The sequence below is a fragment of the Pseudonaja textilis genome, chromosome 2 (genome assembly GCF_049901715.1).
Source record: "Pseudonaja textilis isolate UNSWEBS1 chromosome 2, rPseTex1.2, whole genome shotgun sequence".
NCBI lineage: Eukaryota > Metazoa > Chordata > Lepidosauria > Squamata > Elapidae > Pseudonaja > Pseudonaja textilis.
Genome location: NC_141991.1, coordinates 228,833,033 through 229,938,556, shown reverse-complemented (window position 1 = coordinate 229,938,556; position 1,105,524 = coordinate 228,833,033). Strand labels below are relative to the sequence as shown.

The window sequence follows — 1,105,524 nt, the reverse complement described above, 5'->3', positions numbered from 1 at the left end:
TCCAACCTTGGCCACTTTAAGACCCCCTCATTTTCTATTATGCAACCCTTTCTATGGGTTGCTTCATACTTGGATGTCTGAGCCCCAAAGTTTCAGTTAATATGTACAATTATGCAAACACAAATACATGCTATGTTCTTGTGCTATATTCTTAGAATGTATGTGTTCCATATTAGCATTCTTGGAATACCCTCACCTGATTGGCCCAAACAGACTACCCTGTGATTGGCGGAGAGAACAGCAGTGATTGGCCCATAATGAATCAACCGCGATTGGCCGCGCCGATCGCGGGAGATTCAAAGAGCCAACATTGGCTGCGAGCCGCCGGCAAATCCCTATATGAAGGGACTGCCATGGCTCGCAGGTCCAGCACAGATCTGTATACTAAAGTAAAGAGCTGAACAGTCACCCTGGTCTTGTGTCTCCTTTCCCGCAATCGAACACTGGCGACGAGGGTGGGATCCGGAGACAAGAGACCAGTTGAGCACGTGGCACCCAGAGCTGAATGACCGTCACGATGGTCGGCATCAACGTGCCACCCACACCCTACGACCAAGCAGCCGAGGACTGGGAATCATACATCAATCGATTCCTCATGTTCCTCGAGAGCAATAATCTGAAGGACGCCAATGGCCAGAGAAAAAGAGCTGTATTCTTGACACACTGCGGGCCGGCGGTGTTCAAGTTGGCCAAGGCGCTGGCAAGACCCTGAGACGTGAAGTAGATGGACTGGGCAGACCTCAATCAGCTACACTATGCACCAGCCGTCCCCAACCTCATCCGATGGCATGAGTTTTACCGATGAGACCAGAAGGAAGGGGAGAGCATCGGGGACTTCATGGAGGCCCTGAGGAGCATCGGGGGTGCATGCGGTTTCTCTGACATGGACGAAGCTCTGCGGGACCGTGTGGTTCTCGGATTAAGGGACCCCACGCTCCAGAGCAGACTGATGGCTCGATCAGACATCACCATCACTGAGGCCATCACCGAAGCCACCGCAGCCGAGGCCGCCAAGAAATCAGCAGCCAAGATGCGTCAGATGAATGCAATGGACCGACAAGAAGCCACCGGAGCCGACCCGTCTTCGGGGAAAAGACCGGAAGCAAGTTCCAAGGCCACGACAACACACCACGAGGACATCGAGTCCTCCCCTGAGACTGATGACGAGGAGGCTGAAATCCACAGATTGCAGTCCGAAAGAGACCGGCAGGAGCGGAGAAGTCGTAAGTTGGGGTATCAGTGCACAGGATGTGGAGGAAACCATCCCTGTTCGGAGTGCCGGTTCCTAGATGCTATCTGCTGTCACTGCAAGAAGCGGGGACACATCGCCAAGGTCTGCTGCAACAAACAGATCTACAGCCCCCGGCGACGCGACAACACTCCCCCCAGAAGCCAGGACAAGCCCACAGAAATCCACTGGAGCCGCGATGGGCGAAGCAAGCGGCTCAGCAAAGACAGGCGCAGAGAGGAGACACACAAAACAGTCACCATCGGCCACTCCAACACCTCGGACGCCTGAAAGGTACACGTGCTGGTCAGCATCAAGGGCTGGCAGTGTGACATGGAGGTAGACTCTGGGTCCTACCTCTCAATGGTGTCGTGGGACACAATTAAGCGTTTAGTGCCCAGCATCTGCCGGCAAGAGCTGGAGAACCAGAAACTAACGCTTGAGGACTACCAGGGGAACCGGATCCCTGTGGTAGGGGTTGGACACTTCCACATCACATTCAAGGGGCAGGAAAAAATATTGCCCCTAACCATTGTGGACAAAGACCGCCCGAGCCTGCTGGGGTTGGAATGGTTTGCGCCGCTGGGGATCGAGGTGACCGGCATCCACCGCATCGAGGAGGCAGACTGGGAGGAAGAGCTCATGAGGGACTTCCAGGAGGTCTTCGACGGATGCTTAGGCAAGTACCAGGGGTCCCCAATATCATTTAATTTGAACCCTAATATTGCCCCAATCCACCTAAAACCGAGGTGAGTCCCATTCGCCCTCAAGCCTAAAATTGATGAGCAATTGGACAAGCTCATCACGCAAGGGGTCCCGGAGCCAATCGATCATGCCAGGTGGGAAACCCCAATAGTCACCCCCATCAAGCCGGATGGGTCCATGAGAATCTGTGGTGACTACAAGGCTACCCTCAACCACGTACTGCAGCAGAGTGCATACCCCGTCCTGGTGGTACAGCACCTCCTACACTCGCTGGGGGAAGGAAAAGTCTTCGCAAAGCTCAACCTGGAGCAAGCATACCAGCAGCTGCCAGTCGACACCGAGACTGCAGAGGCGCAAACCATCGTGACCCACCGGGGAGCATTTCGCTGCAAGAGATTCCAATTTGGAGTCAGCGTGGCACCAGGGGTGTTCCAGAGCCTAATGGAATGACTATTGCAAGGAATTAAGGGGGTGGTGCCATATTTCGATGATGTCTTGGTGTCAGCAAAAAACAAAAGACAATTGGGAAGCCACCTAAGGGAAGTCCTGCAAAAATTCAAAGACACAGGGCTAAAAGTTTAAAAAGAGAAGTGCCAATTATGCACTGAAAAGGTGGAGTTCCTGGGGTACCTGGTCAACAAAAACGGAATCCACCCAACAGAGAAAAAAATTAAGGCCATCAAGGAAGCCCCCAGACCACAAAATAAAGCGGAGTTGCAGGCTTTCCTAGGACTGATTAACTTTTACAATGTTTTTCTGCCACAGAAGGCAACAATGGCGGAAACGCTTCATAGACTACTGGACAAGAGAGCTACCTGGTCCTGGGGAAAGTGGGAAGAAACCGCATTCCAAAAAATAAAATACTTCCTCACATCGGAATCAGTCCTCATCCAGTATAGTGAAACCGTACCACTGATGGTGACCTGCGACGCTTCACCATTCGGTGCCGGAGCCATCCTGAGCCACACTCTGCCGGACGAGAGGGAAGCACCAATTGCATATTTCTCCAAGACACTGTCCAAGGCAGAGCGGAATTATAGCCAGCTCGACAAGGAGGCGCTGGCAGCGATCACCGGCGTGAAGCGGTTCCACGAGTACCTATACGGTAGGAACTTTTTACTTATCACCGACCACAAACCACTCCTGGGGATCCTTGCAGGGAACAAGGCCACCCCTAACATCTTGTCACCATGGATGACGAGGTGGTCCGAGTTCCTTGCCACCTACAATTATCAATTAATACACTGCCCCGGAAAAAACATCTCGCACGCAGACGCACTAAGCCGCAACCCCTTGCCAGACCTGGAAGATGATCCGGCACCCACCACCTCTACTCTGCAAATAGAGACATTGCCCAACCCACCAATGACCACGTCAGACATTGCCAGAGAGACTATCAAAGACAGGAAACTGGCGTGAGTCTTGAGCTGGGTAGAAAAAGGGTGGCCGGAAACAGAGGGCGGCGACAAATTTAAACTGTTCTGGAACTGGCAGACTGAACTTTTTACACAAAAGGGATGTATATTATGGGGGGACAGAGGGGTAGTTCCGGAAACATTGCAATCAAGGGTATTGGGCATGCTGCACGAGGGTCACCAAGGCATCATAAAGATGAAACCCTTAGCCAAGAGCTACGTCTGGTGGCCGGGGATGGACAAAACCATAGAAACATGGGTGGCAACATGCAACAAATGCCAAAGATCCAGGACACCACCCCCCCGCCACACCAGCCCTAGAGTGGGAAACACCCAGGGGACCCTGGTCAAGGGTCCACATAGATTTTGCGGGACCCACCAAAGGGCACACATTTCTAATAACGGTTGATGCTTACTCAAACTGGTTAGAGGTGAGCATCATGCAATCCACCACTACAGAAGTGGTCATAAAAAAACTAACCAAACTGTTTGCCACCCATGGACTACCAGATGTGCTGGTATCTGACAACGGCCCGCAGTTCACGGCATTGGCATTCGAACAATTCCTCGCCAAATGGGGCATACGGCACGCATTAATAGCGCCCGCTCATCCGGCGGCGAATGGGCGGGCGGAACGAATGGTCAGGTATACAAAAGATGCACTAGAAAAGATTGACACCAGAAATGTACATGACAAAATTAATAAACTACTGACAATACAGCACATAACACCCAGCTCAAAAACCAACAAAAGCCCAGCAGAACTTCTAATGGGCAGAAAACTACGATCACACCTAGACAGGTTGCACCCAACATATAATTCAGAAAAACCACTAGATACATCTAGAAGGTACCGCACATTTAGACCAGGAGACACGGTCTACACAAAACACTTTTCGGGGGACCCACTCTGGGTGCCAGCCCAAATAACCCAGGTGACAGGCCCCCGATCATACCGGCTAACCACAGATGACGGAAGGAGCTGGAAACGGCACATCGACCAACTAAGGTCGAGAACAACCACCGACAACACAAGCAACATACAAACACCACAAATAGACCTTAATAAAAAAATCGGGGGGGACCCCAAACACTAATCAAGAAGGAGGAGAAAATCCTCCCAGAACGCAACCAACCGAACAACCACAACCCACACCCATAAACGGAAAAAGAAACCAGCTATACTGGCAGACGATTGTGAAAGAAGGGAACCAGCTGAGGACAACCAACAAGAAGCCTTGCCTGGAAGGTGCAGCCAAGCCAGTTCAACCAACCCAGAAAACCCGAGCGGGAACAGCAGAGCCGACAACTCGACCGACCCAGGTAGACCGGGTGGGAGTTGCAGCGAGAGGCCCGACTCACCCTTCTAGGCGGTTCCATCGAGAAGGACGGGAGCAACAAGGATCCCATCCGAACCCGCCAAAGACCACGCCACAACTGATCTGCGCAGGTCAAGTAGACAGGTTAAAAGTCCCGCCTACCTACGGGACTACATTATGTAGGTTGGACCAAACGAAGAGGGGAGGGGTGTTCCATATTAGCATTCTTGGAATACCCTCACCTGATTGGCCCAAACGGACTACCCTGTGATTGGCGGAGAGAACAGCAGTGATTGGCCTGTAATGAATCAACCGTGATTGGCCGCGCCGATCGCGGGAGATTCAAAGAGCTGTCATTGGCTATATGAAGGGACTGCTGTGGCTCGCAGGTCCAGTACAGATCTGTATACTAAAATAAAGAGCTGAACAGTCACCCTGGTCTCGTGTCTCCTTTCCCGCGATCGAACAGTATGCTCCTCCTTCTTTAGATAATTACAGACAGAAGACACAGAAGACAATGTCAGGAACATCTTCTTCAGCCAGGTTCCCCTGGAACAGAAGAATGAATCATATCTAAAATTTAGCAATATCATGATAAAATCCCAAACTATGCAAAATCAAAAAGACATTCTGAAAGGATAGCAAAAAAACAAACCCCACCCAGTGTACAATGGCAAAATAATCATCTTATCAGAGTCATCTTGAAACAGCAGATGTCAGCAAAGGGGCTAGAAGGAGGATGTTGTCTAAGGATGTTAGATGCATGACAGCTGGCCAGTGGTCTGCCTATCTACTACATTCCACCAGGCTGAATCATGGCTCAAGTGCAGCAAAGGAGAAGTAAAACCGTTGCAAGCAGTCAAAGTTGGGACATGAATATGCATAAATGAAATAGGATGGGGAAAAACTAATACACAAATAAGACAAAAATCAGGGAAGTGAAACCTAGGCATCTAAAGCTGAATTACAGGGCCTGAATCCAAGATTAACAGACCTCTTGGAGAGAGATTAACAGACCTCCAAATATGCAACTTCTGAAGATACAAGAGTCCCATAAACAGCTTCAAGTAATAATAGAAGTGGCTACCAGTACAAAGGAGTTCAGCTAAACTTAATAGTGCATATATGCATGTAGGGGTGATTTCTAAAATGCATGAGAACATTCCTTTTTTTTCTTTTATTACAGTGTTTGACTTCTTGCAGATTCCTACACATTTCTATAAGAGATTCTAATTGTCTTTATTTCTGATACCTGTACTAAATTTTTTGTACAATAGCATACGAGAAATTGTCCATGATTTGAATGCTGATAAGGTGCATTTCAACAGGAGGGAAACAGCAAAATGTTTCCTCAAATTAATATTTTCCTGGATTTAGGGAGATGACCAGGAAACCTCAAAGTCAATGTTAATGTGACACACACACACACATTTGGTTTTACCCATTTGTTGTGCACCATCCCAAATCACACAAATTCCTCAGCCATCCAACCCCAATCCTCTTGCATTATAATGTATAATATTTAAAGATTGTAATGTATTTGATATGTTCCCTGCCTTGAGTTGTTTATAAAAAGTAACAATTATGGGATATAAATAAAATAAAATATTATGTGTACTGCCTACTTAGCTACCTGAAACCTGGAAGTTTGATTATGTGGAGAATGAAGGAGGACTTGGATTTTTTAATGGACTTGGTGTATTTACTTTGCTGTCCTACAGCTAATTCCCCCTGTGAAAACACTGCAATTGGCCATGGCATCTCATGAATTGCTCAACATCCATTATTTGTTGTGAGCAACCATTGCAAAAGAAAAGTTGAGTGAGGTGACACATCAAGGATTACAAACTTGAATAGGTTTCAGAGTAAATGCTTGGCAGTTATCAGCAGCATCAATACAAATCAGTAGAATTTTTCTGACTTGCAATAGTAACCAGCTTATTTAGAGACTACCTGAGACAGTGACTGTTTGCAAAATCCACAGAGCAACGAAGAAATAATCATTGAATCACTTTATCACTGAAGCTCAAATTAAAAACTTTCACAAAAAGGTTTATATTTCTTAATAATATTTTTACAGTACCATCTTAGAGTAGATTACTATACCCTACCATGTGCTTTATTGCGACAGAGCATGTACTCCAAAAATGCAATTTGACACAAAGCCAAATGAGTGCTATAAGTTTACTCTCTGTTTATATCTGGGGTCTGAGCGGTGTAATGGACTGTGAGGATAATATTGGGAGACAGAAGGAAGAACCTTAGCCAAGGCAGCCATCTGATAAGAGACATCTGAACCCAGAGGAGGGATGAAGTAGACAAAATATTTTAGAAGGGAGCCTTGCTAATTCTCTGAAAAATAAAGGTTTTGGTAGGGAGTGCATTCAGACTTGCAAGGTTCTATTACTATAACTTAACATCCATGGCTTTGAAGAGCTGACAGGAAAGGTTGACAGAGGGGCAAGAGCATTATGTTTTTACACCTCTAGCTTTTTGTGGGTAGAACATGAGTAAAAGCAACAACAGAGGTTACAGCTACAGCAGACTTTAATGCATTCCAGACCTTTGTGCAATTAGAATTTTGTAAGTTGCGACTGCACTCTCAAATAAATTATCAGATTAATTTTAGAGAGGAAGGCAATGACAAACTTAGCCAGCTTCATAAAGATATAAATAAATAAGAGAAATAGGGTGTGTGTGTGTGTGTGTGTGTGTGTGTGTGTGTGTGTAAAAGTACTCGTGAAAAAATTACAGTTTTGGAAGCTGGGTATCTCTACTTTGAGAAAGGAGCAGAGAGAGAAATAAATAGCATCAAATTATGAATTTTGAAAGATCCATGGATTACAAGATGATCCAATCAACCCTGGAAAACATAATGACTGGTTTAAACTCTGATGTGCTAGACTAGCAGATGATGGCATAGAAACCCCATTTTCACATCTACTGCAACTAACCTTGGTAGAATTGAGGGGAGTAGAAAGAAAGATTAATTGATAAAGGATTGATAGGATCAAGTTGGTCAGTGGAAAGGCTACAATTTATCCTAACAGGATCTATGGATTATCATTTGAGATAAATTGAAATGTCAAGGTTTTGTCCATTCGGGGCTGGAGCAGCATGATGTCTCCTAATTAAAACAAACCAAAATGCCCATACTCTTCTTCTTCTATTTGAGAAACAAAGACAAATATTGATTGTTCTTTTATCATGTCTATTTGCATCATTATTCTAAATGATAGCGAAGGTTTTGCAAATAAAGTAATTCGCATTTGCTCTGAGGTTTACTTCACTTGGGCAGGATTTGAAAAAATGAATGGCACCATGTTTTGCAAGGTTAAATGATTGCCTTTGGTATAACAACTGCAACCTGTAAGATTGATCTATACTCCACCTAGCTCATAGAGATAACTGAGAGGGGTATATATTGTGCCTAATTTGGAAAATGATCAATGCTTTATTAAAAGAGAAATTCTATCGAGGGGCCTTGAAGGACAAAGTGATGTGACTTCTTCTGAAGAAACCACTTCTCAAACAAATCGTTCAAGACCAACATTAGCTGATCTCCAATTTCTCCTTCCAAGGAAAGGACATAAATAAGATTCTTTTCTTTCTCTCTGTCTCAGTCTGTCTCCTTCTGTCTCTCCCTGTCTCTGTTTTTGTCTCTCCTATCTATCACCTACCTATCGCAGGTGGTATTCAGCAGGTTCTGACCAGTTCTGGAGAACCGGTAGTGGACATTTTGAGTAGTTCGGAGAACCGGCAAATACCACTTCTAACTGGCCCCGCCCCATCTATTCTCTGCCTCCCGAGTCCCAGGCTGATCAGCTGGGTCTTCTTTTGTTGCCCTGCATAGGAGAATGGAGCTGGAAAGCAGGTTAGTAGGGTGGGGAGGGAATGGGATTTTGCAGTATCCTTCCCCTGCCATGCCCACCAAGCCACGCCCACAAACCGGTAGTAAAAAAAAATGAATCCCACAACTATCTGCCCATTGAGTGACACTGGATAGTTTATAGCTAAAAGCTTAAAAGTATATAAAAACAACACTTCAGTAAAACGAGAGTCACATAAAAACAAGAATAAAATAAGTTAAAAATTAAAATATGGGGAGAGCAAACCAGCCACAGGGTTGGATAACACTCCATAAGCCCCATGCAAGTTGGCAAAGCCAGGTCTTCACATCTTCTGAAAGGCCAGGAGGGTAGGAAAGATAGTAGGTAACCTGCTACAAAGTTGAAATGGATTTCCTAAATTCTTGCAGTCCAGATTTAGAACTGAGTAAAGACAGAAATTGCATTGGTCATTCTGGATGACATTCTTTGGAATCTGGTGCATGCCTCTTGGTCTTTTTGGACTTCTAAGTGATCTTCAGTGTCATCAGTCAAAGTACCTTCAGGGATTGTCCACAAGTCCTGTCCTGTGCCAACAATTTTGAGTGCAGGAGGCCAGAAAAAGATAATACTTTTCTATGGTAGCTATAAATCTCATCATAATCCTGGAATGTGAGAGCTAAGGAAAAACAGACTAGCTTATTTTAAAAGCCAAAGTTCCATGAAGTTCATTCCAAGATCCAGAGATAATGTATCATTCCAAAAATCAATCATGGAATCAGAAGAGGAGTGGATTCAGGTCCAAGGTTGAAAGTTGTTTTTAACGGACTCTTGACTCCATTTATAGCTCTAACTTTTCTGACTATGCATCTTTATTTTGCATTTTTAAATCTATTCATTTAATTTTCCTTTTTCTTTTTTAAGTGAAGGCTTAGAATATTTTCTTGCTCGAACTTCAGGTCAATTAAGCTAGCCTGCTGTAACAGTTGGCTCCAGCCCTGCAAACACATCCTACAACAGGACCTTTTTGATGTTCATCTGGAGGTAATCTTCTGAGCTGTCAATCCCTGCTTCTCCAATTCAGAGAATTTCTCAATTTATCAGACAAGTCCATAACAGTTGGGGCTGGGAGGGACTGATCTACAGGGGTTGCTCTTCCTTCCTGAGTATTTTCAATTGATGTGCACAGGAAAGAACAACTAGATGTTGTTCAACTATTACAACTACTAGAAGAGTGCAGTGGTACAAAGAATAATGGGCATATGCCAGAATGCCCAAGGGATACCACGGCTCCACATGCTGCATTCACTGATGGTTGGTTTTGGGTGCAGTTAAAAGTACTTATTATCTTTGAAGCTCTTCATAGCATAGGATCTAGTTATCTTAACAACTGCTTCTCTAATAGTTTTTGCCTGTAAGACTGACCATTATAGGTGTGCTCCAGTTCTATTCCATCAAACAATGTCATCTCTCCAGACCTAGAAAGCACATCTTCTTTGTTGTAATGGCTGTTCTCTGGAACAGCATCCCCTCCACAGGGTACCCATCCTAATGATGATCAAAAGACCTTGAAAGCTTAGCTGATTCCCCAACATGCGGATATAGTGGCATCGAGCTGCTATAGAATTTTATCTGTTTCACTATCTTTTTTCTTCTGCCTTCACATGATCTTTATTCCTTTTGGTTTTACTGTCTTCTTGCTTTTAATGTTGTGCAGCCTCTAAATCGAATAAATGAATGAACGATATAAAATCACATATCTTTTACAGATGCATTCTGGCAGAGATGACAACAATGGTTGTCTGTGTTATCTAAATATGCACAAAAGGCATACAAGGTGGGAAAAATCTCCTGATTAACATAGACATTTTCTTTCTCTTATTTTATGTGCGGGTATGCGTATGTGTGGAATTTTTTATCTTGGTTTCCTGTATGGCAATCAAAGCTGCATAAAAAAAAACAAGCTTTGTTAGATGAATTGCTTCGCTGTCAAACAAACCTCTTCTGGATTTTAATCTATTTGTAATACTTGAGGATTTTTTTTTAGCTTTATGTTGGCATTCTCTACATGGTGTATCTGAAGTGTAGGCAGAATGGGATGAAATATTTATGTTGCAGCTATGCATTCTAAAAATGAATCAAAGTAACAACAACAATAAGAAAATCATTTTCTGAAATGTAGACAGCATACTTGCTGCTTATTTTCTTCTTTTGCAAGGATTTTTTTTACATAGTTTGTTTTGCACTTGTAATTCAAGGAAATTGTTTTGTATTCCACTAATAGTAAGAATTCATTGCTAAAGAAATCCAGGCTGTTTCCATATGGTTGCTACTTTTGTCTCCCAATAACAGCTTTTGCGCAACTGAAAGGCTCTTTGAATGCATTCACAATTTTTCCCCCTTGAGCAAACTAGCATTCTCACTAGCTGGCCAATTTGGGAGTGATGGAATGGGCATGACCTTTCCTTCCTTGCTTTTTTCCCTTTTCACCTGAACAAAGAAATAAAAAATAATAAAAAAGGAAACATTACTATAATTCCTAATTCAAAGAGAGCCAGGGATTACGCCACCAAGCTAGAAATAGAGACTGTTGAGTTCTAGTTCTGCCTTAGATATGGAAACCGGCTGGGTGACCTTGGGCTAGTCATTCCCTCTCTCAGCCCAATTCACCTTACAGGGTTTTTGTTGTGAGGAAAATAGGAGGAGGAAGGAGTATTGTGTTCATTACCGGGAGTTATTTATAAAGATAATAAACCTGGGATATAAAACAAACAAACAAACAAAATGGCCATTATGGAGAGGCAACATCATTGGGGGAATGGCACCTCAGGAGACAAGATAAGTGTTCCCACCAACACAGATGTCTGCAGGAAGGGTTAAAAAAAAAATCAATAGGGCAGCCACAACTGTGTGGCTGAAACCTTGTCCCTGTCTTACATGGATTGGAAATTCAATGTATGTATAAAGAAACAGAGAAAGGATATGTGTGGTGATATGACTGCCATATCATCTTTTATGACATCTTCCCTGTGGACCCTACCTTATGAAGGCAGAATGACTCCTTCATGAAGTCAATTTGTTCTAGCTGAATTTCCTATGAAGCAGTTGTGCAGCTCATTAACTTCCAAGATTAATTGACTCCACCTGTAAAAACTGCCCCAAGCTATATAGCATTATGGGGACATGAAAAGGCTGTACCAATTTGGGACTGTATTCTTTGCACTTGGAAGGACTCTTGGTTACATGATGATATCAGTGGAGGCAAACAAAGGAGGTTTCTTGGGGCAGCAATGTTCTTGATAAATATTACCTTCATTTTAAGTACAAACAGAAATCATGCACAATTAACAATTTGAAGGATGGGTAAATACTGTAGAACCTTCTGTCCCTGTCCTCAATGTTCAATCACCATTGTCACATCTCACCATTCAATGATATAGTAGAATAAGACATCTGCCAAGAAGATACTACTGTATGTGTGCCTGCCTCATCTGTTATATGGAAATTCATCTGTGGAGAACAAGTGTACCAGATGTTGGCTAAGCTTCATTTGTCCCCAGCACTGCCATTTTGTAGGCCATTTTTAAATATTAGGGTTAAGCAGTGTGATGTCTGCAGATACTTCTCATTATCTACACATTCCTGCCTATGCTTGTCATTAATTTTTTTCATATCCTTTAATTTATTTTCAAATTAGAAATGAGTATTGTGCAAAGAGGGCCGCAGCACCAACCTGGCTTATCATCCTGATTTCTGAGAATGCTTCTCGATCCCATATTAGCCAATAGTATTAAAAAATAAACATGCTCCATGACTACAGCCCACTGCCTTTGTTTAAAAGGGTGCCCCCTTCTCCAGAAAAAAAATACAATAGGTGGGGTAGCAAGTACCCTGGGAAGCTAGAGTGTTGGGATGACTCAACCTCTCTTTTTTTTTTTTACTTGTGTTGCATATGCAATGCACTTTAAAAAAAAGAAAAGAGGCAGGACTTCTACTGTTGGTTGTGATTATTGTTTTTTTTAAACAAAGTTTTATTTGGGTTTTCACACACAAAATACAAGTAAAACATCTTTTTTGAAAATAGCATGGTCCCAGGTTGAACTTCTTTATACAGACACAAAACTCAATTTCATGCTCCTTTTTGTATTCTATTCCATATCTTATACTATTTTACATTTTCTATATAGTTTTTTCCTTCTTTTAATTTTCTCAATTTTATTTTGATTATCTCATCTCAATTCAAATCATTATATTTATACTTTTGTCTGTTCTGTTTCAATTTCATATTATCTTTTCTCATTAAACAAATTTTCTCCTGTAGTTACTAATTGGAGTATGACACCTTTATATCTTTTAATTACATCCATTCAACTCTTATTTAAGCTTCAATATATACCTTAAGTTTATGACCTTCAATATAATACATAATACATAACTTCCAATCGAATTCTGCTTGGCACATTCTTATAATACACACTATATTTTTTTAAAAAAAGAGAAAGATTGTAAATATATGTAATTATAAACCCTCATTCCACTCCAGTTCAGTTCTATCATTAATAATAATTAAAACCATAACATCTTTAACACTTATTTTCAATTAAATATCATACTTCCTTAAAAACACATATAATCTCCATAATTAATTTTTTCCCTTATTTCTCTTCACATATGTTTTATAAATCATTAAATATACCTTTTGTTACATTTATTTATTGACAAGCATTCCACTGAATTACAATAGCTATTTTATCAGACATTTTAATCATAGTTTCATATTTTCTAAAATTATTTCTGCTTCTAATATAACCATACTATCTTATGTACCTTTGCAGAATCCCTTTTTCCATTAAGTTTTCACCCATTATCTCTAAATAGACCCTGTTTCTCTATATTTTGCTTCTGTCCTTTATAACTTCTTTTCCTTTCTTTCTTCCCTCTCATCTTCTCCCTCCCCTTTTTACCCCCTTGTCTCTCTAGTTCTAATTCTTTCTTCTGCATTTCCCTCTTCTGTTGCTTTCTGATTTTATATTTATTTTTCACTCTATTTTTGTGGGGAGTTGTTTTTCCCAATCTTAATCTTTCCATTCTCTTTCTCCCCTTTCCTTCCCCCCACATCTAAGATTACTTGTTCATTAAAGATGGCTTCTTCTTTGTCGCAATCTTCTTGTTCTGCAGGCATTTCTTGTTGTTTCTCATAATTCCAAATCTCCATTTCTAAAAACTGAAATACGAAGTCAAAAGAACCTCTCCCTTCTTGTGCATCTTCTTTGTACTTTTTAAGTTCCATTTTCAGTTCTTCTAAAAGTGGAGCCATTTTAAAAAATTTTAAACAACCACCCGATTGATTTTAGTCATTCAAAACAATAACCAAGAATCCAGAAATCATCAATTAATCCAGATAGTCCCATTATATCTTCTTATTTCTTTTTCGACTTTCTCTTCCTGGGGTTTTTGTTGCGATATTTCAGTTAGAATCTATCTTTTGGAAGTCTTGTTGAGATTTTGCTGTAAGTTCTTTTTTAATTCCAGGCAGTCTCCTCCCTTCCAGATCCTGCCCTTTTATTCTTCCTCTCTCCTTTCCTGTTTTCAAAAGCTTTTAATTATCCAGAAATCTTCATTATCCCTTTGACTTTTTATTGTCAGCATTAAATGCCTATTGATGTCAAAGTGGATTTTTTTTTCCAATTTCTTGCTTAAGTCTCTTAGCTGTCAGTATAGGAAAAGGAGAAAACCAAATCTTTCCCCTTTTCTCTCTCCTTCGCAGCTTAAAAATCTTCTTAGGGAACAATGTTATTGTTTTTTAACAGTTTCAATTCCAGGGTACCTTATTTGTTAATTTTGCTGTTTGACCCGGTCAACCAAAACTTTCTCTTCTTATCTTCCTCCTGCACATTCTTTTCTGGTCGAGTTCTTCTTTGTGGTGGCCATTTCTGACCACCGCTGCAACCGCCTTCGGGAAAGGGAGTAATGGCCAGCTGGGGAAGAGAGATACGGCTCTCCTCAACCCTGCTGGCAGTCTACCCCCTCTTCACCACCTCTATGGTGTGGCTTAGCCCCAAAACCAGCCAGCTTGGGGTGCTCCAGTGGCGAGCACGGATCGAAGCCTTGCAAAGACGAGGTTTCGGTCTGTCGTTGAAGAAGCTCAAACTGGAAGTCCGGTTGTGATTATTGTTTTGAACATGTTCATACCTCCTCTCCCAAACTGATGTCTGTGATGGAAAGTACTTCTTCAACATGTTCTGTAACTGGACTGACACACACTATGGCAGCCATTTTGTGATAAGGCCCATAACATTGATTCAAAATTCTAAATGTGCCCATTGGTACAAAACTATTCCTCTCTTCAGGTAATATGACATAGTCAGTATTATCAGGAAAATTAAACTGCTATCAAACAATAGCTGTGAGCAAAGAGATATTAAAACAGGATTCCTTTTTCATACAGGAGACATTTATCTTAGATTATTTCATTAATCTTCAGAGAGCAGCATAATGTTCAAAGTACACCTCTTGAGTTCTCCGAAGTAGAAAATAAAAAGAGGGCTTTAGACAGTGCAAGAAGTGATTGTTCAGCAGCTAGTCAGTTACAATTTTCTCTGGTTCTAAAGTAGCCATCAGAGAGCTAGTTTGGTGTGGTTAATGCATTGGAACAGAATAAGAATGATGAATTCAACCCCCACTTTAGGTATGAAAATGTCTAAGTGATTTTGGGCAGTAACTTTCTCTTAGCCCTAGGAAGAAAACAAAGGCAAAACACAGGGACTAGTCCTGGCAGTTGCCAGGAGTCAAGACTGACTTGAATGCAAAAAAGAGAAGTAGCTATCTAATTGCAAAATCCTGTCAAGATCAGCTGCTCTCTCTCTGCTGCTATTTCTGCTGTAGTCTTTCTCCACATTTCTCTATTTCACATTATGTAAACTTTGAAGATGCTGAAATGGGTGTAACAAAAAGGCCAGGTGAAGCACAGGTTTGTGAAATCAGACTCATCTCTTTCAAGTTGACATACACACCCCGCCCCATTGCTTAACATTCTTTCAAGAAGTCAGGCTGAAAAGGACTACTGTAGCTGCAAAACTGCAGTGCCAATCCATTAGCACATAAACAAATCAGGACATCACAAATTTGGAAGTGAGACCAATGAGTGAGGCAAGGGTAGAGATTGGCAATGCTGCCCCTGTTTTGTGCTGACTCAAGAAGGGTGGTGGCTACTTTGGTGGCTACCAGTAGTAGCAAAAGAGCTGTAGCTGAATGATGACACTGCTTCTTTATACTTCCTCTAGATTTGTTAGTGGCCTGCACCATTATCAGTATCAATAATGATGATGGATATGGGAGTGGAGGTTAAACGTCTTGGAATGCAAAATGCTGCCCACCCTTCCTTTACAGCTATATTCAGGTAGAAATCTTTCTGCTTTCCCAATAGATTAATTTCTGGTTTATATTTTCTGCTTTTCTGGGCAAAATAAAAGACTTAGATAGGGCCAGTAAATATGAAGGATTTCTATGGCAATTTTCTTTTTTTAAAAAAATGGGAGTAATAGATTTAACACTTATTCTTATATACTGCTTTATAGCCCTCTCTAAGCATTTTACAGAGTCAGCATATTGCCCCCAACAATCTGGGTCCTCATTTTACCCACTTCAAAAGGATGGAAGGCTGAGTCAACCTTGAACCTGGTGAGATTCGATCTGCCAAACTACAAGCAGCAGAAGTAGCTTACAACATTGCACTCTAACCACTGCGCCACCGAGGCTCTTGATTTCCTATAGTTCTGAAAGGAAATATTTCAAACCCGACAAAAATTCTCTGTGGTCCCTTCAAGACTAAGAATATCTTCTGATAGCCACCAAGTTTTGAAGTTGCCAAGTTTGGAGACCTCTGCACAGACAAACTCTGAAGGTTTTCTAGAGCAGAGCTGGAGGACACGTAGAGAGGTGATGAGAATAAGATAGAGTTAACAAACGTCTGGCAAAAGGAGGTCATATCCTCCTTCTTTTCCTCATGTCCTCAAACTGGCAGGCATAGCCTTAAAATAATACCTTGTCTGGCTTTTCCACTACTTATTATTATTATTATTTTGGACTGTTTTTACAAAAGTAGCCATTTACATTTTTGTGTAATGTGATCTTGTAAATTGTCTGCTTCGTTCTTTTCCACACCTGTCAACAGACTAGATTTATGTTGTTTATTTCCTGATTCCACCAATCGGCTTCAACCCAGCTCGTTCTAATCTAGCGTCACTGTAGTCTGTAGATCACATGGCTCATCATATATTTCTATGGTAAAATTGGAAAAGTGCATTGTTGTTAGTTTTGTATTAGCGTTGGCATATGTTCTTGAACATAAAGATCTGTTGGGAAAATATTGCAATTGAAAAATCAGTTTTTCTGATGCTGGAAATTATATGTAATTTCTCGTACATGTTGACCCAAGTACATAGTTTTACTGTTTTTTGCTGTCATGCCAAAATGGATGCCAAGAAAGTTAAAACAGTATCTCCTCCTTTTCTCTCCTTTATCTGTTCAAATTTCTGGTAACTCTAGGATAAAAGGACACCAGGAAGCCTCATAAAGGAGTGGAACTCCTACTCACATAGTCTCAATTCTAGATCTAACAATTTTAGTATGCAATAATATTAAGAGCTTAGGGAAGATAGAAGGATAAAGAGTAAACAACGAAGAGATGTGTGGAAATTTGAAGAGTACCAAGGGTATTACTCTATGGCATTAATGTTCCAGCATTTTTGTCAACCAGATCTCGTTCAATTTGAAGAAGGAACACTAATTTTAAAAAAATTCAAAAGGAAAACAAATTTCAGAGGCATTCTTATGGGTGGAATGCTGTCCTACTGAACTTAGTTATGTGTGTATGAATGTCCCTTTTTTCATTGGGTAATAGGCTCTCCAGCTGTCTGCAACCTCCTAGAATTTCTGTCGACATTAACTCTGTTGTCACACAAGCATTTTGTATTCAAAGACAGACCTACTACTGTATGACATTGGTTGATGGTTCGACTTTTTTTTGGTGATGGTGGTGGTGGTGAGAGTTGCACTATTTTCAAAAGGAGCGAAAAAGCTATAGTATTCTCCTGGAGTATTATATTCATATTATTTTTAAAAACTGAACATGACTTTAGTAATATTTCTGAAGAGTCCGAACCTTATGTTCAAAAGAAGATCAAACAATAATTGACAAGTGCAGTAGGTGTTAAGTTTCATAAGTTTCAATATGGCAGAGAGAGATGAAGTGGGGGAGAGGGGAGGAAAAAGAGAAAGGGGAAGAGGAGGAGAGGGAGAGAGGAGGGGTAGGGAGGGAGGGAGAGAGAGAGAATGTGTGTGTCAATTACCTTTCTCCCACTCCTACACTCTTCCTCATTGTTGGTCAGCTGTCATTCAGGTGGTTTGAGGTCACTGGATGCTGGAGGTAATCCTGGAGGATACTGTCTAGGGCAGTGTTGGTGAACCTTTTTGGCACCAGAAACTGGAAGACCAGGTGGCCAGTGAGCATGTGCACACCAAAAATAGGAAGAGCAGCCGCCCGGCACACACTTGCATGCCAGGCGGCTGCTCTTCCAGTTTCTGGTTCTCCCGCATTCATGAAGATCAGCTGGCTGGCATGCAGGTACCTGGAAGAACAATATGTGTCCAGAGAGATAGCTCTGCCACTTCTGGCACGCTTGGCATAGGTTCACCCAGTAGTGGTATTCAGCCGGTTCACAACGGATCAGGTGAACCGGTAGCAAGAATTTGACGTGGGTTATCGAAACGGTAGTAAGTTCTGGCTGGCCACACACCCCCACCCGGTCGCTCTCCCGCCTGATGCTCACTCACCCTGCCTGCTTGCCTGACATTTGCCTAAGGTATTTCTTTCTTTTTTTCCTCTCCCAATAATCAGCTGTAGGTAAGATCAGCTGTGCCGGGATTCCTCTTGCTGAGGCCCAGGAAGGCAAAAAATGGAGGGAGGAGCTCAGCCCCCTCCATTTTTTGCCTTCCAGAGCCTCAGAGGGGAGCAAAAATGCTCCCCCCCCCGGAGGCTTCTCTGAGGCTAGGAAGGTCCCAAAACAGAGCTTGGAAGAGTGCTGCATGCCCCTTCCATGCTCTGTTCCTTTTCTTCCTGAGCCCCAGAGGAGCCTTAGGGGAGCAAAAATGCCCCCCCCCCAAAGCTCCTCTGTGTCTAAGAAGCTCCCAAAAATAGTGGGGGGCTGCAAAAAAGCCATGCCCACCAAGCCGTGCCCACGGAACTGGTAGTAAAAGTTTTTGAATACCACCACTGGGTTCACCATCACAGGTCTTGGGATTTGAATGAACAGGGAATGCCCCCACCAGCTAAAGGTAGCCAGTCTCTTTGGGAGAAGCTGGATCCATCTCATTCCCTAGCAGTCTCTTGATTGTGCCACTAAGAGAATAGTTAATGAAGCATGTCAGATTATACAAACAATAAAGCTGCCTTGGCTTGTTGGCTGCTTAAGGGGAAACATACAACTTCAAAACTGGAACAGCTAAGACTTAAGGCTGCCTCAGGTATGGGCTGGCAAGAAGATGAAGACAACATGATGAGAATGTAGCAGAAAAAAGAAGTAGCTGGATTAGATGCAAGTGCAGAAAGGCTCACAGTTGCTGCATTTCATATTTCCATTTGGTTTCATTATTTGATGGTTGGGTCCATAGAACATTGAAATAATATTGAATATTGACATAATATTGAAATAATGACACAAAGTATGTGGGTGGAAATAATAATTTTCCTGGTTGCTGGATGGGAAAATAGGATGCTTTTCTTAGTTTTCAAAACTGTTAAGCATATTTTAAGGTATATATTACATTTTTGTAAGTTTCCTAGTTCAAAATGTCAGGGACCTATATGTTTGTCAAATTCATGAATATTAGTTGTGGAGGAGAGGATGTCCAAAGGCTGCAAGCAAACCAGGGACTTGGGAGGCCATATTAAACATCCTGGGACCTCAGTTTACCTCCCTGTAATAAATCCATTGAACTTTTAGATGCAGAAGCCTTAAGAGTTCCCTAGCTTATTCTTTCTTCACCATCCCGGTTTCAACTCACAGTTTTGTTTTTAAAGATTTTACAATCTTAATCATTATATTCAATTGAGAATAGCTAAATTTGGTTATAATTTATTCCACACTGGAGAAAAATGAAGGTTGCCTTCTTAATGCCTTCGTCTCTTTCTTTTTAATAAAATAAAATAAAATTGTGTTATGGATTTCCTGGCTATTAGCCTTATGCAAAGCAACTATCACATTAAAAGAAAGAAGGTGGGGTGAGGGAGGAAAACAGAGAAAGAGAGCAGTAAAACTTCTTCAGTCAGCAAGTAGTCACTGAAATCTCCAGGGGTAGAAGCTAATTGGCTATCTTGCACATTAAATGTGTACTATTCTTCTGCTGAACCTATTGAAGTGTATTATGCCAGTAGCTACTAACTGCTGATCTTGCCACTAAAATTAGTTTGTTGTTATCCTGTTGTCATGGAGTGAGAGCTGTTGTGTATGTAATTTGAACAAAGCTATAATACTGAATGAAGAAGAAAATGTTAATGATCTTTCTTCCAACAAGGAGTCCTTTTTCTTTTTAATTGCTAAATTGTAAGTTACCTTACATTACTTTCAATATCTCAAAAATATACAAAATATAATTTGGATGCTGGAGGAGCATATTAGTTTGGATAACAGCACTCCTTTTAGTCTTCCAGTGAATTTAATTGATCAAAAAGAAACTAATGACTCTGGCCGATATGCCTTAAAACAGGGTAAGAGTTTTGTCCTATTTTAAAAGATTGTAGGGAGAAGAGGGTATGATGTCTTTAAGGTTTGTAAGAAAAGTTGCAATGGATTCAAAATAATATAATAATTGGCTAGGTTCCAAAACTATTATACTTGTCCCTCATGAATAAATAGTGAACAACTTAGCCATCAATAAATAATATTTCTATGGTCAACTTTAAAACCTAGGACAGAATTAAAAAGAGATAAATATAAAACTCTGCATCTAAGTATGAAACATAAGAGGCTGGTGGGGGAGATGTGGTGGGCGAGACCTGATTTAGCATCAGCATATGTGAAATAATCCAGGTGTCCTTTAGGGATCACAAGTCATACATCAGCCAGGAGTATGATGCAGCTCCTAAAAAGGCAAATGCTATATTTGCTACATTAATGGAAGCATAATGTCTAAGTCACAGGAAATAATTGTTCCTATCTGATTTGGATAAAAGCCACCTGGAATATTGTGTCCTGTTCAGGGCAACACAGTTCCAAAGGGATAGTAACAAGAGGAATATTCAGAAAAGGCTACCAGAATAGTGAGTAATCTGGAAATCAAACCTGTAAGAAATGGTAAAATGAACTAGGTGTACCTTTAGGCAAGAAAAGCCAAATGCACAGGTACAGTAAAGGGGGTACTTCTTTCAATAGTAATAACTGTGTGAGAGACAATCACTTAAATACCCTGTTTTCCCAAAAATACAACCTACCCTGAAAGTAAGTCCTAGCTTGATTTTTACACGTGCCCCAATATAAGCCTTACTTCCAAAATAAGCCCTAATTAAGATCCTGCCCACTCCATAGTAGACAGGTAAAAATTAAGCTAGGATGGGGATGTGGGGTAGAGCTGCCCTACTACTTACCTTTGGACAGTTGTAGCTAGGCCTCGCATACTCTGACACCTGCCTTGCCGGCATATTTCTTTTGCAGTTGGCAAGGCTGGCAAGGCTTTCCTGAAGGCCTCTGTAGTTGATAACAAAGGTCTGGATCGATCTGGATCTCTGTTATCCACTGCAGAGGCCTTCAGGAAAGCCTTCCTGGCTGCAGAAAAAGAGGTTCTTGAAGGCCTCTGACAGTGAAAAGGAGGCCGGGGCGACATGCACAAGTGAGGTTAGTCAGTGGATGACATCCCCCCAAAATAAGATTTGGTGCCTTTTTTGATGGCAAAAAAAATATAAGACAGGGTCTTGTTTTTGGGAAAACGCAGTATGAGCCACAGTGTGCAACACTGTCAAAAAAGTCACCATGATGTAAAAAGATGTTGAGACTCTAGAAAGAGTGCAAGAAAAGCAACAAGGATGATTAGGGAACTTGAGGGTAAAACATATAAAGAACAGTTGCTGGAATTGCGTATGTCTAGTTTAATGAATCAGGGAAGCGGTGGCTCAGTGGCTAAGACACTGAACTTATTGATCAGAAAGGTCAGCAGTTCGGTGGTTTGAATCCCTAGCACCGTGTAATGGAATGAGCTCCCATTACTTGTCGCAGCTTCTGCCAACCTAGCAGTTCAAAAGCATCTAAAATGCAAATAGAAAAATAGGGACCACTTTGGTGGGAAGGTAACAGCATTCCTTGCACTTTTGGCATTTAGTCATGCTGGCCACATGACCATGGGGGCATTTGGGGACAGTGCTGGCTCTTTGGCTTTGTAATGGAGATACAAAGAGATAGAGCCAGAAATGACTAGCATGTATGTGCAAGGGGAACCTTTACCTTTACATAGTTTAATGAAAAGAAGGAGTAGGGTGACATGATAGCAGTGTTCCAATATCTCAGGGGCTGCCACAAAGAAGAAGGAGTCAAGCTATTCTCCAAGGCACCTGAGGGCGGGACAAGAAGCAATGGATGGAAACTAATCAAAGAGAGAAGCAACCTAGAAATAAGAAGAAATCTCCTGACAGAACAATTAACCAGTGAAACAACTTGCTTCCAGAAGTTGTGAATTTTCCAACACGGGAGTTTTTAAGAGGAGATTAGACAACCATTTGTCTGAAATGGTATAGGGTTTCCTGACTGAACAGGGCATTGGGCTAGAAGATCTTCCAACTCTGTTATTCTAGTCTATCCACAGAAATGATTATTGAAGGGGAATATTATAGGAGTCTTTCAAATTCAAATGAAGGTTGCCAGACACAAGAGGAAATTGAGTGTTTCTACATTACCCTAGAAGCCAAGACTAAAGCCAGAAGGTTAAAATTACAAGAATGTAGATTGAGATTAGACATCAGGAAGTAATGAACTGATGAATTCCCTTTTGTTGAAGATTTTCATACAGAAGCTAGATGATCATCTCTTAGAGATACTCTAATAGTCTTGCACTGAGCAGGTGTTGGTACTGGTTGACCTTTATGGTCACTTCCAATGGTTCAGTTATTATATGATCCTGCATAAATAACTTCTGGAATTTCCAAAGAACTTTCTTTATGTTTAACTGTTAACTGTGCCAAGCATATAGCATTAAAGACAGATGTTAAATGTTTTAATGGCTGTCTATATTGAAGCTACTACAGATGACCCCATCCTACAGTTTTCAAAAGATTATTCATTAATCTTTGAGAGGAGGCCAAATAAGTTTCTGAGCCAAAAAACAGTAGGAGTAACTAACACCATTATAGTTTCCTGTTCCATTCCTATTTGTTAAGTATTTATATGCTTCTTATTTATTGCATATTACACTTATTTATTTTTTGTATTTTGTTTCTCACATGCCTTGCAGTATATGTACAGTTCCAAGAATTCTTTGGGATTTGCCGATCTACATTATTTGGTGGTCTAATTAATAATAATGATGATAATAAAAGCACTCCTAAATTCTGCCTTGCATCATATAAGGCCCTACCAAGGAACTTCTCATCATAGATTGTACCAGTCACCCACTTTATCCAAATATAGTTAAAACTGAAAAAACAGGAAAGAGCAGAGTGATCAGGGACATGAGTGTAGAATCACAGAAGCGCAGGAGCTATTGGCTTAGACATTGACACAGAAAATATGGTCTCCTGTGACATCTATGTACTCCAAGTTGACTACATTGAGCCACTTAAGCCACAATAAATCGGAAAACACCACCTGAGTTGTCGAACATCTAAAGTTAACCGAGGCTGTTTCAGACTCTGATTGGCCTCAGGTTATAGGTGAGAATGTCCAGACAGATGACCAGATAAGGAGAGTCTGGTCATATGGTCTATAGTAAGAATGCTGTTTGGATTTGTCTTTAGAAAATTATGTGGAAAAATAGGTTGCTTTAGTTATGGCCTTAAAAGCCAACAGTTAAATAGGGAGTCCTCACAGAGATTGTGCAAACAACAGTTATAGTTAAGGAAAATAAGTCATGATCTATGTTGTGAAGGTCATCTAGGAATTAATAAGCCTAAGTATCTCCAGATATGTATTTTTACTGTAGAACTGCTTACCTCCAGAGAAAGTGCCCTCCCAAATAACTTTTTGGAATACAGTTAGGAAAAGTTTTTAATGGAATAGAGATATTAAGGAAGTTACTTTCAAACAATTGATTTGGGGCTGTGAGAAAATTGTTATAATTTGTATACTCAGCTTTTTGTAAACCACTGGAAGTCCTTGTGGGAACTAGTGGTATAGAAATTTTGTAAATAAATATAATTAATAAAGAAGCATAGATTCCTATGCCCATTTTTATACGTGTAGCAGAGTATAAAAATTCAAACATATCGTATAAAAAGTTTTAACATACCTTAAAAACCACTGCCTGTTATAGTAATGGTAAAACTTTCAGCTTTTAGTTTTACAAAAGCAAATGAAAAAAAATAAGAGAAACTAATGGATCACATTAAAAGATACAAAGCAGTAGCTGTAACAACCACCAAAGCTTCAATAATTGCTGAAACCTTTTTTCCAGTTACAATATTTCCCTACGAAATCATTTCAGACAAAGGGACTAATTATATATGTGGAAACATTGTGAGACAGAATATCAAAATAATAAACAACTAGTTTTACAAAGAGCTTCAGTGACATTACTGAAAATTACATTCACAAATGTACCATTAGTTTTGTGTTAGGAAAAATTCCTGTAAACTGGCTGAAGAATTGTCATACTTCATCTTTGCTTATCAGTTGAATTTGCTCTTTTTGGATTTATACCTGGAAGCAACTTAAGAGAACGTTTGGATCCATTAAAATAAAACTGGAAGAATAAGTATAGTATATAAGTATTGTCGTATTTTGTAATAATACTTCTAAAATGTGAGTTCTCTGCACACAAACTGCTTTATTTTTCTTAACTCCTCCCTTCTGGTTCCTTCATACTGCGTCACCTCAAAATATGTCCCTCACTACTTTCTATTTAACATTGGTTCCTCTTCACAGTTAAACATCAACAGGTTCCATTTACCCAACACCGCATCTCCCTTTTCTAGAGAACAAAGAGTAGACTATCTTTGACTCACCAGACCTTAGAGGATTATTCTGCCTCTTTTGTTGAAGATCTGTTCCTATCTAAATCCTGTAGGGAAGAAAATGTTATCATATAACTATTTACTAATCCAATACACCTAACTGTGTTTGAACTATTCTGCATCTCAGATTTCTTACTGAACTACACATCAACATTAACTCTTTTTCACTATCTCAGTTCACAGATTCAGTCTCTCTGGTTTAACTATAGCTCTCCCAGACCTTGTCCTTGAGGTAGCTGTCACACTCGGAAAGTTTTTAAGTATTTTCCCAGGTGATGTAGAAACTTGTTCACTGTTTGTCTCTGGCAACTCCTGCTGCTCCACTGCTCCTCCTTCACTTGCATGTGTGTGTAAGGGTATCAAGTGCTGACGATTGCATCTCACCACACCTTTAGGTACATCCACCAGATATGACCTTGGACTCGTGTGATTCTGCAGGACAGTCCCAGATTCCTTTGTATCAGTGACCCATACATGCTCTCCTGGTACCAAATCACTAAGAGGTTTTACACGATGTCTCCTGTTGTAGTATTCAGTATTCAATTTCCTTTTCTTTCTCTCTCTTTACAAGCAAAATCGTCAACATCTGGCAATGCTGGGTCTAGCTGAGAGGGAAGAGTCGGCACAGTGGTACGAAGATGTCACCCCATAAGCAGCTGAGCTGGACTGAACCCACTCTCGAGAGGGGTAGCTCTGTAGGCAAGCAGGGCCAGATAAGGGTCGCTGGCCTTTTTCAAGAGACTTTTCACTGTCTGAACTGCATGTTCAGCTTCTCCGTTACTTTGTGGGAAATTTGGACTGCTGGTAACATGTTTGAACCCATATGTGGATGCAAAATGAGAGAAATCTTGGCCAGAAAACTGTGGTCCATTGTCTGACATCAACTCCTCTAGAATCCCATGCCGGGTAAAGATTGAGTTCAGTTTGACAATGATATCAGTTGACTTAGTGTTCGATAACAGTGCAATCTCAACATATCTGGAGAACTAGTCTATCACAACTAAGTATGTTTTCCTTCCAAGTACGAACATGTCAGTCCCTAACTTTTGCCATGGTCTTTCAGGGCACTCAGATGTCATGAGTGGCTCTTTAGGATTCTGACGCTCTTGTAATACATGTCCTGCATTTGAGCACCATTTCACTGACCTGCTGACTGAGTCCTGGCCACCACACAGACTGACGACCATGTTCTTTGCATTTCACTACCCCTTGGTGTCCTTCATGTAGCCTCTCCAACACCTCATTCCTCAGAGTGGTTGGAATCACAAGCCTAGTGTCTTTCAGTAGTAATCCATCTTGTACAGTGAGTGTAGCTCGTTCTGGCCAGTATCCTCTCAGTGCAGGTTCCTGTTTTGCATGCACTGGCCATCCATCTGCACACAATTTCATGACTCAACAGCAAATACTATCAGCTTGCAACTGCTCTTTTATGATTTCCATATATGTGTGGCTAACAGGCAAGGTGTCTACTACATAGTCCACATATATGTTAATGCTTTCCATCAGCTCCAGTTCTGCTTTGGACATGTGAGATTCCATAGGCAAATGTGACAATGTGTCTGCTGTCCAAAGTGACTTTCCGGGCACATGCACAATGTAGTAAGAGTAACGCATGAACCTCATCCTGAATCGCTGAATTCTCAAGGGTAGAAGATTTAATGCTTGGTCTCCAAACATACTGACAAGTGGTTTGTGGTCAGTCTCCAGGCAGAAATGATTTCCTAGGAGGAAATCCCAAAATCTTTCACATACCCAGGTTAGAGCCAGGCTTTCTTTTTGCACCTGTGCATAGCGTTGTTCAGTTGGAGTGTGAACGCGACGCGTAAGCCACAGGCTTCCATTTATCTCTCCACTCTTGAAGAAGAATGGCGCCCAAGCCATATGACGATGCATCCACTGATACTTTCGTCACTTTGTTTGGATCATACATGAACAGCACCGGAGGGAAAGACAAAGCATCTTTCAATGTCTTAAATGCCCTGACCTGTTCCACATCCCACTTCTGACATCATGTCATATTTTGTAATAATACTCCTAATACGTGAGTTCTCTGCACACAAACTGCTTTATTTTTCTTAACTCCTCCCTTCCAGTTCCTTCATACTGTGTCACCTCAAAATATGTCCCTCACTACTCTCTGTCTAACATTGGTTCCTCTTCACAGTTAAACATCAATAGGTTCCATTTAACCTACCCCACAAGAATAGTGTATTTTGTATTGCAAGTGAAAAAAAGAGTTTCGAAAGATGATAAAATAAGCAAAGTGAAAGTTTTTGCTAATTGATTGCTGCCTCAATGAAACGGTTAATCTTTATTGGAACTTTTACTGGTTTTCTTGTAGTTCATGATTTTCTTAGTAATGGTCTCCGACTTGGTTCTTCAAAATTCTCAGCCCTCTCTACTTGGACTAGCAAAACAAAACTGCTGTGCTCACATATACTTGCTCAAAAAACTAAATCATTATACCACTTTTAAAAGACTAAGACAATGAAAGCTTAAACTAAGGTATTGTATAACACTAATCACTAGATGTTTTCAGATTCTTTGTCTGTTATATCAAATATTGTTGGAGATGTCAGTGAACAACTTCAACCAGATTAATCGTCAAGCACTTTGCATATCTTTTGGAAAACAACTCTTATTATCACAACAATCATGGCCTTGGTGGCTCAGTGGTTAGAATAGAATATTGCATGCAAACTCTACCCACAGCCTGGAGTTCAATCCTGACAGGGCTCAAGGTTGACTCAGCCTTCTACCTGTCTATGAAATTCTCAGTCATCCAGGTCATGATTATCCCAAAGGTGCTTTTTTTAAAAAAAGCAACTGGACTTTCTTTGTTTTCCAAATCCTTCCATTCCCATCATTCAGTCAGAACTGAAGAAGCTTCTTGGATGAGAAGGGAAACATCTTCCAGGAAAAACAAAGAAAGTCCAGTTGCCTTCTGAAAAAGTACCTTTCGTTTTTCCAAAGGTGATAAAATGAGGACTCGGATTGTTGGAAGCAATATACTGACATTGTAAACCACCCAGAGAGTGTTGTAAAGCACTATGGGGGTGGCATATAAGTCTAAGTGCTATTCAGTGGTGGGATTCAATTTTTTTTACTACTGGTTCTGTGGGTGTGGCTTGGTGGGCGTGGCAGGGGAAGGATACTGTAAAATTTCCAGTCAGAGGTGGTATTTGCCAATTCTCCAAACTGCTCAAAATTTCTACTACTGGTTCTTCAGAATTGGTCAGAACCTGCTGAATATCACTCCTGGTGCTATTGCTTTGTTGGCTCTAATCTTCAAAAAGGCATAGAGAATAAAATGGATGAATGGATGATTCAGATCAAAGAGAGAAGAGGCCAACAGCATGGGATAATTTTAGTGCTGGCTATGTTCATTTACTGCAAATAGGAAAGGCCATGTTCAGCTCAGAAGTCATGCTAATGGTTGAGGAAAAGGCCTTGGGATAGTTATTGTTGAACAAGGAAAAAAAACCCTAACTCTAACCCATGAAAATAGCAGTACATGTCCCATAATCCATCTGGAATGTATTTCAGGCAGGCCAATTTCTAACGAAGAATAATGAACACAATATATCTCAAATATCTAATATGTGGCACTTTCTGCATATAATATTCTTTCCACTGTAGCCTTACAGTGAAAATAAACAGCTACCCTAGGGTAGGCTGAAGGAAAATGGGGAAGGAAGAGAGATCAACTTAAAACTCAGCATATTAACAGAAAGCTTGAAAAAAATGGATGCATTTTCAGGCAAAGAGAAGAATGGACCGATTCATTTGAATCCAGACAGGCAGTGAGTATCAAAGTGCTCTTAATAAAAATGAATGAATGTATATAAATCAATGGATATACTTTTTTAAAAAAATGAAGAGATAGAAATGTGAAACAGTTATGGGAGCAGGCAAAGTTTGGTTAAATATGTCCCTGGCTCTGTTTTATGTATAACAAGTGTTAGTGCTTAAATGGGTTTAAATCCCAGAAGGCTTACTTACATCCACATGAGCCCATCTGCACTCTAGGAAGAAGGGCCATTTTACACATGACTAAAAAAATGAAGGGCAAAAGTGACAGCATTTTGCATTCGATTTGCATACCTAATGAATGTGTGGAGATGCATAATTAGAAGAAACTACTAATAATTTAAGTAGAACTGCAGTACACAGTAATAAGGAAGAGTTTGACCAGGTGGGCCGTGCACTGCTCCTTCTGTCATCAAGGTATAACTTGATGATGGATAACTTTAATATTAGCTTATTTTCCCTACTTTGGCTTCAAAGCAGACTTGAAAATGTCTTCAAACAGAGGAAATCCATGTCATGTTAAATATCCTGTATTCAGACTACCTTCAAGGGTTTATCTGAAATGAGATGATAATAACTGGGAGAACAGGTTTTGGGGTTGGGGCATCCCACTTGTGAAATATACATAATCATTTTTAAATTTCCTTGGATCTAAACCTTCTTTTAATTTTGTTAAATTGTGGTGGTATGTTTTTAATTGTCACTTTTATTTTGGTTTTATTTATACTATGCAGACAAAATAAAGCATGAGGTAGCATAAGAAGTCTTCATTCAGGAGTGCAGGATGCCCAGGATCAGTAAAAGGGTCAAATTGTTTTGTATTTATTTTGGTTTTTTTATTATTATTTAGCTTCTACCTGCAACCAGTGGTATTACATATTATGGATCAGGATGTAGGACAGATTAAAAGAAACTCTGAAATCTCAAATAAACTGTTGCACTCAATGTTCTCTTTCTTGAAACCTGGTGTTCCTCTGTTTTTCTTTTCTTTGGCTAGCAATTCAACATTGCTGATGGTCAAGGATTGGAAGGCATGTAAGTTCAACTAGAGTTGAAGTACAGAACCACAGAATTAGAGGGGGTGGAAATTACTTCTGTCCTAAACTCAGTGTTATAATCTGGCATTTTTGGATCAACCTCATCCTGTTGTGCCTCCCCTAAAGAAGGTGATTCATGCAGTATCTAATGACACGATGGTGGCAGAAAATAATAACCAATTAGGTATTTGTTTATCTAAGCAGTGTTTTTCCTGTAAAATGTAAAATATGAGGTTAAGAGCTATTTTAATTATTATGCAGGAGAATGTTATGTAATATTAGTTAGTGATAAACCACTGTGCAGGTAACTGGCCAATGTCCCATTTGAACTGAAGCATGAAACGCTGCTATTTGGCAATTACCAATGCAAAGATTATTCACTACTCAGAGAGGTCAAGACATCACAAATAAATCAATATGTCAGGAAATACTGCTCTGAATATAATCAGCGTGTCATTTTTCATTTCTCTGGCCTTAGAAAAATCATTTCCTTGGTTGCCCAGCTCCATTCCCATAGGCTGTTGCTTGAGGTACCGAACTCTGTGGGGAGAATGCAATCTTTCAAGCAGGCATTCTATCTTAGGTGAATCTTGTCTCCAAGCAGTCATCGGTATAATGATGCCCCCAGGTATAGATATTGAGAAATGGCAATATAGTTGGAAATCAATTGGCTAATTCATTAAAAAGGACTCAATTTTTTGAATAAATTATTCATTGCAGACCATTCTTAGCTTCCATCAGCACTTTCGCAGTGTTATCTTCTACCTAAGCTGTGAGGGGTGAATATGAACACTGGGCTTCAGAATCGTAAGGTATTTTCTAATTAGCTAGACACACATGGACAAGCTGGAGTTTACTTTTGCATCATACTCGGCATGATTGGGCTAATATGATGAAGATGATGATAAATAGACATGATCGTGGGAGTCACCTGACCTGGTTTGTTCTGAACCACAGATATCAAATGATTCAATGCTACTTCAAGGGAAATGACAACCCACCCAATTGTGCTTGTACAATATCCCAGCCATCTATATGGGGGCTGGCAGACAAGTTGGTTTAGGATTTTATTGTTCAGCTGACCAGAAAAAGAGTGAAATTGCCACCAGATGTATGTGAGGTTGGAATCATGGTACAAAGCTTGCTCAGTTATATTCCAACAGTTGATTTTCTGTTGTCATGAGCTATTGAAGATTTTGCAGTGATGAATTGATAAATGTGAATGATACTATGGGCATAAGCACACTGAACTGACTAAGTCCTAGCGTAATTAGTAAGTTGTACTTTCAGAAAATATGTTAAAAATCCAGAGAAGAACACAGGTTTCAGACAAGCTTATTCCAACTTCTTGCTATTCAATGCCACAACCTGGGAAACTTGTGAATACTTGGGAATCTTGGAAGCTGAAGTTCAATAGATCTAGAGACCCATTAGCTTGAGGGAGAAGGCTGCTATAGGATTCACTTTATATCTGAACAGCCAGTTATGCTGGAAAATACTGGCAGAAGACATTTCATCTTGCCCTATTGCACTAGTTTTGATACTTGTCCGTAATTTTAAACTTTTGTAGAGAAGATGAGATACAAGTGTAACAAGCAAATAATATTTTTGCCCCATTGCCCCCGCTGAGATAAACTAAAACTAATTTTGAGAAATTTAATATTGTATATAGAATATAAGTAAAAATGGACATCTATTTATCATATTTTACAGATTCAAATTTGGGACTAATTCAATAGTTATTATTTTACTGAATATTTATGCATTATGTATTTATTGAACATTTATGCATTGTCCCAAATGCATCCAAACCTGGATGACTGAAAATCTCCATAGACATCTATGCATTGTGTTGAGAAGAAATTGGTAGGCTAACTGGACCTGTGCAGCTCAAAATATATCACTGGATCATGAAATATAGGCATGCGGCATTATGATTAGAAAAAAAATAACTTTTTAACTACTTGTTTATTTATTATTTATTAAATTTGTAGGCTGCCTAATTTCATCATGACTCTGAGCAACATACAAATAGTAAAAAACAAAACAAAACAATACAACACAGAATATAAAATCAAACATCTGGAGAAAAATAACACAATCTATAGAAGGTCCCTCATACAAAGGGTTTACCACCCAAGGCCTATGGACAGAGCCAGATTGTAAGGCTTCTTCCAATAAGATCATGGTGGGATTCTATGAAGATATTACTCCAGAGAGCAGATGTTATGACAAAGAAGTCCTCCAGCTTCATTTCACTCAGTCTAACCCAGGGGTGTCAAATTCGATTTCATTGAGGGCCACATCAGGGCTGTGTTTGACCTTGGAGAGAGGTGTGGCAAGGGTGGGTGTGTCCAGCTTGATGTCACTTGTGTCGTGGCACCTGTGGTGGCCCAAGTGCTTTGCCAGCAAAAACAGGCTCCTGATTTTCATTTCCAGCTGAGGTGGCCTCCTGCAACTTTCTACCAGCAAAAATGGAGCTTTGGCCTTGGGTGGCAAAACCCTTTGTATCATGGCAGCATCCAATAGTGACATCATTGTGCAAATGACATGACTATATAACTCACTCAAACAGCATCACAATGTACATGTTGTCATTGTAGATAACTGGCCAAAAATAGATTAATGACTAGGTAATTCAGCTTTCCTCCATTAATTGCTCTTCCTGCATTACATAACTAGCAGCTTATATGCTGGGTGGAGGTAAAGGTGTTGCAGTTGAACTTGTCTGAAAGATGCCATCTGGAAAAAGTTGTCATCATTCATAGATGAGAGTCAAAACTATGAGCAGATGAGGTTATATTTTCATTGACCTATCTAGGACCCAGCAATGCTTCTTTTTGAATAGTTTTTGCCTGCTGCTTAACAATATTTACCAAGGGAGCACAACATTACAGCCAATTTATATAGGATGTGATTAATGCACAGAACCTCCCCGCTAATATGTTATAATGATTTCACTTAGTGTTAGGCTTCATCCAGACAAACATTGTTTTGCATCTACATGAAAAATGGATTGCCAGTAGGATGGTGGGCATTCCCAATACAGAATGTAGGAGTAATTCTGTCTAATGCTATCCCTTGTCAGAGCATGCCTTTTTAAAATTATTTTGTTCTTCCATAGCTTTCTTTAATATATTTTTTAAAAAGTACAACGTCTTGTAAAGGCAATGTTGGCAAACTGGGCATTGTTTTCTACTCCCCTTGGCAGCAGAATAGTTAAAGCAGGGATGGGGAACTATGACTTATGGACTTCATGCTGGCCCCGGAGTCAGCATGAAGTTATAAAGGGGCCATAGTTCCCCATCCCTGAGTTAAAGGGTGCTAAATAGGCTGAGTGTCATACACTGATTTTTCCTCCAAAATGAAAAACACATGGTAAATCAGGAGAAACAACTGGGAATCAACCTTAATCTTCAGTGTGTTTGCCCCTCTACCTCTCTGTTTATCTCTGCAACTGGACAGGTATTCTCAACTCACAAATGATAACTTAGCACCTGTTGTCCCAAAGGTGCTTTTTCAAGACGCAACTGAATTTTCTTGTTTTTTCTTTTGAACATGTTTCACTTCTTATCCAGAAGCAATGAGAAGAAGCTTCTTCAGCTCTGACAGGAGAGTGGGGAATGGAAGAGCTGAAGAAGCTTCTTGGATGAGGTCAAATGTCTTCAAAAGAAAAAAAAACAAGGACGTCTAGTTGCCTCCTGAAAAAGCACCTTTGGAACAACCATGACTTGGATGTCTGAGTATCTCTACAGATTTAGCACCTGTTCAAACTGATGATGGACTTCCCCAGGTTAGGAGTTCCCTGGGGTCACATGGTCACATTTGGGGTACTCAGCAACTGGCCTGAATTTACGGTGTTTTGCAGCATCCTGTGGTCACGTGATTGTATAAAAAGGGCCATTGCAGATAATAGATTTACTTAATGACGATGGTATTTGCTTAACGGCTGCTGCAAAACAGATTGTAAAATGAGGTGTCAGACTGTGACCCATTTATGACCAGCGTGACTTTATTTCTTTGCTGATCTCACCCAAGGTGACTCTGAGTGGCATACATAAAACCAACAATTAAAACCATTTAACAACACAAATAAAAACAATCAAGGAGGGAAGGTGCATCAGAATATTGCACATGATGCAACTAGCATGTGGGATTTCCAGCCCCACTGGGGGGAAAAAAACACCACAATTTGAAACTTTTTAGAAGATCATCTTGAGGGGGTGATGTTCCAGAAAAGTGGTCACCAACCAGTCGGCCAGGGACCACTGGTGGTGCATGAGAAAATTTTGGTGGTCTGCAGAAAAATTCCCCCCCAAAGCAATTAATCCAGGCTTCATGGGAACACAAGGCTGTGCCGCCCACATGGACTGCTCACCTGCTGGTGCCCACCCTTTGGCCGAGTGCAAACCTTATGTTGAATAGAGCCATGTATGCTGGAACTGGAAGGTAAGACCAATGGTGGGGGAATGAAATCCAGGGGTGCCTTGCTGAGGTTGGTGGGAAAGTTGGTCCCATATTCCAGAGCTGCAGTAGTCACAAGACTGGCCCTTTGGTCATCCCAGAAGTGCACCAGCCTGCCATGTACTAGAGGAGCAGCTGCTCCGGGATGACCAAAGGGTCAGTCTTGTGACTACTGCAGCTCTGGAATATGGGACCAACTTTCCCACCAATGTCACTCAAAATTCATTTTAGTGGTCTGTGGGGTTTAAAATTATGAGTTTGGTGGTCCCTGAGGTCCCAAAAGTTGGCAACTCCTGTTTCAGAGGGCAGGTGCCACAGCAGAAAACACTCCTCATAGAGTTGACACATTTATAATACCAGGATATAGAAGAACAAAGAGAATTTGATGAAAACAAGTAAGAGTTTAATTGATGGATTAAAACTATCTATAACATCATGTCCTGATCCTCCAACCCGATGGCTGTTATAAACAAGGATGATAAAAGGTGTAGTCTTCCATATTCAGAAACTGCCAAGTGAAGGAAAGCCAATCTGGACTTCTTTTTAAAAGTTTCCTTTCATTTTCAGCTCTACACACATTAAAAGGCTATCATTTGTTCCCCTTTATAAATTGTTAGGTGGGGAGGAACAATTCAATATTATAAATTGTTAAAACTCAATTAAAATTTAAATGATATAAACAGAGCTGCATACAGTAATCAAGGTGAATGCTGTGGTCAATTTCCTGATCTAGCTATTTCTGCCTGATTTGTTGTAATTGCTTTATAAAATTTTTATTTTGCTAACCACCTTGAGAATATCAATATGATGGGGAAAGAGAAATAATATAAATAAATATATCAATGTCCAAGATGCTGCTATCTTTTCTGCCCTGAATATATGAAACTATAGCACACTGATGGGATGGTAGGAGTCAACAACCAATCCTTAAATTATAGTCCTCTGTTGGGACTGGACTGTTGTTGCTTATTCTAGGGGGATTCTGCAAGCTCCTTCAGAGGCTAAGTTTTTTTTTTACTCCAAGGACATTTAGTCAGCTGAGCCTTAAGGATAAGCCTCTGTCCACCAAAACCTATAAAGTTCTTGCTCCAGGATTTATTGATCAATAGCCTTAATAAGACCACACCTAGAATACTGCATCCAGTTTTGGTTACTGCACTATAAAAAAAGATACTGAGACTCTAGAAAAAGTGCAGAAAACAGCAACTCAGTTGATTAAGGGATGGAGACTAAAACATATTAAGAACAGTTACAGGAACTGGGCATGGCTAGTCTAGTGAAGAGAAGAACCAGGGGAGACATGATAGCAGTGTTCCAATATCTGAGGGGCTACCACAGAGAGGAAAGGATAAAGCTACTTTCCAAGGCACCTGAAGGCCAGACAAGGAATAATGGATGGAAACTGATCAAGGAGAGGTTCAACCTAGAAATAAGGAGAAATTTTCTGACAGTGAGAGCAATCAACCAATGGAACAGCTTGCCTTCAGAAGTTGTGGGAGCTTCATCACTGGAGGCTTTCAAGAAGAGACTGGACTGCCATTTGTCAGAAATGGTGTAAGGAGATTGGACTAGATGACCTACAAGGTCCCTCCCAACTCTGTTAATCTGTTAATCTGATCAGTTTGACTAACTGATGCAAGAGCATTGCTAAAAGCTCATTCCTCAATACACATTCACTTTTCAAAAGACTAGATACTTCAAAAGGCTCCAGAATAGATCACCACCAATTTTGCCCACCGGCTTTGGTATACTTAGGTAGCCAAAACTTTGGTAGCTGTTTCCTGACCTCAGCTGAAGATGCTCAGTACTGGAAACTCCTTTACTGTCTAGTAAATCAAGATCATGGGACTATCTACATTCTACATACTCGTTGGGAATTCTGTGTATTGCATTGGCATTGGGTTTGGGAAATTTAGATCAAATAAAAACAAATTAGTGGGGTTGTTGGGCATAAATGGACTTCTGAAAACAACAAAGATGATTAGGGGACTGGAGGTTAAAACATATGAAGAATGGTTGCAGAAATTGGGTGTGTATATTCTAATGAAAAGAAGGACTAGGGGTGACATGATAGCAGTGTTCCATTATGTGAGGGACTGCCACAAAGAAGAGAGGGGGGCAGCCTATTCTCCAAAGTTCCTGAAGGCAGGACAAAAAGCAATGGATGGAAACTAAGGAAGGACAGAACCAACCTAGAACTAAGGAGAAATTTCCTGATGGAATAATTAACCAGTGGAATGGCTTGCATTCAGAATTTGTGGGTGCTCCAATAGAGGAGATATTTCAGATAGTCATTTGTCTGAAATGGTATAAGTTCTCCTGCTTGAGCAGGACGTTGGGCTAGAAGAATTCCAAGTTCCCTTCCAACTCTTATTCTAGCACTTTTACTAATTGTTGCAATAATATGGTTACCCCATACCTCATTTTCCTCAAACGTGACCTCTTAAAACTTTGCTTGGCCAGTCCTTCTGCAAAATTAAAAATGTCTGGGGGTCAGCAGGCAGACAGCACCATACTTCTCAACAATCCCGATCTGACCACCTACTTTCTTGGTGCCAGCTGATGAACTGTGATAATATCAGAGCATCAGGAGAATTGGGTATAATGCCTTATAAAGGAAAATACTTCCCAATTGTCTAAACACATGACTTCCCCCCTCCTTGGTTGCTTCAGTAAAAGTCTCGTCCCATAAGCTCTTCAGCCAAATCCAGTAGACCTACAGCAAAGTAGTGAGAACTAATTTGAACTGGAGCAGCAACTGGACTGAAAATGAGAACTGAAGAGAACCAACATCAAACCAACTGGAAGAGCAAGGAACTTCAGTAGCTGTCCTGCATGTCAGATGGGATCTTGAAGGCCATATATCATGAAACTACTCAATGGAGCCTTGATTAACCACTGAACAACTGTTTATTTCAAGACAAACTGCTGAAATGGCTTGCAGCCATCCAGCACCTCCAACAGGCTCCATTTCACCCCAGCATTTTTGAGCAGGTAAACATATTTCCATAAGATTGAGGAGTATACACCCATTATTGTTAGATTTCTAATTAATGGTTACAAAGTTATTTGAGATATAAAGGTGATACCAGAGGCAGATGGTTGGTGCTTTGCAATGCAGAATGTTGGCTTCTCATTTAATTGATTTTAATGAACATTAAAAAATGAAACTAAAGTAAGGTGGAGCAAGAAGCCTGTTAAGAAATACAGAACATCCCCCTAGATACATACCGTAGGTACTCATGAGTATTATATTACTCAGTTGGACATTGCACAGTTTCTGTACCTCTTAATCCTGCAAACTACAGCAGCTTTTCTAGTTACTGAAATATTTCAGGCTGCACTCTGGCCTATTTGGGAGCGAATTTGGGAGCGAATATTTGCAGTGTCATCTCTAGGCATTTGTGCCTAGGGCTTCTTACTGTTCCATCTTCCTGCATTCTTTGACTTTCTATCCTCAAGTGCTACTATTCATAATTCCAACCCCAGGAGATGCAAATTGGACAATACATGAGAAAGGTCCCCTGCACCCACCCTAGAGTGGTTGCTATCGCATGTGTTAACTTGTTTCTTCCCATGGATTTCATTCAAGGATCCTAATGGCATTGCTTCACACTTAATATTATGTCACTTTAAGAAATAGTACCTGTCTGCCTTTAGGATGGGGTGGGTGGAAAATTTTAATAATATCCTATCAGCATTTCTCTCACTACCCTTGTCTCCTCTCTTTTAACTCAATCAACTTTAATTCACTTTCAACTCTTTACCTGCCTTTAGCAACTTCACCTATTCCCCCCTGGTTCTTTCTTTATAATTGCAACTTTCTCCCAGAACACTTTACTTGATTTCACTTCCCTCTTATCTTTCCAGTCATGCTGCTTAACCTTTACTTTGTCATAAAGCCCCTTTGTTTTTTCCTCTCCCAGACTATAATTTTTGCAGTGGGATTTGTTCAAAGGATTTTTAAAATCCATTTCCATCTCCTTCTCTGGGCTGAACCTTACTCAGGTCAGTCAGATCTGGCCTGCATTCTGTGTCTCTTCATTGAAAACTATTGGTTATCCAGATTTTTTAATTCCGGATCTGTTTGTTGTGATTCTTTCAAAGGAACCTATTGGGGTCCTTGCTTTGGGAACTATTTTAGGTTTCTCTGACTTTTAGTTTAATTTAGCGTGAATAATGTGTACTCTCACATTGGAAAAGAAAAACGGGAAGAAAAATGGGTTTGTCCTCCTAGAATTTATGTGATAAGCAGGTATCTAGATCTCCAATCTTTCTAGATTGAATATGCATCTTTTGTGGTATATGCCAGTTTGACCATCATTTGTATAATGGATAATAACTGTTAGATGTGAAAGAATCTAGATTTATGGCTCATACTTAGGGAAAAGCATTGTTTGATCACTTTAAAACTAGGTGAGCCTGTATGCATGACAGCTGGTGAAGAAGACCAAACTCTCATCAGCGAGTGAAGGAGCGCACCAGTTTCCTACAGAGCATATTTTGCAAAAACTCCAGCAGAGAAATGTTCAGAAATAATCAGAAAGAAATGAAATAGGATTAAAAAACATACATTTAAATCTTTAAGAATACTTCAGTAAAGGAGAGTCCAAAGTGAAGATCCTTGGGAAGCCATGGCATGATATTAGTTGAAATGTATTTGAACATAAGTAGGACAGGCAGGGGTGGGATTCAAAATTTTTAACAACCGGTTCTGTGGGCATGGCTTGGTGGTCATGTTATTGGCTGGGTGTGGCCAACTCAATATCACTCACATCGAGGCATGCATCTCCTCTCCTGGCCTCTCATGACTGGGGATGCTGCAACAGTTGTAAGTGTGAAAAATGGCCATAAGTCACTGTTTTCAATGCCATTGTAACTTTGAATGGTCACTCTACATAAGCAAAGTACCAGCAAAGGAGGGGAAAAAAACTCCAGAGATGTTTCTGAGATAGGAAGTATAGTCCTACTGAGAATGTAATAAGGGGTAACGGCGAGGAAGTTCCTGTAAGCAACACCAGAATGTTTCCTTCCTACCTTCCTTACAGGATTAGGCCAGTAATTTCTTCTAACAACTGGTTCTCCAAACTGCTTAGAATGTTAACAATAAGTTCTAGCGAATAGGTGCGAACTGGTAGAATCCCATCCCTGAGGCAGGTTGGTAGTTGGTAGGTCAGACCAACAGCCAATGATATATATTAGCTGTTTTATAGCTGCTTAAAAATGAAAGAAGCACTTACAGATCAGGCCCATCTGGGCAGGACCATTTTTCTTCCTGATTTGTGAGAGGTTTAAAAATTTCTTTACCTTATCAGGACTCCTTGGCTTCTGTTTTTATACTTCCTGTCTCAAAATGATGGAAAACCATACAGTTTTCTGCAGATGTGTTTAGAGGTGGCTCTGGAGGCTGCAGAAAAGAAGTTGATGAGCGGCAGGCAACGCTGAAATTTCAAGTAGCCCTCTCCTGTTATGTCTAACCAGCTATTCCTGGTCTTTTCAAACATACTACAAGATTTACTAAGTTCTGGACTCTAAGCAGAAAAATCTAAAACATCTTTCTACATTTCCTAGAACTCAGTTGAAGAGAGCAATTCTTGGAAGAAGGGCCTAGAATTCCCCAGCTGGAGGGACATCTCAGGCTGCTGGGGGGACATCTCAGACATCTCAGGCACATTTGAAATGTCGGGAACAGAAGATGGTCTTGCAAAATAACTGCTGAAAAGAGGCATGTCAGTTCACACAACATTGACCAAGAGCATATAAACAACCAGTCACAAAGCATGGATTTATGAGACTGCTCCCTAACTTATCTAGTCTCCTTAGTTCTCTAGGATGCTGCCTATAACCCTTGCTTACCCCTGTCCTTCTTCTAGGCAGGTGGGCATATCTCCATACATAGCACTGGGCTGCAACCAAACAACTGGAAACACATTTAGGATCTAGACCCATTATTGTGAAGAGGAGGAGGAAGGAGGAGGAGGAGGAGGAGGAGGAGGAGGAGGAGGAGGAGGAGGAGGAGGAGGAGGAGGAGGAGGAGGAGGAGGAGGAGGAGGAGGAAGGAAAAAGGAAAAAGAAGATGATGATTCTGGAGGTGTTTTTCTTTATAGCATTTAAGTCAGCTAAACTATTTTGGGGGGTGGGGTGGAGGTTGGTTTGTATCCTTTCCAATACAGAAGCCAAGGTAAAAAGCAGAATCTGTGCTGGGTTATCACAGAGAATAATGGACAGAAAAAAATAAATCCGTACATTCTGAAAACATGGAACTACAAAGCTGAAATTTGTTTAAATTTAAGCAGCCCTTGGCCAAATGAGTTCCATGCATTTTTGTAGACTGAAGTTCTGCTGATCTAAACTAGACTTTGGCAATCTTGTGACTTTGGATGAAGCTATTGAGGTTTTCTGTATTTAACTTCCGTCAAAATATTTCTTTTAGAATTTCAAAATGCCTGTCACTTCCATTGTGCTTCTGCGGAAAAGATCCTTGGAAGGCTGACACAGGGTATGCAGGCCTACACACACACACACACACACACACACACACACACACACACACACACGCGCGCACACACACATGCACACACACACACACACATAAACTAACAAATCTTGCAACAGCTTCTTGGCAAATCCTCAAGTCATCGTTTTCCCCCTTTTTTGTAGCATCCAAATGTTACATAAAAAGTCACTAGAGAATTATAGCCTAAATAACACATCTACCTTCCTTTTCCAGATGCAGCTGCCCAGAATCTGTCTTTTCCTGCGTGACTGCACTAATCATTTATTGTGAGCTACTGTACTGCAAGGCATCTATTTAGCATAGCCCATCCTGTGCCATCTTCACAAAGGCCAACACTAGAATATAAGTTGGCAAGGACAACCATAGAAAAATGGGATCAGTTCAAAACCAGGAGAGATTTCTCTGCTTTAGCTTGCTGTATTGTTGTTTGGATATGGATCTTATAACATGGGAAATCCCATTCAAGGAGATGTGCTCTTGTACTAAGCTAATTGGCACACAGAAAGTGTTAAATTATTGACGTGTCTAGCCCAGTAGAGTCTACATGGGTATTAGCCAAGGTGACAAGTGATGTCTTCGTGTTGTGATACCATCATGCAAATGATACAAATTACATAGTTTGTGACATTTATATAGTAACATCCCAATACACCTGTCATCGCTGTGGCTTTTGGATGCCTAGGATTGTTAATCTAACTCACAGCTGACAGTAACAATCTAGGGCATTGGGATTCCTCTCATCACCTGCCACCTGACCTTTTTAAACTAGAAATTCCTGGAACTTGTGGCTTATCTTCATCAACAGTAGCAATAGCATTTGTATGTTACCTACTCAAGTGACTCTAAGTAGATGATGCATCACTGAGATATGAACAATGGTCAACCTTTAATTGACAAGCATTACCAGTCTACTCAAAACATGACCTGATGTTTTATTTGGTTTTCTAGGTAGGAGAGTGTGGTAGAACTACCAACTGAAGGGGAGGAGGCACCACTAGGGAGAGTAAAAAGATAATCCAGCATGGAGTTCATTTGGGGAAGAAACGATCAAATCATTAGGTCAATATTTGCCATTTCCCAAGGAAAGGCAGGCAGTCTGATGAGATTCTTGTAACTAGGTGGTCAACAATAAAGAAAGCTACTTTGTTCCATTCACCCAGTAGTTCTGGTTGCTTGCACCTAAAAATGAGAAGGAAATCATCTGAAAATAGATTTCTTTAAATTGATGCCTTTCATATTTGTCAGAAGTTTTCGTCATCTACAACACTGTTTTGCAATCTCAGCCACTTTAAGAATTGTGGACTTCTACTCCCAGAATTCTGTATTATTATTTTTTTTTGAGAAGGGACGTTGTTTGCTGCTGAAATTTTATAATGATTGTTTATGGACCACACAATAATTAGTTAATTCATTACCAAGGCATTTTGCTTATTCCAGTCTAGTATTACAAAGACATGGTTCATCCCTTCTATTTTCTTTGTTAGAAATGTGATTTATACCCTGCCCATTGTTCAACTTAAGCATTGCCTATTTCTTTTCTCTAGTTTTTCTCAATCATATATCAGCTCTTTTGGTTAGTGAAAAGTGCCCAATAATGTAATCTCTCCTGAACATATATCTTTGAAGATGCCAAAAACAAAATGACACCATGCAAATGAAGGTCTCCAAAGACAGAGCATGTGCTATTAACTATCCATTTGATCAGTTATGGAGAATGAGAGAGACACACACTCAGAGACTGGCACTATTTATTATTAATAATGTGTCATTGTAGTTGAGGAAAAGAGATGCCCTCGGACATCTCCAAAGCAGTTCATGATTTATTGGAAGCACTGAGAGAAATATAAAGTCAAATAGCAACATACCCCAAGGAAGGTTTACTCTTTGTTCTGCAAACAGTTGGATTAAGATAAAATACACACAGAGGCAAATGTTGGACCTGAATTTTCCTTTTGAAAAATGGCACTGTTTGATGTTAGATGTCAAGAGAGTAGATCTATGCCCAAGTACAGAAAGTTTGCCTCCATTTCTGGATTATAAATACCAATGTTCCTAGACCCTTAAAGCACCAAACTAAAGGAGCAGCACAACAATTTTAAATGTGAGAATCTGAAGGCAGGGATGATATTCCTTCTCTGAATTACAACAGCCATTCAGAAATACATATTTTTCGAGGGAACATTTGTATAGTCCCACAACTAGGACCCCGTTTTTTCTATCTAGTTCCATTGAAATTATTGCATTTAGTTTAGAGCTGATCTATGGCAGATCTTTTGATCCTACATTAATTAAAAATGATTTCACAGCTTTATTACAAGGAATCCTGGAATAGGATAGGCTGAAGCTGAATTCCTTCACCAGGATTACCATAGGGATATAATTTTCATCTTTCCATTACCATGGACAGTTGGAAAATGGGAAAAAGCAGTTTACCAAAATGTCAGATGCTTTTATCTGCCCACAATCAAAAGTGTGAACTTCTCCTAGAATAATTTCAAAAGAGGGTTTTTTTAAAAAATTAAACAATTTCATTTTTTCTTAAATTTTTATTTTGTTTATGAGGAAAAGAGTCATTATGGTAATGAAATAGTTTGTGAACCTTATTCCAAACATGGCTTCTATTTTTTTCAGATATTTTAATCTACTCCACTTTATGTAGCAGAAACTGGCTCAATATCACCTAATGCACTTCTTATTAAACTGGTATTTTACCCCGAACCTCTCTCTTTTAATCTAGAAAGAACTACTTTTATACCAAAGATAGCATCTACAATCATTGACATTTACAGGTAAGGCTAGGAAACATTCCAGAGTCACTGACATCTAATATATGAATCAAGGGGGTACTGGAATAACATTGCTCTGATGTTGTTCCCAACATATTTAATTAATTATTAAACAACTCCTTTATCTTTACTCCAGATGCATAGAACAGTGTTTGTCAACCTTGGCAACTTTAAGATATTTCCCATGTTGGCTGGAGAATTCTGGGAGCTGGTCCACATATCTCTCCAAGGTTGAGAAAATTAATATAAAATAATAGTTGAGGCCTTAGATTTGCACAAAAATCTCCAAGGATCAAACCTGTCCTTGCCCATAAAAGCTTCCCGAATGACTTTTTCAATTATATCTGAGTCCAACTATCCAACTTATCTTGAGGACACAGATAGACATCCAGGTGCTTCAACAACCCTCTAAAAGGATGCAAATGACCAACTGTCTGCAAGGAATATAAATCCTTCCATTCCCCGCTACCCTGTCAGAACTGAAGAAGCTTCTTGAATGAGAAGCCAAATGTCTTCAAAGAAAAAAACAAGGAAGTTCAGTTGCCTCCTAAAAAAACACTTTGGGATCAACCATGACCTAGATGACTGAGAATCTCCACAGATTTTTAGCTATACCCTTTGAATGTGTGGGAGTAGGAATGGATTTCCAGAGGAAAAATTGCAGACTACAGGAAGCAGGAACACTACTCAGGTGACCCTGAGGACACAGATAAACCTCCAAGTGCTTCAATGACCCTCTAAAAGGATGCAAATGACCAGCTGTCTGTAAGGAATATAAATCCTTCCATTCCCCACCATCCAGTCAGAGCTGAAGAAGCTTTTTGGATGAGAAGTGAAACATCTTCAAAAAAACGAAACAAAAAACAAAACACAAGGAAGTCCAGTTGCCTCCTGAAAGAGCACCTTTGGGACATCCAATTTATCACTGTGGATATAAAATTAGAGAAAATACTTGTCTAAGTGCTTTTAGATTTCTCAAGGAAAAGTAAAATATGCAATAAGTGAGAAATATTGCACTATGCTGGCTAATGGTGATGACCAAACAAATATACACTTACATGGAAAGATGCTTCATTGACATCTGTGGGGGCTTACCTCTATGCAAACGTGCACCAGATTATATTATTTGTTCTTGAGTGGATGCAATAATCCTTTTAGAAGACATCCAAACCCAGGATAGTCTTGACCTGAAAGAGTTAATCAGATCCTTTTACCTTCAGAGCAGACTCTTATCTGAGCCTTTCAGAGGGTAGGTTACAGTGTATGTTTTCTTCCAATTATGTGTACATCATGGCTGCTCTTTCTGAAACAGAACTGAATTAAAAATGTTCCCAGTGCCCTGCCTGAAATAGGATATATACATGGAGCTGTAAAATAAGGATTGAAAGCTTTCTCTTGATCCTGGTTGAAATAAACATTTACAGCATTTCTGACCTTTTCCCATGGATCAAATATAGCTCTTCATTATGTCTGGTATGATTTGAAATTTCAAGCAATACTCCCTTTAGGCTGTGTACATTTAATTCCTGGACGGGAAAGTTTCAAACTCAATTTGAAATTTTCCACTAACTTCCAAACATAATACCTGCAGGCAATCATGACAGGATTAGCTCTGCTACTTTTTCCACTCCATGCTTTATGCTTTGTTTCATTCAAAAAGTGTTGTTTTTCCTATCACATCATCAAAAATGGATTTCCACAAACCCGCATAAAATTAGAGCATGATAAATCCCATTGACTCAAATCAATAAACTTTACCCTGTTTTAGCTTCTGGCCATGGCAGTTACTCTTATCTTTCTAAGGAAGCCAACATTGTAATGCTTCCTGGATTCGTTTTGTGAAGGATTTTTTTTTGTCACATTTCTGAAAGACCACAATTTTATTGTGGTATAGTAGTTATGGCTGTAAGTTGTACATCAGTAGCAGTGTCATAGTAGTTAGGCAATAGCTATGAAGGCCTGGCTAGTTTGTGCCTTGGACAGTATTTTGAGACAGCAGACTGTTGGCAATATTATTGTCCAGTGGAAAAACAGGATAGTTACACAAAGCACTTTACCACTAAATACATGCAGAAACATCCCACATGAGCCATGAGATATTCAGCCAATTTTCGTTTTCATTTTTCCTATCTGTCATAAAAAAAATTGAAGGAAGCAGTAGACACAAAGCATGTTTATTTTAGGCTGATTTGTACAAGTTGTGTATAATTTAAGATATTTTGCCTGACTCCAATTATACTATTACATCAACTCATATGCCTACTGACAACGGTAAAAAAAAATCTCCAGACAGATGATGATGCAGGCAAGGTAAAATATAAAGGTGCTGATTATTCCTCTACATCAGTGTTTTTAAAACTTGGCCACTGGAAGATGGATTTCATCTCCCAGAAGTCCTTTCAGAGTTCTGTGAGTTGAAGTCTGCACATCTCAAAGTTGCCAAATTTGAAAAATGCTGCTCTGTATGCTTAAGGTATTGATTGCATAGTTGGCCAGAACATTAGACTGGATCTGGCATTTTTATCTACCTATCAATTCTTCCCAAGATCCTGGGATAGGCAGATGTTGTTGTTTGATGGCCTTAAAGGTATTGTCCCAAGAGGTAGGCTGTTCCAAGTAAGCCTGCCTTTTGCATGATTTGGTGGTGATTCCGTCAATGCTTGGTGATGTTTAAGTATTGCTCCAGACATTTTGATATTGCATCCAAGGCACCTATTACATCTGGTACTGCCTTTGCTTTCTTTTGCCACAATTGTGATGATACAGGGCATGGCATGAAAGCAACACAGCCGGAGAACAGGTCTAACTCCCCTTTATTGCTCCAATTTTGCCCACAAACATCCTCACGTTTACTACAAGTCCTGGAGCAAAGCTCTCACATGCAGCTTCAGCAGCCTCTAGCTGCAAGTAGTCCAGTAAGCCAGGTTAGCCAAACAGTAACCAGAGCAAGTTTCAGTGAAGCAGGCAAACTGGGCAAGCCCCATAGATATTTTACCAATCTTCAGTTTCATCTCCTTGCAATATGGTGTTAAACTGCTTGGCTATGAGTAGGTCTAGACCAGAAAGATGCTTCAACCCAAAACTATGTCATTCATCTTCATCTAGTATTGACCATTTCTTGATCTTCCTTGCCTTTTCTTCATTATTTCTGCTATTACAAGTTCTTTAATTTCAACTTCTCTTTTTATTTTTATTCATCTCCTTTATTCAAACTGTATTTTTGTTATATTTCTTTGGAGTTTTCCATACCTGTATGCTCAGAGCTACACTATTTCTTCTTTGTTGGATAGTTCATTGTAGTTTTTTAAAATTGATGGACTGATAGAAACATTTCTAATTTGACTGAAATTGGAGATTCTGCCTATGTGTGCATTTCAAGCTTCATATCTGCTGATCTTCTTGGTTTGTGGCTATTATTTGTTGCTTTATTGTTTCCAGTGCTTTCTTGTTCTTCCTTGTTTCTAGGTAATATTTCCTGATTAGGCATTATTTGGTCATCTTGTTCTTCAGTTTCTTTTCTTTCATCTATTCTAGTTTGCTTGCATTTGATCTTAGCATGCTAGCCTTATTTTCCAATCTGAACTTCTCTTTTGGTGATGCACTATTTGATTTTTCCTTGTTTGTTGATTTTGCATCTGAGATCTTTAGTTATAATTGTAGCTGTACTGTACATCAATTGATTTGTTTCTGGTGCTGAGCTGGTATTTATATTTTATATTACAGTATTAACATCTTTTAATACTTGTACTAGCTGGGTTTTATTTTTGTTGTAATTCAATAAATAAATCCAGAAAAAGAACCACCAAGATGATGAAAGGACTGGAAACCAAGTCCTACAAGGAAAGTTAACATTTCCTTGTACCAGGAATGTTCAGATAGCAGAAGGAGACAGGATTATTGTCTTGAAATACTTAAAGAGGTATTACATTGTAAATGGTTCTGTCGTATTCTACCTTTCAGAGAGAAAAATGAGAATGAATGGGAAGAAACCTAAAGATGTAGATCTAGATTACATATTCTTAAAGCTGTCAATCAATGGAATAGGTCACTGCATAGAGGGTTCTCTTTCCCATCACTGGAGATTTTCAGAAGCTAGGTAGTCATCTATTGGGAATGATGTAGAGAATCCTGCAGTGATAAATCAAGACTTGATGACGTCTTAAGTTTCTTCCAACTTTATGATTCTGTGAGTTTATAAAGTTCTGAAAATGGGCCATACTCAGCAAGTATTGCATATTCCTGTGTCATGTGAATCTTCTTTGTGAGATGGATTTAGATTTCCTGGTTAAAAAAATAACAGATCAAATTTGTTTTTTGTTTTTTTTTGCTATTCCTTAATAAAAGGTTAAATCAACCTAAACAAGCAAGTCAGAAGAGAGAAAGTTTTCACCTTTTGCCATAGCTAAAATAAACAAATACACATAAAGACAGTTCCCAAGCACTGGCAAATAATTGTTATATACAAATAAAGGCTTGTGCTACCTGACCTGGGCTGCAAAACACGAATTGTCACTAGATGATCTCAAAAGGAAAATATCTTGACTCTTTGCTGCCATCTAGTGGTTATCTGGAGTTTAACTTTCCAAATATGATAGCACTGCTAAGGATGTACAGGCAGAAATCATACTGAATTTAATATTACTCTGAAGCTTGTGGGTATAAAATTTGCAGCATAAAATAATTATAAAATCCTTTTCTTCTATTCAACACACCATAAGGCATGCTAAAATCTTACAACTAGGCTTCTTTTATTTTTGTTAAGCATAAGTATAAACTTGCTAGCTTTCTTTTCATACTAGATGCACTGGAATCTTGGCTGAATAAAGTGCCAGCGTACATCACGTACTTGCAATTACTGCTAGGATGTACACCAACAAGAAATGTGAAATGGTGCTTATTTCTTTTTCAAACCATCTGTTATTAAACACTTTTAGCCTAATCACATTTAAAGAACATTTCTAGAAGTTCATCCGTTTACCCAGCGACCTTTTAAAAAGGAAAATAAGTTGGAGGGGAGAACAAATGGGTGAGCAGAGAAATTCATTCCTCCTGTTTAACAAATAGTAGAGACTTGGTTAAACTAGCCATTATGCACAGAAGCATGCAAAAGGCTGTATTCATGCTGCATGCTAACTCTATTATTAACTACACTTAAAGAATTAATAAAACTGATTACATTTGCACAGCACACTGGCTGCATTCATACAATATATATAACCCTGGTTACTGATTTAACTCATTCTCTGGGTACACATAACGTATAAAACTCTAGGTTTACCAAAACAGCCGGGACACAAACTAGCTAGCCATATTTTTATCTACTTTATTATTCAAGCCTACATTATAAAATCAATGGATTGAGGTTTTAAGGTATATTAAGCAATATTTTTTAGGATTTTAAAAGTGGGCTTGATCTTTTGGTCATGTGGTGTTTGTTGGATTCCTCAATGGGTATTTGAAAAAGGTTGGGTATCATCCTTGCCAGGAGGAAAAGGTAAAAAAGTATAAAAGAATATTAATCATTTGCTGTGTTTAGGTCCACTAGTAGTTCCGTTTTGATCAGGAACTACAGTGGTGAACCAGGTAATAGAAGGAATTGAAGACTTGAAGATGGTAAGGCGTTGTTAAATTATTTTCCCCAAATTTGGAACTCCTTCATTTATGAGGATGTTCAGATAAATTGTGCTTTGAGTCACTGTTACAAAAAATGTGATTATGTATTTTTGGAAGAACAAGTGCATATTGACTTCTGGATTAAGCCAAAGTCCCAACCAGAACTGGCTCTCTATCATTGGCAACATGAAGAACGGAAAACATGATTTTTTTTCTTTAGTGATTTGTATAAGCATGACATTAGCATTTTTATTATTGTAGACAATAGAGAATGTTATTGTATTATTGTATTTTTATTTCAGGTAGCTCTTACCTGTTGCACCAAAAAAGATGTGCCTCTTAGTATTTAAATATTCTCAAATATTGGAGAATCAGTGCAGCATTGTAGTTACTAATTGGTAGGACTGACCCCCCCGAAGAACCATGAAGCTCATTAGCAATAGCATTTTGACTTATATACTGCTTCACAGTCTTTACAGGCCTCTCCAAGCGGTTTGCAGAGTCAGTATATTGCCCACAACAATCAGGGGCCTCATTTTACTGACCTCAGAAGGAGGGAAGGCTGAGTCAACCTTGAGCCTGCTGAGATTCAAACTGCCAAATTGCAGGCAGATGGCAGTTAGCAAAAGTAGCCTGCAGTACTACATTCTAACCACTGTGCCACCATGGCTCTTAGAGATTAGATGTCTTTGGCCCAGTCACATTTTTTTCTATTCAATCTACCTTAAAACACAGTCACAGTAGGAATCAGATGCAGGAAATAACTACGTGAGCTATTTGAAGATCCAGAAAAAGTTGGGATATTAATATAATATGATAGAACAAGGAGAAAGAGAAGTTATCAAGCACTACTTGGATCAAATACCTATTGACATATCCCAAGTGTTTTTGAACATAGAACTGCTTGTACTTATGTAAAAAGCAGTTTCAATGTTTTTATTCCTGCTCTTAACTAAGAGTTATTTGCTATCAAAAGATTCATTTCCTAGACATGTAATCCAAAGCTTTAAATGAATCTAGGAAAGTAAATCACCACTGCCACCACTGAATGAGGAAATACAAAATCTACTAGAATCATATAATAAACACCCAATTAAATGAGAGACTGCACTTCAAAATTGTTCCTTTTTTGGATGCCATACAGAGCATTTTCCTACCAAGTTGACTTCTTCCCCAACTATTTATTTAAGATTTAGCTATGTTGGGGTGGACAAACTCTTCAAAGTAGGTTCAGAGATTAATTTGGAAACAGGGCAAGATAAGTGGATGATGATGATAATAATAATATAAAGAGGGTTTCATAACCAATAGACTGTTTTTAAATGCAAACAATATTTCACAGAAATAGGCAGAAACATCCACATATAACACAGTGAAATAGAAATATCCTGAAAATATAAAAGGTATTTTAAAATAATACAAAAATAAAAAATGACTTAAATACATAATGTGGAAATTAATAAACTGCATCCCACTGGTATAATATAGTAGATTTAAAAATGCAAATTTGTAGCCAACATTTACTTCTTCAGTTCAAGCAACAGGCTTAATATCCCTTTAATGGTTTACCCTGTCGGAACTCTGGACCATTTCGCTCAGCACTGCTTACAGTTGTCTTCTTGGAATTTGAGTTGCCAGATGAAGTTGAACATGCTACTCTTTGAATGCAAAGTAAGTGCGCTACATCTTCTAATCTATTAGAATTCATCAAGTAGTAGAGACATCACACTGTGAGTTCTCCCTCATTACCAATCCATGTCAACAGCATTCATAAAACACACAAAGAACCATTCTGGATAAAATGAAATGTCCAGCTTGTCCAGTGACTAATCCAACCCAGCCCCTTAACAGAACATCTATGGCAAAATCTTGTTTCCTCTAGATCTTAGATGTCAATGTCACCTGTCATTTTGATGCCTTCTTGAATAATTACTTGAATTAATTTAGATTCAGGAAGACATTTGATGCATACCTAAATCTTCACACTAGCGTACAAATTCTGTAACAGTCATACGACTTTTTCTTAACCTGATAGTATCTTGACCCTACTAGTTGGAAAGATAGGTACTGAAGTCCAAGATAGCATCAGACACAGATTAGGAACTCTGGAAAAGGCAATGATGAATTGATTGGTAGTAAACTACATATCTGGAAAAGCTACTACTCAACTTTATGGAAACAAGACTAATTTGCTGTTATTTTGCTAATTGTGCCCCTGAGATTATATAGTGTGTTCAGAAAGGTCTTCCCCAACATCTTTTATAACTTTGAAAGGAAGTTGTAGATATTGCTACATGTTGTCTCGAGTCTAAGTACTTGCACTGACGCCTCTGTCTAGGAACATTAAATGAAAACGATTTTGGCATGATTAAGTAGATAAGCATAAATCTATTCAACTGAGGTTCTCAGCAAGCAAATTGTTGGTTCTGTGGATGAGTCTAAATAAGAAAAACAAACTGATTTTCTCTCTTTAACTTCTCAGATAAGACATTCCAGTGTTGAAAGCTCTTTGGTCCTAGGAGAGTCATTTTTCAACACTTTTCTCCATTTAATCCAATCTCCCTGCTTTCTATCCCTGCATCAGTACAGAGTCAGGCTTCAAAGACTGCAAGTAGATGCTGAAGTATTGTAGAGGCTGGGTGCAAAAGAGCCTTTTGTGAATTGCACTTTCCCCTGGAGACCTAAGATCATTGCCTCCATGAAGCTTGTAGTCTTAAAGCAAATAACCCAAGGAGACTAATGGAAACCACACTTCCCTTTTGACAGCACACGGCACGAGATTATTAAATTGGGCCTTGGCACTTTGCTCCCTGACACTTATTAATTTCAGTGCACATTGCTCCTGATTTGGCTTGTCTGTGTCTTGAGCCTTTTGTTCTATAATGGAAAATAGGCTTCTAAAAGAAGAAATTTTCAAACTAGCAAAGAAACTTTAAGAACTGAGCTTCCAAAAATGGTGTAGGGTCTCCCCCTTCGGTGGGGGATTGGACTAGATGACCTACAAGGTCCCTTCCAACTCTGATTATCTGTATCTGTAAAATGTGTATGTATCAAGTACCGTATCTACCAAAGTAGGGGTTGATTAACAGGGTTAGAAGATGTTGCAAACATACCAACTCCCAGGCTTCCCATAGCTGAGTCATACAAACAGGGCGAGTAGAATATGTGTACCAAGTGTATACATGGTTGACCGGTGTGTAGATCAGTATATTAATCGAGGCAGTGTGATCACAGTAGGTTTAGTATGTTGTGCAAAGCTAAGAAATTGAATTTATTTGGCAAAAGAAGGATTAAGAAGTTTTGCTAATACAGCTAGTCTTCCTACTTGCTCTTAACTTTGCTCTACAGTTTCTCTTAGGCATTGAGAATAGAATAGAATAGAATAGAATAGAATAGAATAGAATAGAATAGAATAGAATAGAATAGAAACTATGAAGGATGTGCATTTAATCGTAAAGTATTCTGTGAAATTAAAACATTAAAAGAATGAGGAAGGTATTGTAACAAGGTAGATCACGTCAATGTTATGGGGTAAAAGAAAAAATAAAAGAAAAATGTAACCAATGCTCAATACCTGCTGCAAAATGTATATATGTATATATATTTGTTTATATGTTTGTTTGTTTCTTTTTAAATGTTTTAAATATATGAAACTTAAACTTTGTTTTGAAAAAAGAGAGAATAGAATAGAATAGAATAAAATCAGTGGTGGGATTACAATTTTTCTACTACTAGTTCTGTGGGCGTGGTTTGGTGAGTGTGGCAAGGGAAGGATACTGTAAAATCTCCAGTCAGAGGTGGTTTTTGCCCTTACTCAAAATTTCCGCTACCGGTTCTCCAGAACTGGTCAGAACCTGCTGAATACCCCCTCTAAATAGAATAGAATAACAGAGTTGATAGTCTAGCGTTAGCTTTTGGACTGAACTTAGATTCTGCTTTTGGAACTACTGTAGTTGTCTGTCATTTATTTACTCGTTTGTACTTTGCACCCCAGTGTTAAATTATCTGCTAATGCTGCTGAGATGTTTTAGCTGCATTTGTACAATATATTCAGCTAAAAAGCTGAATTATTGGAACATGCATTAGGGATATCTGACAGGGCTGCAAAAATCTGGACAGCCATCAGATGGAATTAAAAGAGTATCTTCACAAAAGACTGTTTATCCATAAATATGTCAGGTATTAGTTAATGTTTATTTGTAATTAGAATAAGAAAGAGTTGGGACCATTTTATATTGATCACTATAAAGCTGTTTTTACATAAGGTTATTCTTGGTGCATTTGAAGTGACCTTTGATTTCAGTTGCTCATAAATTCCTTTCTGGAGAGAACTTAGTGAAGGTAAAGAAACTTGAGAAACATGGAGAATGTGATGGTGGGAATGATAATGACAACTATGACACGAGCTCTTCCTAATAACAGAAAATTACAATCTGGGAAAAATGCAGGATCTCTATAACATTAAGTACTGTCTACAGCAGAGCTGTCAAACTCCCGGCTCATAGGCCGGATGCATCACACGCTGGCCACGCCCATGCATGGTTTAGTGAAGGGGTGGAAAGTTCTTATATATCATGTAATGCTGCTGTGATGATGTGAGTTTGACACCCCTGGTCTACAGTGAGATGCAAGAGCATATTTATTATACCGAGTCAAATAGTTGTGAAAGGCCCTTCTTGGTTACCTGTAGAAATCATGTGGAGGATGGGGTGATTTTGCAACTGAGACCTTTTGATCACCTGAGCAGACTTTAGCACATATAAAGCTGGGGCAATGAGGGAAATAATGTGAAACCTTGAATTTAATGGTTTTATCTAATGCCAAGTAATTCCCTCTAAACAGTTTTCTTGACTCTTCTAGAGGAGGTACTCAATTATCAGATCTAATTCAATGAGGAATGAGAGATCATCAGTTGATATATGCTGTTGATCCTTTTTTAAAAATATTAAAATATATACTGGAGCAATGTAACCCACCCATCTTCCCTCCCTTCCTCTGATCATGAACCAATGAGGTGACCATGAAATGTGATCACTATTGCCATTAAAAATGGAGGAAAGTGCATCCTCACACTGCTCTTTTAAAGGGGGAAAATGTCAGTCACCAACAAAGAAGTTGATTTGTCTCCCCTGAGGAGATTTGACCCTCTCATCTACATTTATGTCACTGACTGCACCCCAACCTCCCTTTCATGAAAAGATGAAAATGAAGTGGCATAGGCCCAGACTTCTCTCCTCACATTATGTTATTCTTCAATAAAATATTCTTTACAAACAGAACATTCTTATTACAATAGTATTAACTATTTTTACTATATTTAAATTCATAATACTGATAAGCATTTATTATATAAAGACAATATTTACACTATGTATGATGTTTAATATTTGTTCTAATCTTACAATAAATTGATAAAACAAGCATCAATAATTCTGCACATGCTCCACAAGCTGTTCCTTTTATTAACTGAGGGAGATGGTGGGGAGGAAGAAGAGGAAGAAGAGGAGGAGAAGGATGGGGACGACGAGAAGGAGAAGGAGGAGAAGGAGAAGGTATGCATATGCTATGGCATCTCTATATCAGACAGGACAATAGGTCTATTTGCTACTGCCCTGACCATCTGCCATTCTTATTGACATGGGATCCTGAGTATTTGTCCTAAATTCCAAATCTTTGATGCTCTATTGAGTACATAGTGAAAGTGAATGGAGGCAAATTCCTCTTGTGTGTGTGTGTGTGTGTGTACACAAACACATACACACACACATATATTTATACACACACACACACACACATATATACATATAAATACACACATACATACATTGTAGGAAAAGTGAATAGCATTGGCAAAGACTGTTCATTTACATTGGTTAATTTTATTACATTAAACTATAGATATAGAAACAGGGTAATCATTAGCAGAAGTTTGACAATTGATTTGAACATAATGTATTTGCTGACATGTGTCCTTTTAATATTTCAGAAGTATTATCTGATACATTGAGCAACTCTTCTATCATACATTTTCATATTGCAGGAATTTTTGCCATCCTCTTTATCTTGATTGCTGTTTTCTGTTAATTGTTCACTGAAGATTTGGCAGCCAAGCTTCACATGCCAAACCTGTTTTACCATTCCACTGCCCTCTGGCGTCAGTAATGCATTCTCAGTTACTGTGCGCCATGATGAAATGGTACAAGTTGTGGCAGAGCTATCTGCATAATGGTAAGAACCAGTTTCTATTCTACTGCTCTTATCCAAAGTCATATTTTTATATTATATCTTGGCTGGTCTTTGACAGTGGATATTTTGTAATCAAGCTGTTTCTTTGCTCTCTGTTTAAGAATGCATAAACCTTTCCCATCTGGCAACCTGCAAGTCTCTTGAAACTGCAGTCTCTTGAAAAAGTTGGGTGGAAATACTACGAGCTGCAGTTTCATCTGAAGGATGCCAGGAAGACTGATATTGTAATTGTATGTGGAAATGAGTATGGAAGACAGTGCAAAGAGATTCTGCCTGAGAATGGCCAGGTGAAATTATGTTAATGTAGCTTTACAATAAAGTAGAATTAGCTCATCTGGTCATATTTCCTGTCTGGTTTATCTGGGAAAGCTAGCATCAGTCTTACAAGTCTCAAAGTACAATTTTCTTGCCATTTCCTTTACAGCCCAATAACTTAGGGAGAATCCCTCCTGAGTCTCTTGCTCTTCCCACTATACAGCTGCGGACTATGTCCCCTCTTATCTGATCGTTCCCTAGGCAGTATATTTTCACCCATCTCCCAAGGTCATTCTCTATTACAAGTGTTCCGAACAGTATCTAATTACTGCACTTTCTTCTTTTTTGCTGATTGTAAAATCTGTGTACTTTTCAATCATTGCCAGAGGTTGCATTCTTTTCTTTGGCTTTAAATATTTCAATAATCATACTTGGTATCTAAAAACTAGGCAGAGCTGCATTCAGTACTCTAACTTCAGTGACAAATATGTTATATCTACAAATGTCCTCATGATTACTACAAATGTCCTCATGAATAATTTGTGTGCTATTGTAATTTTACGGTCAAGGTACATCTAGTGTGAATGGAATAATTGCTGGTTTGTTCATTTATAACAGAGGTGTCAAACTTGTGGCCCATGGGCCGGATGCATCACTCTTTGGCCAAGCCCACCCCCAGGTTAATGAAGGGGGAAAAAGTCATGATATGTCACATGACGACGTGATGATGTGAGTTTGACACCCCAGTTTATAACATGATATTTAGAGTCCAGCCATTTTCCAGAGGCTCCCATGGAGGATTACAATCACAAGGTGAAATCATAAAAAAGAGGGTGAAATTATAAAGTCAAATAAAAAATAAATTGGCTATAAACATACCATTTCAAACACTAAATGATAAGCAAGTGATGGTAAAAGATGGATGAACATGCTCAAGCTTTGGAATTCTATATCCTGCATGGTACAGAAAAGAAGATAGTTTCTGGCATCCTCTTTCAACATGGCTCGCCAGGTCATTGGGTGCCAGAAAGGAGACTCCTTGCAGTTCTTTAACACCTTATAGGTTTCAAAAGTTCCAGCAGCAAATTTGTGTATATTTTGTTTTTATTTGTGTGCAAAATATTCAACCACCTTCTGGTTCTACCACCAAGCAGTGAAACTATCCAGAGCCAGCCCTGCAGATGTGTCTTCAGGCCTTCATGGAGAGAAAAATTTCAGGGGAGCCCTAAAACATCCAGGCCAAGTCTTTGAATTGATATGACTACTAAAGGTCTCAGACAACAGATCCAAAGGAGCACAGTAGTTTGAAAAAAGAAGCAACCCCCACCCCACTTTACTCCATAGTTTGGGGCTAGTCATCCTTTCTACAAGGGTCAGAAAGTGTCAGAATCTATGTACATTGACTTGTAATTGCATCCCAACACTGAAGTCATTTAGACAACCTAAAAACCTTTTGAAAACCCAATGGCAATGTAGTAATTTCTACATTGCCGTGAATTCTATGAGGAATCCTTGGTGCTCTCTGAGCTTGGTTTTTTTTTTTCTTCCAGTTGTTTCATTACCAAAACTAGATGTTACCTCATTTCAACTCTAAGGTACAAATATTCTCCTTTATTGATTCCATGGATTCTAACTTAAAAAATGAACTCCATGCGATTACCCTTCTCACGTATACTTGCCAAACATTGTCTGGAAGAATTTGCTTAGCTTTTGAGCATCATGGAATAGATTAGAAAGAGAAGAAAGAAAGAGAGAAAGAAAGAAAGAAAGAAAGAAAGAAAGAAAGAAAGAAAGCTTATGCAGATTACAGAACCCAAGCCCAAACCCAGTTTTGAAGAATTTCTTAAACTTTTACTTCTGTTAACTTAGCATAGGATCCTCCTGGCATAATAATTAATTTAAACAATACTTCAGCATTAATGCCAGCAAAATATGTATGTTGTTTATACATGCCCCAGGGAAAGTATGCCATCAAAGCAAATCTAAAATTGAGCAATGCCTTTGATTAAAACTGGCTTTAGTGTTACAGCAGAATTTCAGATGAAAAACCAATGGGTATCACAGAACAGGGATATCTGACTTAGGGCAAGTTGCATGAATTGCTTCTGAGGATTACCACATCATCATCATATGATGCATTAAATGTCTTGATGCATCACAAGAAAATATAGTCTTGGCATTTCCAAGTCCTGGCAGGGTCAGGATCAAAGCTGATCTATATTTACACAGGGCGTCCCCTTTGGACTTACATAAATCTGTGAAATGAGAATAGCAGATTTGGGAGATTATGACTGTAGAAGTGGGACAACTCCCACTGCAGGCCTAAGAAAGAAATACAAGGATCAATCAAGATTAAGAAATGAAAGAAAAAAGTTTAAGAGGGCAGCACAATTGTGTGATTGAAACTCCGTTTGTTTTTATGGTGACAAAAAAACTTTGATTGACCCATTGCAGCTGCCATACTGACTTTTTTGACCATACCCTGCAGACAATCCTGATTCAGACATATAGACTGGAGGAATGCTATTTAATAAAGAGTCCTATATTTTTGAACCACCCACAAGCCTTTTGAAAAGCAATCTTCGCAAGCTATATCATTAAAATGTGTAGAATGTTAGGAATATAAGTTGCCTAACAGGTATTTGGTTTGGAAATATATAAACCAGGATAAACATTTTAATACTGTATCTTTAAGAAAATGCAAAAGTGTAGTTGAGTGTGGTTTCTCAAACGACCATAAGATGGAGCCAGAAACCTGAATTGTTTAGTCTTAGTCTTAGTCTCAGAAGAAGTCTCAGTCTCTGTTTCCTTCTGTTGGAGAGAGTTGCCGTTTTCTCCTAAATGACTGTTACTGATCGTTGATGTAAGTCTGTTACTGAACTGTTTTTGATACTGGACTTTGATATTGGAATTATCCCTGAAATGAACACTGACTGATTTACATGTGACTTGGACTGCTTGTTTGGACTTTGCTTAAACATTTATTGAAAGTAAAAACCTACATTAACTGTACAGTGTATCTGTGTGCTGTGTATGTATTATTCAAACACTTCTCTCACTACGTCTCCCTGTATGCGCTCATTCTCCTAATGGGGAATTACCTTAACAGATGTTGACAAATTCTTGCCTCCCAAAATTGCACAGAAGCACAGTAGAGGGATATGCATTTGTTCATCTGAAATATTACTATACAGGCATTTTTCATACATGTTGTTAAATATTTTATAAATCAAGATCATCATAGTAAACAAACCTTGATAGTAGAGGTGCCCAATTCTTCTATGTTTCAGGCTTTTCAGTGGGATTATGGGGGGAACTCTTTGCTCCAAAAAGTGGACAGGAGTAAAACAGTTGAATTTGATTTTAATATTAAACTTAATTAAAAAAATATAAAACAGTTGATCACCTCCTAGACTGGGGAAATAGTCTCCCAAAGCTTTGATTGGTTGCACAAGATGGATTGAAAAGGACATCAAGTTCCATCTAGAAATAACCAGTGTCATGTAGTTGCCTAGGACAGGAATCACATTCAATCTTTTTGATCTGTTAGTCATAGAGAGTTCTTCCAATCAAACCAAACAGCAACGTAATATAGGATCTATGCAGAAGCCCCACAGAAGCCTCCAAAAAGCTCACAAGCAGGGCCTGAAGACAATTGCTCGAACCAGTTAGGTCACCCTGGCAATTTATCCTTGATAATTTTGTCTAAAATCTTTGTGAATCATCTAAACCAGACAGTATAATTGGTTCAAAAAGAACCACGTGTCAGGGTTCCTCCATTGTTAGAGAAATGGACTTTGGCTGAAACCAGAGTTGATAACATTTGCACAGGATTGCTATCAGTTTTAAAACTATGGATTTGTTAAACAAAAATAAATATTGCCATTATGTCTTCCCACAAATGACTACTCCACACAAAGTGTGACACCGCCTAAATCAATTGGATTGTTACCATCTATGGTAGAAGTCTAAAGGCAGCATATCTTTAAAAAAGTTTGGACTGAGTTTTATCACACTCGTCAGACTGCTTATTCAACATTGATGCTAGATGTCCCCATCATCCAGTCAGAGCTGAAGAAGCTTCTTGGATGAGAAGTGAAACGTCTTCAAAGAAAAAACAAGGAAGTCCAGTTGCCTCCTGAAAAACACCTTTGGGAACATGGATTCTAGATAGATGTTGACTGAAGACAGAACAAAATGAACCCTTATTACTAGAGGCGTCTGTAGAATCAAGGGTTTTTATCAAAATGATTAAAGCAATGTGACTCCACCCTTTCTTACGTTACATCACAATGCATGTAACAGAAGGACAGAAGTTGGACTGCAACACACGATATCACTTTTGTTATCCAGCCCTCATGCTTCCTTCAACCCTCCCTATAGATGCCTCTGCTTATTTTTTTGCATTCATTGCATCTATTTTAGTATATTGATGAATCCGCTAATGGCCACTAGATGGCCAGAATAATCCCAAGAACATCTGTGACCTGAGTGAATCTTTCTCTCCCAAGCAACCACATAACCCCCTGAGACCCTTGTGTATGTATTGAGCAGACGCTTTAGCCAGCTCATCTCTTAAGACTTTTTACTGTATGAGGGGAGAAGTTCTTTACAGAAGCTCTCAACCCAGTATATAAAAAAAGTGACTAGGTGTTACTTGACCCTTTGAACTGGAAATAGTGGGGCCTGAATTCAGGGGGCTTCTGCACCCAAACATTTCCCTCACTGCAGAGCTTTTTGTGGCTGTGTCATTTTGCAAAGGAAGCAACACCACAGTGATGATAAAACACTAAGCTGCATTATTGTTAAATAATAACCAGGACATCTGCATCAGAAAATCTCCTGGTTTTAATAACAATAATAAAAAGATGCATTATTTACTCTAACATTGCTAATTCTTCAGTAATGTACAAACTCCTACTTTGTATCTGTAAACAATCCAAGCAGTGTTTTGGGATTACTGAATAGTTTCTATGAAAGGCATTAAAAATAATCGCATCTTGGCACATTAATAGAATTTAATGGTTGGGCAGGAAAATAGTAGAAAAAATGATGTTAAAAATGCAGCAGATGGATTTCATATTTTACTGATTGTGTGTGGAGTTGCCATTGCCAAAATAGCTCTAAAGTCCTATAATGCACAAAAGACTTTCCACAGCCAGTGTCCAATGTGACATTGGCTATTTTTTTTGTAATTGCATAATAAATTTCCTCTCTGTCAAAAAAAATATTCTGGTTTATTCAGACACATTTGCTGTAACTTTTCTCAGCATGAGGGAGATTCCTTTCTAGATACAAATTGGTAACACGATTATAAACTGCTGGGATTCATGTGGTCTTTTCATATGTATGAAGCTTAAATAGTTTTTTCATCCTAAGAAGTTATTCCATATCATTTTTTTCAATTGTCAGTTCTCATGCAATTTTAAAACCTGCTTCAAGTAAATTGTAAAACCTGTTTTGCAAATGTTCTCTTCCAATTTCTTCTTTTACCTGAGAATACTCAGACTTTCACATGAGAAAACAGAATTAAAGGCAATTTGAAACCTTGAATAAGAAAACTATGACCCTGAGGGAGCACTAATTGTCTTTATTTCATTTCATTTATTAATTGTTTTCTTTGGGAAACACTAATTGTCTTCATTTAGTTTCATTTATTTACTTTTCTTCAAGGAGTTCAAAGTGGTGTATGTGGTCTTCACCAGGGATGGGATTCAATTTTTTTAACAACCGGTTCTGTGGGCGTGGCTTAGTTGGTGGGTGTGGCTTGGTGGTCATGTGACTGGGTGGACATGGCTTGGTGGTCATGTTATTGGCTGGGCGTGGCCAACTCAATATCACTCACATTGAGGCACACATCTCCTCGCCTGGCCTCTCATGACTGTGGGGATGCTGCAACAGTTGTAAGTGTGAAAAAGTGTCATAAGTCACTGTTTTCAGTGCCATTGTAACTTTAAATGGTCACTTCACACAAGCAAAGTACCAGCAAAGGAGGAGAAAAAAACTCCAAAGAACTTCCTGAGACAGGAAGTCTAGTCCTGCCAAGAACGTAATAAGGGTTAACAGAGAGGCAGTTTCTGTAAGCAACACCAGAATGTTTCCTTCCTGCCTTCCTTACAGGATTAAGCCAGTAATTTCTTCTAACAACTGGTTCTCCAAACTGCTTAGAATGTTAACAACTGGTTCTAGTGAATAGGTGCGAACTGGTAGAATCCCACCCCTGGTCTTCACCCCTGTTTCAGCCTTACAACAAACCTGTGAGGTAGCATAATGCTGTGATCTGGCCCTGTCAGCATCACTACTGAATAGAGGGTACAAATCAAATCTGATACTAGTCTGATACTCTAATAGACCGTGCTTGAAAGAAAAGCATAGACCCTCAGGGTTTTGATTACTACAGGCCTATTTGTATCCTACTAGAGCTAAACTCTCACTCTCTGAGGAGATGTGTGTACACACAAATAGTGTGTGTGTGCACATGATTGGATGGCAAAAAAAGTGATAGGATCAATCTAGTCACAAGTTCCATTGGGATCTACTACTTCTTCAGAAAAGAAGTAAACAAGCGGAAGATCAACAGATAGTGAAGAGACTGTTACATCTTATTCCTGCTATTTACAGTCTGTGCCTTTTTCTTCTATCTTAAAAATAGCATTTGTGAACAATTGGTGCTTTTCAATTTGCATGAGTGCTTTTCTGTAGGTTTGAAAATATTGAGATTGCAGTTACGATGCAACCTATATTGAGAATAGTATCTTTTACCTTCTATAGAAGATGAATTGTGTGTAAGAGAGGAAAGTTTGTGTGCTAACTAGATACATATTCTACTTGTATTGTATACTTCTGTTATTTGGACTTTGATTACATTGCAAAATTATAAAATATCTCCTCCTCCTCCTCTTCCTCCTCCTCCTCCTTTCATAGTTATAATCAGAAGTGGTCGCTCAAATGCATTGAGGTTCAGTTTATTTGTTATTTTGTTCCAGGCAAGCTGATCAATATATTCTTCAAAACACTGAAGAGTTGTTGAACCAAGTTCTTCTAATGATTCTCAAAACATTTCACAATAGATTCAATTCAAATTGATCAGATAAACTGTCATATTTTAGCTTTGTTTTGCAATCTCAGGAAAACAATACAATCCTAACTGTGTTGTTCTATTGGATGGAACAGTAGGATTCAAGAATCTGGACTCACTGCTGCACATTTGGAACAATGCGTGAAAGTGTTTACATAGGTGGGGAAAAGCACAGAGGCAATTACTCCAGGTCCCACATATGGAAGGCAGCCCATTAAAAATATGCTTTGGTATTTTAAATTGATCTCAAGAATCAACAGTTTTCATTTGAGTCAATTAAAATATAATCCTAAGAATTATTTCAGGATTTCTTCATCCACTCCTGTTTAGTGAGCCATTAACCTTAAGATACAAATAGAAATAAAAACAAACATGAAGAAATCAATAAAGTTGACAATAGCTACTCCCTGCGAAGGGACTTAAATTAATATTCCACTCCCAGCCCGCGGTATATACACAACCATCTGCATACAAATCTTTTCTGACAATAAATTTAACCCAGTCAAATCTGGTTAATGGTGATCCAAAAACACTAACCCGGACCAAATTCTTCCTTTTAAAAAACAAAATACCTACCTACTATCTTTAGAAAGTATCTAGTATCCTATGAACCCTTGTATTGGGATCATAGTGGCAAGTCTTCGTTGTATCCCTTGCCCTTCCTTATTAGCCGATAGTCTCTGTCTCTGTTATTTAGGGAAGTCAGTGGAATCTACTAGTGAAAATATTTTGTGTGTACGCAGAACAATTCTATGTCCAAGGTCAGAATTATAGGAAAATATTTTAGCAAAATCTGTTATTGCTGAATAAAATCAATGCTGGTTCCTCTCCCCCTTTCCACTCTGAAGTCATGTGAGCTGTAAAGTGTTGATTTGATGCTTTGGGGCCATTTTATGTTTAGAAACAACTCCTGGCATATGGGGAAGAGTGACAAATCCCAGCTGAGTATTTCAACCAGATGGGGACATGCAAGTGGAACAGCTCCTCAAAACTATGACATTTACAAACACGATACATTTGGGAGTTGGATACTCTTCCCCCCCCCTCCCCAGCTTCTGAGCATTGTTAACAGATTAGTACCATATATTTTATGCTTGTGCCTACAAGCACAAGTGCTGGAATTTTTTAATCATATTTTACAGATCAAAACCATTCTTGACAAGCTCTTTCAATGAGTTTGATAATGCAATGGTTCAGTTTCTACTGTATATGTAAGTCTTTAGAAGATCTTGTGCAAAACAAAGGACACCCCTAGAAGTTTGTCATCTCTCAGGATTGTGAAGTGACACAAGTGTGTCAATGTAATTCAGATAATGCATTAATACAGTGTATGTTTGTACAATGTCCTACACTTACCAAGTTTTGGGAGAAGGTAGTAGATTATATAAATATGACTGCAACAAAAACTAAATAATATTTCAGAGCATAATATTTTTTTAACTATACCTAGCCACATGGAATTTGAAAACATAGGCAACATAAAGAAATTTTCCATGCCTTTACAGATAGCCTTTGACGTACAACAGTTTATTTAGTGACTGTTCAAAGTTACAACATCTTTGAAAAAAGTGACTTATGACCATTTTTCACACTTACAAACATTGCAGCATCTCCGTGATCAAAATTCAGATGCTTGGCAACTGATCTATATTTATGATGGTTGCAGTTTCCAGGGGTTATGTCATCACTTTTTGTGACCTTCTGACAAGCAAAGTCAATGGGGAAACCAGTTTTACAACCATGTTACAAATTTACCAACTGCAGTGGTTCACTTAATAGCTGAGGCAAGAAAAATTGTACAATGGAGCAAAACTCACTTAAAAAATGTTTCACTTAGCAACATAAATTTTGGGCTCAATTGTGGTCGTAAATTGAGGACTACCTGTACTATAGCTAAAACTGATATTGCAGCATTGGAAAGAGAAATGTGTGGCTTCATTTATTCAATTGATTGAAGACTTGGTTTCAGTATCTATTTATCAGTGGGTTACATAGAGATGGAGACTTTGTATATTTAGACAAGTATAATGAAATATGGATTCATTTATAGAGATAGCAGTAGATTAAAAACATTAAAAATATACAGGTGAAACTCAAAAAAAATTAGAATATCGTGCAAAAGTTCATTTATTTCAGTAATGCAACTTAAAAGGTGAAACTAATATATGAGATAGACTCATTACATGCAAAGCAAGATTGTTCAAGTCGTGATGTGTCATAATTAAGATGATTATGGCTTACAGCTCATGAAAACCCCAAATCCACAATCTCAGAAAATTAGAATATTGTGAAAAAGTTCAATATTCTAGGCTCAAAGTGTCCCACTCTAATCAGCAAATTAAGCCATAACACCTGCAAAGGGTTCTTGGGCCTTTAAATGGTCCCTCAGTCTGGTTCAGTAGGAATCACAATCATGGGAAAGACTGCTGACCTGACAGTTATGCAGAAAACCATCATTGACACCCTCTATAAGGAGGGAAAGCCTCAAAAGGTAATTGCAAAAGAAGTTGTATGTTCCCAAAGTGCTGTATCAAAAAGCACATTAATAGAAAGATATGTGGAGGGAAAAAGTGTGGAAGAAAAAGGTGCACAAGCAACAGGGATGACCACAGCCTGGAGAGGATTGTCAGGAAAAGGCCATTCAAAAGTGTTGGGGACTTTCACAAGGAGTGGACTGAGGCTGGGATCAGTGCATCAAGAGCCACCACAGGCAGACAGATCCTGGACATGGGCTTCAAATGTTGTATTCCTCTTGTCAAGTCACTCCTGACCAACAAACATCAGAAGCATCTTACCTGGGCTAAAGAAAAACAGACCTGGTCTGTTGCTCAGTGGTCCAAAGTCCTCTTTTCTGATGAGAGCAACTTTTGCATCTCATTTGGAAACCAAGGACCCAGAGTCTGGAGGAAGAATGGAGGGGCACACACTGCAAGATGCTTGAAGTCCAGTGTGAAGTTTCCACAGTCTGTGTTGATTTGGGGAGCCATGTCATCTGCTGGTGTTGGTCCACTATGCTTTATTAAGTCCAGGGTCAACGCAGCTGTCTACCAGGAGATTTTGGAGCACTTCATGCTTCCTTCCACAGACGAGCTTTATGGGAATGCTGACTTCATTTTCCAGCAGGACTTGGAACCTGCCCACACTGCCAAAAGCACCAAAACCTGGTCCAATGACCATGGGATTACTGTGCTTGATTGGCCAGCAAACTTGCCTGACCTGAACCCCATAGAGAATCTATGGGGCATTGCCAAGAGAAAGATGAGAGACATGAGACTGAACAATGCAGAAGAGCTGAAGGCTGCTATTGAAGCATCCTGGTCTTCCATAACACCCCAGCAGTGCCACAGGCTGATAGCTTCCATGCCACGCCGCATTGAGGCAGTAATTGCTACAAAAGGGGCCCAAACCAAGTACTGAGTACATATGCATGCTTATACTTTTCAGAGGTCCAATATTGTTTGATGTACAATCCTTGTTTTATTGATTGCATGTAATATTCTAATTTTCTGAGATTGTGAATTTGGGGTTTTCATGACCATAATCATCACAATTATGACAAATCACGGCTTGAACTATCTTGCTTTGCATGTAATGAGTCTATCTCACATATTAGTGTCACCTTTTAAGTTGCATTACTGAAATAAATGAACTTTTGCACGATATTCTAATTTTTTTTGAGTTTCACCTGTATACATACTTGAATAATATTTGCATTATACAAGTAAAAACAGAATTATAACTTCTTACTGTTACAATGACATATCATACTATATTTTTCCTTTGTTGTATTTCTTTCACTTTTTTGTTAAAGCACTTTTTATATCCTCTTTTTCTTTTTTCTTCTTTTGACAATGTATGCATCTCCATCACTGTTATCTTTGTGGTTTTTTTCTTCTTTTTCTATCTTTTTGTTATTAAAGCAATAAAAAGTAAATTAAAAATGTAGAGTGGCAGAATTGTACAACAGAAAATGTGTTGGGTAAGGTCAGAGAGATGGTGATATAAAAAGCAACAATGGACCCACTGTCCCACAAAATGCCCAACATATTTAGTGGAAAGATAATGGAAAGGGATATTTCAATTTTCTGTGATCACAAAGTGACGGTATAACATGTGAATGACATCAATTTTCATGTCAGTTATACAATGGTTTGAAAGGCTTGCCTCTTGAACCACCAACAATCTTATTTGGAAAAATAATTTAGGGATACATATTAGATTATATGCTTAATTTCCCATTTTTCCTATTTTTAAATAAATGTTAATAGTACAATTACTGTTTACTAATTGACATGAGATGAGATGAATATTTGTGTAAATATTTAATATAATAAATATTTAATATACCAGACATGTAATTTATGGTGGGTTTTTTCTTTTCCTTTTACCTTTCTCTTCTTATTAAAAATACATCTCAGATCGTTCCGCTGCTATGCAAAAGAAGAAATCAGGACATGTAGGATTTTGATCACAAGTAATCTTTGCTGCAATTCCATCTTCTGACAATAGTTTAAACATAGGAATCTGAGTCCCTTTGCACTTAGTAATCCACATAAAAATCACTCTTGATAATAATGTGTGATCAGTCACATCCCAGATATGAAGGAGGTCTCACCAACACTATGTGATGCTAATACAGAAAATCAATTATTGTGGGGATTTTTTGTTTAGATGAAACATTTAAACACCTTGGCTTCTGAGGAAGGAATAATTGCAACTTTTTAGGCCCAATGCGAATTCAAGGACAAGGCTTAGTAAGTGAACTGGAGCTGGACAACACGGTGCTTATAGGCATCTCTTCTATGCTTTTCAAGTTGTCTGATAAATCTTGAGTTTCATATTACTTGCTTGCTTGTTTGTTTGAACAGCCAATTTCTTTAGTTTATAGCAAGCTGCCTCATTAATTTCCTGATTGACTTTGGGGCCATGCAGACTCACAAGAAACATTCATAGGAAGTAGAGTTAGCAGTTGGCTGGAAGGTAATAAAAAACTGCCATTTTTACTGGGGTCTATGATATGGAATAGTGGAAAATTTTATTCTTTGTATCAGGTAACCAAATGTCTTGTACATTCCCACTGCTTCAGGTTATGGCATACTGATGTGCAAGAAAAACCATGGAAGCTTAAAACTGCAATTTAATCCATATTTTCTTGGAAGAAACTTGTATTGAGAACAGTATACCAAATGAATGTATTAATGAATAAATGGCTCATTGCAGTCAAGGACCAGCATAAATGTAGATCATTTTTCTGAGCAATCATGTACAATTGTCCCAAAGGTGCTTTTCTAAGAAGCAACTGGACATTTTGTTTTTTCTTTGAAGACGTTTTCCTTCTCTTTCTAGGAGCTTCTTAGATGAGAAGTGAAATGTTTTCAAAGAAAAACCAGAAAGTCCAGTTGCCTCTTGAAAAAGCACATTTGGGACAACCATGACCTAGATAATTGAGAATCTCTATAGACCTGTAAAAGATTAACTTATTAGGATTCTAAAAGAAATTATTTTTTCTTAGACTTCTAAGTATTGTGGCTTTTCACTACATGTGTAATTCTAAAACAGGGATATAGGTCCCACTCTTATTGTTGAAATGAATGTTTGCCAATACACAAAGAATGTCTTCAATGGTCTGCCTATACAAATAGAATGGCTGTCAGTACAAAGGCTGTCATTTCTAGTATTAGGAATAACACTTCAGGATCTCACTAGAATCTCCTTTCTCATCCTGCAATTCTAATAAATAGTCTCAGTTCATCTTTGTGTCAGTTTTTAGTTGTTGTGAAAATGGCACTTTTTGCTATCTTCCTACAATCATCTACAAACGTATCTGAATATTTCAGATGCCATTCTCTTCCAAATGTGAAGTTGAAACTACAGAGAGCAACCAACAAGGAAAGACAAATGGAATAAAAACCCAACGAGAACATTTCTTCTGAAATGACCTTAAAATGCTCTCCTTGTGTTGCTCCCAGATTTTATGGAAGGCCATGTCCCCATTTAAGATCTAATGTGTTTGGAGAGCAATAAAAAGTTCTTTGTTATTGGGGAGAATCCCTTTTATATGCAGCGAATTGGATCAATTTGACCCTGATTGTCTCTCTTCTCTTTTCGTCTGACTATTTCAAACGCCAGGCTCTTGGCATTAACTTAAGAAGCTGATTGAACCATGGGCCTGACACTTGTCAGTAGTGGATAATGCTGGTTTCAATCTGTCATGTTCGCACATAAATGAGCAGTGACAGAGATAGACTGTTGAATAGAAAAAGCAGTTTTACTGTGGCTAACCTTTCCATGTATAAATGCAGCCAGTAACAAGGCCTGAAAATAGCTTGTATAGCTGAGAAAGAACATTCTGAAACATATAACAGAATGATGTATTATCTCTTTGGCTATCAGAAATTGCCCCGTTAACAATGGACACCTTCCTGAGTATAAAGTTAAAATGGACCTTCATTAGAAAAAATGACACAGACAGATTCACTTCAGTATGAATTGTCAATTCAATATTTAGTAGGTAGCCAATGTCACTCTGCTACCTGGGAGGAGAACATTGCCCTATCTGGAAATTAAATAGCCTAGTTCTTTGACAAATTAGCTTTTTAAAAGAGAGAATAATATCAACTGCTTATTCCATTTTAATCAACAGCAGAATACAAATTATACCTTTTAAACATTTTACCAAATCTCATCAGATATTTGAAGAAATATCCCTCTGCCTTCCAGTCAATCCAGCTAAAAGTTCAGTTGGAATACTGAGCCATAAAAATAGAAGCGAAGAATGGAAAGTTGTTATGATTTCTGGACACTTTTATGATATGCTGAAATCACATTATGTACAATAGATTCATTAAAATGAGATGTTTCTTTAAAAGCAAATTTAAGTCTGCCACGGTTTCAGAGCAATTTGCATAAATGTGTGCCAGTGCGTGTGTGTGTATGTGTGTATCTATTGTGTATACACACACACACACATCCCCTAAATTTCTAATTAAATACTAATTAGTACTATCACCAGAATTGTCTCTCAGCCCTAGCTCCTCATGGCTTTGTCATTTTGATTAATACATAGTCATTTATTAACTTATTTAACTAGCTGAGGTGCTTCATGACAAACCACATTAAATTATTCTCATAATAGTCTTGTTACTAGGGAGAAAAAAGGAGAAGAATTTTAAACTTAATAAAAATTACCTTCAATAATCTTACAGCTTTTCCACAGCACCCTTAGAAGATGGAAATTGGCTCCTTGTTTGATTTATAATGTATAGGGTTGTATAAAGCATCCATTAATAAAATTTATGTGTTCATTTAAGCAGGAGCTTTACAATGGTACTGTAGCCCTGAGTGCTTATTATTTAACTTTTGCTATAGTTATGAAAATAATTAATGTTCGGACTAGACAGGGACTAAAATACCCACTAGAAATAGATAATTAGAGGCATAAATAATGTGTAGACCTAGCATGTTGGTTTAAAAAATATATATTAATTGTCTTTGCTTCACAGTTAAACTTTATCAAGGAAGAATAGTTTATATAGGCTGTTAGCTTTAAGAGAAATAATGTTCCAGCTAATTTGAAGGTGGGGGATAGTTCAGTATGAAATAATGGGAGGTTTGTGAGTCTAAAGAGCACAAGAATTAAGGCTAAATGTTGTTTGTGATAAATATCGACAAGTCCATCCCATACAAGCAATGGCAGGGGAGTTATAAAGACAAAGCTACGTATAAAATCCCCCCCCCGCCCGTTGGTTTTATAAATAAGTCCATGGTGTAAAGCAGAACAACAAGTGTAATGCTCTTTAGTATATTCCTTTTTAATATTTGTCCTCAGGAAAATCGCCAATGTCGATGTGATAAAATCAAGATAAATGGCAATGTAATTCCACAGTCTTGGATATCAGTACTCAGTGATACCCACTATAAATTATGATTCTTAAATTCCTAAAATGTTCAGCCAAGAACTAAAGAGCATTGACAAAAGAAAAATACTTAACTATGAGTCTGTCACAGTGCCAGGAATGGTCTTTACCAGGGTAAGCTCTGAACTGCTGGACTTCATGGTAGATGCAGGTGATTCTAGAAAATAATATATCAGGGTTCATTTATGCCTCAGCAATAGAAGACATTACACATATTTTATTTGTCATTTATAAGCTTTGGTGAAGATCCAGTATCTAGATCCATTATTAATTAGAACCGTTCCCTAACAGGTCTTCATCTTAGATTGTCTTATTTCCTTCAGGAGGCAAATGTAAATGTTGTCGAGTTTGTAGTTATGCCTGCCCAAAAAAGAGACCATTGTCCAGGATAGATCATTTACAAAGGATGTGAACTTATTTAAACGTAAATGTTTACTTGTACCTATTCTGTCTTACTATTGTTGATGTGGCATCATATTTTTTTATTTTGAGATGGTCTTTTGACCAATCAATAAAAATCTACTACTTCTACCAGAAAATGAACATATTGGTTTGCTATTGTATCAAGGTCATGACTGGATACAATTGGAGATAACGAATATGCAAGATTTCACTTTGTTTTTATTACAAAAGACCCACTGCCTGTGCAAAGGGCATAACCAGATAGCATCACTGGAGTTGTGATCCAATAGAGTGTGCAATGGAATGATTTCTTGAAACAATCAGAAAATTATGCCAATATAAAATGTGCTACCTGATTGCTAAGCCTTCAGGCATAGTAATAAGCGTGTATCAAGTCCTGATATTACTATTTTAAAGTAGACCAAGTTTGCAAATGTCCATGCTAATATTTCCTTTCCCCCCAGCCATCATTCACCAACAGGAAACAACTACGAATAACTTTCTGTAATGTGGTATAGGCAGAGTTGGGTCAGTGTAGGTGGGTGCTTGGAATAACATGTTTATGCCTTACTAATAAACAGGTAACAAGCATGGAGACTATCTGTGCCTCTGTATCTTCCAAAAAGCACTAAGCCTGTTACCATACAGAAAAACAATTGTATTTGAGCTTTTTTCTAATAGAACAGAATTCTTTATTGGCCAAGTGTGATTGGACACACAAGGAATTTGTCTTGGTGCAAATGCTCTCAGTATACAAAAGAGAAAAGATACATTCATCAAGAATCAAGAATCATAAGATACAACACTTAATGATAGTCATAGGGTACAATAAGCAATCAAATCATACTAGGAAACAGTCAATAAAATTGTTAGGATACGAGCAACAAAGTTAGTCATACAGTCACAAGTGGGAGGAGATGTGTGAAAGGAAGGATGGGAGGATTAATAGTAATAATAATGCAGACTTAGTAAATAGTTGGACGGTGTTGAGGGAACTATTTATTTGGCAGAGTGATGGCTTTCGGGAAAAACTGTTCTTGTGTCTAGTTGTTCTGGAGTGCAGTGCTCTATAGCGTCGTTTTAAGGGAAGGAGTTGAAACAGTTTGTGTCTGGGGTGTGAGGGATCTGTAAATATTTTCACAGCCCTCTTTTTGACTCGTGCAGTATACAGGTCCTCAATGGAAAGCAGGTTGGTAGTAATTGTTTTTTCTGCAGTTCTAATTACTCTCTGTGTCTGTCTTGTTGGGTTGCAGAACCAAACCAGATAGTTATAGAGGTGCAGATGACAGAACTAAATAATTCCTCTGTAGAACTGTATCAGCAGCTCCTTGGGCAATTTGAGCTTTCTGAGTTGGCACAAGAAAAAACATTCTTTGTTGTGCTTTTTTGATAACATTTTTGAAGGTCTCTACTGTTGATACTGTGTTGTCTAGTATTGTAAGAGGTGGTGGTATGGGAGGGTTTCTCCTAAAGTCTACCACCATTTCTATGATTTTGAGCATGTTCAGTTCCAGCTTGTTCCGGTCACATTACAAAGAGAAGTGGAGAAAGCACACTGTCCATCAATCCTAATAAGAAAAATTCTAGTTTCATCTGAATACTAATTTTAAGAGGGGAACAAGGATGAAGCAGGACAGAAGGATTATTCTCTAGTGTAATGTTGTTGACAGTAAGTCTGGTTCTGCCTTTGTTTGCTGCAGTACTAGAAGTATTCTATGGATGGCTATGGAGCCAGAATAGAGCAGACAAAACTAGGTGCCTAATAGAAACAAGAAAATGTTCAGCTGTGCAAAATTCTTTGTTGGCAGAAGTGGTGGAAAACCTGTGATGTGCCAGGGTCAGCCATTCATTGAGGGCGGCACTCTTTCCTTGTTTAAATGAACATTTTGTGTAGCATAAAACTAGTGGGTTTTTTTTTCAAATGTATATTAGTCATGGTTTGAATTCTCAGATCAATGAGAATTCATGGTTATGAACATTGCCTAATGTTATGTTTTCTTGGAAGAAAATTGAGCTCTATGGCATAAAATACTTGCGTGTGTGTTCATGTGTGTCTGTGTCTGTGTCTCTGTGTGTCTATCTATGTATACACCATTTGAGAATAAATTAAGACTGAAAATATGAATATCTCAGGCTGCTTTCTTAACTTCTGCAGAAATTTTGTTAGGTAGGCCTGGGATTCCTGTGAAAAGCAAGTCAGCAACTATAGGTTTTTGCAGTGAAGCTAGAAAAGATACTGATAGAACTACCAGTATCTTTTCTAGCTTCACTGCAAAAACCTATAGTTTCATTCCATCTGTTTTCCAGTTTTCCAGTCACTTGAACAGGCTCAACTTCTCCCTTGTATGTTAGATGGAATAATGGAATAAAGGTGAAATCTTGCTTTCTTCTTTATAGATATTTCTTCTTTATATCTTATTTTCCATTTAGACACACTACCGGAATGTTATGGGCTACCATTAATCCTGTCTCTAGTCTTCAGTGAACTTGCTTCAATGGCAAGCCATACTGAGTATTTTCTTAGAACTGAGAAACTACCTTGTTGAAAGGGATTTCCAAGGGATCATCCTCAAGACTCATTATGGAACACAGGAGATGCAGCCCAAATGATCCATCTCAAAAAAAACATTCATCACCATCATCATGGCAAATTAAAGTTAGAATCCTTGGTAGCCTTATTGTCCTTAAGTCTTATTGAAATCAATGTCAAATGTTCTTCATTTCATGGGACGTTAGTGCAAATTTGTTCAGAAACTGACTTATTGTCAAAATACACTCTAAGATTCTTTTGCATTGGTGAATAGTGTTCACTTATTCTTTTTGCTTGCTTGCAACAATCTTATACAAGTCTACACCATATCAGATTTCAAGATGGAGATAATGCAGGAGTGGGTTGCTATGGGTTCGCCCAGGTTTGGGTGGACCCGTTGCTAATGTTACGGCTGGTTTGGTGAATCACCAAATCCCCTCCCTGGTTGGTCCCTCCCCTCCCTCTCACTCCACCCTTCCCAGGAATCTCCATGTGAATCTCCATTTTGAATGCAAGGTAAGTGCAGGGCCTACGCGGAGTCTTGGGGAGGGGTAAAAAATGGGACTCCCGGAAGTTCCAGAAGGCCAGAAGCAGGCCCATTTCTGACCTCTGGAGAGCCTCTGGAGCCTGAGGAGGCAGTTTTTTCCCACCCAGAGGCTCAAGGAAAGCCTGGGGAGCCTGGGGAAGGTAAAAACAGCCCCTCTGCCATGGTGAAGGAGGCTGATTAGGCCACACCCACTATGCCATGCCCACCGAGCAACTAGGCAGAGACCGTGTTGCTGAAATTTTTGAAACCCACCCCTGAGATAATTTCTTTTCGTAGTTGAGCACATTATAATTCATAAACCACGATGGAGAAAGGGCCAGGTAGCACCAACCTCTTCTATATCAATATTCTATATGAAGCACAGCAACACTTAAGAAGATCTGAACAAGATTTTTTCAAGTATTGAGCTTTTTTATGTTCTTTTGCCTTGGGATTTCGCTTTAATACCAAATAGATTTTCAAGGGTCTTAGGTTGAGGAGCATGTGGTAACTGGCTATGACTAAGAGAAAGAGAGCGAGTCAGCTGAAACAAAGCTGTCTATGAAGCTCTTTAAAAAAAAAGTCATCAGAATTCTCTGCATTAAATGCTGCTTAATGGAGGAAATTCATAATTTGTATCAATTAGAATTCATTTTCTAGTCATCAGAACTTCTGTGTCCAAACCAACCATATGACAGTACTTTCACTTTTTATCTTTAAACATTTTATCTCTAAAGTGTAAGAAGGAGGATTACATCAACTGAAGTAGAATATATTTAAGCTGATCCTTTCTGCATTAAGAGGTACCCCATTTATTCTCTGTACTCACATATTCTAGATGGAATACCATTCCTTTAATACCAGGCACATCTGGCAACCATACAGAAAGATGAGAAATTTGGTTAAGTATCACATGACCAATAACACTAGCACATCCAGGCTGGATAGCCATATGTTCTCCATTCAGAATTCCTTTCATCTTCCTGTTACAAAAGTCATCAGCTCAGGCACAGTAGGTGAAAGGCTGCCTGTGATACTGAACCTTCAATGCAAGCTTTCACATTTGGTTTCTCTCACTTTTGTTAACTGGTGCAGTTTTGCATCTGCCTTTGCAGCAAGCAAGCCATTGTCTGCAAAATGGAGATTAATGTTATTGACTTATTGTATGGGGGTGTTGTAAGAATTAATGAGATTTGTGTGTTGACAGAATTGGAATAATAGGCTGAAGAAAGATCTCATGTAAAAAATCTAGTTCTCATGGTTTTCAATGTGTTGTTAGAGGTTTTTTTTTAATGTTAATATCTATTATAAGATATTAGTGAATAACATATTGCCTCTGCTTTTCTTTATCTTATCTTATTTGCCTACCTGCTATCAGTAGCACCCTTTCCTTCTTTACTCTGCAACAGCAGCCCCCAACCTTTTGGGTACCTGGGACTGATTTGGTGGAGAAAGAAAGGGGCATGATTTTGTGTGCTACCTGCATCCTATGGATGGGGTTTCGCTTGTTTGCATGGACTGGTTGCTGGCATGCAATCAGGACAGGTCTTTGGAACAAATATCTGAAATGCTACTCAAGGAATAATTAGGAAAACCTCTAATTTCAACCAGTCTGGTACAATGTGAAAGTAAAGGGATTTATGAAAATCTAAAGATATTATCCAGCGTTGGGACTGTCAAGTGTTGGGAATACCATATAAACGAGGGATCCTTGGTGCTCTCTGAGTTTTCTTGTTTGCTTGCAGACGTTTCATTATTCTAACTAGGTAACATCATCAGTTCTCTGATAATGATACTGTAAAATAGCACTGATGATGTTACTTAGTTAGGGTAATGAAACATTTGCAAGCAAGTTCAGAGAGCACCAAGGACCCCCTCATTTCAACCCTGAGCTACAAATATTCTTTTTTATTGGTACCATATAAATATATAAAATAATATATAAAATAAGACAACATTATCTATAGTATCTGAAATTATCCCAGTCTCAGTTAAGTTTGGACTCCATTTATCACCGCTCCTACTTGATTATTCAATCTATGGAGTACAGAAGAAAAAGGGAATCATGACAAGAGAATAAGATAGGGAGGCAGAAGAATAGTATTTCAATTGCTGATTGGCTCAGGTGCTAAAGATGCGCATGAATACAAAATAGGAAGAGATGTTTTATGTTTTATATGTTTATTTATTTTGTATTTGTATATATAGATCTTGTCTATAACGTTATGATGTACTGTACATAGTGTTTTTCTTTTTTAATCGCTAATAAAGTTTTTCTACAAAAACAAAAAAACAAAATAGGAAGAGATTGTGCATAACAGTTGTAAAAGTGTCCTTTTGTCTAAAATGTATCTATCTTTTTGCACCAAAAATAATTTTCATGAGAATCTGTAGAATGCCATGCAGTAGGAATAGAATTCTTTATTGGCCAATTGTGATTGGACACACAAGGAATTTGTCTTAGTGCAAATACTCTCAGTATACATAAAAGAAAAGATACAGTCATCAAGAGTCGAGAATCATAAGGTACAACACTTAATGATAATCATAGGGTACAATAAGCAATCAAATCATATTAGGAAACAGTCAATATAGATCGTAAGGATACAAGTGACAAAATTACAGTCATACAGTCACAAGTGGGAAGGGATGGGTGATAAGGAGTGATGAGAAGATTAACAGTAATAGTAGTGCAGACTTTGTAATAGTTGAACAGTATTGAGGGAATTATTTGTTTAGCAGAGTGATGGCTTTCAGGAAAAAACTGTTCTTGTGTCTAGTTGTTCTGTTCTATAGCATCATTTTGAGGGTAGGAGTTGAAACAGTTTATATCTGGGGTGTGAGGGGTCTGTAAATATTTTCACAGCCCTCTTTTTGACTCGTGCAGTATACAGGTCCTCAATTGAAGGTAGGTGGGTAGTAATTGTTTTTTCTGCAGTCCTAATTATCCTCTGAAGTCTGTGTCTATCCTGTTGGGTTGCAGAACCAAACCAGATAGTTATAGAGGTGCAGATGATAGATTCAAGGAATGAATATATATATATATATATATATATTCATATATATATGCTTGAATTTACCTCATTAGGAAACAACATATAGACATGTGAATAATAAAACACAGCTACAGTAGGAATTTTACACTAAGCTACTGAATGGATCATCCAAAAATCAAGCAACTCTCCTCCCCCAAGCTTTCAAAATCTGCTTGCACTCCTAATATCTGCCAACCTCTCCTGACAGAGAGGAGGCAACAACTCTGCAAAACCATGCAACTTTGTGTTAATTGTGTCCTTCTGATGTACTGACCTGAAATTTCCAGGATTCTCAGCCATTATGACTGCTATCAAGAATCACTCTTGTTTCAGAATACAGTATATATCATTGCTCTGAAGTTGAAACTAAATAACTTTAAGAAGCCTACCCAGAGTTGGCATTTGCTCTCTTGGCTGGCGAGAGCTCTTTGCATTCTCTGTTTACAGGAGACACCTGCCTAATCTAATCACTCTAGGGAGGAAACCAAAGCACAGTAACATTTGCCCTCTAGCATTTCTGCCTCCCGCCACCGTTAACAGTTTCTCCAGCTATGCTTAGCCATCCTGAAATGGGCTGAGATCCCACTTGTTAATCCCACATCAAATGTCAACTTGCTGGAGAATTTGACTCCTGAACTCTCTTAAGGTTGTGAGTCAGACATTGTCTCAATTTATGCAGCGGGCCATGACTGGCAGGAAGACTGGAGAAATTATCATCAGAGAAAGTTTCCACCATTCACTGGGCTAAAGGACTGTGTTAATAATTTAGCAGTTGCTTCATTCTACACCCTTAAAGTTTTATCTGAGGGGCAGTTCAGAGGTGGTATTCAGCAGGTTCTGACCAGTTCTGGAGAACCGATAGTGGACATTTTGAGTAGTTCAGAGAACTGGCAAATACCACCTCTGACTGGCCCCACCTCCATCTATTCTCTGCCTCCTGAGTCCCAGCTGATTGGCTGGGTCTTCTTTTGTTGTCCTGCACAGGAGAATGGAACTGGAAAGCAGGTTAATGGGGTGGGGAGGGAATGGGATTTTGCAGTAACCTTTCCCTGCCATACCCACCAAGCCACGCCCACAGAAGCGGTAGTAAAAAAATTTTTGAATCCCACCACTGGGCAGTTCTCTTTGGCATCAAATGATTCCTATAAAGAAAACATGTTTCTTCTGTTCAGTTATGTTTTTTTCCCCAATGGACTTTAAAGGATGACTTTTACTTTTAACTTATTAGTTGGAAAATATGTGTCACTTTAATTAATTAAACTTACCCACCCTCATTCTTATCTACAGGAAATGCACCTGTGCTATTTTATATTACATACACTTTTTATATCTTGTGAGTCACTAGATACATAACAAATATAATAAGCAAATAAAGTCAAAATTCTGATCCAACCAATTTTAAACAGTATTCAAATCCCATAGGAGTAGGGGAGATGTGTTGCATAATCCTAAATAAGTAACTTCCACTTTGTCTTATGGCTTGCAGCTATGGGACTATGCAATCGACAGCAATTTTTAACGTTTTTTCTCTCCCTCTCAGGATGCACAAGGGATCTAAATTAGGCAATTGGTTCCAATAGCATCAAGATATAAGCAGCAATCTTGCGATCTCTAGAATCCTAGACTCAAGCCTAGAGCTACTAAGGACCTCCGATTCAGTAACCCATTAAGAAAAAATATCACTCTTGTCCTGGCCCCTCTTCCTTCTCCCTGAAATTAAGATTCCAGGTACAGTTGCAGATTGTCTTTATAGTGCACAGAAACATATTTGGAAGAAGGAGAAAGTCGGTGCCATTTCTTGCAAGGGAAAAGAGGGGAGAAAACATAGACAATATGTACAAGACCTGAGGAGAATAAGTAAGAGAAAGATAGCTAAGACAGGAAATCTGGAACGAAGCAGTCTGTCCTAAAATGAGTTTCTGCAGCTGACAGGACATCTTGCCTTCAAACCAGACAGCATTACTGATTAAAAGTGCATACACAAGGTAGTCAGGACTTAGCTATGTTTAAAAAAGAAACATTCTACCATTTGATTGGTTCTTCAAAAACAAAACAAAAAAGCAAGCAAGTAAAGGAATTACATTCAGTTCTCCCTTCCTCTTTTCTAAAGAGTTTTGTCAGCTTGGATTGAGAAGGGTGACTATACCCGAGGAACTTGGTTGAAATGGGCCTAATATACTCTATAAGCCTCCCACCTTCCTTGTAACAACTTTGATACCACAAATAAAATATAGTTTTTCAAAAAATAAAAGAGCAGTCTGATCATCCTAAAAGCCATAAAATAGCTGTGATAGTCCCATCAAAGCAAGGATGGGACACACCATCATACACCTTAAATAGGCTGAATGTCAAAACTGGTCTTTTCGCGCTGTAACAAACTTCTGCAGTATTCTTTCATAAAGCTCTTGACATTTACCACTATCCAGAGATTGTGGTTATGTTTGTGTGTATGTATATTTGTTTGTTTGTGTATTAGACCATGTTGCAGGAACATTTTCTTAGTTAATATTATTACATATTGCATAAGCCTGAACTAATGGATATCTCCCTCTCTCCTTTCTAATGCTACCTTGCTTCCATTAAAATTGATTTTAGAAGTTTGGGAGTTAATTATAAACAAGCATTGGATATATAATAGATCAAGGATATCAAGGTAGACCAGCAATTTGCTGACTCTGATTTTTTGAATTTGAGCACCCTCGGTTCCTTCCTATTGGCCATGCTAACTGGGCATGATGGAAGCTTAAACTGTTCAGAATCCTGTGGATTAGAGAAGTGGAAAATCTACTGCATTACAGAAGATTCTTCAATTTAATTCTAAGTACTATTCAAGTGGAGACAATGTATGAGCGGATTTGCAATATTAGTTTTTTACTTTACTGGAGCCTAAAATGTCTAAGTTTTTTAAAAAAATATATTAGGTCATTTCCTTTACCATTCAGAATGTTGGATGTAATTCAGGAAGTCCTTTCCTCTGATAGAGTTTTCCACAGCCACTTCACCCACCCAGGAAACAAAATAAAAAAAGGTAGTTCATTGCTCCACTGTTATTCACTAGTTAAATCAGCTCCAGGGGCTGCTTTACTTGGCACTTGTCGGGAGACAACACCCAAACCTGTAGGACAAGATCAGAGAGTTCTCAGTGTTTGTCAGCCTAGACTTGAATGGAAACAGGAGCAAATGAGAGGTCAAAAGAACTGGGTAAGCAATATGTTGCAGGCCCGGGAACTAGTATGTTAATAGGCAGCTAGGAAGACTGTTGTAAACTGCCTTAGATGAGCTTTTGTTAGGGGAATGTGCTAAAGCAGAGGAGTCAAACTGAAGGCCCTCGGGCCAGATCTGGCCCATGGGGCTTCCCTGGAAACAGCAAAGACTTGCCCACGGTGCTTCTGCCAGAGAAAACAGGCTCCCAATCTCCATTTTCAGCTGGGACAGCTTCCTGCAACCATCTAACAGCAAAATCGGAGCTCGGGAGGGCCCTCTTGAGCTCCATTTTCACTGGCAGAGGATTGCAGAAGGTTGTCCCAGCCAAAAACAGAGATTGAGAGCCTGTTTTCATTGGCAGAGCATTCAGGCCACCACAGGCGCCCCTGACATGAGTGATGTCAACATGGCCATGCCCACCCTGGCCACGTCCACACAGCCCATGCCCACCTGCCCCCCCCAAGGTCAAACACAACCCTGATGCACCCTCAGTGAAATTGAGTTTGACACCCCTGTGCTAAAGGCTTCTGGAATGGCTAAAATCAGTAGGTAACTTGATGTCCTCCAGATGTTTTCGACTACCCTAGCCATAGCCATGTCTACTGACTATACTTTCTGGTACCTAAAGAACTTGCCATTCAAATATATTGGGGAACTGTTCAGTTAATCAATTTTAGATTAAACTGGCATGTCAAAGGAGCTATTTCAAAGATAAGTGGAACAAAGTCCATTTTGCAAGGACAGCTTGGAGATGTGAAGGAGTTAAAGAGTGCTTTAAACATGTGCCGGGGATCAAAATATACCTATTTTGCTTGTACAAAATCTCCTCCTCCCACCATGCAAAAATAGCTCAAATGGTTGTTTTTACCAAATTTAGGAGGCTGGAGGAAAGCACAAAATGAATGTTGCCAGATTGCCATTTTGAAAGATCTAAAGATTTACCAAGGAGGAGTGCACTTACTGGCATGGTGCATTAGTTCATTTCCTTCACAATGCTGTAAATCAGGTCTGAAGCATCTGGAGAGCTCTCTTGTACCCCCAAATCCTGCTCTGATGGCACCGGGTTATAAATGTCTGGGGTGAAGTAATCATCACCTGGAATATTTTTCTTCTTCTCTACTTCTGCTATGGATGACACAAGCGAAGTGGTTTTATAAGAAAAACAGAATGCAAACTGCAGATGTAACAAAAGTACAAGGACACATTTAGGACCATACTTCTTGCTTATCATCTCTTTTGATCCCTGTTGCAGAAAGCCCATGCACAAAGAAACTTGTAAAAATGTGAACTGATTCCTTAATTCAATTACAACTTCTTTGGCAATAGCTTTGTATTTATTTATTCACTTTATTTATTAAGCACCCCAGCTGTGCAACTCTGGATGCATAAAGAACATCAGAAACAATCCGTACCTTAGAAAATAAAGGATGAAAACAGAGGTGGAATTCATCAAGTTCTGACCAGTTCTGGAGAACCGGTAGTGGAAATTTTGAGTAGTTCACAGAATAGGCAAATACCACCTCTGACTGGAGATTTTACAGTATCCTTCCCCTGCAATGTCCACCAAGCTATACCCACAGAACTGGTAGTAAAAAAAAATTGAATCCCACCACTGGATGAAAACAGACACAGTAATGCACAAACGTACAGAAGGATTCCCAGATCCCATTAAATGGGGTGGGACACCTGATAAAATAGAGAGGTTTTAAATAATTTTCTGGAATATGGGAAAAGAAATTACTGTGTGGAAATCTAGATGTACATTCCATAATATGGGGATTTCCACAGAGAAAGCTGCTGTCTTATCTAAATCATATAAACCTAGTCAAGAGGTCACTCAGCCGGCCCTTTTGAACTAGTATTACTGTAGTTGTGAACTAGAGCCAGTAGCATTGCATCCCATCGGTACATAATAGCCTTGCCTCAGGGAAGTTTGCTGATATAAAGATCAGTAGGACATGTGCTTCAGTGTCAACTATAAAGAAGTGAAATCGAAAGATACATAAAATGGCAGGTCCCTCAATGAAAGGGCAATGTTACATCTTGCTTCTGATTCTCCCTCCTTCCCAGTCTTTCTCTCTGTTTAAATTTTCTATGGCCCAATGAAGAATTAATGCTAGCATGTCTGCCAGATAAGCTGCTGTGGTATAACATTCTGCAGATGCTTTTGAGGCAAGCCAGAATGTCTGCCCATTGATAAAGGATGACATTCATCGGCATCCATGTTGGTAAATGAGCAGCCATCTGGGCCACAGTGCTTATCTGAGGCATTTTTCCATGAAACAGACCAATGGTAAAAAGATTTAGAGAATGAGAGAGAGGAAAAAATGGCAATAGATTCTATTTTCCATTTTTTAAAAAAGCTGGTGTGAAATTCTCCATGCCTATTGTCTGTCCTGTACAGAAAACAGTTTGCATAATGTTATTATTCTTTTTTTAAAAAAAAATCCCATCATGATGCTATCAAAGCTATGGGTCACGTGAAAGAATTACACCAGGGGTATCGTTCAACTATTATGAATTCTTGTGCAATTATATGTGTTGTGATTCCGGCACCAGCTACAGGTTTTTTGAATGAAAGTTCCAGCGAGGAGGACTTGTATGAATCAGCAAGTATTAGTGATTGCAATGATGAGGAGGAGGCGAATGTTACAAGGGAGGTCACATTTGATTTGCAGGACCGGCCTGAACCTTCAACCTCTTCGGCTTCTCAATCAGGTTATCAGCCGGGAACGGCTGATAATGAGGAACTTATGGAGTCTTCAGGTGAAAGTAATAATTTAGATAATCGCTGGGTGGATGTCAGAAGCAGGCGTCTCCTTACGAGAAGAAACCAACGGGAGCACAGGAGGAGGGCAGATCAGTAATTAGACTAATTAGTTGCTGCTCTATAAAAGGAAGAGGGATGACTCTGCACGCTGTCGGGAACAAATTGTTTGCAAGGAGAACTGAAGACTTTGGTTTGGAGGATTTAAATCTGAAATATCTTGTTGGGATTTGGATTTATTGGAACTATTATTTTGGATTATTTTGTGAAGGCTAACCACAGCTGTAATCAGTAAAGATTCCTGGTTGCTGCTTTTATTTGTGAGGACTGCTGCTTTCAGCCTTATCTGTTTATTTTTGAAGGTGGGACATAACATATATGCATGTAATTAAGTACTATATTTACAAGTAGTCCTCAATTTACATTACATACGTTCATTTAGTTTGAAATTACAATGGCACTGAAAAGGGTGACTAAAGTCTGTTTTTCACACTTACGACCATTGCGGCCTCGTGTGATCAAAATTCAGATGTTTGGCAACTGACTCATTTTTATGGCGATTGCAATGTCTCGGGGTCATGGGATGCCCTTTTGCGACCTTCTATGAGCAAATTCAATGGGGAAGTCAGATTCACTTAACAATTACATCACTACCTTAACAACTGCAGTGATTCGCTTCACAACTGTGGCAAGAAAGGTTGTAAAATGGGCTGAAACTCATTTAACCACTGTCTTGCTTAGCAACAGAAATTTTGGGCTCAGTCGTGGTCATAAGTCGAGGATTACCTGTACCACCATCACTAATATACTTGGGAATTTTTGCTGATTTCATTAACCAGGCAACTACTATAATCAGGTGTAGATCAATTTTTTCAACAATTTTATTCACAGTAAACCATCCTTACTGGTTCTTTGTTTAGGCTTTCTCCTGTTTCCAGCATGGCCAAGAAGATGCTGAACCTGATAAAGAAACAATTAACCAGGAAAGGAAGGAAACTGTTCAGTTGATCCAGAAAAGGATCTCCTTCAATGATGACTAGATACCAGTGGAGAAGCTTTATAATTAGCCTTGCAAACAACTATCTAGAAAAACTGCAGAGCCCTGTTCCTGAAGAATATTGATCTCAGATGGATCTTCAGAAAGAGAAGCCTGGTTTTGCCAGAGTGATATTAACAGATAACAGATAATCAGAGTTGGAAGGGACCTTATAGGTCATCTAGTCCAATCCCCTGCCCAAGAGGGAGACCCTACACCATTTCTGACAAATGGCGGTCCAATCTCTTCTTGAAAGTCTCAAGTGATGGCGCTTTCACAACTTCCGAGGGCAAACTGTTCCATTGGTTGATTGTTCTCACTGTCAGAAAGTTTCTCTTTATTTCCAGGTTATTGTGTCTTATGGTCTCAACTTCTATTTGGACCGGTCACTTTGCTCTGTCCTGGTTCCCTGAGTAAAGCCATCAAGTCTTTCCTTTGGTTTCTGACATTTTCTTTAGCTCTCAAGCAGCTGTCTGTAAGAAAAGGAGCAGGATTCTTCTTATAAGAGTTCTGAGCAGATCACTTACAGAGGCCAGCTTCTGAAATGAGGCTGAAAGTTATGTGCAATTGAGGTTGACATGGCCTAGGGCTGCATTTATTTACCCCTGACCTAGACAGCAATCTGAGCAATCACAAATATCACTTAGATACAGTGTTCCCCAATATGGCAAGAAGATAAATTGCATTTCTATTTATAGTCGTGATTTCTGAGTTTACACCAATACATGAGCATAATTTTGCATAAGAGATGTCCTCATTTTCTTCTTGTACACTTTGCGAGGTTTGCAGAAGATTTTGTTTACACAACATAGCTCATCCAATATCCCACTGTTCTGAAGTTAAATACATTGGTGTGGACAGGGACCATCATTGCCAGAGACTCACTTGCTATGAAGAAGGTGGCAAGACGGTTTTTGCCAAAAACAAAAAACCTGTTTTGTACACCTACACAAATTACAAATCAAGGTGGTGTCATTCACTATCCCATCCTCTTTTTTTTTCCCATGGGAAGAAGTGAAAATTAAAATGAGCAGCAAGAGGAAATTTCTAGAGCAGCCCTACATTGTAGATCTACTCTAGGCTCTGTACTACTCACAGGAAAAGAAGAGTAATTCCCCTTTAACATTCTTGTCCCTATTCCAGCAATGCTGCTGACTTAGATTAGGCTAGTTTAATCCCAAACAACCCCCAAGATGATTTGCATTAAACTACACCCCTCAGGCCTTGGAACTGACTGATGCCTGGTGTTTGCACAATGCGCTAGCTCCATCTATGATACAGTTACGCATATTATGAGAACACTGCCAGAGAGCAAATAGGAGGGAGTAATCTGTCTAAAGGAGGATGTTGCAATAATTTTGAAAGGGAATATTAATTTAAGCAAAAGCCCAAAAGATGAAACTATTTCCATGTTAAAAGCAAGATTGCTCATCTTACCTCTTCCTCTCCCATCCTCTCTCTTCTTACACACTGACAGTTCCCTATGGTTAAGGTAGAATTTACTACTTTAAAAGGACTCTGACTCACAGAGGCCAGGTGACAGTTGCTCTTTTCTGTGTTTAGAACTATAATTCTTCTCAATTATCAAAGACATAAATTACTATTATTTCCTTAGCCAAATCGAACATCTCCCTTAACCATGTGAAGGAAAAATTGCTGGTTGTCTAGTGAATTTTTCTCTTGGAAAAAAAACCCTGCTTATTCTTAATATACAAGTTCAATGAAAGTTCAAAAGTTTATCGGTACAAAACCTGCATTCTGTAATTTTCCTGCTAGTGTCCCTATCCATTATTGAAATATTTTGAATTGAATAGACTTTCTGAGGCGAGGGGACTTGATCCTCTTTATAAAAGTAATAGCACAGCACATTTTTAGAGTGTGCTTATTGATCAGAATCTGACCACAGATGGTATTAGCAGAAAGGAAGCTGGCAGTGGTACAAGATGTGCCAATCATGGGAGTGGATTTTGACTGTTGCAGGAAAATATTCTTTCAGGCTAGCCCAATTCTTCAAGGATCCATTGCTTGAAGAATTCTGATCACTCAGTATTATTTGGGTGGGTGGGAAGGTGCTATGGCATAAAGTTAAATACAATAAAAAAACACAGTGGAATTCAGTCTGCTTGTTATCCAATGTGGCTGTATTGCAAGAGAATCAGTACAGTAATTCTATAGTGGAAAGTACTTTACAAGTAAGATTAACTGATATAATAGAGGGTGGCCATGATTTAATTGTTTAATTGCAATGAGTTCTAAATTGCTACCTTGGAAGATTGAGCTGAGCCTATTTGTTTACAAGTCCATAATTCTGATACTTGAGTTTCTAACCATCCTTAGCACTTGGAAATGTATCCCTACACCTACTGAAAAGTAGGATAGTAATTTTAGTAACAGAGTCATGGACATATTGAGTCTGTTTATTTCAGGACCAGGCTATTTGAAGAACCATCTTCTCTTTTATGAACCTACTTTTCTACTGAGTTCCTTTTTGAAAACTATCTACTGAGGCTAGAAGAGGACCTTTAGCAACACTTGGTTGTTAGAATTCACTCCTGAGAGGAATGATCTGTAATGGGTAATCTTGTGGCCGCTCATGTCAACTGTTACCCAGTTGCTATTCTAACACTTTATTTTACTTTTTAAATTTCTGCTGCTGTGTTTCTCTCCTGCAACTTCATTGCTTCACTGTGCCAGGTGCTGGATAGTTGCCATTCTGAACACTTACTAATCTATAGAATGATGGACAGAAAACATGTTCATTAAAAAAAAGTTTCACTACTGAGAAGTAGATTAGCCTTTGAGTTAAGTTGTGTGCAGAAATACATGAAGTTTTCATTGTAGTCACATATGTGCTAGGATAGGGGTCCCCAAACTTGGCAACTATAAGACTTGTGGACTTCAACTCCCAGAATTCTCCAGCCAGCATAGTCCACAAGTCTTTTTTTTTTTGTAAATTTTATTTGAGTTTTCACAAAGAGAAAAAAACAAAAACAAATAAAACATCTTTTTTGAAAGTAGCGTAATCCCGGGTTACATTTCTTTGTACAGACACAAATTCAGGTTCATGCTCATTTTTATATTCTATTCCATATCTTATTACTATTTTACATTTTCTGCATAGCTTCTCCCCTCTTTTAATTTTCTCAATTTTATTTTAATTATCTCATCTCAATTCAGATCATTGTATTTATATTTTTTGTCTGTCCTGTTTCAATTATCTATTATCTTTTTTCATTAAACAAAATTTCTCCTGTAGTTACTGATTGGAGTATGATGCCTTTATATCTTTTTCTTAAAGTTGTAATGTTCAATATAATACATAACTTCCATTTGGATTCTGCTTGGTACATTCTTAAAATACACACTGTATTCTTAAAAAAAGAAAAAAAATATACATGTATATAATTAAAACAACATTCCATTCCAATTCAATTCTATCATTAATATTAATATTAATTAAAGTCTTAACATCTTTAACATCACTTTTCAATTAAATATCATACTTCTATGGGAACAATTGTAAGCTTTCCATAGTTAATTCCCCCCCCTCTTCACTTATATTTTATAAAACATTAACTAATTATTCACTTATTTTATTCACAAACATTTCACTAAATTACACTGTTTTATCCCTCATTTTAATCATACGTTGTTTCCAATTTTCTAAAGTTATTTCTATTACTAATATAACAAAACAATCTTATGTAGCTTTACAGAATCCCTTTTTCAGTTAGATTTTCACCCATTATCTCTAAATAGGTCCTGTTTCTCTATATCTTGCTCCGGTCCTTTGTAACTTCTTTTCCTTTCCTTCTTCCCTCTCTTCTTCTCTCTCCCCTTTTTACTCCCTTGTCTCTCTACCTCTATTTCTCTCTTCTGTATTCTCCTTTTCTGTTGCTTTCCAGTATTATACTTATTTTTCTAATTATTTTTCTTTTCTTTGGTTGTTTTTTTAAGTCTTAAATTCTCCATTCTCTTTCCCTCCTTTCCTTTTTCTTCCCCACATAAAATTGCTTGTCCATTAAAGATGGCTTCTTCTTTGTCCCAGTCTTCTTGTTTTGCAGTCATTTCTTGTTGTTTCTCGTAATTCCAAATCTCCATTTCTAAGAATTGAAAAACGAAGCCAAAAGAACCCTTCCCTTCTTGTGTATCTTCTTTGTACTTTTTAGCTTCCATTTTCAATTCATCCAGAAGTGGTGCCATTGTATAAATTTTTAAACAACCACCTGATTGATTTTAGTCATTCAAATATAATAACCAAAAATCCAAAGATCACCAAATAATCCAAATACTTGCAAGCTGTTTCTTTTTTGCTCTTTTTTTTCACTTTTTCTTCCTGGGGTTACTATTTAGTTGCAAAGTTTCAGTTAAAATGTATCTTTAAGAAGTCTTGTTGAAGTTTTACTGTAGATTCTTTTTAATTCCAGGCAGTCTCCTCCCTCTTCCAGATCCTGCCCTTATTCTTTTTCTCTCCCTTCCTGCTTATGAAAAAGAAAAATTTTAATGTCCAGAAATCTTTATTATCCCTTTGGCATTTTGTTTTATTTTCATCTTAATTGCCTATTGATGTCAAAGTGGATTTTTCTGATTTCTTATTTAAATCTCTTAGTTGTCAGTATAGGGAAGGAGAGAGAAGAAGAAAAAAGCCAAACCTTTCCCTTTTCACTTTCCTTCACTGCTTCTGACTCTTCTTTGGGAGCGATGTTATTTTTTTGTAAGTTTAAATCCCAGGGTACCTTAGTTGTTGCTTTTACAATTTAAACCAGTCAGCCAAAACTTTCACTTCTTATTTTCCTCCTGCACATTCTTTTCCGGTGGAGTTCTCCTTTGTGGTGGCCATTTCTGACCATCGCTGCAACTGCCTTCAGGAAAGGTAGTAATGGCTAGCTGAGGAGGAGAGATGCGGCTCTCCTCAACCCTGCTGGCAGTCTCCCCCATCCTCACCACCTCTACAGGTGGCTTAGCCTCAAAACCAGCTGGCTCGGGGCGCTCCAGCAGCGAGCCCAGACAGAAACCGTGCACGATCGCGGATTTCTGTCTGTCGCCGAAGCCCTTCAAACCGGAAGTCTCCCAAAGTCCACAAGTCTTAAAGTTGCCAAGTAGACCTCTATGCTAGGATCTCCAAGCACATCTTGGATGCATTAATGAAGACACTTCTCTAAAGAAGCAAATATTGTCATATGGATCTTGCAAGTGGAGAACTGGATGTGTTGAGAGGGGAAACATCTGTAATTTGGGGTTGGGGGGGCAAATGGAAATGAATTTGATTAATTTTGTTATTGTTAGTAAGGCCAAAGCTCAGTCCTCAATGTAAGCTTGATATCTTCTGCCAGACCTTACCCAGAGGAACAATTTACTGTAATTATTAACACAGAATAAAGATCTCACTGTTAAATCATTTTAACAATGAAGACCTTGCACAGTTGATTCAATGCCTTACATAGACATTGGTACTAATAAAGAAGTGGTGTAGTAGGAATAAGGTTTCCTGAACTGTGCATTATATTTTAAAGCATTTCTCAATCTCAGCAACTTTAAGACGCGTGGCTTCATGTCCTAGAATTAACTAGCCAGCTTGCTGGCAACCATTTTGGAGTCTTCTTTTATAAAGGATTACTTCTGAAGTTCTTCCCAGTCTGAAGGTGGGAACATGTTACAATTTGGTATGGTGTAAAGGTAATCTATTGAATTACATTGAGGAGGTCCAGACTGAAGTTCTTTCTCAATCATGAAAATTTATTAGATAGTAAATATCCATAATTTCCCATAATATACAGACTTCTAAGCTCTATCGTCCCACAAAAATAATACAAGAAGAAACTTAAAAGTACAGTAAAATATGACATGCCTAATATGTAAATGAGAATCAGTTTGATGTAGTGGTTACGGCACCAGGCTAGAAAATGGGAAACCACGAGTTCCACTCTTGCCTCAAAGACAAAACAAGGTAGGTGACCTTGGGGCACTCTCTCTCCCTCTCTCTCTGGGAACAGAGGTGGTATTCAGCAGGTTCTGACCAGTTCTGGAGAACCAGTAGTGGAATTTTTGAGTAGTTCAGAGAATGAGCAAATACCACCTCTGACTGGAGATTTTACAGTATCCTTTCCCTGCCACACCCACCAAGGCATGCCCACAGCACCGGTAGTAAAAAAAAATGGAATCCCACCACTGTCTGGGAAGGAGGCAATGGCAAACTATTTCTAAAATGTTGCAAAAAAAAAAAAAACCCAATCAAAACAAAACAAAACCCTACAGGGACTTGTATAAGCAGTCTAAAGGCAGCAATGACTTGAAGGCACCAACAATTTTTTAAAAATATCTAAATATCCAATATGTAATGAGTATTGCCTTCAATTTCTATTCACTGAAATGTTTTGTTTTGTTTTCTTTGTTTGCTCATCACCTCATATATTCTAGACAGTATCAATAAATAATAAATAAATGTGATAATTCTGTATCACAGATTACATGTTCCATTCCTGCCCAGAGTTAGTCACTAAGGTTAGGCATACCACATTTAGGCATACCACAGCTTTCCAGAATGCTTGGATCCTTCCCAAACATTCTCAAGGGCTTTGCGTGCATATTTTCCTGAAGTGTTTATGACTGCGTGTTTCTCCTAAATGCTTGCTTAAGCATTCTAAGATTAATTTGGTTTTAGACAGTCCTCCCATAATATTAAGAAAAGTTTCCATCCACAACTTTATTCTAGAGCAAATCTCAGTTGACCAGCTTCTTTTCTTCTTAACAATTTTAAATCTATATGAAAAATGAAGAGAGACTGTCTTAGCTAAAGCCATCCATGCACCAATTACACTTCTCTATTTTCCCATTGTTTTGCTTAGACCAGATGAACACAGCAACACAGCCAATATACAGCTACATATTGGATATGTGAATGGACACTGTGTTCTAGCATGCTCTAACTATAACCCCAACCCATATTATATAGCTAAGTTATTTGTGAGTTGCTTCTGAAATTTATAGACTTCCAATGTTGTTAATATTAATGTCATATCCAAAGTAAATTTAATCATGACCATCAGATGGGAGGGGAAAATCATACAGAAATGTGCTATAAACTATCAATTATATTGTTTTCCATGTTGTATGAAACCAATTAATTTTTCTAGTGTAGTTTATTAATGTTTGTCAGTTGCTTCTCACCACAAAATGAGTGAGAAGCATTTTTTAAAAAATAAACTATAGTATACCATTATATGCGAACCCATCATATATCAGAGCATGCATATTCTTGCATGGAAAAGGAAGAAGATTTTATATTATAAGGTTTACAAAATGTTAGTATTATCAAGCATCAATTAAACAGAAAATACATCTTTGATTTAAGAAATAATAATAAACCCAAACATAGGCATTCACAGCAAATTAAACACTTCATTTATTGATGTAGTTTGCTATATTGGCCCTCTGAATATGCTATTAGACTTGATAATTTGCTTATAATTGGATAGTTACATTTTATTAAATGTAGGCTCTTTCATGTATAAATATACAGAATCAGCTTATGATACAAATCTTTAGAACTTGCTTGAATACATAAATTCAACAGATACATATATTATTGTTATTGCATTAAGATACACCTTCAAGAAATAGATTTCTGTGGGAAACATATGGTAAATTTATTTCTGTTTTCCACTTGTGACTGATCTGTTTTCCCAAACAGTCACACTATTACTCCTAAGCTGTGCAGTTGTCCATTGCATCAATTCTTCCTTTGCGTTGTGTGAGAAGGAAGATGGAGATGAACTGGTCCTTGCTTGTCTGTTTGCCCAGTTTGTTATCTAGCATCTCATTCTGGGAGAATAGCTTTGAAAACTCTATTTTTTCCCCCATTCACCTCTGATTTGCAGATTTCTCCAGAGCACTCTTGCCATTCCTAGTTATCTATCTCCTCCAGGCCACAATTCAAAACACACTGATAATGACTCCTTGAATGGTGATGAAACGTTTGCAACCAAATTGCCAAGCTCGGAGCTCAAACCAACAGCCTAACTGTCAACCCAAGCTACTAATATTCAAATACATTTCAACCGCTAGAGGAGTTTCAGTTTGTGCACCTGTTCTACATTTTCCTCAAGAGATCAAGAGATTGCTGTTATGGTCACTCATTCCTTGGTCAACTCATAGTGGAAATGGACTATTGCAATGTATTCTATAAGGGGCTGCCTATGATCCCTAAAGCAGCAGTTGGGGTAGCAATGGGTAACTCTTATTATATCTGTGTTACATCCCTGCTACCTGATCTTCAGTGGCTGTCATAGGGCTTTCAGGAGCAGTTCAAGGTGCTGGTCATTATCTATTAAACTTTATGACACAGGACCTAGCTATTTGAGGGCCTGCTTGCCTCCTAAAGTGATTGATTAAATGATATAATTTAGCAGCATCCAGAAAATGGGCTTTCTCTGCCACAGCACTTGCCATTTGGAGGTGTGTACAGTCCCCACTTTGTCTGCCTTTAAGCAATATTTTAAAATGTGATTTTTTCCTCAGGACTTGGGTATTTGGTGGGCTTTTGAAATTTGGGGTAATGTGAAAGAATATTATGTTGTTCTCTCAGATGAATGTTGCCTTTTTTATAATGTATTGTTTTCTTTTAATTTTATGAAACTGTCTAGAGTTGATTCTGGAAGTGAATAACCTAGACATTTTCTAGCCAACGTTCAGGATTTCTGGGCAGTCAGGCAAAGTTTGGGGGACAAAAGGTAGAAAGGCAGGCTACTACAGTAGAAGATGTTCTAGTGCTCCAGAGTTCTCAGGCAGGGGTATAAATATAAAAACTCCCATTGATCACCCCAAATCTAGTACAGATCAAAGCAACTTGTTAAAAATAAATTAGAAGCAATAACCTCCTTTATTGCTGTTTAGAAGATTACTGGTTTCAATACTTCTATGAGGCTATCCAGTCTTTCACTTCATTATTTCTTTGTCTTGGGGTCTCTGTGATGTTAGCAATGATATTCTTATAGATCAAGGGGCCAATCCAGGGTCACATTATGGAGCTTGATTGTATCATGAGTCCAGTGCTAGAGTCTTCTTCCAAAGAATCCAACCCAATACCTACAAAACCCTCTTTTTATTTCAAGCATTTTTACCACACATGATCCCTTCCTTTCCTCCCCACTTGACTAGTAGAAAAAAAGAAATTAGCAATTTTTATGTTTGTGTGGGATGCCTCAATGGCATAGATAATTCAAAATCTAAAAAAAATCAGAGGTGAAACAAAATACAAGCCCACTGCTAATTTAGATTGATCAATGGTTTGACTTATGTTGCCAGATGGCTCCCATTCACATACATATTATCAATCCTTTAAGGTAAGTCATGTCAAAAAAGCCACCATGGCAATTTCAAGAATGCTATGGAAGCCAAAATCTACTCCAAGTTGCTCTCTGTCCTATTGTATATTAAACAAAATCAAGGCAGGATTTTTTGGAGTGCGTTTCTCATGTTTGTTTCAAATTCTGGACTATGTAATTTTTTTTCTCCAGGTTCCTCTGTTAACAATTCTTTTATACCTTCCCCAAGACTATCTTCAAATATCATTACACATATGTACAGTATAAACACAAATAAAGGAATAAAGATATCATTTCTGGAGATATAATTCCCACATTCATAACCTGACATTCAAACATTTCTAACAATCATTTCTAAAGTGGAAAATGAGTCAAATGGTGTAGTGGTTAGGGCATCAGGCTAAAAACCCAGAAACACAGAGCACAATTGTTCTGTATTTAGCACAAAGCCAGATGGGTGACCTTTGACCAGTCATTCACTCTCAGCCCTAGGAAGAAAACCTTGCCAAGATGACTTCTCCAACCAGTGGTCACGAGTCAACATTGATTCATAAGCACAAAAAAGTGGGGAAGAGAATTAGCTCAATCATTCAAGCTTCTAAGTCTTTCATTTTCTTGCTCATTTAGGATTATTAGGAGCCACAATGGCGCAGTGGTTAGAATGCAGTACTGCAGGCTACTTCTGCTGATTGGCAGCTGCCTGTAATTTGACAGATTGAATCTCACCAGGGTCAAGGTTGACTCAGCCTTCCATACTTCCAAGGTAGGTAATTGTTGGGGACAATATGACTCTGTAAACCACTTAGTATTCTGACCTAGGCTTCCTTAGAAAGCATAGAAAAGAATCTTAATCCTGGCAAAACCTCTTTTTTTCTCACAACTGTGAATTATGTTCATTCACAAGACTTCATAATCAGTCTTTCAGGGGAATGTTGATAAACACCCACCTTATCACACTTGGAATGTGGCCAGATAACTAATTGCCAGACACAGGGCAAAGCCAAACTTGACATAGAGTCAAACAGGGCTTTTCAAAGCTTGTGTTCTGAACAACTAAATGCTTTCTGAAAAAGCTCATGTCCTGTTCGCTCCTCTTTTATGGCCTATGGGAGGGGCCAATCATCTCTGAGGTGAGGCCTTACTCCTGTGTTGACCCTGCTTTCTCAGTTGTTCTTGTCTTCTGCTAGCTCTGTGCATGCGCGGGCTGGGAACCAGTTCCATAAGCTCCTCCACCTCACTTCTGTCAGAGTCTGAAGGCAGCTGCTGACTGCCAGCCTGCCCCGGCTCCATCTCTGCCTCTGATACAGTGCCCTCCTCTGGATCTTCCTCACCTCCAGGCCCGGCCCATGTTCCTCCCCAACCTCATCACTACTGTCCAATCCTGCTGACCACAACACTTAGAGAGGGCTGTAAAGCACTGTAAAGTGGTATGTAAGTCTAAGTCCTGTTGCTATTGTTATTATTCTCTTATCTCTTCCTCTTCATCCTCCTTCCCACAAGATCCATTCTTTCACCTTGCTCTCACTTTTACATATATAGAGCGTATCTGCCTTGTGCAGCTTATGGACTTACCTCCAAATTGAACCTGGAACCTGTTTGTGTAAAGATGTTCAGCCACTGAGCAAAGGCCCCATCTCTCACTCTTGGAGCACTGACTCATTCCTTTTCCCCTCAACTTCTTGGCATATCATATTTTATGGACTAATCCTCACATTAAACTGTTGATCTACTTTTTCCTGTTTCATTCATGAGCAGCAAAAGCCAACACAGTACGTTTAGCCATGAGTATGAAGGATGAGACAGTTCCATGTAAAAGTGCTAGACTAGATACTTGCCAAAGAAATGCAATGCCAGGACTTATTTTTCCCCTTGGTAAATCACCCAGACTAGTGATAGGTTGAGGAGCCTATATATTTCATAAATAAATAAAATATGCTTGAAATTATTCATTCAACCTGATTTAAAAGCATTCATGCTAAGTTGGAAGGAGGCTTAGATAGAAACATTGGAGCTTATCCTAGGAAATCCTCGTACATTCCTTTTTTTTTATTGAAAACACTACTTCAGGATTTGAGGGCAATAGCTAGGTAGAAGTTTTTCTCTTTCTCTCTACTTTGAACTGTTTTCTGCATTCTGCTCAAACAGTCATGACTTAGATAAATAGATCTTGAAATGGATGCACGTGGGAAGAATTTTATATTACTTGCTTGGGTTTAGCAGATAGAATTTTGCACTGCAGCAGCAGATTATTGCTGATTCTTTCAAAGAGGATATGGCAGAACTTACAATAGACTGCACATATTTAGAGAAGAGCAGAATTGAATTTATTGGAGATGGAAATTGAAAAATGAAAATGTGTTGTGTATTCACTAAAACAGGCCTGCACCTCAATATTGCATTTGCCCAACAAGAAACAACTCTGAATTTAAGATAATTCAACCCCTCATCTGACATAAAAAAAAAAAAGATTGCACTGGAAAAAAATTCAGTATAGATAAGAATCCTCTGCAATGCCCAGCTTTCTCCTAACTTGCTTGTATAGTATTTCTAAATTCCCTTCCTCCCTGCCCCCAGAGTAAATACTTCAATACTTCATAAACATGTATTTATGTGCATATGTTTATTATTATTATTATTATTATTATTATTATTATTATTATTATTATTGTTGTTGTTGTTGTTGTTGTTGTTGTTGTTGTTATATCTGTGGTGAGATTCAGAGCCTTTGGGGCTGGTTGGTAGCTCAACAGCTTGAGTCCTAACCAAGGACCTAGGAACTGTTCAGGTAGCATTGGAGGATATAAGCTGTTCCAAGTAGGATGGTTTTTTGTAGAATCAGGCTATTCAAGTCTGATAATTTCAGGATTTTGAAATAGCAAGGCAGCCCTTTAGGTATTGCTCCAAGGGCTCCAATTACAATTGGGATAATGCATAATTTCTTTTTCCAAAGTCTCTCAACTTCAATTTGTAAGTCCCGATACTTTGTGATTTTTTTCTTGCTGCGTGTCTACAATTCGTGCATCACCGGGTATTGCAATGTCAATGAACCAAACCCTTTTCTTCTCAACTATTGTTATGTCAGGCATGTTGTGGACCAAATGCCTGTCCGTCTGAATTCTGAAGTCCCACAAGATCTTGACTTTTTCATTTTCTAGAACCTTCTTAACTTGATATTCCCAGTAGTTGTTACTATACTCAAATCCAAACTTTTGGCATAGTTTCCAGTAAATGATTTTAGCAACTTAGTTATGGCGTTCTAAGTAGTCAGTTTGTGAAATTTTGCTGCATCCACTGATTAAATGGTCTATTATTATTATTATCATCATCATCATTAACATTATCCATCCATCCATCCATCCCTCCAAAATCAATCTATGTCAAGAAGGTTTTCCTAAAAGTTATGGATTGTATTCTGTTCCAGGGTTGGTTGATAGATGAGTGTTTTTCAGCTGTGATTAATTGTATTGATAATTATTTCAGTTTTTTTCCATTATGTTTTGTTTTAGATTGCCATCATGAGCACTTTGTGGGTAGAAAGGTAGAACATAAATAAACTAATAATTAAAAATTAATATTCATTTAACATTTTAACTATCATAGTGTTCTTCCTTGACAGAATAGTGGAATATAAAAGTTGTCAATAAATGCCTAGCAGTCAGTTTGAAATGTGACAAGTTTATTGGTGTTCAGATGGCAAAGAATTTATGTCTCTGCATTGGGAAGAGTGAGGCTGGTGACATATAGGTAGCAGCCATAAGTTAGGAATATTATATTTGAACTTTCTACAAAGACCACAATCTGGAGAAGTTGGTAACCATGTACCTCTACCAATATCCCCTAACTTATATCATACTGCTTTATACGAAGTATATATACAAAATTAATACAATATTGATTTTGTAAGAATGCGTAGTGAATATACATTATTATGTATTATAATATAATATACATACTACTTGTCATCTATATTGAGCGGCTATTTATAAGCTATGTTTCCAGGTAAAACCTGTCTTCTACATATGTTAAAACTGCCTGCCTGTAAACATCTCAACTTCTCATTACATGGAAAATTGACCAGTGATGGGATTCAATTTTTTTTACTACCGGTTCTGTGGGAATGGCTTGGTGGATGTGCCTTGGTGGATGTGGCAGAGGAAGGGTACTGTAAAATCTCCATTCCCTCCCCACTCCTGGGGGAAGGTTACTGCAAAATCCCATTCCCTCCCCACCCCACTAACCTTTTTTCCAGCTCTGTTCTCCTGTGCAGGGCAACAAAAGAAGACCCAGCTGATCAACTGGGACTTGGGAGGCAGAGAATAGATGGGAGCAGGGCCAATCAGAGGTGGTATTTGCCAGTTCTCCAAATTATTCAAATTTCTGCTACTGGTTCTCCAGAACTGGTCAGAACCTGCTGAATATCACCTCTGAAAGTAACCTTGAAAACCCTCTTAAACTTTAGTAGTGATTAGGCTGTTGGTTTTTGCTTGGAGCTCAAACGAACAGCCCAATTATCAACCCAAGCTACTAATATTCAAACACATGTAGCAGCAATTACTAGATCTGCATAAATTCCCATAGCCACTAGAGGGAAAAAAAGACATATCCAAATCCGTGTTCCATCTAGTGGTCATTCAGAAATTTATAATCCATCTCTGATAGCCCTTACCTTGATAATCAAAAGTGCAAGCTCACACAGCTTTTGAATTGACAATGAAGATACTGAAGTGGTGGACAGCTTCTGTCTTTTACGATCTACCATCAACTGTAAAGGTGCTGTCAGTAAAGAAATATGTTGCACGCTAAAAGTCTATGGAGATTCTCAGTCATCCAGGTCATGTTTGTTCCAAAGGTGCTTTTTTCAGGAGGCAACTGGACTTTCTTGTTTTTTGTTTGGAGATGTTTTGCTTTTCATCCAAAAAGGTTCTTCAGCTCTGACTGGATGATGGGGAATAGAAGGATTTATATTCCTTGCAGACAGCTGAACTGGAAAAAAACCTCCTGGCAAAGAGCATCTTTGGGACAACAATGATGTGGATGACTGAGAAACTCCATAATCTTTTAGCCATGCACTTTGGGATGAAGACCCTTTGAATGGTGCGGGAGTATGAATGAATTTTCCGGAAAAAAATTGCAGATTACAAGAACCATTCACACTTCAGTTTGAGATGCAGGCAACACAGATGCATCCCCAACAGTCTGCCCCCTGTCTTCAACAGGAAAGGGACACAGGGCACAAAACATCCTGCAGCCAAGAAGGCTCCATGCCTATTTTCACTACTCAGGTGACCCTGAGGACACGGATAAACCTGCAAGTGGCCTCAAGGACCGTCTAAAAGGATGCAAATAACCAGCTGTCTGCAAGGAATATAAATCCTTCCATTTCTCACCATCCAATCAGAGCTGAAGAAGCTTCTTGGATGAGAAGAGAAACGTCTTCAAAAGAAAAAAACAAGGAAGTCCAGTTGCCTTCTGAAAAAAAGCATCTTTGGAACATGTTGCAGACTAGCACTTGGTAAGGCAGCCACAAAGGCCTTTGAAAATACATTCAAATGCTATGATGTGTTCAAAATCACACAAGCCATGGCGTTTTCTGTGACACTATATGGAAGCAAAATAGGGCTTTGGAGTTAGGAAGAGTGTTGATGCTGTTGAACTTTGGGGTTGAGAAGATTCCTGAGAATACCATGGACTGACAAGAAAACAAACAAGCGAATTATCAAACAAATCAGAGTTCTCACTCGTGCCACAAATGACCAGACTCAAATTGTCCTACTTTGGACACATTATGCAAAGACATTGCTCTTTAGAGAAGGTGCTAATGCAGGAAAAGGCGGAAGGAAACAGAAGAAGAGGCAGACCAGAAGCAAAGTGGATGGAATCAGTTACAGGGCAATGAGCGTATCATTGGAAGACCTCAAAGACCAGGTGAGGGAAGGATCATGTGATTCCCTAGGAATGGACAATGATTTGATAACACATAATTAATCAGTCTGCTAGCCCGAACTTCCAGGAGGACCTAGATCTCAGAACAAGATTTCGCATCAGAAAAAAGCCAAGCCATCCATTCTATTAGGGAATCCAGGGACCAAAAAATAAGATCAACATTCTTCTCTTCATTCTTATTTCTTTGATTGCTCCAGTGTCCACACACTTCAAAGAACACGTGAGATCAATTTCAACCAAACATGTAAACAACCAAATTAACAGATAACAGATAATCAGAGTTGGAAGGGACCTTGTAGGTTATCTAGTCCAAGCCCCTGCCCAAGCGGGAGACCCTACATCATTTCTGGCAAATGGTGGCAAATTATGAAATCCCAGTGGTTTTTAACTGAGCAATATGATCCTCTTCCCCCCAAAAGGGAAAAGAGAGTCTTTTCCAAAACTTTGAACTTCAATTTTTGGGGAAAAGGGCATTTTGGTCAGATAAACAATATTAAACCAAATTCTAGGGCAACTACTTATTTAGTCCTAATTTACTTATCTGTTTCCCTGCCTGGCCATTTTGATAAGAGTGGAGCACCCTAACTGAATGATCCAGAATCAGTTCCATGCCTTTTTCCTTTTTCTGCTAGCCTCTTGGACCATCCTAATCCCGGACCTTTCCAGAAACAATTTTTAGAAATGTATTCTTTTTAGCTAACTCAGGTGAAGACCTTCACTTCATTATAAAATCAGAGAAAATCCTGCCTGGACAGAAGTTAAAAAGCAGCATGGCAAAAATAAAATTTCTACTCTACCTCAGAAAAGCCCTTGACTGGTATAATTGGAAAGGTTTCAAAAACATGTATTTTCTAAATTAGCAAACTGCTGTCCTGAACTGATATAAAAAGGCCCTTGATTCAGAAGCACAACTGCCAACTAAAATTTGCAATCTGACGATCTCAACTTTTAAGCAACTGAATGGTTGAATCCCCCCTCCCCTTAACTACTTCTTTTTAATTGTTTGTCACATTTTAAGTTTCCTGATTTTGGGATAAGCAGAGTGCTGTATTACTTTAAAATTGCATGACATTCAGGAGGCCTTTTAGGTATTCCGAAATCTCAAACTATTCTGACTTTGGCCTGTTCTTGGAACCTATGGTCTTTTTAGATTAAAGCCCCAAGTATCAACCAGGATAAAGAGCAGTTTCTTCTAAATTGGATGCTTTTCATTCTATTATATGTGAAAGGAATATGATGCTGCAGGCATTTAATCAGAAAATGGGAATTTTTCCTTCTTATCTCTGGAAAGGACCCCCACACGCAATGGATATAAAAAATGGGCCTTAAATATAAAGAGACTCTCATTAATTGATTTAGGCTTTATGTACCCTGTTGTTTAATTTTAAACTTGATAAAACATAGTGGCAATTATTTTCGGTATATATGGGTGTCTAAATAAAAGGTTTGAAATTTTTAACATTATTTGAAATGAAAAATATGCAGTTGGTTTATGTTCCTCATACTGCTTTAAGATGGATGGATGGATGAATGGATGGATGGATGATAGATGGATGGATGGATAGATAGATAGATAGATAGATAGATAGATAGATAGATAGATAGATGGAAAGAAAGAAAGAAAGAAAGAAAGAAAGAAAGAAAGAAAGAAAGAAAGAAAGAAAGAAAGAAAGTTGTACACACATACGAACACTGCATTCCCAAAGTTTTAAAACGTTGTGTTTAGGCTTTCAGTCACAGATTCATTTTGGATGCAGGCAAGTGTTTTGAAGGGCACTTTGTAATGGCTTTATCCAGATTCAGATTATTTGTAATCCAGAGGGAAAGCACACATTCTCAGCAAGGCAAGGAGAAAACATATCTGAGCACAAATCAAAAGAATGATTATGGTATGCGTGCTGTGTACCCATTACTGAATCCCCAAGGCTCTCTCTGTTTCTTAAGGCACTTTTTCTTCTGCTGCCTCTGGCTGGAACGGGGTGTAAACTCAGCAATGAATAAGAATGGTTAAAATGGAGAACATAAAAAGATGTGACATTCCTGAAGGAACCCATGTTTCAAACTTAGATTCAAGTGAAAGCTACTAAAGGAACACCTCCCAGTGGTCTCTAACAGACTTTTTATCAGTTTGTCAGTGGTGTGTAAATCCCATTGCCATGAATGTTTCTTTGATCCTTCTTCATTCCCAGATTACTTTCCATTCAAGATGACTCTTGTTCAAAACCTTTCATTTTCTGTCTCTTGCACTTCCTGTCAAACTGCTGTACACAACAACATGTTTAACCTAGTTACAGAATTAATACATTGTCTGGGTTTGGACTATACATTGAACCACCAAATAACCAGAGGGGTAGTTTGTACTATACACAAAGTCAACCCCCCCTACACACACCATACATCTTAACATTTAACAGAACATATTCAACACATTCTGTGAACACAACTGCAAGGTCTTTGCCTGATTTGTCTTAAGTAATCACAACCTCTATGTCTATTGGAAAATAGTTGAATACAAAACTTTTCTTCACTTCAGCTAGAAATAGATAGGCATCTGTCCTTCCTTCCTTCCTTCCTTCCTTCCTTCCTTCCTTCCTTCCTTCCTTCCTTCCTTCCTTCCTTCCTCCCTCCCTCCCTCCCTCCCTCCCTCCTTCCTACTGAACTAAATATGATTTTAAAAGTGATTCACTAATTGCATATATATTGCACTCTTATTTTCATCTCTTGGAAGTTTGGCAGGACTTTGTGATAGAAGATCTTTATTACCTGTTCACATATTACCTGGTACAGGAGAAGAAAAGTAAGGACATCAATGAGTGAAACATCTGTCAAAACTTTTTGGTTTGGATCACAGCAAAACCATAATATGTTCAACTTTCTCTATAATGATGATTAGTAGCTTCAGATTACAATTTTTGGCATCTTCAGTAATTTGACCTAGGACTACCAGTATCCAGTTCTGCATACTGGGGCTGAACTATAGTATATATCCCTGATGGCGAACCTACGACATGCATGCTGGAAGTGGCAACAGAGCCATTTCTCTGGGCATGCCAGCCCTCGCTTGTTGCTCTTCTGGGTTCTGGTGAGTGGATGCATGCTGGCCAGCTGGTCTTCTCATGTGTGTGGGAGTGCCAGAAACCAGAAGAGCAGTTCCCCGACACATATGTACATGCTGGCCAGCTGGTCTTCATGTGCACACATGGGTTAGAAACTGGAAGACCAGGTGGCCAGTGCGCCAGCGAGCTTCCGGTTTCCAGCATTCCCACGTGGCACTCCGGAGAGCTCCTCTTCCAGTTTTCGGCGCATGCGCTCATCGTGCGCACACTCCCATTTTGCCACTTGGTGCTGAAAAGGTTCACCACCACTGGGTATATATATATATGTGTGTGTGTGTGTGTGTGTGTGTGTGTGTGTATCTTTGCTTATTCGGGTTTTCTCCTGTGTAAAATTGGAAGTATCTAGGCAACGTTTCAATGAAGTCTCATTCATCATCTTCAGGCTTGTGTCTTCGGCATTCTGCTTCTCAGAGTAAGCACAAAGCCAAAGACACAAGCCTGAAGATGATGAATGAGACTTCATCGAAACGTCGCCTAGATACTTCCAATTTTACGCGGGAGAAAACCTGAATAACCAAAGATCCACATACAAATACCCACAAAAACCTCAGAAAACGTGTGTGTGTGTGTATGTATGTGTGTGTGTGTGTGTGTGTGTGTGTGTGTGTGTGTGTGTGTGTATCTTTGGTTATTCGGGTTTTCTCACATGTAAGATTGGAAGTATCTAGGCAACATTTTGATGAAGTCTCATTCATCATCTTCAGGCTTGTGTCTTCGGCTCTGTGCTTCCCAGAGTGATGTGAGCTTGCAGCTGCTTCTTCCTTTTAACTGCTAGTGGGGGTGTGACTTGATTGGGTGGGGGCTTGGCTGTGTTCTGATTGGGTGGGGGTGTGTTCTCATTGGTTGGGGGTTTGGCTGTATTCTGATTGGTTGGGGGGTTGGCCGTGTTCTGATTGGCTGGAGGCATGTTCTGTTCAGGTGGGGACTTGGTTGTGCTCAGGTTAGTCTTAGTTGCTGGGGGATTTGAGCTGGTGAGCTGTGATCCTGCTGTTTGGCTTCGAGTTCGTGGTCGTGCTGCATCTTCATGGTGGGTGTAAGTTTGCTTCATGTATGGCTCGGAGGGGTTTGAAGTGGGTAGTGATGCAGCTGCAGTGCGGCTTCTGGTCCGTGGTCGTGTCTCATCTTCTGTATGGGTGTGAGTCTGCTTTCTACATGGAAGTGTGGTGGTGGCATCTTGTGTGGCCCTCATGGGTGTGGGTCTGGTGTCCTTCTTCATGTTAGGTACTCGTCTGTTCATGAGGGCAGGTTTCCAAATGGCTGGTAGGCGGGAGGTGTCATCTCATTTATTCATGCTGTTTGGGCGTTTTTCTATCTCTATGGCTTCTCTGATTATTCTGCTGTTGAAGTGTTCAGTTTTGGCAATAGTTCTGGTATTTTTAAAGTCAATCTCATGTCCTGTGGCTTTGAGGTGTTGGACCAGGAAAGAGGTCGGTTCTTCTTTTTTGATTGAGTTCTTATGTTCTTCAATGTGTGCACTTATTCTTCTGTTAGTTTGTCCAATGTATGTGTTGGGGCAGGCAGTGCAAGGGATTTCGTATATTCCTTGGTTTTCTAATTCGACCTTGTCTTTGGGGTTTCTTAGGATGGTGGATATTTTTCTGTTTGTGCAGAATGCTGTTTTAATGTTGTGTTTTTGGAGGATCTTGCTGATTTTGTCTGTAGTGCCTTTTATATATGGGAGGAGGGCTTTGCCGTTCTCTTGTTCTTTGTCTTGGATTTTGGTTGGGTTTTCTTTTTGGATTAGGTGGGTAATCGTCTTTCTTTGGAATCCATTGGCTGTTAGTACGTTGGTGAGAGTGTGTAGTTTGGTTTTTAGGTGTTGTTCGTCAGCTAACCATTTTGTTCTGGAGATGAGTGTCTCGGCTACGGAATTGATCTGTGCTGGGTGGTGGTGTGAGAGTGCATGTAGATAGTGGTTTGTATGTGTTTTCTTCTGGTAGATGGTGTGTCCTAGGGAGCCATTGGATTTTTTGTATACCAAGACATCTAGGAAGGGAAGTTGAAAAGGAAGAAGCAGCTGCAAGCTCACATCACTCTGAGAAACACAGAGCTGAAGACACAAGCCTAAAGATGATGAATGAGATTTGATCGAAACGTTGCCTAGATACTTCCAATCTTACGTGGGAGGAAACCCGAATAACCAAAGATCCACATACAAATACCCGCAAGAATCTCAGAATATATATATATATATATATATATATATATATATATATATATATATATATATATGGATCTTTGGTTGTTTGGGTTTTCCCACGTAAGATCAAGATATCTAGGCAACGCTTCGATGAAGTCTCATTCATCATCACTCTGAGAAGCAAGAGCCGAAGACAGAAGCCTGAAGATGATGAATGAGACTTCATCGAAATGTTGCCTAGATACTTGAATCTTACGCGAGAAAACTCAAACAACCAAAGATCCACATACAAATACCATGAGAACCTCAGAATATATATATATATATATATATATATATATATATTTGTTTTCTGAGGTTCTCATGGTATTTATATGTGGATCTTTGGTTGTTCAGTTTTCCTCCGCGTAAGTTCAAGTATCTAGACCACGAACTAGAAGCCAAACAGCAAGATCACAACTCCCACCAGTTGTTGGGTTGATCCCCAGCAACTAAGACTAACCGGAGCACAGCCAAGCCCCCACCTGAACAGAACACGCCTGCAACCAATCAGAACACGGCTAACCCCCAACCAATCAGAACACAACCAAACCCCTACCAATGAGAACACACCCCCACCCAATCAGAACACAGCCAAGCCCCCACCCAATCAAGTCCCACCCCCACTGGCAGTTAAAAGGAGGAAGCAGCTGCAATCTCACATTACTCTGAAAAGCACAGAGCCGGAGACAGAAGCCTGAAGATGATGAATGAGACTTCATCGAAACGTTGCCTAGATACTTGAATCTTACGCGGGAGAAACCCGAACAACCAAAGATCCATATATATATATATATATATATATATATATATATATATATATATATATATATATATATATATATATATATAGTGTGTGTGTGTGTGTATCTAGATTCTTTTGTACTTTTCTCAATGGCACTTTTATATTTCAAGTTTTCTATGCCATATTTAGATCAACTGCTCTTTTGATGTTAAAGAAACAACTAAAAAGGAAATAACCGTATGACCTTCCACAGAAAAGCCTTTTGAGGGTTCTAAGTCTAAAATGATCTATTTTATCAGCCGAGCTCATCAGCTTTTTAATAACAACCTAGTGTAAACATTTGGCATCAGCTGCTTTCAAGTTTCCCTTTGTTTAGACACAAATGTTTCAGTTCTGTGCCTTGTGTACACTGCCTGTTAAAAAGATAAATGATACAAGGGACATTTAATATTATCAGTTGTGGTAGAAGTTATACCAGTTTTTATCTGATTTTCTTTTATTAGGAATGGTAAAGTACTCTGTCATAAAATTTATTTCTAGTACAGATTTCTAAGTACATTTTTTCTAAATTTAAAATCTGTTAAAAGATCGTTCACTTTGTCTAAAATTTCTACAGATCCAAAAATAGGAAGAATATATCATGGCAGTTGCATTTATGAGTCTGCTTCCACTTTCCTTGACTAATCTATAAATATGAATTTTCTTTTGGTTTATATTTAGAAAAAAATTCTATGGGTCTCGTGCTAATTTTTCACAGAGCTGCTAGTTATGATTACCTCTAAAACCTTTCCCTGCCAATAGCTACTCACATAAGTTGGGCCTAACAGCTGCTTTCCATAATATTTTATTTGAAAGATATCAGAATGGCTCCCAAGAGTGACTTCTCTATCCACTAAGATGTGCAAATGTCATGCAGGAATTTAATTATTAACTTGGCTATATCACCTGCCCCGTCCCAAAGGTTTGGTCTGGGTATCCATTAGAAGAAGCATGTATTTTTTAAGGAGGCCAATAATAAACTATGGACATCATGATCTCTTGTTTGAATCCGATGAATGAACAAAGGGCAGGAAAATACTTTATTTTGCATCCAAGGTTATACAGATAGTGAGCAACATTTTAAATCAAAAGCATAGGATTACATAGAATTAAATTACAGAATAACAGAGTTGGAAGGGACTTCGAAGGTCTCCTAATCCAACTCTCTGCTCAAGTAGGAGACCCTATACATTTTTCCTGCTTGAGCAGAAGAGCTTAGACAGCCTGTCAACATTTTGATTCACAGAATTTTATTTTATTTTTTATTTATTTTGATTTGTCAATTGCTTACAAGATAATAGGTATAAGTATATACATAGTTATGAATACATGAAATGGGTACATATAAGAAAAATAAAAAGAAACAATAGGACAGGGAGGTTGGTGCGCTTATGTATGCCCCCTACAGACCTCTTAGGAAGGGGGTGAGGTTAATAGTAGACAGTCTAAGGCTGAAGTTTTTGGGGTTTGGGGAAGAAACCACAAAGTCAGGTAGAGTATTCCAGACATTGACCACTCTGTTGCTGAAGTTGTATTGATGAAGCTTGGAGATTTTTTTCAATATATAAAGATACAGAGATAGAGTAGTTTCTGTAACTGTGTGTGTGTGAGAGAGAGAGAGATATAAAGATACAGAGACAGAGTAATTTCTGTAAGTGTGTGTGTGTGTGTGTGTGTGCGTGTGTGTGTGTGTGTGTGTGTAAGAGAGAGAGAGAGAGAGAGTATCAAGATGACATCCACAACCATATGACCAAATCCTTGCCCTCTTTTACCTGCCTATCACACACTTTTAAAAAGGACTAGGCAAACCATAACCCTTTGAATCATTGTTTCAAAGGTATTTCTTTACCTGATTCCTCAACGCCCTCAAAAACTGCAGAACTTCTAATGTACTTGGAAAGTTCTTTAAAATTCAGAGAGATATTCAGAGAGGCATCTGGCTTGAAATTAGCCCATATCGAACTGTATAGCACAGTTCACACAGCACATACAGGTCAATGTATAATACAGCCAAACATCATGATCAGTTTTACAGTGTTTTGTATTATGTCATGAATTGCTTTATGAGAACTTTTGTGTCAATTACACAAGACTCATGGATCCTGGATTTTGGATGCATTCTGTAAGTTAGCCCATTTGAAATACTTTGGTTCAACAATTCTTGCCCTGTGATGCACCATTTCGCCTTATTAAAGATTAGAGACACGAGAGGTTTAGCAATGTATAGAAGATATGGCTTAGAAAATGTGGTTGCCATCACTATCTTGAATTGTTGACTCCATGCTTCTAAATGTCACTGAACAGATTCTCTTAAATTACTCATAACAAATAATTGCATTGCCTCTACTTGTTTGGGTTTGTGCTGTGAACCAATTAAGGAAAACTAGCATAGTTTGCTGAATGTCTGGTACATGTTGGAGAATCTGTTTATTTCCTTCTTCTCCGGTTCTTCCAAATTGAGGACTTAGCGATGAATAGATCTGGGCATTTCAGTCTTCCCTCTTGCATACCTCCTTATTCTGAGATCTTGCAGATACCACAACATGTATCGTACTGAAAGCAACTCGGCCAATATCAGCACTGAGAAATGCCATTCCATGTTCAGCCTTTTCTGCTGTTGCCCCATTCTGGGGAATATTTTGCTGCTTGAGGTGATATCTTGCCCCTACCCTTTCGGCTTTCCAGAAGAGTGTTAAAACTTGTCTCTGCCAATTGGTTTGGAGTCCTGACAGGACATTGTATGTTGGAAGTGACTAGTGGATTAATAAGGAAGATGCCACCATTGTAATGTTCTTTCTGGTGTTTTCTTATTTATATATCTAATATTGTTAGTATTTTAATATTTTTATGTTTATGATTTTAATTATAAGCCACCCAGAGTCATTTTGCAGAATGAGACATTCAGCTTATAAATAAAATGAAATAAATACATAAAGGCACAGGTTTTTTTTTTACCCTGATTTTCTTAATTTCGCTTATTGATCCTGAACAAACCAACATTTGGTTGATTCAATACTTCTCTGTCGTCTTCTAGCTTAAGTTTTCACTTTTGAACCTGGATTATTTCTGTTTTGTGTTATTCCATTTTTATGTTACAGGTTTATTCTCATCTGTGTAACTGTAGAACAATTAATGTGATATGTTTGGATGAAATGCTGTTGAAAGCCTTTGTTTGCCCCTCCTATGAATGGCTTTTTGAGACAAGTGAAGTGGAGCTTTGAGGTGATGTTAAATATATGTGAATGTGGAAAACAGTGCATTTGATTGTAGATGACTGCTGAGGAATGTCTACAGGGACTGTCCATTGTTAGTGCAGCAAAAGCAAGACACTCATCTAATAATGTTCTGCATAAGTGAAAAGGTACATAATTTAAAGCAACACAGAGCTTGGCTTAATATATTCAGTCTTTCCCCATGATATTTTATTGTTTATAGAAGGCAGATCAAAACACAGACTCATCTCCTGATTTGTTTCCTCTCCTTTAAGGATAGACAACATCCAGAAGGTCCTAATTTGGAGGTAAAGTTTACTGATTTGGATTCATGCACTACGCTAAACTGTAATGGAGTAGATTTGATTGTAACTTAAGCGTGCAATATAAACTGAGGTCTTATCATTTGTTAATTCTGATTTATGGCTTAGGATGATGGGCAAACCCAGGCAATTTTGGTTTATTCATTATGATGTACAGATCTTGCAACTGTAGAAAGTCAGTACCACCCTCCTAGAAGAATGAAGTTGAGGGATATTAAAAGAAAAAGGCAGAATATTATATTTCCCTAAAGGAGGAATGGAGAAACATGCTCTTGGAGAGAAAGCAGCCCACATCTTCCTTAATAGCCCACAACAGATGTCAGCACTTAAGAGATAAAGAGCTTATTGAAAACTAGATAATTCTATTCATAAGCAAATACCCTCACCCCAGAGCCAAACCAGGACAAAGTCATTAAGCCACAATAGGCCTTCATTGCATCAACAGTCCAAACTTCAATCAAACTTAGCTCAGACAAACATCTAGGATTTGTACTTTGCCTACAGAGCCAACTATGACCCCTACATGGTCTCATGGGAGTCTGACAACAGCCAATAGAATACAGGTCCTTGCACAGGAACAGGAAGTTCAAGTGCAAAGCCCAAGAAAAGGTATTACAATCTCCTCACTCTCAACTCCATGTAGTCAGCTGCCCAGAACCCATGTGGTTCTGATTCATCATTAAACCTTCTTTCCAAGCACCCTCCCAGTTTCCAGTGTCTTTTTCCCAGCTTGGAACTGAACCAGATGGATATTTCTTCCCACAGAACAATAGATTATTTTAGATTACACTGATGAATTTATAATCTAATCTTGCCTTTTTGTGTGGTGCTCAAAGCAGTATAAATGGTTACCCTCCTATTTTCACTGTTGTAATAAGTGTGTGACATAGCTCAGTAGAAGAGTGATACACGCATTATCATGACTTGAACTTTCTTTGAGACTTTTTACTCAAAATATAGGCTATAAGGCTATGTTTATGCAACACATTGAACCACAAATGAGATCACCATATTTTAGCCTACCAGGAAGGAAGGAAGGGAGGGAGGCAGGGAGGGAAGGAAGGGGGGGGATTTTATGGTATGTACCAGTAATGCTCATGAACCATACAAAATTCCTTCTTTTACATTGTTGCTTTAATGGATACAAAATAATCTTTGTATAAATTAGCCTTAGGTTTCAAAACACAGTATACCACCAAATCCACTGCTTTGACATTCACAGAAAAAAATGGGGTACCGAAAAGTCTTTTTTTTACCAAATTAAATACCTCTGGAAAACCAGAGATAAAAATGGCTGAACACAAGATGAATTGTTCTCAACTATTGTTTTTATTTTTGTATTAGTTTGTAGTACGGTAAGATGATTAAAATCATAGAACACATTCAAATAGCTGCATGAAAGTGTTTGAGCCAGTAGAAATGATCAGTGTTTGAGCCAGTGTGCCAGTGTCAATTGCTGAAGTCTATTCTGTCTTGAAAAATTATGATAAGGAGTTCCTTGGAGCAGTAGGAAAGTCCTTCCCACCACACTGTACAACCACTGCCTGTTGTAGCTGTCAACTGCTTTTGTGAACTATTTTTAAACAATGAATTCAGTGATAGGTTTAGGCATAGACTGGACAGCACTGTAGGACAAGTTTGGAGAGATGGCTCTGTCTCTACCAAGTCTCTGATGCCCCAGACCACCTCCAGGGGCTTGGGCAACTGGCAGATAAAGGCTTTTCTCGTCCCATAGATGGCAAAAGAGGTAGGAAGAAATGGCTACTTCCACATCAGGCTTCCCATTAGAGGAGAGAAGGGGGCATGGATTGGATGGAAGAAGAAAGAGTAGGGGTAATTCTTTATTTATGAGGAATACAATCCTGTGAAGATAACTTTGTGGTCAAAGACCTAACTCAGGGGTGTCAAACTCATGGCCTGTAGGACAGATGCGTCACGCGCTGGCCACATCTACCACTGGTTTAGCGAAGGGGAAAAAAAGTCACGATACATCATGGAATGACAACTTGATGCTGTGAGTGTGACACCCCTGACCTAAAAGCTCTTTCTTCCAGATTCTCCAATGAACAGAGACCTGATAGGTCTCTAACAAAAGCATGAATTAGCATTTCATCTTTACAATAATATTAAGAGCTGACCCATATAGTGGTGAGGTGGATTGTATCCTGAAGCAGAAAAAAGAGACTAATCCTCCTTCTGCTGGTTTCAACTTCACCATTAATCACCTGCTATTTGAGCTGATCCATCTCTCTAAGTCAAAAAGTTAGTCTGGTTTTGAAGTGTAGAGAGCCCAGTTTGAAAGAACTGGAATCTCCCATTGCCCAAAGTAGAATGAACCTGGAAAACAGTGAGTGAATATGTCACACCATATATTTAGCAAATACAGTGGTGACCCAAACCATGACATCAGCCACAATGCCAGTGAAGTAAAGATAATGGTAAAGATCTCCCTTGTCCAGTTGTGTCTGACTTTAGGGAGAAATGCTTATCTTTGTTTCTTAGCTGAGGGAGCCTGTGTTGTTCAAAGACACTTCCATAATCATATGGCTAGCATGACTATATGCTGAGGCACATGGGATACTGTTACCTTCCCACCAGGGGTGGGATTCTACCAGTTCGCACATTCTAAGCAGTTCGGAGAACCGGTTGTTAGAAGAAATTACTGGCTTAATCCTGTAAGGAAGGCAGGAAGGAAACATTCTGGTGTTGCTTACAGAAACTGCCTCTCCGTTAACCCTTCTTACATTCTTGGCAGGACTAGACTTCCTGTCTCAGGAATATTTCTGGAGTTTTTTTCCACTCCTTTGCTGGTACTTTGCTTGTGTGGAGTGACCATTTAAAGTTACAATGGCACTGAAAAAAGTGACTTATGACATTTTTCACACTTAAAACTGTTGCAGTATCCCCACAGTCATGAGAGGCCAGGCGAAGAGATGCCTGCCTCGATGTGAGTGTTATTGAGTTGGCCACGCCCAGCCAATAACATAACCACCAAGCCATGTCCACCCAGTCACATGACCACCAAGCCACGCCTACCATCTAAGCCACGCCCACAGAACCAGTTGTTAAAAAAATTGACCTGTAAAGAAGCCCAGAAATACTGGCAAAAAATTAGAAAATGGCTGGAGGAGATAACCAAAGATCAAATTGAATATAAACCAGAGTTCTTCCTACTAGGGATTTCTGATAAACATTTTCCTAAAAAGACGAAATATATAATAATTCATATTCTAACTGCGGCCAGATTAGCATTTGCTCAGTGCTGGAAATCATCCCGTTTACCTACAGATCAATTGGTCATTCAGAAAATATGTGACTGCGCAGAAATGGACAATTTAACCATAGCTCTTAAAAATAAAGAGTCTTCAGCATTTGATAATAATTGGAATGCATGGTATAATTGGTTATATCAGAGATAAACTGTTCAATGAGCATAAATAAGCATAAATATCCATAAATAGCGATAAGATGTGTATATTTAAAGTAAGAGAAGAATTGGAGAATTGGATCTTGTAGACTGTCAAAAAGAATATTTGTCTGGTTTTAACGTATTTTCTTTTTTCTTCCGTTTTTTTTTTTTTTTTTCTCGTTTATACTCCTTTTTCTCCTTTTTCGGTCGCAAGACCGAAAGCGTTTTTCTTTTTTTCTTCCTCTCTTTCTCTTCTTTCTTTCTTCTTTTTCTCTCTGTTTCTTATGTAATGTTGTTATGTTATTTTTTAATTGTAAATTCAATAAAATTTATATGCAAAAAAAAAAAAATTGAATCCCACCCCTGCTTTCCACCTATTTATTTACTTGCATTTGCTTTCAAAATGTTGGGTGGGCAGGAGCTTGGGCAAATAACAGGAGCTTACCCAGTCGGACGATGCTCTCATCTCAAACCGGAACTTTTTTTAAACACTGAGCCATTACGCCAATGAAATATGCTAGATCATCTCTATAGTAGGAAAAAAAAGTGTTGGGAAGGCAGGAAAACATATTCAAGTCTAGAATAGTTTTAAGTGTAGTCTATAGCAGGGGACAAGATGAAGGCCAAGGTCATGAATATTGTGATATGTCCATTCCAATGGATAGAGGCTATGCCCAGGGAGTTAAGCAATTTTGTGCAGTACAAGCCTGTTTCTTTTGGAACATATTGCCAAAAAAGATGCAGCTCTGAATGCCAATTGTTGAAGTTGGGCATGAAAAGATGTTTTATATAGGACATGTGTCTTGCTTGTGAGCTTCCAACTGTCGAAGAAAATTCCGGATTAGATCGATCATCAAAATTTTAGTTTCATCCATGTTTGAACAGCTGAACTTTCTTGAACCAAAAAAAAAGCAAATAATAAAACTGAAACAATAGTTTGGTGACCAAAATTAAATAAATACTTTATGGAGTACAGTGCAAGGAGAATAGAATTGTTTTAAATAACAAACTGGTGTTTTTGTTTTTTCTGTAGCCAACACCATTCTGGCTAAAAAAGTCATCAGTAACATATTGCCCACAGGCATCAGGAAGTTTCCTCCCTCTGCTGAACAATATTATATTTTGGTTCACCTTTGAGCAACTAGTCCCTGAAATTCCATATTTTCAAAAATATTCTCAGTTTATTGGAGCTATTTATGTGTTTAAATAAATTGAGCCGGTCTGCAAATGACCATCTATGTCTTATGTGTAAATCTAGCTACCGCTTTGAGATCTGGTGATGTCCCAAACCACTGTTCACCAATTCCAATTTTTTATTACAAATTAGAAATAAGCTCCATGGTCTTGCTGTTATGCATTAAAAAATACATAATTTCTTTCTGCAGCACCGCATTAGCCCCCACCCCCCATTTTTATAAGCTTACAGAACATTCCCTTGATGATTTCAACAACACGTCCTAGTTTTAACAAACTATAAAACATTATATGAACATAAATACAGTATGTGTGACTCACATTGATTGTCTTTTATTTGCAAAAACTGTAATTAATGGAGAATTGCAATGGAAAATATATTCACTGAAGGAAATGTAACGGAGGAGAAACCATACTGGCAATATTGCAGGATAAGAATGGGCTGGCGTTTTATTTGTATACTATTCTGAGACAGAAATAATGAGACCACATAAACTACCTTGGCCAAGAAAGGATAATTGGTAAGACCAAGGCATCCTCTTACTATAAAACCAATGTGTAACTTTGGTTCAATTACCATTTCTGACCTGTCAATCTAGAAACTTACAGATGTGTTAGAAATATAACTCCCAAAATCACTAATCAACATAACCAACAAATGCTGGTTCATAATTCTGGGAATCATAGCCTCAGTCCATCAGAAGGACACCAGACTGAGAATGCCTGCTATAACCAGAGTTATTATTATTTCTTTGCTCCTGTAATTGTTATGCAGAAATTAAATACAAGAAAGGAAATGTGCTTAATATAAATGCTATACATCAATGAAAAGCAATAAAGTCTATACTTTCCCCTAGGTCCGTGAAATATGATTATTTTTCCTAACTAAGATAGCAAGAAACTATTTGATCCACATTTGGGATCATTTCTTTAATTCTCCTGTCCTTGAAATCAATTTTATGTATTCTTCAGATTGCCTCGACTGATTTCAGATTTCTTTCGGTCTTAGGAACAGCTGTGTTGAACTTACATAAACCTTCATTCCTTTTGGTAGATAGAACATTTTATGTAAGGGATTTTTTATATAAAGAAATGAAAGCTGAAAAACATACAGAAAATATACCACTCAACTTAGACAACAAGTAACGTTTAAATTCTTGAGCTTACATTCAAATCATTCACGCACGCACACACACACACACACACACACAAGCATTAGCCTCATCTTATTTAGTCACAATCTGCAAATGTCTGAATGAGTAGCTTTAGATAAATACCATTTAACCTCAAAAACATTCAAGGAGTGTTTGCATAAAATATAAGGCACCCCCCTTCGAAAAAGGCAGAGATTTTTTAAATCTCTGGATCAGTAAATATAAGCATGTTTCACATTCCTATGTTTTTCTCTATAATTATATATTATTTATCAATGATCTAAAAAGAAATATAGAATTTGCTTTTATCGTAACATGCAGTGGTAATTTCTAAATACAATTTGCTTCTGAATCAATTGGTAGCAGTCCCAACAAGCAGGTTCTGGAATATGAACTTTCAAGAGCATTTATGACTGGATGATCTAGCCAGTTGTATGGTCTTTTGTTCAAAGCCTTAACTAAACAAGAGACTTAAGGATTAGATTTCAAACTCAAATTGAATCAATTTTATAATTTGGGTTCATGTATTTTCCCTTATACATGGGAAGATAGAGAAAATTAGAAAAAAAAACTGCTTCTTTTTTTACTCTAATCAAATCTCCATCACCCATAGATAAATGGAAAAGGGTTGTATTATAATTAATAAACATTGATTGATGCAAAAGAGAAGCAAAACTTCTGATATCCTAGACCAGAGATGCGTGTGATGTCATCATGCAAATACCACAACTTACATTTTTATATAAGAGATCAGGATGCAGGTATGCACTGGGAGTATGGGAATAATGGGACTCTTGGTGCAACATTGGTGACGTGATTTACTGAAAACACTAATGTTTTTCCTCCCAGACATGCAAGAAAAAACAGACAAGCCTATGAATTCAAGAATCATAAAGGCTCATTCATATTCTTAATCATAGTTAAGTTTAGCCATAGTTAAGGTTTGCAAAGATATCATAGCAGGGTCAAAGGCAATCAATCTCAGTGACTTTTTTGTGCTCACTTCAGCCCGGCATCCCATCGCAACCGACCTATCATGGGCATTCATTCTCAGCTGGCCCTACACCAGAACTCCATCCCTGTTACTGGTCCCCCATCCTTCCCTCCCTGTCATGTCATCATAGCCAATTCTCCCAGAAGAAATTACTCCTGACCAATTTAGAGCAGCTTTTTAAGGCCTATCTTGTAGCAACAAAGATGGAGAACTGGCAGTACTTCTTTGCCCTTATTGTATCAGCAGATTGCCACCCTGCAGTCCTGATTCAGGTGACTTGGGCCTTCCCAGGTACCCTAACCTGTATAGGGTGGGCCTGTGGGTTAGGGTTAAAAGCCCATGGAAGCTTTTATAGGGACATGCATGCTCAGGATCTTTCCTCATGATATTTTGAACCGAATGGACAAACATTTGGACAAAATAATGGAACTTTGGTTTTGTGCATGACAATTGCACCAAGTGGAAAGAAAGACGGAAAGGTTCAGTACTCCCCACAATTGAGGAATAGTTGGTGAAAAGGATGGAACTGGATGAGATGGCCAAATTGACTTCTTTAATCAGAGTGGGGGAGGGAAAGCAGAACCATAAAAGCAGAACAATCTTTGACTTCCTATAATTCAAAGACCGAAGACCAGATTCCATCTTTGAAAAGTTTCCTTTGCTTTTCTGAAAGAAATTTCAAAACCACTTCTTCCCTCATCAAACATTACAGAGAGAGAAAAAAATCTGCATAAAATTTCTCCCATGAGTGCAAGAGGAAGGAAAAAGGGCCTTTTTCCTTTTCTTTCTTTTTCATTCTTCCATCCCAGAAGACCACAAATAACTATTATAAGAGATAGAAACATGGAGAAAAGTGTTGCATAATTACAGCAGCAACATATTAAGGGAAGAAAGGAAGAGAAGCAGGGTGACTGGAGCAGACACCATGGCCTCAGTTATTATTGTTCAGGGGGAGTGGAGGAGGTTAAAGGCAATTGGTCCAAGGTGAACTGATGGAAGGGGTTGCATTCTCTCCCTTCTTCCTCAAATGCAAAATAACCAGATAAAATACGAAAAACATATACTAAGTTCCTACATACTTCTATAATGCAAATAGGTATTGTTTGAAATGGCTGTTACAAGAAAGGGAAAAAAGTATATCTTACTGCAGAATTAGAGCACGACACATACAACATTGAAAGAACTGTATATTTGTTTGTTTGTTTGTTTGATTGATTGATTATTTGCCACCAATCTTGCGATTGAGGTGATTTTGAATGCCTACATACACGCAAGGACTAGGGGATTTTTTTTAAAAAAATTTTTGAAATAAATGGAGTTTAATTGGAAAAATTTAAACCTCAACAGCTGAGAGACAAGGTAAATTTATTTAAACTGCTATCAGTTCCAGTTAAGACAAACATGGTTGTGTCTGGTCAAAAGTGTGAATCCCTTATAATGTGCTGTTTGAACTTTTAGGAGCATTTAGCTGAACACCTGAATGAGATTTTATTGTTTCATATTAACTAGTATGAAAGGAAAGATCTTAAAAACATAAGAATTATGGCCTTAATTTATATTGTTTGTGGCTGAGGAAATTGGTTTAGTGCACTAATAATGTCACAAAGCTGAAGTACTTTTCATCTATCTCCTTGTGTGCTACTGAACATTTCATCCAATCTATGGTGCTCCTAATGCCAATGGCAAGTGTTTAGATTGTCCAGATAATAGTGCAACTATATAGAAAGCAATGTGTCTCTAAGGGCATATGCACAGTGCAAAAATAATTTAAAATAGAATATATGTGATAGAACTATACTGGAGGATGGCTGCTTCATTCCAAATTATTTCAGAAAATAGAAAAATTTAGATGTTTACTACCCTGTTTCTCCAACAATATGGCCTCCCCCAATAGGAAGTCCCAGCATGTTTTATAGGCATGAAATGAAATTAAGCCCCTCACCCCAAATTAAGGCCTATATTAAAACATGTGAAATGGGGGGAATGGTGGGGGGGGGGCTTGCCGTTAGGAAGTACTTTTGTTGCACACCTGGATATGGTGCTGCCTGCGTTGACCCCGATATGAAGTGCCCCACCAATGTTGAGGTCAACATCCAAGCTGTCGCCACCTGCCCACCCAAAGATGCAAGGGGGGAGAATTAAGTCATCCCCCAAAAGACGGCCTAGCCATTTTTTCGGGGCTCAAAAAAAAAAAAAAAAAAGACCCGGCCTTATTATATGAGAAACACGATAGATGCTTCCTCATTCTTACCATATTCTATTTTATGTTGTTAACAATTCATTCATTGGTTTAATAGAGTTATATGATGATCCCTCTTATTAGCTTTACCTGTGGTTAGCTCATAGCAATACTGATAACAACATTAAAAAATGATTAAAACAAACATATAAACCCCCCCCCCCCGATCTCCCAGCATCCTAAAATAATATTCCTCACATTAAAAAAAACCTCTAGATTAACACATTAACAGAATTGGAAGGGACCTTGTAGGTCATCTAGTTCAACCCCCCACTCAAGCAGGAGACCCTACGCCATTTCTGACAGATGGCAGTCCATTCTCTTCTTCAAAGTCACCAATGATGAAATCCCACAATCATTGGACTCCATCCTTACCCTCTCACAAGGTTTGTGGGACAAATTAGCCCCATGTACAATACTTTGCACTAATCCAACCAGGAAGCAATCACCATATAACTGAACGTGAACAAGGCCTGTTAATAAAGGAATTGGTACAATTGGTACATGAAATGGATCCGGGCAAAGGCCTGTCTCCTCTAGGAAGATCCCTAAATCATGCACCAGCTTTTTCCAGGGAAATGCTACGCCAATGAAAGTGAAAGATCCTCCGCAGATTCATTGGTCCTCATCCAGACCCTCAGAGCCTCCAGGCACTAGGTTAGCCAGGCATGGAGAGGTACATCAATGCACTGATGATTCTACACCTCATGTTGCTGAATAAGTCACCCAGCATTTCATGTAGATATTAAAGAAGAGTGGTAAGAGATCCAAACCCGGAGGCACCCCAGACCGAAGAGCCTAAGCTGAATAACAACTGGAACTAACCACAGAGGATGGAGGAGAAGCATTGTAGAATAGGGTCTCTGATTCCCAACCCTTGAAATCAGTCCAAAAGGATATCATGGTTGATAATATGAAAAGCTGCCAAGAGATCCAAGAGGACAAGATAGTTGCACCACCCTCATCCCAAACAAGGTCTCTACAAGTACAACCAGTTCCATCTCAGTATTGTAAACTGACCTAAAGCCAGGCTGAAAAAAGGTCCAGGTAATCATATTCATCTCTCTTGAAAATTAATTTCTACATCAGGGGTTCCAAACTCAATTTCACTGAGGGCCACATCAGGATTGTGTTTGACTTTTGGGGGGGCAGTGTGTGTCCAGGGTGTGTGTGGCCAGCTTGACCTCACTCATATCAGGGGTGCCTGTGGTGGCCCGAGTGCTCTGCAAGCAAAAACGGGGTCCCAAACTCTATTTTCAGCTGCGATAGCCTTCTGCAACCCTCTGCCAGTGAAAATGGAGCTTGGTTTTTGCTGGCAGAGGGTTGCAGGTAGACATCCCAGCTGAAAACAGAGACCGGGAGCCCATTTTTGCTGGAAGAGGCACCATGGGCTGGTCCTTGTCCAGGGGTGGGATCCAACAGAGTTAACTACCGGTTTGGTGATTTACGACAGGGGTCCCCAACCACCGGGCCGTGGACCGGTACCGGTCCGTGGATCATTTGGTACCAGGCCGCAAAGAAAATAAAAATAAAATAAAAATGGCGGCTTTCTTCCCCTTTGGTGAATGCTGCTGGGATCAGGGATCAAGGGCACAAATGAAAGAAGGGGAGGGAGGAAGCAACCAAAGCCTGTCCTGCTCTCCAGGCTCAGCGGCTTCGTTTCCTCCGCCTCGTTCCTCTCTCAGTCGCTCTCTCGCTCCTCCACCAGCCCAGGAAGAAACTGCTTCAAAGAAGCCGGCAGGGTGGCTTTTCCTGTCGGCACAGCTCCTCTGAAGCACCCATTCACCCCCACCCCGCCGCCTGTGGTTCAATCCAGTGCTCCATTCTGCCTGCCTGCCTGCCTGCCTTCATTTCTGGTTGTTTCGGAGCAGCTTCGGCTGAGTAAAAGAGGCGAATAGTTATTATTCTCAGCCAAAGCTGCTCCGAAACAACCAGAAACGAAGGCAGGCAGGCAGAACGGAGCACTGGATTGGACCGCAGGAGGCGGGGTGGGGGTGAACGGGCGCTTTGGAGGAGCTGCGCCGACAGGAAAAGCCACCCTGCTGGCTTCTTTGAAGCAGTTTCTTCCTGGGCTGGTGGAGGAGCGAGAGAGCAACTGAGAGAGGAACGAGGCAGACACCTGAGGGATGAGGCTGAGGGAGAGAGGGAGACACCTGAGGGATGAGGCTGAGGGAGGCAGGGCTGAGAGGCGGGGCTTCTCAGCCATCCTGCAGGGACTTGTCCTGAGCCTCCCTGAACTTGGTGGTTTGCTGGCAGACGTTTTATTACCCGACTAGGTAACAACATCAGATATTATCTAGTCAGGTAATGAAACTTCTGCAAGCAAACCACCAAACTTGGACTCCTCCCCTCCCCCTCCTTGAAAAAGTGTCTCTCCCTTCTCCCCCCGTCCTTGAAAAAGTGTTTCTGGGTGAAACTGGTCCCTGGTACAAAAAAGGTTGGGGACCACTGATTTACGAGTTTCAGTGATTTACAATGTGCTTTCCTGCATGCTGTGCCCATGCCTGTAAATCATCATCAGCACGCTGCATGAAGAGAAGCAGCCTTTGAAAAAGCACTTTTTTCCTGCTTTTTAAACTGCAGCTGTACCTCGCATGGCAGCTGAAGTTGAAAAAGCATGAAATAAAGGTCAGGTAAGAGTCTGGGTGGGCGGGAGGCAAAAACATCAGCAGACATAGAACCAGTTCAATGTCTGCTGCTCTTTAGAGCTACCAGTTCTACAGAGGTGGACAGAACCAGTAGAAACCCACCCCTGTCCTCCTCTGTTTCCAGAGTGGCCCCATGGGCCAGATCTAAGCACCCTGTGGGCTGGATCCGACCTGCGGACCTTGCGTTTGACATCCCTGGTCTACATTCTTTTTTCACAAAGTTGGAGATTAGAAATAGAAATAGAATTCTTTATTGGTCAAGTGTGGTTGGACACACAAGGAATTTGTCTTGGTGCAAATGCTCTCAGTATACATAAAAGAAAAGATACATTAGTCAATAGTCAAGAATCATAAGCTACATTTAATAATAGTCATATGGTACAATAAGCTATCAAATCATACTAGGAAACAGTCAATATAGATCGTAAGGATACAAGCGATAAAGTTACAGTCATACAGTCACAAGTGGGAGGGGATGGGTGACAAGGAGTGATGAGAAGATTAATAGTAATAGTTGTGCAGACTTTGTAAACAGTTGGACAGTTTTGAGGGAATTATTTGTTTAGCAGAGTGATGGCTTTTGGGGAAATACTGTTCTTGTGTCTAGTTGTTCTGTGTGCAGTGCTCTATAGCGTTGTTTTGAGGGCAGGAATTGAAACAGTTCATGTCTGGGATGTGAAGGGTCTGTAAATATTTTCACAGCCCTCTTTTTGACTCGTGCAGTATACAGGTCCTCAACGGAAGGCACATTTGTAGTTATTGTTTTTTCTGGAGTCCTAATTATCCTCTGAAGTCAGTCCTGTTGTGTTGCAGAATCAAACCAGACAGTTATAGAGGTGCAGATGATAGACTCAATAATTCCTCTGTAGAACTGGATCAGCAGCTCCTTGGGCAGTTTGAGCTTTCTGAGTTGGCACAGAAAAAACATTCTTTGTTGTGCTTTTTTGATGACAATTTTGAGATTGGGAGAAATATACGATAACAGGAAGTTTCTCTACCTCATGTTCATAATAATTATACGTTCTCTTTCTAATTGGGCATTTGGATGGTGAGATCTCTAGTTCTTGGAAAGTAGTTAAAAACGTTCGGCCAAGTTCAGACAATGGGGGTTATAAACTGCCTTCACCCAAAGCTACACTTTGTCTTAATAAACACAAGTCAGTAATACTTTCCATTTGGTACCTAAAGCCTTGGTTTCTTTATCAGAATCTTCTACTACAACATGTGCTGGACTAAAATTCTCAATATCCCACTGGCTGGAGATAATGGAAGTTGAGCCTCATATATTGGGAAGGTATAGGGATTGGCAAAAGCTGATTTATTGAAATGACTTTCGTTCTCATATCATTTGTTTATTGATTTTATTTTTTGCCTATGCTTTGCTATCTGCTCAAGCAGCTTCTCTTTGGTAAGATTAAACAATATCCATCTGAAATGACATTATATTCAACAATGTAACTTTCAGCTGTTTAAAAGGTCTATTTTAAAACCTGATCAAGGCACATTCTTTATGTGTATGTTTGGGTCTGAGAGATAAGACCAATAATTCATATTAATGCTTCCGTGTCTTCTAGCACCTACTTTAAATCTATAACGTACATGTAGCATTATTTAACTTTTATGAAGTCAGTTTGCATGTCTATGAGAGAGGGGGAAGACAATGCATTTTACATAATAATTTTCCACTGATTTGACATGATATTTTATAAACAGACACATAAACTCCAAATGACTGGAAATTATATTACATACACACGTACATTTGTGTGTGTGTGTGTGTGTGTGTGTGTGATTTTAATTGAAAAGTGCATACAGATTAAAAAATAAACATTATAGATAAATAGATAAAAGAAGATAAAAGAAAAAATACCAAAACTAATACTGTTAGGCAGAAGAAAACAATTAGAAAACTGCTTCCAATCTCCTCAGCAGCTAGAAACAAACTTGTTACCCTTTTTCCCTCTTTAAGTTTATATTACACCATGGAAAATACTTCTTAAGATGTGAGAGGTTGATCTTCATGTTTATTACAAACTTGAGTTTTGTAGAAATGCTTTTTGAAAATGGATGGTCCAGTTTGGCTCTAGATGTCTGTACAGCACAATACTATACATCTGTCACTGATCTAGTACAACTGTTCAACATGTTGAGAGAAAGTTAAAAGAGAACCTAGGCATGCAAACCAATCTAACCCCAACAGTTTGACCCTTGACATTCTCATATTAAAATGGAGTCTCCAACTGAGTTTTTATTCTCACCAAAGGAGACACATGTGGAAGATGCTTCTGACCCTTCCCTGTCAGCACGCGACTGTTGGCCATCTGGTTAAGCGAAGTGGATACCTCTCTAGAGCATATGGCTGCATTTCCAATTGGGTGAAGCAGGGCTGTGTGTTAGTCCCAGTCCTATTCAAACTGTGCTTCACTTACATGCTGACACATGGTGTTCAGGGTCTGAAAGAGGATGTGTACACCAGGTACTGATTTGATCTTCATTGCTTGAATGCATGGACAAAGTGCCTCTGTCCAGTCATTCAAGAAACCCTGCTATGACTGTACACTCCTGGTACACAAAAATAAAAACTGTTGATGGTAAATGTTAGATCTGGGAGGATGGTTCAGAAACGGGGGCAAGACTCAGATAACAACAACAGCTCTTTATTAGTGACTTCAGATCTGAGCAAACTATCCCGGCCGCAGCAGCCCCTTATATAGGGCTGGCTGTGGCTAGGCAGCCAATGAAAGCGATTTGAATTTGCCGCTCTTGGCAGGGCCAATCGTGGCAGCCCATTTACTAGCCAATCACATCAGTCTGCGGTGACCAATCACAATCTGCTATTCGCGGGCCAATCAGAGTTGCAGGCTTTCAAGCCTGCTAGTCCGGAACACCCCTCCCCTCTCGGTTCCGTTTAAGGGGTGGAGTTATATAATCTCGCAGGTAGGCAGGTCTTCACACCTGTCTACCAGACTTACGCAATTCGATTTGTCCATGTTCAAATTCGGGTTCAGATGGACTGTTTTCTGGATCTAGCAGGAACGGTGAACCGGTGCCATGGTTGGGGCTCTCCTCTGATGCCCCCGGGGTGATTGAGTCCTTAGCTTCGTTGCTACTGCTATGGCTCCCCGGGCTCGCTGAACCTGCTTGGCTGCTTCTTCTTGGTGAAGGGTTCGTCTGCCCAGGTTCAACTACAGCTGGTGAGTATTGCAAGCTATGGTGTGGTGATCTCAGTATTAGTTCAGAATAAACAGGTGTTGGTTCTATTTCCGGGCTCACGGCTTCCCCTCCCCCCCTGGTGTCAAGGCTGGGGTCAGGGATGGAAGTTGTGGTCAGTCTGGAGCATAGCTGGTCAATATGGCGTTTCCACGCTCTGCCATCAGTGGTGAGTAGATGGTAGGAGCGGGGACCCGTAACTTGAGTTACTTGAGCAGGAATCCAGAGGGGATCCCCAGAAATTTTTTTTGCTGGAACCCAGGGGCTTTTCCGGGATGTAGGCAGGGTGCAAGCGGTCTAGAGGCGATCTGAGTTTCCTGGCCATCAGGAGTTCAGCTGGGCTCTTGTTAGTCGTGCTGTTAGGTGTGATGTGTTGAAGAAGCATCATTCTAGTGACTTTATCGTGGATATTACCTTGTTCCATTTTCTGTAGAGTTTTCTTTGTGAACTGAACCATTCGTTCAGCCCTACCATTCACTGCTGAATGGGCTGGCGATGTGAGTGCGTGTCGGATGCCCCGTTCAGCTAGGTATTGTTCAAAGGCTAAGGCAGTAAATTGGGGCCCATTGTCAGAAACCAGGATATCAGGTAGGCCGTGTGTGGCAAAGAGTCTGTTCAATTTCTTGATGACTGCCTCAGTAGTAGTTGTTTTCATTTTATTGACCTCAAGCCAGTTAGAATATGCATCTACAGTTATTAGGAAAGTGTGGCCTCTAGTAGGTCCCGGAAAGTCAATATGAATGCATGACCAGGGACCCCTGGGTGTTTCCCATTCTGCTGGTGGAGCTTTTGGTGGGGCTGAGTGGTTTTCCTGGCATCTGTTACAAGAGGCGACCCAGGTTTCAATTTGTTTGTCCATACCTGGCCATCAGGCGTAACTTCTTGCCAGTGCTTTCATACGCACAATGCCCGGGTGTCCATCGTGTAGCATTTGGAGGACTTTTTTTTGTAGTTTAGTTGATATGACGACTTGGTCTCCCCATAAAACACACCCTCTTTGTAAGAAAAGTTCTGTCTGTCTGTTTTTGAATGGTTTAAAGGTTTCCTTGGGCTCGTATTCTGGCCATCCCCTCTCCACCCAGCCAAGAACTCGTGCCAAACATGAGTCTCTTTTGGTTTCAAAGGCGATGTCCTGGGCCGTTAGTGGAGGTGAGGGAATTATCTTGATTTGTAGTATTGGGAGCGTGGGAGCTGGGTCTTCCTGCGGCTCGGGTAGTGGTGAGCGGCTCAAGGCATCAGCGTGAGGAATAGATTTTCCCGGGCGATATTTTAGTTGATAGTCATAGGCAGCCAGGAACTCCAACCATCAGGTCATTCTGGGGGAGAGAATGTGTGGGGTAGGTTTGTCGCCCGCCAGAATGCCAAGTAATGGCTTATGATCCGTGATAATGGAAAATGGTCTCCCATATACATATTCATGAAAACTTTTAATCGCAGAGACAATGGCAAGGGCTTCCTTATCTAGGTGGCTATAGTTTCTTTCTGTTTTTGACAGAGTCCTTGAAAAAAATGCAATTGGTGCCTCTGAGCCGTTTGGTAGGACGTGGCTCAGGATGGCCCCCACCCCGAATGGTGAGGCATCACAAGTAACAGTCAAAGGGAGTGTCTCGTTATATTTAATTAACACTGCATCAGTGGTAAGGAGGTCTTTTACTTGCTGGAAGGCATGTTCCTCCCGATGTCCCCAAATCCAGGAGGCCCTTTTATCGAGTAGTCTATGAAGGGGCTCAGCAACAGTCGCCTTCTGGGGTAGGAAAATGTTATAAAAGTTAATAAGTCCCAGGAAGGCTTGGAGGTCAGTTTTGTTTTTAGGTCTTGGGGCATTTTAGATAGCTGCCAATTTCTTTTCTGTAGGGTGGATTCCTTGTTTGTCAAGAAGGTAGCCAAGAAACTCCACCCTTTCTGTGCATAGCTGGCACTTTTCCTTCTTAACCTTGAGGCCAGCATCTTTGAACCTTTGTAGGACTGTTCTGAGGCATTTCTCTAATTGACTTTTTGTTGGGGCTGCTATTAGTACGTCATCAAAATAGGGCACGACCCCTTTTATGCCTTGTAATAGTCTCTCCATCAGGCTTTGAAAGATGCCTGGGACTACGCTTACTCCATACTGGAGCCTGTTGCATTTGAATGCACCACGATGTGTGACTATAGTTTGGGCTTCTGCAGTTTCGGAATCAACTGGCAGCTGTTGATATGCTTGGGCCAGATCTAATTTTGTGAATATTCTGCCACCCCCAAGTGAATGCAGGAGATGCTGAACGACTGGTACCGGATAGGCGTTCTGCTGCAGTGCGTGATTGAGGGTGGCCTTGTAGTCACCACAGATTCTCAAGGACCCGTCAGGCTTTATGGGGGTGACAATTGGTGTCTCCCATCAGGCGTGGTCAATGGGCTCTAACACGCCTTGTGCAATTAATTTGTCCAGTTGCTCATCAATTTTGGGTTTGAGAGCAAAGGGAACTCGGCATGGCTTTAGGCGAATGGGCGCAATGTCGGGGCGAAGATTAAATGAAATAGGGGACCCCTTGTACTTGCCTAAGTTTTCACTGAACACTTCTCGGAAATCGTGGACGAGGGCTGCCTCCCAGTCATCGTCTTCAGTATGATGGATGCCAGCCATTCCGATTCCTAATGGCACGAACCACTGAAGGCCCAATAGACTTGGCCGGTCTCTGTCTACAATGGTGAGTGGTAGAATTGCATTATGTCCTTTGAAAGAGACCTGGAAATGGCGGGTACCTGCGACTGGAATCCGGTTGCCTTGATAATCTTTCAATCTTTCAGTATGAGTCTCTGACTGCTGAGGTCTTGGCGTCGGATGTTGGGAATCAGTTGCTTGAGCGTTTTCCAGGATACCATGGATAGTGAGGACCCAGAGTCTACTTCCATGATGCAAGGTTTATTTTCGATGATGACCTTTACACGGATTTTTTTAGCATCTAGCGATGAAGCATGGCCGATGGTGATGGTTTGGTGAGCCTCTTCTCTTCTGGGTGTACCATTAAACCTTCGGGGTCTGCTATACTGGTTCCACTGGTTGTTAGGGCGGTCCCTCTGTGTGGTGGGGTTGCCATCATTCCTTTTCAGGGTGCTCCCTCTCCGTCTGGGGCTGGAATTTCTTTTGTTTCTGCATACATTTGCAATATGCCCTCGTTTTTCGCAAAAACGACACATGGCGTCTAAGAATCTGCATTCAGATCGAGGATGGTTTCCCCCGCATCCAGCGCATTGTTAGTTGGTTTTACAACCCCGCTGGTCTCGTTGCTCATATTCTGACCAGAGTCTGTGGACTTCTTCCTCCTCGCTGTCTGAGGATGACTCGACATCTTCATGATGGGTGGTCGATGAGTACTTGTCTGAAGGTTTCCCAGCATCATTGGTGGATTGGCGGTTGGTTCCGCTGGTTCGGCGCATTCGTGCTGCTGATTTACGAGTGGCTTCAGCTGCGGTGGCGTCTGCTATGGAATCTGCAAGTGAGATGTCTCCCTTGGCCATGATCTTGCTCTGGACAGTTGGATCTCTAAGGCCAAGGACGATACGGTCTCTCATGGCTTCTTCAAGATTGGTGAAGCCACAGAAACCACCCAGGTTCCTCAGGTCTGCCACGAAATCCCCAACACTCTCACCTTCACGCTGGTCCCTCTGATAGAACTCATGTCTGAGAATGAGTGTTGGTACTGCTGGGGTGTAATGGTTGCGCAGCATGGGAGCAAGGGTGTCCCAATCCATAGTTTTAACTTCAGCTGGTTTCGCTAAGGCTTTAGCCATCTTAAAAATGGCTGGTCCACAATGGGTTAGAAAAATGGCTCGTTTCTTGCTGGGCGTGGCATCTTTGAGGTTGTTGGACTCTAGGAACATTTGAAATCTGTCCATATATGAGTCCCAGTCCTCGCTAGCTGGATCGAATGGGGCGGGTGGTATAGCGCTGCTGGCCATGTTGCCGTTGTTGCGCTCTGTCAGCCACGTGCTCCTTCAGCTAGCTCAGTTCTAGTAGACTTTGTTGCCTCCGCATCCCATCCTCGTCGCCAGTGTTAGATCTGGGAGGATGGTTCAGAAACGGAGGCAAGACTCAGATAACAACAAAAGCTCTTTATTAGTGACTTCAGATCTGAGCAAACTATCCCAGCTGCAGCAGCCCCTTATATAGGGCTGGCTGTGGCTAGGCAGCCAATGAAAGCGATTTGAGTTTGGCACTCTTGGCAGAGCCAATCGCAGCAGCCCGTTTACTAGCCAATCGCATCAGTCTGCGATGACCAATCACGATCTGCTATTCGCGGGCCAATCAGAGTTGCAGGCTTTTGAGCCTGCTAGTCCGGAATAGTAAACAAATTCTCACATGCTGCTATGCTCTTCAATCTGACTGTTTTCCAGCCTGATTTTCCATTTTGGTGGTACACTGCTTGTTTGGCCTTTTTTCTTGCTTGTAATTGTTGTTAAGTTAGAATTAGACAGAAATAAACTTCACACAGTATTGCAAGACAGAATTAGAAGTCCTCAAGGCCACAACTGCCAGCCTTTAAAAGTTTAAGAGTTTCCAAGCAGTACACATGCTACAGAATAAAATAACAGAGTTGGAAGAGACCTTAGAGGCAGGGGTGGGATTCTACCAGTTCACACCTATTCGCTAGAACTGGTTGTTAATATTCTAAGCAGTTTGGAGAACTGGTTGTTAGGAGAAATTACTGGCTTAATCCTGTAAGGAAGGCAGGAAGGAAACATTCTGGTGTTGCTTATAGAAACTGCCTCTCCGTTAACCCTTCTTACATTCTTGGCAGGACTAGACTTCCTGTCTCTGGAACTTCTCTGGAGTTTTTTCCCCCTCCTTTGCTGGTACTTTGCTTGTGTGGAGTGACCATTCAAAGTTACAATGGCACGGAAAAAAGTGACTTATGACCATTTTTCCCACTTACGACTGTTGCAGTATCCCCAAAGTCATCAGAGGCCAGGCGAGGAGATGCGTGCCTTGATGTGAGTGATATTGAGTTGGCCACGCCCAGCCAATAACATGACCACCAAGCCATGTCCACCCAGTCACATGACCACCAAGCCACACCCACCACCTAAGCCATGCCCACAGAACCAGTTGTTAAAAATTTGAATCCCACCCCTGCTTAGAGGTCTTCTAGTCTAACCCCCTTCTCAAGCAGGAAACCCTATAACTCTATACATTTTAGACAAATGATTGTCTGATCTCTTTTTAAAAACGTCTAGTGTTGGAGCACGCACAACTTCTGAAGGCAAGTCATTGCATTGATTAATTTTTCATTAAATATTTTTAAATTAATTGAAATATTATCAACATTACATGTGCTTCATAACACAACTAATTAGAATGAGATGCCTGCACATTTCCATTCTGGTTGCAATCTTTTGAAATAGAAGTGATAAAGGTTCAGAAAGATTTTGATTAATAACCTCCCACACACATATACAGATGCTTTCACATGTAAGGCCCATTGTCCCGTGAAAAGGAAAAGTTCCTGAGAGGAAATGACTACTAATTCTACTTTCGTCCATGACAAGGTCTACAGAATATGGATGATAAAGAAGAATGATTTAGATAAGGTCCACACACCTTGGGCCTAACTCCTGAAAAGTAATTTGGTTTCTGCAAAAAGTCCATACTCAAGGCCCGGGGGCCGGATTTGGCCTGCGGGGTGCTTAGATCTGGCCCACGGGAACAGCAAAGGACCAGCCTGCCATGCCTCTGCCAAAGAAAATGGAGCTTGGGAGGGCCGCCCTGAGCTCCATTTTCTCTGGCAGAGAATTGCAGAAAGCCATTGTAGCCAAAAATGGAGCTCAGGAGCCCATTTTCACTGGCAGAGGCCTCAGGCCACCACAGGCGCCCCCCCGAGTGTCACTGAGCTAGTTATGTCCACCCTGGCCACACCCACCCTGCCCCCACAAGATCAAACATAACCCTGATGCGGCCCTCAATAATATCAAGTTTAACACCGCTGGTCCATATTGACTGGCATGTTTGAGCAGCCTCTCCTAAATGAGTGCAGACATGAGTTTGCAAGTGATATCAGACATGTCATGACATCATCACACACATATTGCACATTATGTGTACCTTCCTGATGCAAGTAACAGAAATTATATAACTTAAATTATTTGGTTTACATCATGGCATATATGATATTTCCAAGGCTTCTATCGGATGCTTACATTCCTCCTTTACTCTATGCCTTGCATTTTCATTGGTTTCTTCCTTTCCACGTTGTCAACAGCTTTTAGGTGATATACATTACTGTATTTTTAAGAAATGGACTGCAATCACTTCTTGTACTTGAAGCTTTTGGCCTGCAATGTAGACCTGAAATGAATCAACCTCATCATCATATTAATGAAATAGTTTATTTGCCTGCCGTTGATTTGTTTATCTATCTGCAGTTCTTGAATCAAGGTTGTTTCAGGAATAAAAGTAATGATGTCAGAAATGGAGGTATCTGGAAGTTGGATCATCAGAGAGAGGAAACTAGTTTGGTTGAAACATACTCCTGGAACAGATGAGACAAGTATTGCATCCTAGTCATTTAATCTTCCCAATGAGAATTGTGAAATAAAACATTTGAAACACCCTTCAGAACTAGTGTTACATTTGTTGGGATTCTAGAAGAAAATTGACAGCAGGTGGGAGCAGAAGTATTTCCTGACAACACATAAGCAACCTTAAGATAGGAAGATCATTTTCGTGTTGCCTACTATAGGTTTAGATTTAGAAATCTACAACTGTATGAAGAATTTATATGTATAAAATCTGACTAGGGAAGCTCTGGCAAAACCTTATTATCATTCACACTGTAAGCCAGTATTTGAAAAGCACCCAGTCCCACAGCTGGATAAACTAGATATTATAGATAAGTTTGCAACCAGATTAAGAGAGCCAGAGATTGTGAATTTGGAGCACAATATATCTGATGGATAGCAGACTGAAGGAAAATCTTCTGACCTTCCCAAGGTCACATTCAAACAGGCCATGAAGATCTGCAAAGCCAAAGTCATATCTGAGTTCTGTTGCAAGCCATGTCAGGAGATCTGTGAATCTTCTAATTGAGGTCACACAGATTGGTAGGATGTACTTCTACCAACTCTTTTATGGCCTTTGGAACAGCATTTCTCATGAAGTCTGTAAAGCTCACATTCTTTCATTCTTTATAAAATTTTGAAAGGCCTGAGAGCAAAACTGAGTTTTGATTCTGCTTTCTTGATATGCCTGGATGGTTTTGTAATGATCTTTATTATTTCCCTGATATGTGGCTTTGTAATTATATAAGTCTGAGAACATAGATGAATCAGTCAGGCTCAAGATGCACATTCATGAAATGAAATTGTATGTAGGTGTTGTGGGCAAAGGCACCAAGCTAGAGTAAGCCCAAAGTATAGTTTATATAGTATTTAGGATCTATAAATTCTCAAATCATTTTGCCAAAATCTGAAGATCCTCCCAGTCCAAACTGGGAATGTTGCATGGACCAAAGATTAAGCATTTATGGGCATTGTATGTAAATGAAAGCACATGCTGTCCATAGTGCAGGACAGTGAGCAATAATATGAAGATTTCAGAACGGGTGATTAATTTGTGTCCCTCAACCTGGACCAAACCAGAGAATCTTGCTAAATAATTGATTCAAGATGCTGTAAGGCATGTCTTCAGCAGATGATATGCGTATTGAAAAAGTAATCTGATATTAGATGTTGCATTAAAATCCCTTCTTTATTTATTCATAATCAATGACAATGAGCCATTGTTACTTGAGCAGCATGCTTACATTACCCAAATATAGCTCAAAGCTGCAGAAATCAAAGAAAGTTAATTCAGCTCCCCAGAACTGTTGGGTACAGTTAGATTTAACTGATTTCAGAGAAACATTACATGATCCACATAGATCTTGAACTACATCTTGCAAAGGAAAATTGTCTGTGTCAGGGACAAGCTTAAAAAAGTTCTGGAACACAATGAAATAATAAATCCCAAATCATGGGTCAACAATGTATTGATACCAGAGAAGAATAGGATGTTCAGAGTGTTACAGGCTCAATATAGCATTATCTCTAATAGCAGATGATAACCACGAATGAAAACAAATCATCACCATTATAGATGAGAAAGATGGGCTTTTAACTCCCCATGGAGGCTGTATTGTTTCAATGCATTATTTTGGGGCATCAAATTAACCTATTAAGTATTCCAACAAAACAACCGTCAATGTTCTGAAGATGCTGAAGGAACATACATCATACTTATTGACATAATTTCTGCTGCTACAAAGCAGAAGCATAATGACATCTAGGGAAGATAATGGAGAGTGTCAGGTGACATTTGTTTTAGCAACAAAATACAGTTTATGGTCAGTGAAGTAAGCTACATGGAAAATGTAATCAGCAAAGATGGTATGAAGTTAATTAAATAGCAAGTAGAGGCCATAGCCAAGATGAAAAACACATTTTAATGGTAGTGGATTATTTTTAAAAAAATATCCTAAAATACTGTGCTTGAAAAACAAGGTATATTCTCTATAGTCATCATTCAATTAAAAGTTGAATCTGCATGTTATGGTATGCACAAAGAGTTGTGACTAATCATGCATCCTTTTCAAACTGGAAAGTGAACCCTTGTGCCACAAAATGGAGACTCAGCTGAATGAACAGGCTAAGATGTTGATCTAAAGTACAGAAAACATGCATTGCATTCACCACTTTTGGATAAGAGTCTGACACCACTTTTGGATAAGAGTCTGACAAAATTGTTGCCTGCTACAAGCAGCCATTAATATTTAGTCTTGTCTGAAGTACATTAACAATTGCAGTCACTCCAAAATGACCAGTGCCACCATTATAAAAAAAATGTAAAAATAATCAAAGGGAGATTAAAAAAAAGACTGCTGTTTTTCTGAAAGGGGAGAGAATTGTGGGAAAGTGATGTTTCTGAAACAGGGATGGCATCCAGTAAGTAGAGAACAAGAATTTGAAAAGAGTGAAAAGAGTTTGGACAGTGGTGGGATGTGTATCTGAGAACCCATAATGAGCAGTGCTTGACTCTCAGGAAAGGCAAGATAAAATTAGCTCACCTTTCATCTCTTCATTACAATCCAAGGTAAAAAACTCTTATATTAGAACACTGGTACTGAGCTATTTATCTATTTGATTTATTTATATGGCCTTTCATGGTGCAGAAATGGTTAACAACACCTCCAAAGCAATAGGAAAAACAAATACATAACATTATAATGGTTGCCAATAATCAATCGAGGAAAACATTCAGCAAAACAACAACTCATAATTCATATAACCAGACCCCCCTCACCCAACAATGCTCTGGAGCACCTCTCAGTCTTTAATACTTTGCAAAAGGCTGGAGCCAATCTAATCTCAGGGGTGATGGTAAACTCTTCCAGAGAGCAGGTGCAGGACCCACTTCCAAGGTCCCATTAGATTATATTCTTTAACTGAGAACAGGACAAACAACTGGGGAGTGGCAGTCCTGCAGATAGCTCAGCCCATTGCCATGAAGGCCTTCGTAAGTGATGACTGGCATCTTGTATTCCACCCAGAAAAACACTTGGAACCAGTGCAGCTGTGGAGCAGAAGTATAACATGGGCATATAGATGTGCCAATGACTGCCTATAATGCTATATTGATTGCAGTTTCTGGATGGTCTTCAAAAATAGCCCATTGTAGAACTCATTAGAATAACTCATTAGGCATGGAGACTAAAGCATGCATAACTGTGAGCATAGCCTCCTGGTACAGGAAGGAGTGCAACTGGTGCACAAAATGAAGTTGCCTTCCTGCTATGGCTGCCACTTGATCTTTGAAAAGAGCCGTGAAGACCACCATATTGTGCACTGCTTTTTAGAGGATAATCCAATTCTATCCAGAACCAAAGATAGACATATTCTGGATTCAGAACCTCCCAAAGCCAAAGCCATCTACTCTTAGCAAGATTTGATTGAAGTTTGACCCCCACAGACTCCTAATATTGGACACAGTACATTCATGCCATCAATTTATTGGCCAATTGCGGAGATGTAAAGATGTAAATCCATGCCAGATGCCTCATGTAAATATTATATAGGAACGAGGAGAGTTTCAAGCCCTAATAGACCCTTCCTGTCATAACTGGACTTCAAACTGAAAAAGCAGGCGGTGTTGTATTCTACTGCATCTTTAAGAAATGGATTGCGGTTCCCTTCCTCTGGCCTTTAGTTTCAGAATTATGCAGATTTGATTGCTGCTTTGTTAATTATATTCTTGGTTTTTGATTCGAGATTCTGTAAACTGACATCCTAACAGAAGCTCAGAGTAGGTTGTTTCAGAGAAAGTGGGATAGCTTTTATTCCTATGGTGGCATTCAGTCTGCTTCAGTGAGAGTTGAAAGCATGGTGCAGGTGTGTTCACAAGGCTTATTCCCAGTGTCTACCGGCACTGCATGCTTAGTGCTAAAGTCAGCACTAAATCTGTAATTGTATAAGACAGATGTGCCTACCCATTTCCCACAATGAGAAATCCTGCCTCATCAAGAGGACCAAGTTTGTCTTCACTCCGTTGCCCTGACTAATGTTTTAATTCTTATGTGGAGGCTCTCTCTCCTCTCCTCATGGTTTATCAACAGTTATTCTCCCTCCCCATCTTCATTCATACATCTTCAGGCATTTCCCTGGTATCTGAGAAAGAATACTGTGAGCTTTGTTTGGGTCAAAAATCATTAATGAATGGTCAAAGAACCGCACCTAATATTTGAGCTACTAGGAAGAGAAGAGGAAGAGAAGATAGAAAAGAAGGATGGGGTTTCAGAACAGTATTCCTAAGATTTTACTGCCTGAAAGGTATAAAGAGAAAAGAGATAAAGCCCATTGGAGCTCAGGCAGGGAAAACGAAGACATTCACCAAAAGCTACATTAAAATAATGTTAAAATGGTTTTCTGTGGTTGATATAACGAGGCTTTTTTTTTTACTCAGTAAACACATAAAAAGGATTCTTGGAGTTGTTGGAAAGGCCCATATCTGGCTGATGAACATTTTCTTTTTTCTTTTAAATATATTTTTATTAAGTTTCCATTATTATAGCTCAAAACATCATGACTTCAACAGTATTTTTGACATCTATACAAGTTCTTATCGTATATGACACATTATATTTACATTTATCTAACATTAATTAATAACTTTATCCATAATTATTCTTATATATTTGACATTTTTATCGTTCGTTTTCTTGAGGTCTCTTACAGGTTAATTTCCTATCTTATTTCTTATTTCTGTTTGTTATCCAATCATACAATTTGTTCCAAATTAAAAAATATTCTGAGTCTTCTTTCTCTTTCAATTTCAATGTAAGCATATTCATTTCAGCACTTTCCGTTATTTTTTGTTGTATCAATTCTTCACTAGGAATATTAGAAGTTTTCTATGCTTGTGCATAGGCTATTCTGGCGGCTGTTAAGATATGTAACATTAATATTTTACTTTTTTGGAATTCGATCCTTGATAATTCCTAAGAGAAAAGTTTCTGGTCTGAGTTCAATTTGATAACCAGTGATCTCCTGTAGCCAATTTTTAATTTGGATTCAGAATGTCCTTTTCTTAAGGCATAGCTACCATATATAGTAAAATGTACTGGCTGATGAACATTATCACCTGCAAACAAAGCAGAGAAAATCACCCATGAAGTGGGCAGTCATTGTGTCATCCTCAAGCTATTTGTGTACATGTAGCCCCCCCACTTATGACCCAATTGAGCACAAAATTTCAGGTGTTAAATAATTTTGCCCCACTTCTTGCCACAGTTGTTAAGTGACTCATTGCAGTTGTTAAGTTAGCAACATGGTTGTTAAGTGAATCAAACTTCCCCATTGACTTTGATTGTCAGAAAGTTGCAAAAGGAGATCACATAACCCTGGGACACTGCAACTATCATAAATATGAACCAGTTGGCAAGTGTCTGAATTTTGATCATATGGCCATGGGGATCTGCAACGGTTATTAGCAGGGGTGGGTTTCTACTGGTTCACCTCTGTAGAACTGGTAACTCTGAAGAGCAGCAGACATAGAACCAGTTCTATGTCTGCTGATGTTTTTGCCCACCCACCCACCTGGGCTCTTACCTGACCTTTATTTCCTGCTTTTTCAACTTCAGCAGCCGTGCAAGGCACAGCTACAGTTAAAAAAGCAGGAAAAAAGTGCTTTTTCAAAGGCTGCTTCTCTGCACGCAGCATGCTGATGATGATTTACAGGCGCGTGAGCGCAGCGTGCAGGAAAGCACATTGTAAATCACCGAACCTCCTAAATCATCAAACCAGTAGTTAACCCTATTGGATCCCACCCCTGGTTATTAGTGTGAAAAATGGTCATCAGTCACTTTTTTTAGTGCTGTTGTAATTTTGAACAGTCACTAAATAAACTATTATAAGTCGAGGACTCTCTGTATTCAGACAAAATTGTCAAAAAATGAAAAAAAAGAAAAAAAATGGTCAAAATTGGGAGCTTCCTATCAAATTCTGTACCTGTCAACAGTGGTGTCCCCCAAGGCAGTGTTCTAGGGCCAATTGTCTTCATACTCTACCTAAATGACCTCTGTGATCATACCATGCCAAGAAAAAAAACCCAATGCCAAACCACAACCTAAAGAGAAAGTAATCTCCACCAATAAACAACAAGACTCCTGCACATGCCTTAAATGCTATAAAACTCTAAAGGATAATGAAAATTCCATCAAATGTTCTCTATGTAACAAATACGCTCATCATGACTGTTTGGGATTACCCAAGCAAATGATTCAATACCTAGAATCATCCAATGAGTTTCCATATCTCTGCAAATCATGCAGTCCCAAACTGGATCTGTTTGGAAGAGCTGATACTATAGAAACACAAATAACATCCCTTGACACCATAGTAGCATCTCTGGACACTTTAAAAGAAAGATTATCCAACCTTGAAAAAAAAGACACAACACAAAAACCTGAACATCCAACAGCTACAAACCACATCTCTGCCCAACAACCACAACCCAATCCACAACCCAATCCACAAAAAAACATAAATCAGACAAATAATGATATCCCAATCCTCATCAGAGAAACTGTTGTGCACGAACGGAAACGTCCAAATGCCATCTTATTTGGTCTAGAGGACATCAATGACAATGATGACATCACAACTATCCAAAACATCATCAGTGATTATCAAGCACCAACCATCTCCCCTGATGAAATATTTGACATTTCCTAGCCGAACCACAGAAAACTACAATGATTTAATACATATCGATTTTATAGAAGACAATGTTGAAAAAGCACTGCGCCATCTAAAATGATCTCTATCTATTGGACTGGACGGAATATGTGCCTACTTCTTAAAAAAAGCTATCCACTGCCATAGCAGAACCTCTAAGCATAATCTTTGAAAAATCTTTCAGGACCAGCTCCTTGCCTAACCTATGGTCACAAGCCACAGTCATCCCCATCTTCAAAAAGGGAGACCCCAGCCTAGTTGAAAATTACAGGCCAATCTCCTAATGCTGCGTCACCTGTAAAGTCATGGAATCAATTATTAACCGATCCATTATCCTCCACTTAGAGCCAAACAACCTACTCTCTAATAAACAATTTGGTTTCAGAAAAAAACTATCCTGTAATCTGCAACTCTCACACTGCAAAAACATATGGACTACACAACTCGATCAGGACAAAACAATAGATGCAAGCTACATAGACTTCTGTAAAGCCTTTGATTCAGTGGTACACAACAAACTACTCCTAAAACTAAAATCTTATAGTATCTCTGGACAACTGCATAACTGGATAGAAGCATTCCTGTCAAACAGACAACAAATGGTCAAAATTGGGAGTGTCCTATCAAATTCTGTACCTGTCAACAGTGCTGTCCCCCAAGGCAGTGTTCTAGGACCAACTCTCTTCATACTTTACATAAATGACCTCTGTGATCATATTAAGAGCAACTGCATTCTCTTCACTGATGATGTAAAGCTGTTCAATACCACAGACAATACTGCTACCTTTCAAAAAGATCTTGACTATATATCAGAAGGGACAAACAAATGGCAACTTCAAATCTCAACAAACAAATGCTCTGTCTTACATATTGGCAAAAAACCCCAGAAAATAAAATACAAGCTGAATAGTCAAGACCTTGTTGATGATCCAAGCTCTGTAAAGGACTTTGGAATACTCATCTCTAATGATGTAAGTGCTAGAGCCCACCGTAACTACATAGCCAAAAAGGCATTAAGAGTTGTTAACCTAATCCTACGTAGCTTTTTCTCTGGTAATATTACACTACTAACTAGAGCATACAAAACATTTGCTAGACCAATACTCGAATACAGCTCATCAGTCTGGAACCCACATTACATATCTGATATTAATACAATTGAGAAAGTCCAGAAATATTTCACAAGAAGAGTTCTCCACTCCTCTACTCATTGCAGAATACCTTATGCCACCAGATTTGAAATTCTAGACCTAGAAAATCTAGAACTACGCCACCTTCGGCCTGATCTAAGTATATTTTATAAAATTACATATTGCAATGACTTACCTGTCAATGAATACTTCAGCTTCAATCATAACAACACAATAGATACTAACTCAAGGTTAACCACACCAAACTTGATTGCAGGAAATACGACTTCAGCAACAGAGTGGTCAATGTCTGGAATATTCTACCTGACTCTGTAGTTTCTTCCACAAACCCCCAAAACTTTAACCTTAGACTGTCTACTATTGACCTCACCCCTTTCCTAAGAGGTGTGCATAAGCGCACCAACGTGCCTACCATCCCTGTCCTATTGTTTCTTTTATTTTTCTTATATGTATCCATGTATTCACAACTATGTTTATACTTATACCTATTATCTTGTAAGCAATTGACAAATCAAATCAAATCAAATCAATCAATCAATAAAGATTTACTCTTCCTTCTATTTTATACATACATACATACATACATACATACATACATACATACATTCTTCTCCTTTTCTCTGTGATGGTTTTCTGTGGAAAATTTATGAATATTGTTCATTTTTAAGCTGATGGTTTCCCACTCCCTTTGGATAAACAGTCATTCAGTCTCCCAGAAAGCAAACATGAGGCATTTGTTAGAAGTGGTTGCTGGGGTGTTGGCTCTGTTCATCTGTAAGCATTAAAATATTGTTTGCTGTGGTGGACCTTAGCCATATTGAGTTGGGTAACCTTGGAGGCCTGAAAGACACTTCCTCTTTTCAATTCAGCTTGCTTTGCACTTTCTGTGTCAGTTTATTCCTGCAATGCATGGTGCCCTCCCACCTCCCTTCGCCAAAGAAGTGAATTAATAACTAGAAAATGAGACCAAACAAGAAGAAGGGAAGAAAGCGAGAAAGAGAAAAAAAATCATCTTAGAAGGGGCGTCCATTTTTTAATGTCACTGTAAGCAAGCAGCACTGGAGAGGAAAGGTTCCTTTCAATCTTTATGTTTACTGCTGTCTGTGCATTGACTTGTTTCCTGACACATGAGCCATGACTTGAAAGGAATTCAGGCTCCAGCAAATTTTGCATTGCGCTTCAATGTGGCCTCTGGGATTGAATAAGGGCAAATCTATTATGCTGTTGCCATGGAGACCCTGGCACAATTGCTGATAAAGACTGTCTGATGTTTGGTAGGCCCCCTTAGCATGGCAAGTACCATTTAAAGGGTGTGTGTATGGGGGGGGAGAGATTCACTGGCTGAAGATGTGGGCATATGTCAGGAAGGAAGGGGACTTGATTTGGCAGAGGATGAAGGAATGTCAGACCTCCTTACTCTGCATTGCAAATAACCTCCTCCCTCCACAAAACAGAAGCAGCGTCCAAATGTGCATATCCAGTGGGTGGGGGCAGCAGAATAGACAAGGTCTTCTTTTGGAGTCTCAGAAAATTAGTTGTTTCATATACATGGAGCAGAATTGAGCTAAGCTCCTAGAGGTGTCAATGCTGTCTTCAGAATCATTTGGTGAGAATGGCCTATCTTCCTTCAAAAAGCTGCTTTAGAGATCAATAGTAAGCCAATATGTCTGGAGTGTTCAGTGAGATGGGCTCTTACCCAGATGAATTTTAATCAGTAAAATGATTTTATAACAAAGAGACAAAGGAGTGGCCACCTTCCTTCCATTCCCATTCTCTCCCCTCCTTGGGAATCAACCTCTTTTATGCAATATTGATTTTATTTATTCTGACAGTGAATTTCCTCTTGCAAATTTTAATATTTAATTTTGGAAACTTTGTTTGAGCCTCTTTCTCAGTAATTTATTTCTCCAAACATTCTACATTTTGACACATTTCTGTCTCACCTGTGAGCTTCGCCATGTTTTAATAACTGCACTAAGTTTGGTAAAGTCAAAAATCTGGCACGGCCAACTAATATTGTATTATAGTTCATAGACTGTTCTGGGATGGTGTGTATGCTCAGTCTAAAAGTTAATAACTATTACTACCTCCTACTGCTGTTGCTGCTACTACTACTACTACCACTACTATTGTGGATTGCACAATTTCCAAATTTCTTCCCCTACCTCACTGCTCTACTGTATTTTGCAGACCTGAGACTGCTATACTTCCACGTGGTTAATTTGTCAGTTTATAAATGACATTATGTTAACACTGAATGCTTCAAAACACAAATATATGCACAGAGGACTTGAATATTGAAGTGTCTTAGTACTACAGGGAAATAATTTTGTTGTCAAGCTGTGGCAGATATAGAAGTGCTAAGGGATACATGACCATTTCATCAGGACTGTGCCCATGATGGCCTATGCACATCCGGGTATAGGCAGGGGGGTGGGTGGGGGTGGGGAATAATCTTTTATCACTATTGTGTACCGTGCAGGTCCAGATGGGGGATAAAACATGCATGAGTTGCCCGCAGCTCTGAAAATAATTATACTCATTTGCCAGAAATGTAGAAAGTGCATCCAAGCAAGTTACCACCCATCATACTGACACTCCGTTTGCATACTGATGAAGTTTAAAGCCTGAGACAATGGTTTGATATCAGGAGCAGATGGGGGCTGGGCATATCACCAGAGCTATAGGATTAATAGTGCCATCATTTTTTTATTATGCAGCTACTTACTCCTGCTGCATATCAAAAGGCTTCCACTCACCTAGCTGTTTAAGCTCCTTTCTCCCCTTTTGAAGAACATCCATGAAGATGTTTATAGCTACTTTACATTTTAAAACAAACCAACCAACAAACAAAACAAAATGCCTTGTGCATTTATTGGATGCAATGAAGTCTGCACATATAATCAGAGAGGAATGTTGGGTGCATCAGCACACAAAGCTCACATTCACATTCTTGCCTCTGTCACCTCCCTTCCTGTCGCCCCAGTAGCTGCCTTTCCTATTCTCTTTAGAAAACTGCATTGGAATATGAGAAGATAATATGCGTGTGTTAAGCTCCAGTGCCATTGCAGGGTAATTGATGAATGGGTTTTTAAAGTGTAGAATGAGAATGAATACAAGTAGGACCCAAGAGAATAATTCTTTATATTGCAATCAGCACTGCTTATGTGTCGCTGGTTTAATATTAGAAGTCAGCAATAAAGAATTTAGGCTTGGATATTTAATCCTTACTAATGCAATTTTTTTTAAAAAAGCAATCTTTAGAGTGGTTTTTCTCTAACTAGATATATTGTTTTAAAGAGCTTCTTATTTAAAGCTATGGCTTGGTTTTAAAGGGTCATAATTTAAAATAAACAATCTACAGCTGGGACCTAATAGATCTTTTTTAAATATTTAATTCTGATTGTGTGTGTGCATGTATGAATGCAATATAAAAGCACACGTACAGTATATTGTATATAAATGTCCTCCTATTTATGAAGCCATACATTGACAATTCCTGCAGTTCAGTGCATAGTTATGCTACCCTATCTTATTGGTATGTGACCAGATGTTTAACTCACTTTTTCTTCTTTAAATACTTCCTATACTTGTGAATAAAGCCCATCTCTGATTATGCTTTTGTGCCTAGGCCTTTTATTCCCTTCTTAATTAAACAATGTATTAAAATGTTAACAAAATTAAAAACTGGCATGTAATTATTTTATTCACTGACTTATAGAGAGTATATTGCAAAGTACTAAACATTTACTCTAATATAATATGCAGTACAATAATCATAAAACCATTAAAGGCATTACATAGGAGGAAGAATAAATTAGATGTATATTACCTAGATTTATCTATGAGGGATTCTGTTCCCTTTCTTGCTTTTTTAACACAGAATTCTGACTACTACTGCAAAACATGCCTATTAAAAAGGTAATGTCTAGCTATGCATATAGCACAGACCTATGCTGCTTTTCTGACATTTGGATTGTCAGTTAGGCATACATATGTATATTTCCATGTTTGCATGTATACATGTATAAATTGAACAACTGAATGTAAACAGCAATAAAATAATAGCATTAATTTCTTATTGAGTTTTTATTTGCATTAATTAAACATTTCTATAATTCAAAGTCTTACTCTGACTAATGTTCCCTTTCCCATTTTGTGAAATATACTTTAGTTAGTAGACTAGGTTGAATAATGCTTGAATCCACTGTATTTTATCTTAGCATTGATGCTAATTTATAGAAAAGGAAATCAACATCTTGAGAGACCTCTACTCATTTAGCTGGAAAAACACCACCACCACATTGACTTGGATTTATTTCCAAAAAGATATCCATAGGATGTAACTGTGAAGTATTACCCCTAAGAAAATGCTCTAAAAAGGCTTTTACTTTCATTTAGAAAAAAATTGACTAATGAGAGATATAGGAAATGTTTGTAAAACTTCTCTACTAATGCTAATACTTGGGGTCATGTAATGGGATCAGCTAGACATTTAGAGTAGAAAAACTAAAATACTTCTTTACAAAATGCATAATGAATACCTACAATTGACCATTAAAAGACACGGTAGTTCAGCATATATGGATGATAATCATAGACACACAGTCTCTCTTTCTCTCTCTCTCTCCCTCTCCCCTCCCCCTCCCCCTCTCCCTCCCCCTTCCCTTCCTCCCTCTCTCTCCCTCCCCCCTCCCTCCATCACCCTCCCCAAGTATATGTACTATATACATATAAAATGTGTGTCTGCTGTCCAGTGTCATCCTGAATCATCTCGTAGGGGAAATGGGCAATATAAAAAATGAATAAATAATTATAACAAATCCAGCATCAGTCAATTGCAAAAGGCAGCTTTGCTTAGAAGAGTTTACATCCTGAGATAGCACATATACCACCATCAGATGCTTTTTCAGGAGCCAACTGGACTTATTTGTTTTTTCTTTGCTTCTCATTCAAGAAGCTTCTTCAGCTCTGATAGGATAGTAGGAATGGAAGGATTTATACTCCTTGCAGACAGCTGGTCATTTGTATCTTTTTAGAGGGTCATTGAAACACTTGGAGGTTTATCTGTGTCCTCAGGGTAACCTAAGTAGACCCTGAGTCATGATCTGGATGACTGAGAATCTCTACAGACATCAAAAATCAACATCTGCCTATCCCAGGTCCTTGAAAAGGACTCAATAGGCAGACAAAAAATGCCAATTCCTTTAAACAACAGAAATTTAACAGAATAACAGAGTAGGAAGGGACCTTAGAGGTCTTCTAGTCCAACTCCCTGCTCAAGCAATAAACTCTATACTATTTCAGACAGGTGGCTGTCCAATCTCTTTGGTGCTATTGATCTTTGATATGTTTCATGCTCCTATTTTGGTTTCTAAAACCTCATCCCAGAAAATAAAAGGCTTCCTTGCCTTTTACTTTTCATTCCATCCAGGGGTGGGATTCAAAATTTTTAGCAACCGGTTCTGTGTGCGTGGCTTAGGTGGTGGGCATGGCTTGGGGGTCATGTGACTGGGTGGACATGGCTTGGTGGTCATGTTATTGGCTGGGCATGGCCAACTCAATATCACTCACATGGAGGCACGCATCTCCTCGCCTGGCCTCTCATGACTGTGGGGATGCTGCAACAGTCGTTAAGTGTGAAAAATAGTCATAAGTCACTTTTTTCAGTGCCATTGTAACTTTGAATGGTCACGCCACACAAGCAAAGTACCAGCAAAGGAGGGGGAAAAAAACTGCAGAGAGGTTCCTGAGACAGGAAGTCTAGTCCTGCCAAGAATGTAAGAAGGGTTAAGGGAGAGGCAGTTTCTGTAAGCAACACCAGAATGTTTCCTTCCTGCCTTCCTTATAGGATTAGGCCAGTAATTTCTTCTAACAACCGGTTCTCCAAACTGCTTAGAATGTTAACAACCAGTTCTAGTGAATAGGTGCGAACTGATAGAATCCCACCCCTGATTCCATCCATGCAACCCTTAGAGTTTATGTCTCACTAGACCAGGGGTGGGCAATTAATTTTCCCAAAGGACTGTTTCGAAAACCTAACCAATAGGGTTATGAAGGTGCATAGCTAGACATGCATGCCCATAAGTAAATTGGAAAAAAAAATCAGAATTCTCCTTCAAAATAAAAACGATGCAAGGATATTGTGTGCATGGCATAGGAGGACCAGTCTACCACATCCCCAGCAGCCCAAAGAGAGACCAGTCTACCCGCCTTTCAAAGTACGAGAGAGGCTAACCTGCCAGGCTTGCCAAGGCAATTCACTTTCCCTCATTGGTATTTCTGGCAGTAAAGCTCTATTTGATTATCAATTGACCTCATGCAGGCCCAGACAGGGAGAACCAAAGGGTGGGATGTAGCCTGGGGATCATAAAATGCCCACGTCTGCTCTGGACATCACTTGCAATTTAAGTGTGCATTTCAAAATCTGCTTGGGGTTTCAATAGGGAATATTAATTCTTTTTTCTTTTCTTTTTGTAAATTACATATCTGGAAATATAATTTAAGGAAACGACTTCATCAACAAGATAAAATGTGAAATGATCCTTTCTAATATGAAAATACCAATTGCGCTAAAATGTCATTAAAATACGCCATCAAAAAGCAGTAAAAACATGCATCTGAATATTCTGAGAAAACATGGTTATTTGTGTCTGTATGGGCTTATGATGAGGAATTCAAGTAGGCAAGTGCTTTATTCCTTGATGATTTGTGCATGTTTGTTGCTGTAGTGGGTTTGAACTTTGAAAGCTTGTTATGTCATGTACAGAATAATACCACGATTTCTAATATATGTCTCCAGGGCTGGGCAAGCATCATGCAAGCATGACCTTTACAAATACATGTCATTGAGATTCTGGCAAAGGGGAAAACAAGAACTCTTGCTTCATCGAGTGCAAACCAATCAAACTGGAACAGAAGCGCACCAAATAAATGAATTTATTTTTAAAATTGACACTGCAAGGCATTCAGAAGGTTAGCATGGGCTGGCCATGCTGTAGATCCCTTCAGCCAAAGACTGTCAGTTGACAGGGATTAAAAGATAGGCCTTCTCTGGTATAGCTCCTTCCCTGTGGAACGTATTCTCCCTCTGTAATTTAGAATGGTCCCAACCCTGCTAGCTTTTCGAAGTTGGTGCTCTGAATATGTTAAGGTTCCCATTTCTTGACTTTCCTATTAATTGGTTTAGCTGTCTCAGCTGCTCTACATATGTCGGGCTCAAGGAATCAAGAACGCCATGTGGAGTTACTTCTGGTAGTTTTTTTTTTTTTTTAGTGTTGCTTACCTACAGATAAAATCTTGACAGACAAAAGCAACCATCCATATAACTATTAGATATACTCTTGGAATTGCCTACCAAACATTCCAAATTATTTTCCCTTTGCCCTCTGAGAAGGAGCCTCTTCCTCCAGTAAGTCTGACTACATTTCTCCACATCAGCGCTCTCTCTAAACAATCCTTTCCTCCTCCATCTCCTTGTCTTCATCAGAGTCCTCATGGGTACTGGGAGATGTGGGTAGAGATGATGGCTCAGATACATCACCATCCTCCATGTCTGAGGATCTCTTCCTCCTGCAAAACATAGACACAATTAGCAAAATGCTTGATTTTATGCAATATGTACCCAAAGTTTGAATTAGCTATGCTTAACACGACCAGCTAGCCTGATCATGTGCAAATGCATCTCCTGGTGTCAGGAAGGACAATGGGCAGGAGCAGAAGCTTGAAAGTGAAAGTCCCGGCAGTTTGTAAGCAAGCTACCTAGCAGTATATCTTACAAGAGTCCTTGAACCCTTGTAGTACCACTCTGTATGCCCATAAGCATATAACAGGGGACAAAAAAAGAAAAGTAAGCTGAATTAAAACTCTTGGGAGAAGCTATTCCTTCCTCCTTGTGCCTTAACTCTTACAGATGTCACTTGTGGTTAGCTGTGATTCAAGCTGATTGGCTTCCCCCATCTTGTGTGCATTGACCTACTTGGCAGAACAGAGGACTAAAACCAGAGGAATAGTTTTTTCCTACATTAACAAGATTACATTACATGTCTTAGAATTTAAATAATGAGTGAGCTTTTCCAAATATATTGCAGTGACAGATGCTTTCTCACCTCATATTGAAAACTGCAGAAAGAGCATCATAGATATATTGCAATATGGCTCATTGTGTCACATTGTGTAGATTTTATGAACACTGCATTCAGAATATATACAGAAAGCTTGTATTCAGATAAAATAGAACAATTCATTTCTAATACCTGAACATGTTAGGTGGAGCAGTGTTTTCTTTAGAAAACATATTTAGAAAGATGAATTTTATATGTAGCTAATTATAGAAATCTAGTTCTTCTCTCCATCTTTAAAGCAATATTATTCATGAAGTTTTATTTCAAGCTGCTGATCAATCAAAATAACTGGGGCTTTATTTTACACCACTACAAACAGCATTATATATATGTTCAATATATGTATCTCATCTATAGGCATAAAACTTTACTATGATCTATAGGGGCTGTAGCATTCTAATTAATTTCAGGCAGTGGATGATGAAATACTCTTTAAAATGTGCTGATTGCTGTATTTTGCACAAGATACAAAAAGCTCATAAATGTCTGAAGTCTAGACAGAAAGTTCACTAGATTTTCAATAACGCCTGACAAGTGGAGAGCAAAATGCGTGAGAGAAAACACCAATAAACTGTTGATATAATAATGCTTTGTGATGGAATTGTACTGTGCATAGTTTTGGTCACAGCACAATAAAAGGATATTTTAAAGCTAAAAAGGTACAGAAAGGGCAAAAAAAGCCATTAAGGGCTGTGTAAATCTCCAATTAGGAAAGATTCCAACAAGTGTGGCTTTTTAATTTTGAAAGGAAGCAAGGATAAGAGAGCATAATTCCATTTTTAACATCACTTCCCATGAAATATTTCACATCCTTACCAGCTTTATTTATTCTTTTTAAAGGAATCAAGATATGGTTCCTAAGATAAATAATGAAGAAAGTTCATCAGGGGAAATTTTTTCCATCTCTTCCTAATCCCTATGACCTATCACAATCCCTCAAAAGCCTTAGTACAGAGTTTGCTGTTATACATTTCAGTGTTATTGAACTGGTGAATGTAATTCCTTAAACAGAACAATATTGTAGTAACTTTCCCAGAAGTTGGAGCATCCAATTGAGAAACCCAGTTAGCTGAATCAGATTCAATTTAAGTAGAAGGTATTTCAAGAAAAGAAGATAATTTTCTGAGGAGAAAGAAAAGCTGAGATGTTCATCTTAAACTATAGTAATCCATTTTTCAAACAAAATAAACTATTTACTATAGAAGGGTAAACAGCTGGGCTGATGTTAACAATCGAGATACAACTTGAGTAGCCATAAACATTTGATAGATACATGTAAGGTCCAGTCTAGTTAAAGAGATCAGCAATTGTGTCTGATGGAAAAGTAAGAAGCTGGTAAAATTAGGATAACACAGTACAGAAAATGCATATGCAGAAAATGACCTGTTAAATTATAATATCATATACAGATTTCAAACTTGTGAGATCCACTTTATTTATTATTATTTTTTACTGGAATTGTAATTTAGAAGACACTGAATTATAGGATTCTTCCCCCAATAATAAATGTTGATACCGATATTGAATACAACTCCCTCACAAAGGATTATCTTAGATTTTCTTTACTTAAATGTATAATTTACAGTGTGGAAGAATGTTATTCATTTACATTCTGCATGAATGTAAGAATACAAGCTGAAAAGGACATTAAATGTTATGCTAGCTTTTTCTTTATTTTAGTTAGGAATAAAGCCATCAGTTCAACAGATAGAAAATATATAATCAAGTATACAGATACATACAGGAACTAAGGTTCTGTTTCCTTAATATTTAATATTAATATTTTCTTTTGGGACTGCTGGAATGTTACAATAAATGAGACAAAGCACACAGAGGAAGCTACTTTAGCAACTAGCAAGTCATTCTAACTGGCCATAACAGGGAATGACAGGAAGGAAATTGGCACGATATTCAAAAACAGTTGTATAGCAGAGAGAAATAGAGAGAAAATTAATAGTAGTAATAGTAATAATAATAATGGAATAAGAAAACACATACAAAAGGGCTTTTGTGAATTATTTCTTTAATGTCTCTAAAATATAATCCATGCTTGTATGTCTTTTACAATCAAACACCTTGGATAAATTATGTGGATGAAAAAATCTCTTTAAATAAACTTTATATAATGGGACTTTATATAATGGGACGATAGATTTCCAAGGAGAATTCCACTCATTTGATGCATTTAAATTTACAGAGTCATGTGATCTGTCTCTCATAGTATGTAATAATGCACTAGAATCTTCTCACATTGGAATTTCTATCTCTCAATAATTATAATATGCTGGAAGAAGGCTACAGAGGTGAAGAGGTCTACTTCAGTATCAACTTAGAGAAAATGAACAAGATATTTTAGCTGCCTTCCACATGGACAATCTCAGCTGCTTCCTGACTGTTCTCTTAAAAGTATTTGAAAAATAAAAAAGAAGCATTTGTGATCACAGATGAATCAAGCATTTTGAGGCACAATTCAGAATGTTCCTATGATGGTTTCTCCAGATGTCAGCTCGAACAATGAAGGGTGGGGGAGGAGTATGGGGAAGTCACTGAGGGCCTTGAGTCAGGAGCAAGATGCCAGACATATTTGAGGGATTGCTGGAGGAGTGACCAGACAAATGCCCAGTTGAAAAAGAAAAAGGAGAGGTGCAGCTATAGCCAGAGAGTTCAGAGGCCCCCACAGAAAGCGCAGGGTAGAAAAGGTGCACAGCTACAGCTGGCCAGTGAAGATGAGGAGGAATGGCCTCCTGCCCCTGATGTGCAGGGTGAAATGGAGACAGGATGTACAGGGCAGAATGGAAACAGACTCAATGGAGATCAGCGAGGTCACTCATGAGAAGGCAGCCAACCTCTCCTAATGAACTACGCTGGTGAGCACCTATTCAGTTGGACAAGTGGAACAAGCTTATTGGAAACAATCACCCATTCTCCTGCTGTGTACATGCTTCACCTTCATGACTCTGGTTTCCTCAACTCTGGATTGTGCAGCACTTAATTGTGTGTTTGGACCTTGAATTTGTTTGTGGATTTTAAACTCCTACCTTGGACTGGACTTGAACTGTGGACTTTATGGACTTTTGCCTTTGCTTTTGGATTCAGTAACCTTGTGTCCTGACTGAGCAGTGTTGGACTCAATGGGAATTTACATTGGGTGCGAATGGGGACCTGGGAATTAACATTAAGGACTTGGACTATCAATAAAGTCCTTAAAACCCCGTGTGCATGCTGTGCATGTGGAATGAAACAGGACCATTCTTTTCATTCTTGTCAGAATTAAATTCCATGAGATTCAAGTGGTTATGTGAAGATTAGAATGCTAAAATCAAAAAGGAATTCCAAATTTCAAATCCTGACTTTTGCTGGTCAAAACCCTTAGAATCAGTGTGGCACTGAGGTTAAGATGTGAGACTAAGATTTAGGAGAGCCAGCTTTAAATCCTTATTCAGCTGAGTAGCTTATCTCATCACTTTATCATTATATTTTGGCGTAATGTACACAAAAGTATAGTAGGAGAGGATGGCAACCTAGAGAAGTTCTGTTTAGAGGTCACACACCTAGGTGTAGCATGTGCTGTCTCTTAAGAAGTACACTCAGTCCCCAGCATTCCAAAAATAAGTCCATTCAGTTTGTGTGTTTCTCATACACAACTGATTGCTTGGGGACACCTGTCTTGGGATTTTGATTGGAATGTTACTATATGTTGCTTATTTTGTACACCATTCAGAATCCTTTGAGATTGGGACACATTGCAAATATTGTCAAGAAATAAAGAAATAGAATTGATTTGAATATAAAAGATGGTAGAACTACCATTACCGTTATATTATTCTGAGCTCTTTGGAAGGACCATGATTCTCAACAGGCAAAAGACCCTATCTGAAAATGTTTTAATTTCCTAGTATTAATGTCTAGTGTTTGGTGCTCTCCAACTAAACATGCTTGAGTAGGAAGTTTCCTACTAAATCTATAGTTCTTTTCTAAGGTAGGAGCAGTAAGTCTATGTTGTTTTTATAATAGTGAATGGTCCTTCAGCTATTTCTAAATTTTGTAGAAAGTGTAATAGGCAGTAATCACTCAGACAAGGCTTTTAGCCTCTTTCTCCTTTCTAAAAGCCAAGTGCATGCTCTTGGATCATCCCTGAGGCTCTTTCTTTTTAACCAGCTCCAAATACTCATCCTTCTATCTCTTCTGTTGGTTACGTTCCAACTACAAGCTGTTTCTGATGGCACAAATCTTAGCAAATAAAGGTAGGTTCATTAGATGGTAACCATTAAAGATCATCAGTGCTAATTTAAGCAAGCATCTCAAAGTCATTGGTGCCCATTCAAAAATACCTTTAGATACCAATGTATAGAAATGAAAAGAGATTATTTTCATATGATTTTCTGGAAACTAGTCATTTGTCATTAGTCCACATGGCTGCCATTTTATCCCCACTGTTATTTCATATGCTCATATTCATATCAGCAAAGATTCCTGGTAGATAATAAAAAAAGAAAGTAAGTAAATTCCAGCACAGTAACTGCTACAATAATACTTAATGATGCTGACTTTGTTCATAAAATGGGAGCCAAAACTAAGAAAGATTCTTAAAGGTCTTGCCTCCTCAAAAAAAAGCTTCTCCATAGGAGTTAGCCATATAACATTTTGTAAGTTAAAACCAACACTTTTAATTGCATTCAAAATCCTGGTGGTAGCTAGTGCGATACTTATTTATTTATTTTAGAATTTTATCTTGCTTTTATTTTTGGTAAGCTCTAAATATCAGACATGCTTAATGCCCCTACCCCTATTTTCCCCACAACCACCACCTTGTGATGTAAGTTGGGATGAGGGAGCAAAATCACCTAACTAGCTTCCATACCTAAACAAGGACTAGAACTTACCATCTCCTGATTTCTGGCCCAGCATCTTAGCTACCATACCAAACAGGCTCTGAGGTGTTACATGACTGTGCTGGTTCTTTGAAACTAATAAGCAGGCCACTGCATACTGAACCAATTGTAATTTCTAGGTCAGTGATGGTTAAACTTTTTGGCACCGAGTGCTGAAACTGGAGTTCGCATGTGCGTGCGTGCTGCAGCACCAGAACACAGAAGAGAGCAACTGGCCAGTGTGCATGTGCATGGTGGCCATGGCACTTCTGGGTTCTGTCGCATGCATGTGCGCCAGACAGTTGGTTTTCACATGAAGACCAGCTGTCCGGCACACATGTGCATGACAGAACCCGGAAGAGCAGCTGGCGATGGCAGGTGTGCCACAGGTTTGCCATCACGGTTCTAGGTGATCCTCAATTCATATCACATACTTTCTCCAAGTCAACAGATGTACAGTGAACTTTTTTTCTCACATTCATATCTTACTCATTGACACAGACACTCCATAAGCAAACAAACTCCATCTTTTACCATTTATCCAATGTCATTATATATGCCTGCAGCCTTATATTTTTCATGATTTTTCATACTATTTATTATTTTATTGTCACATCTGAGACATTCATTTTTATTTTTTATTTTAGAATTTTTAATCCTGCCTTCATTATTTTTATAAATAACTCAAGGCAGGGAACATACCTAATAGTCTTTCCTCCTCCTATTTTCTGCACAACAACAAATCTGTGAGAAGAGTTGGGCTGAGGGTGAATGACTGACCCAAAGTCACCCAACCAACTTTTATGCCTAAGGCAGGTCTAGTACTCAGAAGTCTCTAAAGTCTCCTGCTTTCTAGCTGGGTGTGCTAACCAGTAGGCCAGACTGGTTCTTATCCCAGTCATTCCAATACAAAATGGACTCCAAAAGAAGGTTTATAGTATTCCTTTACTTCATTTCCATGCCAAACCATTTTATCACTTTTATTTTTAACTCCATTCACTCTTCTGGAGGCTCCTTGTTGAGTTCAGTTCCACCCCCATTTCCAAAGTAATGAAATGAAAAGTATTTTCTTTCACTCTTTTGATCTTAACTTTCCTTCCTGCCTTTTGATTCCATTCTTTGAACTGTCATCTTTTTTCGATACAATATGCAAAGTTACAATAGTAACTTTTCCTCATTCTCATTTCTACAACAATAATTCTCTTACGTGCCTTTTTTATCACCCATAGCCTGTTTCACTGCATTATTCCACCAGCCTTCCATTTTTAGAAATCCTATCAGCATAGCTCCATTTACTTCTATGGAAGCCGGAAACATAATTCCTTCAACTTGGTTGCAATCAGCTTCTGCTTTCTCCTCTTTATGAGTGCCTCATTCTTTTGATAGTTTAATATATTTTTCATATATTGTAGGGCTAACATTCTACATTCTACTTCTACTTATAAAACCTTCACTTTCTTCCTCTTCTTGCATATCTATTTTCCAATATTCTATTCCCTTTAGGAGTGGAACAGGCAATACTCTATTACCCCCCAAAAAAATGTTTGTTCCATACTCAGATTCAATTGCTTGTTAATTCCTTCGCCATGTACTTGTATGTGCTGACTTATATTGAAGTCATTTAAAACACATGCTCAGAATTGATAGACCTTTTTATAGGTCACTAGTCTCATTCATTATTTGTTCTCTGAATTACCCAATCTCCTTACTTGCTCATATTTCTTGCACCCATCCATTAATGTCACTTAGCAGAGTAACTTTTTCCTCTGAACTATATTTTGTGCAAGCTGCCTATAGTCCTGCTAATTTCAACATTCTGCCCAGTTTCCCCCAACTTGTTTTTGGTTCTTCTTTTATCACAATTCATTGGAATCCATTCCTATGAATTCCAAGTTTATTGTATTCCCATAGATGATAACAATACCTTTTAATATTTTCATTCATAATTAAATCAACACCTTCACTGCGTTGCATATATTGCTTGATCAGTATATGCACTCTACAGGATCAGACTGCCTTAAATAAGATGTAGTATTTATTTTTCTCAAGAAAAAAGTTCTATTTTTGGAAATGGTGGAAGAAAAGAGAAGAGGATGACCAGCAGCAAGGTAGCTTGACTCAATTACAGTGACAATGGGTGCACTGTTGGATGAGCGGAAAAGCCAGGTTAGATACAGAACATCATTATTGACCATTTTTTTATGTGAGGATGGCACATAATCCTTTCCAAAAAGAGGCATTTTCCCAGATTTGTATAAAAACTTGCGATGATGACTGCATTACAATACAAAACACTGTTGCCCTAATTTAACTCTTTCACACTGTCAGATAAGGTTTGTATGCCTACTGTGTAAGACACTGATTACAAAGACATTTTGGAGTCACAAAGACTCTTTCAGTTTTCTTTCCATCTGTCTTCAAATCACAACTATATTTTCTAGTAGACATCAACAAGAATTCCCAGGGGGTTAAAAAAGTTTCAGGAAAAAAACTACAAGAAAATGCCATGGAAAGTAAATCATTATTCTTTTGCTCAAATCCTTCACCAGTTACATCTTTTGACTACAAGAGAGTTTGAATTAATGATGACATGTGGCAATACGTACTGCTTTCATTTCTATAGAATGAGACTGAACAATCTGATACAGCAGCAGGCATTTTCATTATTGACACATTCATTGGATAGAACAGTTCCTCATTTATTCATAATTCCAGAGTTATAATAAAGATGATTATTCAGCTTCTAGTCTTTGCGTGTTTCTACTAAGGAAGGATCCCAGCGAGACAAGCATCCAATAAAAGTTCGTAGAAGGCAAAGTGAAAAACTCAGTACATGAATGCTGCCAACTATTCCACTTAGCATGCCCCCTTCAGTGCATTCTTTGGATAGATAGTTACTTTTAATTCATCAGCCGTCTCATGATCTGTTGCTTTGAGGACCTCCTCAGAGTGAGGCTTATTAGAGACTAGTTGGGACAGTTCCAGAGAGATTTGTATCTTAAGCACTATGAAATGAGCTAGTTTGGAAGGTTAATGGATAAGATCTTGCTCTCAATTTGTGCCTTTTCTTAGTCTACCACCCAAATGGATATTTCATTTTGCCTAATTGTAGGACCAACCGTGGCTCCACTTTTATATCTGGCATGACCTTAATTGGAGAGAGAGAGAGAGTGTGTGTGTGTGCAATTGGCCATTTTGGCTTAGATTGCCAAAGAGACCAAACTTTCACAGATCACATCTGCCCATGAAATGTACTATTTGGACTCCTTATATACATTGGAGGAAAACTTGACCTGTTTTAAAATACATACTTAATAGTCTTTTGAAAAACATCCTGATCTGACTTTAAAAGAGAGGGGGGAAGGGAAATGGCTCTCTAGTTGATTTTAACTAAGAAAGTAGACTATGTTGGTAGTACTCTCATCAATAAGTAGATTATAGGTTTTCCGTAGCTTCTGATAATAAGTTCCTTGTGCTATTATTCCTTACTACTATTATTACTTTGGGGGGAGAACACAATTTTTTCTATCCTAATGCCATTTTCAATACTCCATGGACTGGATGCTGCTGGTCTCACTGCCAGGATAGATATTCCCCTTGAATATGGATTGATTTTGGATATATGGGAATTGGTGTGAAATTGACAGATACTGAGTTCTATTTTCCCATTTTAGTCCAAGTTGATACTTTACAGGACTAGCAGATAAGTATGGAAGGAAGCTACAGAAATTGTCTGTTGTTCTTCATAAACCCTCCTATTTCTGAATACAGGTGTCACAGTCTTCTAGAAGACCACTAAATCTCTGTCCCAAAATTCTCAACTAATAGGTTAAAGGAATACAATAAGGCTTTGTGTGAAAATTGGAGGGAAACAACCCTCATTGTTGACATATAACATGGACAATTTGAAATGTGACTAAATCTCCATCCTAGGCACCTACCCATAATTTGCCCAAGCCCACCAAACCACAGGTGGAGTGGTGTATGTATGTATGTGTGTTTCTCTCTTTAATAACAACAACAATAGCACTTAGGCTTATATAGCACTTCACAGTATTTACAGCCCTCTCTAAGCAGTTTACAGAGTAAGTCTATTGCCCCCAACAAACTGGCTCCTCATTTTACCGACCTTATAAGGATGGAAGGCACACACACACACACACACACACACACACACACACACACACACACACACCTTTTTTCACCAAGGCAGGAGGCTCAATCTCCATTTTATATTTTGCTATCCTGTGGCTCTTATGGAAATAAAACATGATGATATCAGAAGAAGGAAAGGCACATGAGAAATATAAGTTTCATGCTTCACAGTGCCATCCAAAGGAGCTCCTTAAAAGACCATTAAGTCCAAAATCAGCCCCATGGATGCCCATGTTTCTTCAGGCCCATGACCTTTGAACAGCATGCTGGAAATCACTCTTCCCCTAACTGTCAACTCAATTTGATTCCATTTAAGTTGAATTAAAGTTAAATCAGTGTAATAGAATGAATGCCTTGCATATTTACTTATATTCTCTTTTTTCCTGTCTCTTTGTAAGTAGAGTTTGGAGACATGTTTTGGAGGAGGTATGAGATCCCCGGGCTTTAGCTTATGGTCCTCTGCTTCTAAACCACCTAGTTGTGCTACTGTTTAGCAGCTGCCAAAAAAGAGCTATCTGCAAGTCACTTAGGCAGTACTTCTGACCACTGAAAGCTTGAATCCATTTAGTTCAGTTCAAGTGTTTATCAGGGTGTTTGGATTGGATCCTTGTCTTCTCTCTTAGCTCCATTCCTTCCTTCACGAGTTCCTTGCTGTGTTTAGAGGATGACAGCAGAGATTTGCAACAGTTTATGCAGCAAAATAAATATTTATTAGTCAAGACAAATAAAGGGGTGTATCATACATTTCACAGCTGGACGACAGCAACCCCACACTTGCTGATTTTAACAACCCTCAGTAAGGACACAGTTCTGTCCCTATTTATCTCAGTGGGAGCAAAGCCGTTGTTCCAATGGTAACAAAATTCCTCCTCTAAGTTTACATCTGTTAGTGAAGTCTACCAATGTGCAAGGCACGCATCATACTACTCCCTTTTTAGGTAAGCAATGTTATGCAATGTATTGGAAAGGAGTAGTAAACTTTAAACAAAAGAAATTAAATACATGAAATAAAAAAGGAATAAAAGAAATCTAACTTATATTTATACTATACCTGACCTGGAAGAATCCCATTTTTTTAATCCAAAAGAAGCATAGCCAGGCTCCCTTTGAAGGCTCTTATGCAAAGGGATTGGAAAAGTCAGAGTGAAGTGTTGAAGATGGCTGAATCTGCCAGATTAGACATCTGTCAAAACTTGCCTTCTCCCCAAGCCCGTTCCACATGAAGGACCCCCAAATCCTTTTTCAACAGCTGTTGACAGTTGAAACTAAGTTGGACAAGCCACCAATTCCTTCCCTTAACTTGCTTTATCCAGAGTTCACGAGGACAGTCATGTCCTGTCATGTCTATGGCAGGATAGGGATCACTGATGGAAGAGAGAGATTTATACTGGTATAGTTTTCTGCCAGCTCAAGGACTAGTGGATAGCCCCTTAACTTGACTATGGGGAAAGACTCCAGCATTCATTTCCATAAAACGTGCTATTAAGGGGGCACTTGGAGAATTGAATTTGCTCAGTATGAAATTATGCTTTTGTAGCTTTACATTTCACCTCCCTCCTATGCTGAGTGAGCAAGTGCTTATTCTTGGTTACGGTTATGCCAGGAGTGAGGGAGAGAGGGAGGGAGGGGGGCAGACTGCTAAAAGGGCCCCTCTATTTAATGCTCTGTCCCTCCCTTGCCATCATTCGGGAAGAATTGCTGCTTTGTTGATTCTTCTTTGTTCACATTTATCAACAACAACATTTCCTTGGCTGTCATCCGACAGCTCTGTATGTCTTGAGAACAAAGGCAGGCAGATTGTTGTTTCTGGATAGGGATTTTGTACTTCTTGCTGTTACCCAAAACAATGGATTGCTGCCAAGCTCTTTAGGCTCTTCCCAGGGATTATATAACATTGTTTTAGTGATTTTTCACGACCTAACTGCTTCCATTGTATATTCCACTGACTTAAACATCAATTAGGCAAGATTTCAAAAGACTCCCATTTCTCTTGGTCACTAAGTAGAATTGCCATTTACCTGGGTTTCAATGAGCCAGATTCAGTTTTGGTTTGTTTTGAGTTGAAAATCATATCTCACCAATGATTTTCACTATCCCACAGAACAGATATTATCCTGTCATCATTGCTGTGGACTGTTCTTATTGTCAAGTCCTAGATCCCAGTTAGAATGGTTGCCTTTTATTTCAGTCAGGAGACTGTCCTTGAAGACCACCCATAAACTTCAGCTGGCCCAGAATGGAGCAGTGCAAGTTTTTATCATTCTCTGTATTGCCCTGTTGCACCTTTTCTCCATTAGTTATAGTCACTACCAGTATGTTTCCAAGTACAGCTCAGGGTGATGGTTGCTACCTAACTAAGCCTTACCTGGTTCAGGCAGCTTAGAGAATTCATTTCCATTAACTGAGGATCTTAGCAGTGGTTAGAACACAATGCTGCAGGCTACTTCTGCTGACTGCTGCAGGTTGCCTGCAATTTAGCAGTTCGAATCTGACCAGGCTCAAGGTTGCCTCAGCCTTTCATCCTTTTGAGGTTGGTAAAACGAAGACCCAGATTGTTGGAGGCAATATGCTGACTCTGTAAACTGCTTAGAGAGAGCTATAAAGCACTGTGAAATGGTATATAAGTCTAAGTGCTATTGCTGCTAGTGATATCCCTTCCTCTTCCAGCTTATCCAAATAACTAGGTAGTGCCCATCTACAAAGAGGTACAATGTGAGGGGATCCAATAGCAAGTGTTCTATTCAATAGCAGCCACCCTCTTAGGAAACAGCTTCCCCATAAACCAGGGCTCTTCAAACTTGACAGCTTTAAGACTTGTGGACTTCAATTCCCAGAATTCCTCCTCCAGTCATGTTAGCTCAGGAATTCTGGGTGTTGAAGTCCACAAGTTTTAAACCTGCCAAGTTTGAAGACCCTTCCCCTAAACCTTGCCCCTACTCTCATGGATTTCCAGAAGCTGGTGGAAACATTGCTGTCATGAGGGTATTTGGGGAATTAATGTATCAAGACACCACTTCTTAATTTTCTAATTTTTAGCCTTGTATTTTAAATATGATTTCCTTTTCAATTTTCCCATTAAACAAAATTTAATTTGTGTAAGCTGCTTAAAGTCCAGCTAATTTCAGGCAATTAGGTATTTTTTACAAGTAAACTAAATAATTAAACCTATTAAGGGTATATTGTAAATACTTGAATGTTTTCACTGTCCTATTTGGATGCTGCATCCCTAGGCAATCCCTAATGTTTTAGAAAAATTATCATATTTTAACATGGGAATAGATAGTTACAGCCTTTTCAGTCTCCGATCTATAGTTTTTTCTTGCCCCCTCCATGTTCTTATTTTTCTATCCCACTATAATTGGGGGGAAGCATTCATAAGTACTAACTAAACTAATTCTAGGTGAAAAGGTTTGGCCGAAAAAAGAAGTCTAGATTGCTTTTTTTTTAAGTACAAATACAGTGGTTGAGCAGAATTCCAGAGGTTTTTAGATTACAGTAGAAGGTCATCTCCTACCATGTGTCTAACATATGGACCTCTGATATGGCAGCATCTTCTCTCCTCTGACTTTAATGTATAAACTTAAGATGTCTAACCATTGGCTCTAAGTGCTCTAAAGTGTATGTATGCATTGTGGGACTAACATACTCTTCTCATAAATCCCACAGAAGCAAATTTCCAACCTGAAAGTCATCTTTAGTTAAGGGTGCACTCTGTCCTTTGTGGCTTTGGCAATGACCCCTAAGAATTCAGTAGCATCTTGAATAACATAAACTGAAATATTTACTTAAAATGCTATAAAGAGCTTTAGAAGAGACCTGTGGCTGAAATAATCTGAAATTCTATGGCTCTGGAATCTATATGTTCACATATCCGTAGCTTCCTGGAAGATTAATGAATGGTCTTAAGTTTCTTCAACATCTTCCATTTGGACTGCACACAGTAACTGTTGACTTTCTCCTTCCTCATTCTACTTCTGTTACTCTTCAAGGACCTTCCACTGATTATAATCAGTGTTCCTAATAAACCTTTGTCCTTGTTACAGTCACTTAACCACAATAATTATCTCTTTGTTCAGCAAAATGCAACTTAAGCACTTAAACAAGATTTAGATTTCAAGCAGATCTTCTTGAAACCAACCAACCAGCCAGCTCAGGGTCAACAAGAAGTCAAGCCAGTTTGTTCAATATTGCATTTCCCACTGAGTGATGCACAGTTTCTTGTTCAAGTTAGCCTCAGGATCAAGGGATACAATTCAAAGAAACAGCCATACAGCTTCTCTGTGATGCATAGTGACTCCTCAGGATCATATTTCCAGAAGAGCTTCTTCCTGTCTTTTCATCAATTTCAGACCTGCCTTGTGGCATTTTGCCTCCTGTCAGCTAGCAAAGCCTGAGCTGATCATGCAGCGTCCTCTATAAGTCTTGCTCATGGGATATCCTCTTTCTGTCCTGTTACTTTCTGCTATTTGGTTAAAAAAGTGAACTGTTTTCTATATAGCCATTTTCTTTCTTTTTTTTTTAATTCTATTGGTTTATAAAAACAAACATAAACAAACAAAACATAAAAACATCAAGCTATCTTCCATAGGTGTACATACAGTGTGCCGGTTGGTTTACAAATTGTTTTGTGCTTCCATTTCGTAGTCTTCAATTACAATTACATTACATATAATCTCATATTGTCAATCAAAAATTAAATACCTTAGTATCATTATTAATCAATCATTTGACTATACTTTTATTCATTCATGTTTTACAAGAGAACCATAATTTACTTAGTTTATTTTATAACAGTTCATATTATCATCCCAAATCTATCCTAAAATCATTTTGTAGATATAATAAGAAAGAAATATATTTATTATTTTCTAAAAGTCTACATATTTCATTACTGTACTTTATTGTCTAACCATTGATATAAAAGATCCCAAATTTTATAAAATTGTTTATCCTCTTGTTCTCTAATTTCAAATGTCAATCTACTCATTTCAGCACATTCCAATATTTTCTTAATGGTTTCTCCTGTGATGGTATTTTCTCATTTTTCCAGTTTTTAGCAAATACAATCCTAGCCGCTGTTAATACATTTACAGTCAGGTATTTCAAGTCTTTACTATATGTTTCAGGTAAAATTTCCAATAAAAATATCTCTGGTTTCAAGTCTATATGGTTTTTCGTCATTTTTTCCAACCACATGTGGATTTTAGTCCAGTATTTTTTAGCATCCGCACAAATCCACCACATATGGTAATATGAGCCAGGTGTCTGATGACATTTCCAACATTTTTCGGATTTATTTTTGAACATTCTTGCTATTCTTGTCGGAGGAAAATGCCACCTGTAAAACATCTTATACAAATTTTCTTTATATGCTGTTGACATTGTCATTTTATAATTTTGAGACCACAATTTTTGCCATTTCTCTAAATCAATCCCATATCCAAAATTCTTCCCCCAAGCAATCATTGTTTCTTTAACTTGTTCTTCTTCTAGTTTAATTTCTAATAGATATCCATACAATTTTTAATCACCTTTTCATCAGTACATGTCAAAATCTTATCTGTCAGTGAGTTTATCATAGAAACCATCTGTTTTAGAATCTTTATCATACCTTGAATGTATTTGCGCATATGAAAACCAATTAATCTTTATACCTTGTTCCTCTAGTTTTTGCATAGATTTAAGTTCACCCTTTTCATTCAGTATTTCACCATATCTAACTGTTTGTTCCTTTTTGTATATTATAGGATACAAAAATGCTTCAATAGTCGATAACCAGACTGAAATTTTCAAATAACATTGTCTTTTAATCTTCTCCCACAGAGACTCCCGTATATAATGTCTTCTAAAATACCCCTGTGTTTTAGTTCCTTTGTACCATAAAAAAGCATTCCACCCCAACAACAGATCATGTCCTTCTAATGTCAACAATCTAGCATTTCTTAGTGTTATCCATTCCTTAACCCACTTCAGATTTGTAGCTTGGTAGTACAATTCCCAATTAGGCAAACCAAATCCTCCTCTTATTCTAGCATCTTGCAAAAGTTTTAACTTTATTCTCGCTTTCTTACCTTGCCATATATATTTCAACATAATTTTATTTAAATCTTCAAAGTAGTCTTTTCCAAGCCTAATTGGAATTGTTTGAAACAAATATAAAATTCTGGGTAATATATTCATCTTGATTGTTGAAATTCTCCCTATTAGTGACAGTTGTAAGTTTTCCCATTTTGCCAAATCTAGCGCTATCTGCTGTTTAAGTTTAATATAATTATTCTCTTTTAATATACTACATCTTGCTATCAAATATATCCTCAAGTACTTGATCTTATTCGTGACTTGAATTTTCAATAGGTCTGCCAGTTCTTCCTTTTGTCTTAATAGCATATTCTTTGTCAAAATCTTTGTCTTATCTTTATTTATTTTCAAACCAGCCACCTTTCCATATGTCTCTATCTTTTCTATCAATTTTAATGCTGTTTCTTAAGGGTCTTCTAAAATGAAAACCAGATCATCCACAAATGCTTGCAGCTTAAATTCTTCCTTTTTGATTTTCATTCCTTTTATATTCTTTTCATCTCTAATATTTCTGTTTAACACTTCCAAAGTTAACACAAACAACAAAGGTGATAGTGGGCACCCTTATCTTGTTCCTTTTCTTATATTAATAGAGTCTGTCAGTTCTCCCTCTATCATTACCTTTGCTGTTTGCTTGCAGTATATAGCTTCTATTGCTTGAATAAATTTTCTAGCAAAACCCATCTGTTCCAACAGTAATAACATGAATCGCCAATTCACATTATCAAATGCCTTCTGTGCATCTAGAAATATCAGAGCCATTTGTTTTTCAGGATGTGCCTCATAGTATTCCAAAGTATCCAAGATTACTCTCATATTGTCTTTAATTTGTCTCTTTGGCAGAAATCCATTTTGATGAGGATGGATAAAATTATTTAAATATTTTTTAAGTCTTTCTGCCAATATTGAAGCAAAGATTTTATAATCTGCATTTAGTAGAGAAATGGGTCTTTAGTTCTTAATTTGTAATGGGTCGGCCTCCTCTTTTGGAATAGGTGTAATATAGGCTTCTGACCATGATTTAGGTATCTTCTTCTTTAACATAACTTCATTCATAAGTTCTAGCAATGGAAGATTCAACGATTCTTGTAATGTTTTATAAAATTCTGCCGGAAGTCCATCTGGACCTGGTGCCTTTCCATTATTTTGCTTCTTGAGTGCTTCAGTTAACTCCATCATTGTTATATTGCTTTCTAACATTTTTTCAGTCTCTTTAGGTATCTGAGGTAAATTAGCATTCTGTAAGTACTGCTTAACTCTTTCCTCATCAATATTCTCTTGCATATATAATTTCCCATAGAAGTCTCAAATGATTTCCTTCTTCTCTTTGCTACCATGGCAAACTTGGCCTTGGTCATCTATTAATTGCAATATTTTCCTTGATTCTTTCTCCTTTCTCAATTTGTATGCTAACCATCTACCTGGTTTGTTTGCGTCTTCAAAGTTTAGCACCTCTAATTTTCTGTGCTAATTCTTCTTTTTCTTTTTGACCCATTTTGTGTTTAATTATATCCATTTTTAGCTTGATGTCCTTTTTCTGTGGCATTTTCTGTAGCTCTTTTTCAAGTCTTTTATGCTCATCCTCTAGGGCCTTAGAGGCTAGTCTTTTCGTGGTATTCCTTTTCCTTGTATAGTCTATTATCAAGCCTCTAACATATGCCTTCATTGTATCCCATACATTCTGAATTGATGAATCTTCTTTTTTGTTTTCTCTAAAGAAAAAAGCCAATTCTTTCTCCATCCACTGTATGAAGTCTTTTTCCTTTAAAATAGTATTATTTAACGTCCATCTAGGTCTTCTTTTTTTGTCCTTTCCATTTAATTGTCATTGGATTGTGATCTGCCCAAGTACTTGTTTCAATATTTATTTCTTGAATGTTGGATATTAATTCTGTTGACATCCATATCATATCTATTCTGGACCATGATAAGTGTCTGTTTGAATAGAAGGTGTATTGTTTAGTTTTAGCATTTCTTTCTCTCCATGTATCTTTTAAGTTTATTTCATCTACCATTTTAAAAAAGATTTAGGGAGAGTCTTTCTGTTTTGCTTTATTGTTTTCTGTGCTGTATAGTCCAATTTATTGTCTACAATTCCATTAACATCTCCTATCATAACTATATTAGCATAGTCCAGTTCAATTATTTTCATATGTAATTTTTTGTAGAATTCTTCTTGTTTGTCATTCAGAGCATAAATTGCAATCAGGAGTGTTTTCATATTATTGTCCATTATTTCCACCATTAGTATTCTTCCATCATCATCGGTATAGATCAATTTTGCTGGGGTGGTCTCTTTAATATATAAAACCACTCCACTTTTCTTACATTGGGTCAAGGAAGTAAATATTTTCCCTAATTTTGGCTGTACGAACAATTGTTCATATTGCTTTTTAATACGTACTTCTTGTAGACAGATTATATCAAATTTTAATTTCTCCAATTTATGAAAGGTTTTCCTTCTTTTAACGGCTGAGTTAAGTCCATTTATATTAATAGTAATCATTTTTTTCTCTTCCATGGTTATATATTATAGTTAGGTTTAGCAGCTATCGTAGATCTTAATTCATGTTGTTCTTTGGCTTCCACCTTTCCACCTACTGCGCCTTCTTCTTTTTCAGTCGCCATTTGTCAGTCCTCTTGGAATTCAATTAATGAGATCTCTTTTTCTGCCTCTTCCTCTTTCCTTCCAAAAAATTCTGTATAAAATAATTCCGCTTTCTCAATTGAGTCAATTCTGTGTCTCTGTCCTTGCCATGTGAACATTAAACCTTCTGGAATCATCCATCTATAATTCACCTATTTTTTAAGTAGCATTTTTGTCAGGAATCGGTATTCTCTTCTCATCTTTCTCACTCTTCTGGGTATTTGTTTCAAGACCACAATCTCCTTGTCTTTGTATTTCAATGTTTTCTCTTTTGCCACTTGCAATATTTGCATTTTAATGGCTAATGTGAACTTCTCTTGGTAAGCGATTTCTCATCTCATATCTTGTGAAAACTTGATAAACCTCATCTATTCCATCCATCATCTTCTCTTGAGTTAATTCCAAAGCTTCAGCCAATATTTCTATCATTATCTCAGCTAGATTTTGTCCTTTTTCTTCCTCTACATTTTGGAATCTAAGATAGAATTCTGATCTATCCATCTCCCATCTCAAAATACCACTTTTATCTTGTTCAACCACCGTTAATCTATTATCAATATCTCCAATCTTCTTGTCTCTTTGTTTATCTTCTTCTTCAATTTTTTGGAATCTCTCATCATACTTCAACATCATTTGTTGGATGTTCTCCACTTTTGATCTTGCTTGAATATTTTGAATTCCTTGCATAATCATCTGCAGAGTCACTTGCTCTTTTTCTTGCTTTAACATTGTCTGTATTGAACGTTGTCCTCCAGATGGTGGAGAGGAAGAAGTAGAAGTTGAAGAACCAGGATCTGTAAATTTCCTACTCATTTTAAGCAATTCAAAATCTTCAGGTTCTTCTAAACCTTAATCCATTTGTGAAGTAACCAATTATAGTTCAAAATAAAAATAGTAGAAAAAAGAAGCCCAATAATAATAATAAGAAAAAAAGGGGGGGGAAGGGGGGACAAAATTTCTTCAGGTTCTTGTATACCTTAATCCAATCAATAGTTAGATACAGAAAAAGAGCTTAAAAAAAGAAAAAGAAAAAAAGAAAAAGGAAAAATTCTTCAGGTTCTTCAACACCCTAATCCAATTGAAAGGTCTCAAATAGAAAAAAGTGCATAAGAATAAACCAGAAAGGTAGATGAAAAAACAAAAATACCAGGAAAGGAAAAAAAAGGCTTTTAAGTTTTTCCCTTTAAAATAAAAAGCAAACGTAGAAATTGGACTTCCGCCCCCAAGAAAAGAAAGAAAAACAAAGACAAGCTCCAACAAAGGCAAAAACCCAAATAGTTATTACCAAAAAAAAAAAAAAAGATAAAAAAAAATACAATAAAGCTGGTGAGGAGGGAAAGCACAACTTAGGAAAAGTAAAAAGGGCACACTGCACTTTGTTTAATTATCCAAGGCTCTTATTATAACTCTCTTCTCCAAAAGCTTATCACCTTTCCCACCCCCACTACATTTCAACACCAGACTCCAGCTGTTGATAGAAACCCAGAAGAACACCTGCAATAATACTCTCCCATGCTCTTCCCTCTATCTTATCAAATAGCAATATCCTTGAAAAAGAGTCTCAGTTCTTTCTTTCTCAGCTTTGTCTGGTCACAGGGAAATAGAATATTTTCAAGCCTCTAGATGGCAGTGTTACAAAGTTTCTTTGCTCTCACTTTCCCCCCTCCTTTTCTGGGCAGAATATAATAAGAATTAATAAAAAAAGAAAAAGATATTTTTTAAAAATGAAATAACTAAAGGGAGCCTCTAGCCTAAAATATTACAAAATCAAAAAGGAGAAGAAAAACTAGATATAAATGGAAAAACCAGTCCAGTTTCAATATACAAGATCATATATAGAAAATCCAGCAATGAGAAAAAAAAATTACTTTGACATTCCTGTTTAAAATCACCGCTTAATCACTTCTGTCAAAACTTTTACAGATTCTTTCTTTTCCTTAGGGTGTCCTTTCAGATCTTAGAATAAAGAAAAAGTTCTCACCAAACTGGCACACTCTCTCTTTCTGCTCTCTTCTGTTTCGGAGCTGTCCCAACTTCAGCAGCTTTAATGGCTGCCTCTTCGCCACTGGCAAGAAGAGCTTCTCCTGGATCTACCAGGGACTTTGCGGTATCCCTGGGATCAACAAGATGCGCCCTTCACTCTCACCACCTCTTCGGGACGGTTTAGATCCGATAGGACCGTCCAGGAGCAAAGATATCAGCAGCGATCTCAGACCTTCAAGATCGCATGCCGTATCATCACGACGCCACTCTGCCCTCCTATACAGCCATTTTCTGTTATTTCTGCCAAAGGAGAGAAGGAGATATACAGTTTACAGTTTTTTCTAATCATCAAAATCACAAACCATAAAGATATTTTCTTCCATTTTATGTAAATAGTCTACAAAGGGTTTCCAACCAACCTTAAACACCCTATTTTTTTCTCTAATTAAACAAATTAATTTAGCTAACTCTGCAAGTTCCATCATCTTCATAACCATTCCTCCATTTGTGGGCAAATATTAGAGCATATTCCTGCTCTTCTCATTGCAGGAAAAAAAAATCTCAGCTTCAATAGTTGATTCATCCAGACAGAATCAGCAACAGGAAAAAAGACTGAGAACTGTTGCCCATGGTCAAAGCAGACTGTATTGTTTAAGATAGAAACTGAGGTCAATTTATGTCATTACATTTGCTCCTCTCTACCTTTGTTCTATGGTTTTCTCCCATTTATTTTCTCCAACATCTATGAAAAGACACTTCCACACTTCCAGCCGTTTCCAAACTCTTGATATACATTTTTTTTTGCATTTCCTGCAACTCTCCACACTGTTGCCATATTCAGACTTCTCTGCATTTCTCACAAATCGAGCAGTGACTGATGCAGCTGGTGTCCTAGCCCATTTCTTATCATTGCTTTGTTGTCACTTAATTTAAAAAGGCACCATACTGCTTTCACTTTAGCAGAGGAGAAGGGCTCAGAAACAAAGACAGAGCAAGAATTCTTGCCAATGAAAACTGCACAACTATCTGCTCGGCTTTTCCTCCTGAACTTCAGTTGAGCTGGAAATTAATCAGCTCAGTTGCAGAAGAGCTGCTACAGAGTTCCAGCATCGCAAGATACTCCACAAATATAGTGTTGATCCTGTATTGTTACGAATTCTGCCTATGAAAAGATCCTAAATTGACACCATAAATTCCACAGGGCAGCAATCTCAAGTTGTTGCATAGTGTACTCTGGGAAAAAAAAGGTGTACTGTAGGGTACTATAAAAACATTAAAATAACAAGAGGGAAGTGAAGATTATTATAATTTGAATTCACGATAGTTTATGTTTCAGATATCAACATGCTAAATTGCCTTAATTGAAGAGACTTTTTTTTCCTGCTTGTGATAGTGCGATTGTACTAATTGTGACTGAGTTACAGTGCAAATGATCTCTCAGGAGAGTCCATCTATGAATTAGTCCCGTGATAGTGAACCTATGGCATGCGTGCCACAGGTGGCACACAAAGCCATTTGTGCGGGCATCCGAGCCCCAGTCAAACTTACTTGCTCTGCGCATGCGCACACCTCCCAGCTGATTTTCAGCCTGTTTGAGGCCATTTTCGCCCTCCTGGAGGCTCAAGGGAAGCCTCTGTAGCCTCGGGAGGCTGAAAAACGGGCCCGTTTCAGCACTTTTGGTAAATACGGAACACTTCTGGTGTTCACCAAGTCTAATCTAATCTCAAGATCAGCCTGAGTTGGCTAAATGCTGCAAATTCTTATGATATCAGGGTCCTAAAGTTGGACATGACTGGACAGGGAAACCTTTACCTTTTATTTTCTCATCCAAGAAGCTTCATCAGTTTTAATAGTTCTTCAGTTTGAAGAAGCTTCTTGGATGAGAAGTGAAATGTTTTCCAAGGAAAAAAACCAAGAAAACCCAGTTGCCCAGTTGTATATAGAATGGTAAAATATATATTCTACATTTTTCTGTTGTATTTCATTTTTCTAAAAAATGCACTTATGCCTTTTGTCTTCAGTAATGTATTTTTATCTTTATATTGTATTCTTTTTTTCCCCACTATTTTAAAAACAATAAATACAAATATATCTCAATCATATGTCAACTGGTATTCTGTGAACTGAATTTCCAAATTTCCTGAAAGATACTAAGTCAGGAATAGCTGGATTCTTGGTTTACAAACTTCTTTTCAGATCTTGAAACTTTTTCAAAATCTTGGAAGTTCTGATCAATTGTTTATGTTCAAGTGAATTCCTTCTTTCCTTCCTTCCTTCCTTCCTTCCTTCCTTCCTTCCTTCCTTCCTTCCTTCCTTCCTTCCTTCCTTCCTTCCTTCCATCTCCACAACACAAAACACATTGATGATGTCTCCTTGAATGGTGATGAAATGTTTGCAACCAAATTGCCAAGCTCAGAGGTCAAACCAACAGCCTTTCTTCCTTCTTTCCTCCCATCTTCTCCCATCCTGTCCACTTCCCTTCCCTTCCCACAGAACCTCATCAAGTTATTGAAAACCTCTAGGGTTCCATGAAACAAGGTTTGAAAAATTCTGAAATAGACAATGGATGCATAATTGTTTTGTGTGTGTGTGGGGGGGGGGGAATGAACAGGGTTACAGGTTACATCAAAGTGGGTGCATTGATTTTAAAATGTTCTCTAGGATCAAGAGGAGAGCAAGAAGTTCTAGCAGTTCCTCACTGTCCATAGATTGCTTTTTGTTAGCACTGTTTGTTCCAGCCATATCTGGTTTTGTTAGCTATGAGCTGATTGGTTTATCTGCATATGTACCACCTGCATACATATCACCTCCTGATCATCTAAGGATCTTTCTAAGGCATGCCACTATGAAACTATGGAATTCATAGCCTTAGCCTTAGAAACATTTCTTTGGATCTTGATCTGGGTTCCTTCTTTAAACTGGGTTTTTGGCCTGGACCTGACTATGTCCTTCAACTAACAGCCTGTTTCCTTCTTATTGAGGGCTGCCCTGCCCACTTGTGACAACAGTCCTGGGCAGGCATACAGAAATGATGGCAGAACCTGTCACTTCTATTTTCCCCCTTGATTTGTTTTGGAATTAAATGGTTTTCATATTATTTATGGACTTTGCAAATGTTCCTAACCAAGCTAAATAAAATTCTCACTCATGGCACAGGTCAATTTCTAGCTGGTTCAGATTTTCCTAGTGTGGAGAGGACAGTTTTACTAACCTGCTAGTAGCAGTTAAAGCTGAAAAAGATCATCCAAAGAGAAGAATATCTGAATTCAGCACCACAAACCTGGTTAAATGCAAATACTAACCCAGATTTTCAGAAGTTCAGAACTCAAGCCCCACTTTGGAAAGCTTTTGCTTCCTCCTGTGTTCAGATTTTTATTATCTAAAATTCTTTTCAGCCCATTGAGAGGGAGATTTGAGTATTTTTTATGACTTTATTTAAAAAACGAATAGAATAAATGTTAATGCATCTTTAGTTTAGAGGGTCTGTAACTCCCAACAGTCTTCCTGAAATTTCATTTTACAGCCTAAATTAGCTGATGCAACAGGGAGCAGGAGATATATATACACAAGACACAGCTTATATTTTAAAAGGAAATTGCTCCTTTTGTCTATAGCTTTAGACAGAAGAAAGTCTATTTTTTCTTTGAATTAGATGAGTCCCTTACTTCCAATATTATTAATTGCATAAACTACTGCTTACAGTTTAGAGCAGCAGTCTATTTTTCCTTGTTCTTTTTGAATTAACTCTTTCATTTGTACATCCTATGGTAACTTCATTAATTTACAACAAAAGGAAAACAATAATGATAGCAGTTGCTTTGGTGGGGAAGATAAATGTATGGAGTACACAGTGTAAAAAAATCATGCCAAGTTCCATCACAGCCTAAGAGACTTCCCAAAGCTTCAGCTGCATGTAATGGAGGTACTGTAAAAGGGTTAATATTGTCCTCTAATCTATTGTTATAAGCCTAATTATTTTTGCATGTCTTCATTTCATTAATGACTTGCTGCTTTTTGCTTGCATCTCCTTCCTGATTGCTTCTGCTAAAACCTCCTGGTGGGAAGGGGCAGATTAATTTTGTTGTGCCGTAATGAAACTGTATGCTACATTAGATTTTACCATTTGGCATGCGCTGCCAATATCGCCGTTATTGAATTATTTCTTTGTGAGCCCCAAACTCGCACAGGCCTTTGACATTCCTCTCTTGATGTTGTGATGACACAGCTGGCAGACCAGCTAAGTTTAAATGCTTGTCGGGAACTTTTACAGGGCTGTATAGTAATGTAATACATTACTGACTTCTCAGACAGGAACTTCAAGCCAACAGAGTTTGCAAGAGTATTTATACACAAGAAGAAAGCCAGGAAGGACTTGCTATTGCACTAGCAAAATATTTTGTGCAAAAATAGTTGCAGATATAGCCATATCACGTGCTATTTAGAAAACAGGACACAAATGGGTGAAAGGTGTCCAGAATATTGATGTCAATTATTGTGGTATTCTTCACATACGTTCTTCAGCCTTTGCTTTCAGATTTGTTAAGCATGGCTATAACTGATGCGTCCCTATCCTATGAAGTAGGTTGGCTGCTAAGCATACAAAATAGAGTGGAAATGAGATTGGATATTAGAGAAATGATTGCTTATATTGCCAAGCTGGAGTTTCCTACAATGAAAAAGACAGTGAAATTCTTCATAATTCCAAAGGTAAATGACTGTTTTGGAGGACACTTACCGTCCACCTCAATATGTCCAGAGTAATCTAGTCTTACATATTTTCTAAAGACCAGGTGTCTTTATTCTAAATTCCTAAGATCTATAAGATTCTGACTCCCAGTTTATCCCTAATATTTAATACTAAAAGGTATAATGCCTTTAATCACAGAACTTCCATATATTTTATTTTTCTAAACCCATCCAACCCAGCCTAGTAGTTACTGTAGGCACTTGCCCAGTCTTCTAAGAACATGCTGTATATTAATTTTGTCCCCTAATTCTGCTTTAACTTTGCAATCACCCAGAATTATTTCTCATCACCCAACCTCTTCAAAGGAAGAGAACAATTCAGAAGGAGGCAACAACTTTCAAATGCTTTGCCTAGCTCTATTGGTTGGAGTTCCATACACTAATGTCCCAGATAAAGCCTCCAGTTTTCTGGGACTCTGGAAACAGGTTGATCCTACTTTATTTCAGTGTGCTTCTTGGCTCAGGTGGCTTACTGTGACTTATGTTCTTGGTCTTCATTTGGCTGAACCCTTGCTTTTTTGCAATTTTTTTGGTTTGTTTTTGATACTGCTCTGATTTGCCAATTCAATATAATATTTTTTTCTTTTCATTTATGCTATATGCCATTCTAAGTACTCAGACATATCACCATTCCTAAAAATTATTTACTGCTCAGTTTCAAATACAGCATTGTTAAAAAAAATTTTTTTTAAAAAAATAAACTGGTGGGAAAATTGAATCCTATTTTTTTCACTCTAGAACAGAAGCGTGGATCAAAGGAGTATAGGAATAATATTTAGATTAGTAGCTTTGATTAATCATGCAACTAAAATCAGATTGCATAATATTTGGCCCTCGGGCTACATGTAATTACTTGTGGCATATACAATCTCTTTGGAATTATAGATTAGGTTGTGGGTTTTTTTTGTTTTTTGTTTTGTTTTAAATGTGGCTTACACAAAAATACTCCATATCATTTTAATATTTTTGGTCATTTCATTTTTAAATGATGATTTTTGCTTCTAAAGGACATATAGATTTGCTTGTGTGCGATCCAGACATGGATGCATCTGAAACATTGTGAAATTGCGAGTTGATTCCAAGCTGAAATTATTATGTTTGGTCTTGGGAAAAGACATGGACTGAGGACTTTTCAAGTAACCGAAGAGATGCGGAAAAAAGTTGAAAATTGTTCTTTATTATTCTAAAATTCAGAATGTAGAATAAGGGTTTAAATTACATGAAGGCAGATTCTGGTTTGATAGTAAGAATAGTTCAGTAATCCAGAGTCTCCTTCTATGGATAGTACAAACAGGGGCAACATTTAGATTTGTGTATAGAGAAAGAGGTTGGACGCAATGGCTTCAACAAGTATTTCTACTTCTGGCATTCTATTTTATGAGCAATCACATGATCTAAATAAAAAGTATACGAATAAAGTCCATAGGACTTTATTTGGCATAGGGTGCTATTTGGCAATGAAAATGATGCTTCCTGCGGCTTCTTTCAAGTGTCATGGCTTAGGGCTGATAGTTGCATGTAATCCTTGGGGCTTTAGATATATGGGCATGATGAGTGCATGTTCTGGGAATTTGTGTTTGAGGTTTGTATGTCTATTTAATTATTGGTCAAAATTGAGTTTTAATGATTCTGACCATTTTACTTTAATCACTTCTTACATGATTCCACCTGTTGGGAGGAAGTGCTCCCCCCACCGTGCCTCTCAAATATGTGTACTACTTTCAGACCATTCAGAAATGATAGGTAGTCCTCAATTTACAACCACTCATTTAGCAACAGTTCAAAGTTACAGCAGCATTGGAAAAAGTGACTTATAACTGGTCCTCATGCCTAGTCATGTGATTTGTATCACCATTTGCAATCCTTCCAGTCAGCTTCCAACAAGCCATGGGGGAAACCTGATTCACTTAACAACTTTGCAATTCACTTAAAAACTGCAATGATTCACTTAACATCCATGGCAAAAAGGTTAAAAAAATTGGGCATGGCTTGTTTAACAACCACCTTGTTTAATAAAGGAAATTCTATTCCCAATTACGGTCATAAGTTGAGCATTATCTGTATAGTCCTGGAGGGACTGGTTGACTGATTCTATCACTTTTATTCACTATATCAGAGTTCCCCAACCTTTCTGGGTTGACAACCCGGAGCAGTGGGAGGCTGAAAAGAGGGGATGATTTTGTGGGAAGGGGCAAGTGGACCACAAGTGCCCACAACAAGACTTACATGAGTAGGGCCGTGAATGCCTGTAATGAGGTTCAAATGAGTGGGGGCGTGAGCACCTGCCATGAGGCTTGCACAAGTGGGGCTATGAGCACCCATGATGAAGCTCATGCAAGTGGGACCACAAGCCCCAATACGTCACTCATGTGAGTAGGGATATGTGCATGCACATAGGCGCATGCACCCGCCAGCCACTCACATGGCCCAGCAGTGATTAGCCCATGGCCCATAGCACACAGGTTGGGGACCCCTGCTCTATACACAATGAACATATAAGAAACAAATACATGAAGTGGTGCAGAGAGCAACCTCTGGTCTTAAAATCTTGGCCTTGCCAAAAGTGAACTAGGAAGAGGCGGAACTGATTCATCTGTTTTATACTTGCCAATTCTTATCCAAGTAATGCATTTAAATCCTGTTATTGCATGTGTAGCACAGTGCAAAGCATAAGATAAATGTTAAGTTTGAGCAATGAGAGGCTGAACCAGAGCATGAGTGCAACAGAACTTTATTTACAAATAAAGGGCTGACCGTGCTTGCCAAGCCTGGAACTGGCTCGCAGCAATCAGCAGCCAGTTGGACCCCGCAGCCTGCTTTTATAGCTGGCTGCTGGGGAGAACCGACCAATGGGAATGGGGGAATAACGCCCACACAAAGTGAGTGGACCTGAGTGAGAACTCCTTGAGTCCTCAGGACATAACACCCCTTCCCCCAGATGCGAACACGCATAGTCCTTGAGGTAGATGGGGGTTTGTGTTGGCGCCCAGAGCGGCGCAACTCGGGAACATTGTCTGACTGTTCGGTATCAGTCTGTGACGGTTGAGCTGGCATAGTGTCGCCAACACTCTCTCTGGACTGGCATCCTCGAAACCACCGGGTTGGTTTCTGGAGTCAAACTCTCGTGGGTTGGATCCGGTTGGTCAACTCTCTGGGCGCTGTTGTCCGAGTTTGGGCTGACCGGAACGACGCTGGCGCAGACTGGTCACTGGGTGCGGTGTGGCTGGGTGGCGGATGGGACGGTTCCCCTTCGACTGGAGACTCTGGATTCTTGTTTGCGAGGTTGCTGAGGCGCCTTCTGAGTTGGTCTATGTGTCTCCTCCAGACGCGACCATCCTCCAGCCTGACTCTATATGATCTCGGCCCGGTGACGGCGATGACCTCGCCCGGAATCCACAGTGGGTCCCCAGCGAAATTCCTTGCGAATATCGGCTCCTGTAACATAAAATGTCTAACCCCCGAAGTGGAAGCGAGGGAGAGTCAGGGCAGTATTGTGGGTGCAGTCTATCTAATACAGTCCTCAGGCGCCGCCCATCAGAAGTTCCGCTGGGGACTTATTGGTGACTGCACAGGGGTTGAGTGCTGGCTCATCAGGAACCGTGAGAGTTTGTGGTGCCAGTTATCTCTGCCAAACCTAGCGAGGGCCTCTTTGGTGGTCCTGACGGCCCTTTCAGCCAACCCATTACTCGCAGGGTGAAATGGGGCTGTGAAAATGTGGCGAATGCCTAGGTTGGCTGCAAAACGGCTGAATTCTACTGATGCGAACTGTGGGCCATTATCGGAGACCAAGGAGTCGGGTAGTCCATGGGTAACGCTAACAGGCGCGTTAACACGTTGGTGATTGCTAGTGTGGTGGTCGTGGATAGCTGCGCCACGCTATCCACTTGGAATAAGCGTCCACGACCACTAGAACATCTTTCCATGCACGGGACCGGCCAGATCGATATGGATTCTAGACCAAGGCGCTGGCGCTCCCATCTGGTAGGGGTGGCGATGGGGGAGCAGGACGGATTCCTGGCAAATGCTGCAGGAACTTACCCAATTGACAATGTCCTCGTCTAGACCCGGCCACCACACGTAGCTGCGTGCCAACGCCTTCATTCTCACAATGCCGGGTGTCCTCGTGCAACGCTTCCAGGACTCGGAGTGCGCAGCGAGGTCGGGATGACCACTCGAGTGCCCCACAGTAGACAACCCTGCAAACTGGACAGCTCCTGCATGCAGTCTTAAAGGGTGCGAATTTGTTATCAACATTGCCTCCGCCACCCCCTCCTCACCCAGTCGAGCACCTGGGCGGCGTTTGGTCTGCCTTGGTTTTGGCGGCGATGTCAAGGGCGGTGATGGGCAGGTCCAACTGGGTGATTTCAAAAATGGCATTGACAGGAGCTGGGTCTTCAGCCGGAGCGGGTAAGGGGCAGCGACTGAGCGCGTCAGCGTGGGATAGAGTTTTGCCGGCGGTGGATAAGTTTGTATGAGTAGGCCGCTAGGAAAAGTGTCCACCTTGTCATCCGAGGGAGAGGACTTGAGGTGTCTGTTTGTCGCCGGCCAGTAGGCCCAGGAGGGGCTTATGGTCGGTGACCAGTTCAAGAAGTGGCCAAAAGGAATTCGTGAAACTTTTTCACGGCTGCAACAGCTGCTAGGGCTTCCTTGTCTATTTGGCTGTAATTTCGCTCCATGGCCGAGAGCGTCCTGGAGAAAAAGGCGATGGGGCCTCGGCGCCATTGGGGAGTCTGTGACTAAGGACCGCCCCAATTCCAAAAGGGGATGCGTCTGCTGCCAGTACTAAAGGAAGGTTGGGGTGAATTGGATGAGCACTGCCTCTGGCGTAAGTAGTGATTTGACGGCGTTAAACGCCTGGTCTTCTTTGTGCCCCCAGTGCCACGGTGACTTTTTGTCTAGTAATCTGTGTAGGGTTCGGCTACTGAGGCTTTATGGGGCAAAAGGATGCATAAAAGTTTAGGAGTCCCAAGAAAGCTTGTAGCTCCGTTTTGGAGGTCGGTGTGGAGCTTCGTGGATCGCCCTGACCTTGGACTCCAGGGGTGAATGCCAGAGGCGTCAATTTTATAACCCAGAAAGTCCACCTGTCTAGTGGCAATGGCGCATTTTTCTTTTTTTTAACTTGAGGCCATGCTGTCTGAACCTCTCTAACACTGCTCGCACTCTCTGGAAGAGTTGGGGTCTGTCCCTGGCCGAGACCAAGATGTCGTCAAGTAGGGTACTACACCAGGGAGGCCCTGTAAAATCCGCTCCATGAGGGATTGAAAAATACCCGGGCAACACTTACGCCAAATTGGAGACGCTTGCATCGGAAGGCACCCCTGTGAGTGACGATGGTCTGAAGTTCCGCTGTTTGGTTATCAACAGGGAACTGTTGATATGCTTGAGACATGTCCAATTTAGCAAAAATACTGCCCGGTTCGAATGTGTGCAATAAGTGCTGAATGACGGGCACGGGTAGGCGCTAACTTGTAAATATTTATTGATTGTTGTCTTGTAGTCCGAGCAAATTCTCAGGCTACCATCTTTTTGAGGGGTGTGACAATGGGCGTCTCCCACTTGGCGAAATCTGTTGGCTCAATGACCCCTTGTTTTAGTAGTTTATCCAATTCAGCGTCTAGTTTTGGTCGAATAGCAAATGGAACTCTACGTGATTTTAATCTGATTGGGACTGCCTGGGGTCAACGGTGAACGAGATGGGGTTCCATTATAACACCCCAGCTCCTCGCTGAACACATCTGCGTAGTCAGCGAATAAGGAGTCAGTGTCTGAGGTTGAGACAGCATGGACTCCTGTTAACCCTAGGCCGAGGTGGGAACCAATCGAGCCCCAATAAGGTGGGTAGATTGCCGTTAACTACCACTAGAGGTAGGTGGCCTTTAAAAGCTCTAAAACTGACAAAGAACTTGCCTCTGCCGATCATGGGAATGGCCTTCCCCTGGTAGTCCTTCAGACCGAACTGGCATCTCTGAAGCCGGGTAGTAGATAGGCTGGGGTGGAGTCTCTTGAGGGTGTTCCACGAGATTATTGAGAGCGCTGACCCTGTGTCAACCTCCATGTGGCACGGTTTACCTTCTAGGAAACGGAGAGAGAAATTTTACTAACAGAGTGGCAAGTACGCCTGGCAAGGCGGTGCGTGCGACAGTTTAATACTTGCCTCTGTGGTCCCGAGTGCGAGGACGGGGTCTTTGTGCAGCGCTTTGGGGGCTTGGCAGACTCTCGCAATGTGCCCCCTCTTATGGCAGTTGTTGCAAACGGCTCCTTTAAACTTGCAGGTGGCCCTTTGATGTGATCCCCCACAGGCTAGGCACAGGGTGATGTGCTTGGGTGGACCGGTGTATTCTTGTTTGGCCCCTACCTGCGACCGTCTGTCATTGGTGAGGCGATGGACATCGTTCTCATCGTTGTGACCTTCCTCCGCTTCCACCTCTTCGGAATGGACTGGGAACGCTGCTAGCTTGGCGCTTGGGCCCTGAATTTCGGTGGCTGAGTTCGTTGCTAGCTCGGCTGCTAGGGCCTCCTCTACCGCTTGCGCGAGGTTGAGGTCTTTTTAGCTAGCAGTCGCCTCTGTAGGTTGAGATCCTTGACCCCACAAACCAATTGATCGAGGAGCATGTCCTCCAGGTATGTTCCAAACCCGCAGTGCAGGGCTGCTGTTCTGAGGGCGGCCATATATTGGTTGATGGTCTCCTTACTTGATTGCTTCCTCATTCGGAACGTGAACCTCCTGGCGATTTGTGAAGGCCTGGGAGCGTAGTGGTTTGTGAGGATCTCAAGCAACTCGGACCACGGAACGTTTTTTAATTCTCTCGGCGCCACGAGTGCTGCAGCGGTATCAGAAGCGGTGGCTCCGCAGTAGATTAGAAATAGGATTTTTTCCGATGCTCTCCCGCATCCGACAGGCCGACCGCATCGATGTAATGATTGAAACGGTTCTTATACGATTCCCACTTCTCTTCGTCTGGTTTAAACGCCGGGAATACTGGATTGGAACTCATGGTGCTGGAACGGCTGGGCTACCTGCGGAAAAATCTCTCTGGGACTACGAACGCCGTGAGTTACTAGTGATATCAGCTCTGGAGAGGTTTTGCTACCCTCTCTTTCTCTCTCTCTGGTTACCACGTTGGCTGCTAGCCGTTGGAGGTGTCTTGATTCGCGCCAGAAAAGTGGGTGTTAGTGACTCTCTACAGCGCTGTGCTGTGATTCCTACTGGCTCGAAATTCAAATGACACCCGTTTGAATTTCGCGCCAAATGCAGAGCGGCTGCGGCTCGCAGCGCTTCACTTTCCCCGTAGCGAGGCTAACAAGCGGCTACAGACGCTTCTAACTATTTGACTCAGACCGCTTTCTCTGGCTGCGGATCTGCGTTTGCTCTTTTTGATCGCTCGCTTCGCTAGCTGACCGCTCTCTCTGGCTGCGGATCAGCGTTTCCCTTGTCGCCAGCCGATCGCTCTCTCTGGGCTGTAGATCGGTGGCTAGTGACTCAGCGGTTGCAAGGTGCTTCTGGTAGCCATCCCATCCTCGTCGCCAGTGTTAAGTTTGAGCAATGAGAGGCTGAACCAGAGCATGAGTGCAACAGAACTTTATTTACAAATAAAGGGCTGACCGTGCTTGCCAAGCCTGGAACTGGCTCGCAGCAATCAGCAGCCAGTTGGACCCCGCAGCCTGCTTTTATAGCTGGCTGCTGGGGAGAACCGACCAATGGGAATGGGGGAATAACGCCCACACAAAGTGAGTGGACCTGAGTGAGAACTCCTTGAGTCCTCAGGACATAACAATAAACTTTTAAAATTGATAACTGAGACACAGTTGGCAAAAAAACAGCCTAATTGGGGATATTTTTCTCTTCGATGTGTACTGGCAGAGCCTTGCAGATGTCATCCATCACTTCTGAACATGAGTATGAAAGACAGCCTTTTTAATCTCTCTCTGTAATCAGCTCCCAGGAGTCCAAGTCTTGAGATCTGTAAAAGGGACCAGTATTATTCGCACTGAAGTAATGGAGCAACATAGGAGTCAGTGTGCAAAAATGCTGTTGGTCCAGAAACCTTCTGCTCTTTCTCTACAGCTCTTATAGCACCAAAGAGGTTAATAAGAGTGAGAAACTCCATCAAAACCTGATACGATCATAAAAGACAGAATCTGTGATTCTGTCTATGAATCTATTGCAGACAGAATCTATGATGAATGCATAAAGCTTGTCAGTTAAAATTAGGACCAGCTAATCCAATACATTTTTCTTCTGCAATTTTGATTAGAGAGAGAGAGACAAAAATAGGGCATTCTTTGTATAGCAGCTGCAGGAAAGCAGTTTTGCTGCTGCTTCTGCTGCATATTAAACCGAACATGCACTGATATAGTTTTGTTTTCTCAAGTGTCCTTGGGAAATGCAAACAAACCACAGCCGTTCAAACATTTTCCTTAGCTGGCAAACCTTCTCGTGAAGAAAATTTTTCTTCTTGGCCAGCAGGCAATATTAATCACGACTTGACTTGAGAAGAATTAGTGCACAGAACCTGCGTTATAGGAAAATTAAAAGGTGCCATTGTTCAGTCTGATTTATCTGAAAACCATAAATACGAGAAAATGTAGTGTCCCAGATGCAATGCTAGTCTGACCCTTCTGCTTTGTATGCTGAGATGTTGTGAATTTAGCATATAGAATAGACAGTATAACTGCAGCCTTGTTCCTGGCACTGGGAGTGGAAGCTGTTTCCCTCCTTTCTACGCAGTGCAGAATTATTGTGGTTCTCAGATTTGACCTTTGTGGGGTGACTCATTAGATCATCTTCCTTGCCTGCATGTAAATGATTTGCATATTATCAGATTGTTTCTATTATCTTTCTTCTTTTGCTAAAACTGAAGTGGCTCCTAGGTTGAATTTTTGGTACAAATCTCTGATTGCCTTTACTGCTGGAAAAAAAATCATCTACTCATTATAGAAATGATCTTCTTTGAGTAATATGCTGATTGTAGTCCTTTTTTTTTATTATTAAAAATGCTTCCAAGATCTCTCCTTTTGTCCCTGTCCCTAATGCTAACACTTTTCTCCACAATCTGTTTTTATCTATAAGTTACTAGCTGCTGCTGCTCCTTTTTTTCCAGTTCTTAGCAATGCTCATCTCAATATCATGAATATGTCACTCTTGTTCTTATATCCCAGCACTGTATATTAATGCCAATATTTACATTTATCTGAACATCTGAAAGCCCTCTTCCCCAACTAGGTACACATTGTGGAAGCATTTAATTCCCAGTATACATAAAACTGGTTCATAAGGGTGAGAGGTTTCCTCTACTTGGTCTACGCAAAAGCAAATTATCTCCAAAGGTTTCCAGAATGACTGATTGGCATGCAACCTGGGAAGAAGTGTGTGAAAATTCAAATTGCATTAGTCAGAACCCCCCTCGGGTATGGCCATGCCCCTTGAAAAACAAAGGAGAGAAAATGCAGTACTTGCATACAAATCTATGACTGAGTCTTGCACACCAGCTAAACAAGCCATCACATCAACTGGATTATTGTCATCTTTCCTAGCTATTGTTTAAAGACATTCTGAAAGGAAGGGAAAAGGTGTTCAACCATATCAGTGAAGGTTCCGTTAGTTTCCAATATGAATAGCCAAAGTAATTCTGACTTTTTTTTTTTTTACTGTGTATTAGTATAAAGACTGAAGACAATCTAAGTGATTGTTAAAAAAAAAAAAAGTATTTGCAGTTTTCCCATCATTATAAAGTTGCAGGAAAGTAATTTTTAGTTGCAATTATCTCTAGAGCCGCCTTCATTGACCATCCAGCCCTACATATCTATTGAAAATAAGAAGCAAAAGCAAAAATACAAACAATAAAACAAGCCCTTAGTTAATTAAGGCTACAATCTTATGGTCCTGGTGAGAGCATAAAATGCCCAACGTTGCTCTTCTAGAGATCAGAGAAAGAGTAATTAAGCTTAGAAGAGAGGAATCCTGGTCTGGAAACCATCCTCTGATGGAAGCTACTGAAAGGGAGCTTCCTCACTTGCCCCTAATCCTGGCCCAAAGATACCCCAAGGTCTTTTCCTACCAGGACTTCATGAGGCTTCCGGTATCTCATCTTTAGCTATTCCACTTTTTAAAAAGCATTTCGTTTTACCACAACAGACTTTTTTTTTTCCATAGTAACCTGGCTGTAATAGAATGTAGTCTGGATTGCCAAGAGGGAGGGGATGCATTCCAGAGAAATTCCAGAGACAGCTCAGTTCAAATCATTTGTCTGAGAGAAAGAGGGTGAAGACATCCCCTTCTTATTAGTTCCCAGACTATCTGCTTCATGTAGGAAGTAGTCTGCTTCAGTTTGGCGAGATTCTGTCTATGAATGCAGAGCAAGAATGCCTCTGTGAGAGAGATGGGCAGTTTTAAAATTTAATAAATAAAATAAATAAAAACAATAAAGAATTCTGCTTCGAAGAATCCCTGCATGTCTTTAATTTTCTGAATCCTGCCATTAGATCATTATCAGTCACTGATAGATTAAGCAATTAGACCTGTCTAGATTGTTTCTTTAGGTTGTGTCCTTCCTTCTTGAAGATGGGGACTCCCCTCCTCTCCCTTCTGGCTTAAGTTGTAGGGGAACCAAATAACTTGCTTCTGTGAAGATACCTGCCTGTATACTGATACTTTCTATAATGATTACTCTGTCTTCCCTGGGATCCTTAGAAACATGGGTTTAATACTAAGGATAGATTTGTTGGTTAATCAGGAATTTAGTGGGGAAAGTGGCAGTGCTCTGTAAAGACTTGAGTGCTTCATTAAATAGTATTTGCAGCTATCAAATGGTGAAAATAATAGATGTTCCTCATATGTCTAAATTATATTTGTTCAGAACTATTAGATCATTGCAAAAATAGTTTAGGGGTAGAACTTGTGTTAGAGGGAAAGTCAACCGACACTTTCTGAAACAAAAATGGGTGAAATTATTTCTTGAGCTACTATTTTATTATATACCTTTGTGTCTTTTTATACCCATACCTGCTAAAATGGTTTCCAGAATTTATGAATTGATAAAAAATATTGACATCCAATTAGAAACAAGCCATCACATCAACATCACATCAATTGTTTTTAATTGTTTTCTGATCTTTCTTTCTACTTTTCTTTCTTTGTTTCTTTTTTCTCTTTCATATTTATGTACATGTTGTTTGTCTGTTTTAATTGTAAAATTAATAAAGTTTATTTAAAAAAAATTGACATCCATTCTGTCCTCTGTGGGTTCTAGATAGTTACATATTACCAATCGCACTTTTTAACTTGCTTAATAAAAGTTAGCATAATCAAAGGAAAGTCCTGTATAGTCCTGTGATGGTGAACCTATGGCACGCATGCCAAATGTGGCACGCAGAGCCACTTCTGCTCACACAAGAGAGGTTTCCTGGAAGAGCCCCACTGCTGATTGTCGGGTATTTGGCGTGCATGTGTGGGGGGCGTGTGCGGGAGATGTTCACGCATGCACAGAGATGTGCGGCGCATGCAGGGGGATCTCACACACATGTGCAGAGACGCGCAGCACTTGCTTGGGGGTCACGTGCATATGTGTAGGGGGCACGGGGGGGCCATGCACATTGCCTTCTGGGTGCCGGCATGCAAGCGTGCATGCAATTTTTGGCCCAGGAGCCCCAAAAGGTTAGCCACCACTGGGATAGTCCAATGTACCTGGATAGCACAAGACTCAAGAAAGTTATTACAAAACATTGGCAGGTCTAGCAATCAGGCATCCTTATACCTCTAAGCAAAGGATGGTATATTTTGAATCCATGTTGTTAATTACATTTAATTACAACAATACTGGGCAGTGAGGAACAATTGCAAGGATAGAATCTGGGAGTATCTACTACGTATATCAGGAAGTGGAATAGATTTCAGAATATTTGCCAATACAGCATTAATATTGTTTTATTTGTTGTCCATTGTTGTTATCTTCCAAATGAAACTGTACTGATTATTTTAGTGAAAGTGCAGTAATCTCAATTAATGAACAAGGAAATTTGCCCACTACACCAGATTCTAAAATTCTCTTTTAAAATAATTTACTGCAGAACTTTCTCTCAGAAAGTCTATGGACTCTATATCATGAACAGGAATAAATTTCAGAATATTTCAGTCATCCAGTCATGGTTGTTCAGTTACATTAACAGACAGCAATCACTGGAAGATCATAAAGTACAGGACACTGAATTTTTTAAGATCCTGAAAAAGTTGAAAGAAGATGCAATAATTCAAAGTATTGGAAGTACAAAAGGCATACTGCATCTTCAGGTGGTTAGTGGGCAATCAATTATTCAGGTTTAGTTTCCAATACAGATTCTTATCTAGCTATGTGGTATTGTGTGAGAAAGAGATCTGAGCCATTTTTGAGAGCAGCAGATAAGTTGAACTGGATGAAGATGGTGCGGGGGGCTAATATGTATTGCCAAATTCTGGTCAGAAGGTAGGAGAAAGGGAACTACCTTAGTTGTAGGAGAAGATATGAATCCATCACATCCTGAAGAACCATCCATTCTAGACCATGAGAATAGACCATGTTGTCTATTTTTGGCCTTGCCAGTTGAAAAAGCATTCTAAGTATCCTGGAGTAGTCTTGGATTTGATAACTTGAAGCACAGTCTCATAGTCACTCTCAAAACCATTTTTCACCCCTTGAGTCTTGTCTACAAATAGCACAAGTCCTTTTGTGAAATATATGGTCTCTAATTGGAAAACACTTCAAACCCTTTCCAAAGCACTAAAAATCCTTGACTTGCCTGTGTGCCACAAATTCTTGCCCACTTTGCATCATTGTTTGCCAGCTATAGCTTTTAGCCTCCTCCAAACTATTAGGTGTAACTCTTGCTCATCAAAAGGGTATCTATCCCTGGGATTATAAATAGGCATTTGATGGTATTATTATACGTCAAACTTCTCCAGCTTGGTTCTCTGCAGATATATTGGAGATACACATTTACCTGTTTCTAGAACTTATAGTCCCAACATCTCCGGAGGATAGTAGCCAAGAGGATGTTGCCCTATATTTTGCTTGATTGAAGGATATAGTATTAACAGCTGAAGTTGCTGGTGGTCATAGTTACATCTCCCTGGTGACAAGCAGGAACTTCTTAAAGACTTCTTTTGCTAAAATATGAAGTGCATTTGTCGAAACCATTAAATAATGCTATTGGCAGCAAATAATATTTTCTCACTTTGGTACTATGGGTTATTGGCAACAATGTATGAATTAATGAACTCGCTCTAAACCAGAAAAATGGGTATAACCTTCCACAAGCCCTCCGGATCTCTGAGGGATGAAATTTGCTTCTTCTATCTATTCTTTTTTTGTCTTTTTGGAATTCATTAGTATGACAACAGGATTTCAGTGATTTCACCAATTATTTTGCTTTCCCAAGCTTCAGTAAGGAGGCTTCAATACAAGCACAGAAAAATGCACACTTGTGTGTATGTGTATGTGTGTGTGTGTATATATATATATATATATATATGTGTGTGTGTGTGTGTGTGTGTGTGTGTATGCACACATATCCACACAGAGAAAAACATTCTAGCTCATATGCAGTGCACTGACAAATTCAGGGAATGACGTTGCATTTAAAGGTTATTTCATAACTGTTAAATTCCTAACACAGTAGTGAATTTCAACCAGTCACCAGGAAAAAGCTTTTCTGATTTAACTGGTTTGCATCAATGAAGACAGTGGATATGTAGATTACATTGGCATGTTATTTTATGTAAATAAATCCACTACAAATATTTGCAGTGAGTGAAGTTTATTGCAAAGATGTAACAATGCTCGCTACCAATTCCATCTGTTAACACTACATCCTTCAATCAGATTTTATTGTAGTTGAGTCATTAATGGTATAAATATAAATTAGCAAAACAAATAGGAAGAAAATATTTGACCCAGTTGAATATCCAGACTCTCTCCATTTCATTTCAGAATGAAAACTAATTGGACCATCTCCAAGACACTACAGATTTTACAAAAAATGAACAAAGCGGCAGAGAACCAAGCCTGAAGGTGCTACTCTTCCCATTTATGCATAATAGAGCTCCTGATACCATGAATGTGGGAAGTTTAGATTTGTCTGAAAGGAATTCTAAGGGTGATTTCTAGCCAGTTCTGCATGCAGTATGTTATGATTCCTGCCTACTTCACTGGAGCTAGTTCTTCTAGAAATTTCACTAAAGCACCTAAAAGCCTAATTGTGCCTAGTGTCTTTTACCTGAATAGTAGAATACAATATCTTAGTTTCCTGGGTTATAGCTATCTATAAAATTCTAGGCAATCTCTGAACTTGGTGGTTTGCTTGCAGATATTTCATTACCTAACTAGGTAGCACCATCAGGGCTAATGAATTTGCTCCTTGTTTATATACACAAGTCATCTCTGTCCTAACAGTCTAAATCAGTGATGAAGGATTTATGGTTTCTGAGATGCTTCTGAATCACAGCTTCCAGCATCCCCCACCCCTAACTGCAATGGGGAGGCTACTGGGAATTACGGTTTAGCAAACATCTGGAGAATCTACTCTGTTTTAAAAAATGAAGACAAAAAGCTACAGAAACAAATAACCATGCCGTCTTGTTTATTTTAATAATTTTATTTTAATTTTCAGCGATGCAGAAATTCTTAGATGCATCCAAGATATAGGTTTGTAGGAATCATATTTACAACCCCATGAATTCTAAAGTTGTGTGCGATTTTTAAGTCTATTTTTCTATTCATTACCGTTGTTATTATTGCAGCCATCTGCAATAACCACAGTGCTAGCGAAGAGCTGACTGCAGCCAGCACCATTTTAGATTCCAATTATGTGGCAGTGGAGGAATAGTGATTACTTGGCTGAAAATGTGTTACAATCCCATCTGGAATGAGTGGAGGAGGAGATATAACAGCCTCTTCTGTTGATGCACTTGGGCCTAACCTGCCATTTTGCTTTGGGGAAATGAGTGAAGCAGGGTTTCTGTGGTTTTGATTTCTGACCCTCCATCATAATTCTGGAGATCAGAAAGTGAGATTTAAGATTTAAACAGAATCCTTAATCAGCCCTTTTTTTCATACCTTTCTCCTGATCTCTTATTGTTTTGTGGCTATTTGCTTTTTATATAGTTCTTTCTAGAAGAGTCCAAAACAGTTCACAGAAAAAGGAACCAAAAAAAAAAAATCTTTAAATTTTTTTTAAATAAAACAACTGACAGTAAAACAATCTGGAAGACACAGTGATACATATTAAAAATAGTATAGTTGAACAATGTTAAAAAAATTTTGACTTGCTGTTCCTTAGGATCTCCAGCAATTTTAATTTGTCCACTAAAACTAAACATAACCTGATTTGGCATTCAGAATATTTGAAGTCAACATATCTGAAATGCAGCCAATTGTAATAGCACTTAGACTTGTATGCAACTTCATAGTGCTTTACAGCACTCTCTAAGTGGTCTATAAAGTCAGCATATTGCCCTCAATAATCTGGGTCCTCATTTTGAGTCAACCTTGAACTGTCAGGATTGAACTCCTGGCAGTGAGCAGAGTCAGCCTGCAACTAACCGCATTCTAACCACTGCATCACCACAGGTCTTATAAATTAGAAGGACAAACTGGAATGCCCCAAATAAAAGTTAAGAGTGAGAGTAATCAGAAATCAGTCTGTACTCGTTCATATTCATTACTCATGTCATTAGTTTCGTAAGGAAAGGTAAGCCAAGTGGGCTTCATTTAGTTCAGTGTTTTATTTTTTGCCTAAATAATGCACATTCTCAGGGAATGAGTGCAGGTTATGGCTAGTCTGTCCTCCAAGCATTGATTGTATGAGATTCTGTTGCTGGAAAATGATGATTGACTCCTGGCCCTAACACATTGCCAAGCAGTCACCCAGCTTGAGGTGGCTTCATTGCATAGACAACCGTGTTGTGCACCAGCCATAGTTTCTCCCCCATTTACAGGGTTTAGAAAATAAATTAACTTGAGTGCAGTGAATGTGTTGGCACTCATTAAAAATAATAATATAACAAACTCTACATACTGTCTGACTATGAAAAATTACAAAGCAAGCTGATTTCTGTATAAAAAAGTGTTTTATACTTTACAGGGTGTAATGTGAAGCAGCTGTGTAGCCAATTAAATAGCATTCACTGAAGTCAGCAATTAGAGCGTATGCATGAGAATTGGATTGAAAATGCACATTAGGCAAAACACTGGGAGAAGAGAAGGAATACATTGATTTACCAAGGGCTCCTGTCAAATGGATTGCATTAAAACCTGTTCAGCCTTCACCTGTCATTGACCCAGCACACTTAAAATATACATGCCTTGCTATCAACAATTCTGCAGAAAAGCAGGATTCTGCAGTAGCTTCATTTGGTAAAAGAAAACAGCAATCAAGCCTTGTAGCAATTCTGCCATTTTTCCTAATTGAATCTCTGCTGTAACATGATAGATTCGTTAAACTTATTATTACCTTTATAGTTGAACTTAATCCTGGGAGTCCAAGACAGTTCACATGGGATTTTTCTTCATTTTATCCTCAAAGCAGGTTAAGTTTGGCTGACAAAAACAGTAACGCATCCAAAGAGCTCCATAGTAAATTGGGTATTTGAACAAGCCTCTTTGATCAGTGACTCCAAACCAGGAATGTCTAACCGTGGCAACTGTACGATTTGTTTACTTCAACTCCCAGAATTCTCCAGCTAGCCATGCTGGCTGGGAATTCTGGGAGTCGAAGTCTACAAGTTGTAAAGTTGCCAAGATTGGATATCCTTGCTCTAAACAGTACTTAACAATATTGAATAATTTATTCACATTTAATTTCTATAAATAGGGAGGACAGACCTGTTTGGATTATCCTTCTATCTTGATTCCTGATTATGGAGAAAGGAAGCATTTCCCTAAAAATTATTTGTTGGAATATTCAGTTGTATTAATAACTGAAAGTTAATTGCACAAGAAAACTTTTTGCTACCATTGTCTCCCTATCTCGGCTGCTCCTTTGGTACCACTTTATTTGCCCTGTTACTAATTCATTCTTTCTAGTTTGGGAACCAACTGTAGTTTGCCAGGAATGATATTCTAGTACTAGTTGGCCAATCCTATTGTGGCTTTCAGTTGGTGCAGAGAAGTCTAAAGAACAAAGGTTTTGATCACATGCCATGGCCACCATCTTGATCTTTTTGACCTTTATTGCTGATACTCACTGCTATAAGTCACAAGGTTGGGACAGTTCTCATTTCTGATTGTATACATTACAAAAGATAATAACTTTAAATCGTAGAGTGAAATACTACAGGCTACTTCTGCTGACTGTTGGCTGCCTGCAATGTGGCAATTCAAATCCCACCAGACTCAAAGTTGACTTATCCTTCCATCCTTCCAAGGTGGGTAAAATGAGGACCCAAATTGTTGGGGGCAATAGGCTGATTCTGTAAACTGCTTAGAGAGGGCTGTAAAGCATTGTAAAGCAGTATATAAGTTTTAGTGCTATTGCTACTGCTATTACTGTATTAAAATAATGTTTTTTGGGTCAGGTCTTACCTCCCATGACTGAGAATGGTGATCATGGACCTAATACAGCCCACTAGGCTGGCCCATGGAGTCTTAATCAAGAGACCCTCCTGAAAAACCCTGTACATAATGTCAGCTCTTCAAGGTAAAGCAGATCAGAAAATCAATGCCATGTATTTTAATACTTTGTAAAACTATAGAAATGGATTCTTGCAAGTCTGAATGCACTTTCCCCTCTCCCTCTCAATGACACTCAATCTAACTCAGCCCACATAATCCCAGTCAGAGCAAACATATAGGTTTCATCCATCTTATAAGGTCTCATCCCCAAGAGAATGTCCAGGTCTTCTAGTATTTGAAATGCTAGCACATTTGAGGCCAACACTGTGTTATGATGTTCCAAAAGGGAGGCAATATGGCAGAAAAGGCCTGTTTCCTGGGTTCCAAAAATTTGTACTGTTTAATATATGGGTCTAGAGTATCCCCACCTTCTTGGATCTACTGGGGTTGGCCAAAAAAACCTGAAGAAAAATGCTCATGCGTAACCAAGCCCTATATCATGAAGCATTCTATAGGTGGTAACTAGCCCCTTTAATTGAACCTAGAAACCTACTGGGAGCCAATGCAACTTACAGATTAGAGATGTAGCATGGACATACAGAAGTGCATCTTTAACCGCATGCATCACCATATTCTGGACCAACTGCAGCTTCTGAGTGGTCAACTATGTAGCTGTAATTCATGTGGGCGGTGACCAAAGCACTTCACTAGGCATATCCACAAGCATTGTATCTGCTCTTCTGGCTGAAAAACCAAACTCAACGAGTAGTCCTTAATGAGTCTACATCTACATGGAGGGAAGTAATCAGTGAAGTACCACAAGGTTCCATCTTAGGACCAGTACTCTTCAATATCTTCATAAATGACTTAGATGAGGGAATAGAAGGGGAACTTACCAGGGTTGGAATGCAAATATTTTTACTACTGGTTCTGTGGGCATGGCTAGGTGGGAGTGACTAGGTGGGAGTGGCCATGTGACTGGGTGGGCGTGGCTTTTTGTTTGTTTGTTTTCAGCACCCCCCGCGCTCCATTGTTGTTGTTGTTTTTTGCCTCCTGGGCATCAGGGAAGCCTTCTGGGAGGCCATTTTTGCTCCCAGGAGGCTTCCCTGAGGCCCAAGAGGCAAAAAAACAGAGCACAAGGGGGCCGCACAGCACACATTCCACGCTCCATTTTTTTTTGCCTCCTGGGCCTCAGGGAAGCCTCCTAGACAAAGCAGTAAGACAGCAAGTGGGATCCCGGCACAGCTGATCATCAGAAGAGCTGATCGTCAGGAGGAAAAAGGAAAAGAATTACCAGTTCAGCTGAACTGGTAGATATTTTTTTATTACCAGTTCACCTGAACCAGGCTAAACAGGTAGAACACCACCACTGGAACTTACCAATTTTGCAGATGATACTTAGCTGGCAGGAATAGCTAACACCCTAAAAGATAGGCTCAAGATCCAGATGGATCTCAACAGACTTGAACACTGGGCCCTATCTAACAAAATGAAATTCAGTGTAGAGAAAAGTAAAGTCTTACAGTTAGACATGAAAAACCAAAAGTACACGTATAGACTGGGTGAAAAATGTGCAGAGAAAAGCAACCAGTATGATTAGGTGACTGGAGACTAAAGCATATGATGAACGGTTGCAGGAACTTGGCATGGCTAGTCCAGTGAAGAAATGAATCAGGGGAGACATGATAGGAGTATTTCAATATTTGAGGGACTGGCACAGAAAGCAAGGGGTCAAGGTATTTTCCAAGGCACCTGAAGGCCAGACAAGGCATAATGGATCAAGGAGAGATTCAACCTAGAAATAAAGAGAAATTTTCTTACAGTGAGAACAATCAACCAATGGAACAGCTTGCCTTCCGAGGTTGTGGGAGCTCCATCACTGGAGGCTTTCAAGAAGAGACAGGACAACCATCTGTCAGAAATGGTGTAGGGCCTGCTTGGGAGGGGGGTGGGGGGTGCTGTTGGACTAGATGTCCTACAAGGTTCCTTCCAACTCTGTTAATCTGTAAATCTGCTCAGCTGAGTTTGATGAGGAACTGAATTCAGCCCCAACTGTGATAATTTTTCTCTTCTTTATTTTGCAGTTATAGCACTTTTGAAGTTTGACAATGTCACTTCAGTTGGCAGAGTATTTACAGTAATGGGTGAAAATAACAAAGAAGTAATGGGGTAGTGAGTAAGAAGGAAGGATTAAAAAATTAGCTTCTGGGCCATAACTTTGGCCAAACACGTGTTTTATACATAAGAGATCTCAATTTCAAACCTTGATGCCTTCTGTTATTTCAGACAGTCTGAAGAGCTTTTGTTAATCTACATAAATAGTATAGTGCTAGTGGGACCAACTCTAATAAACCATATAATGAAATTGCCTATGTCTCTACTGTGTTATACCATATAGTGATTTTGCTCTTTATTTATTATTTATTTGGTTAATCAGATTTATTTATTGTTCCAGTCAAGCTTAATGCTGAGCAACTGAAAGATCTGCCCAAACTGTAGTACAATTAAAACAAAAAAAGTAACAGATAATCATATCCAAATTAAATAACAGTTTGTAGAGATACAATTCACAATGACAGCAATTTGAGACATTTTGAAGATCAGCGTGCTTTTTTTTTTTTACTTGACTCCCCTACTTCCACGACAACTTTGGGGTTGTATTGCATAATTAGGTTACTCTTTGCACAAAAACCCCCCACAACTGCTTCATAAAATGTTCATATTCCCATGAATGAATATGCCAAATACACCTAAGACTATGAAATATATACTGCAAAAAGCCAGACAACCAACAGAAAATGAAAGTTTTGGTTTCCTCAGTAGGGTGGGTAAGATATCTAAATAATTAAGATGGACATGTCACACGTGATTGCATGGGTAATAAAAAAAATCTTGTTTTTCGAACCACCTCAGTAAACCTGGCTGTCCCTTTGGTGTTGTGTAGTGGAGGTTCAGATTTTTGCAACTCACATTTGATAGCGCTAAGAAAAGTATTGGCCTTTAAGCCGCTACAACGTTTGTGCAGTTAAATCCAGTTTAGTAATGAGTCCTGCAGAGTTTTAATAAAACTTTCTCTCAGAAGGATGTGCCTGCTAGATAGTTAGCCTCATCAAATGACATGGGACTCACTGGAATAATGTTAAATTTATATTTTCCTCATTTTTTCCCCTCACTGAAGCCATTTCAGAACCAGTTCTGTACTTGACAACAGTCTTTGCTGGATTTATAATGAAATGATAATAATAAAATGGTGCAAGAAAATCAGCCTAATCAGTGGTTATTAAAATCATTTTCACATTCATTAAATGATAAATGATTTTTTTAACAAAAGGATTGTTTAGAGAAGGAACAGATGAAAGGAAAATAAACATGTTTTTACAGCTTTGGTATAAATTGAAAAATAGTCCTGTTTCAAAGGAAATAATTCAGGAAAGATAGGAAGTGCCATTTTGAGGACAATATTTAATACTACATGAATGAGGAAAAGTAATCTTTTTTTAAAAAAATCATTTTGAAATAGCTTTCTTATTACCCTATCTATTCATACATTTAACTTTTCAGAAAGGAGACCACTAATATGTTAATATTTTATTTTATTTACTTATTTTATTTATTTATTTATTTTGTCAAGCATGCATTTGATAAAATATATAAGTATAAACATGATTATTAATATATGAAATAGATACAAATAAAAGGGAACATTAAGATAGGGACGGTAGGCACATTGGGGCGCAAACTCAGAAACCTCAAACTGCCCAAGGAGCTGCTGATCCAGTTCTACAGAGGAATGATTGAGTCTATCACCTGCACCTCTATAACTGTCTGGTTTGGTTCTGCAACCCAACAGGACAGACACAGACTTCAGAGAGTAATTAGGACTGCAGAAAAAACAATTACTACCACCCTGCCTTCAGTCGAGGACCTGTATACTGAACAAGTCAAAAAGAGGGAGAGAACAAGTCAAAAAATATTTACAGACCCCTCACACCCCAGACATAAACTGTTTCAACTCCTACCCTCAGAACGACGCTATAGAGCACTGCACACCAGAACAACTAGACACAAGGACAGGTTTTTCCCAAACGCCATCACTCTGCTAAACAAATAATTCCCTCAACACTGTTCAACTATTTACAAAATCTGCATTACTATTACTATTAATCTTCTCATCACTTTGATTGCTTATTGTACCCTATGACTATTATTAAGTGTTGTACCTAATGATTCTTGACTCTTGACGAATGTATCTTTTCTTTTATGTACACTGAGAGTATTTGCACCAAGACAAATTCCTTGTGTGTCCAATCACGCTTGGCCAATAACGAATTCTATTCTATTCTATTATGCACGCCCCTTACAGACCTCTTAGGAATGGGGTGAGGTTAACAGTAGGCAGTCTGAGATTAAAGTGTTTGGGGTTAGTGGAAGAAACCACAGGTAGAGTATTCCAGGCATTGACCACTCTGTTGCTGAAGTCGTATTTCCTGCAATCGAGTTTTAATCATATTAAACAATGGCCTGCAGTTCCCCAATTAGCACCATGGAAGTAGACATTTTAATTAAAGAGAAAGCAAATTGAGTGCAAGCTGAAACTCCGCCCCCCCTTTTGAGTCAGTTTTTGTCAACTCCTGGTAACTGCATGGACTAGCTTCTGGAGTTTTCTTGGAAAGGTGTTTCAGAAGTGGATTGCCATTGCTTGCTTCCTGTGCCTAAAGAGAGAGTGACTGGTCCAAGCTCATCTGGCTGACTTCAGGCCTAAGGTGGGACTAAAACTCACCGTCTTCCAATTTCTACCATGGTGCCTTAAACCAGGGGTCTCCAACCTTGGCAACTTTAAGCCTGGCAGACTGCAACAAAACTGGCTGGGGAATTCGGGCGTTTAAGTCCACCAGGCTTAAAGTTGCCAATGTTGGAGACCTCTGCCTTAAACACTACATCAAACTGGCTCCCTTGAAGGCAAAGGAGAAATTTTTTAGACCCAGGAATGGATACAAATAGATGAAATTCCACACTGCAAAAGAACTCAAATATACATTCAGCCCTGGAATAGTTAAAGACTATGGGCCAGTTCTCATTTTGTGCTAAGTATTATTTTGATTTGTTCAATAAACTATGGTTAAACGTATATGGTAATATGTGAGCCCATTCTCTGCTTATAGAAATCTTTTCAATTAATGTAAATCAGAACTAAATGGCATCACTAAAAATAAAAATGGTTCTTCACTTATACTGTAATAAACTCATTTACGAAGGAGCAAGCTGCAGCTAGCTCAGTGAAAATTACTTCTGGTTTAGCAGGCTTCAGATTGTGCTAAAGAAAGGAATGCTACTGACAAAGGGGAAAAAGCTTCATAAAATGTATTTATTTGCATTAAAACTGCAAACCACTTTAATTAAAATCGATTTTAGCAACTCATCATTAATCAGTTGGCATTTCACCTTTAACATACATAATGAATTTTCACGCCTGATTTTCAGCAAATGTAGAAACAAAAACAAAAATCTCTGCTTTTGTTTAAAAAAGATTTTCATTTCATTTTGTTAGGTTTTATTATTGCATTGAACTAGCAGCAAGATAATTCTTAAGATAGCAATATAAAATTCACTGTGTTATTCATTTAGAAGCCTTGAATTGTTTTTATTATTTTTAAAAAACATACACAGAATAGATAAGCAGTGGGGGGTTTTCCCCCAGTGCTGCTGGATTGTCAGGTAGAATAAGAAAAAAAAAAACCTCTTCAAAACCAAACTTCTCCAGCTTTCTGCCCTCCAATTATACCGAAAGTGCAATTTCCAGGGTTTCCAGCAAGACTGGGAATTTTGGAAGTGCCAGTCTTACTATATCTTGTTGGCACCAGATTGGAAAAAGGTATTCTGCTGTTACAAATTCCATTTTGTGCACACACAAAAAGTTGTGTGTGTGTGTATGAGAGAGAGAGAGAGAGAGAGAGAGATGTGGAACTTTCATACCATCTGAATACAATAGAACTATGATAGACCCTGTTACTAGGTGCATTATGTTGGATTGGAACTCTGTTGATTGTATGAACAAATATCAGCCATCTGATCTCTGATGATAATCCTTAGTTCTTTTAAGGCAGTGGCATTAAACTCAAGGCCTGTGGGTGAGATCTGGCCCACGGGGGTGCTTAGATATGGCCCATGGGGCCATCCTGGAAACAGCGAAGGACCGGCCTGCGATGCCTCTGCCAGCAAAAATGGAGCTCGGGAGGGTTGGGCTGCAATGGCCTCCTGCAACCCTCTGCCAGCAAAAACAGAGCTCGGGAGGGCCGCATACAGCCCTCGCGAGCTCCGTTTTTTCCAGCAGAGCACTTGGGCCAGCACAGGCGCCTCTGACATGACTGAAGTTGAGCTGGCCGTGTCCACCCTGGCCAACCCCCTCCTTTTTTAAGGGTATTCCATTGATTTTTGTGAGTCTTTCTCCCTTATCAGAAGTTTGTTTGTCTGTCTGTCTGTTTGCTTGTTTGTTTATTTATTTATTTAATTTATATACTATTTGCCCATGGCTTACACAATGTAAAACCATATTTAAAACAAAAAATAAAAAACAATAAAAACTAACAAAAATAATCGAATAAATTAAATAAAAAATAAAAAATCATCCCCTAACTTCCACCCCAACGATAACAGAATGCAGCTAGTCAGAATGATCCCAAAATGAGGAAAGTTATTGTGATGTAATCTCTGTCCTTTTGTACCTGTGTCACGATGTGGCAAAGAACTGCATAAGAGATGTTTGCATCATGACATGACATTTTGTCTTTGTCCTCTTTGCTGGATACCTATAGCCTTATCGACTGCCATGCACTTCTATTTCTCTCACTCTTAACAAATGTGATATTTCCCTATTCTCTTATCACATGACATTTCCACAGTATGTACAATGATCTAAATTAAATTCTATAGGTTTTGTTTTCTTAGTAGTAATAGCACTTAGACTTATATACTGCTTCACAGTGCTTTACAGCCCTCTCTAAGCGGTTTACAGAGTCAGCATATTGCCCCCAACAATCTGGGTCCTCATTTTACGAACCTCGGAAGGCTGAGTCAACTTTGAGCCGGTCAGGATCGAACTTCTGGCTGTGGGCAGAGTTAGCCTCAATACTGCATTCTAACCACTGCACCACCACAACTCTTAATCATATAAGTAGAGTCATCGAACATGTACTTCTACATGGAATGTCAGATATCAGACCCTCATAAGTAGATTCACCCATGATTCTAATCTTGGCCAAAAACTTCCGTTTTCTTTTTGTGCGTGTGCAAGTGTTTATTGAAGTGCAGGGTTTTCAGTGGAAAATCCCAAAACATTTTCTGTCTTTTGACATACTGCAAATGAACTCAATACCTATAGCCTTATCGACTGCCACCTACTTCTATTTCTCTCAGTTTTAACAAATGTAACATTTCCCTATTCTCTTATCACATGACATTTCCACACATGGAATTTCCTCTTCTCCTGATAGTCAGTAGTAGATTACGCACAAAATGGAAGTTCTCTTACAAATTAGGGACTTGTTAGATCCCAATTTGGTTCTATTGCTGGGATGAAGGTATCAGGGACGACCAGAGAGATTTTGCTGTTTGAAACTAAAAACAAAATCTCCAATTCCATACCTAGAAACTAACAGGATCAGTCAGAAGTAGCTAGGTATAAAAACAACATAATTTCTGTAATTCTAGCCCATTGCCTTATCCCGTCCAGCAGACTACTTGGCAATGGAAACATTCTAAATACAGAAAGCTAAAACAGTTGTCAGATATCAGTTTCATGGAATTTACAATTGTTCAGTGTATTTCCAAGAGTCACCATCTTCATAAATTATTTGCCAGATCAGTAGAGTCAGATCTGATTAAACCATGCTTGGTTTGTCAGTACTGCTTGAGTATTTCACAGATCAAAGTGAAAACTAGTTTAATAGCACACATGAGCAAATGAATAAAAATGGAAGTTTCTAACTCTTTTTGATTAACTAGGCCTGACGGTAGCTTCATAAACATGATTGTATTTTATGATTTTTAATGAGGTGCTCAGCAGGTTCTCACTTGTGCTGGGGGGAGGGGTGTCCTAACATTTAATCCGTGTCTTTCCAGCAGTTACATTCTAAGATGTTTGGAGGAGGAAAGAATATTATAGAAAAGTTATGAATATCTTTTTAGAATAAAGCTCTGAATTCAGAAGAAGGACCATTGTTTTTAAACGTTGTTTTGATACAACATTTGGAGTAATGGCTGTGGACTCCAGATACCATCTCAATTTAATATTATTTATGTACTACATTTTGGAAGTAACTAACCCATGAGGGTTTATGTATATCTAATACTGTTAAAACATTTAACAATTAACTGATCACAACAATCCAGTAGTTAGAAATAGTTATATTCCAAACTTTAAGAGTTCAGATATTTTCTATGTACCAAGGAATATGCTGGGTTTCACTAGGACATACACCTCCAAACCCTGTCATCCACCAATTTAACTTTAAATGATTATAAATCTCAGTGTAGTATTAACAGATTATATGATTTTATTGGAGGTATTAGAAAATATTTTCTAATATGTGTTCCTTAAAATATTCTATATGATTCCAATTTGAACTGTGAAAAATATAATCTTGAAAACAATTTATTGTCTAATATCAATAACAGTATTCATATACCATCTTACTTTCAATCCGTGATACACTTTAGTATGTTTTAGTAATGCAATGTTGAGCTGTTTTGGAAAGACCCGTATTTTATCTGATGTCTGTAGGAAAATGCAAGATTAGAGACTGCCCCAACAATAAATTTGCTAGAAAGTGCATCTGCAATGTGATTTGAAAATGACACAGTAATCTTAGCTGAAGTGAGTTAAAACCCACAACATTTGTAATGATCAAAATATTTTTTTTTTCAGTTGAGGAACAGAAGACATGACTAGGTCTTTGTTTTAAGGCTACTGGGGCATTGCCTTTAATGGACTACATCTGCAGCTGTCCTGTGAATAGTGTACCAAGGCCACAGAAATAGCTAAGGTATAATGGGCAGTAGAGAAGGGTAATTGCCCACAGAACTCTTTTTGCAGAGAATCCATAGTAGACAATGCTCATATGCAGTCCTCCCATTCCTAGGGTCCATTACATAAGGACAGGGCAAATAGTAAATTGGATTTCATTTCTATTTAATTTAAATAGCATTAATTCAATCATTTCCCCTTGTCCTTATTCAATTATTTTCTCCTGTCCAATCATATTATCTAGAACTAAGGAGAAATTTCCTAACAGCTAGAACAAGTAACCAGTGGAACAACCTGCCTCCTTTTGTGGGTGCTCCAATACTGGAAGTTTTAAAGAAGAGATTGGAGAACCATTTATCTGAAATTGCATAGGGTTTCCTGCCTAAGCAGGAGGTTGGACTAGACCAGGGGTTGCCAACCTTTTGGACCTCAGGGACCACCAAACTCATAATTGTAGATCCCAGGGACCACTCACCGGTTCTGTGGGTGTGGCCTAATTTGTGGGTGTGGCTTGGTGGTCATGTGACTGGCTGGGCATGGCTTGTATGTAAATATTGTAAATATTTATATAAATATTGAATTTTTTTATTTAAAAAAAGGAACTTTTACCCAAAATCAGGCAAAACAGGAAGGCAGGTTGAGTTGCTCACAGAATCACAGATTCATTCAGAGATCTACCTATCTGCCATTGGCCAGCTCAGTCTGTCACATAAAATTTGCTTGCAAGCAAACTCATAAAATTTGCTAGCAAGTAAACTCACGAAATTAACTCACAACACACCATGAATGTAAATATTGAATTTTTTATAAAAAAGATCAACTTTTACTCAAAATCAGGCAAAGTAGGCAGATTGAGTTGCTCACAGAATCATTCAGTGATTTATCTATCTGCCATCGACTAGCTCAGTCTCTCAAATTTGCTTACTGTGAGTCTGCACTGAATTTGTTTGCAAGCAAATCTTCAGTCCTAAGGGAGGTTCGGCTGTGCTGAGCTGAAGATCTAAATAAAGACTAACTAGAAAGCAAGAAATCCAGCCATTTCCTGCTTCCTAGCTAATCTAAATCTCCCAGCACAGCAGAACAGATGATGATCAGAAGAAGGAAAAGTAGTAATTTAGCAGGCAAGTTTACCAGGTAAAGAGTGAGTGGGCAGGGAGGGTTCCCGCGGGCCATGTGAGCGGCGCAGCCTTGTGTTTCTGAGCAACCTGGATTAATTGCTTTGTGGGGGTGCTCTGGGGGTGAAATTTTCTGCGGCCCACCAAAATTTTTTCACAGCCCACCAGTTGGTGACCGCTGGACTGGAAGACCTCCAAAGTCCTCAGGCTAGGGAATTTGTATACATCGCCAGCAGATTTTAGGAAAAAGAAAGGGATAGCAGTATATGTGAAAGCCGATATGAAAGCAGAGTCAATTTGGATAGACCCCAATGGAAGAATTCTGGTGTTACAAATTTGGATTAAATCAATTCCAATTCTACTAGTGGTAATTTATGCCCCTAATGATAACCAAAAGGAATTTTTTAAACAATTACATGGGAAATTAGTGGAATTAGATAAAAGGAATATTTGCATCTTGGGGGATTTCAATGCTATTGTAGACCACCAGAAAGATCACAGTAGTGGGGGGAGAAGAAGACCTCCAAAGTCCCTGTTGTTGTTATGATGATGATGTAAGGTTAACAATTAAAACTATTTAGCTATTCTTGGAGAGACTCTGCTGTCCTTAGAGCAGGGGTGTCAAATGTGCATCATCACATTGTTGTCACGTGACAAATCACAAATTTTTCCCCCTTCACTAAAATGGGGGTGGCCAGCATGTGATGCATCTAGTCTGCAGGCCATGAGTTTGACACCCCTGGCTTAGAGCTTGCTGAGCCTACATATAGTTCTGGAATTCGGTCTATACATCTCAATGGATATAGCTAAAGTACATTGTTTTACTTTATAGATTCTTTCTAAAAGTGCTTTTTCAAGAGGCAACTGGACTTTCTCGTTTTTTCTTTGGAGACATTTTGTTTCTTATCCAAAAAGGTTCTTCAAACCTGAAGAAACTTCTTGGATGAGAAGTGAAAAGTCTTCAAAGAAAAAAGAAGAAAGTCCAGTTGCCTCTTGAAAAAGCACCTTTGGGACAACCATGACTTGGATGACTGAGAAACTCCATAGACGTATATTCTTGAGGGGTCCTTGGTGTTTTCTGAGCTTGCTTGTTTTCTTGCAGATGTTTCATTACCTAACTAGATAACATAATCGATGCTAGTAAGGAGTTGTGTTTGCTGTCAGTTTATATTCTGGTGTCTTCCTGGTCTGGGTGGGTGGGTACGGTCTTGTGCTTTGGTTGGGCTGTTTAGTGAAGGCTCTTTAGCACTTTCTTGATTGGGGTATTGCTTACTTGATTGTTGGTCTGAAGTTAACCTTGGAGTTAATATATGCTGGTCTGAGTGCTGATTACTGGGGGAAAGGTGCTGAAGTTTTTTTCTCTTTTGGGCTTGTTGATTATCTCTTTTGCATAGAGTATAGATGTTGTTAATGTCTATGTGTCTATTGATGGCTGATTTGTCAGAGTGCTAGGTTCTAGAAATTCTCTGGCTTTTTGGACATACATTCTTTCTAGTTGTCTTCAAATTTTATAGAAAATAGTTATATTCTAGATGAGATCTCAACCATGGCAAAATAGTATCTGATTTAGAGCCATCAAGTCAATGTCAACTTTTAGCTGTCACAGATTCTTACCATGATGTCTACAAGTTGGCCTTTTACCTTCCTCAGTGATGCATTCATGGCATCTGAATATCCTTTCCAAGAAGTGCTAGTCTGTAGCATATTTCTTGACTTCTGGATCCTTTACTGATGATGGTGTATCCTAAAAGAGATATCACTTAAGGTCAACCAAGCAATAGGTGAAATGATTCAGAAATAAATCTGGCAATGGTGATTGAGAGAAATGAAGATAATATTTAAGACTGACAGGTATTATAAATAAATTGAACTTTCAAATACTTCAAAAACATCATCATAGTTTCTAGTATGACTAATTACTCAAAACTGTAGCATAATGATCACTACAAATATTTTGGACTGCTAGATATTGGTTAATTTTATCATTTTGGCCAGAGGTTTTGCGGTCACCTTTTTGACTTATTTACATTTTTGCTGACTTGAAAATTATATAACCATATTCACAATGATGACTATGAGAGAAGCGAGGGCAATAATAGCATAACACACAAGAAGGATATTGATTAAGGCACTCCTATTAAATATGTGAAGATAATGTTTTATATATTATATTCCCATTACTACATTTTCAAATGGTGTATATCGTGTGAATTCCTCATTATTTTTGTTTCTCCCAAATTAAACTTCCACTTAGTTTCATTAGTGGGGTATTCCAAAATAATTTTAAAGGTGATCTGGTGCTTTTTCAGAGGCAAAGTGATGGCAGGGTTAAAATAAGGAGTGTGGGAAGCTACTGTATGAAGGAAGATACCTACAGAAGATCTCTGGGGTTGTTTGAAACAGTGAGGTTGTTATATAAGTCAAAAGAGAGGCATTTCAGCAGTCAGAATATGAGAGAACTTTAGAATCCCTCAATGAAGGTTATAGGAATAATAGATCTAATTCCATCACTAATGACAACCCAACTGATGGCAGCTTTGACTGAATAAAGATATCCGGAGACAGTTCTCATGGAAACCAGGTGAAGCAAATAGCTAATGGATGATTTTGGAGAATACTGACTGGTAGTGACAGGTAGATGCTAATTAGCAATCAACATATAATTGAGAGAAACAGTGTTTTTATCACATGGCTCACATCAAGATGCGAGAAGGAGTATCAACTGGTTAGGCAATCACTTTTTTGTCACTAGAAATAAAATAAAATAGGAAACACACAAATGCATTAACTTCATAAAGTCTAGTAAACATTAAAGTAATGCTGGATGTGATTCGGAGAACTGACAAGCTGGAAAAAGCTTGCTATGTGGAGAATCAATTTTCCAAAGTATAAAGAAAAAGACAAAATAATGGGAAAATGGAAGAGGATTATTTCAACAAAAACAAGAATGAGCCAAGGCTAATGTGAAGTTGTTATGTACTTCATCGGTTTGAATAGAAGTATATCCAGCAAGAATTCCTTGAAGCCCTATATCAGAGCTGTCAAACTTGCAGCCCATGGGCCGGATGCGTCATGAGCTGGCCAGACCCACACCTGGTTTAGCAAAGGGGAAAAAAATCGCAATACATTACATGACGCTGGTGTGATGACACAAGTTTGACAGCCCTGCCCTCTATGTACCCAGGTGCTCTTTTTGAGCCCCAGTGAATACATTGGTTACCATATAGTACTAAGACATATATACTCCAGTATTTCAATATAAATTATTGCATAAAAATGTATGGCAAAAGACATCAGAATTTAGGAAGATTTGCTTTTATATCTTAACAATTGAGACAGAGTTGGGTTTGCTACTGCATAATTGTTGTACTTTTGTACCTTTAAGATCAGACTGACATAAAGTACAGCTGATATTTTATATGACCTTTAAAGCCCTTAATGGCATAGACCCAGGCTACCTGATGAACTGCCATGTCCAACATTCCCCATTTGGCCTGGGTCCAAATAGGGGAGATCAATGCTGGAAAGGGCTGCTAGATTGATGACAGACTCAACCTCCCCACTTGTTCTCTGATCACTCTCTATGCATCTTTCTGTTTTGAGGTAATCATATGTATTGTTCATAAAAGTAGGCATTAGTAAGAAAGCAAGGACGGACAAGTCTAGACTTATTCTTTTTCTTACAATTATCCAAAACATTCAATAAAGTCCTTAATAATAAGCAGTCTCTTGAAAAATATTTATTTGTACATAAAGAGACCCTACGGAAGATTTGTGCTCTCCATTAAGACAATAGATTCAACAGTATAATCCATGCTGAAATCCATTGATAGGCAACTGCCATAATAGTCTCATGTGAAATTCTGGCCACCTTGTTCTTTTGAATTTTTGCCAGTTCTTGAATTTAATCTTTAACCTTTTGTTATACTATATATAGTCCATTATTTGTTTATGGCAGTTTTTTAAGTACCTTATTCTCAATAGGTACTGGAATCATTTGAAACAGAAAACAGAATAGTTTTGGTGAAACACCTAGGTTGACTGTTCCCAATCAAGAAAGAAAGACAGTGCTTGTTTAAAACTGTACCCAATCAAATTGACTCAAATTCTAAAGAATCAAAGAAACACTGGAATCTGGACAAGCAATTTTTATATTTTCCTATAAGGGTTGAGAAGATGTTTTATTTTGAAAAAAATATATAAAAGTGAAATGTGAACTTTATAAATGTATGAGTGTTTTCTATTGTCTCTATCCTATATTCTATTTTGTTGCTTGTTTCTAAATCATTCTATCATTCCCTATTTCTATAACAATCATATTGTTTTATATTATTATTCTATTACTATTACAATATTTTTTTATAGAACAACTTTTCCATTAGTATTATAATAATTCCCCTTTACTATTACTATACTACATTCTGTAGTGTTACTATTATAAAGCAATGATTTCTTCTTAGAAATTCTGTTCTGCTTTCCATCTTAATTCTTGTCTTTTTTTTTTTAATGCTGTTTTTCTTTTTATGGCCAGCATGATGAAGATTTGCATTTTTCCAAGTGGGCTTTGCTTTGTTATATCTTTATACTTCTTTTTTCTCTGGACTATCCATTCCCTTTGAAGGAAAAAAAAAATGCCTTCTTTTATTCATCTCCTTTTCTCTGTTTGTAAGTAGTGGTGTTAGGTCCAGACCCCAAAATGACACCATTGAGTTCAATTCTTTATTGGTTTCTACCTAACAGAATCTCAGACTAAAGCTATATGTTTTTAACTTAATAGAATATAACTGAGAGATTCCACGGTGTGGCTACCCAGAACTTCTTCCTCCCTTCCCTGTCCAGTTCAAGGTGGGGAAGTCTGTTATTTTGGGCTTCTTTCCCTGGGAAGCTGCGGTGCTCTTGTTGAGACTCCTCCTTCTCCTTCTTCAGATTGTGAGAAAAAGGCAACTAAGCTTTAAAGTTAGTATAGGTCTCTGCTTAACTGAAGGCCTTAAATTAAGTATATATAATAACGCCGGCTGAGCTGATTTTGCAAGCATGGTGAAATATTTGCAATCTGCTGAGCTGATTTTGCAGGCACAACAATATTTTTGCTATCTGCTACTTCTGCAAAAAGCATATATTTGCTGGACAATCAAAAATAGGAGCTATTTTGGATCACAAATGTCTGGGACATTGAGAAAAAGGGGAACTGAAAGTGGCAGGTGGCAAGCGAGTTGGCATGCACCTACAAGTGGGTGTTAATTGACGGTCAGTATGAGTGGACGAGGGGGTACATCCAGTAGAATTACATACTACTGAGTAGGCTTCAGAAAAAGGGTATAAAAGAAGGAGGCAAATCTCTCATTGGGCCAACAATGGTAGCTATTCCTCGCTAGACTTAGCTACTATCTCTGGACCTCATTGCAATGGGTTGTTAGTAAGTACTATCTTACTGAAATGTTGTTATGTTATGATGATTTTTCATGTTCCAAATTGCTCATGAAATAAACCTCTGATCTCAAACTAAGATTTATTGCTTGTGGTTTGTCTGTGTGTTTCTTTTATTGGATTATTTTTAGAACAAGATGTACATTTATTTTTATTTAATTAATTTGTATCCCATCTTTATTATTTTATAAATAACTCAGGGCAGTACTTAGTACTCATTTCTATTTTTCCCACAAAAACAACCTTGTGTGGTGGGTTGGGCTGAGAGACATTAACCAGCCTAAAGTCACCCACCCGGCTTTCATACCTAATGTGGTACCAGAACTCATGGTCTCCTGGTTTCTAGGCTGATGTCTTAGCCACTAGACCAAACTGGCTCATTCTATGCACATCTCGTCCTGTCTCTTCCCATGCCTGTTTAAAGATGCAAATTTATAGGCAGCTCTGTCAGTCAAATGTTGGGAAAGGCAGAAGGCAGCAGAGGTGCCTGCAATTTTTCTAAGTAGCCTTTTCTTCCATTATGTCATTATGTTTCCTAGTCAATAAATAATTAATGTTGAATAAATCAAAATCATTTCTAAATATTTAACATTTTAAGCAAAAATGTTAAAGTTGGGGCAATACTAAAATTGATTTCATCTTCTGTCAAGCTATGTATCATTTTTTGAGTTTTCTCTGATAAAGTGACATAGCAGTGATACATGTTCCATCACTGCTATTAAAAAGAATTTAGGTTGAACTATTGTTACAGTGGTAAAATACCATCAGCAAATATTTTTCAATTTGTGTCCTTGCACAGCTAGTTTAACTCATAGGATTTTGTTTCTTAGCATGTTTGGATTGTCAAGTGTTCTAGTAAATACTATTTTATAGTAAAAGTAGACTTTCTTCTCTTCAATATAGTCCATTGCTGCAAATTAAAACCATTCACCACATTTCAATCCATTGTTAAATTATGCTTCAGAAATTCTTCAAAAGGTGATCCCACCACAATAGTACCACACATGACAACTGGGAACAGGTTCTTTTCTGTAAGAACACTCTAGTTATGCAATTTCCTCCCAATAGGGATTTACCAAACGCTGCTCCACTGTTTCAAGTACCCAATTAAACTCTATAAAGCCCTTCCCTCACCTGTCAAATACAGCATCCTAGGTTCTTGGAAAGAGCTCAGTGTAGATGGAGGCCAACACCAGCAACTTTATTTGATACAGCTTACATCCTATGATGATACTTTTAGCACCACTAAACAACAATATCTGTCTATCCCAGATCTTTGGGAAGGACTTGATAGATAAATCCAAGTCCAATCTATGCATCTGGCTAACTTACAAACAACAACAACAACATATTAAATTTAAATACTATCTTTCTATATAAAGCAGTAACACAGACCAAATTTTTATTAATCCATACAGTCTTACACTTACTATACAGTAGACACTCTATCAAATAAAAAGAGAGATGTATTAAGCCAATGCTTGTTTCTCTGATAATATGACTTGTCCCTATGCTAATGTTGAACACTTCAGTGTCACCCTACTGACTTCCCAAAACAAGATGAGTTGGTCATTTCTGACATTCATCTGTTTTCCACACTATTCTTTTTCTGCTACTTTATCCTGTCTGCTTGCCTAGGTTTCAAAGAGGGAGATATGTGCTAATACATATTATACAATGCTAGAATCATCTCACATTCAGAGCAGAGACAGCTTATTACCCAAATTTTAACTCTATTGTAATCATGGTTTGAGAAATACAATTTAATAAATAACCCTTGAAAGATCTGTGTTCATAGTAATTATGAGTACATTGTCTACAACAAATATTATAATTTGCAAATGATCTATTACACTGGGCATGCAAAACTGCAAAATGAAAAAAAGGAGTAAAGTGAAAATAATTAGTCTTGAATTATTTAATATTTTGATTTGGAAGCAGTGACAAGCAACTGAAGCCTGCAAATGTGCTGCAAAAGGTTTCCTCTAAAAATGGTGCCAATATCACATTGTGTAGAAATTGCTTTAACCTCACTTGAATCTCTGAGTAATGATTAGCAGAGACAAATGAAGGACATCAGCCTCCAGGTGCAACCTTGCTATACATCAGATTCACCCTCAAATTGCTAATTAGAAGCCAAACCACAGTGTGCAAACCTCCTCCTAAGCAAAGCTATTGAATGAATAAAATGTGCTCTAGAGCTATTCTTGACAGATTGCATGCATAGCACTGTGTATTATTGTGAAAGATTGTGCATTTCTGTCAACCCGCTGCATATTACAGGTGTAATTCATATGCATATGGGGAAGCAAATTTGCATAGTTGCATCCTTATGCTAAACGATTTGTCTTTGAACATGAAGTGCTCATCAAATGCTTTTTTTAAAAAAAATATGTTGCAATAGGTAGGCATATATGAGCATTCCTTACAGACATGAGGCCAACATCTGGATCAAGCATTTCTACATGGAAGCCTTGGATAGAGGTAAGAAATAGTTCTTTCGATTTACTGATGTTGATATCACTCTATCTACACTTTAATTTTTGGAAAGAGCAAAAAATAGATTTGGGATAACAAATATGAAACTAGAGTTTCTCTTCTTTCTAAATGAAACAGTAAATAGTTCCCCTGAAAACTTCCCAATAAATGTTTTCTCTCTAGCTTCCCATCACTCTGAGGAGCAGAGTAAACAAAAAACAGAGAACATACATGTTCCAGTATCACACCACGCACACAGAAATACTTACCAATGGTGTTTTCACTTATGTATGGCACTAAATTTGCCAGATGACACCCAGAAAAATCTTAATAACTATTTGAACTAATAGATTAGTACTGTTGTGGTTCACCAGCAGCCTGTGCAGATGGCAGCAGAATCAGACAGTGGAGAAGAACAGGGACCAGTATGGAAGTTTGGAGAGGACTTGGACAAGGGTCCTGCATCTGATGCAGAGATAGGGCCAGGACCATCTGGGAGTGGGGTGCTTCATCTGGAGCCTCCTGAGTCTGGCAGCAGCAAGGCAGAGGAACTAGGGGAGCCTGTTCCCAGTGCGTGTGTGTGTGCAGAGCTGCTAGAAGGCAAGATGAGAGGCAAAGGTGATGAAAACTTTGCAGGAAGCAAAGTCATTAGTTTTGTTCAGAGATGGTATTCAGCAGGTTCTGAGCAGTTCTGGAAAACCGGTAGTGGAAATTTTGAGTAGTTTGGAGAACTGGCAAATACCACCTCTGACTGGAGATTTTACAGGATCTTTCCCCTGCCATGCCCACCAAGCCACACCTACAGAACTGGTAGTAAAAAAATTTGAATCCCACCACTGGTTCTGTTCGGATTAATCCTTGAAGCTCTGTGTGGACTTTGTACTTTGGTTGTTTTTTATATTTCATTTGGCACCCTAGCTGTTGGCAGCAATTCAAAGGACAAAAAGGTGGGTGCTTATCTCGAAGGGATTGTTTGGAATTCATTACTGGCTGGGAATGAAAATAATTCCCAGTGTTGAAATAAAACAAGAGTTGTTTTAACTAAGTGTGTGCTTAATTACGGTCTCGGGAAGCCTTGGTCAGAACAAGTACCAGGTAAAATGTTTCTGTTTCACACTCATCCAAATTCAAGAAATTATTGATACAGGACAGTGGTTCAATTGTCAACAAAATACACCAGAAAATTGCCTGAGCAGAATATAATCCACTCTTGCAGTATTGAAAATAATGATTAGAAACTCACTTCTTTGTCTAAAAGAAAGGGCAAATCACTAACAACACTCTGAGTTCAGAGCAGAGTTTGAGGAATGGCCATCCTGTGGCTCTTTCCGAGAAAGGAATTCCCAAGGAGTATAGTAGGATTTATGGATGAACAAGCAGAGAAGCACATTGGACCCAAATGATCCTAACCCCATAAGCCTAAATAAATCCCTTTGGGAGGAAAAATGTGTGAACCATGCATGGGCAAGGAACCTGAATAGTGTTACTTCAAGCATTTATAAATGCTCTTAAATACAAGAAAAACCAATAAAGGGGTGAATCAGTATTTTTAAACTGCATCAAAAGCAGTGAAGTTCGAACTATAATTTCCTTTTTTTTAAAAAAATCAAAGAGTGCTGATTTCCCATTTATTTTCCCTGCCAGAGGTCAGTTGATCAGATGGCGGGTGCTTTATAACAAAGCCAAAAATGCTGAGTTAGGGACAGTGGCTACATAATTTTGTAACAACAGAAATAAAATGAAGCCACAGGGGCAAACAACAACAACTTCAGAAAAGAATATTGTCTTGAGTGGTTTAGCAGTACAGAAATATTTTATACTTAGGCTACATGTTGGCTCTCTTCCCAGACTTGCTACCTATTTAAGACACTACTAACACTTACATCTTGGATGGCATTTTCATTTCAATGCCCTTTACCAACACTGATTAATTCACACTATAACCTTTGTGAGACAGGTTAACAATTACCTCCATTCTTAGGGGAGAAAGAATGCTTCCATTGCAATCTTGGATGTAACTATTCAGAAGAGCCTGTACTTGTAGTCTTCCCTTTGAATCATCTGCAGTTCTCGAGAGTTTATGGACAGTCCATTTCTCCAATTGTTGGAGTCTTTGCTGCATTTACTTTTTGACTTAATGGGTCTCAGCTTTTCTAGAACTTTCAAGAGAAAAAAAAAAGACTGATTAGGCATTGTATCTCCTTCTGCTGAGACTATTTTGCATCTGACCTGACAAGTGCACCAACATTATTTCCCTTTTGCATAAAGTTTAGGGAATTTTTGTTTTTTTCCAGGACCTGAGGAAGCTTAGGACATTGCGATTTTGTCTCCTTGTTCTCATGCTTGTAAAGTTTGCATAAAAGACATAGTTATCTTCGCTTTCTTTTGAGAAAATGGAGAGTAAAATTGTGGAACTCATGAAATGTGCTTATAACCAAATAATACATACATCAGGGATAGTGCTTGAAGAGACCTTGGAGGTTATCCAGTCAAAAGTCCAGGAAGATGCATAGAAGAACTTTAGAACATCTCTGACTGTTAGGTATCTAACCTCTGCTTAAGTGGAAAATTAACGCCTCTGGAAAACTCCCATTACCATATTCTGAGGTAGACCACTCCATTTTTTTTAACTACTCTTTATCCCAATCTCAAGCTTAATTTTTGTTTTCTTTTAAATGAATCCTTATTTGGGGTTTTAATAGTACAGCACAGCAGCTATCTCAATAAGTAGTGTTATAATATATACAGATATATTTATTTATTATTTAATTAATTAATTTATATTGCTGCCTATTCACCCATGGCGACTCAAGACAAAAAGAATCAAATAAATTAATAAAGTACAATAGAACCAAATCTGGAAGAAATAAAAAAAAATCACCCCCCAACTCCCACCCACCCCCGCCCCGAAGGCAACAGATCACACTAGCCACTTGATGAGCTCCATCCCACTCTAGGTTCCCCGGGCCTGCTGGCAGAACCAGGTCTTCAGTGCTTTCTGAAAGAATGCTAGAGTGGGGAACATTCTAATCTCTGGGGGAATGATATTCCAGAGAGAGGGAGCCACCATGGAGAAGGCCCTTCTTCTGGGTCCCACCGGGTGTATCTCCGTCAGGGATAGGACCCGCAACATTCTCTGCCTCCCCGCTCTAGTGGGTTGGGTAGATGTGACCGGCATCTACATGTACTAAACACATATAACATATATATCACATATATGTTGATATCCTGATTTACAGTACCATATTCTGGCTCTTGAAAAACTGATCAGCACACAGAAGAAAGAACTAAACAATGTATAAACAACTATGGGTGTTCAGAAGACAGCCTTTGTATAGATAAACTAGTAAGCAGACTGTTGAACACACAGGTATACATATGAAGAGTCCCCATGCCTGCAGGAATTTCAATCTCACTGGGCTCTAAATGGTATAAGGAGCGTATGCATCTTAATATCATTATCATATTGTCTTGATTGTTTGAATCAAAGAACAAAGGAAAATCAAGAATGAAGGAAAAAATATACATAAATACTAACTGTAATTTTCGCTGCTGAGAATACATTTACAGTTACAATAGTATAGCAAAAATGGAGCTGTTTGGAACAGGAATAGCAGATGTGATACTTTCACTGGTGAAAAATACCTTCTGTTTCCAAGAAAAATAGTGAGGAAAGGATGAACCACTGTAAAATTTACGTATATGTTACTATCCAAGCATATCTAAAATTGGAGGTGTTGCTCTAGGGATCATTCCTTTTTAACACGAAACTCCCCCTTCAATATTCAGTAGGAACTTGTGATGTGGCTGAACAATATTTAAATGAATATTTAAATTAACAAAAAACAACAAGAGTAAAACAATAGTGTGGGATAACAACAGTACAAACCAATTTCCCTACTGTTTGACAAGAAATTATTTTAAAAATAGCAAATGTGATTGACCAAGACTAAGACTTTTTCAATTAATATATTTAAAAGGCACAAGCTTTGGTGAGCTGAAGTCTTTTTAAAAAAATCTGTTAATTGGAAAAGGTGCTACCAGTCTCCTCACTGTTTGCTACTATAGACTAACATGGCTCTATTCCTAAAGGACCTGGGAGAAAGTATTCCCTCTCCATTGCAAATCTTGCTGATGTGTCAGTTCTTCTAATAGAAACAGACATGTTTTAATTGGCTCTTTCAAATTCTGATTTCAAAAAAATCCAGAAATGTCTATTATTTTTGCTTTGGAATAAATTAAATATTGGATGACATTGTTTTGAGCACTGACAAACCCTTTCCTATGATTAGAATATAGGCCTATTTGTCACACAGGAATGTTAACTCCACTTAACAGTTTATTTTTTACATTCCTATGCTGCTTTTCCTTAAGGTTTAAGTGGTATGCATGGAATGTCTCATCATTTTATCCTCACAACCACCCTGCATATAGATATAGATCAGGGGTATCAAACTCACATCATCATGGCAGCGTCATGTGATGTATCGGGACTTTTTTCCCCCTTCGCTAAACTGGGCATGGGCGTGGCCAGCATGTAACACATCCGGCCCGCAGGCCAGGAAATTGACAGCCCTGATATAGATAGAATATACTTGGCCAAATTCATCCAGTGAATTCCATGATTGAGATGGGATTTGAAGTCCAATATCTTAACCAAATGTTTCCCAACCTTGGCCACATTAAGATGTGCCAGCCTCAGTTCCCAGAATTCCTCAGTAAGCATGCTGACTGCGGAATTTTGGGAGTTGAAGTTCACATATCTTAAAGTAGCCAAGCTTGAGAAACACTGCCTTAACTACTACAGTTCTGTAGTAGTTAAGTTCTGTTCCTGCAACTGCGCTATGAATCTAATGGAAAACAGAAGCCTGGATTTCTTCATTGCTTCCTTGGTGCATGGCCTATATGACTTCGATATCACAGATGTCTCCACATAACAAGAACGATTAAGAATAAAATTCTATGTACATAAACCCATTTTGAAATCAGTATCCTAACTTTATTAGTGTGGGTTCTTATAAAGATTTGCAAGGGAAAAGGGAAGCATTTCCATGGTATAAACTCACAGTTATGGAGAAGCAAGAACAGGTATTGTGATATTAGTGTAAACTCTTTGTATAGTTGTGTGCAATGTCATGATGCAAATACAAATTGGTAAAGCTTGTGCCATGATATCACAATGTACATTTTGTCATTTTGGCATCATTGTCATTTAGAAACACAAAGCTACGTCAAAAGGTAGTTTTAAATGACCTGTGTTTATGTGTAAGAATTTGTGTGTGTGTGAGAGAGAGAGACAGACAGACAGACAGACAGACAGAAAAGCTTATGTGTAAGTTGCTTTTCTTCACTAGCTTCTATGATTAACTATCCTATTTCATTTTAATCTACTTTCAGTAGCGAACATTACAAAAGAAATAAAATCTTGCTCCATTGTAATAACATTGCAGTTTTTCTCTTCTTTTAATTTCTGAATAGATCCTACAGAGTTGCAATATTGCTTGCCACAGTTTTGCTTAGGTCTCTTATTTCTGCAGCTCCTCTTATTACCATGTGGCAGGGCACCCCATAGGCACAATAAATAAATAATACAACACCAGGAGCAGTTACAACTCAGAAAATACATTATTAAAAAATTAAGAAATAAATATCTCCCTCTCTTTCCTCAAATAGAGATTGATTTTATAATGTGAAATGCTGAGGAGCACTGCCAGGAGGTATATAAGGGCTTGGGGAGATAGAGAATACATGGCAAATTGGCATTTTTTCCTCCCCAGACGAGAGAAAAAAGAAAGGAAGGGGGGAAAAAAACCTCCCTGAGTGAGTATGTGCATTTGTCAAATGGAAACAGAATCGGATTGTTTACTGTCCCAATATAATGTTCTGAATGCATAAAGAGCTTGAAGGGTAGATGAACATTATGTATTGACCACATTCATAATGATTGCATATAGTCCAGGATCACAGTCCTGTTCAGGGGGGAAATTTGTATAAAATCATTAATTTTCTGGGCTTTAATAGCATCCTGAACTATGCTCATTTATGATTCTGAAGGGCAGACTAGATAATGTGTAAAATGCATGTTAGATTAACGGACATCCTTGTTTTGAGGACAGTGTATGTTAGAGACAAAGAAGAACCAATCTCAATCAGGTCTATGGTCCATGGACTGAAAAAAGACTGTAAACTTCTCTCTTTGTTTATACAAATTCATTGCAACCTCTGTATGCATACAATGTACAGTGGTTTAAAAATCTCCTCTACCAGTGCTGGGATTAATGGCAGGGGGGAGGGGGAGTTTCAAAATTCCCTGTGAAAATGACAGACGGGATACTTTTAGACAACAGGTTTGGAAAAAGATTTAGGGTGCTTTCCTTGCCCAATCTGGATTAGGCTGTTATTTTCATATAATTAAAAAAGCAAGAATACATCAACAATAAAATAAAATGTAAAAGTATAATTACAACATAAAAACAAATTAATTTTAAAAATACATCAATGAAGAAGAAATATCTGCCAGCTTAAACCCTATTTCAGCAGTAAATCCATTTAATGCTAAAAAGCATGATGAAATGCCAATGTTTTTGCTTGCTGCTTAAGAACAACTACGATGAAGTCGGTTGGGCTCTCTTGGGAACATTAAAATGGGTTTGCTTCTTTACCAGAGGAAATAAGTCTTACTTTCAGGTGAATAGGAACAAGAAAATTATGTTAGGATGATTATTGCTGGACACGCTACCATTATTTATTATTTGCCAGCAAAATTGTGTTTTAAGTTCTGCCTTGGCTTCCATAAAACTCTCTAGGGCTTCATTTGGGTCATATATTCCACCCACTATATTTCATAATCTATAATTTTGTATTACTCAGCACAGTTTTAAAAATCCACATGGAATGGGGCTAAGACTGTCGAAGATGAGGAATGGCTTTTGTTCTAGGCTCTGCTGGTCCTTCATGGTATTGTGAGTCAAATCTCAGGTTAACCTAAGTTACACCTCTGTCTTATTTCCAGTTTACATTCTGTACCATATCTAGATTTCTTGCATTCCAACCTTGTGAAACTCATACAAGAAATGTCTTTACTTTAAGTCTGCTCTTTTGTAGCAGATGCTTTTAAGTCTGTGGCTGTCCTTGAGCTTTTTGTCTTCAATTCCTAGCCATTCTATTTGTTTGGGAGACATACTGGGCAATATTGTTGCAGACTCTAAATTAGCCAATTATTGTCTAGCTTGGTGGACAAGACTGTATGGTTTTCAGTGTTGAAATCAGATTCAAGCACTACATAGATAGTTCAGTCAGCATCTTTACTTGCAATAGGGAGGGAGACCGTTTTCTGCTTTGCCTCAGGGACAACATGTCCTCTGAGGGAAATAGGTGGCTTGGAAATAGAAAAACAAACAAACAAACAACATTTTAGATCAGGTGTGAAGATCTTGCATTTTATTTTACAGAATGATATTGTCAAGTTCTTACAAGCCTCCACTACAGCCTGTATTCCGTGCTAAAATCTATTTTTACATGCTGCTTTGAAACTACTAAGTGCTAATTCTTGACTCCAAGAGAGTGCTGTGGCTCTAAGGACTCTCTCAGTGAAGATCTATCAGCAGATGAAGTGAGCCCACTCCAATGTTCCCATGGCATCACCAATGGGCAGGACTATATTCTACTACATCCTACTATATTCCAGTTTCTTTCTGCTTCAGTTCCTTGATTTTGGTCGATCAAAGTTCCTTGATTGTTTCAACCTTTTAGCAAGCTAATTCTGGTAGAATTAGGATTAGATGGAATAAAAATTGATTTAAGAGGAGAATTTCAATTAGCAGAATCAACTTGCACCTTTTTAAAGCTTATTCTAGCCAGAACACTACCTAATTCAGATTGCATCTTGACAATCTTTGGCGAATGAAAGCCTGTATTGTCCAAATACAGATGAGAATTGTTGCAGTATAGTTATATAGTTCAATTTTTATTTTAGCAATGAAGCTCAAAAATATTCCAAGAATTTAATAGGAAGGGAATCTTGTAAACTCCTTGAGCTCCCTGTAATAAATAAAGATGATATGTTCTTCAAATGTTAAAAGGTTACTTTCAAGAATTAAAGTTTGAATTGTTTCTTAATTGGTATGTTAATCAGTTAACATTTTAGCTAAACAGTTGGGAAGAATTTTAATCAATAGTGTGCATTTTAAATGTGGGTTAAGTATTCTGAGCATTTTAGTTTATTTTCTAAGTCTCCATTGGACTTCTAATAGAAAATGCATGCTGGAAGATAAAATGTTGGTTTTTAGAAACAATTTAGTTATGTTAGAATATAATTAATCAATACTAGGCATAATGTGCTACTTTATTATGAATTATTGTGCATTGGAATTTACATTGTAGATAAATCTTTGTTTGCTAGAAATATGCGTTTTTCTACCTTCTAATTGTTTCAGAATATTCTTATATTCAAAACAAACAATCCAACATCAATTTGGATCCTAATTTGGCAATTTTCCTCAGGCTGATTAAAAAGCTGTTAACTCAACTGAAAGTATGAATCTAAGTCTCACTTCAACAATCTGAATCTTACAAAACATTGTAATTTTATGCTATTCATAAAAAGCACTTTCAGCAATAATGGCATCTTATTAGGAGATGAAATTTCTAAACTGTAAGAGAGAAAACTGTAGAGAGTAATCTAGATGTGTTTAAATGTTTATATTTTAAAATAGAAGTACTGATAATTTTTTTTAAATTTCTTGGTTAAAAAAATAATCCCTTTAGGAGGGTTGAAACTATGAGCCTACAGCAACTTATACCGACTGTCATTTTATTTTATTTTTTATTTTGTTTTGTTTTTGATAATAACACTTTTATTTGGGTTTATCTACACAACTTTCCATGGTTTCATAAATTATTGCAATGAAAAATTACATTTGAAAATAAATTTATTCAAAAATAAACTTCAAATCCAAACCACAAATATGTTTATTAGGTATGTTCCCAAAAACTATAAATGAAAGGTATCATAATTCATTTAGCTATGGTAATATCAGCAAGAATCCATCTGATACAACACTGGAAAAGAGAAATCTTGCTGTCAATATAGAATTAGCAGACAAAAATTTAGGAATTCATGGCAATGAATGTGTGTGTGTGTGTGTGTGTGTGTGTGTGTGTGTGGTAGGTATTCAACTTTGTTCGGGTATTTTCCCATGTTGTTATAGTTGTGCTTTTAAAGTTGTAGCGATGTTTCAGCAGAATCTCATCTGCCATCATCAGGCTTCTGTATAGTGTTCATCTGTGAATGCCATACATGTAAGTACCCGCGAAAACCTAAGAAAACACACACACACACACACACACACACACACACACACACACCGACTTCAATGGCACCAAACTCTAGCTACTATAGAAAACCCCAGCTACAGAATTGTCAGAGAAGCCATAGAAATTGATAAAAGACCTAATAGTATGAATAGAAGACATGACTCCACCAGACTATCAATCATCTGGAAGCCTGCACTCACAAACAAAAAAATCTCTATACCACAATCCAGGCAAGCACCTAGAGACAAACAGACCCCCCAATACTTCCAGCCCAAACATGCCCCAGCCAGCTACCCAAATAAAACCTAGCTTCCTAATAAATAATTATAATAAATAATTATCACAAGAAACCAAGTTGCACTAAAAAAGCCCAATGCACAAAACACAATGTTGCCAACTAATCAAGAACACAGCAACTCGAAGACCAATAAACACAGACCTAGACTCCCAGACAATCAGGATGAAGAAAAATCCATTCAAATAAAGCAGAAAGCCAGCACCAAATTCAAATAAAAAAACAGCTGCCAAGCCTGACACGCACAATTAAAAAGACCCCAATACACAAGCCTGAGAATGACAGATGAGATTCTGCCAAAACATCACTATAATAAAAGCACAAATATTAAGACGTGGGAAAATACTTGAAGAAACCTAAATACCATATATGTGTGTGTATACAAACACCATGTGTGTGTTTGTATATTCACTGTAGCAATAGCACTTAGCCCTACTGTATATACTGCTGAACAGAAGTATGGAAGACTGAGTCAACTTTGAGCCTGGTGAAATTTGAACTGCCAAATTGCAGGCAGCCGGCAGGCAGTAGAAATAGCCTGCAATACTGCACGCTAACCACTGCACCACCATGGCCCCCATTCAAGGCAGGAGTCCTTATACTATGCTGGACAAATGATTGTACAATCTTTTCTTGAAAACCTTCAGCAATGGAGCACCCAAAACTCCTGGAAGCAACCTATTCCACTGATTAATCATTCTCACTGTCAGGGAAATCCTCATTATTTCAAGGAGAGATCTTTCTCTGTTTCTTGTCTTGTCCTCAAGTGCTAGGGAGAAATTGACACCCGCTTCCCTGTGGCAACCCTCCACGTATTGGAAGATTGCATCGATGTCTCCCCTAAACCTTTTCTTCATTAAGCTAAACATACTTAGTTGCCTTAGTCGATCATACAATTTAGCCTCCAGACCCCATATCATCTTTATTGTTCTTCCATGCACTCTTTTTAGGGCCTCGGGAATTTTATTTTGAGTCATGGTTACCAGAACTGTATGGGGTATTCCAAGCTTCCAATTGTTTCTATATTATGAGGCAATTAGATATGTATTATTCCTTTAAATGTTTTGGTTTCATCCTATGAGTTGTTATTTGATGGCCTCAATGCAGTGGTGGGATTCAAAAAAATTTACTACCAGTTCTGTGGCAATGGCTTAGTGGGCATGGCAGGGGAAGGATACTGTAAAATCTCCAGGCAGAGGTGGTATTTTCCAGTTTTCCGAACTACTCAAAATTTCCACTACTGGTTCTCCCGAACTGGTCAGAACCTGCTGAATACCACCTCTGCCTCACCAGTGCTGTATAAAGTAGTACTATCATTTCTCATGGTGTTGATCCTATTCCTCTGTTGTAGCTTAGGACTGAATTGGCTTTTTTGGCAGCTGCAACACACTGCTGATTCATATTTAAGCAGTGATCCAACAGGGCATCTTGATCCCTCTCACAAGCATTACTGTTGAGCCAGGTATTGTACTGTCTATCCTGTGCACTTGATTTTTTTTTCTAAGTGCAGGACCTTACTTTTCTCACTATCGAACTGCATCTTGTTGGATAGGGTCCAATGCTTAAGTCTGTCAAAACCCTTCTGATTCCTGAGCCTATCTTCCAAAGTGTTGTGTCATCCACATCCTTCAATCCTTTTTCCAACAGTGGCCAAATGCAATTGTGTGCTCTTTTCTGTGATACAAAATATTGTGTGGCAATATGTGTACAATTCTGTTTATCCCTTAGTCTGTATCTGTGAATCCTTGTATATGTGCATGCTGAAAAGCCAGAACAAAGAAGCATCTTCTAGTTGCAGGTCACCTGCCCAAAAAGGTACAAACACTTAGAATGCATCATTCAGAACATTCTGAGTTAATGCCTCACTGCATGGTAGCTGGGGAATTCGGGGAGTTGAAGTCCACATATCTGAATCGTTGCCAAGACTGAGTAACACTGTCCCACTGCCTGACCCACAGAGATTCATTGGAGACACTATATGAAGAGAGCCATTGAGTTTACAGTAAGCTAGCAAAAAATCAGAAGAAACCTGATCGGAAAGACATCAGCTTTCATGAGCTGTAGCTCATTTCATTAGATTGAAAGGTTTGTTCTAGGATTGAATCTGTCCCTGCATGGAGGCTATCATTGAATCAATATCACTGTTGATGTTGAACTGTCTATTGTACATCTCTGGTGCTCTGAATTAATATCATCTCTCCTTTGCTCAGCTGTTCTGTGGAACAGAGCTGTAAATTGCTCAGCTGGTCAATAGAACACATTTCTCCTATTAGTCAATAAATCCTTAAAAACTTCCAAAAAGGTTCAGTTGTTCAATTATGACCACTGGAAGGAAAACTAGGTATAATTTTGTTTGATAATTGTTTCTATATTATAAGGTAATTAGATATGTATTATAATTTAAATATTTTGGTGTCATCATATGTTTTGTTATTTGATGTTTTATTCAGAACACTGGTCTGTAACCATAAATAATATTGGTTCAGAATGATCACATTGTAAAAATAAAAAGTATTGAATTCTACAATAGCCCTTATTTGTTACTTCACATGCGATCTCATTCAGAAGAATCTTACTTTGACTCAGATCCCTGAAATCTACTCGATTATCTCAATTTAATTGAGAATTGTCTGAATCCAAAGGTGCTCCTGAGGTTGAAAAAAATAAATAAATAAAAACACCTTTTAAAAATTTAATTATAATTTTTATCTAGTTTTTCTCTAGAGGGCAGACCAAGGGAACTCAAACAACAAAACATAAAACTGGAAAGTATAAAACACAATAACAGAACTAGTAATTAAAATAAGACAGAAGCAATAAAACAACAAATCTCAAATTGCCTTAATTAAAAATGCCCACTATAATCATATTAAAATGCCCGTAACAGGCAACAAAGGCTAAATACACCTCTGCCCAGAAGCTGTTCCATAATTCGGGCACCAAAATCAAAACTGCCCTCTCTTTTATTCCCATTCTAATTGCTTGGCAGTACTAATTATTTTCACATAGAATTCCCAGCTATCAGTCTGGGGATGCTTTCTAAAAGAGTGGAAGCACCAGTCGAATGTAGGCAATATCTGCGACTCTGCACCCGACAACATGGAGAAAGACAGAAAAAGGACAACATCTGAAAGTCAGATAAAGCTGTACCTGATCTCTGGCCTCTTCTGACATGTCTAATCAAAGTGAAAAGCAAAGTCTCTTCAAAGTCTACATCACAAAATGAACCACTGCATTCCATTCCCAGATGCAAAATACTGTTCCCACAATCTGTGCCAGATACTAATAGGTTCGTTCACAAGTCCTCCCTGTTCCATTTCTGAATTACTCTCTGACATCAGACATAATATCTCCAGGATCATTTCTGTTTCAGCATGTATTTCAGTATGCATTTTGGAACAGATTGTTTCACGTGTGCCTTTTCTTGTAAGCCTGTACCTCTAGATGGATTAACAGACGTTGTTCTCAAAATGAACACTGTATAAAAAATTGAGGAGGAATGCAGATTTAGGGTAGAGCCAGGCTCATGGAAAGTGGGATGAAAACAAAAAACAAAACTAAAATCCCAATAAAGAATTTCTTTATAACAACAAACATACATTTTAAACAATTAAGAGTCTCTCAATTAACCGTATGTAAATCAATACCTAAATTCATTATGCTTGCCTTTTGTCTCAGGACTGGTCACTGTAACAAATTCCCGATTCTGTAGATGCCCTAGTGCAGTGATGGCTAACCTTTTTCAGTTCCCGTGCTGATCATTGTGCACACACGCTTGCGCGCACTCACATGCCAGCGCCCAGAAGGCAATGTGTGCTGGCCCCCCATGCCCCTGTACATGTGTGTGTAACCCCTTCTCCACCCCTGCACATGCACGCCAGATACCCAACAATCAGCTGTCGGTGGCGGCCCATGCATGTGCAATGGGGCTCTTCTGGGCGACATCTCGCGTGCTGGGGGAAATGGCTCTGTGTGCCACTTCCAGCACGCATGGCATAGGTTCGCCAACATGGCCCTAGTGCATGTTTTGTTCCCTTCTTTTCTCCAAATGCAAGAGATGAAGAAGCCTCCATTTAATACAAGAAACAAAGCTGGACCAAATCATCCCAGCGTACAGGTAGTCCTCGACTTACAATAGTTCATTTAGTGATGGTTTGAAGTTACAATGGGACTGAAAAAAGTGACTTATGGCTGTTTTTCATACTTATGACCATTGCAGGATCCCTCATGGTCACATAATCAAAATTCAGATGTTTGGCAACTGACTCATATTTATGATGGTTGCAGTATCCCAAGATCATGTGATTCCCTTTTGTGATCTTCTGACAAGCAAACTCAATGGGGAAGCCAAATTCACTTAACAACAGTGTTACTGTGATGGCCCGGGTGTGGCACAAAAGCAACAAGGTCACAAAAGTAAGCAAAGTCCCTTTAATACCTCCAACTTGGCCCCCAATGTCCAGTTATCATCGGCTGGAGATAAAACTCTCCCAAGAAATTTTTTAAAGGGAAGAAATTCAGTCCAAACCCAAAGTACATATTAATTATAAATAAAAACCAACACAAACCACGCTGCAGCAATTAACGAGACAAGGCAGGATAAGGAATTGCAGACTTCAAAAGATAATGAAACACATACATTTGGGAGGATGCCAGAACCCAGAAAAGACTTGACAAACAAAGATAATTCACACTTTGCTTCCAGCAAGGTGCTGTGTGCAAATGCCCTTTTAAAATCCTATTTTCCCAGCTGCAGTTAATGAAGGGAATCAGGGCCCTTTTCTCCCCTATAACCCACATAATTCATATTGCTCCCTTCTCCATTCTTCCCTGCATGCCCTAGGATGAAGAGGGGGTGGCCCTGGGTCTTCCTCTGAATGCCCAGCCAGACCGTGCCCTTCCCCAGTTTCTTCCACAGTCACTGGAGCCACACTACCACTCCCTGTCAGCTGCTCAACCTCCCCCTTGGAAACAGATTCCAACAACTGTAGTGATTCACTTAACAAATGTGGCATAAAAGGAGGAAAATTCATTTAACAACTGTCTCACTTACCCATGAGGTCTATCTTTAATGAGGCAGCTGTCCATTACAGTGGAAGTATGACTCTTCTATCACTAGCTGCAACCATCAGCCTCTCTCCTTTGGAATAGTGCAGGCAAAGCACTCTGTATTGACATATATAGACAAAATTGCAAGAAGGGAAGCAAAGAGAAAAGTGTTTCTAATGGGTTTTACCACAAGACCATTGAGAAAATGGTCAATCAGTAGAATTTTCATGAAGATCCAGATTGTTTTGGGGGGGGGGGGCAACATGCTGACTCTGTAAACCGCTTAGAGAGGGAGGTAAAACTCTATGATGGGGCATATAAGTCTAAATGCTATTGCTATTGCTATTTTTTGTTCTGTCTCGAAAAACACATTAGCTATGTGTGTCATTGAGCAAAACACTTTTTATTATTGCTCTAGTTCTCAATAAAAATGTTTTCCAGAAAAAAGACCTAATCACTTAAATGACTATGACTTTTCCAGTACAGTGGTACCTTGGTACTCAACTGCTTGGAAACTCATGAAATTTGGTACTCAACACATTTTGACATGAAAATGTTGTCCCGGTACTCATTATTTGTTTGGTACTCAATGCAGAAAGCTAGAACTTGTCAGTTTTGGCTGCCTTATGACTCATTTCAGTACTTTCTATGAGGAAAACTTGTTTGATACTCATCACACCTCCCAGAACCAATTAATGTTGAGTATCATGGTACCACTGTAATTCTTTTTGTAGAATTTTGTGTATAACTGGTCAGCTTCCAATAAAGCTTAGACAACTTAGTGCAATTGATATGGCTATTGCCAAATGAAGCTATGACTCATTCTGTCTTTGGAGAATATTTGAGGACACGTAGTGTGCACAGCCCCAGAAACAGTGCCATAGAAGATTTGCCTATTTAAAATGGCTGTGAGGGTGAACACTGTTTTAAGACATCCATTTAATAGAAGTTGAATGCCAGAATGATCTCTACTCATCTAAATCTCTACTACCTAAATGGGAAATTTTTGGGGGCTCAGAGCATCCCCATAGCTAAATATGATGTTAGAGATAATTCTGTTTTGCAGCATGCCTTCTTCTTTTTAAATAAACATAAACATGCCATGATTTTATTGAACTTTTGAAAAAAAAAGTAGGATAGGGAGTCAGATAAGCCCAAAATGTTACAGTATAGAATCTTGACATCTGTAAGCACTATTTGGCCTACATGGGTTAACTTACTCATTATGATAAAAAGTTTTAAGATTAGATTTCTTGTGTTTGTGTTACAAAAAGAATTGAGGGTTCCTTAAGTCAGATTATTTAATTATATTATGTTATGTTTATTATGGTTAAATTATTATTAATTATGATTAATTACATTATGCTCTTAAGATGTTGTAAGCTGCTCAGGGTCACTAGACAATGAGGTGGACTATATAATACTATATAACAACAACAAAAACAACAGTAATAGTAATAATAGGCATTGACAAATTTGCCATCAGTGAATTGCAGAAGGCAGCATTACTTGGAACAGTTTCCATCCTACGATGATATCTGTAACACTGTCAAACATCCAGATTTCCCTATCCCAGGTCCTTGTTAAGGACTCAATAGGTAGACAAAAATGCCAAACCCAGGCTGACTATGAGATGAAATAATAATAATAATAATAACAACAACAACAACAACAAGCACCTGACACATAACACCTTTCTTATTAACAATTGTCAATTGTCAACTGTAAGAAGCTATTTCAGCCAGGGTCTATGACAATTCACCACGGCCAACTCACTATGGCTAATTCACCTCAGCCAACTTGCCACAGCCAACTCGCCACAAGACAACTTGCTGTAGAACAAGAATAACACTAATATCAAAGCAATGGTGATTCCTCTGCTGAAGAATGAAATATGAATAGCAAAAATTAAAATAATTTGTATTAATTTTAAATAATTAAATAGAATTGCTAAATTGCCCTGCAGCGAGTTGTCCCGTGGTAAGTTGGCCATGGCAAGTTGTCCCATGGCGAGTCAGCCATGATGAGTTGCCTCATTCCCTTCAGACAAGCCTTATCAGAACATTCTAATATTTTTCTGCATAATTGGTTTGCATTATTTTGTGAATAATTTTTCCCATTTCAGCACAGCAGCCTCCTGTAGGAGAGAAACATTTTCATTTTTGCACTCTAATGTCTAACTCAAAGCCCTTTCAGTCATGAATTGAGTAAGCATTGAGTTTAATATACAGTCATGTGTACTTAGCATGTAAACAATAAGACTAAATATTAGAACTACTTGAATTAATCCAGCTTCAGCAATATGAGCTTATAGTTCTAGGTACAAAGAGAAATTCCTGGTTTCACAATTGTCATTTTACTTTCATGGCTTGCAAAGGACATTTAAATGCAAGAGGAATGATAACTTTATCACCAGGAAGTTTCCTGTCATGACTGATGCATATGCGTCTCTGTGTGTGTCCTGAAAATGACCAGACAAATAATGCTAGTAAAGAGGAACCTTCACTGGAGAAGGTATCAAAACAGATGTAGATGTGCCATCTTGACTTTTTTTTTATGAGCCCTCCTGCAGATGTCAGCAAATGTATTTTATTTCTTTTTTGTATGACGTGGGAGTAAAGAGTTTCTCTTGTTTCAGGTTAAAGCACCAGTTGACTAAAATTCTAATATCTAAAACTACAGTAACAAAAATCTCTAGTTTGGCAGTATAGAAGTGAGAACAGACTCTCTTCCATTCATCTGATTCCTATCTCCTCTTCTTCTCTTTGCACTACCTCTCTCTTTGGATTCTTTTTCATTCTCTATCTATGTCTCCATCTTTACCTTTCCTTGTTTTAGTAAAACCGCTGTGGGAAAAAGGGGAAAAAAGCAAGTCTGTGTGCATTTATGTGAAATACAATATTCTAGGAGGAAGATACACCACAGAACAAGAAGAATCTTCAGAAACCCTGCTGTACCAACTTAAGACTACAAATTTCACTTAGAGAAATGTTGACCTAAGGCAGGGGTCTTCAAACTTGACAGTTTTAAGACTTGTGGTCTTCAGCTCCCAGAATTCCTCCTCCAGTCATGTTAGCTCAGGAATTCTGGGAGTTGAAGTCCGCAAGTCTTAAACTTGCCAAGTTTGAAGTCCCTTGACCTAAGGCATATATTAGTTTGTATGGAGCAGACAATGCATCAAGATATATCCAATGTTTCAGTCTGTTAAAGTTTGAGTTCTGTCTATGAAAAGAACAACTAAATAAGAAGAGGCTTCTAAACATAATGTAATGTGAATTTGAGTCTCTGGATCTTCAGCCTCTTTTATTCCAGAGAAAAATCTAAAGCCACTGGAATTTAAAACAGTAGCTATTAGTTTTGTTCCAGACACTGCACAAAGAGCAGGAGAACAAGAACTAATTATTCTCTAATGTAAATACCAACTAAATAAAGTATCCAAAGGCTATTTGGTCAGCAGATAAATTAAATTTAAAGGCTAAAGAAGTACATCAGTAGAAATTTCAAAAACATGTAGCAGGTCAAATCCTGTTCAACTTCCCTCCCCCTCCTCCTAACTAAGATAGTTATTTACTAAACCAGTCTTGCCTTCCAAAATCAGGTAACTTTGGACAGTAATATAAATGAATACAATTATTCATAACACTTTGAATCAAAGTAACTGCTGATGCCACAACATCCTCATTGGATTCCCTTCCATAGCTCAATTAATAATTGGACATCAGCCTTCAAGATTCCTTTCCTTCACATCTTTCAGCTGCCATAGTAACTGGGTGGTGGTGGTGGTGGTGGTGGTTTGAAATCTTTGGGCTTTGTGGGTGTGAAAAATGTGCTGGAGGTTTAGAGAATGAACTTGGGGGGAAGACTTTATTGCTTATGCTTACTTGCTTGCTTACTGCGCAGTCACAACTCTATCAAAATAGGCCAAGGTCAATGGGCAGATGTCTGCCTCACCACCTGAAGATGCCCCACATGGTATTATACACAACTTCCATTGGATGGACAGTTTGAACTATTGTGGGTGGGAATGTTGCCATCACTTTGTATATGTGTTTTTCATGCGTAAATTCGTCTGATTCAGAATTCTTTTGAGGCTACCACTTGATTTTCAGTAAAAGACATCTTTTCTCTATATAAAGGAGTCTAAGCATTTCTTTCTTGGATTTTGAATGGAGCACCTGACAACTGGTTTGCAAGTTGTATTATATCACATACCCTTTTCTTTGGTTTTTAAAATGATCTTGAGCTTCTTTTTCCCATAGAAAACAGCTATGGTGCAGAGCTAAAACAACTGAGTTCTGGGACAATTATCTCCCCTTGTAGACCAAGGTGTTTGAGAAGGGATATTTTTCCAAAATAAATTGGGCCATTTGTGTCATCAACTGTTCCAGGTAGTAACTTCAGATTTCAGAAGTTAATGGCAAGTAGATATAGTAACTTGACTGTGCTTTTTTTTTTAAAGGGGCATCCTTCCCACAGATTTATTAGCTTCTACATTGCATTGATACCCTGCCACAATTATAACAGAAACTCTTGGTAGTGAGTTCATCTATATATTTACTATTGAAGTTCAAATGAAATAGTATTTTATTTTCCTGAGGTCAATGTAAATTGCCTTGTGGCCATCTGATAATTATGTTCTTATAGTGTTTTTATGTCAATCTGTTTGCAAGGGTTTTGTTTTACTGAAGATTCATGACTTATTTTAGATTTCTATAGCATAAGCTACCTTTTACTTGTTCTGAACCCATTTTTGATTCCAACCAACAGTAACTTACGACAACCTGTAAATGGAAACTTCTATGAAATACTTACATTCATTCTTTCATGAAGCTGAAATTCCCCTGACTAAACTAACCTACACAAGCAATACATTTAACTAAAATGAAAAGGAATACTAGACACAGCTGGAGAGAAAGAAACACAAAAGTTGGAATTTGATGTAGACTTATGATTGGTAATTGATCTTCAATATCTCTTTCTCTCTGTTTCTCTTTCCTTCCCACTCTCCGTAATTTCTCTAAAACTTCTGAAAAGCCAACCATAATAGAATAAGGCATGCAAGCAATGGAAAAATTGAAGACAGGGAATATAGAACTGCTCTCATTCAAGCTGTATCCTCTAGGGATTGTTGGGAGCTTTTAAAACATTACTGTAGTGGTCTGATCATCGAAATTGTCTAAAAAATAGGAAGATAAAAATATGTCATGCTGAACTCAGACTAAATGTTGTAAGCTAAGTTGGGAGCCACTGCGGTCACTTTGGAGATGGCCAGGAGAGGATTCAAAAAGAGGGCTTTATAATAAATATTTCATCCCTCTCTCCCTTCTCATTTTCCACAAATAACCAATGTGCACCATCTTTCCTCAGAGATCCAGGCCTACAACTTGGCAAGTCATTGAATGGGAATGCAACTTCCTGGTCTGAGACCATTTTTGAGTTCCTGTAGCAAAATCTTAGCTGAGGAATATGGAATAAAACTGCAGTGACTGAGACCAATTACTTTTTCAAATTTTAAAAAACGTATCCCCTTTAAATAATTTTTAGAAAGAATTTTTTTCCCCAGTAAAAACATGCTCAAACTGCACCGACAAAAGAAGGATCAGGTTATTTCTGGAACCAAGGAACTGATTGAAATCAAGGAGCTAACTGAAGAGGTCACAGGCCAATCAAGTGATTTCCAGAGCTGGGAAACCCATGTCAAAGAGGAATGGACATCCTAGTAAAGTCATAGAAATCATTATTAGGCTGGTATCACGAGAAGCAGAAATGTATATTGGTAGGCAGGAAAAGTTCTTTGGCAAACCTGGGAAAAGTAATGTGGGAAATTGCAAATTCTATGCTCCAAAGAATTTGCAATGCAAGCAGTGATAGAATTCTGGTCTCTTTGCTTCCTACCTCCAGTAAATAGTTAAATGCCAAAAGTTTAATTAAACTGTAGCATTTCCCCCCCTTTTAATTTTAACTACTTAATTAATTTGTATAAAGTCAGCACTGTTAGGTCTGGAGCTGGGCCTGCCATTTATTATTTACGTAATTCAGTAGGGAGCCCACCAGATTGTGGAGAAGAAGGCTTACAATTATATCTGGTTAAATTGTTATAAATCTGTTTGTGTAAAGGGCCAAACAAGGGTGTAACATCAAAGGTCTGAAACACTATCAGGTTATACCTGTTCATATCACACCTTGCATCTGTCCCTTGGGTTTTATATTTGTAGGATACATAGATATTTATGTGGTTAATAAGGTTAACCTTTTAAAACTCTCTCTCTGTGTGTGTGTGTGTGTGTGTGATGTATGATATGTGTACAAATTACTCCAGGCAAGGTACATTCTCTGGATTTCTCTTGGGATGAGACAAGGAATATTCCACAAAGCAATTTGATGCAGCAATTAAAAACAAGGGAATGAATTACACTAACAACTGTCAAGAAGAGAAAATTAATTCCCTTCTAACTGCACTGCTACCATACTTAGAGTACCCTGGGTGATTATGAGTTGATTGCAACTGGAGTATTGCCAAACAAATATAGGGGCTGAAGGTGTTATTTTCAGCCAGTTTTAGGAAGATGAAATAAGTTTTGCACATGCTTTAAACCTACTAAGATCTCACATGCATTTTAATTTTTTTTCTTATGGTTTCCCAAGATGGCTTATCTGCATTCCAGTACTTACTATGTGATTCTATATTTTTCATGCATTTCTTTATGTTACTTACTCTACGTTTCTTTTTACTAGTTATTTTGAAATTCCCGTGGATCACAGTGGACGTTTCTATGTACAACTTGCCCAGTAGATTATTTATACATTTTCACTTCAAATTGGAGTGAGCATTTTATCCTCCATCATAGTACTTTGTTTGCTGATGTAAGATAGCCTTCCTCAATTTGGCACACTTCAGATATGTTGATACTGCAATTCCGAGAATGTGTAGTCAGCATAAATTTTAAAAAATGAGTAATTCCACCTAGAAACCATTCCCTTATCTTAAAATTCTATTTGAAAACAAACTTATGAAAGGCAGAAAAATTCTCTTATATTTCTCCCTGTTGTTTTTTTATTTACTTTGAAGTTGTTTCTAAATTCTTTCAAAGGAAAAGAGAATTTTGCAGAAACTCAGATGAAATATGCTGTTCCTGTCTTTGTTAAGTTACAAATGATGAAGAACTACTTGAGAGCCACTTCTCTTTCACTTTTGCTTTAATCTCCCCTGGCATTGAATAGCCTCACTGGCTTCCCACACTTCCACTGATTCCCAAGGAAAATATATTAAGGGAATTCCACCCATTGCGCATTTTCAGCAGTGTTGGTACTACCATTGTTAGGGCAATAGTCTGCCTTTAAGAAATTCTTTTCCTTAGAGAAATACAAAGAAATCATCCACCAATTATATTTGCTACAGAAGGGTTCTGGAAGGGCATGTCACCATTCAGCTTTATTGGATGAATATGGATCTAGCACAGTCTTCATCAACCTGAGGGTCTTCAGATATCTACATTTCAGTTTCCAAAATCCTTGGCCAATATGATCATTGTCGAGCTGAAAGGCACATAATTGGGGGTGGATCATAGTGTTATAAAAGATAGAGAATCTTCTTCAGTCAGCCTGGTTTACATCATGATAAATATTCTACAGTATTTCCTCTAACATACCCCAAATATCCAAATCTTTTTTCTTATCTGAACAACTCTAAATATTGTAGTTTTCCACCAAGGTTGCTCCATTATACTCAGATGCCAAATATTGAAATTAGTTACATAACATGCTTATCAAATTATCCAACTTCTCGGTGCATAACACATGGAACCATTAACTTATGAGACAGTCCAGTATTCATAGAATGTGCTAAATCACACTGGCCTAAATAAGCATGTTGCTGATAATTATAGGAGTTCAAAAATTTACTCTCAGTTTATATTATTTCTTCTTTTGTACAGACTACATTCGCTGTCTCTGTTTCAGCAATTAATTCATTTTGCACCATTTTCTGTCCTCATTACATTTTTATTATAAGGAATTAATATATTTTACCATTTATTATTCTGGTGAAATCAGGAGAGAAACTGTGAGAGTGAATATATTTTGTTCCACTTGTCCTCATTATAATTTTAAGGTATTCTCAAGAATGGATTAACTCAATGCCACTTTCCCCTTTTTATCATAAAAATGAAAGCTAAAATAGTTATGAAACTCCGCCAGGCATTTGTATGAAACTATTCTCAGCTCAAGATGAAACTGCATCAAAAAAGGGATGAGGAGGGGATGAATATTTAAAATGTTATATGTGGTTGTATAAATTTATATTAAAAGATTGGATGCCTTTGCGATGCCTAAAGAAGGAAGACAATGAAACACATGACCCAACATTCAGGACTATCTCAGGATCATAATTTGGCACTTGGGTTCAGCACACAATTATGATTTTCATTAAATATTTATTCCCCAACAGATTATAAACAATTCCTTGTTAATAAATGGCTGGATATATTGACATTAATATAATACAGCAGCATTCCATTTTACCCAAAATATTTTAGGATCTCAAGTGCTAGATGTCAAACATCCAGAAAGTATCCATGATATCAATCACTCCAAGATGTTAGAAATTCAGCTGCCACTAGATTCATTTGCAGAAGAAATGTAGTTCATAGTTAGTATTAGCAATGGAGTTACATTCAATGAACAGTTTGAATGCCTTCAAGTAATTGCAAAAGAAGCAGAGGCATCCAAATAACATTACATGTGTAAGACCACAAAGTAAGCTACACTTTTTAAAGTTTAATAGATAGCCAAAATATAACAGAATTAGCAAAGTTTTTGAAGGGAGATTTAATGGAAAGTAGATGCTTTGCATGCCAAGGATCTGCAATTCAATTGTTGTCAGCTCTCAATGTCATAGATCTGAAACTGAGGAGAGTACCTGCCACTTGGTATCAGCAATACTAAACTTAATACTGAATGATCTGATTCAATAAGTCAACTGCTTCAGGTTTCTTAAAGAAACAGCTTCCTGTGATAATTCTGGTGTTTCCTACTTACACTTTTCCAATGAAGGAGAATATTTCTCAATTGTTGATACAAAAAAATACCCCACAACTTTTTGTTTGTATTTTCTGCATAATATGTGGATACACAATAAAAATAGCCAGGAAATCTATTAACATTTGAAAAAAGGAAAAATAAGAAATCGAGCTGCTAAAACCATACAATAAAATGTAAATATAGCATTAAAATTAGAAAGCAAACTATACAATATTAAAAGCATGTTGATATGTTGCAGAATTTAACACTTGTCAAAATGAAAATAAATAGCACAGCATTCTCAAGAAGATAATGCATTGTTGGAATGTTGCTTCCAAATGCAACTGTTTATGACACTGATTATCCAAATTTTCTTACTGGTTGGATGATATACCATACAATTAATTATTGCATAGGGGTTTGTATGCAGTGGTGGGATTCAAAAAAAATTACTACATTGTATTTTCGAATATTATCTATACTCTGAAAAAATGGACAGCTTAAATGTATTGGAAGCAAGTGTACAATGCCAAATTGTGTAGTTCTTTGAAACATGATCCTAATTATTCGTAATTACTTTGTCAGTCAGTCACAATTAGCACGTTCAAACTGCATGTATGTAAATATAAGCATTTGAGTCTAGACTCAGTTTTTAAATCAGAGGGGCTTTAATGAAATCAATTGTTTCTGACTTCAGCAAGGTTCAGATAATTTATTCTAGATCCAGCCCAGTATTTTATTCAACCTGCTAGGAAAAAACATGCATTTCATTGGACACCAAAGGCAACTTTTCTTAACTTTATCCTCAGTCTAAAGTAATTTTGCTTAGCATAAAAGCATCAAACTTTACTAACAGGAATAGAATGAGTTGTGTCTCTTGGAGAAGATCCATAACTCAGTAGCTGAATATTGTTACTGCAAACAGTTATGTTCAAATTTGTTACTGAATTCTAGTGTCCCATTTCTAAATTTGGGCAGTAAATGAACATTACATTACAAATTGTTCTTCAATAGCTGGATTTTTTTTTTCTTCTCTTGCTGCAAAGGACACTTTGGTTTTTCTCTCTCATTCTTGTAGCCTTTTAAATTTTATGCTGGCTCTTTATTTTTTCTAAACAGTATTGTTTCTGTTTTGTGGCAGATGGTTCTATCCTTACTGTTACTTTTTATTTTACATCTCTCTCCATAATTCTAAAGTAAGGAGCTGGTGAGCATATTTATAACAATCAGAAATAAAAGTCCAGTTTACCAGAATGCTGCCACATTGGAAGGAAATGATTTAAGATTTAGATGGCACAGCTATTTGTTCTACAGCAAAGTTAAGGCAAATACAGATCTTAAAAATCATTTTAATATATGGACCATACTGAGAATTTGGAATAGATATAAAGCTAACTTGTCTTCTAAAATCCCTTTATGGTTGTCACCCCAAGAAGCCTTTTTTTAGAAGGGAAATGATAGCTAAATAAAAATGGTTAACATGCTGACTTACTGTATTTTTCCCAAGGAGAATTTAATGTAAATACAAGAGAAAACTTGGAGTTGGAAGGTTTTACATGCCATTGTTTCCTTATGCTCAGCTTATCAAAAGATTTAAGTTGGATAAAACGAATTATGAATTTGAAAAGGGTAACAATGAATTTGATGTAGAGCTCTGTAGAAATGATGATCATATTATTGCTAAGATGCATGCACTTTTATTGAAAACAGAAACAGGATGTTAAAGATTGCAGGATAAAACAGGGAAATTGGATATAATATATAGCTGGACAGAGTCTGTGGGAGAATATGTGGAAGAATAACGGAACATCTATCTATCTATCTATCTATCTATCTATCTATCTATCTATCTACCCATCTATCTATCTATTATCTATTCTTGATTGCATTAACCTATACAACCAAAATCAAGCCTTCAGTTTCTTTTTTTAATGTTCCAGTTGTAGGACACTGCCAGATTTTATCTTTATCTACTTTCCCCTTGGCCTTTTGTAGAAATTGACCATGTAAGGCTTTTCCCTGCCAGCATTCTGTTCATGTTTTCATTACTTTATTTTAATATTCATGTTTTGTTTCCTATACATTCAATAAGTTCCCATTTTAACTGAAATCAATACTTGTTCTTGGCTGTCATTTACACAATCAGCCAACAATGCTTATCTTTCTCAACAGTTTGTTTGATTTGAAATATACTTGTACCTTCATTTCTTCAGGGCAAGTAAATCTATCAATAACACTATGGGGATATAATACATAGTGAATAATCATCAGTTTTCTGATAGCTCCTGATGGTTTGGCAATTTGGCATTTCAATTCCATTACCATTTGTGATTTTACTCCAATTTATTGCTATTGTAGCACATTTCTCTAAGCCAAATGCAACTGCAATATCTGAGCTGAAAATTCTTACAGTGTTTGTCGATTACTCATCCTACTTCCACAGCCTTCCTAAATGCCTATGTTATTCTGACTTTTTCTTAAAAATGAGGATATTCTCATATAGAAATATTAGAGAATAAAAGAGAAATTGGATATTATAATACAGAGATGAAAACTAAAGTGAAAATATAAATAATACAAAACAATAAAATAAGAGATGAAAAACGATCTGGGTACTGATTTATTACTGGAAATTCAAAAGAGGATTGTTAGAATCATAAAGAAGTGCCCAAAATGAGAGAAAGAAAATTTGGAAGGAGATCAAATCCTACATCACCTTAATGAAGCAAAGAATAAAAACGTTACGAGCAAAATAAAGGAATATAAAGTTGACATGTTTGATTAAAGAAGAAATATTTTTATGAAATCTGTGAGCCCTTTCTTTCTAACCCTAGAGAGAAATATTAATAATTTGTGGATTTGTGGCTGAATAAGGGTTGAGATGTGGGAAGAAGTGATTTATGTAACATAATTTCAAAGGGGGTATTTTTCTACCCGTTTAATATTATGTTAAATGAATCACTTCTTCTTGCCTGTATTTGTTGAAGAGAAGATTGGAAGTCACTTCTTTAAATATTTTCTTTCTTCTCTTTTCTTTGACTTTAGTTTGTGTTATGTTTACTATTATTAAAATTCTTAACAAAAAGTATCTCTGTTTTTTTTTTAAAAAAAATAAGGATTTCCCACATATTTTTAGGGATATCTAGGAAACATGGAAAGCCAAGGTAGCTGTAAGCCATTCTACAGACTGGTATTTACAGGCATTTCTTCTCCGCCTTTTAAATAAAATCAGCAAAAGAACTTTCTTTCCATCCAAGAGAAGTAAAAGCAATTTATTTTAAATAGAATTAAAGGTTGTTGCATTATTGCATCCTGAACCCTCCAGAGGTCATTAACAAAAACAACCAAATGGCCTCTCACTACTATAACCTGGTCTGAACTCAGACTGAAAAGGGGCCCAAATAATGTATTTCATCCATGGCTTTCTATAATTGTCTGCCAACCTCACTCTCAAGCTAGAAAGAGAAAGATGGACAAAGTGATCCAACAAGGATGGCCAATTCAAGGATGGCCTCTTGAGAAGGGGGCCCATCACTCCTTCAAGACTGGTGGAAACATACCCTTCCACAATAAGGCATTAATCACTGCTTGGACCCAGCTTGTAGAAAATTGAAAAGAACAATAAAAAACCCTCACTGAACAACCCAATTCCTAATACAGTTGCCCTCTCCACCATCAGGACAAATGCTTTTTGCTCAATGCTGGTTGTAGTTTGAATAGATGTGGCAAAGAGAATTGTAATCCATGCATCTGAAGTGTGAGGCTGTCTCTCTGGGGAATTATTTCTTCCCATCTTGATGCTTTGTCACCACTTATCATCTCTTTCCACCACTTGCATGCAGTCATGGGACAGTCAGCGTGCCATAACTAAATCAACAAAATATTCCCTCCCTCAGCGATGTGCCTTGCCCTGTGAAGTTAAGGAAATGACGGTGTCTTCTTAGGAGGCCGATTTCACTCCCCTTAAAAGACTCCATTGCCCTGGAAGAATGGCTGGGTGATGTCTCCTCCACTTGAATTTTGTTACAGGCTCTGTAATTAGCAACTAATAGAATTCCTCCCTCTTCCCTGTAGGCCAGCAGCAGGTGTTCCTATTTTCAGATATATATGAAATATCTGCCAAATCATTTGGCAGATTTCAGGGAGAAATGTGCCAAATTATCTGTCATAGCAAAAACTGCCTTTTTAAAGGAAAGATAAATGGCCTTAGCGCTCTGCTTTTACTGAACAACAGTGCCCCCCAGTGGCATCTCATCCTGCTCGTAAATCTTTGGATGCTCTCAATTCCTTGAGGGGATCAGGTCATGCAACGAACAGACACCTTCATTTGAAATGGCACATTCATATTATCTGGCTGGAGAAAACAGTGTTAAGGATAGCTTCCATGGAAACTGATGATATGCTGGTGTTTTGTCATTTTGAAGGATGAGAAAAATTCAGTTCAGTTTATTTATAAACAGTCTTTACCTTGTTACTTCTCATCAGGCTTTCTTCTTGGAAAAGTGGTCGGCTTCAAATACACTTGTTTTATGCTCTCTATGTCTGATTAAATGCATGTCTGTTTATTGAACCCAAGAACTACTAGCTGAGATAGTTGAATTCAAACTAGAGTTAGAGGGTTCAGCGTTTAAACCAATGGGATTTTCTATGTTGATAAGCAAAATGAAAAACATGAGACTGACCCAAAGGAGCTTTTTCAGGGGCCAACTAGACTTTCTTGTTTTGTCTTTGAAGACATTTTGCCTCTCATCCAAGAAGCTTCTTCAGCTCTGACAGGATAGTGGGGAATGGAAGGATTTATATTCCTTGCAGACAGCTGGTCGTTTGCATCCTTTTAGAGGGTCGTTGATGCACTTGGAGGTTTATCTGTGTCCTCAGGGTCACCTGAGTAGTGCTCCATTCCCCACTATCTTGTCAGAGCTGAAGAAGCTTCTTGGATGAGAAATAAAATGTCTTCAAACAAAAAACCAGAAAGTCTAGTTGCCTACTGAAAAAGCTCCTTGGGGAGCCATGACCTGGATGACTGGGAATCTCTACAAACATGAGACTGAAATTTAGCATCCTTATTTGCCCTGATAGGTGATCATGAGATCTAACCTTTGCATGGAATATCTTAACCTAAAAGCAACTATTACAAGCATAGGCTTGTAATAGTCACATCAATGGGGCTGTTGCTTGTGGTACCCAAATTCTAAAAGTTGTGTCTTCCAGCTTAGGAACCCTTGGAACAATAATAAATATCTAAGAAGCTTGTCTACATTTTAGGAAGCAAGAGAATGTCCAAGTTTTGTTGATTTATTTGCATCTCTTTATCACATTACAGTTCCACTAAAGCTGCCCTCAATTTGAAACAGGAATGGCACAAACATTTCTGGCAAACTTTTTGTTCTGCTGTGTTCCCATGACAATGTGTTCTTCTTGTTCCCAGCCTGTACGTGAGATAAGGGCCTGAGTTATTCTTAACATTATTAGCGTTAGAATAGTATTTGCTTCCTTATTCGAAGACAATCAAGGGTAGCCTCAAAGGATATAATATGGTAGACTTTGCCATCATAGCCTTTGAGGGAGTTCAGGTGCATACAGCACATTGAAAGATAGGCAATAAAAGCAGGATAAGGATTGCCAGTAAAGAAAATGTCAAGCCGGTATTTGCCTTCTGCTGATTCAAAGACTTCTGTTCAATAGCTCCATCTATACTTTCTGCTGTATCCAGCAAATAGATGGTGTTCGTCACCTTGGAAGGCAATCAGGTGACTATCTGTGTCCAGGAACAGAAGCAATAAAGGCAATATATGGGGATCTGCAGTGGGGACGATAATTTTATGCAGGTCATAGTTTTCTATAACTCAAGGGTGAGCAGTGCTATAACTTGATAATGGGTAATGATCCTGAGAATGATGGCATTCCAGGAGATATCAGTGGGCCTTGTAATTACAAGGACTAATTTTGCATGGTTTATGCTCTTCTTGCACCTAGGAAGGTTTTAAAGTAAGAATGAGTAACTTGGCTGATACTTAATATGGGTGAGGGATGGCTAAGCAGATAGAGGGATGCCTATTTCTGAGCTTATGCTAGCAAGAATCTGCAGATGGTCCAATATTCCCTTAAGAACTGAGAATGGCAGTTCCTAGGAAGAGTCCTGATCAGATTCTATTTGCTCCCCTGGGTCAATGACAACTTTGGGACAATAGACAAGAGTAGGCTTTATGTGTATAGAATTCAGAGACAACTCTCCGTAAAATTGTAAAACTATAGGAATCCTGGTCTCAGCAAAATTGCATTTCTGAATGAAATTAGCTTTCTTTGTTTAGCAAGAAAGAGACAGGATTGGGACAGAATGTAATTAATATGGGTTGATAGATGAAATTCTTTTTACTGTTTGAGATGTCATTCTTAGATTTTCCTGGTTTGACTCCCCTTTTATCACCATCTCACGTTTTCTCATTGGAGAGTTTTAATTAACTTGCAAAGTATTCTTTCAGTATGAATAAATGATTATGTTATTTATAACTGCTGTATTTGCAAAATCTAGTTGGAATTCTGTTAATTCCAAAATGTTAATGATCTGGTTCTCTGTTGAAGGCAGAAAGACGTGAGCTTGCATTCTCTTATTATGTCCCAGATCTTACTTTCAGTCCCGTATAAACTAAATTACAAAAGTAATAAGAGAATTCAGTGTTTTCATCCCCCTTATCTTTAGTGAGAAAAAAGATACATAGGAAGTATTGCTTCATGAAGAATTCTCCAATTTTGCAGTGCCGCTACCCCATCAAATAATAAAAGCGCCCCCTCCAAAGAATAAAACAAATGATTTCATTTGGATTAGATTTAGGAAGAAGTAAATATACTTCTTTAGATCATTGCTTTTAAATCTTCACATTACAATGGTTCTCAAAGTTTGCAGTGCCATATGTGGGTATTGGGATTAATCAAGGACAGAGCTTTGAACAAATTTTGACCATCTTCCCATTTGGCCTGTGCAAGCTGGTCAAATGACCCAGTGACCTTCTGGGATCTGAATCTATCATTTAAGAACCTTTAGAGGAAGGAAGGGCAAAAGGATGACAGGAGAGAAGGAAAAGCACACTTCAGTGAATCTGGGCACACTTCAAATCTTTCAGAAAACAGTACAGTGAAGTACTGTCCATAACTGATGGATTGCTTCCTCTGTCTCAGCTTACGTTTATGTTTTCTAAGGTTTCTAGGAAAAGCAAATCATGTCTTCTCAAAGAACGTTAATAAAATAAGAAATCGGGTGGAAATACTTTCTTCTTTGTTGCTTTCCTTTCAAGCAAACAATATACAGTATTTCAAATGAAGATGGAAGGCAGAACAGTTGATATAGTCTGAGGAACAACCTTTCAAGTCTCTTATATGAGTTCCTTGAATTAGCAAAGGTGTAGTGAAGATTGGGTTTCCTATACCTTGGGTGGAATGGAGATTAGAGATAGAAATGGGTATTGGTGTACTTAAGATGGTTCCTTCAGTGTCCACCTGCCTCCTTGCTGAATAGACATTTATTCTGTCCTTTAGATATCCTTTATAGGCCAAAAGGTATATTGAAAAAAAAAATCCAACCCAGGGCTTTCTATGGAAAAGTGTCCATCTGCAAAAACAGGAAAACAGGCTAGGATGGTAAGTAGCAGGGATGGGATCTGACAGGGTTAACTATCAGTTCGGTGATTTATGAAGTTTGGTGATTTACAATGTGCTTCCCTGCATGCTGTGCGCCTGCACCTATAAATTGTCATCAGCACGCTGCATGCAGAAAAGCAGCCTTTCAAAAAGCCCTTTTTTCCTGCTTTTTTAACTGCAGCTGTGCCTTGTTAGGCAACTGAAGTTGAAAAAGCAGGAAATAAAGGTCAGGCAAGAACCTGGGCAGGCGGGTTGGCAAAAACATCAGCAGACATAGAACCGGTTCTATGTCTGCTGCTCTTCAGAGCTACTGGTTCTACAGAGGTGGACAGAACCAATAGAAACCCAGCATGCTGGAGAGCTAGAGGACATATCTGAAAACCACTTCATCAGTTCATTATTAATTAATAGACATTGGGGACTGACCATACCATAGCAGCATTTTGGGTGAATGCCAGCAGTGTTCTCTAAACATTCCAAATATGTTCCTTGACTCAAAAAAATAATAATCTGCAAATAGAAGTAGAAGAACTGTGGCAAAGAAAGCAAAGATAGTACCAGTAGTAATAAGTGTGGATGAAATCCCAAAATACCTGGAGCACCACTCGAACACCATCAATTGGCAAAATCACTATCAGTCAATTGCAAAAGGCACCTTTACTTGAAATAGCTTACATCTTACAACTATACCTTTGACACCAATAACCTACAACGTATGTCTATCCCAGGCCATTAGGAAGGAAGCAATAGATGGGAAAAATACCACATCCATTCTCAACATATGACTGACTATGTGACTAGCCATAATAATACTAAAGATTTCAGGACATAAGTATTAGAACATGTGAACTTTTATTGTAGGTAGATCAGAAATAAATTAGACACAAAAATTAATCTTCTACTTTGGGATATTATCTGTACACTTGAGCAGTGACATTTCAGTTTAGCTTTTAGCATGAAGCTATTTCTTTAGATAGAAGGCAATCATTAGAAGTAGCAAAGTAATTTAAGACCACAGCTTTTCCTTCACTGTGATGAACCAAAAGTAAGGGGTGGGGGTGGGGGAGAATTAGACATGGGAGGTGAAATTGCAGAATCAATAAAACCTAACTAGATGAAATATTGAAATGGGCTTCTATTCTGTTCTGTTCCATTCTATTCTGTTCTTTTTCATTGTGGATTTCAAAACAGTGGGAAATTGATGTCTGCAAAAGTGCACAATAAAAAGATGCATTTTCAGAAAATAATTAAATGCATGAATTTATGAAAACCTGGCATATTGCTGAGGGGGAGATTATTCTGCAAATAGATGTCATCACAACCAAGGCCTATTCCAATTGGTGCCTAAAAGCAATCAGATAAACAACACGGACAGTAGCCGTTCCCCTGATAATCATATGCTAGTGCAACTTGAGAACATCTTAAAAGTATCATCACCCCAAATTTAAGCTGTTAAATACCAATACTTTGATCTCAGTTCAGTTTAAGCATACATGCAAGAGGTGAACAATAAGACAATCTAATCAACATTGTTACTGCTACATTTTAAAATTCATTTTAGTTTCTAAAATTGTACCAAGCTACATCAAGATTATCAACCATGTCCAAGATTATGAGGCAAAAAACAAATTAAGGACATATCCTATTCAACACCTTGGGCTTCGTGAAATCTGAAGGTGCCCACTTAGTATGACCTCAAAATGAAGTCACCCAAGAAAGTTATACTGGGGATTCTCAACACAATTTCCAAAACCATTTCTACCAGTTCCATAAGAGAAGCTGTTGGTTATGTTGACTGGGAATTTGGAGACTTATAGTTCCTATATATCTGAAAAATAGCAGTTTGGGAAAAGCTGATATGTACCATTCATTCTTAATTGCATATTTTCACTAGAGCTGCAGCAAGTGCCTTAAACATTTTGTGGTTCACAATTCAAAAACTTAGGACTAATCATATAATTTCCAAATTCAAGTGGGTCCAGTTAATCCACAACGACAGTACAGTTTGGTGTAGTAGTTAAAGCATCACCTAGAAACTGAGAGACTATAAGTCCTAGTCATTCCTTAGGTACAAAGCCAGCTAGATAACCTTGAGTCAGTCAAATTCTCTCAGCCCTAGGAAGGAGGGACTGGCAAACAACTTCTGAAAAATCTTGCAAAGATAACAAAGATAAGAAAGAACTGGCTTGAAGGCTGAATGAATGGATGCATGAATGGATGCATGGGTGAATAACAATGAATACCCCACTCTGGAATTTTTAAAAAGGCCCCAGTTATTTTTGATTCTCAAAGCAGAAAAATATATGATGATTCTTAAATAAGCCAATGGGTCTCTTTAAGCTAGTATAATATTTGTGTGGTGCACTGTTAATCCATTTTTCCTTCAAGAAGCACCAGCTGACATTTTAGGGTTCAGCACTGGTTCAACTTTGAAAACATTTTCAAAAATTTCTATGAAATTTTTAGGCTATCATTTTTAGATAGGTGTATTTTTCATCTAATTAATACAATATAACATATAGTTTTCTGCTAAAACCAAAGATGCACTTCAAGCGAACGGATTTTGCAATGTTAAAAAGCACATAATAAAATAATATAAAGTAACAATTTATACAATATGAAAAGTTTATGAACTTCAGCAAATAGCTGAGGTAAAACAACAGTCTTGGGATTTTAAAAGATCATGTAATATTATTGGGGCAGTTGTGCTCAGGAATAATTGTTTCAATCATATTCAGCTAGTGTAAGGCTTTTGAAATTAAATAATTTATAATGTATATATTAAGTTAAATAATCTAGACCATCAACCCAATGCACTCTATTTGGAGGAAAGCATATATTAACCTCACGGGAATAACTGATTCTCTTACTTAACTATCTAGAGCTGCTCTAAATGCATTTAATGTACATTATTGCTGTCATAAATTGAAAAAGGAGATAAAAATTCTAACATTACTGCTGACCATGACGGACTTGGGATAGGACTCTTTTGAACTGTAGGATATGCAATACTTAATTTCTTTAAAAAGAAAGTTCCAGATTGTAGAGCCCAAAGTGGAAAGCATTTTCCTAAATCTAAATATACAGGGGGAATGGGCAGTATTAGAACATTAAAGTCCAACAAGATATGGTTAACATGCAGAGTTAAAACCAGGAAGTCATTCATAAAATAAAATCATATTGTAATAATAAAACAAAAAATGTGAGTGAATTTACAGTAAATAAATATGTAAGGAATGTAAAATAAAGCATATGACCCAAACTAACATATGACCATCAAATAAATAAATACACCTACTGCTTGTACATGTGCATATTCATGCTTATGTGTCTATGCGTAAGTACACACACATACACAGATACACACATAATATATATGAAATTTTAAAATGCCTAGTGAGGTAATAGATGGATTGGTTGACAAAGTAGTTAAAAAGTACCAAAGAAGAATAACATACTATACAACAGAATAATGGGAACCAGTACAATAGAACATAATGTTCTGTTGACCCTCTCTATAAATGCAAGGAAAAAGTCAATATCCATACAAGGCATCGTTAGAAAAAAGAGTTGAAAATAAAGTTGTCAATATTGTAATGTAAGAACTTCTTCAAGTTGTCCATGAGTCCTCTTGACTACATGTACTTATCCAAGTAGGTTTGGGGGCAATGATATGGAAGTGGATTGCCACTGCCTTTTTCTGGGATTTTTTTTTAAAAATTCAGTCTAATAATGTAATCAATTTATATTAATCTATGGTACAAATAGGGCTGAGACAGTAGTTCTCTGGAGACATTTCGTATCTACTTTTGTTGGAATCTGTTAACATCATTCTGCTTCCAGTTTGAGCTTCTTCAGCAACAGACCGAAACCTCGTCTCTGCGAGGCTTCGATCCGTGCTCGCCGCTGGAGCACCCCGAACCGGCTGGTTTCGGGGCTAAGCCACCCTGTAGAGGTGGTGAAGAGTGGGGAGACTGCCAGCAGGGTTGAGGAGAGCCACATCTCTCCTCCCCAGCTGGCCATTACTCCCTTTCCTGAAGGCGGTTGCAGCACTGGTCAGAAATGGCCACCACAAAGAAGAACTCGACGGAAAAGAATGTGCAGGAGAAAGATAAGAAGAGAAAGTTTTGGTTGACCAGGTCAAACAGCAAAAGCAACAAATAAGGTACCCTGGAATTGAAACTGTTAAAAAACAATAACATTGTTCCCTAAGAAGATTTTTAAGCTGCGAAGGAGAGAGAAAAGGGAAAAGATTTGGTTTTCTCCTTTTCCTATACTGACAGCTAAGAGACTTAAGCAAGAAATTGGAAAAAAATCCACTTTGACATCAATAGACATTTAATGCTGAAAATAAAAAGTGTGTTCATCTGTGAGTCAGACTTTCACAGCCGTTTCAGATTATATATATATATATATATATATATATATATATATATATATATATATATATATATATATTGTTTTCTGAGGTTCTCGCGGGTATTTGTATGTGGATCTTTGGTTGTTCGGGTTTTCTCCCGCGTAAGATTCGAAGTATCTAGGCAACGTTTCGATGAAGTCTCATTCATCATCTTCAGGCTTCTGTCTTCGGCTCTTGCTTCTCAGAGTGATGTGAGATTGCAGCTGCTTCTTCCTTTTAACTGCTAGTGGGGTGGGACTTGATTGGGTGGGGGCTTGGCTGTGTTCTGATTGGGTGGGGTGTGTTCTCATTGGTAGGGGTTTGGCTGTGTTCTGATTGGTTGGGGGTTGGCCGTGTTCTGATTGGTTGGAGGCGTGTTCTGTTCAGGTGGGGGCTTGGTTGTGCTCAGGTTAGTCTTAGTTGCTGGGGGATTTGAGTTGGTGAGCTGTGAGAGGCAGCAAGGGCTGGAAAAGGAGAGAGCTGTGCATGGCTCCATCTCCCTTTCCTTTCCTGCCTGCACATGGGCGGGGGGAAGGAAAGAGAGAGAACCGGGAGCAATTCAAGGCTAGAGAATTAATGGAAAAGAGCTGATAGCGGGTGCTGGGGGAGGGGACTTCTGTTGCCACTGCCACCGGGTGTAGGATCTGGTTGGCGCATGCATCTCAGGGGCCTGACACCGGGGTCCCTCGGAGACCGGGAGGTGCAAGAACTGCGCAGATTAATTGTTTTGGGGGGCCATTTCTTCTGTGGCCCACCAAAACTTTTCCACAGTCCACCAGTGGGCCCCGGCCCACCAGTTGGCGACCACTGTATTAGAACAGTATTTCTCAACTTCAGTCCCTTTAAGATGGGTCATCTTCGGTTCCCAGAATGGCTGGCTGGGGAATTGTGGGAGTTGTAGCCCACCCACCTTAAAGGGACCAAGATAAACACCACATTAGAAAAGCCTTCTGTTCTACAACCTACTCAGAGATCTGTAGCCTTTCTGAAGGCAAAACAGTCTCTTTAAATTTTGTTCAATATTAACGAAATTGATCCAGTGCATTTAATACTATGTACTTAATACTATTCTCCTTTCTATCACATTCAAAGCTTTCTTGGCAATATTTCTAAGGTATTGTATGTTTCATGCAGCCTGCCTCAGATTATGCATGTGCGTAGGAAGTATTAAAAAAAAAGTAATTCACCTAGAGTATCTAGTATATAGATAAGCTATTAAAATTCTTTTCTGCTTTTTATAAGGCTATTTTCATGTCTATGAAAGTGCTTCTGGTATCATATGGATCAAGAATGTCCAACCTTGCCAACGTTAAGATCTGTGGACTTCAACTACCAGAATTCCCCAGCCAGTAATGTTGAAGTCCACAAGTCTTAAAGTTGCTAGGTTAGAAACCTCTGGTATAGATGAAGAAATAGCTTTGTTTTAGTAAACGGTATAATTATGTCAGTGTGTGTGTGTGTGTGTGTGTGTGTGTGTGTGTGTATACTATGAATTCAATTTGACCATGCTACATATACCAAAATTATACAGAAACTATTCTACTTATGAAAATGTAGTGATTATTCCACAGTAATTATGTTTATGTTTCAAAATAACATATGCTTTTCAAAACAGTAAACAAGGCTTTAAGAAGTCATTGGTAGCATATCCAAGACTTTAATGTAATTAAGATTGCTTATATTATATAGGATATTACTTTTCACTTAGAAAATGCTTCTGTTTAACAACTTTGTTCAACATGCCTCTATCTCTCTTTGTTCCCCTTCACCAGGCTAAATTACATGCTGGTACAATTATTCTAATTCCATGAGCTTTAGAGTGTGCGTGTGCATGTGCACGTGCGTGTGTGTGTGAGCACGTGTGTGTAATTTTTTTATGCATTATAACTTTTCAACAAAAGACTTGTGCAGAAGAAAGCAAGCTAATTCTTGCCATTCCATTTGACCCCCTGGCATTTCTTGAACTAAAGAGCATTTTACATGCAATTTCAGGGTCACACATAATATGCTGCGTGGAGTTGCATCATCTGCATAATAACACTGTGGAGATTCAAGCACAAAATATGCAAGAACTTTTTTTCTGTCTGAATTAAATTAAATAAGCAGTGTGGGCCCTTTCTGTCGTTTATAAGCAAGATTTAATCCTTTCTAGAGCTGCCCCAAATGGTTCTTTGACATTCAGAAAAGCATTTTATACCTGTAAGCAAGGCCTTAGTCAAAATGTCTCTTAAGAGCAATGGTGGCATGGTGATTAGAAGGCAGTATAGCAGACTAATTCTGTTGACTGCCAGGAATTTGATTCTGGCCAGCTCAAGGTTGACTCAGCCTTCCATCCTTCTGAGGTCAGTAAAATGAGGACCCAGATTGTTGGGGGCTATATGCTGACTCTGTAAACAGCTTAGAGAGGGCTATAAAGCACTGTGAAGCAGTGTATAAGTCTAAGTACTATTGCTATTTACTCTTCGTGTCTTTTCTATTTTACTCGTTTTGAGTGCAAATATCCACCAATTAATTAACAGATGCTTTCATATTTTTACAAAAAAAAATTCTGGATGGTTTTTTCTCCTGCCCAGAAAGGGGCTCCAATCAGTTGAACTCTCATAGTCACTTTTTCAGCATTTCTGGCTTGGATGAGGATGGCGGAGGAATCTTCAATATTATCCTTGATTGTCTAAAGAGCTAAAAATACAAAAAAACTTTGTTATAAGTTTAAATTAAACCTTAACTTTGGCTAATATCACCTGTTAAAGCTGATCTAAAATTTCTGAGATGTTTTCCCAATAGTCTTTCTTCCCTTACCAATTTTCTCTGAACATCCCAACCAGAGGTGGTTTTCAGCAGGTTCTGACTAGTTCTGGAGAACCTGTAGCAAAAATTTTGAGTAGTTCGGAGAACTAGCAAATACCAGTTCTGACTGGCCCCACCCCCATCTATTCTCTGCCTCCCAAGTCCCAGCTGATCGGCTGGGTCTTTTTTTGTTGCCCTGCATAGGAGAACGGAGCTGGAAAGCAGGTTAGTGGGGTGGGGAGGGAATGGGATTTTGCAGTATCCTTCCCCTGCCATGCCCACCAAGCCATGTCACCAAGCCACACCACGCCCACCAAGTCATGCCCACAGAACCAGTAGTATTTTTCTGGAATCCCACCACTGATCCCAATGCATTCTTCAGCAAAGTGTGCGCATGTAAAGATTCCATTTCCCTTTCTTTCCAGAAAATTACAAAATAATGAGAACTAAATACATTGTGAAGATTGCAAACAGTAACTCATCTGACAACACAGATAATAACAGAAACAAATAAAAATAATCAAACAACTTGGTTTGGATAGAAACTCCCACTTCTTTCCATTCCCTTGATGACTGAGAATTTTTCCATCTCCTGGAAAATAATGTTCTTTGATTAAAAAGTGGAATAATCTTGAGTGAATTATTTGTGAAATCTGGTAGCACTGGTAAGATCTTTCTCATATTTCTCAGTCTTGGATTTATGTTTTCACAAACCCTGATCAGTTTTCTTCTCATTGATTAAAATGTGATCCCGTTATAGTTTTACTTAAGCTTTGTAAATTATTAGATTGTCAAATGTCAATTTGAGTTTAGGAAAAGTATTGTTATCTATGATAAATAATGTAACTTTTATTGGAATGCTGCTGAGAAGTTGCAGCTACATAAAAAAGGGGGGGAATCTAGAATAATACATCTAAACAAAAAAAATCAAAATAGGATTAGCATCTTCTGTACACATTTAAAAACAACAGTAAAAAAGACTAACTGTTGGAGATATATTTTCCTTATTCTGCTATATGATGACGCTAGTCTTCAAATTGATTTTTCTGACAAATCATAATTGTTAAGTCCTATAGCTCAAGTAATTTATTTCTTATTATCTATGTATTGCTTTTATTATTCTCTTTTGCCCTGTAAAATGCTCACACTATTGTACAGAGTTCTCTCCTGTCATCCTAATAATCTTATACAGTAAACAAAACGGAGGATTGTGACACGGCTAAGATAAGCCTGTGTAGGACATAAAATAAGAACTAATTCAGATCAGACTAAGCCATTGCTTAAATATGAAGCAATATTTTCACTATTGGAAAAAGATGGCTGCAAGTCCATTGGCTAAACTCTATCAGTGTTGATGGGAGTGGTGTTGGTGGGAGTGGTGTTGGTGGGAGTGGTGTTGGTGGCTGTTTAATAAGCAGACCAATCAAAGAACTATCAAAATCACTCCCACCAAGACTGAATGGGCAAGCCATTAGATTGTAAAGTGAGAGCAAACCCTACACACCCCACTAGCACTGATGATGGTATCTAATTTTGGTAATGAAGCATCTGCAAGAAAACAACCAAGCTCAGAGAGCACTGAGGATAAATTGGGAGCTAGAATCTTCCAGGGCAGGGATTCTGCTTTGCTTAACTGCTACCTAGTACCAACCCCCCCACAAAAAAAGGCAAATCAGTGTGTCTTTTCAGAAAAAGTAGTCCCAGATTTAAAAATGTAGTGCATTTAAGTGGTTTGGATCCTCATGTTGACAGAAGGCAATCAGCTACTTTCAATGGGTTTATCCTACTTTGCAGTATTCTTATCTAGATGTCACATGTAGGGGTGTCAAACTGGCAGCTGGCAGGCCAGATGAGTCACATTCAGGCCACGCCCACCCCAGCTCCACAAAGGGGAAAAACGTTGTGAAACGTCACATGACGGCAATGTGACACAGCAAGTTTGACACCAGAGGTGGTATTCAGCAGGTTTGGACCAGTTCTGGAGAACCGGTAGTGGAACTTTTGAGTAGTTCAGAGAACCTGCAAATACAGTATCCTTCTCCTGCCACGCCCACTAAGCCACGTCCACTGAACCGGTAGTAAAAAAAATTGAATCCCACCAACGTTTGACACCCATGATGCAGAGTGTTGGGATCCTTTCTGTTTGAACCAGAAAACCTCATGATCACAATTCCTTCTGCAGCAAGAATAAAGTTGACAAACTTGCCAAATAGGTTAAACTTCTGAAGGCAGCCAGAAGATCCAGTGCAGTGATCTCAGATTGACATGTACTTTGTGGGAGGAAGAGCCATATTGGATGGTTCAGAGGTAGTTAACTATTGTTGATTTTGAGGGTCTCTGGACTTGGCTCTTTTCTTGTAGATATTTCATTACCATCCTAAGTAGCCTCATCAGTGTGAAGGAAAGTGGGGTTTGCCTGCTATTAAGATTTCCCTCTAGCCTTGGTATGTCTATAGCTGCCTTATTGATGGTTTCTTGATTAGGGTATTATTTCTTTTCTGGTTGCTTATCAGATGCTGTTTTGTGCTTATCTGGGTGTTGATTGCTGGAGAAAAAACCTTTTTCCATGCACTTTTGACTGTATCTTTTAAATGGTAGTTAAATAACTTTTACCTCTATAGATTAATGCCTGCATGATCTGAATGCCACGCTTCCATGGATTTCCTACAATTTTTCAATTTGGCTTGATCTACAATGTTAGCAGTTTCATTCACTGTAAAGAGCTGGCAAATCCCTCTGCTTCCAAGTTGCTATAGTGGCCATACAAAGAGTGTGGTTTCTGGGCAGTAGCATTAAAATCACTAGCTTGAGACGCCTATGTTTAATAACCACCTGATCAGGATAGTAATTTTTATTCATAATTTGAACATTGGGAGAAAGGTTTTTTTTTCCCCTTCTCCTGCAACTGATTGGAATGGCTTATCTTACTTAGTATCAATTGATATTATTATACTATATTAGCACACAATAAGGTCATATTAATTTTTTATACATCGCTAAAAGCAGGACCCTTTTGAACTAATATCTCAATAAGACCATTTTCCCAGCTGCAGGTCAGGTCAGTGGTAATCTGAAATGTGTTAATATAATACAAGTCCAGTTAGTACTTCAGTGTTACAGCATTTCTACTGCTGGCTCATAGAAAATGTAATAGGTTTCCTGCACTTTTCAAGATGCACTTTTGACCTTGGTCTCTGAAGGGAATTCATAGAGGCCAGTCATCCATGGACAGAAAGAAATTAGTATTTCTGCTCTGGGATGAACTGTTTTAGCTGGTATATATCTAGGGATTGTATGGGAGATGCAATATATTCTGAAAGCTAATGTAGTAATGGAAGATAGATTTGCATGGCATCCTTTGAAGGACTTGGGAAGGAAAGAATAATTGCAGTTTGCTGCCCGAAAGAGATGAAGCATGGAGAGATGTATGATACATTTTTCATCAGATAGCTATTCAGAGCAGCAGCTCTTGAACTTAATAAGAATATCTGCTATTCCAATTATATTTTTTGCTATGGTTGTCAGTGGTGGTAAAGTATTTCTCACGGATATGCTAGGTGGAAGAGATCACCTTCTTAGCCATGTTAGCAACATGGTTCACAGAATTATTAGTGAGACAAATCTTACTTCAACATTTGCACATTCCAACTGTTTATTCATATAGTGCCAAAATGAGTGGGATGGAGAGAACTTTCTTTCCTCAATTTGGTCAATTTCAAATGCAATTTTAACAATACATCCTCTCAAAGAAATTAAATAAAATCTATTATTTTCTCTTCAATCTGTGGTGTTAATTCCCAGAGTCCAAAAAGTTGCTTCGTTGAATAAATTTGGGCCATCTTCAAATGTTATACCAAGATGGAGAATGCAACAGTCTGAAAAATCCCTATCTTCCCTTGATGTCACTCAAATGTCATCGGCATCCAAGTAGTCATTAATTAATTCAACATTCTGGCTCATGTGGAAATCAGCATCATTTCATTGCTCTGGATAGGTTTTCATGTCTTCCACCCATTGTTTCTTATAAAGAGTTAATAGACCAGGTATGCAGGCTTATCTGAGAGATATGGAGAGGCAGGCTTCTGTGGCCCAGATTATTATATGACCATGTGAACTTATGAAATCCAAAGTGCTAACCAGGCAGCTTCATTCAACTTTGATATCATTACAGTTACATGGAACTAAACGATCAAGAATTTTCTAGCATAGGCAAAATTGGTGAAAGCCAAAAGATAGGAGGTAGGCACTTAACTATTATGGAAGAGGAGGGGGAAATGAGGAGAAATGTCTTAGTTTACTGTAAAAATTTAAATTAATTTCAAACTCTTTGATCTAAACTGGTATGAATGCAAATATTTTAGCAGATTGTGTGAATAACAAGACAATATAATTAAAATAGTTTGAGTATTTTAATGTAATTCATTTTTCAGAGTTATGAAGTCTGCTTTAGTAAAGTTGTTTTGAGGTGCATGTGAGCAAGCAAAGGAAAACTTGTATTGTTTTTGTAGCTTTACTATTTCAATGATTTCACTATTTAACCCATCAACAGGTTGATTATATAGAGAGTACATTCAAAGATATTAGGATGTTGAGAAACTCTCTTCACATACCTGTTATTGAACGCTGACAATTCAGCATCCTGGCTTGAAAGAACCACAGGATTTTCTCCAAATTCTTAAAAGCTAAAAAGGAAAAAGGTACTGTTTCATAAAAGTATGAACAACTGGAAAAGAGGCCTGGTGGCTCAGTGGCTTAAAGACACTGGAGACGGTTTGTTCTCTGGCAGTTCAAGTCCTAGCACAGTATGACCGTGTAAGTTCCCATCACTTGCCTTGGCTTCTACCAACCTAGCAATTCAAAAGCATGCAACATGCAAGTAGATAAATAGGTATTACTTCAGGGTGAAAAATAATGGTGCTTCACGCAGAAGTACAAACCTAACTGATGCCAGATCTGCCAAATGTGACACACAAACGCAAGGCAACATTGGTGGAGGGGGAAAGCCCTGGATGAAGCTGCAGAACACCATAAGCTATTCTGAGTGTAGAACTAGTTCGTCCCCTGTGATGGACTTCTGGATAGCATGTGAGTATGAACCAAATGGACAAGCAATCTTAGGCAACCAAACACCTACGCTACATTAACATTGCAGTCTCCTAGCTAATGTACCTAGCTAATGATTTAGCATATCTTCATATGCTAAATCAATCAAATCAATCAACAACTGGAAAGGCACACTTACCTGATCCCTAAAGATGACACTTTGCATTCTACATCAGCTGCAGCTTCTGAATGCTCTTCAAAGGCAGCCCCATGTAAAGCACATTGCAGTAGTTCAAAGGGCTGCCATTCCAAGAAAGGTCACAGTTGATGCATTAGGTGGAATTAAGCAAAAGCCATTATAGTTACCCACAATCCTTGAGTAGGAGCTGTGAGTGTAAGAGGACCCTCAAATTGCACACCATTTACTTTAATAGAAGTACCACCCTATATCCAAAATTAATGATGAAATCTCAATGGAAATGGCTGGCTTTCAAGCACACACCTGCTCCCTCTTGCTGGGAATAGCAACCTAGTATTCACCAGACCCAGACATCTTCCAAGCACCTGAACTAAACAGCATCACTTACTCTGTCAGAGGTACTGATGAAGCTTGATCCTGTGCCACTAAATGACCTTGCCCAACAACTTTATGTAGATGTTCAGTAAAGGTGAGGAGAATGTGAACTCTGAGATGCTCCTGATTTTACAGGTCTAGTGTGTCTATCCTATTGTTACTATTGATTGGAGTCATCATTCTAGGAAGGATCAGAATCACCATTGCAATAATCCCTACTCCAAACTGGTGAAGACAATTCAGACGGGTACTATCATAAGCAGTATCAAAATATACTTAGGTCAAGCAGAATTAGGAGGGTTATATCCTGATTTCACCAGAGATCATCACTAACTATAATCAACGTCATCTCCATATTGAACTTAGACCTGAACTAAGACTGAAATGGGTTCAGACAATCCATTTCCTCTAGGGTCCTCTGCAGTTGTAGGGCAATCTTCAAAAAAAATTCCCCCAAAAGGAGATTGGAGACAAGCCAAAATATGTTGAATGATGGCAACTTGAGAAGACTCATGCCAGCAATTCTTTAACTACCCTTCTCTCATGGATGTATTTATCACCACTCTGACCCAGGTCTTCATCATCTCCCTGGAGGATTTCTCCAACCAGGAACACAAGGTCCAGGGCAGGTGGTTGAGTTTATACTGCAGAGACCATGTCTACTTTAAATGCGCTAGGGCAAACACCTGGTCTATTTTTAAATACTTTTTATTAAGGGGTTTTACAATACCAAAAAATCATAAAACTGGAATAAAAGAAGAAGAAAATAATAGAAAGAAAAATAATATAAAGTAAAAAAAGGCCACCTCCTCCATCATCATCATTATCATCATCCTTCTTCTGTAATATAAGTGATAGCAGACAATATATAAAGCATGAGAAAATTGGGGTGAAAACCATAGGAAGAGATAAAATTGCTTGTGGCTCCAAATCACTGGAAGGAAGAGAGGTTGTGTTTTTGTCTGTTGAAAAATGAAATGCAGATCAAGTTACATGTGTTCACCAAGTAGATTGTCCTCTATCTGAACATCTGTCAAAGTACAATACACTATTTGAAGGTGTCCTCTGTCTGAAGGGCTCTGTACTACAGTATGGTTTAAAAGAATTATAACAAGGGACAACAATGCATCAGCAGTAGACTGAAGCAGAACTTAAGTCCAATGTTCCCTAAAGTAGACGTACAAATGATATGCAAATCTATGTCATCATCTTTTGTCTCCTGTTCAGTTATGCATTTCCAGTTTCTTGGAAATGCCCAAGAGGTTCTGGTAAGTGAACAGTGAGATTCCAAAGAAGCTGGAAAAATTGAGGAGGATTAGAACTCCAGGGAATAGCTAGTGAAAAGTGAAGCTGGAGTATTTATTTCTTTTATTTTAAAATGTAATATACATTTTTTTCCTCCCTGGAGAAAGCCCAGGTAGCTAAAGGAATGTACATTAACACCTACACACACACATACACATACACAGGGGTGGGGAAGAAAGAGCGCTAAACACACAATACATGTAAAGTTAGAGGGGAAAACAGCAAACAGCAATAAGCTATTATTAGCATTGCAGAAATTAAAAATAATAAGTAAAATAATCCTGACCATATATTCAGCCATTCATGTAGCCCAAAGGCAAAGCAACCTGTGTTTTCTTTTTTTCCTTTTCTTTTTAAAATGGCTGTCATCTAAGTATCTGCAAGTGTGGAATTGTACAGTTTCTTTAAGCAAGATTGCACTGACATAACAGGCAGCTAAACCCTGGTCCTAACAGGCATTGCCCACTCCCTTGAAGTGTTTGGAACAAGAGGCTTTCTGCTGAATGATTAAGAATAAGATAGGAGGAAAATAAACAGACAAATAAACAAATCAGGAATAGGATAATAAACAAGAAATGGCTAAGATCAAGTTAAACCTCTAGCTTTTTTACAGGGTGCAATAATTATATGTTTGCCACAAGCACTCTGCACAAGAAATATCATCTAAGCAGAATTTCAGATTTCAGAAATTCTCAGTCTCTCTCTCCTTAGAAATTTATTATTATAAATCCAGATTGGTCTGGATGCTGCTGCGAATTACCCTGTTGCAGGTTCCTCACCAATATACTCAGCTATCACCCCACCTGGGCATATCCAAGGGTAAGAAGTCTTCTCCCATTTTTATACTGTAGAGCAATATTTTTCAACCTTGCAACGTTAAGATATGTGGACTTCAACTCCCAGAATTGCCTAGCCAGTTCATACTAGCTGGGGAATTCTGAGAGTTGAAGTCCAGATGTCTCAAAGTTGCTGAGTTTGGGGAAATACTGGTCTGTGCCAAAGAGCTGGCAGGTGCTGAAAAATTGGTGCTATTACCAATTCCCTGCTATCAGTATGAAGTGTGTTTCTAAATGTATGCTTGTCAGATGAATTCATTATATTTTAGATAAATGCACAAGAATACAAAGATTGATTGATTTGACTTATGTCCGTTTTCCTGCTCTGGCATGCACAGAAGGGAGCTAAGAAAATTTAAAAGTATCAAGTGTGAAATAGTTCTGGCTGTTGCTGACATCACACACAGAGGAGTAAGAAAAATCCTTAGCACAGCTTGGGTGTTGTCTGTTCTCCTTCTCTGTTTTACCACTTCTCATATCCAAATTATATCTATCTCCTAAGAAGATCACAGTAAGAAGCCTATTATGATTTCTGAATATTTTAAAAATTATCTTCCCAAACCAATGTCCCTGTTGAGAATGAATCATCTCTCATAATATAGTGAGCAATTAAAAAAAAACTTTATAAAGCCCCATACTAAATGTACTTTATCCGGAAAGAATGCAAATGCTTCAAGTTTGTAGTGTTCTTCCTTGGCCAGCTCCCAGCAAGTAGCTATTTAGCTTTAATTGTTCTTAACAGTGTAGGTGACCTCTGCAGAGCAAGGATTATTCGTTAATCTGTAAAAGATATACTGGACAGTTATTTGGCTTGTGGTTTTTTAGCCACTTGGGAAAGTTTAGAAGAATGGAAGGAATCTCTGAGAACATTAGCCATCCATCAGTGATAAGTAAGATAAATAAACAAAGATAAGGTAAAAGAAGCAGATTTACCAGACACAGGTTTGTTTTGGGAAAGATTTAGGTGCTGTTGAATACAAATTTGCAGTTATAAACACAGAAACAAGCTTTGCTAATCAAAATGCAGTAGCCAGGTAATGAAAAAAGTAGGGTAACAAACCTGTGTTCTCCAGATTTTCCTGAATGACAAACAGGGGTGGGATTCAGGGGTGTTACTACCGGTTCGGTGACTACGTTTTGTTGCGCGCATGTGTAAAAAAAAAAAAGTTGTGCTGCCCGGACTGCTGAAAAGCGCTGCGTGCAGGTGCACAGTATTTGAAAAGCCTCTTTTTTCCTGCTTTTTCAACCTCAGCTGTGCCGTGCAAAACAGCTGAGGTTGAAAAAGCAGGAAATAAAGGTCAGGTAAGAGCCTGGGTAGGTGGGTGGGCCAAACAGCAGCAAACACAGAACCAGTTTGGTGCCTGCTGTTCTTCAGAGCTACCGGTTCTATAGAGCTGGGCAGAACTGGTAGCATCCCACCTCTGATGACAAACATTTCTTAGCACTGGCTATGCTGGTGGTACCATCGGGTGCTCAGGTTCATGAGAACTTGGAGGATCAAAGTTTCCCCAGGCTTACAAGTGAAGAAAGAAGCTGCTTTATTTGGCTTGTCGATCTATTCCTTTTCATCTGTTTTGATTAGTAAGGCCTGACAATTCTCACTCTCTCTACAGAATAACCTAACACATCAGAGGTGGTATTCAGCTGGTTCTGACCAGTTCTGGAGAACTGGTAGTGGAAATTTTGAGTAGTTCAGAGAACTGGTAAATACCACCTCTGACTGTCCGTGCCTCCATCTATTCTCTGCCTCCCGAGTCCCAACTGATTGGCTGGGTCTTCTTTTGTTGCCCTGCACAGGAGAATGGGGCTGGAAAGCAGGTGAGTGGGCTGGGGAGGGAACGGGGATTTGCAGTAATCTTCTCCCAGAAGTGGGGAAGAAATGGAGATTTTGCAGTATTTTTCCCCTGCCACACCCACCAAGCCACACCAGCCAAGCCACACTCACAGAACCAGTAGTAAGAAAGTTTTGAATCCTAAACGCATCAGCTTTCAGTGTGCAAGACATGTGGATCTGTTGCTGAACTACGATCGCATGATGCAAGCTGCCACCTTTCTTACTTGATGGAGCCAAATCCACAGACAATAAGAATCATGATAGATTCAAATCAGAATTCTCTGTTGAGATGAAGATAAGATGTGTTTTCACACAATAGAACCACAGACTAGTGCTCTGTATTTAACTATAAAACGGATGTGTCAGAGCCACACCTCACAAAAACACCTCACAAAAACAAGAACATTACCATGCCTGGTAACCGTGAGATTACCTCTTCCCCAAACATTGTGCTAAATGTACTGTTTAATGGCCATTAAGGAAATTAAGGAAATTTTAACATAGCTTTTTTATATTTAAAAATTGTGATACTGTGCTAAAAAAAGTTAAGTAGCTGCTGCCATAGTAGTCAGCTGTTTGATGCATGTGATCCTACAATGTTATAACATGACAAATCGAGACTAGATTTGTTTGCAGAAGTTTCTGCTCCTCCGGTGAGCCTGAAACTTCAAGGCCATCAACGGAGAAATTCATTTTGAAGGGAACTGTTTTTATTAGCCGTTATCAAAGATGAACTGGCTGCTTTCAATTTGGGAGTCACAAAGAAACCGGGATCTTAAGGTTGTCTATATGGAAATGTTTCATGTGTAAGAAGAATGTATTGTGGGGATGTACATACCGCTGATGAGCTACATAAGTAGTTTTGCACAATTATGTAAATCAGCTTTTTAAAGTATTTTTAGTACTTGAAATAACTGGAACATTTGACATGCTTTAGAGAAAGCCAGTGAAGCCGGAGGAGAGAATGCTAAAACTGTGCCTATTAGAAAGCCTGAGGAATGCAGCAAATGTACAAGACGTACTGTATTTACTAGACAAATTTAATAGACACCCACAAACAATTAAATGGTTGCATCAGCACAAATTATCAGATTATTTTTTTAAAAAATAATACATTGATACTCTGTCAGATCTAATGCAATAAGAAAGCTCTACTCTTGGGTAGAGAGAGAGAGAGACACACACACACACAGTGGATAGAGAGAGGATATTGAGCACCACGAAATGACAGGAAGTTCTTAGGCATTCGTGAGCTTTTGTTATCAGGGATGGAGAGAAGTGCTTGTACAATTTTATGGCTTCTGCACTAAAATATTTATCTAGTTTGTTACTAGATGCCAGTGGTCTCAAATTCCGAGTACCACATGCGTGTTTGTTCATTGGTTCCAAGATTGCAAACACTGACGCTTTTTCATTGTATTGATCTAAGAGTCTCCAATGCAGACTTGTACAATATGCTACATAGAGCCCATTTGTATTTTTTATATATTCAATAAATTCACCACTGCCAAACATTGCCACCTCCAGGAAAGATGTGCTGCCTCCACCACCCCAAAATTGTTGAGCACCCCAAGCATTGATTGTCAGTTCCATCATTGCTGCTGCAATTGATCACTCCACTAATTATTTTTTTGTCCCTGCAATTATTTTTAAATTATCAGTATGGCCCTTTCCCCTTTATGAGTTGTGCAAGACTGCTCTTATGGCTCAGAATTGGTAAAAATGGAATGTTGTCATAGTACATGACAAAATATACATTGATTAAGTAGAAGTCCCTAATCCTCCTTTAAGTTCATCACATATCCTGTATTTGAAACCCAGATTTGACCTAGCTAGGGTTATTCCCTCATTCCATTTTTAGACCAATGCTAATTTTTTAAAAAAACAGGAAATTTGTTTACACTGTAAAATTTATTAAATGTACTAAAGCATGCACATTTTCTGTGTGGATATAGCAACAAATATGAGATTAGGGAAGTTGGATTGCTATACCAACTATGATGTGGGATATTTTTCTATATCATTTTGATTTTTCACTACCCTACTTTTTATCAATTTTAAGCCATTTTGGTTGGAAAATGTGTATTTTTATTTCAAGGGATTGTCTTACTTTTTGACCTGGGGGTGAAAATAAAACCCATTCTCAAATAGAGGGTGTTTTTTTTTTTTCCCATGTATATTCATCAAATAATTGGTATCTGTTTTTTCCTGAAAACTATCTAATTCTTTGGGGATGCTATCAATGGAAAGCTGAAGGGGCCAAGAAGAAACCATACTTTGAGGAAGAAAAGTGTCCTCTCTGAATCCAGCTGCATCAGGACTACATTTTCCAGGGTACCAAATGGGGTGGAAGAACCATCGGAAACAAATGGGATTTGCTCAGACTTTTGTTCCCTTTGCTGAGTACCTCCTTTGTGCTGTGACACATTGATTTAGTCCCTGACACTGAAGGAGCAGGAACAACAACAGAAACGAGAATCAAATGTATTTGCTGCTTAAAAATATGAAAGAAGGCCAAATATCTTCCTTGTGAGGGGGGCAGTGGGGGAAAAACAGTTCTATATATGTATTGTATGTGTGCTTGAGAGTGTCTGTGGGAGGGGACCAAATGTAACTTCTGCTCCTATTTTTTGCATGACAAAATGTAAGAACCAATTTGCAAAAACTGGACTAAACTGGCTACATAACATTTTTAGAATAACCATGGCTGTCCACACATATGTGTTACACATGCAGCAGGTTTGCTGGCGCTCCCAAATGAAGTGCAGTCTGCTCATGCATGTCAGCTTTCCAAAAGATATCACTGCTTTGCTTGCGCTATGCTACTTCATGAAACATTTCTTTCCACATGCTTTGAACAGCCTTTCTGCTAATTCTGTAAGCTGCTGAGCAAGATAGCACATCAGTGAGTGCCAGCACTGTTAGTGGTGAGAAAAGATGAGAGTATCAGTTGACTAACATTTGGAGCACTGCTTGCTGTCCATCCTTATTTCAGGCAATTTCATTTCCTATTGCAAATACAGATGAGCAAGAGAAGTCATCTCACATCTCCATCACAATCCTGATAAAAGTCAACCATTCACCAGACCTGTGATATGTTGTTTGTTTTTCAGGTAATGTCTATTTAGATCTCATGCTTGGGAAATGCTTGGGAAATGTTTAAGCTGATAGCATTTTAGGTGGGGCATAAATGACAGTAGGAGCTCCAATATTATAATGTCCTTAGGTGAAAGTTCTACCTGAAACCATCTAGTTTCAGAGAATGTGAATTAGGTTAGCAGGAGTGGTATTATTGCTCTTTTTTAAAAAAAATAACCCAAGGAGAAGCTTTTGATTATATACTGTAGTACTATAGCCTATTTCTGTGAGGTACAAAGAAACGGAGACCAAGAGGCACTGTTTCTTGGTTACTATTTTAGTCTCACAGAACTGTCTTCTCTTGGAATTAAGTTTTGCTCCATCCCTTGTGACCATCACCATCATCATCTAGGAAACTAACTCATGGAAGTATCCAGTGCTAGAAAAATAGCTCAGTCTTAAAGTGTTCCAATGTATAAAATAAATCAGTTGGTCAAAATTCAATCAGGGCATCATTCTAATATTTTTTGTTTTATATTTCATAGATATGTTCATATCTATCCATCCACCTGTCCCTCCATCCACCCACCCATCTCTATGCAAAGAAAGTGATATAGATTTCCGTCCCATAACTCAGATGAGCACTTCATCCTCCTGGTGCCAATCAAATAATGTCAGTCTTTTGCTAGGAACTTTTGGACTTTGAACTTTCAAATACCAATCTGTCACTCTGACTATACAACTTCTGTGCATACATGCACAAATGTTAAGTGGTTAAGTTTATAAATAAGTAGAGTATAATTTTCAGCCAATTGCATCTGACCAGGCTAAATCTACTGTGGCAGGGGCATCTGTGGGTGCAGGGCTAAAGAAAAACTCAAGCTAGCAGCCGCATCCATGCTATTGAAAGCCTGAGTAAGGTGGCAGATATAAAAATAGGAAAAGGCTTCAGTTCCATGCTCATGGCTGCCATTTTGTCTTCTTTTACTTGCCCGTGGATGTCCTTGACCTTAATCCATCTCTGGCATCAGTGTCCAAGATTTCAAGCACATTCAAGTCTTGGGGTTGAGTTTCATAGGGGAAAATATATGCACAGAAAGCTCTTTTCTGCAAGATAATCCTAATGTCTTTTCCTCACCATATTATGCTTATGAATATTTTCCACCATATTAATTTTTCAGTGTAACAATGAACAATTAATTTATAAATTAATGTTAAGAAGTAAGAACACTTTAAAGCTATATATAAGACTCGTTGTATTTAGTAACTACTGTATAATATTTCTCTGACATCTCTTATTCCCCACAAGGATTAGTTTTAAAAGCCATAGCATAACCACTGAAAACAGTCAGCCTTACACTGGCATATCCTCTAACCTTTGAAGAGATCAGCCTGACCTTAAAAGATGGAAATTATGTCTGACTGCCATTAAACAGACTTCTACAGAAAGGATTGTCTGATAAGGGCAAATTGCAAAGAAATATTTGGTTCTGCAAGCACAAAAGCAATGTTAAAACATGGAGGGAAGCATTACAAAATCAAATAATGTAATTCCACGGTATTGTAAGAAGACAAGGATAGGAAGGAGAGATAGAATGTTCCAGTATTGCTACTTGTAATCAATCAATATTCATCCAGAGGAGGGGGAAGGGGTAGGATTAAGGAAATTCATGTTTAGAGAACATTACTTCACCTTTGTGGCAAGCATGAGAAAGGTAGGAGACAACATTCACTAGAATTCTGGGAGGAACTATCTTATTCTCAGATTTCAGATGTTTGTAATCAAAATTACTGATAAATAATTGATTGATAAATAATTTCCAACTTTTAATACATGCTGGTTATCAATGTAATGGTACTCTAAATTAAACAACCAACTTATCAGCACAACTGAGAAGTATGTTATGGTATTGGAGAATAATTTCTAAGGAAACCTGGATAAAATATTACCTGATGCCACATACTCTATACAAGTGTTATTGAACAAGTGAGAGGTTTGGAAAAGATGAAATTATGGACCAATCATGTATCATATCTTTTGGGAATGCCCCGATATAGCAATAGTACTTAGACTTATATACCACTTCACAGTACTTTATAGCCTTCTCTAAGTGGTTTACAGCAGTGGCCCCCAACCTTTTTTGTGCCACGGCCCGGTACCAGCATCACAAAATGATCCGCGGCCCGGTACCAGCATCAGCACGCATGACAAGGCAAGGCGAGCCGAGCGACTGGCCATCCAGCCATCCCCCGCTTCTCCCCGCCACCTTCAACTCCTCCTTTGTACCTTTTTTGTGCTTTCTTAATCTCCTCTGCCATCAGGACAGCTCTTCGTTTGAAGCCGCTGCCCTCCTTTGATGAAACTAAGGCGCGAGGATTCCTTCAGGACCCAAATGCAGCTTTCCAACTGGAAAAGCTCACCTGGAAGCACTTTCTCGTTGAAACAAGATGGTGGCGCCCAGCAAATCGGCGGCCCAGTAGAAAATGATCCACGGACCGGTACCGGTCTGGGGCACGGTGGTTGGGGACCCCTGGTTTACAGAGTCAGCTTATTGCCCCCAACAAGCTGGATCCTCATTTTACTGACTTCAGAAGGATGGAAAGCTGAGTCAAGCTTGAGCTGGTCAGAATCAAACTCTTGGAAATCAACAAAAGTAGTCTGCAACACTGCCTTCTAACCACTGTACCACCATGGCTCTCCATTTAGATTAAAATGGAAACATTATCATAGATTTAATTTATACTACTGGAATCATGTCTGTAGCCCTCAAATTTTTATTTCTGATGAAAGAAACTATTGTACTTTTATCTGCTGATCTAGATGCCTTAGAACATCTTTTGATGGTCTTTTTCAATTTGCTTAATTCTGTGGCATCATGTAAAATGCCCACAAGTGCACTCACAGTTACAAAAGTATCCATTTCTTTGCAACCGTCATGTTGCTCATGGTTCCCAGTATAAAAATATGTCAGAGAACTCTATTATTTAATTTATTTGTCTATCACATTTCCACACTACACCTCTCACCTAAGTGACTCTTTTTTTCATGGGAATTATGCTTTTCATGGGATTTCATTAAATTATGGGACAGCTGGGAAGATGCAAACTGCTGAAGAGAAGATGGTATGGTGAAAGAAAAGACATTCAAATATAAAGGTATTGCCATTTCATTAATAATATAAGAGTACCATAACTTAGCCATGAGTGCTTCATTGAAATATTATTCTCCTTTATAATATAACAAACAAAAATCAAAATTAATGCAGAATAAATTAAGCTTGCCACTGGAAATAACAAGTAATCAACAACTGTCAATGCTTTTTTTGTTAAACATCCAGAGCATTGTTTGAGAATTATGCATTTGAAAGGATGGCAAGAGCTATAAATGGAGGGAACAAAATCTCCCTTTTGGGAAATTATTGGTTAGTGTTGCAAACTAGATGTGATGCAATTCAAGCAATTACTAGCCATACATATAGCTTTTTAAAAGTAAGCTGTAGTCAATGAGGGGGAGAAAAAAAATCTGTGGATTGGAGAAGTGTATGCCAAACATTGTTTTTATTAGAAAATTTTTATTCATCTATAACTTGCCTTTACATTCCAAGGAGTGTTGAAGATGGTCAATAAAAATGTAAAAAATGAAATTGCTAAGAGTCAAGATTGAAATCAACATTAAAATAATTAAAGGTAAAGATTTCCCCTGTCCAGTCATGTCTGACTCCAGGGGGCAATGCTCATCTCCGTTTTTTAGCTGAGGCAGCCAGCATTGTCTGAAGATTCTTCTGTAATCATGTGGCCGATATGACTATACACATGAAATGCTGTTATTCTCCCACCAAAATGGTACCTATTTATCCACTTGCATTTGCATGCTATCAAACTGCTAAATTGGCAGGAGCTGAGTCAAGGACTGGAGTTCACTCCATCACATAGTACTTGGACCTCAAACTGCTTATCTTCTGGTTGACAAGCCCAACATCTTAATTATTAGGCCATTGTAATGTGCCATCAAGTCAGTGCTAACTCTTAGGGGCCATAAGAACAGACCTTTTCCAGGATTGTCTGCCTCCAACAAAGTCTTAAAGTCTCCCAGGGATATATTCACTGCAGCTCTAATCAAGTCCATCCACTTTGCTACTGGTCATTCTTTCCTTTCAGCTTTCCCTTCCCAAAAGCCAAGTCTTTGCACTATTTGTCTAAAATATGATAATTTGTGCCTGGTCATTTGTGCCTCAAATGAGAATTCTCAGCTGATATGTTCTGTGATTCATTTGTTTCTTTTCTTGGCTATTTCTAACACCAAAGTTTAAACCCATTAGTACCTTTCCTATCCATCCTCAAGGTCTAACTTTTACTCTCATAGAGAGTTACAGAGAAACCCAAGGTATAAAAGTTATACGTTTAAACTTACAACAACATTATAAATAACTTTGTGGTGGTGAAGTTGATTCCTGATATGCAGAAGGCAAGTACAGTAACCTGTTCTGACTTAGATACAAATTGGGGTTAAAAACAGAGTTAGGGAATGAAACTTGTTCTTAACCCAGGAATTGCTTGTATATATTTGACTCATTCTGTTTTATTGTTGGCTCCTAATGAATTGCCAATTTGTAGATTTTTAAAAAGAACAGTCTATTTTGTTTGAATTATAATATTTTGTCCTCCAAGGATTTGACAACAACTCTATGATGTAGGCTAGACTGAGTCATCTATTTTGCTTTCGGAAATCCAATACAAATCCAAATCCAATACAGAAATCCATAAATAGAGAATTGCATTTCTGTTTAATCCTTATATTTGCATTCTGTTTGTAAATATGATGATTAAATAGAAACAGGCTATTCTTTATGTTGGCATTTTATTGTAAGCTCATATTCGCTCTGTAGTAGCCCTTTACAGTTGTGGTTTGAAAATAAATTCAGCAGATTCCCTGAACAGCAAAAGGAAGCAAAACAAATGTTACAGAATTACTGACAATATCAGTAATGCTTGTGCAAGGATTGGCTTCATAAAAGACAAAAGTAGTATTAAAACACTGTTCAGAAGAGGAGATATTTTGAAACAGGCTCCTAATCCTTTCTTATCAATAGCAGTTAGTCTTATATGCCGCTTCATTGTGCTTTACAGCACTTTCTATGTGGTTTACAGATCCAGCATACTGTCCCCAACAATCTGCATCCTCATCTACCAACCTTGGAAGGATGGAAGGCTGAGTCAACCTTGAGCCAACCTTGAACTCCTGGCTGTGGGCAGAGTCAGCCTGCAATACTGCATTCTAACCACCTTGGCTCCTGTCTAACAATTTAGCGTGCTAAATTGTCTTGTTCACTTTCTTTTTTTCAAAACTTAGACCCGATATATCTTGCACATTTTTTGAATTATTGTTCTTCAAGGACAATTCTTCTTCTGAAACAAGATTCTTATACTGTTCTATTATGTCCAAATAGATGCAATCAAAGCCATTATCCTGACATTTTTTACCTTAAAGTCCAGTCACCATGGTTTCCTATCCTACTTCCAGGAACAGCTCTATTATAACTGAATAATATGTCAATGTTTTGCTTCAGATTATTGTTTTTTATAAAGTCATAAAAAGTCTCCCCTATTTTGGCTACTTGTGGTGTCTTTCCATTAGCTGTTGCATTCAAACAACGATGTTAGTTATCCCATTACTGCAATGATTATTCAGTATTTCAAGGTACACTCCAAAGAATTACTCTAGGCCAAGAAACAGTTTTTACTAGCCTGAAGGGAGAAAACACACATTTTTGTTCAATTAATTTTTACTTTGACATTCCACCCAGAATCGGAGGGTAAGAGAGACACTTCTTCTCTTCCCAATTATTTACTTAATAAATAGATTTCCTATCCTTTAATATACCTATATCCAGTTTATTTACAAAAGTGAGAGAAACCCGTTACTCCTAGGTATACCATTCAATATATAGCCCAAATGGTTGCTAAGAGTACCTTGCACTACAAGAAGGACAAATCAGCCAATCTAACATACATAAAGGCTGACTTCTCTTTTGAGAGGATGAACATATGGTGGACTAGGAAAAAAATGATTATGCTTGTCAAGATTGAGGGAGATAGAAAAAGAATACAACAATGCATAAAAGGGATGGATGGAATTCAAGAGATTAACAAGGGAGAGCTACTGTACAAATTGTTACAGGAGACAAAATGTTTGTACATGGTCACCTTGAATCAAACTGGACTCGATGGCCCCTAATTAACTAATCTTATTTTACCCCCAAGGTTCAAGGCCATGTATAGGTAGTCCTGTACATATAATGACTATAATGGTGGCTGCCAATTCTAAACCTAGGTTGTGACAGCAAACACAAAATTTTACCTCTTTTTTGTGATGGTCATTAAGCAAACTCCACGGTTGTAAAGTCAACCCTTTGTTTGCTATGGAACATTTTTGCTGAAAAAATGTAAATTGCGGTCATGTGACTGCAGGGCACATAAATGCAGATCAATTGAACTCAAAATGTGGTCACATGACCACATGGAGAGGGCAGCCACTGAAACTCCGGAACCAGGTCATAAGTGTTTTGGGGGGAGGTTTTGTTGTAATTTGGAATGGACTATTTCTACAATGCTCTCTCAGTCTCCACAACTCTTTGAATAGTTGCCCCCCCCCCAAAAAAAAACAGTTGGCCAAAATGGAGGGAAATCAATTCAAAAGTGTTTTTTATGGGGGAACGAAAATCCTTCTTAACTACTAGAGGTCGCTATTAAAACAGTGTATTATATCTTGTCCATTTTACAGGAGCAGTGAGTAAAAATCTATTTCTTTTTCCCCACAGGAGTATAAATCTACTTAAAGCCAATGAAGTTACCAAGAAGTAAGCAAGATATAGTACTATGAAAGGTTTAAAGTGACAACTTAAAGAACCGGTAGTTAGACAGTAGGTCTGGTGCTAATTCTCAAACTGTCAACACTGTTTAAAACTTTTATTTTAAAACGAAAGATTATTTTTTTCCCCATGTGAACCATTAAATTTCATAATCAAGAGAAAGCTGCCATGGCGGCTACACATCCATCGGTGGTGACTGAGTACCTGCTGCTTCTCACCAGTGGGAATAATTAGAGTGAAATGAAACTGCAAACATCAATAACAAGGGAGGAAGAGAGAAATGTGAGGAATTTCAGTTAGACATCCTGAGATTTGTTCTAGCTTCTTATGTGAAATATAGATTTTAATGCTCTGAAGATTTTAAACCACAGTCCCCATTCTGAAGTTCTAAAGTACAAAGGCTTTCAATCACAAGAAAGCAAATAAAATCTAGAATATGCAATGGCTTTATTACATGTTCTATTCTTTGGCAAGAATTATGGACAGAGGAAGGGCAACCCCAGAGAATTACGAAGACTAGATCCTTCATATCTCTCTCTCTCTGTCTCTGTCTCTGTCTCTGTCTCTGTCTCTCTCTCTCTCTCCACCTTCCTCTGCCTTGTTGTGTTTTGCTTTGTTGCTGAGCTAGCTTGTACCCAGCTGAGGTCAATGAGTTTGGGACTCCAGGACAAAAAGGGTTATGCTTTTGTAGAATAGAAGAATGAGACAGTATTTTCCTGCAACAGAATCTGGAAAACTGATAGCATGATCCCCTCCAATTTGAAACACTGAAGCGCCGTTGAAAGAAAGGATTGTTAGATTCATTCTCTGTGCTCATGTACTGTAGGAAATTCAAATTAAAGCATCTCTTAGACAGCCTTCTCCAGCCTCTGTCTGAACATAGCTAGGGAAGGAAGCCCACCATTTCTCTAGGTAATTGGAGTCGTATTGAATTGTTTGCGTTATTAGCAAGATATCCCTTGTGGTCAATTGGAATCTGCCACCCAGTAATTTAAAACCATTATTACCATCTTATACTTTGTGATAATACAGAACGAGTAAATGACTTTTTTATAGCACTCCTTCAATAGTTTAACAGTGCTATCCTATCCAGTGTTTTATTCTTATAGAATTTTTGGTGTTCTCTAAGCTTCGTTGTTTGTTTGCAGATGTTTCCATACATCACTAGATAACATCACATTACCTTATTGCGTAATGAAATATTTGCAAATAAATAACCAAACTCAAAGAGCACCAAGGACTCCACAGGTCAACCCTGATCTACACATCATCTCTTTTATTAGTTCTGCTCTCATGCTAAACTTATCCACTTCTCCCAGTCTTTTCTCTTAGGGCTTCCTTTCCAATCCCCTAATATCCTTGTTGTCTTTTTTTTATTAATAAAAAGCATATTCAGCATTTTTTCACTGTTTATCATTTTTATATAAAAAATAAACTCAGAAATCAAACTTGACTTTTACTGAGTACATGAGCCCAATCATGCAGGGATTATTTTTGAAATATAGTATTTAATGTATTTCAGACTTCCCTATGTACTGTACCCTATAAGTCAGGTGCTCCTAATGATCCTCCATTCAAATATAACTAAATCAGAGCTTCTGAGGTCCAACAAAATTCACCATCTGGTACTAGGGTAGTGAATTGGGAGATCTTTGAATTAAGAGCAGTGGTTATAACTAGGCAATTCAGGCTAATTCTGCTGACTGCCAATAGTTTGATTCTGGCCAGTTCAAGGTTGACTTAGCCTTCCATCTTTTCGAGGTCTATAAAATAAGGACTCACATTGTTGTGGGCAATATGCTGACTCTGTAAACCACTTAGAGAAGGCTGTAAAGCACTGTGAAACTATATGTAAGTCTAAGTGTTATTGCTGTTTTGCTTATTCTAAAATAAAAGAGAACAAATACACAGAGCAGCTTCTTAATATATATCTTCGTATTTACTGTACATTCAGAGGAATTTTGGAGACTATCCTAACCATTGAGATAAATGGGAATTTAATAAATGAGGGTGCTTAAGTTCAAGATGGGATCAGCAACTTTAAAGGGATTAATAGTGAATTCTTGATTGCTATTTCTCTTCTTTGAAATAACATTTCTCCTGAAAAATTGAGTTGCTCCAATATTATGGAAATTTAAGAAAGCAATCAATATCTGCTTATTTTAACAGATCTCGGGGGCGGGGGGAATTGAGAGACAATCTTTCTTTGTATATGAATTTGTTGAATATTCCTGAACCTGAAACTTGTGGGTGGTATGTCTATTATTTATCTGGTTTTATTTCTTAGTTGTTTGAATCTTGTTTATGCATGGTTGACTTGTAAACCTCCCAGAACTAGTTAAGAACCGGAGGACTTCTGGGAAGAAATGGTAATCTAAAGATACAGTAGCTCCATGAAAATTGGTGCCGACAACCGTGGTGGATTGAAGAGGCTGTGAGTAGACCAGGTTCTTATAATTCCTCTCCAGACAAGGAGGGGACTTCAAATCATCTACAAGTACTCCAGGCAGTTGTTCCTTATAAGGAGATTGCAAGATGGCGATCTCTGGCAGCTTTAGAGCCATTTGGAAGACAAGGGAATAGCCATTTTGCTCAAACTGTAGTCAACATCTTTGAAAAGACAATGGACTTCCATATTTCCTTTTCTAATTGCTTTTGGAAACTGTTAAATTGCTTTTCAGCTATGAGGAAGCAACATGTTTTACCACACCAGGTGAGTTTCCTTCAGTCCTTAATGAAAGAAGTTTTAACTGCAAATTTAAGGACTTAAAATATTTTTGAATAAATAGCAAAAGGATGATAAAAACTTTGATTTTAGAAAATTATTAGCGAACTAAAGGTCCAGGTAAATTTGAAATAAGATTTTGGAATTAATTATAAGAATTCTTCCTGTGGGAAAATGCTTTTGTTTTGAATTTAAAAAAAAAAGTAGGCCAAGGCCTGACTCCATTATCAAGATAGATTCCTGGTGAATTGGAGACAGGCTTCATTATTCAGCTGGCTATTTTTATTCCCTCTTTGTCTAGGGTTTATATCTCTGTTTTATAATATGTATTATTACTGTGATTTATATATATATATATATTTGTAGCTGTGATTTTTTAAATATGTGGTTTTATTTGTTGGGTCACTCAGAATCAGCTTGGGTGAGATGGGCAGCTATATAAATGTTATAAATAAATAAATAAGAAATTACTGTATCAGTTGGCATTATTAAATTCTCTATAGACCTATATTATTTTCCTGAAGATACACTGTATGTAATCAGAGGTGGCTTTAAACACAGGAGGATAAACCAGAGGAGGAGAGGGGGTGCAGGCAAGGGATGCATCACTTTTCTTTCATTCTTATAGACCAGGGATAGGGAAACTTGGCTCTTTTATCACTTATGGACTTCAATTCCCAGAATTCCTGAATGAACCATAAAAGGTTCCCCATCCCTGGCCTACTGGTTTTTCAGCTGTGGGGGAAATCAATTTTTGACTTGAATGGGACATATGTCCTACATTTGTATATTAAACAGTCCCATTCAAGTCAAAATTGATTTCCCCCACAACTGAAAAACCAATAGGCTAGGGATGGGGAACCTTTTATGGCTCACTCAGGAATTTTGGGAGTTGAAGTCCATAAGTGATAAAAGAGCCAAGTTTCCCTACCCATTATAGACCAACCATTCTTCTCCCAGTTAAAAAAAAAAATCTACTTGTGGGGTCCGCAGACTCCAACGCTGCTTCTCTGTACTTCGTTCTCACCACCACCCCAATCTGCTTCACTGCCCTGGCAGCCTCCCCCTTTTTAACAAGCCTCTCACAGGGTGGTGGGGAGGGGAGATCCTCATGGTCGTGTTAATGTGTAGGTGAAGGGGCCCATATTAGTCTTGTTCCAGCACTTAATAATCCTCTCAGTGGCTCTGGAAGTGATTATAAAATGCTATCATATTGAACTAAACTCCAAGGTCTGGATAATTTAAATTCTTGCTGGAAGAGCAGCACTGACCTCCAAAATCAAGAACTGTGCATCTTTGCAATCCTTCAAAGGAGAATGAAATAATGAGAGTGTAAATGCAAAAGTGACACAATTGTCCAAGTCATATAATTTTTGCAGAATAATAACAATGCTGGTATAGTTATAAAAGAGGAGGAAGAAAACAGAAGATTTAAAGAAGGGACAAAGAAAACATTGAGAAAAATAGTCTAAGTAGATAACTCGGTTGATCTGTCTAGATATTTGAGGGAAAGTCTTCTTCAGTATCATCTTTCATTCACCTCCAGCACTGCTGCTTGTTGAGGTACGCATAAGCATATCTGAGATCTCATGGTGACTTAGGAACAGGGATATCTTCAGGTATGGTCGTGGAGATCGTCTTGACTTTTTAACCACCATGCCCTGCAGACATTCTGGTTTCTGGGCTGTCCTCCCCTCTATACTGCAGTGGGGAACCAATGTTTGTGTCACCTTTTACAAAGTCTCTAAAACAAGATCTATCTGTGAAAAGCAAATATGATTCTAGAACACTACTTCAGTAGTTAGTATAGAAAACATTTAATAAGCATACTAATAATGTAACTAATAAATAATAGATAGAAATTAAAGTGGTCTTTCATGTTTTACAAAACTCTCCCAGAGTATGTTCTGTCACCACTGGGGTGCCTTTGAATAATGTCATCTTGGTGTATCACCTAATTAAAACACTGTTCTAAAGCTAGTGCCTTTTTTTCTCTGCAGTCATTCATAAAAATGTTACTTCAAATGGGACCAAACACTGCCCTTAAATATTCTTCTCTCTGTCTGTCTGTCTGTCTGTCTATCTACTTTTATCTTGGCTTCTTGAAAACAGGTACATTTTACCTTTTTTGTCATACAATTTTCAGATTAATGAAGAAAATTATGAAGATTTTCTGCTTCTACAGAAAAGTACTTGGTATATAAAAAGTAAATTATTACAGGATTGCAAATAAGGACTGCCTCCCCCGCAAGCAATGGCTTCTTTTCAGTACTAATTTAAACTTTCAAGCATTTGCTTTCTGATATTCAAAATTGGAATGGACCAAAACATTTTATTTCTTAGGATTTTAATAATCATTTTCCCCTTATAAAAGGAGTTACAGTGCCATCACCTGGACACATAGGAAATTACCTGTCTTCAGATTCAAAGCTGAAGAGATAGGTATAGAGTCAGAGCTAGGCAAGGGCCAAACCCAGCAGCACCTTGCAAATTAAGAAAAGATGAAGGAAGACAATCATGTGAAAGAAAGAGGGGTGACTCAGACATTTTAGTCCAGTTAATAGTACTATATATAAAATAAATTGCTTTGTGGCTGATTCTTTCTACAAATAATATTTGCATTTTCTACCTTTGTCTCTGTCTGTCTGATGTTGTTTGATTACTTGGACTCTTAGACCTGATACAGATTATACTTGCTTCTTCTGCAGTCTCTATGGACTTCTGAAAAAGTAAGCTCACATGCATCTTTTGCATTGCCAAAAGTTTTGCATTTGTTTTGTGTTAACTTTGATGAAAAAAATTATGGCTGCAAGAAATATGAGGGCTTTTTATTATCAAAAACTGGTTCTGTATGTAATTGGCATCATAGAACATCTTCCAGAAAAATGTTACATATTTATTTTAAAAAATGAATGAAATCTTGAAACAAGTGAATAAACACATCTAAATGTTTGCAAACTTCACCACAGAAAAGATGTGAAGACCCCTCTTACTTAAGAGAGGCTGTTTGTTCCAAAGCATAATCCTTTTTCTAACATCTTAAGATTGGGTTTTGTTTTGTTTCTTCTTTCTCTTATTTTGTACGTTCACGCCTCTTCTCAATTTTCTTTTCTTTTCTTTTTTGCCACTGGTACTAGAAGGAGAAAGAAATGTGTATACTTGTGTGCTTTTGGTGAAAGAGTAGTTAGGCACCTTGAGGTCAGAAAAAAGAGCAAGCATTTTATGAATAGTAATTTACTGTTGTTGGATAAAATAAAAACATTTTGAAAGCTTACCAGAATGACCACCTGCTGAATAGAACAGAATAGCTTTATTGGCCAAGTGTGATTGAATACACAAGAAATTTGTCTCTGGTTCCAGAAGCTCTCAGTGTACATACAAACAACAAAGTAATATAATCATAATACTGTTACCAATAAGAGAAGGTGTGAGAAAAAGATGAGAAGGATAATAGTAATACAGCCATACTACATGGGTAAATATTGATTGACATAAGGCAGTATTGTGATGGTATTCTTTTGAATTTATTTCTTACATCTTCTTCACCAGAACTGGATTGTTTTTGACTTTTTATGTCTTGCATCCTTCACTAAATTCATGTCTAAACTAATCTGGGTTTATATGAAAGGACTGTGCTGCTAGTTCAGAACGCAGAATCTGTCATTATCTATCTATCTATCTATCTATCTATCTATCTATCTATCTATCTATCTATCTATCTATCTATCTATCTATCATATCTCCCTCATGGGTGACTTTGTTACTGGAAATTGGCCATGGTTACCCTTTGGATTATTTTTTATTTGATTGTGTCTGGGGAAAGGATTACAATTTTTTCAATTCCATTAAAAAAATCAGCACCTGCACAATCTTTGCAGGTATAGGCACATTGAGAGATCTGAATATCTTTCCTGAGGTCTTCATTGCTACTCTACCAAATTCTAGAGTGTTGGTTCTTTACTGTTGATAGTTGATCTTTAAAGGCAGAAGCTATCCACTACTGCAATATCTTTTAATTCTAAAGCTGGTTTCTGTACTTGCTGTCATTAGTTTGGTCTTTTTAAATTTAATCTCATTTTATACTTTTCTCCATAACTTTAATTACTTGAGCTTGCATATCCAGCTAGCAGAGAAGTATCATCAGCACACTGCAGGCTACTGATGTTTCTTTCTCCAGTTTATGTTCATCTTCTTTTAATCTAGTTTTCCTAGATTTATATACAGTTTTTAGATTTGTGGGAGGTTCTTTTTACTCTGTCAATCAAGCTAACCCTAGACTCAGTGAACCCTGGTAAGTACCTGGCAAGTAAGGTTTTTTTTTCTTGTTTACTAACATAAAGACAAGTTATGCACAAAGTGTATTACACAGAACCACAAATGAGCAACAAATTACAGACAAATTACAAACAATAGATGTGTGTAGAAAGTAAGGAAGGTGACCTTGATAGAAATATGTACAAGGACTGAAACATTTTTTAAGTTCAGAACATCAAAATAATGTTCAGAAGTTACTCCGCCACATTCCTAATTCTCTGAATTTTAAGAAAGAAAATGTACAGCACAATTAGACTGTAAGTTTCTGTTGTTATAGCTAACCTCATAAAAGTTGTTTTAGCCTTCTTTGATTGATTTGTCTGGTCTACATAATGGGGGTAACAGTTTGTATCTCTAGCTAACCTAATGTCCTATATTTTTATATTATATATGATATAATCATATGCTGTAGTCTTAATCTATTGTATTACTTATCCCTCTATTATGCCACTCTACACTATGCTACTAATATCATATTCCTGCTCTGCTTCCTTTCTACCTTCGGTTCCCCTGCCTCTTTCTCCTGGCGTCTGCTTTATCATGTTATTGGTCCTGCCTTGTTGAATTTTATTAAACTCACTATCATTCCAATAGAGACCAGTAGATGGCACTCCCCAGTCTTTTTTTTTTTTAGAATCCTCAACCACCTTCTTGGTTCCTCACAAAGGAAGGGCTCTGAATCTTCCCACTTACTTCCTTTTGTTTTTGGAAGAGATTTACCTTTGAGGGGAAAGGATGGTGGGAGAAACAAAGAAACAACACAACACACACTTCCCCTTGCTTCCTGCAGAAAGTCCCCAGGAGTTGTCACTTAGCAGAGATTTCATTTTGTGCAAATTCCTCTGGGTTCTCATTCTGATTAGTCACGATATTTTCCTCCGGAGAACTCAACTTTAGTTTTGGTAGGTTCTGTTCAATTTTTGAATTCTTAGTTCAAAACACTAATACACACACATCATCCTTCTCCAACTTGCCCCGCAGCCAGTCTGTGAAAAAGCTGGGGAAAGACTTAAAGGAAACTGAGTGAAGTAGCATGTGAGTTTGCCAATGCTCAGATGCCTTTTTGCAAGGAAGGAAGGAAAGGGAGGGAGGGAGGGAGGAAGGAAGGAAGGAAGGAAGGAAGGAAGGAAGAAAGAAAGAAAGAAAGAAAGAAAGAAAGAAAGAAAGAAAGAAAGAAATACAGCCCTGTCTTGCTTATTTGCCAATCTGCAGCCAGTCTATTTTGTCATGTTTGGTCCAGGCTGTGACTTCCTGATCTGTCTACTGGTTTCGCATGACTACAATGAGTTGTTCTGGGATCCTCATTTTTCTAAGTATATTCCATAGTTCAACTTTATCAAAGGCCTTTCCATGGTTAAATTCTTTGGCCTTCTTAATTATCCATTGACGATGATAAAAGTTTGTTGTTACTCAGCCATTTCTAAAACCAATTTCTATATCTACGGTAGTATTTTTCTTTCCATGCAAGGCAGAGGTGGTATTCAGCAGCTTCTGACTAGTTCTGGAGAACCGGTAGCGGAAATTTTGAGTAGTTCGGAGAACTGGTAAATACCACCCCTGACTGGCTCCAACCCCATCTATTCTCTGCCTCCTGAGTCCCAGCTGATTGGCTGGGTCTTCTTTTTGTTGCCCTGCACAGGAGAATGGAGCTGGAAAGCAGGTGAGTGGGGTGGGGAGGGAATGGGGATTTTGCAGTATCCTTCCCCTGCCAGGCCCACCAAGCCACGCCATGCCCATCAAGCCATTCCCACAGAACCGGTAGTAAAAAAAATTGAATCCTACCACTGATGCAAGGTTCTAGTTTGGTGTGTGATAGTTCTAAGCATGATTTCCCTAGCAGGTGAAAGGAAGGTTATTGTTTCCACATTCTGATGAGTCTTTTTTCCTCATTTTAGTACAGACTGAGCTCTTCATTCTGATGGCCACTATGTCCTTTTGCTTCCACTTTACCATTGAGTATAGCAGGGCTGTCAAACTAGTGGCCCATGGGCTGGATGTGTCATGCACTAGCCATGCCTATGCCCGGTTTAGCGAAAGGGAAAAAAGTTGCAATATGTCACATGACGACATGAGTTTGACACTCTTGGACTAGAGCATACAGTGGGATTAACATTACATTGAAATGCTCAGCTTGGGATCATAGAATATAGAGTACCTTTATTGTCATTGCATTCCACGAATACAATGAAATTTGAAGGCTACTCCAGCACAGTGCCCCAAACACCACATCACAATCACACTACAGAGTATTTAATATTATTATTATTATTATTATTATTATTATTATTATTATTATTATTATTAATAATAATAATAATAATAATAATAATACCTAGTCTAAAACCTATCTAAAACATTTAGTAAGTTAAATAGTTTTAAAATGCCACTATATACATAGGACTAAATCACAAATGCACTGTTTGATCCAAGACAATTATTGCCTTGGAAAAGAAACTGTTTCTCAGTCTATTAGTCCTCATTTTAAGACACCTATAACGTCTCCCTATTGGTAACAGTTCGAAATATGAATGACCAGGATGAGAACAGTCTGTGGAGATTTTTTGTGCTCTAGAGAGGAGTCTGGTCTTCACAATCTCTTCCAAAGATAGAATAGAATAGAATATCCAATCAAACTGATATTCTATCATTTCTGGGTTATAGTTAACAATGATTTTGACATAATTAAGGACAGCTACCCCCTTTTTGGCATTATTTTCTTGTTCTAAGATCTGATGCTTCTTTGATGTTAGGTGATCCACACTAATCCGTGATTCCCATATTTTCTCAATGTTTAATATATATTTTTTGTTCACACAGCATCACATTTGTCTTGATGCTGATACTACATGTGTATCATGGTGGAGTTTGCAGCAAATTTCCTTCTGATTCTGGGTACATTAGCAGCTGGACATCCTTTTGGCTTTAATCCAGCCATCTAATAAGCACCAGTGCTGCTAAGATTTGCACTTAGCTCTTTTCCAGTAACTCATTCTGACCCGAAGGAGGCTCATCCTTCCAATAACATGTTCTAAATGTCCATCTAGCTTTCTTTGAAGAATAAGGGAGTGAAGCAGTGGGTCATATTTAGTCTAATCCCTTTTCTCCATCCTGTCATGGGTGACTTTTCTGGAACTGTACATTCTGAGAATGATAGCTTATAATATACAATTCCTTTATCACCTCAAAGTAATGAGCTGTGGTGGCACAGTGGTTAGAATGCAATATTGCAGGCTAATTCTGCTGACTGTCAACTGCCAGCAGTTCGATCCTCACTGGCTCAAGGTTGGCTCACTTTCCATCTTTCCGAGGTCGATAAAATATGGACCCAGATTATTGGGGGTAATATATTGATTCAGTAAACCGCTTAAAGAGGACTGGAAAGCACTGCGAAGTGGTATATAAGTCTAAGTGCTATTGCTAATGGTTTACATTGTACAATATCAGAAGGATAAATCCATACAGTGTGCAACAGTGGATTGTTTAAGTATTTTTGTAAGTATTTAAGTGAATTCTTCCTTATTTTTTTAGGAGATGCATGGAATAAGTCTTTTTTTGAGCAATATGGTAAACATTTTTTGAGTTCTCATGCTTATTCTTTTCCAAGCTCCTCCTGTTTTTTTCAAAAAGAATCATGCTGTATATGGTTTTTACATGATTACAAACTTCTCGATTTTTAATAATTAATCAGTATTACCTGGTTGTTGTTGCTGGCTGCTGGTGGTATTACCTTGTTTTCCTGAAAATATGACCTAACCTGAAAGTAAGTCCTAGCTTGATTTTTATACGTGCGCCCAATAATAACCTTACCTCCAAAATAATCCCTAAGTAAGATCCCACTCACTCCAGAGTGCACAGGTAAAAATTAAGCTAAGGTGGGAATAGGGGTGGTGGTGGAGCTGCCGTACTACTTACCTCTGGACAGTTGTAGTCAGGCCTCACACACCCCGACACCTGCATTGCTGGCCCATTTCTTCTGCAGCCGGCAAGGCTGGCAAGGCTTTCCTGAAGGCTCTGTAGCTGGTAACAAAGCTCCAGATCGATCCGGAACTCTGTTATCTGCTGCCGAGGCCTTCAGGAAAGCCTTTCCGGAAGCAGAAGAAGTTCCCGAAGGCCTCTGACAGCGAAAAGGAGGCCAGGGGTGACACGTGCAAGTGAGATTAGTCAGTGGATGACATCCCCCCAAAATAAGACCTGGTGCCCTTTTTTGGTGTAAAAACATATAAGACAGGGTCTTATCTTCGGGGAAACATGGTATTTACTACATTAATGCAGATACCACCTAATGAAGATTTGGGGTAGTTTATGATAATAAAAGTACAATAAAATGCCAAGCATAAAACCATCAGGTAATATCATCCTTTTATGAAATATACACTAAAAACACTTCTCTCCAACCCACCCTTCCTGTAAACTCATACATCAAAATAAAAATACAGAACAGCAGCCCAACATTATTATTAAAATTCAAAACTCCATGCAATAACATTGCTTTAATAGCTTTGTGGAGGTTGGTAGCCTGATGTGCAAGAAAACAGAGAAAAGAGTATTCAGTAAAACATATTCAATAAGAGACAATAAACAACATTTCAGTCAAGCAAATTAATTTCCCCTTGAATTGCATATTAACTATCATTATTAAGAAATATAGGAAGTCCAAGTGATAGTGGAGTTAATACAACTACAAATAGCTACTACAGGGTTGTGTTTGAAGCAAAAGTTAGATTAACGATGATACTGGGAAAAGGGAATGAAGATTCCCCATACTGCCATCTAATGTAACAACTGATATGTACATATATTAAATCAAAAATTAAGGCTAACATCATATATAAACGCCTTTTGCAACAAAGTCCAGTTTCTATTTGTTCAATTGTTCCATTCTTATTTTAAAAAACCACTGACGACTACAGTGGAAAAATGAAAGCAATGCCAGCAACTGGTATTAGCAACTAAATAGTGGTAACAATAGCAATAAAGCTGGAGATGTTATTAAAAGGTTATTTAATAACTATTGACAAAGGGTGTTTTTCTGGAAACAGAGAAACCCATATAATTTTATCTATTTGTCATTGCTAGATAAGATTTCACAGACAATATACATATACTCACAAAGTTTGTAGCCAACTCTTTAAACAGAAGTCCATAGGATTGACTTATAAATCAATTTAAAACAAGAAAATTTCTGCCCACTCCAACTTGTAATACTTACAAAAAAAGCAAAAATTACTGACAAGAACCAAGCTAGTTATTTATGCTAAGAGATACAATGCTATGTTGCTGAATTGGTCAAAATGTGGCCTGATGTGTAAACACAAATTGCTCTCTTGCTATTCAACTAATAACAGAAAAAAACAATTGCTGAGTTATTACCAAAAATGACATGTGCATAACCCAATCGACTTATGATTTGAATGGTTGCATTTTTGCTGAGAGAAAGAGAATATTGCAGCAACGAATGGGCAGGAAAAATTGCTTTACCCTCTTCTTTGAAAAAAAAAAGATAGTAAAATAAAATTATTACAGCTTTAGACCAAACATGTGTAGTGGTTAAAATGCTTGATTAGGAGCAAGGAGACCTAGATTTTAGTCTTTGCATAGAAGCAAAGTGACTTAGTGACTTTCAGCCAGTTACTCTTTCAGCCCTTAGGTCATAAAGTCAAAAAACATATTCTACCAACCTGCATAGTACCAATGTAGCAAGCTATAGTCCTCAACTTTCAGTGAAGTGGTCTTCATATGAGTTGATTCATTCATGCTAAATAATAATAATAGTACTATATGCTACTAAAACTCTTGTGTCTGTGACTTCTAATAGGCCGAAACAGGTGCATTACAGGGAAACAATTTTTGAAACAAGATACCTCAGATGGGCTAACTTACAGGGAGTCATGGATTTATCTGGAATTGAAATTTAGAGAATTTCATAAAACATTTTGTGACTAAAAATTCTCATAAATCATTGTATGATTTAATACAAAATGTGATGAAACATTTCCTATGGTCAACTCCTGCTGGTTTAACTATACTGTAAAGTTCAACATCTCTCTTTTCACACCTCTTGATAGGTGAGGACCTTTAATGGCATTCCCTGTCCCCTCAGAGCAGAGAAATAGCATCTTCATGAAATAGGCAGTTTCAAAAATATCTAGGCCCTAGACATTCAAGCAGTAAAAAGTGTGACTTGAAATTAAGAATCAAAGGATAAAAAGCAATAAATCAAACAGCTTCGCATTCCCAACATGAAAGGGGAAAAGCCACTATTCATAATAGGATTGTCCAAAGTGCTACCAGCAAATGATAGCTATTTATACAATTTCCACAAACTTACTAATGGTGATCTTTGAATCGTGTAAAAAACACTGTCCATAGGGAAATACTGTTCAATCTTTTTAATTTTAAAAAAAAGAACCACAATGTAGCTCTTAGAAGCTGGGAAGTCATAGCCCAAGAGCATTTATTTAACAACTGCTGGTTTGAAGTCTTCGATCAATCTTGCACAAACTAGTGCTTCCCAGATATTCATGCTGCTGCAAATCACTGGGGGTTTATACATCATCATATCTGTGTGGCAAAGGCTTAAGGACTTTATTATAAATATTTAAAAGTATTTCAATATTACTAGAGAACTTTCATATGAAAAATTGTGAACTTCCCTCTTGGAAATGTTTTAATATTATTTATTCCGCAATTCTATCCACAGCTTCTAATTTTCATCCTTCATTCCTTCTGTTATTTGCAATATTATAGTTATATTGGCTAAAATATAAATATAATACTTTAGGGAATAGACTTATCTGTTATTGTTACTCTGACCCAATGAAGTATTAATAAAATAATTTATAAAGTTACACAAAAACTGCTTCAAGAAATCTTCTATCTTAAATCTGAAATTCTCTCCACACATACTAAGGACTAGTACAAACAAAATGAGATTTATTTCCAAATAAAGGGGCTCAGGATGAAGCTGCAATTAGATGTAGTTTTTCATGAGGAAGTCAAAAAGGGCAGATTATTTATCCAACCCAGTATTACCTATTCTGATAATAATGAACCTCCAGATGGCACAGATTAAACTTAGAAGTTTCTGCATTCCATACAAACTTCCTCAAAATATTGTTGTTTTACGTTATTTTTTATGTAGGCAAAAGAATGAAATAGGTGGTTATGTTACTTCATATGATTGTACTCAGGGATGGGATTCTACCGGTTCTAAAGAACCAGTTCTTATGATTCTGGACAGTTCAGAGAAACGGCAAATCGTGCCCCTGGCTGGCCCCTCCCCTCTCTGCCCACCCCTCCCTGCCCAGTAAGTCCTAATCGAGCATGCGTGACATTGTGTGCATGCCCGACATCGCTGACTGCGTTCTCCCCTGCCAGTCACTCCCTAAGGTATTTTTCCCTCTCCCTACGATCAGCTGTTCTGATGACTAGCTATGCCGGGATCCCCCTCGCTGTCTTACTGCTTTGCCCAGCAGGCTTCCCTAAGGCCCAGGAGGCAAAAGGGGGCACGTGGGAGGGGGAGCTGTGTCCCCCCCATGCTGTTTTTTGCTGTCCTGGGACCCAGGGAAGCTTCCTGGGAGCAAAAATGCCCCTGAAAAGGCTTCTCTGAGGCCCAAGAGGCCCAGAAAGGGAGTGCAGGGAGATACTGCATGCCCCCTCCCCCTGCGCTTCATTTTTTGCCTTCTTGGGCCCCAAGGAAGTCTTCTGGGACCAAAAACACCCCTCCAGGAGGCTTCCCTGAAGCCCAGGAGGCAAAAAACAAAACAAAAGAGGGGGGGGCTGCAAAAAATAAGTCACACCCACCCGGTCACATGGCCATGCCCAGTAGCCACACCCACAATCCCATCCCTGACTGTACTGAAGAAAGTTGCATGTCACACTCAAATGCAGATTCACATATATCGGCACAGCCAATTACAGAAGGCATGAAAAACCTGCAGTCCTCCTCCTATCAGTAGATGGCTATGGCTTGAACTAATGAGAAATGAAATTACGCAACAACTAGAAAGCCCAATTTAGAAGAAGCTATTTCAAAGGAAGGCAGGTTATAGTATAGTAACAAAAATAGTGACGTTGACGGACACCTCTTTCTCTAGCTTTAAATGATTTGACATCTCAGAGTATAGCCAGAGGGTGACAACACTCCCAAAGTTGTCTAGATGAGAGATCTAAAGGAAACTTTCTACAAAAGAAAAATACTGCATACAATTATACTTACTCCTAAATAAAGAAATAAACATAAACTGTAATATCACCTTGTCCAAGCACGAATCAGGCCCTGTGATGCCACTCACACACTTTTGGTGGACTGCTGGCATGTAAGCTTCTGCATTTTAATGCTCTTAATTCACACTGAAAATCTGAGTCACCAATGTACTTCTAAATTCCCGAAAGGGCAACAGTGAAATATATTGGAGTTGAACTGTGAACTTCCTTATTATGTTTCAAAGAGCTTTTCAAATTGCTTAAGTCAGTATAATGGATCCTCTATTAATAAATAAGTAAGACATTATTTTCGACTATATTATACCTCTGGTTATCAGAACACTCATATGGAGAATAGAATCCACAAAATTTCAAAACAATCACAATATTCCTTGTGCCGAGTTATTTTGAAGAGAAATCTCTATTACATAGCTGCCAACTTGTAGTTTGATATTTTTCTAGAGCTTCCAATTCAACTATAATTGACACACGCAATTATTTGTAGTATCTTAATGCAACATATTCACGTTTGCCAAAGATAAACCTTTCCAAGGGCTTGTCAGTTGCCATAAAAAATAATTGTAGTCACAATCATACCCAAGTCTACAGCTACAGACCAATTTTTGGGATGTTTCCTGGCTAGGATAACAGTCTGTATGTGCTGCCTAGGAAAGTTTGATTATGATAAAACTCACAAAGAACAATTGAGGAAACACATAAAAATATGGAAGCTATGTTAAAGTAACTGTAACTTGTAGTTTTTTTACTAAAAATGTGTACGTATGATGGTGTTAGATTCAAAGTGTTCAAATATCAGTAATCAGAAAGAGATTATGCTGTGACTGTTAAAAAGCATAGCATGCCATCTTAAAGGATATCCTAGCCAGCTATTCTGTGACATTCATTCATATATAGCGAATGACACTAAGCAGAATTGAAATTGAAATACAAATGCAATACAAATACAAAAACAATAGCCCATAAGTAAATGATATAGAACAATAAAATCTCATCAACAATAGTGTTTGTCCAACCTCCTACATTTGGAAAGAGCCAATCCAGTCCAATCGAATCCAATAAAAATTTTAGTGTGAAAACTTGCCAAGAAAACTGCAGGGGTGTCCAAGCAAATGCCTGTAATAAAAAACCTGACTTGAAGGTATCCACATGCACACACACAAAACTCGTGTCAGGCATAGAATCTTTATTTCTTTGGCATTGGAAGCTTAAGCACACATAGTTTCTGATAAATCTGCTATTCCTGTTTTTACCATGAAAGCCAGCTGGTGGCCTTGGGCCAGTCCCTCTCAGCTCAGCTCACCCCACAGAGTTGCTGTGGTGGTGACAATGGGAGGAGGAATGTGTGTTATATATGTTCATTTCCTTGAGTTGTAAAAATAAGGGGTGTGTGTATTAAAAACAAATAAAAGTATATCATTGTCAATTTTCAAAGTGAGATGAAAGCATTATTTTACAATTAGTTTACATTAGTTTACAATTTTCATCTCACTGAAGGCAAAACCATACAAAATTAATCTATGAATACTAACTACCTTGCATACAGCTGCTACCTTGTACTTAACAATCCTTGACCTATTGGATCATTGTTTCAGAAATATTTCTTTCCTAAACAGAAACAAAATGACCAAGAGCAAAAAAAACAACAACCCAGTGACAGTGGGAATGACTTCCAGTTTCTTGGTGGCTTTACTGCCCTCTGGCAGCCAATAGTGAGACCAGTCTAACTGGCTTCAGGAAAGTTAGGGCAGGACTGGTCTACTGATACTCTGGACAGTGGCTTGACAGCATGGCAGTACTAAAACAACCACAAATTAGAGACCATAATAAATAAGATGTATTAAACAAAAGCTGAGAGCAGTAGCATACAATACTGTGTTAAGAGTCTAAGAAAGATTCAATATTTTTCATTTTTAGAGGGAAAGAGTGAGTTTAACTAAAGACGGGAAGCAGAGGATTTTAAGACATGATTTACTTTAATGGAAATATATGGAGTATTCAGCTTCTGACAAGAAAAGCAGAAAAATAAAAATATAACATTAAAACTGCTTGCCACAGCAAAGATAAGAAATTTTAAAATGTAGCAGCCACACATACAAATGCTAAAATGGAGGCACAAGATGTAGCTTAGGTTGAGAATAAAGGCTGCTTTTTACATGGAAAAGGCAAGAATAATTTTTGGCTAATGAAAGAAACAGAAAAAGAATGATGTTCTGAATGGTGCTAGGTCACTTTTGCTGGCTAATATAGTGGAAAATGGGGGCTGTGGGGGAGAGACAGGGGTGTCAAACTCGATTTCACTAAGGGCCAGATCAGCATTGTGGTTGTCCATGCAGGGTCAGGGGGAGGGGCATGGCTGGGGTGGTTGCGGCCGCTTGGGTGTGAACAGCTTGATGTCGCTTGTGTGGGGGGTGCCTGTGGGGACAGAGGTGGGAGGGAATCCAGGAGTCTCTGGCAGGTGGAGAGGTGGGCGGGAGGCTCATCCTATGGGATGAAGCGAAGTGAGGGTGGGGGTGGAGTAGCTACTGCTGCCGGAAACTATTGGCCACCACACACTTGTATCAAAAATCTTTTCAGAAAAGATTGTAGGAAATTTTAAAAAATCATGTATGAAAAGTAAAAGAAAAATGTATTTTTCCACCTGCGGAACAATAATAAACATTTAGTCATACATCTATCTATGTAGATGTAGCTGTTATTTTATTTGCACTACTTTGTAGGCTTGTCCTTATTATTTCTATTCATCCATGCTGTTATTAATGAAACTTATATACCCAGTTGGGAGTGGCTTTCATATGGTGAAAGAAATGTTTAAAGGCACCAACAGCAGCGAGAAGAATGCAAAGGAACTCAGCATGGCTGTGATGAGCTCGATAATAACTCAGGCTGTTATTGAAAAGTTCTTTACCATAAGATTTTGTTATTGTCATATGTATAAGCTACATAAATGTTACAGAGTCTTAAGTATACAAACGGGTTGGCAGATATACATTATGATATTTTACATAATTAACAGTTCTTCTAGTTTAATAAGTTTAAATTAGGTAGGAACAGGCACCAAGTTATTTGTTTTACTGTGAAAACAGCAATAGCACTTAGACTTACGTACTACTTGACAGCATACAGTGCTTTACAGCAATAGTTTCTGAATAGGGGAAACTGAAACAGAATGATGAGAATTTTATCTTTGTATATGTGAAAGAAAATATCAACAGGGTTGAGGACTAGTACTATACAAGATTTTATCCCTTCATCCCTAAAATAAAAACTGTATTTAGGACCTTGAAAACATACATACAGATATGTACTGTATATTTTAATAAGGCCTTCTTGATGCCTCTGAAGTGTTTGCAGTAGATATTTCTTTCTTTGTGCCCTAGGAAAGAAACAACTGCCTAAGATTAAATTCTCAACTTTCCTAGTGGGAGGTGAGCATCTTCATCACTAGGCTATTATGCCCACCCCTCGCTCTTAAATTAAACATTGTTAATACCTGCTTATATTTTTTCCTTTAAAAAAAAAACTCCAGTTAATCTGAATACAGCACTCTAAAAGCAAACTGGATAAGATACAGGTGAAACTCGAAAAATTAGAATATGTGCAAAAGTTCATTTATTTCAGTAATGCAACTTAAAAGGTGAACCTAATATATGAGATAGACTCATTATATGCAAAGCAAGATAGTTCAAGCCATGATGTGTCATAATTGAGATGATTATGGTTTACAGCTCATGAAAACCCCAAATCCACAATCTCAGAAAATTAGAATATTGTGAAAAGGTTCCATATTCTAGGCTCAAAGTGTCCCACTCTAATCAGCTAATTAAGCCATAACACCTGCAAAGGGTTCCTGAGCCTTTAAATGGTCTCTCAGTCTGGTTCAGTAGGAATCACAATCATGGGAAAGACTGCTGACCTGACAGTTGTACAGAAAACCATCATTGGCATAAGGAAGGAAAGCCTCAAAAGGTAATTGCAAAAAAAGTTAGATGTTCCCAAAGTGCTGTATCAAAGCACATTAATAGAAAGTTGTGTGGAAGGAAAAAGTGTGGAAGAAAAAGGTGCACAAGCAGCAGGGATGACCGCAGCCTAGAGAGGATTGTCAGGAAAAGGCCATTCAAAAGTGTTGGGGACTTTCACAAGGAGTGGACTGAGGCTGTAGTCAGTGCATCAAGAGCCACCAAACACAGACGGATCCTGGACATGGGCTTCAAATGTCGTATTCCTCTTGTCAAGCCATTCCTGAACAACAAACGTCAGAAGCGTCTTACCTGGGCTAAAGAAAAAAAGAACTGGTCTGTTGCTCAGTGGTCCAAAGTCCTCGTTTCTGATGAGAGCAACTTTTGCATCTCATTTGGAAACCAAGGACCCAGAGTCTGGAGGAAGAATGGAGAGGTGTTAGGGATACACCCTAGCAGAATCTGCACGGCAGTCAGGCAGGCAGGCAAAATATGTGAGATAAACATTTTTGTAGCTTACACTCAGTAAAACAGATACACAGTGCTAGTTAAATAGTTTATTCCAGTAAGAGTTATAGCATAGTCAAACAGTCCATATATCATTCACTAGTTCAGTCCGTCCAGGGATTATTCAGTTGCAAATTCCAGTGTCGAAAAAGAGAGGTCAGTAAACTTACAAATATCAGTCCAGTAATATATCTCCTCGCAGTAGAGATATGAAGAAGTCAAAACTCCTCTCTTCCTTCAGCAACTCAGCAGTAGGGAAACACGCAGTTAACAAACCATCAATTCATCAAACCATCAATCATCAGGAATCATCAGGTTCTCTTGCTCCCTTATGGTGGTTCACAACCGCACCCAAAATTACATGCTTTGCAGTTTAAAGTGACACACACTTAAACTTACAATCATAGTTTATATATATTATTTTACCCAAACTACGTTAGGTAACCTATGTTATTCCTAACAAGAGGCACACGCTTGAAGTCCAGTATGAAGTTTCCACAGTCTGCGTTGATTTGGGGAGCCATGTGGTGTTGGTCCAATGTGCTTCATTAAGTCCAGGGGCAATGCAGCTGTCTACCAGGAGATTTTGGAGCACTTCATGCTTCCTTCTGCAGATGAGCTTTATGGGGATGCTGACTTCATTTTCCAGCAGGACTTGGCACCTGCCCACATTGCCAAAAGCACCAAAACCTGGTTCAATGACCGTGGGATTACTGTGCTTGATTGGCCAGCAAACTTTCCTGACCTGAATCCCATAGAGAATCTATGGGGCATTGCCAAGAGAAAGATGAGAGACATGACACCGAACAATGCAGAAGAGCTGAAGGCTGCAATTGAAGCATCCTGGTTTTCCATAACACCTCAGCAGAGGCACAGGCTGATTGCTTCCATGCCCCATTGAGGCAGTAATTGCTGCAAAAGGGGCCCAAACCAAGTACTGAGTATATATGAATGCTTATACTTTTCAGAGGTGCAATATTGTTCTATGTACAATCCTTGTTTTATTGATTGCATGTAATATTCTAATTTTCTGAGATTGTGGATTTGGGGTTTTCATGAGCTACAAGCCATCATCATCACAATTATGACAAATCACAGCTTGAACTATCTTGCCTTGCATGTAATAAGTCTATCTCATATATTAGTTTCACCTTTTAAGTTGCATTACTGAAATAAATGAACTTTTGCATGATATTCTAATTTTTCACGTTTCACCTGTACAGGACATGTAGGCAAAGTACATCATTATAGAACAATATCCTTTAAATAGTTGGTTCGAACTGAAATTGCTCTAATAGTCTTCTCTGACTTAAATTAACCATACATGTATAATTTCCCCTTTGAAGAAGATATACAAGCACAATAAGAACTTCCCTGATCCATCCTTTTCAAGAATTTGTTAAGCGTAGAATAGAATAGCTTTATTATCACTTTGAATGTAGACTAATTGGCACACATTAAAATGAAATTTCATTGCATACAGCTCTCAAAGGATCGCCACCTCCAATATACACTACATAGCCATGACAAAATACATACAAAATTATATATATATACCCACATATATGACACATAGAAATATTACTCTTATGGTCAGAGTACTCATCCTTAAAAAAAAGTGGGGCAGTGACATCTAAAAAGAAGCCTTTGAATTTACATCTCCTCCCCCCCACTACCAACACATTTATTAAACAAAATTATTGCAGGATGTTAACTGGATTCCCCACCACCCCATGAACCAACATTTCTGTCATGCCTTTGGTGGAGACTGACTCTGAGGGAGAGGAGGAACAGCTGACAAGGTGTGGAAGTGTGGCTCTGGAGGTTGTGGAGGAGGCTGGGGAAGGGCAGAGGCCAGCTGAGAAGTCAGAGGAAGACCCAGGCCCATCCATCCTAGGGCACGCAAGGAGGAGATGATAAGGGAGAGACATGGTCTACTGGGGAGGAGAGGGCCTTGATCCTCTTCATGGGTTGCAGCTGTGACAACTGAATAAAAGGATGGACTTGCATATGGGTGACAGCTGGAAACAAAGGTGGAAATATCTCTAGTTTATTGTTCCTGAGTTTGGCGTCCTTCCCAGTGTGTGTTATCTGTGGACGTCCTCCAGCCCTTATCTTGCCTGGTTTGTGTTGCTTTTTTCCTTCTTCTTGTAACTGTGTGGGAGTGTTTTGTCTTCAATCAAGAATATTCAGAACTTGGAAGCAAAGTGAAGGAATAAAAGGGGCTTCACTTGTTTTCTGTGACTGTGTTTGTTTTGTATCCCACCCTGGGTCATCATAATTTCTTTGAAAATGCCCATTTTGATGTGTGCTTCTAAAGAAAAACCCATGTAGATGGCAGTACCTAAATAACCTTTATTAAACTTGGAAAGTTAAACAGGGTTGGATCTGGTTAATATTTGGATGAAAGACTATTAGGAAATACCATAGCTAGTATAATGTTTATGACAATGGTAAGCCACTTCCATATCTTTACTAAAAAAATATGAGAACATGATTATGAAATTGAGAGATTTTTTTCCTTCATAAGATTGGGAATAAACTATGTTTATATAGTACTAGCAGAGTGTTTTGCTTTTATATATATATAATTATTTTATACAACATATATTATAGTATTTGAATAAATCTTATGTGGAGTCCATTTCCTTTAACTATTTTGCGACACCACCCAATTATTTTTAATTTGTTTAGTGTGCCAACCAAAATTACGGTCCCATTTTCTTGATAGATTGCAATGTTTCATTATTTCTGTTTAAACTGGCCATAAGAGAAGCCCAACTGCTAACAGTCTTTCCCCTTTCAGAATTGAAACATCCTTAAATAAGAGATGAAATTACAAATCAACATTGTTGAGACAATACAAAGCCTGACTCCCTAATTATATTAGCACAATGGTTGGATGGTGTAGTAAAGCTGCTACATATCCCATTGATTAAAGAGTGCCATCCAGTGTGAACCAGGAAGTATGCCTTCTCTGCTGTAGTACTTAGCACACTATTCCACCTGATTTTAATCATAATTCTGCTGGCCTTTCAGTAAGCTCTTAAGACTTGGCTGTCCTCAAGCATGAGGGTCAGAAGGTCATTGAGCCTGTGAGGTGCTGTTCACTTACTGTTGACAGTTTATCATTAGTTGCCATTGTTCGCTTCTGTTTTTTAAAATTGTTATTTGTTCTTATATTGATGTTGTTAGCCAGAGTTGCTGAGATAAGAGGGGGGCATATAAATAGAATAAAATAAATGAATCACCAATGAAGAAATTAGTATTAATTGGGCGTTCAGTCTTGCAACACATTTTGAATTTCAGCCCTTGAACTTAAACCTTTTTATATTTACTTGCTTTTTCCCTATTCCATTTTATACAGTTTTGCCTGATTCTGAAGAACTCAAAAATATGCTTAATTATAGTATATATAACTAAATTGCTTCTCTTTGGTTGATACAATCCAGGTATGCATTTTCAATTGTGATACATATTTTAACAGATTAAAATAATTCTTCAATGTTTTTCCAAAACCTAAACAGCATATTAAGGGACAGGGAGGTTTAATCAATCTACCCATTTCCTTTCTGAGAAAGAGCCAAATTCCATTAGGAATTTATCCTAATGTTGCCATTTTCATTTGTGGCAGCCTTATGGGAAGCCGAAGTGATGGAGTGAATACACACATTCTTGGATGTTGTGATGATAATTCCAGCATAGATTTATTTTATTTTTTAAAAAAATCCACTTTAACCAAAAGGAAAAAACCTACATGCTTTTCCATACAAAGCCTAGGACTAACTCAATACAGAACTGTATTCTACTGATGTCTGGAGGTGATAAAAATGACTTCAGAAAATGTGAGGGATCAGACATCTCAAACACACAGTTTAAAAGTTGTAATAGCAGCTATAAAAGGGGCTTTAGACAAGGTTTAGTCCAGAACTAGTCTCAAAATAAATTACCTCACGTAATTGCTAGGAAGATAACAGGCTTATGCTATTAAGGAGGACAGGTGGGGTGAGGGTGCAGCATTTTAAATATAGTAAATGGACTCAACTTGTTACGACCCTTTGGAGGAATGACAAGCATGACAATGCCTTAATGAAAAGGCTTATTTTTCATTCAGGGCATCAAAATCCCACATGAGGTAACAACGGACAGAACGAGAACTGAACCCGCCTTCCGTTCGGGCCCGTCCGGCTCCCCGCACTCTCGCCGCCTCCCTTGCAAAACGGGGAGCGCAGTAACCTCTACTCCGTATCCCAGGAATCCACTCCAAGGACCAAGGCCCCAAATGCACCTGGTCGGATAGATTTTTCTCGTAAACCCCACCACGCTGCCGACGAGGAAGCGAAGCCGGGGGCTGGAGTTCAGGAGGCGGAGAGTAGAGCCCGTCCCCCTCCTTCCGCTCAGCGCGGCGGCGCCCTAGCCAGCACAAGAAAGCACCGCCGAAGAAACCGGCGGGCGTGCGGGCGGCGACGGCGGCGGCCTCCGCGGCGCCCCACGCCAAACTCCGAAAGCCCGCCGCCCGCCTCTGCTCCTCCCACTCCTTAAACCGATCCTGCCGTGACGCCTCCATTGTGTGCGCAGCGGCAGCGGCTCCCGGCGACTGTTGTATCCGGCCGGCGCCTTTTTTTTTCTCTCCTCCTCCTTCCTTCCCCCTCCCCTTTTCCCGTAGAAACTGCTGGGGCCGCCGCCGCCTCTTTCCCGCCGCCCCTCCCGCTTCTCCTTTTCCTTCAGCCGGGCGCCCCCCGCCTCGCCGCCTCATCTTCGGTGTCTCCCCCTCCCTTTCACTCGATGACGCGATGGCAACGGCCAACTTCGGCAAGATCCAGATAGGGATCTACGTGGAGATCAAGCGCAGCGATGGTGAGCCGGGGAAGGGGGAGGGGAGGCAGAGGACAGCAAACCGATGAATGGGTGGAAGCGATGCCAGGGGAGCTTGAGTGGAGGGGCCCGCCCTCCTCAACCGGGGCGGCCGGGGCCGAAGATGGGCGCGGGCCCGGAGAAGGAGCGGCGTCGGCGTCGGGGCCTGTGGCGTCGGCCCGCGGTCGTTAAGGAGATTTTTATGTCGCCTCTTGCGGTGAGGCACCCGGGGTGGCAGACCTGCGCTGTCGCCGCTGGAGACGGCAGAGAAAGAGGGAGGTTGCTGCAGTGCCATGGGGAAGGGAGGGCGCGGAGCCGCGGGGAGGGTTTGGGGGTGCGGAGTTGTAGGGGAAGCCGCTTCAGGGATGGGGAGGCTCAGGAAGGGCGTGGCCGGGGAGGCCGGCCGGTTGGAAAGGCTGCGCGCGGAAACTTGGGGTAGCAACAGGAGTATTTTCGGCGGGTGATGGGGAAGCATGTGCAGGAGACCCAAGGAGAATGCAGGCAAGTCTCACGTGCGGCTTCTCTGAGGTGTAAACCCGTATTCTGAAGCCCGAATGCGTGCAGCTTTCCTTCTGTTAACAAGAAAAAAAAAGCAAATGGAGTGACTGACATCCCACTATTCAGAACAATGTCATATAGTGTGCAGTATTTAATTTAAATAAACGGGATTGCTAATCTCTCGTTGTAATAGCCTCATATTTCCACACTACTCCGCCGGGAGGGGGAAGTTCCTGGGTTGCTCCCGGTTTTTCCCTTTTTCTCTTTCCCCATTTCTGCCCTGTGTCTCGTGGCAACAGTGTGTGAAAAGCTTTCTAACGATGCGGATGAAGTTTGTAGGCGTGGGAAGCTTTGGTGAGATTACACTTGCATGGTGTGGATAACAGCGTGCGGAGGGTTGCGTGCAAAATGAATCTCTTGCTCAGCCATGATGAGTGAGATGTCATTGGATGCTCCTGGTTATTTTTGATGACGCTGGGATGAGGTCAGTTTTAAATTCGTTCTGGAACGGTACCTATGGGACACAGCTTAATATTTGCCAAACGCAGGACATGTCTAGAAATTCATCACATGTCTAGAAATCGGAGGTTTTCATGATTGTACCCAAAGGACTAAGAAATAAATATTGTTAATTCTGCTTTCTGTTTCAGCATTTCATTTGTGCTCCATACACTTTTGATTCTGCAGTTCTAATTGCAGGTACTCATATTAAGAGTTTGTCAGAGGAACCTATACTGATCTTAAAATTCTTGGTTTTGGTATATTTTCAGAGTGGTTCAAGGAATTTGCTCATTCTTTATTACACCTGATAAAAATGAGTATATGTCTCTAACAAAATGTTTCTGTCTGGGATCATTGTAATTTTTAAAAATATTCTTGTATTCTACTAATTATAAGAAATATAATTGCTTACCACCATCAATGAAAAGTTATGAAATGAATGGAAATCCTGGAGTATCTTTGGTTGGGTAGGTTCCTGGCTGGTTTAACATCTATACTACCAAATAGTTTCAAATAAATTGTTTTATTTTTGTAAGGAATCCTAGATTTAGATGTTTCTTGTTTTCTGGAAGTTAATTGACAGTCATCTGCTACCTATCTTTTGAATTTTTTTTAAAGTAGTTGACTTGTTGCCTACTGTTTGGAAAAAAGTGTAAATGCTACCTCACAAATATAACTTTTGGTAGATTTTAATCCTTCTAATTCTGTAGTGAAGCAGGAATTGGAACAAATAATATTGAACTTTAAGCAGGGAAGTTGAAAAAGCATTCTGAAAGAATGTAGAAGCAAACCACTGCCTTCCTATTGCAAAGAAAACATAGATGAACCCACCATCAGCCAAGTTCAGTACGGATGCATTGCTAATATAACTAAGACTCACAGGTTTAAATCACTTTAGAGCAGGGGTGTCAACCTGCTGGTTTGTGGGCCAGATGCGTCACGTGCAGGTCATGCCCACCCCAGCTTCACAAAGGTAAACATCATGATATGTCCTGTGACATCAACGTGATGCAACAAGTTTGACACCTGTGACTTAAGAATTAAGAAATAGTAGAATATATATGTGCTGGTGAGATTCAGAACTTTGTAATAAGAGGCAGCACATACTCATGTTATTTTTAAAAAAATTCACTAACATAATGACAGGTTACAGGTAGTCCTTACTTGCTGTTTATTTATTCATTGATTATTTGAAAGTAATATATAATGGCATTGAAAAACAAGTCTTATGACTAGTGTTTGAAGTTGTGGCTGTCGTATCCCCATGGTCACGTGATTGTGATTTGGCCCGTTCACATTTATGACAGTCATAGTGTCCCATGGCTACACAATTTCTATTGTGATATTCTAAGCAAAATCAACGGGAAGCTTAAAGGAAGTTGCTCATCACAGTTGTATTATCTCATTTAGCAACTTACGATGATTTGCTTAACGACTGCACCTAGAACTGACCCTTTTGAGTTGGCCTCACATGGCGTCAGTCTTAACTACCATACATTTAGCACCTGAGTTGCCAATTTGTCTTGTGGTTCGTAAGTGAGGACTACCTATATAAATGTTGATTACAGATTGGTAAAGAATTGAATGATCATTTTTATTATTTAAGCCTGTTTACTTATTGTATTGTGTTAAGATACTTCCGGATATACATTGGCTAAAGTTTGTAATGCAGCAAAGTTACCATTTATATAAGAAATTGATGTTTGAACTATTTCCATAGACTGTCTGTCTACTATAATACAAGAGTGTTATTGGTCTTTCTCCTGAAGTGTAATCAACTTCCCTGTCTGCTTAAGTATTCCACGTACATCATTGCTTACATTTAGAATTCAGGTAATTTAAGGTTATTTATGGCAAAGAACTGATAGGCAGATAAAAGATTAAATACTAATTTCTCCTCCTAATTTTCTGACTTTGATCTTTTTCTTGAAGTAGTTTTTCCTGTTTAAAAGGGAATTATTGTAACAGCTCTCATCTACAACATGAGGAGGATAGGGGAGAATGCCACTATCCTAAAATACCTAAAGCTTTTTGCATAGAATATCTGACTGGGTGGGCTTTTGGCCTAATCTTTTTCCATTTTTTAAATATTCTAGTTAGTGGGACCACATACAGTGCTACTGTTATTCTACTGAATACTGTATCATTACTCCTCTTAGTGAAGAGCCAATGCAGATATATGAGCTCAGGACCAAAATTATAACTTTACTTCCCACTGACATTTGGGTTTAAGCTCTGTTAATTTTAGTAGAAGTTGTAGATGTACATAGATTCAAAATTACGTTGAAATTAATCCTATTAAAACTATTAAAATTGTATGCATTTCTCTATAAAATTATAAGAAATAGGGCTGCTAAGATCATTCTGAGGTTTGCTTTGTAGCAACAATTGCACTAAATTTTAGCAAAGCCATGTGTTTGCTGATTCATTGCAGTACCAAACCCAATTGAACTGCTTTCTGTGCATGTACATTTCAATTGGGAAGGCCCTCAAAGCAGTCAGGTTATGTATGACCAGTTACACTTCATTTACACAGCCTTAACTGAGCTGGAGAAACATTTATAGTCTCAAAATATTAGTTTCCAAATATATTCATATATTTTTCACCCAAGTTTTGAATGAAAAAATGGAAGAACCATTCTAAAGAATAATGGTATTTAATTACCCATTTTAGTAAGAAGTAAAAATTAGATTAAAAAAGATGTGAACCAAATAAGAATTCTCACCTCTTTTTAATGGATAGAAACCTCTTTAAGCATTATATTTCTACTGGTAAATAAAACTACCTTCTTTGCGTGTTTTTTTTCCAGAGTGCAGGTTTCTCAGTTTTTCATCTAGTTCCATTCAGAAAGATTAATTTTTTGATATTTAGTAAATTATTTAGTCCATGATTGTATCTCTGAGGTGAGATGTAATGTACAGGTAATTCTTGACATACAGCAGTTCATTTAGTGACCATTCAATGTTTCAACGGCACTGAAATTAAGTGACTTATGACTATTTTTCACACTTACGACTTTTGCAGCACCCCCATGGTTACATGATCAAAATTCAAATGTTTGGCAACTGACTCCTATTTATGATGGCTGCATTGTCCAGGGGTCTTGTGATCACCATTTGCGAACTGTGTTGCTAACTTATCAACTGCAGTGATTCACTTTTACAACTGTGGCAAGAAAGGTCATAAAAATGGAGCAAAATTCACTTAATAAATGTTTTACTTAGCAACAGAAGTTTTGGGCTTTTTATATAAAGCTTACTGTCAGAATCAGTGGTCCTGTAACATCAATTGATTGCCCTGCCTTCTGGAATGAGAGATAATAGGTCTGTTTTTCTTTGTGGCACGATTTGGGGTATTTGAAAATGGATTCTTTTTGTGGCTAGCTACACCAACATCCTTATATGATATTTGTCATAGGTCTTATTTCCAGCTTCCTTATTCAACATCATCCTTGCTCTTCTCAAATAGTGTTCTGAATCCTTAAAACATAGTGTCCATAATTGGATAGACCGTCCTAGAATCCTAATACCCAGAATTTATGAGTGTTTCTAGTTCTCTTACCAGTATTAGTATGATGGTTCCCAGTTCTTCCAACTCCCATTCATATATCATTTGCCCTAGGAAAACACACTGCCTTTTAATAGTTGCTTCCATTTGTTGGATTGTTCAGTTACAGTTATAGGAAAATCAAACATAATCAAACCTGATTTTCCTGTCTAGGTGCCTCTACTGAATAATTGCTAAAATAACAGCCTATGGAATGATGTACCCAAATGTAGGTGTAGGTATAATTGATGGCCAGTCAAGTTTTCATCCATTAAAATGAAAATTGATTAGAAAATGCTGTAAACTAGAACATATTACTGGAATAAAAAGTTGAAGTCAGAGAAGCAAGGCGCACATTAATATTACTCAAATTGCTGGCAGATTTTCATCATACTTTTATTTCCTCAAAATTTAGGTTGCTCTCCACAGGTTCCTCTTTGCCATACTCTGGTGATTCCTGTACTCCATTGCTAGCTATGGATATTCATTTGGGATTGGATTAACTCTGTCTTTGGATCTTCAGGTATAGTTCAAAATAGCTCCTCTTATCTGACAGTGACATTTTGTAGAACAGAAGCAATTTGTTGTATCATTTTCTTCTATGATTCCAGATCCCTAGTATTCTCTGTTCCTTTATTCTCACAGAGCATGTATTAAGGTTTTCGGCATAGGAAGTAAAAAGTTCAGAAATAATAAGCCCTCTCAGTAAAATCAGTATAACATTGCAAAGCCTGGCTGCAATATAGGGTATTATTTCAGGTTTGTGACATTCCAACTATTTTTGCAAATTATCATGCCCTAGAATCATTTCAATATTTAGCTTAGAAACAGTGGTAAGCATTCTGTTTAAACATTAATGCCTGTAGATAAGTTTGATCTTTAAGCATCTTTTCATAGGCACTATTGCAACAGCTTCAACATTCATTTTTGAAAATGTTCATTGGGGAATATTTTATTTATTATTACTACAAAAGTCTTATGTTTGCCAAAAAGAAAAAATACCTTATTTCTTCATAAAGATGTGACTAGAATAACAGGAAGTCCAGGCTTGGAATTAAATGTCGAATTGACCGTGTTATAAGAGATATTCCTTAGATAAAAGCGTCTGAATGTGTGAAAGTATCATTAGAAACCCCATTATTGGAAGAAAACTGAAAGTGTCTCTAAGATTCATATTTTTCTCAGAAATGGTTTAGTGACTAGCATACTTACTTAATCAAAGCCATATATACAGCTTTCTGTGACCTGTAAATAGTTGTTCATATGCAATCACACTATTGGTAGAATGTTATAAGATCTTTCCCAATTCACATAGTATAAGTCATTTAGCAGAATGCTTTGCCAGAATCAGCCAAGTCACTCTCCATAAATAGCTATCCAGCCTTCATCTGAAAATTTCCAATGAAAGTGAGTCAGTCAAGCTTTCTGATTATTTGACAGCTACTGCCATTAAGAAATTCTTCCTAGTATTTAGCCTGAATTCTTTCTTTTAATTTCAATTTCTTAGTTCTAGTCCTGCACTCACTTTCAATAGAGAGCTGATTCTTCACCCTGTTCTTTGGGACAGCCTTTTAGATATTTGTAGACAGCTACTGCTCTTCTCTTTGGCAAGTTAGGTATGTCTAGCCATCCAACGCCTCTCTTACAAACATTTCCAGCTTTTCCATGTCCATTTATATATTTAAAATTTTGCATAAACTCCCTATTTAAAAGAAACCTAAAAGTAATTTAAAATATTCAGTCAAAATACTTTTTAATATGTACTACTTTAGTCAATACTTTTTAATAAGTCTTTATTTTATTCAATTCTTCAAGCATAAAACATACTAGCTGAAGAATTCTGGGAGTTGAAGTCTTACATCTTAAATTTGCTAAGGTTTAGACACATAGGTCTAACCTGTACAAAGTATAGTGACATTTATTATTTCCTTTGATCTGGATGCAGTGATTTCCTTAATGTGCACCATGCTTAGATTGGCAACCTGTTGGTGGTCCACTAATACATCACAGTTTTATTTTATACATTGTCAACAAGCCATGACTTCCAAATTTAACTCTGCAAATGTAATAAGCAACTTTCCATCCTCTAGGTCAGGGGTGTCTAACTCAGAGGCCGGATGCGTCACATGCTGGCCATGCCTCTGCCCAGTTTAGTGAAGGGGAAAAAAGTCCCGATATGTCACGTGACACCACTGTGATGACGTGAGTTTGACACCCCCACTCTAGATCATTTTTAAGGATGTGGAATAGTACTGGCAGTGATGGGTGACCTACTTGATATTTTCTCTCAAGAATTGATGTAGCTCATTTATGAGAAAAAGTATGGATGCCATCGTTTAAGTAGTTGTACATTTACTGAAATACAATACCGCTGTTTATAGTTTAAATACATTTTTTTTAAATAGTGAAAAGTTTTGCTGAAGTTTTGAGCTGTCAAACTTGTGGTTACTTTTCCCCCAGACTTGAGGGTTAGAGACGTCTGTTCAGTGTTTCCATAATTATTCTGTCTGGCCTGAAAATTGGTTCTTGCCTTGCCAACTTCAGTCTTTATAGGGATTATAAAGAAATCCATGGACTAGATTGTGAAGATGAAAAAAAATGATTCTATAATGAAGGTAGTGGCAAGCCACTTCCGTATTGCTGCCAAGAAAAACTAAATGGGCCTATCCATGTTGTCATCAAGAATCAAGGTAGAGTTGATGGAGTTTTTCCCTTTTATCACATAGACTTGTTTACCAGAGATAGTCTCAATGAAAAGTTACTTTCTAGTTTGATAATTTCTTTAAAATTCTTCTGTCTACCAAAGAGCAACACAAAAGTATGATTATCAACATTTATATTATAATATATCTCTGATTTAAAAGAAGTTTGTCTTGGCATCCATAGGGTGCGTACAAATGACAGATCTACACTGATGATGTGGTGCTGCTTGTCTGGTTTTGCTGCAATTATCTTGATGTTTATGAGATTAATTTCCATATAGAAATATTAATTTCTGCATTTGTAATAAATTTCATTGAATTGCTCTGTATAAACAATAAATACTCAAAGTGATGGAATCTCAGTTCCTTATACTGAGGGCCAGAAATATTGGTGTTCCTCTCCCATGTAATGTCTCCATTTTTTAAACTGATAACGTTAAAAAGCATTGTCAATATTGGGAGAGGAAATTCTCAGTGTATGATATAGGGCTGTTGTCATAAACTTTATGGAAATTATTATTTTTTATTTAGTGTCTTTTCTGAATAGTTATTTTCTTAATATGTATATAGTAAAAAAATGTAATAAAAGGTATTCTATTACAGCAGAGTTCCCCAAACTTTTTGGCTTTGCGCTCCCCTGCTGTTTGCAGAAGGGGGGATGTATACACACTCTTCCGCAGCCCAGTTCCATATGGCTCAATGCCTGGAGATGGGCTGTGGCCCAGGAGTTGAGGACCCATGTATTACAGAGGTCAGAGAGGATACTTAGCTTTCCTGACAACAGAACATACCATTTAATTCTTTTTGGGAAAACGTCAGTTAATCTACTTTAGGGTTTTATTGATATTTGTCTTTTTTTTTATACATATGTTTCTTTGAATCTCAAAGTAGATCACTTCAGCCAGTTTTAATATAGTCTTCTTGCTTATGTAGTTATGTTATTGGCAGGAGATAACTTAAATCTCTGTCTAGACTTTATCTAGCAACTGAATTAAGATCATTCACCAAGGAGAAAAATATATTTTGTCTTCAACAGTTAGTTTGAATGAGTTTGTTAACAGAGAAACAAAGAAATGGATTCAAACCGAAGAAATGAGCCTGGCGTCCTTATACTTCTCCAGATGAATCTGTAAACATGTACAAAGGAGAAAAAATTCTCAAAAGAAAAACAGCTGTTTATCTGATAAATGAGAAAGCAGAGTTTGCTTTGGCTTTGTTTATTGTGCCATTTAGGAAAAGATTACGTATTATTGATTAGAATCTGAAATAAAAGAAAATACAAACACTAGAGCCGTGATGGCGAACCTATCATACGCGTGCCACAGGTGGCACGCAGAGTCATTTGTGTGAGCACGTGAGCCCCAGCCAAACTTACTTGCACTGCGCATGTGCATGCCTCTCACCTGATTTTCGACCTACTTGAGGCCGTTTTTGGCCTCCCAGTGGGAAGTGAGAGTTCGAGGGAAGTGTCTGCAGCCCCAGGAGGCCGAAAAACAGGCCTTCCAGAAGTACCAGAAGTGCCTGTTTTCAGCCTCTGGAGTGCCTCTGGAGCCTGGGGAAGGCTGTTTTTGCCCTCCCGGGGGCTTGAGGTAGGCCTCTACAGCCTTTGGAGACCAAAAAATAGTATACCAGAAGTGATGTAACAGGCCCATTTTTCGGCCTCCAAAGGCAGCAGAGGCTTTCCTCGAGCCCCCGGGAGGGCAAAAAAAGCCTCAAACGAGCCGAAAATCAACTGGAAGTTGTGAACATGTGCAGTGCAGGTAAGGGGGCGGGGGGGTGTTGCATGCGCAGGGGGGTGAGGCACATTGCATTGTGGGTGCCAGTATGCACACTATTGCATGTGCAAGCGCTTTTGGCACACCATAACAAAAAGGTTTGCCATCACTGCACTAAAGGGTCTTTTTTTTTTTTTTGGCGGAATCATGGTTCTTAATAGTGGGTTTTTTTGGGGGGGGGGGGTAAGTGTAAATCCTATAGAGCAGGGTGTCAAACTCAGGGCCTGCGGCTGGATGTGTCACATGCTGGCCATTCCCACAGTTTAACGAAGGGGGAAAAAGTCAAGATAACTCATGTGATGACAACGTGATGCTGCGAGTTTGACACCCTTGCTATAGAGGTAAATATTGAATGCTTCTTGTTTGCCATTCCATGGGGTAAAATAATTTAATTATATTCATGTTCATGAAAAAAAATGTCTGCAGTTGGAAAAATCATTGGAGAACCAATTTTACTGTCTGGCCAAATGTTCCAAATATTATATATGTATGTAAATACACAATTTTACTTTTTGAGTACTTTTTAAATAAAAATACTTTTATTTTTAAATATTACTTTCTTTTATATACCGTGTTTTCCCCAAAATAAGACTGGGTGTTATTTTCTTTTGAGCCCCCCCCCCCCAATGGCTAGGGCTTCTTTTTGGGGGTATCTTAATTCCCCCATGTACTGGTAGGCAGGGGGCGAGTGACCCCTTGCACCAGCTTCCCGGAGGGCTCCAGCAGACCATTCTACCGCCCACAGCTTCTTCATGGCCACTTTTGCAGCTGTTGGGTCTCCTCTTTGCTTGCAGTGCAGACAGCACAAGGTGAGGAGAAGAGGCCGAAGGGGGAGAAAGGGGGGAGAAACTTGCCCCACATGCCCTTACCTAATGGTCGCACCTGCCATCCATGCAGAACAGCCTCGCAGTGGCCGCTTCAGCAACCCTAGCCACTGCACCCCTTCTGTTAATGGCGGCCACAAAAAGAGCGGTAGCCCCAGTGATTTGCCCCATACACCTGTTACTTATTGGTGTGATGGTTACAGCAGACCATCCCACCGTCCACGAAGCTGGTAGTCTGTGCTGAGCTTGAGAAAAGGATGGCAAGCAGAAAAATCCCCCTCCCCATTTTCTTGCCGTTCGCCAAAAAGGCTCTATTCTGAGCCTTCAGCGTTGCTACTTTGAAAGCTCAGAATGGAGCCTTTTTGGCAAGTGGCAAGAAAACGGTGAGGGTGATTTTTCTGTCTGTCATCCTTTCTTCAAGCTCAGCACAGATGGATATCCCAAATAGGCTCCTTCCTGAGCCTTCAGCGTTGCAATCCTGGGATGTGTGTCCTTTTCTCAAGTGACATTTGATCACTTGAAAGGAACAGGCTTCACGCAGAGAGAAGGAACAAGAGGCAGCTCTTGGCCCTTGCTGGCTCAGCTGATCCACGGGCCTGATTAAGAGGCTGAGCAGCCATGAGGTGACCTGGGAAGGGAAGGGCTGCCTCCTATGCTGGCCATGCTCACCCCTTTCATGAGGGCTTATTTTGGGGTAGGGCATATCAGCCCCCCCCCCCAATCAAGCTACGGCTTATTTTCAGGGTAGAGCATATTTTTAGGGAAACACGGTACTTTTAATAGATTTGTAAATATTATTAATTACTGATGGCAAGGAATCCCTGCCTTTCAAGAAGCAGGCAAGCAAGTTTTTGTTAATTGAATGGTGATGGAAATTGTTGTTTTCCCATATATTTTTTTCCAAGCGTTAGTATTAGGATCAGGGATGGGTTTCTACCGGTTCTGTCCACCTCTGTAGAACCGGTAGCTCTGAAGAGCAGCAGACATAGAACCGGTTCTGTGTCTGCTGATGTTTTTGCTCACCCGCCCACCTCTTACCTGATTTTTATTTCCTGATTTTTCAACTTCAGCTGCCGAACGAGGCACAGCTGCAGTTAAAAAAAAAAAACAAGAAAAGAGGGCTGTTTCAAAGGCTGCTTCTCTGCATGCAGCGTGCTAATGATGATTTACAGGCACGTGGCTCACAGCGGGCGGGGAAGCTTGTAAACCCCGAACTGGTAGTTAACCCTGTCGTATCCCACCCCTGATTAGGATGGTTTGAAAATAATTCAGAAGTGTTTCTGAATGTGTGTGTACGTAGCATCTCTTTCAGACAGCTGCAATTTTAAAGCATCCATGTGACTCAGAAAAAGGATTTCTCTGCTTTAATGAGTTGACTAACTAAATCTGCCATGTCTGAAAATAAAATTTTGGATGCTTTAAAGAGGCGTGCTCATTTTTCCATTAATTTTGAAGTATCTTTTTTGAATTTTTTGAAGAATGTTGAACCTTATTCTCTCTTATATTTAGTGCAATATATGAAGAATAGTGTATAAGCTTTATTGGCTGATTTGCAAAGATGTTCTTATAGATTGTAACCATAAAAGATAATGTAAGGACAAGGAAATTGTATACTTAGCCAGTGTTTAGTTTGTGATTTCAAAAATGCCAGTTCCTGAAGATGGTTGCAATTTGTGTTAATCATGAAAAACCTCAAACTGTGATTCCTTGACAATTAAACAGTATTATTATCTTTTCCTTTATATTATTGACAGAGTTGCCCTTGATGTTCACGTTGTTATGAAAGCTAATTATTTAATATCATGGATTAGCCATTAACAAATGCCAGCAAGCCATATGTAATCTCAAGGAATAACTAAAACAATGTGAACCAAAACCATGACCCCAAACGCACAAAGTTGATGACCCATTACCACCAACCAAATACATCTTTGTTACATACCTCACCCATTTTTTATAAAAAGTCTAAATCTGTAACTCATTTTATTCATTAACAGAAATCCAATAAAAGTTATAAAAATACATAAGTATACAGCCGCCTTTTCTATTTAAAATGAAATCCAAATACCTCTCTTTAATAATGAAAATCAAATCCTAATTAAGAATTAAACATTACAGAAATTCAAAACCCTTAAGCATTACCAAAGATCTTATTTATGTATCAGGAGTAATAATATATATTGTGTACCAACCCATTACACTCGTTTAAAAATTTCAAAAAGAAAAGTATCTAATCTAAATGTCTATTAAACAACACTAGAGATTGCAATCTACTATTTAACCATAATCCAAGAAACCAATTTTGCTTTTGCTTTTCTCTTTCCTCTCAGGAATCTTTAAACATAAAGTATATATTGAACTTCTCATATTCTGATTTAAAATAAGTAATCCACGTTGCTCTTTAGTTATTTGTGCATGTATCTCTTGTTGATTTTTAAATAGTATAGCAGCTCCATTTGTAAATCCAATAATTTCCTTCTTTTAGGTTATAATTTTGGAATCCTCCATAATAACCTTTTCATTTTGATTCAAAGAAACTTGATTCTCTTCAGTAGTTTGGGTTGCAGTATAGGGTTAAGTAGATCACACAATTCTTGAGTCTAGAAGGCTGGTAAATTTTCTTAACATAGCCATCATCCAATGATTAAACTTCAAAGCCTTCTTATCAGTAGCTTATAAACAAAATTCTTTCCTGAAGAAGAGGACAGTTCTAGTTAATTTCCATGTCTTTAAATAATTTTCATCCAAATTCTTAATGTTTTAAGAACTTACCAGAAACAATATAGTCATCCTTTTGCTGTATACACATATTTTTCTTTCTTTTTAAGTGGATTAAAGAGGGACTCAATCAGCAAATACATAACTCACAGTTTTGAAGACTTTTAAATCTTGAAGTCATAAGAAAATTAAAATCCAAGGTAATTATAAAGAATGTTGATTTTAAAATAGCTACATTAATGGCTCAGTATGACAAAACACACAACTCCCAACTGATCACAAGTGGCTACAAAAATATCCAAGTTATCACAAGCATCTGCAAAAATATGAGATTTTGCTGTTGAGCTCACAAAAAGTCCCGATTGACCGGAGTACACAAGAGTCTCTTTAAGATCTCTATAATTTAGAGAAAGTTATTGATAGTCTGGATTCTACAGCTGCCTTTTGACTGCTATGTCTCCCACAAAACATGGCATGTCGGATCATCCGGTCACTGGAAGTGGTCTTAGTAGAGCTCATTGGTGAACACCAACTAGCAGTCAGAAGACATGATGAAAACTCTTTACTCTCACACACCCATGAATAGAGTTAACCATTATTTCAATAAGGAAACGATGAGCATCCTAGACCAATCATCTATCTATAGACACATAGAGATAAATACATTTATACACTATTCAATGAGGACTACAAAAAGCTAAGAAGGGAACAGAAAGTCCAGAACATAGGGTTTCTAGCAGCCTACAGCCAGAAAAGCACACAAAGTATTCAAACAGAAAACTACCCTAGTCAAGGAACCACAAGGAGAAAACTATCATTGGCAGGGCAAGCAACTGTATATAAAACCCCCACACTAACACTGAAGATTACCTAATCAGGTGATGAAATGTCTGTGTGCAAACAGCCAAGCTCAGAAAGCACCAAGGATTCAAAACAGAAAATATTTTCAGAGAAAATATTTGGAAGGGGGAGGACTTATAAGAATGGTTTTTATGTTGCATAAGGAGACTTCAGTTTCTATTATCAGTTTAGGGAGAAAAAGTCTCCCAATAAGAGCATAATGGCAAATAGAGGTCAGCTTGATTTCTTCAGTTGGCTGAAAAAGCAATTGGTACATGAATCTTTTCCAACCTATCGTTTGTCAGAGAAAATAGCCTGGGTATTAAGAGCCATTGTATTGCAATATGTTGTACAATATGTTTTTAAGAATCTTTTGATCATATTTTAAAACGTAATATACTTTCCTTCCAGGTCGAATACATGAAGCTATGGTAACATCTCTAAATGAGGATAATGAAAGTGTTACTGTAGAATGGATTGAAAATGGTGATACTAAAGGAAAAGAGGTATTGTCTCTTTAACCATCTAAATGTTATGAAAAGTGAAATTCTTCAAACCAGATACAATATCAATTTGTAGAAATAGTTGTAGAAATAGTTGTATAATATGAATTGCATTCAATGAAAACTGTAACAATATGGTTCAAAGGTATTGTATGCTTTTAAAAAATCAGTCTAATGGAAGAAATAATTAAAATTTCATCACCAGCTGAATTTGCAAGAAATAGCTTGACCCAATACCCAATATTGACCCCAAATAGCTAGACCTGCATTTCTGTTGTTAAGCAACTTGGCTTTACTTGCCAGAAAGTCGCAAAAGGTCTGGAACATTGCAACAGTCATAAATATGAGTCAGTTGCTAAGTGCCTGAATTTTGATCATGTGACCATGGAGATGTTGCAATGGTCATAAATTTTGAAAACGGCCATAAGTCACTCTTTTCAATGCCATTGTAACTTCAAACAGTCACTAAATGAACTTAAGTTGAGGACTACTTACCACTTATTAGCACCCTTCCTTGAGACATATATCTTTTTGATTATCTGAAATGTACTTTCCTTTATTCAAAGAAAAGAACCTGAAACACAGTTGGGAAGAAATATAGTCACCTGTATTATCAAGAAAAATAGTCATTTGTTTGAGGAGAAAGGCAGTATATCAACTAAATAAAAAGGAAATAGATCAGTTAGACTTATATCAAGCAGTGATATATCTCTGATGAGACTCTGCTGATCAATAATGTGGCAAAAGACAGCTGTAATTCCTAAAATTTCAGAATTTCGCTCAGAATTGAACAAAAGAAGCATTTTCTTTCTATGTTAGTAGAGAATGTCAGTAATTCATTTTGCCCTAATTTATTAGGTTCTGCTCTTTTTAGAAAAAAGGAAGACCTTTAATTTTGGTGGCAATATTATATAAGGACTGTTTGTTGAAAAAAGGGAAGTAAATGCTTCTCTGTATTTATTTTAAACTATTTTTTCTTTTAAAAGATTGACTTGGAGAGTATATTTTCGCTTAACCCAGACCTAGCTCCTGAAGAAGATGATCCTAGCCCAGAGACTCCTCCACCTCCCACACCCTCGGCAAAAGTAAACAAAATTGTGAAGGTTGGTAATGTATATAATATTTATTTAGTTGAAGTCACTGTACTTCATTGTGTCTCTTAGTTTATAATTATCTTTATTTTAGAACTGAAAATTTAACAGTGTTCTGGTTTTTAAAAAACGTTAAAGACAATGAAATAAGATTTCTTTAACTTTATTTTATCAAAATTTTCTTTTAGATTATAACATAATGTGAATTTCAGTCATTACAGCCAGCTGTTTCCCTGATTTCAATATTATCCCCCCCAAAATAATTTCCTCTATAGATTCTTTAAGATTTTTTGTAACTTCTTCATTCATCTTTACAGACCTATTTTCCCTTCTTACTCATTTAATATTTTTGTAATATTTCTGGGATAATTCCCTTTTTTCTGTCAGTTGCTGTAACAATCTTCTCCTTCCCATGTGTTGTAACTTTTCTAGTAGTTGCCATTCTCTTATTTATAATCCAAAATTAAAAGTAAGTCAATTACAAAAATGAAGGCAAACCTCACTCTCTTTTTCTCTTTAGACTTCTCTTTGTTCTTAAAACTTTAGTCCAATCTGTCTTTCTGTAGTTTTAATAACACAGACCATCTCATGATACACCTTTCTCCTTGTTTTATAAATTCCACCAATTGTCTTTTCCCTTTGGTGTTAAAAAAATCAGTACTAACAGGAAGATCTGGCCTGTTTATTTAATTCATTCCATATAGTACTAAAGCACTTTCAAAATATTACTCCTTCAGATTTATACTGTCCTGTTTATTTATATCTTTCTTTGTCAAAAATCTGATTAAGCTCTTTGCTGTTGTTTTAATGTCTTTTAAAAGTATTTCCTCTTTGTTTTACTTTCTGTAATTCAGAAGGAAAGCTGGCTCTCTGAGAGACTGCTTTCTTTGTCCAGCTGTTTTCAGAGACCTCTTTTCTACTGTAAATTGATTGAAACCAAAAGTGTTTAAGAAAATGAGGCTTTGGTAGAACTTAATGTCCTTTAAAATGCTACACATTGTGTGTGCAAGCGTAATGTGTGTATAAATGTGCTGTTTTCCCCTTGTCCCCCCAGACATTCTACCCATGAGAAGACTGTTAGACTTCCATCCCGCAATCTCACAAGAAATTGCAAATTGGGATGTAAATAGATCAGTCTCCCAGTCAAAAAATCTTTCACTTTTGCTCTGCTGTCTTTGTTACTTCAGAGACATCTAGTCCACCATAGAACCTTATCTGGAAGCTGGACAGTTATGTTTTATAACGAATTATTAAGTGGAAGCGTGTGATCGAGCAGCCAGGGATATTTTATGTCAAGAGTTCTTCATCTATACTGAAACCATTCCAGTCTTACAGAAGATAGTAACAATGCTCTATGTAAAAAGTTGAACAATGGGAAGTAACTTTGTTATGGATTATAGCAGGGGTGTCAAACTCATGTTGTCATGGTGGTGTCACGTGACATATCGGGACTTTTTCCGCTTCGCTAAACCAGGCATGGAAGTAATCATCGTGTGACATATCTGGCCCATGGGTTGGAAGTTTGACAGCCCTGGATTATAGTGTCAAAGTGTTCATAGCAAATTGTAAGGCTAAACTAAATATTTTTAAATAAAAATAACCTTATCAGCTAATGAATTCATTGGTATGGACAGCAGACTTTTCATCTTCTCTTTGGTAAGGAAGAGGGAGAGAGAGATTTGCCTGGCCAAGTGCAGGACAAGGATTAAACTTTCCTATTTTTTATTTATTTTATTGAATTTTATTTGCCACCTATTTGTAATGAAACAACTCTGAGCAGCTTGCAGCATTAAAACATTAAAAGCCTAACAAATAAATATCTCTAAAACAATAATCCAATAATATTGAAATCCTTTGTTACTGCAATTTATAGTTCTAAAATGATTGATAAATATTCATTAATATCTTCTCCTATTTGCATTTTGAGCTTTCATATTAAATCCGTATGGGCCTCTTGTATTGTGCCAGTATATTCCAAATACAGCTGCATCATACGTACGTGAACCCAAGATAATTTGCAAGTTACATATTTTGTCTTTTAATTTTTAATAACTTTTATATGGAATTTCACTCCTACTACAGTCTTCATTATTATTTTGATAATTTGGTTGTCATCCCCAATTTTTTATAAGATACATATATTTGGTGGGGGTAGTAGTTAATTTAGTTTTCACATTTCTGAACTGCCCATCTCCCTCAAAAGAGATTATAGTTAGTTAGAAAATACTTACTTCACTTTTTTGTTTACTATATTGACATTCAGTCTCTGCAGTTTTTTACACATTTGTCAGAAGGATAGAGCTGCTTTTGTAGATGGTTATGAGAATAATTTAGGGACTTCCCAAATGTATAAGTTTGGTTGATTTGCTGTTCTTTTTACCTGCTGAAGGGCTTCAAATCTCCCAACAAGTTTGTTTAGACGTGGATAACAAATTATAGAATGTCTGTCCTTTCTCTAGAATCGAAGGACTGTGGCTCCTTCTAAAATTGAAACTCCTGCTAGAGATAACAGAGGTAAGTTAGTTTGCATATTTTTAAAATTTAATTCCAAGTCCAGCTATAAAGAAAAGAAAATCTGTCTTTCTCTTCTGTAAAACTTTGCATGGCAATTTTATTTTCCATTTTAATGCAATGTAATATACTCCAAGTAATACAGATCCTAATATAATTATAGTTAGTTAGCTGGTATTTGATATCTTTCTGGAAAGTTACCGAGGTCATGGAGTGGTAGGCACTGTATTGGAGTGATGATCTGGTTCCAGTTGGTGGAAAGGGGAGAAGTTGAGCTGAGACCTCTGGCTTATGGTATTTCACAGCTTGATGCTTTCCCAACTTCTACTTTATATGCACACAAGGATGTTGGGGACTGATATATTGATATGGCATCAGTTATAAATATGCTGATGTAATCCAATTGTATATTTCCACCCCTAGTCAAACAGATAATGCAGTATTGTCCTGATAGCTAGACGTTTATAGGATCTGGGTGCACAAAATAAATCTAGACATGGTCCCAAATAGAGTGGTTTTGGGGTAGGGTTCCTATGCAATTTAGGAAACCATCTGACTCCAGAGGGATTCCCTCTAAGTTCTGGACATTTTCTAAAGTAGGAGGCACTACTTAGTCACTCATGTTTAAACATGATTGGTCACTTCTTGTTTGGACTGCTGCAATGTATATTACCTGAGGCAGCATTTGAAGACTACTTTGAAACTATAGGTAGTCCTCAACTTAGAACCATTTATTTAAAAACTGTTCAAAGTTACGATAGCCTTAGAAAAGGTGCTTTATGACTTGTAAAGCCCTTTTAGTGGTCGTAAAACATCATGGCCGCTCCTGCAATCATGTGAATGTGATTTGGGAGCTTGACAACCTGTTTGCACTTGCATCTGGTTGCCACGTACTCTACGATCATGTGATTGCCACTTCTAAGTTTCTCTTCAGGTTTCCCCAGAAAATCAATGGAGAAGCCAACAGGGAAGATTGCAAGCTATTGTCACTTGCTGAGAGGGCCCCCTCTCATTTTGTGGGAGAAGGAACTGCCAGTTAAGGGGAACTGAACTCTTCTGGCATGGTGCAGAAACATAGCTCAAATCCTGAAAATCTGAACTGCCTCCTGTAGTCACATGATGCCTTGCTTATCAACACTGCCCAACTAATGAGATTCCTGATTCAATTGTGGGCCTAAGTTGAGCACTACCTGTACAGCTAGTTTACAATGTAGTAATTGGAGTAGCTGTGTGTTTGTTATGATTTCCCCACACAACTTCTCTATTTCAACAGCCCTAGATTCTAGATGTAATTTGAGGGTCTAGATATCATCTTTAAAACCTGGCTTGAGGACTGCCACCTTTTAATTATTTCTGTCTGTCAGATAAGATAAGATGAAAGAGACTTTCGGTTGATCCACCACCACCCAGCCTCCCCAGTTTTACTGGGCTGCAAAACATTATTAAACTTGGCTTTTCTAGCAAGCCTTGGGAACAATTGGTCCCTCTTAGGATATTCTCTTTGAATTTGTTCATTTCTCCAGTATAGAATTGTGAGTTGTTTGTTACTTGCTGATTTTTATGCTTTTGTATTTTAAAAAAATCCTTATTTTGTAGAATAGGATAAGTAAGCTGGCAAAATCATTTATAATTGGAGTAGAATATAAGTCCAGCAATGAATATTTATTTATTTTTAGAAATCTCTTGGAGAGTTTCAGAAGCACAAGTGTTTTGAGTAAGGGATGATCTGCAGGTCTGGAATGAAAACTTTCATGTAGTACATTTCTGCTCATGACTCATTTCTCCCCCATCTCTACCAGAGGATTAATACTCCTCTGCTTCATTGTTTGGCTGATCACCTCTCATTGCTGGTATGAATATTTTTATTGGAATAAGGTGTGGGAGTCCCATAATCTGTAATGCATGAGCTAATATTTAGACAATGGGGCCTAACTAGTTCTTATGGAACATATGAGTAACCACCTACCATTAAATACTACCTATAACTTTTTAAAGTTATAATTGTATAACTTGTTTTGGTTGATTGTATTGTCACAAGGAAGATCCACCAGAGTAAGTCTACTGGCCCTGATAGTTATGTGTACTTGTATGGTTCTGCCAGAGTGACACATGAATTTTATTTCTTACATAAAGATTGACAATCACTTGTGAAAGATTAATTCAACTACTGATTCGTTACGTAACTTATTCTTATGTTTTGATTTATCTCCAAGAAGTATGCTGATTTTTCCCAACTATAATTTGCTTCATTAAACAGTATCAGATTTAATAAACAGTATAATTATCATTAACAAGTCACTGAATTGTGAAATAATTACACTTATTTCTTTTCCATTTTGCCTCATTTTCCTAGTAAATCTTTTTAATAAACACTTTATTTTGATCTTTTCAGTGATTGGTTCTGCACGTGCACGACCTACTCAACTTCCTGAACAGTCATCATCTACACAACAGAATGGTAGTGTTTCAGATATATCTCCAGTTCAAGCTGCAAAAAAGGAATTTGGACCCCCTTGTATGTAAACCATGTATCAAGGATTTATTTTAGGCATTACATGTAGACTCTCTTGGATGATTACATGATGCTTAAATAGAGATTTAACTATAGCATTATTATATCTTGTTATAATACAACATTGTGATTATTTTTCAATAGAATAGATTAAGAATTCTGTTCTAACTAACAAGCTGAGTTTAAAATCGGCCAGATCTTACATTAGGACAAACCAAGACAGTAACGTGCATTAGTGGCTGTTTCTGTGTTGTCACTTCTTTTTTTCCATATCCTGCTGGCCTAGGTAAGACAGGTAGACACTCTACCTTCAAGCTGAACTAGCCATTTAGGTGAGACCTCTAAGTCAAGTAGTCTTAACAGAAGAGAATTCACATAGTCTTCCTGGAAAGCGGGGGACTCTGCTCTCCTTGTTAAGGAGTTATGCTATCCTCTCTTATTCTCCAGGGCCAGCAATAATGATTATGACATAAACAGTATTAAATAAGTATTGAAAACATTTCCCTAGAAAGTCCCCTGTCCCTTAGCTAGGCCAACAGATTTTCAAATAAAAAAAATTGCTGTATTTGTTAACTATTATGTAACACGCCCACGATAAGATAATTGCTTAACATTACAAAATAAGGGAAGGAGGAGGGTGGGACTATGAAAAAAAACAAAACACTGGTTGAAGGGTTATTTTCAGCCCGGATTTGTTAAGAAAAAAAAAAATCTCTCTGGCCTATATTAAAATTCTGTCTCTGGGAGAGCAGCCAGCAGAATTTGTTAGTTTGCAGGTGGTGTACAAACTATGGTGCAGTTGAGTAGCAACTAGATAATATTAATAGGCTGGCTATTTGAACAATACATTGTCAAGCTCTCTGGCAATTTTTTCATTCCACCTCCCACAGGTCAAAATGGTTATTCAGAAGATGGTTATATATTATGAATTTTTAAACCCATTTATATTGAATTAAACTAACATGGACAGTTCTCAATCTTACTAATTTAAAAACTGTGAAAACTTGAAATACATGGTATGACAAAAACTGTCTTTCTTCTTTAAGCACGTAGAAAATCAAATTGTGTGAAAGAAGTTGAAAAATTGCAAGAAAAGCGAGAAAAGCGAAGATTACAGCAACAGGAAATTAGAGAGAAACGAGCACAGGTTTTTATTTTTTTTATTCATAGTGCTACTGTGTACTATTCATATTTTTCTAACCATTTAAAACAATGCATTGAATTGAATCCTCTTCAGAATCTTTTTTTTTTCCTGTTCCAAGCAGCTTCCATATCCTTTTTTTCACATCATTTTCCATTCCCCTTATTTGGAGGTTAATCTTTTTTTACAATGCATCCTAATGCAAAAGTTGTACTTTAACTTCTTATAGTAATTTATTTTCATAGCAATTTCTAACTTTTTTCCTCCTTCTATGACCATATTTTATTATGGAATTTGAGTTTTGACTACCATAAAACACTCTGTCCCACATTCACTCTTATAAGCTTATTACTTTCTCAGTCTTTTTCAGTAATTATGATAGTAGTCATGCCATTCTTAAATTACTTAATGGTCCTCTTTTATGTTATTCCCACCCTTCTCTTATCTCCCTTAGCAGAATAATGTGGATCTTATTCATTCAGAATATTAGACATTTTTCCTCAGATTTTCCCATTGATTATAACCTTCTGCAGTGATTATTAATTAGAGTATAACATGCAACTATCACCAATCTAAGGATTCCTAGTTTAATATGCGTCCCTACCATCCTAGATTATACCAATTTATACTGATAGGTACCAGCCCTTAATTTTTCCATAAACATCAGGCACAAGCAATCGGAACCACTCATAAACAATCTCAAGCAGAAATTTTATTATTAGTCAGCCATGATAGCAATAGCACTTAGATTTATATACTGCTTTACAGTTCTTTACAGCCCTCTCTAAGTGGTTTACAGAGTCAGCATATTGCCCCCAACAATTTGGATTCTCATTTTACCCACCTTGGAAGGATGGAAGGCTGAATCAGTGAGATTTGAACTGCCAATTGCAGGCAGGCAGCAGAAGTAGCCTGCAGTACAGCATTCTAACCACTGTGCCACTGAGGCTCATTGATATGATCTGAGAATCTCACCAGACTGAAGACATTCCTTTGAGATTGGTGAGATAAGGCTTCAGGGATTGTGCATGAGATCAGGCTTGCAACTTCTTGCAGTGCAAGGACTCTAAGCCATGCCCCCTCTTAACACCTTCCTCCAGTGTACTGTAGCTGGAGGTTCCACCACAATAATTAAATCTATGCTTTCCAGCATGTTGTTGATCATGACTTTCTTACAAAGCTTTTTATTAAGATAAAGAAAAAATAGGAAAGGTTATTAGGCATAGTCCAACCCAAGCCACATGCACTATTTTCCCTGACAATAATGACAACACTGTTGATCAGTCTAACACAAAAAATGCTAATAATCCCGCAAGATCAGCTTTAGCTTGCTCATGTCATTTGGCACAAGCCAGGATCTAAATATATTCCGATAAAGAAGTTATTTGCAGACCAAATATTTGTTATTGTTGCCCATATCCCCTCATGCAGTGAAGTGATTGATCTCTCAGTTGAATTCAAAACTTCCTTGGCTGGTTTTTGAAAAGTCTCTATGGTATAAACTCAGAGTTTTAATGTTGATGACTTTATTTTAATACTTTAAGTTTTAATTGTCGCTGTATCGTTTTATTAACTGCTTAGAGCGATGCTTCCCAAACATTTTGCTTCATTACCCAAACCACTTATCAGAAATTCGTTTTTACCCAATGTAGGTAAAACACTTTAAGTCAATTTAAATATCCCTGGTATGTTTGGGTAATATGTTTATGTGTTATTACCCAAAGAAAAACCACTTATACCCAATTTTAGATAATTTACTCCAGTTTAGGAAGCACTGATTTAGATGCTTTAGAAGTTTACAGTGTAGTAAATGTATATATAAAATAAATAACAACATTTCAGATGCTTATTTGATCTGAAGATCCATAATCATTTCTTTATTTCACTACTTTCAAAATGTGCAATCCAAATGACTAAGTGTGAGTGGTGAAATGCTACATAACCATCAGATTCATGAAGTCAAAGCTTTTTGGTCACTGGCACTATTTTATGGAAAACAGCATTTCTCACTCCCTCAATATTAAGTCAACATCTAATTTGGCATTATTGGTATTTAATAAAGCCATTGTAATTTGTCTTTGTTCAGAAAATTTTGGGGGTCTGAATTGAGAGTAATAGTTTCTTTCCCCCGCAAACAATGATAGTTAGATTTTTTGGGGGTATGATTGTTCCTCATTGTGAGATGAAATGTATGATATGAGATGTGTATTGTTATGGTCCTACATTCAAACCAATTTACTGCGTTGGAATGTATGATGTTTAGAATAGGTTTGTGACAAATTATCAAGTCACTTTGGTGGGATGGGAACATCATCATCATCCTAGCCATTGTCTGTAGGATGAAGGCCTGTTCTGAATGTTTCCAATCAATACCTCTTGAACAGGGGTGTCAAATGCACATCACGTGACATATCGTGACTTCCCCCCCCTTTCACTAAACTGGGCAAGTGCGTAGCAAGTACGTGATGCATCTGGCCCGCGGGTCATGAGTTTGACACCCCTGGTCTTGAGCTTTCCTTTGCCAGTTGGGCCCACAATACTTGCTGATGTCGATCCACCTTGTTTTAGATCTCTTTTTTGTGGAGATGCTTTTCACCAAGTGGAATCCATTCTATAATTGCCTTAGTCCACCTGCCATCAGTTGTTCTTGCTATGTGACCAGCTCATTTCTATTTCAATTCTTTTACTCTTTTGATGGCATCGTATATTTTGTTTGTTCTCTAATCCATGTGCAGGTCTTTCTGTCTTGTCTTGTGAAGCTGAGCATGTATCTTTCCATGGCTCTTTGCGCCATTCAAAGCTTTTGTATCGATTGTGAGATTAGTGTTCATGTTGCTCTGGCGTATGCTAGAAGAGGTAGCACACATGAAGTGGGATAGTTGTTGTAAAAATGTAATGACAATGAATACATAAAAATAAAGCCTGAGCAACACATTTTATTACAAAAAGGAAAAACACATTTTCCTTCTTATTCTCTTTCCAGAGTAATAATAGGCAACCATGTGCATGACATCCACTTGCATCATTACCTCACCTATTGACAAAAACGTTGATTGCAGCAGGCACTAAAAGTTTGTTCATTTTGCATTACACATTTCTTAAACATATATTTGAATTGTGAATTGGGTCTGATTTATCATACATGAATTTTAGAAGAAAAATGGTTATTTGCAAGCGTATTATCTCCATTCAGGATTCTCTTGTAATATTTATGATAATTATATGTTACACTGCCATGAGCAATATGCTTTTAGTAATGATTTTTTTTCCTCTTAGGATGTAGATGCCACAAATCCAAATTATGAAATCATGTGTATGATCAGAGATTTCAGAGGAAGTTTGGATTATAGACCACTTACAGCTGCAGATCCTGTAAGTTTTGTTAATATGTAATCATTAAAAGAAGTTTTGCAAACATTTTGAATGATAACATGGTCATCAGGGAATAAGTTGTAAAATTGGAGTAGTTGTATTTAAACAAACATTCACTTTTAGTGATTTCTTTCTTAGCAAATCTATTTGAGAACTGAATCTTAAATAATAATTTTTCACATTTCATTTCAAAGAGACCATCCATGTTAAATTTTTTTACTATTTGACAGTTTTCTTAAACTGATTTATTTGAGAAAAAATTGCAGTAATGTTTTGCCCTTAACTCTGAAATTAACCTTACGCTTAGGTTATTAGAAGGTTTCGCATTCATTCAATTCATATCTAAATTTAGTAGGGACCAGTTCAGATATTACTTTAGTTTTTGTGTCTAATTGGTTTTACCTGCTATGAGGGGGGGAATTGGCAAATTTCAGCCATGGGTACCTGTGCTTAGAAAAGAGCTTAAATGTACATTTGATGTTAGAACAATGAAATAGAGATTATAAAATGATGTCTCTTTTAAGAAATGTTTTTGTATTAAAGATAAAAGTAACTTACCACATCTTGATTTTGGAGCTATAGTTTTTACAGCAATATGAATAATAAAATATGCCACCATTGTTGATGAGGTATTCAAATTGGCAAAAAGAATTAGCCTAAACCACCTGGTTTATCTTAAAATCCTATAGGAACCTGTAATTAATTGAAACATTTCACTGTGGAATGTTGAATTACAAGTGTTCATAACAATGACTTTTAGATCATCAGTATTTTTAAAAATAGACAGTTATATAATCTTATATACAATTGCTTGAATATCTTTCTCTTTGAGTTTAATTTCAGGTACAATTCTGACTTACTCATTTCATTTTCATTTTGTTTCTTTTTTTGTAAAAAAAAAAAAAGATTGATGAGCACAGGATATGTGTATGTGTTCGAAAACGACCACTCAATAAAAAAGGTATGGCTCATTTTAACATACGGAATTTAAGTGGGATCATAAATAATTTTCAAATGGGTATAGTCTTGAATCCATATACATAGCTGAACTGGATTTTAGAATGTGTAAATATGTTTTAAATTGTTACATATTAAGTTTCTTCTTTCAACCCAGCCCTTTTGAGTTATAAATAGTTAAAATTAGTTTAGAGATGGGGTAATCAAAATTTTATAGAATCAGAATATAATAACTATAGCCATAGAAATGCATTTGCTCAATTTTTTTAAGTTAATGAAAATATACATTTGAAATCTGAGACTGGTAATGGAACTTTTTTTTTACTTTGCCCACCATACTAGAATGAGGAAGGACATATATCTTAGATCTGACATAAGTGATGGAATAGTTCAAGCTGTAATTTGAAGAAAAGCTGAATCCAAAATTATGGTATTAGAAATTGGAAGTTATTTTGGAATTGCTTATATTGTGAAATGAAAAAATTGTCTTAAAGAGGGGAGAAGAAATTTGAAGCTGGGAGGAAAATACATTCGTTAATAGACTTGTAAGAGTTTTTATTAACTCTTGTTAATAAAATTGTAATCAAAATAGATGACAAACTGAAATGATATTTACTGTACCTAAAACTTGAATTTAAGCTACTAATAGCAGAGAATACTTTTTATCAGTTTTGGAATGTGTATGTATGAACAAGTTAACAGGCTGTGCTTTTGAAGGTATTTGAATTGGGTTAGCAAACTTTTATTGGGTAAATATAGAAATGATTATTCTGTAATAAGTTGTATTGAGTTCAGTGGCTATTTTCCCAAGAAAATATACTTTGGACTTTTGGTCTGTCCATTGGGCAGCAGCAATATAGGAAGATGCTAGAGGTAAATGATCAACACAGTGACAATAGCAAGAGCCATCATTTCATACTGTGTGGGAGAAAGCATTGGTAAACCACACTTATATTTTACCCAGTAAAAGATACGTTGCTGTTGAGCACTCCAGCTGAGCTCCCAAGCCAAGGCCTAGGCAGGAATCTCACTAGGACATGATGCTTACCATAGTTTGTGGCCCTTAGCCTGCTTGATAGCTCTCTTGCCTGCCTGCTAATTATTGTCAATCTCCAAAGGTCGCCTCCTGCTTCCCTGTCTGCTTGCTATTTTTTAAATCTCTTTTTATTCTACACGCCCCCACACACTCTGTCTTTTGTAAGCTTAAGGGCCTGGATGGAGTGAGGCTGCCTCTGGAAGTTGGCACATCCTTGAAAATGGTGTAGTTCATTTAGCCAGGCAGCTGGAACACCAGCGCAGATGCTTGTAAGTAAACTTGTAAGTGAATGACTGAATTAATGTATGAGCCCATCTCTCAAGTTTTTGGAGTTGTAACTTTTACAGCTCTTCGGGCAAAAGCATGAGTTGTGCTGACCCTTAGAGAAGTAGGTTGGGAACTGTTTTCACCTGGCTGCAGCTGCTTTTTCCCAATAGCAGACAATAATCCCAGCTTCACTTCCTCAAACTATCAACAAATAAAGAGTAAAGGAACTAGTAGTTAAGAAATATACTTGGAGGGCAATGTAGCATCGAATTTTTTGAAAAGATACCTATATGCCATAACTTGACTGTACCAACAAGGTCAGAATTGTTCAAGTAATGGTTTTCCCTGTGACACTAGACACAAGTGAAAGTTAGACATTGACGAAATAGTATACAAAAAGCATTGATATTTTTGAATATTTACACTGGAGAAGTCTATCCATACCATGGATAGTCATGGAAACACAAATAGATCATTGAACAAATTAACACTCAAGACATAAATGATCAGAATCCAATTATCACATTTTGATAAGTTATGCATAGACCAAGCTCTCTTGAGAAGTCCATAATTTTGGGAAATGAGGAAGAAAAAAAAGGAGGAGGTCAGCCAGGAGCAAGGTGGATGGGCATGATTACAGCAATGATGGCTACACAGTTGGAAGACTAGAAAAGCCATTTTGGGGACAGATCATCCAGGAGAAGATATATCTATGTGGCTTTTAAGAGTCAACACTGACTTGATGACACACTTTTTCTTGTGTTTATGTTCATGAAGTCAATGGGATATGAATATCTACTTAAGTCTTTGCTTTCTTGAGATTGCATCAGTTTCCCACTCATTCATTCTCTATATTTGCATGTGATATATATCAGGGGTTGCCAACCTTTTGGACCTCAGGGATCACCAAACTCATAATTTTAAATCCCGGGGACCACTAACTGGTTCTGTGGATGTGGCCTAATTTGTGGGTGTGGCTTGGTGGTCATATGACTGGCCGGGCATGGCTTGTATATAAATATTAAAAATATATAAACATTGAATTTTTTATTTTAAAAATGAGCAACTTTTACCCAAAATCAGGCAAAGCAGGCAGGAAGATTGAGTTGCTCACAGAATCACAGATTCACTTAGAGATCTGTGTTTCTGCCATCAGCTATCTGAGTCTGCACTGCTTCAGTCCTAAGAAAGGTTCTGAAAGATTAGCTAGAGAGAAAGAAATCCAATGATTTCCTGTTTTGTATCTAATCTAAATCTCCCAGCACAGCAGAACAGTTGATGGTCGGAAAAAGGAAAAATAGCAACTTAGCAGGCAAGTTTGCCAGGTAAGGAGTGAGTGGATGGGGAGGATTCCCGCAGGCCATGTGGGAGGCGCAGCCTTGTGTTCCTGCACAGCCTGGATTAATTGCTTTGGGGGATGCTCTGGGGGTGAGATTTCTCTGCAGCCTACCAAAATTTTCTCAAGGACCACCGGTTGGCAATCTCTGATATATATGATGGATTGTGATTGTCTCTAAAAAAAACACTGTGTGTATCAGCAAATGGTGGAACAATTTTTCAAATGCGGCATTTTTTTTTACTATGATTTTAATTGGTAGTCATTAGTTCAACTAATTTTATCTCAGTTTTTGTCCTGCCCCTGCCTATTTTTGGAGTATGGCCCTGTAAAGGGATAGACTGCCTGAGCAGGTGATAAGCACCTGTGCTGCTTCTTTCCCCTCCTTCCTTTTTTGGCGCTCCCCCATCATCAGCACTAGCTCCCAGTGGGGTTCTGGGTTCAATTTAAGGTGTTTATTCTTACCTATAAAACTCTACATGATACAGGCCCAGGTTATCTGCAGGATCATCCGTCTCTAATCGTCACCAGATTTTTCTTGAGTGGATAGTAGCTATTTAAAAATGTGAAATAAAATGATAGTGTTAATTGGGTGGCTATATGAATTGCTTAATAAATGGTTCTTTTAGCAAGTATTAAAATATGCTTTAAATTTTTGGCATGTGACATTTAATGAATTTATTCTAAATATTAAGTGAATGCTGCTCTAGATAAATTTATTAAAAACTATTAGGAAAGGCTGTAGATTTTATAATAATTGTATAAAGCAAGACTTTTCTTAAGAGTCATACCTTTAGCTATTTCCTTTGGTGATATTCCTTTGTCCTTAATTTGCAATTATGGACCAGTAGAATTAGTTTTATTCTTTAGTAACAGTGATTAAAAAACTGAGCACATATACATCATTTGAAGCTAAACTTCAGTTTCTTCAATTTCATATAATATCAAAAAAGCATAGCTGGAATATTTATTATAAAATAATGCATTTGTATGAAAGAACCTTCAGTGTGTTTAGTTTTATGCCTAGAGGAATATCTTCCCACAGAAAAAGGAAATACATATGTATTTGTGATGGCACAAAGCTTCTTTTGTTTGTGTATCCTTTGGCACGCTTGGCTTTTTCCATTTTTTTTTTTGCTGAGATAGACATTTCACACAATTAGTATTAAGAATTGTATAGCACTAGATTTTGATAAAATCATGAGGGATAGTTTTCATTTTCTGAAATACGTTACTGATTCATACATTGTTAAATGGATTAAATTGAACTATGAGTGTTTTAAAGATTACACAGCTCAAAAGAGGGATAAAGGCCAGTTTGAGTTACAGGCATTGAGTTACAAACTGGGGGTGGGTGGGTGGGAGGACTGAATTCTAGCACACAGAGCTAGCTGGGTGCTGTTGGGCAGTCATTCTCTTTCAGCCCCAGGAAGAAGGCAGTGGCAAGCCAGTTATGGAATCTTACTAAGGAAACTGCAGAGCATTCCGGGTAGTCACCTGAAATTAACAAAGACTTGAAGACACACACACATGTGCATGCCAAACACAGGCATATTAAAATATACATGAATTTGAGGGTGAAGGTTCCGTCTCTGAGCTTCAGGGTTGGTTCCAAACATTTGTTACCAGGCTAGATAACATCTTCAGCAGAGTTTAGGGGGTGTCAGTGTTCTTCTGTTTACAAGGGCTTCGTGTGGTCAGTAGGTATTGTGATAGTGAGGTCACTTCAGGTGAGTTCCATCAGGTCACATCAGGTGAATTCCATCAAAACTCTTGTGATGAGTCTTGTGATGGATCAGGTGCGGGTATGTCAAGTGAGGGTCTTGTGTGGCTCAGGTATGAGTCACCAGTGAGAGCCTTGTGATGGGGAGGTTACATCAGGTGAGGGTCACTTGGAAGTATTGTGCTGGTTGTGGGGGGGTTGCATTGGTTGGTTGAGGGTTGTTGCTGTCTCTGGTTGGCTATATGGTTGATTTGGATTCTTAGGGATTCATAGGCTTGTTGTAAGTCAATATGTCTTTTGTGATATTTGCTGCTATTGCAAAACATGAATTTTACCAATGAAAAATAATAAATATAATTTACCAGAATGTAGTTTAGAAATCAATAAGAATAGGGACCAAAGCATTTGATAACGAATTCCACCATACCATTAGTGTGTAGCCCAAAGGAGGCTTGGGAAGAAGGGCATTGGTGGGTACATACATAAGTGATAAACTACAGGTACCCAGGAAGGTAGGGAGTTCATTCCAAGGAGGGAGCAAGGCAAAAAACAACAAGAGTCCAGAGCTGGATTCTGGGAAGTGGAAGAGATTTAGGATAGCTACTCCCTAGAATCTCCCAGGCTATATTTATTTATTTATTTGTCAATTGCTTACAAGATCATAAGTATAAGTAAAAACATAGTTATGAATACATGGATACATATAAGAAAAATAAAAAATATATAAAAGAAACAATAGGACAGGGACGGTAGGCAGGTTGGTGCGCTTATGCACACCCCTTACAGACCTCTTAGGAAAGGGGTGAGGTCAATAGTAGACAGTCTAAGGTTAAAGTTTTTGGGGTTTGGGGAAGAAACCACAGAGTCAGGTAGAGTATTCCAGACATTGACCACTCTGTTGCTGAAGTCGTATTTCCTGCAATCAAGTTTGGTGTGATAAACCTTGAGTTTGTATCTATTGTGTGCTCTTGTATTGTTATGGTCGAAGCTGAAGTATTCATTGACTGGTAGGACATTGCAATGTATGATTTTATACACTATACTTAGATCGGACCGAAGGCAGCGTAATTCAAGGTTTGCTAGGTCTAGAATTTCAAGTCTGGTGGCATAAAGTATTCTACAATGACTAGAGGAGTGGAGAACTCTTCTTGTGAAATATTTCTGGACTTTCTCAACTGTCACATACGTAATGTGGGTTCCAGACTGATGAGCTGTATTCGAGTATTGGTCTAGCAAATGTTTTTTATATATATATCCAGGATAGTACAAATTTAGTCAGGGAAGGTTCAGTCTATATGGTGTGAGCAGATAATAAACTGGACCATATTGCATCAATCTTGGGCTAGGCCTGACAGCCTGTGAGCAAAAGGAGGAAGGGGCAGTATGTGTGAGCAAAGAAAGACTGGAGGGGTTGGGGAGACTTACCCAATCAACTCAAAAGCTTCCATGCCAGCTTCCCCATTGACTTTGCTTGTGAGAAGCCAGCAAGGAAAGTTGCAAATGGGTGACCACGTGATCGCAGGAGGCTGCAATGTCTCATAAGTAGAAGCTGTTTGCCAGATTTTTGAATTTTGTTCACATGACCGTGGAGGTGCTGCAGTGGTCATAACCTCGAGGACTGGTTGTAAGCCCCTTTGTTCAGTGCCATCATAACTTCAAATGGCTGCTGAACAAATGGTTGTACCTTAAGGTTTACCTGTATGAAACTCATTCTCAGTGGTTTGTGCTTAGTGCTATTCATTTTTAAACTTAATTCAGGTACTGATTTGATTTTGTTTCAATCATAGACCACTAGAGAAAGCTTTTTCTCTAAAGGATCAGATCCGCTTCATCTCTGCAGGTACAGCCATGAGCCTGCTATCATGAAGGCTGCTAGCACTATCCAGGAAAGTCTGCTCCTTGCCAGAGGATCATCCCTGACAATCTGCTGCTTTCCTGGACATTTACAGATTTGATCTTGGGGCCATAGTTTGCTGACCTCTGGATTAGAATGTAGAAATATTCCGCAAAAAATAAAGCGTTGATACCTAGGAAATGACTACTTTAGATTTGGAAAGAAGCCAGGCATATTTTAAGTTCAATTTTGTAAATTCCTTACAAAATGTTTTCATTCAAACCTTGTGGTTTTTAATTATTTATATTTGTAAACTGTGTTCATTAAATGTAATAAATTATAATTTGTAGATGTCTTTGCATAAAAATGAAAGCAAGGCAAAAGGGCAGCATAGTATAAATTGTACAAACTGTTTATACTTTAGTTTAATAGAAATTAAATAGTTTAATTTCTAAGGTAATTCTTATTTGGAATGAGGACTAGCAAACATACATAATTTTTATTAAAAATTCACACAACGAACTTTGTATAAAAGATATTGTAGTCTATTTACATATAGGCTATAGTATCTTTTCACATGTCAAATTATTTAATCACAGATTGATTCAGTTAATTTCACTATCTGTCATATGAATGCTTCAATTATTAAACTCGGGTAGTCTGAAAATTAATTTAGTGTTTCATTTCTTCTCTAGAAACTGTAATGAAAGACCTTGATGTCATAACAATTCCAAGCAAAGATGTTGTAATGGTACATGAACCTAAGCAAAAAGTAGATTTAACAAGGTACTTAGAAAACCAAACATTCCGATTTGATTATGCCTTTGATGACAGCGCCCCTAATGAAATGGTCTACAGGTATGTACTGTTTGCGTGCAATGTAACACCTGATGCTTTCATTTTCTGCAAGTTCATGTAACTCTCCAATTTGGATATCTGATTCAATGTATTCTCATTGACATTGATACATCTTTTCAATATTATCTATTAAGCTATCACAAACTAACAGTGCATTTGTTTGAGAGTCTGCAGGAAAGTATGCTATATGATAAGCTGGCAAAAACTCCAGGCACATCACAATAACTTCTTTTTTAAAATTTTCACAATGAATGTTTTATTTTATGTAAGCTTCCTTGAATTCTGGGTCAGCAACTGGTAAAAAGAAAGCTAAAAATGTAAACAAATTTCAGTGGCATTGATTCCAAAGTAGCAAGGAAAATTTTAACTAGACATAACAGTGGTACCTCAATACTCGACTGCTTTGAAAGTTGTTGAATTTTGACATGAAAATTTTGTCCCAGTCCTCATGGTTTGTTTGGTACTCGAAGTGCAAGCTAAAACTTTATCAGCTGCCTCATGACTCACTGAAAAAATGTGAATTTATTCAGTTACCAAACAATTTCACACTTTCAATGACTTCTGAAAAGACAAGCAGTTCTCATTGGATACGTTTTTAATGAAGATGACAAAGAGTGTGTCAGAGCCTGTGGTGCAAGTTGAAAAAGGCAGAAAAGAGAAAGAACACCTGAAGTGCAAGTGCCTGATGTTCTATTAGAGGCGGATTTCTCCTTCCAAAAAACATTCCATGTAACCTCTTCTCAGCACTCTCCTCCCACGAGCCCTGTAATGGCTTCCCTAGACATCAGCTTGAAGAGGAAGAGCCGACTCCAGGGATTTCAGAGGAGGGTGAGGGGGAGCACCAGGAAGATGCCAAGTTTTCTGTTCTCTCCCAGCGAGGAGTGAATGGGTCACAGGAAGAGAAGAGGCCAGGAACTTTGGAGAGATCATAAGGGGAATGACCACAGGAGTGACTGGCTGGAGAGGAGAGGGAAGAGATGCAGCTCCGCAGGAGGGCTTAGAAACCCAGTCAGAAGTTCAGGATGGAGAAGGACCACAGCTGCAGTTGGTCATCAGGGATGAGGAGGAACTGCCTCCTCCACTGATCCTAGGATGCATAGGGTTGAATGAGGGGAGGAATAACAGAGGACAGTGAGGTTACTTGCGAGGTGGCAGCCTCATCCCTCCTAATGAGTTACACCGGGGCAGGCATATTTAAGCCCAACATATGGAGCAACATGACATTGAAAACAACTGCCTATTTTCTCTGCTGGACATGTGCTCCAACTCCATGACTCCAGTTTTCATGACTTCAGATCTGTGCTTCATGTGACTGGGTGTTTGGACTTTAAACCTGCTTCTCAGATTTTGGACTTGTACCTTGCCTTGGATTTATCACATGTGGATTTTGCCTCGATTTCGGACTGTGTATGTATGGACTTGCGGACGTGCGCCTTTTCCTACAGACTTTATAACCCTGCGCCAGGTTGAGCTGGCTTGAATTTAGGAACGTTGCAGTGGGTGCAAGTGGAATTTGTCTTAATAAAGTCTTTAAAACTCCCATGGGTTTGCGCGTGTGGACCGGAACAGAACAATCCCATTAAGACATGGACTCTTCTCAGTACAGGGAAAGTGAAACTTTTATTTTATTCAATTGAAGTACAGTATTTATTAATGTTTAGGTTTATTTTTCATGCAGAATAATGATATATAACCCTAACTTTTTACTTATTACCTTAAAAATGTGCATTGTCTTTTTTTGGGGAATGCGTTAAATTTATTTACATTGTTCCTATGGGAAAAATTGGTTTGATACTCATCGGTTTTGGTACTTGTCGTACCTCCCTGAATCAATTAATAATGAGTATCGGGTACCATTAAACGAAAAGTATGGAATTAAAACTTCCATAGAAAAATTCCCTTCCTTAAAATAGAAACTCAGAAGTATTTAATTTTTACTATCCCATTTCCATTGATTTAACTATTTTTGTTTATATATGTGATATGTGTTGTCTTGGGACACTTATTTTTATCTGTGTTGAATACAAGCTTATCATTTAGTTCAGTTTGCTACCTTAAATCATTTACGTCACTTTTCTGCCGTGAATATCAAACCCTCTTATACATAATAAATTCTTTTTTTTTAAAGCTAATTTAAAAAACATGTATAAATGGTAGAATATGAGCTTGGATTCAGTGTTTCTTCAGTTTTTCAAAAATAATTTCTTTCTTTTAATGGCTGAGTTCAGCCCATTTATATTAATTGTAATCAGTTTTTTCTCTTCCATGGTTACATTTTGTAGTTAGGTTTAGCAGCTCTGGTAGATCTTGGTTCACGTTGTACTTTGGCTTCCACCTTTCCACCTACTGCACCTTCTTCTTTTTCAATCGCCATTTGGCAGTCCTCTTGGAATTCAATTAGTGAGATTTCTTTTTCTGCCTCTTTTAATATGTAGTCCTCAAATAGAGGACTTTTGGCTAAGATCAAGTGTAGTATCTGTTCTTATCAGTTTAATATCTGATATGTCCTCTATTTGAAAAATAATTTCTGATTATAGTAATTCCACTGATTCTCTTAAACTCAGCTGTTGAAATCTTGGATAAGAATGGAACGAGAATTCTAAGTGTGGACTGATGTATTGTTGAATGGAACTTCACTACTTGTGAGTTAAATACTAAGTATAGTTGAATGTTATTTTCTTTTTTGCTGAAGGTTTACTGCAAGACCATTAGTGGAAACCATATTTGAAAGAGGAATGGCTACATGTTTTGCCTATGGACAAACAGGCAGTGGAAAAACCCATGTAGGTTTTCCTGTTAATTTCAATATTCTTTGGGTGATTCTTATAGCATCTGGTAGTAGGTTCCCTAGCTGTGAATAATGCCTTCTGTAGAGGGTGATCAGATGCTTAGAGTTCTAATGTATTTTCAGGGAGTTCCATTCATAATATAATTCCTCTTTAGGATTGTTGACCTGAATCCTGAAATGGAGAGTCTCCCTTCTCCTGCTTTTGAGCTTTAAATTTCCTTGTTTTCCTTGGGGCCTCAGTGAAGAATTGTGTTGGGGTTGGGGTTGAGTTTTAGTGATGAGAGCAGGAATTGCCTTCAAAGGCAACTTCAGGTTAGGGAGGTTTTGCCCTAAGATCATACCAGTGTGGTAGAGATCCTTGCAGACAGAGAGATCTACTCAGACATTTAAGCATTCAGAGATGGGTTTCTATTAAACTAAAAACATCCACAGTTACCTTAAGTTTTATTTCATTGGGTGGTAGTTACCTTATTGGCACTATAAAGGGAATGTTAGCATCTTATTTTACATGGATCTGCTTAGTGAAAATGATAGTATAGTCATGCTTCTTTATAAATAAGGCTGTGAACTTGCATAATTGCCCCTCTAATATTGCTCATTTTATTTTTTCCTCAGACTATGGGTGGTGACTTTTCAGGAAAGAACCAAGACTGTTCAAAAGGAATTTATGCACTTGCTGGTAAGAAATTTTAATATACTGTGATTATAATAAATCTGTGATTATAGTTGAAATTGCTGCAAATGTGCCATCAAAGTTGAAAACAAACGCTAGTTGTGTAATGTGGATTACTTTGGGATGGACCTTGAAAAATGTAAGCAAATGAACACTTGGAAAAAGTCTGTAGAGATTCTTAATCATCCAGGTCATGGCTTTCCCAAAGGTGCTTTTGAGAAAAAGGAAGTTTTTGTGATTTCTCCCCCCAAAATAAAAGTTTCCTTTTTCCTTCAAAGTTACCGAATCGTCAGTTCAATGTCTCAGCCATTCCACAGCCACAGCAATCTCTAAGGTGGTGTCTGAGAGACTGCTGAGACCTTTTATTGAGAGAGAGGGGTTGATATCCCAAAGCAGTGTACATAGTACTTACTCCTCCATTTTCTGCCACCGTGACACTATGGATTAATCCCTCAGTAAACTTTCATTATTCAGAGTAAGTACAACCCTGTATTTCCTCAACATGTTGCCCGTTGCTACATTTCTTTTTCTGATAATTATTTGAATAACATTTTGGGAAGAAAAAAGGTGATTACAAGCAATGGTAGAGATATATTCAGTTGAGCTTAGCATACCTTCTGAGAAAACAAAACTGCTGCTTCAAACCTAAGTCATGGTTTGTGGAGCCAGAATTTTCTGGTTTTGCACAATATGTAAAATCAAAGCTGTGGTTTCCAAACCAGAATAGTTGATTCACAAAACATTACTAAGCCAAATGCCAACAAACCACATTATGCCCTAAAATGAGGTGTTAATGAAATCTGTATAAAAGTATGTACACCTCCTAAACTGTTTTACATTTAAAGGAGCCTTTTAACTTAAAAATGGAAAATAAAAGTCTGTCTTCATTCAGGTAGGCCTAGAGAGATGCTTTAGTAACCTCTATAGTTGCAAAGTCACACTTTCTTATACTCCAGTTATAGTAATAATTACTATAAACACTCAATTACATAGATTCTGATTCAATGGATATCAGATGTTGCAGATTTCACCCAATAACGGACCTTTCTTGGTGAATCAATCCAGGCTATATACATGCATCTTAGGTCATATTTTACATTCATTACATACAGTATTCACTACAGCTATGTCTTTGTAGACAGCAAGAGAGAGAAAAGGTTTTTCTGTCCTCTCCAATTCTGAAAATTGCTTTTGGATAGAGTTAGAGGTCTTTCATGAGTTAAAGAGGTGGGAACATATTTTTTGGCAAATTTTTGTTAGCTTATAATCCTTAGGGTAAAACACGTTGTTGTTACTTGTTTTACATTGTAATTTGAAACTTTATTCCAAAATAAATGCTAATTACTAAATTCTTAATTTGGTTTTAGAATTCATGCACAGACAAATAAATGGGGGAGGGGGCAAATGGATGTATAAATATGTACAGAACCCATGCTTATTTTATGCTGTATGTTATCCTTTTCATTTATTCTTCTGGAAGGAAAATAAACCAATTTGTAGTTCATCTGATTTCCTAGCTTATGATATGTGAATCAAGAAAATTAAACTGTAGTTGATAGTTCAGAAATTCAGGATTTGTATTTGGACTTTTTAAAACAACTAAATTATTCCTGGTTTAAATTATAATTTCAGATACACATACAAAGCAAGTTGGGAATTGGGTCGGATGTCATTGATGTTACAGGCCTTCTTCAAGCAATTCTGAAGGAAGAGGGATGGGAGTTGGATTAGCGCACGCCTATTATTTATGTTCCATTCTGTTTATGCCTTTAGCCTCAAAATACAGTTCCATACTACATGTGAACTCTGTATTTGTAGATAAAGCATAATGAACACAGAAAGCATTTTATAAATTCCAGCATTTTTTTTAGCTGATCACTCAGTATAGATAATAAATATGTCCATATGTGAACTATTGTGTATTTCTGAAGTTTTTCCATTTCCCATTTCCTGTAATTGTAATCTATTTGCAGCTAGAGATGTCTTTTTAATGTTGAAGAAGCCAAACTATAAAAAACTGGAACTTCAAGTATATGCAACATTTTTCGAGATTTATAGTGGAAAGGTACGTGATATATTCCTAAAATATATAACTTCTGAATCTTTATCTTCTGTGTTTATGCTTCTTCTCTGTTTTATATAAACAACTGTTACAACCAAACTAAATTAATACTCCAGAAATTTCCTAGTTAACACACATATCTCTTCTCCCTTCCTCCTGCTCCCCACATAAGGTTTTCGACTTACTGAACAGGAAGACCAAATTAAGAGTTTTAGAAGATGGTAAACAGCAAGTCCAGGTGGTGGGATTACAGGAGCGAGAGGTTAAATGTGTTGAAGATGTTCTAAAACTTATTGAGATAGGCAACAGTTGCAGGTATTCTTTTTTTTTACCCCTCTTTCACATTATAAAGTTATCGTAGATAAGATTTAAAAAATTAAATAGTTTTTTAAAAATGTATTTTCTTTGAATACAACCTAAATGAAGTTTCAAAATTGCGTATATTATAGAGAAAAGTTTTTGTTCCATACAATTTATAAATAGATTTTTCCTCTTTTTATAAGAAGCAGTTTTAATATATTCAAATTTCTGTTTTCAAATGCATTAAAAATTATTTTTAAACATTGTCCCATTTTATGTTCACATGTAAATATAGTTAAAATATTTTTATGGGATTTAGAGATATTGTAGAATTTGTGGTATAAATGGAAAACGTGCTAATAATGTGTCTCAATCAAAATTATAAGTGAAGAGGACAGCATAATTGTAATATATACCTTTCAAATGTTTCTTACTTCGATTATTGTTAGAATATGCCTTAATCTTTAATAGAAAGTATAATCTTATCAGTGTAGAACATGCTAATCTTGTTAATAATATTCAGTGACATTTCATTCTGTCTTTCCCACCCCCATCTCTATGTTAAAGAACATCAGGCCAAACATCAGCAAATGCACACTCCTCTCGAAGTCATGCAGTGTTTCAGATCATCCTCCGGAGGAAAGGGAAGCTACATGGTAAATTTTCCCTAATTGACTTGGCTGGAAATGAAAGAGGAGCTGATACTTCCAGTGCAGATAGGCAAACCCGACTAGAAGGTGCTGAAATTAACAAGAGCCTTTTAGCACTCAAGGTAAAAGAAATACTTGTCACTGAAGCTAAACTTGTTGGCTTTCTACATTATATCAAATGTAAAACTTTTCAAAAAGATTTGTTTACTACATTAATGGTTTAGTATAGATGATGGTCATTCCATTTTAAATGCTTACATATAATAGCCAGTATATATTGTACATATCAACATAAGTATAAATAAGTACTGTGAATTAATTATATTTAAATCACTTCAAGTTGTACCTTCATTGCTAAGAATAGATATAAAGTTGATCCTGGACCATCTTATACAAGTTTGATTAATTATGAAACTAATTTGGTTCCTTAGTTTATAAAAAACATTGGAAAAATAGAACTTATCCATTGTTTGAAAAAAGGCTGAAAGCAAGAAAATGATGGACTATTAACCACTTGAGCTTTTATAGCAGTTGCTGGAATTAATTATTATTTTTTCTCTATAGAGAATATGTCAGTATGATTTAAAATAGTATCACTGTAACTGGAATTATTCACAAAGATTTTAATATGTATCTGTATATTTTAATGAATTCCAGTTTTAGATTGAGTTTTGGTCATATGGGCCTGTTGTGACTGTTACGTGCGAGGTTCACAAGTATAGTATTAGAAGTTTTGAATAATATAATGGGTGATAAAATGTACACAAATAAAGTGAGGGATTCTTCTGCATTAAATAATTAGCTACGTTAATTTGTTTCCAGTGGAGAGAAACAGATTTTAAGAAGGCAGGTAGAAAAGGCAGGCTATATTAATAAATATATTTAATATACTGAAATAACTGCTGAAACTTGTATATAAAGTGATTTAGATCAGGGGTTGTCAACCTTTTGGACCTCAGGGATCACCAAACTCATAATTTTAAATCCCAGGGACCACTGACCGGTTCTGTGGGTGTGGCCTAATTTGTGGGTGTGGCTTGGTGGTCATGTGACTGGCTGGGCATGGGTTGTATGTAAATATTATAAATATTTATATAAAAATTGATTTTTTTATAAAAAAAAGAGCAACTTTTACCCCAAATCAGGCAAAACAGGCAGGCAGATTGAGTTGCTCACAGAATCATTCAGTGATCTGTATCTGCCATCGGCTACCTGAGTCACAAAAAATTTGCTTGCCGTGAGTCTGCACTGAATAATAGAACCTTCAGTCTTATCAAGTCTGGACCATGATAAATGTCTATTTGAATAGAAAGTATATTGCTTAAGTTTAACATTAAAGCAAGATAAAGAAAAAGAACAAGAAAGAGCATCTTTTCAGATGATTATGCAAGGAATTCAAGATCTTAAGGTAAAAATAGATACCATTGAACAAAGAACAGGGAGGACGGAGGAAAAAGTGGAAAGTATTCAACAGATGATGACAAAATATGAGGAGAGACTTCAAAAAGTCGAAGAAGGGGGCAAACGAAGAGAGGAGAAGATTGGAAATATTGATAATAGACTAACAGTGATTGAACAAGAAAAAAGTGGGATGTTGAAGTGGGAGTTGGATAGATCAGAATTCTATCTTAGATTTCAAAATATAGAAGAAGAAAAAGGACAAGATTTGGCTGCGATAATGGTAGGAATCTTGGCGGATGCGTTGGAGATAACAGAAGAGAAGATGATGGATGGAATAGATGAGATATATCGAGTTTTTACAAGATATGCGATGAGAAATAATCTGCCCAGAGAAGTCCATATTAGATTTACTAAAAAATCCATGAAGACACAAATTTTACAAGTGGCAAGAGAGAAGATATTGAAATACAAAGGTAAAGAAATCTTGGTTTTAAAACAAATACCTAGAAGAGTGAGAGAGATGAGAAGAGAATATCGATTCCTGACCAAAATGTTATTGAAAAAGGAGGTGACTTATAGATGGCTGATCCCAGAAGGATTGATGTTTACGTGGCAGGAACAGAGGCATAGAATTGATTCAATCGAGAAAGCAGAACTGTTCTACGCAGAAGTCTTTGGAGAGAGAGAAGGAGAGGCAGAAAAGGAGGTCCCATTAACTGAATCCCAAGAGGAACAAGTGGAGATTGGAAAAGAAGAAGGTGCAGTAGGCGGACAAGTGGATATTAAAGATCAGCGTGAATCAAGACCCACGAGAGTGGTTAAATCTAAATATAAAATATAATCATGGAAGAGAAAAAACTGATTACAATGAATATAAATGGACTGAATTCAGCTGCTAAGAGAAGGAAGATTTTCCATAAATTAAAGAAACTAAAGTTTGATATAATTTGTCTACAAGAAGTACATATTAAAAAGCAACATGAACAATTGTTATTACAACCAAAATTAGGGAAATTGTTTACCTCTTTGACTCAATGTAAGAAAAGAGGGGTGGTCTTATATATTAAAGAGGTTATTCCAGCTAAAATGATTTATACAGATGATGATGGGAGAATATTAATGGTGGAAATAATGGACAATAATAGAAAGATACTTTTGATTGCAATTTATGCCTCGAATGACAAACAGGAAGAATTCTATAAAAAATTACATACCAAGATGGCTGGACTGGACTATGCTAATATAATTATGATGGGAGACTTTAATGGAATTGTGGATAATAAACTTGACTATATTGCAACAGCAGCAAAGTATAATAGAAAAACTCTTCCTAAATCCTTTTTTAAAATGACAGAGGAATTAACTCTAAAAGACATATGGAGAGAAAGAACCTTCAGTCTTAAGGGAAGTTTGGTTCTGCTTAAAAGAGCCGAAGATCTAAAGTTGGCGACCACTGATCTAGATAACATGTTTAAACAATGTCATAAAAATCACTTTCTCAAGTGTCACACGAGAATATTTTTATATCTTTGCTAGCTCATTCATATAGTATATAGATTCTTGATTAAGCTTTTAGCAACAGTAGTTTGAGATAGTGATATTAGCTATTAGCAACAGTAAAATGTTTGCATACATTGAATATCCTTAAATTTAACTATTGTTTTAGGTACTTTTAGTATATTGTAAAATATTTTTTGTTATTTCCTGATAAAAGCCAGCTATTTAAAATAAATATTGTAATTGATTAGATTCAAGCCCATGTTTCCTATTGTCATTGAAGTTGGCTCAGGTTTGGTTGTCAGATTTAATTTGTATTTTATTTTTGAGGTTGTATATGAGGTTGTTGGCATTCTTGCAAAGTTAGAAAGGCTTGGTGGATAGGATAAGATATCTCTGTGTTGGTTGGATGGATGGATGGATGAGAAGAAGAAAAAGAAAGAAAGAAAAAGAAAGAAAGAAAGAAAGAAAGAAAGAAAGAAAGAAAGAAAGAAAGAAAGAAAAAGTGATACAGATTTCCTTTTAATTTCATTTGGTAAACATTTTATATAGCAAGAAATTAATCTTGAAGAAGTGTCAGCTTTCTTTAAAAAGATATTCTGTTTGCAGAACTGTTAATAGTGCAACAGCAAATGATATGTTAAGTCTTCTTCAATTTCTGATTCAGATGATTTTAGTACTGCAGGGTGGAGTGCCCTATTGGTCACAAGGTGCAGCGGCAATTATAAGTATATGCCCATGTCTCCATGTTAGACCAGAATCGAATGGAATTTCAGTCTTAACATTTGAATGTGAATTGTACACAATCTCAATTCTATCTTTAATGTACAGTATAATATTTTCTTAATTGAAAATGTACTGTAATATTTTAAGAAGAACATTAAGGGGAACACAGCTTGTCATTCATTATTTGTTTTCAAATTTGCAATTGTTTTAAAATAAATTTTGCATTGGTTCTGAGGAAAAAGCATAAACATCTTTATCTTACAGGAGTGCATCAGAGCCTTAGGCCGAAATAAACCTCATACTCCATTTAGAGCAAGTAAACTTACTCAGGTCTTAAGAGATTCATTCATTGGAGAAAACTCTCGCACCTGTATGGTAAGTTAGGCATGTTGCAGAGTGTTTTCATTGCATGAAAGATAACTCTTGGGGATTGTATACAAATAAGTTATATATACCTGCTGGAACTCAGTAAGTTCCTGAATGGGAAGGATTTCTGCTCCTTAAACTAAAACATTGTTATTGTATGATTTATGCAGATGTTACTAGAATGCCTTTTTCCTGGCAATTTTTCTGCTATCCTATACCAGTGGTATATTAATTTATTTTAAAAAATCACTTGTTGCAAGATAATACAAATTTTTCACTTACGTTTTTAGAAAATGTAACTTTCAATCCTTTTAACCACATCTCCCATTGCTTCTTCTGTATAACAAAATTCTTAGCCTGTTTTATCATGCATTGTTTAACTTTTTCTTCTGTTTCAAATTTCAGTAAAGCTTACATTATACATTTTAGCCATCACATGTTCCTCAAAACCAAATATTCTTTAAAAAAAAAATTAATTCCAATCAATTGAAGTGTATACATTTGTTAACTTTCAAGAAAATAATTCTGGCATTTTCCCCCCTCTCAGATTGCTACTATTTCTCCAGGAATGGCATCTTGTGAAAACACTCTAAATACATTAAGATATGCAAATAGGTAAGAGGAGTATTTGTTTAAAATAATTACATAAAACCTTAATTTTGGCACTTTGCTAGCAGTATTGTTACACATATATAAATCTATGTAGTTAGAAAATTCAAATTTAACATGGAAATTAAAATAAAAGTACAGATAAATTATGAAAAAAGTTCGTTTTCATTTAACGTTTTCAAAAGAGAAGTTTAAGATTCAATCACTTTGTGTACCTTACTAAGGTGCTCAGTGTATGCTGGACTATTGACCTTTAAATTGAGGTTTCACTGTCAATGTTTAGGTTGTTTAGATGGCAACTGCTCAGGGCTCACAAACTAAGCAGGGAGTATCTAGTTGGAAGAGAACTGCCAAGGAATATCAGTCCTATGGACAGGTTAGGAAGGTTCAGGAAGAAGGTGATACAAAAGCTATTGCCAAGAAAGCTACATGGACATATGTGTGAGGTCACCAGGACTGAAGTCTGACTGAAAAGAGACTTGACTTAATGTTTAATATATAAATTTTAGTTTTCAATGAACTATGTTCCAAGCATGTGTCATTAGATAACACTGGTGGACATCTATGAATTGCATTGAATTCATTCTTTGTAATGTGTCATTATGCCCATGTTACCTAAACCAGCAATAGAGACAATGAAACCTACTTTGTTTTGGTTGATGAAGTTATACAAATGAATTTATATTCAGAGGTGTACTTATAGGCCATTACTGGGGAGGTATGATCTTTATTAGGTTCCAGACATTAACCTTTAAAATGTTCAAGTCTCCACCCATTGACTTCAATTTCCTATTAAATTTTTCTCTCTCCAAGAGGTTTACCAGAGGGTTAAGTTTAAATAGATTGTGAAGAGTTTTTTGTGCAATTGCAAACATGATTTTCATTGCTTTTACAAGAACACTTTCTTTTAATTTCTCTGCTGTATCTTGCTGCTGTAGAGTAAAGGAATTTGGAATTAGTCCTTCGGACATTCCCTTCTCACAGGGTAGTGGCAGTCGCTCTGATCTCTCTCCTTCCTATGAGTATGACGACTTTTCTCCTTCAATCACCAGGTCTACTTCATTCTTTACATGGAATGTTAATTTTAGTGGTTTATTTTTCTATTCTGATGTGTAATTTTGCAGACATACTTATACTTATTTTTTCCCTGAATCCTTTTTCTTTGGTTTTCATTCAGTTTGACAGATGGTAAAACTGCATGGCCTGCAAATCATCTTCCAAATTAGCATTTACCTGTTCCAAACATTTCATACCAAAGTTTTTTGTTTACCTCAATGTGTAAGAAGTGGTGATGTCACCTTTTTGTACTAGTAGTTCCTCATCTGAGTAATAGATGTACAATACTGATTCATTTTACATGTGGATATTTTGTGTGCATAGGTGGTGTGGGAGAGAGGTGCGAAACAACTGTATAATTCAAAGTTGTGCTTGACTGCAATTTTTTAATTTTGTAATTAATATATTGTGATTGACTCCTACTATTATAGACATACAAGCTCATGAAGTTGACATCACCACCATTTATATAAATTGCTGTGATTCATGAAATGATTTTCTCCCTGCTTAAATTCAGATTATATTAATTTTAAAATGAACATCTATCTTAAAAATGTAGAGTCAAGGAACTAACAGTTGATCCCAGTGCTGCTGGTGACGTCCGTCCTATCATGCATCATGCTCCAAATCAGATTGATGACTTGGATGCACAGTGGGGTGTTGGGAGCTCACCTCAGAGAGATGATCTTAAACTACTTTGTGAACAAAATGTGAGTAACTCAGATATCACAGTTCTGGAAATGCAAATTTTAGTTTAGTTTTGATCAAGTTATCTAAACATTAAATTATATTATTTTGTATACATTCTTCCTAATCAAGCTTAGATATTTTGAGTCCATGTGGCCAGCACAAGTTTTTTTTATATTCTCATTTGAGTTTTTTTACATACATGTAAAATACATCCAAAGTTTGTCCAGTTGTTAGGATTCAGCCTTCAGACACCTTTGCCTGGATGACTTGAGAGTCTTCATTGACACTCAAAGTCCTAAGTGTCTTTGATTAGACTATTTGGGGTAAAAAAAACCAACAACCCTATGTTGTTAAATTTGATTTTGTTCATCAGTGTATATAAAACAAACATTTGAGTTGGTAAACAAAAGAACACAGGAGCAGCATTCTAGAATCTGCTATTTTGATTATTTTTGTTCACCCATTCACTCTAACATGGAAGTATTGATGGAGCCAGCATAAAAAAATAATCTATTCTTCAGGTAGGAATGTATGAGCAAATGAACCTGGAAGGAAATCTCCCTTGAGTTTTGAGTCCTGTTTTTTAGAGAAGAGCATTGGTGCCAGATTCATGATGTAAAGTTAGTGAAAGAAGAAAACGGTACAAGATAATGATCAGCTGGATCCTGCAGAATTCCAGTGATAGGAAAGAAGGAACTTCCTCTCACCATATTTTATAGCTTACTAAGCAGGGAGTGGGCGAGAATCTCCAACACCAACACAATCTCCTCTCACACGACAATTTCATTGCTTAATGAAGCAATTGTTGTTTCTCATTGTTTCTTTAGAATATTCTTTTTCACAATTCTTTTTTTTTTTTTACAATTAAAGTATTTCAAAAAATTGGACTGGATTTCTTGTTGTGGAATGCAGAGACCCAGAAAAAATGGAAAGAAATCTGAACATTATCAGAGTGGACTTTTTCCTCCAAAAATTGAAAACAAATGGTTATAAAGTATTACTCTTTTTTAAAAATGATAATTGAGTTGTGAAATAAACTGATCTCCACGTGGAAATCATTGATCAATTTAAGAACTAAGCCAACAAGGGAAAAAATGGAAAAAATTTGCTTCGGTCAAACAAATCTTCCTTTTCACGAGCCCATGAAACTGATCAAATGATCAAATAAGATATTGAGAGAAAAGCTGATAGAGGTAGAAGTTTTAAATTCAGGAAATGAAGTTGATTGAACAGTTTTTCATATTGCAAAATGTATGTTCTTAGTCTTCCTTTATATTTCTTTCAGAAAACATCTGCTTTTTGATACAATAAAGAATATTTAGACATATTGGTTTTAGTTCAAAGGTGATTATTTACTGTTTCCAATTTCTATGTGCTCTAAACAGACTAAAATGAAGGCAAATTCCTTAAGAGTCAACTACTCATAGCTCTTGTTTAAAACAGTGTTTTAAAAATCTTTCAAGCAATACTTTTACAAATATTAACTAAAACATCACTTTTTAATGATATAGATCAATTATACCTTTATAAACCAGTCAAGCTGTACATAAGGTATTTAATTACATTGAGACTTACATCTCAAATCTTGCCTCAGAAAAATCCATTTAAGTTTGCAGTATTTGATTGACACTGGATATATTAAAGGAAGTGCAAAATTACTGCGGTTACTCCTTGATGTTTATTCTATATGTTGGTTATCTGTACCACCAAGCAATAGTTGACAAATTATTACATGATCGGTTTATCATTATATAACTTCAGGTTGATAAAAGGGTAAGTGTATTTCAAAATATACTCAGCCATTTCTTCAAAATGTTGTTTCCTTTGCTTTCCATTTTGAAACTCATTACAGTGGCGTTTATTTCTTAAAGGAGGAAGAAGTTTCACCACAGTTATTCACTTTTCATGAAGCAGTGTCACAGATGGTGGAAATGGAAGAGCAAGTAGTAGAAGACCACAGAGCTGTCTTCCAGGTAAAAGTTATATGGGAGATTGCACAATATAAAATAAGAATCTCATGCACTAACTTTGTGCAAAGATGAGAAGTGTGATAGTGGAACTGAATTGCCTTATGGTTGGTGTAGTAGAGTGCATGCCCCTGCCAATTTGGTGAGAAGGAAGTGGTTGGAATGGGATGTATGTCAGGTTTGGGATACTGTCTGAGTGCTTAATACAGTAGCACCTCAAAAATCCAGTGGGATTGCTTTCTAAATAAACAATTTCACCATCCTAGAATGTCAGTTATTGTTGAAGTGATGGAACTTTTAGAAATAACTAATGAAAGAGCATATGGATGTAAAATTCATTGGCATGGTTGTCTCCTCAACAATGTTAAAATGTATTTTGAAGTCTCACCTGAAATATTTGAAAACTAGATCTGAACTATAAACATTTTTTCTTTTTACATTTGTATGCAGTTTCCAACTGGTTTTTATCATAGTTGTTTGCAAAGCAAGAATTGTTTGATTTGCCAGTTCTTGTTTAAATAACTGTGAAACGTATTGCATATTTTTAAATGGGCAAACTATTTTCAGTATTTGGTAATTGCAAAGAAAGTTGGCAGTAGGATTATTTCTTTATCCAAGTTAGACTTAGATACTTGATTTGGCTTTTTCAAACAGTTATAAAGTTTTTGTGACGTAAGGGGAAGCTTGGCATTATAAAGGATTATAGATTTAAAAATTACTATATAGATTTTTTTTGGTTTTAATTTGAGATATATGAACCAAATAAAGTACATGTAGTCCTCAACTTGTAGCAGTTTGTTTAGTGATTAAAGTTATAACAGCACTGAAAAATGTGACTTAATGACAGTTTTTCTCACTTATGACTATTACAGTATCCCCATGTCACTTGATCAAAATTCAGGTGCTTGGCAACTGACTCATATTTATGACCTCTGCAATGTACTGAGATTATGTGATCACCTTTGCGACCTGACAAGCAAAATCAATGGGGAGACCAGATTCACTTAACAACCATATCACTAACTTAACTGTAGTGATTCACTTAACAACTATGGCAAGAAATGATGAAAAATGGGGCAAAACTCACTTAACAAATGTCCACTTAGCTACAAAAATGTCCGTCTCTATTATGGTCATAAATTGAAGATTATTTTAGATGGAATTACATCATTTTTCTTTATTACTTTTTATGAGCTTAATATCACAAAGCTAAGATTATTTTTGGCCATTTCTTCTGTTGTTTAAGAATATGTTTTTAAAAAGAATACTGGAACCTTAAAAATCATTTTTGAGATGATTAGTTTGATATCATTTAAATTGATTTAAAATTCTCTGAGAATTTTAATTATCTTCTTCAAAACAAATCTGGTAATTTAAGAGAGATGATAATCCATTTCAGTTTATAACTGATAATTCTTTTCCTTGATCCAATTATTGTGTTTCTCTCTTTTCTTTGATGCTTTTAGGAATCAATTAGATGGTTAGAAGATGAAAAAGCACTCCTGGAAATGACAGAAGAAGTAGACTATGATGTAGATTCATATGCTACACAACTTGAAGCAATTCTAGAACAAAAAATTTACATTTTGACGGAACTTCGAGGTAGAGGCTTTTATCTTTTTTGGAATGCTTTTTGTGTATATGAGAATATTACTAGATTAACAGCTACATTGTTGTTAATTACATTGTTTTAGAATTTAGGTAGTAATTGTGAAAAGACTCCTTCCTTTTTCTCAGCAGAACAAAAATTAGGAAAATTTTATTAGGATCAATAGATCAATAAACATACATGTAAATGGAATTCTAGATAGTACACAAGGTTTTTTCAGTTGAAATCATAGTAGCATAATATCTCATTTTGGTTATTGAAGATTAGAGGATAACATACAAACACATACCATGTTAGTGGTACATAGTACCAATTTTTATCTGTCTCTATATGCCAAATTTATTATTACAATTTCAGTGAACGCATATTTGTTCCTGTTTCACTTTTTTTTTCAAACAATACAACTATTGAAAGTAATGCAAACTTTCTCATGAAATTCTTCAAGGAAAACATAAAATGCCTGTCAAGCTACAGACACTTGAATGTTATTATTCTGAAAAGTCTTCTGCAAATTTCTGAACTTGGCAGGTATACAGTAAGAAATAGGCCACTTAGAGGTAAAGCCAACATTGTGAGCTTAGAAATAATCAGAATGTTACATGATCTTGTAGCAGAGTGGCTGACTTTGAAAGATGGAAGGTTGGCAGTCTCACATCACCTCTCTCAGAAGTCTTTTTGGGGAGGGGGGGCTGCCCCCACCTTCAGTCCCACTCATCTTCAAGAGGCACTTCACCTAGCATCCTCAACCCTAGTTTGTGAAACGCCCCTCGCAATCTTTCTGACAATTAAAAGATTAAGCCTATTTTCTATAATGTAATTTCCTGACTGTGTTGCTTAGAAATATGTGGTTAAAGGTTTCAGCCCTTCCTCCCTAGGTCAATCTCTACTAGAAATAAGCAAAAGCAAACTTTATTTAAAAATAAAGGGAAAAAAGTTGTCTGAAATAAGGCAAACTACAAAAGGACACTGGTCTGTGAGAAACAGGCCTGCCCCACTTCAAAGCATAAATAAGTTATGCTTTATAATGCAAGATTCTGCTGAAATGGCATAACCTCATGCATACATTTGTCTTAATTTGTTCAGAAAAAAAAAGACTTTTGTGCAGGGCAGCAATACAAAGATTAACATTGCCAAACATTCCTTGTTAAATGTTTTTACCTACTTTTCTGTGGATAGCAGTTTTCCTGATTTCTGAACTTTAAGCTTCCTGGTATAGTAGGTTAATTCTGAGGTTGCTGGAGAGATTCAAAGAACTCCAGTACTCCTCTCAGCTTCTCTGTTCAGCTTCTCCCTTTTATTCCTCCAGTTCCATCTTTGAAGCTTCCCTTTTACTTTAAAACAGATTCAAACTTTCTGTATCAAAAAGGGAGAAGTTGGGATATCTTTCTGTAATTTGTAGCCTGCCACATGTATAGACAACATAGGAGGGTAGTAATCCTAACACATCTTAACAGTTGTGGAAAACTGATCCACTATCATTTACAGCAAGCCTTAGGTTCCTACAATTCTCATTCATCTTGTGTTTCATGTAGAAGACTTTGCTTTCATTTATATTACTTCCAACTATACCATATGAAGAAGGTATGTTTAGGTACCCTTTTGGAGTTGCAGGTAAGCTATGGTTTGATTTATTTAGAACAGGAGCAGAAGCTTTCAGTTTTCTCTTTGTGGCCATCCTGGTGGAGGAATAGAGAGGAGGTGAGTCTAGGGGTCCCAGCAGCCTTCAGGTTCTCCTTTAAGCTAGTTTAAAGATTATATCCAAATGAAGTTGTTGCCTCATGAATTGGGCATAGGAAACCCATTGAAATTATTTTATAGAACTTTCCCTTTTTTGTTACTTTTTAGATAAAGTGAAGTCCTTTCGCACAGCACTACAAGAAGAAGAACAGGCTAGTAAACAAATCAATCCGAAGAGACCACGTGCCCTTTGAGGCAAACTTCTGCTGCTAAAAGATGCCTGAATCTTCATTGCTATACCACGCAGCTGGTTGGAAATGAAGTAGTAAGAAGTCTCATCTACTTGAAAGATCTAAAACTTTTGAAGTGTCTGTAGAAATGTTCCATTTCTTCCTCCCCCAGCCAACATTTCAGTTGTGTGGAACGCTCCTTAATGTCTGGAAAATGCATCTAGACCAGATAGCACAGCCAGGCAGGTTTGGGAGCTGGGAAGCACTTTTGTTTCAAATGTTTTAACGTACTCAAAATTGTGAATCTTTTTATGTTTTGGAAATCTTTGCCAATTTTTTTTTTAAATAATGAAGTACAATGGTGGACTTGTAAAAACTTCACAGAATTTTGTTTCATTTAGTCAAATTGTTGCAAAGAACAGCTGTGCAGTTTTGTATTTGTATGCATGCCCACCTCATCAGTGATTGTATATACCTCTTCCTCTAAACAGCTGTGCTTACCTCTACGTGTTTTGTGCCTTGATCAAGGCAACCTGATCTTAAATGTCCTCTCTAAAGCACAGCCTTAATAAATGCCACTCTTTATTTGTCAATGTAAATTACTTTTACTATTTGTACATTTTAATGTGTGTTGTTTTGTTTTTCTTTTTGTGACTAGTTCTTCATTTCATAGTTATGTGCCATATCATTGATCTGGAATTAAAAACTGTCAGTGTGGATTGACAGTGAGCCATTTCATTTTTTTTCTCTGTATAAATCGGGAATCATGGTTTCTTTCAATGCCATAAAGAGTGAATCTAACATCTTCTTTGTAAAGAACAAAGCTATAAATTAGTGAATATGTAATAAAATGGTTCTGGATTATGAAGGAGAGTTATATCTAGAGTAGTGAAGATTTACAATATGTGTCCTAGAGGGTTGTCCAAGTAAAAATGCAACCTGATCTCTACATAAGAATAGAAGAGGTATCCAAAAATAGGATATCAAAATAACCCTTTCTCTTCCTATTAAAATTGGCTTTTTGATGCATGACAGTTTACATGTGCATTAATTGTAGTTTGCAAGTAGTTAGTACTGTTGCTTTAAAAGAAAGTAGCTAATATGTATCTTCCAGTTGTACAGTGCCATCACTTGAAAAGTGGAGTGAATTAGTATCTTTTGAGGATTGGCACAATATATACTCCACATGCTGAAAAATATTCCATGAAGCCTAAAGCCTTCATAAATGGCACTGTGTGTCCAGCACTTTTAAGGTGGTGGCACTAATTTTTTCCAAATTGCTGTCTAAAAGAATTACCTTTTTATGTCTTTTCTTTAAAGTCAGATTTGTTCAGGACTCTCTAGGAGTTAGCTCTGTTCCCAAGATATATATTCCAGGCACTCACTTCAGCAACAAACATTACTTGAAACTGTTTCATGTTTTGTTTCTGGAACATAATCCATCTGTGCTGTGACTGAGGGAAATACAGGGAAAGCAATGACAAGAGAGTGTAAATAAGCCAATGTTTTCAGTATTTAAGATAATTCCCATAAGAAGGTAGGCTGTGGAAATCCCTTGCCATTATCTTGATGACAAAGCACCTGTAAACATGAAACTGAAATAGCAATGTAGATTTTACACAATTGTGTTTAATAAATTTAATTATGAAATATAAATTAGAAATGAGAATTTTGCTTCTATAAAAGAACTATAAGTCTCAGACTGAGAATTGGTACACCTTTTTTCTAATAAGAATTGGCCGTTTGCTGAGTGAAGTATTATGTTTTCTTGACAGCTATTGACGTTGGTGGAAATATATTTATAGACCAGTTAACAACCCATGTTCTATTTTTGACATAGAATTTATTCTATGGTAGAGAATAAGGAATATTTGAACTAATTTTGGCTGAAGTATACATCAAGCAGGAAGGTAAAACTGATATACTTAAAAATGTGTGGTTGTTTGCTAGATCCTTCCTAAGCTTTTGATTTTGTCATCTGTGTGAAAATGCAAAGTCTTCTGTATGATATCCTTTCTGGAGGGCACATCATAAGGACTATGAGAAGACTTTTTAATCATACGTAAGGACATTGAGTTTTCTTCTGTAAGCTAAGTAATGTCTATTTGATTCACCAGAAAAGAAAATGACATTCTTATCCCAAGGTTAGATGAGGGGGGAAATCTCAATTGCTATAGCTTATGCAAATTTAAGTTGATCTCTGTTTTAAAGGCAATTTGCAGAAAAATCTGGTCTTTCAGGGAAAAATAGTATCACAATAAGAGAGAAGGGTATCCTTGTGGAAGCTATTTCAGAATACCTTTCTAGAAGTTACACTTACAAAAAAAAGCAGTTCAGGTTGTAGACATGGAAACTAGCAAAATAAGGCTGTAGTATTGTCCTGTTAGCTGCATGGTTAATTATTTCAAGACAAATTCCACCCCTCCCTCAAATATTAATGGTAGGCATACAGCATATTGCATGCAGATGATGCTGAGATCTGTTACTACTGCTGACAACAGTGAAAGCACTTTGATCTTTTTCTTCTGCAAGGAACACCAGTTACACTTAAACTATACATAATAAAGGCCAGAATAATTAACAGAATTACTAATAGGTATAAGTTTGAACAGGTGGCTAAATTTTTTTACGATGGATCCAGTCACCTGAGAATTGGAAAGCCTACCTTTTACATGTAGCTTAAATACAGTAGTTCAAGGAAGCATTTCAGGTTTTTAAAAATCCTTTTCCATATGAAGGAAGCATGTTATGTTCTAGCTTGGATGGGACTGACTGTGTATGAGGAAACTTCCAAGAATTGAGTTGTGAGTCCAATGCATTCCATTTATTGGTGGGCCTAATAAGGTTGAAATTGGACTGTGGATGACTGCATTCAATGTTTCACTAAAAGTGAATTCATCACTCCAAGGTCTGAACCAATTAGCAGATTCTTTCTATGCTCCTTGGAAACTAAAGGTAGAGCAGAAACTGCAGCAGTGTATATTTCCTCTCAGTTGCTGAAAAAATGGGATATGACTAAGCTGGAAAAACATCAAATCAGTCTTACACATAATAAGCATGCAAGAAGGTAAGTATATTGTTTGCTAGCATGGTTACACAATCCCCACTTGGCTCAACATGGTAAATTTACCTCAAAAGTACCATAGTATCAACCTTTGTGTGTGTTAATACTCTCTTTCAATAATTCTTTGAGAGAGATAAAAGTATAATGTTCCTTGGAAGCTTCTGCCCATAAGAAGCTGATGAATTTGGAAGCCCAGGCCTTTATTCTGCTTCCTTCATAAAGGAACCAACTCAAAAGAATATAAGAAAATAAAATGGTTCAAATTGCAGCAACCTGCTTGTTGCTTGGCACTTCTTGCTGCAATCCTGTGTAACTCTTTGAAAGGCCTATGTTGGTTACCAATAGTTTCCAGATTAAATTTACAGTGCTGGCTTTTATGGCTAAAATTATATGGTTTGTCAACAAGGTAGAATCATAGGCTGGAAAAGATCTTAAAGAAATCTAGTTCAACCTCCTGCCCAAACTATATATTTATTTACATTTATGAATTGCTCAGACGTGTGTTTTTTTTTAAACTGAATGTTAGGTAAAAGTTGTTTGCATAATTAATACAGAATGGAAAAAAGGAAACGTTAACTTTCTTTTCCAAATGACTGAATGTAGACTAACAAACTGAGCTTAGCATAATCAATATCTAGATGTGTTGTCAATTATCCTGATTATATTGCTGCATTGTGATTAGTGATGTCATCTGTTTAATAATTTAAGTTATAAAAAGTTTAGCTACATAGTATCTTAATAATGGGGTAAGAGTGTTGCATGTAGTTTAAGAATTAGAGACTTTGCTCTTTTAAGAGAAGTCTAATTTTATAAACCGAGCAGAACAAGGTATAGATTACTATTTGCTGCGCTCATTTGTAGAATTTTGATGTAGTAGTTAAGGCCTCAGATTAGAAACCACCAGGTGACCGTGAGTCCTAGTCCTGCCTCAATGACCTTGAGCTTGTCAGTGCTCTCAGCCTAGGAAGGAGGCAATACCAAACCCACTTCCAATAACTTTGCCGAGAATAATCCATAGACTAGTCCGGGGAATTGCCAGGAATAAACAGATAGGAAGACACACATGAATATATGCATGTGCGCACACACATACACACACAAATATTCAACCATGACATGAAATAGAGAGTATGGAGAAAATTATTATTGTACAATATTAAAGACTACATTGCAGTCTTGTAAATAAAGGTATGACTAGAAGTAATCCCTTTGATAGAAAATAATTATTGCAATACACAATGTAAAGAACATTTGGCCATTAAAAAAGACAGAGAATGTCAACTCTGAGAGTAGACAAAATCCTAACTTCCGTATCAGTTACGCATTTTTAAAAAATGAATAACAATATCAATACTTTGCTTGGAATATTAAGCACACTGGGAGAGGCTAGATGCTCTGGGATGCATTTCCAGATGCTTTTAATAATATTTATAAACGGATACGTTCTTCACCAAATAAAATCAAAAGAAGCAGAAACTGGATAACAACCAGTTGATGGTTGGTTGACATTCATTGTGAATATATTCTACTATAACATTTATTTATATAAATTAGTTCAATCTTCACAGCAGCTTTCCTGTAATCCCTTCAGGAAAAGTGAATCCCTTTTGCGTTGAAGCCATGAAGAACACTGAAAAATGAAAATATTCTAGTGTTAGTAAGCTTTAGATGGCATAATGGATGTTACTTCCAAATGGACACCATTTTTAATCTTCCACGCAGGAAGAACAATGTTTTTTTGTACATGTGGGAGATGACCAGGCAGAGTCCAATGGAAGGGTTGAGTGTGTCATCAGTCTAGAGATTGTTAGCATGCAATAAAAAATGATATTCATTTGAACCGCCTTGACTACTGATTTCCTGCACTTGACATTACACTTCATCTTGAAGCTAATTTTATTATATTGACTAGTTTCTTCCACTCAGATAATCTTCACAACTTTGCTTTTACCATGGCACATTCTTTTCCTACAGTTTTGTTCAGGGCAAAATCATTCGATAGAACCATTAGTGCCACTATATAAAGTGCAATATTAAGTAACAGCTGTTATTCCAGTAAATTCTCTATTTAAACTATGAAATAGAGTTATCTTGAAGTAAATTTGTTTTACCTTATAAAATCATCAATATCCATTACTCGGGCACGTTTTTCTGAATAGCCGGTATCTTTTAGGATTTCATGTGTAAGTTCAGCAATATTGAAATTTTCAGGAATTTGCTGTTGGCAAAATAGAAAAATATGTGACATGGTTCAAGACAAAGATGCTTTATAAAAGATTGTAAATAGATCAGAAAGATTTACCAAATTATTTTGTGAACAGTGAATTCTGTAATTCTGTTCGAGCAACTGTTTCACAGCATTTGAACTGCAATAATGAAAAAAGGAAAATCAGTTATAGAATTTTTTTTTTTTTGAAAAGTTTGAATTGTAAATTGTTCCTTTGCAAATGTCTTTCAGCTGATTATTTCTTTAACATTAGTTTGCACCAACATCTCTTAAGAGTTCTTACAAACTGACCTTACAAACTGACCTTCTTATACCATGTCCAAATAAAGCTTCATACTTTGTTTTTTGATACTTCACACTAACTGCTCACATTATTCTATGCAAGTGAGGTGTCTAAATCTTATAGACTATTGAATTTAACATATCTGCATCCCATCAATGGGAATACACATTCAATGAAATGATACACACTGTTGTGGTTTACTGGCAGCAGGTGTGGGCAGTTGAGGTCTCTGAGAGCGAGGACTCGGGTGAGGGGCCTGCGTGTGATGCAGGGAGGTGCTGCCTTTGGAGTTTGTGGAGTCTGGCAGCAGTGATGCAGAGGACCCTGAGGAGCCTGTGCCCAGTGTGTGCAGGGCTGCTCGAAGGAAAGAGCAGTTGGAGCAGCACAGGTGATTCAGAAGTAAGGCTGCAAGATGATGGCCTCTCCCTTAAGGGATAAAAGCCAGCCCTCAGAGATGGGATTCTTTGCAGGAAGCAAAGAAGTTCTTGCACTTCAAGTCCTTGAAGTTCGGCCTATCCTGGTTTGTTTTCGGAGACTTTTGCCTTTGAATATTTCCTTGCACTTAATTTTGTGTTCTTGCACAACCTTGACAGGGCTTGCTCTTATCTGGGACAATTAGTTTTAATAGCGCTTTGCTGTGAATGAACAGAATTTATAGAGATGCATTAAAAAGGTTCTGCTTTTATGTTTTGTGTTTGTTTGATTTGAACGAGGCTTGGGTCAGAACACACACTTAGAATGCTTTGAGTAACAAAAAGAAAAAGGCCTTCTGAGTCTCTTTCTCAAGAATGTCCAGACAAAACTGGGTATAAATCAAATCAACCACATTCTTCTATTCTCTGCTCTTGGTTAACAGCCAACACAAAATCTAAGAAATATACACTTTTGTCTAGTATTCATATAGAAATACACACTTTTAAGATTTCTGTGGTCCAAAAAACAATATTTCATCAACTTCTATCTTTTAGCAACAAAAATTACAAGCAAAACACTGAAGGGGGAATCAACAATCTCAGGAAAGTTCCAATGACAAAGCTGCAAGCAATTCAACATTTAAAAAATGTAACTTACTTGAAAATGGCAGCAAGTGTCTTGTTTTTTCTGACAAACACTATCCTCAGGAGACCATCCCACTCCTAAACATTAGAGATTAAACAGAAAGTTTTTTGTGTCACACATGAAGGCTGCTTTCTGTTGGTCACTATTAAGGTAACCTCTAACATCTTTCATCATCTTCCCTCTTTTTTTCATTTGTACTTTAATCTTAGCTCAGAATGTGTTCTATGATTGGTATTCATGGAAAGCGTGATAAGGATAATTGGATAAATTAAACAGTTTAAACTTTCCTTAAGATATAAATCATTTTGATTAAGAGCAGGTTTATTTTACTCATATCGTTGACTATATTCTTTCCTCATATTCTTCACCAATAGGTAATATTTTGATTTCCTGAAGCTATCTCCTCCAAATGAAGCTATGAATGCTTCCACATCCTATATACTTAGTTATCATTTAATGCTGTTAGTGAATAACAAAATATGAAGCATTAGAAAAACTTCACACAAAATATGGCACTCAAGCATAGTTGTCCAAATCTCCAAAGATAATGTACATATAAGGGATCCTAAGCTGTTTTCATGGATTTCAGATCATACTGATAAATCTCACCTGAAAGTTAATTGGAGGCGGAGGGTTCTTTGGTTCTATCCTTACAACACTGGATTCAACTTTGGGTGGTGGTTTAAAATTATTTTTTCCTACCTGTTAAACATAATAAAGTCAAGTGTGAAAGAAAGAATAACTTTATCTTTCTATTTTTAATTCATTTTGTTGTAATTTCTTTGAGTGTTGTGAACTACCAAGTCATTTAATAATAAAACAAATAAAAACCTATCTTCAATCTATTACAACTTCACAATTTTATACCCCTCCTGTCTATTATCTAAAATTTCAAAAACTCAGGATAAAATTACTTATTGTTTTGCTTACTTTCATTAGATGATCAACACGAGCTAACAGCTGAGTATTAACAGATAGCCTACAATATAGGTGAGAGCCTGGTTTTGCAACTAGGCGAAGAGCAAATTCTCTTTGAAACATGAGTACTGCACACCTGGAAAATAAACATTGGATGCAAGTTTAATATCACTCTGAATTAGCCCTATCCTGGAAAAGATTAAGAACTTGATATTTGTTCGGCTATGTTGATACAAATATACTACTGTCTGATAGGTTTTGAACCAGCTTAATGTTTTGAACTCCATGAATATCCAGTAGATACTCTAGGCTAGGTTAAATCATGCATCACTACTGGGTAGCTTAGTAAATGAAATTGAAAATATTGTGAGGACTTAGATGTTAAATGCAGTACGAGTATTATTATTGTAGGAAGATTTCAAATAGTTTAAATCACACAATGCTCCTGAAATAAAAAGTTGTTCTTAAAAGGTAAGAGAGGATTGATGTTTATAAATCATAGATTGATAAACAACATAGTTTGCTTCAACCCCTTCCAGATGAATATTTCTTTAAACTTATCTGACAATATTTATAGGCATTTCAGAGTTTGTGTAGGGACCCTCTAACAACGGTTTTAGAGAGATAGCCAGTTTGGTGTGGTGGTGTGAGTCAAGCAAAATATTTCCACTGAAAAGTAGATATATAGCAGCAGTCAGATAATCAGAGTTGGAAGGGACCTTGTATGTCATCTAGTCCAACCCCCCGCCCAGGCAGGAGACCCTACACCATTTCCAACAAATGGCAGTCTAATCTCTTCTTGAAAGTCTCAAGTGATGGTGTCCCACAACTTCCAAGGGCAAGCTGTTCCACTGGTTGATTGTTCTGTCAGAAAGTTTTTCCTTATTTTCAGGTTAAATCTCTCCCTGTTCAGTTTCCATCCATTATTCCTTGTCTGGCCTACAGATGCTTTAGAAAATAGATTGACCCCTTTCTCTCTGTGACAGCCCCTCAAATATTGGAAGACCGCTATCGTGTCTCCCCTCGTCCTTCTCTTCACTAGACTAGCCCAATTCCTGTAACTGTTTTTCATATGTTTTAGTCTCCAGTCCCCTAATCATCCTGGTTGCTCTTCTCTGTACTTTTTCTAGAGTCTCAACATCTTGGTCCCCAAACTTTTGGACGCCAAGGACCAGTTCCATGGAGAGAGGTTTTCCTGCGGACCGGACTGTGGCTTTGTGTGTTTCCTGCATCCCACAGATGGGACTTTGCTTGTTTCCATACCCCAGGGGTGTCCCCCCCCCAATATATAGAACTTGATTTCTTACAAAATTTAGTTTGTCACAGTGCTAAGTCTTTTCTAGATAAATGTGCTAATTTTAATCTGTAGGTTTAATCATAGTAATATTTGGATAATTGGATATTATTTCTAAAAGCACCTAAACTATATTAAATACTGAATATTTTTCTACATACCTAAAGAAAGGCCGATGCAGCAATAGCTTAAAAACAAAAGGAGAAGAAATCTGGGGGTGGAGAGATTAAAAAAAAAAATTGATTACTACAAGAGTAATACAAAAAGACAATGTCTTATTTTTCAAGTCTTGTTTTATACTTACTTGGTATGGCAAATTAGCCACACAAGCATCAAAAAAAGGAAGGTCACTTTTCAATACATCTCCAATTTTTATTTCAAGTTTGTTAGCCAAATGTCTGAAATGAAAATAACACTGTATCATTAATATATTTCCAAGAGAGGTTCTAGTTTAAAAAACACCGTGACTTTGCTATCACACAGAGCACTTACGTTCCCTGGACTCTTTTCTGAAGTTCACCAGCAAGCTTTACATCAAGTTCACAAGCAATTACCTGAAAGAGAATCATATATAAAATGTTGTTGTGGACATATCGTATATAACAAATCCCAAAATTACTTTATGTTGTTATAGAATTTTAAACAAATTTCTGATTTAGCTGTAAATATTAAGGTTCTTTCTTTAAACTTTGTAGTTGGATACCGATTTTCCTCATACATTAGCTATCCCAAGGGTGCTTTTTTTTCCAAAAAGCAACTAGACTTTCCTGTTTTTTTTCTTTGAAAATGTTTCATTTCTCATCCAAGAAGCTTCTTCCATTCTAACTGACTGGTGGCAAATAAGTTTATATTCTTTGCAGTCATTAGTCATTAGCGCTCTTACAGTTATCCTTAACCCTCTGAGAGTCACTGAGGCATTTAGGGCTTATCTGTATCCTCAGAATCACCTGAACCAAGGTGTAAATGAGTGTGGAACCTTCTTGGAACTGTTGCATTGTAAACAGGAGATAGGAAGTGTTGTATCCCTCCCCCCTCTGTTGAAGGAGGGTTGAATGGGGAGGGATACAATATAGGCTGTTGTTAGGCTTTGATTCTTTCCTTTTAGTTCTTCTTTTACATGATCAATCAATTTTTGTTTGATTATCTTTTCCTATTTTGTGCTATCTCCTTGTGATCAAACAGGGAAAGAAAAGCATTTCTTTATTTTTAGATTTACCTTTTTCACCTTTTCTAACATTTTCACTGTCATGTTGCCAGTTCCAGGACCCACTTCTAAAACAACATCTGTAGGGTATAAGGAAGCCTAAAGAATGAATAAAATATTATTACCTAGGCTTGTTAGCAATGCATATAGACAAATTTAATTGATATACAACATAATGTACAGGGGAAAGGGAATGGTCTTGTGGGACAGGAGGAGAGCCACACCAAAGCAATGGTCGGATAAAGAAGTTATGTCCAGAGCAAGAATGTAGCATGAATAAACATCTCAGATAGGATCCTCCCTAGTTCTTCTGAAGGGAAAGGAGAGGAATGCATTCAGACTTGCAAGATTCTGTTATTGTAGTTTCAGAAAATAATACTGATTTACATGACACTGGTTTCCTAGTGTGGCCTACTTGGAAAGGCCGAGATACATCGAGAAATTACTTACTAAAGCAGAATTCTATCAAGTCAAAAAGGTCCCTCTATTAAATGTGTACAAAGTATTTAACTTAATTTTTCTCTGATGTATCATCTGAGTACCAGATACAACCATTCTGATACTTTTTATATTTCTTTAAAAGGTACAAGGAAATTTGTATTGTGTACAGGTATAGTTGAACTTTTTTTTTCAAAATTTCATATTTTATTTCTTAAGTATTTTATAAAATTCTGTTTAGTGAGAAACAGATCTTTTGATTTCAATGAGACTTTCTAACTAAATAGGTATACATTAGTAGCTTCAAATACCACTAGTTTAATAATAATGTGTGAGAATAACTGATTTTCTTACACTGGATGATTGTGATTATCACTTACCTTTTCTATAATGGTGTTAACAATCAGGGGATTTTTCAAAATATGCTGACCAAGTCCAGTATTGAACCTAATGCCAACTAATAAAAATAAATTTTAAGATGCATACTGATAATGAGTCATTTTGTATCAAACTCTCCTTAGTTTTGTATCAAACTTGCCAATAGTTTTTTTTATACAAGTCTTAAATCATGGGATTATTTCTAATAATTTACTCAATTCAGAATTTGGCACCCTTGTCAGAGAAAGTAGCATCAGAACAACAAGATATGATTGAAGTTCCCAAGCTTTATCTTTAAATCTAGTTTTTAAAAATATTTTCTCACTCTTCCTTATAAATTTCTTCCAGCTCAGAAATATGCTTCCACATTGCACTGCTTGTGGATTGCACATTAGAAATCTTTCTACAAATTTTAAATCATGCTCAGATTAAGTGACTGTCTTGTTGTAATAGCCAATCTCTTTTCAAATTCTCTGGAATATTAGCTTTTAATATATATTAATATTGAGTTGAATGTGTTATTCCTTCCACCTGCTTTCTGAACTACTTACTGACTGTTTGCTATCCCTAAAAGAACACCTCCATATTTAGTGGTCTGCAATGCTCTTTCTTCAAAAGCTTTTCTATTCCTTCTCTAAATGTAGCTTACCTGGTTCTGGTCAAATTTGTTCAATTTTTGTTTCCTCACTTGAAGCACAAGATTCTGTTTTGCATATTTTTAGATTATGATTTTGGGGGGGCGATGAGGTCAGAGGAAATTTCCTGATTAAATTCCCCATGAAAAAAATCACTGTTCTTCTATAACCAAGGCTTTTATTATGGATAACCACTCCAGAGCCAGCTAAACTTTTCAGCTGCTGAATCATGGGTTCTGCTTTGCAGACCTGACCAATTTGGGGAAGTTCTACCAGACATTCCCCGCCCCCACCGCCCTTGATCTTTAAACTAATATCCGAAGAGGAAACTAGCTGAAAAGAGGCTCGATATGGAGTCATCACCATTACGAGGACTCCACAGTTCAGCCCTGAGCCATATGTGTGTGTGTGTCTGTGTGTGTACATACATACATACATACTCATTGCAGAATACCTTATGCCACCAGACTTGAAATTCTAGACCTAGCAAACCCTGAATTACTCCATCTTTGGTCCGATCTAAGTATAGTATATAAAATCATACATTGCAAAGTCCTACCTGTCAATGAATACTTCAGGTTGAACCATAACAATACAAGAGCACACAATAGATACAAACTCAAGGTTAATCACACCAAATTTGATTGCAGGAAATATGACTTGAGCAACAGAGTGGTCAATGTCTGGAATACTCTACCTGACTCTGTGGTTTCTTCCCCAAACACTTTAATCTTAGACTGTCTACTATTGACTTTCCTAAGAGGTTTGTAGGGGGCGTGCATAAGCGCACCAACGTGCCTACCGTCCCTGTCCTATTGTTTCTTTTCGTTTTTCTTATATGTACCCATTTCATGGATTCATAACTATGTTTATACTTATACCTGTTATCTTATAATCGCTTGACAAATAAATAAAACATACATACATACACACACACACACACACACATACATATATTCTCTTTCTATTAGAATCTGGATACTTCTGGGGGAAGATTCGAAATCACTTCTATAGCGAAGCCAAAGTACTCGGTACCCTCCAAATTACTATCACCATAGCGCCCCCTCCCCCGCCTGTGTAGTAAATGATACAAAGCTGCAGTCCGTTGCAGCCTGACCTCCCTCGCCCGAGAACTTCCTCTCACCAGGGCCTTTCCCTTTCCTTTCTCCACGGGGCGGTCGGGACCGCGGCTTCGTCTTCACCTTCGGCATGGCTCTGCCGGGCCTCCAGCATGCGAAGCTCGGAAGAGGAAGGCGAAGTGGGTGGAGGGGAGGGAGGGCGGGTTGGTCATCGCACGCGCGGGGGCTGCCGGGACGAGTAGTTCCGCCGTTCCTTCGGAAGCGAAAGCGGCGAAAGCGCGGGAGGACCCAATTTTCCGCAAAGCACCTGGCCTCAAGGTACGAATCAGAGTAGTGAGTTTCGGGAAGTGTTTTAAGTACTCTGCGAAGGGGAATTGAGAAACGCCGTTGGTGTTGGTCCTTATAAAACTAAGGGTCATTCTTGGCAAAGAAGAATCGGGAGGGAAGGAGATTGACAGCCACACACACACACAAAAAGGTGAAAGCTGCGTTCTTCTCCCACATTTCCAACAAAACGAAACAAAAGTTCCCGCCCACTTTTCCTTTTCAATGCGCTTTTAGCCTGTTTTTAAATTGGGGGACCTTTTTTTCTCCTCTCCTCAGGCGCCGGGATCGTCCCGAAAAAGAGAAGCGGGAGGGCCCCCACGGACGAGAAGCGGGAAGGGAAAGAGGGCCATTGGGAGAAGAGGAGCGCCGAGCGATGACGTGCGTAGCGCGCCGGACTGCCGCGGCACGGTGGTGCGTGAGCCGAGGTTGGTGGCGCGAGCTTCGGAACGAACCAGCGGGAGGCGCCTGCGCCAGACTGAGGACCCCCGTGAAGGAACCGCGGCTTCACCGGTAAATGAGGGAGGGGAGAGAGGACGAGGGCACGCCTGGCTGTCTCCGCCCCGTCCCTTCTTCCCGTCCGGTCAGGATGCGAGCCAGCGAAGGCCCCGCACTCTGAGGCGGCGGGCGGCCTGTCGGGACTGAAATGAGCCGAGGGAGTCGCTAGTTGTGAACGGGCTCGAGTCCTGAAATGTGGATGGGCTTGTGCGCTCCTGAGGGAGAACCAGCGGCCGTGTGTAGACTGTCTTTTCTCACTAGGTCTAGGAGATGCTTTGCCTAATCGATGCTCTTTTCTTTCTCATGTCCCGAAGCCTTGGCTAACAAACATGTAACGGTCCTACGACTGGACGTCTCGTCAAAGTCTAGCGCTCACGAAGGTCGCTTCTCCTAGAATAACGAAGAAAAGTTGTCCCTGGTAGAAATCTTTCTCGGTCACCGATACCCGCAGGAATAGTTTCCTCCGAGGTTGCACCTGATTTATTGAAAGAGGGAATTCTTGGAACCTTGAGTTATAATGGAAAAGGCAGTTGCAATAGGTCAAGTAACTTTATTTAAATCACTCATGAACCTCAGTCATCTTCTCTTTTAAGTTTAGGCGACTCAAACCAACAAGCAGGCTTCTATGTTTAGGAACGATATAAAAATATAATCTTATTAAGAGAAAAAATGATTAAGCAGAATGATTATGCATAGTCTGGAGAAAGTTAAAGGTTGGTGTTTAGGGATTCTGCTGTTTTAGTACAGAGCACATATTTTAGTACAGTGTATTTTCAACCTTTCACTTATTTTTAAAAGTGTCTGGATCGACCAACAGTAAACAACAACCCTCAAGAAAGTACTTTTATAGCCATATAGGTGTTCTGTTCTTATATTTTTTTATGAGTTAGTCTAATAAGATAGGGCAGCACACTAAAATTGCAATCCTATGTATGATTACAGAGGTGAAACTCTCCTGATCTTTGTGCTTCTGAACAAGCTTGAGCTGAAAATTGAGCGTATTTAAAAATATTCCAGGACTCCCACTACTTTGTATCTGTTTGCTAGAAAAATAACATAATATCTTTTGCTTCAATAAACAAAAATGAGATGGATAAGGTAGTTTCTAAAGCATTGGGAGAAAGGAGGATCCCTTGGGTCATTCTTGACAGTGCCAAGTGATAAATTTCATAAGGAATCTAACTCTAGATGTGTCAGTTGCTGCTGCAACTTTTCTTCTTCTCCTACCAACTTTCCTTGATTGATCCATTATAGATAGAAATTCATCACAAGGTAAATTTTAACTGCTATACTTGGCTCCTGAGGTAGCATGTATAAAAGCCCAGGATGGAAACAACCACTAAACGAACAGCACATGGAAAGGAATGAGATCAATGGGAAACAGAGGGCTGGTTTAGCAGATCTTTGTGGCATTGGAGCAGCTGCATATCACTTTTTCCATGTGAGTTAAGAAGTGCCACCAGGAGGAAATGTAAATGGACTTGCTTAGCATCCATTTAGACTGCTGCTATGTATCAGTGGGATGATTATTACCTATTGAGAGATACTGCTTTAAAGTGTGATGATTGCGGATCTATACTTGTGCACTTGGGTATACAGTACTTAAGAATATATGAAACTGTTAATTTGCATCCTCACAGATTCCTCTTATCCATGCGCTCTTTTTCTGCCCTCTTCTGATGTTTCTGTATTCAGCTGCTGTTGATTTCCTGGAAAGTTTTATTTCTAGAAGGCTCAGTAAATCTTTTCAGTACAAAGACCAAATATGAACTGATCTAGTTTTTCTTCTCACAAAACTACCTTGTTATGTTGGCACTTCTAATATGAAGCTGGCTTCCAGCCATCTAATAAACTGAACACAAGGACATTTAACACAGACAAAATAAAGTTCTTTGCCTAACATGTAATGTAAGCTATGGAATTCATTGCTAAAACTGTGATGATGGCCACTAACTTGGATGGTTTTAAAAGAGGATTGTATGAATGCATGGAGGGGAGTTCTGTCAGTGTTACCTTCAGCCTAGGGCATCAGGCTCCAGATATCAGCTGCAGAGCAATAATGGTGAAGGAAGGGTATGTCTCTGTCTCCAGCTTTCAGGTACTTCATAGACATTTGGTTGACCTTTAAGAAAGACAAGATGTTGAACTAAAGTGGTTCTTGACTTGGACTCCTACTCTTTTAATATTCTTACGAGTTGTTTCTGAGTTTAGTGTTATTTTAGGAACAAAGAACGCAGTCTGAAAATTAGCAAAATCAAGATAAAGTCAATGTGGTGTCATCTTTATTATTATCCAGTTTTTTTTCTTGCACGTGCTATTTCAATTTATTATAAAAATCAATCTTCTAGTTGCAGTGTAAGCATGCATAAAAGATTGCATACATTTTCAAAAAAATTAACTAAACGTGCCTTTTATTAAATCAGATCTTTATAGGACGGTTTTATTTACTTCCTGTTTTAGTTGGAATTATATTGAAGGATTTTTTTAAAAATTGATTACTGCAAGTTGCTCTTGGACAATTATGCTGATGAATAATTGGGCTTCTGTTATTTCTATATATTTTCAAATATTAGCTGGTTATTTTATATCATTTGTCACATTTGTCTAAGAGCTTGTTAGCATGAGGACTAATATTGAACAAAACAAATCAGTACTATATTTTTGTTGGACCTTGAGCATAACTTAAAATTGTATTTATTTAATGGGTGACCATTATGATTACAGTTATACATGTTTATATTTTCAGTACTTGAAGTCACTGATAGCTAGTGTGTGAGTACCATATGAGAGAGTATTGGAAGAATGGATAAAGTTTTTTTTTAATCTGGGGTCAGGTCATATGCGAATTCTTTATTGTGATCTGTATTTTTTATGAGGTTTGTTGCTAATAATTGTTGTAGATAAAAAATTAAATATTTGTAAATTTGAATGTCCCTAATTCTCATTTAGTAAATACTTAAATCAGTACAAAAGAAGCAATAGGACCTCTTAGGAAAGCTAACAATGCATTTTTAAAAATGTTTTGAATAGATTTTCATGGATCTCCATAGTGCCAGTAACATTGTTCTTCAAGTCTTGACCCAAGCTACTAGTCAAGATACTTCTGTATTAAAACCAGCAGAGGAACAACTAAAACAGTGGGAGACACAACCAGGTTTCTATTCAGTTTTGTTGGTAAGTTAAAACAATGCAATTATATTAGTTCAAGTATCTCTTAATAATCATCTTTTTTATTTACCCTTTCTCTATTTTCCTATAAGGAATAAATACTTTGTATCTATCATAGCAATTCCTAAATATACCTGTATTACATAGCAGATGTGATGCTATTATGAGCACATTGGTAATTAAGTTTCTAATAATTTAATTTTTTTTAATGTGTTCATTGTTTGAACTTTACTGCCAAATATATATGATTGTGTTGTCTGTTTTGATGAACTTTGATGAATGCTGCCCCAGTTTAAAAAAAACTTCTATAAAATGAACAAACAAACTGTTGTGGATTATTTATTCAATTTATATATTATATATAATAATCATCTCCTTTAAATGAAAGGATTTAGGATATCCTTAGATTCTGATTCCTGTTTGACACAAAGAACACAAGAGGAAAAACTATTAGGAAATGCATGCCTTTTGATGGTTGAAAGTTAATTATGTGAAGAAAATACACACAATAAATACTGTAATAAATTCAGTATAGAGTACATCCCAGTAACTGCAGTTGGTCACATTTTAATTATATTGATAAACTATGCATATGAATTATAATTAAGCTAAATATGTAGCTAGATGGAGTATTTCTTTTCTTTCAAACAAAAAGTGCTTTTTTTCTTTGAGTGTCACCTGCTACAGTGTGTGAATATAATACAAGAAACTGGCCAATTATCATTATCCACTTTGAAATAAGAATACAGAACAACCTCTATAGCACTCAGACACTGTTCATGATTAAATTAGTATTCTGAAATATTCTGAATTAATATGACATTGAATTAAATCCACAGATCATACAACTAAATATGTGAATTAGGAAATTATGTGGAAATTATATGGAAAATATTCGTTGAATATATAATCTATCTGCAACTATTTAAAGCAGCAATATCTTTTCCTGAAATTAAGCCTTCCTCCAGTAATTGCCAAATAGTCTTGGGAAAAGAGAGATGCTCTAAGATTTACAGACAGATGTTTATGACTTCATATGTCAACATTTTCTTGGGAATCAAAATCAGAACATTTTAATTTTAAGCCTATGCTATATATCTTAGGCCAACAACTATAGCATTTTCAAAACTCTATTCTCTATGTACATCATGCACTACCACAAAATTTGGGAATATAGATACTTGCAACTTTGTACAATACCTAAGACACACTATATATACTGTATTACCGTTATACTAAATTCTGTTTGTTTGTTACAGAACATATTCACTAACCACAGTTTGGATATAAATGTGAGATGGTTGGCTGTTCTATACTTCAAAAATGGAATTGACCGCTATTGGAGACGAATGGCAGTGCAGTAAGGAATACTTTCTAATCTTCTCTGTCATCCCTGCAGTTATACTTTCAAAAATTATTTCCTGATTTGAAGCAAGCAGTCCATTATCCAGCTAACCATAATTTCAGAAACCAAATCTCTTCCGTCAACATAATTTACTGTATACTGTATACTGTATACATTACAGTACATACTGTATACTCAGTCGTTCATGAATTAAGGAAAATATGTGTGTCCTAGGATAATGTGGCAGGATCCAATCTGAGTTGGTCACCAAGACCAGAGGTTTGTTCTTCCAAACTTTCAGACTCATGCTGGAGCTTCTCATCAAGGAACTTCTCAATCTCTAAGATGTGAGGACAGCTGAGTGTACACATCCTGTAGATTGAAAAATTCCCTAAGGATAGGCTTTAGCATGAGCCTGAAAGATTGGATGAACAAACCTCTTATCCTGGTGACCAATTCAGAATGGATCCTGCAATCAGTAGTTCACTTGCAGTCTTCTTTTTTTCAGTGAAAGAAAAGATCAAAAAACCCATTGAGCTCCAAGCTCTGAGCTTCTTTCTTAGATCTTCAAGGTTATTATAATATGATAGTAGTTATTTTCAGTATCATCTGTCTCCACATGTATAAACAGAAAAGGATAAATGTTTGGGTTATTTTGCCACACTCCAGGTCCCTGCATCTAGCAAACAACAGACTAGATAACTGATGATTATAAATATATTTCAGCTCCTCATGGCAGAAAGTTACAAATTAATTCACTCCTTTTTTTGTATTTTTGCCCAGTTCATCCTCTTTATGTCAGATATATATTGCCTGTTCTTCTCATCTGCTTTCTCTTTTTTTTCTTTCCCTGAAAGCTTAAAGCTCTCGTTTGCTACTCTTAAATCCTTTTATATACAAATTAAATTAAAAATAACAATATAGTGAAAAATTATAAGCCTCTTTTCTAAGATAATTTCTGTGAATATTAACTGTTTTTCTTTTTAATTTAGTTTATTTTGATTCTGAATAGTAAGATTTTAATTTATTTCAAGTTTTAATGAACTTCACAGACTGTCAAAATTTTCAAATCATTTAGTAATAAGGAAAATAATCAAATAAGACTGTCATTGAATATAATTTCTATTATTCTATAGATGTCAGTGTTGCAGCACATGAATTTTACAAAAGAACAATCATTTTTAATATTCACTTCATTTATGTTTAAAGCATATTAGAAAACATTGTCCCTGCTTATATTTGTAATATCAATTCATCTTTTTTACTATTTTCATTTTGTTACACATTTTGTCAGTTGAACAAATGTTCTCATTGAATAAAAAGTGACAAGTCTGACAATTTTTCACAAATATAGCAGTTGTGTGAAATCCTGTCAAATATACGCTACAAGGGAAATTTGTTTTTAACAATAACATATACTAAGAGATACCTGTTATCTTGTTTTCAAATGATCTAAAACTGTTAATAAAACATAGAGACAAGTATTGCACTAAGAAGGAGCAAATAGAATCTGGATCTGTGTTTTTAGTAATCGAACTTTTAATCAGATTCCCTGTACCAAAAGTAGTGTTAAAATTTAAGGTTTTCAACCACTTATTTTTTGCTCTTATTTGGAACCTAATGAACAAAGGTTGATTAAATCAAGATATTTCTCTTTTAAATTTATAAGTTCTAATATCTTAATATTCTCCTATATATTATATAAAGAAATTATTGTAAGGCCTAGTTCAGCACCATGACAATTTTGAACAATCACTGAATGAGGATTGTAACTTGAGGATTACCTCTTTAGATCAAAATGCATTACTGTAAAATATTCTACAGTATTGCATTATTCTTGCTGATCATAGAAACCTCTCTAAAGTTTTCATGGTCATTTCTAATATAGGCTTTAATTTTTCAATAAACAGTGCTCTGTCAGAAGAAGAGAAATCTACTCTGCGTGCCGGACTTATTGCTAATTTCAATGAGCCAGTAAATCAGGTTAGTGAATATAAGAAAATTGGATCTGTTGATGCTTTTTTGAGACTGTATTTTTGTGAAAAATTTTTTTAAAATTAAATGGGTTCTATCTTAACATGTTTCTAAGAGTAGATTTAAAAGTTCATTAGCATAATCATCAGACATTTTACTCCATCTGATTTGTGACATTATTTGAAAACTATTATAAGTGTTATAAACTGTTCCAATTGAAGCAGGGTGTTGTACAATTTCCATCTTTATAAATCAGATTAAAAATAATTAATACTGTATTTGGGACAATTATATTCTTGTTGGATACATGATGTTGAAATGCATTCTGGACAGAGTGGGCGAACTGAGACTTCCTGATGACTCAGTAGGAGAAGAAGACAATTAACAAAACTGAGGTTTTTTTCCATGTTGTGTATAATCAGTATATGGGTATAAGAAAGGTACTGTAGTTGAAGTTCTAGATTCAGTACAGGCTTGGAGTCTCTTTATAAGAATATAATGTAGTGGCACTAGGTCAGCTCAGAGAAAGTCTTGCCATGTTGTTATTAGAGCCAGTGTTCCTGAACTAAAGTCAAGTCACCATATACATTTCTTTTATAAGTTTTATGTATTATTTCTAGTAATCTTTTGGGCTGTGGAAAGGAGCAAAGTAATAACAGTAGTTGTGTATTCACTTTTGAAACAAAAGTGTGACATTCGTAAAATGAGCATTTGCCTTCATTTGTGACCATAAATCCTTTATTATAAAGGACAGTTGATTATTTCAAATTTCTTTAATTAATCATTTCCTTGGTTTTGCTCTTGAATTTTCCTTTGTAAAGAATGAACCATTTGTAATCATTATGAATCATACGGATTCATATCTTTTTTAGGTTTTTCCTTTATGTTTTTTTCCAAAAAGATCATAGTAGATAAGGGTTTACTGAGCCCTAATCAGAATTACTTGGCCATTTTGGAATTAACTGTTCTGAGAAGATGCTATCAAGCATGCAATAAATTTTGGGTATAACCATTTCAATTACAAGATAACTGCCTAGAGCTCAAAACAGGGTTGATTTTTTTTTACATCAAACCCACTATCTTGTGACACCTTAAAAATTATTGATAGTACTAAAAATCCGTAGAATGAAAGTATAATGTGTGTTTATAGTATATTGAATTTTTTAAAATACTCATTGTAGGGCTTTATTTGGAAAAAGCTGGACAAGGAAATTGCTTTATGTTTAATCATTTAATTGGCCCATTTAGCCCAGTAATAATATCTGCATTGACTGGAAGGAATTTTTCAAGGATTAAGTGCAAAAAAGTTCTAATTCTATTTGAAAAACCTGAAAATTAATCTTGAAACTTTCTAATTCTGAGATTTGTCACTCCTGTGCCACCAACTATAACTGTCCTATAATTATTTGGAGACAAAAAATCTCCCCCCCCCTCTCTCTCTCTCTCTCACACACACACACACACAGACACACACGCACACACACACACACACAGGGGAGAGAGAGAGAGATTTCTCATTAAAATATTGCAGTAACATTTTCTTTCATCAAAGTTAATTTTATCAAATTAATAGTACTTCATAAAAAATAGCATTGGATTTCTGTGCCAAATACACTTTCCACAGAAGTGTACATTATCCTTCTCTGTCTTTTACTACATATACAGTATATTTTGTAGTTGTGTCTTATTTTCTCTTATTTTTGTTATGTAGATAGTTAATTTCACCATCAAAGTAAAAATTAGAAAATATTTTAACCACACAATGTGCATTTTATATGTATCCACCCACCCCTGGGACAATTAATCTACAGTCAAAATCTGCATATAAGAGAATAGATGACATGGAAAAGTCCCTAAGGCTTATGTACAAAAATATTTTAGAAAAATATAATAATTCCAAATGCAGTTGCAGCTATGCTCAATAGTCATGGAAAATTAATTCGCTACTTTGAGGAGAAACCATTGAGAAAGAAAATACAATAATATTTTGTATAGACTGGTTTGGAAAAATGGGTGAGATGGTTCCATACCACACTATTTTCTTTCTGAGTCTATTTGTGTTAACTGTTTTGTTTAGATCTGCAATGTATGACACAGTGTTGCTGAATTTTCAATAGATGTGATTCTGTTTTGATTATAGCTTAGTATGCCTTGTAGCTTAATGTTGAGTATTTTGTTTGACTATCTTTGCAGATTGCCACACAAATTTCTGTACTGATTGCAAAAGTTGCTAGGCTGGATTGTCCTAGACAGTGGCCAGAACTTATTCCTGCTCTTGTAGAATCTGTTAAAATTCAAGATGACCTTCGCCAACACAGAGCTTTACTTACCTTTTATCATGTTACAAAGACTTTAGCATCTAAACGTCTTGCTGCAGATAGAAAACTTTTCTATGATGTAAGTATGAAACTTTGCTTTATTGGATATATTGTTTCATTGCTAAAGATGAATATAATTCAAGAGTTGAATAATTTTGAGTTCAAAATGCCTCTCTCTAGAATAAGATGATTTGGTTCCTTGGGGTTAGTTTTTACATTGAACTGGTTCTGTTTCTAATCCCATTAAGCCATTTTAATCTGGAAATGTTTTTGGTGAGGTCAGAACAACTTTGCTTCAAAATTGAAGAGTGTAATTTCAAGCTAAAAATAATTCATATTCAAAACATTTTACACATTTTTGCTTATTATATTCAAGACAGATGAAAAACCTAGTGCTGAAATCTTTAAATTTAAAATATTTTTAAAATCTTTATTATAACTGATGAGGCACACTGACAAAATCTGTCATTCTGAAGATGACTTCATTTTTATTTTAATTAATTAGATTTATGTGATGCCTATCTCATCTAAAGGTAGCATTTAGAGATCACCATGATATGTTCCAGAGATATCAGTAACCCCAAACTGTAGAGAATCCCAGTAAATGACGGTTGTTTAAGTATCTTCCTTTTTTAGAGGAATGGCAAATTTAGTTTCTTAGTTCAGGTATTTTATATTAACTGGCAAATCAATTTTCTGATTTGTTTTAACTTGGCAAACATTTTTGAATGCTGAGAGAATAGGAAAAGATGCTATGAGATGGCACAGAGATTCAGATCAGATGTGAGAAGTGCAATATGAAAAAAAATCAATCCCATGCATACAGGCTTTGTGTAAGAGCTCATGTTGCTGTTTTGATGCTTGATTGTATCCAATTTAACTTTACTCATTAATAAAATTGCAGTCCTGATTGCATTTGTTTAAAAAATGGACAGCTTACTAAATAAGATTTGCTCTGGGTAAATATGCTTGAGTATCCCAACAAACGGATCAATTAAATTTTCGAAGTTTGTAACAGCTGGATTATAGTTAGCTACTGAAACCTATTGTATTTATATTTATTTTAACTATGAAATTTTTTTAATTATATTTTTGCAGTTAGCTTCTGGAATTTATAGTTTTACCTGTTCCTTGTGGAATCATCATACAGATACATTCCTTCAACAGATTTGTCTTAGAGATGAAACAACTATGAGTAATTCATTAGAAAGAACTCTCTTATCATTGAAAGGTAATTGACAAAATATTATATTTAAAATATAGTATCATTGTGAAATACAATGTCAGATTTTCATCTTTAGCATATGACATGCTATCTTGGAGGAGGAGATTAGTTTAAAGAATTAATCAATCTCTCGGGTTAAAAAAATGTAAAATATCTTCCATTTTTCTTAACTTATCTTTTGATCATCAAAGATAATTCCAAATAGGAGCCCTGGTAGTGCAGTGGTTAGAATGCAGTATTTTAGGCTAACTGTCCACAGTCTGGAGTTGGATCCTGACAGGGCTCGAGGTGGAAGTATATTGCAAAGGTCAGAGATTGGAGAAGATAGGTAGCTGAGGCAGTCCCTTGGACTGGGAGAGAATGGCTTGAATTGGTGGGTAGTCACTTAATGACCCGTGATTCTCAGTTAACTGTGGCAGTGGAGAGTGCTGTGATTGTGATCATTAAGCAATGCAGTCACATGTTCTCTTGCTTTGCAACCACATCGCTTTACAATGGAAATTCTGGTCCGTTTATAAGTTGAGGGCTATCTGTAGAAATGTAAATGATAATAATAGCAACAATTTTTTTCCGGGTGTTTTGAATAGCCTCTTGAGTTGTCAGACAAGGATACATTTGTGAAATAATTCTGTACTTGTAATAACATTAAAACTTTCTGAATTATTAAGATTAATACATTTTACTTTTTTTACTAGTTCTTTGCATATAAACTACAATGCTAAAATTGTCCTGACAAATGTCAAAAGCTTTAAAGATATTTGATTTTGAAAAATTAAAATTGTGAGAGAGTGTTGTTTATTTACATGATGATCATATTTAGACATTAAAGTTATCCTTCTAAAAACTTTCCTAATGTGAATAAACAGTATGCTTTGCTAAATTTCTCCTCTCAGAGGGAAACCTGAAGTAGGTGTTTGAGTGAGAATACTACCTTGTTTCCTTTCCTTGTTTACAATAAGACATAATTATAAAGAATGCTTTATTACAAGCCAGTAATTGGGATTTGATTATTAGAATTGTTTTATTATTATAGAAATATTGTGTATTATTGAATTTTAGATCAAAAGGCTAATGCATTTTATATTTGTAAGTATATCAAAGAAAATTAGAAGCTATCCTTTTCTTATTTTTTCCTTTTTCCTTATTTTTTGGACCTTTCCCTTCCTAGTTTTTTCCTTTTAAATTATTTTTTGTTGTTGCTTTTTATATATTAATTCTTGTAGAAAATCAATAAGTATATTAAAAATAAAACAAGGCCAATGAATAACTTTTGTGATGTATGAAATAAGACTCTTAACTTTTCAGTGCTTCGCAAGTTGACAGTTCATGGGTTTGTGGAGCCTCATAAAAACATAGAGGTTATGGTAAGTAAGTGTTTATTTTTTGTAAATAAAGTAGCTATTCAAAAAAGGTAAAATACTGTATATTCTTAGATGTCTAAAGATGAGTTTGAGCATAATGATAACACCAAACTCACATTATTAAAGAGCTTCTGCTTGTATTTTCTTGCTGCACGAGTGGTTAAATCTGAAAGGATTTTTCCCACCCGTGGTTTGTATAACAATATTCAAATTCTATCTTGTTAGAAGAAAAACAAGAGATCTTCTTCAGGCATAAACTTTTTGGGGCCTTTGACCTTTAAAGAGCGTGCTGGAATTGTGCTCCACAAGTACACAGGGAAAGGAAATACATTCTTTGTGTAGTTAATAATTTTCTCCTCTTGTCACATTAAAAATATTAGTTTTATAATAATTTCATGAAGGGCTTTTAAAAAATCTCAGGGTGGTAGTAGCATCCTTTCCAATTAACACATTTGTTAAAGAGACTAACTCTTAAGCCATAATCGTTTCATCCAATGTATTGCATATAGAATCAGAGTCACTGATTAAATGAATTGCATCTCATAAAAGCTTATGCTTTTATTAAGAAGATATGTTAGTTGGAAATTTTTTTTAGCGGACTCTTAATTTGTTAATACCATAGATTAACATGACTCTCCTTCTACATTGTCTAGGAAGGGCTTCTGCACTTCCCTCATAGATTTGGATTGTTCTTTGTTTATTCCTACAGACTTACTAGTTTGTTTGATTAGCTATAAACAATTTTGCCTTATTAGTATGTTTAAATTGGAACCAGTAGCATTCAAGATATTTGGAAGTGTTATGTTGGAGAAAATGATGAGAATATCTAACTGATAAATTTAAGAATTATTTATATTTGCTTTGTTCAAGTAACCCTGTTCTTGTTCCCTTACTTGTTGCTTTGGATGCTTTAGTGCAACAAATACAATTATTTTTAAAAGCAAATGTAACATAATTTGCATCTTTGGTTTTTATTTCCTCAAGGGATTTCTTCATGCAGTATTTGTACGATTAAAACAATTTTTGGAATGTAGTAAGTATTTTAAGACTTTGGGATACCGTTCTGTGCATGTATATTAGGGACCAAGTCCTATTGATTTCAAAGATTTGAGTTTTTAGTAATTTTTTTAAGAATGTGTTTAAACTTGTTATCTAAACTGTCTCTTAATGAAATACTTTATTATATTGGATTGTTTAGTTAAAGATAAATGCATATATGTTCTGGTTGTACTTATAGTTATATTGCCTTCCATTAATATCTGAGGAATGGAAGCTCTAAATCTTGAATTTAATTGAAAATTCACTCCTGGAAAGTTCATTTAAATTTGATTAAGCTGATTTTGATTAGTTGATTTCATTTATGTATTTATCACATTTCTATATTGTCCATCTTACTTCATGATTCTGGTAAGTTTATAATAAAAACAAAAAGTAATATAAAAGCATTAATTAGAGCATAGTTAAGAACAAAGTTAAAAATAGTTAAAGACAGAGAGAGCTGCCTCATGTCACCGACCACCCCCATGGTTTTGCATATCACTCTTCAACCCCCATTCCAATTGGCAATGCCAAGTCTTAACATGCTTTTGCAAGGCTGGAAGGAGGGGTCCTGCCTCACCTCTGAGGATATGGTGTTCTAGTCCATGGGGCCAACGGCAGAGAAGGCTTTCTTCCTGGATCCCTCCAGTCAAAATTTTTCAGCTGACAGGATTCCCCAAATATACCCATTCTGATTGACCAGATAGGCAAAGAGAATATGATTGGGGTGAAACAGTTCCACATATAACCTGGTCCCATGCCATGAAGGACTTTAAAGCTGATAAGCAGCACTTCAAATTGATTATCCTATCAGAGGTCATCCAAGTGCTATTTCTGTCCCATATATGAGCCTGAAACCTGACTGGAAGAGGTCCTGAAACGTGATTACAAGAGGTCTAGGTAATCCATCTCATCCAGGGTCTCTGGAGCCCTAAGTAGATCATTCTACTGCTTCTTTGTTCCTAAATTATGCATTTTGCTGTATTAGATAAATATATGTGAATTTTTTGGCAATAGCTTTTAAGAACTATTGAGTCATTTGAATTAAAGCCATAGGTCTGTCTAAGCATGACTGATATTTTTGTACTTATAATATACATTAATTTTATTTATCAGGTAAAAACATAGAAACAGATAATGCCTGTAGGGATCGGCTAGAAAAGACTATAATCCTTTTCACTAAAGTGGTAAGTTTCTATAGCCACCAATCTTTAAAATTTAAACTAAATAAATTCTTAAGATTTTAAGCAGTTTTTAATGCAACAATTATTCTATTATATTAATAATCAGTATTAGTAGAAAATGCTGTCTTACAAAATGTGGTTTGCATAAATAACTAACATAAAGGATCAGCGAAAAAAAATAATTGGAGAGTTATTAGAATTAGAGACTAAAATAAATTCATTATAAATGAAGTTTGTGAATTTCCTTGCGAATTCCCCAGATTCTGTATTTACCCCAAGGCTAATACTAGAAATACCTTACTAAAGTCTGTAGTTCTTGCTTCTTTATCTCGCTAGTTGTGTGAGTGCTGATATTTGCCTAGAGACCACAAAGGAAGGCTGAGTGCAAAAGTACTGATAGACTTAAATCTACATTATAGATTTAAAAAATTCTGGTCCAAGCCCTCAATATGGGCTTCTCCAGAATCCTTCAGAATTACTTTTTTTTTTTTAAATCATCCAAACCACTTAAGGAAGATAAACTACAGATTCAGCAATCCACACAATACCTGATTAGAAAAGTTGTATGTGCCACCCAACAAAGAATACTGAGGCTACTACTTTGTTTTCTTCATAGTTTGGAAAAAGAGTACATCAAAAACCATCCTTGATCTAAAATGGGTGAATCTTTGTATAAGCTGCAGGATGTTTCAAATGAAAATTGGAAATTGGAATTATTATGCTTTATAATTTTGTTAAATGTGAATAATCTATTAAACCTTAAATGCCAAATATGCCTGGTGTATTGTTTTTCTGAAAGTTACCCATATTACTTTGAATTATTATTATTATTATTATTATTATTATTATTATTATTATTATTATATTGATCTTTGGAGTGGTATTCTCATGTACACATATATATTTTCAACTTTTAGCTTTTAGACTTCTTGGACCAACATCCATTTTCATTCACGTCTCTAATTCAGAGATCATTGGAATTTTCAGTAAGCTATGTTTTCACAGAGGCTGGTGAAGGAGTTGTTTTTGAGCGTTTCATTGTCCAGTGCATGAATCTGATTAAGATGATTGTCAAAAATTATGCTTATAAGCCATCCAAAAATATAGAAGGTAATTTTTTTTAGTTCAGTGGAATTCATAATTGCTTAGTCCTTTCTAATATATTAGTAAAACACATATTTTCTTCTTGTGAACTATTTTACTGCAGATAGCAGCCCTGAAACTCTTGAAGCTCATAAAATAAAGGCATCATTCTTTATATATCCAACATTAATGGAGATATGCAGGCGGCTAGTTACTCAGTACTTCTTGTTAACTGAGGAAGAACTAACAATGTGGGAAGAGGACCCTGAAGGCTTTAGTAAGAAGTCTTTCAGTTTAATTCTACTTCAGTAAATAGTGTTCTGGTTTTCTAAGTAGTAAATGCTGTGTATTGCTTGCTATATAATTATGATTTCTGTTAAATGTTTTGCATATAAAAAGCTATTGTTTCATATGTGTATTCAAGAAATTGACACTAAAGGATAAATATTGGATGAAAGTTTTTAAAAAGATTTTTTTTTTTCATATATAGTTGTTGAAGAAACAGGAGGTGATTCTTGGAAATACAGTATTCGGGTAAGTATATGGCATATAATTTAAATTAAAACCTTTTTTAAATATGAAAATTAACCAGTGAAAACTTTCTAACTGCATGCTAAAGATAAAACCAGGAGAGTGGAGTTTTGAGTATAACAATCAAACACTTAGCAATTTTTGAAGTTACAGTGGACCTCCTTAGAGCTATCTATGACCTGTTTTTGAAGTTCTAAGGCCCCTCCCCCGTGGTCAGGTAGTCACATTTTGGGTATTTGGTAACAATTTATGACTAATTGCAGCACCCTATGTTGAGGTAATTCCCCGTTAGGAGAATGAGTGCATACAGGGAGACGTATAGAGAATAATGTTTGAATAACACACACACAGCATACAGATACACCGTACAGTAAATATAGGGTTTTACTTTCAATAAAAGTTTAAGCAAGGTTCAAAATAGGCAGTCCAGAGTCATTCACAGGTTAAATCAGTCAGTTTTCAATCCAGGGATAATCCAAATATCAAAGTCCAGTGTCAAAAACAGTTCAGTATCAGACTTACATCAAATCCAGTAATATCAGTCAATTAGAAGAAATGGAGGAACAGCAATACTTTCCAACAGAAGGAAACAGAGACTGAGACACACTCTCTTCTGAGATTAAGACTAAACAACCCAGGTTTCTGGCTCCATCTTATGGCCGTTTGAAAAACCACACCCAATTGCAGTTTTTGCAATCTCTTAAAGATGTAGTACTAAAATGTCTATCCTGGGTTATATATTTCTAACCCAAGTACCTGTTAGGTGACTTATATTCCTAACACCCTACGACCAAATGGTTGCATTTTTTTGCCAGTTTCCAATGTTTTTGGTTTCCAGCAAAAAAAATGCCCATTGGGTATAATAGATTCAATTAATCACTGCAGAATTCACTTAAAAATGGTAAAATTGGGTGCGGTCACATGATTACCCACTTAATGACCCCCACTGCTGACTACCATGATTGCAGGCTCAATTATATTTATAAGTTGAAGATTACCTGTAAAGACTGTACAATGTCAAGTGGAGTGGGTGGGTTATTTGTTTACTTTTTATATAGTGTGGCACTTCTTCATGGATGTTGACAGCAGTTGGAAGATTTTTCGATTTGAATAAACTGTTGCTTATAAATTACTGTTGGAGTAAATTGCTTCACACTAAGCAGCAATAACATACAGTTATCCAAAGCACTAATTTAACTGGAAATGTGAAATAGTGATAGCCTAAGCTATATTTAAACACATTTTCCTATATGTCAGAACTCAGTTGTAAAAGTAGAATTTGGTATAATGGACAGTAAAGTGATGCTTCTGAAATGGCAAACATCGTAATAAGAAAATAACAAATGAAGGTGACAAAGAAATGGGGAAAACACTGCAGGGATAAAAAGCAATACAGGGATAAAACAGTGTTGCAGTATATGCTTAAGGCAAGTGATAATGTTATTGGACAGATTCACTAATTATAATATCTGTAAGCTATAGAACTAATCTAACCACTTTGTGCATCTGCTTTTATTTCCTAGTTAGGTTTCTTAGTACTTCAAGCTAATTTGCTCCATTGTTATTTGCTTTCTATAATAAATCATTTTAATTCATTTTCAGCCATGTACAGAAGTACTTTTCATTGATATATTTCATGAATATAATCAAACGCTTACTCCAGTTCTTCTAGAAATGGTTCACTCCCTACAAGGTATTTTTTAAATGTTTAATAGTGTATACTACTAGATTATATAATTTTCATTAAGTAATATAAATATTTTGCCAGGTAATGTTGGGCTCTAATTAATACTACTGAAACTTTAGGAACTAATATATCTCTAGGACAGGGGTAAGGAAACTTGGCTCTTTTATCCCTTATGGACTTCAACTCCCAGAATTCCTGAGTGAGCCATAAAAGGTTCCCCATCCCTGGCCTACTAGCTTTTCAGTTGTGGGGGAAATCAATTTTTGACTTGAATGGGACTGTTTAATATACAAATGTAGGACATTCAAGTCAAAAATTGATTTCCCCCACAACTGAAAAACCAGTAGGCCAGGGATATGGCTCACTCAGGAATTCTGGGAGTTGAAGTCCATAAGTGATAAAAGAGCCAAGTTTCCCTACGCCTGCTCTAGGATATTTATTGGCAAATTAAATGAACTTTTAACATGGAATTCATTAGGCATAATTAAATTTTATGAATAAGATTATAGTTGAGATGGAAAGTTCGTTTTGTTTTTGTTGAATAAATTATTGAAGCTCATTCATTCCCAGTTGTCCTTCCTAGCGTTGGTTGAAAGACCTCTTAAAGTCTGAGTATATAGTATGTTGGGACTTTTATTATAGTTGAAATAACAGAAGTTGGCCTGAAAATTAGATTCAATAATAAACTCAGGTCAGCAACTGTTCACCAGTGTTCCCTGTTAAAAGCTGTAGTATTGTTGCTTTGTGTATCCTGTTTTTTTTTTTACAAAAGCAGAGATTTTATATTAAATGGAAACAATTCAAACTTTATATGTACAAATAGTCCTCACTTAATAATGGTAATTGTGTCAGGTAACTGTTGCTAAGCAACACGGTTGTAAAGCACAATGTCATGTGAACATGTTGACTTACAAAGGCATTTCCAGTTGCCACAGTTAAGCAAATCCCACATGGTTTTTAGGCATGGCATCATGCAATCACTATTTGTGCCCTGCTGGCAGGATTTGACTTTGCTTATTAGAAGCTGGCAGTGAAGGTTGCGAATGATGATCATGTAACTGGGACACTGTAACCGTTGTAATTGTGAGCCAGTTTCCAAGCCAGTAATTGTGAGCCAGTTTCTGGATTGTGATTACATGACCATGGGGATGCTGTAACAGCTGCAACTATAAGGGTTGGTTGTAAGTCTTCACGTCCAGCACCATTCTAATTTCGAACTGTCACTGTACAAGTGACCGCTAAATGAGGACGTCTTGAACTTTGTAATGAAGGTTACTTAGCTTGCTTTCTTTCACTTTGGGAAGAAAGTACTATATATTTTGAGCTTTTGAAGTCAGGATTTGGATGATAAGAGGAAAGCAGGATATGTAGTTAGCAATTAGTGATATTTTTGTGCATATTCCTAATTCAGTGTGTGTTTCTTGTTTCCTTAATCATGCCCTCATCACAGGGTTTGACCCCCGAATGAAAAAGGTATCATAAGTGGGATATTTTTAGAGGAGGTGATAATGAGATAGTCTTCTGAATAGAGGTATACTAACATCCCTATAAGGTGCAGTAGTTCTACTATAGCTATCATGCATTAAAACCTAATGAGCTATAAGAGGGCCAAGGTACAAGGCTCTGAATGCAAGTTATTAGATCCTATGCAGAAACAGAACTAACAATTATGCTAAAGAATGATCGCAATGTTAGAGATATGCACCCTTCAAATATACATCTCCAAATATAGATGTGAACAAGTAAAGTAGGGTCTGAATGATTTGAAGAGTAACCATACTCTTCAAGATTATACACAGAAAGCAAAGAAGGAAGTATACACAGATTATACACAGAAAGCAAAGAAGGAATTTACCCCACCAAATCTAATGTGTACATGATTCCCCCATACCACTCACTAAAATAATTGGAATAAAATAAAAATATTGTTTTGATCACCTGAATTGTTGCCAATTAATAACCCCACAAAAAAGAACTAGTTATTCACCAGCTCTAGCTTTTCAGTGGTGATCTAGAAATATATAAAAACTTTACTCTTAACTGTCCAGATGTTATTTATAGGCTCCAATTTTTATAAGTGGCTGAGGAAAGTGATGAGAACCACAACAATGTCGTCTTAAGTTCTACGACAGGGGTGTCAAACTTGCGGGCTGGATGTGTCATGTGCTGCGCCCACCCGATTTAGCAAAAGAGGAAAAAAGCCCTGATATGTCACGTGACGACACCATGATGACATGATTTTGACACACCTGGACATTTTGCAATTGCCTTATATGAGTTGTCTTCATACAGTATAAAACAATTGCATTATAATGCTGATAAGTGGTTACCATACATAAATATCTACATTCCCCTTTTCAAGTGAATGCTTTTCCCTCATTATGGTTTCTTCCAATTTAGAAAGGATTATAACTGTCAAACAAATGCATATTTATTTTTATTCTGCCCTTATTATTTTTTATAAATAACTCAGTTTTTCTCTACTTTCATATGAAAACAATTGCTTTCTTCATATGTCAATGAAAAAAAAGAATTTCTAACTCTTGTTTCTCTGTTACATATATTACTACAGGCCCCACCAACATGGATGATACTCATGCTCTTCTGATTAAAGATGCTGGTAAATTCAGGATTTTTTTTTAATCTTACATTGACATGTGGGATGTTGCTTGTTTTCTAATATCCTTTAATAAATGACAGTATAACATTGTCAGAAGTTTTGAAAACAATTATCAGAATAAACAAGACAGGTAATTAACATAGTTTTAAAAATTAGGTTCTATACAGGAATAAAAAAATGTATTTTGAACTTGATAAGGAACATTTCCAATTCTTCTTGGAATATAGAAAGTGTTCTTCAGATGCTTCCAGCAAAACATTTTTGAACTTTCGGAATGTTCTGTCATAGGAAACAAAATCATTTCATTTATTTAAGCCCTAGCATCAGAAAAATAGATTATTTGATGCCAAAGCCAGCCTACCATACAATCTACAAAAAAATTGGCCAGGAGGATATTTTTTTAAGAAATACCCATATCAGATCAAAGAACAAATTAAATGGAAATCTCTGTAGCATAGTTGCATGTCTGACATGGACATGCTCAGTTTTGCATTTAAACAGCTTTTGTAATAAATGCTGTATATAAAGGACAAATGGACTTACATTGAAGTCAGAGGAATTATGATTAGCATGTATTAAACAGTGCAGTAGCATTTTTAGATTGAAAGACAGATATAGATGCGCATGTAAAGAAAGAAATTTTAAGTTTCTTAGAAAGAGCTAGATTATCATTTTTATCCTTAGACATCCATGAAAGATAATGGTAGATCTACTTACACTGGAGCTTTTTTTGTACATAGAGCTGGATTATAATAAATGCAATAGTTTATGGTAAGCTCTTAGTTGTTAACTTGTTTAATTGAAATGTTAGAAGATTGCTTATATTATTCCATGGGAATCCCAAAGGCATCCCATAATCTGTTACTTTGTGTGCAAAATAATTGTTCAGGTAAATTTCGATGTGGCCCAGCAGTGTTCCTTTTATGTTACAGCCCCAAATCTCCATTTTAATAATCTTACATAAATTAATATGTTTGGTAAATTGCATTCCTTGTTGAACCAGTACATTTAAAATTACATAGCATTTTTTTTTAAATGCCCACATTTAATTTCTCTTTGTTCAGTGTACAATGCAGTTGGATTAGCAGCATATGAACTGTTTGATAGTGTGGATTTTGATCAGTGGTTTAAAACCCAGCTACTAGCTGAATTGCAAGTTACTCATAACAGGTAGGTGCCTTTTTTAATTGGTTGTTCATGCATATTCAGTGTGAATAATGCAGTTTTGAGAAAGTTGTTTTCTCTGCATTCAATCAATTAAAAATATTGTATGTACTATAGATTATTGGCTAATACAAGATTATGCATGTGTTGAATTTTATCAATCTCTCTGTTACTTTCTTCCCTTGTTCTAAACTTGGGATCTGATATAATTGCTGGCATTGCACTTGTAAACCCGCTGTTACTTCTTTCCATACTCCTTCCACAATAGCTATACAAAGCTTTGATAAAATTAGAAAATAAGGAATTGCTACAATGGCAGCTGCATACACATAAGCTGCATTTTGGATCTTAACACTCTCTGGATTGTAGTGATACAAGACACTACATAGTGTAGTTTGTATAGTTTGTACTCTGCATTATAATGTAGATTGCCTTAACATATAGTGGGAACACTTAGGAAGAATAATTGATCTTGGTGGTGGTGGGGAGAGCAAATGGTAGGTGATTAGTGAGAAATCCCAGGACTGCAACCTAGACAGAGAACATTAAAAAAATCATAAAAAGATAATAGCAAATCACTTCAGTATTTTTTTTACTAGAAGTTGAAGAAAGACATTTTTCTTTAATATACATTCTGGAAACAAATGTTATTGGAGACGGTCGTATCATTTTTTTTTTTTTGAATTTAAAAAACTGTCAGAAAAGCAATGACATTCTTCACAAAAGTTCCTACTGAGAATTATAATTTACCAACATCTGAAAAATTTTCTCAGCTTATTAATTAGAAATATTACGAATTGTGGTTCGTGTAGATTCCAAATGCACTAGTGATATAGAGATTATAAAATACATATCCCTAAAATAGCTAACTTTACTGAGCAGTGGAATGGCCTAGAAGCCTCCCACTTGGAAAGTTGAGAGTTCAGTCCTAGGTAGCAGACAGATGTTTCTCAATCAGGGCACAAAGAGAAAATATCTCACTGTGAACTCCATGTAGGTTTCAGGAAGGGCATCTGGCCAGTAAATACTCAGCTTCATTCAGTTGTCCTGAAAACTTTATTCCTTGAATGTCCGTATTCAGTGTAAAATATTTTATTGTAATCTATTTTTTTAGAAATTATTGTCAACTGATTTTTATTTATTTTTATAGAAAATTAAATATTTGCAATCATCTTAACACCATATTGTTTAAAAAAACCCTGCAAGTGTTCAGACATTGTAGGAAGAATAAAATTACTGAAAATGTTTTGAAATTAATGTTTTTGATAACCAATTTTAGTAACCGTGACTACAAAAAATAATTTTTGTATTTATAGGTATAAAGCAATACGGCGGCGAGTGATCTGGCTAATTGGTCAATGGATTTCTGTGAAATTCAAGCCTGATTTGAGACCTATGTTGTATGAAGCAATCTGTAATTTGCTTCAAGACAAGGATTTAGTGGTATGTCTAGATATTTTTTACAAATAGCTTTTCTTTATCAAACACTTAGCCTTTCATGTACAGTTTATTGATATTAGTTTCTTGTCACATTCTTTTGTTAGGGATGTATTTATGGATTTTGAAATGTTCTTTATATAACTCAGAAAATCTGAAGTAGTTTTTCTCCCCAGTATCAGATCTAACTGAAGGTGTATTCATTTACTGTTTAGAACAACCTTTCTGTGCTAAGCCAATTAAAATAGATAATCTACTTTAGTATCAATCCAAATGAGTAGTTTGAACTCAGAGTAATCATACACTATTTACATTTTGTTGTTCATTTAAATAAACATAAATGTGAATTTTGCATGTGGAAAAAGTAAGCATACCTCTCATCACTTTCTCAACATACCTAAAATTAGAATCAGGTGCACCAAATCAGGTTCAAATGATTAGAACATCATTGCAGAAGTAGCTGGAAGGCACCTGTCTTATTTAAACCTCAGATTTGAGTTTGATTTGTTCTTTGTTTTTTAACTGTGTGCATCATGATGCCTGGATTGAAAGAGTTCTCTGAGACATTCAGAAAGTTAGTTGTAGAGTCTGGAAAAGGATTTTAAAAAATTGCCAAACAATTGGACATCAATCTTGAAAGATCGTCTAAAAGTGGAAAGAATTTCAAACAACTTTCCCAAGCTGGGCTGTCCCAGCAGGCTTCTAGAAATTCCCTTGTGTTTTGGATTTGGCTTGATCTAGGATGGTCAGTTTTCCAATTGAAACCATAGTTAAATCTGTCTATGTGTTGTGAAGTTAGAGTTTTCATCTTGTCTTCTGACTTGTAGTTGATGTTCATGGATGCATTCTGCCAATCTTCTACCTATTTGTCCTACCTAGTGGTTGTTGTAGTCATTTCATTGCATTTTGTAGATGACTCCTGGTTTTTTTCTTCTGGGACTGCTGGTCTTTTTGTTTACTCAGGATGCTTTAAAAAGCTTTAGTTGGCTTTTTGATAAAATTGTGTGGATATTTACTTTGTTGAAATATGTCGTATAGGTGCTCTGTTTCCTTTTTCTGTTGTTCAGGGTTGCTGCAGTGAGTTTGTGTTTGTCTAAACAAAGTTCTTGCACAGCTCCTCTTGTGGAAGGTAAGGTTGTTGTTTTGGTATTGGAGCACTTGATTGGTGTGGTTGATTTTCCATACCCTTCTGTTTCTAGTTTGCCATTGTGGTCTCTGCTGATCAGGATGTCCAAGATGGGTAGTGAGTTGTTGATTTCTTGGATTCCTTTGAAAATGTTGTTGATGGTTCTGTGGGTGTTTTCTAATTAACACTTTTTTATTAAGGTGAAGGTGTCATCTACATACCTATTTGGGTTGTATTTGTGGAAGTGCTATGTCTTCTAGACTTTACATAACAATCTCTGCTATAAGTCCTGAAAGTGGTGACCCTTTAATTTGACAATGAATTTAATTTAAATAGAAGTTTATGAGATCCATAATCCTGAGTGTTTCAATCTTTGTGTATCTGGAGCAATGTAGTCATAGATTCTTTGGCTAATTCCATATTTATGGACTGAATACAGTGATATCAAATGAGACCATGATTTTGTCTTCATTTATAGTCTGATCTGATTGTTTGAAGGCACTTTTGTGAAGAGTTGATGAAGTATTTGCTTCATCTTGTGAGGTGCCCAAGTTTTTTGTTAATTTCTTTTGCGATGTTAGAGTTAAAGATTCTTGATAATGACATAATTTGAAAGGAGTATGTCCGGCTTGTGCATTTTGGGGCATTCATAGAAGTGTGAGGTCCACTGCTGCTTCTCCGCCACTGTTCTTCTTTGGCAGTTTGGCCTTTCTTAGTGAGTCACCGAGAGTTCTCTTGATCCAATTGTCTAGTTTTTGTATTGCGTTAGTGTTCACTAGAATAGATACTCGTATATCAACTTTTTCTTCATATACTGTTTTAATAAAGATAAAATATTGATACATATTTTTTCACATGACTACATATAATCGTCATTTAATGACTACTTCATTTAGTGACTGTTCACAGTTGCAACAGTGATTTAAAAAGTAGTTTTGCAACCAATCCTCGCATATATGACCTTTGCAACTCTGTAAAGCAAAGGAAAGCTATAGTAAGATGTAAACACAACTGCGATTTCATTTAATGACTAACCCACTTAACAGCCAGAGTGCCAGTACTAATTGTGGTTGCTAGACAAGTACTGCTTGCATCATCAACTGCTGCAGCTGCTACACTATTAAAATCAAATGCTCTGTCTTTTGCTTCCATCTGTATATGGACATCTGTGTTTTTGTTTCAGTTGTTGTTTTAAACAATCTTTAAGGTGACTCTGTCTATCCCATATTATGATAGTTTAAACAGAATGTCATTGACTAAAGCAAAACTGTTTCTCTAGGGAAGAGTTCGTGCAAAGTACTCCTAACTATATCATTTGTAATTCATTCATAAGCTTTCTAAAGTTTAGCTGGTTCCCTTTCTTGGAGTGCTCCTCTCTTGCCTAAATTAAGATGCAGCTTCTTTGGCCTGAATACATCTCATGTTAACTACATTTCTCTTTGATTGTCAAAAACTTGACGTTCAATTCAGTGTGCTGCAAAATACAGCAAACCTACAGAAAACCTTAAGGAGGTCATCTTTGTATGTCTGCTTTGCATGATACCAAGGAAGTCTTTGATCCATAAAAATTGCTATAGGTAATGGAGATTGTAGTTATTGATTCATCTAATCAGTATTCAATAGGGTTTGTGTGTGAGCATCCTATCTTTACCTAAAAATCTTTTCTCTTTATTAGGAAGTTAAATAAATGTAAAATTCAGATTCATTGATAATTCTGACTGGCAGGGAGTTCAAGTTAGCAGGAAGAAAAGCCTTGCAGAAAGCTAACATTTTTAATAAAAAAGATAAGACATAGAGTCAGGCATATCAGTCTGGAGAAAACAAATATTCCATATAGTAGTTTCTAGTCCAGACTTCTTGCACAATATTATTATTTTTTCTATCTTCTCAGTGAAAATATTGTCAATAACAAAGAAAGAAAATAAAGTTTTTACGTACTTCCCCATTGTTTTCAACCTCAAAAGTTATTTCCAAATTTGAATGTTATTAATTTATATTGTATCATTTCAAATCCTTGCAAGTATGGCAAATATATTAGCCCATGAGAGTTTTTCCAAACTCTTTTACTTTTTATAAAATATTTAATGGAAACTGTTCTGCAGATCTTTTAAATATACAATTTTTAAAGGTAATCTTTAGATCTTTAAATCTGCTGTTCTCATTTTTATAATGAATCTGCCTCTTTTCTGTTTACTAAAAAAAGGGGAATATAATAAGCTACCAAGGAGAAGAAGCAGAACTACTTATTAGTGAAATAGATTAAGATTCTGACAAACAACAACAAATAAGAATGATCATCTGTTTGGGCACAACACATCTTGTTCTTCAGATAAATGTAGTTCTAGTCCCAATGATTTAATCACTTTAGAGTTCTGGATGAGATAATTTGACACTGTATTCAGTGCTCTTTTGGATGATGATTTTTATCCTTACCCTGCTTGGTTCCTAATTGCAGAATTAGAAATAAAAAAAGTAACTTCTCACTTGAAAAGTGGCAAAACTTCAGGTAAAGATGATTTTGTCAAAATTATTGAAAATAAATCCTCATTGTCAGACTTCTGTGTTAGATATTACTGTTAATAAGATTCTATCCTTCCTCAGAGAGTGGCCTAATTCTGTCACTTTTCCCCATGCATAAGAAAGGTGATAGCAAAATCATACCAACTATTGCTTGGTTATTTTCCTTTTTTTTACTTTATTTATTAAGAAAATTGAAGTGGTGGCCTAACTCATGGTAACTCCAAGTTGCTTAGAGGGAAAGAGTTACCATGGAAAAGGCCATTCTTCTTGGTTCATCCAGATGGAACTCCTTAAGAGAGGGGACCTGTAACATACCTGCCTCCCAATCTGGTGGGTCAGATAGATGTAAGGGTTTAAAGATGACAATTATTGTCATTAATTGCCAATTTTTCTACTGTACACATTTAAATTGAATATATTCAGATAATAACTTGACTTCTGAACAAGCAGAATTTAGATCAGAATAATCAAGTGTATCAATGAACAGTTTTGCACCATTTAGCTGAAAAATACTTTCCCTTTCAAAGACCACCTTTATGTGACATTTATTGAACAATCTTGAGCTCAATTCCTCATGAGAAATTATGGAGGAAATTAGTTGTCTTCTTTCAGCAAGGAAATTAATCGCCTTCTTACATTAATGGACCATAGTGCAAATTAATCAACTTCGGTCCTATCAAACAGGGCTATATTTTTTCCCTTCAACTTCTACTTAAAGGATATTATTACAGAGCTTTCTGAATAAAAGTATCACCCTTCAACATTTGCCCACCATCCTATTTCAAATCTCCTATATTTTATCTATAGCCCAAACAGGTCTGCATAGGTGACTAGTTTTTTTATTGCCCCACTGTTCTAGAGAAATTCTTAGTTCCCTAACTTCCCTCAATTACTCAACAATTAAGTTACTCAGTTACGCACTATTGCTGCAGAATGCCCTGCAGCAATAAAATTGTATAAAGCCTTCATGTTATTTGGTGCACAACTCTGTGTTTATAAAGATAACCCTGCTTTAGAAGTTGTTTAATCTAAATTTCTGAAAGTCATATTTCCTTTCTGTCTCTGATTCACCTTGTGGAAACAAACTTACACAAAAGATTTGAGATTTAGAGCCTAAAGTGAAATTGCCAAAATCATCCACCCCAATTATGGCATAGCTGTATGTTCTGCGAATGATTCCTGTATATACAGTATATATTTATAAGATTCTGCCTATTTCACATAGGAGATGTTGTCATGAATTGTCACAGTACCTCTTATTGAAATTACACTATAGGTAAATATGAAGGTCTGATCAGTTACCGAAATTGTCAGTAAACTGTGTACTGTTAAGGCTTTCCATCATAACATCCATTTCACCTGGCACTCATAATCCCAATTGTCAGAAATGGTAATTTCTCTATGATCAAGAAACTACAGTTTTGCTTCTGCAAGACCCAACTTGGGTACCCACAACTACATAAAGGTTGCCAAGTTTCTAGGAATAGCTGTGGCTTTCAAAAACTCATTGATATTTCTTCTCATTTTTAAATGTTTCCTGTTTTGTTTTTCTGCATTTTTAAATGTATATTTGTGTATTATTGGTTGTGACTATAAATAAATGATTTGTATTTATAATCTGTTGTTTAGCACTGACTTAAGAAGTAGAAGAATTGGAATTGTGCTGTCCAGACAGTTTAGAGTTAATGGGAATTAGATAGTTAGGTAGCAATTGTGAGCTGTTCCCTTAAGGGAATGCACCATGGTAAATGTAGTTAAGGTACCTGGGTAATGTAGTCCATGTCACGTGACCACATCTGTAATCCTGATTGGTCACTAAGTTGACCCTCGATGGGTTGGGGGAGTTTTCCTCACTCTTGGCTGAATTCATGGTAACTGTTCTACTGATGGGAGAAAAAGGATAGGAGATAAACCATCCTTTTACCTACAAGATAGATATACAAAGGATTGGTCATTAAAGAAGAACTTCGTCACAAATGTGAGTTATGAGGATACCTGATGAACCAATAAATGTACTTTGTTACGGATGTCTTGTTGAGTTTATCTCCATTTGTACAGCTTACAAATCCACCACTGTACAGAATACAGAACAGGAATCTAAATGTTTTATTTTAAAACTTTTATAAACACTCTGGACAAGACATGTTCTAATTCAATTATTTTCACTCAGGTCCGTATTGAGACAGCAACAACATTGAAGCTTGATATCCTTTTCCTTGTATAAATTATTATGATATAACAGAATGCTGAAAATGATTGGATTGGGCTTTGAGTTTTGTTTTTGTTTTAAGTCATGAGATACAGGTTTTGTTTTTTCTTAATTCAACTTTACCAGTGGATGATTTTGAATTTAGGACTGATCAGTTCTTACCAGTAAGTATTTTATCTAACTACAAGTAAATATGTCGGTTGAAAGGTGGAATATTTTAATTATAAAAATTGATATAGTAATATGTAATGTACATCTTTGAAAAGCAAGGAAGATAATATAATTTGGAAAACAATCTTTCCTGATGGTATAGTTAAAATATAAGAGTTCTTTATAAAAAATAAGTTAAAAATGAGTATTAACATTTTACAAGCGATAATCTCTTCCAGGTTGTTCAGTGAATAATCCAATTATTCTGCAAAGCATCTTCTTATTCTGTAACAAAGCGCAGATTAATTTGTAGCAAAGTGCACTAACTCATTGTTATGTAATCTTAGAAAAAAATGTCATTGGGAATATTTAAAAGTCTCTGTTGTCGTCAATGTAATGTTTCTTATATTTATATCTTGCTGATTATAGAAGAAACATACTTTTAGTTATCTATTTCTGATAGATTTTGTACATTGAATGAGCTGTTATCATTTCAGGCATCTTAAAACTGAATATGAAGTAATATTATTCATAGAAAAGACATGAGGGATAGAAAATAAAAAAAGAGAAGGAGAAAAACTAATTTTGAAATAGGAAGTGACTGCATGAATCTTAATAATGCTAGATTTGAGGCAAAGATAGACCAGATATTTCAGATGTTAGATTAACTCTTATTAAATATTTTGGATCAGTAACTGAAATAATTATTTATTAACTTCCAATCTTTTTCTTATAGTACTTGGAATCTATGTTTACATTGCTCTTTAAACTTCTTCAAGAAGTTAGAGAATGTGATACAAAGATGCATGTCCTCCATATTCTCTCTTGTGTAATTGAAAGAGTCCATATGCAGGTAAATTTCATTTTTCTCTTTCTTTTAAATTCATATGAAACTTAAAAAAAGAAATCAGAGAACATTTCGTTGAAGCACATATTATTTTAGTTTGTTGAATTTTTTAAATAAAGCATTCTCCAGCTTTCAAAGTTATGTAACTATGTGTTAGAAGTTTTTCATAGTTATGAATTTGGTTCTCTTTCCTAAATAAGTAAACTTATTAAACTTAAAATAAGTAAATAAGTATTTGAGTACATTAACTAAACTCATGTGATAGAGTTCCATAGACAGAATTTTCATAGCTCCCTTAAGTTCTTATGAAAAACAGAATATCTGGAATATCTGCAAAACTGCATAATGTCATTTAGACATTATAGTCTAAATCTTCAGGTATTTTACCCAGTTTCATGGTCAGAACCATTTCCAAGAACAAACAGTCTGATCTGCCTACCTCAAATTAGAAGGATACAATTCTGACTTGCATGGCTGTGCAGATAACTGAGGATAAGAAACCTTTAGTCTAAGGATCAAATACATGCTTTATAACATCATATGCTTCCTGTGGATTTATTTGGTGCTTTTTCCTCCTTTCCTGTTCCTTAAAAAGCTGTTGAAGACGAATTAGATTGATAGTTAGGTTAAATGTTTTCTGTAAGAACACCCTCTATCCTGCTGTGGTTTTCTGAAGGAAGTACCACTAATTGCCTTGGCTGAAATATTCCTTGATAGATATCCATGCCTGTTATCCATCCTAAAACAGTACTTAGTTCTCAGTTTGAAAGTTCAAGAAAATCCAGCACTGATTTTTTTACACATTATTTATGAATAATACTTATAACATAATTTAGAACTTGCAATAAAATATAAGCTTTTTTCCTAGAGCTTCTCTTATAATTGTTGTAATGATGGTGCTAATTCTTAAACAATGCTGTATTTATGTTTTGTTATCGCTTGATTTTGCATATTTTTTTAAAGTATGAAATTGTTTATTTTCTTGAACATATTCATGGAATTAAGACTTACATATGTTAATTCAGTAAGTTAGCTCATTTCTTAATTTTTACATCTAAATTGAGATTCATTTTACTTTTAAATATAATATTACATTGCTTTTGGTTACAGATAAGACCTTACGTAGCATGCTTGGTTCAGTATTTGCCTCTACTTTGGAAACAAAGTGAAGAACACAATATGCTGAGATGTGCTATTTTGACTACCCTAATTCATCTTATTCAGGTAAATTGTTCTCTTTTTTTCCTCATGTATTTTTAACTTACATAATATTGATATCCCACTAAAATTTAATATCATACTAAATATTTCAGTGTATCTCAACCTCTAAGGTTAGCCTAAAAGGGAATGTTATAGTGTTGTTCAGATCCTTTTTTCTTTCTCTTTGCCTTTTTTTGCTTGTGAAATTTTCTTGTGCTATGCATACTTACAGCAATAAAACAAATAAGGCTTGAATAACCACCAGATTTGAATGTGCACATTTTATTACATTATAATAGTACAGGCAACATTTCTGTGGCCAAGGAACAAAAGTAATGTGGGATAGGGTCAGAAGGTCATAAAATAGGTAAGGTTTCATTCATATATGGGAGTGATTGGTGTTTAATGGTTTTTAATTGTGATAACCCTTATCCTGGGGACTGCACTATAGTTTATATGAGTTTCTCACACCAAAATGCTAGGAAAATTGCTTTGAATTTTAGCATTCATGATAGAAGGCTATAAAAGCCAGAGAAAAGAATCTCAGGGATCACATGCAGATTGTGCACCCTTGTTCAAGAGGAAAACTCAGGAATTCCTCAAGACTATACAGATTGTTTTAAAAGGAAACAAAAAAACACACAATAGGTTTAGAATCTTTATTGGCCAAATCATGGCTGAACCCTTTGTTTTGAAAAAAAGAAAAGAAAAGAAATGGTGGAAAGATTCCCTTTCATTTCTCTTGAAATGTTGTCTGTAATTAAGAGAAGGTAATTTGTTTTAACTTCACCTCTTACATCCTTGCTAGTCTTACTTCCCTCTACACATTTTGGAGGGTTCTGCAGAACTATTTTACTTTTTTTCTTATTCTAAACTATTTTTTTCTTTTAATTTCACTTCACATTTGCATTGTATCACCTTGTGTTTCAACTCTTCTGAATCTCAACAAAAGGTTCATCCTGCAAAATGAGAGCAGGTTTGAATTCTTTCATGAATCCTCCATTGTTTAGCTTTCTACATTTATCTCAATGCATATTTCATATAATGTTGATAGAGGAGGCTGCCTTGTTTCTTCTGAAATAGAAGAGTTGATCTCTATTATGGAAAAATGTAGATTATGCATAGAATGAAACCTGACCTACATAGTAATTCAAGTTCTTGACTAGTAGAAGATATATTCTGCTATCTAAAGTTAAAAGGTACTGATGCTGCATCTAATATCCCTTAATAATAATAATTAATTCATTTGATAAAATAATTTAATTGGATGCATTTTAATGGAACTGATATTCTATTAGAAACAGCCGATTAACAATGTTTTCCCAAAACTTGATATTTATTATTTCATTATTTATCATTATTTATTTGGCATAAGTGGATACTTAGTTCTTCTTTCAAAGCATCTATGTATCCAAACTGTGAACATTATTGTCCTCCTAAGAGTGTCCCTTTTCTTTAAAATGAAGGTATATTCTGATTCTGGTTTTGTAATGCTGCTTCTCTTGTACTGAGTCATCCTCTTCTATAAAGTTTCTTGCTTGGTTTCTCCAATGTAGAGCTCTGAACACTCCTCACTGCAATGAACTGCATGCACTACATTGCTCTTCTTATCTTTTGATGTCCAATCTTTATCTTTATAAATAAATACCTTAAAACAGATATTTGGGAAACACCACATACCTATGTTCTTCAAACTCACTAACACAGGGGTCTCCAAACCCCGGGCCACAGCCCACTACCAGACACCAAAACATAAGAAGAACAATGTAGTTTAAGAAGTCAATCACTTCACATTGTTGCAAATGAAACAGGAACAATTACATGCATAATCTGACCATAGGGATTTGTTGTTTCTTTTGATTATTATTTTCTGCAGGGTTTAGGAGCAGAAAGCAAGAATCTTTACACTTTTCTGCTCCCAATTATTCAGTTAAGTACTGATGTTAGCCAGCCTCCTCATGTATATCTCCTAGAAGATGGATTAGAATTATGGTAAGTCTCTCTTCCTTTTCAAAACATTTAAAGAATGTAATACATTACACAAAAGAAAAAGAAGAAAATGAAAAAAGATGTAGTAGATTCAACACAAAATATCAGTAAATAAAAAGAATTTACAATTGCCATAAAATTTAAAACTCGCTATTTTATTTTTTCATCAATTAAATAATGAATTGAATATATAAAGCTAAATTCATCATCTCATTTTGGGAAATGATTATAACTTACTGTAAAATTCTAAACATAGATATTTATATTGATACCATCACTGCTACTATAAACAAAATTTGAAGTCTGTTTTTTTCTATTAGGAATCTTTCCAAAACAAGTAAATAAAAATATCATAATCTATTAAGATATATGCTAAGTGTTATAATAGAATAGTGATACTTAATGGCCTATATCAGAATTTTGGGGTATACGCAGCAATGGCAAATTAACAGCATATACCCAGAATAAGTATTTGACTAAATCTAGCAAAAATGCTTCCCCTAAATGTCACATAACAAGGAGAACTTGGATACCTAGAGCAGCAGTCGCCAACTTTTCTGGTTCTGTGGACCAACAGAAGTGGTGGGGAGGGGATGGTTCTGTGCAGGCGATGGGCAAGTGCAGAAAGCCATATTTGCACAAATGGAGTTTAGCACACTTGCCTGCCACTTGTGTGGCCCAGGGGTCCCCAACCCCCAGGGACCCCTGAGCTAGATTATAGTTTTAAGGGGAAAATATTTGAAGTAAAGTTAGTAACCAGTAGTAGCCTTAAAGTTTATAAATAATTTGATGCAGTCACCAGTTAGGATCACTGGGAGGGAATCAAGAACTTAATACTGTTTTTACTAATTTTAATATATTTAAAACAATTTACTGTTTTTCACATAAGAACATGTACAGGTCTATCTTCCTTTTGTGTTATTACCAGGGAAAAAAATCAGATTATTTTATATTAAGATTTGGCTGGTATGCCGTTCATTGTTCCAGTACAACCTGTTTGCCAGTAAAAAGTCTGCCTAGCTCTTTCCTTCCTGGCTTTTTCATGAAAAGAAATAAACAGGAAGTTCAGCAACTGAGGACAAGAGCAAAACCAAGTGAGAGGGATATGGCCGTAAGGGAAGCACAGCAGGAAATCAAAGGAGACAGAAACGATGTATCATTGCTCAGTGAGCAGCCCAGCTATAGCATAAAGAAATGGATAAAGAAAAATCCAGGGTGATGGATTAATTTAGAAACCACAGCTTAGACTACATTTGAGTAGCCTTTGGGCAGAAAAGAGCTTGTAGCTAACCTGTCATGGTTTTAAGTACAAAAGGAACTCTCTGTTATGTACAGTCAGATTAATAAAAGAAGGCACAAGGAGGCAGCAGAAACTCTGTGGGATGGGAATTTTGTAAATTGATATAAGGTAAAAGGTCTCATAGTTTTCTTAAAATGTATATGATAACAATGAAGAGAAGAAACTAATATTAGAAAGAGAGGCAGAAACTATAAAAATATCTTTACCTTCTATAGTTTCTTCATCTCATTCTAATATTAATTTCTCTCTATATTGCTACTATCTATATATCTTGTTTTACAACTGGTCCCAGAATTTGTATAACTAAGCAATGCAGTCTTAAAACATTATCACATTTCTTACAACAGCAATTTCTGCAGTCCTGCAAAGCAATATGTTTCCAAATTACTAAAAAGTATCTGTCACTGCTTTTTATCTATTCACATCCTTACTGCATAAGTAAGGATGTATATAAACTTAAACACTGTTCAAAATACTGTGACAAGAAAACTCTTCATTTTTAATAATATACAGTTTTGCTCATAAGTTTACATACCCTGGCAGAATTTATGATTTCTTGGCCATTTTTCAGAGAATATGAATGATAACACAAAACCTTTTTTTTCACTCATGGTTAGCGGTTGGCTGAAGCCATTTATTATCAATCAACTATGTTTACTGTTTTTAATCATAATGACAACAGTAACTACCCAAACGACCCTGATCAAAAGTTTAAATACCCCGGTGATTTTGGCCTGATAACATGCACACAGGTTGGCACAAAGGGGTTTGAAATGCTATTAAATGTAACCATCCTCACCTGTGATCTGTTTGCTTGTAATTAGTGTGTGTGTATAAAAGGTTAATGAGTTCCTGGACTCCTGACAGACCCTTGCATCTTTCATCCAGTGCTGCACTGATGTTTCTGGCTTCTGAGTTATGGAGAATTGTCAAAGGACCTGAAGGAAAAGGTAGTTGAACTGTATAAAACAGGAAAGGGATATAAAAAGATATCCAAGGAATTGAGAATGCCAATCAGCAGTTGTCAAACACTAATCAAAAAGTGGAAAATGAGGCATTCTGTTGTAAACAACCACAGTCAGGTAGACCAACTAAAATTTCAGCCACAACTGCCAGGAAAATTGTTCGGGATGCAAAGAAAAACCCACAAGTAACTTCAGGTGAAATACAGGACTCTCTGAAAACATGTAGTGTGTCTGTTTCAAGATGCAGAATAAGGAGACACTGGAAGAAAGATGAGCTGCATGGTCAAGTTGCCAGAAGAAAGCCATTACTACGCAAATGCCACAAAGTATTCCGCTCACAATACGCCAAACAGCACAGAGAAGCCTCAAACCTTCTGGGACAGTCATTTGGAATGATGAGACCAAAACTGGGCTTTTTGGCCACATCCATAAATGCTACATTTGGAGAGCTATCAAAGTACATCATTCCTACTGTGAAACACAGAGGTGGATTGCTGATGTTTTGGGGATGTGTGAGCTACAAAGGCACAGGAAATTTGGTCAGAACTGATGACAAGATGAATGCAGTATGTTATCAAAAGATATTGGAGGAAAATTTGCATTCATCAGCCTGGAAACTGCACATGGGACATACTTGGACATTCCAACATGACAATAATCCTCAACAAAAGGCCAAGTCGACCTGTCAATGGCTACAGCAGAACAAAGTGAAGGTTCTGGAGTGGCCATCTCAGTCTCTGAGCCACTCTGGGGAGATCTCAAATGTGCAGTTCATGAAAGACAGCCTAAGAATTTACAGGAACTAGAGGCTTTTTGCCAGGAAGAATGAGCAGCTTTACCATCTGAGAAGATAAAGAGCCTCATCCACACATACACAAAAGACTTCAAGCTGTCATTGATGTTAAAGGGGGCAATACACCATATTAAGAACTGAGATGTGTAAACTTTTGATCAGGGTTATTGATGTAGTTTCTGTTGTCATTATGATTTAAAAAGAGTAAACACAGTTGATTGATAATAAATGGCTTCAGCCAACCACTGACCATGAGTGAAAGAAAGGTTTTTGTGTTATTGTTCATATTCTCTGAAAAATGGCCAAGAAATCATAAATTCTGCCAGGGTATGTAAATTTATGAGTACAACTGTACTTTAGTTTCTAGGAAACATTCTATTATTTAATGTTATTTTGTTTGTCTCTCTAGGTTAGTAACATTAGAGAATAGTCCTTGCCTAACTCCAGAGTTGTTACGAATATTCCAGAACATGTCAGCTCTTCTTGGTAAGCTATCAGTATTTGAATTTAATCTATTCTGATTTTAAAATGGTATAATATTTTTTTCTGTACAAAATAGTATTTTTAATTTTTTTCATCTAAATGAAAAAGACTGATATAATGGCTAAAGACTGAAATAAGATATTGCAATATCTGAGAGGTAAATCAATCCTAAAACATTTAAAGAATTCTGTTTAACATGTATCTTGCATGTTCCATTGCCTCTATTATTGCAAGGTTCTAATTGTACAATAAATACTCTATTAACTACAATACATAGATAGCATCAAGGGGAAAGATAACGGGTATATTTATAGTTTTTGTATGTACATTTACCAGGTGGATAAGTTATCTTAAAAGTGATAACTTTTTATAAGCATTATTGAGCTGTGATCTCTTCATATCATAAAAATATTAAATAAAAATATTTTGGAGATTTTTTTCAGAATGTATATCTTTGACCTTTTTAAGAAGTGTTTTTTATTTAGTAAGCAATTTATCTTCTAAATGTTTGAATTATACATGCATACATAAAGGTTCCACTGTTGTTCTAATGGCACTGTAATAGCCTTTCCAATAATCACTAATTAGTAATTAAAACTACTGTTTTCTGAGTAATAGCATAAATTGTGCATGCGTAGATGATTTTAGAATAATTTATAAGAATATAATGGTCATACAGGCAATCCTTGACTTAAAATAGTTCATTTAGTGACTGTTCAAAGTTACACTGAATTGAAAAGCACTGAAAAAAGTGACATGACCATATTTCACACTTATAGCCATTGAAGTAATCTCATGGTCACATGATCAAAATTCAGATGTTTGACAACTGAACCATATTTATGTTGGTTGTAGTCTCCCAGGTCATGCAATCAACTTTTTTGACCTTCTGACAAGTAAAGACAATTGAGGAGCCAGATTCACTTAATAACCATGTTATTTTAATAATTGCAGTGATTCACTTAACTGTGACAAGAAAGGTTGTAAAAGTGGGGCAAAACTCATACAACAAGTGTCTCATTTAGCAACAGAAATTTTGAGCTCAATTGTGGTTGTAAGTTAAGGACTACCTATATTACAGAATATTACCTAAATTGTGTTTACTTAAGTAGTATTAAACTGCAGTAAAAATGCTAAAATCATCTGATGCTCATTTTCTAGAATTAAGTTCAGAAAACCTCCGAACTTGCTTTAAGATCATCAATGCTTATCTTTTTTTATCTTCATCTGAATTTCTTCAGGTATGTATCAAATCAAATTTAGTATTATGTATTTCGTGAAGCTTGACTTTTTTTGAGTTAATTTTTTGTACTTACTATGAATAATTAGTTCATGGAGTATTGTAATAATTAATTAGCTCTACTTTTTTATTGTGTGCTTTATGGGAACAAGATGAAAAATAACACTGGCCAATATTTTATTGTAAAAATACGATAGAGAATAGATGTCACTTTATCCCTTATGATAGCCAACTCCTATCTTCCCCAAATTCTACCCTTTGGTGGTTAATTACAGCAACAACTTTTTTTTTAACAGCTGTACTTTGCATGACTAAATGGCTTATTTAGCAGGTCTTTAGCCAGTCCTATATGTTGTAGACCAAATTAAATGTAATCAAAATTGTTTTATTGCATCTGCTATCCTTAACAGTTCTGTATTCAAAATACAAGTAGTCCTCGACTTATGACTGGTTTCTTAGCAACTATTAAAATTATGACAGACCTCCCCATAGCTACTTACAAGGACTTAAAAAAACTATCTTTAGATGCATTTTGAATACAGATTTGAGATACATATGTGATTTTTAAAACAAAGTCAGTAGAAAAGGGGAACATGTACAGTTTTATGAATTATATAGTTAAATTTCTGGGCACTAATTATCACAGTCAATATTCTTTTTTGTATTATTACTATAGTTAACTTGAAAATGGAATTTTTATTATTAAGGTCACTGTGCCTTCAGTTGCAGCATCCTTAGTATTTGGATGTGTTTCTTCCTTTTATTATATAGTACACTGTGTCTAAGAGTCAGATAAATGTTTTGGCATCATTGGCTTTTCAAAGTATAGCAGTTCATAATGACTACTAGTTTTATGGTTGAACAACTTCCAGGTTCCTAAACTAGCTTCATTTAGCCAGATTACAAGTAAAATACACTGCTCAAAAAAATAAAGGGAACACAAAAATAAGACATCCTAGATCTGAATGAATGAAATATTCTTATTAAATACTTTGTTCATTACATAGTTAAATGTGCTGACAACAAAATCACACAAAAATTTTCAATGGAAATCAAATTTAGCAACTCGTGGAGGTCTGGATTTGGAGTTACACTCAAAATTAAAACAAGTCAAAATGAGGCTCAGTAGTGTGTGTGGCCTCCACATTCTTGTATGACCTCCCTACAATGCCTGGGCATGCTCTTGATAAGGTGGCGGATGTTCTCCTGAGGGATCTCCTCCCACACCTGGACTAAAGCATCCCCCAACTTCTGGACAGTCTGTGGTGCAACGTGGCATTGGTGGATGGAGTGAGACATGATGTCTCAGATGTGCTCAATTGGATTCAGGTCTGGGGAACAGGCGGGCCAGTCCATAGCATCAATGCCTTCGTCTTGCAGGAACTGCTGACGCACTCCAGCCACATGAGGTCGAGCATTGTCTTGCATTAGGAGGAACCTGGGGCCAACCGCACCAGCATATGGTCTCACAAGGGGTCTGAGGATCTCATCTCGGTACCTAATGGCAGTCAGGCTACCTCTGGCAAGCACATGGAGGGCTGTCTGGCCCCCTAAAGAAATGCCACCCCACACCATTACTGACCCAGTGCCAAACCAGTCATGCTGGAGGATGTTGCAGTCAGCAGAACATTCTCCACGGCGTCTCCAGACCCTGTCACGTCTGTCACATGTGCTCAGTGTGAACCTGCTTTCATCTGTGAAGAGCACAGGGCGCCAGTGGTGAATTTGCCAATCTTGGTGTTCTCTGGCAAATGCCAAACTTCCTGCACGGTGTTGGGCTGTAAGCACAACCCCCACCTGTGGACATCGGGCCCTCATACCACCCTCATGGAGTCTGTTTCTGACCATTTGAGTAGCCACATGCACATTTGTGGCCCGCTGGAGATCATTTTGCAGGGCTCTGGCAGTGCTCCTCCTGTCCCTCCTTGCACAAAGATGGAGGTACTGGTTCTGATGCTGGGTTGTTGCCCTCCTAAAGCCTCCTCCACATCTCCTGATGTACTGGCCTGTCTCCGGTAGCGCCTCCATGCTCTGGACACTACGCTGACAGACACAACAAACCTTCTTGCCACAGCCCTCATTGATGTGCCATCCTGGATGAGCTGCACTACCTGAGCCACTTGTGTGGGTTGTAGACTCTGTCTCATGCTACCACTAGAGTGAAAGCACCACCAGCATTCAAAAGTGACCAAACCATCAGCCAGAAAGCATAGGATTTGAGAAGTGGTCTATGGTCACCACCTTCAGAACCACTCCTTTATTGGGGATGTCTTGCTACCTGCCTCTGCTTTCCACCTCTTGTCTATTCCATTTGCACAACAGCATGTGACATTGATTGTCAATCAGTGTTGCTACCTAAGTGAACAGTTTGATTTCACAGAAGTGTGATTGACTTGGAGTTACATTGTGTTGCTTAAGTGTTCCCTTTATTTTTTTGAGCAGTGTATAAGGCTTTTAACCTACTTCATTTTTATATGCAAATTACTGTAAGTGATAATGACAGTCACATGTACTCACCTTCCTCCAATGCAAAAGCTGAATTAAAGTCATTTAATAATTATAATAGAACTTCTTACTGTTGCTTCTATATGCCTCATTGCCTGTCCTGTTAGCTTTATTAGAATAGATAAGACAAATTAGAATTCAGTTGACTACGAATTTTATGCCCTCATTCTTCCCTGGGCCTTTTGTCTTTTTGGAAAAGTTGTTTCTGGAAATCATTGTGTTCTAGCAATAACCAGTTGGCACAGAAGGATGCAACTGAAGAGATAATGAATTGTCCTTCAGTCAGTTCATATGCAACAATGCATAAGCCTAATTTTATTGTATCCACCTGTTATAAGCAAAGAAATGTTGGAGGAAGAGCAGTTTAAAAATAATTGTTTTAAATCTAATGAAAGTAAACAGTATAAGATTGTGTTGGATATTAAAGCTAGAAGACAAAACAGCTTCAGCTACTATAAAATGACATTAAAATTATAATCATTGAGTTAATAAATGCACATCTTTGACAATTAGTATGTCATGATACAATAATTTTCTAAGCAAATTGGCAAAAGAATTATACATTAATTTTTATTCTAGATCTATTCATCAGATCTCTGCAGATCATTTTGTGAGATCTTAAAAGATGTAACTACTGAAGGACAAGTTCAAGTTCTGAAGGTAAATAATTGACCTAATTTATTGTTGGGATGCTCTAATGTGTAGAATTTTTTAAGTTAAATGCAGTTATAAACTTGTTATTGCTTGCATTTCATAATCTGTTATTAAACAAACATTGCAGATTTTGTAAAATGGTACATGTGTTGATGCTCCTTGCTCAATTAACTCTACTTCTTAGTCAAATTATTATTACTAAATTATTTTTGTTTGTTCATTTATTTATATCCTGCCTGAGTTATTTTCATAAATAACTCAAGGTGGCAAACATACATAATCTTTGTCCTATTTTCCACCCAACAACAAATCTGTGAAATTGGTTGGGCTGAAAATGACTGACCCAAAATCATCCACCTGGCTTTCATGCCTAAAGCAGAACTAGAACTCACAGTCTCCTAAGTGTTGTTGGACTGTGAAACTGAAAATAAATGAACATTTCTAATGAATATTACACTTTCTTCACTTCCCATCAAATTTATTAAATAAATATGTAAATAAAGTATTTAAAAGGCACTTAAAAGATACCATTTGTATCTTGTCCTTCAAATAATATACGATAGTTTGAAATGGTTTGCGTACTGAAACAATTTAGTTTCAAAATCAAGGTAGTAGGAAAAGATTTATTGTGAAGTGGAACTTTTGAAGAAAATTCCAGAGAAACAAATGTGCAATTGAGGAATAGAAAGAGCTTAAGACACAAAAGTTGAAGGCAAAGAGATGAAGAGAGTATATAAAAGCAAAACTTGTAGACAAGCCTGTTTTTCAGGACGTTAGCATTTTGAATAAGAAAACAAAAATCTAGAAGATTTTTAGATTAACTATCATTTAAAAACCTCTGTCTTCATAAAATACATAAGGGCATTGATGACATTTTAGAAACAAATATAGCTGCATGCTGTTCACTATTGCTGAAGCTGTTCTGTTTTTGTTGTTACCAAGTTGTAATTTTTTTCAACTTTTTCAGGAAAATAAAAATAATACAGAACATACTATTATTGTTTGGCATATACAATATAGTTTTGTTTAGATTCTTAAGATTCTAACTAAAGTTTTATCCTGAATTATAGAGTTACATATAAGTGGAATGTTGGATTATTCATGGGAATATCAGCAAGCAGGTTTCAGGAATTTGTGTCAAACATCTTTTTTAATCTTTCTTTATTAAAAAGGAGATCTTTTCTCCTTTAGATTTTTTTTGGTTCTAACATAATAGCATTCAGCTTGGTCAATGGGAACAGGAGACAAAGCTCAACATAGGTTGAAAAAATATCAATATGTGCAAATGAACAAAAGCATAATTCAGAACATTAGAGAATACCAAATTTGTAGGCTAGACAAGGAAATGAAAAGAATGATCAAGGAAAATAATGGCAAATTACTCCAGTAGTGTTGCCAAGAATACAGCATGGTTATGTTTTTCTAGTCACCAGAAGTCAAACTTAACTCAAGTGTATCAGTATTGTTTTATGCCATGTATATTTATAGTGTACTAAGCATTTTCTTCTCTGTTGATTGAAACAAGAGACTATTTGAATAATTAATTTGATTAATATCTTTTAGGTTGTAGAAAATGTTTTCAAAGTGAATCCAGTGCTAGGCCCTGAAATGTTTCAACCTCTTTTGCCATCTGTGGTTCGTGGAATTATACAGGGGGAGGTAAGGGCCTCTTAGCCATAATGTGTTTCTTAGTTAAAAATTAAAAAATGAGGAGCTACTGAAAATTTTCAAATACTTCTTGTATAAATTTATATTCAGTGTTAATTACTGCTAACTTCATTTTTTTCTTTTCTATTTCTATGACAAAGTCAGTTTCAGTATTTATGGTGGTTTATAGATTGTCTCTATATACTGGTATTATAACAATACTTTTTTATTACTTTTAAAATCAGAGTTAAATTTATAGTGCAAATTTATAGAACTAGTGTATTGCCATTTCTAGATCTTTTAAAAAGTTTTCTCACTTCAAATAGCTGGTGTTTGATAATGGGAAGTGTTACAATAACAATATTTAACACTTTTTCATCCACTTGTATCATTTCACAATACTGTTCCATAAAATTTTTGCTCTGAAGAGTGTTGCCATTGAGAATAACAACAATGAGCTACTTGTTTCTAATTAATAGCACTTTTTAAAGCAAATCCCTCCAACTCACAGATAACTATAATATATAAAAAACCTTGTTTTTAGAGAATTGTAAAATCTTTGGCTCCTTTGCTCACTTATTGAACTCATTGGTATTTATTTTGAGCAGTCATTCATAGAATTGTCATTGTAAATCCTTGGAAAGGATGGGAGCCAGAGAAATAATAAAATTCATTTCTTCTTGATATTCTCATAAGTACTTATTTGAGGTTTTCTCATATGGTTGTACCTTACTAATGCCCATGTATAGTAAATATACAGTGCTGCAAAATTGATAATGCAGTAGGACATGTGGAATGCCCTTATTTAATCAGTCCAGCATGCTTTTATCATGTTCATACTTTCTCACTGACAGGAAAGCTCAAATGAACTGTTTATATTTCAGAGATACCCAGTTGAGATGTCAACTTACCTGGGAGTCATTGGTAGAGTCTTGTTGCAAAATAAAAGTTTTTTCTCATTGCTCCTAAACCAGATGGCTTGTGAGTTTAACCAAGAAGTAAGTGATTTATATTTTATGCCTTTTGTGTATGAAAGATGTAAAATGACCAACTTTTAAATTACTCCTGTCAGAGCAATTTTTTTCTTGGCACTGGAAGTCTTTTTTCTTCTTCAGTATAATGCATTTGAGCTAATATTTACCTTGTTAATTGAAGTTAGAGCAGTTTTGAGCAGATCAATTTATTATCTTCACTGATCCATTTTCTTCTTCTTTTGGTCACTTTTTAAATGTTTGTTGCCTTAGTCATAAATATGATACATTACCTTCTCTTTTTTTTTCCTTTGCACTTTTTATTCTTTTTAAAGTTTAATTTATATTATAATAATTTTTAAATATTTTTATGTATGTTTGTATGTGTGTGTATACCTTTTTAGAGGATTTTTTTACTTTGACATTATTCAGTGGCTTTTCATTTAATCTAATAAAAAAGCAAGGTATATAGATCTTGGATAGCATGACTTAGCTCATTATTTGTTTAGGACCAGAGGAAGTTAGTGACGAATTAAATCAGAACATTTAAAAAAAATTACAATCACGGTAGTTGGAGTTCTACCTGTCCCCTGATTCCCTCCATCCCATTCTGGCTTTGCTGATTTCTTAATGAACAACTTCAGTGTCTCATTTCAAAAATCTTTCATTAATTTTTCATTATTAGTTCATGATAATTTTTACAGATCTTCTAGTAAATCATTTTAGCAACTGTATTATGTCATTTATAATCAATTTTTGTGATCTTGCATGAACTGATCTACTGTTTCTTCTACTTCTTTGCACCAATCTGAACTTTGAATCATTTGATGATTTTTTCAATCATCAAATCATTTTGATTGCATTAGTTCAAATAACTTGCTCCTTGGTAGCCAAAATCGATCCAATGTTTTTAATGTTGTAAGCTATTTTTAATGTTGTAAACCATTTTATCTGTATTCATTTTACCCTCAGTCTTTGGTAGAAATTGACAGTGTAATGTTTTTCTTGCCAGCATTCTTTTTGTGTTGTTATTACATTATTTTTGATATTTACTTCGTTTTTCCTTTACATAGTAAGTTCCAACTTCTAATTGCATCAGTGCTTGTTCTTGACTGTCTTTTGCAAAATCATCCAACACACTTTTCTTTAAAAAATCAATCTCTGTTTACCCAAGACTAATTCTATCTTTTGCTGGTTCATTATTTTTTTCTACTGTATAAACAGTGAAATGATTTTACTGACACCAGTTGTTTCCAAATATTTAATGATCCAACTATGTGGTAGTTGGTATACTCAATCAAGATTATATGTACTGGTAGATTGATGTTTGCAATTTGTCAGAACTGTTTTGTCACTTAGATATTGATATTTTGTACCTCTGCTTTTCCTTTTATTTCCTTTTCTACTGGAAGGATGGTTTTTTTCTTATAAATACACTGTGTACACAATTATTAGGCAAGCTGTTTATTATTGAACAACTACAGTGTTCTCGGTCAATCCAAAATGTTAATAAATCTCAAACCTGAATATTTAAAAAAGTAAAAATGAGGTTATGGATTTCTTAGATGAATATGTGTGCACAATAATTGGGCAACTATTAGTGTGTAGAATTATTATGCAACTAAATGAAAAATGAAAATTTTTCATCTCGTTTATTTTCATCTGTTAAAGTGAGAATAATAAACAATTCAAAATTTACAAATAAACATTTCTGACAGTTCAAAAAAAAGTCAGTGACCAATAAGGCCAATATAGCCTTCTTTTCAATAACAGTCATAAGCCTTCCATTCATGGAGTCTGACAGTTTCTTGATCTGTTGACGATCAATTTTCTTGTGCAGCAGCAACCACAGCCTCCCAGACATTGTTCAGAGAGGTATACTGTTTTCTTTCACCGTAAATTTCCCATTTAAGAAGGGCCTACAAGTTCTCAATAGGGTTTAGGTCAGGTGAGGAAGGGAGGCATGTCATCATTCTTTCACGTTTAAGGCTTTTACTGGCTAGCTACACAGTGGATTACTTCGATGCATGCAATGCATTGTCCTTCATAAAAAATCATGGTTTTCTTGAAAGATGCAGACTTTTTCCTGTACCACTGTTTGAAGAAAGTGTCTTCTAAAAACCGATAGTAGGTTTGAGAATTGATTTTGAGTCCATTTTCAACCTGAAAAGGTTCAATTAGCTCATCTTTAATAATACCAGCCTATACCAGTACCCCTCCTCCACCTTGCTGGCGTCTGAGTCGAAGTGGAGCTCTGTGCCTGTTACTGATTCAGCCATGGGCCAATCCCTCTGGGCTGTCAAGAGTCACTCTCATCTCGTCAGTCCAAAATCTTTGAAAAATCTTCAGATATGTCTTGGCCCAGTCTTGCCATTTCAACTTATGTGTCTTGTTCAATGGTGGTCGGGTTTCAGCATTCCTTATTTTGGCCATGTCTCTGAGCACTGAATACCTTGTACTTCTGGGCACTCCAGGTAAGTTGCAGTTGTGGAATATGACAGTACTGGAGGATAATGGATTCCTTGTAGCTTCACATTTGATTCTTCTCAAATCTTCGGCAGCTAATGTGTGTCTTTTTTTCTCAACGTGTTTCTTGCAACCCTGTTGACTATTTGCAACAAAACTTTTGATGGTTCTGTGATCATGCCCCAATATCTTAGCAATTTCAAGAGTGCTACATCCCTCTGAAAGACTTTTTACAATTTTTGATTTTTCAGAGTCAGTTAAATTTCTTTTCTAGACAATTTTTCCTGAGGAAAAGAAGCTGCCTAATAATTATGCACACCTTGATATAGGGTGTTGATCTCCTTAGGCTACACCCTCCCTCATTACACAAACACACATCACCTGATATGCTTATGCCAACTAAGCATTCAAGTTTATATAGCTTGGAGGTGGAGAATATTCATAAAAAATTATAATATGGTCAAAATAGTCACTTTCCTAATAACTGTGCAAGCAAACTGAATTGCTTCCTTTTTGTTTGGTTTCCATTTTTAGAGTTTCTTTGGCGTTTATGCTTTGGTAGAATCATCTCTAGTCTGATTGATTTTGCTTTAATTGATGATTCATGCCTCATAGCATTCAGTTTCCATAGCTATTGCTGTTATTTGTTTCTTTATGATTTTCAAAGCATCTTCAATTTTTGAATCTTTTTTAATTGAGTTTTTCTTGATCCTTGATCTGATCTTCCATCTGATCTTCTTTGGGATTAAATACAATTTTGCTTTCAGTTTTCTAAATTCAATATCCAGTTCTTCTGTAACTGCACTTCTGTACTGTAGGCAAACTGATCGGTCAGTTCAATATATCCTTGCAAGCATCCTATTTATAGGTGGCAAGTATTTCTTGGACATACTTTTGATGGTGGCAGTCTTTGTCTTTCTACTGGTAATTCTTCATATGCTATAATTTTATCTTTTAATTCTCATCAGGAGGGTCAATTCATAGCTTTTTTTTCTATGCTGACTTGTGCTAGTTCTATTATTATTACTTCTGCTGTGTTATCATTTCTGTAGTTCATATTAGCTGTTTCCTTTATATTTGCTATTATCTGCGTTTCTTTTATAATTTTACTATGTTTTGGGACCTTCCTTTTGCTACTGATATTGGTATCTGTATTCCTTCTTTTATATGTTCGTAAATAATTACTTTTGTTTATTGTGCCTCAAATTTTCATTCAGTTATACATGAACATCTATCTTTTAAATATCCACCTTTTCAAAAAAAAATCACATTTTTCCAAATTCATATTTCCCAGTGGGCTTAAATTAATTGAATATATTAAAAAAAGTATCTCAAAACAGTCATTTTCTGTGAAATGTTTAGTCATTAAATAATAACAAATTAGTTAATTTATTTAATGTTTCTATCCAAGGAAATTCACTTTATTCTGCAAGAATAATTTAGAAGATAAATCCTGTTTAGCAATTATGATTAAAGAAATAGCATCAGATATCAGGCTTTGCTTTTAAGAGATTTTAAAAATGATTTTAGAAGGGATTATGGTAATATGTAGCTTCAAAAATATATACTTCATTAAATATATGTTAACACATTAATTTTTATTTTAAATTTAGATATCTTATGTAGTTTATTTTCATATATGCCATACATAGTCCCCAGCCATATGCATGTTTTATTTATAGTATTCAAAATTATTGTTTTGTATTTTGGAATACAAATTAGTTGATTATTCTGTTGGCAGAATAACAAAAACTTTAGAATATAAAATTATATTTGTTCATTTTATTTCAAATAGCTAGGCTGTTTATCTTGCTTTTGAATGAGATTTTTACTTTATTTTTCTCTAGCCAGACCATCTCCTTGGTCACATAATTGAAATGTGGATTGATCGCATGGATAATATAACACAGCCAGAGAGAAGAAAGCTTTCAGCTTTGGCTCTGCTTTCACTACTGCCATCAGACAATAGGTAAGCAGCACTTTAGATTTATTGGCTACAGTGAGCAGTCAGCCTTGTTAAAGTGCAACTTTCATTTTTGAATTTTCTTTGATTCAAATCCTCATAAATTTGTTCTCCTATAAGCTTAAATATACATCCTTTTAGGTTCCTATATAAAGTTATTTGCACAGTGCTTTGGATTCTGACTCCTGACTGATAGTGATATGTTTTATCTTTTTTTTGGGGGGGGGGGGCACAGGAATAAACAGTTAAACAAATTAATTCAAAACAAACTGAAAACTACTGAAACTCCACTGAGATTATGGATGCTTCTGTTGAGCTTAAGAAAAATAACTTCTTAACATTTTGATTATTGTAGTACAAGTAATCTTTGAGTTATGAATGTAATGGAGCCTGCCCATTACATTCATAACTCGAGGATTGTAGGAGTACATCATGTTACTTGAATGTGATCACTCCCTGTTTTCGCCCATGGCATTTTCTAATCGAATGTGTGGGTCATTAAATGCAAAAGGTAACTCAGGGTGGAGAAGGTCATGGGGGGGTCTTGTGATGGAATAGGCCAGCCAAGGCCTCCTCGACCACTGAGATATCTCAGGCTTCCCCCCCCTCCCATCCTGCTGTGCTGAACTCACCTTGCAAAGATCTGTCTCCTCTCTGCTGCTGTTTTTTTGTTTTGTTTTGTTTTGTCTTTGAGGGAGAGGTGAGCAGGATGATTTCATTCCCAGCATCCAGTTGGCTTGCAAATGCTTTTCATGCTAAGAGTATAATGTTTGGGGGGCGGGGAGTGATCTTGTGTGACTTCAGGCAGCCATTCTCTGCAAAAGCGGATGACTGGCTGAAGTCATACGATATCACGGCCCACCAGAACATTTCACTCCCAGTGTGAAAAACATTTGCAAACTAATTGGACTCTGGAAGCAATACAGTTTTGCTCCCAGTGTCTGATTGGTTTGCAAATGCTTTTCACACTGAGAGTGAAATGTTCTGGGGGCAAGGAATCTTGCATGACTTCAGGTACCCATTCTTTGCAAAAGCAAAACAGCTCCCTGAAGTCGCGCGAAATCATGGCCCCCAAAACATTTCACTCTCAGTTTGAAAAGCATTTGTAAGCTGAACAGACGCTGGGAGCAAAATCGCCCTGCTTTCCCCTCCCTCAAAGGCAAAGAAACCGCAGCAGAGAGGAAGTGAGTTCAGCACATTCTGGTGGAAATAAAGGAAATATACACTGCTCAAAAAAATAAAAGAACACTTAAACAACATAATGTCAATCACACTTCTGTGAAATCAAACTCTTCACTTAGGTAGCAACACTGATTGACAATCAATGTCACATGCTGTTGTTGTGATTGGAAGGATCGGTCCTGTTGGGAGTTTTGAATCTGATGACTGTTAGATCGTGGATTGATGTCAGAACCAGGAAACGTTAACCTGAAGGGCAAGCCAGTTAATTAGCACGTTGCCTTAATGGGTATAAAAGGACACAGCTGAGCTGGTGCCTTTCGCCAGAAACAAAATGACTATTTTGAATGAGGACGTTACTGCAAAGAGCTCTCTGTTTGTTTGAATTTCGAAGGGGAGTCCTAACAGTTTCTGCCAGCTGTTATCTTGTTATTTCCTTCAGTTTGATTTGATTGTGAAACGGCTGCTTTCTGTTTGTTCGTTTGAATTTCCAAGAGGAGACATAACATTATTGTTTCTGGCCTAAACAAACCATCTTTCAAGCAAGATGGATTTAAATCAACTGCAGCGTTTGGTAGAGCAGCAACAACAACAAATTAATCAGCTACTGCAAAGCAATGTGACGCTTCAGAATCAGGTAACACAATTGCTGAATTATGTTTCCAGCTTACCAAGCCCTGCTGCTGTTCCCCTGCCCCTCCTGAGAGGAAAAGCCCAGTATCCATGCCGGAGAAATTTTCAGGACAAATGGACATGTTTCCGGCATTTCTGGGGCAGTGTCAATTATTTATGTCCTTGAGGCCTGAAAACTTTCCAAATGATCGGGCCAAGACAGGATTTATTCTTAGCCTTTTATCTGGGCAGGCTGCTAATTGGGCTACTCCCTTGTTAGTTCAAGATAGCCCGTTGTTGAATGATTTCCAGGGTTTTCTTCAACAAATGAGAGTGATGTTTGAGAACCCAATTAAGATACAAACTGTGGACAGACGGTTATGGGACATAAATCAGGGGAAACGTTCCCTGCAGGAATACGTTGCAGAATTTCGTCTGCTGTGTTTGGACTCTAACTGGAACAAACTGGCTCATATGGCTGCATTCCAGGAAGGCTTGTCTGATGCCATCAAAGATGAGCTGGTCCATGCAGAGAGGGCTTTAACTTTGGATGCATTGATAGTTCAGTGCTTACGAATTGAAGCTCGTTTACAGCAACGTGGACGCAAACGGCTCGGTATGGAACCATCTTCGTTTTCTCATGCACAACCCACGCCACCGAGAGTTTTCCATGTTGAGGAGCCGATGGAGTTAGGCGCACTCCGCCCTCGCTTAATGGTGCGAGAACGTTCGAGAAGGTTCCAGGAAGGCTTGTGCCTTTATTGCGGGGTCTGGGACATTTTGTTAATTCCTGCAAACGGAGAGGGACCCGCAGACCCGTACCTGAAACCACTCTTGGCTCGTCAGGAAAACAGGGTAGACCTGACCTCAAGGAAACCCTAGGTCGGACACATTTCACATCCCCACCTCAAATTGCTGAAGTAAATCCTGGCCCTCCTCGGCATTTACTTTTGGACACTCAATTTTCTACAGTCACAGAAGGAGGGAATTCCCGCTGTTGCGTTGGTGGACTCAGGGGCTACAACCAGCTTTATGGACCGAGCTTTGCTACGCACTATGGGATCCCATTGGTTGCTGTACATCCACCCATTAAGGTGGAAACCGTGGATGGGCATGAGCTCAAGTCTGGGCCCATTCGTTTCGCCACCCAGCCAGTGCGTATGATCATTGGGGATCATGAGGAGGCGATAAGTTTTTATATCACCTCGAACCTTCATCTCCCTTTGGTGCTCGGAATGTCCTGGTTGCGTTTGCACAATCCGTTGGTGGCTTGGTCGCAGAACGGTATTTCTTTCCAAGTCTCCAATGTGTAGACCACCTGAGACAATTGGAGCAGTGACGCCTCCATTGGCTGTGGGAGACAGAGTGGGGTTGTCAATGAAACATCATCAAGTTAATCATCAGACTCGGGGGAAGGGCCCTGCGGTGGGGGATAGTGTTGTGATTGGAAGGATCGGTCCTGTTGGGAGTTTTGAATCTGATGACTGTTAGATCGTGGATTGACGTCAGAACCAGGAAACGTTAACCTGAAGGGCAAGCCAGTTAATTAGCACGTTGCCTTAATGGGTATAAAAGGACACAGCTGAGCTGGTGCCTTTCACCAGAAACAAAATGACTATTTTGAATGAGGATGTTACTGCAAAGAGCTCTCTGTTTGTTTGAATTTCGAAGGGGAGTCCTAACAGTTTCTGCCAGCTGTTATCTTGTTATTTCCTTCAGTTTGATTTGATTGTGAAACGGCTGCTTTCTGTTTGTTCGTTTGAATTTCCAAGAGGAGACATAACATGCTGTTGTGCAAATGGAATAGTCAACAGGTGGAAAGCAGAGGCAGGTAGCAAGACATCCCCAATAAAGGAGTGGTTCTGAAGGTGGAGACCACAGACCACTTCTCAATTCCTATGCTTTCTGGCTGATGGTTTGGTCACTTTTGAATGCTGGTGGTGCTTTCACTCTAGTGGTAGCATGAGACGGAGTCTACAACCCACACAAGTGGCTCAGATAGTGCAGCTCATCCAGGATGGCACATCAATGCGAGCTGTGGCAAGAAGGTTTGCTGTTTCTGTCAGCATAGTGTCCAGAGCATGGAGGCGCTACCAGGAGACAGTCCAGTACATCAGGAGACATGGAGGAGGCCATAGGAGGGCAACAACCCAGCATCAGGACCGCTACCTCCGCCTTTGTGCAAGGAGGGACAAGAGGAGCACTGCCAGAGCCCTGCAGAATGACCTCCAGCAGGCCACAAATGTGCATGCGGTTGCTCAAACGGTCAGAAACAGACTCCATGAGGGTGGTATGAGGGCCCGACATCCACAGGTGGGGGTTGTGCTTACAGCCCAAACTGTGCAGGACGTTTGGCACTTGCCAGAGAACACCAAGATTGGCAAATTCGCCACTGGTGCCCTGTGCTCTTCACAGATAAAAGCAGGTTAACACAGGGCCTAGAGACGCCATGGAGAATGATCTGCTACCTGCAACATCCTCCAGCATGACTGGTTTGGCAGTGGGTCAGTAATGGTGTGGGATGGCATTTCTTTAGCGGGCCGCATAGCCCTCCATGTGCTTGCCAGAGGTAGCCTGACTGCCATTAGGTACTGAGATGAGATCCCTTGTGAGACCATATGCTGGTGCGGTTGGCCCTGGGTTCCTCCGAATGCACAACAATGCTAGACCTCATGTGGCTGGAGTGCGTCAGCAGTTCCTGCAAGACGAAGGCATTGATGCTATGGACTGGCCCGCCTGTTCCCCAGACCTGAATCCAATTGAGCACATCTGGGACATCATGTCTCGCTCCATCCACCAATGCCACGTTGTACCACAGACTGTCCAGGAATTGGGGGATGCTTTAGTCCAGGTGTGGGAGGAGATCCCTCAGGAGACCATCCGCCACCTTGTCAGGAACATGCCCAGGCGTTGTAGGGAGGTCATACAAGCATGTGGAGGCCACAGACACTACTGAGCCTCATTTTGACTTGTTTTAAGGACATTGCATCAAAGTTGGATCAGCCTGTAGTGTTTTTCTTTTCACTTTAATTTTGAATGTAACTCCAAATCCAGACCTCCATGAGTTGCTAAATTTGATTTCCATTGATAATTTTTGTGTGATTTTGTTGTCAGCACGTTCAACTATGTAATGAACAAAGTATTTAATAAGAATATTTCATTCATTCAGATCTAGGATGTCTTATTTTTGTGTTCCCTTTATTTTTTTGAGCAGTGTATTTTTGCTCAAGATATTTTCCCATCCTTCCAGATCAGAATGTTGGAGGGTTTAAACAGCTACTGAGGAAGAGGCAAACCCAGTAAAAAAAGATTATTCTAAATAAAAAATAAATAAAATAGATTTAATTTTTTTTCTGAGAAGGCCTTCAGAACAAACCTTAGACTCAACTAGAGAAGACAGCTGCATTCCAGGGGTGGCAGGCAGAATAGTGGCATATGGGAAGCTATTTAAGGATTCTCTTCATAATCCTCAGACTCTATAGATTGAATAGTAGTTATAAGATTTGGTCAACTAAACCCACAGTTTAATTTACTGGATCTATATAAGCAATGGCAAACTGGTAATCAAAAAAAAGGGTAATAAAAGTCTAATTTTATTTTATTTTTTAATTTAGAAAACGTTTGTGCTTCAAACTTAATAACAGCTCTGGGTGACTTAGTAAGATACAGTAAAAATAATTAAAGCTTCATTAAAAAAACAAGAAACATTTAAAAGAGTTAGTATTATGTGTTAAATAGTATCTCATTTCCCTGAGCTTAATGCGTGCTTCTCTGTCTATTGTTGCTGCACTTTCTCCAAGGTTGTCATCATGACTCCCTATAGTGAGATAACTAATATCCTGGAAGAGGGAAAGAACATTCAAAACTATCTTGGTACGATGCAGAACTGCACTTAAAGTAACAAAATAAAATTTAATTGAGACGCTTACATAGGAAACAAAAATGAAATGTATGGGTATAGAAGGTGGGGGTAGGGATATCTGGTTGGTAATGACAGTTGAGGAAAAAAATCTCAGAATAGCAGTTGATTGCAAACTGAATATGAGCCATCAGCGTAATATGACTGCCAGAAAGGCAAATGAAGTTTTGGATTGCATCAACATAATAATTTACAAATCACAGGAAGTACTCTATTTTGGTCACGCCCCATTTCAATTCTATATCCAGTTTTGGAGGCCACGCTACAAGAAGAATTGAGAAAAATTGGAACAACCTCAGAGATTGTTCAAGGATAAATCCGCAACGAGAATGATCAGCAGATTAGAAAATTATCAGTGAAAAGAGAATGAATGATCTAGTTATATTTAGCCTTTTTAAAAAAGTCTGCTGAGAGGAATTACAATAGCACTTTTCAAATATCAGCAAAGATTTCAAGAGAATAAAGTAAAGGTATGATCTCTCTTATTCCAGAATTGATGGAATAATTAATTTAACCATAGAAGGTAAAGTCTGACTAAATGCTAGGAAAAAAAGCTTCCTAATTTTAAGAGTGTTTCACAATCCCCATGATGAGATGCATTTAAATGAAGTCTAGACAGCTGTCTCTATGCTTTAATTTGGATTGCTCTTCTGGTTAGATTTGATCTGGGATTTAATGCCTAATTGGTCGTTTTTCTCTATTGTCTAAGTACATCCCCAACCAGAACATAGTTCCTGAATCTTAAAATCCTTTTCCTGGAATGAGTAATATTGTCTGTATTTAGTTTTAGATCGTTCTTCCACATCTAGTACCGTTTCCAATTATTTACTGCTTGGACCATTCAGAAATCCTGAATTTACCCAACTCCAAATTACAGGAAAGGATTCTGCTCAATATATTGTTAACATGTTCCTAATCTGTGAATGAACCTTCATATAGATACAAAATAATATAGAGAAAAGCCTTGCTAGACTCCTTAGGGAAAATCATAGGAGGTTTAATAGATGTGTCTCAATACCTTTAATAATGGTAGAAAAGTGGAGTGGAAAGATTTTAGTGGCACCTATTAATCAAATCTTCTGATTAAAAAAACATGGTAAATGATATTAAACATGGTAAATAGTTTAATACCATTAAGATACCATGGTCAACTATACCCATACATCCAAGAATATCAGGAAGATTTTATTTCCCTTGTCTTTCTCCGGGTTATAAGCATCTGTCAGAACAGCCACAGCCATTTTTTGTTCTATATCCAGATGGAAAAGCATCAAAAGCACTTGGAAAGGCCACCATTATGTTCAGTTTCAATGAAAATGAATTATTGGCATCGGGCATTTGTTAAAATTGTCCAACCAAAGGTGATTTCTTAAGCAAGGGCCTTGCAAGCATCTCCTTTCAGAAGATGGGACTCTTTATATGTGAAATAATACTTCGAGTGACAATTGACTGGAACAGGCCAATTAGAAGACCTTTTCTTCTTATTGTAGCACAATACTTCCTCTTCAAAAAGAACTTTGAGAAATCAGATGTCTTATCTATTCAGCAACATTTGTTAGGGCTACTTCATATTCAAAAACAGCACCAATCTGAGATCAGTATCACTAATATTGTGGAGCTCTAAGCAATTAATTCTGAAGTTATTTGGTTCTGTTGCTCCAGAAGAAACACATTGGAGGCTTTGATAGTTTTCCTTTATACTTATGTTGGTATCCTTTTCTTGAAAAATTCTGCCTCCTTCTGAAGCAATGTAATTATTTTTTGGATGCCTTGGGGAGTGCTTTGCTGTGCCCCCATAAAGTGGACACATTTATTTTTATTTCATTCTCCCTTGCTGTGAAAAAACAAATGTAGCCAGTGAAGTATAAGGAAAAGTGGAAAGCCTCTGGTTTATAATGCTGTCATATTGGCTAAATAGAAGGTGTGGTGCCTGGTTCAAGGGAAGAAAAAACCAAAAACGCAAGCATCAGAAAAAAAATCTTTTGGCAGTGAAGCAAAGCCAAGGGCATTAGATACATGGCCACAGATTAGCAATTGGTTCTTTTACAACTACCACTTTTACTACCTATGACCATTTCTTCTATGTACATTCTGGCATTCTGCATGGACCTAACATTTGTTTTAATAGTAGTTTGATTTGGGAGGGGGGTTCTAACTTTGAACACAATGAATACTGCTTGAATACTGCTTATAAGCAATTGCTTTCACTATTTATAAACACCTTACATATTTAATTGCTCTTATATTATAGATTTGCTTCAACATATTCAGTAGTTGGAGAAGAAAAATATTTCAAGTTTAGTTTTAAAACAAGTTAGTGATTTTTTTTCCATCAGCATTTCAGAACTGCAGATAAAATGACTTCCTGTCTCTCAGTTTCCTGTATCCATGGTAACTTGATTTCAGCCAGTCACTGTAGAGGAGCCAATGGGAAGAGTAGTATTTCCTGTAGGAACAGTTGCAGAACTGGTAGGCAAAGTGAGAAATTTCAACAGAAGGAAAACATTTAACTGACAAAATGAGCTTCATATTCTTGGTGAGAATTTTAATATATTTTAAACTTAGAATGGTAGAAAAGTTGTTACTATAACTATATGCAGTTATGAAGGAGGAATCATTAAAAGTTGAAAAATATAATTCATAAAAATATAACTTACCTAACAATTTTGTATCAGAACTTTTATATTCTGTTTAAATAATGCAAGCATTTAATTTTATCATTAGCAATCTTCAAATATGGTAAATGTAAATTTAATTTTAACTATAAATGATGGAATAAAACATAATAAAGGTAGTCCTTGACTTACAACAGTTTGTTTAGTGACTGTTCAAATTAAAATGACACTGAAAAAAATGACTGCAGTGTCCCAGGGTCATTTTGTGACCTTCCGACAAGCAAAGTCAATGGGGAAGCTGGATTCTATTAACTAGGTTACTAACTGAATAACTGCAGTGATTCACATAACAAATGTGGCAAGAAAGGTCATATAATGGGGCAAAATTCATTTAACAAATGGCCCACTTGAGAACAAACATTTGGGGCTCAATTATAGTCGTAAATTGAGGACTACCTATAAAGCACTTCTAAATAATTGTACAAGTAATACTGATTAAAAATAATGAGCTATGAGAATTTTGAATAAGCATTTTTTAAAACTTTTTTCCTGATAGCTCAGTCAAATGTGACTTGGAGAGTCAAAGCCTGGAATATGTATCAACTTCATCACTTTGAGTCACTTCGGCATATTTTTAATTGTCTTCTGCTGCTGATGATCCAAAAGGATATATTTTGTTGTCCATCAGTTTGCCAGCAGTGCATACGCAGACAAGTTGACTGTCGTAATTCAAGTCTTTCTTTTATTCCAAACAATTTTTCACAGAATACTTTATTTCTGTACTTAAGTGGCAACAATATATCCCGCATAAATCCTAATGCACTGATAAGCCTCCAGCAGCTTGTTGTGCTACACTTGGACAATTCTGGCATTGTATATGTATATCCAAATATATTTGCTGAATTGAAAAAATTATGGTATCTACAGCTGAATAATAATCATATAAAATATTTATATCCTGGAACATTTGAAGGACTTTCAAATCTTCATTCTTTATATCTTCAGAATAATGAAATTGACTTTGTTTCTGAAGGATTATTTGGTAACCTCACTTCTGTTCATTATCTAATGCTGCAAAACAATCACCTCAGGATCCTTGGTAGCCGCATTTTCTTCGGCATGGTTAATCTTCGAATTCTGAACCTAGCAAACAATAAGATTTCACAAATATCAGACAGAGCATTCCAGCACCTTGATAATCTTACAGGCTTGCACCTTGAAGGAAATAATTTAACATGTGTGCCATCCACAGCGTTTCTAGTACTGAGGAAACTTCAAAAACTTTCATTGTCACAAAACCCTGTTGGGTCAATTCTTCCTTTTGCATTTAAAGGACTTAGCAAGCTTGAATATTTATTTTTAAAAAGTGCAAAAATAAACACTGTTAACGCAAATGGATTTTCAGGGCTAGTCAGTCTTAAAAAGCTAGTTTTGAGCGATAATAATTTAGTAAATATCAATTCCCATACTTTCTCATTGTTGGGTCATTTACAGTTTTTGTATCTTGACAGAAACAAAATAATTGATATTTCAGGTAATACTTTTGAAGCCATAGGATTGTCTTTGAAAATACTTGATCTGTCTTTCAATAATCTTACATTTTTACAGCCTATAGTGCTCAAGCCTTTGGTTTCTTTAACTCACTTACAGGCAAATTACAATCCTTGGAATTGTAGCTGCAAATTACACAGATTGATGAATTGGCTAGCTGCTGCTTCTTTCTCTGTGAAACTCCTTTGTCAAAGTCCTTCCAGTCTGCATGGAAGATATATAAATTATGCTAGCTTGCATTTGTTCAAAAATTGTTTCAATAGTACAAACCTTGACATTTTCAAGAACAGTAAATCTGCAGGAATCCAGCAGAGCTTTACTACTTCATTAATGGCACAGAATATGTATCTCACAAGGAATACAGTTAAAGAACAGTTGAACTTTAATGCAAATGCAGTTACATCACTGGTAAAAGCATCTTACACATCTGCTTATCAAAATCTCAATGAAGAAAATTCTAGTAGGAAGTCAAAACAAGAACAAATAGCAACGCAGACGATACCTGCTAATTTGACCATGAAAGAAAATAAAGTACTATTTCCGGAAGCTGTTTCTGTATCATTTAAAACATCACTAATTTGTTCACAGCAGGTAGAGAAACTAAAGCAGGCTTTTGACATTTTATTAAGCTTTTTCATTTTGGCCTGTGTTATGGTCTTCTTTTTGTTCTACAAAATCATTAAATTGAAACAGAAGCACAATGTGCAAAAGAACTCTGACAATGCAATAGAATACTATGGCTTTTATCAGGCTGGTAGTTACAATGTTACTGTACCTCAGAACCCACTGGGGAGTTCTGAATTGGATCCTGTTGATCTTTCTAAATCAACGGCCCTTGAAAACCAAGCACAGGTTATCTTATTTGAACATTCAGCACTGTAATACATCCATCACACTTTTTCTTTTCATGTGTATAGAAGGCAACACCAGATGACTTTTGTAAATACAAGTTTAACTGATGTTAGGCTGTTTACAAGTTTAACTGATGTTAGGTATACAGCTAATATTTTTTCAACCTTTACATTTTGTTCTAATTTTAATATCTGTATTTTACTGATTGTAACTATATTTTATCTATAATTACTAAATTTTAATTGATCTGTCTAACAATTACAAATCATTAATGTAATTTTATGTTTAATATTCTGCATAAATTTGATGTTAGATGTTATATTAAAAAGAACAGGTTTTTTAAACTTCATTACTATTGATAACTTCCTAGAAATAATTTCTGATTATTTCATGTTACCAGCTATTTTGGACACAATCATAAATTTATGCAATGTTTATTAAGATTGCATTTATTATGAAATTATTGTGTAAAAATTACATTATCTGGAATAATTAAAAAGAGTATTTACAAGAAAATTAATTGATTCTGGTTTCAATCTTCATTTCCCTCTGATAAAAGTTACAATGGAAGCATTATGCATATTGGAGGTTTTTGTTTGGTTTTTTAAATAGCCCATAGCACTTCTGCTAGAGGAGGCAGCAGCAGATTTTATCAACTTCCTCCCATATAATTTTTGTTGCTCTTTGAAAAATTTGGTGGAGGCCAAATTGTATAGGGTATGTGGGCTCATTGGTGCTCTCTGAGCTTGGTTGTTTTCTTGCAGACATTTTATTACTCTGCTAAGTAACAACTTCAATGATAAAAGGGAGGTTTGCTATTTGTTTGCATACAAGTGACTTGTCCTATCCGTGTGGTGTAGGAATGTACAATAGTGCATGGTATCAGAACTGTAGAAAGCAGGACGAATAAGAGAAAAGAGATTTAGTTTGAATTTCAGTTTCTTTCAAAGTATATGCTTCTTCAACTCAAAGAAGGAAAAATTCTAAATGCGGTACATGGGGTAATTATCATGTTTCAGGAACTCTACTAACATCTTTTTTCTAAAAAGCAATGTGTATACATCTACTAATGATGCAAAGCGAGCACCGTCTTTATATACTAGAGTGCCTTATCACCCTATATAGTTCTAGTTATGAATTTTTAGAAAATAAAAATGATTCATGTTGCATTTCATTGATTTAAAAGTGTTCTCCTATTATTCCAAGAACAAATTAGAAAGGGGTAAAGAACATCCAGGAGTCATAGAGAGATGTTGAATAACTTCCTAATTCTGGTAAATGTCTGTTGCTGCATTACACTGATTTGAATTTTAATATTCCTGAGTATTCTCAAGTTCTTCTGTCAAAATGGAATATATATATTTGAGGTTTGGTAAGTCCTTAGCTTTATGGATTACATAGGAAAGAGTTGAGCAGGAACCCATCTCACTGGTTAAACAAAAAACATGTTGTTAAACATATGTATGCCAATGTGACTGGATTGTCAAGATAGATTGTACTATATTTGTGTAACAAAGAAATAATTGCAGCCTAACTTTTTTATAGTTAAGATTGTAGACTATTTAGATAGCATGTGCGCCCTGTCTCTGAATTGCAAATGTCTTCCATGTAGAAACTATATAATACTGGTTGTTACACAATATTCTGATACCAGGATATTCTTAGTTTTGGGATAAACGTGAGTGATCAGCTAAGTATTAAATAAAAGAAAACTGAAAAAATATCATAAAAGTAATGCTAAACTTATTTTCTATTTAACTAAACAATTTAAAACTAAACAATTTCCATGTCTTTTCTAGTATTGTCCAAGATAAATTTTGTGGTATCATAAATATTTCAGTTGAAGGGTTGCATGATGTTATGACTGAAGATATAGAAACAAGATCATTCAAAGAGTAAGTAGAACATTACTTTGCATGTGCTTACTGCAGTGAAGCTACCAGATAAATAATTCATTGTCACTAGAGGGAGTAGGTGCATTTTGATATTCTTATATGGAAATATTATAAATGTGATTATATACTAACTATTCTTAGATTGGATCATAAAGATAGATAATATTTTAAATGCATTTTCAAGATTTTCATTTCAAGTTTTTATTATTGTTCACTTTGCACAATACTCTTTATGCATACTTCTGTAAAAGTCTTTAGCGTTGAACAACATATATTTATACAATTCCTTAAAAAATCCTTCTTAGGATGATTGAAAGTCTAATATATTTGCATTTTTTTAGTTGCATGTTGATGTCTAGTTTTGAAGAACCAAAAGTGATAGAAGAAGAAGAGCCACCCACAGAACAGGACAAAAGAAAAAAGATGGTATAGTCAAATTCTCAATTATATTAATTAATCTTCAGCAATTTGTAAATTAACTTTTTCTTCTCCCAGTTGTATAATTATTCTCAGAGGAACCGATGATAAAACATTGAACACACACACACACACCCAGACATTGGCTGTTTGAGATGGGAAAGATAATAAATGAGACAAAATAATAATTGCACATTAAGAATCAATAAGAAAAATAATTATTCAGAGAAAAATAAACTGGTTCAAAATTCAAAATCAAGTCAGTTTAAATTTCTGACTTGCCATTGCCTTGAGATCTGAGAGAAGTGACTGACCCAAGTCATCTTGTGGCTAAAATGATATTAGAACTCAGAGTCTTCTGGTTTCTCTTAATCGCTACACTAAATTGACTTTTACACCTGTAGTTGTGTTGTGATAAAAGAGCTAAAAGAAAATAAAAATAGAAAAATTCTATCCATCCCCAACCAGAAGCATATCTAAATAGACTAATAATATGCTGTTTCTGGTTCATCTCATTTTGACAGTTCAAATGAGAAACAAGGTCATGCTATCGTTTCATCTGGGAATGCTGGCTACTTAGTACTTTTTTATAAGAAATATAAAGAAATGTGCAAAATATTTCAAGTTTGAAGCTTTCCAAACAGTCCCCTTTTATTGTGACCACAGAATGGCTGATTTTCAATAGCAAAACACATTAGGAGGTCAAAATGGAACAGTTTGGGGTCAGAATATTTTAGTCTTAAAATATTTTGTACATGCCTATAAATTAATGCCTGAACAGTCCAAATTCCTGAGACTTAAAATTAGTATAAGCTGTTCAGCCATAAAGTCTTACTTTAGCAGAAAAGTGTATATGGAGGAATAATCATCAGTTGGAATCCATTGAATATAAGGCTAAGCAATCTGGTGATTTCCAGACGTTTTGGACTATTTTTACCATGTCCCAGACTTACAAGTCTTAGTCAGTGTCAAGGTGTTTGAGAAATGCCATCGGAATCATCTGTGGAACACAATTTTATATTAGTACCAAAAAGTACTAAGAAGCCCTGTTGTTTTCTACTTCTCTCTCCATGACAAAAAATCTTCATGTGAAGCCCATAAAGAAGGTTTTTCTCCCTAATTATTCAAAATGCTACTTAAAGCATTCTTCATAGGACCTTATAAAAATCTGTGATAATGCAATACTTGCCTCGGCTTACGCTCTAAAAATCATTAGACAGTAAAAGCAAGATAAAAGCAAGCTCAGCACAGATATTGAAAATTCGATAATAACCAGCTTGGTTGGAAGCAGTTCAACAGATTAATGAAGAGGTGGTTGCTGGGTGCCAGTTGAGACAGGGCCAAGATAGTTCTTGCAGAGACAGTTGTATTACTTTCTTCTCAGCTTATAAATTGCATAAGTCAGGTATCCAGTGTACTTCTTTCTTAGCATCATTAAAAATGAGTGATTTTAGCTAAATCAGATCTTTAATTTGGGACATTTTATATCTACCAGTATTTTTTTTTTAATTGATATTATTAGCTTCTAATAAAATATTAGATATTCTATAAAAAGTGATGGCTATCTAGAAATATTTTAGAGAAGCTGATAATTACAAAATAGCTGACAGTGAATAAATTAATCTGATGGAAAAAGTGGCTTCTTATTGTTGCCTAAGGAGATTTGATGCTATTAATAATTTGACAGTTAAAACTGTACATAATGTGTTATCCCTTTATATGTCTTTGTTCAAATAACAATACTATAGCAGGCATACAGCACTGAATTGTTAAAGTAATTTGCAGGGAGAAAAGTGGAGAAATTAGCAAGCTGTACAGTAATTCTTCAATGCTCTTCAAGAATTATATTATCACAGAGTTGACTCTTACACCGTACTAGTATAAATGGAAAACATTAACAATATTCATTGAGCAAGATGAATATAATTCATTTTTTTTATCCATAAAGGTTCATGGAAGAAAAGTTCAAAGACTGCTTAATTTCATATTTCAATATGCCAATACTAATTTGAAAATATGAGAGTATAAACCAATATATCTGAAGGCACTGATTTAAGTGGAAATATAGAGTGAGGTAAAAAGCCAGAAATTGAAAACATTCTTTGACTAGTAAAGTTCTAACATATGAAATTAAAAGCAACTGTACTTTTCTCCTAAGGGTTTTTCTTGTTATAGTACAATTTTACATTATATAGTTTCATTTAAATATATATTATTATTCTCATTGGCAATATAGTGATGTCACTTATGTATTACTCAGTGCTCTTTTAGTCTAAGATAAATATAGAACACTGTTCGCCTCATTAATACATTTTGGTTGTCAATTCTGCTGCAAATCTTGAGACTAGACACTAGATTTAAGTAATTATGAATCACTGTTAATGTCCAAACTGGTATATATGAAGTTTTTGACCTGAACTCTAACTTAAAGGCTGTTTATTTGTTTTGTAGCCTTCAAGACAGTGTTAATTCTTAATGACTACTTGAACAAGTCCTGCAACTTCCTTGTAAAATTTCAGACGTGGTTTGCCATTGTCTCCTTCCTAGGCCTAAAGGGATGATTGACCCAAGCTCATGCAGCTGGTTTTGTGCCTAAGGCCGGATTAGAAATTGTGGCCTCCTGCTTTCTAGCCTGATTCCTAGCAGTCTTACCAAAAGGATCAGGAAAGAAACATGACCAAATGAACTAATTATACCTTATTGTAAGGCCACATTAACATCTTGCATGTGTGAAAGTCCCTCTTTCTCTTTTACAACCTGAGGAATTAGAAAGGATCTCTTCTAAGCCTCTTTCTGCTATTTAACTGTGCACTATGTTGGCTCTTACTCAAACATTCTCTACTCAGCCTGTCTCCCAAATCATTCCCATATATTATTACAGTGCCTTAACCACTTGAGACTGCAAATTATTTTTCTTCTTCTATTGGAATTATGTTATGCTGCTATGCCAATACTAAATTTAAGAAATGGAAATGGAGGAGGGATGTCTTTTCAAAGAAGACTTTTCTTTCATTATTTTAAGCTCAGGAATTGGATATATATACAGGTAGTCCTTGACTTACGACCAGTTACTTAGCAGTTGTTCAAAGTTACAATGGAGTTCCCTGTAGGTACTTATGACCAGATTCCGAAGTTGCAATGACTGGGCCCTCCTGGCTGCATATTAGGAGTTTAGCAACTGGTCCACATTCATGTTACGTGACCACATTTTATAACATTTTGCCAAAAACCAACATTTACTTCCAGTTCTGAACAAAACTGCCCCATGGTGAGCATCTAACAGTCACATGTTCACTTAATGACTGCCAAAAAAAAAAAGTTGTAAAATCAGATTAGTCATCTGACTAATTTGTTTTATGACCATCACAACTTAACAACTGTAATGGACAGGCTAAGGTGAGGGCTATGTGTACTTAACCACTTTATAGAGATTCTTTGTGTAGGTGTAAATTGCTGCCTTTAATTTTTTTTGTATCATCCTGAGCTGTATATAATTTTATTTTATTTTTTGTAAAATATATACTTTTTGTTAAAGATGCAACTTTAAAACTCAACAATAGGACTTACAATATTATTGTCAGGGACTCTGTCTATTTCTAATTTTTAATTTCAATTCTTTGTTCATACTGCAAATTTCACCATAAATTTCTCAGAAAAAAAATTGCAGTAGAATATGGAGGTGAGGCATTTCCTGGTTTTGTTTTTTGCTTTTGGTTAAAGACTACTTTCTCATAATTGTGGAGCAATTTTTTATGTTTTTGCTCATTTCTCATAGAAAATTGGATACATAGCTGACGTCTTGATGTTATTAGCAAATAAGTTGCCTACTTATATGTTGTCAAAAAAGAGTAATTACAGAGAGTGGGGCACTGTTTTGACAAATATTTATGAAGATCCAAATTTAGAAATATAGTAAGTTAAATTGTCATTCATCATATCACTATAGAGAAGGTTGATAAGCTGCATACAAAATTTTTCAGTTTGCTATCTAGATGTACTTGTTCATGGGCTAAATAAAAATGTCATTTTCCTCCCTTACATTTTTGTTGTGTTTTTAAATCAGATTAAGAATGGCTAACTCTTTGAGGACTGCTGCCTCAAAGGGCACAAGATTTCTGTAATTTATTGTTTTAATAGCATTACTAAGAAGGAGTTTTCTGTAAAATATATAGTATCATAAAGCTTACAGATAAGGTTATAAATATTTATCTTTTGTATGTGAGTAAAACATCTCAAATCTGTTAACATCTGCCTTGAATAACTAAAGAAAAAAACACAGATATAAAGTTACAGTACATAATTATGTTATACAATAGGCACTGAAGGTAAGTGTATTCATTTCAATTGATGAAGTAGCAGAAATTTTCTTTTCAAGGATTCAACTGGTTAGACTATGTTTTCAGTGTAAGCAGGAAACAAAAGCCCTTTTCACTGCCATTAAGATTATAAAACTGATTATTAAAGGTTTGCCTGTTTTGTTAAATTATATATTTTTCTTATCTTTATCCTGCAGCTTGCACTAAAGGATCCAGTACACTCTGTGTCACTGCAGCAATTTGTATATGAGAAACTAAAAGCACAGCAGGAATTGCTGGGAGAACAAAGCTTTCAAGCTCTTATGGAAACTGTAGATACAGAAATAGTTGCTCAACTACAAGACTTCTTACAAGGATTCTGAACAAATGGAGGCAAAAATCTCTGTCTTCAACCTATAGGCAAACTGAGCAGCTTTCCATCTCATTACAAAATCAGATTAAATACAGAGTTTCTGTTGGAAATTAAGAGATGGCTCAGCTTTTTTAAACTGAAATCCAATTGAGATAATATATACTATTTCTGATAGTTTTACTGTCTACATGCTACATAGTACATGCTATAACCTATAATTGAAAAACGGATTCTCTAAAAATAGGTTTTTAACTATTAGTGGAATGATGAAAACTTTGAACTCAGAATCATGAATTCTTCTCAATAATAATATCTACACATATTTTTCTGTAAGGATATTAGCTTGCTTAGGTTGCCTTATTCTATTGCTAACTATTAAAACTGCAATAAAATGTTAAATGTTAAATTACATTTTGCAGTAGGAAAGAATGTCAAACATACATATGCTTCACCAAGCAATTCAGCTGTATAAATAGTGGAAAGTATAACTGTGATTTCCTCTATGGGGAGTTGAATACTAGTCTTTTGCACGAAAAGAAGAAATGAAGTAATTCTGCTGTTTTAAAATTATTTTGTTGAACCATTTAAAAGAAATTAATTTGGATTTGTTTTGTTTTAGATCCAAGAATTGTTTTGATCAATGCATTTTCCTTTGATAACCAATTGAGCTCTGAGCTCTTTGCAGGATGAATTTACAATATGATTTGAATAGAATTTTTATTGTATAAAGATGTTCTCTTCAAAGGGTTAAGAATAGTCAACCCTGTACTATTTTTATGTCTTATTGAATTATAGTAGGATAATGCTAAGGCAAAAATATTAAAATTTTCAGAAGAGAACATAAAAATTGCAGGTCAAGGAGGCGGGTTGAAAAAGATTTTTGAGTTGAAATATTGTAAAACAATAAAATAAAAATGAATAAAATATGTAACTTTTCTCTCCATCTGTTTCCTGCCCCATTTCACATTTTTCTCTCATGTCTCCTATTTTAAGGAGAGTGACTTCTTTACATTTTTAGGCAACTCTTCTTATGCCTGTCTAAATGTTGTTGTAGGGACTTTTTAAGAGTACATATGACACAATATTAATAAGATTGTATAATATAATAATCATATGACAGTTATAAGTAATTGAAGATTACTTATTGAAGAAGATCGTAAGCAGTAGGTTATTAAATATACAAGAAAACAAATTCTAGCATTTGCAAATTATAAAACTAAACATTTCAATTAAATTTTCCAGAAAAAAAATCTTCTGATTCATTCTGTGTTCTTCTCTAAATTCTTAAAGAGCATATCAGTAATTGAGAATCAGTGCTTCATTTAATACACTTGTTGCAGAATAAAGAATGCATATTTAAATAGTAAACTTGTCATACACTATTCTGTGTTACAAATCCCATCCCTTTGGCTATGTCTGAAGTGTGAAAATATTGCAGTGTGAAATAACTTCAAGATTGAGACCATAATGATGTTATGTATTCAAAAATCGATAAAATCCAAAATATTGGTAATATTTGGCACCAGACCTCAATATTATTGCTTCAGATGATACCAGTAATCTTTGTATCTAGTACAGACCTAAATATTACTCAATACATGGACTGGATTTTTTTTTAAAAAAAAGGATGTCAGAGTTCTGAGTTTATCGTGGCATTATCATTCTTTCTTCTAAAGCACATCAACATGGCTTATTTTCTCAATGTTGATTGGATTGCTCTTTTGTGTTAACTGAATGGTTTCCCTTTTTTACATTCAGATACTGCATATATTGCTAATGTTCAAAGCAGTGCTATCCAGTCTCATCCCAGCTTTGATGCTGCGCTGATAATTGACTGGATTGTATTATCTAATACACAAGCAGGGAGCTATAGATAATGTTTCTAAGTTTCTGATATGTAGTCACCTCCCCTTATTGTTATCTTGAAGTGAGCCCATTTTTAAGTGGTGGTCAATGTAGTTCCACAGCCAATCTCCTTTCTCTTTTAACTAGGGATGTTCACTGCATGATTTTCAGAAGCTGAGGAACATATTTCAATCATGCACATTAAAAATGCAAATACACTTTGAACCAAAAAAAGCTAAAATAATTCTACTTTACAGAAATACAATTCTGATTTGTGACTACATAAATGGCCACTTCAGATAACTGATTGTAACCCTTTCCAAATGTTAAGGGGAGAAAAGACAGCCAATTTGATGATGATATATCAGTGTTATCTGAAATATCTGTACTGAATAAGGAAGTTATTTAGCATAATCACAGCTTCTAATAAAATAAAAAAGCTTTTGAAACAGAATTTGCCATTAATTCACTGTATGCCTTGGGGTTTTAATACTGTAATATACATCTGAAAGCTAGCGGAAAACACAGATGAGAAGAAAGCCTGCAGTCTGCTAAAAGAACTGTTTGAAGATTGCTGCAGATGTACCTGAACATCTCTGATCCTGAAAATTGTGTCAGTGAGAAACTACTATTGAATGTAGGATAGAAACTGGTGCATACGTTGATCTAGAGACTCTTCAAAATTTTGGATACATTTGAAATTTTGTGGATATAACGTAGGTGCTCTTACAAGATGAGTAGAAAGGAAAGAAAGTGGCTGCTATTGGCCTGAAAAGCTAACGGGTGAAGTAATTTACTGAAACTCTTATTCCACGCCATATCTACTGTGTGGTTAATGTTCTTCATTAAATTAGAGAAATTCATATGGTTAGATGATAAATACCACAGATTGAAAACACAGAACTGTGTGTGTTCAAATCAACTCTTGACCAAATAAGTCTTGCTAAATTCACTAGGTGGATTGAGAACAGTACTTTTAGGTACTATCTTTTCTAATAAACATTATTTTTGCTAAACTCCAGGCACTCATCCTGCAATTAATGCATTCAGTATTTGTGTGTATATGAATGTATTTTGTGTTGGCATTTTATTGCTTCCTAGCCATCTTGAATGCTCTAATTGAGTAGAAAGAGAATAATGAACCTGGTCACCACAAATATGCTTTTTAAGTGAATAATAATAAAGTAAATATATTAAAATGACAAAATGAGAATAAAAATATCAAAGTCTGAACGGGCAAAACTTTATGAGAGGAGAAAAGAAAAAATCTATTTTACATTTATTCCTTTTTGTTTTTTACACGCACTCCTAAAAAGTTTGATTTACTCTTTATGTTCCTACTGATATACACAGCTTTGAATTCCATATGAGCAGAAAGATGCTATCTACAAGCCAGTCACTTATTTCAACAATCACTGATTCTTACAATATAGAGTGAAATGAGGCTGTTCTGTTTCAGACTTGACCCATAGCATGATCTAGGAAGAAGTGAAAAGTGGGGCGGGGGAGTATGCGTGGGTATCAATAGCAGCAGTGAGGGCTGTAGGGAAACATGGAAGCAAAGTATTGCAGAAAGCAAAATGGACTGCTTATATATGCCTTGCTAGAACCGTTCCATTACTGTTGAGACCGTTATAATGCTGTTTTCTTCTTAAGAAGCTATCCCCAGACTCAACAGTTTGGAATTACTGTCTCTTGTTGAAAAAGTGGTATGTATCAGATACAGAGCACTTTCTAGGAAGTGATTTATCTGAACCAATTTTAGTCTAAATTCAGACCCAATCTAAAACAGAAATGATATATATCATTCCAGTAGATGGTGTCTCTCAGATCATGGTATCCTCATGGAGTAAATGAAGGGCTTGGGGGTCAGGGCACCATGTTTTCAGAAATTTCAGTTTTAATCTTTCCTAAATATTTTTGAAATTTAGTGTGCAATTCTAGCCTGGTTGTTTAAAATAATACAATATTATGTAGCTGGAAGACACTTCACACATTTAAATCCAACCTCCTGCAGTGATATAAAACAAATAATTCCATAGAGGTGACTGTCTAGCCTCCACTAGAATATAAAGAATAAGAACCTATAACTTACTTGGATAATTAATTGCATTGTCAAACACTTCTGTTAGAAAACATTCTAGCATTCGGGAAATTTGTCTTCCTATAATTTAAAGCCATTAGAGCACATAAGAGAAGAAGCTTATGTGACATCCTTTCAAATATTTTGAGAGTGCTCTCATATCCTTTGCCAATCTCTTCTTCTCAGTAGAAAACATTGCCAACACCTTCAATTTCTCATCACAGGACTTATTTCCTTCTTAAAGTGTAGAGCCTAGAACTGGAACAATATGGAAGCAGGAACAGCATGAAAACTGGGATGGACCACTAGAGAATAATGTGGAAAGCCCCTTTCAATGCTATTTTTGTATGTTTTTACCTAGGAGGATTGTTTTTTTCTGTACAAGTTCTGAGACCTTTTCTGTATCAGTCACTGTAATTCCTATAGTAAAGGATAAAGGAAAATTTCACTCCGAAAGATTCAGACATGAAAGAATTAATCAGACTTAAACCTATCAAACTAGATAATGGGCAGAGGCTGAAAAGCCAATCAGCCAATGCCTTTGTCTCTTTGCCTTCAATCATAGGGAAATGGCAGAGAGGCTCCAATTGGGTACAATCCACAGACTCCACCACCAACCTGCAAAAGGATTGGAGAATCCAAAGAAAATAGCCATAAGAATATGTAGGATGCTAATTACACTATAGATTTATAACTAGTGATCTGTTTTGTTCTACCTATAATCTTGGCCAGAAGAGTAGCCTTTGGAAAAAAAAATCAGGATTCATTTTCTTCGTTATTTTCAATTCCCATTTATTCCTGTAATCTTAATCCCCTGCTCAAGACTGCTAGAGCAGCCAACTCAATATGTGACTTTGTGGAAGCCCACACCCCATTATGCCTGTCTTAATTACTATTATGATTGCTGACTGTTTCTAAAAGACATTATTTTTTGCTATTCTCTGGCAGCAAGACTTCCCCAAAATGTCAGGATGAAAAAAGATTGTAGGTTGAAAGAAGGTGCTGGTGTGATTCTAAGCAAATTATTGTTATATAGTTTCTCAAGCATCTTATTTATTACTGCTTTTAAATATGTGTGTGTGTGTGTGTGTGTGTGTGTGTGTGTGTGTGTGTGTGTAAGGTATTCAGCTTTGTTTGGGTATTTTCCCACGTCATTATAGTTGTGCTTTTAAAGTTGTAGCAACGTTTCAGTAGAATCTCATCTGCCATCATCAGGCTTCTGTATTGTGTTCATCTGTGAGTCAGACTTTCACAGCCGTTTCAGTTTTAAATTTGGTGCTAGCCTACTGCTATGCCAAAATGTTTTTTTCTTCATCCTGATTGGTTGGGAGTCTTGGTCTGTGTTTATTGGTCTTGGAATTTTCTGTGTTCTGCTTGATTGGTGTTTCTAATATCTTCTGTCTGTTTTGTGGCTTTTTTTGTCTTGATTGGCTGGCAACATTGTGTTCCTGTATTGGAGGCTTTTAGTGCAGCTTGGCTCTGAGTAAATGGACGGCTATCATTTATTAGAAGCTAGGTTTCATTTCATATTGTATATGCTAACTTATCTTTTCAAGACAAATATTTATTGGATATTCATTACATACAATTGATATTTAAAAAGGTGAAGGTTTCTTTGTCCTGTTGTATCCAACTCTAGGGCCCAGTGCTCATCTCTGTTTCTTGGCCGGGGAAGTCAGTGTGCCTGAAGACATTTTCTATGGTCAAGTGGCCAGCGTGGCTATACACCAAAGGCTCACAGAACCCTGTTACATTCCCACTGAAGTGATACCTACTTGCATTTACATGCTTTCAAATTGCTAGATGTAGAGTTGTAATTGCAGGAATGTTCCAATCTCGGATGGCAAACCTCAGATAAAGAATGCTTCCAAGCAAATACAACTCAGGCAAACAAAGTCAGTAATCTATGGATAAAGGAGGATTAGAGAGGGGAAGTAAACATATGTTAGACTTTAACTAGAGATAATTAATTGTATGGATTACTGTACTAAACAGTAACGAAAGTTAAGCAGTAACCAAAGTTAACCAATGATGGAGGATAACTAAATGTATATAAATGCAAGACTATACTCCAATAAAGATCATCATCATAATTCAGTTGTTCATGATCAAACAACTTGACTGCCTCATCATTACAACAGCTAGATGGGCAGGAGCTGGGACAATGAATGGAAGATCACCCCATTGTGTAGCGTTCGGGTCTCAAATCCAGGCTGTCAGTTTTTCAGCTAACAACCTCCTCATCTACAACTGCTAAACCATTAAATTCATTACAATATATTGAACTAAAGATGATTCAAATGGATTATTATTGCTTTTAAAATAGTTGATATAAAGTGCCAATCTTTTAAATGCAGCTTAGCTGTTGTACAGTACAATATAAAGGAGTCACGAAATGTCCTCCAGATATTTTGGATTAGAATTTCATCTCCCACTTTCAGCATGTACAGTTTGGTTGGGTAGTTGGAATTGGAGTCAATGCATCTCAATGCTGTTATTGTGAAGAATTTGAAAACTGGTGAAAAATAAGAAGTGCTTTAGGTCAAACAATTGTGTACAAAATTGCTCCTTATATAGATCAAGCTTCATTTATAGAAAAAAATATTTTGGCAAAAAATGTATATAAGAATATTTCAACATATTTTCATGCAAGGATGTGTACAAGGATGTGTGCAAGGATGAATTAATAAGAATTAAGCAAAATGGTACAGGTATAGATTGCTGGAAATAGGCCAATGGTATCAATGTAAGGTTTTCCTTGTTAAGTCAAGGAAGATAAATCAATAGAGAACCAAATTTCAGGTTTTAATAAAATGAGATTCAGACCTATAACTGGATCATATGCTACATGAAAAATTATTCATAGATTGGAACAAGTGTCTGCCAGAACATGTTGAAGGAAGAAATGAGAGATTGATTTTAGTTCGTTTCTGAAACTGTAAAATAACTCTCATCTGCTTCTATCCTGTGATACAGGATCCATTTAATCTGGAATCTGGTGGCAGCTTTTTCAACTAATGACTTTTATGAAAAGGCATATGTTTCTGTGAGTTGCACCAAGATTCATGAAAGAGTGTGCTTTTTAATAACATGTGTTACTTGAAAAAGATCCTACCAGAGTCCTAATTTTTGCCATTGAAGATTCATACAGTTCTCCTTCTACAAATTCACAATTTGGTGGAAAGCAGAATAGATGTCTACTAAACAGTGTTCATAATCACAAGGCAAGAAATAAGTTCAGCTTTTGATTAGGTATTATCTACCAAAGTTTATCGGGATAGAATTATGTAGTGGTTGTTTCAGGATAATGAGGCACATTTCTGTTTCCACTCAATTAACTTTCTTTTAATTATGTAGCAATAGTTCCATAATATGCTGTGTTGATATTATTATCAGATAATTTATAGGGGAAAAACTGCTCAATGTCCATTTGCTGGATTTTATTAGAAAATTGGAAGTGGTTGTGTTAGAGAATTAAGATGAGGATGAACCAGATTGAGATTTTGATTTAATGATGAAGTTAATTAGAGATAAAGCTGATCTACTTGCTGGATAATGATTTGAATGTAACTTTAAACACATTTCCATAAACTAAAATAATCTGAAGGTAAAACATGTATGAAGACATTTGCTTTTTTCTTTCTTTCAACCATCTGAATATACATGAATGAACTTAAAACTTTTTTCAGAGAGATATGTGAAATACATAACAGAATAACAGAGTTGGAGGGCCTTGGGGGTGTTCTACTCTAATCCCTGGTCAAGCAGGAAATCCTGTACTATTTTAGAAAAGTGATTGTTCAACCTCTTCTCAAAAACTTCCAGGGTTGGGGCCCCCAACAACTTCTGGAGGCAACTTGTTCCACTGATTAATTGTTCTAACTGTCAGGACATTTTTCCTTAGTTTTAGGTTGCTTCACTTCTTGATTAGTTTCCATCCATTGCTTCTTGTCTTGTCCTTGTCAGTGCTTTGGATAATAGATTGTCCCCCTCTTCTTTGTGGCAGCCTCTTAGATATTGAAACACAGCTATCATATCATTCCTTCTTTTCATTAAACTAAACATACCCAATTTCCGCAATTGTTCTTTGTATGTTTTAGCCTCCATTCTCCTAATTATCTTTGTTGCCCTTCTTTGCGCTCTTTCATATCATGGCAACCAAAACTGCATGCAATATTCCAAGTATGATCTCACCAAAGCATTATAACGTGGTATTAACACTTCACATGATCTTGATCCTATCCTTCTGTTAATGCAGCCTAGGGAATGCATTGGTTTTTTTCTTTTTTCTTTTGGCATTTGCAGCACACTACTGGTTTGTATTTAAGTAATTGTCAACTGGGATGCCAAGATCCCTCTGACAGTTACTACATAAACAGTCTTTAAACAGTCTTAGAGAAGGATCGTCTCCAATTATACAATCTTCGGGGGGAGGATACAAAATTGAAGTTGATTCTGTTGTGATAATTTTAAGAGAAAAAAATATTAATTGATTAAGGGATAAGCTGAAATGCCTAATTTAAAAACATTTGCTGTAGACAATCCAGTTTAAGATTTCAACCATCTTTTCTGTCCTTTGTTCCTCAGGCAATGTCTTGGAGTGCCTTATGACAACATCATTTATAATACTATACTTTTTATGAGAGTCAGTTTAGTGCAGTGGTTAAAGCATCAGGCTAAGAAACTGGGACACCATGACTTCTAGTTCCGCTTTAGGCACAAAGCCAGCTGGGTGACCTTTTGGGCCAATCACTCTCTCTTAGTCCTGGGAAGGAGGCAAAGAAAAAACATTGAAATCTTACTGAGAAAACTACAGGGATTTTCAAGGCATCTCCCAGAAGTCATCACTGAGTTGAAGGCACAAGTATACAAATATGAACTTGCTGTTTAACCTAATAAATCTAATTAGCTTAAGAAATTAATGCCATATAAAGAGAAACAGAATTAATATAACCCAATGCCACTTTGAATGCAGAACTTTCATTCTAAAATAGTTCACACATTTTTCATTATGTCTGGGCAAGAGGCAATAAATAAAAGCCCAAGAAGCAATACAAATCTATGCTTAAAATGCTAGAATATTTTTTAATACTTGGCGAAGCACTGCAAGTTTAATAATCATCAGTCTTCAATAGTTTCGTTGTAAGACCATAGGTTTATCACTCTCAGTTCCACTCCTGAGATTTCTATATTGTCAGTGCAGAATTCTGAGAGGTTATAAAAGGTTCCCTGTGATTTTCCATCTCTGGACAAAGTTAATCGAGTAATTAATTTGAGTATGTTCCTCAACTTCTATTGCTGAAATTGAAATGATGAAACAGCTGCCATCTGTAGTCCAGAAAGTAAGACTGCCAACATTAGTTTTGATAATTAAGCAATTCCTCTTTTGTTGGTGTCACAGGGCAACTGTGTACTTAAATAAACTGCATTCATCATCTTGGTAGGATTAGTGGTTTTTGCTTTCCTGTCATGACCTTTAAGAGAAGAGCAGTTTAGGCCTACTGATACCCTGTCTAATGAATATACTGTATGAAGATGACACTAAATAACTGTTCATCCAGAACCATTGATCTATGTACATACAATATATATAGCTGACAATTTACACAGAATGGTCAGACCAATAGAAAAGAAGTAAGCAAGTCAGTCTTCAAGCATGGGATTCATGGATATCTTCCTTGATGCCTCACTATTTCAATTTTTTTTAATTAAAAAGTAATTAGGAAAATTTAGAATTAGTAATTAGAAAAGTACCAATCATCTCCTCTAAACACAAAACTGTTTCTAGGTTTGTAGCTAATTATTTGTTATTAATTTATCACATTTGTACAGCTGCCCATATCACTTAGTGTGATGAAATACAGTCTGGATTCCCAAAAGGAAGAGGCTGCATCCCAGAGGGCAAAGAAGGCAGCAAAGCTTGAAAAATGTGGTCACCAGGAAGATGATTAAAACAGATCCTAGCTTCTCCCAGATTGTATCTATAGTTATGCAAATAATTGCTTTAGTCTGGCAAGATTCTGTCTATAAGTGAGGATCTATGGCAGTGTGTTTCCTTTCCTTTCCCATCTCTTTTTAAATTGTTGCCAAATTGAAATTTGCATCACAACAGTAAAAGAAAATCATTATATAATCCATGGGGAATAATTATATTCATTTATTTTAAATTCAAACTAGATTAAATCAAATTTAGCTTTTACCATTGACCTTTAATTTTTGGAGTGTGACTTCATGCATACAACTTGAAAATCAAATGTGGACTTCAACATGAAACTTTCAGTCTAATGTAGCACACCCCACATTAAGGCAAGATGTAAACTAGGAGTGTCAAACTCACATCATCATGGTGGCATCATGTGATGTATCGGGACCTTTTCCCCCTTCGCTAAACAGGCATGGCCAGTGCATGATGCATCCATCCCAAGGGCCGGGAGCTTGACAGCCCTGATATAAACCTTTCTGAATCATTTGGCCAACCATAGTGGAACTCTGTATTAAATCTGGCAGTTTTTGAAATTCTCACTCATGTTGCTTATTGTCATTATAGAACTGCATGTGGCTCATCTTTGTTGATTCACTTGTTTTATATTGTAAATTGCCATGAAAAACCTGTTTTCCTTGATTAATGACACTGCCGAGTTCTTACAAGGGCCATCTATCTGATTAGATGATCCATGAAATATTACACTTTAGTGGAAATCCAATTATGAACATTTGGAGATACTTGATACCTGAAGAACAACATTTTCTTTTAGGGATCGGTTCAGATATTGTATTGATTTGAAGAGCCCTTTTCATGTTCTACCACATTGGAAGTGCAGTTGGCAGGATAAAAAAAAGCCTTTCCAATTTATAGCAATGTGTTTTCAAGAGACAAGTAAGAAAGAACAGCCTAACAACCTTGCTATCTATGTGTTAAGTTTTTGCTCTCTTTAATGTCCTTGAGTTAAGTTTACACATTGGCTGACTATGCAACCAACCACAATTATATTCCACCAATAGTAATAAGTGCCTTGGGTGCAATTCCAAAACATCTTAATTTTTTTAATGCTTGCAATAAAACAAATGCTTGCAATGCAAACAAATTCTGTTTATTCTGACTTTTGTAAATTATCTTGAAATAGCCTTTATTTTGGTGTCATGATTTCATAAAAATCTCTTCTTTGGTGAGATATGAGTTTGATTGACACAATAAATATGAAATTGTATTGCAGCTGCCGCATACCAAAGGAAATTTTGGTGATTGAAACAGGTCAACATTTGCTATTACAATAGGTCTCATACGCTTGAATATTCTAGTAACTTCCACTATTTCTGATACCTAACCATCACCTGCATTTTAGAGAAAGCTGAACTCATGTGGAAATAGCCACTTGTTATTAGTGGCTATTAAAAAAATCACATCTATCTTTTTTAAATTATCAAGAGTTTTGTTCAGTTTGTATTTTGTTTTGTGAAATATTTTCTGGATTACAACTGATTTCCAAGAGAAGTAAGGTAGCTCCTTCTCTGTTGTTCAGTTATAGATAGGCAGTATTGTTTTATTCAGACAGATTTTTTCAGCTTTAAGTTGAATTTTTTTTAGTGAAATGGTTTTAACTGGTGAATGTAGTTCTTTTTGTTTTAATTATTTGTCAATTAATGTTTTTATGTTTTAATCATTTTATAAATGGGGTTATTATTGAAAGATTGGCTAGGAATTTAATAACAAAATGATTTAAAATAGGAAGTAAGACCATTATTGAGTTATTTTATCACTGATTTTGCTCCTGAAATGAAAACTATTTCTCCACCCCCTCACTCAGTTGTACCACAGTGACATAAACAGTGGCAATTCAAATTTTGGAAGTAGTAGTAGTTGGCTTGCTAAATTTAGGAAAGCAGAAGAGGAGAAGGGAAGATCTAATGCAGGGGTGTCAAATGTCAGGATTCACGTCATCCGAGCAACGTCATGTGATGTATCAGGGAAAAAACCCTTTGCTAAACCGGGTGGGAGTATGGCCAGCACGTGATGCATCCAGCCCGCAGGCCGAGAATTTGATAGCTCTGGTCTAATGATAACTTTCTTATTGTGTTATGATGATATCAGAATGTTATCAGAAATGATACAGTCTCTAAGTCTTATTCATGTATGCATATATTTTTTTCATTTTTTAATTTGATTTCCACAGTTTTCATCTCAATAAACAATTCTGGATAGTGTACATCATAAAAATAATTACAAAATAAATATATGGTGGCCAAATAAAATTTGTGCCATGAATGTTAATATAGCCATGAAATGGAACCCATAACATACTTGGGACAATTCTAAATAAAATATCACACTTTCTTTCAGTCCTCACAGTTTTACATCAATTCAGGGAAATAGGCGATCTGAACAGAAACCCGAGTATTCAGTGAAATAGGAATTGATAGCCCATAGAGCAGAAAACATGCACTGATTCTAAGATATCTTAAGAGTAGGATTTAAAATATTGCTTTCCTTTATTGAAGTACTCCTTTTAAAGACAGATAAATTGCAACATTGTGCCTGTTCTAATCTACTGATTTCCATGAATTGCTGTCCCAAAGATTTTTTTTTGTTCAGCAAAGTTCTTTTTCTTAATCATGTCTTCTGCAGAGCACCACACAACAGTGTAATGAATGAATACTGGTCAGTATCTCTATTTGTGGAGTACTTGATGCTCTCTGAGTTTGGTTGTTTGCTTGCAAATATTTCATTACCTGATAAGGTAACATCATCAATGCCTAGTCGAATAATGAAACTTCTGTAAGCAAACAACCAAACTTAGGGAGCATCAAGGGCTCCATAGTTCAACCATGACCCATGTGTCTTCTATTGGAATATCCCTGCTTGTCCAGTTCATGCCAAATTCCTCCATTTTCATTCTAGATAAAACAGGTTTGTGTTTCAAGTGCTGAAGAATGGTGGATTGTTGTCACTGCAGATAGATGTGCCATCTGTCCTGGGAGTTAGGTTGAAATGTGTGCCATTCTACAATCTAAGCTACTGCATTGCTGCTAGTGTTGTCCAACATCAAAGATCACTTGTAGCCAAGCTCCTGTGGTGACCCTGCTCAGAAAGACAAGAGACAAATCTACAAAGATCCAAGTGTGAGTGATCATAAGTCAGCTATCAATGAGGAAAGGCTTGAGTTGAATCCAAGAAAAAAGGTTAACATGGCACAGCTGGTCAATCTGACCTGAATGATCATACAGTATGTGTATCTTTTGGATGAATGTAGGGGACATAAGATGCAGCCTTGAAAAGGGTGACCATAGGAAGGCTTTTCATTTGGTCCTCAAGACCTGAGGTTAAAAAATTCCTACTGAAAATGGAAATTCTCTACAAGACAGCACAGAAATAATAGATTTGATTGATGTTCAATTAAATTCCAAAGGCTTTCATCTTTGTCTAGTATTTCAGCATGTTACAAATCTTTTTTGCCAATTCATATATCATGCTGAGAAAACTCTTCTTAGTCACTTTTACTCATGTTATTCTCTTAAGCACCATTTCAATCTTCTCTATTAGAACTCAACATTATGTTCTGTACCAAAACTGCCAACAGATAATGGACATGCTTCTGGTTGTGTTTGAAAGATTCAGTAATTTGCTACCATACTAAACTACTTTATGTTTCAAGATTTAAGATATATGGCTGCTTAGTAGACAGTCCAAACAATATGATAAAATAAAAAAGACAGTATATTCATTGACAGGCATTAATTAAAATACATATCAGAACACATTATTTAATAGGGCTGCATTTGCCTTCAAATGAAGTACTTTGGAGTATGCAAGAATGCTTATACATCTTTCTCAATTTTTAAGGAAGGTACCTATTTTGCAAAGCTTATCAGCTGCTTTGAAAGCTATCTGTGCACATGTAGGAGTTGTCATAAATAAAAGACAGCAGAAATAGTTGCACCAGCCTAGAAAAAGATGTGGTTCCTTTAATTTTCTTTTCAAGGATTTCCCCAGCCCTAATATTTTGTTCATTCTTTATTCATTTTTAATGGAAGGCTACCTGGTTTTATGCTGTTTATAACTTTGCTGTTTTAAGATCAAATGACATAATATTATCAGAAAGCTAGATCTGATAATGCCCATAATAAAGAATATCCGTTATAAACATTGGTGGGATTCAAACAATTTTGTACTACTGGTTCTGTGGGTGTGGCATGGTGGGTGTGGTGTGGCTTGGTGGGTGTGGCTTGGTGAGCATGGCAGAAGGATACTGTAAAATCTCCATTCCTACCCCACTCCAAGGAAAGGATACTATAAAATCTCCATTTCCTCCCCACCCCACTAACCTACTTTCTAGCTCCATTCTCCTGTGCAGGGCAACAAAAGAAGACCCAGCCAATCAGCTGGGACTCAGGAGGCAGAGAATAGATGGGGGCATGGCCAGTCAGAGGTGGTATTTGCCGGTTCTCCGAACTACTCAAAATTTCCGCTACCGGTTCTCCAGAACTGGTCAGAACCTGTTGAATACCACCTCTGATTATAAAGCTAGAATGGAACTATAGACTTACCCGAACTGTTATATTAATTAAATACAAATTGCACAACTTCTTGCTTTCCCCTTTCGGGGAAACTGTGAAAATTGAACACAAGACTTCCATGACGTGAAATTAAAGTTGTTTGGTCAATCCATCAGTTTTTGCATTATTGAACTTTTTATTTTTATAAAAAGAAAGAGGGATTTATCCTATGGTGTTATTTAGCAATGGATGCTATGCCACCAACTGGAGAGAATAATAGATCGATCTACTTCTAGATATCTCTCAAAACTACCCAAAAAGGTTAGGAGATGTTTTGGAACAGGTGTTAGGAGCATGAGTTGGGGATGATGAATGAAAACATTTGTGAAATTGTGATCAACCTTTTGCAAGCCCTAAAATAAGACCACTAACTTCTATGAGAACTCCTCAGGATGTGGTCCAAAATGGTAAAATCTGACATTCAGCGCATTCTCTTGCAAAACTTTGTAACGACTTTGAATCTGAATCTTCCAAGATTTAGGAAGATGGGGTCCTTGGCCTGGAAAATGTTTTGTCTCTACATTATGAATAATCAATGAAATATTCCATTTTTAAAACATAATCAATCTTAGATAATATTTGTGGAAGTCTCCAATTATTTAATTGCTATCTTAGAATGATAACCTTACAAAATCATGAATTTAGAAGAAGTTATTGGGAGAAGCAAATCCAACCTCCAGTTTAGTGCAGGAATCCAATTAAACACAACTTCAACAGCTGGCTTTCCAGCTGCCTATTGAATACAATTAGTGAAGAAAGGCCCATTCACTACTTTTTGCAAGTGAGTCCACAATCAGACTGTAAGGAAGCTGGATGTATTATTTAATATTTTAATATTTAAAATGTGACTTCCCATACAGATCCATTATTTTGAGAACAGGCCTTTTATAGTTTAGGCCAGGTTTTTTTAATAATGGCAACTTTAAGATGTGTGGACTTCAACTCCCAGAATTCCCAGCCAGTGTGGCTAGCTGGGGATTGTGAGAGTTGAAGTCCACATATTTTAAAGCTGCCAAGCAGAGGTGGTATTCAGCAGGTTCTGACCAGTTCTGGAGAACCAGTAGCAGAAATTTTGAGACCTCTGAGTGGCCCCGCCCCAATCTATTCTCTGCCTCCCAAGTCCCAGCTGATCAGCTGGGTCTTTTGTTGCCCTGCACAGGAGAATGGAGCTGGAAAGCAGGTTAGTGGGGTGGGGAGAGAATGGAGATTTTGCAATATCCTTCCCCTGGAGTGGGGTGGGAATGGGGATTTTGCAGTATCCTTCCCCTGCAATGCCCACCAAGCCATGCCCACCAAGCAATGCCATGCCCACCAAGCCACGTCTACAGAACTGGTAGTAAAGAAAATTGAATCCCACTACTGCTGCCAAGTTTGGGGAACACTGATTTAAAGTTTAGAGCAGCAGTCCCAAACCTCTGGTCCCTGGAATTTAACCAGTCTGTGGCCAGTTGGGAACCAGGCCATTCAAATGGTGGGTATGCGTGCAAAACCATCCCCCTCCCCAATCTTGCCACCACCGCATTGCCAGTTGGGATCGCTGTTTTAGACTGTAAGTCTTGACTGTTTAGAGTTTAAATCTTTTAGAGTTTAGACTTTAAAGTGTAAGTGTACAAAACAGTTTTTTATTACCTCTTTCTTTGGCAATATCTCACATTGGATGCCAATAAAACTAGTGATGAGAAAGCTAATAAATGTTGCGCCTTTCTAGCGAAATTAACTATCTCAAAATGGAAGGAAGGGAGAAAGAAAAGATGATAAAGAAAGCATTATTCCCTGAGAACAATCTGTCCAGGAAACTATTTATTGAACATAAGGCTTTTTTGCTCTTGCCTAATAAAGATCCCTGGTATCTTAAAAAAATATCACTCACAGATTATTAAGTTCTATGATCTTTATCCTTAATATAATTCTCTTTAACTTGGTTCATGGTTTTTGATCTTAATGTAGGCTATGCTTCTACTGGTACTAGCCAGGCTAATGATGAGCTTAATAGTGGAAAGTAAGATCAATTAGGACTTTAAATATATGAATATATGCAGTAATATTACCAGAACATTTTCAAATTCTAATTATATGTATCGAGGGTGAGAGTATGGATTTTTCTCTGTGGTGCTACTATTTCTTTTAAAATGTGCCAGTTTTGTGCTGTCCTCGCATGTACTTATGTAGAATTTTCAACACAATCCTTTATGTCTATTTAACAGTATATCTTGCTGAATTCAATGGGGCTCATTTGCAAATAAATAATAGATTGCAACATTATTAGTGAGATGACATGCATAGGATTACATGTATCTATGATTCAAAATTACTTCTATTATCAATGGATCTTTTTACGCTGATTTCAGTGGTGTCTAAGTGCAACTAATTCATCAGAATTCAAAGCAGTTAGTCATGAGCTGTACAGAATATGGATATATAGCATGCACGTAGTACACAAGTATATAGATAATCTTTATTTATGAATCCAAAAGTTTGAATGATGGATGAGTACTATAGTGTAGCTCCTCTGGGAATAATTAAAGGGGAAAAAATAACTTTTGTGTCTCATTGATCAATAAAGATATTTTATATCTCCAGAAATCGATCAAAGTTGAATGTAAATTCTGAGCATTGATCTTGATTTGAGAAATTCTTAAGTGAAGTTGTGGGATTACATTATTTAAGCCTAAACCTTTAATTTTCTCTCAGAAGATTTCTCTCCGTTTCTCTCTCCAAGCATGGAATTTTAAATTATTTCAGGTAGTCTATTTAATCATCTTTTAAAAAACATTTATGCCTTAATGAGAAATTTTTTTGTGAGGTGAATAAGCAACCTTTAGTTGATATTTCTGTTCTACAAATATTTCCATCCTCTATAATAATTATGCTTGCAAATATATGCACTTTTCTTTTGAAGATCCAGCTGTATTGTCTTGTTTTCACATATTGCATGAAGAATGATAAATGAATAGTTTCAGGAGACTTGATCCTAATTTAAGTACACAAGTAGACATTTGCCATCATATCTTTCAATTCTTTATACTGACAATTCTGCCAGATGGACATTGAATGGGATGAAAAAGGCTCCTGTAAAAATTGACTTGCTATTTGGTAATAAGTACCTAAATAATCATTAGTCTTCCAAGTATTCTGGAGGGTGTTGCTCTCTTCTGAAGGTGTTGATTTATTGCTTGTATTCTCTTGGACATGTGGGTGTTCCATCAACAATTTGTGCCATTAATAAGGAATCTTTTCACCAATTCAATTGGAATTTCAGTTATTACTCAACATACAGCAGATCAGAATGCCCTGGAAATGTAACTCATCACTTGGTCACCATAGGGATGGACTTCTGTATTGCACATTTTATAGACAGCTGCCTTGGGACATGACTTGAAAGCTACAAGTGGTCCAGAATATGACAGCCAAGGGATGGACTACTGTATTGCACATTTTATAGACAGTTGCCTTGGGACATGACTTGAAAGCTACAAGTGATCCAGAATATGACAGCCAGGCTGCTAATGAGGTATCAGTTCCCCTGGAAAATCCTACCTTTACTAACATCACTATACTGGTTATACAGATCTTCAGGAGCCCATTGAGAGTTTTGGTTGTTACCTATAAAGCTCTTTATGGTTTTACATTGGGGTTATTGTCTGATCCCACAATTTGAAAGATCTTAAAATCCTTCCCACTTCTTGGAAAGTATATAGTGGATGGTTAACAAGACTTCTCTGGAACAGTCCAATTTTTGGAGCATGCTTCTACAGGAGCTATGCTTGTTTCCTTCTCTTTCATAAATTTCACAATGTGGTTAAAACTGTATATTTATACTGTTTCTTTGACGCAATTAGATTGCAAGCATTCATCTTATGTGAGTATATAAGTTGATATTTTTTCTTATTGTATTATTATGGTTGAGTTTATTCTTGCTTTAGTCACTGTCTAGAATCTTAGCTGATTGGAATAATTTATATATGTTGCAAATGAATACATGAATGCTGAAAGCAGGGAGAACAGAGAACTTAAATTTGTTTTCTGATAAATGGAAGTTTTGTGATTGCTTCCACAATATAACCTTAACTTTTGGAACGTATGCAACAGCACATCTTGGTATGCTGAATAACCAAATTCCGAGGATTGTTTTTGATTTCTGTGGATTTGTGATAAAAAAGTTTTTAGCTCACCTCTCATTCATTTTCAGCAGTGCCCTGCTTTATACATGCATGCTTTGGGCTGATTCCCTACAAATAGTGGAGAAATCTATCCTTTTCAGCTTTGTTCAGTTTTTTTTTTCCAGCCTTAAGTTTATTTTGTCCAAATTCACATTAGTTTGCTAATAAAAAGAAAACCACATGGAAATATGTATGGACATGTTCTCACATAATTATTCTAGAATAGGCAATCTGGTATGCATGTTTACTTAGTATACTTTCTCAACCATTTTTCTTAATATTTCTAAGTTTGTTGGATTATTTTTTTTAGATCAATACATTTCTCTATGTGCAATATTCCCTTACTGTAAGCACTTTTAGGAGCCTATGTGGAGAACTACTTCAAAATTCAGAAAAATTGCTATATTTATTTGCAGTAATGATAATCATGGCATTGATATCTAGTGACTCTGGATAATTCATAAAATAAAATCTGTCTCTCTCTCTCTCTCTCTCTCTCTCTCACACACACACACACACACACACACACACAAAATAATATAACAATAAAGTAGCAACATAAATATGAAAAACTAGGCCCATTACCCCAGAAGGGCCTTCAACCTTTTAAGCAAAAATCTGGGCAGAATCAGAGTTTTTAGGTCTTCCAACAGGCTAATATGATTTGGGATATATAGGTTTTGCAGTAAAATGAATTCAACTTCTTCCCAATTCCTGATCAGAGTTTCATTGTTCAGTTGTTTTCTCTCATCTGTATGACAGGACAGTTATGGGACAGATTATACTATCTCCTATATTTAATTGCCTTCTGTATCTTGCTATCACTTCTGTCTTTTCTTCTTCTTTCCTCAGAAAATCCATTAAAAGACAGGAGGAGATGAGTCTTTTGACTGATAGTGTTGACATCCATCCAGCTGGAAGCATCTTCAATTTTATGATGAGCTACAAAACATTATTTTTTAAAAGTCTCATCCAATACATATTTGTGATATGCTTGCAGAGGTTTATAAAAAGGTTCCAGACTTACAAGATGGTGATGTCCTGTGCAGTTACATTCTTGAATCAGCTTATGGTAAGAGCAGAATTATAACAGAACAGTTAAAATTTTCTTTCTGCCATGCACAGGCATAGATGGGAGGCTATTTGTTCCTTTGCTAGCCCTCCTTTCCCAAGAATGAACCCTCCAGATGCACACATTTCAATGCTTAGAATTCTCAACCAGCATGGCCAATATGAAAATTTGGGGATTTGACATCAGCATGTTTGAAAGGCATCCAAGTTACATAAGTTTAGATTCAGATAGAGTTGATGAAGGGTCCAATTGTGTATAGAGGGAACTTGAACATATATGCATGTACAGTCATGTGAAAAAGAAAGTGTACTCTCTTTGAGTTCTATGGTTTTACATATTCGGACATAGTAAAAATCCTCTGGTCCTTAGCAGTTCTTAAAATTAGTCAAATACAACTTCAAGTGAACAACAACACATGACATGTTACACAGTGTAAGTATGGGGAGGTATTATGTTATTTGGTATATGTCTTATCCTGAAAGTAAGCTGTAAACTGAATATTTCAAGTAATGGGGAATAGAACATTTTTCAGTTGTACACTCTAATGTAGAGAAAAATACATTAAATTACTTTGCATTTTCCAAAAATGCTATTGTACTATTTTCCTTCTTTTGTGGATTACAATGGCTACAATTTATACTAAATCATTTGTAACTCAGGATTTATTTATTTAATAAAAACTCCATTACACAATGCAACTAAAATGTATCATCCTGGCTAGGCTGCAACTGCTTTCTACAGATCCTTAAATTGGGGCCTTTGCAATCAAAATTTTTAAAAAATCTAGAGTCATAAATGCATGACACAAAGATTACAGAAATGTCTGAGTGGAATTAGGATTAGTAATCTCTGGTTCTCTTTGGCAACTTTAGTTCCATCAATATTTTGTGGCCATGAGTTTTGCAAGCTAATTATACACGATTATGCAAGCCTGTTTGTCTGCTGTAAATCCTCTGCCCTCAAAATAAGTTGTTCTTTTTCTCCACTGAAAATCACTCTCTCATTAATGTTGTTTTTGAGCTGCTTCGTGCAAGTTAAATCAGTGACATCACAATACTTATCTGTTATCACAATACTTATCTCTTCTGAAAGTTTATGCTGACCAATTGGCCCCCATATGATGATTGTATTTTATGATTATGATCATGATTTATCACTTGTTGCTTGTATGTATGCTGAAAGTTTATGCACTGGAGACAAATTCTTATGTGTCCAGTCACACTTGGCCAATAAAGAATTCTATTCTATTCAGTTCTAGTGTTATTATCTGAGTCTCAGGCATGAGTACAAAGAACATCAGGATCAGGATACACATCTATATGTAATATATATTTGCCACAGAAGCATACATTTTTCTCACCCAGACTGAGGGTCTAAGTGACAAATTTTATATAGCTTCAGAATTTTTTTTTGCTTCAGAATGGCAAGAATTCCTATTTCTTAATAAGGGATATACTTTATCTCTAGTAGTCAGCATTAATACTATTGCTTTGGCTCTCTGGAGAGTATGCATCCAGCCAAACATTTAATCGAAGAAACGGATCCCTAATGGATTACCATTTGTGAGTCAAGCAATAAATGTTCAGATTCCAATGGTGCAAAGCAGTGAAATGAAGACATAGTTTGCAGCAGTAACAAGTATCCTGTGTGGGGTAGGAGTTCCCATGTGCCAAGTTTTTCTTTTATTCTACCGCTCTTCCAGAAAATTTCTGGAATGACGACATTACAGGTGACACATTAAAAAAGGCTGGGGCTTTGATCAGCCGGTTACTCCATTATCTCTATTCCCTCATGCACACACTTCTACAAAATGGTACTCTTTTGAAGAACAGAGCAATGCATGCCATCCACAATCTGTCCTATGTCATCTAAGTTATCTGGGTCTCCTCAGGCATAGATGGTGACATTGAAGCAAGATTTAATAGCCAGTCCAATCTGCTTTCACACATAGAATGAAGGGGAGAAAAGACTGTAAACCGGGGATGTCAAACTCGGTTTCATTGAGGGCTCCATCAGGGTTATGTTTGACCTGGGGGAGCAGGGGGCATGGCCAGGTGTGTGGCCAGCTCGACATCACTCATGTTGGGGTGCTTGTGGCGGCCCGAATTATCTGCCAACAAAAACGGGCTCCAGAGCTCCATTTTCGGGTGCAATAGCCTCCTGCAACCCTCTGCCAGAGAAAACAGAGCTCTGGAGGGCTGGGGACGGTCCTTCTGAGCTCCGTTTTCACTGGCAGAGGCAACAAGGGCTGGTCCATCACTGTTTCCAGAGAAGCCCCATAGGCCAGATCTAAGGATGCAGCCCACAGGCCTTGAGTTTGACACCCCTTCCGTAAGCTTTGCAGGCTTGCATTGGGCCACATCAGTCAGGAAAGAGTGAAGCTCCAGCAGACCCTTGTACTCTGATGTAAATCATACCTTCTCTGCTGTTGCGTTTCAGGTGTTGTTGCATGAAGTTAAATTACTAACTTCAGCCAAATATCTAGATGCCTCCTGAAGCTCCTACACATCTCTTAAAAACAGAAAAATGTGTAATTGAACATTTGATTAGATCATCAGTAGAAGAGACAGGCACAGGAATGGAAGCACAAAATCTGCTCTCTTTTTGAAACTCAGAAGCCATTGAATGAGGCTTAGACTGCTGCATTATCAGGAAATGAAATGGAGCTCACTTAGCCAGTTGTAATCCATTAATAATATCTTTGGCTGTTTCCAGAATGCTAAGTGGCAGATCCTTTTTTTTAACCAATTTCACTTTATAGTGATTCAGCAGCAAAGTGGGCCAAATATCATGCTATTCTGTAAAAACTAAAATAGAATCCAATCCAATCTGTATTTCTCATTCAAGTCCAACCAATTGCTACAACAGAAATGGGCATGTGCTAAACAGCAGAACTCAGATTTTTCTCCCCCCATTCAAAGACCACTTTTATTGGGACAATCTTCTGTAGACCATGTGAAGATGGAGTAAGTATTGAAGAATGTGCAAAAATGGTAGGGGACAGGGAGACAAATGTCAAAAGTGGAAAGGACAAAGGGTGACTGTGGCAGGGAGGACAAAAAGTCAAGACGATGGTTATGACTACATGATCAAAGCTCTATATTTGACATGCCCTGGACCCCCTTGGGAGGTAATCGGTTCTCCCCCTACATTCTTTCATCTCTTTCTTTCACTCTTTTTCCTCAGTTCCAAGGATTAATTTGAAGGAGGATTATTTTTACCAAAAAATGTCATCATCAAACACCAAACGCTATAAATATATTTAAATGGATTTTAAGAGATAAACATTTGGAGAATCATAAATATATTGCAAATGAAATCAAGACAGAGCTGAGAAGAGAAGAGGGGAAATGGGTATATCCACTTTATCAACTTTGTCCACACCTGAAGACAGGACAAGAAGCAATGGATGGAAACTAATCAAAGAGAAGACCAACCTAGAACTAAGGATAAACTTCCTAACAAAACAATTAATCATTGGAACGGCTTGTGTCCAGAAGATGTGGATGCTCCATCACTAGAGAATAATGATGGAGAAATGAAGAATAGATTAGACAGCCATTTGTCTGAAATAGTATAGGGCAGGGGTCCCAACCCCCAGGTTGCAGCCTGTTAGTTACTGGTCCACAGCCTGTTAGGAACCAGCCTGTACAAGCAGTGGGTGAACAAGCGAAGCTTTGTCTGTGCATATGTGGGATCTAGTTTGCACATGAAACCAACCCACCCTAGTCCATGGAAGACAATTTTTCTTCCCAAACTGGTCCCTGGCACCAGAAAGGTTGGAGGGGTATAGGGTCTTCTGCTTCAGCAGGGAGTTGGTATAGGGTCTTCTGCTTCAGCAGGGAGTTGAACTAGAACATATATTTAAGGTCCTTTACAACTCTGTTATTCTGACTTTAAGATGTGTGTACTTCAATTCCCAGAATTTCCCAGCCAGCCACTCCGCATTCTATAAACATTAGTATATAGATAAGCCTGCCTCACATTTAAGTTAGTCACAAACTAGATTAATTCTAAGTTCTGTTTTAACAATGATTTGATTAAAACAACGCTAAACTATATTGTTTACAAAACCACATATTAAACCAAACCAATCAGAACGGTGTGTGAACCCACATAGTGCTTACGGGCACTCCATCTCTGCTGCCCCTGCTATGTATTTATTCAGATATATTCTTTAAAAAATAAAATAGTGGTTGGCTGCAGATTACAGTAGCATTTTATTTCTTTCTGGTGAATGGTTTATGTCATGGACCATGTATCACGGGAGTGAGTTTTTTATGAGAATGCTCAGAATGTATTTTCAAATTTCAAAATGTGTTCATTGGCCTCCAAGGATTGCTTTTTGCTCTGCTTAGCCTGATAGTCATTTCAGAAAGTATCTAAGACAATTTTCAGTCAACCTTGCCACCCAACACACACTCAAAGAAACAAAAATACACAAACAGATTTTAGTTTCCTTTTGAAATTGAACAGGGATTTCACATCATCATCATCATCAGTAATGGTTCCCCACAGCTATTCACGCTTTGTTTTTCCTTTTTTTATTATCTATATTGAGTGCTAGAGAATTCTTTGCTTAGGATTTTTCAGGTGACCGAAGAAGTTGTAGACAAGAATTCATTTTGAACTCACACTCAGGCATTGATCTTCAACTTAAAGTGAAGAAAAGAAATATAAGCTAAATGAATTTAATTGTGTACCAGTAGGTGTCATTGTATAGTAATAATATTTTCATCATTTTAATAAACTCTTCTTACTTTAACTTCAAACTCCCCCTAGCCCTTTTAGGATAATAACTAACACCTTGAAAAAGTAATGCAAATCATACATAGCCTTGGAAATGCTCCTTTTCAATATCATCTAGGAAATGCATATTCTAAGCCAAAGTAAGGGAGTTGTACTGCTGTGCAATGCCCCAAAGTCATACAAAGGAATAAAAGAGGAACACGTTTGTCACTGCTTGGCTGCTTTGCTAATGCACTTTATCATTTTGTTAGAGTTGTTTGGAGATAATTTATTTACAAAATCTCACTGCAAATTCTCTTTCATCCCTCTGGTACATAAATAAAGGATGCTGTTCTGGCTTAAGATCTTTACTATCCAGAAGCATTGGGAACATATCAAAAGGTGCATCTGGCAATTCTTCCTTCATTTAATTTAGATCAGGGATAGATCTCCTGAAATCCCAAGACCACAACTACAATGTCTGGAAAATCACCACACATGCACACATACACCTCTCTATAAATATATACAGACACACACAAGTTCTCTTCAGAAACCCAGGTACTTATGCACCAAATGTTGACCACATATAATATATTTATTGATAGTCTGCCAATGCTCTGAAGATAGTTTTCATTTATGATAATAAATGTTGATCTTTTGACTGTTCCTGAAAAAAAATAATGGAATGGGAGGGAAGAAGAAAGAAACATATTTGCATATTGTGATACAATAAAGTAACTCAATGAATGCCAGGCTCTACACTGAGCAGCACAGAAGACAATTTGAAAAAGACCAGGGGCCAAACTACAGTTGGTCCCAGTCAGGCCATTAGAGGAGACTTAATAGTCTCTATTTTCTCTTACACATAATCAAGAGGAGATTCTGCAGAGGGAAATCTTTTATTCTGAGAACCAGAACTAAGATCTGATTTACTATTTTATTTAAACCTATGGTATCTCTAAAGTAGCAAGCCAATCTGATACAGCAGTTTTGGCATCAGGCAAAAAACTGGGGTACCAGGAGTTCAATTCCTATTTTAGACACAAAGCCAGCTGGGTGACCTTGGCTCTCTCTCTCAGCCCTAGGAGGGAGGCATTGGCAAGCTACTTCCAAACATTGACAAGAAAGTTCCAAGGATTAACCCAGGCAGTTACCAGGAGTCAATGCTATCTTGAAGGAAGGAAGAGGCAAGGCAAAGGAATGACTTCTTCAAGAGAAGAAACCTAATGGCAGCTGAGGTATTGCAAAATCTGGTGCTAGTAGGGTTTTCACCTTCACTTATGTCTGGGTGTGAAGTAATGGGGCATTTCTCAACTGAAAGAATTCTTCTTCTTCTGATAGTTCTATATGAAAATTATGAATATGAATTCTTGATCTTAAAACCAGAACCAGTGTCTGTGGTTATCATCTGTTAGAACTTGACCATTGGCTGTGAAGTGTATGTTTGACCTTTAATTCTTGGTCTCACTTGGTCTGACTTCTATTTCCTGGTCCCTTCTGACAAAAGGTTGCTGTGTGACTTATGGCATACCAAGCAACTAAAATAATAGGTGTCCTGATGATTTATGATCAACCTGTTTACTCCCTGCAGGAGTTAAGTTAAACTGTGAAGCAACTACCATTACATATTTGAGTTCTGGAAAAAGTTAGAAAGATGGTGATTGCCTCAGTATTTGAGCTCTGAGCAGAAATTGAGATGGAATTCAATACTTCTTCCATTATCAAGTTCTCCAAGAGATTGTCTGAGAACAGATTTTAACTACTTCTAGCACTAACTCCAAAGATCACAATTGCTTGTCCTGAAGATGACACGAGGTGACAACCAAGTTGTTGTCTATTTTATGTGACATTCAGAGAAAGAAATATTAATATAAGCATACAATGACAAACTTCCTGACTCATCATATGACCCTCCCTGAACAGATGTAACAGATAATCAGAGTTGGAAGGGACCTTATAGGTCATCTAGTCCAACCCCTCCATCCAAGCGGGAGACCCTACACCATTTCTGACAAATGGCAGTCCAATCTCCTCTTGAAAGTCTCAAGTGATGGCGCTCCCACAACTTCCGAGGGCAAGCTGTTCCATTGGTTGATTGTTCTCACTGTCAGAAAGTTTTTCTTTATTTCCAGGTTAAATCTCTCCTTGTTCAGTTTCCATCCATTATTCCTTGCCTGGCCTACAGGAGCTTTAGAAAATACCTTGACCCCCTGAACAAGAGGTCTGAATATAATATTAAGGATTTTAAGCTTAGCCTAAATTAAAACACTGTAGCAAGCTGAAAGATGGGAAATGAATAGCCAAAGGCTAAGGTGATATTAGGAATAAAAATCAAATTAATTCTCACACAAGAAAAAAACTATATTTTATGTCTTCCTAGATAGGACTTTCTTCCAAAAATCACACCATTTCTGCCTTAACCAAACTTCTTTCTATCTTAAAATTACACCAAATACACATAATTCCAACATTATTGAAGATGGAGACTAATGTCTTTCTATCTATTCTACTATCACTTTAAAAGAAAAGAACAATAAGTGAGTGAACCTTTAGCCACCATGCAAAAATTCTTTATGGCCTACGTATTTAAAGCCTGTCCTGAAAATTTATTTCCATACCAGAGTGACATCTTAAAAGTCAGTATGATGTGATTATTTCTGCCAAAGTTAATGGTAATTAGTTGACAATTGTGAAATGTTCTGTCACTTTTTCATTTTTTATTCAGGCTGACATTTAATATAAGAACCAATTAAAATCATTCCAAAATTTGATTGGGGTAAATGGGGTAATTCTTTACACATAATTAATTTATGGAATTCACAGACACAACAGAACTGTCACAACACTAAACTGGAACCTGAAGAGCAATAGTGTCATGCACAGAGGGTGTTTCCCCTCACCCAAACTGGCTGCCATCTTGCTCCCCTTCCAGCTTTCACTACTTTCTCCCTGCACTTAGTAAACTTTGATCAGGCTGTTTCAAAGTATTCTCTTTCTCTTTTTATGTGACTCACATTTGTTGCTGGGTGAATTAAAAATGCAATAAATAAATATGTGCTGCTAAAGGGGGATTTTGATTTCCATTCTCTTTTATTAGATTCCCTATTTAATTTAATTTATTTTTATGGATGAATTCTCTGTGTTCCTGTTGTGATTTTTACTGACATTACTTGATTAGCCACCTCTTAGGTTTATTCATATAAAGAAAAATCAGCTGAGGGCTATTGCATATGATAGCACAATGGCTATAACACAAAATCTAAAGGGTCCCCACATTGTTGCAGTTTATTTATTTATTTATTTAGCATGTGGCGATGTTACATCAATCAGGAGACTACAGTGCTAATACAGTAGTTTGGCTGCCTAAGATTGCTGGCCCTGTTTGGTTCACACTCACACACTCTCCAATGTGCAACAAAGGGCTGAGCTAGCTCTGTACTGGAAAGAAAGACAAGCAGCTTTCCTGCAGCAGCATCCAGGTCCTTCACTTTTAGCTGCCTCACAAATGGGCATCACAATCGGGAAGGTCCAGCACCAGCAGGATTCTAACTATCTGCATGAAACGCCGGCCCGTCTCCCCACCGAAGTGGTACCTATTTATCTACTTGCCTAGATCACGCTTTTGAACTGCTGGGTGGGCAGGAGCCAGGTGAGTGACGGGAGCTCACCGCACCATACAGTGCTAAGACTCCAACTGCTGGAGCAAAGACCATTTCCAGTGTCATTGAGCCACTTAGCTGCCATGCCTCTATTATTGCAGTATTCAGACTTCAGTTTCTGCTGTCATATATTCTGTTGCTTTTTACCCATCAAAATTCCACTTCCCAAAAAAGCCGGTTACTTCACTCTGATTCCATGGCTTACAGACCCCAATCTTATACATGTTTTCTGCATCCAAATTCACCTGTATGATCTTCAATCTTTTTCAGTAAATTTATAATGCCTTCTCTCTTAAACGATCATCATTTTTAGAGATGTTTTCCCCATGGCTGAGATAAAGTGCTATTCATTTGCTTGTGAACTGATAGAATTGTGAACTGATAAAATCGTGCCTACCGTCCCTGTCCTATTGTCCCCATTTTTTTGTACCTATTTCCTGTATTCTTACTTATGTTCGTACTTATACCTATTATCTTGCAAGTGATTGACAAATAAAATAAAAATAAATAATAAATAAATAAATAAATATACTATTTTAAAATTTCCGTCCTCATTATTCTTCATGTTAAGGATAATATTGCCAAATAAAGGTATCATTATTTTATGAGTGCAGAACATGCTAAGCACAGAAATTAGTGGATTAACAGCAACTTTATTTCTGATGACTTCCTTCCCCTCGAACATCTAACTGACTAATCAGAAAGCATCTATCAATCACTTACCTGAGAAATGAGACAAGTTTTTCTAATGGTTAAATGAGAAGACTTAGCCAATTGTCGAAACTCAATTGTCAAAACTCTTGGCTTTCTGCTAGTGTTTTGCCTGTCTTATTGTAAAGGAACCTAACAAATACCAGTCTACATGTAGGGGTTGGGTGGATGGAGGGTCCTGCTTAGTGAAGTAGCAAGAGGGAGCAGAATAGCCCCCTGTCTGTCTGTTGTTGGTCAGGCTTGTTTTGAATACAATTTTGGCATAACTCTGCATCAGCTAAGGATGAGTTCAGGTTAAGCTATGGATGGAGCCTTGCTAAAAGCAACATTTTAAGGACTTGGGGGAAAATACAGGTGGTTGAAGCATTTTATGCCATAATAGATGTGAGAAAGATAAAACCCTTATATAGTCTCATCTGAGAAATGAACAGAAGTGCTGGTGCTACTACCAATAAAATATAAACTCAAACTCCCTGTCTAGTGCAGGAATCCAAATTAAAGCCTTTCAGTATATGACTGAACATACCCAGCAAAGGGGAATCTACCACTGCTCTTGGTAATTGGCTCCATTGCTGAACTGTTATTACTGGAATTTTCTCCCCCAATATTCAATCAGACTCCATTTTCCTATTCTTGAACTCGTTATTTCATATCCTGCTCTTTTGAACGATGGAAAATACAATTTAACTTTATTCCCTATTATAATTTATTTGAAAAATGTTATCACATCAAGTCATTCTAAGCCATTCCATTCTCTTTTCATGGGATTTTATATCAAGCACTTGATCATTCTCACTGTACTTTTTCGACATCTTCATGTATTCTTTTTTATTTTCTGCCCAGGGGGAGACAAAAAGAATTATTTTGTTGTAAATGATATACAAATATTGGCAATTACTGCCTTAAGAAAACCCTTAAACTTAAAATGGATATAATGAAGAAAAATCAGGCACAGACCTGTTTCCTGTGTCTTGCTAGTTTTGCTGAAGCTTCTCTTTATCATTTAATGGCAATGGAAATAAAATTTCAAAGACAAGGCAATGTTCTGTAGTATCAAGGCAAAGAAAGGAGATCCAACACTGGAAAATCAGAAGTATAATAAAAGGTAAGCAAGTCAGGTTTGCTTGCATTGCTAAACCTGGGGCGTTCTTTGTTTTTGTGACATTATATATTAATTGACTAATTCTGCAGATTGCAGCAAATGAAGTCCAGTCAAGCTTATCCAACTATTGTTATCGATTATACATCTGCATAAAGATTTTGTGCAATCTTGTTATTGTTATAAAAATGGAGTTATTTCTAATGCATAAAGGTACAAACTCACAATGCAGTTTGGGAGGGGAAAAGCAACAGAGATTGAGAAGAACCATTGGTACCTTATTGGTCCACATCAGAAGAAGTAGAATAGGAGGAGGAAGAAGACCACAGTGGATATTCACTTAGTATTGCTTCCAAGACAACTACACTAAAGTAATATCAGGCACAAGGATCAAAGAACAACATAAGGAGTTACTTCAGCGCACTTTTTAATTGTTGTTCATCTGTAAGCAGGAATTTTGTCAAACTAAATCAACTATTTGCCTAACTGTTATATACTCTGTGAACTGCTGGGAGGTGGCTTCCACCTTCATCCTCTTCCTGCATACCAAAGATTCCAAGCTATATTGTTGTCTCTTTGCTCTCTGTGACAGACCCCCTCCCTCTTGTGTCTCTGGACTCTATTTCACTACAAGTCACCAGGAATTGAGTTTCATTGAATATAATTTTCATCTGACTACCTTAGAAGTTTCTAAGACTACCGCTGGGATATAGACACTTTGCCCTTCAAGAGAACTAAAAAAAAAAAGCATACCCTTTTTTTAAATGCTTTTTCACAAAACATTATTCATTTTTTTCTGTTGTAAGTTTTACCTCATGGAAAGAGTCTACACTTCATCAATTCTTTAAAAAGTAAAATTCAACATTTTTAAAAATAATTCTAAAGAAATTATGATTTCTGAATTGAAAATAAAATTCAGATTTGAATCAAATCATATGATTTCCAGTTCAGTTTGAATTGTAATTGTAGAGACCTGTTTCCAAAATTAATTGCAGCAGCTCCTATGGATGATTGGAATGCCTTTATGAAATGTTAGATGTGTTTATTGAAAAGTGATTTTTTTCAATAATAAATTGAATAAATTCAGGCTATATTCATTTTGGAAACTTCATTCTCAAAACTTCTTCTGACTTTTTAACACATTTGAAACCAGGAGAATAATTTCTCTACTAAAGAAATCTTCCCATGCAGATAATCTAATTGCTAAGAGTATTTTCGTAAGCTTTTCCTCTTAACTATTTATTAAACTTGAAGTCACTGCTTTGAAGATATTTCATATTCCTTAAATGATTTCTTGATTAAAGAATTCTTACTGCAGCTACTTTGAGTTTATGAATTCATGTAAACTAGGTTGCCAGTTTTGAAGAAGTCCTGGGCAACTTTCTTAGTGATCCTTTTATCAATGTCTATTAATGTACCGTCTTTGATGCAGTGTGATAGATGGGTAGATTAGGCCATCCTAATTAAAATTTTCCCCCATACTTTAGATTAATGCTAAAATAATTAGCGATGTTGTAGAAAATTAATCTCTGGATTAGCAGAATAACAAAAGAATAGAGTTGGAAGGGATCTTGGAGGTTTTCGAGTCCAATTTACTGCTCAGGAAGGAAACCCTATACCATTCCAGATAAATGGTTATCCAATCTCTTCTTAAAAACTTCCAGTGTTGGAGCATCCACAACTTCTGGAGGCAAGTTGTTCCAATGATTAATTGTTCTAACTGTCAGGAAATTACTCCTTAGTTTCTCTCCTTAATTGGTTTCGCTCCATTGCTTTTTGTCCTGCCTTCAGGTGCTTTGGATAATAGATTGACTCCCTCTTCTTTGTGGTAACACTTTCTTTATGGTAATATTGGAACACTGCTACCATGTCACCACTAGTCCTTCTTTTCGTTAAACTATTCATATTTAGTTCCAACAACCATTCTTTATATATTTTAGCTTCCAGTCCTCTAATCATTTTGTTGCCTTCTCTTTCTAGCATCTCAACATCTTTTTCACATTGTGGTGAGCAAAACTGAATTCTAAGTGTGGTCTTCTTACCAAAGCATTATAGGGTGGCATTAACACTTCACATGATTAATCTTACTTCTTAAAGTTTCAAAATTAGGAATATGTTATAAAACTTTCATGAAAAGAGTGAATTTGCATGGTATAATCAAATTTCAAGTTCAGAAATGCCATAATATAGCTATAAATAATTTAATGAGAGAGGACTTAGCTAATATTTAAGAAGCTCACTGAAAATAGTGAGAAAATTTTATTATTAAAATTATAATTATAAATTTTATCATTAAAAGTGGTCCAAAAATTATAATGAATAAATACATTAATAGTAAGGATTTGGCCAGGTTATCCATCTAAATCAGTCTAGCAGTTCCTTTTAAAACATTATGTATAGTATTATGCTTAGCTAAGCAATAAAATAAAAATACATAAATACATTTAAGAACATTAATATTGCACTATACAGTAGAATTCAATATAGTTACTGCTCCGGGTTAGAAACTGTTTTTTCAGCCTATTTGTCCTTGTTTTTATTATCCTGCACCATCTGCCAGATAGTAATAATACAAAAAAAAGGGGGGTGCCCAGGACGAGATGGGTCTTTGAGAATGTTTTGAACTTTCTTAAGGCAGCGGGAGCTATAAAACTCTTCCAAAGAGGGGAGAGGGCAACCAGTGATCTTCTGGGCAATGACGTCAACACTCTGGAGTGCTGTCCTATCTGCCACTGTGCAATTGGCATACAGAGCTGCAGTATGTTAAAATGCTATGGTGCAGTAGTAGAAGGTCACCAGCAGTTTTTCATTCAGTTGTTGTTTTCTGAGAAGTCTCAGGTAGTATAATCTCTGAGGGGCCCTTTTGACCCATGCTGCAATGTGAGTGCCTCAGGTCAGGTCCTCTTTTATGATAACACCCAGAAAATTAAAACTGGCCACTTGCTCCACTTGGTCTCTATTGATAACCAAGGACTGGATGTCTGATCTATTGCTTCTGTAGTCCACTATAAGATCCTTGGTCACATGATGTATCATGACTTTTTTCCCCTTAGCTAAACAGGGGTGGGTATTTGGCTCGTGGGCTGAGAGTTTGACACCCCTGCTCTAGGCCTAATTGTCTCTTATTTTGCCTTAAATGTTCTTGCATTTCTTATGCAACATTATCTATGCATGTATTCCTCTAAGAAAGGACTTCAAACCTTTGAAAAATGGCATGCTTTTTCAGTGATGGATTAATCAAATTAGATTGGTAATTGTGAATATTTTTCTGCAATTAATTTTCATAATTAAGGAGTAATTATTCACATTGATTAGAAGCATTTTTAAACATGGGCACAGGAGATCAATGTGTATTCTAACTTATTGAATTGTTTCCTTTCAGTCATTTTATGATGCCAACCATAGCTGGCTGACAATGCTGAGAGATTATCCAATTATTCATAATGGGGGATTTGGAGCTCTATGGCAACATCTCATACTCATTATCCTGGGATGTGAAAATATCTGATGTGTTTGTTCCAAGCTCTGGCAATTATGCCAGCACATGCTTATGAGACTACTTTTTATCTTTTGTTGCAAAGATTTCAATGGTTGTCAGTTCTGGGCATAATTCAAATTATTGGTGGTGATCTTTATTAACATAACTTAGATGAAAGACATTACTGTGTCTTATGATGGACCACTGAGAACTAACAATTTTAACAACAGGGTCTGGAGAAGAAGAAGAAGACAGGATCCTTAGCAGTAGTGGGATCCTACCTTAGCGCTACCAGTTTGGTGAGTGATCACACGTGCATGCGCATGTGCATGCCCCATGCGTGCCCCTAACAAGCCAATCAGCTGAGAGGATGAAGAAACGAAAAGTTAGGAGTGACCCTCTCACCCTCCCGTGTGCTTTTCGGTCTTTTATCCTCTCAGCTGATTGTCAGAGGCTTTTTTTCCTCCTCACAGCTGATTGGAGGCTTTTTTTTACTAGGTTTTGCAGAACAGGTAGTGATTTTTACTACCAGTTCAGCTGAAACAGACCGAACCGGTAGTATACCACCACTGATCCCTAGCAAATTTCCCCTCTAACATAGAATTTGGAAAACCTGATAACCTGAAACAGAAACAAAAGTGTTTCTATTAGTGATATTTTAAGGAACCAAAGTGAAGATGAACTGAAATGACTTTACAGTTATGACTTACAATGTTTGTAATTCTTGCCTGAAAACAACCTACCATATATTTTCAGAAAGTGCATCTGTGTATTGGTGCCTGAAGAAAAATAGAGAAGGAAGTGATCGCATTTCATTTTATAGGGAAGAATGAAGATTTCTAAGATTAAGAAAAAGATGTGATAAAACAGATGAGTACTTAAGAAAGAGGATCAGATAACAAAGCATGTTACAGGAAAGTAGCTGCTTATTTAATGTTAAGGGGCAAAATATTAATTGCTCTTAAGAACAGTTTAACAGAGGAAACATTATTGATCATGAGCTTCCATTTCTGAGAAGTCTTTTGTTTAAAGACTAGATGCTTTCTAGCGGGAATGCTTTTATTACAAAATATGATATTTTACATAAAATAGATGAATACGCATCACGTATATGTAAATTGACCCCATGCTTGTAGGATCTTGTGATTTTGAACCATGGTGCTTAAGGAGAATTAGATACCCTTGAAAACCCATAAACAATGCTCTGAAAAATAGTAGCTTGCTTATTAAAGAACTAAAGAAAATTCAGAACACACATCAGTGGAATTGTAATCATTCATTAATATGAGGATGTTAATCATCTAGGAGAATTAAAATTTTATGTAAAGTACAATAAACATTAAAGAGACACTACTATAGCAAAATTCAGCAAAATTGTATATATGTGGCTGCTTGAAATCAGAAAGGTTGGCAGTTCGGTGGTTTGAATCCCTAGTGCCACGTAATGGAGTGAACTCCCATTACTTGTCCCAGCTTCTGCTAACCTAGCAGTAAAAAATGCAAATAGAAAAATAAGGACCATCTCCTGGTGGGAAGGTAACAGCGTTCCATGCACCTTCGGCATTTAGTCATGTCGGCCATGACTATATGTCCTTCTACAGATGTGGGGATATAAGTCTGGCTGAGGGAAGATCTACAGGAGCTACTGAAGACTTTTGAACATGTACAGTAGCTTATGAGTGAGGGACGATGGTTACCCTCCTTGCACTCATAGCTAAATTACTGCCACTACAACTCTATTTGTCCATACCCATCATTGCAACCTGTCACTGTATAGCAACCTTTGTAGATGGAAAAGGTTTAATAACCAATAAGACAATGCATATTAATATAAGGCTGCAGTCCTATACTTAGTTACTGAAAAGCATCACAAAGAATATGTTAAAAAGATATCAATCAAAACTGAAAAGGCGATGGAGAGGATACTGTAGGGCATGATCTGCAGATGGAATCTCCTCTCCACCCACCCCACTCAATTGGGTCAGTTAGTCATGATGCCTATGAAATGTTGAAGGAGATCTGTAAAGGCCATTATAAGATTTCATGGTATATTAGAGACTTCTGACCCAGAGCTGCAAGGCTCTTTTCTGAAAACATTAAATCAGAAGTAAGTTGGATCTGTCTCTTTAATGTTAAAGGTACACAAGTAAATGAATGAAAAAGAAAAAAAAATGGATGCCTTTAAATGGTTAATATGGCAAAATAGGTCTGAGAAGATGAAGCATCTGACTATCCTTCTAAAACATAAGGTCTAGATTGCATCTCAGATAACCTGGTCTTCAATTAATCTCACATACTCAGTGAAGAATGTTGACATTCCATATGGTGTCATGGGATTTTGTTTTAACATTTCACAATGCTGTTTTCAGTGTTCTCACATTTGTGCTTAAGGTAATAGTTGCAGAACTATTCTTACGCCTTTTCCTCCACTGAGATTAGAGAAATAGAAACTCTCTCACAGTATTTTTGAAATAACAATTTTTCCTCTGCTAACTATATTCCACCGTATAAAAAACAGAAACAAGTTATTTCCCAAGATTCTTCTCATAGGGAAATACACAAAATACACAAACTTGCATAACACTCAGAGTAAGAAATCAGTGCAAGATTTTTTTTTTAATGGTGGCCACATATCATATGCATATAATATATAGAAAATTAAATATGCAGCCATTCTTTCTTGAATCCTCCATACCAGGGGTGGGATTCTACCAGTTCACACCTATTCACCAGAACCGGGTGTTAACATTCTAAGCAGTTTGGAGAACTGGTTGTTAGAAGAAATTACTGGCCTAATCCTGTAAGGAAGGTAGGAAGGAAACATTCTGGTGTTGCTTACAGAAACTGCCTCTCCATTAACCCTTATTACATTCTTGGCAGGACTAGACTTCCTTTCTCAGGAACTTCTCTGGAGTTTTTTCCCCTCCTTTGCTGGTACTTTGCTTGTGTGGAGTGACCATTCAAAGTTACAATGGCACTGAAAAAAGTGACTTATGACTCTTTTTCACACTTACGACTGTTGCAGCATCCCCACAGTCACGAGAGGCCATGTGAGGAGATGCGTGCCTCGATGTGAGTGATATTGAATTGGCCACGCCCAGCCAATAACATGACCACCAAGCCATGTCCACCCAGTCACATGACCACCAAGCCACACCCACCAACTAAGCCACAGAACCAGTTGTTAAAAAATTTGAATCCCACCCCTGCTCCATACTGTTCTGCTACCAGTGTTCTTGTTTTTCTCCTCCTTGTCCTCTTAAAATTGATTGGCCCTTTTTGTCTTTGTGGAATATGGGGGAAGCTATAGTTTATAACTAATCCTGAAGTAAATAAATGAGACAGATTAATTCCAATGAATTTAACTGGTTGATTCCTATAGTGCATTTTTTTGGACTGCAGCCCTTGTCAAATGATATTTTAAAAATTTAACTGGAAACAAGCAAAACTATTAAAAACACAGATTAATATTCACAGATTCTTTGTCTCTTAATACAGTCACCAGGTTTATATAAGTGTCTCTGAATTTCTGTAACCAACTTATCTATTAACCACTAAAACTCTCTTCTCTATAACATTTAACTTGAAAAATGGTGCTTCGTAGAGCAAAATGTTTTCAATCAAAGCATCACAAGTGGGTTAACTTACAGAATGCCGGGGCCCATTGCCACTTAGGGAATAACTTTTGGGAAAGTTGTAGTTGCTTCAGCGCTTTCAGGTTGCTGTGGTCACATGATCCTCATTTTCAACATTTCCTGACAGCTTCCTGGACATTTGCACAATCCTTTTCTCCCTTGCGCATACAGCAACAGCCCTGTATTTTTCTGCTGGGAAGGGAAGGGAAGGGAAGAAGAGAGGAAGGGAAAGGAAGGGAGATTTCTAATGCTTATTGCCAGTTTCCCACAAGGAAATTCAATAGGGAAGCCAGCAAGAAGTTGGTAGTTGCTCTCACTTCCATTGATATTTTGCCTACCTATGAGGAAATATCTCTGAAGTGATGGCCCAAGTGTTCATGCAATGTCTAATAAACTGTAAAATCAGTTTAGCAATGGAATAGAATATTCAAATAAATAGCAAAAATTTCATTTTTTCCTTAGTTTTAGGTATCCTATGTCCTATAATTCAGGAATACTATTATGTTGTCATGATGTAGTAATATAGTATATAATGTTACCTTCAAAACAGTATGTGTATCTGCTGACCTATGCATTTTTAAATTGTTAGGGCTAGGCCCATGCATGGAGCTTTTGGGAAGGAGAGGTGTCAAAAACTCAAGATAACTTCTGTGGCTGCATGATTGAAGCCTTGATCCTTTTATTATATGCATTCTTCATTAGATTCTTCATTCTTCAACACATGTGGCTGCATAAAATTGGCATTGTTTCCTACCATGATCACTGTATACAGGCTTAAATCCATCAGCACTTCTAAATCTACTTAGATGAGTAGTTCCTTGAACTGTGATGAAGTGACTGTATATAAATGAATATAAATTTCATTCACTTATTATAAAAAATTTCAATTGACTTTGTATTAACTAATATACTTAGTTACATTAACTAATGAACTATTATTAACTAATATTATTAACTAATATTAACTGAGGTAGCAATAGCACTTAGACTTATACATAGTGCTTTATAGCCCCATCTAACTGTTTTTATATAGTCAGCATATTGCTCCCAACAATCTGGTTCCTCATTTTACCAACTTCAAAAAGATGGAAGGCTGAGTCAACCTTGGGCAGGTGAGAATTGAACTGCCAAACTGCTGGCAGTAGCAATCAGAAGAACTAGCCTGGAGTACCGCATTCTAACCACTGTGCCACCATGGTATCATGGCTCATACACTAAACATAACTATTTAATTTAACTAAATCATAATACTATGATTTATTTGAGCAAAATACTTTGAATGAAATATTTGATAAATAAAATACAGTGATAAATCCCCCCTCCTTAAGGCAATTTCCCCAATCTAACATGATTCATTAATATGTTTTCAGTTGGCTTGGAGTTTTCTAGTTAAATAAGAATGTTAAGTATCTGTTCTAACTGGAATCATATTATTCTGAAGTATTTCTGGCATTGGTAGTGTACAGCAGTGACCTTGGCTGTGGTGGAGCATCAAAATGAATAATAAGCATACACAAGTGATTCTGCTGATTGTCCACAGCATTTAATTACAAAACCACTTGACCAAGTCATTATCAGCTTAACTCTTCCCACTATTTATAATAGCAGTTTAGTTTTGTTCTGTGTCACTAATAGAAGATAAGTTTACAAATTTAGAGTTAAAATCAGTAATGATGGCCATCCTGAAGATGCACTATTATTGTTCTGCTTAATATTTGGGTATGAAATATCCTCTATCAGTGGCCTGGGACTTTGTAGATTCTATGCAGTATTTTATATCTTATATAATACCTAGAAGATTCTTTTTTTTTTTTAAGGAAAAAGAGCTTAAAAGGTTAAGGATAGAAACCAGGCAACTGAGTTCTAGTCCCTGTTTAGGCTCAAAGCCAATTGCATGTTTTAGGTCAGTCAATCTCTTTCAGCCCTACGAAGGAGGCAATGGTAAACAACTTCCAAACTCTTGCCAATAAAATTGTCACAAAGAATAAACAATGACTTGAAGGCACACACACACACACACACACACACACACACACACACACACACAAAGATGGCAATAAAATTCATTTTGCAAATATCGCTTAAGAAAGTATTTTCTAATCTTGAATCCCCAGATACTGTTGGATATAACTTGTTGAATATAATTAATCTTTATTTATTATGTTCCATCTAATATCAAATTTAGAATGAAAGTATCCTAACCAGAGAAAATTTCTATGGTAGAGGTGGACAATTAGCAAGTGGAACCCCACTTTCACCTCTGGAGCTGTCTCCAACTATGACCAGCAAAATCAGTGTTTCTTTCTATTTTGAGACAGAAGTATACAAACATCTAAATATGTGTGAGAAGTTTTGTTTAAAGAAAAATTAAGAAAATCCCCAGTCCTCACTGAATTCTCTGAAGGGGGAGAAATATCCAGAAAACCTTGGTTCTCACACTTTTATGTGATACGATCTCACTCAGTTTGCATTTTAAAGCTTCTTTAAAATGATTAATTGTGGCTCTTAAAAAGTTGATGTGTTTAAATCAAAAATTGTAGTAATATCTAAAAGACTTCAAAGCAGAGTGTTTATAACTAGCAGGTCTCTATGCATAAAAATGAAGAATTGGGATGTGTGTGAAGGGATGGGGGAAACAAAGATACTAAATGAGGTTTGGATGTCAGATTTTAGTTCAATGTAAGATTGCCATCTTCTTCAGTAGAATCCTGGTTGGAGGAAACATCTCCAATATGGTACCATCCAGGCAAATGGAGCCTGAAGCTAGCAGAATCTTTGACCTGGCAAAGACAGCAGAAATTGAAGACAGGATGACAATGCTGGGACAAATAATTTAGGCTGGTAACCTAAATTTAAAAAAAATTAAATAAAAAAAAACCCTAACCTACAAAGATACTAAATTAATCATAAAGATTTGTCTGGGAAAATTCATCAAACAAACCAGGAAGGCCAAACCATGGACTCATTTTCTTTTCCTTTTTGTTAATCTTCAACAATCCTAGCATCCAGTTGGGATTTCTTTAGTTCAGGTCTTCTCTGAATCTAAGACATCAGATATACCACAATGTATTAAACCCTTCATAATGCTCTGAGCAGTCTAGATCATTAAAATATCCTATACTGCAATATCTTTTTCTTTTTTTATTTATTTTGAGAAGCTTTGCAAAGAGCGAATGATCTGAAAGTTCAGTTTTGAAATAACAAGATATGGTCTCTATTACATAAAGCCAAATGTTATCCACAATATATTTATGGATCCTTGGGAATGAAAACTAACTCTGCTGCACTATTTTTTAATTAAAAGAAGCCCTCTGGTCCCTTGCCATCTATCTCTGTTATTGCCTGTACAAAACAATCAAACTAGATGCAGGCGAGCAGAATTTTCTGAGAAGCTTGTGAGGCAGTGCTGCTGTTAGTACTAAAAGTGAAATATTAAAAGGCAGTTTACATACGCTGTTCACCTCTGTATTTATGCAGCCATTGTTTTTTCTATTACAGATTCCTCTGAATGCAGTGACTCTCAAACATCTCAAAACTGGGGCTGCAAAATCCTGTTCACAATTCCTCATTATTGTTGTTTTTAGCTTAGGAGTGGTTTCCAAGATGTTGATAGATTGCCAAGATGCTACTGGTGGGAGATATTAGATAAACATATCTGTTTATGATATATAGAGTAACAAAAAGGATGGAAAAAAATTCCATTACTAAGATGTTTGAAAACTACTGGATTTTTATCTGTGGATAAAAGCAGTACCCAAACAAAATAAAGATTGCTTATTTTATTTCTATGACATATTTCTAGATATAGTCCTGTAATATTTCACCTGAGAGAGACTCATATGTATGCAATGGAAAAATGTGTATATGTGTATATGTACATACATATGTGTGTGTACACATACACATATGCACATATATTTCCATTCCGTACATCTGAGTCTTTCTTCAAAAATATTGGAAAATGAATGTACACACACACACACACACACACACACACACACATGCACACACATAAATATACAGACAGACAGACAATGTATGTGTGATGACTAGGGGCGTGGCACAGAAGCAACAAAGTCACAAAAATAGGTAAAGTCCCTTTAATACCTCCAACTTGGCCCCCAGTGTCCAGTTATCTTTGGCTGGAGAAAAGAAAACTCTCCCAAGAACACTTTTTAAAGGGAAGAAATTCAGTCTGAAGCCCAAGTACATATAAATTATAAATAAAAACCAACACAAACCACGCTGCGGCAATTAACGAGACAAGGCAGGATAAAGAATTGCAGACTTCAAAAGATAATGAAACACACACAGTTGGTAGGATGCCAGAACCCAGATAAGACTTGACAAAGAGAATTCACACTTTGCTTCCAGCAAGGTGCTGTGCGCAAGCACCCTTTTTAAATCTTGTTTTCCCAGCTGCAGCTAATGAAGGGAATCAGGGCCCTTTTCTTCCCTGTAACCCACACAATTCATGTTGCTCCCTTCTCCATTCCTCCCTGTGTGCCCTAGGATGAAGAGGGGATGGCCCTGGGTCTTCCTCTGATGCCCAGCCAGAATGTGCCCTTCCCCAGTTTCTTCCATAGCCACCAGAACCACATTCCCACTCCCTGTCACTGCTCAATCTCCCCCTTGGAATCAGATTCCAACAGGGCATGACAGTATGTGTGTGTATGTGTATAAAATCATTAGGTGTGATCACACATACAATACAATGAATCTATATTTATATCTATATATCTATATCTATCTATCTATCTATCTATCTATCTATCATCGATCTATACACATAGATTCATTAGATTCATAGATTCATAGATTCATTTTTCCAATACTTAAGATGTCAAATAATTGGAGGTGTCTTTTATGTCTGCCACTGAATGAATTTGTTCAGATTTACAATCTTTTTTACAGTTCTCTTTTTTATTTCCTCTTTGTCTCTCTATCCCATAGATGAGACTCCTGCTGGTACAGAAAATATCAAGCCAAGATTTTAATAATGATTTGGAAAAGGGTGTGCGCTTTAGTTTTTACAAAAGGCTATGCCTTTTGAATTTGATGTTTTTTCTTGATCAGTTCTATGAGAAGAGATTTATGTTCCTAATGTTCATAATACTGTACATTGAGCAATACGGTAACCTGGTTGACTGGCCATGTTAAGCTGTGAGGTTAACTAAACTCTGCATCCTGCATTTGCTAGATATTTAACTAACCTGGATGAGTCGTGCAAGCAGAAACTCATGTATTATGTATTGGATGAGTCCACTTTACTTAAGTTTATGTGTTTAATAAAAAAAAAAGTTACTTGAAAAAGGGGCTACTAGGCTATTTTTTTATTTTCTAGCCGGTAGATTAGGGTTTACAATTCCTCTGAGGATCTGGCATCAGCTATAGAATGTAATTAGATTTTAGGCAATGGCTTAATTAATTTAGCCAACAAAGTTAGCTAAATTAGTGTGACCATGTTTAAAAGCATTGAGAACACAGGCAACAGATTACCAGCTTCTATGGCAGATGGCCATTTACTTCCTTCTTGAATTCATTTCAGGAATTAAATGCAGAAAGCAAGCACGCAATTTTTAACTCTAAATAATAGGCTTTACTATGTGGTCAGTTTAAAATAATCTATACCATTTTTTAAATAAAAGACTTTTTTATGATAATCTCTCTGATCTTTTTAACATTTCCCAATCTGCTGTTGTTTACCACCTGGAAGACAATGTTTTTTAAGCAGCAAATTTTCCACCTAAATCACAGTGATATCAGTCTTTGTTGTAGTCAGAAAAGGAGTTCCTCCCTTATGGCTATTGGAAGCGGAATGGTATTGTTCACCTAAAAACAGAGGCAATTAAAAAAGGGTTTGTCGGGCCTTTAAAATCCGAGTATTAAATAGCTCATTATTCTTGAACTTCATTTTCAAGGTCACATCAAACTGTTACTGTTATGTCCCTGGACCTTGAAGAAGTTCCCACCCAGGTCCGTCCTCGCTGCAGGGGCGGCTGCCCCTTCTCATTGGCTGGGTTTCCCCAGCAGCCTGCTATAAAAGCAGGCTGCTGGGTCCAGCCCTTTCGCTGTTCGCTGCGAGCCAGTTCCAGGCTGAGCAAGCACGTTCAGTCCTTGTAAATAAACCTTGTTGCACTAAGCCCTGGTTCAGCCTCTTATTTCCCATACTTAATACTGGCGACGAGGATGGGATCGGCTACCAGAGGCAAGCTGCAACGCTGAATCACTAAAACGCTGATCCGCAGCCCAGAGAGAGAGCGATCAGCCAAAATAAGGGCAACGCTGACCGCAACCCAGAGAGAGCGATCAGCCCGAAATGAGAACGAACGCTGAATCACTAAAACGCTGATCCGCAGCCCAGAGAGAGCGATCAGCCAAAATAGAGCAACGCTGATCGCAACCCAGAGAGAAAGCGATCAGCAAACAAGCTAGTGAAAGTGAGAAGCGCCTGTAGCCGCTTGTTAGCATAAGCTACAGAGGAAGTGTGGCGCTGCGAGCCGCAGCCGCTCGTGCCGTTTTGGCGCGAAATTCAAACAGCTGTCAGCTGAAGCACATTCAAATGCAACACAGCGTTGTATTAGGAAATCGCTAACGCCCACACAGGCGCGAATTTCAAAAGACGCTGCCACTGACCGTTGCAGTCTAAACACCTTCTGATCCCCAGAGAGAGAGAGGGAATTGCGAAACTTCCCCAGAGCTGAAGTCACTTGCCTAGCACAGGCACTAAACCTCTACTGCTACCCCAGAGAGAGAGAGAGCACTTGCCTAGCACAGGCACTAAACCTCTACTGCTACCCAGAGAGAAAGCATTTTATCCAACAGGTTAACCAGTAGACCCACAACATGAACTCCAATCCAGCCTTCCCAGCGTTCAAGCCAGATGAGGAGAAGTGGGAATCATACAAGAATCGATTTAATTATTACATCGACGCCATCGGATTGGCTGAGGCAGGGGAACACCGAAAGAAAGCACATTTCCTGACCTACTGTGGAGCCATCGTTTCGATACAGCCACAGCTCTTGTGGCTCCACGTGAGTTAAAGAATGTCCCCTGGACAGAACTGTTAGAAATCCTTACTAACCACTATTCTCCTAGACCTTCACAGATTGCCAGGCGCTTCACCTTCAGAATGAGGAAGCAGGGGGACAAAGAGAGCATCAATCAGTACATGGCTGCTCTCAGGACTGCAGCACTCCATTGTGGGTTTGGCAGCTATCTTGATGACATGCTCCTAGACCAGCTGGTCTGCGGGGTCAAGGACCTGCACCTACAAAGACGGCTGCTCGCCAAAAAGACCTTAACCTCGCTCAAGCCATCGAGGTAGCCCTGGCAGAGGAGATGGCATCTCATTCAGCCACCGAGATCCAAGGTCCTGTCACCAAGCAAACAGCAGTTCCCGTCCACTCAGAAGAGGTGATCAACGAGGAAGACCCAAGTGACGAGGCCGACATTCACCGCCTCACAAACGCCAGGCGCCATGAGCAGGAACCAGACAAGATAACACCGGGCCATCCAAGCACATCACCCTGTGCCTTTCCTGTGGTGGACCTCACCTGAGGACCACATGCAAATTCAAAGGAGCCACTTGCAACAACTGCCATAAGAAGGGCACATTGCAAGAGTATGCCAAGCCTCACACAACGTAGCACAAAGGGCATCTTCATTCGCACATGCCGGGCCCCAAAGGCAAGTATTAAACTGTCGCACACACCTCTGCGCTAATCACACTTGCTATTCTATTAGTAAAATCTCTCTTTCCGTCTTATTAGAAGGTAAACCTTGCAACATGGAGGTTGACACGGGGTCAGCGCTCTCCATTATTTCCTGGAACACCCTCAAGGAGCTTCAACCCAGCCTATCAAGAAACCGACTCAGAAGTGCCAGCTTAGCCTAAAGGACTACCAGGGAAGACCATTCCTGTAATCGGCAGAGGCAAGTTTTTGTTAATTTTAAAACCTTTAAGGGCCACCTACCTCTAGTGGTAGTGAGCGGCAACCTCCCTACACTTTTGGGACTTGATTGGTTTCCCCACCTCGGTTTAGGGCTAACAGGAGTCCATGCTACCTCAACCTCTGACACGGACTCCCTGTTTGCTGATTACTCAGACGTATTCAGTGATGAGTTAGGGTGTTATAACGGCACCCCTATCTCATTTTCAGTCGATCCCCAGGCAGTCCCAATTCGGTTAAAACCTCGCAGAGTTCCATTCGCCATTCGGCCTAAATTAGACCTTGAATTAGATAAATTACTAAAACAAGGGATCCTGGAGCCTACAGACTTCGCCAAATGGGAGACGCCCATCGTCACACCCTCAAAAAAGATGGTAGCCTGAGAATTTGCTCAGACTACAAGACCACAATCAATAAATTCTTGCAAGTTAGCGCTTATCCAGTACCTGTCATTCAGCATTTATTACATACTTTTGAACCTGGCACCATCTTTGCCAAATTGGACATGTCTCAAGCATATCAACAGTTCCCTGTTGATGACCAAACGCAGAACTTCAGACCATTGTCACCCACAGGGGTGCCTTCCGGTGCAAGCGTCTCCAGTTTGGCGTAAGTGTTGCCCCAGGCATTTTTCAATCCCTCATGGAGCGGATTTTACAGGGCCTTCCTGGAGTAGTACCCTACTTCGATGACATCTTAGTCTCGGCCAGGAACAGACCCCAACTCTTCCAGAGAGTTCGAGCAGTCCTAGAGAGGTTCAGGCAGCATGGCCTCAAGTTAAAAAAGAAAAATGTGCCATTGCCACTAGACAGGTGGACTTTCTGGGTTATAAAATTGACGCCTCAGGCATTCACCCCCTGGAGTCCAAGGTTAAGGCAATACACGAGGCACCCACTCCAACCTCCAAAGCGGAACTGCAGGCCTTTTTGGGGCTCTTGAACTTTTACGCGTCGTTCCTGCCCCATAAAGCCTCTGTGGCAGAACCCCTCCACAGACTTCTGGATAAAAAACGGTTTGGCATTGGGGACACAAAGAAGACTCCGCTTTCCGCGCAGTCAAGTCGCTACTCACATCAGAGGCAGTGCTTATCCAGTTTGACCCCAACCTTCCATTAGTACTGGCAGCAGGCGCATCTCCCTTCGGAATTGGGGCAGTCTTAAGCCACAGGCTCCCCAACGGCTCCGAGGCCCCTATCGCTTTTTTTTCCAGGACGCTCTCTGCAACAGAGCGCAATTACAGTCAGATCGATAAAGAAGCCTTGGCAGCTGTTGCAGCGGTGAAGAAATTTCACGAATTTCTCTTTGGCCACTTTTTCGAGCTAGTCACGGACCACAAACCGCTCTTAGGGTTACTAGCAGGTGACAAGCAGACCCCTCAAATTCTGTCCCCCAGAATGACCAGATGGACCCTTTTCCTAGCAGCATACTCGTATAGACTCGTGCACCGCCCAGGTAAAACATTGTCCCACGCAGACGCCCTCAGCCGCTGCCCCTGCCTGCCCCAGCTGAAGACCCTGCCCGGTCAACGCCATTTTTGAAGTCACCCAACTGGACCTCCCAATCACTGCCCTTGATATTGCCAATAAATCCAAAGCGGACAAAACGATCGCCCAGGTACTGGACTGGGTGAGGAGGGGGTGGCCGGGCAGTGACATTGAAGCTAAATTCACTCCATTTAAGACCCGCTTACAGGAACTATCGAGCTTACAGGGCTGCCTGCTGTGGGGCACTCGGTGGTCATCCCGACATCTCTGCGTACCCGAGTGCTGGAGCGTTGCACGAGGGCCACCGGGCATCGTCAGAATGAAGCGTTGGCGCGAAGCTACATTTGGTGGCCCGGCCTCGGCGAGGACATCAACAAATGGGTAGCTCCTGCCATCCCTGCCAGGTTTCCGTCCATCCTCCAATTGCCACCCCACCAAGTGGGAAAGTGCCAACGCACCCTGGTCCAGGATTCACATCGATCTCGCAGGCCCATTGCATGGCAAAATGTTCCTCGTGGTCGTAGACTCTTACTCAAAGTGGATTGATGTGGCACAACTACCCACGACCACTTCACAAGCAGTCATCAAGGCATTGACTCGCCTGTTCAGTTACGCACGGTCTACCAGACTCCATTGTTTCCGACAATGGTCCCCAGTTCGCGTCAACCGAATTCAGTCGTTTACGCCAACCTGGGCATTCGTCACATCTTCACGGCCCCCTTTCATCCTGCCAGTAACGGGCTGGCAGAGAGAGCCGTTAGGACCACTAAAGAAGCCCTGGCCAGGTTCAACAAGGATGACTGGCACCACAGACTATCCTGTTTCCTGTTAAGCCAGCATTCAACCCTTGCACGGTAACCAACAAGTCCCGGCCGAGCTTCTGATGGGCAGACGCCTGCGAACTGTATTGGACAGGCTTCACCCACATTACTGCCCTGACTCTCCTCTCGCTTCCACATCGGGGAGTAGGCATTTTGTCTTGCAGGAACCCGTGTTCGCGAAACTTCGCTGGCGACCCATTGTGGATCCCGGAGAAATCGTAGCCATCACAGGACCCAGATCATACCGGGTTAAGCTGGAAGATGGCCGGGTCTGGAGGCGACATCTGGACCAGCTTCGGAGACGCCAGGGCACCCTCGTCAGCCGCGACTCGTGGGCACAGACTGGTGAGAGTCCGCTGCAACTACCACACAGCAACATCTACCCCGATGACCTGCTAACACCTTCAGCCGGACCAGAGAGTCCAAATGCTGACTGCGGCGACCTAGCGTCCAACCCATCCGAGCCAGGCGGCGTGAGGACACTCCCAGCGTCCAGCCCTTCTAGCCCCGGACCTGCTCCGACCGAGGGTGGTACTCAGGACTCATCATCGAGCCAACAGTCACCGACGGACTCTGATCCACCAAACAGCACACCAGAGTTGCGCCGCTCTGGACGTCAGCACAAACCTCCCGTATACCTCAAGGACTATGCGTGTTCGCATCTGGGGGAAGGGGTGTTATGTCCCTGGACCTTGAAGAAGTTCCCACCCAGGTCCGTCCTCGCTGCAGGGCGGCTGCCCCTTCTCATTGGCTGGGTTTCCCCAGCAGCCTGCTATAAAAGCAGGCTGCTGGGTCCAGCCCTTTCGCTGTTCACCTCTGTGACATGTTTCCTCATGCATGTGATTTATGATTTCTAATTCAGTTGTAGCATCACTGCTATGCAGGTTGGCTTATTCAGCAGTGTGGTCCAGAATGGCTCTTTCCTAAAATTCTGGCTGTGGAAATGCTAAGGGAGGAATATGATAAGGAGGGGAGAAATATAAGAAACAAGGCATTACCGCCAAGAAGGAATGTAGAAGAAGGAAAAGTGGCATTGTCTTTGTATTTTTTTTGTTTTTTCACAACAACTCCCTGACTTTTACCCAATCTCCACCATGCCTGTTTTTAAGGCTTCTCAAAGTCATAATAACCAAAAAAGCCACTGAACTTTGTAGGAATGTGAGAAAAAAAAATCCAATGCCACATTTCCGTCTCAAATATCAGAATGATTCCTGGAATTGCGACCACTGAATTTGAGAGTTAATAGGCCACAGCTAAATCCAGTATCTTGGTTATATGCAAAAAGTGCACTATAAGAGTCACTTTTGAGAGACTTAGTTATGTTTTAACAAGCTTAACAGCCTATCCTAGTGGAAAATGAATGCCATGGCTATTTGCTTTAGTTGGTGAGAAATATATTCACCTGAGAAGATCTACTGTATAATTACTAATAAATCAAATATTTTGAAGCAAATATTATTGGCACTATGACATTCAGTACACATTCAATCTATCTATCATATTTTGTATTTAATTTGGGTCACTGACAGATGTATCATGCAATACCTAGAAAAATAGAATACTTCCTTGTCAGGGGCTTAAGGCTCTGATATAATGAAAATAATAAGGACACGTATATCACAGTAAGAAAATTCCATTACAGCTATTAGTTCATGAGTTATTAGCAATGCAACTCCATGCATATGTATTAATGTCACTCCAGCTTATTCCCAGATAAATGGATTTATGATTCTAAGACAAGGTGTGCTCTGATCTTCTGAAAAACTACGTATGTAGCTTGTTCTGTTGTTGAATCAGAAACTCTAAGTCAGGATTAGTGTTCTTGCGCATCTGAATTTAATAAGGTTGCTTATATATGCACCAGAAAAGTGAATAATTTATAGGATTCTTTGCTTGACTGGAACTTTAGCTGAAGTCCCCTAAAGCAGCATCTTACTTTTCTTGCCTGGAGCAGATCAGACATGCAGCTTCCCTTGCAGGTTTCTGGTCCTTTTGGCTAGTTTAAATAAACTGGGCTTCTGTTGGTTCTTTGTTAAAACTGAATGGTACTCCTTGGTGAACAAGATGTCAAGCTGATGCAGACTGTGGCTGATCCACATAGGCCTAAGTGTAAGGCCCTGTCTTGCCAGTTTTCTCAAGAAAGTAGAACTCTTAAAATGAAAACTATTTCAAAAGGAACTTTTATTGGATGATTGTGATAGCAAGAAGATGTAGGCAGGAACTAAGATTTCCCTGCTCAAACTCTTAAAGATTAAACCATTGCAAACAGAGCCTTCCCAAACTCCAGTCCATCATTGAGCCAATCCCAAGATGTGAAGATGTTATGGGAATCTCAGGCCGAGAAGATGATAAACATCGGTCCCCAAGGCAACCCTACTGCTCTTCTCCAGAGACAAGATAAGGTCCTGAAAGTTACAGAAAGACAAAGCAAAGAATAGAAACAGAAACCCCACACAGAGATCACCCCAAGCCTTCCCACCCGAATGACAGCATCACTATAGGGACCTGACAGGCCTAAGGCAGATTCATGGGCTTCTTAGGTGCTCAGGTAGGTGGTGGCTAGTATATAAAATAATTCCACCACAACTTTTACTGGGAGTGAATCTATTCATGCCATTCCCACTAGAAACTATGGTTGGAATCCATGTTTTCATAAAGGTAACACTCATATAAAAGGTGGGATCTTCAATTTCCTATTTTCAAATGCTCCATATATTCAGTGACACAAGGCTTTCTGAAAAGGTAAAGAACCAGCTTTTATTAAAGACATCCTAATAAAATAGAATACTAACCAAATTTGTTACTATAGCAACATATATCTCTTCAGTACAAGTTTCTTGTTGGTCTATTGTAATCATACAACATTCTGATATCTGTTGGCTGTTCCAGGAAGTACTGATAAAGAGACATTATCTCTATGATGAGTCTTACATAAATTCTGCGAGCATGCAAATTTTCTGACTAGTCAAAGGTTTATACAGATGGTTAATTATAAAGAAATCTTGAAAATTTGAAGGACCGGGAAGCTGCTTTGCCAAAGGAGGAAATGAAACAGCCTGGATTCTTGAGAACTGCGCATCCTTGCCCCTGGAACCCTTAACATTCAGAGCAAAATCTACCATGCTTGCAGTATAAAATGGAATGCCCAAGACACTTATTATGCTCTCACCTGCAGTAAATATGTATTCCAATACATCCCAATATGGATTTTGTGTATAGAACTGGAAATGGCTGGTTTTTTTTTTGATAATCTCTGACAGGCCAGGGATGGCATTTTTCTCAAGCTCAGGGGGGGCTTTAAAGAGGAGCAGAAAGAAGTTTCAAAAATTATATTCCAAAAATTATATTGCTTTAAAAAAGGACAAAGAAGGCATGGTGATGGTTTTTTACAGGACAAGCAGCAAATGATGTTTAAGAATTACTTCCGTAAGTGAATAAATTTTTAAAATTTATTTGACAAGCTATTCTCCAAAGCACCTGAGGGCAGGACAAGAAGCAATGGGTGGAAACTAATCAAGGAGAGAAGCAATCTAGAACTAAGGAGACATTTCCTAACAGAACAATTAACCAGTGGAACAACTTGCTTCCTGAGGTTGTGAATGCTCCAACACTGGCAGTTTTTAAGAAGAGATTGTATAACCATTTGTCTGAAGTGGTGGAGGGTTTCCTGCCTAAGCAGGGGGTTGGACTAGAAGACCTCCAAAGGTTCCTTCCAACTCTGTTGCTCTATTCTATTCTAAAATTCAAAGCATTTAATCTAAGCAAATAAAAATACCATATTAAAACATCGCATAGCTAAATTTTGGGTAAGAAGCATCTCCTGCTTAGCTTATTTGTTGTAATTTTTTTTTAAAAAAAGAGTGTGCATAAATAAGGCTCAGATTATAGTGACAACAGAACCAATTTTGTCATGCTTGATCTCTTATTATACCTTTGGAAATTATTTTAATGATTTATTTATATTCTGCTTTGTACTAAAGCATCTCGCTGGTTAAGAGTAAGAAACAACTTTTCAGCTGAGGTTTTAAAAGCTGTTAAAGTAGCATGGCTGTACATACAAGAGGTCCTCTCAAATAGGCTGATCTATGCCATATAAGGCTTTAAAATTAAACCCTTTGTACTTTGTCTGAAAATGAATTAGACAATTTAAGTACAGGCATAATATCATCTCTTAATATTCTTTCCACAAACAGCTTGGTTGATAAGTTTTGTACCAAGTTTCTAGATCAAACACAAAGGCAGCCCAGCATGGAGGGCACTGTTAGAAGGAGATTATCATAACATGTCCCACTCTTTTAAGATTATGATCTTTCAGGAAAGGATGCAAGTGGTGTATTAAATGAAGTTAATAAAAGGTGTTCCCTCCAGTCTAAGAAATCAGAGATAAATTTGGGTCCAGAGGCACTGTTCAAGAGGGAAAAAAGTGATGGAGTCATGCAATGTGTTTACTGAAACAATATTAAAAGATAAACATTGATAAGGGTGAAAATAAATACTGTTGTGATATATTTTATGTTAATGGACTAGCATTTGTACAGGTCTCTGTGTCTGTGTGTGTGTATGCCTTCAAGTCAACACTGATTCCTGATTACTTCTGGGACAAGTCCCTGCAATTTTCTTGGCAATGTTTTCCAGAAGTGGTTTCCCATTGCCTCCTTCTTAGAGCTGAGAAAGAAGACCAGCCCAAGGTCACTTGGTTGGTTTTATGCCTAAGGCAGAATTCAGTGTTTTAATCACCACACAATTTACTTGTAGAGGAGACTATTTTTAGCCAGTGCTGTCCATTTAGTTATTATCCTTTTCAAAATTAACTTTAGTAGTAAGAAATGCAGTACAATAATTAATGCTATAAACAAATCAGTAATATTTAGTTTTGAAATCCAAGTGTAAAGAATCATTTGATGAAGACAGGCTTCCAATAAGGTTCACGTTGTATTTTGATTTCTCTAAACTAAGAACGTGTTTACTTCAGTCCTGATTCCCTCTAGCAAACTGAAACTTCTGCAGAGAAAATTGTAAGCACAGAATTTTTTAGAAAGTTTATCTTCAGTTCAGATCACCTTTCATGTAATCCAATGGAGCCGGAATTATTATGTTTGAAGACTGCATTCTCATCTTCTTCCACAATTGCAATTTTCTAACATCTGAATAGAAATTAAGCTTGCCCACAAATTGCAGCATGTTTTCTTCCTCCAATCTTGGATGAGTGACAAGTTCTGCAGCAGGAGGGGAAAAAAGGAATAGGGCAACTCTGATGATCTATAATTCTACAGAGAACATTGATTATAGAGAAAATTCCTTGAAACGAAAATGTTAAGTTCTTGCAAAAGATTTCCTTGAATTCTGTAGAGACAATAAACGGCCAGATGGAGTATACAAGAAATTTGTTTGAAATGTTTTTGAAAAGTGTGGGAGTTAAAACAATCAACATCTGTAACTTTTTCCCACTGTATTTTGTTCTGGCTGGAAAACAAAGATAAATTGTAATTTGTGTTAATTTCAGAATCCTGATGAAGTTGAGTAATTAGAAATGTGTTGAATGTATAATTTGAACCCATCGCTTAAGAGTTTTGCTAAACCCTTTTCTCGTGTGATTCCTGCATACACTTTCAGAAGGGGAAAAAAGGACAAAGTATGGATTACAGTATGGTGATTAGTCATTAATCATCACAAGTGTTCCAGAACACACTGGCAGAGAATATACAGAAGAATAATGATTCAAGAAGGTCAGAGAATAATGCATAAATGAGACACCCTGCCTTTTGTTAGGTTGCATTTTTCCCTTTAACTGCAATGCAAAACATGAAGAACACAAAATAAATAAATTGATGGCCTTACTATCTATCCCCTGTATTGAATCAAACACTACCTCTCCAAATTATTGCTTAAATGGCTATCATGCCTAAATACTTCCTCTCTCCTGTCTTTAAACTGGGTTTGGATTGGGCAGCTCTTTAAATAAGAGGACTGTCTCTAAAATAGGAAATGTGGGGTTTCAGTAAAATGTTTTAGTCTGCAAATCATTTGTAAAAGGTCCTGACCTGGCAAGTTACACAGTAAATGACTCTGAAGATGCACTTAGATTTAGCAATATGATGTTTGTCACTCTGCTGAAAAGGATACTGAAAGGTTAGTGATTTCCATTCTCTCTGCCTTCCAGTTTCTACCTTTTAGTTGGACACCTACACTTTCTCTTCATAAGAGCTGAACATCCACTCAATTTTTTTTCCAGGCTATTTCACATCTCTCTCCAGCCTTGAGGTCCTTTGCACATGTTACCTGCAGGTTACCTGGCTCAGACTTACCGCCATTCATAGCCGGAGCACCTGACATGGTACAGAGTGCAGATATTGTAGCACACCGGATTTCTAGCATGAAAACCAGACAGGCCATAGAGAAGACAACATAAAAAAGAATCCAGACTAAAACAAATATTGCCAAAAAAAAAAAAAAACCCATCCTATGCTTTTGAGTTTTTTTCTATCTTAGGTGTCCAAATAATTTTAATTTTGACTTGAGGTAAAAATTCCATTTGTGCTTCTACCTTAGAAAAAAAATATGTCTGATACTTTTTTATAGCCTGAAGGAAGAGGGATCTTTGATTGATTCGGTCTTTTGTCATGTTTTAATGAATTGCCTCAGGCTGACTTAACTTAAGCCATTCTAATAATAGATTCTGCAAATTACGAATAGAAGAAAATAGGGGTGGGATACGACAGGGTTAACTACCGGTTCGGGATTTACGAGCTTCCCTGCCTGCTATGAGCTGCGGCCTGTTAATCGTCATTAGTATGCTGAATGCTGAGAAGCAGCCTTTGAAACAGCCCTCTTTTCTTGTTTTTCTAACTGCAGCTGTGCCTCGTTCAGCAGCTGAAGTTGAAAAATCAGGAAATAAAGATCAGGTTTGAGCCCAGGTGGGCAGGTGGGCAAAAACATCAGCAGACATACTCTTCAGAGCTACCGGTTCTACAGAGGTGGACAGAACCGGTAGAAACCCACCCCTGGAAGAAAACTCAATCAAATGAGCTTTAATGAGAATATGTCTGCTCATTATTTTATTTTTGTTTTCTTGGCTGAGAAAATTATTCTTTAAAGATACTAATACAATTACGGATTTTAAAAGAAAACCTTTTCATTTTTCATTTTATCAAATAAGCTAAGATCAATGAAAATAAGTTAATTTTGAATCTATCTGATAGGCATGATTTTCCTCAAAAACAAAAACAAAGGATAACAGTATCTTTTCCTTGTTAAAATGTTATTTGCAAACAGAAGAAATATTGTAAACCTGAATTGTTATGACATAGGAGCCTTACAAAACTATGTAAAATGATAAATAAACATTTCTACCTCATCTTTAAATTCTTTATTTATTTTAAAGATTTATATAGCTGCTCATCTTATGTAACATAATTCTGGGTGGCTTACAACAATAATAAAAGCAATGAAAATATAAAACCAATATTTCCTAATGCAATACACTCCTCACATTTACAAACAATGATTAGGTCCCAACCACACACTTGTGCACTCATGCATTCTATTTATCAATCATTCATTTATTCTTGCATTCATTCATTCTTGCTCCTTTGAGAGCAATGTAGCTTAAATTGGAGAAGCTAACAGGGGTGGCAAAATTTGGAGATGAAGCCTTCCATGATTACATAGCAGCATTTCATTTGGAGTGTTGAACCACATAGTACTGGATATTTGCATAGTTTACCTTAGATTACAGAGTTACATGTTACACTGATAATCAATCTATCTATCTATCTATCTATCTATCTATCTATCTATCTATCTATCTATCTATCTATCATCTATCATCTATCTATCCTCTATTGCTGTATTTTTTTTTAACCAAGAAGTACTATGCAAACTTAACCATGTCTCAAGTCAATTGTGGAGATGTAGACTTTCAAAGGGTTTATGATGTAATCTGTTACCAAGGGTTCCTGAGCAAATTTAGCATTGTGGGGTCAGAAGACAGTTTTCTTTATTATTTAGAATTTGTTGTTTTTTCCCCACAATAGAAAAATGTGTAAATTGAATTCCTTCACAGTTTTGTGCTGAGACTACTGTTTTTTTTATCTTTTCAAAAATTACTTGGAGTTAGAAATGAACTTTGAATGGTGATATTTGCTAATGACACCAAATTGCTAAATGATAAAGTTTCAAAGAGCTTGCAAGAAACTTTAAAAGGATCTTGTGAATTTAATAATGACATTTATTCAGTGTGAAAACTGCAAAATATTGCAATTAGAGCAAAAATTGCAAGCTGATTATTGAAACTTAATGACACTAACTGACCTGATGGGAAACTTCTAATGATCATGAGAAATGGTTGACCCCATGAGAAATGGTTGACCCCATGAGAAACCGTTGGGGTTGGGGAAATACTTTCTATGAAGAATCAATAGAATTGAAAATAAAACAATAGTTTGTAATGCTGACAATATATTTCTTATGGGATTAGACTTTGAACATCGTGTGTGAACCAGGTTACTGTGTTTCTAAAAAGCTGATATAGCTGTGCATGACATATCAACAAAGCCAATAAAAAAGATTAGAGGGTAAAGGACGGATCTTTTATGAAAAAATAATTTCATATAAGGCAAGGAAAATGTAGAAAGAGATGTTTATTTCTTACTTAAATATCAGAACTTAGTATCATGTAGTTCTGATATTTAACAAAGAAATAAAGTTCTCTGTCTACATTTTCCTTGCCATGTATGAAATTATTTTTTCATAAAAGATGCGTGCTTTACCCTCTAATCATTTTGGTTGGCCCTTGTTGGCGTGGAGTGCTAATCGCAAGGCAAATTTCTGAGGGAATGGTCTTTTTATTTTGACTCACCAAAGTAATAAGATGACAATTTCAAATTATATGATATTGCACTGTTAGTTTTTTAAAATACATTTGTTTGAAACGTTTCAAAAGAGATGTAATATATATGTATTAAGGAGAAACTTCCTAACAGTAAGGACCAGTGGAACAGGTTGCGTTCAGAGGTGGTAGGTGCTTCATCACTGATGGTTTTCAAGAAATGCTTGGACAGCCATCTGTCTGAATTAGTATAGGGTCTCCTGGTTGGACTAGAAAACCACCCTTGGACTAGAGGCCCTTTCCTGTTCTGATTGACTGATGTTATTCAGTAATGAATGTGGAAAATAATTCAAGGTAAAGTACTACACCTAATACTCCCGATGCACTCTGTATATCTTTACTAAGAGGACAAAAATACTGATATTTACCTAGATTCTTTGCTGCTTGTTTGTATAATTTGCTTAAAACAATATTGTACTGTTATGCCTATGGGGGATTTGATTCCCTGTGGTCTTAAAAGATAGAGAAAAGAGGCAGTGGCTATTTTTTGTCATGTTTTTATTCTCTACAATATGAAAAATAGCCTAATAGAAAAATAATACATACATGCAAAACGAATACATTAACATAACATGGCTGTTGCCAAGCATGGTCTTCCTGGTTTCCCTTGGCAAGCAGTGTGATAAGAGACTATTCAGGCAGTTCTAATAAACCATAAGAAGAAGCCATGACAAACCCAAACTAAGTGCTGAGGGAAAAGAAATAAATCCCTTATAGTCCACTTTGTAGTGCAAATTGGCATTTAGGATAAAAGCCCTTGATGTCACCTGTGAAAATTTGGCTTTCATCTGTTGGAAGAACCTGTTAGACATTTTAACTATTTTGCAAAAAATAATATATATTTTTTTAAAAAATGTTTAGACTGTTTATTGATTTGCAAGCCTCAGCATTTATAAAATATATTTAGGCATGCTTATGATATATTTTTAGAAATGCATCTAAATTAATTTTTAAAAGAAAGAATACAGAAATAGGGAGGGCAAAAAATCCGTACAAAAGCTTGTGAAACACAGGCCCTGCTATTTTGAATTTGTGCTTATTATCAGAGAGAGAAAGAGCTCCTACCTACATGTGTGTGACATTTTTTGAAATATTTGTATCTCAACTTTCCCTTGATGAATTTCTTCAAGTATTTTAGACTGTTTTATCTATATAAAGATATTGTGGGCTAAAATATAGTGATTGTATGTACCAGTGGATCTTAAATAACTTCAACAGTAAGTACTGTTCCTTCTTTTAGAACAATGGATAATGGGCTTCTGGTGGTTTAATACTACATCCTGCTGTAGTGATTCTAATTTTCTGTTTAAATTTTAAAAAGGACCAAGATGTCATGAGAGAAAAAAAGATAGAGGAACTTGTCAAAACCAATTCATCACTTTTAAATGACTGAGAAAAATTGGAATGATTAAAATAAATGTTTGCTCAGAAACTAAAATCATAGCCTCAAGTAGGTTCTTTGAGCTAATTCAGCTCAAAATGTAAGGATCAAATAATCAGTGTGGACAAGATTTAATTTTTAAAATTGACAGATGTCAAAATCTGTCATTTGAATGAATTTGTTCTGCATTTTGCTATCAATTGGCTTTGGCTTTTTCTTTTCTCTGTGTTATAGTTGTTCTGTCCTCACTAGAAGTTACCCTGTGTGCAGCTTGACCTGCAGCCAAACCTACCTGTCCTCCAATAAACAGATGGCGTGTGTAGATCTAGGTTCTTTATTAAAGGGACAGGATGGGTGAAACAGGGAAAAATAGAAAAGTATACAGTGAGAACCTAAACACAAAATAAGTGGTGCTGAATTGCTGGTGAGCATAACAATGAACAAATACGGATAAATTTCAATCTCACAAGTGATGCTGTGTATATGGAAGGTGGAATTTTGTCCTGAGATGAACGTGTATCATGGATTAAACTGGATTTTTTTCTGGTCCTCAGAATACTAAAAGAAATAGAGTCTGGCTTCCCAGGATGCACTTGTTTTTAGAATAGGAGTTAATGGGAAGCTGGACCTCTTAAAGCAGGAGTGTCAAACTCCCCACCCACGGGCCGGATGCGTCACGTGCTGGTCCCGCCCCTGCCCAGTTTAGCAAAGGGGGGAAAAGTCCCGATACGTCATGTGACGATGCCGTGATGATGCAAGTTTGATACCCCTGTCTTAAAAGGTCAGATCAGTCTCCAAACAATAAAGATTGGTATTTTGCTCCAGCCACTAGATGGGGCCAGACAACAACAGTATATATACAAATTATATGCTGAGGGACATGACAATAGCAATAAAAAAGAACAACAACAAAAAACCTACAACACAAACAAATCTGAAGGTCATCATCTTAAGCAGAACTTACTTAGTTCCTTGTTTCGATTTCTTGCCAGTCAGTCTGTTAAGTTAAATTAATTTGTACATAGAAGACTAATTGTTTAATAATTCTGTTCATTTGAGTGCTCTGCTTAGTGCGTTAAGTAATTTCATTTCTCTTTTGAGAGTGATGTATACTTGCTCAAGGCTTTTAATAGAAGGTAATAGCTGAACTAGAACATCTATAGGTGAAACTCAAAAAATTAGAGTATCGTGCAAAAGTTCATTTATTTCAGTAATACAACTTAAAAGGTGAAATTAATATATGAGATATACTCATTAGATGCAAAGCAAGATAGTTCAATCTGTGATGCATCATAATTGAGACGATTATGGCTTACAGCTCATGAAAACCCCAAATCCACAATCTCAGAAAATTAGAATATTACATGCAATCAATAAAACAAGGATTGTACATAGAACAATATAGGACCTCTGAAAAGTATAAGCATGCATATGTACTCAGTACTTGGTTTGGGCCCCTTTTGCACCAATTACTGCCTCAATGTGGCTTGGCATGGAAGCTATCAGCCTGTGGCACTGCTGAGGTGTTATGGAAGACCAGGATGCTTCAATAGCGGCCTTCAGCTCTTCTGCATTGTTCGGTCTCATGTCTCTCATCTTTCTCTTGGCAATGCCCCATAGATTCTCTATGGGGTTCAGGTCAGGCGAGTTTGCTGGCCAATCAAGCACAGTAATCCCACGGTCATTGAACCAGGTTTTGGTGCTTTTGGCAATGTGGGCAGGTGCCAAGTCCTGCTGAAAAATGAAGTCAGCATCCCCATAAAGCTTGTCCACAGAAGGAAGCATGAAGTGCTCCAAAATCTCCTGGTAGATGGCTGCGTTGACTCTGGACTTAATGAAGTACAGTGGTCCAACAGCAGCAGATGACATGGCTCCCCAAATCAACACAGACTGTGGAAACTTCACACTGGACTTCAAGCATCTTGCAGTGTGTGCCTCTCCATTCTTCCTCCAGACTTGGGTCCTTGGTTTCCAAATGAGATGCAAAAGTTGCTCTCATCAGAAAAGAGGACTTTGGACCGCTGAGCAACAAACCAGGACTGTTTTTCTTTAGCCCAGGTAAGACACTTCTGACATTTGTTGTTCAGGAGTGGCTTGACAAGAGGAATATGACATTTGAAGCCCATGTCCAGGATCCGTCTGTGTTTGGTGGCTTTTGATGCACTGACTCCAGCCTCAGTCGACTCCTTGTGAAAGTCCCCAACACTTTTGAATAGCCTTTTCCTGACAATCCTCTCCAGGCTGCGGTCATCCCTGCTGCTTGTGCACCTTTTTCTTCTACACTTTTCCCTTCCACATAACTTTCTATTAATGTGCTTTGATACAGCACTTTGGGAACATCCAACTTCTTTTGCAATTATCTTTTGAGGCTTTCCCTCCTTATGGAGGGTGTCAATGATAGTTTTCTGCACAACTGTCAGGTCAGCAGTCTTTCCCATGATTGTGATTCCTACTGAACCAGGCTGAGAGTCCATTTAAAGGCCCAGGAACCCTTTGCAGGTGTTATGGCTTAATTTGCTGATTAGAGTGGGACACTTTGAGCCTAGAATATTGAACCTTTTCACAATGTTCTAATTTTCTGAGATTGTGGATTTGGGGTTTTCATGAGCTGTAAACCATAATCATCTCAATTATGACACATCACGGCTTGAACTATCTTGCTTTGCATGTAATAAGTCTATCTCATATATTAGTTTCACCTTTTAAGTTGCATTACTGAAATAAATGAACTTTTGCACGATATTCTAATTTTTCAAGTTTCACCTGTAATATCAAAACACAGATCACTAGCTGCTGCTCTTGAGGTCGGCAACCTTTGGGCACCGGGCCTTCACTTTCCTCTTTACAATTATTTTTGAGATAATGCCAAACGTTGCACAAAGAAGAAGACTACTTTTTAGCATTCTCAAAAAAGTTCCATTTTTTTTGTTCTTTTCAGTGCACTAAGCCAATAAAAAGAATTAAAATATTTCCCTTCCTTAGTTTCCCACTGAAAAGCAGCAGGAAATCCTGCCATAATTGGATGCCAAATTTGAGCAGCCAAACACAGGGCTCTGGAGACTTTACATCAGAGATATAATGACTGCATCTTTCCTATCAGTTGTGGGTTGCCTGTTCTGGTGCCATTATTATTTATAGCTATGATTTCCCTTAAAACAAAGGAGCGCAGATAGACACAAACATCTGAGACTAAAATAAAGGATTGTGTTCCATTGGTTATTATTCAGATCAATGGGAAGCCAACTAATTAGTTTCAAAATAAAAAAAAATCTATTAGTTTCATCTACACTTTATTGGATTATTATTGGATGAAAAACCTGTACAGGTTGCAAAACTGTATAAGAAAAAGAAAAGAAAAAAAAAAAAGACCAAGCGTGTGAAGACTCGATATATCTGTGTGCCTTCTTAACTGCTAAATTGTTTTCTATGTTTCATATTCATTAGGTATGAATTTTGGTGAGATTGTTACAGTAGTTTGAAAATGTTATATCAATTGATTAGAAAACTCCAGTGTTATAGGCAGCAGAATTTTTCACTTTGAAAAAAAAGGAACAAATGTGAAGAAAACAAAATAACCAATGATATCCATTTTCAGTCTACTTATTTTATTTCATTTTAATGACATCAGCGTAATGCATTTATCCTTTTTCCTCCAGAAAGAAAGAAAAGGGAGAAAGAAAAATCACTCAAACCTTTCTCTTCAAGATTTGTTTCATCTTTTTTTTTTTACTACAACTTTCCTGTCTTCAGTTCTTGGGAATAAAAGAATTGCGCAGCTTCAAATGGCATAATTCATTCATGTCGATTCATGAAAATAGACTACCCTACGTTTCTGCAATCAACCTCCTGTATGGAAGGATACTTTATATGCAAATCTATTTACAGTAATTGGCTTTTAATACGGTGACAGTCATGCTTTCCTCCCTAAATATTATTGCATTTCTGTTTTTTCTAAATCTTGCCTTCCCTTTGTAAATCATTAATGTATAAGGAGATCCAAGCATGCTATATAAATGTAAATAAATATATGCCATATGCTAAAAAATAAAAATAAATAAATAGCAATACTTATTTCTTTCTGTTAGAAAAAGTCATACAATAAGTGATCAATTAACCAGAAACCACTTGTGCTTATACAGCTGATCATGCATGTTTATTTCTCATTTTTCTGTGGGTCAAGCCCAGTTGTGGGATTCAAATTTTTTTACTACCGGTTCTGTGGGCATGGCTTGATGGACGCGACAGGAGAAGGATACCGTAAAATCTCCAGTCAGAGGTAGTATTTGCCAGTTCTCTGAACTACTCAAAATTTGCACTACCAGTTCTCCAGAACTGGTCAGAACCTGCTGAATACCACTCTGGTCAAGCCAAAGAACCAGGGTTGAATTTCATTATGGATTTGTCCATGTCCCTTGTATACATCTATAGATTTATAAAACTGAAAGTTGTTTAATAAATTAAGACCAAGGATGATTTGTTTTCCCTTAAGGATTTGCATTAATTCTGGCATGCAAAGCATGGCAGTAATCTGTTTTTGTTAAAAAATTGAAAATTTATCACAATATATTTGTCAACTCATAAAATATTTCTGTGGTCTTTTAGTGTTGCCAACAGAAAGGGAGGGGGAAGCAGTGGGCAGCTTGCATTCCATAAATGTTTTCAAAGGTAGTTTCTAGGCGACCGAGGTTTCTGCCATGCAAAATTCTAACTGGAGAGCTTTCAGTATCATTGATGACTCTTGACTATGGATGTGTCCCATTGGAGAATATGAATTATGATACACCCAGTGGGTAGGGAAAAACCAGGGTCAAGGATGACAATGAATTATGTGTCTCAGAGTCAGCTATACCCAGGCAGCACCAGCATATTTACTCCTAATAAATCTTCTTTTAGTTTGAAAGTCCGGCTAGAGACTCACGATTTAAATGGAAGGTAACTAGTGGAGTCTGACAATATTAACAACAGTTTTGATCAATCTTCCACATGGTTAAATTTCAAAAGTCCTCAGCACCCACTGTGTTAAGAAATGTTATATTCCTGTATGATGGTAATGGAAAAAAATAGCTTATTTTATATTCACACCTTCAAATTCATACTTGCTGTTAGTTGGAATAATAATTGTTTCTCTTTCTTGTAGTGATATTGTTGTCCAGTGTTGCCCAGTCTGTTTCACTGTAAATGAGATGAATCAGTCAATTGTACCAGCCAGCCAGTTCATTGTGTTTACCAAATATTCACTGGGAAACTGTCCTTTCCAAGATTGTTATATAATGTGCATTATTATGAACATGAAATTTGTGTTTTTCCATTGTAAAAGTATAATCAATATTATAATGCAAATTACTGCAATTTGAGAATGTGAAATAATCACAGATATTGTTTTGCTTTATTACTATCTATCATATGAGATAATTGCTGATTGCTATCTTACTCATGCATGAGAAGAAAGAGTTCTCTCTTCATGCTAATCTTACTACAACTTTTATGGGAAGCCAAAAGCAGTGAAACTAGAGAAACAACAGTCTTCTATTTGAGATTGTAAAAACACAATGGAAAATATATCTGGGCAATTTTCTGATTAGGGCTCTGATGCCAATGGTACCAGAAAGCAAATTAAAATTATTGTAAATTAAGTGGAATACAGTGTGAAGTATACTCTCAAGTGGACAACAGCACAAAACCGCTAACTTAATAGATGCAATTTCATGATGTTCATTGCATTCTACTCGAGTCTACCCCAAAGTAAGTTCCACTGTGGTTAATAACATCTATACTGAAATAGTTACGTCCAGGGTATGAATCTGATGTGAGCTAGAATCCAAAATAAACTCAAGGCTAATATTTCACTGCATTTCTCACATAATCATGAAATCTATATCCATCCCTTGATTGAAAAGGGAAGACTATCTTTTTCCTAAATGATTGGTTTCCCATTTGACCTACTGGTATTTTGACTGCTTGGAAGCTTTTCTACCAATACCTGCCACAAACCGTTACTCTGCATCTTGCACTTTGGAATGTGTTCTGACCAAGGCTTATGGAGACACTAACAAACACACATTAGTCCCAAAATCCTTTTTTCTTTATTTCAATGGCTGTGAATTTTAGTCATTCACAGCCCATAATGAGTCTGAAACAGTTTGTAAATAGTCCCATGGAAGTCTGCCAAAGTCCTTCAGGATAAATCTGATAAGCATGCACTTTTAACTTCCTTGAAATGCTGCCAACGACTAAATGTCCAATTAGTTATGCGAGGCCAGAACAGAGCACAAATTCAACACCAAGCTTCAGGTACAAACAAAGTTGCTTCCTGCAAAGATTCCTGTCCTTTTGCTTCTCCTTTATGTCAATCACCTCCAAGCCTTACTCCTGAGTCCGCCCCTTTTGTCTTAACTGTTCTTGCCTTCGGGCAGCTCTGTACATATGTACTGGAAACAGGCTCCCCTTGTTCCTCTGCCTCACTGCTGTCAGATTCTGGAGGCTCCCACATAAATCCCAGATGGCCTTGGCCCTATCTCTGTATCAGATGCAGGCCCTTGTCCAAGTCCTCCCTAGACTCCCTGACTGTCCCAAGTTCCTCCCCACTGTCCAACTCTGTTGCCATCTACACAGGCTGCTAATGGACCACAACAGAATGATAAGGAATAATCTATGGCTTATTACATAGTAACATTGCTTCAGATTGTGAGAGAATATTATATTTTCTTTTTTACGGCATGCATTGAACAATATACAGTTGGTTCCAGTTTTCTATCATTGGATCAGTCTTACTTCCATTCTTTGCACTCGTTTCCATTCGTCTATATCTTACCTAAACTGAGATTCCCAAAACCAGATACTGTACTTTAGGTGAGTTCTGAGACAGGATAACTTTGTTGACATAACCTAACATTGTGCTTGCTTTAAAAATAAAAGCTGCATGATTAGAATTCCTAATGAGATCTTTTTTTCAAAAAATTTCTTGCAGAATTTGTGGGCAGAGATATGTATGCAGGGTTGTCCTGGGACTTGGACATAACAATGATGGATTGTAGCCTTTCTTTTCAGTGCTGCAACTCCAATTAAATTAGCCCCTGAGCTGCTATTAGAGAAGGAAACTTGTTCAGCTTGTCTACCTTCTACAGTACCTCACACATCTAAAGAATAGATAAATACATTTCTTCCTGGTAAAACAAAGAAATCTCTCCAGTGTTTGACTCTAGAACACCAAAACAAGTGTAAAACAAAAGATTTCTCTCTGCCTTCTTGCACAAAGGAAGCATTTCAAATTAATTTTGAAAGTAGCAGCACAAATCAAGTTAAATGACAAGCCCCATTTGCTCTGAGCCTTTTGTTTATAAATTCATTGAGTTGAGAAATCTCTACTTGGCAGGAAGGATTTTAGTGCCCTGTTTTTTTATTGAATAGCAAGTGTCACAATGAAGTTGGATGATATTCTATTACTCATTCATAAAGCAGTGAAATGAGGAAAATGAGTAATAGCTTGGCACTGAATCATGTGTGCTCTTGATATTCCATAATTAAGTCTTAGTTACAAATAAGGGACTGTCAAAAAACATCTGCCAACATCTGTTTGATATTGCTCAAATATACAAACAAAAGAGCAATACTCCTAGAAGGATAGGCTTTTTCCCCCCCAACCCTAGTTGACCTGCAAGGCCTTTTATCTTTCTGCTATTTAATGCTGGTCAAGTTCTGCACATATTAAAAATATGTTTAAACTCTAAAATCAATGTATGGTTTAATGCCCTGCAAGGATTACATCATGTGATGCAAAACATTTCCTAAGACTGTGCAAAATGAGAAATAGATTTTCAATATCCATAACTGTTGCTTTCAAGCAACTTTTCAAATCACTTATTTGTTTCTCCCTCAGCTTCTTCCTCCCTCCCTCGAGCACAATTCATTGCTGTAATTATGTGGCTTTTCAAATCCATTTTCTCACAGAGGATAGATTGGTAACAAAATCCCATAAATTCCACTTCAGTTCATTCTGTGGCTCCATTACGAGGGAGTTATACTGCATCCTGGCCATGTTTGTTTGCTGTTACACTTTCAAGAAACAAATAATTTGCCTGGCAGCAGGATTGAATTTTATATTTTAAGGCCCAAAGAGAACATTACAATCCCCATCTTTGATAGATAACGCACAATTTGATGAATTAGTGAATTACATCTTGGGTTGGCAATTTTGTTTTGCAGGCACCATCATGTCAGCTCCCAATTTGAAGCCACTTTTCAATTCCACAAATTGAAGTGAAAGGGAAGTTTTGTTTCTGAAGTTTTGAAAATATATAATCTGCATTCCTTCTTTTCATCTTTTTCCATTGGATGGAAATTAATTATATTTTACATGGCTTAATATTGGAAACATGTGGAAATATCACCTGATTTTTTTTCTCCTACCAATTGTTAATCAGTTTGCAGGCAGATAATTATCTGTTGAAATTTTTTTATGGATGAATTTTAGTACTTTAGCATTTGTTTAGTTATGACAAAGCCAAGATACCTGAGTGAATGTTTTATTTATTAAATTTCTCTCCAGCTATCTGCAGACTTTCTGGCTTCTCCCATTTCAAAGAAGCAACTTCTCCAATTAAGGTTTTTTTCCCCCCTCAAAAATTCAGAACAGTGAAACCAGTAACACCATCTGCCAGATTCAACAATAAATACTATTAGCTGAACAAATATCCTAATGGTTGAATCTCCAAATCGAATATGGCACCAACTCACAATTACGTCTGGCCTCAAAAAAAACCTCAGCTATCTCAGATCTGGTTAGTTTTGGGATGGGAGATGATAAGGAAACCTTGGTCAGTTGTGTAAAATGGAAAACAAAAAAATGCATCTTATTTATTCATTTGTTTAATTTAAATGATTTATCTGGCTGTCAATCTCCCAACACTGACTCTGAGCAACAAGCAGGGATTTAAAAAACTACAGCATCACCAAAAAAAGTGGCAACAAATCATCTTTGCACTGTTGCCAAGAGAATGATATGAGATTTGACTTTAACAAGAGAATCTAACTTTTTAATGATGCCCCACATTGGATGCTAGTGGCAAGGCTACTTGGGGACTCTAATGCAGGGGTGTCAAACTCCCGGCCCATGGGCTGGATGCATCATGCGTGGCCATGCCCACGCCTGGTTTAGTGAAGGGGAAAAATGTCCCGCTACGTCATGAGGATGTGAGTTTGACACTCCTGCTCTAATGGCTATTTCCACTCTTGCTTCAGCATGACATGACTTACATATCATTACAGGTGAACAACATACATATAAGACTGGTGAATGCTAAAGATCTATTTTGGTAATACCATGCAAAAACAAAAAAGGAGATGGATGCTGATTTGGTAATAATTTGATGTTGCTGTTCATGTTTATGACATCATTTCATGAATGGTCCAATTGAAAGCTAGAGCTGTTACATGCTTATGCACATGTCACTGAGAAATAATTATGCATAAGTCCTTGACTTATGAATCCAATTTTGTCTGGAATTTCCATTGCAAATCGTGGTCAAGTCAGAGACAATTTTACAACAATTTTATGATGATTGTTAAGTGCCGGCAGAAGTGGCTCTGTGTTCCACTTCCGGCACACGTGCCATAGATTCACCATCATGGCTCTAGAGGATTGGTTGATTCTCACCCATTTCAAGGAAAATTGTGCAGTTGAGAGCCAGAAAGAAACTTATTAGAAATCAAGTCTGCAAATAGAAGTCTGCTTAATTGGCTGCAATTTTCTAATTTGGAATAATTAAGCTTCCCTCTTCTATTTTACATCCCTATGTCAAGGAAATTACAAGTTGTGTTCAGACATGACACCAAATCATGATTTGGTATTTTGTTAAACCCATGTTAGGTTATAAACCATAATCCTTTGAAAGGATTTTTCCAAACAAGACTATTAAAGTGTAATTTAGAAGTGGTCTACAAATTTCATTTATTTTCAGCTCTTTACTTCAAGGATCTGCTACACAATATAACTACAACAATGATCCATGCAAATAAAACTTTAAAAACAAACAGAGGTAAGCCATGGTTTTCTTGTCCTATGTCTGGGAATTCAAATCACATGTGAATGTGGTCCTGTACTGTATGGGGCCCTAAATTCACATAATATTTGAACTGGGCACAAATGCATTAGAGTTGAATTACATATGGGAGTGAGAGAAAGGAGGGAGGGAGAGAAGGAATGCAGGAACAAATGGAAAACCAGCAAGAATATTTCGTTCAGCCTATAATGCTTCAGTATTGTACAATAATAAATATTTTCTGGAAATGTCCTGTTTTGAGCTTCCCCGAAGATGGACCACTGACCACGACTGTGTGTGGCTTTGGTCCATGCTTCGGCATCGGAGAGCCCCAATCTACCAGATGTGGGGCAGAAGCCACCTTGTAGGGGCAACGGAGGAAGGGGAGACCACCAGCCGGGTAGAGGGGAGTCACAAATCCTTGGCAATTGCTCCCTCCTGAAGTCGCCTGAAGCATTGATCTAAAATGGCCACCCTGAAGGGGAAGATTAGACTGGAATAAGTTTGTTCAGGAGAGAGAGAAAGAAGTAAACAGGAGGAACGGAATGATATAATTAAATGGAAGGTACCCCCAGGATTAACATTTCAAAGAATTTTCAAGAAAGGACTTAAAGTGGCAAATAGAAAGAGGAAAAAAAAGCTGTGAATTGCTTTTGACAGTGGTGGAGCTTTGAACCAAGAAAGGTAGAAGCTGGAGAAGGAAACATCTAATCAATTTGGATAAGTATATTTTGATTCTATATAGGCACTAACAAAGCTGAACTATAGATTGTTAAAGAGAAAATTTAATATCCATTGGATTTGACCTTTTTGGAACATTGTGGTTTAAAAAGCTCTGAATAATTGGGAAGAAAAAATAAAAGAGGGGGTGTGGACTTATCAGAAGAAAGAATGCCATCTGAGTTAAATTTAATTTGTTTTTCCTTCAAAAGACTCTGTTTCTTAAAATTTTATACAATAAAACAAGAACTTTGAAAAATTGAAACATTGAAACAAAGAAAGAAACAGGAAGACACTGCCCTTGGATTAACTGTTGATTCTGATAAGGATTTGGCATTGGATTATCTGAGAATTAAAACTTGAGAGGAAGAAAATAAAAGGTGACTGTTGGAAATTAACTTTAAAGACACTATTTGGACTAAATTGCTAATTAGAAAGCTGTAAAATGGTGATATCTCTTCTGGCATTAAAAATGGAACTTAGAAATACAAAAGAAATATTACAAGAACGAGGTGAAACACTGTGCTTTGCTTCATTGAATATGCGATTGCCGAGTATGAACAACATTCATTGAATATGCGATTGCAGAGTATGAACAACAAAGACAAAGGATAGAAGAGGAGGTGGAGCAAATCATAGAAGGGGCCATCTTTAATTACCATCAAGAACAAAGAACTCTGGAAAGGAAGAGGAAAAGAGTTGGAAATAAATATTGGAGGTTTGGGAAATTGAATAAAGAGGGAAATATCTGGAAAATTAAAAAAAGGGAAAAAGAATCAGCAGAAATTCAAAGGGTGGAAGGAAGTTATAAATAGAGAGGGGGGTAAAAACTGGAGTGAAAGAATAAAGGGGAAAATACAAGGGGAAAGAAGGGATAAGAAACAGTACTTGGGAACAAAGAAATATGGGAATTCTAAAAAAAATGAAGAAATTGTTTAATTAGACATAGAGATAATGGCTGATTGATATTTGGAGAGGGGATTCTGCAAGGTGCTGGGGGTAAGATAAATAAATTTGTAGTTGTGAAATGGGGACATCTAGATTGATAAGATGGAAAATAGAACTGCTATTTTTTGATAATGGAATTCAATTCTCTTCCCCTATATGCATAGAGACAACTGTAATAAATAATAAATAACGGAATATTTTTATTAAATATATTGAAATATTTTAAATATATTGAAATAAATGAAATGATATGGGAGGAGAGCTGAAATGGAATTATCATCAGGGTTTAGAATTAAATGAGTAGATTAATATGTCCTTTTATTCTGAAATTGTAGATAAAACTTATGAAATTAAAAAGGGGAAACCATGCAGAATCTGATTTATATATGTTGTGTAGTTTTAAATGGGATTATTAATTTTAATGTTTTAGGTAATAAAATGTTAAACATTTAATGGAATTTAAAAGGGGAGATAATTAATGAATATGTAACTTAGAGGTGGCGCACTTAAACTGATATTTTAGGGGGGAAAACCAATTTATAGAGTGTTATTAATCAGAATTTAAGATTTAACAATTTAAGAATTTAAAATGTGACAGTTAAAAGTACTAAAGTATAATAATTATGAAGTTAATATATGTGAATTAAATAATGAGATAAGCATTGGAATAATATAATAAAATAGAAAATGTATAAAAGTATTGTTAAGAGAAGAAATTGAATACAAAAATTGAATAAGTAATTATGGTCATATTTGTATGTATATGTGAAACCTGTAATCATGCTGTTCACTAAAAAGAGATGTTAAAATGTGGAAAACTGAATAAAACTTTTTTAAAAAAAATTTCTGGCAACATTATTCGCAATTTGACTACACATTGTAATCAAACCCCTTAAATAGGAGATTGTGTATCCTCTTTCAATGCTTTCATTGATCAAATATCCTGGGGTAGGCAATACATGAAAAGAGGCATTTTATTGCAATTAGCAGCTTTTCTATAACAAATCAATCTGGCACTGCAGAGGCAAAAGGAAGAAAATCTCCCCTACCAATCTACTGATTGTGTGCATGGTACAGATCAATAATCTTGTGCAAGCTGTGAATTGACTGGAAAAACTTTATTTGATATTAATGTGAATAACATGTTTTGTTTGCTAAATTCTTGTAGACAACAAATTAGGAATGTAAAACAATGCTGGAAAAAGAATAAGCCTAAAGTGTCCCACACAGTCTAAATATATTTTGGATATAAAAGCCAGAGGGTACTTTGACAGGCCCAGGGTTTGATTTGATGTAATTCATATTACATTTCAGTTAGTGTATTTATCATATATTTAATACTATTACCATATTAAATTAAAAATTAAAATTTGATAGCAACATCAGCAGTTCCTCTGGGAACTGTTCCTACAGGATTAAAATCTGGTTGGTTTTGTATTTGAGAGAATCTCATAGCTTTTATCTGCTAAGCAGGGGTGGGATGCTACTGGTTCAGCCCAGTTCTATAGAACATGTTGCTGCAAAGAGCAGCTGATACCGAACTGGTTCGGTGTTTGGCCCACCACCTGCCTGGGCTCTAGGCTGTCCTTTATTCCCTGCTTTTCCCTCCTCAGCTGCTTTGCGCGGCATAGCTAAGGTTGAAAAAGCAGAAAACAAGAGGATTTTCAAATGGCGCTTGTCAGCTGTTCAGGCGGCGCAGCTGATGATTTCTTGCAAATGTTGCCACACGATTGTCCCCAGTTTGGAGAACCAGCAAATCGCTCCACTGGCTGGTCCCGCCCCACCCACTCACTCCTTACCTGGCATGTGAGCCATCCAACTTGCCTGGTTTGGTAAGTTGCTATTTTTCCTTTTTTTCCCTCCAACCATCAGCTGTTCTCCACTGCCAGGAGATTTAGATTAGCTAGAAAGGAGGAAATCCTTGGATTTCTTGCTTTCTAGCTAATCTAAAAGCAAAGCTGGACCTTCTTTAGGACTGAAGCTTTTCAGTGCAGACTCAGGTAGCTGATTGAAGATAGATAGATCTCTAAATTAATCTGTGATTCTGTGAGTAGCTCAATCTGCCTGCCTGCTTTGTCTGCTTTGGGGTAAAAGTTGTTCTTTTTTAATAAAAAAAATCAATATTTACATCAATATTTATAATATTTACATACAAGCCATGCCCACCCAGTCACATGACCACCAAGCCACACCTGCAAATTAGGCCACACCAACAGAACTGGTTGTTAAGAAATTTGAATCCCACCCCTGGACATATCTGACCCTGGCAGAACTCAGTACTGTACAGTTCCTGCATGGACGGTTACATGACCATGAGATGACTTGGAAAATTGGGAGAGGATGTGGACACTGAATGGCTATATAGGTCTCACATATTCTTTCCAACCTCCGTGCATTCAACCAGAAAGTCTGTGAGACAGCTGTACGGGTATTTAAGTTCATTTGTTTGTGCCACCTAGGATTTGGCTTCATTACATTTTCAGATCTTACAGAGAGCTATACTCTTTACAATTCCAAACAAAACTTAGTTCTACTTGTCTCCAGAACTTCTACATGAACATGAAAGATTAGAAGGAAGAGGTGAAGGGTTTAAAGTCTTTATGCTTTTAATAAATTTAATAAATTAATACACAAACAACGGGCAAGGATAAAAAATTATCTGGACCTTGCAGTGTAGAATTTCTCTTTTTGTGTGTGTCATAGTTTATCATGCTGACTTGATATGCTTGATATTGCTATTAAGCAGTGACAGAAGCATCAATCCTGAGAAAGACTTACAAGAGGAGTTACCTCTTTGGCATTTCACTAATGCATAAGAAGCAGAGAAGGCTGCAGATTGTTGGAGAAACGGTTATAAAGTAAAAGACAGAGAAGTCATTCAAAGCCTTTGAGTATCTCATAACTAAATAAATAAAAGACCAAAACATTTTCCACATGAAAATATCTCCATGATCATCACCCATATTTTGAAAAACATTCTGAAACCATTTCTCTTAAAACAAATTGAATGAGAACTGTAGATAAATATGCAAATTATCTGTCTAGCAGTAATTGTAAGTAGCTGTCTGTTTATCTATATTTGTTTTTACAGCATCGAAAAGATTCAGAAGAAGGTAGAAAACATTGGAGGAATTTGAGATATATATCTAGGAAACTGATCCTTTTAGAGGCTTTCTATCACTCTAAAGTGTGCAAAGACATTTTCTTTATCACTGGATGAGTTAAATGACATAATGGTAGGTAGGTTTCAGTTAAAGATTAGGAGAAGCTTCATGGCATTTTGATAATGAACCCAACCACCTACGGGGTGATGAGTTTATTTTGTGAGAGGCTTAAAGTGAAAATTAGAAAGTCACAGGCTGAAGAGATTCTGAATCTGCAATGAATGCCAACCAATCCCCCTCCCTCCCCCAATCATCTCCCACTGCAATCCTATGTTTTCATATACAGTGGTGCTGTGAAATTCAGGCCCCGGGGAACTTAAAACAATTGCCACAGAAGTGCTGAAGAAAATCAGCATAAGATGTCTTGTATAATTGCCTTTTAGAGACCTTTTGGAGAAATGAAAAAAACATTTTTATCCTGACTTTATTATTTTTAATAAATTGCTCACAGCAATGAACCTGTACAATGCTCATCTCTTCTTCCATTTTCCCTGCAACAACAATCTTCTGAGGTGGATTGGGCTGAGAGAGAGTGGCTGGCCAAGGCCATCCAGTTGGCTTTCATGTCCAAAGCAGGACTAGAGCTTACAGTCTCTCCTGCTTTCTAGCCTGGTACCTTAACCATTTGATAAAACTGGCTCTCTTGAAATGCTTGACACAACTACAGCTTTGCTTTTCAATGTATTGTAATTCTTAGTCATGAGAGAAGAGATGGAAAGAAGGAACTGGGAACTGAAAAAGGGGAGGTATATTCAATAAAGAGGAAGATGGAAACTATCTCTCTTCTGAAACCATTGTTAGTGTATTAGATTCATGGAAGTATACCTATTATGGATGATAAAAAGAGTGAAATAAACAGCAGAAATTAGCTACCACGTTCTGTCCAGTTCTAAGTTGATCTCTCCTTAGAGAATTGAAAAGGTGTGCTGCATTTTCAATAATTTCTGATCTCACGAGGCATTCCTTTTAACAAAATACCTTTGAAAGCATCCAGTCCAAATCACAGATGAAAGCAAAAAGCAGGCAATCTAATCTAATAATCCTTCCATGCACCTGTCAGCAAAGAATCATTACAAAAATGTCTTGGCGGAAATACCTAAAATGTTTAGTGGGATTCGTTGAAATGTCATGTTATATTAAAATATCAGTTTTGCATTCAGCTAAAGCAAGGGGAAGAGGAAGGGAGCTATTTTTTATAGCAATCAAATCCATATAAACAGCTCTTATATTTGATTGAACTTAGGCTGTAAGAAGAAGAAATTAAGCTGTTCTTTGAAACGAGCAGAGAATTGAAGCAAAATAATCCTTGGAGAATTGTTTTGGCATTTGGGGGCCGATTGAACTCAGCATCACAAAAATAACAGAACTGTGAATTATTTCTATTGTTTGGAAGTCTTGAGGTTGGGGAAAACATAATTCTTAAACATCTATTGTAGGTTTTATGTATTCCTATGTTTTTATCATTCTCATTAACTTATTCATACTAACTTAATCTTACTTTAGATTCCAAAATGGTTTGGAGATCTTTATTTTTAATCTTAACGGAAGCTCTTTCAATGTTTTGCTCTACCCTATCCTGCACTACCCTCTTTCAATAATAAATGCATAAAATCCTTGTAGCCACTAAAATATACAATGCCAGTTCAGAGTATTTTGAAACAATATATGATTTACCGTAATTTAATAATATTTCAGGTTGGAATGGGATTACCACTTTCAGAATTTTTTTCCATTCTATAATAGCTTACTTTTCTAGTACTGCTGAATTTTAAATATGGTTGCTATATATGCAAAAGGACCTTATGTCTTCATTACAATTCCCAATTTTCCACTGAGAAAATGTTCATCTGAATAAAATGAGATGTTTAATAGCAAAGCAAAAAGGCATCAACCTGTATATCAACCCATATATTGTATATATATGCAACAATTTTGGAAGACTTTCATAGAAGAGTTGGAACTCTAAGAAAATACGGTCCATGAAATTCATATAACTAGCATGGTAATACAATCTAAAGTTCAGAACAGCTCTACTATCTTGTTCCTTTGAAGCGGCAAATTCTTGAAATTAGACTTCAATAATTCATTACTTGTTTGTATCAATCGTTTTATACTTCAATAAAGTCATTAAATAAATGTATCAGATTTTTCACTAAAAAGTGTAATCATTTGAAAAAGAAAATTAAGTCTTGGAAGAATATTCATTTTAACTGCTACACTCTTTATAACTAATATAAATTTATTTTGTCCATCTAGAAATATCTGTCACATGTTTCCAAATTTGTAAATAATTATTCTTAAATAGATCTTTTTATTTTATTTTATTATTTATTTTATAGTACTTTCTTAATTGTATTAAAGCCAGTAAGTTGGTACAGAAGTTGCTTTTTAAAAGAACTTCTTTTTGTAGATCTATTACAATCACAATTGTAAGGAATATTCTATTTAGATTTTGCTAGATCAGATTATTGTCATCTCATAGGGGACATGGGTGGCATAAAATTTAATAAATAAATAAGCAAATAAGCAAATAAATAAGATTTTAAGAAATACTTGGCAAATTGCTGCATAATATAGTTATTATAGAAATGTATTTGTTTCTGTCCCAAAAAGTGGTGATACTTTTTTATTTTGTCTCTTCTGTAACTGATTATCTAACTATTTTGACCAGCATTGATGATGTTACCTAGTTAGGGTAATGAAATGTCTGTAAGAAAATAAGTAAGCTTATAGAGAACCAAGGACTCATATCTAACTATTTCCCTGTTTGTTATTTTTCAATGTATTTGGGTATAATAATGTTCATTTTGGGGGGACAAACTTCATTTAGTTCCAAAAATTGAAGTGGGTTTCAGATTATTGTTATCTTTTTCTGTACAATTCATTACTCACTAACTTCTTTGATCTAGATTCAACATAAACAGATCATCACTCAATACTTGTAAAAATGAAATAGATAAAATCCTAAATTGAACAGGTGGAGACTTAATGAACTGCTACTATTACAAGATGAGATTAAATTGAAGTGTTAATAGGAGTTGAAGAGTTTCTTTCACACTAATTTAATTTCTGAAAGTTTTCTCATCACACTATGAAGGTGAGTACAATAAACACTTTTGAGAGGGCTGCTTATGTCTTTAGCATTAAACCAAAAGAAAGCCAAGCAGAATCAGAAAGATACTTTATTAATGCTCTAAAAACATTCAAAACAAGTTAGACCCAATTCTGTTTGCAGCATTTTTTTTTCTTTCTAAGTTCTGAGTGTTATTTTTAAACAGGGAGTAGCCAATCAATGGCTGCCAAGATATTGTAGTTTTAAATGTCCAAAAAGCTGCATAAATGAGCCATTTATATATTTCACAAGAGCAATCAGATTACAGCCTGCTGGATGCAGCATGAGATGGTAAGTGCTGTGTGCCCCTCACCTACCATGATGAAAAATAAACATATGTGTTAATAACTCTAAAGATTTCCCTTGCTTGGATGTTAGATTTTCGGGTTCACTGATATGATTAATGGCCATTCCATAAAGCTAAAAAGGAGAGAGAGAGAAATCAAGAAAGACAGAAAGACACAGACAGAGAGATAGTTTGGTATAGTGATTAGGGTTGCGATGGTTAGCATGCTAATTCTGCCCACAGCCAGGAATTCAATCCTCACCAGCTCATAGTTAATTCAGCCTTCCATCCTTCTAAGGTTGGTAAAATGAGGGCCCAGACTGTTGGGGGCTACATTCTGATTTTGTAAACTACTTAGAGAGCGCTATAAAGCACTATGGAGTGGGAGCAGTATATAAGTCTAAGTGCTATTGCTATTCCTATTACATCAGGCTAGAATCCTGGAGACAGTGAATTCTAGTACTGCCTTAGGCATAAAGCCAGCTGGGTGACCTTGGATCAATCCCTCTCTTTCAGTTCCAGAGAGAAGTCAATGGCAAACCATTTCCAAAAATCTTGCCAAGAAGACTTCAGATTGCCAGGAGCCACAGTGAGTTGAAGGCACTCCCACAAAAAAGTGAGGAAGAGAATAAAAGGGCACATGGATTTCATGGAATGGCTCCTGCCAATTTCCACTTCTATTTTTTTTCAAATTGGATACCCAAAAGAAAGCTGTACCTATGTTTGCTTTTTTGAGAGTAAACTCAACAATATGATTCAGAGGCCTGCTTTTCTTGAGTCTAGAATGATACCATGTTTCTCCAACAATATGGCCTCCACCAATAGGAAGGCCCAGCATGTTTTATCAGCATAAAATCAAATTAAGCCCCTCCACCCCAAATTAAGGCCTATATTAAACATGCAAAATGGGGGGGAATGGCGGGGAGGGGCTTGCCGTTAGGAAGTACTTTTGTTGCATACCCAGATATAGTGTTGCCTACATTGATTTTGGCGTTGGTGGAGCACTTCGTATCAGGAGACCTTCCTCCGCCATTGCTTTCCCTTCTCCCTTGCTGCCGTGGTTTTTAGAGCAATGCCACAGTGTTTGGCGCAGCCACACACAGCCAGCTAGGGCTCCTCCCTGCAACCGGAGCCCGGTGGAGACACTCGGCTTCAGGTGCTCCTGTCGCTGCCTTCCCTTCGCCTTCAAAGGCAAAGCCAATTCTTTTAAAAACAACAACCTTCAACCGGTACAACAAAGCCTCCCCTGCCTGAGAGGGTTTCCCAACCCCACGTGGGGAGGCGAATCTCCCAGGGCCGCAGTGCAGGATAGGCCCACCTTGGGAGAAGCTCCCAGCCACCATCCCTACCTGGCGCTGGGCAGAATGCGAAGAGCTTTGCCTGGGGCACCCAGAGCAATTGACTGGCGGGCCCTCCTGCCCAGCAGCAGAGCTCTCACCACGGCAGCGAGCACCTCCCTGCTGGACCCTCTGCTCATCCCGTCAGGGCTGTGCCAGAGCCGTGCGTGCTGGGCAGAGCTGGGAAAGCAAGCCACGGGTGCACACCTGCCTGCCAAGCGAAAGTGCCAGGCCGACCCCATTTTGGGCCGACCTGAGCTTGGCTTCTTTCCCAAGTCCCTCCAGCCCAAACCCGGAGGGGCCACTGAAAGAGGCCGCCTGAGGCAGTGATAGCTCCCACCCATCGTGGACAGGGAGGCAAGGCGACGGCCTGCTCTGCATCCTCCTCTGAGCTGAGCCCTGCCAAGTCAGTGCCTCTGCCTGATGCCCATTCCACTGCAGCATTTGGAAATGCCAGCACAAGTGGAGATGCATGGGGACGGGGACAGGCTGGGCGAGGGGTGGAAAGGACGGGCAGCTTTGGACTCTCTCCGCTGGCCAGGGAAGCAGCACTGCCATCACCTCACGGATGGGTGGGCGCTATCACTGCCTTGGGCAGCCTCTCCTGGTGGACCCTTTAGGTTCATGCTGGAGGGACTTAGGAAGGAAGCCAAGCTCAGGTCGGCCTGGCTCTTTTGCTTGGCAGGTAGGCACGCACCCGTGGCTCACTTTCTTGGCTCTGCCCAGCCCGCACGGCTCTGGCATGGCCCTGGCGGGATGAGTGGAGGGTCCGGCAGGGAGGCGCTTGCTGCCTTGGTGAGAGCTCTGCTGCCGGGAATGAGGGCCCACCTGTCAGCTGCGCTGGGTGCCCCAGGCAAAGCTCTTTGCACTCTGCCGGGCACCACGCAGGGATGGCGGCTGGGCACTTCTCCCGAGGTGAGTCGATCCTGCACTGCAGCCCCAGGAGATTTGCCTCCCCACGTGGGGTTGGGATGCCATCTCAGGCAGGGGAGTCTTTATTGTAGTAGGGCGTTGTTTTTAAAATAATTGGCTTTACCTTTGAAGGCAAGGGGAAGAAGGTTATAGGAGCTCCTGAAGCCGAGTGTCTCCGCTGGGCTCCGGTTGCAGGGAGGAGCTCTGGCTGGCTGCACGTGGCTGCGCCAAACACCATGGTCTTGCTCTAAATGCCGCAGCAGCAAGGGAGAAGGGAAAGCAACGGTGGCAGAAGGTCTCCCAATACGAAGTGCCCCTCCAACGCTGAGGTCAACATCCAAGCTGTCGCTGCCCACCCACCTGAGGATGCAAGGGGGGGAATTAAGTCACCCCTGAAAAGATGGCCTAGCTGTTTTTTCGGAGGTCAAAAAAAAAAAGGCCCGGCCTTATTTTGTGAGAAACACGGTACCTAGAGCTTTATTCACATTTTGGTCACAGTAGGTACTATTCCCACTGATATTTTTACTCTTTCTGTCTCACTTTAAATTTCCCTTACATTCTAGCAAATGCCTGACAGAGCTATCAGTGCTAATCTGCTGAAATCCAGATGATTAGATGACTATAGAGGCAATTTTTCCCCGTATCTATTTCCTGCATTCTAGTGATTTTCTAATTAGTTAGGTTTTTTGCTTTGATCCAGATATGATATAGGGAGTAGAAATATGCCAGAATAATGATTCTCCTTCAAGAGTTAGCTATTTTTCAATTTAACACAACTACATTCATTAATAGTTAATTAATTAATTTCCCTTCATTAAAGAATGGAGCAATTTGGTCCCTTTCAAAATTACAATTTAAAGGCAACTTTTAATGGGAGCCAGGAACCTACAGCCACAGTTTTTGGAGGCAGGGATCCTTGACCTGTGATCATGTACTGTTAAGAGAAAAATGCTGTGGAATCTAAACTTCTATGTTTGACTCAAATTTATCCTAAAATTTAGGGTGATTGCTCACATCGCTTTTATGAACAAATTAAACACTGCACAAATTTGAATTTTTGGTAACAGGGCACCTTGGCCGGGGGGGTTTTAGAATTAGATATCTGGAACAGTTACTGCCTATCCAATCCTAACAAACAGGACTAATTGTTTATTTTTAATCTCAAAGAACGGATTATGAAATATAAGAGCATAGGATTGCTATCTCAGATAGTTCAGATTAGTGGTGGGATTCATTTATTTATTTTTTTACTACCGATACTGTGGGCATGCCTTGGTGGGCATGACAGGGGAAGGATACTCTAAAATCTCCAGTCAGAGATGGTATTTGCCGGTTCTCCGAACTACTCAAAATTTCCGCTACTGGTTCTCCAGAACTAATCAGAACCTGCTGAATACCACCTCTGGTTCGGATTATTGTATCCCCCTCCTTCTTTGCAACTTCTATTCACTTTCTATCCCGGCCATCAAAATATTTTAACAAGAAATGTCAAGGATTTGTTGAATGCAAAGCATGTGCTCTAAAACGGAGCTACGCTTCTTTGCATTACATATAGTCCGTTATCCATTTTTGTTACTTTTGAGTATTCATGCTTTGGCTTTCAGCCAGATTGCACCCCTTGTATAATTTTATCTGAAATCTCTTTCTTTGAATGAAGCCATCGGAGCAAAATTAAGCCTGCATGCATTTAACAATAGTAATCTTATCTTTTCCAACTCAGGCATCTAGAGTCATTATGAATACCCATTTGGATTGAAGCTGACAATAGTAGAACAAAAGAAAAATCTTAGCAAAACACAGTCACCACCAACGAAAATAGCAGTAGCATTTAAGGACATTGGCTTATTCCTTATTAACTAACTTATATGGTAACTTAAGGTATAAGAAAAAGCATTAAGAGATGCTAAAGATCTGTATTTAATAATGCATAAATCCACCACCTTTCTCTACAAAATAATTGAGCAGATCTGGGAGTGAAATTTCCTGCTTTGCTTGCTTTGAACACATACAAATGAATGAAAGGATAATCCTTTTGGTGACATTTTTTTTAAACTCTGTTTGCTTGATGGCATTATGGCTGCAAATGTCAGTACAGCTCTTCACAAAGACAAAAATATTAAATCCCAGGTAACTGACTGATAGAGGTTACATATTGGCTTTATATACAGCTCACAGAATACCAGATGTTAAGTTTGAGCAATGAGAGGCTGAACCAGAGCATGAGTGCAACAGTACTTTATTTTACAAATAAAGGGCTGACCGTGCTTGCCAAGCCTGGAACTGGCTCGCAGCAATCAGCAGCCAGTTGGACCCCGCAGCCTGCTTTTATAGCTGGCTGCTGGGGAGAACCAACCAATGGGAATGGGGGAATAACGCCCACACAAAGTGAGTGGACCTGAGTGAGAACTCCTTGAGTCCTCAGGACATAACACCCCTTCCCCCAAATGCGAACACGCATAGTCCTTGAGGTAGATGGGGGGTTTGTGTTGGCGCCCGGAGCGGCGCAACTCGGGAACATTGTCTGACTGTTCGGTATCAGTCTGTGACGGTTGAGCTGGCATAGTGTCGCCAACACTCTCTCTGGACTGGGCATCCTCGGAAACCACCGGGTTGGTTTCTGGAGTCAAACTCTCGTGGGTTGGATCCAGTTGGTCAACTCTCTGGGCGCTGTTGTCCGAGTTTGGGCTGACCGGAACGACCGCTGGTGCAGACTGGTCACTGGGTGCGGTGTGGCTGGGTGGCGGATGGGACGGTTCCCCTTCAACTGGAGACTCTGGATTCTTGTTTGCGAGGTTGCTGAGGCGCCTTCTGAGTTGGTCTATGTGTCTCCTCCAGACGCGACCATCCTCCAGCCTGACTCTATATGATCTCGGCCCGGTGACGGCGATGACCTCGCCCGGAATCCAAAGTGGGTCCCCAGCGAAATTCCTTGCGAATATCAGCTCCTGTAACATAAAATGTCTAACCCCGAAGTGGAAGCGAGGGGAGAGTCAGGGCAGTATTGTGGGTGCAGTCTATCTAATACAGTCCTCAGGCGCCGGCCCATCAGAAGTTCCGCTGGGGACTTATTGGTGACTGCACAGGGGTTGAGTGCTGGCTCATCAGGAACCGTGAGAGTTTGTGGTGCCAGTCATCTCTGCCAAACCTAGCGAGGGCCTCTTTGGTGGTCCTGACGGCCCTTTCAGCCAACCCATTACTGGCAGGGTGAAATGGGGCTGTGAAAATGTGGCGAATGCCTAGGTTGGCTGCAAAACGGCTGAATTCTACTGATGCGAACTGTGGGCCATTATCGGAGACCAAGGAGTCGGGTAGTCCATGGGTAATGAACAGGCGCGTTAACACGTTGGTGATTGCTAGTGTGGTGGTCGTGGATAGCTGCGCCACGCCTATCCACTTGGAATAAGCGTCCACGACCACTAGGAACATCTTTCCATGCACGGGCCGGCCAGATCGATATGGATTCTAGACCAGGGGCGCTGGCGCTCTCCCATCTGGTAGGGGTGGCGATGGGGGGAGCAGGACGGGATTCCTGGCAAATGCTGCAGGAACTTACCCAATTGACAATGTCCTCGTCTAGACCCGGCCACCACACGTAGCTGCGTGCCAACGCCTTCATTCTCACAATGCCGGGTGTCCTCGTGCAACGCTTCCAGGACTCGGGTGCGCAGCGAGGTCGGGATGACCACTCGAGTGCCCCACAGTAGACAACCCTGCAAACTGGACAGCTCCTGCATGCGAGTCTTAAAGGGTGCGAATTTGTTATCAACATTGCCTCCCGGCCACCCCTCCTCACCCAGTCGAGCACCTGGGCGAGCGTTTGGTCTGCCTTGGTTTTGGCAGCGATGTCAAGGGCGGTGATGGGCAGGTCCAACTGGGTGATTTCAAAAATGGCATTGACAGGAGCTGGGTCTTCAGCCGGAGCGGGTAAGGGGCAGCGACTGAGCGCGCCAGCGTGGGATAGAGTTTTGCCCGGGCGGTGGATAAGTTTGTATGAGTAGGCCGCTAGGAAAAGTGTCCACCTTGTCATCCGAGGGGAGAGGACTTGAGGTGTCTGTTTGTCGCCGGCCAGTAGGCCCAGGAGGGGCTTATGGTCGGTGACCAGTTCAAGAAGTGGCCAAAAAGGAATTCGTGAAACTTTTCACGGCTGCAACACCTGCTAGGGCTTCCTTGTCTATTTGGCTGTAATTTCGCTCCGTGGCCGAGAGCGTCCTGGAGAAAAAGGCGATGGGGGCCTCGGCGCCATTGGTGAGTCGGTGACTAAGGACCACCCCAATTCCAAAAGGGGATGCGTCTGCTGCCAGTACTAAAGGAAGGTTGGGGTCGAATTGGATGAGCACTGCCTCTGACGTAAGTAGTGATTTGACGGTGTTAAACACCTGGTCTTCTTTGTGCCCCCAGTGCCACGGTGACTTTTTGTCTAGTAATCTGTGTAGGGGTTCGGCTACTGAGGCTTTATGGGGCAAAAGGATGCATAAAAGTTTAGGAGTCCCAAGAAAGCTTGTAGCTCCGTTTTGGAGGTCGGTGTGGGAGCTTCGTGGATCGCCCTGACCTTGGACTCCAGGGGGTGAATGCCAGAGGCGTCAATTTTATAACCCAGAAAGTCCACCTGTCTAGTGGCAATGGCGCATTTTTCTTTTTTTTTAACTTGAGGCCATGCTGTCTGAACCTCTCTAACACTGCTCGCACTCTCTGGAAGAGTTGGGGTCTGTCCCTGGCCGAGACCAAGATGTCGTCAAGTAGGGTACTACACCAGGGAGGCCCTGTAAAATCCGCTCCATGAGGGATTGAAAAATACCCGGGGCAACACTTACGCCAAATTGGAGACGCTTGCATCGGAAGGCACCCCTGTGAGTGACGATGGTCTGAAGTTCCGCTGTTTGGTTATCAACAGGGAACTGTTGATATGCTTGAGACATGTCCAATTTAGCAAAAATACTGCCCGGTTCGAATGTGTGCAATAAGTGCTGAATGACGGGCACGGGGTAGGCGCTAACTTGTAAATATTTATTGATTGTTGTCTTGTAGTCCAAGCAAATTCTCAGGCTACCATCTTTTTTGAGGGTGTGACAATGGGCGTCTCCCACTTGGCGAAATCTGTTGGCTCAATGACCCCTTGTTTTAGTAGTTTATCCAATTCAGCGTCTAGTTTTGGCCGAATAGCAAATGGAACTCTACGTGGTTTTAATCTGATTGGGACTGCCTGGGGGTCAACGGTGAACGAGATGGGGGTTCCATTATAACACCCCAGCTCCTCGCTGAACACATCTGCGTAGTCAGCGAATAAGGAGTCAGTGTCTGAGGATGAGACAGCATGGACTCCTGTTAACCCTAGGCCGAGGTGGGGAAACCAATCGAGCCCCAAAAAGGTGGGTAGATTGCCGTTAACTACCACTAGAGGTAGGTGGCCTTTAAAAGCTCTAAAACTGACAAAGAACTTGCCTCTGCCGATCACGGGAATGGCCTTCCCTGGTAGTCCTTCAGACCGAACTGGCATCTCTGAAGCCGGGTAGTAGATAGGCTGGGGTGGAGTCTCTTGAGGGTGTTCCACGAGATTATTGAGAGCGCTGACCCTGTGTCAACCTCCATGTGGCACGGTTTACCTTCTAGGGAAACGGAGAGAGAAATTTTACTAACAGAATGGCAAGTACGCCTGGCAAGGCGGTGCGTGCGACAGTTTAATACTTGCCTCTGTGGTCCCGAGTGCGAGGACGGGGTCTTTGTGCAGCGCTTTGGGGGCTTGGCAGACTCTCGCAATGTGCCCCTCTTATGGCAGTTGTTGCAAACGGCTCCTTTAAACTTGCAGGTGGCCCTTTGATGTGATCCCCACAGGCTAGGCACAGGGTGATGTGCTTGGGTGGACCGGTGTATTCTTGTTTGGCCCTACCTGCGACCGTCTGTCATTGGTGAGGCGATGGACATCGCTCATCGTTGTGGCCTTCCTCCGCTTCCACCTCTTCGGAATGGACTGGGAACGCTGCTAGCTTGGCGCTTGGGCCCTGAATTTCGGTGGCTGAGTTCGTTGCTAGCTCGGCTGCTAGGGCCTCCTCTACCGCTTTGCGAGGTTGAGGTCTTTTTAGCTAGCAGTCGCCTCTGTAGGTTGAGATCCTTGACCCCACAAACCAATTGATCGAGGAGCATGTCCTCCAGGTATGTTCCAAACCCGCAGTGCAGGGCTGCTGTTCTGAGGGCGGCCATATATTGGTTGATGGTCTCCTTACTTGATTGCTTCCTCATTCGGAACGTGAACCTCCTGGCGATTTGTGAAGGCCTGGGAGCGTAGTGGTTTGTGAGGATCTCAAGCAACTCGGACCACGGAACGTTTTTTAATTCTCTCGGCGCCACGAGTGCTGCAGCGGTATCGTAACGGTGGCTCCGCAGTAGATTAGGAAATAGGATTTTTTCCGATGCTCTCCCGCATCCGACAGGCCGACCGCATCGATGTAATGATTGAAACGGTTCTTATACGATTCCCACTTCTCTTCGTCTGGTTTAAACGCCGGAATACTGGATTGGAACTCATGGTGCTGGAACAGCTGGGCTACCTGCATGGAGAAATCTCTCTGGGACTACGAACGCTCGTGAGTTACTAGTGATATCAGCTCTGGAGAGGTTTTTGCTACCCTCTCTTTCTCTCTCTCTGGGTTACCATGTTGGCTGCTAGCCGTTGGAGGTGTCTTGATTCGCGCCAAAAAGTGGGCGTTAGTGACTCTCTACAGCGCTGTGCTGTGATTCCTACTGGCTCGAAATTCAAATGACACCCGTTTGAATTTCGCGCCAAATGCAGAGCGGCTGCGGCTCGCAGCGCTTCACTTTCCCCTGTAGCGAGGCTAACAAACGGCTACAGACGCTTCTAACTATTTGACTCAGACCGCTTTCTCTGGCTGCGGATCTGCGTTTGCTCTTTTTGATCGCTCGTTTCGCTAGCTGACCGCTCTCTCTGGCTGCGGATCAGCGTTTCCCTTGTCGCCAGCCGATCGCTCTCTCTGGGCTGTAGATCGGTGGCTAGTGACTCAGCGGTTGCAAGGTGCTTCTGGTAGCCATCCCACCCTCGTCGCCAGTGTTAAGTTTGAGCAATGAGAGGCTGAACCAGAGCATGAGTGCAACAGTACTTTATTTTACAAATAAAGGGCTGACCGTGCTTGCCAAGCCTGGAACTGGCTCGCAGCAATCAGCAGCCAGTTGGACCCCGCAGCCTGCTTTTATAGCTGGCTGCTGGGGAGAACCGACCAATGGGAATGGGGGAATAACGCCCACACAAAGTGAGTGGACCTGAGTGAGAACTCCTTGAGTCCTCAGGACATAACACCAGGCAATCCTCATTTGCTGCACAGTGTATTGCAGATGGAGATGCCATTAGGAAAATAGACATTATCATGAATTGCACAAGAAGTATAGCAGTTAAATACGAGAGATGGTGTATTTAAAGCATGGAATTTGTTGTTACAAATTATAGTATAGTTTGCTAGTTCTTAGAATAGTCTCCGGCATATTATTAATTGAGATGGTAATTGTATTGTACCTTATTTGAGGGGACATGTCTCTGAATATGTCACCACATTGCATAATGCTTCTGAACCTTTTATGTCATCTACAGCTGTTTGGCCCTTCTAAGGAACAAGACTGAGACACAGAGATATAAACATTGGACTGAAGTAGCAGGATTCTTTCCAAATGAAATTTCAGTATACCTATTCATTTCTTGAACAGCCTTGGACAAGTCCAAGATCAAGTGAGGAATTAATACCACTCAATAAAGCCTTAGTAAGACCACACCTAGAGTACTGCATCCAGTTTTGGTCAGTACGCTATAAAAAAGATGTTGAGACTCTAGAAAAAGTACAGAGAAGAGCAACCAGGACGATTGGGGACTGGAGACTAAAACATGAAGAATGGTTACAGGAACTGGGCATGGCTAGTCTAGTGAAGAGAAAGACTAGGGAAGATATGATAGCGGTCTTCCAATATTTGAGGGGTTGCCACAGAAGGAAGGTGTCAAGCTATTTTCCAAAGCACCCGAAGGCCAGACTAGGACTAATGGATGGAAACTGAGCAAGGAAAGATTTAACCTGGAAATAAGGAGGAACTTTCTGACAGTGAGAACAATCAACCAATGGAACACCTTGCCCTCGGAAGTTGTAGGAGCTTCATCACTTGAGACTTTCAAGAAGAGATTGGACTGCTATTTGTTAGAAATGGTGTAGGGTCTCCTGCTTGGGTGGGGGGGTTGGACTAGATGACCTATAAGGTCTCTTCCAACTCTGATTATCTGTTAAGTCCATATCAGTCAGCTCCAATAGTCTTTCAGAATTTGTAAAATGGAGCAGTGAATAATACCAGTCCTATGTGACAAGTTTGTAGTAAAAATCAATGTGACAACCTAATAAAGCTATAATGAAGGTTAAGTGGAATAATTTCTCAAGTAGATTCAGTTCATGAAAATATGCCTGTTTCTTGAAGAAGGTAGTTAAAAACTCAGGATTTTCAAGTTGGATTCGTCGGGGTTTAATAAAGTTCTTTAGTGTCATTGTCAACAATTTAATCTTGTTTTTACTAGCTTTGGCTGTTTTCTGTTTGATTATATCTTTTATTTCCTGCTGTTTATTTCTTCACCTTTAATATTCCTGTGCACTTTGGGCTAAGCAAAGATTGTACCTGGTTATAATTAGGATAGAAGACACCTCAGGACATCAGAATGAGATTGTGAAGTTTAAAAAAACTTAGAAGCCAATGGTTTCTTGTAGTGTTGCCAAGAAAATTACATGGTCATAATATAAACAAGATTTTTTTAAAGCAACTAACACAGATAACAATAAAACAAAAATCAAGCAGCATCAAAAAGAAAATACCTTAAGAATGGATAATATATAACAAGCAGCATACACTGTATAGTTTGTACCAGAGATCTCCCTGAGTTCAGGAAGGTCATGACATCTCAAGATGAGTATCCTATTTCTTTTTTAAAAGCGTACATAGCACCATAAAATACATTCTAAAGGTTTATACAAGAAAAGACACCCTCAAAATATGGAGCTCTTGTTAAGGTTGGATGTTGATAGTAAACTCAGATGTTAATTCATTTAATTAACAAAATTTCTACGTTGCTTTTTCAGAATGACTGTAGGTATTTGAACACATTGTGACAGCAGGAGCAAGAATGGAAAAATAAATCAAGTGGTATTGTAGTTCTTAGAATTCTTTAGGGAAAACCATGTTCCTGCAATTCCTGCAATAGATCAGAGGTGGTATTCAGCAGGTTCTGACCAGTTCTGGAGAACCGGTAGTAGAAATTTTGAGTAGTTCAGAAAACCGGCAAATACCATCTCTGACTGGAGATTTTCCCCTGCGACGTCTACCAAGCCACAGCCACAGAACTGGTAGTAAAAAAATTTGAATCCCACCACTGGTATAGATTTAATCTACACTCATAAATAGGACCACTTAGTCTTCTGAAGTCAAAGGTTCTGCTGACTAGAGTTCCAGTTACCGGTAATCACCTGGTTTAGCTGTCAGCCTTTGTTAGATTAAGGTTAAAATCTGTACTATACTAGATGGCAGCAAACCCATTAACTGCCATCTAGTGACCATTTGATGCTCTTCGTCTTAGGAACTCTAGTGTGGATTAAACCCTGTTTGAACACGGGGATAAGTTGAAAGAAAGAGAAGGCAGCTGTATCTGATTCTTTGTATCAATCGTCACTTGAAAATTATTGATGATATGTTGAAGAATTATAAGCATCTGGTATAATGATGAAAAAATGATGGAAAATCATTTGTTCTAGCATCCCAGCATCAGACACAAATATGTAAGCTGTGATGTCATATGGTTTGCCACATTTCAGAATAACCCCCCGACCCCGCCTTCTCTAATAAATATCCATTATTCTGGGGGGGGGGGGGGTTGTATAAAGGCCTAGAATGCAAGCTACCATGGAGTAGAACCTTATTCCTTTTACTTAAAATAACATGTTGTATATTAATGGAATTAAACCATTTTTAATGACATATTTTTGTTATGTGCTGAGATTTTGTTGCAAAAAAGAGTGAAAATATTCCTTTGTCTTTGTTCAATCCTGGCAGATATTTTATCATATACCTTTGGGATTAAGGAAGGAGACCAAGAAGAAAGTGGTTAACTTTAAAATATTTTAAAATTCCCAAAACTTCATTAATATTGTGAGAAATAGGTGAGTGAACACGATTATGTGATATCTCGTTATGAAAGATTAAATCATATGTGCAAGTAGCTACATCCAATAAGTTTGCCAATATAAATAATGCAAAACTAATTACATTTCAAATCTGCAATAATTTAATTGTATTTTTTATTTGAAAAGGATCTCTTTATTTCAAATATTTTAAAGCCTACAGTTGTGATGCATCCTGTAAAATTACTAAGAACTTTATTTAATTACTAAACAAATGGAGATTCCTTTTTATGCTTATGGGTGATCCTTTCCACACTAATTTTTTAGTAATTATTTGATCCGAGTCATTTCTCTTAACACTTGTTAATTTTCAGTTAATTGGCTTTACAGTTAATTACCCTGAATTTAACCTAATTGTATTTATTTATCAATCCCTCATTGATGTTAAGCAATGCATTGAGTATCATTATTCCCCAACTTAATCCAGCATGAATTTATTGTCTTTGCATGGATTACCAAAATTTTGTTAGATATGAAATTGAGGGACCACTGCCTGTACAGAAATGTTCCAGTCTAAAGTTTGGTACTCCATTGAGGTAATGTTCTGATTAATGGGGAAATAATCTAGAGTGTTCTGTATTAGGACAGATATACTGACAGTGAGAACAATTAACCAGTGGAATGGCTTGCTTGCCTTTAGAAATTGTGGGTGACCCATCACTGGGTGATTTTAAGAAGAATCTGGACAGCCACATGTCTAGAATGATATAGGTCTCTTCAGGGGTGGGATTCAAAATTTTTAACAACCGGTTCTATGGGTATGGCTTAGGTGATAGGCGTAGCTTGGTGGTCATGTGACTGGGTGGACATGGCTTGGTGGTCATGTTATTGGCTGGGTGTGGCCAACTCAATATCACTCACATCGAGGCACGCATCTCCTTGCCTGGCCTCTCATGACTGTGGGGATGCTGCAACAGTCGTAAGTGTGAAAAATGGTAATTAGGAGGGGAAAAAAAACTCCAGAGATTTCCTGAGACAGGAAGTCTACTCCTGCCAAGAATGTAATAAGGATTAACTGAGAGGCAGTTTCTGTAAGCGACACCAGAATGTTTCCTTCCTGCCTTCCTTACAGGATTAGGCCAGTAATTTCTTCTAACAACCGGTTCTCTGAACTGCTTAGAATGTTAACTGGTTCTAGAGAATAGGTGCGAACTGGTAGAATCCCACCCCTGGGCCTCCTGCTTGAACGGGAGACTGGAGTAGACCTCCAAGGTCCATTCGAACTCTGTTTTTCTATTATTCTGTTATCCCGTAGATACAGAAAATACAATTACTCTGTGTACAGTGATATTGAAGAAGGCTATATTTTGTTGTGGACCAAAGATAAAATGCCAAAAGCAACAAAATGTACTTATGTAAATATTATAATACATTTCTGGAAAAAGTCTCCAGCTTGGATAGTCTCATGTGCAAAAAGACATTTTAGAGAGGAAAGGAATACAGAATGGTCACCTGTAATAATAATGCGTGATGCACTTTCTATGAAGTAAAGGTAAAACAACTAGAACTATTTAACATGTTAAAACTGCCTGAAAACAATACCTCCAAAAGATGTTAGTTGTGAACTCTTGGTAATTGCAAACAAGGGGTGGGTGAGACATTGGTAGTTGAACACTGAAAATGACAACATAAAGTGCATCTAAGAATTTTTCATACTAACAAAAATGCAGATATTGATTACAGTATTGAGGATATTATCATTTTCTAGAGCAATCCTGATGATTAGGGAAAGTGGAAAGATGTTTTCACCAGTCAGAAGTATGGAAGTAAGAATGGGACTAGAAGACTTCCAAGGTCCCTTCTAACTATTATTCTATTATCCAACCCCATGAAAGGAACACATCTAAGATACAGAAAAAGAGGGAGAACTGTAGTTTACAGATAACAAAATATGTAAAATATTTCATGCACTGGAAATGCCAATACATTTTTTTTAAAGAATAGAATAGAATTCTTTATTGGCCAAGTGTGATTGGACACACAAGGAATTTGTCTTGGTGCAAATGCTCTCAGTGTACATAAAAGAAAAGATACATTAATCAAGAATCAAGAATCATAAGATATAACACTTAATAATAGTCGTAGGGTACAATAAACAATCAAATCATACTAGGAAACAGTCCATATAAATCGTAAGGATACAAGCGACAAAGTTACAGTCATACAGTCACAAATGGAAGGGGATGGGTGATAAGAAATGATGAGAAGATTAATAGTAATAGTAGTGCAGGCTTTGCAAATAGTTGGACAGCGTTGGGGGAATTATTTGTTTAGCAGAGGGATAGCATTCAGGGAAAAAACTGTCTTTGTATCTAGTTGTTCTGGTGTTCTAGTATAGCGTCGTTTTGAGGAAAGGAGTTGAACCAGTTTATGTCCAGGATGTGAGGAGTCTGTAAATATTTTCACAGCCCTCTTTTTGACTCGTGCAGTATGCAGGTCCTCGATGGAAGGCAGGTTGGTAGTAATTAGCAAGCAATACTTGCAAAGAAAAATGTAAGAATTAAGATAGGTATTTATTATGCATTCATAACAGACCTTCCTTCCCTCCCAACTTAACAAGAGTATGTAAAGTCATGAGGGCTAAACAGAACAAGATGAATAGCTTTCATTGCTCTGAAGAGAAAGAAGCTTCTGAGCTGGCTGTATTTTCCCCATATCTCTCCTTTGTGAATTTGGTCTTTTTTAAAAAAAAAAAAAACCACTCAAATTAATAGCAATCAATTATTGCTGGCACTAGAGAGCTGCAAATCACAAATGTTCTAATTGCTCTTGCCATGAAAATTGATGACCATATTTTGAAAAATGGAAGTGTAGCTTTCCAGCAGATTCAATCCAAAAGAGGCAAAGCATCAAACTGTTGAATTGATAAATGAAAGACACATGCTTTCCCAATGTAATCATCTGTCACAAATGCTAAAGCTCAATTTACATTATTCCTATGAAATGTTATAGGAACAAGCTAAACCTTTTGACCAAAGATACTTTTTCAGTGGAAACCAAATCTGGGTCTATACATTTCCTTTGTGGCCTATAACACAAAAACACCAATTACTAACTGTGCATGACACACATAACACATATTTAAAAGGAGTCTGCTTATTTTTTTCATTCAAGCAGCCCATCATTTTTCAAGCTTCTGTGCAAATGTGAAAAAAGGCTGGCTGCTTTTAAACTGTATTAAAAAAAATGACATGTATTTTGAATGGGAAATTACTGGATTTATTTCAATCCAAAGTTATTGTAAAGAGACCTTCTCAGTTAAAGTGCTATTAAACTTCCAGCAGAACTGCTGTGCCAAAAGAAACTGATCAGCAATTCTCTTGCCAGCTTAGAGTCCACTGGAGTTGGGCAGCTGATATATTTAAACAAACACTGATTCTTATCAGTGATGGATTCCATCTCTAAAGTACCCTACTCAGGGCAGCCTTAATGCATGGGCCTGATGGGCACTTGCCTGTGGGCCCCATGAGAATAGGGGTCCCATACTAATCTGTGTATGTAGCCTAACCCTTCAATGCACCTTGTATCATATAAATACAGCAACATACTTATTACATTTTACTGCATTTTAGAAGTGCCAATAAAATAAATATATGTTTGATTTTTATCAACCATTTACATTTTTATTCCTGAGAGTAGTTGTTATAAGGTACAGTACACTGCTTTGCCCGGGGCCCATAATGCTGTTAAGATGACCCTGACCCTACTTGGAAATTTAAGCCCTCCCTCCCTCCCCTTTATATTTTGTAAAAACACCTGGCTCTTTAGTGAGGCTTTGAGGATAATTGACTGGAGACATATCAGGGTCTTTGGGATGGTGATTTTTTTATGTGTTATATTGTTATTTGTGAGTTGAAATTTTGCTTTACAAATTCTGGCCAGCTGGGCTTAGTGATTACTATCTCTATCGATAAACATTTCATTTTGTTTAATTTGCAGGCCGATTCTCAAATTCTCAAACGGAGCATTTCAAAATACACCTCCAATATCGTAAGTATGGTAGGAAGAGAACCATGTTACTCCTCAAATAATGAGGAGTCTGATAATTTTTCTGGCTAACCATGTATATTAAAAGGCTGTTGCTCATAAAACTATGCCTTTTAATAAAACATCCTGCATAATACATCTTAAATATTGGCTCTTTAAAAGCAAAAGACTTGTTTGGGAGTTTGGGATGCAGAAATAGGAGCGTTCTTGATTAGTTCAATCTAGTTGTTAATTTCTTCCCTTTCCTCTGAGGAAAAGTTAAAGGTCCAGTAGTCTCACACCTCAGGAGGGAAAATTCATGACCTTTAACAACAAGTCCAGACTCTCAATCTCTGCATGCACTCTTGCTGACAAAAACTATCTGCCACTTCAATATCTTTATTATAAGTTGCTCCACCTATGGTCATTAGTTAGTTCTTTAGATTTAATTTTAGTCCCACATAAAGCCATGATTTCAATTTGGTAGCCAATTGGCAACCAGATTGCCTAAACAGAAATGTAGCGGGCATCAGTAAATGCTCCACTCAAAAATTTGGCTGTTGCATCCTTTAATTGTGAGAGTGCAACCACAGTTACAACAGACAAATTCCTATGATTTGTCTGGGAAACATTCACCCACAGCACCTCCATCTTCTCAAATATCAAATTAATTTACAAAACTGAAAATGAGCTTGAAGATGGATGCTGAGTGTAGGTGGGTGGGAGGAAGGGATAATATTAAATTTTAAAAGACCAAAAAGAAGATTTGTGGAAAGGGGCAACATGTTGATTTGAGTGAATCAGATAAATATTTGCTTACAGTTTTCATGTTTCTGGTAATTAAATAAGCTTCTGGTTGGAATATGCATTTAGACCATTAATAATTTATTTAAAAAATAATACAAAAGAAGAGAATCTGTGCCAAGCCAGGTTTAATGTTCTGAGTCCAACTTCAGTTCAGTTAGAGTTCAAATCATCAAATAGAATCTGTGTTCCAAAACATGTTCCAGGTAACCTTGATTATTTGGTATGGACCATCATCCAAGATGAGCAAAGGAGTATCAGTTCCATATCATGGCCAAAAATCTGACTGACATTGGGATCCATATTAAATTAAATATTTCAGATGCATTTTGAGGGCATACACCTCTTTTCCCCTTATCTGAACCAGAGGTTCCACTTTTTGGAGTAGCTGTTTTCTAGATCTTCTCACTGATTGTTCCTGATTGATCTAAAACAGTTCTTGTTCTTGTTTTTGTTCATCATAAGTTGTTGGAAAGGAGGGAGAGAAGGGAAGAGAAAGAAAGAAAACACTTTATGAGTCCTCAGATGAACTTGTTAATAATCATATTATATATGCATATCATGTAGGAAAGCATGAAAATTTCTCACACTAATTGGCATTTCATCTCTAGAACATTTATTTTGTTACAGGTAATAATATATAAAAAATCAAGGTCACAACATAACTTGATTAATCTTAAGGAGTGCTACAGGAGCTCAGTTATTACAAAGATTTCAACATTATGTTTTTATATAATCAGTATAAGAATTCTTTGTGAATTCTAAATAACAAAACTAACTTGAGCCTATGTATGATGTCATGTGAAGTCTTATGTACACAAACTGCAAGTTACAAGGAAGGAAAACATTCAAGTTTATAGCTTGTTTGATTGTTGCTCTCTAGACAAAATAGCATTGTATTTTCCCAATCGTTAATACGTTTTTGATCAAATGAAACACTACATCACAGGAAAGATTTTTCTTACTTCCTACTAACCATATCAGGACAAAGAAGACAATTATGAAAATTACAAAAATGTCATTATTTTTTATTCTTCTGACAAATATTCTGTGGTCAATGTCATACAAATTTTATTTTAATAGAGGAATCTCTTCAGGACCTTGGTTATGTATAATTGCTGAAAGGTGGTATGATTCAGATACGAAACTGCACAGGACGTGCTCTAAAGGCACATACAGGGCATTGCTGCTAAACATTCTACCCCACCTCTACTCGTAATCAAGGAGAAAACCAACCTGAATTAAGGAGAAACTTTCTAACAGTAGAACAATTAAGCAGTGAAACAGCTTGCCTTCAGAAGTTGTGGGTGCTTCATCACTGGAGGTTTTTAAAAAGAGACTGGACAGCCATTTGACTGGAATGATATGGTGTCTCTTGCTTGAGCAGGGGTTGAACTAGAACAGGGGTCTCCAACCTTGGCAACTTTAAGACTTATGGACTTCAACTCCCAGAGTTCCTCAGCCAGCTTTGGGAGTTGAAGTCCACAAGTCTTAAAGTTGCCAAGGTTGGAGACCCCTGAACTAGAAGTCCCTTCCAACTCTATTCTGATTGAACAATAGTCCTGCAAACACTTAGTTTTCTTTAGCCCAAGATCTGTTCTTTAATCACACAATTATATGGCTTTTACTTCCTTTTTTAAATCTCTGCTGCCTCAGCCCTCTGAGGTAGCCCCAAAAAGAAAAGAAAATTAGGAGTACGAATCCTATACAAGTTGCAAGATCCGATCCAATCCAATCACCTTTATTACTACATTTATTGTTATGTTAGAGCAGGGGTGTCAAACTTATGTCTTCACAGTGATGTCACATGACAAATTGGGACTTTCCCCCCCCTTCGCGAAATGGGGCATGGGCGTGTAAAGCACGTGATGCATCTGGCCTGCGGGCTGGGAGTTTGACAGCCCTGTGTTAGAGAAAGAGAATCTTGCAAGTCTGAAAGCACTCCCACCCCCACTTTGCCTTTATTTTCCAGACAACTAGGAAGAGTCTTTTCAGAGACATTTCCCTGCTTCCATCATTTTCTGGACTACTAAGATATCTCTTGCCTGACCCTTTTCAAGGGATCAGGCTCTTCCTTCTGTCTCCCAAGGTTATTCCACAGCCTATTTCACCTGCAGATATCTTACTTCAGCTCCCATCCAAGCCCTGATGTCAAAACTAGAAATCAAGGAATGATTTGTCTACCTGGGGGGGGGGGGGGGGAGGGGCTCTATTTCTTTGTTATCTTCATCCTCAAGAGGATATTTGATTCTGTAACATAAGCTATTTAGAATGCAATTGTTTGATCCTTTGCTACTTCTCCTTCCTCTCCTTCCTGTCAACTTTATTCCATTTTCTTCATGTAATGAAATTTTTTCTTAATTCAGATTTTCTACAGTTTGAACCAATGGCTGACCAACCAACCCACATATCTTTTTCACTGATGCATTATATTGATGGTTTATGCCATGACAAAGACTATTTGGTGACTTCTGTGATGGAGGAGTACAGCTGCCTGGTTCACCACCTTATCTTCTAAGAGGCTTCTGTCTCTGCCATTACACAGATAACAGACCTCAAGTGGGAGAACTAAGCATTTTCTCACCCTGTGCCTAGAAAAAAAAAATCTAAAATACATTTTTAATAAAATAAGCTCATAAAAACACCACAACTAACTTCACATATTACACTAATCCATGGATTAATGAATCAGCTACAAAGAACATACTAAGAATAAATCCATGGATCAGAAACCACAGTTATGTTACACAAACCATTAAGCCATGGAGAAGTAATGTTGTTCCCAAGCTACTACTTATTTTGGTTTTAGAGAAGGAGTTACGATACTCTTCGGCCAAGCTTTTTCAGTCTGAATCTGCTCACAGTGACTTTTAACATTTTCATTTTAATTGTCAATTGCCTTAAGCATTTTAATTGCACCAAACTTGATTGCAGGAAATACGACTTCAGCAACAGAGTGGTCAATGTCTGGAATACTCTACCTGACTCTGTGGTTTCTTCCCCAAACCCCCAAAACTTTAACCTTAGGCTGTCTACTATTGACCTCATCCCTTTCCTAAGAGTTCTGTAGGGGGCGTGCATAAGTGCACCAACGTACCTAGCATCCCTGTCCTATTGTATCTTTTATTCTTTTTTTTGAAAATTTTATTTGGGTTTTCACAAAAACAAAATAAAAATAAATATTTTTTTGAAAATAGCATGGTCCCAGGTTATCACTTCTTCATGCAGACACAAACTCAATTTCATTCTCATTTTTATGTTCTATTCCATATCTTATTGCTGTTTTATATTTTCTACATAGTTTTTCCCGTCTTTTAATTTTCTCAACTTTATTTTAATTATCTCATCTCAATTCAAATCATTATATTTATACTTTTGTCTGTCCTGTTGCAATTTCCTATTATCTTTTCTCATTAAACAAATTTTTCCCTGTAGTTACTAATTGGAGTATGACACCTTTATATCATTTAATTTTATTGATTCAAACTTTTATTTAAGCTTCAATGCATACCTTTAAGATTGTAACATTCAATATAATACATAACTTCGAATCAAATTCTGCTTGGTACATTCTTAAAATACACACTATATTCTTAAAAAGAAAATATTTTTTTATATATATATGTAAATAAAACACACATTCCATTCCAATTTAATTCTATCATTAATGTTCATTAAAATCTTAACACTTTAACATTTCTTTTCGATTAACTATCATACTTGCTTGGGAACACTTATAAACTTTCCATAGTTAATTCTTTTTTTCCCATATTTCTCACTTATATTTTTATAAATCATTACTAATAATTAAAAATGTTCCCTTTTAATTCTCTCAATCATTTTAATTCATTTATTTATTAACAAACATCCCACTACATTACAGTAAATATTTTATCCATCATCATATTTTCTAAAATTATTTCTATTTGTAATATAACAATGCTATCTTATGTACCTTTGCAGAATCCCTTTTGCAATTAAATTTTCACCCATTACCTCTAAACAAGCTTATGGTTACAATCCTTATATCTTTCTCTGTTTCTCCATTTCTTGTTTCTGTTTTTTACAACTTCTTTTCCTTGCCTCTTCCCTTTTTCTTCTCCCTCCCCTTTTACCCCTCGTCTCTCTACTTCTAACTCTCTCATCTGTAATCCCCTCTTCTGTTGCTTTCTAATATTATACTTATCTTTCAAATTGTTCTTCTTTTTGGTTGTTTTTTCTAGTCTTAAACCTTTCACTCTCTTTCCCCCCTTTCCTTTTTTCCCCCCACTTAAAATTATTTGATCATTAAGGATGGCTTCTTCTTTGTCCTGATCTTTTTGTTCTACAAGCATTTCTTGTTGTTTCTCATAGTTCCAGATCTCCATTTCTAAGAATTGAAATAAGAAGCCAAAAGAACCTCTCCCTTCTTGTGCATCTTCTTTCCATTTTTTAAGTTGCATTTTCAGTTCTTCTAGGAGCGATGCCATTTTAAACACTTTTAAACAACCACCCGATTGATTTTAGTCATTTAGATGCAAAAAACAAAAATCACCAAGTCATCCAAATAATCCAAGGCTGTTGCTTCTTGCTTCTTTTTTCCACTTTCTCTTCCTGGGGTTCTATTATTTTGTTGCCAAGTTTCAGTTAGGATGTATCTTTGGGGAATCTTGTTAAAGTTTCACTGTAAGTTCCTTTTAGTTAGTTCCAGGCAGTCTCCTCCATTTTTCCAGATCCTACCCTTTTATTCTTTTTTTTCCTCCTTTCCTGCTTTTAAAAACTTTTGAATATAAATCTTTATTATCCATTTGACTTTTACTTTCAGCTTAAATGCCTATTAATGTCAAAGTGGATTTTTTTTTCAATTTCTAGCTTAAGTCTCTTAGCTGTCAGTATATGAGAGGGAAGAAAAAAACACTAATCCTTTCCCCTTTTCTCTCCTTCGCTGCTTCAAAATCTTCTTTGGGAACAATGGTATTTAGTTTAAATTCTAGGGTACCTTACGTTGTTGCTTTTTCAGTTTAACCCAGTCGACCAAAACTTTCTCTTCTTATCTTCCTCCTGCACAGTTCTTCTTTGAGGTGGCCATTTCTGATCACCGCTGCAACGGCCTTCGGGAAAGGGAGTAATGGCCAGCTGGGGAAGAGAGATGTGGTTCTTCTCGTCCCTGCTGGCAGTCTCCCCCCTCTTCACCATCTCTACGGGGTGGCTTAGCACCGAGACCAGCCAGCTCGGGGCGTTCTGGCGGCGAGCCCAGATCAAAACTGCACACGATCGCTGATTTCGGTCTGTCGCCAAAGAGACTCAAACCGGAAGCCCTGTTTCTTTTATTCTTCTTATATGTATCCATGTATTCATAACTATGTTTTTATTTATACCTATTATCCTGTAAGCAATTGACAAACCAAATAAAATAAAAATAAATAAAATAAATTTGACAGAAAAGCAAGATCCAACTGTATAAATAATCCAAATAGCCACAGTATGTGTTAATGTCATATATGAACAAATTAATTTATAAAGTTATGTATTAAAATATTTTGATTTTATGGCTTTTTCTCCCTCTCCAAAGTATATGTTAAAACCTCCCACAAATCAATTAAAGTTTTGCCCAAATTAAGTAGAGGCTAAAATAGATTAGAGCTATATTGATCCTATAGCTTTAATAGCTCCATATCAGCCCTTTGAGGTAGACCAATTTCAGAGATAGACATGTGTGGGTTTCTGGAATGCTTTTTATTACAATATGTAGAATATCTTGAATGATTGCTCAAGATTTTTCCATTTTATACTAAATAAAATCAAAGTGGGCATCACACACTGGGGAAATCAGAAAATTCAGGCAGGTCAAATGAGTATAAAGATTGCAAGCTTAAACTGCCTACAAGAATCTGAACTACTAACAAGGGAAATGAGTGGGCATTAAGAAAAGCGATCAAAGTAGGCTGGACTTACATCTCTTGCAGGTATACAGAGACTCATGAGGCATGATGCATTTGAGCTCTCCCGCAGACTCAGCCTGGTCGTGTCTTGCAGTGGATTACTTTGTGTTTCCTTTTAATACGTCCCTCTATCTTAGGACCATGTAATATTTTTCTGGAACTTCTCCCTTAACAGTTTATTCCTTTCTTCCCTCTGGTGCTTTCCCCAGGGCCAACTTTAAATTCCTTGACATTCTATCTGTTTCATTAGAAAGGATATTGAATGGAGAACTAGCCTCAAAAATCACTTTGATTTAAAGAATCAGGGCTATCCCACTGAGGCATTCCACATAACATTCCACATAGTCCTCACTGATTGCTGATGTTACCCTTGAGATATTGTCTTCTGCAAATGCCCACATACTGTACATGTCTGCTGAAGGAAAAATTACTGCTTCGATTTTCTTTGTGCAGTTATGCTAAACACATAACTGCCTCGACAAGCAACATCATTTGAGCAACATTAAGCAGAAAATGGGTTATACTGTAAGTGCATTCATATGTTGAACATTCCAGTAACTAAACAACCTCTGAATAGTTTTCAGAATAATGTCTGAGCGAGTCTATGACTTTTACCCAATACTTTACTAAAATTTGTCAATGGAATTCATCTTTATTTTTCTTAGCGATTTCATTAGAGTAGGTTCATGGCTGAGAATTAAACATAAAACAAGTAAAAAGCTGCTTCCTCCTACATTGAACAGAAGCAGTAAACATAGTGGCCTTTGTGAAATAAACATCTGCTATTACTGTTTCTAATGACTTTGCTCATATGTATCCAATTTCTGTGATGCTAAGCTTCATCAGGCTTATCTGCAGAGGGCAAAATGATTTTCCATGGTAATTTTCTTCAGATGGTACATAAATACAGCATTGGAATTTTTAGTAGATATCATTCCTTGAACATAAGACATGACTCAGCTGGAGGTTCTTTTGAAAATAATGCAGCATGGTTCACATGCCGATCATAAGAAAACTAAATCAGGGCCAATCCAAAGGTTATAGCAGAAGAATCTGTTGTTTTTATTGGCTTGTGACAAGACTGTCAAGCTTATTTGTGCTGGTCAATGACCAAAATAAAAAAGACTAAGTTATTTAATATCTCTCTGGCCACAAAAAGGCAAATTTCTTGGGGCCAGATATTTACATCAGGTGTATGTCTCTGGCTGTTTGATAATGAATTTCAGCCCTTCAGGCTTGCAAATTTGGAGGTTACTAAAAAGTGGAGGTTGATGACTGGTATGGTAGGAATCAGTGGTGGGATTCAAATTTTTTTACTACTGGTTCTGTGGGCGTGATAGGCATGGTGTGGCTTGGTGGGGGTGGCAGGGAAAGGATACTGTCAAATCTTCATTCTCACCCCATTCCAGGGGAAGTTACTGCAAAATCCCATTCCCTCCCCACCCACTAACCTGCTTTCCAGCTCTATTCTCCTGTGGAGGGCAACAAAAGAATCAGATATGGTATTTGCCGGTTCTCTGAACTATTCAACATTTCCACTACTGGTTCTCCAGAACTGGTCAGAACCTGCTGAATACCAGCTCTGGTAGAAATGAACATTATGGTATCCTTCATTTATTGTGCATAACCTTACATTTTCATTAGGAGATAACTCTTTCCTCCCCTCTAAATAGAGAATTAGGCTGCCAGAGACATTGCTCTGGAGTGAGAGTAAAGAACAGTAATTAACAACAGACAGACTGATTTTGCCGTTAAAATGTAATCATACTTTTGACCTTTTCATTTTACAATCATCTAACCTAATGCCTATGCAAATAGGAATGATACTCAATTATTCTACCTTATGGAATATGAGCTGCTTTAATGTTCTGCCAGAATACCTTGATTTAGAAATTCTTAATAAATGATAATGATAAATTCCAAGGGTCCTGTGTTATTACAGCCTGTAAAGGGAGGGGGAAAAAAAAGAGCTATCTGTTAAAATTTATCTGCTCCATCTGCCATGAACTTTTTGCCATCTGCTGTTATTACTTCTCCAGGTCTTCAGTTTCTTCCTCTGTTTTTTCATGCCTCCTGTCCTCTTGGGACAGGCGAGATAAGCAGACAGTATAGACATATATTCCAGAAGTTTGTGAGAAGCTTTTAAGATGGTTTGTAGATATAATCTACACTGGTCATTTGCTATCTTTTGGATATAAACTTTTTATTATATCCTGTATTTTAAATATTCCACTATAGAACTGTACCTTTCTTGACCTTATAGCCATTCTTTGCAAAATGTATTTGCTGCCTTACTGCTTGTCAAAATGATGAATGGCAAAAGTCCAGTCTCCAACCCTGTCTGTAAAAGTCTTGTCCAATCCTTTCAAAATCTTGACCAATCCTTGCAGAGTTGACTTCCGGCATCCATAGTGTTGAGTGCCAGTTGAAGTTCTCATTTTCTTCAATCATTGATGTACAACTTGAGGCTTCATAGCTTGTGTCCCCCAGATTTGAACAATCCCCTAAGTCTATGAACAAATTGTACTATTGAATGTGATAAGGGGGAGATTATTATTTACACACACACACACACACACACACACACACACACAATTGTATTAAATATATTTATTTTCACAGAGATGAAATCCATACATTTTTCATTTTCTGAATCCCACTTATTATTTTAAGGAGCACAGCCTTCAGCATGCCAATCAAAAATCAAATGTAATCTTTGACCCAGAAAAATGTGTCCTGGCTTGGCTTAAAAAGACACACTACCAATCCCTGAAACTTTGTGGCTCCACTACTCCTGACTATTTGGTCTCAGAATCAAGGTCAGGAATGATAACAGATGTATGCCTCTGGAATCAGATAGCCAACTGTGCCTCAAGAAGAAGCCAGGCAAATGAGCCACAGAAATAGAATAAGGAGGAACAGAAAGTGAATCCTCATGAGAATCAGAGACCTTTGAAGATGTTTAATTCACCTGAAGTTGAGATTTTGCATCAATCTCTAGGGTATAACATTTAACATTTGTTCTACTTTTCTGTTCTGCCTTTGCTTAAGCCATTGAACAAGGATGCCACTTAAAAACATTGACCCTGTTTCAATTGTGAATCCCTGTTTTACAAGAAACGTTTACAAGAAACAGCCAGCCAGGATTGTGCAGTCCTCTGATATCATCTTCTGTTCATATGCGATTTGAAAAAAATAATTATCAAGTAGGTAAAATCAAGCAAATTACAAAAAAATGTTTTTTAATATTCTTTCCCCACAAAAGCACAATAGAGATTAGTGCTGGTATTATTCTCTTTTTTAAATATTGTCTTGCCTGATTTTGGATCCATTATCTAAACCTTTACTTTTGATGGTTAACATGTCCTATTGCAGATTCTGGAAGCAGAGAATATCAAGTAGTTTTCGACATGTTATAAAAACATAATGCTTCTTTCTATTGCTTTGCTGGGCTGTGACAATGATCTGTCTAAGCATAAAAATCCCAAAAGTTATTTTGCTCTTCATTGTGCAGATATATGAGTACAAACCGGATAACCTAAGGTTAATGTTGGTTAATGTTCCATAGAAGTGAATACATATTGTATCAAATTATTTAATTACAGGTTTGATTAAAGCAGAAGACATGATTAGAAGTGGAAATAAAACCTTGCTGGTCATTGACCAAATGATATTGAGGGCATGTTCCTTCATCTTATCTATTGCTGGCTTGCCATTCCACTAGTGATATTGGTTTATGTTTAAATGTTCTGCATTTTTTTTTAAATTTCCTTCTTTATCATGCATAAAATATAAAAGAAAAAGGAAGAAAAAGGAACATTTCAAATAACTATTTTTGGTGCATTCTTCACTTGGTAAAAGGGATTATAAATTCATTGATTTTTTTCCCCTTTACAAATTAAATTAACTCAGAAATGGAATGTCACATGATAGGTAAGGACAAAAACGTTTAACATCACAAAAGCCCAATTAAACTGTTGCATTCCATAACTACCATCTGCATGGAACAACTGCAGAGACTTTGGTTCTAATCAACATTTCAAGGATGCATCACATTAACACAACAGAGTTGGAATGGACCTTGTAGGTCATCTAGTCCAGCCCCCTGTCCAAGCAGGAGACCCTACACCAGAGGGGTGAAACTCAAGGCCCAGGGGTCAGATCCAGCCTGTGGGGTTCTTAGATCTGGCTTGTGGAGCTGTCCTGAAAAAAGCAAAGAATCGGCCCGTGGTGCCCATGCCAGTGAAAATGGAGCTCACATTAAAAAATAGAAGAATATGGGGAAGTAGCAATAATGAAAATAAATAAAGAGAAAACTAAAATTTTAATAAAAAACCTTACAGCTAAGCAGAAAAAGAGCTAATGAAGAGAATAGATATTCAGATCACTAAGAAAGTAAAATACTTAGGAATTTACTGGACAGCAAGATGCCTAATAATAATTACCAAAAACTGCTGCAACAAATTAAACCAGATTTGGAAAAATGGAGAAACTTGCAACTATTGCTGATAGGAAGGATAGCTACAATTAAAATGAATATATTGCTGAGAATACTGTACCTATTTCAAACAATTGTGATAAAATTGGGGAAAAATATTTGAGGAACTTAATAAAATAATATCAAAATACATTTGGTGGGGGCGAAAGCAAGAATAAGCTTTAAAATGTCGCAAGATTCAAGAAATAGAGGAGGCTTGGGATTACCTATTTGGGAACCGTATTACCAGGCAGTGGCAATAACATGGATGAAATAATGGATTGCATTAAGACATACAAGACTATTGACTCTGGAGGAACATAACCTACGACTGGGTTGGCATGCTTTCTTATGGTATGGGAACAGCAGAATACATGGTTACTTTCAAAGACATTATGTAAGGAATGTGTTATTGTTAATATGGGAGAAAACTAGAGAACAACATTATTTGAAGATACCAGTTTGGTTTTCAACAATGGAAACACTGATTCACCCAAATGTTATTAATATGGGAAATAGTTTTAGATATAAAGACATATTGAATGAAAAGGAGGAACTCAAATTAAACAAGAATTGAATGATCAATGGATTGACATGACATGGTATTCACAGGTGCAGATACTTTTAGATATGAGAATAATGCTAAACTATATGGTTTTTATAAAGAAGCAGCAGAATTAGATAAGATATTAACAGGGACAGAAGACTGATAAAAAAGCTGTATAACTACTTATTGGCTATTAAATTGGAAGATGAACAAGTGAAGGAGATAATGATAGCATGGGCAAAAAAATTTGGTTACACAATGGAAGACAAATGGCAGAAGCTGTGGGATAAGACCTATAAATTAACAATGTCAACCGCATACAAAGAAAATTTATATAAGATGTTTTCTAGATGGCATCTGGTGCTGGTGTGGCTGCCAAAGATGTTAATAAAGTCAGCTAAATGTTGGAAATGCCACCAGATACCTGGGTCATATTATTATATGTGGTGGACATGTGCAGAAACAAAAAAATATTGGACAAAAATACAAATGTGATTGAAAAAGATGATAATGCAGCACATAGATTTAAAACCAGAAATATTTTTGTTGGGGATTTTGCCCAAAACTTACAGTAAAGCAAATAGATATTTAATTATATAGTACATGTATTAACTGCAGCTAGAATTGTACTTGCACAAAATTGGAAAAGGGATGAGATCCCTCTGGATGAGAATGTGATTAGGAAAATATTAGAATGTGCAGAAATGAATAGATTAACCCTTGCTATCAAGGAGAAAGAACAAAACTGAATATTATATGGTGTGGGAGCTATTTTATGATGGTTGGAGAATAAAAACAGAACTGAGAAATAAATGGAGATTAGTAAAATAAAGAAGATATGTTAAGATATGTTAACAATATGATGATGATTATTAATATGATCATTAAGATTATTATACCTATTATATCATATTTTCATTAGAAGACATGTGAGGGAGAAATGAATGAGTCAATGCTGATTATTATTAGTATAAGATTAGAGAATTATTATCAATGTAATGAATACTGTAAATTTTGATTGTAATAGCATAGAGATATTTGTACCTGGATGACACACTGTTTAATGGAAGATGATACGTTCAAGTTAAAAAAATAAAAAACTTAAAGGAAAGAAAACAGAGCTCGGGAGGGCCGCATGTGGCCCTCCCGAGCTCTGTTTGTGTTGGCAGAGGGTTACAGGAGGCTATCCCAGCTGAAAACAGCTTACAAGGGCCATGTGTGCCCCCCAAGCTCTATTTTCACTGGTAGAGGGTTGTAGGAGGCCATCCCAACCAAAAACAGAGTTCAAGAACCCATTTTTTCTGGCAAACACTCAGGCCATCACAGGAGCTCCCCGACACAAGTGATGTCATGCTGGCCGTGCCCACCCCAGCCCACTGAGGTCAAACACAATCCTGATGCGGCCCTCAATGAAATCAAATTTGACACCCTTGTCTTACACCATTTCTGACAGATGGCAGTCCATTCTTTTCTTGAAAGCTTCCAGTGGTGAAGCCCCCACAACTTCTGAAGGCAAGTTGTTACATTGGCTGATTGTTCTTACTGTCAGAAAATTTCTCCTCATTTCTAGATTGAATCTCTCCTTGTTCAGTTTCCATCCATTATTCCCTGTCTGGCCTTCAGGTGCTTTGGAAAATAGGTTGACCCCCTCCTCTCTGTGGCAGCCCCTCAAATATTGGAACACTGCTACCATGTCTCCCCTGGTTCTTTTCTTCACTAGACTAGCCATGCCCAGTTCCTGTATCCATCCTTCATATGCTATTTTTTTGGTGTAAAAGAATGACCATTTTTGCATGGGGTGGGGTAAGCTTATATCTGGGTGTCAAGACTCAGTCTGCTAAGAGTTTGCATGAAGAGCAAGGAAAAGCAGCAAAGACCACTGGAGCAACTCTCTTCAGCCAAATATTTTTCAGTTTTACTTAGTAATTTTTAATTGTTTTTATAAAGGTTTTGCGCTTATATTCTATTTTTTATTGCTAGATGCCTTGAATGTCCTCTAGGCAGAAAGCTAAAATGAAGATCATATTAAGAAGCAAGAAGGACAATATCTCAAAACTGAACACTGTGAGTTTCTATATTATATTTTATTTCTTGGCCAAACATAGCTTGTTTAAACTGTCCCCTCCTTTGTTCTAAAAGTTTCAGCAATGATAGGTGGGCCACCTTTTTGTTCTTGGGTTAGGGGTGATAAGAGCAAAAATAATATTATATAGATGACAGAACAGAACAAATGTTTATCTAATCCAAAGAATGACCAGCTTTCTGCTTACTCAAAAGATTGTATTCTTGCAGCTCATAGCATCCCATTCTTAATATAAACTTAATTCCATAATAACCTGGCTTTTGATTTTTCTAGTATAAGTTTTCCCCATATTTCTTCTCTTTGATTTATAAATGCATGTAATGCATACACAGTAAATAACCTGCATTTTGTAAGTATGTATTTACATAAACCTAAATTTATAACCTACATTTTCTAAGACTATGTATCATATTCAATAACTTTTGGGAATCTTCTGCACCAATAAATGTCTGTTATTTCTACCTACATAAACTAATCTGCGTGAATTTGTAGGTTACCCAATTATTGTACTTGAAGATATATCAAAGAGCATGAGTGTGATGTTGGATAATGGTCGATAACAACATCTTTGGTGTAAATAAATCAAACTTGTAAATTTGATCTATTAGCAAGTTTATTTTTCCTCGCCTTGTTTCTGAAGATTCCTATGAATTTTCCTACAGTTTCTCTGGAATTAACTGCAATTAACTTCTGTTTTTCTTAATTATCTTATTGTTAGTTTTATTATAAGAATTTGATGTCTAATAGAATTCTTATATGGGTTTTGGTTCTGATCATCCAAATTTAATTCACATTTGGGATCCAAAAAGCAATTTTGATAAAGCATACACTTGTTGATAGTTATCAAAGTAGAATTTGTAGGCTGACAGCAGGTATATAAGTTTATGTTCAAAATAGAAATCAGGATTCATAATTTTTAACTCTTGATTGGCTTAATGGATTATACTTACTGATATTAACAACAGATATTGTGTAACTTTTAGCAAAATGTATACCCTGCTACATATATTTTAAGATTTTAGCTCGGTTCACACAATCACCTCCAAAGTTATCACTAAACACAAAGATTATTCTTACATCTTTTTTAAAAAAGTTTCAATTCTCAAATATTTTAGAAATTCTATTTTGAATAGATTTTTTTTGTATGCATGTCTTTGCTTCTTTGATTTTGTCTTCTTTGCTCATATTCAATAATTAATAGTTACAGCTATAAGGCATTGAATAGGTAATGTGAAATATGTCAAGAAACATAACCTGTACCACTCTGAATCAAAGCTTTCATGAATCCAATTCCATTGATATTTAAATTCCTTCATATCAAGAGATGTATATAAACTGTAACACGATAATTAGAACTGCTGCCATTAAAAAATGTGGATAATTATCATCACAATGTGCAAAATCCCATTTAAAGCAAAAATAGTTATCTGGAGACATTTAAAGAATATTGTTATAGACAGTGAAATAGTAGTTTATTCCTTGTGTATTACCAATTTCAGAGATGGGTATTTGCCTTAAAAAATTCCTAGTGGGAATTCTTACTTCGTTCCATCTCTCTGTCTCTGAACTTGGAGCTGTGTATCACATTTCACTGGCAATTTATCACAAATTGATTCAGTCTTCCTACTGATTTTCACATTCTCTGTAGTCAGACTGCTCTTCCCTGTCATATGTAAGCATCCTTGTAAAGCAAGATACACTGATCTCTTGCCTTATAATCTTAGGGCTCAAATAAACCCTTCTCTATGCACAACAGATGCATCAAGGGTTTTGACTGCAACATACCATCATGATGTCAGCATTGGGTAGAAAAAAGAATAATCTCTCTGTTACTGCTATAGATGTCATTACTCACTTAAGTTTATTTTATTTATAACTTTTAAAAGCCATTTGTTCATAATAGAGTAGAGTAGAGTAGAGTAGAGTAGAGTAGAGTAGAGTAGAGTAGAGTAGAGTAGAGTAGAGTAGAATTCTTTATTGGACAAGTGTGATTGGACACACAAGGAATTTGTCTTTAGTGCATAAGCTCTCAGTGTACATAATATATACATACATATACATACATATACATATATATATATATATTTCTTAAGTTTTCGTGGGTACTTACATGTATGGCATTTGGCTTTGTTCGGGTATTTTCCCACGTCATTGTAGTTGTGCTTTTAAAGTTGTAGCAACGTTTCGGCAGAATCTCATCTGCCATCATCAGGCTTCTGTATAGTGTTCATCTGTGAGTCAGACTTTTACAGTGGTTTCAGATTTAAATTTGGGGCAGCCTATTGCTGTGCCAGAATGGTTTTTTCTTCATCCTGATTGGTTGGGAGTCTTGGTCTGTGTTTATTGGTCTTGGAGTTTGCTGTGTTCTGCTTGATTGGTGTTTCTAATATCTTCTGTCTGTTTTTTGGCTCTTTTTGTCTCTTGATTGGCTGGCAACATTGTGTTCCTTTATTGGAGGCCTTTAGTGCAGCTTGGCTCTGGGTAAATGGATGGCTATCATTAGTTAGGAAGCTAGGTTTCATCTTGGTGCCTGGTTGGGATGTGTTTGAGCTGGAGGTATCAGGGGGGATCTGTTTGTGCCCAGGTGAATAGAAGAGATGATTCCACCAGACTGTCAATCATTTGGAAGCCTGCACTCACAAACAAAAAAATCTCCACACCACAAGCCAGGCAAACACCTGGGCACAAACAGATCCCCCCTGATACCTCCAGCTCAAACACACCCCAACCAGCTAGTCTCGCAGGAGGTAAGTGCCAGTGATGAACCATTTTATATAAGTTTTCTTTATATGAGACTGACATGGTTAATTTGTAATTTGTTTACCAAATGTATTCCCACTTATCTAATTCAATACTATGACCCACATTTTTAGCCCAAATTATCATAGATTCTGTGACTGTTTCTTCTTTTAATTTGTAGTCCAAAAGATATTTATATGTTTTACTAATTGTTTTAGAGAAATCATTTTTATATATTTAGAAAAATAGCATAAAAAAGGGTATAGACGAATTGCTGCTTCTGGGTAGTTACGTTGGAAGAAATGTCCATCTGGGTTCAGTTCCAAGTGAGGAGAAAAACACTGGAAACATGGAGGCTGATTGGAAGGATGGTTTAATGGTGAAGCCGAACCACCAAGCATGTGTGATGCTGGGTAGCTGACCATATTGAGTTGAGAGAGAGAGAGGTATTTATACCCTGTCTTGGGCTTCCTGTTCCTGGTCAAGAAATGTATCCTATTGGTTATTGTAGGGGTCACTGCTAACTTTGTAGGCTGTCTGAGTCAAGCTTGGTTGAAATTTGGGCTGAATGATAATCCCATCACTCTGGAGCTGGAGGCCTTTTGTGTTGTAGATAGGCTGGCCCAGGTGGGGGCTGCTTTCCAAGAGCATGTTTCTCCTTTAGGGAAATGTAATATTCTGCCTTTTTAATATTTCTCAGAATATTTCATTCTTCTAGGAGAGCGGTGAGTGTTAACTTTCTACTGTTACTTACTTTGACAGAGTAAAGAAACAAAGCAGTATTTGTTTTGGAAAATATACAGGCCAGAAATAGAGAGGCTCTCCTTCATGTCAAAGCATGGCCAGAAAGATGTCAAAACAGCAAGGTATATTTTATATTTTTCGGCTCAAGAAATCTTTTGAGTAATTTGGATGAATAAATGAAATAGTCTTGCATCATAAATCTCAGTGACGAATACTTTTAGTAGCTTGGTGAGAATGTTCCCTGAGGATTTTGTTCCCAAGATGAGGAGACATTATGTTTTTTTTTTTATTATTATTATTATGAAGATTGTATCAGTTCTATCTTTGAGCTCTGACAAACTTTTGAGCTTTTGTAAGAAAGCTCAAAATATAATCACCACATTTTCTTTTGTAAGAAAATGTGGTGCTTATATTGTCTCTTAACAAATCTGAATGCAAACACATTTTTTGACGTTAAGATGCATAGTCTACAAAGGTGGGACACAGTTATTAATGTTCTTGAAGGACTCTTGCCTTTTGGAACAGTGCATAATGCAGCAATGAGTTCTGTTTTTAGTTCTTCGTCCAGTAGATGGCGGTCAGAGAGCCTACATAGATGCTGGTATATAATTTTAATATCTTTCATTGCAGCCATTCCTTGCCAATTTGGTCTAGAGAGAAGTTCTGGTTCTGTCTCAGAAGAAGAATTGCACTGCGATGTGTTTTTCCGTTGCTAAATATTATCCAAAAAGGGAGGTAGGGCTTTGATACCTGATTCTTTTTGCCAGGTATTTGAGTGAATGTACTCAAATCTGGTTTTTTAATTTCTAATCTGGTTTTCTTCTGTTTGGAAGCCTGCTTAATGGCCATTGTTTTCATCAAACAGAATACAATTTGCTTTTGAAATTTATTTATTAAATTTATTAAGTGTGATTAATTTCTCACATTTCACTGAAATCCTATAGCACTACTATAAGAACAGAAGTCCTCCTTGGGGTCTTTTTCAGATTGGGTTCTTGATGAGCCGGGGGTGTGGGTGTGGGGGCGTTATTCAGAGACATGGAAGCAAAGAGACAGAAAAAAGTATCTGCAACAACTATGCCAGCCCCATTCAGCAAGAAAATAAGCAATGATCACTATCATGAGGCTTGAAAGAAATGCAGAAGCACTCTAAAAATTGAAGAAACAAACGGAAGCCTCTTTTGCAGGGGAAGAAAATTTGAGCAATTGCAAGGCAGACTTTGGTACTTGTAGCTTGGAGACTTCTTCCATCACCGATTCCCTTTTATTTCCAGTGGCGGAGCTATGGTGGTGTTGGAAAAATGAATAAAGCTGGAGAAAGCTGGAAGGGATTTGCCACAGAAAGCAAGATGTTAGCTTGGATACTAGGAATGTGGGTGCCCAGGGTTTGTAATGAATAATACATTTGGGAGCAGGGAGGAATTATCCCATTATCCCATGCTTTTTATTATCTTTGTTTAAAGAGCTGCTATTCTTGCATGTTTATACATCTGTGTAAAGATCTATATGACTATGATTTACTGCAAGAAGTAAATTGGAGTGGCTGTCAAGTTTTGCTTTTGAATGCAAAATAACAGAGTAACTCAATACCAGTGGAAATGTAACTGAGTCTTATTGGATCAGTAGAAAAGACAAGGAAACCCACCTCAGAGACCCTCCTCATTGCAAAGGTAGAAGCAGACTTGGTTTAATTTTGAATAAAAATTAGGAAAGATTTTCCTTGAGAACAGTTTGTCAAAGTCTGGACTAGAATTATGTGAAGAAACCAGCAACATCTGGAAAGAGTCCCTGTAGACTTGCCCAAAGTCACACAGTGAGTGGGCAGTCAAACAAATCAATCAGACAGAAAACTAAATAATATGTATATGCTTTTCCTTCACCAAGCCTTGATTTTATTAATAGAAATATTAGATTTTAATATTTTGATTGAGTTATGAAAAATGCTAATCACCTTGAGTGCTTATCTAAAAGAAAGCTAGGAATATTAATCAAATATTTAAATAATCTCGTAAAGAAATCTGCAGCATATATTTGTAGTAATTCATGCCCATGAGAGTTAGGAAACATTCTTTGGGATCTACTAAGGTCTCTGGGCCACTAAATTGTTATATCTTTAAGTTAGAAAATCAGGGAGCTTCCGGTGGCAAGGCAAGGACGGTCAGGGGGGCAGAAATCTGCTCGTGATTCTAGCCTCCCTTTTCTTGAGTTTGGTGCGATCTTTCGGGGTGCTCGAGTCTTGGAGAGACCCGTGCCGGTGTGGGGAAACCTCGGGCTGCAGTGTGGGGAAAGCAACCCCCCTGTAACGAAGAGGAAGCCCTCCAGAGCCCAACGATCAAGAACAGCCTCCTAACAATGGAGGCTCCGAAGTCCGGACTGCCACCGATGGGAAGAAAAAGTGAGTGAAAGTTTGCAAGCTCGGGGGGAAAGAGAGTCGTGGCAGAGAAGATATTTGACTGACAATAGACTGATTTCAGGCTGTTAAATACTGTGTGAATGCCAGCTGTGAGCTCCAAGACGAAGCGGCTACAAAAGAATTGGTTTAGTGAATGTGAAAGAGCTTGGCAGGCAGAAGAGAGTCGGAAATAAAAAAGAAGTAAAGAGAATTTTGGAAGTCTGAAGACTCTATTATCACTAACATTTGGATTGAAGCTATTAAATTGGATCCAGAAGCAGAACGAAGCCGATCGGGGGGAAAGACAGAGCAACGCCATAGGCAGTATCCAGAACGCTGAAACGAGTGGGAATATTGCTTACTGGCAGCTGTTACTCAGCAAATCTTCATTTGCCATTTCCGGTGTGCTAGAAGTGGAAGCTTCCAAAGTGAAAAGCGGAAACAAAAACTCTTGTCTTTGGAATTTTCTTTTTTCTTTTCCTCAACCCTTTTCTGTGTGTACATACTTACTAAAATAGCCTCTCTTCTTTCTTACTTGTGGATGGTATGCTATGTTGAAATATGCTTGCTTTTTTTTTTTTCCCCTCTGATTTCCTCTTGATAAATATGTACATTTAGTAATGAAATATTAGAGTGTTAAAATATTGGATTAATTTAGTTAAGTTATTATTAATAGAGATTGTTATAATTTGAATGGGAATATAGGGGAGACAGTAAGAATATTAAGCATTAGTTACTTAATAAGCTTAGAACTCTCTAGACCAATATTATATTTCTTTGTGTGGGTTTACCTGTGAATGTAATATATTTTATAGTTAAGGTTACTTTATATTGAAGTTAAACTAGAGAAAAATATATACACTTTACTAATTAGTCAAGAATATAGCTACTTAATAGGTTGATAGATCTTGGTCAATTTTAGTTACAGAACTAAGAATACTGAATGCCAATTTGGAATAATATATTCAATATTGTACAACAACAAAAACAAATTTTAAAGGAAATGACTACTACAACTACCACTGCTTTGAAATCTGGTAGGAAGGTTAATCCCACAATAATGACTACTTTGACAACAACTTCACCCATGGCACAAAAAACAATAGAGGAAACACTACCAACAGAGAAGTCAACTAGCATCTCGAATGCTAATATCCAAGCAATGTTCCTAACTTTACAGGACTCATTGACAAGATTGCAAGAAACAATGATTAAAAACCACAGTGAAACAAGGGCAGATATCAATGAATTGAAGGAAGAAATGGGGAAACTAAAGACAGAAATGAAAGCGGACATTTCCAAAGTAGAGGATAAAGTGGGGGTGTTGCAGCAGGCCTTGGAGAAAAACGAAGTTATAATAAAAGAAGTAGAGAAAAGAACCGAACGAACAGAAAGGGAATTAGAAAGGGTGGATGAAGATCTCAGAAGCATGAGCAAAGAAATGGAGGACTCCTTGTCCTCCTAGAAATGGACAAGGCAGCAACTTACCTAAGATTCCAAAATGTGACAGAATCAAAAGAAGAAGACCTGGAATACTTGATGGCAGAAATACTGGCGGTTTATTGAAGATGGATAAAGATGAAATTCAAAAAGAGTTTGATGAAGTCTACCGGGTCAATACAAATTATGCAAGACGCCACAATTGTTCTAGGGAAGTACATATACGATTCACTAGAAGATGTGTTCGAGACATGATATATAGAACCTCAAGAGATAAAACTATAACCTACAAAGAGAAAGAAATTGTGATTCTTAAACAGATACCGAGGAGAATAAGGGAACAAAGGCGTGACTATAAATTTCTGGCAGCATATTTAAATAAAAAAAGAATCACATTTAAATGGCTTATTCCAGAAGGAATGTTAGTGTCGTGGAAAGAGAGGAAAATCAAAATAGATACTATGGAAAAAGCCCAGGATTTTTACGAATGGATGGTGGGCCCACAGGAGCAAAGTAGTAGGGAGAAATTGGACACAAAGTTTCAAGAAGAATACAGTGGACATAAAAATAGAACTGGAACGGTAGGAAACCAAGAAAATACCTATCCACAACAAAAGACAGAAGGAACTACATCAATACAAGCAAGAAGAGAGAGGAATTGTTACACACAAAGAGCAAAAAGAAAACTAAATAGATGGGAGAAGAAAAAAATTACTATCAATAAACATAAATGGTTTAAATTCAACAATTAAGAGAAAAGGATATTATCTAAATTAATTAAACATAATGCAGATATAACGTGCCTGCAAGAAACCCATATAAAGAAGAAGGATGAAAAATATTTAGAATGCCCAAAATTAGGAAAATTATTTACCACACCAGCAGATGAGGAGAAAAAGAAGGGAATCGCAGTATATGTGAAAGAGGATTTGAAATCTGAGCTAATATGGTCGGACTTAGAAGGAAGGACTCTGGGTTTGCAGATCTGGATTAATGATATTCCAATTCTTTTAGTAGTAATATATGCCCCAAATGGAGACCAAAAGAGTTTTTAAACACCTATATGGAAAATTGGTTGAATTGCAAAAAAGAAATATTTGTATGGTAGGGGACTTCAACTCCATTGCTGATTTCCAAAAGGATCACAGTAATGTCGGAAGAATAAAAAGGGGAAGAGAGAGCTCCCCAAGATTTGTAGGGAAATGATGAAAGAGCTAAATCTGACAGATATATGGAGAAGATTACATCCTGAAAAAGAAAATTTACATTTTATTCAAATCCCCACCAAACATGGACACGGATTGATATGGCATGGATGAGTGGAGAGATAGCAAATGAGACAAAAGAAGTGGAAATTTTGCCTAATGAATGGGCAGACCATAATCCAATACAGGTAATATGGAAGGGCAGGGCAAAACCAAAGAAAAGATGGACCTTAAACACTCAATTAATAAGAGAGAAAGAATATATTAATAAATTAAAGGAGGAATTGATTTTTTTTTATTAAAGAAAATGATAACGGAGAAACCACGAAACAAAATGTCTGGGATACGATGAAGGCGGTTATAAGAGGCACAACAATCTCTTATAATGCTAAGAGAAACAAGGAAAAATATTCCCAACAAAACAAATTACAACAGAGAATTAAGGAGCTAGAAACCCTTCTACAAAATAACCCAAAAGAATCCAAACTGCAAAATCAGATAAGTATAGTCAAACACAAACTGAATTTAATTGATCAAGAGAAAATGACTATGAATTTGAACTTAACTAGACAAATCTATTTTGAACATGCCAACAAGCCAGGAAGATGGCTATCTTATAAATTGAAAAAAAGAAAGAGAAGAGACTGATATACCAGTTAATAGATAGCAAAGGAGATACATACCAGGAAATAGAACAGAAAAAGAAATCATTCATAAATACTTTGAAGATTTATACAAAAGAGAGGATGTCAGTGAAGATAGAATAAGGAATTATCTAGATGAAGTAAAGGATAAGGCAATTGGGGAAGAAATGGCTGAACTATTAAATAAAGACATTACTGAATCGGAATTGAAATCAGCAATAGAGAGCCAGAAAAATAATAAAACCCCGGGCCCAGACGGGATCCCAGGGGAGCTGTACAAGGCAATAGCAGATCAAATTGGACCACTTATGGTGGAAGTTTTTAATGACGTTTTACTAGCAGCTAGGATGCCGGACTCATGGAGGGGGCACTGATCTCGCTGATCCCGAAGGAGGATACAGATCCCAGATATATAAACAATTACAGGCCGATTTCACTCTTAAATACTGATTATAAAATATTCACTTCTATTATAGCAAACAGATTAAAAGATTGCTAAACTTGTATATACATGAAGATCAAAATGGATTCCTTCCAACTAGGCAAATAAAGAATAATCTAAGAATAGTATTAGACGTACTAGAATTTTATGAAGCCCACCCAGAGAGACAAGTAGCACTCATGTTTCTAGATGCAGAAAAAGCTTTGATAATTTGAATTGGCAATTTTTAATTCAAAAAATTTATAATTTGAATCTGGGTACCAAATTTGAAAATATTATAACAACTATATATGACACACAACAAGCTAATATAATAGTGAATGGGAATGCACCGTCCAATAAAGATAGAAAAGGAGTGAGACAGGGTTGCCCACTCTCTCCCCTGCTCTTCATATTAGCATTAGAGACATTATTAACACGAATTAGGCGGAATTCAGATATAAAGGGATTAACAGTTAAGAAAGAGGAATATAAATTGCAAGCGTTTGCGGACGACATGATTTTCTTCCTTGAAGAACCAAAAGACAGGGGACCAAAATTGATGAGTGAATTAGAGAAATTTGGAGCAGTAGCGGGACTTAAAATAAACAAAAAAAAACCAAATTAATGACCAAAAACCTAACAGAAAAACAGAAAATAGAACTAGAAGAAATAATGCAGATACAAGTGACAAAGAAAGTGAAATACTTAGGAATTTGGCTAACCCCACACTGTAAGACACTTAAAGAAAACAATTATGATAAACTGATACATCAGGTAAAGAAAGATTTAGAATCGTGGGGAAACTTCAAATTTCACTACTAGGCCGAATTGCTACTATTAAAATGAACATTCTCCTAAATTTTTGTATTTATTCCAAACGATCCCAATTAAATTACATAAAAAGTTTTTTGAAGAACTCAATAGAACAACCCTGAAATTTATTTGGCAAGGGAAAAAACCCAGAATAAATGTAAAAGCAATGCAGGATATGAAGAGCAGGGAGGGTTAGCATTTCCAAACTGGGAGTTATACCATATGGCCACCTCATTAGTTTGGTTGAAGGATTGGGTGAATTTAACCAATAAAAGAATACTATTTCTAGAAGGCCATGATTTACAAAGGGGTGGCACGCCTTTCTATGGGACGTAGGGAAAACCAGTCAAAAATATTTCCATAGACATTTAATTAGAGATGCACTATTAACAATTTGGAGGAAAATAAGGAAAAACATTATACAAAAGTACCAGTATGGATTTCAACAATGGAGGCAATGATTCACCCAAACAATTTGGAGCTTACCAAAATGATTAAATACAAAGACTTATTAGACCCACAAGGAAATTTGAAACCGAGGCTGGATCTTCAAGAGCAAGGACATAAAATTGATCAATGGGTTTATCTTCAGATTCAAAGCAGATATAAACAAGACAAAAAAGAATTCGAATTAATAACAAACTGCAACAGTTAGATAAAATTTTATTAGGATCAAATAAAAAAACATAACAAAATTTTATAACTACTTATTAGAAACAGAACTAGAAGAAGAAATCGTAAAAGGAAATATGATTGCTTGGAGTAAGAACGTGGGCGCAGCATCACATTAGCGGAATGGGAGAAAGTTTGGGGCAGAAACAATAAGATTACCAAATCGGCAGCATACAAGGAAAATCTTTATAAAATGTTTTATAGATGGCATCTCCCCCTTCGAGGTTAGCGAAGATGCACCCCAACATGAGTTCGCATTGCTGGAAGTGTAGGAAAAAGAAGGAACCTTTTTCCATATGTGGTGGTCCTGTGCAGAAACCCAAAAGTATTGGAAGAAAATCAAAACTTGGTTGGAAGAAATCACCAAAGAGCAGATCGAATACAAACCAGAGTCCTTCCTACTAGGGATTTTTGATAAGCAAATTTCCAAAAAACCAAATACATAACAATACACATTTTAACAGCGGCCAGATTAGCCTTCGCTCAACATTGGAAACAACACCAAATTCCATCAGAAGAAATGATTATTGAAAAAATCTCAAAATGCGCAGAAATGGATAAATTGACTTTGGCGCTAAAAAACAAAGACACTTCACTATACTATGACAGCTGGAATTGTTGGTATAATTGGATTGACCAAAGATAAATAATATATTATAAGGCATAAAAGAAAAGTATCAATACATAATAACGAGGTAGCGATATAAGTTAAAAACAGGTGTGGTTATATGACACAAGTTAAGGTGATGAAAACAAAAGAAGATCTTGCAAACTGTTAAAATAAGAATACTTTTAATCCTGTAACCTCTTTCTTTCTTTCTTTTCTTAAAATCCTTTCCCTCTCTTCCTCTTCTCTCTTCTTTCTTTTCTTTCTTTCTTTCTTTTGCTTATTTGTGTATGTATTGTGACTGGTTTTAATTGTAAAAATTAATAAACTATATTTAAAAAAAAAAAAGTTAGAAAATCAGGAAACTCTCACAAAACCGAGCTTTCAGCATAAATACAAGCTTTCAGCATGTATTTCAAAGAATTTTTTGTGTTCCAAAAGAGTCCATAATACTTTCTACAAAATACAGGTGATGAACAGTGGAAATCTAGTACTTTGGAAATACATCACTAACCTAAAAAGGGCAAAGGTGAGGAGAGGTAAACAGATCATGCTTGTAAACTAGATTACTTTGTAATTAATTATATATCTTCCTGGAAGACATTTTGCTAATTGTCAAACTTATATTTCAAGAATATCTACTACAATGTATTCTCAAAGTTCCATGTGTTTATCTGATCCTAAATGATTGGGTGCTCTGACATTCATGGTTTTATGGCCTATGGTGATATTGGAATTAGATTCTCTTCCATACAATAGGATATAGGCTCCCCCCAAAGCAAAAATATCTATCCGCAAAAGAGAAGAGAGGGGAAATATTTGGATGACATTGTGAATGCTTACTTAGATAAAATAAAATCTCCTTAAATTTAACTTAGCTCTTGGTGGCTACATGGCATGTTCATTGTATATTTCTAGGAGACAATAGGAAATCAATTTGTCTTTGCCTTCAGTTGCTGAAGCTGAAATAGAAAGACACTAAGTCACACTCTAGTTGGGAAGACTCTAAGCAGGTCCCCTGCCTGCCTGCTGAGCCTCAACGATATTGCCAATTTTATCAAGAAATTTCAAGGCTCCTACTCTCCATTCTTGAAATTAATTTAAGCTTGAGTTGAATTTCAAAGTGAAATGCAGAATTATTCTCCTGGAAATGTCACATCTAGGATTATTCTCTATAAAGCAAGATACGTGACCTACTGAATTCTCAGGAAATTTGCTGGATCTCCAAGAGGAAGAGATTACAGCAATAAGCCTTAGAGTCATGTGGCAGTTTTAATATTTCATATTTTATAGTGAGCTAAAGAACTATGAAATCATTCTTTTGGACATCATCCAGAGATATATATATATTTTATATATATATATTTTAAGTTGCCAGACTAGATAGATAGATAGATAGATAGATAGATAGATAGATAGATAGATAGATAGATAGATAGATAGATAGATAGATATCTATCTGGTCTGGCAACTTTTGGAAGTTGCAGCTGAACACACTTGGTGGGTGGTGAAAATTGCTTTAGATTATTTAGAGTATAAGAAACTAAATAAATAGAGACCAGAAGGAAAACAAAATAAATATTGAAAAAAATAGCAGTAATAATTAAGAAAGTTTTGATGAAAACAAATAAACTTTAGAGTGACTTTTCTAATAATAAATTTCAGAACAATATAAAATCACTTTTTTCATATTGAAAGACAAATAGCAAAAGCTGTGGAGAGGCACAGAAGAATCAAACATCACAAAGGAACCATTTCTCTGTATAAACAATTATAATCTTGGCTTCCTCTAGGCAGATCAAAGCATAGCATGACAGCAATACACTGGAAACAAAAGAATAGATGTTGAAGGTTTTGGAATATCTGCACCATCAGCTCATTGAGTATTGTGTAAGTACTCGTGCTTGACGGACTAACATCATTGAGTGAATACAAGTAAAAAAGGGAATACAAAAGAATAAAGATTAAATAAGAAGCATAGGTAGTTGTCAGTCAAGTGCTTTTATTATTCTGTCAAAATCTGTGCAACTGATTATCAGTAGTTTTTTCCTGCCAGACTGTGGTTTTGATTTTAATATTTTAATCTCAGGAATTTATTTGCATGGTATTTTTGAGCTTACTTGATCAATACAAGGAGTTGCTATTCTTTCTTTTTTGTACATCTTTCCTATGCTCCACAGCTACCCCAATTTCTTGATCTGAAAAGACACCATGAGAAGAATTCTTCCAAGATGCCTCCCCTTGAATTGGAGTGTGAAAAGACAAGGAGATTGAAGACCTTTAGATATATCATGTAGAGTGGAAGAGGGGCCATGATCTTATACCTCTCAGTCTCCTTATGAAGGCAAATACAAGAATCCTGTATCCCAGCAGTAGTAATATTGCTAAGCAAAAGACTTCATTTCAGCAAATGGAATGAACATTGTCAAAACTGCAGAGGAAACATGTGGTATTATGTTAACATATATAACATATACTTAAATGTTATTTTCTAAGTTCTCCTAAAAGCCCTTCCAGTTCCCCCCTCCCCCGAAACAGTAAATCTAGGTTTCTAAATATTTCTGCTGCTGGTATTTAAGTCTCAGGGGGATAGGACTCTGAGGTCATACTAAAATCTCTATTTTTCTTTTGCTGTGTAACCATTGATACAATTTGCAATGGTTTTAATTGGCATTTTGAAATATGTCAGTTTAGAATGTTTTTTTTCTCCTTTGCTTCTATAAATGGATTTTTATTGCGTAAAAGAAATGTAGTTTTGATTTAATGTGTCACAAACGCATTCTAGTCAAACATGGCTGTTTCCTAAAGAAATCTGCTTTGCATTTAGTTCAATATGTCCTTGAATAGAAAATCATATCAGAAGATGAGGAGAAAAGCAGTCTTCTTTGCTAATGTAAACATTTATCCTTTATCACCTTCAAAATATTTACCAAGTGGACAAGTTTGTGTAATTGTTGTACTTTACATTTCCATGTATAGCAGATCTGTCATGTTTTAAATTTCTTCATCCCAGCAACCTTAGAAGCAATTAGATTGCAACCTGAAAGCATTTTGAGATCATTAAAGTGAAGGACCACTTTCTGATAGGGCCCAAGAAGAGCCATTACCTCAAATGGAAAAAGAACCCACTGCCTGAGTGAGATAGGCCTGGCTACTGCTTCCTCGGAGACCCTATACTCTTTCTTTTGTACGCTTGTGTCTCCCATTTCTCACTTTCATTACAGCATTCATCTGGCCACCTACTTTGCAGGCATAATTTGGTGGGCTTTTATGACAATACAGTGCAAAACAGCCAAGGCTGGGAAATATGCACATAACACATGATTGCCTCATTGGACCATCATCAGTAAACTTTAGGCAAAAGGAGAAGAGAAAGGCAGAAAATCACTCCGGAGAGTTGTATGTTTTTGGTATAGTGAAGTATTTGAAGTCTACAACAAAAGTCACTTGCTTTGTGTTACCTGAAGATAGGTGAGTCTTGCCAAGATGGAGACATTAAGATCGACTATGCAGAACTTAAGATCAACCCTTGTTTTTCTGCCCCTTCTCCTTCAGTTCCTTTTTGTAACGTCTTCCATGAGAAAAAGGCTTGGAGATCTTGGAAGTTTGTACATTTTCAAGCTAGCCTGATAAATGCTTTCTCTACAGAAGTGTGAGTTGTGAAGAAGTGTGAGTTAGTGACTGGTTGTCACTAACCTACTGGTCTCCAGTTGTGTTAAGATTACAATACCTAATTTCTTGGCTATCCTTTCTATTAGCTATATCGATAACAGATTGTGTAACTTCTAACAGTAATTCTAACATCACTGGAGAATACCAGACAGGGAAAAACAAAGGGATTTGTATTCTCCCCACCCCCACCCCCAGCAATGAGTATACTTAATTAGGTAAATACTTAGCCAGATTGGACACGTAGAATTGGCTAGGTAAGAATAAATGAAGCTGAACGTAAGGGTTTGATGGTGTTCCAAGAAGAACATTAAAAACTGAATGCTGCTAAATTTTTTGGACTCATATTCAGATATTGTCCTTGTATCATATTCAAGTATCTGTCCTGAAAAATTATCTTTTTCTAATTCCAAAGTTAAAGGCGATCACGTATAATTTCTAATTTCAATGTTGCAGAAATATAAAGAATCCTACCAGTTTAAACTCTCTTGGAAAGAAAAATAATTTTCCTGAGACCGTGAAACAAATATAAAGTATCTGCTGCTTTGAAAATAGTGCAAACACATTTATATGTTCTCTGTGTTGGGATTTTTATATTTCATTTTTAGAGGCTCTTTAGAACAGACTGTATTTAGAGAGTTTTTTCTTGAGATTTCAGCTGCATTGGTTATTTAAGCAAATGTGGGGGGAAGAACGCCTGTTTTCTTAATAATATTTTTAAAGTTCTTACTTTATGAAGTAAAAATATTTGTTCAATATTCATTCACCCTCTCTATCTTCCTGATGAAAAACCAATTTTTCTTCAGGAAGGAAGGAAGGAAGGAAAGAGGGAGATCCTGAAGCCTTGAGTATAATCTATAATACTTCAACATTTTTGCTTTAATTCCACATATTCTTTAGCACTTAATGAGACAGAGAACTATCATATTGGAATATACACTGACATTTAACATCTTAAAGCAAGGGGGATCATGTGGCAACGATGTCTTCCATGCTGTGCATTTGTGAAAGGTCTCGTTGCCTCTTAGTATGCTATAGTTGTAATAAAGATTGAGGGATGTGAGACACAGTCTTAAGGATTAGCATCAACATCCTTAACCAAATAAATGCTTCAGGTTTCAGCTTAAAGATAGCTCTATTTGCAATCCTGATGGACTGGGGAGGAACCCTTAGTGGGCATGTCCCATGTATCAATAACAATAGACTAATAGACAAAGTACAATTGGACTTTTGATAGCAGTCTTAAAAACCTTACAAAATGGTTAAAAATTGCCATTCAAATGATGTCAACATATCAATGGTTAAAACCATTCTGATCTCCAGGAAAAGCACAAAGGAAAGTAGGAAGGCCAGGAATATAGGAAGGTTTTTTTCTAATAAATTAATAATTGATAAATATCAGAAAATATAACCATTCCCTCAAAGACCTGCATTATAGCCATTATAGGAATAATCAGAACATACTCCTGTAAGTGCTGCAGTTGCCAAGGTGGAAAACAAGCAGTCTTATGTAGGGCAGATGCCATCACCAACCCAGCAACCTGAGAAACAGGATGCACAGTTCATTTGTCACAAAATGACAAAAGGGCAGGAGAAAAGACTTGGCATTTAAATCTAGGGACACAAACACACACACACACACCCATGATTAAGATTAAACTTTATGGAAGTTAATTCTTCACTGCTACTGTTGTTCCAGGAGTACTTGGTATCTCTGCCTAACTGAGTCAATTTAGAGGTAGAGACCTTTGCAAAACTTTATTCTGTACAGAATAATTGATGCTTGGGAATAAATCCCAAAAGTATGTTGCCCATTTTAATCCATTTCAATACAGTTCTTTCAGCATGTCTTCTTGCAGGAATGTACAGCCATAAATCATTAGATCTCATATCTTTTACTACCTTTCTGCTCCTACCATAGGCATAGATAGAGATCTGCAATTAGCTTGTTTTATGTTTACCTATATTCCCATGGAAACTGTCCCATTATCCTGATGTTTCAGGTGCTGTTGGTTTAACAGTTTCCTTACAATTTTTATTTTCATGTATTTTTACTATCTATCACCTTTTATAACTCTAATCTACAATTTGTTATTATTTGCCTGAGATTGCTTTGCTCCTCCCTCCAACTCTTTCTAGCAAGCTGGCTGTTCTGTTCTACTCTTTCTCTTTCATTGCAGCCATTCAGCTCTCCAGTCACTTTACAGGCATGATTTGGAGGGCTTTCTTAAGAAGATACATTGCAAAATACCCACAGTTGGTGAATATGCACATGATATGGTTTCCTCATGGACCATCATAGGCAAATGCCATGAACTTCGAGGACAACAAAACATTTCAAATAGTTGTATTCCTTTGGTGCAATAAAGTGGAAGTCAAGAGAGTCACATGGTAGAGTCTGGCTCCTGCTGATCATTGTTTCAAGACTGCCACAAAAAGCACTTGTTTTGTGTTACCTGAAGATAGGTAGGTCTTGCCAAGATGGAACCATTAGAATATTATAGAATAGAGTTCTTTATTAGCCAAATATGAGTGGACACACAAGGAATTTGCCTCCGGTGCATAAGCTCTCAGTGTACATAAAAGATGTAAGTGATAAATCATGATCATAGTCATCATAAATACATTCATCATGAATCATAAGATACAACACTTAGTGTTAGTCAAAGGGTACTAAATAAGCAATCAACATAAATCATACTAGGAACTAATAAACAATATAAATCGTAAAGCTACAAACAACCAAAGATACAATCATAAGTAGAAAAAGAAATAGGTAATGGGAAGGATGTGAAGAATAATAGTAATACAGTCTTAATAAATAGTTTGACAGTGTCGTGGGAATTAGCATGCAGAACTCCTAATTAGGTCCACTCTTAATCCTGTGTAACTCAAACTGCAAATAGATCAGTTGTATTTTAAGTTTTTGTGCAGATGATCAGGAAGTTGCACAAAACTTTTGGTAGCAATGTCCAAATATGGTCAAATTATTTAGAAGTTTAAGAGAGAAGATAAAGAGACAGAGGGGGACAGAGAGAGACAAAGAGACTAAATTTCTCACCATTTTTCCTACTACCAAAGAAACTAATGAAATTTGATGGGGAAAATCAATAATGCACAATAATTGTGGTACAAATGTTATTTTCACACACACACACACACACACACACATAATGTGAAATTCCACTTGGATACTTTTAAAATGCAGTCTGATTCCTGATATCAGCTAGCAAAACAATTCTTAGAAATGATGGAAGTGCCAATCCTCCCACCCTCCCCTCCCTACTGGTCACTGGCATGTTTGAAGACATAATGATAGGAACTGTTTCTTGCTTTCACATAGGGGATTAAACTGATTGGTACCTTTCCAAGAAGCAGCATTTTACACCAAATCTTTTTGTGCCAGATTCACAAATAACTGATTTCATAAAAGTCTTGCAGTTCCTGCCTTTGAGGGGCCAATATAGAATCATATTAACAGTAAGATTAATTGCAGCTTTTTTGCTGTTCACTCTGTGCAAGGATGTGTCATAAAATGGATGGGACATTCCAAGTGTTTACTGAGAGCAAGAACAAACAATTTAAGTGAGTTTAATAATGTCAAAAATGAAGGGTACATTCGTGGAAACATTTGAACGGCAGCAAAGCAAATCTGAATTATCTCTGGAGATAAAAAGAGCCAGCCAAAGTGTCTTGAAGATAAAGGTGATTGGTTCATTTTGGCTAGATATCAAATGTAACCCGATTGCTGCATTTTGGACCCCTGAAATTTTCCTCAGGGAGATCATGAAAATGTAAAGGGAATAGGACCAGAAGTGATTAAAGCATAAGGAAAGATTGGAGAAGTGAAGAGGGCAAAAATATAAATATGCAAGCTGGCAGTGCTCTATAAGCCTTTGAAAAATAAAAAAAACGGGGGAGGGAAATAATATAAGTAGAGCTCAACATTGATCAAAATGTAAATTTAGGACAGGATATGGCTTATAGAGTTCACTGGTTTGCATTCATTTTAAGAACATGTGGACAAAAACATTATTTTAAAAGTTGAAGGAAGATGTCCAGATTCAGCATTTATCATCCATCTATGCACATATTGTATATATGTGTGTTAGTGAAGGTGATACATAAACAGAATTGATATTCTGAAATTTAGTAGTTTTAAGTTTTTAAGTTGAGCAAATGTATATACATTTTCAGAGAGACAATTATATTTTTAAATAGGCAGAAGCCATGATAGCACAGTGATTAAAATGCACTACTGCACATCAACTCTGCACTGCTGGGAGTTTGATCCTGATTGGCTCAAGGTAGACTCATCCTTCCATCCTTCCGAGGTCAGTAAAATGAGGACACAGATTGTTGAGGATAATATGCTGACTCTGTAAACCGCTTAGAGATGGCTGTAAAGCACTGTGAAGCAGTATATAAGTCTAAGTGCTACTGCTAGTGCTAAATTTTATCTTCAGAAAACCTTCCTGAGAGCAGATTTTCCAAGAATCAACAAAGGAGGTGACACATTCCTTTTCTTTAAAACAACTTTATTAAGTTTCAAAGAAAGATAAAAAAGTAGCAAAAACAGAAAAGATTAAAAAGGAAAGAAGGAAATCAAAGGGAAAGAAGTTAAAAATTGTCACCTCCCCCCCAAAAGAAAGAGAATACAAAAGAAATTTGACTCCCAATTTTCTTTAGTACAGATAACTTCTTATTCTAAACTAAAACAAACATTATATAGACACCCATGAAAGATGTGAGCTACATTTTTAAAGAGTGATTTTTTTTTAGGTGAGAAAGTAAAATGATTAATTCATCAAATGTTGGAGCCTGATTTTTTTTTTGTTTATTCTAGAAAAATCATTTATTTGACATACATTTAAAATAGACAAATCAACACACACACACACACACACACACACACACATACAGTATATACATTTTACAGCATATATTGAGCAATGTTTTTTTTTTCTTTATCTTTATTATTGACATGATCTTCCTTGTTACAAGTCTGATTTTTAATGAGAACTATGAGGAAGTCCCCTACAGATCTGCTTGGGAATAAATCTATTTAAATAGTTTTAAATAAAAGATTTTACATATATAGTAAGAAGTATACTCAAAGACAAGAGAGGAAAAAAATCGACTTGGTTGAGCTCATTTGAGCTGTGGTGCTAGTGAAGCCTCTTGCATATTCCTTGGACAGCAAAGGTGCCCAAAAAGCAAATACTGGAGCATATAACATCAGACATGTCACTGGAAGACAAAATTACAAACTGTGTGTCAGGTCTGCCTCCATTCAAAACCTAAGAAAGAAAACCCCCACTCCATTGGTTTAGAGAAGAGGTACTTTTACTAGGTTTGAATTGATAGCAGTGAAAGAAAGACAAGATCTGAACCAAACAGTGCAAATGTTGCACATTGAAAATCACCCCCAAACCCTCTTCCCAGGGTCTGGCACTGAGAGTCCAATCAACATCCAGTATGATGTATGGAAAAGATCCTCTGGAGTCTCAGGCAGTTGGCCTTGAAGAAGTATAATCAACTCCGCTGAGCAGTGCTATAATTCATGAGTACAAAATTCCCTTCCCTTGTCATGGGACTACTTCACACCAGCTCATTTCCCCAACCCAAATGCCCAGGCACCCTCCCTGTTTCTATGACAGCTGAGAGCAAGCAAGCTTCAGAAAACTATGCTGGAATCTGGCTGACATTGAGTCTTGCTTATTTTGACTACGACATGCAGGAGAATTCACTGGAGAAAGCAATTATGTTTGGAACAGTTAGCAGTAAAACGAAATCAGGCTGCCAAAGAACACAGTGGCTGGACACCATCAAAGCTGATATTAACCAGAACAGAGAACAACTCAAAGAAGTAGTGCAAGATCGGAATAGGTGGGACAAGCTGGTCCATAGAAGTGCCAAGAGTCGGACAGAAGTGTATAGATAACACCATCATTATTGTTAAGTTTGAGCAATGAGAGGCTGAACCAGAGCATGAGTGCAACAATACTTTATTATAACAATAAAGGGCTGACCGTGCTTGCCACGCCTGGAACTGGCTCGCAGCAATCAGCAACTGTTTGGACCCCGCAGCCTGCTTTTATAGCTGGCTGCTGGAGAGAATCAACCAATGAGGAAAGGGGGAAGAACGCCCACACAAAGTGAGTGGACCTGAGTGAGAACTCCTAGAGTCCTCAGGACATAACACCCCTTCCCCCCAGATGCGAACATGCATAGTCCTTGAGGTAGACGGGGGGTTTGTGTTGGCGCCCGGAACGGCGCAGCTTGGGAGCATTGTCTGACCGTTCAGAATCAGTCTGTGACGGTTGAGCCGGCAGCGTGTCGCCAACGCGCTCTCCGGATTGGGCATCCTCGGGGCTCACAGGGTTGGATACTGGGGGCGAGTTCCCGTGGGCTGGATCAGGCTGGTCAACTCTCGGGGCGCTGTTGTCCGAGTTCGGGCTGACCAGAACGGCTGTTGGTGCGGACTGGACGTTGGGTGCGATGAGGCTGAGAGGCGGATGAGGCGGTTCCCCTTCATCTGGTGATTCTGGATTTCTGCTGGCAAGGGTGCTGTGGCGCCTCCGCAGTTGGTCTATGTGCCTCCTCCAGACGCGACCATCCTCCAGCCTGACCCTATACGATCTCGGCCCGGTGATGGCGATGACCTCGCCTGGCATCCATAGTGGGTCCCCAGCGAAATTTCTCGCGAATACCGGCTCCTGTAACATAAAATGTCTAACCCCCGACGTGGAAGCGAGGGGAGAGTCAGGGCAGTAATGTGGGTGAAGTCTGTCCAATACAGTCCTCAGGCGCCGGCCCATCAGGAGCTCTGCTGGGGACTTATTGGTGACTGAACAGGGGGTTGAGTGCTGGCTCATCAGGAACCGTGAGAGTTTGTGGTGCCAGTCATCCCTGCTGAACCTGGCGAGGGCTTCTTTGGTGGTCCTGACGGCTCTTTCCGCCAACCCATTACTGGCAGGGTGAAATGGGGCTGTGAAAATGTGGCGGATGCCCAGGTTGGCAGCAAAACGGCTGAACTCTATTGATGCGAACTGTGGGCCATTATCGGAGACGATGGAGTCGGGTAGCCTGTGCGTAACGAACAGGCGCGTTAACACGTTGGTGATTGCTAGTGTGGTGGTCGTGGATAGCTGGGCTACCTCAATCCATTTGGAATAAGCATCCACGACCACTAGGAACATCTTCCCATGCAAGGGGCCGGCCAGATCGATATGGATTCTAGACCAAGGGCCGCTGGCGCTCTCCCATCTGGTAGGGGTGGCAATGGGGGGAGCAGGACGGGATTCCTGACAGATGTTGCAGGAACTTACCCAATTGACAATGTCCTCGTCTAGACCCGGCCACCACACGTAGCTGCGTGCTAATGCTTTCATTCTCACGATGCCAGGGTGTCCTTCATGCAACGCCTCCAGGACTCGGGTACGCAGCGAGGTCGGAATGACCACTCGAGTGCCCCATAGTAGACAACCCTGCAAACTGGACAGCTCCTGCATGCGAGTCTTAAATGGAGTTAATTTGTTATCAACGATGCCACCCGGCCACCCCTCCTCACCCAGTCGAGCACCTGGGCGGCGTTTGGTCTGCCTTGGTTTTGGCGGCGATGTCAAGGCGGTGATGGCAGGTCAACTGGGTGATCTGAGGAGCAGGGCGGGTCTTCAGCCGGAGCGGGTAAGGGGCAGCGACTGAGAGCGTCGGCGTGGGACAGTGTTTTGCCCGGGCGGTGAATAAGTTTGTAGGAGTAGGCCGCTAGGAAGAGTGTCCACCTTGTCATTCTAGGGGAAAGGACCTGAGGGGTCTGTTTGTCCCCGGCCAGTAGGCCCAGGAGGGGCTTATGGTCCGTAACCAGTTCGAAAAAATGGCCAAAAAGGAATTCGTGAAGCTTTTTCACGGCCGCAACAGCTGCTAGGGCTTCCTTGTCGATCTGGCTGTAATTGCGTTCCGTGGCCGAGAGCGTCCTTGAGAAAAAGGCGATGGGAGCCTCGGCGCCATTGGGAAGTCTGTGACTAAGGACCGCCCCAATTCCAAAAGGGGATGCGTCTGCTGCCAGTACTAAAGGAAGGTTAGGGTCGAATTGGATAAGCACCGCCTCTGACGTGAGTAGTGATTTGACGGCGTTAAACGCTTCTCTGTGCCCCCAGTGCCACAGTGACTGTTTGTCCAATAATCTGTGAAGGGGTTCGGCTACTGAGGCTTTGTGGGGCAAGAAGGATGCGTAAAAGTTCAGCAGCCCCAAGAAAGCTTGCAGCTGCGTTTTGGAGGTTGGAGTGGGAGCCTCGTGGATTGCCCTGACCTTGGACTCCAGGGGGTCAATGCCAGAGGCGTCAATTTTATAACCCAGAAAGTCCACCTGTCTAGTGGCAATGGCGCATTTTTCTTTTTTTAACTTGAGGCCATGCTGTCTGAACCTCTCTAACACTGCTTGCACTCTCTGGAAGAGTTGGGGTCTGTCCCTGGCCGAGACCAAGATGTCGTCGAAGTAGGGTACTACACCAGGGAGGCCCTGTAAAATCCGCTCCATGAGGGACTGAAAAATCCCTGGGGGCAACACTTACGCCAAATTGGAGACGCTTGCATCGGAAGGCACCCCTGTGAGTGACGATGGTCTGAAGTTCCGCTGTTTGGTTATCAACAGGGAACTGCTGATACGCTTGAGACATGTCCAATTTAGCGAAAATACTGCCCGGCTCGAATGTGTGCAATAAGTGCTGAATGACGGGCACAGGATAGGCGCTAACTTGTAAATATTTATTGATTGTTGTCTTGTAGTCCGAGCAAATTCTCAGGCTACCATCTTTTTGAGGGTGTGACAATGGGCGTCTCCCACTTGGCGAAATCTGTTGGCTCAATGACCCCTTGTTTTAATAGTTTATCCAATTCAGCGTCTAGTTTTGGTCGAATAGCAAATGGAACTCTACGCGGTTTTAGTCTGATTGGGACTGCCTGGGGGTCAACTGTGAATGAGATGGGGGTTCCGTTATAACACCCCAGCTCCTCGCTGAACACATCTGCGAAATCAGCGAATAAGGAGTCAGTGTCTAAGGTTGAGACAGCATGGACTCCTGTTAGCCCTAGGCCGAGGTGGGGAAACCAATCGAGCCCCAATAAGGTGGGTAAATTGCCGTTAACTACCACTAGAGGTAGGTGACCTTTAAAAGTTCTAAAACTGACAAAGAACTTGCCTCTGCCGATCACAGGAATGGTCTTCCCCTGGTAGTCCTTCAGGCCGAACTCGCATCTTTGAAGCCGGGTGGTAGATAGGCTGGGGTGGAGTCTCTTGAGGGTGTTCCACGAAATTATTGAGAGCGCTGACCCTGTGTCAACCTCCATGTGGCACGGTTTACCTTCTAGGGAAACGGAGAGAGAAATTTTACTAACAGTGTGGCAAGTACGCTTGGCAAGGCGGTGCGTGCGACAGTTTAATACTTGCCTCTGAGGTCCCGAGTGCGAGGAAGGGAGTCTGTGTGCAGCGCTTTGGGGGTTTGGCAGACTCTCGCGATGTGCCCCCTTTTATGGCAGTTGTTACAGGTGGCTCCTTTAAACTTGCAGGTGGCCCTATGATGCGATCCCCCACAGGCTAGGCAGTGTGATGTGCTTGGGTGGACTGGTTTTTTCTTGTTTGGCCCCTACCTGCGGCCGTTTGTCGTAGGCGAGGCGGTTGACGTCGTTTTCGTGCGTTGAGGGTTTCTTCTGCTATCACCTCCTCGGAATGGACTGGGAACGATGCCAGCTTGGCGCTTGGGCCCTGTATTTCGGTGGCTGAGTTCGTTGCCAGCTCGGCTGCCAGGGCCTCCTCGACCGCTTGTGCGAGGTTGAGGTCTTTTTGCTAGAAGGCGCCTCTGTAGGTTGAGGTCCTTGACCCCACAAACTAATTGATCGAGGAGCATGTCCTCCAGGTATGTTCCAAACCTGCAGTGCAGAGCTGCTGTTCTGAGGCGCCATATATTGATTGATGGTCTCCTTACTCAATTGCTTCCTCATACGGAAAGTGAACCTCCTGGCGATCTGTGAAGGCCTGGGAGCGTAGTGGTTAGTGAGGATCTCAAGCAACTTCGGACCACGGGACGTTTTTCAACTTTCTAGGAGCTACGAGTGCTGCGGCAGTATCGTAACGGTGGCTCCGCAGTAGATTAGGAAATAGGATTTTTCCGATGCTCTCCCGCATCCGCCAGGCCGACCGCATCGATGTAATGGTTGAAGCGGTTCTTATACGATTCCCACTTCTCTTCGTCTGGTTTGAACGCCGGGAATACTGGGTTGGAACTCATGGTGCTGGAAACGGCTGGGCTACCTGCGGAAAAAATCTCTCTGGGGACAACGGCGCTCGTGGGTTGCAAGTGAAATCAGCTCTGGAGAGGTTTTTGCTATCCTCTCTTTCTCTCTGGGTTAACCACGTTGGCTGTTAGCCGTTGGAGGTGTCTAGATTCGCGCCAGCGTGGGCGTTAGTGACTTACTACAGCGCTGTGCTGTGTCTCTCTTGGTTTGAAATTCAAATGACACCCGTTTGAATTTCGCGCCTAGTACTGAGAGACTGCGGCTCGCAGCGCTTCACTTTCCCCGTAGCTGGGCTAACAAGCGGCTACAGATGCTTCTAACTTTCGGACCAGACCGCTTTCTCTGGCTGTGGATCAACGTTCGCTCTTTTGTTGGCTGACCGCTCTCTCTGGCTACGGTCAGCGTTTCTCTTGTAGTCGGCCGATCGCTCTCTCTGGGCTGCGGATCGGTGACTAGTGACTAAGCGGTTGCATGGTGCTTCTGGTCGCCATCCCATCCTCGTCGCCAGTGTTAAGTTTGAGCAATGAGAGGCTGAACCAGAGCATGAGTGCAACAATACTTTATTATAACAATAAAGGGCTGACCGTGCTTGCCACGCCTGGAACTGGCTCGCAGCAATCAGCAACTGGTTGGACCCCGCAGCCTGCTTTTATAGCTGGCTGCTGGAGAGAATCAACCAATGAGGAAAGGGGGAAGAACGCCCACACAAAGTGAGTGGACCTGAGTGAGAACTCCTAGAGTCCTCAGGACATAACAATTATATTCAAAGAAAAATGTAAAGTAAATAGACAGTAAATGTTTGCCACATTGCATCTAAAAATATTTCCTTAAGTACAATTATATATATTATTGATCTTCAGTCTAGTATTAAAATGCTACTTCAAATTTAAACCCTAATCTTCTTCCCGATAATGTGAACAGAGCATCCCTTGGACCAGTTTTTTTTTTAAAATTTTGCTAATTGGGTATTGATCCTATAAATACTATAAATATATCTTCATCCCAATTCAAGAAGTTAGACCGAGACTTAGCGATCTTTTCTCTGATATTTTATCTATGTTCTTCTGGATTTGTTCTAAATCTTTAATAAAATTCTTCTTCTATCAGTTCCAGTAATGCCAAGTTGTGAAAAAGTTTCTCTATCCTTCTATTTATTAGTTTCATTTTATTTTCCAAAACATCCATTTTGTGATTAATATTTTTAGATCTCTAATCAATCGCTCTTCAATCAGTTTCTTCAATCTTCTTAACTTCTTTCATGTTCTTTTTATTTTTGCAAATCCTTGTTTCATTTTCTTTTTTAAAAGCAGAAATAATATTGTATTCAGAGACATCTCTTTATTCTGCCTGTTCAATGAAACCACATAATTTATAAAAGGTTGGATTAATATCATTTTACATAATACTGCATTCTATTATCAGCCGTTTGCTAAGCCAATACAAGTAAGATAGAGATTTTCTGGAAGAAAAAAGGAATAAATAAGGTATGTTATTGCTTGGTGTGTTATTGCTTGGTACTGGTATGCTTATATGCCTATTGGCATTAACATTTATTGAAGTACAAAACTAAATAAAATAATAAGAGATGATGGTCTATAATGTTGTAGATGTTTCAAGCCAAATCTTTAAGACTTGAAAAATAACATGTTAAACTATAAAAACTATATCTGGTCAACTTCTATTATCAGGAGCCATGGTGGTTCAGTGGTTAGAATGCAGTATTGCAGGCTAACTCTGCCCATACTCAGGAGTTTGTTCCTGATTGGTTCAAGGTTGACCAGCCTTTCATCCTTCTGAGGTCAGTAAAATGAGGACCATCCTAGACTGTTGGGAGTAACATGTTGATGTTATACATCATCCAGGGAGTGCTGTAAAGCACTATAGGATGGCATATAAGTCTAAATGCTATTGCTATTGCAGTTCTCTCTTGGCAGTGCAGATTGAGGATGATGGCAATTGTAATCTAACCCATAGACGGGGTTATAAACTGAAGGATTGTCTATTCACATTCAAAGTGATATTTTATTCCACAGTCTAAGCTAGCTCAGTAACTGACCAGTAACAGCAGTTACCAATGTCCATTTAATGTATTCATTCTTGGATATGTTTTCTTGGGAATCATGGACCATCTATAATTACTGGAAGCTGAAGTGTGTGCAATCACTCCTTGACAGCAGTAATAAATAGAACAGAAATGAGGTTTATTTACAGGATAAATATTATAGAGATAGGCAACATTTAAGGGAATCTACTAGGAAGAAAAGAACAGGTGCTCCCTGCAATGTCTCTGGGTTTCCACAGATTAGCAGTCTGATAGAGAAAAGAAATTAATTCTTCATTCTCTAAATTCTACTGTCCTTTGATGGTCAATGAGATACTGAAGAATTAATATCAAATGATTTGGACCTTCAGTATAATAAATCTGGAAGTTCCTACATTGCTTCAGCAATATTCACTAGGAGATCTTTTATCAAACAGATCATTATTCTGTATTGGAATAGAGATATATTATATTCTTTCCTGAATATATGGGAAAAAGAGAAGAATGTATGAGCAACAAGTTGTTTGCCATAGTTATATCTCATGAAGAAATTAATTCTGATTTGTCCTTAGATTGTTTTAAGGTTACCAAATGTCTTTTTAAGGTTGCTTGCAGCATGTCCAAGGAATAACATTTTCTTATTTTAAACTAGAGACAACTCTCTGGCTCATCTATCAAATCCTAATTGAAGCTAATTAGTGGATTCTTAAGACATTATATTCCTTACCTGCTGCTGAGTCACATTCAAGTTGGCACATGATTATTGCATCCCTGGAACAGAGCCAAATATCATTGCCAGACTGACCTTATGCCCTGAAACTGCCTTATTCATTATAATCAAGGAGAAATTCATCAATATCACCTAAATGGCACAAACTTGATGAAGGCAGAGACTGCTAAGTCACTGTAAACAGTGATCAAGCCAAGTTTTCATCATATTAAATAGTAGAAATGGGCTGAAATGGCTTCCGTTAGTTTACCATCCTGTTGACAGGACATCATTCAAAAATTTGGCATTTGATGGCTAGAAATGGTTGAGGGCCTTGTTATTTTGCTAGTGATAACTAGGACCACCAAAGCTGGGCAAAAGACCAGTAGCTGGTAATAAATGAAATGTGTTCATCCAGATTTCTGCAATCTTCATCTTGTAATGCCAGCAATAGCAACTGTTACCTTGCTATGCAGCTTTTGCCTCTTCCCACACTATGACACAAGAGCAGTGTTTCTCACACTCTGCAACTTTAAGATGTGTGGAATTCTGGGAGTTGAAGTCCACACATTTTAAAATTGCCAAGGTTGACGTACACAGTTTTAGTGTCTTTCCCAGTATATTTTGTTTCTCCAATATATTGTCTCCCAAAACTGCCATTCACTCCACCTAATTGGTTAAGAATTCTGGCACCTGTAGTTCCCAACACTTAGGGAACTCTCATTTAGGAAAAACTATTGTGGAATATACCATTCCATATTGGAATATACCATTCAGTGTGGTGGACTGTGACTGCAATTGTTCCCCTGTCAGTATGACTTCATTCAAATTGTATCCTAGAGTGTATATTGTAAACACTGAATTCACCTTGAGAGAATTTTAGGTTGGCACCTCATAATCACAGTGGATAGGGATGATTTTTTATTTGACGCCAGATCAGTTTGTGAGGGTCTGTTGTCAAGTTAAGAGGAAATAAATGCTTTCTGCTGTCCCTCTGGCATTTTGTGATCTGAAATAGAAAATTAGAACAGCAATGGGATAATGTAGCATGGCTGAAAAGGCTTTAAATGGATTTTTTAAAATGGTTAATGGTTTAGATACAGTGAGATTTCAGTTTAGAATTATTTGTGGTTATGCTTGACCTCAGTATTCAGTTTTTAAATAACCTGACTACTTAACTGTTTTATATTTAACACACATGATGGATCGTCTCAACCCAATGGGATTGGTTCACCCCATTCTTGCTGGCAGAAGGGGCATGCTGTGGACCCTGTCAATCAAGGAATTGTGACCACTGGGGTCCAGGAGAAAGAGCCTTTTCTGATGCGGTTCTGCTCTCTGGGACATTCATCCCCTCAAGATGAAGTCTGCTCCCTCTCTCTCGGCTTTCCAAAAGGACCATAAAATGATTGGCCTGGGGCCGTAATTGAGGCATGCCATATAAGTGGTTATTGGATTAAATAGAAGATCTTGCCTCTAACCTGTTCTATGCTAGCGCCATCTTAACTAGTTTTCTGTTAATTCTAATTTTTATTTATTGTTTTACTGTTTATAATGTTGTTTTTATTATGTTTTAAGCTGCCCAGAGTCACATGATAGGTGATAGGTGGCATATCTATTTTAATTCACTCATTCATTCATTAAAATAAATAAATACATATTTGCTACCATTTCCTTTATTCAATTTGCTACCTTTATTTGCATTTTTTAATCTGGATACCAAGTGGTTCAGTAAATCAAATCCACTGCCTTTGGTATAAGAAGATTTGATTGAACCCAAGGGAACTGACTTTTTCTGAATGTATGGACAAGTAGTCCTTGCTTGCTGATTATTTGTTCAGTAACTGTTTGAACTTACAACTGTTTGAAGTGGCAAGAGTGTTCCAAAAAACTTTGTAGCCCATCTGCAACTACTATTTATGACCTTCTTAGCATTGCTCAGTCACATGGTAGCCATAGCCATGAGTGAGCTGTGATTTTTTTTTTCTTTCCCACCTTGCAAAGTAGAGAGTTTAGAGAAAAGGATTGCAAGAAAGCAAGCTCTTGTACACATTGAAAGAAATGTGATTGTGCCAGACGCTGAGAGCTAGGAGCCAAAGGTATGCTATGCAAACAGCGTATAGTAGTCTTGTAATTCCTTCTCCAATCTTCTCCTTCATATAGCAGAGAGATTGGAGGGAAAGTGATTTCAAGAGAGTAAACTGATGGCTCTTCTGCAAACAAGAGCAATGCAATCACATTAGCAGTGGGAAAGGGTCAGGTCCAAGTCCACCTCCTGTGGAATCTACCGGTTTCCATTTCATGCAGGAAGAAAAATCTATATTACATGGATAATAATAATAATAATTGTAGACTAATGCATACCAAATAAAGAACACTTTACAGTTTTAAATGAGCTGGTTTGATTATTTATTATGTTTTAAAATTATAATTTAAGTAAAATTTTGCTTAAATACTAGTGATTACATGGGCACTTCTATGTTATTTTCTTGACAACAATATAGACATGATTTGTCTGCCACTTTCCAGGATGTTTTTAAAAAGTACTTGGTATCATCCAAGTAGCATGCAGTCTAATCCTGCACAGTATTTTCCAAGCTCAGATAAGGTTAACTAGTTACTGTGATCTAATATGACTTACATGTCATTAATATAAAGGTTGGAAGGGACTTTAGAAATTATTTAGCATCTAGCCTCCTGTAAATGATCTACTACTAGGAAACCTCTATGACCAATTAGCTTCTGCTTAAACTCTTTCAGGAAAGGAAAGTTCACCACCTTTTATGACATTTCATTTTTCAAATATTCCTCCTGTTATGCATGATCTGATTTCCAAATGAAATCTGCTTTCGTATAATTCAAGCCCATTATTTCTTGTCCAGCCTTCTCAATAACCTTTGAACAATTATGCCACCACTATTACATGCCAGTCTATTGGAAGGTAGTGTGTCTATCTCTCCACATCTTTTCTTCTCTTGGTTAAAGATACCCAGCCTCTCCAAACATTTTTTTCCTTCTGCCCTTGATTGCTGTCTATGGGAGTCACTCATGTCTATAAATTTCCTTCCTAGAATGCAGTGCCCAGAATTGGATGCAACATTTTAAATGTAGTCTAAACTATGCAGAATAGTAGGAACAGTAGCTTCATCTTGACTCTGCATTTCTCTTGATTCAGTCTAGAATTTCTTTCTTGCTAGTTGCATCACAATGTTGGTTTAAGTCAGCTATGTGCTGCCCCTCAATATGGTTCCTCCACCACTCATTCTATAGCCATTCCTTTGATTCCTCCTGCCCAAATTTGGGAATTTGCATTTGATTGAGTTGATATTCATATTTGTTGACTTTTGCCCATTGTTCTCAAGATCCTTCTGAAGATTTATATTGCCCCTTAAAGAGTCTGCTTTCCATGCTATTCCCTCCCAGTTGTATCATTTGCAAATATTATTATCATATTTTCTAAGAAATGCTGTAACACTTTTATAAATACATTGAACAGTGCAGGGCCTAGAATGGAACCTTGTGATACAGCATTCAAGGCAACCTTTTAGTTTAATACAGAGCTAGTGACATATATTTATCAAGTACAATTGTTCATTGGAGAAGACTTCTGAGGATATACCATGGTAGTCAAGAAAACCAACAAGTGGCCACTGAAGAAATCAACCCAAAGTTCTCATTTGATTCTAAAATGGCCAAGCTCAAATTATCCCATTTGGACACACTGTGTAGAATATGCTCTCTGGTGAAGGCTCTGATACTAGGAAAAGGGAAGGGAAGAGAAAAAAAGCAAGACCAGTCACAAGATGAATGGACTACAGGGAGGTTTGGTGCCCTGTTGAAAGACCAGGTTAGGGACAAATCATCATGGAGAAAATCTATATAGTCACTAAGATTTGACAATGACTTGATGGGACATAATCAATCATTTAACAATTTTTCAACCAGTACTGTAGCTGTCTGATAGCATAATACAGCTTCCATTTGTCCATGTTTACTAGAATCTCATGAAAGAGACTGTTGAATGCCTTGCTAAAGTCAAAGTACCAAGTTATTAACATTTGGGTGTGAGCTGTGAGTAGATTAAAAGCCAAAGGGGCAAAATAGGTGCAGTAGACTCATAAAGGCATAGTGCTTTATTTTAACTTTAAGTGCAAAAAACCCCATTGCTCTCCCAATTACTGCTGAGTTTTGGTTGTGTTATTTTAATGGTTTCTTTGTGCTTTCTCTTGTAAAGAAGCAACTTTGGCAGTTCCTTATTCCCATCCTTGTTTCTTCCACCTTTATTCAGTTTATTCAACTTTACCTTTTTCTTTTCTCTCCTCTTCCTCTTCTCTCCTTTCCCCACCTTCCTTTCACAACATTTTATTACTAGAATTTATTTTATTAAGAAAGAGCAATGTTTTGAAATGTAGTAGTTGTGTAAATATCAATATATTAGGCAATGTGTCTAACAGAGCAAGAAAGTAAAGCTCATTCAAATCTGACAAGCGAAGGCAATTTTGAGAATAGGGTAGATATGAGTAAATGATTCCTAGGTTTAAAAAAAACTCGCAGGATTTGAAAATCCTTCATCATTTCCTAAAAATGGCATATTTTCCTGATAATCTAACAAAGAGGACATCAAACTTGCAATATTGTAAAACTCTGAAATGATAAACGAAGGCATGTAGCCATTTCAGGAAAGCATTAAGGTTGAGCAAGAAATAAATATAACACGTATTAAAAATATGTAACACATAGTAATTACATATTGAATTCTATTTTGTTTCTATTATATGCAACAGTTTTTGTGGGTTTGTTAGAAACTTTCCCACTTTAAAAAAAAATCTTTATTATTCATAAAATAGCTTTTAAAAGCATATTGATAACACTTAAATTAATGTGCTGTTATATAAATGTTTTATTCATATGTATGCTATGATTACTAGCTGCTGTCAAGCAATTTTCATCTCATTATATAGCACACTATAAAGTATACTAGTGTTAAAAGTTTTGTGTTCATAATGATACATTCCTCTTTTTACAAACTGAGAGCTTTTAGCAATTTCATTGAAACAAAGAAGGAAGCAATTTTCATCTTTTTTCATGGAAAAAATACTATTTCACACTGTTCCCACTATGCAGAAATCCTGTCTTGTAAAGAAGGATATATAAGACCTAGTAAAATTAATACAGATTAATGATGCATATAACTGCTTCAAGGAAGCCAAATTAACTACCATGAGAGCCAGTTTCATATAATGATTAAGACAGCAGGCTAGATAATGGAAGGCTGTGAGTTCTAATCCTGATTTTGGCATGAAGCTAGCTGGGTGATATTAGGCCAATCACTCTTCTGCCTGAGGTAGGAGACAATGGCAAACCCCTTCCTAAATCTTGTCACTTTAGCAGAGGTGGGCTGCACTTCTGCTAACAACCAGTTCCAGTGGTGGTATTCAATTTTTTTTACTACTGGTTCTGTGGGTGTGGCTTGGTGTGCATGGCTTGGTGGTTGTGGCATCAGCATACAATATACTCCTGGATGATCTCACCCAGCAGTTTCATGTGGAAGTTGAAAAGGAATGGAGAAAGTACCAAAGTCTGCAATACATTAAATAATAACAGCCAAGGGCTGGATCTCTCACTTCCTATCAATACCGATTGGTACCTGCCATGGAGAAAGGAACCAAACCAGCACATAACTGTGCCATCCATCCCGATCTCCTGCAGCCAGCGCAAAAGGATACTGTTATGTCCCTGGAACTCTAGGAGTTCCCACTCAGGTCCGTTCACGTTGCGGGGGCGGTTTTCCCCCTCGCTCATTGGTTGGTTCTCCTCAGCAGCCAGCTATAAAAGCAGGCTGCGGGGTTCAACCAGTTGCTGATCGCTGCGAGCCAGTTCCAGGCTTGGCAAGCACGGTCAGTCCTTTATTGTTATAATAAAGTATTTGTGGCACTCATGCTCTGGTTCAGCCTCTCATTACCCAAACTTAACACTGGCGACGAGGATGGGATGGCTACCAGAAGCACAATGCAACCGCTGAATCACTAGCCGCCGATCCGCAGCCAGAGAGAACGATCGGCCGGCGATAAGAGTAACGCTGATCCGCAGCCAGAGAGAGCGGTCAGCAAGCAACGAGAAGCGAATGCTGATCCGCAGCCAGAGAAAGCGGTCAGCCAGCAACGAAAGTGAGAAGCGTCTGTAGCCGCTTGTTAGCCTAGCTACAGGAAAAGTGAAGCGCTGCGAGCCGCAGCCACTCGTTTCTTTAGGCGCGAAATTCAAACGGCTGTCATTTGAATTTCAAACCTAAAAAGTACAGCGCGGTGCTGTAAATCAAGTCACTGATGCCCACGCAGGCGCGAATTTCAAAACGCTGCCAACGGCCGGCAGCCTAACCTCATGTTTAGCCCAGAGAGAGAGAGAGGATTGTGAAAAAGCCTCTCCAGAGCTGAAATCACTTGCCTGCCACAGGCACTAGAAACCTTCTGCTGCTGCCCCAGAGAGATTTTTTCCACAGATTGTACAACCGAATTCCTCACTATGAATTCCAATCCAGTCTTCCCAGCGTTTAAACCGGATGAGGAGAAGTGGGAGTCATACAAGAACCGCTTTAACCATTACATCGATGCAATTGGGCTGGCTGATGCAGGAGAGCACCGGAAAAAATCATATTTCCTGATCTACTGTGGAGCCATCATCTTTGACACTGCCACAGCACTCGTGGCTCCACGTGAGTTAAAAAACGTTCCATGGTCTGAACTGTTAGAAATCCTTACTAACCACTATTCTCCCAGACCTTCACAGATTGCCAGGCGATTCACCTTCCGTATGAGGAAGCAATCAGACAAAGAGACCATCAACCAGTACATGGCCGCCCTCAGGACCGCAGCACTCCATTGTGGGTTTGGAACCTACCTGGAGGACATGCTCCTCGATCAGCTAGTCTGCGGAGTCAAGGATCTCCACCTCCAAAGGCGCCTACTCGCTAAGAAGGACCTCAACCTCGCACAAGCCGTCGAGGAGGCCCTGGCAGCAGAACTGGCATCACACTCAGCCACCGAAATCCATGGTCCAACTTCCAAGCTAACGACAGTTCCAGTCCACTCCGAGGAGGTGGTATTAGAGGAAGTCCCTAGTGATGAAACCGACATCCACCGCCTCACCAACGCCAGGCATTCGCAGGTAGGAGCCAAGCAAGAAAGCATCAGTCCACCCAAGCACATCACCCTGTGCCTATCCTGTGGTGGATCTCATCCGAGGGCCGCCTGCAAATTCAAAGGAGCCACCTGCAACATCTGCCACAAAAGGGGGCACATCGCGAGAGTCTGTCAAGCCTCTCAAAACTCGACACAAAGGCACCCTTCCTTCTCACATTCTGGACCTCAGAGGCAAGTATTGAACTGTTGCACTCACCACCATGCCAAGCACACTTGCCATACCATTAGTAAAATCTCTCTCTCCGTTTTGTTAGAAGGTAAACCGTGTCGCATGGAGGTTGACACAGGGTCAGCGCTCTCAATTATCTCGTGGAGCACCCTCAAGAGGCTACAGCCCAGTCTATCAACAAGCCGGCTCCAGAAGTGCCAGTTTAGCCTGAAGGACTACCAGGGGAAGGTCATTCCTGTAATCGGCAGAGGCAAGTTCCTTGTCAATTTTAGAGCTTTCAAAGGTCACCTACCTCTAGTGGTAGTTAATGGCAATCTCCCCACACTCTTGGGGCTCGATTGGTTTCCCCATCTCGGCCTAGGGCTAACAGGAGTCCATGCTGTCTCAACCTCTGACACTGACTCCTTATTCGCTGATTACTCAGATGTATTCAGCGATGAGCTGGGGTGTTATAACGGTACCCCTATCTCATTCTCAGTCGACCCCCAGGCAGTCCCAATCAGGCTAAAACCGCGTAGAGTCCCATTCGCTATTCGGCCAAAACTAGATGCAGAATTGGATAAATTATTAAAACAAGGGGTCATTGAGCCAACAGATTTCGCCAAATGGGAGACGCCCATTGTCACACCCCTCAAAAAAGACGGTAGCCTGAGAATTTGCTCGGACTACAAGACCACAATTAATAAGTTTTTACAAGTTAGCGCTTACCCAGTGCCCATCATTCAGCATTTATTACACACTTTTGAACCTGGCAGCATTTTTGCCAAATTGGACATGTCACAAGCGTATCAACAGTTCCCTGTTGACAACCAAACAGCAGAACTCCAGACCATTGTCACCCACAGGGGTGCCTTCCGGTGCAAGCGTCTCCAATTTGGCGTAAGTGTTGCCCCAGGCATTTTTCAATCCCTCATGGAGCGGATTTTGCAGGGCCTCCCTGGTGTAGTACCCTACTTCGACGACATCTTAGTCTCGGCCAGGGACAGACCCCAACTCTTCCAGAGAGTTCGAGCAGTGTTAGAGAGGTTCAGACAGCATGGCCTCAAATTAAAAAAAGAAAAATGTGCCATTGCCACTAGACAGGTGGACTTTCTGGGTTTTAAAATTGACGCCTCAGGCATTCACCCCCTGGAGTCCAAGGTTAAGGCAATTCACGAGGCACCCACTCCAACATCCAAAACTGAACTGCAGGCCTTCTTGGGGCTGTTGAACTTTTACGCGTCCTTCCTGCCCCATAAAGCATCAGTGGCAGAACCCCTGCACAGACTGTTGGATAAAAAATCGCCTTGGCACTGGGGTCACAAAGAAGACTCCGCTTTTCACGCCGTCAAATCACTACTCACGTCAGAGGCGGTCTTTATTCAGTTCGACCCCAACCTTCCATTAGTGCTAGCAGCAGATGCATCCCCTTTCAGAATTGGGGCAGTATTAAGCCACAGGCTCCCCAATGGCTCCGAGGCTCCCATCGCTTTTTTCTCCAGGACGCTCTCTGCAACAGAGCGCAATTATAGCCAGACCGATAAGGAAGCTCTAGCAGCTGTCGCAGCAGTGAAGAAATTTCACGAATTTCTCTTTGGCCACTTTTTCGAGCTGGTCACGGATCATAAGCCTCTCCTGGGTCTACTAGCTGGGGACAAACAGACCCCTCAAGTCCTCTCTCCTAGAATGACGAGGTGGACCCTTTTCCTAGCGGCATACTCGTATAGACTCACACACCGCCCAGGTAAAACATTGTCCCACGCAGACGCCCTCAGCCGCTGCCCCTTGCCGGCTCCAGCTGAAGACCCTGCTCCGGTCCACGCTATCTTTGAGGTCACCCAATTGGACCTCCCCATCACTGCCCTTGACATTGCGGCCAAGTCCAAGACTGACACAACGATCGCCCAGGTACTGGACTGGGTGAGGAGGGGGTGGCCGGGCGGTGATGTTGAAAACAAATTTACACCTTTCAAGACCCGCCTGCAGGAATTATCCAGTTTGCAGGGCTGTCTGCTGTGGGGCACTCGAGTGGTCATCCCGACCTCACTGCATACCCGAGTTCTGGAGGCGTTGCACGAGGGGCACCCTGGCATCGTCAGAATGAAGGCATTAGCACGCAGCTACGTATGGTGGCCGGGCCTCGACGAGGACATCATCAGATGGGTAAGCTCCTGCAATCCCTGCCAGGAATCCTGTCCAGCTCCTCCAATTGCCACCCCTACTAAGTGGGAAAGCGCCAGCGCGCCGTGGTCCAGAATTCACATCGACCTAGCCGGCCCATTGCACGGGAAAATGTTCCTAGTGGTCGTGGACTCCTACTCTAAATGGATTGACGTGGCACAACTATCCACGACCACCACACTAGCAATTACCAAGGTATTAACTCGCCTGTTTGTAACACACGGGCTGCCTGACTCCATTGTTTCCGACAATGGCCCACAGTTCGCATCAGCCGAGTTCAGCCGTTTCGCTGCCAACCTGGGCATCCGCCACATCTTCACGGCCCCATTTCATCCTGCCAGTAACGGATTGGCTGAAAGAGCCGTTAGGACCACTAAAGAAGCCCTAGCTAGGTTCAGCAAGGATGACTGGCACCACAAACTCTCACGGTTCCTGATGAGCCAGCACTCAACTCCGTGCTCAGTCACTAATAAGTCCCCAGCTGAGCTCCTGATGGGCAGGCGCCTGAGGACTGTATTGGACAGACTTCACCCACATTACTGCCCTGACTCTCCCCTCGCTTCCACATCGGGGGTTAGGCATTTTATCTTACAGGAACCCGTATTCGCGAGAAACTTCGCTGGAGACCCTCTGTGGATCCCGGGCGAGATCGTGGCCATCACCGGACCCAGGTCATATCGGGTCAGACTGGAGGATGGCCGAATATGGAGAAGGCACCTGGACCAGCTGTGAAGGCGTCACAGCACCCTCGTCAGCAGTGACTCTGAATTACAAACCGGGGCGAGGCCACAGCATCAACCCCACATCAGCACCAATCCCGGTGACCTGCTTACACCAGCAGCCGATCCAGGGAATCCGAACACGGACAGCGACGTCCAGATGGCTGACCAGTCCGAACCAGTCAACGGGAGCACGTCCCCAGTGACCAGCCCTACGAGTCCCGAGCCAACCCAAACCGAGGGGCGCGTTAGTGACTCCCTACCGATCCTGCCTTCCCCTACAGACTCTGAACTGACAGACAACCCACCAGAGCTGCGCCGTTCTGGGCGCCAGCATAAACCTCCTGCCTACCTCAAAGACTATGCGTGTTCGCATCTGGGGGGAAGGGGTGTTATGTCCTTGGAACTCTAGGAGTTCCCACTCAGGTCCGTTCACGTTGCGGGGGCGGTTTTCCCCCTCGCTCATTGGTTGGTTCTCCCCAGCAGCCAGCTATAAAAGCAGGCTGCGGGGTCCAACCAGTTGCTGATCGCTGCGAGCCAGTTCCAGGCTTGGCAAGCACGGTCAGTCCTTTATTGTTATAATAAAGTATTTGTTGCACTCGTGCTCTGGTTCAGCCTCTCATTACCCAAACTTAACAGATACCATGTTCAATGGTATCAAAAGCCTCTGGGAAGTCAATTAGGATGCACTACCCCATCTCGCTCTTACCAGAGATCATCAACAAGAGTGACCGATGCTGTTTCTATCCCATAATCCGGCCTGCATCTTGATTGAAAGGGGTCCAGATAAACCATTTCAGCCAGGACCCTCTGCAGATTACTTCAGATCTGGTGCAATTAGCCCAATTCCAGATTTGTTGAAGCTGTACAAGCTATCATCAATTTAAATAGTCTTGGGAAAACTCTGTTGCAACGATGCCTCTGATTGGTAATCCTACTGCACTTTGCTGGTCACCTGGGTGGTGACCCTACCAATCATTAGAATCTCTGGCTCGATATTCTACCAAAGAAGAGTATTCCTTACACCAGGGTTGCTTACAGGGAAGTCTTTTATACCAGTATAGGAGATGGCACCCAGAGAACAGTTTATCCTGGTGATCTCAAAAATAGGGTGGAATCATTAAGCAAAGATGCTCCTTCAGAAACTATTTAGAAGAATTTAAACTTATTAAAAATTAAGTAACATGGAAGACAGTAATTGGTACACATAAGCCCCCAGAAGAAGGATTTCAGCAAAGTGCAAGTCCACCTGACTTAAACATTTAAATTCTAATTCCTGTATTCTCTGCAGGAGATGGATCATAACCCTAAAGACCTGTAAAGTCTGTTATTTCAGCAGTGATCTTAAGCTACATCATCCTGATTCAAGGCTAATTCTTCTGTTGAAGAAATCATGGATAGAAGACTTTTCTGATAAGGTAAACAAATTTTATTCATCAGGCTCTTGTGAAATATTGAAAGATAAATTTTAAAACTTTTTCGCTAAAAAAATCGCTATCATCTTTCAAAGAGCTCAACTGCCTCTTACAACTCTGTAGCTGCCTTTTCTAAAGGAAGATAGCGGCCCTGCTGGGTTTGCTAATAATCACATGAAAACGTTCAGGAATCTGATGCTGTTTGTTTTCTCTTCTAATTAACTTTCAGTTGCTGTTGGTGTTTTTTGTTATTAAACAAATTAAAATGGCTCCCAAAGCAAAGGAGTCCTTTAGAGATTCTGACTTGTCATGGTGTGCCTTAGGAAGCTGATGACGATAACCCATCTCAGTCATTTATTAAAAATAATTCTGTAAACAGCCAGACTGAAATCACCTTAAATTTATCAGCATCCTTCGAATGCCCCAGACTCTGCTTTATTCCATTTAGTGATACCAATCTGCACAAGCAGTAACATTTGTTTATGAGGAGCTAGGTCTTAAAATTTAATGAAGCTTTCTGGATTCTAGTAACCATATCAACACGGCAGTAATTAAGTAGATGGCATTAAATGTGCTATTCACAACATCCACAGTTACTGATTACAAACCTCACAGACTCAAAAGATCTTCTTGACCTTAAAAATTAAGCTGGACTTTGCTAAAGCAATAAGAAAGAAAAGGAATGCCCAGAGAAAGGAAGGTGGGGCTACTAGGATATATTCCTGCAGAAGTAACACCTTTAGTACACAGGTAACTGTTGGGAAACAAAGTGGAAGAAATACACTGGTGTTCTGCTAGTTGTGCTTCAACACATTCAGTGGGACACAGAATGCAAGGCCTGATGTCTCTCTGACCATCTTTATACATTAAGATTTATGGCTCATCATCATCTTTTATTCCACAGCATCATTAAATTAAATAGTTTTGAACCTCATTTAAAAATAAATTAGGAATATTTGGCTGAAATCCTAAACATACTGAATAGGGATGAAATTTACTTTAAGTAAACCTATGTAAGACTGCATTGTTAAATACATGTTTAATTTCCACTCAAACCAGTGAGATTTAAAAAGGATGATATTCACTTATTGTATGAATTTGATGGATCATATTCAGATATTGAAATCTGTTTACAGTATGTATACATTTTCTTCAGAAGGTCACTAGGTTGTATTAAAGTTGAAAAGCTGGGTATCGTGTTAATAACATTATTTTGATATTATTAAGCCTAGCGACACAGTGGAGAGGTGAGAAGAAAATTGAGTATATATGAAAATATAGCTTTCTTTTTATCCCATTGCAATTTGGTTCAAGTGTCTTATATAGAGGCAAGAAACTGAAGTGGTACTTAGATAAAAATAAATAAATAAAATTTAAGCCAATATTGTATTGCCTAGTAGTGGGGCAGGTGTTCCATTGTTCTTTTTAAATCCTTATGGCAGTCATAGAGTGCTTTTGTCCAGTCCATGAAGTACCCAAAAAGTATGCTCCATAAGCTGCATGCTTGCTCCTCTTTACCAAGTCCTATTCTGTTTCTGAGCCTTAGTTTGGTGTCAGCTAGCTCTATCCTCACGGGTTCAATGCAATACTCCCCAGTGAAACTATCTATGTAGCATGCCTGTAGAATTTGATCAATGAGAGAATCATGGACAATCTTACAGGGAGAAATCACTCTCTGTTCCTTACACTTCTCTGTCTAATTCTCAATCTGATATGATTCTTCTTTCATGCCAAGAAGACATTCTGGAATACATATCGTGCAGTATAATTCATGATCTGCACAGCCTTATGGTATGTACCTCTTCAAAACTCTTTTCTTCTCCACTCCACCTCCCATTTTTGGTGCTATTACAGATAAATGCATAAAGCGATGCTTCAAAAGAGCATGTGGATATATTGAGTGAATGGAAAATGTGCTGATTATCTGAATAATTTCTGAATTATATAAGGTAATTAGTTAAAGTCAGAATGATCTATCAAGATTAATTACAAATCAGGCTTCAATTTGCAGATCTGTGCATTAACTAAATCATCCTCAGTAACATCACCTTAAAAAGCTGTAAAATACGTCTACATATTGGATAAGCCTTTAAGGAAGAATATAATTTTTTTTCTTGGATGGGAACTAACACTAGCTTCAATGCATAGAGTTAAAAATCAAATAGATGATTAACTAAAATATTTCCAGTAGTGATTATTATTGGCAATCACATGACATTGTGCTTTTTTACTGTGTCACTTAAAGTTGCCAATCCCAATTACTGTTGTTAATCAAGACCTTCCTGTACCTTTATTTCTGAAACTCAGTTTGGTCCAAATCACAGCTGATGCGCAGTTTGCAGAAAAATACTAAAACAATTCCTATATTCAATATACCCAGGGAGGACTTCCGGTTTGCAAGGCTTCGGCGGCAGCAGGAATCCACGACTGTGCGCGGTTTCTGCTGCACTCGCTGCTGGAGTGGCCCCGATCCAGCCAGATTTGGGGGCTATTAGTTACCCCATAGAGGTAACTGAAGACAGGGGAATCTCAACCCCCCTCCTCAGCCGGCTTAACTCCCTTTTCCGAAAGCGGTGGAGTGGTGGTCAGCAATGGCCGCCACAAAGAAGCTTTCATCCGGATAAGAATGTGCAGGAGGAAGCTGAGAAAGTGAAAGTTTTTGGCTGACCAGGATAACAAGTAATATTTAAATACCCTGGAATTTAAGTTTCAGTAAAGATACATCGCTCCCAAAGAAGATCGGAAAAAGCGGCGAATGAAAGTTAAAGGGGAAAGTTTGTTTTTTTCTCACTCTCCTTCCTTATAGTGATAGCAGATGAAGAGAAATCGGAAAAACCCACTTTGGCATCAGCAGGTAATTAAATTGGAAAATTAAAGCCAAGGGGACAACAAAGATTTCTGAATATTGGGAAAAAAAAACACTTTTTTTTGCTATAAGTGGGAAGGGAGAGGAAAAGAATTAATATTAAGATTCTGCTGGAGGAGGCTGCTTGGAATTTATAAGATCAGAGCTAAATTGTAACAAGACTTCCAAAAGATATATTCTAATTGGAACTTTGCAACTGAACTGTAACCCCAGGAAGAGAAAGTATAAAAAGAAGAAACTGCTAAATGAAACAGTCTGTGTGTATTTGGATTGCTTGGTGACTTTGGGACTTTTGGAAATTATTATTTGAAAGACTAAAAACATTTAGGTTGTTTAAATTTTTTTCACAATGGCATTACTTGTTGATGAACTGAAAATGGAATTTAAAAAGCTAAAAGAAGAGGAACAAGAAGGGAAGGGCTCTTCTGGATCTGTTTTCCATTTTTTAGAAATGGCGATTTCTACTTATCAGAAACTACAAGAACAAGAAGATTGGGATGAAGACGAAGAAGCCATCTTTAATGAACAAACAACTCTAGCTGGGGAAGAAAAGGGAAAGAGGGGAAAGAGAATGGAGAATTTAACACTTAAAAGAACAACCCAAAAAGGGAAAAATAAGGTGAAAAATCAATACAATGTCAGAAAGCAACAGAAAAGAGGAATGCAGAAGAGGGTGGAGATTAAGAGGGTGGAGATCAAGAGACAAGGGGGTAAAAATGCTAGACTGGAGAAGAAAGGAAGGGAAAAAAGGAAGAGAAGTTACAAAGGTTTGAAACAAGATGTACAGAAACAGGATTTATTCAGAGATAATGGGTAAAAATATAATTAAAAAAAAGATTCTGCAAAAGTACATAAGACTGTATTGTTGTATTTATATTTGAAATAATGTTAGAAAATTGGAACATTATATGATTATAAAATGGGATAATATATTAAAAGGAATGTGTAAAATGCTTAAGATTTCATGATAGAGTTTAATTTGCTATGGATTATTGTTTTAATTATATTATAAACTTATTATTCTTTTTTTATTTTAAAATATAGTACGTAGCTTTAGAATGTACTAAGCAGAATCAGAATGAAAATTATATATTATTTTAAGTGTTAAATTTAGGGGAAAGATATAAAGGTGTCATACTTCAATCAGTGATTACAGGAGAAATTTTGGGTTAATGATAAAAGATAATAGAAAAATTGAAACAGAACAGACAAAAGATATAAGCATAATGATTCAAACTGAGATGAAATAAATAAAACAGAATTAAGAGAGTGAAAAGAGGGGAGAAGCCATATAGAAAATGTAGAATGGTTAATAAGATATGAAATGGGATATAAAGGGAGCATGAATTCAAATTTATATCTGTAGAAAAAGATGTAACACCGGACTAAACCGCTTTCCAAAAAGAAGTTTTATGTTTTCATGTTTTGTGTTTTGTTTGTGGGTGTTTGTTTATTGAAAATTAATTTAAAAAATTATAAATAGGAGAACGTGCCAGAGACCTTAGATGAAGATCAAAGTGAAGAATCTTGGTTTGATGCAAGGAACAGACGTAACCAGAAACGTCAAGCACAAACTGGAAGGAGATGTCGAATCAGAGACTGACACGCCCCTTCAGGAAATATAAGGAGGTGTGTTAACTCTGGAGCCTTGTCCGGATCAACTTGTTAATTACCTCACAGCGTGGAAGAAGTCTTCTGTTTGCCCTTTTGGCTCTGAATCATCCAGTGACTCATTATCTTGATTCAAAGACAGTTTCTGGGAGAGCTGCCAACGACAATTACAGAGAGGAGTTAACTCTGTGGTGTCTGATATTCATTTGTTTGTGTTTGTTGCTGTGGGACATTTGGACTCTCACTTGTGGTTACAGGTGAGACGTAACACACACACACACACACACACACACACACACACATATATATTCTGAGGTTCTCATGGTATTGCGTAGATAGAGGATCTTTGATGTTTTCTTCGTTATTCTGTTTCTCCTCTTTAACTCCTGTGGAATTGATGGGTGGGGGCTTGGCGTGTTCTGTGGGGGGGGTTCTGGGGTGGCTTGACCGACCAGGACTTTGAACTTGAACCATGTGCCCGCAAGCCCCTAAATACAAGCCACAGACACAAGCCTGAAGATGATGAATGAGACTTCATCAAACGCGTTCCTAGATACTTCCAATCTTACGCGGGAGAAAACCGAATAACCAAAGATAGATAGATAGATAGATAGATGGATGGATGGATAGATAGATAGATAGATAGATAGATAGATAGATAGATAGATGGCATTCAGCTTTGTTCGGGTATTTTCACGCGTCATTTGTTGCTTTTAAAGTGAGTTAGCAGCGTTTCGCAGAATCTCATCTTCAGAAGCCTGATGATGGCAGATGAGATTCTGCCAAACGCTTGCTATAACTTTAAAAGCACAACTACAATGACGGGAAAATAATCGAACAAAGCTGAATGCCATACATGTAAGTACCGCAAAAACTTAAGAAAAAAAAATATATATATATATATATATATATATATATATATATATATATATATATATATGTATGTATGTATATGTATATGTATATAGGTATGTGTGTGTATATGTATATATATATATACACACATACCCAGGGAGGTCTTATATATTCTTCTTTTTCTCAAAGCCAGCATCTGGTCCTAAGGAGATTCAAAGCACAAAAGCCTGAGTGAGTGTTAGTACACTATATGTATTCACAAATGATGGGATCCTGGCAACATCACGTTGACCTACAAGGTAACCTCTAAATTATCTTATATAGAACCTATGTGGGGTAAAATTGGGGTTTGATTGCATTTGTGGCATACTGGCCATGATTTACCAAATCTGACTTCCATGAGTAGAAGATGTTACAAGTATGTAGAGATGGGTTTCTGTGATGAAACATTTTAATTCGCCAAGCCAATGAACAGATGTTTATCATGAAATATGGAAGGTTGTCACTTAGAATGTAAGGAGAATAAATGGCAAAGGACATGTATTAATGAAGGAAATGAAGTTGCTTAATGAAGCAACTTACACAACAAAAATATGATGTGTGTCAGTCAAATCAAGAGAAAAATGAACAATGTAACAGATCTGAATAGAGATAATATTATGGAATGGAACAAACAAATATATTTAGGGAAGGGAAGTTATAGATTTCATTATGAATGAAAAAGCTAAATGTATGTCAAAAAATGTGAGCTGCTAACATTTAACTTATAAAGCATATTCTGAGTGTGCATATGAAACTAGGAATCCATAGGTTACTGATAGCTATATATTATGATGTGAGAAATTATATCAGTTCAAAAATCAGGTACTAATTTTTAGGAAAATATGCAACATTTGAATGAAGGTGTTTAAAAGGAAAATATAGCATTAAGTAACATAAATGTATAAGTAGGAATGGAATGAGAGAGTACATGAAGAAGGATTGGAGACTCGGGATTGAAAGAGAATGGAGACTGGACTGGAGAATATATATTTATAAAAAGATCTCTGTGTTTTGAATATGTTGTTAGGCATAGGATTATTGAAGTGTCTTTATGGAGAAAGAAATAATGGTTTATGATGAAATAGGGAAAAATGGATCTTGGATGGAAATGGATCTTGGAACTGCCATGGATATTTCAGAGATTTCTATAATAATATAATATAAATTATAATGCTAATATAAATTGAAGACAGGAATTAAAATAGCAATGGGAAGAGAAAAATCAATGTAAAGTAAATACTATATCCTCAAGAATACTCAAAATTGGTGACAGTGTTGATGTGATTGGAGAAATATTAACATTTAGTTGTGAATAACTCAACAATACCCTGAAGCAAAAGAAAGATAGTGGGAAAAATTCCCTCATGAAGTTTTACTTTGGAGTCCATGTGGCTTAAAGTTGCCAAGATTGGGGACTCCTAATCTAGGCAGTGAGCCATAGAACTATAAAGCACTTCTTTCATGCATCCCTTAATTAAACATAAGAACTTGTCACTTTATTCATGAACATTTCACTATTGCTTAAACTTTTCATCAAGTTAAATGAGAACAATTAGAAGGAGAAATGTTTGGCACAGAAACTATCTAAAATTTGAAATCATAGGCTTAAAATTAAAAAAACACTAAATACTTACAATGGATTTCCTCAGTATTTCCTCACCTATGACTGATTTCATTCTTTCAATAATACATGCTTTATTTTTGCATTGTTCCTTCAGTTAAATTTGTTCTTTTGTGAAACAGCCTCACTTTGAATGCTAATCATCAATGTCAAGATAATAAGTTAGCACTGGAGCTTGACTTGCAGAATAGCTAATTATTCTGACAATCATTTTCCATCCATCTTCAATAGAGAATAGATAGGAAACCTACACTAATGATACAAAAATGTTTTCCCCCATGTGGATCTATTAAAAGCTACTGTTTTCTAAGGACAAGATTTCTATTGAAATTACTGAATTAGCTAATCAAATGACAGGATTTGCTGTAAAATGAAGAATATTGTTAAGCACTTGTGTTTCCTTCATAAGCTATTTATAAGTTACGATGAAATGGAACAGCATTTCTTCATGATATTTAAAGAGCCTCTGAAAATAAGCCATTTTGTATGCACTCAGGTATAGCAATATTCAAACTGCATTGTCTTCTGCAGGATTGCTCAGAAATAAATCTCATTGTATTAATGAAATGTATTATTTTGTAAATTATTTTGAATTGCTGAATAAATCAGAGCTTTTTTCTTTATGTGTGTAGTTTCCTTTCCTTAGTATATGAATATATCATTCACTATTGAGACATAATAAATTGCAGAGGTGTGTATATAAATATGTATGGACATGCGTAGGCTCCATTCACTTTTTGGAATTTCATTTTCTCTAAAATTAATTTGATGGTGTCTTTTGGAATGTATCAGAGTCTGATTTATGAAATTAGATACCAGACTTTGAAACATTCTTGTTCTGACTACCTAATTGAAAGTACAAAGAATATATATATATATATATATATATATATATATATATATATATATATATATATATATATATATATATATGCCTGATGATGGCAGATGAGATTCTGCTGAAACGTCGCTACAACTTTAAAAGCACAACTACAATGATGTGGGAAAATACCCGAACAAAGCTGAATGCTATATATATATATATATATATATATATATATATGTTTTCTGAGGTTCTCATGGGTATTTATATGTAGATCTTTGGTTGTTCGGGTTTTCTCCGCGTAAGATTTGAAGTATCTAGGCAACGTTTCGATGAAGTCTCATTCATCATCTTCAGGCTTCTGTCTCCAGCTCTGTGCTTCTCAGAGTAATGGAGATTGCAGCTGCTTCCTCCTTCATAATCTGGCCACACGGGAAAGAAAAACTGAACAACTTCCTCACATACCTCAACAGTCTACACCCCAAAATACAATTCACCATGGAAACAGAAGCCAACAATCAACTTCCCTTCCTAGATGTCTTGGTATACAAAAGATCCGATGGCTCCCTAGGACACACCATCTACCAGAAGAAAACACATACTAACCGCTATCTACATGCACTCTCACACCACCACCCAGCACAGATCAATTCCGTAGCCAAGACACTCATCTCCAGAACAAAATGCTTAGCCGATGAACAACACCAAAAAACCGAACTACACACTCTCACCAACGTACTCACAGCCAATGGATTCCAAAGAAAGAAGATTACCCACCTAATCCAAAAAGAAGCCCCAACCAAAATCCAAGACAGAGAACAAGAAAACGGAAAAGCCCTCCTCCCATATATAAAAGGCACTACAGACAAAATTAGCAAGATCCTCCAAAAACACAACATCAAAACAGCATTCTGCACAAACAAAAAAATATCCACCATCCTAAGAAACCCCAAAGACAAAATCAATTAGAAAACCAAGGAGTATACGAAATCCCCTGCACAGCCTGCCCTAACACATACATTGGACAAACTAACAGAAGAATAAGCGCACGCATTGAAGAACATAAGAACTCAATCAAAAAAGAAACGACCTCTTCCCTGGTCCAACACCTCAAAGCCACAGGACATGAAATTGATTTTAAAAATACCAGAACTATCGCCAAAACCGAACACTTCAACAGCAGAATAATCAGAGAAGCCATAGAGATAGAAAAACGCCCACACAGCATGAACAAACGAGATGACACCTCCCGCCTTCCAGCCATTTGGAAACCCGCCTCATGAACAGACGAGTACCTAACATGAAGAAGGACACTGGACCCACACCCATGAGAGCCACACAAGATGCCACCACCACACTTCCATGTAGAAAACAGACTCCCACCCATTCAGAAAATGAGAAACGACCATGGACCAGAAGCTGCACTGCAGCTGCATCACTACCCACTTCAAACCCCTCTGAGCCATACATGAAGCAAACCAACACCCACTATGAAGATGCAGCAGGACCACGAACTAGAAGCCAAACAGCAAGATCACAACTCTCCAGCTCAAATCCCCAGCAACTAAAACTAACCTGAGCACAACCAAGCCCCCTCCTGAACAGAACACGCCTCCAACCAATCAGAACACGGCTAACCCCCAACCAATCAGAACACAGCCAAACCCCCTACCAATGAGAACACACCCCCACCCAATCAGAACACAGCCAAGCCCCCACCCAATCAAGTTCCACCCCACTGGCAGTTAAAAGGAGGAAGCAGCTGCAATCTCCATTACTCTGAGAAGCACAGAGCTGGAGACAGAAGCCTGAAGATGATGAATGAGACTTCATCGAAACGTTGCCTAGATACTTCAAATCTTACGCGGGAGAAAACCCGAACAACCAAAGATCTACATATATATATATATATATATATATATATATATATATATACACACACATATATATATATATATATATATATATATACATACATACATACATACATACATACATACATACATACATACATATATATATATATATATATATATATATATATATATATATGACGAACACAATACAGAAGCCTGATGATGGCAGATGAGATTCTGCTGAAACATTGCTACAACTTTCAAAGCACAACTTTGATGACTAAAACCCAGAATGCTACATCACAGCCACCCACTCAGGATATCACATCAGAAAACTCAGGAAATTACACCACAAGAACTCTAGAAGTTGCATCACAGCAAATGACCCAGGATATCACAGCACAAGACCAAGGATACTACAGCAATAAGTCTCACAAGGTCATCACACAACCCATTACATAAGCGATTACTACACAGGAGGCTAATGGAAAAGAGATCAAAACAAAACGACCCAGGAGATTACAGCGCAGGACCCAGGATACAACAACAAAAGAACTCGCAAGCCCATCGCACAACCCATTCCCCAAGCCATTAAAACATGAGAGGCTAATGGAAAAAAGATCACTACAAAACAAACGACCTAGGAGATTACAGCACAAGATCCAGGATATCTCCACAACACAACTCACAAGGCCATCACACAGCCCATATACCAACATCAACTCCATCAACCAGTCAGGAGGCAGCAGCGCAACCAACCAGCCCAGCACACCAGCCGCCACCACCAGTATTTATAGAGAGACGGCAGCTCCGATCACACACTGCTTGCACTGGCACAAAGCCAAAAGCACCAGCCTGAGGATGGCGAGTGGGACCTTGCCGAAATGTCACCAAGATACTCTGCCATCATCAGGCTTCTGTACTGTATTGAGTCACAGATGAACAATATATATATATATATTACTGTTTAATGATGACCATTTCTCAAAGACTATCATGATGATAGATATCTAATGACCGGGTGTGATACACTATTAGTATCTGGCACTAATATATATTGGCAATTGTCTTATGTCAGCTAGATTGATTTGATTGATTGTTTAATGTCCTTAGGTCTGTGTGACTTCTTAGCAACAACAAAGACAGATCTTCTCCAGGATATTCTATCCCCAGCATTTCCCATTAGTCTTCCAAAAGTACGTTCATTGCCACTCCATCTACCTTGATGCTGGTTATTCTTTTCTTCTCGTTCTTGCCACCTTTCCCAGAATTATACACTTTTCAAGTATATAGTGTGGCCAAAATATAATTTGAATCTGGTTATTTGTGCCTTGAGTAAGAACTATAGATTTGTTCTATGATCTGTTTGATTTATTATCTACCCATGGTGATGTATTTCTTACTGCTAGTTCCTTTACCATTGCTACAATCCTAAAAAGCAGAATCTATTGGCCATTTTAATGCTATAATTTCAGTTCTGAGACTGGTTGCTATATCTTTTGTCATTAGTTTGATATTCTTTATATTTAACATATAAATATGGAGATCGACAGAAGATAAGTGTTGTCGCACTCCTTCACTGATTTGAAGCCAGTTTTTTCACCAGGTTCCATCATGAGTATGGTGTGTATTCTGTGTATCAGTTTCACATGAGGACAAATTTTCTGAGGAACATTTTTTTGGGTGTTAGCATGAATTCTGATTTCTTCCAATCTTTGGAAGAACTTCCAAACTTTGGAAGTTTGATTAGAACTTTACAGATTTTCTTCTGTTGTTTGTTATATTTTACAGATATCCCATCAATTTCTGTATTAGTCTGGCTGTTTGATGGCTGTGTTGACAATGAAAAAAACCATTAGATCAGGGGTCTCCAACCTTAGCAACTTTAAGTCTGGAGGACTTCAACTCCCAGAATTCCCCAGCCAGCTGAGGAAGTTGAAGTCCTCCAGACTTAAAGTTGTCAAGGTTGGAGACCCCTGCATTAGATTGATAGAAACTGACAGATACTACTTGTTTCTGTTTCCTAGAAGGAAACAAGATTTCCCTCCTAATCATTTCGAGCTTTAGCATTCCAATATTGCTTGCATAGTCTATCAGATTGAAGTTGACCATAAAACTGGCCAACCACCTCTTCTTCTGCATCAGAGGTTGGTCTTGAATAATTTATATTAAAGGATTGTTTGTGAACAGTAATTGATATTACTGTTTACTGCAGTCTACCAAGTATCTTGCTATATTCTTTGTTCTTTTCTTTTTTTTTCTTTGTCATATTACAATAACAATGTGAACTTTTGATCGAAAGTGTGCAATTCCAGTATACAGGTAGTCCTCAACTTATGACCACAACTGAGCCCAAAATTTATGTTGTTAAGTGAGAAATTTGTCAAATGAGTTTGGCCCCATTTTATGACTTTTCTCATCACATTTGTTAAATGAATCACTGCAATTCTTAAATTAGTAACGCAGTTGTTACGTGAATCTGGTTTTCCCATTGACTTTACTTGTCAAAAGGGGATTACATAACTTGAGGACACTGCATCTGTCATAAATGTAAATCAATTGTCAAGCATCCGAATGTAAATCACATGACTGCAATGGTCATAGGTGTGAAAAACAGCAACAGCACTTAGACTTATATACCACTTCATAGTGCTTTACAGCCCCCTCTAAGTGGTTTGCAGAATTAGCATATTGCCCCCAACAATTTGGGTCCTCATTTTACCCACGTTTGAAGGATGGAAGGTTGAGTCAACCTTGAGCCTGGTGGGATTTGAACTGCCAAATTGCAGACAGCTGGCAGTCAGCAGAAGTAGCCTGCAATACTGCACTCTAACCACTGTGCCACTAAGGCACATAAGTCACTTTTTTCAATGCTATTGTAACTTTGCATGGTCACTAAATGAACTGCTGTAAGTTGAGGACTACCTGTGTTTAGTGTGTGTTTAAGTTAGCTGATGTCTAAATATCAATGTGTAATCAATTTATTTCATATTTTAATGCTTGAGCTTTTCCATGTTCATGCATCTTCCATTTCATATTTTCACTGGTTTTTTTGCAGCTTTAGATTTTATTTTCCTGCATGGCACCATCCGATGGCTTAAATGATTATAAATAAAACAAACTGGTAGAGGAACATTAAGAAGGAAATTAGAAGCCAAATAGTTTTTAAAAAAATTAAAGCATTTTGTAGCACTTTATTTTGTTTTTCTCTTTTTTTCTTTAATACATACAAACAGTTATAAGTAATAGCATAGTGGAGATCTTAGTTTTTAAGTATTAAGCTTAAGATAGAAACTTTTATTGCATAACAAATATTTTATGTATTTTGCAGTTTATTAATTCTACATTTAACTTTGAATGCAAAATTTAAAAACTTCATGAATGCCAACATTAACATTTTAGAAATTGTAACAATTTGATATAAATTTCTTTTTTAAAATTTAAAATTTCAATTTCTTTATAGATTTAAGTTATCTACATATTACAATAGCATTTCTCAACCTTGGCAATTTTAAGAGGTCAGGATTTGAACTCTGGCTGAGGAATTCTGGGATTTGTAGTCTAGACCTGTTAAAGTTGCCAAAGTTGAGAAAAAATTGCATTAGACAGTTAATAATCTCAAGGCAATAATACATACCATGAATACTGTTGTACCTAAATAATAACGTACTACATATGTTTATAATAAAATTAAACAATTAAAAAAACTAGCTGTCCTTTACTCTAGCCATGTCATAAACATTGTTAATATTCCAAAAGATCCTCACCTCTTTCTTGGTGATATGTTGAATGCCACCTGATGTGAGGGATCCATCATCAGCCACTATATCATCAATCACTTAATTCTGTCTATCCATGTGGCTATCTTGATAAAATACAGGAGTTGTTTACTGTTCATGTTTCATGCACAGTGTGAATTTATGCCTTTGCCAGCATCTTCTTATATTGCTGCTGCCTGCCTTAGTGCCTGCCTGCCTTAGTTGGGCAACTGAGATGATCTTATGACTTTGGGTGAACCTCTTGGGAGTATATCCTAGAATTCTGAGATCTCTCACAGAATCTCTTTCGTTGGCCAAAAATAGTTCCCCATCTCTACCATCATGAGGCTCATAACAGGACTTAGCAGACAGTGACAGGCAATCTTTTCAGACATCATGTATCACTGGGTGCTATGAATATGCACACACATAGACAGATAAACGCATATGTTCAAAAGCTCACAAAATTACAAGTATTTTATCTTTGATATCTCACCCAAGATTGTGTGAAAGTTCAGAAATCATGAATGTTTCTTCTCCTAAAAACTATAAAGAGGAGTTTAACTTTTGCTAAATTCATGATATTATGACTGAACCTGGCCCTCAAGTCAAATGTTAGTTAAATGGTTAGTGTAATCATTGGTGTGATTACTGTGAGAGGGACCTTGGAGTTCTAAGTGGATAATCACTTAAACATGAGCCAGCAATGTGCAGCTACAGCCAAAAAAGTTAATAAACAGAGGCATAGAATGAAAATGAAAATCATGTGAAGCACTAGTATCATTTTATAAAGCCTTAGCAGGGCCACGCCTGCAATACTGCATCCAGTTTTGGTCATCACATTACAAAAAAGATACCGAGACTTTGGAAAAAGTGCAAAGAAGAGCAACTAAGATGATTAAAGCCCTGGAGACAAAAGCATATGAAAGAATGGTTGCAGGATTTGGGTTTGGCTAGTCTAGAGAAAAGAAGGACTGGGTGGTGGTGGTGGACATACACATGATACCAGTATTCCAGTATTTGAAAGGTTGCCACAAAGAGGAGCGGGGTCAACGTAATACAACAATTATGAAATTGTATAGGGTGTCCTGCATGAGGAGGGGATTGGACTAGAAAACCAACAAGATCCCTTCCAGCTCTATTCTGATTGAATTGAATTGACTGCCCATCTCACCATGGCAACTCTGGGAAACTTAACATCACATAAATAGCAACTACAAAATTAAACCTAAAATTACAGCAATAAAGAGCCTATAATGACAGCCAAGGGTAAAACCCAATTAACAATAAAATAACAACATCTCACATCCAATCCCCATGTCTAGGAACAAATCCAAATTTTTAGGACTTTTCAGAAAGACAGCAGGGTTGGGGCCAGTCTAATTTTTTAAACACATCCTTGCCTACAAGCACATTCATTAAAACCAATTCAACATTAGAGATTGATTTTCAGAAGTCAAATCAGATCTACATTTCATAACCTGAAGATATTTAAGTTGTCGTAGTAGTTCTGAAGGACAGCTGATTGGGGAAAGCTGAACTACACTTTTCTTTAGTCTGATTCACACTTTGTTTTCAAATTTCCTTTTGGTGAATTCAAATTATTTTTTTACTTGAATTGATACTTGCAATAAAAAAAGAACAGTAATTCAAATATTCTACTGAAAGAATCATAGTAGAAATCAGAATCAAAATTATATAGTTAATACGGTTAACATTTCTGGAGTAAACAGTACTAAATAGATACCCAGTTGCTTCTTCAGACTGTTATTTAATTAGCTATTTTCCTAAATTATTATTGTTTTTATTAATAACAGCTAAGTGGATGTGTACTGCATTTCCATTTGCGCTATCAACAATCTTTCTCATTTTCTTCACCTCTGTATACATTTACATATGTATATTTTATGCAAATGAATGTGCTCTCTTTTTAATGGAGACTTTGTTTTTGCAAAGTGTAAATGGCAACCTTAATTATAGCTCCTTGAGTTTACAATTTAAATTATTCTGACTTTCTTTGGGATTTATATACATTATTTTGTTTTTAGTCTTAGACCAGGGATGTCAAACTCACATCTTCACACTGTCATCACATGATGTATTGTGACTTTCCCACCTTCCTTAAAATGGGGGGTGGGCGTGGCCAGCATGTGACACATCTGGCCTGCAGGCCGTGAGTTTGACACCCTTAGACACACGTTATCTGAACATTTTTTTCCACATACATCTAAAAATGATGGGGAACCCTTCCAATTTTGATTAACTTTTTTGATTGCCTTGGTTACCCCTCTTTTTGACCATACTGTCCACTTCTGAGGTATGGGACCTGATGAAACCATGGAAAATGTAGCACTCAAAAGCTAACAGACAAAATCCTGTCTGTGCTAAGCCTGCCAGAAGGTTGTTTCCAGTAAGTGTGTTTGACCTTTTCAATCATAGGCATAGTCTATTATCTGATTGATGACTTCCATGTGTTTGCCATAATAGTTGCCAGGATATACAAGCCAGAATATACAAGCATATTTTTTACTTGCAGATGAACCTTCTCCACATTTGATGATTGGATTTTTAGAATAATCATAAGAAGCAAGGCAAGACATAATCCATTAAGTTATGCTAAAATGTGGATAGGTACTTGATGTTGGGAGCCAGTTCATTGTCTAACTCCTTAAAGATTCAGTTATGGAGTATTGCCAGGAAGAATTTATGGATGAGCCTTCTGAATCTGCCCCTCACCTTTCACCAATAGTAATTCTCCTGAGATTTAACTAGACCCAACCTGTTGGCATTTCAGAAAGTATGAAAACCTTTTCCAGAAGTCTTTGGGAATGATATTATTTTTTCTAAGTGTTAGCAATCTCTTCTCTCCCTGGAAACTTTCTATTATTTGAAAATTGGGTGACTATTTCTTTTATCCCCTTGTCTACTGTACTTATAAAAATGTTGAAGAGCATTAGACTAGGAGATAATCCTGAAATATCCCAGAGCAGAGTTCTAAAAAGTTCCAAGGCAAATCTACTGATCTCCATAAAATAGATATAATTATAACAGGTCTCTAATATCATATCTCATGCTAAAGGATTGAAAAGCTGACAAATTAATACACGTTTTTTAAAAGAATTTAGAATGAATATAGCAGGGTATAGACCATTAGCTAATTAACTTTTCCAAATAAATTATTTAGAACACAATTAAAGCTAAATTATCAAGCATATTGAGGTATTAATCTTATTAAAGATCTAACACAATTTCTTCAAAGATAAAAATGGTGACAAATTTGGTAAATTTCTTTGTGAGGTTGACAAACAAGTGAATAAGAGTAAACTAATAATAGCATTCTATAATTTTATAGTAATGTTATTAAACATTAAATCAAAAAGATGAAAACTAATAACCAAAAAAGAAAAAAGAAAAAGAAAAAATAGAAAATGAGAAAAGAAAAAAATGGAAAGAAAAATAGAAAAGAAAAATTAAATGTGTAATAAAGAAAAAGAAAATAAAGATATAAAGAAATGATTTCCCACTCCATCACAAAAAGTATAAATAAGTTTACAAACTTATCTTCTCTTAAAACACAACAAATGATTTCTTTTTTTGTACCTAATTTTTTAATTAGGTATCCTGGTATTCCTCATTCAATCCTTGTCAGAAAAAGTCAGTGAAGACTTTTCTTAAGGTTCCCAGAAATAATGATGTAACTATTTTAACCCTGATTAGATAAATAAACTGTATATTCCTTCCTTTTACTTTTAACAATATCAGACTTAATCCTTTCAAATAATGTCCTAAAACTTGATTTATCTTTTTTTTCTTTGACATTTTTTACAAAATTCTTCAAAACTTGAACAAGTCTCTTTTGTAAATCCAATATAGGAAAGTTATCCAGGGCACCCCTTTAGCTTGTTATTTATATATCTCTTTTATTTATTAAGACATCTACTGGTTTCATTTGCATATCAGTGTGACATCTTTTTCCATAATATTCTTGTAGCGTGCCTTTTTTAAATCCACTTTCAGATCAATCTCATTCCTCTCTGGTAAAACTTGTTCCTCTTTAACATCTAGTCTAAAGCTGTCAAACTCAAGGCCTGGAGGCTGGACCTGGCCCATGGGGTGCTTAGATCTGGCCCACGAGCCTGCCCTGGAAATGGCAAAAGTGCCTCTGCCCATGAAAACAGAGCTCGTGGGGACTCCGGCAGCCTTCTTGACCTCCATTTTCACTGGCAGAGGATTGCAGGAGGCCATCACAGCCAAAAATGGAGCTTGTGAGGACTGCTGGCGACCCTCTGAGCTCTGTTTTCACTGACAGAGCATTGCAGGAAGCCATCACAGCCAAAAACGGAGCTTGGAAGCCAATTTTCGCTGGCAGACTGCTGACTTGAGTGACGTTGAGTTGGCCACAACCCTTGGCCATGCCCCCCCAGATCTCCCCGAGGTCAAATGCAACCCTTATGTGGCCCTCAATGAAATTGAGTTTGACATCCCTCATCAAGTCTATCTATAATGGCCGACTTCTGGGTCCTTTGTTCACAAATATCATCCAATACATCCATTGTTAAGGTGTGCTTCATTCTGTATTAGTAAGTCCAATTTAATTGCTCTTCTTTAATTGTAATTTTAATTCCTACTGGTTTGCTATAGTGTCCAACTTTCAAAATTCTATCTTATCGTTTCTTTTTTTTTTTTAAAGAATTCGAACAACAGCGTTTTCCCATTGGAAGGATCCTTATAATTAATTTCAAAAATCTTATTTCAAACTCATCTGTACCTTTAGTCTGCAACTTTCTGGAATCAGTGTTCTAGCCATACTTTTGTTATTTATTAAAACAATAAAATGATTTTTAAAATATTTAAACTTCTGTTTAAAACTTCTTTTGCTAAGCATTGAAGGAAACTCACCCAGTATTTTCAGGTTGGTTAAGCAAAGTTTCCTAATATCTGAAAAACAGATAAAATAATCATTTTCTAAAAGAATTAGAAAGGGAAGCATGAGAACACTATGTCCATAAATGTGCATTTCACCAAAGAAGGCATCCCCACTTCTCCCAGAACTCTAAATTCACTGTCATTTCACAAGAAGCAACTGTGTGGAGTCCTTGTGGGCTATCTCAAAGCTTCTTCCTACCTGGAGAGGAATTACAAAGAGCCACTCTATTTGCTGCCTCTTCATTCTGCCATGGTCATCAGCTTTGCTTTTCGCTCACCATTTCTTCTCCAAAGTCCAGATTTCTATAGAGTTTTGTCAAAGCTTTTAACCAAACATCTGAGTAAACTTTGCCATCTTAAGGTGAGAAATTTTCCATCTGTAACTTGCACTAGTTGTAAATAAGGTAGGACTTTGATCCCTTTCAAGTTCTGTGTTTGGGCATAGACCAAATTAACATTTGTACAAAAAGCTCAAGATTACAACTGGGACCTTGGGACCTTGTCTCAGATGGTGCCAGGGATATGAAGAGCCCTCTTGTTTCCCAAGTAATCCAGCAACACATTCTTTTGTGCATTAAGGGGCAATTTATCTATTGTCCCAACTGTCCTATAAAATGAGATAAGAGAATTTCCTTGGAAAAACCATTACATAATTCAGCTATTACCATCAAAAAATCTGTTTGTCTAGCCAGTCATTCTTATATGGCACAATACAGAACAGAACCCTAGATGATGAAAAGGTAGGCTAATATGACTGATGTTCTTCTTTCAGATATTCATTTGTCAATGAAAGCTTCAATAGACTATATTTTAAGTCAGTCTAAATGTTACTTTCTTATTGAGGAAATTCAGAACTCTTGTATACTCTTAAAAAACAAAGAACATTTTTAGCATATCTTGTGTTAGCAAAATTATGCATAAATTGGTAGGTATATGCTTTTCCCTACCATCCCAATCTACTTATAGTGGTTTGGTTATGAATAGAAATCCAAATGTATAGTCATCTCAGCATGTAAGATTAATACTTTTTTTATTTAGTTTATTGTCTAAAAATAACTGGCCAGCAGTATTTTATTATATGTACTAACTACAACATTTCCAATGATGCACTCTGAAACTTGACTGTGAGCTTTCAGTAAATTAAATACCTTCCTGGAGTGTGATTACATGTAACAGAGAAAATGAAAAGGTCAACTGACCTTTGAGAAATATTCACTTGAGTATCTAGGACAGTAAAATAATTAAGGGGAAAAATCAGAAGAAGCATCTAATTAATCATGTAATAATAGATGCAGCTCCCTGTGTGCATATTTTCCCTTTGATTCCACTGCAATAAACAAGAAATTATAGGTAAATCTTTGGTCAGATATGTTTTCAATGTTTGCTGTGCTTCCCATTTGTAATCCAGGTCTTTTAGCAATTACTGTTAATCAACAACAATGAAACAATGCAATTTAGTATTCTTTTCCTCCCTGAATATGTGGAGTATAAATAAAATGAAGAATAATTATTAATGATCTATTAATGTTATATCTTTGCAAATGCTGATCATTTTTTAGCCTGAGGATTTTAAAATTGAAAATAGTCATTCATTCATTCATTCACATTGCTACATTATAAATTTTGTTTGAAAGTAGGATTGGGGAATTTAGATTCATGGAAATCAAAGGATTCTGCAGAAGAGATACAACCACAAGTAAAGATGGTAGCTATGATCATAAAATTATAACTCCATCTCTTTATTTATACATCTGTGACATATTACAAGCATGTAAAAAGGGATAGGGTTTTATCCACTCTGATTTAGATGTTATTAACTACAATTTTACAACAAACTGGGCCAACCTGGCTACTGCTGAAACATACTGTTAATTGTTAACATCTGGAAGACCATTGGTTCTCCAACAATGCTATAGTTTGTTGAGCTATTATTATAAATTACATGGTATATTTAGGATTCTTGATTTTAGCTTTTAAAGAATGTAAATATAAAATGATCTTGGAAACTTCCATAGATAGAAATAGATAAAAATTAAAAAGTATAGTTAAGCTATTTATAAAATATGAATACAATACATACAAGAGCTTAAAGAATTCAGCAGAGAAGCACTAGACAATTCACAGTACTCTTAATATAGTTCTTTGTTGACAATTACATGAAAGAATAAATAGCAACAGCAATAGCACTTAGACTTATATACTGCTTCACAGTGCTTTACAGCCCTCTCTAAGTGATTTACAGAGTCAGCATATTTGCCCCCAACAATCTGTGTCCTCATTTTACCAACCTTGGAAGGATGGAAGGATGAGTCAATCTTGAGCTGCTCAAAATCGAACTCCTGGAAAGAGTAGTGAGTTAGCCTGCAGTACTGCATTCTAACCACTGTGCCACCACAGCTCTTTCCAATGTTGTAGGAAAATCACTAAGAAACTGAAACTGAAACGTTTAGAGTTATCAACCCCAACTCCAGGAGAAGCACTGGGTATATACAACATGTTCATGTAAATAATATGTGCCACTTTCTTTCTTTCTCACTTATGCACCAAAAGCCTGTATACACAAAGTGGGGATAAACATATGCAGCCCCATTTTTTAAAATCACAGTAAACAAACAAGAAATCCCTTAACTCACAGGGCTGAAACTCAGAAGAGGAAACATATTATGCCTCAATATATTTAAAGTTAAATTCACTAAAATACAACGTCTTTTCATAGATAAACTCAAGTTAATTTTCAGTCTAGTTGCCAAAGGACAGAAATGGATCTATAATAAAGAGATTTAAGAAATCATTGAAGTTCAGTGAAAGCATTGCTTTTCATATAAATAGTTTCAGATATAGTTTCTAACATCTATGCATTAAAAAGTTAAAGAAAATGTCTTCTTTATATTAGATCAACACATGGTGACTTTATCAAGATATCCATGGACTGTACTTGGCAACTATTGGTATAGCTGTGGAAGTTGCCTTCTCTGGGTATCTTTCTGTCTGTCCAACTATGTAATCCATCATCTATCCATCCATCATCTTTCTTTGGGCTAGCCTGCTAAACTGTGATTTTCTGATATTCTCATGTCCCCAAGTACTCAGTAAGTCTAACCCTGGTTGGCTTTTTGATATGATCAGCCAAGGTGGTCTAGATTCTTAGCTGTGTCTATGTAGGGTTTTCTGAAAGAATCACTGCCAGCATTGGCAATCTGTTGTGTTCCAGATGTTGCTACATCTTCCACCATTACCCATTTCTTAGCCTTTTTGTGGGTGTCAAGATTGGAATGACTAAAGCATCATGAGACCCTATGTGAGAATGTAAATATCTTACAGGTTTTGGCTGTGAGATTTTTTATGCACAAAGACACACACAAACACACTGTCAACTGTCCCACTGGCATATTATTTTACCAAGAATAATGGTATAACTTTATTAATAGAATCATGCAGGTGTAGAAGAAGCTAAGCCAGCACTGAAGTTTTGGTGCAAAAACCAGCATAGTTAGTTGCCCCCTTTCCCCCATTTGGGTTACCCATTGTCCATTGTTCACCAATCCAACACGTTCTTTTTATTTTGGGAAAACAGTCTGCACCTTCAGAAGGTTTCCGTCGCATGGCCTTGAAGTATCCAGATCTTCTCAGTCTGGAAAATCCCAGTTTGGAGCAGAGCTGTTTGGGAAAAAGAACTGTGTATAATTTTTTTTAAAGTAATTTGGATTATTTTTCATTGGTAATCAGTTCAGTTTGAATTTACACTGGTAGATTAATTTATCGTTTGAGTCAGTATGACTCCGGGGAGGAAAAGAGAGAAAAATGAAGAAATCAATTCCGAAACATTCATCCCACCGCTTTCACGGTGACAGAGATTTCTATCATTTTAGTAACATTTCTTTGTTCAGAAATGATGATGAGGCTATTCTAAAAAGTAAATAACTATACAAAGAAAAATGCTGAGGACAGCTTAGTCCATAAAGTGTCAGATGAAATTCCAATGACTGTCATTTCATGAACTGCTGGTGTGGCCATACACCTGTCTACTGCATTTACTTTGGTTCATGGTGGGTTTAAATTTCCTTTCTTTGAAGTTCATGCTAGGTCATATTATATGTCCAAAGTATTATTTGTCTGAGATTGCCCTCAGGTTGCTTGGGAGAATTTTCAGATGAATTCTCTTCCCTCTTTTGCATGAGGGAACACAACTTTATGCCTTCTTGATGATGAATCCTAAGGAAACTCAACATTAACTTGATATGATTTTCACCCCACCCTAGCCCTGATCATCAGCTATCTCACTAAAATAATAATACATATAGTAATAATAGCAACAACACTGATAAATCACAACAATACTGTGCTATTATTTATAAATCACAGTTTAAAGCTATTTCCCTGCAAAAATCCTTTCCTCAATTGAGGTTTATCATACCTGCTATATACAAAGTGTAACTTGCTACCAAACATCACTTCTATTTGAAAAATATTAGCAATAGCAAAAGCGCTTAGACTAAAAACCACCTTACAGTGCTTTACAGCCATCTCTAAGCAGTTTACAGAGTCAGCATATTATTGCCCCCAACAATCGGGGTCCTCATTTTATTGACCTCAGAAGGGTGGAAAGCTAAGTCAACCATAAGCTGATGGAAATCAAACTGCTGGCAGCCAGCAGAAATAGTTAGGGACCTTAATGACGGACCTTAAAGTAACATAGTTGAATTAATTTTAATATATGTGCCTGTTTAGCAATAGCAATAGCACTTAGACATATATTTCTTCACAGTGTTTTACAGCTATGTCTGAGCATTTCACAGAGTCAGCATATTGTCCCCAACAATCTGGGTCCTCATTTTACTAACTTCAGAAGGATGGAAAGTTGAATCAGCCTTGTTTTCATTTATCTGAAAATAAATCCATGGGGTTTTTTCCCCCTTCATGCTTTGTCTTTACTCAACTATTTGTAATGCTTCAGATGCTGAGGTCTGAGAAAAAGCTGATTTCCTATTATTTTGCTCCAATTTAAAATCCCAGAAAAAAATTAAGCTTCAACTCAAACTTGAACAAGGAGATTTTAGAAGCAACAAATCTATTTCTGTTCGTCAGATAACCAAGAGATCCATACCTTATTCAAGGGTTTTCACTGAAGCATCAATTTACTCTAGAAAGCATAGACAGATAAAAGTTGAGAACATTAGAAACACACATACATGAATCAAACTATACCTAGCTGCATACAAACTTGAACATATGCTATTGTTAACTCCTAGCAGTATCCAATATCCAAGTCCAGTCCCAGAAGAACTCAATTGAAGAACAAATCTTTATAGGGGTGAGAGCTCAGTGGTTAAAGAAAGCTGATTGCCCAGATTTGAGATCCAAACACCAGGCACTCCCATTACTTGTCCCACCTGCTGCCGATCAAGCACTTTGAAAGCATGCAAATGCAAGTAGATTAATAGGTACCACTTTGGTGGAAAGATAACAGTTTTCTATGCATGTCAGAGTATAATCATGCTGGCCACATGACTGCAGAAGCTTCTTTGGACAATGCTGGCTCTTTGGCTGTGAATCAAGGATGAGCACCACCTTCTCGTGTTGGGTATGACTGGACAGGGGAAACATTTATCTTATAGGAGTAAAAGATTAATCAGGACAGGAATATTACCTATAGTAAAGTATTATGTTACAGAGACCAAGAATTGAGTAACTTCAACAGCAGATTATGATTTTGGACCCTTTATCTCAAAAAGTAACTGGGCTAATGGATCATGTCAAGCCATTTAAGCTTAATCATATTTTTTTAAAAAATAAACTACATTTGGTTGAGTTCAATATCTGCTAAGCAATAAACCATATTTTCTAAACAATGATGTTAATATATAATCTATATCACATAATATATAATTTCCAAACTACATATGTTAGAAACCGTATCATTGCTAAGCTCAAACTAGTATATTGTGTGAATGAAGTCTTTTCTAATAGCATTAGAAAAATTTCAGATATATACTTTTTCAGTAGTTTTGGACTACTTTTGTTTCCATGCTGGCAAAGCTATGACTATTGAATTGGCTTGGCATTATCTTTCTGATTAAATTTAGCCTCATATCACTTACGTTTTGAACTATCACACCTGAAAGATTGCTCTGGCTATATGATCAGAGAAATCATGCAGTGCAATCAATTCCAGAGATTGCCAAAAAGGTTACTGCTTGAATTAACTAATACCCTCTTTTTCACTGATCAAAGTGGAAGCAGATGAAAGGGAGATACAAAGCAGCTTGCGGTCCTATTTCATTTCTATAGCTCCCATTCATCTACAGCATTTATCTATTTTAATATGTCATCAATTATAAAATCTACTGCAATGCTATAATGCATGTGTATTTGGGGAGAAAAATAGATAGGGATCACTGGAGCACTAGATTTTGCACACTTTGTTGGTCAGCTGGAGGTGCTTTTCCATAAATAGTGGGTTATGCACTTCTGTGAGCTTAGAAATTAAAACAGTGGTTGTGTAGAAGGGTCCTTGGATTCCCCACACCCAATGTATTCAATTTCTCTTTCTGCAAACTGCTGATAGGACTAATTCACATAACTTTTATTAAAATATATTAATAGACATAATATATTTCTGCCTTGCTGCATTCCATTTCAGATCTTCAAAGCTTACAATTCTAATCAACACCAAAATCAATTAATTTGGTCAATGGATATTCTCTCTCTCTCTCTCTCTCTCTCTCTCTCTCTCTCTCTCTCTCTCTCTCTCTCTCACAAACACACACACACACACACACACACACACTCACTCACTCACTCACTCACTCACACAGGGATAAAGCGTGTATACTTGCATGCAGGTATGCATATCCATTTGTGGTAATAAAATTATGTAACACAGAAAAAGGAAATTAAATATAGTAATCCAAATAAATTAATAGGATAAGAGATGAGGAAAAAAAGTAAATAGCTAAATCTAATTTATGCCCACACATTCACTCTGCTTCTCTATACCTTTCTATCGCCATGCCCATATACATTTTGTCCTCTGATTTTCTCACTTTTTTATGAAGATTTCTCAACCCTATCTAATGACAACATTCTCAATTTTTCATTTCCACTTAATAATGCTCACTTATATTTCCTTGGTAGTTTGATTATTGCTCATTTTCCCAAACCTACTTCAGTGTGCTTTAATGGGCAAGTCATTTTTCTGTTTCATAAGTTCATTTTGCACTCACTCATTTTTGATCCTATCTCTTCTTGTTTTCCTACTTAGATAATTTATGTAAGACCATGCTTTTTTGCCTTTATGTGGAAGGAAAAGCAGGATATGTCAAGAGCTGGGTATGTGACTTTCTATGAATTGTTACTGATTACAACTTTAGCATGTAGTTTATACCGCATGCTGCCAACAATATTACCAATCAATACTACTAAGTATTTAGATGCTGGTAATTAGATGACCAAAATAAAATTGATTAATAGATCAATTCAATTGAGAAAACTTCCATAGTGACTTTGTTAGATGTCAGGAAAATAATTTATATAGCACAAACTAAATTTTTGGAATATGTTATTTATATGTTAATTTCTTAAGTTAAAATGTATCATTTCCCCTTCTGCTTGAGTTACTAAAATGGGATCATTTCTTCACTGGCTAAGATGTGTCATAGAACCTGCTGGACCTTACTACCATGCCTTCATCCTGCCTCATAGATTCAAGATAAGTTTTGTTTCTTCAACGACTCTTTCCTGCTTGTGAAAAAATAGATGCAGCAAAGCGTCTAAAGACTGCTTTATATTCAGATGCATGTCTGAAGCTGTTTTCTATTTATGTGCAATTGGAATATTCTTTCTTTGCCATTCTAAGGAACTGAAAGTAGATATGTAAGATGAGATTTATGCTATCTTTTTTGGGCCACTAGAATAATTGGGAATTAGGAGAGCAGTTCTTCAGCAGTTCATTCTTTTAAATATGAATTGCACCTGTTAGGGTTGAGGACATTGGTCTGGCACTTGTGGGATACCAGAAAGCTCATTTTTCGAACTCTACTTTTCAATATCTACATGGAAATCTCATCTGGAGATACAGGTGTTTTATCAATATGTTTGATAATACCCAGATATATATCTCAACCCCAGAAGGCAGCTGGGAAACTTCTGAGGATATTTTGCATTCCTATGGAATAGCTTTCTCTCAGACATCTTTACAGCATTCTCTTTCATGACTTTAAGAAATTGGTTTTAAAATGTTCAAAGAAAAATATGATCTATTATACTGCTGGGAATAGTCATTATGGGAAGGATGTTCTTATAATTTGAATGGAAATGTATACTTTATGTTACCAGACTGAATCTTTAGAATAGAGGGTGGGGGGAGATAAAGCCAAATGATTAGGAAAAAAGGAAAAAGAAAAAAAGAGATAATTTCCAATTTTCTTTTACAAGTTATAAATACAAATGTAAATTAATCTCTTACTCTATGATTACAGCTTTACTTACATTTTTTTATAATATTTTTTTCTCTAATCATTAAAAATCTATCATCTGCACCTCTGTAACTGTCTGGTTTGGTTCTGCAACCCAACAGGACAGACCAGAGGATAATTAGGACTGCAGAAAAAACAATTACTAACAACCTGCCTTCCATGGAGGGCCTGTATACTGCACGAGTCAAAAAAAAAGGGCTGTGAAAATATTTACAGAACCCTCACATCCCGGACATAAACTGTTTCAACTCCTTCCCTCAAAATGATGTGATTGCTTATTGTATCCTATGACTATATGTTGTACCTTATGATTCTTGACAAATGTATCTTTTCTTTTATATATACTGAGAGTATTTGCACCAAGACAAATCCCTTGTGTGTCCAACCACACTTGGCCAATAAAGAATTCTATTCTATTCTAAAACTATATATCTATTTTCTGTTTGAGGCAAAAAGTCAGTAAGGTGTTTCCAATCAGCAGAGAAAGAGTTTTTTTCTAAGGTGATATTCATCAAATGACTGTAGTTCTGAATCACTTTTGAATGTTCAGATGGGTCAATCATTCTTCCTATACTTATTCATCTAGTTACACAGATCAATATATAGGGTAATTATTTCTCTTGGATCAATTCCTTCAGAAGATTGTACAACATTTCTCAAAATTCCTCTTTTTCCCCATTATTATAGTTCACTGAAGCATAACAGGCACCACCAATTCTCAGTGTCATATATACTCATAACAACTTAAATTATACCTGACATACATTTTAATTGTTTTATTCCTAACTTAACTATGCCATCGCTTTCCTTTCATTGGCTTCTCTCCTCAAAGTGAGACTACCTTTGTGAGTTACATTATTTCCCTTAGTTTTACAGATATATAGCTCTTATTCTTTCTTTTGTTTAGCATGTTTATTTATAGTTTTTACATTTCCTCTCCTAAATCCCATTAACTAAAAGCCTTATGAAAAAAAGTTCTTCACTAAGTGTTCCTTTGGGATTTAATCAAAGCCCAGCACACAAGGGGCCTCAGATGACTGGAAAGAGTGATAAGCACACAAAACAGAGAGGAGACTGTCATACCCCTTTCTCAACCTTATAAGGGAACTGTAAGGCTGGCTACATGCTGAAGGACTGGTTATGCCCAACTGACCCACCAGAGCAAGGAGGCAGGGAATGTCACGAGTCCCCTTTCCCACGGAGCTATATCTGGAGGAACCTAGAAGAAACCCTTCTCTCTGTGGTGGCTCCCTCCATTTATAACATCACCCCCACAGAGATTAGAATGGCACCTACTTTGACACCCTTTCACAAGGCCCTGAAGACCTGACTTTGTCAATAGACCTGGGAAACCCAGAATGGGATGAAGCTCATCAAGTGCTTATTTGATTGTTTGTTATCACCAGTGGGATGGGGAAATATTGTTTTTATTGTTTTTATCCTCTTTATATTGGGTTTTGTATTATTCGTAAGTCACCCAGACTCACTGAGAATAAATTTGATAGATAGATGATAGATAGACAGACAGACAGACAGATCATATTGAATTTTAGCCAAAGTGTTATTTGAAACACGATTTTGAAAATAGATTCTTTTCCATCAAACTGAGAATAAATATAAACATGCAGAAGAATTCACTACAGTGCTAATATTGCTAGCATATTCCCAAAACATGTTGAGATGGCAAATCTTGAATGATTACAAAAAGCTAAACAGGATTACACCTGGTTAGTACCTAGATGGGAGCCAGCCAGGAAATACCAAAATAGACTGCAAAATCAAAGATGGAAGATGGCATTTCCAAATCACTTCTGTACTACTGTAAAGACTGGAAGGATCTAATCTGAGTTGGTCACCAGGATCAAAGGTTTATTCTTCCAAGGATTTGGGCTCATGCTGGAGCCCATTATCAAAGAACTTCTCTCTCTTCAAATTATGTGCACTGGACTGTTCTATGCATTGTATTTATATGGTTCCTGTTTGTGTGCAGCTATTAATTGTTCATTAGGGTGTTGATGGCTGGCTATTAAGTTGAACTAACTCAGATTAGATCCTGCAACATTATCTTGGGACATATATATTTACTTTCATTTGCAAAACTGTTCTTAAAGTCACCAGGAGCTAAACTGATCTCAAAGAAATGTATATCATATTAGACTAATGTTTTCTATCAATCACAAAGCAATTTTCCAAATACTGACATTTGCTTCAGTTCTAAAATACATCATGTAGAAATAACCACCAGCAAATAGAAGAAACGTGGGTGCCAAGAGAATTGGATGCCTGACTTATGGAGTGCCTTTCACTGCTACAAGTGGAACAAGTTTCATCCGAACAGTTTAAGCAATAACAATTGATGAATGACTTTCTTTAAAATCATACAAAGTGCATGGATGGAGATAAATGGCCATAACCCAAACAGGTCTATCTATCAGTGATTTGTGATTTAATCACACTCTAGTGCTACATTTTAGACCATAATTCTTTTCTTCTGAAAGAGTATAAATAAGAGTATAAATAGTGGTACACTATTTGTGTATGCCCACCCCCCTTCATACACACTGATTAAGGAACTTCTAAATATAGGCATGCTCATTCTTAGTTACCAAGAAGAGTTACCATATTTGAAATTATATCTAATAATGCACAGTAATGAAATTCACTTCTCATCTAATCTAACCCCAATTATGCATTTGTTTTAGAAAGAAGCCCAAATATTTATTTCTAGTACTTTCATCTTATATAGCAAATGTTCACACACTCTGTAACTATAATAAACTGCTCTGAGTTATTTACAAAAATAATAAAGCGGGGATAAAGGAAAGTATTAGAGTATTTGTTAGAGAGAACTTTAGACCTGCATTTTTGAATATGACTATTCAGTATTTACTGCCATCAGTAAATAATGGGTAACCTTTTATTTTATTTTTATTGGTCCCATTTGGTTACATAGTCTCCTTGTTTGCATTGCACTTGAGTAACTCACATTGCTGCACGATGTGACAAGGAATCTGTTCTTCACCCAGTGGGTTGCAGAGCCTGAATTGATTTTTGTGGCTGAGGGAATATTACTGACTTAGCTGGTTTCCATGCCTACAGTAAAACTATGGTAATACTACAACTCAGGCTTCCCTGTGGCTACTTAACTACTACACCACACTACCTATCTTAAGCATCCTATAAATATATGTATTATTACATTTCAGGCCCCATGAAACTTCAGAAAAGTGAAGCCAACCAAGGATTTGTACTCTTGAATATCAAAGGTAAAAAAATATATTAATGGACCAGATATACATTATGAAAATCCAACTACATATTTGTTCTTGGTATTTTTACTCCATGCAGGACTTTCTACAAAAATGAAAACAAAACACACCAAAACCCCAGTAACATGAAAAAAGGTACGTGCAAGGGATAGGGGTAAAATATAAAAGGCTTTGTATTCAGCTTTAACTTATTGTAGCAATACTCTATTTTGTATTTGATGTAATATTTATATATTCATGGCTGCTTTTTGTTCTCTCTAAGATGCTCTTCAGTCTTTACTGCTGGTTTGTTTCCTTGTCTGAAATATTGAGAAGTGTTATTGAAATAAATCTTGCTAAGCTGTATCCCATTGCATTAGCATTAGGTGGATATAGAAAGAGAATGAGCAGAAATATAATTTAATAAAACTATTGACTGAACAAGAACAATGATTTACTTGATTAATACTAAAATTAATACAGTTTAATCATGATAATGAAGTGAAAATTATATTCTGTGCTTCTCGATGTACCAAGACCTTGAAAAATAAAATTACAATATACAGTGTAATCAGGGTTGGGTTTCTACTGGTTCTGTCCACCTCTGTAGAACCGGTAGCTCTGAAGAGCAGCAGACATAGAACCGGTTCTATGTCTGCTGATGTTTTTGCCCCCCCTGCCCCCTTCCGGGCTCTTACCTGATCTTTATTTCCTGATTTTTCAACTTCAGCTGCCGAACAAGGCACAGCTGCAGTTTAAAAAGCAGGAAAAAAGGGCGGTTTCAAAGGCTGCTTCTCTGCACGCAGCTGCTGCTGACGATTTATAGGCATGCAGTTCGCAGCAGTGCAGGGAAGCTTGTAAATCCTGAACCGGTAGTTAACCCTGTCATATTCCACCCCTGAGTGTAATCAATTATAGTTAAAATAAAAATAAATGTTACATGAACTACATTGGCTAAATGATTTGCACTTTTATAAACTGACATGTAAAATCTATCTAGAGTTTAATTTTTAGAATGTTAAAGTAAACTATCTTCAGATTACATTTTGCTATACAAATTTCTTCTATATTTCATTTTTCTCTAATGATAAGAATAGTAAAGTTTCTTTGTCAACAAGTAAGTTAAGTTAAATTGCTCTCCACCAGTTCTCCAGTTGGCAGAAAATTAGATCTGCATATCATTAACACACACATGATGACCCCTATCCTTACCACAGGCACAATGTAAGTAAAGAGGTGCTTGCTTACATACTAAAATGCAAATTATGAACAGCGATTAGAGAATTTCCCCATTTTTTGTTCTCTTCCCCCTCACTAAATTTCACCAACTGGCAGGAAAACATGGTCCAGACACTATTCTCAATGTGAGCTGGAGCTGAAAATGCAGGAGATTTTTGACAAATGGTTTACCCATTTGTCAGAGTTGCTCTGAGTTTGCATAAAGATGTTCAAAGGAAGCCCAATTATCAGCTGATATCAGCAGATATTTAGATATGAATGTTAAACCCATGCTCCATGGCAGCTTAGCTCTGTTCAAATTCAGCCTGAACATGAATGTATGGAGTATGGGGGTGGGGCTGTAAACATATGGCAGGGGTGTTAAACACAAGGCCCGTGGGCTGGATTCAGCCCACTCTACCCAATGCAAAGAGGAAACATCGGACCAGTGTAGCTTCAACCTGGTCTACCCAGTGCCAAGAGGAAACATGCCAGCAGTATGGGAAGTGGCATCAAGCTGGCCACATCCACTCAGTTGGCCATGTCCCCCGCCCCTCTCCCATCAACCACAGCTCTGATGCGGCCCTCAGTGAAATTGAGTTTGACACCCCTGATGTATGGAGTATGGGTATGGAGATGTGAACATGAACGTATGGAATATGAGTATGGAGATGTGTGCTGTGAAGCAACAGAGATTAAAATATGGGGCAGGGGAATCAGACAAAGGGAATACCATGATGACACAGCAAAACCAGAAGCTGTTAGGGCAGTAGGGCATACTGGTTCTGTAGTCAGATGATATTAAAGAAAGGTTCTCTGACACAGTATCTTTGATTTTCACCTAGGAAATGACACATGAATTAATAATCAGGCCAGGCAATAAATGTGCAAATGCCACACAGGTCTATGGAGCTGTAGAATATAAATTGTGGAAATTAAGATGAAAAAAAATCAAAACACATGTTATAAAACATTGCATTTTCTCCTGATTATGCAGAATATATTTATATCTTGATGATCAGCAGCATTGATTATCTACTGTAATTATATGCCTGTCAGATTTCTTGAAGTGCATTTATTTTTAAGAGGAGAAGGGAACCATATTTTTCCAGCTACTGTATATATATATATATATTGATAAAAGAAATGGCATTGGTATTTCTGGGAACAGGTATTTTCATATTGCCAGATTTGATCAACTCAGTGATATTGGTGATTACATGTTTTTTTTTTTTTACTAAGACTAGGAATGTTTGAGAATAAAAATCAATCTTCATGGATTTAAAATGTTCTGATCCATGTTTTTCAAAATATTGTACAGATTTGCACTTAACTATGCATCAGCGTTCACATTTCTCAAGTGTTCAAATGCATCTCTTGAGTACAGTACACTTATTACGGTGTGTTTTAAAAGTATTTTTTAGAGAAAATATATCTAGGAAAGTTCACTTACAGCAAAACAAGTTAAAATGCAATATCTGAATGCAAATTTGGGAGCACTTTTTAAATATGGAAATGAGATTAATCCAACTGTGGATGAGTGTGTGTGTGTGTGTGTGTGTGTGTGTGTGTGTGTGTGATAGCCTAAAATAGATTATCTATTTATATCCCACCTTTATTGTTTTTATAAATAATTCAAGGCAATAAACATAACAAAACTCCTTCTTCTTTCCCCAAAACAACAACTCTGTAAGAACGACTGGCCAAAAGTTACCGAGTTGGCTTTTATGGCTAAAGCAAGAATAGAACCCTCAATCTCCTTATTTCTGGCCACTCTTCTCATACAAATGTCTGAGCATCTCACCAGAAACAACCTCCTCCCACCATGTAATTCCCCAGTGCTAGGGATATATGACTGTTAACCAATTCTAATAACAGAGCTCATCCCTTGTATGTAAACATGTACAAACCACATCTCCAGACCCCCTCATTCTGATTACAACCTGTGACTAATATTCTAATTATTGCATCACCATAGCATGAATGCAGTTAGAATGCAGTATTGCAGGCTAACTCACTGCCCACTGCCAGGTGTTCGATTCTGACCAGCTCAAAATTAACTCAGCATTCCATTCTTCCAAGGTCGGTAAAGTGAGGAGTCAGATAGTTGGGGGCAATATGCTGACTCTGTAAACCTCTTAGAGAGAGCTGTAAAGCATTATGATGTGGTATATAAGTCTAAGTGCTATTGCTATTAAAGACTTTTTAAACAAGAATATCACATCTTGACTATCATATTTGAATTAGGAGTATCACAACAGATAGTTAAACCTGGTTGATCTCTTTCCTTAAGAGCCTACCTTTGTTGATACTTGGGGGAAAGATTTCTAGGGAATACTAGAGTTTAAACTAAACTGGAAAGTTATAAAAACTCTGCGTAGAAGACAGTGGTAAACTGCTTTCATATTTCTATCAAGAAAACAACATAAAATATTTCCAGGATTTCAGAGAGACTTTTAAAATTGATGATCAGATGATATATTTCAAGATATAAGCCTTCCTCAAAGAAGGCTGAAGCAAAACAGACAAGCCCTACAGTATCTGAGATCACAAGTATAGCCTCACTGGATAATGGTGGCACATTTAGCCAGCATTCCCTCTCACACAGCCACCAACTAGGTGCACCTTGTAGGTCATCTAGTCCAACCACCTGCCCAAACAGGAGACCCTACACCATTTCTGACAGATGGCAGTCCAGTCTCTTCTTGAAAGCTTCCAGTGATGAAGCTTCCACAACTTCTGAAGGCAAGCTGTTCCGTTGGTGGATTGCTCTCACTGTCAGAAAAAAAATCCTTATTTGTTCAGTTTCCATCCATTATTCCTTATCTGGCCTTCAGGTGCTTTGGAAAATAGTTTGACCTCCTCCTCTCTGTGACAGCCCCACAAATATTGGAACACTGCTATCATGTCTCTCCTGGTCTTTCTCTTCACTAGACTAGCCATGCCCATTTCCTGCAACTGTTTATCATATGTTTTGGCCTCCAGCCCAGAGGTGGTATTCAGCAGGTTCTGACCAGTTCTGGAGAACCGGTAGCTGATATCTTGATAGTTCGGAGAACTGGCAAATACCACCTCTACCTAGCCCCAGCCTCATCTATTCTCTGCCTCCCAAGTCCCAGCTGATCATCTAGGTCTTCTTTTGTTGCCCTGCACAGGAGAACGGAACTGGAAATCAGGTTAGTGGGGTGAGGAGGAAATGGGATTTTGCTGTAACCTTCCCGCAGGAGTCAGGGGGAATGGATATTTTACAGTACCCTTCCCCTGCCACGCCCACCAAGCCTGCTCACAGAATGGTAGTGATTTTTTTTGAATCCCACCACTGCTGCAGTCCCCTAATAATCACGGTTGCTCTTCTCTGCACTCTTTCTAAACTCTCCACATCTTTTTTATAGTGTGATGACAAAAACTGGATGCAGTACTCTAGGTGCGGTCTTACTAAGGCTTTATAGAGTCTTCCATTTTGTTGTTGTCAGCCGCCTAGAGTAGCCCCATGATGAGATAGGCAGCAAATCAATCAATCAAATAAATAAATAAATAGTCAGTTTCATTGGGTGGCTTCTACTTCTGATATTATGAGTAATAGAGAAAAATGTCTCTCTCCTCACCCTTCCTTCATCAAGGACATGAAAGTTTTATTCTTCCCCCTGCCATACCTATACACATCCAGAAAAGAAAGAGGGAAGCCCAGATAATGGCTGGTGGAAGAAAGCCCATTCCTAGCTAAGGTTCAATGAGTAATTGAAGAAAGCCTTGCCTACACGTGGAATGAATATTTTTAATTGTATTATCATAATTTAAGGATATTTCTATTTTAATTCAGATTAAGCTTTTTCCAATATTTCTTTGTTCCAGTTATACTCTATTCTTTGCCAGAAAAATTCAAGGGATTAGCTCATTTTATCTTCCCAGCTAACCTGAGAGCTTCATTTGGTCTCAGCAACGGTGACTTGCATAATTAGCTGAGAGCTGCTTCAAACAGTTAACTTTAAGGCTCTTTTCCTGGAATAAATAGTGTGGATATATTTGGAAAAAAAGACAGATGCAAGGAAAATGCTCAGAAATCTACTTTCTGTTGAGTTTAGAAAGACCCTGCTGTGCCATGTTAAATGTCTGTCTATCCAAATTTTTCTGTGTAGCCAAGTAGAGCTAGAAGATACTGCTTTGCACACTGCTGTCTCTAGGAATTCATATTTAGAGGCCTCTGAATAAAGTTCTTTCATCTGGCTTTGATGAATCTTTGAAAGCCATCTAAATTAACAGCCATGTCATCCTTGTGGCAGCAAATTCTAGTGCGTAATGTAACTTCCTCTGTTCTGAATCTGATGCTCATCAATTGGCAGAATGTGATTTATTGATCTATAATAGTCATTATTCAGGTGTTCCAATATTTCCTTTACAATTAGTTGCATAAAAGAAAATGGAAACAGGCTAGCTTTATATATTAGTCCCATAACCCTCACCATTCTATTATTATATCTGTTTCTGTGATCTTTCACATTTTTTTTAATCTTCTGGGTATCAGGATGGCTGAATAGGTTATATCTAAAGGAGGGGATGATCACAAATTCTATTATTTAACATTGTCCTCCAATCAAACTAGAAGAGTTGATCTTAAATTTGGACAGAGTTTCTGAAATACCAACTCAATTTATTTAAATTTATTGCTGAAAACTTGAGAAGCTTGGAATTATTCTTTTATTTTTGTCAGAAGCTGACAAAATAATGAAATGTAAAAAAAAAAAAACCAAGCAGAAAAGGGGTGCACCATTCTTTTCTTGTAACTTATTTTAAAAACACTGGAATGATTCAAGTATGAAATTATTAGTATTGAAAGTGTATGTAGTCTGTATTTTTATTTATAAGTCAGTTGCTGAGGTCAGGAACAAATATAGCACTTGAGCTAGATCAGGAAGCTAAGTCCATCAACACTTCTCCTTTTCTATATAATATATTTTGGTGTAGAAGAGAGGTGACAAAAAGGATTCAACATAAGCACTGCTGGCAGAAGCATTAGAAGGGACTTTCAATTCTACAGAAAGTGCCAAAAAGTATTGCAGTTGTCATCTTTACCACCTTGCTTTGCTGACATTGTTAATGGAGGCATAAAGAATAGTCATCTTGGCTTCTCCAAGACTCAGAACACCTTTGAAAAAGAGTTCCACCTTTGAAGATGGAAGGCTGAAGGGCTGAATTTTTGTGGCTATCTAAAGAAAAAGGAGATCCATCCTATGCCAGGTATATTTTTTTCTTAGCTTTATACAAAAAAGCATGAATTTTGGCATATTCCTATTCTAATCACAAGTTAGCAAGCATATTTTCTTCCCTTGGCCAGATTAGGTTAGCAAAGAAGTTCCCTCATCTTTATTTAATGTTTAAACATTATATACGTATGTCAGGTAAGTACCACTATTAGATGAATTTAAAAATAAAGATGATATGAAAGGATATCTTATGTATTGACATCTATAGCACAGTATTATTGTACAAGGTCACTAATGGAGATATGAAAATCTTTACTAAAGAAAAATGTTGGCAAATATAAATCCTTTTAATGCACTTTGTAGCTTACTTCTTAAGCTTCTTCTTTTCCTTTTTCATTGCTCAGTCAAATATAAAGGCAAAGTAACATTTTGACCCACAACCTCATTGTATTTCTTTGACAGATGTTGGATTGAGAATATCAAATAAATTCAATACACAATCATGACAACCACAACCACCACCATTTTTAACAAAAAGAAAGAAGAAATTGTATGATCTACAAAAAACAAATTTCTAATAATGTGAATAAGCACATTACTTGCGGAATATGCAAGGATTTACCTCAACATATTTCCTGTGCTGAAAATCAGTATTAAGCATACATTTAAACAAAGCACATATTCTGAAACATTTGGTTACAACGCATGGACACATATCACACAAACAGACATAGTTATAGAAAACATTCTTTAGCCTTAGGACCAGGGAAAAAAGCTGTGTTTCTAGTGAAGATTTCTCATGAGATGAAATTCCATAGAAAAATATATTGGAAGAAGTATCATGCTGGAAGCTCAGCTTAGCTAAATAATTGTAGCAATTAGAAATGATATTTTAAGAAAAATATGTGTAATTTTTAAAATTTGTGATGCAGCTCATTACCTAATGTTTGTTACACCTGAGCTCTCTCTCATGCCACTAAGCATGAGATCTCATATATTATTTAAAAAGAAACCTCGAAGATTCCAGTGTTAAATTGATTATAACATAGGGACAAGTTTCAAAATTAGGATATTCCATCACATAGCCATTTTTATGCAAAGCCAAACTCCAATGGCTGTGATGATCTTTTTTCAGCTGTTTTAATTATTTTCTCATGGTTACTCGTCAATGCTGTGCTGGCACAATCTTTTTTAATTCTCCGCAAGCTGCAAACAATTTATTCCAGAAGGGGCAAGACCAAACATTAAAAATGAAACATGACACAGAATATTTCCACATTGGATTTACTGTGTTTTTCACTTTGCGATGCTACTTGCTACCCTCCTTTTGTACAACTCAAGCTATCTGGCTGTGAATGAAGGAAATAAAAAAAAGATAATTTGAAATGAGCCCCTTCGATGTAGCATTGACGTTGATCCAATCTCACATCTGTGTGCAGGGAAGCAGGTGGTCCAGATTTGCACATTGCCAGATTGATACAAATATGAATGGGAATCTAGTTTACACTAATTTGGATAAATTCCTCTTTTCTTTCCCATTATAATTCAAGGAAGTCAACACATGTTGAAATTTGGAATCATTACAAGTCTTCATTTCCAGGTGCATTTGTCTGTCACATTCTTATTTATATAAAATATATTAGGAACAATATATATAAGGAAGAATATATTAAGAAGAATATATATATTAGGAATATACATATACATATATATCTTAAGTTTTCGCGGGTACTTACATGTATGGCATTCAGCTTTGTTCGGGTATTTTCCCATGTCATTATAGTTGTGCTTTTAAAGTTGTAGCAACGTTTCGGCAGAATCTCATCTGCCATCATCAGGCTTCTGTATTGTGTTCGTCTGTGAGTCAGACTTTCACAGCCGTTTCAGTTTTAAATGTGGGGCTAGCCTACTGCTGTGCCAGAATGTTTTTTTCTTCATCCTGATTGGTTGGGAGTCTTGGTCTGTGTTTATTGGTCTTGGAGTTTGCTGTGTTCTGCTTGATTGGTGTTTCTAATATCTTCTGTCTGTTTTGTGGCTTTTTTGTGTCTTGATTGGCTGGCAACATTGTGTTCCTGTATTGGAGGCTTTTAGTGCAGCTTGGCTCTGAGTAAATGGATCGCTATCATTTGTTAGGAAGCTAGGTTTCATTTGGGTGCCTGGTTGGGGTGTGTTTGAGCTGGAAGTATCAGGGGGGATCTGTTTGTGCCCAGGTGTTTGCACACCACTAGCCAGGCAAACACCTGGGCACAAACAGATCCCCCCTGATACTTCCAGCTCAAACACATGTTTTGGATTTGGTGGTAAACTAAACATCAACTGTGAATTCTATCATCTAAGACTTACATAGATCCCATACATGAAGACACAGTATTCTTGGAGTTGTAAATCCACAACATTGCTGTGTTTATTGTAAAGAAACAGTGTAATTTCACTATTATTGGATAATCTACAGTTAGATTCATAGTGGAAACTGGTGGAAACTTAATAATTCAAGTCCAACTATTGAACTAATAATTGTTAAGGTTGTGTCTTAGAATACAGGCAGTTCTAAGCAGGGTATTTATTATTTGTAAAATTCAGGTTTGGTAAATCCAAAATTTCAACTATTGAGGGAATCCTTTAGGTCAGGGGTGTCAAACTCGCAATGACACGTCATCATGTAACATATCTCAACTTTTCCCCCTTCTCTAAAATGGGGCTGGGCGTGGCCAGCATGTGACGTATCCAGCCCATGGGCCACCAGTTTGACACCCCTGCTTTAGTTAGTGCTCCGATTGAATAATGCTCAGGATTGGTATAATAGCAAATCTGTTTTTCCATAAGCATTCAGCTTAAATCTGCAAGTCTTGGTATTTTGTATTTTTGTCCACTTGCTTTTTTATCCCACTTTTTAAAATATATAATTCAAGGTGGCTTCCCCACAAGAACAACCAGTAAACTGGGTAGGAGTAGAAAAGATGACTGACTCAAAGTCAGGGAGACCTAGAACTTGGAATTTGCTTGCTTCTAAGCCAACATCTTAACCACTCCACCAAACCGGCTCTCTATTAATATTCATTAAGGCCTAATATTTTAAAGTTTCCTGATAACTTTTCTGTTCATATCAGAAGCTATCAGTGTGAAAACTGTATACGCATTTAAAGAATATATGTAGTTTCTCCATCTAGCTCCATATTTCTATATTGATCATCCCTCTCTGATTACATTGGATTTACTCTTTGAACTGATTTCTGGCCATGCCCCTTTTCAAGTTCCTTCTTCTCCCTGCATTCTGTTTGTTCTTGCAGGAAGTAAAGATTAATAGAGATTGTTTAATCTTAGTGATAGTCTACTAGTTAAGCAGAGGCATTTGCAGAATATGGCCAGAAAGGTCAAAATCGTGGTGACAATTTTGAAGAAAAAATGCTTCTTATTTTTCATACATGTGATTAAGAGGGGGAAACAGGGTTTGAGGATTGAAAAGGTCAGTTATATCAGCTTTTTTTCTGTCTCACATTCTTACCACAGTCTGCTAGTTACCACTTTATTAAAAGTTGTCTTTCCTGACACACTAAATATGTGTATTTACAGGTTTTAGAAAATGTTTTTATACAATTTTTTTTAATTTACAAAAGTTTTGAGTTTCAATATGCCATAATCAACCTCTTCATTATAGTCTGATGATATATAATCAACCTCTTCATTATAGTCTGACAAAATGATAAGAAATTAAAACTTCAGATTTGTCTTTTGAGTTGCTTGCTTAAAGAAATAATTAAATAAAAGGCATAAATACACATGAATAAGCTGAAACTAGGACAAGCTATTAAGTACCCATGCTAATGAGACTACTATTTAGAAATGTTTCAGAAAGTAGGGTGACTTTAATGCAGCAGTCTGAAAGTTATATTTTCCTATTAGGATTTACTTTTTACTCCCTCTCTTTTATCTAGATGTCAGAAAATGATAAATTTTGTTATGTAAAAATAACAACATGCAATACATATTTATAACCCTTGAAACTTTGAACTGGTCACATTTAACATAGAATTAGGTGTAAAAGCTTTATTTTAATGAGACAAAACTCTCATTATGTCTCCTTAAAATGTTAAAATATTGCACAATGAAGAATAGCCAACTGTCACTTTTCATTATCTGCTGTAGTTACAAGGAAATAAATGTCTAATTCTATTTCTTATTAGGAAAGTAACCATCCTCCAATGCACGGGCATTATGTACAACTTTTCATACACTAGAGGAAAAACAGACTTGGCCTAAGGAACAAAGAAATGTTATTGAATGTAATGCTATTCTGAGATTTTTATAACAAGATGATTTAACAGAGCAAGTTGGTGAAACCATAAATTCATCAAATCTACACGCAGAGGCTTTAGAGAAATAGTAAGTCAGTGTCTTGGTTCATTAAGGCTAGTATTAAGCATTCCAACATCAACTGATAAGGATAGTTAGCAGGATTTTCTAATATAGAACTTTTTAAAAAAGATACCCAGTGGTGCAGCTAAGCAAATTTAATTTCTCTACATAATGATCTTACATACATACACTTGGGACCATGAATCCTACACTAATTGCAAATTCCACTACTAACATAAATTAGAGAAGGGAGGATTACACCATGATCCAATTCAAATCACCAGTTCAAATAATCAAAGTGATCTTATTTGAAGGTTTAATTCAGTTTGAATTTTCATAATGAATCATTGTATTGAATTGGGAAATGGAATCCATTTCTATGGATCTGCAAACAGCCATCGAATCTACAAATTAATTTAGAATAATTGGCTTAAGTATTCAATCCAAACCCACAATCCAATTTGAAAAGCTGATTTAGACATTCAGAGATTCAGTCAAATATCCTTCAAACTTAATTAATGAATTAAATCTATGCACAGCCAAAATATTTATATTTTCCCCATTATAAGGTCATCTGACTCTAGTCTATGAAATAAATGTAACTATATTAATGCAAATCCAGTTCATCTTTTGTTAATGGTACTTATATGAAAATTATTTTGTACTTTCTACAATTCCCAGTTTAGGCAAACTGTTTATAATCCACTTATTTTTTTAGTACTTCAAGGTCAACACACGTATTCTAAAAATGCTGTTTGCCCCTTAAGTTAAGTAAATTGCCTTGAAAGATTTTTATCTTGACAGGCAGCATGAAGCATTTTAAATAAATGATTTTATCCTTCCCCTCTTCCTCCTCCTCCTGCTGGTAAACAGAGCAAGATTATAAATTATTTCATCTTATTCAAACTTAGAATTTAATTTAGGAAGGACACGTCCATCCATGAAAGAAATCAAGCCGTTGAAACACCACATCTTTAATGGGGCATAAGCATAATATTTATTTTTATTTTTTCAACCTATCAGTGAAAAACTAGTAGTTTTAAAAATATATATAAAACTGTTACTTTACTTTTTCCTCAAAAGCCAGCTGCATTTTTCAGAATAAGGACAAGTAGATTTAAGATTTATTGCTTAAATTAAATAGCAGATTTTGAGATTTGGGCAACTGTTTGTCTCTAAAAGCTGTGTGTTTTATATGGTTTATGAAGCATTTGGCTGGCTTGCTGCTGCAGATGTAACCCACAAAGGCATCGGGTTTTTTTCTGACCATTTCAATAAGCCTTTAGCTCCTATCCTGAAGGTGGTTAATTTTAAAATCTCTGAATGAAACACAATGCTATGTTATTTCAAATAAAAATAATTAGCAAGAATACATTCATACAAACGTGTCTTATAGGTAAAAAAAAGAAAATCAATCCCAGTTAATCATGTTAAAAAGTCAGTATAATTTTTGTGTAAGGAATATGAAAAAAAAATCCTATTCACAATTTCCTGTTTTATTTTATCATTTATAAGACTGGCTCTGTGTAATTAAACATGGCAGTGCCCATATAGGCACTCCTCAACTTATGATTAGTCAAGTAGTAACTATTTGAAATTACAATTTACCTGAAAAAGGGAATTTATTTTAGAATTTACTTGTGTTGGCTTTGCAAAAGAGTTTTATGAAAGTTTTGAATAATTTTGTCAGAAGGGGGAAAAATATCAAATTCTGGGGCATTTTTTGAAAGGGCTAAAAACTAAGATTGTTAGCGGTAAAAAGAAGGAATTTAAGTTGGTTTATTTGATCAAGATTAAAATTGATATGTTGTTATCTCTGGTAACTCTTATTGAATTTTTGATGATATCAGCTTTAAGAATTTGTTTATAGATAAGAGTTGGGATATGTAAAGAAGAGATTGTTTATTTTAAGAAAAAGTGATGAACTCCTAAAATAGTTTGTACTCGTGTGACAAAGGTGGAAGTCATTTCTTTGTATATATATTTATTTTCTTTTTCTTTTTTACTATATTTTTATTTTCATTTCTTTTCTATTTTTCTTTCTATTCCTTTTTTCTTTTTTGTACCATGTACAGGTTTTTTTGTTTGTTTGTGCACAGCTATTATAACTTCTATAAACTTTGGTAGGAATAAAATCACAAAGGAAAAATGTATTGAAACTTCATTATTAGGGAATTGAAAAACAATTATGGGCTGTTATTGAAGATAAATTGAACTGATGAGTGTGCTTTGTTAAATTTTCTACCATGATATTCATTAATTATTTCTATGTGGTGCACATATTTACTCATCGCATAACAAATGTACTTTGTATTACCATGGACATCCCAGAGAAGTAAAGGCTCCTTTGAGTTAAGCTCAACTTCTCCTTACTCCATATATATCTTATTTCTTGGAAAGAGTGCAGAGATGGTTTGTCTTTCTTTTCTTTGGGGATATTTTTTCAACTTCTCAATATGCCCTACAGTCCTGGGATTTCCAGGTAGAATATATCCCATAACACAATAAGTGGATTGATTCTTCCTGCTTAGCTTTGCTGAGATCATCTGAAGTTGGCTAGATGTTTTGCATTTATACATTAGTATACAGTTGGTTATTGCAGGTTTTGGTCAATGTTACTATCAGACAATACAAAGAAATACAAACATCTGAAGAAATATTAATGCCAATAACGCTAGTTCAGTCAGTTGTTACCAAAATTTAATGTTAATGTTTTCAAGCATCCTTAGACATTAACACAATTGCATTCATTTTGCTTATAATCAGATTAGACTATTTTAATATATTCAATGTGAATCTGCCTTCAGACAAGATGTTGTTTGCTCGCTGGTTCAGAAAGCAATAGCTAAGCTGCTGATGGGAGTCCAATTTTAAACTCACATAACATTATCTAACCATTTTCCTTGTCTTTTAATAGGTTTCTGAGAACAATTCTAAAATGTTTAACAATCTGGCACCAGTATATCGGATGGGTTGCAAGACCTAATCAGGCTTTAAATTCTTCATGCAGTTTCAAAATATGCAAAACGGTGCTGCTAGGACTTGGCTACTAGGCAAAAGATCAAGGTCCTAGTCTGGAGAGCTTCCAAATGCACATACATATCGTCACCATTATTACCATTATAGCAAGTCCAGCAGATCTCATATGAGATTCCTACCAGGCTAGATGAAAATAAAACTTGCAAATATTTAAGTTGCATTTTTTCTTTAGTTTGAACCACATTGTGTACGATTCAGCAAAACCACACAAAAGATCCAATCCATATAGTTCAAAAGAGAAATCTTTATTCTGCAAAGGGGATATAAAGTTCTGGCTTCCAGCTAAATGGTCCAATTCAGCAGGTTCTGACCATGTCTGGAGAACCAGTAGTGGAATTTTTGAGTAGTTTGGAGAACTGCCAAAAACCACCTATGACTGCAGATTTTACCACCTCTGGTAAAACCACCTCTGATTGGAGAAGTATCCTTCCCCACCAAGCCATGCCCATAGAACCAGTAGTAAAAAAAATTTGAATTCCACCACTGGTCCAAATGCATTGTTTTCATCAAGATACTGAATACTTCAGTGAGTTCCCCTCTTGGGACAACTCATACAATAACAGCCATTGATAGCTGAACATTTAGAGACTGATACCAGACTAATAATGCAAATGAATATCTGCATCAGGGATAAAAATATTGATTACCAATCACCTCAGCTTCCTGGCCAGTAAGCAATTTGTACTTGCAAAACATTTGCTAGACCAATACTCAAATACAGTTCATCAGTCTGGAACCCACATTACGTATCTGATATTAACACAGTTGAGACAGTCCAGAAATATTTCACAAGAAGCGTTCTCCACTCCTCTACTCGTTGCAGAATACCTTATGCCACCAGACTCAAAATTCTAGACCTAGAAAACATAGAACTACGCCGCCTTCGGTCTGATCTAAGTATGGTATATAAAATCATAGATTGCAATGTCCTACCTGTCAATGAATACATCAGCTTCAACCATAACAACACTAGAGCAAACAATAGATACAAACTCAAGGTTAATTGTTAATATATCTAGCGGAAGACAAATCATAATATATGAAGCTTATTTCTTATCTGCAGTAGAACAATTTTTATTGACTGGCTTGCTAGAACAAGAGCATACAGGCAGAAATTGAACAATATTATGTGCTGGGGTTGAATAATAACTGAGTCTGAATTAAGTTTGTAATCATGCTTATTTTTATTTATATGACAGTACATATGTGCTTCCTAAGCTTAGAGATATCTTTATTTCTCGTGTATCATCCTTAAAGCTATTAATATGGTACCTGTCTTTGCCTGGTAAACCCAGTTGATTGTACAGTTCGCACAGTGAAAATTCAGGGTCGACCTTTCAAAATAACAAAGTTCCTGGCTCAAAGGTACTATGTTCTCTTTACAGGAATGTGTCTCTCATGATTTCATCCCCTGACAGATACCTGTGTCTCCTTCTATGGTGACCTTCTTTTCTTAGTAATGATATGATGATGATCAAATATAATCAAATGTATGAAACATTGTAGGTCTTGTTCTTGACATAGCTAGGTACAAAATACCAATAACTCTTTGTAATCTATTAGTTTTAGATTAACAAATAATTTTTGGATCTTCTCCCTTTTGGCATTTCTGAGTGAATTATTTTTCCGTACATGAAATAAATTGACTTTGTAGAGAATCAGTACTATTGTCATCCTAGATGAAGTCTAATAAATTGATACATTCAGGTAAATATTTTTGAAATCATAGTCCTACATCAAGCATGCTATGAATTCTGGATATTCTTAAATTTGAATAAAGATCACTGGATGTCTAGCTATTCAAACACTATCTTGTCTCAGCTTATATTCTGTACAGTTTACAAAGATTAATAAATTGCTTCCTAATAGAAGAGGTGCTCTTTGGAGTAAAATAAAAATCAAAAGCATGGGCAGAATAATTTTGCTTTCCTGAGGACTCAACTGTTATATGCCTTGACAAACCCAATACCTGATAAGATCCAATCAACAGATGGAAATCTTGCACTGACTTCTCTTCTCTTCCCTTCCCTTCCTTTCCCTTCCGTTCTCTTCAAGCAATGGGAGAAGTAATGTTGGGCTTCAGCACTTAGCACTTAGATGTATATTCCACTTCACAGTGCTTTACAGACCTCTCTAAGTGGTTTACAGAGTCAGCATGTTGCCCCCAACAATCTAGGTCCTCCTTTTACCGACCTCAGAAGGGTGAAGGCTAAGTCAACCTTGAGCCGGTCAGGATCGAACTCCTGGAGTGAGCAGTGAGTTAGCCTGTAGCATGCAGTAGCATTCTAACCACTGTGCTACCACAACTTCAGGGTATAGTGACTATGGTATTAGCAATAGATTTCCCAATGTTTTGCCAGCAAATGTGACTGGAATTTTCAGAGGGTAAACCACTGGCATCTCAGCAGCAAAGCAATAAATCTTATCAACAAGTATTTTTCTGAAACTCTATTCTTGGGTGAGAGGGTGGGGGAATTTGAATGCTATTTTTTCCCATCTAATGAAAATAGTCAAATTATGTAGAATTAATTTTCAGCAACCTTCTATTCTGGACCTCTTTCAAACCCTTCCTTATTTTTTTGATTTGATCGTATCAGTTTTTCTCCTTTCCGTAAGAATGACAAAGGCAAATATAGTCTATGAACATTCAGATCAAAAGTTCTGCGATTAAGCTTCAGGCAAGAATATGAGCCCCTTAGACAAAATTGAAGCAGCATCCATCAAACCATCATGTCTTGCTTTGTTAATCTAAAAACAGCTATATTTGTTAGAGCATCGAATTAGAGGAACTGACATTTAAGACATGCTTTGTTTTTCTGTTTCAACCATAAAAAGAGTATACACAGGAACCAGGGAGGTCAGATGAGCCCAGCAGCTGATTGTCAGAGCAAACTGGTTCACTTCCAGATGATCTTCAGTGCTACCGGTTTGACCAAAGCAGGCCAAACTGGTGGAATTCCACCCCTTATTGATAGTCAGCTGCCATAATAATCTAATTTGAAATTCAGGGCCACAGAGCCACTTTGTTCTTTTGAATGTTACAAGTTCTTGAGTTTAATCTTTGGTCTTTTATTAGACCATATATAATTTGTTATTTGTTATATGCCAGTTCTTTAATACCATATGTTATTCTCAATAGGAACTGGAGCAATTTGACATAGAAAACTGAAATAGAAGATATGATTTTATTTAGTAATGAAGACATTGAAATCCTTCCTAACAATAACATGAAATCTAAAACCTGGCGTAAGGGTTAAATGAAAAGTAATGCTGCTATCTTAGTAGTAGAAAAAATTACAACATAAAAGAAAAAGCTATTAAGAGGAAGAGGGGGAAACATAATATTCAAATGCTAATTCTAAGTTACAAAGTGTTTTAGATAATTAATTTAGTTAATCCTGGAGCTGGACTACTACACCAGGATAACCATAGCATCTTCCACCTAGTTGGCAGCTAAAGGGAATGTACTTCTGCTGTACTGAGCCACTTGCCTTCCTTGTGACTTTGGCAACTTAAGAAGAAAACTTGTTAAGTTTGAAATAACATTATTCACAACTTCTGGAAATAATTTTCTTCTAACCAATAAATTAAGAGTAGAAGTGAAAGAAAATAGACTTCCTTATAAGGACTTCCTTCCCTTTGTGATTATATGCGCTTGAAAATCCTGTTACAACAGATTACCCCTTAATCAAAGGTCCATTTGTCAAGTAAAAAAAGAAAGAAAAATCTATTCTCCTTCAATCACAATTTAATTTACAGCATGCACATTAATTTCTGATGAATTGAGTTATAACAATAGGGATAATTCTCAAATGATATTTTATATGACTTTTGGTTCATTTTAACACTATTTTATGTTTTGTCATGAATTCTAAATGTGCCATTGATGACAAAGGTACACACTACTTAAAGATAACAACTACTACATTCCAATAATTTTACTTTAAGTAATTATACTTAATGTTCTTCTATTTAAATCAATTGAAACTTTAATTGTTTTGTGGAGAAACATAGAGGATAACTTTATACTCAGTCTGTATTAATTGATTGGTAAATTTAAATGTCATCTTTCTTTCAGGAATCTTTGTGATGTTCTGAATAATACCTCCTTTAAAAAAATTATAATGTTTAGGCTGTAACACATGCACAATGTCATTAATTAAGCTTTAGGCAGGAGTTTGAATCTTGGTCTTCAGGTTCTGTCAAAATATTGGTAATGATGAATAATCTGCCTATTGAGATAGACAGCACAAATCATTTTCTACAAGGCTGGTAGTCCAAAGAGAGACTAATCCAGCCTATAAATCAAAAATAAAATATAACTCTATAGCTAAGATGATGGAGTCAGTGAAAAACATGGTTGGGTGTAGGTAAAAATTAAGAAATCTGAGTAAACCAGACAAAATTGGGTGTCAGGATTCCAGCAGTGGCCCTAATTAAATCATGAGCTTCGAGCCAAGCTTCAAAACTATAAACTATATAATGGGCAACTATATAATGGGCGTAGAAATGTTTTATGAAGTTTATGACATTGGGATTTTAGGATACAAAGTACATTTATATCATTTGTAGCAACCTATCATTAAGTGTGCTCCCACCCAACATGGATTCCACTTAACATGAAAGAATTGAACCTCTGGTTAATATTTTATTCATTTCTTTTCTCATTAAACTCAACTAAAGTACAATTGAATAATAGTGTTTTTTTTTGGGGGGGGGGTTGCAGCCACCTAGTTCTTAGAATGTACTCTTTGCTATGTTGGATTGCCTGTTAAAAAGATTTAAATCAACTATTAAAATACATTCCTAAAATAGGTTTTTAATAGTTGCTGTTAATAGATTTTAATATTTTTTCATTTTAATTTGATTTTATGTTTAATTGTAAACCACCAAGGAACCTTGTGAAGAGAGGTCCTGGTAGAAAGTGTTGTTTTATCTTGATCTATTCTTTAAGAATAGGTCAAGAAGGAGAATATGCTGGATAAATTAATTAATCCCAGCAGGAAAGGCATTGCCATTCTTAAACAAGATCTTGAAGGATAAAGACACCTCAATGACAATAAAAATAAGAATATTTAAAGCAATGGTCTTTCTAGCAGTAAAGCGTTGCTGTTAAAGCTGGATAGAAAAAAGGTAAGAAAAAAGATAGATGCCTTTTAATTATGGATTTGGAGACAGTTATTAAGAGTATCATGGAGTGCAAAAACAAATCAATCAGTCCTGAACCAAACAAAGACTGACTGATCCCTTGAGGCATGATGAACAAGCTTGTAAAGTAAAAGGATGATAGATTAGAAAAAAATGATTATACTTTTAAGGCTGAGAGAAATAGAAGGAGAAAATAATGGATAAGATGGAAGGAGATGATCGAAGAAATAATTGTGATGTCCTTGGAAAAGCTATGTATTATTAATAACAATGGGTCAATATGACAAGCTTTAGTTCATGCAGTTACCAAGAGTTGAACCTATTTGATGGCAGCTAACAAATTTTGATTATATGCAACCCATCTGGCCTTCTAAAATTTAGTGTCTCCAGACAATGTCCATGTTTGGGAGAAAGACAGAGAGAGAATCTAGAATCTGGGAGGGAGGGAGGGAGGGAGACAGAGAGAGGGGGGGGGAAGAAAGGTACTTTCTTTAACAAAATGGAAATGCTATGGAAAAAATAGGAAGGACAAAGAACACAACCCTGAACAAAAGAAATGTAAGCATAAAATAAGGCATGCCAAAATGCCCTGAGAGGACGATATAAGTACTATTAGTAAGGCCAAAAACTGATAGACAAACAAATCCAACCCAATCCAGTCTACATTTTGAGACACATAAAATTTGAAAAAAATACTTCTTCACCTATTCTATAATTAAATTGTGGGATTTGCTTCCAGAAGATATAGTAATGTACACAACACCAGATGGTTTATGGGAGCTTTATAGCAATCTAAGGACATAACTGTTTAATAGCTATCTAAGGCAACCTATGGATAATATCTACATTTTATTGACAGTAGCAAAGGGAGCATGCTGTGAAATACCAGCTTCTGGGAAACATTAGCAGGATGGTAATGTCTCATACTCAAGTCTACTTATGGTTTCCTACTTGGCCATAATGGGAACAGAATGTGGGAAATGGAATGCTTGATGACTTTTAATGTTCTTGGAAATATAAATTGATGAATACTATTTATTCATTTAAGCATGCTTATTAAGTGGTTGGCATAGGTTTTCTGGTCCAAATACTTCAGCTTGTTCAATTAGAATGATAAAAGGTAAGTGCAGGATTGCAGAGGAGGCAGTTTTGTTCTTCCATGCTATCTGTAACCTTAACAGAAAAGAGAGTGGGGAGGGTGAAAGGCTGGGTGGAAAGAATTTTTAGAGTATCTGTTGGACAAAAAATACTCAAATGTATTCTGAGATGATGCAGGTCTCATGAAGATTCCTCAAGACACAATGTACCCATGTTTTCTGGAAACAGTTTGAATCTGTTGGGCCTGAGGAAGTGGCCAAAGTCCCTGTGACTGTAAGATTGGCCCCTTGCTCATTAGATCAACGAACCTGCTGGCTAGCTAAAACTTATGTGGGTGGCCTTTAGCAATGGTGAATTCATCCTTGAGAGAACAACTGCAGAAAAAAACAATTACTACTAACCTGCCTTCAATCGAGGACCTGTATATTGCATGAGCCAAAAAAAGGGCTATGAAAATATTTACAGACCCCTCACATCCCAGACATAAATTATTTCAACTCCTTCCCTCAGACAATGCTATAGAGCACTGCACACCAGAACAACTAGACACAAGGACAGTTTTTTCCTGAATACCATCACTCTGCTAAACAAATAATTTCCTCAATACTGTCAAACTACTTACTAAGTCTGCATTACTATTAATCTTCTCATCATTCCTTATCACCCATCCCCTACTACCTATGACTGTATGACTGTAACTTTGTGGCTTGTATCCTTACGATGTATATTGATTGTTTCCTAGTATGATTTGACTACTTACTTGTACCCTATGATTATCATTAAGTGTTGTACCTGATGATTTTTGATGAATGTATCTTTTCTTTTTATGTACACTGAGAGTATATGCACCAAAGACAAATTCTTTGTGTGTCCAATCACACTTGGCCAAGAAAGAAAGAGAGAGAGAGAGAGAGAGAGAGAGAGAAAGAGAAAGAAAGGGAAAGAAAGAAAGAAAGAAAGAAAGAAAGAAAGAAAGAAAGAAAGAAAGAAAGAAAGAAAGAAAGAAAGAAAGAAAGAAAGAAAATCGTTCCTCTGCCTTTCAAGAATTTTCTGAGATTGTGGATTTGGGGTTTTCATGAGCTGTAAGCCATAATCATCTCAATTATGACAAATCATGGCTTGAACTATTTGCTTTGCATGTAATGAGTCTATCTCATATATTAGGTTCACCTTCTAAGTTGCATTACTGAAATAAATGAACTTTTGCACGATATTCTAATTTTTTGAGTTTCATCTGTATTGTATGGACCCTACATTTGGCTGCCCTTGAAGAGCATTCAGAAACTTCAACTGTGGTGGTGGTGGCACATGCTATAACTGTGTTCTGGGGCTACATTGATTGCCAGTTTGCATGGCATCAGGTTAGCTCCTGTCTGTCTGTCCCATCAGGTCCTGCAAGACAAGCATTTTATGGATCCCATCTACTAAAAGCTTTATCTGATAGGATCCAGGAGGTTGGCCTTTTCGGCAATGGCACTCACTCTTTGAAACATCATTCTGCCCAAGGTAAGATTGACCATGGCTTGGGGATCCCAGAGAAATGGTAAGCTCATGAGATGGTGATATTTATATGTAGGAAAGATGCTAATCTGTTCTCCTGTGGTTTTGTAATTTATTCTAATTATATTTGTAAATTTAATTGTTTTGATTGTTTTAATTGTTTTAACTGCCTGTTAGTGTATACCACCCAGAGTTACATTTTGGAGATGGTTGTCTATATAAATCTGATAAATAAATACCATGATCTGCCTCATTTTCTTCTGCACTGAGGGATTATCCTTGTTTGCTGTTGTTGTTTTTTTGATACCTTCAAATCAGTCTTGACTCCTGTGTACTAGCTACAGAATCCCTACAACTCTCTTGGTGAGATTTCATACATAGTTTGCCATTGCCTATTTCCTAGGACTGAGACTCATCTCATGATCACCCAGATAACCATGCTTAAGGTGGGACTAGAACCCCCATTCTCCCACTTTTAGCCCAATGCCTTAACCAGTACACCAAAGTGGCTCTCTACATGTCTGCCATAAATCTCAAAATTCGGGAACAGGGAAGGTGGTGCTGATCTTTCCGATATTCACTGCTGGCAAGATCAACTTCCAAAAGCTTTCTCTCTATGTATACATTTCTTATTCCCCTGAATGAAACAATAAAACAGACAAATTGAAAGGACTTAAGGATAGGACTGTGATCATGCAATCTGGGTAATCCATCCTGGTGGGACTGATTAGGCCAGTAATTTACAGATTCCACAACCCAGTTATAAATTGTGAGCTGGAAAATACCTTTGTGAAGTACCTCTTTTTCATATTTATTATAGGATATGGTTTCCAATCATTATCTTGGTAGCCTTCCTTTGAACTCAGTCCTGTTTGCCAATATCCTGTTTGGGCTGTGGGATGTGGGATGAGTGAAAAATTGAATAATCTTAATCTTACTCTTAGCTATGATCCAGCTTGAGGGGCCGCTGGTGTATTAGTTTATTAAAAAATAATTAGAGGAATTAACTTTAGCCAGAACTATTAGCTTCTTTGCACTTTTGCCTGCTTGAAATAACATTTCTTAACACCTATCAACAGAAGCTAGAGTGATTGACCACACAAACCCTCCATAAATTGACCACAAATGTCTCTTATGTGTAGATTAGCTGACAGACTGTGGCTTTGACATTTGGCTAAGATACCTTTCAAACGAACCCATTAATGGAATTAAGGAAGGTGAGGCAATATTTAGCTTAAGCTAAGGAAGAGGTAAGCAAGGTTTATCTTTAGCCTAGTTAAAAAACATATTCAGAGGTATTCAACTTGTGTGACACTGAAATAAATAAATAATGGAGTATTATGGGAGGGCTTTGTGTTGTGCACATCTGCAACTGTTATGTAACTTTGTAACCCATCAGAAATTCTTGCTTCTGTTTCCTGTAGCAAATTGTATAAAAATAAGTATGTCTGATTTCTGGTGCACTCCTTGGACATGAAGTCCACAGGCATCCTCTTCTATTTCTGTACAGAAATAAAAGAATATTGTCTTTCTTGATCTGGTGTACACACTGATTTCTTCACACAGGGTTCCCATCTCTAGCTAGCCTTCTGTCTAACAGCACTGAGAACTGGACCCAGAATTCCACATGGGGCATGGCCAAGGCAAAGTAGTTGGGGACAATTACTTTCTAATACAGATTATGTCATGCCGCTGTTGGAGTCTGAATCCAAGGAGGAAGACGAACAGCTGACAGGGAGTGGGAGTGTGGCTCCCTTGGCTGTGGAGGAAATAGGGAAAGGCAAAGTCCAGCTGGGCAGAGTAGAAGAGAAATAGAACAAGGGAGAGGTAGTTCAGAAGAAGACCCAGGCCCACCCCCTTTTCATCCTAGGGCACGCAGGGAGGAACAGAAAAAAGAGCAATGTGGGTTGTGTGGCTTATAGGGGAGGAAAGGGACCTGATACTCTTCATTAGCCACACCTGGGAATGAGAGTTTAAAAGAGATGCATGCTGAGTGCTGCAGCTGTTGCGAGCAAATGTGAGTTTATCTTGTATTGATTTTAGTTATCTGTGTTTCTGGTGTCTTCCCAACCGTGTTGTTATTGCCGTGCCTTCATGCCTGGAAATCTTGCTCCTGCCCTGCTGAACTAATTACTTCCTTTTGCCTTGTTTGGACTTATAGTTACAGTTTTTGTTGACTATGTTTTGGACCTGATTCTCTGCAGCCAGAGACTGTTCCTGGGAGAGTTTTTCTCCAGTCAGAAGGTAACCAGGACATTGGGGGCAAAGTTGGAGGTAATAGAGGGACTCCTACTAAGTTTGACACCTGTGGTCTATGTCCTTTGTTTCTCTTAATACATCCTAAAATACCACTTGCCTGTATAGCAGCTGCATAACACTTGGCTCAAGTTAAATCATTGCTCTACTAGAAGATGTACATATGTACTTTTCCTGTGTCGTTCACTCTGGTCAAGCCTATTTAGATCTTTCTGAATTTTTCTTTCTCTTCAAAAGTGTCAGTTCTTGCTGCTAATTTTTTTTACCATTCGCCAATTTAGTTATCATCCTCTCAACCACTTCAGTCAGGCCTACTGAACAACAACTAAGTTCAGGACACCCTGAGGCATTCTTCTTGATCTGCAGATTATGGTTAAAAAAAGTGCAATCAAAGCTCTGCTGTTTTTAGGTGTTTAGCACAGGTGACACATATTAAAAAGCAGGTGGTTTGATTGCAGTCCTAGCCATCTTGATTCATTTTGAACTCAATGGCTTGACTCTTCAAGCCAATTCAGAAGCATTTATGAGTACTCTCTAGATGCAGTTTTCAACTAATTATGATTCCATCTAGGACAGGGGCGTGAAACTGGCAGCCTGCAGGCCTGCCGCATCACTTACAGGCCATGACCACCCCAGCTCCACATAGGGGGAAAATACATGATGACAACATGACATTGTGAGTTTGATACCCATGATCTAGCAGGTTGTCATCTAGCTCATCTTTTTCTGTGAGGAAATGATGTAAGACTTTGTGGAATTCTTTGTTGAAGTCATCATACAATATGTGTATTACATTTTCACAATTTATCAAGGTACTGACTCTGTCAAGAAAGAAAGAAAGTCAGTCTGCCATTATCCACTTGTGACAGTCCATTTCTGGTCCTTGTTAAGGGTTGAGTTTTTAATCTTAATATGCATTTAAGAATCTTTTAAGAACTCGCCCAGTAAATGCACTGAGCTAACAGATCCGTCTTTATCTTTCACATACTCTGTATCGATGTAAAACCACTTTCATTTGTGAATGGTGCCTTTTACTGGTTTTACTCTTGTGCCTTCCTGACAATCTACCTACTCAGGTGCTTTTGCCTTTCTCTCTTGCATTGTAACTTTCTCCTTCCATTCAATCCATTTGCTTTTGCTTTATGTATTTATTTTGCAATTCAATCCTCATTCATTCTCTCAATTGATTCACCCCACATCCTCATGGATGTCCTTTCCTCCTGACCCAGAAATGGGAGGGGAATAAATTGCCTTTAGAACCATTGCAACCTGCTCCAAGAGTCTTTTTTTGTGCTGCTCTGCAGGCCACTTTAATTATTGTTATATAACTTGTATGTAACCATAGTTCTAAGTAGAACACTAGGAACTTTTTCACAAGCACTATTGTGTCAGGACAATTTTCTCTCATCCCATACCCACATCTGTTTCTCCCTGCTCAGATGCAGAAATTTATATTTCTCCTATTATATTTCATCTGTTCATTTCAGTCCAGTGTTCCCAGGTTACATTGTATGCAATGATTGGTCTTTTGAGATGGAAAAAAGCACAGCTTACAAAGTGAGAGGTCATTAGATCCTGCTTTTTCTCAGCCAAGAAGAAATAATCTTGTGGGCTACAAAGAAGCAGCAGGCAATGTCCTCTCCTACTGCAAGTATGGAAAATAATATGATATTGTACTTTCCTTATCGCCAGGCCTTGAGCATTTCTGAGTCACAAACCTTATGAATATAAATCGATGAGAAATTCATCCCAGAAGAATGTGTTACCTCCTCACACACCCCTGGATTGACAGTCTCAGGGATGTTTTTGGTGACTCAAAATGTTCACAGATGTTGTCTTTTGCCTGTGTTTCTTTTCCTGCAGAGCTCTGCAACAGATGGGAACAACTTTCCATAAACCCCACTTGGTCTACCAACTTAAAATAATCTTACCATCAAGTTGCATGCCAGCCATCTTCCCTAAGAATGATATACAGTATATCAACCAAATAATAATTTAAAAAACCAAGATGATCTAAAGAGCTTACAAAGCTACTGTGCATTTCCATGCAGTTATTTTTGCTTGATTCTTCTGTCAACTTCTATTTCCAGGCATAGCATTTCCAAATATAGTCAGAGAAATATTCAATCTATAATCCATGCATAGTTGACATTCTCTCAGAAAAATGAGGGTCTCCCTGAGATCTGTAATTGCTTACTCTGATGGCATTCCAGAGGACCTTAAAGATCAGGCTAGTTTCACAAAGTTTGAAGCAGGGTGGAACTCCTTGCATATCATATGTTGCATCATATATTGCATGTGTTTTGAGAAAGGTTGACAAGCTTTTGTGTTTTATTTATTTCCTGTATTGTATTTTCATTTACCTGATTATATTTTTTTATCTTATTTTCTTTATATTGTGAATTGCCCAAAGGTCTTTTGGAATCAGGCAGAGCTAACAGAATCAAAACAACAACAGCCACAACAACAATGATCCAGCAGCTTCTATGCTATCCCTTCCAACTTAGACTGAAAGTCATGCAAGTTGATGATAGCTATCAGTCACCTGCAGGGCATCAAATTAAGGAAGGATGACTGCACCCTGCTTTTACACAAAGCCATTGCATTCATTAGGACTTTGCAACTTGTTACCCTTCAGGTATTTTGATCAAATGCTGCAATCCCTATGAAATTATAGTTCATGGCACAAGGCTATAGTCCTGTGCCATGAACTATAATTTCATAGGGATTGTAGCATTTGGTCAAAATACTTGAAGGGTACCAAATTGCAATGCCCTAATGAATGCAATGGCTGTATGTAAAAGCAGGGTGCAGTCATCCTTCCTTAATGTACGTTGCAGGAGCTGTTGACTTCACTGAAAACAAGAATGTTATGTATAGGTTACAGCATAACCAGTCTCTTTCAGATTAAGTTAGCAGCCTTCTTTTTTGTAATTTTAATTTTTGGGTGTAGCTTTTTGTTTTTATCTAGTGTTGCTTTGTCCTAATATCAAACAAAAATTTTCTTGCAATGCAGCTTGTATTTCTGCTTTTAAGATTGCCTATATGCATATCAAACAAGGGTTCTGCCAACATTAAGTTCCCTCCCAAATTGGCCAATTTAAACTCTGATTACATGCTCTCCATCTGCAAACTGCTGGCTGTAATTTTGGCAGTAAAATAAAAGAACAACATCAATCCATGTTCTGGCAGCTTGATATAGCAATGTGTGTATACATGCAAATTGCTGTTCCGCAGTGTTAAGCTTGAGAAACCCACGCAATAGTGAGAGAGTAACCAAAGAGAAGTAGCTTCTGTGTTCAACTAAGAATTGCCTTATCACACTTATGTGTGTACATGTATACACTTTTACATGCACATATGAGATCAATGCTTCTAAAGATATCTTTATTAAATTTCATCTATATCAAGGGAACGTATGGCAGAAGCTATGATTTACCTTTTTATTTTCATAACAACCCTTTGAGTTAAGAAAAATGGATAACAAAGGTCTGCCAGGTGACTTGAAAGTTTAATGGGGAAATGAATCTGAGTCTTTTCATCCCAACCAAATTGGAGATCCAAATCTAACAGTGCTAATTCTTCAGACCTTGTGAACCTTAGACCAGGGGTGTTAAACTCGTGGCCCACATGCCAGATACATCACATGCTGGCCATGCCCACCCCCAGTTTAGTGAAGGGGGGAAAAGTTGTGATACGTCACATGATGACAATGTGTCACCAAAAGTTTGACGCCCCTGTTCTAGACAGAGATTAAAGAACTTATTCATTGTCCCTTCATTCTATCTGTACTCTGTCTAAGAGGTAGCTAATCTGAGGTTAATTCCTGCTGCCTTTTTTACCAGTACAGTATAACAAACTGGTGAGATGACATTTTGATTAGCACACTGAAAATGCATGCTTGCGAGACTTTCTGAATCAAACCCCATTATTCTTCATGTTATCTTGAACATGTGTCTAGAATACAGCTTGGTTTGGAAGAGACTGCTTTTTATATTGATATTATTTAAATTATTTAAGTAGCTGAGAATAATAGTTGGACAAAAATAGTGAACAGTGGCATACTGTAATATCTGATGAAAGTACATAAACTTGTTTTATTTTTTTCTTGCAGACATTTCATTATCCAACTAGATAACTTCTTCAATTGTAGAATGGAGTGGGATTTGCTCTTTGTTTATAAATTGTGGTTTGCCCTGTCAGTGTTGGTAGGAATGTTGTTTTATTCTTAGTAGTTCCTTGATTAGATTGTTCTTGATTGTATGATGGTTTGCTGAGTTGGCAGTTCCTTGATTGGAATATTAGTTGCTGCTAATCAATGAACCACATAATAAATGAACTACCAAGAAAAAAGTAACACTCCCACCATCACTGCCAGGACCAACTATTATATATATTTTAAAAAGAGCAAACCCCACTCCCTTCTAATTGCTTAAGATGTTACTTAATTGGGTAATGAAACATCTGAAAGAAAACAACAAAGCTCAGAAAACGCCAAGGACTCCACAGGTTCAACCCTGAAATACAAATATTATCTTCTCTCATAGTATTTGCATGAAGACAACATCACACAATGTGATTCTCTCTATGATACTCTGTGATGCTCAAACCAATTGGTTTTGACTACTGCTTATCATTATTATGGCACTATGTACAAAGAAGATAACGTATAGTCCTCTTTGGACTACTTGCTCAGAGAGAAAAAGTTGAGAACGGAAAAACAAGGATATATTTTATGCAGACTGACGTAGGACAGGGGTAATATAACTTTGATGTAATATTTAACAGCACAGTATATCAATAGTGCATTATATTTACATTTTAAAATGTTTATTCAGGTGCCTACTTTTAAGTCAAACAAAGTCATAAACCACATCATTAATGATACTAGCCTTTCAAAGTATTCGCATAAAGTTGTTTAGAATTCAAATTTACAAGAATAAAGATCAAAGCTTCTGGCATCAAAAGTTTGTTTTCATGTATATTAGCTTTAAAAAAGTGAAGGAAATTTCTTTTGACTTCAGTCACTGCAATATTGGTTAATAGTCTAAGAAATTTTGTGAATATTGTGCAAACTTCTCTCTTTCTGAAAGACTAAATACATTTTGTGAATAGCAATATCTATTTTTAAAATAGAAAGTCTGATTTTTTAAAAATTTGAAATGCATATCTAACACCTAGGGTAACCAAAATGGAGGAAAGAACCTGGGGTTTTAATTACTGAAGGAACAGACATTGTTTTTTCCCCCAGAGTTTTTTGAATGCCATTTAATCACTTAATAAATGTACTTTAAATGGTCACTATCTAAATATCATCAATAAGAGAATTTTTACCATTTCAATTCAAATAATACTTTTTCCTTGAATTGTCAATTTGATCCAATTTGAGAGATCAATTTGAACTGAGAATTTGATCTGAGCTGATGCTGAATTTAAAAGTTCCTGTTTTATTTTATAAACTCATTGAATTTTACTTTTATAAAATCTAAAATATATGAATTTTATAAACCAATTTTAAAAATGCCTGAGAAAAATTGCAAGCTCACAGAAACAAAAACTGTAAGAATTTTTAAAACAAATTCCATGTTTCAAATCAGCAGCCTACTACATACAAGACACATGTTGTGCTATGTGCTATTGTGCTATTTTAGTATGAGTCAGGTTAAGAAGACAGCAGAGAAAAACAAGGCAGCAAGAAATTAGATTTTATTTTAAAACTGGTTGCTTTTCCTCCATGGTTATACTTCAATGTTATATCTATAAATTCAGTTTAATTTTGGGTAAGTGTGTGTCCCATCCATGCAAAGTAAATCAACTGGCCATTTTTATTCTTGTAACAAAGAGGAGAGAAGAGCAGTGTGGAATTGTCTGATTTTATACATTTATTTGCATTCTCCCTTTATTTTTACAAATAAGTCAAGATGGTAAACTTAACCAACACACCTTTCTCCTCCTATTTTCCCTCAACAACAACCCTATGTAGTGAATTGTCCTGAGAAAGTGTGACTGGTCCAAGCTGGCTTTCGTGGTTCAGGCAGGACTAGAACTCACAGTCTCCTGTTTTCTAGCCTGGTGTTTAACCACTAGATCAAACTGCCTCTTGCACAGAGCTGCCAAAGTATCTACAAAGTATTTTCTTAAGTGAGTTTATAGTCAGGTAAGCATCAGGATTGGACAGGTACATCTTAAGAGTGCAGTGCAAATATACTCTAAATCAGGAGTATCAAACTTGTGTCCCACAGGCCGGATGTGTCATGCGCTAGCCATGCCCCCCTAGTTTAGTGAAGGGAGGGAAAAGTCATGACATGTCACATGATGACAACATGATGCCACCAGTTGAGGCCCCTGCTCTAAATGTATTCTTGGGTGTATTGGGAGGAAGGCAAAAGGACAGAAGTGATTTAATCAATAAATTCCTTGATACTGGGTCTCAAGAAAGTTTTTTGAATTTTTTTTCTATCAATCATGAACCACAAAAAAATAACATAAACATATACTTCTTTCTGTTGATGTATAAACACATACATATATACATGCCATCCCATGTATGTCAGTCTAAATTGGTAATTTAGGGAGGGGTTGTCAGTCATTCCTGGATGTATCAACTTTAGAAATCAGTACATTGTACTCTATGATATTGGTGGATAACACATAAGACACCACTGGATCTTGTTTTTCTGATTATATACAAAAGGCTACAGGTTATCTTTTGCTGAAAGGATGTTTAATTGAGATTCTTGGGAGTCTTCAGTTTTAACACATTTATTACTGCCCATTGCACTTTGTCACCTGCTTGACCACTTTTTCACAACACAGTGGGAAAAACCATCTTCTGTAGTCCTTATTTTATTTTTCTTATATTTTTCTTTAAAATGTGCATGCACACACATACACATGTTATTTCCTTACACCAATTCTAAACTGCTCTGTTGAAACAACACTGGAGATTCAATTTTGAAAACCTTTAGCCTTTCCTAATTAGCTTTACCCCTCCCAACAAGAAACAACCTTGTAAACCCCCAGTAATAATCACATCACCTAAAGCTGCCTTACCACCATTCCATTTAAATGTCATATCCTGTTTAAGAAGATGCACTTTCAGTGTTTTCCTAAATGCCAAGAGCAAGGGGGAAAATAGATCCCTGGGAGCTAATATATCATGACACTTTGGCAAATATAGGGAAACTGAAAACTCTATTCTCCCATTGTTGGTCTCCCTGAATTTCTAATATTTTAAATTAGTATTTCATTCTATTTTCCACATTTGCTTTCAATGTACCTTGGAAAAAAACCTTTGCAAATGTCTAAATTGGAGGAAGAAATATATATTCTTTCCAACTGGAAAAAAGGGCATCCCTGGGCTTCAGACAGTCCTGAGATAAAGTAAATTAACCACTTTTCGCTCATGAAAAAAAGACATGTTTGATGAGGCTCTGAATGGGGATTCACTACAGTTTGTTATGTAAATGGATTTGAATTATGCCCTCTGATTGTAAATTCAGGGACATTCAGGAATGACAAAAGGAAGGTTTTAATTACACAAGAATGATAACTACCAATTTGGATGGTTTAAAAAAAGATTGGAAAATTGCTTCCTAAATCATGGAGAAAATATTAATTATTGATTAGAACAGGGGGAAAGCACTATATTGCCCTTCTCTTTTTACTAGTTTCTCAAAACTATCTGTTTGACAACTGTCTGATTCAGAATGCCAGACTGGATTGTCCTTTGGCCTGGTTAAGCAAGCTCTTATATTCTGAAGTTGTCCATTTAATCACCATTCAATTCATTTGTTCATTTGTTCATTCATTCAATCAATCAATCAAAACTCCTTCCATTTCAAACATCTAGGATAGAAAGATTGTTCTGCAGTTTCATATGCTTTGGACTATCAACTGAGTTTGGGTGAGATTGCTTTTCAGTATATAACTCTTGAATTTTCGTTAAGACTCTTCACTGATAAGGTTCAATTCATTGGCAGCATACCTGTCAGTCCAATCTATCTCTACCTTTTATAATATGACAATAAGTTTTAAGAAATGCCAGGAGACGAATGAATTGGAAATAAATGGAGATGCATTGGAGTAGCTCAGGCTATATTATTTTTTCTCAACAGCTTATAAACTCCTAAAAAAAGCTGCAGGGAGAAGGTTGCTTTAACGTTCAGCAGACATAATAGAAATAGATTGCCAGTTCCCAAAAGAAACAAAGAATGACTGGAGCATATCCATTTCAAAAGTCCTTTTTGTAGCAGATGAATCCTTGGGTCTCAGCAGAGGTGATCCCTAAATGCTCTAGGGAGGCAGGAAACATGGAATAAAATATGGGTATTGATTATTTATTTCATCTTTTGCTTAATTGCATATATCAAAAATAGATAAATGGGTTGGTGGATACCCCTGAACTTAGATACAATGCTGTTGGTTTAAAAAAAAGAGGACTAATGATAAGCTGCTATGTATATTATGCATTCACAAAATGGGGGCTGAGGACCATAGACAATCACAAAAAGTCATTTACCATTCAATAATCTCTCATTTAATCTGTCATTCAAACTCGCACATGTATTTGTTGTTGTCTTCTCATAGACACTTAAGCATATTTCCAAAGAAAGCACTGGACCACAGTCATACATCATTGCAATTTCTGAAGAATGCCTATGAGTCCTATGTGAGTCCCAAAGGCCTTTTTTGTAGATGCAGATTGATTGTGATGGTGCCTTGCTTGAAATGACAGCTTCCCATTTTTAGCACAATTATCTTTCTTAAGACATTTAATTTCCTGGTATGGAAACTTGAGGGGTGCCAAGAAAAATGTGCAGGGATAAAAGAAGATATAAGAGACTAGATGAATTATGCATAGGTAGTGTAAGTAGAATGCTCAGTAAAAATCTATTTCACATCCAGCTACTGCTTTATTTATTTATTTGCTTAACTAAATGTGGGGGGGTTTTTTGAAAATTTTATTGATTTTTAAAAACAAACATAAACAAACAAAACATAAAACATAAAAACATAAAACATCTTTTTTGAAAGCAGCATAATCCCGGGTTACATCTCTTCGTACAGACACAAATTCAAGTTCATGCTCATTTTTATATTCCATTCCATATCTTATTACTATTCTACATTTTCTATATAGTTTCTCCACTCTTTTAACTTTCTTAATTTTATTTTATTTATTTCATCTCAATTCAAATCATTGTACTTATATTCTTTGTCTGTCCTGTTTCAACTGTCTACTATCTTTTCTCATTGAACAAAATTTCTCCTGTAATCACTGATTGGAGTATGACGCCTTTATATCTTTCCCCTAAGATTATAACACTTAATATAATACATAACTTCCGTTCGGATTCTGCTTGGTACATTCTACAACTACATACTGTATTCTGAAAAAAGAAAAAATTATAAATATATAATATAATTAAAACAACAATCCATACCAATTCAATTCTATCATTAATATTAATATTCATTTAAATCTTAACATTTTACACATTACTTTTCAGATAAGTATCATACTTCTATGGGAACACTTATAAACTTTCCATAGTTAATTCCCCCCACTTCACTTATATTTTATAAAACATTGAGTAATTAAAATGTTCCCGTTCCTTCCTAATTCAATTCTCTCATTTATTTTATTTCATTTATTTTGTTCACAAAAGTTTCATTAAATTACACTGACTAATTTATCCCACTTTTTAATCATATGTTGTTTCCAATTTTCTAACATTATTTCTATTACAAATATAACAATACAATCTTATGTACCTTCACAGAATCCCCTTTTCAGTTAAATTTTCACCCATTATCTCTGAATAAGTCCTGTTTCTTTACATCTTGCTCCAAACTTTTGTAACTTCTCTTCCTTTCCTTCTTCCCTTTCTTCTTCTCTCTCTCCTTTTTACCCCCCTGTCTCTCCACCTCCATTTCCCTCTTCTGTATTCCCCTTTTCTGTTGCTTTCCAACTTTATATCCACTTTTCAAATTATTTTTCCCTTTTTTGGCTGTTTTTTTAAGTCTTAAATTCTCCATTCTCTTTCCCCACTTTCTCCTTTCTTCCCCAAATAGAGTTACTTGTTCATTAAAGATGGCTTCTTCTTTGTCCCAATCTTCTAGTTGTGCAGTCTTTTCTTGTTGTTTCTCGTAGATGCAGATTGCCATTTCTAAGAATTGAAAAACGGAGCCAAAGAAGCCCTTCCCTTCTTGTGTCTCTTCTTTATATTTTTTAAATTCCATTTTCAGTTCATCCAGAAGTGATGCCATTGTAGATTTTTTTTAAACAGCCACCCAATTGTTTTTAGTCATTCAAATATAATATCCAAAAATCCCAAAGTCACCAAGCAATCCAAATACACACAAGCTGTTTCTTTTTACACTTTCTTCTTTCTTCACTTTCTCTTCCTGGGGTTACTATTTAGTTACAAAGTTCCAGTTAAAATGTATCTTTTAGAAGTCTTATTGAGATTTTACTTTAGATTCTTTTGAAGTCCAGGCAGTCTCCTTCTTCCAAATCTTGCCCTTATTCTTTTCCTCTCCCTTCCTCCTTATAGAAAAAAAGGATTTTTAAGTGTCCAGAAATCTTTATTGTCCCTTTGGCATTTAATTATATTTTCAGCTTAATTACCTATTAGTGCCAAAGCGGATTTTTCCAATTTCTTTTTCAGCTCTCTTCATTGTCAATGTGAGGAAGGAGAATGAAGAAAAAAAAAACTTTCCCTTTTCACTTTCTTTCACTGCTTCCACCTCTTCTTTGGGAGCGATGTTATCTTTTATAAAAATTTAAATTCCAGGGTACCTTAGTTGTTGCTTTTTATCCCGGTCAGCCAAAACTTTCACTTCTTATCTTCCTCCTGCACTTTCTTTCCCAGTTGAGTGCTTCTTTGAGGTGGCCATTTCTGACCACCGCTCCTACCGCCCTCGGGAAAGGGAGTTTGACCAGCTGAGGAGGAGAGATGTGGCTCTTCTCGACCCTGCTGGCAATCTCCCCCCATCTTCACCACCTCTACAGGATGGCTTAGCCCCAAAGCCAGCTGGCTCGGGGCACTCCAGTGGCGAGCCCAGGCAGAAACCACGCACGATCGCGGATTCCTGCCTCCCGCCGAAGCCCTGCAATCCGGAAGATCCTTTCTTAAGACATTAAACTTTCTAGTATGGAAACTTGAGGGGTGCCAAGAAAAATGTGCAGGAATAAAAGAAGATAGAAGAGACTAAATGAATTATGCATAGGTAGTGTAAGTAGAATGCTCAGTAAAAATCTATTTCACATCCAGCTACTGCTTTATTTATTTATTTGCTTATCTAAATATTGATTTATAAACTTGAGATTATTGCTACTGGGAAAGATGTGATTGACATCTTGTGTACTATACAATTATTTATGTAGGTGAAATTATATTGTTGCTACTTAAAGCTGAATTGTTATTTTGATGCCAATATTTAAAAGTCCACTAATAGTAAGAAATATAATCTGGATAATAGAATGAAAAGGAGAAATTGGGATAAGATACGAAGTTGAGCAGATAACGTAAATATATATATTACAATTTGGAAATATTTTGTATGTCCTACTGGTTTTTCCAGAAAGATCTTTTATGTTATTATGCCTTGATGCCTGTGTGTTCTGTAAAGTTAATAAAATTTGTTTTAAAAAAAAAAGTCCACTAATGACTAATTTACTTTTCCAGTAGTAATAACTGTTTTGCTCATAGTCACTATCCAATCCTCAGTCTTTCCTTTCCTAATTATGTACAAATCAGTTCAGATGCAGCTTAAATTACTGATTCAACTTGGAAGTTCAGATCAAATATTTGGCTTGAGTGCATTCAATTCAGATTATCAAACTGTTTTGGAAAAAGCTCTTGCTGCATATGGGCTGAAATGCGAAGTGTTCAGATTAATTCAAAAACATTCTATTCAGTATAGTGATTCAAATTAACGTCCTGATTCTATCTGGAAAGTTGATTGGCGGAATCTATCTAAGTGATTTGAATTGATTCTCCAATTTGAGTATTCTTACAATATTTTTAAGCACTTTTCCTTTTTCTTTCTTGGTACATATGCAGTTTTTCAAGCCTCTGTTCTGTGCAATTGATAATACAGAATGCATTCCAGAAAAAACATAATAGGCAATATTTAACTGGTTTATCTATACAGTATCCAGCTATGAAGTATAGGTGCCCTTGGGAGAAGGAGGGGAAGGGGTGATGGAACATAATGACATTTAATGCAAAACCCATGACCTGCATATTTTATCTAGTGTTGGGATACCAGTTTCAAAAGGTGTTGTTTTCATCCTTATCACTGAAGGATAAAAACAACACCTTTTGATACTTGTATCCTAACACTTGTATCCTAATATATGTCTTATTTTTTTACTTATTATGGCTAGCTGTGGACCTCTATGCCACAAAAGGTCCTTGTTGGCTTTGCTGCAAAAAACTAACATAGCCAACCTTGAGGAAAAAGAAAATACATCTTTTTATTTCTCAACTGAGCCAATACCTTTAGACCTCTGATAAATCTGCTGCCTTATCTTAGTGAGTCTTTTTCTCTACAAATTATTAAACTGTCCTTTAGGGAACTACTCACTGTAACTAACAGCAAATAAATTAAACATGGCACAGTTCAGAATTTATCTCCTGGGCTCAACATATTGTAAGGTTGCAAAAATCTCTTTAGAAACATGTTTATAGTTTTAGAATAAATATCTTCTGTTTTTTTATCAGTGAAACTGGCTAATGTGTTCTTCATGTCTCCCTCCAAATAAAAATTAGCTGACTTAGGAGTTGCAATATAAAGTGCTAGCAATTACACTTATATACCACTTCATAGCGCTTTACAGCATTCTCCAAGCAGTTTGCAGAGTCAGCAAAATTGCCCCCAATAATCTGAGTCCTCATTTTACCAACCTTGGAAGGATGGAAGGCTGAGTCAACCATGAGCTGGTAAGGATTGAACTCCTGGCAGTGAGCTGAATTAGCCTACAATGCTGCATTCTAACCATTGCACCACCACAGCAATGGAATGAAAAAAGGAATGGAAACTTTAGAACTAGATCATCCAAAGGAACTTATTTGGGAATTCCTGTCTGGAGAAATGCTACCAGTGATGTAGTTACATATAAAGTCCTCCCCAAAGTGAGTTTGACTCTTAGTGACTTTATAAACCATTTCATGTAATTTTCTTGGGGCGAGGGGCAATGGTTTGCCACTGCTCTCTTCCAGGATGTCTTATTAATTTTCCAGTGTAGACTATAGCTCTGGGATTTCTTGCTAGACTTCCATACAATGCCCACTTAGGTTTCTCAACTTCTGCCCCAGTTGGCTGGTTGCTGCTACAGTATATAAGCACAGCATGGCTATTCATAGACATGAATGAAGGCAAATATATGTGTCCCAGGATAATGCTGCAGGATCCACTCTAGGTCAGTCACTGGGACAAGAGGTTTAGTCTTCCAAGCTTTTGGATCTGTGATGGAGTCCATTCTCAGGGAACTTCTCTCTGGTAGGGCGTATAGAATGTGTAGTGAAGAATGTATATTCCTAGACATTCCCATGTGAATAACAGCAGTCTTTGTGGGAGATGAAAACCGTCCTATTCTAAACTCCTTTCCTTTTTATTCAGAAAATATATTTATAGCTTATCTTGAATCTCCTGGGAGAAGTGATTTGTCATTAAAATGCAACTTTGTAAAACTAGAGTTAGGTGTGGGAAGCACTTTTGTTTGAAATGGTTAAGTTTATAAAAAAGCATTCAGAACCAGATATCCCATTGTTCTAAATATGTAGTTCAGGAAAGAAAGCCGCCTATTCTAGCACTGTGTATTTAAAGCACAGCTGAGGGCTACTGGAACCATTTGGGAATAATTAAATGTTGCTGTTATCATTATCACCTATTTTGGCAAATCTGGAAAGACTGACTGCTGTAATAACCTTCCTTGTAGCAACCAATGGTGAAAGATGTAGACATTCCCAGCCATAATGACTGTAATCAGAGGCACAACATGTACAGAAAGTTTTAAAAGGCAGCTGCTATTCCATCATCATGAATAAATAGAGGTGGAGGTGAGCAAAAACCTGGAACATTCTCCAAAAGTTAAACTCTAGTTAACCTGTAAGTGGGAAATAAATTATAGTAAACATGGCAAACTTTTCAAAATAAAAAATGTGAGTATTTTTATTTGAAATATTTCATTCAGATAAACCATTGACTGGAAATAACTTGTTTGGAATAATATTCTATCAACTATTCAAATCCAATAGATGCTATGAATATGTTATGCATGAATAACCTTGTCCTTTTAGCCAATCAAGTGAGGATCTACTTAAAGTCCTTGGAATATCTCTGTCCAATTTATTGATTATTGAACAACAAAACAAGAACATGGATTTTCTTGTCAAATGTATTCATGACTTGGATCTCTTTTAAAGGAATAGACACGTAACCCATAGTTTGCGCTGGCTAGCTAAATAATTTAATTCCATTTACATACAAACTTATTTTACATACATTTCAAGGAAAATATGGCAGAATGGATTTTCAGAATGCATAAACAGATTGTTCCTAGGCAAAATCCCCAATACATAAAGTGTCCCTGAGAGATACTACAACTTGTCCGATCTTTACTTAGTTGTCTTGATCAAATCAACTGCCTCAGATGAAAAAGAAATGACTTTTTGAATTTATGAATTATTCATATAATTGAATACAGTCTTATAAGGATAACTGTGGTATATATATCACATGGTGTATGTGTTATGTGTGTGTGTTTTAAAGTAAAGTAAAGTAAAATAGTTCAGTTCTGACAAAAGGGCTCACAGTTTAGGAACGGCTATTTCTAACCTCATTTAAGAAATTCGTCTAGCCTAGCCAATTAAAGTTAATGTAAAGAATGTGATGATCCAATAGGATTTTCTATTTATACAGATACTGTATAAATGTTAGATAATACTGGTAAGAATAAAGAAGAATAAAGAAAGCCTGATTCTATCTTCACTCTGAAGAGTGTAATTTATATCATTGCTGAAGCAGATATTTTATTGCCTGCCCTTAAGTCATAGCTTGGAAAGACAGGGAAACTTGGTGTTCTAGTCAAACATGTACATGGGATCCACCATTTTTGTCAAAATGCTGAAAACTTTAGTGAACTAATGTTATCCAAATGCCATCCTTTTATATGTGCATGTAGCATATCAATGCACGTACAACAGAGAAGAAGTTTGAACTACATTGACACAAAACTATTTCGCCATTTGCCCCCAAGTTGCTCCCCACTGCAGATGCTCCTGGCCCTGGCCTTGGCAGTGGGCCATTTCTGTGCTGTAACAACCTAATTTGTGATGGCCCTTTTTAAAACCCTTACTTCACATGTTGACAAGATGTGAAGATGGGCTTGATTATAGTGTTATCCATCATTTTTCTCACTGAGGTTATTTAAATGGGAGTTATCATTGTAGAACAGCACTGATAGTATTACCTAGTTTGAAACATCTACTCAAAAACAACCAAGTTAAAAGATACCTCAACTCTTTCTTTGAACAACTTCTCCTCCTCCTCCTCCTCCCCCTCCTCCTCCTCCTTCTCCTCCTTCTCCTTCTCATTACATTTTCAGGCCAAAGGTATTGTTATGAGGAATTTCCATGCCTGGAGAAAATATGCCAGGGAATTTATCTGAATGAATAATATAAATGAGTAAATAGCCTATTGATCTATAAACCATGTTTTGAATGGCAGAACTATTTTCAAAATATTCCATTCACCAGCCTTTCTGTAGCAACATTTCGGCAGAATCTCACCTGCCATCATCAGGCTTCTGTATTGTGTTGAACAACCACAAGAGCAAGGACATAGCTCAGCAACTGACTGTCAATTATTTGGAAGCCTGCACTCACAAAAAAAAATATCTCCACACCAAGCCAGGCAAACACCTGGGCACAAACATATTCCCCCGCTGATTCCTCCAGCTCAAACACACCCCAACCAGGCACCCAGATGAAACCTAGCTTCCTAATAAAGGATAGCCGTCCATTTACTCAGAGCCAAGCCACACTAAAAGCCTCCAAAGAAACACAATGTTGCCAGCCAATCAAGACAACAAAAAGCCACAAAACAGACAGAAGATATTAGAAGCACCAATCAAGCAGAACACAGCAAACTCCAAGACCAATAAACACAGACCAAGACTCCCAACCAATCAGGATGAAGAAAAAAACATTCTGGCACAGCAGTAGGCTAGCCCCAAATTTAAAACTGAAACAGCTGTGAAAGTCTGACTCACAGACAAACACAATACAGAAGCCTGATAATGGCAGATGAGATTCTGCCGAAATGTTGCTACAACTTTAAAAGCACAACTATAATGATGTGGGAAAATACCCGAACAAAGCTGAATACCATATATATATGTATGTATGTATGTATATGTACATGTATATATATGCAGGCAAACAGTATGTTCAAAAACAGGGTATCTGAGAGCAAAAGAATGGCTTTTGAACAACCACAGGAGCAAGGACATAGCTCAGCAACTGAATGCAAAATACTTTTCATGCAATAAATACAAATACTTTATATCATTACATTTTATTTATTTATTTATTTTATTTTGTCAAGTGATTATTAGATAACAGATATAAGTATAAACATGGTTATGAATACATGGAATGGATATGAATAAGAAAAAGAAAGAAACAATAGGACAGGGACGGTAGGCACGTTGGTGCGCTTATTCACGCCCCCTACAGACCTCTTAGGAAAGTGGTGAGGTCAATAGTAGACAGTCTAAGGTTAAAGTTTTGGGGGTTTGGGGGAAAAAACCACAGAGTCAGGTAGAGTATTCCAGACATTGACCACTCTGTTGCTGAAGTCGTATTTCCTGCAATCAAGTTTGGTGTGGTTTACCTTGAGTTTGTATCTATTGTGTGCTCTTGTATTGTTGTGGTTCAAGCGGAAGCATTCATTGACAGGTAAGACATTGCAATATATGATTTCATATACTATACTTAGATCGGACCGAAGGTGGCATAGTTCTAGGTTGTCTAGGTCTAGAATTTCAAGTCTGGTGGCATAAGGAATTCAGCTCCCCAGTGAGGGGAACTTTAGGAAGGTAAATGCCTCATCTTTAGGCCAAAACTGTGTCCCCAGCTCTCCCCTCACTTCTGAGGAGATGACAAAAAGATTTATCTTCTTGCTCATGCATTTTCCTCTTTGCAAGTGGATGCTTGTCCCTGCCAGAAGAAAAGAAACATAAAGAAAAGACGGTCCTGCATGTTCCTTCCAAGTAAGTTCTTTAGTATCATCGGCAAACTGAGGCTCCAGTGTCACAAATGATCAGTGGTGGGATTCAATATTTTATTACCGGTTCTGTGGGCTTGGCTTGGTGGGCATGGCAGGGGAAGGATACTGTAAAATCTCCAGTTAGAGGTGATATTTGCCAGTTCTTTGAACCAGTGGTTGCCCACCAATGGGCTGGGGACCACTGGTGGTCCACGTGAAAATTTTGGTGGTCCACAGAGATATGTCCCCCCCAAAAGCAATTAATCCAGGCTGTGCGGGAATACAAGGCTGTGCTGCCCACATGGCCTACCTGCTCGCTGGCCCCCACCCTTCAGCCGAGCACAAACCTTACCTTGAGTAGAGCCACATGAGCTGCAACTGGAAGGTAAGACAAATGGTGGGGGAGGGAAATCCATCCCAGGGTGGCTTGCTGACATTGGTGGGAAAGTTGGTCCCATATTCCAGAGATGCAGGAGTCACAGGACTGGCCCTTTGGTCATCTTGGAGCAGCTCCTCCAGTTCATGGCAGGCTGGTGCATCCGGGTGGAGGAGCAGCTGCTCCAGGGTGGCCAAAGGGCTAGTCCTATGACTCCTGCAGCTCTGGAATATGGGACCAACTTTCCCACCAATGTCAGAAAGCCACCGTCAATCAAAATTCATATTAGTGGTCCATGGGATTTAAAATTATGAGTTTGGTGGTCCCTGAGGTCCAAAAGGTTGGCGACCCCTGCTTTGAACTACTCAAAATTTCCACTACAGTTCTCCAGAAGTGGTCAGAACCTGCTGAATACCACCTCTGCAAATGATCCCTAACCAAACATGTAGGGTGTTGATTTTAGTTTGGTTTTTATGGCAAAAGAACATTTTCCAGCAACAGTTGCCAGGGAAAGGACTTATTTTGGGGGAAGGAAAACTCAGAGAGCCAGTTTAGTACACTGGTTAAGGCACTGGCCTAGAAACCAAAAGATTGTAAGTTCTACATGCCTTAAATAAAAATTAGGTGACTTTTGGCCAGTCCCCCCATTGGAATTATTGGAACTGCCACTGCTAAACTATCTGGTCATGTCATGATTACTTCATTTAGCAATTGAAATTCCAGTCTTAGTCAGGATTACACCCAAGAGCTACTTGTAATCCAAACAGTAGGAAAGGGAAAGAGATTAGAAAGGAAACTGAGAACAATTTCTACATTTATATCAATTTTTCCCAACCTCATCCCATCTTGAAAGGCTGAACTTTAACTCCCACTATCTCCAGATGACATAGATCTTGGCATATTTATGAACTTGGGAGAGTTTTTGGCTCAACTATAGATTAGATTAAAAAGTCAGAAAGGCATTGCACTAGTCAGATCAATAATTACAGAGAAATATAACTTCATAAATGTTCATGAAAATCAGAAATCTTATTGCTTTCTAACTGTCCAAATTCTTATTTTCATGAATAACCCTTTCTTAGCTGCAGAGTGTAATTTAAATAGAAATAGAAACAGTTTCCCCCTGTCACAGTAATCTCCATTTAGATTGAGCAGGAAACCTTGAGGACCTCAATTGCTGCTGGTTGATTAGCCAGAAGCTGATTTCCACTTAATAAAACTTCTCTTTTACAGTGATTAAAGTCTCAAAGCTCCCCCTTAGATTGTGTCAGGAGAACTAACTTTGTGGTCCATGGAAAGGCAGCAATTCTATAGTTTTCTAATCATCTCCATTAGGGCTTTTTCTTTTTCTTTAAAAGGGTTTGCTATTTGAATCTTCAGCATAAAATTTCCAAAACTGCTACCCAAGACCATAAAATATAGAATTTGGATTATATTTTTCAGTTTATCAGTAAGAATCTGCTTTTAATTGAGGGAGAGAGGGATTTGTCTTTAAGCTCAGCATGCTTAATGAAGGCTAAAGAATTTTCAGACGAACATTCTCCATATAAATCTCTTCTCCAACACATTTTTCCTTTTTCTCTTTCACACACACACACACACACACACACACACACACACACACACACACACACACACACACACGAGAGGGAAGCGACTGAGTATCTTTCCATATTTTTTCTTTCAGAATGTATGTCAAGAGCAAACAATCAGGCCCACTCATGTAGAATTCGAAGTAGGTGTTTTATTGTCCTATGTTCCCTGGAATCTCCCAAGCTGGCAGCTTTCTCCTGGGAAAGGCTTAGAGGCATTCTGGGCAGCATGTGTATGTGTGCATTGTGTGTGTGTGTGTGTGTGTGTGTGTGTGTCTGTGAGAGAGAGTGGGGGGAACCTTGTCTCTTGTGTTTACCTAAAGAATCTAGGCTAATTCTATGCTTGAGCCCTCCACCTGACTGGGATGCTTGTTCTCCAAAATATATACAAGTGCAGAGGAATGCAGATGTGTATTTTAATTTAGAAGCTTTGAATATCTTTTTTTTTTCATCTCTTCAGGGAGCTAGAAAATCATGCCACTAAAATGCACTAATAAATTCCTTAAAGGTGGTGATAAAATTGGTTTCATTTAGGTTTAATACCAGAAAATTCCTCCCTCCCCTATAAAACCACTTCCTGGAAGGCCCAGACCCTTATCGGGGGCATGACATCACTGCTCCTGTAAGGTAAAAGTAAAAGTTCCCCTGCACATGCCTGCTAGTTGTTTCTGGCTCTTGGGGCGGTGTTCATCTTCGTTGCTAAGCTGAAGAGCCAATGCTGTCCAAAGACCGTGGTCATGTGGCCAGCATGACTAAATGCTAAAGGCGCACATAATGCTGTTACCTTCCCACCAAAGTGGTCCCTATTTTTCCACTTGCATTTTTACATGCTTTTGAACTGCTAGGTTGGCAGAAGCTGGGACAAGTAACAGAAGCTCACTCCATTATGGGACGCTAGGGATTTGAACCGCTGAACTGCCAACCTTCTGATCAACAAGCTCAGCATCTTAGCCACTGAGTCACCCCTCCCTGTCCCATCACTGCTCTTGACCTGTCCCTAAAAGTGAAAAATTGTAAAAAGGGAACAGCTGCTCTCACCTTAAAGGGAGGTGAAACATCTAATGGTTTATCAGAAACTTCAAGACTAATTCTCTTACATTTTTTGAACATTTTTCTTGATGAAAGAGAATTTACTTTCAAAAATTCGTTCAAGGAAAAGAAACATTATGTTAAGTTATCACAGGTTAAATGTGATCCTTGCACTTATCTGGATGCAGCATAGCCAAGATATGCCTGTCTATGTGCATATCATATACAATCAACTCTTTACATGCTTCTGTGGAATCCCAGGGAAGGAAAAAGCAAACCATGATGAAACTCATTTTTTGGTTTAGGAAGACTGTGCAAAAAGCAACTGTATTTTAGTATCATCCTCTATTTCCATTAATTAGATAAGCTCAAATATACCAAGAGAAATAAGAAATAAATTCTCGTTATCCTAATAATAAAATAAAAGCTTCTTTTTCAGGGAGAAGGAAAAAAAATAAAGTAGACTTATGCACAGAATTAATTGAAACCTTGGAATTAATTAATTTCAATATTTGGGGTGGGGGTTTCCACAAAGAAGAGGAGGTCAACCTATTTTCCAAAGCACTAAAAGTCAAGACAAGAAACAATGGATGGATTATTTATTATTATTATTATTACCTTTATTGTCAGAGTACAGCTTGTGTACAATGAGATTGGCTGAGCCTCCCTTCATGCATCCCCTCAACACCACTCACAGTGAGGACAGAAGTCCCTAACCCAGTCCCAATCTTATTAAACTATGTGACCTTGTTGCACAACATGCCACCCACACAGTCTGTGTTATTTTCCGTTCAGATGGTAGGAGATTGAAGAAGTACTGACCGGGATGTGAGTCGTCTCTGAGAATTTTCCTCACTCTTCTAAGGCAGTGAGCCCTGGCGATGTCATCTAGTGGTATCAGGGAACAGCCCACGATGTTTTGTGCTGTGCTCACCACCCTCTGTAATGTCTTTCTATCCACAGCTGTCAAGCCAGCATACCATACCATAATGTAATATGTAAGGACACTTTCTATTGTGGACCGGTAAAAGGAGGTCATCAGTCGTTCCACTTTATTCTTTTGCAAGACTCTAAGGAAATGGAATTTCTGTTGGGCCTTTCTGGCCACCTGGGTTTTGTTGATTTTCCAGGTAAGATCTTTGCTGAGGTAGACTCCCAGGAATTTAAAGAAGGAAACTTTCTCCATGCAGTCCCCCTTGATGTAAAGTGGAGCAGATTCCTCTCTCTTATTCTGGAAGTCTAACACCATCTCCTTTGTCTTGCTGATGTTTAGGTGCAGGTTGTTTTCTAGGCACCATGAGGATAATTTTTGAACCTCCCCCTGTACACTGTTTCATTTCCACCTGTACTGAGACCCAATACAGTAATAACATCTGTGAACTTAATGAGCACAATGGATGTGTCAGATGATATACAGTCATATGTGTACAGTGAGTATAGGTAGGGACCGAACGCACAGCCCTGTGAGGAGCCAATGCTAAGCTTCAGGGAGGTGGATGTGACAGACCCAGCCCTCATTCTTTGTGGTCAGTCCCTCAGGAAGTCTTTGATCCAGTTGCAGATGGAAGAGAGAAGATCCAAGTCAGTCAGCTTTTCAATAAGGATGTTCGGCAGGATAATATTGAAGGCCAAGCTGTAGTCAATGAAAAACATCCTGACATAGTTTCCAAGTTTCTCCAGATGGCTTGCTACAGTATGTAAGGCAGTAGCTATGGCATTGTCTGTCGACCTGTTCCCCCTGTAGGCAAACTGATGTCTGTCAAAACAAAAGCAACCTATAAATCAGGAGAAATTTCCTAACAGTGAGAACAATTAACCATTGGAAGGGCTCGCCTTAAGAAATTGTGGGTGCTTCATCACTGGATGCTTTTAAGAAGAGACTGGACAGCCATTTGTCTGAAATGGTATAGCAGCGCATTGCATTGCTATACCATTGCAGTGGCCTAGCAATGTTTGAGCAGGGCATTGGACTAAAATACCTTCAAGTTCCCTTCCAACTCTATTATTCTGTATTCTGAACAAAGCTGTAACACCTCTATTTTCTCCATTACACTTGTCACATTAGAAGCTTTTCTTCTAGAACATTTATTCTTGGAAACAAATGCACCCTCCCAGTTTCTAGCAAGTTTCATTTGACACATAGATGTACAGTTTCTGGTCGATTGAGAGCTTCACTGGGGTTCACACAATATGTTGGGAAATAGATTCCACCGTTTTGAAAAGTTATGTTATTTCCCTAACAGTGAAGTGGATGATTTCAGTCTCTTGTGAAATTTAATCCATTTCATTTAAAATCTTCTCCTAACATAGAAAACTTGCCAATTCGGGGGCCTATTCCAACATGGAAGCTTGGGGAACATAAAAAGATGACTGCTTAGCTGTGTCTGGCCCATGACCACCCTCTTGCATTCAGAATTATTTCAATTCTGTAACAATGTCTGCAACTTTGTCCTAATTTCCTGTATTTTTGCCCGAGCACAACTTTTACAATTGTAATTCCATTTTAGATGAAAAAAATCTACATCTCCAAGAAGCATAGGCGCAAGAAACCCACTTAAACTGGTTTCCATAGAAACTATGACAGGAGAGCCTATCTACTTCCCTATCCTTCAAATTTCTGTTCATCTTTCGATTTTGATAATAAAGAGAAACTTGTTTCTTTCCCTGCCACCATATTGATCTACAGTTCCCAATTCTTCAGAGCAGTGCCAGTGGTTGGTATGATGTACTAAATTCTTTTATGTATATGCAAATGGGTGCATTCTCTATGGTGCTGTTTTGAACTTCTGTCTACATCTTCAAGACTGCATTTACTTGGGGTCAGTTAAACTGATAACTCTTCCAAAAAATACATTGTTCTCTTAATTTTTTTTAAAAAAATCAATAAAAATAAATTGTTACCTTTAAATATTGCCTGTTTTGCCGTTGTCTTTACTATTTCTTACTTACAAAGTTCTTTCCTACCTGAGGCCATAAAGGGATGTACAATTTAAATCAGCAATAAAATAATGCAATAAAATCACAACAGGAAATTAAAAACAGACAATGAATCTTGTTTAAAACAAGCCAGACAGCAATATTAACATGTACCAAAAGCCCAGAAGAACACAAGTGCAGTTTCATGGTAGACAAGATAATGTCTATATGGAGAAAACTAAGATCCATGGTAGTTTTACAACAAAATGTAAAGATTTTGCTACAAAACACAGGGAAAATGGAACTAAACATCCCAGACCATAAAATGTATGAAAAATTGAAAGAACCTTGGAACTCTTCTATTGCAATCCTCTGATCAAGGCAGAAGACCTTATGCCATCCTGGCCAAACGGTTGTTTTTGTCTATTTTTGCAAAACTCCAGAGACTGAACATCTCCAACTAGGGAGGCAAGCTATTCCAAGAATTGAATATCAATCCATAGACAATACCAGTTGCTATGAGGAAACATATAAATCTAATAAATTATCAATAGAGTTGTTAACTAAGTCATATGTTCTTATCATTATGGATGAATTGCCTGACCGAAATAAAATTCAAGTCCATTGCAATCCCATTTAGTTGTGGATCTGCAATAAAATTTCAGCAGATAAATTCAAAATAAAGTGCACTAGGAATAACAGGGATCCAACATACCCTCCCCTTCCATCTTGCAGAAATGCAGAAGTGCAAATCCTCCACCACAGCTGTGGAGTGGCTTAAATGGCTTTCTTTAGCTGGAAATGAAAATTGAAGGGAAATGCTTTGGCTCCTTAAAACTGACACTCTTTCAGGACAGCCAGCTTGCTTCCTAGAACAATTGCATTGCAATCTGAATAATAATAAAAAAGACAACCGTTTTTTTTTCTTGCTACTTGGCAATTCACAATTATGTGAACTTGCAACTATGAAATACTTTGCAGGCTCCAGGGCTTAAGTGTTTGGCAAAATTGCACAAGTTCTTTATAGTACAGAATGTGACAAGAGTAAATTCTACTAGTCACTGCCACAAAATGTTTCAGCAATAGAAAACATTGCACTATACATTCTAGCCTATATAACAGGCTAAATTTTACAGATTGCCAATTTATTAACTTGACAGGTACTCAGCATGCTGCCTGAGGGCTGAAATTGCACAGAAGGAAAGCAAAATGTCTCTGTTGGTAGACAAGTCATGACTTTCTCTTCCATTTTGGCAGGTGGGGCATATAGACTGAAGCCATGTTGAATTCTCTATTCAACAAATTGAGCGCCTTTGGAAATGGCTAAGAAAAAGGAGCAAGGACATGGGGAACCTTTAAAACTTAACACATAAAGATTTTTTTAAAAAAAATTGAATAGAGGTAGCATTATTAGGTGCATAAAACATTCTGTATCCTTACAAGGAAGTAAAGGAAGTAAAGATAAGTAAAAGGAAGATGGAAAGATATATTGTATGTGTATAGTACTTACTGTAAATTGTACAATGTTTACTCCAACGTCCAACAAAATAGGAAAAGTACAATCTGTGGCAATTTAAGATTATTATTACTATCGTTGCTATAATGATTTAAAATTGTATTGGATGTAAACTAAACACAGCAGCCAATAATTGCTGATGCCAATTAACTAAAATGTATAATTTGATGAGTATCACTAGCACTTAAAAGCACAGCCCTCTTCCTGCCTGCAAAATAACAGAAAATAGAAAAGCAACCAGTAAAGGTGGAGAAGGAGAAGCAAGGTTTCCGGTTCCAAGCTTTTCACAAGCAAATCATTGTTTTAAGTTCTCTTCCCAAGTACCTCCAAATTCACATTGCTGAAACTGCATGGCCCTCCCGTCATTAATAGAGAAGATAGAAGTTTGAGCTCCATCTTTCTATGATTTTAGTTCCAGGAAACAGCATATCTGGGTTCCTGGCCTTATGCTAGAGCGAAATGCTGGAGCGAAAGGTATGCATCTTCTCAGCTCAGTCTTCCAGGACAAACATTTATCATAATTTTATTATTTCAGACCTATAATGGCTTAAGGAACTTCTGTTTCTTTTCCCACCTAAATATATAGAACCAAAGTTTCTGATTCATTTTAATTTAGTTCATATTGGAGTGTGTTTCTATTTCTTTTCTTGATAAATGCCGAACTTTAGATCAAATATAGAGTATTCTGAAATATGAAATGAAAAAGACCAATTCGCCTGTTAGGGGTGGGGACTTTAAAATCCTATGTCTTATAAATTTTGAAGCACTTAACATTTGAGCTTTAGCTTCCTGAATCTTGGGCTACAAATCCAATTGGGGGCACGGTCACTGTCTTTACAGCCCTGGTATTTGGTTTTAAATCACCTTGATCTGAATGCAAGCATCTATCTTCACATAATTATCTTTTCCCCTGTTAATATTCTAGTTAATTGCTGTGGCCTGGAGTTCAACGAAGGAAATGGAAAAGCTAATCCATATAATATAGTTCCTTATTATGGAAGGAGAACAATGAACAGGTTCCTATGAGGGCACTTGTTCTTTGATACCATTATGACCGGACCGTGCCTTTGGTCTTAACGTCACCGAGAACATACAGTTGGTGGCATCATTCATAACTTCTTCCTAAAAGATATAATGTCAAGTGTCAGACTATCAGTGCTTACTTTAACCTAATAGAAATGCCAGGGACAACAGAGATAAGGAAGGAGTAGGTTAAATGGCTGATTAGAAATTCTGCTGAAATGAAGGCTAAACTTGCATGAAAATGAATTGAATGCTTGTCCTAAAATAGCAAGGGTGGTGGTGGTAGAATACATTAGGGTAAAGCTGAGTACAAGATAAAAGAAACATATATAAAATGTTTACCACTCTCCCACTGACAGTGAAAAGTTTCCTCAGGATTCGTGTTAGCCAGTGACTGCAAGAAGTAGAGGGAAAGAGGGAGAGAGAGACAAAATGCCTAACCAGAATAGTTTTGTCAATATTTAGGATTTCAACTCCTAGAATTCCTAGCTAGCTGAACTTAACTGTGTAATCAGAGGTCTACATAGAAGTCCATACAATCCTGGAAGTGGCTTGTAGATTCACTTCAAAAGTTGCCACAAAATGCACTTGTTAATGTAATGGAAGGGAATAGTTATAAAATACAAGAATAAGCACGTTTGGTTTAGTAGTTAATGCACCACCTGGAAATTGTGAGTTTTAGTCTTGCTTTAGGCAGAAAGCCAACTAGATGATTTTGGGGGCCCAACTCTCTCTCAATCCTAAAAAGAAAGCATTGGCAAAATGTCAAGAAAACTGCATGGACTTACCCAAGAAGTTTTCTGAAATTAAGAGTCTCTTAAAGACACAAATACACAGACACACACAGCACATTAACTGCATTAACTAATGTATTTTAATAATGTAAAATGTTATCAACTTGCAGTTTTGCTTCCATTCTTTGCAGTTATTGTAACCTATTTTTCAAGTATGTTACCCTTATCATAAAAAATGGATAACCACGTATGATTTTTCATGTAGAAAAATATGAAGTCATAACATTTGAAACAAAGCATATCATTAATACCATAATTTTTTGTTCTTTAAAAAGATTAATTATGTACCTTGGCTCCAGTGATAATGTAGTGAGGGATAGGAGTGTGATTCCTTCCATTACATAAATGGGATATTCAATCTACTAAATGTTACTTTTAAAAAAATAGTTTATTCTACATCCATTTAAATCAATCTAAGTATCGTACAGTCTGGATTTAGCCTATTGTCTTAACTTTTATCCAAACCAGAGATGGTATTCAGCAGGTTCTGACCAGTTCTGGAAAACCGGTAGCGGAAATTTTGAGTAGTTCAGAGAACTGGTAGCAGAAATTTTGAGCCCCTATCTATTCTCTGCCTCCTGAGTCCCAGCTGATTGGCTGGGTCTTGTTTTGTTACCCTGAACAGGAGAAGAGAGCTGGAAAGCAGGTTAGTGGGATGGAGAGGGAATGGGATTTTGCAGTAACCTTCTCCTGCCACACCCACCAAGCCACACCCACAGAACTGGTAGTAAAAAAATTTGAATACCACCACTGGTCCAAAAAATATAGAAAAAATGTAGAAAAGAGATTATCGTCAATCCTGTCACACTGCTAAATTAAAACAAATAAGCTACAGAGATTATTGTATTTGCGTTGCTTTCCAAAATATTTTGGCAAACATCAGTTGGAAATGGTGGTGTAGTATCCAATTTCCAAATGTTCTATTCACTTAAAATTATTTAACAGAGACAAAAATCAGGTTAGGGGAACAGAAGATCTTATAATGGGTGTATAAACATCTGAATAATCAAGATAGAGAGACAATAGCTCTTTATTGCCTGCTCTCTAGTGGTTATCTGGATTTTTGCACCCCAGATGTACTATAGTCACTAGTACCAAAGACAACATATTTCTATACTACTACTTACCTAATTTGGAAGTGAGAAGGTTTGGGATTCTGTTTTTGCACCAACCATGAGCTGAGAAAATGGATGGGTATTGGCTGCCAGCATTGAGGGCACCATCCTGCAGGCAACTGGATGTGAGACCTTACTGTAAAAGCTGGGTTCTAGAGACAAGGTAGAAATGCTGTTCATGTACCATCCTCCATGTTGCAGGCCACCTTCTTTGCCTGAGCTGCTGGAATTACCATAGGGTTAGTGGTGGAGTTCCCAAAGCTCATTGTTCTGAGAGATTTTAATGTCAGAGGGGGTTTAGAGGTTACTATGGTGACCACGACAGGTATACAATTGTCCCAAATCATAGATAAATGGCACAGTAGAGCTGTTTTTTTTAATCTTGAAGTAGTTGTGATGGGTATTAAGATCTGAGATCTAAGATTTGTTAATCTAATATTAACATCTGTCCTTTGGATGGTCATATTATTCCCTGATCATATTAGAGTTGTCTGATACCACAAATATCCTTGGGAAACAAATAGAACTATTTGATCAATCACAATTTAAATGTAACTGCTTGATTTCCATGGTATATTTAGCAAATTGTCTGAATTGATGGTAGACAGTTCTTTTGAGGTCTTAGCCACCTACTAAAATATGGAATTGACACTAGCCTTATAAGGAATTGTACCTAAACAATTTGGTATAAGGAGTTACATGGTATTCCGAGTAGCTCTGGAGAATGAAGTGAGATACCAGAATGCCTCTGGTATAAAACAAGGAGTGAATCCAAGGGAGCATTGACAAGAGCCAATAGAGCCAATATACAAGTCTGCAGCTTAGTGATAAGAGCAGAAAAATGTTATTCCTCCACTGTTATTGCAACCATTCAGCAGCTACCTTTAAAGAGACCTAGACTTTATTGGAGGCAGATGGAAAAGATGGAAAACAGGACCTTCTAAGGGGACTGGTGTAATTTTACAAAATTCTGGAGGATAGAATACTAAGAAAGAAGAGAGAATCACTCAGTTTTACCTGGACTTCATACTAGCTGGACAGATCCAAAAGGGATAACTTTGCAAAATGAACTCTTGAATATCTGGGATGAGTTTGATCCTGTGAGTCCTAAGAAAGTAGACAGAATGTTTTTTAGTTTCAGCTTAGCCACCCTTCCTGGATGATGGAGTTCAGGGAGAGAGAGGTATTACTGCTACAAAAGACAATGGGGCATCCTCTCCTCAAAAAACTATCACTCAGCCCAGATATGCTATGCCATTATTGACCTGTCTTCAGCCGCCCTTTTCCAAGGAAAGTGTTCTCTTGCTTATCTATTTATTCATCACAATTTTAGGCTGTTCAACTACCAAATGATTCTGGGTACTTCATAAACTAAACGTGTGATGCAATAACAATAACTTTTTCATCACCTTCATCCAGATAGTGTTACTGTACAATGTGACAACTGCAATTGATTGGAACATCCCTTTGAAAGTATTACCTTGTGTTTACTTCAATTTACTTTTGTATATTGTCAGTTGTTGGTAGAAATATAGGTGAGTGGTTTCGCCTTGCAGCTTGCTAGCCTTTGGGAATGCACACAGTTTCCTAAACCTGATGTTCATAGTGTTAAATAGTCTGACCACCCAGAAGAGAAGGGATTGGATTGTTTTCTACACCTGGACTGTTGTAGAATACGGTTTATCTTAAGCATTAAAAAGTTCTGCATTTAGAACCTTGGCTCAATTTCAGAAGGCGACTGCTGGCTCTCTCTGTTCAAGCTTTTAGCAGGAACAAGCAGGAAAGAGAGAGAAAAGATAAGGCAGAAAGGCAATAAAAAGTATGTCAGTCTAGAAAAAAACTCATCTCCCTTGAGTACTACTCCACATTGCTATTATAGCATATTTCCAAGGGAACAGAGTCTCAAGAGAAGGAAAATTTCACGCTGTTGGTTTACAATAAGATTATTGAACAAAATGTTTCACCAAACCAAAACTGAAGATTCCTGGTATTCCCCTAAAAAGCCAGCTCATGCTATAATTTTTAAAAATGGAACATTTACTATTCAAAGAGTTACTCAGCCTTTCTCCAAACAAGATATATGTCTCTGAATCATTAAAGTGATGGATAAAAGAATGCATAACAGTTGTTTTTATGTGGTGTAGAGTCTGGGAAAAATAGGCAGGCTTTAAGAAGTAAAGTGAAATAACATTGTAAAATCTGAACACAAAAAAGCAATATCTTGGTGGAGATGACAAATATAAAATCAGGATACTGAAATCCATTCACATTTTATAATACGCAGCTTCATTTCAGATATATATGAATGGTGACATTTCCTAAGCCAGCTTTGCCAAAGCTGGCATTCTTCTGATGTGTTGGGGCTATAACTCCCAAAGGTTTATGTAAGGAGACTAACTAGCACAGCTAGTTAGTCATGAAATGTTAAGAGCTTCATTAAAACTTCTAGATAATCAAGATATGTAGCCTAGGAAAAAAAATTTCCCAGAATATTCTGCATTGCATGTTTTATTTAAAACTCTTTTGTAAGCCATTTTCTAACAATGTTTCTGCTGAATTTATCTCCATTTTAAGGAGATAATATTTTATTTCAGATAATAACTTATTTCAGAATCTCTTGCTATACAAGCTTTTCAAGTTCATAATGGGGAAATCTTAAAAGAGTCTGGAAAATAGCAAGTGCATGTTTTATTATTGTTTATACACAAGGAGATTGCTTTCCAAAAATGACTGAAACATACTAAATATGTATAAGATACTCTTACTGCTGTACTCTACCACTGTAAGCCCGTGGTAGTTTTTTTCATCACTAAATAGAATAACTACTGCTCTATTCCTATCCACTTCTTTTCCTACAATTTGTCTGACTGTACAATGTCACAATAATTTTCATAGAACCTCAACTATTTTATAAGGACACTTATCTGTAATTGTGAATTCAAATTAGAGTCAGGTGAAAAAAAGATTAGCACTTGTCTCTTAGAGATCCATTTACTTATGATAAGTTCTCAGTACTGTCACATCACACACAAAACACACAGTTTGAATTAATGTACCATATTATCAAGGTCAATGACTACACATTCCACATAGGCTTTGTTCTTAGCTTCCATATCACAGGTGATCTAAAAAGTAAAGTTTAGTTTTCTATGTCCCAAAGGTGCTTTTTCAAGAGGCAACTGAACTTTCTGGTTTTTCTTTGAAGATGTTTTGCTTCTTATCCAAGAAGATTTTTCAGCTCTCTTCAAGAGCTGTGGTAGTGCAGTGGTTAGAATGCAGTACTGCAGGCTACTTCTGCTGACTGCTGGCTGCCTGCAATTTGGCAGTTCAAATTTCACCAGGCTCAAGGTTGATTCAGCCTTCCATCCTTCCAAGGTCAATAAAATGAGGATCCCGATTATTGGGGGCAATATGCTGACTCTGTAAACTGCTTAGAGAAGCTATAAAGTACTGTGAAGCAGTATATAAGTCTAAATTCTATTGCTAGTGCTAACTTCAAAGAGAAATCAGAAAGTCCAATTACCTCTTGAAAAAACACCTTTGGGACAAAGGTGGCCTGAATGACTGAGAATCTCCATAGATATTTAGTTTTCTATATATTGTTCTGTGCTGTTGCTGTTATGGACTTAAGGCAGTGTTTCTCAGTCTTGGCAAACCTGAAGGATGTGGACTTCAGCTCCAGAACTGAAGTCCATATCTCCAGTTGTTAATACTGAGAAACACTGACCTAATAAATAGAATTAATCTGCTGAGGAAATGGGGTGTTTGTGTTATATAACTAAGCACATATTACTAATTCTCTTTTGTACTCATAAGTACTAGAATATTATTCTAGTATAGAATTGTTAAAGATTGTAGCTTTCTACAACATGTTGAAATCTGCCTTACTAAATATGCTCTTTCATTATCGGAATTCATGGAAAGAAAGAATAGATATCAAGGATTTAATATATCATCTATAGGTTTGTCGGTTGTTTCCCCAATGCCACACCTTTTCACTTTTTGTGAGTAAAGTCACTATCATACTTTATAATTATATGAGAGTTATTAACATATGCCAAAGTCATGAATTAGGGAAAATTAGAGTGCAGTTATTCAAAAAGGGAGGCTGTTATTATGAAATGTCTTTCTTTCCATACAACAAAAGACACAAATGCTTTACAACTAATATTTCTTTCAATTTCTTCAATTTATATTTTCCCCATATTTTGTAAACTATTCCTATTAGCATTTAAACAAATTTCCACTGTACCTCCTTCTGTCACAAAAGCCATGAAAGCTCATTGTAATAAATTCTCATATTGTAGAGATCTTTTATTGTTTATCCCAGATTTTAATTCACCATGTTCAAAAAGGGGAAAAGAATGTGGGCATTCACTGACATTCACAGGCAATGGTCAAGTACTTGAAAGAGCTAAAACCTTTTTGTGCTCAAATGTCTTCCTAAAATTAATACCAATAGAAATTAAATTCTAATACTTAACTAGATTCTCTGAAAACTTCATTTTAAAAAAGGTTTAAGCTTATTGATGTTATCTTTAGTCAACTGGACAATCCAAGTTAAGAAAATAGCTTTAAAACAGGGAAATAGTGGAAATGTGTGTGTGTGTGTGTGTGTGTGTGTGTGTGTGTGTGTGTGTGTGTGTGTATGTGTTGGGAACATTATTTTAATCATTGGTTTTATCTCTGGCCAGCTTTATTCTGATTTCAAGTTCATTAAATACATGGCATACTGCCTGCTATTATAGAACATGACAAACACCTGAACATGTATGTTTGTTGCAGGATCCAATCTGGATTGGTCACTGGTCGGTGGACCAGGGGTTTTATCTTCAGAGCTTTTGGACTTGTGCTGGAGCCAATCCCCGGGGAACTTTTGTCTAGCAGAGTATATGACTGTATGTTTGTCCCCATCCTCTCTTGAAGGATTAATAAAGTTTATACAATGATTATATATCTGTCAGGTCCAGTTAGTTGCCATATTTCTTACCTGACATAGTAGTTCCTGAAAAGTTGTTAAAGGATAGTTGTTATACTGAGGGCAGCCTTATTTGAATATCTCATTGATCCTAGTCTACCTGGAAAACAAAAAATAAACCATCAGAGATTTTGGAATACACCTGAACAATAAATAAAAGTTATATTTATAACCCATACAGGAGTATGGCATACCTTATATAGGGGTTTCTCCTCACAGCAACAAACCTGTGAGATAGGTTGAACTGGGAAAGAATATGACTGGTGAATATGTCTGGCTGAAGTGGACTTGAATCTAGGTCTCCCCTTAACCACTGCATCACAGTACTGTATTCCCTTCTATTACTCCCTGGATATCCATTACTCTGCCACAAGTAAGTGTTAGAAATGATAGGTAAATTATCAAAAATAAATACAGTAGAATGAGAATTGGGGTCCCTGTCTTTCACCATGTATAAGCAGTCTTTTACCACAATAAATCACATCCTTGGGATAAATAAGCCAGTTGAGCATCATAATAAAAACAGGACTGTGATAATTAGAGAGAGCTTTGAAACCATATTTTCAGAAGCTACAGTGGCACAGTGGTTAGAATGCAGTATTGTAGGCTAACTCTGTCTACAGCCCAGAGTTCGATCCTGACTGGCGGGAGGTTGACTCAACCTTTCATCCTTCCGAAGTCAGTAAAATGGACCCAGATTGTTGGAAGCAATAAGGTGACATTATAAACCATCCAGAGAATGCTGTAAAGCACTATGTGACAATATATAAGTCTAAGTGCCATTGCTATTGCTCTATTATGGCTACTGGATGGACATTAGCATAGTCACTCTTCCTAATTAGCAAGGAATTTCAGTTCTTCAAGTCTATGATAGAATAAATCAAATCATTTTTTCATATCTGCTGAGAAATAAGAGTATTTGCATCAAATCCCAGCGTGAAAGATTAAAAAATGGAAACATGAGATATGGCTTTTGATCATAGTAGTGATATTCAGTCACAAACAAACACATGCCAACTCACCTTTAATAATAGTTACTTCTTATTGCATCTGTCATTCAAATAAGCCTGCTGTGAACAATAACCATCTCACTTTCAGATCCAGAGAATGGCTTTGACGGAATCAGATTATAGAAGACTATGTTTGATGCCTCCTGATATGCCCAATTTGATCTTATGGCAATTGTCATCTGTTCTGCCACCCTCAAGCAAAAGAGATTAGTACAATCAGGAGCATTATGCAAACTCACTGTCATACTTCCAGATAAAAATAATGCTTCAATTCTCCTTCATATTCATAAGTCTAAGAAGTTTATATAATAAGCCTATCAGATATAGTATGGAAAAATATACACATAAATAACTGCCTCAATGAAAACAATGTAGATGATTGCATTATATCAGCCAGTGGCATCCCCAATGCATCAAAAAGGTTAAGATGTCAGCCACAATTATGCAATCAAAGCTCTGCCCCTTTCTAAAATTTGTGATGCTTATAAATGGTCAGAATTACTATTGATATCAAGATGCACCTGATCTCAGAGAAATATCTGGCAGAAATGCATGCAGAAATGAATATCTTAGGAGAAATGGCCACAAAAATACATTTCCATGTAATTTTTTAAAAAAGAAATTAAAAAGTTGTTTTAGGAAGGAAATCTCAAACTGATATGAAAATGGAAAGAGCTGAAAAACTGAAATATGAAACAGTGAGAGAAACCAAACTATTTTTTTTTTATATAGAGTTATATGATAGATGGATGATAGATAGATAGATAGATAGATAGATAGATAGATAGATAGATAGATAGATAGATAGATAGACAGACAGACAGACGATAGACAGACAGACAGACAGATTTTGAATGTTTCTTCTTGTTTGATAAATGCTCACTTCAAATAAAAGGACATGATTTAGTCTACAATCCATAATCCATAGTTTAATTATGTTTTAAAGAGAAAATAAAGTTTTGGTTTTAGATCTCTATCTTTTAATATATCCATCAGCAGTGTCTTCAAGAGATTAAAAGATGGTAAGATGAAAGGCATAGCATAGCAACCAAAGCTCTGCTCAATTACATATGGATGTGACCTCATGGATGAACATCCATAGAATCTCTTCCAAATTTATTAAGGAGCTTAAAGCTAAGACTGTGGATCTCCTAAATAAAATAGGCAACCTGTCTGTTCACTTGGCCTCTGTAGAAGACTGGAAAGTGGCCAGTTTTTAAGATGGGCTCGAAGGGAGATCTAGGAAACTAAAGGCCTGTCAGTTTAACTTCTGTTCTGGGAAAGATAATGGAAACTGCTTCTGAATGTTTTCAGGGGATGGCCTTATTCAAAGATACATAAGAGAAGGTCTTGTTTAAATATTCTACTAGAATTTTTTGAGGGTGAATAAAGGTAAGAAGTAAATATCTATTTAGATTTTCCAACAGTGTTTGAAAAAGCCTCATCAAAGATATCTCAGAAAGCTTAACAGCCACAAAGTCCTTTTGTGGATAAACAATTGGCTAAAGAATAGAAAATGAGTAGAAGCAAATAGATTTTTCCTCCTACTGAGCTCCTCCATGGTTCTGTCCTAGGACTGGTGTTTTTTAATATATTTAAAAATGACTAGATGTGACTAGTGGTGACTGATGAGGAAATCTTGGAATAGGGTAAACAGTTCAAAAAAAGTCTTGACATCTGCTGTAAGAAAAGACCAACAGTATGTTTGGGATAATAAGAAATGGCAATGAAAATAGAAATGCCAAGCTTGTCATGCTTTTATATAGATCGATGGCACAATCAAAACTGGAATATGATGTGTAGTTTTAGATTCACTGAGCTGAACTAAGATGGAGTTGGAACAGTTTCCCATGAGGAAAGGTTCTGCCTTTGGGGCATTCTAGAATGTAGAAAGAAGGTGAACAAGAGGAGACATATAACAAGAGGAGATGTATAAAATTATACATAGTATACATAAAGCAGACAAGGAAAAGCCATTTTCCTTTTCCCAAAATACTAGAAGCAGTGGTCACTCAATGAAATGCAATACAAGATAATTCCTGACTTATGACCACAATTGAGCCTCAAATTTCTGTTGGCAAGTGAGACATTTGTTAAGTGAGCTTTACCCCTTTTTATGACCTTTCTTGCCACAGTTGTTAAGTGTATCACTGCAGTTGTTAAGTTAGTAGCAGAGTTGTTAAATGAATCGGGCTTCCCTATTGACTTGGCTTGCCAGAAGTTTACAAAAGGTGATCACATGACCCCAGGACAATGTAACCATAATAAATATGAGTCAGTTTCCAAGTGGCTGAATTTTGATCCCATGACCATGGTCAAAATGGTCGCAAGTCACTTTTTCTATGCTGTTGTAACTTTGGATGGCCACTAAATAAGTTGTTGTAAATTGAGGACTACCAGCACTAAATAAAGCAGGACAGACAAAAGGAATTTGTTTCTACACAAAGCATAATTACATTTAAAATGCATGACTATGAGACATGGCTGATTACCAGCTTGGGTAAAAAGAATGGAAACAATTAGTGGATTCATGAAAGCTACTAGGATCACGTATCCATGATGGCAGTGTGACTACGTCTGAAGACCAGCCACTGGGTGACCACTCAGCTTCCTTGTGCAGTTGGTTGGCCACTAGGAGAACTGACTGTTGGACTAGATGACCAGGGCTCCAATCCAGGAAAACTATGCTTATGTTCTTATACTGAGAGACAAATATTAACTTTTCTGTTAAAATTTGTCAAGAAGTGGAATATTCCAACAGGACAATATCTTGAGAAGAAAACTCTTCACTGGGAAGATAAAAGAAAGAGGGGTATTATCACATCCTTTTCCATGTACCGTAGTTCTAATGGAAAAGTGTCTGCACTTCCAAATTCAAGATAATTTTCCTGTATTTAAAAAAAATGCCACCATGGATTTCATTTTCAGCTATTTGACAAATATGTATCCTCAATTATATCATATTATATCAAATATTGTTCACAAGAAAAAGTTTCATTGGAAGAGTTTTGACAGAATTACTTTCCTTTTAAGGCCAAATGACAACATAACACTTTTTGAAATGAATATGATAAAGGCTAGGTTTTACAAATGAAGATTTTTTAAAAATCCACTACAGTTAATGACTATGAGTTTGTATCTTTTTTTCTGTCTTTTTCTTTTTAAAAAGCTTTCGTTGGATGAAATTGCCTAATTATAAGTGAAAAATGAAAATGACTAATATTCACATTCCAGCTGGGTAAACCTCCCCCACTCCCGCTAATAATGTTTTTCATTTGACATCAATCAGTATGTGTTTTTATCTGCTAAACTCCAAGGGAAGCGATCCAGGTGAAAAGGGAAATTACCAACAAGCTGTAAACAACCATAAATTGCTGCAGATGCACTAAGGCTGTTGTTGCTTTAAAGGGAACGTACACGTAATCAGAATTTAATGCCATTCATCAGATATTTTTCATATATTGCTATAGAAGCAACATCTGTGTTTATACACAACATACTGTACATTTTACAAATAGGGGGAAATGTACAAACATTAGGACTTCGCCACAATTTAAGAACATAAATTGCTGGGTCTGACAAAGGTCAATTCATTTTTACATGCTAATTCCTTCAATTGCTAATTAAATGCCTCTGAAAAACGAGTATGCAAAAAATAAAAGTAACAATTCTCTCCCATTAGCTTCTGAAGGAGTTGATTTTCTAGTTTCAAAAGAGACTTTTGCTGGGATTTATCATCCAGTGTTCAGGCTGCCTTTAAGAAGAAAATGTTTGGTTAGAGAGCATCTTTTTTTACACAAATCCTTTTATTGATGTGATGTCATTCATAAAGTGCCGTGTCAAGAATGAAGTAATGCCACGGCTGATTCCATAATGTTGCAATGTCTCTGAAAAGAAGCAGCTGAAATCTATTCAGTGAGAAGAACCATGTTTCCGAAAAGAATGGTAGAATTGCAGAGTATGCAAAATGTCCCAATTTGATCCCCTGACATCTGCACCAACGGCCAAAGAGAATTTAATATTTGCTTGAAACCCACCTGTAGCACTCACAATGCTGAGCTAGATGGGCCAAGATTCTGGTATAATGCTGCTTCACATGTTCCCTAATACTGTGCAATTTAATTGTTGATTTATTAGATTTATATTCCACTTTTTACACAAATACACTGCATGTATTCCTAATATTTTGCTGTACTGATGGCATCTGGCGTAGGCGTAACACCAATTTTAAGCAGAGATAAGCACAGATAAAGACAAGGGAATAAAAAATAAAGAAGAGGGATCTTGTACAATAATGGCAAATGTTAAATAAATAACAGGTATACACTTCAGGTTCTGCCCCCAAGCCCCAATTCCATTAGCTATATAATTAATATGGCTATACCATCCTGATTGTATAATTCAGATGCCAGATGTGTGGCCAGTGGTTGATATAGTATCTCCATTTAAAATGCTTGGCGTGGCTACTTCCTCGCATCTGCAATAGATTTCATCAAATTTAGATGAACAATTAACAGAAAGGAGAAAGAAGCTTAATTTTAGTTTTCTTTCCACTAAAAAATTAAGCCTAGGTAGCATCTTTTTCAATTTTCTAATCCATATTTTAACTGTTCCAAACTACTGTTGTGCTATATATTGCCAAGAGTAAATTAAGAAGAAAATTGTGGAGTAGAATGTCCTATTTTTCTTAGTTCAGTCTTTGTATTTCTTCCTAATTCTTTCTGCTGGGCTTGAGTAATGAGTTTCATTTTGATTGAGTTACTTAGTTAAAATACATGGTTGCTTCTAGCTGTGTAATTGTTCAGTGACAACCTCAAGGCACACTGGTTTTATGCAGGTCATTGAGTAAATTTATGAAATTGCCTTTTTTTGTTTTGCTATTGGTATTCTGATATGTCTAGCCTGTGTAACAAAATTTTAAGCCACTTTGTGGGTTTTAATACAGGCTTTTATTGTAAAATTGTTTTAGCAAAAATGTTTTGCATTTTTGCTTTGAGATCTTGTTATCAATGAAAAAGACATGTATACCTACAGTAGTTGCAAGGTTTTTCTGCTCCGTTGTAAGTTCAAGATTATGTCAGTCAAGTTCAGCTCTTTTGTTTTTTAATTATGCAGTAAGTAATAAAATGGCATGTGGGATAACATGTTCTTAGAAATATAATTTAGCTTCCTCTATGGAAAGGTTAAGTTGGCTATTAATTGAGGTCATTGGAAAGGGATTAAAAGGTGTATCAAAGCTTAATAATAATTTTTCCACCAAGTCCCTTCTGAGAATTGCAACTGTGTCCAAAGGCAGAAAACCGCATGGATTTGCAAGATCTGCCCGGCCTAAGCAAAGAGAGACATCTTTAAGCAACAACATTCCATTTTGCTTCCCAGTGAAGCTTCCAAATTATTTACATTATAAATGTAGTGACTAAAAATGGCACACTAAAAATGAATGCTGCTAAGCAAAGGTGGCTTAGTAGAGCTAACAATAAAGAACATATTGCTGATGATTAGAACTACTTTGTTAGAAGCCAAAATAAATGTTTCATTTTCAAATATGTTGTTATTACAGAACAGGGGTGTCAAACTCATGTTTTCACGGCGGTATCACGTGATGTATCGGGACTTTTTCCCGCTTCGCTAAACCAGGCATGGGCATGGCCAGTGCATGACACTACTGGCCTGTTCTATAACAGCCCTGCCAACTGCCAGGCATAGAGAACTTGGTAGGAACCTCTATTGATGTCTGGCAGACCCATGATCTGATATTCCAACCAGCACAGGTGCTTGAACCGAGCCACAGACCCTAAAAGTCCTGCAAAATTGTTGATCTAATTTTTATAGAAACTAAGGCAATGACTAGGAGTAGCAGTCCTGTGGTGTCTGAAGCACATAGAGGTCAACAAACCAGATGAGGGGATCTACTTCAGTACTTTTCAATCCATTTCCTAAAAAGCCACTTTCATTTGGTATACATTTAGATGATATAGCAGGCTATATAATGGCTAGATAATGATGATAAAACCATTAAAAGGATATGCTTCTTCCCATTCACATACGTATTCCCTCAGCGAGTGGTTGGAGGAGCAGGAATCTCCCATGTATACAACTCTGAAACATATGAGGACATTTTAATATTCTGGAACAAAACTACAAACCAAAAATATACAAATATACAACTTGATTTTAATGATTAGAAGTATTGTGGTTAAAGGGATTATAGGGAATGGCTGTGAAGACAGAAGGGAGATCCATTACAAAATCAGTGGTCATGTAGGTGGAGCTTGAGCCTATTCCAACAAATTAATGGTATTTTTTTCTTTTTTTATAAATTTTATTACTTTTCTATTGTTTGTATTTTTTAGTGCTTAATAAACAATTTGTTGTCTGGATATTTAATTTACTTAATAATACAGATGACATTCTTAATCTTCACTGGTAAAATAAATTCCATGTTTGATAATATTCTACGTCTTCTTTCTGTTTAATTTTCAATGTAAGTCTATCCATTTCTGCACAATCTAGTATCTTCCTAATTATCTCTTTGTCTCGTGGTTTTTCTTCATTTTTCCAATATTGTGCGAATATAATCCTCATAAACTAATTGTATTTCTGATGGACTCTTCATAAAACTGCTGAACTGACATATATTGTAGAAAAGAACAGATTGGTTTGGGTTCATGGTACAGAGGAACACACAGAACTTACTTCCCTTCTCAGGGAAGAATATTCTGAAATAATAAGGAACTGTATCTCAAGGTCCCCAAATAATAGCAATAACAAGGCTTTCTTAGTAAATTGACTTCTCTCAACAATTCATTTCCTGCTGATGTCTCTAGATGTTTTTCAGAAAGCCTAGCATCTTCTTTGATTTAATATATTGGATTTATATTAGCAATAGAAAAATCTTGCTGGTAGTTCTTGCTAAATTATAAAAACAGCAGAGATTCTCTAGAGGAAGTTTCCAGATAGCAAACATGAAAACATTCTCCATATTTTCATTACATATCAATGAAAAGAAGGCTGCAGTCATGCTACTGTATCTCAAAAGAAAAACAGACATCTGTCTTAAAAATCAATCTGAGTTTAACATTTTCTTTAAATGTCCTCGAATGTATCGTAAAACACACACACACACAAATGAATGTTTACTGCTTAGGTTTTGAGGGTTGGGAAAATTCAGGAAATGGGTGATCTCATAGCTTACACACTGGGCATTAAAATAAGAAAACCAAAGATGCCAAATGAAATTTCTTATACGCTTATATACGCTTCAGTTTGAGATGCAGACAACATAGACTCATACCCAACAGCGTGTACCTATGTTCAACAGTGAAGGGACATAGGACAGAAAAACATCCTGCAGAAAACACAACTCCATCTTCTCAATGACTCAGATGACCCTGAGGACACAGATAAACCTCCAAGTGTCCTCAAGTACTCTTTAAAAGAATGCAAATATAAGGAATATAACTCCTTCCATTCCCCACCATCCAGTCAGAGCTGAAGAAGCTTCTTGGATGAGAAGTGAAATATCTTCAAAGAAAAACAAGAAAGTTCAGTTGCCTGTTGAAAAAAAGCACATTTGGGGCAACCATGACCTAGATGACTGAGAATCTCCATAGAAACCTTGCTTAATATCCACACATTTCTACTGAGCTTGCATTTAATGAGAAGAGACCTTTTTCAAATTACTATTTTTATACCTTTATTAAAATTTTCAAAAAAATAAAATTTCTTGATTTGATTTTAAAATTGCCCTAGAAGTATTTCAATGCATTAACCATTTATACTTAGTAACCACTTCTCTTCTATAATATGCTTCTTGTGAAAAGGTATTTTGGACATACAGTAAGCTAACTTTCTATTTATACCACATACTCAAAAATGGCACATCTAATAAAATGAGTTTTGAAATCTACATTAACCTTAACTATGTCATGCCGTAAATAGCTGTGCCATCCAAATCTCAAATAATTCTCTTTAGCTGCCAATAACGTCCTGTTTCCGCCAAATTAAATAAGCTGCAAAATACAATTTCAAATAAGATAGACCAAACCTCACCTTCTTTTAATGTCTTGTAGCACCTTATACTTAACTTTCTTTTTTTCTTTTTATCTTGGCACACAAATTTAAATATGTCTATCTGTCACTATTTAAATGGTACATCAGCTGTCAAAACAGATATTGTCTGAAACAAAACTAAGATTCTAGATAAAACATTTATCTATTCATAAAAATTCTTCCCAGCAATGACAATGATAATTTTTCTCATTTTGACATATTTTTTTAACTTTATTTCATGTCTTAGCATAATTATTTTGAAATGACATACAATTCAAATTTGTCAAATTAACACCCAAGTATTTTGATTTTTTTCTCAAGTTTAAAATCTGTTCTGTTCATTAATTCTGCTTGGGCTTCATTTTTTTTGTTACCATTTTTGTCTTCTGTTTATTAACTTTAAAACTGGCTAATGCACCATTCTTTTAACATTTTCTCATTAATATTTACATCCCCTTTAATGGATACTCCAATACCAAAAATAATCTGCAAATGTTCTCAATTTATAAGATTTTTAAATTTTTTATATCCATTATCCTCTCATTGGTTAACTGATTTTCCCCAAATTCTCCAAAAGGAGAAAAAATTATTCAATCATTTCTCAATATTTTAATTGAGAGATGAGAAGTCAAGTAACTTCTGGTGATTGTAAAATTGATCATACATTAAAGATAAATGTAAACTCATAATATTTTCTGGGAAATTTACTTTTCTTTTGAAAGCATTTCTAAAGCAAATCCTCTTGAATAAAACTGAGTGAGTACTGGTAGGGGAAAAAAGTGAAGGAAATTTCTTTGCCCAGTTCATTCTTGATAGAGACAGGATCCAAAAATCATTTCTAAGGGAACTATGAGAAGGGTACATCTTAGATATGCATGTTCTCAAGGTTTAATGAATGTTATTGTCCCAACAAAGTAATGATGGCAGATCATTTATTGTATATTTGTCATTCAAAAGCTGTTGTAAAATTAGAATTTATTATCTGGTCTAGGTTGTCCTTAAAAACCACCTAAACTTCCTTACTATAACAAAGAAACAAAATATAGGCAATCTATGCCACTTGAAGCCATTTTGGAGTTGGTTGGAATAAAATATTAGTGGTAACTTGATTACAAGGGTTCTGTTTTTTAAAATAATGAATACAATTGTCACCCTTTAAGATTCCTTTCCTTCGCATCTTTCGGCTGTCATAGTAATGGGAGGGGTGAAATATTTGGGTTTTGTGGGTGTGGGAACTTTGCTGGAGGTTTAGAGAATGAATGTATAACTTGGGAGAAAACTTTATTGTTTATGCTTACTTGCTTGCTTACTGCACAGTCGCAACTTCTTATCAAAATAGGCCAAGGTCAATGGGCAGATGTCTGCATCACCACCTGAAGATGCCCCACATGACATTATACACCACTTCAACTGGATGGACAGTTTGAACTATTGTGGGTGGGAACGTTGCCATCACTTTGTATATATGTTTTTTTGCGTGCAATTCCTCAGATTCAGAATTCCTTTGATGCTACCACTTGATTTCCAGTGAAAGATATCTTTTCTCTATATAATGGAGTCGAAGCATTTCTTTCTTGGATTTTGAATGGAGCACAGCCTGACAACAATCCATAAATCGGGAAATGGTTTTTCCTGGTGAATGCTTCAGATGCTGTTCCATTTTGTGTTCCCAGTTTTCAAGAATTAAAAAGAAAGAAAGAAAATTGTAGAGGAAGAATTCAAGAAAACAACAGTTATTGCATTGTGATAATTCACAGGAACTGCTCTGAAAAGAACTGGGAATTGTAAGATGCACAGTATTACAACATTGCTTATGCAATTCCACAGATGATGGTGATGAAAATATATTTATAATGCTGCCAAATATGCCACTGTGGAATATACAGTACATGAGTTGAAAGTTGGGTAAAATATATTTGGTTGGAAAAACAGATTGCCAATAGATAGAACAAACTAATTACAAAAACAACAAGAAAAATTAGAGTCTTCTTCCTAAAAGGTTTTCAAACCAGGAAGATTTTATAATATATGCAGCTTAGAAACTAACAAAATTGCATTCTGTGAAAGCTCTAAAATTAGTTTTCTACCTTTGATTATTGATTCTTGAAGTCATTTTAACCCAGACTACCAGAATTCCATATAAAAAATATTGAATGCATAAATTTGCACTGTTTTTTCAACAAAATCCACAATTAGTTCTCAAGGGCATTTTCACTACTCATTCATTCATCAATCCTATTGCTTTGCATGGCAGCAATATATTGGGAATTGTTCCATTCTGAGCAGTTATTGTTTTATTGTTTTCACCCTGCGATTCATTTAGGCATTTAAATCTTCAGAGTGTCTCCCAGTTCCTCTTGAACAATTCATGTGAGATAAAAAAAACTATTCAACAATTCATGTGAGATTAAAAAAAAACTATTCACATTAAATTATTATATTGCAGATCTGCAAACTAAAACAATTTATTACTGCATACCAAGCCACTATTAGAGATGGAATCCATATTGGTCTTCTATGCCCACATTATAATTATCTTCTGCCTGGTTTTGAGATGATAATTCCTTATCTCAGTTATATTTCACTACTCAGTAAAGAATATATACATACATTTGGCTTCTTTTTCTTCTCAGTTTTAACAGAGTATATCAGCAGTCATATTAATTGCTTAAACATCTATCTTTGCCCATCATATATCAAACAATTAATTTAGGAAGTGATAGTTATCCTTCTAATATTTAAATCAAAGAATCAAAGACATAAGAGAAAGTAGCTTGACATTCACTTGAATGTAGATGATGAAAATATGAATATTAGAAAACTTTTATTTTCTCACTTAACTCCACCTCCATTTTCAAAAATATCCTTGAAATACTAGACACATAGATAATTACAACAATGTAAACATTTTATGATTTAAAGGACATTGATTGCAATACTAAGATCTCTGATTTGTGTTTTGTGCCTAGAGTCTTAGTGAATTAAATAGATATGTGCTGTCCCAGCTAGTCTATGGGAATTGGATTGTTACTTAGGAATTATGAGCTGTCCCCTTAAGGGAATGCATCATGGTAAATGTAATTAAAGGTATCCTGGGAAATGTAATTCATGTCATGTGGCTACATCTGTAATCCGGATTGGTCACTAATTTGACCCTCAATGGGTTGGGGGAGTTTTCCTCACTTTTGCCTGAACACCCTAACTCATGGCAGCTGCTTTCTATCGCTATGAGATGGGTTAATCATCTTTTACTAGAGATAATCATCTTTTACTACAAGGCAGATATGCAAAGGATTGGTCATTAAAGAAGAACTTCATCACAAATGTGAGTTATGTGGATACCTGATGAACCAATAAATGTACTTTGTTATGTTTGTTGTTGAGTTTATCTATCTGCATGTGCACAGCTTAAAAATCCACTACTGTGAAGAATACAGAAAAGTAAAAGATGGTTTAATTTGAAATCCTGAAGCCCATCAGTATAAAGACTGTTAATTTGGATTTGTGATAAAGCAAGTAATGTTGAAGCCAGGAGTGGATGTAGAATACTAAGCTCTGTGCCTCAGTTTGAATTGCAGGGAGGGGCAAGAATCCCCCCTTCCCCTTTTACACAAGACACTTTTCTAATATCCTACGCATTCTGGCTTTCAAAGGCTATCAAATTTGCCTCCTTCGATCCTTTTTTATTCTCTTCCTTTACTGAGGTAGGATTCCTTTGTCTTCATATCAAGCCAGGAAGGGGCAAATTCCCCCTCCTTCTCTCTTCAGTGAAAGACGTGCTATGTCTCATGTTACATCACTGTTATCTAAAGAGGAGTTCATCTACAAGCAATGGAAAGGGGCAAACATTCCATTTATCTCTGAATCCCTTCAGTTACAAGAGGACTATCTCCCTTTGTGGGCTAGAAGCTAGAAATTGAATGTATTCACAGCAGCTGAAGAGAATTTGCTTTTTTTTTTTTTCCTTCTTCCTTCTGAGACAAGGACTGCATCTCACTGGCCCTTCCAACCAAAAGCTTCCACAGGAAGTCAGTAATTAAAATACCTCATCACCATAGAAACAGACTGCCCACGAGGTAGAAGCCCTTTGTCTCAAAGCTCTTTAAAAATGCTGATTTCCCTCCCTCCCTGTACAATGTAAACTTTGAAAAGCCCGCTTGGCTGCTGGGAGGAATTCCCCCCTCTTTCTCTATCCAACCACAGAGGCTCAGGAACCCTCCATTTAAAGTTATACAGTCTGTTTGGATTACACAGAGGAATCCTTTCTTTCTTGAGTTCTACGTTATCTCTGCTGATTTGTTAATGCTTACACTCCAGAAAGGGAATTTAGCAGGACTCTGTAAGATTTTCTGAATCTTAAAGCAGCCCACAGAAACTACTGGTGCTCAAGAAGGAATTTCCCAGAGTTACTGCTATGTGCTTGCAATGATAATCCCTTTTTGCACTTATTGTGAACAATTTAATCAATTTAATTTAAATGTTCCAAGATTAATTGCAACCTACCAGACTTAAGCAAAGCAGCCCAGAGCACCAGCTGGTGGTCAAGGAGAAATTTCCCATATTTTTCCAATATGTGTTTATCCAATGACAACCCCTATTTGCAACTATTGTAGACAATTTAATCAATTTAATTCAAGGTTCCAAGATTAACTGCAACCTAACATGGGTGTAGCAACAGCGTCTTCCAGACCCTCTACTGCCACCTTGTGGAGCAAGTGACACTAACAGCCATATTTCTGCGTTCAGCTCTCAAGTCTTCAGACTTTGCTACGCAACCTCTAGTGCCCCCTTGTGTTGCAAGCTCACAATGCACCCTAGAAACAGCCATACTGTGTGCTGCACAGTACAGAGAAACTTGGCTGTACAGAGTGGAAAGCTAAATTTGCACGCCAATGGAGTTCGCAAATTCTCTGACAAGCCAGGCGGTGAGTATCTAGTATGGAAGAAACTTTTCCTGTGCCCCGTTCAGGCGGCATGCCTGAAATAATCAGACACTTGATAGCATGGCTAGGGCCACAGTCTGCTGACATACTAAGGGTACTTTATGCATCCCACTTAGACGACCTGGCCGCTGCCCTACAGTTATCATGGAAAAGGATTGACAAACTGTATGGCACTTCCGAGGACGTAGAAGTAACACTCTTGGATAGCCTCAACAGTTTTCCTAAAATTCCTATCGACAAGCCCCGCCGGATCATAGACCTCGCTAACATACTTGTCCAACTGAGAATGGCACAATGGGATCCCAACTTACTGGGACTCGCCTGTCTCGATCACGTCGACACGCAGAACAAAATTGTTTGAAAACTTCTGCAGGTGCTACTTGAAAAGTTCAGTTGTCTGACACCTTCATGGCCAAGGGTCACCACTGCTTTATATCCTTCACACTTCTTGAAGAATTCACTAGGTGACAGTGTGCAACACACACCGGGCCCATGGACTCAGAGCTGTTAGTCCTCCTAATGACAGAAGATACAACAGCAACTATATATCACCCTCAGGCCCTAAGCACACTACCAGGGAAAGACCCTTCATGGTTATCCATAAAACCGAGATTGACTCCTCATCCACACACAGTTAGGGAGAGGACTCATCAGATACCTCGCAATTTAGATCTCCAAACACAAGTGTGTTTTGTCCTATGCACCACACTTGTCACTCGCTGAACAGCTGCTCTGGGTTTGCAGTGAAATCACTGACCTAATGAAAAGAGTTGCTAAGGAAGTACCAATACTGCTATAAATGTTGCAAATCCAAATACCCATCCAAGTACTACACAGCCAAGGTGCAATGTGACTTATGCCATAATGACCAGCACCCGACTGCGCTGCATCCAGACTCCAAGCCGCCACTGCAAATATCTCATAGCCCTCCTTCGGACAAGGAGCCTCAATGTAGTACAGAAGCATGCAGGGTTTCTTGGCAGACTGCCAAACTACAACCAAAACCTAGGATGAGTGTCAACTGCACAGCACTGTGCACCGATTCACCATGCCCTCATTCGTGTCTTCCCATCTGTTTAGCCAAAGTGTACCCTGAAGGACGCCCTGAAGATGCCGTGAAAATGTACGTGCAGATAGACACTCAAAGCACCTGCATCCTGGCCAGACCTGCATTCTTCGACCTCTTTGAGGTGCAACAGGATGCACTTCCCTTCACTGTATCAACGTGCCGTGGACCAAGAAGCACGGCACGGAGGAGAGCTACTGGACACTGCATAGAGTCATTGGATGGAAGTTCCTGGTTCCCACTGCTGCCCGTGTTTGAATGTGATGGGGTGCCAAACGACCTCAGTCAGATCGCTACACCTGAGGTCATAAGTAGCATGCCTCACCTACAGCACCTGGCTCATTATTTCCCCGTTCTAGATCTGGAGGCTGATATCCTACTCTTGCTGGAAAATAATACCTCACATGCCTTTCTTTTTTCTGAGTACGTTGGCAGTCCTGTAGATGGCCCAGTGGCCATCAAATCTCCACTAGGGTGGGGGATCATATGAATTTTCAGTGTTGATCAGATGCAGGCTCCAACCCAGGTGATGCCTTAGCACCATCCATTCCAACAGCCTTCCAACACCCTTTAGCACCATCGAAACCAAGAATGCCATTCCAGTCTAAAAGGTCGCCAGTGATCAGTACACTTTTGCTAGGATACCCTAAATGGCCGCCAACAGCCACCAGACATCCATTAAGATGCTCTACATGGGCATATGCCTCTGCAACAGCTTTCCAACAGCTTCCCGATGCCCTTTGATACCATGGAAGCAAGAGTACCATTCCAATCCTAAAAGGCCGCCAGAAGTTTGCCACCAAGAGTACCTGTACACCCTAAAAGGCCGCCAGAGGTGACCAGCAGACTTGCATCAAGAGGCCAAACTTGAAGATTGAACCTCAAGCTTTGCATGCGTTGTTTTGTTTGACGCTTTATTAATGTTGACTGTTCCTCTTAGTTATATAGCTAACTGTTTATCTTAGTTATATTGTTATCTGCTATTCATAATATTACTGTTTACTGATTATCTTAGTTTATAGTTAATTTTTTCTCTCTTCTCTTAACAGTGGAATTTACAATTCCAGGTGGGGAGTGTGCTGTTCCAGCCAATCTATGGGAATTGGATAATTACTTCGGAATTATGAGCTGTCCCCTTAAGGGAATGCATCATGGTAAATGTAATTAAAGGTATCCTGGGAAATGTAATTCATGTCATGTGGCTACATCTGTAATCCGGATTGGTCACTAATTTGACCCTCAATGGGTTGGGGGAGTTTTCCTCACTTTTGCCTGAACTCCCTAACTCATGGCAGCTGCTTTCTATTTCTATGAGATGGGTTAGGAGATAACCATCTTTTACTACAAGGCAGTTATGCAAAGGATTGGTCATTAAAGAAGAACTTCATCACAAATGTGAGTTATGAGGATACCTGATGAACCAATAAATGTACTTTGTTATAGACGTCTTGTTGAGTTTATCTATCTGCATGTGCACAGCTTAAAAATCCACTACTGTGCAGAATACAGAAGAAGATATATATGCATATAAAAATTGGGAGAAATTTTCATCTATAAACCACATATGCACAAAGTTCTATTTAAAAAAAGAAGTGATAGAAAGTAAATTATTCATTAAGCACTTAAGTTCCAATGTTTTCAATACAATGAAAATTAAGTCCCAAACTCACAATTTTCCCCATTCTGCCTGGACAAGAAGGGGAAAATTTGAGTTTCTTGCTCAAAGAAAACATGAGAAAATTATTTTTATGAGATAAAGCAATTGTATCCATCTTGGTTCTACCTGTTTTTTTCCTGCCACTTTTCCTAGCATTATATACTTTTCATGAAAGGTATAAACATCCAAAATATGATAAATTGAGTTTGGTCATTTGTGCCTCGAGTGGGAATGTGAAGTTGATTTGTTCTATGATTTGTTAATTTGTTTTCTTGGCTATCTGTGGTATTCTCAGGTAACTTGTCCAATGCCATCAAAAATGTCAATACTCTTTCTATCCTGCTTCTTCAAAAGTCAACTTTCCTTTCCATTGATTATGCCCAGGAAAACATTATTTGGATATTTGTATGTTCAGATATATTATGGCAACTGAATATCTTTTTAAATATCTTTCTCCCGAGCTCTGTTTTCACTGGCAGAAGGTTGCAGGAGGCCGTGGCAGCCAAAATTAGAGCTTGAGAGCCTGTTTTCGCTGACAGAGCGCTTGGGCCACCACAGGCAACGGCAGGAGTGACATTGAGCTGGCTACGCCCCCTAGCCCCCCCCCAGGTCAAACACAATCCTGATGCATCCCTCAATGAAATTGAGTTTGACACCCCTGTATAAAAGGGATGGGGGAAAGATCGACAATTAATTGTTCCCCATTTTTTAAAACATTGGGTTTATCACCTAATACCTATCTGATATCGGTAAATCCCTTAGGTTGTGAAAAATATAAAAGGGAGAAAAGTTAACAGAAACATTGCTCACATCAAGAGTTGTTTCTCTGGATGTATTCTTTCAGGGGGAGGGATACTAACAGTTCCCACTCCACCTGAAATTAAGGGACAGGAGGCCATTGAATGCCTATTCTGTAGTTGCTGTAGAACGCTTTGTCTCTTGAGATTTGAAAAACCACAGACTTTCCTGCTTTTTCTAAACTGTTGAAGACTTGGCTTTTCTGCAAACTATTTAGGGTCAAAGTGGTTTGCCCTACCTACTTTCTAGGGCTGAGAGAAAATGACTTGACCAAACTTGAACTCAGAATCTTCTAGTTTCCAGAGTAAAGCCTTAACCACGATACCAGATTGGCTCTTCCCAATGATATATATCCTGCATTTTAGATAATAAGCTAAATGCTGCCCATTTTATTTTTTACTGTATTTATATTTCATTTCATAAACAACCTGGAGTCCAATGGAAATACAAAACCATAGTAGAAAACCATGAAATAAGTAAATAGTGGACAGAGATGCTATTTCCATGGCATATGCTACATACTCATAATATTTCCCAAGTTAAAAAAGCAATGTAAATTTTTGTAAAGCTTTGATTAGACTTATTTATAAGACAAAAGATACAATGATCAACAATGTCTATTATTGACTCAATCTACATAGAGGTGTTTTGATAGGAAAAGTGTGGTGATATTCAGCAGGTTCTGACCAGTTTTGGAGAACCGGTAGCAGAAATTTTGAGTAGTTTGGAGAACTGGCAAATCCCACCTCTGACTGGCCCCGCCCCCATCTATTCTCTGCCTCCTGAGTCCCAGCTGATTGGCTGGGTCTTCTTTTATTGCTCTGCATAGAAGAGCGGAGCTGGAAAGCAGGTTAGTGGGGTGAGGAGGGAATGTATTTTGCAGTAACCTTCCCTTGCCACACCCACCAAGCCACGCACACTAAGCCATGCTCACCAAGCCACAACACGCCCACCAAGTCACACCCACAAAACTGGTAGTAAAAAAAAATTGAATCCCACCACTGTAGGAAATACAGATAATTTCTTGCCTATACTATTACTTTTATAAATTTGCTTGATAAAGAAATTGTTAGCTTCTGTTTTCAAATCATAGCAGATAATAACAATAACAATTGTGTGTCCATAATTTAGCTGTATCTCATTGAAATGCTGCCTCTCAAATTCTGGACAGTACAAAAGTCCAAATTTGCACTTCAGTATAAAGCATCTAACTTACTATGCCTCCTAATCTTGTTCTATTAAGCCCAACAGAGATTTGGAGTATATATAAACAACACATTTGGCTTGATCAAGTGCTAATATAATTTTACAATGTGCTGCCTGTAATTAAAGCTTAATTCTTTCACTCAAAAACTTTTGCCACTGAGGTTACTCTGTATAAAAAAAATGCTACTTTTCTTACAGAGAAAACTACTAGCAGTTGCTAAGATTGCAATCCTTTTCTTGGGACACAAAATGAAGGGAAATGTTGCAAAAACAGACACTACAAGGGCTGCAGAAATGATGTTTATTGTGGAGTATAATAACAGAATAGTCCTTTATATAAAAACTATTGTGATGTTTTAAAAATGCTATATAGGAAGTGCCTTGGTAGCAGCACATCAGCACTGTCCTGATCTGGCCTTGAAAGCAAAGCAGAGTCTAATTGGAAACCATCATGAAGTTCTCCCAGATCTGGGCTGCAAAAGACTGACAATACATGAATTTTCTATATTTCTTGCTTGGTATTTTGTCATTATATTAAGTTTTGCAGCCCTGTAGCCCTACTCCAGAGGACTGCAAGGAGAGTGCTAGACTAAAAAGTTAGGAAAATATCTTGCAAAAAAGCAACAAGAAACCAGTTACTAATAAAATTGCATAATTCCTTTTATATAGTTAGAGTTGGATATTTTGCTTACCAAGGAAGTTAATGGATGCTACATTACTGTTTAAAAATAAATACATTGAAGATTCCAGTCGTGTCTGTGTCTTACATATGGCTGAAAAAGTGAACTTTTTATTTGCCTTCTGTTAAATATTTTATTTACTGCTGCGAGCAGTACCATTAAATGCATATATATAGCTCAGAGTGAAATCCAATTATGTATATTTTGAGAAGAAATACTCCTGAACTTAGTAGAAGTTATATACAATCGTATATGAATTTGCTTTATTTTTTATATTATCAATAATTGCTTCTTTATCTATTTAATGTCCATTGTCTATATACAATGATATTAAAAGCCAAAAGCACTAGAAATGCACAATCATTAACAATCACATTAGACAGCCAAATCAGTAATATAAGTTTTAAGTACCATCTTAGATATAGTTGCATTAATATTGAAAATAAGAATATATAAGGCAACATGCATAGCTATATCCATTACCTATCACAGTATTCTTTTTGAGGTATGCAAAGTGCACACTGAAGCTAAAAAATAGGAGGCCCAAAAACTAGAGGGCAGGAGAATACTGTTAAATCTAGTTTATATCAATATGATTTGCTACATCTTTCCAAATTTTTTTCTGTCAAATGATTCTATCCTCTAACATGTCCATACAGAGTTTCATACATTGCTTTTATTTTTCAACTTCCCTATTAGGAGTTCATCAGCTCCCTCCACCCATTATTTTCTTGTATTCTCCTTCCTCTCAGCCTATTCATATATCTGATCCTTACTGTTCTTCTTACATAGCCAAATCACTTCAACATTTTTCATTCTCTATTCAGCAACATTCAATCTTGATCCTACCTTTTCTTGTTTCCCCAGGCACATTTTTTAAAATATCTCATTCAACTCTTATGTTCCCATGGTCTCTTGCTGCCAAAAAATAGAGTCTCACTCAAAAGCACAGCACAATTTGTGCACAATATTAAGTGTATATTCATATCTCCACAGCATACCTGTAAAATCAAAAGAATTTCCTGTGGATTTATCCAAAAATATCATAACAATCAAGGGGATTTTATACATCCTTGCATCAAACCTTGCTCTCTTTTCCTATTTTTCCTATAACAACTCTAAGAACATTAATGTTAACATTTGTTTTAATTCTACTCTTGAATGCATCTGTCAACTCTGAAGCTGACATATGTGTAGCCATATTTTATTGTGGTCTTTGCCTATCCTTTTTCTTAACTTTCTTTAGGTATTTTGCAAAGGGATTTAATGATGCTCACCATATTCTAGCAGTAGGAAGGGGGTTGTAGAGATAAGGGGGGATGTTGTGACTAGCTGGTGCTTGCAGTTGGTTGAAGGCGGAGCTTGAAGGCGGAGCTTGGACTGATGGACTGTGAGTAACTGGAGAAGTAGGGGAAGTTTCAAAATTTTGCTTTTACTGGGTGTAATTCCAGAGTTAGGTCAGAGCCGGAATTACACCAAGACCTTGCCAATTTGATATGTTCCTGATAAAGAGACTTTGATGAAATATGGATGAGTCAGATTTTTCATTCTGGGGACATATTACTTGGAACCTTGACAGCATCATTATGGATTATTCATCATTCAAAACTCTAAAGTATATCTTTAATCATCCCTTCCCTTCCGTTTCATTATTTTATCAGTTTTATTTTTAATTGTATTCAATCTGGAACTTCCTTATTTAGCTCTCTTCACTCATGTGCCCAAAAATTATTTATCTCCACCAACATTGTTCTGCATTTTCCCTCTCACTTTTAATTAAAACTGTTGCTTCTTTTTGACTTCATGGTTTTATCTTTTTCTGCATACAAACACCATACAACATCTTCACTCCAGCAGTACTTCGTTAGTTTTTCTTATCCATAGTCTTTTTCATCATTCCACCAAGCATCCTGTTTTCATATGTCCCATTAGTATTATTCCACATACTACTTAACACAATTATTTTCACTGTGTTCCAAGCAGCTTCCACATCCTCTACCCTTACAACCTCATTCCATTCATTTTGTTGGGAGAATAACCTCTACCTTCTAATGTTTCATCATAAACTCATTTTCCTGCAGTCATTCTACTTTCAGTCTCATATCTTCCACTTCTTTCCTTTTCTTCCATGTCCATCTTCCCCCAAGATCTACTCTTGAGATTGTTACATCCTACCCAGACCTATTTTAAATAAGATAAACATGGTATTGACTGGTAATTATAAGAAAAATGAAAAGTGTTATCAAATGTTGGGCAATATGCCACAAGCATAGTCAAAGCCACGTTAAGCATGATCACCAAATTCATCATGCATGATGGGAACTCTAATCTGGAGACTTCCTTGCAAACCCTTCTACTTGCTTCCCATCAATTCAGAGGTACATATAGCAGAATAATAATAATTTTGAGCATATTTTCTATCTACCATACAAAATATACTCAAAATATCTATGTATCCTGGTATCTATTTAAAAAGGATTAGAACACCATATCTGACAGTTTTTTTAGAATGCTATCATGACTGACATTTGCATTTGATTGATTTGTTTACACCATTTTTAAACACACAATTCAAATTCCTAGCTAGGATTAATTTATTTTAATTTCTCAGTTTAACACTCTTGTAAATGAGATTTCAGTGGGGGAGAAATATTTCCTATACTACATTGTTTTCTGAATACATCATGTTCTGTCTGATTGTTTTTTCAAGCTTCTGCTGCTGTTTTCCAGTAATTTCCCCCCAATTGTGGCTTCTTTTCTCCTGTGGATTTTCTATAAACAATAGGATAACATCACAATAGTGCTTCTTTTCCTGAGATCTTTTGAGAGTATACTCAAAGAAAGGTTTTATATTTGCTGAATGTACTAAGTATATTTTTGTCAAATTCAATCTTAATGAGAGTATATAATTAAAGGACAGTATTAGAATAAAATAAGATGATAGTAAGTTTAAAATTTTGATATGAAACATCTAAAGATAAGAGAAAAAGAGCATTCATACAGTCATAAAAACATAGATCTGGAAAGGGATAAAATTGATTACATACTTGATTCTAAAACACTCATTCCATCATTTCCATATTGTATACAGCTGATGGCACCAGCCTCAAGTCATTTGACACTAGATAAAAAGTGCATACCATGAGACCAGTATGACTATAAATCAGTGTTTTCTAAAAAATATATTTGGCCTCTGTTACTTGGAGGGCTAAAATCCAAATGATACATCAGATCTTGAAAACATGATGTTTCAAAGAAGTGTCATGATCTGCTGAATTTTCACATGGCCTTTCCGTTAACTACACAGTGATATAAGGATGTCTGTGTGCATGTGTGCAAAAAAACTTAATATAGTGGTTGTTACTGTACAGCCGAAGGTCTGCCTGTAAGCCTTCAGTTTTATACATGTCCTTGGGGAAATATTATCAGGTTGCTGGAAGCAGTTTAAACAAGGATCTGCTATCAGGCATTAGGTCAGTTAACCTGTATTTTCTTCTTATGATGTAGCATAGCCTCTTGGTGAAAGCTTATGTTAGGATATTAACCAATAAGTAGTATATAATATTTTCTTTTTTATACAAATTGGTGATGATGGTTAGGAGACTTTTTGAAACAAATTATTTAGATAAAACTGTTAATATTTATAACTTATTAGTAGAGAATTGTCACTGTGAATTAGTTGAAGGTAAGGAATGGACAATTACATTCAATAATATATACATCCTTTTATACTTTTACCTCATTAGCATCAACAATTTTTGTGTAATATTGATAAATTACTGAATTAGCTACAGATTACTCAGACCAACTCCCCACACTCCTTATTTTGGCTATTGCTGGGTATATATTAAGTTTCAGCTGCCCTATTAAAACTTCAATGAACCCCAAGGGAAGATAGAGTGAATATATTTATTAGCAATCACATTAAACATAGGACTACAAAACTTGAGACCTGAAGAAATATTGTGGGTCATCCTGATGAACCACTTGCAAAGAGCAATCCTTTTAAATATATTGAAATACTTTAATTGAGAAAAAAATCTCTCATCTCTTGAGCAATCTGTTCCACTGTGGTTTAGATCTTTGTGTTACAGAATTTTCCCTTATGTTTTATAGAATCCATTGCCAGATCTACTGATTCATCCTAGTCCTATCTTTATAGGCAAAGAAAATAATCTTATTCACCCTAACCCTTCAGATCTTGGGAAATAACCCTCCAGCCTAAACATAAATTAAATACTTTTAGCTCTTTTTCAAAATGCTTAGATTTCTTAGCACGCTAGTTGTCTCTGTCTGAAACTGCCATAACTTAATGCAAATAAACATTAGACCACATAGTCTTATCCTGTCTTACTGCTAGATATCTTACTGTATCAGCCAGTTCACCACCTGCTGGCTTTTTGTGGACTGGGAAGCCCTTACAAGAGTGTCTCATGCCTTTTTCATTGTGCAATTAGATTGTTCCAACATATTGTGCAGGAGGCTGAAGACAACTTGAAAGCTGCAGCTGGTCCAAAATGCAGCTGTTGCTAACAAAAATGAGTATAACAATAGTCCTTAAGTCCCTATCAATAGGTTTTCAGGTCCAGCTCAAAGTGACAGTATTACTCTATAAAGCACTGCAGGGCTTGGCTCTTAGGTACCTTCAGAAACATCTCAACTAGATTTTGCTCATCCCATGTGTTCATCCTAAGATATGATGTTAAGGGGAAAGAGCCAGAGAAAGTTCTACTTGGTGACAGAGTCCCCAACCTGCTTCTGTTTTGTAATCTAACAAGTCCATTCTGTTATACCAAGTAAGTGTCTCATTGCTAGTGGTGGTTATGGGCTGACTATTTCAGTGATCTAATTTTATTAAATCATATTTTGCTTTTCTATTTTTAATGTGATATACAACTATAGACTGTATTGTATAACTATCCTTCTGCACACAATTATCCCCTGAAGTGCATTTCTGCTGGTATATGTCAGCGTATCCTGAGCAGCTGTCTTTGGACATGGTTCTTAGCACAAGAATCTTCAGGTTATAATGGACATTAAAATGCTAGCGCATGAAAATTCAAGGGCTATTAGTCTGAGCACTTTAACTGTACTGGTTGCATAGATTAAGTTGTCAGCTGCAGTCCTTTTGTTAACTATATATTTCATTCTCATCATCAGCTTTTGTTTAGAAAGCTAAAACTACTGCTCATCAGAGAATTCAGTCTTTGTAAAGCTGCAGATTTATTGCGAGATTGTTTTTTGTTCTGCATTGCTAACCAATTGCAAAAAAAATAAGGTTTTCATACAGTGAAGAATATTTCCAACAAGAAATTTGGTAATGGAGATAGATTCAAAGATAGAATCTACATGGTAGATTCAAAGTTAAATTCAGCCTAAACAGTTTGTACAGACAGCTTCTTGAATATATGTTTATATATTTTGGCACTCAAAGATGACTATACAAATTGGTACGTATCTATACTAGGTACATATAGCTCATATTACAATATTATTTGGGTTTGGTTTGGTATGATGTGTGAACTCAGCTGTTGTGATCTGAAAAGCATGGTTAATTGCCTAAATTTAATAGCAATTTTAAATGGGAGATGCTATATTCTGCCCTTACCTCCAAGAAAAAGAGAACCCTCACTTTTTTATTTTAAGAGAAGAGCGAACATTTCTTCATGGTCCACAAATCTTAAGTAATAACATGCTTCCTAGTGTTTAAAATTACACCAAAGACAATGGTACTTTTGCTGCATCAGACCATTGTAATTATTTCAGTCAAAATTCTACTTTTATAATCATCATTTAGAATTTTTGGAATTGAAGGAGTGTAATTAGGAATTTCATTCCCTTCCCTGTCAGTTAATTCTTCTGTGTGACAATATCTCAATATCAAGCTAGAAATGGCAATGAAAAATAGTGGTCATTGGCAAAATGCTAACTATTGTGCCCACTGCAACAGGTAAAATTTAACTCTCTTTCACGCCTGAAAGGGATTGACGTATGACCTGCTAGTTTTATATTTGCAGATAGGTGGGATCCCCTTTCAGAAAAGCCCTCTTGGTCTTTATATCTGGGCCTCACCTGCTGGGTTTAGAGCAGCAGTCCCCAGCCTTTCCAGGTGGTGGACAGCCAGGAGAAGGAGAAAAGGGATGGTTCCGTGTGTGTGTCATGGCTCCATCGGAGCCTGAGTCCATGGAGGAGGATGAGATGGAGCTGGGGCCAATGGAGGTTGAGTGGGCAGCCTTGTTGGCTTCAGAGGAATGTGGGGAGGATGAGGCAGCCCCAAGTGCCTTGAGCTTGGGAGAGGATGACCGAGAAGAGGGGAAAAGAGGGCAGGCAGTGGAGAAGAGGAACAATAGTGATTAGGCAATGAGCAAGGACTGCCCCTCCTGATCCCTGAGAGTGGAGAGGAGGTGCGAGCAGTGAAAGCCAACCCAATGATTCAGGAGGACCACACCCCTGTTCACAAGGCATACCTGGGGACTGAGACTTAAGGAGATGCTATGGGGAGGGGGCATTTGTTGGGAATAAGCACTGAATTTGTGGAGTTTTGTGTGCTGTCGCTGATGTCTTGAGTTCGCTGACGTCTTGCCTTATTACTGCCTTGTTCCTTTGTCTCATTGGACTCGTTGAAATATTGCTGCCTTGTTCCTTTGCCTTGCTGGATTCTTTGCCTTATTGCTACCTTGTTCCTTTGTTTTCACTGGACTTCTTGCCTTGAAACCATTGTGTTAACAGTGCTTTGCTGGACTACTCACAGCCAGAGGCTGCTGGAGGTGTGTTGAGCGCTTTGCTCTGGAACTTGCCATAAACATGGGAATGTTTGGGGGAAAGTTGGAGCAACAAGGGGGAGTTCAAACTGTCAACTGGCTTTGTCACCTCCATGCCTTGGCCTGGGTCATCACAGTGAACAGCAGACGCACACATTTGTGCATGCAGCTCCATTTGTGCAAGCAGTGGGCACGTGTCAATGCCACTCACCCAAATGGAGCTTTGCATGTGAACTGGTCTGCACAAATGTGCACCCACTGGACCAGTTCCAAAGAGGCCACAGCCAAGTACCAGGCTGCCGCCTGGGCATTGGGGACCCCTGTTTTAAAGGATCAGCTATTCCCTATATCTATCTTCCAAGGGCACCTTACTTGGTGTTCTCCCTGCAATCTTGGTGTGTGGACAAGTTAGCACTTTGAATAATCCGTGCCAACTTTCTGGTAATTAAAAAAAATAAAAAAATAGAAAGTGAATTGTTTGTAACAGTATTAATTCCTAGTCATAAAATATAAAGATATGTGACAAAATGGTCCAGCCCTTCCTGGGATGACAGGTGAATTTCACAAGAGCAGAACAAAGTAAAGTTTTATTAAAAAGAAAAAGGTCAACCATAAACCCCATTTTAATTCTAGATATTAATATGTAACCATTACCAGTTTAAGAAGAGAAATACAGAGTATTCAGAAAAATAAATATCTAACATGTTCCAGGATAGCTTGTTACCTACCTCCATAGGGATAATCAATTCTTTAAATAACTGTTTTTAGACCTCAATGGACTTTGATGAAAATATTGTATACAGAATTGCAACTTACAAAGGACTGAAATATTATTCAAAGTTCTGGAAAACAAAACAAAACATTATTTGGAAGCAAGTCAGGAACTTGAGTATAAGAAAGAGGGAGGAACAATGCACACAATCAGACTTGCAAGAGATTTTGTTATTATGGCCAATACCAGTTAAAATATAGATTTCCTGGTCTTATTTATTTAGTGTGGCTGACAGCAACTCTCAGAAACTGTTTATACTGGAAGAATAATAGCTTTGAGACTAGTAACAATCAGGTGTCCAAAATGTGTTTTCCACTTTGGAAGAATTGGAAATAGCACCACACAAATGGCTATAAGGATATATTGGCCACCAGGTACTTTCTTTCTTTGAAGCCTTGCATGGCTTTTTTTAAACCAAATTTTGCATGGATTTTTTTAAATGTAGGGTGACTGGTAGAATATTGCTTGCTTATATATCAAGAGAGGACACCCTATAGTTATCTCAGTGTATACTTTTATATCACCCTTATCCAATAAAAAGCACTTGACATTTCAAATATATTGGGTTTAAAACTCTTAAAACGTGGTTTTGTCAATTGGCCTGGGGATCTCATGATAGAGTAAAGCCTGCTAGATGGTTACACGGTGGTGACTTGGAATGCACTTTTTCTATGGAGTTTGAGGGTCATTTTTTAAAATTGTTTGAATTTAGTTTGGCTCTATTATATGCCACCCAGAATTATCATGGCTAAACAAATGTAACAAAAACTAAATAAATAAGAATGTCAGAGAGCAACAAAATTTTGTTTACTAACAAAAATACAAAATTACAAAGCAAGAAAAAATCTTACAGGTAGATGTTTTTAGCAATGCATTTTGAAAGGAGAATTTTTCCAGAAAGAAAATCATTAACTTCATTATACAAATCCTCAAAGAAAATGTATAATTTGTACAGATTTTATTGGTGAGGTTTGAATATCATCCCCCCCCCCAAACAATTTATACACACACAATTTTCTGGTTACTAATTCTTTACAAAGAAAATCATACTAATGTAATAATTGTAGATATCAAGAGAGGGAGCCAAGACAGAAGATAATCTTGCTAAAAATGTTATGGTGAGGAAATGAGAAAGTGTTCAAAAATAATTATGAATGTTTTTAAAAATCAATAGGATTCAGAGTTTTATTACATTTAGAAACTGCAATAAACTTTTTCCCTCCCATTAGGAGCAAAATAAGAATATTTTGATTGATATAATTGAATATAATAACCTTCTAAATTTTAAAGGAAATATTTCCATGTAGGAAGAGATCATACATTTTTGCAACACTATTTTTTGTTTATTTCTTTATAGGATATGCATGTTGCTTTTACCCAAGAGATCTCCAAGTAGTTTTCATTCCCCTCTTAGAGGAAGGTTCAAAAATAAAAATAAATCAGATAACTCACCTTGCCAAAAAGATCTTGCCAAAACTCCTCCTTGGTTTGTAGAGAGTGCTTCTTCTGCTCACAAGATGGCCAATGAACCTTTGGTCAATTTGATGAAGCACTCGCTTCCAAGAAAGAAGTGACGATTTATGAAACTAAAAGCAGGACTGTTGCTCCTTCCTCTTCAGATGAGTAAATTCTGCAAGAACCTGCAAGAGTCAGCAACTGAGCCTTGAGGATATGTTGAGGCTCAAAACATTGTAGAACAGGACATCCAACTTTGACAGCTTTAAGACTTATGCACTTCAACTCACAAAATTCCCCAGCCAAACATACTGGTTGGGGATTTCTGAGAGTTGAAGTCCATAAGTCTTCAAATTGCTAAGATTGGACACCTACTCTACAAGGTAAATTTTCTGTGTCCTAGGGCTCAGTGCTATAGTAAGGCTGTTGTCTAGGCTGGGTTAATGTGTCTGGCAGTCAAACATCCCTGTCATGCCATATTTTTATTGGCTGGTTTTGGTCCAAGTTGTCTTGTTTTATGTTTGTAATTTTAATTTTGTATCGGATTGTGTAAACTGCCCAGAATCTGTTGGATTGAGTGGCTATAAAAATTCAATGAAATGAATAAATATGCTGCTGTCTGATACCTAGGTGACTTCTCACATATAGATCTCCCTTGATCTTTGCTTTTGAAATAGTGTTCACAACAAACTTGCATTCTTAGCTGTCTTGGAACTGAATTATTGTATTAAAAATATAGTTCTCAATGTCAGGTCAATTGTATACTGTAGGGAAACAGTGACATTTGGGCTGCTGCTAACCTCAAAATTCATCTTTTGACATGAATTAAGTTGTTTTCAGAAAGAACTGGATATACAATATGTTAAACCTGCTTATTTATGGAAGTAATAATTGTTGGCTTCAAACATGTTAAAACAATCAATCATTCCCAGATTGCCTTATTTGATAAAACAGAGTAAGTTGCAAACAAGCCACACCTTGGCTTGGCATACTATGTGAATCTTGACCGAAAGTAAGGAACTTACATAAAAGACCATGGCCAATATCATTCACTCCTAGATGAACCACAGTTCATGACTGTCTGTTTGTGGAAAGCCTATGAACTATGTTTATTAGAAGGGATTCAAATATTGATGCCTAACCTGCTATTCTTTTCAGCAGATTAAGCTGAGAGGGAGGACAGCTTGTGATTTAGTCCCTTGAGGCTGGATGAAATTGAATGAGGCAAATATTTTCACATAGGAGATATAGGAGAAAGCAAGCAAGTTTTCCCTTTCTTTCCCAAAAGCTGTTACAGATATAAGAGCCTTGCCATGTTTTCTATCCTAATTTGAATCCCCAGGAAATGAAAAAGACCCTATTACTGGGAAATAATCTCCAGGTTCTTCATTTCCAAATGTATTGACTATTAATCATGGCACATTAATTAAGACTGTGTGCATTTTCTTAGATAATTCTTTATCTGATATTTATCAATAGCTATACTTGCAAGTCTTTCATTAAGGCTTAATTGTCTAACTCCTTACCTTTCCTCCTCACTTCTCAAAGGATATAATTACTTCATGCATTTTAAGTCATCCTTACTTTTAGCTCCCTTCCTTTTACTGGTTCACTTTTTATTTACTTCTTAACTTATACCCTTTCCTAATTCTGCCCAGTGGCCAATGGGTGAAGAAAACTAGCTTTTTCTTTTTATATTTCTATCCCAATATTCTTTTCAAAATTAGGGCTCATACTCAGGGATCAGCTAAATGTTACACATCAGGTACAAACTCCCCATTAGGCTTACTATACCTAGGCTGTAAAAATTAAAATAATCACTAGTGGTGCCAAAGGAGTTTCTGTGGGTTTTTTTTGCTGCCCCCTAGGGGAGATAGTGTAGGCCTACAATTGTCCATTAATAATAGCAGGAGAAAGTTGTGAACAAAAGTGAAAGAACAGGAGGGAACATTTTCACATCTCTGCCTCAAATATTTTTCTAATTCTTGATCAAGTATTTAACTCCTTCTCTGTTTGTTCCTTAAGTAACATAACAGCTCCAGGAAAGTTTGAGCAGGAAAACCATAAAGAACTTAACCTGCCCTTATTGTATAACAGTAGCAAACTTCTTGAGCCTTTTCATTAAAAATTATAGTAATCAGGATCTGCTTATAGTGACCTGAAATGGCCACTCAGCTTTATATACAGTAGTAGTATGATTATATACTATGTGAAGCCTATAAATATAGGATTAAACTATTAAATGCAAACTTCTCCCCAGCAATAAGAATGAAAAAACTAATACGAATGTTCTTTTCTTTGTGGGAAAATACACTATGATTCTTTTTTTACAAAACTAAGAAATTTGTTGTATTTCCAAATAGAATTTTGCATCGCCAAAGGATGCCCTGTATCAATGCTACATCTTCCTCCTTGAGTGGTAGAGTCATCCTGTTCCAGTAAAATCATCCAAAATATATGAGTACAAGATTTCATAAGGTTTAGGATGTGGAGTTAACTTCCACCAATATTTATGTCACAGTTCTGAGGTTACTCCTCTTATTAGTGTCAATTCTTGAAGAACCATAGTGCAGACTGGTTTGTGAAGACTCTCACTGATTGCATTCTGTAAGTTAGAATTTTGAGGTATGTTGATTCAAAAATTATGTCCCTGTGATGCATTGTTTCATCCAATTGAAGATTGCAAACAATCAAATAGACAATAAGAGTTTAGTAGTATATAGATGACAGCCATTACTTTCTGCTCTATCAACTGATTGCCTCTTGTACACAGTAGTCATGTTCTTGTAATTGTTCAGTAATACAGTTTAATTCTTACCAGGGCATTGTCTATAATGGGATCTAGAAATATTTTGATTTTCAGATTAAATGGTAGCATTTATTTGTATGCACAATTTAGCAATTACTTCCATTGTATTTCTCTTTTTTCTTTTTACTGGCAGAGTCTCGGAGGAAGCAGCTTTCCATATGCAATGGGCTTTGAACTTCCATTGTTTAATTTGAGGCATTGCAAAGATAGCACCATGCTTGTCACACTAAGGATGGGTGATTGAATTTGCTATTTCTTGCTATTCTTTAAAGTACAACTCCACTGTAATTTAATTCAAGCCAGTTTTGCCACTTACTTTCAGTTCCATTGCACTGTAAACATTAACATCATAGCCTCTTTGGTTAGGTTTTCCTTCATGCAAAGGATTGTCCCCTCCTGAGAAATCTAATATAATGTGTAGATTTATGAAGTGCATTATGTAGTATAAGGCATGAATCAAAACTGGGCCAAAGTTGTTACAAACTACAAAAAAATGACCCAAAGTTGTTATAAACTAAAATGTTAAATCAGTGAATGCTGCTTAGAGTACATATGCTTGCTTTCAGACCCAGTAAACTCCTATTTATCTTTCTATTTTTTAACAAATAACACAATGGAAATCAATGGAATATTCATTTGTTAAGCAAATACTGGAAAAAGTGTGGAGTTCAGCTACATAAATGTACTTGCCCAATATAATCAGATTATTAATAATTCAAATCTACCTATGGTACATAAAAGTTGGAGAAAACATATATTCCTAATACGTAGCAAATATCTCTGTTTCAAACATATTTTCAAGCATTCCATATTAGTAGTGAGTGAGTTCATGAAGCTTCATTTGCACATGTGGAGGGCACAGAGCACAGACTGATCTGTGCGGAATGGGCAGCGGTTCAATCCATCGACTGGTGATCCCTGCCTTAAGGTCCCAAAGCAGAGACTATAGATCAGTGGTGGGATTCAAATTTTTTTACTACCGGTTCTCTGGGCATGGCTTGGTGGGTGTGGCATGGCTTGGTGGGTGTGGCATGGCTTGGTGGGTGTGGTAAGGGAAGGATACTGTAAAATTTCCATACCCTCCCTACTCCAGGGGAAGGATACTGTAAAATCTCTATTCCCTCCACACCCTACTAACCTGCTTTCCAGCTCCGTTCTCCTGTACAGGGCAGGGCCAGCCAGAAATGGTATTTGCCGGTTCTCCAAACTACTCAAAATTTCTGCTACTGGTTCTCCAGAACTGGTCAGAACCTGCTGAATACCACCTCTCATATGGATAAACTATTGTGTCCTTCTGTTTTACACAATGTTATCTGTCTTCTGTGGGGAACAGGGATAAATTCTGCACTTTTAACATAGTGTATGGGATACTCAGTTTGACTGGATTTTCTGCTCCTATAACTGATGAAAATGTCTGGTGGCTTTCTTCCGAGACAGTATCCATACTTCCAAACCCATGTTATCTTATGTTCTCGCTCTTTCTCAGTAGTGAAATGGAATGTGTAGCTAGGAGAGGACAGAAAAACTTCCTCAGTTTCTACCATCCCTTCATTTTCCTTCTCCTTCCTTTTCCCAAAAGATAATGTACAGTATTGCCATTTGCATTAGGTCAAGCAAATGGAAACCCTTCAGGCTTTATAGCACTCAGTGCAAAACGTTGATTGCATAAAATATTCCTCTTGCTCTCAGCTGTGTATTTAATAGAGGCAAAATTGGTTATGCTGCCTAGATTGATCTCCCTTGCCCTCGTTCGGAAAAGTCCCAAGACTGCAGTCATCCATATTAGGGAGATTAAAGGTTTATTCTTCTCAAAGCAGGGAAGAACCAAAATATTGTGCCATGAGGACTAATCCTGTGCTGAGGCATATCCATATAAGCTCCAGAGTTAGTTCCAAAATCTCAAACATTAACATGGAATTGTACAGATTTATTATACAAAGGAATGTGATTCCAAGCCACTATCACTATTTTTAGGACATAACAATTCATGTAACACATATAGATTCTGTGGTGGCTAATTCTTGGTTGTGCTAATAATTCTCTTTTAATTATTCCAGAATCTGCCATTTTCTCCTACCAATATAGATGAACTTTTAGGTGATCTTTTAATCCTAAATGATACAAAAATGATAACTAACTAATGCAAAGTATTCGAGACAATTTGTTGCACATTATACCAATGAGCAAGTACACCAGCACATAAAACATAGAGGAGATGCTCAGGCCACAGTATGCTAAATAATTCAGAAAATCGTATTTGACACTCTTTATTAAAGCCCTGAAGAGCTGATTTTACCAACAGGCCTGGGGAATTTCAGAATGGGATGGAGCCCATTTGACCAGTTGCAGGTTGGGTTATCTATTTACTTGTATTTATAGTGGATTAACTAAATATATATTGGATTAATATTTAACTCTCTAAACCTTAGAATATTTGACCAGCTGAGAAATAGAAATAAGATCTGTCTGGGACTATCTATAATAGAAAACTCTTATTTAACAATATATGTATAAATATGTATACTGTATTTAAGGGAGAAGACAATATAACTCTACTAGGATAGTTGATAGTGGATTGGAGAGGGCTTTTACAAATAGTTAAAATGCCAACAATAACTACAAATGTAAAATCAGGGAAGAAACCTACAACAGTGACATCTTCACCTCTGGGACAAAGATCAATTGACGCACTGTTACTGTTGGAAAAGACAACTTCTGCCCAAAGTTTGCAGGCAGTACAGTCAACACTTGCCATGATGCAGGAAATGATGGTAAAAACCCATGAACTGATAGCGAGGAATCACAAAGACATTAATTGGGTTTTCATATTTGAAGGCCATCTGAAATCACTGAGAGTGAGTTGAATGGCCATATAATTTTTCTTAAATAAACAAATAACATACAGGCCTTTAAATAATAGATAGATAGATAGATAGATAGATAGATAGATAGATAGATAGATAGATAGATATAGATAGATAGATGTCTGAAAAGATTCTGGCAGACTCCTCCTGACCTTAGGCTTTCATAGATTAGCATAGCTCTCTTCTCACACTTCTGCCGTTCCATTAACTGGTCTTGGCCATTTCACTCCTCAGAAAGCAAAACTCTTTCAGAATTTCTTTACCAAGATTTCTTGAAAGAGGATAGGATAATGTCACAGAGACTGAATCATTTTTCTCCTTTAGAATTCAATTATCTCCTAGGTTCCTAAGGCAGAGATTTTCTCATAGCTCCTGTGTGAAATGGAAAGAAGGCTGTTCTCTTAACTAATAATACAGGAATGTCCAGCTAGACAGAACGTGAATCTCTTTCTCTGATTCTAGCATATTATTGCAATAACTCTACCTGATGATGCAGCATTATTTTGATCGGTTTCATTGGGGGGGGATTGTTTTTTTTTCATTATAGGTGCAGTTATGGGACAACATTAGTTTTAAGGATTTATTTGCTGACAAATTAACCACGGCTATTAAACTGAAATATAGATTCCCCTGAGAGTGGAATATCTTCTATAAAATTTCTTCACATCAAAAAACTATTTTTCTTCTTATATTGTTTTTCTAATCTCTGCTTGCTGTTCTGCATGTCACTTAAGAGACTACCTATGAACTAAGTTCCAGGGACAAATGTTGGATAGTTATTGCCCAAATGCAAGTCTGGTGAGGAGGAAGAAACCCATCACAGAAAAGGCCAAGCCAAGAGAAGAAAGCAAGCAGCAGCATCTCCTTTCTCTGGAAGAGATGAGTTTTTCACTGTTTCACCCCAAGAGCACACTATGATATAAAATGATGAACCCACCCACATGTATTTGGAACAACTGAAGTCATGGTATGTTAGGGGGAAAAAACGTGAGTTCTAGAACAGACAACTAACAATCTGAATCAGTTTCTCTACACGACATCCTGATTGAAGTGTGCACACCAGCATCTGCATTTCCTGCCTCAGATGAGAAGAGCACATCTTTCTCCTCCTGCCCTGGCCACTTTCTACAGAGGCACAATTGAGAGTGTTTTAACAAACTGCATCACTGTTTGGTTTGGTGGCAGCAGCGCCTCGGATAGAAAGTTCATACAGAGAATGGTAAGGACAGCCGAGAAGATTATCGGAAGCTCGCTTCTTGTTATTCAGGATACTGCTTATAAGCTCTATGTGCTTAGAGCTCAAAGCATTGTTAGAGACCCCACACAGCCACTTTACAGTCTGTTGCTGTTGCTCTCCTCTGGGACGAGGTTTCAAAGTATTTTTAGTAGGACCACCAGATTCTGTAACGGCTTTGTTCCCTATGCCATCATGTCTGGTAAACTCGCAAGATTAGTTTTTCTCGCCATGTACATGTATACATTTGAACTAGACTGTGTTGTTTCTCTGTGTCATATAATATATGTAGGTATATGAATATTTATTTTGTCATATTTATATAGTATATATTGAGGTGATGACCCTTTATGTATATAGGTGTATGCAATGAATGTATGCTGATTAGTGTACATTCAAAATGACAATAAAATTATTCTAAGTTCTCAGCAGAACAAAGGCAACTCCAGTGACCCATGCGCCTTTCACTGCAAGTGGTTATACTATTATGCAATGTGGCTTTGCTGTTTCACACACTTGTAAAGAGCTTTTTGCAAGTTTGGGACACTGTTCCGAGAGCCTGCTCATTCTGATATATGGAGTCCTTTTATTTTATGTATCCATGATTTCTGTGGCACACAGTATGTTTACAGTATGTATGAGCAAGAGCAGCATGAATGGTAACAATTCATAATGGTAACAATACAATCTATTTGCATTCCAAGAGCTTCATGAAACAAGCCAGGATACCTCCCAGTTGAAGTTTTTGGTAAGTACACTCTTTCATCTTGTCAGAGTAGCAGCATATTAAACATGGTTAGAAGTTGCTAAGGATACAGCTATAGTTAAAGCTGGATGGGCAAGTAAGAGGATGGACAAACCAAGTAAATGCAAATGGGAAATCAGAGAAATCAGAGATTGTTTGTATAAGTAAGAGATCTACATTTGGTAATATGATCCAAGCCTTCTCCCCTTGTACATATTTGCAACATCAGTGCATGTACAATTTTATTACTGTGTCTTTCATCTTGTTTTTTAGTGTTTATTTTTGATCTCCAATTCCTGAGACATGGTGTCTAGACAATTTCTTAATTTCAGCTAATATACCACAGTGACCCTCCTGCTTTCTGTTTGTGCTGAGGAAAGATGAGAAACTCTGTGATCAGTCATGGTCTGGATACCAAAGATCCATGCATTATTTTAACTCTTTCTGCTAGTTGAAGGGCAAGTGATTTTGTAAGGCTGTTACACTTCAGAATAAGCTGTATACTTCGCCTCCCATAATTGTAAAACAGATCCTTTTCCAGGAATTCCCATACGTGCCTCTGAAATTGGTCAAGCGTTTCTGCAGAATATGGCACCATTTTGTGACACTGATTTCAGTTTGATCTTCTGTGGCACTGCCAAACATATTTTTCTTCTCAATGAATCTTACTTCATCATTCTTCCTGGAGAGTGTTTTTTTTTCCTGTTCTGTGTCTTTTTTATTTTCCACTAGCTAGTTCCATGCTGTTCTCTCTTCCTTTATTTGTTTCATTATTTACTGTCATTTCCTCCACTTCTGGAGATTAGGGGAGACTAAAGTCGCTAATATTTTTTTCTAGCCCTGTTGTATGCTGCCCAGAGTAATTTGTTTGTGAGATGGGTGGCTAAGTTGGATAAATAAATAAATGGTTGCCAACTTTGTTACTTTTCTACTAATCAAACAGAAGATTATACATTTCTGGGATGCAATGCTTCTCTGCAAAGTTCACTTGAAGAACAGCATACACTTATTTATTTATTATTTGATTTGTCAATTGTTTACAGGATAATAGGTATAAGTAAAAACATAGTTAAGAATACATGGATACATATAAGAAAAATAAAAGAAACACTAGGACAGGGACGGTAGACATGTTGGTGTGCTTATGCACACCCCTTACAGACCTCTTAGGAAAGGGGTGAGGTCAATAGTAGACAGTCTAAGGTTAAAGTTTTTGGGGTTTGGGGAAGAAACCACAGAGTCAGGTAGAGTATTCCAGACATTGACCACTCTGTTGCTGAAGTTGTATTTCCTGCAATCAAGGTTGGTGCGATTGAGTTTGTATCTATTGTTTGTTCTTGTGTTGTTATGGTTGAAGCTGAAGTATTCATTGACAGGTAGGACATTGCAATGTATGATTTTATATACCATACTTAGATCAGACCGAAAATGGTGTAATTCAAGGTTTTCTAGGTCTAGAATTTTGAGTCTGGTGGCATAAGGTATTCTTCAACGAGTAGAGGAGTGGAGAACTCTTCTTGTGAAATATTTCTGGACTTTCTCAACTGTGTTAATATCAGATACATAATGTGGGTTCCAGACTGATGAGCTGTATTGGAGTATTGGTCTAGCAAATGTTTTGTATGCTCTAGTTATTAGTGTAATATTACCAGAGAAAAAGCAACGTAAAATTAGGTTAACAACTCTTAACACCTTTTTGGCTATGTAGTTACAATGGGCTCTAGCACATAGGTCATTAGAGATGAGTACTCCAAAATCCTTGACAGTTTGGATCATCAACAAGGTCTTGACTATTCAGCCTGTATTTTATTTTCTGATTTTTTTTGCCAATATGTAGGACAGAGCATTTATTTGTTGAGATTTGAAGTTGCCATATGCTTGACCATTCTGATACATAGTCAAGGTCTTTTTGAAGGGTAGCAGTATTGTCTGTGGTGTTGAATAGTTTTACATCATCAGCAAAGAGAACGCAGCTGCTCTTGATATGATCACAGAGGTCATTTATGTAGAGTATGAAAAGAGTTGGTCCTAGAACATTGCCTTGGGGGCACCACTGTTGACAGGTACAGAATTTGATAGGACCCTCCCAATTTTGACCATTTGTTGTCTGTTTGACAGGAATGCTTCTATCCAGTTATGCAGGTGTCCAGAGATACCATAAGATTTTAGTTTTAGGAGTAGTTTGTCGTGTACCACTAAATCAAAGGCTTTACAGAAGTCTATGTAGATTGCATGATAGTTTTTTCCTAAAACCAAATTGTTTATTAGAGAGTAGGTTGTTTGTTTCTAAGTGGAGGATGATAGATTGATTAATAATTGATTCCATGACTTTACAGGTGATGCAGCATAAAGAGATTGGTCTGTATTTTTCAACTAGGCTGGGGTCTCCCTTTTTGAAGATGGGGATGACTGTGGCTTGTGACCATAGTTTTGGCAAGGAGCTGGTCCTGAAAGATTTTTCAAAGATTATGCTTAGAGGTTCGGCTATGGCAGTGGATAGCTTTTTTAAGAAGAAGCACATATTTCATCTGGTCCAATAGATAGAGATGGTTTTAGATTGCGTAGTTCTTTTTCAACATTGTCTTCTGTAAAATTGATATGTATTAGATCATTGTAGTTGTCTGTGGTTTGACTAGAAAATACTGGGCATGAGCCAAAGAATGTGTTAAAGAGATTGGCTTTAATAGTGTCGTTGTTGCAGTCTTTACCATTAGGTCCTTACAGGGGTGGGTTGGATCTTGAGTCTTTTAATTTGTTGTTTATAAAATTGTAGAAAGCACGGGTGCCTTTGGTGCACAGGTTTTCTTCTTGTTTAATGTGATAATTGGTGCATTCAGTTTTTATCTGGTGGCATAAATTTTTGTATCGGCTTTTGAAGTTGGCAACGTGACCAGATTTGTTTTTCCGCCAAAATGATTTCTTTTTGGATTGATGCTTCCTTATTGTTATGGGTAACTTGTTTTTTCTGGTTTTGGGAGTTGTTAATGGTACATATAGTTTGATGACTCTTTTGACTTCAAGTAAAAATATGATGTAACGGTCTTCTACAGTATTGCATCCAGTGAATAGAAATTGCCAATCAAGTGATGAGTGATCCTTGTTTATAAGATAATAGTTGCCTTTTTTGAAGTTACAATTGGGAATTCCATCATTGTGATGATTTTTGTGTGGACATATGTTGAGACCAAAGTCTATCATGTTGTGGTCACTGTTGGAAAGGGGTTCTTTAATTTGTATTCCATAAATTGAATTCAAACTATTGCAGAAGATGAGATTGAGTCAGTTGTTAAGTCTAGCATTGTTGGTTACTAGTTGTTCTAGTCCCAGATTTGTTACTGCATTGTATAAGGTTGCATATGTGGGTTCAGTTGTACATTTATTAAGGGTCCAGTTAATATGTGGTAAATTGAAGTCACCAAGAAAGATAAAAGCGTATGGGCAGGATGCTGCCCATGATAGTAGTGTATTTAGCTTGTTTGCATGTTCGATATCATAATCAGGGGCTCTGTGACATAGTAAGAACGGAAATGTGACATTTAAGGACAGTTCACAGATGATGGTCTCAGGAATAGCAAGCTCCTGGGTACCTTGGATGTTTTTTAGATGTAGGGGCTTTTTATAGAAGATAGCAACACCACCTCCTCTATGGATTTCACAATCTGATCAGTGAACATGATAGTCTTTTACTGTGATAATGGATTCAGGGAGAGATGTGTTGAGCCATGTTTCACAGACAAATATAATGTCAAATTTAGCTGTATTTAGTAAGAGGAGAAATTCAGGTATTTTATTTACAAGGCTTCTTGCATTGAGTAGCTTGCATTTAATGCCAGTTGTGGTTGGAATAGAGGTAGTTAGGGGTGTGCCTGCCTAGTTTTGCGTGATGTTGGATTGGATGGGGTGGGATTGGATGCGGAGTTGTGGGTTGTGTGACTTTCTTTTGATGCAATCAGCTCACACAAATGTGTGTGCATGTCATCATATATCTTTTTGGAACTGGGAACATAATCAGTGGCTTTGCAAGACACAGATATTTTATTTTTGTTTAAACCAAGCCTGTTTAATTCCTCCCAAGGTACTTGCAAGCTCAAAACAAAGTTTTAAAGGCATGGAAGTAGAGGCAGAGCTTTCGTTAGCCACTTGTTATGCCTCCAAGGGAATTCAGGTTGGAATTTGAAAGATAAAAGAATAATCTCAAGAGAAATGCTGAATTTCTCTTGGGCTCATAGTATGCATCTGAATTTACAATTTCCTAGCAAAGAAAATCAGAGAATGAGATTTCAAACAGTGCAAAATACATCATTGTTACAATCTCCTCCTCAGTTGTGTTAAATTATAAAAAGAAATGGAATTGGTTTATCTGTTCCACACTAGAAGCTTTTCTTTCCTCTACTCATTCTACTTATTTTTGTTGTTCAAGTAATCTCCGGAAAAGTCCCTATATATTTTATGAAGGAAAAGGCAAATCCTGAAGAATGCTTCAAATTGGACATTGGTTGACTGTAAACCAGTCTAAGCATCAAGTTACGTTTTCTTATTTAAACCTCTTCGGCCATTTTCTCATTGCAGAGATCAACTATTCCAATACTGAACCAAGCCTCAACAGAAGTGTCTGATATTGACTGAAATATTCCTAAACCCTCATCAGGAGGGATTTTTTTAACAACCGGTTCTGTGGGTGTGACTTAGTTGGTGGGCATGGCTTGGTGGTCATGTTATTGACTGGCTGTGGTCAACTCAGTATCACTCACATCAAGGCATGCATCTCCTCGCCTGGCCTCTCATGACTGTGGGGATGCTGCAACAGTCGTAAGTGTGAAAAATGGTCATAAGTCACTTTTTTTCAGTGCCATTGGTCACTCCACACAAGCAAAGTACCAGCAAAGGAGGGGAAAAACACTCCAGAGAAGTTCCTGAGACAGGAAGTCTAGTCCTGCTAAGAATGTAATAAGGGTTAACGAAGAGGCAGTTTCTATAAGCAACACCAGAATGTTTCCTTCCTGCCTTCCTTACAGGATTAGGCCAGTAATTTCTCCTAACTATTGGTTCTCCAAACTGCTTAGAATGTTAACAACTGGTTCTAGCGAATAGGTGCAAACTGGTAGAATCCCACCCCTGATCCTCATCAATATTTCATTAGTTTCTGGAAAAGTTTTGACTCTCAGTGATTCTGAATCTCACTTTTGGTAGTTTATCTATAACAACAGAAGCACAAAAATGTAATTCACACCAAGATTATAATCTTCCCACCAGGTGTGTAAAAACAGATCGAACAGGGCAGCCTTTGATCAAAGGAGCAAGAGCCTGATTGAGACAACTGCAGAGTTGTTGTGAAGGACATGCAGTGCAGAACCAGTTTTGATTTCAGAATATATGATGAAATCCACTTACAATACCATAATGCAGAAGTATTCAGTGAACCTGCATTTAAAATATGGCTATATTTTATTGCTGCATTTCAAAAAATAGAAATAGCAGAACTGGAAGTAATTCAAAAAGAAACTACTTGGATCTGCCCCATTAGGAAAAAAAATACTTTGGGGGATATTAGGAAAAGATAAGAAATAGACATTGAAGATTCTTACACAATTGTGTAAGGTATAGAAAATTGATTAGTGTCAAACATTGCTAGAAATGTAGATCTTCTAATGGGCTTAAATGGCAAGAGGTTCAATGAGAGATAAAATACTCATTCAAATACCCAAAGGAAGCAGAACTAATTAAAGATCATAATTGGGTGCTTGGAATAAAAATTGTGATGGACAAGACTGTTTTTTTTTTAAAAACAAGTTTTATTGATTTTACAAACAAACAAACAAACAAACAAAACAAAACATCATTAAACATTAAAAACATAAAACCTCTTTCCATTGTAGATCTTTACAAGGCAGGTAACATATTGCTTTATATCACGTACTTATAATTTATCCCATTTCCATATAAACACGTAAATTCCCTTTACCAAATTCCACATTGTTTCTCTTTAATCATTATTCAATCATATTTCCTTTCTAATTTATCTGGTATTCAGTCATCACATTTATATTTTCCTCTGGCTTGTTTATAATTATTCTCATCTAGTCTTCCTCCGAGATTTTATTATTTAATTCTTAATTAAACACACACACATAAGACATAAACATAAAAACATAAAACTTTCTTCTAGAAAGTAACTTGGCCCCAGATTACCTCTTTTTGTATGGACTTCAATTTAATTCATGCTCTTATATACCATTACCCTTCTTATTTACCATTCTATATCTATTATATAACTCCTCTCCACTTTTGCCTCATCTTAATTCTGTTTTATATATTTAATCTTGCTTTTTTTTAAAAAAAAATATTTTTATATCTTTTGTCCATTTCTCCATTTACATCTGTCTCATTTCCAGTTTAAAAAAGAATAGTTTCCCCTGGAATCACTAATCGGAGTATGATGCCTTTCTATCATTCCCCTGAATTAAAATTTAAAATAACACCTAAATCCCAATCAGATTCTGCTTAGTACATTCTACTATTTCAGAAACCAATACTACAATAATAAATCCATAACAGTCAACACATTAGTCCATTAAACTCTATATTTAAACTAATATTTTAAACATTCCCTTTAGTATTTTATTAAAACTTAATATCATTCATTATTAAACCTTTTAAAGTTATACCTTGATATTTTAGTCTTTTATTAGATCTTAAAAGGTTCTGATTATCTACTTATAATACAAATACCATTATTACAATACTCATGTGTACTTTGCAGAATCCCCCACTTTTTTTAAAAAAAAAAATCCCTTATATTACCCATTATCCCTAAAAAAAATTTCCTTTTCTCTATCTTGTTTTATACCTTTGTAACTTTTTTCCCCCTTTTCCCTTTCCTTGTTAGCCCGCCTAAACTTTTTACCCCCTCCTCTCCAAACCTCTGCCTTCTTGATTTCCCCTTTCTGATGCATTCCTCTTTCCTTTTGCTTTCTAGCATTCTGTTGTTTTTGCATCTTCTTTTTCTCTTTCATAAACATTTTTTTTATTTCTTAAGTCCTTCCTTTTCGCTCCTCTCTTTCTCCTTTCTTTCTTAGTCACACCGTTTAGTTCATTAAAAATGGCTTCTTCTTCCTTGGCTTCTTCCAGCTGTTGTTTAATTTGCTGACACATGACAAGCGCCATATCTAGGAAACAAAGGGCTTCTCCCATAACATCTTTGCCTTCTTTCTTTATTTTTCAATATTGTTTTTTAAGTTCATCAAGAGATAGAGCCATTTTAAACTGTTTCTTCTTCTCTTTCTGTATCCTCTTCTTATTATTAAACCAACCAGTTATTTCCAAACTTAAAACAGTTCCCAAAAGTCCCAAAGTCCCACAGTCATCAAACAGTCCAGGCAGAGTACAAGCTTCTTCTTTTTACAATTTCTCTTCTAGGGGTGAAGTCAAATTAGGGAAAGAAAAAATGTCCAATCTGTGCTTTAAGTCTTTCTTAGAATTAATTTCTATTCTCTTTATCTTCAAGGCATCTCCTCCAGCAAAGTCTTAGAGTAAAAATTTGTTTTCCCAAGCCTCTCCCTTCCCACTTATAACAAAGGAGTTTAGGTTTTACCTTCTATCAAAAGGCTGGTTTCCCTTGTCCATTTGTTAATTCCATAAGGGAGGGAGAGTAACTTTCCCTTTTCGTCACTTTTCTTCGCAGCTGAAAACATCAATCGGGAACATTATAGCTTCCAAGCCAATACTTTCCCAGGTGTTAAATATGTCATTAAGGTCCCAGTTCAACCAAGAAAAGACTTTCATTTTAAAACTCCTTCTTCCTCCTGCGCATTCTTTATCCAGTTGCCGGCTTCTTTATGGCGGCCATAAAGACCGCCGCTTCACCGTCTTGAGAGAAGGGGGTTATTGCCGGCTGGGGGGGGTTGCGATAGCTCACACCCCCTGTCCGCATCCCCCCTTTCTTCAGCTGCCCCAACAGGGCAGCCTTAGCCTCCAAATCCGTCAGGATCGGAGGCACCAAGGTGGCTAGCACAGCAGGGATCGCAGAGAAGGCGAATCCCTGCTGTCACCGAAGCCGACAAACCGGAATTGTCCCGTGATGGACAAGACTGTTCATAAATATTATTTGCCCATAGATGCATTTCAGAAAATCCGAACAATACATTTTGAAGCACATGTATGCAGTAATAGCACTTAGATTTATACACTGCTTCACAGTGCTTTACAGCCCTCTCTAAGCGGTTTCCAGTGTCATCACATTACTCCAACAATCTGTGTCCTCATTTTACCGACCTCAGAAAGATGGAAGGCTGAGTTAACTTTGACCTGCTGAGAATCAAACTGCTGAACTGCTAGCAGCTGGCAGTCAGCAGAAATAGTCTGCAGTACTGCATCCTAACCACTGCGCCACCACAAATTTATTATCCAAATGTATCATCATTAATGAAAAGTGCCTATAGTTATTCTAGTCAATGCAGCAACATGCTTTTTTTTTTTTTTACTAAGAAGACTTTATAAAAAATATCCCTGCTGGAGGAATCAACAAAGTGGGAAATATTCAAAATTATTGACTAAAAGGTCTGGGATATGTCAACATTTCACAGAATGACCAAGTCTTTAAATCAGAAAATTACAAGACTCTCCAAAATCAATTGGAATTAATTACTTTCTGAAAGTAGACTAATCTCTCTCTCTCTCTCTTTCCCTCTCTCCCTCCCTCCCCCCATACATATATATAATATTTTTTGCTATAATAGCAAATTGTAAATGCAATCTAAGCTTAAAAAAAGAACAGATATACAAGAGATCCTATACCCCATTTCTTATCTATAAATAAATCCACAAAAGCTGATCTTCTCGGTCCTAATGTCAGCAGAAAGGTTACCAGAAGTAATAACACACCTTGTTTCAACCTTTTTCTACAGTATATATATATATGTTGTTTAATTTTTTAAAAAAGAAGACTGAATATCAGTTAATATAAAGTGAGAAAGAAAAGAGAAAAAGCAATGACAAAGCAAAAAGTGCAAAAAAAGAAAATCAGAAAAGAAAGAAAAAAAGATTCATGCAGTGACTTCCTATATTTCTTCACAGCTGTTATAAGTACATTTTAATCTTTTTCTCTCAAGTTATATCATGATATATGTCCAATAGAAATCCCTAGAACATATAAATGATGGGATGACTGCTCCTAAGGCCTTTGCTCAGAAATGAATCCAGTTGTTCAGCAAAAGACAAAAATAAGTCATGCATTAGTAGACAGCAAACTGGAAGATGGAAAAGATGGGGAACAAGCACATTCATCTGTCATGAGGAAAAGGTGTATGCGATGATTGGCCAGTCAGCGAACTCTCAAAAACTCCAAATAAAAATTCATTTCCAATATTTCTTTTTATACTTCCAAGCTTTGTGCATAGACATTAAACACCTTGAGCTCTCAAATGAAGTTTGTCAAACTTCAAACTTCCAAGCTTTTCAAAGCCAACAGCGTTTTTAAAAAATGATTTGTCCCTGACATTAAAAATACCACAGCTTTGTTGTCATGTGAAAGAGTGGAGGGGAAGTTTTGAGGAGCAATTGCAGCTAGGAAATGAAGGGGTAGCCTTTTTCTCCTAGAACTTAGAACCTAAACTAATTTTGTCAGTGGAAATTTAATGAATAACAACAATGTGTATGTTTTAAGAGATGACCCTATCAGTGGACATACTTATGCAATCATTACTGATGGTAGGGACTTTATGTAGCAACAGCTCTCAGCTTTGATCCATAGGACATAATCAATAACTATTCTAACAGTTACAATACATTTACCCTAATACAAACTTCCAACATCCAGGGTATATCATATTGCTTTCTCAATGGAGTAAACAGAAAAGCTTATGTCCCCATTAGGGAAACCCATTATAGATATGTTTTAGTATCCTCCTCTGCTAAGCAAGCTGGTGCTCATGATAATACAGATTTATAGAGAAGAGAATAAGCAATACAATTATTCACTGTGACTCACCCACCTTCATATTTCGTATCTTCCACATCCAGCTGCCATCTTTTAAATAGAACTTATGTTGAAAGCTGAAATGCTCACTGTCCAACAGCACTTTCCACATCAGCATCTGGATTAATTCTTGCTAGGTTCATCATTATGAATTAAGGCAATTAAATATGGCCTTTAAAATTGTAAGGGTGATTATTCCTATAAAAATATAAGCAAATGAACAGTAACTGTTATAAGGATTTGAAACTTGTTGTTCTGAGTATTGCATGTAATGTATGAATAAGAATTAGAAATAAGAGAAGAGAACCACATTTTTTTATGGGCCAAAGACACTCATGACCTACAGTTCTTAGGATTCCTGCACAAATAAATCCTAATAAGCTGTTTCAACTCCTTCCCTCAAAACGACACTATAGAGCACTGCACATCAGAACAACTAGGCACAAGAACAGTTTTTTCCCAAATGCCATCACTCTGCTAAACAAATAATTCCCTCAATACTGTCCAACTATTTACAAAGTTTGCACTACTATTACTATTAACCTTCTCAACACTCCTTATCACCCATCCCCTCCCACTTGTGACCATATGACTGTAATTTTGTCGCTTGTATCCTTACGATCTATATTGACTGTTTCCTAATATGATTTGAATGCTTATTGTACCCCATGTCTATTATTAAGTGTTGTACCTTATGATTCTTGACTCTTGACAAATGTATCTTTCCTTTTATGTACACTGAGAGCATTTGCACTAAGACAAATTCCTTGTGTGTCCAATCACACTTGGCCAATAAAGAATTCTATTCTATTCTATTCTATTCTATTCTATTCTATTCTATTCTATTCTATTCTATTCTATTCTATTCTAGACAACGTATTTTCTTTATGTTGAAATATTTATTGCAATTCAACTAAGATTTCAGTGGTGGCTTGTCTGCCATGCTTGATGGGGTAATAGAATAGAACAGAACAGAACAGAACAGAACAGAACAGAACAGAACAGAATAGAATAGAATAGAATAGAATAAAATAGAATAGAATTCTTTATTGGTGCAAATATTCTCAGTATACATAAAAGAAAAGATACACTCGTCAAGAGTCAAGAATCATAAGGTACAACACTTAATGAAAGTCATAGGGTACAATAAGCAATCAAATCATACTAGGAGTCAATAAAAATAGTATTAACAGTAATAGTAGTGCAGACTGTAATAGTTGAACAGTGTTGAGGGAATTATTTGTTTCGCAGAGTGATGGCTTTCAGGAAAAAACTGTTCTTTTGTCTAGTTGTTCTGGTGTGCAGTGCTCTATAGCGTCATTTTAAGGGAAGGAGTTGAAACAGTTTATGTACAGGATGTGAGGGGTCTGTAAATATTTTTATAGCCCTCTTTTTGATTCGTGCAGTATACAGGTCCTCGACTGAAGGCAGGTTGGTAGTAATTGTTTTTTCTGCAGTCCTAATTATCCTCTGAAATCTGTGTCTCTCCTGTTGGGTTGCAGAATCAAGCCAGACAGTTATAGAGGTGCAGATGATAGACTCAAACATTCCTCTGTAGAACTGGATCAGCAGCTCCTTGGGCAGTTTGAGCTTTCTGAATTAGCGCAGAAAGAACATTGTTTGTTGTGCTTTTCTGATGATGTTTTTAATGTTAGGTGTCCATTTTAGGTCATGTGACATAGTAGAACCTAGAAATTTGAAGGTATCTACTGTTGATACTGTATTGTCTATTATTGCAAGAGGTGGTAGTATGGGGGGTTTCTTCTAAAGTCTACCACCATTTCTATGGCTTTGAGTGTGTTCAGTTCCAGATTGTTCCGGTTACAGCATGAGGCAAGTTGTATAACCTCATGTCTGTATGCGGATTCATCGTTGTCTTGAATGAGACCAATCACTGTTGTGTCATCAGCAAACTTCAGTATTTTAACAGATGGATCGTTTGAGATGCAGTCATTGATGTATAGGGAGAAGAGAAGTGGAGAAAGCACACAGCCTTGGGGGGGCCCTGTGCTGATTGTACAGGTATCAGATGTGATTCTGCCTAGCTTCACTGCTGCTTCCTGTCTGTGAGGAATGATCCAAAGCCAGGAGTAGTCTCATAACTTATCCCTCTGGTGGCAAATTATATTCACCAAAACACCCCAGGAAAGAAAGAGTTGATTGAAAGATGGCAGCTAGAAGACAGTTGTTCTCTGAATCCTTCCACAAGATCTTTCAGTTTGGGAAATACTTCCCATATCAAAAGTAAAATAAAACATATTGCTGGAAAAAGCATGCTGATGCTTGATTCAAAAGGTATAGAAACAAGTGCAAAATTAAACCCTTAACAGAAATGCAGGTGAAAAAGAAAGAAACAAGTGAAGGATTCTCCAGTCATACTGGTTGAGCATGTGAGAAAATATTGGGGGAAATTGTAATAAAAGACACTATGAAATTTCATAAAAGTAATAAATTCATTCACAATGGAGACAAAAGCAGATTCTCTGTGGAGGATTGGTTAACCACCACTGTAGGCGAATTTATGTCATTTCTTTCACTTTGAAGTTAGGATTTTATTACATATGATCCCTTTCAATTTCAGAGTGAAGCTACTTATGTAACACAGTGAAGAAATGTTTCATTTTCAGGTTCTAGGCCAATTCTTTACTTTTCTATTCCAGGAGATTTTGGCGTGGGAGGGGCGTCCCTGGGAATTATCCCAGCAACTAAATACAGAAGGAAGTAAGGAGGGGAGGGAGGGAGGGAGGGAGGGAAGGAAGGAAGGAAGGTCCAGTGTATTTACAGTGTATGTGTTTTGAAGGAGCTCAAGGTAACATTTATGAGACTGCTATCATATTATTCTCATAACAATGATCTCATGAAGTCCATCCAGTGAGCTTCACACACATATAGGATTTGATCCTTTGCTTGGCCAAATTTAACAGTCTAGCTTCTATTCTGTCCTGAAACCTTTATCTTCATCAAGATCTCACAATAGAGAGAGAGATCTCACATCATCATGGCAGCATCATGTGACATATTGGAACTTTTTTCTCTCTTCGCTAAACCGGGCATGGGTGTGGCCAGCGCGTGATGCATCCAGCCCGCAGGCTGAGAGTTTGACAGACCTGAGTTACACATCTCAATTCATTTGTATTTTTTTCATCAGCTTCAGATGACTCACTTTTAGGATATTTTTCCACATCACCCAACTTCTAATATAAAACTTCGATCTACTTTTCAATCAATATATAACAAGTGTGTTCCAGCTGGGACTCTGTATTATAATGTCAGAATTTGTGGATGGTGTAATTTGTTGCCATGGTATCCACCTTATGAAAACATTTCTTTGGAACTAAAATTTGTGGAAATTTGCCAAAAGAACAATCTAGAGCCTTTATTTCCTGAATGTTGAGTAGGTGAACCTAGGCAAATATTTTCATGAAAATGTACCGTTATGCTGTTCTACTGTTGTTGCACAAAATGGCTTACAATATGGATAGGGATCATTTTAATTAGAATGACCAGGCATTGCCACTCTACTGCTTCCTCTAATCAAAGCTAATTAGAAGGCCAAGCAAGGCACAGGCATTTGCATATGAAAAGAACATTATTTTAGTCAAATAACGTTTTTTATTCTTCACTATTCGCATCTACTATATCAGCTATAAACTGATAATGAGCTACTGAAAAATCAGTAGCCCTCCCTCCCTTCATATATTTTACACCAAAGCAATGTTTCCTGGATGGACCACCTTATGGTAAGTATTCTACTTTTTGAGTGCTTATATTCTGAAACACTGAAGTGCTTTGTTTTATTTTTCCAATACTGCAGGTGCACGCATGCTTGAAGGCAAAATGTGACAAGCTATTTGTGTACTGAAGTCTTAATGATGCTTCCTGGGTTCAGACTTCAAAAGGCATTTTTTAAGATTACAGCTTTATGTGATAATGAGCGTTTGTTTGAATTTATAAGAAAGGGCTGAGTCAAAAAGATCAGCTCAAGTTCCTGCATTATAAAGATTTTCCTATGTTCATTTCCCTTCTAATCAACCGGAATTTTCTTTGGGGTGGAAAATTATTTTCCTATTGTTATCCCATACTTTTCTGCTGTTCTTATATTTTTAACCCCAACAGGTTAGTTGGGCCAAGAAAAAGGACAACTGACTTAAAGTAATTAAATGATTGCAGTGATATTTTATCCTCTTTCATCAGATTCTGAGTGATTCTTGTTTTGTTTGAGCAATGAGAGGCTGAACCAGAGCATGAGTGCAACAATACTTTATTTTACAATAAAGGACTGACCGTGCTTGCCAAGCCTGGAACTGGCTCGCAGCAATCAGCAACCGGTTGGACCCCGCAGCCTGCTTTTATAGCTGGCTGCTGGGGAGAGCCAACCAATGGGAATGGGGGGAATAACGCCCACGTAAAGTGAGTGGACCTGAGTGAGAACTCCTTGAGTCCTCAGGACATAACAATTCTCAATCCATCAGTTCAGTTCAAATGTCTTCTCCTTCCAAAAAGAGGGTAACCTGAGTTTCCACAGTGTTCATCATTGTGCCACTGTTTCATATTGCCCAGAATTGATACCCATCCACTTATTATCTTCTGTCATTCCAGGCTGCTCTTTGTGATTCCTTGCTGTGTTTTCTTCCACTGTTTCTTCCAACGGGATTCTTTTTTGCATAGAGTTGTATCTCATTTTTATCCAAGTTTTCTTTGTTTAACGGCCTTTTATGAGATTTTTTTTTCTCTTGTGTCATTTTGTAGATTTGATTTTTTTTTTTTGTGACTCCATAAGTTTCTCCTTAAAACCACATTTTAAGGGCTGTAGCCTATTCTCGATTTCCTTTTATACTTCCATATTTTACAGTTATAAGTTTATCATTCACATTCTTAGTTTTAAATCCAATTCCCTCGAAGTTAGAATATTCTTTATGTCTAAAAATATTTTCTTAACAATTTATAGTCTCCTCTTTATTTCACTTGGTTGTTTTTTAAACTTTCATAATTAAATTCCAGCATAAACAAAATTCTTATCTTGCTGAAGAGGGTCATCATTACAGTCCATGAAAACATATTAAATTCCAAAATAAGAAGTGAAAGAATATTAGGTATGTTTGTTATCTTGAGTTATTTATAAACAATAATATTTTATTATTGTTTATAAGGGCTAAGACTCAAATAAATAAATAAAAACGCAAAAAGAATTATAAAATTACACATTTACCAATTGCCCTGGCCCAGGATCTACTGGAAGACACTTTTTAAAGATTTAGTTTTCTTTCTCAAAGACAGCAGTGCAGGCGCTTCCAGCACCTGGGATGGGGATGAGACATCAAGCAAATATATTCAGAGGCTCTTCCCTTCCTTCCTTTTTTTTTTTCATCTGATTAAAAGAAATTACTTTTGAAAGGGGGAAAGGAATGGCTGTTCCTTTTCTGATGAACTCATTTATAAGAAGAATTGGAGCAAGTCATTATCTTTCATTTCATCCTGATACAGTATTATCAGAAATTGATTGTAATGGAGCAACTCCATAGCTAGGGTCATGAGCTTCTCGGAGTGTGGCTGAGTTGCCAATATAATCAAACGCATATTAAATGTTCTATGCCATTAGCCCATCAGTCTTTCTCCTTCACAACAGTGCTGGACAGGAATCCTTTTGAATTAGAAGAGATGGCAAAAATTATAGATAGTATAGATCAGTGATGTTTTCAATAGGATAAGCATGACTAAAGTGCACTTGTGGGGTTTCAAGTTCTTCATGCTTTTCATTTAGGTAATAAAATTGATTTAGGTTGCCAGCTCATTTATTTTTTTATTCTCTCCTGGATATGAAAAACTTTATGGTCTTGTTTATTTATTTACTTTTCACTGAGGCATTCAAGATGACATACAGCTCAGCCTACCTTACAGGGTGGTTGTGGTGGACAAAATAGGAGAAGGGGGAGTATTAAGTATACTGTCACTTCAATTATTCATAAAAATGAATACGGAGGAGGGATATAAGTAAATAAATAAAACTGTTATTTAATTAATAACACAAAACAAAAATAGTTCTCACTCCTTTCTTTCTCCACAATAATCACACTGTGACATAGGTTGGGCTGAGAGAGAACTGGCTCAAAGATGATTTCTAGAACATCCATCTATTACTATTCATCTATGAAGCTTACAGAAACTGATTTCTAATTACACATGTAGAATTATTCCACAGGGCCAAAGGAGTTTCCTCTTTAACAAAATTGGCTAAACCTCTTTCAAAACTGATGGTGATCATTAAATTTCCTAGAAAGGATCTTATTAACTTCTTTTCCCTTTTGTTTTATGCAAATACCTGCACCTCCTTCAGCTTTTCCAACTTCTAATGTGTGAGAAGGATAAATATCTTTTCAACTATTTTCTTCACACAAAGCTTTTTATTATATCCCACTCTAATGTCTTCCCGACACAGGCATATTTTTGTACACTGCTCTTACATCTTCTTTATACAGCATTTTTCTAAATAAACATGTGTTACAATCTTACATTATAAGAGTGATCATTTTGGTTGCTCGTTACGGTTCCTTTTCTAGCTCTACAATATCATTTTTCAGACCTGGCCAGGTTGAGTAACAAAATTATTTTCAAAGTATATTAAACACAATTCTACTGTGGTTTTTCTTTGTTTTTTTCCTTGTTAAAACATTTCAGATCATACAAATGACCTGAGTTTTTCAAGAAAACAATCTAAAACCATGTCTTCTTTCCTATGCTTGTTCATGATAAAATACTTTTGCTGTGGAGACTGAGGCCTGAAAAGTATCTAGTTCCTGCACTAAGACATCATTCCTTTTTGGCAGCATGCAAGCTGTATCCCTGTTGAAATTAGTCAAAAATCTGAATTAATTGCTTTGCAACAGATTATTTTAATTTTGGAGTCAGAATCTAGATTCTAGATTTGAAAATTATAGGAGAGATTTACTGTACATTGCTTTACCTCTATGATGAATATTTTATCTTGGCAGGTACATTTAATAATATAAATTACACAGATGGCTTTACAGATTAAGGTTATATATTGATGTCTGTCCATTCTGATGGTCTTAAAGTTATTGATTATGACCGATTAGGTCATTGTCTTAGCGACTTCATAGATTTTCTCAGTGATAATCGAATTCTAACCTGGTATTTCAGGTTTTCCAGTGGTGCACTTAGCACCATTGTAAACTTTTCCCTTGTTATCCTTTTCTCTTTTTTTTCCATCTTTCCTAGCATTAGAGTCTTTTCCATATGTGTCTGAAGTAGGATAATTTGAGCCTGAGCACTTGTGCTTTGAGTGAGAATTCTGAGTTGATTTGTTCAATAATAAATGGGTTTGTTTTCTTTGCTCGTAAAAGAATTTTTAATTTAATCAAACACTGGGCTGGTACCAAATAATGTGACCAATTTACATGATTAATCAGTGGAAGTTATAACAACCATCAATTTCTGCTGCCTGTCTAAATTGTAAGGGAATTAAGAAATGTATTTCTATGGCTTGTCACATAGCCTACATTTCCTCCCAATTGCTACTGCCCTTTTTAAATGGGTTACAGCATCAGCCCCCAACAATCTAGGTCCTCATTTTATCAACTTCAGAAGGATGGAAAGCTGAGTCAACCTTGAGCTGGTGAGAATTGAATTGCCAAACTACTGGCAATTGGCAGTCAGCAGAATTAGCCTGCAATACTGCATTCTAACCCCTGCGCCCCCACAGCTCTTAATAACAGTACATAATTCCTCATCATTGTAATAGATCAGAGTTCCCCAACCTTTCCAGGTTGGCAGCCTGGAGCAGGGGGGGAGGTGGAAAGAGGGGATGATTTTATGGCAGGGGCAAGTGCATGTTTGTATGTGTATGTGCGTGAGCACCCATGACATTCACGGTGACACTCGTACCAATGGAGCCATGAGCAGCCACTATGACACTCACGTGACTAGCCATAAGCACCCACAACAACGCTTGCTCAAGTAGGACCTTAAGCACCCATGATGATGCACACATGAGTAGGGACATGCACATATACAGAGGCCCCTGCACTGGCCAGCCACTCACATGGCATAATTAACCCATGGCCTGGCAGTGGGCCATGGCCCACAGGTTGGGAACTTCTGTGGCAGATGATTATTTTTTAAAAAACAAAGGTACTTAAATAAATTTGTGAGACGATAGGTGGTTAAAAAGTCCGATAAATAAATAAATAAATAAATAAATAGATAGATAGATAGATAGATCCCTGTTATACACTGCTCAGAATAATTTGTTTATGAGATGGGAGGCTAATTTGGATGAATAAATAACCAAATAATTTTTTGTATTGCAAGAGCACAGTCCCAAGGATAGTTTATTCTAAAATTTCACACAGTATCATTATTAAATAAATGATGATCATATAACAAAACCAGACTCCTAAGGTCTATATCTTTTTTTATAATTTAATGTCTGATGTCTGTGGCATTTTACAAATAATAAATATTACTTGTATTGCAGAAACAAAGAAAGAAAGTGACAGCATAATATTCTCATTCTGGAAAGAGACCCCAAATTTTCTTCAAAAAAAGCAAAATAATGACTTTTCTTCCAAAAAAAATGAGGGCAGAGAGATCCCTTTGTGGTGATTCAGAATTGGAACAGAATGGGGCACAATTTATGTATCATCTAGTTTAACTTTCAAAGGGAAACTAAAGTACAAGCTAATATACAATGAAATATGTTATAAATGATTTATGGATCAAACAGCTAACAATTGTTAACATTTGGAGCTTCAGGCTCAGTCACGAGGTTATACTTGGCAGCCAAAATTTCCTTCTGGGAACTGTCTGTAATGCTTCTATCGCTATGACATAAATTAGTTTTGTTTTCCAGAAACTTCTATGCTACAAAGCCCTGGGTCCTTTGCAAATCATTTTGCTGTCTCTCATTGTAGACCCTCGGCAAGAAGCTAGAAATATAATGGCCCTTCCTATTGATATGCAAAGGAGAAAATTAATGGAAGATTTCTGAGGGCACTGTTGTTGTGAAAAGAAGGGGGGGAAATCAAGAACCTATCCTGAAGTACTTTAAGAAATGGATCTTTTAACTAAGAAGGACACATGCTAAACGGGTTTCATTTCTACTAGCATTCATCTTACCATGGTTTTGCTCAGAATAAAGACATTCACCAGCTCCTGGGAAGTTCAGTGAGATGCTGATAATATATCTCTAGTTAAAACCATGGCTTTCTAATGAAAACTACAGTATATCCGTTCTGCAAACTTGGTATTTATTCCTAGGGAAAAATTAAAAACAATCTAGCATGTTTACCCCCAGGTGGAAATGCCATTCTTTAAGAAAATAATAAGAGAGAAAGCCAGACCCTTAGAGCCTTGTTTTTAACTAAATTATTAACTGACTGACCACCAAACACTCTAAGATTCAATTACTAATATGTGTTCTCTTAAATAGTTTGTGATGTCTCTTCCAAAATTTGTCATGTACAAAGCTTACCCTAACTGCTGTTCAGTATCATAGCCTCATGTATTTATGACTTCTGTGCATAAAAGGTGTTGAATAGTTTTACAAAGTTTATCTGAATCATTGGGTAGAGCTTAAAGAAATATTATCTACAATAAGCTTAACTATGCACTATGTTCTTTGTGCAGTAATACAGACATATCACTTAGAATGTTTAGAAATTATTGTACACTGGGGTTCTGGTTTGTCAGGCTTTGGCGGCAGCAGGAATTCACGTTTGTGCGTGATCCCTGCCGCACTCGCTGCTGGAGTGCCTCCGATCCAATTGGATCTGGAGGCTATAGTTATCCTGTAGGAATAACTGAAGACAGGGGAGATCCGGACAGGGGTCTGTGGACATCGCAATCCCCTTCCTCAGCTGGCTAAACTCCCTTTTCCAAAAGCGGTGGAGCAGCGGTCAGCAATGGCTGCCACAAAGAACCTCTCAGCCGGACAAGTTTTGTGCAAGAGGAAGTGAAGAAAGTGAAAGCTTTTGGCTGAACCGGGATGACAATCAACATGAATACCCTGGAACTTTGGCTTCTTAAGCGATACATTGTTCCCAAGAGGATCGCAAAGCTGCAGTTGAAAGTGAAAGGGAAAGCTTTTTTTTCCTCCTCACTTTCCTTCCCTACAGAGATAGCAGATGGAAATTGGAAATACCCGCTTTGGCAGCAGAAGGTAACTAACTTTGAAAATTAAAGCCAAGGGAACATTAGATTTCTAAACACTGACATTTAAAAATTAAAATCTTTTTGCTATAAGTGGGAAGGAAGAGAGGTAAATGATTTATACCAAGATTTCTTGAAGGAGACTGCTTGGAGCTTATAAGATCAGAGATTAAACTGCAATAAAACTTCAAAAAATTACTTTGGAATTGTGTAATTGAATTCTACCCAGGAAGAGAAAGTATTAAAAGAAGAAAATGCTAAATGAAACAGTTTGTGCTGATTTGGATTACTTGATGACTTTGGAATTTTTGCAAACTATTTTTTGAAAGTTTAAAAACACTTGGATTGTTTAAAAAAATAAAAATAAAACAATGGCATTATCTGTGGAAGAATTGAAAATTGAATTTAAAAAGCTAAAAGAAGAGGAACAAGAAGGCAAGGGCTCTTGTGGATCTGTTTTCCACTTTTTAGAAATGGCGATTTCTACCTACCAGGAAATACAGCAATCAGAAAGTTGGGATGAAGAAGGAGAAGCCATCTTTAATGGACAAACTATTTTAGTTGATGAAGAAAAGGGAAAAGGCGGAAAGAAAATGGAGAATTCAAGATTAAAAAAAACAACCAAGAAAGGGAAAAATAAGGTGAAAAATCAATATAATGTCAGAAAGCAACAGAAAAGAGAAATACAACAGAGAGGGGAGACTAAAAGGGTGGAGATTGAGAGATGGCGGGGTAAAAACATTAGATTTGACAAGAAAGGAAGGGAAAAAGGAAAAAGAAGTTATAAAGGCTTAAAACAAGATGCTAAAAAGTAGGGTTTTTTTAGAGATAAAGGGTAAAATATGATTTAAAGAGATTCTGCAAAAGTACACAAGATTGTATTGTAGTATTTGTATTTGAAATAGAGTTAGAAAACTGGAATATTATATGTGTTAATAGAATATTGTAGGGAATGTGTAAAATATCTAAGATTTACTAATATCTAATATCTATGTGTAAAATATCTAAGATTTAATAATAGAGTCTAATTAATTTGTTATGGAACATTGTTTTTTACTATATTATAAGCTTATTATGTTTTTTCTTATTTTAAAATGTTATTTAGAATGTACTAAGCAGAATCAGAATGGAAACTATGTAGTATTTTAAGTGTTAAATTGGGGGAAAGATAGAAAGGTGTCATACTTCAACTACTGATTACAGGAAAAATTTTGTATTAAAGAGAAAAGATAAATAGACAATTGAAAAAGATACAAGTATAATGGTTTAAATTGAGATGAAGTAAATAAAATATAATTAATAGACTGAAAAGAGGGGAGAAGACATATAGAAAATATAGAATGTTAAATAAGATTGAAATAGTATATAAGGTGAGCATGAATTTGATTCATGTCTGTACAAAAACATGTAACCCAGGGTTAAGCCGCTTTCTAAAAAGTTTTATGTTTTCATGTTACATGTTTTGTTTGTTTGTTTGCTTATTGAGAATTAAGATTGTTGGATGAGAAAATATGAAATTGTAAATAAGATAGATGAAAGTATAAGTTTAATGAATAAAATTGAATAGAAGTAAAGGGAAAATAGTGAGAAATTGGAAAAAGAGTAATAAGATATGAAGTTGAATATATAAGTTGCATATTAAATTGTGTTTGTATGGAAATGGGATAATTTGAAACTATGCTGTACTTAAATAAGATGCTTCATTGGCTTTCTTAAAAGATGTTCTATGTTCTTGCGTTTTATGTTTTGTTGGTTTTTGTATTATTTTTGAAAATTAATAAAATTTGTTTTAAAAAAAGAAATTATTGTACACTGCATATACAAATGATTTGACTAATATCTTCTTGAATATTCAATTTTAACTTCCCTTAGATTTCCTATTGTATTTTAAAGCTGTTATTGTACTTCTTGCATTCCTTATTTTAAAAAGCACACAAATGGTTTTTTATATCAAGAACAAGAAGTCATAGGCATTTATGACATATATAATCAAAATGCTGACAAAGTCTTAACAGGTATGTATGTATGTATGTGACATCATGTGGGATAATGTTAAAAGGACTGGAATAAGTATCACAAAACCCTGTTTCTAATTCTACCTTGGAACAGGAGCACAGGAATCATTTTCACATACCTTTAGACTGACAAGCTGAAAAACATTTATCTTACAGATACCCTGGCTAACATAGAAACTTATAGTCCAGAACCTTCAATGGTGATTTTATGTCTATTAATCTTTATATAATCAATATTTCTATCACATAAGCATAGCTTCAGTTGATAATGAGATCAGAATATTTGTTTCAGGTGTCAACAACTGAGAGAGAATTATGCTGAGGCTAGAGAGAACAAACTGAAAGGATTTATTTACAAATCATTTTGACATTTGGCAATCTGTCATTTTCAATCAACGGGAAGCTATCCCAGAAAATTAGGATTATGAGGATTGTTCCTGTTGATAATTGATCCTAAAAGTCAGAAGCTACTCACTATTTCAATATCTTCATTGTTGATTGTTGATTCTAAGGCAGGTCATTGTTCCTGTTATCATTAGTTTGATTTTCTTTATATATAATTTTAGTCCCATATTTTCACTGTGCTCATTGACTTTCATCATTATGGAATAGATGATCAGCATAGCATAGGTTATTGATTTTTCTTCCTCCCATTTTAAAACCACATTAATCTTCTTTCAGTACATTAATCTTCCAGTACATTAATCTTCTTCCAGTACTGCTTTCTACCATATACTTTATATTCCATATATACAGTGTATCATTTTGGTTGTTTGAATATTTGGTTGTTTAAAAACTGTGTATACTGCCCACTTCATTTTGGTTTCCTGGACCATACAATCAAATGACATGTTCCTCCTTAAAATCCCCAAATTTGACACTCCAGTCGCAAGCAGCACATCTTATGTTCTTCTGATTTCATTGAACTTGATCCTACCATTCATCCACCTTTTCTTCTTCTGCATCAGTGGTTGAAGAATAAATAACCACTATAATAAAGAGTTGACTGGAAAATTACTTGGTCACTAACTGCATTGTATCCTAGCATTATTTGTATTATATTCTTCCTGACTATGAAATAAAAAATGTTCCTTTGTTTTTTATTTCCTGATTATTAAGTAGTCTGATCTTCTGACAGCCATTGTTTAATTCCTGTCCACCTCAGTTTGCTGATGTTTAAGATGGCAACAGATTCAATAATAGATAGAGAGCATATCTGAGATGCAGAAAAGTTTCAAGTATAATGCCAGGCAGCCCTGCACAAAAAATCTTATAAAGTCCCTAAAAGTCTGCTGCCAGTTAAATAGAAAATACTAGATTGCCCAATGGCCTGTGTGATAAGATTTCTCTAAAAAAAAAAGAGATAAAACACTGTTATCAGTCTTTTCCCATCAAGTTTAAAAATTCCATCTACTGTCCAATCTCCTTTTGAAGACTGTGGCCTATTTTCAAAAGATCGACATGTTCCTATTCCTTTGGCTAACTGAAAAAGTTGTTCTAAGATTTCCATGTTCCTCAGCACTCAGCAGAATATAGACCTCAATAAAGTGAGAATTGTAATAGTGTAATATGGTGGAAATAAGCAAATAATAGTGACAAATTGGAGAGTATTGTACATATTGTATGATATACAGTATATAGTATACATATATAAAGAATGTAGACCTGAAGAGAAGGAAAAGGTTTCTTACCTCTGGGGTATTTGTATATGTGATTCAGAGAAAGAGATAAAGGGTTTATGGATAGATAGATAGATAGATAGATAGATAGATAGATAGATAGATAGATAGATAGATAGATAGATAGATAGATATAGATATAGATATATAGATATATAGATATATAGATATATAGATGTATGGTATTCAGCTTTGTTCAGGTATTTTTCCATGTCATTATAGTTGTGCTTTTAAAGTTGTAGCGTTTCAGCAGAATCTCATCTGCCATCATCAGGCTTCTGTATTGTGTTCGTCTGTGAGTCAGACTTTTACAGTTGTTCAACTGTAAAAGTTGTTCAGCTGTACAGTTGTTCAACAACTGTAAAAGTCTGACTCACAGATGAACACAATACAGAAGCCTGATGATGACAGATGAGATTCTGCCGAAATGTTGCTACAACTTTAAAAGCACAACTATAATGACATGGGAAAATACCCAAACAAAACTGAATACCACATATATATACCATACATATATATATGAAAACACACATATATATATATTGTTTGAACATTTATTGTTTGAACATATATTAGGTCCAGTGCCTAATATACTAGTCTTAGCCTAAAGTTAATGACTTATTAATTGCCTGTTTAAATGACTTATAAAGCCTATGACAACCCTAGCGTTCAATAAAAGAACTCTTTCCATTAAGGTGTTATACCAATAGCTTCTGTCTCTTCTGATTTATTATTAGTACACCCTTTAAGTTATTAAGAAATCAGCTGGTTTCATTGAAAAATCCTGTGGAATACTTTTTCTATATCATTCATGTAACTAGTTATTTTTAAATCTATATTGAAAAAAGCCTGGCTTTCAGTTATATCCTCTCCTAGCTCCTCTTTTAAATCAATTTTTATGATAGCAGACAATCTTAAGATAGATTTCTATATGCATTTTTACCAAATTATCCATTGCTTCTAAAGTGAAAACTATTTTGTCCATTCTATATTAATCAATTAGTTAGTCAGCCAGTTAATATCAATAGAAATCAAATGATACACTCCCTTATGGAGAAAATATATAATATGTACATATTTGGGAAATGAATTTAATGTAAGCCTGTATTAGGAGCAATGTGTTTTTAAACATGTTTCACAGGAAATTCACATACAATTGTTCACACACAGTATTAATCAATCATGCATTGAAAATGTCATGTAACCCAAAAAGTTGTACATAAATATATACCTTTTAGGAAAATCTGAGAATGACAATATGTGTGGATAATTTTTTCATTTATTGTTAATAAAATAAATGTAACAGAAGAGAATAATATATCAAAATTCTGTACAGCAATGCAGGCCAGATTTAAACTGATAGATCTATTCTAATAGAGCATTCATTTAATTCTTTTATCAATTATTTTGTAGGACCTGGTCTCCTAGGATAACTAAAGTCACTTGATATACAGATAGTCAACAACAGTTTATTTATTGACAATTCGACATTACAATGTCGAATAGTCAATAAATAAGTGACTCTGAAAAAGCATCCCCATGGCAACATGACCAAAATTCAGGTGCTTGGCAGCTGACTCATATTTATGATGGTTGCAGTGTCCCAAGGTGATGTGATCACCTTTTGTGACCTTCCAACAAGCAGAATCATTGGAGAAGCCAAATTCACTTGACAGCAGTATTACTAACTTGACAGCTGCAGTGATTCATTAACAACTGGTGCAAAAAAGGTTGTAAAATGAGGCAAAACTTACTTAACAAATATCTCACCTAGCAACATAATTGTTGGGCTCAATTGCGGTCGTAAGTCAAGAACTACCTATAATCTATATATATAAAAGCCAAGTACCACTCACTCATCACAAAATCTCCAGTACTGTAAAGCCTACAAACTTGAAATTTGGTACATATATTCCTCTTGGCTGCTAGGTGCTCGCTAAGAAAGGATTTTTTGAAATGACCATCAGAGCATTAGTATTTCATTAGTATTTCTTATATAGTAATTAACACGTTCTGATACTAAGGAGTTCTCCTCCCCCTCCCCACCTGAAAAGAACTCTTCCAGTTGCTCACATTTCATTACCTCAGTTAAAACTAGCAGATGTTCCACTCCTTCACTCAGGAGCTGTCTGGGGCTCCTTACAATACTAAAAGTTGGTACTTCACCAAAATGTCTATGCCTTCCACATATGGAACACACTCTGATGCTAAGGAGTTAGACATTCTACTCCCCTTCCCCACCTGAAAAGAACTGTCCCAACTGCCAGTTGCCTCACATTCCATTACCTCGATTCAAAATACCAAACGTTCCACTCTTTCACTCAGGAGTGGTCTGGGGCTCCTTACAGTACTATGCCTTACAGTACTATATCTTCGATGTATGGAACTACTTCTGAACTCAAGGCGGTGGGAGAGATATTCCCTTATGAGTTTCAATCACCCACCACCACTGAGCCAGTGGATTATGAACCAAATTTCTCCTGCAAAGTGTCCCAGCCCAACTCACTTCTTACAGTGATTTCCTCAGTTCAGACAAATCTGTTCCTTCTACTGTAACACCAGTTAAGGGAAAAAGAGGTGGGAAATGCAGGAAAAGATTTACAGAGGCAATTAGGAAAACACAAATAAGGGAAGCTGCAAAAAAAAAAAGTATTGTCAGCATCATCCCGAAATCAATAGAGAGGCTATAAAAAAAGGATGCATCTAATAACCCCTACGTTAATCAGGCAGCTACAGCTAAATACATAAAAAAGATATCACAAATCAGATCAATGCCTTGGACTAATAAGTATTTATCAGGTTTTAAATATGAACCTCAGATTGATTACTCCAGGAAAAAGATTCTTGATCTCAGACTTCAGTTAACCTGTGCCTGGACCTGTGCCCTGAAATGGCAGGATGAGACTCACGGGATGTGCTGCAGTGGCAGTAAAATACATCTCCCTCCCCTTGAGCCCTACCCTGAACCCTTATACAGCCTTCTCACCCACCAGCATCTAATGGCAGAGTACTTTCTGGAAATACAATGGGGGCTTCCAAATGACGTCTTTTGGAGCCAGAGATGTGAAGGAGGGAAATTTTCTGCCAACATTCAAAGTGCAGGGCCAGGTCTACAATAGGATAAGGAGTATCATGGCAGGGCCTCAGCAGCAGCCTTCATTTCTCCAGATATACTTTGTTGGTGATGATGACAATGAGAGGGACATCCGCTGTGGAATTCACCGTGGTGTTAATCCAGAACTGGTTAGCCAACTGCAGAATTTGCTGCGTGAACACAACAAGTATATTCTGGAACTTAAGGCTGTTGTTCATTCTGTTCCTAAGGGCCACAAGGGCTTCAAAATGGCAATTAATGCCAATAGGAAGCCTTCTGGAGAGCACTGTGGTCATTTCAGTGCCCCCAGGACTACAGAAGTGGCTGTTCTCATTGTCGGCCAGGATTTTGAAAAGAGAGATATTGTTCTCCACAGCAGAGACAACAGGTTGCTACGAATCAGTGAGACACAGGCGTGTCTATGACACTCGCCAGTACCCTCTTATGTTCTGCCATGGAGAAGATAGCTATTACATCAATATACCTCAGTGCGATGCAAAGACCATGTCTACTGCTGACTTTTACAGCTACAGGATAATGGAACGTGATGGCGAGATATGCTACCTACTACTGTTCCACAACCTTCTCAATCAATTTCAGTAGCAAAGCATGGGTATCCAGCTAGTTACAAATGTAACTTACATTACAACATTTAATGTACTTCTCCCATTGAAACAAGCCCATTTTAGTTTCTCTAATTTATATGCACATATTGCCAGTGTAAAAAGCATTTAATTCCTTGAGGAGGATGCATTTTAATAAAACGTGCCCAAGGGTGCCATGATAATCAAGGATATTTCTCTAGAACAATGCCAGGAAAAGTAATTTACCTGGATCAGCATTCTTGTATAAAGCTTGTTACTTCAGAAAGACACCCAAAAGGCCATTTTGTTTCCCCATAGTTTATGTGCTAAGAATCAATGTCCCTATTCTTTCCTAAGATTCCTAAAATAAACTGTTAAAAACGTTTCTTCCCTACAGAGATCAACCAAGCATTGATTGCTTTCCATTTTCACAGATTTATTATCCTCATGTCTTAGGCCAAGTAATTTCATTTAAGCCCCTTAATACATATTTCAAGTATACAGCATTTTCAATTGCACACATATTGTCATTAAGGTCAAATGCAACTTCCCATTTTAGAAGAAAGTACACCTAATTTCTTGAAAGCTTAAGATAAATACTGTACTTTGCCTTTATATACAGTATAGCTCAACAGCATGCTTGGGTATATTTACTACCATTTTATTATTGGAAGAATGGTAGTTCTTCTTAAAGGTAGGTGGCAATTACCTATTAGAGGGGCAGGTTAATTCATTTGGCCTGAATTGCTGGCAAGTTAAATTACATGAAAAATTACAACCAACCCAAACTCCTTCTGTTCCTTGGCCTATTTTATCTAACACATATACAATCCTACTACACTGGCCAGGAACAGCTGGCACTTATTGCTGGGTTGGAAGGAAAGAGATTTCAAAGCAATATTCAATACCACAAAATAAATCTATATGTACATGTGTTGTTTGTATTATACTATCTCACACGCACTTACAAAACATAACATGATACAGTAAAACTATCTGCCCTTTCTGTGCATCTTAAATGGCATCATTGTGTCTAAGGAAACAGTGTTTGCACACTGTGTAGCTAATACAGGTAGTCCTTGACTTATAACACTTCATTGGGTGGCCATTCAAAGTTACAACGGCACTGAAAAAAGTGACTTATAACTTTTTTGATACTTAAAAATGTTGCAAAATCCCCATGGTCACGTGATCAAAATTCAGATGCTTGACTATTGGCAAGTATGCATGACACTTGCAGTGTCCTGGAGTCATGTGATTACTTTTTGTAATCTTCTGGTCAACAAACTCAATGGGGAAGCCAGATTCACTTAACAAACCTGCTACAATTTAACAACTGCAGCTATTCACGTAACAAATGGGGGAAGAAAGGTTGCAAAATGGAGCAAAATTCACGTAACAAATGTCTCGCTTAGCAACAGAAATTTTGGGCTCAGTTGTGGTCATAAGTCAAGGACTACCTGTAGTCAAAGAAAGGATTCAGTGGTGGGCAAAGTATCTACAAAATATGAGGATCTGGGAGCAGAATCTTTTCTTTTACTATGGAAGCAAATCTGTTACTCTCATCATCTCTCAGTTTTTTTTAAATAAGAGCATTCCAAGTTTATTCTCTTCTATTTTGTATTCTATATCAGCTTTATCTAAGTTATATTTTAAAAAGGGAATCAAATTACATTATCCATCTACACTGAGCAGGGAGCTAAGTGGGATAGAATATTTCTTATTTGCATAGAAATCTATTACAAAGAAAAACTAATGAATTCTAAGAGTCTGGTCAATTGTGCCTCAAGTGAGAATGCTGAATTGATTTGTTCAATGAGCCATTTTTTTCCTTGTATGTCCATGGCATTCTCAGCAGTTTTCTCAATGTTAAGTTCAAAAGCATCAATATTCTTTCTATCTTTCTTGTTCAAAGTCCAACTTTCACTTCCATTTAGTGTCACATTGCTTGCATTATATTAATCTTTATAGGTATAGACATCACACAGTATCTGAATATCTTTTCCAAGGTCATTATGATTTCTCTACTAAGAGTAGAGAAAAAACAAAGTCTGCTTTTTCAAGAGGTAACTGGACTTTCTGGTTTTTCTTTGAAGATGTTTCACTTCTCATCCAAGAAGCTTCAGCTCTGGGTGACAGAATCTCCATAGCCATTTAGTCCAAGGCATATTTCTTGATTACTTCTTTCATTACTGTTGATGGTGACTCCTAAAGGGAGGAATCCATTTAGTACTTACAAATCTTCGTTGTCATTTATAAAACTGGTTGTTATCATTAATTTAGCTTTCTAATATGTAATATTAGAGTATTAGTATAATATTAGCCCAATTTTTACTGTCTTCCTTGTCTTTCATTACTGGAGGATGAAAATCCTTTACATTTTCAGCGAGTGATTATCAGTATGAGACAGGTTATTGATGGCTGTTCCTCTAATTGTAGACCAATGTCATCTTCTAATCTACTTCCCTTAAGGTATATTCAGCTTATACTGCAGACTAAAGAAAAAGAAAATGTGGAGGATGTGCAGCCTTGTCTTGTGACTTTACTAAACTGGTGCTAGTCTGTTACCCCATGTTCTGCCCATCTTACTAGATCAATTAGGATGGACACACTCCAGGTCCTTTCTCTGAAATAGTACCGTTTAATGGGATCTAGGAAGCATGCCTTTTCTATGGCTGCCCCTGCCTTATAAAATACCCTTCCCATTGGTGGGATTAATTTTTTTTTATTTCCGGTTCTGTGGGCGTGGCTTGGTGGGTGTGGTGTAGCTCGGTGGGCATGGCAGGGGAAAGATGCTGTAAAATCTCCATTCCCACCCCACTCCAGGGGAAGGATACTGCACAATCCCATTCCCTCCCCACCCTCACCCTACTAACCTGCTTTCCAGCTCCGTTCTCCTGTGCAGGGCAACAAAAGAAGACCCAGCCAATCAGCTGGGACTCAATGCGAGGCAATGAATAGATGGGGGCAGGGCCAGTCAGGGGTGGTATTTGCTGATTCTCCGAACTACTCAAAATTTCTGCTACTGGTTCTGCAGAACTGGTCAGAACCTGCTGAATGCTCCTTCCCCATCAATCTGGCAGGGCCTATTATATCAGCTTTTTTTTATAGTTTTATTGTTATGAGCCATCCACAGTTGTTTTAAGAATGGACAGCAATACAAATCTAAAATAAAAATAAAAAATAAAATAGCTAGTGGCTTCCTTTTATAGATTTTTTTAAATCCTGAAATATCTTAAATGAAATTCTAAATTTTATTTAATATTTTTATAAATAATTCAAGGCAGTGAAAATACCTAGTACTCCTTTCTCCTCCTATGAGGTGACTTTGGTTGAGAATGAGTAACTAGCCTAAGTCACCCAGCTGGCTTTCCTGTATATGCTCATGATTAGAGCTCACAGTTTTCGGATTTCTAACCTGGTGCCAACCAAACTGGCTATTTTGGGGTGTTCCTAGGCTTTTTCAATTATCCAGTGGTCATCACCAATAATGTCTCTTGCTCCTTAGCCTTTTCTAAGTGGTGTCATTTAGCCTACGCATTTGTACTTGGAACCTCCTAGTTCAGAGATCTAGAATAATGTTGCAAGATCAAATATGGGTTGGTAACTGTGACCATTTGCAGCTGGCACCAAGAAAGGAGGCCTAGCTAGCACTTTACAGTATAAAATCATAATTCAAAATGACATAAGTTCTGGCACTCGTTCTATGCTCTGTGTGTTGGCTTGTGTTTGTCTCTAAGTGTTCTTCATGGCATTGTGATCTTGTCTCTATCATGACTAACTCTGCTTCATGGACTTTGGACCACTCTGGGACTAACAAGCTTTCAGAAGCATAAAAACTAGCCCCAGTCCACTTGAGGATCACAAGTTAAATTCTCTTTGTCCTAAAATTAATAATACATCTTCAACATCCATCTTCTGTCTACTCTATTTTACTTGCCAGCCATTTTTCAAGCTTCTACTTCAATTTGTACCCAAGAGTTATGTCTGCAGGTTTTTTTACAACTTTATCCTTGATGCCAGTTCAGTCCAACAGTTCTTCCTTCTGTCCCTAGGAAAGAAGCTTTCCTATGGGAATATGAATTAATACTTCCCCCAGTTTCTTTTTATCACTAAAACTGATACAGACAAGCTCCAAAACATTTGTTTGGATTACAACATAGATGTCTGGATACATGATGAGCCAGCGGGGAGAAATGGCAATTCCAAGCATGTCACACTTCTCATCCCTCACATCCTTTGCTACCCTAATTCTGTGCCAGAATACTCTTCACCACTTGCTGCCCTAACTTGGCCCAGTCTTTCCTTACATCCAGCCTGTTATTTTTCCACCAAGCTGGTCCATTTACTTGAACCAGACCAAGCTGAATATGTAATACACTGATGATCAAGTTCACAGTGCACTATATTACATAAGTATCAAGTGTGTGTCATCCGCATAATTTTTGCACGCTGGTTAGATAAATAACTTTGATTCACTGGCCCTTTACCTGCTGGTCTTTATCTAAATAGGTTTCATTCTGTATGATTACTCTGTATGAAACCATGCAGCTTATTTCATCCAATTATCCTGATTTCATCCTTGTATGTATCTGTTTTCTAACCTTTTATCCATTCCAGTGAAGGCGTTTGCTTTTAATAATTCTTGGAAAAAGCTATATAGAAACTCATATCCTGTGAACATGGCAAACCAGTATTTTTGCATATTCATTTCAAAGCAAAGGCATCTGAGAGCAGAAAAGAGGGGTAAAAATATCAAGAAGATAGCTGTGAAATGGACAGTACCGAAATTTGATAAATAATTAAATAAAATCTCTACAGCTAAAGTCCTGCCTTTCTTCAATCATGTAATCAGGGCTGCCTTTTTTCATATATTATTATTTATTTATTTTTTGCATTCCTCCTACAGACTATCCTTGGGGAAAAGTTTCTTTCTATTTTAACCTTGAAGGGAAACCACCTTGTTTTTACTTCTTACAAATTTAGGAAATTCTCCATTTTCCAAAAGACAGTGGAAACAAAGAAAGACCTCTGCTTCAATGCAAGCATCTGTTTTTGTAATGTGACGAAAAATATTGGCAATATAAAACCCCCACTTAGCTAAATGTTCACTGCTAGACACATAACATGTATTTGTTTTCTTTATTACCATTTTATGTTGTCTATAATCTGTTAATGGAAAATAATAAGCTACTGATAAGAACAAATACTTGGCTGAATGGGAATAGAAGATGGTGAGAGAGAGATTTTCTTTTAGAATGAAAGGTTTTCCTCTTTCCAGTCTGCTTCTTTCTCATCTTCTATTGTCTTTATAACAAATATTTATTTTGAAAAATAAATAATGAAATAATACTTTGAAAGGTTAGAACAGCTTCTGCATAAAACAAGTTTTGGCTCTTGAAGAGCATTTGCAATATTTAGCTAAAGGTCACTAAAAAAGATGGAAAATTACATTCCAGGCTCTGAAAAATTAGGCATTAAGATGTGTGGCTTCATGGCCTCAAATTCTCCAGAGGAACTAGTAGTGAACTGCTCTGAATAACTTCAGGAACATCATGAAACAATATGACTTTTTGGTTGAAGAACATGACTACATGTTATGTCTTAATTTCTTACTTATTGAGCTTCTTATATTCATGATGATCAATATCTTAGGGAAAGATCAATAAGTACTGTATATTACAATAAACCCCCCCCAAAAAAAATATTAAATAAAAAAGAAACAAAAAACAAGAGGCAAAAATTAAAATCCACAGAACCTTCATTTGTATGTAAAATGAGAACTCATGAACTCCCAATTATAAATATTTTAAGTTCCATTGTTTACATTTAGAAGGAAAATGGAAAGATTTCTGATTGATGAAAAACTGGGGAATCTCCCTGCTCATTCAGAACCTTTTTGAGGACAGGGAATTATATCAGGGAAATATGTGTCTGCACTGCTCAGATGTTTTGAGAGCTGTGGTAGCACGCTGGTTAGAATGCAATATTGCAGACTAATTCTGCAGCAGTTCAATTCTCACTTACTGTAGGTTGACTCAGACTTCCATCCTTCTGAGGTCAATAAAATGAGGACCCAGATTGTTGGAGACTCTATGCTGACTCTATTAACTGTTTAGACAGGGCTGTAAAGCACTGTGAAGGGGTATATAAAGTCTAACTGCTATTGCTATTGTTAGTGCTATTATCTTGCAAAAAATGAAAGTGCCTCCCAGTGCCCTGCCTTTATCTACAAATGAACTAGGAAGGGTCAGTTCTGAGATACTTTCTCAAATTACATTTCTGCTTTGGACCCAGATTTCTCTTAACCCTAACCCTAATCATTATCTTGGCTGCAGTTTTTTTCCTTTTGTTCCTCAAGTTATTCTCATAGCCCATTACAATAATGCTCCTTCTGATGTAAGAAAGGGAAGCCAAAGCCAAAGCCTTTGATACAATGCATTACTGACAATATATTTTTATTAAGAGACAACCAATATATTCAGCTTCCTCTTCTTCTCAACAGGAGGTAGGGCAAACAGTGGCTAAGCCAAGTATCCTCACAGGACTCACACCTTCTACTGCAGTGAAGAAGTGGCCAAATGACCTTCCACCTTTCTTTCTCTTGACTACCCTCAATTTTTCAAGCCAGAGAAAAGAGAAGATGGGATCATGCACAAGAAGTTTGTGTTGGGGGCAGAAAGCTGTCCTTATAGATTTCTGGTTATACTTATCTTTAAAAACTACTTTAACTACATTAAAGATAAGTGAGAATACATTTCCATAAGTTCTATTATGGAGATATGAAAGAATAAACAATAACAAACATATTTCTTCACAATTATACTTTCAGCCAAATGTGGTGTTAGAGTCTAGTTCTAAATGCTGATGATTGTTTCAAATTAGACTTCATCATTCTATCTCTAGGGTTTCCACTGTGAGAATTGCTGTATTGTTTTCAAAATTTCAAACAGGATGTTGGAAAAGTGCTGTTAGAGTGTAATTTAATAAATAACCTGCATTTACTGGAAAGCAGACCAATGAGGAATCCATGTACCAAAGTGTTATGCAATGGTGTATGTGGTATGTATGTGTGTGTGTGTGTGTGTGTGTGCATGTGTGTGCATGTGCACGCACATGTTTCATTTTTAATTACTTACTTTTCTTGGTCCTTAATCAGTCTTGCCTTGTTCATCTTCATCTATTTTCACCTTATTTTTCCTATTTTCAAACTTTGTGGTCATGATGGTACATGCCTTGAAACTAAATATATTGTAGTAAGTAGAATAGACAAATAAATACATTTCATTCTTGTCTGATAGCAGAATATCAAAGCTTCAAAGTTTAAGGGCATTAGCTGGATCAATTTTTAAACGGTTAAAATCCAATTTTCAAACAGAAACTCACTTGAACATAATTTCCATTTAAATGAATAGAAGATGAAGAGAAAACCCTTTCATTATCATGCTTCCATGAACCAAAAGAGAGATTTATCTACCTAGATTTTGCTCACAGAAATAATCCATCTATCCAATGTTTTTTTTAAAAAAAAAATCACTCTGGGACTACATGAGTTGTAGTGTCTAGGAAAAAAGAATTCAGGAATTTTCCAAATTGCCTATCTTCAGTCACCATTCCCAGTTATGTGTACATCAAGGAAATTTCCAGGAATGAAACAGCATAGCCCTGATTACATAAATATCTATTACACCTGGAAATAACCCTGTGGAAATAACACATCAAAACCAATCACTTTATGATGGTTGATTGTCCCGGATTTTTTATGAAACTTTAAATTTGTGGGTAAATAGTAGCAAAGGTTAGATCTCAACAGGTTGAAAATGTATTGACCTTTAGAATTCCCTTCTGCTTTTCCCTTCTAAGTCTCTCTTACTTCTTATACATACAACTCTGTTGTCTGCTGAATAAGTTATTCTGCACACTTTGAAAAAAAGAATTGGGAAATAAAGCAGGAAATAACCTTTGCCTATAAATATACCAGCCAGTATCGAAAGAAAATAATAGTCAAAAAGAGGGCTGTGAAAATATTTACAGACCCCTCACATCCCGGACATAAACTGTTTCAACTCCTTCCCTCAAAATGACACTATACCAGAACACCAGAACAACTAGACACAAGGACATTTTTTTTCCCAAAAGCCATCACTCTGCTAAACAAATAATTCCCTCAACACTGTTCAACTATTACAAAGTCTGCACTACTATTACTGTTAATCTTCTCATCACTTCTTATCATCCATCCCCTCCCACTTGTGATTGTAGGACTGTAACTTTGTCGCTTGTATCCTCACGATTTATATTGATTATTTCCTAGTATGATTTGATTGCTGATTGTACCCTATGACTATCATTCAGTGTTGCACGTTATGATTCTTGATTCTTAATGAATGTATCTTTTCTTTTATGTATACTGAGATTATTTACACCAAGACAAATTCCTTGTGTGTCCAATCACCCTTGGCCAATAAAGAATTCTATTCTATTCTATTCTATTCTATTCTATTCTATTCTATTCTATTCTATTCTATTCTATTTATTGTTTGTTCTCGCCTTATTCTCCAACCTTAGTTCTATCTGTTGGTTATAAAATAAGAGATTAATCTGATGAATGGGATGATAGAGGACTAGCATTCTGCAACTGACCTCTGAAATAAATTGAAGTGGAAGAAAAATAAAATGAAAATCCGTCTCAAAATGCAAAAGAGCTCTTCCTATGAATGATGAATCAACTCCACAAAAAATAGAAATTAGATAGAGGACTTGCAAAGCTAAGAGGAAATGAAAATCCTTTGGTATCCCAGAGATCACACAATGTGTGATCAATTTTTGCCTTTTTTTGCTTTTTGGAAGTTTTGGAGAGCCTTGAGGAGCAAAATAAGCTCTTTGCAACTAATAGATGTTCAAGGCATTGATCTCTCTCGTTAAAATTCTCATCTAAAATCAGCCTTGGCCTTGCTCATTTTGGGAAGGAAACCTTCAACATGCATGCAAGTATGATCTAGCCATTTGACTGACTGAACTTAAAGATGAATTGGGTACTAAAGTCAACATACTAATTGCCAAGATTTCCATAGCCTAAAGTATTTCCTTTTCATTAAATCTAATTCAAGAAGACTTTGAGAAGAAGGGTTTTAGTAAACAGCTACTAAGAGAGCAATAATTTGGCAGCATAGCCAAATAGGCGAGGCTCAAGCAGAGGAATGAAGTTTATATGCCATCTCATTCTCTATCAAGTTGGAAGGCCTTATGAGTCTTAATAAATAGAAGAAAGCTTTTCTTTTGCCCACAGTTGCATATGCAGAAAATACAGCTGTTTCTCCAGAAGGGAGAAATATTCTTCACCAGATGCAAAATCAACAGAGAGGATTATTCCCAGGGGGAATCTAAAAAGTCAAGAAAATTAAGGTAACTGTGCAATCAAAACTCTGCCCTTCTTCACATACATGCAATGGACACTGTCTCTGGTCCAAACCCTTTGTTACTGGAAGCAAAAATGGAACAAGCAAAGGATTTCTTCTCCTATCTCCATCTTTTGAGTCCTTATAGAAACGCCCAATATAGAAACTCTTTTCAACACCCAACTAGCAGGACAAAATTAGCCACTTGACCACCATCACCAAAACTTCTCCTACAGAAAGCTGCTGATCAGATCCTCCTTTTACCAAGAGAGGCTTCTTGGTTACTTCTCACCTCTTCCATGCCCAGGCTGCTCTTTCATATGGTGGCTTTGTCCTCCAAAGACTAAGTAGAAAAAAATGTGTGAAAGGGATTTTTTTTTTTAATGCACTCTTTACACCTCCTCCTTGCACCAAAAAGGATAGAAAGGAAGAGCCAAGGAGACATACAGACGAGGTAAATGATGACAGCACACCACTTCTGCTACTGGAGTTGATGCTCAAGCTCTGGCAGCCTCCTCATGGCTTTGTCTCATTCTTCCCTGTTTAATGGACAGGGAAGTCATGACTGTTGCTTCTGTCTTTCCAAGCGGCCATAATTCCAGCAATAGAGAAGCAGAATACATGGTAGTGGCAATTGCCTTCTCTCTCTCTCTCTCTCTCTCTCTCTCTCTCTCTCTCTCTCTCTCCCTTTATATATGTATTTTACAATTTGTTTTCTTCATTCTATTAATATGAACTACCCACTTGGTCACCCATTCAACATTCTACCCATATAAGTCACAATTCTGTCATGAAAAAATGCTAGATTTAGTGGGTAGAGATAAAAATCTATTTTTAAGCAAACCAATCTTATTTATATGCACTGTATTAATGTGTGAATTAACTTTTAGACTGAAGCTTCTTCAAATTAACTTTTAGATAGCAAGCTGCTTCAAATTGTGCAAACCAATTCTCAGTTCAAAACATGCTTACAAGATAATACTTTATTGTTCTCAAATTCATATATTAGAGAAAATTGCTTCAAAGTAATTTTCTAAAGAATGAACTATAAATATATCAGTGCATCCATTAGGAAAAAGAATGAGAATAATTGACATTTACTGACGAAGCGAGGAAATATAATGGAAATATACGACTTAAACTGACACAGAAATTAGGGACAGACTGATTTGTTCAATGCTTTGCTTCATACTTATATTTGTAATTCTTATAAAAAGATACATATGAATCCAAAGAGATTCTTGAATAAAGATAGAATCCTGGTGCCTCAATGGCCACATCAATGTAGTTTTCTTTTCCTTCTTCATAGATATTTTGTGAATCTAACTTGGAAATTTCTCTTGGTCTCTCATCCAAGAATAAACCAGAACTCATCCTGCTTCCCTTTTTGAAATCAGCTAAAGTCAGCTAAGTTTATCAATGTCTATATATTTAGCTTTAAAATGGAAAATTTAACAAATAACTCAAGTTCCTCAAAGTACCCATGGATACCAGAATTTCAAGTAACTTTCTTCGTCCACCTGTAAATTAAAAGTGTTGTTTTCCCTAGACTCACATGGCTGAGTAGCAAAAATCTCGATGACCTCTACATGGCAACAAAAAGAATTAGAAACCAATAACTTCTTCTGGATTTTTGCAATCTAGATATAGTAGCAATCTAGGTTTTTTCATACCATGGATAATGATATAAGGTGCTATTGTTTTCAAGACTAAATGGTTATCTCTTTCTTTTATAAGCACCAATGCTGTATACTTCCTCTATTTGCTGCTTACTATGTGTCAGGTTCATAATAAAATAATTATAGTATTCAGAGACCAATAAAATAATGCTTTTAAGAAACATTTCATTCTCCAAGAGGAAGTACAATAAGTGACATTACTCTCAAAGGTCTGTTGTCAACATTGTAAACTATCTGTTGCTAGATTAAATATGAATCATGCAAATTGAGTTGGAAGTTTAAGGGGCTTTTTCCTAAAAAAGTGTACTTCAGATTTCAGTTGTTTATTTAGTTATTTGTTGATAATGAGATAATGTATTTTATAGTGTTAGCCTACAGTTTTATGGGTGATCTTTGCCACTATTTTCTTACCTATGGAATGATAATGATTGATGGGGTGGATAATTGATTTTTTTCTATCAGTTATGTTGTAGATTGAGCAATGAGAGGCTAGACCAGGGCATGGATGCAACAAGACTTTATTAAAGTAATAAAGGACTGAACGTGTTAGCCCTGCCTGGAGCAGGCTCACAGCGAACAGCGGCTGACCGAACCCTGCAGCTGGCTTTTATAGCCGGCTGTCGAGGGAAGCCAGCCAATGAGGGGCAGCAAACGCCCCCGCAGCATGAACGGACCTGGGTGGGGACTTTGGCAAGTTCCAGGGACATAACACCCTTTCCCCCCAGATGCGAACACGCATAGTCATTTAAATAAGCGGGTGGTCTGTGCTGGCGCCCCGAGCGTCGTAACTCCGGTGAGTTACCAAGTGTCTCAGAGTTCAAGGAAACAGGTCGGGCTGGTGATGGGGTGCAACCTCGCTCGGAGGTCTGCGCTGGTACCGGTGCAGTGCTTCTGGCCGGCGATGTCATGGCCCCATCTGATGGTTCAGGCGGAGGACCCATCGGGCAGTCCCGGTCTACTGCCTGTTGCCTTGGCTCGGGTGATGGTGGCGAAGAGCCTCTGGAATGGTCTTCGATGAGAGTTTGGTGAGGCACCTGGGGGCTGACCTGAGCCCACGACCCGGTACTGGCGAGGGTACCCTGTCGCTTCCTTAGCTGGTCCAGGTGCCTTCTCCAGATGCGGCCGTCTTCCAGCTGGACTCGGTACGACCTGGGACCGGTGATGGCTACTATCTCTCCTGGAATCCAAAGTGGGTCTCCGGCATAGTTCCTTGCAAAGACATGTTCCTGCAAGACAAAATCTCTGACCCCCGTCATTGAAGCGAGAGGGGTGTCAGGGCAATAGTGAGGGTGGAGCCTATCCAACACAGTTCTTAGGCGTCTACCCATCAGAAGTTCAGCTGGGGATTTGTTGGTGACCATGCAAGGGGTTGAGTGTTGGCTTAGTAAGAAGCGGGAGAGTCTGTGATGCCAGTCTTCTTTGCTGAATCTGGCTAACGCTTCTTTTGTGGATCTAACGGCTCTCTCCGCCAGTCCGTTGCTGGCAGGATGAAAGGGGGCCGTGAAGATGTGTCAGATGCCAAGATTGGTGGCAAAGCGGCTAAATTCTGTTGAGGCAAACTGGGGGCCATTATCCGAAACTATGGTATCTGGTAGCCCGTGTGTTACGAATAGGCGGGTCAAGGCCTTGGTAACCGCTTGCGTGGTGGTCGTGGATAGTTGGGCCACATCGATCCATTTAGAGTATGAATCTACGACCACCAAGAAGGTTTTGCCGTGTATTGGCCCCGCTAAGTCAATGTGAAGCCTTGACCAAGGCGCGTTGGCGCTCTCCCACTTTGTGGGGGTGGTGACTGGAGGGGATGGTCTGGATTCCTGACAGGGTTGGCAAGAGCTTACCCACTTGACGATGTCGTCGTCCAAGCCAGGCCACCAGACGTAACTCCGAGCCAACGCCTTCATCCGGACGATGCCCGGGTGGCCCTCGTGTAGTGCCTCTAAGACTGGTGTGTGAAGCGAGGCCGGAATGACAACTCGGGTGCCCCACAACAGGCAGCCCTGTAAGCTAGATAGTTCCTGTTGACGGGTCTTAAAAGGTGTGAATTCAGCTGCGAGGTTAGAGCCCGGCCACCCCCTCCTCACCCAGTCCAGTACCTGGGCGATTGTTTTGTCCGTCTTGGATTTGGTGGCGATGTCGAGAGCGGTGACAGGAAGGTCGAGCTCGGTGACATCGAAGATGGCATGGACCGGGGCCGGGTCCTCAGCTAGAGCTGGCAGGGGGCAGTGGCTGAGGGCGTCTGCATGGCTTAACGTTTTTCCTGGGCGGTGGATGAGCTTGTACGAGTATGCCACCAGGAACAAGGTCCACCTCGTCATTCTGGGAGACAACACTTGGAGAGTCTGCTTGTCTCCAGATAGAAGACCCAGGAGAGCTTGTGGTCCGTGATTAGTTCGAAGTTGTGGCCAAAAAGGAATTCATGAAATTTCTTTACCGCTGCCACTGCGGCTAAAGCCTCCTTGTCGATTTGACTATAGTTACGCTCTGTTGCTGAGAGCGTTCTGGAAAAGAAAGTGATTGGTGCCTCAGAGCCGTTGGGTAGTCTATGGCTTAATACGGCTCCAATCCCAAAAGGGGATGCATCCGCTGCTAGTACCAGTGGGAGGTGTGGGTCAAATTGAATAAGGACCGCGTCTGATGTGAGCAGTGATTTGACTGCGCGAAAAGCAGTGTCTTCCTTGTGTCCCCAGTGCCAAGGTTATTTTTTATCTAAGAGCCTGTGTAAAGGCTCTGCTACTGATGCTTTGTGAGGTAGGAATGACGCATAGAAGTTCAATAATCCCAAAAAGGCTTGTAGCTCGGCTTTAGTGGTTGGCGTGGGTGCCTCATGGATTGCCTTGACCTTGGATTCTAGGGGGTGAATGCCTGAGGCGTCAATTCTATAGCCCAGAAAGTCCACCTGTCTCGTGGCAATGGCACATTTCTCCCTTTTTAATTTGAGGCCATGCTGTCTGAACCTGTCTAACACTGCTCTGACTCTCTGGAAGAGTTGGGGTCTGTCCCTGGCTGAGACCAATATGTCGTCGAAGTAGGGCACTACGCCAGGGAGGCCCTGAAGTATACGCTCCATGAGGGATTGGAAGATGCCAGGGGCAACACTTACGCCAAACTGGAGACGCCTGCACCGGAAGGCACCCCTGTGGGTCACAATAGTTTGTAATTCGGCTGTTTGGTTGTCAACAGGGAACTGTTGATACGCTTGTGACATGTCCAATTTGGCAAAAATGTTGCCAGGCTCAAAGGTGTGCAATAAATGTTGAATGACTGGGACTGGGTAAGCGCTAACTTGTAGAAAGCAGTTAATTGTTGTTTTGTAATCCGAACAAATTCTCAGACTGCCGTCCTTTTTAAGGGGTGTGACAATTGGCGTCTCCCATTTGGCGAAGTCTGTCGGCTCAATGACCCCTTGCTTTAATAATTTATCCAGCTCTGCATCCAGTTTAGGCCGAATGGCGAATGGGACTCTACGAGGTTTCAGCCGGACTGGAACCGCTTGGGGGTCAACTGCAAATGAGATGGGGGTACCGTTATAACACCCCAACTCATCGCTGAATACGTCTGAGTAGTCAGTGAATAAGGAGTCAGTGTCAGAAGCTGAGACAGCATGGACTCCTGTTAACCCTAGGCCGAGGTAGGGGAACCAATCAAGCCCCAAGAGACTAGGGAGGTTGCCGTTAACTACCACTAGAGGCAGGTGGCCTTTGAAAGCTTTAAAATTAACAAGGAACTTGCCTTTGCCAAGTACTGGAATGTCCTTCCCTTGATAGTCCCTCAAGGTGATCTGGCACTTCTGGAGCTGGTTTCTGGATAGTCTGGGCTGGATTTTCTTGAGAGTGCTCCAAGAGATGATTGAGAGCGCTGACCCCGTGTCAACCTCCATACGACAAGGTTTACCTTCTAATAAAATGGAGAGTGTGATTTTACTAATAGAATGACATGTGTGGTTAGCATGGTAGCAAGTGTGACAATTTAGTACTTGCCTTTGGGGTCCAGAATGGGAAAAGGAAGGAACCTTTTGTGCTGAGTTGTGCGCGGCCTGGCAGACTCTGGCGATGTGGCCTTTTTTGTGGCAATTGTTGCAGATGGCACCTTTGAATTTGCACGAAGCTCTCGAGTGAGGTCCGCCACAGGATAAGCACAGGATGATGTGTTTAGGCGCACCGTTACTTTCTTGCCTGGTTCCTACCTGTGGTTGTTTGGCATGAGCGAGGCGGTGGATGTCTGTTTGATCGTTGGGATCATCTTCGTTGACCACCTCTTTTGAGTGGATGGTGGCACAGCTTTGTTTGGGAACGGGACCTTGAATCTCGGTGGCTGACTGGGTTGCCAGCTCTGCAGCCAAGGCTTCCTCGATGGCCTGGGAGAGGTTGAGGTCCTTCCTGGCAAGCAGCCGCCTTTGGAGATGAAGGTCCTTGACCCCGCAGACGAGCTGGTCGAGGAGCATGTCATCTAAGTAGTTCCCGAACCCGCAGTGGAGAGCTGCAGTCCTCAAGGCAGCCATGTACTGGTTGACGGTTTCCTTTTCAGCTTGCTTCCTCATCCGGAAGGTGAAACGCCTCGCGATCTGTGAGGGCTTGGGGGAGTAATGATTGGTGAGGATCTCCAGCAATTCTGCCCAGGGAACATTCTTTAACTCACATGGAGCAACGAGTGCTGTGGCGGTATCAAAAACGATGGCTCCACAATAACTGAGGAAGAATGACTTCTTTCTGTGCTCCCCAGCATCAGCCAGACCAATGGCATCGATGTAGTGGTTAAAACGATTTTTGTATGACTCCCATTTTTCTTCATCAGGCTTGAACGGTGGGAAGGCTGGGTTGGAGTTCATGTTGTGAACTTCTGCAGGTTACACTGCTGTGAGATCTCTCTGGGACGAAAATGGCCCTTCGTGCTCTTGTCAGACTAGTGACTTCAGCTCTTGAGAGGTTACACAGAATCTCTCAGTTCTCTCTGAGTTACGCTATGGCTCAGGCTGCAACGGTCGTTGGCAGCGTTATTTGAATTTCGCGCTCCTGGAGAGTGTAGGCGGTAATGGCTGACCGTAGCTGACAGTGATTTGAATCTCGCGCCCTGAGCTGGCGTCAGAGACTCCCGGAATGACAGCACCGCGCTGTACTCCGACTCGAATTCAAACGGCAGCCGTTTGAATTTCGCGCTCTTTTTGAGCTGAGCCGCTGCGGCTCGCAGCGCTTCACTTTCCCTGTAGCTTGCTACCCGAGCGGCTACAGACGCTCTTCCTTTCGCTTTTGCTGACCGAGCTCTCCGGCGGCGCAGCTGCGGCTCAGCAATTGAGAGACTTCAGTTGTTGTAGATTGCCTCTGGTAGCCATCCCATCCTCGTCGCCAGTGTTGTAGATTGAGCAATGAGAGGCTAGACCAGGGCATGGATGCAACAAGACTTTATTAAAGTAATAAAGGACTGAACGTGTTAGCCCTGCCTGGAGCAGGCTCACAGCGAACAGCGGCTGACCGAACCCTGCAGCTGGCTTTTATAGCCGGCTGTCGAGGGAAGCCAGCCAATGAGGGGCAGCAAACGCCCCCGCAGCATGAACGGACCTGGGTGGGGACTTTGGCAAGTTCCAGGGACATAACAAGTTATATCTAAAATAGACAGTTGTCAAGATTGGATGTTGTCAGAGAAATGTATGTAAAATATAATTCCAATCTTAGCAAAATTAATTCAACCACATAAAATATCAGTGCTGAAAGCAGTTTTGTCAGATAGACTCTGATACCCATTTTATAAAAATAGTAAATATGTAGTTTTTAAATCAACAAAAACTTTTGTCTTTTGTCAAGAAGGAAGGACAATTGCTGTAAATTCCAATCTTCTAGCCATATCTGAAATAAAGGTGAATGGTATAGTGGGTGTTTGGTGATATGGGTGGTAAGTATGGTATATGTATGGGTGAGTGGATGTGTTGACCTTGGAGAAAAATGTGAGGGGTGGCAAAGAACTTAGGGCAGGAGAGAAGATAGGCAGGAGCATTGGAACTGTGAATGGTAGGAGGTAGGTATGACAGAACCATGGTGGTGGTGGTGCCAATGCTGACAAAGTTCTCACACAGTGCTGGAGCCCTTTCGGTTTGGGTGGGGAGGAAGAGACTCAGGCTCAATCCTGACAAGACCAAGTAGCTTTGTTTGGCTCTAGCTCTAAAGATCTTCCACCTTTCATCTTTAATGAGTTGTACTTCCTAATGCAGAGTAGTATCTAATTTGGGGGTCCACTTGTACTCACGGTTCCTACTCAAGAAGCATACATCAGCTGTGGCCAAGACAGCCTTTGCACAAGTTCACCATATGTTCCAGTTGCTCCCATTCCTGATTTGGTAAGATCTAAAATACATTGTTCTGATTCTCTTAAAAGACATAAATAATGTCTGATGGTTAGTATAAGTTCTTCCCAAACCTGTTATAATGTTTTCATAACTGGAAAGCATATTTTATGACAGTTGGTGTCAGATGCCTGCTTTGCCTTGGGCTCTTGTTGCAACACACATTGCTAGCACAAGTAGTTCTGGTAGATTCCTCTGGAGTCTGAAACATCTCAAACAAGCCTCATAAAAAGTAATTTGCGGCACACATAGAACTCATTAAGTGATTGTTTATTACAAGTGCCTGTTTAAAATAATATGTATTCAGGAAATATATACATGCTGTCACAAATCTAGCATCATAATAATCACTACAGTATTCCCCCAATTCTTTAACAATGCATTACTTTTTGTATATGCACAAACAGCATACACAATGTTCTTTCTTGTATGTGAAAGGCATACAAAATGCTGGAAAGATTTCTGTGCCTGAAAAATAGTACGTCCAAAGTGATGTGTCATCAAGTATGTTCAAACTAGATTGGTAAGATACTATGAGGTCCACAGTATTTCTTTTTCATTTAAAAATCATGTTTTCATATTAAATCAGATGTAACATATATACTTGAAAGTATGAGATTTTAAATTAACTGAAATGGCATAGCTTTCAACAGATTTCCTCTAAATATGACTACATTTGAAACCCAGTACTTGTTTATATTATTTAAAAGAGGTACATTTTTGGAAGAGAAGAAATGATCTGATCCTAAAGGAAATTAACCTTGATCTTTCATAAAAAAATCTAGAAACCAATATTCTGCTTCTACTACCATATGGATGCTCTGCCTGCCACTATTGGTATATATTATATTGTATAATATAATATAAAATATATATTATATTATACATATAACATATATGTATTCTGCAAAGTAATTATTCCCAATCCTCAGAGTAATCTATTCAGTAACAGAAGGCCAGATCTCCATGCAATAAGGCAACCAGAACTGACAAAAATCTTCAATATATATATAGATGAGATAGTAGTGAACAGGGCATTACCTAATACCTATACATCAAAAAGATTCTCTCATGTGGGGAATCAGTTTCCCAGTGTCCAGCCCTAACAGAAAAAGCAGTAAATTGGACAATGGAATGCACAACTTTTTCTAATCCAAGGGCTGTATTCATTTAGAGAACATATCAGTGACCAGGTAGTAGGGCTTCAAATAGTAGTTTGGACAGGAACAAACTAAATTTGATTTCCTTTCATTTATGTTACATGTAATTAAAATTAATTATAGTTAATATAGTAATTCTCCTATCATGTTTTTAATAATGTTCTTCTCTCACATTAATAAATTTAATCTAGGAACAACCTTTAGATATCTCTGTCAGCATAAGTTATACTTATCAACTTTCACACTGCCAATGGAGCTCAACAATGATGTTCTTCCAGTCATATGAACTTTTTGTAGACCATTCTCATCCACAGCAACTTTAAAATGTATGGATTTCAACTCCCAGAATTTACCAGCCAGAATTCCCCAATAGTTGCTAAAATTGAGAAATATGGCTATAGGCAATAGGTATTAGATAGCCCAGCAGTGTTGGGATTGCCATCAAAACAAAAGAAACACCTGTCCTAGACAGCAGAAGTAGAGCTATATCCACTCCTTCCACATATTCCTGTTGAGCTTTTTCATATTCCTCTCAAAGGTCAAACCTCATAGACATTGGTATGTCTTCTACTTTACCCTCATGGTAAAGTATAAACAGCTTCTATACAGACAATTGGGAACACATATTTCACACTTTACCTCAGGCAGCAAAACACCTGAGGCTAACCAATTTCCAAAACTCTAATACCTTCATGTCCTAAATTCTGAAACAGTATAAAATAGATCTTCACTGTCTTGAAGTAGTTGAAAAGGTTGTCATGGGTAAACTGGCTAAATTATTCCTATTTCCTTTGATCTTTTTTTCTAGGACTTTAATTCTAGTTCTCCTAATTATCTTCCAGTGCAATAATGAGGGAAGAATATTCATTACACAACAACTACATAACACATATTTTTGGCAGCACTAAGAGGGAAATTGGAAGTTGGAATTATGACCAGAAAACAGAGCCAAAGGACTGATGCCATTTCACCACAGGAAATGTAGACCCAGAATGCCTTAAATGTGCATACTTCAAGGATATTTGTGGAAAGAAAATGGTGGGTAGTTCTTAAGCTGTTTTTCAAAACCAGATGAGTTCTAGAATTCTACTGAATCAAAGGTATTTGGCAGAGACTAGCTGTTGGACTAGCATCCAACAAAAATAATATAAGAAGTGTGAAAGAAAAGAAGAATATATACACTCTTTTTTTTTTTTGCTTGGACCATAAATCTGCAAATCCTACAAATCCCTTAAAACAGTGTTATTCAGACTTGGCATGCTTAAGATGAATGGACTTCAATTCCCAGAATTCACTAGCCAGCACACTGCCAACTTGAAAAACACTGCTGTAGAAAACTCTTCTAGCAATAACCTTTAGAATCAATCAAACCAATCAAAAGGAATTCAATTCAGCATTTAGCAATCCTTTCCAATGTTCAAAGAATCCTTTAAAGGCCTTTTATTTTTCTGACCTGACAGAATTTCCATGTCTCTAAAACTTACTCCATATGTACCCCAATTGTGTTGCCCAACTTCTCTGACCTTCTCATTACGTTGTTACTTTTACATCTAGCCAGCAAGGAAATTGAAATCCCTCTGCATGCAGAAAATGACAGTCTTAGTGAAACCCATATTCAGTTTTATTTTAAAATACAGAAAAATTAAATGTTAGCTTTGGACAACTTTGCTTGTGATATGGAACTTTTATAGTCCCATAGAGGGTGATGCTATAATCATCTCTGATTCACAGCTAAAGAGTCAGCATTGTCCAGAGATGCTTCCATGGTCATGTGGCTGGCATGTCTATAGCAATAGCAATAGCTCTTATATACCACTCCATAATGTACTCTCTGAGCAATTTACAATAGCAGCATATTGCCCAGAACCATCTGGGCCCTCATTTTACTGACCATGGAAGTATGAAAGGTGAGTCAATCTTGAGCCCCATTAGGATCAAACTCCAGACTGTGGGTAACCTGAAATACTGCATTCTAACCACTGTCCACCAGTAGTAAAATTTATGCTATATATGACTATATGCTGAAGGTGCATCTTCCCACCAAAGTGGTACCTAATTGTCTAATTGCATTTACATGTTTTCAGCAGCAGCTGGGCAAATAATAGAAGCTCACTCCATCACATGACATTTAAGTCTCAAACTGCCAACTTTCTAGACAACAAGACCAACATTTTAATCACTTAACTATCAGGCCCCTTTCCAGTTGATACCTTCTGTTCTACCTTTTCTTCAGGAGTTCGTTGTCCAGAATCATTTGCTCCACCCAGTCACTTCAATGACTGTTTGTCACCCAAAGTCACTTGATTGAGGGGTCTTTGGTGTTCTTGGAGCTTGGTTGTATTCTTGCAGACATTTCATTAACCAAATTATATAACATCATGATGATGCTGCCTCATGAAATGTCCTCAAGAAAACAACCAAGCTCAAAGAGCATCAAGGGCCTCTAATTTCAATCCTGAGCTGCAAATATTTTCCTCCATTGGTTGCTTAATTGAGATAGCTGGATATAGAAATTAAATAAAAATAATATGGCCTCCTCCTATTTCTCTTATGACAATATCCATGTGTGGGAAAAGAGAAATCAGCAAGCCTAAAATTCCAAGGTGCATTTCTACTTCTAAGAAGGAACTAAACCTGAGTCTCACTAATCTTAATACAATGCCTTAGCCACTACACCAGATTGCCACCTTAGTACTATAGGGCAGGACTCTGGTGACCAGAGTGGTGATGAGAGGGTCCACAATTAATTATATATGCTGTAGCAGGAGAATACTAACATGTTTAAAAATGTTTAGCTAACAAAAGTATTGTGCTGTATTTAATTATTCTGAGCACTTAGCGCTCTCTGAGGAACAAAACAGAGGAGATTCAATATAGCAGCATTTCTAAGGATTTTTACTCTGAGCACTGGTACAAATTAAGTCTTACACTGGCTAGATGGGGAGCTATGCAGAGGCAAAAAGTGGAAGGAAGACATCTATTTTTTAAAAAAATAATAATAATAAAGCTCTTATTTTTATTTTAACCCTGAGAGCTTGCATAAAACAGAGTGATGAAGAGAAGAAATAAGAAGACAGAACAGAAATAAGGGGTTATAATTTGATACTCTTCAAAGTTAAGGGCAAAAAACATTGTGAGAAAAAAAGAGAAAATTGGGGAAACATATTCAAACGTAGAAGGAAATTGAAACAGACTACAAAGGAAAACCTAGCAAAGAGCAAGATACATTCAGCACACAGCCTGGAAATGTGCACCTTGTATCTTATAAAAGATGATAGCCTAGTTTTAAGAAATTATTGTTGCTTGCTATTTTTAATTGCATCATAGGTTGCAAGATAGCTTAACAGTGTATAAAACGGTAAGTTTCTACATTCCTTTGAAATATAGTTTTGACCAAAAAGAAGCAACAGATTATAAGGCCAATGATGCTGTAACGCTAATCCTAACCAAGACCATGCTTTTTTATCTTAAAATGTTATGGAATAAATGAGATTGTTGCGCTAGCTCTCTCAACCCCTTTTATTTTTGGCACTGCATTTATAAGATCTTTCCAGAAAGATTCATCTGACACATTATTTATATTTTTTTCAAGGATCTCCCCTGGGGTGGCGGTGATAAAACAGTTACAAAAGTGGCTGCATTAATGAAGCCCAGCCCTCTTCTTATATGCATCATGATGCCTACACAAAGGAAGTCATGATCATGGCTATCATCTCAACATTTTTATCATCACAAATATTTCTGCTTTCTTTCCTGATATTTTTTTTTTATTTCTACCCCAAATCCCGGTGTATGACCTCTTTGTGCAAGAGGGGTTATTTATAAGGATGAGTGAAGAATGTAAGGAATGTATGACAAGAGTATATATTCAAAGCAGAATTCACTTAGACTGTGAAGGTCATCCCAGTTGTCCAGCTAAAGCAAGGAAACACTTATATTTGGCAATAGCAATATAGGAAAATATCCAGTGGTGGGATTCAAAATTTTTTACTACTGGTTCTGTGGGCGTGGTGTGGCTTTGTGGGCGTGACTTTGTGGGCATGGCAGGGGAAGGATACTGTAAAATCCCATTGCCTCTCCACCCCACTAACCTGCTTTCCAGCTCTGTTCTCCTGTGCAGGGCAACAAAAGAAGACCCAGCCAATCAGCTGGGATTCGGGAAGCAGAGAATAGATGGTAGCGGGGCCAGTCAGAGGTAGTATTTGCCGATTCTCCGAACTACTCAAAATTTTCGCTACCAGTTCTCCAGAACTGGTCAGAACCTGCTGAATACCACCTCTGAAAATATCAAATGCAGGTGATCACTTTAATGACAATGGCTTCTCATTGTCAATGAGTTGTGGAATTTTTGGAGTACTAATGGCACTGACCTTTAAAAAGAAGACAAATAAACTTGAGATTTTTGGATCTGGAGGTCAAAAGTCATATTTATGGAAAGAAAGAAATTATTATGTAACCCTCTAGAGAGAAATATAAATGTATAAATAAATGCATTTATAACTGCTGCCAAAAAGATCAAAAGTTTATTCTTTATAATAATTTCTTTTTTTCTTCATTTTTTCTTTTCTATTTCTATTTCTTTTTCTACTTCTTACTTACATAATCATTATTATTCCTTATCTCTTGATTTCTTTGCTAATAGTTATACTGTTTTTAACTTCATTAAAAATGTCTTCAATACAATTATATTTAAAAGAGAATTAAGTGAAACAAGTCCAGATTGACAAAGGAACAAGAGCAAAGCTGTATGCTCTGCCCTAATTTATTCAACCTATAACTTAAAGGAAGCTGGATTGGAAGAAGATGAGCATGGTTAAAACTGGAAGAAGTAACATCAATACCCATCTGCTCAATCAATCAATCAATCAATAAGGTTGATAACATAACTCAAGAATAAAAAATGCATAGGATCTACACACCCTAGTAATGAAGGAGATGGAAGGTAGCGAAGAAAGAAAGAACTAAAGTTCACTAGAAAGATCAAACTAACTAAAACACATACCACAATCATTCTTAGAATTGAAAATGAAGATATCAAAGTGTTTTTTTATTTGCACAACTTACCATCTGTTCTAGTTCTTTATTACTTTTCTTCTTCCGTTGTATTCTTTGTATTTTGTACTTTGTTTGATTTTATTGTATACCAGCCAGAGTTAATCTGGAGTTGAGCAGTGGCTAAACCAAATAAATTAAATTAAAGTATATAACTGAGGTGCCAGCTTTAGTACTGTTTTTTTCCATATGTTTGATTGGCTCCATTGATTTAACTGTGTTGCTTTTATATACATTTGCTAATGTTGTGTAAGCTAGTGAGGTGAAAAGAGAGGCAAAAAATATTTTTAAATGATTAAGATGCTGGGCCCTTTAGATTTCGGTTGATATTTTGTTTGGTGAAAGAGCCATTGCTACTAATTCGTAATATGTACATTTTTTTTCCTGAGGAATTATCATTGTTAGTTTTATCACATAGCAGTGCAAGTGCAAATCATTATACAATTACATAATATTTTCATAAAATGTCAAAATCTTCCAAATGTTTTGAAATGTTAATGGGGAAAAATTATCAACTGTATAAATTATACTGCATTCTCTATAGAATTAGTAGGGAAACTGGTTTTAAATCAGGGAAGGGTTTATGGGAAGCAATAAAAAAGAAGCCATGGAAATGAAATTACAGGTACTCCTTGACTTACAACAGTTCATTTAGTGACCTTTCAAAGTTACAACGGCACTAAATAACGTGACTTATGACCATTTTTCACAGTTACAACCTTTGTAGCATTCCTCTGGTCATATGATCAAAATTCAGATGCTTGGCGAACTGCTTCACACCCGTAGTGTGTCCCAAGGTCATGTGATCGCCTTTTGCAACCTTCTGACAAGCAAAGACAATGGGGAAGCCAGATTCACTTAACAACCAGGTTAGTGACTAATCAACTTAGCAACTGTGGCAAGAAATTTCATCAAATGGAGCAAAACTCACTTAACAAATGTCTCACTTAACAACAGAAATTTGGGACTCAATTGGGGTCACAAGTCAAGGTCTACCTGTAGCTTATAATGGGTCTCTGTGGATAAATTTTTTTACTGAGAATGGAGGTCAATTGTATTCACCTGCCAGATACGGTTTTCCGTGGTTAAATTTATAAAATTGTGACATAAGGTAGTGAACATCTGGTCCAAAGGTGGTATTCAGCAGGTTCTGACCAGTTCTGGAGAACTGGTAGTTCAGAGAACCGGCAATGCCACCTCTGACTGGACCTGCCACCATCTATTTGCTGCCTCCTGAGCCCCAGTTAATTGGCTGGGTCTTCTTTTGTTGCCCTGCACAGGAGGACGGAGCTGGAAAGCAGGTTAGTGGGATGGGGAAGAATGGAGATTTTGCAGTATCCTTCCCCCGGGAGTGGAGAAGGAATGGGGATTTTGTAATATCTTTCCCCTGCCACTGCCACAAAGCCATGCCCACAAGCCACACCACACCCACAAAGCCACAAACTGGTAGTAAAAAATGTTCAATCCCACCACTGATCTGATTGTTGATTTTCTGTGTTTTTCATGTAATTATTCTAAGTGAGCTTCAGGAATTTGAAAATATAAGAAACAAACAGTGGATAGCCAATCTGTTTGTTTCACCTCCCAACCAGGCAGGTGCTTTGATCTTTGTGGGTCTTTGGAACTGAAACACTTGTTTGGCAGCAAACAACAGGAAAAGGCAAACACAACAGGGAGCAGATTAATAATGTACCTTTTTGAAAGTGGCAGTCCAGTTGCAGATTTGAATATTCATTTTTATGCAGAGCTCATTAGAGAGCTAAAGGCTTAGCATTAACAACCATGGCAAGGAATATACCAGGTTTAACCGTTTATAAAGATCCATTGCCAGATTCATGTGGATAATTATTTAGATATTTAACATAAGCTGCTAAAATGTTACAGAATTTCAAACTATTCTCTGTCAATGCATTTCTTTAACTCTGTTGTGTTACATCTTTATTTTCCCCTTGAAATATTTCCAATTTAACCTCAAAGAAAGAACAGAAAGAAATGAGGACACCTTCATGTTTGATGGTGCATGAGCTCTGATTGGCATCGGTCTATTTCATTAGACATTCAGGTAAATAAATAGAGGTCTAACATCAACAAAATCTACCTCTGGGAATTACTGGCAGAATACTTTGCAGGAAATATCACCTTCATTTTTTCAGCATTTCTTGTTGTTAGGAAATGGGAGTATATTTTTTTTTAAAAAGAGAAAAATATTAGTGCAACTCTGCTTAGGTTCTTACACTCGTTTTATAGACTAATTGGAACCAGAATTTACATTGCTAAACCAGACAGTTGTTAAGGGAGTGGCACTGATATTTACAACCTTTTTTTGCCATAGTTGTTAAATGAATCACCTGAGTTGTTAAGTGAATCATATGGTCATTAAGCAAATCTGGCTTCCCTCCAGATGAAGGCATCTGAGAAGGTTGAACATAGTGATCAAATGTTCTTGGGGCACTGCAGAAATTGTAAATTCATGCCTGTTGCTAAGTACTCAAATTTTCATGACATGACTATGGGAAAGCTGCAATAGTCATATGTGTGATGACCAGTCCTAACCTGTGTTGGGATTCAAAAATTTTTACTACCAATTATGTGGACGTGGCTTGGTGGGAGTGGTGTGACTTGGTGGGCGTGGCAGGGGAAGGATACTGTAAAATCCCCATTCCCTCCCCACCCCACTAACCTTCTTTCCAGCTCCATTCTCCTGTGCAGGACAACAAAAGAAGACCCAGCTGATCAACTGGGACTCGAGAGGTAGAGAATAGATGAGGGCGGGGCCAGACAGAGGTGGTATTTGCCAGTTCTCCGAACTACTCAAAATTTCCACTACCAGTTCTCCAGAACTGGTCAGAACCTGCTGAATATCACCTCTGGTCCTAACTTATTTTTTTCAGTACTGTTGTAACTTTGAGTGGTTGCTAAATTGAATGCTTTTAAGTCACAGACTGCCTTAGTTACAAGATGACCTATAGGTAGGCAGGCAGGTCCCATTTTTTTATTGCATGATCAAGCCTTCGATTTCCATTGCTTTCATGGCTTCATTCAATTACCTTCTAAGGATTTAAAGCTTCCTCCTATGAAGATTTTTCAATCAGGAAGCAAAAGCAGTCAAGGAGACAGGATAATGATAGGAGGAAATATGGAATGGAGGCCAGAATGATTGAGGCAGCAAAGTAGAAGGAACATGTAGTTAAAATACTATTGGTACTTCTGTTTCTAGTTCTGTACTGGCAGATGTTTGTGAAAAGTTTAAAGGGAAGGTAAAAAGAGGTTATGCCTGTCCCCATTGTTTATGTCTTCAAAATTACCTCTGAACTGAGGATGCATGTGAATTAGTGCCAGGTAGAAAAAAAACTTTATTGCATTTTTGTTCACATCTCATTTCATCTAAAGAAAAAGAATATGCTTGAAAAATCATTACAAAGGGAAAGAGAATTACAAAGAAATTATCCTCAGTGATGTCAGTACTCTTGCAAATATTTAGTTAAAAGCCCAAAAATTTTATTCTATCATTGAACAATTGTAGAGTTGTAATTGCAGGAATGTTCCAATCTCGGATGGCAAACCTCAGATAAAAAACGTTTCCAAGCAAATACAACTCAGGCAAACAAAATCACTAATCTATGGATAAAGGAGGATTAGAGAGGGGAAGTAAACATATGTTAGACTTTAACTAGAGATAATTAATTGTATATATTACTGTACTAAACAGTAACGAAAGTTAAGCAGTAACCAGAATTAACCAATGATGGAGGATAACTAAAAATGTATATAAATGCAAGACTATACTCCAATAAAGATCATCATGATTCAGTTGTTCATGATCAAACAACTCAACTGCCTCGTCATTACAACAAACAATCATTTCTATAGGGGGCTGCAATCTCCCTGACTTTTGGTTGTTGTTTTTTTTTAAAGTTTGGTTCCAAAGAATTTGAAGGAAAACATTTTCAGCAGCAGTGCCATTGCTACTACTTAAAGGAAGTCTTGCTCTTGATAAATGACTGAAAATTTTCTATTTTTCCCAAGGAAATATACAGTAGAAAAACAGTCCACCAAATTTTCTGCCTTCTCTCCAAAGGGAGAAAGGGCAACTAGATTGGTTATAAAGATGAAGGTTATATATGAGACAGATCAAAATATATTATCAAGCAATGTTATCCAGTGTATTAAAAAACGGTGTTTATTAGACCTTCTGAGACTGCAATTTCTCACTCAGTGTTGCTGTTAACATCACTTTGAGATCTGCTGTGGAGTGTCCTAGGAGATTGAACCTCTCTGATATTATTCTGCACTTCTAAATCCCAACAGCATATGGGGACACTTTTTTTTACAAAAGCCACTGGTCATAATAGCAATAGTACTTACACTTATATACCACTCCATAGTGCTTCTTAGAGCAGTTTACAATGTCAGCATATTTTCCCCAACAATCTGGGTCCTCACTTTGCTGACCTTAGAAGGATAGAAGGTTGAGTCAACCTCAAACTCCAGACTGTGGGCAGACAGCCTGCAATACTGCATTCTAACCACTGCACCACATGGACTACATAATTTTATACTGTATATCCTGGTTTGCTTACCACATTAATTCATACGCAGTTTGTTTGGTCTGGTTTATCCACTGTGGCTTGCAAGCTACAACTGATAGCATCATACGATGTTCAGTCTAGCCACTATGAACTTATTCATAATGAATTATGAACACCATTATGAACATAAAGAGCCGTGGTGGCACAGTAGTTAGAATGCAGTAGTGCAGGCTAATTCTGCTGGTCATCAGCTGCCAGCAATTTGGCAGTTTGAGTCTCACTGGCTCACCAGCTCAGCCTTCCATCCGTCTAAGGTGGGTAAAATGAGGACGCAGATTGTTGGGGGCAATACGTTTAGAGAGGGCTGTAAAGCACTGTGAAGCAGTATGTAAGTCAAAGTGCTATTGCTATTGCTATTCAACAAGCAATGTGTTAATGTAATGTAATGCCACTTCTGTGAAATACTGATACTACTATCAAGGTTGATTCAGTGACCAGGTAAAGAAGTAATGGGATAAACATAATTTATGCCATATTTTAAAAAGGACCTCTGGGATCTTCTTGTTTATGTATTATGATGTTCTGTTTAGGATACACACACACACACACACATATTGCCTACATATTTGCACAATTTTCCTCTAAATACTATCTCTTGTACCTTGTGCTTTTTGTATTTTATATTTTTAATAATTGTTTTATATAGTTATTGTTTTAATTAATTGTTGTATGCAGTCCAGGGTAACTTTTTGTGAAATGGGCAGCAATGTAAGTTTCATAAATAAACAAATACATAAATATTGTCTAGACAGAATCCTAACATTCTTACAACATTCAAAATTCCCCATTTTTGTTACTAAGAGTAAAAGCAGCTAACACTCCAATAGATTATAATAATTAAAAATATTAAACCCTATGTCATGTACCATCCCAGAAAAATATTTTTACTCTGAAATATGAAGCAATAACATTTAACCAATATAGTTCTGAGGAAAGCAACCACTTGTTTACCTCTTGGGCCATTCCGCTTGAAATATGCTTCCATTCAACTTCCAAATAATAGTTATAACTGAGTGGGCTGAGAGTTTTGAAGAAGATGGAGAAAATTCCTATGTGAGATAGCAACTGCGACCTTATTATAAAAATGTTTTTCTTTTGAAAATCCCTCTATTTACATGTGGTAGATATGGCAGAATGAAGTGAAAAAATGACCAGGTATAGAAATTAACTTTTCAACATTCAGTGGAAAGATGGGAGCAAAAAACTAATGTAGTATAAAATATAAAAACTAGACTTTTAATCAAACCCTGGGCCTCTTGCTACATCCTTCCAGTAAGTCTAAAGTCTATATAAGATTTGAATAGTTCACCAAAAGGTTGTTAAAAGTTGGAATTAGCAATAGACTTATACTACATAGTGCTTTACAGCCCTCTCTAAAAGGTTTACAGCAGGGGTCTTCAAACTTGATAGCTTTAAGACTTGTGGACTTCAACTCCCAGAATTCCTCCTCCAGTCATGTTAGCTCAGGAATTCTGGAAGTTGAAGTCCACAAGCCTTAAATTTGCCAAGTTTGAAGGCTCTTGATTTACAGAGTCAGGATATTGCCCCCAGCAATCTCGGTCCTCATTTTACTGAGGTGGAAGACTGAGTCAACCTTGAGCCAGTCAGGATCAAACTGTTGGCAGTGGGCAGAATTAGCCTGCAATACTGCATTCTAACCACTGCACCACTATGGTTTCTAAAAAAGGCCAGACCTTCTGCAATTTCAGCCACTGAATTGAAACTCAGCAGAATATTCTTGATATTGAATGAAAGAAAAATTATCACTAGCAGTGCTGTAAATTTTGAGACGGGACATCCAGAATGATCCAGTTTGTTTGCCAGGTGAACATCTTCAGCTCTGGAAAGAGGCATGCCAAAAAATTAGAGGATTACATTCTGCTTGGTCAGAAGGTAGAGAATAATTTTTCTACTGCCAGGGAAAGCAAATTTTACAGTGTTAAAATAGCCAATTATTTGAGTTCTGTCTTTCATTGTACTTCATTGTCTCCCTGCTTCTTATGCTTCAATGGACTCCTGAACTGGAAATTCCTGCAATGGAGCTTTTTCAGTTTGTCATTCCAGTTTTTTTTTTTAAAATGATCTTTTCCCTGGAGAAATTCTGAGACATCATCCAAACAATTTCCTTTTCCTCCAATGGTGAAGAATTTCAGTCATTTATGACCAGTTCTACTTTTTATGGGCTTATTCCCTCAGGAATAACTTTGTTCTCTATCCACTAAACCTGAGGGTAGGAAAACTAAAGTTCAGAGCATTCACAAATATCATCTTCTCTCACAAACAACACTCTTGCAGACCCTTTTTAAAAAAAAGATTTTTGTAATTAAAACAAATTTAAATTGGAAATGGATGTTCTGCAAAGCAGCGTGCTGTTTCCTATAATTATTTCTTAGCTTTGTAGAGTTTTTAGAATATAAAAATGTCATATAACTGCCTAGAGTCTCTTGACAGTAAGATGGGTGGTGAGTAAATTCAATTTTTTTTTAAAAAAAAAAATTACAGCTACATTCAGGGATGGGATATGACAGTTAACTACTGGTTTGGGATTTACAAGCTTCCCTGCACGCTGTGAGCCGTGCATCTGTAAATCAGCATGCTGTGTGCACAGACGCAGCCTTTGAAACAGCCCTCTTTTCCTGCTTTTTTAACTGTAGCTGTGTCTCATTCAGCTTCTCCAGTCATACACATAGATTTACACGCCAATATCCAGTAACTGAGTTAAAAAATATATAAGCATTATTGTTAAGTTTGAGCAATGAGAGGCTGAACCAGAGCATGAGTGCAACAATACTTTATTATAACAATAAAGGGCTGACCGTGCTTGCCACGCCAGGAACTGGCTCGCAGCAATCAGCAACTGGTTGGACCCTGCAGCCTGCTTTTATAGCTGGCTGCTGGGGAGAACCAACCAATGAGGAAAGGGGGAAGAACGCCCACACAAAGTGAGTGGACCTGAGTGAGAACTCCTAGAGTTCTCAGGACATAACACCCCTTCCCCCCAGATGCGAACATGCATAGTCTTTGAGGTAGGCAGGAGGTTTATGTTGGCGCCCGGAACGGCGTAGCTCTGGAACATCGTCTGTCCGTCCGGGGTCTGCCTGGGAAGGCAGAGTTGGCAAAGTGTCACCAGTGTGCCCCTCGGTTTGGGCCTGCCCTGGGCTCGTAGGGTTGATCACTGGGGATGTGCTCTCGAAGGCTGGATCGGGCTGGTCAACTGTCTGGGCGCCGCTGTTTGCGTTCGGGCTTTCGGAACCGGCTGTAGGTGTGAACTGATCACCGGGCGTGATGTGGATGTGAGGCTGAGGATGAAGCCTCCCCTCGTCTAGTGCCTCTGGGTCCCTGCTGGCGATGGTGCTGAGGCGTCTGCGCAGTTGGTCTATGTGTCTTCTCCAGACGCGGCCATCCTCCAGTCTGACCCGATACGACCGCGGCCCGGTGATGGCTACGATCTCGCCGGGATCCACAGGGGTCTCCAGCGAAGTTCCTCGCGAAAACTGGCTCCTGTAAGATAAAATGTCTAACCCCGATGAGGAAGCGAGGGAGAGTCAGGGCAGTATTGTGGGTGTAGTCTGTCCAATACAGTCCTCAGACGCCTGCCCATCAGGAGCTCAGCTGGGGACTTATTGGTGACTGAACAAGGAGTTGAGTGCTGGCTCATCAGGAACCGCGAGAGTTTGTGGTGCCAGTCATCCTTGTTGAACCTTGCCAGGGCTTCTTTAGTGGTCCTGACGGCCCTTTCAGCCAATCCGTTACTGGCAGGGTGAAATGGGGCTGTGAAAATGTGGCGGATACCCAGGTTGGCAGCGAAGCGGCTGAACTCGGTCGATGCGAACTGTGGGCCATTATCGGAGACAATGGAGTCGGGTAGCCCGTGTGTAACGAACAGGCTTGTTAACACGTTGGTGATTGCTAGTGTGGTGGTCGTGGATAGCTGTGCTATGTCAATCCATTTGGAATAGGCGTCCACGACCACTAGGAACATCTTCCCATGCAGAGGGCCCGCTAGGTCGATGTGAATTCTGGACCAAGGAGCGCTGGCGTTTTCCCATCTAGTAGGGGTGGCAATGGGGGGGGGCAGGACGGGAGTCCTGGCAAATGTTGCAGGAACTTACCCAATTGACAATGTCCTCGTCTAGCTGCGTGCTAACGCCTTCATTCTCACGATGCCAGGATGTCCCTCGTGCAATGCTTCCAGAACTCGGGTACGCAGTGAGGCCGGGATGACCACTCGAGTGCCCCATAGTAGACAGCCCTGCAGACTTGACAATTCCTGCATGCGAGTCTTAAAAGGTGTGAATTTGTTATCAACATTGCCACCCGGCCACCCCCTCCTCACCCAGTCGAGCACCTGGGCGAGTGTTCGGTCTGTCTTGGTTTTAGCAGCAATGTCCAGGGCAGTGATGGGTAGGTCCAACTGGGTGATCTCGAAAATAGCGTGGACAGGAGCAGGGTATTCAGCCGGGGCAGGCAAGGGGCAGCGACTGAGGGCGTCAGCGTGGGACAGTGTTTTACCCGGGCGGTGTATAAGTCTGTAGGAGTAGGCTGCTAGGAAGAGAGTCCACCTTGTCATCCTAGGGGAGAGGACTTGAGGGGTCTGCTTGTCCCGGCTAGGAGGCCCAGGAGGGGTTTGTGGTCCGTGACCAGCTCGAAAAAATGGCCAAAAAGGAATTCGTGAAATTTTTTCACGGCTGCAACAGCTGCTAGGGCTTCCTTATCGATCTGGCTGTAATTGCGCTCCGTAGCAGAGAGCGTCCTTGAGAAAAAGCGATGGGAGCCTCGGCGCCATTGGGAAGCCTGTGACTTAGTACCGCCCCAATTCCAAAAGGGAGCGTCTGCTGCCAGTACTAAAGGGAGGTTAGGGTCGAATTGAATAAGTACCGCCTCTGGCGTGAGTAGTGATTTGACGGCGTTAAAGGCATGGTCTTCTTTGTGCCCCCAGTGCCATGGTGACTTTTTATCCAGTAATCTGTGTAGGGGTTCAGCTACTGATGCTTTATGGGGCAGAAAGGATGCGTAAAAGTTCAATAGCCCCAAGAACGCCTGTAGTTCAGTTTTGGAGGTTGGAGTGGGTGCCTCGTGGATTGCCTTAACCTTGGACTCCAGGGGTGAATGCCAGAGCGTCAATTTTATAACCCAGAAAGTCCACCTGTCTAGTGGCAATGGCACATTTTTCTTTTTTCAACTTGAGGCCATGCTGTCTGAACCTCTCTAACACAGCTCGAACTCTTTGGAAGAGTTGGGGTCTGTCCCTGGCCGAGACTAAGATGTCGTCAAGTAGGGTACTACACCAGGAGGCCCTGCAAAATCCGCTCCATGAGGATTGAAAAATACCGGGGCAACACTTACGCCAAATTGGAGGAGACGCTTGCATCGGAAGGCACCCCTGTGAGTGACAATTGTTTGGAGTTCCGCTGTTTGGTTATCTACAGGGAACTGCTGATATGCTTGAGACATGTCCAATTTAGCAAAAATGCTGCCTGGTTCGAATGTGTGTAATAAGTGCTGGATGACGGGCACAGGATAAGCGCTAACTTGTAGAAATTTATTGATTGTCATCTTGTAGTCCGAGCAAATTCTCAGGCTACCGTCTTTTTGAGGGTGTGACAATGGGCGTTTCCCACTTGGCGAAATCTGTTGGCTCAATGACCCCTTGTTTTAATAGTTTATCCAATTCCGCATCTAGTTTTGGCCGAATAGCAAATGGGACCCTACGCGGTTTTAGCCTGATTGGGACTGCTTGGGGGTCAACTGAGAATGAGATGGGGGTACCGTTATAACACCCCAGCTCTTCGCTGAATACATCTGAGTAATCAGCGAATAAGGAGTCAGTGTCTGAGGTTGAGACAGCATGGACTCCTGTTAGACCTAGGCCGAGATGGGGAAACCAATCGAGCCCCAATAAGGTGGGTAGATTGCCGTTAACTACCACTAGAGGTAGGTGACCTTTAAAAGCTCTAAAACTGACAAGAAACTTGCCTCTGCCGATTACAGGAATGGTCTTCCCCTGGTAGTCCTTCAGGCCAAAGTGGCATCTCTGGAGCCGGCTAGTGGATAGGCTTGGTTGGAGCCTCTTAAGGGTGTTCCACGAGATAATTGAGAGCGCTGACCCTGTGTCAACCTCCATGCGGCACGGTTTACCTTCTAGGGAAACGGAGAGAGAAATTTTACTAACAGTGTGGCAAGTGTGCTTGGCAAGGTGATGCGTGCGACAGTTCAATACTTGCCTCTGTGGTCCCGAGTGCGAGGGGGTGCCTTTGTGCTGCGCTTTGGGGGCTTGGCAGACTCTCGCGATGTGTCCCCTTTTATGGCAGTTATTGCAGGTGGCTCCTTTAAACTTGCAGGTGGCCCTCTGATGAGATCCCCCACAGGCTAGGCACAGGGTGATGTGCTTGGGTGGACCGATGTTTTCTTGTTTGGCTCCTACCTGCGGCCGTCTGTCGTTGGATAGGCGGTGGACTTCGTTTTCATCACTGATGGTTTCCTCTGCTACCACCTCCTCGGAGTGGACTGGTAGTGATGTCAGCTTGGCACTTGGGCCCTGGATTTCAGTGGCTGAGTTTGTTGCCAGCTCAGCTGCCAAGGCTTCCTCGACTGCTTGAGCAAGGTTGAGGTCTTTTTTTGTGAGAAGGCGCCTTTGCAGGTGGAGGTCCTTGACCCCGCAGACTAATTGATCGAGGAGCATGTCCTCCAGGTAGGTTCCAAACCCACAATGCAGTGCTGCTGTCCTGAGAGTGGCCATATATTGATTGATGGTCTCCTTGCTTGATTGCTTCCTCATACGGAAGGTGAATCTCCTGGCAATCTGTGAGGGCCTGGGGGAATAGTGGTTAGTGAGAATTTCAAGTAACTCAGACCACGGAACGTTTTTCAACTCACGAGGAGCCACAAGCGCTGCGGCAGTATCGTAGACGGTGGCTCCGCAGTAGATTAGGAAATACGATTTTTTCCGATGCTCCCCCGCATCCGCCAGGCCAACTGCATCGATATAATGATTAAAGCGGTTCTTATACGATTCCCACTTCTCCTTGTCTGGTTTGAACGCCGGGAAGACTGGATTGGAACTCATGGTGCTGGGACCGGTTGAACAACCTGCGGAAAAAATCTCTCTGGGGCAGCAGACAATGTTTTAGTGCCCGTGGTGGGCAAGTGATTTCAGCTCAGGAGAGGCTGTTTGCAATCCTCTCTTTCTCTCTGGGTTAACCACGTTAGGCTGTTAGCCGTTGATGGCGTTTGGATTCGCGCCTGAGTGGGCGTCAGTGACTGGCTACAGCGCTGTGCTGTACCTTTTAGGTTTGAAATTCAAATGACAACCGTTTGAATTTCGCGCCTGATACTGAGCGGCTGCGGCTCGCAGCGCTTCACTTTCCCTGTAGCTGGGCTAACAAGCGGCTACAGACGCTTCTAACTTTCGATTCTGACCGCTCTCTCTGGCTGCGGATCAGCGTTCGCTTCTTATCGCTTGCTGGCCACTTTCTCTGTCAGCGGATCAGCGTTTGCTCTTTTTGTTTGCTCTTTTTGTTGGCTGACCGCTCTCTCTGGCTGCGGATCAGCGTTTCTCTTATCGCCAGCCGATCGCTCTCTCTGGGCTGCGGATCGGCGGCTAGTGACTCAGCGGTTGCATGGTGCTTCTGGTAGCCATCCCATCCTCGTCGCCAGTGTTAAGTTTGAGCAATGAGAGGCTGAACCAGAGCATGAGTGCAACAATACTTTATTATAACAATAAAGGGCTGACCGTGCTTGCCACGCCAGGAACTGGCTCGCAGCAATCAGCAACTGGTTGGACCCCGCAGCCTGCTTTTATAGCTGGCTGCTGGGGAGAACCAACCAATGAGGAAAGGGGGAAGAACGCCCACACAAAGTGAGTGGACCTGAGTGAGAACTCCTAGAGTTCTCAGGACATAACAATTATAGAATAAGGTAATGTTGAAGAGCAGTCAAACAACAATGACATAAGCCCTTCACCAGGAAGTAACAAAATCCATATTATTTTCTAAAAACCTCTAGAAAAGCAGGTCTTAATGACTTTTAAAATCCAAGCAGGCCTGGAATCACTTTTATTTCTGAGAGTATAATATGCCAGAGAAAACTCAGGGTGGATGACTGCCCCTAATGGTTTTATATAGATATGAAATGGGAGAATTGAATGCTGTGACAACCCACAATGGAAGCTCTAGGACAAGGGCCTTCAAACTTGGCCAGTTTAAAACTTGTGGACTTCAACTCCCGGAATTCCTGAGCTAACATGACTGGAGGAGGAATTCTAGGAGTTGAAGTCCACAAGCCTTAAAGCTGTCAAGTTTGAAGACCCCTGCTCTAGGACCTCACTGCCCCACCCCAATTGGAACTGCCCACTCAGGAAGGAAGAGAACTACTGCAAAACCCTGACCTCCACTTCCATGTCTCAAAGACAGTCCAGAAAGGTACCATGATTGATGATCCTTAAAACAATTGAGAGAATTAACCAAATCAAAAGGCTCCCAGTGCTTCTATCTTGATCCTATTACAGTTATCCTTAAGTCTCAAGATATTTTAGTGTGGACACACTTCTGTATCTGGGCTTCACTATGTAGGAAGGCCCACCTCTACCCAGATTAAAATATTCTTTATTCTTAATATTAAAAAGAGGCAGGATAGAATATTTCCCCTAAAGGAAAAGAAGAGAAATGTCTTAACAAAGGCAGAAAGCAGCCCCAGTTTTCCTGCCTTAGGAAAACAGTCTCAAGCTGAAGTTTGAAGAGGCTGGTCTTTAGAAATGGAGATTTTGTATTCATTCATAAAGACTGGGCCAAACTATAAGCAAAAAAGTAGCAGGGGTGGGATTCTACCAGTTCGGCCAGGTTTGGCCAAACTGGTAGCTCCGAAGATCATCTGGGAATGAACCAGTTCGCTCTGACAATCAGCAGCTAGGCCGACCTGCCCACCCAGCTCATACTAACTTTTATTTCCTGCTTTTGTAGCTCAGCTGCATTGCACAGCACAGCGGATTGCCACGCATCACCTATTGAAGACACAGGGAGTGCAGGAGTAGGTCAATAGGAAAGCCTCTGCGCTCACACAAAGCACACCCACCAAGCCATGCCCACCGAACTGGTGGTAAACCTATTTGAATCCCATCACTGAAGAAACTCTGAACAAGCAACACAAAAGGCAAAGGGTCCAAACTGACAAGATTAGCTCAGATAAACAAACACCTAGAATTTGCATTTCCATGTTTGTCTGTAGAGTCAACGATGACCCCTACATGACCTAATAAGAATCTGGCAACAGCCACTAAAATATTGAAGGACATATTCTTGCACAGAAACAGGCATCACAATCACAGAGCCCCAAGAATGTTTAAAATCCCACCTATTCTCAACCCCATATTATCAGCCACCCCAGAAACATTCTGCTGTCACTAGTTTCTTGCTACTAAATAAACAGAGACTTCCTTTCCTGCAGCCTACCTCCATTTTATTTCCAACGTCTTTTTCCCAGTTTGGAACTGGACCAGATTTGTCTAATATTTGGTGGTATTTAAGCTTTTTACTAATATCCATTGTGTTGGGATGAAACATTGCCTTCATTGTTGATAGCCAGGTCGGAATTTTAGTGTAATGGTTTCTCCTAATAACTGTCCAAATTTTAATCAAAGATTTATGCAGGGTATGTCTATAAAAATATGATTGACTTTTACTGTTCAGATTCCACAAAAGGGCCACCCTCTTTTTAAATCGTAACCCTCTAATGTTAAAATTATTTTATTTTCCATTTTGATTTTTCTTCCAAATAAGCTGCTTCATCCATGTTTTTCTGAAGCTGCAGGCCAATCATGTCCTATTTCTTTCTTTCTTTTTTGTCTTCACTTCCTTTACAATGGCTGGCAACTTCCGATACTGACATTCAATCCTTTACACATCTCTTATGCTCGGTATGAATTCAGTTGCACTTCAGTGAACAGGTAAATACTACTCTGAATGCCTAACTTAACCTTCTCACCCACTCACGTCCTCTAAAAGTCCTTATATTTCTTCAGAAATGAATTGTCTGATCTTTGCTATTTAACCAAGATAATGAAAAAAAGAAATGGGCTTTCTGCATAACTTTGTATAGCTCTTGAATTCATACCACAAGAGAAAGAAAGGAAAAAATAAGTTATGAGCCAGAGTGGCACAGTGGTTGGAGTGCAGTACTGCAGGCTACTTCTGCTGATTGTTGGCTGCCTGCAATTTGGCAGTTCAAATCTCACCAGGCTGCAGGTTGACTCAACCTTCTATCCCTCTGCAGTGGGTAAAATGAAGGCCCAAATTGTTGGGAACAATATGCTGACTCTGTAAACTGCTTAGAGAGGGCTGTAAAGCACTGTGAAGCAGTATATAAGTGTAAGTGCTAGTGCTATTTCACCAGAAGGAAAGAATTTTCTCCAAGTCAATGAGTGTCCCACTAACTTTTTTCTCAGGCTTACCCATCATTTAATTTAGCCACCCACCAAAAAATACAGTCACTATAGCCCCCACCAAAAAAAATACAGCCACTAACCAAAAAAAGTTTGTCTATTGTCTATCTCTCTCACAAAAGCAAGCTTCTTTACTACAGTTTCAGAATGGTTGTTAGTTGGTTCCTGCAGCTCAGCACAACTGCATTAAGCCAATTCACAAAGCCATTAATCTTCAATGCCTGGATTGAAAATGATAAATACCCCACTGAAGCCAGTAGTGGGGAGGGGAGAAAGCCTCTAACAAAGACAGATGTATTGGTTTTACCAAGTTTTGTACCAATACTTTTGAGACAATAAAAGATTTTTATGGCATTGTTAAAGAATTCACAGACAGAGAAATTGGGCAAGATTAGGAATGAGTTTATTATGACTGTTTTAGAGAACAGCCTGGACTAACCTTTGAATGATTACTTTATTTATCAGCCCTCAGTAACTGGTGGTATCATATAAGCACAGTAAACCTCATAACTAAACTCCTGAAGGATCAATTAACAGAGCATCTGGAGAAAAATCAATCTATGTGGTCACTAAGAACTTAAATTTGATGGTACATAATCAATTAATCAAACACTATGGGGAAAGCAAAGTTTTATTTACTGGTTTCAGGCACCAGGCTAGTCATCAGGAACAGTGGTGGGATTCAAATTTTTTTACTACTGGTTCTGTGGGCGTGGTTTGGTGGGCATGGCTTGGTGGGTATGGCAGGGGAAGGATATTGTAAAATCTCCAATCAGAGGTGGTATTTGCTGGTTCTCCAAACTACTCAAAAGTTCCACTACCAGTTCTCCAGAACTGGTTAGAATCTGCTGAATACCACCTCTGATCAGGAATCTTGGAGTTATAGTTTTGCCTTAGCACAAGGCCAGAGGTATACTGTCAAGATCACAAGAACTGATTGTTTTGCTCTGTATTGCACTGATCCAACCACATCCAGAATGCTGTGTCATCACAACACAAAAAGGATGCTGAAGAATTAGTAAGTACATGAAATAATAATAAAGATGATAAGGAGCTCAGAAGGTAAAAGCTACACACAGCAGTTAAAGAAATTTAGTATATTTAACCTAAGGAGGAAAAGGCTAATAAACTATGATATTTGTATTCTAATCTATGAAGGGACATCACAGAATAGAAGATTATGGACTTATTCTCCAGAGTACCCAGGAGTAAAACAAAAACTGATGCAGAGAGGAATCAAGCAAGGATAGATCTCAAGAAAGACATCCAAACTTGAAATACAAATTCCTAACTTTGAGAGCTACAAAGCAATTGAACAGCCTTCCTTCTAAAGTCATGGGTGAAAGCTAAAAAGGCTTTCAAGAAAAGATTGGATAGTCATTTATCCATGGTGCGACAGTGGTTAGAATACAGTATTGCAGGGTGATTCTGCTGACTGCCAGGAGTTTGATCCTAACAAGCTCAAGGTTGACTCAGCCTTCAATCCTTCTGAGGTCAGTAAAATAAGGGTCCAGATTGTTGGGGGCAATATGCTGACTCTGTAAACCACTTAAAGAGTGCCATAAAGTGTTATAAAATGGTATATTGCTATTGCTAATAATATAATATTAATAATATAATATAATATAATATAATATAATATAATATAATATAATTAATATAATATAATATAATATAATATAATATAATATAATATAATATAATATAATATAATATAATATAATCACTTCAGCATTGCTATAGTGAAAATACTTCAAGACCCATTGGAAAAATATGACTATATCTGTGGAATGGAGAACATTGAAACAGCCTTGACTAACCAACTTTATTTGGCCATAAGATTTCATGAGTGGTAGCTCAGTTCATCAGATACATATAGTTTGTCAACTCATAAAATTTCTGTGGTCTTTTTAGAATTGCCAAAAGAAAGGGAGGGAGGAAAGGGGTTTAAAAGAACAGTGCAGCAACTTGGAAATCAAAAGTGCATTCCATAAATAGTTTTTCAAAGATAGTAACTGGGTGACTGAAGTTTCTGCCGTGCAAATATCTAACTGGAGAACATGATTGATGACTCTTGGCTATGGATGTGCCTCATTGGAGAATATGAATTATGATATACACAGGGTGTGGGGGAAAAACAGGGTCAAGGGTGACAATGAATTATGTGTCTCAGAGTCAGCTACACCCTGGCAGTGCCGAACATGTTAACTCCTAAAAAATCCTTTTGAAGTTTTGGAAGTTTGGCTCAAGACTCATGATTTAATTAGGGTAACTGCAGGAATCCTGACAGCATGTTTTTACTATTATAGGACTTTACAATAATTCAGAGAGTAGAAGTCAGGAAATGTAATGGGGGGAAAAAAACCACAAGTGGAATGTTATTGGATTTAAGCAATAGTGGAGACTGCTAAGGAGAGGTTGAGTCTGAAATTATAAATGTGTAACAACCTATTTATTCTTTTATCAGATTTTACTTCAAGCTCTATCTACAATGTTAGACATCCTAATTTAAGAAGGATGAAAATAAACTAGAGTTGGACAATATGGATGACCAAGAGTCTAGAAACTAAGCCACATGGTGAGAGACTGAATAAGCTAAATATATTATCCTTGAGAAGAGGTTGTGCATTATGTTGGCAGTCTTAAAATACCTGAAAGAATATCAGAAAGTATGTCACAAAGAAAATCAAGGCCTGTTTCAATGCAGGATATAGAATATGAAATTAAGTTATAGGGAGGCAGTCTCTGACTGAAAGCAAGAGACAACTTTTTACCTGTAAGTGCAGCTCAATGAACCAAGAATGTGATGAAGATGTGGTGAGTTCTCCTTCCCTAGTTAAGTTCTAATGCAAATTGACTTTAAAGACTCTGATTCTATGAGGAGACAGAAAAAGAGGATATTACCCTGGTGAAAACTACTATATCTCTTATAGAATACTTTCAGTTTGTATCTCAAAGGTCATTTATTTCCCCATGGCTATTCTTGACTGCTGCACCAAGAGTCCCTCTTTTTTATATTTCTTCTAATAAGAAATACACATTAAATTAAAGTTATTGGTGTATAACTTTATTATCTTCTTTATATTTCTTCTAATAAGAAATACACATTAAATTAAAGTTATTGGTGTATAAGTATTCACTGGATTTTAAAAGTTATTGTGCTCTGCTTTTCCAAATATTGCTTCTCTGACCTGAAGTACCTAAGTATGGTGGTTCCTGGATAATTTAGGGATCTTCGTTTAATTAATACAACTTCTCAGTCTGGAGAGGTTGAGGATCCTAATTCATTAGAGGATTCTGATGAAAACCACAATCCTCAAAGTGTTCTGATGATTAAAAAAATAATCTCAACAGGATTGTAAAATTATTCCTTTGAGAATAGCCTCTTCAGCCTTTTTACTCTCATCTTGTGTTCTGAAATAGGTTTTGTCTTCTAATCGCTGAACTGAAAAAGAGAGAAAGATTTTCTTTTTCTTTTTTTTAGAGGGCTTTCAGATGCAGAGAAGCTATTTAAAAGAAAATCCTCCTACTGACCCACTATATTTGTTTCTCAGTAATTTCTACAAAAACATCAGCTTAAGTTGGTTTCAATCTGCCACTCATCTATTGTACCAACCAGGACACTTGATGGGGATTTAGTCAAAAGGGAAAAAATGTGCAGATCTTTCTTTCTAAACAAGCTAAGACATTCCAGAGTTGTTAATCCTGAATATGTTTTCTAATTTATCAGTCTTAGTTTGCATGTGTGTCTCCATTCATGCCAGAGGTGGTATTCAGCAGGTTCTGACCAGTTCTGGAGAACCGGTAGCAGAAATTTTGAGTGATTTGGAGAACCAGCAAATACCACCTCTGACTGGCCCTGCCCCCATCTATTCTCTGCCTCCCGGGTCCCAGCTGATTGGCTGGGACTTCTTTTGTTGCCCTGCACAGGAGAACAGAGCTGGAAAGCAGGTTAGGGGGGTGGAGAGGGAATGGGATTTTGCAGTAACCTTCCCCTGCCATGCCCACCAAGCCACACCCACAAAACCGGTAGTAAAATTTTTTGAATCCCACCACTGACTCATGCCCCTTCATATCAAGCAGCTATTCCCACTCTAGCCTTCAAAGTCAATTTGTGTATTTAAGTACTTTAAGATTTTCCATGTTCATAACTAAACTTTTGCTTTCCTCAGTTGCAGCTTTCATTCAAAGGAGAATAACTAAACAAAAACGAGCATCATTTCTGGGAGATTTTATTTTTTTTAAAATGAATACGCATAGTTTCTTAATATTATAATTACTCCAACTGTGTTGACCTAGAATTTGCAAAGCAAATTCTTCTTATCCATCATCACCTTCATGTCATCTTCTAACCTGATGCAATCTGACAGGAATTTGCATATGCAGCATTCGCATTTTGCAGAGGGAAAAAGAAATCTCCCCACTCCCCATCAGCAGGTAGAAATGAGTCATTAGAGTCACAGCAGGCATTCTTCTTCACAACCTTAGGGGGAAGCAGGTGCTAAAGATCTAAAGGCACACCTTCCTGCAATCAAAGCACTATCTCAAAACTAGAAATAGAATCTAATTATGTTGATTCTAAATGGTATTTTCACTGATAGCTCTGCCTTCAGCCAGTGTAATTTGGGCTGGTAGCTGTAAGGACAAGCCATCCTGTTTATGGGTCTTTTTTTTTTTTTTTACACACACATGAAAATACGCCTCTTGTTGTCTGGTGTTTTTGCAGCCTCAGTAGAGAAGCTTCAAGATCATTAGCTATCATTATAAAAAAGGCAAGATGCCAAAACCACTCACTGCAAAAAGATAGACCAGATCAGTAACTGAACCTGATTTTCAGAGATGGTATTCAGCAGGTTCTGACCAGTTCTGGAGAACTTGTAGCAGAAATTTTGAGTAGTTCGGAGAACTGGCAAACGCCACCTCTGACTGGCCCTGCTGCCATCTATTCTCTGCCTCCCAAGTCCCAGCTGATTGGCTGGGTCTTCTTTTGTTGCCCTGCACAGAGCGAAGCTAGAAAGCAGGTTAGCGGGATGGTGAGGGAATGGGATTTTGCAGTAACTTTCCCCTGCCATGCCCACCAAGCCACGCCCAAGAACCAGTAGTAGAAAAAAAACTGAATCTCATCACTGCTTATTTTCTTATTAGGGTTAAAGCTATCTCTTCCATTGATATCAAGGTAGCAATTGGAGAATATATTGAGCAAACGGCTTGATCAGTTTAGGGATGCATACACATGAATGCTCCTATGTAATCATAGCTTGATAAAGCGAGGTTCACTGATTTGATGGAATAGCAATATCAGAAATAATGCAACGTGCTGGTTAATTCTGTCCTGAGAACAACTAGGAATTTGGTATGAGGGTCACTCAGGTGAGAACTAATTAAGAGTTGTTTGTTATCTGTCCCTTCTTATTTTCCTGATATCTCTAAAGCAGGGCTCTCCAAACTTGGCAACTTTAAGATTTGTGGACTTCAATTCCCAGAGTTCCCCAGCTAGTCATGCTGGCTGGACAAATCTGGGAGTTGATGTCCACAAGCCTTAAAGTTGCCAAGTTTGGAGACTCCTGTCCTTTATCATCTGGGGGTCTCAGGTAATTGGTGTGGTTTTCAGGTGGCCACTTTGCTGATCGGATCTCTTCTGTGTGCTTTTTTAAAAAATGTTATGTCCCTGGAACTTGCCAAAGTCCCCACCCAGGTCCGTTCACGCTGCGGGGGCGTTTGCTGCCCCTCATTGGCTGGCCTCCCCCGCCAGCCGGCTATAAAAGCCAGCTGCAGGGTTCGGCCAGCCGCTGATCGCTGTGAGCCTGCTCCAGGCAGGGTTAACACGTTCAGTCCTTTATTACTCTAATAAAGTCTTGTTGCATCCATGCCCTGGTCTAGCCTCTCATTGCTCAATTTACAACAAAAAATATGACTTTTTTGTCATTTATATACTTTTTTTTTTGCTTTACAATGCCCATAGTGACCTCTTGTGAGATAGGCAGCCATATAAGTTTAATAAACAAATAAGTTGGAGGTAAATACATTTTGCTTCTATCCTGAGTTTTCACGTGTGTGTTGGAGGGGGATAATGGAGAATAGCATTTGGTTTTTTTCTTTTCTTTCTTCAAACAGTCCAATTTTGAATGCCCTGTTGCTAACTAATGTCGTTATTAATTTTACATAGCTGCCCCAACTCAAATGGTTATTTTACAATAATCTGACTGCTGACATGTTGTGCCACACGTATGAAAAGTTTGACCTTGTTGGACTCAGTCTGCTTTATGCAGCCACTTCTTCCTGTTCAAGTTTGTCCTAGCTTGGAAAGAATGGCTAGAGAGCAGATCTTAAATACTTCCCATACAGCCTTAGACTTTGTGTAATAGCAAAATGACTAAGGAAGAAAGTAATATAACTTGCCTTTGTACTGCTGAGATAACTTAAGAAGGGTATACTTCATTGCTGTAGTGAAGGCACAATGGGGTTACCTCTTCTGTTTCTCCGGCTCTCAATCCTGACTCCCACATGCTTTCAAATATGCTCCAGAGTATTAGCAGTATAGGAGATGGATGAGGAAAGATAAATTGCTTCCTTTTTAATCCATCAGTAGGAACTGTTTCCACTGATAGACACTTGCCACTGAACACCTCCCTTAGTAAATCATTATTACTACCAATAGCATAATTATTCAAACAATATTTTATATATTTTTCTAACTAAAGGTAACTGGGATGATCATAAAACAGAATGAATACTGTATGTCAGATTTGCAAATAATTGATAACTAATTCTGTCCCAAAGGCTTTTGCTGAATAGAAATATATTTGGCTTTTTATATAATGCATGTTTAAATTACTGTTAGACTTTATGCTCTCTCTTTCAACTCTGTTTCATTTTTAAAATACTTGATCAGTTGATTTGCATTTTTTTAAACAAAGTTCTTTAGATTGTATCTCTGGTGATTATGTAGATATGGCTGTGGATCTTGTGTGTGTCAGCCTTCAAGATTTTCTCTCTCTGCTTTGCATCTTTCGGCTGTCATAAGTAACGGGGGGAGGAAGGGGAGAATGATTATGGGAAGTGAGCTGGAGGTGTTATAAACCAGAACTGTATAAACTAGATGGGGAGGGGAGTACATTCTTGCTTAGGTTTCTATTCTATACTATATGCTATGCACAGCTGCAACTCTTTATCAAACTATGTCAAGGTCAACGGACAGAAGCTTCATCACCACCTGGAGATGCCCACATGATGGTATACACAACTTTTAACTGGTGGAACCAATTGAACTATTGGGGGTGGGAACGTTGCCATTACTTTGTATATGTGATTTACACACCCATTTTCTCAGATTCAGAATTCTTTTGTTGCTACCACTTGATTTCCAGTAAAAGATATCTTTTCTCTAATTAAAAGAGTCTAAGTATTTCTGTTAAGTTTGAGCAATGAGAGGCTGAACCAGAGCATGAGTGCAACAATACTTTATTAAGCAATAAAGGGCTGACCGTGCTTGCCACGCCTGGAACTGGCTCGCAGCGATCAGTGACTGGTTGGACCCCGCAGCCTGCTTTTATAGCTGGCTGCTGGGGAGAGCCAACCAATGAGGAAAGGGGGAAGAACGCCCACTCAAAGTGAGTGGACCTGAGTGAGAACTCCTATAGTTCTCAGGACATAACACCCCTTCCCCCCAGATGCGAACATGCATAGTCTTTGAGGTAGGCAGGAGGTTTATGTTGGCGCCCGGAACGGCGTAGTTCTGGAACATTGTCTGTCCGTCCGGGGTCTGCCTGGGTAGGCAGAGTCAGCAAAGTGTCCCCAGTGTGCCCCTCGGTTTGGGCCTGCCCTGGGCTCGTAGGGTTGCTCTCTGGGGATGTGCTCTCGCAGGCGGGATCGGGCTGGTCAACTGTCTGGGCGCCGCTGTCTGTGTTCGGGCTTTCAGAACCGGTTGAAGGTGTGAGCTGATCGCCGGGCATGATGTGGATGTGAGGCTGAGGATGAAACCTTCCCTCGTCTAGAGTCTCTGGGTCCCTGCTGGCGATGGTGCTGAGGCGTCTGCGCAGTTGGTCTATGTGCCTTCTCCAGACGCGGCCATCCTCCAGTCTGACCCGATATGATCGCGGCCCGGTGATGGCTACGATCTCGCCCGGGATCCACAGGGGGTCTCCAGCGAAGTTCCTCGCGAATACTGGCTCCTGTAAGGTAAAATGTCTAACCCCCGATGAGGAAGCGAGGGGGGAGTCAGGGCAGTATTGTGGGTGTAGTCTGTCCAATACAGTCCTCAGGTGCCTGCCCATCAGGAGCTCAGCTGGGGACTTATTGGTGACTGAACAAGGAGTTGAGTGCTGGCTCATCAGGAACCGCGAGAGTTTGTGGTGCCAGTCATCTTTGTTGAACCTTGCCAGGGCTTCTTTGGTGGTCCTGACGGCCCTTTCAGCCAGCCCGTTACTGGCAGGGTGAAATGGGGCTGTGAAAATGTGGCGGATACCCAGGTTGGCAGCGAAGCGGCTGAACTCAGTCGATGCGAACTGTGGGCCATTATCGGAGACGATGGAGTCGGGTAGCCCGTGCGTAACAAACAGGCGTGTCAACACGTTGGTGATTGCTAGTGTGGTGGTCGTGGATAGCTGCGCTACGTCAATCCACTTGGAATAAGTGTCCACGACCACCAGGAACATCTTCCCATGCAGAGGGCCCGCTAGGTCGATGTGGATTCTAGACCAAGGGGTGCTGGCGTTTTCCCATCTAGTAGGGGTGGCAATGGGGGGAGCAGGATGGCATTCCTGGCAAATGTTGCAGGAACTTACCCAATTGACAATGTCCTCGTCTAGACCCGGCCACCACATGTAGCTGCGTGCTAACGCTTTCATTCTCACGATGCCAGGATGTCCCTCGTGCAACGCTTCCAGAACTCGGGTATGTAGTGAGGCTGGGATGACCACTCGAGTGCCCCATAGTAGACAGCCCTGCAGACTTGACAGTTCCTGCATGCGAGTCTTAAAAGGTGTGAATTTGTTATCAACATTGCCACCCGGCCACCCCCTCCTCACCCAGTCGAGCACCTGGGCGAGTGTTCGGTCTGACTTGGTTTTGGCAGCAATGTCCATGGCCGTGATAGGTAGGTCCAACTGGGTGATTTCGAAAATAGCGTGGACAGGAGCAGGGTCTTCAGCTACTGATGCTTTATGGGGTAAAAAGGACGCGTAAAAGTTCAATAGCCCCAAGAACGCCTGCAGTTCTGTTTTGGAGGTTGGAGTGGGTGCGTCGTGGATTGCCTTAACCTTGGACTCCAGGGGATGAATGCCAGAGGCGTCAATTTTATAACCCAGAAAGTCCACCTGTCTAGTGGCAATGGTACATTTTTCTTTTTTCAACTTGAGGCCATGCTGTCTGAACCTCTCTAACACAGCTCGAACTCTTTGGAAGAGTTGGGGTCTGTCCCTGGCCGAGACTAAGATGTCGTCGAAATAGGGTACTACACCAGGGAGGCCCTGCAAAATCCGCTCCATGAGGGATTGAAAAATACCCGGGGCCACACTTACGCCAAATTGGAGACGCTTGCATCGGAAGGCACCCCTGTGAGTGACAATTGTTTGGAGTTCCGCTGTTTGGTTATCTACAGGGAACTGCTGATATGCTTGAGACATGTCCAATTTAGCAAAAATGCTGCCTGGTTCGAATGTGTGTAATAAGTGCTGGATGACGGGCACAGGATAAGCACTAACTTGTAGGAATTTATTGATTGTCGTCTTGTAGTCCGAGCAAATTCTCAGGCTACCGTCTTTTTTGAGGGGTGTGACAATGGGCGTCTCCCACTTGGCGAAATCTGTTGGCTCAATGACCCCTTGTTTTAATAGTTTATCCAATTCTGCATCTAGTTTTGGCCGGATAGTGAATGGGACCCTACGTGGTTTTAGCCTGATTGGGACTGCTTGGGGGTCAACTGAGAATGAGATGGGGGTACCATTATAACACCCCAGCTCTTCACTGAATACGTCTGAGTAATCAGCGAACAAGGAGTCAGTGTCTGAGGTTGAGACAGCATGGACTCCTGTTAGCCCTAGGCCGAGATGGGGAAACCAATCGAGCCCCAATAAGGTGGGTAGATTGCCGTTAACTACCACTAGAGGTAGGTGGCCTTTAAAAGCTTTAAAACTGACAAGGAACTTGCCTCTGCCGATTACAGGAATGGTCTTCCCCTGGTAGTCCTTCAGGCCGAACTGGCATCTCTGGAGCCGTCTAGTGGATAGGCTTGGTTGAAGCCTCTTAAGGGTGTTCCACGAGATAATTGAGAGCGCTGACCCTGTGTCAACCTCCATGCGGCACGGTTTACCTTCTAGGGAAACGGAGAGAGAAATTTTACTAACAGTGTGTCACGTGTGCTTGGCAAGGTGGTGCGTGCGACAGTTCAGTACTTGCCTCTGTGGTCCCGAGTGCGAGGGAGGGTGCCTTTGTGCTGCGCTTTGGGGGGCTTGGCAGACTCTCGCGATGTGTCCCCTTTTATGGCAGTTATTGCAGGTGGCTCCTTTAAACTTGCAGGTGGCCCTCTGATGAGATCCCCCACAGGCTAGGCACAGAGTGATGTGCTTGGGTGGACCGCTGTTTTCTTGTCTGGCTCCTACCTGCAGCCATCTGTCATTTGATAGGCGGTGGACTTCATTTTCATCGCTGATGGGTTCCTCTGCTACCACCTCCTCGGAGTGGACTGGAAGTGATGTCAGCTTGGCACTAGGGCCCTGGATTTCGGTGGCTGATGTTGTTGCCAACTCGGCTGCCAAGGCTTCCTCGACTGCTTGTGCGAGGTTGAGGTCTTTCTTTGCGAGAAGTCGCCTTTGCAGGTGGAGATCCTTGACCCCGCAGACTAATTGATCGAGGAGCATGTCCTCCAGGTAGGTTCCAAACCCACAATGCAGTGCTGCTGTTCTGAGAGCGACCATATATTGATTGATGGTCTCTTTGCTCGCTTGCTTCCTCATACGGAAGGTGAATCTCCTTGCGATCTGTGAGGGCCTGGGGGAATAGTGGTTAGTGAGAATTTCAAGTAACTCAGACCACGGAACGTTTTTCAACTCACGAGGAGCCACAAGTGCTGCGGCTGTATCGTAGACGGTGGCCCCGCAGTAGATTAGGAAATACGATTTTTTCCGATGCTCCCCCGCATCCGCCAGGCCAACTGCATCGATATAATGATTGAAGCGGTTCTTATACGATTCCCACTTCTCCTTGTCTGGTTTAAACGCCGGGAAGACTGGATTGGAACTCATGGTGCTGGGACCGGTTGAACAACCTGAGGAAAAAATCTCTCTGGGCAGCAGACAATGTTTTAGGGCCCGTGGAGGGCAAGTGATTTCAGCTCGGGAGAGGCTGTTTTAAATCCTCTCTTTCTCTCTGGGTTAACCTCGTTAGACTGTTAGCCGTTGATGGCGTTTGGATTCGCGCCTGAGTGGGCGTCAGTGACTGGCTACAGTGCTGTGCTGTACCTTTTAGGTTTGAAATTCAAATGACAACCATTTGAATTTCGCGCCTGATACAGAGCGGCTGCGGCTCGCAGCGCTTCACTTTCTCTGTAGCTGGGCTAACAAGCGGCTACAGACGCTTCTAACTTTCGATTCTGACCGCTCTCTCTGGCTGCGGATCAGCGTTTGCTCTTTTTGTTTGCTCTTTTTGTTGGCTGACCGCTCTCTCTGGCTGCGGATCAGCGTTCCCTTATCACCGGCCGATCGCTCTCTCTGGGCTGCGGATCGGTGGCTAGTGACTCAGCGGTTGCATGGTGCTACTGGTAGCCATCCCATCTTCGTCGCCAGTGTTAAGTTTGAGCAATGAGAGGCTGAACCAGAGCATGAGTGCAACAATACTTTATTAAGCAATAAAGGGCTGACCGTGCTTGCCACGCCTGGAACTGGCTCGCAGCGATCAGCGACTGGTTGGACCCCGCAGCCTGCTTTTATAGCTGGCTGCTGGGGAGAGCCAACCAATGAGGAAAGGGGGAAGAACGCCCACTCAAAGTGAGTGGACCTGAGTGAGAACTCCTATAGTTCTCAGGACATAACAATTTCTTTCTTAGATTTTGAATGGAGCACTGCCTGACAGTGTGCTTTGTTCTAAATTATGAGAAAGCTGCAAAATTCTATGGCCATTACCATTTCTACAACATATCTAATATTGCTATGTGAGCCAAATTAAACCCATTAAAGCATTTGAGCTCACTTTTCAGCTAGAAGAACTTTCAGGATCACTTATAAACCAGTGAAAAGACATTTCCCTGCCCTTAGGCTTAAAAAACACTACCCTGTCATTACAAACTAGACAAAAGAGAACTAGACAAAAGAGAGAGAGAAAAGAAAAACATTGTTATAAGATGCTGCCGGTGGTCTTTGACAACCATTTATTCAGTTACTGTTCAAAGTTACATTGATACTGAAAAGGCGATTTATGATCAGTGTTCAAACTTACAACTATTGCAGCATCCCCATGGTCATGATCAAAATTTGGGTGTTTGGAAACCTGTATGTATGTATGTTTGTATTGATTTGATTTGATTTGTCAACTGCTTACGAGATAATACGTATAAGTATAAACCTGAGTAAGAATACAGGAAATAGATACAAATAAATGGGGACAATAGGACAAGGAAGGTAGGCATGATGGTGCACTTATGCATGCCTCTTACAGACCTCTTAGGAATGGGGTGAGTTCAACAGTGGATAATTTGAGGTTAAAGGAGTGGGTTAGAGGATGTAACAACAGAGTCAGGTAGTGCATTCCAGGTATTGACCACCCCGTTGCTGAAGTTGTATTTTCTGCAATCAAGTTTGAAGTGGTTTACACTGAGCTTGTATCTATTGTGTGCTCTTGTATTGTTGTGGTTGATTTCTGATGGTTGCAACATCCTGCTATCACATGATCCACATTTGCAACCTTTCCAGTGACTTCCAACAAGCAAAGTCAATGACAGAAACTGGATTCACTTAGTGTGATTCACAACAACTGCAAAATAGGAGGTAAAAAATGGGTATGACTTCGTGGTGAGATGGGCAGAAAACAAATTTAATAAATAAAAATTATGTATTAAAGGGAAATTCTGATCTCAGTTGTGGACTTAAGTCAAGGGCTACCTGCAATATGTTTCAGTAGTGCATTCAGGCCTTAGCACCTCTTTTTAAAAAAGCTTAGCACAAATTGAGATATTTAATCTTTTCCATTTTATCACTTCCCTAAATGAAAAATTCCATTGACAAGGGACAGTACCTATACTGACCATAAACAATTTTCTGTGACACCACAACTCCCCTGCCATTTAGCTGGTGGGTCCCATGTGACAGCATCAGAAAGGTAACAGTGAGGCAAAAAGAGGAGAGGCCCACTTGTTTCAGTTCATAATTGTGTAATCAAAATTAAAACCAACACTTGGTTTTAAAAGGCGTAACCCAGGCAAAAAGCAGTGGTGGGATTCTTTTTTTTTTTACTGCCGGTTCTGTGGGAGTGGCTTGGTGGGTGTGACAGGGGAAGGATACTGTGAAATTTCCAGTCAGAGATGATATTTGCCAGTTCTCTGAACTATGCAAAATTTCCGCTACCGATACTCCAGAATTGGTCAGAACCTGCTGAATACCACCTCTGGAAGGATTTAAGAGGCAAAAAGTCTCATTTCTATTAGAATAATGTATCTTCAAAACTTCAAAACAAAATATGCTGCCATTTTGTGTCCTGAGGTAGTGTGGAAAATTTGGGCAAAATAAAATTGTTGTCCCTCAGAATCAGTGGTTGGATTCAAAAAATTTTTACTACCGGTTCTGTGGGTGTGGCTTGGTGGGCATGGCTTGGCTTGGTGTGGCTTGGTGGGTGTGGCAGGGGAAAGATACTGTAAAATCTCCATTCCCACCCCACTCCAGGGGAAGGATACTGTAAAATTCCCATTCTCTCCCTACCCCATTAACCTGCTTTCCAGTTCCATTCTCCTGTTCAGGGCAACAAAAGAAGACCCAGCCGATCAGCTGGGACTTGGGAGGCAGAGAATGGATGGGGGCAGGACCAGTCAGAGGTGGTATTCTGAACTACTCAAAATTTCTGTTACCGGTTCTCCAAATTACTCAAAATGTCTACTACTGGTTCTCCAGAACTGGTCAGAACCTGCTGAATACCACCTCTGCTCAGAATGGGCCATTTTGGCATCAAGAAAAGAAATGAAAATATCATAGACTTACTGTATTTATTCAACCTTAGAGCTACCAGATATATGCTGCAAAAAAACGACTGTTCATAAGATGGCAGGAAAGAGAGTTTTTCTCAATTTCTTGCTGCCTTCTAGTGGTCATATTTACATCCCAGCCTAGATACCATAGCCTTATATTAGAAATCAGCAAGAGAAGATTTGTAGAAGAGTAAGAGCTCAGAGCCCACAAAATATGTACACATGGAGTCTGATTTCTGTACAAATGCTAATTGCTGGATATTTGTTCTTGATATCATTTGCTTATGTAAGCAAATATTATTTGCTTATGCATAAGCAAAATCTACTTCTACAGATCATGCTACTGTAATGAACACTGAAATGTCATAACAGTTATGAGTGAGCTGCTTAGGCGGTCCCTAAAATGTATAATGAACGTCACACTGTTCTTCCTCTTGTCACAACATATTTCCTCTGTGTATTACAGGTAACGCCACCAGAATGAAGAATGGGCAAATCTGTCATGTTTCATTTTGGTCAGTTTCTCATTGTTTGAAATCTTAAATTCATTCGGTATTCCTGAACATTTTTTTTTAAGTGCATGAACATCTCTGCATGTTCTGTACCTTTTCTAACATACTTTTTGGTGTGTACCTTTTCTAACATACGATACTTTCTAGAGCATTTCCCGATTTTTAGATACATTGTAAACCATATCTAGTAATGGGAAAAGTTAATTACTATAGATTATTCAGTCTGGAGAGAAGAGGCTTACATTTATTTACTTTTTCTGATTCCAGACTTCTTTATTCATTATTTCTTTGGAATTTGTATATATAGCAGGCAGTGCCATGGGAATTATAACAAAAATGATCTTCCATTGTTTATGTAAAATGCCATGGTAAGGAGCAGAGTAAAGGAATGGGGGACTGGTGTTTTGTGACTGACAGAATAGGCTTACAAATACGTAGATTAGCTCTGCACACATGCAAGTTAGCCCTACCTACAGTGTTTTGAAGGGCAGAGGTTTTCAGGAGTAACAGTATATAGAATAACAGAGTTGGAAAGGACTTGGAAGTCTTCTAGTCTAACCCCTTTTTCAAGGAACCATTGTTTCATTTCTCTGCTTCACTGTTTGTGTTTTTAATAAATAGCATGTAATGTTTAGTTTAGTGGTTAAATACCAGATTAGTAACCAGCAGACTGTGAGTTCTACTGCTGCTTTAGGCATGAAACCAGCTAGGTGGCTTTGGGTCAGTCACTTGCTTTCAGTCCAATCCATCTCACAAGAGTTGTTATGGGGAAAATCGGAAGAAAGAATATCAAATATGTTCACCTTCTTGAGTTATTTATAAAAATAACGAAGCTGGGGAAAAAGAAGACCTTCCTTGTGTTTTGGGTTTTTTTTTTAAAAAATGTCTATTTTATACGCATTGATTTATTTTGTCAAGAACAAATGATTGTTGTCAATTTTCAGCAGAAATGACCTGGGAAATTAGGAAGCCAGGGACCAGGGACAACATTGTAGCCTCATATTATTCACCCCTGGTTTAAAGCACATTGTCTATCATGACTCATCTTAGGATTTAGCTTTATCACTTGGGGCATATTATCAATGAGCTAATCAGCAATTTGGCTGGTTATCTATACTTTTTAAAAAATATTTAAAAATACAGTTGACATTTCTTATCAGTACTTCATTTTATTTATAATTTCTCATGAGAGAGAAAAAATTCGTGCAACGGATGCCCAACTTTCCAGAACAGAGTGAACTGCGAGAGAATCCCAAAGGAAATAGAAGACATAAATTGAGCCAGATTCTCTTTTCTTTTTTCCCCCCCTTTCTGTGAAGACAATCTTCAAATAAAGTACAGAAATTATTCTTATTGTAAAGAGTTTTCAGAGAGCAAGCTTGCTGTAATACTATTGGGGGTCAGTCATTAAAAAATCTTGTTTGTTCCTGATGGAAAACAACTCAGCAGACAGATTGCTTTTTTTCCAGGCCATTGAATCGTGTTCAATTCTATCCTAGTATTAAAAAGGGAAATATACATCATTAATGTTATCTGACTTTATGTACTTTCTTGTATTGTTTCTCTGTAAGGGAATTAAGGCTATTCTACAATCCTTGTAGACTTCACTTTATGTAAGAAGTCGAGAGAGTAGCTGTGTCCCTAGAAAAAAATAGGGTTGCTTTAAGACAGGTGCTTATAATCATGGGTTCTTTTTTAAACCACACCCAGTTAGAATAATAGAATAACAGAGTTGGAAGGGATCTTGGAGGTCTTCAAGTCCAGCTCTATGCTTAGAAAGCAAACTCTATACTATTTCAGACAAACAGTTGTCCAATTAAAACTTTAAAACTTCCAGTGATAGAGCTTTGGAGAATAGCTTGACTCCCTCTTCTTTGTGGCAATCCCTGAGATATTGGAACACTGCTATCATGTCACCCTTAGTCCTTCTTTTCATTAAACTAGACATACCCAATTCCAGAAACCATTCTTTATATGTTTTAACCTCTAGTCCCCAAATCACTCTTTCTAAAGTCTCAACATCTTTTTTACATCTTGGTGGCCAAAATTGGATGCAGTATTCCAAGTATGGCCTTACCAAGGCATTGTAGTTAGATTGACCCAGACTTAAGAAAGACAAAAAAGCACTGGATCCAGGATTAGATGATTTTAATAAGGATTAGAGAAATGTTTTAGTTTGCAAAATAAAGATATAAAAGTGATATGTAAAACTTACAAATATATTTGAGATTACATCCTATTACCTCTATCCTATATTTTATTGTTGTTATTTCTATATTATTGCTATGACAATTGCTATTATGTTTCCTGTATTCCATACTATTAATATTACTTATACACTATGCTTTATACTATTGCTACAGCAGCAACAGCAATAGCATTTTAGGATTATATACTACCCCATACCACTTTATATCACTTGCAGGGCAATTTACAATTTAGAAGCATTATTTGCATACAGTATTGGCCCCAACAATCTGGGTCCTCATTTTACCAGCCTCAGAAAGACAGAAGGCTGAGTCCATCTTGAGACCTGTCAAAATTGAATTCCAGGATGCAGGTAGAGTTTGCCTGCCCTTTAACCATTGGGCCACCAGGACTCTTATACTATTACTATTATATATCAATGTTTTCTTTTTCACAAAACCTGTTAATTTTTCTCACTGAGATTTCTTCTACTTATGTCTACTTGGTCATGGCCAACATGCCTCTTGCACCTTTCCATATTGTTCTTTGTCTTGCTTTGCCTCTATGCAGGGGTGGGATTCAAATTTTTTAACAACCGGTTCTGTGGGCATGACTTAGGTGGTAGGCATGGCTTGGTGGTCATGTGACTGGTTGGACATGGCTTGGTGGTCATGTTATTGGCTGGGTGTGGCCAACTCAATATCACTCACATCAAGGCATGCATCTCCTCGCCTGGTCTCTCATGACTGTGGGGATGCTACAACAGTCGTAAGTGTGAAAAATGGTAGTCACTTTTTTCAGTGCCATTGTAACTTTAAATGGTCATTCCACACAAGCAAAGTACCAGCAAAGAAGGGAAAAAAAACTCCAGAGATTTCCTGAGACAGGAAGTCTAGTCCTGCCAAGAATGTAATACGGGTTAACGGAGAGGCATTTTCTGTAAGCAACACCAGAATGTTTCCTTCCTGCCTTCCTTACAGGATTAGGCCAGTAATTTCTTCTAACAACCGGTTCTCCAAACTGCTTAGAATGTTAACAACCAGTTCTAGCAAATAGGTACAAACTGGTAGTATCCCACCCCTGCCTCTATGCTTCTTTTCACTCTTCTTTCAACCATCCACTCCTCAGAAGAGAGAAACTTCTTCTTTCTTTTGGCTGCTGCAGTCTCTTTGGTGATGGTTGCAGAGCTCCAAAAACCCTCTGACACCTGTGTCAAGATTGCTGCTTTATTGACAAATGTGCCATGCTGACGCTTGAGGAAAGGCTCAGATAGAAGGGGAAAAGGCAACACAAATGCCTGCCATTTTGTCAAATAGCCTATTCTTTCACACTTTCTTGCGTGCTCCCAAATGTTCCAAAGCACATTTTTCCTTCAGATACAAATCACTTGACAACTTTGTTGCAGAACTTGATGCAAATTATTTTTGGAGACAAATATTTCTCTAAAACTGCCCTCCTTCTAATATAATTAATGTGACAAATTGTAAGGAAGCTGGGAAGGGAAGGCAGAGTAGAAATAAATAATCAATAGACAGTAGGTAAGTCTGCTGGCAGTTTACTTTATAAATGACAACTCAGTCCAGGTGGCAGGAAACCTGGGGAGAAGCATTTCAGAGCAAAGAAGCCAAACTTAATGAAATCACTTTCAGTGAGACTGCAAAACTGTTGTGGCTTCCAAGTTTCTGTATTTACCTTAGCTTTAAAGTTCAGTTGCTGAAATCTGTGTAGTCTTTGCTTTCCTTGATCTTGCCTCCAAAATATGCTAGTTATCTATGCATACATTCAAGCTTTAAGATTCAATAGATAACTTGCATCATGTTCTCCTTGGATATGAATATTTTTAAAAATGTTTCTTTCCATGCTCTCCAAGTTAAAATATTTATCATCCTACAGACAACAGTGGAGGGGACGGATGATAGTTGGAGATGGATAGGACGGGGATTTAAATGACAGCTCTCTTGTCCAAATGCATTTGTAGCTTGTTCATGATAAGCTAGACCTAAAATAAAACTGTTCCATAGCATTTAAATATCAGTAAAAGGGTTTGTTTTTTTTTGGCGGGTGGGGGGACTATGCATTGTGCCCCAGAGAAGTCAAATGTGTAGTCACATAATCTATGTGTTAGGAAAGTTGCATGCAAAAAATAAATGCTGGGGAAAACTACATGAAAAAAGATGAAGTTTTTATGGTATTTTAATTGCAAAATTTTGATAGAACAGATATATGACTAAATGCACATGAAACTGAAATGGAGATAAATTGACTCATACATCTCTGCAGATAAGTGAACTTTTTTGTGGGTTTTATGTTATGCATTAAAATTGTTTTATCTCTTCAAATAAAAAAACTATATTCACACTGTACATTAGCTTGTTTCATTACAGTTTATTGATCAAGCCACAATTGGCTAGATTCACATAATAACAAACTATAAATTACTCTTTACAACCTACAATAACTGAGCTGTAATGCCAAAAGCCAAACTAATCCCATTTTAGCAAAATGCACATTATCAGCTTGTTTTATACAAGAATCTCACAATTTCATGAGATGGCAATGATGTTTTATTGAAAGTCAAAAGGGCTTCTCCAGTTCAGGCATTTCCCGATGCTATGTTGCCAAATTAAAACTCTATGAACAACATATATAAAAGTTACCATGTCTCACACACAACTGTGAGGCAAGAACACTTCCTTCCTGGAGAAATAGTAAGTCATGAAATAATTTATCTGGAACACTGAAAAGGGAATTTGTATCCAAGAGAATCCACTATTATAACAGATGCACCAGAAATGAACACTCACTACCATCTAAAGTAGTTATTTTGTTGTTAAACTTTTCTAATTTTTATTATTCTTTGATGTAGTAGAATGTAGTCTAGGTTCCCTGGAGTAAGGGGTTCCATTCCAGACAGAAAAGAGACTGCAGAACTTGGAAAGTTTGGTCAGCAGAAAAAGGGTTAAAATGGCTCCACCCAAGATATTCCAGAGTGTATCTATAGTGATGCAAATAGTTGCATTAGTCTGGCAAGATTCTGTCTATTGGTGAAGAACAATAAAGAAAGCTACTCAAAAGTAACTCTGCATGTTGTTCTTGAGGCTTTGACACTTTTTGAACAACAAGGAACAATTCTTAATGACATCTCTTCAGATATAGGAAAAAAGGAAAAAAGCTATCAAGTTTCCACATGTATATTTTTTCCTCTAGGCTAAAGATATCCAGTATCTTTGAGTAAATCTCATAAGTTTTTTCTTTAGACCCCTTTTGACCCTGGCAGCTCATCTGTGAACATCCTCCTCCCTCATAACACAGACAGCTCATTATCTGACTGTGCATCTTAGTTCTAAATGAAAGGTGCATAGCACTGCAATATTTACAAATGGTAAGCCTATCTAGTTTAAGCAAAAATAAAAAACACTGGAGGTGAATTGGTTTAAGTTTTTCAAATTACATTAATGACTAAAATAAAGAGCTAACTAAATATGCATGGACTTAGCTAAGTCCATGCATATTTAGTTAGCTCTTTATTTGTATCTGTTTGTTTCTCAATTGTCTTAAATGACTAAGAATAATCATCATGGCTTTTACATGTCAAAGCGTGAAAAATTATACATCATGTTAGTTAACATGTATAATTTTTCACCCTTTGACATATAAAAGCCATGATGATTATTCTTAGTCATTTAAGACAATTGAGAAACAAACAGATAAAACTGTATGCATAAAATTGACCTTATTTCAGTGTCATATTTCACTAGGTGGCACTGAGGAGTTGCTTCTGTGGGCTAACAAAAGAACATAGATTTGTTAGTGATGATTTGGTTCTGATTTCATCATACGCTTCTACAGATTCTAAAACATTCTACTTGGGGTGAGAATCATTCAGGGAAAAACACTATAATTTGAATAAATTATTTCAAGTCAGCCTGCCAACAAAGGCAAGCAGTGCCATCGAAATATAAGAATTTTATTTATTAATAGTAGTAGAACTGGGAGAAAGAAGAGCAATGGCTTTCTGTCTGTTGTTTTTTAAAAGCAGAACATATCATTGAAAATTGGCAGATGAATGACCAAATTTATAGTTCAATCGCTGTCCATGAGTGCTGGAGACATGGATAGCCAACAAATCAATCTTCTGGATGTTCAACTACCTGTTGCTGTAAATTTCATTAAATGAATATGTATACTATATTTTTGTTTTCATTAACTTGCAAAACAGCCTTTCAAAATGAGGAGCATTCAAAGAGGTCAGAAGAGCTTTGTCTCCAGTTCTGAGAAACCCTTGACTAAGATAGCCAAGGAAAGAATGGGTTCTATAATGAGTCTCTACTTCCTCCTCAACGCTATGATTGCTTCTCACCCACTAATCCAGAATTAGGGGGTGCTGCTGAGTTTGCTAATCATTCTTAAATTATTCCATCTAACAAGCAGAATTACTAAACCTTCTCCTTAATCTTGTCAGTGTGGAGAATTTGGTGAATAATAACGTAGCCACAGAGAGAAAAGGAGAATGTCAAGTTACTTAGGACTTCACAGGAATTGTTTTCTGGAAGAGGGCCTCTGCAGTTCCCAAATAATGAGGAACAATCTGCCCTTTGAATCTTATCAGATTTGCATTTGTTCTTCAGGCTGTGACTGTTGTTGTAAACAACTGGATGCAACGATCTATCATCCCTTGATTGGCAATCTCTATTCACTGGATGCAATACTGTTGAAGACCATTACAACATATTTTTACTTGAAGTCAAAAGAGTCATCAAACTATATGTACCAACAACAACTCCCAAAACAAAACAAAAAAAAAGATTGCCCATAACAATAAGGAAACTTCAATCCAAAAAGAGATCACTCTGGCGGAAAAACAAATCTGGTCCCGTTGCCAATTTCAAAAGCCGATACAAAAATTTATGCCACCAGATAAAGACCGAATGCACCAATTATCACATTAAACAAGAGGAAAACCTTCTAAGCACCAATTCCACCAGTGCTTTTTACAATTTTGTAAACAAACTAAAAGATTCAAGGTCCATCCCACCCCTGATAGGACCTAATGGTAAAGACTGCAACGACGACACCATTAAAGCCAACATCTTTAACACATTTTTTGGCTCAGTATTTGTAAACAGCAATGGATCATGCCCAGTATTTCCTAGCCGAACCACAGATAACTACAATGATCTAATACATATCGATTTTACAGAAGACAATGTTGAAAAAGCACTTCGCAATCTAAAACCATCTCTATCTAATGGACCGGATGGAATATGTGCCTATTTCTTAAAAAAGCTATCCACTGCCATAGCCAAACCTCTAAGCATAATCTTTGAAAAATCTTTCAGGACCAGTTCCTTGCCTAACCTATGGTCACTAGCCACAGTCATCCCCATCTTCAAAAAGGGAGACCCTAGTCTAGTTGAAAATTACAGACCAATCTCCTTATGCTGCGTCACCTGTAAAGTCATGGAATCAATTATTAACCAATCCATCATCCTCCACTTAGAGACAAACAACCTACTCTCCAATAAACAATTTGGTTTCAGAAAAAAACTATCCTGTAATCTGCAACTCTTACACTGCAAAAACATATGGACTACACAACTTGATCAGGGCAAAACAATAGATGCAATCTACATAGACTTCTGTAAAGCCTTTGATTCAGTGGTACATGACAAACTACTACTAAAAATAAAATCCTATGGTATCTCTGGACAACTGCATAACTGGATAGAAGCATTCCTGTCAAACAGACAACAAATGGTCAAAATTGGGAGCGTCCTATCAAATTCTGTACCTGTCAATAGTGGTGTCCCCCAAGGCAGTGTTCTAGGACCAACTCTCTTCATACTCTACATAAATGACCTCTGTGATCATATTAAGAGCAACTGCGTTCTTTTCGCTGATGATGTAAAGCTGTTCAACACCACAGACAATACTGCTACCCTTCAAAAAGATCTTGACTGTGTATCAGAACGGTCAAACAAATGGCAACTTCAAATCTCAACAAACAAATGCTCTGTCTTACATATTGGCAAAAAAAATCCGAAAATAAAATACAAGCTGAATAGTCAAGATCTTGTTGATGATCCAAGCTCTGTCAAGGACCTTGGAATACTCACCTCTAATGATCTAAGTGCTAGAGCCCACTGCAACTACATAGCCAAAAAGGCATTAAGAGTTGTTAACCTAATCTTACGTAGCTTTTTCTCTGGTAATATCACACTACTAACTAGAGCATACAAAACATTTGCTAGACCAATACTCGAATACAGCTCATCAGTCTGGAACCCACATTACGTATCTGATATTAGCACAATTGAGAAAGTCCAGAAATATTTCACAAGAAGAGTTCTCCACTCCTCTACTCATTGTAGAATACCTTATGCCACCAGACTTGAAATTCTAGAACTAGAAAACCTTGAATTACGCCATCTTCGGTCTGATTTAAGCATGGTATATAAAATCATACATTGCAATGTCCTACCTGTCAATGAATACTTCAGCTTCAACCATAACAACACAAGAGCACACAACAGATACAAACTCAAGGTTAACCGCACCAAGCTTGATTGCAGGAAATACGACTTCAGTAACAGAGTGATCAATGTCTGGAATACTCTACCCGACTCTATAGTTTCTTCCCCAAACCCCAAAAACTTTAACCTTAGACTGTCTACTATTGACCTCACCCCTTTCCTAAGAGGTCTGTAGGGGGCGTGCATAAGCGCACCAACGTGCCTACCGTCCCCGTCCTATTGTTTCTTTTCTTTTTTATTTTTCTTATATGTACCCATTTCATGTATTCATAACTATGTATACACTTATACTTATTATCTTGTAAACAATTGACAAATCAAATAAAATAAATAAAATAAAAATAAATAAATGGGATAATATTTTCAGTCATCCCCAATGGGAAGACTCAAAATAATAGAGATGAAATTTCTTTGCAGTATTATTTAAGGTACTGTGGTTTAACTTTTGAATTGCTGTTGTTTCAAGATGAAATGGAAGAATGAAGTTTTTCCCACTTAAAAAGAAAAACAGTCCCGTAACAGCCTACTTCTACAAAGAAATACATAAAGAAGTGATTTCCAATCTTCATTATAAATCAATTTAATAGCTCTTCAACCCCTATAAGGTTACAAATAAATATCTCTTCTTCCCATGACCAGTCTCTTATCTATATGCAAATCTATAAATCATCAATTTATCAATCAACAAAAGTTTGTAAAGAGTTACCAGAACTTTATAGAAACTTATTTTAACCTTGATCAAAAAATCCAGCTTTATATTCCTTCTGTTTTAATTCTGACAGTCTATATCTTTAATTCTTTCAGATGTTAGCATAGGATTTGGTCTCTCTTCATATATATTTTTTGACATCCTAAAGGCTTTTTTGAGGTTTTAGTAAATGTCTTTTATAAATCCAGTAAAAAGTTAATCAGTACATTCTCTTGGTTTATCATTTGTATTTCCAATTTGATTTTCAAAGTGCTAACAACTTCTTTTGTATATAGAGTAGAAAATCATTATCTGAGTCATTCTCTTCACTTATCATTTTTGTTTCCATTTTAGCTGTCTTATTACCCATGCTTGTTTATTATCCAGTAATTATGTTTCTAGTATTTCTGAACCAAGCTAAACTTTTTTCACATTGTAATTCTTTCTTTAACAACTTTTGGACATAATCTATCCATTGAAACAAACATCATTCCTGACATTATACCAATATTAATAGTTACTAATTTCTGGCCCCTTTCTTTGAACATGTCCTACAGTATTTTAAATGTTATAACAGTTTGTATCAGTTTGTAAATTTCCATACTATTTGAAAATCAAAGGCAACTTTGCACATTTTTTTACATTTCTATATTGAGTCTTCAATCCCCTTTGTCCAATTTCTGAAATCAGAAAGTCTCCAATCTGTGTTATGAGATTTGATAGACAAAAAAAAATAGTTCCTGTGAAAAAATTTATATTTCATATTACTTCCAAAAACTTATAGTCTCAATATTCCAAATTGGTCTGGATCATAATTCATTTATAACTTTATATAACTTTATTTTAACTTTGCTATTTATTTTTCAAAAATAAAGATAAATTAACCAGTTAGTTTTGCAAACTTAAGGTTGTGAAGGTCTCTAATTGTGATGAAATGTGGTGAGAAGGTGCTCCCCAGAAGAGAATGGTGCATTCTAGAGGAGTAAGAGCCAACACATAGCACATAGAATCATAGGGCTGGAAGGAACCTCAAAGGTCTTCTAGTCCAGCCACCTGCTCAAGGCAGGAGATCCTATACCATTCTGTTTAACCTCTTCTTGAAAATCTCCAGTGATGGAACACGCACAGCTCCAGCTATTCCATTGATTAATTATTCTCACTGTCATAATATTTCATCTTATTTCTAGATTGGATCTCTCTTTAACAATTTTCCCACGTCATTGTAGTTGTGCTTTTAAATGATGTGGGAAAATACCCGAACAAAGCTGAATGCTATATATATATATATATATATATGGATCTTTGGTTGTTCGGGTTTTCTCCCGCGTAAGATTCGAAGTATCTAGGCAATGTTTCGATGAAGTCTCATTCATCATCTTCAGGCTTCTGCCTTCGGCTCTTGCTTCTCAGAGTGATGTGAGATTGCAGCTGCTTCTTCCTTTTAACTGCCAGTGGGGGTGGGACTTGACTGGGTGGGGGCTTGGTTGTGTTCTGATTGGGTGGGGGTGTGTTCTCATTGGTAGGGGGTTTGGCTGTGTTCTGATTGGTTGGGGGGTTGGCCGTGTTCTGATTGGTTGGAGGCGTGTTCTGTTCAGGTGGGGGTTTGGTTGTGCTCAGGTTAGTCTTAGTTGCTGGGGGATTTGAGTTGGTGAGCTGTGATCTTGCTGTTTGGCTTCGAGTTCGTGGTCGTGCTGCATCTTCATAGTGGGTGTCGGTTTGCTTCATGTATGGCTCGGAGGGGTTTGAAGTGGGTAGTGATGCAGCTGCAGTGCAGCTTCTGGTCCATGGTCGTGTCTCATCTTCTGAGTGGGTGTGAGTCTGTTTTCTACCTGGAAGTGTGGTGGTGGCATCTTGTGTGGTTCTCATGGGTGTGGGTCTGGTGTCATTCTTCATGTTAGGTACTCGTCTGTTCATGAGGGTGGGTTTCCAAATGGCTGGAAGGCGGGAGGTGTCATCTCGTTTGTTCATGCTGTGTGGGCGTTTTTCTATCTCTATGGCTTCTCTGATTATTCTGCTGTTGAAGTGTTCGGTTTTGGCGATAGTTCTGGTATTTTTAAAATTGATTTCATGTCCTGTGGCTTTGAGGTGTTGGACCAGGGAAGAGGTCGTTTCTTCTTTTTTGATTGAGTTCTTATGTTCTTCAATGCGTGCACTTATTCTTCTGTTAGTTTGTCCAATGTATGTGGTAGGGCAGGCAGTGCAGGGGATTTCATATACTCCTTGGTTTTCTAATTCGATTTTGTCTTTGGGGTTTCTTAGGATGGTGGATATTTTTCTGTTTGTGCAGAATGCTGTTTTGATGTTGTGTTTTTGGAGGATCTTGCTGATTTTGTCTGTAGTGCCTTTTATATATGGGAGGAGGGCTTTGCCGTTTTCTTGTTCTCTGTCTTGGATTTTGGTTGGGGTTTCTTCTTGGATTAGGTGGGTAATCTTCTTTCTTTGGAATCCATTGGCTGTAAGTACGTTGGTCAGAGTGTGTAGTTCAGTTTTTTGGTGTTGTTCATCAGCTAAGCATTTTGTTCTGGAGATGAGTGTCTTGGCTACGGAATTGATCTGTGCTGGGTGGTGGTGTGAGAGTGCATGTAGATAGCGGTTTGTATGTGTTTTCTTCCAGTAGATGGTGTGTCCTAGGGAGCCATTGGATCTTTTGTATACCAAGACATCTAGGAAGGGAAGTTGATTGTTGGCATCTACCGGAATATATATATAGTTATAGTTATAGTTATAACTAAATTAGTTTTATTTTAATATAGTGTCTGACTCACAAACACCTTAAGAAATGCTTACAAATTTTTTTTTTACAAAATATGTATTGCTTGGAGAAAAAGAGACAATATTCCTGTTTGACAGAAATACTTCATGCCTCTAATGCCTGGTGGGATAAAAATGCAACTTCTTAAATAGTTGAGGCAGCTGCGACCTACAAAAAGCACAATGCAGTTGCTTTGAGGGCTTCCCCTGTTTGACTATCCATGGATTAATGGACCATACTACTTCAGGTTCTACCGCAGGGGTATCATACTCAAAGCCCAGGGGCCAGATCTAGCCCATGTGGTGCTTAGATCTGGCCCAGGGGACTGCCCTGGAAACAATGAAGGACTAGCCTACAGTGCCTCTGCCAGCAAAAATGGAGCTCACAAGGGCTGCGTGTGGCCTTCCCAAGCTCCATTTTCACTGGCAGAGGGTTGCAGGAGGCCATCCCAGCTTAAAACGTAGCTCGGAAGCCCATTTTTGCTGACAGAGCACTCAGGCCACCACAGGCATCCCTTGACACGAGTGACATCATGCTGGCCATGCCCCCATCCATGCCCCCCAGGCCCCCAAGGTCAAACACAACCCTGATGTGGCCCTCAATCAAATCGAGTTTAACACCTCTGTCCTATTGCAAATCATACAGCAATAGCCTAGGATATTTCAATCTTAGGAACTTTAACATATGCGGTCTCCAACTCCCAGAATTCCCCAGCCATGTGCCTTTTATATATCAAAAGGCAATGATTCACCGCCATTGTATAATCCTCAGAAGGCACAGCTGCCTCCTTGCTTTAAGAAGCTACACTTTGCTTATATCCACATATTTTGCAAAGTGCCTCTTCAAATGCTTTTCACAGCTCTAGCAGGAGCCATTTTTTTCCCAATAAAACGATCCTTCTGGGAAATTGTCGCCAATTTGTTCTTAATAGTGGCCTGTATGTATCATATAAGTGGAATATATATCTGGGAAAAAGAGACTATAATGAGAAATCCCATTGTATAATTCAACCCAGAAAAGTAAAGTCATAAGTATATTCCCCTGAGATGTTTAAACTAAAATGGTTTAGAACCACAAAATTAATTTACATGGTTTACATGCTTTATCTGAATTTGTTAATGGTTAATTTAAGCTGTGGTTTAGAGTTTATAATTGACTGTGTCCATCTCTTCAAATGTTTCAACTGATATTGGTATATCAATTGCATAATACAATGCTTTTCTTTAAAAAAAAATAAGATACGGTTTTTAAAATATCAAATATATAAATAGAATTGCTGCACATTTCCTGTTTCAAAGTACATAGTCATACTGGAGTCACATTGTAATATTTCTCCATTGACACTCAAAATAATAACAAGATTATTCATGGAACCTACAATGAGCTTACCCATATCCTAAGGGGAATTGTTTGCATGACTGAACAATAAGCTATATAAAAGAAAATTCATATTGGCAATAATTTCAGTGGAAAATGATAAAGCAACAGCTTTGAATGTGACATGTTAGTTTATGTGCTCTCTTCACTAGACAAGCCTTTGCTATTTAAAATGGTTCCACAGACGAACACAGGTTAATCAAAAACATTGATTTTTTTTTTGCATGTGCTATATACATGGGTAAATATAGAAAGCTGAATGCAATACTGAATTCTCCAATGCATTTCTAAAAAATAATTACTTTCAGTGACATTATTTTTATTTTCTTGTACAACTTGTTCCTTCAAAAAAATAGACTTTTGATTGATCAAAGGAAACTTTTTTTCTTACAACAGAAACTATAAACTACTAAAAGGGTGGTGATTGCATGTTATTGGTTTTTGTATTAGGTTTTTATCTTTGTAAGCCACCGGGAGTCACAGAATGAGTTGGGCGGCCATATAAATTTTCTTAAATAAGTAAATCTCTTGGGTATGATTATTTCTAACATTCACTTGGGCAAGCAGTTCATCATAGGGCAACTTTTTTGAATCAATGTATCTTAAATGGGCTAACTTACAAATCTGGGACCCATGATTCCCATGGGATTGAAATATGGCAAAATTGTGGCTGCTTTGGTATTGCCACACTGCTGCGCTGCCATGATCACACTACCAATGCTAGCTTCCTACAATGATAAACCAGCAGGAAGTCAGATATCACACCTACTCCCACTGAATTTTTGCCTGCCATTGGTCATTCTATTTCTCTGTTTAAATGAGGAAATATCTCTTAAAAGATGAACCAGTTGACCGTGGTTTGTCTTGTCTTTCTCAAATTGCATCAGTTACAAAATTGATAGCTCATGCCCTCTATCTTAGAAATGCCAGGTCTGTAAAATGTGGCTACACCTCAGCCCATTAAGCAGAATTTTATCTGATTTTTCTCACCTATATAACGTGCTTTACTGGTATCTATTATATGGTACCTGTACACTATAAAACACCTGTACACTATAAAACTCATGCTTATCAATCTAAACAGAAATCTAAACTTTTGTGATAGGCTGAGGCCATAGTCATCCTTGAGCTTTCCTCTGTAAAAAGGCTTTTCTCCACACTTTCTGTTTTTTTAATCTGTTCCATCCCTTCTCCAAGAGAATAGACTAGTCCACAAGTCTTAAAGTTGCCAAGGTTGGAGACCCCTGTACCAGTGCATCTGGGGAAAAAAATGTAATGAAGCTTCAGCAAATAACATTGATTGCCAAGTCCAGGGATGACAAAATAACAATAATATTTGTAGTTTTGGCAGGATTGGGAACCCACCCTCTTGGCCATCGGATCAGTGCATCCAATGGCAATAAATGGGTTGTTGAATTCCTCAAGTAAATTGTTATTTTTCTTTTAAAATTCAAAATCCTTTTTGTGCTACCTTCCCAAACTGAACTAAAGAGCAGTAGGCAATGGGTGTAGCCAATTCCATCATGTGGACAGAACAATGGCAAGTGAGTGAGTAGAATCTTTCGATTAGAGAACTAGAGGCTAAAACATATAAAGATTGCCGGGATTGGGTATGTCTAGTTTAAGGAAAAGAAGGATTAGGAGGTAACATGATAGCAGTATTCCGATATAACAGGGGGCTTCCAGTTTGAGTCTCTTTGGTGACAGACCGAAATCTGTGATCATGCGCGGTTTCGATCTGTGCTCGCCACCAGAGCACCCCGAGCCGGCTGGTTTCGGGGCTAAGCCACCCCATAGAGGTGGTGAAGAAGGGGGAGATTGCCAGCAGGGTCGAGGAGAACCGCATCTCTCTTCCCCAGCTGGCCTTTACTCCTTTTCCTGAAGGTGGTTGCAGCGGTGGTCAGAAATGGCCACCTCAAAGAAGAACTGAACCGGAAAAGAATGTGCAGGAGGAAGATAACAAGAGAAAGTTTTGGTCGACCAGGATAAACCGAAAAAGCAATAACGTAAGGTACCCTGGAATTTAAATTAAATAACATTGTTCCCAAAGAAGATTTTGAAGCTGCGAAGGAGAGAGAGAAGGGAAAGGATTAGGTATTTTTTCTTCTTCCCTTCCTTATACTGACAGCCAAGAGACTTAAGCAAGAAATTGAAAAAAAATCCACTTTGACATTAATAGGCATCTAAGCTGAAAATAAAAGTCAAAGGGATAATAAAGATTTCTGAATATTTAAAAAATTTTAAAAGCAGGAAAGGAGGAAAAAAAAGAATAAAAGGGCAAGATCTGGAAAAATGGAGGAGACTGCCTGGAACTAAGGAATGGAACTGTAACTAAAAGGAACTTACAGTAAAATTTTAACAAGATTCCTCAAAGATACATTTTAACTGAAATTTGGCAACAAAATAATAGAACCCCAGGAAGAGAAAGTGGAAAAAAGAAGCAAGAAGAAACAGCCTTGGATTATTTGGATTACTTGGTGATTTTTGGTTTTTGCATCTATATGACTAAAATTAACCAGGTGGTTGTTTAAAAGTCTTTAAAATGGTATCACTCTTGGAAGAACTGAAAATGGAACCTAAAAAAAGGAAAGAAGATGCACAAGAAGGGAGAGGTTCTTTTGGCTTCGGATTTCAATTCTTAGAAATGGAGATCTGGAACTATGAGAAGCAACAAGAAACGCTTGCAGAACAAAAAGATCAGGACAAAGAAGAAGCCATCTTTAATGATCAAATAATTTTAAGTGGGGGGAAAAAGGAAAGGGGGGAAAGAGAGTGAAAGATTTAAGACCAGAAAAAAACTACCAAAAAGAAGAACAATTTGAAAGATAAGTATAATGTCAGAAAGCAACAGAAGAGGGGATTACAGATGAGAGAGTTAAAAGTAGAGAGATGAGGGGGTAAAAAGGGGAGGGAGAAGAAGAAGGGGAAGAAGTTGTAAAAGACAGAAACAGGAAATAGAGAAACAGGGGAAAGATACAGGAATTGTAACCATAAGCTTGTTTAGAGATAATGGGTAAAAATTTAATTGTAAAAGGGATTCTGCAAGGTACATAAGATAGCATTGTTATATTACAAACAGAAATAAATTTAGAAAATATGACCAAAATGATGGATAAAATACTCACTGTAATGTAGTGGAATGTTTCTTAATAAATAAATGAATTAAAGTGAATGAGAGAATTAAATGGGAACATTTTAATTATTAATGATTTATAAAAATATAAGTGAGAAATATGGGGGTGGGGAGAATTAACTATGGAAAGCTTATAAGTGTTCCCAATTAAGTATGATATTTAATTGAAAAGAAATGTTAAAGATGTTAAGATTTTAATGAATATTAATGACAGAATTGAATTGGAAGGGAATGTGTGTTTTATTTACATATATATATAAAAAAATCTTTTCTTTTTAAGAATATAGTGTGTATTTTAAGAATGTACCAAGCAGAATTTGATTGGAAGTTATGTATTATATTGAATGCTATAATATCAAAGGTATACATTGAAGCTTAAATAAGAGTTTGAATGGATAAAATTAAAAGATATAAAGATGTCATACTCCAATTGGTAACTACAGGGAAAAGTTTGTTTAATAAGAAAAGATAATATGAAATTGAAACAGGACAGACAAAAGTATAAATATAATGATTTGAATTGAGATGAGATAATTAAAATAAAGTTGAGAAAATTAAAAGAGGGGAAAAACTATGTAGAAAATATAAAACAGTAATAAAATATGGAATAGAATATACAAATGAGCATGAAATTGAGTTTTGTGTCCATATGAAGAAGTGATAACCTGGGATCATGCTATTTTCAAAAAAAGATGTTTTATTTGTATTTTGTTTTTGTGAAAACCCAAATAAAATTTTCAAAAAAAGAAAAGAAAATGTATCAGCTATTTTCCAAAGGACCTGAGGGCAGGACAAGAAGCAATGGATGGAAACTAAAATTAAGGAGAAAAGAAACCTAGAACTAAGAAGAAATTTCCTGACAGAACAATTAACCAGTGGAACAACTTGCCTCCAGAAGTTGTGAAGGTCCCTTCCAATTCTGTTATTCTGTTCTGTTCTGTTCTATTCACCAGAAAACCAAGCCCTAGAGTGGCCCTGCAAAAACAGGACTGCTATAGGAACTGTTTCTCTATTCACCCTTTGAGAGCAGAAAGAAAATAGAAAAATCAACCCCTATCATTAGGCTAACTGTGGATTTTTTGCTGTTGACATTTTTGTAATAAAAATAAGAATACTATTGAAACATTTGATGGAGATATATAAGTATGATCCTGTATGGAAAGTAGGTAGGCTTTCTAAAAACTGTTTTCAGACAGAATCTGATGCAGGATAGGTGCTGGGAATCACAAATCTCAGTCCACATTCTCAAGTCAAAGCAAAACTTTAAAGAAACTTATCATTGTCCATCCACACTAAATGCCACAAAATGTTTCTGCTGAGAAAACCCATTCACTCCATTTTTATTTACATACCTAGTAAGGGAACCTGTAGCAAAAATTGCAAAAAGGGATGTGTGACCCTAACCCTAACTTTTTGTAATCCAAAATCCAAATGTCTAACTTTTATGAATCATGTTGCATGATGAAATTGAGACAGAAAAAAGACTTCAGAACTTTTCTCAGATCCTATCATGCGATTCTTCAAATTTCAAAGAAAATATAATTTGATCTCCATGTATTCAATGTAACCCTATTGAAAGGAATAGGAAACTTCCCAGCTATTACATAGAGTGGTGCATAGTATAAGTAAGGAGCACAAATCAGTTGGCTTTCATTGCACTGGAGTGAGATATTTTAAAAAAATCTGTATACCAAATGGAATACAGATTCTACAGCCCCCGCAGGACCTGAGGAATTTTGGAGCTTCAGAGAACAGTGCACTGAGAAATTGGCTAGGATTGCCGTGTCTGGAAAAGACCCAAGCCTCCCAATATAATTGATGAAATGGAATAGGAGAAAGAAATGACAACGGAGGCATTTACTATATTGTCTTTCAGCCAGCAAGAAGAAGAGTTTTTTATTATTATTCAGACAGGATATTGGCATTTTTGTTTGTGGAAACTTAGTTAAAGTCATTGCTTTCTTTTTTTATTGATGTGCTTTTGTTTGTTTTTATGTTTTAATATTAATTTTCTTAAGTTTTTTAACTGTACATACATTATCATTCCTCCTTGAATAGTTTAAGTAGGATAACTTCATATAGTTCTGGAATTTGTATATATTCCAGGAGGACAAATGAGGGCTTTCAAGATTCTCCATCCAAATTGTGGGTAGAGAAGTTGGTGAGATGAATTCTCCAAATAGGGATAGTAAAAGAAGAAATCAGGAATTTTTCAAGGATAGAATTCTCCCTCTTTCGTTGTGACTATAGCACCCTATAGTATTACTGATAAAGCCACATAAAATCCTTTAAGTGATTTGGGTGACAAACTACAGAGCAGATTATATAGGGAAAGACTAAACATTCTTTACCTGCTTCCTTTCAAAGTAAGTACAGAACTATTACACTCTGTCCATGAGATCTTTCCAAAATGTTTGCACCTTTAAAATTATTTCTCAAGCAAGTCTTCTTTCATTAAATTGAATGAGAGCTAAAAGTAGGATTACTCTGCCCATTAGTACTGTACTGCACAGTACTGTGCAAAATAACATACCTGCCCTCAGAAAAGAGAAGGCAAGGGTTATATACTATGCCAGCAGGTTGATAGTTGTGCTAACTCCTCTCCTTATTAATACCAAGAGTTAAGTGGATAGTTAAGAAGTATGAATGTAAGTGTGTGTGTGTGTGTGTGTGTGTGTGTGTGTGTACAGGTTGTCCTTGAGTGACAACAGCAATTGGGACTGGAATTCTCATCATTAAGCAATGTGACCATAAAGCACAATGTCACATGACCACATTACTTAATGATGGCAATACCAATTGGCAATACCATGCAGGTCATTAAGTGGGAAGGCACTGCTACAGGAAGCAGAGGGTGCCCTGGACAGAGTACTATACTACAGAGTATAGGCAGGCCAGCAGGGTTATGGGCATGTTGGCAGTGGCCACAGGTGGATACTTCTGAGCATGGCAAGCTGATGGAAGCCCTGGATAGGCACTTTGGAGTGCAGGAGGGCTGGCATTGACCATGGGTGGGACTAAGGAGCATGAACGGGCAAGTAGGAGACTCTATGGATGTTCCATAGTGGGATATCTCAGGAGAACAACCATGGGAGCAACATATGGGATTGATTTTCAATGTTACCTGCCAGGTTCTCTATTGACCTAGCTTGTGGGAAGCCAGCAGGTAAGTTACTTCTATTTTCTAATTTCTAGCTCCATTCTTCATAGATGCTTCTGTTAATATTTCCAACATTATAACTTTTGATATCATTTTGTAAGTCCCAGCTTGTATTTTTTTTCCTTTCTGCTTAAAATCTTTAGTCCCCTCTAGTGTTCAGTTTCTAAAATAAGATAAGTTATCTTGATTATAGTTTACAATAGCCAGGATAACCTAAATAAGCATGTTTCTCACAAGAAACTGTTTATTTTTTTATATTCAATTCCCACATCTTATAGTAAAAATCAAAATTTCCAAATTTATCTAGGCCCTTAATCCACTAACTGATCAAAATGTTATTTCATGTTTTGATGCTAATTTCAAATTCTTTAAGTTAATTAAAGATACTTTTTTCAAAGATAAAGATAAAATCACCCAGTGATCTTTAAAATTTGACATACTGAAGGTCTCTAATAGCTTTACGGTGATTAATAATAGGCAATTTCCAAAAGTGATCAGAAAGTGAAGCTTATAAATGTGGTGACTTTAAAAGGCTCCATCACAGTTGTGAGCATCTCTCAGTAGTCACACTTGTGGGAAACTGTTGTGTCTCCTCACAAGAAACAGCCATTCCAGATCCCTTGTGGGTGATTTCCTGTCCTCTCCTGATCTGAGGAGGTTCCAGGTAACTGGTCTACTCCCCAGTTCTTTGATCATTGCCATACCCATTAGCTCCCTTTTGTGGAACTATCTCCAATTCTCCATAAGTATCCCTGATGTCCAGTTTATTCCTTAATTTGTAATCATGATCTACAAGTATGAAATGATAGTGTCATCAAAAGAGCAGAAGTGTTTATATGTATCTCCCCAGTGGCAGATTAAGGCTCACTGGTGCCCTAAGCACTGACAAATCTTGATGGCCCCTCCTTTGTACAAATGAAGCCATATTCTCAACTTCGTGGTGTCCCCTTTGGGCCTGGTGCCCTAAACACATGCTTAGTCCGCTTAATGGTTAATACACCACTGAATCATCCCACTTTGCAAAAGAAATTAAAATTTTATCTGTTAATACTACTAGAAACAGGAAACAACTTTTACTTGACTTCCCAAAGAATATAATAGAGAACCATTATGGAAGACATCTGATTCATGTGACTTGATAACAGCCAGAAATCATTACAAGGGGTAATGTTTGGTATAATCAAAAGGAAAAATTATTAAATTTCTTGCTTTTTTTTTTTGCTCTAGGGTGAGTTTTGACTGCATATTAACTGCTTGGAAAAGGAACTTCTCTCTTATTTTGGATATTGCTTCACATTAAGGAAGATTCCACTAATGTTACAGTTCATGGAAACCATTAACTTTCAAGGTAATATGAATATAATGATCACTTATTAATACTCTCATCATGTGTAATCCACAGATGATGGCTTAGACAGGTCTTTATTTTAAACTGTTTTATTGAATGGACTGTAAAAACAGAGCAATCAATAGGTGCCATCATTTCTTCAGCAATATATTTTATAGCCTCCTCCTTTTTCCCTGAAAGACATAATTGCCAAGGAGACCTTTGGGACAATGAAAGATGTCATTAACTTTATGACCATGTAACAGTTTTCCAACTATATCAGTGCAGGTGATCATTACAGTTATTGTTTTAGTTTAATTACTTCTAACACAGCTTTAAGGAAGGTTTTTTTTCTCTCTCTCTCTCGTCTATGCACCATTTGATATATCTTGCACAAAGAATACATGTCTGACAGGAAAAAAACTGGCTGAAGTGGGGAAGCTGGGAAAGGAAAGGAAGATAGAATAGAAATAAACATTAAGAGATGGTTTGGCTATTTGTCTCAAGCATGAACCTATAAAGCAGCATTTCAAATAATTTAAAGACACTCTAATGAAATCAAATAAATGAGGAGGGAAAATTCTTATAAGATTCTATACTTACTCCATTAATAGAACAGAATGGAATGGAATGGAACAGAATAGAAGCTGGAAGGGACCTTGGTGGTCTTCTAGTCCAGCCCCCTGCTCAAGAATTAAAAATGCCTTCCTGAAATTATTGTAATTACTGCTCTCTTGATCTTGTCCCACTGTACAGAGCATGATGACTAGCTGTTTCTATGATAGGCTGTTTTCTTCATTTGTATAGCTATTGGCCACCCAATCACTCTCAGTGACTCTGGGAAACATACAAAAATAAGAGCAATAACAATAGCACTTTCTTACATACTGCCCCATAGTGTTTACAACACTCTGAGGGGTTTACAATGTCAGCATATTCCCCTTCCAACTATCTGGGCCCTCATTTTATTGATTTCAGAAGGATAGAAACAGAACTCCATCAGGATCGAACTCCAGACCATGGGCGGAGTTTGCCTGTAATACTGCATTCTAACCACTGTGCCACCAGGGCTCATATAAAAACCCAATACACAAACAATGAAAATAATAACTCGCCTCCCCTCCCCGGGCAACACCTGTCAATCAGATAAGTCACTTAATGGGTTTCATCTCATTCTATTCGCAAAAGCAGGTCTCCAGGGCCTTGCGAAAGAGAATCAAAGTGGAGGCATATATGTATATAATGAAAAATAAAATTTAAGACAGAGATAAGAAAAGAAATAACATTAGGGTCTTCAGTATCTCCTTAAAATAGGAAGTGATTTTTGCCCCAAGGATAATTTTTCAAGTATCTTTAGCAAGAATTACTGAGAAGAAGGAGATAGTTATACATGAATTGCATTAATTGAAATATTTCATAATATATTCCAAAATAGAGTAGAACTAAGAGCTTTTAACTGGTCTTTTCTGGTCTGGCAAGATAGGGGGCTTTTCACTGACTTTAGAGAAGCATGCCATTGGCTATTTACATAATCCTCATTCTCCTGAATCTTTATCTGTCTGGAAAATAATTCTTATAGATGGATCACTGCATGATTCTTTGTACAGATTAAAACTGAACAGTTAATTAATTACATTTGTTTCCTGTCCCCATTTTGTTCACCTTTTCAGCATGATCTAAAAAAATACAAGCCCAATATTCAGCTCTTGATCCCATTAATGTTCTAAATCCTGGATAAAGTGGGCCCACACACAAAACTGCACTATCGGTCTGAAATTATAGATTAATCCATTCCTTCTAGCATGCATCCATTCCAGTGGTGGGATTCAAAAAATTTTACTACTGGTTCTGTGGGCATGGCTTAGTGGGCATGGCAGGGAAGGATACTGTAAAATCTCCAGTCACAGGTGGTATTTGCCAGTTTTCCGAACTACTCAAAATTTCTACTACCGGTTCTCCAGAACTGGTCAGAACCTGCTGAATACCACCTCTGACCCATTTCCTCTTCCAGCAAAACTGGACAGCATTCTAGCAATTTTATAGTAAGGTTATTGTCAAACCTTCAACCTGTTCTCACATTATTGCCTTGGACAAAGTAAAATCTAGCCTCAGTAAAAATAGTCAAATAGTGGGGATATGGATTAATTAATTAATTAATTAATTAATTCCCCATGCTGAATATGAAGAGAATCTTTGGAAGACCTAGAATCCAAAAAGTCCTCCTAGTCAATAATCCAACATGAAGCAGTGGTTACAGCATTGGACTGGAATTTGCAATTGGAAGTACATCTTTTTAACCATAAAATTGACCGGATGAATTTGAATCCATTACTATATCTTTGCTCAGCTTACCTCAGAACCTATTTTGAAACAACTATTCTTTTACCCAAACAAATGTATCCAAACTGCCCATTACAGAAAACAAATGAGCAGCACAGAAAGTTGAAAACTGTTGGCCGAAAGGTTTAGCATCACTTTGGGTCTAATTTATTGACACAAATGTATGAATTACCTTGAAACAGTTCCTACTAAATGCATAACTTACAACTTTCCTCTGTTGCTATTGATTTCATCTGAGGCACTGGAGTTCTCTTTTCTGTAAAGCAATTCCCTATATTTATCACTGTGCCAAAAGCCAAAAGCTTTTGTGATCAGGCTTTTGCTCATGGCTAATGTATTGTCTCTTCTAGCCTTTAATGTCAAACAAACAAGGTCAGTATCCATAGCACTTTTGTATTGTTGTAGATATATTCTGGCTGCTTTAGTTTGTTCTTCATAGAACTCTTTATACTGTGGTTTATACCATCCTTTTTCTATTCTTCTTAATTTTCCTATAGCACAAGTATCAAAGTGCAAGAGATGCCTCAATTCACTCTTATGCACATATTTATATCATTTTTTTAAATGCATATTTAATTAACTGTGTTTGAGCTCTAATCATCTTGCTCAGCTGCCCAAGCCACATTCTCCGGTACATGAGGAGATATTTCTAGGTTTGTAGATAATGTCCTTTCAGCAAGTGTTATTTCCCTTATTATTATTACGTTTTTTGTGATGAGATTCCCACACATAAAAATGAGCTGGGGAGAGGGAGAGGGATGTTATGGTACTATGAAAGAAAGTGGCCAACATATAGGAAGAACATCATCACTTCTCCATGAATAGCTTCAAGCTGGCTTGTACAGCGGCAATTCAACAAAACATATGCATCTAATTCTTCTGCATGAAGACTTTCTAACTTTCATTCTAGGTTTGATTGGGGCGGGGTTTGCACTTTTTTTTCTTTTACTTCCATGTTCATTTTCCCTAGGATTCACTCTTGACATTACCAAATAATAGTCTGGCTTGCATTCAGGACCTCGGATGATTCTTCTACTTCTCTCAAAGTTTCATCATATCAATTAAAATCAATCATGCTTTTAAAATCATTCTTCCATGTGTACGTGCATTGTGGATGGCAGCAACAAACTTTTATGTAAGAAAGTATTCTCTTATCACTATACCCATTCAATCTCTAACAGCCCAATCACTTTTTCTGTCCAGGCTACAAACAAAACAGCAGCATTTATTTCAATTGTTTATCCAGGCTTTTTATTCTCATTCCTTCCCAAGTCATAATTTTCCATAGGCCCTAGTCATTGCTAGATGGATCCAAAGATATTGACTTCCACCAGCCTTCATTGCTTTGATCATCAGAGGCTTTCATGTAATGTTTTTTAGTGAGACAGAGAAAGTTTTGTTAAGGTTACTAAAATCTAGTAATCTGAATTGCTAGCCTTGGTCATGTATCATTCACATGTAGCATTCCCTGATAACAAGAATGACAGTAGCACTCAGTCCAACATATTTTAATTTGTATGCCACAAGTACAAAGCCCATCTAGAAAGTACCTTGCATGCCAATATACAATTGCCATCAAGAAGAAGGAACAAGCAGTATTCTGATATGCACTCAGGATGCTCTCCAGGGATATATGTAATAATTATCTTTTTTATGCCGACTAACAATACAATTGAGTAACAGTGTTAGGAGCAATCTGGGGCTGTGGCCAAAATCTCAAGATCAATACTTATGAACTAAAAACTGAATTGCAGGTTGTCCTGTTTTTTTTCTTTTTCTTTTTTTTAAATGTATGAATTGTGAGCACATAGTATCCTGATATGAATCAAGAACATTGTGTCTGGAAAAGGGGAAGTCAAAAAAGAATGGTTAATAAAAGAGCAGCAGGCAGTTAGAATGAATATATTTATGGGAGCTATTAAAAGGAGAAACTGACTCCATTCAGAACTACCAATAAACTATAACTTGGTGCTACAGGAACAGATTTGAGCAATAAAGTTCCTGTCCTCTGCTGCAGCTACAAAATGAAGACTAAATATGTTTGTATCAGTTTTCAATTAATAACAATTACTAAGCATGGTTTAGTGCAGAAGCCAAAATTATGAATCATGGTTTCTCATCTGTTTCTTTCCCTAACCTACAATTAATGCTAAGCACATTTTATGTATGTTTTAGATGTCCTAACTAAGGTTCTTCATCAGCATAATCATTTTAGCCATTGTTTATCTACTGCAAGATGAAGGCCTCTTCCACATGTTTCCAACCAATATGGTCCCGAGCTTTCTTTTTTGCCAATTGGGGCCACGATACTTGCTGATGTTGTCAGTCCATCTTGTTTTAGTAGATGCTTTTTATCAAAGCGGGATCAATTCTATGACTGCCTTGGTCCACCTGCCATCAGTTCTTCTTGCTTCATGACCAGCCCATTTCCATTTCTCTTGATGGCAACGTATATTTTTGTTTGTTCTCGAATCTATGTGCAGGTCTTTCTGTCTTGTCTTGTAATGCCAAGCATTTATCTGTCAGTGGCTCTTTGCACCACTCATAGCTTGTGTATCAATTGTGAGATTAGTGTCCATTTATCAGCATATGTCAGAACAGGTAGCATACACTGATCAAAAACTTTTCTCTTCAGGCATAGCGGGAGGTTGTTCTTTAAAATTATGCTTAGCTTGCCAAATGCCTGCCATTCACATTTAACATTCATTGTATCATCTTCCATTGAGATCTGTTGGCCAAGGTATATGTAATGGTCTATTACATCTAGTTTTTCTCCAGATATTTTTTTTAATAAATTTATTAAGCATAATGTGGTTCTTTTTCAGGTTTATTTTTGAGCCAAATGGTTCTTTTGCTTCATGCAGCTCTTGTGTGTGCTTTTGTAGCAGTTCTGAGTCTTGTGAAAAGAGAACATCATCATCTGCAAGTCTTAAGTGATTTAAATAGGTGCCACTGATTTTTATTTCATCTTTTGCCCAGTGTAGTTTGCAAAATACTTCTTCAAGGCAGGCTGCAAAAGGATAGATGATATTGTATTGCCCTGTCATACAAGTTCTTCTATGTTGATTTCCACTTTAAGATCATTAAGGCAACTTGTTGCTGTTGTTTTTTCATATATTGGTTATAGAAGTTTATGTAAGCAGTGTCTACATCTTGGTTGAGCAATGCATTAATTATTGCTTGCTGGATTACTGAGTCAAACATATTTTCATAGTCAATGAAAGCCATGTACAGAGGCCTGGTTTACTCATTGTGCCTTTCAATGACTTGCTGAACAACCTGGATGTGATCCATTGTGCTGTAGCCACTTCTAAACCCTGCTTGCTCCTTTGGCTGTGTATCATTTCATATTCTCAGTACTCTTTTTGCTATTACCTTAATGAAAGCCTTGTAGATGACTGAAAGAAGGCTTAGTGGACAATAGTTCTTTAAGTCATCATGGGCCCCTTTCTTATGTATAAGAATTACTTCAGCATTTTTCCATGCATTCAGTATTTTTTCTTCTCTGAGGCATCTCAAGAATAGTTTTGCTAGTATCTAGTTAGTGTAAACTGTGACCACCAGCTTTCAGCATTTCAAATGTACTGTGCTGAATTCCAAATGAAATTTCATATTGCCCAACTAAGCATACAGATAGACAACAATGGTATACGTTTTAAGAGAAAAGTTATGCTTGAGAACAATGTATGTTACAGTGGTTATTATGGGGATGAAGAACATTTTTGCAGTTTATGTTTTATACAAATAAATCTAATCACATCTTTGTTATTTACTACATTTTACCTACAGTATCTTTGAATGTTGTTATATCATTCTCAGCTTGGAAAGTAAATGTAACAAGATAATAGAATCATAAAATTTCAGAATTGCAATAAGCCATTGAGTCCAACCCCAGTGTGGGGCATGTATCCAAATTAAAGCATCCCAAGCAATACCTGGCCAGGTTTTTTCCTGAAGATATCCAACAAAGAAGCTTCCACTGCCTCTTTGACTAATTAGTTCCACTATCAAACTATTATGAAGGGGTTTTTTTCTAATATTCAATTGGAATCTTCCTTTCTATAATTAAAATTCTTTATTCCATTCATTTATTCCATATTTCTCTACTCAGAAATGAAAAAGTGTGGGTATTAACCTTCTTCTGTGTGTTGACCTTTCAGCTGCTTGAGGAATGCAATCATATCTCCCAAGTCATTTTGTTTCAAGACTAAATATATCCAACTGTTTCAATCTCTCTTTATAGGATTTAGATTGCAGCCCATAATCATCTTCATGGGCCTGCTCTGAATCTATTCCAAATTTTCTTGTTAAAGTGCATTATAGAGAACTAGACAAAATACTGAAGATGGGTGCCAAGTAAAATAGAAAAGAATGGAAAGATTACAGTACTATTGGTGATTTGAGAATTATGTTTTTGTTGATACAGCCTAAAATTGCATTTGCATTATTTCAAGTCACATTCCCCTCATAACCAGTTTGTAGTCATGATGGGTATACAGTTGGGAAATCTGAAGGACCAGGTTGGGAAAAGATAATCCTAAGAGAAGATATGTCTGTATGATCACTGGGAGTCAGTGTTGATTAATTGGGACATAATTTTAAAAATCCATTTTTTCCACCAATATCATTTCCAAACCAAGTACTTCTGACTTCTTATTTATACATTTGCTTTTTGTTTCTTAAATAGTATCAAAGAGCATGGTGGCACAGTGGTTAGAATACAGTATTGCAGGCTAGCACATTGCTCACTGCCATGTGTTTGTTTCTCACTGGCTCAAGGTTTACTGAGTATTCCATCCTTCCAAGGTCAGTAAAATGAAGAACAGATTGTTGGGGGCAATATGCTGATTCTGTGAAGTGCTTAGAGAATGCTGTAAAGCACTGTGAAGCGGTACATAAGTTGAAGTGCTATTGTTATCGTGCACCTGTTGGGGGGAGGGAAAGATTGGTGTTAGTAGCATTGTGGTATCAGGATGCAAACCCTGTCCCTTTTCTATATATCTCATCCCAATATGATGCCAGGTTTCTATGAGTACCACTGTTCTAAAGGGAAGAACTTTGCAACTATTTCTGCTAAATTTCATCCTTGTACTTTCAGTTCACCTCTCCAATTGATCAAGCTTGTTTTATGTTTTATTTCTGTCTTCTGTGGTATTAACTGTCCACCCAATTTTGTATCATCTGTAGCTTTGAAAGACATTGTCTCCGCTTCTTTATCCAAACCATTCGTTTAAAAATTACTGAATCAACCGATGGCCCATCCTTTGTTGTTGTGCATTGTGTTTTAAGATGGACAGCCAGACGAATCTTAAATAAACAATAACTTGGACACTTCTGCCCAATTAAAAGAGGAACTATTGAATTATCTTTCAAGGCAGCTGTGTAACTGTCATGCCATCCAGGCCACAGTTTGATGCTATAAGCTGGTCAGAGTTGCCTTGCAGTAAAATGGGTGGCAAACAAATTTAATAAATTTAATAATAAATTTAAGTAGCTTGTTAACAAGGAAACCAGGATACAAAAGAATATGATGGCTGGACACCATCAAAGTTGACACCAGTCAGAGCATAGAAAAACTCAAAGAAGCAGTGCAAGATTGGAAAACGTAGAGAGACCTGGCCCATAGACATGACTGAATAAATATCATCATCATCAACTTGTCAACAGGCATATCTTGGGCATTTTGTCAAATATTTTGCAGAAGTTAAGGTATATTGTATTTATAACAATTCCACAATCTATTAAGTAAGTAAGTCAATCAAAAAATAAAATAAATCCTAAATAACATGAATTTGATTATTCATCTGCTCTAGTATCTTTCCAATTGTTTCCAATATTAGACTGACTTGTTCACCCTCCTAAAATTATTTGGCAGATCTTCGGAATTTCTGAAGGAAATAAAAGTTATTTCAGTAACCTAAGCTGCGATTCCACTGGAAACCAGACAGTGAGAATGATTAAGCAGTGGAATAGCTTGCATCTTGAACTTGTGGGTCCTCCATTGCTGGAGTTCTCAGGAAAAGATTGGAATATCATTTGTGCAAAATGGATGCTACCTTGGTCAAAGGTTGGACTAAAAGACCTCCAAGGTCCCTCCCAATCCTACAGTTCTATGAAAATTGCTGTCAGTTTTTCTTTAATAGCCCTACTACCTTCTTCAGCTCCTTTCTCCAATAATTTATTCTGTGTGGGATCCTATTCACCATTCCTCTGAGCAAATTAAAATCCATTTACTTGACTTCCATGATACATGTCTGACTATGTTAAGTTTTATTTTCCTTAAAAATCAAGAACTACTGAATTACAGGGATCGATAGAGTTGCCACTTCCTTAAACAAATTTCCCTCTTGATGAAACTCAAGGACAGCTGGTCCCCATGTGCCTTCCTCCACCCTCTGAACAAGAGATTAATGTTAAGAATGTATATTTTCTCATAGAATATATTTAGAAAATTCTGCTTTGAAAAAAGTACATTTATAAATGTGAAAGTTGTGAGAAAGAATGTTCAAAATAATTGAATACACATGCATATGAAGTTAAGAAAGGAATAAAAATTACAATATATAATGTATTATTTATAATTATTTATGCCATACATTTTATGTGGCTTTATATACCATAAAGTCTTTTAAGGAAGTTTATAAAATTTAAGAAATGTATTAAGACAAATACACAAGATGAAATAATCTATTATAGTTCTGAAAGTGCCAAAATAAATTAACTAACAGCATAGGATCTTCTATAACATGTACTTAGTCATTTGTCAGCTTGATCCATGCCCTTTCTAGTTTTCAGTATGGTCAGGGTTGTGGTTATTGATTCTTAAAGTAGTTAATATTTCTTTTGGGAGTGATCTTGAAGAGGCAGAAATGCGCTCCTTCCTGAAGAAAATTTTTTTGTTTCAATACAATCAGCCTGAAATTTTTCCTTTTTGGGAAGATGGTAAGTCTCCAGATGCAGTCAGGATTCGGGAATGCAGAGGTGTTATTCAGCAGGTTCTGACCAGTTCTGGAGAACCAGTACAGAAATTTTGAGAAGTTTGGAGAACCGGCAAATACCATTTCTGGCTGGCCACTTCCCCATCTATTCTCTGCCTCCCGAGTCCCAGCTGATTGGCTGGGTCTTCTTCTGTTGCCCTGCACAGGAGAATGGAGCTGGAAAGCAGGTTAGTGGGGTGTAGAGGCAATGGGATTTTGCAGTAACTTTCCCCCAGGAGTGGGGAGGGAATGGAGGTTTTACAGTATCCTTCCGCTGCCACACCCACCAAGCCACACACACAGAACCAGTAGTAAAAAAAAAATTTGAATCCCACCACTGCAGGGGTGGACATAAAATGGAAAAAGCACTTATCAGTTTCAAATGTCTTTTGTCAAGTCCTGGATGGAGTAAGTGCACCCCTCCTAGTCAGATTAGATTAGAAAAGAGAGAGAGAGAAAAACAAGCAAAGGGAGAAAACTAAACAAAAATAGAATAGTTGATAAAGAAATATAATATCAATAAATGGATATTATAGTGTAATTGAGATTGTACAATTAATGCTCAGTATATTATTGATAAGAAAATAACCATAAATACAGTAAATTGTTTTAACAATGTGAGAAAGGATTAAAATTTCTGATCCAGGATCAAAATCTCCACTAATAATAATAATAATAGTTAATAAGAACTACTATTTAACAGTATGGAGAAAAAACTATTAAAACGTTACAGATAAATATTAGTTCCTTACTTTCCTGTTGTTGTATACCAGTTGATGTTCAATATTTATAAACATTTTAAATTTTGTGTCCTTCTGATTTCTATTCGTTAGTCAATTCTTTTCCCTCTTAACACTATAATCTATAAACTTATATCTACCTTGCTTATATCTACCTTATATAGTAAGTACGGAAGTCAGTCTTGTTTAAATTTAGTTAAACGTCTATTGTGATCATATACTGTTAATTTTGGCATTTTTGCATATTCACCACATTTAAGTTCCCAGTGTAATATCTATAGTAATGTATCTCTTTTCCAATATTGTGTTAAATTTATCGTGGCAACCATAAACATGTATCTTAGTAAACTATGATTTTTGTGGGTTAATATGTTTTAGAATTATGCCTAAGAAGAATTGTCATTTCATTTCAAATTTAGTTTCTGAAAATTCTCTCAGTAGCACTGTGTATTTCTTTCCAGTTCTTTGTGTGTGTGTGTGTGTATTTACATGTTCACTACATATGGTAAAATGTTCCTTCTGTCTCATATCATTTCCAACATTTATATTGAACAGTTTGTCTTTTTTGGCAATTATTGGTGGAATTACATACTATTTATAGAACGTTTTGTACCCATTTTCTTCTCTGTTATAATTTGAGATAAATTTTATACTTTGGTTTCATAATTCTTCCCATTAGTGTGTTGTAACTGATTCTTTAAAATTTTGCATCAGTTTTGTATGCATTTTTAATTTGTTCTATCCCTGCATCACATTTGAATAACTCTTTATATATACACTCTAGTAAGTTGTCTTACTCTATTAATATTTCTTAGTAGCCTGTGGCCCCCTGCTCTTTGGAATTCTGTCCCTTCTGAAGTAATTCTGAAGTAATTCTGACCTATAGGAAAACTTTAAAAGTTAGTTACTCTTCAGGATCTATGGACATTAATGGCTATCTGGTTTAGTTTGCTTGCCTGATTACCAGATTTAGTCAGGTTGCTGTTTTAATGGTTATCATCAAATAGCAAACTGCTTTGAATCCTTTGCTAAAGTGGACAATCCACTGATGATATGGGAAAAGTATATCTACTGATTCAATAATAAATGACTATTTGCCTTTAGAATAGGGGATAGCAGGGCTCCATTACTGGAGAATCCAGCAAGAAATCCCTGGCAATGTACATCCTATTCAGAATGTAATTGCTTAGTAGTTCAATCATACAGTATACAGGTGAAACTTGAAAAATTAGAATATAGTGCAAAAGTTCATTTATTTCAGTAATGCAACTTAAAAGGTGAAACTAATATATGAGATAGACTCATCACATGCAAATCAAGATAGTTCAAGCCGTGATTTGTCATAACTGTGATGATTATGGCTTACAGCTCATGAAAACCCCAAATCCACAATCTCAGAAAATTAGAATATTACATGCAATCAATAAAACAAGGATTGTACATAGAACAATATCGCACCTCTGAAAAGTATAAGCATGTATATGTACTCAGTACTTGGTTTGTGCTCCTTTTGCAGCAATTACTGCCTCAATGCAGCGTGGCATGGAAGCAATCAGCCTGTGGCACTGCTGAGGTGTTATGGAAGACCAGGATGCTTCAATAGCGGCCTTCAGCTCTTCTGCATTGTTAGGTCTCATGTCTCTCATCTTTCTCTTGGCAATGCGAGAGGTCAGGCGAGTTTGCTGGCCAATCAAGCACAGTAATCCCACGGTCATTTAACCAGGTTTTGGTGCTTTTGGCAGTGTGGGCAGGCACCAAGTCCTGCTGGAAAATGAAATCAGCATCCCCATAAAGCTCGTCTGCAGAAGGAAGCATGAAGTGCTCCAAAATCTCCTGGTAGACGGCTGCGTTGATCCTGAACTTAATGAAGCACATTGGACCAACACCAGCAGATGACATGGCTCCCCAAATCAACACAGAATGTAGAAATTTCACACTGGATTTCAAGCATCTTGCAGTTTGTGCCTCTCCATTCTTCCTCCAGACTCTGAGTCCTTGGTTTCCAAATGAGATGCAAAAGTTGCTCTCATCAGAAAAGAGGACTTTGGACCATTGAGCAGCAGACCAGGTCTGTTTTTCTTTAGCCCAGGTAAGACTCTTCTGATGTTATTTGTTGTTCCAGAGTGGCTTGACAAGGGGAATACGACATTTGAGGCCCATGTCCGGGATCCGTCTGTGTGTGGTGACCCTTGATGCACTGACTCCAGCCTCAGTCACTCCTTGTGAAAGTCCCCAACACTTTTCCTGATAATCCTCGCCAGGCTGCGGTCATCCCTGCTGCTTGTGCACCTTTTTCTTCCACATTTTTCCCTTCCACATAACTTTCTATTAATGTGCTTCAATACAGCACTTTGGGAACATCCAACTTCTTTTGCAATTACCTTTTGAGACTTTCCCTTCTTATGTCAATGATGGTTTTCTGCACAACTGTCAGGTCAGGAGTCTTTCCCAATATTGTGATTCCTATTGAGCTAGACTGAGAGACCATTTAAAGGCTCAGGAACCCTTTGCAGGTGTTATGGCTTAATTAGCTGATTAGAGTGGGATACTTTGTGCCCAGAATATTGAACCTTTTCACAATATTCTAATTTTCTGAGATTGTGGATTTGGGGTTTTCATGAGCTGTAAGCCATAATCATCTCAATTATGACAAATCACGGCTTGAACTATCTTGCTTTGCATATAATGAGTCTATCTCATATATTAGTTTCACCTTTGCATTACTGAAATAAATGAACTTTTGCACGATATTCTAATTTTTCGAGTTTCCCCTGTATGTCAGAAATGGCAATGCTAGAGTTTTTATAACTCAGGTCATTTTCTTCAGATAAGATTCCTGAATAGCGTAGAAAGGAACACAAATATTTATTAAAACCATGAGATACATCAAAATAGAGTATGTTTTTATAAATCTATATATTTCAACAACTTGCAGGATCAACTATATGTATTATAATCCATGACGATCAGTAACACAGTGAAGCAAACTGTACTTGCTAACATCTTGCTTCTTACATACCAACATTTCCTTTGAACATCCAGCATTAAAATCTGGATGTGGATGATAGGGTTCCTGGGACCAGTAAAAATGTCCCATATTGTCTGGTATTACTTATTGCATATCATTACTGATAATCAGACCAGCTAAAAACACCATGCTTCCTGAGGCAAAGGAAAGGATGTGCACTCTTTCCATTCCATGGTCAAACTTGACTGGTTCTTGGTTAGTTCTTCAGTATTTCAAGAAGTAGCCAAAATGATGATGATGATGATGATGATGATGATGATGATGATGATGATGATGATGATAATGTGTAGCACACAATATTCTCTTCTAATCCTTGGTTGCCACCAATTTGCCATCTACGACAAGTCCAACCTAGATGTATCATAAGGCCTGCCCATTAAAAGTCCTGGCTAAAACTTATTCCCCCAAATGTGGAAGCTCAGCCAACCTGATACAACCTTCACCCAGCACTTAAACCAGTAAATAGTTTGAATTATTTGTTCATCCAAGGCAGAAAAGAAATGAGAGAGGTCGGAAGCTTCTTTTCTCCTAGCAGCTAGCCTATGCATATTTTTATATTCCTTTCATTCATGATCACAAAGACTTTTTAATCTTAAAATAAAAAGGGGTGTATCTATTAGACAAGAGAAAACAATGAAGCTATTACATCTTTGAATCTTGGTGTGGAAGATATCAACTGCCTCTGATTCAGGCATAATGAAATAGCAGCTCAGAATCTCTTTCTTTTCAATCATCCTTATGGCATTTCTTTCAATTACCAATTCTGCTGCTCAGTTTGAAAATACTTCCTTGATTCCAATTCACTTCGTTGCTATTTTATACTGTAAAAGATTCAGCCAAGCTCCAGCCTTCCTGATTACTACAGATGAGGTTCAATTAGTGCTAATGCTGATGTAGCTTCCCTGGCAGCAGGAGCTCTCTGATTTTCCAGTCCTATTCCCTCATGTTTCTCAGAGAGAATAGTTCTTCATAAATCAAACTCATTGCACTACCTACCCATTTGTGTCCAGCTATCACTGTTATTTATTAGAATATATACTGTACCTGAGCATTTAGATGAACCACTGAAAACGTTTTGCTTTAGTTTCTCATTTGCAAACTTGTATTGTTTTCCTATCAGTATAAGACCAAAATACAAAGAACAAAGTCCTCCTACATGATTAGTTATGGTGTCCCTTCTCCTCTGTCTTCTGCTATAGCTTTCTGCTCTGTAAAAGACTCATGCAAAAGTCCTAGCCTTTAACTTTAATGAAGTTTTGCTTTTCCTTCATATCTGGGAGATCCAAGTCTTACTTGGTTGAAGAGAGAATCCTTTCTTGTACATATCTTATGATTTTTCAGTGCAAGTTATATATGTTCAAGACAACCAGGACCCACTAGGTCAAAATGAACATTTTTCCCTGAGACAACTCTGAGTTGTAACTCATCTTTGAAATCTGCTCAAGCTGATTGATGTGGAGCCTGACTCAAAGTTAGAATTTTGAAGGTTATTTTAAAACAACACACACACACACACAAAGTACTTCCATACCTGTTCCTCCTATTCATGGGGCAAGAGTGGGTCTTGATTGACTGTCATTAGCTTCAACTGAATTCTGCTGAAAGACAAATCCCTTTTTGAGCGATACCTCTAAAAAGGCTGTAGAATAAAGATATCAAGAAAACCTCCATCTTTTAAAATCAAATAGTGTAGCAAAACCTTTAAGCAAAATGTAAACATGCTAACAAAGATAGAAATATGGGGGGGATGCATTGGTCTATTGGACACGTAATGGATTTTACAGTGTCATGAAGGTAAATACAATATTTGGGAGTCAATAGTCACATTTTAAATTGAAGGGCCCATGCCATACTATCCCCAGGAAATGACTACTTTGGAAGGGACCAATGCCATTTCACAAAATTACTGCCATGGAATATGTGCCCAGTCATAAACAGTGTTCTTCCTGGGTTAGTGGCCATATTTTTACAGAAAATATCGAGCCCTCAGAAAATAGAAAAATAGAGTTTGGAGAATGACATTCAGTTGATAAGTTTTGGCTTGCCTTTTTTAAAACAGAAGTAGGCAATTTTTTTTTTAGCAGACACCTTTTTTCATATTTTAGAAGTCAAACAATACAATGGCAACATAAGTAAACAGTGCAGGAGGATGTGAGGTCTCTAATCTTTTTTTTCTCAGTTGAATGGTGATGGGAAAAACAAAGACTGCAATGCGTATTATCTATGATTGACTTAACAAATTTCTTTTCTTTAATCTTCTGCTCTAGCAATCACAAAAAGGCTAAGGATTGAATCTGGATCTTGGTTTGTAATTGCTTATTCCTAGTTCAAGGGCAGTAGGAAAACCAAGCATTGTATAATCTGGTGGATCATGATAACATGAAGACTCAGCTTGGAAACAAGACACACAGTCTTTGAGCATGCAGGAGAATGCACAATACACTAATAATAGAGGTGTTATTCAGCAGGTTCTGACCAGTTCTGGAGAACTGGTAGCAGAAGTTTTGAATAGTTCAGAGAACCGGCAAATACCACCTCTGCCTGGAGATTTTACAGTATCCTTCCTCTGCCACACCCACCAAATCATGCTCACAGAACCACTAGTAAAAAAAATTGAATCCCATCACTGACTAATAATAAACAATAGACTGACAACAGGACAACTGGACAGCCGGCCAGACCATATTAACATTGCAAGACTCAACTGGTCATTCCCCTCCTTCTTGTTCTTCCGATCTATACAGGAACACCAGCTTTACCAGCTGCCTCTTGTGTGGGTGGGTAAAGAAGACATGCCAACTACTGCAGCCAATCAGAGATGGAGTTATTACTAAAATGAAATGAAGCACTGGAAGGGTTTGTGCTGCCTCAAATCAAAAGCAGCCATTTTGAAGTGAATGTAGAAAACATATATGGGATGCATTTGTAGTGGATTGAAAATGGAAGGAGTGTTGTGTCATTTATTCATGCACTGAGGAAACAGTAAGGGGTGCATAGCAGTGATGGGCAAGCAGAAATGTGGATTTGACCTAAAGGTGCTTGAAAGTCAATCATTTACACTGATACAATTTTCTCTCCTGAAGGCATAGCTCCTGATATTCCAAGAAGCCTGCAAAAATCAGGATCATCATATACCCAGTGTGGGAGATCTGAAGTCACAAGGTGATTGGGTTGTGCCTAAGAAACAGAAGACTACAAGAACACAAAGAATGTTTTGTCTAAATGTATATAAAAATAGATCTATCTAAACATGCAAAAGCAAAATGTGGGGTGGGGGAAAGCAAGGGAAGAAAAGTGTTGTGTTAGAAGGCTTGCAAGTAAATGACTCTGAACCATACAAACCCTAAGAAGTGCGTGGCATATGGTTTGGGCCCAACAAATCCCACAGTCGAAGTGAGTATGGAGTGACTGATCCAAAGAGCAATTACAGACTTCAGAAGTTCTGAGGTAAAACTGTTTTGATTGAATTCAGGATGCAGTAGAAGAAAGGGTTCATCAAGTTGATTTGAGTTAAGAAGGCAAGCCACCTTTGCATTCCTATGGAAACTAGCAAACTAGATACTAAAAAAAAAACCCAAAGCAAAAAATAACAGATGATGCTGATAGCAATAATTAAATGAAACAAAGAATATTAGGAAGGATTCTCCTGCCCTGGGAGTGTTCTTACTCTGTTGATCTGAAGCTTTGAAGTCTCCAATGCTTGAACTGGAAAATGTATCTTTCATATCCACCCGGTGTCTGTCCCATTGTTCTTTCCTGTTATATATTCCCTTCTGTGGACTTTTTTTTCTGGCAGCAAAAGCAGTACTCATGCTCCATCCAGCAGCTGTGCATCCACCTACAGACATCAATCTGAGCAGATATTTAAAGTGATACATCATGAAGTGGCTACAGCAGCCACCTGTCTTAGGAGGCAGTTTGTTGTTTCTTTGTTGTGGCTGCTTAACGATCTAAATTATTCTAATCTTCAATCATATATAACTCAGGATTGGATTATGTTTCCCATGGGCATCTTGACTAGGAGGGTGAATGTGGAATCTCACACAATTGAGTGATGAGTGATCTACATATCAAACAAGAGGAGTTCCTTTTAAAACCTACCACACAGGGAAAAATATCTTCCCTTTTTCCCCATCAGTTCTCATTAACAAAAATGAATGTATTTTCAAAATGTCTTTCAAAGAGCAAGAACATTTTAGAGAAAGATTAATGTCTGGACTACAGTGTTTTCATACTTACGTACTGAATAGCCAAGAGGTGTGTCTTAATGGCCTATCTTAAATGATGTGATTTTTTTCTCAGGTGGTTTGTGGCCTCCTTGGCTACCTGTGCTCCAGTAAAATCTTTCTATTGGGCTTTTTCAGACTGAGAATTGTGGACAGCCAAGGAGGATAAAAATTATGTAATACATGCAAGAGAACAGAAAAAAAAGCCATCTTAACATTAATTTTGATTTTAAAGGTTGTAACAGGCTCTTAGAAAAATCCCTTTATTAGGAAGCAGAGTTATTGTTTACATAAAATAAAGAAAGTATGAGTGGTTTGAACAGTGGCAAAAAAAGAATTGTGGTTGCTGCAGGCATTTACAAAACGTTCTGCTACAGTATGTATGCCTGATCTGACTGTTCTTTCCTGCTTTCAACATCTGCTAAGCCCAGCTTCTATTGATCCCATGGGGAGAAGTAAAGATGTCAACTAAGATTGAGACCAGAAATGGAAATGCCACAGACCCTCTCCTGTGAGTGTACATCTCATGCAGAGAGGCCTAATTTGTACTTCCCTGGACCAGCAGGGGTGGTCCATTATGTGGTTGAGGCACTTTTGAGTTGCAAAGTTAGGAAGTTGGGGAACTATTTTGCAAACTTTAGGTGTGATATTTTTAAATTCCAGCTGTGTTATTTTCAGCTTGTGGCTTGGTCTAGTTTTGTACACAACTTTAAAACAAATCCCTTCTACAATGTCAGCATCACCATTCATTTGAGACCATAATGTCTCTTATTGGTGCAGGTTTTTCCACTTCATTATTTCTTTCTGTGTAAGAGGACTACATAGCTACATATCCCTTCATTTGTGAAATCCAATTACAATAATGTCATTCAGTTTAATATGTTACTTTTTGTAATATTTGTTAAAACCTGTGAGGAAGATGGAAGCTGTGAGTTTTACACAAGAGAATACAAGCTGGGATTCATAAATGCAGCCTTTTTGCATGCCATTTAAGCATGGACTAAAAGGTGGATCAAATATCAAATAAATAAGATTTGAAATATGAGACCAAACAGCTCGGTGTTGTCTCATGAGAATATACACACTGAATGATTTGGTGCTCATTTCCATGCCTTTCTTTCTGTCAAATATAATCCTTTTCATTCAGGGGCTCAAGGGAGCATACCTAACACTACCTATGACCATTTTCTTTCCACCTGAGTTGTTTGACTAAAAGGAAGAGAAGCTGGTCCACCTCACAAATTTCCATTGCAAAGTGTCTATGGAGAGTCTCAGTCATTCAGGTTGTGGTTGTCCCAGAGGTGCTTTTTCAAGAACCTTTGGACTTCCTTGGTTTTTTTAAAGACATTTTGCTTCTCATACAATAAGCTTCTTCAACTCTGACTGGATGATGGAGAATGGAAGGATGTATATTCCTTACAGACAGCTGGTCATTTGCATTCTGTTAGTGTCATTGAAGCCACATGGAGGTTTATCTGTGTCATCAGGATCACCTGAGTGGTGCAAATGGGTATGGCACCTTCTTGTAACTGTTGAAAGGAGTTGTGTTGTAGACAGGAGATGAATGATGTCGTATCCCTTCCCCTCTGTTGAGACAGGGCTGTTCAATTTGATCCCTCTTTCAAACCAAAATGTGCATCTGTCCAAAATGTGCATCTTCAAAAGAGTGGCCTTTTTCTTTTAAATGCAGTTGGACTGCTGAATTTGTCCTGATGGGTTCATTCACCTATGTTGTACCATGTGTTTATGAAGTAATCAAATGACCAGCTGTCTGCAAGGAATATAAATCTTTCCATTCCCCACCAACCAGTCAGAGCTGAAGAAGCTTCTTGGATGAGAAGTGAAATGTCTTCAAAGAAAAACAAAAAAGCCCAGTTGTCTCTTCAAAAAGCACCTTTGGGATTCCATTGCAAAGGGCAGATTAGAATCAGAGACTTCCTTGTGCCTATCCGAACACTGTACACTGTCTTTATGCACTACACTACTTGTGTCATGTGCATTGAATATAAGGAGGACAAAAATGTTTCCCCACAATATTCTTGTTTTTCTCAAAGCTAGCTCATGACTTGTATATGTAATTCTCAACTTATGACTGGTCATTTGGTCATTTAGTGAACATTTTCTTACAATCCACATTTGTAGTTCCAACAGCCATCTCTCCCATTCCATAATCCTGTAATCACATTTCTGGTGCTTGGTAACCAGCCTGCATTTATTGGTTGGGGTGGGGGGGAATAGGGAGGTGGTAGGAGAAAGCTGTTGGAATGGAATTGTAGCATCCTGTGATCATGTGACCACAATTTACTTCTGGTTTCTGGCAACAACAAAAAAGCCCATTACAAAGAATAGATGCACTTAATAACAACACTATTTGATTAAACCTTCATGTTCAAAGTTGTAAAATTGAATGGGTCATATGGATGCCCCACTTACAATCATCATAATATCCAATGGAAATTCCAGGCTCCATTACAGTTGTTCATCAAGGGCTACCTGTACTTTGAGGCAGTGGTGGGATTCAAAAAATTTTACTACCGGTTCTGTGGGTGTGGCTTGGTGGGCATGGCATGGCTTGGTGGGTGTGGCTTGGTGGGCATGGCAAGGGAAGAATACTGTAAAATCTCCATTCCCACCCCACTCCTGGGGAAGGTTACCACCAGTTCATCAAACTACTCAAAATTTCCGCTGCTGGTTTTCCAGAACTGGTAAGAACCTGCTGAATACCACCTCTGCTTTATGGTTTCCAGAACTCATTGCTATTCACAATTCAATGGGATGACTAATAGTATTTTTTTCTATAATCATCAGAGAACCTGTTTTTCTTTTTTTGTCAGTTTTGTCAGTTTGTTGGTTAGTATATTGCTTCATATTTTCATTTATCTCATAAATCATTTCCTTTAACTGCATGCCCTCCAGATGCTTCAGGGTGACAGTTCCTAGATATTTAAGGTGATATAGGCCATGTTGGCTAGGAGTCATGAAAGCTGTAATCTTAAGACATCTGGAGAGCACCATAAAATCCTGTATTGTTGCAGAATGATGTCTATTAGTTAGGTTTTTGTACTTTCTCATTTTAGTTTGAGAAATTTTATTTTAAAAGCCCAGTTCTGTTCATCTGTGTATGAGCGGGGAAGAGTTCCTTGTAATTTCAATTTAAGCCAGGAGGTTCTCATGAGGTATAATATATTATAAAATCTATTTTCAGCTGCTTGTAAAGAAAAAGGCATAACACAATTACAGGCTTTAATAAGGTATGTGCCTGCTCTATTGGGTGTTGTGTTATATCCCAGAAATAAGTTGTATTGTCCCTCTCAAACAGGGAGAGAATAGGAACAAGAAACTCTCAACCATAACAAAACACAAAATTCAGGCTCTATCATTGTGACTCTACCCACCCAGCACCAGCAATGCACAGTTCATACTTTCTTTTGGTTAGGTTGGTTTATCTTGCCTGAAAGTGGAAAGAATACCAAATCTTTCATAAGTCTTATTGAGCAAGTATGAATTGCAAATATGAGAGACAAACTCTCTGTGCACCAGATGTGAATAGAAAGTCATCTGCTGAAGAACTTCATGAATAATTTTGAATAAAGAGGAATTTCATGATCTGTTCATGATCAAGTTGGGAGCATTACATTTATCTGCTGAATAAATTATTCATTGTGAAGTATTTGCTCAGTTCCATCTGTGAATGCAAGAGAGTCATCCAGATGTGCCTTGCTGTCATTGTACTTCAAAAAATAAAAACTAGAACTTTATTTCAATCTGAAATGGAGGGCAAAACTGGAAGTTCTCCCAGAAGTTATAAGTAATAATGGGAGCATATTTAGTAATTATTGTTGTTGTTTCTTTTGGATGTTTTATCAATGCACGTTTTCCCACATGGTACTTTTCCATTTTTCAGATTTGATGCCCTTTGTTTGGCCATATGGTTTAATTTAATGCCATAATGCTCACACATGTTCAATTTTCCATGAAGCTTAACAATATATTCCAAAGCTAATGTTATTAGTTAACCTATGATTTGTAGCAGTAAATAAACCAAAATTCAGTGTTTATGATGTAAGAGAAAAAAAGAATGACATGGCCATAGGTGTATATTATAGGCCACCCAATCAAGCAGAAAAAATAGGTGTCCTTTTTGCCAGCCAACTAACAAACATATGCAAGAAACACACAACAATAGTAATGGGAGATTATATCCTGATATCAATTGGAAAACTAATTCTGCACCAAGTGAGAAATCAAATACGTTCCTCACCAACCTAGCTGACAACTTTGTTGTCCAAAAGATAGAGGGTGAAACTAGAGGGACAGCCATACTGGACTTAATTCTTACAAACAGAGAAGAAGTGGTAGAGGGAATTGAGACTGCAGGAACCTTGGGTGAGAGTGACCATGTCATACTAGAATTCAACATAACACAAACACAAGCAACAGAACATAATGACACCAGAGTCTTGGATTTTAAAAGAGCTGATTTCAATAAACTCAGAGAGAACTTGGGAAAGATTCCATGGATGAAAATCCTAAAGGGGAAAACAACTCAAGAATCTTGGGAAACTCTAAAAAGTATGATCGTAGAAGCCCAGACCAGCATAATACCACTGAGAAAGAAAAACAAGAAATCCAAAAAGAAACCAGCATGGCTGCACAAAGATCTCTCTGGCAAATTGAAAGAAAAAAAGGACAAGTACAAAAAATGGAAAGAAGGACATACAACTAATGAAGAATATCAGCAGATAGGCAGAATCTGCAAAGACAAAGTCAGGATAGCAAGGGCTCAGAATGAACAAAGACTTGCAACAAAAGTCAAAGATAATAAAAAATGTTTCTTCCAACATATAAATAACAAGAAAAAAAATCAAGGAGACAGTCGGTCCACTAAAGAGAGAAGATGGCAAGGAAGTAACAGGCAACAGAGAGAAAGAAGAACTGCTTAATTCATTCTCTGCATGCAAAAAGAAACTATAGCTCAACCTACCAAAAACAGATCAGAAATAAAAATTAAAATAAGCAAACAAATAGTAAGAGAATACCTGTCTGATCTTGATGAAAACAAATCACTGGGGCCTGATGGATTACATCCCAGAGTTTTAAAGGAGCTGGCAGAGGTCATTTCAGAACCACTGCACCATATCTTTCAAAAATCCGGGGAACTACCAGAGGCTCGGAAATGAGCTGATGTGGTACCCATCTTCAAAAAAGGGAAAAAAAACAGACCCAGGAAACTATAGACCAATCAGCCTAACATCAATACCTGGGAAGATACTGGAAAAGATGATAAAAAAAACAGATCTGCCAACATCTAGAAACAAGTAAAGTAATAACTAGCAGTCAGCACAGGTTTGTTAAAAACAGATCATGCCAAACCAATCTTATTTCATTCTTCAACAAAGTGACTAAATTAGTAGACCAGCAAAATACTGTGGACATAATATATTTAGATTTCAGCAAGGCATTCGACAAAGTAGACCACAACCTACTTCTTAGTAAGCTAGAAAAAAGTTGGATAGATAGCACCACCACCAGATGGACTCGCAACTGGCTGGCAAACCATACTCAATGAGTAGTCCTTAATGGGTCTAAGTCTACATGAAGGGAAGTAAGCAGTGGGGTGCCACAAGGTTCCGTCTTAGTCCCAGTACTCTTCAATATGTTCATTAATAACTTAGACGGGGAACTTACCAAATTTGCAGATGATACTAAGCTGGCAGGAATAGCTAATACCCAAGAAGATAGGCTCAAGATCCAGATGGATCTTGACAGACTAGAACACTGGGCCATATCTAACAAAATGAAATTCAATGTAGAGAAAAGTAAAATCCTACATTTGGGCAAGAAAAGCCAAAAGTACACATATAGACTGGGTGAAACCAGGCTCAGTAGCAATAACTGTAGAGGGATCTTGGAGTCTTAGTGGACAACCAACTAAATATGAGCCAGCAGTGTGCAGCAGCAGCCCCAAAAGCTAATGCAATCCTAAGTTGTATTAACAGAGGAATACAATCAAGATCAAGGGAAGTACTAATACCACTCTATAAAGCCTTAGTAAGACCACACCTAGAGTACTGTATCCAGTTTTGTTCACCACATTATAAAAAAGATGTTGAGACTCTAGAAAATGGTCAGAGAAGAGCAACCAGGATGATTAGGGGACTGGAGGCTAAAACATACAATGAACGGTTGCAGGAACTGGGCTTGGCTAGTCTAGTGAAGAGAAGGACCAGGGGAGACATGATAGCAGTCTTCCAATATTTGAGGGGCTACCACAAGGAGGAAGCAGTCAAGCTATTTTCTAAAGTGCCTGTAGGCCAGACAACGAATAATGGATGGAAACTGAACAAGGAGAGATTTAACCTGGAAATAAGGAGAAACTTTTTGACAGTGAGAACAATCAACCAATGGAACAGCTTGCTATCGGAAGTTGTGGGAGCCCCTTCACTTGAGACTTTCAAAAGAGATTGGACTGACATTTGTCAGAAATGGTGTAGGGTCTCCCATTTGGGTGGGGGGTTGGACTAGATGACCTACAAGGTCCTTTCCAACTCTGATTATCTGTAATCTGTTATCTGTTATGTATAAATATATTACAGTCATATAGATACACATACATTATCCTGCTTGCCCAATTCACCAATATTTCCAGGTGCACAAAATACATTGAACTATAAACTTACCAAAAGAGCAGTTCAATAACATGCTAAGTTATAAAAACCCAATTCATGAACAGTATTCAAACTCAGCATGGTATATGAATATATCTGCTAAATAAGATTTAATCGAATTGGTTTAAGTAAGTTGTATATATAATTAAGGTTTGGAATTCACTACCACAAAATGTGGTGATGGCTACCAGGTTGCCTGGCTTCAAAACTGGGTTGGACCAATTCATGGAAGTTGGGGGATGGATGAGTCATTAAGAGTCATTTTGCTAAGAGACTTGTGGGTTCCTTGTCCAGTTGGATGGCCACAATTGACTGGCAGAGCACTGAAGGAACTTTTGTTTTCATAATAAATAGTAACATATGCAATTGATGTAGAAAATGGAAAATAGATATATATTATCAAATAAGATTGCACAGCTGATTGTATCAACGAGAAATGGAAGAAAAAAAACTTCTCATCAACGTTTTTTCTTTTGTGATCTTTTTTTGATTTCACACATCAATGCATACTGCTCTGATCAAATGAAAGAGTTTGATATCTGAAGAAAAATTTTCTTTCCTCGCAAGTCCCCTTTCTATTATACCACTTGTTTCCTATGACTCCACTGTAGCTGAACTAAGGTATTTCTAATCCAAGTCAATAAGGACACTCACTGGCTTTCTGTTTTCAGGATGCATATAACTGTTACAATCCAGGTCACCTAGGCAGAAACAGTTCTTTATTGCTATGAATAAAGGCAACAACAAACAGCTGTACAACAGCCAGTAGGATTCCACACCACACTACTCTGAAGGCAGCCACCCTTAGTTCCCCAAACAAAAGCCAGTAAACAATAAAGAAAATTCAAAGAGAAGATGCAAGATCACAGGATAAGATCAAGAGTCAAGGTACAAAGGCCAAGCAAGTCCACAAGGCCAAAGGCAAGCCCAGAAGGTAAAGCAAGTCCATGAGGCAAAAGGCAGTCCGCAAGGCACAGGCAAGAGCACGAGTGAAAGCTGGGAGAGTGTAAGGCAAAACAAATCCCCACCACCGGCTTCTCCTGAAGTCAACCCATACCAGGTATTCCTTCTGAGGAGAGGCAGCAGTGGTGGGATTCAGCCAGTTCACACCAATTCGGGAGAACCGGTTGTTAACTTTCTGAGCAGTTTGGTGAACTGGTTGTTGGAAAAAAAATTTAGGGCAGAGAACCGGTTGTTAAATTATTTGAATCCCACCACTGAGGGTCAGCGTTACCTTCTCCCAAGTAGTCTCTCAGCCCTCCTTTAAGCATGCCTCCATTCTACTCTCTGTGCCCTTGGGAGTGGAGGAGATAACTGTTCCTCATCAGAGGGGATCTGCTGCAGCCAATCCTCCCCTATATCTGTGAGGGCAGGCAGCTCTCCATCCTGTTGACCACCTCCCCTAATGCCTGAGGGGCCTGGGACAGTATCTTCCTCAGCCCCCTGGCCTCTCCAAACATTCCAAGGGAGACGTGACATCCCATTCCAGTTGGTCCCGGTTCCAAGTCCTTCTCTTCCTCCATAATGGGCTCCAATGAGGCCATGGCAATAATAGTACCATTCAAAGTATTCAATGTAAATAGCAAAATTGAATCAATTCACTGAACAGATACAGGATTAAACTCTCAATGTCATCTAAACTGCCTAACTAAACCTTTCTTCCAGCCCTAGCAGAAATGACATCTGAAGAAGACTCCATCTGCAAAGCTATTGTGGTTTTTGTCCACTTCTGTGGCCATATAGGACAAGAAAAGGAGACACAAATGGTTAGAAATAGGTATGACCACTAAACCCTGCCTACCAATCCAAATGATGCTATGAAAGGAGTTATTTTCTACTTTAAAACATTAAAACAAAAAAAGAAAGGAACAAATGGCTTCTAGCCTGATTTATGCCAGCTGAGAAGTCTAAAATTGCCAGAAGAACAATTGATCGGGTGAACAAATTGGGCAGGAAGGGAATTGCTGGGTAAGTTATAATGTGCAAACCTGGTAATTCCAATAGTTTCATAAGTCTCTGATACCTGATGCCTTGAAGCAAATCTGGAGTGAGACATCAACACACAGATAAGTAACAGAATAGCAGTTACCAAATAATCAGACTGAGGCACCCCACCACCTACACAAAAACAACAGTCTTCTAGTCCTCTCCTGCATATTTCTTCAAGATAGTCCAGACAAGAAGCACAACTGGGAATACTAGCTCTATCTTTATTGTAAGATTACAGTAATAGAATTATTTCCCCCTCCTTTCCGTTTAACTCTCCTGAAAACTAGGGAGTGACCTTTCTAAACCTAACCTTTCCTCCTCCTGTGGGCTGAAATATCTTTTACACATCAGTTGTCCAGTCTATGGCTCTCCCTTAAGGTCAGTCCTACATATCCTTGCAGAAGATAAAAACATAACAGGTGGTTTTGCTGCCATAAATTGTCTACATGCTTCAACTGAAAATAAAATTCCTGCTGGGATTCTCATGTTGTAACCTTAACTGTCCTTCTAATAAATATTACTGATCAGAATTCTGAGAGACTTCTGATACCCATCCAGATTGCAAAGAGGATCGTCTGGCATGTAAAATAAAAATGAGCTACAGATCAGGCTAGTGATTTTTTAAAAAAATCTCTCCATCTATGGAGTATAGAGCAATTTGATCAAGTCTGCTCTCTTTGAAAAAACCTACATTATTTAAATCCCTGGTGAAAAAAATGATGCAAATCTGGCCTACGGGATACTTATATCTGGCCCACGAGGCTGTCCTGGAAACAATGACGGACCGGCCCAGGGTGCTTCTGCCAGTGAAAACAAGCTCTCAAGCTCTGTTTTCAGCTGCCACAGCCTCCTACAACCCTCTGCTGGTGAAAACAGAACTGCATTTTCACTGACAGAGGGTTGCAGGAGGCCGTGGCAGCTGAAAACAGAGCTTGGGAGTCTGTTTTTGCTGGCAGAATGTTCAGGCCAGCACAGGTGCCCCTGACATGAATGATGTTGAGCTGGCCATGTCCTCTTCTCTGTAATTTAGTTGTTGTTTTTTTCTTCCCTAAGCTTTTAATTGCAGCTATAACAATTTGTATATGACTAAATGCAAATAGGAACTAGCTAATGAGGTACATTTCTTATTCATAATATATGCATCTGATGTTTACAAATTATGCAGCTATTAAGGAAGTTAACAGTATCTAGTATATTTGTTGTCACCACTGCTTGTGAGAGGTCACAACATGTTATCTTCTGCACTTCATTTCCCTCTGACCAAATTCATTTTTCTTCTCTCTGCCAATTTGTGATAATAATTCATACATCTGATGAAGGCTTTAGTCCACAAACATTCCTTTCATAGAAAACATGTCAGTCTTCAAGGTGTCACAAAATTCTTTATTGGTTTGCTGCAACAAACAAACATCTTTATCAAGGTGGAAAATATGAACCATACTGTTAGATAAAGATGGGTGGATGGATGGATGGATGGATGGATGGATGGAAGGAACACTCCCTCAGTGTATACGACTGTCAGATTCTTTCCAGCGCTACAATTTTGCTTGGAGCAAATCTAACATGATTTATTTGTGAAACCTCCTGTGAATGATATGGATATGTTCATTCTTTGTGAATCTTGTAAGATGTCTATTCATGTTTCCTGCAGGTAACTGCTGAATAATAGAATATTTCATTTGATACATATAGAGAGTACACAGTGGGATCTCTGCATGAGTTCTTCACCCTTATACTCTCCAAAGTATTTTGTTGCCTTTCAACCCAAGCTACTGATTAATAGATCTTACTATGTATGACTTGCTATTGATAATTATCAGACATCATGAATAATAAAAAGAAACTCATGCTATGTCTTTTTACTGGAAAAAAATAGCCTCTTAATTATAACACAGAATGTTCAATGAAGAATATTTTGCCTGTTTCACCTTTCCAAGCATCCTGTTCTGGTCATTAGTGCAAACTTTCTTTCACATATCATTAAACAGTATATGTCAACTATATACATATCTATATTCCATATCTGCAATCAAATTGGTTTTGTGTGTGTTGTACAGGTCACCTTCAAGAAGTGAGGGGAGCCTAATGTCAAGTCATACAACATTTTGTATAAACGTTTTATAGTTGACACCAGAAAGATGGGGGGGGGGGGTTTCAAAGAGTAGGCAACAGTGTGAAATCAAAAGTACATTCCATTCGTATTTTCCTCAGAGACTGATTAGATGGCTGAAGCTTTTGCCATGAAAAAATCTAATTGGAGAACATGATTGATGACTCTTGGCTATGGACGTTTTTCGTTGGATGATACACCCAGGGGAGGAAGGAGGATCAAGGGTGACAGTGAATTGCGTATCTCAGAGTTGGCTACACCCAGGTTAGTGCCAGATGTAGAATGTTACCTTCAAATAAATCCTCTTTAGTTTTGGGAGTGTGGCTTGAGGTTCATAATTTAATTGGAGTAACTGCTGGAACCAGGGATGGGTTTCCACTGGTTCTGTCCACCTCTGTAGAACTGGTAGCTCTGAAGAGCAGCAGACATAGAACCGGTTCTATGTCTGCTGATGTTTTTGCCCACCCACCCACCTGGCCTCTTAGCTGATCTTTATTTCCTGATTTTTCAACTTCAGCTGCTGAACGAGGCAAGCTGCAGTTAAAAAAACAAGAAAAGAGGTTTGTTTCAAAGGCTGCTTCTCAGCACTCAGCGTGCTAATGACAATTTACAGGTGCACGGCTCACAGCGGGCAGGGAAGCTCGTAAATCCCGAACCGGTAGCTAACCCTGTCATATCCCACCCCTGGCTGGAACGCTGACAGAATAGTCGTGTCCAGCAGCCCTCTGTGATGAAGCTGGATTGGGTCTGGTTTCACATGTTATTGATTAAATAAGTGGCTACATTAAAGAGAAGAAAACCTCCTGATTTTTCTGGGAAAGAAAACAAAGGGAGACAGTGTAATAAGGCATTCCTTTAAAAAGTCATGAAGCCACATATTAATGATGCTCTGAATAAGAAGGACCCATGGCTCAGTTGAAAACACCTGCTTTTCTCATAGAAAGTTTGCAATTCTATCTTGGGCATTTCTAGATAGTTTGAAAAAAAACCTCCTAAACAAAACCAATTAGCTGCTGCCAGTTGATATTGATAGTAAATTAGTTGTTCCAGGAAAGTGACTCAGCACAAGGCAACTTCATAAATTTTCAACTAAGATTAGTTTCTAATTAAAAGAAATCATAAGAAAGCTATGGTGACCCCCCAGACATAGTAGAAATAATATCATTGTCTTTGGGAATTGGTTGGTTTCTTCCTCCCCCACTAACAAATACATTGTCAATTATGGGGTAACCTTATTCCAAACAACACAGAGATTAAACAACTTGTCTTCACAATTGAGCACTACCCACCTATTACTGAAATAACTTTAGCACAAAATGTAATGTCCTATTGCAAATCCTTATCTTATCTCTACTGCATCTGTTTCAACTCATTATGAATGTTTTGGCCTGATTTGTAAATGTATCTGTCATTACATGCAAGGAATCAGTTTTCTCCTCTGGCTTTCATATAATTCCCTTTCAAGATGTCATCAATCATTAGGAAAAATATTAACCAATTAAGATGTTGCAGAGGAATGGAAAGGATCTGAATTAGGGACTCTGTCTGGACTTCTCCAGGCTGGTTGTTTGCTTGTCCTTGCACACCCAACACCTTTGGGTATCTTCCAAATTTTGTTTTTTGCTTTTTTAAGTGAAATAAAAGCCAATTAGTGATATTTTGTAGAACAAGAAAACTGAAACTGGCACCCATATCTTTTACTTCAAAGGAAGTAAAGAAGAGAACTCATAGAAACTGGCAAATAAGTGATAAAACCTCAGTCTTTTCTGAAGAAAAATTAATGGCCATTGCATTTCAAATCAAGATATCTGCTGAGTTCATTTCACAACAGTATCAAATAAACTAGTGATAATACACCCTTAAAGGATGTCTGCATTTCAAAGCAGGGATAGAAATTGAGGGGATCACAGGCAAAAAAGGAAGCTCACAGAATACGTTGCTCATGGAGAAGGTAAAGCCTAAGAGACAAATTACTGTGGTGGAAGATAACCAGTAACCAGAAGAGAGAGTGGTCCTACATTTCCTAACACTGCCAAAAGCTCACCTCTCATTCTGATTCTCTGATTCTCAAAAGATCACCTGCCTTTGCCTCCATGATCATGAGTGTTAGAGCAGTGGCCCCCAACTTTTTGGGCACCAGGGACCAGTTCTGTGGAGAGAGGTTTTTCTGCGGACCTAAGGGGGCATGGTTTTGTATGCTTCCTGTATCCTGCAGATGGGGCTTCACTTGTTTGCATGAACTGGTTGCTGGCATGCTGCAGACCAGTGCTGGTTCATGGACCAGGGGTTGGGGATCCCTGTGTTAGAGCATTATAGATTTTGCACATAAGAAAGTTGTAGTATGATAGTGCTGACTTATGTTCTCTGAAAATGTTAGTTTAACTCACGAGTTGAGGACAAGATGAAGACTATATTGTGCATAAGTTTAGGATGCTCAGAACAGAACTGTATTGTGGGAAACTACATATTAGGCCAAAGACTAAAGCATGCATTGTGGTTTAAGCTTTTGTGGTAAGAGCCAGTTTAGTGTGATGATTAAGAAATTGGGAAACTGTGAGTTCTAGTCCTATTTTGTCATAAAGCTACCTGGGTGATGTGGGGCCAGTTATCCCTCTCAGCCCTAAGACAGAGAAAATGGCAAACCACTTCTGAAACATTGTGAAGAAAACTGCAGGGACTTCTCTAGGCAGTCAACATTAACTAGAAGGCACACACACAAAAAGTTTGTGAACTACAGCAACAATATTCTGAGTACAGTATCTCAAAACATAATGCCCTTAGTTGTCTGCTATTTTCAAGATCTGGGATATAGGACTTGGGTTCATAACAAACATTTATTGGCTATTAATTTCATTCCAGATTAACTTCCAAAAAATCAGACTGAGCATATTTTATTTCAATAGAATACATCTGTAGCTCAGGGTTGAACTATGGAATCCTTGGTGCTTTGTTTGCAAATGTTTTGTTATCCAACTATGTAACATCATTTGTGAGTAAGAGTGAGATGTGCTTCCTTTTTAGATACAGTGAATACTTTATATACTACAGGGAGCAAAACCTACACTTCCTTGCATTGATAATGTTATCTAGTTGGATAATGAAATATCTGCAAACAAAACAACCAAGCTATAGACCACAAAGGACTCCACATTAAATAGTAACTGATGTTAACAGAGTCATATGAACAGGAAACCAATTTAGTCTAGTAGCCAAAGTGTTATGCAAAATTTGCCATTTGGTACAGCAGACTTTTCTCCTGAAAAGTAATAACTGGGGGAGGCAATGTGCATAAAATCATCTTTGGCAAAACATGCATCTATCTATTTGCTTATGTATCTTGGGGGCTGGGGCCGGAAGAAAACTGCTGTTTTTATCCATGTACCATTTGAATTGTTATATGAATGAGGCACATAACCCCACTAAATTACAGCTTGCATAATGAGTGAAATGGCATCATAGCCCCTGGTAGCAATCAGTGGCATGCTGATAACTCAAAGGTTATAATGAGGGCAAATTTAAATGAATCATAAGTAAAAGTTTCTAGAAGACTGTTGCAATTTGTTGATAGAAGAAAATGCTCTAGTCTCTTAGAAAAAGTGTGATAAAAATATGAATTGCTTCAACCCTGTTCTTTTTTCCTAACTTCAGGGTGTCAAATTTGTGATGACACATTGTTGTCACATGATGCATCACAACTTATTTTCCCCTTCACTGGGGGCAGGCTTGGCTAGTGCATGACACATCCGGCCGATGGGCCATGAGTTTGACACCCCTGTTTTAACTGATCAACATTTTTATGTAGGTTATCAGGTCTTCTCCTTTTGCTTCCATTTATTGATATTTCCAGGAAAAGAAGTGTGGAATGTGGATGCCAAGAATAATTGTAAAGTCTTCCCCTCTTTTTCTTTTCAGCATTTTGCCTTGTGAAATTTTTATCCTAATTTTAACTTTATTGAATTAAGCTCCTTTTGTTATTGAATGAGAAAATTGAAAGTGGATCCCAATTGCCGGAGGGCGGAGCTGGCGTCGCGACAATACGGCGTGCGATCTTGAAGGTCTGAGATCGCCGCCGATATCTTTTCTCCTGACGGTCCAAATAGATCTAAACTGTCCCAAAGAGACAGTGAATGTAAAGAGTGCATCCTATTGATCCCAGGGATACCGCAAAGTCCCTGGTAGATCCAGGAGAAGCTCTTTTTGCCAGCGGCAAAGAGGCAGCCATTAAAGCTGCTGAAGTTGGGACAGCTCCAAACCGGAAGAGAAAGGAAACAGAAAGTGTGCCGGTTTGGTGAGAATTTTTTCTTTACTTTAAGATTTGAAAGGACACCCTAAGGAAAAGAAAGAATCTGTAAAATCTTAGACAGAAGTGATTAAGTGGCAATTTTAAATGGGAAGTCAAATTATTTATTTTTATTTTTGCTGGACTCTTTATATATGATTTTTTACTTTGAACTGGACTGGTCTTTTTTTTCTACCTTATTTTTTCTTTTTTGTCTCTTCTTCTTTTTGTCTTTATATTTTAGGCTAGAGATTCCCTTTTAGTTATTTTTCTAAATCCTTTTTCCTTTTTAATAAATTTTTATTATATTTTGTTTGAAAAAGGAGGGGGAAAGTGAAAGCAGAGGAAACTTTGTAACACTGCCAACTAGAGGTTAGAAGGACTTTGAGCCTGTCTGATAAAATAGAGGGAAGAGCATGGGAGAGTATTATTGCAGGTGCTCTTCTGGGTTTCTATCAGTAGCTGGAATCTGGTGTTGAAGTTTACAGAAAAAGATGATAAGACTCTAGAGAAGAGAGCCATAAAACTTAACAAAAGCCTTGGATAACTAAATAGGTGCAGTGTGTTCTTTTTCTCTTTTTTAAGCTGGACTATTCCTTACTTTAACAAACTCCCTCCTTATCAGCTTATTATTTGTAATAGTCATTTGGATCGTTGGCCTTTTGGAACTTGCTTTTGTCTTTCTTTTTGCTTTTGGAGCCTAATTTTTACTTTTGCATTTCATTTTAAAGGACAAGTCTTAGTATTAATGTTTTTTTTAAGGGAGTAGTCTTTTTTCTTTTTTCTCTCTCCCTCTCCTGCATTTTTTATTTACTTTTCATATTGGTTTTCCTTTTGTGGCTTCCTTTTTTTGTATACCTTTTCATACCTGAGACTTTTTAATTGGATTAAGGTGTTAAAGAACCTAAAGAATTTCTTTTTCTTTCTTCTTTAGTTTTTTACTTTTTATTTTTCTGCCTCCTACAAGATTTAACAATTTTTTCCTTTTTCTGTTTATGGTTTTTTTTTCTTACTTTTTTGAGTTTTTACTATTTAACTAATCGATTGGATTAAGGTATACAAGAACCTGAAGAATTTTTTTTATCTTGCTTCTTTTTTTTCCCACTATTTTTACTTGGAATTACAACTGGTTATTTCATGAGCGGATTAAGGTCTAGAAGAACCTGAAGATTTTGAATTGTCTTAAATGAGCAGGAAACTAACAGCAGTGGGTTCTTCAATTCCTACTTCTTCCTCTTCACCATCTGGAGGACAACACTCAATACAGATGATGTTACAACAAGAAAAAGAACAGGAAAAGGTGATGCTGCAGATGATAATGCAAGGAATTCAAAGCATACAAGCAAGAACAGAGAATATTGAAAAGAGAATAGAAAAAACTGATAAAGAGGAGGAGAATATTCAACAAATGATGATGAACTATGATGAGAGATTCCAAAAAATTGAAGAAGATAAACAAAGAGATAAGAAGATTGGAGATTTTGATGGCATATTAACTGTGATTGAACAAGATAAAAGTGGGATGCTGAGATGGGAGATGGACAGATCAGAATTTTATCTCAGATTCCAAAACATAGAGGGAGAAAAGGGACAAAACATAGCTGAGATAATGATAGAAATCTTGGCTGAAGCTCTGGAAATAACCAAAGGGGAGATGATGGATGGAATAGATGAGGTTTTTTGAGTCTTCACAAGATATGCAATGAGAAATAGCCTACCAAGAGTTCATATCAGATTTACAAAGAAAGCCATTAAAATGCAAATATTGCAGGTGGCAAGAGAGAAAACATTTAAATATAAAGATAAGGAGATTGTGGTCCTGAAACAAGTATCCAGAAGAGTGAGAGAGATGAGAAGAGAATTCCGATTCCTGACTAAAATTCTACTTTAAAAAGAGGTGAATTATAGATGGTTGATTCCAGAAGGTTTAATGTTCACATGGCAAGAACAGAGACATAGAAGTGACTCAATTGAGAAAGCAGAATTATTTTATACAGAATTTTTTGGAAGGAAAGAGGAAGAGGCAGAAAAAGAGATCTCACTAATTGAATTCCAAGAGGACTGCCAAATGGCAACTGAAAAAGAAGAAGGCACAGTAGGTGGAAAGGTGGAAGCCAAAGAACAACGTGAACTAAGATCTACGAGAGCTGCTAAACTTAACTATAAAATATAACCATGGAAGAAATTTTTTTGATTACAATTAGTATAAATGGACTTAACTCAGCCATTAAAAGAAGGAAAACCTTTCATAAATTAGAGAAATTAAAATTTGATATAATTTGTCTACAAGAAGTACATATTAAAAAACAATATGAACAATTATTGGTACAGCCAAAATTAGGGAAAATATTTACTTCCTTGACCCAATGTAAGAAAAGAGGAGTGGTTTTATATATTAAAGAGACCACCCCAGCAAAATTGATCTATACCGATGATGATGGAAGAATACTAATGTGGAAATAATGGACAATAATATGAAAACACTCCTGATTGCAATTTATGCTCCAAATGACAAACAAGAAGAATTCTACAAAAAATTACATATGAAAATAATTGAACTGGACTATGCTAATATAGTTATGATGGGAGATTTTTTTAAAAAATAAATTTTATTAATTTTACATTTAAAAAAACAAATCTACAACATATACACAAATAACAAGGCCTTGATGAAGGCCAGAAAAAAAGGAAAGAAAGAAATGTGAAAAGGGAGGAAAAGGAAAGAAAAAAGAGAGAGAAAAGAAAGGTGAACATTTAAAAACATTATTCTTTTTGACAGTCTGTAAGATCTTTTCTTCTTAAATTGTATCGTATACGCACATCTTATCCGTATCTATACTTAAATTACCCTCGACTAAGTTTCTCTTATAAACGGTCTATCTTTGATTTAACCAGTTATACCAGGGATTCCAGTTATTATAATATATTGAGGACTCTTTGTTTTTTAAGGCTAGAGTTAATTTGTCCATTTCTGCGCACTCTAAAATTTTCTGGATAGTCATCTGTTCTGTGGGTGTGCAAGGTAATTTCCAGAAAAAATTATATATGCAAGAGAATACTGATGAGGAAAGAGTTAAGCAGTACTTACAGAATGCTAATTTACCTCAGATACCTAAAGAGACTGAAAAAATGTTAGAAAGCAATATAATGATGATGGAGTTAACTGAAGCACTCAAGAAGCAAAATAATAGAAAGGCACCAGGTCCAGATGGACTTCCAGCAGAATTTTATAAAACATTACAAAAATCGTTGAATCTTCCATTGCTAGAAGTTATAAATGAAGTTATGTTAAAGAAGAAGATACCTAAATCATAGTCAGAAGCCTATATTACACTTATTCCAAAAAAGGAGGCCAACCCATTACAAATTAAGAACTATAGACCCATTTCTCTACTAAATGCAGATTATAAAATCTTTGCTTCAATATTGGCAGAAAGACTTAAAAAATATTTAAATAATTTTATCCATCCTGATCAAAATGGATTTCTGCCAAAGAGACAAATTAAAGACAATATGAGAGTAATCTTGGATACTTTGGAATACTACGAGGCACATCCTGAAAAACAAATGGCTCTGATATTTTTATATGCACAGAAGGCATTTGACAATGTGAATTGACGATTAATGTTATTACTGTTGGAACAGATGGGTTTTGCTAGAAAATTTATTCAAGCAATAGAAGCTATATACTATAAGCAAATGGCAAAGGTAATGATAGAGGAGAACTAAGAGACTCTATTAATATAAGAAAAGGAACAAGATAAGGGTGCCCATTGTCACCTTTGTTGTTTGTGTTAAGTTTGGAAGTGTTAAACAGAAATATTAGAGATGAAAAGAATATAAAAGGAATGAAAATCAAAAAGGAAGAATTTAAGCTGCAAGCATTTGCGGATGACCTGGTTTTCATTTTAGAAAACCCTTTAGAAACAGCATCAAAATTGATAGAAAAGATAGAGACATATGGAAAGGTGACTGGTTTGAAAATAAATAAAGATAAGACAAAGATTTTGACAAAGAATATGCTATTAAGACAAAAGGAAGAACTGGCAGATCTATTGAAAATTCAGGTCATGAATAAGAGCAAGTACTTGGGGATATATTTGACAGCAAGATGTAGTACATTAAAAGAAAATAATTATATTAAACTTAAACAGCAGATAGCGCTAGATTTGGCGAAATGGGAAAACTTACAACTGTCACTAATAGGGAGAATTTCAACAATCAAGATGAATATATTACCCAGAATTTTATATTTGTTTCAAACAATTCCAATTAGGCTTTGAAAAGACTACGTTGAAGATTTAAATAAAATTGTGTTGAAATATATATGGCAAGGTAAGAAAGTGAGAATAAAGTTAAAACTTTTGCAAGATGCTAGAATTAGAGGAGGATTTGGTTTGCCTAATTGGGAGTTGTACTACCAAACTACAAATTTGATGTGGGTTAAGGAATGGATAACACTAAGAAATACTAGATTGTTGACATTAGAAGGACATGATTTGTTATTGGGGTGGCATGCTTTTTTATGGTACAAAGGAACTAAAACACAGGGGTATTTTAGAAGACATTATATATGGGAGTCTCTGTGCTTAACTGGGAGAAGATTAAAAGACAATGTTATTTGAAAATTCCAGTCTGGTTATTGACTATTGAAGCATTTTCGTATCCTATAATATACAAAAAGGAACAAACAGTTAGATATGGTGAAATATTGAATGAAAAGGGTGAACTTAAATCTATGCAAAAACTAGAGGAACAAGGTATAAAGATGAATTGGTTTTCATATGCGCAAATACATTCAAGGTATGATAAAGATTCTAAAATGGAAGGTTTCTATGATAAACTGACTGACTTAGATAAGATTTTGACAGGTACTGATGAAAAAGTGATTAAAAAATTGTATGGATATTTATTAGAAATTAAACTAGAAGAAGAACAAGTTAAAGAAACTATGATTGCTTGGGGGAAGATTTTTGGATATGGGATTGATCTAGAGAAATGGCAAAAATTGTGGTCTCAAAATTATAATATGACAATGTCAACAGCATATAAAGAAAATTTGTATAAGATGTTTTACAGGTGGCATTCCCCCCCAACAAGAATAGCAAGAATGTTCAAGAACAAATCTGAAAAATGTTGGAAATGTCATCAGACACCTGGCTCATATTACCATATGTGGTGGACTTGTGCGATGCTAAAAAATACTGGACTAAAATCCACATGTGGTTGGAAAAAATGACAAAAAAACATATAGACTTGAAACCAGAGATATTTTTATTGGGAATTTTACCTGAAATATATAGTAAAGACTTGAAATACCTGATTGTAAATGTATTAACAGCAGCTAGGATTGTATTTGCTAAAAACTGGAAAAATGAGAATATACCATCACAGGAGCAAATCATTAAGAAAATATTGGAATGTGCTGAAATGAGTAGATTGACATTTGAAATTAGAGAACAAAAGGATAAACAATTTTATAAAATTTGGGGTCTTTTCTATCAATGGTTAGACAATAAAGTACCGTAATGAAATATGTAAACTTTTAGAAAATAATAAATATATAAAGATGTACTTCTTTCTTATTATATCTACAAAATGATTTTAGGATAGATTTGGGATGATAATATGAACTGTTATAAAATAAACTATGTAAATTATGGTTATCTTGTAAAACATGAATGAATAAAAGTATAGTCAAATGATTGATTAATAATGATACTAAGGTATTTAATTTTTGATTGACAATATGACATTATATGTAATGTAATTGTAATTGAAGACTACGAAATGGAAGCACAAAACAATTTGTAAACCAACCGGCACACTGTATGTACATCTGTGGAAGATAGCTTGATGTTTTTATGTTTTGTTTGTTTATGTTTGTTTTTAAAAACCAATAAAATTAAAACAAATAATTTCTGACAGGTAACAATGTGCCATTTTGCTGTTCTATATCTCTAAAGACAGCTTGTTCCATTAAAATAAGATAAACATATTATGTACCAGCAAAGCAACTTGTGGATCTGTCATGCTTCTTATCAGTACTGTTTTTGGCCAATAAGCAAACAGAAAGGCAGGTCCTGCTTCAAAAGCATAAAACATGATTTAATGGAATTCCACAGAAATGTATTATGTAGCTCTAAGCAACCCCTTGTCTGCTATCCTTTTTTGAATCCAGCTTGATATTAGGGCAGGGAACTTGTGACATCTGATGTTGTTAAATTTCAGCTCTCATCAATCTCAGGGAGCAAGTCCAATAATAAAGTTATATATTTATTTAATTAAATTTATTATGACCATCTCCTCCAGGTGGCTTATAGTGTCAAGTAACAATTTTAATTTAAATCAATTAAAAGTATAAAACAAGAAATGGAAGTATGTCTATGAAGGTGCTTTTTTCAAAAGGCAACTGGACTTTCTTGGAAAGAAAGAAAGTCCAGTGGGACAAGACATGGAAGCTTGGACTAAAAACAACCATAACCACAAAAATATGCCACAACTTCCCAAACATTGTATTCAGGCCTGAGAACAGAGCTAAGTCTTAAGGGCTGACCAGGAGAATGGTTGCCATATGTATCTCTGGGAGGATTTGGGGGGCAGTGACAGAAAAAGGTGACAGGAAAAGCACACTTCTTTAGTCCCTCAAAACAAATCCTTTAATCAAAGGTCACCCATACCTTCTGAATGTATACAGGTACAGGTTATTGGAAACAGCCCTCCGATAACCAGGCCTTAGGCCACAAAGGGCTTTACAGGTAACAAGCACTTTGAATTGCACCTAGAAACCAACTGGTAGCCAATGCAGCTTGTGAAGAAGTGGTGACACATGGGAATAACACAAAGGACTAATTAACACAAAGGACTTCAACATTTTTAACCACCTGGTTAAAAAAAAATACAGGTTAAACACTTGTAACTTCTGGATGGCATTCAAGAGCAGCCTCATGTAAAGCATATTGCTTTACTCATTGTTGTGAAGTGGCTCAGCTGTGAGGTCCCTCTGGTTGCAAAGACCCTCTTGTAGCTGCCACCTACACATTGAACAGGAGCTGCAAGTCCAAGAGAAATCCCCCCTCCAGTTGTGTATCAGTCTTGAATAGCAACAGAAGACAATATTTGTAACTCAAGGTTGAACTGTGGGGTTCTTCGTGCTTTATGAGCTTGGTTGTTTTCTTGAAAATGTTTCAAGAAAACAACCAAGCTCAGAGAGCGGTTAAGGCCCCCACAGTCTTGAATAGGGAAATGCAACCTCCTCTAAGATCAATGGTGGAAAAGTCCCTGAATGAGGGGAAGCCAAACAACCAGAACCAAACAGTCTTGTCAGGATTGAACCAAAGTCAGGACTTCTGGAGCAGAAATCATTCTGTAAGTCTGCTCCAGGTTCTTGAAAAAGTCACTCCCAGCAGATAAAGGAATCCCTGTGGATTTTACTCTGCTAGTTTTTCCCGACTACAAGGGCCAGTGCTCATCTTCATTTCAAGGCTTTTGAGCCAATGCTGTCTGAAGACATTTTCATAGTCATGTGGCAACATGGAGCACTGTTACCTTCCCACTGAAGTGGTATTTATTTATCTACTTGCATTTGTATGCTTCTGAACTGCTAGTTTGGCAGGAGCTGGGGGAAGGATGGGAACTCACTGTGTCATATGGAGCCCAGGTCTCAAACCCAGGCTGCCAGCTTTCCAGTGGACAAGTGTAGCATCTTAATTGCTGAGCAACCACGCTGCCCTAGACATGTAGTACATGCACATATTTTTTCCTAAGGAAGATTGCATTTGTCTTTATTAACTCTGATTATATTTCATATTTTTCAAGATCATTTGAAAAGTTATTTCAAACTTCTGTAGCCTTAGTTATTACACACTATGTTATGGCATCAGAAAGTTGGATAAGCATTCCATCCACCTTTTCATTCAATCCTTAATTAAAAGTTTAATTAAACCCTTTGGCATCCTACTCAATACATACTCTTTGAATATATTTTTCAAGTCCTCTTTGGACCAAGTATCAGCCATACAACAGAGCTCATTTGTGAGATGGTATTTTTCCCAAGGCTTAACTAAAAACAAAACACATTATATCCATAGTACGCCCAGAATCTGCTAAATAAGTTGTCTGATAAAAAAGAAAAAAAAATCCAGACTGACAAATTCTAGTGGATTTGTTCTTAACAATTTTCACCATCATCTGATAATTCTTCTATTACTCTCAACTTGCTTACAGATTAATTATGTTATAATCTATTCTGACATTTTCCTGGTTTGTAGTTATCTGGATTCTTGTTTTACTTCTTTCTGAAGAAAGACATTTCTTCTTCTCTTCTCTGGTCATCTGGTTTCACTGAGTCTCCAGTGTTTCTCAGTAGACAGGCAGAAGTTCCTAGGATCCAATCATTTGGTCCTAATGTTTGAAATTTGAAGTGAATAATTGATCCAGATAGTCTGAATAACCCTTCCTGCTCTACAGTGCATGTGTGGACATAGAAGTGAAGTATGTCTGTGGCATCACCAATGCATAATTAATACCAGGGTGCAAATGAAGTGGCAGCAGATCCATCTCCAATTTCCTGTACTCTGTTTGATTCATCCATTTCCAATAACAGTCTGGTATGGCATGAAGGGAACCTTTCAATTTTTAATTATGCCCTTCATCTTCCATGCTAGAAAGAATTGAATTTATAATATTTCCCAATATTCTCTTTAATAACCTTACCACCGATGATGATAACACCAACTCTTTTGGATCAAGCCCTCTTATAGTATATTTAAAAGCAGAACTTGGATCTAAAGCAGGGAACCAAAGGCAAAAGCTGATTTATGGCAACAGAAGGCTAGTAATATTTATTTCTGATGGACTTTTGTTAAAGGTCTCTGATGGTGTAACAATCATGAAAGTTGGAAAGGGTAGGTCTGCTGTGAAATGACTGATGGCACCTTTATTATCTGTCTTAAGCTGGCTGGTGAGGTGCATTCTGTCTGATTTTATTCTTTTTATCAATCACTGCACTTTTTCTTACGGGGGTGGGTAAGTGAGGAGTAAATTTCTTCTGCCTCTGTCTCAGGACAAGGAATTCATTTAATTTTCATATAAAGACATTATTCATTCACTGAAGCATTTTGATTGTATTACTTGTCCCTGAACTCTGCCGAAACTGCAAACTACTTTGTGCAAACGTGTCTCTGGTTGCTTTAATCTCCTCTAAGTTTTTCAGTGAAGTCTAGATGCAAGAAAAAAAGTGGCAAAAATGATTTTGGGGCTTATAAGAGCTTTTATTTTTACTTGGCAGGGTTTTCTGTTTACCAAGTATTTTTAACTTATGTTCCCTCAGCTGTCATCAGTATTGTACATAGTCATTTCAACTGATACTGTACTACATTTAGACTACCTCTATAGTAGCTATGGCAACTACTTCCCGCTTAAGCCCAGTTGAAGATGTTGGCTCACTTTAATTTAGTTATAGAAAGGGATAAATGTTCTTATAAGCCCCTAAACCATTTAAATTATTACGGGTTTTTGTATTACTTTCAGCAGAGTTAGGTGACTGAATTATTGTTTCCTTTCCTTTTTCTGTTTATCTGTCATCACCATCTTTATCATCATCATCGTTGTGCTGTCCAGACAGTATATAGTTAATTGGGGATTGGGATAGTTAAGTAAGAATTGGGAACTGTCCCCTTAAGGGAATGCCTCATGGTAAATGTAGTTAATCCATCATGGGAAATGTAGTTCATGTCATGTGGTCACATCTGTAATCCGATTGGTCACTGACTTGACCCTTGGTGGGGTTGGGAGAGTTTCCTTTACTCTTGCTTGGACCCCAGCACCATGCTGGTGTCTTACCCTTTGCTCCAGCATTATGGGATGAAAGATCACTATAATTTCACACTAAGAAATCAGCTATGCAATGAATTGGACATTAGATGAATCTCGACATAACTGTGAGTTATATTTGAGGATGCCTTGTGACCCAATAACGAAACTTTGTATGGAAGCCTTTGTAGAGTATGTCTGTCTGTCTTTATATTCAGCCAGCAAATAAAAGACAGAACAATCATCATCATCATAAAAAAAGTTATTCTGTTCAAGGTATGATGAGGTAGAAAGGGTGGATTCCAAATATGAAACCTTGGACTTACATTTCCTGCAACGTCATCTATTATGTTAATGAATAAATATGTAACAGGGTAGAAATAAAAGAAAATAAATTATTTAAAAAAATAAATTTAAATCAGTTTAAAGTCTCTTTGTACAATACATTCATGGATTCTTTATCAAGGGAAGTTATTTTTCTTTTTTTTCAAAATGTAATTTTTCTTTAAAAAGGTAAAGCGATACTCGATTTTAAAATCTTTGGAACCTTCCAGTTCCAGCTATTATGTTTTGAATGCTTGCTATAATAGTGCAAAGGTCACTGCTATAGATATTGTGAATTTTTATTGCTTTGTTTTATTATGTACTAGTGGTAGGGCTTTCTTTTCTATATCTAATTGCATGTTTTTTCATTAGCTTTTTCATTGGGAAGCTAGTTATCTATGGCCTTGTTGAAGGGCACAGATATACAATATGTGACAAGAAGGTTCATAGCATGCTGCCTTAAGATTGATCAGATGATTTCTCTCTTCAGCTTTATATACTGTATATCTAAGGGTGAGAAATAATACATTGGCTCTAGGACCAACAACTCCAAGAGGCCATTTCATTATAGCACATGACTTCTGGTGTGCTTATTCAAAGTCCCTACCCACTCCTGATTTATAATGCTTGCACCTGTGACCCCTATTTGCTTTCTCCCCCCAGTTCTCTACCACCCAGTTGTTAGGCTTATATTTTTTTAAAAAAAAAATCCTGAACTAACTTCAATTGGAAACGTCTTAAAACTAAATTGCAGTATTAAAGGAAGATCTTCAGCAATAGGAGCTCTCAGATTTTGAGAAGAGTGCTTGAGCCCTTTTCAATCCCAATAACTCATCTGAAAATATCCGTTTGCTTTTAAAAGCCTTGATTGCAGTAATGGAAAGGAAGATCCTGGGGAGAAGGGAAGTGAGGCTTTTGAAGATAGGCATAGGCTTCTTTTTGTTCAACTTAAGAGACATGATATGATTTTAACAGGCCGTACCAAGGTCAAAATGATTAGCAAAGTTGCTACTATCAAACAGATGATACTGAAGTGTAATGTTTAAATGGAGTTACTTATGAAAATCATAGAACCGAAAAATATATCCTTCTGTATAAGAAGGCTATATCAGGGGTAGGATTCAAATTTCTTAATAACTGGCTCTGTGGGCATGGCCTAATTTGTGGGTGTGGCTTGGTGGTCATGTGACTGGGCATGGCTTGCTGGCTGGGCATGGCTTGGTGGTCACATGACTGGCTGATCATGGTGTGGTGGTCATGTGACTGGCTGGGTGTGGTTTGGTGGTCATGTGACTGGGTGGGTCAAAAGATCCTCCTAGGGTGGGGGGTAGGGGGTGGCACTGGACCCCCCCCACTGTTTGGCTCCTAGGAGGCTACCCTACACTTACCTGGGAGTCAGGTGGGCCTCGTGGGGACTCCTGGGAGGGGTGGGGTGGGCAGGGCCAGCTGTTCTTCAGAACTACCGGTTTGCCAAATTGGATGTAAAATTAACATCTGGTTTGGGCAAACCAGCCCAAACCAGTAGAATCCCACCCCTGGACTATGTCATTTTCCTTAGCTGGTGTCTGTGTATTCACATGTTATCTTCTTTTCTATCCAATCTCATATAACAGCTTTGTGATAATTAAAACACACTTTTTTAATAAACAGAATGGATCATCTTTCATCAAAATTTCCATATACGTAAAGCTGGAATTTAAGCTATGTCTGGCCTTCATATTGATTCTGTTTGTTTCTTTCTTGAAACAGGAAACTAAATTCTGTAGATGCAATGTGTTTTCCAATGATCCTTGCCCTTCTCACGTTGATTATTTTCATTCAAATAGTACAATTTCATCTGTATGTCTATGGAGATTTGCAGTCATTCAGATCATGGTTGTCTCAAAAGTGTTTTTTCAAGAGGCAACTGGACTTTCTGGTTTTTCTTTGAAGACATTTTGTTTTTCATCCAGGAAGAACTGAAGAAGCTTCTTGGATAAGAAGCAAAACGTCTTCAACAAAAAACCAGAAAGTTTAATTGCCCCTTGAAAAAGCATTTTTGGAATACCATCTGTAAGAACTTGCAAATACTATCTAAGAATCTTTGTTAAATTACTGCTAACCAATCTTTTTAAAATATTCCTTCTGCTTTAGAATAGAGAGATGTAGAAGGGCTTCAGTTTTTGTGAATTTTGATGCAAATTGGCCTGGTATTCTTGGATTGTTAAGGAGGGCAGAGCATAATTAATCCTCTAGTTTATTCACTAAATTGTATGGAAGCTTGAAAAAAAGATGGGCTGTATTGATGAATAATAGAGAGGTGCTGTGCTTACATATAATCCTATATATTTCTGAATCATTTTAGAAAGTATACACCTTTCAAGTATGGAAAAATCATGCTTTAAGAATTGGCAATTGGGATCCACTTTCTTTTTTTAAAAAAAAAGGTTTATTGTTTTTAAGACAAACTTAGACATACACAACATAAAAACATCAAGCCATCTTCCATATATGTACATACAGTGTGTCGGTTGATTTACAAATTGTTTTGTGCTTCCACTTCATAGTCTTCACTTACAATTACATTGTATATGTTCTCGTATTGTCAATCAAATATTCCTAAATACATTATCTTTGTTAATCAATCATTTGACTATGCTTTTATTCATTCATGATAAGATAACCATAAATAACTTAATTTTATAACAGTTCATATTATCATCCCAAATCTATCCTAAAATCATTTTGTAGATATAATAAGAAAGGAATATATTTATTATTTTCTAAAAGTCTAAATATTTCATTACTGCATTTTATTGTCTAACCATTGATAGAATAGATCCCAATTTTATAAAATTGTTTATCCTCTTGTTCTCTAATTTCAAATATTAATCTACTCATTTCAGCACATTCCAATATTTTCTAAATGATTTCTTTCTGTGATGGTATTTTCTCATTTTTCCAGTTTTTAGCAAATACAATCCTAGCCGCTGTTAATACATTTATAATCAAATATTTCAATTCTTTATTGTATATTTCAGGTAAAATTCCCAATAAAAATATCCCTGGTTTCAAGTCTACATGCTTTTGGTCATTTTTTCCAATATTTTTTGGCATCCACACACGTCCACCACATATGGTAATATGAGCCAGGTATCTGATGACATTTCCAACATTTTTCAGATTTGTTCTTGAACATTCTTGCTATTCTTGTTGGGGGGGAATGCCACCTGTAAAATATCTTATACAAATTTTCTTTATATGCTGTTGACATTGTCATATTATAATTTTGAGACCACAATTTTTGCCATTTCTCTAGATCAATCCCATATCCAAAATTCTTCCCCCAAGCAATCATTGTTTCTTTGACCTGTTCTTCTTCTAGTTTAATTTCTAATAAATATCCATACAATTTTTTAATCACCTTTTCATCAGTACCTGTCAAAATCTTATCTAAGTCAATTTATCATAGAAACTTTGTTTTAGAATCTTTTTCATACCTAGAATGTATTTGCGCATATGAAAACCAATTCATCTTTATACCTTGTTCCTCTAGTTTTTGCATAGATTTAAACTCACCCTTTTCATTCAATATTTCACCATATCTAACTGTTTGTTCCTTTTTGTATATTATAGGATACGAAAATGCTTCAATAGTCAGTAACCAGACTGGAATTTTCAAATAACATTGTCTTTTAATCTTCTCCCAGTTTAACCACAGAGACTCCAATATATAATGTCTTCTAAAATACCCCTGTGTTTTAGTTCCTTTGTACCATAAAAAAGCATGCCACCCCAACAACAGATCATGTCCTTCTAATGTCAACAATCTAGCATTTCTTAATGTTATCCATTCCTTAACCCACATCAGATTTGTAGCTTGGTAGTACAACTCCCAATTAGGCAAACCAAATCCTCCTCTAATTCTAGCATCTTGCAAAAATTTTAACTTTATTCTCACTTTCTTACCTTGCCATATATATTTCAACACCATTTTATTTAAATCTTCAAAATAACCTTTTCCAAGCCTAATTGGAATTGTTTGGAACAAATATAAAATTCTGGGTAATATATTTATCTTGATTGTTGATAGTCTTCCTATTAATGACAGTTGTAAATTTTCTCATTTTGCCAAATCTAGTGCTGCTTGAGTTTAATATAGTTATTCTCCTTTAGTGTGCTATATCTTGCTGTCAAATGTATCCCCAAGTACTTGATTTTATTTGTGACCTGGATTTTCAAAACATCCGCCAATTCTTCCTTTTGTCTTAATAATTAATTCTTAATTCTTTGTCAAAATCTTTGTTTTGTTTTTATTTATTTTCAAACCAGCCACCTTCCCATATACCTCTATCTTTTCTATAAATTTAAATGCTGTTTCTAGTGGGTCTTCTAAAATGAAAACCAGATCATCTGTGAAGGCCTGCAATTTAAATTCTTTCTTTTTAATTTTCATCCCTTTTATATCCTATTCTTCTCTAATATTTCTGTTTAGCACTTCCAAGGTTAACATAAACAGCAAAGGTGACAGTGGGCACCTTTGTCTTGTTCCTTTTCTTATATCAATAGAGTCCATGAAATCTCCCTCTATCATTACCTTTGCCATTTGCTTATGATATGTAGCTTCTATTGCTAGGATAATTTTTTTACCAAAACCCATCTGTTCCAACAGTAATAACATAAATCGCCAATTCACGTTGTCAAATGCCTTCTGTGCATCTAAGATTATCAAAGCCATTTGTTTTTCAGGGTGTGCATCGTAGTATTCCAAAGTGTCCAAGATTACTCCATATTGTCTTTAATTTGTCTCTTTGGCAGAAATCCATTTTGATCGGGGTGAATAAAATTATTTAGGTATTTTTTAAGTCTTTCTGCCAATATTGAAGCAAAAATTTTATAATCTGTATTTAGTAGGGAAATAGGTCTATAGTTCTTGATTTGTAATAGGTCGGCCTCCTCTTTTGGAATAAGTGTAATATAAGTTTCTGACCATGATTTAGGTATCTTCTTCTTTAACATAACTTCATTCATAACTTAGCAATGGAACATAGCAATGGAAGATCCAGCGATTCTTCTAGTGTTTTGTAAAATTCCGCCGGAAGTCCATCTGGGCCTGGTGCCTTTCCATTGCTTTGCTCCTTAAGTGCTTCAGTTAACTCCATCATTGTTATATTGCTTTCTAACATTATTTCAATCTCTTTAGGTATCTGGGGTAGATTAGCATTCTGTAAGTACTTGTTGGGTATATGGATACACCAACCAGGTTTGGGTTGAATAAATATGTAAACCTAGGATTAAGTGTCTTGTAGCTTTAAGCACACGAAACTGCAATGTCATTGTGGGTGCGGTTGCAGGCAGTAAATAAAGGTAGGAAGGGAAACGTAATAGACCCGGCTTCTGGATGCACCTGGTTCTGTTCCTGGTCTGCTGCCTGCTGGAACGTCTATCTGCTTACGTTGGAGGCTACTGTGCCAGATACCATTTCAACTGAACACAAGGACTGTTTGCTTGGTGAGCTGTGGATTCAGCGTTGTCTTTGAGAGAAAGGTATCGGGAGGAGAAGATTTACAAGCAGATAAGGACATTGTATTTACTGTTAATGGACTTGATAACTGGATGGATATACTGGATAATGATATATGGACTGAATGACACTTCTTAATCTCTGTGTGTATTAAATAACTATTTTAAAACCACAAACAGTGTTTTTGTCTCCAGTGTGTGTATACTCTTGGGCCCACTCTCTCTCTCATTTGCCTGCCTGGCTTGACTGCTGCTGCATACTCTGCTTGGGGGTTTATCCCCAAACATTAACATTGGTTATGGGCCCAGCAGACTGAGCACAGTCTAACTAACCAGGATATAGCAGTGAGAGCTGGTGTGAGTTGCAACAAGTATACATTATACTGTCTTCATTGGATCGAAGCTATGATGATTTTGTGACTGCATTAGAGGTATTGCCTAAAGACAGTTTATCAGTAACTGAGATTACTGGCAGGCTCTTAGAAGAAGCCAGAAGAAGGAGTGAACGTGACCAGCTGAGGGAAGATAAGCATAATAAAGAAGAGAAATTATCTTCAAAGTCTGAAAGAAACCAGCTATGCAAGCTGAAGCACCCGGAAGAAGAGAAGTTATCTTCAACGGCATACACAATTAAAAAGTGTTTTAATTGTGGAGGCAGAGGACATTTGGCAAGGTTCTGCAGAAAAAGAAAACGCCAGAATTTAAAGAAGCCAAAGAAATCCTTTGAATTAGCCACATACAGCAACTGTGATGTGAAGAATAATATGTGGGTGGTGGACAGTGGAGCATCCCACTGCATCACGAGAGATAAGACAAAGTTTATAAAAATGTCTACAAGCTCTCAGCATATATCACTCGCGAATGGTTGGCACCTCAAGGCCAAGGGTGAAGGTATTGCTTATTGTCCATGTTTAAACCAGAATATAAAAATGTTATATGTACCACAGTTAAAAATGAACTTACTTTCTGTAAGAGTATTGGATAAACTAGGATATGTGGTTACATTTAAGAATAATAAGTGCATACTGGAAAGAGATGGCAAAAAGGTAACTGCAGCTTTAAATGGAACATTATATGTCTTACATGACAGTAAGAAAGGGGAGGCACAGACTGTATTTAATAATATCAAGCCTCATGATGAATGTATCCATTTATTGCATAGACGTTTGGGGCATGTGAATTTTAAAATGCTAAAACGTACAGTTGAGTTATCTGAGGGAATAAGGTTAAAACCCTGTGATAAGTATTTGCATTGTAATGTCTGTTGTGAAGATAAGAGTAAAATATTGCCTGCAAATAGGCTAAATGGTTTTAAAACTAAAGAACCTTTAGAAGTAGTATTTGCAGACATTATAGGTCCAAAGAAACCCAGTATGGGGGGTGCTCGATATATACTGAGCATTATGGACCATTACTCTAGATATGGGTTTTGCTACCTAATGAAAAGCAAAACTGAAACATATCAACATTTCTTCAACTGGTTAAAGTTTGCTGAAAGAAAAACCAAACGGCAAATTATAACCCTGGTGACAGATAATGGTACGGAATTTGTTAATAGCAAATTCCAGAATAGATTAAAGGCAGCTGGAATAGCTCATAAGACATCTGCACCATACAGACCACAGCACAATGCATATGTTGAAAGGCGAGGCCAAACATTGCAGGCAATGACCCGTACTATGCTAACTGATTCTGGGTTACCTGATTCTTTGTGGGGGGAGGCCACAATGTGTGCTAATCATTTATTAAACAATGTGGTTAATTCAACCACTGGTGAAATACCATTCACCATGTGGCATGGCAGGAAGCCTGATTTGAGTTACCTGCACACATTTGGTGCACCAGCATGGGTGCATATCCCTACACAACTCAGGCGTAAAGGGCAATACAGAGCTAAACAATTTTTCTTCGTTGGTTACCAAGCTAACCATAGGGCATATAGATTTTGGAAGAAAGGCACATCTAAGGTGTTATGTAGTGCTAATGCCCAATTTCTAGAGCACGTAGGATGGGATAAGTTAGAACAGGATAACAATAACGAGGTGATTATTGAATCATACAGAAATCCCATTAAGTATTCCTGTAACTTTAAAAATAACGTAAAAAAAGAAGTACAGGAAGAAGTACAGGAAGAAGTACAGTCCCTAGAGGAAGAAATAGCTGAGGATGAGGAACAGGTAGTAACTCAACCAAGCCCAGTAATTCCCAGAAGGACTACACGTATTTCTAGACCGCCTGATAGATACCAGGCTAACACACTGTGCCAGGAAAATAGAATCCCAAATACTGTGGATGAGATAAGAAGATATCCTTCTAAAGAGAAAGAAAATTGGTATGCAGCAATTAATAAAGAATTGAAATCCTTGAAGGATATGCAAGTTTATGAAAACGTGAGATTACCTAGTAATGAAAAACCCATCGGCTGCAAATGGATTTTTAAAATAAAAACAGATAAGGATGGAAACACAATCCATAAGGCAAGGCTAGTAGCCCAAGGCTTTAGACAAAGTGCAAAAGACTATGATGAAGTATTTGCACCTAGTCTGAAAGCAGCAACTTTAAGGGCAGCATTAGTGTGGGCAGCAAGCAAGCAATATATAGTTAACCATTTAGATGTGGAAACTGCTTACTTGCACGCTCCACTAAGACATACTGTGTATATGAAAAGGCCTAATGGATGTAAAGATGACAATAATAATAATAATGATTGTTGGTTATTAAAGAAGAGTCTTTATGGTCTTAAACAATCGGGCTATGAATGGAACCAGTATATTGTAAAGGAACTGACCAATATAGGGTTTAAAGCTGGTTTAGCCGACCCATGTCTATTTAAGAGAGAAAAGAATGGGAAAATATCATTATTATTGTTGTTTACTGATGATATTGCTCTGATTACTAAAACTAATGATGAAGCAAATGAAATAATAACATCATTAGCCAAGAAGGTAAAAATCAAGCAATTAGGGGAGATAAAGAGATATCTAGGATTGAATATACTGAGAACACAGAAAGGTTTTAGGATATCTCAGGAAGATAAGATATCTAAATTGCTAATAGATTATAAGATGGAACTTTGTAAGCCTGCAAAGACTCCAATGAGTCAGGATATTTGCAAAATGGATACTCAAAGTCCCAAATGTGATAAGGCATTATATCAATCCTTGATTGGTAGCTTATCATATATTAGCAATTGGTCAAGGCCAGATATTGTTTTTAGTATTAATCAGCTGGCATGACACAATAATGATCCGCTTCAATGTCACTGGATAGCATTGAGAAGAATCCTAAGATATCTTAAAGGTACATTACACCATGCACTGTATTTAGAACCAAAAGGTGATCTCATATTGAGTGCTTATGCAGATGCTAGTTTTGCAGCAGAAAGAGATACTAGAAAGTCGACTTCAGGAACAGCCATAATGCTGGGTAAGACATTAATAGGCTGGAAGTCTATAAGGCAACAGCATATAAGTTTGTCTACTATGGAGGCAGAATTCTCCTGTTTATCTTTATTGTGTACTGAGTTGATTATGTACAAACAAATGTTGAAGGATATGGGTATAACTGTAAATTACCCTATAGTTGTACATGAGGATAATCAGGCAGCAATTCAAATGGCCACTAATATTGCAGTTAAAACGAGAAGTAAACATACAGATTTGAGGTATCTTAATGTAAGACAATCTGTACAGAGTAAATTGATACAGCTGGAGTACTGCATGTCGGAGGACAATGTAGCTGATCATTTTACTAAAGTCCAAGGTGCTATTAAGCATCTAGAGAGTTGTGAAAAATATGGGTTTAGAATGTAAAGGCATTACATATTTATGTCACCCAAAAGGGGAGAATGTTGGGTATATGGATACACCAACCAGGTTTGGGTTGAATAAATATGTAAACCTAGGATTAAGTGTCTTGTAGCTTTAAGCACACGAAACTGCAATGTCATTGTGGGTGCGGTTGCAGGCAGTAAATAAAGGTAGGAAGGGAAACGTAATAGACCCGGCTTCTGGATGCACCTGGTTCTGTTCCTGGTCTGCTGCCTGCTGGAACGTCTATCTGCTTACGTTGGAGGCTACTGTGCCAGATACCATTTCAACTGAACACAAGGACTGTTTGCTTGGTGAGCTGTGGATTCAGCGTTGTCTTTGAGAGAAAGGTATCGGGAGGAGAAGATTTACAAGCAGATAAGGACATTGTATTTACTGTTAATGGACTTGATAACTGGATGGATATACTGGATAATGATATATGGACTGAATGACACTTCTTAATCTCTGTGTGTATTAAATAACTATTTTAAAACCACAAACAGTGTTTTTGTCTCCAGTGTGTGTATACTCTTGGGCCCACTCTCTCTCTCATTTGCCTGCCTGGCTTGACTGCTGCTGCATACTCTGCTTGGGGGTTTATCCCCAAACATTAACAGTACTGTTTAACTCTTTCATCATCAATATTCTCTTGTGTGTATAGTTTCCCATAATAATCTCATATAATTTTCTTTTTCTCTTAACTTCCATAACAAACGTGGCCTTGATCATCTATTAATTGCAATATTTTCCTTGATTCTTTCTCCTTTTTCAGTTTATATGCTAACCATCTACCTGGTTGATTTGCATCTTCAAAATAGTTCTGTTTTGCACCTCTGATTTTCTGTGCTAATTCTTCTTTTTCATTAATCCCATTTTATGTTTAATTATATCCATTTTTAACTTAATGTTCTTTTTCTGTGGCATTTTCTATAATTCTTTTTCAAGTCCTTTATACTCATCCTCTAATATCTTAGAAGCTAGTCTTTTCATGGTATTTCTTTTCCTTGTATAGTCTATTATCAAGCCTCTGGCATATGTCTTCATTGTATCCCATACATTCTGCATTGATGTGTCTTCTTTTTTATTTTCTTTAAAGAAAAAAGCCAGTTCTTTCTTCATCCTCAGTATGAAGTCTTTTTCTTTTAGTATAGTATTATTTAACGTCTATCTAGATCTTTTTTGTCCTTTCCATTTAATTGTCATTGGATTATGATCTACCCAAGTACTTGTTTCAATATTTGTGTCTTGGATATTAGTGAACAATTCTGTTGACATCCATATCATCTCTATTCTGGACCATGATAAATGTCTGTTTGAATAGAAAATGTATTGTTTAGTTTTAGCATTTCTTTCTCTCCATGCATCTTTTAAATTTATTTCATCTGTCATTTAAAAAAAGGATTTAGGGAGAGTCTGTCTGTTTTGCTTTGTTGTTTTCTGTGTTGTATCGTCCAATTTATTGTCTACAATTCCATTAAAGTCTCCCATCATAATGATATTAGCATAGTCCAATTCAATTATTTTCATATGTAATTTTCTATAAATTTCTTCTTGATTGTTATTCAGGGCATAGATTGCAATCAGGAGTGTTTTCATATTATTGTCCATTATTTCCACCATTAATAATCTTCCATCGTCATCCGTATGGATCAATTTCACTGGGATAGTATCTTTAATGTATAAAACCACTCCTCTTTTCTTGCATTGTGTCAAAGAAATAAATATTTTCCCTAACTTTGGCTGTATCAACAGTTGTTCATGTTGCTTTTTAATATGTACTTCTTGTAGGCAGATTATATCAAATTTTAATTTCTCTAATTTATGGAAAGTTTTCCTTCTTTTAACAGCTGAATTAAGTCCATTTATGTTAATAGTAATCAGTTTTTTCTCTTCCATGAGTATACTTTATAAGTAGGTTTGGCAGCTCTCGTAGATCTTGGTTCACGTTGTTCTTTAGCTTCCACCTTTCTGCCTACTGCACCTTCTTCTTTTTCAGTCACTATTTGGCAGTCCTCTTGGAATTCAATTAGTGACATTTCTTTTTCTGTCTTCTTCTCTTTCCCTCCAAAGTATTTTGTATAAAATAATTCAGCTTTCTCAATTGAGTCAATTCTGTGTCTCTGTTCTTGCCATGTGAACATTAAACCTTCTGGAATCAGCCATCTATAATTCACCTCTATTTTAAGTAGCATTTTAGTCAGGAATCAGTATTCTCTTCTCATCTCTCTCACTCTTCTAGGTATTTGTTTCAAGACCACAATCTCCTTGCCTTTGTATTTCAATGTTTTCTCTTTTGCCACTTGCAATATTTGCATTTTAATGGCTTTCTTTGTAAATCTAATGTGAACTTCTCTTGGTAAGCTATTTCTCATTGCATATCTTGTGAAAACTCAAAAAACCTCATCTATTCCATCCATCATCTTCTCTTGAGTTATTTCCAAAGCTTCAGCCAGTATTTCTATCATTGTCTCAGCTAAGTTTTGTCCTTTTTCTTCTACATTTTGGAATCTAAGATAGAATTCTGATCTATCCATCTCCCATCTCAAAATCCCACTTTTATCTTGTTCAACCACCATGAATCTATTATCAATATCTCCAATCTTATTGTCTCTTTGTTTATCTTCTTCTTCAATTTTTTGGAATCTCTCATCATACTTCAACATCATTTGTTGGATGTTCTCCACTTTTTCATCGGTTTTTCCTGTTCTTTGTTCAATGTTCTCTGTTCTTTGTTCAATGTTCTCTGTTCTTTTTTTGATGATCTCTATTCTCTTTTCAATATTCTCTGATCTTGCTTGAATAGTTTGAATTCTTTGCATAATCATCTGCAGAGTCACTTTTTCTTGTTCTTTTTCTTGCTTTAACATTGTCTGTATTGAACGTTGTTCTCCAGATGGTGGAGAGGAAGAAGTAGAAGTTGAAGAACCAGGAGCTATAAATTTCCTACTCATTTTAAGCAATTCAAAATGTTCAGGTTCTTCTAAACCTTAATCCAAATGTGAAGTAGCCAATTATAGTTCAAAATAAAAATAGTAGAAAAAAGAAGCCCAATAATAATAATTTTTAAAAAGAAAAAAAAGGGAGGACAAAATTTCTTCAGGTTCATGTATACCTTAATCCAATTAATACTTAGATAAAGAATAAGACTTAAGAAAAAAAGGAAAAGGAAAAATTCTTCAGGTTCTTCAACACCTTAATCCAATTGAAAGGTCACAAATAGAAAAAAGTGCATAAAAATAAACCAGAAAGGTAGATGAAAAAACAAAAATACCAGGAAAGGATAAAAAGGCTTTTAAGGTTTTCCCTTTAAAATAAAAGTCAAGCTTAGATATTGGACTCTCCCCCCGCCCCCCCCAAAAAAAGACAAGCTCCAACAAAGCCAAAACCCCAAATAGTTATTACCAAAAAAAGATTAAAAAAATACAATAAAGCTAGTGAGGAGGGATAGCAGAACTTAAAAAAAGTAAAAAGGGCACACTGCACTTTGTTTGATTATCCAAGGCTCTTATTATAACTCTCTTCTCCAAAAATTTATCACCTTTTTTTCCCCTATGTTTCAACACCAGACTCCAGCTGTTGATAGAAACCCAGAAGAACACCTGCAATAATACTCTCCCATGCTCTTCCCTCTATCTTATCAAATAGCAATGTCCTTGAAAAAGAGTCTCAGTTCTTTCTTTCTCAACTTTGTCTGGTCACAGGGAAATAGAATATTTTCAAACCTCTAGTTGGCAGTGTTACAAAGTTTCTTTGCTCTCACTTTCCCCCTCCTTTTCCGAGCAGGATATAATAAGAATTAATAAAAAAAGAAAAGATATTTTTTTTAAAAAATGAAATAACTAAAGGGAACCTCTAGCCTAAAATATTACAAAATCAAAAAGGAGAAGAAAAAAATAGATATAAACGAAAAAAACCAGTCCAGTTTCAAAATACAAGATCATATATAGAAAATCCAGCAATGAGAAAAAAAATTTACTTTGACATTCCTGTTTAAAATCGCTGCTTAATCACTTCTGTCAAAACTTTTACAGATTCTTTCTTTTCCTTAGGGTGTCCTTTCAGATCTTAAAATAAAAAAAAAGTTCTCACTAAACTGGCACACTCTCTCTTTCTGCTCTCTTCCGTTTTGGAGCTGTCCCAACTTCAGCAGCTTTAATGGCTGCCTCCTTGCCACTGGCAAGAAGAGCTTCTCCTGGATCTACCAGGGACTTTGCAGTATCCCTGGGATCGACAGGATGTGCTCTTCACTTTCACCATCTCTTCGGAACAGTTTAGATCCAATAGGACCATCCAGGAGCAAATATATCGGCAGCAATCTGAGACCTCCAAGATCGCATGTCGTATCGTCGTGATGCCAGCTCCGCCCTCGCCTGTCAGAAATTATTCAGAGGTTGGAAAAATAAAAGTAACATGAAACATTAAATGTTTATGAATGTACCCACTAGTTCATGGGCTACTTCTGTACAACTTTTTGTAAATTTGCATAGAACTTCGCATGGAAATTAATGTATAAGTAAACAGGTCAAATCAAGCTACAGACTATACTTTTTGTCCAATTGTTCATATAGGTTTTTATAAAGAAAATTCAGTTGTAGTAAGTTAATTTAGGATATTTACTTACACACTATAAACATGGTGTGGTTGCTAGTCATGAAGAATATTCCTAAAGGCAAAAAAACACCCATTCCCTACTCCCAAAAGAACCATGCTACTGCATATGAATATATGTAATCCAATAGATTTCTGGTAAAAGTGACTATCATTAATAAGTAAATTCATTTCCCAAACACTGTTGCATATCCTTAAAATATAATAATTTTGTTATATATGTCAGATAAGGAGGGTGAGAAATATATCTTTCTTGAAGTGTATAGGCTACAATTCAATTTACTTTCTGTGTAGCAATGCCTAGGAATGAACTATTAAAAGTGAAGTTTTGATAATAGAAAGATACAAGTAAATTGAGCTTTGGAGGATACTGGAGATTTGGGGGTTTTTGTAAAGAAAAAGCACATCTGTTTTTCTTATTGATATTTTAGTTCTTAGGAAACTGATCCAGCTAGATGTTTTATGTTTCTCAACTTTGCTTCTACATATATTGCCTCAGTACTGTCTTCTACCTCATTAGCAGCCTTCCCACAAACTAAAAGCTAAGTCTGTCAGAAAGTGTCCAACATAACTGGGCACTTGTGGAATGGAATTTATTAAACCTTCATTTGAAAGTGATTAGAAAATATTATGCCTGTTAATGCGTTTAAGATGGGAGACATGACATTTTTTAAAAAAATCATTCACATTTCTTTATTTTTTTTCTTCAAAATATCCCTCCCTCCATTGTATATGAGAAAAATGTGCCTTTCTGTCCATTAAGATGTACTTTTTCTGATCTTCTGTCCCACAGAACCATAAGGGACAAGAAAGAATATAGCCACCAACTCAACCCTACAGATAGAGTTAATCAAGCCAGGAGTTGCTGCACCATCTATGAAATAAATTATCCTACCAGAAAAATTAAAATTCAGATGACAATTCAGATATCCAAGAAACCTCGTTCATAGGTTTTATACAATGAAGTGCACTATAAGATGATATATATATATATATATATTATCTTAAACAACAATGGCTTCAAACTCTAAAAGTCACCATAGATGTTTCCAAGCAGCCAGACTTCCCAACTCAGGAATTGTTAACCCGCTACCTCTCTCTCTCTCTCTCTCTCACACACACACACACACAAACAAACACACCATAATTCAGCTCTTTTCCTTCACTGGACAATAGTACCAATGCCCAAAACTCAAAGACAGGGAATGGAGCTATAGAATTGCAAGATGTTGCAGAGACTGTTCGGTTTCAGCCTCTTCTCTTCATCTGAGCCCTTGGTCAAGACAGATAATCGAGTACTTCCTTTTCATCTTCTAATGAAACAGTGTCTGTGACAACAGGCCTCTTAAAGAACATGAACAAATTGAACATTCTGAGAGATTTTCTTTTTCTATTATAAAGAGAAAAGTAGGTTCAATAAGAGCACATCACAGTTATCTTTCATGTCTCAAAGCAGAGCATAACCTAGCAAAGATTCATGCTAGCCAATTTAAAGCTTCCTCAAGAAATTATAAACTGTCAATGTGTTTGTTGTTTTTATATGTATTACCTGCTTTTCCTTCTGAATCTTCAGATTGAGGAGTGGGAGAAAATAACTGTCTTCATTTTATCCCTACAAAAGGATTGAACTGTTTCCAGATAACCAGGCAAGAACCTACCCCAAACCAGACTAGACTAATAGCGACACTGAGATCTCAGCAAATCCCTCTGTTTGCCCTTGCAAATAGACCTCTATATACTCCTTCTCCAGAAGGAAACAGGTCACATTAAAGAAGGTTGCTGGGCAATTATTCGCAGTTGAAATTAATGCTGAGAAGTATTTACTGTCATGCCCCTGGTGGAGACTGACTCTGAGGGAGAAGAGGAACAGCTGACAGGGAGTGGAAGTGTGGCTCCAGAGGTCATGGAGGAGGCTGGGGAAAGGCAGAGGCTGGCTGAGCAGTCAGAGGCCATCCTAGGGCATGGAGGGAGGAGAGGATAAGCGAGAGACGTGGTCTATTCAGGAGGAGAGGGCCTTGATCCTCTTCATGGGCTACAGCTGTGACACTGAATAAGCGGATGGACATGCATACAGGCGAATGCTGGAAACAAAGCATGGAATTATCTCTAGTTTATGGTTCCTTTCTGAATTTGGCATCCTTCCCAGTGTGTGTTCTGTTATTTGCGGACGTCCTCCAGCCCTTATCTTGCCTGGTTTATGTTGCTTTTTTCCTCCTTCTTGTAACTGTTTGTGTGGGAGTTTTTTGTCTTCCATCAAGGATATTTGGAGCTTGGAAGCAAAGTGAAGGAATAAAAGTGGCTTCACCAGGTTTTTGTGACTGTGTTTGTTTTGTATCCCTCCCTGGATCATCACATTTACATTTCACCACCTGAATAACCACAAGGTAGGTTTTATTAGCAGTTATGAGTCATGTTTTATTGAATTTATTCTTTGTCTTCTGCCAGTAGTGTCCTAGAGGTCTCTTAATCCATTTCATTCCTCTCAATTCCTCCATATACCAAGGAGGGAAGGGTGATGAAGTGAACCTGTTGGAAGAGCCTGCATGAGTGCAGTCTTGTCCAAAACTTCCTATTCCAGATGATGACTAGGGATTCAACAGGACTATGCAACAGATCTTCAATTATAATCCCCAGCTCCTTCTGAAACCAGACACAGAGGCAGTGAGGGGCAGACTGATCTAATAGGTTCTGTCTCCCTGCAGAAGAGTATGGCTCTAGAGAAATTCATTATCACCAAAGTGTAATCTGATCATGGCAAGGGGAACAAGAATAGGTTCAGCAATTCTAGATCACATAGGCACCACCATGTAACCATGTTAGTACTTCCAACTTTAGTCCACTTCAGTCCTACTTTGTTGGCTCTTTACCATCTGAGCTCATTATTAGAAGAAATCACCTTCAGAATCACTTTCAGAAATGAACTACAGTTTCTGCACTAGAATCAATTTAGTTCCACATATTCAATAGTTCATTACAATTCATCTTTTTGGTGTCAAGAAAAATAAAATTGCATAACAAGAAGCAAATGCTTTAGAAATGTTCAGTATCATTGATGTGCTTTCAAAAAGAATAAAGTATAGATAATTTTTGTTTTAAAATAGGAAGTGCTTCAAAACCTGGGAAGAGTGATAAAAAGTTTAAAAGAATAGCAATTATTATTTCAGCCAGAGACATTTTCTCCTGGTCCTACTTTAAAATGTAGTTGTGAGTTTCAGACACTACAATCCATTACTGCAAAACTACAAACATTAGTAAAACTCTAAATCTGATCTAAGAGATTGTACATCCTAAAGCTGCAAATCTCATTAAGCAAGTTTAAAAAATAAAGTACTATAGCCTAACTATTTGTGTAAAACTAAGGCTGTCCACTTCATTATAATTTAGATCCAAGTAAGATATCATATTTTGAAACACAATCTAACCAAACTAGGTTAACCTAGTTAACCTTTTTAACCCATCCCATATGTTTACTTCAGGGCTAAGTGTTTCAATGCAAAGAAAAATACATTGGGAAAAGGGATCCTACTGACCTCCGTTCTTTCTTCAGACAGATTTTAGATTCACTTTTGGCAGTGTTTAGACCTTCCTTTTCATGTAATTAAGCCCACATTAGGAAATAGTGCAACACCTTGCTAAATTTATTCCCAGCCCTGCTATATGTTCATTGCCTAAGTTCCTTCCTCTTCTTTCTTATGCTGGAGAATGAATTACTACAGGTGCCAGCTCTTTGTGATAGGTAAATGTTTATTTGCCCTAATGCAAAGAAAACATATACAGAGAAGACAGTAGGCTCTCCATGGTAAAAGTTATTTACCCAGCTCAGAAAAGATGATGTGGAAATGCTCCCTACAAACTTATTTTCCTTCATATTTATTTATACTTATTTATTAAATTTGCAGCACGTCTTGTCATGAGGCAACTCTGAACAGCTTACAACGTTAAAAGCAGATAGCATAGAAAGAGAGACAGACAGACAGACAGACAGACAGACAGAGACAGAGATGAGAGAGAGAGAGAGATGATAGAGAGAGAGAGAGAGGTATGTATGCACGTATGTATATATAAAATTATATATGTATGTGTACACACACACAAATACATACACAATAAAACTACAAAGTATGATTAAAAGATGGGAGAGAAGGGAGCATATATTGTTTGAGCATATAAGAATGCTCAAGGCCAAGCTGTCACAGTGTGTTTTATGTTAACAGTTTTAATTGTGTATTTGGATATTATTATGCCACCCAGACACTGTTGGAGTGAATGGCAATCAATAAATAAACAAACAAACAAATACATAAATAAATGTGATATCTCTCTGCAGAAAGTTCATTTGGATATACCTGGAATATCTTGGAATATTGCCACACTATTTAGCCTTTTGATACATGAAATCCTATAAACTGAATATTGTTGTTTTGACTTCAATTTCAGCTGAAACATGACAGAAAGTTGTCAGGAGTTTCTCAATCATTCTATAACAGCAATATTTATTGATGCACTATGAATGACATCTGTTTTAAGGGCTGACTTCAATTTCTCTCGGTACTTTAAAGTTCAGGGAAGGGTTGTATGTGTAGATATAATAGGTACCTCTATAAACTCCAAGATTTCCTGTCAGAGCAAAAGTCACATAGTACTGCAGAACTCCAGAAGGGCACTGCTTAAATCCCTGAGCAAACCTAAATTTCCCCATTGTTGAGGTTCAATAGCTTAGCTGGGCAGAATTTCTGTTGGGTGATTTTGTTCTTCCTGGGAGAATCCACTAACTGAGAGGAAGAAGAGAATTTGAGACACTTCTGATTAAAGCTGAATTCTTCCAGGACAAAGGAAGGAAAATCAATGAGCCCAGACCTTAGAAGCATCAGTAATCAGATACTGTAGATCACAAATGTTATTTTATCTTGGAAATCCCTTACAAAGAAACGGAACTTCATCCAATTCTTAACAATATAATTTTTCTGAGGCACAATCTCCACATTGCTTTGGTCTTCAAACTGTTCTTTTATTTAATGCCTACTTGTGTTTTTCTGGATGTAATTAATTAATAATTTAAAATCTGTTTTAAACATACATCCTCAGTATTGGTTGTGTTTTAAGGTTTTAAATGCTTCAGAAGATCAAGATCTCTTCACAATGACTACCAAAAACAGAAACTAATTGAAATTTTTCTCTTTGTCTGCCTCTGTCCCTGTCTCTTTTTTAGAAAGGAAATTTTACTCATTCTGTTTATTTCTTTATATTTGGCTAAGGGCAAAAAAAATAGGTGCTGGCAGCAAACTAATAGAAGGTTATATTTGGGTTTCTTTGATGAAGTAATGAAATAACATCTATAGATTCGATTTATATACATATATGTGTGTGCACATAATGTAGACTGGTATGTATATGTTATAGGCATAATCCTTGTCATAGCCTTTGAAATGTCAGAATTGATGCAGAAAGTTGAAGGAAAGAATTGAGAAGGAAAACAATGATTCAAAGATACATCTGAGTGTTTCTCTTTCCTTTGGGAGAATAAACAGTAAAAAATTGTTGTGGACAAAATAGGAGGAGGACGGAGTATTAGGTGCATTTGCCACCTTAAAATGGTAAATTCATTATTGTCGTTGTACCTTACGTTATTATTATTTATCTTAATACATATTGTAAAATCTAAATAAATAATATTAACAATATTGCATTTTAATTAGTCTTAATTGAGATTTTAAGCAATGCCTCAAAGTTCAAGAATCACCTCAATTCAAAACAAAAGTTGGCCATCTCTCACAGAGCCATAACATCTAGAAGAGCCATTGGAAGCTCAACCGGGAAAACATTTAGAAAATAATAAAATGAAGTTGAACATCCTGATTAGCAAGTTGCTAACTAAAGTACTGCAGAGACAATGATAAGAACTAGTGCCGTTTACAATCTGTAACAATACAAAATCATTTTTGTCTTTGTAATCTGATCTGGAAATAATGGAAATCTTGGGCATGGTTTTTCCTCCTTCTTTAAAAGTTATTTTGGTATTACAAGAGTAAGTAAAGAGCATCAAAGATAAGAAGCTCTTATGCAATACAGTGACCATCCCTGCTCACTTTAATAAAATGGGCTTGATTTAATACTAGAAATTGACCCTTCAAACTGCAAAACCTCACAAAGTCAACCAAGCCAAAGGCAACCATCTGTCAAAGAGCTGTAAGAGTAAAGACAGAAATGATTGTTTCTGAAGCCAAGGCAGTGCCAGGTTCTCTCAAGCAGCAAAGAACCATATTTTTTTTAATTAAGTGAGCAGGATATGTAGCAGTTAGTGTAAGAATGGTAATTAAGTTCAAGAAGAGCTTTTCCTGATTAATGACAACATGACAGCCTTACACAGGGGAGAGAAATCCCCATTCAAGCATAGTACACAGCTTTCAGTGGGAAGAATATACATTGCCATGTATTCATGTGGTCTTTCAAGATTCAGATAGGTGTTGCTTATTTTTTTAATTTGCTTTCCTGGAAATGACTGAGTCTCTTTGAACTTAGGTGCTGAGAGCACCCTGGAATTCAGAAGCTATAACTGCACTTTAGTCAAATAGCGACCATGCCCCTCAAAGAAAGCTGAGCATAGTAAAGCTAACTAGCACCAGATTCCAGCATGGTTCTGCTTTAACTGCAAGATAGAAGCAGAAGAATCACCATACAGGCATTTGCATTTTTTTTGTTTTGTTTTGATTGTTTGTTTAAATGTATATGTCACTGGACTCCCAACCATTCTGGATGGTTTCTTTTTCTGGCTCTGCTTTGGCCAACTCATGAGGTCCACAGTGTTGAGGTATAGGAAAGACAGCTATACCTGCTGTCTCTTAAGCTTATTTCTGGAGCTGAAGTTGTCTCCTCCTCCTCCTCCTCCATCACCTCTCAGATTGAAAATAAGGTGAAGCTTGCCTCTGGGATCATCTCTCCTTTGGAGGTACGTTAATGAGACTTGTTATTCTTCCCATCACCACTTCCTATCAGGACTCTTCAAGCCAGTCTGTCAGGATCTCAAAATAATTTATAACGACTGTACACATGAATTTCTATACAAAACTTGCGTGTATTAAGCAATAGCATGTAGACTTACATACTGCTTCATAGTGCTTGCAGCCCTCTCTAAGTGGTTTATAGAGTCAGCATATTGCCCCCAACAATCTGGATCCTCATTTTACTGACCTCAGAAAGATGGAAGGCTGAGTCAATATTGAATTGGTCAGAATCGAACTCATGGCAGTTGGCAGAATTAACCTGCAATATTGAATTCTAAACACTATGCCATGACCACAGTTTTTATTATTTGTCCTCCACTAATAGAATGTCTTTCTATCCTATTTTTATCTTTACAAAACTGTTATGGCGTAGGGTATAGTCATTGGCCAACCATTATCTAAAAAGCTGAAGAGTTTAGTGGATAACTTTAATTTACCATTACTGTATGCCATAGTGAATTTCTATGATTTTATATCCATGAGATTTTCTACTTTGGACATACTCATTGATTTTTTTGTTGTTGAACATTCTTGAATAATTTCTACCTTCTAGTTTATTTAAAATGTATCCCATTACAGATTCTCTTTCAAATTTCTTCATGAGTGTTTGATTCTAAATTCTAGAACCTAGAAATTTATGCACACACTTAATGTGTTACATTCCTGAACAAAGACAGAAATATAGATTGTTATTCTCATTTGTGCAAGTTTTGCAATATAGCTTTTCAGTTCAGAAGAGACTTACAAAAAGTGGAAATATATGCATCATATTAGAGAAAAATATGATTGGAACAAGTTGCAGAATAAATAAACTCACATTAAAATATGTATAGCAAAATAAATATACATGAATGTTTCAGTTTTGGGGGAGAACATAGGGGGAAAATGAGTTTAAAGCTGGAAGAATTCATAGATTTATCTCTCCTTGATCTGATTATTTCTTAAGCATTTGCTTCATTTTTATTTCATTTTTAAAGAAATGCTGCTTTTTATCCATATCAATCTTCTTAGTACAAAAGAGGAGAATTATTCATACATATCTGATTTAATCTTAAATAGGGCTGTAGCATCTCCAGTCTTTTTTAGAACATAAGGCTCCAGGTCAGAAGTTAATCCAAGCTTGAAGATGTTGCAAGGCAAAATTTATTGGCAGATACATGGCATTTCAATGGAGTAAACATTTCTGTAAAGGGACCTGTCCAGTTCCTAAATAAGCAATAACAATTTTATTTCAGAATACCTTATCTGTTAGCATCAGAACCTGCACATAACTGTACAAAACGCAGTGCCAGAGGAAAAGGCCACACACGTTTCACCTACCAAGGCAGTTCTATGATGTCATTCTTACTGTATATCATAGCTCACCAGGCAACACTAATTCAAAAACCTGGTGCTTATTTCATCTATATAATCTTTGTGCTGTCAAGATATTGAGCTGCTGTAGTATTGAGCAGCAGTAGAATCAGCCATAGCAATAAATTGTTCATTTACAAAGGCACTTTTCAAATTGGCTTTATATTCTCCAACTATAAATAGGAACATTAATAATTTTTTGGGCTGGATGCAGAGTTGAAAGTGCAGGTATTGTGCAATGTGAAGTATCTCAGTTACAGTGTGCCCCTCTATGTCCTGGAAGGCATTAGAATAATAAATCAGCAGAGCTTTTCATGGGTGTGTGATCAGCTAACACACAAGATAAGCAATATTACTCCAAGTTCCAAAATATAGAATAAAAAGTTGTAGTAGCCTGTGAATGTAAAAGTTTGCTCTAGCTTTGAATTCATTGCAAGCCATTTTCCAATTCCAGCAAATTTTTGGACATTTTATAAATAGTTTGTCACTACAGTCAGATCTCATCAAACTTCTATCCAGTGGTAGGATTCAGCCAGTCACATCACTTTAGGAGAACCAGTTGTTAACTTTCTGAGCAGTTTGGTGAACTGGTTGTTGGAAGAAATCATTAGGGAAGAGAACTGGTTCTTAAATTATTTGAATCCCACCACTGTTTCTATCCCTGTCCTTACTTATCTGGTCGCAGGAAGCTATTGTTAGCTATTTTGTGGTTCCTTTTGAAAGTAAAATGTGGCACCAATATTAAAATGAAGAAAAAGAGGAAAAAAGGAAGGAAGGAAGGAAGGAAGGAAGGAAGGAAGGAAGGAAGGAAGGAAGGAAGGAAGGAAGGAAGGAAGGAAGGAAGGAAGGAAATGTCTGAATCCAAAATGAATGAATAGAATGCTTGTATTTAATTTGATTTGCTATTTTTTACTCTGTCCTTTTCCTTTGAAAGGAAAAATGCAAATATTAAAAGGATATTTTCAGATCAATATAAAGGTGTGAATTATAATACCAATATTAACAGTAGATGATTTCTCCATTGAATAAAAGGAGGGGGAACAAGCAATTATTTGTCATCTCTTAGTATTTCAATACCCTTCTTCAATTTTCTAAATATTGCAAACATGAACTCAGTTTTCATTTTGTTCTTTAGTTCACAGTTCTTTCCAGCGATCACTGAAGTGCTTCCTCTCTGCAAGTTAAATGCATTTCTCCACTGACTGAGCTAGCCTTTTCAAACACAGACAGGAAATAACCAGAGCAGTCAGGTCGGCTGGGTAGAAAAGAATGGAATCTGTCTCATATTCAGCCAGTCGCCAATTACAATCTATCAGCAGGAGAGCAAGCTTGAAATGAGTTTCTTCTCAAATACAACTCTCTGTTCACTGCTTTCAATGTGTGCATAGCTGAAACCAGTAAATATGCCGGTACACATGCTTGTTTTCAAGCTATTTATGAGATTTTAGTGGGAAGAAAAAAAGTAAATATTTTTGGACAAGATAGATAGATAGATAGATAGATAGAGATAGATAGATGAGAGAGAGAAAAGTGGGGGGGGGGAGGGAGGGAAGGAGGGAGAGAGAGATGAAACGGAAGTTGTTTTTTATTGTTTTTGTTTTGAGAGAAACTTTTGGAAGAGAAGGCTTTATAAAGGTAAAGTAAAGGTTCTCCTCGCACATGCATGCTAGTCATTTCTGGCTTTAGGAGGCGGTGCTCATCTCTGTTACAAAGCCAAAGAGCCAGCGCTGTCCAAAGACATCTCTCTAGTCATGTGGCCGGCATGATTAAACGCCGAAGGTGCATGGAACGCTGTTACCTTCCTACCAAAGTGGTCCCTATTTTTCTAGTTTTGCATTTTTACATGCTTTCGAACTGCTAGGTTGGCAGAAGCTGGGACAAGTAATGGGAGCTCACTCTGTTATGCGGCTCTAGGGATTTGAACCACCGAACTGCCGAAATTTCTGATCGACATGCTCAGCATCTTAGCCACTGAAGATTAGCTAAATCAAGTCTCATTTTCCAAGGTGGCATGTATATTTTGTTTAAAGTAGATTCCTCATATTACAGAAACATTAAGCTTCAGCTAGAACCAATCTCTCTGATAAAGTCCAGTTCAAATCTGTCTAGAGTGGTGGGTTTTCTGCAGAAGTGTAGTTCTTGACTTACAATCATTCTTTTAGTGACCATTCAAAATTATAACAGCAACTATTACAACTGTTGTAGCATTCCCATGGTCACATGATCAAAATCTGGGGGCTTGACAACTGATGTGTACTTATGGCAGTTGCACTGTCCTGGGGTCATGTGATCACAGTTTGTAACTTTTCCAGCTGGCTTTCAACAAGCAAAATCAATAGGCGAAGCCAGATTTACTTAACCACTGCAGGGATTTCCTTAACAACTATGGCAAAAAAGACTGTAAAATGGGGCACAATTTACTTAACAACTGTCTTGCTTACCAACAAAAATTTGTGCTCCATTGTGGTCATAAGGTGTAATCCAAAGTGATAAGAGGGACATATAAAACAGTAGTAGAAATCCTTTTCTCTATGAAAATCATAAGTAACCCATGGCCCCAATGTAATCACCTAGATCTGTGTTGCAGCTGTAAAGTTCCTTCACCACGACACACCTACATGTTGTGTTGTTGAAATCTAACAATAAATTTTAAATTTCAGTGAGATTTTTTTTTCTTTAAGTAAATTAAAATGTTCCCAAAATGATGTAATAAGTTGTGAAAGCAATGCCTCCTTCCCAACGATCCCCAATGATGCAGCATAAATTTAGGCTCTAACCCTCTTTGGTAATGTCAATTTTTTACCAAATACTGTTGATATATACTGTAAACCTCTAAGAATAAGATCCAGAATCTCTTGTTGAAGGATTCTAGTATTCCTGTTGATTCAGAATTGAAAGTCCTTATCCATTATTTCCCATCTCCTATAACAGATAAAATCCAAAGCACAAGCCCCAGTTATACAAAAAGTTAAAGAGATAAAAGTAGGCATAACAATTATTTCCTGTTAAATATTATTCTTGATGGCCTTATATAAATATCGTGCTTCAAGCAAAGGAATGAAGACTCATATAAGTATATATGATACCTGTAAGTGTGTGTTTGTGTATGTGTGATATGAATAATTATAGCATGTAATATAGCTGCATCTCTTTTTTGTAGCTAACTAGCAGAAAGAATGCCACTGACCTAAACTAATATTTCCATCATAGGAATTCCAAATAAAACATAGTTTTAGTAATAGAATTGGAGAATCTAAGGGCTGGAAGCAGTTTAGAAGATCTTCTAATCCAAGCCCAGTGCCGAGCAGAAATTCATTTCTAAATTTTCTAACATTTTCCTCAAACATGATTTTTTTAAATGGATTTTTACTTTATGGATCTGCACTATTCTACAGTTTATCTCTTAGCATTCTGAGGTTGACTGGTAGAACTATAATGATACAAAAAGTGAATACTGTAATCAATTATTGCATTATTCAGCTTCATTTTCTACATTGTATATTGCTTCTCCAGCACACATAAAAATCTATTCCTCTGGAAAGAAAATTTTGTGATTAGAATTAGGGAGCAATTCACCAGCTTAAAAATGTTAGCCTAACCTATAGACAAGAGAAAAAAATGTGTTTCTAAAAATTTTAGTTATTTAATCTTTTAATATACTTGAACGTGATGAGAAATTTCCAATTAAATCCACTGCAGTAATTGGGAAAAAGTCAACTCTTGGCTGAAAAGTCTGAAATAGTCTATGTTTGGAGTTCCAGAAAGTTGGGCTGTCCATTTTATTAAGCATTAAGTAAAATCTACTTAGTCAAGTTCAAGTTCTGATAACAAGTTAGAGACACCCATATAATTGTTTGGCAACCATATAGAAGCAGTTTGCCAATGATGCCTTCAGGGATATTTTTTAATTACCAGATCTAATTTATTGTTCTGATATTCGATCCCAAACCAAAGATTCAACCCTTCTTATCTTCCTAGACAGACATGATTAGCTAGATCTGCTGAAAAGATTAAGCAATTGTATCTACAAAAATAATCAAAACTAAAATAAACTGCTTCTTTTTGGCATAATTTTATTAAGATTATATTAAACAAATAAAAGAGTTACAAACAAAACCTAATACAAAAACACACAACAAGAAGCAAAAATAAAAACAAATAATTAGAAAATGCAGAACACAGAAAGGAGAAAGCAAGTAAGCAAGAAAGTGAGAGGGGGAGGGAGGGAAAGAGGGAGGGAAAGAGAAATGATATTACAAAAGTTTTTCTCTTTTATTGTTGTTAGGGCTAGGTTAGGGTTAGAGAGAAAGAAAGAAATGTTTTGATACATTATTTGTATGCTCATTTCAATACTTAAATTACCATCCAATTGCACTTGTAAATCTATTATTTCCATCTCTTATAACCTGTAATTTTTAAATCCATTTCAGTTATCTCCAGAAGAATTTGCTCATCTTCTATCGTAACCTTTGGCTCCAGCAAAGAGTTAAAAAGTTAGCTCAAGCACTTCATCAGTCCAGGAAATGAAAACATTTCCTTTCCTTCCTCTTATCTCCAGTAATTGATCTCCAAAATATACAGTTTCTCTGGACACTTCCACGGGAACTATCCAAGAAAAATCAAGTCCATGAAGAGACTAATACATAGCTTATGGGCTAATTTAAAATTCTGTTGTCCCACCATGTGCCTATAAACTAGATAACAAAGATCTGAAGAAGATGCCAGATGCTGCTTCTTAAAGAGTTTCTGGTCCATTTCTGAATCCTCAGGTTTCTGAATAAGAGGAGCAGAAGAAGTCATTGGATATTCAACTGCTTTATTTAATTTTGGAAATAATAGAAAGTGTTTTATAGGTAGTGTTCAACTTATGGCCACAACTGAACCCAAAATTCTAGTCATAAGTCATTGTAATCATAAGTCAAGAAACAATATGACCAGATATAATTTTTCTAGCATCCACTTTGCTTGGATTTCTTCCACTCCAGCTGTTATTACAATTTATCACTGCCTTGTGAAAAGCTGATAGCAGATCTGTTGCCATCCCATTGCAGCTGCTTTAAATATCATCAGATTTCACCGAACACAATTTGTTGAAACAGATTGACAATAAAAAGTCATTTTTACAAGCTAAATTTGCTTTCTTTTTGGGGGAAGAAACACTCAACAGTTAACATTAGGGGTGTGTACAAAATAGAACATGTCTTTGATTTCAAGCTTAAAACAAAAAGTTTCTTCCCGAAAGTTTCCTTTCAAAATTTTCAAAACAAAACTAAAATTAATCTGGACAATCTTTATTTTGCTAAAAGGAAAGAATTTTGCATATTTATGCAATGAGAAACAGTGGAGAAATCAGATCAAGCCTCTTGGACTGCAGAAATCTGGACTACCACAGGTAGAGAAATCTCTCTGCTACCTTTCCATCAACATCTTGTTTTTGCTATCTGGTTCTAGTAGCCCTGTCCTGGATTTCTTTGGGTTCCTTTCTTGGTCAGCAGCCCAACAAACTGCTTTTGCAGAAAGTTGCAGAGTCTCATGATATACCATAGTTGAGTAAAGGGGAACAAGGATCCTAGAACATTATTGATTATGGAGATGACTATTGCTTGTAATAATGGCCAAAGCCTTTAGCATTAATAGGCCAGTGATAAAAATAAGTTCTAAGCACTTCAAGAGGGACAATGAACCTAAGTTTGTATTTTCCATTAGTCTCCTTCATTACCAAGGCAATGGTGTAAGCAATGCCAATTCCATTGTCACTTCCTCTGGCATCATGATAGTGGAAGATATGAGGAAGGTATATTGTCGAGAGAAACTGCCAGCCTTCTGAAAAGCCAACTCTTCTCCAGCTACCTCCTTTCTCCATTTTGCACTCAGACACACTGCATAGGACAGTCTCATGCTTCATAGCTGGTGTCTGCTGCCACCTATGCTAAACCTTTTATTCCACCATACCCAGCACATTTGCTCGTTCAAACTCCATAGCATTCTAGTGACTGATGGTTATAGTAGTCATACTAGATCATCACGCATGCCTTCCATTTGAAACCATGAGCAGCAAGAGGCTGAGTCTTCTGTGATGACATCAGAGGACCATTTGTGCACAGATTTGGATCTGAAAAGGGTGTCTCTTGGTAGGTTGAGGAAGAAAGGTCTGTCATATAGGACTTGTCCATTTTGCCTCCCATATATTTTTTCTAGATCTCATCCTGTTCTCCTGTTTGTGGCTTTCTAGAATGTTTATAATTGTCACGATATCACACCTTTATACAAAAAGGTCAGAGTTTACATTGTGTTGTCACAGTGCTCATTTTACCATTTGTCCAGCCTCCCTGATGGACATGACACATGGACAATGTAATATTGTTATTAACTAACATGGGCACTTTGTATTTTAATTTGACTTATTTTCCTCTCTTAAAATGGTTATAAGGGTTTATCAAACCATTACACATTGAAATGTAGAAAAATATTTTATCCTATATGAATTGAATGATAGCTCCTAACATTTCTGAACTAAGCTATTGGAAGGGATATCTGGAGAATCCTTCTGATAAAAGAAAGGTTGTTAGTTGCTAACTGGCATCTGGTTTGTCTCATATACTCCCAAACAACCTTTTTCCTTATTAACATCTTAAAATTTACTCCCCTTCTGTCTTCAGACTTCATTTTAATGAACATGTAGGGTATTATGGCAAATATACATGTAACTGATTTTCTATGCAAAGGGGAAGTTACTTTTATCCTGTCTAATCAACTTTTCTCTTGCATTTCCTCCGATGTGCTAGCTATAAAATGGAATGTAAGGTAAGAATTTGGGTTTTCTCCTTGAATGAGAAGAATCTATTTTATCAGAAGATTCTAATAAACTGTAATTAAATGATCTTCCTCTCTTGGTCTGACTCATTGGAAAATATGCATGCCATGTCATGAACCTAAAAAACCATACTTGACCTTCAACACCATGGATCTTGTACATCTATGAAATTTGAAACAAATAATCAAAGTATACATTTTAAAAGTAGTATCTAGATGAGCTGGGCCAAGAGGAATGGAAACATGAAGAATAATGGAAGGCTGAACCACATACATGAGATATGTATACCCTGAGATCCTGAATTGCACACACTTGCAACTCCGAAATATTATTGGATCTCCAGGAGTCCATCCAGAAGTTGCCACTAAATTGTAAGGAAAGTGGCAAATCATTACATATACAGGAGCAATCAAAAGAATTATTAAACATCCTTTTTGATACTTAATTGTCAGTATTCTACCATTTTAAAAATTTTAATCCTAATTTAATTTTATACATTGTTTTACATATTGGTTATTGTATATTGTATACTGCCCAGTGCTCTTCTTTGAGGAAATGGGTGGTTTAGAAATATGAAATATAAATAAATTATATAAATTGTTATGATAATGAAGATTTAATAGCTGACCAGCTGCTATAAGGCTGTAAGACTAGATGATGAACTGAGAATTAGTCAGCAGGGTACTGCTGCTTTAAGAAGCTACCTATATAAAGGAGGCCATGTGAGGGCATCTCTCTCTCCTCATGTTCTATCTCCGTTGTAGTTCTCAGTGTAGAGTTGAAGATTGATTGCCTGGTATTTGCCTAACACATGTATGTATGTATATAGTAGTCTTGTATATAAACCACTGTTAAAAGACAAAGCCTCTGTATCCTGTGTTCTGCTCCTGGGTTGTCTCACAATAATAGTCATGCTGTAAACACTCTGACATAAATAAATTATATTTCATTAATTTAAATTAAATGGAAATAAATCAAATTTAGATTTTTTTTTCTGACAACCACCCTGTTTTTCTCAAGGCCCCACCTATTTTTTGCAATGTTCCCAACAGTAAGCTACTAAAAAGACTAAAAGGACAATTGCAGGCTATTAAGTTGTTGTTTCATGCACATGTGCACTTTTCCTGGTGATTTTTTTTTGTCTGAAGTAAAGAGCTAAGTATCTCTCTGAAAGCAACTCTCCTGAACAATCTTTGACAGCTTTCTATTTCAGCATAATTTAAAGAACTTCTGATTTATGCTGTGAAATGGGATGGTTGGATCTCATCTATTATCCTGCCTTTCCCTCTTGCATTACAGCAGTACTGGTTAAATCTATTTTGCCTTTCTGGGTCTTTCTTCAACAGGGACTAGTAACAAATGCAGACATCAGAGAAGAATGAAGGAGCCGAGATTCCTTACTCTGCAGAAGTTTTCCTCACATTCAGTAAAAGGAAAGCATGGCAACAAGACATGGTCATCAAGGCAAACAACATGATGTCGCTTTAATCTCTATATCCCCTTAATGCCTCATTGCTTTTCTAATTTGCTTGTGAAATGTGCTAGTTATTCAGCATCTTTACTTTTTTTTAATTAAAAAGACAAGTCATTAGGCAGTCTTCTTGGTTTCAGGCTCTCACAAAGCAATAATTAAAGACATTTTTTGCAATCCACATAGTTGACAAAATTGGCTGCCTTGAATATATAATCTAAGAAATGTTTAATGAACAAAGATGAAGTGTAGAGGACTAGCCATGATCAGGGGTGGGATTCTACAGGTTCTCAGATATTTGCTAGAACAGGTTGTTAACTTTCTAAGCAGTTCAGAGAACTGGTTGTTAGAAGAAATTACAGGCTAATCCTGTAAGGAAGTCAGGAAGGAAACATTCTGGTGTTGCTTACAGAAACTGCCTCTCTTTTAACCCTTATTACATCATCGGCAGGACTAGACTTTCTGTCTCAGGAATTTCTCTGGAGTTTTTTCCCCTCCTTTGCTGGTACTTTGCTTGTGTGGAGTGACCATTCAAAGTTACAATGGCATTGAAAAAAGTGACTTATGTCCATTTTTCACACTTATGACTGCTGCAGCATCCCCACAGTCACAAGAGGCCAGGCGAGGAGATGCGTGCCTCGATGTGAGTGATGTTGAATTGGCCATGCCCAGCCAATCACATGACCACCAAGCCATGTCCATCCAGTCACATGACCACCAAGCCATGTCCACCAACTAAGCCATGCCCACAGAACCAGTTGTTAAAAAATTTGAATCCCACCCCTGGCCATGATGATACCAACCAGTGATGGTATTCTACCAGTTCAGCCCAGTTCTGTCGAGCCGGTAGCGCCAATGAGCAGTGGAGACCGAACCAGTTCTTTCTGACACTCTGCTGTTGGGGCCACCCGCCCGCCTGGGCTCCCATACTAACCTTTATGTCCTGCTTTTGAAGCGCAGCACAGCAGATTGCCATTCGGCAGCTGCTGAAGTAACAGGGAGAGTGCAGGGTTTCAGGAGGTGACTCAAGACACCTCTGCGCCTGCTCAAACTGTGCAGTTGGTTGCACGTGCGTGTGCAAATTGTGTGTGCGCACACAAAGCATGCCCACCAAGCCATGCCCATTGAACCGGTGGTTAAAAAAAATTGAAATGCACCACTGATACCAACATAACTAAGCAATGCAATATGCTATTACCATGTAAACTCTGTCTTCCATGTTTGTGTATGCAATATTTTTTTCTTCAAGGAAAGAGGAACTTATAATTTGTTATTGTGGCATAGTTTTCCATACCACAGGAAAAGTGGGATGGTGAAGACAAAAGGTTTATCTAAAGGTTATATATAATGTCATCCCTGCTGAGAGGGATGCTTCATTGGCAGAGGAACTGAATCATTTCTTCGTTCGCTTTGAAGTGGAGACATCAGAGACAGATAAAACACAACTCCAGCCAATTGTAGCTCCTCATTGTGGAGGAACAGGAGATGAGGAGCATTCTGAGGGCTATGGACCCTAGAAAGGCTGCTGGTCCTGACGTTATCTCTGGCTGAGTGCTTAAAGACTGTGCTGATCAGTTGGCTGGAGTCTTTACCAGGATCTTCAATAGGTCTTTATCCCAGTCCACTATTCCATCTTGTTTGAAGGCTTCCACCATTGTTCCACTGCCAAAGAAGTTCCCTATCAATAACCTCAATGATTAGAGACCAGTGGCACTCACCCCTATCATCATGAAGTGCTTTGAGAAATTGGTCTGTCGGCACATCATTTCTGGTCTTCCGCATACCTTTGAGAAACACCACCAAATAGATCTACAGAGGACATTATAGCCATCACTCTTCACACTACTCTGATTCATCTAGAACAGCAGGGGGACTATGTGAGGATACTTTTTGTGGATTTTAGTTCTGAGTTTAACACAATTCTTCCACATAGACTAGTGTCTAAACTTCTGGACCTTGGGCTTTCTAATTCAATCTGCCTTTGGATTATGGATTTCCTGTCTGGCCACTTACAGAGGGTCAGATTAGGTAATCATACCTCTTCAGCCCTTATTCTTAACACTGGTACACCACAGGGTTTTGTGTTGAGTCCCTTACTCTATACTCTTTATGTGCATGACTGCATTCCTACTCATACTAGTAATACTATTGCTAATTTGCAGATGATATAACAACGGTGGAACTTATCTCCAGGGGGGATGAGTCTGCCTACCGAGATGAGGTAGACCGGTTGCTTTCGTGGTGTGGAGACAATAACTTGGTCCTCAATACCAATAAGAACTAGGAGCTTATAGTGGATTATAGAAGGAACAGATCAGCCATCCAACCCTTGCTTATTAATGGAGACCGAGTGGAGCAAGTGGCCAGTTTTAGGTTTCTGGGTGTTACCCTAAAAGAGGACCTGACCTGGGGTGCCCACATTGCAGCCCTGGTCAAAAGGGCACAGCACAGATTATAGTACCTGAGGCTTCTCAGAAAACAACAACTGAATGAGAAACTGCTGGTGAGCTTCTACCGCTGTACCATAGAGAGCATTTTAACATACTGCACCTCTGTATTGTTTGCCAATTGCACAATGGCAGATAGGAAAGCACTCCAGAGGGTTAATGTCATTGCCCAGAAGACCACTGGTTGCCCTCTCCCCTCTTTGGAAGAGCATTATAGCTCCTGCTGCCTTAAGAAAGTTCAAAACATTCTCAAAGATCCATCTCATCCTGGAAATCCTTTTTTTGAACTATTACTATCTGGCAAACGGTACAGAATAATAAAAATAAGGACAAATAGGCTGAAAAACAGCTTCTATCCCAGGGCAGTAGCACTTTTGAATTCTGCTGTATGGTGCAGTGTTGGGGTTTTCGGTTCAATGTGTGGAGGGTGAAGGATGTGTGTTTGTGTTTATTGTCATGGTCCTGATGTGCACTGAAGATGGTGTTTGATTTTGTTGTACGAGGTTCAATGACAATAAAGTAAACTAACTAATCTATTCACATCTATACTTCAGTCCTAATGTTGCTGAATAGGGTTTGATCTGTTACAAAAGGAGTTTCCTTCTGGCACCAAAAGCTTCCCAGCACAGGATTAGTATCCTAGCCAGCCTGCCAAAGACTTCCAGATGTAATAAGGTGAGAGTGTCATAGGGAAAGAAATCTGGCTTATATGATAAAGCAAAGTAAGGGAAACAAAAAATGAAATGAGAAAAAAAATGGGTACCTTATTTGATAGTGTATGGACCTGGGAGATGTTAATATGTGTTCCATGCTCTTTTGACCAGCCTGGACCTCTATAGAATATTGAGAGAATTCAAAAAAGTAGCATCAGTTCTGAAACTCCTTGTTAAAAGCATTATAGGTGTTCTCATCTGGAAAATGCAACCTGGAAAAGAGTGGATAGGAAAAATAAGTTACTCATACTGAAGTTAAATGTATAGCTCCCAAAGCAAAATCTGGTACGATTGTCCCCTTGTTGCTCCCAAATTATAAAGCAGTACATATATCTGAACGGAAAGGCATTCTCTAGACAGGGCACGATTACATCTCAGGTCCTCAGGTTATGGCTAAGAGACTAATAGCTCTTTATCAATAAGATATTTCTACAGTTAGTCTGCATCCAAACTATTGGGATTATTAAGGTAGGACCAGCATTTTCACAATATTTCCTAATAGACAGGACTTTGTTAGTGGTTCAGAATACAGTTTAATACTGTATGTTTCATATTTATATCTAATTGGAATGTGTATATTATTTGCAGCATCTCCTTAAATTATACTTTATTTATTGATCAAATTTCTACACCGTCCTTCTCTCTTAAATGTAAGGGTGTATGGTGATATACAAAATATAATAAAATAATATAAGGACATAACTAAAAACCCAGCTAAAAACAAAAGTAAAAACAAGGTTAAATTTTACAAACATCAAAATTTTTAAAAAATCACAACTCTAAAAAGTTAATAAGGTGGACGGAATGCCCTCAAATCATCAGCCATTCTCAGGGGTACATAACACCTCCTAGACACCCCTCCCCATGCTAATTGGCAGAGCCAGTCTTGACCTGCAATATGACTTCAGCTGAAGCCATACTTATTTCTGCTTCATTTCTTGGTTGCCATTCAAGAGGGAGGGGGGAGACCATGGGAGGGAACTCTGGAATGTGGTGCCTCAGCCAGCTAGCCACAACATCTACCAGCGGGCGTGACAACCAAGTCATGTCAACGGACACCTATTGAAGTTGAGCCTACATCTGGACTGATTGGCCCATGTGACCTGAGAGACAAGGGGTGGAAGGTCTCATTCTTTTAATTATCCCTAAGCACAGGAATAAGTTGGAGCTAGCTTCACTTTTCTAAGTGCCGATATGAGATACTCAATAAAGCCAGGGGTCTTCAAACTTGACAACTTGAAGACTTGTGGAACTTCAACTCCCAGAATTCCTCCTCCAGTCATGTTAGCTCAGGAATTCTGGGAGTTGAAGTCCACAAGTCTTAAACTTGCCAAGTTTGAAGACCCTTGCAATAAAGGATCTCTTGAACCTGAGCAAAATGTCAGATTCCTGATTTCCCTAAGTTCATTACTTGGAACAATGACAGCCAGATCTTAGCACTCTTATAGAAAACCAGAAACACGCTTAACACTCCTAATTTAACACTCTTCTGAAAAGCCTCACCTCTGGGGATAAGATGTTTAAATGGGTGGAGAAAAAGCAGAGAAGGCCCTCTTCCTAAATCCCCCCAGTTCAATTTCCTTAATTGATGGGATTTGTAGCAATAATGTGCCAGTTATTTCATCATTATAAAGAAACAAATGCAAAGCAACTTGACATATCTTTCTTTCTCAGATATACACACACCTACATAAACCTGTCTCCACTACAGCCACCAAGAGGAAGCCATTTTAATGGATGAACACACAAAGGGCTAGTTTGTTTCTGCGGAGTGTTTATTATATATTAAAAATTGCAGTTAAAAATTGCAGGTCTCACTTGGAGCAGGACCTGTTAGATTGCATCTCTACACCTTCCAGAACTATTGTAAAAACATAGCAGGTGGCCGAACTAAAATTTATCAGGATTCTTTAATTGCTTGTTCAGCCTAACAGCAACATTCCCTGAATTTGACCCCAAAAGATCTGGCAAGGTAACAACTAGAGATACCCAAAATGACATACCAAAAGCAGGAGAGGGGGAAGGGGGCAGAGGGGAATAGAAGAACAGGAGCGGAGAGGAAAGGAGAGGAGAGGAGAGGAGAGGAAAGGAAAGGAAAGGAAAGGAAAGGAAAGGAAATTTGGGGTTTAAACTGAAGTATTCCTTTTAGCATGAAATCTGGCTGGTGACCTTCAGCCAGAACTTCACTCTCAGTCCAACCTGCCTCAATAGAAGGCAAGAGCATTGCACATATTGCCTAGAATTTCACAAAATAAAAAGTGAATATAAATCTAATATTTATTTTTCCTCCCCAATTCTAGGGTCTTACAATTATCTCTATTAAAATATGTCTTGCTGGATTTTATTCAGCGCCCAAGCTTGTCAAGTTTAATGTGTGGAACAACCAATTGTTCATACAATGCTGTTTGTGTGCATGTGTGTAGTAGATTTAAAGCCAATAATTCTTTATGGATTACACATTCAGGGCAATTTTTACATATTTACAAATAAAAATCTAAATGTGCGAGCGGGATGTTCAGTGTATACTTCAGGAATTTCTCAGTAATTTGGTAAGAACATTGCAACCAAAGCAAAATCTGGAGAGCTGGTGAAGAAAAATGAAATATGAATATGACTGAGCATGAGTATGACCTTTGCTTACAGTTGTCAAGTTTTAACAAGAACTGAGCAGGTAAATCTGCTGCTCATGACTATTTTGATAGCATTTTGCTGGCAAAGTTGATCAGCATTGTCAAATTCTTGACTCTTCCTGGATGGGGTCTGGCATGGTAACTGAAGTGCCACTTTTCTGGGATTCATTTGAGCTTATAAACTCTGATGAAGTGGATAGGCTAATTTCTAGAATTACTTTTGCCACTAGCTCGTGCAGATAGAAGGGAATATTTGTAGATCAGGGCTGAACTGTGGGGTCCTTGATGTTCTCTGAGCTTGGTTGTTTATTGTTAGCTTCTTTGACAGCTCCTTGATTTGGATATTGTTTACTTCTTGATTGTTGGTGTAATATTTATCTTGAAATCTGCTCATCTGGTTTCTAATTGCTGGTGAGAAAGTGTCTTGGTCTTTTTGTTTCCTTTTTGGCTTTTTGATTGTCTCTTTTGAATGGCATGTAGATGTTATTTATCTCTATGTGCCTGTTGTTTGCTGATTTGTCTGAGTGCCAGATTTCCAGGAACTCTATAGAATTTTTGGACTTGGCTTTATCCAGGATGATCAGAGTTTCCCAGTTGAAACTATTGTTAAGTCTGTCTATGTGTTGTGAAATTAAGGCACTTTTATCATATCTTCTAACTGTTAGTTGGTGTTCATGGATGCACTCTACTAGACTTCTACTTCTAGTCTTCTACTGTTGGTTTGTTTGGCTTTTTCTTCCAAACAAGCAAACAATAAACAACAGCCAATCAAGACCACTCCTACCAATATTGACAGGTGTCAAACCACTAGAATATAAAATAAAAGCAAACCTTACTCTCTACTAGCACTGATTAACTGTTAAATAGTTTGCTAAAAAATATAAAAACAACCAAGCTCAAAAGGCACCAGAAACACCACAGATATAGGTGCAATTGGCTGGATCTGAAATATTGGTAACACATTATTGTGTTTGCTCTTTAAAGAGGCAATGGTATTCTTCTTTTAATAGCTCCTTGAATCCTTGAGATACTTGAGAGTTATCACCCAGATAAAAACAAGGAACATTATTGAGGAAGCGGTAAGAATTCAGGTACAAAGGCCCTAGAGGAAGCAGATTCTATTTCAGTCAGAATTAGATTCTGGGAAATGAGATGGAAAGTGCTTATCTTCTGTTCCTGTTAAATTTCTCAGCAATTTTTGATACCACTAATAGTGGTGTGGTATCTGATATGCCAATGGGGTTTGGGAATTATGTTTTACTTTAATTCTACTCGTCTGTTGGTGGGCAGTTGGAATGTTTTCATTTGTAGAATGCCACAATCCTTTCTCCATTTTGTTCAAATTGATATGAAGCTACTGTCAGGCACAAACAACCAGATCCACATCTGTAAAATGCAAGCTAACTATCTTATTGCATTCTGCCTATAATACAGTCTGCCTGCTTTCCCTTGGGATCGGATAGGTAAAGTTCTATGGAGCTTGTGGGGAGGGACAGTCCTGGCTCTCTTGAAGCTGCACAACAATTCAAGGCTAGATCCCCACTTCAATTGTCCTCCATACCTGACTGGGCATTTCCCAGCAATTATCAAAAGAAGACCAGATTCCTGTTGATTCAGGACATGGTATCATCAGGACACTACAGATATTCAGTTGTATGTTACCAGTCAAATCCCTACTGCTGTGGAAGTTTTGTCCAAATATCTGGAAGCTGTAATAGTCTGGATGGAACAAAAAAGGTTGAATGTGAACTCCAGCTTGTTCAAAAACTTTGCTTAGCAAGATTGTCAGTCAGCCCCGCATTGATTCTTGACTGAATGACCTATAAAGCCTTATATAGCTTATTTTCCTTCAAAATCAGCCATGTGTGTAGTAGATTTAAAGCCAATAATTCTTTATGGATTACACATTCTTTAGAAATAAGAATCCCAGGACAATTTTTTGATAATTCCCTGCTTCCATGAAGCAAGGGAAATCAAGGAGGTGCCACTTTTCTGTTGCAGCCTCAGCCTTGTAAAACACTTGGAGTTGAGGTTTACCCTTCTACTATATCTTTGCAGAAGTTAGATAAAGATAAAACTGTTCTCAAAAAAAATCAGTGGTTAATATGCTCTCTCCTCATTATTATGGTGATGGCTGTCATTATTGATGTTTCTTGTTGTTATGTAATGAATGATTGCTCCATCTGTTTCTAAGATGCTAATTTTACCCATGGATGTTTTAATTCTTGATGAATCGTCATGGGTGTTTTAAAAGTTGCTTGTTACTGGAAGTTATCCACCCACCATAAGCTCTTAGTAAATTAGGTGGTATAGAAATAAATAAATAAAAAAACTTCCCAAGAGAAGAGACAAAACAAGTGCTTTTCCATTGATGGATGAAATGATAGAAATGATAATTAGAGTTCTAAGTAAGAAAGAAGATCAACAGAAAGGAGGCAGAGATGGAATCAGATGTGCAGTCAGGCTGCCAGATGATACAAGGCCTGTTGTGTGCATAGGAACATTAAAATAAATAAGTTAGAAAAGTGTGTGTGTGTGTAGAATGTATAATTATGGTATACATGGGTAGATATGGGTAGGTACAGGCAGATAAAGGCATTGCTATAAAGGAGAATATTTATAGCTCAAGATTACAATGAGGAGTCCTTGGAGCTCTCTGACCTTGGTTGTTTTATTGCAGACATTTCATTACCCAAACTAGGTAACATCATCAGTGCTCAGTGAGTGCTCACCAATTATCCTCAAGGTCATTTCTTGATATATTCCGATAATGCTTCTACTTCGTGAACCAGACTGATTCCTTTTAGGTTTTGGATATAACACAAGATGCTGAGCATCATTCAGAAAACATGCATAGCAATAGGACTGGGTTATTTGCAGGACTGTCTTCTTCCAAGAGCATCTGCCCATCCGCAAGGAGGGCATACTCCCTGTTATTTCGCTGAACCTGGATCACCTTGGGGAACACAGAAGGTGGGCATTCTCAGTGGCCTCCCTTTCCCTTTAAAACAAGCTTTCCATCCCAATATATAACTGGCCCTGTTAAGTTTGGGAAAAGAGAGGCTGAACCAGAGCATGAGTGCAACAATACTTTATTATACAATAAAGGGCTGATCGTGCTTGCCACGCCTGGAACTGGCTCGCAGCAATCAGCAACTGGTTGGACCCCGCAGCCTGCTTTTATAGCTGGCTGCTGGGGAGAACCAACCAATGAGGAAAGGGGAGGACGCCCACTCAAAGTGAATGGACCTGAGTGAGAACTCCTAGAGTTCTCAGGACATAACACCCCTTCCCCCCAGATGCGAACACGCATAGTCTTTGAGGTAGGCAGGAGGTTTATGTTGGCGCCCGGAACGGCGCAGCTCTTGAACGTTGTCTGTCCGTTCGGGGTCTGCCTGGGAAGGCAGAGTCGGCAAAGTGTCACCAGTGTGCCCCTCGGTTCGGGCATGCCCGGGGCTTGTAGGGTTGGTCGCTGGGGATGTGCTCCCGTAGACTGGATCGGGCTGGTCAACCGTCTGGGCGCCGCTGTCCGTGTTCGGGCTTTCGGGACCGGCTGTAGGTGTGAACTGGTCGCCGGGCATGATGTGGATGTGGGGCTGAGGATGAGGCCTCCCTTCGTCTTGTGACTCTGGATCCCTGCTGGCGAGGGTGCTGAGGCGCCTACGCAGTTGGTCTATGTGCCTTCTCCAGACGCGGCCATCCTCCAGTCTGACCCGATACGACCGCGGCCCGGTGATAGCTACGATCTCGCCCGGGATCCACAGGGGGTCTCCAGCGAAGTTCCTCGCGAAAACTGGCTCCTGTAAGATAAAATGTCTAACCCCCGATGTGGAAGCGAGGGGGGAGTCAGGGCAGTATTGTGGGTGAAGTCTGTCCAATACAGTCCTCAGACGCCTGCCCATCAGGAGCTCAGCTGGGGACTTATTGGTGACTGAACAAGGAGTTGAGTGCTGGCTCATCAGGAACCGCGAGAGTTTGTGGTGCCAGTCATCCTTGGTGAACCTAGCCAGGGCTTCTTTAGTGGTCCTGACGGCCCTTTCAGCCAATCCGTTACTGGCAGGATGAAATGGGCTGTGAAAATGTGGCGGATACCCAGGTTGGCAGCGAAACGGCTGAACTTGGTCGATGCGAACTGTGGGCCATTGTCGGAGATAATGGAGTCGGGTAGCCCGTGCGTTACGAACAGGCGTGTTAACACGTTGGTGATTGCTAGTGTGGTGGTCGTGGATAGCTGTGCTACGTCAATCCATTTAGAATAGGCGTCCACGACCACTAGGAACGTCTTCCCATGCAAGGGGCCGGCCAGGTCGATGTGAATTCTGGACCAAGGAGCGCTGGCGCTTTCCCATCTAGTAGGGGTGGCAATGGGGGGAGCAGGACGGGATTCCTGGCAAATGCTGCAGGAACTTACCCAATTGACAACGTCCTCGTCGAGACCCGGCCACCACACGTAGCTGCGTGCTAATGCCTTCATTCTCACGATGCCAGGGTGTCCCTCGTGCAACGCTTCCAGAACTCGGGTATGCAGTGAGGCCGGGATGACCACTCGAGTGCCCCATAGTAGACAGCCCTGCAAACTGGACAACTCCTGCATGCGAGTCTTGAAAGGTGTGAATTTGTTTTCAACATTGCCACCCGGCCACCCCCTCCTCACCCAGTCGAGCACCTGGGCGAGCGTTTGGTCTGCCTTGGTTTTAGCAGCAATGTCAAGGGCAGTGATGGGGAGGTCCAACTGGGTGATCTCGAAAATAGCGTGGACAGGAGCAGGGTCTTCAGCCGGAGCCGGCAAGGGGCAGCGACTGAGAGCGTCAGCGTGGGACAGTGTTTTACCCGGGCGGTGTATAAGTCTGTAGGAGTAGGCTGCTAGGAAGAGGGTCCACCTTGTCATCCTAGGGGAGAGGACTTGAGGGGTCTGTTTGTCCCCGGCTAGTAGGCCCAGGAGGGGCTTGTGGTCCGTGACCAGCTCGAAAAAATGGCCAAAGAGAAATTCGTGAAATTTTTTCACGGCTGCAACAGCTGCAAGGGCTTCCTTATCGATCTGGCTGTAATTGCGCTCCGTTGCAGAGAGCGTCCTTGAGAAAAAGGGGATGGGGGCCTCGGCGCCATTGGGAAGCCTGTGACTTAGTACCGCCCCAATTCCAAAAGGGGATGCGTCTGCTGCCAGCACTAAAGGGAGCTTAGGGTCGAATTGAATAAGTACCGCCTCTGACGTGAGTAGTGATTTGACGGCGTGAAAAGCATGGTCTTCTTTGTGCCCCCAGTGCCACGGTGACTTTTTATCCAGTAATCTGTGTAGGGGTTCGGCTACTGATGCTTTATGGGGCAAGAAGGATGCGTAAAAGTTCAATAGCCCCAAGAACGCCTGAAGTTCGGTTTTGGAGGTTGGAGTGGGTGCCTCGTGGATTGCCTTAACCTTGGACTCCAGGGGGTGAATGCCAGAGGCGTCAATTTTATAACCCAGAAAGTCCACCTGTCTAGTGGCAATGGCACATTTTTCTTTTTTCAACTTGAGGCCATGCTGTCTGAACCTCTCTAACACTGCTCGAACTCTCTGGAAGAGTTGGGGTCTGTCCCTGGCCGAGACTAAGATGTCGTCGAAGTAGGGTACTACACCAGGGAGGCCCTGCAAAATCCGCTCCATGAGGGATTGAAAAATGCCTGGGGCAACACTTACGCCAAATTGGAGATGCTTGCATCGGAAGGCACCCCTGTGAGTGACAATTGTCTGGAGTTCCGCTGTTTGGTTATCAACAGGGAACTGCTGATATGCTTGAGACATGTCCAATTTAGCAAAAATGCTGCCTGGTTCGAATGTGTGTAATAAATGCTGAATGACGGGCACAGGATAAGCGCTAACTTGTAAAAATTTATTGATTGTCGTCTTGTAGTCCGAGCAAATTCTCAGGCTACCGTCTTTTTTGAGGGATGTGACAATGGGCGTCTCCCATTTGGCGAAATCTGTTGGCTCAATGACCCCTTGTTTTAATAGTTTATCCAATTCCGCATCTAGTTTTGGCCGAATAGCGAATGGGACCCTACGCGGTTTTAGCCTGATTGGGACTGCCTGGGGGTCAACTGAGAATGAGATGGGGGTACCGTTATAACACCCCAGCTCTTCGCTGAATACATCTGCGTAATCAGCGAATAAGGAGTCGGTGTCTGAGGTTGAGACAGCATGGACTCCTGTTAGCCCTAGGCCGAGATGGGGAAACCAATCAAGCCCCAATAAGGTGGGGAGATTGCCGTTAACTACCACTAGAGGTAGGTGACCTTTAAAAGCTTTAAAACTGACAAGGAACTTGCCTCTGCCGATTACAGGAATGGTCTTCCCCTGGTAGTCCTTCAGGCTGAACTGGCATCTCTGGAGCCGGCTGGTGGATAGGCTAGGTTGGAGCCTCTTGAGGGTGTTCCACGAGATAATTGAGAGCGCTGACCCTGTGTCAACCTCCATACGGCACGGTTTACCTTCTAAGGAAACGGATAGAGAAATTTTACTAACAGTGTGGCAAGTGTGCTTGGCATGGTGGTGCATGCGACAGTTTAATACTTGCCTCTGTGGTCCCGAGTGCGCGGGGGGGTGCCTTTGTGCTGAGCTTTGGGGGGCTTGGCAGACTCTCGCGATGTGTCCCCTTTTATGACAGTTATTGCAGGTGGCTCCTTTAAACTTGCAGGTGGCCCTCTGATGAGATCCCCCGCAGGCTAGGCACAGGGTGATGTGCTTGGGTGGACCGATGTTTTCTTGTTTGGTTCCTACCTGCGGCCGTCTGTCGTTGGAGAGGCGGTGGACGTCGTTTTCATCACTGATGGTTTCCTCTGCTACCACCTCCTCGGAGTGGACTGGAAGTGATGTCAGCTTGGCACTTGGGCCATGGATTTCGGTGGCTGAGTGCGCTGCTAGCTCAGCTGCCAAGGCCTCCTCGACTGCTTGTGCGAGGTTGAGGTCTCTTTTTGCGAGAAGGCGCCTTTGCAGGTGGAGGTCCTTGACCCCGCAGACTAATTGATCGAGGAGCATGTCCTCCAGGTAGGTTCCAAACCCACAATGCAGTGCTGCTGTTCTGAGGGCGGCCATATACTGATTGATGGTCTCCTTGTCCGCTTGCTTCCTCATACGGAAGGTGAATCTCCTGGCAATCTGTGAGGGCCTGGGAGAATAGTGGTTCGTGAGGATTTCAAGTAACTCAGACCACGGAACGTTTTTCAACTCACGAGGGGCCACGAGGGCCGTGGCAGTATCGAAAACGGTGGCTCCACAGTAAATCAGGAAATACGATTTTTTCCGATGCTCTCCAGCATCCGCCAGGCCGATTGCATCGATATAATGATTAAAACGGTTCTTATATGATTCCCACTTCTCCTCATCTGGTTTGAACGCTGGGAAGACTGGATTGGAATTCATGGTGCTGGGACCGGTAGAACTACCTATGGAAAAAAAAATCTCTCTGGGCAGCAGACAATGTTTTAGTGCCTGTGGCAGGCAAGTGATTTCAGCTCCGGAGAGGCTTTTCGCAGTCCTCTCTTTCTCTCTGGGTTAACCACGTTTGGCTGTTAGCCGTTGGCGGCATTTGGATTCGCGCCTGTGTGGGTGTCAGTGACTTGACTACAGCGCTGTGCTGTACCTTTAGGTTTGAAATTCAAATGGCAGCCATTTGAATTTCGCGCCTAATACTGAGCGGCTGCGGCTCGCAGCGCTTCACTTTCCCTGTAGCTGGGCTAACAAGCGGCTACAGACGCTTCTAACTATCGATTCTGACCGCTCTCTCTGGCTGCGGATCAGCGTTCGCTGCTAATCGCTTGCTGACCGCTTTCTCTGTCAGCGGATCAGCGTTTGCTCTTTTTGTTTGCTCTTTTTGTTTGCTGACCGCTCTCTCTGGCATGCGGATCAGCGTTGCTCTTATCGCCGGCCGATCGCTCTCTCTGGCTGCGGATCGGCGGCTAGTGACTCAGCGGTTGCATGGTGCTTCTGGTAGCCATCCCATCCTCGTCGCCAGTGTTAAGTTTGGGAAAAGAGAGGCTGAACCAGAGCATGAGTGCAACAATACTTTATTATACAATAAAGGGCTGATCGTGCTTGCCACGCCTGGAACTGGCTCGCAGCAATCAGCAACTGGTTGGACCCCGCAGCCTGCTTTTATAGCTGGCTGCTGGGGAGAACCAACCAATGAGGAAAGGGGAGGACGCCCACTCAAAGTGAATGGACCTGAGTGAGAACTCCTAGAGTTCTCAGGACATAACAGGCCCCAATTCTTCTGGCCCTTAGAAAGATAGTTAAGACCTCGATTTTCCCCCAGGCATTTGGGTCAGGATGAGCAGAGTTTCCAATTGTTGACATATAATGTATCTTCATAATTTAATTATTTTAATTTATTTTAGTATGACATGTTATTTTTCTTTTATGTCAGTAGTTATTTTGTTTGACACCCAGGGTTCCTTGTCAATTTAGATGGCTGCATGATTTTTTTAAAAATTAATAATTTTGTGATATAGTATATATAATAGGGGGGGAGAGAGAGGGAGACAGAGGAAGGAAGGGAGGGAGGGGGAGAGAGAGAGAGAGATACACTTATATTTATACACACACACACAGTATACACATATAGTATACTAGGTCTATACCCATGCTTCGCTACAAAACAATGTGATCAGGCTTAGTTTTGGGGGAGGAAAATAAGGGGGGGATTCTGCCTCTGCCTACCAGCATCGATCGCAGCCTGCCAGTATGTGAGAGAGTTGAGGGTTGTTTGGAAACTGCAAGAAGGAGACAGGAAGGAGCCTGGGTGTGGCTTAGTTCAACCATTCTGTACTAAAGCTGGTTGCTGCTATGAAACTGAAACTGAAATTCCTCTGCTTGTGTTTTGCATTTGGAACAGATTTGTTTTCAGGTGGGGAGGGGGAAGTAGAAGTCCTTAGCATCAGAGCATGTTAATAATAATATATGAAATACTAATGCTCTGATGGTCATTTTGAAAAATCCTTTCTTAGTGAGCACCTAGAAGCCAAGAGGAACATACGTGCCAAATTTCAGGTTTGTAGGCTTTACAGTTCTGAAGAGTTTATGATGAAGTGTGAGTGGCATTTCGCTTTTATATATATATATATAAATATATACAGTAGATATATACTGCATATACGTGTGTGTGTGTGTGTAGAATGGGCATAGGTATGTGTGCAACAAGGGCAGTCAGTTCAGAAAGCACTATCTGCCATTGCATACCTCACATATAGGTTGTTCCAGCTAATCTAAATCAGTACATAACAGTGGAACACAGAGTCATAGGGCTGGAAGGATCTCAGACGTCTTCTAGTCCAATCCCCTGTTCAAATCAGGGAACCTTATACCATCTTGATCAAATGGTTCTCCAATCTATTTTTTGAAAACCTCATTAAAAATAAATTCTGTAATATGGTACCAGAAAACAGAGATCTCTCCTCTTATTCCTAGCATGGAAAAAGTATAAAGATCTCCCCCTCTACCCCAAAATCTAACCAGGGTAAAAGTTAGAAGATTCAAAGTGTAAAACTAGCCAAATAGCTTAGGGGTTTTCTTTTTCTTTTCTTTTTTCTTCTTTTTTTCTTTTTGCCAGTTCTTTTGATCTACCTACCTTGAAATCTTTTTTTTAAGTGTCCATAGACCTTTATGTTCTAATAATAGAAAGTAATGGAATTTCCTGCAAAAAAATGAATTTTACATAGCGGAGAATATCTGTACCAAATTGCAAGCAGATAAACTTTTTGCATGGAGAAGTGGTGGCAGGGAGAAATAATAATGTCAGTTTTTGAGGAAACTGGAGGTGACTCTAAAAGTGGAGGGAAACACAGATTAAATTATTTATCTTTGCCTTAAGAAAACATAGACCTCCATTGACTCAGGTAGATAAGGCGGTTACAAAATGTCTTCTTAAATCTTCAGAGAAGAGAACACAGGAAACTGAAGTGAACAAATAGGTAATTTCTCATCTTCATTACAATGTGACTGAAATAGCTTACCGACAGACTTGGTAATACATTAGTAGTGTGCACAATGAAGTGAGTGAAAGCAGAGGTGGTATTCAGCAGGTTCTGACCAGTTCTGGAGAACCGGTAGTAGAAATTTTGAGTAGTTCGGAGAACTGGCAAATACCACCTCTGACTGGCCCTGCCCCCATCTATTCTCTGCCTCCCAAGTCACAGTTGATCCGCTGGGTCTTCTTTTGTTGCCCTGCACAGGAGAACAGAGTTGGAAAGCAGGTTAGTAGGGTGGTGATTTTACAATTACCCTCCCTCAGGAGTGGAAAGGGAATGGAGATTTTACAGTATCCTTCCCCTGCCACGCCCACCAAGGAAGCAACGCCCACCAAGCCATGCCCACAGAACCAGTAGTAAAAAAAATTGAATCCCACCACTGAATGAAAGGTGTGACGTCAGTGTGTTAATTTGCCTATTCTTCCTTTCTTCTCATAGCATCCTGTGCTAACATAATTGCTTTCCCCATTGGGTTCTACCCATTGAAATCAAAAGCCCAGTAATGGAGGAGTTCCGGTTTGTCAGGCTTTGGCAGCGGCAGGAATCCGCGATTGTGCACGATCCCTGCTGCGCTCGCCGCTGGAGTGCCTCTGATCCAGCTGGATTTGGAAGCTATAGTTATCCCAGAGGGATAACTGAAGACAGGGGAGATCCGGGAAGGGTTCCGGGAGTGTTGCTATGCCCCTGGACCCCTGCCCGGATCTCCCCTGTCTTCAGTTATCCCTACGGGATAACTATAACCTCCAGGGGTCCGGGGGCATCACAACCCTCCTCCTCAGCCAGCTTAACTCCCTTTTCCAAAGGCGGTGGAGCGGTGGTCAGCAATAGCCACCACAAAGAACCTCTCAGCCGGACAAGTTTGTGCAGGAGGAAGTTGAGAAAGTGAAAGTTTTTGGCTGAACCGGGACAATAAGTAACATCTGAATACCCTGGAAATCTAGCTTTCTAAAGGATGCTGTGTATGGGAATTGCAGCAGTTGCCCTGTTGCCTCTTCTTCAAAAAGTAGGCTGGTATATTGATATGCAGATTGTAGACAATCTGCAATAAGGTGCATTTTCAGCGGTCTGCATCACAGTGCCTGAGCATCATGAAGGACCTCTTACTATTGCACTTCAGTGAGGCATCAAAGTTAATAGATCCTCCTTGCAAATATTTTTTTTTGGATAGTGCAGAGAAGCTACGCTTTGCCAAATGTCTCAGTCGCTCAATAGAAATCCCACTTTGCTTATTGGAGATGCCACAAGCAAATGTTATATAAACAAAGTGATCCTGTAACTCTTAAGAGCCCTTGTTTGGCCCAAGATGGTACAATCCTGGTAGTGCTGAACTGCCATCATAAAACATTTACATTTGGCTCCTATCCCATAGGTAGAATAGATAATTCTAGGGAGAATAAATATCAACATGCAAAGAATTCTCTTAGCCCAGTATTTGTAATTTGAGCATTCTGTCTGCATCTGTATGATATGTCTGCATCTAGATAAAAATATCTTTATCTGCAGACAATCATACATAGCTTCAAGTAATCAAATAAAAAATAGGAGATCCCTGTGTGCTAAGTTTATGATAAGATTTTTTTTTTTATTTCATTCGTTGCCTTTTTTGGAGATTTTTTTCAGGAGGATTGCTCTGTACACCATAGAGTTAATTAACACATGCTAGGATCTAACAAAAAATGTGGTAGCCAGCTACTGCCTGGCAATTTTCAATCTTTTTTTAAAAGAACATCCTTGTTTATGGCATTACAAATCACCCATATGCCAACAAGATTTAACAGCATTAATTCCTCATTTTTAACACCTCCAACTCTACACTCAGCCTATGCACAGTCTCCAGAGTCTTAGGGAAATAAGTAGAACTTAATTCTCTAAAATGAATGGGATTTCCTTATTAATCTCGGTTTTAATAATCAAATAACTGGAAAACATAATAAAATCTACTGGAAGCATTAATTTCATTAATGATTGATTAATAATGAAATTAATACAATCAAAGAATCTTGAATGGTCTGTATTCTGCTGAATCATGCTTTCTTTGCAAACAGTCTGCTGTAAATAATCAGCATTTATAGCAACAGGGCAATGGAAAGAGAAACTATTAGGTATATAAGAGGGATAAGATCAAGTGCAGGCTGAAGGAATATAAATCTTTCCAACTGTTCATACATTTAACAGTCCATGTCTTATTATGCATGTTCTGATACTTTTGAGATTCATCAGATGATCACTGGAAGCAGCTGTTTGAGGACAATTTAGTAGTTAAAAATACTGGAAATATTAATGTCCCTTTTCTGCACCCAGGGGCAGAAAATTTTGAATATTTGAACAGTTGTTGACTGAAGATTTCAATTATGCTGAAGATTTAAAGAGCAGGAAAAGAGATTGCAATGCCTAGGTTTTCACATTCTATTGATCTTACATTAGCATGTCTATAAAACCTCTATGAATATGATATCCAGATGTGAATATGGGAGCCAGTTTGATCTAATGGTTAAGTCATCGGGATAGAAAGCAGGAGACTGTGAGTTCAAGTCCCGCCTTTGCCATGAAAGTTGGCTGGGTGACTTTGAGCCAGTCACTCTTTCTCAGTCCAACAGATCTCACAGAGTTATTGGGGGGGGGAATAGGAGGAGGGGTCCTTGGTGCTCTCTGAATTTGCTTGTTTTCTTGCAAACGTTTCTTTACCCTAACTAGGTAACATCAGTGCTAGTAAGGAGTGCTGTTTGCTAGTAAGGAGTGCTGTTTGTATTCTGGTGTCTTGCCTGTCTGTGTTGGTGGGGGAGGTCTTAGAGATTCTTTGGTTGGGCTGTTGACTGATGGCTCTTTGGCACATTCTTGATTGGGGTATTGCTTACTTGATTGTTGGTCTGAAGTTAACCTTGAAGTTAATCTATGCTGATCTGAGTGCTGATTACCGAGGGAGAGGAGCTGAAATCTTTTTCTCTTTTGGGCTCCTTGAATGTCTCTTTTGCATAATCTATAGATGTTGTTAATTACTATGTGTCTAATGATGGCTGAGTGCTAGGTTTCTGGAAATTCTCTGGCATTTTTGAACTTGGCCTGGTCTAGGATTGTCACATTTTCCCAATTGAAACTAAGGTTAATTCTGTCTATAGGTTGTGAAATTAAAGAATTTTTGTCATGTCTTCTAATTGCCAATTGGTGTTCATGGATTCATTCTGCCAGTCTTCTGCCTGTTTATCCTACATAGTGAGACAAAATAGGAGGAGGAAAGTCTGTTGGAGATGTTCACCACTTTGAGTTATTTGTAGAAATAATAAATGTGGGATATACATACATACCAGTGGTGGGATTCAAATTTTTTTACTACCAGTTCTGTGGGAATGGCTTGGTGGGCATGGTATGGCTTGGTGGGCATGGCTTGGTGGGTGGGTGTGGCAGGGGAAGGATACTGCAAAATCCCCATTTCCTCCCCACCCCACTAACCTGCTTTCCAGCTCTGTTCTCCTGTGCAGGGCAACAAAAGAAGACGCAGCCTATCAGCTGGGACTCAGGAGGCAGAGACTAGATGGGGTGTGGCCAGTCAGAGGTGGTATTTACTACTCAAATTACTCAAAATTTCCACTACCAGTTCTCCAGAACTGGTCAGAATCTGCTGAATACCACCTCTGATACATACATACATACATACATACATACATACATACATACATACATACATACATTTTTATTCTGGTATTAAAAATTCTGAACCTTCTATCTGGATGGTGCCAGTTTGCTCATCCTCACTCATAAATCATTGTTTCTGACACTGCATAATAAGAAATTGTATTTGCCCTACTCCAAACTTCTTTTGCATCAGAATTTATTACTGAGAGAAGAGAGGGATTTTGTGATAATGATGTCGTATCTACAGAATACAACTTGTAGAATTAGGAACATTTGATCCTGATCTTAGGGGACGTGATAATTTCAGCCAGGTATTTCAATGCTTTTAACATTTTACATATTTTAAACTCACTTGTTTTTTTTTTAATCAAGATGAGTTTTTGCTCTAGCATTGCTTTGCGTGCTTTTTTTTTTTCATTTAGCTTTCTATTTCATTTATAGTTATAAGGCATGATGCCAGTATTTTAAACAATAAAGTGTTAATGGCCAAATAAGGAACATTTGGGGAAGAAAAGAAGACATAGCACTGGGGAAGGGAAGCTGTATCTAAATGCATAGTTGTTCATATGACTAATTTGTCATAATTAGGTATTTGTTTCTGAATTTAGACAGTTTGATATACACAGAAGTCAGTACCAGTTGACTCAGCTTGCAGCCCTCCAGTTTCTATAAGCCTTAAGAAACCTTTTTACATGAAGAAATGGTGAAGCATGAGAAAAAAAAATAGATCCATCGTATCCAAACCCCTCTCATCTTTTTGACACATCCATTGATTATCTACCATAGGAAGAAAAGTATGTTAGCCCTGAACCAAAAAGAGTTTCTCTCCCATTCACAAAAGGAACTGACCTTGTTTCTATCACCTTTGCCATGATGATCCAATCAAAGCATTGGAAGTAATAACTACTACTTACTACTAATTGCTACATTATGCCTACACTTTCACTCTTTTTTAATTGTTCTACAAGGATGAAGTTTTGGACCTACCTATGTAGCAATAGGATTTTAGCTTAGCTCAATAGGATTTTGTAAAGTTATAGGACTGCATGACAATAGTCCTAGCCCAAGATTTATGTGTTTGAGAAAAAGAGCAGAGAAGTGGGATCCAAATAACCAATTTCATAACTTCAGACCTTTTCAGGTTAATCCAATGACCTATTCTGACCCAGTTTATTTCCACTACAATCTATCAGAAAGCAGCCAAGCACACATGGATGGAAAGCTGATATTATAACCTCCTAAAAACTGATGCCCAATGTGAACAACAGTATCATTTAGTATATACCCTATGATGGTGTACCCTATCATTTGGTTGTCAAGGGCTTGATCAGTTTTATTTTAGCTAAAATTACAAAGTCTATAGCTGAATTGACAGGCGTCCAGATTTTTTTTTTCCAGATTTTGGTGTACAGAATTATTTTTGACAGGTAGTTAAAGCTTCTATTACATCAAAACAGATAGTGGATAGGGTGGTACCAAAAACAGAGGGCATGCTTTTCACAGCTCTGAAGTATCATGATTTGTTCATGCATTTAATGAATAGAGGTGCAATTAAAAACAACTATTTCCAGGAAACCTTCTGCCATTTCAAGAAGATAGCAGTGGACAAATAGACAGACTTGAACTGCCAATAATCACAGTATTTAAAATAAATTTAATATTTGGTCCAACAACAATGATGAAGTATCTTTCCTGGAACAATCTTTGGGAGAGACTGGCCAGGTCAGTGGGCAGAGAGTCAAACTGGGAATTAGTTTTGTTGCATCGCCGGAATCAAGAGGCAGAGACAGTCGATATGGAACAAATCTTTAGTGGTAAGCAATCACTATTCCAAACTGCAACAATGGTAATGGCTGGTGAGCACCCTTATATAGGGGTTGCCTGCCGTGCCGTGCCGTTAACCAATTACCACCCAGGGATTTCCCATGCTAGTCACGGTAGCCATTACATGTCTGCAGCTGCACGGATACAACAAGTTTGGTATCCATATGTGGTTACCAGAAGACAAAACCACACACAAACACACACACACACCTGAATGTTGTTGAACCTTATCTGATCTTACCCAGGTAGAAACCTCAGTTTGAAAAATATTCCTATCTATAGGCTTGGAAATTAAATAATAGCTAATTGAACTCTCCACTCTTCACATCTGGATCTAATTGTTCCTGATACAACTGTCCTAAGGATGAAAAGTGGCAAACCAGTCATTGTGATGGCAATTCATGTATTCCCAGTCATGCCAGACAGAATAGAATGTAGAGATGGGGTTTTGCCAATTAACAATGTAGTGGAAGAAAATGGCTGCACCAATTTTATGGTGGTATAGTTAATGGACAGGCTCAGACAAATCTTAGGGAATGGACCAATTTTGAATTCCGTAGCTCCAAAGTCAACTCCTTCCTATAATTCCAATGAGGGTTAAGAATTTCTACTGTCTTGAATATGGTGAGTCTTCTGTGATGGAACCTTTTCCCTATCTTCAGAAAGATATCTGTGTATACCAACTTTTTCTCAGATATATATACATCATTAATAGTGAGATATAAGACAGCAGTGTTTATACTGTAACTTTATAATTTCCATATAACTCCCTATTTTTTTCTTCTGCTAAATGTTCCAAGCTCATTTAATGGGTTCTCATAGCCTTTACAATTTTCTAACTAGGTCACTATATTTCCTTATTTAACATAAATTGAATAAATGTGACAAAAGATGTAAATATGCAGAGAGATATCACAACCAGTCTTTAAAAAGACATTTAAAAGATATTAACTAGGACAATGATGGTGAATTCTCAGGTCTCTGTTATTTTCAAAGGGGGACAGTTGAGATGCGCTTTAAATTGGTGCAAGTTTATTTATAAATTTCACTGGAACTGGCTGCAAATTTTCTAGCATGTGAAGTAGGAAACCTAGAATACATTTCTAACAATTACTAAATCATTCAATCAACCATTAAAAAAATGAAAACCCTTTTAAATTAGAAGTTTGTAAAGTCCCATTGTTGCAGGCATTCAGCACTTTTCTATTTTCAGAGTCACCTCAAAGCGCAGACAGACACATTTAATAGTAATTTTGATGGCTTTCCACTGAGATTGTTGCAACTTCAATAGCTTTACAGATTTTGTTACTTTAATATTCAGCAGATTGTGTGTGTGTGTGTGTGTTGTCAATGTTATTAATATTAATTACCTTGTTTTATCCATGAACTGCCTTGAGCAGAGATTGTGCCCTACAAGATTCCCTAATAATATTTTAATTAGTACACAAATAACTATTTAAGTTCTGGTCTCTAAAAGAGCATCCTAAAAGCCACAGGCTATATTGTATGCAGTTAAGTTTCATAATTGGAAACAGGTCAGGTGGTTTCTCTAAATTATCTAACCACTGATGGTGGAAGCCATAAATACTGCAGAAGAACCAGTGGTGGTATTCAATTTTTTTTACTACCGGTTCTGTGGGCATGGCTTGGTGGGCATGGTGTGGCTTGGTGGGTATGGCATGGCTTGGTGGGCATGGTAGGGGAAAGATACTGTAAAATCCTCATTCCCTCCCCATCCCACTAACCTGCTTTCCAGCTCCGTTCTCCTGTGCAGGGCAACAAAAGAAGACCCAGCCGATCAGCTGGGACACAGGAGGCAATGAATAGATGGGGGTGGTACCAACCAGAGGTGGTATTTACCCAGTTCTCCAAACTACTTAAAATTTCTGCTACTGGTTCTCCAGAACCTGTCAGACTGGCTGAATACCACCTCTGAGAACGACCACTCCTTCTTTTGATATTTTGTCCCTTTTATAACAGCACTGGCATGATCAATCTCAGAAGAAAAGGAAAATTGCAGCAGATCCAAGAAGAGAAAGCAATAGTTTTTTGAATACCAAGATGCCAGGAATTATCTGGTTATCTAGATTATCTATCTACCATTCTTTGAACTACCAGATTCCTTCAGGCATTACTACACCCAGAAATGGAGGCTAGGGGTAGAGTTTAATAAGCCAGAGAACTACCTCAAGTTGAAGATCTGTATTCTGTGGGTTGGCAAGACATAGCTCTTCCAGGGTTAATATTTATTATTGATGTTCAGTATTAATTAATCCCCCTATGATGCTTAAAGCTGACTTCTTCAGCCTTCTAGTTTCTAGAAGCATTGCAATTATCACTCCTAAAATGTATTCTGGAAATTCTGGGAGTTGTAGTCAAAATGCTATTGAAGTTTACAATTGAGGGAAGCTGTATAAAGGCATAATGAAAATCTGGTTGTGCAGAATTTCTCAGGGTGTTGTTTCCCAACATTTACCGGGGATCTATGCAGTACAAATATCACAACAATTTAGGATTGATTCTTCAGCTTCATAAAAACTATACAAGTAAAAAAAAAACACCTGGCATATTCATTGGGTTTTTTTCTGCAAAACAGCATAGGCACACACTGTAATCATATAGTACAACTAGCAACATTACTAAGAAAAATCACTCTATTTGTTAGTGTTTAAAACAGATTCCAAAGACCCAAAACTCTCTTTAAGATTAGCCAACATTTCTCTCAATCATTCAAACTTTTTGTCAATTGTAGATCCACACTGAAAAGATATACTGTGTTCAGCATGTGCTTCTTTATTGTGAGACTCTATAAAGACTTAATACCACTCTATAAAGCCTTAGTAAGACCACACCTAGAGTACTGCATCCAGTTTTGGTCACCACACAATAAAAATATGTTTATACTGTAGAAAAAGTACAGAGAAGAGCAACCAGGGTGATTAGGGGACTGGAGACTAAAACATGAACAAGGGTTACAGGAACTGGGCATGGCTAGTATAGTGAAGAGAAGAACCAGGGGAGACATGATAGCAGTCTTCCAATATTTGAGGGGCTGCTACTGAGAGGAAGCGGTCAAGCTATTTTCCAAAGTACCCAAAGGCCAGATTAGGAATAATGGATGGAAACTAAAAAAGGAGAGATTTAACCTGGAAACAAGGAGAAACTTTCTGACAGTGAGAACACTCAACCAATGGGACAGAAGTTGCCCTCGGAAGTTATGGGAGCCCCATCACTTGAGACTTTCAAGAAAAGATTGGACTGCCATTTGTCAGAAATGGTGTTGGGTCTCCTGCTTGGGCAGGGTGTGTGTGGACTAGATGACCTACAAGGTCCCTTCCAACTGATTATCTGTTACCTGTTATTTGAAGATAAACAAGAGCATTCTGCCAAGACAGTGACTGGATACATAGGGAGTTATTCTCAAAAAAAAAAAGATGCAGAATCAATCAGCAGATATGCTGGGTGTCCTTGAAAGAAAGGTTATGATATTTGAGATCTGTTTTCTGAATTTGATAGAAAAGAAAGTGAGCAAAATGGGACATGATTGTTATTAATGAATAAGATAGCATGGAGAAAATACTAGATACATTTTTCTCCATGTCTTCTAAAATTAAATTGGGGTTATCTAATGGAGCATAATATTGAAAGATTTAAGACGGAAAAATAAATAGGTCATCAAAGCCTTTATAGCTAAACATGAGATCTGCTACCATTAATTGTAGAACAATGTGCAGATGGCTTTGAAAGAGCGCTAAAATAATTAATAACAGAAATGGCTGTTAGTGGCTATTCCTACTTATGAGGACAATCTGGCTAGTTGGATCTTTAGCCTGATCTATCAGTTTTGTTGTTCTTTTCTGTCATTGTTTATAAAGCAAACACTTTAAATGCCAACCCTTATAACTAAAGCCACCTCATGTTTCATATTTATATATTGTAAAAGTGGCACTAAATACTTTTTTTCAACATTTTATCACAGAATATTTTTATTTATTGTACTATTTTCTTTTTCTGTCCCTCATTGCCTTTCTTAAACATACTTTATTATTATGGAACTTGAGGTTTTGTCATGAGTCATTTAGGTAATGACTTGAACATCCCCTTTAAGTAAGGCATCAAGATAATCTAAAAATCTGAGAGAGAGAGAGAAAGAGAGAGAGAGAGAGAGAGAGAGAGAGAGGTATTTTAAATTACAGTAAAAAAAATATTTGTACCTTACATTATTCCTTTTGGGTTATTTCCCATAGAAAAAAGAGTAACTTGATGGCAGTAAATTTCCTCTTCACTGAGACATCAGCACCATCCCAAATAGGTTACACTAGATCCATTGACTCCCTTTAAAATCATCTCTCTAGATAAATGTGACTTTAAAAATTTGAGGAACCATCTCAGAAGACTCTGACTCACTGACTTTCACATCAGATACTATTCCATTATGAGGACTTGTGGACAGTATATCCAGACACCAGCAAGAAGATTCTGGTACTGTCTACTAGCTCCCCATGAAGATGTAGAGCAAAATGGATGTTGCCAATGAATTTGAAGTTCATAGGAAAGGTTAGGAGGGCACTAACATTGTCAGTTGAGTCATTGTACCTTTAAAGTTAAAATGAACTCATAGAGAAAAATGGATGTCACCAATGACAACCATTTGTTGGCAACATCCATTTTGCTCTACATCTTCATGGAGACCTAACCCTAACCAAACCTTTGTGATGCAAATTCATTGGCAACATCCATTTTGCTCTATGTCTTCATGGGGACCTAACACTAACTCTAAGTGGGTTTTCCCTCCAATGGCATTGTCCCATGTATTTTACCTGGAAAGGTAGAATGGCTGGACTGAAAAACTTAGTACCCTTCTAACCATACCTATCTGCTCTGAATTCATCGGAAAAACCACTTCGCTATATGAGTTCATGGAACCTAACCCTAACCCCAAGTGGGTTGTCCCTCCAATGGGATTTCCCACTGTATTTTACCTAGAAAGGTAGAAAAGGTGGACTGAAAATGTCAATGCCCTCCTAACCATACTTATGCACTGTGAATATGTTGGTCCATCAATTCTACATTTCCAGAAAAAATACAAGGGGAAACCCCATTGAAGGGAAAACCCACTTAGGGCTAGGGTTAGGTCCCCATAAATTCATAGAGCAAAATAAATGTTGCCAACAAATTCACAATTAATAGTTATGGTTAGGAACGTGCTGACTTTTTCAATCCAGGTTTTCTACCTTTCCAGGTAAAATACATGGCAAAATCCCATTGGAGAGAAAACCCACTTGGGGTTAGGGTTACGACCCCATATACTCGTAGAGCAAAATAGGGCTGCCAATGAATTTACAGCGTATAGGTATGGTTAGGAAGGAGCTGACTTTTTCAGTACAGCCATTCTACCTTTCCAGGTAAAATACATGGGAAATTCCCAAAGGGGGGTTAGAGTTAGAGTTTGGGTTAAGGTTATGTCCCCATGAACTCAAACAGGAAAATGGATGTTGCCAATGAATTTGCAGTTAATAGTATGGTTAAGAATGCACTGACTTTATAAGTCCAGATTTTCTAATACATGGCAAAATCCCTTTGGAGAGAAAACCCACTTAGAGTTAGGGTTAGGTTCCCATGTACTCGTAGAGCAAAATGGATGTCCCCAATTAATTTGCAGCCCAAAGGTATGGTTAGGAGGGTGCTGACTCTTTCAGTCAAGCAATTCTACCTTTCCAAGTAAAATATATGGAAAAATATCATTAGAATTCATACAGCAAAATGGATGTGGCCAGTGAATTTGCAGTTAATAGATATGGTTAGGAGTGCACTGACTTTTTCAGTCCAGGTTTTCTACCTTTCCAGGTAAAATACATGGGAAAATCCCATTGGAGAGAAAACCCACTTAAGGTTAGGGTTAGGTCCCAATGAACTTGTAAAGCAAACTGGATTTTGCCAATGAATTCACAGCACATAGGTATGGTTAGGAAGGTGCCCACTTTTTCAGTCCAGCTATTCTTCCTATCCAAGTAAAATACATGGGAAAATCCCATTGGAGAGAAAGCCCACTAAGGGTTAAGGTTATGTCCCCATGAACTCGAACAGGAAAATGGATGGTGCCAATGAATTTGCAATGCAAACAGTATATGCTATATAGCACAGAACTCTTCACAATCATTTACTCTATGTGTAATGATGTATGTTGTAAGACTTCCAGAGTCATCTATGTGTGAGTTGAATAGCTATATAAATTGGTTTAATAAATAGATAAAATTTAGTCAGGAATATATGCACACACCTCAATGTAGCTTCTATTAGTTTTTCCCTAGTACTAATGGTCTTGTACTGGTAGCTACTGCCAGTTTCTTAAGTGCTGGCCATGCTCCAATATTAAGACAAGAACAAAAGACAATCCAGAAAAATGGAAATAATTAACATTGAAGAGTTACTCAAGAAGAACCATTATAAATAATTAATCAAGTGATGTTCTGTTATAGAATTCTGATTGTGCTATTCCAGTTTTTTTGTTCATATTTTAATGGAAATAATGAGAACACAATCATCAGTTTAGTTATTCACTTAATTATTTAGTTGGCCTAATAACACAAATTTCTTAAGAGGTGAAAACTATTTTGAAGAGACTGGTAGAGAATTTGGATGATATGTTACCATGCCAAAAAAAAAAAAAATCAATTATCTATCATCTCTTTCCACTCTGCCTGATATTGGGAAATCAAGCTGTTATATAACCTCTGTCCCCCAGAAGAGTCTGTTTCTCTTGTTATGTTTATATTAATCTGGAAATTATCCAGATAATCTGGAAATGTGGGGTCCTTGGTGCTCTCTGAGCTAGGTTGTTTTCTTGAAGACATTTCATTATTCAACTAGCTAACATCATCAATGCTAAAAGGGAATGGGGCAGGGGTGGGTTTTTACCAGTTCTGTCAACCTCTGTAGAACCAGTAGCTCTGAAGAGCAGCAGACAAGCTCTGAAGAGCAGCAGGCATAGAACCGGTTCTATGTCTGCTGATGTTTTTGCCCACCCACCCATCCGGGCTCTTACCTGATCTTTATTTCCTGATTTTTCAACTTCAGCTGCCGAACGAGGCACAGCTGCAGTTAAAAAAGCAGGAAAAGAGGGCTATTTCAAAGGCTGCTTCTCTGCACGCAGTGTGCTGATGACGATTTACAGGTGCGTGGCTCCCAGTGCAGGGAAGCTCGTAAATCTCAAACCAGTAATTAACCCTGTTGTATCCCACCCCTGGAATAGGGTTTGCATTCTGTTTACAGTTCGTTCAAGCACTTGGGTAATGAATGTCTGCAAGAAAATCAACTAGTTCAGAGAGCACCAAGGACCCCATTCAACCTGAGTTACAAATATTTTCTTTTTTTTGGTAGTCTGGAAATTTCAGTAATACAGAGCATGGCCACAAGGGTTAAACTTGGGTTGGGAGTTTGGAGAAGATTTGGACACCTTCTTCATTGGCTATCCAACTGTTTCTGTACTCAGTTTAAAATTATTCGTTCTGCGACTTTTGTTTCTTAGTCTCAAGTGTTTGTGTATAGTACCCTGCCTTTCTCAGATTCCTCTATTTTGGGCTAACTGAAATTCAATTCAATTTAATATTCCAATCCTAGAAAAGAAGGTACATTAAAAAATGAATTTATTTTAAGAACAGGATATCCAGTCTGAATGTTGACTTTTATACATTCTGAAAACTCCTCCACAAAGGTTATATTAGCTCTTCTCTTGAGACCCACACATGATTTTTGCTCTTCTCTTTCCTTTTGATTTTTGGACATCACTAGAAATGCTATGAATGTCCATGAAGGATACATCTGCATTTGCATCCATTTTTTTTCCTGAAGTATGCTTTACCTGACTGGATATTACTCATACATGAGTTACTATATTTTTAATTTATTTGTTTTTACATTTTAAAATAAAATTCATGTTTATCTTTTTTATTGTTCACCACCTTGAGCACCACCTGGGGCAAAAACATAGAGTATACAGTTGCACAATTTTTATGGTTTGGGGGTTGTGTTTCTATCACTGGCTTCTTGAAAAGCAGATTTTAGAAAGTTGCCCTTTCCATACAATTTGTTTTTATACGCCTTGTTTTCTATTACACAAACAGTTTTAATTGTAGTGTTAAGCCATTTTAACATTATTATCATAAGTGACATAGACGATAGAATATAAATCTACTGTAATTGCTTATTTAGGAATGTGCCTTATTGAATTCATTGGGGCCTAATGTAAACCTCACTCTGTTGAATGGGGAATCTTCCCAATAAGATAGAGATAGCATTAAACTCTTGGCAGAAGAGAATTTTCAATTAACCACCATTCACTTTATTCAGCCTCCAATTTTCCCCTGGCATGGTTTCTTCTTTGTCTGAAGACAGCATTTAACCTCTACATTTGGAGGTCTGCCACTGTGAAGACAATCATGACTGTAATGACTTTTGTTTCATGCTGATTTTTCAAGAGTCGGGAGTGGAAATGGTGATGACATGTCCATGTCCAAATCTTCTCTTCTTCAGGCTAAATATAGCGGGCTCTTTTAATTACTTCTCTTTGGTTGAGCTTTCAACACTACTTTAGCCGTCTCAGACTACTTCCGGGTTTTGCCATGCCCTGTCTGGAGCCCCAATTCTTTGAACTGGCCTTGTCCAACTGCATCACCATATCTGCCTTTGGAGGCCTCTCAGTTTCAAAAGTAAGTTACCCCATGGGATAAGGAAGAATGCAATTTGGGAAAGATAAGTCAACAGTCCCAGAACTCATTATCTGTGGAAGCTCTGTTTGAGATTTTGCAGGGTAGAAAAACTGGCATACATAACTACCAAGGTTTTCTTCCATGTTTCCCAAGAAGTTTGAAACAAGAAGAACCCAACCTGTAAAGCGTACATTTAACTATTTGGAAAACAGGATTATAAATAAATGATGTTCCAGAAATCAATACTAGTTTTGAAGCATCAGAGTAATAAAGATTACTTCTAAATAGCATACTTTTAAAAAGAAAATAACAGATCTTTCTCATTATTGGGTTTTGTACCAAACAGGTAAACACTAAAAACATATTGCTAAGTTCCCAGATACCAGGAGATATAAGACATGTTGATTCCAACTTCTAAGCTAATTCACAAATGCAAGTATAAAATCTATAATGTACATTTAAAGTACTAGCCAAAATGAAGAGATCTTCTAACCTTTGACCTTCAAAATCAGATTTCATTATGTCTGTTGGCTCATTCACTCAATATCTGTTCAGGAAAGGCTGAACAGAAGCATCTTTCCCACAATGCATTTTTATGTGCACATTTGCTAGATTACATGGATAGCAATAGCACTTAGACTTATATACCACTTCATAGAGCTTTATAGCTCTCCTTAAGCAGTTAACAGAGTCAGCATATTGCCCCCAACAGTCTGGGTTCTCATTTTACCCACCTCAGGAGGGTGGAAGGCTGAGTCAACCTTGAGATTGTCAGGATCGAACTGCTGGCAGTTGGCAGAAATAGCCTGCAGTACTATATTCTAACCACTGTGCCACCATATAACCATCAATATACCTGTGACAGTTCAGGCAAACCATTGAATCTTCAGTGGTTTGCCTGAAATATTTCATTATCAACAGCAAAAAACCCAAAAGTAATATTAAATAAAGCTGCCAGGAGGGTTGTGAATTTACTTGTATACATTAATCAAAGTAAAAATTGTGATCCCTAACAGCACCTTACCCAACCTGGTGGCTTCCAAACTAATTAGGACTATAACTTCCAACATCTCCAGCCTATGTGGCAATTGTCTTGGAAATGGCCTCTTGGTGGAACACTGCCCCACCTCATCCCAAAATTATGATGTTCCACAAGGGACTTTCCCAATACCCTATGCTAACTCTCAAAGTTCAAAATTATACTGTCAAAATCTAGCACATCTGTAAGCACCAAGGGAATGTTCAATACCAAACGACCATAACTGAGTCCGAAATTTATATTGCTAAGTGAAACATTTGTTATAAGTGAGTTTTGCCCCATTTTATGACTTTCCTTGCAACAGTTGTTAAATGAAGCATTGCAATTGTTAAGTTAGTAACATAGTTGTTAAATGGATCTGGCCTCCCCACTGACTTTGCTTTTCAGAAGGTCCTAAAAGGTAATCAAATGACCTTTGGACACCACGATTCTCATAAATCTAAACCAGTTGCCAAGCATTTGAATTTTAAACACAACAGCAAGGGATTACTGCGAAGGTCATCAGTACTAAAAATGGCCATAAGTCACTTTTTCAGTGCTGTTGTAACTTTGACCAGTCACTAAATGAACCATTGTAAATCCAGGACTATCTGTAATAATTTGCTGTTCTTTTTCAGTAGAAACCAACATTTAAAGTAAATAAAAATCAAAATAATTTACAACAATAATGTGTCATTTGGCCATTCAGAATCCATAACTCACTTTTTTCTTTAAATAGGCATTTTTGTGAGACAGACATGTGATGAAAACAGAACAGGGATTGAGATTTCTTTGAAGGGATAATAGTGACTGAATCCAGCAATAGTTTATATGTAACCTCCCCTGGGAATATCAGTTAAGAGTTAAACTGTAAACGAAGCTCTTCTGTCCTTTTAAATTTCTTACATTTGAGATGAAACACTCATAACCCATTTGCAAAAGAAAATTAATTAACTGTAAAGATCAAAATGGACAGGATAATCAAGTAGATGTGTCTCCCCTTAAGCAAAATGCAGAGATTCACATAAATGCATCCTTGTGTGTGTCACTGAGTAAGATATTAGCCCAAACTGTATATCACAGCATTCCTTCCTTTATTAATGCCAGATTCATTAAAAATAATATTTAGAAAGAACAAGAATTCTATTTCTTATTAAGTAACTTATTTATGTTCCGATCTTCCATGAAAATTACCCAGTTCTAACTCAATAATATTAATGTTATATAATTGTATTTAGTATGCAACCATGGCTATCCACAAGGCATGGTCCAAAAAGTCAACACAGCAGCTCTGATGAAGCTCTGTTCATTTTGTATGTGCATCAGCTGAAGCTTCAATCATGTCACCATTTTTGACCACACCCTGAGGTAACCTCTGACATAAGAAAGAAGAGAGAGAAAGAAATTATCTCAAAGAAGGAAAGGGGGAGATACATTTACTGCTTTCCAAAATTAATTTAAATAGGGCTGAGTATATTTGTATAGTTAAAGAAATAACAACGTAAGATTTCTCATTTGTAATAGTCATGTGTTGCAACAGATAATGTGAACCACACATTATTCAGACTTTAGGGAGACAAGTGTAAAGTATCAGCCTTCCTTGTGTATAACTTGAAATTAAACACTGTTATTTCAACAGAGCGTGTTTGGACTTCTGTTTTAATTTTCAAAAATATAAGACTACCGCCAACAGAAATGCATAAGACATTATAACAAAAGAAAGGAGGAAAAAATGAAATCCAAGTTCACTTTAATTCAGAAAATGCCATCCATTTTGATCCAAAAATTAATTTTAGAACATATTAAAATTACTGTTGTCATTGAACATAGTAAGCATCTGCAGCTCATCAGTGGGCATATACATTCACATAAATCACAGAATAACATTTCCTTTATCTCTAGGTAGCACAAATTGTTTTGGATTAAAGCAGATCACCTTTTGACTCAAGCATGAGATTGAAGATGAATATCACAAAGATAGTATACTGTTGAGTAGTGCAAATATATTCACATCCCTGTCAAATCTAGTTAGGCTTGGGGAAGTCAAATTAGGTCCCAATCCTTACCCTGTATAAAACCAGGGGTGTATTCTGTCACATCCCTAGGATTCATGATTCTATAGAGGGTTCTAGGAGCTCAGACTCTGGTCATTTATGCAAAACCTGTCCCATTGAAACAATAGCCTTACTTAATCCAGGCTAGATATGATTCTGGAGGACAAAATTACACTTTTATTTGGTGTCACTACCCAGCCAATTTTGCAGTCATTGTTCATCCATTTTTGCTTATTAAATTCACAGCCTTCTGTACTTTCTTTTTCTGACAGCCTTTCCAGCATTCAGAAACTGATTCCAAGCATGAGTATGCATTAGCGTGCACGTGCACACGCACAGAAACTCCTTCTTCATTACTGTAAAATAATTTTAACGAAACAAACACCTGGAGTGTGAAGCAAGTTCAATTGAATGCAAGAGACCAGCTTTCCAAGTCACTGTAGCTGGACCTGAAGCCAAGGAACTCATACATAAAATGCAATTTTCAAAATGAGTTGCTGGATTTAGTTTAGGACTTGTCACGCTATTCTTGAGACATGCTCAAGTAGAGCATGGTTGCATTAAAAAAAGAGCATGAGGCAAATTGGAGGAAAAAAAATATGCAGGTCGGGAATGCCTGGGAAATATTAAAAAAAAGAAATATAAGAAATTTTTAGAACAAAAGTAGTCACTCCTATCTAAAGCATTTTTATTATTGAGTCAGTACTGACTCCTAAAACTGCCTGGACTGATTTCTGCAGGGATTTTTGGCAATATTTTCAGCCTCCTTCTATGGCTAGAAAGGGTAGTTGATCCAAGGTCACCCAACTGACTTTGTGCCTAAGGTTGAACTAGGATGTACCACCTCCTAGTTCTAGCCTGATGCCTTATCTTCTATATTAACTTGACTCTAAAGCATTCATACTCAGCATTAAGTTAAATGGGGTTGCCTCTTAATGCATGACATCCAAAGAGCAGTCTGAAAATACCATAATAATTTCTAAAACAGTTCTTCAAAACATGGTGTCTTTCAAAGATTTCACAATTTGTTCCAGGTTTTTAGTTCCTAGAATTTATTTTATCATGCTGCCTGCAAGTTCTGCGTATTATAAAACATTTGAAGCACTTCATGTTAACCAAAATAAGATTTTATTTTTTTTTCATTTCCCACATGTGGGAAATGGAAAAAAAATCAACCCATGGGATAGTATAAGATAGGACATTTTTAAATGAATACATTAATAAACTAACATAGGCTTATATTTATTTACCCAGAGTAAACCCCATTGAAAGTGTATCTGCGCAGATGTGGATAAAACTGTGCTATTAAAAGACTAAAACAGCCTTCCGTAACTTGGTGCTCCCCAGATATTTTGAATTTCAGCTCCTATAATTCCCAGCTGCTATAGAAGTAATTACAAGAGTTTAAGTCCAATACAGATAAGAAACAACCGATTGGGAATTTTGGATTAAACCATACAAAACCCTTATTCAAGAGGAAATCTGAGACATACACCCAGCAGTATCTGGCAGAGAAGTGAGGTAAACACTTCAGATTGTATCATGAGTAACAGAGAAGTTGATAGCAAAAGTTTAGGTCTGAATGGAACAGCAAAAACATTTAGAAGCTTGCCGTCAAGCAGAGGAGAGGCCATTTGAGTTCTCAGTTTCAATTTTAAAATGTGTTGGATTGCTCGTCAAATAGACTTCAACAGCTGTAGTACAAGTGGTTGCTTCAGAAGAATCTAATTCCATCCCAAGTGTAGATTTCTATATTTGTCTATAAATCTGCATTTGCACTGAGAGAATCCTGGTTAAAATGCAACTGATTCAGAAATCAGGAAATAAAGCAGGGCTTAATGCTGGCATTTTAGAAAAATTTTCAATAAAACTAATTTCCCTCTGCAGACAGAATGCAAAACTCATGGAGGCTTGTATTATTTGAATCATGGAATAAATCAACAGCCATGTAAAATATGGCATTTTAAATAAATTGTACTATATTGCAAAACTGTACACTTTTAAGATTTACTTTGTCCTAAACTCCCTACTTGCAGTCTGTCAGTAGACTTGCTGTAAAAAATAAGAAAATATTGATAGCATGTACTCCTGACTGGACAGTGATTCTCTCTGCAAAATATAAAACAGGCAAAGCAAATCTCAATGTCTACATTCATTTTATCTGCAATTTTGGAGCTTTTTCTTACACAATTATGTTCTAACCTGAGCACATTATTTAAAAATTTAAATCTCTTCCATATGACATTAGTGAATTTTATCTATTCTATTTCCAAAAATAAAGATGGTTTTAACTTGGAATGGAATTCTATCTGTTTTACAAAACCAAGAACTCTGATGATATTACATTTACATGTAGAAAAGATTAGCAGATTAACTGTCTTGAAAAGATTAGATTTATTGTGTTCAATGAAGTCTACTCTATCGTAGAAAGTTTAGCCACTTAGCTATTTAGCCAAAGAGCTAACTGAAAATGGTGATAATACCTTGTTATGGAAAAACATCAATATTATTGCTGTTTTAAAAATAGAGAGATTTTAGCAGTGAAAGTGAAAGCTGCAAGAGTTTTTTTTTTAAAGAAAAATATGAACCCTAGGAATGGGCGGTCAATGAGCGATCTAGACTACCGGCTGGCAGTTGCTTAGGAATTCAAGCTTGAGTTTTCCTTTGGTCTATGGAGATACAAATCCATCTTCTACATGAAAATTATGTACTACCTCTGAATTAAAACTCAGTTGTGAATAAGGAAGAGACTGTATTCTCACTTAAAAATATTCTTAACATCTAATAATTAATGGAAACAAATCGTAGAACAAAATGATTTAAAAATAAAGGGTTTCCAGATCTGGGCTGCAAAATTCCAGATGGCCAGTAGAGGCCAACAAAGCAAGGTAGAAAACTCAATTTTCTGCTGCTGTCTATTTGTTGTTTTGATTTGTGCAGCCTGGATTCGATGGCCCTAAAATACGTTGAATATATGTATTTAAAAAGTTGCAACTTCTGATTTCTAATGACAAAGACAGATTTAATTTAATATGTACTTGTGGCAGTTACGTTTGATGCTGCCAGTTCTATCACACAATCAACATAACAATGGAAATCCGCATTTCCCATTCAGAAAGATAGCCATGGCTCGCTTCAGCCTCAGTCAGTAAATAAACCCCATTTTGATTGATTTTAGTCAGCAAACTAAACTGTAAACTACTGCTTGCAAGCCACATGATCTAGTTTCAAACATAGTAATTTACATGAAGCTGGTAAGTGAGTTGAAAGCTAAGAAAAAGAGATATTCTATTGAGAAAACAGGATCTGGAGGGGAAAGCGGTCTTTTGGGCTTACATAATAAATGAATCACATTTTTACTCTTCTATTCATCTAATCTTCAAGCTGCTGGAAAATCCCTCCAAGAATTACATGAAAAGAATCACAGATCTGTTTCTAGGACAATCTAGAAAATATTTAGTCTCTTGCTTTATGAAGTCTTCCTAAAAAAATATTCTGAATTAGCAATACGCATGCACCTGTGTGAGCAAGGATTATTTATTGTGCCTCTATAAGAAGCATTCTAAAAGCTTTTCTATGGAAGCAAATATACTGAAATTCCTCTAGCTCCAAACATGAATTCACTGTTGCTTAAAATCCGTAACTTTTCCTGCTTGAAAGTAAACATTCTTATCTTCCCTAAAATTCTGGGAAAGCGATGGAGATAGGCATAAATCTGCTTGAAATTCCAGATGACTGCTTTTAGTCAAGACTGACAAGTTGGACTACATAGACCAAAGGTCTCTCTTTCTATGCCAACAGTGCTGCATGTTCTATGATCTCATTGCTTCTAGGTTTATGCTGACATTTGTATGGACTACAGAACTCCGTGAACATCTGCTTGGAACACAAACTAATGGATGTTCATTGGAACTCCTTGAGAAGACTTCCAAGTTCTAGAACAAGCCCCATTCCCAAGGGTACCTGACAGCATTACTGATTCCCCTAGAAAGCGCTTCTGGATTGGATGGAAGAATCAGATTTGAACTGATGGCATTTGAGGGAAGGATTCAGAGATAATTTCTAGACACGTCTTCTTGTTTTTCTACAGGACAGGATCCTTGGTAAGTGAGATTCAGATATTCGCTATTTTTCTTTAGGGTTTCATTAAAGTGTGCTTAAAAAATTTAAATGTGCTTAATAAAATAAACTCATGTGTGAGATTGTTGCTAGAACCCGTAGATCACAACCTATACTCCTGTATTAACCCACACATTTTAAAATGGGGTTCTATACATCTATTACAGATGAAGGATTTGTGGGTTTCTTTCAGGTCCTGCACTGCAATTTTGTGACATTTATTTAGCATATATAACCAGAAAGCACCTTTTAAAAAGAAACCCATTCATATACAAGTCAACCTAGTTTACAGCCACACTTTTGTGACAGAACAATTGTTAACGATCACTTTAAATATAACATAGTGATCTGGATTTGGATGGAATATCTGATGAAACGTTTACAGTGTGATTTCTAGTGTTTTAATATCTCCATGCTGGCCACATATGGCATGTTATCAAACTTACAGTCTATTAAGGAATAAAGGGCTAGAGATTGGCAGCCAGCAATAGAAGTGCAGTGGGCAGCCCTGGGCCTTTATGTGCACGTGGACAACATTGCAGAGAATCACAAATTGGTTCTACCCAGTTTAGAAAGTTTTAAAAAAAATTAAGGCAGGAGAAGGCCTTACTTTGATCTGGACCAAATTTATAATTGCTATCTTGGCTCAAGTCTCTCCTCCAAACTTCTACAAGTTGTAGAAGAATCCAGTGATGCAGAAGCACCTTTGGTCTTTTCCAAAGGAAACCTCAGAGTAGGACGCTCTGGAGAAGTTGCTTTATTCCTGCTGAAGCTTCTTTTTCTTCTTCTTTTTTTTAAAATGGAAGGTGGGGCCTTGACTGAGCCCTATGCCGCACAAGCCTGAAGAACCCATTTATTAGTCTGCCCTCTCCACTTCCTAATAAGATTCTGTCAATGCAATCCCATATTGCTCTGCTGTTTTTTTCCCCTTCTCTGACCTGAGCCCAAAGAAATCGGTGAGGCCATTTGCCTAAACTTTCTCCACGCTGGCTCTGTGGGCGTTTATTTGCCCCAGATCTTCAGGCCTCTTCTATGGTTAAGGCAGAGATCCCGGCCACAACCTGAACTTACCCTTGCTGATTCTCCCTGAGGTTCTGCCCCAAAGTTGCCCCCAAGGAGTCTGCTCTGGAAGCCCCCTACCTTCAAACAGAGCAAAGGTTGACTTTCCAGCAAAGCTGCCTAGGAATGAATTGTTTCTCCACCCCACAGGTGTTTCAACATCCACTCACCCACGCACCCCCTTCTTTTGGAAGAAATCCCCCAAACCCAAAGTGATGCTGGGAGAAGAGGCTTCACAAGCCCCGGAAACAAACAGGCTCAGGAATCAAGTCCTTCCCAGATCGGTGACGGGACAAGACAGACCATTCCTCCTCCCGGCCCAGCCCAGAAGCCTGCCCTCGACAGCCAGGCCACCTCCAGGTCCCCGGCATCCAGGGAGGGGATAGCCTTCGCTCCCTTTCAGAGTTCCGACTTAGTCGGCCTTTCCTCGAAGCAAAATCTTCGCTGCAGCCGCTTGTAACTTTCTTGCAGGTAATCCAAGAGAGAGGAAGAACTAGGCGGGATGAACAGATGTTTCTTTTAATGCATAGGCTGGCTTTTATTGTAGTTTAAATTCGGGCGGGTTCCCAGAGGGAGGGGGGTGCTTTGCTTTCTTTTCCCGTCTCAGTTTCAATCCCGCAGCCTGTCCTAACCCCCCCCCAACACGAAACCGCCTCCTCCGTCTTTATCACTCTCCCCACCCCTCCCCCACCCCCATTTCCCGGTCTCCAGAGTCAGATTCTCAAGCCCGGAGTAAGAAGTAAACTTTGAGAAGGAGTCGAGAGCGGGACCGACAGACACAGACAAATCAAAGGGACAGTCAGCCTTTCCACCGGGCGCTGCTCCTACCTTCCAGAGTCGTCTTGTTTGGAGAAGTAGCTCGGAAAGGAAGAGGACGGAGAGCAAACAAACAAAAAAAGAGCGCAGGGTCAGAGATCTCGGCCCCGCTAGCCTTGCTTGTGTTCTGACCCCCAAGGCCGCCAGGAGCCTCCAGCCATGCGGCGACACCCCCCCCCCCTTCAAGGACGCCTTCCCCTTCCCACCCGCAAAGCCAAGGGCCCCCGAGAAAACGGGGCGGAGAATTCCGCTCCCGCAGAAGGAGGGCAAGAAGGTTCCGCCGGCGAAAGGAGTTCGGGCTCGCCCAAGTCCGTGGAGCCGAAGGAGATGACGGGGCGCGGCACCGACCCCTTAGCCTGGCGCCGCTTTCCCGGCAAGCTCGCCCGCCGCCCGCCCCGTCTCAGGGCAGGCAGAACTTGCACCCGACGATCTTTTGGAAAGCACTTTGGAAATCCTTGTTGAAGTAGGCGTAGATGACCGGGTTGAGGAGCGAGTTGGAGTAACCCAGCCAGTTGATGACGGCGCCCAGCCACGCCGGCATGGAGCAGCCGACCTCGCAGAAGGGCAGCACCAGCGCCACGATGAAGAAGGGCAGCCAGCAGAGGATGAAGGTGCCCATGATGATGCCCAGCGTCTTGACCGTCTTCCGCTCGCGGGCCAGGGCCATCTTGCGCTTGGCCTCGGCGCTCTTGGCCTCGTTCTTGCGCTCGGGAGCCGGCGAGGCGGCGTCGGGGAGGGGCTGGTTGGGCAGGGGCAGCATGAGGCTCTTGGCCGAGTTGGAGGGCGTCACCTCTCGCAGCTCCAGGGCCGAGGCGGCCACCCAGCCGACTTCGCCCGGCCGGAGGGCCCCGTTGACGCAGGGCGCCCCCTTGGCTTCCGCCGCGCTCCTCCTGCCCTTGGCCGCCGCTGCCTGCTGCTGCTGCTGCTGCTGCTGCCGGGGACCGCCGTTGGTGCGCCTGGCCGGCGAGTGGGAAAGGCAAGTGTCGGCCACCTTTTCCACCGGCTCTGCGGGCGACAGCGGCGGCTGCTTCTTATCTGCTTTGCGGACCGTCTTGCGGATGCGGAAGCGGGCCGCCTTGAAGATGCGCCCGTAGAGGACCAGCATGAGCAACAAGGGGATGTAGAAGGCGCCGAAGGTGGAGTAGATGGTGTAGCCCGGGTCCTTGCTGATGTTGCAGGCGTTGGGGTCGGAGCGGTCCTCCGGCGTCCGCCAGCCCAGCATGGGCGGGATGGAGATGAGGAAACCGATCAGCCAGGTGAGGCTGATGAGGGCGGCGGCCCGGCGGGGCGTCCGCTTGTTGACGTAGTCGATGGGGTCGGTGATGGCCCAGTAGCGGTCCAGGGCGATGGCGCACAGGTGCAAGATGGACGAGGTGCAGCACAGCACGTCGAGCGCAATGAAGAGGTCGCACATTGCCTGGCCCAGCGTCCACTTGCCCAGCACTTGGTAGAGGGCGGCCATGGGCAGCACCAGCACCGACACCATCAGGTCGGTGACGGCCAGCGAGCCGATCAGGTAGTTGGCTACCGTCTGCAGGGAGCGCTCCAGGGCGATGGCCGCGATCACGCACGCGTTGCCCAACACGGCGAAGAGAATCAGCGCGCCCAGCACTACAGACGTGGCCAGCTGATAGCCCAGGCTGGCCGCCGCCGCTGGGGACCCCGAAGACGGCGGGGTTGGGGACCCGGTCGGCTCGCTGAAGCCGGCCGCCGCCGTGCCGTTGGGCAGCTCCATGGCGAGAGGGGAGGGCAAGAAGGCAGCGCCTTCACTCCGGCTCCGGCAGCGGCGGGCAGCTCCTCCCGAGGGTCACCATGGCCCCCCGACGGGACAGGCGAAGGGCGGCCGCCTGCCTGGATCACGTGTCCCTTAATGAGCTAGGCTAGAGTGAGGTAGCGGCCGGGCTGGCGACGTCCAGCTCCTCGGGCCAGCCCCGGTCACAGCAGCAGCGCCGCGGTGGTTGCATCGCGCGTCCCAGGCTGAGCACTCTGGGACCGACGGCGCCGAGCGCTCCCGTCCCTCGGCCTCGCACTCTCCGACGGCTCGGGGTTCCGCTTCACCCTTCCTGAAACTTGCACTCTCTTTGCCTCCAGCCGGCTGCTTCGCCCTCCTCGAATAACTCTCACTTGCTCAGCTTTCTTTTTCCCCGACTTCCCGTCGGTCTTTCCGTCCTGGCTGAGGCTGAGGCTTCGTCCTGATGCATCTTTTCCTCTCTCAGCTGCCCCCTTCGCTTCTTTTGCCTCCTTTCTCTTCTCTCCCTTTTCTGCCCCCTCCCTCCTCTCCGGCGTCCTCGCTCCTACTCCCGTTCTTTAGCCCTGCTGCTGCTGCTGCTGTCGCCGACGTCTCTCCCCCCTCTCTGCAGCTGCGCCCCCGCCCCCGCTTTTGTAGCGCTCCCGGGTTGTTCCGAGCTCCTCTGCCCTCCCTCTCTCTCCGATTCTCCTTTCCTCTGTAGCACCCACTCCACCCGCCACTCAGTTGGTGACTTTCCTTCTCTTTCAGTCTTTGGGGTTCTCGCGCTTCTTGTTGTTGGCTTGTTGTTTTGTTTCCTTCTCTCCTTTCCTTCCGCTCGATCCCAGTTCTTCATCTCCAAATCCTCCCGGGTTCTTATGCATCTCCACTTTGCCCCCTTCATCTTTTTTTCAGTTTCCACCCCACAAGCACACCTTATCCGTGTGAGTAGTCATTTCTTCTCTCTGGGTTGCATTACACTCCAAGCGATGGTCCCTTTTTATCAGTAGAATGTGTAACAGCATGCCTGGTGAAACAAATAAGAAAGAGACTCTCTCTCGGTTCAGAAGGGGAAACTAAACCTGAAACAGAATTTAGAGCCTCCAGCACTCAATCCCTCGCTTTTACCTTCCCTTATCCCAAACGTCTAACCTGTATAAAGGAAGGCAAATCGTTCCTCAGAGCAAAGGTTAAGTCGCCAGCAAACAGGCAACCGTCCTCAACTTATACCTTTCACAGGTGTTGCACTGTGACTCCCAATACTCCCAACCCTCGTTCTAGAATTGGGGATCCACACCTCCGGATAGGAAGAGAGTGGAGAAACCTGGATCTTCTTCCTCTACTTATCCAACACATTACACATTAGTACTGGCTGCCCTGTTGGCTGTATCTTCCCTTCTTACCCAGACGGTAGTGCAGTCGCTGGAAAGGAGAATGAGCTAAGCTTTGGCCAGAGGCCAAGCTGAAAAAAAATCGGGGGAAAGTATGCTCGACAAGAGAAGTAGGGACGGTCGTTCCTTATTTTGATCAGCCGAAAGAAGGAGCACATTAACCGCGAGAGCAATGGTTTGTGAATGATTTGTGAAGCTTCAAAGAAGGGAGAAAACCCGAGTGCGAACCTCCCCCCGCCCCTTTTCCGGCTACAATTTGGCGCTATGAAAAGAAGGCCACGAACGGGCACTTTGCCTTTTGCGCTCCCCCGCCGCCCCCGCCGCCTTTGCGTTTGGCAGCGGAGGCAGCAAGATACATCGTCTGCTTCTTCGTCGTTGAATTTCAGGACCACGGACAGCGCATAGCTTAAAGGGCATTTGTCGCCACCTGCAGGTGGGAGTTTCGACTCGGAGTGAAACCTGCGCATGCAGGCTCAGCCTACATCTGTCCCAGCTTGCTCCACGGACATCTGGAGTGTAAAAGTGCGATCATGTTTGTGCACAAAGGCAGCCGCCGCCCCCTACTTCATATTTTTGTTGTGTTTTTCAAGTCCCTGCAGCTGTTGCAGATGCATGACCTGGAAAATGCATTTTGAATGTCCTGTTCCCTTTACCAGGCCAGGCCAGTGACTGACGGCCCTGCTAAACAAGGGTGCGTTTTGGGAAGGATTCGGTACTTCACTGACTTACTGTAAAACCCACTTCAAACTCTGAGTCTTTCGATCACATTGCCCTTCCTTCTCGAATCACATTCCCCTTCCTTCTCGAATCTCTATTTTTCACCCATTTCAGTTTCAGGACTGCCATTTTGGAGACTAGATAAACGGACCACCCTGAAGCAATGGGTAAATGTTTGCCGGAAGTCTGCAATTAGTGCCTCCTAAGCGGTTATCAGTAAGTACTCAAATGCAAAGTAAACATTGCTTGGTTTGATTGTGAGCAGGATTTCCATAAAAGACTGCTTTAACATCCCAAAATGAAAGATTCTCGGATACAAAGTTGCTGTGTGTGTGTGTGTGTGTGTGTGCTACACACACACAGAAACTTTGATTTTGGGATACTAATGCAGTCTTTTATGGAAACCCTGCTCACAATCAGCCAGGATGGTATCCATTTGTCTGTCTATCAGATTTATCTGCTGCCCATCTTATCTACTTCTATGCATGTTGATCTGAAAGCAGCGTGACTATACTCAGACATCCTTTTTCAAATACTGGTAAAAAAAAAAACACTTTCTTCATTTTAAGTTATGTCACAAGTAGATGGTGGATTACCTTATAGAGGTACTGTAATATGTCTAAGAAGAAATCTTACTGTATCTTTTATAAACCAAATTTTGGGTATGCAAACTTTTACATTTTTTGGATTGTAAGTGCAAGCGACCAGGGAGCATTATTACAGAAGGTGAAAACTTGTGATTAAGAAGACTGCACTTTGGAACAAATACAATGGAAAAGGAAGTTGTTTCTGTCACATAACCTTTTGGAAAGAGCTGACATAATAATCAAGAAACAAACAGGGATGAATTAGGATGAAACAAAACTGAATGAATAAAGCAGAGATGAAATAGCAAGGGAGCTTGCCTTTAAGATGGATTTGTTTACCAGTGCATTGTTATTCAATTGCAAATTATTTCAACCCATTGCATCCAATTAGCTATCTAAAGACCCATACATACTGATTCTCATCAACTTCAATCTCCCCCTTACATACATCTTGCTCCTTTCCACCCCATTTTTTTAACTGTACATTTTACTGTTAATAGAAATGTTTATTCTTCATGGTTTCACTGGTTTTCATTGTTGTAAACCACCCAGAATTGCCTCAGAAGCAAGATGGGCAGCAAACAATTCAAATAAGTAAATAAACAAATACAATTAGAAAGGGGAACTTTTGAATATGACTCTCTCCTCCCCTGAGGCAGCGGTCTCACTGTGCCTAGTGATAGAACAGGCTGTGCAATGTGCATAGAGAGGCAAACATGCACACAAAGCTAAAAGCAAAGATATATATCTCTTGTCCTCAGAGCTCTAGGAGACTTTGAATTTCAGGAAATTAAAATACAACAAACTGTTAAAATTACTGATCTTCAGAAGATAACGATGCTACAGCTTCACTTTATAGACAAAAGCAAAAAAATAATAATCGTAAAGAAATTTCAAAATGAGAACAGTATCTCTTCAAGCTATCTGAAATGGACACTGGATTGGCACAGCACAAATAAATGTATTGCTGCCAGGGAGTGAGGATGAGGGAGATTCTGCGTCTGGGTGATATATTTATTCTATTGGCAGAAATAATGTTGATTAGGAAAAAAAAGTTGGAAAACCTTGAGGGGGGATTTGCAATCTGTTTTGGATACAAGTTAAGATGAAAATTTTGTTCAGTCTACTGTAGTTTGTCTTCCTGCTTAGAATTAAGTTTGAATAGAATTCCGGATAACCTCTTTCCTTCCTTCCTTCTTTCCTTCCTTCCTTCCCTATTAATCAACATGCACAAACCTGATCAAACCTGACCAAAAATCCACCCAATCCAGCATATCTTTTTGCAACAATGGCCAACCAGGTGTCCTCTAAAAGCTTACTAGCATCATGTTACCAAGTGCAGTGGCTTTGAACAGAAGATTTCTAGTTAGCTATCATATTTTATAGCACACTGTTTTCTGATGGCTTCTGCTTATGTGCCCAAAAACGTGCTATTCCTCTTTTGTGGATCCTGACGATGGTATCAGCAGGCTTCAGGGCCTCAAGGAAAATAATTATAAGAAAGGAATTTTTCCTCCTGACATACATGGAATTAAATCAGCAAGGAAGCATTAAGTATATGCAGTTAGAGTACAATACTGATTGACTGTTATGGGGAAAGGCTGAAGAGGAAATAACATAGAATGCCTGTTCTCTTTCAAAGCCAACCTAAAACTAAGGAGAAATTTCCTAGCAGAACAATTAATCAGTAGAATGACTCGCCTCCAGACGTTGTGGGTACTTCAACTCTGAAGATTCTAAAGAAAAGATCGGACAAGCATTTGTCTGAAATGATACAGAATTTCCTATTTGAGCAGGGATTGGATTAAAAGACTTCCAAGGTTCCTGTTAAACACACCTGCAAAAACACACACACATATCTTGCTAGAACTTCCAAAAGAAATAGACCACACTGCATAGTCCTCTGGTCAAAAGAATTATGGGTGAAGGTGTTATTTAATCCATGATAGTAAAAAATTGATATGGGAAACCTGAAAAAAGAAATGTTTCCCACATCTGGGGGAGAGGCCAGTTGCCATATGGAATTTTAGCTGCTTTTCCCTTCTCAACAAGCACATCAAAGATTATCCATCTGTTCCATTATGTAATACCTACACAGTTTTGCTCCTGTGGTTCTCAAATAAACACTGCATTCTGGTTTTCACCATCCTAAATATACCAAAGTAACAGTTTTAACAGTTTTAATACTCCATAAGCGTGTACAATCTGCTGTGTTACATACTCAGCATAGTTGGTACAGTTACATCCTCAGCACCAAACATGAGCACAATGTTGGGGTGGGCTTCACTTTAAGGTAGTAACTCCCAAGGAGAATGTTTTATTTATTTTATTTTATTTTATTTTTTATTTATTTTGTCAAGTGATTATAAGATAACAGGTATAAGTATAAACATAGTTATGAATATGTGAAATGGATACATATAAGAAAAATAAAAAGAAACAATAGGACAGGGATGGTAAGCATGCTGATGCACTTATGCATGCCCCCCACAGACCTCTTAGGAAAGGGGTGAGGTCAATAGTAGATAGTCTAAAGTTAAAGTTTTGGGATTTGGAGAAGAAACCACAGAGTCAGGTAGAGTATTCCAGACATTGACCACTCTGTTGTTGAAGTCGTATTTCCTGCAATCAAGTTTGGTGCGGTTTACCTTGAGTTGTATCTATTGTGTACTCTTGTATTGTTATGGTTGAAACTGAAGTATTCATTGGCAGGTAGGATGTTGCAATGTATGATTTTATATACTATACTTAGATCAGACCAAAGGCAGCGTAGTTCTAGATTTTCTAGGTCTAGAATTTCAAGTCTGGTAGCATAAGGTATTCTGCAATGAGTAGAGGAGTGGAGAACTCTTCTTGTGAAATATTTCTGCACTTTCTCAACTGTGTTAATATCAGATATGTAATGTGGGTTCCAGACTGGTGAGCTGTATTATGTAGTTAGTAGTGTGATATTTCCAGAGAAAGAGCTACGTAGGATTAGATTAACAACTCTTAATGCCTTTTTGGCTATGTAGTTACAGTGGACTCTAGCACTTAGATCATTAGAGATGAGTACTCCAAGGTCCTTGACAGAGTTTGGATCATCAACAAGGTCTTAACTATTCAGCTTGTATTTTATTTTCTGATTTTTTTTGCCAATATATAAGACAGAGCATTTATTTGTTGAGATTTGAAGTTGCCATTTGTTTGACCATTCTGATACATAGTCTAGGTCTTTTTGAAGGGTAACAGTATTGTTGGTGGTGTTGAATAGCTTTAAACAGCAGCGAAGAGAATGAAGTTGCTCTTAATATGATCACAGAGGTCATTTATGTAGAGTATGAAGAGAGTTGGTCCTAGAACACTGCTTTGGGGGACACCACTGTTGACAGGTACAGAATTTGATAGGACAGTCCCAATTCTGACCATTTGTTGTCTGACCATTTGTTGTCTGTTCTGACCAAGGCTTCCTGAGATTGTAATTAAACACACACTTAGTTAAAACAACTCTTTTTTTATTTCAACACTGGGAATTATGTTCATTCCCAGCCTGTAATGAGTCCCAAACAGTCCCTCAAGATAAGCACCCACCTTTCTCTCCTTTGAATTGATGCCAACAACTAAAGTGCCAAATTAAATATAAAAAACAAAGTCCACACAGAGCTGCAAGGTTGAATCCAAACAGATCAAACAACTTTGCTGCCTGCAAAGGTTTCTCTATCTTTGCATTTCCTTTAAACCTCATGGGTGGGGCAATCACCTCCAAGCCTTACTAGCAGTTCTGCGTGCACACACTCTGAGAACAGACTCCCCTTGTTCCTCTGCCTTGCTGCTGTCAGACTCTGGAGGCTCCAGAGTCAGCACATAACTCTCGGATGGTCCTGGCCTCATCTCTGCATCAGACGCAGGACCCTCATCCGAGTCCTCCCCAGACTCCCGGACTGGTCCCCATTCTTCCCCACTGTCCAATTCTGCTGCTGTCTGCACAGGCTGCCGGTGAACCACAACAGAGAATGCCAGTGGTGGTTAGAGGCTAAATAAGCTGTATAAAGGACCAGAAGAAAAAGTAGATGAAGCTCTCATCTCATACACTTCCCCTCTGTCCCACATCTGTTTTTCTCTTATGTTTCTCTATGATCCCACTTCATTTTTTCCCCTCCCCAAGTTCAGGCTGGGACAAATGGTTCCTCCTAGAACAGAGATGGCTAACCTTTTTGGCACTGAGTGCCCATAGTTGAAAGGCAGAAGGTCCACCCAATTGGACTGCTGATAATTCATGTAGCACTTCAGATACTGGTCTACCATGGCGTTCAATCTCTCTGCCCCTCCCCATTGGTGCTTGGATGAAAAGCTAAGCTAAGACCCAATGGACCACAGGAACTCCCTCCAAAATTTGGCTGTGACCCCTTTGTCTGAGATAATTCTCCGTGGTACTCCACTGTTAAGTCCCAAAATGCGAACCCCCAAAATGCAATGTGCGTGTGTCCCCCATGCATTTGCCCCACCCCTGTACATGTAAATGCGCCCCATGCATGCACCCCTCCCCCCACGCATGGGTGGCAGAGGCCCAAAGACCAGCTGACCAGTGGGAGGAGCACACACATGCATGGCAGAGCTGAGCTGTGACGACGGCTCATGTGACCACAGAGAGAGCTCTGCGTCCCACCTCTGACACACGTGCGATAGGTTCACCACCACTGTCCTAGAACCTGAACCAATTCCTCCTAAAAGATTTTAAAAATAAATTCAAATGTTATCTAAGACGCTAAGGGAGAAGATTAACTTTTTCTACTGCCACTTAGAGACCTCGAGATAGCAAAAGAGACTTACTGTTCCTGGAAAACCAGATGCTACTTTGGGGCTTCATTGGATCGCATCATTATCCTGTTAGAAGTGACTCCTGAGATAAGTAGAAAAAAACAAGAAAAACATGAGAGAGTGAGAACTAGTATTAGAAAAGAGCAAAAAACAAAGCATGTATCTTCCATTATTATAAAAAATATAAAATGATCAGCATTTATTTTTAAATATATTTTTTGTTTCTGGATTCACAGCCATCTCTTTTTTCATTTACAGCCATTTTCATTCATGCATTATGCCATTTGGAGGGTTTTCTCTCAATCCCTTTTTAATAATGTTTGAAAATCATATGTTTCCTTCACTACTGACCATCACATCATGAAAACATTTTCTATGATTCTACTACTTAGTTAAGACCAATTTGATAAATAGTTATTGCAATTAATACTGTTGTTCTCTTGTCGCTTTTTCTGTTTTTTTTTATCTACCTTTCTTAATTTGTTGTAGTTATTGTTCTTGTTGTCTGCCATTTCTTCGCCTTCTCAACTGACCTGGTTGCCATTTTTCTATTTATTATGGTTCTTCACATTGCAGGCAACAACGTGATGTTTCCAAAAAACAGGCTCCATTTCTAAGCACATATAGTATGATTGATTGATTGATTAAATGACTGACTGATTTGCAGGGCTTATAACTGCACTAATCAACTGCCTCTGAGCCTTAAATACTTTAGTTCCTCAGGTTTGTCATTTAAGATTAAAACAAACAGCTACATAATGAAATGTTAAAACTAAAAACAAACATTATATGTAACCATAAAAAGTTAGGAATCAACTTTCTTAATGCAATAAAATTTAAAATAAAATTAATTCATCCTCAAGAAAGAGGGTCATAATAAGCCTGCCTCCGAGATGCGATGAAATAAAACCATCTTCACTTGGGAAAGTTCAATTTAGGAAAACCCTGCTCACTATCAAACGGTATGGTATCTGTCCATCTGTCCATCCGTCAGTCTATCTATCTACCAGATTTATATGCTGCCCATCTTATCTAGCCCTATGCATGTTGGTCTGAAAGCAGTGTGACTATACTCAGACATCCTTTTTCAAATATAAGGTAGGGTTTTGCTGGTGAAAAACTTTCTTCATTTTCTAAGCTACAGTATGTCACAAGTAGATGGTGGAATACCTTATGGAGGTGCTGTAATATATCTAAAAAGAAATCTTACTGTATTTTTTATAAAACAACACTTTCACATTTTGGGGATTGTAAGAGTAAGCGACCAGGAAGTGTTATTACAGAATGTGGAAACTTGTGATTAAGAAGACTGCACTTTGGAACTCGGGACCTCTGTGATCCCTGTGGGTCTCAGTCTGTAAGCAAGAGGATATAGAGTAATAAGCCTCTATGATCACAGTTAGATCTTATCTCATGTGGAAGGATATAATTATCAGCCCTGAAGCCATTTTGGGGAGCATTCTCAGGACTGCCACAGCAAAGCCGGTTGGAGCTGTGGAAATGTGAGGGGGGAGATAGAGATAGCTAGGGGATGCGTAGCCAAAATAACATTCTTTCCCGTGGGAGCCAAGGACACTCCATCAGGTGTTGGAGGGGCATGGACAGAAGCCAGTCAGAGTTGGGACTGTGACCTGATTGGACCATGTGATGGAGGTGTGACCTGGGGGAAAGAACTTTGGGTTTTGACTTGGGTGGGGAAAATCTCGGGTCCTTCAGAGTCGGGTTTTCACCAGCTGTGCCAATATGACATTCCAAATAAATTCATACTTTGAGGAAACTCTAGGCCTCAGGGTTTTGATTGCTTTGGGTCTGTTACTTGGAACCTTGACAATCATTAGGAGAAAATGGTATGGAGGCAGTCTCATTGGCAATGACTCTGCAATGGTAGAGAAGGCATGTTGTGGGCACTATCAGTCAAGGGTCCAGGGGAAGGACCTTCTCTGGTGTGGCTCCTGCCCTTTGGAACATCTTATCTCCTGAGGTGAGATTGACTCCCATCTTTCTGACTTTCCATAAGAGCCTGAAGACCTGACTCTGCCAAATGGCTTAGGACCCAAATGAGGGAACATCACACTGGAAAAGGTTGATAAATTAAGAGGCAACCCTACTTTCTCTTCTCCCCCTCCACATATCCTGTTCCCTTCCTCCCCATCTTTTAACTATAATTTTCTTTTGCTATTTTTGTTTTATCATTTTAGAGATATCTGTTAGGATGGTAATGTTTTAATGCTGCAGTGCGACCCAGAGTTGTTTTGATAGAGTAAATAAATAAATGTGAAAAATAAGAATATATAATATTATCTTGCCAATTCATTAGCTGTTCAATGATTGGAGTTCAGACTTCATCATATTGAAGATGTGGCCCATAGGAAGGCAAGCAATGTCCATAGCATACTATAGATTCTCCCTTTGTTGGTAGAAAAGAAGATTCACTCTGAGTCTGTGGAGATTCTCAGTCATCCAGGTCATGGTAGTCCCAAAGGTGCTTTTTCAGGAGGCAACTGGGCTTTCTTGTTTTTTCTTTTGAAGATGCTTTGCTTCTCATCCAAGAAGCTTCTTCAGCTCTGACAAGATAGTGGGGAATGGAAGGATTATTATTCCCTACAGACAGCTGCTAATCTGCATCCTTTTAGGTTTATAAACCTCAGTGCTTCAACGACCCTCTAAAAGGATGCAGATTACCAGCTATTTGCAAGGAATATAAATCCTTCCATTGCCCACTATCCTGTCAGAGCTGAAGAAGCTTCTTGGATGAGAAATGAAATGTCTTCAAAAGAAAAGAAAAAACAAGAAAGTCCAGTTGCCTCCTGAAAAAGCACTTTTGGGACAAGATTCACTATGGCTGGTGATGCACTTTTGCCTCTTAAGGGTATTCTGCCAGTAATAGTCCATTGTCAATAAGGATTAAAATATGAGGTGGGATTAAAAAAAAATACTATGAGTTCTGTGGGCGTGGCTTAGTGGGCATGGTGTGGCTTAATGGGCATGGCAGGGGAAGAATACTACAAAATCCACATTCCCACCCCACTCCTGGGGGAAGGTTACTGCAAAATCTCCTTTCCCTCCCCACCCCACTAAGCTGCTTTCCAGCTCTGTTCTCCTATGCAGGGCAACAAAAGAATACCCAGCTGATCAGTTTAGACTCGGGAGGCAGAGAATAGATGAGGGCAGGGTCAGTCAGAGGTGGCATTTGCTGGTTCTCCAAACTACTCAAAATTTCTACTACCGGTTCTCCAGAACTGGTCAGAACCTGCTGAATACCACCTCTGGATATTATGGTGTTGAACCTGGGAAGATCAGAGAAGCCCTCTAGTTTCTCAGGTAAGCAAAGACTACTCACATAGTAAGCATTAATTTTAAATTTGACAGCTAAGGGAGCAATTTTTTCAACAAATTCAATGATAAAGAATGATGAAGAAGCTATTCCTCCTCTGCTATCCAAGTTCAGAAGGGCTGTGGTACTGTCCCTTTTCATGCATTCACCCTCCCTTGGTTTCTTACATGATCGGTCTTTGTTAATGTATCGTACATGCTCTCTGAAGAAACAAACAAAAATATTATCAAAGAGAATTCTTTACATCCTTTTATGAAAAAGAAACATTAGGAAGGGAGAGAGAGAAGTATGAACAAAGAAAATGAAGTTTTGTGACCTAACAAGAAGAAACAGTTGCTCATTACTGACCTCTTAAAATCACCTAGAATGAAGATTGGAGAACCCATTAACAAGTATTGCAAGATTCCAAATTAAATAAAACCAACAAGCATGAGTAAGAATCAGGGACTCAAGGAGTTCCAACATGGCATTTATGTTTTGCCAAACTTGTGAATTGCACATAACAAAAGAATTGACATTTCAATTCTTCTACAGAACTATGATTTGTTTTCTTGAATGTCTACAAGAGAAAAAAAGCCCTTTGACAAAAAAATGAATTTAAATTTCATGATTTCCAGTAAACATTTTTCTTTTGTCATTCCTAGAGAGATTGAAAATAACATTAAGAAAAGAGCACTTGAGGGCTCTGGGTTCTCCTAATTTACACTGCACACAAATACTGAATAGTCCGGTTTGTTTTGTAACTCATTCTAGGCAAAATGAATTATTGAAATGCTTTAAATAAATACATTCAAAAATAAACCAGTATGTTAATAAAATACACAGGTATTTTTTTTACGGGTATAATAAACCCTTGAGTTTTTTTGTCTTCCTTCCTAATGAAATACAGTCTGGAGAGGCTTCTGCTACAATAGAAGAATGGCAGGAATAAAGGATGCTTGCACCATTTCCTTGGTGGCCATGTCCCTGTTCAAAAATATCCTGCCAAGAAGGTTGTTCAAAGAGCAGAAAAAGAGGCAGGAAGGCAGATATGTATGCAAAAAGAAAGTCGGTAGTGAAAGCAAAAGAAAGATAGCTAAAGAAAAGGGCTGACATTCAATTACCTTATATAAACAACCATATTTTTCCCAACTGCATCACGATTCATTATTGCCATATGAATCCATCAATATTTGGGCATTATTTATTTGGTTGCTTCCTTTTTTATCATATTTAAAGAGACCACAAGTCCATAAAGACTCTGGGTAGTGTACAACAATTCACACACATACATACACACAGAGACACACACAGAGAGACCCTGACACACACAAATTAAAGCTCACATTCCCATAACTTTTATCTGGTCTAAGCAGTGCATCATAGCGCAACAATTTTTGAACTAAAGTACCTCAAATGGGCTAACTTACAGAATCTGTGATCCATGATTTCAATGAAATTGTAATTTGGCAAATGACATAAAACTATGATAAAACAATTTATGACATAATGCAAGATGTCATAAAACATTTCCTGTGCTGATGTTTGACTGTGCTGTATAGTCTTTCAAGGCAGATTTACTCTGAATGCATCCCGACTTTTCGAGTGAAGGCAGTGCACTAGAAGTTCTGTCACTGTTGAAAATATTAACGAATCTGGTAAGGAAATACTGTGTTTCCCCAAATATAAGACCCTGTCATATATATATTGCTATCAAAAAAGGCACCAGGCCTTATTTTGGGGAGATGACTCACCTCACTTATGCGCATCGCCCCTGGCCTCCTTTTCACTGGCAGAGGCCTTCAGGAACTTATTTGCCTCAGATAGTTGCAGCCAGGCCTTGAACACCTTGGCCCATTTCTTCTGCAGCCAGCAAGGCTTTCCAGAAGGCCTCTGAAGCTGATAAAAGAGCTCCAGATCGATTTGGAGCTCTGTTATCAGCTACAGAGGCCTTCAGGAAACCTTGCTGGCTGCAGAAGAAATGGGCCAAGGTGTGCAAGGCCTGGCTGCAACTATCCAAAGGTAAGTAGTGGGGCAGCTCTACCCCACCCTAACTTAATTTTTATCCATATATCCTGGAGTGGGTGGGGTCTTAATTAGGGCTTATTTGGGGGGGGTAGGGCTTATATTGGGCACATGTGTAAAAATCAAGCTAGAATTTATTTTTTGAATAGATCATGGGGGAAACATGGTATATCTGAAACAATCACTCCATGGAACAGATTGTGTAGTATTTATACATCCTTCATCCAACCCACCCATTCATCCATCCAAAGAGGAAGCATTCAAATTAATATTTAATATTTAAAAATTCAAAGAATTTTTCAAATGGGTCATGATGGGGTCCAGATAGTTCTTGGTGAGGGGATGCTGTCCCAGAGGCAGATGCTGACAGAGACAGCACTTCTGTTCCTGATCCTATAGCTCAGGTACATCCTTGTATGTATTCTGGTTTATTATGGTAAATGATAAGAGACAACATGTGCACTCCCACTGTCTTCCCATCCCAATCTCCCCCAAAGCAATTTGAAACTGAGTTGCTCTTGGCTTCAAAAAAAAAAAATCTTACCATTAAGTTTTACCATTAATTAATCAATGTTCCCTACAGCTGAAGAGTAAGAGACCAGGGGGGGGGGGAATCCACATATACACACTTCACAGACACAGGTTCTAGAGATATAGAAATTCAGCCTTCCCCACCACACACACACACACACACACATACACACACACGGAGTTTCCCACTCTCACAAAAAAGAGAAATCATTTGCTTGTGCCCCCTCTATAGATGCACCCTGATTGCTACAATGAAATGGTGATTCATTAAAAAAAAAAAACAAGGATGCAGCTTGTCTTCCCATCAATGCTACTAAGCATCTAAAAGCGTCTGAAGAAGCAGTGATACAATTTATGTAGTTCTGCAATATTTCTAACCATGTTTGCATGCTGTTATCATGACTGAAGGAAAAAGAAGATAAGCCCTGTGCAATGGAGACAGGCTCTTAGAAGAATACTTTAAAATGCAGACGGATTATTTTGACTGCTTCACAATTTTTACAGATTTTTTTTTATGCACTTTAGGAGTAACATGGATAAATAATTATACATTTGTCCTGCTTCCCTTCCCAAAGGGAACCAGTCAGCATTCAAAGAGCAAGACTGTCCAAATTTTATTAAGCAAGAGCCTTGAAGAAAAATACAGTAACTTGCTGAGAGAAGGAGCGGAGGAAGTAGACAGAGGCTTCAATTCTCACAAATTACATTTATTTGGACAAACTACAAGTGCCCGGAGTCAGAAACTCAATTTGCAAAATGAATCTATTTTTAGAGGAGTCTGTAGCAAGCTAAGATTTCATCATAATGATGATATGTGCCTTGTGTTTTCACAACTCAAGCTCTCCCTGTGGGTATTCACATATGATATTATTAGGGAAAGATGGAAGAAGCCGAATCTATCCTGAGGCCTCGTAAAACACATTTCGTTATTTGTCGCCTGCTTGTTTTCCCATGATAATATCTCATCTAATTCCATCTGCAGTCAATTTTAAGTGGTGCAATGGTCCTTGTTTAGATCAGGATGGTCTCAATCAAAATTGGTCTTTCTAGAACTGTATGAAAAAGCATGTGAATTTCATACTGGATATGGGTTCTTAACACAGCTTGCTTATATTGGTTGGTGCCAAAGATGGAAGAAAATAATGAACAGCAGACAAGCTAACTTGACAAACCTAATTGTGAATTTTGAACAGCAAGAGCTACTGTTTGTTTTAACTAAGTAGGAACATCTTTATCAGTTGAGAGACCATCCAAATTCTTTAATAAAAGTATAGCGCGCATATAATAAATAAAGCATAAAAATATTAATTTTTTTTTATAAAAAATTTACTTGGGTTTTCACAAAACATACTACAAGTAAAATTTCTTTTTCTTTTTTTGAGAATAGCATGGTCCCAGGTTAACACTTCTCCATACAGACACAAATTCAATTTCATATTCAACTTTGTGTTCTATTCAATATCTTATTACTATTTTAACATTTTCTCAATAATTTTTCCCCTCCCTTAGTTTTCTCAATCTTACTTTTCATTATTTCATTCCTTTCTAAATTCAATTAATATATCTTTTTCTAAGTTTCAATACCTTTCTAGTCATCATATTTATACTTTTGTCTATAGTGGCTAGGGTTTTGGTGCCATTGAAGTTGATGCTATGGAAGCCACAGGTCATAGCATTAACTTCAATGGCACCAAAACCCTAGCCACTATAGAAAACCCCAGCCACAGAATCATCAGAGAAGCCATAGAGATTGAAAAAAGACCAGAAAGCATGAATAGAAGAGATGATTCCACCAGACTGTCAATCATTTGGAAGCCTGCACTCACAAACAAAAAAATCTCTACACCACAAGCCAGGCAAACACCTGGGCACAGACAGATCCCCCCTGATACCTCCAGCTCAAACACACCCCAACCAGGCACCCAGATGAAACTTAGCCTCCTAACTAATGATAGCCGTCCATTTACCCGGAGCCAAGCTGCACTAAAGGCCTCCAATAAAGTAACACAATGTTGCCAGCCAATCAAGATACAAAAAGAGCCGAAAAACAGACAGAAGATATTAGAAACACCAATCAAGCAGAACACAGCAAACTCCAAGACCAATAAACACAGACCAAGACTCCCAACCAATCAGGATGAAGAAAAAACCATTCTGGCACAGCAATAGGCTGCCCCAAATTTAAATCTGAAACCACTGTAAAAGTCTGACTCACAGATGAACACTATACAGAAGCCTGATGATGGCAGATGAGATTCTGCCGAAACGTTGCTACAACTTTAAATGCACAACTACAATGACGTGGGAAAATACCCGAACAAAGCTGAATGCCATACATGTAAGTACCTACGAAAACTTAAGAACACACACACACACACACACACACACACACACACACATATATATATGTGGATCTTTGGTTGTTCGGGTTTTCTCCCGCGTAAGATTCGAAGTATCTAGGCAACGTTTCGATGAAGTCTCATTCATCATCTTCAGGCTTCTGTCTTCGGCTCTTGCTTCTCAGAGTATATTCTCATATATATATGTTTTCTTAAGTTTTCGCGGGTACAAAGCACAACTACAATGACGTGGGAAAATACCCGAACAGAGCTGAATGCCATATATATATATATATAAAAATATAAATATAAATATAAATATAAAACAATAATAAAAAAATACTTATTCCATTCCAATTCAGCTCTATCATTAATGTTAGTTTCTTAACATTTCTTTTCAATAGGATATCATACTTCTAGGAACACTTATAATATTTCCATAATTTTTTCATGTTTCTTTAATATTCCTCTTCACTTAAATTTTTATAACACTTTATAATAATTAAAATGTTCCCCTCCTTTCCTAATTTCATTCTCCCATTCTCTTTATTTCATTTATTTATTAAACATTCCACTACATTATAATGAGTATTTTATTTATCATTTTAATCACACTTGTTTCATATTTTCAAAGTTCATTTCTATTTCTAATATAACAATGCTATCTTAGGTAGCCTTGCAGAATCCCCCTTTATATTAAGTTTTCACCCATTATCTCTGGGTCTTCTAAATAGGCTTATACCTTTAATCCTTGTACGTTTGCCCTATTTCTCTATGTCCTGTTTCTGTCCTTTATAATTTTTTTCCTTTCCCCCTTCCCCCTCTTCCTCTCACTTCCCTTTTTGACCCCTTCTCTCTCTAATTCTGATTCTCTCTTCTGTAATCCTCTCTTCTGTTTCTTCCTAATGTTGTAATTACTTTTCAAACTATTCTTTTGGGGGAATGTTTTTTCAAATCTTAAATTTTTCACTCTCTTTCCCCCCTTTCCTTTCTTTTCCCCACATAGAAATACTTGGTCATTGAAGATGGCTTCTTCTTTGTCCCGCCCTTCTTGTTCTACAGGCATTTCTTGTTGTTTCTCATAGTTCAGGATCTCCATTTCTAAAAATTGAAATATGAAGCCAAAAGAACCTCTTCCTTCTTGTGCATCTTCTTTCTGTTTTTTAAGTTCCATTCTCAATTCTTCCAAGAGTGATACCATTTTAAAAACTTTTAAACAACCACCGAATTAATTTTAGTCCTTTAAATCCAATAGCCAAAAATCCAAAAATCACCAAGTAATCCAAATAATCCAAAGCTGTTTCTTCTTGCTTCTTTTTTCCACTTTCTCTTCCTGGGGTTCTCTTATCTTTCAGTTAAAATGTATCTTTTAGGAATCTTGTTAAAGTTTCACTGTTAATTCCTTTCACTTTACAGTGGTCTCCATTTTTCCAGATCCCACCCTTTTGTTTTTTTCCTTCTTTTAAAAGTTTTTGAGAATCCAGAAATCTTTATTATCCCTTTGACATTTTATTTTCAGCTTAAATACCTGTTAATGTCAAAGTGGATTTTTGCCAGTTTCTTGCTTAAATCTCTTAGTTGTAAATATAGAGAAGAAAAGAAAAAAAAATCCTTTCCCTTCCCTCTCTCATTCGCCGCTTCAAAGTCTTCTTTGGGAACAATGCTGTTCTTTATAATTCAAATTCCAGGGTACCTTGTATTGTTGTTTTTCCAGTTCAACCCGGTCAGCCAAAACTTTCTCTTCTTATCTTCCTCCTGCACATTCTTTTCCAGTCGAGTTCTTCTTTGAGGTGGGCATTTCTTTGGGAAAGGAAGTAAGGCCAGCTGGGGAGGAGAGTTGCAACTCTCCTTGACCCTGCTGGCAGTCTCCCCGCTCTTCACCACTTCTACAGGGTGGCTTATCCCTGAAACCAGCCAGCTCTGGGTGCTCCAGTGATGAGCACAGATCGAAACTGCACACAATCGCAGATTTCAGTCTATTGCCAAAGAAGCTCAAACCAGAAGTTTGAGCTTCTTTCTATTCTATTAATTCTATTAATTCTGATGAACAGTTAGTAAGTGAACCATATGACTAGACTAGACTAAATTTTACTTTTGGTGCATGGCTAAATGTTCAATCAAATAACAGCAATGTCATCTGTTTTGTGTTCCGTGAACTCAAAATAGAAACATCTGAGAATCATTAAATCCTTGGCTTATTACATTGCTTATTAACTACAGGGGATTCTGAAGTACCACAGCATGTAGCAAAAGAATATTCTTCATTACTGACCTATTTAGTCTAGTAGACCCCTACTGTTCTTATTCATTCTTTAAAATGAGTTATAGAGTTCATGTTGCAACAATTGTAAATAAGAGATGCTTACACAAGTGTCAAGTAAATATACTTTTCTATTTGCAAATGATTTCCTAATGTTAGGTTTTTCTAGTTCTTCTCATTTTCAATTTTTATTTGCTGCAACCTTTTACTATGTTTTCAGGATTTGTATTTTATCAAAATGTCTAGAAATGACAAAGCACTTTCAACATATAAGCTTCAAACACAAAATATAAAGCTATTAAAAATATGCCATTGAAAGCATTCTATAAAACATCCCACACAATTATAACAAGTAGCAGATGGATGCATTTACTTTAAATAAAAAAAGAAAAATGTTTTAATATTTTATAAGAATAGTCTTCCAGATTTTGCTCAGCTTAAATGCCTAGCAGCAATATCATAGTTGGGGATGAAGATGCTTGGATGTTCATCAACATCTGGTAAGGCTACCCATACCTGAAAGAAGCATTAAAGTAATCCTGAGCAGGACTTTATAAACAATAAATAATCCATCATCACTGAGAAGCTAAAATAGCCACCATCACTGAGAAGCTAAAATATAGAGCACACTTTTATTTCCAAGTAAGGATATGTATTTATCTAGGAATAAATCACATTGAATCTAGCAGAATTTATTTCTGAATAAATATCTATAGATTTGACCTTACAGAGGGGCTTCCTCTGTAAAATTCAATGAACAGATGGACTAAAGTAAGTTATATGCCTTTAGAATTAGAATAATAAACCAATCATTTTAATTTTATAAGACAAGGTCAGCGTAAGTGAAAGTCTCTTCTACTTCAGTTTTCAATGTTATAACCAGTCATTATCATTCAATCGTAAGTCTCATACTCAGATCACTTTACTTGAATTAGTCACGTAAAAAGATAATACGGGGTCATAATTTTTGCTCCAGCCCCAATTCAACCTTTCTTGACGCTCCCATTATTACCATTTTCTTCTTATCTTCTTCAGCGGAGATTCCCTGTGTTTTAAAGCATCTATGTGATCTGGACCTTTTTATAAACAGAATTTGATAGAAAGAGCACCATGGGGTATCAGAATGAATTCTCACTCTGATAATGGTATCTCTTGTGTATTTGTGTGCTTGTGTGTGTGTACAATATTGAAGTCATGGAGGAACATTTAGGCTGCAGCTATTCTTTTGAACTGCCATGTTTCTGTCTCTATATATCAACCAGGCCTGCATTGTCCATTGGATTTTTAAAAAGTATGAGCTGGGAGAGGCTTCAGTGTAGGTCTCCCCAGCCATGAGACACCCCAAGCTCTGCTTAATGTCCTGTGCAGTCACCTAACAACCACGACTCCCACCCTCTGGAATATTCTCTCATTTGAGATGAAGCCTGCCTTCTACTTTGGGTATGGCTGACTGGATAGAGAAGATCCCCAGCCCAGACTGCCCAATATCATGATTTTTAGCTTTTCTATTTAACTCTATTTAATTGTCATTATTATTATTATTTTACTTTTTATCATATTTGTAAGCCACCCAGAGTTGCTTTATCAATGAAATGGGCCACATAAAAATTTAATAAACAAATAAACGGGGAGAGCAGTGATTGGAGTCATGAAGTGAGGTGTTCATATAAGGATGGGTGTCAAACTTGATCGCATTACGTGAGGTTACATGACATCACATGATTATTATTTTTTTTGCCTTTGCAGAGCTGTGGTGGGTGAGGCCTGCATGTGACGCATCCAGCCTGCAGGCCACCAGTTTGACACTCCTGACATAGGGCCTTGCTTAATGACCATCACAATTTGTAGCCAGAATGGACAGATCATAAGTCAAGAACTCCCTGTATTACTTGCCAAGAGTTTTATCCTACGAATTAGAAAATCCCTCTTTACCTATAAATTAATTACATCTATAAGTGATTAAGAAATAAGTGGCTAAGCTTTGCATCCCTGTGATAGACTGCAATTAAAGTTGTGGACTTGGTTGAATTCTCTCAACTCTTAGCCTCTCAATGAAGAGTGCTGTCTGAAGTGCAAATGGGTGGTCCCACAATCTTTCCTTTCCTGGTAAAAATGACCCAGCTGATCTCATTGGTCTAACCATTGATATTGTCATCCCTGATCCTTTGGAAATGTTTAGTTTGCCATAAGCTCACTGGAAGTTCCAGTCTCACTCAAGTACTGGTCAGATCTAATGTTGCTTAGCTTTTGAGATCAGTTAAGATTGGCTTGGTGCTGCTAACTTGCTAAGTTGTATGGGGAGCTTTATTGATGATTGGTGTTTGCTTGCTGTGTTTCTACTCTCTTCCCTTTTCTCTGTCTGACTGTCTCTTTAGTTGAGATATTTTGAAATAATCTTTCTGGGTAAAGTTCTCCTAAATCAGTTTATATCAAAACAACCATAAAATCCAGCATAAATGAAATCAACTATTTCAAATCACAGTTTGAAAGAATTCACAGGCAGCACAGCACTGCTATATAATTATAACTTAAAACAACATCCAAATCAGCAGTGGTAACCTTCCTAAAAACAACAATGGAACCAGTGAGTTTTCAAGCCTATTTCAAGTCCTTTACTGTTGAAACTTTTAAGTATATTAGTTCAGAACTATAGGACTGTCATGGAGAAGCCCCTGTTTGTTCTGTCTTTAATGAGATTATCTTACAGCTAGACTTAAAGAGCTGATTTTAGAACTCAAATCAATTTGTACGGATTGTTGAATTAAAATTGTCTCCAAATATTGTAGGGCCTTAAAACATCATTAGCATAATAGATTGTAAATCTTCTTGTCAAGAATCCTTTCCATATTTTGGAACATACCATATTTATGAAAACAGACAATCATAGAAACATAAGATTTCCATTCCCTGAATTATATTAAGTCACAGTGGAAATCTGCACCCTGATATCATTCAAGTCATTAAACTCATTTTGTGTCAGCCTTTGGACTTTCATATGGAGGGAAAATCTGTAATACTGAAAAATGGCACTTCTTTTTCATGTATAAGCAAAGCCATTAAAAGTTAGGAACAGTGAACATTATTGATTACAAAAGATAACAGCCAAGGTAACATATTCTTCATTTTTAGCACTGCAGTCTTGATGGAAAAACTGAAGTGAAATAAAATAACAAGACATTTTGATTAATCACTTAAATCAAGAATTTTCACTAAAAATGGTTGACAAAAATTATGTTTGATCAATTCTTATTTCTGAGAATTGGGAATCTTCACTGTTTTGGATAGGGCCTGTTAATTCTAAGATCCCATTTAAGCTACTCTTAGTTTCCTGAAAGAAACTAAGCACTTATGGAATGTACATATTCAACAGTCAATAAACCGCTTCTAGGTCAAGGAAAGGACATCAAAAAAAGAATTGATGGGTCTTACATATAAGATTGTTCATTCTTGTTAATTTATTGACAAGTGCATTTGAAATTTTGGGGATCTTTCTGGGTGCTATGCCATCATCAACATGGCCTATTACAAAACTAAATTTATTGGATGCCTAGGAACTTTGATTCTTCTACCCTTGGGAAGCCAAACCTGCACTCTTAATGGTGGGTTGTTGTTCTTTTGCCAATTGCCAATGTCTAAGACCTTCATCCTTAGGAAAGCAGTGTATAGTTTACTTGAATATTTTAGCTGATTTTATTCAAGAGTTTTTTGTTATTACTGTGCTGTATATGTGTGTGTGTGCATGTATGAATTATTATTATTCTTTTACATTATTTGAATTTGAATTTTGCTATAGTTTTAATTGTTTTTAGTTGCCCCAAGAGATTCATTAGAACATGGATATCAAACTCACAACATCATGTTGTCATCACGTGACATATCATGATTTTTTTTCCTTCACTAACCTCGGGGTGGGCATGGCCAGCACGTGAAACATCCAGCTCATGGCCCACGAGTTTGATACACCTGCATTTACAATGTTAGGGTCTATAAAAATAAATAAAATCATAAGACAGAATGTTGAAGTTCTTCTTGCTGTTCTTCTATTTCTTGAAGATGCTGTCTACCATTCCATATTTTGTCTTCCTGACCCTCCCCCAGGCAAGTTGGTACATTACCAAAGAAGGTAGTGGTCAAGAAAACAACCATATTTATTTTCTAAGGAGACTTCCAAAGGCTTTTGTAGAGCCCAGAAGTATTTTTTGCAGATTGAAAGGTATTGCTGTAGGCTGGTGTTCTGCATTGCACAATCCCAGCTGGGAATATTCATGTGCAGATGGATGAAGGAGAGACACAGGGACATAACACTAGACAATGATGTTTGGCTTTCTTAATTTATTGCAGTGTCTTTATAGGCATATGATGTAGTATACTAAATCTTTATTCTCCTAACAGAGTTTATTGCTTCCCCAAGCTGGCTATGAAAGGAATGGGTAGCAGACAGCAAGGCAAATATCTGTCCAGGTTGGCAGATGAATCTGAATTCAGTACAAATGATACAACAGAGTCTTCCATAATATGCAATGCCAGGAAGTGAAATTAAGGTGCATAAGACTTTCTGCATGACAGAGTGCCATATAACTGCCCATCTGCCATCTGAAATGCCTGTCTCCCTTTGCCTAATAATACAACAGAGATGTGAATCTGATTGACAGAAATCAGTTGCCATTTATTAGAAAGATAGAAATTGAGAAAATTAGTTTACAGCATTTTTTTATTACATCACAAAAGCCCAAATCAATTTTTTTTTACCCAGGAGAACAATTAATTGGCTTTTCCCTCTGTTACAGTTTTTTCATCCTTGCCACTCAGTTTTATATATATAAACTTATATATTAAAAAATAATGAGTGAGCAAAACTATTGTAAGCCTGATATCAAACTTCAAACTTCAAAACTATTATAAGCCTGATATCAAACTTTTCAAAATGTATTTATTTAATAAAAAAGACAACATTTTGGGAATTCAATTAAAACGTTCTATTGAATCTATCCTTCAGTAGATGATAGAATAACGTTTTGGTGCTATTGTGCAGCCTTTACCAATCTCATGCTTTCCAGACGTCAGGAGCTACAAAAACAAGCATCTTCTATCAATATAATGAAAGAGCTATATTGCACATTTGCTATTTTCTTTTTCACAATTAAAAAGGTTGTTAACCTTTAAAAAATTAATAGGTCATGGAGGTGGTGAAAAATCTGATCATTTTAATCAGAAAAAGTAATATTCTTTCATTCTGGAACTGGTTTTCATGAAAGATTATAATCTCAGCCTTCTCTGCCTCATAATAATTTTAAATGTTGCATCAGAGAAAAACTCTATTAATTATCTAAAATTCAAATGATGTAACCTTCTCTAATTTTAGTAACATAGGGGCTTTTCCATTAAAAGGCTCTTTTAATTATAATAACTGCAGAAAATGTCTTTTGTAGAAAGTAGCTACTATTAGTGTCACACAATGAGAATGACCTTGGACCAGTTTTCATTATCTGCAGTATATCCAGCTCCTCATTATTATTTTTTCTATTCCTTGTGGGCTTTGAGATTTACAAGGTAGCTCAGTGGCACAGCATAGTCTTGCATGGAGAAGATTACAAATTTGATTTCTGTCTCCAGTTAGAGTTAAAAAAAACTCTTTGTAAAATTTGGAAGGATAATGGCAAATTAGGTGATTATAGACAGAAGGTATTTTCATTGTGACCTGCAAGAGAATAAAATGTGACAAGTCATACTTCAGGAACTTACCCCTTTCTCAGTTGGGGCCTCTTGTATTTTTCCATTCACATTGAGTTCCCAATGTTGGCACTTTCGATTTCCCCACATTTTCATTATGAAGTAGGCATATTTCTTTCTCTTTTTTTCACCTTTTTTAAAACTGCTTCTAAAGTTTTAAAGTTGTGGACTGAATGCTCAGCATTTTAAATGAATACTGTATGAAACAACTTTCCCTTTTTTTCCAGACTAATCCCCAATCACACAGAATTAATAGACAAGAACTAGCTTGACTCAAATTGCAGTACACTAAATAAAACTAGTACTTATCAAACCTAACCTGGCAAAATATAATTATGCTGGGCTATTCTCAGGTGCATCAGAATTCCCAAGGTGCTGTTTGATCTTTTATGTACTATCTCTTTAGATATGTAGAGAAAACTATTAGATCTTCTTCAGAATGTTAAATATGCCAATCTTTATATCTTCAATCCTTTTGCAATAAATCTGTTCCTTTATCATTCTTGTTGCTCTTCTCTGATCCAATTCCATGCTACATACAGAAAAGAATAATGTTTGATCTCTTTCAGAACCATAGAAGCCCATGGGTGAAAGATGGTGTTCCAAAGTACCTCTCAAATATTACTTTTTGTGATTTGCATAGACTTTATTCTATCCTGTTTCCTCCCAGTGCATTAGACTGACTGGGTGTAGCAAATTTAAATCAAGAATTGTTGCCAACTGCACAAACCATAATGAAGGGATATTTGGCCAGGCCAAGAAATCCCCATGACAGCAACCATGTAACTCCTCCCCAAGGACTTCACAGGAACAAATCCAACACAAGTCCACAGGGCAGCGCAAGTCCACAAGGCAGAGGCAAGGATAAGGCAAGTCCATGAGACAAAAATAAATCTGCAAGGCACAGGCAAAACCTGTGCTTGTGAGCCCAGAGGTCAAGGTACAAGCCAGGGTCCAAGGTCCACAATCTGAGTCAGGAAACAAGGTTCAAGGCAAGAGATAGAGGCTGACGAACATAAAGCAAAGAAACAAACACATCGTTCCCAGCATCATTTCACTCCATTTACTGAGCGCTAAATAGCCATTCCCCAGTGCAGCCCATCAAGAGGGATGACACTGTTACCTCACAAGTAGCCTGGCTGACCTTCATTGTACCTGCCTCTTCTCAGCCCTATACACTCTTGGATTGGGAGAAGGAGGCAGGTTTTCCTCATCTCTGCTGGTCAGCTGCAGCTGCATGTCTTATCCTCCCAAAGCCTCTGGGCCTTCCAACTGCAGCTGTGCCTCTCCTGTCCCTAGTTCAACCAACCAAACATCTGGTCATTCCTCCTGTGAGCCTCTGTCAACCTTCAGACGTTCCTCCATGTCCCCTTCAGACATGACTTGAACTGGATGTTCCTCATCTGAACTTACATCTGGACAGGCATCTGGGAAAGCATCACACACTGAAATATAGGTTTCAGAAGTAAGTTATAAGCTTTATTATAATGAAACTTATTTTATACATATTGTATATACAGGCAATAAACGATTCCAAAAAACATAACAAGTATTAAATCTTGGAGAAAGCCCTTTCTAATGTTGTGACCTATTAACACAGGAACTTCCAAAGAAAACATTACTGCATGTATACATTGATCAAAAGACAAGCAAACACTTAGGTGCTCTCATCCTAAGGTTGTGGATTCTTAGGAGATAGATAACATTGTTACTTAAGTATTAAGTAATATTTAATCACTTGCAAATTGCAATTTCTTTTTTTTTTTGAAACAAATTTTATTAATTTTTAAGAAACAATACATAAACAAACTAAACGTAGAATGTAATAACATAAGGCATCTTTTCTGAAAAAAACAATAAAACATCTTATTTAAAGACAGAATAATTCCAAATTATCACATTTCCATACAAACACAATTTAATATATATATTTATCTTATCTATTCGACTTCATATCTTATCCCAACTTCTCTTTATTTCTCCCTTTCCTTCTACTATTCAATTATAATTAATCAAATTTTAGAAGAATGGAAGAAGAACATTGGAAGAGAATAATGAAATTGTAAATAAGACAGATGGATATAAAGAATATATATAATTTAAGGCAAAAGAAATGTAATTGAATAGTTGCAAATTGCAATTTCAATAAATGTCTTTGTAAAAGTAAATCTTCCAGAGCAAGAAGTGCTCTTTCAGAAGTCAATGTTCCATTCCCAAAATAGTGAATTTTGCATGGAATGCCAAAAAGAGTCTTCCAAGAGTCCTTTGAGATGTTGGAGGCACAGAATTTGTATCAAAAATGTCATTTCATCCTCATCAGAATCTAGATATTAAAAGCTCAGTACTTTAACAGTCTTATCCCACAGAGATAAACCCCATAGAGATAAATTTAAGAGCCAATCAAACAGATAATAGATTCAATCTGAGACTGCCAGTATATTTAGAACATATCTACCATTGATTGCTGCTGTCACCCCAGCCCTACACACACCCAACTAAATGCTACATTCATTGTCAGAAACAGCTTACAAGAGTCTTCATGCTTCTAGATAAAACATTTTTCGATAAAATGTTCCTACAAAATTATACCTTTTTTGGTATCATCTGTAAATAGAATTGTGATTTATTATCCAGAACAGGTTTAAGGCTGGGGGAAGGGGCACAGGTCTTGCTATGGCTGTCTATATGATGGGCCTAGCACAGAGGTTATAGCCGATATACATTCAAATCAAATATACATTCATATACATTATGAAGAGTGAAGAGAAGGACCAGGGGAGACATGACAGCAGTCTTCCAATATTTGAGGGGCTGCCACAGAGAGGAGGGGATCAAGCAATTTTCTAAAGCACCTGAAGGCCAGACAAGGAATAATGGATGGAAACTGAACAAGGAGAGATTTAACCTGGAAATAAGGAGAAACTTTCTGACAGTGAGAACAATCAACCAATGGAGCAACTTGCCATCAGAAGTTGTGGGAGCACCATCACTTGAGACTTTCAAGAAGAGATTGGACTGTCATTTGTCAGAAATGGTGTAGTGTGTCCTGCTTGGGTGGGCGGTTAGACTAGATGACCTACAATGTCCCTTCCAACTCTGATTAGGGTCATTTGATATACATTCAATATTATATTCATATACATTCAATATACATTCAAATTGGGATGTGTTGGCTCAGTGGTTAAGATGCTGAGCTTGTCAACCAGAAAGGTCAGCAGTTCAGCAGTTCGAATCCCTAGCACTGTGTAATGGAGTGAGCTCCAGTTCCTTGTCCCAGCTTCTGCCAACTTAGCAGTTTGAAAACATGTAAAAATGCAAGTAGAAAAATAGGAACCAATCTGGTTGGAAGGTAACAGCCTTCTGTGCGCCTTCGAGATTTAGTCATGCTGGCCACATGACCTTGGAGACATCTCTGGAGGGCACTGGCTCTTTGGCTTTGTAATGGAGATGAACACCTCCCTCCAGAACCAGAAACGACTAGCACATATGTGCGAGGGGTATCTTTACCTTTATCTTACATGCAAATCAGGTAACTTTTCAGTTCTGATCCATGCCAAGCCCCAAACAAATCCAGTTGTTTGTGCTCCATTAATGCCCTGATCTCAACTTCCCTATTAATATAGAAATATTCCTCCCACCTATTCCATTACCTCCCTAGTAGTGTCATATATGGCTCCCATACTTTGAATGTTTATTATTTATTTATTTATTGAATTTCTATTGCCACCTATTTGCCCATGGCGACTCGAGATGGCTTACAGAATGTAAAGCCATATTTTTTAAAAAAAATTAAAAATGTACATAGGGTCTTATGGTGTTTCGGCAGTTGACCAATCCATTATATGATGCCAACTGAAATTTAATATGGAGCTTGTTGCAAAATAAGAAAATTCACTGTCTCTCCAGTCTTTGAAAACAAGATTTTTTTTCTCCCAAGATTCAGCAATGGATGCAGCTCAGATGGGAGATACCACATTTTTTTCCAGCTTCTATAAAGAAGCTCATAAAATGCAGTCGTGGTGATTTTACTGAGGATTGATAGGGTTAGTACTTTTTTACCAGACGTGCTGGAGACACTGTCTCTGTTGAGTCCCTTGTTTTTAATGCAAGGACAAAAGGGGAGAGAGAAATCTCGTCCTTCAGGTGTGTTTAGGATAGTTTGCCGACACCATGGATGATGATGTAGTAGTAATCTACTGTATATAACTGGAAAGAACCATCAGTTTGTAAGTGATCAGTATTCTCACCAAGGAAAGGATTTAAATCCAAAATCTGAATGCTATTTCAAAATGTTTTTCTTTCCCAGCTGTATAGCATGCCTTAGAGCCAAATGCTTTAGATTTCTGCTGGTGCATGAAAAGGCACAGACCCAAAGTGAATTTGCTCAACTCTGTTCCTTTGTTCAATAGTAGAAGTCATTGTGCAACAGGAATTTGTGTTCAGTGGCCACAAACTCCAATGTATCCCCTCATCCTCCAGCTATCAGGAGTAATCATGTCCACCTTTATACTTCAGACAAATAAACTGTTCTTATGCCACTCTTACCTGCAAACCACTGTGATTTATTTCTAATTCAGGAACACGTCTGTTCTACACGAGTTTAAGTATCTACTTTTTAGCTTTCAAGATATTAAGAGTTCTTGCAAGACTTTAGTGTTGGATCATAGAGTGCAAGAAATATAAAGAAAGAAAGGGTAAAAGTAATATGTAAAATAAATACCTCTGCAATGTAGATGACTGAACATTTATTTGAAAACCTTTTGGCAATGCCCATGTTGCAATTTGATACAATTCTTTTCTTTTCTTTTTAAACTTTAACATAAACATGAGAGCATGAAGAGTGTTCTAGGGCAAAGTATTTCAGTTTTAGCAACCCTAGCTACAGAGTTTCTCAAACATAGCAACTTTAAGATGACTGGACTTCAACTCCCAGAATTCCTCAGCCATTTCTGGTCAAACTCCCCTATCTTTCTGCCCTGACTCTTAGGGCAGATCCACATCCCTGCAAAAAGGGAATGAGGAATACTGCACAGTGGATGGCACTGCATATAGATGGTATGAATTGAAATCTGCTGTTAATACAGCAGCAGTGGTGGTATTCAGCTGGTTCGCAACGGATTGGGAGACCCGGTAGCAAGAATTTAGCATGGGTCACCGGTAGTAAGTTCTGGCTGGCCACGCCCCCCACCCAGTCGCCCTTCCGCCCTATGCTCGCTCACACCACCGCCTGCCTGACATTTGCCTAAGGTATTTCTTTCTTTTTATTCCCTCCCGATAATCAGCTGTAGATAAGATCAGCTGTGCTGGGATTCCCCCTTGCTGAGGCCCAGGAAGGCAAAAAATGGAGGGAGGAGCTCAGGGGCCCCCTCCATTTTTTGCCTTCCAGAGCCCCAGAGGAGCCTTAGGGAGCAAAAATGCCCCCCCCCCCGAGGCTTCTCTGAGGCTAGGAAGCTCCCAAAACGGAGCTTGGAGGGGTGCTGCATGCCAATCCCATGCTCTGTTCCTTTTCTTCCTGAGCCCCAGAGGAGCCTTGGGGAGCAAAAACGCCCCCCTAGAGGTATCTCTGTGGCTAAGAAGCTCCCCAAAACAGGTGAGGGCTGCAAAAAAAGCCATGCCCACCCAGTCACATGGCCACGCCCACCAAGCCACACCCACAGAACTGGTAGTAAACGTTTTTGAATACCACCACTGTACAGCAGGGTTAGGTAATGCCAATCTCAAGTATCTGACTATGGAAATATAATTCACCCAAACTGCAGGCATATTTATAAGGCAACCAAAAGGTGCTTTTTCAACAGGCAACTGGACTTCCTAGTTAGGGTTAGGGTAACCAGAAAATCCAGTTGCCTCTTGAAAAAGCACCTTTGGGACAACCATGACCTAGACATTCATTAGACAAATTATAGCAATAGCAATAGCACTTAGACTTATATACCACTTTATAGTGCTTTACAGCCCTCTCTAAGCGGTTCACAGAGTCAGTATATTGCCCCCAACAAACTGGGTCCTCATTTTACCTTCCTTGGACGGCCTTGAGCCTGGAAATAAAGGGATTTTTTTTTTTAAAGGAAGAGTAATCTTATTGGAATAGCAGCCATCCAAACAGATTTACTTATTTTTCACTGATATTTTTAACCTGTTCTTCAAAGGACTTTCAGAATGGCTGAAAGCACTGGATGATTTATGATACAGAACCATGAAACGGAAAGCTTTGAAAGAACCCTGACAGCAATCCAATAGCCTAATCAGGTCTAAGGAGATGTACTGAATTGTATAAGCTCCTAGCTGTGGCTTTGGTGGGGGGGGCGGGAATTCTTGCCAGAAAACTTTCAAAAGCCAGGACTAGCTATTGTAAACTGTTAATGGCATGCGCTTATTACAGAGATGGGATTATTGTCCAAATGCCAGGATTTGAGATGACATTTTGATGCAGCAGGCTTGATACATTCTCTGCTCATTTTTGGAAGTGCTCATATTTTCCTATATTATAATTCCATTTATTTTACCTATTAAAACTCAAAAAAATGTTATTATTTTTAAATCACATCTGTTCAGTATATATCCAAACTCTTAATTTAGCATGCACATTTGTTGAACTCTCTCAACAAATCACTGCTACAATGGGGTTGTTTTTCCATCCACAAAATAACTGCTGGGGTGGAAGGGAAAATTACAAAACACCATTTCCTAGAATACAAATAATATTAAAAGAAAATTCACATTGCTCATGAAATAACAAGCTAGAACTGAGGTGCGATTTTCAATACACATTTGAATTAACAGTTTTCTATTTTTTTCGATTTCAAGCTAGCAAAGCGATGAAATTCAAAATAAAGTTAAGTGGAACTTCAGTTGAGACAAGTATTCTGGCAAACTTCAGAATGTGCATCTGTAGACACACTGGTGTCCTACTGTGCTGGAAACCTCAATTACATTAAAAAAAAATCAAATTATTCATGTATTTGCAAGTAGATAAATAAAGACTTTCAACATCAGGTAACTGGGCTTTTCATTAGGTGACGAAAAAGAAGAGGTAACTGTTCATTGGTTCATACCTCTGTCAATCACTGCAGAACAGGATAATTTCTAGACTATTGTTGTATCTATATGGTAACTATTTAGTTTTCAAAAATGTCGAGCAATGTGTTGATCGTATAAAACTAAAACAGTATTGGGCTGAGTCAGCAATTCCCTTCAATAAGAAGCAATGTTATTTTAAAATGTCACAACAGAGAAACTTACTTCCACAATCAGAGTCAGGAAGATATTTTTAATCCATATACAGAAAATGTGCTATGTATCATAAATGCACAAATAAATCAATAATTTGATTTGACACAATAATAATTAGTAAATGCATCTAAAATCATTTTTCATAAATTAAGGCTTTGAAAAAATAAAGTAATATTATTTTTTTAAAATATTTTAGTATTATTTATTATAATTGTTCCATGCTGTTCACATCCAATATATTAATTATTCTTTCCCATCAGTCAAAAGTGCCATCTACAGATAGCAAATCAAAGTGCAGATTGCACTGTGACTATAGAAGCAAAAGAGACTGTTAGATCCTATAAATAACATATCCTGGATATAAATAAATGAGATGGCTTAGATCATTTTATTCAAAAGATAGGAATTGTTGTTGTTTAAATTTTTAAAATTGTGTTGAAATATATATGGCAAGGTAAGAAAGCGAGAATAAAGTTAAAACTTTTGCAAGATGCTAGAATTAGAGGAGGATTTGGTTTGCCTAATTGGGAGTTCTATTATCAAGCTAGAAATCTGATGTGGGTTAAGGAATGGATAACACTAAGAAATACTAGATTGTTGACATTAGAAGGACATGATCTGTTGTTGGGGTGGCATGCTTTTTTATGGTATAAAGGAACTAAAACACAGGGGTATTTTAGAAGACATTATATACGGGAGTCTCTGTGCTTAACTGGGAGAAGATTAAAAGACAATGTTATTTGAAAATTCCAGTCTGGCTATTGACTATTGAAGCATTTTCTTATCCTATAATATACAAAAAGGAACAAACAGTTAGATATGGTGAAATATTGAATGAAAAAGGTGAACTCAAATCTGTACAAAAACTAGAGGAACAAGGTATAAAGATGAATTGGTTTTCATATGCGCAAATACATTCAAGGTATGATAGAGATTCTAAAATGGAAGGTTTCTATGATAAATTGACTGATTTAGATAAGATTTTGACAGGTATTGATGAAAAGATGATTAAAAATTGTATGGATATTTATTAGAAATTAAACTAGAAGAAGAACAAGTTAAAGAAACAATTATTGCTTGGGGGAAGAATTTTGGATATGGGATTGATCTAGAGAAATGGCAAAAATTGTGGTCTCAAAATTATAATATGACAATGTCAACAGCATATAAAGAAAATTTGTATAAGATGTTTTACAGGTGGCATTTTTTCCCCGATAAGAATAGCAAGAATGTTCAAGAATAAATCCGAAAAATGTTGGAAATGTCATCAGACACCTAGCTCATATTACCATATGTGGTGGACTTGTGCGGATGCTAAAAAATACTGGACTAAAATCCACATGTGGTTGGAAAAAATGACAAAAAAAAACATATAGACTTGAAACCAAAGATATTTTTATTGGGAATTTTACCTGAAATATATAGTAAAGACTTGAAATATCTGATTGTAAATGTATTAACAGTGGCTAGGATTGTATTTGCCAAAAACTGGAAAAATGAGAAAACACCATCACAGGAGCAAATCATTAAGAAAATATTGGAATGTGCTGAAATGAGTAGATTGACATTTGAAATTAGAGAACAAGAGGATAAACAATTTTATAAAATTAGGGTCTATTCTATCAATGGTTAGACAATAAAATACAGTAATGAAATATGTAGACTTTTAGAAAATAATAAATATATAAAGATGTACTTCTTTCTTATTATATATCTACAAAATGATTTTAGGATAGATTTGGGGTGATAATATGAACTGTTATAAAACAAACTAAGTAAATTATGATTATTTGTAAAACATGAATGAATAAAAGTATAGTCAAATGATTGATTAATAATGATACTAAGGTATTTAATTTTTGATTGAAAATACGAGATTATATGCAATGTAATTGTAATTGAAGACTACGAAATGGAAGCACAAAACTATTTGTAAACCAACCGGCAAACTGTATGTACATATATGGAAGATGGTTTGATGTTTTTATGTTTTGTTTGTTTATGTTTGTTTTTAAAAACCAATAAAAACTTTAAAAAGACAGGAATTGTTATTGTACTATCATTAGAAAAATTGCCACACTAGGATATTTCACAGAAAAATCACTATCAACCAACTCATTTTTCCATTTCTGAAAGATTTTATTTGAACAGCTTAGAAAGTTTGATTTCTATTTCTGTTTTTCTGAATATTACTAGGAGCTCTTCAATCATCATCATCTTCAGAAAGCCATACCAGCTTGGATGTCACCCCAGTTTAACAAGGTCCTTGCTAGACATTGGAATTCCTGGATAGCTGGTGAAAAATGGGCAACAGGACTCAGGACTGTTGGCTGAGCAACCAGAGCCAGCAATTGCAGAACTATTGGAAGAAAAGGCATTTGCCAGTCACAAATATACAATGATTGAAAACGAAGAAATAATTATCTGTTATTACAGATCAAGTCCAACAAGAAGAGGATAATTGAAATGAATGCACCCGTTCTGGAAACAACATCCAGAATCAGAAATAATAGAACAGGGGCTAGCAGATCAAAATCAATTTATAATACAAAATGAAGTATTTAGAATAGAATAGAATAGAATAGAATAGAATAGAATAGAATAGAATAGAATAGAATAGAATAGAATCAGAATTGGAAGAACTGCAAAGTTTTACGAGGAGAAAGAAATCAAAGCCTTGCCAGAAGTAACTCAGAATGCAGAGGCAAACCAGGGGGTAAAAAAATCCAACAGAGATATAAAAGTTTTTTTCATTTGGAAATGAGACACCCTCTCCTCTGCCTCAGGAAGAACAAAGCTCTCCAATTAAAGAAGTAAAAGAATTGAAATAAAGAATAATTGAGCATCTAGAACAGCACAAAAACATCAGAATAATGGTGCCTGCATTGAAGCTTGCTCCAAAGAAACAGCTAGTACAAGCATTAAAAGATGCAAATACTGCAATATCAAGTGTAAGCACCAACCCACTGCAAGAAACAAACCAACTAATGTACAGCACAGCTGCACAGCAGTTATAACTAAATACCTGGGATACAAAATCAACAGAGAAGAAGAAAAAACCCAAACAGTGTGCCACAAAAATGGAAGATTAGACTGGAAAATAAGATCAGCAAGTTGAGATCAGATGCAAGCAAGTTAGAACAGATGAAAGAAAAAAAGCTGGAGAGCAAGAAGACAAGGAAGATCAAGGAAGCATGGAAATAATAAAGCAGCAAATAACAGCTATAGCCAAGAAGATCAGCCGATATGAAGCTCGAATTGCAAATTATAGGCAGAACCTCCATTTTCAATCCAATCAGAAATGTTTCTACCACTCTATCAATAGGGAAACTGCAGTGAATCAGTCAGATGGAACATTGGGAAAAAATGTGAGGACTAAATTACAAATTAACTATGTCCACAGCATACAGGGAAAATTTATATAAAATGTTTTATAGGTGGCATCTTCCTCCTGCTAGATTAGGAAAGATGTTCAACCCAAGCCCAAGCTGTTGGAAGTGTAAGAAGGAAAAAGGTACCTATTTTCATATGTGGTGGACCTGTCCAGAGGTCAAGAAATATTGGAATATAATTTGATTGTGGTTAGAAGAAATAATATAACAGAAAATTGAATCCAAACCAGAACTATTCCTATTAGGCATAATAATGGAAAAATATAATAAAAAAGATAAATACATTATGCTACATATTTTAACAGCTGCTAGAATTTCATATGCAAAATTCTGGAAGCAAGAAATTGTACCACCAGAGGATGTTATTATAAAAAAAAAAATTTAGACTGTGCAGAGATGGACAGACTAACAATAAATTAAGAGACAAAGAAGAGTCATTATATTATAATGTCTGCGATGCCTGGTATGAATGGTTTAAGAATAAAAAGAAATCAAAATGGCAATTAGGTATAGAATAAGAAACTATGTAAATACTTATATCTATATTCATATCCATCTATATTTATTTATATATTAAGTTGAAATTGTATAATGAAAGAAATATGGATATAGAAAGATGATATGGAACTGTAAAAGATGTCTTGACGTTGATATAATGATGTATAAAGTTTTATTTTATGTTTTTAAATTTTGAAAACTAAATAAAATTTACTAAATTTCAAAAAAAAGAATAAAAAAGAAGTTGAAATTAAAGAAATAGTAATAATGGCAGAAATAATAGAGAAAAGAGCAAGGAAGATCAAGAATTGGTCAGCACCAGGTCAAGATGAACTCCACTGGTCTATACCTACTCTTTGCCAAGAAGTTTAACATACTATAAGGAGGTGAAATTGAAGAATCTGGGAAAAACCTACTTGATAATGAAAGATCCAGCAAAAGGGGCAGCACCAGAGGTGGTATTCAGCAGGTTCTGACCAGTTCTGGAGAACTGGTAGCAGAAATTTTGGGTAGTTCAGAGAACCAGCAAATACCACCTCTGACTGGAGATTTTACAGTATCCTTCCCCTGCCACACCCACCAAGCCATGCCCACAGAACCGGTAGTAAAAAAAAATTGAATCCCATCACTGGGCAGCACCAGTCAACTACAAGCCAATTACTTGCTTACCAACAACTTTCAAATTGCTAACCAGTGCGGTAGCTGATGCGGTCCAACAGCAGTTAGTTGAAAACAAATCTCTTTCCACCTGAGCAGAAAGGAAACCACCCCAGTAGCAGAGGAACAAAAGATCAACTCCTAGATGATGAAATGATTTCGGAAAACTACAAGAGAAGGAAGACAAACCTGAGTGTATCATGGATTGACTACAAAAAAGCATTCAATTCTCTGCCACCTGGCTGGATAATCAAGTACCTAGAAAGTACCCAGAAACTTTGTGCAAAGATCAATGGCACAATGGAAGTTGCAGGTCAATGGTGAGATTGGGAGAGGTTAATATCAAGAGAGGAATATTAATTTCAAGGAGATTCACTATCACCACTGCTATTTGTCATTGCACTGTTTCCTCTGTCAACAATGATGAATAACTCAGGCCATGGCTATCAAACATCAAAACATCTGCCAGACTATCCCATCTCCTTTACATGGATGATCTGAAGCTGTATGGAAAAACTCCATCTGAAATAGAATCACTGCTCAACACTGTTCATATATATAGCCAAGAAATTGCAATGGAGTTTGGATTAGACAAATGTGCCATACTCACTATAAAACAAAGAAATATCGTGAAAACTGAAAGGATCAAGATGCCCCATGAAAATAACATTAAGAGTCTGGATGAAGATAATTACTACAAATACCTGGGTATCCTTCAAGCTGACAATATCAAGCACACTGAAGTCAAGAAAAAGATTGGAGGTGAATACACCAAGAGAGTGAAGATCTTAAAATCCAGACTCAGTGGAGGAAATACCTTCAAGGCAATCAACACTTGGGCAATTCCAGACATTAGATACACAGCTGGAATAGTGGACTGGACTCAAGCAGCACTAAAAGTGAAGGACAGGAAGACCAGAAAAATAATGATAATGAACATGCCCTCCATCCTTGCAGCAACAGTGACAGACTCTACCTACCAAGGCAAATAGGTGGGCATGGAATGTTGCAAGTACATCAGATTGTTGAAGAAGAAAAAAGGACAATCCATGCATTAAGTTAACTGAGTTATAGGAGAATGTTGGTTTAGCAAAGGACTAAAGATACCTGAAGCCTTTGAAAGTTTGGCATCTTCCAAAGAACCTTCAGTCTTCAAGAGAAGGTTGATGGAAGAGGGGGAAAGAAAGGGAGAGGGAGGGAGAGAGGGAGAGATTAGTGGAACTCTTATTTCAATTTAGTCTAGACTGAAAATTGAGAACACCAAGGATGGTATATCATATTCACTGTACCTAACACCAAGACAGAATTGGAGTGGACATTGCTCTATTCTGTCTAAAACTGTTTTCAGCCTCCTACTTCAATAACAGGCTTCCTATAATGGGAAAGGAAGAACTCTGAGCTTCTTGAAGGAAGGAGAACATAAATTAATATTAATGGTAATAACAACAAAAATAACAACCAGGATAGCAACAGCAGCAATGATAATATTCAGTAAACCCTGGCAAGTTTACTCCAGAATAATTGTCTCCACCATAACATTGGACAAAAAAATATTTTAAAAATTCATTGTGTGAGTTTATTTTTGTGTAAGTAAATAAAATAGTAAACATGAACAGAAATATATGAAGAACGGAAGAAGTTTGATAGGAAGTATGGAATGCATGGAAAATATTCAGTCAGGCTGAAGAAACTGCTATGGACAGAGCAGACAGTCAAGGTCAGAACATATGAAAAATGAATTTCTTCCATTATAGCAGGGACGATGATCTTGCATACCATAAAAGCCATTTTCAGAAATAAGATGGGATTGTTCTGCATGAGCAATGAGAACCAAAGTAGCATTTGTATATAGACTGCTAAGTATTTAGGGGTCATACTGATGACTTTTGGGAATGTGGCCATGAGTTGACAAATTTAGTAGCAGGTACACCATAAACAGCACTAGAAAATATTAAATTATATGTAATCCAAATTCAGCTTATTATATAAGTGATTGATTATAATGAATTTAGCTATCATTATATGAATTATAATGAATGGCTAAAAATAATTTAATGTCCTATTTTCTCTAACATTATAAAGCTGGCTTCCAGTTTTTTATATTTATTTCTGTATTAGATATTTTATTTCTTGTTTTACCAAATTCAGTGGAGACAAACTTGGCCTAAGAAATTGCATTACCCTTTCATCCAATTTCAATACTGCAAACTTTTAAAGAAAGTTTGAATGGATATGTATGAAAGAAATGAAGCAAGCAAATAAAAATGAAAGAAAAAAATGAAAGATAGTGATTTGAATTATGAATCTAAAGAGTATTTCATCAAAATATATCACATGGAACCAACTGGGAAATTAAGAGGGCAAACCAACCAGAGAGAAAGAAAAAAAATTCTTTGTGATGAATTGGATCTGAATGAATGATATATTACAGCAGGTACTTCATATAGCCTAGCTATTTCAGTCAAGGTAACAGTTTGAATGACTTTTGTTCTCCCCTACAATATAAAGGCAAGGAAACACTGAAAGTTAATATTTATCAATGTTTTCTGTACCAGACAGAATTTTTACAATGAAGTGGGTTCTCCTGGAATTTGTCACATACTTTCTCAGATTGCAATAGCATTTTTCAGATAACCCTCAGCCTTTCAGGTCATACTTCTTGTTCAAGTAATACTGGTGCCATGCAAAGAATTTCTTTTTCATTTTTAACAGATCTAATTAAACTTAATGTAAATTTGTTTCATTATTTTATCAAAAGACATCATTTCTGTGAAATTATTATTAGTAGCATATGGACATTGAACTCATTAATGTTTAGAAAGTGGATAAGGAGTGTGCTTATGTATCTTGCATTTCATTGCACAATCATCTTTACAAAAAATCTGCAACTCAGGTTTCCTGTATCCAGGGGTGGGATTCAGCCGGTACAGACTGGTTCGGCTGAACCGGTAGTCCTGGCGATGAATTGGCCCCACCCACCCGCCCGTCTGTCCTTTATTTTCTTTGTTTGAAGCCCAGCTGATAGGTGTGCAGAGTAGATTGCTGCACCTCAGCTGTTTTACTCACCAGGACTACAGTTGAAGGTAAGTATTAAAGCTGTTTCCAAATGCACCATGAGCACACAAAGTGCGTGCTCACCAAACTGATTGGTTACACCAGTTGAATTCAGCCACTGTCTGCATCTCATTTATACCCTAAAGAAGGCTTTGTGAATGCACTACATTGATGAACAAGTAAAGTCAATAAGAAGACTGCCAAATAAAGAACAATAAAAAGCCCTGTTTGTGGCATTGCAATAGTAAGAAACAAAACTCGAGGACATGTGTCAGCATAGTATTAATTACTGTATTAGAGGGAGTAAAATTTAAATACCAGTTATACTCTTTGATCTATGTCAGCTCTTGCTAGCAACAGCCCTTGGTACTGCTGAAAAAGGAAGCCATACCTATAAAATAAAATAAGTATGGGATTCCATCACATAGGGAGGAATCCAGAACAATCAAAAACCTCATTTGTGTTTTTTTGGATTGTCCACAATAATTTTGTATCATATGATAGGGTGAGCATTGTGATTGCAGAGTTGGTGGAGCTAGGATCACTGCTTCAGTTTCCAATGGAATAAAATTCCTTTCCGTATTCAAGTGCCTCCGACAGTAGCAGATGATCGCATAGAGATAGAGATTATCTGCAAAAGTCAATGTGTATCTACCTTTCTCCAGTTAATCTAGGCTGCTTCCTTGATGACTCTATGATTCAGATTATCAGAAAAAAACTAAAAAAGCCAAAGAACGTAAGCATCACATTTAAAATTGTCCATTTTCCAGTATAAAAAACTAGCTAATTAGTTGATTTGTTATGATAAATGTTTGTCCATCTGATTTGATAACTACATTTGCTAGAATTGAGATTTACAAAAATAACAGTTGAACAGTTACTGCAAAATCACTAGTTTGGAGATTTAGAAAAAGTTGCTATAATAATGAGTTATAAATAAACTAATGGTTGGCAATATTTTGTCTTTTAACAAAGAGACTACATATGAAAAAAGAAATGGCAACTGAAAAACTATAGAGCTAACAAAGACAATAAGCAACTTTTTAGAGAAGAAACCTAAGCAAACTTTTTAGCGAATCATGACTTTTCTTGATCTTGACACTAATACTTTCATTAAAAGCCTACTGCCTATTGATAAGGGCAAAATTAGCTTCCTCCCATTCTAAAATGTATATTTTATAGAAAGATATTAAATATTTAAAGTGTTTTCTTATAGAATGGGATGGCTATAAAATTAAAACAGTTGAATACCCCTTTTATATCCCTCTCCATTTAGATACTAATAATCTATTTTTTACTATGTTTTTGCATGCCTGTTCTATAGCAACAATAAATATTAATTTATAAAACATAATTTTAGATAAATACAAACTTTTTATGATGACCATGAATTAAAAAACAAAGAGCAAAAAGTGTTGGCCTGCTCGGTTGTAGTTGTTAAAAAATAAACCATGAAACACGAGTGGGTGAAACTATGGATAGATTTTTTTCAGCCACAAACTCAGCACTGCAATTATTTGATTTTAGATTTGTTGTTCTCTATAGTACTCAAAGTGAAATCATGAATTTATCATAGATTCCTGTAGTATCTTTCCAGGGTCCTGACTCTTTATTTCTCAGGTTGCTTCCATGATTATTCAATGATTGATACACCAAAGGAGCATGACACTGAGAAATTGGGACCAATTACAGGTAATCCTCAATTTACAAGAGTTCATTTAGTGACCATTCAAAATTACAACGTCACTGAAAAAAGTAACCTATGACCATTTTTCGCACTTAAAGACAGTTGCAGCATCCCCATGGTCGCGTTATGGCAACAGGCTCACATTTATGACAGTTGGAGTGTCCCAGCATCATGTGAATCCCTTTTGTGACCTCCTAACAGGCAAAGTGTCAGGCTCCGAGTTTGCTACGGAGCCCGTCAGCTCCCAGCATACCTCACAACAAGTCAACTGGCCATGGAGAATGTTACCTTATCTCTGCTGCTGCCAGATCTGTATTTCTGCTTGTGTGCTGGCTGATGGTGTTGAGGGTCATTTTGAAATGACGTCAGCAGAGCTGTAGGCTGCAGGATGGATTCTGAAGCAATTGTAGGGCTGCAGGATGGAGTCTGAAGCAACTGCCAGGCTGGAAATAGCTTTCCAGCCCCGCAGTTAGTGAGGGTCGGAATAGGTTAGGAATGTAGACATGTTATAGGGTTAATAGCATTTAGGGATAATGGGTTAGGCGTGGCCAGAACTAGAACTGCGTATAGGCCTAGGTATGGTGGGGTGTGTTTAATGATAATGGTAATAAAAGGAAAAGGGAGCAAACTCAAACCCAACGCTAACCTTGCCTGCTTTTAGCCTTTCTTGTCAGATAAGAGTATTTGTTGTTTACTGATCTAATGAATAAACCATCATTGCACTACAAAGGAGCTGGAGTTTGTATTCATTTCAGGAAAAATCTTCAATACTCAAGGACTGGCTGAGACAAAGTCAATGGGGAAACCAGATTCACTTAACAACCATGTTACTAATTTAACAACTACAATGATTCACTCATCAACTCTGGCAAGAAAGATTGTAAACTGGGTCAAAACTCACTTAACAAATGTCTCGCTTAGCAACATAAATTTTGGGCTCAATTGTGGCCATAACTCGAGGATTACCTATAAATTTTAGGACCATTACATCATGTGAATATTTTCCAATTCTGGTGTCAGCAATTGGTGCTATCAGGCAGTTGCCAAGAGCCTGTATTATCAGGTATATATTTTATTGCTGAAAGAAACACTACATCCAAATGGCACTGGTATTGCCTCTGCAATGGTTGGCCATAGTTAACACCAATCACTTAATGCCTTTAATGCTGTGTCATTAAAATAAAATCATTCCAAAACATTCCTCTTGGAATCCAAAGGCATTATTCAGAACCTTGGCTGATGAAAGGACAAGGAGAATAGGCACCGTGGAAGTGGAATGAGAATTGGCAACACATTCCAATGCTACAATTTAAAGAGGGAACAATTAAAAAAACTCATTGGCAGTAAAAAAAAAAAAAAAGAAGAAGACAATTGGGACTGGCGAAACTGCCTGACAAATTCTAGTCCACGGGTGTCAAACTTGATCACGTCATGTGACATATCGTGACGTATCACGATGTTTTTTGCCTTTGTGGAGCTGGGGTAGGCGTGGCCTGTGTGTGACACATCCGGCCTCTAGGCCACCAGTTTGAAAGGCCTGTTCTAGTCTGTCTGGATGCTTTCGATCATGAGCTCATAAATACAAAATATAATGGGCCTTGGATCATTCCTGAAGCCACTGAATACATGTACACCATCCTTTTCCTGGTCAGATGACCACATTTCAGGTGCTTGACACCTGAAGTCCCCCAGTGCCCTTGATTATGTGATTGCCACTTGCAATCTTCTCTACTAGCTTCTCCAGAAAGTCAAAGGGGAAGCTGGCAGGGAAGATTTCTAAATGGAGAGGTAGAGGGTTTGAGGTCCATTCCCCCAGCGCACCAAGGAATTTTCCTCCTATTCCCCCTCCCCATGCAGGGAGAGGGAATCCTGGTGCACACTGGAGGAACAAACCTGGCAAAAATGCTAGCCAAATTCGCATTCTGAAAGCTTCTGAACTTCAGTATTTCAAAACTCCAGAATTTCATAATGCTGAGACCCAGAATTTTTCAGAATGATAATTTCACTAGTGTTTTGTTCTCCAGAACAGAAAAAAACTAGCAGATTCACAATGGAACAGAAAAAAAAACCACAGGCAATTCTCACAATGGTTTGGAAGACCCCTTCTCCAAATCATTAATTTTGAACAAAGAGACTTCTGATCCACCACAAAAATGGGCCTGTATGTAGGATGGAAGTGGAGATGGAAAGCTAAGTGGATCCAGTTGTGGAAAGGGAAAGGGAAAGGGTCCACAAATCAGAATGGACCTAGCTAGGTCTTTCAGCCTATGGCAGGCAAGAGGAAGAGCTTGGATTGCAGTCCTCGAGCAAGGCTTTCATAGCGGCTCATTGCTTAATGAACACAAAGACTTATGACAAAATTCCTAGGTTCAATCATGGTCCTAAGTCAAGGACTCCCTGTAATAAGGCATTCTTTATAAAATCCATGAATCCAAATCCCTAGCTATAAAAAGTAGCTTACTGAGAAAAGTGGAACACAATAACAAGGCAATAGTCACACAGAGGTGTCATCTGAGGCTTCAGAATTTCTTCAAAGCGCATTGCAGACAGAAGAGTTAGAGGAAGATGATCCTGATGTTCTGATGTTTTTATTATGTATGTCAGGCGAGACAACCTTCCTCCTCCTCCTCCTCCTCCTCCTCCTTTTCCTTAGCATTGTATTTGACTCATTATAAATTTTAGAAAAGAACAAAAGCCAGATTATTTCAGAACAGTAGATACTTCAGGAATGATTTATTGCCAATCAAGAAAAATGCTCCATCTCTGCTGATATGGGTCTAGCCAGCAAATCAGAAAATTATTTGGTGAATGAGTTTACTTTCCCTAACTGCAGCGTGGTTTAATGGCAAATGTGCTAATTTTCAGAAGTTGTGCCATTGTTTTAAAAGGATCATGTGGGAGAGGCACTTAAAAAAATATGCCTAGTAGGAACACTCAGCATGGAAGCAACTAATTAGATGCTTACATTGTTGTTCTGCTGTCTCTTTTACACACACACACACACACACATCAAAAAGGGATTTGTCACATACTGGTTTATAATGTAAGCCTGAGCATGTTGGGATTTCAACCAAATTCTGCAGTCCTTAGATGATGGATCTGGATGAGAGGTTTATGCCGAGAGTTCTATAGCCTGCCTAGAGTTGTTACAAACAATGAAGTTGTAATTGGCCTGAGATACAAATGTTCGTATTTTTCAGACTCATGTTGGGCAAAGAAGTTTTGAACATTAGACACCCTAGTAAGATAGAAAGCATGAATGCTTATCTCCTCAGACATTGTTAACTCTATTATGCTGTTACCAAGAATCTTAAACCCTCAAGCGGTTTTAAGAAGGATGAAATGTCATGAAAAACTTAGCAGGCTTGAGAAAGCAAGAAGGCTACAGATTGAGAGAGGTTTTTCCCCCCTCAGTTTTCCACTGAGAAAGGGAAATTGAGACTGTCAATTAACAAATTAACTTTGTTAATAACTTTTCACAAATGTCTTTCCGGACTGGAAAGAAACATAAAGTTAGAACGGCAGTAAAGAGGTACATTAAGATAATTAGAACAATGTTAGTGTTTTTCTCTACCCAGTTCATTTTAAATGTCATGCCCAGTAAAACTTCAAAAGAAGGAGTTCAAAATTTGAAGTTGAATGAAGCTTATAGAACAGAACGGCATCATTTCTGTGACATCTGTTTTTCTACTATGGATAGAGGACAATCTTTACTGGATTGCTTTTCTCCTTTGCCATTGAAGGCAAGATATGCTTTCCTTCAGCCCTTAGATCAGGAGTCCCCAGCTTATGGGCCACAACCCACTACCGTTCCATTGCCTATCCAGAACCAGGCCATGTGAATGGCAGGCTGGCATGCGCACAGCCCCACTCACACAAGCAGTGGGCCAGCACACCTGCATGCACAACCCCACCCATACAAGACGCAGGCAGTTGCACTCCCATCCCCTCATGTGAGCAGCAGTCATGGAACTGACAGCCTCTCTTGCATGAGCTACTCACACAAATGAAGCTGTGCACACCTGTGCTGGCCCCTCACATGAAGCCGTCCCCTCTTCTCTCCTCCGCACTGGGCCTCCAATCCGGAAAGATTGAAGAACGTGGCCCTAGATGGTAGTGGGGAGCAACCCCAAACCAATTTAGAGGCTGTCATGCAACAGTCAATAGGAACTCCATGCATTTTAAGACAGAAGAGGCATAGATGTAAGCAATAGCCTCCTTATATAGTGAATAGAAGAAGGATTTCTTGATAAACCCACAATAATCCCGACTACAGTATGACTGGAAGATATCCTAGGAGTTTTTTTTAAATTCTTTCCCATGAGATTGAGAACTGCTCATTGAGTGGGCTTTGCCAACAGGCATTGTTTGGAGTAGGATTCTTTGGCTAAGAAAGCATCAGTGCTGACCTGTAAATTAGCATCCAACTATGGCTTAGGTCTGTGTTGCTGCTCAGTAGAAAACAAATGGAAAAGACAACCAAGATGACTACTGTATAGACATTGTGAAAGGGTTGTAATAGTCACTGGGGGGCAGCAGCAGGCTGCCTGCTTTGGCAGGAAGCTCTGCAGATTCGGCGCCATCTGACAGTTGTACTAAAGGATATCTTGTGATCAAAAGAAGCTTGGTGGAAAGTAATAGTCTGATCACAGTGCCAGCTTCAGTGGAATTTGATGGTACTCTGAGCATCTAGCTCAGTGCACCTGTTTCTCGTGGGGAAACAAATTAATGTACTCATAGACAAAATTATTGTAGACAGAGATCTTGAGCCTTGTGGCAGACAGAGTTGACATCAATATGGGCTACGTATGCAGGACCATGATTCTGGAAACATCATACAGACCTTTCATGACCTATAAAGCTACCTGCTCACTGGTCCATAAGACTGCCTGCTCTAAGCTATGAATAGCTATTTATTTTCTGGGTAAGAAATTTTATGTCCAGTAATCAAATGGAATTGAAATGAAAATATGCTGGAACTTCTACCACCGTATGGAGCATCCACACCACTTCTGATTTAATTCTATACATGCTGTGCTATGAAACAATAAAAGATAGACATAGCCCTTAGTGAGGGGAAATGTGGAATAGATTCTTTGAAATAATGGGATGGAAGTAAAAGAAATCATGAACCTTTCTGAATAAAATTATTGTTGATCTGATGGTTTGTTCTAAGTATTATCTCCCGGTGACTTTGTTTCTCAGTCTTGTTTCTCATTCATTAATATCCTAATCAACATTCCTTGTGTCTGAATGTTTTATGGCTGAGCTAAAACTTCATTTTTTTCTAAACTTCTTTATCTAATGCCATTTTATTTCTGTTCTGATGACATCTGAGGCCATGGATCCCAGCACGGGGAGCTGGAACTGTGAGATGAATTGAGTTACTTTATGATTCTTGTAATGTGAAGAGATCTGCTGATGGACTTTGAACCACAATGATTTCTACAAATACCTGTTATTGCGGATCCCATTCTCCTAAATCCACATCCAACTAATAAGCAAGAGCTCTTGAAATGAAGGAACTATGGATATCTTTTGTTGACAGGTATAGAAGAAGTTGTCCATTCCACTATCCTTGAGGTCTTCCTTAAAGGAATTTGAACTTTGCTGCTCATTGTCCTGCCATGTGTGTTCTGGCTATATAGTTGCCTGGTGAACAGCTAGCCTAATTGTACCATGCAACCCACACAATGGATATTTCCATCCCAAAAGACCAGGATGAGTCTTGATTAGGATGGGAAGTCTATAGGCTTTGATATATTGGATATCAGCCATGCAAAGTACTGAGATCTAGATTAAATTGGACCATGGCTCAGCTTTCCATCAGTTGGTTCTTAACTGGGCAGTAACATTTCTATAATAAGTTGAGAATGGGTTAGATATTTTACTGTCAGGAACTTGCTGTGGAATTGGTGAATTATCCTGTGGATCCAGAGATGCTAGTCCCTAAGCTAAAGAACTTGTAATGTTGCACAAAATAAATCTATAATTCATATTACAGAACCCAGAATAACACCCAAGTAAACCTTCTATTTGTAGAACTGGCTTTACAGCCTTGTTAGCAAGCAGATGTTTGATGACTCAAACATCTTCTGAACTACATCTTGAATTTCTATAGTATGACTGTGAAAAACTATATGGAACATCTAGGTATTCATAATTGTGTAAGATAAATGATCACCAATCCCTACTGATGGATATTGGTAGTTATGGCTGTTAAGTATCTCTCCTCCACTTAGGGATGCTATAAATGGAGTGGCTATGACCTGCTACTGCATCTGCTGCAGGAAATGAATCAGAAAGGCATAAAGTTGGGTCCTAATAAGGTTCTGGCATGCTCTCTCCCCCCCCCTCCCCCACTCTTTCTTCCTCAGAGGTGACTAAATAATCTGGGCAACTGAAGCTGTGAGTTTGGGAACAACACCTCCAAATAATATGTTACACAAAATTTATCCTAACCTGGTAGTATTGATTCAGTAATACTGTCCTAGAGAATAAAATCACCATTACTCTTCTTTTAGGAACAGATTTGTTGATTTATTGATCTAACATTTTATTTTTATTATTTATTTATTTATTTATATCAATTGCTTACAAGATAATAGGTATAAATATATACATTGTTATGGATACATGAAATGGGTACATATAAGAAAAATAAAAGAAACAACAGGACAGGGACGGTAGGCACATTGGTGCGCTTATGCACACCCCCTACAGTCCTCTTAGGAAAGGGGTGAGGTCAATAGTAGACAGTCTAAGGTTAAAGTTTTTGGGATTTGGGGAAGAAACCACAAAGTCAGGTAGAATATTCCAGACATTGACCACTCTGTTGCTGAAGTCATATTTCCTGCAATCAAGTTTGGTGCAATTAACCTTGAGTTTGTATCTATTGTTTGCTCTTGTGTTGTTATGGTTGAAGCTGAAGTATTTATTGCCAGGTAGGACATTGCAATTATGATTTTATATACTATACTTAGATTGGACCAAAGGCGGTGTAGTTCTAGGTTTTCTAGGTCTAGAATTTCAAGTCTAGTGGCATAAGGTATTCTGCAACAAGTAGAGGAGTGGAGAACTCTTCTTGTGAAATATTTCTGGACTTTCCCAACTGTGTTAATATTAGACACGTAATGTGGGTTCCAGACTGATGAGCTGTATTCGAGTATTGGTCTAGCAAATGTTTTGTATGCTCTAGTTATCAGTGTAATATTACCAGAGAAAAAGCTACGTAAGATTAGGTTAACAGCTCTTAATGCCTTTTTGGCTCTGTAGTTACAGTGGGCTCTAGCACTTATATCATTAGAGATGAGTATTCCAAGATCCTTGACAGTTTGGATCATCAACAAGGTCTTGACTATTCAGCCTGTATTTTATTTTCTGATTTTTTTTTTGCCAATATGTAGGACAGAGCATTTATTTGTTGAGATTTGAAGTTGCCATATGCTTGACCATTCTGATACATAGTCAAGGTCTTTTTGAAGGGTAGCAGTGTTGTCTGTGGTGTTGAATAGCTTTACATCATCAGCGACGAGAACACAGTTGCTCTTGATATGATCACAGAGGTCATTTATGTAGAGTATGAAAAGAATTGGTCCTAGAACACTGCCTTGGGGGACACCAATGTTGACAGGTACAGAATTTGATAGGACGCTCCCAATTTTGACCATTTGTTGTCTGTTTGACAGGAATGCTTCTAACCAGTTATGCAGGTGTCCAGAGATACTGTAAGATTTTAGTTTTAGGAGTAGTTTGTCGTGTACCACTGAATGAAAGGCTTTACAGAAGTCTATGTAGATTGCATCTATTGCTTTGCCCTGATCAAGTTGTGTAGTCCATATGTTTTTGCAATGTAAGAGTTGCAGATTACATGATAGTTTTTTCCTGAAACCAAATTGTTTATTAGAGAGTAGGTTGTTTGTTTCTAAGTGGAGGATGATGGATTGGTTAATAATTGATTCCATGACTTTACAGGTGACACAGCATAAAGAGATTGGTCTGTAATTTTCAACTAGGCTGGGGTCTCCCTCTTTGAAGATGGGGATGACCGTGGCTTATGACCATAGTTTTGGCAAGGAGCTGGTCCTGAAAGATTTTTCAAACATTATGCTTACAGGTTCGGCTTTGGCAGTGGATAGCTTTTTTAAGAAGTATGCACATATTCCATCCGGTCCAATAGATAGAGATGGTTTTAGATTATGTAGTGCTTTTTCAACATTGTCTTCTGTAAAATCGATATGTATTAGATCATTGTAGTTGTCTGTGGTTCGACTAGAAAATACTGGGCATGATCCATTGCTGTTTACAAATACTGAGCCAAAGAATGTGTTAAAGAGGTTGGCTTTAATGGTGTCGTTGTTGCAGTCTTTACCTTTAGGTCCTATCAGGGGTGGGATAGACCTTGACTTTTTTAGTTTGTTGTTTACAAAATTGTAGAAAGCGTGGGTGGAATTGGTGCATAGAAGGTTTTCTTCTTGTTTAATGTTATAATTGGTGCATTCAGTTTTTATCTGGTGGCATAAATTTTTGTATCGGCTTTTGAAATTAGCAACGTGACCAGATTTGTTTTTCTGCCAAAGTGATTTCTTTTTGGATTGAAGCTTCCTTATTGTTATGGGTAATTTGTTTTTTCTGGTTTTGGGAGTTGTTAATGGTACATATAGTTTGATGACTCTTTTGACTTCAAGTAAAAATGTGTTGTAATGGTCTTCTACAGTATTGCACAGTGAATAGAAATTGCCAATCAAGGGATGAGAGATTGTTGTTTATAAGATCATAGTTGCCTTTTTTGAAGTTATAATTGGGGATTCCGTCATTGTGATGATTTTTGTGTGGATGTATGTTGAGACAAAAGTCAATCGTGTGTGGTCACTGTTGAAAAAGGGTTCTTTAATTTGTATTCCATAAATTGAATTCAAACTATTGCAGAAGATGAGATTGAGGCAGTTGTTAAGTCTAGTGTTCTCGTTCTAGTCCCAGATTTGTTACTGCATTGTATAAGGTTGCATGTGTGGGTTCAGTTGTACATTCATTAAGGGTCCAGTTAAAATGAGGTAAATTGAAGCACCAAGAAAGATAAAAGCATTTGGGCAGAATGCTGCCCATGTTACTAGTATTTAGCTTTTTTGCATGTTCGATGTCATAATCAGGGGCTCTGTAACATAGTAAGAACCAAAATGTGATATTTAAGGACAGTTCACAGACGATGGTCTCAGGAATAGCAAGCTCTTGGATAACTTGGATGTTTTTTAGATGTAGGGACTTTTTATAGAAGATAGCAACACCACCTCCTCTCCGGATTTCACGATCTGATCAGTAAACATGATAGTCTCTTACTGTGGTAAAGGAGTCAGGGAGAGATGCGTTGAGCCAGGTATTTTATTTACAAGGCTTCTTGCATTGAGTAGCTTGCATTTAAGGCCAGTTGTGGTTGGAATAGAGGTAGTTAGGGGTGTGCGTGCCTAGTTTTGCGTGATGTTGGATTGGATAGGGTGGGGTTGGATGCAGAGTTGTGGGTTGTGTACCTTTCTTTTGATGCAATCAGCTCGGTAGTCAATGTATAGATCCTTTTCTCCATTGTCTAGATGGTTTTTGAGTTCTTCGCGGAATCCATGGGAGCGGATTCTTTGCAGTATGGATAAGTCTGGTCTTGAGCAAAGTATTTTGTGGTTGGAATTGGTTTTTGCAATGGTGTTTATTGTATGAATGAATATGCGTTTGCTGGACTCATTTTTGCATACAACTCTACAAAATCTTGGGGCCATAGAGCCGTCATTGTATTTGTACATTATATATTATTTTAAATAATATATTTCCCCATTTCAGTTTCTCAAATGCGCCACCATTTAATCTACCAAAGAGGAAATTGGCTTAAGTTGAGAGGTATTGATTTAGAGCCAGAAGTTACATTTTCATTCTGATACAATGGTTTATTTAGTTTTTTATTGCTTGGAAAACATGAGGGTTTACGCCCTTTCTTTTATAAAGCTGCAGTTTTTTTCTCAGCTAGTCCTATTGTAGTAATGGAGTTTAATTACATAATAAACTATTCAGGACTTTTGCTTTCATTTCTGCTATCAAAAGACGACATTAAAATATTAAGAGTTGGTATTATATTAGCATTTCATATTAGCTAAGGTTATTTTTCTCTGTTCTTGACTATTCATGCATGCAATTTATTTATAGAGTTGCCTTTACCTATCCTAAGGAAGTGTAACTGCTTAATCACATAATTGTAATATTCCATACAAATAGGCCAACTTCTGGACTTCATGAAATTCAAATGTCCATATGGCTTTCTTCAACTGATATCCTCCTTCACTAAAAATATTGATACAACCAGGATTTCTCACAAGATCAACTCATACATATATTACTAAAGTAAGGCAGAAGCTACAGCAACATAATACTGCACAAAATATGCTAATTAACTCTTTTTCCAAGACTTTGGTCTATAGCAGGGGTCGGCAACCCATGGCTCCAGAGCTGCATGCAGCCTTTTTGGCCCTTTGCTGCAGCTCCATCGGTTGATCCCATCACTGGCTGGCTCCGCACCCCCCCCCCAGTCACTCCTTGCCTGGCCTGAGAAGGTAAAGGCAAGAACAAAGCTGTCAAACTTGCTGTCAAACCCCAAAATGGCAAGCCTCTGGGAAGCTGTCCCACGGTTGACATTCAGGGAGGGGAGGCTGCAGGGGCATGACTGAGAGCTGCGCTGATCAGCTGGGAGACTGATGGCAAGTGGCTCAGCTGGGCCTTGGAGCAAATCAGCTGGGAAGCAAAGTGGTGACCAGCTACAGTGCGGACAGCAGACCAGCAGTTGAGTGTCGGCCTAGAGAGACACAGATAGAGAGACAAAAGGGAGGGAGGGAGAGAGAGGGGGGGAGGAAAAGGGAGAGGGAGAGGGAGAGAGAGAGAGAGAGAGAGAGAGAGGGAGAGATGTGAATAACACACCCGAGGCTGGGTGTGATAAAAGGTGGCTGAGAAGTGAAGGATGAGTTGGGGGCCAGGCATGGCAAATAATTTAACAACCAATTCTCTGCCCTAATTATCAGCTGGACAGATCATGTGACTGGGTGAGAGTGCGTGATGTTGAGTTGGCCACCCAGTCACACAGGCTGTTAAATCATTGGCTCCTAGTGTTGTGTTTTCTGTGAGAAATGGGAGGTTGCAGACCCCCCAGCATTGGGCAAAAAAGATGATGACTTTATATACCACAAATCAAGGTTTACTTTGGCAAGCTTACACATTAAGGATTAGAAGAAAATCCATTAAAATTGTTTTATTGATATAACTGCAATTAGTGTACCTCTCTGCTCTCTATTAGTTCCCTAAATCCATTCAAGAGGATCAAGGAAACTGCACTGTTACATCAGTGAGATATTTGAACTGTTACTGTGATGTTTTTCCCTCTTTGTCTGAATTATCAATATTCTTTTCTTCTCCAGAAAAGTATGGCACTTCAAATTTCATGTCATTTCTATGCTTTTCCCACTCCCTTTTGTGCTATGCCATTTAGGCAGAAATAGACCAGGTTGAAATTGTGTAGCTTGTCTTGTTGATTGTGATAACTCAGCGGGAGTAGGAAATGATCTGCATGTCCAACTTTGTGAATAGGACAGCTAGCAGAAACTACCCTTCATCAACTATTTCACAGGATCAGAATAGGTTGTTTATTCATCTTGTTCTTAAAACATGTCAGATTTAGCTACCTAGACTTAATGGGAAACTTAATATTTGAAGATTATTCAGCCACAGCATTTTGTCATTTTCACTGAATTGGGTTGGGGCTGCACTTAGTCTTCAAGGAGGCTAATCAATGGATGATCTGATCACGTCTTTTAGGGCATGGCTGTCAAATTTGATCGCATAAGGTGCAGTGGTGGGATTCAAAAAATTTTACTACCAGTTCTGTGGGTGTGGCTTAGTGGGCCTGGCAGGGGAAGCATTCTGTAAAATCTCCAGTCAGAGGTGGTATTTGCCAGTTCTCCGAACTACTCAAAATTTCTGCTACAGGTTCTCCAGAACTTTTCAGAACCTGCTGAATACCACCTCTGATCAGGTGATATATCACGACATATCATGACGTTTTTTGTCTTTGGGGAGCCAAGGTGGGTGTGTCCTGCGTGTGATGCATCAGGCTTGTGGGCTGCCAGTTTGACAGCCCTGTTCTAGGGTATTAACCTAAGTAAAGTAATAATAGGAAATTCAGTTCATAATCTTGGGCATGGGCAAATAATAGTATATTTTAGAGCAGTGTTTTTTCAACTTGGCAAGTTTAAGATGTGTGGATTTAAATTCCCAGAATTCCCAGCTGGCTGGGGAACTCCAGGAGTTGAAATTCTCACATCTTAAAGTTGCCAAGTTGAAAACACACTGGTTTAGAGGAAAAGAAAAGAAGTGTGATCCCATCACAATGGTGTATATGATTCTTGGAGCCTTTTCAGTGGATGCCTAGGATAAAGAGCAAATAAAATTGTTAAATGAGCAGCAGGCAACAGGAACTGGTGCAATTGCCCTGGAAATTACTCAATACATTTGTTGGCAATGAGAAAGATTGGATGTAAATGCATGTATATGAAGCAGTATCTTATTCTGTATTCTTATTCAACTTCATTGTACACAAATGTATAAAAGATTTGAACTTGTACACATACCATTGCTTTAAAAAAAATTCCACTTTTTTGCTACTGTTTGATGTATCTCCTCAAGAGGACTCAAATGATCCTAATTGCCAAATGCCCTCTATTCCCAACACAGCTGTATGAGTTCTCATCTTTCTCTTTCATCTTTGGGACTGCCTTCAGTAGTAAACAATTAATTGCAAAATAAATAAATAAAAATAAATAAGTAAAATAAATAAATTTTGACATACTCTCTTATTATAGCACCATTTCTGAAAATAAATCTTATCTTTCTTGCTCACTGAATATAGGTACTCTTTATATAGGTACTCTTATTTTTTAAATAATTGGAAGTTACTCATGCAATGTTCTTTTTTGTTTTGGAAATGTGGTGGTATCTGAGTCAACTTCTTGATTCAAAGACATTTGGTAAGGTACAATGAGTAAAGAACAGGCTTCTTTGGAACAGAATTCCTTGTCATATTGGCTTCCACTCTTTTATGGTTTCTAAAGAACAATTAAAACTTGGTTTCTCTGGAGAGCCTTGAAATAGTGAGTGGAGAGGAACACCTTCCTGATATGGAGTGAAAATTACAGCTGTTTTTTGGGATGTTGTTGCTTTCTTCTGTTGGTTATGAGAATTTCTGGTTTAATGTTATGTTGTGTTTTATGACTACTTTGATCCTGTTTGCAAATAAGGGTGAACAATAAAAAAAAATGGAAAACCACAGTTTGGAAGACATTATTGAACAAATCTCATTGCATAGCAAACAAATTAATTTTCCTTCCCTCATATGAAACAGAAAATCAGATTTCCACAAAGAACATACTCCTTTCAGTCAGACATCTCAAACAGTTTTTTAAGATTACTTTTTGATGGGAACAATGCATCAAATGCATCAAATTCATCAAATGCATCTAATGAAGGAGGAAAAGAACATGAAGTTGAACATTGTTATTAAATGTCTCATTTCAATATCATATATCCAGTGCAAAATACTTCACATTTTTTATATCTAGTTGGCATGGTTGCCTGATCCATACATAGCTGTGAATGATTTCATATGCAAGTTCCTTCACAAGCAGGATTTAACATTAAGAACATCAACTTCCCCCTAGTTTGTTGCCAAACTGGTCCTGATTATGTACAAAAAATCTGTAATAAATTAAAGTTGAATGTATTAGTCTTTTTCTCTACAATGCAATCCTGTGCGTATATAATTCAAACTAAAACTTCCTGATTTCAGTAGAGTTCCACTGGTTAGAAAAATATGACATCTCCTTGGATACAAACTAATCTCCTGTTTTGAGATAAGAATTTTTTAAAAGGCTAACAATTTTAGGTTATTTATTTATTTACAAAATGTATATGGCCAACCCACTCAGGATGACTTCAGGCAGCTTACAGAAATAAAACCCTAGATACAAAATTCAATAAACCCTCCCCACACACACACATACACACTGGCAAAAACAAACCATTAGATGGGTTTTTTATCACCCTAGGTCCCTAGGACCCCCAGCAAACCCATGTCTTCAGGGCCTTTCAAAAGAGTATAAAGGTGGGAACCATCTCCACAAGTATGATATTCCACTGGGGGGGATCCAAGTTCTGTCTTCTTTTATGCACTTTTGTGGAAAAGAAAAAATATTTAAGAAAACAGCTACCATCTGATGATTTCATAGTTTTTTCTTCTTGAAGTCTGGAGAGTCTCAGGCATTAAATCATAACAATATGGAGCATGCAAATAATATTTTTATGTGCACTGATGCACTTATTCTGTCACTGAAACAAAAGCAGAAATAGTCTTTAATAACAATCATTCTTAGGGGCAGGGGTGGGATTCTACAGGTTCACACCTATTCACTAGAACTGATTGTTAACATTCTAAGCAGTTCGGAGAACCGGTTGTTAGAAGAAATTACTGGCCTAATCCTGTAAGGAAGGCAAGTAGGAAACATTCTGGTGTTGCTTACAGAAACTGCCTCTCTGTTAACCATTATTACATTCTTGGCAGGACTAGACTTCCTGTCTCAGGAACTTCTCTGTAGTTTTTTTTCCTTCTTTGCTGGTACTTTGCTTGTGTGGAGTGACCATTCAAACTTACAATGGTACTGAAAAAAGTGACTTATGACCATTTTTCACACTTATGACTGTTGCAGCATCCCCATAGTCATAAGAGGCCAGGCAAGGAGATGCGTGCCTCAATGTGAGTGATGTTGAGTTGGCTACACCCAACCAGTCACATGACCACCACGCCATGCCCACCAACTAAGCCAGTTCCTCAGAACCAGTTGTTAAAAAATTTGAATCCCACACCTGCTTAGGGGTTATTATAATAGTATAGTATAGTATAGTATAGTATAGTATAGTATAGTATAGTATAGTATAGTATAGTATAGTATAGTATAGTATAGTATAGTTCAGTTCAGTAATGGCTAATCTTTTTGCCAAAAGTGCGCGCATGCACACATGACAGCACACTTTCATGCCTGCACCCATAATGCAATGTACATGCGACTCTCTCCCGACCCCACCCCTCTGCGCATGCATGCAGCACTCCCCACGCTCTCCCAGCCCCCTGCACATGTGCGTGGGACTTCCCCATGCTCACCCCACCCCCCCTGTGCATATGCATGCATCTGCTACATGCTCCCCACCCCTCATGTATGAGCAGCAGATACTCAAAAATCAGCTGGCTGGTGGGAGGCATGCGCACATGCACAGCGGAACTGAGCTGGGACGACGGCTCGCGTGTCCACAGCGATGGCTCTGTGTGCCACTTCCAGCACGCATGGCATAGGTTTGCCATCATGGGTATAGGTAGTTCTTGACCTATGGAGCCCAAAATTTCTTTTGTTAAGTGACACATTTGTTAAGTGAGTTTTACCCAATTTTACAATTTTTCCTGGAACAGTTGCTAAATGAATCATTGCAGTTGATAAGTTAATAATACAACTGTTGAGTCAATCTGGTTTCCCCATTGACTTTGCTTGTCAGAAAGTGGCAAAATGTGATCACATGACCCTGGGATGCAGCAAGGGTCATAAATATGAAGTAGTTGCAAAATGTGAATTTTGATCACACGATCATGGAGAAGCTGCAAAGATCGTAACTATGAAAAATGATCATGTCACATTTTTCATATGGTAGATGAAAAAGAAAGAGGAAAATGTTGTTTATGAGGGGCTTCCCCAAACGTCTACAATTTGTATTCTCTCCTAACAACCAAAATGTAATTGTTCAAAGACTTTCCCTAGAGCAAAGATACAAGCTAGAACAGGGGTGTCAAACTCAAGGCCTGCGGGCCAGATCTGGTCCACAGGGTGCTTAGATCTGGTCTATGAGGCCGCCCTGGAAACACAGTCCTCCCAAGCTCCATTTTCACTGGCAGAGCACTCAGGCCATGACAGTGCCCCGACATGAGTGACATCAAGCTGGCCACACCTGTCCAGCCCCCCAAGGTCCAAAACAACCCTGATGAGGCTCTCAATGAAATCGAGTTTGACACCCCTGAGCTAGAAGCTAAGATTTTATTTTCCCAGTTTATTTTAGGCATGTTCTTGAGCATGGGAATGTTTGTGGATATTCATTGCCAGTGTCAGTCTTCAGACTAACTCAATAGTAGTGTCAGTATTGCAGGTGTCATTTAAAAAATACTGAGTCAAATAGACCATTTGTCTCCTTTGAGCACTGTGATCCTTAGTATTCTTAATTGGTGTTCCTGTTTTTACATCGACGTCTCAGCTCTGCCATCACTTGACAAGTCCTAAGATATTAGATGTTATTTGATCCAATTTCAAATTGGAAAAGCAAGCAATATAAAGGACAATACTGAAGACAGTAAAAAATATACCCATGAATATATTCTTTTCCAAACAGTGAGATAACATGCACAGTATGTACAACAATGACAAAAGGAGTAGTCTTGCATATAATGACTGCAATGCTCTCCTATGAAAAAAAAACATAGATTCTTGCCTAATTCTGAGCACTAACTAGCTAAGCTGGAGAGTTTTTATTTAATAAGCACAGGAAATGAATGCATTCTCCCACTAGTGTGGTCGATGGAAAGTAATTGCTCACATCTGCATATTTTTATATTATACCCATTAGAAAACCCAGGCATTAATGTCTTTTCTCGGAATCTTACAAAGACATTGGATAGATGTGATATTTAAAAGTATATATTTAACACATAGTTCAAGCCACCAACAAATTTTTCTTGACACATTTTCAATAATTAACAACTCCTGTGGAAAAAGTAAAAACTATAGTTAGAAATATGGTGTCACCTTAAAACATTTTTAGACTTATAAAATCAATTAAGTGTGATGGATATGACCCCAGTTACACTTTACAGTAAAGAAACTGATAAAGATTACCCATTTCCTCCCCATTTCCCCAAAGGTTTTTAAAATTGTGAGGAAATTACAAAAGGAATAAAATGATATTGGGAGAAAAGCTGCTGGGATTAAATGCAGAAACCTTTTCTTTTTGTTGTGGGAATGTTTCTTAAGAAAAATAAAACACCTATATTTACAGTATCAGCTCTGCAAAGAAACTTGTGACAAGCAAATCTGGTCAACCCAATCACAAAAAAAGTATGTATTTAACACATAGTTCAAGCCACCAACAAATTTTTCTGATAGAATTCCATGAGCATCCATAAACAACTCAGTTGTGAAATGGGGTGTTGGTACTTACCTGATACGCCGTTGTCTGTGAGCTGTGAAGAGCACCCAGTAGGGGGAGGTGTTCCAGTCTCTTCCTAGTCAGGCTGGGGTTAATTTCCAAGGACACTCCTCCTTCTCCACAGGACTCCTCCTTAGCGTCCCCAGTTTTTTGTGAAGACAAGAAGCTGATACCCTCTATGCTTCAACCTATCTAAGACCTTTGGCCTGAACAGATCCCCACCAGATGGGAAAAAAGGGTGGGGCTGGATGCTCTTCACAGCTCACAGAGAACGGGCGTATCAGGTAAGTACCAATGCCCCTTCTCCCCTGAGCTGTTCAGAGCATCCAGTAGTGGGACATACCAAAGCTTGGAACTGTCCTAAGGGAGAGACTCCATCTGGGTTGAAGTCCTCTCCGAGTCTGAACTTGTTGCAAGACCCTCCTACCAAATGGGCATTGAGGGGAGAGGCAAACAGGTCAATAACAGGTTGTCCCAACTGCTGAACTGCCTCCTGAAAGATCTTCAGGTCCTGGTGACACTCAGATTGGTCGATCGTGGCCCAGCTGAGCCAGTCTGCCTGAACGTTCGCTAGCCCTGATATATGTTCCGCTCTGAAGGATAGGAGATTGTGCTCAGCCCATAGGAACAATCTTTCTGCCTCCTTCATTAGTTGAGTGGAATGAGTGCCCCCCCTGTTTGTTTATATGGGCCTTTGTTGTTACGTTGTCTGTCAAGATGAGAACGTGTTTGCATCGAAGCTACTGAAGAAATTTGTGGAGGGCCAGGTGTACCACTCTCAACTCCAACCAGTTGATGTTGTGCAACCTCTCTGGGGTGGACCAAGTCCCTTCCGTCGTATGTGAATGGTAATGAGCTCCCCATCCCATTAGACTGGCGTCTGTCGTGATTGTTGACCTGTGTGGATCCCTGAAAGGACAACCACTGTTGATCATGGAATTTGTCCACCACTGCAGAGATCTCAGGATGGTTGGAGGTACTACAACACGAATTTTGGCATTTTCTCTCCCCGATCATTGATACGGTAACAGGAACCATTGCAGGATTCTTGCATGAAAACGAGCCCAAGGGACAATAGAAATACAAGAGATCATCTTCCCTAATAATTGAGATAGGAGAGCTAGTTGTACCCTTTTGAGGGTTCTGATCTCCTGTGCTAGTCCCCTGATACTCTCCTGCCTGTCTGAGGAGAGGAAAACTTTGCCCTCCACCGTATCAATAATGGCCCCAGGTGAATCAATTTGGTAGAAGGTGATAAATGGCTTTTTGCCCAATTTATAGAAAAACCATGTTGTTGAAGGGTCATTAGAGTAATGTGGGTATCCCTATTGGCCTGTTGGACAGATGATGCTAGTAGTAAAATATCATCCAAATAACATTGGATATGGATAGGCCTGTCCCTGAGGAATGTGGCCAGGGCAGCCAAGACCTTGGTAAAAGTCCTGGGTGCAGATGCTAGGCCAAATGGGAGAACAATGTATTCATAATGAATGTTGTTAAAGCAGAACTTGAGAAATTTAGTGTGGGAAGGTCTAAACAGTATGTGTAAATATACCTCCATGAGATCTATAGACGTAAGCATGTCACCCTGTCTAATGCCAAGCAAAATGGATTGTAGAGTGGTCATTTTAAATTTTCAATGGACTAGGAATTGGTTCAGACATTTAAGGTCCAAAATTGTCCTCCATCCCCCTGAAGTTTTTGGCACCACAAAGAGATGGGAATAAAAGCCCTGACCCTGTTGTTCAGGTGGGACAGGTTGGATGGCGCGGATCTCTAATAAGTGTGTTATCACCGTTTGCATGAGGGACCATTTCCCAGGATCCCTGGAAAGTGGGCACTTCATAAAAAAATTCAGGGGGGTGGACTGAAATTCCAGGGCCAAACTGAACCTGATGGTGTCCCTGACCCATGCATCAGAAGTAGAGGAGTCCCATTGGTCGGCAAATAATCTTAGACGGTTGCCAATGGGAGTGTCATTGTGGTCCCTATTTGGTCTGGCGAAAAGGCCTGGCTCCTGACTCCCGAAACTGCCTCTTGTTTGGGCCTCCCCACCTGTTTCTGTCCCCAAACTCAGCTCTGACTGTTGTCTATATCCTGATGGTCTTTGATATCTTGGATAATAGGGTCCTTGATAAAAGGTATGAAAGGAGCCTCTTCAAAAGGGCTGGGGAGTTCTGGATTCCGGCTTTCGAAAAAGAGAGGGGAGGATCTTTTTGGACTCAATCACACAAACTAAATCAGAAGATTTTAAAGATTAATATACAATTAAAGCAAGTGGTTTTTCTTTTGGAACTGGTGGACAAGCAGTTGGGAAAAAGTCATGGAATTATTATTTTTTACATGATAACTGCATAAAGATTATTACAGTAGGCACAAAAATGGAAAGATTTGCTATTAAGCACAATGAAGGAATAATTGGTGAAAATGATGTAATTTGTTGAGATAAAGTGACCATATCAGAGGAAATAAATATCTACATTTATTGCTGACTGATATCTCTTTATAGATATTTTTGTAAAAATAAAAACCTTATGATTTATGGATTTGATGATTAAACAGAATAAATTATAGAAAAAAGAGAGGTGTATTGGATATTATCTTCATAGAGCAAGTGGTAAACCTATACTAATACGTAAAATTGCTATAAAGAAAACTGAAAACTATTTTTTATATCTTTTTTACTTCTTTTCTATTTTTCTTCACTTGTTTCCTTTTTTGCCCTATGGCATGCTTTGAAATGCCAGTTTCAATGAAATAAAGTTGAGAGAGGAATAGGAGTATCTCTTGTTCATAAGCTTCTCAGAGGACTCTGGCGAAGTACTTCAGAGCAAAATTCTGGATTAAGACAGGCCTTGGCTCTCAAGGGTACATGTTATGCCAGCACTTAAAAGCTTATTTCAGAGAAATGGTGCAGCCTTCTGACTGCAGGCACCTATATCTGTTTGCTTATTTTTATCCTGCCTTTATCATTTTTATACATAACTCAAGATGGGGACATACATAATATTCCTTCTTCTTCCTTTTTTTTCCTCCACAATAATAGCCCTGCAAGATCAGGTGGGTTGAGAGAGAATGACTAGCCCAAAATAACCCAAATGGCTTTTATGCCTAAGGTAGAAGTCAAACTCAAAGTTTCCTGGTTTCAAGCCTGATGCCTAAACCACTAGACAAACTGGCTCTTGGAGCTCTTCTCCTCATTGATGAATGAAGGAAAATGAAGTTACATAATATGTTGGGTTGTTCTTGGGTTGTTATCTCTCTAGACAATACCTAGCTAGACAATACCTAGCATTTCCAGACTGACATTGGCAAACAATTCACACAGTGAAATAATTTTGTTCAATCTGTCTTAACTGTCTCTTCTTTGATACCAAAGACAGCTTTAAAAATGGTTAATGTTGACCAATAAATCTTTTTATAAAAAGATGGAACTGTACAGGCTGTACAGGCAAGTTCCAGTGATGAAATAAATCGCCCCATCAACTCCTTAATCTTATTTCATTAATATTTGATTTGTAGTAACCACTGAAAATAAATGTTGCCCCAGTCCAATGATTTTAAAATTTTACCCATAGTTCAACTTCCACTTTTTCATCAAAGTGTCATTATTTTGGCAACACTGCAAGTCATACCCTTGAACACTTCCATCAGAAAATGTTGTATAGATTTAAAGTTTGTGTGATGCCTTGTAATTGTGCAAGATTTCAGATTTTGTACTCTTAAGTTCATACTTCATACAAAAAAGTAGCATTTCCAGGAATTATCTGGAGTGAACTGATAGACTGGTCTGTGATGGAGTGAAGTTGGGAAAAGTAGCTGCAGCCAGGCAGAAATCATTCTTACCCTATTTCCCTCACTTGCTTATTCATTCATTCATCCATCCATCCATCCGTTGGCTCATAAGTTTACTCACAAGCATCCAAACCAGTTATACCAGCTGCCTGTGATAACTGAACCACACTCTGATGTGATGTCCAGAGACAACGTCATCCACTTAGATTCTTAGCTTACAAAAGTAAATGCTGAAAGCAGAGAAGGGTGTGTAGGAGGTGATAAATGGACAGCATGCAGGTGGAGAAGCAGAAGCAATTGGAAAGTACCATCTATTGCAAGAAGCAAGGGGATTATCATTCAACTGCCAAGACTCCTTGTTATGATAAAGAGCATATCCTGGTGGGAGACCAACTAGAAGCTTTGCTGGGAACTTGGTAGCAACTAAAAGACGACAAAACTGAAGCAACATCTCATAGCAACTAGAATAAGAACTTTTAGCAGTAGGTGAGGGTTGTATGCCACTTTATAGATCAATGGACTTTTGTTTGTACTAACTAGTATTAAAGACATATTTACATAGCAATATCCCCTTGAAAGTCCTTAGAAAGAAGGAAAGCAATAATCTGTTGCTAGGAAGGTATGCTTTGTACAAATTTCTTGCACAGTGATATGTCCAGTCTTTGCAAAGCAAAGAACAATGACACCCCAGCTTTGGAGCCCTGTTTGGAGCCCAGATAGAACAGGATAAATTCATCCAGGGTGCTGCTTATTCCCACCGGTCATATATACTGGGAATGCAGAAGTGGGACTTTTGATAAGGTAAGGTAAAGTAAGATATAAGATATGATAAGATATAAGATAAAAGGTGAGATAAGATGAGATGGAGAAAATGATAATCTAAAATAAACTAAGATCAGATCAGATCACCTTTATTGTTGTTTGCTGTGAGCACACTCATTTCATTAAAAATTAAATTCTGTTGCCTGCTCTCAAAAGAAAATATATGTCAACCCATACACATACATATGTGCATGCTATATACATATACATACATACACATGCATATATATACATATACATATAAATATTAATCACTGTTCATTTTGAATACATAACAGAAAGAGGAAACTTGAGAGTTCACAAGGTTTATGCTACATGGAACAAAACTGTGACTGAATCTGGATGTTCTGCTTTGGAGACCACAAAGCCTCCTCCCAGAAGGTAACAAGGAAAACAGCTCGTGTAGCATCCCAGACAATCCTGCAGATGCTGCCCAAGTATTGCTTGTATGCTATGTCCTGGATAGAAGGAAGTGAACTAACAATATTTTTTTCTGCCGTCCTCACCACTTTCTGTACCACCTTCCTGTCTGAAGCAGTAATGCTTCCAAACAAAACTTAATGCAATATGACAGGGTGTTCTCGATTGTCCCTCTGTAGAAAGTGGTAAGGACAGGGGAAGGAAGATGTACTTTTCTCATGCAACAAAGAAAATGCAGGTACTGCTGCACCCACTTCACCAGTAATTTGTTGTTGAGTGACTAAGCTAACCCACTCATTAGTTACACACCCAGAAACTTGAAGCTGTTAACTATCTATACAGGTGAATCATTAGTACACAGAGGTGTATGACTGTGCCTGCCTTTTCTGAAATTGACAATGATCTCTTTAGTTGTTCCAACATTTAAAACAAGGCTGTTTTTATTACCACAGTTCACCAAACCCTCTACCTCCTTGCAGTAAGCACTGTTGTATCACCCGCATACTTCAGAATATGGTTGGTGGCAAACCTTGCATAACAGTCATGGGTCAACAGGGTGAACAACAGCAGACTTAGGACGCAGCCCTGAAGAGAACCTGTGCTAAAAAAAAAATGGTGTTAGAAATATTAGTCCCAATTCACACACACACTAGGGACTGTCAATAAGAAAATCAAGAATCTAGTTGCACAAAGGAATATTAAAGCCTAAAAGGTCCAGTTTGGCTACTAGATGCTGAGGAGCAATTGTATTAAATGCCGAACTGACGTCAACAAACAGAATTTGCAGATGAGTATTTCTTTCCTCTAAGTGTGCCAAGCTCAGATGGAGAACAGAAGAACCAGCATCCTCTGTAGGGCGATTTGGAATGTAAGTACACTGAAGCAAGTCAAATGCTGGAGGGAGGCTAAATACAATAATGTCCTTTATCCGCCTTTTAAAACATTTCATAATGATGGGTGTAAATGTAACTGGATGGTAATCATTGAGACCCGTAATAGTAGACTTTTTTTGGCACTGACAAAATAATGCCCACCTTAAAACACATGGAACCACTGCCCGCTGCAGTAAAAGATTGAAAATATCTATAAGAACACAAACCGACTTGTCTGGATATTCCCAAAGAACACACCCAGAGATATTATCTGGGCGTGCTGCCTTAACATCAAACTAAGCACTTACTCATCAGGATGGAGCACAGCTTTCCTCACAGGGAAGCTATTTGAGGCCTCGAATATTCCAAAGCATGTGTTCAGCTCATTTTAAAAGTCTATGTCACCTTTACAACACGATGGAGCCACCTTATAGTCTGTAATGGCCTGGATGCCTTGCCACATATGCCTGGTGTTTGTCAGGTCCTAAAATAGTTCTGAACTTTCTGACAATTGGCCTGCTTTGCTCTTTTTATGGTGCTTTCCATATTGGCTCAGGCTGTTCCAAGTGCCAGCATATAGCCAGATTTAAAAGCCATGTTCCGTGCTGTCAATATCTTGTGAACCTTGTATGTCATCCATGGTTTATTTTTAGCCCTCACAACGTTTTAAGGACACAGACATCCTCAATGCACTTTTGAACTTATGCACACACAGTGGTGGCATATTTCTCTACATTTATATTGGTTATCTGTTGCCACTTCTTTAAGCATACCCCAATCCGTGCACTCAAAACAATCTTGTAATTTGTGCTTCTATAGCTCTCTCTGGCCAAAAGCCACTTGCTCCACTGTTGGTTTCTCTCTGAATAATAAAAGCTTATATGTTGGAATAAGCAGCAATGAGAGATGGTCATTTCACCTGATAAAAAAGATTTCATGTTTCTATCTCAGCTTCAAATTGACAAAGGTAAGAGATCAGAATGGAATATCTATGAATCCAATTGAGCCTAGCTAAAATTAACTGCCCTTAAGATGTCCTGCTTTTAACTATGTAAATTTCTTTTCTCATATATCTCATCAGTTCAGGTAGAGCCTTCAGGTGACTTGCCTCTGCTATATTTTAATTCAGTGTTTCATAACTTGAATGGTCTTCAATTTCTGTCGTTCCTAACACCAACCTAAATACATCTGAATAACAAGCATTGCCATGTGTGCAAATGGCAATTATGCTGCAGAAAAATAAAGCAGAAGAGTAATTGTGTATTCATTGCTCTGTTTGTCACTTTAAAGGATTCATAACCACTCAGGATTTTAATTCTTTTGATGTTCTAACTTTATCTTACCTTTCTGTTATGAATAAGAGATTAGCCAAATTCTGTCTGGCAGCTTCCCATTTTCATGATTTCCCAGTTAAAAAAAATAGTAATAGTTACAATAAACTGCCATCCATCAAGCTGAACCCCAATATGTTCTCCTATGTTTGTCTGTCTATCTGAGATGTTCTTAGTTCTTTCCCCAAAAACATTTCCCTTCAGCTCAGATCTGTGAAAATAGAGATAAAGGTATTTAAAGTTTTAACCCTTTTTAACTTCAGATTTTATACTGCGAATTCAGTATACATATAGAGCTGCTCAGACTGAAGTAACAACAGCCAGAGAATTGTTTTAAAAAGAACAATCCAAAAGAAAATATAATACTCCAATTGGACCACAAAGTGGTGATGGCCTGATACAAATGAAGGGTCTTCTGCTCAAAATATTACTAATCAGAAGAAGAGTTTAAATATTAAGATTTCTCCAACTACGTGGAGATCCCAGTGTCAGGTTTCCTTTGGCGATGGCAGAGTCTCAAGACTTGTGCAGATCAACAGCCATTGGAAATCATCTGTATAAAATAAAATTCTTTTCTTCATAAAGTTGGAACTTGGCATTTCTTTTTTACCCTATTGTCAATTAATATACTTTCCGTATTCCCTTTCTATTAGTTACTATAGATGTCAGTCTCAAACCAACATCTGTTAAATCTATAGCAGGGCTGGTTGACCTTGGCAGCTGTTCCCTAAAATAATTTAGGGCATGAGAAGTTATTTTCTTTTACATTCATCCTTTCTTACCTTTGTTCTGAACATCTCCCCTTGCTGGTACCTGTGAACTGTTTATCTATTAAACTAGATTAAAAGTAAACTAAAATAAAATGTAGTATGTCACAGACAATTTCATGCACTCCTAAACCAATCAAAATCAATAAAACCAAGACAGAGATTGGCTAGGGTGGACTAGCGGATTGAAGAGGTTTGGCTTTTGACAGCTTTGTTGCTGTCCCTAGTTCTGCTTTGCAGCCAGCTAAAAGAATAGAAAGGATGGAGCCATCTTCAGTCCACCACTAATGTTTCGGATTTTTTTAGCCAATCTCCTGCCAGACAAGTCTCTACTTTCCTAATCTGTATCACCATTAGCTGCCTTCCTAGCCACTTTCTCCCCTGGACTTTTTTTGTACATCTTGTTCACCCTCTAACATGGCAGCTGATCTTAATAGCTTTGGCCTTTCTTGTCTGAATCCTACACTAACTTTGGTAGGCTGACCTGGCAGCCAAAACTATTCCATGTTTCTGACTTTCTCTGTTCAACCTCTTATCCTGGATTTATCAACAGATGGCAATTGAATGGAGCTTTTGGCAGCTTTCTCCCTGCCAGCAATAGCCAGGTCCAGACTTCAGCGTATTTTCTTTGAAGCGGCCTGGCTTTGCTTCACATTCCATGATAAGTAGGTCATACATAAAGAACAAGCCAGGATTGTAGGAAGAAGGCCATAGGTATTCTTCATTATCTATCCAGCCTTAATACTTAGAAGCATTAATTAGATGCTTCTGGGGGCATTGGAAGCATCTAATTCTTCACTAAGCCCCTCCTCACAGATTTCAACCTCTCTTTAAAAAAAAAAAAGCAAAAATATTTATTATGTACTCTAACTACGTACATGTTAAGGAGCTATCTTACCCTTGTGATTGTGGCTTTGAGTTTGTTGGCTACTATGCTGGGACATAAATGAAATGTTGGCTACTATACAAAAGGGACATAAATGAAAAACAGCCTTCGGTAGAGTGAGTGTTGCTTTTTCCCTATCAAGCAAAACACTCCATTTCTGATGTCTTGGTTTAAGAGCAACAAATCAGAAACTTTTCTAACAATTGAACCTAGTGCTTCCCAAATCTGGGTAAATTACCCAAAATTGTGGTAAACGTTATTTTTCTTTGGATAATGACACACAAAAACCCATTATGCAATCACAAGAGGGATATCTAAATTGACTCAAAGTGTTTTACCTATACTGGGTAAAAAGGACTTTCTGGTAAGCGATTTGGGGTGATAAAGGAAAAAGTTTGGGAAGCACTTATTTAACTTATTTTCCTAATGTATTCAATAATAAGAAAGTAGTCTAATTTTCACTCCTTGTATCACAAGGTAAATGGGATTATGTGGGACAGCTTTCTTGTGAAACAAAGGAGAAATTCTTTCTATTCAGTTTTCTCAGTAGGATCTCAACTAATGAGATACTTTAGAGAGCAATGTTGTGCCCTGCCAACAAATAGGGGGTTGTCACTGTTACACAGTCACTAAATGCCCTTTTTATTATGAACCCACCATGGGATACTAAGTAACAATGGGCACATTTTTAACAAGTATTCATGATGCCACTAATTGTTTTTGCTTTGATAGGCTATTACTGCCATTCCTGTGTATTATTTTGTACAGGTTATTCTTGAAATACCTTCAGAGTACACAAATCACACAGTGAGGCACAGACCAGCCAAGCCCCATTTCAATGTTAATATGTTGTAAAAAGGTCAGGATGTGAAAACAGAAGAAATTAGGTTAATTGAGTAAGTCATGGTTCATTTAATGACAGGTAAGTGTGTCAGGGAAATAGCCTGTAAAAAAAGAGGATTAGTTACTTGGTTGAAGATATTTGAAAGCGGCATTTCCCACATCTAATTCAAAATGTGCAGCTACAGCACTGTCACAGGAATTCAGTTCTGTTCCAGTAATTGACGCACTTGTCAAAAACCATTGACCTACTATTACTTTTATCAAATCACTGCTAATAAGATTACTAGATTCATGAAAGATTTGTCGGAAGCTGTTAAAATGTTATCAGTATAAAAGTCATCAGCATAATGGGAAACAAAGAATTCTGCAGATTAAATAGATGCTTTAATGAAAACATGCTTTAGATTCCCATAACCTGACAGGCATTACATCTCATTGCAAGGCTCTGGGATTATTATATCAGATTTATTTCTATGCTTGTAACTATGATAATACATGGTGACATAACATATCTTGACAGGAAGAGAAAAATAAGTTAAATATTAACCTATTTAAAATCTATGGATCAACACACATGTGCTAAAAGCCAGGAAGCAAAGCTGGTAGAAGTTCTACCATGTATTAAGCTTCATGACTGCCATCTGAACTGAAACTGTTTTTCATTTATTCAGAAGTCTCATTAGCAAGATTTATTGAGAAGTTACAAAATTCCACTAATGAAGTATTTATTATTTAGAACTAACTTAAACAATCCCTGCCTCATTGGGTCATCATTTCAGAGATATTTCTGACCTAAACACAATGACCAGTTGGCGCAGGAGTGATGTCTAACTTCCTGCTAGCTTCCCTGTTGAGTTTCCTTGTGGGAAGATCACAGGAAGCATCCGAAATCCTCCCCCACTCTTTCTTCAGGGAAGTTCAGTTTAGGGGAGGTGTGCAGGGGAGGCAGTGCAGATCAAGAAGGGGTATACAAAAGGTGCTGCTTAGGTTGGGGAAGGAATGCCGGGGGAGGGAGCACAGGTGAGGGTAAGCACAAAGAAGGGTGGAACAAGTTGACTTAATGCCCATGGAATTGGCATAGGTTGAGAAGACTGGGGTCTTCCCTCCCTCTCTTCCTTTTTCTATTTCTTTCCCTTCACAGCAAGCAGAGAGGAAGGAAGAGAGAGAGCAGTGGATTACAAGACTGACTGGGAAACTGTCACACAATGTTGACTATGAAGATCATTTGACCACAGCAGAGGCACAGCAACAAAGCAGCAGCCAAGTAGGACTGAAGCAGCCCCAGCTTTCCAGAATTTCGTTCCCTCAGGAGTCATGGGTCCCATATGTTGGACACATTCTGTAAATTAGCTCATTTGAGGTACCTTGGTTCAAAGTTTGTAGTCCTATTCTAAGGCCTTCCTATAAACTGGCAAGCAAATCTCTACACTGGTGGTATACAGGATAATCTGGCAATTGGCTGTTGATTTAAAAGATGATCAGTCTGAAAACCAAATAATATACCAGGACTCCTTCTTTAACAATGCAATTAAACAATTTCATAGTGTTCTTTGAAAGAATGTCCTGCTCTTTTGTGGTTTTTTAAAAGACAGAGCTCCCTTTTACTTCTTCTAAAAGTGCTGCCATTGATGACAGACTGCACTAGTTCATGTTGGGTTGGCTCTGGCAAGCAAGGACATGCAGATTATCATTCTTCCCACAGTTGTTTGCCTGCTTCCATTGTATGTCTCTACATGGCACTTGCCTCAAACCCTGACTCAGCATATGGCTGTCTCCTGGACCTAAGCCAACACCACCAGCTTCTTTTCCAGGGAAAATTATTTGTGGGATTGCTAGTAAGGAACCAGTCTTTAGGCTCTTCATATACACTGCCTCTTTCCTCCAACTTCATTCTTTTGCAATAACAACAATAGCAGTACAACAATGCTAATAACCGCAGCATTCATTTTCTTTCTGAGTCACCCCAACTATACTGCTATGGTCAGTGGTGGGGATTCAAAATTTTTTACTAGCGGTTCTGTGGGCGTGGCTTGGTGGGTGGGGCAGGGGAAGGATACTGTAAACTGCATAGTCAGAGGTGGTATTTGCCGTTTCTCTGAACTACTCAAAATTTCCGCTACCGGTTCTCCAGAACTGGTCAGAACCTGCTGAATACCACCTCTGGCTATGGTGTCCTCTTGATTTAGAAACAGCTCTGATCCTTGATATTTCAGCATTTTAAATACTCATTTAGTTAGAATTTCAGAGTTTAAATAGAGGACTTGTCCAGAGGGAGCTGGATGAATGATAACCTTCTCCAAATCCAATATTCTTTCTATAGTAGCTACAAGTTTTAGTTTTTAAGTTTTCCATAACAGGCTTTTATTTTTAAAAAATTATAAAATAAATGAACAAAAATTCAAACAGCAATATGAAAAATTGAAACGACTCATGTTAAAAACCTGCAATACTAAGTTAATCAATAAAGTAGGCATAATATTGGACCATATTGTGATATATGAATGCAGATAGAATGATTTTTCACTATTGTATGGGCGTTCTGGGGCAAATGAATGTGAACACTGGAACAGAGAAAATAAAATCATTGAATATGAGAAAATAAAAAAAGCTACAGCAAATATATTGCTAGCAGGAAAAATACTATCACTAGGGACAACAGGGCAGTGCTTCAGAGAGTTCAAACTATAAACTGGATAGTATTAAGGTGTTGAAAGAATTCTGTACCCTCATCCTTATTCAGTACCCCTTGCATAATTTATATTCAGTCGAAATAAGTCAAAGCTATCCAATTATAGGCTTCAGCTGACTCTTCTTTTGTCTGGTATAAGAGACTCACATGTCCAAAGCTATACATTGATTAAACAAATAAATATACTCACTGTTAAAGACTTATTCCATCAGAAAGCTTTGTGCAGAAATCTTAAGCACTGTGTTTGTACATACATCCCATTCATGCTTGAAATAAAGTGAGTTGAAATTGCTCACTGGATTGTGCATCGTGATTTTACAATGCTCACAGCAGTGTGGGATTCAATTTTTTTTACTAGCGGTTCTGTAGGCGTGGCAGGGGAAGGATACTATAAAATCTCCAGTCAGAGGTGGTATTTGCCAGTTCTCCGAACTAGTCAAAATTTCCACTACCAATTATCCAGAACTGGTCAGAACCTGCTGAATACCACCTCTGGCTCAGAGCAAGTGGTATGAAATGTGGAAACAAAAGTTTAATTGGTCTTGTTTTAATCCTAAAGATATCATTAAGATTCAGTGCAGATAAGATCCTCAAAAATAGATAGGGTAGAAGTTTAAGGGGAAAAAGTAAATTGTGAATTAATGTATAGAACCAAGGATAGTTTGCAAAGATAGAAAAGTACAGAACATGAGAGGTTACCTGATTATGTTACCTAGTTTCAGTAATGAAATGTCTGCAAGAAAACAACCAAGCTCTGAAAGCACCAAGAACCCCTCATTTCAACCCTGAGCTACAAATATTTTCCTTTATAAGTATAGAACAATATAGTGAAAGTTGAAATAAAACTAGATTTAATAGCATTTCCTTTGCTTTTGTCTTATCTTCTCCCAAGATTCTTTTGTTTGCTGTTTCTTACTCTTTTTCTGCACTTTGAAAAGAAATACAATGATGGGTATATACAATGATGGGTATAAATATATGCTATTTTAGGTCTATTGTTTTGAAGATACATTGCAATCATTGGAACAAGTAAGTCAGGTGTCAGCATTCCAGCAACCCTCCATCCCACCCAATCACTCCAAGACAGACATCTTCTCAAAGGTTTCCCTTTATTTGGATAGTAACTGGTACAATGTGGAATCCTGAATCTGAAAGTTCCGGGCTTCCTTACAATAAGTAAAACTACAAAATCCATCCCCTGCACCCATAATCACATCACATAGCCCAATCACCATCCGTCCCAAGTTAAGACTGCCTCTCATTTATGCGCAACACAATCTGACCTTGAATCAGAAAAAGAATGTTATTATGTCTAACTAAATATACTCCAATAAATTCCCCCCTCCCACTTTCCCAGGCTCAGATGTGGAAGCGTGGGAGCATCTGATCTCAATATGGCTTCCAAACCTGACATCAAGAGGAATATGTACAGCTCCTTTTTTTCTTTGAAAACCTTATTTTTGATTAATAAAATATAGCAAATGTTTGCAATGCCTTAATTTTAAAACTTAAGAGTTTAGTCTTTTGTTAATCTATACACAAGATATTTAGTAAGTTTAGGAAGCTTACACCTTCAGTATCATACAGGTCAAAATATAGTACAGCTTTCACTACCACTCAAATCCATATCTCATATGATTATGTTTCATATTATAATAAACATGCATTTCTGAAAGCTAATGTAAAGAATATGGCTCCTACAGAAAGGCTTTAATTAAATTTGAATACGTTTATTTTATTTCATGTTAGAACCTATTAAAATCTTATTTCAATGTGTTTTATTCCTATTCTTCATGTCTCCCCATTATTTTCTTTTTGGGTCCAGAAAGGAATTAGTATAATATTTGAACATCGTATTAGAAATAAAGAATATAGGACAGATGAGGACACATGGAGAGAAAGATGAAGCTTTCTAACAGGCTTTTAGTGAGCTCAAATATCACATCAGGCCAGGCATGTATACTATGCAACCTGGCCCACCAACACAATGCTGGCATGGTCCAACAGGCAAGGAATTTTGAAATATAGAAGCATCCGCAGTTTAGACCTTCTGCTAGTTGGTCTTTTCTTTCTTCCTTCTCTGCATATAGCAATTTTACATGACTATATTTAAAGATCAGCAAATGTTGACATATTTCAGTCTTCCCTGCCAATTCATTCAGAGAGCAATTATGTCCCAAAAAGATCCAAAATCAATGATATGTTTGAGCCTGACATTCTGAAAAGGAAAATTAAATGGCCTTAGAAAATATTGCTGATAACAAAGCTGCAGGAGTTGATGAAATATCAACATAACTGATTAAAATTTCACAAGATAAAGCCATTAAAGTGCTGCATGTGGTTTGTAAATAAAGCATGGAAGATATAGCAGTGGCCAAAGTCTGGAAAAGGTACCTTTTTACCTGAATACTCCAAAGCAGTGCTAAGGAATGCTCAAGTAAACAATCACAGAGTTATTTCACATGCTACTAAGAGTGGTCAAAATTGTACAATGCAAACTTCAGCAAAAGATGGTGTGAGAACTCTGTACAAGCTAGGTTCAAAAGAGGCAAAGGCACCTAAGATTGACAATTAAGAAGGCATTGGAATTCCAAAAAATATATTTATTTTTGCTTTATTTGCTGCCAGTTCAACGATTTTGGGTCATGTATGCATATGTACAAAAGGGATGAAGCTTGCACCATGATGACATGATACTATTTTGGTCATTTCCCCCCCCCCAACATGCCCCCCCCTCCCATGTCACTGCTTATTTAATCTCTTGCTACTAAATCCTGGTGTAATGTTTTGTAATTAAAAAGGGCACTACTAGCTATGTATAGAGGATTTTACCATTCTAAGCTCACAGGGACTGAGAGCGTAGTCATAACATAAAGAGAGTTCTTGCTGCTTGGGAGAAAGATTATGACACATTTAGAATAAAATATTAATGTGCTGAGATATCACATTCACAACTGATACTTAATGCCAAGGATATGATGTTCCCAATTGCAACATATATTTGTGAAAGATGGAATATCAAAAAGGCTAAACAAATAAAAAGGAAATACTTTTAAATAGTTGAGAATGCCTTGGACTGCATAAAAAACAAATCATTCAGTGACAGATGGAGTAAAGTCTAGGTGCTCACCAGAAACTTTAACAACTAAGCTACAGTTTAGATATGTTGAACCCAATACAAAGATAACAGTTAATAGAAGAGACCCTGATGCTGGAATAAAATGGAAGGCAATTTAAAAAAAAGAGACTGACGGTAAACAAGAAAAATAGACTATCACTAAAGAGACAAGGATAAGCTTACAAGGATATAAAAATAATCAATTACTGATAGACAGTCCTGATGAAATGGCAGATTATAATAGTGGGAAGCAACTAAATGACTGAAGAACATGACTGCAAAAGCTCCACAGGTGATCAGTTGTCACTGAACTTGGTAATTCAATAGGATTTGTTGGACCAGCAAATTGATTGATTGCTAATTTCCATCAAACTGGCTACTGGCCTAGAATCATAGAATCACAAGATTGGAAGAGAGTTTGAAGGTCTTTGTGTGTAATTTCCTGCCCAGGGCAGGAATCCTCAGACTATCTCAGCCTGCTGTCTAATCTTTGCTTAAAACCTCCAATGAGGTCAGCCATTTCAACAAGTAATAGCTCTGATGGTCAGAACATTGCTCACCTTAAGTTTAGATCTCTCTCTCTTTTACTCCTTGATTCTTGTCTTATCCTAGGGCTCAATGGAAAGTAAATCCACATCCTCTCCCCTGTAACATTCTTTAATGTACTAGAAGACTTTTATCAGACCTTCCTTATGCTTCTCTTCTTTAGGAATTTTTCCCATTGTTTTTAGAATTTAATCTCTTGGACCTTCAGCCTCTTTATTTCTCTTCTTTGCACTCTTTTCCTCAGCCTCATTTGTGTATTATGATGACCAAAACTACTGTAGATGCAGTATTCCAGGTGTGGTCTGATCAGTGTAACACAGAGTAGAACTATAATTTTCCCGTGTTCTCCACATTATAACATTGTTAATGCAATACAAAATTGCATTTGGTTGTTTTGAAGCTGCAGTGTGTTTAATCTGTGGTCTATCAGGACACCCTGAGCTTCTTCACAGGGACCAATTCTGAGCCACGTACCACTGTGTACTTGTACACAGAGTTTTTCTACCAAATTGCAGATTCCTACAAGATCCTGCTGAATCTTAAGTCAGTCTCCAAAGGTGTTAACAATCCCCCTCCAATGGCTTTGTGTCATTTTCAAGTTCTCTGAGTCTACAGGTGAAACTCAAAAAATTAGAATATCATGCAAAAGTTCATTTATTTCAGTAATGCAACTTAAAAGGTGAAACTAATATATGAGATAGACTCATTATATGCAAAGCAAGATAGTTCAAGCCGTGATGTGTCATAATTGTGATGATGATGGCTTACAGCTCATGAAAACCCCAAATCCACAATCTCAGAAAATTAGAATATTACATGCAATCAATAAAACAAGGATTGTACAGAGAACAATATCGGACCTCTGAAAAGTATAAGCATGCATATGTACTCAGTACTTGGTTTGGGCCCCTTTTGCAGCAATTACTGCCTCAATGTGGCGTGGCATGGAAGCTATCAGCCTGTGGCACTGTTGAGGTATTATGGAAGACCAGGATGTTTCAATAGCGGCCTTCAGCTCTTCTGCATTGTTCGGTCTCATGTCTCTCATCTTTCTCTTGGCAATGCCTAATAGATTCTCTATGGGGTTCAGGTCAGGCGAGTTTGCTGGCCAATCAAGCACAGTAATCCCACAGTCATTGAACCAGGTTTTGGTGCTTTTGGCAGTGTGGGCAGGTGCCAAGTCCTGCTGGAAAATGAAGTCAGCATCCCCATAAAGCTCGTCTGCAGAAGAAAGCATAAAGTGCTCCAAAATCTCTGGTAGACGGCTACGTTGCCCCTGGACTTAATGAAGCAGTGGACCAACAGCAGCAGATGACATGGCTCCCCAAATCAACACGGACTGTGGAAACTTCACACTGGACTTCACTGGAGACTCACACTGGACACACTGGCTCAGGAACCCTTTGCAGGTGTTATGGCTTAATTAGATGATTATAGTGGGACACTTTGAGCCTAGAATATTGAACCTTTTCACAATATTCTAATTTTCTGAGATTGTGGATTTGAGGCTTTCATGAGCTATAAGCCATAATCATCTCAATTATGATAAATCACAGCAATCAACTATCTTGCTTTGCATGTAATGAGTCTTATCTCCTATATTAGTTTCACCTTTTAAGTTGCATTACTGAAATTAATGAACTTTTGCATAATATTCTAATTTTTCGAGTTTCACCTGTATCTTATACCCTTTGTCTAAATCATTTATTTAAAAAATTGAAGAGCACTGGTCTCAGAACAGACTGTTAAGTACCCCACTGCATACCTCAATCCATTTATAAATAAATCCATCAAAGATCATGAATTGCTGTTCAACCAAACTGTGAATTTGGATGTGAGCATCCAGCACATGTTGCTCCATTTTATCAAAAGGGAGCTATGGTTACCTTTCTCAGATAGCTTACTGAATTCTAGCTATACAATATCCACAGTATTCTCTTGATCCAGACACCTTGTTTTAAAAAGCAGTATGATTAATCTGGCACAATCTATTTTTAATAAATCCATACTGGCTTCTAGTAACTACTGTGTTCCTTTCTATCCTTCCCAACCCACTCATAGAATTTTTTTTTTTAGGATTTTCCAGACTGATTTCAAGCTGATTGGTCTGTAGTTTCTTGTTTTCTTTTTATACATAGTAGTTCTGACATCACATCCACCTGTTTTCTTTACCACCTTGGCATGTAATACAACTGATCCTGAGATCTTGAATTCAAAGCATCTTGGTGTTTTCTCACTATTTCCTTGCCCGCGTTGTCCAGCATTTCTCTTTGATCTCCAAGTTAGGTAGGAAAAAAACTTTCCCAGAACCCCCAATCAAGACACAAAACGGATAGATAATTGGGGATTATTTTGTCCTCAAGTCTCTTAGAGAATCCCATCAACTGTGGAACAATGAAAAAGCCTTGCCATAGAATATAAGGGAATTTAAGATAAATATACAAAGGATTGCTCTGCAAATAAGATACAACTCATCACTGACACAGAAGGGCATACATCTTACATTCATTTGAGAGAAAGTAGACTGCAAAATGAAAATATTTATCTCCTCATATAATTTTAAGAGTCTGTAATATGATTTATCAGGAGCATTGCCAAGGGAAAGCAGTACACACACACATCAGTTTTCATTCTAACTGTGAGCTCCTTGATGAGGAGAAGCTAGATTTCCCACTTACGGAGAGCAGTTCAGACAGCTCTCAGTACTTAAGTACTTAGTATTTCATTGAAGCATTTGTTTTATTAATTGATTAATATCTCATCTTCCACATATGAAAAGTATCAGTCAGTAAATGGGAATGCCTGAAAAATTCTGTGAATTGGATACGCTACATGGTACTATCAATAGCACCTCCACTGTTTCGATGTCCTGATTTTTTTTTAGATTTTTTAAATTAAAAATAATTAAATAGGAAGCCAGCACAGCATGAACCGTCAGCCTGGGAAATGCATTCTGCCTCCTTTTTGGAAAGAAAAGACCTGTGAACCCTTGAATTTATGTAAGCAACTCCAGGTAGATGTCTATGGAGATTCTCAGTTAATCTGAGGGACAACTGGTAGACTACATAATCATATCCATGTTGTCCACTTGCCAATGATATAGAAGTACTTTTCTGATGTGCCTTTGGGATCTTTATTTTTTTTTTATTTTTCAGTCTTGTCTACAATGGTTTTCCATATTAACTAGATTCAACCCTGCTTAACTTTCTGAGATTGCCAATTGCTGTTACCCACTGATGCTATCTAAAAGAACCTACCCATAAGATTCAGTTGCCTGTGATTGAAAATGATGGAAAGGTCATTCTGATTCACTGAAACAATCTAGAGGTCTTGGACAATTTATACATCTTCGTTCCAGGAAGAATAAGAATAAAGGAAGGTAGCGGTATCCCACTAGGTAGCGGTATTCAATGCCCCTTTAAAAGAGAATCTCTTATACCAGCAACATCAAACAGATCTCTCCTTTGCCTTTCCTCTACTATATGTAAGGATAAATGTGTGTATGTGTATGTGTTTCTGTGTGTGCTTCTTATTTTTAATGCATTGGTACTTTAAGTACCTGTTCAACATGTACATAATTTTTCTTTGAGAAATAAGACTAAAACAACAAACAAGTTTCTCTTCTCTGCCCCATCTCAAGTTGCATTTCTAAAGAATCTTAAGATTCACATCTTATATGATTCCACAATAGGACACCCACAGGTGTTATATTATATTCTGTAACAATGTAAAATTTAACTATGTGAAACAATAACATAGCAAGCAACAAGGAGCAATATTTTTAAATATTTCTGTGTTTTTGAAAAGCCATGTTTTCACAGCCATGAAAACATGTAATAAGGAGAGAGTATTCCAGGTATCTGGGTTGGACTATTTCAGAGGATGAGGGGCCATCATTGTAAAGCTTTGAGCATATAGTCTTTTCCCAGTAACTGGAATCCCCTCAAATTTGGGATCCTCAGTAAAGGGGCCATTATATTCTCATAAATAATATATAAGATACTAGAATAATGCCAATAGTTGATTTTCAATTAACTGTGTGTTTTTGTTTCTGTACTTTTACTTTTCCATTCCAATCTGTCTATCATCTCAGAGGGGTGAGCAGGTGTTCAGAATAGCAGATGTTGACCCAAGATCTTCCTGGCTATGGTCCACTACTTCTGCTCACTGCTAATTTTCAATGTCAACTTCTACCTGTGACCATGCATGCAATAACCTCACGCAACTTTGATTAGATTAGGAGATAAGAGGACAAATGGCCCTTGCAGCATCTTTTCCTGAATAGTAAAAAATAGCATACTGGTTAGTCCCCATATTCTGAAAAAGAAAAAGCACCCCAATCAAGACAGAAGCAGATCTATTGATCGGTTTCTGAGTGATTAATGATTAGCACTTGTAACAGCAGCCATCACTCCCCTCTTCATTCACAAATATCCATAAATTCAATTCTTGGTGACTTCAGGAACACAGCTACACAGAATAATTTTATTGGCAGCAATATCCGCATGATTTGCCACTTAAGGATGTTTCCCCAATTTTCCAGTATAGCCTAAAATGATATTACCTGAGAATTTCCCTTCCAAGGGAAAGAGTAACCAGTTTTGATGGGGTGCCTGAAAATGGGGGGGATGGGGGATGAAAAGAGGATGTCCAAAAAGTCAAAATGGCAAACCATGTGATGATAAGCCCCTCCTCTTTCTACATCCGTCCCCGCCCCTTTCTATGTGAGTATGTGCCGACGAATCCGGTTCGATTCCCAGCGATCACGTGGTAGATACGATCAATTTTTCACGTGCCTCAGTTACAAAAAAGGTGGGGCTTCCATCGCACGGTTCTCACTGCCATCTTGACTTTTCTGACTCCGTCCCTGCAGGTGTGACACCCCACGGCAAGTTCCCGGGTTCGAGCACCGTTCTTGGCCTCAAAATGCCCGAATTAACTTTGCTTCCCCCCTAAAAAAGGTGTTTGTGGCAAGCTTCTAGTGTGATTCCCCTCCCCACCCCCCCGAGGCAGCTAAATAAATGAAAAGCTGTTCCCTCCCGTTTCGCACCGACTCGGGAAGGGGCGGTGACGAAGGAAAGGTGGGCCAAAGGCAAACCAGCCTTTTCGCTTTTGCCTGGAACTGAGCGCTTTTCGTGTCGTTTGTCTCCAGTCTCTTCCCGTTTCCCGCTGCTGCTGCTGCTGCCGCCGCTGCTGCCAACACTGTACCCCTCTCCGGACCCGGCGGACTGGCACGGCTGAGACGGCCTTCCTCGTTTTTCCTCACCGACCGCGGCCCGCCCACTTGCCAGCGCATCCTCGGAGCGTCTCCGGCATGGACCGCGCGCGGCGGCAGCGGCGGTGGCGGGAGGCCGAAACAGGTAAATGGGCGCGGGCCTTTCGTCAGGCAGCACCGTGGCTCGGTCCGACGTTCCGTCGAGGGGGAGGCCTACTCGTGGCGGCGGCGGCGGCGGCCGCCTTAGGACGAGAGCATGAAAGTAAAGATGCTGTCAGGCGAGGTGCTGCTTTTCTTCGGCGAGAGCAAAGGCCGTTTTGGCGTTGGGGCGCCCCGGTTTCCTTCCCGCTGTTGCGAGGAAGAGCCGCGCTCGTTTCCACACCGCTTGGTTATATAGCAGGGCACGGAAAAGCGGATGAGGATGGGAATCGCTTGGGCTCCTGAAACATAAATCCCTTTATTTTGAATGGGTGTCTCCTAAATTTTGCAAGATGTCTTAGTTCTCCTTAGGTGTATTGTTGGGGTGTATGCGGGGGAGGGAGGAAACTATACCAGAAAAATTTGAAATAACCAATGATTTGTTATTTTTTTAAAGTAATAATAGCATTTAAACCAATCTCTGAGGTAGCAATTAAAAGTCATTTAATGTTCATTGGCTGCAGCATTTTCCCCATCCCTGGCTGTAAAGGAGGCTGCGAACTAATAAAGTAACTAATAGTTTGCTGTAAGTTTAATCAGCATTGTCCCAAAACAACAGTCAGTTGGGCAGGTTTACATTACTTCAAGGATGTCTGAGAGATGCTGTAAGTCACCTTTGTGGAAATGACCTGTGTTAACTGGTAACCTTGGCAGCATTAAGGAACTGGTTTGATGAGTTCCTATATTTGGGGGGAGTGGGGAAAGCATCCCTTCTCTAATCCAAGGGTAAGCAAAAGATGGAACTAGATCCATAAACCATGTCTGAGTGATTTCTCATTGCCTGTTGCCCTCTAATATATGATTAAAGACACAACAAACAAGGAAGTAAGACAAGAAACATTCAGTGTTCCCCCTCACTTGTCTGCTGGCATAATACCCATATGTTACATTATTTTCAAGGGAAGTAATCTAAAAAATTATTAAAACATATAATTATTTCCATCAGGTTAAAAAGTAATCCTGAAATAATTACCCTTTGATAATGCTCCTTCCACCATTTAATTTAGTGAAATTGTTGAAAATTGTTTAACGGTTATTGCAGCTCAAACCAATAATTTCTGCTTATGGTTGCATTGCTGAATCAAAGTATCTGGGAGAAAATGGAGTTGAATTCATCTTCAGATTAAAATTCAGATTAATTTTACACCATCAGCTTTTTGAGATAGGCCAGGTCAGGAAACTGAGGTTGCAAAGATTACAGGAATGCTTCTTTGTTACTCTCAGTTATAATAAAAGAATCTTGAAAGCCTGCTAGTTTTATTTTGACCCTTCTTATACCAAACAGAATCAAGATGAAGTTACAATATTTGTTCTTCATGTTTTGCCCTGGCCTGTTAAAATGTTGTTTGTGTGGAAAAGCTGCTTAGCTATTCAAAAGTTTCTTTTCTTCCTATGGGACAGTCTACAAATTTGTTAAAAGTTTTACAAAGGCATGACTTGTGAAATCCTGAGGCAGTAAAGAATTCCCATACCATGACATTACCACTTTCATGCTTTATAGTTACTATGAAGTTCTTATGGAATTCAGTGTTGATTTAAAGAGTTGTGGTAGCACAGTGGTTGGAATACAGTGTGGTAGGCTAACTCTGCCCACTGTCAGGAGTTCGATCCTAACTGAACCAAGGTTGACTCAGCCTTCCATCCTTCCGAGATTGGTAAAATGAGAACCCAGATGTTGGGGGCAATATGCTGACTCTAAACCATTTAGAAAGTGCTGTAAAGCACTATGAAATTGTATATAAGTCTATTGATGTTGCTATTTAACGCTTTAGTTTTATTTCAGTCAGAAATATATATCTGATAGAATTTAACTAATGACTCAAAATGTGGAGAGTCAATCCAGGTTTTTCAGTCAATGTTCAGATGAACAACAGTGTTTTTCTTCTTAAATAGTGGTTTCCTCCTTGTGACTTGGAAGTACAGGTTGCAAACTTGCAAACAATTCATTTCTTGATCATTCAAAGTTACAGCAGCACTGAAAAAAGTGACTGTTTTTCAAACTTACAACCTTTGCAGCACCCCATTGTCATTTGATCAAAATTCATATGTTTGGCAACTGACTCATATATATGATGATTGCAGTGTCCTGGGGTTATGTGACCCTAACCCTAACCCTAACCCTTCTGACAAACAAAATCAATGAGGAAGCCAGATTCACTTAACGTGTTACTAACTTAACAACTGCAGTGAATCACTTAACAACTATAGCAAGAAAGATCAAAAATGAGGAAAAAATCACTTAACTACTAGCTCACTTAGCAACATAAATTTTCAGCTCAATTGTGTCGAGGATAAGTCGAGGATCACCTGTATACATCCTTGAGAAATGAGGAAGCAAGGCTTGCAAGGGCAAAACATTCTGGAGAGAAGGCATTGTTTAGACTAGAGATATATAACAATGCTATCATTTTTTTAACTGAAGGAAGACCCTTGTCAGGCTTGTCAATAAATACTAACAGATGACCAGAGCATTGTTTATGATAATGGCCTTCCATGTAAATAAATTCTGAATAAATCTGTATTCAATCACTGATCCTTAGCAGGTGGCTCAGAGTGACTCAGACATTATTTTGGTCACCAAATCTGAAGAAATCTGCATAGCTTTGAAAAACTTAGCATCTAATGAGGCAAGATGATCTGAATGTTTATTGATGCATGGAATCTGAATCCATCTTTAGGATAAACTAAATAACCCCCCTGGATCATCATTTCAGAGATATTTGCTTACTAAATTCCTCAAAGTCTACAACAATGGCAGAGCATCTAATGTACTTGAACAGTTTTAAAAATTCAGGGAGATGTATAAAGCATTGAAAGTAGTCTATGTCGAATTGTATAGCACTGTCAAAGATCAGCGGTTGATCACAGGAAATTGTTGTATTTTGTATTGTGTGATAATATGTTTTATGATAATTTTTATGTATAAATTATTTCATAGAATTTGCCAAATTTAAATTCACTGGAATTTCTGAGTCCTAGATTTTGTACACATTCTGTATATTAGCTTATTTCAGATACAGATGTCTTGTTTAAAAGGTTTTGGCCTATGATAACACCATTTCACCTAGTTAAAGGTTACAGACATGAGCATTTTAATAATATATAGATTCAGTTTAAGGCACTTACTAATGGTAAATTACCTAATTTTAAAATTAGTTATACTCTTCTTCCAACTCTAACTGCTATATTAAAATTTCAACCAATTACAGAGAACAACACTCTAGGAATGCAGAAGATCATTCAAATTTTGTTGACTTTTGGTTGTCCCAGTTACTATATAGAATGATTCTAATTTGTACAACTCCAGGTGATGATAGTGGTTATCTTTTCTAAGTATCATGTTATTAAAGTTTTGTAGGTTACTGCCTGGTTTTTCAAACTATCTTTCAGCTAATCCAGATCTTTTATATTTTTCTTAAAGTAGACTCTGACTAGCCATTGGTTTCTGGGCACTGATTTCAAAAACTGGCATTTAGTTGTCCCAGTTCTTTCAAGTTAACACAATAATTAGTTTTGAAATATAAGGATGAAAGGAATAGTTGTTCAGCTGCTTTCTGTTATATTATCTTGCCAGTTGCCTGTTTTAATTAAGGTATTCAGAAAGGAATTAGTTATTTCTAGGAAGTGTTGGCTGATTTCATTCATAGGAACTTTATCTTGTAGGGAAGAAAATCTCAATGCAGAAAATTTTTAATTTTTAATATTTTTATATTTTCATTCCCCTCTCAGTATTGAAAGGTAAATGAAAGAAACCTCTCCTGATATTCACTTGTATGCACACAGCAAAAACTATATAGGGGGAATGGGTTTGATGGCAACAACCCTCAGTTTCCTAGCAAATCACATTCATGCTTGTAGAAATATTTTAAATAGTATCCTAAATAATATTCAAGTATAATCTATTATTGCTCAAATATTTTTGCTGTATTAAATGTTGTCAACTTAAATGCTACTTCATTTAGTGCTATTTTCTTTTCTTTTTTTTTGAAAATTTTATTTAGGTTTTCACAAAAAAAACATAATACAGATAAAACATCTTTTTTTGAAAATAGCATGGTCCCGGGTTACACTTCTTCATACAGACATAAACTCAATTTCATGCTCATTTTTGTGTTCTATTCCATATCTTATTACTGTTTTACATTTTCTGCATAGTTTTTCCCCTTTTTTAATTTTCTCAACTTTATTTTGATTATCTCATCTCAATTCAAATCATTATATTTATACTTTTGTCCGTCCTGTTTCAATTTCATATTATTTTTTCTCATTAAACAAATTTTCTCCTGTAGTTACTAATTGGAGTATGACACCTTTATATCTTTTAATTTTATCCATTCAACTCTTATTTAAGCTTCAATGTATACTTTTAAGATTAAAACGTTCAATATAATACATAACTTACAATCAAATTCTGCTTGGTACATTCTTAAAATACACACTATATTCTTTAAAAAAAGGATTATAAATATATGTAATTAAAACCCTCATTCCATTCCAATTCAGTTCTATCATTAATATTCATTAAAGTCTTAACATCTTTAACATTTCTTTTCAATTAAATATCATACTTCCTTGGGGACACGGATAATCTTTCCATAATCAATTTTTCCCCTATTTCTCTTCACTTATGTTTTATAAATCATTAAATATTCATTTTGGCCCTTCCGGTTTGACAGGCTTCGGAGGCAGCAGGAATTCGTGTTTGTGCGCGATTCCTGCTGTGCTCGCTGCTGGAGTGCCTTCGATCCAATTGGATTAGGAGGCTATAGTTATCCTGTAGGGATAGCTGAAGAGAGGGGGGATCCAGGCAGGGGTCGGGGGATATCACACACCCCCTTCCCAGCCGGCTTAACTCCCTTTTCCGAAGGTGGTGGAGCGACGGTCAGCAATGGCTGTCACAAAGAACCTCTCAACCAGACAAGTTATGTGCTGGAGGAAGTGAAGACAGAGAAAGCTTTTGGCTGAACCGGGACGACAATTAACATCTGAATACCCTGGCACTTTGGCTTTTTAAGTGATATATTGTTTCCCAGAGGATCGTTAAGCTGCGGTGGAAAGTAAAGGGAAAGTTTTTTCTCTCCTCACTTTCCTTCCCACAGAGACAGCAGATGGAAATCGGAAATACCCGCTTTGGCAGTAGAAGGTACTAACTTTCAAAATTGAAGCCAAGGGGACATTAGATTTCTAAATACTGATATTTTAAAATTTAAATCTTTTTGCTTTAAGTGGGAAGGAAGAGAGGTAAATGATTTATACTAATGTTTGTTGAAGGAGACTGCTTGGAGTTTTATAAGATTAGAGATTAAATCGCAATAAAACTTCCAAAAAATGCCTTGGAATTGTGTAATTGAATGTTGCCCCAGGAAGAGAGAGTAGAAGAAAGAGAAACAGACTGTGCTGACTGTGCTGACTTTGATTGCTTGATGACTTTGGGACCTTAACTATCTTTTGAAAGACTAAGAAAACATTTGGATTGTCTAAAAAAAAAATTTTTTTTTTTTACAATGGTATCTGTTGAAGAACTGAAAATGCAATTTGAAAGACTAAGAGAAGAGGAAGAGGGCTCTTTTGGATCTATCTTTTGCTTTTTAGAAATGGCGATTTCTGCTTACCAGGAAATGCAACAAGAAAAAGGCTGGGATGATGAAGAAGAAGCCATCTTTAATGGACATATGATTTTAAAAAAGGGTAAAAAGGAGAAGAAAATGAAGAATTTAAGTTCTAAAAAAACAATCAAGAAAGGGAAAAGTAAGGTGAAAAATCGATATAATGATAGAAAGCAACAGAAAAGAGGAATACAACAGAGAGGGGAGATTAAAAAGTTGGAGATTGAGAGGGGGGGCAAAAAGGTTAGATTCGATAAGGAAGGAAGGGACAAAGCGAAGGGAAGTTATAAAGACTTAAAACAAGATGTTAATAAACAATTTTTTTTTCAGAGATAAAGGGTAAAATATAATTTAAATAGAGATTCTGCAAAAGTACACAAGATTGTATTTTAGTATTTGTATTTGAAATATGTGTTAATAGAATACTGTAGGGATTGTGTAATTAATGTTTAATTAACTAATTTGTTATGGAACACTATTTTTAATATACTATAAGATTATTATGTTTTATATTTTAAAATGTTATGTAGAATGTACTAAGCAGAATCAGAATAGAAACTATGTCTAATTTTAAGTGTTAAATTTGGGGGGAAAATAGAAAGGTGTCATACTTCAACCAGTCATTACAGGAAAAAGTTTGTGTTAAAGAGAAAGATAAATGGATAATTGAAAAAGAACGGACAGAAGATACAAGTGTAATGGTTTAAATTGAGATGAAGTAAATAAAATAGAATTAAGAGAGTGAAAAGAGGGGATAAGACATATAGAAAGTATAGAATGTTAAATAAGATTGAAATAGTATATAAGGTGAGCATGAATTTGATTTATGTCTGTACAAAAAGATGTAACCCGGAGTTAAGCCTCTTTCTAAAAAGAAGTTTTATGTTTTTATGTTATGTGTTTTGTTAGTCTATGTTTGTCTATTGAGGAGTAATGATGTTGGATAAGAACATATGAAATAGTAATAATATGAAATATAGTAATATGAAATATATGAAAGTATAAGTCTAATGAATAAAATTGAGCAGAAATAAAGGAAGAAACAGTAAGAAGGTGGAAAACAGTAATAAGATATGAAGTTGAATATATAAGATGCATATTAAATTGTGTGTGGAAACGTGATAATTTAGAACTATATTGTACTTAAATGAGATGTCTTATGTTCTTTTGATATTACCATCCAAAACAAAGACATTATATTATGAATTCTAAATATTCCACGTTTATTTCCTTGTTGTATTCACAATTTCTGTCCCCAGTCTTTAGGGGACCAACTTATTTTGTATACATTCAATCCAATTTTTTTATTTTACAGATCAATTTTTCTTTGTAATCCTCTGATGCATTCCGTTATATTTTTCCTTTTTTATGTTTTTATTTTACAACATTATTCCATAAGCTGTAAAATTTAACTTGATATCCATTTTTTTCTTTATCTTTTTCAGTCTGAGCTTTTCTTTACTAATTGATGTCAACAATTCATTGTAGTTTGATCCTGTTTAATATTTTCCTTTTGATGTTTTTCTAATTTATTCTCATTTTGTCACAACTGAATTATGACTAATCTATATATATATAAACATGAAATGCCACTCACGCAACATCACAAAATATCCAGAACCATAAACCTACAAACTTGAAATTTGGCACGTATGTTCCTCTTGGCTTCTAGCTGCTCGCTAAGAAATTTTTTTTTGAAATGACCATCAGAGCATTAGTTCTCCTATATTATTATTAACACACTCTGATGCTAAGGAGTTTTACTCCCCCTCGCTACCTGAAAAGAAACTGCAGTTGAGCTAAGCCACACCCAGGCTCCTTGCTGTCTCCTTGCTCACACAGCAAATACTGTTTAAGTCTCCAAACAGCCCTCCACTATCTCACACACTGACAGGATGATCGATGGATGCTGGTTGGCAGAGGCACATTTTTTTTCCATTTATTTTCCTCCCCAAAAACTTGCCCGATCACATAGTTTCTTAGCGAAGCATGGGTACCATACTGCTAGTAACTATATAAGATCCTGAGCATGTTTTATACCCAACAAGAATAGAATTATTTCTGACCATATTTGCAGGTGATACCTAGGCTTGTAGTTTCCTACGTGGTAACTAATTAAAAATATAGGTAATTACTGTTTTTCTTAAACTCTTATACACAGTACCCATCTGTTCCTGGTAGATATGTCTCATGTTGCAATCTATTCTTCAAAAGTCTTTCTTGCCTACTTAAAAATGTTTACTGGGCTTGTCTTGAACTATTTTGTACAAACACACTTTCAGAAATGTGAAATGATTTTAGAAATGATTTTAAATTTTATATTTAAAATCTGTCCTGGTTCACCATTTATCATCTTCTCCGAACCCCCTAATTATAACACTAAGCTAAAGTAACACTCATCACTAGTATTTCAGTCCTCTTCCCTTCCCCCTGAACCCATAAAACAGTTTTGGGTAAGTATAACTCCTTGTTTCCTTAGCCCAACAATTTTCCCAGGGGAGTTTCCCAGTCTGCATCTAACAGGGTATAGATATTCCACAGCTTACAACTACAAGTGAGTCCAAATTTTTTGATTATGCAGTAAGTTGTTTTGATCATTAAATGAGATGCTCAACTGTTTCAGTTGTTGTTAAGGGACTGCTTAACTATTAAGCACATGGAATGAAAGAGCTGCCTGCCAAAGGAATCCATAGCATACTGTAGTTTTTCCCTTTGTTGATAGAAAAGAAGATTCACTCTGAGTCTGTGGAGATTCTCAGTCATCCAGGTCATGGTAGTCACAAAGGTGCTTTTTCAGGAGGCAACTGGACTTTCTTGTTTTTTCTTTTTTTTTATGAGAAGTAAAAAAGAAAAAACAAGAAAAAAACAAGAAAGTCCAGTTGCCTCCTAAAAAAGCACCTTTGGGATAATCATAATTAAATGTTAGAGTAATTCCTTCAGGACAGCTTATATCAAAACATAAACAACATGCTTATAATTTGGGATTTAATAGTAAAACAGTGTTTTGTATTATGATATGAATGTGAAACCTTGGGCTTGGTCAGTACTTGCTGAAACTAATCAGCCTTGGGCTTGGTCAAAGACTTGATGGGGAACATATGGGAAACTTACATTTCCTTCCAGACCTGAATGGCAAGAAATAAATCAGTTTGGAGTATTAGGATGATGTTGCAAAGACAAGACATAGTTAATCTCATCCATTTGTTTAAGCTTATTGAAAGGGTATGGAAGAAGGATAAAAGTAGAGCTTTATTAAGGATAAACTAGCTTGTGCATAGAAATATTGAAGATGGACAAAGAGTAAAAAGGGGAAAGAAAAAATCTTACAATATATACATATAATAAGGTTTTGGAAGTAAAAATATTTTTAAAAATTATACAATGCTAATAATATATTGAATTTTATTTTATAGCGACCTTGAGTGTTCATTACCTCCCTGGATATATCTAATGTATGGCACATGAATATATAACCTTTTCCAGATTGAGTGACTTGTATAATAGAAAAGGTAAGAGCCCCAATTTAATTATGATTTAAAATATTGAGTCCATGATTGCATAGTATTTTCATACAGATTGAAATGACTAATCCCCTCTGTTGTTGTTGTTATTATTATTATTATCATCATCAAATTGGTAAAAGATTTTTCTTTAGGATAATCTGTCCCCAGCTTTGTGTTTCAGGTCTTCCAATGAGTTATTTATTACCATTTATTTATTGCCATTTATTGCCATTTTAATCGAGTCTATCCACCTTGCTGCTAGTTTTCTTCTTTTATATTCTTTTATCTTTGAATATGTGTCCATCTTCACATCTTTTAGCATACCAATTTAAGCCTGAATTCTCCTGAATTCAGAGATAATTTCAAAGACTTCCTTTTTTCCATGCCTATTTCTAGTTTTAGGTTCATTACAGATGTTGTAAAACTGATTTATGCCTCATTAAATAATAATTTTATTAAAGTTTAGAATATAAACTAAAAAATACAAAAATAAAACAAAAAAGTGCAGGAAACAAATCAAAAACAAAAAAAATCAGTACTTTTTTAGGCCTTGTCATTTGGTTCTAATTAGCAAAAATCCATTGAAGATTAACATATGTATCTGCTACCGTTAGCCAAGGCCCCTAAAAGAACTTTTGCCAAGTGGCATTTGACCTGGACTTGCTGTAAAGGCATTGACATGCACATTGGGAAATTGGGAAATGCCAGGGTTTAGTTGTGACAATAAAACAGTTAATCCCTTCTGGTGTGAATGTGCTCATTCACCTGAATGAGCCTAAACAGGATAGTCTGAGTACAAGCAATGGCATGACAAGGTAGCAGCAATTATGCATTGGAAGATCTGCAAGAAATACCATTTGCCTTCAAAGCAAAAACCGATGGGACCAGAAAATAAAGTAATAGAATATGAAGAAGCTAAAAGATCCAATCAGACAAGCTCCTGCCACATAACACGTCAAATTTAGTAATTGTCAATAAGAAAGACAAAGAATAGTGGATAGTGGGTGTTGCAATATCTAAAGATCACAGAATAGAAAAGAAAGAACTGGAGAAAAATCAGAAAATACAAAAATCTGCAAATAGAAATAAAACAATTGTAGCAAAAGAAACTAAAGATAACTACCAATAATAATAGTTGCTTTGGGTACAACCCCAAAACATCTGGAGTACCACCTGAACACCATCAGCATTGACAAAATCACCTTCATTCAATTTTTTCAGGCTTTGCTTGGAACAACTTAAATTCTGCAGTAATACTTTTAACCTTCAAACAACAACATTTGCCTATCCCAGGTCCTTGGGAAGGACTTGATAGTCTCTGCAAAATTTAGTCAAAATATCTGATTGACTGTGTGACCAATCATAATAATAGTAATAATTGAAGCCAATAACAGCATATAGTTGATAATAGACAAGTCAATGCTGCTTTTGCTGGTGGCTGATCATCTAACTCTGAGTAACACTTGCTGCTAACCACCTCTCTTTCAAGGCTAGGGAGGTCCCAACAGACTTACATTAATCAACCTTCTATCAGATACCAATCATCAATTGACTCTTAGATATTTATTGGCCATTCATTCATTTATTGACTGCTGGGGTGATCATCATACTTTTGGTGACCTTGGTGGGGTTAAATCATTTTAGCATATACTCACAGTGTCCGTTGGTCATTCCTCCAAAGAAAACAGCAACAATAAGGCAAGAATTGGCGAGAATTAAGGTGCTATGCTTTTTAATAGTAACCAAATATATGGAATTTGTGTTTAGCAACTGTATAGCGTTATAGAAATTGGAGAAGTTAGGTCTGCATGCGGTCATCCTTTTTTGTGGTATTCAAAAAAATAGGTCCCTCCCTATTAAAATCTGGTGATATAGTTTGCTGTTATTTTGTACAGAAATTCAGAAAAACATGAAACTTAATCCATAATTAAAGAGCTCAAATATCCTGAATTTAAAGGCAAAGTTTTGAGGTCTGTTCCTTAAAACATTGCCTCTAAATCCAAGAAAACGAAATTTAAGATTCAGAACCCATAGATTTTACTGTGATTTGGTCACTGTGATCCCTGCATGCCTTCCAAATATTAAATGTGACTTACAGCCAGCCATTTATTGTACACCTTTGTCTTAAAATCTAATTTTTGTGCTTCAGTTAAGTCTAAACTTGCACATCTTACATTCCTTCTATTGTCCCATATAGTATTATGAACATTAGTTCTTCTGATTGGTCTAGTTAAGTAGTTCTATTTTATTTTTTTTAAAGACTTTTAAATTATTGATTGAAAACCAAATTTATGCTCTCTGCCTAAGATAATATATTTTCTACAGATCATGGAATTGTATTTTATCATAATCCATTGCCACATATTCTTATTTACATCATGTACAATAGAATTCTTTATTGGCCAAGTGTGGTTGGACACATAAGGAATTGTCTTGGTGCAAATACTCTCAGTATACATAAAATAAAAGATACATTCGTCAAGAGTCAAGAAGGTACAACACTTAATGATAGTCATAGGGTACAATAAGCAATCAAATTGTACTAGGAAAGAGTCAATATAAATTGTAAGGATACAAGCAACAAAGTTACAGTCATACAGTCAGGTGTTAAGAAGCAATGAGAAGATCAACAGTAATAGTAGTGCAAACTTTGCAATAGTTAAACAGTGTTGAGGGAATTATTTGTTTAGCAGAGTGATGGCTTTCGGGAAAAAACTGTTTTTGTGTCTAGTTGTTCTGATGTGCAGTGCTCTATAGAGTCATTTTGAGGGAAGGAGTTGAAACAGTTTATGTCCGAGATGTGAGGGGTCTGTAAATGTATTCACAGCCCTCTTCTTGACTCATGCAGTATACAGGTCCTCGACTGAAGGCAGGTTGGTAGTAAGGCAGTCCTTCCATGTATATCTGTTAATATCACAAGAATGCCAAAGTGAGTGGAATTCAAAGTTATAATTCACAAAGAAGAGACTATATGTTATATTTCAGAAGGCATAGGAAAAAGCTATTTCAAAATGGGAAAACCTACCATGCAGATGAGTCAGACATATTTATCTTGTTATTTATGTATTTATTTAGCAATAGTTATAAGCCATGTAATCCTAATGGACTCTGGGTAGAATGCAAAAAATCAAATGCAAAAATCAGAACAAAAATAAATGTTTAATAAATGACTTAATTTATTAATAAATGTAATAAACAAAAGAAACAAAAATTTATTACAAAAACTTATTAATAAATAACTCAATGTAATCAGTCAGTATAAAGCTATTAATAAAAATAGGCATTCTTTAACGTTAAACTAATTTATTTCAAAGGTTTAACACTGGCTGAAAGGACTCTAGTTTGGTTGTAAAATGCTAACAGGAATGTGGCCATCTATACCTCTACAGAAGTATTTATCAGCCTTAGCAAGTTTAAGACGTGCAGACTTCAGCTTCCAGAATTCTTCTATATAAATTGTGGACCATCACTGAGAAGACCTGCTACCTTGTCCATGATCTATCTAGCTCAAAAGGAGATGGGTCTGCAGTAGGCACTATCTTGATACATTATTAAGAGTATATATTAAATCAGTTCTCTTGCATTGAAACTATTATACTACTTCTAATTGTTGTAATGGGTATTTTGATGTGATTAAGCATTTTTCTTAATTGTCTCTTTACAATGCTCACTTTATTAGCAACAAAAGATGGTTCTATTCCTGTAGTACTTCAGTGAAAACAGTAAAAATTCATAAGCTATTCAGCTTTGGTATATTTTATTTATCATGTAATATTAACTGCACATGATATTATAATTTGTAAGATGTTTTGAACTCTGTTTAATGTTAAAAAAATACCCAGAAGTTAGTATAAATATGAGTATGTTTAGTAGTATCAGATAATAATTTAAAATGTTTATAATGGATCATTAACATGAACATTTCCAAGTTGTATTTATCTCAAGGAACTTTTTCAAAAGTGTTAGGTTTTGTCTTTTGTTATTTGATTATTTGCTTTTTTCAGTTATAAAATGATAAGTATACAGTATTTCCTATTTGGTGGAAGAAAATTGACTTCATGACCATTTCTTATCTGATGAATTATGAAGAATTAATGGCTTATTTTCTTCCATAGGCAAACGGACAACTGGAAAATTGAACTTCCCATTCTGTGAGGCTTGCCTTGGAGAATATAATTTTATCAGTAATACAGCATGTTTATGTGGACAGTTCACAGATACACATCTTTGTAAAAGACAAACTGGCTGCCAGATAGCAACTAGGTTACCAAAATCAGAACTAAAGCACTTGTCACTTTGTAAATGCCATTATGATTCTAGTAAAGAAATACACAAGAGTGCTACAAGTGGAATTCTGAGAGCTGAAAATCAAAGAGTTCTATATCTGGCTAAAAGTAATGACAGGACTGGAAGATTAATGGAGGCACTTTGCCTAGAGTTGAAATCAGCTAACTTTGAGATGAATAATAAAAAACTATGCTTCAGAGTGTCTAATCTAAAAGCAAGTATTTCAGCTTCACTAGCTCAGAATGATGGATACGCTGTAAAAGCTTTTCATAGAATACCACAGAGTTTGAGAAAGAGGCTTGTCTCACTACCTACTTTATATGGAATATCCACAATTGAGAGGCCTGTTTTTTCTAGGCAACATGAGACACAGCATTTTAATTCAAAAGATTGCTTACTACTGAAATCCAACAAAGTACATGATTATTTTCAGTTCCAACTTGAATCAGATACTTCCGAGCTTTCAAAGAATTTTTTAGTTACTTCTTACGGGATATTAGCACAAGAAGAAACTGGGTTTAATCCTGTTTGGAAAGCTTCAAAAAGTTATTTTGAGAGTGCTGTTACTGATCAACAGCTGTTCTTACCTTCATCAGAGAATATTGCAAAAGAAAATACTCTCCAGCTGCATATCATACCTTTTTATCTTCTTCAGCCCTTCACAACTATTGAGCAAGAGTTGTACAAGAAAAAAAGAAACCAGTTGAACAATTTGGGGAGAAAACATAGGTGGCAAGACCAGGTATGTATTATAACAATTTATAGATTATATTAGATGAAAAAATTTTCTATGAGGACTAGGTAGAGTTTTGGTGTATTGTGAAATTCTTTCTGAAAGTTTCCTTGGAACTTCCAGACATAAAAATAGCCTATCATATTTAACATTTATCTCAATTTTTATTTCAATATGTCCAGCATTTTGTTTTGTAGAAAACTGTTCTACAATCCTCATGAAATATACATTCAATATCGTATCTATTCTGGAATGTAAAGATTTTCTTTCAGACAAAGTTTTCTTATTTTCTTATTTATTTTTTAAACATTTTGAAATTGTGACTAAAATGTAAACGTGCGTTAAAATATACAACAGCAACTATAAATGAGAAGACAATGGCAACAATGAGTAAAATGGATGAATAGTATCAATTATAGGACTGTCTTTGGAGCACAGCAAGCATTTGTCCCTACAGTCATTAGGAACTGAACTAGATACAGTGGCAACGAAAGCAGAAATAAAAGTAAACAAATTCCAGTGTAGGAAAATATTAACAAGTTCACTACAAATAAAATTAAAAGGCATGGGAGAATAAAATAGATGTTGAAAAGACAATATTAGAAAACAAAACAGGAGTCTAAAATGATATATTCATGACAACAGAAAAGTTGTTAACTTTCTAATTTTTAAATGAACCTTATCAGCTATTTGTTTTAGACTCTTACAAACACAAAGAGTGGCAAATGACAAACAAAACAAAAAAAACCACAAAAGCGTAAAAATATCATGATACAAACACTAGTTTAAGTACTAATGTCCAATATCAAGGTGTAAGTATGAAAGAAAGTGTTCCATGATTCTTGACTGCGAGCTGCCCAGGATTTGTTTTAAGATAGGGAGATATATAAATGGTTTAAATAAATAAAATATGGTTTGAATAAGTTTATGAATGTATGCAATCTAAGGGAAAGGTTAGTAAAGCTAATGTATAGTGGGTATATGAGACTACAGAAAAAAATATCGCAGATGAATGAAAATCATGATTGCTGAAAATCTGCTTAGAAAAAGGTCTGTTTGTTTCAAATGCAGGGTTTAAATCTGTTTGTAGGTACCAATTGAAAGGAATGACTGAAAAAGATGATTCATTTGTTTGTGAAAAAATACTGTGAGAATTAAAAAAGCACTACATCCACAGAATGTTGTTTCTATTGGACCCCTAGTTTCTATTATGTTGAAATTAACTCCTGTGTAGTATGCTGCAACATTCAACTTCTTCCATTCACCCTTTTTTATCCTTTTAGTTAAGCCATTTGTATAATTCACCCTGTACATTAAGAAGTTATACATTTTTAAATATAAAGACGTGTATAGTTGCATCAGCATTCCTATCAACTTTCAGTCCCTTTTAGCGTGTTAACACACAATGGTAGTTAATTCTTATTTCCTGAATATAAGAACTATATTTTTTAAAAAATATCCTACTAATGCTGCATTTATTATATACCATGCCAGCATGATATAAGTTAATCGTATGTCTGAGTTACATTTTCTTTTCTTCATTGACTAATTTTTTTGTATCAAGGAATTCTCAAATAGATATATAGATATATAGTAACAGAAGTGTGGGTTTTTTCTAACAGCAGGGGGCACCAAATTTCCTCAAGTTACCAAGCAAACAAACTTTAATAAATAAGATGCCACATGCTATATTATGCTCAAAATGTTTTATAAAGTAAACTTGAACACTATTTCATTTGTTGGCTGCAGAATTTAAACATAATAATGTTTATACCTGGCATTGAAATGCAGCATCTGCTAACTTTTGTACAATAAGTTGTCTCCTATGACTGATTTTATTGCATTTTCAAAATGCTGGTGATAAATATGTATTTATAAATATGTGTAGCATCTTAGTCAAGGAATTGAATTTTTGTTTCTTAAAAGTCAATGTCAAAAAATCTCAATACCATATAATCATTGGGTGAGCTTTACAGAAGATATAAAACAGAACCTCTACTTCTTCTTGTTCCTAAGAATTTAATAAGTGCTTTACATCATTATCAATGAGAGTTAATTTTTTTAATGAAAACTTGTACTCAGAATCATTTTTGGAGCCATGAAAATATTCCATCTCCCAAACCCTCAATTGTATCAAACTTCATAGGAAACGTAGATTTCTCAGACTGCACCCTGGAAAGATTAAATAGGAAATTTGGTTTTCTTCTAGAAAGTTAGAAAGAACTTATTTTTATTAGATTAAACACTCCAGAATTTGCACAATATTGCAAAGATATTGCAACATAATTACTACTCAAAAGTATTTTCTAACTAATTTAAACAACCTAAAACAAAGATTCAATTCAAAAACCACTGTCATTATTAAGAGAGAAGGAAGCAGAGAAAGTGGCATTTGTTAACATTATTAAGGTTAGATACTGGCCCCTACCTTCTCTGGAAAGGCATTCTCCAGAAAAGAGAAACAGAATGGAGATATTAAGAAAGTAATATGATATCCAAGGAAATCAACTGACTTTAAAAGTTTGCCTCAGGGTGACCTCAATGCACAGAGAATAATGAGAAGCAGCTCCAGTACAAGTCATCAAGAGTACTGTAGCAGTTGCAATATGTTGGCTTTCAGGGATTCCGCTCCAAGCTATTAAAGGAAAATAAATATTTGTTACATTTCTTACAGATAGTGTTTGTTCCATGGAACCTAGGAGGCATTTGGTGTGTTATTTTAGAATGCAATGAAGTTTCTACCAGCAGTAGTTAGGTCAGATACTAAAGAGTAAAAAATGACAATTTTTTAATCAGAATCCTTTAAAATTCCATAGGTATAAACTTATCTACTTTTCAGTAATTTCAGGTGAGGGGATATAAAGCTGAAGTTTATTGGTTGAGTGCCAGAAAAACAGAGTGGGGACAAAGAGCTCAGTTGATGCAGTAGTTAGATTAGGAACTGGGAGACTGAGTTCTAGTCCCAGCTTAGACACAAAGGCAGCTGGGTGATCTTAGGCTTTCTCTCAGCTCTGGAAAGGAAGTGATGGGAAACCACTTCTGAAATCTTGCCAAGAAAACCTCAGGGACCCGAGTCAACACTGATTCGAAAGTGATACAGGATTTAAACAAGGTCCTTATTAAAAATGTTTATCTGTAAAGGCTAGAAAAATGTACTCCTTTAAGTCATGCTCAACATATGCTGACCATAGGAACATATCAGTAGAGGGTTTTTGTTTTGTTTTGTTTTTGCAACAGTATAGAAGTGCTATTTGACTACAGCCTAAGTATTTTACTGACTAAGTGAGATCTGGTGAACTTAGCACTATTAATTGTGGCTTTTATTTAAGTTCTGCTGCACTAGTCAAATTCTACCCTAGTTTTGTTTCTTCTATATAGACTTACAATAAATCTATACCAAGCATAAGTTCAATTGTTAATAACTTGATAATAAAGAATAATAATAAAATTATTTAGTGTTACAACAGTGAAACACTATTTAAATAATTATAAATGTAGTCTCAATATGACTATAAAGTTGTCTGTGGCTTTGCATGAACAAGGCCAAAAAAGAGACTGTCTAATCTTAAAATTTTGGGCATTATTGTACGTTGCACAACATTTTACTCAGTTACCGAAACACATATATAAGAAAGAACATACTAATTTCTGCATGAGTTACCTGTAAAATTTATCTAAAAAGTAAGGCATGTATAATAGCACAAATAACTAAATCAGTATGACAGAGACCTACTTCCATTTGAAATAAAAAGTTTGTGATTTTTCAAAGGTACTGTCACAATAGAACAAACTATATCTGTGATAGCGAACTATGGCACACATGCTGGAAGTGGCACACAGAGCCATCTCTGCCGGCACGTGAGCCCTTGGCCCAGATCAGGTCTACTGTGCATGCATGCGTGCCTCCCGCCAGACAGCTGATTGCCGGGTGTCTGCCGTACATGTGCGGGGGACGGGTGAGCAGGGACGGGGGTTGTGTGCACATTGCATTATGGGTGCAGGCACGCACATGCGCACTTTCAGCACACTATGACGAAAAGGTTAGCCATCACTGAACTATATTATTTAGTTCATAGGTCTATATTCTGTGTGTAATGTTTGCGTTCTTTGAAATGGTGACTTACAAAAATATGTAATCCATGACAATATCGCTTATTAAAACAACAGGGGATACACAATTAGTAACTACGTTTCTCTACCAAATGGTGATAATGGGTTCTGCTTGTACAGATAATTACAGCAGTGTTATAATTGCAGTTACAAGAGTTAATGCAATTGTTAGTAAGATAAATGATAGGCAAGCAGTCCTCATTCCTGCCATGCTGTTTCGAAATTCATTTCCATGACATTTAACTTCTTGGATTTAAAAAAAAATAGAAAAGGGTTGCAAATAAAAGTGTGATTGTAATGAAATGCAAGATACAGCCATTGTTGTAATATGGTGTTCTAATTATGGAAGGGAATGGAAAGGACGAGATGAGTTAGAATTTATCATTTATGTAATGACTGCTTGGGCCTTCATTTCAGGAATTAATGATGGCTTGGGCCTTCTTGTGGATTTCTGGATTTGCTACTTTGACAGGTAGCAGTTGAATATTTTGAGTGTCTCAGCTTCTACTATATGCATTTTTCTGTTGTTTTTAATTTTGGTTGTTTTTATTTTTTACTCTATTTTGAATGTTAGCAGCACAGAGTTAGATTTAGGAGATGGATACATACATTCATACATAACATATATACATTCATTCATTCATTCATTCAACAATTTAGAACAAGAATTACATCTTATATCAAACTGGTTAAGACTGATCCAGTCTATGTTTGTGAAAAGATGCCAAGCAAGTGTTTCGCTATCTCATCTAATACATGAGTCACTTGGTGGAGAGATAGGTGGCATAAAATTTAATTAATTAACTAATAAAAAGAAATCTATTATGTGTAGGTTGTGCTACATTTGTGGCACATATACTATGCCACATTTGATTGGTACATTTCTTCCTCAACTAATAATTTAGGATTTGGTTTCTGGGAGCCAAAGCTAAAGTACTAAATGTTAAGCTGAGATAATTGGATTAATATGTACAGGAATAATTGAACAATAGCAGTTGCAAATGAAATAATATTGAAGGACATGGAATCCGTGGTCTGTAAGTGTAGTCAATAATAATTTAGGTGTCAAGTTGAATATGTAGATAATTCTGCTTCAGATAAACTTTGAACACTTTCATTCCTATGTTTTTCTTTGGTTGATACCATGAAAGTGTTGCTGGTACTACTTATACATGAAAAATATGGAAATGTTAATTACATTTAAATCTATATTTAAAAATTGACTGTAAATGTTACATTTCAACAGTTGTCTTTATAAAATTAGTAAAGAAATAACATTTTCTATTTACATTCATAATGGTTGCCAAATAAATTTAGTTTTTCTGCTGACCTTTCTTGGTTTTGCATATGTTCTATATAGAACTCTAAATAAAGATGATTTTGTGGAATCCTTTTGAACAAATTATATAGGACAGTGAAGTATTACTTGAGAGTGGATCAGGATGTTTGCAATTTCATTGGAACCCTGGGGGTGAAATAATTCAGTACTGATACACGCAATAACACAGCAGGTTCCTAGGTAACAATCTCATCAAAAATCGTCCTATCATACTACTAACTTAGAATGACTTGATTCTGAAATCTCAATGAAACTTTGTCCCTCACTATTTTATTTATTTTTAATGCTAAATAAATTACCTATTTTAAAGGGGACATTTAGGTTATTGAGTCCAACATCTCTTTTCTCCATGACACAATACCAAATTAAAGTATCCTCAAAAGTTCAGTTTCTAAACCAAGGGTCTTCAAACTTGGCAAGTTTAAGACTTGTGGATTTCAACTCCCAGAATTCCTGAGCTAACATGACTGGAGGAGGAATTCTGGGAGTTGAAGTCCGCAAGTCTTAAAGCTGTTGTTAGGCATCCAGAAATTATCCATAGTAATCAATCACTCCGAGACAAGCACAATCTCCAATTGTTTTATTAGGAACAGCTCTGGTATGCCTATGGAAATTTCCAAAACTGAAACTCATTCCCAGCGTGTCTCACAAAGTCCACCCTATCTCCTCCCACTTAACTACACTTCATAAATCACAAGAACCAGTTAACTGCAGCTGGAATTTTTTAATGCGACATACTAAATAACCTTGAACTGTTCAACTCCCTCACCCCCCTTCATTGTTCACATATTTTCTTGTGGCAGCTGATCTCAGAGCTGACAGCTGTCAAGTTTGAAGACCCCTGTTCTAAACTCTGCTTTAGCACATTAAAATGGAGGATCATCTTTGCTAATGGTACTACTTTGGTATTACTATTAACTGCTTTTACCAACTGCTTTTTCACCACATTGAACCAGAAATTGTATTTCTGTAACTTAAGATCTTTACACTGAATCAGGTACTCTGGAATGATAAAAAGCATTATTTTATAATGACAGCTCACGGAACATTTTTTTTCTTTTTGCAAGGTTAAACATTACCAATTATTTCAATCTTTCCCCATAGTATTAAATTCTAATCTTCTAGTCATCTTTAAGCATTTCTGTCTCTGTTCCAGTTTCTCATTTTTTTAAAGTATCTAGAACTAAAGATGGGTTTCTTATCAAAGCAGAATGAAGTAAAACAATGAATTTCTCTGACTTAGGAAATATACCTTTATTGATCCAACATAAAATTGCATTTGCTTTTTAACAATTGTTGTGTCGCATTGTTGCCTCTTTGTCAGGTTGTGATAAATTTCATTTTTTAACATCCTTTTCACATAAGCTGTTACCAGTGTCATTGGAATTCTTTTGGTTTTGCGAAAAAAAATCCATTTATCATGATTTAAAGTTCATTCTGGTATTTTCAGTCATTCCAATAATCAATCATTCTGAATGTTGTTTCTCTTTTTAGAATATTAGCTATCCTGTAAAATGTTGTGCTGTCTGCAAGTTTGAAAACATTCTATCTACCTCTTTGTGCAAAATTTAATACAAAGACTGAATATTCAGCCCTTGACTGAATATTGTGACATCTGACATTATAATTTTATTTCTGTTTGTTGAGGTATGTTGATAAACACTCTATCATTTTTGAATCTACAAAGCATTCTAATAACTATACCATTGGAATCTCATGTTTATTAGATCAGGTTGTTTGAATGTCTAATTGTGGAGGTTTATCTGGTCACTAAGATTCAGTGTTGACCTGATGACATATCAGTGGATCAGTCAGAATGTCATGGGATATACTTATCAAATGCTCTAGCATTTTTACATTCCACTAAGAAAGTTACATGTTGAAAAAAAAATCATCTGACACAAGATTTTATCAAACCTCCATGGACTAATTAACTGGTGCATGTTTCTAAGGTATTTACAAATAAATCTTGTATAACAAAAGTTGGTTAATTGTCAATTTTTAAAGAACTGGTCTTTTTCCATTTTGAAGCTAGGAAAATCTTTGCTTCCTTCCAGTCATTTGATGCTTTGTAAAGTTCATTTTGAACTTCTCAATAATAATGGATACACGTTTGGAATGGAATAGAGTGCATTCCATCTGGCTCTGGAGATGTAGATTAATTCAAGATCAATAGATATTCTCTGGCTCTCTTCCTGTGAAGCTCTTGCTCCTTCAACCATCACAATGACTTGGTGAAGTGCATATCCACTTGACATGCTTCCAGTCAATACATTAAGCATGTGTGGATTGACCCAAGCAGTCCTATTAGCTTATTAACAAGGAACCTACGGGAATACTCAGTCATGTGCAAGTTTAATGCTTAGCTTTAGTGCTTTAGGGAATTTATTCTGTATAATGATTTATATACAATTCCTTAGAATGCCTAATAACAGCCATTTAAGTTAAGCCGTTATCTTTTAGGTAATATAGGCAAAACAATCCTAGAGGCCATCTTTTGAATTCAAATAGAAATACATTTTAATTGAGAACTTCTGCTTCAGTTTAATCTTTTTTGTTGTCCAGAGTCGATCAGTGTTCAGTGAATGCCGCTGTAATTTTCCACCCTTTCATCCTACAAGGTACATGAATCATTATTTCTTGATGTAATAAGTTAAAAAATTTCTTCATTCTTTTTCCCCAATGAGCTATTATTTTCCCCACACTGAAACAGGGTCAGGAAAAGAAGACTTAGCTGATGCAAGTCAGAATGATGAAAATGATAATCTTGATGGGAAAAAAGATTTGACAAATTTTATTTCTACTTGGAAACCATTTTTGGACTTTTTATGAGAAACTGAAGGAAATGAAATGTTGATTGTAGGATTTGATTATTATAATTATATGGAATTATTGAATTAATACAAATGTTAAACTTGGAGTATGCGTTCAAATTTTGTTAACTTATAGGTACCAAGGAAAGTCATTCATTTTCTTTTCTTTTTCTTTTTCTTTCTTGCATGTTCACTTTTTCTTCCCTAAGCTTTATTTTTTCAGATATGTTTTAATTTAATGAATGATCCACTCATATTGATAAAACTCTACATTTTTCTAGTCCTATTGATATACCCTTATCAAAGTATATAATTTTATATATAATTTAATACTATCATAAAATATGCTCACCATGAGAGTTAACAGTGATTGACCAAGTAGGTTGATTTTGTTATTTTTCAAGTTATTAAATGTTGGTTATTTGAGCCACCCTATAATTTTTCATATTTTATTAATATTATTTTCAACCAAAGAATATATTGCAAAATAAACTTAGAATAAGTATTCCGTTCTCATAAAAGATATTATGGCATGTATTGTATTTTAAATTTGAATGATTAAAACAGTTTTTGACATTGCCTCATGTTTTCATTCCATTATAGACAATGAATACAAAAGAAGAATATGAACACAAAAAAGATAAGGAAAGCTACCTCTGTGCAGTTTGCTTGGATATCTACTTCAATCCTTACATGTGCTACCCATGCCATCATATTTTCTGTGAACCTTGCCTACGTATGCTTGCCAAGGATAATCCAACTAGCACACCATGTCCTCTCTGCCGTACTGCAATTACCCACGTTTTTTTTCAATCAGGTAAAAAGCCTTCCTAAAATACATTTCAGTAACTATTGCCTATATTTCCAAATTAGTACTGGTATTAACACTATCCTTCTCAAGAAAATGTTCAGTATTAAATGTATTCCAAATACCAGAATATATACCGGAATATATGGCCAATGAAAATATAACCAAATTAAATGTGATGCCAGTTGATATGTGTTTCTAAAAGTGTATCTGTCTCAATAAACAGTGTCATCAGTGGCAATGTCATGTAGAATTAATTTGTAAATATTTGAATGTATTTCGGTCAAAATTGTTCAACAAGTGGCACATCATCATAGCAAGATCCAGAATGCATGTAGCATTTTATCAATTATCATTTATATGCATAGTCTGCCCTTCCAAATATTTTTATTTTATTTATAACATGTATATGCTGCCCATCTCACTATCAAGTGCCTATGGTCAGCTTAATTTCTAACTAGGCTTATATGTGAGGATTTCTCAGTAGTGAGAAATGGAAAGAAAGTGCTCATGGAGTTAAACTATCATGAGGCATGTATTTCTCAATGACCCTTACCCCTTATATAACTAGGTTGGAAGTAAGTTTCAGTACCAATTTAGCTTAGTTTTAACATTTACTGCTTTCCTTCATTGCCTCCTTGAGATGCATACAGAACATTACTCTGGTAAGTTAAAATTAACCACAGATTCTGAAGTGCGTTAGCCTCATAATCATTATCTAGACCTAGAAATCAGTTTGAACAGATCCAGACATGCATATTGTGTCTTCTGTACATTATAATCTGTCTTTTTCCAAGAGCTAATGAAGAAGCTACTTACCACAAATTTAATGTAAAAACAGAGTATTTCAAATTGAACTATAAGTCTCTAAGGCAGTAACAGAGGAAAGGGTTCTTGGCAATATATAGAAACTGGGTTCTTGGCAATATATAGAAACTGAACATCTAGCTAATTATTGCATTGTCCATTAAACACAAAAGCTATAAGTTATTGTTTGGGAACTTTTATGAAGACAACAACATTTTTTTTCTTATTCCATATTATTTTTTTTCTGTGTAAGAGGAAAAATACATTAGTAACAAGATATTATAAAACTGTGACTGAAACAGTAATTATAACTATGATTGTGGTGGAGATAAAGATTTCTCATTTATTGCAAAGTTAATGAATATGAGAAGTGGTATTTATGTGTTTTTACTCTTTAGATGGCTTTGCATAATAGAAAGTCCTAGAACAAATTACACTCTGTATCATTCTTCAAACTATATTCAGTAGAAGAAATGGGTGTCTCATTAGTATTCCATCAAATGCTTTCATTGATTAAACGATGAGTGAAATAATATTAGAGTCACCTATCAGAGAAATGGGTGGTATATAAATTTAATGCATAAAAAATATTTAAATAGGGCAAAGATGTAGACCTACAGGACTTAGACTGACCCCAGTCCAAAAGGCCTTGTACAATTGGCTTTTCTTTCTGACATATGTAATTTTAAATATATATATATTATTTTATATCCAGCAAAATATCATTTCTGCTCTGTATAGTCTTATAGTCTTCATATACTCTAAATTTGGTGAGAAACCCACAACTTCTCTTATAATTGTTTTGCAAAGACTTTTGAAAGAGTCCAAAGTTTCAAATCTCATTTACCAAGTAGCACAGTTGGCTGCTCAAAAAGATAAAAGAGGTTATCTAAGAGTTAATCACATGATTCTGTAGATTTTCTAATTCATCGTGATGGATATAATAAATACTTCGGAAAAGTAACAGACTTATTTTCAAGAACTGATTCTCTTTTAAGCTTTCATAAATATGAAAAACAGTGGAAAATTTTTACTAATATTTTCATTACTAAATAAAGATTGCTAACATGTTCTATGTTTTTTCTTGTATTGTAGAACTGAACAATTCCACAGAAACTTTTTTCCCAATGGAATATTCAAAATTAAAGGAAAATTTTCAAAAATCAAATTTAGCAAATTGGCCTCTCCCTAGTTGCAAGAAAGTATTCAGAGTTATTGATGGTAAGTAAATTATTAATTATTATTTTACCTTAGAAATTCATTAACTTAAAAGTTCAGTGTTCAAGGATATGCCTGAATGGATCATACTTTATTCTCTATGATGATTTGTTTTTTTAATGAATTTTCATCTATACCCATTCTGAAAGTAATACCATAAACTATAAAGGGTTGTAGTAGAAATAATACAAGTCAAATTTTTGTTTGAATTTACACAATACATTTGGATGCCTGAGTAGGCACTCTTGGAACATTCTAGCTGAGTTGTTTATGCAGAAAGATAGCCCATTTCAGTACATGTGCAGATATCTGAAATATCAAGACAGTTATTGCCTGTGTGGTAAGAATGGTGAATTGTCGAATGCATAGATAACTGCTTAAAGATCAACAGTTGCAAATATGCAACACTACATCATAAAGGCAGGGAGTAACAAGGTATGCTTAGAGGCAGTTATGGAGATCAGAAGATAGTATTGCTTAGTTGCATTAACTCTTGTATATAAAATTGATTAAAAAATAATTGCAAATAGTATAGATCAACAAATATCTGACAGCAGAATCTATTAAAAATGTGGTAGCTTCACTAAAATGAAAGATAAGCTTTCTGCTAGTTAGTCCACCAGGTATATAGTAGTTGTTGCCCAGCCAGTAAGGTATTATGATGAAATTGCCTGTCGTAGGTGAAGGGATAAGACACAGATCGAGAGCTGAGATACAATACAGAAGAATAAATACACATAAAAATAAAGGCTCCATAAACACAAAGAAGATAAAAAGAAACTTCTAACAATGAAGAAACAAACAATGCTCTGAAACATAACAGTAAGTCATCACTTTAAGCAAGAACATGCAGGTTGCACCAACAGGCTACAAAAATAGAAAAAAATTCCAAAGCAGATCATGAAATGTTAAATAATAAGCATAATAAGCTTAATAAAATAAAGAGTAATTCCTCATAATGCAAAACACAAAATGAATAGCCTTCTAGATTATTGGAGAGGAACTTAAAGCAGCATAAGGATTTGGTGCAGAAGAACATCAAGTGGCTGCTCACTTCTCCTATTATAGGTGTAGAAGTAGGCAATGATCTGTGGGTATAGCTGCCAGTTATCTCTACAGTCTATTGCTGGGAATCACATTAAAATTTATTTTTTCCTGCTTCTGCCTTCTATAAAGAGTTGTCTAACTTTATAGACATTATTGTCAGCCAATCAGTCATGTCTGACCCTTGACCACTCCATGGATTGGAACTCTCCACGCCCTTCTGTCTCGTACTGCCTTCTTCACCATCGTCATCCCAGTGTCATCCTTTACAATGTCCAGGGAGCTGGTACTACCCTTCTCCTTTATCCTCTGATCATTCCCAGCATGACTGGTTTCAAGTGAATCAGCTGTCATGATATGGCCAAAGTATGACAGCCTTTGTATAGCAATCTTGGCTTAAAGTGATATTTTTAGTGAGGTTCGGTCTAGGACTTCTTTGTTTGTTATTTTTGCAGTCCATGGGATGTGTAATAATTGCCTCCAGCATCACAGTTCAAAGGTGTCCACCCAACTTTATAGTACTAAATGTGTAATATGAAAGCTATAGTTAAAATTCTTGTAGCCCCATTCCTAATCTATTTGATCTGTATGTCTTTGGGGTTATCAGCTATCTTGGAGTTTAGTAGCTTAAAATATCTTTATTATTTCATGACTTATGACAAATAAAAGCAAAAGGTATTCTGCTAACAGTGGTTTAGAACCTTCCAGATTTTTTTGTTGGAACTGAGTCAGGTACTGGTTTAGCATTATTTGACATTCCATTCTAAAATATCCAAACTTTTTGCTGAAAAATTCAAGTGCAACCACTTTATATGAAACTGTTCCCTAGAACAGAACATTAATTAGAAGGGTCAAGACTGGTGTTTTGAGACTAAAAGTAGGAGGAACTTTAAGTGGTCTGTGGTACAAATGTATTATTTTATCTTCAGGCAAAACTAACCAGAACCAAAGACTTGTCTGAGGTACTCATATTTTAGAAAATCTTTATAATAAAAGGATTTCATTCTTTGAGACTTTCTTATGAGTGATCATGAAGCTCCAATCAAAAATAGAAAATATTATATTCCAACCAATGTGCTGGCAGCTAGTTGTTTATAAATAAGATGAACATGAACATTGCTGTGAACAGCAGTCTTCATACTTCTAGAACAGGGGTGTCAAACTGGCGGCCCATAGGCCGGATGTGTCATGCACAAGCCACGCCCACCCCAGATTCACAAAGGGGAAAACATCATGATACATCATGTGATGGCAATATGACACCGTGAGTCTAATACCTGTGTTCTGAAATGTCTACTTCAACAAATATTACAATAATAATCCTAACTTTTATACTTTCCTCTTTCATATTCAATATCTTTTTTAATTCTTAGTATGGGAAATCTTTCCAGCTTCGAAACACCTTTTTGAAAACTGAAAGAAAACATAAATAAAGCTGAACTTGTGCCAAATTCAGTTTAGAAGTCCTTTGGTTATGTTTTTTCATAGCCAATTTAAAGTGATACTACATTTTCTTTAATACGTTCAACTTATTGCCTATGATCCCCTTTTCTGTTCAACACTTATTTTCCTCCTTATTAAACACTTCCTAAATATTATTATATATATTTGAATGTAAACCCATCCTTTAAACTACTGCAATTGTAAAATATTACCACATTTTGGAAGTGCCAATATGTATCTTCAAGATTAATGAAAATTGGTGTTCATCAAAAAGATTCATAGTTTCTGACACAGTTTTTGTCTTGTCAATTGATATTTTGCTGGATATCAGTTTTCTGATGTCAACTAATAATACTAGGAAAAAATTGGTAACTGGAATATTAATTCATATGTCCTTTTTTGCCTTAGAAATCATATTTTCTGTTAGGTGAAGTATTAAACTATAGTTTACTTTTAACAGATTTTTCCTTTTTTTTTCTCCAATTTGAATTTCCATAATTAAAACAATCCCTGGTATTTTTTTAAAATGGGAACTGTTATGTGCATTTCTATCAAGTTATATTCAGATGTTTTTGAAAAAATCTTCAAAGAGTATCTCTGTAATGCTGTATACTTGTTGGGAAATTACTTGCCATCTATTCTTTCTAAATTGTATCTCTTACAACTGATTAAATATTTATAATGTCTCTAAAGTCTTTTAGGTCATTCCTCCCAAAGGCTCTGTGAGTTATATTTTAAACATAATGGATTATATTTCTTTTCTCACCTTTCTAAACTTTCAAAACATTCAGAGTACATAAGTTTATAGCTCCACACATTTGTGATCTTTTTCTTAACAGTCTCTATTCTCATTAAATTTATTTTAGTTTTCTAGATACCATAGTAGTTGTTTCTTAAAATCAATGTTGAAAAAAAATAATCTGTAGTACAAAATTAGCATTATTTTCCAATATAAATTGACAGCAAAATCTGTGAGGTAGTACCATTTTTTTGACCCAACGTATGACTGTTTCAGTTTACAACCATGAGCCATTATGGTTGTAAGTCAAGGACTATCTATAGTAAAATGTAGGGAAGAAAAAAGCGTACTATATCTGTGTTGATTATACATCAAATTTCTGTTTTAATGTCATTTGTAATTTAAATGTAAATACTTAGAAAATGTCCAAAGTATTGCAAGATGCACTTATTTATTTAGTATTTGTAGTATTTATCCTAATACTGTAGCTACTGTTGGCAATAGATTGTCAAAGGATTCCTTCTCTAGATCCCTTAATTGGTTAAACTGAAGTTCTTAAGTCTGTTATAATTTCCAGTCTCCTGCCATGCCTTCCTATGCCTGATATCACCATGATGTTGTGGCCCATCTCTCTCCCCGACCCATGGAAGCTCATTTCCCCATCCCAGGCTCTTGAAGACCCAGGTTCAGGAACTTCCCAGTGTCATCCTCAGCCATCCAGAGAAGCCAGATGCCCCAACTCTCAGCATCATTAGAATACCCAGCCAATTGCTTGATTAATATTTTCATCTTAGTAGATAGAACCTTCAGGTGATATCTATTTTTTCTTTTGTTTTCTTATATAAAGCTTCACTCATATTAGTTATGTTCATTAACAGCTGTAGCTATATAAAGCCTAAAAGGAATTTGAGTGACTGTCTTCCACATAATTTTCTCAACATCACACCATACTCACGTCTAAATATAAATTGCTTTGCCCAATTATCATACATTTTTATCACTTGATAAAAATAATTTTAACTGAAAAATGCAGATGTTGCTGAAAATGTTTTAAAATGTTGGCTCGCTTTGAAGAGCAACGTGGAACAAATAATACCCATTATATTTTTCATCACTTCACTTTGTGCCGTTCTTCTGTTCTTAATAAAATGAAAATGCTATGTTGTCATCATTTTGCATCATCTTCCTTAATGTCATCTAATGGATTTTTGACTATCATTCTCTTTACTTGGGGTGAGTAGAGTAGAATTGTTCCTTTCTTAAATGCTACAAAAATCAATGCAAGGAAATGAAAGGAGCTGAAGGAAAGAAGATGGGAGCAGACTGTTAATTGAATCTAAGTTCCATTCTTGGAGCAAAGCCCAACACTTTTCAGTTCAGTAAATGCAGCTCACTTTGGAATGTTTTATTCCAACATTACACATAAGCAAGTAGATTTTAGAATCTGAAAACGCAAGTCTTAATTTGAATTGGATTATTATATGACCTAACTCTAAGATTCAGGGTAAAAAAATTAAAAATATATTAAAATATTTATGAAAAATAAAATTAAGAAAAATCTGCCATCTGAAATTTTTTTCTGTTTATTCATGACCACAAAGTTTGAACCACAAACTATTGGCACGGATACCACTCACCAATATCAAGGCTCATTTAAATGTAACTACTCTGGAGATTGCAGAATATCTTCACTGTGCTTACATGATGCAGATTTTAAAGCCAGAGCATGCGTTAGAATTTTGAAGCTTTTTAAAATGTGAGCCTATAACTTACACTTCAGATTTGTGATTGTGTTCGTTTTCTTCATTTGATTGACATGTTCTCAATTGAGAAAAATTGGGTCAAGCATTTAACTAATGCAATATTAGATATATCTCAGGTTCCTACAACAAGAACAATTACAGTAATAAAATTACTATTGAATGAAGAATGATTACATTATGAAGTCCAATCTAGGGCAAATTTAATGTAGATTTGCTTAAAGTAAAACCAATAGAGATACAACTCAACTATTACATTAATTTGTTCATATCTCCTCAGCTGAAGCAACACATAATATATCACTAAGTATTTGCATAACTATGCTTTGATTAGAGGTTGCAAGAATATTCTAAGATGATGATGTAAAACAGCCCCTACATATAGATATATATTTATATGTTATTTTCTGTAAGAGTGGAAGTAAATAAAAGAATCACTTGTGGTCAATTTGATTTGAGTTCTCTGGAGAATATATCATATATAGAGGGTTTCTAAGTGGTCAGTGTTTTCAGCTGCAGCTACAAATTCATTTCTTGGAAATCAAATTAAAAAAAAACAGGTAAAAGAGGCATAATCTTTAGGATGTAAGCTAGCACAGATTTGAAACATTCTTTAAGATCTTGCAAAAGGACGGATATAAAATCAAACATATTTATCTTCCAAATTTAAATCTTAAAAGCTACACTAACATAGTATATCAAATATGTTTGAGGCAATGCCACTCTGATAATATCAAGCCCCATTTCTATATTGTGAAATTTAATTTGGCAAATTTACAATAAAATATTTGTTATTACATATGATGTCTTGATTGATTTGAACTGCTTAATTATTTGAATAGGATATAATAAATAAATAAATAAATAATAATAAAAAGAAAATAAACAAAAATTCAAAGTGCAGACTCAATGGACCACTGGGTCTTTTTCTGCCATTGGTTTTTTAAGTTTCTATATTAAGAGTTTGTTAGTAAATTCAAACCATCTTGAATGAAAACATTTTAGAGGACCAAATGAAGTTTCTCAGCCAAGCAAATGGAATGACCTGTTTTTCTTCTTTTTGTGCAGAAGGTGGAAAGACCACTTTCCATGCTGAATTAGGAAGATGACAAAGAAATGGCACCACACAGTAATATTTTTATTTATGTAAGAAATGTGTAAGTTACCTCAGTTGCAAAGACTTAGCTAGTTTAGGAATATCAGCAATTTAATAAAAACAGCAATTCAATAAATGCAACTAAATTAAACATGCCCTTATATAATAATAGCAATAATAATATTCACAGTGGTGCTGGATCATCCAATCCAAAAGCTTTTCTGAACAATTTCTTTCAAGCTTCCCCAAAACTAGCATAGACCATACTTGCTGTGGCAAGCTATTACAGAGAATGCCTTCTTTTGAGCACCCTTCCATTTTGTTTCTTAGAAGGTGGAGGTCTTCTGGTCAAGTAGACTGAGCGGGATAGTGGAATTTGCTTGGGATGTGAATTTTAAATCTTGAATTATACACGGAACCTTGCTAGAAGTCAGTTCAGTGCCTTCAGCAGAAATATTGTATCACAGTGATGAGGCTTCTCAGCAAGCATATGGGCTGCTGCATTTTGCATTGAGTTTCCACGTGCTCTGCATAGGTAGTTCAACAAAAAAACAAATTATAGTGATCCAGATGGAGGGAATAAGCCATATGCAGTGTCTCATTTTGAGCATAAGAATCACAGTAGTTATCCTAGTGGAGCCAGATGAAGTCACTCTTGACCATGGTCTCCATTTGTTTTTTTTCAGCAAGAGCCATGAGTTCAGAAGCACTTCCAAATTGCTAGTCTGTTCTCCATTATTACATTAAGATGGTATAGCCCCAGAGTATTAACCCGTTTCTTTGTTCATGAGACCTATTACGTATCATAATTCTGGGAGGATCACAACTATAACAATAAAAACAAAATTAGCAATAAAATGAGCTCCCCTTCTGAAAACTTTCCAGCTCTTGAGTCCATCAGTTGCCCGGGATATGCCAAATGAATAAATATTTTTCACCATCCAGACTTCTAGTGAATCTCTTACTTGGCCCAGGAAATTTAAAGATGGGTATCATCTTGTTGATATGCATCACCTCTGAAGGAGAGGAGTTTTTCTCAAAATATACATTTAACTTAGAGATCAAAACACAATTATGACAAACTGATTGTTGGACAGATTCAGTACAAGCAGCAAGGGAATGTGAGCTTAAGTGGGCTGGTTAAAAGCTGTCTTTATAGTAAGAAAATCATTATCATTTAATTGGCTTCATAATTATAAATAATTAGTAGTAACAGCATGTGATATGATCAATACAGTTGATAAGGTTAGCCATTTAATACATATTAAAATATATAATGGGTGGATATCTTGAGATCACACTTCACTTGCACAGTGAAGTCTTTCATTTAAATAAAGGGAACTGGGTCGCACAAGCGGCAGGTGAGTGTGTGAAGCTTCATTTGCACAAGCAGAGGATCTAGGCTGTGCATGTAAAATTCCCCCAGCTGCCGCTCACTCACCAGTGCCGGTCCATGGAGCCAGCATTGGGAATTGCTGCTGTAAAGCACTGTGAGCTGTATATAAACCTAAATGCTATTGCTCTATTGCTACAGGAGTTTTGATCGAAAGTTCTGAGTCTTTACTACTTCGCTCTTGGCTTGTAGCAAAGGTTATAGAAACCATAAATTAACCCAGGGGTCCTCAACCCCCAGTCTGTGGACCAGCATGGATCCATGATAATGCCAGCAACCGGGGCACACAACCAAGCAAAGCCCCATCTGCAAGATGAAGGCAGCATGCAAAACTACGGCCTCTCATGTACATGGAAAAAACTCTCCACAGAACCGGTCCTTGGTGCCCAAAAGGTTGGATGGCGTTGAATTAATCCACACAAGTTTCCTTCTTTTTCCTTATGCATTTCCATTTCCATGTATTGAGCATATATATAACATGGTTGTAAAGGTTATAAAAAAAATTATTTTCCATAAACTGTTTTATCAGATTGTTATATTTATTCAGCAGGTTTTCAGAGTACAGACTCCTTTACACGAAGGCATTTTCCACACGCTGCTCACAGAATGGATTATATGGACTTTGAGGACGATAGCTGGGGTTGGCGATTTGACATGGACATGGTGATAATCTACATTTATGCCATCAACTGGGTCTTGGGATTTATCGTGTTTTGTTTCCTTTGCTATTTTTTCTTTCCTTTTTAAGGATTTCTGTTCCCTATTTTGTATCTGACTGGTGACACAAAGAAATAGACAAATCTGAATTAAACAATGCAATCTCATGTCACCTATATAACACTGATAAAGCTGCACAACAAGAATTTACTCTGTTTTGGTTTACTAATTTTTATTATATTTTGAAGTGAAAAAACATTTGCATATTTAAAATATTGTATTGCTTTTTCTAATACCTATTAAGATGACTTGGTGCTTTAAGTCTATAATTGCAATCTGAACATAAATTTGGGCAGCTTCATGAGAGTATTCATAAAGCAGTGAGACTTCACTAATTAACTTCAACTACTGTATAAAATACATACACAAACTATCACCTCACACTTAATAGTTTCCATAGAGATAGTTCACATATTAAATGCTTACGTTCAGTTAAAATATTTTTTCTCATCAACTTTGTCATTCAGTATGATGTTTTTCTTTATATCCAGTGCTTATTGTTGTCATGTTGAGTCTTAGCTTTCCACCTCTTGAAATAATTTCAGAAGTTTCATCAGAGATTTTTTAAATAGTAAAATGTGCTATGTATTTAAGATATATGGCATATGACTTGGGAGAAATTTGATAGAGAAATGTGTACAGTGCCTACGGTGGTCAGTTTTTCAGCAGAGACAATTTAGCTGCCTTTTTTATTTGTGGATGTCAAATTATTCAAAAGACTCATTGGTTTGCCTTATTGATCAGCAATGTTTATGTTAAGAGCTGACATTAAAGAAACAAAAATCAGATTTTCAATTTTTATACGTGTGTGTACATACATACATACATACATACATACATACATACATACATACATATCCAAGAATAATGGAGGGAGGGAGGGAAGAAGGGAGGAGCACTTTATTCTAATTTTATCTAGCTTTAGATTTGTGTGTTTTGCTGTTTCTAATGTTCTGTGATCATCAATCCAATTTCCCCAAATTTGAGAAGAGATGAGGGGAAAAGAAAGAGAACAGAGATGGCCAGAAAAAGAAACTCTGAAGCACCTTTGACCCATGTTGCTGAAAATGTCTGATCCCTGACTCTTATGTGATGTTCCTATAAATTCTTGAACTTCTGACCTCTAACTAACAACCTTCACCTGGCTCTTGGAACTCTGGCTGGGATTTGGACCATTCTTCTGTGTGCTCCTATTGAAAACTAACTCTTCAAGTAAGCTTCTGTTTTGTTTACATTCTTCATTTGCTGTTTATCTCTTCAGCCTTGAAGTAAAATTGCTAATCTCCATAGCAATCACATTAATGTATGTATGTGATTGTGAAATCTAAAGCAAGGTGCAAGATTACAGTGTTACTCAAAAGTTGAAAGCAGAAATTAGAGAAAATCAGCAAAAGTCTGCGTTGCCTGGTATACTAGGCCTGCGATTCTGGGGAAAGCCAACATTTAGGATTATGGAACAGATTTTCTCCAGTAGTCATCAACTTCTTTCACCTCTGGAACAGTTTCCATGCCCCAAAATGCTACAGAGTGATCCCATTTCCAGCTGCCTTGAGTTACATGAATGGGAAGTAAAAGATCAATTAAGTTCAATGAAGTAATGTATAATTATGCGGTATATTTTCTTTAAAAATCTTTTACAGATTGAAGCAAATTGTGGAAGTACCTCTTAAAAGTTCTAAATATTCTGAACTGGTTGCAGGAGTTGGAGATGACAAGTGTCAGCCTTCAAAGTATTAACAATTGAAAATTGTACCTGCAGTTGATTACATGTTGGGATCACATTCTTGATTGCTATTCTTCATACATAAGTAACAATTCTCTAAAATTCCTGGCCTAATTTATTTTCAAAGATACAGTGTAACTTTTCTATCTGAATAGTCATGATAATAGTAAATGAAGTTTATCTACGAATTCCCATCTCTAAAATACTTATTTCTAGACTCTAATAAATACAGTGACTTTTTAAATGTCTGAATCCAGAGATTTGGATATATATTATGATCATAATCAGTATAAAAAGTTTTTAAATTATAATGGCAAGAATTGACTTTTGGATTCAGGTATATGTTACTGAACAATTGGGAATATTACTTCTAATTTGAGAGAAGCCAGAAATTTTAGCAGTAGAAATGGAAACAGTATTAATATATTTTTAACTCTGTAATTCTTTGTAAATACAATTTTGAAATATTTAGTCTTAAGTCTGTTTGTTAAATAAACTATCATGAATATGCTGATGATATCCTAGTGAGCCTTCTGAGATTTGGTTTAATTTTTGGAATAATTTTTATCTAGGTTGTATATTTTTATCTATTAATGTTATGGTGCTCATAGTAACTTTTAAATTTTAATCCCCATTAAGAGTGTTATTGTATGTTTGAAACAATTAAACTAAGGTTTTTTTGTAAATATATAATGTTTCATTTTTTATGCATAAAGAACTAAGAAGGAGGTGTTTTTCATATAAAATATGAAAAAAATATGATTTTACTGATATGCAAGCTCTGAAAAATTAAGGAGTTCGACAAACTTTAATTGTAAATTTCCCATTGCATATCTACTGTGCAGCACAATCCAATAACTTCAAAACATAGCAATGATTATAGTGCAATAAGGTTTTTTTTCTGTTCAACCATATCTGATTCTGGGAGACTGCCAGTGCATCTGTGGGTGTGTAGGGATGGGTTTGTGTGTATGTCTGTGCTTTCACTGAGACTGTATTAGAGAGTTACAGTTCGTAGTGTGTTCTGGTGATGGTTGGTTAGAACTTTGAGCTGCACCCAATTTTGATCTTCCATTATTAGATTATAGTTATTGAACCAACATAATTTATAAACAAGTTCTCATCACATATATACAAACTCACATGTGCATAAATGTATGACTAATAGTGCAATAGTTGAACAGTTAATATAAGAAAAAAAATGGCATGCGTGAAATAACACACTATACACTTTTGGTTTTTTGCAATTTAGAAAATGACAACCTTTGATTCCCAAGTGGGGTTTATTATCTCAGATCTTATATTCAAATTTACAACCAATGGAATGTTATTAGCTTGGCAAGCCTTGCAATAGCAAACACTGGGAAATTATTAATTCAAACCCTAATGTGTGGGGGGGACCACATTATAAAGTCAAATATAGCAAGCTCTGTCTGCCAGCATAATTAAGATAATTGTTATCCTGAGAAAACCAACAAGCTAGTTTTTGGACAACAATCTGATCATTATGAGAGAAAATTGAAGATACCCACAGCACTTTTATGCAGTTTTTTGGAAGACGTTTGCCATTGCCTTCCTCCTAGGGTTAAAAGACAGCAACTGGTTTGATTGTCACCACAGGTGACTTCATACCTAAAATCAGATTTTAGGGGTGGGTTACAAAAGGGTTAACTACTGGTTCAGGATTTATGAGCTTCCCTGCCAGCTGTGAGCCACACACCTGTAAATCATCATAAATCATCACATCATTAGCATGCTGCCTGCCGAGAAGCAGCCTTTGAAACAGCCTCTTTTCCTGCTTTTTTAACTGCAGCTGTGCCTTGTTTGGCAGCTGAAATTGAAAAAGCAGGAAATAAAGATCAGGTAAGAGCCCAGGTGGGGAAAAACATCAGCAGACAATAGAACCAGTTCTATGTCTGTTACTCTTCAGAGCTACCAGTTCTACAGAGGTGGACAGAACCGGTAGAAACCCACCCCTGATTAAAACTAATGGTTCTTAGTTCTAGCCTGGTACCTTAACCATTTTGCCACTTATTAGAAACAAATTAAAAACAGTATTGTTGACAATATATGATGTATAATTGAACAGACACTCAGCTGAGCCCAGCAAGATTGGTATGAACTGATTTTTAGTAATACTGTGTTTAGCTTAACCTGATAAACTTAGTTTAGTAAAGCCAGATTAGATAAGTGTTGCTATCTCACATGATTTCTGTCCCAGATGACAGAAAAAAATCTAGAGGTTTTGTATCTGCTCCTTTAGATTTGAAGACTAGAACTTGTAGCCATACATATGATATCCAATTGATGTTTTTCAATATGTTAATTTTTTCAAAGGAGATTCAACCATTGATCAAAAAGAATAAATAAAAAGAGTATCAGCAATAGTCAGAATTTAAATATGCATTTATAAACCACAGTATCAGAGGACATAGTAATCAGAGAGCTAGTACATAATTTATTACATGGTTGCTGCAATAGCAACCATGAAGAACATCTATCAAATATTTGCTCAGCCCAATGTTAGCTGATTCAGTCAATTCAACAAGAAAGAGCAGTTATATCACAACCTGCACCTTTTATATTAGTTTGGAGTGTGTAAATTTTAAAGGCAAGTAGGACAAAACAAGTAAGTCTTAATAAGATAATAGGGAGCAAAAGAAACTTTCAAGTGATTGTTTCAAGTCCCTTGGACAATAGCTATCTTGCTACACCTCTAAAATTTGTACGGCAGACTTTTATCAATATCTTTGAGAATGCTAATTAGTTATGGGCTTATAACACAAATCAGTGTAAAGGAATTTAGAGCTGACCTTGGATATACAGAAAATACAAACAAGCTGTTAAGAGGGAAAGTGATAAAAGACCCACAAGGTAGGAATTTCAGAAAAGTTTACATAGTCCAGAGAATGAGGTGATGCATGAGAAAGAAATTCAAATTAACCCATTTGTTTGAGGTAAGGTGGAACAAAGAGAAACTAAAAGATTTTTGTGATGGCTTCTGATGCCTACTCAGAAGACGAAGAGCCAACTCCAGGGATTTCAAAGAAGGGCATGGGGGAGTGTCAAGAAGATGAGCAGGGAGTAAATGGGACAGAGGAAGAGGAGAGGCCAGGAACCTCAAAGGGGCTGTCGGGAACTGAATGAGCCTGGTTGAAGAAGAAAGGGGAGAGATGCAGGTGTAACTGGGAGGCTCAGGGATCTAGTCAGAAACAGGGCAGAGAAGTAACGCAGCTGCAGCTAGTCAGTGAGATAGAATTGCCTCCTCCATCAGATCCCAGGATGCACAGGGCCAAAAGGAGGCAGCCATAATGGAGGACAGTGAGGCTACTTGTGAGGAGACAGCCTCATCTCTCCTAATGAGTTACAGTGACTTATGCCTACTTAGCTCGAGGGGTGGAGAAGTGCAAAGCTAGAAACTGATTTTATTTCCTATTGTGTCTATGTTCTGGCTTTTTGGATTCCTCTCTTGTTTCTTGACTGCGTTCAGACTCTGGCCTTGTGAGTAGATTCTGGCCTTGTACTTTGCATTTGGATATCATGCATTTGGACTCATTCCTAGACTTTGGGTTTGGTATTTTGGTTGGTTGACTTCGTACAGGATTTTGTTTTATTGGAACTTGGGGAGGGGGGAATATTTGCAGGCAAGTTTAGTGTAAAAGGACTCTGGGAAATAGCATTAGGAGCTGGCAATATTAAATAAACCCTTCAACACTTTGTGCGTGTGGTCTAGAACAGGACAATTTTCAAGATTCTGACATTCTACTTTACTACAATAAAGAGCATTCCCGGAATCCATGCGGTGGCTGTGTTTTTGACCTGGAGCAAAAGAAAATCGTGACACTTTTCATGATTTGAGCGATCATTCTTTCAGCCAGAAGAAAACAGCTGGAAGTGGAAATACTAACAGTGTTTATGTGGAAAGAGTTTTAGTGAAAATCCATTTTGCATTTTGACAAAAGCTTCAGATCCTGCTGATACCTGTGCTTCTATTCTTGCATTGGCTCCTTGCTAATTATTAAAGGACCCCAGATTGTCTACAGGGGACTCAACTTGGTGCTTTGTATGGGATAAGCTCTCATTAGAATTTAACAGTGTTTTACAGTGTTGAATTTGATCACCAAGAGTAAGTAAAGATATATGCAAATTCAATCCTAGAAGCAGATTCCTAAAAATGTACAGGACAATTTGCATATTCTGATATATATTTGTGGCACATTATTAAATACATTAATGTAAACATTGCATTGATGAACTATTATTATTTAAAATTACTATGGTTTTATTAGTTATAACATGGGTTAAAATGATTAAAATGCTTCTGTTTATGTGGGCTGAGTTGAATATTAGAACTACATTTTTAGCAACAATTTTGGGCACAAATTAAATCCATCTGCTTAGATTGGTTATATTCCAATGATTGCATAGTTTATCCTTGGAAGTGAATACATATTTTAATTAGCATAGTTATTGATTATGGTCCATATTCTGTTTTATTTATTCTGCTCTACTACCTCAGTTCCAATTAAATATTTCTTCTTCTATGATATATTAGATTTTGTTTGCTTTTACTTAAGGTCTGTTTCTATCTTACAAATAAATTCAATTATAGTTACTTCCATTTATACTTTCTATAATTATCATCATAACAGATTTACACTGTTAAAAGAATCATGATTATATCATGAGAATACTATAAGAAAGTTGCATGTCATGCTAGTATCATCAAGAATCTTTCATCTTTGGAGGATTTTTAAATTCTGTGAACTTTTTAACCCATTAAAAACAGATTTCATTCCTTCCACCAAAAACTGGTTATCTCTAAACTCTATTTTCCAAGCTTCTAACAATTTGCTTCTCACTCTGAAGAAAAGAAGTCATGATGAAAATAATTAATGTTCTAAATGCATTCAGTGTAAAAAAAAGTATCCCCCCCCCAAAAAACCATAATTTTTCAAAAATGAAATTATAATTAATGGGTATTCTAATGAGAACATTATTTGATAACATAGATAATAAAATTTAAGAATTAAAAGACAATTCTATACTTGAAAATATTTGAGATTTTCAATAAATATTTCAAACCAGTCATCCACTCTAATGTTTCTAAACTTGTTTTACAAGTTGAATTAACTGGGTTGGGAGGCAGACTAAATTATAGTTTTGAAGAAGTATCAACAATTTACAAGGTGTGCTATTGCTGAGCAGATGGATACTGAGGAGCTCCAGTTAGTATGCTGTCTGAATGAGACCAAAGACTACAGAGCTATTAGAAATTAAATGAAAATATATATATTTTGAGTGCATTTTAAAACTGGAGCTATTGTTGCAGTTAGATCTGATCTATTTAAGCTGATGTTGAAGATTATTCAGGCAATGGGCTCAATAAAAGATTTTTTTTATTGAGCCCAATGTTTTTAAAAAGAATCTCTACCAGATAAAACTGTAAACTTCTTGGTTTTAAATCATCATCTGGTTTGAAATGTAAATTAATTATTTTTATAATCTGAATATTTTTCATTTCTATTTCTAAAGATTCAGACCAGGCTTCCAATTCAGCCATACAACTGAAATTGTGCTAGAGTCTTTACTGACAGCCTCTGTCTCAAACCTAGCGGTAAAAATGTAAACTTCTGATCTCAGCAACTTTTTAAAAAGGGAAACATGAATAGACAAAGGGGAAAGGGGAGACTGAGAAGGTTGTGACTGGGTGGAATTAATGAGATCCTCTGAAAGGAGGTGAACATTTAAAGAAAAGACCATTTACAGGGCAGGATTTGGCCACAATGCAAACAAACGTTAGTTGGAAGTATAGAGAGGAATGGAACGATTTAAGTGAATGGAGATAGACTAAACCCATTTTTTCCTTCTGTTTTTCTTTCATTTCTTCTGATTCCCTTGTACTCTGCTTATGTTGTTTACCCAGAAAGGGAATAGGTGATGGGCATGTATTATATATGTCATTTTTAATCCTATTGAAAGACATATTATTTTATTGTATGGCATAACAAATATAGCATGAATAGCCATTAATCTGTTCATTTGGGACTCTCTATGACAAAACTCTAGTGGAAAAATCAGTATGTCTATCAAGATATGTTTGTATATCAACTGAGCTGATGTCATCATAAATTGGTCTTAAATATACTAGGATGATTTACGATATTTTAAAAAGACCATCTTAGTTCATCCTGATGTCTTGATTTTCAGAACTGCATAAAACAATTTTATATTACCTATTAAGCGCCTGGAAAATATTCAGATGTTTTAAATATTATAAAGTCTTTTGGAGTGTTTGACATGGAATCCTCCTTTAGTGTTATCTCTACCAGAAATAAAAAAGTTATCTGAACCAATATTTAGGCTGTCAATACTCAGTTAAATTAAATGTATTAAATAAATCAAGTTTTGAGAATAATTGTGTGCCTTTGAAATCTTCCAAGCTAGTCATTGTTATGGAAAGATCTGCACAAATGATTAAAACAGGGACAACATGTAATGAAAAATAAACACTTGTTATAATCTGCTGTGTTATGTTTCATCAGTTCACATGAGATACAAAATTCATTAGCCTAATATTCATATTCCTTTTCCCTCTCATATCAAAATGGAAGTTGTATTACCCATTTTTCATTTCTCACGAATAAATACTTAATTTAGGGGAAATGGCATCTTTAATTTCTTTGAAACTGGATGGGATACTATTTTATCCCAATCTTTATACAGGTTTTTTTCACGTTGTACAAATTTGTTATTATGAAATCAATCATACTACTTTTGAGAGTTTGGGTCCTTTGGATGTTTTTTTTTCAATATTTTTTCACCTCAATTTTTTGTTCTTTTGTACATTTTCAACTTCTTTGACATTTATCCATTTATGTGCATATTGAATAACTATTTCCAATCAAATGAATAGTATCTGATTTAGAATGTAAAGATTAAGCAATTACATTAACTGTACATTGTCTTATAATTCAGCAGAGTTTTCTACCTGATAGAAGTTATCTCTTCTCACTTCTCATCAGGATTCTACTACATTTTTGTTTTTTAATTAGCATAAAAAATGTACTAGACAGGATTTTTAATGGCTTTTTCATTTTATCTAGTCCCTTTATATTGCCTAATTGCAAGTCAAGCCCAGTATTCATGTGGGTGATAACTGGGCAACACAGATGGAGATGTACTTTAATCACAGTTGGTGTATTACTTAATTGAATCCAATAATATTTACTAGCAAGCTGCTACATTCTTGTGGAATATATTCATCTCAGCAGAGATAATTTACTTTGATCCTGCTATCCTCATAAGTATTTATTTGTACATGGTAGCCAGACTTATAATAATGCTCTCATCCTACATAGATGGAAGAACAAATATGCACACTTGTATACCTGTAGGTCCTTTATGCACGGTTGAAATCTGAACTTCTTGCAAATGTGCAGTTATCTGAAGATATTCAGTGCTTTATCATTTTTTTTACTTAAGGCATATAAACATCAGAAGTATCTGTGGTTCTAAAAAAGTTCTTTTTGGGATACACGTAATATCACAGATAGAAATGAGCACCTCAGTAAGATTTGGATGCTTCTGGATTGAAAGAATTAGCCAGCTGAAGTAAAGACAGCAGACACATTTTCTATTTGTTCATCTAAGTAAATAAATAGTACTAAAATCAAAGTATTTAAAATATGATGAGGGCTGAATATTAAATTACAATGTTTAGCTTGCTCACTATATAGTTGTTCAGCACATTTCAGGAAGTAAGTTAAATTTATTCGCGTTTCAATAATTATTATAAATCCAGACTATGCATCTAACTGATATTATTTTGACCATGACTAAAATAACAGTTAATGGACTCAGAGAATCCTTCCACTATTTTAAATTCCATTCATGCCAATTTCAGACAACTGTCTTCAACTATACTGCACACATCGTAGTCAGGAAAGTATTACTAAATAATTCATCATTTGCAATCCTTTATCTCATATTCTTGATCATTTAAAAGCGGTCTTTTTAAAGGTATTTTCTAATATGTTGCGTGAAGAATAGAATTAAATCTATCTAGATCACTAAAACTGCGATTTAGATCACTAAAACGTAGGGTAAGTGTTTTTCTCAAAATCTTACAGTACCAGGATGCTGCTGGCAAAATACAGGATGCCATACCTACATGCAATACTTATAAACAGCCTGCAAAGTATTGCTAGCAGTAGGTAAGTCAGTTTCATTTCATATTGCATATATCAGATTCCAAAGCCATTTCCAGTTATTCCCAATGTATAATTCAGTTACTTGAATGTTTCCAAATACATATTTTTTTTAGGACTGGAGAAAGATACTCCACTGTGTCTTTCCAATCTCCCACATTCTGCAATCTCTTGCAGTTCAATTAGCAATCCTGAGTTGCATAAATGGACTGTACTTTATAAAATGCCATACTATGCATTGCAAGATGATTTTGCATGAATTAAAAATGTAGATGGGTTTAAGTTTAATGAAAAAAGTGAGTTGAATATTTCTACTGAGGGCTGTGTTTATTGCATCAAACAATGCACAAACATTCAAAATTCTATGTAATTTATTAAGTGGACTGAGATAGGATTGATCAAAGGGACAATGAATAGCTGCAGCTGTATTTTCTAATACCTGTCACAAAAATATTCAATTATATTCCTAAAATCAGACATATTGAGCTTAATAGAACTTATTCCCAAAGATTGTTCTCTAAATATAGAATAGTAGTATTGACATATATGAAGCTGTGTTTACTGAAACATTTAACCACCAGATATGATTATCCCACATATCCAGTTACATTTAATATACAATCATTGCTATTCCATTCCTTTCTTGTATGAAGTTCCATTTGTACACTCCACTATGTTTGTCACTGTATTCTTAGATGGGAAGCAAAGAAAAGCAAGATGAAGTTTTTCTTCTTCCATTGCCACAAGAGAAAATAGTACTGCTTTTATTAGCGTATAAACATTAGAATATGCAATATGATTTTTACTATTTTACAAGAATATAACCAAACATTTCATAAAAGGAGTTTTGGTGTGCATTTTCGATTAGCCAGGGCATGGCACAAAGGCAACACAGCCAGAATAATAAGTAGGGGGTCTCTTTATTAGCTCCAACTTGCCCCTAATGTCACTGTTATCTTCCCGTCTGGAGAAAAACTCTCCCAGGAATCTGCAACACCCTTTTACTACAGATATTCCAATCCAAAATATTTTAAACAGAAAACTTTAAACTATAAATTCAGCAAGATAAGATAAGGTAATAAATCCAGCAGGGCAAAATAAGGAGATCTAGAAGTGAAATCACACAGCAGTAAATCAAACCAGTTGGGAGGATGCCAGGAACTCATAACAGCAGCCAACATGAGATAAACACAACGTTTGTTTCCAGCAAATGCCCCTCCCAAACTGCCTCTCCTTTAAACTCCCTTCCCAAGTGTGCCTTGTGAAGGGAATTAGGGTCCTTTCCTCTCTCGTAAGCCATGCAACCCACATTGCTCTCTTCTCTGTTCTTCCCTTTGTGCCCTAGGTTGAAGAGAGGGTGGGGCTTGGTCTTCCTCTGAACCCTCTCTCCCTTGTTCTACCTCTTCCGTGCTCTGCCCAGCCTCACTTTGCCCTTTCCCATTTTCCTCCACAGCCAACTGAGCTTCTCCCACTCTCTCTTGGCTGTTTGTCTTCCTCCTTGGATTCAGACTCTGACGGGGCATCACAACATGGTTTTATCTTGAAGCTGTCATCCACTACTAAAATGGCTTCATTATGACAATTTAATATATGGAATTTGATTTGAGTACTATATGCTACTGTAAAATACTGTGAAAAAATAGTGATGTGCAAATGCACAAAACGTATGTACTATAGCTAAAAATATACAGATAATTTTGGATGGACAGAAAATTTCAATAAACTTTACACCACAGCTACTATATTTTGATTTATAGTAATTCTGAACACTTTGGAAGGAGGTTGAGCTAATTAGCTATTATTGTTATTCAATTCACATCAAGCATTCTTTTACTGACTTGGAAGATTAGTTTTCTCTCTTCTCCTGTTAGAGCTCAACATGGGGAATAGAAGAAACCTGCAGCTAGGATGAAGTCTGGAAAGGAAGCAAGCTTGCATTTTACATAAAATTGCCATAGAATAAGCATATATAATTTTTTTCAGGTTCCCACTGAACCTCAACCTTCTTCAGCCCCAAATTTATAAACTTGGGACATATAATGGAAATGCAATAAGAGATGTTTTGCAATTAAAAATATTTGGGGGAGTTGACATTCTTTCCATCACCCAAACCATGGATTGAATTTGATAACACAGTGAGCTCCAACTAAAATTAAGTCCTGGAAACATTAAATAATTTCTATTACACACATAGACATTTGAGGGCTCAGTTAAGTAATTTATCAGGAAGTGTCACATAGTCTAATCATATTGTTTTTAGAAAGCATGATAACAATTATATTTAGAAAGCAATTTATAACTAACATCCCATCTACCAACTGTCACAGATGTCTCAAGATGGCCAATATGTCCAGCAGCATTTAAGGCACAACGTTGTGTAAGTGGGTAAGCTTTTGCTGCAGTGTAGGGCCCAGATCCAAATTTTCTTCATTGCCAGACTTTTTCTAGTGCATTAACTTTCCCCCCACGGACCAGCTTAGGAATAAGCAGTGTGGTCAACTGTGAACATGGCCTAGAATGAATCATACATATGGTTTTCTATTGCAAATGAGGACTTTGTTTTGAAAGAAATTTATTTTATATTTGTCCATTTTTCATGTCTTCCACAAAAACCCAACCCAGTATATTTTGGGCCACTACTTTATTTTTTTAAGTGTACAAATGAAAACATGTTAAGAAAGATGACAAAACTGAAAAACATGCACACTCACATATACAGACACTTTTCATTTATCAATTTTCTGTGACATTTTTCTTCTCAGAAACTCTTTACAAGAAAACAATAAAGCTATCTTAAATATTGTACCATCATAATAAAGTTAGCAGTGTTTAAAAACAAAAAAATAAAAAAATAAAAGCAAAACAACAGGTAAGTTAAAAACATTCAGGATGTTTTCTAATCCCACAGATGCTTGACAAAAAAGGCATACCTTCCCAGTTTTGTATAAAATTACTCTAGTCAACATGCTTTGAGAGAGAATTCCTACTTCTGGCTGATGAATTATAGTGAAATTATAAGCAGAACATCTTGAACTGATATTAAAGCATAGGTTGAGTGCTTGAATGGGCTCTTTTAGGAACTTGCAATCTATATTATATAAGCAATATCTATACCTTATTGAGTCCAGTACCTCATACTATAAACGTAGCATTTTCAGGTCTGCAATTGCATAACCTCATTTAGTTCTCCATAGTTCTCCAGCCTCCATATTTTATTCAAAGATAATTCTATATTCCCAATTTGTGACTGACATAGCCTAAATTATCTCAAATTCTAGGGATTGTTTGTAGAGATTAAAAATCCAACAATTACTCTGACATAAATTCATCAGAAATCACATTTCATTTAGAAAGTATATTGGATGTGTTCCTTCAAACAAACCATGTTTTTGATACTTCTCCAAAGACATGCAGCACACAGGTCCCTGAATAAAACAGCTCTATGTAGCATTACTCAAAAACCATGGCAACAAGAAACCACAGAGTTTCATATTTTCATAATGGCTAAAACCACAAGGAAACAGCAAACTACAGCTACATGCCACATTACAGTTTGCCTATTTACAATGGGAAGTGATGCATCTCATTTTGAAAGGGAAAAAAAGCCCTTTAAATCCACATATCAAATAACTGAGCTATCAAACATATATTTTCGCCATAGGATGCACCACCATTCCCAACAGTAAATTATGATTAACAAGAAAGGCAAACTAACTTGTTCTGGAAAAGTATTTTCAGTGATTGCCTCCCTATGTGAATAAAAACAGGGAGGATGTTTTTACTTCTTGAAGTACAACACAACACAACACAATACAATAAAAGAAGCTTTATTAGGGTTTTGAGCAATAGGCCGCTGTTTCCTAAACTTAGAATTGTTTCCAATCAAATAAAAATATGTTTAAATTTAACTTTCCATATTTTTGGGGATGAGAAAACAGAATGGGGACAAATAAAAACTGATAAAGTGGTATACTTGCCTTTCAATGCTTAATCTACTCATTTAATTAGATTAGTTTATCATTTGAAGCAATTTACTTTGTCTCAAACATAACTGCAATCGGCTTCCATAAAAATTGGACCAGGCTAATAATAATATGAAAATATCATCATTGCCAATTTTCCTGACACTGATCATCTAACTCAGGAGTCCCCAAACTTGGCAACTTTAAGACTTGTGGACTTCAACTCCCAGAATCCAACTTGTAGAGTTGAAGTCCACAAGTCTTAAAGTTGCCAAGTTTGGAGACCTCTGATCTAACTTGAATAGAAAAAAAAAGGAAAAATATTATTGTAAACTAGGAGTAATATTAATTTAAATGGCTCAAAATATAATCTGGAACTTCTTTGTCAAGTACGTTCTCAGCTATGTCTTGAAACAAAAAAGGCATTCAGAAGACAATTGATTCACACACATAATGCTTTCCAGTAGACCACTTCATATACCATAACAGATTTCCTCTTGGTTAAATATTTTATAAATATTATGTATTCGTTGTAAGCCGTAAGATCCACCATGAAGCTATTACAGCCATTATATTAGAAGCATTATTGTTGTCAGCTCTTTAAAGCCAGTTTTAAGTCAGTTAAAAAAACAAACAAATATCATATAGATTCCAGGAATGCTACTTTATTGAAAAAGAGATGTGCTACCACAATCTTGAAAGCCTGTCCAAGTGAGTATCCATTGCTCCTTTTGTGAGGATAACAAAGTCAGGGTGAGGCTGTCTTGAATCTTTTTACTTTCCTTTTTTGCTTCTCCTATTATATCCCTCTATAATTGTAAATATGAACGTATTGTGACCCACTGTTGCTATTTTAATATCAGTGCTTCCTCTAGAATTATTTTGGAAGGTTTTACTTAATTTATTTCAAAGAAGTCATGAGACAAAAGTAAGCTTAATTGTGTGTTTCTCTATTTATTATCTTATGCATTTCAGAGTATCAGAAGGATCCACGGGATTTTTTTTTCTGCTATGTCATCTTTGAAAGTTAAAAAAAAAAATCCCCAAGCAAGTCTGCTCAGCTACTTTGAAACAAGAACTCTTGGGTCCTGACAAAAACCAATGAATGGCAGTGTTCCTAGTAGGATGGCCCAAGGTAGCCAGGAACAGATGAAGACGACTTATTCTTTGGTTCTGTATACTTTAACAAGGAAAGGCTAGGCTAAACTGCATTTCTGGTAAGTCACATTCAGTGCAGTGCAAAATTTGTAACAGTGGCAAAGTAGGGCAGGGAGAAGGAAAGACTGCCCTTCTTCTAACACCTTTCCTATTGGAATGCACCTTCACGCCTCCAAACTAAACTGAGATTTTCATTGAGCTATCACAGATCCTAGATCCCTTTTCCAGTCTGTCACTGCCAGCTCAGATTCAATTATTTGTTGCTTGTTTAGGTTTTATATATCTAAACCACACTACCAATTTTTCCCCAATATTTTATAATATACTCAATCATATTAATACATATACAAAAATTTTTTGGGGATCTTATAATCTTTTCTGGAAGAATCCATAATCTTTTTTGGAAGAAAGACGGAAAAAGGAAAGATCTTGTCTTCACTTTTCTAAACACAACTCCGAATTAACTGTTCCACAGAGATAGAGCCATTCCAAGGAAAATGCTGTCTTCTGCCACTCCAAACCATGTCAGGGCAGACTTAAGCATCTCTGTTCAGGATCAGCAAAATGCATGGAAATTAGAGAATGTATGAAGTTCAGAATTTTTAATTTTATTATACACCATTTGCACTTCATATATATATTAATCTTTCTTGCTTATTTTAAACCAAAATGAAACATATCTTCAGATTCATGAAAATCAGTTCACTAATGGGCATCTAAATAGATGTTCAGCTTTATTCTTCTTCCACACTCTTAACACCCATGTCATCTTCAGTAGCCTCAAAATAGTTTTTCTTAGAACTATTTAAAGAATTTCCATAATGGGTTTTAATGATCTTGCAAGTTCTTCTTGACATTTGTTTTTTTATCTGGTTGTGTTGCTTCTGTCAAAGATTATATTTATTTTGTTCTTCACATTTGGGCAAAGATTGCATTTGTTTTAAGGACTTTCTTCCTCCAGCAGTTCCTCATTTCCAACTAATCACAGCACAAACATGCCCGTTTAAATTGTTTTCCCTGCAATTGTCTCCTAGCATGGTCTTTATCCTATCTCCAATCCTTGTTAGCAAGATTGTCCTCGACTTTTCCAGTGTTAAAGTAATGATTCGCCCTCTAGGCATGCAACAAGACATGGCTGTTTTACTGATACGGTTTATCAACCAGCCAGCATTGCAGTCAGATAAACCCTAAGGATCAGCCCAGGATTCATTGACTACTTTAGACTAGTGTGAGCAGTACTCTTTGATTTCTGGGTATTGTCTTCAAGGACTGTTTTGCTAATCCAGATCTGATAATCAGATCTTCAATCTGAACAGCAAGTGATCCATGGTATAGCAGGAAGAGCTGCTGTATATAATGAAGAGAAAGGGATAAAGATGTTTTTATTCTCTGCTACTTCATAGCACAACTCTTCCACCATGTCAGCTGTTTAGACCACTTTTGAACACTATTTTAATGTTCTGGAAGAGCCCTTAACATCATATCCCAAAGGTGTTTGACAACCAGCTCTCATCTGGCACAATTGTTTTGCACAGCAGTGTTCAAAAGACCCCGTTTAGCTAGTATCAGTTAATTGTTAAGCTTATGCAGCATTATTCCACAGTAACACTATTATACATAATTATATGCATACATTATGCACTATTATTATAACTAATTAGAATTAATCAAGTTTCATAAGTTTTCCTTCTGATAAATAATGTCCTCAACTAGCGTTTTTCAAACTTGGCAACTTTTAAGACATGTGGAATTTAACTCCTAGAATTCCCCAGCCAGCATGCTAGGAAGGGTGTAAGTGTTGATGTCCACTCATCTTAAAAGTTGCCATGCTTTTTTAAAAAAACTGTACTAGACCACTGATAGAATGTTTAAATCAGATGAGATCTTGGATGTGTGAACTGACCATCACCTAATAGTTACTGCAAAACCCTCTTTTCTGTGATAGTGCCACATCTCTGGAATGCTCTGTCCCTGAAATTCTCAAAGTACCACGACCTACTTTTCTTTAGACCTACTTTTTTTTTCCTGCCTCGTCTTTCCCATTTTATAATGCTCCATAAATAATTTATAAACCATTTTGCTGAAACTGATAACATGGCATACATTACTGCAAATTTCTTTTTTCTTTTTTCCTAGTTTTTCCTCCAATGCAGGATCTGTTTTGCTTTGATCTACCGTGTTTCTCCAACAATACGGCCTCCCCCAATAGGAAGTTCCAGCATGTTTTATAGGCATAAAATCAAATTAAGCCCCTCCCCCCAAATTAAGGCCTATATTAAACATGCGAAATGGGGGGAATGGCGGGGGGGCTTGCCGTTAGGAAGTACTTTTGTTGCATACCCAAATATGGTCCTGCCTGCGTTGACCTCGGCGTTGGTGGAGCACTTCATATCGGGAGACCTTCCGCCACCGTTGCTTTCCCTTGTCCCCGTGCTGCCGCAGCAATTAGAGCAATGCTGCAGCGTTTGGCACAGCCATGCATGGCCAGCCAGGACTCCTCCCTGCAACCGGAGCCCAGCGGAGACACTCGCTTCAGGTGCTCCTGTCGCCGCCTTCCCTTCACTTTCGAAGGCAAAGCTAATTCTTTTTAAAATGATGCCCTACTACTGGTACGACAAATCCTCCCCTGCCTGAGAGGGCAGCCCAGCCCCACATGGGGAGGCGAATCTTCCAGGGCTGCAGCGCAGGATCAGCCCACCCCGGGAAAAGTGCCCAGCCACCATCCCTGCTTGGCGCTGGGCAGAGGGCGAAGAGCTTCACCTGGGGTGCCCAGTACAGCTCACAGACGGGCCCTCATTCCCAGTGGTGGAGCTCTCACCAAGGCAGCGAGCACCTCCCCACCGGGCCCTCCACTGATCCAGCCAGGGCTGCGCCAGAGCCGGGAGGGCTGGGCAGAGCCGGGAAAGCGAACCGTGAGTGCGCGCCCACCTGCCAAGCAAAAGAGCCGGGCTGACCTGAGCTTGGCTTCATTCCCAAGTCCCTCCAGCCCGAACCCGAAGGAGCCACTGGGAGAGGCTGCCTGAGGCAGTGATAGCACCCACCCATCCGTGGACAGGGAGGTGAGGCAATGGCAGTGCTGCTTCCCTGGCCAGCGGGTCCAGCGGAGAGAGCCCGAAGCTGCCCATCCTTTCCATCCCTCGCCCAGCCCGTCCCCATCCCCATGCATCTCCAAACACACTGGCAGCTGCAAACGCTGCAGCGGCATGGGCATCGGGCAGAGGTACTCACTCGGCGGGGCTCAGCTCGGAGGACGCCGCACAGGCTGTTGCCTTGCCTCCCTGTCCACAGATGGGTGGGCACTATCACTGCCTTGGGTGGCCTCTCCCGGTGGCCCCTTTGGGTTCGGGCTGGAGGGACTTTGGAAGGAAGCCAAGCTCGGGTCAGCCCGGCTCTTTCACTTGGCAGGCAGGCATGCACTCACAGCTCACTTTCCCAGCTCTGCCCAGCCCTCACAACTCTGGCGCGGCCCTGGCAGGATGAGCAGAGGGCCCGGTGGGGAGGCGCTCGCTGCCTTGGTGAGAGCTCCGCTGCTGGGCAGGAGGGCCCGCCTGTCAGCTGCGCTGGGCACCCCAGGAGAAGCTCTTCACACTCTGCCTGGCGCCAGGCAGGGATGGTGGCTGGGCGCTTCTCATGGGGTAGGCCGATCCTGCGCTCCGGCCCCGGGAGATTTGCCTCCCCATGTGGGGAGGGGGGAGAATTAAGTCACCCCCGAAAAGATGGCCTAGTCATCTTTTCGGGGCTCAAAAAAAAATAAGGCCTGGCCTTATTTTGTAAAAAACACGGTATTTGATTGTGACAGGAATAGACCAACCGGCTTGTTGCCCATGCATGATGTCATGGGTTGAGAGTAACAGATCCAAAGTCACCCAGCTGGCTTTCATGCCTAGGGGAGAACTAGAACTCATAGTCTTTTGGTTTCTAGCCTGGAGCTTTAGCCACTAGACCAAATTCTCTCTCCTATATTGGTGCAAAATACGGATGAAAAAATAATTCACATCAGGTGAAGTGATAAATAAGATCTTGACATGCGCTGAAATGGACAGAATGGCTTTAGAAATGAAATATGATGAGTCAGAATATTATATGATTTGGAACAAATTTTATTATTGGTGGGAACAGAAAGGGAGGACTCAAAATGAAAAAGAGAAATAAGATTTGTAGAAAGGATATCTGAGATCATGTGATTAAACTAAAACTGAGGATAGCGGATGATGTATTAAAAGAAAATTAAATGTATAAATGTATAAAATTAAATGTATAAAGATTTAATATATATAAATGTACATAAGATATATATTATATAAGATGTAAGATATATCATTTTGATGTATCAAAATGATTTCACCATGTTCAATGTTTTTAAATAATGTATTTAATAAAATTTGGGGGGTGGGGTTCACATCCAGCCCAAAATTCTTTCTGGCAACTTGTTTGACCAAATGCCATTAGAAAGAATGGCAGAAGTTTCTCCTGGAAGTTTTTTTCTTTTTAGTTCCCTCTCCTTTAAATCTGCCTCAGCATTTTATCAGATCTTGTACTTTACAAGCATTATGGAGGGAGGGGTGAGATATACTTTTTTTCAGAATGCACTTTATTCAACAGAGCAGAAGCGCTATGGTCTTCCTATCAAATATTTTCTTTTTAATAGCCAAGGTGAATACATGAAACCTTTGAAATATATCAAATGTTATGGCATTAGTTTTTGTTGAAGTCTCAGAAACCACAGAGAGTAGTTACTGAAGTCATCGATATCATAGTTTGTGTTCCACTAGGTTTTGCTTATCGTTACTAAGAAAGAAAGAAGAATGCTAGTTATATCAACTAACAAGACAATTTGTAAATGGGAAATGCAGACTAAGAAGCAATTATGTCAAGTTATTAGACATTGCTTACATAAAATTAATTAGCTCAGTATTTGTTTGGTTAAATTTGCCACCCACCTCACACATGCATGAAGGCAGCATACATGGATTAGAAGCATAAAAACTAAAACTACAACTACAACTCTGGTTGTTCAAGGATAAAACTATGACCCACCTCCACAAAAAGCGCATCAACAGCAGAGATCATCAAGCCTCCTGGCCCAAATGCCTGGGGAAACAACCAGGTCTTCAGTGCCATTAACAGGGTCGGGTCCAGTGGTGTTTTTCAAATTTTTTACCAATGCTTCTTTGGGCATCACCTGATGGGTGTGGCATGGCTTGGTGTAAAATTTTCATTTCCACCCCTCTCCAGGGGAAGCATACTATAAAATCGCCATTTCCTTCCCACCCCACTAATCAGCTTTCCAGCTCTGTTCTCCTGTGCAGGGCAACAAAAGAAGACCCAGCCAATCAGCTGGGACTCGGGAGGTAGAGATTAGATGGGGGCAGGGCCATTCAGAAGTGGCATTTGCTGGTTTTCCAAACTACTCAAAATTTTCGCTACTGGTTCTTTGGAACCTGTCAGAACTGGCTGAATACCACCTCTGGTCAGGTCCTACTGAATTTTGGGGGGAGGAGGGATTTTACTCCATAGATCACGTGCTGCAGTGAGAAGATACAACCCCCAAGTCCACCAAAATAACACTGTTTGATACAAGGGTCTAAAACATGCCATTAGGTCTGGTGGAGGGAGCAGAGAATGAAAGGAATAAAGTATTCCTAACGATTTGTATTAAAGCATTTTTAAGAAATGAAATCTTATGTTTATTCTGATGTGATCCCTTGAATCTGTTTTCTGGCAATTGTAAGTACACAATAAAGATATAAAAGGCAAATGCTAGCTTAGTGTAACCATGATTGGTAAAATGAAAACAAGGAAGAGAGTAAAATCTAGACTACTCAGAAAATGGCAAAGATGTGAGGATATATAAGGAATGTAAAGGCAGTTTCTTGACTTAAAATCATTTATATAGTGACCATTCAAAATTACAAGAGCAATGAAAGAAGTGACTTATGACAGTAAGCCTATATACTGTTGCAGTATCCCCAGAGTCATGTGGTCAAAATTTGGATGGTTGGTGTTAGGAATATAAGTCTCCTAACAGGTACTTGGGTTAGAAATATATAAACCAGAATAGACATTTTAATACTGTCTTTTAAGAGCATGCTAAAAACTGCAATTGGGTGTGGTTACTCAAACGGCCATAAGATGGAGCCAGAAACCTGGGTTGTTTAAGTTTTAGTCTGAGTCTCAGAAGAGAGTGTGAGTGTATCTCTGTTCCCTTCTGTTGGAAAGTGTTGCCGTTCCTCCATTTTTCCTAATTGACTGCTATTTCTGGATTTAATGTCTGATATTGAACTGTTTTTTCACACTGGACTTTGATATTTGGATTATCCCTGGATTGAAAAACTGACTGATTTACTGACTGAATGACTTTTGGACTGCTTATCTTGAACTTTGCTTAAACTGTCTTGAAGTAAAAACCTACATTTACTGTACAGTGTATCTGTGTGCTGTATGTGTATTATTGAAACACTACTCTCAAATACGTCTTCCTAATGGGGAATTACCTCAACAGTTGGCAACTGGCATGTATATGACAGTTGTACCATCCTGGGGTCACATAATCACCATTTGCAACTTTTCCAGCTGCCATCCAACAAAGTCACAAATTCGATTTAACACGATTCACTTAAAAAGTGAAGTTATTCGCTGAACAATTGTGGCAAAAAGGTTGTAAAATTAGGTATGACTCACTTAACAACAAATCTGGAGCTCAAATGTCATAAGTAGAGGACTACCTGTAATCCTAGTGAAGCTAAAAGTAAGATTATGTCAAATCTCAAAATAGCAATTATTAAGAGACTTTTGAGCTTCCTTGGCTTGGAAACAAAGCAACAGCAGTTCTGATGGTTGATAATTAAAGGCTAAGTTTTCTATTCAATTCATTATATCCCTTAGGAAAATATTTATATTTTATATTGGGTTCCTCTCATATATATTAGTAACAAATTTTTAATGCAATCAGTCGGAATCATCACCAGCATTTTTTGTCATTGAAAATTACTGAAAACTTAGTGGCTTCAAATTTCATTATTTCTTCATTTTAAATTTGCAACTTTAGCTTTCCTATTTTTAAAAAATCTCGTGGTAAGTTACAAATTTTAAAATAATTAAAAGCTTAACAGAAAGGTAGTTAATTAGACTTGTTGCAAAGACTATTAGGCCCTAGTTTGTTAAGACCCACGTGCCAAACATTGTCCAAAACAATAGTGTCTCTAAGCAAATGCAGTATTTAAGCAAAAAGATCCAGACAGTATGGAAAATCCGTGATCTGTTAAGAAGTCCAGTACTAAATGATAAATACGACATGGCTTATAAATATTAGGTACAGTTCTGTTGTTTATAGGATTCCTTATATATTGTTTATATATCTGTACTATTCGTAGGTTTGTTTTGCATTTTTATGGGAATTCTTTTTGTATTATTAATAGGAACAGTACTATATTGTAAAGCAAAAAAATGCAATTCTGGGGTGTTCTCTATTCATGAAATATTTCAGATTGCAATTCCAGATGGTTTCAGCTTCTTCATCTGTGGAAATATATTTAAAGATTTCGTTTCAAAAAGAAAATAGCACCTAAGCAACTTTCATGTTCTGTAATGGACCGCACTGCTATTACTAACTACACATATATATTCCTAGAAAGTATCCATTGAGGCAGGTTATAAATGAAATAATAGAAATGTATATGAAGACATATTACTTATGTATACACATAGCTTACTATCAGGTTCTGCATCTGGATTTGTTGCCAATATTTTCATTTGTTTGTGAACGCAGTTTCATTATTTTAAAAGCTGCAAGACAGAATTTATTAGGTGAATCTTCTCCATCACATCCAAATTGTTATGTTTATTCATCAACCATGCAAGAACATGGTTGGTGTTATATCTTTCTGTAACCAAAATGAGTGTAATTATTGCTGAAATAAGAGTAACAACCATGGCAACAGGAAACTTAGGAATTTTATAATAGAATTCAAACTCAGCCTATGGATGAGGTTTAAAAACACTGGTCTATACTTACATATTCTATAATTTCTAACGAAGTCGTCCAAGACCCAACTAAAGGTGTTTGGACTAAACCTCAGATTTGTTCTATTACTGGATTATAGTTCTTCCAACAATTAAATGTTATAATTATGATATATTCAGATTCTTGTTATCAGAATGCACATCTGTATACAGCGTTTCTCATTGGTTATCATAGTTGACTGTTTTGGGCCATACCAAAATTCAGTTCTCGGACAACTACAAGAAAAAATGGGAATTAATAGTACAGATATTTCTATAGTCCACATTTCCAGTGCTCCCTAGGTTTTATGTGAAAGCAATAACATGCACATTAAAACTATTGGAATAGTAGCAAAAACGAAAGATATAGAAGCAATCCTTAACTGTATATTTTTGCTTTTCAGGCATGAAATCTACAAATAATTAAAAATGAAAGTACCTCAGTTCTGATGCCAATTTTTAGTAATGGATACAAAACATTTCAAATTTAAAATGTTTGAGCATGAAATGCCTTCCATTTTGAATTTGAAATGCTAGAATCAGCAATTTAAACTGAATTTAAAATAAGTGTTCTGCATTTCAGATTTTAAGCTTGGAATGCTTTTGGAAGCTGAAAATCAGAATCGATTTTCAGCTTCCAAAAGCATTCCAAGTTTAAAATCTGAAATGCAGAACACTTATTTTAAATTCAGTCCTGAAATGCTTTCAAACTGGCTAATGTACCAGCTTTAATGTATTCAAAAAGTGCAACAAGTTTTCCTGAACTCAAAACAGACATTTCAGTCTTCAATTGGATGTTTCATGTTCAAAATCTTGGGAGTCTGAAACCCAAGCTGTGAGTTTTCTTAAACAGCTGTGATCGCTGCAAATAGGCTGCCAGCCTTTTTGCTATTATACAAGAGCAATACGATTTATAAACCATAATTTATATACATACTTAAAAGAGTCAAATTTAGAACTGTTGTTCAATCAGTGCATTAAGGAAGGTGATCATACTTAATACACTTGGTGAAATTATCTGGCCTTTTTACGGGTTGGGTTTAATAGCCTTAAACAATTTGGGGCCCGAATCATCAGGCTAAGTTTCTCTTAACCCATTTGAGCCTTGCAGTTGGTTTCTAAGGCCTTTTTTCAACAAACTCTATTAAATTAGTAGGTGCTTGTAATGGGCTTTTGTACACTGACTGCTTCAATTTAGAATTTTCTTCCAGGAAATACATTCTGGTGGTTTCTTTTTCTCTATGTTTTCAGAATCCTAAAGGCTGACTCTGAATAATTTTATAGTAGGATAATTCTATCATTTATGTTATAATCATATTATATAGTTATTAGTTACATGTGTTGTAACTAATTATGGTGTTTTAATTGCCATTAGTTGTATAAGTTGATCTGGCAAGACACACTGTAAATTTAAGATGGCTTTATTAAATAATGAAGCCACTTTATGTCAAAGCTGAATCTTACATTAATTACAAGTTGAGATGAAAAAGTTGTTTTTCATAACTGAAAGTACTGCCTAGTTTTATGAGTAACTCCCAATAAAAATAATTTTCATAATTTTGCATAATAAAATTTCCTGCTATTATAAAAAAGCCATTAAGTAGAGGCTAGACATATACGTGCCCATCTAAGGTTTTATGAGAGTAATGTATTTGTATCCCTTTATTATTTTTACAAATAACTCATGGTGGTGAACATATCCAACACGCCTTCCTCCAATTTTCCCCACAACTCTGAGGTGAATTGAGCTGAAACAGTTACCTGCCCAAGGTCACCCAGAGGGCTTTCATGACCAAGGCAAGCCAAGACAGTCTCCCAATTTTCTGCAAAGATAGTTATGTCCTTGGAAAATATTTGTTCTATCATTAATCATTCTATTTTACAGCATATCCAAAAATTGCAGGAAAATACTCCCAATGAACATCTAGTAATTGTTTGCCTCAAATGCCCAAAATATATGGTAACTTATCCAATAAGTGCTAGCCAAAAGTAGATCCAAATTTGGGGTTCGCTGGTCTGTGGAAATAAATCTAGTTATTTTATTCAAGTGAGCCAACTGGCTCTACTGCATGAGTAACCTTGACCTTTGTTATCTAAATGTTTTTTTCCCTGAGAAACACCTGGTGTTTACTTCAATAGTTCATGATGCAGATGACACCGATTGATCCAATTTGGTGGCTTTGTTTGCAAAATACAGTACACCTAGCCTGGTTACTAAATTAAGTTTTTCCTTGTATTGAACTGAACCACCACTGTTGAGTCCACACAATATACAAAGCACAATCAATCCAGGTTTTTTTTTGGGGGGACACTAACCAGGTTGAATATACTATATGAACGCAGTTGTTACTCTTGCAACTGACCTGGTTCAACATGAGAGGGGGATGACTATGCCTCTGCTTTTTGGAGGGAGATACCAGGTAGAAAAGGGGGGCGGTTGTAGGGAAAAAAAAGGATTAGAGCCTAGTGATGGAACCTCAGAAGGCCCCAGAACGCCACTTTTGTAAGTGGATCCTATTTTTAAAAAAAATCTTGCCTCCGGTACGAGGGGCTGTTTTGGAAGGCTTGGGTGAGTTTCGCGGGCTAAGGCGCTAACCTCAGGCCCCGCCTTGTTGGAGGAGCAACCTCAGCGGCTTTCTGTTTCCTCCCGTCGGGGGGCCCTTAGCCAAGGGAGCCTTCCAGGCGACGGCTCGAGGGAAACAAAGTAGCGAAGAGCCCAGGGAAAGAAATCGGCCGATTGAGGCGTGCGCCTGCGCGCGCCCAACTCTGCCTGATATACACAGGCGCACATGCCTTCGCTCCCCTTCTGTGCTGCGGCGGCGGCGACGAGGGAGGGGAGCGAGCGAGCCTGGAATTGGTGCCGTGCGCGAAGGAGGCACAAAGAAGCGGGGTTGCTGGAGACGGGCGGCCTCGGGCTGCGTTTCCCCCACTCCGTCCTGAATGGAAGCCCCGCTCGGCCGAGCAACCTCGGGTCTCCGCCGCTTTCAAACCGGGCGGGCAGAGCGGACCCGCGTTCAGTTTGGGCTCCAGGGACTGACACTCTGCTGCGGGTGGCGGCGCTGAAAGGAAGAAGTTGTTGAGCATCCTTCGCCTCGAATCTCGCTGCCGTGGCCCGACGGGAGGCGATGCTGCAAGCCACCGCCACCGCCGCCTCGAGTGCTCCCTTGCCGGTCCAAGGCTCCCCGGAGCCCAAACAGCCTTCCCGCCTGTGAAGAGAAGCCGAGGGGGAAAGGCGTCGGGCGAGCGATTCTGGAGCTCTCACCGGGTTCATCGACGCGCTGCTGCTGTCGCCGCCGCTGCCGCCTGAGGCGGCGGCATTCGAATCTGGCGTGGTGGAAAATCTTTGCCCCCCCCGCCCGCGGCCGGCACCCGTGTAAGCAGCAGCTTTTGCTTGGTGGATGCGTATGAATGAGTTCTGCACCGAATGGGCGCAAAAAGCGCCCCAGGTCCACCGGCTCGATCTTCCAAATCGGCAAAACGTCGCTGCACGGCAGAGACTGCGAAGGCCGAGACAGCGGCAGCACCGAGGGCGCCCCTAAGACCCAGAGACTAGCCCTGGATGACTGCAAGATGGTGGGTACCGCGCAGCTGCGCCCCCTCCCCTTTGTGTTTTTGTAGACGTGTTTGTGTGGGGCTCCACTCCTCTCCCCCCCCCACGTCTCCCCGTCTTCCGCTCCTTGTCTATTCCGATCACGTGCAGCTGCACTATTTTTAAAACTGCAGTCCGCATTTGAGTTGACACCCTTTTTGCTCAAGTAGCGGCTTCGAGACCAGGGCTTGTGAGGTGGCGTGGGGGGGGGGGGCGTTATAATGATGGGTTGGGTTTTTTTTTTTTTTTAAAGCCTCGGGTGTTTAATGGACTGGAGAAGGAGCTCGCGTTTATACGTGTTTCGTAGGAAAAGTAAAGAAAGGTGCGATTTTGGAATATTGGCTTGCGTGGGTCAGTGGACACTACAGAAGTATCAAACATCTGCTGGTTTGGTAGTATCGGCCCACTGTGCAATCTGGAACGATACTCTACGCCCTGTGTAGTAGACCTCAGAAATCCAGAGCAAGCCCTTTCTCTACTTCCCCTTAATTTCGGAATTGGGAAATTAAAAAAAAAAAACCATACAGTTCCACTTGTTCAATAGAAAACAAGGCTGTGAATGCACATGGAGGTGATGTTAAAAGATGTGCATCTGTCTTTTCACGCCACAGTTGTGCTAACTTACTGGTGCAAATAGCAGCTGTGCCTGTTGATGTATGAACTAACTTGCCACTTCAATCCCCCCAGGGTAGATAGGAAGTTAATCTACCAGAAGCATATTCTTCCCAAATCAAAACTAAGTTGAACTTTGGTGCAATTGAGCTCTCTATATGGTTAACTTATAAATTCATTAAGATAGAGTTCTAACAATCCGAACTGTGTTGGAAAAGCTAAAAACCATAGTACTTGATAGGAAAAATCTATTATTAGTTTTCTAATTTCTCTATTTAGGTACTTACCCTTTTGGAATCTTTCTGTTGAAGATACTTCTTAGGTTATTATTTATAGTGACTATGACTGTAAACAATGCATGATTTTAAAAAAAATTTAATGACAACTCAAAAAGAGTTACACAAACATTTTCATTGTAATCTTATATAGCTTTATTTCAGAATATATACTGAATTCCGAAGGAATTTCCTTTGCATAAACTTACATAGGATTGTAAATTGCCTTGGGCTTCTAACTCTGGATTTGTCAGAGTTAGCTGAAATTGAAATGCAGCTCTAAAAGTCTGAGCCTTCATAAATCAAGCAAGAGAATTTTACAATTACTGCTTTTATTTTGATATGATCGAAGGAGCCTGAACACGGTAGCTGAGATAGGCTGCCGACTAGTCAGACACATTGGATTGGAATGGGCATCTTCCTTCATCAAGACCTATGTGTCCTAAAACGGACAAATTTACATTGAGATTTGCTGTACACTTAATGGGATTCTTACTGAAATCTATGAATGTAAATAAAGTCCATTTTGTGAAATGAAACTTCAGATTATTTGCGCTGAAAACCTTTCTTCGATTATGGAAATATGTGAACTGGGCTATGAAAGTTACAATATTGAATTTAGTCATTTTCTTTAGGAAATGACTTGCTTAAACTTTTTAGTATTCTTTTCATTTTAAGGCATTTAAAAAGAATCTTACTATTTAAATTTCTTTTATACAAACTTACAGTTGTGAGTTTACAAAGTGTTAACCTTTAAAAATAAAGCCTGATATTCACAAGGTTTTATTAAGGCTCAGCAAGTGTCACAAAAGAGCTTTTGAGGATAATGTTTTCAAGCCTTGGTTTGGGCAGTCTGTCAAATGTGATTATTTTTTTTTGTCGGGGCCATAACATGCTAATCTGGAAAGGAAAGAGTAGAAGATTAATTTTATCACACAGTGCACAACAGTCCCTTGGAGTTGAACTGATTGGCCAGAGAATCCAGCTATGGTGGAGAGGTGTTTAACTTTGTACAACAGAAGTGTTGAGAATATAATTTGGGGTTAGGGTTATGGTAAAATATGTCAATACAATAATAAGATATACTGTTTTTTATTACATATATTCAAACAAAGGGATGCCATTTTATGATAATTTGAGGGTTAAATGGTGGGCAAATCTGAACTATCTTACAAATTAATGTTAGAATATATTGTTAATCTTTTTCCGTGTTGCATACCATACATATACAAACGTAATTTGTCTCAGAAGAAAAATCAATAATAGTAATTATGTTAAGCAAAATAATAATGATTCATTTAACCCTGAAGCCTAGCACAAATACTGAAGGGCAAGGGGTTTTTCCTCCTAGGTAAATAGTCAGATTCTTAAGAATAGTAAAACAGCCTTGGAGCCAGGAAAAATAGTTTAAAAAAATAACAGAGCAATGAGTGACACATTCCACTCCTGATAGACAGCAAATCAAAAAATTGGGGTGGGTGGAGGCTAGGTCAGGGGGCATAGAGGAGAAACTATTTCTGGAAACATTATCTTCTTTCATGATAAAATATTTGGCTTCCGGGAAAAGAGAAGCTGTTAAGTCAGCCAGCTTTAGCATGAAAAACACTTTCAAAGGCTTAAAATATGTGAAATGTCTTCATTTCCCAGTGAAAATGCATGCTCTGCGTGAGCAAAGGGCAGCTTTTATAACATGCTTTATTATTTATGGCATGGTAGGGGCAGATCTTCATTCTGTTTCAAATGCCTGCATCAGCATGGCTGGAACAACATTTTTTTAAAAAAAAAAATCCTGCCTTATCTCTCACTGCAGCAAAACGTTGGTTTTATGTAAATAGATTTTCTCTTTCTCAGCTTGTCCAGGACTTCAACACCCAGGTGGCTCTGTATCGGGAATTGGTCATTTCCATTGGGGATGTCTCAGTCAGTTGCCCATCGTTACATGCTGAAATGCACAGAACACGTACCAAAGGATGTGAGACCGCCTATCAGGCACACCAAAAGCTATCTGCAATCTCTGGGTAGGAGACTTTCCATGTTTGGTCTACTCACCTGTATTGTTACCAGTTCTGTACAAGATATAGGAACAAGAGATAGCCACTATTGTATTTTAATAGCCTGGATTTTAGTTAAAGTATTTAATTCGTTCTGAGCTCACCTTTGAGATAGGAAAGCACCTCTTTGGTCTTTAGTTACAGCTCTCAGAACATTTGGAGGAAAGCTGTGCCATTTAAAATCGTTTGAAACTGAAGGGCATTTTGTAATCTGCTGTATCAAACACAAATTCATAGTTAAGCTGATATGAGTCTTTGATAGAGATAGAGGAACTTTTAAAAAATCAATGCTAAAATACAAACGAAGTTAAGAGTGACATTATTAGACTGGACTATTATTTTAAAACTTTTATCATCTGTTAACTGGAAAACAGCATTCTAAGTAATGTTACAATATGCTTTCAAGTGCTACATTTTTGTTTTGCTTCAATAATTAAAGCTAAAACAGCAAATCATTTCTAAACCAGTGTAATAAATAGTGTTTCATTCTTGAAGGTGCAGTTGCATCCATGATTATGCCCATCAGTTACATCTAAGGTGGAAAGAAAACTGGAATGCATTTAATTTACATTGAATGCACATTTTATGCAGCCTTGCAGTACTAATTGCACCTGTAATTAGAAAAAAAATATTTATTCATATATTTTACTTTTAGCTGCCTGCTACCAAAATACCAAGATGGTATGTAAAAAGCAAAAATATTAAAATCAAGAGACTCTAGAAAAAGATAAAATGGTGATTTAAGTCATTAAAACTATAAATTAAAACTTAAATTTTATACTTAGGCATAGTGAAAGGTAAACTGGAAGGTGTTTTTTTTTAAGCCAATGTGGTAGTCACCATTATATTCCATGAGCCATAGTGGTGCAGTGGTTAGAGTGCAGTACTGCAGGCTACTTCTGTTGTGCCTGTAATTTGGCAGTTCAAATCTCACTAGGCTCAAGGTTGATTCAGCCTTCCATTCTTCTGAGGTGGATAAAATGAGGACCCAAATTGTTGAGTCATGCTGACTCTGTAAACTGTTTAGAGAGGGATGTAAAGAACGGTGAAGTGGTATATAAGTCTTAAGTGCTATTACTATTGGGGAGCAAATTCATCATATTCAGCCATGACAAAAGGTCAGGGCCCAAGTTGCAGCAAGGTGGACCATCTACCGTTGAAGATGTACTTCCCCAGGTGATTTAAATGATGGGAACCTTGCAGAAGGAGGCAAGTATCCTGAATCCAAACCATTCAGATCTGTAAAAACAAGTGACCCCTTATATTGTATCCAGAAGAAAATTAGCAACCAGTATAGAGATTTCAAAATCGTTAACTTTGCCTCTAGAAAATAGACCAAAGACCAAAGTGAGTGTAGCACTTTGTACCAGTATTTCACAAGTGGGTAGCCCAACACACAATGCATTATCTAAGTAAAGCTTAGAAGTTACAATTTGCTGTTAGGTCATTATTTAGGAAAGAAAGCCTACAATAATGCTTCCGGCCACAAATTCCATCTAAGAAAATAAGGGGTCCTAATGCACAATAACAAACAATTTGCATATCTGCTCTGTTTAGGAAAGTTTGACCCCATCTTATCTGTCTTATCTGAATTATGCCTCAATTTATTTTCCTTCTGTCTATTATACAATAAATCATAATTGACAAGCATAACTAAATAGTTCTATCTTGTTTCAGTTGAAGCAAAATTCAAAGCCCTAGTTTTAGTAGTGATTGAGTAATTTTAACGCACTTGTCATGGAGTCGTAATGTTGTTTGATGCAGATATACTTTTAGCCCTATGGATGCAAAGGTTTTAATATTAGGAATACCGAAGTACACCTATCTGTCATTAAGCATTGTAATAATTGATTGGCACCAGTGCCATTAGTTTGAATAAGTGCTGAGTAGAGGCTTGGTAATCAGTTCAGCAAGCAGCAATAAAAAGACACAAGTAGCAACTAAAAATACAACATTTAAACATCGAAAAGTGGCAAAACCAGAGATCCCCCAAAACATGCATTTAAAAGTAAGTTTGTAAACGTATAAGTAAACATTAGTTGTAATACACAATGAACATCAGTAATTGCTTATGCTACAGGTAAGTCTTGAAACTCAGAACTGTCTTATACTCCATTGCAGCCTATTTTAGGCTTATAGGATCTATTCTGATTGACAGTATCCATCCATATCTCAAGTAGAATACTTTTTCATTAATTTCATGAATACTTTCACTGATTCTTTCAGTGAAAGCACTAAGCTAAATGTTAGACCACCGTTATATCATGCTCTTCTACTAAGCTGAGAGCCCACATGTTGGTTCCTAACTCCACTTGCTTTTATCATGCCATGCATTGCAAAATTAAGCATATATTTTACAAAGCAGATGAGTCAAGTAGAAAAGAATTTGGATTTAATTTCAGTTTTGCTTGTGCCAGAATGGTGTACTGGGTTGTGGCCCTTAAACAGTCATCTGTGATAATTAAAAAGGTATGAAGTTGGTGGCTCCAAATTTGATATTTTGACATTTTATTTTAAATGCATGGCAGTGTAACAGATGTAATCTTGTTTCCAACCTTCACTACTGGCTTTCAGACTGCAGGAGGGATTAAAAATGCCCTTTTACTTACACAGTGTTCTGTACATAGCCCCTGAAATGTTTATTAAATTAAAGATACCTATAAAGGTCAGGAGTAGGACAGATTTCCGCTTCAATTTTCCTTAATACTATTTGTTCATGCTGCCCTTGTGATATACTTGTTTGCCGGACACCTGACCCATCGTTCCCATTCCCAGCCAGGGTATCATACTTGGCTGACGTCTTTTGAATGAACCCTGTGAAAGTCCTTAAGGTGAGATATTTGAATGGGCAATTGATCCAGCAAACAGACTAGAATAAGAGTAGACAAGGCAGTCTTCAGTCTATTATCTGAATTATCCATTTCATCCTGTCTAGTGGTAGGGCTAGCCCTGAATAGATGAGCTGTATTACTGTTTGCTTCTTCAAAAAAGAAATGCAGGAAATAATACTGTGTTCCATTTAAGTGTCTTTTTAAAAAAATAGTTATATACAGGTAATTTCAGTTTCACAGTTCCTTTTATAGGTTTTCTGCAAACCTTATGGAATATTATTGAATTGTGACTGATGTGTAATGTGCTAAAAAGCTAAGGGCAAATTCTCTGGTGGGTGTGCTTTAAATTGGAATTTCTACACTGCTTGTAAAACCATTTAAAACTAATTAGTCCCAGTTTCCTAAAAGAAGCAAAAATAGAGAATTGATTCCAAACATTTGTGTGATTGAAAAAAAATAGATTTATAACTATTTTCAAACTGTATTTTGCTTATAAATTTATTTTAAGAAAATAATGTGGGAACCTTTGAGTATTTAAGCTAGTGGGGTGCTTGAATAGAAAACTACAACTGAAAGCATAATTTAAATCATTAATAAAATAACAAACAGGTCAGTTTGAGTTGTGCTCCTGAGATGTGAATGCCTCAAGTTGCTGAATAAGATTTCACAGTTAAAATGTGACTGAAACTTTCTATCCATAGGACTATGGAAAGTTGGGGGGATCTACATCTTCCCACAATAATCTTTTTATGAGGCAGAAAATGCTGTGTGTCTATGGCCTTCAGCTTCCTGGCTATGAAAGATCTTATTTCTCCCCCTTGCTTTTAAAGAGCAGCTTAGTTGTACACCCAAAAGGGATTAACAAGATGCTTTATCTTTGGAATAAATGGTAGTATATAAAATGTTACTCGGTGCTGAGAAATAGTGAAATGATAAATGAAAATAAGTTTAGCTTTGGCTCAACCTGAGACTCTGGAAGTAGATTAGGCAGATAAAATAAACCAATTGTTTACACAATCAATATTTAATTTTATGCTGTTTGTTGACATAGGATGCAGTGGTGGCCATTGGCCTCCTTAGCTTCAGAGGGATTTGTACTGTTCTTATTTCCTCATTCTCTTCTGCCTGAAAGACTCCCAGAATAGTTCACAATTACGTATTTGTGAAACAAAACTGCCTTTCCCTACATGCTTATAGTCTAAAAGACACAATTCAAAAGGAAGGCAGGCTGGGAATAAACAACCAACTTAGACGTCATTAAAGTCTTAAGAGTAAAGTTAAAACAGAAAGTAAATTCAACTGGGAATGGAGCTGGATTAGAAAATAAAGGATTGGCTGTTGCTTGTTGCTCTCTGGTGGCCTCAGCAATCATTGGTGATAGCTGGAGGAAGAATACTCAATTGGAGTGGTATTCAGGCATAAGGGAACATTCCAGTGAATACATTTGGAAACCAAGAACACGGGAAAACCCTTTTTTTTTCATAAGGGTATGTGACAGCCATGGTTAGGAAAGAGGACATACTGGATTGACCTCTATTCTTATGTATATACAAAGACACAAATCGTGAACTTTGTCCAGAACTGTGGTGCACATACTTCAAATCTATATCCGATGCTTTAACAAAGTGATGTATAGCTATTGCTAAAGTGAGAACTAATTAGTCCAAACAGCTATTCAAACCCAAGGCTACAGATTTCATTTTTCATATACCCATATGCCCATCTCCACATTACATTATTAATCCCCTAATTCATGGGCAAGTATAGTGTTTCCAAGAGTCCTAAAATAGTGTATGGGAGTATACATTTGCCAGAGCAGAAAGGTTTATCATGAAAAGGAAATGCAGAATTGAAACATAAGAGGCTTATACTTATTTTATTTCAAAGCAAAGAAGCACAAACACACACACACAAATATACACGCGCATGCTCAATTTCTGATTAGTCGGACATTTGGAAAAATACTGTCTGCTTTTGTAATTACTTGATTTATATAAGAGAAACCAAATACGGGGTGCTTCACTGCGTTTGAGTAGTTTCATCAAAAGAAGTAGATTGAAAGGTTCTTTTTTATTTATTTTATTTTATTTATTTTTGCTTTCAAGTCGGTGTTGATTTCTTGTGACTGCCAGGATTGGTTCCTGCAGTTTTCTTGACAAGATTTCTTGGAAAATGGCTTGCCATTGCCTCCTTCCTAACACTGAGAGAGTCTCCTCAATCAGATTGAACCACTTGGAAGGAACCTAGATGAGGATGGGAGAAATAACACATCTTCCTCCTCTTCATGCTTCTCCTCATAGACTTTTCCGGACCTTTACTGCAGAAAAGGCTGCCGAAGGACAGCTCGACAGGACATACAAGCAAAAGTAGTAGCAGCTAGTCCCACTGCTTGCTGCCCACAATTCAGACACCTCCCTTATTCATTTCAGTTGAATATATTGCTACTCAGCTGATTTAGATAAATTACACTGTTTTTGTAACCCTTTTAAGAGTTTTAAAATTATTATTAGCATGCATTGGTCTAGAGCAGTGACCCCATTTTTAGCCCAAGCTTTTCAGAAAAAAATTACTTCCCAGTTTTAAATAACAATTATTTCAAAATATCAATTTCTCATGGAATCAAAACTTATTTTCTTTCCCAGTGGCATCCACGTACATCTGACTGCCTACAATAAAGTTCTGATTGCAGCTGCCAGTAGAATATAATGCTTACTGCAATTTCTAAAGTTGCAAATGATAATCCTGTAATTCTATCCATAGTAGTACGTATTGAGTCTTGTGTTCACTTCATTAAAAAAAAAAAAAACAGGTTAACTAAGTGTGCCCATGGTCCAGTTGAGAATTAAGAAAGAGTCCCATATTCATTCAGGAGCTGCAGCTTTGAGCACAAAACCTTGTAGTCTTAACAAAATTTAATTGGTGTTATTAATTTGTCTAAATTAAAATATCTACGTCAAATAAGCTTTAGGTTTAATGATTATATTAAAAGGTAACCAGCCCAAGGATCCTCGCAACACGAAGGTGAAGAGCTCCCTCAGGTGGCAGTTCTCAAAAGCCTTATCCAACCTCGCTAGGTCAAGTTCACCTCAGATGAAGCTAGAAATTATACAGTTTAAGTGAAATAGGAGACTTTGTATAGTAGAAGAAGCTGAAGGCAGCATAAACCTCCTTGAACTATATATAATACAGCTTGCTCTAAGGAGAGGTCACATTCCTGAAAGGACAGAATATCCTCCTATTAACAAACATGATCAGAGAAAGCCATGTCACAGGAGAGGGAGGCAGCAGTTCAAGGAACCCAGGCTCCTACGCTGAGCTGAGAAAAATGTATTGTCTCCCACAGCATAACCCTCAAAGGAATCTACAACACAGCAGTGGACTGGGTAAGGTGCAGAGATACGGTGCGTCAATCCCAGAGTATTCAAACAAACATCCTTCATCTTTAGGAGGTTAGTATTTAGCAGCCATTTGCAAAGACTCATTTTATTCAGATGTAACAGAGGTTTCTAGAGGTACCTGTCCCCAAAAATGTTAAATAACTGGTCAAAATTACAAAATACTTTAAGAAAAACTATTTACAACCTTTCCTCAACATTATGACAATTGTCTCTCCACAATCACGGGTGCTAAGCAACCAACTTGCGTTTATAGCGTAGTAGTCTTCGTGGTCACATGACACAATTCGCAATACTTTTTGCCTTTTTCACCATGTTCAATTGGCAAAAAATGCCCATTGGACCTGATGAATTCATATGATGACCAGGGTGGTTTATTTTACAGCTTTCATAACATAGTTATAAAATTAGCCTGATCACATGATTACAACTCCTTACAACCCAAATTCAGGGCTCTATAGTGGTTGTAAGTCGAGGATTACTTATAATCAATCTCCTTCTATAAGTTGTAGCCTTCCAGCATGGGACTGCCTTGCTGTGGCTTTCACAGACATAAAACAGTCCTTTCCTCAATCCTTTCTTTAAAGAGCTTGAGGCTTCTCTATACCCATGGTAGCATCAACGATTCCTAAAACAGACTTCTGGCACTATCCACTGATACCCACAATGAGACTTTCAGAGACTTCAAGCCTAACTTGAATCCCATTTGAACCATGCTGTGAGTCAGAGCATTTTATATAGAAAAGGAATTTCTAATAGTCATACAGTAATGCCTTTCACGGAGACCAAGAAGTCATCCTCCCCTCCTGTTATAATTCTCAAGCTCAGTTGAATTAGGATTTGTGCAAACTGACATTTCACGAGTCATCAAAAATTGAGTAGAATGAAGATAAATAGAACAGACAAGTCTTCTAGTTTCCTTATGACTGCCACAACCAAGTCCCAAAGCTTCAGCGACTCTGATGTCCAGGTATATCAAGAGTTCCATTGAGCTGCCTGCAAGTTTTAAAATAAGCATGCTCCATAGGAAATTGTGGCCCACTCTATACTGGAAGTGCAATCACCACTGCCATCCTCAACACTAATGTTCCCTGGGTGATAACTGTATCTGTATCTACACAGTTTGCCTTTATAAAGTACCATAAGTTCTCTTGAAGCTTTGTTGAAGCCTTCTCAGCAGGAGGACACTCAGGAGAGTGGGAGGATGCATTTGTTTTGTAATGATGAAAAGATGATTTGTCACCAGTTTTTAAAAAAATTAATGGTAGGAGAGTTTTAAATGTTATGTATCATTTGTTTCATTATAATATATATGAAGTATTTTTCAAAATGGTCTGAAGGCTACTATGAGTCACCAACAACCTTTCAAGGTATCGGTGAAGTCAAATAAATCAATACTTAAAATTTCTCAGTTTTAATTTCTGATATAATAAATAACAATGGATATAACCCACATAAACCAAAGCTCTTTGAGATCCTCAATCATTTTTAGGAATGTAAAAGGATTGTGATGTCAAAATATCTGAGAATCATTGCCCAAACCAATTTCACAATACCTAATTGGAACATTACCCACTCAATTTCTTTCTTTGCAGAACTGAAAAAAATGGTAATAACGTCATTTAAAAACATGTCATCTGTGAATTATAATCCTTTTTTATAAGTCAGATAGAAGGCAATTCCATATAGTAGTATAATTGCATAAGTCCTGGATTAGCATTGTGGATTGATCTTGTGTTCCTCTGCCATCATCTGTATTTGGCAGCTGGCTGATTAATTTCCAGGTCAGATGTAGTGCAAAAAAAAAAAGGTTATTGAACATTGGCAGGAAAAACACTACAACATGTGGGGGTATTAGAGTTAGTGTTCCCAGGCAGGAATAAATCATTTACACAATCTCACAAGAAATCGAAATAACTTCAGATAATTGTTATTTATTGAAGAAAGTAAGAAGCTATAATGAATGAATTATATAAGGCACTTCTTGGCCCTCTCTTTTAAATTAGGCAACATTTTTCCATCTATCTTTTGATTGTACAACAGTCAGAATGCAAACTGTATGAGGAAGTCACTAGAGAATTTTAATCATACATTGTTTCATATTTTCTAAAATTATTTCTGCTTCTAATATAACCATACTATCTTATGTACCTTTGCAGAATCCCTTTTTCCATTAAGTTTTCACCCATTATCTCTAAATAGGCCGTTTCTCTATATTTTGCTTCTGTCCGTTATAACTTCTTTTCCTTTCTTTCTTCCCTCTCATCTTCTCCCTCCCCTTTTTACCCCCTTGCCTCTCTAGTTCTAATTCTCTCTTCTGCATTTCCCTCTTCTGTTGCTTTCTGATTTTATACTTATTTTTCACTCTATTTTTTTTAGTTGTTTTTCCCAATCTTAAACTTTCCATTCTGTTTCCCCCCTTTCCTTTTTTCCCCCCATCTAAGATTACTTGTTCATTAAAGATAGCTTCTTCTTTGTCGCAATCTTCTTGTTCTGCAGACATTGTTGTTTCTCATAATTCCAAATCTCCATTTCTAAAAACTGAAATATGAAGCCAAAAGAACCTCTCCCTTCTTGTGCATCTTCTTTGTACTTTTTAAGTTTCATTTTCAGTTCTTCTAAAAGTGGAGCCATTTTAAATCCAGTGGGATTGATTTTGTTGCAGGTATATATTTCCTTTGGGGATTTTATTAGTAAACACAAGTTCAGGAGATGTGAGACAAGTGCAGTATTCACTTTAAAGAAATTGAAAGTTAATACATGGGTATGCAAGTGCCTCTTTATTGAATGAAGTGTTTCTTCTGTCTCACTCTAGTAAAAAATTTAGTAACAATTGTAAAGCACAATTTAGTATTGGCAAGGAAATGCAGAAGAAAGCCAACATAATGGACTTATTGACAAATAAATTTGTTGGATTCTAGAATGAACAGTAAAATGATTTGGTGAACCCTGCACACTCTTTTTAGTGTATTTTATAATGATGCTCTAATTGCTTGATTTTTCCTGCAGTGTTGTGTTGCAATAACTTAAGTTATTAAAATCATTCAGAATAGTGACTACTAGTTAAAGAAAGTCTCAAGACTGACCCCTGACTTCCTTAGTTTCAAAAAGATTTTGCAGCAGTTTATTTGGAATATCTGAAGAATCTAGAAATCGATAATACTAAACAAGGTGGTTAAATAGTCTGATGGGATATAAGACAGTTTCCTACTTAGAGCCTCCTGCATTTGAGCTTGACTTGTAATGCTTGAATAATTTAATTTCATATCTATATGGTTTTCTTGGCAATAGTTCAGAAGTGATTTGCTATTGCAGAATCCCACCTCCTCTTCCTTTTCCTGTCTAGCTTAGGGTCCTATCTTCCTGGTAGCTTCCCAGTCAGATAGCAACCATGTTCCACTGTTAGTTTTTCAAGATCAGCCAAGGTCAGAGTGCTGAGCAAGATGAGTAAGATAATTGTCTAAAGTGATCCAAGACAGCTTCTCATATTCCTGTGAAAAATTAAGCTGGAAATGTTGCAAAGGCATTGCTAAATGAGAAAAAATATGAAGGGACCATAGTTGAAAGAAATTGCCAGTTTGCTAATGATTGTTGGGCACTGTTCAGTTCCACCTTGAAAAAAAAAAAGAGAGCTAACTAATTTTAATGTTCCAATTTTCTGAATTGAAAAGTTTCCTTTGCTAATATGCTCCATATTGAATGTTCACGTCATCTTGATCAGCATTTATTATATATCATTGTATTGCTAATAGTAATTCATTTAATACATGAGATTCTTGAAGTCTGTAATAGGTAATTTCTTCAGTGCTTTTTAGAATGTGACTGTTTTTAGTTTGCCCTAAATAGGATGCATAGATTATATATAGAAAATTTGATCCAACTGAAAATTGTTATTGTGCATAACAATAAGAGTATATTTTGACTCCCCTAGATTAAATTGTTTTTCAGATATACTGTAGTTTTGGCCAAAAGTGTTGGTGCCCCTCAATGTTATTTAAAAAACAACCCAATTTGCCATAAAATAAGTTGAAATTAACATAATGTCCTGCCTATTTCTTAGAGCATACACATAGCGATATATCTGGCCATATCTGCACAAGTACATTCCAAAACAAAACAAGGACCCTAGCTTGCAGGTTAGCTACAAAATGTTTTAGACCTATGAACAATTTTTTGATTGGCCATCTGTTACTTATATAATAAAAGCAAAATAAAAGTATTATTTTAAAAGTATTCATCCGTGGTCAAAGTCCAGTCCTGAACTTGAGTAATTCATGAAATAGAAAACAGAGTAATTTACCTATAATTGGTACTCATAGAATATCTCTGTACTATGGGGTTACTTCCATCTTACACTTCCTCTTGCATTTCCTGGGGAAGCTGCTCAGAAATTGAACGTGAAGGTGCAGAGGGCTGTTGCCTCTTTTTTAAAATAACTTTGTTTTTGAACAAGTTACAACCTGTCCTTCTATCATAGCCACGTCTCACAAGCTTTCTACTGGATCTAAAAGTGAAAAATGCACCCTTGAGATACAGGCAAGAAAAGCTGAACAGCCACTGAAATTGTAAATATAAAAAAAAATTATATTTTTTGACTTCATGTGCCAGTATTGGACTTAAACATTTATTTTTTGTGTCATTTTGTTATGGTAGTTACCATTTTGTTATCGTGGTTAAATCAACCTAGGTATTAAGTCATTAAGTAAAAAAGCAAAAATCTTGCTTTAAAGAAAACACAACCTCAAATTCAAATATACATGCCCTCCTTTTACTACATTATGTCTCTGATTTGAGCCACGGTGGCACAGTGGTTAGAGTACAGTACTGCAGACTACTTCTGCTGACTGCCGGCTGACTGCAATTTGGCAGTCCATATCTCACTAGGCTCAAGGTTGACTCAGCTTTCCATCCTTCCGAGGTGGGTAAAATGAGGACCCAGATTGTTGGGGGCAATATTGACTCTGTAAAATGCTTAGAGAGGGCTGCAAAAATACTGTAAAGCAGCATGTAAGTCTAAGTGCTATTACTATTTATACTGGCTTTTTATTTATTTTTATTTTAATATTAAATCACTTTGCAAACATACATGTATTTGTTTTCCTGTTGGTGTAATATAATGCAATTTTCTACTTTCCCAATGGCAGCTATACAATAAAATTTATTCTCTGTTGTTCCAGAGTATGGAACATAATAATTAATGTAAGTTTACAGCAGGGCAAGTTTTGGTGAAATCCCAACCTTAATGACAAGTAACCTTACTTCAAAAATGGAACCATTTTCCTTGGAAAGTCATAAAAAGGTGCAAGCATAAACAAGACAATCATCTTTCTGATGTGTTTTTGCCTGGATTTCTGTACTGAACAGAGCCTTGGATGGCCTAGATCAGTGTTTTTGAACCTTAACAAGTTTAAGATGTGTGCACTTCCACTGCCAGAACTCCCCAATCAACTTCCATTCTGGGAGTGGAAAGTCCATACATCTTTTTGTCAAGATTGAGAAATATTGTGATTCTGCAAGCATGCTTGGAAAAGCCTGAGGTTTTAGTACAAAGCAACCTTTTGAAAATTCTTTTAAGTGTCTAGACAGAAACAAGGAAGAAGCCACAGAATGTTCAAAATCAGGTGGAAAGGATTCCCATTTGTTTATGGAGTATCTGAAGATAGATAGTATGCCACTTGTAAAACTGAGAGGCTTTCAAGATTTTGTTATTCTACTATACAACAATAAAGCATTCCTTCCTAGAGTTCTGCTGCTTTTGTTTCTTGAGCTTGGCTATACACAGAACCTATAGAGGTAAACCAGATAGACAGAAAGTAAGTTCCCACTCCCCTTTAGCACTGAAAGTGTTACCCATTTGGGTAATGAAATGTCTGCAAGAAAATAACCAAGCTTAGAGAGCACCAAAAACTCCACAGAGTTCTATCTCAAAAAGCTAGCACTGCCTTAAAAAAAGATTGATGCAGTGCCTCACTTTACTGAATTTTAAAAGAGAGAGGTATTTGTTCACAGTATGTAAGCAAGCATCCAAGTCTCCACTAACATTTAACTTTGCCACAAGTTATGATGAGCCCTTGCTAACCATGATGGTGGTTGACTTAAAAAAAAAACACAGCTAAATTGTATGAGACAAGCCATTTAAAAGCAAATGAGCTGAAAAGCATTCCTGTACTTTATTCATAGAGGCGTGAATAAATAGCAGCACAAAAATACTTTTACCAGCTAAATAAATAGATTTTATGGGTTATTTTACTGTAGGCGTGCGTATATTTCAGCCGATGTATTCCAGGCCCTGAAACAAGAAAAAAGTGTGAATAATTTTAATAATTAAGATACTAGTCTAAAAACAGAGGACTTGAGTTCTAATCCCACTTTTGGCATTAAAGCCTACTGGGTGATCTTGTGCCAGTCACACTCTTTCAGCCCAACTATTTCACAGGGTTGTTGTGGGGAAAAAGAGGAGAAGGAAGGACGATTATTATGTCTGCCACTTGGAGATACTTTTAAAATAATAAAGTCAGTTTGGACTAGTGGTTAAGGCATCAGGCTAAAAAGGAAGAGACTGTGAATCCTGTCTTAGCCATGAAAATCAGATGCATGCCTTTTGGCCAGTCACTCTCTCTCAGCCCAAACTCACGTCACAGAGTTGTTGTAGGGAAAATAGGAGGAAGGTGTGTTAGATATGTTTGCCACCTTGAGTTTGTAAAAATAATAAAGGTGGGATGTGATAAATAAATAAAAACAAACAAACAAATAATAGCTGTAACCATGTCACAGGAATATATACCTATACCAGTTTTGTGATTGTTATGTTCAATATTAGCATGATAAAACAAGTTTTATTTATAGACTAAATGTGAACTATAAACACAGGTAAAGTCTATTCATGGCAGAACTCTAATATACATTATAAGTCTTCGGCTATACCAGATAGTATTGTATTACCAAGAAGTTTATTCTGCAAAGGCTAAATTGAATATTCTATTCTAATTACTAGGAAGATATTAGTATAACAATACAGTTGAATTGTGTTATCTTAGCACAATCATGTAGTTAAATCATGGCCTGTTTGTATGTGATGGGAAATCCGGGTATCCATGCTATGGATGAGTTTTATTATGCTTTGAGCATTCCTTACTTTTTCAACACCATCCCTACCATCCTCATAAGAAGGTATCTGAAACAAAGGCTGTCTGATTTAAATAAACAATTCTTCTTATGTATGAACTGCTGGAGTCCAATTTCCTTTTGCCAGAATAAGACATGATTGATCCATTATTTGGGATCTTGACCTCCTCTGAAAATATAATTTAAGCAACCACACTTTCTAGAATTGGATGGAACAAAGCAATCTGTGTGAACAAAACAGAAGCTTTTGATTCTTTGGAACTTAGAAAACATTAGGAGATTAAGGGAAATATGTGGGAACTTGAAGCTTTGTGTGGTTCAGTCACATAAGAGGAACCTTGTTTTTTCATTTTCCATTACATCTGGAAAGGGCTTACGATAATTTTGCATTTTATCATATATTAAGTTAAATCGCTATTATTTCACATGGATGTCTTGTACTTAAACAATGTCACTCATTTGAAAATTTGATAAATGCAGTCTTTCTCTGTTTCTGTTCTATTAAAATGCATTGATAATTGTATTCCACCCAGTGGTATTAGTAATACTACAAAAACATATTTAAACCTGTAGACGAAAGATACAATTAACACCCAAGTGATAAATTTTCATAATCACTGCTGTTTCTATACTAGATAAGCTCAGTTGTCAAATTTATTATATCCCTGAAGAGGTAAGTGGGCTGGATTAATTCAGTAACATCCTATTAAATAGCATGTGAATGTATAAGAATGAGCTATTATAGTCCCAGCTTCAGAGGTATTTTGCAAATAGTTGCCCAAGTGCTAATGAAGATGTTGAGTAACAAAGTTTGAATAAAATAAAAACTAATGCATATCTTGTACCTAGTTACTGAAGAAATAATGTATTTTGATGTGTATTTTGGAATGAAATATTTTTTGGGAATTTTAATATCAACATATTAAATCTTGCCCAACCTGGAATTTTTCATCTGTGTCAAACTACAGCTTCCATCAATCACAACAAGATAACCAGTAGCTGAGGATAATAAAGGGAACCTAGTTGGGTAAATCTGTCTTAAAATGAGCCATAGTCCAAGAACCATTTTAAGCATCAACAAGATCATCTTCTCCCATCAAAAATAACAAAAGTAGTAGGCACTCATTAATTAGAGCACATTTGAAATGCTTATATGAACTTGCATTTAATCATTGCTCAATCTCTGGCTGCCTAAGGGAAGGACTGGAAGTTAGAAGTACAACAGAGAATTGCATGCATTTATTGACTCTTCCTTTCTCTATGTACAGGGACACACAATTTGTGAACCAATAAGTGGAATATATCCACTAGTTATTTTTTGATGGGTTGCTGCATATATGACATTAGCCTTTATATGTTTTCCTCAAATTGTAAAGCTTCACTCATGAGTAGCATTTGAGTTGGTCAAAGTATTTCATATAAAGCCAATGAGATGACCGCCAAATTGGATACCCTTGAAGGGTGAGTTTTGTGGAAAAACAGGGTATCAGTGGCTAGTAATTATAATAGCTACATGTTGTTTCCAGGATCAGATAGAAAGTTGGCTGAGGAATCTGAGCTCAAAGATGTTGTTGTGTTCATATTTTGCATATGGTTTGGTGCATCTGTAGATCTGGTTTTTGTTGAAATTGAAATGTTAGATTAAATATATATTTGATCTGAACAAGCAAGATCTTTGGCTTCTGTTTAAAAAGTTTGGCATTGTGAAATAGGTTGACATTATGAGAAGAATGATTTCAGATTTCTAAAGATTTCTTTAGCAAGGTAACTAATGGGTTATCAAGTTTAAAACATAAACCTAGAAATAATTGCTTGTAATTGTAAATGGAATTTTCTGAGAGGAGATACTTTTTGCCAAGAATAGCCTTCTAATGCAGAAGCCAGCAATATACTGTATAGTCTGCTGATACTGTTCATTGTGATCTTAAATAAATTCCTCATTGTTGTTCTATGTTGTTTAGGACCAATAGGAGTTGAAATTCACATCTATAAGGTGACTCACCTTGTGCTAATGGATTAACCTGGATTAACAACTGCTAACTTCTCCATCTTGGAACTCTCCATCTTTTGTAATTTTATAATGTTTTATATTTTTAAAAATTTTTAATCTTGAATTGCTCTATTTTAATGCTTAATTTTATTGATTAAATTGTACACTGCCCAGAGCTCCTCTCTAAGGAAGATGGGTGGTTAAGAAGTGTGAAATATAAAGTAAATTAATAAATAAAAATACAGAATTTCCTATATTTAATATCTTATTGTTGCCTAATGGGGATACTTCCATATAAAATATGTATAAATTGATTATAAATGTGAATGTACTTTGCATTCACAATCATGATCAATTGCAACATCAGCAGAAAATAGCAATCTCTTGGCAATATGTAATTTATACTTTCTTAGGTTTTTTGCATTAATGAGAAAGAGAGATTGCAAATATATATTTCCAGTTAGGAAGATTATTGCAGATAGGAGACATGTTAAGTAATGCGTATCTGCTCCAAACTACAGTCATAATTCAGATTTGATACTGTATTTTGTGCTACTCTCAAGCAAAGACAAGAAGGTATTCTCTCAAAGGCCAGCTCTGTTTACAGCTGTGGGTTGGAGAACTTGTCAGTTGCCAGAGTGGTTTATTAACTCATCATGAGCTTTAGTTGTTTTTAATTGTTGATAGACTAAGATAGCCTTCCCTAACTGGTGTATCTCCAGATAACTTGAATTTCAACCCCCAGAATTAGGAATTAAAGTTTAGAATATATAAAAGTAATAGTTTGTCCCAATTGTGGAAACCTGTGCTATATAACAGCAGTTGTCTTTATTTTTAAGATTCAGTATTCTTTCAATATACTGTGACAGTGGAATAACATACATGCAGCATTTCTCAGTGATGGAAGTTAAGTGGATGGGTTTCATTCACTGCCTGAGCATTTCAGAAGCACCTGCCTAATTTTGAGTAATAGAGCACTTGACTCATGTCCATTTATTTTTGTTTAGTTTGAATTTTTGAATGTATGCTACTTTAGATTTAAAGAAGACTCCAGTTATGACTAAGTTGGACTGCTGAAATGCACTCTGTTTATGGATGTCTTGGAACTTGCAGTTGGCTCAGAATTTAATAATTAAATACTGGTTGCTTATAAAGCCACAATTAAGTCAACTTTTCCTGTTACTTGAAGGGCATCACAAAACTTTGGGTAGAAAAAAGTAGGTAGAATTGTAACCCACTTTTTAGTGGTGTCTTGAAGCTTTAAGTACAAAGGTGGGCCATAAACAAAACTGGAAGGCATGTTTGGCCTTCAGGCTGACCTTTTTTGCACTCTGTTGTAAGAATTGATAAAATACCCCACACACACTTTTTTTTAAATGTCCCAATTATGATGTAGACCTAATGGTGAGAAATTATGTGGGATATCTTCATAGCTGAAATTATGTAGAATCTTTTTCTTCTTGCTTGGCAGCCTTTCCAACAAACACTTTTTTATTTAGATAAATAAATTTTCTCCAGTATTTGCTTTGAAGTCTGTTTCTTAGAGTAGTTTTTTTTTCCTGTTTGCAATTTCCTTTTTACTTATTTTTTATTTATTTTTTAATTGCTAAAATTAAGGGGAAGGATTTTCTCCAGCCCATACACTTCCTTCTTATCAATTGCATTGTTCTAAAAATCAAGGCATTTGAATCTGCTTGATCATCCTGTGCCATAATTTAGATTAAATCTACTTTCATTCCTGCTAACATGCTGGAATTTAATAATCATATAAGTACTTATAAACATTTAGAGTAAAGTAACATACAAGAGAGTCACTAATGATATTTCTGCACTGTAGCTTTCTCCTGTGTGTAAATTGGCAAGTGTTGGCCCCTTGAGGTAGGCCACGTCAAGAAATCCGGAGATTCCAAGAATGCTATTTATTGTAGCAGTGTCTATTTAAAGAACATTGGAAGCCTGTCCAGAATCTTCACTCTGCCTCTTTTGAAGGACAACAAAATCCTGGAATAGCCAAGTTTCTTTCCCCCTGCTGTCTATTTTCCCAGGATTGCATAACTGTTTCTACTTTCCCACCCTCTTCTCAAGGCCAAAGTTAAATTCGTTTACAGCTGGATATTAAAGTGGCTTAAGAAATTCCTTTGTAGATTTCAACTCCAGCCTTCACTTTGGTTGCAGGGATGGCTTGAAGTTCTATCAGAATTTGTTTCCTGAATGGTTGGTGCTCTGCTTCTTGACTCTACCTGGATTGGAGAAGGAAAATCAAGACAGATCCATCATTGCACTCTTTCCATCAGTGAATGTGGAGAAATTTTTTTACATTCCACCAATAAACTTGTAAAAAAAACAGTCTGATGTGCAGTGATGGTGAGGAGGACACTTCCTACTAGAGGCCACAGTAGCTAGTTGGAGCTGAGCAATTATTAATAAAGTAAAAGTAGTACATGTGTTGGACAGGATGAGAAAGCAAGACCTAAAAACAAGGGCAAGGTTGGAATAAGGAATTTATAACAAGATGAGAATGATTTTCATGTATTTTTCCTCACCAGAAATGAAGAGTGGCTCTTCATTTCTGGTGAGAACTGGCTAAACCCAGTTCCTTTGATTGAGGTTGATGTCCTGTAGTGGAAGAATTAAGGCATTAGAAAAGACCCAAAGCATTGTAAAATGAATTTACCCTGCTGAGTTTCAAACTGTATGTGCCTGACAAAAGGCAGGGAAATATCTTTTTTTTTTTTGCTTGCTTTTTGGGGGGGATTATACTCCAAAAATGATACATTCATTAATCTAACACAAGAAGATTTTAAAAAGAAATCTAAATTGAAAGCATTGGACTCTGGCTGCAGTCCACTTTCCATTTATTCAAGTGTAAGTCCATTGAAGTTAATGGGAGTATCTCAGAATAAGTGGTTTTTGGTTGATAGCCCAGATCATTTAAGGCTTTTTTTCCCCTACAGCAACAATCCATTTTTCATCTTAAATCAGTAAGCAATGGTAATGTTTCCACATTGTACCTTAAGTGCCATGAACAAAATCATTATGACAGATTTTATAAGTTTTGGATACAGAAAATAAGAAGCCTACCTATCAAGATGCTCACCATAGGTATGATATATGTATAGAATAGAATAGAATTGTCAGCTGGTGCCCCATTCAAAATCCAAGAAAGAAATACTTAGACTCTTTTAATCAGAGAAAAGATATCTTTTACTGGAAATCAAGTGGCAGCAACAAAAGAATTCTGAATCTGAGAAAATGGACGCGTAAATCACATATACAAAGTAATGGCAACGTTCCCACCCCCAATAGTTCAATTGGCTCATCCAATTAAAAGTTGTGTATATCATCATGTGGGCATCTCCAGGTGGTGATGAGGCTTCTGTCCGTTGACCTTGACATAGTTTGATAAAGGGTTGCAGCTGCACATAGCATAGGATAGAAACCTAAGCAAGAATGTACCCCCCCCCAGCTTATACAGTGCTGGTTTGTAACACCTCCAGTTCACTTCCCATAACCATTCCCCACTCCTCCCACCGTTACTTATGACAGCCGAAAGATGCAAAGCAAAGGGAGAAAAATCTTGAAGGCTGCCCTCCTAGAAAAGAGACATTAGTCCTAAAAAAGATAAAAATAGAAGGTAATAGAAAATATACATGTAACAGCAACATACTAATTTTTAGGGTTTATCAGGATATTTAATACGAAATGCCTGGATAAGTGTAGGAGCTCTAACATCCTTCTTATTCACCCACTCAGCCTGGGAAGGAGGAAAATGTTTCCAAGCAACCAAATACTGGAGTCGACCCCTTCGTTTTTGAGAATCCAAAATTTCCTTAACTTCAAAATCTTGTTCACCTTCAATTAGCAATGGTATAGGGGGATTAACCTGAGTTGGTCTCAAGTTGGAGGTATGTGCAGGTTTTAACAAACTAACATGGAAAACAGGGTGGATCCGTCAAAGAGTTTTTGGTAATTTCAATTGGACTGCCACAGCGTTCACAATTCGTTCAATTGAGAAAGGCCCAACATACTTAGGTCCAAGCTTTTTTGACTTTTGTGTAGTCTGCAAATATCTGGTGGATAAAAAGACCTTGTCACCCACTTGATATGGTTTTTGTGGAGTTCTCTATTTATCTGCAAATTTTTTATGAGCTTGATGAGCATCATCTAATGCTTTATGGGTAACCAGCCAGATAAGCTGGAGCTGTGTTATCCATTCATCTAATGACTGAATGTTAGGTTTCTCCTGTGGAAGCTTGGGTATGGGTACAAAATCTTGTCCCGAAGCTACTTTAAATGGAGTAAACCCAGTACTACTATGTACCAAATTATTATATCCCACCTCAGCGAATGGCAATTGGTCAGCCCAATTATCTTGCTGATAATTTATATAACATTGAAGATATTGTTCCAATACCGAGTTAGCTCTCTCACAAGCCCCATTGGTTTGTGGGTGGTGGGCGGAGCTTAAGCCCTGGGCAGAGCTTAAGCCCTGGGCAGAGCCCAATAACTTCAGGAACTCCTTCCAAAAGTTTGAGGTAAACTGGACACCTCTGTCTGAGATTATGTGTTCAGGAACTCCATGTAACCTGTAGATATGTAAAATAAACAGTTTAGCCAACGTTTTCGCAGATGGGATTTTCGGACAAGGTATGAAATGTACCTGTTTGGAAAACAAATCGGTTACTACCCAAATAACTGTATTCCCCCCATTTTTAAGTAATTCCACTATAAAATCCATAGAGATTTCCTTCCATGGAGCCATTGGTCTAGCCACATTTTGCTGGTTTACCAGGAGGCTGTTTGGCTGAGGCACAAATAGGACAACTAGGTACATATGTCTCAATGTTCTTTTTCAAGGTAGGCCACCAAAATTGCCTTTTAACCAGGTGTAAGGTTTTCACGAATCCAAAATGACCAGCGGCTTTAGAGTCATGAGCTTGCTGTAATATTTGGTTTCTCAGCTTCGCTGGCACATATAATTTGGTCTCCACCCATGCCAATCCATCTCTAACCATACAGTTATTTGAGTGAGCAAGGAACCAATCATCAAGTTTTAGAGCATCTCTTAACTGTGCAGTCAAATCATTTGATAAATCTGCCTCCTTTTTCTGGGCTCTGGTAACCACTGGAGCTGCCAGCTGTTTGGTTGGGACAATCGGCTGTAGCACTTCTTGGCAAGCACTATTATATTGAGGTAATCTGGATAAAGCATCCGCCATGAAGTTCTTCCCCCCTGGAATGTACTTCAATGAAAAATTAAAGCACTTAAAGTACTGCGCCCAGCGAACTTGCTTGGGAGACAGCTTCCGAGGTGTTTTCAAAGCCTCCAAATTTTTATGATCCGTCCACACCGCAAGTGGGTGTTTCGCCCCTTCTAAGAAATGCCTCCAGGTTAACAGCCCAACAAACTGCAAAAGCTTCTTTTTCCCAAATGGCCCATCTTCTTTCGGTTTCCATCAGTTTACGGGAAGTATATGCACACGGTTGCAGAGTCCCCGTCTCGTTTGCTTGTAGTAACACCACTCCGACTGCTACGTCACTTGCATCGGCTTGGATTACAAAAGGAGCGTCCATGTCCGGGTGCTTGAGTACTGGTTCAGCAGCAAACAGTCATTTCAGCTTCTCAAAAGCGGCTTGACATTCCATGGACCACTCCAGGGGTTTACTAGGCTTCGGTTTCACCTCTCCTTTGGTTTTTAGGAGATTTGTGATAGGCGTTGCAATCTTCGCAAAAGCAGGGATAAATTGACGGTAAAAATTAGCGAATCCCAAGAAACTTTGAAGTTGTTTCCTGGTGCAGGGAGGGGCCCATTCCAAAACGGCATGAACCTTCCCCAGATCCATTTCTGTGCCATCATGTGAGATGCGATAACCTAAATAGTCAATTTTTTCCTGGTGGAATTCACACTTGGAAAACTTTGCATACAGCTCAGCAGCTTGAAGTTTTTCCAGAACTGACCGCACTAGTTTCACATGTTCATCATGAGCCTCCGTGTAGATAAGAATATCATCAAGATAAACCAACACCACTTTGTATAGATGTTCATGCAACACCTGATTGATCATTTGCATGAATACTGCAGGGGGGCCCTGTAGGCCAAATGGAAGAACGTTGAATTGGAAACAACCCATTGGGCAGTTAAAAGCAGTTTTCCATTTATCCCCTTCCTTAATTCGAACCCAGTAGTACGCTTCTCTCAAGTCGAGTTTTATAAAAAATTTCTCTTTGGCCAAGTGGGCCAGGGGGTACACGTTCTCCACTGAAATAGCATTCAGGTTTCTATAGTCAACACATAAACGAAGGGAGCCATCTTTCTTTTCACAGAACAATACTGGGGCTGCTACCTGGGGTCTAGTGGGTTGGATGAAACCACGTTCCAAATTCTTATCGATAAATGACCGCAGGTCTTCTAGCTCCCGCGGTGTCATCGAGTACAGTTTCGGTTTTGGGAGTTTCACCCCAGGTAGAATTTCAATACTGCAATCTGTTGAACAATGCGGGGGGGAAGCTCATCCAAGGCCTTTTCACTGAATACCTCCTTTAAGTCCCAATATTCCTCTGGAATTTTCTCCTCCCCCTTCAGGTTCTCTGTGCCAGTGGAGGCCAGTTCAGTGGGATTCTTGAGTTTCAGTTGAGATTGCCCCTCCCCTTCTGGGCGCTGGTCAGTACGTATGCACAATGACCCTCTCCTCCGATCAACATGGTTCCATTTCCGGAGCCAGGGCAACCCCAGTATTAGGGGCTGCTCCATTCCAGGAGCCACAATAAAACACAAAGTCTCTCTATGCTTCCCCATCATCATTTCTATTGGTTCCATTATGAAATGTGCAGGGCCGCCCCCAGCTATCGATCCATCCAATTGGCAAAAGGCTATGGGCGTTTTTTAAAGTCTTCAGCCTTAAGCCCATTTTCTCCACTACCTCAAAGCTGATTACACACCTTGTGCACCCAGAGTCTAACAAGGCCAGCATTTCCCCTTTGGCTCCCGACGTGGGTACCCTTAATCTCACTGGAATGGTCATAGGGCCCTTGTTTGGATTTACCAGTGAGTCGTCTTTCAATTCGGATTCACTTTCTTCAGAAGAGGTTGGAGTTCCCAGCTCGTCTCCTTTCGGAGGGGCGTTCTCTACAACCTCCTCTGCTTTAAGCGCCATTTCGCAAGGCTTTGCTGGTTTTTTTTTTCCAGGTTTTCTTCCTCCTCCTGGCCCTCCCTTTGGTTCTAGCTTGGCAGCCCGGTGACTTTCCTTCCCACATCGGAAGCAAGCAGTGGTCTTGGGTTTTGCTGCCATTCCTCCCTTTTGAGGTTTTAAGGCTTCTCGAGGGCTGGTGGGGGAGGATTTGCTCCAATCAACCCCCCCTGGCATCTGTTTCGGGTCAGATCAATTTCCACCTCTGCCGCCAGCACGTACCACAGCTGCAGCTCACTGGGGTCTCTTCTGGCAATACAGCTTTGATACACATCTTCATTCAACCCATACAGCTTTGATACACATCTTCATTCAACCCATCTTTAAAAGCTTCTATCAGGGCTCCCTGGGACCAGCCTCGAATATGACACACCAGCTCTCTAAATTCCTGGGTGTAGTCGGCCACTGATCTCCGCCCCTGATTTATGGTCTTCATCCTAATCCTGGCCTTACGTTCAGCAAGTGGGTCTTCAAACCTGGCCCGCAGCGCAGTCATGAACAGGTCATAATTCATCAGCTGAGGGGCATTATCATTATGCAAAGTCACCATCCACTTTGCAGCTGTTTCCTCCAGAGCCCCGGTAACACGTTTAACTTTGGCTGCTTCTGAGGAAAAATCCCCTCCGTATTCCTCCATATGGCTCCAGACTCATGCCAGGAAGAATCCTAACTCCTTGGGATCCCCCCCATATTTTACTTCCAGCGGGGGCACCTTTGGAGTTCTACGTCTTCTGGCAATTACTCCTCCCGCTGGGGGCGCCTGGGCTGCTGCTGCCTGTTGTGCTAGCCCAGGTTGATTTATGGGGGTGGCTGCTCTGATTCTTCTGGCTGGGGCTGCCTCCCCTTCCTCTCCCTCATACCTTTGATCAGTTTGAGGTTCTCCGATAGCTTCATTTAGAACATGCATGGCTTGAGTTAGTAAAAAATTATTTCTTTCCTTCTCTTGCCATGGTTCCTCTCTTCCACGCCAACGGATAGTGGTCACTCCTGGAGGAGGCTTTTCCTCAGGATCCTTCCAACCGACTCCCAGGAACCATTTGGGTTTTACAGCTGGTTTTTCCCCAAGATTTAGTTCTCTTAACAAGTTGGCTTCCCCTGCTGCCTCTAACAGCAGGGAATCTTGTCCTCCAATTGCTCCCAGGTCTTCTTGGTCACTGGCTGGATTTGACATTGTGTTCAGATACCCTTGGAAGAAAATTTATTATTTCTCCGGGTGGGCTGGTAATGTGGAGATTCAGAATAATGTCAGCTGGTGCTCCATTCAAAATCCAAGAAAGAAATACTTAGACTCTTTTAATCAGAGAAAAGATACCTTTTACTGGAAATCAAGTGGCAGCAACAAAAGAATTCTGAATCTGAGAAAATGGATGCGTAAATCACATATACGAAGTAATGGCAATGTTCCCACCCCCAATAGTTCAATTGGCTCATCCAATTAAAAGTTGTGTATATCATCATGTGGGCATCTCCAGGTGGTGATGAGGCTTCTGTCCATTGACCTTAACATAGTTCGATAAAGGGTTGCAGCTGCGCATAGCATAGGATAGAAGCCTAAGCAAGAATGTACCCCCCCCCCAGCTTATACAGTGCTGGTTTGTAACACCTCCAGCTCACTTCCCATAACCATTGCCCTCTCCTCCCCCCATTACTTATGACAGCCGAAAAATGCAAAGCAAAGGGAGAAAAATCTTGAAGGCTGACAAGAATAGAATAGAAATAGAATACTTTATTGGCCAAGTGTGATTGGACACACAAGGAATTTGTCTTGGTGTAAATACTCTCAGTTTTTTCTAAAGAAAAGACACATTCGTTAAGAATCATCAGGTACAACACTGAATGATAGTCATAGGGTGCAATCAACTCATACTAGGAAACAGTCAATATAAATCGTAAGGATACAAGCGACAAAGTTACAAATTATATTCATGAAATTAATATATATCTGATTTTATCCTACCCTGGACTCAAGTCAATATCTAAAAATTTGCCAGATTGTTCCCAAATACTGGAATTAGTTTGAGACCTGCTTAGCAACAATTGCCTGTTTTCTGCATCTCTTAGCATTCCTGTAGAAGACAAAAACTAGAAATTAGTAACTTCTGTTTGTAAGCTATCCAGTATTGCACCTGGGCAAATTCTGCAAATTAATAAACAGGTGTCAGAGACTGCTTTGATAATTTCTAGTGTATTTTTCCTAGTTCATTTTCTTTTTATTTAAATAGTGCAAGCTTATACTATAGTGCAAGCTTCCATTATAAGAAGCTTTTGCAATTAATGACAAAAACAGAAAAAAGGACACACATTTACTGCATTTTCCTTTCTTCTTTTCTTTTAACATCAAGTGTGTTTGCTTTTCAGCGAATCCTCTGAATCATTGGGATACATTTTGTCTGTTTTGCCATCCAGATTATAAAATATTTAATACTAGCTCGATATCTGTGCTTTGCTACAAAACTATGTGGTCAGGCTTAGTTTTGGGGGAGGAAAATAAGGGGGGGATTCTGCCTCTGCCTATCAGCATCCATCGGTATTCAGCATCCTGTCAGTGTGTTTGGAAACTGAAACAGTATTTATGTGAGCAAGGAGGTGACAGCAAGGAGCCTGGGAGTGGCTTAGCTCAACTGTTCTGTACTAAAGCTGCTTGATGTTGCACAACTGAAACTGAAACTCCTCTCTGCTTGTGTTTTGCATTTGGAACAGATTTCTTTTCAGGTGGGGAGGGGGAGTAGAACTTCTTAGCATCAGAGAGTGTCAATAATAATATACGAAATACAAATGCTCTGATGGTCATTTCAAAAAAATAGATTCTTAGTGAGCACCTAGAAGCCAAGAAGAACATACATGCCAAATTTCAAGTTTGTAGGCTTTATGGTTTTGGAGATTTTGCGATGATGCTTAGATTATGGAAATAAAATAACAGGACAATAACATAAACACTAATATTTTTCAGTGAAATATAATAAGTTTGTTTCTACATTGCTACTCTGTGGTTGGAGCATAATGATAATATTTTAGATCACATCTTTAAACAAGAAGTGGTGACATCTAAAAAGCTTGGCTAACTAAGACCAGAATAGCCTTTTTTGAGTGGCTTAGAATGGACTTTTGACCTACAGGACTTGCTTTGTTTTTCACTTTTCTTATGGGAGATTTTTATAGGCGCATTTAGAAAATTATCTCTGAAAAAGCAATTTCTTTTCAACATTCTACTATTTCCGTATTTCTTTATTTCATGCACCTGTTTCTTACTGCTTCTCCTCCCCCTCTTTTCCCCATATCTTTTCTCATTCCAGTTTATATCCCTCTCTTTCTTAATATCTTCCTTTCCCCTTTTCTGCTGGGTCTTTCTGTCTTTCCCAACTACACAGGTATTCCCCCTTTTGATTGCCGTCTTAAATTTCAACTTTTTAACCTTCCTTCTTAACCCACTTCTTTGTAGTGTTCTTTGTGGTAATTGTCTATTTAAAATGTCTTCTCCTTGAGTCGACTCCTCCTCCTCTGAAGCTCTTTCTTCTCGTTCTTAAATTGCCATTTCCATTTTTCTAATACAGAGCAAAGTGGTTCGCCTCTTTCCTGTAGTAATTCTCTCATATTTTTAAGTTCCATTTTTAATTCCCGAAGAGATATCTTTACAAACTCTTATATTTTATGATCGTTAAAGTCCACAAAAAAACCATTTTTACTTTCCTTCTTTCTTCTTTCAATTTTCTAAAGTTCTCAGTTATTCCAGCTGAGGGTCTATACCAAAAACATCAATCAATCCCACAATCAGTATCCACACAAGTTCATTCAGAAACAGGATGCTTTCCCTTTTGTTTGAGCTCAAGTTTTTGTCAAAAGATGGCACTCTCCATTATACAAAGTCTTCACCTTTCCCCCCTATTTTTTTATTTAGGGTTTTTCGAACCTCAATATTCCAGCACAGTCCAGTCTCCAATTTGTAAACTTTATTATTATTTTTTGACAATCTTAAGTCCAGCTTTATTTTATGCCTGTTTATTCCCAAAATATTTTAGTCCAATTTAGTTAAATCTTTAGTTCCGGCTTCTTCCTTTCCTGATTCGAAGCCCCGCTTAGCTGTCTATATATATATATATTTTCCTGTCCCTTTGTAATTTCGCTGGTCAGTTTTCTTTACTTAAAAATTCCATATTACCTTAATCCTGGGATACTTTTGTTTAGTTGTATTGCCTAGTTGTCCTGGTTCAGATGTTATCCACCTCTTTCTTCCCTCCTGCACAAATCTTAATCCAGCTGAGTCTTCCTCTTCAGGGTGGCAATTTCAAACCACCGCTGCAATTGTCTTCGGGGGGAAAAGACCTTGCCCAGGGGGGGAGATGCGACTCCCCTCAACCTGGCTTGTGGCTTCCCCTTACTCCACCACCCCTCCAAGGCAGCTTCAGCCCCTAATTGTAATGACCAGGGCTCTCCAACGAAAGAGCACGGACCATAGCCGCAGAGAGATGCGATCTACGGACTGTCAGCGAGGAGGCTCCTCCTTCTCCAGATTTTCATTTTTCTTATCCATCTGCACTGTACTCAGCATTCTTTAAGCTATTTGTTTTGGGGACCTTAAAGACTGCAGAAATTTATTGGTTTAGCAAGCCCTTGTACAGTACCGGCAGAACATGCAGGCTGAACTCTTACTTAAATTCTGTTTAACCTTCTCTTCTTTTACTGTACAGTGCTTTCCCCCTTTCTGCTGTTTTTATTTAAAACAACTTTTCTGCTTGAGCAAGATTTCTCAGCAAGCAAATGAACGAGTTAAAGTTCAGATGGTCAATTTCTCTTAAGTGATGTTGGTTGAAGAAAAAAGCCCTTGGGAGAAATAAGGTGGGTTTTTTTGGTGGGCCACAAGTATTTGTTATTCCTGACTTTATGTTTTCCACATGGAAATTATGGTTGCTTACAATTCTCATATAAGAATATTTTCTTGAAATGAGGAACAAAGGAAAGTGAACTATAAAATACTTCATGTGTAATTCAAACTATAATTTGATTGCAGTGCTGGAAATTACAAAAAAAAATGTATGAACACATCTGCAAAGTCACTAGGAATTGACTAAAAGCGATGTCATGATACTGATCTTGAAAACTGGAAGGGAGGGAAGGAAGGAAGGAAGGAAGGACTTTCCTGTTCCACCCATAGAATCTCATGGGAGGTATGCTGGCAAAAGGCATTAAAGCCCACACGTTTTTTTATCTGCATCACAGAAGTACATAAAAGGTGTATAGCTTCAACTATGCATCTTTTCTGCTTTCCTCTTCTTCCCCTTTGCAGATTCCCCTGGTTTTCACTACCGTTGCTGAACACCTCTGAGGTCCCCATTGAACAAAACTAGTGGATCATCAGGATTGATCAAGATTGATCTGTGGCAATACGCAGGAACAGAGAATATGCTATGCTATCATTTCTGATGCAATTCAGAATTGGCTGAAGTTGTTTTCTCCAGTATATTCTACTTCTCCCACTCCCTCTCTTTCTGTTTGTTTTTCTTTGTTCATACAGCAGGCTACAAATTAAATAAGTTCAGATTTCTAAGGGCACCCAGAATTGCTGCTCAGTTGAATCACCTTAGACTCTAAATAATGAATAGATTTATCAAGAGGATCACAGTTGGTTTACTTAAAAAATATTTAGGCTGCATCTCATTAAAATACTGAAGTTAACAATCAGATGGTAGATGTGTTCCCAACCGGTCCACATTACTAGCTATGCTTGCGGAGTCCTGCCTCTGCTAGACTAGGATATCAATATCCTCTCCTCAAATATGAATGCAGAAATGAATATTTCTCTTGTTCTGTATTAATGAACAATCTGAAAAGAGAGTTTACAAGGAGTGAGTAAAGATTTTAATATAATGTTCTTCACGAGTTAAGTGAAATGTATAAATTGCCTTCAGACTTGTATTACCGAGGTAAAGGTAAGCTTATTCGTGCTTTTTAAATTTGGAAGTGTTAACAAGAGTATTGAATATATTTATTATTTAACACCTTGGCATTTCTTAAAAAACGGCATCCCAGAGGCTTATTTTCATGACAGTTAATAGCTATATCCTAAATTCCAGCAAAAATCAAGGAAGAATGTGTAGGCGGCTTGTGTGTTTTCTGTGTAGCAATTCTAAATGCCAAAGAGAACAGATTTTTTTTTTTCTCTTAGGAAGTTATACAGCTAGAGCGAGGGAAAATGCTTCTAGGTCTCTTGTACGCATTTTTTTTTTACACTGATTAGGGTGACTTTAATAGATCTTATACCTTAAAAGTAGTACAAATGACACCTGCAGATATTTATCTTTTTTTCAGGTCCTACTCATTTACTTTGTTTATGTCAGTCCACCGCCCAAGAACAAAGAAAAACACATAGAGTTACTTCTTTTTTTATAATAAAAGTTTATTTAAGTTTTCACAAAACATACAAATACAAATAAAATACCTTTTTTTGAGAACAGCGTGCCCCCGGGTTATCACTTCTCCATACAGAGATAAACTCAATACATATTTATCTTATACATTCTAATACATATCTTACAACTTATTTTCACAATTTTTTCAATAGCTTTTCCCTTTTTTACTTCCAATAGCCTTATTTTAAATTATCTCATTCCTTTCTTAATTCAATTACATATCTTTTTCTATTTTTTAAAATCTTTCCAATCAATGTTTTTATACTTTCATCTGTCCTGTTTACAATTTCATACTATCTTTTCTCATAAAACAAATTTTCCCCTGTAATTACTAGACTGGAGTGTAACACCTTTGTATCTTTTTTCAAATCTTATTTAAAAATTTTAGTTACATCTTTACAGTTATAACATTGATTTTCTAACCTCTATTTTATAACACATACCTATTTTCAATCGAATTCTGCTTGGTACACTCCCTTAAAAATACACACTAAATTCTTAAAAGAAAAAAGTATATATGTATATATATATCTGTATATGTGTATAACAATAGTAAAGGGAATAATTATTCTATTCAAGTACAGCTCTGTCATTAATATTAATAACAATCTTTTACATTTCTATTTATTTTAACAAACATTACCTAGTAATATCAGTTGTCTTTCACTTTAATCATCTATATTTCATATTTTACTTATTACTGACTTTAAATAAAAATCCAAACAATAGTTATTAACAGTAATCAATAAAGTTATTATTCTTATTCAAGTTCATCTTGTCAACTGATAAAAATCTTCCATGTTTCTTTTCAGTTTTTTTAAATGTTCTTTTTAAATCATTGAGAGCCTTATTCTCTTTACAAACAAATATTCCACTACACATCAATAGAATTTTTTTCTATCACTCTAATCCTTTTCTATTTCTAATATAACAATGCTATCCCATGCACCCTTGCAGAATCCTCTCCTTAAATTAAATTTTAACCATTGTCTCTGTTTCTTTTAAATAGGTTTATACCTTTAATTCTTGTTCGCTTTTCCTGCACCTCTTTATCTTGTTTCTGTCCTTTGTAGCTTCTTTTCCTTTCCCTCTTCCCTCTCTTCTTCTCCCTCCCCTTTTTATTCCCTTTTCTATCTGATTCTCCTTTTTGTAATCCTCCCTTCTGCTTCTTCCTGATATTATGATTACTTTTCAAAATACTCTTTATTTTTTTGGTTGTTGTTTCAGTGCTTAAGTTTTTAACTCCCTTTCCCCCGCCTTTCCCTTTTTTACCCCGCTTAAAATTGCTTGGTCGTTAAAGATGGCTTCTTCATTGTCCCGCCCTTCTTGTTCTGTGAGCGTTTCTTGTTGTTTTTCATAGTTCAAGATCTCCATTTCAAAAAATTGAAATACGAAGCCAAAAGATCATCTTCCCTCTTGTGCTTCTTCTTTTTGTTCTTTAAGTCTCATTTTTAACTCTTCAGGGAGTGATGCCATTTTAAAAAAATTTAAACAACCCCCAGTTGTTTTTATTTTGTTTCATTAGGATCCTCCATCCAAAGTTCCAGGAATCATCCAATAATCCAAAACTTTTCTTGCTTCTTTTCTCACTTTCTCATTCCAGGGGCTTTGTTATCTTGTAACAAAGTTGCAGCTACAATGTGTCTTTTGCAAGTCTTGTTAAAATTCCACTATCGATTTTTTTTTAAAGTTCCTGGTGGTCTCCTCCATTTTCCGAATTCCACCCTCTTTTTTCCTTTTTTCCTCCACTGTTTTCTTTCTTTTTTTAAAGAAAATATTTAAATTATCCAATAATCTTTATCCCTTTGATACTTTATTTTCAGTTAGAAATAGCCTATTAATGTCAAAGTGGATTAATAAGAATTTTTTATTTGAATCTCTTCTTAACGTTCCAAGTCAATTAAAACTGTCAATGTGAGAGGAAGAAAAGCCAATTCCTTTTTCTTTCCCTTTCTCTTTTGCCGCTTAAAATCTTTTTTAGGAATAGTATTAGTCTTTAAAATTCAGGTTCCAGGTACCTTAAATAGATGTTCTCCATTCAACCCGGTCAGTCAAACTTTCTCCTTTAAACTTCCTCCTACACATTCTTGTCCGGTCGGGTTCTTCTTTGAGGTGGCCATTTCTGACCACCACTGCAACCACCTTTGGGAAAAGGAGTAATGGCCAGCCGAGGAGGAGAGATGTGGCTCTCCTCAACCCTGCTGATGGCTCCCCCTTCTTTACTACCTCTACAGGGTGGCTTCAGCCCCAAATCCAGATGGCTTGGGGTGCTCCAGCGGCGAGCATGGATCAAACCCGTGCAAGATTGCGATTTCGATCTGTCGCCGAAGAAGCCCAAACCAGAAGTGACACATGGAGTTACTTCTGAGTAGTTTCCGTTGTTGTTCTTCACCTATAGACCAAAATCTTGCCAAACTAAAGCAACTAACTGCATGATAATAGGCGTTCTCTGAGAGTCGCTAGGGAAGAGCCATTTTTGCCATCATCCACCTGATCAAACATTCAAGAGGAAGCAAACATACTTTGCTTCCTTTTTGGCCTCTGGAATGCAGTCCCTCCTGCGAATCCAGACTTCATTCCATCCCTGTTCATGAAGAATTCACATGAATTCATTTATCATTTTAGGAGTTTCACAGTGCTCAATGGCATCTGCAGGGGGAGGGTCAAGATAGTACATGGATGTCAAACTCGCCATGTCACGTTGCCATCATGTGATGCTTTGCAACATTTTCCCCATTTGCGGAGCTGGGATAGGCGTGACCTGCACATGACGCATCTGGCCCACAGGCCGCCAGTTTGACACCCCTGAGATAGTAGTTACAACTGAAGCCCTTCACCTTTATATATGTATGTGCTTATAAAAGAGAGAGGTTGCAATCGCATGATCTCAACCACCATCTTGATTTTTTTTAGTGCCCATCCCCCATGCCTGAGCCTGAGAATTCCTAATTTTCCATTTATGTGTTGCCATTTAAAGATCAGAAGTAAAAAGCCAATCAGAATAACAATTCATGGCTGAAAACGCATTAAAAATTTATAATGCCATTTTGTTTCCAGAACAATTTGGGTGCTATTACACTTCTTTTTCTTAAAATCTCAATTATATCAGTAGTAAGAGTTAATTCTGGATTTTTAGTGCTACAGATTCAAGAGATAGAATCCTTCTATAAAGTATATGCTAATTAAATAGCTATATATCCACAAGAGGGACCCTTGTAGCCTAGTACATTAAATAAATAAATAATCTCTAAAATTGTGTATTGTGAATGAAACATCCAGGTTGTCGAGGGAACTGATTGTGTTTAAAGGGAAATAGTCAGGGAAAGAAAATGTGTCAAATGTTTTTGCATCATGCTCTCCAAAGGTATCTAAAAATATAATTCAAATTAATCTTAACACTCTAATTATATAAAGTTAATATACTAAACATATGTGCCAAACTCTTTCCTTTTTAGGAAAAAAAACCCAAGAAAAATGACTGTTCTTTTTCTTATGAAAGAGACAACATTCCTGGAAATTTGTATTGGAAACCAAATCAAAACAGAGAATTTATCCAGATTGTTTCTATTTCTTGCCTGTCCATACAAAAAGAAGTAAAATGAAGGCATTGACAAATAGCCAAGATCACCAGTTCACTCTTGCAAATCAGGTTTAGGTTTGTCTTTCCAAAGTTGTGTCCTATCTTAGTCACCTCTGTGCACAAAAGGGTTCATGTTTATTGATGCCTTAATAAATTCCAATTACTGGTGATATAACCAAGCCATTCATGTGTTTCATTTTCTTCGCAGAGGGACTAAAAGAGTTTCTTCAGATTAGTTCCAAAACTTCTGGAAATGCTGTATCTTTAAATGTCCATACTATGTCACAGTTAATTGGGTACCATTTTATTTCTATATTTCCCTAATGGAATTCTATTTTAGGCATTTTTTTCTCTTGGAGGAAATTAATTGTGAGGGATAGGGATGTTCCCCAGTTCATTTCTGGTTCTGGTTCTTACCCAAGATTATTGAGGAAACAGAATAGGGAATTAGATGCCATAATATGGGAATAGCCCTAAAAGAAATGAGCATATTTTGCTAACGAAAATCTACTTTCCAGTATTCTGTCATAATGATATTTTCCAGTGTTGTATCATAAGGCACTGTTGTAATATACTATAATTTAAGAAGAACATTTTAATAGGCGGTAATAACCTTACGGATATACTTTTATTTTCAATAGAGACAGTCCTGTCCCTGTTCATTCCTTTCTCTTGTATTAATTTAAATACTAAATCACTGTTGGCTGGATACAACATTACAAAACTAATGGTTGTGGGGACTAAATTAAGTACTTTAAAAGTTTGTTACTTGCTAATCTAGGTGTATTCTATGCACTTTACAATACTTCAGCAGTTGGTTCTCCACCCAAAGGATACAACACCGATTTTGAGATTTTTTTGTTGCTAATGTTAAGAAAATCACTGCAGTCACTAAGCAAATCATGTTGTTAAGCTAATATGGCTTCTTCCTTTGATTCTGTTTGTCAGAAGCTTGTTGGGAAGGTTGCAGGTGATCACGTGACCATGGGATACTGCATTGTAAATACGTCCTAGTTGCCAAGCGCTCAAATTCTGATCATGTGACTATGGGCTGCTACAATGACTGTTATTTTGAGGAACGCACATAAATCACTTTTTTTTAGTGTCGCTGTAGCTTCAAAACAGTAGCTAATGGAATGGTCATAAGTCGAGGATTACCTGATTCAGATTTTCATGAATAGTTCCAAAGGTGAAGACGTGGCAAGGCTGAAGCCACAAGAAACAAGATAAATGTTGAAAAAGGAATCAAGGCTTGTGGTTGTGGTTGTCTTCAGAAGATGACAATAAGAATACATGCTACAAGTACTCCTGGAAGAGAAGGTGAAAGGCTAATAGTAAAACTGTCCAGTCCCCAGCTTTCTATGGAACTTGTGCATCAGACACAGAAGGCACTTAGGCAGGGCCAGCATTCCAAGAAGCCTCCCAGATACTAGAAGGAAACAAGGAAACCATGTGGATGTGATGAAAAGGCAGAGGATGGTTCTCCTGAGTTTCAGAATGAATTGCAGAGCCTGAAGAATAGTATTTCACAGGTTCTGCCAAGGGAAGGATTTCTTCTTCTGCCTGAGAGGGTGAAAAACAAATTTAGCATTTATAGTTGAGAAATGTGTGCATTGTTGTATCCCACTAAACCACTCCTATTTTAAAATGAGCTCACATATTCAAATTGTTATCATCAGCTGTTAGGTAGTTTGTCAGTGATCATTATATTTTGGCTTTTAGTTTCCTTGATTTAAAAAAATACCGTTTTATTTTAATTTTAACAGAACATGCTTCCATTCACAGGATAATTATCTTTTTAAAATGTCCACTTGGGTATACAGCAAGCTACCATATACAAAAGCATATTTTTGCCTATTTAATCAGTGTGTAGAATGTAGCCAAATATTGCCTAATGTGACTAATGGAATCCTTCCAAAGTCTTGGGCAGTTTTTTCCCTTTACTTGCTTCCTACTAAGTGGATCAGGGCTGTCAAACTCCCGGGCCAAAGGCCAGATATATCATGTGCTGGCCATGCCCACACCCAGTTTAGTGAAGGAGAGAAAAGTCTGTCTGGATATGTCATGTGTTGCCGCCATGACAACATGAGTTTGACACTCCTGAGTAGACGGTCCAAAGGCCTTTTCGTTGCAAGACGTTTGTTCTGCTTCTGGAAATCAGTATAACTTTTTCCTTTAATTCATGGGATGAAATACTGCATTGAAATTATTACACTGGGATTTTCCACTCTATTCTCTCCTTTGCAGACCTCCATATTGGATTTTCAGAACATTAAGAGAAAATGTGTGGCCCATGAGCTAGTAACTTTAATAAATGTATTTATTTGTCTGAATACCTCATTAACTGTAATCTACTTCCTAGCACCCTTATTTTTTTCACTTCAGCTTCAGGACTTTGCCCAAGGTACATTCATTTAATTTTCCAGAAAGAGAGAACTTCTTTGTTTTTTCAAGCATACCTTCCAAAACATATGTTTCAGTACACATAGGCAACTGATATGTAGAAACTCAAGCCTGCATTCTGTAACAATAGAAGCTTCAAAAATTTAGCTAAATTGCAGATAGGAAAGTAATACCAAAGGCACCTATTCCATTTTACATAATGATTATGTCTGGCTGGAGAATCACTGTATACTGCGTTGTCAGTTTCTGTCCTTATGATAGATTATGGTAGTTTAAGATAGAAAAATCTCTTACAAATAATGGCAATAATACTAACTCAGAAATAGTATTTTGAAATTGCAAGTATTGATTGATTCCTCTTTTTTCAGAAAATTATTGCATTGAAATGTCATATTCTGTACAATTAATTTTATTTCTTATTTGTGTAAATCCGCAGTCAACCATTTTTCAAAGACAACCCTGAGCAATGTACTATAAAAATAATTAACATGGTTCATAAAATCTGTATTCAAAATAATGCCTACAACACAAGCCATGGGTCAAAAAGCCCCTTGTCCTTCAAATTACTGTGACAAAACAATTAGAAGATGAGACTGATTTTAACATTTCCCAGCCCAAATGTGGGTGGGAAGGTTCAGATCTTTAATGCCTTGTGAAAGGCCAACGAAGTCAGGACCATCTGTCTCTCTGGGGTAATGTTGACCTATGTGGCAGGCATAGCAACAGATCTTTGAGAAATACTGGGTCATGCTTGTAATTTATCTTGGCCTAATGAAATGTTTATTTAATGTTTTGGTTAAAAATAAATATGGCTGTAATCCAGAACCCTGTACACATGGCTATTTTCCCATCATTCACATGGAATATTTCCCATATGAATAAAGAAGGAAAATATCCTGTGCTCCAAGAACTATATTTTGTATAACTATCAAGCTTTTGAATAGAAGTCAGTAGATTATTATGTTTTCCTTCATAATCTCTCAAAATGTAAAGTATCTTTTATTGTTAAAGATTTGGTTCACATATAACACTAAGACATTATTTTATTTGATTTAGGCTTAATGGTATTTGCAAATCAGGTCATTATTGTTCACCCGCTAGGATTTTAAAATGGCTTAGTGTTGCATAGAATACAGGTAATCCTTGATTAATGACCACTCATTAATGACTATTGGAAATTACAACTGTGCTGAACAAGTGGTACTTCCAATCGGTCCTCATCTCTAGTTTGTAAATACAAAGTTTATAAATACAAATACAGTCGCAGTATCACTATTTGCGAAGTCAGTAGGTGAGCCGGCAAGAGGTGACAGATGGCGACCATGTGTTTAACAACGTTACACAATTTAATGATAGCAACCAGAAATGCTGGAACTGCCATTACTAAGAAGCACCATCATGTGGTTTTGCACTTTACAGCTGTCATTTAGCTATGGAAATTATGGTCCTAATTACTGTCATTAAATAAGATGTGTACCAACTGATTTTAATTAATCTCATAGACAGAGGAGCAGTACATCTCAGTATCTTCCATACTAAGTCCTACTAAGGCTCTCCACAGAACTTTGTTTGCTTTTCAATAAATCACACTGTTTAATTTTGTTTGAACCTAATAACTAATATAGAATTGTTATCTTTTTCACAACTCATAGTTAATTTCAAAATAAGTTTCTAAAAATAATTTTTCAGCTATAATTAGGATTGACAATAGTTGTGGTCAAGTATAATGCTATATCGCAGATAATTTTAAAAAATAAATGAATATGTTTGGAGCCGGAATGCTAGTATTACTTGATCAAAAGAGCTATATATCTTTAAGCATTTATAGATCTCTATGCTAAAAGAATAGCAGTCTATAAATTTTATCAAAGATTTCACAGATTGTTACATTGATGTAAATCAGTTCTTAATGTAATTGTAAATCCATTTCATATGGAATTAGAATTAACATTCTCTTACATAAAATGAAATTGCATTTCCATTTGGCAAATTTTGGGAAAGATTTAGTAATCGGGGTTGGGTGATTTTTTTAAAAAAATAAATCAGCAAAGTTGGAAAATGACTAATGAACTAGTGATCATTAGCATACTTATTTTTCTTGCTGGAGAAAAAAGCAACAGGAAGGAATCAACACCTTGAAATAAAATTGGGAATGTTTGTTCCTGAAGTGTTTGCTTGATTTTCTTACCTGGGTTTTGAAATATTCATTGGCTTATGCAATTCTTTTGACGTCATTGACTTTCATGATAACAATCACAAATTGTTTCCTCAACTGAACTTCAAATCTTGGCTTGTCTTATCCAGAGAAGTAAGGCAGGGAGGAATTGGTAGCTGATGATTCTATACCTTCTAGATGTCCCTACAATTAATATTTTTTTGTTTAGGCATTTCATGCAAAAGAAAAATATTTTATATAGTGTAAGTATCGAGCCCCAATCCAGGGCTTGCCATACCCGGGGAGGGGTATACACACACACACACACACACACACACACACACACACACAGAGTGTGTATAATGCACTGTATGGAGAAATGTGGGGAGGAGAATTCTAGGTTGACAATGATAACATTTTCTACTTGTTTTACACATACATATATCTGTTGCAGGCCAGAAGATGGTGAAATTCATCCTGAAATCTGTAGACTATATATCCAGTTGCAGTGTTGCTTAGAAATGTACACCACAGAGATGCTGAAATCCATATGCCTTCTTGGATCACTTCAACTTCATCGGAAAGGTAGGAAGGTAACATAGGATAAATCCTTCAGATATTGTTTCATTCAATTCAGCTGTCAATGGCTAATTGTGAAATAGGACATTCATCTGTTAATCTTCAGCCCATAGATAGTTACAGAGCCTTTATAACTCAGCCCAGACCTTTGTAGCCCTTCTACTGCAGTTCAGATTTCTTGCATCTTTAGGCAGTATAAATAGTCCGATACAGATTTGCAGAAGAATATGAATGTTGATTTGTTGCTTTTGAAAAGAACCATTTTATCTTTTCTTATTTCTTCCGTAGGCTAAAATAAAATCAACTGTTATTTGGAATCACAGATCCCACATTTCAAAATAGCACACCCGCTCAAAACATAAAAATTGCACTAACTTCCTTTCATAGGTCATTCTTTAGTTCAGCAATCTAAATATGTCTCTCGTGGATTCTCTAGAAGTAAAGCAGGGCCCTATTAACCAGCTTCTGGGGACTATGAAAAAAGTCTTACTTGGAGCAGAAAATTACTTGGCTTTTCATGGGGGTGATTATTATACCATTGTTAAAAGCTGGCCATATAAAATGAAAGTGGTCAACACTGATTTTTCTCTGGGTTTTTTTAGGCAACTTATGCACAACTTCTATTTTCTGTGTACACAGTATTTATATTTGCCTCATAGAAATTCACATATGTTACATGGATTTCAGAAATAATTAGTATGCCATGGTATAAGTAAGGTTACCATAATAGCTCATCATAGGGGAGTCAGAAGTAAAGACTCAGTTGAGGGTCACGGAAGAGGTTAGCGACTGGAGAATTGAGTAAGTTCATTCAGAAGACAGAAAACCTTGTCTAGAAATCTAAAATCACAATAAACACCAGGAATTGAATCGTAGGTTGCTTTATGTCATAAAGCCAGATTGATACTGCTAAAGCATGACTTCAGTGTTGCTGTCTTCATTTCTATTGCTTCAATTCCATACTCACATTGATCACATACCTTTGTTTAGAAAATGTCTTGTTCCCAAATGTTCTTATGGAAAAGCTCTCTTGTCATCAGCTGTTTCTGTACTTTTATACTTTTGGCGCTTGGGTTATTTGTATTCATATGGGTTGGAGGTGCCCCTGTGTCCAAATTGGTCTTGGTTGCCAGGTGGCTGGACATAGAAGATGGCTGTGGCAATCTCAGCCCCAGGTTTCTGAAGATTTCTTTGCTGCCAAATCATAATATAGTTCACTTACCTTTGTATTGATGGATAATGGAATGGGCATAATGTTTGCTGCTCAGCACCCTCTGGCTTTTGTTCTACCCTGTCCTGAAATAGCATGATGAAAAAGCAGGTGGGCTTTTGATACCTGGCATGCTAGTGCATGATACATTTGTCTTTCAAAACTCTGTGCACTTAGTTTTATGAAAGAACATTTCAATTTCTTTCTTGTTTCTCTGCTATGTTGACTAATGGAGAGAAGTAGGCCTCCTTTCCAATTAACAATCATGGTTGGTGGGGACATTCCCTCCTTCCTGATGCAAAACATGTTTACTCTCCCATTTTGTCTCATGATATACATTCCCAGAAAATGAGCTATTCTTCTAGAGCAGTGTTTCCCAATTTCAGCAACTTTTAAGTTATTTGGACTTCAACTCCCAGAATTCCCCAGCCAGCATGACTTTGGGCCCATCATTCTCTCTCTCTCAGCCCAATTCACATCAAATGGCTGTTGTGATGGAGAAGATAGGGAAGACAATGGAGTATATTTGCTGCTTTGAGTTATTTATAAAAATAATACTATAAAGTTGGGATATAAATAAATAAAATACCTATACATACATGTCTCTAGCATTTTGCTTTTATTTATGAGAAATAGGGCCTCCATGTTGAAAACATTTTGTTGCCATCTACTGGTCATCTAGAGTTCTGTAACCAGATCGTGGTTAGATGAAAATTTGGAGAGCTCTTTCCTCTCTGAATAAAGCAATTTTCAAAGAGGCTATGACTATAAAATATGCAATATGTTGTAGAAAAGGAAGACTGGTACATTAATTGTCTGCTTCCTCACTGATGCAGTAGTAATTTAAGCCATGGTTGCACCATTTACACACCTCCTTGTGTTTTTTAATAGAGGAGGACAATTGACAGCATTCTGTGACATGAAATACCAAGTCTAAGACTTAGTTCTCCGTGAACAATATCTCAGTCTGTAGCATCAAGGATCAGTATTACTCGGGGGAAGGAACTTGTTTGTCAAGCTTGTTTCAAGCTTGTTTGTCTTAAGTTTTGAGGTTGTGGATGGGAGATTCATATGCCGTTTTCTTTTCCACCCAATGTAGAAGCTATCAGTATATAACAGTTAAAAAAACCATGCAAGGCTCTCTCAGTTAACCATTTGTCTTCTTTTTTATTTCCTCCTTTGTAATATTTTAGTAAGCTGTTTAACAGAAAGAGAAAAGTCAATCCTTTCAAGTTTGATTGGAAACATAAGGCATAAAAGGAAAATTAGGGAATAGAAAATGGGGGGAGGAGCAAAGAAAAAACACATTTTTTTCAATCTACTTAGAGTTACCTTTAGGCGAGATGGGTGGCATGTAAATTTAATAAATAATTTCTTAGAGCACAGAATTCTCATAAAAATTAAGACAGAAAGAAATCAGAGAGGGAGAAATTCAGAAGCAGAATTGTTGAAGTGATTCTACTTCTTAGTTCTGGTAGTTGGTGAAATGACAATTTATAAGGGAGGGAAATTAGTTCAGTAGTGAATGACAATATCACCGACCTCTGACATCTCCACTTACCAAATAGAAAGCAATATGATGGTCTCCTGAGCAGGACCTGAAATTATGCCAATCAAAGCAAACATATTGGACCAGATGCAAGAAGCAAAGTAAATACATAGCAAGACAAGCCAGTAGAAAAAAATACCGTTGGCTTCATGTACTAATGGAACAGCATTTCTGAATAATTATCTCATTAATCCTGGAAAACCCTATTTCTAAGAGGCGTCAAGCAATACCTTTGTTCTCAGTCTTCTCTCAGCAGTAAGATGGTGTCCACCAAGCACTCCTAATCCTCTGAAAGTAAGAGTGTTATCACTGCATTATTAACCAGCATTTAAAAAGCATCACAGTTGACTTAACATATAGCAGCTATTCACAACTACATCTTTCATGTTTAACTCTGAATATTATTTTATTTCCTGGCACTGTGGTTTTGAATCTGTGCTGTACAGTCAAGTTGCATTACTACGCAATTTTCTGGGAGATGTCTACCAAATAATTTTTCACCTGACTGCACTCATTTTCTTTCTTATGTTCCCAAGAACGTGTAATTATGAATATATCATCATCAGGTCTCTGACCCTCTAAACTCAGGAAGATAGGTTATCAACTTAAGCAAGCCGCACAGTTGGATGCTTTGGTGATTTTTCTTACCTTGTGGATACAAAACAATTTTGCAAAATCAAAGCTTAAGGTTCCCTGTTGCTTTTTATATCGTTTGTAAAGTCCACCTTGCTACCTAGGTCCAATTTCTTCCTTCAGGGAGCTAATCTACAGAAATAAAATCAACCTCCTTGTATGGAGGCAGTAAACATATTGAAACTAAAATAGCTCTTTTTCAAAAAGACACTGAGCTGTTTTTAATCCAGATGTGCCCTTCTCTTGCAAGCATGATGCCTTCCTCCTACACACTAATTGAGCAGAAGCCAAACCTTAGGAACTCAACTCTGCACGGCTTGCTCTGGAGATATTTTTATGGGGGAGAGAGGAGGAAAGGAGTACTTTAAAAGGAGTACTCCTATGCCACACAAAAATAGCACGTCCCCTCATCTGTTTTTGGTAAAGTAGTGTTGTTCATTATTCTTGTTTTATGTATTATTAGTTCTCTGTAACCCATCTAGAACACACTAGAATCAAGTTAATGATAAATCATATACATGTACACTAGTAATTTCACATCATTGGAAATTAAACTTGCTGATTTATCTTTTGATTATAATGACTTACTCCAAGGTCTTTTGCTAAACACTTTATATTTACACATTTAACTTCTCTTTTTTAAGTGAAGAAATTTGTATTTGCCTTATTTGAACTTCTAACATGTAGGAAATTTATTTTTTTTGTTCGCTTCATTAACTTTTGGCCTAAAAGAAATCGTGTTATTTATATTACAAGTATATACACTTCATTTTACTCCATTATGATTTATTTCTTTTGTGTAGCTGCCCTTCTTACATATGTTAATTAATCCACATCTTCAGTAACTTGCCTGCTTTGAATATTTTTCCAACAATTCTCCGATATGCATGTGCAGTCACACAGACAAGCAAAAACATGGCCAACCTGCAGAGTCTAAAATGCTTTGAAGCAAATTTATTTCCATTTGTCTAATCAGTGTTTCTCAACCTTTGCAACTTTAAGACTTCAGCTCCCACAATTTCCCAGCCAGGTTGACAAACACTGGTCACTCGAAGTAGATGCTTGTTTATACATCTTATGCCCAAGCAATTAACATACTGATTTTTAATCATTTCACCCTCTAAGTCTACTCTTCCACATGTACTTTTAAGAAGACAGACTAAGGAGGAAATGTGATGGCTGAGGTGAACCATAAAAAAAAAAGAAACACAGCCACTGTGAGAATGTGGGTGTCTATTTACGAGCTTTTGCTGTGATGAATGTTGGGAATTTCTATCTGTTCACAGGTGCCACTTCAGAGCCACTTCATAACCATTTTGTCCTGAACAAGGTGGAACAATTGCCTGGTGGCAGTCAAGTGTTTGTAAGGAGAAAATTGCTGACAGATAGTCGAATGCTTTTGTACTCCTTGTGGCATTGATACTGACCTAAAGGAGTCATTATTTGCAAAGTCCTTCAAATTCAATTGAAATAGAAGGAATCCTGGGCAAGAGAGCCTTCTGAATTACCTAGAGAAGGCTTTTTTTTTTCTTTTGGTCTCCCTTTGGAAGCTAAAGGAAGTAGCCTCTTACTTCTGTTTTACCCTCTTGACTCAAGCTATTTCTGCTAACGGGAGAGCTATCTCACATGTTAGACCAATTGTGTCCAAAGCAGGGCATTTTGCTTAAAGGAGTTCCTTTAAAAAAATCAACGTGCTACATACTTTGGGAAATATCAAACTTGCAAAGAAGAAAAGGAAAACATTATTTCCATTGGTGAAAATGGTTTGTGCATCATAATGCATTTCTGCCATAATGCTTCTCCTTTGGAAATTAAAAATGAGGCACAGTCAAGATAACTTGAAAAAAGCCAGTACTACGCTGCCACCATAAAAGCTGCTTTAGAAATAAAAAACTATGACATTTATTCCCTATGTTACGTATTTCATATTCTTCTTAGAAAAGTACATGAACACTTACTTTATTTATACACTACTGGATTAAAAAAACAAAAACAGTAAAAAACGTAAAAGCCAATATAAAAACACAAGCAACCATAAAAGTGGTAAGTAGATTTATGGCCATTCATTTCTGAAAGGAAAAATTCTGTCTTTCACAGTTTCTGGAAAGGCAACAATTAGGGTGCTAGTCTACACTCAAGACAAGAGTGCTCCACAATATGGCGAGTGCAACAGAAAAATATTGCCCACGAGGGTAGACCATTTTTGTTAAGGGCTTATTTTTACAGTTTTATTTCTAGGCTGCTGTGTTCCATAACTGTAATAAACTAATGACTTCTAGTAACTTAGTCTTGGCATGATACAGAAATAGCTTGCCAAGCATCCAAGGAATGGATTAGTTGAACAGTGTGTTTTGATTTCCTCACTCTTATTATAAAATGTGCAAGTGCTGCATAAATAGAATCTTAAGTACATGAAGGAACTTAAGATATAATGAAATTGCTTTAAATTGACTAACCTGCTGTCACAGAGCCCGATTTTGCTCTGGGGTGTCATAAGATCTTGAGTTCTCAAAAAATAATCAGATGCTCAGCATCCAAAAACCTTATGATTTTTCTCCTTTTTATTGATAATGTATGCTAGATTAGAAAGGTTTCCTTCAGCAGTGCAAATTTCTTTTGAGTCAAGCAGCCTTTGAGCTAAGTCATTTAAATTATCATCTCTCCTGCCTTCCTGCAGCTTTCCAATAAATCAGCAGGGAGTAAAACTGTGACTTATGTTCAAGCATTTTAAAGTTAATTATCTTGCCAATGGCAACATGAAGCTTCCATTTCTGATATAGTCTATCTTGTTAAGTATGTTACCATTTGTACAACCCCCTCTCCCTTAGAGTTAAATAAGGACATGAATTATTCCTAGCTTAATTATTATTCTTAGAGTTTGCAGCCTTTGATATATATTTTTTTTAGTCTTCAGCCAGACTGACTGCAGAAAGAAGACAGGTGCCTTGCTTCATCCCTGGTCCTATTTGTAGCCTTTGGGCTACTCTGCAACTGCAGTCCTTTCCTGGGCTGCTCTAGACCAAGGGTCCTCATCTTCTGGTCCATGGACCGGCAGCAGTCCACGGCATGCTAGAAACCAGGCTGTGCAAACCAGTAAAGCCCCATGTGCAGGATGCAGGCAGCGTGCAAAACCACGCCCCCTCCGATCCACAGAAAAACCTCTCTCCAACATCCCTGGTGCCCAAAAGATTGGGGGCCACTGCTCTAGACCTCTTCAGTGGTCTGAGTCTGCTCTGAAACAAGCAAAACTTCAGCAGGTCCATAGCTGTATAAGCCATATAGTTTGTCAGCCTTTTTTTTCTTTTCATTTTAAATGAAAGTTTTATTAAGTTATTATAGCATAAAGTACAATTAAAATAAAGATTTAAAAAGGGGGAGTGCAGGATAAAAAAAGGAAAGAAAAAATGGTGTTGACTTCTAAACCTTTCCAACACAGTAAAATGCTAATACATTTATGACGTCAGTTTTTTTACATTACTGTAATTATTACAAACCGATTATATAATTATAGAATTACCAAACCATCGATTCAATCTTCTATTAATTCTAAATTTCATGTTTTTGTTTCAAGCATAAAAACCAGAAGCAATATCCCATAAAAACAAGATCAAATTAAATCTCTTGGTTAAAAAGTTTACATCACCATCTTAACTAAATCCATTTTTCTGTATTGTGGGAAATGATATATGTTTCTATTTGCACTTATTAATCTTTCTAGATTATCATCATCTTTATTAACAAAGATCACTATACTTGTTCAAATTATCAATTTTTTGTTAGATTCTTCAATAAAATTATAAATTATAACTCCCAGCATCAAATAAATGTGGCAGATTCATAGAAATGACAAAATAAAACCACAATTCCTTTAATTCCTTGTATTTCTCTATCAAAGAAAAAAAGTATCCCATGTTTCTCAAAAAATGGCGCAGATCTTTAAAAAGGAGTAAGAGACTGTGACTGAAAAGAGCCTCTTTTAGCTTAGTAAGGATAATAAATAAAGTGTTTTAATAAGTGAAATGTGTGATTTATTACCCATTTTAAAAAAAAACACCCCAAAGGCTGCTTTTTCAATCGTGAAGTGGTTGCAGCTCCACCTCCCAGCTTTTGTAGATATTGCCTGGCACTTGAAAGTGCAGTTCCAGAGTCTTCTTGCAGACTGCTACAGACTGGAGGATCTTATGGGATGATTCTGGGACTTTCTCTAACTCAGGAGACTCATATAAACTTAGAGAACTCAATTCTCTGTAAATTAAAAAAGCTTTGGTCCAGAAAGGGCCTTTTGGACTGGTCAGTTGGTCATATCACAGAGTCAAAATAATGGCTGTGACGATGCAGCTGAACATTTTTACACGCCTCATAAAAGGTTTTGACTGTGAGTATCATCTTGCCTTTTTTGACACACATGTACACTGTTCTCTTCTATAAACGCGTATGCATTTTAAACGTTAAGGGTATAGCATAGGTGTTACTTGTCTTTTTGTCTAGTTCATGTAGTGTAGATTTTTGCATATTTTGAAAGTTTATTTATTTTGACAGTCTGATCACTAACAGTAAAGCACAAGTATCAGCAATATCTGATAAATATAAACAACATAAATATCAGCAATATCTCAGAGCATGAAAACCCTGCACAGAAATAAAACACTTACTTGCACCTTAAAATCATTTGTTTAAAAAAATTGCTCCAAAACACTATGGCAATACAAAACATGAGAAAGAAAGAATGTTTTAAGATTAGTTCAATATGGACCTGATTTGTTCTGGAAACTGCTGTGGAAACAGAAGCTATAAGGGCATTTGTTTTAGAAAATTGTACAAAAAATGTTCAAAAAATGTCTCTTAGAAAGAAGCATTTCATTTCATTTTTTTAATATTTAGAAGCTATTTCACTCACTTTTTTCTCAACAACTTTAATGTGCATTCTATGTCATTATTTACTGTTCTGCCTCTTGCTGCTTGCTTATGGTTAATCTACCATTCTGTGTTCTAGAGGCTTAGATGTCCATGTTCTTCTGTTTTATCAGTTCTCTTGATAAAGCTAGTATTAGACCCTACTTTATGTTTTCTTAATCAGGATTCTTCCGCCCCTCCTCAGCCTGCTAACTCATGCTGCTGTTTCAAATGTTCTCCTTTCTTTCAGTGGACAATGTGCCTGGCACCATAGCTGGGGCTTTTTTAAAGGGCCATTTTACCATTTTAAAAGGCAGATCCTGCCTTTTAAAAAAGTAAGTGAAGGGGAGACTTGAACATTCCAGCTGGCGCACATGCTTCAATTCTTTTTTTCTTAGCAGAAAGAGAATAAAGTATGAAAACTGCAAACCCTGCATTGCATTATTTACGCAGCAAGCATTATTCAATTTGTCATATTGTTATATAGTGCAGAGGTCTCCAAACTTGGCAACTTTAAGACTTGTGGACTTCAACTCTCAGAATACCGAGAGTTGAAGTCCACAAGTCTTAAAGTTGCCAAGTTTGGAGACCCCTGATATAGTGGAATGTAGTCTGGAGCCACAGGAGGGAAGAGCTTTCCCAGAAGGCAACAAGACCCGGAGCTAAGAATCTCTATTAGGAAGAAAACAAGGTGAGATCCTCCCTAGGAACTCATGGAGTATATTACTGCTTTAGTCTGGTAAGATTCTATTTGTAGACAAACAGAAATAAACTACTCAGAAGTAGCTCCACGTGTTTGTTCTTGATTATTTGGGCCTGAACAATGTTGGTTTGTTTATGTATTTTATTTATAGCACCGAAATTAAGCAGACGTTGCCAAATCGGCAGGTGAAAGGATTAGGGGGAAGATATTGACATAACATCTTTGTGATTAAATGTGTTTTGTTTGGTGCTTTCTTTCAAAGGGACAGAGACCTGTGCAGCACCCAAGAGCCTTGACAGTAAGCTAGAGGAGAGTTCAGAAGCTCCTATTTTGGAAGAAACATCATCTTCACCAGTAGAAATACAACAACATTTATGGCAGGTTTCCACAGATATTGAAAACACCGAGAGGTATGATGTTTTGGGGGGGTGTGGGTGGTCTAATTTGGTTCTTAAATTATTATTTTTTACTTTTATATTTATTTAGTAGAATTTGTCCAAGCTATTCCATATGTTCAGTATCACAGCTGAAAACAATGCAGGACTAGATACCTAAATAAATGGTAACTGATCTCAGTTTTGTTAGCAAAACTAATATGCTGAATGATACTGATGTATATTTGCTGTAAATTGCCTGGTGTATATTTGTCAACCTACAGTATATCACGAAGATGTACTAGTTTTTTTATTGCTGGTTTTTATTGTCATAGGTTTTTAATGTTTGCACAGTAATAACGAGTTGACTGTAATAAAGATTGGTTTGAATGTTTATTTATTCATTGCATCCTGTCGTCCCATTATGATTGGTCTGGGCTATAAATATTTAAATAAGTATTAGAAATGTATCACACACCCAAGATAAATAGATTTTGAATATATATTGATGCCATTCTTACCATTCTCTAATTCTTCCTTATGTTTTTTTTAATTGTTGTTCTTATTGTTAGCATAAAAGCTGATATTTATTGAAAACATGTTGATACCATGTTTGGTTGGTGTGCATATTCCTTTTTTTAAAAATTCCGTAGTGGTGTTCTTATATTCTAAAATGTAAAAATAGGTCTTTATTTAAGTTCTGTGCTTTATGTCTGCAGGGATATGAGAGAAATGAAAAACCTTTTAAGTAAACTCAGGGAGACTATGCCTTTACCATTGAAAAATCAAGGTAAGCTTTTCTTTTCTGTATTTATCAATACGATAGTTGAGTCGGCTGGCTAAATCCCTTTCAGTAATGGTGAATGAATTTCTCATAAACTAGATTGGATGCTTCAAAACAGGTGATATCTGTTGTTGTCTCCCATGCCAGGGAGTATGGGACTACCTCCTCTTCTTTTTGTAGTTTATATTTTGAATATAAACTAAAATGTAACTGAGGGACATGATCCTGCAGCTGTTGCTGAATTCTAAGCATCCTTTGATTTTGCCCACACTGGCTAGGATTGCTGAAGGGTTCAGCAATGTTGGAAAGGAACAAGTTCTTTACCTCTGGCTTCCTCCTTAGCCCAGCTAAAATAAAGCCTAAAATATGTATATTACATCTGCTCTTGTGTACAGTATCATGTACTTTAGCTCCCATCCCTTCCTATTCTCATATTACTCTGTAAATTTGCTGTTGCTGTATCTGTAGTATTAAAAGATACTACTGGTCCCCATAAATTGGAAGATGTAACTCCATTTTGAGTTAATTGTGTTAATCACTTCTCTGCTATCAAGTGTTACTTCGACATCTCTTTCACACTTTTCTATTTTGACAAGTTTGTAATTTGGAGTTTTTAACTGATGTCCATATTAAATTAAGCCGGTTGGTTTGGTCACCAAAGAGTTATTCTAATCTCTTCTGCTATTTACATTTTCAATATGTTTATAGGCATCCTGGTTACAAAAGTAGATCAGAATAATTGTTGATAATAGCAATAATAATAGTATTCAAGGTGCTAGCATTGCTGAAACCTGAAGGTATCAAATATGATTGAGGAAGGTGCTTCTCTCCTAAACCATAATAAAATATATTCTAATAGTGAAATGTACACAAGAGTTACTATTTATTATAGTGAAGTTTGAAAGAAAACTTCCCCAGACCCCATGAATCAAGTTTTCCCCTTAAAGCCCTCCAGATTTCACAGCTTGCTCTATGGTAAGGCAGAAATGTTGCTGTTAAGAATCCACACTCAATTGCTACTGAGACTAACTCTGCTCTTTTTATTTAAAATCACAGATGATAGCAGCCTGCTAAACTTGACTCCTTATCCATTAGTGCGAAGACGGAAGAGAAGATTCTTTGGATTGTGCTGTCTTGTCTCCAGTTAAATGATCCATTTCAGAGGAGTATAGATGACTGCAGCCAATACAAAATGTCCTTTATTGGGATCAGTTAAAATGATCTAAGTCAGTGTTTCTCAACGTCAGAAATTTTAAGTTGGGTGTACTTCAACTCAATTGGCTGGGGGAATTCTGGAAATTGAAACCCACCCATCTTAAAGTCTCTGAGGTTGAGAAGCCCTGTTCTAAAATGACCATGTGCGTTTTCTACATGCCCCTTGTTATATTTCTTCCCTCCTTTTCAAAGAGTTTGTTGCTGAAAGGAACCAAATTCAGAAACCCAATTGAACACTATTAAGAATATTTTTAAACTTTTTTTTGATGGCATATAGCATGTCTACTTTAAATCATTTTGTGATTAGATGCAAATATGATTATTAACCAACACATGCAAATTTTTTATTTAGTGTACAAGCCACAACCAATTATGTACAGTGCAACAGTATGACTGTAGCTCTTGCTAGTATGATGTTATGAACATTTGAACATATTCTATTAAGCAATTTTAATCCATAGAAAACTGTTTAGAAGAGCAAAATTGTGCTTAAATTCTAAAATGCTAAAATAAACAGAGCCAATATTGTACGAGAACAAACACACTCTATTGCTTTTTGTGCTCTCATTCATATTTAGTCTTCCACTCTATAACACAACTTATACAAGATCTTCATAGTACAATTTTTTAATTTCTAATACATAAGCAACATAACATTGATATGTTGTTCCTGTAAATATGAGATAATATCTACATATTGTATAATGCATAGGAATAGCTATTTTACTTTTTTTAAATAAAAAATCTGAACATGTTTATGTTACAACCTTAAGTAGAAAATTTAAAAGATGGTGTGGGAAACAATAAAATCCACCGAAACATTATTCCATTTTGTTTCCTGTAAAGGTTGAAGCATGGTGTCAGAACATCAACTTAGTGTTATTGCTTATAGGGCATGCCAAAATAGCTCTAACTGTAAAATATTAAACATTTTACATTGTTAATAAATATTTTTAGTTAAACTAAAATATGTCTTCTTTGTAATATTTATATTATTATTTTTATTCCTCAGCACTATATCTGCTATGTGCCATGATTCAGAATGTGATCCTGACCTTGAATCTCACAGTGTTACTCCAACTGAGCCTCTGCTTCAGAATAGTCAAACTCTGAAGCCAGTAAGCCAGAATTCAATTGAGGCTGATCAGCCACAGGCATCTCCTGTTCTACTGGAACAATTAGATAATGAGGTACAACCCCCAGGTCTCGATGTCTATAGAAACAAGCAGAGCAACGCTCCTCAATGAAACTCCTTACTAGGCAAAGGGCAGTAATTGTAGCCAAGTGTCAGCAGACAGATAGTCACTTTGCTTGTAGTCTTTGTTAAGAGTCAGTCTTTGGCTTTCCAGCTCATGATTTTTCTTCCGCCTTCTTTGTAATCCTTTCACTCTTGGACACGATTTGACCTTCTATGATTCTTGGAACATATTCAGACTCTGCTATTGTTTCTTGGTCTATATTGACATTTTTTTGCCAGGCATTTTAATTACATTCCTGTTTTCTTCTATCTGCTTTAATTGCACCAACTATTTCAACTTTTGTATATGTATGCCAGCAACCTTGAAACAGAACAATATGAGGAATCTGTCATAGAATTATCAGTGGTGTCAAGTCTAACTATCTTACTGTTTTTCTACTCTTACAACCAAACAGAATGAGTTGTAGCAAAGGAACAATGTAAGATGTTCAAGTCCTTCTGTCTTCCACTTTTTTCTTACAATGATTCCATATATTTAGATTCATGTATTTGGGTCTTCTGCTCAACATCAACATAGCATGCATAAAGCACTGCATTTTTTCTTATTTTTCTTCTCCAGGAGCAGTTTGATTCATCAAAGGAACTTCAGACATTATTATTGTTAAACAAATCTGAAGAAATTGATGTAAACATGCATTGCCAAAACAAATTTCATACAAGACATAAGAATTCTGTATTATCTTTCTCTTTTTTATATGCCAAGAGAAGTTCCAGCTGTGGATTGAGGAACCCAATCCTATTTTTAATATTTTAAGTCAGTTTATAAGCATTTTCTGCCATTAAACTCTAAGCGAGTGTATTTAAGATTGTTTCTAAAATTTTGCAACCACTATGATGCCAATGAAGCAGGACATGATATAAGAGAAATACCCTACATTTACATTTCCTTGCTCCTTTGGATCTTTTACATCAGTCAGTGACCCAGAACATCCTCTGTCAATGGAAGGTTATCTTTCATGCCAAAAAGTAGCTTTGGAATTTGTTTTTTCCAGGATTAAACACACTATCTGTCCATCATTTGGCTCTTAATTCGTAAGCACTTAACCATTTGTCACAAATTTAATTTGTTTATCTTCTAACCAGTATTGCAAAATGGCTAGCATATACTGGAAACAAAATAAATTACTTATGTTAATTGTATATACAGTCTTATGCAGACAGCAAATATACACTACATATAAAAAGATTTGAGATGTAAAAGGTAATCTAAATCAGGGGTCGCCAATCTTTTGGACCTCAGGGACCACCAAACTCGTAATTTTAGAGCCCAGGGACCACTAACCGGTTCTGTGGGTGTGGGCTAGTTTGTGGGTGTGGATTGGTGGTCATGTGACTGGCTGGGCATGGCTTGTATGTGAATATTATATAAATATTGATTTTTTTTATAAAAAAAGAACAACTTTTACCCAAAATCAGGCAAAGCAGGCAGATTGAGTTGCTCACAGAATCAGAGATTCATTCAGAGATCTGTCTATCTGCCATTGGCTAACTCAGTCTGTCACATAAAATTTGCTTGCAAGCAAACCCACAAAATTAACTCAAAACACCATGCATGTAAATATTGAATTTTTTATAAAAAGCAACTTTTACCCAAAATCAGGCAAAGCAGTAAGATTGAGTTGCTCACAGAATCATTCAGTGATCTATCTATCTGCCATCTGCTAGCTCAGTCTCTCAAATTGGCAACTCTAAAACAGGCATAGAAATACTGACACTAAACAATATTAAAGGGTAATAGGGCAGAAAATTATTTTAAAAACATGACAGATGAATTTAAATTATAAACTTATTTTTTATAATTGCTTTTCCTTAAATATATGCAGAAAAATCAACATTACATTGTACTGATAGGACATGTAAAATTTTTGCAGTTTTTCATTGGCTCACATATATTCAGTTACTGATTTTCACAGCTGAATGGCATAGATGTTTCACAATTTGCAATTTATTATGTAATGAAAGAAATGTCAATTAGGATATAAGAAGAAACTAATCAGTTTTATCTTGTCTTTATTAAATTGTAACTGGCTTCATGGTCAACACAACAGATTGGTTTAATATCAATCAACACCGTAGAGACTCAAGTACAACTTTTAATGGAGTTCAGTGCTTAACTTCTGCCTATGATTATTTTGGTTTATCTTTTTTCCCTGACAAAGATAAAAGGTAAAAAACATACTGATACACTTATTGGAACAATATAAAATATATAATATGTATTAAAATACTATTTATAAGTTTCTGCAATGAAATGGATAAATTATTTCGCAGTATATCCTGATGGAGGCTACAAGCTGTGATTCATGACCCCTCAGTGTCAATCACATATCAATGGCACCTTCAAAGATGACTTTGGAAAAAGTCATATACTTGTGGAAAGGGAATTTCACGAAGGCAGTAGTGTCACAAAAAACAGGAAAAGCCCAAGGGGAACATCGTGTCAGCCAGAAAACAAACTTACAAATAAAAAGTATTAAAGAATCCCTATAGACAAAAGCCTAAGTAATTAAGAAAACTAGACAAATAGGAAAAGGAAACAAGATAATTTAGAAAACCCTTACAAACACAGGACATACCAGATAACCAAAACAAACGACAAAAGATACAAAATATAAATTACAAAAGGGACAGACAGGAGATTGCCACAGAACAAATATGAAAAACTATCTTAAAGCTTAAAGAGATTACTGAAAACCAATAATACAATCTGGCCACCCCGTGGAGTTTGCCTTCCGCACCCCGCGGAGTTTGCCCTCCGATGGAAATAAAGACAAACTCAAACAGGATTTGAAACATTAGGCACAAATACAAACACTCACACAAAATCAACTTACAAAGGGAGAAAAGGGTATAAAAAACCAGGGACTTACCATAAGAAGCTAGCTACCCAGGAACTCAGACTTCTCGCTGTTCTCCGCCTTCCTGAAAAATAAAAAGATCCAGCTTTCAAGCAGTTGTCCGTATCCTTGCACCAGAGCGCTCTCAGCGGGAAAATCGAATCCTCGAAAGAAAGGCATTTTGACACCTTTCAACATACTTAAAGGTGTTGATTTAAACAATATATACAAAATGTAAAAACAAGCAACATTGAGTTATTTATACCAACTCCCATGCAGTCTCCAATTTTCCATGAAAATTAAGTGACAAAAGAGACTTATTTGTAGCAATGAAATCTCTTTAGGCAATTTTTGGTTTGTTTTTGTAAAATGAAAGCACAAATGTGCCTGCTCTCTGCAAGCATCAACATGCCCACTTTGATGCTTTAATACCACTGCTCCCAAATTCAAAGTCCAATTCTGGGAGTTGAGAGAGCTTCTCAGGGGAGATGTGTCATCAGCCAGCAATTCAGTTTCAAGGTCAGAAAGTGGTAAGTGCAAAAAACCAAGTAAACAAATAAACCCGGTTAAAACTCTGAGAAAGATAGAAAAAAGCTTTGGAAATAAACTACAAAGAATATCAGAAGGAAGTGCACTTTAATTTTGATAGAGGGCAATCAAGTATTTTAGTGGCTTTATTCTAGAATGCAATAAAGAGTTGTGCAGTGGTCTAGATGTGGAGCTGTGAGTTTGATTCTAGATAGAGGCAGATATTTTTTATCCCCGGGCACAATGAGAATATATCTGCTGAATATAAGTCCGCATTGGGAACAGGAAGGGCATCCGGCCAGTAATCACTCAGCTCCATTCAGTTGCCCAGTGTCCAATCCACAAGGGATCATGGGGTCATTAAAAGATGATGATTCTAGAATACAATAAAGCACAGATGTCCAACCTTGACAATTTTATGACTTATGCACTTCAACTCCCAGAATTCCCCAGCTAACCAAATCTATTTCTTCATATTTGTCATGTCTTCACTAACATCTTTTAGAGATTATCTATCCATAGTAGCAGACATCATTAATATTGTAGTTACTAATTTCTGTTCCATTCTTCAAAGATCTCCTTTAATATTTCCAATGTTACAACATTTTGTACCATTTTGTAAGTCTTAGTAGTAGCCGACATAAAGCAGAGGTTTGCATTTTTTTCCCTTCTGCTTTAAATCTTTAATTCCCTTAATGCCCAATTTTGTAAAATCATAAGGTTTTTCTGTTATGACTTCTAATAGCCAAGATAGCCAAATAAAACTGTTTCCCACAAAAGCTACTTATTTTACAGGTAATTCCAAACTCTTACAGCAAAAGTCAATATTCTAAATTGATCTGGACCCTTCGCCCATTTATAATTTTCTTAGATCAAAATCTTATTCAGCTTCCTGCTGTTTATTTCATTTTTTAATTCTTAGGGTTATAATTAATTTTTCCGTTGTTCAGAATTGAAGATAAACTCACCTGATGAGATTTTGCACAGCCCCTCTAACAACTTTAAGGTGGTTAATAAAGGCACCTTCCAAAAGTGATTGTTCGGTGAGATTTGCAAATGTAGTGTCTTTTAAAATGCTCCACTTCCATTAAGAGCAAGGTAGCTGATCCCATCATCCCTCACCACTCAAAGTTGCAGAAAACTAGTATCCTTCAGTCTCTCCTTGTGAGGAGCAGCCATCCAAAGCACATCTGGGCAATCTCCCATCCTCACCTAATTTGAGAAATTTCAAGGATTATTCTATTCACAGATGCTTTAGTCTTTGCCATGGTTGTCTACTCCACTTCTGCAGAGACGTCTACAGTTTTCCATGTCTCACCCAGAAATCAAAACTATCTGCCATTTCTAAACCGTAATTTGTTATAAAGTTGCAAGATTTAATTATAGAAAAACTCGAGTTACCACCACTTAAATCTGCACACGCTGTACAAAATTACAAATGTATGTTTCTAAGTACTAGAGAATGATGAATAGGCAGCATGCGAATCATTATAAGTAGAGTGGTGGGATTAAATTTTTTTTTACTGTGGGCATGGCTTGGTAGGCGTGGCTTGGTGGGCATGGCAGGGGAAGGATACTGCAATATCCCCATTCCCTCCCCACCCCACTAACCTGCTTTCCAGCTCCATTCTCCTGTGCAGGGCAACAAAAGGAGACCCAGCCAATCAGCTGGGACTCAGGAGGAAGAGGTGGTATTTGCAGGTTCTCCGAACTACTCAAAATTTCCACTACCGGCTCTCCAGAACTGGTCAGAACCTGCTGAATACCACCTCTGAGTAAGTACAAACCCAACCCTCAGATTACACCTTTTGGGGTCCAATGGCAAGCAGTACCTCCGCTTTCAGCTTACTCCCATTCCTTCACATAGAAATAAATAAAGAACATGATATTTGAACATTCAACTTGTAGAGGCCCACTACACTTTTCTTCATGGACTTTTTTATTTCTCTATCCTCACCTTGCCACAGCCCACCACACACAGCTTCTGACTCTGCTTTTTCTAACTTTCATCATCCCAAAGTACAGATCCACTACAACAGCCATGAATATTAGGCAGATTAGACTATGCTCATCAAATATAATCCCATCAATCTTTAATCAGCCCTTTGATACAACTAAATTGTCTTTAATGCCTAGCACTGTCTAATGCAATTGTATAGGATTAGTTAGTAGCTTTATGCCAAGTATTTTCGAGAATGGAATGTATGAAAGATGAAGTATGTGAAACCCAACCAAAGCAAGTTACAAAGTCTGAAAGGATGAATGGAAGATAAGCAGAAGCATAAGACAATTGTTCTCTTTATGAGTATCTGCTATTTTAGAAAGGCTTATAGAGTGCAGGCTAAGCAATTAAACACAGTAACTCCCATTATTATTTTTTAGCATATGGCATATCATACATGGACTAGCAATATAAACATTTCAGTTAGATCAGTAAAAGATAATAAAATATAAATATTAAAAAGATTTACGTTCAAATACCAATGTCTAGATGTGTCAAATTGGATTTCTTCAAGGGCCAGATCAGCAATGTAGTTCTCCACAGGCCGGTTGGAGGGGAGGAGATGGGACAGACACCTCTTGCAGCACCCTGCCAGCCAAAATGGCCAAATCCAGGCCAAAAACATCCAGGCCAAAATTTTGGCTGCCAGAGGCACTGCGGCAGAGGTGGTATTCAGCAGGTTCTGACCAGTTCAGAAGAACCAGTAGCGGAAATTTTGAGTAGTTCAGAGAACCAGTAAATATCACCTCTGACTGGCCCCGCCCCCATCTATACTCTGCCTCCCGAGTCCCAACTGATCAGCTGGGTCTTCTTTTGTTGGCCTGCACAGGAGAACGGAGCTGGAAAGCAGGTTAGTGGGGTGGAGATGGAATGGGATTTTGCAGTAACTTTCCCCTGCCATGTCCGCCAAGCCACGCCCACATAACTGATAGTAAAAAAAATTGAATCCCACCACTGAACTGCAGGCAAGTCCTTTGCTATTTATAGGCTGGCCCCACAGGCCAGATTTAAGCACCCCATAGGCCAGATCTGGCCTGTGATCCTTGACATCCCTGGTCTAGATCATCTAACCAGTGAAGCACAGCATCGTTTATATTAAAAGAATCAGACAGTGGACCTGTATATGCCTTCAGCTTACAGCCCATCACAATGTGATCTGTAGTTAGATGTGGGACCCCTCAGTCACACTGAGGGGAGGATACTGTGCTCCATTTATATAGAGTCCTAGCAGACGCCATGTGAGGTGCAAATCCTATTGAAGATTATCTATTGCTGATGTGGTAGTTCAAAGCCTGGCATTTTTTTCTTGGGGTCATTTATGTGTCTTCCTATGTCTGGGTGTTCAGCTACCCAGTTGGCTTTCTTGGGGAATTGATGTTAAAGTTGTTGGGCAGATGTTGTACAAATGTGAGTGGGGATTACCTGGATTTGAGTCTTCCGGCTGATAAATGAGGAAGATCGACATGCACTTGTAGCAGTTAGTCAACTATATCACATTAAAACTATGATACAATAGCAGTTATATTGGTATGCAAAAATAGCATTTAAAAAAAACTGCGTAATTCAATACCACTACAGGTAACCTGTTTCAGTTTGTTTATTTGAATGCAAATTACATTTTTAGTATTGGTTTGACTGGGCATTGCTGTGCTGATGTTTGTTGATTTCATCATGAATGATCTGTTGCTTTGCTATTTACTTCTTTATACAAAGGCACAAAAATTAGAAGCTGTTCTAAAATGGCAACATCTGGTGATCTCTTCCCTTTGAGAAGGTAGGCACTGCATACTCTTGACAGCACAAAGAATTACTAAGAGTCCTTAATTATAATGGTCACATTTCTTAAGTGTTTAGTTGGAATGACAATTAATTATATATCTTGCAGAAGTGTGTGTGACAATTAACTTAAACAAAGGCAGAACATTACATGCTGACTATTTTTATTTTAGCTTGTAAACATGCAAAATGCTGTTTTCCATACTTAACTCAAAATCTCTTGAGCTAGACATTTTAAAGAGATGTTTTAAAAGACTTTCATTATAAAATTCTTGAAATTGTCACTGTTGTTATTATAATTGTTCGTTACAGAGTCAGCCAGATGTTTAGACTGAATTTGGCATTTTTATTCATCTGTTGAGTCCTTCCCAGGACTTTGAGATAGCAGGTGTTGTTTGATGGTGTTAAAGGATGTAAGGTATTGCAGGTAAAGCTGCCATTTGCAACTGACTGATGGTGATTTTGTCAATGCCAATAATGTTCAAGTGGTGTTCCAATTACTTTTGTATTGTACCCAAGGTCTGCCTATTAAGACTATCTTTGCTTTCTTTTGCCATACTCGGTCTACTTCTATTTGAGGTCTTTGCATTTTGTGATTTTCTTCATTTTTTCTCTTCTCTTCTGCTGTCTTTAGTCACATCCACTATCCAGATTTTTTTTTTATCTTGCATATTCACAGTTGTTCAAATCTGCATAAGGTGCCAGTTTCTTTGGATTCTAATGTCCCAGAGAACGTTTGGCTTCATTTTCTATTATTTTGTTTATTTTATGGTTCTATCAGTTCTTGCTTACAAACAGTATTTCTTGCAGATTTTTCAATGTAACATTGTTGCTACATGTCATGCTGTTGCTTGTAGTCAGTCTGTGCAATCTTCTCTCAGCAGCTAATTAGGTAGTCCACTGTTTCTTCAGCTTCTTTGCAGAGGTGGCTTTCTATGCATTTGTTATTAAGGCTTGGTTTTGTGTAGCCAGGATTAGCTCGTCTTTTTCAATTTTCCTTTTCGTAGTAGCTATTGCCAGGCCAGTTTGGTGTCTCCACAATTCAGTTAGCCCCGGTGGTGTTTTAGCTTCAATGCATCTTCTTCAATGTCCTTCAAATTTTCTTCCAATGACCTTTTCTTCTTCAACATTCCACACCCACCTATTTTCTTTAAGTAGTCTTTCAACTTCGCTGCATGGATTATAGGCATGATTCATTGTCATTATTTTTCTGGTCTTCCTATTTAGGATTTTTAGTTCTGCTTAAGTCCATTCCACTATTCCGGTCATGTATTTAATCACCGAAACTGCCCTAAGTGTTAATTGCCTTGATGGTATTTTCTCCACTTCTTTTTTCTTGACTTCAGTGTGTTTGTTGTCAACTTGAAGGACGCCCAAGTATTTGTAATAATCATCCATTTTGACTATTTTCCCCCTGTTGATGGTCAGTGTGACACATTTGTCCAGCCCAAACTCCATAGCAATATCTTGGCTATACATACAGGTATTATTGAGCAACAAATCTATTTCAGATGGTATTTTTTCCATACAATTTCAAATTGTCCATGTAAAGGAGGTGGGATAACCTGATAGATGTTCTATAACCAGCAGATATAACAAGTATCTGAAAGGAAAGTTGCTATAAAGAATCACCAGGTAAGAGCATATGATGCTTTGGATTCAATACCCAAAAGGTGGTACTGAGAGTGCTTCTCCCTTTCATAGCAGATTCTCTAGCTCAGGGATGTCAAACTCACATCGCCACGGCGACATCACATGACTTCTCTGGACTTTTCCCCCCTTCACTAAACTGGGCATGGGCGTGGCCAGCACGTAATGCATATGGCCCGCGGGCTGGAAGTTTGATATCCCTGCTCCAGCTGTAAAGCAGGCACAGATCAGTATCCTTTCTTTGCGGTCCTGGAACACATCAGGTTTTGTTTGTACAAACAGTATAAAACCCGCTGGGTCTCAAGACCTGGTTATTTGCAGGACTGCCCAACTCCCAATAAATCTACCCATCTTATTAGATCTAGTGGAGCATAGTTCAGATCTCATCATTAAAATGCTGCAGTGTTCTGGGACCTCAGAGCCTTCTCCCCAACCCTGTCATGGTTCTCCCCCCAAACCCACACATCCCCAACCCTGTTGCTTGAAAAAGCCCTTCAAACATGGCTTCGTCAAGTCTTTTGAGACAGAGTGAATCACAACCCTGACCCTGGTTTGGGGATTTTATTCCTTGGTTCTTTTAGTCTTTGATAGTAGCATATCCTTCTTTCAGACCTTCTGAAGATATAAGAAAATGCTGTTTAGAAGGGGTACTCTGCTGCTAAGAACAATTATTCTTACTGCCTTGACAATTACCTAGGATTATGTGGATCATTTTTTCTGTCATCATGCTTGCCAGATTTTTGCAAGGTTGCTTCTCTACTATATGCCAAACTGGTTAGCAACAGCTATACACAGTAAAAAAGCAGCACTTGGATTCAATTACTTTCAATCGGTTGCATCCAATTTGATCTGAGAAAATAAAGTCCATGTTTATTGGCTTTAATCCCTCTGAAATAGAGACAAGACTGCTAATAATATGGTTTGGTTTATTTACTTTATGGCTTTTAATTATTAGCTGCTCAGAATCAAGCATTTGATATAGGCAGCCCTATAAACCTAATGGATAATAAATCACTAAGATACTGTCAGGGTTCACCAGTAATATTATGGTTTAGCCTAGTGCGTGAAACGAGACAACTGTAACCGCATGTTGCTTAAGATAGTAAGTTCTTGGGGGCGAGGAACCCACCTCCCACATTATTTTATGCAAGCAGCTCACCTTTTCTTGGGCCAATGATTAGCTGCCAGTCACTCTTGGCTTATACATTTCAGCAATAGATTCCAATAGCAATATCATGGTTGCTATTAATGACAGAATAGAATATTTTAGTTTAGTATCTCAATGCAACATGAACCAAATCTCTCTCATCTTTTTCTGAGCTGATAGCCATTTTTTTCTCGAGTGTATTATACGTGGCGGCAGTGGGAACTTCACTAGTTTAAACACCATTTGACTAATCTGTCAACTCGCTGACCATGTTAATTAATGCCCACACACTATTTGTTCCATGGGTGGAATGGGTTTATATTAAAAATAGTCCAGCCATAGGTAGAATAAAGCAATCCTACTTCCAACTCTGAGCACAAAATTACAGATTTGTGAACAGTTTCATTATGTGTTTGTGTGTGTCAGCAACAAAACAACACTATTTATGTCTGATGATGCAGGGATGTCCAGGAAGGCAAGCATACATTTCTACCATTTAATTTGAATATAGTGAGCAGACAGATCTTTTTTTAAATTCCTGAGCTATTTTTTTAATGAATTCTTACTGTGCCTGTCAATATCTGATACACAATTTGATAGTTTAAGAGGTAGTGTACTGTCTATAGAGGAAACTGAATTCTTAGATGCCTGTCTGCAAACAGAAGAGTTACTGGCCTATGGGGAATTATTTAATATAATGCCATTAAGAATTAATTGCACAATATTACAAACTGCTGCTCAACTAAATAACTATGTACTTCAAAGCACCTTTCTCCCTTTGAATCTAATATGCTGCATCTT

The 1,105,524-nt window shown here is 37.6% G+C and overlaps 7 protein-coding genes, 1 long non-coding RNA gene and 1 pseudogene across 19 annotated transcripts; 6 read left to right on the top strand and 3 right to left on the bottom strand.

Annotated features, from left to right (window-relative positions):
* Positions 1 to 165,361: 165,361 nt before the first annotated feature.
* LOC148127406 (uncharacterized) lies at positions 165,362 to 844,461 on the bottom strand. The gene is made up of 2 exons (XR_015741514.1): positions 844,232 to 844,461; positions 165,362 to 165,538 (listed from the first exon to the last, which is right to left on the bottom strand). It is a non-coding gene; the product is annotated as an uncharacterized LOC148127406 (long non-coding RNA).
* Positions 288,442 to 340,465, top strand: KIF2A (kinesin family member 2A). Of its 7 annotated transcripts, XM_087927239.1 has the most exons (22): positions 288,800 to 288,896; positions 293,855 to 293,962; positions 302,710 to 302,804; positions 303,788 to 303,904; positions 306,352 to 306,406; positions 308,796 to 308,918; positions 309,962 to 310,062; positions 313,333 to 313,428; positions 314,335 to 314,389; positions 321,277 to 321,439; positions 324,132 to 324,222; positions 324,843 to 324,906; positions 326,874 to 326,965; positions 327,135 to 327,277; positions 327,830 to 328,034; positions 331,801 to 331,911; positions 332,450 to 332,517; positions 333,450 to 333,563; positions 334,127 to 334,277; positions 336,129 to 336,230; positions 337,691 to 337,826; positions 339,679 to 340,465. In XM_087927239.1, exons 3-22 carry the CDS (start codon positions 302,727 to 302,729, stop codon positions 339,762 to 339,764), a joined length of 2,151 nt encoding a protein of 716 aa, XP_087783365.1. In that variant the 5' UTR covers positions 288,800 to 288,896; positions 293,855 to 293,962; positions 302,710 to 302,726; the 3' UTR covers positions 339,765 to 340,465. The 7 variants fall into 7 exon arrangements, with proteins under 7 accessions (XP_087783366.1, XP_026572874.1, XP_026572882.1 ...); XM_087927240.1 differs by lacking the exon at positions 333,450 to 333,563 and having other exon boundaries at positions 288,442 to 288,896; positions 308,796 to 308,861; XM_087927238.1 differs by lacking the exon at positions 293,855 to 293,962 and having other exon boundaries at positions 288,594 to 288,896; positions 308,796 to 308,861.
* LOC113449552 (U2 spliceosomal RNA) lies at positions 323,877 to 323,994 on the top strand (annotated as a pseudogene).
* DIMT1 (DIM1 rRNA methyltransferase and ribosome maturation factor) lies at positions 342,793 to 352,491 on the bottom strand. Of its 2 annotated transcripts, XM_087927241.1 has the most exons (13): positions 352,385 to 352,491; positions 350,608 to 350,684; positions 350,014 to 350,099; positions 349,802 to 349,888; positions 349,078 to 349,139; positions 348,890 to 348,983; positions 348,747 to 348,796; positions 347,304 to 347,427; positions 346,983 to 347,075; positions 346,386 to 346,450; positions 345,107 to 345,170; positions 344,916 to 345,022; positions 342,793 to 344,434 (listed from the first exon to the last, which is right to left on the bottom strand). In XM_087927241.1, exons 4-13 carry the CDS (start codon positions 349,832 to 349,834, stop codon positions 344,392 to 344,394), a joined length of 735 nt encoding a protein of 244 aa, XP_087783367.1. In that variant the 5' UTR covers positions 349,835 to 349,888; positions 350,014 to 350,099; positions 350,608 to 350,684; positions 352,385 to 352,491; the 3' UTR covers positions 342,793 to 344,391. The 2 variants fall into 2 exon arrangements, with proteins under 2 accessions (XP_087783367.1, XP_026572909.1); XM_026717124.2 differs by lacking the exon at positions 350,014 to 350,099.
* Positions 353,018 to 418,943, top strand: IPO11 (importin 11). Its single transcript, XM_087927242.1, has 31 exons — positions 353,018 to 353,156; positions 354,396 to 354,582; positions 356,172 to 356,315; positions 357,569 to 357,669; positions 359,565 to 359,637; positions 361,822 to 362,025; positions 363,045 to 363,177; positions 364,477 to 364,535; positions 365,517 to 365,565; positions 366,687 to 366,757; positions 367,672 to 367,864; positions 367,962 to 368,114; positions 368,328 to 368,371; positions 369,971 to 370,061; positions 372,628 to 372,675; positions 373,740 to 373,845; positions 375,156 to 375,282; positions 381,093 to 381,126; positions 381,255 to 381,295; positions 382,018 to 382,134; positions 383,239 to 383,352; positions 385,205 to 385,320; positions 388,785 to 388,861; positions 390,020 to 390,099; positions 393,183 to 393,263; positions 394,821 to 394,916; positions 395,789 to 395,902; positions 400,189 to 400,310; positions 412,832 to 412,927; positions 413,269 to 413,353; positions 417,858 to 418,943. Exons 2-31 carry the CDS (start codon positions 354,451 to 354,453, stop codon positions 418,020 to 418,022), a joined length of 3,066 nt encoding a protein of 1,021 aa, XP_087783368.1. The 5' UTR covers positions 353,018 to 353,156; positions 354,396 to 354,450; the 3' UTR covers positions 418,023 to 418,943.
* Positions 408,474 to 411,549, top strand: LRRC70 (leucine rich repeat containing 70). Its single transcript, XM_026717157.2, has 2 exons — positions 408,474 to 408,550; positions 409,186 to 411,549. The coding sequence occupies exon 2, from the start codon at positions 409,224 to 409,226 to the stop codon at positions 411,060 to 411,062; it is 1,839 nt and encodes a 612-aa protein (XP_026572942.2). The 5' UTR covers positions 408,474 to 408,550; positions 409,186 to 409,223; the 3' UTR covers positions 411,063 to 411,549.
* Positions 844,462 to 900,990: 56,529 nt separating the features above from the next.
* Positions 900,991 to 902,557, bottom strand: HTR1A (5-hydroxytryptamine receptor 1A). Its single transcript, XM_026713883.2, has one exon. It carries the CDS (start codon positions 902,495 to 902,497, stop codon positions 901,163 to 901,165), a length of 1,335 nt encoding a protein of 444 aa, XP_026569668.1. The 5' UTR covers positions 902,498 to 902,557; the 3' UTR covers positions 900,991 to 901,162.
* A 78,346-nt stretch (positions 902,558 to 980,903) lies between these two features.
* RNF180 (ring finger protein 180) lies at positions 980,904 to 1,017,331 on the top strand. Of its 3 annotated transcripts, none has more exons than XM_087927237.1 (6): positions 980,904 to 981,464; positions 990,537 to 990,632; positions 994,742 to 995,655; positions 1,004,512 to 1,004,725; positions 1,006,619 to 1,006,744; positions 1,012,796 to 1,014,757. In XM_087927237.1, the coding sequence occupies exons 2-6, from the start codon at positions 990,578 to 990,580 to the stop codon at positions 1,012,834 to 1,012,836; spliced, it is 1,350 nt and encodes a 449-aa protein (XP_087783363.1). In that variant the 5' UTR covers positions 980,904 to 981,464; positions 990,537 to 990,577; the 3' UTR covers positions 1,012,837 to 1,014,757. The 3 variants fall into 3 exon arrangements, with proteins under 3 accessions (XP_087783363.1, XP_087783362.1, XP_026570193.1); XM_087927236.1 differs by lacking the exon at positions 1,012,796 to 1,014,757 and adding an exon at positions 1,014,767 to 1,017,331 and having other exon boundaries at positions 980,909 to 981,464; XM_026714408.2 differs by lacking the exon at positions 1,012,796 to 1,014,757 and adding an exon at positions 1,014,764 to 1,017,331 and having other exon boundaries at positions 980,910 to 981,464.
* Positions 1,017,332 to 1,040,650: 23,319 nt separating this feature from the next.
* On the top strand, positions 1,040,651 to 1,094,493 carry RGS7BP (regulator of G protein signaling 7 binding protein). 3 transcript variants are annotated; one of them, XM_087927229.1, is made up of 7 exons: positions 1,040,792 to 1,041,560; positions 1,044,315 to 1,044,481; positions 1,050,689 to 1,050,794; positions 1,082,040 to 1,082,170; positions 1,091,415 to 1,091,562; positions 1,092,246 to 1,092,316; positions 1,093,367 to 1,094,493. In XM_087927229.1, the coding sequence occupies exons 4-7, from the start codon at positions 1,082,107 to 1,082,109 to the stop codon at positions 1,093,456 to 1,093,458; spliced, it is 375 nt and encodes a 124-aa protein (XP_087783355.1). In that variant the 5' UTR covers positions 1,040,792 to 1,041,560; positions 1,044,315 to 1,044,481; positions 1,050,689 to 1,050,794; positions 1,082,040 to 1,082,106; the 3' UTR covers positions 1,093,459 to 1,094,493. The 3 variants fall into 3 exon arrangements, with proteins under 3 accessions (XP_026572954.1, XP_087783354.1, XP_087783355.1); XM_026717169.2 differs by lacking the exon at positions 1,050,689 to 1,050,794 and having other exon boundaries at positions 1,040,651 to 1,041,560; XM_087927228.1 differs by lacking the exons at positions 1,044,315 to 1,044,481; positions 1,050,689 to 1,050,794 and having other exon boundaries at positions 1,040,668 to 1,041,560.
* The last annotated feature ends 11,031 nt before the right edge of the window (positions 1,094,494 to 1,105,524 follow it).

Coding starts and splice junctions, on each gene's coding strand:
- KIF2A (XM_026717114.2), top strand. CDS start 288,833: ATGGCAACGGCCAACTTCGGCAAGATCCAGATAGGGATCTACGTGGAG. Junction 303,905..306,351: donor AAGTAAACAAAATTGTGAAG/GTTGGTAATGTA, acceptor TCCTTTCTCTAG/AATCGAAGGACTGTGGCTCC. Junction 324,907..326,873: donor AGGAATTTATGCACTTGCTG/GTAAGAAATTTT, acceptor ATCTATTTGCAG/CTAGAGATGTCTTTTTAATG.
- DIMT1 (XM_026717124.2), bottom strand. CDS start 352,451: ATGCCGAAGGTGAAGACGAAGCCGCGGTCCCGACCGCCCCGTGGAGAA. Junction 349,140..349,801: donor TGTTAGAAAAGGTGAAAAAG/GTAAATCTAAAA, acceptor ATTCTCTTTCAG/GTAATTGCTTGTGAACTTGA. Junction 347,076..347,303: donor GTGTTGATCATCTAATGAAA/GTAAGCAAAACA, acceptor TATGTTTAACAG/GTAGGAAAAAATAATTTTAA.
- IPO11 (XM_087927242.1), top strand. CDS start 354,451: ATGTATAAAAGCCCAGGATGGAAACAACCACTAAACGAACAGCACATG. Junction 381,127..381,254: donor AGCAACAACATTGAAGCTTG/ATATCCTTTTCC, acceptor ATTCAACTTTAC/CAGTGGATGATTTTGAATTT. Junction 383,353..385,204: donor CCCTAATTCATCTTATTCAG/GTAAATTGTTCT, acceptor TATTTTCTGCAG/GGTTTAGGAGCAGAAAGCAA.
- LRRC70 (XM_026717157.2), top strand. CDS start 409,224: ATGTATCAACTTCATCACTTTGAGTCACTTCGGCATATTTTTAATTGT.
- HTR1A (XM_026713883.2), bottom strand. CDS start 902,497: ATGGAGCTGCCCAACGGCACGGCGGCGGCCGGCTTCAGCGAGCCGACC.
- RNF180 (XM_026714408.2), top strand. CDS start 990,578: ATGGCACATGAATATATAACCTTTTCCAGATTGAGTGACTTGTATAAT. Junction 995,656..1,004,511: donor AACATAGGTGGCAAGACCAG/GTATGTATTATA, acceptor ATTCCATTATAG/ACAATGAATACAAAAGAAGA. Junction 1,006,745..1,014,763: donor AGTATTCAGAGTTATTGATG/GTAAGTAAATTA, acceptor ATATTTATTCAG/CAGGTTTTCAGAGTACAGAC.
- RGS7BP (XM_026717169.2), top strand. CDS start 1,041,396: ATGAGTTCTGCACCGAATGGGCGCAAAAAGCGCCCCAGGTCCACCGGC. Junction 1,041,561..1,044,314: donor CCCTGGATGACTGCAAGATG/GTGGGTACCGCG, acceptor TCTCTTTCTCAG/CTTGTCCAGGACTTCAACAC. Junction 1,044,482..1,082,039: donor AAGCTATCTGCAATCTCTGG/GTAGGAGACTTT, acceptor TATCTGTTGCAG/GCCAGAAGATGGTGAAATTC.